Genomic DNA, 1,153,433 nt, shown 5'->3' with positions numbered 1-1,153,433 from the left:
GAATATTTCACCCATAATGTAGCAAAACTCCCCCTCAGAACAGCAGGAGATCTGTTACATTAGGATGGTGGGATTAAGCCCTTGATACTAGCTCCACTAGTAGTAGATAAAAGGCAATGGTAGATTACAATGACTTTAAAGCTCTATAGAGCTTTTTGCAAACAGATGTACTCTGGATTGATCCCTAAATAACAAAGCCTGTTTTGACAGACATCACCACACAGAAGCTCCCTAAGCTGGCCAGTGATGGCACAGGCTACTGACTACCTTACAGGCATGACAATAAATATATGAGTCTGACAAGAAAATATATTTTCTTTTCCCATCCATACTATTGATTTCAACTAACATCCCAGAGATTCCTTCAGTCCATTAAATTCTATTTAGGTCACTATGTAATTTGCCAATATATTCATTCATTCTCCCATTTTTAGTCCTAATCCTACCTAGAACCTATTTTACAACTTTTTTAAAAAACATCCGCTTCATTTAAATAAAAGATTAGTCATCCATCAGACAAGGTTTGTCACAAGAAAATGTATCGGAGAAATAAATTCACGACACACAATTTTAAAAATAGTGCAACTTAATATTCTTCTATTTCAATAAGAAACTCATTAACAGTTTAGCATTAAGTACTGGTAACGAGTTTCTTATTTAAACAGAAAAATGCTGAGCTGAGTTATTTTTAAAATTGTATGTCCTGAATCTATTTCTCTGATGAATTTTCTTATGACACAGAAGACGGGCTGTGTCCATACATTGTTAGTTGTTTGACCAGGTCTTCCTGTGTATTTCTATGGCACCAAATGCTATAGAGCCTCTCATGACTGGGGCCTCCGTATGCTTGCATAAGACAGCTAATAACATCCCCCCATGCCAAGAGGATCAGATGTTCCGGACCTACCAAGTCATCCTACCAGTGGGAGAGAAATCCGTGACATGGAATCTGTACAAACTGTATCTTTCCTGTTTACACATACATAGACTAAAGTTCAGGAAAGCAGCCACTAGAGAGCTGCTCATGTGGAGAATGTACGGGAGTGTGAACAAAGGATACGATGGCTACTCGGTCCCCTTCCAACTTTTACACCCAGGAAAAAGCCAGTCACAATCTGCCCCAGAGTGAATTCTAAAGGAACCAATCCTGACCCCACTGACTTCAATGGGAAACTCCAGAGACTTCAATTAGAGCGTGTTTAGACCCTATGGCTGTGTCTACACTGCCGTTTAGCACAGCGCTGCTGCGAGCAGCTCTATACTAATGACAGGTCATGAAATTGCAAAAGAAGGACCATTTGCAAATTCGCACAGCTAATTAGCATAACCGCACGAGATTTTACTGTTGGCAGGGGGGTGCCAGCACCAGGGACTGGCGACAGAGGGGAGCCTAGCGGGCAGAGGCACATCCACACAGCCTCTGTACTCCTGGCATGCCCCATTCCGACAGTAAAATCTTGCATGGCTATGCTAATTAGCTGTGCAAGTTTGCAAATGGTTCTCCATTTGCAAGTTCGTGACTTGCCATTAGCAAAGCACTGCCAGCAGCAGCACTGTGCTAAACGACAGTCTAGATACCGCCTATGTGTATTACACAGATGAAGCTGTCCATCAAACAAATATTCTTAAATCCACAATGAATACATTTAAGTCCTGAATCTGAATCTATTCCACACTGCTAGACATCACTTAGGGAGCAATCTCTGCTGTCCAAGTCTTTCATGCTGTTAGCTAGAATGGCTACCAAGTTGTTTTTCTGTAACAATATTTTTACCAGGGTAAGTCCCTTGCTCTTTGATCTGCCTGTAAGGTGGCCATAACACAAAGTAAGACTCCTGAGGGAATTGCTCTCAGCATCAGAGGAGCACAAAAGCCTTCCCACTGTGGCATTATGGAGTTCCAGTGAAGAATTAACAGGTGAAAGAACATTTGGGCATTTTTAAACCTGTTTCTCACTGACTTACACTGTATGAGTTAGATTACTTTCACCAGAAGACATATTTGGACAGTAGGCAGCTTTTACATAATGGCTGTGGCCACACAAGCCCCCTCTTTTTGGAAGGGGTATGGTAATGAGGGATTTCAGAAGATGCTAATGAGGCACATGAATATGCAGCACTTCATTAGCATAATGGCAGCCACACGCGATTTGAAAGTTCCACTTTTGGAACGCACATCGCCTGTATAGCTGGGGGGGTCTTTCAAAAGGACCCCTGATTTCAAAAGCTCCTTCTTCCCATTTGGTTTTGGGATTCACTTCAGCACAGAGCTGATTAGTGGTAATGTACTTTATTACATTACCTACTCCAAGCTACCACAAATTCAGATTCACAAGTACACATTAGCAAGCAAAAAGTATAATAGGAATGTATACGACAGGATAAGAGGCATTTTAGCACGCCTACATCCCTTTCTCCATGGGGAATTCCAGTCCAGAATTGCCTCACATCAGGGCTGTTGCAGACGTGGCTCCAGCTGGAGGCATCTCTGAGGCTGCAAGTCCCTAGTGAAACTCAGCTAATGGTGGGGTTTCCCAAGTTTTAATCTTTTAGCTGTTTAGTGGGTGTGCATGTACTGGCCCAATGCCACTTTTAATGTTCTCACCAGGCTGAAGCCAAGGTTGCCCTGGTTACTGGATTCTTAGGTTGCTACATTTAAACAGAAGTGTCAGGGCTGATATGGCTATCTGATGTTGATGATTGCCAGGTTTAAGGCTGTAACATAGGGATGGGAACTTGGTTGTGCCACAGAAATGGTAGTCCACACTCTTGCTCTCTGAGGCCTGCAGGCTGCTCTTTAAGGCCTTTAGGCCTGCAGACAGGCCTGCTGATGTGTGACATGACAAGTAGTTAAAGATGTGCGGCCTTTCACAGGATCAAGCCATGTGTTGGTATGCCAGTTGCAGTGTACATTTCTTCAACTAACAGTAGAGTTTATACAGCATCAGCTTCATTTCTGCAGTGTAGACCAGGGTCACATAGCTTGGAATGCATTCTGAATTTGTTTGTGTAACACTAGCAAAACCAAATATGCCGTGCTGCTACTCTAAGAGCAGAACACTAAGCAAAGCAGTTCTCAGAGAGTAATGAGCTTAGCTATACCCCTAGGGATAGTCAGAACAGCTGTGGCGAATCTGTGCAAAAGTCATTACATGGGAGGTTCTCATTTCTTGAAACTCACGGAAAAGTGATGAGAGTAGGAGAGGAATCATAGCAATACAGGACTGGAAGGGTCTCCTGGCTCATTGAATCTAGTCCCATGACATCATGGGTAACTACATTCTATTATTCCATTCATATACCTATCAAGGAAGTGCAGAAAGCTGTATGATCTCAACAAACCTATAACCTGATTCATTGCAAAGGTGTCTGCAAAGTGAATTTTGCCTACATTTTTAGCATTGTATGATGACTATATTGTAAAAGTGCAAAGTGGGGTTATTTAAAAAAACCAGCACACATATCACTAGTTTTGAAAAGAAATGAAGCCAAAGTAAATTACATGGATTTTGCAAACGGATAAAGAATGAGAGAGCAGATTAAATTCTGCGCTTTGCTTTGACAGTGTCTCTTTGAAATCACAACTAATTCATGTCACTCTAGATGAAACATCTTGACATTTAAAAAGATCTTTTTGTTCATGACAAATAATTGCTTTGCAATGTTGCTTCATTTTTTATTAATTTTTTCACTAGCTTAATGGGAAGATTCTATATTTCTTGTAGCTTTCATGAATTGTGATACTTTTAAAATCTATTATATTTAAACAAAAAAGTTCCTTTAAAGTGCAAGATGCTCTTTTTTGCTCTATATAATATAGTCTAAAACGTATGTTTCGTGGGAGGGTAGTTATACTGTCTCTTTATGGACCATATAGCTCTCATTTCCATTAATTGGAACTGCACATGCACTGGGAGTACAATCCTGCCTGGTGCTGAGCAGCAGTTCCCATGACAGTTAAAAGTGCTCAGCCCTAGCAGGAGCTGCTTAGCACTTTACAGAATTAATCTCATATAAAGGATAATGTAATCCTAAGGCTTCCCAGCTGGTTAATACCATTGAGTCACCATTATAAATTCTTTGCCATTAATGAGAATTCCCCCTATATCCTTTTGTTTAACCTTTCCATTTTCACTGTCCCAGCCATTAAGACGACGGTGATCAGCGTTCTTAAGGGGAAGACAGCCTGGTTAGGAGCACCCCTTTGATTTAATAATTCAGTTTTTGCCTTTTATTGATTTCTTGCCGATGCAACACAGATGCCATTTCATGTCAGCTGAAGTGTATCATAAAGTCGCTTTGATGGGGAGCAGCTATCATTAGGCACAAGTATAACTCTTTTTATGTAAAATGAGAAATAGGAACTGTAAGCAAATATTTTCAGAAATGGCTGCCTAAATGAGGTTAGGCATATTATAAGCCAGTAGGAAAACTCACCAGGCCATGCAAAAAAAAATTCAGCCACAGGATTTCAGTTTCATTTTTTCAACACTTTGGTTTGATTTCTTCAAAATATCACAAGTTTAATACATGATCTTGTCTTTTAATCCAGGCTGGGATCTTCTGGAGGGACCTATCTGTTGAGGGAATGATGTCTACATGAGGACTTAGGTCATTTTGAATATGCCTCTCAGAGGTATGAATTTTTCACACCTCTGACTGAGGTAGTTAAAACAACCTATTTTTCTAGTGTGAGCCAGGCCTACATACATATATGTTTTCACACTGGGAGGCCCTTTTCCTACAGTTTTCAAACAGTGCTACCTTAAATATATAAACATAGGTGTATTAAAATAATTTAAAATCAAACTTTAGTGTAAAACTTAACATACACAGCACTATCAGCATATATTAAATCTTGTGGGGCTGGCACCTGGCTTGAGGGGGCTTGTAAGTACTTTGTAGAGCAGAATTAGAATTCAAAGTGACCTTGATCAATTGGAGAACTGGTGTGACATCAGCAAGATGAAATTCAATAAGCACAAGTGAAAAGTGCTACAGTTTGGCCTTGTAACACTACACATTTTGTCAATGCAAATATGCTGTCAATCAAAAACTGGTATCGTTATGTTCCATGTGCATGTTCACACACTACTCCTTCTGTTGGCAGTGTGAGCCACAGTTCATACCCGCTGAAGCATCTGACATTGGTCACTGTCAGAAGACAGGATGCTGGTTTAGATAGACCTTTGGTCTCACCCCGTATGGCCATTGTGATGCTGTTACAAAGAAACTAGATGTATTTGCTCCTATTGTAACCCACAATACCTGGCTCCGCTCCCAGAGCTGAGACAGAACGCGGGGTCTCTCCCCCCCGCCCCCCCACGGAGTTAGTAACAAAGTAAAAATGTATATTAAAGTTCTAAATATAACAGTGCCCCTTAGGTGAACTGCCACAAGAAGTCAGAACATGCTATTATTAAAGCTGAGTGGACCTAATATTTATTTGTCTTTCTGTTAGTTAGGAATCAGACACAAGTTTCTTGTATGGTAACTGCTGCTAAGTTATCTGCAAGAAAACTACAGATTTTCAAGTGCCTAAGTGGACCCTGAAATCATGGTTAAAGTTGCCCCTGTACCAAAAAAAATCTGAAATGGTGCCCCTGTATTGTAGCTCCCCAACAGGGAGCTATTAGAATCACTGTGGCTTTGGGGCAACATCTTGACAATGAGTGGTACAACATTTTGCCAACCCATCACAGGAGGAAAATAGCTGGAATTTTGTAGTTGCGGGTTTCATGCCTTACCAGTCTGAATCCCCACCAACTGTGCTGTTGCATAGGCTCTAAAGCAGCTGAGCCCCACAGCATACTGGTGGTGTGGGCATATGTAGACAGACTTAACTTTGGCACTTCCCGCACTTCTGTTTCACTTTGCAATCACAACAATGCTCTAATGTATTTGTTGGAATAAAAATATGTTGGAAAATACCCAACTTCTGCTGAATATCATTCATAATAGATTACAGAGAAAGTACTGTAAACATCAGTTTTATAGCAATAAACTGAATTTGAGTAATGCAATAAATATAACAGGTCAAATTCATCCCCAATTTCACTGCCTTATCAGTGGGGCAAATCATCTAAATAATATATCTGAAAAATCATAATACCTGATTCACCACATTTTTATGAGTGATTCAGGCATTACAAATTCCATAATATTTGCAAGTCCACAGATTTCACATTTGTCATAGTCATTGAAGCACAAAGAAATCTCAAGCCCCAATAAACCAAAGACCGTTCTGTTGGCATGTCTTAGAAATAACAATTTTTAGAAGTCATTCAAGCAAACGACATCAATTAGGTGCAGAAGTCAGCAAAAAAGTAGGTGGTTTCAATTTCAGGATGAAATGTGCGCTGTTGGCTTATGCTGACACAAAAAGAATCAGAAGCTACATTTAGCTTCAAATTATATGCTTTGATACACATGGCCACCTCCTTGCACTCCCGCATATAGGGGGTGACTTGCAGCCTTTGTGTGCTCCTGTGCAAACAGACTGCTCCTCTCTAGCACTGCTAGCAGCACTTGCCACTGTGAAACTTCTTCCCCTGAAGTGGTATAACAGCAGCATGGGGAGCCCTAGGACATGCAGTACCCAAGGCATTGCCTGTGTCTACATTTGCATTCCTCTTTCGAAAGAGGTAGGCAAATGATACAAATTTGCATACCTGACACCTCATTTGCATATTCTATTTTCAAAATAGCTTCTTTTGAAAGAAGAAAACCAGTGTAGACACTGTTCTGTCAAAAGTAAACGCCATCTTTGAAAGAATCCTTCTTCCCATAAAAAAAAGGGAAGACGGATTCTTTCAAAGATGGGGTTTACTTTTGAAAGAGCAGTGTCTACACTGTTTTTCCTCTTTGAAAAGAAGCTATTTCAAAATGGCCGTGTCTACACTAGCCCAAAACTTCGAAATGGCCATGCAAGTGGCCATTTCAAAGTTTACTAATAAGCGCTGAAATACATATTCAGCGCTTCATTAGCATGCGGGCAGCTGCCGCACTTTGAAATTGACACGGCTCATCCCGAGGGGGCTCCTTTTCGAAAGGACCCCGCCTACTTCAAAGTCCTCTTATTCCTATGAGCAGATGGGAATAAGGGGACTTTGAAGTAGGTGCGGTCCTTTCGAAAAGGAGCCCCGTAGGGACAAGCCACGCAGTGCTGAGCCGCATCAATTTCGAAGTGCCGCAACCGCCCGCATGCTAATGAAGCACTGAATATGTATTTCAGCGCTTCACTAGTAAACTTCGAAATGGCCATTTGCATGGCCATTTTGAAGTTTTGGGCTAGTGTAGACATGGCCAATAAGAATAAGTGAATGAGGTGGCAGGTATGCAAATTTGTATCTCATTTACATTTTCAATTTACTTCATTTGCATACCTCTTTCGAACGAGGAATGCAAGTGTAGACACAACCATTATGTTTTCCAGATATCTCAGCCATTTCTACACAGGCCACTTCCTTCGGAAGTGGCATGCTAATACACAGAGTGAAAGATGCTAATGAGGGGTGGATGCAAATTCCCTGAACCTCATTAGCATAACATCACTTGATTTGGAGTCCAGAAGACCATTCTTCCAGACTCCAAAATGCCATGTAGAAGTGCGGCCCCAGGGGAGTGCTTCCAGAAGGAAGTCCTTCTTCCAGAGGCCCCTTCTTCCCAAAATTTTTGGGAAGAAGGGGCCTCCGGAAGAAGCACGTCCTTCCAGAAGCCCACCCCCGGGGGCCATGCTTCTACATGGTGTTTTGGAGTCCAGAAGAATGGTCTTCCGGACTCCAAATCATGTGATGTTATGCTAATGAGGCATGGGGAATTTGCATCCGTGCCTCACTATCATCTTTCACTCCATGTATTAGTATGCCACTTCTGAAGGAAGTGGCCTGTGTAGAAATGGCCAGTAAGATAGGTTTAATCGGGGTTTTGGTCTCATCCGAGTCTGTGCTCTTGGGTGCAGTTAAGTCCCTGTAATTGAGCTCTCCCAGACCTGAGCTGTTATCAGTGTCAGTGTTACTCTGCTGGGAGGCTGTTACCCCAACTCTTTGTCTTTGCTGGGAGAGAGCAGATCTTCTGACTCAGCCGCAGGACAGGGTGATGGGGAGCCTCAAAGTCAGGTAGGAGGACTCAGGGGTATGATCAGCCCATCACATGATAATCTCAAGAGGATCTCTGTGACTCAACCCATCATGGGGCACATAGGGCCACATGCACCCCCCACTCCAGATTTCTGCTGGGGTTCACCCCAGAATGATGGCAGCAGCTTTTGAGGACTGTGCAAAAGGGAATGGATTGGCACTGCTTTCAGCAGCAGGGAAAGTGGGAGGGATACACATCTCACAGAGCTGGAACAGACTCAGGAGGTCATTGAGTCCAGTCCCCTCCCCTGTTAGCAGCAGCACACACCATCCCTTTCCCCCCACCCACCTCCCTTCCTTTTGCCCAGATCCCTAAATGGCCATCTCAAGGCTTGAACTCACAACCCTGGGTTTAGAAGGCCAATGCTCAAACCACTGCAACCTGATGCACATGTTTACAAAGCTTATGTTTTCTCCTGACCCCACCCCCTCCTCTGCCCCTGGCTGGAAGCAGTTTGTCCCTTCTTATCCACAATGGTGAAAGGCAGCTAACACAGCCCATCTGCTGCTGGCCACTGACATAACGTAGTCATCTCCTTTCCCCTGGCTACTGCATGGGCTGGAAAGGTTTAAGCCATATATGCACCAGTGCCCAAGGAACTTTACTTCAGGGGCTTCAGCAAACCCAGCCAGAGTAGTGGCACAGTGTGAAGAGGCTGGAAATTACCTCTCCTGCCCCACTACTCCAGAGCTTATTTGGGAGATGAAGACAGTTCTCTGTGCCAGCACAGTGCAGGGATTTGGCACATGCAAGGCTAGGCTCCTCCTGGAGGGTCTGGGGCTTCCAGAGGCAAATGGGGGGAAGCAGGGGAAGGAGCATGCCAGCCAGGCTGTTGGAGAGCTGAGCACTCTAACTGGAGCTGGTTCTTTGCACAGAACCGTGAGCAGGATGCACCCCACAGTGAGGGGAGGGTTAGATATAGAGGAGCTGCAGGAAAGGGAGGTGAAGGGGTGAGGTAGGAGGAGAACAATGAGAGGGGAGCATATAAAGGGCCAGTGGCTAGGCAGCAGCTTGTTATGTGTTGCCTCTGCTGCCTATCTCCTGCCCACACTCACCTCTGCAGGGTACAGCCAATGCCAGCTGGAAATGAGATGGGGGTGAGGCCCTGCTGGCTGAGAGCCAGCATGCGGTAGGGGCTGTGCTGGATGGACCAGCTGGGGGAGGAGCTGGCTGCACACACTCCAGCTTTGCACACCCACCCCCACCATTGGCCACTGGACCCTTCCACTCACCACCAGCCTCTGGGCATAGAGTCATACGGTAAGGAGGGACCTCAGGAGGTAATCTAGTCCAGCCCCCTGCTTGGAGCAAAGGTCTAGTGAGCCAGCCAGACCCAGCAATGCAGAAATACAGATGGCTGGAGGCAGAAAATACTGACAATTTGCTCATTTTACAGAAAAAAATCAGGAATCCAGTAGGAGAGCTTAAAGAGGGGACTGTCCCTTTAAAAAATGGGTGGTCTGGTCACCTTAAGTTTCACAGTACTTCGAGGTCTGATCATAACTAGTGGTTGCCATCAAAGTCTTTACCATATCTAAGAAAGAACAGTGTCACCCTATACATAACATAGGAAGTGCTAGTGGTGGGGTATCTACAGGGTAAATAATGACTTTTTCATACTGACCACTGCACTATTATCATCACATGGAAAATGAGACACAGCAACTTTGTTTATATGAGCTACACCAGTGCAATAAGCAGTTCAGCTTCAACGGCAGCCAGGCCAAAATAACTGACTCCAGTCAAGAGATTCAGCAAGGGTCATCGATGAGTTTTTGAAAAAGTTGCTGATTTGAATCCAGTCCAGCCTAGTAGTTACTAAAAGATGTTACCAAGAGATGAGCCACCTGCATTGACTTTGTGTAAGCCTGACACATATTATATAGTCTTTATTTCATAGTTTTGTTTTATGTAGTTGTGTGATTTCATTTTTTAAGCTTTGCTTTATAGCAGCCGCTAGATATTAAAATATATTTTATTAGGTATTATAAGTTAGTAAGAAATTGTTTATAGAATAATTTTTTTAACTGTGTAAGTCTGTAAGAAATCTTGCTAGTTCCTTTGCAAAAGAAATTGCTTTCTCTGAAATGAACTGTCATTTGTGTAGGTGAGGAATGTGTAAATGTGGGAAGACAAGAGACAGGAGACTCCAGCAGCAGATGGTCAGAATGTTTAGCAAGGGAATGTCAATCCTGGTGTGGATCCAATTCAGAACAGCTGAAGAGGGGAAGAACTGACAACCCTAAAGCAAAAGGAATGAGACTGTGAACAAGATAAACCAGCTGCTTCAGTCACTCCCAGGCAATTCACCAAAGGACTGCTGGAGCACCAAATGGAAGCAACCTTGAGGTAAACACCAATTAACAATTAGATGTCTCCAGCATGACACTGCAAAAGCCCATAACCTAAAGGTGGGACTTACAACTGTAAAAGTGAGGTGGGTAGTAATGAAGCTTTGGGTTAATCCTGTGAAGACAACTTCAGAGCACTGAACTGTGGCCAGCAGAACCTGGCTCCTTCCTTGTGCCCAGCCTAATTGGCCACTGGACTGCCACAAGGATCAATAAGACAGGTAGCTCTAACAGCAGCTGTAGGACATGCGTGTATGTGTGTGAATGTATATGCTGATATCTGAGCTGTATTTGCAACAAACAGGTCATATTGTCTTTTCCCTCTGAAAAAAGAGCCAACGTGTTTCTGACAAGCACAACACTGTTTAGCTCAAATACCAAATGGATGAATAGCTGAATCGCAAAAATTCTTTCTATATATGCCCCTAGTTATCACCTGTGTTAGCAAATTCAATAGAAATGATTGAATAGGAGTGACTCAGCTCCCAGCCGATTCTCTCTGACTTCATTCAGGGCAATAATAATTTTCCCCTGGGTGAACAGAGAGTTTGGCTTGCCTACATCATCATCAGAATGAAAGGCTTTTTCCTCAAGAAATTACCTTTTTAAACATAAATGATCACAGAGAAACATATGTATTCTGCACTCAAGCCCTGCCCAAGATTTCTACCATCATGCACAGTGTGGCCTTATGTTCTGAACAGGGCTACACATACAGCCTTGGCTTAGAAGCCACACTGTCAGAGGCAGCTTATGTCAGCTCTGTGTGTGTAAGTAGCAACTGACTACCTAACTAATTCCCCAGAAGTCAGAATTGGGCCCGCTGAGAAGAAATGTTGTCCCTTTGTCCATCTTGATTATGGAAATAAGATCCCAGGAGCTGGACATCTGGTGACATGTGGATGGAGCCTCAGGGATCTGGGTGAGGCCTGAGGGGTCAAAGGTCAGGGCCAAGTTTGATTAATGGTAGGGACCTTACACTACTCACTGGCCAGAATACCTGAATATACTGGTGGAAGCAAGCAGTAAATTGCTATCTCAGGAGCAAAAGGGAGGGAATTGTGATCACAGGGTATCTCTGAGGAACATTAGCCAAGAAGGTTATTCCTGGGGTGGTGCAGCTCAGGACTGTACCCTAAGACAAAATCCAGCCCTCCGTGATAGCAATTGAGAGTCACAATTTAGATGCCAACATAAGAACCAGAGTTGTACTGATAAGCTGTATGATAGTTGATAAAATCATATTACAGCACCTATGTGGACAAGTATCAGAGAGGTAGGCAAGTTAGTCCGTATCTTCAAAAACAACTAGAAGTCCTGTGGCACCTTATAGACTAACAGATATTTTGGAGCACAAGCTTTCATGGGTCTGTTACAATACAATTACCTCCTAACCTGGTTACAAAACGTTCCCTTTTATAGTGTGAACATAAACTTAGTTCACCGACTGGACTAGAACCAGCATGGGGCCCAAATAGGACAATTTGACTGTGTCTACACGAGCTCCCAACTTCAAAGGGATCATGGTAAGTAGGGTGTCAGGAAATTATTAATCAAGTGCTGCGCTGTATATGCAGCACTTCATTGGGCTAATTCTCCCCAGTGGCAACTTCAGAGTGTTGGCTTGCGTGTAGCTGCAGCTAACCCATGGGTACTTCAAAGTGCCCAGGCTACTTCAAAGTCCCTTTACTCCTCAAAATTAATCGCAGCTACTTCACAACACTTCATTAATAATCTCTGGACACCCTACTTACTATGCTCCCTTCAAAGCTGGGAGCTAGTGTAGACACTGTCTTTATGTTGTAGTCTGAGCAGAAGGAAGGGCTGGGGAAAATGCAAGAGCAGAGAAACATTTAAGGTGGTGAAAACTAATTTATAGCAATGAATCTGAAACTCTCATTTATAACAATGGGACTGAAACCGTGACTTTGCCAGGTGTCTCATTAAGAGATCTGGCCTTTAGAGGCCAAGTGATCAAAGTGTTTGCTATGGGCACCAACTACCAGGGACATCAAATCAATACCCAGGCAAGGGAAGAGAGCACCAAATCTTTTTTTTTTGTTTGTGTTTGGCCATTTGGTGGGTGCCAGAAATATCTTACACCTTGAGCAACAAAATGCCTCAGGCCAGCCTTGTGCTTTACTTTCCCTTAGGTTGGCTGTCCTTTCTGTACAAAGCTCTTCCCTAACTCGACTTCCATTTTCAAATGGGCTCTGACAACTATCCACATGCCCTTAGGAAAGTATGAGTGTCAATTGTGACAGAAAAAGGGAGACCATGGGGGGGGACAAAAAAAAAAAAAAAAAAAAAAGAGAAGAGAAGAGAGAATGTGTTGCAAGTGAGAGATGACAGTAAGATTTCTCCCCCTTACTGTGTATGTCTATACTTACTGTAGGTTTGAAGCACTGCAACGGATCCTCTGGAGTTTGATTTTGGCATGTCAGTGAAGATGCGGCAAAAATCAATCTGTCTGGGCTCAGCTGTTGACCCTGGTACTCCCCACGGCCTGCATACAGAAAGAGATATCTGCACAAGCTTGAAGATCCTTGATCTATCCCACTCAAATGCAGTATCTGAATATTTTGCATCAGTTGGCCGAGTACTGTGAATCATTTGAAGAGCAAGTCAGACATCTTATACCCTGATCCTGCAAAGGTACATGCTTTGCTTTGGCTGGTATGATCAACTCAACTGAATTCAATAGAATTCTTCTCCCCTTACAGTTAAGCATGTGCCTAAGTCTTTGAAGGACCACCAGGAATCTGTCCCTAGTCAAATATGGTATAAATGTAGCAGAGTGGAGCCTCTCACACTCCTGGGTCCCAGGCCCCTGTTTTGCCCACAGAGTGAAGTCCACTCCAGTTCCAGTCACCCATGCTTTTATCATGTGTGAAAATCCCACCAGCTCCTATATAGAGATGGTCACAGTCACCCCTCTGGTTACCCAGCTACAGGGGAAGAAAACCTTCCTCACTCCAGCTCCTCTCTTAAGCATTCCTACACTCCCTTTCTACACTCTGCTAGCTGCCTTATAGAACCTGTCTGCTCCAGGGGCTCACAGCTGCCAGTCATCTGCCCTGGTTTTGCTCAGCTGTCTCCGGGTCCCTTCTTAGGGCAGGGCTGTAGCGAGAGAGTGCTGACTCAGGCTCTCTGTCCAGTAGTCTGTCACAGTGGCTATTGAAAAAGTAATGTTGGAGTACAGACTAACACAGCTGCCTCTCTGTTAATGTTTGAACCATATAACTTCACACCTACATTAATGGGTGATACCTCTTTAGTGAATTATTTTCCATTTTGTCACTGATGTAAAATTATTTTCTCTGTCAAAGCTTTGTTTGGAACTCCTTCCAGCCATTCAGAATAAACTGGAGATGTAATAATTTCCCATTTACTGATTATTACACATTTTCTACCCGATTCTTAATGTTCATTGGGATTATTTAATTTTTACACTAAACCAGAAGGGCATGTCTTTGTATTTAGAACTGTGCAACAGAAGTTGTACATATTGCTCCACTGTTTTCATAGTGCATGGCAAGAAAAACTTACATAGGATGGGTGAGCTGGCTCTTGGTGCCATCTTTGGCAATGATGATCTTCCAAATTATTTCATTTCAGACGCATGCTATAAAACTCTCCTCACTGTTAACATTTTTTCATGTCATTACATTAGCTGAACAGGGTTACAAAGGTGAACAATATAAAGCTGAGTCAGAGCGTTTGGCTATATCTCTTCAGTGTTATTTCCTCCAATGCTCTGATAGGTACCAGGAGCAGAGTGCATGACCTACAAGGGCACCTAACTGTGAATTTGAGTAGGAGTGAATGTCTAAGGCCCCCACCCTGTACCTAAAGGTTCTCCATACTGTGCATAGTTTTGTGATGTGAGCTGTTGAAGTGGCAAGCCTCAGTCTTCAACTAGGCACGTCCATAAGGCAGCTGCTAGCAGTAGAAGGAAGACAAATTTGCATTTATGGACTACAGTGGCTGAGTTTTAAAAAATGTGACTTGTTCTCAAAACAAATTCCTCTCCACCTAAATTCCTCTCAAACTTATCAGCCTGTCAGTAACTAGAGATGTGTCTGAGCTGCAAAGCACAGGTCTTCACAGGGAAAGGGAGATTTGGATTTGGGGTTCTGATTTTGACCCATCTCTAAATATTTTTTGAGTTAGGATAGCCAAACAGCAAGTGTGAAAAATCAGGACACCATAGTTACATATGGAAAAACAAAGGCCCTAATATCAGAATGTCTAATCATCTAAAGGGAAGTTACATGTGATCAAGAGACAAAACATGGGTCTTGTTAAGATATTCAGCCCTTATATTCCCCTGAGCATATTGTGGCAGATCACAGTCTGCAGCTGACAGGTGCATACGGGAAGGGGAACATTTTGGGCATTGGAGGAACCCCTTTCTGTTCCCCTTGTAAGTTCCCAGAGAGCACAGTCCTGCAGGCAGCATAAGCATCTGGGGCTCATCAGGGGCAGCCAGCATCAGGATGGAGTAGAAGCACCTGGGACTAATCAAGTCTCTCAGGCTCTTCTGTAAAAGACTCCCCTCTTCCCTACCAGAAGGGCTGACTGACTGGGGTAGGACCAGAACACCTCGAGGCAAGAGAAGAGGGGGCCCCCCTCCTCTACCCCAAATTCAGCCTGGCCTATGATGAACATGGCTTGGTAAAGGGAGACCCCTGTCTCTGGGAAGCCCTAGGGGAACAAAGGGGGCCTCTCTGAGGCCCACAAGGAGCCACCTGGAAGTGCAGGACCCTTTAGGGACAGTCAAGCAGTTTGTCACAATATGTAATTTGATTTTTGACACCCATTTGCACTGATGTCAGTGGTGTATTACCAGAGGAACATTAGGGCTTTCCCTAAGCATGCTTTGAATAAGAATGCTTAGGATTGTTGACAATGCACACACATCTTGTAGAGCTGAAAGGGACCTCAGGAGGTCATAAAGTCCAGCCCCAATCACCATCCTAGACAGATACTTTTCTTGTTAATCTATTTGCCCCAGCCCCTGAAATGGCCTCCTCAAGGACTGAGCTCACAGCCCTGGGTTTAGCAAGCCAATGCTCAAATCACACAGAGAGGGAGCTATGTTGGACTGTAGCTTCATGAAGCAAAGTCGTTCTGTAGCACTTTAAAGACTAACAATTATTAGGTGATGAGTGTTCCTTGAAGAAGTGGGTTTGGCCCATGAAAGCTCATCACCTAATAAATTTTTTTGTTAGTCTTTAAAGTGCTATAGGACTATGTTTAAGATTAACAGTTACTAACACTCATTTACTCCCACGCAGCATCTGCTGACAGGCAACAGAGCTCTGGGCAGGAGTGCTGCGCATAGATATGGAATTGTTTGCAGGTTTGGGCCCAAGTGTCAGCACTAAACGTGCTATTTGGTGGAGGAGTTTGTTATTCTGAAATTTGGATTTCTTACAATTTGGAACAAAAGTCAAAAATTTCCCAGCTCTGCAAAAAGTCACATTTCTAGGGCAGCCCCCCACTCCTAAATCCAGAAGCCCCTGGTTCTGATACTGTCCAGTTACTCTGCCTGGTGCCTTGCCCCAGATCCAAGGACCCTGGGAGCCTGGCTGCAAAGGAGTCCTAAGCCTCAGGCTCTGATGAAGTCTGCCAGGCTCTCAGCGTTCCACCCACTCACTTGGCAGGCTGCCAAGAAGCCAGCTGCACAAACTGGCAGGAAGCCAGGACAGGCTTCTCTCACCTGGATTCCAATCAAAGGATATGGAAAAATCAAGCTATTTCCAGCACATTTTGATATTGACAAATAGCAAATTCTGATGAGTAAATGTTTGGTCAGAAATATCCTAAGCAATGAAAATATATATTGAGATGGACACAAAATGCAACCTTTTTATTTTGTTTTGTTTTATTTTATTTTATTTTGCACTTCTCTAATGCTTGGGATACTCAGAACGACACCCTAAAGCAACACATTAGGCCCACTTCTGTACAGCATGAGTCTAAATTCTGAATCCAGCACTGTCATTACAAATCAGGAATCTTGTATCAGATTAAGCATATTGTTCCATTAGATTACTGTATTTCCTAAGCATTTATATGCTCTTGCACAATTAATTGAACTACAGGCCAGACTCCAATTAAGGATATACATTAATACTGGATTGATCTTAAATATGGGCAGGAAAGATGGTCTACATAGCAATCATGGAATATGTTGATGTAAGATGTTTCTATTCATTTAAATGATTTTCAAGTGATCTACCAGTGACAGTTAAATTCATGAGAAGCAGCTTTTAAAAAGTGTGAGGTCTGCTGGATTTTTAAGTTCAAAAATAATATGGAAGTAATATAATCATGCTGTGATTACAAATTTGTTTCGTAACAAGCTATATAGTTAATGCCCAATGAATTCATGCTTAGTGACATTGATGAAGAATCTGTTAATGCAGCAATAATACTTCATAATACCCTAAGGAACAAACATCTCTCTGCAGATAAGCACCAGAGGACATATAGCAGCCATGTGGTAAAGAGGAATAAAACTATATCTGTGAATTGGACAGGTAGGAACAAACAAATCCCTGTGTGCTGTAAATCCTCTGACCTCAACTGGTTAACACCCTGATAATTTTTGCCAGTTGAACTTTGGTACATTGCAATGATTAAGAGATACTAACAATCTACACCCCACCATCAACTTATGCCTCAATTACAACATTCAAGAGATACATTTCCTGGACACTACAGTACTAATCAAGGATGGCCTGATCAGTACCACACTGTACCGAAAACCTACTGATCGCTATACTTATCTACACCCTTCTAGTTTCCATCCTGCACAAGTGACTAGGTCCATTGTTTACAGTCAAGCTCTTAGGTACAATCGCATTTGCTCTGATCCAACTGACAGAGACCAAAAACTACAAGAACTTTACCAAATATTCATAAACCTGAACTACCCACCAGGAGAAGTAAAAAAACAAATCGACAGGGCCAGACGAATACCCAGAGACCAGCTACTCCAAGATTGGCCCAAAAAAGCCAAGAACAGAACACCACCGGTCATCACCTACAGCCCCCAACTTAGACCACTGCAACGAATTATTAAAGACCTACAACCTATCCTTAATCAGGATGCTACACTCCAGAAGGCCCTGCGTAACACGCCTGTTCTCTCCTACAGACAACCTCCCAACCTCATGAGGATCCTCACTAACAGCCACAGTCTATACCCCAGGAATACCAGTCCTGGAACCTTTCTCTGCAACAAAGCCTGCTGCCAGCTTTGTCCCCATATCTTCTCTGGAAATACCATCACTGGACTTAACCAGGTTACTCACAGAATCACGGGCACTATCTCATGCTCCTCTACTAACATCATACATGCCATCATGTGCCAACAATGCCCAGAAGCTTTGTATATTGGACAGACTTCTAACTCCCTTCGACAAAGGGTCAATGGGCACAAAACAGACATCAAAACACTCCAGATCCACAAACCAGTTAGTCAACATTTTAATGGAATGGGGCATTCTGTCAATGACCTAAAGGTATGTGTGTTACTGAAGAAGAATTATCGCACCGTTCTGGAAAGGGAAACAGCAGAGCTGGCTTTTATATTCAAATTCAGCACATTAACACATGGTTTAAATTGTGATGGGAACTTTCTGAGTCACTATAGGGGCTCGTCTGCATACTTGGCTCAGTCTAATTCTTGACCTTCCCCCCACCCCTCCGCTCTCTGATTTGCTCACCTTGATTATCTTTTTCTGATTTGTCCTCCTTGCTTACTGTTTTTGGTTCTCTGTGCCTTAAATATTGAGTCTGTTCTGGTCTGGCTATGGTCTGAAGAAGTGGGTCTGTCCCACGAAAGCTCACCTAATAAACTATTTTGCTAGTCTTTAAAGTGCTACTTGACTATATTTTGTTTTCATAGCGTATAGACTAGCACGGCTTCCTCTCTGTTACGTATCTATAAATGATCTGGAAAAAGGGATAAACAGTGAGGTGGCAAAATTTGCAGATGACACAAAACTACTCCATATAGTTGAGTTCCAAGCAGACTGTGAAGAGCTACAAAAGGATCTTAATAAATTGGGTGATTGGGCAACAAAATGGCAGATGAAATTCAATGTTGATAAATGCAAAGGAATGCACTTTGGAAAATATAATCCCAACTATACATATAAAATGACGGGGTCTGACTTAGTTGTTACCACAAAAGAAAGAGATTTTGGAGTCATTATGGGTAGTTCTCTGAAGACATCCACCCAGTGTGCAGCGGCAGCCAAAAAAGCTAACAAAATGTTGGGAATGATTAAGAAAGGAGTAGATAATAAGACAGAAAATGTCATATTACCATTATATAAATCCATAGTATGTCTACATCTGGAATACTGTGTACAGATGTGGTCGCCCCATCTCAAAAAAGATATATTGGACTTGCAAAAGGTTCAGAAAAGGGCAACAAAAATGATTGGGGTATGGTACGTCTGCCATATGAGGAGAGATTAATAAGACTGGGACTTTTTAGCCTGGAAAAAAGACGGTTAAGGGGGGATATGATAGAGATATATAAACTCATGACTGGTGTGTTGAAAATAAATAAGGAATTGTTATTTACTCCTTCTCACAACACAAGAACTAGAGGTCACCAAATGAAATTAATAGGCAGCAGGTTTAAAACTAAAAAATAGGAAATATTTTTTTCACACAACACACAGTTAACCTGTGGAACTCCTTGCCAGAGAATGTTGTGAAGGCCAAGACTACAGCAGACTTTAAAAAAGAACTAGATAAATTCATGGAGGGTAGGTCCATCAATGGCTATTCGCCAGGATGGTCATGGACAGTGTCCCTAGCCTCTGTTTGCAAGAGGCTGGAAATGAGCAACAGGGAACTGATCACTTGCTGATTATCTGTTCTGTTCATTCCCTCTGCGGCACATGGCGTAGACCACAGTTGGAAGACAGGATACTGGACTTGCTGGGCCTATGGTCTGACCCAGTATGGCTGTTCTTAGGTTCTTATGTTCTTAAGCTCTTCCTTCCCCCAGCAGTGCCGCTGTCAGGCGGACAGCTGGGGGAAGGCAGGGAGAAGCAGACAGGAAACTGACCAACTCTAGTGGGCTGGTCAGTTTCTTGGGGCTTGCAAGCAGTGGGGAGCTGGGAACCAAGTGGCACCCTGAGCTGGTCAGTTTTCCAGGTCCCGCAAGCACCAGGGAGCTGGGAACCAGGCTGCTTGGTTCCCATCTCCCCACTGCTTGCGGGACCCAGGAAACTGACCAGCACATGGCTGGTCAGTTTGCTGGTCCGGAAAGTGGCAGGGAGACAGGAACCAGTCTGCTCCCCAGTTCCCAGCTCCCTGCCACTCTGGAAGCCAGGAAATTGACCAGCCCATCAGGCTACTGCAGCCTGGTTCCTGTCTCCCCTCTGGCTTGCGTGAAAATTTGAGTTACACAGGGGTTGCAAGAACACAACCTACGTGTAACTCAAGGGTTTATTGTAGTATCCCAAATTCATTAAAGAGAACAATTTATTGTCGAGAAAAATTTTGGTAAATCATTTTCCCAAAAGAGTAGTTTCTGAAAAGTTTCCTTTTGCTCTAAGGTAAATAATTACAACAAATGCAAATACAAACAGTCCAAATAAGTTCATCTTGAGACTGCTGTTAAGTTTGGGGCTCTGTTATTGGAAAGGATAGTTAACATCTGTTGAAGGAGGGCTAGATGCCATAAACATGTAAACAGGCCATGACAGTTAGGGAATGTTTAGATTAGATAAATATACCAGTTTAACTAGTTACACTGTTGTAAGCTCCTGATATAGAAACACATGCGAAGCAGGTTCTCAGGAGAAGTTTCCCCAGAGCTGGTTTCCCTTTGTTTCTGCTTTCTAAACTGTCCTGAAAAAAAGCAAGGAATGCATTAAATGCTTTCCTAATAACCATTTCTCATGCCAGTTGGCACCATCACCTGGCCATTGTTTCATTCTCAGTGGGAGACAGGGCTGGCCATAGGGAAAATGGCTTGTATTTTGGTGCCTTTGGCCCCTTTGGACATGGTGCCCCCCATTGCCTCTGGTCCCCCATGGTCCCCACATGCTAGGGCCTTGTGTTCCTCCCAGTGCTTAATTTGTATTGAAAGAGGTACCAGAGTTCAGCACCAGCCAGTCCCAATATAAATTAAGCACTGGCTGGGCACCTAGCGGTGAAGGCCGTGCCACTGACTGCAGAAGCCAAGAGCATGTGGTAATACACCACATACCCTGCCACTGTTACTTTGTGCTGAAATGTGCCCCTAACCCATGTCCTGTGCTCCCTTGTGCATCCATGCTGGGAAACTGACCTGGATGTACAAGCGGCTGGCACTGCTGCTCACTCCTCTCCCCTGGACACAGGATTCCCTGCACCTGAGTCACTTTTCCCAGCAGGACTGCCTAAGGGGCAGGCAGAAGAGCAGCAGCGCCGGGTGCCTCACAGCACAACCCAAATGAGGGAAAAGATGTGTATGCACTGAGCGCTTGCTTGCTTGCTATTTTCACAGTACAGCACCCTGACATGGAGCAGACATCCTGCCCACGTCATGTACACTGAAATGTACAACACATGGGATTTTAATTGCACAGAAATGTGCACTTTACAATGCATCCGAAGAAATATTGGTCAGTGGCACATCCCCCAGCTGGCAATAAGAGAAACAATGAGTACGAAAAAATTTTTTGTTTCTCTAAGCTAATTAACTATAGCAATTTTCAACATAATTTTGCTTGGGATATTGGTGTAAAGGGCCTCTGCATCCATGGTGGCCAGGATGGTGTTTTCAGGAAGGTCACCAATGAACTGTAGTTTCCTGAGGAAGTCGGTGGTATCTCGAAGAAAGCTGGGGGGTGCTGGTAGCATAGGGTCTAAGTGGGGAGTCCACACATCCAGACAATCTTGTGGTGGGGGTGCCAATGCCTGAGATGATGGGGCATCTGGGATTTCCAGGTTTATGGATCTTGGGTAGCAGGTAGAATAACCCTGGTTTGGGTTCAAGGGGTTTGTCTGTATAAATCTGTTCCTGTGTTATTATAGTGAAGGTCTTGAGCAGATGCTGTAGTTTCTTTGTGTATTCCTCAGTGGGATCCTCGGACGGAGGCCTGTAGAATGTGGTATTGGAGAGTTGCCTGGCAGCCTCCTTTTGGTAGTCTGTCCTATTCATGATGACAACAGCACCAATACCACATTTTACAGGCCTCTGTCCGAGGATCCCACTGAGGAATACACAAGGAAACTACAGCATCTGCTCAAGGCCTTCCCTATAAAAACATTGATGATAGATCCAGGTATTTCATTGAAGACATCTGGTTTATTTACAAACAATGTGTACAATGTGCTGTTTCCCTAATTGCAGTGGGAATCAAACACAATTTCATTGCTCACAGTTCCAAGACTGTTTTTAGCCAACTACCGAAAAGCTTTCTGTCTGTCTGTCTCTCTCTCTCTTAGCTCTTTCCTCTCCATTATGCTACATATGCTCCATCTCTAGATCATGGCTTGCCTAGATCCAGTCCCTGAGGTTCAGGGCTCCCCTTCCCAGCATCTGGCCCTCTGCAGGTTGAGGGGTGTGGTGCCTCAAGCCTTGGGGGCCAGAGCCAGACAAGCAGGACCCGGAACCAGCACACAGGCTGTCCGTGGTGGGGGCAGGAAGTAACTCCAGGTTCCATGTGCTGCCACTGAGCGTACCTCTCCCGCAGCTGGGAGAATGTCAGTGCCAAGAAGTGCTGTCTGGAAAGGCCTTTCCTCTCACTCTTCTGATTGGCTGGAACTCTGGCCAATCAGAACAATGGGGGGTAGAGTCTAGGAGTGGTGGGTGGAGCTGTTCCAGGTAAGTGCCCTCCCCATTGCCCAGATACAACTGCATGACCCCAGCCTGCTCCTACACCTTCCCTCCAATCTAGGTCCCACAGTCCTAGTCCAGTTCCTGGCAGCCCCTCCCACACTGACGTTTTTGGCCCTGTCTCAAAGGCTAGAGAGGATCACAAAATCTTCTAGCTCTGACCCCCGCTAGGGTCTGGGGCTGGAGTGCAGGGGGAATACCCATATGTTTGTTTTTTCAGTCAGGGACCATTGCTTCTCACTTGTGTAGCCCTCAACTGATTTTCCTCTTGGTTAGTGCCCTCCCCCATCCCAAAGGGTTCCCCACCCTTTTTCTAAGGCTTCCTTCTTTATGGCGGTTTTACAGCTTATACATGTTCCTGCGCGCGCGCGCACACACACACACACACACACACACACACACACACACACACACACACACACACACACACTTTAAGCAATACTCACCCCTTTTGTTTGCGTTAATTCCCAAGTGAAATTGCTCCATCTGCATTGCTAAGCCTGCTAACCAGCTTTGCACTTGAGCTGCATTGTGGAGAATGGCTACAGCAGTATATTCCATAATGGAGCTTAATTGCCTTTTACCTTTATCCCAAATGAAGAGTAGACATTATGCCCAGCAGTTTCAACGAAACTTCACTAAACCCCAAGATTAACAATACCAATCTTTGTCTCTGAACAAAGAACGGATCCCTAGTCAGTCACAGGGACACTGTGGGACTCCTATGAGGAGTCACACCATCCACTCAGCAATAGTACAATGCACTGAGCCCCACAATGGTTGCAGGGAGAAAGCAGTGTCTTCTGAACTTCCTCTCCCTCTCCAGCCTCAGTGTTTTAGTCCCACAGGAGGGACTGCCTGCCCCTTCTGGAGTTTACTTTGCCTTGAGTGCAGTATGAGCTCAAGACTGGTGAACTGTGGAGTTTGTAAACCAGGTATCACCAAGAAGGTCAGGTCTGCTAGGTCTCAGCTGTTTGCCCAGCCTGACCGCTGCTGCACCCTAGCCAGCTCCCTAGGTCAGTCCCCTAGCCCTGGGTTCAGACTGCATGTGGGCCTCCTCCCTCCAGAAATGACAACATCTACATCTATTCACTGCCCAAGTCCATGACTTTCTCTGACCACTGCTCAGTGCCCAGCAACCAATGGGCAGGATTAAGCTCCCAGTTTAGCTTGGCATTTCTCTCCTCCAAGGGGAGCAGGCTGGAAGCAGGATGCCAGGACTGGGATGTACTCCCCATCCTCTAGCGAACTAGGGTTCTGGGGTGGAAATGGCCACACCTCTTTCTGCCTTTGCCCTAATTAATTCAGGCTCACATGGGGTAGAGTTGGCCCATCCATGCTGGTGGCACAAGCATGTGGAATGGAGAGCTCAACAATTGCAGAAACGCCAGCCACCCATGTGGCTACCCCCTATTTCTGGATATTTAGGGTTTATTTTATTTAGTGTATGTTAGCACCTAGGGGCCCAAAGCAGATTGTATGCACATTGTGTTAGGTATTGTACAAACAAATAGATTGACACATTGCCTGCCCTAAGAATTTACATGCTAGTTTGCCTTCCCTGTGAAGCCCCAGAATCTGCACTGATACTCTGCACCTCCCTAATTTTCTCCCACACAAAATAATAGTTTCCTGGAAGCTCAGCAATGTCAGCTTTGTTATGTTTCCCATCATCTCGCCCCACCTGCAGATTTGTCCATGAGATGGGATTCTCTAACTATAGGAATAACAATATGACAACTAGAGTAAATTGCTTATAAACTCATAAGATGGGAATGGCTGTTAACTTTTTAAAGTGCAGGGAAGGGGGCTGTCCATCAGTTACACTCGTTATGTGAATTTTATTGTGAAAGCTTTGTATATCTGATGCCCATATAATAGAAGATACCTTTCCTGGTACAAGAAGGAAGGGAGTGAAATGGGTAGATGAACAGAAAAATTATAATTTGAAAGGAGAGGTTATTGTTATTAACCTTCAAATATAGCTGTTAAAACCTTTTTGCCCTTTTGTAAAGGAAATTGTGTGCTTTTCACCTCTTATCCATTCCTGCCCTTGGTAGTTTTTAAAGATTATTTTTATTCACATTATGTATAAACTGCAAAACCTATTAAAGACTATATTGAATGCCACAAAAAGTACAGCCAGCTGATATTTAAATATGTTTTTTGTGGAAAACCTCTGAGAATATTATAAAAGCGAAAGAGAATTTTTTCTGATATGAAGCACTAATAAACTCAGTGACACACACTGTACGTACCCATTCTAGAAAAGTAACCGTGTGACTAGCCTCCATCATATGGAAAAGCAGAGTTCTAGCACCAACAGGTCTTCAGAGTGCAGCCTATGACCTTCTGTAAAATAGTTCATGAACAATACCATCCATAATAGCATATAGCCCATAGAGAACCATGTCTGTTATGCTCCTTGATGTGAATGAGACATGTCTCAGGTGTTGCTGATCTCCACAGCTGCTACTCTGCTAACGCCTACATCAGCACAAAACATCAGATGGGAGAGATCTGTACCTCTGGGTGGAGCTTTCATATTAAAAATAATTGTAGTTTCACTCTTTTCACTATACTCTATGCAGATTATATTGAGTCTACAGCTCATGCCAGCTTGCCAGTGCCATCTCAGTCAGATCAATTGCATCTCTGGGTGTTCAAAGACTTGTTAGGCAACAAACGTCCAAAGGAGCATCCTGTGACTCATTGGTGGCCAAGGTGAAAAAAGTATATCTGCTCGGTACAACTTCTAATAGACAGTTGTCCCAGTTACAAGGCTTATCATCCTCATTGGCACAGGAGAAGTCTGATGATGTCCAAGAGCTCTGTTTCAGGTGTATCTCTGATTTGTTATTCATTTCCTACCAATAATCATGCCACTTTATTATTTCAAAAAACTGATGTGTTTGTTGCTTGTAAACTGATCCATGGGGACACAAAAATAGAGGACTGCTTAGCAAAGCTTATTTAGTCTGTCTGTTGTCACCACTGTAAGGCATATACTGAGTATTATACATACCCTCAGGCTTTGTTTACACAAAGTCAAATTAATCCCACCCAAGAGGCTATTCACATGCAGCTTCAGAGTAGACCTTTCCAGGTACATTTTCTCTCTTTTTTTGGGGTAGAAGAAGAAATAGCACATTTAAGGACCTTTGTGTTGTAATTATACATTTTACTTATTTATAATTTGAGTGAATGAAAATTTGGGAAACCACATTTTCCAGTTTGACTTGGGCAGAAAAAGTCCTAGAGCATTTCTTGGCTGATTTTTCTAAAAAATTTCTGGGCAAATTTATTCCATTCTAACTTTTTTGTAAATTGCCCAGAGATTTGCCTCTTATTACTTAAAGAAAGCATCTTTACACATCCACCTAAGTCTGCAAGACAAACATTTCCTGACATTAAACTACTGCCTGGAAAGCAATACTTTTTATACCACCAAATAGCCAAACTCCAGAAAGCTGGCTCAGTGCTCTTAACCAGCTGCCTAATCATTTGTAAAACAATCTGACAGTCAAAAATGCAGGGGAAAATCAGCTAAGGCAGAGAATTAATTTATAATAAATGAATGTGAGGTCTATACTTAGTTATAGTAAGCCATATTTTAAAGAAGTCATAAGGAATTGCTTTGGTGCCAGATCAGTGAATTATGACTGAGGATTTATTATGAGAAGATCCACTGCCAAGGGTTATAGCCAAAAGGCTCAGTTGATCATCTTCAGCCCAGAGACATAGCACTGGAAAGTTTTGCCCATGCAGTTGTACTTATTATTTTGTTCCATTGGCACATAGACCTTGGTACAATTTTCATTTTACCCTATATATAATTACATGAATATCTCATGTTTTTTTTTCTTAAAGGGACAACATCTACTTAGTTTAGGTTTGTAAAAATTAGAGCTGAAACCTAAAATGAAGATTTGTTTAAACTCTTTGTTAACGTGAAAGTATCTCTTACATTCTTAAAATGATTATACACTGACACAATGCTTGGAGTGGACTAAGAAAAACAGTGGTGGGGAGCCACAACCCCTGTCAAAATAAAGATGTGTGCACTTGATACAGACAATTCACAATTTTTGTATATATAACAAAAGCATTTATTTTTTATCTCAGCAAACAATACATGCTTGTCATTGTTTTCCACTAAGACTACAGACCTCATACAAATCAATGAAAAAAAAGGCAGCCTGTGAGTTTGTGTTATTGGTGTCAAGCAACTCAATGAGATTCAGTGGGTCTGATGCTCTCTCAGAATGCAGGGATGTGATGAGATTTAGCAGGATTAGGTGGTTTCTCTGGGACGAGAGGGTGCAGTGGGATTTAGAGGGATTAGGAGTTTCTCTGGGGACAGAGGGCTGAGCGGTGTGGTGACATTCACTGAAACTGAGAAGTCTCTATGGAGTTTGGGGTGTGGGATGAAATTCATGGGGGTAGCGATCCCTCTGGGATCTGCGAGTGAGGTGACAGTGTTAGAGCAGAGTGAGAGGACTTGGGAGCCTTGCTAGGGATAAGGTTGTAGAGACAGGCCGTGGGGCTGAGGAGTTGCAGTGACAGAGGGTGAGGGTGCGTGGATCTCTGTAGCTACAACTCAATCCCAAGGCCTGTGCTAAGGTGATCTGTCCTTCCTGGGGTACAGCCTCCGTCCTTCCATTCTCACCCAATCTCTCTCTGCTGCCCAGCTCTGGGCCTGTTCCTGGGCTGCTAGCCAGACAAAGTGTGTGTCTCTTCTCTTCTCTTCTCTTCACCCCATTCTTGCTCTTAACTTCACTACGGCAAAGACCCCACCAGAACTGCTACATGTGCTGCCCTCAGGGCTCAGACAGTTCCACTCTGCTCCTCTCCCACAAAGACACAAGCACTACCTCTCCCTGTGTGCTGACCGCATGACAACTGTGCCAGTGAGTTGGCAGTGCATGCCCATGGGACAGTGGTTTGGAGGGGGGTCATGTGAAGCAGCAACTCTGGTAGAAGCTCTCATCATTCAGCAAACACCCAGAAACTTTACATTTTTCCCCCTGGTCAGTCACTCTTTGACACCCCTACTCTCCACCTCCACTTAAGCTCAGCTTTGCAGTTAACCCTCGATTTCAGAAATAATGGACACTATCCACCAGCACCCGCCTCCCCTCCCCCCAATAAATGCTGGCGACTCACTATAGTCACCAGAGCCACTACCACTGCTGGTGCCACCCGGGCTGGAGGAGCCACAGCTGAGGCTGGGGCCACCAGAGCAGCTGAGGAAACTTCCCAAGCATCTCCAGGGAAACTTAGTTTCTTCAAGAGTACCCAGCTTTGGGTGGGTGATGAGCAGCTCGTGGCAGGTGAGCCCAGAAGTGCTGCTCTGTAAACAGCCCAAAAAGCCCATCGCCGAGCTCTCTCTCCTGAGCCCGCTGCATTCCTCCCAGATCTGAGACGAGCGCTCCCTAGTGCACCTTGCAAGGTGCCTCCAGTCCTCAAGATTTGGATTTACCGGACTTTCAGCATGGATGGACACCCCTTCCCCCATTAGTTCTTTAAATCAAAGGTCTGCTGTAATTAAAATGCTTTCCTGAGCTGCTATTAGAATTTACACAGAATGGGAGAGAAACTTAAAAACAGAAAAGTATACGTACTCTGCTCTTCTTGAATATAAAAATGTGAACAGTGTGTTTATGAGGATTAGAGTGTGTGAAATGTTAGAGGAAGTATCAGTGGAAATGGATGGGTAGGCCAAGTTCAGGTCTATACCATCTTTGTGTTCAGAGCAATAGCAATTACAAATGGTCTAAAAAAATAACTTGGGTTTTATGAACTTTTACCTGAATAAATTATACTGTACAAGATGGAGATCCTGTTGACTTCAGCTCTAAAACTGTCCAGCAGGAGATCACGAAAACAAAGTACTCTCAGCCAGTGGTCCCTTTAATTTTTTCCATCCAGGGGCAAAATAAATGTTATGTGCACCAAGACGTCTGGATCTGCACCAGCAATAGAAACACAGGCTGCCCACTGTGGATGGCTGTGGCTTCTCTGCTAATCAGCTGACTGGCATCTGAAACAGTCTTGGATGGCCTCCCAAGCACTCAGTTGACGGGGAACACTGCTCCCAACCAATGAAGCAGCAAGTTAGAGCATTCCAGTGACCTCACTATCAAAGCAAACTCTCATTGGCTGATCCTAGCCAGAGGGCACGATTACAGTGAGAAAGCGATAACAAGCTAACTCTCCATATGGAGAATTCCCCCACTCTTCTAGTTGCCCGTGAGTCCTCTTGAAAACTCCAGTGGGATGTGGGGCATAGTCAGAGCACACTGCGTTCTAGCCATGGCCACCTGGACACCATCAGGACCCTGCAGGTTTGTACCGGCGGAGAGGGGTGTCTGTCCTACGTCACCACTGGGGCCTGGTGTCGGGGAGGCCAACTGTCTGCAGCCCCAGAAAATACAGTTGGTGGGGAAGGGTTTGGGGAGAGTCTGGGTTGAAGGTGGGGGTTGGCTCCATTGGGGGTCAGTGGAAGAGAGGGAGAACTGGGGTGAAACCGAGTGAGGGGCTGAGCAGTAGTTTAGAGGTTGAGACGAGCCCTTGTGTGAGGATGGCTAATTGAGAGTGTGCATGTGTGTAGGCAGAACAGGAGAGGGGTGAAGAGGGCACTAAGGTGTGAAGGTTGGGGTAGGGGTGTGGGGCTGGATTATGGTAGCCGTGGTGATAGTGTCTATGTATGTTTCACTGGCCCTTTCTCACTGCAAATGATGGGCACTAGCAATTTTCCTCCTCACATTATACCCCACTAACTTTACTGTTTCCCTTGAAGTAATGAGTAGTGCTCTACCCAATTCATGATCCATTTTGGTCAATTTCATAGCCCCCGGGTTTTAAAATTGGTCAAATTTATTATATCTGATATGTACATCTTCAAATGTCACGGTGGTGTAAGACCAAAGGTCTCAGCCCAAAGTGGGATTATATTGTCATGGGTAGGTCACAGGATTGCTGCCCTCATTTCTGAGTAGCTTTCAGAGCTGGGCTCAGGCGGCAGCAGCTGCTGAGCACACTGCAGCTAGAGGAGGCTCCTGAATGCGGAGTTGGGTACCGTGCTTTTGGGAGCACCTTGCTGGAGGCTCCTGGCTGCTGGTACTGGCCAATGATAGATTAACACAGTGGCCCCTGGCAAATTTGGGGGCCCCGGGAAAATGGGGCACTGGAGCCCCAGAAAAAGCCCTGGGGGTAGAAGCCCTTGGGTCACACCAAGCCCCAGTAGGACACCCGGGGCTGAAGCCCACATGCCCTGAGCTCCGATTTCACTTGTGGGGGCTGAAACCCCAAGCCTGGATGCATGGGCAGTCTGTGTCCTAGCCACCTGGACAGGCTATTCCCCAGCCCTCCCCCTGTGCCTGAGCCCCCACCACTCCCCTTCAGCACCTCTCCCTCTTCTACCACTCTCCCCCACAGGAGGTCAAAGCATCCCCCACAGCATCAGTGCCAGATGGCTGGGGACAAGGGGACATGGCCTAAGCCTCTGCGTGTTGCAGCCTCAGTGCTCATAACCCTGGTACCTGAGCAGCTAGATCACACAGTCATTGTGCCCCCAGCCCTGGGGCTCTGGGCAGCCAGGCAGTGGGGTAGCTCTGCCCCATCCCATTGCTTTGGTGGCCAGGAGGCATGGTTGCAGCACCCTCAGTCCTAGTGCTCAGGCGGCCAAGCCCAGCATGCCCAGCAAGCAATGCACCCCAGTTCCAGCTGTCCCAAGTTCCTTCATGAGACACACCAGCCAGCTCCCTGCGAACAGCAGGTGGGGGCCTTTCCTAGGGAACAATGTGGGTGGGGCCACAGTGGGCAGTTTAGGAAGGCAAATACCCCACCCCTGCACTGCCAAAAATACCCACCACCCCTGCCCCAGCACAGAAGCCCTGAGTCTGAGTGCCCACAGATAGAAGCCAGAGTTGAGTCTTGTAAGTAGTCACCAGAGGCAGAAGCCCTGAGACCATATGTAATCACCCACAGGCAGACTCAAACCTGACATCTCTGGAGCTTAGTGCAGGAGGGTCTACAGTTTGAGCTAAAAGCCAGCTGGCTCCCATATAAGGCTGAAAAGAAGACATTCTTTCTCTGTGTAAGTGGTATAGGTACCACTAAAAGGGACAATGAACCACATCTAGGTGTGTGGGTTACACATGCACCCTGAAACCCTGCCTGCTGACATGGGTGTAGGAGCCCCAAGCTCAGGAGCCCCAAGCCTTGGCTGGAGCCACAGGAGGTGGAAGCCCTGAGCCCAACTCCAGGGTTGCTTCAACACAAAAGTGAGGATGCTTCTGCATTGCCTCTAGAGGTGGGTCTGATCTCCCCACCAAGAGCCACAGAAGGACAACTCCCTTCTGTCTCATCCTGGCCTGAACTAGCAGCGAGGAGCTCCTGACTGGGTGCTTTTCCAGTAGCATGGGAGATCAGATATCAGAGGGAAGGGCTTATTTCATCATCTGTGACATGTTCTTCATGGCTGTGAAGATGGTAGGATGGTAGGAGGAGGGATGGTGAGGCAAAGAGAGAAATGGGCTAACGCACATAACTTGTAAAAAAGTTTTGTAAACATGATTGTACCAAAGTGGAAAATCCTGCTTGCAAAATATACATATGACACATATCTTAGGAGGGAAAAGACGATGATTGGGACATGCAGGTGACTGGTACACCCAGGCTTAATAGAGCTCATAAATACACTAATGATTAATTAAGTACTTATATTTAGGGCCCCAAGCAGGCCCCGAGTGCTTTAACAAAAAAGATAACCCTAAGAACCAACCTGCTCCCAGACAAATAAGCCACATTTAGGAATATTCTGGGTTGATGCTAGTCCAGTGTGCAGGGGAGGGGCTTCAGGGAGGGAGTGTGCAACAGAGGTGCGGCAGTGGGAAGGGGGTGTGCACTGGTGTGCGGGGAAAGAGCTGCAAGGAAGAAGCGTGCAGAGGAGGGGAATGCGGGAGTCCGCAGTGGAGTGGGTGTCGGTGTGTGGGGAAGAGGCTGTGGCTGTGTGGATGGGGCGCTGGGCAGGGTCTGGGGAACAGGCTGTGGGGGTGTGGCGGGGGCCGGGGACCGGCGCGAGCTGAGTCCGCCAGCACTAGGGGGCGGTCTCGCGCGCGCGCTCTCCTCGTCCGTGTGGCTGCGGCCGCGGGAGCCGGCAGCACCGCTCCGTTTCCTGCGCCTCTGTTGTCCTCAGTGTTCCGGTCGCGTCCGCAGGCGCCGCCGCCTCGCAAGAGGGGCCGGGTCCGCAGCCGCCGCGCAGCGCAGGTAAGAGGCTCTCGGCTTCCACCACCCCGCGCCCGCCGCGTCCCGCCCCCGGCTCCCTCCTACCGGCCCCCGCTCTGTTCTTCCCCCCCACGTCTCTGTTTCTCGCCTGGCCACCGCCCGCCGGCCTCCCCTGGCTCCTCCCGCCGGGATCGCCGAGCGTCCCGGCGCCGCTGCCTCCCCGCTCCTGCCGCCCGCAGAACCCATTGCCCCGCCAACGCCTCCTCGGTCGGACACCAACACCATCCGCCCTCCCAGTCTTCCTCCCAGCCGGCAGCCTGCGCCCTGCCCGCCCGGCCGCCCCCGGGAGTTTCAGCGCCTCCGCCCACTTTGCTCCGCTTTCTCGGTTCCCCCGGGCCGGGTACCAGAAAAATTCACGCACCTGAAAGGGAAAACATGGGGCTCGGATGCACCACGCCTCGGTCCCCTGCCGCCGGGGAGGGGTGTGGAAAAAGGCTTAAAATTGCCCAGGGCCAAAAGGTGGGATGGAAAGGAAATGAGTTTGGCTGCTGGCGCCAGGCGACTGAATAACGGATGAAGTTGTGTGCATGGCCGGCCACTTTCCCAACTAGTGCTGCGGGTGCCTGTGTCCCCGAGACGGGGGTGAGAACTGCAGTATGCAGATGGCTGGTAACTTTTGTCTGGGTATGTGCTTCGAGCGATTGAGGCCTTCGCTATTAATAAGGGTAAGTGAAATGGGCTTTTTCGATTTCCAGTAGTACCCGCAGGAAGCATTGGTATAACGCCCCCCCCCAAAAAAAAAAAAGAAAAGAAAAGTGGAATTAGCCCTTCAATTTCAGTTTTGGATTGTGATCCCTTGGTTAGCTTTTCCATCTTTATGCTGTCACATATAGAAATGTATTCCTAACATTTTATTCTTGGTGCATAGTAAGTAGGCATAGGGTTTTTTTTTTCTCAGCTCATTTTTCCTTATATATTACTTTGATGGCATCAGAATTGGTATCAGGCTACAATCTTACAACAGTGGAAAAACTCCAGTTTCCCTAAAAACCTAGTTTTACCAGTATAACTATGTCAATTAGGGAGCTAACTTTTTTTTTAAAGCAGTATGGCTTTACAGTTGTAAAAGCCCCGTTGAGGAGGCAGTTACACAAATAAATCATGCTAGTATAATTACTGATTTTCTTTTATGGGAATAGCAAAACCACTGCCATTATGTTAATATAACTGTTCACACTAAAATGATTGCACTGTGTTTAAATAAGTTTCCTAATTTAGACATATCTGTTACCTTCTTGGGGAAGGTGTAAATGCTGTGGTTAAGAAGAAGGAATTTTTTTAAAAGTGCCATTTTACTAAATGTTCTGTAATTGATAATAAAGTATCACTAGGGAAGTTTATATGATTAATCTGACAGTCAACAAAACACTGAAGATATTACTGTAGGGACCAATCTTGCATTGGTAGTAGGATGAGCTAAGGAACCAGATCTGCATTTGGGTACATTCTTATGGCTCTCATAGCAGGATCTGAGTCTAAATGATCTGAGCTCTTCAATCTCCAGATTTACTATTTCTTTCATTGTGAAGTAGAAAGGTAAATATAGATCATGAATCTTGGAGCATCTGCCACTGTAGTACTTAGATTCTGCTAGATAGTGTAAAGCCCTGTTTGCCGTGGATTCTGTTTTTGCCTTACTCATTAACTACGTATTGGACTTCACCCAGTTCTTCCATGTGTAAAATTGGTACAGTCAAAGCTGAGTTGTCTGGCACTTGACCAACATGTATACTGGCATTTCTGAACTTGATTGGAAATCCATTTTATAGTCTTGTTGGTGTGGGGCTAGCAGGATCACTGTGTGGTTCTGCATGGCTCCCCAGAAGCAGCAACATATCTCTACTGCTCTGAGGTGCTATAATGGTCATGGGGCAGGGTGGCGGGACTCCATGCTTATTCCTCCATGATCACTGCCTCCACAGCTCCCATGGCCCAGGAACTGCAGTTAATGGGAGTTGTGGAAGTGGTGTCTGTGGGTGGAGACAGTGCGAGAGCCACTTAGCCATGTCTCCACCTAGGAGCAGCAGGAACATGTCACTACTTCAAGGGAGCCACTGAAGATGAGTGCCTCAGAGATCCAGCAGCCACCCCAATCCCCTCTCCTGAGCCCCCTTCCACACCCAGATTCTCCATCTTAGTTATCTGGAGTTTTTACTCACTGTCACCCACCCTCCCCCCAACATCCTGGCTAACGCAGCTTTTTCTCTGTAATGATACCTACCTACTTTTGTAAAGGTCTTTGATAACTGATGAAAAATGTCATGTACAGGTAAAGAGTTATTTAATAATAATTAAATGAAAATACACCAACCTGTATAAATGGCTTGCACTGAAATTACTCTCTTGTCAAGGAGTAAAAACACTGGATAACCAGTATCAGAGAGGTAGCCTTGTTAGTCTGTAGCTTCGAGAACAATAAGAAGTCTTGTGGCACCTTATAGACTAACAGATATTTTGGAGCGTAAGCTTTCATGAGCAAAGACCAGCTTCATCAGATGCATGAGTGGGGGGGGGTGGTGGTTTCAGAAGGGTTTTTAAAGAATGAGTCCCAGTAAAAGGGAGGGCCAGAGCTGACAAGGTCTATTCAGCAAGGTGGAAATTGCCCAGTATCAATAGTACTTATCAAAAGAGGAAAAAACAACTCAGATCAGACGGGGGAATGTGAGCCTTTGTCAGAGTCTAATGGGGAGATATCACCCAGGGCAGGGAAGCTGCCTTTGTAAGCTGAGAGCCCCTCCCAGTCTCTGTTTAATCCTTGGTTAATGGAGTCAAATTTGCAAATAAATTGCGGCTCAGAGATTTCTTTCTCCATTTGATTTCTGAAATTTTTTTGTTTTAGAACTGTCACCCTTAAATCTGCCACTAAGTGTCCAGGGAGATTGAAGCACTCTCCCACAGGCTTCTGTACATTACCATTCCTGATGTCTGATTTAAGGCCATTTATTCTTTTATGGAGAGACTGTCCAGTTTGGCCAATGTAAATTGCAGTGAGGCATTGCTGGCACATGATGGCATATATTATGTTAGTAGATGTGCAGGTAAAGGAGTGCCTGATGGTATGGTTGATGTTAGGTCCTGTGATATGTCACTGGTGATATGTGAGCAGAGTTGGCAGTGAGGACTGTTGCAGGGGCTGGTTCCAGGCCTGGCGTCACTGATTCGTGATTTGTAGTGGCTGGTGAGGATGTGTTTAAGGTTGGCAGGCTCTCTGTAGGTGAGGACAGGCCTGCCTCCCAACATCTGTGAGAGTGAAAGATCATTGTTCAGGATGGGTTGCAGATCACGGATGATGTGCTGGAGAGGCCTTAGGTGGGGGCTGTATGTGATGGTCATTGGTGTTCTCTTGTTTTCCTCGCGAGGCCTGTCTTGTATCAGGTGGTTTCTGGCTGCTCATCTGGCTCTATTAATCTGTTTCCTCACTTCCTTACTGATAACCAGGTAATACTTCAAGTCCTTGAGTTCACTTATGCCTCACTGGTATGGAAATAATTCAGTAAGGCCCTGACCTCTTGAACACTTGTGGATGTGCTTAACTTTACTTGCTGGAATATTCTTATTGAAATCACTGGGTGTGCCCACATAAGTAAAGTAAAAGACGTGCATAAGCATATGCAGGATTTAGGCCCATTTAGCACCTTTCCTGCAAATGCTTACTCACTTGGTAGTGGTCTGTTTGATTATAATAGAATTACTGTTGCAAGGAACAATTTTTCAGGTTTGTAGTTTTTTTTCCTTTTTGTAATCATTCTCCTACTAAAACATTGTTCAATCTGTTGTACTGGGGTTAGATTAAAGATTACTTCCCCTGTGGATGTTCCTTGCCAGGGAGCATTGTGAAGACCAAGTCTGCAACAGGTTTCAAAAAAGCATTAGGTAAGTTTCTGGAGGATAGGTCCATTGATGATGATTAGCCAAAATACAGTAAACGCTTAAGTTACGCAGGGGTTGCAGAACTGCAGCCCTGGCATAACTTGAATTTTTGTGCAAGTTGAGGGGAGACAGGAACCAGGCTGCAGGCTACTTGCAGGAGCCAGGAAGCTGACCAGATCAGCAGGACTGGTCAGTTTCCTGGCTTCTGTCTCCCTGCCACTTGTGGAACCGGGAAGCTGAGCAGGGCAGCAGCCTTGTTCAGTTTCCTGGCTCCAGCCAGTGGAGGGGAACCAGGGGCAGCGTGGCTCCCCTCTCCCCTCTGCTCCTTGGAGACAGGAAAAGAACCAGGGCTGCTGTGGCAGTGCGTCTCTCTGCCCACCCGGCTTCCCCCAACTGGTGGAGGTGGGGGCTGGAGTGGGGAGCTGGCGGAGGAAAGTGTTGCTGCCAGTACCTGGGAACCCCTGGATTTTGACTCATGTTAACACAAGTTAAGTGCAAGTCAAAACTGTGTATATTCAGGATTTACTGTAGTCTAAACATTGGGCCCAGTTAAGAGACAAGTCATGGGTGGAACCAAATAGGGGTGGGAGGGAAATTTTGGTTTACAGTGTTAATTTAGATTCTGATTGTTTAATCCTTACACAGATAATTTTATTATATGCAAAGGGTTGATTTGTGTTAATAAGGCTGTAGGACTGAATTTTTCTATTCAGAGTTGATTTTTCAAGATTTAAATGTTCATATTGGGATTTAATATATGCATTACAAATAGTGTGGAAGGGTTTGGATTTTAGGGCTGAGTCCTATAATATTTTTGGCTCATCTATACGCTTGATTAGCTGCATGACTTTGTGAAAGTCACTTTGCATCTCTGTGCCCCAGTTTCACTATCGGTAAAATAGGGATCAGTATAATTGTATTATAAAGATCATTGAGGTATGACTAGGTAAAACACCGCCAGAGAACCTTAAGAGTTACAAACTCCAGCTAATTTGGAACTGAAAGTACTTAATCATACAGCAACAGATATCCCACCCCACAAAAATACATACAGAGTTAATCACAAACTAGTAAAAAATTGAAATTATAAAAGCAATGAACGAGGTAAAGAAAGTGGGTTTATGCTTGTTTCATTTAAGCTGATTAAAAGCAGTGGTTTTCTTCCTAATACAGTTTCAAAGCTGTATTAAGTTAATATTTAATTGTAAACTTTTGAAAGAATAACCACAAATATTTTATTCAGATTATTGATAATTTTGGAGTTATGAACACCTATCATACCAGAGTTGTTTTTAATTCTGAGGTTCTACTGTGTTTAAGAACCACAAAGAAAGCTAAGTCAGAGCACATGCACATATTAGGTAGAGAACATTCAGTATAGAAACTGGATTTCATGTTGACTAGTATTAGAGAGGTAGCTGTGTTAGTCTGTATCTTAGAGAACAACAAGATTCCTGTGGCACCTCATAAACTAACCAATATTTTGGAGCCTAAGCTTTCGTGGGCAAAGACCCGCTTCATCAGATACATGAAGCATCGTGAAACTTATGCTCCAAAATATTGGTTAGTCTATGAGGTGCCACAGGACTTCTTGAATTTCATGTGAAATTACTTCCTCTAACAGCTCATATGATTAGGGATGGCACAATTATCTGTGTTTGGGGGTAATTAAATTTGACAATCTGTAAGCAGAACATTAACTCTTAATCACAGCCCCTTTGCACTTGCTTTTTCAAGCCAATGATTAGAGTATGGGTTATTGTCATACTGCACTATTTTACATGAGAGTTTGAGGGCCAGTGGGATGGATTAGCAATTTGTTCCCGTGCTTCAGGAACTGCATGCACACCACCTCCTTTCAGAGAATGGACTGTTCAGTGGCTGTGAATACCCCTAGGACTTAAAAGAGATATAGATTTCTCCTGTATGACCGGTTTTTTTGCATTCCACATACATTTATGTGGATGATGTGTTAGCATCAGCTCTCCATGTAACATGCATTTTATTCTTGAAACATGTGGATATAATCGTTAAAATGTAGTGCTGTACCACTTTCTAGATCTGACCATTCTTTGTTAGCCTGGAGGAATATAGCTTGTTCTGTAGTAAACTTGACTCAGTAGAATGCATTTGTAAACACTCCTTGGGCTTGTCTTTAATTTTGAGGAGTAGAGGGACTTCGAAGTAGCACAAGCACTTTAAGTGCCTGCAGCTACACATGTGCTGGCACTTCAAAGTTTTACGCTTCGAAGTTGAAACGGGGGAGCATTAACCTAAGGAAGTAATCTCCCATTGCCCTGATTAACATGCCCCCTTCGAAGGTGGGGTCAAGTGTAGACAAGCTGCATTTATTTTTGTTGTTCTCTTTCATGGTATGTTCTTTCATGGCCATGGTAAACATGTCATTGCCCATGAAATCTGGTCTTTTGTATGCTTTTACGTTTATATTATACAGATTTCACAGGGGAGGCCAGCATTTCTCAAACAGGGAGTCCTGACCCAAAAGGGAGTTGCGAGGAGGCCACAATGTTTATTTTAGGGGCATTGTGGTATTGCCATCCTGAGTTCTGCGTTGCCTTCAGCACTGAGCAGCTGGAGAGCAGTGGCTATTGGTTGGGCACCCTGCCAGCTGCTGGTGGTGGTGCAGTGCAGAACTAAGGGTAGCACTGCCGTGACCCCTCACTCCATACAATAACCTTGTGACACATTCCTTTCCACACACAACTCCCTTTTGGATCACAAACCTTACAATTACACTACCATGAAATTTCAGATTTAAATAACTAATGAAATGTATCATTTTCAAAATCGTGACATTGGCCAACATGGACCCAGAATAGAGCTAGATATTTTCAGTGATCCAAAAAACAAATATGTGCCTGTTTCAGTCATGCCTTCTCACCCATGGGGATCAGGTTTGGCAAGCAACTTCTTTCTGATTTTAATTAACTAATTTTATTTGTTCCTAACTACTATGGAATGATTAAACAAACCTTGACTGCAATAAGTGCTATGTATACATCAGAATTTATGAGGAAATCAGGATGGTATTGTGCTTTTTGTGAGCTGTCAAGTAGGAGGTAATGGCAGCTACACTTGAACTTCTAAATATGTTCCTTATAGCATTTAATATGAATAAAGGCCTCTTTGTCTCAAGCTTCCTTTAATCAGGATTAGCCAAGTTTGTCTGCAGCCACCATTCTGCAGAGCAGCTCCTGACTCATACCCTTGTAGCCACATGTACACTGGCATTGCAGATAACTCAGGTTAAAAGCTAGAGTTTCTGGTGGTGAATTCCAAAGTTCTTGGCACCTGATTAACTATAATGGCTCTATGAAGTGTTTCTTGTCTGTTGTGGGAGAAACAGTCAGTGCTGCTGGTGGTGGTTACCTGTGGGTGATGGGCATTTCTATTGTGCCTGAAGTAATACTGGTTTTGAGAGAATGGGGTCCCTTAATTGTACTGGGGTCACCAATGGTGCATGAAATTGACATTGCTCACCACTAGGAGGAGCACATAAATGTCAACTGAAAAGGATCATACTTGACCTTTATACAAATATTGGCCAATCATAAAGGCAGGTTTATGAGCACCAGTGTGGAATGCACAGGCGAGGGTGCTGAAGTGATTTGACATTTACTTGTTTGTTGGGAGTAAGGTCCTTCTCTGTTCAAATAACATGGTTATGAATGGATTGTCTGTGCCCACTGTTGTTTTTCCTGTCTGCTGCCCAGCTCATGAAGCTATGCCATGATACAACAGCACCTGGAAAAGTGTGATTACACACAGAGTAGCTTCAGGATGGTGATAAAATATGTGCTTGGCCAACTGAAGGCAAGAGGGCACTCACCTCTTGCCCATTTGAATGCCAGTATGTCCAGTGTGTGCTGTACCCCAGGCAACATCCGGAAGGAAAAGGGTAAATGTTTTCATCAGGAGTGGACTCAACACAATACTGGCTGTCCTGGCTGGTACAAAGTACTCGTGTCATCACTGGTATTGGGTCATGATAAATAAGGGTAACAAAGGGTGCCTTTTGCACCCACATCCAATTTATTTACTGTTGCTTTCATACGATAAGTTTTTGACTTTATTAGACACTTTGAATACAACGTTCTTCCTCCTTCCCCAGGAGCTCTATGCCAATGTTGTGCATGAGCAAAATACTTATTAAAATAAGTGATTTGTGAATGAATGCTATCCTCAGGGCAGCCTGTTAGGCATCAGGGCTCAAACCCCAAATTGGCTCTGAATTATCTAGTATCCCCTCTACTCTTAGATTTTATCAATTATCACCTGTAAACCCAGCTACTATAATAGACTACACATGAAGTCACTTACCGCAGATCAACTAACTATGATTGTAGACATTCTGGAATGTTTGAGAGTTGCTGCTTGCATTAATCTCACTTTCAGCATCTGTATCGCATATCGTATGGTAATTTTTGACTAATAGTATTGTGAGCCTGTGTGACTCTGTAAATCACCAGGCAGGAGGGAGACATTCACTTAAGGCAGCATACCCTGAAGTTTATAGACTGAGACAGCTCACTGTCATACTCAACTTACATACTGCTTTACGGCTACGGCTACCGTACAGCAATATTTCAAAAGAAGTCCTTCCGGAAGATCTCTTCCAAAAGAACTTCTTTCAAAAGAGTGTGTCCACATTCAAAAAAGTGAATCAAAAGAATGATCTGCTCTTTCAAAAGAGAGTGTCCACACAGTCATGGCTCTTTTGAAAGAATGAGCCAGGTGTCAAAAAATCACGAGGACTGTTCTTTCAAAAAAAAAAAAAAAAAAGTGCCTGCAGAGTGCCTACACACATTTTCTTTCAAAAGAAGCTTTTGAAAGAAGTTACTCTTCCTGAAATGAAAGTAGAAGAATGCTTTCGAAAGGAGTACCACATTCTTTCGATTTAATTTTGAAAGAACACTTTCAGTGTGTAGACGTTCCACTGGATATTTCAAAAGAGCCCCTTCCTTTGAAAAGTATTTTGGAAGAACTTGCTAGTGTAGATGTTGCCTACATGTTTCTTGACATCTGTTTGCTATTTCCCTTAGTTCCTGATATCTTGGTCAAAACATCCATTTGTGGTTTTGTCAAGCCATATCTCTTGTACTTGATTAGGATGTATTTGTAGTAACTGAAATATGTTTATGGAAATATTTAGTGGCTAGTACAGTAGCAATAACTTTAAGAAGTTTATGTATTGGACCGTGAATTTATAAGTGTCTGCTTTAATTCACGTCCTGACTTTGGTTCAGGCCTCAGATTTTGTACCAGGCCTGTTGTTCCAGGCTCTCTCACGAGGGGTAAAAGAGGAGGCACCTACTATATTTCATCTGAGAATCAAGGAAAAAACAAACTAATAAAATATCACAAGCACTCGAGCCTGGTAACAGTAAAGACAAACAAAGGAACAAGCTTCCTCTCTCCTACTGCTGTCACTACAACCCTGACTCCACTGCTAGACATCTTCAGGTCTGGGAAACTAACTGAAAGTGAAGAAGAACTGTGCAAACTCAAAAGTTTGTCTCTCTCACCCATGGCTGTTGAGCCGATAAAAAGTAATACCTCACCCACCTTGTCACTCTTTCCCATTGTCCTGCATATGCTATGCTCTGTTCCCTTGAAAGGCACTGCTTAAACTCTGGCACTGAAAGTCACAGAAATTTGAAGTGGGTCCCTGCTCTGGAATAGAATGCAGTGTAAATAGGAGGCTGGAGTAAGACAAAGCAGCAACCCATAATCTTTGCTCCTCCAACTGTAACTTTGCCATAACAGCTGCAAGCACTCTGTCCTTCTGTTTTGTCAGATCAGGTAGCTCTCAGGCCTCTGCTGTATTTTCTGGAGAAGTTTGTCCATCTAACCTGGTCTGTACCAGAAAAAGCAATTCCCAAACTCACTGGTAAGGTAGAACTGAATTCTTTTTGTTTTTCACAAGCAGCTCATGCTCTTCTAGTTCATTCAAAATATTTTGAAACAAATCAGCTAACAAAGCGTTCCACTCTTCTTTGTTTTCTACTGACCACTAATTTGCAGCTTTGTGTTATGGAATATTATTGTCATCCTTATTGTCCTTATTGTCAAGCATGGTAGACTTATCTGACCTCTACTGGAGGTTTTCGTCAGGTAGAAAAAACTTTACCTAGTTATCTACTGGCAGGAGGGCTAAATCTGCAAACCTACATGTGAATATGGAAGACAATAAAAAATTCAAAAAGGTCAGTCTAATGTGATGAAACACCATCCCAATCATCCCCAGCAGGTGTCCTATAGGATATAGTAGATTATGCATTTTTGTGCCTGTTCTTCTTTATGTAGTGTCCCTGTGGGTGCTCCACTGTGGGTGTCAGCGTATCCTTGTGCTAATGCTGTGAGATTCTTTTACAGCTGTGGTTTGCTCTGTATGCACAGTAGCTTCTCTTTGTGTTATCTGGCGCATACATGGCACAGGCTTCTCGGTTCCTTCTCTGCCGTCCTTGCCTGTAGACTGAGCTTCCTCCTCTCTGTGAACAACAGAGTTAGAGAGCGTCAGTTGTTTTCTGTGGGTTCCCATTGAATTATCAAATTTTGTTGATGGGTCTCCAAAACACCTACCTATCAGTTTGTTCCCTGGTCTCATTAACCATGTACTTCATTGCTTTATGAAACCAACTTTTGAACCTCTGGCGACACGTTTCTGGCTTCAACTGTCCATAATAAAGTCTTGTTTCTAGTGGCCATCACGTCAGCTAGGACAGTAGGGGAACTTGCTGACCTTATGGCCGAGGCTCCCTACACTGTCTTTACAAGGATAAACACACCCTTCAACCTCACCCCAGGTTTCTTACTAAGGTTCCTTCTTCCATTTCACATCAACGAACCTATCCACTTACAGATGTTTTTCCAAAAGCTGCACTTCCCCTCTGTGCATGTGACGTGGCACACCTTGGACGTCTGCTGGGCTTTGGCTTTCTACATTGACCATACAAAGCCTTGGCACAAATCTCTGAGGCTCTTCCTGTCTTTTGCACAGCAGTCTAAGGGTTTGCCCATTTCCTCTCAATAGCTCTCCAAGTGGATTTCCACCTATATTCACACCTGTTTACGCGATTCACCATAGGGAGCTGCTGGGAGCTGTCACCACCCACTCGGCCTGGGCTATGTCCTCTACCACCACCTTTCTTAAGAACATGCCCCTTATGGTCATTGCAAGGTGACCATGTGGTCTTTGAGTAATACGTTTGCTAGATGCTGTGCTCTTTCATCTTCTATCGCTTCCTCCATCCAAGCGGTGTTCTCTGTTGTGGTGGTTACTGAGCTCCAAACCCACCTCTATGCTGCGACTACTGCTTTATAGTCACCCAGAGTGAAGCACCCACAGGAACGCTACTCAGAGAAGAAAAGGAAGTTATTCACCTTGTGCAGTAATGATTGTGGGTGCTCCACTTCTCTCCCTCCTTCTCCTGCTTTGGAGTGTCCTGCTCTAATTGCCAGGTAGACAAGGAATGGGGGAGTCGGCGCTGTATGCGTGCCAGATAACACCAGTAGGTGCTGCTGCATGTGCATGGTGCGTGGGAAACCACAGCTATAGAAGAATCTCTGAGCACCAGCATGAGGGTGCACCGACACCCAGAGTGGAGCACCCATGAGGATATACCTCTTGAAGAACCATCCTTACTGCACAAGTTGAATAACTTCCTCTTTCACAGCAAGACTCTTTGGCTTAGGGGTGGGTTAGGGTTGCTAGGTGACCAGATTTCAACAGAGAAGTCTGGTTTTATGTACTTTTCAGTCAGCGATATTGACTTGGTATTGCAGCTGACTGGAAAAGGGTAAATCTATGAAAAAGGGAAAAAAGGGCAACCCAGGAGTATACAGACCATTCATCTTAACTTCAGTGTGGGGAAAGATAATGGAGCAAATAAGTAAGGAATCTGTCTACAAACATGTGGAAGATAATAAGGTGATAGTCCGCGTGGATTTGTCCGGAACAAATCATGTCAAACCAAAGAGAGAGCTTTTTTGATAGGATAACAAGCCTTGTGGATAAAGGGGAAGTGGTGAACTTGGTATACCTAGACTTTAGTAAAGCATTTGATACAAAACAAAAAGCAGTCAAGTAGCACTTTAAAGACTCGCACGAAAGGTCACCTAATATTCTATTTTGCTAGTCTTTAAAGTGCTACTTGACTGCTTTTTGTTTTGATAGTGTATAAACTAGCACGGCTTACCCTCTGTTACTATTCAACATGCAAGGCATTTGATACAGTATCGCTTTACCTTCTTATTGGTAAACTAGGGAAATGCAACCAAAATGGGGCTGCTATCAGGTGGGTGTTTAACTGGTTGGATAACCATTCACAGAGAGTAGTTATTAATGGTTGAGAGTCGGGCTGGAAGGGAATAATAAGTGGGGTTTTGCAGGGGTCAGTTTTGGGGCCAGTTCTGTTCAATATCTTCATAAATGATTTAGATAATGGCAGAGAGAGTGCGCTTTCCAAGTTGGGAGGGTCTGCAAGTGATTTGGCGGATAGGGTCAGAATTCCTAAAGATCTGGACAAACTGGTGAAATGGTCTGAGGCAAACAGGATGAAGTTCACTAAGGGCAAATGCAAAGTACTCCACTGAGGGAGGAGCAATCAGTTTCACACATACAAAATGGGAAGGGACTCCCTAGGAAGGAATACTGCAGAAAGGGATTATGGTGAACCACAAGCTGAATATGAGTCAACCGTGTGACACTACATAAAAAGCAAACATGTTTCTGGGATGCATGAACAGGAGTGTTACGAGCAATACACGAGAAGTAATTCTTTTGCTCCACTTTGTGCTGATTAGGCCTCAACTGAAGTATTATGTATTCAGTTCTGGGCTCCACATTTTAGGAAGGATGTGGAGAAATTGGAAAGGGTCCAGAGAAGAACAACTAAAATGATTAAAGGTCTAGAAAATATGACCTATGAGAGAAGATTAAAAGAACTGGGTTTGTTTATTTTGGAAAAGAGAAGGCAGAGAGGGAGCATGTTAGTAGCTTTCAAGTATCTAAAAAGGTGTTACAAGGAGGAGGGAGAAACATTATTCTCCTAAGCCTCTGAAAATAGGATATGAAGCAATGGGCTTAAACTGCAGCAAGGAGGGTTTAGATTGGACATTAGGAAAAAAAATTCTAACTGTCATGGTGGTTAATTACAGGAATATATTGCCTAGGGTGGTCATAGAATCTCCCATCACTAAAGATATTTAAGAACAGGTTAGATAAATATCTAACAGGGGTGATATAGCTAGTGCTTTGTCCTGCCATGAGGGGATGGACTGGACTTGATAACCTCTTGAGATCCCTCCAGTTATAGTGCGACTTAGAACTGTATCACTACAGGATTGGTAGAATAGAGCACAATCGTGAGTTACGAACTCACCAATCAACCAGACACCTCATTTTGAACCAGAAGAACATAATCATTCATCAGCAGAAATGCCTGCCCCCCCGACCCAAAATCAAATGTAGTACAGTATTACATTAAACATAAACTACCAAAGAAGGAGGAGGGATTTAGATAAATTGGCTTATACGGTAAGGAAACTGTTTCTATGTTTGTTTCAGTTAAATTAAGCTGGATAAAAGGAGCATTTTCTTTCTGCATAGTAAAGTTTCAAAAATGTATTAAATCAGAGTTCAGTTGTAAACTTGAAACAACAAACGTGTTTTGTTAAGATTTATGAACATTTCAGAGTTACTAACCACCTCTCTTCCTGAGGTGTTTGTAATGGAAGTTTTTCTGTATCAAGAATGAGGAAGTCTGCATTTCTATAAATACTGAAGTAAATAGTATATGTGTACTTGAATGGTCATGGTTGTTCTGAGGCTTCTCTGTTGCCAGTACCCAAAGTGATGGCCAACAGTTTGTGTTTTTGCTTATGGCCGGTTGCTTGTTGTCCTCTAATGGACATTTTGTATAGCTTGTGATGCATATGCTAGGAAGTTTCAGTGTTAGAGTAAGCAATGAATGTTTAGTACCAGATTCCTCTCTGCTCTTGAAAGTGCCTGTTGATATTTTAAGACCATTTATCTTTTTGTGGCCCAGGAGGAGGATTTTTCAGGTCTTCACATTTTTCCTCTCATCTTCTATCCTTGTTACTCAACTCTGAACCTATAAACTTAAAGCAGTATGTGACAGGCACCCTATCTACATCAGAGAGAGGCTGGACATGGGTCTGTGAACTCAACAGTGCTACTTTGAACCCAAGACAGAAGAAGTTGCTTGAACTTGAATGAGGCTCTCTGATTCCTAGATGCCCATGTTCCCCAGCAAACACAGCACTCTGTGGTGTCTCTGTCTGTCAGGAACAGGGCAAGCTGCACCATCACCCCAGGCCCTGGGAGGAGAGCTGACTTGTTCTTGAGGGCACTGATTGTTTTTCAAACCAAAGTGAACTTGACTCTTGTTGTTCGGTCCTGTTAGGTTTGGGTCAGGTTGCAGGGGTCTAGTAACTTGAGTCTGAGTTTCTTATGCATTATTAAATGGTAAGAATCGAGTAAGTGAAACAATAAATAGCTCAATAGCCTGATGTTTTCCTGCTAAGCTTCCAGGAAGAGTATTAATTTCAGCTCAGTGACAAATGTGAAAACCCTTACACACCACAGATGCTGAAGTACCTATTATAGTGGTTCTTTAGAGCCGCTGAGGCATAATAGGTGGAACGTCTAATATCTGGCACTCTCAGGACCTGACCGGTACCAGACAGGAGAATTTGCTGGACCACGCAAAGTCATATTGTCTAGCAGCATTACCAACACTTCATTGCTTGCTGGGCTCTTAGAAGACATTTAGGGGTAAATTGCAGCTAAATAACAGGCCAGAACACTGAAAGCTAGGACTGTTTGGTGGAAACAAAGTTTTTGGGACTACGGGAGACTTGGCCACACCCATGATAAGTGGTCATCCATTTAACTTAAATCATTCTGGATTATGGATGTTGCTGGATAAAAGAGTTCTGGATTAGAGAGGTTCAAACTGTATCAATAAATATAAGAAAATGATATCTCCTTTGTTCCAGTGTCCAGCCAAACATTTCCTAAATTACTTACGTAGCATCACAAAAGCCAAAACTATCACACTTGGACTAAACTGAGAACTCTAGCCTGATTTTTTTTTTTTTTGTCTTCAGTGTCTCAGTCTTGAACCTCTCATTGAGTTCTGATCAGGTGTACTGAATCTCTAAAGAACCTTTGAAAATTTTGGACATAGTTGTGATAGTTTTGCCATTTTGAAAATTAGGGATAATATTTAACCGTTCTTGCAGGACTGTTTGAGGCTTAGTGCAAGTAATGTCTGTAAAATATTTGGAGATCGTCAGTTGGAAGGTGCTATGGAAGTGTATTCCATTTTTCCAGTACTCTGAAAGATGATCTCAGAGAGGTAGTCATATTAGTCTGTAGCTCCACAAAACCAAAAAGCAGTCCAGTAGCATCTTAAAAACTAGCAATATTATTTATTAGGTGATGAGCTTTCATGGGACAGACCCACTTCCCTCAGGTCTGGAGAATCCTGATAACTGAGAGAAAGAGAATTTAAAAGAAAGATAGAAAAAAGAAACAACTGACAAATCAGCTAGATAGAGCAGGAGGAAGGGGGGCAAAGAGGAAGAAAAAACATTTCTGCAAGTGTCTATGAAGTGGGACCCCAGGCGTCTCACTTAATAGATGCTTGCAGAAACTTTTTTCTTCCCCCTTCTCCCCCCACCCCTGGCCCACTTTCCTTCTGGCCTATCTAGCTGATCCGCCAGTTGGTTTTTTTTTTTCCCTCTGTCTTTTTAAATTCTCCTTGTCTCAGTTATTAGGATTCTCCAGACCTGAGGGAAGTGGGTCTGTCCCATGAAAGCTCATCAGCTAATAATTAATATTGTTAGTCTTTAAGGCGCTACAGGACTGCTCTTTTGTTTTGAAAGATTGTCTATGTAATAACAAATACGCCATTTTATGTGGATATTTTATAAACATTCCAGATTTTTTTTCTGATATACCTGTTTTGATTAGAATTAGCTTTTACTGAGAAATGCTGGGGTTCTGGCTGAAGTGGTACTTTCAGTCTGAGCCCGTTTTCAGATACTTGTAACTTAAATTTCTCATTCTTACGAACACACGTGTGTGTGTGTGTGTGTTGCATGCATGTTAACATAGTAAATTTCTTTGTTTGAACATATAAAATGTATGCCTTGTCACATGCAATGTTTGGTAACTTCAACTGGGATGGTTTAGTTTTAAAAAATTCAAACTTACATATTCAGTCCTCAGTTAAGCATGCTGATAGATGGAGGGAAGAAAAATCCCTGCTTTTCTTTTCCTTCTTCCATTAATTTGAATGTTAATGTGAATCCCCATGTATTATACACAGAGAAACCTTCTCTAAATAATCATTATGTTATTAGCCAAACAGTTTATTCTACTTGCAGGGGTTGGGTGGGAAAGCTGGTTTATTTGTTCCTTCCTCTTATTTCCCCTATGGAGCTCTTGAGCTCCACAGGCTAAATGAAGGTTCCCTCTTAGCTGCATCTCTTTATGAGCACTGTTCTTGGTGTGCACTTTTATGCACCAACTTTCCACAACACTTGCAGTCTGTGAATTAAACTCATAAAATGCATATAGGTGAATAGATTTATCAAAGTGCACATCCTCTTCCTACTTGCATTTCAGACGTTACTACTGTGCTGAAACAAAGTGGAGGTTTTTGTGCACAGACTTTGCAATGTGGTTACTGACTATTTTTAAAGTATAATCTAGAGAGAAAATACTCAAGTTTGACATGCCACACTTCCATGAAACACAATCACAGTACAAAAGGCCACTAAAAATTTGAAATCATGCAGATAATTATTTTTGTCTCTGTACCTTCCATGTTGTATGTTTACATTTGTACCATAAAGATTGAACGCTTGCCAGAAAACAAGGGGCATCAATTAATCTCCTTGTTAATTGACTGAGTGTACTGTGTCCTATCAAAACAGGCTAAAAATTAGGTGAGTTTATGAAGGATTTAGTGATGTTCAGAAACAAATTATTAGAATAACAGAACATTCATGTTTCTTCCTTTATATTTGAGTGACAAATCAGAGCAGTGCAGCAGAAATTAATATCTGTACTCTTTCACTTAGCTTTCACTGTGAGCACAAGGGCAAGGCTTGATGCTAAGTATAATGGGATCAGCAGGCTTTTCGTTAGCACTAGTAGCTTGGAAACACTGAATATTTCTATTGAACAATTAATAAACAAAGTAGCAGTAAAATTGCTTAGTTGCCTCTAATTCTAATTTTTGTGCCTTCCATTTTCTCCTTTTAGGTGGTTTGTTTAATGCAGTAGTGCTACTGACTGACTGACAAGGTTAAACATGAGGGTAGCAGGTAAGAAAAATAGCCACACCTGGGATCAGATGGGTTTAACTTATAAAACAAGCCATATAATGGCAGGCAGCTGTCCCTTCAGCCCTCCCACAACTACCCAGTTCCGTCAGCTGTGTGTCTGCTGTGGACCTGGGAGTATCAGTGGGCAGCTGTGCCTTCAGCCCTCCCCCAACCTCACACTGCCCTCAGCTGCGCATCTGCTGCAGAGCAGGGTGTATCAGTGGGCAGCTGTACCTCTAGCCCTCTCCCAGCCGCCTGGTTTGATGTGTGTTCCCCCCGTAACACACCCCACAAAATCACACCAAGCTCAAAGGAATGATTTTATTTTGCCGGCAGGAGAGGTTTAAGAGGCAGGGAGAAGAAGCCTTCTCAAGGGTGCTTGAATAGTCTTTTGCAGTGGCCCTCGGGGCTGGACCGGCAGGCTATCCTGGCTCTCCCTCCCCACATTTGTGATGATGGGGTTGGGTGGGTGACCTCTCCTCAGGGGAACCCGGGCACCAGGTATCGGCTCTTGCAGTGCTGGGTTGGGAGTCCCTCTGCAGCTGCAGCAGGAAGCGCAAGACCTCAGTTAGCTCCGTAACTGCCGTTGCGAGCTTTGCTGCAGCCTCGCTCAGCTTTGCCACTTGCTGCTGAAAGTCTTGTTCTCCTGTTAAACTCAGCTTGACTCTGACACCAATGAGCTGTACTGTGATGCCACTGAGCAGCGTCCTGTGTCAGCTTGGTGTGCTCTTCTTCAGTGTTTTCCATGTGCTGCAGGATAACATCCTGTTCTTCTTTCTTCTTCTGTTCCTCTGTGCTACGCTGGCTGTGGAAAATGAAGGTCAAAATTAAGATACAATTCACATAGTGTGCTTTAAAATAGAATGAATGGATCTCTGTGTCTATCAGGGAAATTGAACTTTTTTCAAGGCCACTGAAGGCTTATTAAGGGTGGGATAATAAGCGTGCATTTCACAATACATCAGTTGCCATCACTTACCCAGCACATTTCTTTGTCGACATGGTAAGCTCTAAGCAATTGTCTGCTTTTCAGGGGAAGGGTAAGACTGCAAAGCAGGAGTACCTGCCAGGTGTCCTGGGGGTTTCCTGTGGCAGGGAAATTTTTTTTCAGACATTCCTGGAGCAGTCCTCCCCAGTGACCAAGCTGCATGGAGGGGATAGTGGGGAAGGGTTCGATTACAGCTGCATGGACAGCTTCATGGGGGGTGTTTGACGTATGATAAAAGTAATGTAAAGAAAAATAAAATAAATAATCCAAAGAGAGGCTGGAGGTCAAGGGAAATAGGAGCGGAGACACCCAGCAGTGCACAGCAGCTGGGTAGCACCAGGGAAGTCCTGAAAAATCAAAAGAAATGGAGGTATAAAGGTACTTGGCAGGAAGACTCTGAGCAGAGCATGGCAGCCACATAGCAGTGGGAAGTCCTGAAAAATCAAACGAAATGATGGTGAAAAGGCACATGGGAGGGGAAATGCCCAGCAGAGCATGTCAGGTGCAGGGGGTTCCTGAAAAATGTAAACAAATGCTGGTTGGAAAGTGGCACAGTAGTCGGGGAGAAGCCCTGCTGAGCCTGTAAACCACGTTGGGGGTGGGGAACGGAGTACCCGCTGGCTACTGCAGGCAAATGTAAAGGGGCAGGAAGCATGTTAATAATTTAAAAAAAAAAAATGCAAATTCCCGTGCTTCTGCAGATTGCCAGAAAAGACCTCACCTTCTTAAAACTAACAGATATGAAGAAAGAACAGCTACTGCTGCTGTGTGACTAAAAGCATGGAAAATTTTCTAAAATGCTGTGTGGTACCATGACACCAGATTGCTATTGGGTTGCCTGGCATGGCAAAGTGTGCTACCGTAGAAGCCATAACACATCAGGCCAGCCCAAGAACTTTGTGGGGGGAAAAAAAAATACAAGAGTGCCTGGATGAGGCCTTTGAGGAGATCTCCAAAAAGGAGAATTACTCTCTCCCAAGAAAAGTTAACATGTTATTCTGAGGGGCACATAGCATAGCTAGCAAACCTGTACCCATCCCCAACCCACTTCTAGCATGCAAAATAAATACTCACCCAGGGGCTTGGGGAACACCATGGAGGGGACCAGTTTCAGGTCTGTGGTGAAGAGCTCCGGGCTGTCTGGCAAAAACTTCCTCAGTCCCCTGCACGTTGCCCTCTTCCTCTGGGCTCACCCCGAACTCCATACCAGGGTCTCCAGAAGTGTCATAATTCAGATCAGGCTCCATGGTGGGGTTGCACCCCATAAGCATGTGCAGCTGTTCATAATAGCAGCACGTACGTGGAGCTGCCCCTGACCACTGGTTGGCTTTCTGAACTTTTTGGTAGGCCTGCCGGAGTTCTTTCACCTTCACCCAAAATTGCCTTGAGTCCTGGAAGTAACCTTGGGCGGTCATCTCACACAACATCTGATCATAGATTGCTGCTTTTCTCTTGGCCACCTGAAGTCTCTTTGCCACCAATTGGTTTCCCCAAATCGCAAGAAGATCCAGAATCTTTTGTTGGATCCGTGCTGGGGCTGAGAAGTAATAGGCAGATCACTATTGCAGTCATGGCCAATGCCTACCCCTCACAGCCCTGGCTCATGAAGCCTTACACCGGACAGCTAGACAGCAGCAAGGAATGGTTCAACAACAGGCTCAGCACATGCTGCATGGTTGTTGAATGTGCGTTTGGATGCTTGGAAGCTAGGTGGAGGAGCTTATGTGGGAGGCTTGACCTCCTTCAGGACCATATACGTACATATATCCTGGCCATGTGTTGTTGCCTTCACAACCTGTGTGAGTAAGGGGGAAGCACTTGCTCATAGCTGGTGTGCAGAGGCAGAGCATCTGACCAACACGTTTGAGCAGCCAGACACTTGTGCTGTCAGAGCAGCCCATAAGATGGCCAGGGAGGCATTGAGGAGCCACTTTGACAATGACAAGTGGTGAAATTATTGTGGGATTTGTTGGTATGTGGGCTTGGGTGACACCCTTTCTGCCCCCTCTCCCCCTGGCTCCCTTCAACCTACGTTCCCCAGACTAACTGTAGGAGTAAAGGTACTGAACGCACCTTCACGTTTTCTGTAATCAAACTGTTATAATTCATATTACAGCAACAATAGAATAAGGATTGGAAAGAGGAGAGTGGAAAGAACAACACCTGAGTTTTCCTTAATCCAAGTGTGCAGATTTAAAACGTAGCAACAATGGGTAAAAGTTGGGGGTATTGGAAACAGAGGGGAGAGGGAAGGAATCACAGCTTTGTCAGGGACCAGCTATTACCCTGTTCATAACTGTGGTGTGGGGCGTAGGAGTAGGGAGGCAACCTCATGCCAGGGTGGGCTTTACACTGGGGTGCAGGGAGGCAGAATTATGCTGGCTGTGCAGGTGGACCAACCTTTGACAGTGCTGCTCAGTGTTCTGGGCAATGGGACACATTAGCTCAGTCTGTTCCTCTAGAGCCTGGACAGTCCTCAGTGGGTTGGTCTCTTCTCTGCATGTGTGCTACCCTCAAGGCTTGCCTCTCATCTCTTGCTGCCCTGTGGTCTTCCCTAGCTTCCACGGCACTGCCACTGCTTCCTGACAGGTTTTCATAATTTCCTTGAACACTTCTTCTCTGGACTTCTTCCTACATCAGCTTAGGTTACTGACATGGCAAGTTGGGTTGACCACAGACAGCTGTTAGAAGAAAAAAATTAACCAAAAAGGGTAAAGAGAATAAAAGTCCTCTTCTCCTGCATTATCAAGCTTGGTTGTGTAACCACTGGGAGATTTTTTTCTGGAAAGGTTTGTTTTTTGTTTTTGTTTTGTTTTGGGTTTTTGTGGGGTGGAGGGGGGTGTAGAGAAGGAAAAGCAGTGTAGGCAATCCCTCAGAGAGAAGAAATAACTTGAAATGCCCGGCATAGAAAGAATACAGCACATCAGTGACTGACTGGGTGGAGTTCAGAAAGAAACGGAGGGAGTTACATGTGGAAAGATTTAGCACTTAGTGAACAGTAGTAGAGGTCTCTGAGAAGTCTCTTTCCCACAATGAAGAAAGCAAGTTCAATAGTGTGGTGCATCTCTATGGCAACTAAACAATTTAAAGACATTCTGTTGCAATGTACATTTCTTTGTACAGTTTGTGTTGCAGGAGGAATGTGTGAGTGTATTAATTAATAGTCTGATGAACTCTCAAACTTTTCAGTAGTGCAGTTCAAACATTAACTTAATGATAGGGACATTTGGGGGGTGCTGGTGGGTATATTTAGGGAATATCTGTAGGGGGTACTTGCAATTTCACACTCAAACCATGTCTGAGGGGGTGCAGTGTTGCTCCTTGTCTCTGTGGCAGAATAGCTGGCACAGGTCGAGGACACAGCGCCAGCCTGTCAGTCATTACCTCCCTGTAGGCCTCTTCCTCTCCCCAGGGACTGGCTGTCGTTCCTCCTGGCTGGGTTCTGAGGCCCCATGGCAGGGCCAGCAGCCAGGTCGGGAGGCACTGGGCCGTGCTGCTATCTTGGTGGGACCAGGTGGCCCAGCTTGGGTTTTCCACCCATCTCTGCTGGAGAGGCTCCTGCTGCTCTACTCGCTTGAGCCTGGATGTCAGCACTTTGCTCGTTGGCCCACCTGACCCACTTTTCCCACCCCTGCACTGCTGCTGGTAAGCAGGGGACAGAAGTGTACCTGCATTAGCAGCAATCCCAAGGACACGCTGTGCCACTGCAGCCTGTCCCAGTCAGCCACCTCCTGCTAGGAAGGGTTCTGTGCAGGGTAATGGGTATATGGCTTGGCTTCAGCATGCTTGAACTTTGCAGTCAACTCAGAAGTGTCTGGTGATCCTGCTTTGGCCAGCATTCGCCCTTTGGTTATTCCTGATCTTATATATATTTTTATGCAAGATCAGGGATAACCAATGGGATAACCAACCAGCTCTTACCCTGTTCATAGCTGTGGTGTGGGGGGGTAGAAGTAGGGAGGCAACCTCATGCCAGGGTGGGCTTTACATTGGGGTGCAGGGAGGCAGAATTATGCCGGCTGTGCAGGTGGACCAACCTTTGACAGTGCTGCTCAGTGTTTTGGGCAATGGGACACATTAGCTCAGTCTATTCCTCTAGAGCCTGGACAGTCCTCAGTGGGTTGGTCTCTCCTCTACATGCGTGCTGCCCTCAAGGCTTGCCTGTCATCTCTTGCTGCCCTGACGTCTTCCCTAGCTTCCTTCCTCTGCACCACCATTGCCTCAGTACAGGTTTTTGTAATTTCCTTGAACACTTCTTCTCTGGACCTTTTCCTATGTCACCTTAGATGACTCACATGGCAAGTTGGGATGACCACAGAGACAGCTGTTAGAAGTAGAGAAAAAAATTTAACCAGAAGGGTAAAGAGGATAAAAGCCATCTTATCCTGCATTATCAAGCTTGGCTGTGTAACCGCTGGGAGTTACACATATATATTGTTTTGTTTTCTAAATGCCAGTGTGATTCTAAAACACTGTTGTTAAACTGAAATGCAAGTTGTTGCTCCAAGATCCCAGGGTGGAAGACAGCGTCAGAGGTGCAGCTGTGCCTCACAGTATTATTGTCCATGGCAGTGATTTAAGTCCACATGCTGACAATAGGAAGCTTCTCTTGTTAATTATTTTTCATGTACTTTCCTTTTGTTTACTTCATTCCACAGTTTGGTTGTAATGTATTTCTGGCAGCATTGTTAGCTTTATTTAACACAATTCACCATGTATTTCTCATGCAGTTTATTTTTAGAGCACATAAATTATAAAATATAACTAGATGCTAAGAAGTTTATTTTCTGTGGTTCTGAATAGGTGCTGCAAAGTTGGTGGTAGCTGTTGCAATATTTGTACTGACATTTTATGTCATATCTCAAGTATTTGAAATAAAAATGGATACAAACTTAGGAAGCCTGTTCGGTAAGTGTTGGTTTTTAACTCTTCTCCCTGCACAAATATTATTGGTCTGAACTGTAGTTTGAGCAAGTACACTTTTGGTTGTGAGCCTGGCGTAGTCATGCTCCAGAGGAATGCATGTTTTTAAGAGAATACTTTTATGTTCTCCATTAAAATGTAAATTACTAATATTTGCAAATGTGAATATGAATATTTTAGCTTTAAAAGTTCACATTCAACATATACACAAGATTTTATTCATGAACAGTCATTTTTAATAGCATTTGTGGTTTTAGTAAAATGTTCTTAAGACTGTAGGTATAACAAGAGTACGCAGCATGGCTGCAGCCATGTTGGTCACTATGACTGTGTCTAGATGGCCAAGAATTGTCAGCAAAAGATACTCAAATTGCACACTGCATTTGAGTGTCTCTTGCCACCAGCTGTGCCGGGAGAGGCTTTCCCAACATTTGGCCCGTCCACATGAGGGCATATATCAGGAAAACCCCTTCTCCCGAGACATCCCTTCTGCCTCGTGGAGTCAGAAAGACAGGGATGTTGGCAGAACGTTCCTGACGCGACAGACTTGTACCAAGAGACCTTTGCTCTCCTGACAGAAGCTTGCAGTTTTGACATAGCCTGTTAGAGAAGGTGGGTGAGGTAATATCTTTTATTGGACCAACTTTTGTGAGTGAAAGACGCGAAGTTTCATGCTACATAGAGCTCTTTTTCAGGTCTGCGGAAGGCACTCTGTATCATAGCTAAATGCAAGAATGAACTGATAGTTTAGCATAAGTAGTTAGCACATATTCTAAGGGACCCTTCAAGGTGAAATGGTCCCTTTAGAATATGTGAAATTATTTTTTTGTCAAAGTCCAAATTTCTTAAGCAACATATCGTCCAGGTCCAGACTCTGGAGAAAATAATAAAGAAATTAGTAAAGATAATTATGATGATAAATCAAAATTTCAAAATCTGTTCAAAAGCATCTCGTCATCTGGAGTGGGCCCATGATCTGCCTGTTGACTATCCCTGTGCTAATCAGTCTTTTAGATCTTGTGTTTTAGCTGTGACACTTCATGGGCGTGTCTTCTATGCAGCTGCACTGCTGAGCTACTGTATGTGAAAATGCTTCTACACTGGTAGAAGAATTTCTCTTGCCAATATAGTTAATCCACCTGCCTAAGAGATGGTGGTGGCCAACTGTCCCACCAACATAGCTCTGTCTGCATAGCGTGCTGGGTCAGCAAACTGCGTTGTTCAGTGGCATGGTTTACACTCCTGAGTTGACATTGCTTAAAACTCTCTTGTCCAGCAACATTGGTGCTCCTGGACCAAAAAGCCCAGGAGCCTGAGGGGAATAGCAGGATATGGAGACTGGAGCCCTGTGGTAGCCCCCGGAAGCACACAGCTTGTGCCTGGTGGCAATGCAGGGCCAGAGCCACAGCCTGGTGTGAGGGCTGGATTTGAAGCCTGGTGGCAGTACAGGCCCAGGGCCAGAGCCTCAGGTCTGGTGCTGGAGCCCCACAGCAGCCCTGAGGAGTACAGGGATGGGGCCAGGGTCCCCAGGCAGCCCCATGTGAGTGGGGACTGGGGCTGCAGCAGCCCCCCCAGAGAAAGGGGACAGGGCCAAGGGAGCCTGTTGCAGGGGATCTCCACTGGTCCAACAAATTCTCCTGTGGTCCTGACCATGCCAGACCAGAGATGCAAACTGTAGCGATATTGGTATGGAGTGTGGAGTTGGCCTTGATACCTTAAACAGAGCTCTTTCTCAGTCTTGGGAATTTCTAAAGCTTGTTTTTCTCACCAACAGGAGTTGGTCCAATAAAACATATTACCCTTCCCACCTCATCTCTCTGGTATAACAAGTGGGCATGTAGGATAAACTGCAGTGGTGCAGCATAGACAATTCAGAATTTATTTCCATTTCTTGTCTTTTAATGTTAACATAAAGTGCACATACTTCATGTGGAATGTCAACACACACGCGCACGCGAACATGTTTTTCTGATCTCCACCTAGATTTATAGAATTTAAATACAGAAGGTACTTTCTTAATCATCTAATCTAACCTGCACATGACAGGCTACAGAATTCACCCATACACTATTAGAGTAGATCTATGCCCTTTCACTGTTAAAGTGCTATGAAAGAGGATTGCCCTGGTAAAAATCATGATTTAAAGACTTCAGGTTACAGAAAATCTGCTGTTTACTATAAACCTGCAAGTGACCCATGTCCCATGCTGCAGAGGAAGGTGAAAAATCCTGCGTCTGTCAGTTTAGCCCAGGGGAGCATTTCTCCTTGGCCTCAAATATGGCACTCAGCTGGATCCTGAGCATGTTAGCAAGATCTACCAGCTGGACACTAGGGCTACGTCTACATGTGCACCCAACTTCGAAATAGCTTATTTCGATGTTGCGACATCGAAATAGGCTATTTCGATGAATAACGTCTACACGTCCTCCAGGGCTGGCAACGTCGATGTTCAACTTCGACGTTGCTCAGCCCAACATCGAAATAGGCACAGCGAGGGAACGTCTACACGCCAAAGTAGCACACATCAAAATAAGGGAGCCAGGCACAGCTGCAGACAGGGTCACGGGGCGGACTCAACAGCAAGTCGCTCCCTTAAAGGGCCCCTCCCAGACACACTTTCATTAAACAGTGCAAGATACACAGAGCCAACAACTAGTTGCAGACCCTGTATATGCAGCACGGACCCCCAGCTGCAGCAGCAGCAGCCAGAAGCCCTGGGCTAAGGGCTGCTGCCCACGGTGACCACAGAGCCCCGCAAGGGCTGGAGAGAGAGTATCTCTCAACCCCCCAGCTGATGGCCACCATGGAGGACCCCGCTATTTCGATGTTGCGGGACGCGGATCGTCTACACGTCCCTACTTCGATGTTGAACGTCGAAGTAGGGCGCTATTCCCATCCCCTCATGGGGTTAGCGACTTCGACGTCTCGCCGCCTAACGTCGATTTCAACTTCGAAATAGCGCCCAACACATGTAGACGTGACGGGCGCTATTTCGAAGTTACTGCCGCTACTTCGAAGTAGCGTGCACATGTAGACGCAGCTTAGATATAGGTTTTATGCAACGTTCCTAACAGAGGGGTAGCTTAAAAACCTGGGTCCACATTTTGAAGAGACTAATTGAGTAACAACCCCTCCAGTGAGATCTGTGTACTGAACATATCTATAGCCAGATCCGCAGTGTCTAAATTTGACAAGCAAAATCTGAAACACAAAATGTTAAAGGCTGCATCTCTAAATTTGGTTCCTTAATTTTTGTGTGACTCTTACTGTCAATGTTTGTGCTTTATATTTGAAGATGATGGTGGGAAGTATTAAATGGCATATTGTAAGCAGTTATTTTTATAGCTCTACAACGATGATGTTCATAGCATTATAACATTACAAATGAAATGTCATTGTAACTAAAACTTTATGAAAACCTTTTTTTTCTCTGTGTTTTAGCTAGATCAGCCTTAGAGACAGCTGCACGTGGTAAGTATTTTATATGCCACAGTTAGCGTAGCTTGTATTTACTTTTGGCATGTATACATGATATTGTGACTTTTAGATATTCTCACATGGATATAGAAATTGCCACCTGTACATAAAAATCCCGTGAGAATACTTTGATGTACAAAGTTGTTTCATGTCTAATCAGAGAATTGATTTGTCAGATCAGCATGTGTCAGAATAGATATTTAGTGGTTTGTGATACTGTATCTAATTTTATTCTTATATGTTCAGTATATTTAAGCTATAGTTCCATGTGTATTTTGATCAGTATTATCTTTATGCTTTGTTGGTCAAGTACAAGATAGGTTATGTGGTTACCTGGGAAATAAATTTTTATTTTTATTACAGAATAAAGACAGATTACACTAACTGGTATTATTGATTTTAGTAATATAAGTAAGTTTCTTATTAAGGGTATATGATGTGGCTTTTGAGTCTTAATACATTTGAAGCGAGTTCCTGTAAGTCCTTAAAGAGGCGATAAAATCATTCCCTGAAAATCTTCTCTCCCATCTTTTAAGCACTTAATTTGAGATGTCTTTGTTACGTTATTTAAGCAAGGGACAATGTTGGGTTTATTACCTTTCACAGGACTGGGATCTATCTGCAAGATGTAATTTCTGTTTGAGCCTCTGCCACAAAACTCTGATATGACTTCAGGCAGGTCATTTGGGGAATGATCGAGGCCCACAGATGTTAATGGAAGGATTTTAGTTGACTTTAGTGGGTTTTAGATGAGGCCCAGAATTTTTCTGTATCTGTTTCTCAATTTATAAAAAGGAGGCTGTACCTATTTCACAAGTGAGGTTAAAATGAATGTTTGTGAAGTGCTTTTTCCCATATTTGAGATCCTAGACTGAGTTGTGTGTTGTTGCTGTCATCATCATGTTGGCTCCAGAACATGAGAGAGTCAGGGTTGGTGAGGTAATATCCTTTTTTGGGCCAACTGCACTGGCAAGCATTACAAGCTTTCTAGCTTACATAGAGCCTTCTTGCAGTCTAAGCTCTGTGTAAGAATTTTGTATAAACTGAAAAATGTCTCTCTCTAACAGAAGTTGGTTCAGTTAAGGCTATTACCTCATCCATCTTGTGTTTATATATAAACTGAGGTAATTTATGACTTGCCTCTACTTTTTCCTTAGAGTTGACTAATATTTGTTTATTTACTATTGTCCTATTTAGCTAATATTTATTTACTATTGTCATATTTATTTCCTTTCTAAAGCTACAAAACCACCCAGGTATAAATGTGGGATTTCAAAAGCATGTCCTGAAAAGCACTTTGCCTTCAAAATGGCAAGTGGAGCAGCCAATGTAGTTGGGCCAAAAATTTGCATAGAAGATAATGTGTAAGTATTTGCTTACATGGCAGATTATCTGCAAGTACCTTTTTAAAATATATCTTTAATGATTGCTCAATCTCTTGAATTCAGACTAATGTGTTTATGGTTTTACTGAACTAAATAGAACATCTTGTGCTTTGCACGTAGTTTAGCATGCAAACAAAATCTGAACTGTCTCAAACACATTTTCAGATACTTTTGATATTCACTAATTGTACGTTAGATGTATTGTAGAATTGTTATGGTTTGCAAAATATTCTTGAAACTGCATCAGGCCAATAAAAGACAATATATATCTCAAAGGGATATCATGTTAGTCTGTAGCTTCACAGATAACACAGTCCTGTGTCACCTGAGAGATTAACAAATTTATTTGGTCCTGAGCTTTTTGTGGGTAAAACCCATTTCAGAAGTGGATTTTACCTGTGCAAGCTCAACACCTAATCAATATGTTAGTCTGTGAGGTGCTACAGTGCTGCTTGGTACAGAGAAAATATATGTTTAGCCTTTTCTATAAAAGAGCACTACCCTGGTAAAAGACTCATATTTTAGTAATAAGAAGTCAGTTACTTTTTGCCAATATCTTAAGTTACTAAATCTAAATATTTTAATAATCTGATTCACTTTTTACTATTTCGGTAAGTTTACTTAGTTTGCTTCAGTTTCTAGTAACTTTCACATTTTATATCTAGTAGAACCTTGCTGCAAAGATCCAGTTGCATGAACTGCAGGGAAATGTTTGAAAAATTATATTCTCTAAAGTTACTAAATTAAATGAAAACATAGTAGTTTTTAATGCAGCCTTTTACAAAATCTGTTTTATGCCTGAGCTATTTGTGTTCCTTAAATATTAAACTAATTGGAACAAATTAACACACTGATGAAGTAATTCAGACAGTCTCACTTCTTATATTATGATTACCCTTGTTTTTTCCCCCATAGAGTACATACCTCAACTTTATAGGCCACAGCTTACTAGATCTGTTTTTGAATAAGTTGCACTGCAAAAGTATTGCTACAACTACTAAACTTGTTTACTGCTGTTGTAATTCATCAGTACTCATGTGACAGATGCCTTAAAATAATGTAATATAATTGTAGGTTTCTCCCAGCATGCACTCTTGTGGTGCAGCTTAATTCAAGTACATCTTGTGTCAGACAATGTTCCTAAATAGCTGTCTATTTTTCACTAAACGTTATAATATGATGTGTTATGGTACCAATGACAATTTGACTACCGGGTAATTTCAAGCAGAGGATTAACTTTTTATCAGTGTGTACTGTGTTTAAAGAGATTTTGGAAGCTTAGAAACATTTGAGCCGAAGGATTGACTTGGGCTTCAAGACTGTACCCTGTCATGATCACTTAACTATAGTAATGCAGGTGCACTGAGGCTGGAATATACTAACTAATACTCTGGAAAATAGACAGATAGTTAACATGCTTAATTGTGGGCAGATGTTCCTTCCTACCTTCTGTGCACAGCCAGTACTAAACCCACCACTGACTCAGCAAGTTGGTTAGATTGCTTAAGATCCACTTTGGCTAGATTTCAAGCTGCTCAGCCCAACTGGACTTTAAACAAATTATCAAACTTGTTTAAGTGGCTCGTCAACCACATTCATTATAGTTCAGTAATATAATTTTCCTTAGAACTTTTGAAATAAGTACCTCTGCTGAGTAAGTCTGTTTCAGAGCATGAAATGAATTATGATTGGTGTAACTGGATTCTTCAGGAGGTGCCACTATTTCTTTTAGCGAGGCAGCAGCTGTAATACTTTGGCTCTTTCAAGGAGAAACAGTCCTCTGCAAATATTTTAGTGTAGTAGAAGTCTTAACTTCAGTTGCTTGACCTAACTTTAACTTATTCTGTCTGCCTAAAACTCCCCTTTAAAATTCCTTGTGTAATTGAGGAAATTATTCCCCTCCTAGAAGTCTCGTGTCTCATGCTGGTGAGTGAATGCTATATTCTGCCTCAGAAGTGCCCTAATTTCCCTGGGCGGGGTGGGGGAAGGTCCCAATGGCTGGGTCTACATTACAGAGTTTTGTCAACAAAATTCACGGAGTGTCCATATTACAAGTGTGTGCTGTCGAGAAACTGTTGCCAGAATGCAACAGTTCTCTTGGGAGAGTTAAATCGCTCGCATATGAGGCTTAACGCCTCTGTTGACAGATTCTGTTGGCACAAAAATAGTGTAGACGTTCACCAGGCAGCCCTGTTTGCAGAGCTTCCAGTTATCTGCTCTGTTGACAGAGGGCTGGGCAATCTGGGTGCTCTGCTGACAGAGGGCGCCGACAGGAGGAGCCTCTGTTAGGTGTGGACACGTTCTGTTGACAGAGATTCTGTTGGGAAATATGTCCCGACAGTAACTTCTGAGAACAAAACTCTGTGGTGTAGACTGAGTCAATGGTTTTTTTAAATAGAAAATGGTTTCTAAAGTGCTTGGGATCCATCAAGGTGAGAATTAATATGCTAATGTAGTGATTTATTATGTATTTTCAAGATTAAAACAATGTTGTTATATGAGTAAAAAGGGGGTGTAGTCTTCTACCACCAAACCGAGAAGGGCTACTGGTTGTGTTTCCAATAGTGTGAGTGACTCAATTTGTGACCTTGAGCAATTCATCTAGCTTCTCTGTACCTCAGTTTACAAGTCTGTGAAATAATAGATAATAAAACCAGCCAACTTCAAAGATGCTTATGAGGCAAAATATTTGCTAAGATTTTTGGAAGGCCTCAGATGAAATGCCAAGTATGTACATTGTATTAGTCAACTATGATTCAAAAAAAACCAAAATCTCATGGTTAAATAAGGAACCGGACAGGTTATAAAAGTAATAGGCACTTAGTAAAAATTAATGTAATAATTATGTTTGTGTGACGATATAGCCTACATCATCTGTATAGGTTTTTCTTGCATCAATTTACTGTACACTTTTGGCAAAAAGAAGTATTCTCTGTGCTAACTTTCTGTGAGAGTGCCTTTTAATATCTGTTGGTTTTGTATTTGAAATGAAGAATCTAATGTATAGCTTTATAGAGATCATTAGTGTGTGTGCTGAACTTACATTTTAGAAGTCCACACCATATAGTATGGTTGATTTCAGTTTGGATTAGAATTCTAAAACCAACAAGCTGCTGCCCTCTTGTGAGAAAATCACAGTATTACATTTGTACGTGCTTATGACTGCTGCTGTCACCTGGAGGATGAGGTGCAAGATCGAGCCATATTTCAATAATTCATTTAGACAAAGCACCTGTTTTATGGTTGCTTCAAATTGCCCTTTTTTATCTGTGTTCATTTGATTATTCAGATTGGTTTGTATAGAAAATCAAAAACACTTTCTGACTAAGTGATTGGGTTTATCACTGTTATGTCAAAAACAACTAAACCTGTGTGATGAGAATGGTTTAACTTATTAAACTCAGTTCTAGCAAAAACATAACACTAACTTAAAAGAAGGAGATATAAGATAATTTATTTCTCTTGGCTAGTTATCTGCAATATGAAAAAGGATATATTTGTGTGCTCTGAAGTATAAAGGCACAATTAAATTTCATTCAATGGAGCACACGTGGTTTTGTATGGTTTTCAAAGTGAGGGGTAGACTTGAATTGCCATGTCATGTATGTGTTATGGTTATTCAAAATTGTGCAGAAATTTGATAAAAATAAAAAATGTAATGTAATAGAACTACCTACATTTAAAATATCAACTTGATTTGTAGGTGTCTTTTTGGAAAAGTGTCAGGACATCTTCCTTCCGGATATTGATGGGTATTACTAAATTTAATAATTCATACTATTAGTGATTTTTCATTAGTAGATCTCAAAGCACTTTACAAAGGAGGTTGTCATCATTATACCCATTTTAAAGATGGGGAAACTGAGGGACAGAGAAGTGAAATGACTTGCCTAAGATCATTTTGAAGGCCAGGGACAGAGCTGGGAATAAATCCATATCACCTGAATCAATTCAGTCAGCGCTCTGTCCATTAGGCCATATATCCTCTCAATTGAGCTATATTTAGAGGTAGATTATGCAAATGAGGTGATTCTGGGAAATCTAGAGCAGACTGTGCTTCGCTCCCCACCCGTGCCAGGATAATTTTCACATTTCTTAATCTACCATCTTTTCTAACTGATCTAAAAGTTGAGCTGTTTTGCTATTAGGGACATAAAATCCCATTTAATGAGTTAACCAGTTAAATGCTAGGTTTAACTGGTTAACCAATTAAACACTGGGGTGAGGTGGGAGGCAGACCGAGGAGGCTGCTCCAGCCAGGCTGGAGAAAGAGGTCATGTTATCAATATTTCTGCTGTCTAATGAGTATTACAGTCCCTTCTCCACCCCCTTATGCATCTGGCGAAGTGGGTCTTTGCTCACGAAAGCTTGTGCTCCAAAATATCTGTTAGTCTATAAGGTGCCACAGGACTTCTTGTTATTCCGAAATAGATATTTTGGAATAGGGGCTGTATAGACAGTTAATAGGGGCTATTTCTACATAAATATAGTGCTTCCAGGGTCTGTAATCTGAAATAGGCTCTGTTGTTTGTGACGCTCTATTTCAAAATAGCTGAGCACTATTTTGATACTCATTTTGGCTGCATCTACACTCACTCCCACTTCCAGAAGGGACCTGGTAATGAGAGGAGCGGAAGATGCTAATGAGGCATGGATTAAAATATCTCATGCCTCATCATCATATCCGTGCATGATCTCGCATCTGGAAGATCCCCTTCTGGAAGCAAAGCTGCCATGTAGACGGGGCTTCTTCAGAAGGAAACGGGCATCCTTCAGAAGGAAATGACTGTTCCAGAAGATGTTGTCTCACGGGGATAGGCTAATGAGGCACAAGATATTTTAATCTGCACCTCATTAGCATCTTCTGGTCTGCTTATTACCATGCCTCTTCCAGAAGGCAGGGTGGTAAGTGTAGACACCGCTTTTGTGTGTAGACGTGCTATTTCAAGATAACTCTTCCGGAAAAATCTCTTCTGGAATAACTTACTCTGAAATAACGCTGCTGTGTAGATATAGTCTTAAAACAGCTGTTTGGCATCCATTGTTACATACTAAGTTTTTAAATCTTGGAGAAATCTAAGACTTGATTATAGTACTTTAAAAATAAAAGTTCAAAATAATCCCGGGCAAACTACCTAGTGGTTTGAATTGTGATGCGGTCATTAATTTGGCACTTTATGTAACTTATTCTAGTTTGTCACACACTGAAGTCTGTTGCTGTTAAAATGTTGTAAATTGATCTGAGGTTTTTTTGAGCCATTAAAAAAATATTTCATAGCAATGTCCTCACAGTTGTGAAGTATCAAGAGTTGTCAAGAAATCATTGGATTCCCATGTAAAGCAAATGGAACTCATTTGTGTTCAGTATTCATTAACCTCTATATAGTTGACATTTTATACTAAATTTAATTAGGAAACTTTCTTTTGGATGTTTGGTGACTGGGGGGAAGATACAAGAGCTGTTGCAATTCATGAGCTGTGTAAGTGTGAGATGATATGGGTCCCAAAACCTTGCCTCTCACAATAACAGAATTGCACTGGTTTGAGTGCCTACTGGCGAATACTCTCGTATCTATTTTATAAATGATCTCTGAAGGCAGTTTTGTTCTAGTAGAAATCAGTTGTTTGTCTCTGTTCCAATAATATTATACTGAAGTAGAATGTTTGTAAAATTCCCTAAATAGTTAATCCTTTGTTGAAATTAGTTACTTGTTTTTAATCTTCTCTGAGAACAGACTGGGTAATTACTGAAAGAAAGCAGTGAATATTTCTGAGTTATTGTAGTTTTAGCAGAGTTCTGGCAAGTGCAAGATGCTTCAGGAGACAAGCTGGTATTGAAAATGAAGGGCAGGCCTGTGTTATGAGAAGAAATCAGTGTAAGCTATGAATTTGAGTTACATTAATAGCATATTCAATGTAAAGTGTATCTGCTTATCATGGGGAGAAGTTGTTGGGGATTGCTCCCTCATGCAGCGAACAATGTTTGAACCCTGGTGAGAATATCACCTGGGAACAGAGAGAGGAACTGTGAGGTTAAAAATCACATGAGTTCTGATTCTACCCAAAGGCAGTATGAAGGAACTGAATGGAGTCATGGCAGTGCCAAGGGAGGCACTACTGGCCCAAGAACCACCCTTCTGTGGGCACTGCTAGGCAAGATTCTCCAGCTTTGGTGTGCAGGTACATTTGTGTGGAATACATGGCTCTGTTTGCTTGAAGAAGAATTGAACTTAATTGGGAAACCCGCTGTATTGCCTTTCCTTTTATGGACATCTCATCACTCAAACATTGCATTTTTCTTTCTTCTGAAGAAATCTATAACCGTATTAAGAAAAATTTCCTTTTACTTTTTATGTTGAATAAAAGGTAAATTAAACATTTGCAAAAAATTGACTACACGCAGAATTTGGTATTGCCTAATGCATGTACTTACAAGTTTACTGCCCTTTTGTTCCCATTTGTATTTTCATTTGCCATGTGTTTCAGTTGCAATAGGGACAAATAGGAAAGCCCTCCAGTGGCCAAAATACCTCTGGTATCCCCTGAGTGTCAACCAGAGCCCAACTTTGCAGCCTTGTGGAAAATTGTCTGCCTTATATTTTAAGTGTTATAGAGGTTTAAATCCTGTTGGTGGGGTGGTGATTTTACTCACATTTTTGGCAGACTGTGTAACTCAGGAAACTAATAAAGGAATAAGGTGCCTTTTTATCTCAAATTACTGGTTCAGATACAGCCATAGTGATGAAGTTACTATCAAATAATAGCTGTTCCATGCCCAATATGAAATGAGCTTGTCAATCTAATTCCTCCCAGGTTTTGGGGTACAGAAACTTGCACAAAGTATGATCTTTGTGCACAACCTCAGCAGAGGTGGATTACATAAGAGATTGAAGGACTTTTTTAATATGTGGTATTTCGACATCAGACTGGGGGAACAATAATGGACTGTTTGTATTGAAACTCATGTTGCTGCTCTTATGTTTGCATGGATTCTGTCCTTCAGAAGCAGATTTTCCAGTAGAGGGTTTGTAGAGTTGGACTGAAGATAACAATGATCTGAGACGTAAAGTGATTAATTTAAAACATATCACAAAAATGTGCTCCTTAAGAACTGAACACAAACTGAGGTCCCAGTTCAGATGTGTACTCTGTTCAGGCCAGCATTTAAGCACATCCTAAAGTCTCACTGTGAAGTCGATGGGATTTAAGCACACCTCGGCCATGTCTACACGAGCCCCAAACTTCGAAATGGCCACGCAAATGGCCATTTTGAAGTTTACTAATGAAGTGCTGAAATGCATATTCAGCGCTTCATTGGCATGTGGGCCGCCGCGGCACTTCGAAATTGACGCGCCTCGCCGCCGCGCATCTCATCCCGACGGGGCTCCTTTTCAAAAGGACCCCGCCTACTTCGAAGTCCCCTTATTTCTATGAGCTGATGGGAATAAGGGGACTTCGAAGTAGGCGGGGTCCTTTCGAAAAGGAGCCCCGTCGGGATGAGATGCGCGGCGGCGAGGCGCGTCAATTTCGAAGTGCCGCGGCCGCCCGCATGTTAATGAAGCGCTGAATATGCATTTCAGCACTTCATTAGTAAACTTCAAAATGGCCATTTGCGTGGCCATTTCGAAGTTTGGGGCTCGTGTAGACACGGCCGAGGTGTGCTTAAATCCCATCGACTTCACAGTGAGACTTTAGGATGTGCTTAAATTTGCGTGGCCATTTCGAAGTGTGGGGCTCGAGTAGTCATAGCCCTCTAGTCATAGCCCTCTAGATTTAGATACTTACTCAAGTGCTTTCTGGCATCAGAGCCTAAGAGTAACTGTGGTAGCTCACTGTGGAGCCTTCCCACGCTCTGTTCCTATACCCTTCTCATTTTTTCCACCCTTATTTGTGATTCTTTTCCACTTGTTAGCTGTTTATTGAAAGTATCTTATCTATCTGTTCTTTGAACTAACGTCTTTGTGTGTGTGAAAAAAACTTATCAGAGATGGCTGCCATGGTATAGGTGTGTAACTGCACTCTGCATACTGAAACTTATTATAAATCTTACTTTTTATTAATGTACTCATTTAATCTTTTTTGCACTTTTTACACAGCCAATGAGAAAATGACTATTTGCTTTCACATTCTTATACCATACCCTAGTTTTGCAGTGTCGTGGGAAGATATTTATTGATTTTTTTAGTGGAATTTATTTTAAGGTCATAGAAACATTTTGATTGCTTGTCAATTTATGTAAATAATAATGTTGGTCAAATTTTCCTGACTGTATCCTTTCAGAAAATAATTATTAATGTTCCAAGTGGATCCTTAAAGCTGCTGATTATTTAATCCTTTAAAATACTATGTATTTCACAAACTAACAGATATTTTGGAGCATAAGCTTTTTGTGGGCAAAAGATGCATCTGACAAAGCAGGTCTTTGCCCACAAAAGCTTATGATCCAAAATATCCATTAGTCTATAAGGTGCCACAGCACTTCTTGTTAAAGCAATGGGGGGTCCTGTGTCACCTTATAGACTAACAGAAATGGATGAGCATAAGCTTTCGTGGGCAAAGACTCACTTCATCGGATGCGGGTAGTGGAAGTTTGCAGAGGTAAAGAGATTTCTTCAGTCTTGCTCTGGCCTGCCTATTTATACCTTCCTCTGCAAATTTCTACTACCTGCATCTGACGAAGTGGGTCTTTGCCCACAAAAGCTTATGCTCATACATTTCTGTTAGTCTATAAGGTGCCGCAGGACCCCTCGTTGCTTTTGCAGATCCAGACTAACATGGCTACCCCTCTGATACAGGACTTCTTGTTGTTTTTGAAGATACAGACTAACACGGCTACCTCTCTGGTACTATGTATTTAATAACAGATTAATAAATATTTAATAATAGATTCAAAGTACTGAGTTTTCATGAAATTTTTGAATATACACTCTCTCTCCCCCCCACCCGTGTTACAAACCACTCACAGGGCTTGTCTGTACTAGCCCCCTCCTTCAAAGGGGACATGTAAATGAGCCCAAGCGGTGGATATCGATGAGGTGCTGCACTGCATATGTAGTGCCTCATTAGCAGAATTCTCGCTGCGCAAACTTCAGACATTTTGGGAGTAAGGGAACTTCGAAGTTGTGTGGGTACGTTCAAGTGCCCACAGCTGTACAGCGTGCCGCCACTTCAAAGTCAGCAACTTTGAAGTTCGTGCAGTGAGAATTATGCTAATGAGATACTGCATATGCCGTGCAGCACCTCATTGTTATTCACTTTTACATGCCCTTTTCGAAGGAGGGGACTCGTGTAGATAAGCCCACAGCTCATACATTTCTGTTAGTCTATAAGGTGCCGCAGGACCCCTCGTTGCTTTTGCAGATCCAGACTAACATGGCTACCCCTCTGATACAGGACTTCTTGTTGTTTTTGAAGATACAGACTAACATGGCTACCTCTCTGGTACTATGTATTTAATAACAGATTAATAAATATTTAATAATAGATTCAAAGTACTGAGTTTTCATGAAATTTTTGAATATACACTCTCTCTCCCCCCCACCCGTGTTACAAACCACTCACAGGGCTTGTCTGTACTAGCCCCCTCCTTCAAAGGGGACATGTAAATGAGCCCAAGCGGTGGATATCGATGAGGTGCTGCACTGCATATGTAGTGCCTCATTAGCAGAATTCTCGCTGCGCAAACTTCAGACATTTTGGGAGTAAGGGAACTTCGAAGTTGTGTGGGTACGTTCAAGTGCCCACAGCTGTACAGCGTGCCGCCACTTCAAAGTCAGCAACTTTGAAGTTCGTGCAGTGAGAATTATGCTAATGAGATACTGCATATGCCGTGCAGCACCTCATTGTTATTCACTTTTACATGCCCTTTTCGAAGGAGGGGACTAGTGTAGATAAGCCCACAGTGTATTTGGCTTGAATTTTATTGTAACTCTTAAGTTTTAATTTCTGCATATCTTTCTGTAGTGTTAAGGAAAGAGTGCAGGGTCCTTGTATGGGTCAGAATTAATTTTTTAAAATCTTTAGCTGAACAGACACTATATCCTAGTGCATAAGTGTCTGTCTTTTATTTCAGTTCCATTGAGATAAAATCTTGCTAAAGTTGTTTTATTAAAACTTGCGTGAATATTTTATATCCTTAGGGTTAATTCTCACTCTTTTTAAAATAAGTAAACTTGGTAAAAATGTACTTAATGTTTATAAATGATCAAGAAAGAAATTGAACAGTCTGGCCATATAAACATGGTTAGTGTGTTAAAGATGGCACAATTAAGAACGACTGGCTTCCTGGCTTCAGTTCAAAGCTTTCAGAAAGGCATAATCGTAGATTCGCATGCCAGAAAAGACCATTGTGATCATTTAGTCTGACCTCCTGTAAAGCTTAGGTCATAGGTAGGTTCCTACCAAACTCACAGTCCATTTTGGTCAGTTTTATGATCATAGGACTTTAAAAAATTATACATTGCAATGATTTCTATTATTTAATCTGAAATTTGACTGTGTTGTAATTGTAGGGTGCCTGACACAAAAGGAACTTTTGTGGGGTTGCAAGTTATTGTAGGGAGGCTTGTGGTATTGCTACTCTACTGGGCTGCTGCTGGTGGCTGCATTGCCCTCAGAGCCGGGCAGCTGGAGTGTGGCAGCTGTTGGCTGTGTGGCTGTAAGCCGAGATATGAAGGCAGAGCACCCATCACTAGCAATGCAGAAATGTATTGTATTGCCACCCTTTCTTCTGTGCTGCTGCCTGCAGAGCATCAATTTGTAGGTCTCACCTTTTAAAAAGTGAAAAGCTTGTATCAGAATTTTGTCATAATATGCAATTTTTTTTAATTTTGTTTCAGTTTAATGAGTGGTGTTAAGAATAATGTTGGCCGAGGAATAAATGTAGCTTTGGTAAATGGTAAGTTTTATATTTAAAATATGCAAAGTATTTTAATTCAAAGACAACTTCTCCAACAGTCCATAAGGTGTTCAGAGAGAGTGGGAGAAAGACAGCCAGGAAGCACAGAATGAGAACAAAAATGAGGACGTGGAATCAGAGAAAGGAAATCCCCAGTTTATATTGAAAACAGTGTTGCAAAAAATCTCTCTTTAGGATAATTTAGAAGTGCAGAATGGAAATCTTCAAATTTTAGTGCAAGTCATCTTTAAAATTTACCATAAAATGGATTCATGTTCATTTTATCTCAATGATTGTCAGCTAACGTTTGGTCTGTTTCCATGGAAAATGGAAAAATGGTCAAGTTTTCAAACTTAATCAGGGTTAAGAAAGTCAAACAGTGCTCTTTATTAATGTGATGCCACCATTAGTAAAGGTTCTGTGACCTAAATTCTCTTACATTTTTTTCTGGTGAAGCTTTATTAAAAGTTCCATTAATAATGCTGTAATAGAATCACACATCCTTTCATAGCTAAGGATCAATATAGGCTATGATTCCACAGCCACAGAGTGTGCCACCATATGTTACTGGATTATGTTTCAGAAGTTAAGCTTTCATTAAAAACAGAAAACATTCTACACATATGATTGTGAAGATAATAAATTTGAAAAATGTATATGTTGTGATTGACAGATTCATATTCTTTTAATAGTAAAGATGAATATTTGTGTTGTCTTTATCAGCTATTTCACTGATGGTGGTCTTGGTAGAAGTAGCTAGCTAATGTGCTTATGTCTCAATCTTAAACTGTTTCCAACTGACTGGAGACCAAAATCTGGTAGGGAGGGAACACTTGGAAATGCCCTGCGATCTTGTCCAATGCCAATGTCCAATCTATGATGTAGATTTTTGTATTTTCCATGAATATCAAAAAACTGCTTGTAAAACAGCATGAAATAAACACAGATCAGTATGAATATCAGGTGACTCTACTGATTGTATGGGCTGAACCTCCCTGAGTAGTTCCAAATGATGGGATTTGCCAAACAAGGAGCGGTTAGGCCTTCTGGCTGCTGGCCTGGCTCCCCTCCTGGCTTCCCCAGGCTCCCACTCCTGCAGGGCTCTCAGTTGCAGGGCTGCTGGGTTCCGCCATCCTGGCTGGGTTCCTTGCTTCTGTGGGGTTGCTGGTGGGGCTCCATGCCCCAGCCAGGCTCCCTGCTGGTTCCCCACTGCAGGGATGCTGGCCAGGCTCCTAGCCAGGGCTGGGCTTCTCACAATGGGGCTCTCCAACCCCAGCCAGGCTCCATGTACTTGGGCTCGCTGCCCCGGGGCTTCTCAGAGCAGGCTGCCAGCAGGGCTGCGCTCCACACAGCTGGAGTTCCCTGGTCCAGCAACATCCATTGCCCTGCTGGATGAGAGAATTTCAACCTGTAGTATTATGTTTTTAATTGAATTCATTACAACCCTCGGTATTTTTAAATTAGATGAAGCTGTCATGGAATTTCCTGTCAGCTTCAAAAAGTGCCCTACTTTCTGCAGCACAGAGACTCCTCATTATTCTAATAGAGAGAAAAAGTAGCAAAGCGAATTTATTTTTTAAATGGATACTAGAAGCATCTGTTGAATATGTGCCATTTTATACTGTTCTTTAAAATTGAAAAAAAACTCCTCTTTCTACTGCTACCTGAGTAGCTGTGTCACTGGATGTCAGTGCTTTTATCTATCTTGTCTGTAATTCTGCATAGCTAGGGCCCTACCAAATTCACAGCCATGCAAACTCCATGTACCATGAAATCTGGTGTCCTCTTCTGAAATCCAGTTTTCTGTGTGCTTTTACCTTATGCTATACAGATTTCACAAGGGAGACCAGCATTTCTCCAACTGGGGATACTGATCCACCAGGGAGTTGAAGGGAGATCATAAGGTTGTCTTAGGAGGGCTACAGTATTGCCACGCTTACTTCTGTGCTGCTTTCAGACCCAGGCAGCTGGAGGGCGGTGGTTGTAATGTTGATCACGTGCCCTGCTCTAAAGGCAACAGCCCCCAGCAGCAGCGCAGAAGTAAGGGTGGTAATACCATACCTATGTTACCCTTACTTTTGTAGAAGCTGGGTGGCCAGAGAGTGGCGGCTGCTGGCTAACAGCCCCGCTCTACAGACATCAATGCAGAAGTAAGGATAGCAACACCATGCCATGCCATCTTTACTTCCGTCCTCCTGCTGGTGCTAACGCTGCCTTCAAAGCTCAATTCAGAGCCAGCAGTTGCCACTCTCCAGCTGCCCAGCTATGAAGCAAATGCTGCTGCTGGCAGCTGTGCAGGAGTAATATAGCAATACCACAATCCCCATATAATAATCTTGAGACACCTATAAAACTAGCATTTGGGTCACGATCCAAACAATTACAACACCATGAAATTTCAGATTTAAACATCTGATATGAAATTTACCACTTCTAAAATTCTATGGCCATGAAATTGGCCAAAATCGACTGTGAATTTCGTAGGCCCTTTGCATGGTAGTACAGTAACAGGCAGATAAAGGTGCTGTTTTGATGGGAGAAAGCATGCCCATTGAGAATTGGTATTACATTTTATCCAGGTTTTCAAATCTGTAAGGTCACTTGTGATTGGTTGGTATGGAATGCTAATTACATTCTTAAAGAACTTTGGGTATATTCACAGTACACAATATAAACATGTTTCGTAGGCAAAACAGGAGAGGCAGTGGACAACAAATACTTCGACATGTGGGGAGGAGGTAATTGTGAACTGTTCCTTGTATTGAAATAAATAACTTCTGATTTTCATTTAATTGTTTGAATTTAGCAGTTATGCAGCTATCTCATGACTACCATATTATATATGTAGAGAGGACATATAAAGAGAAGCACAAATGTCTTCTGTTATCTATACGTATTCACAAAAAGACATTTGCCCTCCAGATCAGTTATCCCTCAATGACAATTCTGCAGCAGGCTTAGGGAAACAACCTGTGCCAAAATGGAATGTAAACTGTACAAGATAAAGGTTATCATAGTGTTAATAAATTCCCTAAACAAGTAACGTACAGCTCTTGTGTTGTATACTTTTGGCTTTTTGTTTCCCCACTAGACTAATTTGGCTTTGATTACTTTCCCAGTCTGGCCTACAATAGCTTCAGTTTATTGCCAACGTTTTGCATTTAATGAAAACAACTTCAGGTATTTTGTTATACAGAATATATAAAACTGCAGCTATAAAATTAAGGAATGGATTCTCTAATGCTTTAGTCATTTTTTTTATGTGTAAGGAATATCTCCATGTTGAATTAGCAGAGCAGAAGGAATACAGTAAACTCCCGCTTTACGCGATTTTGACATACATGTTAATTGTATTAATGCGAATGTCGAAATCCTGGGCTCCAGATGCCTGCTCCCTCAGCTGGGGGAAGTGGGCCACTGAAGCCTGGGGGAGGGGGCATGGCTTATCCCTGGCTTCCCCTAGTTAGGGGGACCCTGGTGGAAGCTGTGTGGCTTCCCCTTTCAGTGCTCTGCTGCTGGCTGCAGCTGGGAGAAGCCAAGGGGATGCGACTGCTGGGAGGAGTGGGAGCTGGGAAACTCCCACCAGGCACTGGCTCCTGGGGGTCTGAGGATGAGGGAGGATGGAGGCGGGGGGGAACCCCCTCAGCCCCTTGGGCGTTGGGAGCCAGGCACAGCAGCGCCTGGTTAGTTTCCCAGCTCCCGCAAGCAGCTGCTGCACCTGGCTCTCGGCTTCCTGCTGCTGAGCGGAGCCTGTAAAGTGACAGCGCCTGGCTCCAGGTTACCAGGGGCTTGGAGGAGGAGGGAGGGGGACGACTTATGCAAAATTTGATTTACGCGGGGTTGCAAGGAATGCAACCTCTGCATATCTTGGGGTTTTACTGTATTGTCTTGTCTAGATTTGGTATGATAATTGTATTACATGGTTAATCTATATATTTTTGTCTGTGTACAGATGTGGCACCATTTATTGACTTCCTAAAGTCCATTCCAGATGGAACGATAGTATTAATGGCAACCTATGATGATGGTGCAACCAAGTATGTATTGACCAAATATCATAAATTTTTGCTTTTCCTCCCTTTTATAAATATCTATGTATGTGTCCTGGAAAAAACTAAATCGGTTTTCTCAAAAGTAAAAGTTTTGCTTGTGAGAAAATGTAAGTAACATGGTTATGGGAAAGTTTCTTAATTTTAGTCTCTTGTAATCTGAAGCGTGAATATTTCAGTGTGTGCGGAAATAAAGCAAATAATAGTTTTGAACGCCTAGGGAGTGGAGGTTCGTAAGTCTGAAAGGTTCATAGTGCCGAACGAAACATTGTGGTTGTTCTTTGAAACTTGACTATCTAGGAGAAATATGCTGCTTTCCCTTCCATTATTTGTGTAGTTTACCTTTACCACAGTGCTGCAGAAGTGTGCGCTGCCTGATTGCCTACGTCTGGTTCCAAAAAGAGGGGTTTTGTTAACTGTCCAGTTTGTAACTCTGAGGGTTTGCCGCAGTGGTGGGCAGTAACTCTCACAGAAGTGCTGTTCCACTGATGTACTGATTGTAGGCCAGGTCGGAGCTTCCCAGATGGGGTGGGGTTGGGACTCTGTGAGTGTGAAAGAGAAACACTTCGTGTGTGAGAGACAGACTTTGTGGCAGAGTGTGTGCTTCAGTGTATATCTGATGGTGACTGTGTGTGCGGCACAAACTGGGTATGTGTGACTGACACAGCGCGTGTGTGGTGGCTGCTGCTGGGTATGCGTCTGAAAGGAGCCACCCTCTGTCTCTTTAAGGTAAATCTGTCTCACTCTGTTGTCTGCCCCCTCCCCTGCTCTGCACTCCTGAGTCACTTACCGTCCATGCTTCAGAGTGGACAAGCTCTGCTGTGTCTCTCCCTCTCCCTGCTCTGCAGAGATGGGGTACAAGGGCAGGGGAGCGCCCTGACTTCAGCACTACTCTCTCCCCCTCTGCACGCATAGGAGGGGATTCCTAGGAACAGCTCAGCTGAGGATGGAACAAGGTGGGGGAGGTTCAGCTGAACATATGTTGCTGGCTGTAAGTAGTGCGTGCTCTGCTAATCAGCAGGGTGGGGCCCAAGAGAAATACTTGACAGGCCTGATCTGGCCCTGACCATCATTTTGCCCACTCCTCTTCTGCTATATGTGGTATGCTACATATGTAGATGTGATTACTACAAATTCTCTTAGGCTAAAAGGAGCAATGAAGTGAGACTGAGGGCTTTTTGTGTGTGTGTGTGTGTGTGTGTGGGGTGAAAATGTCTGATGCATGGCTGTGATAGCTAAATAACTAATTATGTAACAGAATCATAGAATAATAAAACCAGAAGGAACCTCGAGAGGTCAAGTCCAGTCCCCTGCACTCAAGGCAGGACCAAGGACCATCTAGACTACTCATGACAGGTGTTTGTGTAACCTGCTCTTAGAAGTCTCCAGTGATGGAGATTTCACAACCTCCATAGGCAATATTCCAATGTTTAAGGACCCTGACAGAAAGTTTTTCTTAATGTCCAACCTAAACCTCCCCTGCTGTAATGTTAGCCCATTGCCCTATCAAGAGAGTAAGGAGAATATTTTTTCCTCCCAGCTCCATTTTGCTATTTGAAAACTGTCATCAGGTCGCTTCTCAGTCTTCTGTTTTCCAGACTAAACAAACTCAGTTCTTTCAGATTTCCCTCCAAGATCTTATTTTCGAGACCTTTAATAATTTTTGTTGCTCCTCTGTGGACCTTCTCCAGTTGTCCATTTTTTTCCTGAAATGTCATCCACAACTGGATATAATACTCCAGTTGAGGCCTAATCAGCACAGAGTAGAGTGGAAAAATTACTTCTTGTGTACTGCTTACAAGAAAGATGCTTTTTTTTTGCAGTGTGTCATACTGTTGTCTAATATTTGGTTTGTCATCCACTATGACCCCAAGATTTTTTTCTTCTCTGCCGGTTCCTAGACAGTCATTTTCCATTTTGTGGGGGTGTGACTGATTTGTTCCTTCCGAAGTGGAGTACTTTTCATTTACCCTTATTACATTTCTTCAGCTTTAGCTACTCTACAGTAGTCACCACCCTCCCATAGATCTGGACAGCCAGTCACCCAGCAGCCTTCCTGCAGGCCGCCTCTGTGGGACAGTGGCCACACCCACTACCCTGGGACAGACGGTGCCTGTGGAGCTGTTCCATCAGCGCTGAGTGGTGGGACGAGGTCATCATGGGGGACTGGGATGATGATCACCAGCTCCAAAACTTCTACACACATTTCTGGAACGGTGTCACTGGCTCGCTGCCAGCCCCTATCCCACCCCCTCCCAGCACCAGGACACTTGGATGTGGGCCGTGCTTCCCCTGGAGAAGAGGGTTGCTATTGACCTCTGGAAGCTGGCCACCCTGGACAGCAACCAGTTGGTCAGGCTCAAATTTGATGTGGGCAAGATGACCATCGGGGCAGTCCTCATGGAAGTAAGCCATGCCTGGGTCACACACCCGCAACAGGGAGAGGGATTGGGAAGGGGACTAGGAAGGGGGATTGGGAGGCCTGGTTGTTCGCTTTCCATCCCATGCTGGTCGTCAGGGTGATAAACAACATCCTCCTGCACTGAGTCATCTGCATTGGGGACCTTGACACTGCATTTGCAGAATTCGCCAAGTTGGGGTTCCTCAACTGCTTTGGCATGCTGGATGGGACCCACATGACCATCAGGGTCCTGCAATACAGCATGGGCAGTTGTATCAATCAGAAGGGGTACCACTCTGTGGTGCTCCAGGCTCTCTTAGATGCCAAAGGACAATGTATGGAGGTGAGCATGGGCTGGTCAGGCCGAGCCAATGATGCCCAGGTATTAAGAAACTTATGGCTCAGGTGCAGGATGCAGGAGGGGATCTACATGACCCCATGGGTGCTCCCGGTTGGGAACATGACCGTGTTCCCCTGCATCATGGCCAGCTCTGGCTACCCCCTGCACCCATAGCTCATGCAGCCCTGTACTTCATCAATATTTGCATCTGGATAATAGAAAATCCAGACAGTTTCAGATAGTTTCAACAAAATTTGTATGTTATCTGTAGAGCTGCCTTAGTGGGATGTAACTAGGTAACAATTCTGTACCAGCGTAGGGGGATGGTATCCCCAACATTAACTAAATTTGGTGTGACCAAAGTATCTGTGCTCTGGCTTAATGTGATATATTCTAAGTTCATACCATGTGACAGTACCACATGAGTTAGCAGTAATCAAATGTTTTGTGGAGTGCACAGCAATTGAAAATGGGTCAAATTAGTGACCAAAATATAGTAGTTATCTGAAAAAGATTTGCCTCATAACAAATTTTGGAAGTAAATTTGTCTTGTTGCATCATCACTGTATCTTCCCTGCTATACTTGGTTTACTTGGACCTAGAAGCATACTTGTGGCAAAGGGCAACATTATTAATTTTAAATTGGGACCTGAACAGCCGTACCTTTCGTCTTTCACTGAGTTGTGATCAGACCTGCTTATGACACCAAAAGATTAAAAATATATAAAGCCAAAACTGGGAGATAAACATACAAATAATTCATGTGATTCTTTACAATCAGGCCTACTTTGGAAATGCTGATTGATATCTTCTTATGGCCTGAGTCAGTGATACACTTTTCCAGAATTTTTTCTCTATAGATATGGGCTGAGCAGGTGGTGATCAGGTCCTGATCCAGAATCCTATGACATCTTTTACATATGCTTAATTCTGAGCACATAACCAATCTCACTGAACTAGGTGAAAGTACGAACATTCTTAAAAATAAGCATATACATAGATCCTTGCGAGAGTGGAGCCATTAGTTTTTTCAGGTTTGGATCCCAGTCTGGCCTTGTGGAATTTTGGCATCAAATGATAGAAAGCTCATTAGATCAAATAGTCTTGGAGACATTCCCAATTCTTATTGTAATACTAACCCAAATAGCAGCTAAGTGGAAATTGTATTGTATGAATTAGAAGCTGAATGGTGAGCTGAACAATAAAGGATCTAGCTTACATGCATTTTTCACATTTAACATACTCTGCATTCTGTTCAAGGCTTAATGACGAGGCCAGGAAACTGATTGCTGAACTGGGAAGCACATCTATTTCTAACCTTGGCTTTAGAGACAACTGGGTCTTTTGTGGTGGAAAAGGAATTAAGACTAAAAGCCCATTTGAACAGGTTTGTTGCTAATACAACTTTTCAGAGTTTGGTAAGTCAGTTTATACTAGCCAAGTCTTAACCTGTTACATGCACGCCAATCATTGTTTCAAACATGTGACAGTAGATACAGTAAACCCTTGAGTTATGTCGGGGGTTGTGTTCCTGCAACCCCAGCGTAACTAGAATTTTCGTGTTACTCAGGGGTTCCCAGCTCACCTGGGTTTGCAGGAGCTGGGAAACTGACCTGGCCCAGTCAGTTTCCTGGCTCCCAGAGTGACAGGGAGCTGGGAACCATTGGGTATCCTGGTTCCCAGCTCCCTGCTGCAAGCAGAACCCAGGAAACTGACCAGCTTATGGCTGGTCAGCTTCCCGGTTCCTGCAAGCAGGGAGCCGGGAACCAGGCTAAGAGCTTTCTCCCTCCGTTCCCCAGCTGTGTGGCTGTCAGACAGCCATGTTGGTGGGGGAAGGGGGAGAGAGAAGGCTCAAGCCATGGGGCTGTGGGTCTCCCATGCACTGGCTGGGGACCCCGCGGCTGGCTCTGTGGGGTCTCACCGCCCTCCCCACACACACACACCCTCGCATGAAAGCGAGATAAGTGCATGCAACATGCATGTATCTCAAGGCATGACTGTATTTAGTATTTAAGTTCTGCAAATAACTCTTTGAATATTTTACTGTTTTTAAATACACAGATGGATTCTGTGATTGTATGAACCTCAGACAAATGACACATAGATTTACAATAAAACTGATGAACTAACTAACATGATTGTCTGACCTTGGGAAAAAAACCAACTAGCTGTAATAAGGTCATACAGGTCTGTTCAAAAATGAATATTTGAAGTTCATATTTTACGCACCTGAGTAAGTAGCCTAAAATGCCGATCACCCAATAGCACTGGTTTCAAGTTACCTTTGAAAAGAGAGTGCTTATTTCAGTGCCTACGTATAGATTATGGAGCCTATATTTAATATCCAGTTTTCCAAATTCATAGCTATTAGCAGATACTCTATTATGGTCATTGATTTTATATTATTGTTGACATGGGTTAAGATCTGGCTTGTTTGCAATGGGTGTCATTGGTAAGGGAAATAATTTATTTTGTCTCTAGTTCTATCTCAGATCTATAGAGTAGCCTTTGCTAAGGGATGAATATAAATTTCTGGAGGGCAAGGTTGTTTTTTATATTAATCAGTGGTAACCTAGCAATGTTTACAATGGTAACAGGACAAATGATTTTGTTTTTAACAATTGTTTGATCTTTATTTGTAGCATATAAAGAACAACAAGGATACAAACAAATATGAAGGCTGGCCAGAAGTTGTTGAGCTGGAAGGATGTATCCCTCAGAAGCAAGACTAAAACAAAGATACAAAATAAACAATGTGAAAGAAAATGCACTTTCTGCTATTATAAGGGCGAGGGCTATGAAGTGTAATGTAAATATTTTTAAAGCATGCATCCATCTTGTGCACATGAGGATTGACATTTTGAATATCGGGATTATTTATTACTAACAAATCTAGAAATTGTTTTGTAAATAGGCCCAAAATAATCAAGACAGTGAATCATTTCTAAACAGCTTTTGTCAAAGTGTAACCTTTAGTTTGCCTGTGGTAAATAATTATTTAGATCTATTGACTAAGCAATTAAATACCCAGCAAATTTAGACTGTAGGCTATTGTACTGTTCTCTAACAATGTAAATGTTACTGTGAGTCCATTACCTTTGTGGAATATGTAGATTTTAGTGAGAAATTAAAGAGCTTTAATTTTTTTATCCTCTGCCTTTTTAATGGCAGCACCACTTTTTATTAAAGATCTATTTGGTTATTCTAGTTCAAAAGCTTTAGAATTTTGTTTTTCAGCCCCCAGCACCTAGTAATCATCAAAATAGCATATTTCATACAAAAGTGTAAATCAGCCACGAGAAGCACAATTAATCACACTTTTATTAAAACAAAAGTAAATATATAAATACATGTATATGATATTTAAAAGTAACTTGAAAGGATGTGTATTGTGGAAATTGTGTTTATTTTGTAGAAGATACTTAGCTTAATAACAGTTCTATGACTCAGTTGTTTTTGTTTTCGTTATAATTTTTGTACCTGCTGCGTGACCTGCAATTGTATCTACTTCTGTTCAGCAGTACTAACTAGCTGAATGATGAAATGCCCTCCTGTTTTAATTCTACCCCTAAGAATCAGCTCTCCCTGTACAAAAAGCATGTCAGAAAATGGGTTATTTCTTCATAGAAATTAACTTAGTACACATAATTATGCACAGTTTCACAATTACCTGTAGTAGTTATGTGAATCAAAATACTTAATCAGTACTTAAGACAGGATGTTACAGAGAGCAATCACATTTTAAGATATGCATTAATTGGTACTGAAATATTAGTTAACACTGTTACCTTCACCCCCTTCAGCAGTGGATTTTAAAAACTGGACCAAGTTGACCTTATAGAACAGCTCAGTCAAGAGCAAATAGAAAATCAAACTCTTCTACAGAAATTAATTTTAATCACTTATATTTTAGTCGGGCAGGGTTAGAACTTTTGTGACTAAATGGAGTGCAATGAAATGACACATCCACATGTTCACTATATAGGGAATAGAGCAGAATTTGCTATAAGCTCTTGGAGTTCCTTTAAATTCTGTGTTCTTGTACAAATGGTCAACAACTTTGAGCAATACCATTAAAAAATCAGGAACTGCAACTTAAATCACAAATAATACAACTCAGCATGCCATATAATCAGTATCTTCAGAGACCAACTTAAAATTGTTTGCACTAAAAACTTAAAAGCAATACAGGGAATGATTACTTTGTTCACAATAATATCCACCTCTAATACAGAAATGAGTAAGACTGGATTTGAATTGTTTTCAGTTTAACTACCCTGCTGTGTAATGTTTTTCCCTTGAGTTTAATATAGAACAGCAATAAATGCACCTTATACAGTGAAATCATTTCTTTGTAAAATGTGCAGGTTTTTAGTTCTGATTTGAGAGATTACATCATACATGTCGATACCATGTATATTTTTTCATCAAATAAAGTAAAAATCCCTGCAGCTCTGTAAATGGAAAACTACCTTTATTTCACAATGTGAAATTAATCAAGAAAATGAATGTATACACTCAGGCAATGACAAGAAACTTAATGTGAATGCTACATGATTGAATGTATTGCTTTTTAATATAACGTTGGAAAGAATTTGGAAGAGAGCGTACTTCAGGGTGTATAACAGCAATATAAAAAAATCCAGTTTGCATATGAACAGTCTCTAATGATTATTGTCATACTAACCTGTGGAACACTCCTCTGATCTGAGTACCCGCTAAGTAGGACATTCATAGGGGGCATGTCTACATTACAAACTTACATTTGCTTACATTAGATAGTGTGGTGGCTGATAACCCACATTACTCTCCTCTCAGTGGTGCACGTCCTCAGCCAGAGCACTTCTACCCATTGAAGAGCTGCAGTGTGACAAGCCTAGAGCCAAGGTTCACAGTTCCTTGCAGGGAGCCTGGCTGCCTCGTTTAGCTTCTCATCTCTGCAATGGGAGTGGGTGTGGGTGGCAGGGTGGAGGAAGACCACTGTCCAGGCTCCTCCTATTCCTGGGTGAGGTGTCATGGAAGCAGCCCCGCAGGGAGCCTGGGGCTACCAGGGAGCACAGCTAGCAATCTGGTTAGGAGTGGGGAGTCAGTAGGGAGGAGGGGCAACCAGACTCTAGCTGGAGCCTGTCATAAGCCATGGGCTTCCTTGTTAATATCATGGCTGCAGCCAACAGCCAGTGGAAGCAGCACAGTTTCTACACAGACCTTGCCTTTCCCAAGCTACACATAGAGCCCTGTGCCTCTTGTGGAGGTGCAGTTGTATCGGTGTAGTACGGTGCTTACATTGGCAGTACAAAGCTAGAGTGCACACACTGAGCAATCTAGGTCAACAAGCTGCCTAACATTAACAAAACTAGTATAAACCAAGTCTTAGTTTGCATACTAAGATGTCAACAACTACAATGGTATCTGCTGAATTTTGGTGGATATACAAGAAACAGGGTTTAGGTAATGGCAGAGGTTTGGGTTCTAATCTGTGTTTTGCACCAAGCAATGCAAGCTGCATATACATTTTTTAATACTAATATCACTTAGTCTTGAGGCAATGAGTGTTTCACAAGCTTGTGACAGTTCACACAGATGAAGGTAGGGAGCTGCTTGACTTTGTTGGAGTGATGAATAACCCCTCAGGTGACTCACAAAGCTGATATTTTAAACAATTTGGTGGTATTAAATGTACAGCTGCAGATTCTTCTTCGAGTGTCCCCGTGGGTGCTCCACATTAGGTGTCGGGCTCGCCCGGCGCCGCAGATCGGATCTTCCAAGCAGTTTCTGCCGGACCGCGCATGCGCCGGTGCGCGCCGCTCCCTTGCGTGCTCCTGGCCACGTGCGCGATCCGGTCCCCGCCAGTTCCTCTTAACCGCCGTCGGCTGCAGACGGAATCCGACTAGGCTACGGCCAAGTTAGCATATTCAATGGTTTTAACTGTTTTTCTTTAAAGTTTTCAAGTTCTTAGGCTACTGTTAAGTTAGCCAGTTGTTATTTTCAAAAAAAAAAAAAAAACAAGTGGGACGGCATTCAGTCCAGTCCTAGTAACAAGCGGAGCACCGGAGGCCAGGAGCCTAGGGCCATTAGCCCTCCTGCCGTGGCAGGCTATCGGAGAGGGGGAAAACAGCACAGAGAAGGTGCTAAGTACCCCATTAACAACTGAAAGACTCACCAACAATGTCCTATTCAGGATTCAAGGAATGTGAGTCTTGCCGAGAGGCAATGCCAGCGTCTGATGGGCACAGTCACTGCATAAGGTGCCTGGGGAAGTCCCATGTCACGCAGAAATGCTCCTTCTGTGCAAAATTAACAGCCAGAGCAAGGAAGGACAGGGAGATGCAGCTTGAAATGCTGCTCTTCGACAAGGCCCTCCAGCCAGACCTGCCGGAGCGGCCGCAGCAGGAGGGACCCTCCGGGGCCCATAAAAGGAAAGCCGCCTCCCTCACCCCATCAGTGCAAAAACGGAGGAAAGTATCCCCAGCCCGATCCCTGCCGGCAGCAACACCAAGCGGGACGGGAGGAGCGCACAGCCCCCAGCCGCAGCAACAGCTGATCGGCGGCGGCACGGAGAGCCACATGGAGGTGGTTCAGCGTCCAATAATCAAACAGCCACCCCGCACCGCAGGTAGGGCGGCGGCTAAACAAGCGCCAGTACCGGCAGCACCGCAAGCAGCGGCACCGACCCCGGGGAACCGGCGGTGCAGAGCACGCAGGCACGCAGCCTGCAGGCACCGGAGGACACCACCCGTGCAGCACCGCCCAAGAGCGTGCCGAGTACGGTGCGGATGGGGCCGAGATCCCCTACACGTCAGGGGGCGGAGCCACCCCCTCAAGGGAGGGGGAAGGCTGCACAGAAAACAAGGCACTGCAGCCCCTCTCCAGACAGGGCTGCAGAGTTGCTTTCTCTCAGCCCTCTGCTCATGCTGCAGACTCCAACTAGGAGGCAGGGGTCCCCCTAGCCTACCCGGAGCCCCCGTCTCCATTTTTACAACCAGCCTCGCCCTGGCTGGGACCACCTTCACCCTTCCTGGGGTTTGAGCTGCTGGAGTACTATCACAAATCGCTCTCTCCAGTGTCCCAGGTCTCTCGACGATCTCGCTTCCCCAGACGCGGGGGGTACGCACCAAGGGAGTGGTCTAGGTCACCTTCCCAAGAGCAGTGCCCATGCTGCCATGGTCGCCCCTATCATGCGGGGCATAGACACCACCGGCATTCTACCAGGGAAAGATCCCCACAGACGGTCCCGTATCCCCGAGGGCAATCGCGAACGGGGACAGAGACTCAAGTATCTCAGGGGGAACTGGTTATGGAACCCCGAGATTTTTCCCTTGCAAGGTTCCAGCGAGCAGATATACCATCACCAACAGGAACCGGAAGGGTCCAGAGAGGTGTACCCTAGTGGTTCCTCGCTCTCCTCCCTGGACGAGGCTCCAGCCCCGGGGGACATCCATCCTCCGGACGATCTCAAACAGTTCCAAGAGCTGTTTTAAGAGGGTGGCCTTCACGCAAGGCATCCAGACAGCAAAGGTGCAAGAGAAACACCATAAGCTCTTCAAAAATCTGAGACCTCTGGCCTCCTCCAAAATAGCAATACCGCTTGGTGATGCAGTCTTGGAGTCCGCCACTATGATACGGCAGACCCCTGCGACTATTCCACCTGTCCACAAGAGAGCGGATTAAAAAAAAAAAATACTTCGTGCCGGCGAAGGGCATGGAGTTCCTGTTCAGCCACACACAACCAAATTCCTTGGTGGTGGAGTCGTCGCAACACGGGGGAACAGACAAAGATGCCAAGAAGCTAGAGGTGTTCGGCAGAAAGGTCTACTCCTCCTGCACTCTACTGTTGCGAATGGCAAATTACGCAGTGCATCTAGCGAACCATAATTTCGACAACCACACTAGGTTAACCTCCCTCATGGACTCGCTTCCAGAGGGCAAGAAACTGGTGCTCAAGGCCATCGTGCAAGAAGGCTACGCGGCCTCGAGGACGGGAGTTCAGATCGCCCTGGAGGTTGCGGACACAGCAGCACGCTCCACAGCTACGGCAGTGGTGATGCAAAGGGAGTCCTGGCTCCAGACTTCGGGTATACCGAGGGACCTGCAGACAAAGACAGTCGATCTTCCCTTCGACTCGCAGAAGCTGTTTGCTGAATCAACTGACCCGGTCCTTCATTCCAGTAAAGATTCAAGAGCCACACTTAGGACCCTGGGGATTTACACCCCTCCATACAGAAAGAAAAAGTACTATCCTCAACAAAGACGGTACCAGTACCACCAACAGCGTCCCCAGTACCACAGGGGTTACGAGCAAGGGCGCCATCAACAGCACCAGCAGTACAGAACTCCCAGGCGACGTTCCCAACAGAGCCGTGCGTCCTCGGGGCAGGGCCAAAGGCCACAAGTTTGAGACACAGATCCAGGGCTGCGCCATCACTACCATCGCACAAGGTCATCCGAAGCGGTTATTCCACCATCGCCTCCGACCATTCTATAACCAGTGGCAAAGGATCACCACAGACAAATGGGTGCTGGAGATCATAGCCACGGGGTACGCCATCCCCTTCCAGTCGCTTCCACCGCCACGACCTCCACCCAGGCCCCACCTCCAGGAGGCCTCCCACGTAGCGAGGCTCAAGCAGGAGGTAGACCATCTCATGCTCATAGGGGCAGTGGAAAGAGTGCTGGAGCAACTGCAAGGGAGAGGGTTCTACTCGAGGTACTTGCTCACGGAGAACAAGACAGGAGGCTAGAGGCCCATCTTAGATCTTCGAGGCCTCAACCGGTACCTGCGCAAGCAACGCTTTCGGATGATCACAATCGCCTCCATCCTTACGGCACTAGACGATGGAGATTGGTTCGCAGCCCTCGACTTACAAGACGCGTATTTTCACATAACTATCCATCCGGCTCACCGACGATTCCTCCGGTTTCATGGTAGGCAAAGAACATTTTCAATAGAAGGTCCTACCGTTTGGCCTCTCCTCGGCCCCCAGAGTCTTCACCAAGACCTTGGCACTGGTGTCAGCCTACCTGCACAGACAGGGGGTATTTATATTCCGATATCTGGACGACTGCCTACTCAAAGGGGCCTCGAAGGAGGAGGTACTACGCATGATACGCATCACAGCAGGCACGTTCTCTTCGCTTGGCCTGGTTATCAATCTGACAAAATCAAAGATAGACCCCACACAGGACATAGAGTTCATAGGGGCACGCATAAATTCTATTACAGCGAAAGTGTATCTACCAGAGACTTGCTTTCGGGCCATCGGCTCCCTCATGCAAGTCATCACCTTCAGCCCTATGGTGCCGGTTCTGATGTGCTTACAGCTGCTGGGCCACATGGCAGCAGCGACGTTCGTAGTACAGAATGCCAGGTTACACATGCGCAGCATGCAGCACTGTCTGGTGAGTGTATACAAACCGGCAGCACACACCGTTCACAGGGTGGCGTCGCCCACAACAGAGGTGTGCAAATCCCTGCAATGGTGGGTAAACCCCAAGAACCTGCTAACAAGGGTACCCTTCCACCAACCACACATATTGGTTTTTCTTACTACAGGTGCCTCCCTCATAGGGTGGGGAGCACACATGGGCGAAGAGGTGACGCAAGGGCTGTGGTCCTCCCCGGAGCAGTCACTGCACATAAATATACTGGAGCTCAGAGCAGTGTTCAACGCCTGCAGACACTTTTGAGACCATATACAAGGCAAAGTAGTCGGGATCAGTACAGACAATATCTCCACCATGTTTTATATAAATCGGCAAGGAGGAGCTCGGTCCCATGCCTTATGTGCGGAAGCAGTCCGGTTGTGGAACTGCTGCATCGCCAACAATATAACCTTGAAAGCCTCGTACTTACCAGGCGCTCACAATGTGAAGGCAGACCAGCTGAGCAGGCGTTTCGCACTCATGCACGAGTGGCAGATCCGTCCTGATCTGCTGCGACCGATTTTTCACGCATGGGGTTTTTCCCCAGATAGACCTGTTTGCTACTCAACACAACAAGAAGTGCCCACGATTCTGCTCCAGGGCAGGACTGGGACAGGGGTCCCTGGGGGACGCATTCGCGATCTCCTGGAGGGGCCCCCTGCTTTACACTTTCCCTCCCACAGTGCTCATCCACAAAGTGTTGCAGAGAGCCAAGAGGGAAGGAGCCTGAATGATCCTGATAGTCCCAACATGGGATCGACAGCAATGGTTCCCTCTACTCCTGCGCATGTCGGACCGGCCACCGATGCCCCTTCCGGTGGCGCCGGATCTGCTCACGCAAGCCCAGGGGTCCATAGTGCATCCGCACCCCCAAGGCCTGCGACTACAAGCGTGGTTAATCCATGGCTCAGCTCCCTAGAGAGCACATGTACGGAGGAAGTGCAGCAAGTCCTAGAAAGTAGCAGGAGGACTTCCACCAGGAAGACCTACAAGCAGTAATGGACTAGCTTCACGGCATGGTGTTCTACCAAACAGCTAGCCCCCCTTTCGGTGCCTATACCTGTGATATTAGAGTATTTACTGGACCTCAAGAGAGGAGGACTCTCACTATCCTCGTTAAAGGTCCACCTTGCCGCCATTTCGGCGTTCAGACACGAAGAGGAAGGGCACACGGTGTTCGCCCATCCCATGGTTACAAGGTTCCTCAAAGGGTTGGTAAACCTACACCCACCTCGGAAACTGCTTCCACCTTCGTGGAACTTGGACCTGGTGCTTAATGCGAAAACGGGACCACCGTTCGAGCCTTTGGCCACGGTTTCCCTCCGCCTCCTTACGATAAAGACGACCTTTCTTCTCGCAATCACGTCAGCTCGCAGGGTGAGTGAGCTTGCGGCAGTTATGGCAACGCCACCCTGCACTGTTTTTTCCAAGGAGGCGGTAACCATACGGCTGCATCCAGCCTTTGTTCCTAAAGTTTCTTCTGAGTTTCATATTAACGAACCTATCGTTTTACCCTCGTTTTATCCAAAGCCTCATAACTCTAACAAAGAGGCGCGCCTACACCTCCTGGATGTGAGGAGGGCGCTAGCTTTCTATATAGACAGGACCAAGTCCTTCCGGAAAACGGATAGACTCCTAGTCTCTATCGCTCCCAAATCAAAAGAGAATGTCTCTCTTCACAGAGAATCTCGAAGCACATCGTATCTTGCATAAATATGTGCTACGAACTCAAAAAGACTCCTTTACTGGCCACACCCAGAGCTCATTCCACTAGGGCGGTGGCGGCATCAACAGCCTTTTTCAAGGGTGTTGCACTAAAAGACATTTGCAGAGCAGCGAGCTGGTCATCCTATGACACTTTCGCCAAACATTACGCCCTTCACAGGGTATTCCAAGAGGATACCCATCTCTCGACAGCGGTCCTCTCAGGGACAAGCTGCATATAATCCGATTACCCACCTCCTATCTTGGGTTACTGCTGGGTAGTCACCTAATGTGGAGCACCCACGGGGACACTCGAAGAAGAAAGAAAGGTTACTCACCGTAGTAATGGTGGTTCTTCGAGATGTGTCCCCGTGGGTGCTCCACTACCCGCCCATCCTCCCCGCTCCGGATCTCTGTTTAGTGTTTTGCAGGAGCATCTGAGGCAGTTGGCCAAGGAACTGGCGGGGACCGGATCGCGCACGTGGCCAGGAGTGCGCAAGGGACCGGCGCGCACCGGCTCATGCGCGGTCCGGCAGAAACTGTTTGGAAGATCTGATCTGCGGTGCCGGGTGAGCCCGACACCTAATGTGGAGCACCGACGGGGACACATCTCGAAGAACCACCGTTACTACGGTGAATAACCTTTCTTTTTCCCGTGCAAAGGAAAGATAGTAAGAATAGGAAGAGATCAATATGACTCCAACAGGAGCTCTTTAATTATTTGAAAACCAAAGAACAATCCTACAAAAAGTAGAAATTCAGAGTACAAAAACATAATGTAAGTATTGTAAAGACAAAAGGAGAAAAGCTGAGGCACAAAATGAGTTAACACCCAGAAAGGGACATGGAGGAATAAGAAAATGGTCCTCAAATTCTTTACAAGCAAGATGATGGAAATGGTGTGTCTTTTACTTAGTGTGGGAAAGAAACTAATAATTGATAACATCAAGCAGGCTGTAGTAAAATGTGTGTTTTTGCTTAATTTTTTATTAAAAAGCCAATGGTGACTAGATCCTCAATAACAATAAAGGTGAAGGAATACAAGCTAAACTATGGAAAGAGCAGATGAAATATTTAGATGTATTCAAATGTGCAGACCCTGTTGAAGTTCATCTTAGGTACCATTAGAACAATTGGCAAGGGTATTTGAGAACTCCTGGAGGACAGGTGAGGTCCCAGAAGATATGAATGGCTAACAGAGCACAGGAGGACAAACAGGAACTACAGAATTATAGACCAGCCTAATTTTGATGATTGGAAAAATACTGGACCAAATTATTAATCTGTTGGTAAGCACCTTGAGAATAAGAGGGTTATAAAGAATAGCCAGCATAGCTAAACCAACCTTATTTTTTATTTATTTTTTTTGGTGGGGGGAGGTACAGATGCTTTTTGGTTTTTATTAAGCCTTTTGTTAGTCTCACATGACATTCTAATAATCTGATTAGAGAAACATGGCCTATATGAAACATAAGATGGGTTGAAAAACCATACTCCAGAGTGATATTTGGTTTGCTGTAAACTGGAAATAGGTAAATACATTGTCAGAGAAGACTCTCAGAGGATGGCTGGTTTAGCCTAACCAAAAGAAGGCTGAGAGGAAGCTAAATTGCTTTCTGTACAGACATCAGAGGTTCGGTACCAGGTAGAGAGAGAAGTTAAGCACTAATGTACAAGAACAAATGTATATAACTGCCCGACAATTTTATCGTAAGAGCGTAACAGCCTGGTTTCTGTCTTCTGACAGTGGCCAAAACCAGGTGCCTCAGAGGGATTAAACAGACCAAGCATGAAATTAGGTTGTTTCAAGCCATCAGAGGAGTCTAGTTCTAGAACAGCCTTCCAGTGGAGGGCTAAAAACCCTACCTGGCTTCCAGACTGAACATAAGCGTATGCAGAGGGTCGTATGATGAGACTGGCTATATGCCATTGAAGGAAATCTGCCAAAGCTAGCTGCAGGTATCTCACAGGTCAGCAATGGGACACTAGATGAGGAGGGCTCTGCGTTTCACAGAGAATTATTTCTCAGGTGTTTGGCTGGTGACTCTTGGCCACATGCTCAGCATCTGACATATATTTGGGGGTCAGGAAGAAGTTTTCTGGTGACAGATTGGCAGACCATCTGAAGGTTTTTCCTGTTCCTCTGCAGCATGGAATACAGGTCACTTGGAGGTTTATGTTAGTGTAAATGATGGAGTCTGTAACAAAGTCTTCAAGAAATTCAGAGTGTCAGGCTGGGTTTATTACAGGAGTAGGTGGTGAGGTTCTGTGGCCTGAAATATTCTGGAAGTCAGACTAGATCAGTGGCCACCTACCTATTTTAATGTAGCTTGCACTCCTTCCAAGTGGAAGTGCAGCCGTGGTGTCTGTGAGGGGGCACCCCTAGGAAAGGGCTAGCTCAGTGGTTTGAGTGTTGGCCTATTAAACCCCAGGTGGTGAGTTGAATCCTTGAGGAGGACATTTAGGGATCTGGGACAAATAGACTAAAAAAGGGATGGTGCTGGTTCTGTAGAGAGGGCAGGGGATGACCTTCCAAGGTCCATTCCAGCTCTATAAGATGTGTATCTCCATATACTTGTGTTGGGTGCTGAGCCCCAGGTGTAGGGCTAGTAGCTAGATCCTAAAGCTCAGGTATGAGGCCAGGAGCAGAGCCCTAGGAGAGGGGCTAACTGGAAGTCAGAGCTAGGGTCAGGAATGGAGCTGAGTGATGCTTCCTCTCTGGGGAGGTTGGTTCAAGCCCCATCCAGCAGCTGTTCTTATAAGGTCACTGGAATAGCTCCAGTAGGTTGTTTAAGTAAGTCTTATTGAGTAGGGCCCTGTCATAAAATTACAGCTGGCCTGCCAATGTGGGCTGGTTTCTCACTTACTAGCACACCAAAGGGTAATGTACATAAGTGGTCCCTAGAGAATGGGGCACACTTCTGTGCTTGTGAGTGAAGGATTAGCTGAGGACCGTGTAAATCTCATCCTCCATGGCTCATTATGTCAGCTTCCTTTAACAATGAAAACATTAGCTGCTATGGTTGCAAAATGAACAAAACAGAACTAAAGGAAGCAAATGTGACTGATGTTAACAGCTGCAAGTATTTGCTAGGGTTACCATATTTGACCTTCCAGAAAAGGACACTCCTGAAAGGGAGTGTATCTGCTTCAGGATCTCCCACGTCACATTGTATTAATTTACTCTGTGTACTAGAACACATTTATACAACATGAGATGGTAGATGCTGGTGCAGCTACACTCCCTCTCATGGGCATCTTTTTGGTACAGTAACCTTGGCGAGCCTGAAACTATAATGCTGAGGTCTGAGCTGTCACTGAGTTCGGTGGTAGCTAACCCAGGTGCCAGTGATGATATTTTGTAAGTTGCAACTATTTTGCTGTTCTTCAAAGGGTGAAAGAAAGACTAAGTATCCGCTTAGGAAGAGCTGTGCGAGCATTTCCCGAAGTGAGGCATGAAGTGGGTGGGTAAGAGGACAGAGACAATGAAAAAGGCCTACCCATGTTAACGTCTCAAGCACATTAAAGGAGTGTTTGGCTAGTTTCAATTTCCCAAAGTGCTGCTCAGCCTCATCTAATCCAACCACAGATCCACCTTTGATCACAAAGCAGTCTTTTGGCATGCCTAGTTTCTTGTCCAGCTTATGATACTTGGGCTGATTCTGCACTCGTCCCCCACCCTACCCCCTAGAGGTGCAATGGTAATGAGGCTATTTGAAGCAGGCTAAGGGCAGCTGCACAAATTTCAAAGTGCAGACTTAGAGTTGCAGATTAGATGGGGGGCAGCTTTGAAATAAGCACTTCACTTTGACATTCCCTTACTCCAATCTAGTTTTGTGCTTTTCCCACCTGGCTGTTCAACAGCCTGGCATTCTACTGGGTTTGGAAAAAATATTTACATGAGTTCCTTGACTCCTTCTTCAGTTGCCAAAAAAATGAAAGGTAAGGACCTGTCTTCCCAGAGATGTTCAGGGACGACTTCTAGCCTCCTCCCTGGCTGCTAGCTCACAGCACCTTCTTCCTATCAGAGCTCACTCATTCCTCTAGGGCATCACACCAAAGTTTCTGAAACTAGCAGGGCAGCCAGTTGCAGCACAGTACACAGTGCATCTTTTGGTTCAGCAATCCTGCAGAGGTCTGACATGCGGCAGCAGCAGTTCAGCCTACCCTTGCTCCCCACAGTGGCAGGAACCATTATCAGCCCAATGAAATTGATCTCTTGGAGCCCTACACTATTATGATTAAACTGAGCAGGTGAAATTCCCTTTTGAGCAGAGGGTCACCACCACACATCTAAGACATGTCTGTCACGTGCTGACCCTCAGAACAGATGTAGGCCTTGTGCTGACTTTGCCTCAGTGCTGAATTTTACCCAAATGGAATCTTCAAGTGGAAATCAGTAAATGGAGTCTGCTTCTTTACAAAACTGCAGATGCCCCTCATAACAGAAAACAGAAGAACAAATCCAGCTATCATCTGCAAGCAAAACAACATGAAAATAAATGGAAGTGTTCATCTTCTTCAAACAAGTGAGAGTAAAGGCTAAGATTTCCAAGCTTGGCTAAGGGATTTTGATACCAAATTAATTGAGAAAATTAAAATTCATGAGAATTAGGGACCCCAGCCCTTCAAATAACTTTGGAGTTCTCAACAAAACATGTTCTGTGCTAGTTTGTTGTTAAGAAATTCATTTGATAGGATTCTCAAGGTGAAATCCTAGGCTCACTGATGTTAAGAGTTTTGTCATTGACTCCAACAGGGGCAGCATTTCACTCTGTGCGTAAGTTGTAAAACAAAGTTAAGAGGAAAATGAGGATGTGGAGAATAAAATTTAATTGATCACTAGAAAAATTAAATTCTCAATAGTGTGCCATAGTTGGTGTATTTTAGCTTTAACATCTAAAGGTGCCCTGCTGATAAGTAATTTATTCAATAACTTAAATACATATTTTTCCCTTTACATGAACAAGCAAAAGTCAATTAAAAGCTATTACAACAGTAACAGATCTAACCAGCAAATGTCAAACACTGTAATCTTATGTTAGTTCAGGGAACTTTACAGGCATGTCTTCAAAGCCTTTCCTATAATTTGCATAATTTAAACATTTACAAAATATAAAAACTTATCAAAAATATGTCTTTGTATATTTCAGCAACCAAAACCCTTTCACACAATGCTTTTAAAGCACTATTTAACACAAAAGTACATAAAAACAAGAAACACCAGACCTTTTATATACTACAAAAGACACCTCTGCCAGCAAACACTGCATTTTCAGCAGTGGAGCTCTGGAACCACATTGCTTTCAGTAGCATGCAGGAAGAAGTTATGCATGGGTAGAGTCTAATTTCTGAATGACTCTCATCCTTCCATAGGTGTAAACAAGTGAGCAAGGAAAAATAATAGTTTAATAGCATGAGCCAATCAAATACACTGTGCATTTGATCTTGTTTTAAAAGCAATGCTGGTTGGGAAGTGACCTACTGAAACGTTATAGTTACTGAATCTGCAAAGATTTTCATGGTGGATAGGTCAATCAAGGGTCAGTTGTCAGGCTGGTCAGTGATGCAAACCCATGTTCCATAATGTCTGACCAAAAGTGGCCAGGACTGGATGATCATCCAATAAATTGCCCTGTTCTTTTCATTCCCTCTGAAGCACCTGACAACATCCACTGTCACAAGACATGACACTGGGCTAAGGAGATCATTGGTCTGACCCAGTATGGCCATATGTATGTTCTTAAAGACAGGTGGGAAAAGTTTTGTTCCCAACATTTATTTCGTTTTCTGATAAGCTTCTTCTTAGAATCATAGAACACTAGAACTGGAAGGAACCTCTTGCAGGAGCCTGCAAATGATGTGGCTGAGGATTAAGAGAACCAGAACTAAGCTGCCCCCATCAGAGCAGCTGATCAGGGTGACTCATGATCCAACAGTACGGTAAAATGAGGGCACTTGGGCTAAAGGTAGTCAGCTGCCACGGACATATATGAGGCCTGTCAGAACTGGCTGCAGCAGTCTGTTTCCTCCAGCTACCAGGACCTACTTCTGCCCTCCACAACTCCCCTTCCCCCCCTCCCCCACCACTTTCAGTTGTTCAAGCATATTTGAGTGATGGTCTTGTGAAAATGCAAAAAATGGCTATGCACACTATGTGCATTCTCCAGAATGAACTCCAGCACCAATGGCCTCACCGTGCCCCATTTCCACCACAAACATCCTCTCCTTTCTGGTACTCCACTCACACGATTGAACACCGACCCATTCACACTGCGCCATACAGTGGCTAATCAAACATTGCGAAGTTCAACCATGGGGCTTTGCACCCTTCTTTTTTTCCAACAATATTCAGGAAGAAACCCTGCATGGGTAATGCTAGTCCCTGAATGGTTCCCATTATTACACAGATGGGAGTGAGAACTGCAACACCCCTCTCATAGGTTCAGTTTCCTTTCAGCCTCCACCCACTAAAAGCCAAAACTACTTCTTGACTTTTTTCCATTGTATTTATTGACAACTTTAAGGCAATTCTGGATCATCGTGTTATCGCTGTTACTGGTCAAAAATTAAATAGCCATAGTAACTCTGGTGTTATAGGTTTTTTTCAACCATATCGGCTATCCGCCTGGGCTCCTCAGAAGATAGAGGACCAGTAAAAAAGGCCCCGTCATTTTGTGCAAGTTACTATTTGTCTCGAATTGCTCCTTCAGTTAGAAACCAGACATTTTGCGTTCTGGGAGCTCTGTTACCGAGCCCAAGTCTCTGGTTATTCCAACACAGGAGGAGAGAGTCCTGTTCATCAGGAAGGAGGTGCTTTCTTTTCTGAAGCAGATTCTCTCACTTGCAGGTATGAACATCAGTCATACTCTCACACTTCCTGCAACGTACGTAACAGCACCAGACAAATTTACATTCGCATCTCTCCACATGCCTGACCACGTGAGTGTTGTAACCACGGCCACAGCAGAGGAGGTTGCAACCATCTGGGCCCTCTGAAGTGCGGTTGCATTCCCTTCCCTGTGTCCCAGGAATGCCCAGATTGCGATCCTCCACACAGTAGTTGGGTGACTTGTTTATGTAGACAAGATCCTCCTTGCTGATTGGTATTTTCCGTTGTGTTTTTTCTTTCCTGCGTAGCTTTTTCTTCAGTCTGTCTGATACCTGTATACTGTTTTCATATTTATCCTTTAAATACTGACCAATCTTTTCAAACGAAGACATAGTTTTCCAACACGTTTTCACAGCACAGGACCCAGAAACTCCATGACAACGACAATCCACTGACAGCAGCTTTGCTACAGCCTGCAAAACAAATCAAGACCAATATTCAGACTTCAATTTCAATATATTCCCTTATTCATTAAAAATACTGCTCATGTGCTGGTAGTTCAAGGATCTCCAAGCAATTTACTGATAAGGAAACAATGCACACAAGCAAGACATTTTTAGTGCTTGCTCCCTCTGGGTGGCTAGTTTTAGACATGCACAGGGCCTGAGTTTTTAAGAGGTGCTAAGTGCCTGTAACTCATCTTAGCACGACAAAATAGGTTGTCAGTTTTTCAGTAGTAATAATGGAAATTAATATTTATTCCTGCTTTTTTCATTCTGAAGGATTCAAAAATTTCCCCAAACCACACACACTTAAGCGCCCGCCTCATTGCTGACATGCAGTCACTGCTTCAGTGGAACATGGCAATGATATTGTTCACGGTTCAGGAATGAGAGTGGATTTATGGTAACCAAGGACATTCTCAGCCAGGATATTTGGTTCAGTTCCAAGTGGCTGTCACACAGGCAGAATCGAGCTCTATTGTAGATACGAAGAACAGGTATTAAATTAGTTTTGCTATTAACACTTTTGTTTTCACTGCTGAATGTAATGGTTTCCTCTTCAGTCTCACATGGCTGGTCGTTGACAGAAATCTATTGGTACGTAAGACTCTCAGTATTTTAAACTTTTTCCAGAGCTATCACATACACAAACGTAGCAGAAAGATGAAGTATCTTAAAGCCTTATTATTTTAAAACCTCTCCACTATTAACACTCCATGTGGATACACCAATAACTAGTGTGTAAGAGTCCATACTACAGCTGTCTGCAGTCTATCTAACTTGTCCCTGCCCTTTACCCCCACAAATATATACATCATACTGCAGTGTCCAATACATCATGTGGCAAACAGGACTCCACAGTGTGGCGAAATGGAGCACCCTTTGTCTGTGCGCCCCCCCCATCCCCCCCCTTGGTGGGACAAGCAGGTGGCAGCAGCAGCTCCAGCTCAGTGTGGCTGCCACATGTCCATCCATGGCCCACAGCAGCTAGCGCTGCTCTGGCCCCAGCACCAGCTGCAGGGCCCAGTGTCTTTCCCACCATGCGGCCTGAGCAACACGCGCATCTCCAGCCACGGGGCCCAGCATGGCTTGCATGTCCTGGTGGTTCCAGAGTGGTGGCAACAGCAGCTCTGGTGAGTCAGTGGGAGTTATGAGGGTACGGGGGAGGGGATGTGTACTTGGCTGGGGGGAGGGGTGCTGGTTCTCCAGGGTTGCAGGGGCTGTGGCAATCCTGAAATTCCTGTTGGACACAACTACATTATAAACTCTTTCATATCCAACCTTCTATTATCCAAGAATCTCAAATAACTGGCATTTTAACCATAAGTAAATTTTAGTTACATTTGCAGTCAGTGCAGTATAAAGTAAATACAGCAAATACAGTACACGTTTACAGTGTACAATACTACTTGTGTTGGTAAATGAAGTACTCTGTATACATTTTTGTTTCTTAATATCTGATCTTGTTTTTTTTTAGTCTTATGCATTGCTAGGTATAACTCTCTATTACCCAGAGCATTTGAATATCTGGCAACCTCCCAGGCCCAGGGCTGCCGGATATGAAAGAGTTTACTGTAATCCCTAACCAATGTATTGAAGTAATGATTTTGAAGCACCTATGACTGGAAAGTGTTAAAAGAACCATTTTTAAGATGTAAGAGTGGTGCTGCACACTGCTATTTAAACCTTCTGTACAGTAGACCCCAAACTTACACAGAGGTTATGTTCTTGCACAACCCCCATGTAAGTCAAATTTCCTGTTAGGAGGGGAGCCAGGAAACTGACCAGAGCAGCATTGCTAGTCAGTTTCCCCGCTCCTGTGAGAAACACTAGTCAGTTTTCTGGCTCTCCTGAGTGGCAGGCAGCCCAGAGCCAGGTGCCAGCTCCCCACCACCCTAAGACACGTTAAACTGAGATATGTACACTCAAGTTGTGCATATATCTGGGTTCTACTGTACAGCAAAGACGACACATTTTAAGCTATTGGTGCAGAATGACTAATGGGCATTTACTCTGATTCATATAAGCTCAGTGTCAAGGGGACCTTTGATAACGCCAGTGCAGTAAAGTCTGGTGAAGATCTTAGGAGAATTCTACACCACAACATACAGTTGCATGTAAACTACACAGTAAATTCTTCAGCAGTCAGAGGAAAACAAAACTCCTGCCCTCATTTTACTAAAATCCCTCCTAAACACCCACTTCTTCCATGAGGCCCCTGGGTACCCAGATTCATCACATACCTTCCCCACTCTTTGCATTTATAAGGGAAGGAAAGAAGGGTGTGCGAGAGTGAAATACCAATTTAATACCTTGGTCTTGGTTTTGCAACGAATCTTACTTCATACAGCTTCTAGGCCCTGCTCCTGCAGACTGATCAGTACCACTGGAGCCCTGGCCTTAGCAGAGTCCCAGTGACATCAGGGGCACTACTCCAGATTGAAAGGGTGTCAGGCTGCAAACTTCAGAGGGCTGAAGACTGTCCTTATTCATATTTTCTGGCACCAACCCTGCCCCCCCCACAGTTTAACAAAGGAGTAGTTACAATACGGGGCAGGGGAAGTGATAGGTCCCAGCCTTAAGGCTTAATGTTGTGGTAAATTTGGAAGAAAAAATGAGTGCATTTCTAACAGAGTGGTTGAAGCTTTGCAGCCTGCCCCAGGATGTACCAGGTTCCACTGAATTCAGTGAGAGTTCAGCTCTTTCAGGCCATTGCCAGATTGAGCCCAGAGTGATACTGAGGGCTGCACTGGCACCATGCCTGGATCTTCAAGGTCACACCTGTACAACTCTACAAACATTTAAAAATACATGTGACCACATCTGCTTGGACTTGTACCTTCCATGGTGCACGAACAGAAACCTCCTGTTGCTCAAGGTTGCTAGTAAGTCTAACAACTGAGGCATTCACAGAGCCATTGAAGAGGAATAGCAGCCACGTGCCTTGACTTGTTAGAACCTTTAGTCAAGGTAAACTGAGCAGAGTGAACGGGGAAGAGATGCAGACAACATTTCAAGGCCCCGTGGACCACAACTGGAGTTGGAGGCTCCTGCATATGTCTGGATAGGCAGCAGATAGTAGTGACACCCACACTGCTCCTCTGCAGGAGCAGGGCTAGGACCAGGCAACCCCAATTTACAATACTCTTCCAGTAGCACTCTGATCCACCACTGCAATTACAGCAGATACTCGTGTTCTCTTCCTCACTACTCATTTATACAGTCATGATCCTGTGTTTGTCTTCAGAACTGGTTGATAAGGAAGTGGCTGGGTAGGCACAGCTTTGATTACGACTTCACTGTGCTGAAGGCACAGAAGCCAGGCTCTGCAGGAAGAGGGCTTTTGTTACAATATAAATATTAGAGCTAACAAAAAGTGACAGAGAAAAAACAAACTATACAGAGACTAAGCAGCAAACCTGTTTCACAAAGAGACATCATTTCAAACCCGTCCTAGTTACCATTATTAGATGTGTGAATGCAGCATACCCAAGCAGCTTGAATTCACTGGCATGTTTGTGTGGTGCTACCACAATCACCACACACAAGCTTCACTTGCCACACTTGAACAGGCCATTGAAGTTAGTGGGGCTATTCTCAGGTGTAAAACTAAGCGTGTGTGTTGGGGATTGGGATTACATAGCTGAAACAAGGCAACAGAATTATACAAGCCTCATTCTCACCTCTAGTCTGCTCTAGGAGTATTTCTAATCACTTCTCAAGCTGCGGGACGCACTCTCCTTATTAAAGTGCGGCTCTGCTCTAAAAGGTGGTGGCAAGGTTAGCATTGGGAGGCTGTAGTTATAGTCTGACTTCTACAACAGATTGGCATGAAACAAACTTCTATAGGTGAAGCCAAACATGGGAGCGTAACGGTAGGCATCTAAATGAAAGCAGGCCAGATTGTGTGTATTGTGTAAACACTCCAGTATTTCTGTATGTTGTAAGCGTATTGCAAGAACAATTTTGTTCTGTACCACCACAGCTGAAAACTTATGGGCACTGACACATGCACTGCTGTGCTTTTATGGGTGTTTGGTGTGTGTGTGAGGTGAATTTAATGTTTGTGAAAGGTGCTATGCTGATGGCTGAATCCTCTGTTTAGGGCACGCTCTCCAGTCTATAAGTATTAACCCCATTTGAAGCAATGACCGAGTAAAGTACTTCAGTCCACACCCACACAATCCTTTTGGTCAGTGCCATTACCAAGAATGCCAGCAGAAACTGTGATAGTTTTGGCGATAGCTCCCTGGACTTTGATAAAACCATCACTTCATTTCACAGAGAACACCCTTTTCCCTCACCAGTCAGCAGGCATGCTGCCATCTTTATTCACACAAAGTGGTACCTTACTCTGCAAACAGTCCATTGACTTCAACAGAACTCTCTGGGCCTAACTACGCCACAGACACATAGGTACTGCTTACTACACTGATGGAAGTGGTCAAGACAGGGCTACCTTAACCTAACTATGATATGGAGAATGAAAATTTTTCACAGCCTTGAGCAATGTATCTGCATCTATCTAATTTATAGGCATACACAGAGCTTAGGAGGAGTGAGGCAAGTGCCCAACCACTGCAGATTGTGATCCCAAATCCTGATTCCCTCTCTGAAGTCAATGGGAATTTTGCAACTGATTTCAAAGCTTGTTCCAACTTCCCTGAGAGCAGTGGTTCACAAACAACGTTTCAGCAGAACACCGGTGTTCCACAAGCAATGGCAAAGTGTTCCAGCACTGAAATTGAGTAATGGTGGGCTCCTCCCCATTCTCAGGGAAAAAAAATAAAATGTCGGATGGAATTTTCTCTATTTTGCAGTTTTCTTGAAATGAGTGTACAGTAACCAATTTTTCTTTACAGTGCTACTTGTTAACAGGCAACAAGCACCTACTTTGTTAAGTCATTGCTTGTATCTGTTAATAGACTGTGACGGGGTTCACAATCCATTTAACAGCATAACAGCTGACTTCAGTAGGAAAGACATGGAGCAGTATATTGATCTCATGCATAATGGGGATTTAAAGTTGGAATTTCCCAGTGACAAATTTTGGGTAAAAGTACAACATAAGTTCCCAGGTATTGCTAAGCAAGCACTTCTGAAAATCCTACTACCTATCTTTATGAAACCAGATTTTCCAGGTATATTGCCATGAAAACAAAGTACAGAAATAAACTGGATGCGGAGAGTGAACTGCAGATTCAGTTGTCACATATTACACCTTATATCAAGCATCTCTGTTCATCCCATCAGGCTCATACATCACATTCAATTTATTACGCAAGTATGCTGATTATTTTTACGTTTTATCTGTTGTTCCTGCTATATTTGTTTTCTTGTTGAGTTGTGTTTACCATAGAATAATTTAATATTATTATGAAATATTTTCCATTAGTAATGTTCCTCATAGTTAGTATGATGTTGTATAAAAGATAAAATGTTCCACAGAGAGCACCATGATGTCCAATGTTCAACAACCGGAAAAAGTTTGGGAACTGCTGCCTTAGAGTCATGGGCGTTCAGCTTCTATCAAGAAAAAAGCGTACATATACTCTGTTTGAAAATGCTTATTCACAGGTCTATATAACAACATGTGAAGTACTGAGCGGGTTTTTTTAAAAAAAGGACTACAGGTTGAACCTTTCTAATCCAGCATGATTTTAGTTAGCCAGATGACCACTTTTTATGGGTGTGGCCACGTGTCCTGTGGTTCCATAAAGTTTGTTTACAGCCATCAGCCCTGGCTGTTATTTAACTGCAATTTACTTCAAATGTCTTCTAAAAGCCCAGTAAGCTGTGAAAGTGTTGGTAATATGCTCAATAACATTAGTCTCCCATGACTGGACAAATCTTTCCTCTGGCACCATTCAGGTCTCCATGGCGCTAGATGAGAGAAAGGTTCAACCTGTAACACCTAAGAAACCCAATGTTCAGTCTGTCAACTCACCCAATATCAGAAGGTTTTAAAAAACACACCAAAACCCACAACCCAGAAAGGAAATGAAGTTGCAATTATTCTCCTGAGAAGGGTATGTTTAAATTTTACTAAAGGACAGGTACACCCACTCTAGCTTCTGACTGAATGTTATTTTAATAGTTAAATAAAAATCCTTTCAGTGAGTTAAGGACAGATGACAGCCTAGATTTTTAGCATAAGTTCTGAATTCCTTTGCTTTGGAGATTTTAGACCAACTCTTGCCATGGGTTCAATTCTTACTTGCAACCAGGATCAAGCCTCATTACATTAATGACACTTTGGGCAGTTACACTTAATGAGCATTTGCTTACATTTTTAACTTCTAATTCATACCTGTCTTCCAGCCTCGTTATTGTGCAGGTTCACTGAGATCAATCCATTCCCATCTTTTCCAGATATGTTCTTAACAGGACTGTCTAAGAACTTTCTGCTAAACCACATTCCATAATGGATGTCATCAGAGCAGCCACCCCAGTGCCAGCCTTCAGTGGTCGAGCCACCATTTTGCAGGTTTGTATCACAGGAGCACTCAGTCACATTTCCTGCACTGCATGATCGAGTCACCGAATGGACCAGGCCTGCTGCCATCACTGCATATATAAAGGCTGTTTCCTTGGTGCCTAAAAAGAACGCAGGGAAGATTTTAGAAATTAACCACACCTGTCTGCTATTAATTCTCACAAAATGAACTTTGGAAGTTAATCCCCAATAATTAATATTCAAGAGGAATATTGGAAGAGCTTGACAGTCATTATTTACAAGTTCCCCTGATATTTGGGGTCAGCGTGCCTGATGCATGAGTTACACTAGGTAACAGAATTGAGACTCCAGCCTAGCCAGGCTTCACAAATGCATGAGGCCTGCTCATGTACATTTGATTTTTCAGGATGTTCTTTTCATTATGCTATATTCAGAGTGGGTCACCTTTGTTCACCACTTTCAGAAGTAGATTTGAGGAGTTTTGCCACAGAAAACATTGACCAAATTTCAAAACCACAATTTCAGTAGAAAAAACTTCCAGCCAGCCCTGCTGCTTTCCACCACTAATACCAATTCAAATAAGTAGAAAAGAGTTCAGATCACAGGGTGACTCAGAGCTCTCTGCAGCTCTGCAAACTCCCATGGTCCTAGTGCTGCCTTTGTATAGGGCCAGACACTACCCTACACCAGTTTAACCACCTCAGAGCTATTCAAATTTACAAAGGGTGCAACAATCACAAGAAGCTGAAATCAGCCAGGGACAAGAGTCACATAAGGGCATTTCAGCCAGATGCCGCTTTCTCTGGTACGCTGGAATTAATACAGTGAGAGGCAGAAAGCCCCTATGCTATCTTTATGTGACAAATGGATCATCCTTGACTGGTGTGACTCTTCCCATATTAAGTCAGATTTAGGACCAAATTCTTCTGGAGGTGAGGCATGAAGTGAGTGTCCCAGGGAATCTGGCCTGGTATCTTTCAAGGCTAAGGTTAGCACACAATTAAGCATATCTAAAATGTCCTGCCATCAGCTGAACAATGGATTATTTTTCTCCACTTTTATAAACAAGAATATTTATAACAAGTTAATCCATGATGCTACCTGAAAAAACCTCAAGAGTATTTTTATGGCATCAAATATTTTTTTCCTTTAAGACACACCAATAGGACTATTCATGCTAGTAAAGACACTTGTGTACCAGGGTCTGTCTCTAAGTTTGAGCCCCAACTGATCTCCACAGGACTACTCAAAGGAATAAAGTTATTTGCATGGGATAACTGCAGGGATGGTCTTCTCAGAATGTATATAATTTGTACTTATTGTTGTGGTTTTTCTCTTAACTTTTGTATCATAGCATCTAGCAAACATTACATGGAAACAAGACACAAATCTCAAACTACAGAATAAGGACCCAATTATGCACTTTTCTTACAGGTAAGTAGCAAGGAATTGGATACATACCCTGCAAACGCTGACATGGGTGAGTAACACTTCTGTACTTACTGGAGTGGGAACATTCATGTGAGTAAAATAAAGCCTGGAGCACAAACATGAGCAATGACATCACTCATGGGTACGTTTGTGGGATCGATGCCTTAGATTATAACTTATTTATGGTATACAAACCCATAAACATTTGGCATAAAGTAACTGTATTCAAAGAGAATGTGCACTATTGAAACATATTTAAAAATAATTGCATTTCTTAAGTTAGGTCCAGACTCTAGGACAGATTCCTAGTCAGCAAGGCTTCAGAAGGGCACAGAGTTTCTTGCAGGATCGATGCTCTTGGATTTACAAATTTATTCCTACTTTAAGACTTGATTCAGCCAATTCCCAGTGACTACTTACAAGCTTAAAGCTGACATGTGCTGAACTGAAATTTATATAATATTAATGAACTATGTTTAAAATCCTGAGACTATAGCACAAACAAGCAAAACACAAGAACCATTCAAAGAATTAGTATTTGATTTTTTTCTTATTTACAACGTACAGGTACATTTCTACATTGTTACTTTAGACATTGTGTGTATTTTAAGGAGAACAAACAATTTTGCACAATGAATTTCATCACTGCCAAACAAAGGATTACAACTTTACAACCATTTATCTCAGAATATTAGTATTTAAAACACCACTGTCATGCAGCTATAGCAGATCAAAATTAAACAGTTAAAATCAGCTCTGACAGTTTTGGAAACTTAGGCTTAGGTCTTGCCTACACTGCAGATTTTGGCCATCCATCCCCTAGTCACCTGCTGCCCCCAGCCCAGACATAGTACACTAATATAAATTGTGATTTGCACTGGTGCAGTTGATCCTTGCTTGAAATCAGGGTACACCACACTGGTGCGTGTTAGGGCTCATGGTGTCTTTGTCGGACTATGCTGGATTTCAGAGGTTTTTAAGTCCTGGCTTGAGATATTCCTGGCTGGGATGATTTAGTTGGGGTTGATCCTGCTTTGGGCAAGAGGCTGGACTCCATGACCTCCTGAGGTCCGTTCCAGCCCTAGGATTCTATTCTAGCTTTCACTTGGGGTCGACCCTGCACCAATCAATAAGGAGTTTCTCCACTGACTTGGGCAGCTGCAAGATCAGGCCTTGGGTGGCTAGCTAGCTACAGCTGGGTGAGAGGAAGGCAAATCTCCAGTGTCGGCTAGAAGAGCGGAGGGCAGTGCTAAAAGAAATGAATCATGTACCCAATTCTGCCTTCTCTTGCACTGTCCTCAGCCACGTGTAATTCCACGTACATGAAGGGAGTTGCACACATGTAAACGGGGCGTTGTGAAAAGTTTCATTCCCTGTTTTTCCCCGACATACAACCGCCCACGTGCCAGCCCCCTGCTGGAGGCGGCCGCCTGCCAAGCCGACCTGAAGAGCCGGATCAAAGCAGCCGCGCTCTGCGGACAGGGGACAAGCTGCTGCCACTGCCCGGCCTTTGCCAGGACGGAGGCGATGTTTAGCTCGTCCGCAGAGCGGCGAAAAGCGAAGTGTCTTGCGATCAGCCGGTGGGAAGGGCACCCAGGGCGGGGCGCTGGGCACGGGCGGCCCCCGGGGTCCCCCGGCCAGCCCCGTGCCCTGCTCCCGCGACTGCAGCCGAGCCTTTGCCGGGCCCTCTTCCCAGCCTCTGGCTCGTCCCGCCCGGCCCCCCTTGCGGGAGGGCAGGAGCAGCCGCGCGCCCGCTGCGCGGCAATCGGCAAGGCTGCGCCGCTCGGCGGCCGCTGAACCCGCACCAAGACGCCCGGGCTGGCAGGCACCAGCGCTCGCTGCAACCTCTGCCCCGCCCCGCCCCGCCCGGACTCACCGCTGCTCAGCTCGGCGCCGAAGACGGAGGCGGCGGCGCCGTGGGGCCGGAGGAGGCAGTTCCACCGCTCGTGCCTGAACTGGCGGCGGCACTCCTGGATGCCCAGCCGCGCGCCCTCGCGGACGCTGGGCAGCAGGTGGGGCTTCCTCTTGCACAGCTCCTTCTGGCGGCCGCTCAGCGGCAGCCCGGCGCAGCCCAGCTTCTCCGGGCCCCCGAAGGAGGCGATGCCCAGCCACCTGCGGAAGCAGCCCGGGAGTGAGAGCCAGGCAGCCCGAGCCTCTCGCCCGCAGCCACAACCCCCGGCCCCCACCGCCAGCCCCTTGCCGCTCTCCTCCGACTTACATCCAGTCCCCGTGGGCGCAGCAGGGCCACAGCGCCAGCAGCAGCGCTGCCCAGCGCATGTACCGGCGAGGCGAGCCCCAGGCAGCCGTCCCCATGGCCTGCGCATGGAGGCGGCCCGCGCAGCCCGGCTCGGGCAGTGACAAGTCGCGGCCACTTCCCCCGAGCCTGCCCCTTCCTCTGCCGCGGGCCCGGAGAGCGCAGAGTTGGGCGCCGAGCGCAGCTTAGGCGCGAGCAGGTTCCTCTCTAGCTGCTCCGGGCCCCGCCTTCTCGGCCGCGCCCGGCCGCTCATAGGCCCGCGGCCGCTCATGAATATTAGCGAGTGCGCCCATTGGTCCGCGGAGCTCGCGGGGCAGGGGGTTCTCGAGGGCTCACCCGCCAGGGGGCGCCCCAGCGCTGGGCACCCGCTCTGCAAAGGACTCGGCGGGAGCCCGTGGGAGGTGAGCGCCCCCAGCTCGGCTCCGGGGCAGCAACGTGGGCGGGAGCAAAGGGGCCGGGCTGCGCTACAGGTGTTCCCGGAGCGCCCGGCTCCTTAGGCTGAAGGCGTTTTCCTTCCTCTGCGCGACTGGTTCGCGAGGCTGATCACTAAATCATAGAATCCCTTAGGGGGGCGTCTAGTCCGGGCCCCACAAACCGGATGGGAGAGTGCAATGCCAGGAGATTGGGGTGAAGTTAGGTGGCTGACAAAGGAGACGCTTACCCACACCCTGTATTGTAAATCAGAAAGGTGGGGCAAGGTAGGGGAGACAAACGCTGCAGGTCCCTGTCTGCTTTGGCCCCATGACCCTATCAGAAGTGGCCTAAATGTCTCTGTGAATGTTGGGAGTCAGGGAAGGCAGGGGGTCCTTCTGCACTGCCCCCATCTTCAGCAGCAATTCCACTGTGGAGACGGTGCCTGCGGGCAGGGGCAATGCATGGATCCCACTGGCCTCCACCTGAGGAGCTGCAAGGAGGTGCTAGCTGCTTCTGGCCCTGTGGGGAGTCCTAATGAGCTCTAGGGCTGCGTATATCCAAAGGGCTCTATTAGTGATGCACTTGTAGAATTGGAAGAGGTCAGCTAGTTCATCATCATCGCATCATGTTGCTCCCTAGATAGGTGAACTTCTCTATGTTCTCTAATTCAGTCCCATCTACACTGATCTTCCTTCCTATCTGCTTATCTCCAAATACCATTGTTCTTTGTTTTATCGATGTTCATAATCAATCCATACTGCTTCCCTTCCTTGGTTAGCACCTGTATTGTTTTCGCTAGCTTCTTCTCATCTTCCTCAATTGGTTATTGTTAGTAAAGTATGGATCCTTGAATAAAATGCAAAGTAGTAGCTGTAAATTAATATTAATATATGTGAGGTGCACTTGAACAAAATGCAAAGATATATGGGAGCTCATACCACAAGCTAAACATGAATGTACTGTTGTTGAAAGAAAACAAAAGAAAAAAGAAAGCAAACATCATTCTGGAATGTATTAACAGGAGTGTTGTAAGCAAAACACAAGAAGTTATTTGTGTATTCTACTCTGTGATGATTAGGTCTCAACTGAATTACTGTGTCCTGTTCTGAAGGTCATGTTTCAGGAAAGATATGGGCAGATAGGGGAGAGTCCACAGAAGGGCAACAAAAATGATTAAAGGTCTAGAAAACATGACCAATGAGAAACGATTGAAAGAATTGGGTTTGTATAGTCTGGAAAACAGAAGACGGAGGGGACATAGCAACAACTTTCAAGTACATAAAAGGTTGTTACAAGAAGGAGGAAAACAAATTATTCCCCTTAACCTCTGATGATAACAAAAGCAATGGGCTTAAATTGCAGCAAAGGAGGTTTAGGGTCTGCCATGCCAGCCACTGATGAAGTCACAGCTCATGGAAAGTCGTGGAATCTGTGGCTTACTTGGAGTATTGTGTCAAGTTCTAGGCACCACAGTTCAAGAAAGATGTGGAAAAAATTGGAGAGGGTCCAGAAAAGAGCAACAAAAATGATTAAAAGTTTAGAAAGCATGACCTGTGAGGGAAGACTGAAAGAACTGGGTGTGTTTAGTTTGGAAAAGTGAAAAGTACCTAAAAGGGCATTACAAGGAGGAAGGAGAAAATTTGTTCTTCTCTGATATGATAAGAAGCAATGGGATGAAATTGCAACAAGGGAGATTTAGGTTGGACATTAGGAAAAACTCTGGAAGAAATTGCCTAGGGAGATTGCAGAATCTCCATCACTGGAGATATTTAACAGCAGGTTAGATAATCTTTCAGGAATGATCTCTAGAAGGTGCTTGGTCTTGCTGTGAGGACAGGAGACTTGACTTGATGACCCCTTGAGGTCCCTTCCCATTCTAATATTCTATGATTCTATGACATACTGACAGCCTTACTAATGGAATACCAGAGTGCAGCATGCAAGTGGATTGTAGTGTTGCTAAACATAACTTCCTTGGAAGACTTACTAGAAGAGATGCCATCATCTTCTGAAAAGTAGTTTGTGGTTAATTGGCCCTCTACGGTTAGAGATACTGCCCAAACTTAAAATATTTGCATACCCCTTTTGGGACTTTAGCCTTATCGGCTTACCCCCTCTCCCAGTGCCATCCAAGAGCTTATCTCCTGATTTTTAGAAATTTATTTTCTGACACGTACCCCTTGAAATCCTTATGCATACCACACTTTGGGAAACCTGTACTAGCCGAAGGGTCAAGCAGAGAGGTGAATGCCTTGCAAGATATTCCCAAATTTGAGGGCCTCATTCATATAACATGTTTCGTAAGATCCTTTTCTTGGAGCCACTACAACTCAGGAAAGACGTGGGTGTGCAAATTCAGTGCAGCTCAGTGGACTGGCTTCAACATCCTGGGTACCTTTCTATCCATGCCAGTTCCTATCGATACATACAAGAAATTAGTACACTCTTACCCAACAACAGGGGTCAGCAACCCCCAGCATGGGTGCCAAAAGAGGCACGTGAGCCAATTTTCATCGGCATGCACAGTGGGAGCTCAGCCCCACACTTCCTCCCCCATGCAGCCAGGAGCTTACTCAAAGCCAGGCCATTTGTGGATTAACAAAAGACTAGTTACTGCTACCAACCACCACCTAAACGGTAAAGCTCTGCATCTTAATTTCTTTATTAATGAAGCTGTTTCAAGTAGAACTGTTAGTGACTTTAAAAAGTATCACCAGCACTCGGTCAAAAGGTCAAATTTCGGCACTCTGCCTCAGAAGGTTGCTGACCTCTGCCCTAGAGCAAGGTGGAGGAGTTCTAGCCATTCTAAGGATATATCTACCCTGGAGCTGGAAGGAGTAAATTCCAGCTCCTCCTACCACCACAGCCACCCCCTTTCTTTTTAACACTCTAGCTCAATCACAGCTAGTATGGCTATGCCTCCTCGAACTGGAATTTTTACCTTCGAGCTCAAAGAAAAGTGCTAGCCAAGACAGTTCAACCAGTTCTCATGACCCACTTACCTGAATGGGCATAAAGTTTACAATGTTCAGTGACGACGTACAAAGCACATGATGGGTTGAACTATGGCAGTTATAAATAGAATGACAACATCAGCACAACAATGGCAAACTTGAAAGTGCTGAGTCTGAGTATCAGTGAAGTTAATCGGAACCAATTCACCATCAAGGCCTGTCATCTAAGCTAGTAGGTATTGATTGTCATGTGACCTCTCTCTGAAGTAGCATCCAAACTACCACAGCAGTGAGATGCTAAGCCATATGCCTGGTAGGATACTGAGATCATATGGTAAGAGAAAAGGTGGAAATTAGGTTACAATCACTGGCTGTTGCATAGAGTTCATTTAGGATGCTGGGGATTTGTGTTCACTTTAATTTTCAGAGACTTGATTATCTGGATGGTAATCAAGTTACATGCAATATTTACACACCTGAGTGAAGGAGACTGTCTTCTTCCTCTTTTCCCAGCTAGGTGGGGCTGGATTGCTGGCTCTGTCTTTTCCATGCTTGCTGGTCCCCTGCTCACTCCACATCCAGTCCATTCTCCTGTGTACAGCCTCTCCACCCTGTCCACAGCCCTCCACTTTGTCCGGTCCCGCTACACTCTTCCCCAGATGGGACACTGTGCTACGCATACAGGCCTTGGTTCCCTTCTCACCTAATGCTGCAGCAATTCTCTTTTTATTTTCCCATCCCAACTGTTTTCCACTCAGAAGACCTTTCTGCAGGCTCATCCTGCACCAGCAAGGTCTCTCATTGGGGCATGGGGATGGAGGACAGAGGGCACAATGGGGAAAAGAATGAGATTCAGAAATTGATCCTTTCTACCTTGAGAGGTGGCAGCAAAGTCTGGAAATCTAACAAGAGCATACTGGGAACTGGAGAGCACTGCTGAAAGTTTGGGTCTGTTCTCAAAGCTGGAGGTTAGTTAGATCTGGGGCAGTGATCGCATGCGTGTTGGAGAGTTGCCAAGGGAATGTGTAGTTAGGCAGTGTGCAGATGGGCATAGAGACGCACTGTGATCTCAGCTGGTTAGGCATAAGATGTGAGTCAAAGACATTTTTTCCAGTCCTGCTTCTGACACGGACTTGCTGTAAGGCCTCATGAAATCTGAACATCTCTTTGTTTTGCTCTCTTAAATGGAAATAGTAGTATTTGGGTTCATCACCCCCCTACTTTGTCTTATCCCCCACTTAGATTGTATAAGCTATTTGGGGCAGGAACTATTTTTGAGTTTATACTTGCACAGAGTGGATTGTCTGAGTGCTATTGTAATACAAACAAGTACTAATATGGTTACACTGCAGCCCCACCGCGAGCATGTGTTATTAACTGTGAGGGGGTGTATAGGTATATGGTAAGTCCTGCAGCTCAGAGGAGCAGAATACTGCAGTGCTGAGGGGAGAATATATATAACCAGCCCTTCCTGTGCCCCATCCATTACCTTCATTTGGATCAGGAATTCAGCTCAGGTGTTCAAACTGTAGCGACGGGAAGAATAATGGTCAGAAACATTTCTTTCTGAGACAGCAGAAAATGAGAGAGACGGCGACGGAGCTTTTAGACTAAGGAGGAGGGAAGACCTTACAGATGAGGTTTAAAAATCTCTAAAATGGGAACCGTATCATGACTGGTGGAATTTGAATCAGAGTCAGTGTTCCTTATAGGGACTCTTATGGAGGGCACATCAGAAGAATCAGGCAATGCAGGGAGCTGGGCTGAAAACAACTCAGACACATGGCCAGAGCTGTCCACAGGGGTCCATAAAGTTCCACTTGCTCACTTCAGATTCACTCTTTGCTAAAGAAGCTGGGGGTTCTCTGTAGTGCAGCTGCTGGCAGCGTGGTTCATGGAAATTGATCGAAAGCCCACTGACAGGCCTGGACTTTCCAGGTGTAAGCCTAGGCCAGGGATGAATACTGAAAGGAGGAGTTTGCACTCCCCAAGGACCTGGACTTGCGGAAGAAGGACAACAACAGTAAAAGAAAGCTGTTTTTCAGCTTTAGCTGGGGAACACAGAAAAGAGGTCTGCACTGGTCTGAAACTCACCACTGCCACAAGTCTCCCAGCAGTCCTTGGCAGCCTAGGGACTGAATGAAAGTGTGCAGCAGTACAGGCTTTTCACTAGAGACAAGTCTGAAGAGAGAAGTTGGAACTGTGCTACTGCCTTGTGCACTGGCTGCTGCATGCAATCTTGAGGACCTGACAGACTTCCTAGTTCAGTACCATGGGTGGTGCATATACACCCCCTGCCTTTTGGCAGGCCAGCAGTGTGGGCTGCCCCCTCAGTCCAAGCCCCTGCCCTGCCTGCTAGAGCCCTGAGCTCAAGAGCCTTCCTTCTGTGAAGGAGGAGCCCTGGCTGAACAGAGCTGGATCACCCCCCAGCACTGGGCTGCTGTCTGGCCTCAGTGCTGACCCTTGCACTCAGTGCTGATGTCCAGTGCCAGGTCTCAGGCTGATCTCTGCACTATCCTCCAGCACCCTGTCACCCACTGGCCCCAGCAGCAAACCCCAGCATGAGGCTGCTGGTTGGACTCTGGCTAGCCCCAGCGCCAGGTCACTAGCCTCAGTACCACATAGCTGGCCTCAGCTCCAGCCATCAGTGACAGCTTGCCAGCCTCAGCACTGGCTCCCCAGCACTGGGTCACTGGTGGGATTCAATGCCGGGCTCCACCCCCAAAGCTGCCTGCTAGCACCAGGCTGCCCCAGAACTAGCCCCCAGCATTGGGCTACTGGGTCACCCTGATCTCTGGCTGTCAGCAAACTGAGCTCCCAGTCCCACTGGTTTGGGGACTGGCTGGAGGGAGAGGGCAGAGTACGGGTGGGACAGGGCCTATTACATCTGTCACTTGCGTTCAGAACGTGATCATTTGTGGCATTTCAAATCACTGCTTAGAAGAGCACCTACTTCCAGCAAAGTGATTTCATGATAGACCAGTGGTCAGCAGTCCCCCAGCATAGGTCCCAAGAGTGGCATGAACTCTGATTTTCATTGCATGGGAGGTGGGAACTCAGCTCTGCCCCTCCAACCCCATGCAGCTGGAAGTTTGCCCAAAGCCCTGCTGCCTGTGGATTAACAAAAGACCAACAAACGCTATCATCCACCACCTAAACAGTAAAGCTCTGCATCTTAATGTATTTATTAGTGAAGCTGTTATAAGTAGGACTATTAATTACTTTAAAAAGTATAACCGGCACTCAGAGCGCACATAGTCAAGTCAAAAAGTCAAGTTTCAGCACTCCACCTCGGAAAGGTTGCTGACCTCTGCACTAGACAGATGTTTAGGTGTGGGGCATGCAACGGAAGAGTCAAGAAGAAGGGTGAAAGTCCAAGGAGGCACAGTGCCCACCGCCACCAGCAGGACATGTAGTGAGACAACAGCAGAGGACAGCATGCAAGTGAGGTTCCACACACAGAGAGACATATAGAATCATAGGGCTGGAAGAGACCTCAGGAGGTCATCTAGTCCAGCCCCCTGATTCAAGCAGGATCAACCCCCACTAAGGCATCCCAGCCAGGTTCACTTAGCTGTCTGAAGAAATCTTCATCTACCTCATCTCGCTGATCTGGTGGTCTATAGCAGACACCAGCTACATCACCTCTGTTACTTCCGCCTCTAAGCTTAAGCCAAACACACTCAACTGGATTTTCTCCCTTCTTATACTGGAGCTCTGAGCAATCGTACTGCTCCCTCACATAGAGCACAACTCCTCCTCCTTTTCTCCCCGTCTGTGCTTCCCAAACAGTTTATATCCTTCCCTGACTGTGCTCCAGTTACGTAAATCATCCCAGCAAGTATCCGTTATTCCAATCACCTCATACTTCTTTGACTGTGCCAGGGCATCCAATTCTTTCTTTTTGTTCCCCAGGCTTCTTGCATTTGCATACAAGCACCTTAGAGAAGCGGATGATTGGCCCACTTTCTCCTCTTCACCCAGGAAACTTACTTGATTGTTCCCTCCTCTTTCCCCACTTACCTCAGGGCTTGTGTCTCCACCCCCCGGCAAACCTAGTTTAAAGCCCTCCTCACTAGGTGTGATGCAGTCTGAGCCGGTAAAGGACAGCATTGTGGGGAATGAGGCAAACTGAACTATTTCAGCGGCGTGCACAAGAGCAGAGGAAGATCAGCAAAATTCATCACACTTGCACAAGAAAGGGAGGGCTCATCAGACAGAATCGATAACATCATGACTCTGTTCTTGAGTCCGAGAGTATATCAGATGCAAGATGTTGGGATAGGAAAACTACAAGGGTCAATGCTAACCTTCATTCATGAAAAGCAAATTACAGAGAAATAACTTGTGCACTTTCAGCTGGACAGCAGGGCCTTTTGCAATGAGATTCCTTGGACTGAACCACACCCATTACAAAAAGTAGGCTCAAGCAAATAATATACCGTGAGAAGATAATTCACTCACTAGAAAAAAGTGACCTCATAGAAACTACCATGAAAAATAACAGGCGGCATCCACTCAAGTTTGTGGTAGTGGATGGCAAGCCCCACAGTCTCCTTGTGGGGAGCACAAGCCCTAGATCTGATCAGGATGCAGTCAGGATTTTATAGCTGCAGCATAAGAAGCAGAAGTGGGAATCTCATGGAGAGAAGTAAGCATACAGAACTCTTTCAAAGTGATGAGTGCCTTGAAGTAGGCTGCGACTGGCGATAGACCCCATTGTGTAAACTGTGCGCTTACCATGAAGAATTCCAGTGGCACAATGTAATCCATGGTTTAAGACACTCAGCAAGTCTGCAGAGCTGAGATAGCATAGCCCCTACAGAGGCCAGTACAACCTCAATAAGCAGCATGGTGCTGGTGAAGACTCCAGCAAACAAATTACATGCCAATGACCCAGCGCCAATGAACCAGGCATTGAAAAGATGCCTTCATGAATTGTCCACAGTTGATGACATCTTGCCAGAACTTTCCACAGGCAGAATCTTTACACTCTGAGATATGAAGAACAGGTTTTGGCATATAAACCTGGATAAAGAGTCTAACATACTGACACTGTTTGCAACACCATTGATTTGCTGCAGGTGGCTGCAGATGCTGAGTAGTACTCTCAGGTCTGACTTTGACACAATGAAAAATGATGGAGTCTAAGTGGTACTAACCAGGGGCCATGCACAGTGTGACCTGTTGCTCACTAGCAAGGAGAAATTAGTAGGGGAAGTAGATGGTGGGTGGGGTGGGGGCAGGTGGCGCAACCTGGGAAGCAGTGATTATAAGATGGTCAATTTCAGGATCAAGACAAAGGGAAGAAAGGAGAGCAACAAAATACCCACTCTGGACTTCAGTGAAGCAGACTTTGACTCTGTCAGAGAACTGATGGGCAGGAACCCCTGGGACGCTAACATGAAGGAGAAAGGAGTCCAGGAGAGCTAGCATATTTCAAAGAAGCCTTACTGAAGGCACAGGAACAAACCATTCTGATGCTCAGTAAGAAAAGCAGATATGGTAGGTGACCAGCTTGGCTTAGAAGTGAAATCCTTGGTGCACTTACACATGAAAAGGAAGCTTACAAAAAGTGGAAACTTGCACAGATGACTAAGGAGGAGTGTGTGTTTGTATTTTGCAGGGGTGTAATCAGGAAGGCCAAAGTGCAATAGGAATTGTAGCTAGCAAGGCATGTGAAGGGTAACAAGAAAGGTTTCTACAGGCACGTTAGCAATAAGAGGGTGATCAGGGAAGTAACCTTGAGATACATATATTTTGTGGGAAAAGCTGAAATACTCAATTTTTTTTCATCTCTGTCTTGACAGACAAGGACAGCTCCCAGGCTACTGCACTAGGCAACACAAAATGGGAAGGAGGTGGGCAGCCCTCAGTGGAGGAAGAACAGGTTAAAAGCTGTTTAGAAAAGTTAGACCTGCACAAATTCATAAGTCTGGATTTAATGCATCTGATGGTGCTGAGGGAGTTAGCAGATGTCATTGCAGAGCCTTTAGCCATTATCTTTTAAAACTCATTGAGATTGGGGAAGATCCTAGATGAGTGGAAAAAGACAAATGTAGTGCCCATTTTTTAAAAAAAGGGAGAAGGACAATCCAGGGAACTGTCAGCCTCACCTCAGTCCACGGAAAAATCACAGAGGGGATCCTCAAAGAATCCATCCTGAAGCACTTGGAAGAGAAGAAAGTGATCAGGAATAGTCAACATGGATTCACCAAGTGCAAATCATGCCTGACCAACCTGATTGCCTGCTGTGATGAGATAAGTGGCTTTGTGGACATGGGGAAATCAGTATCTGTAATGTACCTTGACTTCAGCAAAGCTTTAGATATGGTCTTCCACATAATTCTTGCTGGCAAGTTAAGGAAGTATGGATTGGATAAATGGTGGATAGAAAGCTGACTAAATCGTTGGGATTAACGGGTAGTGATGTCTGCTAGGTGGTTGGTAGCTAGATGTCTGCTTCATGGTCAGTTTCAAGCAGAGTACCCGAAGGATCGGTTCTCGGGCTGGTTTTGTTCAACATTTTCATGAATGGCCTGGATGAAGAGATGGATTACAACTTCAGCAACTGTGCAAATGACACTAAGGTAGAGGGAGAGATAGGGGAGAGATAGGGTCCAGAGGGACCTAGATAAATTGGAGGTTTGGGCCAAAAGAAATCTGATGAGATTCCATAAGGACAAGTGCTGAGTCCTGCACTTGGGCTTGAAAAATCCCAACCATTGTTACAGGCTGGGGAGCAACTGGCTAAGTAGTAGTGCAGCAGAAAAGGACCTGGGGATTACCATGGGAGAGAAGCTGGATATAAGTCAACAGTGCGCCCTTGTAACCAAGATGGCTAATGGCCTATTAGGATATATTAGGAGGAGCATTTCCAGCAGATCTAGGGAAGTGATTATTCCCCTTTATTTGGCACTGGTGAGACCACATCTGGAGTAAAGTGTCCAGTTCTGAGGTCCCAAGTATTGAAAGGATGTGGATGCATTGGAGAGGGTTCAGCAGAGGGCAATGAAAATGCACATGACCTATAGGGAGAGGCTGAGGGATCTTGGGCTTATTTAGTTTGCAGAAGGGAAGAGTGAGCTGGGATTTGATAGCAGCCTTCAACTACCTGAAGGGGGGTTCTAAAGAGGATGGAGGGAGGCTGTTTTCAGTAGTGACAGATAGCAGAATGAGGCACCATGGTTTCAAGCTTCAGTGAGGAAGTCTAGGTTGGATATTAGGAAAAACTATTTCACTAGGAGGGTGGTGAAGCAATGGAATATGTTACCTAGAATCTCCATCCCTGGAGGTTTTTAAGTCCTGGCTTGACAAAGTCCTGTCTGGGATGATTCAGTTAGGGTTGGTCCTGCTTTGTGCAGGCAGCTGGACTTGTTGACTAGCATATAGTTCCTTGAAAACATTTGTTCAATGTGCAGCAGTAGCCAATAAATGTGAGAAAATGTTAGGAATCATTAGAAAAAAGCTATGTATTTAGAAAGAAAATATTAAAATGCCACTATAAAAATCCATGGTATGCCCACACCTTGAATATCACATGCAGTTGTCATTGCACCATCTCAAAAATGATATATTATAATTAGAAAACACACAGAGAAGGGAAGCAAAAATGATTAGCAAGAGAGAGCCTGCCATGAGAGGTGAGATTAAAAAGACTGGTTCTGTTCATCCTAGAAAATGGACAACTTAGGGAAGCTATGATACAGGTCTGTAAAATCATGACTGGTGTGGGGAAAGTGAACAGGAAAGTGTTATTTACCCATTCACCTAACACAAGAATAAGGGAGTCACTTAATGAAATTAAGAGGCAGCAGGTTTAAACCAAACGTAAGGAAGGATTTTTTCCCACATTGCATAGGCAGTCTGTGGAACTTGTTGCCAAAAGTGTAACTGGGTTCAAAAACAAATTAGAAAAGCTCCAGCAGTCAAGGCCAGTCAGCCAAGATGATCAAGGATATAATCCCCTACTCTGGGTGCCCAGAACTTCCAACTGCCAGAAGTTGGGACTGGACAACAGAGAGGGATCATTCAACATTGCCTTGTTCTGTTTGCTTCATTCCCTCTGAAACACCTGGCCCTGGCTCTGCCGAGATAGGATACTGGGCTAGATAGATGTTTGGTTTAATCCACTATGGCCTCAAATCTTATGCAGTCTTGGTGAAGAACTCCAGTTTCTTCCAACAAGGACGGTTAACCCTGACCCCAATAAAGAATCCAGATAATTTTCTGTCCTGCTATACTTTGTCCTACCGAAGGTTATGTTCTGGGCCTGGATGTTTAAGAATTCTTGGTAATCAACTTTACTGTCGTTTGGGACATTTTCTCCAATTTAAGTGCAAGAGAACCTCCAAACACTACTGTGAAATTAAATAGTGCGGTGTCATAAATATAAGTATAAATTTTTAATAGCACACACTATATTATATCCCCTCCCTGCCTTAAATAAATGAGATTTACCACCTTAACACCAGGTTAATACTTTATTTTGTCTAGAAATTAAAACAATCTGTATAGCTTCAGTATGTGCACAGCAACTGCTTTCACTCACCATTAATGCTCAGCAAATTCAATTAATTTGTGGTTCAGAGCTTTCCTGCTCTTTAGCTGGCAGAAGCCTGCAGCTGGAGAGCCAAATAATCCTTTCATTTGTAGTTAAGTGTTGAGCTGCTGTAGTTTCCCTGAGAAGTATCTCACCCAGGTTTTATGAGCAATTATTCTCTCTCTTATCAGTCGTCGTCTGTTGTGTTTGGTACCTTGGGTATCAGAAAGACTAACAGGGTTTGTTGTTAAGCCTCCGTCAACTGTGTACACACAAAGGTGATTAGATGCTGCTGACTCAAGTTAAAGCACAAGATGGATAACTTTCCAAGTCATGTCTCACCATCCCGGAGGCTATCCAGAAGTCAGCTAGTTATTCTGACTGTATCTTTTGCCATAGTGACTGAGGCTGGGAGTGCTGAGGTGGCCACAGGCATGATTGGCAGTATTGCCATCTTATGATTTCACCGTGCGTCTCGTGAAGCTTGTTTTTCTTAAAGCCGCTGCTCAGGAGTGTGATGAAGTGACGGTCTCAGCTCTCATTTAAACACGACTACATTTCATCTTTGCAGAGGGAAGCTGCATTATTCTTATTTGTATTCTCACAGCACTGGGAAGCCCTAGTCATAGATCAAGACCTAAGATGGTGCCCCTCCCTTCCATGTGCTGTGAAATCCTGGGATTTTGGGCATTTCCCATTTTCCAGGCACAACCAAACCCTGACCTTGGTTTAAGTCAAGGGGAAGAGGAAGCTGCACACTGGCCTGCGTTCCACCCTTTGCCCTGAACCCTGCCAACAAAACCCCTCCTGTGACCTGTGCACCCCACCCTCTGCCCTGTCCCTCCCCCACACAGTGAACCTTCACTAACAACCCTGCCCTCACCACATCAACCACCTCCCATCCTCTCAGCCTCCCAGCCCCTGCATTCCTCCACCCTATGGCCACTGCCCACACACACACCCTGACACAACTTCTAAGCCCCTGACAAAACCCTCAGTCCCCGACCTCTGCCCTCACTCTACCACACTTCCTTCCTGCCCTAAGCCACCCCCACACCAAAACCCCACTGTGACATCTTCCCCCCTTCCCTTATGCAGACCTCCCTCACTCACACCAAATGCTCTGCTGAGTCTCCAGCACCCTGCCCTCGCTCACCATCCAGAGCCCCCATGCCCAAACCCCTGCCTCGCTTCTCTACTCACACCCTGTACTCTCAGTCCCACCACACAAGCCCTCTGCCCTCACCCCTCCACCTGCTGCCCTGCTCCCCAACTCTCCCAGCCACCTGCTCCCACTCCTACACCATCCACCCCCTATATCAGCCCTCCCACACCCTGACATTTGCCTACCTCTCACTATTTATTTTCACAAAAGACAGAAAGACTGTAAGTTCTCTTTACCAACAACCTCAATGTAATCTTTGAATCACCCTCAGACTTTTATTAGCACAATATTTTTTTTCATTTTCTAAAAAGACAATCATTTGCATCAACCATTTACATTTGCCTTTTATTTTCCAAACATAAAAAAACATTTTCTTTGCCTAAATGCCCGAGCAAGGCCCAGTCAATTTCTTAGTTATATATAAATGAGGAACATGGGGATTACAGGGCCCTGTGTCAGGATGTAAAGTGGTACACCATGTTCAGACTTACATGAATCTGTACAGCACTCAAAGCAGTAATCACCTTGAAGAATCAAGTTCTTACTTCCAAGTATCCTGCCTGGAAATTAGCTTAACTTGAGCACACACCTGTTCAGGGACTCTTCTACTTTTTTGTTTCTAAATAAGGACATAACTTCTTCATGATGTCAGTTTAATCATGATAGTACTTTTTCTTTAGTTGCACTTATTTTGTCTCTTTTGAAGGTGCACAACTTCATGACAGGCCAGTTTGCAGCTGCACCCAGTAATGAATCATTTTTATGGCATGTACACTAAAGAAGCATTGCTTAGGATTTGATTCTGTAGCTTGTGCAAAAGTTGAATCTAATATAGTTGTACAAAGCTATTGGGAATGGCATTTATCTCTAAAATTTTTATGTTTATCAAAAAATTAGAAACTAACATTTTAATATATTTCCACACATAATTCTGTAATTAAGATGTAACTATGCTGTTTGATATAAATGAATATGAAAAAGTAATTTTACCTCTCTTTACACATCTTATACTCAGTAAATCTCAAACAATATTCACAGTGCAACTGATGGGATTTTCACTTATTATTTCCCCCACAAAACAACCTCTGTTTTCTAGTTAGGTGCACTTGCCAATTGCAGACAAAGAAACACTGTAGTAGTAGGCATCCTTCAGTCTGCATAGACTATGGATCGCGCCCTTTAAAGTTTCAATTGAGGACTTCGTTTACAGCGCCTATTGTGACTATGAAGACCCACACGAGAGTGACAGTCTTTGCTGCATCTCTTGCAGATGTAGTGGGTGTCTGGCAAGTCCTTATTGTGCTTTCTGTGCGCTCGCTTCTCCTCTGCTAGCTGTCTGATCTTCATCTCGCCCTTCTGAAGGCCCTTGTGTAACCCCTGCCTCCATCTGCTGCGGTCATCTGCTAGTTCTTCCCAGCTGTCCAGCTCGATGTCTACCTCTCTGAGGTCTCTCTTGCAGACATCTTTGTAGTGCAAGTGGGGGCATCCAGGAGGTCTTTTGCCAGAGGCTAGCTCACCATACAGGATGTCTTTTGGAATCCTTCCATCATTCATCCTGTGGACGTGGCCAAGCCAGCGGAGTCGACGCTGCCTGAGGAGGGTGTGCATGGTTGGGATTCCAGCTTGCTCGAGGACGGCGGTGTTGGTCACTCTGTCCTTCCATGATATTCCAAGGATGCGCCTGAGGCAGCGCAAGTGGAAGACGTTCAGCCTCTTTTCCTGGCGGGCATACAGGGTCCAAGTCTCGCTGCCTTAAAGGAGGGTGCTGAGGATGCAGGCTCTGTAGACTTGCATTTTGGTGTGAGTGTACAGCTTGTTGTTATTCCACACTCTCTTGCTGAGTCTGGACAGAGTTGTGTCTGCTTTTCCAATCCTCCTATTTAGCTCAGTGTCCAACGACAGGGTGTCAGTGATGGTGGACCCGAGGTAAACGAACTCGTGGACAATCTCTAATGTATAGTTGTCAATGCTGATTGATGGGGATTCAGCAACATCCTGACTGAGTACGTTTGTCTTCTTTAGGCTGATGGTAAGCCCAAAGTCCTTGCACGCTTTGGAGAACTGATCCAGTAGTTTTTGAAGCTGGTCTTCTGTGTGAGACACTACAGCAGTATCGTCTGCGAACAGCATGTCTCTGATGAGGACTTCTCGCACCTTAGACTTAGCTTTCAGCCTTGCAAGGTTAAACAGTTTCCCATCAGATCTTGTGTGCAGCAAGATGCCCTCTGTTGAAGATCCAAAGGCATGCTTCAGGAGGAGTGTGAAGAAGATCCCAAACAATGTCGGAGCAAGCACGCATCCTTGTTTGACGCCGCTCCCGATTCTGAAAGCATCCGATAATGCGCCGTCATATTGGATGGTTCCTCTCATGTCTTCGTGGAATGACTGGATCATCTTGAGTAACCGTGGAGGACAGCCTATCTTGTGGAGCAGTTTGAACAGACCATCCCTGCTGACCAAGTCAAAGGCCTTGGTCAGGTCGATGAAGGCTATGTAGAGTGGCTTTCTCTGCTCCCTGCACTTCTCCTGCAGCTGCCTTGGAGATAAGACCATGTCAACGGTAGACCTCTCTGCACGGAATCCGCACTGCGATTCGGGGTACACCCTCTCAGCAATCTTCTGGAGTCTGCCAAGGATGACGCGAGCGAACAGTTTACCAGTGATGCTTAGGAGGGAGATTCCACGGTAGTTGTTGCAGTCGCTTCTGTCTCCTTTGCTCTTATACAACGTTACAATGTTAGCGTCGCGCATATCCTGTGGAACCTCACCCTCTTTCCAGCACAGGCACAGTAGCTCATGCAGGGGTTCCAGGAGTGTGTCCGCGGCACATTTGATTACCTCTGGTGGTATACCATCCTGACCAGGGGCCTTTCCTGCTGCAATGCTGTCAATGGCTCTAAAGTAATAACTATTTTCAAGTAAGGTACAGGTTGGAACTCTCTCATCCAGCATTCTCTGCATCTGACTGGTGCTGGAGGAGACGATTTCCTGGATAATGGGAGGTCAATGTTTTCTAGCACATTACCAAGCCTTCCACTGCTTATTGGGTGCTTAGGAGACATTTAAGGGTAAATTAGAGCTAAACAACAGCACAGAATATGAACAGCCAGAACTTGGGGCTGTGAATAAACTTTATAGGACCACAGGAAACTTGGCTACACCCATGGTAAGTGGTCATCTGACTAACTAAAATCATGCTGGAATATGGATGTTACCAGATGAGAGAGTTCTGGACAAGAGAGGTTCAACTTGTAATGTACTTTTTCTGCATTCCTGCCTCTTTATATGGCCCTGTTATCATCAATGTATGAACTCCAATTCTAGTAATAAGAGCATGGAACTGGGAAACAGCAGCTCTTGGCTGTTCTGTGACTTGTCATATGATCTTTGGGCAAGTCATTTATCACATATATATTCTGCTTCAGTTCCTCATTTGCAAAATGGGATGATAATATCTACTTCATAGGGCCACTGCGCATGCTAACTCATTAGTGCTTGTAGCGGTCTTTGTGATGCTTGGGAAAAATCACCATAGAAGAGAAAAGGATTATCACCTTATTATATTATATTCAAGAATATGAGGCAGAAAATGAAAAAAAACACGTTCAACATATCACTTAAAAGCTATCCAAGGGTATACAGTAGGTTTGAACTTTTACAAACAGTTGGAATTTGGCTGTGCAATGTCTGCAAGATTGGGGACAACATTTGCCAGATAACATTCATGGGCCAATCATGAAATAAGAAAAATAATAAAAAGAGAGAGGATCATCTAAGAATTTATTTAATGTGTACCTTTCTATAAAAACCTGTTTACTATTAAAATAAGACTCCATAACAAGTCTATAACATTCAGAACACATTTTTTAATCATTTAAAGATAATGGTTACTTGCTTACCTTACAATCACTGTGGTTCTTCAAGATGTGTTGTCCACACAGATGTCAGGGTGGGTCACAGAGCTCCCTTTGAGATTGTCACTTGCTGGGCTGGTCATACACTGAATTGTGTCAGGGTCTTGTGACTCAGTCTTCCCAGGGCTGTGTTGCTCTGCTGTGGGCTGTGCCCCCAACTCTGAGCCTTTACTGGAGAGACCAGAGCTTCTGGCCCAGCAGGACAAAGTGTTGGAGCACCCCAAAGGGCAGGCAGGCAGGCGGGCTCAGTGGCATGATCAGTCATCAGGTGACAGGCTCAAGGGGATCTCTGTGACCCAACCCATCATGTCAGGCTTAGTACACATTCACCACATGCATTAAATTTTCCTTTTAGAAAATTATTTAAAAGAAGGACTAATACGGTTCTCCATATAAACCTGTAGCGTGAAAAACCTTAGTTGCAAAGGTTAAGTATCTATCACCCTTCAGAATCCTGTATTTTATGGTAATTTGGCGAGACTATGACTCAATCCTGTTGGATGCTGCATGGGTCCTGTGCTACAGGGATTCATCAGCTCGCAGGATAATGGCTCTTCATAATAGCGAGATTAAATAATCAAATTTATTAAAAATCAAATTTATCTCTTAGGGTAGATGTAGCTCTAGACTTTAAATGTTTATTGTTATGTAAATTAATTTGCTCCAGGGGTTAATTTAAAGATATTAAGACTTACAATAATTATGGTAGGTCATATACATACGTGATCCACTGTAAATATCTATAATCTTTAGATCTGACATAGCATAGGACAATAAAGCAAAAACACTTTGAAGAAAAACTAAAACCCCTCGACTTAGTGACTGTATGACCATGTAACTACCACCTGGGGCGGCTGCATAGCCATTATCAGCCAGAACAGATATAGTGCTATAAGTTCCGTAAACCCAATGAACCACAAGGGAAACACGGAAGTTAATAAGAACAAGCAGCAAAGACAAGCTCAAAGGCACTCTCACAACATGATAAGTGAAAAGCTGTGCCAAATATAGAACAGGTCTTCACACTCCAGCAATATCACTCGGTACTCACTGGCTTTCAAGGTTTTCCGACAATTTGCATTTCACCCATTTGCTCTGCAGTGAGCTCTTCACAACTGCTCCTACTTTGCTACCATGCTTTTAAAATATTGAATGCCTAGCCAGTCTTGCAATCTAGTAGTGTTACACAAAGATGCTGGGGGAACATAACATCCCACCATCGCAGGAGCATTAGGGTAGACAAAGCCTGCTGATACTGTCATTTTTCACTGTGGCCTTTAAACCTGCTTAAGAAGGGTCTAGTAGACATAAGGGTAAATAGCCCATGATTGCAGGAGCTTCAGCTACACTACCGGTAGCACTGGTGGAGCTGCTTGAGCACTAGAAATATGGAAAAGCTCTTTGAGACAATCTGCGGGAACAGGCAGGGAAGGATGTGTTATACAGGTAGTGCAGTAAATGATTAAAGCTTGGAAAATAACAGTTGGACATGCCAGCATGACAGAACATGCAACGAGTGTAACTCTGAAGTAAATCAATGGAATTCTGAGCTCAGGGGTTGCTGAGCCTCTCACAGGCTGTCTCCATGGCAAACCCCCCTCACCACATATTCCAGCCACAGCAAGTCTCAATGCCTGGCTCTATGGATTTGGGCTCATGCTATGGTGCTAAAAATAGCCATGTAGATGTTTGGGCTCAGACTCTGAAACTAACCCCCCACCCCCAGGCTGCAGAGCCCAAGCCTCAACATTTCTACAGCTAATTTTATTGCTACAGTGAGATTCCTGTGGGCCTGCGTCTGCAGACAGGGGCTTGGAGCCTCTCTGCTATGGGGTGTGCACATAGGTGCATGCTCAACTTTAAATACTTAAGCAAATGCCTACACTTAAGCGTTAACGCTTTCCAGGATGGGGCCAGGAGCGCGATCAGGATAGAGCAGTTAGGTTTTGATGGCTAGATAGATATAATAAATTCCTGCATTATGCGCTTCCTTCACTAGAGTTACTGCAGATTCCACTGGTAGAAGTGGCTGCAACACTTATTTCAATGTCTCTGAGCCTATCGAAAGCTCAGATATGTTGTTTTGGCTGTTTACTGCGAGATCACTGCTTTAAATTCACCAAAGCAGCTCAGTGTTCCAGACAAAGAGGCTGCTCCTCCTGCCATTGATGGAACTGTTGTGGTCGGTGTCACTGGCAGCAGGATAAGTCCTCAAGACTGAGGTTCAGAAGGCTAAACTCACCCAATATTTAACCACAAAAATCTCTCCAACCCCAAATAAGTTCTTAAGGCCAAGCAGAAGCATCCCAAGATGTAACCTGAGCGATGTCTAGCATGGGCTGGAGATTGCGTTGGGTCCAGAGCACATATAGTTGAATATGACAATGAGATGACATGAGCCAGATGCAAGCCTCATGGGCTAACAAAGTAAAGGCATGACTAGGTTTCTCATGTAAGCTTTCAGCAGTTTGATTCTCTGCCAAACCGCATGCCACACCTCTTAAAAAATTGCCTTTCTCTAAAACATTGTCTGAAAGATCTCTGGACTACAGTCAACTTTATGACACTTGTATTTGTTTCTTCAAAGCATTCTCTTTAGTTCAGTGTAGCAACAGAAGACTAAACAGTGGTTGTTTTATGCTAAAGGTAATTGCATACCCACCACGTCCCACCCAGTAAATGAGTAAATCTATTTTGCTGTAATTAGAACAAAAACCAGGAGAAATGCAGCAGACTGCTATGGAATGGAGTGAAAGAAATTATCCTGAAAATGAACATGTTTAAATGGCAGTAAAGGCATAGAAATGGTATTAATAATTGCCTATTTTCATTTCTGTATGTGGCTATTTGAAACATGATTATGACATATATAACTCTGCTCACATATCTACACCAGTGACATCATCACGGGGCCTAGCAGCAACCATACCATCAGGGGCTCCTTTACCTGCACATCTACTAATACAGTATATGCCATCATGTGCCAGCAATGCCCCACTGCATTTACATTGGCCAAACTGGACAGTCTCTACGTAAAAGAATAAATGGATATATATCAGACTTCAGGAACGGTAATGTACAGAAGCCCTTGGGGGAACACTTCCATCTCCCTGGACACTCAATAGCAGATTTAAGGGTGGCAGTCCTGAAACAAAGAAATTTCAGAAATCAAATGGAGACAGAAATCTCTGAGCTGCAATTTATTTGCAAATTTGACTCCATTAACCAAGGATTAAACAGAGACTGTGAGGGGCTCGCAGCTTACAAAGCAGCTTCTCTGCCCTGGGTGTTAAGATCTCCCCATTAGACTTTGACAATGGCTCATACCCCCCTGTTTGATCTAACTTGCTTTTTTCCTCTTTTGATACCTACTATCGATAATAGGCTGTTGCCACCTTGCTGAATAGACCTTGTCAGCTCTGGCCCTCCCTTTTTCTGGGACCCCATTCTTTAAATACACCTCTGAAACCCCCCGCCCACTCATGCATCTGATGAAGCGGGTCTTTGCCCACGAAAGCTTATGCTCCAAAATATCTGTTAGTCTATAAAGTGCCACAAGACTTCTTGTCATTCTCAAAGCTACAGACTAACATGGCTACCTCGCTGATATTTGAAATATAGTCTCTGATGGAGAAGGACTCTTACCAGACTATGCTGACTGATATACTAAGTAAAATAGTGCTATATTATATTATATCATTCTTAAGATACTCATTTAAATGGATCAAATCACAAAACCCCCATGTCCAAAGGCCAAATTCTAAGCCTCTGCACAAAGCCTAAATAACTTTGTATTGTGCAAGCAACCTTTCCCTTCTGTTTTGTGGAATTCCAGTGCATTATTCTACAGCTTCAGCTACATACCCAGTTATGCAATTAGGCACCATTAGCGCTGTTCCATGTTCTGTGTATTTATATTCCTAGGTAATCTACACGGTTGCAGACCTAGCGGCCTAAACCCCGTCCTTGCTCCATCCCAAATTTCTGCTGCATCATGTGTTGCTGTGAGAGACATGATAGGAAACAGTACTCCATAGCAGCCGGATCAATCTACCCCTGCAACACTTCCATTGAAACAGGACCTTCCACAGTTGTGTTGGAGGGCAGAATTTGACCCTCTTGAGCATTGGGCTCTGTGTTTGTGCTCTCTCCAGAATAATTTTCCAAGTTAAATACACAGGAAAAAATAACTGAACTATAAATCACTTATGGGGTACTGTGCACATCCTGGAGCTGAAGAATATGCATGGTCAATGATAATCTGAAATACAATAATGATAAAGATGCATCTTTATTGGTCTTGATGGTTTCAGTTTGCAAATGTTTAAGGAGTATGAAGAGTGATGGTTCCCCATGCCTCATTCTCAGTTCTTTTTTCACATCCCTATAGATATTTGAAATGAAGAAAAAAACTCTGTGCCTTTGTATTTTCGTGTGCTTTTCTGTGTGTATCTTGACCTCAGACAAATACAGAACACATATTTTTGAGGGAGACAGATGATCTGAAGGAACCATTTTAATAAAGATCATTTTGAAAACCACAACCACCAGTTTTTTACAAAAATATAAAAATATACTACAAAAAGGACATCTGAACTTTCTGCACATGACAAATATTGAGATACAAGGAAATACAGAATATGAAAATAATTTAGTGGTGTACCTAGATGAATTGTACATTTGCCAGTATCAGACGCTGCATAACTGGAATTAACTTTGGGTCTTTCATTGTTGTAGCTGATGCCTTAACAATGGTCTTTTGATTTAACACACACACACACACTAAATTAAGTTTCCAGCTGTGTACAGCAAACACCCCACCAGCATGTATGTGGATTCAAGTGATACACAAACATCAGAAGCCAAGTTATAATACATCAATATACAATTATCCTAATATAAGACATTGCGCTTGATCCTACATGTATCAAAACAAATGGCAAAAGCTTCCTTTGACTTCAGTAGTGGAAAATTAAACTATTGTATTTTAAGGCTGTGTTTCAGTACTGCCCTGGTAATATAGCATTGCAGAGCATAAGTCTCCTGGTGTGTAGGTAACAGGTCGGGCAAAACACTGGAGATAACCACATTTGGATAGTTTCAACCTTTTTGAACTGATCCTGGCTTAAAACACAACAGCTTCTGTCAATTTACTGAGAAATCTACCAGAGATGCAAAGGAGGCCTACATTCTTTCTTCGTGTGAAGGATCATGGCAGGAAAAAGCTTATGTATAAATTCAGATATTCCTTCACAGATGACATACCACTTACCTCCTTCTTGTGGGAAGGTGTGATCACAATAAGTAAGTACCTAGAAACTATGTGGAGCTCAAATATTCATAGAAAACCCCAGATCCAGCCTCATGAATCTCCGCAACTGCCTGTGAATACAGGTAATTCCTCTCTTTGCTTTTTGGGCTCTCCATGCATGGACAGTCTGTTCTGAGGAGCTTATACATATCTCATAGAGCTGAAAGGAACCTCCAGTGGTTATCAAGTCAAGTCCCCTACACTCACACAAGGACCTGTCACCAGCCCTCACGATTTATTTTTTTGAAAGCATCTAACCTGCCACACAACCTTGAAAGGTCCCTTCAAGGATTGTACTCACAACAGTGGATTTACAAGGCCCATGCTCTAACCACTGAGCTATCCTCTCCCCCTCCACAATGGGACAGTTAATGTTCAGTTAGCGTCTATTAGAGCACACAACCAACTGCTCCTTAGCTCTGGCTGCACTGGCCCACCCACGTTTTTATAACGTGCCAGTGGCGGAGTACAAGCAGCTCTAAAGAGTTGGGGCGTGAAGGGGAGCATGACTCAGATTGCCCCTCTCCTTTTGCTTCCTTCTACAACACACGTGGTGAGGGAGCAGAGTCTTGACTACAGACTTTGACAGCTGAATTTTTTAAAATTTTTCCTTTCATTTCCTGGGGTTTTCAGCCATACAAACCCACATCACATTCAGGATACTTTTTTGAATCTGGTTCATAAACTAGCCAGGATATGCTAAGGTACTCATTAGCTGTCTATGTTAGGCAGGATACTTATATTCAGCCTCTCCTCTATGTACCGCTGTCTCTTGGATTTAAAATGTGCAGAAACATAATGTAATGTTTCCTCTTCGTTATAAGTAAAACTATGGTCCTCTGCAGACATGGATGAAAATGTGTATGTTAGCTATAAACCATAGAATTAAAAGTTGGCACCATAGATAAAATGGTAATAGTTGCCTTTCCAATGCATGACAGACAAGCACTGAAATAGAAGTATTCCTATACTACTAAGGAAGGGAACCCCTCAGTATGTAATAAAGCTCTATACAATGGAATGGAACATCTCTATATATAATATTTTATAGTGCATACCTATAAATAGATAAATCTATCTACCGCTTAAGAAATAAAGCAGTCCTTTTAACTATATATCAAGTGTATATCTTTCTCTCTTTACTGTCACAATACACAGTTGTTTGGCCTGCAGCTGTTCTTCTATTTGGCAAAATTTCAAGTAACTTTCCCACCCCCTCTTTTGCATTTCTCTCTTTCCATTCCAAAACCTAAGATCCAAAGGGCAGATCTTGATGTCCTAAAGCTTTCGGAAAAGTGCCACGTGTCTTGAGTGCCGTTGGCATGCGTGCAAATAATCAGAGAGGCATGTAAATATATTGAATATGGTCCTTGGATTGTCATTTGATAGAAACTATGAGTCAGTAGCTTTGCTTTTACTTGCACAGATCCTGCTGAGGAGGATTTCAGAATAGACTTGATTTATTGGCCCTTTGACATGATACGGTGACTGAGAATTCATTGCACAGTCTTGCAGCTGTGAGAGTTTGCTTTGGCTGTTGAAATATTTCCCCTGAGCATAGGGCCTTGATCGCTTCATTGTTATGGGAGGACTTTCACTGGTTGTTTTGGATTTCACCACCTGCAAAGGAAGAGTGACATTTGTGAATGGTTGGATGTGCACCTAAAAGAAGATTGTCCTGATTATACTGTCAGCTGCATGTGCAAAATTCATGAGGTAATCAGATCTCAGCTCTTTGAAGACCAGACTCTGATACCCTTATTTACAGTAAGGGGGACCTTACTCCACAGCTGTTCTCATTCCTGTATAGTGAGCCTGGCTATGGTGCAAGGTTCCAGTCAGTATATCAGGTACTATCCAATCAGGCTCTTACTGATAAAGGAATGCAAAATGCTTAAGCCAACTGAACTCATCTAGTTGATGCTGTAGCTCTATCACCATGGTATTCCTTAGACTCTGTCCTCTCTTTATCAGAAACAGTCTGAACTAAATCCTTAGATTCAAACTTTTCAGCCTGCGTGGACGTCTACAGTGGCCAAATTAAACCTTTGGCAACCCTGAACTGTGGGCAAGTTCATAGGCAGCTCAGTATCTGAACTACATAGCTCAGGTTCATCTCTAATCCTGATACTTGAGGCACAGACCTTCTCTGTAGGCTGGACTAGTAGATCCCAGATCAGATCCACTGCTCTTTGGATTACAATAGTCTGTGATTGCTCTGGAAGTGGCATGTTTAACCTGTGAGGAGATGGGGGACTCTAACCAACTCAGAATGGAAGATCTTTGGGGCAGGGACCCTCTATTTGTTCTGGGTTTGTACAGCACCTACACAATGGGACCTTGGTTCATAGCTAGTGCTCCTAGGGGCAACAGAAATACAAATAAAAATAACAACACCACAACAGCAACCACCACCTCATCCACTCTGACATTGCAGACAAACTGGCTGTAGAGATAAATTAGGAGCTAGCTCCCTCATTATCAGAAAATTGACTTGAACCAAGAGGTTTGCTGCATCTTCAAAGTGAACCAGAGCTATGCTACAGAATCCCCAGGCTTACATAACATTTCTTAGGAAAAAAAGTAAACAAACATCATAAAAAGGTTCTCAGGTAAAACAGTTTTCATCTGGCACAATTACTAGCCCATTCTCTGAGTTTAGTTCTAGAAATGAAATAACTAATGGTTTGATTTGGCAGAAGGGAGCCCTGAGCTGTTAATCTATTTAAAAATAAAGAGGAGTGAATCGTGTGTAATATAGTTTTAATGGTCCTCTGTTTTGCCATTGTATGCAACAAGATACACGCTTGGCTAGGGAGAGTATTCATGCTTATACACGTGCTTCATATGGTTTTGGTAAAATGAAATATGTTGGAATCGTGTCTTAGACATTTAAAACCAATGTTTGTGTTTAGCCAGGGTCATAATACATGTACAGCAGCAACTTGCACAAAATAAAATGTGAGGGGAGAGAAAGTATGTGAGAATTGTAAAGGCTGAGCAAGGTCTCTGATTAGTTTGCAAAAGAGCGAGTAATATCCATGTAGGACATTAGTATATTCTAAGACTTATTTGATACAACTAAGCCAAGAAAAATAATTTGTTTTCATGCTATTCCTGTAGAGTCATTTTTCTAAATTAATGCCTTAGATCAAGCAACAATCCCAAAATGATGCTGCCTTGAACCAATCACCCAAGCTGCATTCCTTATGAAAGTAATCTCCAAAGAATGTAATTTAGTATTCATCTTGCAACTAGCCACTGATTAAAATACCAGAATCCAAATGCTGCCCGTTTCTATGTAGTATACATTATTCCCTTCCCATTAAGTTACAGAATAAAGCTATGTCAGTCCTAGCTGTACTGAAGGCCTATACATAAAGACAGTGCATGGGGTGTGACCTCACCCCGCCTCATGGGCTGTCCAGCCTCCTCCCTGCTCTGCACCCACCTGGCACTCTGCTTGACCAGCTTGGCCAGAGATTACTGGGCACAGGACAGGTGGCAGCAGCCACAGGGGATCACTCCCGTCAGCCTTTCTTGCCCCTGCCGCATTCACCATGCAGCACTCCACTACTGCCCCCCAGCCCTCTAAGCAGCTGGAGGCTTCCAAGCTGCCTGCGTAAAAATGGGGTTCAGTAGGCTGGGGGGCTGAAGCAGAGCTCCACAAGATGAATGCATGTGGGAGGGAAAGGAGGCTGTGGGGAAGCAAACCCCTGCAAATGGTGCTGCCGTGAGCACTGCCTGCCCCGTCCTAGGTAATCTTCCTGCTCCTGGGCCAAGGGGCGGTGGGGGGAACTTCAGGCTGAGGGTGGGGATTGGGCTGAGGGGGAGATTGTGGGATGCTGGGGCCTTGTGGCCGGGGGACGTTCAGTCTCAGTGGGGGCAAGGTGGGGATGTTTGAGCCCAGGCTGAGTGGGGATGAGATGGGGTGTTCAGGTGGGAAGGGATGTTGGGGCCTTGCAAGGGGGCGGTGTAGTCTGAGCAGTGGTGGGGTGGGCCAAGCTGGGGATGGGAGACTCTTTGGGCATAGCCGTGGTGGGGGAGGGAGGTTGTTCAGGCAGTGAGGGGCCAAAGGGGGGGTGGCTGGAGGGGGTGGGGAGCAGGGCCGGCTGGGGGAGGAGGACAGGGCTCACTGTGTGTGGGCGGGGTCCATATTGATAAATAAAGCACATGCACACACAAAATTCCTGCCTACAGGCCCAAGTAATGTCTTTTGTGTCCCTGGCTCATCTGGTCGGTTCCTAAGCATGTTGAAAGGAACAAGCTAGTTAAAGCTCTGTTTGCAGATGTTGCCTTGGGCCTCTGGAACTAGCAGTGGCTGTAGACTGGCAGCGGCAGGAGGTGCAAGATTCTGAGCCCTTACAGTTGGAGACAGATTAGTCACATGGAGAAATTCTTCTTCTACAGTAGTTCCCAGCTCCCTCCCCGGCCACAGTGGGGCTTGTCACCATAATGCTGTAAGTCTCCAGGCCACTGCTCTGCTCTGTGCTTTCTTGGAAGGATCAGTGAAGTTAAGAGGAATTCCAGGTGCTGCAACTCCCAGGATCAGGTCCTTGGTTTGTCCAGCAAGTGCAAACAGGGATGAAAGGTATAATAAATCCATTCCTCTTATTCAGAATTCAGAGAAAGGTCAATCTTCCACCCCCCAGCTTCCTATAGTGTATTATGTACACAGTGAACCCTCGTGTTAATAGCCTAATGGGGGAAAGGGTGTTCGTTAAACCCGAACGTCTGTTAAATTAGAGGGTTTACTGAGACCCACCCCCGCAGGATCCCCTGGCACCAGCCCCCCCCGAAAAGTGCCTGTGACTCATCTGCTGCAGGAGGAGCTGGAGCCTGCTGCTGCTCGCGTCTGGAGCTGCCCCTGAGCTGTGCAGCTGCAGGGGGCCCTGAGCAACACGGCTGGAGCTGTCCCCAAGCTGTGCTGCTACAGGAGCTGCCGCCATTGTTACCAGAGCCACCATACGCTCCTCCCACCGGGGTGGGGGCATACATGAGTGCTGTGTGCCCGCATACGCTCCCCACCCCCCGGTGGGAGGATTGCCTGGAGCCTCCGGCAGTGGTGACTGTCCAGGCAGCAGCAGCTCTGGCAGCTGGAAAATTCTTTACTATTTGTTTTTTGGGGGAGAAGTTAGTGGATTTAGGATTTTTCAGGCTCTGATGAAGTGGGCTTCGGGAACAAGGGGGGCGTCTAGGAATGTCTGTTTTCCCCAAAGTCCACTAAATTGGAGTTCGTAAAATCGAGGGTTTATTGTATGGGGATGGTGGACAGGTGGAAAGCAGAAAAAGCCCGTGTGGGGTTTCTGGGCATTTTCCCCAGTCATAGGGGTGGAAAGGGCTGGGATAATGGGTGGATTCTTGGCTCCAACCCACACAACATCATGCTTGTCAGCACTGCTGCAATGGCTGGATAGGGCATATGTGCTGCACTAGGTATAGGAGCAACGAAGGGTCCTGTGGCACCTTATAGACTAACAGAAAAGTTTAGAGCATGAGCTTTCGTGAGTTAACTCACGAAGAACTCTGAAGAAGTGAGTTAACTCACGAAAGCTCATGCTCTAAACTTTTCTGTTAGTCTATAAGGTGCCACAGGACCCTTCGTTGCTCTACAGATCCAGACTAACACGGCTACCCCTCTGATACTAGGTATAGGAGTGATGCTAAATAGATCACACCTGGAAAAAGAGGCAAAACCTGAAGATGGATTGTGATTTGGAGTCACTGATTCCTTAGCTGTCCCTGGGGCAATGCAGTTATGCACCTGTGCTGCCATGAGTGAGCCATAAGGGAGATAAGTGTGTTTTTAAGATAGGGCCTCCTCACCAAGGATGCCTTGGTAGCAGCCAGCTCTGATTTAAACCAAGGGACTGGCAGCCAGAGTGCCCTCTGCTGGATGCAGCACTCACAGAGTTCCATGAAATTAAGGTCTTGTATCAGGATTTTCTAGCATGGATTCCAGTGACCCCAGAAAAGAATTAGAGGCCCAAATGATCCCATGATCTCTCTCCTTCAGAATCAGGTTGAAGGTCCTACAGGCCATTGTGCTTTGGAGATAGCATCTGTCTCAGGGTAGTCAGTGCAGAAAAACAAGAGCTTCTGGTTTCAAAAGATGACAAAATCTTCATTATGATGTTGCAGCTGGGAGGCTTAAATAGACTCCACTGGCTACCAAGAAAGCGACAGAATCACTCAGTAAAAAGGAAGGGTGGTGGAATGACACCATACAAAGGCTCTTTAACCTTTGTTTTTCAACCATTGTGATGCTATATTTCTGCTTGTTTTTCAGCTCTTCTTCGGTTTCATTAACCAGGGTCTTTCTTTTCATCAGGACATGAAGCAAGTACAGTGAAAGAAAACTTATTTTTGGCTTTGCTTTCTGTGGGACTTTGAGGGATGGGCTAATCAGAGCTTTTGCAGGATTTTCACAGAGCAGACATCAGCACTTTCACACAGCACTGGAGGTCCTGTCTGGCCTTTTTAAGCGCACAGCTCTCATCCACTTCCGTGGGAGTCCCAGATACACACCTGTATCTGGAGAGGGGTTTGACCTCAGAGTGAGGATCCCATTAAAACAGGTGTCACTTTAGCCAAAAGCAAGTTGCATTTATACGTCTCTGGAGACATTCAGAAGGTGTTCAGCTGCCCAAAATTTGGAGCCGCTTCTATTGACTGCAGACAAATTCCAGAAGTCTTGTCTGGGTGTGGAGTGTGGGGCTGAGCTCTAAAACTTATCTCGGATTTTCTCCAAATGAAACAGCTGGTCAATTCCTTCACCTAAATGTTGTAATGAGGAGTGGTTATACCACCATTTAAGTTAGTAATGAAACTGCAGGGGTTTATTTCAGCTTCTGGTTTCTTTCCGACCTAACATCCCTGAATATCCTGAGCAATTTTAAATGGTTTTCCTTTAAACCCAAGAAGTCTTGTAAAGTAATTTGACTGTTGGCATAAAAAAACAAATCACATCTTTTGGTGCATCCTATTTTTCTATTTGATATTTTTATATCAACTTCTGCTCAGTCTTTGTTTACTTATATTATTGCAGACTTAATGCATCTTTGACCTCCTTTTTATCTGTGCGATATAAGTTACACACACAAAGTTGACTCTTGATTTGTGAAAGTTTACAATTTTAAAATGGAAACATTTTTCCCCCTCTTGTGACATTCTAGTGGGATAAAACTGAACTGAGGCCAGGGTTACTGACCATCTCTGAGTCCACAGTCCAGATTTTCACTGTGGAAATAATTTTGATTTGCAGGCAGAGTTGAACATTTGCAGAGAAATGAGTTGATGAACCGAAACTCTTTTTAGTCTTCATTATGTTTCCTAAATCCCTAAGAGTAGCAGGGTGAAATGCTTTGAAGTAACACATACACATTCACAGAAACTTCTTTAGCATTAAATGCCTTGATGGAATGTCTAGACTCCCAGCAGATTAATAATTCAGCTCTGGAATCCTGGCACAAATCTCTCATGCCAACAAATTGGCTTCACAGAAACTTTGGTGGGATCATAATAGAATTTTACATCACTTTTGATGACATGAGGACATGTCCTTAAATCAAGTCTCATACTCAGAATGATCACAATTAGCTGTGAAGTGGAGGATGCACCTTTTTATGCTCATTGGGGAAGAACATCTTCTGGTTTCACTCAGAGCAATGCTTGAAATCAAAGAAGCACTTCTCAACCTGATGTATTTACAGCACTAAAAATGCAAATGAAAAACAGATTTCTCCTCTAGTAGTGCAAAATGTGAAAAGATACAGCAAATACTCAAAAACAGAGCCCAAGAGGAAACCAGAACAACTCTAAATATCTTGTTTTTCAAATCCCTTACTTTCTCTGAATATTGGTTTGGCAGCCTCCAGGCTGATGTTCTGCCTAGTTTCAGTACTGTGCTTGCTTGTTCTTTTTTAGTTTAAGTCATGGGCTGTTGTCTCTATAGTTTTTTGAGAAGTTTACCTTCAAATTCCTAATCTTGACTGTGGAACAAATGAAGAGCCTTTTCTCAACTGTCCCCATCTCATTTTATAAGGTGTATCATTCATGTTAGCCAAAAGTTTGGCCGTTTGTTTGGGGGTCTGAAGGATAAGCATGTTCAATAATTACTTACTGCTGAGCCCCAGTGCATTAATTCACACAGTATAGCATCTTGGAGCTAATAGGCCTGTGGGTATACTAGACAGCAGATAACTTTATGCAATTCTCCCTCCCAATTTTGGGGTTTGCTGGTTTGATCCTTGGGGGAACTTGGCACATCCTCTGGCTGCTACACATTGCACCAGATTGCATTTGGCCCCTTGGGGCAATGGAACACGGTGCACTTTAAACATGTCCTGACACAAGCTCTACACCAAAAATACTCAAAGGACCTGACATACCGTCAGCTGAAGCAAGAGCCTGAAGTGCTGCCAGTTCACTTGCTTCTGGATTCAGTACAGATAATGCCAGGAGACATGAATTAATTACATTTCTCTGTGCCAGGACTGCCATTGGGATTCACTCGGTAGGGCAGGAGTGATATGCTATGGACCTCCCAGGGGAGCCAATTTAGTTTTCCACTAGGGGCAGCTGCTAAGAACATGAATTATGCTGCCCAGCTCCCCTTCGCATCCTGCACCACTCACTTTTGGGCTGCCTGCAAGCACTTGAGTCCTCTGGTGGAAGGGAGGCTACAGACCCTATGCTCCACTGCAGCAACCCTCCTTGTGGGCTTTCACTGCCAAGGCCTTGTAACTGTGCCATCATAAAGCTGAATTTAGCCCAGTAAGTGTAAAATGGATCAGAGAATCCCTTCAACTGTACAAGCAGAGGAGAAAACCAAGGCCAGAACTACAACAATACACAGACAGGAATGCAATTATGGTACCTCGTCATAAGCCTCTTCCAGTGCAACTCCTCTCCCTGTACACATTCTGCTGCAGGAAAGTGCTAATCAAACTGCATACTCATAGCCACCACTCCCTCAAATGAGAACATGTAGCAGCAGCCTCGGGATGAGTGAGGTTAGTACACCAGTTAAAGAAGACTCAAACAGCTGATAGGTCAATGAGTTTGGTGACGGTATCGAAATAGGTAGACGGAACAGGTCCAGAAGAAACAAGATAATACAATGTACAGTGGAGAAACTCAAGAGCCTGGGAAAATAGCCTCACATAGGGAAACCTCTTTGCTAGTTACAACATTTTTGTGCGTCCATCAGGTTTCCATAGACAGGAGTCTCCATTTCTTGGTATTTCTGTTACATATTTGGAACTAGATAATTTAAGGTATATGGGTGCCTAACTCACTTGGAGTTATGTACCTAAATACCTTTGAAGATCTGAATCTTGGCCATTCCACAGCTTCTGTTCCCCTCCATGGTGAGCTACATGCACCTTCACATGCTTTTCAAGCTTCATTTGGGTCTCTTTTTGATTCATGGCTGTATTCCCTGCTGTACATATTTTCACTGCAGCATCAGACAGTTCAAACTTCTTTTAAATACTTAAACAAGACCAGTACATACAATGAAAGATTACCTCGTGGAAATGACATCCACACTTCCCTTGCAGAAATTCTTTGTAACGTCCCATTGTAATAATGAAAGTGTCAACCACCTCATAACCATATCTTTTTGCAGTATCCAGAATAGCCACATTTTCATTCCATAAATTTTGTACTTCAGTCTGTATTGCAAAGCAAAAAAAAAAAATATATATATATATATATATGCCAACACTTATCAATAGTACACTGACAGATTTCAGTGGCAGCAGGATCTTATCCTAAAGAAATGGCAAAACTGCAGAATAGGCAGAAAACTGAATTAAATAATTATGCTATTTTCCACACTTAAATTGCAGCAATTGCCCTATTCAACAGAGCTACTGTTCCAAGGCTTTCTTAGATTCTGAAGCAATTTCTCAACACAAATACTGAAGCTTACAAAGACTAAAAGGAAGTTATTGAATTAACTCTTCTTTATACAAAAGGGTGTATCATGTACAATGAAATAGTCAGACTAGTTTTAAAAAGAATTAAACTTTAAAATAAATACATTAGTAATTGGCACTTAAATAATTATATGTGGAAATACTTTTATAAAAGAAATTAAGTCTTGTAACACTAAGGCAAAAATCATAAAAGGTTCCATTTTAAGAAGCTATTGCCCAGTAAAAGACAACTTTGGCTTAACAAGCACAGGTATTTGACAAACAACAAGCAGTTCTGTACCACCTTAAGCACTAAAAAAATTAATAAGTAATGAGCTTTCATGGGTAGAACCCACTTCTTCAGAGTCTTACCCATGAAAACTCATGACCTAACAAGTTTGTTAGTCTCTAAGGTGTTACACGGCTGCTTGTTATTTGTGAGGCTACACACTAACATAGTTACCCCTCTGAGACTACTGAGTCCATTTTCTTTGACAGAAGATACCACATTCTGCAGTTCTATGAGTCCCCTCAAAGCAGCAAAATGCAGGAGGAGCCTAACATTTGTCAAGACAGGGCATGGAGGCCATGAATAGAAAACGTTAGCTGTAAGTTGTAAAGTGACTGCCTTTACACTGTACAACAAATTCGGGTACAGAGGCTTTTGAGCCAAGGCGAGGTGATCCTCTTGTCCAACCCAGCCAAACCCCACATGAGTAAACTAGCTTGAGACTGAGATACTGAAAATAAGTGGAGGGTTTGGACAGAAGCAATAAAAATGGACTGTAGTTAAATCAGACTGTTTTCCAGAACTCTGTGGGTCTTATGACTAATAAACCAAACCAAGTCAAACCACAAAGCTGTCCCTGAGAAGACACTGCTGATTTTTGTGGTCTTACCTCACCAATCTAGCATATAACCTGGGAGTCTGAGGGGAATCACTTTTCCTGATATTTCAATGGGTGGTTTTATGCTGGTGGCGTCTGTCACCTCCATTTTACAGATACAGAACTGAGGCACGGAAATGCTAAGTGTCTTGCCAAGGTCACATATATGAAGTCTGTGTCAGAGCAGGGAACTGAAAATTATTCTCCCATATTCCAGACCAATGTTCCAACCACTGGATCATTTTTTTTCCCCCCTACCTGTTTTAGGCCTGTATTATGTTGGTTTTTCCACCCAGTCCTCATTTCCATTCAAAGCCATGAAAGGAGTGCCAAATATGCCAACTAACCATAGACTGGGATAATTTTATTGATCTTTTCCCTGTGCTCACTCATTTCTCCCCTAAAATGGAATAACTCCCTACTTGGGGCCAAATGGAAGTTATGATGATTACATGCATTGTACAGATGAGTAAACTGGAACAGAGAGGGGTGACCCATTGAGTCAGCAGGAGAACTGGAAAAAAATCCAGGTCTTCTTAGTGTTAAGGGTCATATTTAGGGATAATCTCTTGCTTTTCAGCTATTGCCCTTAATGCGCTTTACAAAGATGGGTGAACACTAATACCTCTATTTAGCAGATGGGGGGAAAGAGAGAGAGAGAGAGAGTTTACCTAGCAGACTCCATACAGTAAGTCATAGGCTGAACAGGGAAGAGCACTCAGCTCTCCCAACCTCCACACCTGTGTCCTGCCTCCAGGACTTTGCTAGTTAGTGAAGAGGGTCTGTCCCTCAAAACTGCAGCTGGAATGACCTGTGTGACTGACCCAACCCAGATCTTCAGAACCCCTCTTCCCCTTCCCTCCCATCCCTCAAATGTTAACAGAACAGGGAAGAAATGATCATTAAGATTAGGACAAAAGAATGGCCTAAAGTTACCACATCTTACTGGCTTTATTTGTTTCTATTAGACTGTGAGAGCCTTACAGGAAGGGCTGCCATTGTTTTGTGCCTTATACAGTAGTCAGAAATATCATTCACACACTATTATTTACAGGCCTGCCAACAAGGTGGGTGCAAAGGCTCAACTGGCCCTGGGACCCTTAGAAACATGGTGGCAGCACTGCCCGGCTCCCCATAGCTGTAAGGGAGCAGAGGGGAGCCCAGTGCCATGATCCAGGAGGCACAGGGGGTTGAGTGCCCTTGGCCCTCCCCTTTTGCTCTTGGCCATGCCTCTTCCAGGGTGTGGAGCTGGCCTCTCCCTCTCATCTTGCCCTGGGGCCCACAAAAGCCGTCGGCGCCGCTGGCGATTTATAACAGCATAGTACAAACTGTATCCATCTGGTACTCTGGATCCCTTTGAACTTATTTAGGAAAAAACCATTTGGCACTATTAACATACAATTAAAGGGCCAGGTTCACTACCACAATACAGCTGCCATGCAATATTCTGGTGATGCAAAGCAGCCTACACTGGATTGGCTGGTCAAGTGGGATTTGTGGAAAGCACTGCACAGTAGCCAATGGTGTATCAATGAAACTGCCACAGCAGTCACCATCTATCTGTAGAAAGGGAGACTGGGAGATTCAGCTATACAAGTGACTGGAGTAATCCGTCCCCTGTTCAGCTCTGCAAGTCGGCACCATGTGTAATAGGCCCTTCTAGTTCTTGGAACACCCCATTTAGTATGAAGCATGGGATGGAGCTCTGAGTGGGGTGGAATCCATGAAATAAGGTAATTGGCTCCAGTCCACAGCAGCAAAGCACATTGCAAATACAAATATTTCTCTCTCCCAGGTCCATTTAAATCTTCTTCAGCACATGTGACAATGCATTTTAAAGAGACAGCAAAATGACCAGTTCGACAGTAAGCATTTAATGACCCACCTGTGTTAAAGAATGTATTCCATCTACTGGCAGATGAAAGCCCATTCCTATGGATTTGATAACTACCAGGATATTCGATAGGTTTTCCCTGTTTAACAAGAGAAATGAAGCACATGAATTTTATTTACAGATCTATGAAAAGCATTACAAAATTATTTCATGCAAGACCAAAGTCAAATGCACAATGATGAAAAAACATGAAATGTTTGTATCTGCAGCTACTGGTTTGGTGGTTGTAATTTTTCATCATATCAATGTTTTATCTGGGATAATAGGACTAAACATTACCTCTTTAGAACCTTTTTAATAATTTTCAGGTGATTGGTATTAAGCCACTGAACACCACCCACAACTAATACAGTCTTGTCTGCGTTCTCAAGAGGATATGATCTGAAACCCAGAAAAAAAAATACACGTGTCTTTAAAACAGATGGTGAACATTTTAACAGCATCACAGTACGTTTCAATGAAATCTATGCGGCATCCTGACAGAACGTGTAAGGTTGTTTGACTATTTTTCAACCACACAGTATACACACTGTACATCTTGTGCTCAATTCTTTACTGATTTTAATCGTGCAAGTCTGTTAAAAGCATTTATGAAGGAAGAGGAATTCAAGCAACCCAGTGCTGTAAGTTATACTTACCTTTGTAACAGCTGTTCAAGTGCTTTTTCAAATGTTGGCCTCTCGTTTACATTGATCCAAAATTGTGGGTAGTAGGAGTAACTGATAAATGTTTTTCCATGATTTATGTTATGATAAAATTTAACATCATGAGTCTTTTGCCATTCCTGAAGGGTCTCATTCACTCTTTCTATCAGATAGTACATTATCCCTCTGTTAGTTGAGTCGCCAATGAAAAGAACCTTTAAATACATATAAAAAGAAATAATACACTTAATACACTGTACTTTATGCAGTCTAAGAATCATTAATCTAGATAGAGCATTATAAGCACAAAATACATTTGACCTCTTTCAAGCAGTGGAATATCACCCCTCAACCATCCTACTCCCAATGCAGCTAATTCTCTTAATCAAAATACATTTATTATGATCTAAAAAGTAATGTGAGAATAGTATTATGGCAACTGTAAGCTTGGCTTCCCGTGACAGCTATAGCTGCTTAGGGTGGCCCCCACATTTTTCATTCTGGCTGCTTGCTTCTTTCCCTGGACGTTACATGCATAAATCCCTTTGTCCTTTGCAGCTTCCCACAGCTGTTTTACAGATCTTCCCCCACTCCCCACCCCCCCATGCTCTCCGTGTTTCATACCAGCTTTGGCGTCACCTTCAACTTTGATCACAATTAAATTTACACCAAAGAAAAACCCAATGAAGAAATGAAGTAAGGACATTACATTTAAAGATATGCTTTTTGCTTGGTTTTTTGAGTGAGAAATGAAGGTCAAAAAAGCATCTGGAAATGCTGAAAGTATCCCAGAGTGCAACACAACAACCAGGAATCATCTTGGCTCAAAGATGGGCAGAGGGTCCACAACGACAGAAACCCAATTCAAGGCTCAAAAGAGTTCTCTGCTTGAGTCTGGGTTCACAGTGGTGTAAAGGAGCACAGGTCGGCCTTATGTGACCAATGGTCCCCTGAACTGATTTTGCAGCAACAACTTACAAAGTCCTTGTGCTCCTCTATATTTGGAGGCTACTGGGTTTGTGCGTGTGTCTGTTTAGATCTAATCTATTGCTAATACATCACCTCATTAGTGCAGTTGGGCACCAACCCCTCATAGTTATATGGTGCCCTCCCAAATAAGAGAAGGTCCAAGATGTAGTGTTACACCAAAGAACACAAAGCAAAAGGGAAATTAGTTTAACAGCAGCATGTCATCAAAACTGTGTCTGTGACTTGTTACTGTACCACACTGAGCATGGTTAGAAACACACACACACACAGCAGCAGAAGTGTAAAGCCTGGAATCAGATAGCCTCTATAGCAATGGCATAATGAGCATGTCTGCTCTGCAGTATGCCTCCTGCTGCATTCGTACTGCATCTGGTTCTTTTCTGTGAAGGCACATGGTACCCAACCATGGGTGCTGATGCTTTACCCCATCTCTCATAGGCAGTTGGAAGTGCAGACTGTGCAAAACACCAAAGGCAACTGTAGCTTGAGCATTTGTTTCTTCATAGGAGAACTCTGACAAACTGTCAAAATCAATGTTAATGTTGTACCTAGTCTTGGTGGAAATTAATATAAGTCTTTGCAGAAAATCTCCTCTCACCTTGCACATGACTACCCCCTATGTCCTAGGCTTCTGAAAGGGACAACAGCTCCCATCATGCTTGAACAGTGAAAGGGAACAGTGATAGCCCAATTAGAGATCCCCTGTTATTACTGCAGCTGAGTGTGATGACATGTGGCACTAAGATCACCCTCTCAGCCCCACACCCCCGGTGTAGGAGCATGCTACAGTCAGCGGCTGGGCCAGAAAGACACCCATGCTAATGACTGGAGCATTCTGGGCTCCAGTGATGCTGGACTAACAGAGCAGCCCACAAGCCGCTATGTCCGGGTTCCATAAATTCTTTGCCATTCACTCCCCTGTGCCCATCAGAAGTGCAGCACAGAACATGGCCCCTAGCATAGCTTCTGTGTGTGTGCGGAGTCTATCTACTCATGGCAGCACACAGACTTGGTTTCATTTGAAGAAGATTTCAAGCTCCGTCCATCATATCTCAAGACATACTTCTTTAGCCCACAGCACATCAACCACCCACTCAACGTATCCCTTTACTCTCTCGCTCTCCAGTCCCATGTTTCCATCACAATAGTACCCAGCTGTCATATGTTTCCTTTGAAAACTTTTTTCTGGGTGATGACAAGCAAAGAAAGACCATTAAAACAGCATGTGGACCGGCAAATTTTCTAATAAAATAAAATATTAGGTTCTCATTACAATGGGCTCTAATTGAGAAGGCACCAACAAGGGCACTTGGTAGCCCAGACGTCAAATGTCTTCTAACTTACTTATAAATAATACATAACCACTCTGAGGACCAATGAATTTTTCTTCTCATTGATAGGAGCCACCTCCTCCAAAACCCTAGACTAGCACAGACCTCAAGCCTTTGCCTTGATTTGCCAGGTGAGCAGTTTTTCTAGTTCAATACCATTAAGATCCTGAGAAGCTTATTATCCTCTGATAACTTGTGCTCTGCCATTTCACATGTACTATTGGCTTGGAATAACAGAACAAGTCATTCTGTGGGATCATCAGAATGAAAATATAGGCAAACCCAACAGTTTTACTGACACCGTACGGTTTGTGTCACTGACTAGGGTTTATCACTCTGAAGATTTTCAGAGTTCAGTATCTCAGCCACTGCCAACCACTACAGATCAAAATGGGACTGTTCCCTTTCCAAGTATCATTTGTTTTCACAAACAAAAAAGTAATTTAATCTGTAAAACATTTCTCAGTTCTAGATCTTTAAACAGTGCAACCCCTCCCCCCAAGTTTCTGAGCAGCAGAGCTGAATTAATTTGAGTCTTGAAATTTCCATGGGGCTCCGGAATTGAAAAAGGTTGAGACAAAGTGTTAGAGATGTTCAAAGTTTGGGGAAACAACCTTTCAATGGAAAGACACCAGGAACAGTCATTTTGAAAAAGCAGTATTGAGAGACCAGTCAAACAAGACCAATTTTCAAGTTGGCAATAGATCTGCTATGCTGTTTGAATCCATTGCCTCTTGTCCTGCCTTCCATGGAAAAAGAGAACAACTTTCCTCCATCTTTTTAATGACATCCTTTCAAGTGTCTGAAGACAGCTATCATATTGTCCTTAATCGCCTTTTTTCCCCAAACTGAATATGCCCAGTCCCATCAACCTTTGCTTATATGGTTTGCAGTCCCTCCCTTTGGTCATCTTTATTGCTCATCTCTGGATCTTTCCACTTTCCCTACATCCTTTCACACAGCACTCCAGCTGAGGTCTAACCTGTGCCAAGCGGAGTGGTACTATTACCTCCTATGATTTCCATGCTATGCCTTTGATATTATCATGAGGTTCTCTTGCTCCTCTGGTTCTTGTACTCTCTGCTCAAAACCACAAATCTGCCTCATAATTTTGTGCACTTTGGATGTTGATTTCCCTGGACTATAGCTCAATGGAGAGTTCCACCAACTCTCGTGGAGCAGCAGAACATGTGCCTGGGTTAGACACAAGCGATGGAGACGGCAGGTGTTACTGGAGGCTGCAGAACATGTCTTTTGCTTTTGCTTTTGCTGACGGCTGTAAGCGATGAAAGAGGGCACGGTAATTCTTCTGACCGCTTTCACTGCACAGCTTCTTGATGCAACTCATTACGTTCCCAGAATATGCCCAATTGTCAAGATTTCCACACATTCTTGAAGTTCCCTTGTGTTTTTTGGGAGGCATGGTACAAAGAACACAGTTTGTCCATAAACATTTTAAAGTGGTTTAATTCCATGAATGTCCTGCACAACCTTATGAACAGAGTTCCAATTACTGGGCTGAGCAGCGCCAGACACTTTTGGTAATCACAGCTGTGTCAGAGAAGCCAGTCTGCTTTGCTGACCAAGTTTGACTGTGGCTCCAGCACAAGAGCCAACAAGTATTCCTTTAAGTGAGTGAATCCTATCACATCTGACTTTTGCAGTAAGACTCTGCCAATGGTGGAGGCAGCAGTGTCTGGAAGCTCAGCTAGGTCAACAAACATGTTCTGAGGCTTCTCCACCTCCTTTGTTGCAAATTGTATGTAGGTGATAAGAGTGAGAGGCTGGCTCAAAATATTTCACTCATCTATCATCAGTGTGATTTTCTACTTAGGAGATACTGTAGTTTTAAATATTGTTGTCTTCATTTCTTCCACAGTGTACTGCTGTATGTTAGTGCAGATGGCATTTGAGTGCAGAATTTGCTCCTTCTTTAGTCTCAATGAAAGCTTCTGCCTTGAGGGTGTATGTGTGTGCGGCTAGGGGCTTCTGCCATGCGGTGTGGTGCGGTGCAGCTCTGGGCTTCAGATGTGGAGTAGAGCTCTCAGGACTTTAGCCATATGGGGGAAAGGGACAGTGGAGCAACAGAAATCAGGGCTTCAGCCCTGCAAGAAGGACTGTAACTGGGGGCTTCATCCCCGTGGGAAGCATGCTGAGGCTCACATCTTCAGCCCTGTGGAAGGTGTACTGGGCTTCCACTGCAGGGCCCTGCGGATCCCCTGAATCTGGCTTATGGTTCCCCAGGGTGGTGAATATATTTACTCAAGCTGGACTCCAGACAGCTCTGGCTGAGAGTAAGCCCCAAGCATTACCAAGTGTGCAGCAGCCACAACATCCTTTACTTCAATTCAGTTACAACAGTTAACCCCGGTTCTGCACCTGGCCTGAAGCATATAATGGAAATACCTCAGCAGAGGGTCTGTGTATAAGATTGTATGCTTAGCCATGTGACATTCACAAATGAATGATTCAATGTTTAGAGTGTGCTGTATCTCATTTTGTTTATAGTTGTGTCTTCCAGGAGTCAAGTAAAAGGGAATTTTATCGGTATGAGGACAACAGGACCATGTTTTTACTTAATACAGTGCATCAATTCTGCAGAGATGGACTTTTTAGTGTTTTCTGTGCAAAGGTTTAGCATGAAGAATTCCCATTATGACCAAACAGGTTTCAATAAATTGTGTAAGAATAGTGGAATTCCACTTCTTAGCCAGATCTAGCATTATAAATTAGCCACACTTATGAAACTTAAACAGCTTTAAGTCCAAAACACAACTTAACCCTAAGACATTCAGAAAATATAACCTAGAGTCCCTGTTTTAACAGCTGAATTTCAATTACTTCAACAAATATTGCCTTTTCATATTTCCTGTTCTGAATTACACATGGCTCGCAGGCATTTTATTGCAGGGCTAAACTCGTAATACTATTTTTGAATGACCAAATACAGCTTTTTTTCCCCTTGTTATTTAGATCAGATTTCTATGCTTTGCTAATTGAATGGCTAGTTACTTCTTAGAATCTCTTTCCCAAGACATCTTTTAAAAAGTTACCATGTACAATAATTAGTCTTTAATAAGTCTCATAAGTCTTACAGTGAAAGCTCATTAACCAAACAGTTATATGGGGTTGTGTCACACAGATGTAATACAAATTTATCCTCTGTTCTGACTGCACATTTCTTTGCTGTAATTAGGTTATACACACATAATTCCCCAAGCAACTAGAATCTAGAGTGTAATAATGTAGCCTGCATTCATTTCACCCTAACAAAGAGTTCAAAGGTGAAGAGACTACAGATACTAGAAGCCAGCTGAATGAGAGCCTGTCCCTGAAGAAATCTCCTTCAGTTTCAACATTTTAGATCAGTTTTCTGTTTTTTGTATTTTGAAATGCAAACATGTGACAAATTAGTACTGCTCACATACCATAAAGCAACATAAAGCCCCCAATAAACTGTGTTGGGGAATGTATGTCCTCTTTCATAACATAACCAATATATGCCTTAGTCTTTCGCAGCAGGTGATCTCAACTTCACATGAAACAGAATCAACTTACACACAACCAGTGCTTTTTTTGTGATGGTACTTGCTGGTACTGAGTGCCTGCACCTCCGCAGCCCCTGCCACAGGATTGGCTGGAGGGTGTGTACGTGTGGTGGGGAGCCAGCTAAGTACCAGTACCTGTTTTCTTCTAAACAAGAAAAAAAAAGCACTGTACACAAAACAAAAATTAAAAAGTAGTTAAATGACAAAGCAAAGACAGGGAGGTAGCCATGTTAGTATGTATTCTAACAAAACAAACCAGTAGTCATGTCGCACTTTAAAGAATAACAGAATAATTTATTAAGTGATTTGGGCCATGTCTACACGTGCCCCAAACTTCGAAATGGCCACGCAAATGGCCATTTCAAAGTTTACTAATGAAGCACTGAAATGCATATTCAGCGCTTCATTAGCATGCGGGCGGCCACGGCACTTCGAAATTGACGCGCCTCGCCGCCGCGCGTCTCGTCCAGACAGGGCTCCTTTTCGAAAGGACGCCGCCTACTTCGAAGTCCCCTTATTCCTATGAGCTGATGGGAATAAGGGGACTTTGAAGAAGGCGTGGTCCTTTCGAAAAGGAGCCCCGTCTGGACAAGATGCGCGGCGGCGAGGCGCGTCAATTTCGAAGTGCCGCGGCCACCCGCATGCTAATGAAGTACTGAATATGTATTTCAGTGCTTCATTAGTAAACTTTGAAATGGCCATTTGCGCGGCCATTTCGAAGTTTGGGGCACATGTAGACGTAGCCTTGCTTTCTTGACCTGAAGAAGTGGGTCTGTCCCACGAAAGCTCATCACCTAATAAACTATTCTGTTAATCTTTAAAGTACTACATGGCTTCTGGTTTGTTTTGTTAAAGCAAAGAGAGTTAGAAAACATAGCCATGGTAAATTAGATTTCAGTTATGAAGAGCGAAATATATTTTATAAATTACCTCTGAAATACACAGAATTTCTAATACAAGAAATAAAACTATGCTTAAGTCAGAAGAAACTAAACTGAAATCCATATTTTTTGCCAGGTTTTATTTATAGCGAAGTTATGGGATGGACAAAATACAATAGAGCATAGATGGGCACATTACAATAGAACTGTATTTTAGAAATTGAATAAAAACACGTTAAAACAGCATTTTTTGCATTTTTAAAATTGCATTCTACTCTTTCGCTATGAAACATGGGAAAGCCACTATAATGATTGTACAATGTAGATCTGATGTTCTTAGATATGTTGACTTTCATCTGAAAAGAGGTATTTGCAAACTCCATGCAACATATTTTATTTAATTTGTCTCCGAAATGCCTGTTATCAGTTTACAGGCACCTTACACAATAATTCAGGATAGAAGGTCAAGAATTTATTTTTAAAGTCTTAGACTTACACTTAGGTCTGCCTGTGTGTCTGGGCACATTGGGCAACAAGTGCTCTCCAGAGATTTTGGTCTGATGCCACTGTTTCTGCTTCTTCCCACATTATACCAATGTTCTTAAAGTCTTCTTTAACCGTGCTTCGCCACGTTTTCAGTGGTCTTCCCCTCTTTCTCTTTCCTTTAGCTGGTGTCCATCACATTGCTACCTTTGGATGAAGATTATTTGAAAGACGCAAGATGTGTCCAGCAAGATGCAGTCCATGCTCTGCCACAACATCCTGCAGTCTCCGCAGACCACATCTTCATAGAATCTCTTCGTTAGCAATGCAATCGATGTAGGTAACACCAAGGATCTTATGCAGACATCGTTGGTGGAACACATTCAGCTTATGTGATATTCTTGCAGTGTTTTTCCATGTTTCACTGGCGTAGATTGCAGTGGACATGACAATAGTGCTATAGAGTCGAAGCTTTGTAGCAAGGCCAATTGTTGATGCAGACCAAATTGGGCAGTCTTTGGAACACTGCCGAGGTTTTCCCGATTCTGCAGTTGACATCTGCCTTGACATCCCCATCATTGGACAGAGTGCTGCCAAGATAGGTGAACCACCGGACGTCTTCTAAGGACTGACTTTCTATCACTATTGGCATGTTTGCCTGAGCTTTTCTGATCCACATCACCTTTGTTTTATTGCTGTTTATCCTCAACCCAACTTTACCTGCTTCTTTTTCTAAACTTGTTGTCATGTCCTGCAAGCATTTGCCTGTTTCTGCAAGCAGCGCGATATCATCGGCGTAGTCCAGATCCATGACTGGCACTGGTTTTCCCAAGAGATACCAAAATTCACCCTGCACATTGCGTTCCTCATAATGAAGTCCACAGCCAAAAGGAACAAGAATGGTGGTAGAACACACCCTTGCCGCACACCAGAGTCAACATTGAAGAAATCGGTCATACCACTATTGGTCCTCACACAGCAACTGGAGTTTAGGTAGAGATTTTGGAAGGTGTTGATGTAGTGTTGCGGGACACCATAACTATGTACTATGTTCCACAATGACTCTCTATGTACGCTGTCAAACGCCTTTTTGAAATCGATAAAGTTTATTGACAGCGGCCGTTGAAATTCAATACTCTGTTCAATGATGTTGCGCAACGTGAAAATTTGCTCGCAGCATGAGTGTCCGCGCCGAAATCCAGCCTGCTGCTCCCACAGCGTATTATCCACTGCGGCCAGAAGCCTCCTGAGCAGGACAATAAAAAACACTTTGCCTGAGACTGATAGGAGCGTAATGCCTCTCCAAATGAATCATAAACAACAACCTGCCTAAACTGGCTTTTCCTATTTAAATACTAACCTTGTCCAAGCTTGGTTATTTTGTGCCATATGACAAGATTAACACTACTCAAAATTCTGGTTGGATCTACTTTGATGGGAGACTTCCAAGGACAGCTCCAGCTAAGTCAATCATGCTACTTATGAACTCATGTGTAGAAGATACAAACAGAGAGAACAATGAGAAGTCCTGTGGCACCTTATAGACTAACAGATTTTTTGGAGCATACGGTCTTGTGGGCAAAGACCCGCTTCACCAGATGCATGACGGACAGAAGTTGCAAAAGAAAATAAAGTTGTTGCCGTTTACATGGAAAGTTTTTATACATGAGATGAACTGGAGATCAGAGCTCACTGTGAATGTGACCAAGAGTGTGGAACCTTGGGCTAAATCTTGATAGCTCTGGGATTTGTTCTTAATGCTGTTGCTGCCCTGCTGGATGACCTGAGGCTAGTTAAGTCCTCTTCGTGACTCAGTTTGCTCATCTGTAAAATGTGGATAATGCAACAGGTCACACCTCTCTAGTCTGGCACTCTTTCATCTGGCAAAATACATAATAGATGACCACTTATCATGGGTATGGCCAAGTTTCTCATGATCCCATAAAGTTATTTAGCTGCAATGTACCCCTAAATGTCGTTTAAGAGCCCAGTAAGCAATGGAAGTAATGTGCTAGGCAATACTGAACTCCCATGATCCAGCAAATTCTCTTGTTCAGCACTAGTTTGGTCTCAAGGGTGCCAGAATAAAGAGGTTCAACCTGTACTTTACTTAGTAAGGCACTTTGCACCTTAGAGATGAAAATCACTACAGTAAAATCTTTATTATCCAGCACCCCCAGGGAACTAGGGGTACCAGATAGTCAAATGTTCCAGATGGTGGAGCAGGGCTGGTGTGCCCGCTCCATCAGGCCCAGTACCACTGGCCAGTCAGATGGCCCCAGAGCAGCCATCCCAGGCCAGCTATCGAGTGTACGGCCCAGCGGCAGCTGGCCCTGTAGCAGTCAGCTCCAGCCAGGTAACCAGCACCATGGCAGATGGCCCTGGCTGGGTATCCAGCCCTGCAGCTGCTGGCCCCAGGTGGGTAATTGGCCCTGTGGCTACAATATAGTGGTTAACCCAACATGCTGGTTATCCAGGTGCCAGATAACTGAGCTTTTACTATACAAAACAAGTTGGTATTATAATTTACTGTGGTGAGGGAGCTCATGGAAAATTCTAGAATAGATAGTTAGATAGATCAGACAAGCATATTACTTTTCAGTGGGGAGCCAGGATTGAATTATGCAGAGCCTTTGTTTATATTTAACAAATGGCAATAGAAACCACACGGCACTTTCCACCAACCTCTCCCATGCACTTATTTTGCATATAGTTTGCTGATTTGTACTTCTTCTAATTTCCCTGTGCATGTTCAGCATTGAAATATTTTGCTTATTGTAAAACTACCATATCATGAGTGTGGGTGGAATTCAGTGACCTCCACAAATGCTTAAAGCGAATGTACATAACAATTTGAAATTATTACCAGGAATTGTAAATATGTATATAGTTATCATAACGTCATGTGATATAAACATGTTCCTCCGCATAATATATACACAGTATTGACAGTCCACTTACACACCTTTCAAAAGGAACAGAACTGTTAAAGTATAAGCGCATTAAAATATGCAGAACATTTAACAAACTCCTTTTTGAAGAAAATCTAATTAACAACACAGTACAGTATTTAGGACCTGATTCTCACCTACCCCAATGTCTCTTTACATTGGTCTGGCAGTGTAACAGGACTTTAAGGTAGGCCTAAATTGTATGTAAATTACTTTAAGGCCCCTTTTACTCAGGGAAGTGTTGCAAAGGGACCTAAATGTACTCAGGTCCTGACAGTCCAATGACTTTAGGGCCATTCCTGGTCAGCCCACTCACATGGGAACTAATCCTTCCTACTTCAGAACATCTGCTCACACAAGCCAGAATCCGCTCTTATTTGACTTAGTCATTTATGTTCAAATTATCCGCAAATGCTTCACAGCGTTAATCCCATTGCAAAGTTATAATGAAAATAATACCAGAGGAAAAGAGAACCTAGAGTGTATGGGAGAAATGTACCAAAAGCCAAAATATAACAGAAATTAGATTATAACAAAGAACAGACCTGCTCAAAGAATTGCCTCAAATACATGTCTCAGCTGAGAACAAAGCACCCATTCAAAGATTTCTGCTCCCTAGTGAAGGTTATTTGACAAAACTTTAAGCCTCACAGAGATTTCCAATTGCTTATTGTCATAGGGTCAACTACCTACAGAGCACCCCTTGCAGCTAGGGATACTTCTGCACCCCACCTGCACGTTTCCTCCTTCCTCAGGGCTTCTTAAACAAGCTTCACATAGTCCAAAGTAAATTATACATTTCCCCAGGGGTCCAGTTTGTTCAGTGCTCAGGTCCATTGACCCTCCAGGTTCCAACCCCCCTGTTCAGTGTTTTTCTCTTGAGAATCCAAAATAACACAAGTCTTTGAAATAGAACTACACGCTCCCACAGCCTTCAGCTGGGCACAGACTGCCCTCTGTCAGGATCTGTCTTTCTGCCTCCTGCCTGGAGGCTGTCCTTCATTACACGCTCTCCCCTCTGCTGCCTTCAGGGCCTGCAGTAGCCTTTATTTTCTATACTCGCCTACTGACTCAGGACCCTGCATGAGCCTTCATTTTCCAAACTCGGAGATAGCCACCATTTCCTGTGGCCTTTCCCCACCCGCAGCTTCCTGCTACCTGACCCCTTTCAGAGGGGCTTATTCTGTAAGCAGTGTGGGGGCTCAGCTCCAGCCACTAAGGTGCGAGCCGCTCCTTCCACACTCCCTGGTTTGCATTGTCCATATCATTAATAGAGAGCCACTGTCACTTACAAGGGGCCCGATTCTGTTCTGACACCATGTAAATCACTGACTTCAATGGAGTAACTCAAAATTTACACTGAAAGAGCTGAGATTAGAACCGGGCTCATAAACCCTATGCACACATACATCTACTTTAATGCGTCCTTTAACAAATGTTGAGACTGATTTTGGTGCTGGTGAGAGGGAGGGAGTGTTGCACTGGCCAATCAGGCACTGGATGACTAGGCATTGGGTACGCTCCCCAGCTCAGCTCTGGCAATGCACCTCATTGGGGCATGCTGCTCTCTTCATATCCACAGCCTTTGGTTCTCCAGCCAATTGTGGTGGGTTATTGATGTGAACAAAGAGCTACGTACCTTAAGGACTAGGCTGAGGCCATCAAACCCTTCATTTGTGACCTTAACCACTCCAAAGGTGGATGCATTGTACATGAGGGGCAAATCCAATTCCCACTCTCTGGCACAGTTTGGCTAAGCTGAGGAAGAAGTATTTGGAGAAGCCGAGGGAGGGATCCATACCTAATATGGAGTCTAATTTCAGGAAGGATCCAAGTGTAACAAAAGGCAGTACATTGGGGGTGAGCTGGAGAATCTGATGCACTGTCTCTGGTCCATGCCCTCCATGAAAGGGAATCCTAGAGCTCTGAAGGCTCAATAGAGTGACCTCACTACTGATTCCCTGCCTGAAGCAGTGAATTCCTCTCTCATTTCCCATTGCAATTAAGTTAATCTGTATGTAACGCTGACAGACCTGGGTTGCTGGCACCATGGATAGAACCTGCAAGTATAAGATCTAAAGCCCTGCACTCTACCATATGAGCTAAAGGCCAGCTGGCTCTCAGCCGAGGCTATAGAGCAGATACTTTACTCACCCTAGAATGAGGTCTCATTACCTCTGGGTACTACATGTATTTACACTAACATGGCTATCTCTCTGTTAGTATTTACACCAGTGTAATCCAGATTGGAATTGGGCCCAGTGGCTAAGGACTCAGCAACAACATGGCAAATGTGAATTCACACTTGCATAAAACATACACTTTAACTTTAAAAGACCCCATATTCCCTTGCAAACTGTCCATGTGGTACCATGACATTGCTCCAGCTGCGAGGGCCCTGAGACGAGCCTAGATCATTTAGCAGTGACTAAGGGACAAAGAAGCCAGATGGCAATGAAGGACCTTGTGCTGGCTGAGACGTGGCCAGTTAAAAAGACAGGAAGGAAGAAAAATACAAAAGAGTGATTACAGGGGTTTTTTTTCCCTAATAGATTTGGTATCTGATTTAATACAAAAGACATTATTTCTTCACCTAGAAAACATACTTTCAAAAATCTTTATAACCATTACTTACTTTCTGGACACTTGTATTCCCAGTAATTGTACCTGAGTGTCAGCTCTGAGATCTCTCTCAAATGTCATACAGTCATACCATGCCTATTAAGAAGACACCGTATTTCCAAGCAATCACCTTAGAAGCTTCACTATAAGAAAAGAATGTGCAAGAGACTTTGTAAGATTAGTATGCACAAGCATGCCATGCATTAGGTATACAGCAGAAGAAACAAAGCTTGCATGCAACGTGTCAGTCTCTAGCGACAATGCACATTATTTTTCACTTGTAAGGCTTACATGCTTGCTACGGCCAAGTGCACTACAGGTATTTCATAGCCATCTTCCCAGTAAGTCTTGAAATTATTTTGCTATCAGCTGAAGGGCTATGTCAAATGGCAGTGTAAATATATACATGATAAGAGGTTCAAGTCTAGATAATCACTGTTTGTCACTATGATTTCAATTCCTTCTAACATTCCTCAAGCAATAACAAAGCTGCAATAAAAAGCATTTTTTCCTATTCACCGATCACAACGCACATTTCTTCACATTTGTATAGAACTTCAGGACAATGAAGCTCAGTTTGAATAGATTTGGATGATTCATCTTCTGTTACAGATAGAGCAGGTGAAAAAGATAAATTGGTTGCATACTGTAGTGAGTCAGTATGGCCTCCCGCAGACTCAGAGGCAGACGAGGCTGCGCAGAGGCCCTGGTGGGCGGGCCCGGAGCTAGGATACCAGAGGCCCGCCCCTCAGAGGGCGGAGCCCAGGGCTAGAAGAGCCCAGGGCGGGGCGCAGGGCTCATTAAAGGCTGGGCCTCCAGGCAGGGAGGACACGCCTGCCCGAGCTCCCTGGTGCCAAGGGCAGAGGGCCTGTTGCTGCCCGGCCAGGCCGGAGGAGCAAGCCCCCAGTGGCTCCGAACAACCCTGGATCCAGATGCCCCAGGGGGACTACCCAGACTTCCCAGACCTGCCAGGACCTTCACGCCAGTGGAGACGCCCTGCCTTGGAAGAAGCCCCAGGAGCGGTCTGCCCCAGAGTCCTGGGGGACGCCTACAGCCCTCAGGCCCAGGATTGCCTCGGGTCCCCTGTGCTACTGCTGCCTGACTATCCCAATGACATTGAGATGGGTGACTGGCCGGAGCCCCCGAAGGTGGATGATCTGGAGGAAACCGACCTAGAGGGACCCCCTGACCAGATGGACTGGGACCTTCCGCCAGCAGAGGTAGAGGTAGGAAGTGGCCCGGGGAATGATGCTCCTGAATCCATGGCAGTGTGTTGCGGCCTGGATCCCCACTGCCATGGTCGTGTGTGAGCGACCCCCCGGGCCGGGTCGCAGTGGAGTGGGAGGGCCTGCGACCCCCTCCTTGACAGGGCCAGCCTGCGCTGGGCCTGTGCTTAAACCCTTGTGCTGGTGCCCTGCCCCAAACTGAGGGCTGGGCCTGTGCTTAAACCCTTGTGCTGGTGCCCCGCCCCAAACTGAGGGCTGGGCTGGAATTGTACTGCTATTGTGAACTGCTGGCCCGCCCTGGACTGAGGGCTGGGCTGGAATCGTAATACTATTATGAACTGCTGCCCCGCCCTGGACTGAGGGCTGGGCCGGGCTTGTACCGCTATTGTGAACTGCTGCCCCACCCTGGACTGAGGGGCTGGGGCCTGTATTGTATTGTGGCAGTGAACTGCTGACCGCCCCAAAGTGAGTGCGGGGCTGGTGTTCTAACCCCCTTTGGTTGCCGCCCGCCCTAGGCAAAGGGCTCGGCGTCTCAGGACTCTTTACACATACCTTTCTGTCTTCTACACATTGCTGGAGCTCAGGCTTAGCGAGGACAGAATACTGACAGTTGTGTGGCTGCCATGTTATTTCTCGCCAGTCACAGGTTCTGTTGTCAGAACAGCTGAGGCAAGGAACAATCCATTGCCCTGGAAAAAAGCAAAATATCTTTTGACTCTGCTCTGTATTTTTGTCAGTTGGCTAAGGTACGCTCACAACTTAATTAACGAGACACTGTCTATTTCTCTCTCATGTACGTTTTAATCATGTTTAATTCTCTGTCTTCTTGGAAGCTGGAAAATAATATTTCTTGCTCCAGTACTAGTTCTCTTCCAGTCAGAAAACACGGATATTTTTGCTATGCTTGAAAAATTTGGCAACGTCCAGGCTCATTGTTTGAATTTGGGCTTGCTCCCAATCTTCCTTCCTTGTACCAGCCAGTGCTTGCTAGGAAAATAAGGCATCAAATGAGGCAGAGAAGATGGGGAGTAGAATTTTCAGAAGTGCTTCACTGTTAGATTTTAACAACGCACAGACCTGCTACAAGAACCGTCTTAAGTAAATGTGTCTGCTGAGACATGAGCGCCCATTCAACAGATTTCTGCTGCACTCAGGAAAGTTGATTTGAATAAACTCTTAGCTTTATAGAGATTTCTAATTGCTTTTTGTCATAGGGTCAACTGTCTCCAGAGCATCCCCTTGGGGAAAGGGATATTTCCCTGCACTGCCCCCTACCTTTGAGTAACATAGTTATACTGATCTACCCACCTCTGTAGACAGTGCTATGTTGGAGGGAGAGCTTATAGTTATAGGTACTGTTATAGTTACCACCTCTTGGGCAGATAGATTAACCTAGCCAGTGGGAGAACTCTCTCCCATCAGCTTACAGTATCTTCCTTAAAGCATCACAGTGGCATTCCTGCACAGATGCAGCGTTTTAAGTGGAAGTGCCCTAAGTTACTCATGTGCTTTTGAAAATGTTAGCCCTAAACCTTAGACACAATTAATGGAACTAAAAGCTTAGCTATCTGGCAAGTTAATGCCGGGAAACCTGGGGTGTGACTCTACAGCAATACAGTTCACTATAGTGACCCCACTACCATGCACTAAACATTTCCTAGTGCACTTTGACATACCCCATTTCAAATACACTGTGCCAAAATGCTCTAGAACGTTTGTATGGCCAGCCAGTGCCCTATGGAGTCACACCCTGGCATACTCCACCCTGACTGGCCATACAGAGAAGCCCTCAGATTCTGAAGGGTGTTGAAGAAACCTGAACGTTCTCAGTCTTCATAAGGTCAGTTCTACAGTAGGAAGGTTTTGTTTGTGCCAGCTGCACCCTACCCAGCCCCGCTCTGGAGAAACAAGCTTTGTCAGTAAAAGTGCACTGACATAGGAGCACACCTCTTCCCACAGCCCACAAAGCCACCCTGTGAAAATGTGCAGTTTAGTTCTGGGGTCTCAATATCTGATAGCCCGTCTCACACAACAGCAGTTGCTCATACTAGGTGCTGGCGGCTGCTTCTGAAGTGACAAGATTAGAATATTGAACAGAGCTTTGTAAGTGGTTACTTATTTGTTTTAACATCTCAGGAACAAGACAAACTATTATTTAGAATCAGTTGGACTTTCCCACCAGATTTCCTTAGGGCTGAGATCAGCCCTTCTACATGTACAGTTGGGATGCACTTGAGGCTCAAAATCATCTCCCTATAATATTAAATTGTAGGGCTAGAAGGGATCATTAGGTCATCTAGTCCAGGGCTGCACAAAGTGGGGGTGGGGGGCTCTCGGGGGCATGATATTTTGTAAGGGTGCACAGCATGCTGGGTCTCAGGCTCATACATCTCAGTAAAAATGCTGAAATATGTTACTGGTTTTATGTACATGTATTCACTTCTATATACTGATTGATAAGTTTTATACATTTTACACACTTTTTTCCTTACATGTGCCTAAAGGGATTTTTTTCCTATGAACACAACCAATATTTCCATCATTTTGGATTATATTAGACAGGTTGGGTGGGGCCCTGTTAATTGCAGGGACAAAAAGTGGGGCCCAACGTAAAAAGTTTGCTCACCCCGATCTAGTCTGCTGTCCACTGCAAACCATAGAATTTCATACAGTTACTCCTCTGAGCCCAATAACCTATGTTTAACTAAAGCATTTCTTCTAGAAAGGCATCCAGTCTTGATCTGAAGACATCAGAAATGGTGAATCTGCCACTTCCCTAAGCAGTTTGCTGCAATGATGAATCACCCTCACTGTTGTACCAACTGGTTGTGCCTTCTTTCTATTTTAAACTTATCTGGGTTTAACTTCCAGCCATTGGCTTTTGTTCTACTTTTCTGCACTAGATTAAAGAGCCCTTTGTACCCCAGTATTTTACTCCCATGAAGGTATCTTATACACCATAATAAAGTCACCTCTCAAGCTCTTTAATCTCTGTGAGGCTTTTTTTGTTCCATCCTCAATAATTTTTGTGAGTCTTTTCTGCACCGTATCAAATTTTTCAACACCCATTGTAAATGTGGACACTAGGACTGTAACAGTATTCCAACACCAGCCTCTCGAATGCTGTGGACAGATTTAAAATCAGCACGCTATTCCCACGCAGTGCTCCCCTTTACACAGCCAGCGATCCCATTAGCCTTCTTTGTCACAGCACTGCATTGGCAAATCACATTGAGTTGCTTGTCCACTATGAATCCTGGATCGTTTTCGCTGAGCCACTGCTTCCAGAATATGGCCTCTCATTCAGGAGATATGGGTTGCATTCAATCGTACAGGCTGACCCTCTCTAATCCAGAACCCCCTCATCCAGCAATGTCCATAATCCAGCATGATTTTAGTTAGCCGGATGACCACTTATCATGGGTGTGGCCAAGCTTCCCACGGTCCCATAAAGTTTGTTTACAACCAACTGTCCTGGCTCTCAGAGTTCTGTGCTGTTTATTTAGCTGTAATTTACCCCAAAATGTCTTTTAAGAACCCAGTAAGCAGTGGAAGCGTTGGTAATGCTGCTAGAAAATACTGACCCGCAATGGTCCAGCAAATTCTATCATTCAGCCCTGGTCAGGACCCAAGGGTGCTGGATGAAAGAGACTCAAATTGTATTAAAATACAGCTTGTTTGAATGGATCCAGCTTACCAAGCAACCCAACTTGCTCTGTGTGATCGCCCTGCCCTCATGTTACATACCACTCCACCAACCTTTGTCACATCTGAAAATTTTACCATCACTTCCAGGCTACTGATGAAAATTTTGCATAACAGTGAGCCTAGCAGAACCCCATTAGAAGGTCCCCATTATATGAGGATGTCTCACTGACAACTACTTTTTGAGATCTGTCTGAACCTGCTGGCTCATTACTGGGCAATGCTGCTTCCCTACTGCAACATTCAGCCAACTGAGGAATCCCAAACCCCTCCAGCACAAGAAAGGGAAGCAGTGTTAGATGCCAGAGGCTGAGCTGGATAGAACAACACACTGAGGGCAGCAGCCTGGAAGCTGGAGACAAAGAAGACAGGACAACTTGAGATCTGGGAGACAGCTTGTTGCTGGCAAAGGGTCCTGTGGTATTTGTACCACAAGGGTGAGCATACAGACAGGCCTTAAGAGTACAGTGCTGAAAAAGAGGACTGGACTCTGGATGGGGGATCTGAGGCTGGTGGCTGTCTGTAGAAGAAGAGTAACCTGGAGTGAATACCTTTGGCACTCATCTGTCAAGAGCTCCACCTCCTTACCCTTGTACTGGACTGTCCTCAGGAGCCTTGTTAGGGACCATTGGTTTATCTTTGGTGAGTAACTGCAACATCTATTGGTGGCAGCCCTAGTAAAACATCCTTCATTATTTGTCGGATGTTGTATTTATGGAAACGCACCAAAGGCTAGAGACTGACGGGCCTAGTCCTTGGAGCTCCTCCAGCAGCTGCTTCTGAGCGTATGGTACACCCCAGACACTCCCAACCAGCTCGGGAACCACGTTCCACAGCACCTAGAGGGTATGTCTACAACACAGCAAAGAAAAACCCATGGCAAGCCCAAGTCAGCTGGCACATGCGCAGACCGACTCCCTGCAGTGGGCAGGTTACAATAGCAGTATGGCCAAAGCTGATGAAATTGCCCCAGTATGCTCATTACCTTCCATAAGTGAACATCTTTGGGCCAAGTTATCTGGAAGACACATTGGCAATTTAACACTGATAAGTGCACAGGAGGGGTAAGTCAAACAGTTTGAAGGTAAAAGAGAGGTTAGATCAGACTTAATCCTATGACTCCAGTAAGGATAAATGAAAAGAAGTCTTGGTGGCTTCAAAGCTATCCTGATAAGGCGAACGCCAAAGTATTGGTTGTGCAGTATGGAGGAGGATTTTTTTGCAGATAAGTAAATATCGGTGGATTGTTCAATTCCTCATCTGGTACATTTTTTCCTTTTGTTAAGAGGACAGAATTCATTCAGTATTGATTCAGCTGAAGGGTTCATTTTTGAAGCCTAGCCTCAGCTCTCTGCTTCTCAGAGGGATCTCTGGAGAATAGCTACATATTTATGGGCAACAGATAGCTCCAAAAAACCCTGGAGAGCCCAAAGAAATCCACACCATACAAGATATTGAGTCACAGTAAATCAGACAAGCCAGGCGGCTTAGGGAGATTGGCAATGGGATCCAGACATAGAGCTTTAAATCTTGTTTTTGCGAGTCCTGCATAGTGACTCCAAATCACTGCCACCCAATGGCTGCTCAGTGGCCTATGTAATATGATTTGTTATCTCAGTCTGATTTCCAGGGGACAGGTGGACACCTCAGAAAAATTACTCTCACATTTGGCAAACCTGTCAGTCTTGGCAGAGGGGCCAAGGAGTCAGTGGGTGCAGAAGCCAGGCCTGCCTCCCACCTCCCAGAGATGGCTTATCCAGATAGGTGATGTGGTATATTAGGAAGACAGCTTGGGGGTGGTCCACTGCTTACCCCCATGCTTTACTACTTCTGAGGAGAAACATTAATTTTGTCTCCTTTGCTATTGACTTTCAACTTGACTTGAACAGAATGTAATACATGTGTGTCTCTGAATAGACTTTTCATTTGTTTGCTAAATGCTGCCTCTGAGAACCTATCTTGTCAGAGATTTGCCACCGTCACTGTGTGCTTTGCAACTTGTGGGAGCAGATCAGAGAAGTTGCGGTGAATAGCTGGCTGCTTAAGCTGTCTGGTCTCAATAGGCAAGGCTGTGAGGCTGTGGATGGGAGCAGGAAAGGGAGAATAACAGGAATAAGGCTCCTAAAGAGCTGACTGCCACTTTCCTGGCTCTGGTTACACTAGCCCAGCTTCTGGGAGCACAAGTTGATTCAGGCAGCCTAAACCTTATTAATCTCATGTGCCAGGCGCCTGTGCAGGATTTGGAACATTTTGGCCACTGCTATGGACGCACTCAATTTTAATCTGTAAAAACAGAGCAGAGGCTGGTGCATAAGACTGCAAAAAACAAGACTGCTGGGGCATAGATACCTTGAGAGTTTCCTTCCGGCACATGAGGAGGAAGAGGCTTTGCTCTGGGGTGCCTTCAACTGTGCAGAGGGGAAAGCTGAAGCCGATACGTTTCATGAGTGGCAGGGTGTTCTGGCTTATCAGACAGGTAAGCACAGAGTCCCCCCACATAAAACTGGTATAAATCTTTCCTGCCAGCCCATGGAAAGCCCTTGCCAGAGCATGTAAAGGGCAGATTTTATCCTGTAGGCCTGCCACTGTTCAAGATAAAGCACTACCTAGCTCATACTATTATGTAATGTACACATTGCATATATGCCTAGAGGTTGTATTGGTGAATGATGATCAAAGAGCCCTATTCAAAGTCCACTGAAGCAAAAAAGAGCGTTTGTTTTGACTTCAGTGGGCTATGGCTCAGGCCCTAACCTTCTAACTTTTGTGTTCAGACAGCTGGGGGTCTATTATGCAGATGACTTGCCATTATGCTTCAGAGCATATTGGAGCACTAGTTTAGGATTTGGAAGACTTGATTTCATGTCCTTGCTCTGCCGCATACTTCCTATGTCACCTTGGGCAAAGTTCTGTGTCTCAGTTCCCACCTGTAAAACTTTCCTACCTCACCGTAGTGTTGTGAGGGCAAATTCATTAAAGATTGTCCAGTGCTCAAATACTATGATAATTGCAGCTGCATTAGTATTTCACATGATCGAAGCTCATACCATCGCTGCTCTGCTCCCATTTGGAATAACGGGTTAATGACTGAATGTTTGTCTGACAACCCAGTTTAGGTCAGGAAATTCAGAGTAACTCTGGAATCCCTCAGTGATACAACACCAGACTTGGGTCATTAAAGCTACCATTCATCCCCATGAAGTGTACCAAATTTCAGAGTGATCTGATTCCCCATTTGGATTGTAGAGCACTTAACAAATGACGTGCTTGAAGTGTATTGTAGTAGTGGTGCACACACTGTGCAAAAATGGACATTTTATTAATTCTGTCCTCATTTTGGATCCCCAACAGATTTAGTGAGAAACCCACAACACCTTGGGTAAAATGAGTGATTGAGACCATTCTTAACCCACCTGATATCAACAGTTTGATTTATAGTTCTGCCCACAAATAGCCTCCTAAAACTTTTTTCTAAAAGTGGCATTTTCTTAGGCCTTTTATCTTTGCAACCCAGAGCAAAAATGACTCCAAATTTGGGTCAATAGCTCCATCTCATGCCCACCTCCAAAGGCACACCAAATTTCAAAGACACCCAGTTCAGGCATGTCAGTTTTAGAGGACCCTGAGAGGCTGACCTTTGAACAGATGTTGTCATGCAAACTTAAATACAGTGGCACTACCATGTCGCTGTAATATTAAGCCTTAAGCTATGATCTGTTAGGGCCCCATTCTACCTTTGTTCACACAAGTCCATGTGGACTTTCCATAGATTATCATGCCTGAATCATACGCAGAAGCTCTGCAGAATTGTTTCCCTGGTTTTTGAGCTCCTTGGACAGCCACTGTGTCTCTTCTGTTTTGCAAAGTGCCAAGAACAGGGACAGTACTTATTATTTAAAAGTAATATTATAATCTTACTAAAAATATAACTATATTGTATGTTACAGCCTGGTTCAAAGCCAAGTGAAGTCAATGGGAGTTTTACCAGCGACTTCAGCAGGCGTTGGATCAAACCCTCAATTACATATGTTGATTTTTCTGATGATCACTCTACCATTTGTTAATTCTGTGGTTCCAAACTGAGACAGACTGCAGGCAACTACCCTGCTTTGACATTAATACTCTGCATTTACTGATGAAAAACTGACAAAGATAATTAAGGCCCTTGTCTTGCATGCTGCCAAGTACCTCCTGGGTGGTGCTACGCCACCTCAAATTTCCGAAGGCAAACAGGAGTTAAGGAGGCTGTCTCCCACTGGATCAGATCCTACAGGACTTGCCCAAGGTCAGACCAAGCGAAAAGAAACTAGGGTTGAAATCCTGGACTTACCTCGGTCAGTGGAAAACTTGCAAGTTTTGCCATCAGTGTCCCTGGGGCCAGGATATAGCCCCAAGTCTCTTGACTCCCTGTCCTCCTGGATATAAAGGCCATCCAACTTCTGCAGGAGTCCGGAAGGGCCAGGATTTTGATACGTTTCTTTGAATGCCCATTATATTTAAAAATCAAAGGGGAGGCAAGAGAAGCTGTGCCTTAGTCAGGACTGCAGTTTTGCTCCTAAGGGCACCTGAACAGCTCTCATTGCCAAGATCAGATCCAAGGGTACATCTAGACCCATAGTATCCAACATGTTTTCAATTCACCAGAGCTGCGTCTACACGTGCACGCTACTTCGAAGTAGCGGCACCAACTTCGACGTTAGGCGGCGAGACGTCGAAGTCGCTAACCTCATGAGGAGATAGGAATAGCGCCCTACTTCGATGTTCAACGTCGAAGTAGGGACCGTGTAGACGATCCGCGTCCTGCAACGTCGAAATTGCTGGGTCCTCCATGGCGGCCATCAGCTGGGGGGTTGAGAGATGCTCTCTCTCCATCCCCTGCGGGGCTCTATGGTCACCGTGGGCAGCAGCCCTTAGCCCAGGGCTTCTGGCTGCTTCTGCGGCAGCTGGGGATCTATGCTGCAGGCACAGGGTCTGCAACCAGTTCTCAGCTCTGTGTATCTTGTGTTGTTTAGTGCAACTGTGTCTGGGAGGGGCCCTTTAAGGGAGCGGCTGGCTGTTGAGTCTGCCCTGTGACCCTGTCTGCAGCTGTGCCTGGCATCCCTATTTCGATGTGTGCTACTTTGACGTGTAGACGTTCCCTCGCTGCGCCTATTTCGATGTTGGGCTGAGCAACGTCGAAGTTGAACATCGACGTTGCCGGCCCTGGAGGACGTGTAGACGTTATTCATCGAAATAGACTATTTCGATGTTGGCTGCACGTGTCGACGTAGCCCAGATGTGATGAACAGGACACCACGGTGTGGCAAAATGCAGCTCCTTAGAGCCGCACACGCGGAGCGCCCTCCACCCATTCCACACAAACACCTCACCACCTGGTGGGACAAGCACATGGCAGCAGTGGTGGTGGCGGTGGTTACTCCTGTGGCTCTGGCCCAGAGCTGCAGGCTCCTGCAGCCCCGGTAGCGATGGTCCGTTGCAGCTCGTGGCACGTCTCCAGTCATGGCCCCAGGTGTGGCTTCAGGTGCAGCCACAGGTGCAGGCCGGCTCTTGCGGCTCCAGTGACAGCGTGGCCCCAGCAGTGGGCACAGTGGTTCTGGTTAGTTGCAGGCAGTTTGTGTGGGGCAGAGGGTGGACTGGCTTACGGCAGGGGAAAGGTGGACCGTGGAGATCCTTACATTTCTATTGGGCACCACTGGTCTAGACTATGTGGAAGATTGATCTGGTCATGGTCGATGTTCTGGTGTTCAATGGTGCATGTCTGGTAGAGACACACAAAATCAAACTAGCTGAGGTCAGCAGACTGTGTGCCTCAGTCTTGCGAGGTGTACAGGAGGTTGATGGGAGATTTTCTCATCTTACTGAGCCATCTTCAAAGGCAGAAGCTGAGGGGATATTTTCTCCCACTGACCTCCCTCTGTTCAGAGGGCCAGGTAAGATGGTAGCCGATAAGCTATACAACTGCCATAGCTAGAACTGCTTATCTACAGTTGATTGAGCTGCATAATGTAGACCAGGCCTGGATGAAAACTCAGTCAGTGGTTACAATTTAGACCAATTAACAAGCTATTTGGCTTACAGTGAACATGTGGAAAGCACAGAAAAGCTACACAGCAGTATATAAACACTCAGCATCCATACTCAGCATTTGTGCTGAATGTTGTCACTTAGGCTATGTCTACACTGAGGTAATATTGATTTTAAGGCAGTTAGCCTGATTTTACCAAGTGTTCTGTCTTCACTGTAAATTCCATTAGCTTGAATTATGGAGCATTAAAATTGACATACTATCAATATCATAAGATTGTTGTAACCTGACGGGTGTAGTGTTTAGGTTGAATCTAAAATTCCAGTTGAAGGGTAGTGAGGAAGCACCATGTCTTTAAATTAAATCCATTAGCCTCCAGAGATGTCCCATATGTGCCCCCACAATGCCGCACAGTTCTCCGCTCTATCCTCTTCCACCTCCATTGCTCTCAGGTGCGCAGGCATTAGGCAACAGGAAGACCGGTTCAATTTGGCACCTGGAAGACGGTGTCTGTAGTGTCATTCTTGTATGAGAGGCTGAAAAAAATCTTCTCTTTCTTTCTTAGCTGTTAGCACAGCTGTGGGGTCTGTGGTACTGTGTCCACCTCTGCTAGCTGGCTTTTTTTTCTGTGCGGCCTGGTGCCAGCTGCTGCCCTGGCTCCCCCCAGCTAAACTGTGAGTGGGGGTTGTGCTTGTAGGGTAGGATGAGAAACTTCTTTCCAGCCATTTCCATTTTGTGCTGACTCCCACAATCTCTCCCTTCCCTTCCCCCAGAGGCACCACACAGTCTGGAACTTTCCCGCATCCAGCCGCACCACATGGCTTGACCCCCGAACCAGTAAAAGGACATGCTGAGCATGCTGCTGGGTGAGGGTCCTGGAGCCTCCCAGGGGAAGTCTCCCTCAGCTTCTAAAAGTACTCATGGGCTGGCAGCTATTTGGGGGCCTTGCAGCCACCTAGGGGAAGTCTCCCCTTGCAGCTAAAGATACTCAGAGGCTGGCAGCTATTTGAGGGCCTTAGCAGCCACCTAGGGCAAGTCTCCCTCAGTGGCTAAAAATACTCGGGGGCTGGCAGCCACCCATGGAAAGTCTCCAGCAGCCAAGATATTCGAGGTCTTGCAGTTGCTTGGGGGAAGTCTCCTTCAGTGGCTAAAGACACTTGGTGGCTGGCAGCTGTTCAGGGGCCTGGCTTAAGAGCATCAAGTGCCCAGAGGCAGGGGCTGGGACCAGACGTTCCCTCCAGTGGATCATCATGAAAGGATTTAAACTGTACTCAGTCCAATGTGTCAGCCACCTCTCACACTCCCTCTCTGTAATTAGCCCCTAGTTCCCCCACAGGCACAGGAAGTGCCATCAAAAGTTGACAGGGCAGACATTCAGTGTGACGCCCGTGGGTATGCAGATATACAGTTCTAGATTCTGGATTGGGTGCAAGGGTGCAAATTATTGCTCTGAGGATCTTGTTTGCCTGGAGGTCTAAATACAGAACCAAGACTTTCCCCTGGGTCTGCTGGGCATAGGGGCAGGTGGTGGGTCCTGCCACAATATTTCATGGGCTCCCAGTGGCTTTAAGAGGGGACAGAGGCAAGCACCATAGAGAATTGATTGCTGTGGACAGGGTGTCCCCTGGGGCACCTGGAGGCCTTTTTGGTCAACCGTAGAAAAAACATTGTCACTAGAGTGACTGTCCTTTGAGACCAAATTTTTGTGTGGGCTTGATCCAAAGGCCATTGAAGGCAATGTAGTAGCTCTACAATTACCACAGGTCTCCAAGTAAGGCTTGCAGCGACCAACTGAGCCATAACTGATTTGATGATCCATTGCATTTTCAGTGTAATGCCCGTGTCTACTGCTTACACTTACATGTCTAAATTTTGGAATGGGTGCAAGGATGAAAATTCTTGTCCTGAGTATTTCCTTTGCCAGGAGGTCTAAACCCAGCTCCAAGCGTGGGCCCATTGGTAATAGGGGCAGGTGCCGGGTCCTGCCCTGGAGTGTTGCGAGCCATAACTGATTCAATGATCCATTGCATTGCCAGTGTAACACCTGTGTCTACTTACACATACATTTAAGATGCAAATTCTTCTTCTGAGGGTCTTCTTTGCCAGGCAGTCCAAATCCAGATGCAGGTGGTGGGTCCTGCCCTAGAGTATCGGCCAGTATCCTAGAGCCCTGCTGGACCTCCTTCATCTGTGCCTGGGCTTCCTCCAAGCTGTGGGGGGAAGGGGGTGGACTTGTTCTTCCAGGGTGGTGGCCATCTGATGTAGGCTTGGGCATTACAGCAGTTCACGTTGGGGTCTGCAGTACATTGTCCTCGCCCCACAGGTCCAAGAAGCTCTGCACCTTTGGGCCAGTCCAGAAGGGACCTCCCTCTTGGTGCCACAGGCTGGCTCCTGGGACCCCTCCAGATGATTCCTTGAGGGCCCAGGGAGTCTCAGGCTCCCTCCTGGTGTGCCATGTAGAATGCTGGCTGGAAAGGATGGATGCAAGGGTGTTTGCACAGCTGCTTGTACCCTCTGCTGTTCGGTCACACTCAGAAATTTGTCAGTAGAGTGGCTGGCCTTTGAAACAAAATTCTTGACCTGAGGATCTTCTTTGCCAGGAGGTCTAAATGCAGATCGAAACCTCCAAAGATCCAATGATTTTGCATCCTGTTTTGAAAACCTGCTGGTTGGGAAACCCAAAATCTTTTTTCTAACCTTTCTTGAGCACTTTACTACCTCTCCCCTCCCCTCAAGTATAAAAAGCACATCTCTTACACAGACAAGCCAGACCCCACCTGGAAAAGGGACATTTGGTTAACACGGCCAGGGAATGCAGGAAATGAAATGTAGGAAGTGAAATGTGTGAAGATGTCCTCAGATACCTACAGCCACTTGTGGGGCATTTTTTCCCATGCTGCACCTGTGAAAATACCCAGAATGCTATGGGGCTCAGGGAACTGTGGGATAGATTCCCACAATACACTGCTGCAACATTCGATTTGGGCAACTTGTGTGTGGCAACTTGTCGTCGATTTTGTGGGGAGCCTGTGGGAAAGTGAGGATGCTCAAAATCAAATTGATAAAACCCAGCATTCCTAAATCAATTTCAATAAAGTCAATTTTAGCCCATGATGTAGACGCAGCCTTAGATTCTATTAGCTAGCTCCACTTTGTTACCAAGAAATTATTCTTCCACTACTGGTTGCAGTATCCTTTGACATAGTTTTAATATATTGAATGTTGTTTCAGTTTAAAATACTTCACCCTAGAGCTATTCCATCTGCTTCCCAAGCCAGAATGTCTACATTGCAATTAAAAGCCCCTTCACCCAAGCTCTGAACGGCCAAGTGAGCTGATAAGGAACAACTGTTGACACCTAACTGCAGTGTAGACATACCCTATGTTTTCTTTAGTAGCACGATTTTATTTTCCATTTTTCTAATAAAGGAAGATAGGGACATAATAACAGACTTATACCACAAAAACTTCAACATGCACCTCATTTTATGCACATGAATATTTTCACTTGTACAAATATACAAGGACAAATTTTTATGGGGTTGGGTCCAATATATTTCCACATTCAGAACGGCATCCCTTTTACTGCCAATTGAAGAGATCCTGACCTCCTGCGTATATTTTAGTTCTTATAAAAACATGTAAACTATGCTATTTGGCTTGTCCATTATGATGTTCAAATCTCTGCGCGCTGGTTTATATAAAAGGGGATATTTTGGTTCATCTGTTTACTTAAAAATTGCTTACATTTCTGTGTATCTAAAACATGAACCAGAAAACATAAGACTGCAGCTGGTTAAAATGCCATTTTTTTGTTCTTGTTTTTTCTTCAAAACTTGAAAAACTAAGCAAACTGCTATTTAAAATGTATGTTTTTGATGAAAAAATTGTCAATGAGCTCTAAACATAATAATTATACAGGCAAACTATCATCCATGAGGAAACTTTCACTCAGAAAAAAAGTCTTAAACACAGGCTGCCTATACTAATCATATAAGTAAAATATGTAAATAAAACAGTCTGGCTATGTCTACACTAGCTCCCCCCTTTCGAAAGGAGGATGCTAATGAGATACTTTGGGACATGCTAATGAGGCACTGCAATGAATATTCAGTGCCTCATTAGCATAATGGCAGTCACAGCCCTTCAAAAATGTCACTTTCGATCGCACACAGCTTGTCTACACGGGGTCCTTTATGAAAGGACCCTTCACACTTTGAAATCCCCTTACTCCTATTTGGTTCAAAGTGTGCGGTGTCCTTTCAAAAAGCGCCCTGTGTAGATGAGCTGTGCGCAATCAAAAGCGACACTTTCAAAGTGCCACGGCTGCCATTATGCTAATGAGGCACTGCACATTCATTGCAGTGCCTTATTAGCAGATCCCAAAATGTCTCATTAGCATCCCCCTTTCGAAAGGGGGCAGGGCTAGTGTAGACATAGCCTCTGCGTAACAACAAATCTTAACTTTGCTTGTGTGTTTTGTTTGAAAGATAAACAAAGAAATAAAGAAAGGACAAGGAGAGTTTTATGATTTGATTTAATCCAGGGGTGTAGGTATTCACTTTTAAAAGGGAGAATAGATATTAGGAACCTACCTTTTGTGTCTCCAGCTTCACAAGTCTTAAACCGTGTCTGTGAAATAGCTGAAAGGTACTCAGGAGACAGTGGCTGTAATCCACAGGATTCCTCTGGCTGAATTAGTGAGCCACAATCCTGAATTACAAGGAAATTAATTAAAATCACAGTACCACAGTCAAAGCATTAGAGAGTACACATGGAATAAAAAACTTTATTTCAAGGAGATCAAATGGGAGAAAAAGTATTGGTATTAATTCTGAAATCCATTTGCCCTTCTCCATTCACATATGCACTATACACTTGCTACTGATTTGCAACAGACTTTGCCAACCATTGAGCAGTTGCCTGTGCATTGGTCTTCTATAAAAATACAGTAAAAGTGCGGTTATCCAGCACCCAGATAACCAGCACATTGGATTAACCAGCATGCTGCGGGGCTGGTTACCAGGCTGGGGACAGCTGCTGTGGGGCTGGTGGCCTCACTCCAATATCCAGCACACTTGATTATCCAACACCCCCAGTTCCTCGGGGGTGCCAGATAATAGAGATTTTCCTGTATATTTTAAATTCTAGTAGCTATGTAATTCTTACTTGCTCCCGCATTAATTTCATATGGAAGAACTACACTCACACAAAACATTTACTTGATTATATGGGCCAAATTAACTTCAAGAAATGCATGCATAACCACAATCTCATGTGCAAGGGGAAAAAAGACAGACAAGAAAGGAATCTCAAGGGGAAAAAATGATTGAGCTGCCCAGAAGGGCTGGCTTGGAAAGATTATTAGTGGAGGTGGGAGATGGACATAATGAGATACAATTTATCTCAAGTGACTGGGTCACACATTCTACAGATAAGGAAGACCCAGTAAGTATCCATGTACTCTACTGAGTGATATACATATATAATACTCTATGCCAATGAATCATATAATTAAAATATTTTTCTTATAAATACTATTTTTATTTTCACAATTATAGTAAATGTGTGTGTGTGCACTGAGAGCTACGACTAATACAAATATGATGTCTTTGTGTCTAGAAATAAAGATAAATTTTATTCAATACACAGAGAATACTGAAGTACTAAATTACACTTATGTGATGGAAGAGTATACACTGCATACGTAACCCACACAACTATTGGATGTGGGTCACTGGCCCATGTAGCGGAACTTAAAGTATTTATAGAGAAAGAATACTTGTCAGCTACAGTCTTAGCTGAGAGGCAAGTGGCTTTTAGCTTAAACTGTAGAGGTTCATGAACTAAGGTCCTAGGTTCAAGTCTACCTGCAGGTGGTTACACAAACACATCTTGTTGAAGGGCCTCCTTTCTTGCAATTTGATCCTGGCTACTAGATGTTATGGGTTTCAAAAAAACATAAAATGGAATTTAATTCATGTTTGGCACTTTAGAAATCTGGCATAGCAGTCATTTTAAAATTAAATGTCTGAAAGTTGGCAGGCGAATGAGTTTCATTGGCTTCAAGGAAATGTCTGTCTGAAAATTGCTTTAGGGATCTGATCATATGAGGCACCATGAAATTCCAGTGATTTCAATGGGACTCTTCAGGTGCACAACAATCACTGGAATTAGTAAGACTTAACAGGCTTGAGCCCTTATGTTTTAAATAACGTATAGTACTGACATTGTTCTTGCACATATAATATACACACATACATCTGTGCTATTGTGTAAATGGTAAAATTTGAATTGCCTCGCTGTGAGGATAAGGGACTGGACTTCACCTCTTGAGGTCCCTGATTCTATGACTCTATGGCTACGTCTACACGTGCAGCCAACATCGAAATAGTCTATTTCGATGAATAACGTCTACACGTCCTCCAGGGCCAGCAACGTCGATGTTCAACTTCGACGTTGCTCAGCCCAACATCGAAATAGGCGCAGCGAGGGAACGTCTACACGTCAAAGTAGCACACATCGAAATAGGGATGCCAGGCACAGCTGCAGACAGGGTCACAGGGCGGACTCAACAGCAAGCCGCTCCCTTAAAGGGCCCCTCCCAGACACAGTTGCACTAAACAACACAAGATACACAGAGCTGACAACTGGTTGCAGACCCTGTGCCTGCAGCATAGATCCCCAGCTGCCGCAGAAGCAGCCAGAAGCCCTGGGCTAAGGGCTGCTGCCCACGGTGACCATAGAGCCCCGCAGGGGCTGGAGAGAGAGCATCTCTCAACCCCCCAGCTGATGGCCGCCATGGAGGACCCGGCAATTTCGACGTTGCAGGACGCGGATCGTCTACACGGTCCCTACTTCGACGTTGAACATCGAAGTAGGGCGCTATTCCTATCTCCTCATGAGGTTAGCAACTTCGACGTCTCGCCCCCTAACGTCGAAGTTGGTGCCGCTACTTCGAAGTAGTGTGCACGTGTAGACGCAGCTTATCTGTGATATTAAATCACTATATTATAATTTACTTTCTATATGAAAAGGTGGTTGAATCCCTGCTTAAGTGCTTAGTTGAGCTGCAAGTATGGTACCATGACAAATGCCTGCACAATATAGTGCATACAAGTTTTTTTTGCAATAAATGTGAAGATGAAAATCTGACATGCTACAGAGATCAAAAATAGTAATTTTGTTTTTAATGACACATAAATATGAAAATCTGACTGCAACATATATTATGCCATATACTTAAATACGCTGGCTAAAGTAAATATTCTCTTGCAATTTCAGTTCTCTAATATTATTTTTAATTTCACATATCACTATTACCTTTAAACAATTATAAACATACCAGCAGATTTACTCAGCATCCTTAACACGATTAAGGTTTTTTAAATAAAAGGAAAATGTACATGCTTTTTTTAAATTATTATATTTTTAAAAATTACAGTGTTATTTTTATCAAGTTAATTCTTATTTCAGATGTTTTAAAATTGCTACAATTTTTCCATTTAATTTTTAAGCGAATTTTTTAAAAATGGGAATTCCATCAAATATATTTTTTCTTCATATCTATAATTTGCCATGTTTTAACAAAAAAGGGCTATAATCAGTTTGGTTTCCAGTAACATTGACTACTAGTTTGCAAACCTTAAGCATTAATTTAGCTGTTTCAAAACAAAGCACTATTCCAAATTTCTCCATTTTATCTCTTTTCTGTAAGGTTTATGGAGAAGCAATCCTATTGCAGGTTCATCCTATTATATTGGATTCAGACACTTTCAACATTCAGTCACTTGTATCAGCTTTGAAGACCGTACTTTATTTGGTAATTCTGTCTCTTTTCTGTTTGGTTTTATGAGTAGCAATCTCTTTCTAGGTACCTCCCATTTTCCAGGCACAACCAAACCCTTATGCTGCTTAAAGTCATGGTAAGAAGAAGCTGTATACTGAATTTGGTGGCCCTAGCTCTTAACATTTAGGAACAATTCTTTGTCAAACAGAAAGACAAACTCTGTAAAATATATAGTAGTCTATACAGTGGCAAACATAGTTTAAATAGCCAGAATAAACCATATAAAGAATGATTATTTTATAAAAAGATTTTTCAGGAGGATACGATTACATGTTTAGAAGTAATAGAATATCCAGATCTGAAGAAGTGGGTCTGTCCCACGAAATCTCCCCACCTAACAAATTTTCTTTGTCTTTAAAGTGTTACAAGACTCCTTTTTTGTTTTGTGAAGATGCAGACTAACATGGCTACCTCTCTGTGACTATTTAGAAGAAGATAGTCAATTAATAGTTCCCCTACTCTTGGAATTATACTGATTTTTGTTTATTTTTTTATTTTACTGAAATGATAGCAAAATAAATCCATCAGCTAACATGTATTTAAAGCATTTACTCTTGTTTCTCAAATGCACAACAATCAAACTACTTAGAACAATGTTTTTAATATAATAGACTTTGCCTCAACCTTCAAATTAGAACTATGAATGAATGACAAACAATATTTAGGTGCTTAAAGCATTGGGCTGAAATCCTGGCTGCATTTATGTTAATAGATTTTTGTCACTGTCTTGAATGGACCCAAGAAGTCACCCTTGAACTCCCTAGATACTAGTGTACCCTGATTTTTTCAGATATACCCCAAACACAACTATCAGGCCTCTCCTATAAGGTCTGATTCAAAGCCCATTCAAATCAGTGGAAAGACTGTCATTGATTTTGAAGAGAATCCTCTTAATGCACAGGGCTAACAGTAAGGAGAGACATTTATCTCTGTTTTTTTTGCGCTACCAACTTTCTCCCAGTTTAGCACTTCACAGTTAAAGAAGGTTGACATAACCAAATGAATGACACCGAATTCTTCTAGTGTCAAACCGTGATATCCTCATGGAGTCTTGGAGTCTGGACACACTGCACAGATATTTGACAGCATTACTTACATTAACATCAGAAAGCTTCTACCATGCAGCACAACAATTCACACGAGGCTTCACAAGGAAGGCCTAAATTCCTGAAAAGCCTGCTCTTTGCTCTCAACACAGTGCCATAAGATAACTTAACGGGTATTTTCTTGTTCAGACTTGTGCACAGTGTAGGTGTTTCAACAAAAAAAAAAAAAGAAAATAAAAAAAACATTCTTTGATTTCAACTGCATTCACTGGGAGAGATCATCAAGAGCAAATTTTGTCTGGCTGGCTTATATTCACTGGGTCAGTTTCATTTGTTAAAAAGCAAGCACGGACTTTCATGTATTACAGAAAATCTTTAAATTATGTGGAATACAAAACTTGGAGATCACTGTTTGTTTAATATCAAAATTTTCAATTCAGAACATCTTACTGCGAGAGGCTGTGGTACCTGTAATACTTGAAGGAAATTCATTTTTGCTTTTGCAGAGGACTAATCTTTTATGATCAAAGATGTATTTAGTGTTGTTGTATAAAACTGGAGCTGAGGCAGCCAGAGGTCAGGAACTAACATTTACTCTAGCGCCACGTACAGTACATTAAGGGATTTATTAACAACCCGTGGATTTGTCAAGTTCCCTACAGGTACTGCAGTGCCAAGAGACCCCTCTTGCCATGCCCAAAGATGAATTGTTGTGTGATCTTAAGTATGTTAACAACTATCTCCCACTGCAAAGCTGAGAGGCAGCCAAGCACATGTAAATGAAATTTTCCCCTTGCTGCCTACGCCTGTGAATACTCATTTTTAAAAGAAAGACAAAAAAGAGGCTTGAATGCCTGGACTGATATCAAAAGAAAACTCCACTAAAATACGTATGTCAATACATAGGTAGAATTAATTTTTCATATGCCTGGTTTGGCTTTTTATTTGTAAACTTCATTTCCATCCTTAACAGAAAGATTCTGAGGCAACAGCAAAAAAGACAGCAAAGCTTTCCTATGTATGTCTATGTAAGCTTCCTGTCATCGCCAATAGTTAGAAGAGGAAATTTCTGGAATCCAGCTGTAGTGTGAAGAGGAAACCATATCCCTCTACAACAGTCTATGTAGTAAGCTGGCTCTTACATAGGAAGCATCAATTCCAGCTTTTCAACAATTGCCCTAAGTTTTCAGCGCTACCATATAACTATGTCAGATTATTAATTTAGATCTAATCATTCTGGATGTTTTGTCTCACCTAGAACATGAGAAGTGACAGGTCGCTAAGTAGTTACCAGTGCCTATAACTTTTAAGGCTGTAGTAAAAGCATGCTCCTGAGAAGTGAGAGACCCCCATTTCAAACCCTCTCTCACACTCTGGCAGAGACAGGGGAATCTTGGTGTCCTCCATCCTAGAACAGAGCTCAAACCATTGGACCAAACCCAATAACACAGGCACTTCCTCCTCTCGCATTTTGAGTGGGCCTAATTTGAGCACACCAATCAGATTGAGCCCCACATGCAAGTTAGGTGGCCAAATCCCTGTCTTCCCCTGGCTTGTGAATTGCTTCTGGGCTGAACCAATGAGGTAGTCTCAGAACACTTAGGCTGTGTCTACACTAGCACTCTTATTTTGAAAGAGACATGCAAATGAGGGAAATTGAAAATGCAAATGTCTGGCACCTCATTTGTATATTCTTCTTTCAAAAGAGTTTTTTTCGAAAGAAGAAAAGCAGTGTAGACGTGGCTCTTTCTAACGTAAACCCCATCTTTGAAAGAACCCTTCCTATATTTTTTTAGGAAGAAGGGTTCTTTCAAAGACGGGATTTACTTTTGAAAGAGCTGCGTTTACACTGCTCTTCTTCTTTCAAAAGAGGAGTATGCAAACGAGGCACCAGATATGTAAACATGTACTTAATTTGCATTTTTGATTTACCTCATTTGCATGCCTCTTTTGAAAGAGGAATGCTAGTGTAGACGTAGCCTTAGGCTACGTCTACACAGCAGTGTTATGTTGGAATACAATAGTCCAGAAGAGATTTTTCTGGAATAGCTTATTTTGAAATAGCACATCTGCACACACATGCACATTGAACTAGTGCTCAGATATTCTGAAGTAGAGCCTCCACACTGATTTGCCAGCAGGGTTTCCTGGGTGGGGCTGGAGGCCCCGTATGTCAAAATGTGCCTATTCCTGGTCCATGCAGCCCATATTCTGAAATATCTATTTTGGAATAGGTGCTAGTACTCGTAGAATGAGATTTACAGAATTCAAAATTATTTTGAAATAGTGGTTTTGCTGTGTGGATGCTTGCAAAGTTATTTTGGAATAGCAGCCATTATTCCAAAATAATTTTGCTGTGTAGACATATCATTAGAGGAAAGCAGCAGTACACATGTGCAGATGCAGAAACACAGGGTTGTAGGGAAATCTTCCTCTGAAAAATTTAGGCGCTAAGTGAATTTACATGCCTACAGGGTTTGGTGGAAGTTTCATGGACTGCAATGGAGTCAAAACTGGGATTTACCCCTAAAACAGGAAATTAGGTGCTTATGTCTGGAATTTAAGCACCACGGTATATTTTTGGCTCTCACCGGAAGAAACAAGTAACATTGAGAGGTTCTCCCTACCAGCCCCTCTGAACAAATAAAGCCTTAGTGTACCAGAACTTATCCTGAACTTGTGGTAAATGTATAACTGAGTTCATGGACAACATATTTTTCATATGAAATACCATGGATAGGTACCGAGCAATGTAATCCCATCTCCTTCAACCACAACAAACCCAAGCTTGTCCAGAACAGTGGAAGAGATAAACCTTTGTTCATCAAAATTGAGCAGAAGAGGCCTTTCACAACTCTCACTTGATTTCTGAACTCTCCGCTACACTCTTCCTCCTTACAAACCATGCACTCATTGGCTGTCTGCAGCTGATCAGATCTCCTTTAGGTCCCTATGACACGCCTGGCCTCCCTTTACAAGCATTGGCTTTATTGCCCTACTTCATTTAATTAACTCTGTCTACATTTTAGAAATGGCAGAATCAAAAATCTTGTGAAGCAGGTAATTTGGAATGTTCTCTTAGTCTTTAAAGGCTCACTGGGGCTAGTTGATCTGGTTCTATTTAAACTAATGCATATTTCTCATTAAATCCTTTCATCTCTCTCTTTGTAGTCTATCTAGTTCTCCTTTTTTATACATAGTTGAAGCTGGATGAAAAGTGATTAAAATGGTACTATGGAAGGAATGCTCATAACATTAGTCGGAGAATGAGCTCATAAAAAGTGAAATTATAACTCATTGGGAGGAAATGATTTGTGAGCAGATGGATTAGTTCCATGCTATTAACTTTATTAATATTGTAGCAACAAATGATGGAGCAGTCAGCACGCTGGCTTCTATTTAACTTGCTTTCAATAGCTGGTTAAATTAATCAGTGATAGATGAACCACCAATGATTCAGATGCTCTGTTTGATTCAGCTCAACACCCCAAAATTTAGCTGGTTAAATGAAAACCTCTCAGGATTGCAAAAATGAAAAAAAATGCAAGTGTCTGTCTCTTGAGATATTTGAAGTACTTGAAATCAATTGGAGCTAGGCATCTAAAGATGGATTTGCACATTAGTTTCTCTGTGCTTCAGTTCTCTGTCTGTAATAATGGAATAAGAGGCCAGGACTGTTGTGAAATAACATTAAAATTATTCTCATGAAAACAGAGTCTACAGTTAGAGAGGGCCATAAAATACCATAGTTAGATAAAAAGGGAAGCTTGTAAGGTAAGATTTGGATGTTGTTCTTCACAGCATTTGGCTTCAAATTGCAGAGTTATGAGGGATATGAAATGTTGGGAGTCTGACAATATTGGCAGAGCAAGGCATGATTGACCATTAGCGCAATGAAGTGGGTGAGGTAATATCTTTTGGACTGGGCCAACTTCTGTTGATGGAGAGTCCCGCTCTCAAGCTACACTGAGATCTTCCTCAGGTCTGGGAAAGGTACTCAGCCCCATCACTGCTAAAAACTCAGTCAGACAGATAGCTTATGAGCTAATTACTTACACTAACCTATCTGTTTGACCCTGTATTTAGCTGTGACAGTCTGAATATTTTTTCCAGACCCAAGGAAGAGCTCTGTGTCGCTCAAAAGCTTGTCTTTATCACCAACAGAAATCAGTCCACAATACAAGAAATTAGCTCATTCACCTTGTTTTTCTACTATGTTGGGACTGTAACACCACATACAACTGACAAGATACTCTGGATTTTCAGTTTTGTGTAGGACTATAATATGAATCTTTTTCATGCCATTTTCTTTTCCAATCCTGTATATTCACCTAGAATATTTACAAAATAGTGACAAACCTACTGTTGCTCTAAACACTGAAGGAAGAACGTAATGTCTACACTGGTGTCTTTGGACATCTAGTCCCCCTAGATACCTTGCAACTCAAGGCACTGAAATACTTTTGAAAATCTGGGTCTAAACACCCATTGACCGAACTCTGGCTACAAATGTCTCATCCTGAGACCACAGCAGACGTAAAATAGCTTCCTCTGCCATGAGAATGGTACCTCAGGAAACAAATGTGAAATTATTTTGCTAAGTTTGAACTCTTATCAACAGAAACATTTCAAGTTCCATACTACAACTTAAGTAAATTTATGTCTTGTGTTAACAATATTAATGAACAATTCCAGTCAGAATGAGGGGACGTGGGCAACGGTTTGAAACGACCACCCTCGCCACAGCCCAGTGGTGAAGGCAGGGCTTCTGGGAACCATCCTTGCTCTTAAAAAAATGAGTGCTCCTGGTAGAGAGGAAGATAGCTGTATAAAGCTCTTCTACAGGTTCTCCTGCAGGGTGACATTAAGGGCCTGGTTCTCTAGTTTGAAAGGATGTACATGTAGCTGAATTGAATTTCAGCACCTGTCTAAAGGCTGACTGAGTGTATTTGTGGGGTGAGGACAAGGTATGCATTTCTGCTGGCAAATGCATCTGCAAGCTCACAGTACTTGTAAGGTATTTCTGTGATGGCAGAAAGGATGGTTGGGGGCATGCCCAGTTCCTGTCGGCCTGTTTCCTCACGGTAGATATTCCCCAAGTAATGACATGAACAGCAGAGGATACCAGTCCTCTTTGGTCTCTGGAAGGCAGAATCACTGGCATTAGTGAGTGAAAGTGTACTGTCCCTTGTCACCAATGGATACAGTGACTATGAGTAGACAGCATTCCCGGGATGACCAGAGACTGTGAGACCTGAATCAATGTGAACTGAAGAGTCTCTCTGTGCCTCTAAAGATCCTGTGGACCATAGCCACATCCTGGTATATAACATTACCCGAGGTCCCTGAGTAGGTTAGAGCCTTCAAGTAGGCCACCGAGCTTATCGGGAGTAGTAGCTGCAATGGCAGTTGCAGATGCATCAATAGTGGTGCTCAGTTGCTGTTGTCCTGCCAGGGGCATGGAGGTCAAGAGTCTCTGAAGAGGGAACGGGATTGGAACAGCTCACCCCTTATTGGGGCTTAGGCTTGGTGTTTCCTGAGACCCCAAATTTGTCTGATCTTTGCAGTCCGTCTCTAGGGCCGTGTCCACACTATCCAAAAACTTCAAAATGGCCATGCAAATGGCCATTTCGAAGTTTACTAATGAAGCGCTGAAATACATATTCAGTGCCTCATTAGCATGCGGGCAGCCGCGGCACTTCGAAATTGACGCGGCTCGTGGCTGAACGGCTCATCCCGACGGGGCTCCTTTTCGAAAGGACCCCACCTACTTCAAAGTCCCCTTATTCCTATGAGCAGATGGGAATAAGGGGACTTCAAAGTAGCCAGGGTCCTTTTGAAAAGGAGCTCCGTCTGGACGAGCCGCGTCAATTTCGAAGTGCCGTGGCTGCCCGCATGCTAATGAGGCACTGAATATGTATTTCAGCGCTTCATTTGTAAACTTCAAAATGGCCATTTGCATGGCCATTTTGAAGTTTTTGGATAGTGTGGACACGGCCCTAGAGACGGACTGCAAAGATCAGACAAATTTGGGGTCATTTGCATGGCCATTTCGAAGTTTTTGGCTAGTGTAGACACGGCCTTACTGTTTTAATCATAGAAACTGATTTCATGGATTTTTATTAATCATCATCTCTTTAAAAAAAAAAGACACTGAGTAAAGGTTTGCCTTACGGTCCATAGCAGACTGACAATATACAGTAGGGGTCTCAACATTCACGAGGGTTCCGTGTTGAGAACGCTCGCGAATGTTGAATTTTGCAAATACTGCATGACAGCTGCTCCTGCCTGGAGCCCAGCTGCTGGCACTCCCTATCCAGGGCCCCAGGAGAAGTGGTGGCTGGTGGTGCTCCTGCCCAGAGCCCCAGGGAAGCAGTCACTGGTGGCCACTCGTGAATAATTCAGTTTGTGAACCTTAGGTTTGTGAATGTTGAGACCTTACTGTAGTGTCCTTATATGCTGATGGCCTTCTGTAGACCAGACAGCATGCAGGTAGCTTTCACAAATGGACAGAAACAGATTGCATGCAGTCAGTGCCCAATGAACAGACTGAGGTTACAATTCACCCTGCACTCCATAGCAAGGAGCTCTCAGCAATCTAACTCCTTCCTCGTCATTTTATTCACCCTGAGTGATCAAGCAGCTGATAGCTGAACTAGCCTATCACCACAAGGGCATATAATTATTTTTGAAAAACTGAGTAATGTGCTCAGTGGCAGCACTTAGTCAGCTGCCCATGATCCTGATCAATAAGGTTGAATTGCAACTTCACTATGGACTGAGGTTAGAAGAGCAAACCCTTGAGCAAGCTTAGTATTGAGGAAAAAAAGGACATTTTAAAATCAGCACTCTTACATAAAATGCTACTGCTCCAATACCAGAACAACCACCAAAGGAGGCCTGACTCTGCAAGGTGATGAGCAATCAGGACTCTGAGCAGCTCACAGGACTAGTCCCTCACATAACTAAGCATTTGCCTTCCCCAGAAGTTACATAATTTTCCTACCAGCATACACTTACTCCTGAGTGTATGCAGAGGTCTTCCAGAGTGTATATCATCAAGTCAGCTAGATATGTGCCTGGTTTTGCAACAGGCCACATGAAAAGCACTAGCAAAGCCCATACAAACTAAAATTTGATACAGATAATAACTAGTTTATACTGCTCTATATAAAATGTAGTACAGTTATATTCCAAGAGATGGGTTCTGGGACACTTCTGTATTTTTATGTCTGATTTTATAAGCAAATAGTTTTTCACCTAAATGAAACTTGGGGATATGCAGAACAAATCTCACTCCTGAAAGGGTAAAGCAGCCTGGAAAGGTTGAGAGCCACCGTCCTCAAGTACTTTACAATGGGGCTGATTCACATATCTCAGTTATGAGCCACAACTGGCTTGTCACTGCTCTGGCAACAAAACCTGTTGTCACTCTGAGGCACCGTTACACTACTGGAAGTTGTAAAGTGCTTCAGCAACAGTTGGGGTCTTATTTTGTCCCAGCTGATGCTCTGGGTAGGGGACTGGAGTTGTTTCACTGGAAGGAAACTCAAGTGAAACAAAGCTAAATAAATGGTTATTAATGAGTTATCATCATTTGTTGCGTGCTGGGAAGTGGCTTTGCACTGTCATATTATCATACCCTGAAAGGTGCTGAATGCCTTCCAAACAGGTACTGAATGCCCAGTACTTTCATTGACCTCATGGGGAGCCTGTGGGTACACACAGTAGTCCAGAACTGAGCCTTGGTAAGCTTAGCACACACCTCAGCAAAACAAATACAGGTTGAAACTATCTCGTTCGGCATTCGCTTGTCTGGCAACATCCCTCATCCAGCAGCACCATGGATGTTGCTGGGTCAGGGAGCTCCAGCTATGTGGGCTGGAACAGCGCCCTGCTGGTGGCAGGGAGCCCCACTGGCAGTTCACTCTAGGCAGCCACAGGGGCTGCCCTGGGGCAGGGAGCCCCTCTACAGAGAGCCCCACTGTGGGAAGCCCAGTCCTAGCTGGGAGCCCCACCAGGACCCCTGTGGCGGGGAGCCAGTCTGGAGCCCAGATGGGCATGAAGCCCTGCCAGCAGCTCTGCAGTTGTGGGGACCCCAGCTGTGCTGGGGGAGCCCAGCAGCCCTGTGGTTGGGAGTTTGCTGGGTAACAGAGTCCCACCGGCAGCCTAACAGCCACAGGGACCCGGGCCATGTTGTCCTTACCCTCATGCACTTCAAACAAGTGAGTGTTCCCCTTAAATCTATCCTATTTGAAACCAATGTAACTACTCCTATGCGTATGGTTGGGAATTTGCATGTGTGCTTTGCTGGACTGGGGAGTGCTAAGCACATTGCAGGATCAAGCCATCCCCCTGCTGCGGGTGTGAGATAAGGAGGTTCTTTGTCCCCAGGAGCAGAGTCTTCTCTCGAGCTTTTCTCTCTAGCTGACAGCTCCATTTGCGAGCTGTCAGCTAGGTAATCTTGCCTCAGGCTGCACAAATCTGTTCTGGCTCGACAGATCCGTAAGCAGAGCTGTTGGAAATACAGTACACATGCACAGTGCCTCTCCCCACTAATTACCTAATTGCCATGTAAGACAGGTGGCTTTAAAGGTGGCTGTGGTCTCTCACCATTTGAAAGGGGAAGGCTATGAGCTGCTAAAGACTTCTCAGGCTGTTTTGGCTGTGGAGACTTCAAGAACTTGCCTTGAGTAGTAATGGAGTCAGAAAAATAATATCCTAACCCTAACGACCCCAAAGCTAAACCAAATCTTTCCTAAACAAAAAGCAGTCAAGTAGCACTTTAAAGACTAGCAAAATAGTTTATTGGGTGAGCTTTCGTGGGACAGACCCACAGTGGGTCTGTCCCACGAAAGCTCACCCAATAAACTATTTTGCTAGTCTTTAAAGTGCTACTTGACTGCTTTTTGTTTTGATAGCGTATAGACTAGCACGGCTTCCTCTCTGTTACAAATCTTTCCTGAAATGGTTGATTAACTTTTCTTTTGCAGTTATTTTTCATTGTCATGTCCTTCTGTGCTTATGGGTTTTCTTGGAGACCAGAAGCAGGAAAGCCAAAATACCTCCAGGAAGATGACTCTTGAAGTATTTCTGACTGGAATGTAAGCAAGCAGCCTCAGAAATTCTACAGCCAACACTGTCCCCATGAGATTTCCTGACCAATTTTAAAGGCACAAAAGGCTGAACTAAGTCTGGATGAGTATAAACCCTGGGGTGCTCACCCCAAGGGAACTCAATACATTTTGAAACTCCCCCAATACTTAGAACATCATCAAATAGCTATATGTATTAACCAACATGAGAGCCAATCTAACGCAAACTTGTATTCAAGTTAACAGATAGAACCAACAACACAAAGAATTCTTGGCTAGTAAAAGGAAGGCAGTAAACATTTATAACCTGAAAGAACACACACATAAAATTATATCCCCAATGATATACCTATGGAAAGAAGACTAGGTAAGAAATGTTGTTCATTTCCCTACCACTTCAAGGTTGCTCCCTTCAGGGGGTGTTCACAGTCTGGGGTCATGACCCTGCTGCTTGCTAAATTACTAAATTCAGTTTGGTTAGTAGTATCCGGGGGAAGAATAGGATCATCCTGGTACAGCCAAGAAAGTTGCAGTGTGGAAAAGGTCCCAGTATGAAAACTACTGCCCTATTAAATATTTTCTAGTACATTTCCCACTCTAATGTAGAATATCATAATGAACAAGACAGCTAAAATGTACATTAGCTCCCTCTATTGGATGGAACCAAAACTGCTTCCAACAATACAGCTGGGGTTTCCAACCTATGGGCTGGGACCCCAAACATGAGTTACAAGTAGCTTTGTTAAGGGTCACCAGCAGCTCAGAGCTGCATGTGGCTCTTAAAGAAGCCCCCTGCAGCTCCTTAATGCTGTCACATCCAGTAGCTCTCTCTATTGATAGAGAAGCAATTACGCATTACTTAGTAGACTCTTGCAGTAAGTAATTTTCACCCCCCCACCCTACCCCTTTTTTGCCCCCTTCTGTTCTATGTAGCTGATTTGTCAGTTTTCATTTTTTATTTATATCTTCCCCCTGCACCTGAGTGTGACCCACCCAGCCCCCACCCCAGCTTGAATGTGACTCCCCCAGGCTCTGAGTGTGGGGTTTAAGCTGGGGAAACATGGGGGAGCAGTCTGGGGTGAGGGCCTTTCCCCCACCAAAACTCAGATAATTTACTATAAGTGTCATGTTATTATTAATGTATTTTCCCTTTTTCTATGAAATAACTACTGGTCATATATAAACATGGGGGGGGCGCAATTTTATATTCTTGCCTCAGGCACAAAATTAGCTACTTACAGCTCTGCTCTCCCCCCCCCCCCGCATCTTTGAATTGCCAAAGGTCACCATGGTCAAAGTCACCAAGTCTTCCCGAATTGTCAAAATGGACCCCCATCTGGAAAAGGTTGGGAACTGCTGTAACACAGTAATCTCTTTCATAGGTGGCATTTCTATCATCCAAAAATCTCAATCACCAGCATAAGTAAATGTTAGTTATGTTTTCCATAAGTACAGTATAGTGGAAGTAAATACAAATAAATATAGCCCATATAGTATAAGCTTACTGTGTACAGTACTACTGTTGTTGGTAAATAAGGTACTCGGCATACATTTTTGCTTGTTTCTTAATATCTAATCTTGTTTTTCTTTACTGTTATGCATTGCTAGGTATACCTCTTTATTATCCAGAATATTTCAATAACCAGCAAACTCCTGGTCCCAGGGCTGCCCAATATGAAAGAATTTACTGTAGAGAATTTCCAGCTCAAAGTCTAGGAGTCTGTATTTCTTGCAGGAAGATCTAGATTCTGTCTAAGCTTTTATCGTGAAGCTGCAAATATGCAGTAGCAGTAGTCATGAAGTTTTAAGTGGCCACTTTTCTTACATTGTGATGAGAGAACCCTGCAATAACAAATTGATAATAAAGGGTTTTGCCTATTCCCCCTCCTCTGCAGCTTTATTGGTGAAAAACTGACACCTACTGCCATGTGCACTGAATCCCTTCATCACTTTAAAGCAAATCTCCAAGCTTCTCAGGACTTCACTGGGGGCAAGAAGTGCCAAGTTCTGAAGCCATTTCCACAACAAAGTTATACCAAGCGGATATCTTCTTCTTTTGTAACCCATCTATACCCTAAGATTCAGAAATGTGAAACAGCAAGGTTACACAGCCCAACCCCCTTTTCCTTCATACCTCATGGCCTCGTGCCTGCAGCAAAACTCGGTATTTATAGGTTAAGGGAACACATTTGTAACAGCCAAATTAGGCCACACTAGGGCTTTAAAACACCGAAAGAACCAGGGGATGGGGGTGGACAAGGAGGATGGCAGAATGATGCATACATATTTCATTTATATATTTGTACCCTACATTGTATGTGAAAGTTAATTTGCCGTGTTGTTCACATGACTGTACCACAATAACATAAAATCCCCCTATAATGGTCACAGGCCAGACTCTGTCTTTTAATGGGATTGGATCTAGTCGGAGTTTGTCCCATATATCTCCTTGAGACAAATTTGTGACGTTAGGGACATTTTTAAAAGTTAGAAAGTGAAGGACAATCACGTGAGAAGCCATCACCTCAGTGAACCCCCAGGAGTCTTATCTGAATTGATTTTCTTTCTTTACTCTATCTAAACTGAAAATAGCAGTCCTAAGAGACAGGGTCTTGGGATTTGTTATGCCCTATGCAGAATTATAAACTGGTGCCTCTACACCTGACTTGCTCTCAGTAACACAAATATAAGCACACAGTATTGGAACACTTGTCACGTGCCCTTCATTAAAACTAGTGTAAACAAATTAAACACATAGCAGCGCTGAGGGACTATGGCAACCCCCGCCCCCATATTGCTGACAATAACTGAACTTCCTATGCAGCAGCCGCTGCAGCAGCCCAGGTTCTCAGCTCAGCAGGAGGGAAAGGGATGAGGCAGCAAAGGATCAGAGCTGTCTGGTTCACCTCATGGAGGCAGAGACTGAGTTTCCTGATGAGACCTCTGTGCCCACTGCCTCATGCAGAATGTGCTGCTCTGGTGCATTCAGCTCGGTGACTGCAGCCATGCACAAGGAAACTACAGCGCGGGCTGGGTGCCTCCAATTAGCTCCTCACCCTCCTTTTGCCCCAAAGGCCTGCTCCGCCTCCTGCACTCCTAACCCCGTATCTTCCTCCTGCACCAACATGGGGAAACCAGCCTCGATGCAGCTGGCACTGCTGCTTGCTCTGCTCAGACACCACTAGGGTGCTGTGAGGAGCAACATCGGGGGCACTGTGTAAGGAGAGCACGAGAGTGGTAACTCCTGGTGCCTCACAGCGCAGCCCAGGTAGGGAAAGGAACCTGGATGCAGGGAGCCCTGGTGTGCGTGATTGTGGAAAGGGGGGCACTTTGTGTGTGTGCGAAAGCAACTATCAGAAGCCAAATCACCTGTCATATGTGGCTCCCACTAAAAGGGACCCATCACCCCATCTCATCCTTCACATTTCTCACAGGAACTGCCAGACTTTTATTAATTTTTTGTGTCAAATGAGGGGAATTTGTAAACTGTTTAAAACATTTTAAAAACAAAAATATGCAAACATACATTTTATTTACAGTGTCATTATTCACACTGGTCTTCCTACTCCTCCTCCACTCCACCCCCAGCAGAGAGGCACAGAGACTAGTACCAGGAACAACTATGCAGCTAAAATGACCAGGCAACCCTCCATTCAGACCAGGTGCACATCACCCGATCAAATCGAACCAGATCCACAACCCTGCCTAGACCAAATTGGACCAGACCCATGTCCCTCCCCTGACCTAACTGGATGTGACCCAGATCTCTCCCTAGACCAGGAGCTGATGGGTGGATAAGGCAGAGGGAACTGGAGGAGGTCCAATCTCCTCCAGGGGCACTGGAGGGGGTGAAGAGGGAGGGGGGAACTAGGTCTGGCAGAGGGAACTGGGTGTCCCACAGGGATGGAGAGTGAAGGGGAACTGGGTCTCCAGGTGCTCCATGGGGCTGAGCCAAGAGGGCTTGCCTGGAACTAGGAGCCCCCATGGCTCGGAATGTCCATCCACTGGTTGCTGGTGCCACTTCTTGCCCTGTATGGTACGGGAACCTGAGGCTCTACAGCCTTTGCATTCAAAGAGTGGTGGGGCTGGGGCAGGTGCACAAGGTTGCGGGGAAGTTGCATGCACAGTAACTTCCCAACAGTGCTGCTCCAGGTCCAGCATGAGCCAAGACTGCAGAGAGCGTGGGGGGTACACCATGGACGAGCCCAGCTATCCCCAACATGTGGCAGCCAGGAACCCCAGGACTGCCACTGAGACTCTTCCTTCCCTTCACACCACCAAATGGTATGAACCACTGGAGGGAAGAGGTGGGGCTGGAGCAGTGCCACAGAAGCTTAGGGCTCCTGACCACCCTGTCAAGCAGGTGCCCCCAGCTGTCAGCATGCAGGAAGCATTGGGCTGGGCCAGCACACTCCAATGCCAGTCCTTGCTCGTGGTGCCCCAAATGTTTTGGTGTTCTGCACAGCCACATATGCAGTGTGTGCCTAAGGACAGATTCACCAAAAGATAGAATCCAAAGGTTAAACTCCAGAGCTGTGTCTACACGTGCATGCTACTTCGAAGTAGCGGCACTAACTTCGAAATAGCGCCCGTCACGGCTACACGCGTCGGGCGCTATTTCGAAGTTAACTTCGACGTTAGGCGGCGAGACGTCGAAGTCGCTAACCCCATGAGGGGATCGGAATAGCGCCCTACTTCGATGTTCAACGTCGAAGTAGGGACCGTGTAGACGATCCGCGTCCCGCAACGTCGAAATTGTGGGGTCCTCCATGGCAGCCATCAGCTGGGGGGTTGAGAGATGCCATCTCTCCAGCCCGTGCGGGGCTCTATGGTCACCGTGTGCAGCAGCCCTTACCCCAGGGCTTCTGGCTGCTGCTGCTGCAGCGGGGGGATTCATGCTGCATGCACAGGGTCTGCAACTCGTTGCTGGCTCTGTGGATCTTGTGGTGTTTAGTGCAAGTGTGTCTGGGAGGGGCCCTTTAAGGGAGCAGCTGGCTGTTGAGTCCGCCCTGTGACCCTGTCTGCAGCTGTGCCTGGCACCCTTATTTCGATGTGTGCTACTGTGGCGTGTAGACGTTCCCTCGCTGCGCCTATTTCGATGTGGTGCTGCGCAACGTCGATGTTGAACATCGACGTTGCCAGCCCTGGAGGACATCGAAATAAGCTACTTCGATGTAGGCTTCACATGTAGACGTAGCCCAGAACACCAATAAAATATAAAACGCTAGAAAATTCAATTGTATAACAATTTTATTTATTGTAGTGTCTTTACTGTTGTCTTTACTCCTGAGTCTCTTCTTCCTTCTTCCACTTTATTTTCCACAACTATTTTCCACAACTAACCTTCAGGTGGAAAAAGCAGTAAGTCCTCTAGGGGCTTAATCCTACACCATTCAAGTCAGTGGGAATTTAGACCTTGACATCCTTGGAAAAAGGATCAGGTTTTAAGTGCGTTGAACCACTTAGGAGCTTAATCTTCTCATTCAGATACCTTTCATACCCTACAAATCATCTTACATGTCTCATGGGATTTGTGTCGTGCATGGGCATTTTGTCCTTCAGATGTTCAACAGCCCCAAGGACATACTGGTTTGAGGATGGGGTTTGGACAAAAGATATAACATACTAAATATATACATTTCAGTAGATAACCCCAAATTCCACTCAGAGCCTGTGCTGCCTCACAGACCTCCTGCCAGTTCTTAAGAACATGTGCAACTTTACGCACATAAACAGACTCATTGACTTCAAAGGGGTTACTGAGGTGTAAAAGTTATGGAGCTTCCAAATTGGGCAAACTATACACAGTATGGAGAACACCTTTCTATTCTAATCCATTTTCTCCATCTTTTCCCTTTCATAAGAGCAAGAAGATTCAAATCATGTAGCACTGACAACTATAATGACAATGAACATATGTGCACAATAAACATCAGGATCGTAAATAAATGTATTCATGCTAGTTTTTAGGATGCCATCTAGTTTTCTGGCACCTCATTATCACATTTATTCTTTTAAGTTTGCTGCACAGCATAAAAATGAATCCAAACTACTGTCAAAGTTACAAACAGTTAAAGATCCATTTCATATTTTTTCTGCAGAAAACTAAATATATAACAACAGTTTCTCTAAACATATTTCTAGCATAAGTAGTCAAAGTCTGTATGAACTTTGAAACTTCGAAACAGTTAATGATGGGAATAAACAGCCATAATGAAAAAGAGACTGTTGAGATAAAATTGGAAAATTGTAGCATTTTAGGTTTGTTGTTTTGGTATGGAACTGGAATAGCACTGTAACAAATCGCATTGTTAATAGATTATGCCCCTCTACATTTTTACATGTAGATTTGTATTTTCTCCTAAAACTTAATTTTATTATGAAAGAAATAATCAAATCCCTACAAAACCTGACATATCTTTAATCTGTGATTTAATCCTCTCTCTGTTTTTCAGTGAATGCAGCTACAAAGTACAAGAATTCTCCAAGGGGAACAAAAACAACTACCGTCTTTCATTCTCTTTCCCAAACCATGTTTTACCCAGCAGCAATCACAGTCTTCTTTAATTGATATCTGCACAGCACATAGCCCAGAACCCCAGATTTCATAGTTGACTGGCATGCACCAGACTCTGACAACCTCAAAAACAGAACTGAGAGCTTCTTCCTAAACATAAGCCTCACTGTAAACAGCCAAAGGTGGGTAGGTGATGCTAGCACCACTGTCTTTCCTTCATATTCATGACAGAGAAAGGGAAAGATTTAGCTGATAGCCAGGTCTCCATAAGTGTGCCACTGATAAATCATACTGTGTTGGCATGCTGTATCCATGGACTAACTGTCTTTTTGGCTAGTGCTGGGATTCTAGGTGCTACACACAGTGGAGATTACAGTTATGTTGCATTGCCACAGCCTCCCCCATGGGTGACTCTCTGTAAATCAGCATGGATTTCCCCCACTGTGTCCCAGACAATGTTTGGGTCTCATGGTTTACATAATCATCCTCCCCACAATATTTCACCTCATTACTTAGAAGGATAAATAGATTGTTTGGGATATCTATGAACATTTGTGAACGCTTATCCAGGCTCAAATGCCAATCCTTTTCAGGTGGATTTATTAATACTGCTTTTGCTCACTGAGGCCAGATCTACACTAGACCTTAAAGTCGATTGTAGATATGCAGTTCCAGCCAGTGCAGTTGCATAGCTGGAATCGATTTATCCACAATCAACTTGTCTGGCTATCCTCCCAGAGGGAAGGTGATGGAAGAAACTCTCCTGTTGACCTCACTTACTCCTCACAATATAGAAGTGTTCAGGGGTCAACTGTTGACCCCTGACAGCTTGATTTTGTGCATCCCTATTAGGTGTGCAAAATCGAATCCCAGAAAATCAACCCTGACCAGGTCGATCTCTCAGGTAGTGAATACATACCGCAAGTGCCAGAAAGTACACTAAGGCTAAATCTATACTAGGGAAATATGTCAATTACAAATACACAGTTCTAGCTACGGCATTTGCATAGCTAGAATCGACATATCAGAAGCGACTTACTTACCTAGGATAGACCTGGCCTCCATACTCTCACTTTTGACCTCCCATACTCTGTGATAGTATGGAGTACACTCATTCCTCCCTATGGCTACGTCTACACTAGCCCCAAACTTCAAAATGGCCACGCAAATGGCCATTTCAAAGTTTACTAATGAAGTGCTGAAATGCATATTCAGTGCTTCATTAGCATGCGGGCAGCCACGGCACTTTGAAATTGACGCGCCTCACCGCCACGCGGCTCGTCCCGACGGGGCTCCTTTTCGAAAGGAGACCCTGCCTACTTCGAAGTCCCCTTATTCCCATGAGCAGATGGGAATCCAGACATTTCTGGAGCTATGCCAGTGGCTCACCCCCACACTGAGGCACCAGGACACCTTCATGCGGCGTGCCCTCAGTGTGGAGAAACGGGTCTGGAAGCTGGCCACTCCAGACAGCTACCGATCCATGGGCCAGCAGTTTGGCGTCAGCAAAGCCACCACTGGGGCTGTCCTCATGGAGGTAAGAGGACCCGGGGGGGAGGGGGAGGCAGCTCTGGCAGGGGAGGGGAGCCCTGGCAGGGGAGGGGAGGGGGGCCGTGGCAGGGGAGGGCCACACACACCCCGCACACCCCTCATTGGTGCTCTCCCTTGTGCTTCCCCTGCAGGTCATCCGCGCCATCAACGCCCTGCTCCTCCACAGGCTCGTGAGGCTTGGGGACCTGGATGCTGCCATCGCAGGCTTTGCCACCCTGGGCTTCCCCAATTGCTTAGGGGCTCTGGATGGGACCCACATCCCCATCCGCGCCCCAGAGCACAGTGGAGGACCTACCTAAACAGGAAGGGCTACCATTCTGTGGTCCTCAAGGCCTTGGTGGACAGCCGGGGGCCATTTCCTGGACATTTATGTGGGCTGGCCTGGCAGCACCCACGATGCCCGGGTATTCCGGAACTCGGGCCTGTGCCGCCGGCTGGAGGCGGGGACCTACATCCCCCAGCAGGAGATCCCTGTGGGGGACACCACCATGCCCCTCTGTGTCATCGCAGATGCGGCGTACTCCCTCCGGCCCTGGCTCATGCACCCTTACACGGGCCACCTGTCAGCCAGCCAGAAGCGCTTCAACATGTGCCTGAACCACGCGCGCCAGGTGGTGGAGCGCACATTTGGGTGCCTCAAAGGGCGCTGGAGGTGTCTCCTCACCCGCCTGGATGCGGGCCCCACCAACATCCCCCAGATTGTGGGCACATGCAGCGCCCTCCACAACCTCATCGAGAGCAAGGGGGAGGCCTTCTTTCAGGGCTGGGCTGTGGAGGCTGGCAGGGCCGATGTGCAGCCACCCACTGCCCCCAGTCGCCAGGTGGACCCCGAAGGGACCCGGGTCCGGGAGGCCCTGCGGGCCCATTTCAATGAGGCTGTGGGGTGAACGCTGGCAGGCTCCCCACTGCACCCCCGCATCCTCCACAACACTCCCTGCCCCTACGCCCACACCACAGAGCACCCAAGAGCACACCCCCCTACCTTTCTTGTAAATAAAAGCAGACATTTGTTTGTCAAACCAGATATATGTTGAACTCTCATTATTATTATCTTAACTAACTATTTACAGGCCAAATAAATATTACTTATATATATATATAAAAGTAAGATAAGATGAAAGAAAAAAAGGGGAAGACAAGGAAGGGGAGAACTATGTACATGGGGGGGCAGGTATCAGCATAACAACATAACAACAGGGGTATAATAGAAACTATTTACAAAAGAAGATAAAACTGAAGGGGATATATACAAAGGGGTGGTGGGGGACCACGTCCTGGGCCCCACACCCCCTAATGTCCAGCGCTGGGGGTAAGCGGCCACGACCCACGCCTCGGCCTCAGGCCTGGCCGGGGCTGGCTGGGGGCCAGGCGGACCGGGAGATAAGGCTGGCAGGTGTCAGCTGGCCCCAGGTCCCCCTCGGCGGAAGGGCCCTCGGTGGCGGTGCGACGGCGGATGGAGCAGCGGGTGGAGCAGCGAGTGGAGCAGGCAGGGCGGGCAGAGCGGCGGCCGGCACGGCATGGGGGGCCAGGTAGTCCGCGATACACGCGAATGTCCGCATAAAGGCCCCCCATGCCTCCTGATGCCAGGCCAGCGCCCGCTCCTGAAGTTGAAGGTGCCGCTCCTCCACCCGCAGGCGCTGCTCGGAGACCTCCAGCTGCCGACAGTGGATCACCAGCAGCTGGGGGTCCGTCGCCGTCCAGGAGTGGGGCTGGCTCCACCGTCGTCCCCGCCATGGGGCTGGTCGGTGCTCCGCCAAGGGGCTGGCCTGGAGTGATGGCCCCGGTGGGCTCTCCAGGACCACTGACACCTCGCCGGCGCTCTCCAGTCCTTCCGATGGTGCAGCTGCAGAACACGGGGGGGAAGAAGAGTGGAGACAGCCGTTAGTGTGGGCCCCGAGCCGTGGCCCTTGTCCCCCACCCCTCTGCTGCAGGTTCCCCATCCCCATCCCCGGGAGATGCTGATGATGATGATGATGGGTGTCCCTCGGGGGACTCTAGGTTCCGCTCCCCCCATCCCCAGGGATGGGGCATGGCACTGTCCTGCTGCGGCGGCAGGGGCTGATGCACTCCTGTGAGGGACATGCCACTGCTGTCCTTGGGGCCATGGTCATCTGGGCATGTGGAGGGCCCTGGTCATGTCTGTTACCCCCACCCCTCAACCCGGGGGTGTGCACCAGGGGTGGTACATACCTGATGGTCCACTCCCACGGTCGGGGGACACCCGGTGGGCGGACGCCCTGCTGGAGCTCCCTGATGGCAGGATGATGTGCAGCCCCCCGTCGCTGGAGAAGGACTCCCCTTCCTCCTCCTCCTCCGGCGTCCCAGGGGTGGGCTCCTGGGGGGGCCCCCGGGGTGCAGGGCTTGCCTCCGGGGCGGACTCCACCTCCGGGGCCTGCTGGGGCTCGTCGGCCGAGGTATGAAGGGTGGCCGGAGGGGAGGAGGTGTGCCGGGGGCCCAGGATGTCCCTGAGCTGCCTGTAAAAGGGGCAAGTGACGGGGGCGGCCCCAGATCGGCCGGCCGCATCCCGGGCCCAGGCGTAACCCTGCCGCAGCTCCTTCACTTTACTGCGGCTATGATCCAGAGTGCGGGCAGGGAGACCCCGGGCGGCCAGGCCCTCGGCCAGCTGAGCGAACGCATCCGCATTCTGCCTCTTGCTCCCCATTACCTGGAGCACCTCCTCCTCACTCCAGAGCCCCAGCAGGTCCCGAAGCTCAGCCTCCGTCCAGGAGGGGCCCCGCTGCCGCTTCCCAGCCTGGCTGCCAGTCTGGGAACCCTGGCTCCCCTTGGTGGGGGGTGCCCTGGGGGCGCTTAGGGGGCTGGGGAGCGGCCATCGCAGCAGTGGGGGGTTGTTCTGGCTGCAGAGGAGCGTGCAGGCTGGCCACGTGGTTGGGCTGCCGCCTGCACACTCTCTCAGCTTCCTGCACAGGAAGGCAGGGGGCGGGGAGCTTTAAGGGGCTGCTGCATGCGGCGACCATCAAGCTCAGGGGCTGGAGAGAGCGTCTCTCAACCCCTCAGCTGATGGCCGCCATGGCGGATCCCACTATTTCGATGTTGCAGGACGCACAACGACTACACGTTCCCTACTTCGACATTGAACGTCAAAGTAGGGCACTATTCCCATCTCCTGATGGGGATAGCGACTTCGATGTCTTGCCGCCTTATGTCGATGTCAACTTCGAAATAGCGCCCGCCACGTGTAGCCGTGACGGGCGCTATTTCGAAGTTGGCGCTGCTACTTCGAAGTATCCAGCATGTGTAGACGCAGCCCAGATGGCAAAATCAAACTCTGGAAGATCAGCCCTGATTGGGTCAATCTTCCACTTAGCATAGACATGCCTTCAGAGAAAATTAACTTATTTATTGTGACAAAACACCTGTATCTAGCGACCTGAAAATATTTCAGCGTGTAGTATTATGGAAAGGAAATAAAGAGATCATTCACTTATTTTTTAAACCATTTTTTGTTGTCGTTGAACATTCTACATGTAGCTAGAGATTTGCCAGATGGTGATGTTTTATTCATTAATAAGTCAAAATGCCGTGATAGTTTTGAAAGTGTTTTCCTTTAGGAAACCTTGACTGCTGGACTGATTTATCACCAGCTGAGGCAGAATAGAATCTGCATAACGAGAGTCCTTAACAACAAAAACAACAACAAAAAGCACTCAAAAAGAATTAAAGACAGCTTGAAATATTACCCCTCAAAGACACACATTTGCTGTAAATGTAACTGGAGGCCAATTTTGTTTTCAAATTCAAACTTGCTCTGCTTTTAATATAATTAGGAAGCACCTTGATATGATCTATTTAGCTCTTCTGATACAGACATACTAATACATATTTTCAAGTAAGGGAAACCATAAAAATACCCATCATATATGCATTTACATGGGATCACCAAGTTCTCTTTTTTCCCCTCTAGTTTTTAATAGAAGATTTTTATCACTTCAGTTGAGTTAATGTGACCCAGCTGATGTTGATAGACATAAATGTGTCCTAAAGCAGATTTCCACATTTATTTTGGAACAGATGTTTCACCCCTTTGTATGTCCTTGGACACTGGCCATTTCCATAGAAATCCAGCTTAGGAACGTAATAACAGCTGTGTGTCTAAAACCTATTCTGTGCAATAAGTGTATCTTCCTCTAAGCCAGAACCACCATCACCCCATAATACTCAGCTAGAAAAGGGATTTTATTTTAACAATTACTCAAGAAAATCTGTTGATCAAGTTCTTTAATTTTACAAAGATCTGACCAGAGATGAAACAGATATTTGTTCAGTACTTCCTTTTAACAGCAGGCACTCCTACCAACTACTAGAAACAACACGTTATTGGCCAAGACCACACTAATACGCCGCAGAAATAATGAAGACTTGATGAGCTTGTATACAGTACTTTTTAAACTTGTAAAAAGGGGCACTTTTAGCAAAACTATATGGCAATCCTATGAATTCAATGTTACATTTCATATATGATTTAGAGAAATATTTTCTGGCAAACTGAAATTTCTCAGAGTTGTACCATTAATCGATTAAAGATGGCTATTTAATTTTCTGTGATTGATTTCCTTGGCAAGCAACACAGCAGCAATATTTGCATTGAGTCAATTGCCTAGGGAGGTTGTGGAATCTCCATCGCTGGAGATATTTAAGAACAGGTTAGATAGATGTCTATCAGATGGTCTAGACCATACTTGGTCCTGCTGCCATGAGGACAGGGGGCTGGAGTCGATGACCTCTCCAGGTCCCTTCCAGTCCTAGCATTCAACGATTTGCAAAATATAAAACCTCACCTGACAATTTCTTTTCCTTCAATTTCTGTTACAGCAGGGCCCTTTAATTTAAATGTCCAGAGATAACAGGCTCTTTTGGAAGGTTTAAGATAATTGGTCCAATATTTTTAATTCCCCTGATGTAAATCACAACATCGTTCATTTATTGCCTTGTCACCAATTTCCTAGTCCTCTAGAAGTCTTGGGTGAAGCCTTTATTCTGAAATCTTGGAGCTCAAGATTCTGCCATCAGATCCATAACAAGTATTTGGGGTAAATTCAGTGACTGATGGTACGACGGTAGTTTATTCATGTGTCCCTGAAATTCTGCCATCACTAAATTGCATTCACCTAAAAGTCTTTTCATGACCTTTTCCACATTTATGCCTATTGGACAAGACAAAGAGGAAACTGCCAAAATGTCAACATTCTTTTCCCTATCATCCTTCTAAAACCAGTCTCAGATCCAATTTATGTTGCATACATTGCCTCCTAAGATGCTTCACCAACCAAAAGTGATTGAGGACAATTGTGTTTTAAAACCCTCTTAACCTTTACCCTTACAAAGCAGTACATTTGCAGAGGAGATTTCTTTTTGCAATGAGGCTCACACTGAGAACCTGTCACTCTGGTTCACTGTTGTAAAACTAATCAGGAAGGATGTAAACTCCTAGACTCAAGACAAGTTTTTGTGTCCCCATGAAAAGTTAGTGACAACCAGGCCACATTCTTAGCTGGTGTAAATCAGCAAAGCTCCCATTGACTTCATGTCCAGTTTTTACTTAGCTGAGAATGGGCCTCAACTATTACAAAAGAAAGAGCAAAGGGAAACCACATAAGCAGTTGCTTATTGAAGAATCACATATGAAAGGTGATTAATATGGATGCTCTTTGTAAAACCTCTGCTTCTCATCCGTTCTCTTTCTTCCCATAGATCTTCCATTGCTTCACCAACCAATCTAATTGCCTTTCACAGAAAAGGCACTAAAATAAGCTAAAACCTTGGGTTCACTCCTAGATACCTCATTATAAGATTAGCTGAACAGCTATACACTTGGTATACATGAGTTTCCATACTGCTATGAGAATATGCGTTACCTCCAATAGCATGATTATGTTTCTACTTTAGACTTTTGTCTAAGATTATTTATCAAATATCCACTTGATAAAAATGTGCCTCAAGAGTTAATCCTAAACACGTTACTCAGCAGACAATCACAGAAGATTTATCTGATCCCTGCCATATTTTTGGAAGTGACACTCCATCCTACCATCCAAGATTCTGCATGGAGTAGCACATCTTGAAATTAACTCTGCATCTTTAGCTGTGAGGTTAACATGATTAAAAAAGGAATAAAATGTTCAGTGCATCCAGGGATGACCTGGAACACATTCTCTCTGCTTGCATCATAAACACCTGTGTATCTCTATTTGTTCTCATTCTGTTCTTATCTTTAATATTAACGAACTTTATAAAAAACAAGTAAAAAGCCTTAAGATGTTAATAGTAACCACAGTAATTACTAATAAATAAATAAATAAATAAAATACATTAATATAATAAATAATAATAAATAATAATAATAAAAGGGGTAAAGTCCACGCTTGGCCACATAGCCAATAAGACCCACGACTTTTACCTCTCACAGTAATAAGCAGATATTTCATTTCATTCTACTTCCTGTAGCTACAAAACAAAAGTCTTAGTCTGATGCAGCAGAAAAAAATGTTTAATGTATGGATTAAAATACAATCATTTTTAGCCTCTTTAATAAACAACGAGGCAGCAAAACTCCACTCAATCAGATTCTCTAGTACAGCTCTGGTGAAAGACATAGACTATACCACATAAGTTCCATGAGTCTTTGTGCTTAATTGGATTCCCACAAGTTTCAGAGTTATCCATGAGGATCTTTAACAGGGCAAATTAGAATTCAAGCTTTATTTTACTTTGGAAACACCATCTGGGGTCAAACATAGTATATTTTTGAATGAGAAGGTAGAATACATTTACAGGAATAAACAGGCACAGTAGAAAACAGAAGTTGATCCAATAAATGACATTACCTCACCTATCTTATCTCTCTATTACATATTATGATAGAAAAGTAATCTTAGAGAAGACATTCTTGATTCTCAGATAAACTAACATTTAATGTATTACAATGCTAGACGCAGCTCTGCTCTGTAAGACATACACAGAATAATTCCTACTAAGGCAAGTTTAGCACAGCCATATTCTGGTCCCAAGGAGTTCTACTACAGCTCAGCTGGTATCGCAGCTGCCTTAAAGACGTAAGTGTCCTAGTCCAAAACTCAGCTGCTGTAAGGTGCAGGATGTGCACACTGCAAGTCCAGCCACCAGATGGGGTCTCTACTAATTGGTTACAGCTGGTCACCAGTAGACACCATATGCATTGCTTTAACATTTAGCAAAGTGATAATGTTACGATCAGATTCAAACCTCTGAAGACAGGCAAAGTTTTGCCAGATATAGTGGAAGTCAGCAGTGCTATTTGCTCAATCACACACACATGTGGTGCAAAGATACAAAAGAAGCTAAGGGACTTGTAAAACTGCTTTCAGCAGGAGAACAGAAAGGCAAAGCAGTAATGTGTTTGACCACATCCATTATGGTCAGTTACATAATAGCGAACTCAAGGACAGGTGGGTTTTTGCCCACGAAAGCTTATGCTCAAATAAATCTGTTATTCTTTAATGTTCCATGGGACTCCTCATTGATTTTGAGATGGACAAGTACAAGGAAGGGACTGATCCTGGCCTAAGATGCGTACACTGTGCCAAGGAGCAGAATAACCCAGGCCTCAGAGGAAATCATACCAGCCTCTGCTGTGAACTCTAGCTTCATCAAAATATTTCTGACCTCTACACAGTAAGTAAAATTTGTTTACCCCTTCTGCCAGGTGGAGCCAGCAGCAGCCTGGTCTGGGTTCAATATCCAGGGACTCCTTTCCATCTATACAACACAGAACTTGCTTGAGCCTCACCCAGTAACCTGTGAAAATTACAGCGCACTGCTGAGTGCATCTGAGAGGCAATGCTCACAAGCACACAGTCTGCAGGTAGGAAAAACGTTACTAACAGGAGGGAAGTCACCCAACATTAATTAGGAAGAATGCTCAACATCCATTACAGTCACATTTAGCAGCGTGATAATGTTATGATCCGCTTCAAACCTCTGAAGACAGGCAAAGTTTTGCCAGATATGGGAGTCATAATCCAAACTGTGAGAAGGACACCTGCCCCAGAGTGCATTGAGCTCTGCTGCCTCGCATTCTTGAGTTCTACAACCAACATTTTCTGTTCTGCGCCCCTCTCTGCTCCTTCGCCATAACCTGTTAATAGTCAGACTCCTTGTCAGGATGGATCCAGGATTCAGAGGCATATCTTTGGCTACGTCTACACGTGCACCCAACTTCGAAATAGCTTATTTCGATGTTGCGACATCGAAATAGTCTATTTCGATGAATAATGTCTACACGTCCTCCAGGGCTGGCAACATCGATGTTCAACTTCGACATTGCTCAGCCCAACATCGAAATAGGCACAGCGAGGGAACGTCTACACGCCAAAGTAGCACACATCGAAATAAGGGAGACAGGCACAGCTGCAGACAGGGTCACGGGGCGGACTCAACAGCAAGTCGCTCCCTTAAAGGGCCCCTCCCAGACACACTTTCATTAAACAGTGCAAGATACACAGAGCCAACAACTAGTTGCAGACCCTGTATATGCAGCACGGACCCCCAGCTGCAGCAGCAGCAGCCAGAAGCCCTGGGCTAAGGGCTGCTGCCCACGGTGACCACAGAGCCCCGCAAGGGCTGGAGAGAGAGTATCTCTCAACCCCCCAGCTGATGGCCACCATGGAGGACCCCGCTATTTCGATGTTGCGGGACGCGGATCGTCTACACGTCCCTACTTCGATGTTGAACGTCGAAGTAGGGCGCTATTCCCATCCCCTCATGGGGTTAGCGACTTCGACGTCTCGCCGCCTAACGTCGATTTCAACTTCGAAATAGCGCCCAACACGTGTAGACGTGACGGGCGCTATTTCGAAGTTACTGCCGCTACTTCGAAGTAGCGTGCACGTGTAGACGCAGCCTTTGTGAGTTCCACGCTCAACCGGGAAAGAAGGCACCTTGCTTGCTCTGCCATCTGAGCACTTTGCTTTGGTTGGTGGCTACCCCTGCCATAGCTCCTCGCTGGCTAGCCATTTGTTCTCACTGGTTTCTCACTGCCTCCCCAGCCGTTTGTTCACCAGCCAACTGTCAGTGACCTGCTGCTGCCACCAGTCTCTCTGCTGTGACCTCTGTATATCACCTCTTACTAATTTTCAGCTATTTGCAGACTGGGCAGAAACAAAGTCTCACCATGGCTGATTTTCTCTGAATCAACGTTTAAAATAACAAAGAGGCTTCTAATGAAGCTCATTTGGCCCTTTCTTTGAACAGTGGAGGTAGGCAGGAGGTTGAACCAGATCAGATGAGAGGGGTTGTTTAGGAAGGGACCTGGCTTAACATGTGGTCGATACACCACTAGTGAAAGGTCCCCAAATAAAGTGTGCTTTAACTAGAAAACAGAAGGCTTTTTCTTATATTCCATATAAAAACTATATTTTCAACAATGTCATTCTTCGGGGTTAGTTATGCTAAACTGCTGCTGGAACAAACAATGCATGAGAACCAACTTGGGAGCCAAGTTTTCAAGCTTTTCCTCAGATAAAATTCCCAATGAATCTGAAGACCTTAAATTATGATTTGAGGACTTTAGTGACTCAGCCAAAAATTATGGGCCTATTTCAGGAGAGGGTAGGAGAAGTTCTGTGGCCTGCAATGAGCAAGAGTTCAGAGTAGGTTATGATGGTCCCTTCTGACTTTAAAGTCTATGAATAGTCTAAATTTTGCTTGATTAGGAAATTAGGAATTCAAAACATACAGACAATAAGTATCTATCCGCCTGTAACGGTCTCCATCCTCCATCCTCCAGCCAAACCAATATCCAAATGCAAATACACTGCTTTTGGATAACTGTGTGGATCTGTGACTCACTCACTATTTAGATGACCTGGCATCCATGAACTAATGACTGATTAGTAATTGTTAGATATCTTATGTGACCCATGCATCCACGGTCATCTGAAGATTATCAATCAACAGGAGCATTACAGACCTGTAGGGGGAATTTACTAGAATTCCTCCAGAAATGGCCCACTATCCAGGAAGTGTAGTAGCATGCTTACGTGAACCAGACTTGGATAAGTCACTGACATTTACCTGGTGGTCGGGCCACTTTCTGGATTGCAGAGTAAATCCATGGCTCTCCTTGCTACCCATGTTGCCAGTGAAGCCCTTGGCGCAAAGTAAGAAGCCACTGCTGCTTCCCTCATGAGAGAAAGGAGATGCTGAGGATGAATGAGATTCCTGAAGCAGAGAGAGGGAAGCTGGGGAGTCTAGGGGTTGAAAAATAAAAAACACCTTGGAGGGGTCAATCAGAGAAGAGAGGTGCTGGGAAGCTACTGCTCTGGAAAAAAGGAGCAGAGGGGCCGTCGAGTTACTGTGCCTTTTACTGCAGGGAGATTTTAATTTGGCACTTTAAGATTTTGGATTTATTCAAACTAAAAATACACCGGTGGCCAAATCTCTGAGCCCTGGTCAAATGACTTAGGCTTGTAGGGTACATATGCTCCATGGCTAAAAAAGCATTTAGATGTCCCTCCTCAGGTTGGAATTGGGGTTTTGAAATCTGCTGAGGGAGTTGGGTCTCAGAGCCAGGTCTCTCCCCTGAAGGGGAGAGTCCACACTATTATTTTCAGCTCCATAGTGCAAGTTCCACAGGCCACATCAGTTAACCTGGGCTCTGAGACTCCCTATTGTGGATTTTATTTTTGCAGTGTAGTGGTGTGCAAAGACCCCGCTCCTTAAAAGATACCTTGAGCCTCAGTGAACCCAAAAGCACTGAGGTCAAAATTTTCAAACCGGGGAGCCTAAAGTTAGGCACTGTTACCGGGCACTTAAATAAGTGGCCTACATTTGAAGAGGTACTGAGGTTCTGTGGGCTCTGAGCACCTAATCCTATAGTCCAGTGTCAAGGAAAAAGTCTACTGAGTCTATTTAGGTTTGATAGGTAACCCATGAGAGGAGCATAGCTCACTGGATATAACATTAGCCTTATTGATCCAGCCCCGTGAGCTCAATTCTTGCTGAGGCTTTCCCTAGGGGGGGTTATATTAAAAAAAAAATCTGTCAGGGATGATGATAAGTTCTGCTGTGAGTGCGGGGAACTGGAATCAATGACCTCTCGAGATCCCGTCCAGTTCTGTGCTATAAAGGATTCCATTTCTGTAAAAACCAAACTATTGCTGAGCCCCTATTTGGAGACTTTATGCAATAATCCAACAAATGGCATTTTGTGAACAGCTTTCTGAAAATCCTGATATTTTAAATGCATAAATTAAAAATAAGTATACCTCATGAAATAGCTAAATTAGGGTGAGCACCACAGAAATTAATAAAACCCCTGACAATGTACTAAATTTACTAGTACTCTGAACAGAAAATATGCAAAACAAAAAAGTGATTAATCTTGCATTTTGCAGCTGAGTTAGCTTCAAACAGCCATTCCAAAGTTGCTGGACAAATTCTATTCGTTAAGGGAGTAGCTTTGTGTCTTTCAGAAAATGAATGATTGATTCAGAACAGGTTCACGCCTTAGTGGATTTTTCTGACTGCCTTTTATCATTCAAGGTCAGGTGCCTTTCAATGCCCTTGGACCTTTTCTTGGAAGTTTCCCTGCATACCTGAACTTCTATGTAATATGTTAACAGTCAGTCATATTTAAGTACATAAGCACTAGACTCGAAGTTTAAAAATATAATTTTTTTACCTAAATCTTAAAAATAACACTTTTGTCCAGGTTGGGAACAGGCTAATGTTACAGACATCATTTTTCTGCTCACGTTTTACACAGAAAGCTACTGTTTGCAGCAACAAGTTTATTCTCCTTCAGCACTGTAACCCACCTCAAGTGTTTTGACCTCAAGGTTACTGAAATATAAATTCTTCAGTCAGGCATTCCTGTCATTTGTTTATGGCACACAGTACATTGACGAGACACTATGCTGCATGTTTACAGCCCCAGGAGAATCCTTCACTTAGATTTTATTCTGGTGTATGGCATTCTGGGTTATAAAATAAGAAAATCTGAAGCCTGTGACACAAGACAGACTTTTACAGCAGTGTCTTGCTAGTATCTCTTCTCATGCTCACGCTGTTTTTCCTATCAACCCAAGAGACATATCCAGCAGTACATGCCCATAACCAGAACCACCTGTGTAAGCCATTACATTAATTCCCCAGAGGTTTGCAGAGAGGATATTTGGTGCTGCCTCATAGTAAAAATTTTAAGGTTAAATGAAAATTTAGGTTTAATTTTATAAAACTGAACAGAACGTCCAGAAACTTTTCACCTTGGGGCACCAGGGTAATTGTTGTTTTTAAGAACAGGAATATGAATAATCATTCAAGCCATGCTGCACAGAGTTTGTTAAAATTCTTCACTGATGTTGTCATCAGGGATCCTAATTTTCCAAGAGGAGAGCACAAGATTTTTAGATAAAACACTCAATAACAATCTGTATTTTTCTATGATGAAAATGAAATCTGACAGCACAAGTCTTGTAAGATTCTTCGTAAAACCACAAATTCTACTTTCTCCCATTGCAAATGGATTTTTAGTATACTTTGCTATCATATTCCTTTACCTTAAGGTACCCAAAAGCTTCCCACTAAATTGTTCTTTCTAGTATGTATAAGTATTGCTTTATTGGAGATGCCTCAAGAAAGGAAGGAAATCCTCATTGCCTTGTAACACGTTCAGCATGAAGACTTTAGTTCTTTACTACAGTTCACGCAGACTTGACCTTTTAAAAGGATGTGTAGGGTAGGTGTATAGAATGTGCTCTTTGTGGAGACAGACAGCAGAAAAAGCATGTTTAAAAGCTGGATCACAGTGCAATTATACTGCTCTTAAAATGAGAATGTTACCTAAGCGAAACACTGATCCAAACCTGCTGCCAACTTTAGGAGATGGGAGTGCAGATTCCAACCCAGGATCCAGATCCAATGCACATGGTTGGGCCAGCATAGCATTCCTGTGCATGAAGAAGAACGTGGCCTTCAACACTAAGTCATGAGATAATCTGAATTTTGAATTCTCCAAAGTTTGGGGCTTCAACCAAAATGCTGTGTCTAACTACTCTCCAACTTTTAGATTTGAATTTTAATGTGAGAATTTAGCACCTAGTGCTGCATTGTGTCCAGGAAATCTGTGATGTTTTTCTAAATTCAGCAGCAATACCTGTTGGTAGTGGTAACTCTTTGCAGCAAACATGTGCTAGCATAGTAGAATGAATGAGCCCAAGGCTTAATATGAGACTTCAGTCTAGCCTTTGTCCTCATTCCCCTGCATAATGTCAGGTGCTTTGTTTACGTGTAGGCTAGGCTAATTTGCTAACTCGTAAAATCAGAACAATACAAGCCTTTGGCAGAAGAAAATGTCAAGAAATTAAGTACAAACAAAAAAGAACAATGATAAGAAAGGCTTGCTAACATTCAAACGAATAGTTAGGGCAAACAGGGAGAATTGATAGAAAAAGGAATGTACTGTAGAAAGCTCACATCTGACAGTTCTTGCATAGAATAAAACTGCCAAAATACGTACTGTGTTTTTTGCAATTTATCAAGGCATTTTACCATTCAAAAAGGAAACACTTTAATCAGCAACTCACCATGTAAAGACCTCACAGAGAACCAAAACAGACTTTATCTTGGTGTGTTCGGTAGAATCACTGTAACATGATTGAAAGCATTTGACCCAATCCTAGTAGCAGAAATGTTTTTAGGAATCGTTTGAAAGGCTATCTTATACAACATGTCTTATGACTGCAAGCTGGATGAAAAACTGGTATTTCATTCTGGTCATGAATTGTTTGGAAATAGCCTATGATTGTTATGAATCTGTTTGCTATTCAAAACAGATTGAGGAATGTGTCATGCCAATAATTTTTTTGCACTTACCATGTTTGTGGCAATTATTCATTTCAATTTTAGTCAAAATTTTTAGCTGTGGAAACAATCAACTAAATCTGTCACTTGTAAGTGCTTAATCCTATAAGCAAAGATCACGGATGCATACTTTTGTCTCTCAATGTAACTAGTTATTCCAGTGCCACATCTCTTCCAGGCAAGTCCTGAAGACATGCTGTCACGCCTGCCATATAAGTTACCCCATCCACTGACTGAAATCAGACTTCACCATTTCCTGTTATCATATCACCATTGCTATTTGCTGTGAGGTCATGAACACCAGTGAGGAGTAAGTCTTCCCAATCCTGTCTCTTCCTCATATTTATACTCATCTTTGGTCTCCCTTACCTCCTTTATCAGTTTTCCCCTGCCCATATTTCTACCTGGTTTATCCTTAGCTCAAAGCCCAATATTATATTCAGACAATGGAAGTTACACTACATTCTGCAACAGAAGCAAATTTTTTCATGATTAATTTCAGCCCAAATTACATTAGATTCAAACTTTTGCACAAAAATCTTCAGTCATACCAATGCACCAACTTTCATGAAAAGCAAGGAAAAACAGTCATGGATATTTCCCCCACCATTTAGCTAGTATTAACTGGGAATCCAGTATGTTATTATTGCACTTTGATTTGTAAAGACTACATCAAAAGTAAAATTGGTACAGTGGCATGGAGACTTACAACCCAAAGATTTTAGGCCCAGAAAAGCCAGATCTAGGGCTTCTATACATCACAATGAACCTATGTCTTACCCCGCAAATCTTCAAATTAACTTCTGATTTGTCCACCATAAAGGTTACACTTTTCTGAAGATAACTTTTAGGGCAAGACAGAGTCTCACAGTGAAGTGGGGAATTGCAATGAAAGTATAATATATATTAAAAAAAAAATCAGATGACCAAGTCCCAAGTACCGTTTTGCACTTCAAATATTTTCCTGTTGTAATGCAGTAACTAGAACTGTGCTTGTCTTAGTAGCTAGGAATGACATCTATAAAATGTGTATCTTGCAACTTGAATTGGACTTATGATATCACCCTGTACTTTAACTCTGAATCTGCAGCTAACCAGGTTGGACAAAAAGCATTACATGTTTACTAAAATAAACCAAGTAATGAGCCAGAATCAAGCTGAGGTTTTTTTGGATTCCAGCGAATCTGATTAAGTGTTCTACAAGAACTGGACAAAGCGTTCTGAACAAGGTCATGTGGAAATCCCAACAACTCCTTCTGCAGATTCACCTGCAGTTAGGCACAAAGGCCATGTGCCATATTATAGACTAATAGATATTTTGGAGCATAAGCTTTCCTCAGATGCATGACAATGCTGGTCTCTGCCCACAAAAGCTTATGCTCCAAAATATCTATTAGTCTATAAGGTGTCACAGGACTTGTTGTTTTTGAAGATACAAACTAACTCAGCTACCCCTCTGTTCTGATTCATAGAGGGTTATATGCCAAAGGGATTTCAGTGCCTCGCTAAAAGTCAACTGAGCAGCTGTATTTGCAATGTGTCACAGTTCCCATGGTGAAGATGTCTGCAAAGATGTGATACTTGAGAGGTAATTGGGTAGCAGCAGCAGTGATGGTTGGGGTGTGCCTAACTCCTGTGGCCCCATTTCCTTCCAGCAGGGGTTCTCCAGATGTTGGTATGAACTGCCATTTCTCTTCTTTGCTTCAGGAAGGCAGTATGGTTGACAGTCTGGGAGCAAAAGCATAATGTCCCTGTTTGCCAACAGGTACAGGGATCATCAGCTGTGACTCAGAGCATTCTCAGGACGAATGGTGAGTGAATGGCTGGAATTAACCCAATGTGAATGGTCTCCCAGTACCCCTGCATGGTAACGACTCCTAAGGGGATGCTCTAGCAAGTGATTGACCCTGAGGCCCAGAGGAACCCATCAGTGGTTTCCACTAGATCCAAGGGATTCTTACACGCTGTAGGGAATTACATGGACCTTAGCAACATGCTGGTCCATAAAAATATTTGAGGTCCCCAAGTCAATCAGGACCTCACGAGTTACCCGGCTAGGAACACATGGTTCCCCTTTATCCTTCATTACTCCGTTTTAGTTCTAATAAAGCCTTATTTCTAAGACCCTGCATCTCCTTCTTATGAATTCATATGACAACACAGCACAGCAGGCTCTGAAACAAGGCTGGAGCAGGATGGGACCAATGACTGCAAGCAAAATGGAGCAAGTGCTAGAGGAGCGAGGGCAAACACAACTACGTGTATAGTACAAGTTGAGCAACTGCTGATCTGCTGCAGGTGTCAGGCTGATAAGTAGGGCTGCTAAACCAACAGCCTATAGTGTCAGTGCTGGGATAGTGCAGCTGTACTCACTGGTTGCTTTGCAGCAAAGTTAGTCAAGAACCAGACTAGCAGCTGGTCCTAGCCGGTCTGGCCCCTGACATAGTACAAGAGTGTATTCTTGTTATTCTTGGCCTCTCTACCCACTCTCAAGTAGAGTGCTAATAACCGCTAACTGTGATGGTGGTGAGGTCACTCCCAAACAGACAGTAAACGGATTGCATAGATTAATGGCAATAGCTTCCCATTTAAACTACATGAGCCCAAGAGGATAAAAGCTTTTTAGCTAGACTTTCACTTTCTAATTTAGGGAGTTCCATTGCCACAATGTCTCCAACAAGACATTTTCCACTGATGATAAAGGACCAGATTGGTAAAGGAAGCAATTTTCTTCTGAAAATCTGAAGAAGTTGGTCTTACCCATGAAAGCTCATTACCTAATAAATAAATGTGTTAGTCTTTAAAGTGCTACAGAACTGCTTGTTTGCTTGTTTTCTTTTAAAAGGAAGTAATGTTCATTCATGGGTAAAGAAACCACAGAATTGCTGGGCAAAACTTTATTCCACCTTTACCACATACTATTAATATAGCTACCAAAGCCAGTGGGAATTCTTCGTTCATTCATCTCCATATTGCAGTTGTTTAATTTTTCACAACATGCCCATACGTTCAGATGCTCACAATTAGTCTTCCTCATATATACTCCCTCCATCCCCTTATCTGGTTTCTGGGCAGCTTTCACAAACAATATGTTTTGCAGAAAGCATTGCTGGACTGAGGTTTACGGCATGCTCTGCCACCGAAGGAAGATCAGCTGCAAGTAGGTGAACAAATTCAGTTGAGAGGAAGACTGCAAGTAGGAAATATGAGCTTGCTCATGGCTTCTCTTTGATAAATTTTAGGGAATTGAAATTACTCAGGCTGAGAACCACTGCTGGTTTGCTAGGGTGTAGAAATATGATGTTGCCTGACTACAGACACGCTAACACTGCAAACAGCTCAATGCATTGTCGAGACCAGTGGGAAATACTGATCCAATGGATCTCCAGCAAAGTAAGATGATAGCGGCTGAGTCCTGAAGTTCACTAAGTCCTACAAAAGCTTCAGCAGCATAGTGGGAACTTGTCTGGTTCTCAAACTCTCTCCCACTAATAACTTCTGACAAACTCAGCAAATGAATTACAAATATAAAATTTAAATTTGCCCAATCTCTGTGCTGTTGTTTCTTCTCTCATTATACAGTTACCTTTCTCATGTGTGGTGAACTTTGTGCAAAGGGGAAGAAAACTTACAACAATGAGGGGTATGTCTACACAGCAGCCTTCTTTTGAAATAAGCTATTCTGGAAGAGCTATTCCAGAAGAGCTTATTTAAAAATAACACTGCTACACACAAAAATGCATTTCAAAATAGCACTTAGCTATTTCAAAATATAGCATCCACACACAGAGAGCCTAATTTGAAATACAGTCATCAGATGCACGATGGCTTACTTCAAAATAGGCTCTATTCCCTGCCTTAACAGCCCCTATTTCAAAATAGCTATTTCAAAATAGTTGCTATTCCTCATAGGCCATGTCTGCACTGGGACAAAACTTCGAAACAGCCATGCAAATTGCCATTTTGAAGATTACTAATGAGGTGCTGAAATGCATATTCAGCGCCTCATTAGCATGCCGGTGGCCACGGCTCTGCAAAACTGCTGCTTTTCACTGCTGCACGACTTGTCCAGATAGGGCTCCTTTTCAAAAGGACCCCGGGAACTTTGAAATCCCCTTACTCCAATCAGCAGATAGGACAAGCCTGGACTGGAGTCTGGACAGCCACGCGGCAGCGAAAAGTGGCAATTTCGAAGAGCCGCAGCTGCCAGCATGCTAATATGGTGCTGAATATGCATTTCAGTGCCTCATTAGTAATCTTCAAAATGGCCATTTGCATGGCCATTTCGAAGTTTTGGGCTAGTGTAGACGTAGCCATAGGGTCTGTGGCCCCACTACCCCTCGCTTTCAGAAGGGACATGTTAATGAAGGATTTTGGAAGATGATAATGAGGCACTGACATGAATATGCAGCATCTCATTAGCATAATGGTGGCCATGCGTGATTTGAAAGTGCCGCTTTCAGAATGCATGCCATCCATGTAACTGGGGACCTTCTGAAAGGACCTCCTTATTTTGAAAGCCCCTTTTTTCCAAAACCAAATATGAAGAAGGGGCTTTCGAAATCAGGGGGTCCTTTTGAAAGGCCCCGAGCTACACAGGTGGTGTGTGTTCCAAAAGCGGCACTTTCAAATTGTGTGCAGCCGCCATTATGCTAATGAAACGTTGCATATTTATGTCAGCGCCTCATTAGCATCTTCTGAAATCCCTCACTAACATGACCCTTCCCAAAGGGATGGGTAGTGTGGCCAGAGCCAGAATGAGGTTTACCTATTTCAAAATAAGCCAACTGCTATTTTGAAATTATTTTGAGATAGCAGTTATATTGTGTAGATGCTAAGATAGTTATTTCAAAATTTCAGCTGTTATTGTGAAATAATTTTGCTGTGTAGACCTACTTAGGAGGGAAACTGATTCAAAATTGAAAATGCACTTCATCCAATAAAATAAAATGAGAAACAGACCCAAATTTATCATAAACGTAACTATAAATAACATTAAGATAGTGAAAAAAGAAAGATCTGCCAAAAATATTTAAAAGTACAATATAGTGCTTCTGAACTGGGGCTACATCAAGCGATAAAACCTAAAGAAATGGAGACAGCCCCAATAAAATATTTTATTCTTCTTTGAAGTACAAGGAAATATATATCCAAACCCCCAGATATTCAGCAACCAAGTTCACCAGTTCTTGTAGGGTTCAGACAACAAAAGGGTTAGAGTTCACTTCAAGGATCTTAGTGTATATTTGTAAGTTATGCAAAGGTATGCGAATGGCTTTCTAGCTCCATTAAGAGGTCACTGTAGCTTTCTTCCTATAGCTAGTCATACCCCCTGCTTGCATTACCTATGTACTCATGCATTCCAATCCATTCTTTATAATGATTCCCATCTTCTTTTTCTATACGTCTAGTTTTAACTGGTAACCAGTTTTATTGCAACATCTTGCAAGTGATTTTTGCAGCTGCTTATACAGATTTATATTTATTTCCATTTAGTTAATTGAAAATATCTCCTGTTTGTAGTTTTTTTCCACTTCTTTTCTTTAAAAGTCAATGTAATGCTTGTGCATGCTTATCCTAGAAGTAGGGCCGGCAAATAGCACAACATGGGGCCTGATTCTGTTCTTACTTTCATCACTGTAATTCCATGTGTGTAAATGCAGTGACTCCTGTTTTATACTGGTGCATTGCACCCTAGAGCAAAATCAGGCCCTATCTACTTTCAGACTTTCCATGGTTATTTACAGTGTTTTGCTTTGTCTTTCATAACCACCTAACATGACATAGTTTACCACAGAGATAGAATACACTCTTCCCCCGCCTTACGAGGGTAATTCGCTCCTGAAAAACCCCTCTTAGGGCAAATTCTCATAAGTTGAAAAAGTAATTACCATTAATTTCAATGGGAAAAAATTTTATGCGTTCTTGAGCCCCAAAATGTACACCCGTTTATGTTAAAACAACACCAAATCCCATTAAATCTGGTGCAAGGGGGCGGGCAGGGCAGAGCAGGGCATGGGGAGGCAGCCCGGCCTGAGCGCAGCTTAGGTTAAGCGGGGAGGGGGCGCTGCCAGGGGCTGGCTGTGTGGGGGAGCTAGGTAGGCACAGGGGGCCCCTGGCTGGCAAAGGGAAATGCCTCCCTTGTGCAGGGCTGCATGGTGGAGAGGCCCCGCCGGTGGCAGCCGAGGCGGCAGCGGTGGGCGAGCCAGGCGCTAAATGGGAGGGAGCGCCACAGATGGTGAGTGGTGCCCAAGGCACAGCTGCACAGGGCGGGTGGCGGTGGCCCCCTAGCCTCCCGGGGGGGTGAGCAGCAGCAGCAGGGTTAGGATGGGCTATGCACCAGGCATCCACGTCTCACAGAGTGGTGTGATCTACTGCCGGGACTTGGATGAGTCTACCTCCCCGCACCAGACTGCCGCCCTCTCGCAGGGCGCCACCGCGCCCCTGCACGGCCTCTTTATCAAGACCAACGCAGCCAACTCCATCCCCTCGGTGCTTGCCTACCAGAGCTGCCAGCCTCCAAATCGGTCCTCGTAAATGCAAAGAAATGCCTCGTAAGCTGAAGTAGGGGTATTAAATGAATCTCCTCATAAAGTCAAATTCTCGTAACTCGAATGGGGGTATCACAGGGTATGACTGTATATTTATACAGCCTGACAAAGTAGATTGAAACAACTATACAAACTAGAGTGCTGGTTGAACTGTGAATGGCTCATTTTCTTTATACAAGCACTATACCTATTTACCCGGTGTTCTTGTAGGCTTTTACCTATGCCAAACACATGCAATAGGAAGTTTGCCTGCTCTTTTGTCATCATCTTTGCTGCTCTCTTATTTCATGACCTCTGAGTTAATCCTTCTATTCTTCCTATTAGCAAGTTTAAGCAAGCTAACTTCAAACAGACCAACGATGGGTCACAAGGTTTAATGGGCACACAGATAATCATCTAAATTACATTTCTGGGGCTGATGGACCAGGCAGGCTTAGTGAATAACTTTACCAGCTTTCACTGTTAATCAGCAAGGATTGTGTATCTCAGTACGTCCGCTTTAGCTTGCCTCCCTAGGGGGCTGGGTCATACTGACTGATTAGAAAAGGCAGCTGCATTAGCTTTCTTCTCCCTGAAAACGTGTTATGGAGGCCCAAATGACATGAAAGGCAAATGTGACTGCAGCTCAAACACCGGACACTCTCTTCTCATCATTGTGGAATTATCCACCTTCTGCTTGCATATTATGATACTCAGAACAACAGTTGTTGCCAATTTTCATGATCTGTTAACACTTAGGAGGGCTCATAACACAGGATCTTCTTTCACATTTATTGTGTATACCATCAAGGGAAGAATGCAGCAGGCTATGGTATATTCTCCATTTCTCGAGAGCAATAACAGTCTCAAGAGCAATAACTTTAGGTGGAGTGAGAGAGTCGTAAGCATTGCCCAGTCAATAAGTTGTACTGGGTTCAATTTTTGGAAACAAAACTTCCAATCTGTTTAGATGGGTGGGTAAAGTGAATGGAAGATCCTTCTATTTTCCTAATGAGCCAGACAAAAACACAGGCACTGAAATAATGACTTTACACAGCATGGACCCAATTCACCTCTATCTTGCAAGTTGGGTAGTTGTTTATAATGGTGACTCTTACCTATTTCAGGCTACTGCATGCACCCTTTCAAGATTCTGGTTTGTCTCACCTACCTACAAGTATCACCTCAATTAAAAGCAACTGGCTTGCAAAATCAGACAAAAATAATACAGAAACACCACTACACATTATTATGGAAAATTGCTGACTTTCTCATTGCTACCATATAAAATAAACGAGTTGAAATATTAATATTATGGTTACATTTCACTGTATAGTGTACACAAAACATATAAATAATTCAATGCCCATATGAATTTTAGTTTGTACTGATTTTACTTGAGATTTTTATGTAGATTGCATTAAAAAAAGAGGAGCTGAAGTACCCACTGGAAGACCTCTGAGTACCTCCCAGGGATACACATATATCCCTTTTACAAAAGGGGAAACCTAGACATGTTGAGAACCACAGATACAGAATCTTAGAAATGCAGGGCTGGATGAGACCTCAAGAAGTAATAAAATCCAGCTCCTTGTGATGCAGCAGGACCAGATCCCTGACAGGTGTTTCCTTCATTTAGATATTACACACAATATGTAAATGAATGAAGAAACTTGCGATTCTGAGTCTGAATTACCACAATGATACCCACACCAGACAACTAAAGCAGAATGCTGACTCCATATGCAATTGTTTAGTTTTTACAAATCACGATTAAAAATACATAAAAATTCATTAACCTATTTAGTAAGAACTTAGTCAGTGGGACTGATTCTGACCTCACACTAGTTTTACGCAGGTGTAACTCCATTGTCTATAGTAGAGTTGCTCTGATTTACACCTGCATGACAGTAGACTCAGACTCAATACCACTATGATTGTTAGCTTCTATAAATCTCAATGAAGATTGACATTTCTGAGGCAACTAACCAGTGCTCCTGAACAATGTAGTGGAGCAGTGATATTTGACTTTGGAATTCATCTCTTTAACCTGAACCTTGAATAGTGGCTAATGCCTATGCCCAATGTATTAGAAACAAATTAATTACACTCACAATATTTTGTTGCCCTACCTGGCTGATTCACAGAATTATCTGGATCACAGCTTCTTCTTCCCTCCCTTCCACAGAACTATCAAATAATTACAAAGATATTATTAAAAGATAAAATTAATTAACATGGGAAGCGCTCTCTCCTTTGTTATGCATACTTCCTTCTGAATTATCAGAATAACAGCCCATAATCTTCTACAGCAAAATACGATGGAGAATTTTGTCTGGAAAAGGTAAGCTCTGAGAGTATCAGAAGGTAGATAACATTTTTGGAGGTGTGATGGTTGAGAACCATGGATATAGAATCATAGAAATGCAGGGCTGGACTGGATCTCAAGAGATAATAAAAATCCTCCTCCTCGTGATGCAGCAGGACCAGATCCCCGACAGGTGTTTCCTATTATACACAATATGTAAATGAACAAAGCAACTTGCTATTCTGAGCCTGAATTAACACAATGATACCCACACCAGACAACTAAAGCAGAATGTTGACTTCCATATACAATCGTTTAGTTTTTTACAAATCATAAATAAAAATATATAAAAATATAATTATAAATACATAAAAATAAATACAGAAAATGTAATAAATACAGAAAATATAATAAATAATTTAAAATACATAAAAATTCAGTAATATGTTTAGTAGGAACTTATTCAGTGGGACTACCCCTTCACTCCTGCAGACTAAAGTTTAAATTCTAACAGAGGCCACTTGTTACATAAATGGTTAAATAAAATGCATGTGCTGGTATCCTGATCAAAGTCCTTTGAAGTCAATATTTTCCCATGTCAGTGGGCTTGGATCAGACACCTGAGGTTAGCCTACAGTTTTCTGCATCACAAAAACACCACACACTTTAACACAAGATACTTCAGAGAGGCCCTGGACTGGAATAGCTGAGATAAGAGTGAGGAACATTTGTAAAGTTGGAACAATGTGTAACATCAGTACTAATCCATACCTAGTTCTGAACAGTGATATTACAGTCCTTCAATTCCATAAGTATTATCATTCATTCTCAAAAATGTAATCAATATCCCACAAAAATATGACTCATCCTGCAAATCAACCTCAAGTAGGAAGTGTACAAATCAGCTTTGCTTAATGAGTAGTTATAAGATTTCAGTGTAGTGTTGGTCCTGTTTTGAGCAGGGGGTTGGACTTGGTGACCTCCTGAGGTCTTCTCCACCCCTAATCTTCTATGATTCCACTTGTGGAGAAATTACAGTTTTGTGGTTAAGCACAAGCTAGGGAATTAGAAAATCAGCGGTCTATTCCCACTGTTGTCAAAGGGTCCCAGAACGTTCTCAGGTAATTTTTTTTCTTTGTCTCAGTTTCCCCTTTTGTAAAATGGAGTTTATTATACTAACCTCACAAGGGTGATGTGAAACTTACATGTCTCATCATACTCCTACAGAAACCAACTGGATTTTTGTCATAGACATCAGTGGTGCAGGGAGTTAGGCTGGGTCACCTATTTCTAAAGCACACAATCATCCAATCATAAGCTTCGGGGACTAAGTCCCTTTGAGCAATTTTTGGTCTTATATATTTGTAAAGCACCATGTACACCAGTGGAATGTCATAATTGAAGCTAACATTTAGTCGCATATATTTCTAGTAAAACTCTTGGGCATGTCAAGGGCAATAAATAGAAATTCATCACCTGTGGCCTGTCCATGACTTTACCAAAAATACCTCTGACTAAATCTTCACGTGTGGGGCCCTGCTACTGGAGGCTAGAGGGGCCTGATCTAATGCTGGAAGGAGACTGCCACCTAGCTGCTGCTCCTGGAGACCACTGTCCACATGGTTTCCAGGTACCCTTGGAGTTGACGCTAGGCTGGGGGAAGTTCAAGTCTTTTGCCCTGTGACAGAGAGGTGGAGCTAGGAGCTGCTGCCACAGGCAACTGGTGCCTGTTGAGCAGAGGGCACAATTCAAAGGTTTACCTCCCACCTTCTTGAGTCATGCCCCTCCAGCACACCCATGCTCTTACTGTCAGCAGCCCCTCCACGCAGTCCAGGTGTTTGCTCCTTGTGAAGAGGCAGCTCCAAAGAGCTGGGAGTAGCAAGGAAGGGATGCTGCTACAGCTCTGTGGGGAGGCGTGGGAGAGACAGCAGCAAACAGTGTCTGTCCCTACAGCTCCCAGCTCTCGGTCACTGTCTCTCTCCTCATGCCATAGCTCCCAGCTTGCAACTCCCACAGCTGCCAGGCAGGGATGGGACCAGCAAACCCTGGCAAAAATCTGGGGTTGAATATGATTCCACATGGCCACCTTCACTGTCTTGCCTTCATTACATAACTACTATCATTCTATTCAGCTGTGACTAAGAAGCCTACAGTTTTCTCTATCTTATACGGCATTAGCTGAAGCACAAGTGAGTTAAGTAGGACACAAACCTTGGCAGAGATCAACAGTTATGTTTAGATTTTGGGAACTACAAAGAGTTTGCTTAATCATAGGCATTAGAATGCTCCAGTAAGTGCTCTCACAAGGAACACGGAAGTAATAGCGGCAGATCCCCTTGTGCAAGGAAGGACTGATATGATCATGAGCTGAAATGAATATACTAACCTAGAGAAGAATACCTCAGCATTAGTCGGGTGAGGAAATGCAAATAAGGAAAAGGTGGAAAATCACACTGAACGTACATAAGATATAGGGCCCTCAATCTAACACATTATAAAACTGCATCACAACTTGTGGGAAGTAGGAGAGAGTAAGAGATGCGGCCCATGGGAATGATGGCCAATGGTGATGAGAAGACAATGGCCAACATTTCAGGTTGTCCTGCAAGGGGCAGCATATATGTACATTTGTCATATTCTGTAATATCTTTATCTACCTTAGAGTTACAATTCTTGTAACTTTGCTAAATGCATTAATAAACTATTTTTAAATATAGAAGAGATCCTCTAGAGTGAGTGTTGCAACTGTAGACACCGGGGTTCCCAAATATACATTTAATAATACTGGGCCTGATATTGGGACAAGGACCTGTAAACTCTCAAATGGATAATTGGGAATTCTTAAGTAATCAGTACTATACATACATAATCTACAGGTCAGGCTGTTGGTTTTCTGGCACTCATGAAGCTAACCACCTAGGAAGTTTAACTACAACAATGCGAATACCACATGTTCTGCATATGTAAGCCCAAAAGATCTAAAACTGCATTTGAGTACACAAAGGACAAAAGGTAGAATATACGTGAAATTTACAATGTCCTGGCATTGAATTAACTGTTCTTTGGTGGGTAAACCATATAATAAGGGCTTGATTAATCTCCCCAAAATTTATGCATGTGAAAGCTGGATAGTTTGGGCAAACTGGGCCTGAAGAAAAATATTTCTTTTAAAACTAACAACAGTTCTCAAATATGTGTCTGAAACCAGCCAACTATTTTATTTTTTTGTTTTCCTTTGACACTTTGAACAATGCCCAATACTAGAATAGCCATCAATGCAGGCACACAATAATCAATTCTCTTCTCTTGCGCTGGTTTCTCCTACCTTAGACCTCGGTCCTGCAAATGAATTCGGCCCACTAGATCCCTCTGCCTGTCCAGAGTGCACTGAAGTCTGCACAGGCACAAAGTTCAATCCACGATTCTAGAACAGGATGTTAGCTTATGCATCTGGCTAACTGTCCAAGTGTGAAAAACGGACATTTACTTCTTAGAAGACTGAGAACAGCCATTACACCAATTCACAAGTAGGGCAAATTATTCTGTAACCTAAGGGCTTTTGGGACCTTCCCCTGAAACAGCCAGAAGAGGCCATTGTTGAAGACAGAATACCAAACTAGAAGGATAATGGGTCTGACAGCCATTCCTATGTTCCAAGTGGAATTCAGTACTGTCACCAGGGCTGTTGCTTCTTCTCAGCTCCCTCTCCTCCAGTCTCAATCAAGGAGGTTTATTTTCTTCATAGTGGTTAACAGAACAAACAGGAAACAGTCATAACTCAGTTCTTGGTGCCAGGCTTTAGGCTACCCGCTAAGGCTCTCTGGTACCTTAGCTCCTAGCAGCTTCCCAGCCTCAGTCAGCTCTGCTTCCCTCCTGGAGCAACCACTGCAGGACTGCCTCTGCAAGCCCACTTGCTCCAGGGCCCACTAGAGGAGCTTGCTGCACTTCATAACACTGCTGTCGATGGATTCTATCAACAAAAACACTGTGTGGCACTGGAGACCTTCTCTCGACCCACAGGCATCCAGAACAACAGGCAGCCCTGTCTGATGTGCTTCTGAGCGCTTGTTTTGTCGAGAGAGTGGCTGGGCAGTCCGGCTGCTCTGTCGACAGAGCAGAGCCCTCTCCCAACTGGTTTTTGTGTTTGGCCACACTCTATTGACAGAAGTTTTCTCAGGAAATCTCTTCCAACAGTGACTTCTGTCGACTGATTGCTGTTGTGTAACCATAGCCTTCGTGTATTGCCTACACCGAGATTACAATGCCACAAGGAATTTAGTAATGGTGGCACCGCAACCAAATTCAAATATTTTGAACAATGTCAGCAATCACATGACATTACAAACAAAACAAAACCAACAAGCTTTACATTTAAAGGCAAAGTAGCATTGCAAGACAGCAGAATGCAAATGAAAGGGAAGCAAAGACCCAGGCTGTGTCTAGACAAGCCCACAACTTCAAAGGGGGTGGGTAATTAGGATGCTGGGAGATTACTAATGAAGTGCTGTGGTGCATATGCAGCACTTCATTAAGCTAAATCTCCCCTGCAGCAACTTCCCTAATTACCATGCCCCCTTCGAAGTCGAGGGCTAGTCTAGATACAGCCTTAATGTACGATAGTAATGCCACAGTTTATCCCCTACTAATTTGGTTTTAATGAGGATATTACGGCTGCTATCAATAAGGAGAAAGGACAATAATTTGGTACGCTGAGGGAACAAGAGGCCCAGAACCACATAGTTCTTAACTGAATAGCCTTGAACTAAATCCAGGATTACTCAAATGCACGAGAGTTATTAGAACACTGGAAACAACATCCCTTGCTCTGTCTTTGTATTGTAACTGCCTTGATATCAGTTTGCAGTGAAACTTGAACATCCTAATGGGATTAAACATAAAAGAAAGTTTTTTAAAAAGTCCCTGGATTAGAAGTTTAACAGACGCCTACTGTGAGAAAGACCACACCACTGTCATTGATCTTTCTCTTCCTAGGCATGATCCCAGTTGTGCATAGATGCATATCCAAAGGAGATCTCATCAATTCAAGCTGTATTTATCCTTTTGCTTCTGGAACAGGTGTCTGGTTACAAAGAGAACACGCATTGAAGTCATTGAGCAGTGACTATTAACAGCCTCTGCTAGTGTGTGTAATGTATTCTGATACAGAAAGTGTAACGTAACTACAATATTTGGAGTTCTTAAACTACATTTCTTATCAATAAATCACCATAACAAACAATAGTGTTTCTCTATCAAATATGAAAGAAGTAAAAAAAAAAAAGCAATACGTTGGCATTCTTAGGGTGCCATTTCTACCTCCACTTACCCTTAACTACTTTGTTTTCTTTTAATCTAGTAGGATTGTTTCTGAAATGTTTGCCTTCAACTTGTCTGAACAGAGATGCTGCTTTAAAAACCATACACTGCATTCTCACAAACCCTGTTAGACACCTTAGAAATGCTTTTTATCTCAATGTTAACATTTAGCTATTAAAGCCCTCCATTGTTCTGAATGTTTACACACTAAATTTAATCAGGAAAAAAAAAGCTTCTCACATATGACCATACACGTGGGCTGTGGCCACACTTGGCCAAAATTTTGAAATGGCCATGCTAATGGCCAAATCGAAGAGTACTAATGAGGCACTGAAATTAATATTCAGTGCCTCATTAGCACGCTGCCAGCCATGGCACTTCGAAAGTGCTGTGTTTTGCTCGCTCGCGTGAGGATTTGCTACCCAGGGATACTTTTCGAAAGGACCCCACAGATTTCGAAATCCCCTTATTCCTATCAGCACATACATAAGAAAATAAAATGTTAACATAAATTGTAATGTGGTAGAACATAACAATCATACAAATTCCTATTTCTGGAACTAGATATGTGCTCAAGATTGGGAGACAATAGTCGGTTTTCTCATCTTCACAGCCAATTCTAGTTTCCAAGTAGTAGAAAACATACCCTTCCTGCTGCTGTTCTCCTGATTTATTCTAATTCACTGCTAACATCAGGCCAGTCAATGGGCCACCTTCAAATGCCATCTGGGGTTATATCTAATAAAGCAACTCTTAATCCTCTCCTGACAGTCATTTGTAACCTGCTCTTATCACTTATAAAAGTACCTCAGTCCTTTAATTTTCAAGCAAATAGTATTTGTGAAAATCAGCACTACTATATGTCAAGAAAACTGTTGGGCCCCCACCATTTCATATTAGTTGTTCATTTAGACTAATTTTCAAGACTACATACCATGTTTTAATTACTGAAAGAGTAACTACTGCAAAAACTTTTCTGTAATCACATTTTTCAATATTCCAAAGCTTAATCAGGAAAAAAGACCCTGTCAAAATCAATTCTGGGTCAGTTTTAGTACAGATTAAGAAAATAACACATCTCCAAAAAAGTAAGAGCAATCCCTAACAGTAGAATAGATCACATAATAAAAGGCCTCATAAGGTTATTTATATTCCGCAGTCAATTGCTCATTCCTACATCTTCACTGGATTATGCTCCAACAACAAAATTATCACCTTCAATCAGCAATATTTCCACAGGATATTTTGCATTTAAGAATCAGAGAAGAGAATTTTGCTGCACATTTGCACAGATTATTTTGTTTTAATGACCCTCTGGACTGAGTTAGTTACTGCCAACTACATAATTTCCTAACACTGAAAATCTCTCAGTGTTGCTGTTTCAGGCTTTGCTGTTTCTTTCTTCACAGTATCTTTATTTTTTAATTACCACTTCTCAGTCCCAAAATCTAAAATATGTCAGCTCCCACTTTGCCTACTGTAGCTTCTTATGTTGAGAAAAACTGGAGAAAAAAAAGCTGGTTTTAAGAGGGGCGTATATTGGTAGAAGTCAAGAAGAAACAGAAATGGCAGTGACAACGCTGATTTTAATAGAGCACTATTGTTTACAATCCTACCTGCTTGTGATAACTTAATGCTAATGAAATACTCTTTCTGGGTTCTTGGTAAGACCTCTCCACCCTTCAATCTATTGAAAACTCTACAAAATTATCTTCCTTGACTATTGTCACACCCTTCTTGGAATCTCTTCACTATTTTCTCCTCCCTACTCCCATATCAAATTTTAACTTCTAGTGCTCAGCCTCCAAAGACAAGCACAAAGCTGCCCTGGCCTATATTTCAGTTATCATAACCTATCATGTTCTTCTTTACCACCTTTGTTCCACCAACAGTGAATGCCTCCATGTCCGTTTGTTTCATTTTCCTACTCCCATCTGTGTGTCTTCTTCTATGCTGACTTCTGTAGTTAGGCAGATTTCCTGCTTTGGTTTCCTCACAGGTCTTTGGCTCCATCAATGATGATAAGCAGAAGGCCGCTTGCAAGTGTGTGTGTTCAGTGATGTGGGCCCACTTACCACAGCAGAGTTCCCACAAAGACCACAGACAAGGATTGAAGGTGCCTGGCCAGGTTTATTTTACAGCAAAGAACAGTAACAGCTGTCAGTAGACTCTACTGAACCACTGTATGTATGAACCTGCCATAATGGAATGACTCAGTCAATGGGAAATTTCCACTGTCCCCTAGGTCATACAAAGACTGTCCCCGCAAGACACCACTTTATATACAGGTACAAACAAATCACACCTCACTGCTGACATATTAGGTTGCCACCCTCTGATGCTGTCAGGTTACCACCCTCTGACACTACTTTGATACTTTGAAAGAGTTGAAGAGAACTGGAAGTACTTTAAAGAAGTCTTACTGAAGGCACAGGAACAAACAATCCCACTGTGTAGTAAGAAATGCAAACATGGTAGGCAACCAGCTTAACTTAACAAGGAAACCCTTAGTCAGCTTAAATTTAAAAAGGATGCATACAAGAAATGGAAACATGGACAGTTGACTAAGGAGGAGTATAAACATACGGCTGGATAATGCTGGGCAGTAATCAGGAAAGCGAAAGCACAATTGGAGCTGCAGCTGGCAAGGGATGTGAAGAGTAACAAGAAGGGTTTCTACAGGCATGTGAACAATAAACAGGTTATCAGAGAAAGGGTGGGGCTGTTACTGGATGAGTGAGGTAACCTAGTGAGAGATGATGCAGGAAAAGCTGAAGTAGTCAATGCTTTTTTTGCCTCAGTCTTCACGGACAAAGTCAGCTTCTCCAGACAGTCCTAGATGATGCAGTATGGGAAGGTGGAGGGCAGCCATCTGTGTGGAAGGAACAAGTTCTGAGCTATCTAGAAAAGCCAGATGTGCACAAGTCCATGGGTCTGGATTTAATGCACCCCAGGGTACTGAGGGAATTGGCATAGGTCATTGCCGAACCTTTGGCCATTATCCTTGAAGACTCTTGGAGATCGGGGGAGATGCCAGATGACTGGAAGAAGGCAAACACAGTGCCCATCTTTAAAAAATGAAAGAAGGACAATCCAGGGAACTATAGACCCGTCAGCCTTACCTCAATCCCTGGGAAAATAACGGAGGGAATCCTCAAGGAATCCATTTTGGAGCACTTGGAAGAGGGGAAAGTGATCAAAAGTAGCCAACATGGATTCATCAGGGGCAAGTCCTGCCTGACCAATCTGATTAGCTTCTATGACGAGGTAACAAGCTCTGTGGACATGGGGAAGTCAGTGGATGTGATATACCTTGACTTCAGCAAGGCTTTTGATATGGTCTCCCACAACATTCTTGTCCATAATTTAAGGAAGTATGGATTGGATCCTTGGACTATAAGATGCATAGAAAGCTGGCTTCATGGTCGGGCCTAACAGGTAGTGGTCAATGGCTCAATAGCTGGATGGCGGTCTGTTTCAAGTGGAGTACCACAAGGCTCGGTTCTGGGGCTGGTGTTATTCAACATCTTTATTAATGACCTGGATGAGGGACTGGGTTGCACCCTCAACACGTTTGCAGACAACACAAAACTAGGGGGAGAGGTAGATACGTTGGAGGGTAGAGAGAGAATCCAGAGGGACCTGGATAAATCGGAGGACTGGGCCAAAAGAAAGCTGATGTGGGTCAATAAGGAGAAGTGTAGAGTCCTGCACTTGGGGCAGAAGAATCCCAAACATTGTTACAGGCTGGGGACCGACTGGCTCAGCAGCAGTACGATGGAAAGGGACCTAGGGCTTATGGTGGATGAAAGGCTGGATATGAGTAAACAGTGTGCCCTTGTAGCCAAGGTGGCTAACGGCATACTAGGGTGCATTATGAGGAGCATTTCGAGCAGATCTAGAGAAGTAGTTATTCCTCTTTATTCGGCACTGGTGAGGCCACATCTGGAATAGTAGAGCAACGAAGGGTCCTGTGGCACCTTATAGACTAACAGAAAAGTTTAGAGCATGAGCTTTCGTGAGTTAACTCACTTCTTCAGATGCTGGTCCTGGAAATCTGCAAGGCCAGGTATAAATAGGCCAGAGCAAGGCTGGGGATAACGAGGTTAGCTCAGTCAGGCAGGCTGAGTTGTATTGTCATCAGTAGATCTGGAGGTGTGAACTCCAAGAGAGGGGAAGCTGCTTTTGTATTTAGCCAGCCATTCACAGTCTTTGTTTAATCCTGAGCTGAGGGTATTGAATTTGCAGATGAATTGTAGCTCAGCAATTTCTCTTTGGAGTCTGTTCTTGAAATTTCTTTGCTGCAGGATAGCTACTTTTAAATCTGCTACTGTGTGTCCTGGGAGATTGAAGTGCTCTCCTATGGGTGTTTGTATATTGCCATTTCTGATGTCTGATTTGTGTGCATTTATTCTTTTACGTAGGGACTGTCCAGTTTGTCCGATGTATATGGCAGAGGGGCATTGCTGGCACATGATGGCATAAATTACATTGGTAGATGTGCAGCTGAATGAGCCCACAATGGTGTGGCTGATCCGGTTAGGTCCTGTAATGATGTTGCTGGTGTGTATATGTGGGCAGAGCTGGCAACGAGGTTTGTTGCATGGATGGGTGTCTGAGATAGAGTGACTGTGGTGCGGTGTATAGTTGCTTGTTAGGATTTGTTTTAGGTTGGCAGGTTGTCTGTGAGCAATGATAGGTCTGCCTCCCAAGGCCTGTGAAAGTGGGGGATCATTGTCCAGGATGGCTTGCAGATCCCTGATGATGCGCTGTAGAGGTTTTAGCTGAGGACTGTAGGTGATGGCTAGTGGTGTTCTGTTGGTTTCTCTCTTGGGCTTGTCCTGTAGTAGGAGGCTTCGTGGCACACGTCTGGCTCTGTTGATTTGTTTTCTCACTTCCTCAGGTGGGTATTGCAGTCTCAGGAATGCTTGGTGCAGATCCTGTAGGTGTTGTCTCTGTCGGAGGGGTTGGAACAAATGCGGTTATATCTAAGTGCTTGGCTGTAAACGATGGATCGTGTGGTGTGTCTGGGATGGAAGCTGGAGGCATGGAGGTAGGAGTAGCGGTCAGTGGGTTTACGGTACAGGGTGGTACTGATGTGTCCATTGTGTATAAGCACGGTAGTGTCAAGGAAGTGGATCTCCTGTGTAGATTGGTCCAGGCTGAGCTTGATGTTGGGGTGGAAGTTGTTGAAGTCCCGGTGGAATTCCTCCAGAGTCTCCTTCCCATGGGTCCAGATGATGAAGATGTCGTCAATGTAGCGTAAATAGAGCCGGGGTGTTAGCGGACGAGAGTTGAGGAAGCGTTGTTCTAGGTCAGCCATGAAAATATTGGCATATTGAGGGGCCATGCGGGTACCCATAGCTGTGCCGCTGATTTGAAGGTATATATTGTCACCGAATCTGAAATAGTTGTGTGTGAGTATAAAGTTGCAGAGCTCAGCCGCCAGATGTGCTGTAGCATCATCAGGGATACTGTTCCGGACAGCATTTATTCCATCTTTGTGTGGGATGTTGGTATACAGAGCCTCTACATCCATGGTTGCTAGGATAGTGTTTTCTGGTAGGTCACCAACGTATTGCAGTCTTCTCAGGAAGTCAGTGGTGTCGCGGAGGTAGCTGGGGGTGTTGGTGACATAGGGTCTGAGGAGAGAGTCCACATAACCAGACAGTCCTTCAGTGAGAGTGCCAATACCGGAGATGATGGGGCATCCAGGATTTCCAGGCTTGTGGATTTTGGGTAGTAAGTAGAATAACCCTGGACGGGGCTCTAGAGGTGTGTTGGTGTAGATCTGTTCTTGTGCTTGTGTAGGGAGTGTCCTGAGCAGACGGTGTAGTTTTTTAGTGTATTCCTCGGTGGGGTCTGAGGAAAGTAGCCTGTAAAATCTGGTATTGCAGAGTTGTCTGGAAGCCTCCTTCTGGTAGTCAGACCTGTCCATGATGACAGTAGCTCCTCCTTTATCTGCCTCTTTGATTATAATGTCAGGGTTGCTTCTGAGGCTGTGGATGGCATCGCGTTCCGCACGACTGAGGTTGTGAGGCAAACGATGTTGTTTCTCCACAATTTCTGTCTGTGCACGTCGGCGGAAGCATTCTATGTATAGGTCCAGACTGTTGTTTCTGCCCTCGGGAGGAGTCCACGTGGAGTTACTCTTCTTGTGCTGCTGGGAGGTTGTCTGTGTAATGGTGTGTTGGTCAGTGTTGTGTTGAAAGTATTCTTTGAGTCAGCTTCCCCTCTCTTGGAGTTCACACCTCCAGATCTACTGATGACAATACAACTCAGCCTGCCTGACTGAGCTAACCTCGTTATCCCCAGCCTTGCTCTGGCCTATTTATACCTGGCCTTGCAGATTTCCAGGACCAGCATCTGAAGAAGTGAGTTAACTCATGAAAGCTCATGCTCTAAACTTTTCTGTTAGTCTATAAGGTGCCACAGGACCCTTCGTTGCTCTACAGATCCAGACTAACACGGCTACCCCTCTGATATCTGGAATAGTGTGTCCAGTTTTGGGCCTCCCAGTATAAAAGGGATGTGGAGTTGCTGGAGCAGGTTCAGCGAAGGGCAACAAAAATGATTAATGGTCTGGAGCACAAGACCTATGAGGATAGGCTGAGGGATATGGGCTTGTTTAGTTTACAGAAGAGAAGACTTAGAGGTGATTTAATAGCAGCCTTCAACCTCCTGAAGGGGAGCTCTAAAAAGGAGGGTGAGAAACTGTTCTCAGTGGTGTCAGATGGCAGAACGAGGAGTAATGGTCAGAAGTTGAAGAAGGAAAGGTGTAGGTTAGATATTAGGAAAAACTACTTCACCAGGTGGGTGGTGAAGCATTGGAATGCGTTGCCTAGAGAGGTGGTGGATTCTCCATCCCTTGAGGTTTTTAAGTCCCAGCTGGACAAGGTCCTGGCTGGGATGACTTAGTGGGGGTTGATCCTGCTTGAAGCAGGGGGCTGGACTAGATGACCTCCTGAGGTCCCTTCCAGCCCTGTGATTCTGTGATACCACCCATCACCCTGTACCTCGTGGTTTGATTAGGTCATCTCTTATCCATCATGCTGTTATTTTAGACCCTTTCCTGAACCTGGGTCTGTATCTGTGAGGAGCTGGTACCAAAGTATTTTTTAATAAGCTGGTGAGACCTTGTGATTTCAGTTTATGACCTGTACCAATTATTGTTCTGTACCTGCATCTGCTCAACTACTATTTTGTACCTTCAGCTCTGTTTGTGCCAAGTTCTGTTATCAGGGGTTTGCCTCTTGCTCACAGCTTAGCTTTGCTTTATGTTAGCCGCGTGTTGTCCATTGGTAGCTAGGCCTCAAGCCTCAGACCAGCAAGTGATGCTTTACTATTGACGTTCTTGGGCCTATCTAGATGTAGCTGGTTTCTGGGCATTCATCTGGCCCTGTCAACCAGTGACTTCTAGATAGGCCCAAGAAGGTCAATAACAGAACACGATTTGTCACCTATAGCCCCCAGAACACTTACAGCCCCCAATTCAAACCCCTCCAGTGCATCATAAACAACCTACAACCTATACTGGAACACGATGCTACACTCTGAGAGGCTCTGGTGAGAGGCCTGTGCTGTCCTACAAAGGACAACCTAAGCTCAGGAAATTTCTCACTTGCAACCACACACCATACCACAGAAATACTAATCCTGGAACTTTTTCTTACAACAAACCCTGTTGCCAACTTCACCCACATATTTACTCCAGAGACTCCATCACTGGACTGAACCATCAGGGGCTCATAGCTCTGTGCCTTCATTCGTGTTATATATGTCCTCATCTACCAGCAATGCCCCTCTGCTGTGTATATTGGACAGACAGGACAATCACTTCACCGAAGAATGAATGGACACAAACCAGACATTAGGAATGTGAATACACATAAACCTGTCAGTGAGCATTTCAACAGAGCAGGCCATAGTATTAAAGAACTGAGAATCTGCATCCTACAACAAAGAGACTTTAACACCAAATTACAAAGGGAGACATCTGAACTGGAATTTATTCTCAAATTCAACACTTTGCACCTTGGTCTTAATAGAGATAGCAATTACCTTATGTACTACAAAGACAGCTTCCTTATCTTTGATATTTGTAGTGATCTTAGGCAAGTCACTTAACTTAATAAACATTCATTTCAAAGCTTCACTGCTTGCAGGAGGTTCACATTTTATACATATAACATTTTAAATATGCGTGTGTGTGTGTGTGCGCGCGCACGTGTATGTGTGTGGATAAATGCATTTATATACACCACATTTTTTAAAAATCTAATATACGGTCATTCCTTCCTTTAGCTTTCCCAGTGTGTCTTCACTTTATATGTTTGGCTTTTAGACTAGTTTTTCATTCATAAATTCTTTTGCCATTTGTATCTTGACGAGGACCAACCCCTTTGACAGCATAAAGCATAGAATAAATACATAATCACAATCATTACCATAATGGTCAAAATATTGCCATCAACTCTACAGATGATCATAGCTACAGAAACTCTACTACATCTGATTTACTGTTCCAATAGCAAAGAAAGATACACTACTGTGGTGAGTGGGATTTCAGTTTACCGAGGTCATGCCAATTTAGCTTGGAATTAGAAATAGAAGATTCTGATTTACAACTTCCATTTATAGCCAAAACCTTTGTAATGCTCCTACTTTATACAATATGGACTGATAATTCAGGGACCTCATTCTAATGTCACAGAAACAGGTTCTCTGTTGGCTTTAGTTCAATTACTTCTGATTTACACCAGTGCAAGTAAGGTCATAATCAGGTCACATATGTATGTAAAGGTCACATGCATATGCATTCATGTAATGAAAAAACAAACAGTACCTGCAAAAACCCACACACCATATAGTCTTCAAACAAAGGCAGACTTGGGCGTTCCTCTCGATAGACAATGATTTTATAGCTGCTTACAACCTCAGGGTTGGAGTGTGAGTTATCTGTTACTAGAATAGTGATTTTATTCATTCCCAGGCCAAGTGGGTAGTTAGCAACACTGCAAAGGAAAACAAAAACAGTAAGTGATAGGTCCAATGTTAAATCAGCCAAGATTTGAAAAAACACTTTCCCCAGTACCTTAGATGGACCTCAGCCTTTAAGGTTTTTATTAGTAATGCTTATGTACATGGTTTCCAATGAATAATGATGTAAACTATGGCTTGCACAAGCATTTTAAAAATCCTGCAATAAAGCAAATCTATGCCAGATACCATCTAAAAATGTGGTGTAACTTTAGCTTGAAACTTGAATAGATGAGAGAGCTTCAGAGTAGGAAAGCCCCTGGCAACAATGAGAAGAAAATTTCAAATGATACAACTGGGACAACAGTTGCTGGTAGTTTCAAATCAATGACGAAGCGAGGAGGGAAACAAATGAGACTGAATGTTTCAGTTACCCCTGGAAATTGTGCACTGTCCGAGCATGAGGGAGTCCCACATAAACCATTCAACATGATAGACAAGAACAGTGCTGGAGAGGCTTTTGCCCCGCAGTGGACTGAAAATGGCTGGAACTGATGGAACTTGGACTTTCAGTGCTTTCACTTCTTCATAAATAATCAGGTAATGTCTTTTGTATGAAAGGCTCTCAAAATATTGTGCAAACTCTCATTATATTGCATACATACCAATGAGTGTCTCAGTCACTCCATGCACACAACTCTGGGGTGTATTGTGCCAGCCAACCTACACCAAAAACGTTATGTGACAGGGGTTTGTGCTAGCTTTCTCATTTTCACGAGAAGTCAAGAATAACTTCTCTAAGGCTGCATCTACACTAGCAAGATTTTCAGAAAAGCCAGGTCTTTTTTAAAAAACCCTGTGGAGCAGCTACACAAAAAATGTGTTCTTTCCATCTGAAATTGAAAGAACACGCCCCTTTTTCCAGCAGCCTTCTTCCTCTCCCAGATGAGGAAGAGTGCCTTTGTCCAAAAGAGTCTTTCGAAAAAAAAACAACCCACCCTTGTGTAGACATTCCATGGGCCCCTCTTTTGAGAGAGCAGTCCTCATGGCACCAGATTTTTCAGTCCCTGGTCCATTCTTTCAAAAGAGCAGGGGCTATGTGGATGCTCTCTATCAAAAGAGAAGATCGATTTTTTGATCCACTTTTTTGTGTGTGGATGTGATCTTTTGAAAAAAGTTTTCTCAGAAGATCTCTTCCAGAGCTTCTTTCGAAGGATCGCTGGAGTGTAAACACAGACTAATAGAAAACACATGAGGATTACTAGGTTAATACAGAAGATATTGGCCAGGACACTAGGGCTACGTCTACACTCGAGACTTATGTCAACAAAACTGGCGGAGAGTCCACACACAAATTGGGTTTTGTCAACAGTATGCTGACAAAAGTTGGCTCTTTTGCCAAGAACCTTCTGCCTCTCCCAGATGAGGAAGAGCATTTTGGTCAACAGATTCTATCTATAAAAAAGCTGTGTGGACACTCTGGGGGGGTCTTCTGTCAGACAGGGCTTCCAGTTCACCAGGCAGACCTGTTTGCTGAGCTTCCAGTAGGCCATTCTGTCAAAGGAGTGCCAGGCAGTCGGGTTGCTCTGTATCAACAGAGCAGATCCCTCTGTCGATCCACTTTAGTGTACGACCACACTCTGTTGATAGATGTTTTGTTGGAAAATCTCTTACAACAGAAACGTCTGTTGACAGATGCTTCTAGTGTAATCACAGCCTAGGACAAATAACTGTAGTTCTGAAGAAAGGACCATAAGATCTTCAATGACCACAACTGGTCAGGTCTTCAGTTTCATACACCAAAGATGGTACCTCAAACCAGGATGGAATGCTGGCCCGAGAATGACTAAGACAGAAGGGCTGTACCAAGTGAAGCACCATTGCAGCTTTGCACAGTGCCTGGGTTCACCTTGAAAATGTTTCGTTCAGCTATAGGTGTGACTGAGCCCTGCTTTGCTTATACACAGCTTTGCATAATTCAGGCCCTGAATATTTTAACAGCTACTGTGCTTCCCTTCTGTACCTTTCCAAAGGTGAGAGCAGATGGGATAATCGTGCTAACATTGCCCCCAGGATATGCCCTGTGGGATGAAGATAGGAGAAGAATGGAATTCATTTCCTTCCTTGCTTCCCTAATACCCCACTGTGATCCACGCAGGCAGATTGCTTCACTGAATGGAGTGCCACTCATGTCAGTGGAGCTCTGCAGAGACTGGCCTGGCTCATAGGCGGGAATCTGAGCTTTGGTTAGTTTCCCTTTAGTGTATTGGTTACCTATTCACTCAAACCGTTGGTTGCATGAGTGGAGGACGATTCTCAGATTTTGGAATTTTGTTAACTGGAATGTAACCGTGATTGAGTAACTTATAGCAAGGAGCACATCTTTAACACATTGATAAATGAATACAAATTTAAATGAGTAAATGGCTAGGCATTCAAATCTCCTTTGGTAATCTTAATTTCTACGTACTACATTCTCTTGGAAAGGTAGAGGCGGCTGTTTCTACAATATTAAGAATCATCTCCATGCTTACAGAACCATCCCCACCCTCACCTTGGTCCTTTTCTCTCATCAAGGTGCACCTGGCTCTGACAGTTAGAAGGTCGTGCTTCAATCTTGACCATCACCACATCAAATGGGACTTCAGTGTAGTACTCTTTGATCTTTGGATTAAATTTAGGATTCAGGTCCAAAGGTGGGCTAGTGAAGATCTGCCTGACATGAGATAGGGTATCTTTATCTGTTCCAAGAAGGCATAAAAAATGTGAAACATATGGACATTTTAAAATAACAAGTAACTGCTGGTAGTCTCTTAAATGATCACTGCTGAGATTTATCAACTTATAACCATACTGAGTCCTTTGCTGCAAGACATAAATATTTTTTTTTGTTGGCACTTTGGATAAATTTTCACACCTGTTCAAGGTTTTAATCTTTTTCTGCCTGATGACTTTAGTAGGAGTCACACAACTAATAGCCCAAATAAAGCATTGAACATTTAAGGAATAAGGTCAGAAAACCCTGTCCCCAGTAGATTCCCGGAAACTGAGTTTAATGACAGAAATTCACTATCAACTGATCTATGGAACAGCAGCATGCAGGATTTATGTAGATGTGTAGTTGCCAGGAAAAAGAAATCAATCTGTTAGAAACACCTTTAGAATTGATTATGTGTATGACATCTGAACTCATGGGGTCATCTGAACAGCAGAGTGAATAATTTATAAAGAACCCTCATGCAACAAATTGCATCTCTTTTTCTGTCTGTGTCAAGCCATAAAGGTAACAATTTTCTAAGCACTCATTATTCTGCATTATCTGATGAATAACCTTATATCGTTTTTTGCCTGCAGCTCATCTGTGACAAGATTCTTACAACTATTTTAATCCATTCAGTTAGAAAAAGATTTCTGGCATGTTTACAAATGCAAAATTAGCATTTTTCTGAATATTCTGCAATATTCAATGATAACTGGCTGCTTTGGCAAACATCCCAGCCAGTAAACTCTTTGCCCCAAATAGCTGAGCAAATCTGGACTCTTAATACATGGCTCAAGTGGGTTTAAAATAGCTCATAGGGCCCTGTTTGGGGTCTGTCCAGGAGCATGAATTTAATTGGAGAGTAACACAAAAGGGACAAATACAGTTGTCAGGTACATTGTTGTAAAGAGGGTTAATGCCATTACACCAAAGATACACTAGCTTAACCGTGAGCAGAATTTGGGCCAAATTCCCCAGAGAACAGGTTGTATTCACAACATATGACAGAGAGGACTGAGAGAAAGCTATTGTTCAAAGGATATAAGAAGCACCCCTGAGATTCCCAAGATGCTATCAGATGCACAGATCCTTTCAGGACGTATGCTTATTCCCTAGGAAACCACTAATATCTTTAAGAATTAAAGCAGCTGGAGGATGGGGCACCATTCAAAGAAAAGTCTTATGAGAGGGGTGAAATCATGGACTCAGTCAGACTAGACAGGAATGTTCTTGGCCTGGAACTTTGACGTGAGCTCCAAGCTGAGAAAGCAGATGAGGCCCACTGGGTTGAAAATTCATCTCCCCTAAGCAGCAATTTATCTCCCTCTCCCAGAATAACTCCCATAGACAACACAACCTCTGCTAGGCAGAGGAGAAAAGAGCACCAGACACTGTAAAGGTAGTAATGATGTTCTGAAGTGTGGGTTGCCTAGAGCTCAAAATGAGCTCTTCATCCCCTGAGCCACTCTATGACAACAGCCTAAAGCTCTCTTTTGTTTTGGCCTGATACCCAGCTGACTGAAACCTTGAATGAGCCAAATGTCCTTGCGGCCACGTGTGCACTGTTCAGGGGTCTCACATAACTTCAGCTGCCTACAGCAGTAAAGAGGTCTGCCTGTCCAACAAGTGTAAATTAGACGATATCATTTTAGTTTGAATGGAATTCTGGACGGCTAATGGAGCCGATGGATGCGAAGTAAGTGCAAACACAGTGTTAAAGAAAGAAAACTACTGAGTGTGTCTAATTTTATATTTAAAAGTCTTATTCCAGATCACAAACATTGTATTCCTGAAGTTGATCAGGAAGGGCTAAGCACTGACCTAGCTTCCTGCATGATAGCTGAGCACCCAAACCTTCCCTAAGCATAAGCTTATCCTTCTATGCCATTTAGGTTATGTCTAGACTGCAGGCTTCTGATGACAAAACTTCTGCCAACAGTTTTGTCAACAGAGCGTGCATCCAGACTGCAGATCTCTCAGCAGATATCTGCCAGTCGGGAGCCTTCTGTCAATATCCTTGTATACTTCATTCCAAAAGGAAGAAGGAATGTCTAGACAGAGGGTTTTTTTTCCAACATTTGGCCCATCCACATGAGGCCAAATGTCAGAAAAACCTCTTCCAACCAAACTGCGGGCAAAAGATATGCAAATTGTGGTGTGCAATTTGCATATCTTTTGCCAACAGTTCTTGGCTATCTGGACACAGCCACAAGGAAGAAGGGATGTCTTGACAGAAGGAGCTGGTCCCATGTGGACAGGCCAAATGTCAGAAAATCCTCTCCCAACAGAACTATCGGCAAAAGGTATACAAACTGCAGTGTACAATTTATGTATTTTTTGCTGACAGTTCCCCGCGGACTTATGGAGTTGGGTTGCACCCCTTCAAGCATAAAAAGGGATAGTCACATGACTCCTGCCCCCTCCCCACCCCTCTGCTCTCTGATTTGCTCACCTTGATAATTTTTTTCTGATTTGTCAACTTTGATTACTGTTTTTGGTTCTCTATGCCTTAAATATTGAGTCTGTTCTGGTCTGGCTATGGTCTGAAGAAGTGGGTCTGTCCCACGAAAGCTCACCTAATAAATTATTTTGTTAGTCTTTAAAGTGCTACTTGACTGCTTTTTGTTTTGATACTATATAGACTAGCACGGCTCCCTCTCTGTGACTACTGGGCTGTATGCAGAAACATGTAATCTACTATGAAGTTTAAAAGGCCACTTCTGAAGAACAACTGTATGCAAAAGGATAAACTATAACTGCCTTGAAAAGCTATCTACATGACAGTCACTGGTATAATCAGAAAAAAACTCATATGAGTTTTGAGATCAGTGAGGCTGGGTCTACATTTGCCCCCAATTTCAAAGGGGCACGGTAATCAGGGTGAAGGGAGATCACTAATGAAGTGCTGCAGTGAATACGCAGCACTTCATTAGGCTAATTATCCCCCACAGCAACTTCGAAGCATCAAACTTCAAAGTGCCAGCCTGCGTGCAGCCTCAAAATTTTGAGGAGTAAAGGCACTTTGAAGTAGCGCAGGCACTTCAAAGTCACCTCGGGGGAGAATTAGCCTAATGAAGCGCTGCATATTCACCGCAGCACTTCATTAGTAATCTCCCATCACCCTGATCACCATGCCCCCTTTGAAGTTGGGGGCAAGTGTAGACAAGCCCTGAGTGTTACAATATTAACATTAAAAGATAAATATAGCAATGTCTAACTTTGTGCTTGAGGCTTATTTTGCATAGCTGTTACATTATCAATGGATTCATAAGCATTCTGTCTACTTAATAAACCTTGCTCCATTACTAATAGCCTGAAGGCACTCCATTCCCTGTGGAAAGTTCCACAGATACTATATAAACGTTATTAAAGCAGTGCTACCTTTTGTGTAAAGTTCACATGTTCTGATGAACAAAGATATAGATCTTTACTTACCACGACTGCAATCTCTTTCTTTAGTCTCATTGGAAAAATGTATCTCTAAAGGACAAACAGAAACAATTAACTATGTTCTACTGTACACATTGCATTGCTGTTCCTATCTGCAGACCACAAAGAAAACAACCCCATGCCCTCACACATAACTGAATAATTATACAGATAAAAGGTGACACTTGCATTCACATCAGTTTGGGCCATATGCTACCACTGGAGGCCATGAAACAACTTGTGTGAGTTACACAGATAGAATTTGGCTTTTTATGGTTAGTAAATGAACCACAATATTCTATATTTTTGAACAAGCAGGAAAAGCGTGTGTTATGTTACAAGAAAACCAGTCTGATGTCCTACCTTTCTGGTTTTTCACTATGTTGAAAGGAGATCTTAGCTTAACACGTTCTTTTTCTGGGAAGGAATTCCTGTCAATGCAATAGTAGAGATGTTTCCAGATCAATGAGAAGGATAAAATCTATGGAAAACACTTTTTAAAAATTCCTGTCTCCCTTGGCATGGGGCACCATACTGTCATTTTTGACCAGAAAGATGCATCTCTTGTTCTCACATTCCCACTACCAGCAATCTTATCAGAAACGAGCCTAGTGGAAAACTCATGGCCTATACTAAATAGTTGGCCCATAGCAATAAAAGCAGATATGAATATCAAGAAATCAGCTTAATAGGGAAAGAAAACTAGGAGGAGAAGCGGATTCCAAGAACACAAAGCTTCCAAATTGCTCAAACATTAGTTTTTAACCCATTTTTAATATATAGTTCAGGTTACAAGTTGTACAAAAACAATTTCTTAAAGACCAACGGAGTCTTGAGTAAGTGGCACATGGCTCGATTTCGATTAGTATGGCTTTATACACTGGAATGAAGCAGACACTCATAATATTAGGTTATGTACTTGCTAATCCAACACCAAAGTAAATGCCTAAAGCTAGAATTCACACAAATTCTTATGTTATCAAATGAAAACTAGGTATTGACAACTACTCGTCAACTCCAAAGTAGTCAGTTCAACAGATTTCTGCTTACAGTAAATCAAATCCAGTTTTGGACATGACTGGAGGCTGTCCCGGTAGAATGGGCTCTTCCCTATGCAAACACTGTATGAGACTGACAGCGAGAAACGGACAGATGCAGAGCTCTAAAAGAGCTCCTGGCTGGTGTCACATGGTTTCCCCCAAACATTGCCTTTGAACTCCTCCTGAAGAACTGCATTGCCAGAGAAATCTATAGCTCATCAGTTTATGCTTTGAAAAGACATATATCCACTGCTTGTGTGTTTACATGTATGCATGGGGGGAGGGGGGAAATGGTGAAATCTTTCTCTGTTGCCAACCCCCACAAATGTTTTAATGAGAGTTGCAAAAAGGTCCATTGAAATGAATCCTTGTCAGTCTCACACAGAACACAGAAGAATTCAGGGTTATCCCACTGAGAATGTAAAAGAGGCAGTTACTTTCTCTACTGCGGTCACTTAGCAGATTTTGTGTGTACATGTGCAGATTTGTGTATGTGTGCACACCGGGGCTTTCACTTCCCAGAAACTGCCCTATAGCTATTTACATTCATAGGCTCTGTGACAGACTACCGGCCAGAGAGCCTGAGCCAAAGCTCTGTCACAAGACCTCCACCCCTTGAAGGGAACAGGGGCCGGCTGAGCAAACCCAGGCCAGATGGCTGGCAGCTGTGAGCCCCTGAAGCAGAGGGGCTCTATAAGGCAGCTGGCAGAGTATAGAAAGGGGAGTGCAGGAAAGAAAAAGAGAGGAAGAGGAGGTGCGGGGTGTGGAAGGCTCTGCTCCTGGTTCACCAAAGGGGTTACTGTGATCAGCTCTATATAGGAGTTGGTGAAACTTTCACACACAACACAATTCACGAATGCCTGAAACCGGAATGGTCTCCGCTTCGTTTGTGGACAGAGCAGGGGACCAGAACCCAGGAGCATGAAAGGCCCCATTACAGCTCCTTCAGAGATGCTCCTTAAAGACATAATGATAGGCATTTATAAGTTCACTATTTGCTCATTGTCACCTGGGTTTTGACTGTTTCATAATGATCCTAGGTGAGTTTCTGGATTTCTTGATTTTCCTTTGGAAGGAGCACAGAGAACTCACTAACATCACTGGGGATGTTAAAATTGTAAATCACAATGTAGATGGAAATGGGCATGAGTAATGCTAACCAGTCTACTCCTATGAGTAGGGTCTCCATCCTCTGGATTCATGATCAATACATCCATAAGGAGTGGCGTGATCATGCAATTGCCAGTTTGTACATGAAATCACAGATCTTGCATATTCCAATAAGTAGGAACAGTTAAGGAACCCATTAAAATTAGTTCCAAATATGTAAAGGCCAGGAAAACAATCCTGATGAACAAAACTCATCAAATCTATGAACCTCACAAAAGCTTAAAATTTAATTCAAGTACTTAAAGAGGCTGTCTTGGGATGAAGCTAAACCTCTCTTCTTTTCAGCTTGCATTCATAACCACATACTTTGTGAATATGTCTACACTGCCAAAAAAAGTATGCTCCATAATCAGGTTAGCTAATGTGTATGGGAGTCGGGGGTTGAGCTTCAGCTGCTAACCCAAGCTAAAAGCCGAGTTGCCACATCCTCACGGCTATTTTAAATATATTTAAGAACCTGCCTTTTTTGCAGTGCAGGCATACCCACAGATCATACGGATATTGGACAATTGCATAAGTGCAACAGTGAGGGAAAAGTCCACCGTTGATTGTGACAACATTTTTTCAGTCAGAAAATGGCCATTTGTCATGATTGAAATTTTTATGGAAACATACTAGTTTCAACTTAATTTAATGGGGAAGGTTTCTCAGGTTGAAGATGGAATTTCTGTGAAGAGAAAGAGACGCTCATGTGTAGCCTCAGCATAAGGGCACCCCTTGAAAGATGGGATGCCCTAAATCAAATCTCCACATTGCAGTCAATCGCTAATTTGGGATTTTAGCTATGCCAGTTGCGTAACTCAAATCATCTTCTCAGTGGCTGATTTCAGTGGCTGTCTGTACAGAAGAAAACAAAGCAGCAGAAATGTGACTTTCCTTAATCTTTGCTGCTTGCAAGGAGTTCTGGGGTTGGTCATGACCTTTGAAAGCACTGTTTCATGCATGTGCAAAACAAAACCCTGGAAGACTGAGACACTCAGGACACTTTCTGGGGTCAAAGTTGGGTTGATTTTCCACAATGTGAGGTTCAGCTGGTTGATCTTCTGCAGCAGTATAGACACAGGCTGAATCAAATCTCCACTCTACCTGATTTGCAACAAAGATATGAATGTGGGTCTCCCACACTCCAGGTGAGTTTTCTATCCATCTGGCTTTGGTGGGTGACTATTGTTGTTTTGACCAGAAATTCCAACCTCTGAGAAGCCACCCTGACAAAAATCTGTCAAAGCCAAGGGGGTTCTGCTCCTGTTTCTAGTCCAGAGACCTGCACCTTTTCCCACACATGAGGGGGAACGTTCAAAGCACTGGGCTACAGCTTCTCTCTCTCTCTAGCTAGCTCTCTCTCTCTCTCTCTCATTTACTGTCCCAATGAATCTTTAATTATTTATACAAAGAAAACAAAAAAGCAGTCCAGTAGCATTTTGAAGACTAGCAAAATAATTTATTAGGTGATAAGCCTTTGTGGGACACACTCACTTCTTCAGACCATAGCCATACCAGAACAGACACAATATTTAAGGCACAGAGAACCAAAAATAGTAATCAAGGTTGACAAATCAGAAAAATTATTATCAAGGTGAGCAAATCAGAGAGCAGAGGGGCAGAAGGGGGAGGGGGAGTCAAGAATTAGATAGAGGCAAGTATGTAAAAGAGCCCTTATAATGAGCTAGAAAATTGTCATCCCGGTTCAAACCACGTGTTAACGTGTCGAATTTGAATATAAAAGAGAGTTCAGCAGCCTCTCTTTCCAAACGGCTGTGAAAATTCCTTTTCAGTGAAACACAGTCTTTCAGATCATTAACATAAGGGGCCACTCCATTAAAGTGCTGGCTGACAGGTTTGTGAATCAGGAGTGTTTTTATGTCGTTTTATGCCCATTAATTCTTTGTCTAAGAGAGTTTGAGGTCTGTCCAATATACAGAGCATGTGGGCTTTGTTAGCACATGATGTCATATATGATGTTAGTTGAGGAACGTGAAAAAGTGCCCGTGATTCTGTGAATAACCTGTTTAGGTCCTGTGATGGTATCTCCAGAACAGATATGTGGATAAAGTTGGCAACGGGCCTTGTTGCAAGGAAAAGTTCCAGGACTGGTGTTCCTGCGGTATAGACTGTGGCTGTTGGTGAGAATCCTCATGAGGGTGGGAGGCTGTCTGTAGGAGGGAACAGTCCTATCACCTACGGCCTTCTGAAGGATAGGTTGTAGGTCTTAAATAATGTGTTGCAGTGGTTTGAGTTGGCGGCTGTAGGTAGTGACCAGTGGTGTTCTGTTATTGGGTTTTCTGGGCCTATCTTGGAGCACCTGGTCTCTGGATATTCGTCTGGCCCTGTGGATTTGTTTTTTATTTTTCTCCTGGTGGGTAATTCAGGTCAATGAATATTTGGTAGAGGTCTTGTAGGTTTCAGTCTCTGTCAGTAGGATCAGAGCAAATGCAATTGTACCTAAGGGCCTGACTGTAAACAATGGATCTAGTTATGTGTGCAGGATGGAATCTCTAAGGGTGTAGGTAAGTATAGCGTTCAGTGGGTTTCCAGTACAGTGTGGTACTGATCAGGCCATCCTTGATTTGTACTGTAGTGTCCAGGAAATGTACCTCTCACGTGGAGTAGTCGAGGCATAAGTTGATGGTGGGGTGCAGATTGATAAAGTCTCTGTGGAATTCTTCTAGAGTCTGTATGCCATGGGTCCAAAACATAAAGATGTCATTGATGTATCGTAAGTAAAGGAAGGGTAATAGGGGACGAGAGCTGACAAATCATTGTTCCAGGTCAGCCATAAATATATTAGCATATTGTGGGGCCATGCGGGTGCCCATAGCAGTTCCATTAATCTGGAGGTATAAATTGCCCCCAAATCAGAAATAATTGCGGGTGAGAACAAAGTTACAGAAGTCAGACACCAGATTGGCTGTGGTGACATTGGGGATGGTAGTCCTGATTGCTTGTAATCCATGTAAATGTGGAATATTAGTGTACAAAGCCTCTACATCCATGATGGCAGGGATGGTGGTGTCAGAAACTTTTCCAATGTTTTGTAAGTTCCTCAGGAAGTCAGTGGTATCTCAGAGATAGCTGGGAGTGTTGGTGGCATAGGGTTTGAGGAGAGAGTCCACATAACTGGATAGTCCGGTGGTAAGGGTGCCAATACCCGAAATGATAGGGCATCCGGGGTTTCCAGGTTTGCAGATTTTGGGAAGTAAATAGAATAATCCAGGTTGGGGCTCAGATGGTGTGTCTGAGTGAATAAGGTCCCAAGTAGCAGCAGGGAGCTCCTTAAGTAGATGTTGTAATTTATTTTGGAATTCCAAAGTGGGATCAGAGGAGAGAGGACTGTAAAATGTGGTGTTGGAGAGTTGTCTGACTGTCTCCTGTTCACAGTCTGACTTATTCATGATGACAACAGCACCCCCTTTGTCAACTGGTTTGATTATAATGTCTGGGTTATTTTTGAGACTCTGGACAGCACAGTGTTCAGCATAGCTGAGATTGTGTCTCATTTGGTATTGTTTGCGTATAATGTCAGTCTTAGCACGGTTGCAGAAGCATTGTACGTAGAGATCCAGACTTTCAGTATGACCACTGGGGGAGTCCACATAGAGTTCTTCTTCTTTTGGTGTTCGGGGTGGAGGGGTCAAGAGAGTCAGACTGTTGTTCATAGGTGTGGTGGAAGAATTATTTTAGATGGAGGTGGCGAAAGAAGGCATTAAGGTCACCACAGAATTGTATTAAGTTTGCGGAGGAAGTGGGGCAGAAAGACAGACCCCGGGATAAGAGAGAATCTTCTGCTGGGCTGAGTTGGTAGCTGGAAAGGTTAACAATATTGTTAGTTGAGCTGTGGTTGTTGTAGTATCCTGAGGTATGAAGTAATTTATAAAATTTATTGTCTTTTCTTTTTTGTAGGAAGTGGAAGTGTGTTTTATAGATTTCTTGTCTAGTATAAGTAAAGTCTCATTCTGTGGGGTCTTGCGCGGATGCCTGATTGTTGATGAGAATTTCACTTCTGGCATGTGAGACTGAGAGAGTCAGAGAATAAATGTATAACTTATTAAATAGACAGGGGGCTCAGCTCACATATGAATGACTCAGAATCAAATCCCTGGCCCAAATCAGGCAAAGTTGGGACTTGAATTTGGGTATCCCACTTCCCAGCTGAGTAACCTAACAAATGGGTTATTGGCTATTCAGGGGATAATCCTCTACATATGTCTCTGATATTTTGATGAAAACTTTTGAAAGAATTGGGTTTACTCAATATCAGAATGAAGCCAAATGCTGAAACTTCAAATTTTTTTGTGAAACAGTTATCTTTTCTGGCCAGCCCTATTTACCACTTCCAAACCACAAATCTCCATTCAGTGATTGAAAGCTTTATAAAATGATCCATTAGAAAATACAAATATAGGAGCAGGCAGGCTGACCTGTGCCACATAAAAATAGGTAACTGCACACGCACACACCAAAAAAATGTCCAACTTGAAGATAAAAAAGAAGGTAGGAAATTTGCTCAGTGCAAGTGAATGGTACAGCCCAGATTAGAACTGAAAGAATTAAAGGTTGGTATGCTTTGATATGCAAGGTTAAATATTTTGGCAAACTGGCAAGAGATTATTTCTGAATGTGAGCAGCTGCATCTTTGATTTGCAGTTCATGAATTACCTAGTAATAATAATAGTAATCCTTTGCACTTACATAGTACTGTACTTTGTCAAAGCACCATGACAACATTAATTACCCCATGTGGTAGTGCAGTATTAATCCCCATTTTATAGAGGGGCAATCTGAGACCCAGAAGATAATAGACTTGCAGAAAGCAAGTCATGGATGACTTAAATGAATCAGTGGGAGTCATAATTCAAATTTAGGAATCTCTAGAGTAGCCCCTTTTTTCAGTGACTATCCTGTGACACTTCTGCAGACAAAATTCCTCACGTAGGCAGAAATATCATACTACTTTTTTTGCACCATTACATTGAGAATTTGTTGGATGAAATCAACAAAATGTAGACCTCTAACTCATTCACAATGGATACAATACATGTAAGTCACCTCCTTCAGTAGGTGAGTTGTACACTTGCTTTCAATGCCATTAGCAATGAGAAAATGAGTATGGAAAACAAATATGATTTCTTTCAACTTCAGAACAAACACACAGAGTTTTCAAAGCAGGTATGATGCCCAGAATGCCCAGCCCTGAAAGATAACCCACTCACCAAAAATTTAAATAAAGGACATTCTAACATTGTTTAACAGTGTGACTAAAACAGCCATTGTGATTATTTTTTAATCATTTGACAGGTCTAAAACCCCCAAACCTTTGAAGAATTTTCAAAATTACATTATCAATATTATTGCTCTTTCCAGCCAAAAATCTTTCTTAAAGTGAAGTTCAAATGGAAACTCCATATCATCAATTAAGGAAGGTGGTGGGAATTCAAAAAAAAAATATATATATACATTTATATAGTGTAGTTAGCAATGATTTAGTGAAAAAAACTTAGATTTGTCAGTTGATCATAGTTCGTGTTTGTGATTAACTGAAAGCTAATTTGATGCATTATTTTTAATGTGTTAATCACACGCCTGTCGGCAGGTGGTAGCCAGTAGCCATCGAGGGCAAGGGGGATGAAGAAGCCCCAGACCACAGCTACACAGGTGACGACCCTGAGCCAAAAAGGGAGCTACAGCCCACAGCATGTCCCTCATGCTTCAGTGAAGACCGAAGCCAGAGAGGAGCTGAAGTGCCATGCCCCTAGGTGGGCTGAAGCTGAGCACCCCCAGGCCTGAAATATAGAACCTCCCAGGAAAAATCAAATAAAGGATGTTCCAATGTCATTTCACAGTGCAATTAAAACTCCAGTTAAGTGTGATTAATTTTTCAATCATTTGACAGGCCTAAAAACCCCCAAATCTTTGATGAATTTTGAACTGGCATGAATACCTCTATTTTTAAACAAATCGTATTACACTAAATATGGTCTATAAGTAACTTATTTCAATTTTAATTGAATAAAATGTCCACCTTTCCACCAACAAACAATTGGCTTACATTTTAAAATCTCTTTCCACATGAGAGAGGCTGAAGGCTTTTATTTATTTACTTATTTCAAGTGAAAACTTAAGCCTACAGTGGTCACGATCAAAGCTCATTGTGTAAGCATACTGTACTCAACACGCTATTCTGATATTATTATCTAAAATCTTAATGAACTTGAAAGCAAGAGTTGCTTTGAGAATCAGATTTTCAGAAGCTGGCCTATTAAGGTGTCTGGTGGGGGAAGGGGCCATGCAAAATGTGTGACAACCGAAAGTCATTAGTTATCCCTGAAAATCTTGCCCCAACTTGTTACCTCCTCCTTCTGTCTTGATTTTGGCTTCAAAGTTGCGGCAAGGAGAGGGAGACTTTTTGAACTCTAGTAAACAACTTGACTTTCAGGGTATAGTAATTCAGAAAGGACTTGTCTAATTTATGTCAAATCTGATAGAAAATTTCTATCACCCCCCACATTAATTTTGCCTCCAATAAAGTGTTAGAAGGGGGAGAAAAGCAGTCAAAACTGGACTTCTCTGAAAATTCAATTCAACCTTTACTATGGAATAATAAGTATCACAGAGGTATCCGTGTTAGTCTGTATCTTCGAGAACAACAAGAAGTCCTGTGGCACCTTATAGACTAACAGATATTTTGGAGCACAAGCTTTCAAGGGCAAAGACATCGTTCATTAGATGCATCTGATGAAGCGGGTCTTTGCCCATGAAAGCTTACACTCCAAAATATCTGTTAGTCTAATGGAATAATAAGCCAGGCTAGGTCAGTATCTTGGCTGGTACTAATTGGCAAAGCCCCTTTCTTAAGACATAAGATCCCCTAAAGTCAGTGGAGCTACACCATTTTCCATGTAGCAGAGAATCTGGCCCTAGAAGTATTATCCAATAGCCATCTTACCATCCTGAGAGATGTGTGTATGCGTCTTTATTCATGAGCTGGAACTGCTCAAGTAAATTGGAAAGAAACCGATGTACCGTCAGGACTGACTCAAGCTTTCCCTTCGGGTCTAACAGGTGATACATGTCATACAGCAAACTTTGGATCTTGGGTGCAGAATTTGGAAAAAGCTGAGAAGAGAGAAAGTTAATACAGATCAGATTAGCAAAGACAAAAATATTTTCTCATTGATTTTTCTCTTTATATCTCTTTGATCAAATCACATATCAGATCCGGTCCTGCAAACTGTTACAATAGGCGAGATGCATGGTTTCATACATAAAATGTAACAGGGAAGCTAAGAAAAATTAGGAACAGATTATGTGTTTAATAGAATAGCCTAGCATTCATATGTGTTGAATATAATATTCTGTCATTCATAGTAAGACACAGTCCTAAAGTTATATTGATTACCATGGGCCCAGCCTTGCAAAACCATGCTTATTCCTCAGTCTTCTGTGCCCTTCTTCTTGCTAGTTTGACTTGCAAACCAAGATGAAGTCTTTCCCTCACCAAAGGGCCATGACACAGACTTTGCCACCACTAAGCACAGCTCCTTTTCTCCCACTGCATCACCGAATGTCCTCTCTCTGGTCCCCAACTCATTTCCTGTGCCATCACTCACCACCATTGTCCCAGGATCTTCCAGGACCTGCAATCCCTTAATGCCCATGACTCCTCTAGTGTTCTGTGTCCCAATACTTGCTGCTCTTCCCTCTCCTCCATTGATCACTTGTTAAATCTGTTTACACCCCCTCTCTGTCCTTGACTCTAGTGTCCCTCTTTCCCCACAAATACTTTACCCACCAATCTGCAGCCCTTTTGCTCATCCCACCTGTCTGACGAAGATTCAGATACTATGCAGACCTTCTGCTCACAGATTTCTACTTAAAGCCTTGTGTTTTGGCACCTTCTTTGCCCAGCAGTTCTGCCTCTGACTTATAGAATGATATGCCTATAAGGTGCGACCTTATTAATGATCACAGATTACTTCCTAAAAGCCTTCGTTTCTCATACATCCCACACCCTCTATGTACAGGATCTCACTGACTTCAAGAAGAGAACTTGACATCTGTCATGGCCTCCCTATTCCTTCCCCACTCTCCCTTTTCATCCTCAGCACCCGTTTTCTCCTGCCACTAACAAGTCTTCTTCATTCTCCACTCTCTCCACCTGTTCAACTTTTGCATCCCTGACATTCCTTCCTCCACCTCACTCTGGCTCCTTCCACTCTAAGAACCAGAACTGTCTGATTTACTCAATTATCAAACAGACCCTCGATACTGTTACTCTTATAGCTACCACTCCAGCTCCCTTCCTCTTTCCCTCTAAACTCACTGAATGACCCATTTACAACCTTTCCCTAGTTTTTCCCTCCTCTAACTCTACTGTAGACCCCCCTGCAAGCCTCATCCACTACATTCTGAACGAACATTTCTATTCATCTCTTCCTACCCAAATTTCACGAGCTGCACTCCAAACTCATTCTGTTGGATCTCTCCACTGCCTCCAAAACTTTTTATCATGCCCTATTCCTTGATATCTTATCCTTCCTTGGCCTTCTGGTACTATTCTCTCTTGGAACTCTTCTTACCCATCTGATTGGTTCTTGAGACTCTTTCCTTCTTCCTCACATCATTTTGGGGGATTCCTTAAGACTCTGTGGTACCTCTTTTTTCCCTTTACACATTAAGGCCGTGTCTACACTAGCCCCAAACTTCGAAATGGCCACACAAATGGCCACTTTGAAGTTTACTAATGAAGGGCTGAAATGCATATTCAGCGCCGCATTAGCATGCGGGCAGCCACGGTGCTTCGAAATTGACACGGCTCACCACCGCACGGCTCTTTCAGACAGGGCTCCTTTTCGAAAGGACCCCGCCTACTTCGAAGTCCCCTTATTCCCATCTGCTCATGGGTGGGGTCCTTTCGAAAAGGAGCCCCGTTGGGACGAGCCGCGCAGCGGCGAGCCGTGTCAATTTCAAAGTGCTGTGGCTGCCCGCATGCTAATGAGGCACTGAATATGCATTTCAGTGCTTCATTAGTAAACTTCGAAATGGCCATTTGAATGGCCATTTCGAAGTTTGGGGCTAGTGTAGACGTAGCCTAAGTGTATTATTCATACATACAGCTTAATCTATGATGACTCCTAATCTAGCTCCTGCTTCCAACCATTCATATTATGCCTCATTCTCATTATGCCTGTGACATTTCTTCCCAGATTTTCTTAATCTCATCCCTCAACCACTGACTCTCCAGCCTTTCCAGCATTCACACTGCCCTTGCCTCTCCAATGATTTTCTTACCATGTCATTCTGACAATATCACCCACTCTTTAAATCTCTCCACTGAACCCATCCCATCTTCTCCATTGCATTAAATTTAAATTTTGTATCCTCACCTTTGAGTGGTACATAACTCTACTGCCCATAGCTATCTGACCTCTTCTTTTAACACATCGCCTCTTGTCTATTTCACCACTGATGCCAGCCTCAGGGCGACATTTGTTCATTTCTCTCATAAGTGTCCTCAAGCCTTTGATAATGCCCTATACATTTCCTTCCTATTTTTCCTGTCACCCACTATATGCCCCCAGAACACTTGCCTTTTTGGGAGCTCCACAAGAAATGAGTCTGACATTATGCTGTTGTCCTCTTTATTTTTATTTTACAAAGAAGTGGCAGAAACCACAAGAAATACCCATGTCCAAAGTGAATATCCATGTGTTATTGCTGTAAACGTCTTCCTTTCCCATTCCATTCTCTCTCACATCATCATATCATGTCTACAGCACAGCCCCCAATATTGCAGTTATGCATCCACTAAAGATTAAGCACCCAACAGCATCCTTCCTAAAAATTAAAAACTAGGGATCTACTACAATTCCATTCTGTTGTCTCTTAATTAATTATGATTTATGACATTTTAAAGAAAAGAACCTGGGTTGTGACCGTTTTAACATATATTTCAAATAAGAAAATAAATCCACAATAATTTCAAAGATTTAAAAAGTAGAAACACTTTCTTCTCAAACAACTTCAGCAGCAATGGCTTACCATTTATATCCACCTTAATGCCATCACATCAAAGGAAATTGTACAATGCCAAATAATGCACTATAAGGATGTTTACTTTACCAGCTCAAATTGTCTCATACTCTTCAGCTCTTTTATAAAATTAATCATTGAATTTATCTCTTCTGAAGATAGGCATTGTTCATATTCCTTCTGGGAGTTTTCATCCTACAACAGAAAGAACATGAGTAGCTGGTGCATAGTAGCTGTATATCTGTACTGCAGTGTGATTGCAGCTCATATAGTTAAACCCTCAGCCAGCTTTGATCTAGCTGGTGCAGTGTAGTGAAGACACAGGGACATTCAGTGCAGGATCTACATGATCACCTGGAAAATCAAATGTGTGTCTCCACCAGGATCAGTGTCATATTGCTGCTATTTAGAGACTCCAGCTAGATTAATGTTAGTGTGGGTATGCCTACATGAGCTGCAATCATGTTTCTAGTTGCAGTACAGACCTCTCCTAGGGATGAGAATGCTATCAACTTGCTCAAAACATAGGTGAATAAGACTGCTGTCAATACCAGGGAAGGTGTATATGATCATACTACAGGTTGAACCTCTCTCGTCCAGCACCCTGGGACACAACCTGTGCTGGCTGAGAGAATTTGCTGGATCACAGGACGTCAGTATTGCCTAGAAGCATTAGCAACACTTCCAGGGCTTACTGGGCTCTTTGAAGGCATTTTGGGGTAAATGATCACTAAACAACAGCACTGAACATTGAGAACCAGGGTTGGTGGTAAACACCTTTATGGGACCATGGGAAACTTGGCCACATCCATGGTTAGTGGTCGCCTGCTAACTAAAATCATGTTGGATGACAGATGTTGCAGGACAAGAGAGTTCCAGATTAGAGAGGTTCAACCTGTACTGAACAGCCAGAACTACGGTTTGACAAAGCCCCTGTGGTTTCTGTACAGATCAATCTACTATCCATGCCATATATGCTCTGACTAGAACAAGAAAAGGAAGTTAGCAGCAGGTATACAAACTTTACTACCACATTTGACACAGTTCATCCATCAGCACTGTGACTACTACTACCTCAGCAGGGTGTGCATGAGGTCTTAGGCCAGGTCTACACTAGGCCTTAAAATCGATTGTAGATACACAATGTTACACATTTCCAGCCACAGCAACTGTATAGCTGAAATCGACTTATCTACAATTGAGTTCCCTGGCCATCCGCAACAACAGAAGCTCTCATGTTGACCTCCCTTACCCTTCACCAGATTGTGGAGTACAGGAGTCACCTGTTGACCCAATATTGCAATTTTGCATGTCCCGACTAGGCACATAAAATCGAACCCTAGAAGATCAACTCTGCCTGGGTCTATCTTCCAGGTACTGAAGACATACCTTCAGTGCACCTAGTGGCAGAACTGCACCACAATACTTTTAGCTGTGTGAAGGTTAATGGCTGTATTACAGCCTGGTTTCTAGTGGGGTCCAGAGTAGGTCTCTTGTTTATATTATTTAATATTCTGATAGATGATCCGATGGCAAACTAAGTGAGGCAAAAGTAGGCAGTATGAAATTCAGGGATTCATCTGTAGACAATCTCAATCAAGCAGATGATATTGCCTTCCTTGGAGCAACTACTGATCAACTACTCCTGATGATGGACGAGCTACGAAAAACTGCAGATGCTATGGGACATAAGATCAACAGTGATAAAACCAAAGCTGTGAATGCTTCCTAAAAATGGAAGCAAATAACCTGCTGACCCTGAATGTAAATCATATTGACACTGAATGAGTGAATAGTTTCACTTATTTGGGTACCTGGTTGACAGCAGAAGATTCTATCTCCAAAGTCACATGTCTGATTAATCGTGCATCAAGAGTATTTCAGCTTCCTTAAAAGCTTATTTTTAGGTGGTGGGATGTTCGTGTCTTCACCTGAAGAGGTGGGTCTTACAAAAACTCATAACCTGAGAAATTTGCTAGTCTCTAAGATACTACAGTACTGTTTGAGATTTGCATGACAACTAAAACAAAAATGTTCAATGTGCAAGTGATGACAACTTTTTTATATGGAACAGAAACACGGCCATTAAAACCCACTGAGGAGAGGGAAGAAGAGTTTTTGGCATCAAAATTTACAGCGTGTTCTTAATATCTCTTGGTTATTAGGAGATGTTTAGATGATCCCAGCAAGTTGCAGTCTTGCACCAGTTGAGAACAAGTCAACTGCATTGGTGGGATAGTGACCAGCACAATGAAGAAGGTATGCATTTATAGAAGATTCGAAAAGCTCAGGTCAAAGGAATCTGAGCATGAGGACAACATGGGTCAGGTTGAAAGATGCAATATTGAGGAATTTAGGAAGTCTAAGTACTCCCATTCTGACTTTTGCTGAAAGAAGCAGACTTGCAAGAGATCATTCAACATAGTAGCCCACATTACACACCACCACCACAACTATATCATAGTCATATGAATACGCTGCTGCACACCCTAGATGGAAACCAATGAGGTTTGGCTACAGTCAGCTGGTAGATGATCCCTTGGGCACCGTGTCGAGATGACGAAAGTTAGAGCAGCCCCCTAGCTGCTCTACCCAGGGCCAAAGCCGGCACAGAGACCAAAAAGGCTCCCTGATAGTTCTTTCTTCTTCCAAATTGGCTGTATTCTATGTCAGTTTGGCGTAAGACAGAATTTGGTGAGCAATAACTAGCACAAAGGGGTGTGTGAAGTATTTGCAGACAAATATGTGCTGAAATGTGATCACTTTTGCATACTATAGATAATCTGTAAACAGTTTTGTGTTCACAACCGTTCCACAAAAACTATATACTTTTTCAGTGAAACTGGTCCCATTATTAGGCTAAATTAGTTTCACTTGAAACACACAGAATTTCACAGTACTGCAGTTTTGAAAATATGAACATTTGATGGTGGAAAATGAAAAAAAAAAGAGAAGAAAAGAAAGAAAATTCCATTCAAGGTGTCATCATCACGTTTTTCATAGTTCCATACAACTCTGACTAGCACCATCAAGTTCTGACTGAACAAATATTTCATTTTGTGGCATAAAAAGGTCATCACAATGAGAAAGCCATAATTCAGGCTTCAATATTTTCAGCTCATTTGTAATAAGAAAAAATTCACTCTTACCTTAATCACAGATGATCTGTAAATGTTCTGTAAAGCCTCAAAGAAACGGGGAGTTGAAGACATATTAGACAAGAGAAACTTGAAAGCATCCTCAATAAGGAATTGTTTTACAGTTTGGTCCTCAAAATTCAAGTCATCATAAATTTGAAAGTCAAAATGTTCACGCACCTTGAAATAAAAAGAATTAACTTATAATTTTTATATCAAATCCAGTTCTCCCAAGTGCATCTGAGCTAGATTTATTTATTCAAAGGAATAGTAAAGGGTAGGATTAAACCCCCTACAAATGGCAAACAAATAAAGTAGTAGTATTTTACTTACATACACTATTTCTGGTACAATAAACAAAATTGTAACACAGCAGTTACAGCAGTTCATTTTCTGTAACAATTACACATCACAGTGTTTGCTGACCACTAGTGCACTGAAAGGAGCATAGCACCATCATATAAATGAATGTGTATTTTTGCAGCCTATTTCTTTAAAAAACAGCCTCCTTTTTTATATGTTAAAAAATTAAAGTGAAGATTGCTAAGTGACATCATTCACAAAATTCAAGTTAAGAGCATTAAGGATAGGCCATCACTAGTTTTACGCTAGATACATACTAAAAAAATCACATAATTTCAAGAAATCATAAAGAAATTCTTTTTACAACCCAACACACTTCAACTTACATCCATCAGGATTTATACCTAATATTACTCCAAGGAGAATTCTGCCCCACTGTACAAGTACAGAATTAATTTACCCAAGATTGCTTTGCTTCCCCACAGACAAAATTACTTCTGACAAAGTGAAGCTGCAAGATTGCTCATGAGCCCCCTTTCCAGCAACAGAGACAGGTCAGTTTGGACATTTGGAGCAGCCACGCCAGTAGACAGAGTTGGAAAACGTACCCAAAGTTACTTGAGTTAAAGTGCAGCTGCATGGGGGAGAGGGAAAATGTACTTAAGTACAAGTCACCAGTGTCTCTCTCGAAAACCACTTGAGTAAAAGTACACACGTGCACACAAAAACACACTTGTCACATCTTGATTGTACTCAAGTGTCCAGAAGTGAAAGCAGCTGCACTTTTACTCAGGTAACTTTTGGGGTACTTTTTCCATCTCTGCCAGTAGAGATGTAAATCACTGCTGGGGATGGAAGGTGGGGCACCCTTGCATGTGGAAAAGAGAGGAAGACACTTTGTTCCTCTTGCTTGCTACTGCAGCACACTCAAGCTACATATACACTTTCTGGGAATGTTGACGGCTGCTACACAATTTTAGGTATGCCAACTGCCTGCCTAAAATCAATTTTGTAGCCATCGACATTGGTCTCTGTCCTCACTGCAGAATGTCGACATTCCTCAATCGTTAAATCCTTGCAGGGAGTTAAGGGGTTGACGCTGACCTAAGCATTCGATCTTCTCCAGTAAGTGTAGATGCATCTACTTTCCCAGTAAGTGTAGATGTGGAGTGGCAGGTCTCTGAGCGGGTAAGTATGGGCAGGCTCTGCCCTCTCAGGCAAAGCAAAACATAGCAGCCTGCCTGCTTAGTGACTTGTTTCCATTGTCTTTATGAAAGGGCCAGTTCCTTCCTCTGGGTTTCAAGAGCTCCTACTGCCAGGGAAAACTATTTAAAAATACTGAAAATAACACCCACCTCCCCTGTCACTGACCTCTCACAGTAAAACACCCTTTTTAAAAATGTGAGTAGCATATGCTTACCGCAAGAACTACTGGATATGTGGAGGTGTTGAACCCAATGTCAAAGGTTAACATCTGAAAACACAGACTGCACCTGAAATTAAACATGACAAGAATAGCCACAATCAGATTATAATAATAAAATAAATACATGGACTTAAATACGGCATGTGAGATAAAAGAGAAAAAAGTCGATAAATTTACATGCAAAGATGTGATCCTCAGCTGGTGCAAATTAGCTCAGTTTCATTGTCTTAAATGGAATGATATTAATTTATACCAGCTGAGAAGCTGGCCTGTAAACCTCAAGCCATCATAGTGTTTTTGACTGTTGTTACTTTCAACAAGCCAAGTAAAATAAGTTGTGTGTTATAACTGTTGTCAGAAATCCCTGGCCACATAGGAAGAGACAGTAACAGAGAGGACAGAACCCGGCTCCTCTAGCACTGGAGTTATGGCACATGACTTTAAGCAGTTTGGTACTTCTGACACATAGATTAACAATATTGAGCTCATCCAGTACAGAGGGGCTGTACATACACTCACTGGCCCTTTTTTAACCATAAAGATATAGTTGAACACAGTCTTGTCCATCACTCATTCCCTAACCAATTCAGCAGTACCTACACCAAGAAATGCTATTTTAAGACACTGTTGCTACTTCAGAACCCATTATTTTAATCTGAGGCCTAATACATCAATCTATGCACCAAGCGCAAACAGAGGATGGAATAGCCATCTCTAATTGTAAGGTTTATTTTTAGTCTAGGCATTCCTCTGTTTGTGTTTAGTAAATTCTTGCTATTTTCAGGGTTTTAGGTTGTGTTGGGGATACTAACTTTATTACTTGATGTAAATTAGTAGGAACAAAACTCTCTCTCTCTCTCTGTATATGTGTGTGTGTGGAAGAGACTGTGAACAGAAATCTAGAGTTATTTTAAGGGTATAAATATATACACACACTTAAAATAACTCTAGATTTCTGTTCACAATCTCTTTCTCTCTCTCCCTCTCTCTCTCACACACACACACACGAAAGTTTTGTTCCTAATGCTTTAGACCAAATAAGGAGCTTCACATTATTGTTGCTAAACATCTGGATCCTCAAGTCACTACTGTGAAACTGTGCTAATATGCAGATCAATTATAATTCCCTTATTTTCTCAGCTCCAGCACTGGTTACAGTTGCAAGGGGCTGCTCTAATTCGTACCTGTAAGCTACAGTCCTCAAAAGACCGTATATCAAATGGAGACAGCTGGACCACAACAAATGGCAGCAACTAGCTCTTCCAACCTGCAGGGGCTCAAAGTAGGGAAGCATAGGAGACAGCTATGCCAGAGTCACAACCATTAGGGAACACACACACCCCTCTGATTTATGGGACATTTCAGCTCACTTTGTAGTACCTGAGCAATACAAAAGAAGCAGAACAGGACACATAATCTGACCCAAGTTATTGATTGTATTGATTGTAAACTCCTTGATTTTTTTAAATAATATATCTGGCCCTCAAGTTGAGAAGGTTGGATACCACTTTGACTGAAGACTTCTGTTCACCAGATTATCTCACTCTAATACCAAGCATGAAATATCAATTTATTTGTTACATCAGAAGTCATGTATTCTAATATTAACCATAACATTCTAAGGAATTGGACAATAACTCAGCATTCATGTACTGGAAGCTACTTACCTACTGATTGTCCTTGGTCCCACATCAGATGATTCACTGAATATCTCAGCTGCTATTAAGAGTTTGCTTATAGTTTCTTTCATATTATCGAAGGCTTGCTGAGGGGAATTGGATTTGAAGAAAGTCTCAAAAAATCTTTGTAGCTGTGAAAGATGTTACACAAATTTTTAAACACTTATCCTATTATACTTTTTAAGGAATGACCATTAAAATGTGCACAGATGTCAAAATTGCAAAAGAATGCCAGCTTTATTTGCTAACATTACCCACATTAAATAAAGACTGAAATGAAATGTTCTTTCAGTATTCTAGCAGAGAATTTATTTGCATTTATATAGAAAGCAAACCTGAAGTAAACTGTATTAACTGGCATGAAAAGGCATTGAATTTAAAACAGAAGTTCCACACCCTAAATTTGTAAAAGAGTTTGCTATTAACATTTTATATGAAGTGGAAACTTTTGATGCTTAATTTTGCTGCAGTAGAAAAGTTAGGCAGTGGCAGTATATTCCAAGCCTAATCCTTTCTCCTTGGTAACATATTGGGCCAAATGCTGATGTTACTCCTCTTAGGCTATGAACTCTTTGCTTCAGTAAACAAGCTTTATGCAGAGAATGGAAGAGCAGTCAGAGTGAAAGCAATCCTTTTCTTACCCCCACTCCATCATGTGACCAGCCACATCATTACTAATACAACAACTCATGAAATAGTGAGGGGGCAGCTGCACATGCCTTACATAAGGAATTTGGCTCCATGGATCCCCATATTGGCATATCCACTGGCCTGTCCACCACTCACCCAAATCCACCCCTCCCACCACAGCAGAAAGAGACACAGGAGCAGAACACAGAAGTGCATCGCTCCCCCACAGAAAGGCTATGTCTACACAGCATTCCTCTCACGAAAGAGTAATGCAAATGAGGGAACCCGACATTGCAAATGAAGCGCTGATTTACAAGTCTCATGCTTCATTTGCATAATCTTGTGCAACCACATTGCCAAAAAAGATTTTGGCAATAAATAAATAAACAACACAGCCATGTAGACAGAGTTCTGTCAGTGAATGCCCCACCCCGCCCCACCCACTTTTCAACAGAACCCTTATCCCTGAGAGAAATGATGTATTTTACCAATAAACTAGGGAAATACAACATAAATGGGACTACTATATGGAGGGTACATAAATGGCTGCGTAACTGCTCTCAGAGAGTAATTCTCAGTGGTTCACAGTCATGCCAGAAGGACATAACATTTGGGTGTCTGCAGGGATCTTTTGGGACCAATTCTGTTCACAATATCTTCATAAATGATAATGGCATAGAGAATACACTTATAAAGATTGTGGATGAAATCAGGCTGGGAGGGATTCCAGGTGCTTCGGAGGATGGGGTCATCATTCAAAACAATCTGGACAAACTGGAGAAATGGTCTGAGGAGAATAGGATGAAATTCAATAAGGGCAAATGCAAACAATTCCACTTAGAAACAGAGAGGGAGCTGTGCTAGTCTATATACTATCAAAACAAAAAAGCAGTCAAGTAGCACTTTAGTTAGTCTTTAAAGTGCTACTTTACTGCTTTTTTGTTTTACTCCACTTAGAAAAGAGCAATCCGTCTCACACATACAAAATGGGATGTCTCAGAGAGGTAGGCGTGTTAAACTGTATCTTCACAAAACAAAAAAGCAGCCCTGTAGCACCTTAGAGACTAACAATAACATTGATTAGGTGCTGAGCTTTCGTTTTCATGGGACAGGCTCACTTTCAGATCTGGAGAATCCTGATGACAGATAACTTAGAAGAAGAGAATTTAAAAAAAAGAAGAAGAAGAAGAGAGAGAAAAAAAAATGAAATAAAAAACTGACAAATCAGCAAAATAGGGCAGAAGGAAGAGGAAGAGTAAGGGGGGAGAAAAAAAACTCTGCAAGTGTCTATTAAGTGGGATGCCTGCAATCACTGTGAATATGAAAGGTGGGGAAATTGTCCTTGTAATGCAGAAGATAATTGAGATCTTTGTTGTGTCTGAGGTGATAGGTATCAAACTTGAAAATAAATTCAAATTCAGATGTCTCTCTTTGTAATCTGGCGTTAAAGTTTCTTTTTTTAAAAAATGCACACCATTAAGTGTTGGACACATTGTCCTGCTAAACTGAAATGGTTAATTACTGGTTTATGTGTATTCAGATTCCTAATGTGTGAATTGAGTCCATTCATTCTTTGGATTGTCCAGTTTGATAAAGTGACCCTTGAAAATTCCATAGGGATTTCAACAATTTGCACCCCACCTTCAACCTCACACTTGACCATTCCACATGAGAGACCCATTTCCTGGACACCACAGTACAAATCTTCTTCTTCCTAAACCTTTATACTCCAAGTGGAGCATAGGTCACCTACAAGTCTCCTCCCCTTCACTCTGTCTTGGGACAAAACTTCTAGCTGACTCCAGGAGTACCCCAGTTGTTGTCCTTCAGTCTCAGTAGACCTTCTCCATGTTGTCTAATGTCTTCCTCTTTGGTGTTTTCCTTGCAGGTTCCAATTGAGAGCTTCATGGACTATGCTGGATTATGGCTTTCTGAGATTGTGGCCTAGCCATCCCCACTTTCTTCTCCTGATTTGAACATCAAGTGGTTCTTGCCCTGCTCTGTTCCAAACCTCCTCATTTATGACAAAGTCTTGCCATTTGATGTGACGGATGTATCTCAGGCATCTGTTTATGAACGTCTCTAGTTTGTGGTTTGGAGATTTTTTAGTTTACCAGTTCTGTCATCTGTGAAGAACACACTCTTCATGTTTGTGTGAAAGATTCACAATTCCATCTGCACAGAGATTATTTGTAAACTCCATATCAGACAAAGAGTCTTAAGTGCAGTGGTTGCCTTCCCTATCCTGGCACTGATGTCCTTGTCTTTTCCTCCATCTCTGCCCATAATACTCCCCAAGTAGGTGAACTGCTCCACATCTTCCAGGTCATCCCATCCCAGTGTGATGGTGGTGTTGTTGTTGGACTGTTTGATCCTCATTGTCTTGGTCTTTCCCTTGTTAATGCTCAGCCAGTCATTGAGGCAGTTTTGTCGCGTGTTGTGACCTTTTCCTCCATGTTTCCATGCTGCTGTGAAAGGAGGGTGATGTCTGCAAAATCAATGTTCACTTGCTGTTTGAAAAGAGCCCACTGAATGCCCTGTTCATAATCCAGACTATTGTGATCAAGACCAGGAAAGGTGACATTAAGCACCCTTGCTGCAACTGAAGGATTACTGTCAAGACACCATTGTGAACAACTTGGCATGTCAAAGGTACATATGTTGAATGATCATGCCTATTTCACAGAGCTGGAAGAGACCTTCAGAGGTCAGCAAGTCCAGTCCCTGGCACTCATAGCTAGACCTATCACAATCCCTGAGGGGCTTTTTTTTTTTTTTAAATGTGTTTGCCCCAAATCCCTAAATGGCCTCCTCAAGGACTGAACTCACTACCCTGGGTTTAGTAGGCTAATGCACAAGCCACTGAGCTACCCCTCCCCACTCTCCACCAGGTTAATAATTTTGGATGGAATGCCATGGTATTGCAGCAGTTTCCACAAAGCACATCTGTTGGTGGCTTGTGTGTCTCAATGATCCAAACAGCTATGCCAGCAGGAGCTACAGCTCCTGGAAGGATCACCCAAACTGGACAGGTCAAAGGGTAGAGACCAGACAAACTTGAACCACAATACACATCACTGATAGTCATATCAATACCACTCTATACCAGAAACCCGCTGACTGCTACTCTTACCATATATGCCTCCCACATCCATCCAGGACACATCACACAATCCATCATTTACAGTAAAGCCCTAAGATGCAATCATATTTGCTCAAGTCCTACTGACAGAGACCAAAAAGTTCAAGATCTCTACCAGGCATTCATAAAACCACTTGCAGATATTTTCCCCCCATTCCCCCCTTACTCCACTTCCTTTGGCCTTATCTTGCTGAGTCATCAGGTTTTTTCTTTCCTTTTTTAAAATTCTCTTCCTCTCAGTTACCAGTATTCTCCAGATCTGGAGAAGTTGGTCTGCTCCACAAAAGCCCATCACCTAATAAACAATATTGTTAGTCTTTAAGGTGCTACAGGACTGCTTTTTTTTGTGGAAATGGGACTGTCTAGGAAATTTTACTGCAGAAAGGGATCCCTGGCTCATAATGAACCACAAGCTAAATATGAGTCAACAGTGTGACACTGCTGCAAAGAAAGCAAACAGCATTTTGCAGTATGTTAACAGGAGTATCAGAGGCAAGGCACAAGAGGCAATTCTGCTCTACTCTGGACTGATTTGCCCTCAGTTGGAGTAGTGTGTCGAGTTCTGGGTACCACATTTCAAGAAAGATGTGGAGAAATTGGAGGAGGACCAACGAGAATGATTAAATGTCTAGAGAACATAAGCTATGAGGGAAGACAAAGAATAAGGTTTCTTTCGCTTGGAAAAGAGAAGACTGAGAGGGCACATGATAATGGATTTCAAGTACCTAAAAAGTAGTTACAAGGAGGAGGGAGAAAAATTGTTCTCCTTAACCTCACTTCTGAGGGTAGGACAAGAAGCAATGAGCTCAAACTGCTTCAAGGGAGGTTTAGATTGGACATTAGGAAAAAACTTCCTGACTGTCAGGGTGGTTAACCACTGTAAGACATTGCCTAGGGAGGTTGCAGAATCTCCATCACTGGAGATTTTTAAGAGCAGATTAGACAAACATCTGTCAAGGATAACCTAGATGGTGCTTGGTCCCGTCATGAGGGCAGGGAACTGGACTCAATGACCTCCTGAAACCCCTTCCAGTTCTAGCATTCTGTAATTCTATGACATTAGCAAATATAAAGCTTGGCAAAGTCAGGGTACATTTGTTCAATGTCCTAGTACAGGAACCTTCATGGGCAACTAGTTTGGAATAGAAGTTAAGAACCTGTATGAACTGCAAGGCCGGCTCTTAGGTAAGGTAGAATGTCCTGTCTAACTTGTAAACAACCCTGCAATACATGTAAGTTGTTTGGGAAGCACACCTTTTGCGTAATGAGAATGTGCTGAGAGATAAGATTCACTTTCAGAAGCAAGGCCATGCATGTCTCCTTTTCATGGTGTTGGCTATAAATTAAGCATTAATGGCTGGGATATAAGGACAGCTTGGCCAGCCAGAGTGCCAGGATCAGAGCATTCCATTGTGCTGTGATCCTACTATTAAGGGGATATGCAAAGGTGCAGAAGCTTTATTATGTGACAGTTTTCTTTGAAAATATCTGAGTGTTTTATTTTAATGCAGAATAAATCCTTCCTAAAAGGGTAAATTTTCTTTCATATAAGCCTTGTATCTCTGTTGACCTTTCCTGCATTCATTCCTTTTATTTTGCATCACATGGAAAATAGCTACATTTGATATTTGTTCACCAAACCCATACCATTTGTGCATTTATTTCTACATGCACATTCACACACACCACAAGCCTCTCTGACTATACATTTGGAAACCAGCATAATGAATGCACCTCCCAACATACAGACTGGATCTGTGCAAATCACTGGAGTAAAGTATTCTACAGTACTATGCACTACACCACATAAATCCACACATAGTCTTCTACTTACAAGATTGATGGACCACTGTTGGTAAAAGATGCTGTAATGTGTAGTAGAAGAAAAATGTACCCATAATCAAAAACAATGGTTCCGGAACACATCATAGAGAAAAAAGTGCAGTAATTTATCGTTAGTTTATAGCACTAGCTGTTGAATATGTCTGTCTATTCTGCCCCAGATTTATTATTATGTGCTGCCATTTCCCTGTACCTTTGACACAGCACTAGATGAAGGTGGAAACCAAGAGATTATTCAGCTACTCTGCATGGTGAATTTCCTATTTGTGCATATTTTTTCTTATGCAATCTAGTTTGTAAAGGAAGACAATTAATAGAGTAAGCCACAAATTCATCTTATCTAAAGTTTAATTTATTTAAGTGGAAAATGTTCTCTGGGTATCATTTTATTTTAAACTATCCACTCACTTCACAGGTTATTGATAATCCCCAAGAATGTTGTTTTTAAATCTCTGCTGGGGAGGAAGTGGAAAAAATGGCCTTTAACAATATTTCCCTTAATTATAACTCCTAGGTGAAGGCAGAGATTTTGGCATGTGCAGGGCTCATGGCAGCAAAGATTCCATGAATGTACATATCAGAAATACAGAACCCCCCAAACCCAATTATTTGACCTGATCCATCTGGCCCAAAAATGCTTGTGGTCTGAGACCCACAGCCCAGAGAAGAACATTGAAATCATTATCCTTAACAGGTACACAAGGAAAACAAAAAGCAGTCAAGTAGCACTTTAAAGACTAGCAAAATAGTTTATTAGGTGAGCTTTTGTGAGACAGACCCACTTCTTCAGACCATAGCCAGACCAGAACAGACTCAATATTTAAGGCACAGAGAACCAAAAACAGCAAGCAAGGAGGACAAATCAGAAAAAGATAATCAAGGTGAGCAAATCAGAGAGTGGAGGGGTGGGGGGAAGGTCAAGAATTAGACTGAGCCAAGTATGCAGACAAGCCCCTATAGTGACTCAGAAAGTTCCCATCACGATTTAAACCATGTGTTAATGTGTCGAATTTGAATATAAAAGCCAGCTCAGATGTTTCTCTTTCCAAAACGTTGCGATAATTCCTTTTCAGTAACACACATACCTTTAGGTCATTGACAGAATGGCCCATTCCATTAAAATGTTGACTAACTGGTTTGTGGATCTGGAGTGTTTTGATGTCTGTTTTGTGCCCATTGATCCTTTGTCTAAGGGAGTTAGAAGTCTGTCCAACATACAAAGCATCTGGGCATTGTTGGCACATGATGGCATATATGATGTTAGTAGAGGAGCATGAGAAAGTGCCTGTGATTCTGTGAGTAACCTGGTTAGGTCCAGTGATAGTATTTCCAGAGAAGATATGTGGACAAAGCTGGCAGCGGGCTTTGTTGCAGGGAAAGGTTCCAGGACTGGTATTCCTGGGGTACACAAGGAGTTACACCAGACCTGCTGGAGTGGGTTGGGCAGAATGACCCCTCTACATTGATGGTTTAGTGTTCCTCATGGAGAGACAGTTCACTGCCAAGGAACTTTCCTGACTCCCTGGGGAGGTGGTGCATCAGAACAAGAAGCCCGTCCTCATTCCAAGGGTCCATGCTCCCAAAGCCCCAGATCAAGCATGGACAGAGAGAAAGGAGGTGGAGGAATGACTGGAGGTTGCGAAGAGACTTGGGAGTTGGGGTAGAGAGCGCCAGAGGCCAAGGCCCAACAGTCCAAAGAAAAAGAGGGGAGGCATGCAGGATATAGGTGTTACGCCTGTGGGGAAATAGGATACATAGTAGCACTGTGCCCTAATAGAGAAGAGCCAATGCAATGTGACCTGGGAAACCTGCAAGATCCCTATTCAACCTTGCAAGCATTGCAACGGCCCCCCTACCAATACACCTGGCCAGTGAAAATAAATGAGGTAGAAACCACCACATTAGTAGACTCAAAGAGCGCAGTTACATTGGTGTCAGGGAAGCTAGTGGGACAGGACCAGCTGACCCAAGCCATGCTCATTGAGATTTCTTGTGTGCATGGGGATGTTAACCCAAACCCTAACCCCACCATCGCTGTGAGAGTAGAGAGTTAAGGAAGTGTCACAAATGTAACTGTGGGCGTAATCCCAGGCTTCCCTATCCATTGGTCATAGGACAAGACCTCCCTGAGTTTAATGACTTGCTACTGCAGGACTGGGCAGAAGAAGGTAGCTCACTCCAGCTCTTCCATCAATTTTCCCAGGATCTGTTCTCTGTGCCAGAGAAATCCTGGAAGATGAGGCAGGAGAGAAGGGCAGCTAAGACATTGAGAACAAAAATCTTGGCTCAAAATCTGAAGCAGGCACTTGCAGGAGGGAAAACCCACCTGACCACTAGCAGAGAAAACCTGGAAGTAAATGAGACGAAATCAGGTCCCAGTTCATCAGGGGAAGGAACTGAGGTAGGCCCCCTTGAGCTTGGACATGTTGGACCCTCCCAGGAAATTTTCAGACAGGATAAATCCCATGACCCCATCTATCAAAATTTCCATAAAGATGTGGCTGAGGTTAATGGGGTCCTTCTGGAGGGAAGGACAAAGGGTACAGGGCCTTATTATATAATTACGGGGGATCTGCTATATACAGTAGCTCGTGTACAGGACCAAGAGGTGGAACGACTTTTAGTACTTCAAAAGCACCAGAGGGAGGTACTGGAGTTAGCTCACAATCTCTTGTTTGGTGAGCATCTGGCAGTAGACAAGATCCTGGACCTACAAAGGTTCTTTTGGCCAGGGATCTACATAGAAGTCTGGAGATACTGTGCTTCTGTCTCTGAATGGCAGTTACATAGGCCCTGACCGCACCTGGGGGAACTCCTACCAATCACTGAAGTCCCCTTGAGAGACCTGTCATAATTGGGCCACTAGAGAACATAATTGGGCCACTAGAGAAGTCCACATGAGGCCATCAGAGCATACTTAGTTGTTATGGATTATGCTACCTGGTACCCAGAGGTTGTGCCCCTACGTAATACCTTGTCCACAACAACAGCAAGGGAGCTAATCCAGATTTTCTCTAGGTGACGGATACTCAAGGAAATTCTAACGGATCAGGGGACTCTCTTCATATCCAAGCTCATGAAGGACTTAGGTACTCTGCTCCACATACATGCCTGGAGGACATCAGTCTATCATGCCCAAATTGATGGTCTCATTGAGTGGTTTAACAGGACTCTGAAAAATATGATCATGAAAGTGGTAAGCCAGGATAGCAAAGACTGGGATACTCTGCTGTCATACTTCTACTGGTTCTCCCTGTTTGAGCTTTTGTATGAGCATAACCTCTGGGGGTATTCTGGACCTCTCCAAAGAGGTGTGGCAGGAGCACCCCAACCCAGGGAGGAACATCAATGATCACGTGCCCCAGATGAGGGGCAGTGTCACACCCATAGGGTGGGAACATTTAGAGAAGGTGCAGGAGGTCCGACAGGCCTATTACAACTGTCAAGCAACACTCCAGAAGTTCCATGTGGGAGACTGGGTGATGTTACTAAGGGTGAACTCCTAGCCAGGTGACAGTGGCCTTATGAGGTGATAGAAGCCATTGGTGTGGTAGACTACAAAGTTCACCAGCCTGACCAGTGGAAGCTAGAGCAAATATATCATATTAACTTGTTGAAAGCTTGGCAAGACAGAGAAGTGCACCACCCTGTAGCCAGACAAAATCTCCCCACTACAGACCAGTTTTTGCTTCCCCTCTAAGGTGCCTCAGAGCACACAGGGCACTGAACAGCAGTTAAACAGCACAGTCTTTGATGCCTTCCTAAAGGGGCCCAGATGTGCTGGCTCATCATGACCCTGAGGAACTGAAAATACAGATAGAGGGCTAGCAGGCTAACCATTAACGAAGGGCCTCAAAGAACTGCCCTTGGCTGGTACTGATAAAGTGATGCACCCACACAGCCATCCCAGGAGAGAAATCCCCACCCAAGTAAAAGAATGCCCTGCACTTCTAAATTCTTTATCTATTTCTCTGACAAGTGCAAATTAAGTAAAAACCACCCTTGTGAGAACTGGTGTCACAAAGACAGACCAGTACGATCTGGCACCATAGATAAGAAAGAGAATACATGACCCAAGGGGGTATAAAGATGGGCCCAGCAGCACACTGACTCTGAGTGCATTTTCACCAACTACCTGCTGGTCGGGTCAGGTGATTGCCTCCTGAGGTCCGCAACTGGGGACGCCCAACCTCGTATTCGTCTTTCCGCGGAACTGAGTGACTGATCCTGGCTTGGCTACGCTGGTATCGAGAGACGCAAGGAGGGTAAGATATACCCATATTAAGTAGGGTAAGATGTACCCACATTAAGGTCTCCTTTTGGTGTACACAGTTAAAGAATTAGAGCTCTATAGGTAAATGTCGTTGTATTAAGACGTCGTTGTATTGGATTGTAACGTAACCTGTTAACACCTGTACTCTGCTAGGATATAAGAAGTAGACAATAGCCTTTTGTAACCGCATGCTTATAACTGTAGCTTAATAAACTTGTAACTAGTTAAGATCTAAGCCCGACTGCTGTTACTCTCTGTCACTGCAACCCAGCCGGCACAATCAAAAGAACTTTAACCGTTTGGTTACCACAGTCTGGCCATAGGTGAGAGTGCTGAGAGCTTAGCGTAGAGTCGTGCCGCTTCCATGTGGCAGACTCCTGGGGCGCCCGTCAGTCAATACTGGCTGCCCGCTGCGAAGGAGCTCACTGCTCTAGCAGTAAAAGACTCGAGTGTTTAGGACCCTGGGTCATCCGTCAGCCTGGCCCAAGCTGCCTGCTGCGAAGGAGCACTGCGCTCTGGCAGTTAAAGACTCGGATGGTAACAAGGGCATAGTTGGTACCTCACCGCACATTACCCGGCCACCGGCTAACACCCCCCAAGAAGGGAACCCACATAAACAGGAGTTTATACTCCTTGAGTTGACCCCAGACCAATGCGCAGAAGCAGCTGACATGATTCAGAAAATTCATGATGTATTTTCAACTGAGCTCAGGAGACCAACTGAGGTTTACCATGACATAATCACGGATCCAGTAGTGAAGGTGAACGTTAAGCCCTACTGATACCCAAGGATCCAAGACAAGGTTAAGAAAATGCTGGAACTTGGAGTCACTGAGGAGTCTTGCACTGCCAGTGGTCCAATCCCATCGTGTTAGTGCCCAAGCCTGATGGAAGCCTATAGTTTTGCAATGAGTTCCAAAGGTTGATAGAGATGTCCAAATTTGATGCCTATGCCACGCCATGGGTAAATGAGCTAATCAACCAACAAAGGAAAGGCCTGATTTCTGTCTACCTTTGACTTAACCAAAGGCTACTGGCAGATCCCTCCGGCCCCATGAGCCAAAGAAAAGACAGTCTTCTCAACTCCAGAGGGTCCCTTCCTGCATACGGTCCTCCCCTTTGGCCTGCATGGAGCCCCTGCAACATGCCAAAGGCGTGTGGACAAGCTATTACGTCTGCATACCAAGTATGCAGCTGCCTACTTAGACAATTTTATTGTCCACAGCTGAATTGGGGGGCACACCTTGAGAAGGTGGAGGCTGTGCTGGAGATCCTAAGCACAGCTGGCTTACGGAAAACCCCGCTAAGTGTGTAATTGGGCTGGCTGAAGCTAAATATCTCAGGTATATTGCAGTAAGGGGCAACTCAACTAAGTGGAAGCAATACAAAATTCACCCCACCCAACCAAGTAGAAGTGGTTGGGGTATTCCTAGGGCTGGTTGGGTATTACCATAGATTCATTCCCCACTTAGCTTCAAGGGCACACCTCTTGACCGACCTGACCAGAACCCATGGACCACGGCAGCAGAAGAAGCTTTTACGGATCTGAAAACTGCCCTCTGTAGTGACCCAGTCCTCGTAGCCCCTGATTTTAAGGAGTTTATCCTGCAGACCGATGCCGCAGAAGTGGGATTGGGGCAGTGTTGTCACCAATGGCTGGGTAAGAAGAATTCCTGGTCCTATACCTCAGCAGGAAGCTCTTGCCAAGAAAACAGGTATGCCATAGTAGAAAGAGGCTGCCTTGCTGTGAAATAGGCCATGGAAGCCTATGCTATTGCCTCCTTGAACAAAAGTCTACCCTTGTCACCGATCATGCACCCCTGCAATGGATGCACCGTAACAAGGACAAGAATGCAATGATAACCAGGTAGGTTCCTATCCCTGCAGCCTTTCCACTTCCAGGTGAAACATAGTTCAGGAGTCCAGCATGGAAACATGGATGGCTCATCAAAGTTGCACTGTCTCCTGACCCAATTAGCCCAACCCTGTGGTGATGAGTGTGTAGGGTGGGGGAGGGGAGATGTGTGGCAGGGTCAGGCCAGAGAGTCCGTCAGGGTGGAGAAAGGCACCCCAGAAAGGCGAGAAGACCTGCTAAATAGAAGCAGAGGGCAACAGAGCAATCAGAAGCAGCTGGGAGGGAAATGGCTCAGGCAGACTGGGGCCAGTGGACTGCACTGCTGACTTGATGAAGGTCTTTAAAAACCTCCATAGGTGGAAGGTGTGGGGAGAGAGAGTGGGAGGAGAGGCATAGGAGAAACAAAGCAAGAGCAAAAGTTTGAGCATGAGGCATACTAGCTTCAGGGCAGGAACAGCAGGGCAGGAAGTCCCAGGAGGAGTGACTGGGCTCCCTATCACAGAGATCAATTGCAAGCCCCTGCCCCTAAGGGAAAGGGGCAAGAGAATGACCCAAACAATGGCCTGGGTAAGAGGGTCCCTTGCCACAACACATAAGCCGCATCTACACGTGCCGGCTACTTCGAAGTAGCCGCGCCAACTTTGAAATAGCGCCCGCCACTTCGACGTCTCGCCGCCTTACGTTGACTTCAAGAAAAGTGGGGGCGGGTTGTGCTCTTGGGTGCTCTGTGGTGTGGGCGTAGGGGCAGGGAGTGTTGTGGAGGATGGGGGGGTGCAGTGGGGGGCCTGCCAGTGTTCACCCCACGGCCTGGTTGAAATGGGCCCGCAGGGCCTCCCGGACCCGGATCCCCTCGGGGTCCACCTGGTGACCGGGGGCAGCAGGTGGCTGCATGTCAGCCCTTGCAGCCTCCACAGCCCAGCCCTGAAAGAATGCCTCCCCCTTGCTCTCGACCAGGTTGTGGAGTGCGCTGCATGCGCCCACAATCTGGGGGATGTTGGTGGGGCCTGCATCAAGGCGGGTGAGGAGACACCTCCAGCGCCCTTTGAGGTGGCCAAAAGTGCGCTCAACCACCTGGCACGCATGGTTCAAGCGCATGTTGAAGCGCTCCTGGCTGGCTGACAGATGGCCCGTGTAAGCGTGCATGAGCCAGGGCCGGAGGGGGTATGCCGCATCTGCGACGACGCAGAGGGGCATTGTGGTGTCCCTCACAGAGATCTCCCGCTGGGGGATGTAGGTCCCCGCCTCCAGCCGGCGGCACAGGCCTGAATTCCTGAACACCCGGGCATCGTGGGTGCTGCCAGGCCACTCAACATAAAAGTCCAGGAAGCAGCCCCGGCTGTCCACCAAGGCCTGGAGAACCACAGAATGGTAGCCCTTCCTGTTCAGGAAGCATCCTCCGCTGTGCTCCAGAGCATGGATGGGGTTATGGGTCCCATCCAGAGCCCCAAAGCAATTTGGGAAGCCCAGGCTGGCAAACCCCACAATGACGGCATCCGGGTCCCCAAGCCGCACGAGCCTGTGGAGGAGCAGGGCATTGATGGCGCGGACAACCTGCAGGGGAAGGACATGGGAGACCACCAGTGAGGGGTGTACAGGGTGTGTCTGGCCCTCCCCCCACCAGGGCTGCCCTCCCCCCAAGGGCTGCCCTCCACCCTGGGCTCCCCCCCCCGCCGTGGGTCCTCATACCTCCATGAGGACAGCCCCAACGGTGGCCTTGCCGACGCCAAACTGCTGCCCCACGGATCAGTAGCTGTCTGGAGTGGCCAGCTTCCAGACAGCGATGCCAACCCGTTTCTCCATGCTGAGGGCACACCGCATGAAGGTGTCCTGGTGCCTCAGTGCAGGGGTGAGCCACTGGCAGAGCTCCAGGAATGTCTGCCGGCTCATGCCAAAGTTCTGGAGCCAGCACTCGTCGTCCCACTCGCCGATCACCAGCCACTCCCACCAGTCGGTGCTCGTGGGGTAGCTCCACAGCCGGCAGCGTGTGCGGCGGGTGGGGGGTGGGCAGCGGAGGACAGCAGGGTCTGGGTCTGCTTCCTCCTTCCCTGGGGGCGGCTCCTCTTCTGTGAATAAAAGGTGATCAGCTGCCTCCTGCATAGCATTGAGCAGGGCGAGCACTGCTCCTGCAGGGGCGGCTGTGTGGACCTCTGGCTGCTGCTGCTGCTGCTGCTGCTGGGGGTCCATACTGCTTCGACGGGTGTGCGTGCCTGTGGCTCTGCAGACCACGTGCTGTGCAGGCTGCGTGTGTCTGGGAGGGGCCCTTTAAGGGAGCGGCTTGCTGTTGCCCCAGAAGTGCTAGTCCGCCCTGTGACCCTGTCTGCAGCTGTTCCTGGCACCCTTATTTCGATGTGTGCCGCTTTGGCGTGTAGACGCTCCCCTGCAGCGCCTACTTCGATGTGGTGCTGCCCAACATCGATGCTGAATGTCGACGGCACCAGCCCTGGAGGACGTGTAGATGCTATTCATCGAAATAACTTATTTCGATGTAGCATACACGTGTAGACGTAGCTATAGAGTCCTTACATATCCTGCTTCCAAAGAAATAAGGCCAAAAATGAGTAATTTAAACCCAGATAAAATAAAATGAGGCGAAAATAGTATAAGGTTCTGTTGTATTAGAAATTTTTCTCATTACTCAGATGTAGATTTTAATTCTGTTTTACTTTAACATTTTGGAAGGTCCTAACACAATATTAAAAGAGACCACACGAGGGCAATATTGCCACTGGTTTTCATACTGTGCAGCTCTAAGTGAGATCCCCAAATCATATTAGAAGGCAGATTTCCTACAAGCACACTGTTCCAGTTTTGTTTGCGCATATGTTAACTTGGAAAAAACTTCTTGTTTATTAAATGTTTCATATGCACAATACACAAGAGACAGTTTCAACGTTTGGTAATTTTGGCTTACATCTTGGAAGTGTTATACAACAGCAACTAACTTTAATAAGTTTTTAGTGTGCTGTGCGCTTTGAAAGTTAGTTACGAATAATATTTTAAGAGGAATATCTAAAGTTGCATAACTTCACAAAATGGGTGATTAGATCTAGAAAACTGTTATGCACCCAACTACCCATTTTGCACATGCACATACTAAGTCTACACTTGCAGAGCTATTTCAGGGTACCAAGGTATTCCAAAATAGCTACTTCATGTCTATGAAATGCACTCCCTATTTCAGAATATTTTTTTAAATAATGGATGCTCTATTTTGGCCTCCCTCTGTACCTCGTTGCAGGAGGAGTAAAGAATGAGTTGAGATGCCGCAGTATTTTGACATTTGGTGCTGTATAGACAGCACCAAATCCTGAAATAGCCCATTTTGAAATTAACTCAGAATAGGATATGTAATTTGCGTAGCACAAATTACATATCTTATTTTGAGTTTAGGGCTCAGTGTAAACATAGCCACAGCAAGTCAGAGTCACTCCAGTGGCAGTGCAAAATACTACTGACTATGTAAGGGAAAACGCCTGCCCATGAGACATAGCTGCAGCCAGGTGAAAGCAAATGCATATCCTAAAAGATAATAGATGGGAGAGTGAATAGATCAAAATAATTAACTGAGTAATTAAACTCTCTTCTGAGGGTACATCTACACCTACTGGGAGATCAACCTGGTTAGGGTCGATCTTCTTGGGTTCAATTTCACACGCCAAGTGGGGATTCATGAAATCAAACTATCAGGGTTTGACGGTCGACCCCTGTACTACTGATTATCATGAGAAGTAAGCGATGTCGGTGGGAGAGTTTCTCCTGTTGACCTCTATCAGTGAAGACGGCCAGATAAGTTGACTGTAGATATCTCGATTCCAGCTACACAATTGCTGTCACTGGAATTGCACATCTAGGATTGAATTTCAGCTCTAGTGTAGACCTGACCTAAGATTAAAAAGCTCTAATATCCATTCATCTCTTTTACTGAAGCCTATCAATATAATTCAGAAAAGTCCCTGCTGACACAGAATCACCAAATTATAGGACAGGAGGGAACTGCAAAAGGTCATCCAGGCAGTCCCCTGCACTCATGGAAGGACCAAGCACCATCTAGACTATTCCTGACAGGTTTTTGTCCAACCTGCTCTTTAAAATTATGGAGATTCCACAACCTCTCTAAGCAATTTATTCCAGTGTTTAATCACCCTGACAGTTAGGAAGTTTTTCTTATTGCCCAAACCTAAACCTCCCTTGTGGCAGTTTAAACCCATTGCTTCTTGTCCTATAATCAGCAGTTAAAGAGAATCATTTTTCTCCCTCCTCCTTGTAACAAGCCTTTTATGTACTTGAAAAATGTTATCATGTTCCCTCGCAGTCTTCTGTTTTCCAGCCTACACAAACACAATTCTTTCAGTCATTCCTCATAGGTCATGGGTTCTTTAGATTTTTAACTATTTTTATTACACTTCTGTGGACTTTTCCCCAGTTTGTCCACATCGTTTCTGAAATATAGCACCCAGAAATGGACACAATATTCCAATTAAAGCTTTATCAGTTCAAAGTACAGAGAAAGAATTACTTCTCATGTCTGCCTTACAACACTCCTGTTAATGCATCCCAGAATGATGTTTGCTTGCTTTTGCAACTGTGTTACAATGTTGACTCATATTTCGCTCCTGGTCCACTCTGACTCCTACATCCCTTTCCACAGAACTCTGTCCTAGGTAGTCATTTCCCATTTTTCTTTTTTTTGACATGACAAGCTATACAAGTGTTGTCAAAATATAAAAAACAGGACCCTTGGTTAACAATCAGCCACAACCAGGATCTTGAAGAGTAGTTAAGGGAATATTGCTCCAGAGAATCACAGTGCTAATGTGCGCACATAAAAACAAGCCCAGTCCTCAAGTACTACAAAGGATAGTGCAAAGCACCTGACAGAAATAAGTGTCCCCTTTTGGTAACTACTGCATGGCCTGTCAATGTTGAAGCCAATAATGAACAAAGAAAATGTCCACACATGAGCACGGCCAATACTGTACAGTTTGAACCTCTTTAATACTGCAATCTCTCACCCAGCAAACTCTATAATCCGGCATGATTTTAGTTAGCTGGACAACCACTTATCACGGGTGTGGCCAAGTTTCCCTTGGTCCAGTAACATTTCTTTACAGCCACCAGTCCTGGCCCTCAGCATTCTGTGCTGTTATTTAGGTGCAATTTATCCTTAAACGTCTTCCAAATGCCCAGGAGCAGTGGAAGCGTTGGTAATATGGTAAAAAATATTGTCCTCCCATCGTTCAGCAAATTCTCTCATCTGGCACTGGTCAGGTCCTGAGAGTGCTGAACGAGAGAGGTTCAACCTATATATCGGAAAGCATTTAGGTGTTAATTCTTCGCATATGTTTCATACCAAATGATCTATGCTCAATCAGCACACATAATCATTCCTGTTCATGGCAGGGGAGTTATACTCTCTCACTGAGCAATTATTTTACAGTAGATTCTTTTATATCCAGCAGTCCTGGCACTGGATGTTTGCTGGAAGATCAAATATTCCAGATAATAAATAGCAACCCCCCCGCGATAGCTCCATCAGATGGGGAACCTCATGATCCCATTGGCTAATCACAGCTCTCCTGCCTGGTGTCCACTGCCCAGAGCGGCTCCCCACAAGGTACGGGCAATATGCAAGCCTGGCAAGCAGGACATTGTCACCTTCTTCAAGCACCATCTCCACGCCATTCCCACCAATTAGGTAACAGGACAGTGGCTGAGCAGGAGCCGGCACTGAAGATGACGGGGGCGCTGAACTTCTTGTGGGGCTTGCACATGGCCACACTGCACAGGGAACTACTCTGGGTGATGGACACCAGGCGGGAGAGCAGAGGAGTCAGATGGCCACACATGCATGAAGCATGAAGGGAGGCTGGGCAGGTGCTGAGCGGGCCAGCTCAGGAGGGGTGGGGTGATGCACAAGAAGCAGCCATTCACATGTCTGTTTGGTGGCAGGGTGTTGCTCAAGTGCTCAGAGCAGTAGTTACCAAAAAGGGGACACTTATTTCTGTCAGGTGCTTTGGGCTTTATTTTATGTGCTTTTTTTTATGTGCTTTTTGGGTTTTTTTTTATGTGCGCACATTAGCACTTTAATTCTCTGGAGCAATGGTGTTGCCAGGAGGGCTTTGGCTTCCTCGACCATGGGATGCTATTCCAGGAAGGATTCCTAGGCAGAGGTGGAGTTCACCTTCTGAGGAGAGGGAAGACCCTATTTGGACACACACTGGCTAACCTAGTAAGGCTAGGTTTGAAGGGGACAGGGAAGCAAAGCCCACGGGTAAGTAGAGAAGATGGAGATCTGGGAGATGGGTCGGAAATGGGAGGGAGCACGGGCTATAATGGCAGAGAAAAAGGAGGGTTAGGGCACAAATGGGAGGCAAGATCAAATTGATATTTTAGATGCCTATATACATATGCAAGAAGTATGGGTAATAAGCAGGAAGAACTGGAAGTGCTAATAAATAAATACAACTTTGACGTTGTTGGCATCACGGAAACTTGGTGGGATAATACACATGATTGGAATGTTGGTATGGAAGGGTACAACTTGTTCAGGAAGGACAGACAGGGAAAAAGGGAGGAGGTGTTGCCTTGTATATTAAAAATATGCACACTTGGACTGAGGTGGAGATGGACATAGGAAATGGATGTGTTGAGAGCCTCTGGATTAAGCTAAAAAGGGGATAAAACAACGGTGATGTCGTATTAGGAGTCTACTACAGGCCACCTACCCAGGTTGAAGAGGTGGATGAGGCTTTTTTTAAACAACCAACAAAATCATCCAGGGCCCAGGATTTGGTGGTGATGGGGGACTTCAACTATCCAGATATATGTTGGGAAACTAGCACAGCGATACACAGATTATCCAATAAGTTCTTGGACTGCATTGAAGACAACTTTTTATTTCAGAAGGTTGAAAAACCTACCAGGGGGAAGCTGTCCTAGATTTGATTTTACCAGATAGGGAAGAACTGATTGAGAATCTGAAAGTGGAAGGCAGCTTGGGTGAAAGTGATCATGAAATCATAGAGTTCACAATTTTAAGGAAGGGTAGAAGGAAGAACAGCAAAATAGAGACAATGGATTTCAGGAAGGCAGATTTTGGTAAACTCAGAGAGCTGGTAGGTAGGGTCCCGTGGGAAACAAGACTGAAGGGAAAAACAACGGAGGAGATTTGGCAGTTTTTCAAAGGAACATTACTAAGGGCCCAAAAGCAAGCTATCCCGCTGTGTAGGAAACATAGAAAATATGGCAAAAGACTGCCTTAGCTTAACAAGGAGATCATGTGTGATCTCAAAATAAAAATGGAATCATATAGAAAATGGAAACTAGGACAAATTATGAAGGATGAATATAGGCAAACAACACAGGAATGCAGGGGCAAGATTAGAAAGGCAAAGGCACAAAATGAGCTCAAATTAGCTAGAGGCATAAAGGGAAACAAGAAGGCTTTTTATAAGTACATTAAAAGCAAGAGGAAGACCAAGGATAGGGTAGGCCCATTGCTCAGTGAGGAAGGAGAAACAGTAATGGGAAGCTTGGAAATAGCAGAGATGCTTAATGACTTCTTTGTTTCAGTCTTCACTGAGAAGTCTGAGAAACAAATGCCTAACATAGTGAATGCTAGTGGGAAAGGGGTAGGTTTAGAAGATAAAATAAAAAGAGAACAAGTTAAAAATCACTTAGGAAAATTAGATGTCTGCAAGTCACCAGGGCCTGATGAAATGCATCCTAGAATACTCAAGGAGCTGATGGAGGAGGTAACTGAGCCATTAGCTATCATCTTTGGAAAATCATGGGAGACAGGAGAGATTCCAGAAGACTGGAAAAAGGCAAATATAGGGCCCATTTATAAAAAGGGGAATAAGAACAATGCAGGAAACTACAGACCAGTCAGTTTAACTTCTGTGCCAGGAAAGATAATGGAACGTGTAATTACGTAAATCATCTGCAAACACTTGGAAGGTGGTAAGCTGATAGGGAACAGCCAGCATGGATTTGCAAAGAACAAATCATGTCAAACCAATCTGATAGCTTTCTTTGATAGGATAATGAGCCTTGTAGATAAGGGAGAAGCAGTGGATGTGGTATACCTAGATTTTAGTAAGGCATTTGATATGGTCTCGCATGATATTCTTACCAATAAACTAGGCAAATACCACTTAGATGGGGCTACTATAAGGTGGGTGCAAAACTGGCTGGATAACCATACTCAGTGAGTAGTTATTAATGGTTCTCAATCCTGCTGGAAAGGTATAACAAGTGAGGTTCCACAGGGGTCTGTACTGGGACCGGTTCTGTTCAATATCTTCATCAACGATTTAGATATTGGCATAGGCAGTACACTTATTAAGTTTGCAGGTGATACGAAGCTAGCCAGCGTTGCAACTGCTTTGGAGAATAGGGTCAAAATTCAAAATGATCTGGACAAATTGGAGAAATGGTCTGAAGTAAACAGGATGAAGTTTAATAAAGAAGAATGCAAAGGGCTCCACTGAGGAAGGAGCAATCAGTTTCACACATACAGACTGGGAAGCGACTGTCTTGGAAGGAGTACGGTGGAAAGGGATCTGGGGGTTATAGTGGACCACAAGCTAAAAATGAGTCAACAGTGTGATGTTGCAAAAAAAGCAAACATGATTCTGGGATGCATTAACAGGTGTGCTGTGAACAAGACAAGAGAAGTCATTCTTCTGCTCTGCTCTGTGCTGATTAAGCCTCATCTGGAGTATTGTGTCCAGTTCTGGGCGCCGCATTTCAAGAATGATGTGGAGAAATTGGAAAGGGTCCAGAAAAGAGCAACAAGAATGATCAAAGATCTAGAAAACATGACGTATGAAGACCACCTGAAAGAATTGGGCTTGTTTAGTTTGGAGAAAAGAAGATTAAGGGGGGACATGATAGAGGCTTTCAGGTAACTAAAAGGGTGTCATAAGGAGGAGGGAGAAAACTTGTTCTTCTTGGCCTCGGAGGATAGAACAAAAAGCAACGGGCTTAAACTGCAGCAAAGGAGGTTTAGGTTGGACATTAGGAAAAAGTTCCTAACTGTCAGGGTGGGCAAACACTGGAATAAATTGCCTAGGGAGGTGGTGGAATCTTCATCTCTGGAGATATTTAAAAACAGGTTAGATAAGTGTCTATCAGGGATGGTCTAGACAGTACTCGGTCCTGCCATGAGGGCAGGGGACTGGACACAATGACCTCTCAAGGTCCCTTCCAGTCCTACCATGTTATGATTCTATGATTCAGTTCATGGTGTTCCAAGCTTTCCAGCACAATAAGGAGAGAGGCAGCGATGATGGCTCGAGGTGGGACAGAATGTGGGTTATCTGAGAATTCCGGTTGATTGAATATCAGGTAAAACAAAGTTTACTGTATAAGGTTTCTATTTTTTTAAAGATACAGATGGTACATAAAGCCACTGTAAACCTGTCACTATAACTGGGATGAGTAAAAGTGAGTTGTAAGAATTATTTACAGCAGCTTATTTTTTTTAAAAATTGATGTGATTTTCTAAACAGCTACATGACATTGTTTAATTACTTAAACTTCATTTTTATATGTTGTCTCCAATCCAAGCATTTTATATTTAATAAGTCTCAATTCTTTTCAAAATTCTCAACAGCGTATAATCAGCTATATGAGTGGCAAGCAACCTGCAGCCACAAACCACATGCAGCCTGCTGGTGCTTCACCTGCAGCCCATAAACACCCTGCCTGCACCCATCCTCCACACTTCTCTCATGCACCGGAGCCTGGCACTTCCTACGCCTCCCCGTCCTGCACAACACAGTCACAAATTGCCTGACTTGTGCTCCATCCCTGCTCCTCCCTCTCCCTCCCAGAGCGGGAATACCGCAAGTCAGCTGTTTGTGGCATTCCATTACAGGACGGAAGGGAGGTGGAGGAGCAAGGCTGGAGTACACGTCACACAATTTGCATGCTCCAAAGTACTGGGAGGCAGGGAGAGGAGCAGATAAGTATCGGCCTCTGTGTCCCAGTGTGTGAGAGGTGCGTGTGGGATGGGGGACTGATGGGGGGCTGCAAGGCCACAAGTGGAAACCCAGTGGGCTGCTGAGGCCCACTGAGGTGTAGGAGTGCCACTCATACAGCCCACCCACTATTCAGGGTTGCCGATCCTGAGCTCCACAGTTACCATATTTATTATATTACTTTTATGCCAGTTAGGCCAGACTGCTACAGTGAACATATTTTGTCTGAAGTAAGCCAATTTGTAGCAGGTCAACTCCGGTGCTAGGTCATTTTCTGACTCATAATGAACAGGAGGACTAACCAGCAGAGCAGAGACATTTTTATATATGCTTCTTCACCCATTAGTTAGTTTCATATCAGACAGATGAATGAATTATGCTGTACAGCATTATTTCAGGCAATTCATACGTGCTGACAATTCATCAGCATGACAGAATCCCAAATGGACCAGCACAAGACTCAAATAAATGGCAGAAATTGGTAAAAGCCCTATGCACCTGAGAGCATGGGAGAATAAGAAAGAAAAATACCAACTGACAGCGCACGGATATAACATCAGGCATGTCCATGCCAAGGTTTTGTTTTTTATTTTTTTAATTGAATAGACTGAGCTCCTTGGGAGGAGGGTACAGGAGAGACATATTATAAACACTCCTAGAACATTTTCTCTAGGTCTTTTTCCTCAGTTCCCAACGATATCAATGTCTCTTACTTTAATCAGTGAGCAACAGATCCCAGAACACCCTTACTGCTGGTATGTAGCTCCAAAAGTCATTTACAACAAGCAATGAGCCATGTTTCCTTCATGCATGTGAGAGATACTGCACTAAGAAATCCACAGTTTAGAACCTTAGACTGAACATTTCTAGTTATTATAAGTCAAATTCCTCAGTTCTCAGTAACTGGCATAGCCTCACTGGCTTCATTCAGAGATCCTGGTTTATTGTGTCTGATGTGCTATAAGCGGGTAACTGGCATTGTAGCTTTGGCTGAACACACTGTGAAGTGTATTGAAAACAAGCTGTACGAGCATGCCAAAATAGTATGTAGCTAGCTGACAGGGACCAAACCACTACCATATCCAAAACAAAAAGCCCCTTTTTGTGTCTCCTGCACAGTACATCTGACGCTGTATAGTACCAAACACAGCAATCCTTTATACATTTTTCACACGTGTTAGCTGCTCACACCTACGGAATTCCAATTGTTAGATTATAGAGAGCCTTGCTTTCACTAGTTATTTCCGGGAGACTCTCTGACTTCTCTCAAGCTCTATATTGAACATATTGTTTATAGTTAGAAGCAGCCTAATATAGCCTGTTCTCCCCATCATTGTATTAATTTGCATTTAAATGTACATCATTATAGAAGTGTTTTCTCTGGTACTACTTTTTGTATAACTCCTGCCATTCTGACAACTCTGTCCAAAGCTGTGAAAGATATAGAATCACAGAGGCTGTAACCAGACTATGGTCTATGTGCTGCTACTTCCATCTGTCACTTCTATTGCTTCTTCAGAAAATTTTGCAGATGGTGGCTGATGTGCCTCTTTGCTGTCTTATATTAGTGCTGATTGTTTTCCAGAGTGCAAGGCCACAATTACTATTGGTTATTGTCCTGCAAGCTAGTTCCTAGTTACAGGATTATAAGGATGATCCTGGACGCCTGTAACATTTTAGTTAACTTAAAATGCAGTTAAACTCAGAGGAAGTAGAGGTCTGTTCAGTGGGTGACTCAGATGAGGAAGACCAGTTCATTTCCACAAGTGGAGATGATAAAAAGGAGCAACAACATTGCCTCGCAGGCTTCAATATGCCCCTAACATGTTAATATTAAGTAGGATTCAGATGCCAGCACTCATTCTGGCTTAGACCCAAATTGTACTTCCTACCCAAGTGACTCATTTGGGATCTGGGGATCTCCTTGTGGGCAAAAGGCAAGGGATGCAGATTTGCCCACCCTTGGGCAAAGGTGCAGGGGCTGAAATATTGCAACATCCCAAAAAAGCCCCAGAGAAGGCTTTGCAGCTCTAGTGCTTCCTGCCTGCAGAAGGAAGGATGGAATGATCTACAAGGGATCCTCTAGCACTGTATGAAGAGCTGAAATGTCACAAGCACAGTTCCTGTTAAATGGAACGGACACCCATGAGAAGGCAGGAGCCACTGGGTGAGATAGATGGGGGAAGCAGATGGTGGCAGCCTCTTCCCAGCCACCTGGAGAAGACAATATCTTATCTATTTTAGACACTTATAAATAGGCTTAGCAAGAGCCGATTATATGTCTTTATGCACTTTGAAAGTTCTTATCAATTTAAGCTTTCAGAATTGTATGAAATTGTGAATGTGGGAGTGCCAGACAATTATTTAATGCCAACAGACGCTGCAATTCAAAAAGCTGAAGCTTTAAACACATTAAAACACATACTGTCAACACTATGTGTCAAAATATACAAAGTGAATATCTTTTAAAGTCAAACTTTAGTATGTTTTCAAGTTGCATTTTTCCTATTTTGCCCAGCTGTAAATTTCTGTTATTACCAATGGAAATGTTTTCTCAACAATTTCTTCATATGCAGTGAAAGTGGCATTTACTGGCATTTACCAATTAAAATCAAATCCTCTCAAGCTTATTTACAAAGCATCCCTTTTCATAAAACCTCAGATCCTAAGGCTGGTGCACAGGAGACCCACTCCCTCCACCTTAAACCAGCCGTTATTTTCTATACTGATTTTACTTTCTTCCATAGCAGATGAACGTCAAGAGAGGAAAAGCTTCAGCGCTGCAGTTTATGCACGGTGGTGTCTGACAGCTCAAACACAGCTTGGCATCTGCTCTTGCACAGTGCAGCCAAAACACAGATGCCCTGATAACCCTGTTGTGCATGACAATATGCCCTCAGCTCTACTCTTTTGTCTGGCCAATGAAAGCTCTGTATGAAAAGCCTGTTTATTGTTAGTGAAGGAATGGCTTCTTCTTGAGGAAGAAGTCTCAGAGGGGTAGCTGTGTCAGTCTGCAGCTTCAACAATAACAAGCAGTCCTGTAGCACCTTAACAATCTCATTTGGGACCTGGGGATAGTCCTGCAGGTGGGAGGGAGGGAGCTGCAGTTTTGCCCATCCTCAAGCAGACGTGCAAGGTATGGAATGGTCGGGCCAAGCGCGCGAGTTCATGCTTCCACAGTCATGACCTCACACATACAAGCTCACATTGCTGGAGGCATTCTAAAAATGACTCCCCCATGGCATGAGCCCACACACAAATTTGTGAGTCTTTAAGGTGCTACAAGACTGCTCGTTATTGCAGAAGGCAGAAGAACCAGATTGTCAGCCTTCCTACCACTGTACTTTGAGTGAATGAACCAGTTAGAAACAAAGAGATTTTACCTTTAAAGAAAAGTGCTTCTTCTTGGGAGGATGCCAGACAATGGCAGTTGAATGAATGAATGCCCGCAAAGGTGTTAAGGATGTCACTAGCACATACACTTTCATGATGATGGAGAAGTCTTGAGCTGGTATAGAACTCCTGGAAAATAAGAACAATTCAGTGTTAGGAAAGTGCTTGCTTCCTTTATGTCACAAGGAAAAAGAGGTGTAAGAATACTGAAAACAGAAGACTTTTTCCCAGTGAAGTGGCACAAGGGATGAAACCAAGTTGGGTGGAACAATGCTTTGAACCAAGTCTGTTTTTACTGCTTGAAAGGTTTATTTGATTGTAATTCACAGACAAAAAGCTACAAGATGGTGTCATGGTTGACAGAAGGTATCACAGACTTATAAGTAAAAAACACATTAGAGCAAAGTCATAATTAGTGAACACAGACAGACATTTTGTAAGAAATCCAAGAGGAAGAAATAAGAACAGGAAGAAATCCAACAACAGGAAGAAATAGTAAGAGAAACCCTATGCCGGCCATGATCAGCTGCTGGCTCTCTTGGTCATCCATCTTGTTAAAAATGTTAAAATATGTTACTGTTTTTATGTCTGTGTATTCACGTCTATAAACCAATTCATAAAGTTTTTACATCTTATTTTCCTACACATGCCAAAAGGTTTTGGGGTTTTTTTTCATATGAACACAACCACAATTTCTGTCGGTTTGTATGACATTAGGCAGGTTGGGAGGTCCCTGCTAATTGCAGGGATAAAAATTGGGGCCCAACATAAAAAGTTGTCTCCCCCTTCCTTAGGTGACACAAGACCAGGGATTCATTGGTAGGTTTGGTCCACTGGCTGGATCATTAGCTTCCCCGTTCCCAGCCTGGTCCTGAGAGTGAGTGTAACATGAATGCCAATCCATTATATTTAAGTGGACACCGCACCCTAAAACACCATTGTTGTGTGCCTGTCGTTATTGCATGACATCGCTGAAGAGAATTTTCGAAGAACGTATCCCTTGAGATATCATCACAGGATATCATCTTTTATTTAAGATTAATCTTTAATTTCTGGAGACTCCAAGACAATCCTGGAGACTCGGCAACAAGAGAGGAAGTTGAGATCAGTGCCTACATAAAATACTATAAAGGACTATGACATGTGGTAATGGCCCTTTATAACCTAGTGAACAATAGCCTGAGCAGGTTTTGATTTGGAAATGATAGGGTTGCAAGCAGGCCGTTTGTCCAGGATTTCACTAGACAGTCCTGTTTTTCTAGGGTTTGTCTCCAGTCCAGTACTCAGATAAAATCAGAGGTGGTTTAGTCAGTACTGGTCGTGGTACCCTTTGGTAGAATGCTCCCCGGGCATGACCTCACACATACAAGGTCACATTGCTGGAGGCAGAACAGCACGTTCTGCAAAATGATACTCCCCATGGTATGAGCTCTCACACACCCAGTGTCCAGGGTCAGGCTGGCAAAGGGTTGGGTCGTGCAACTCCTGCAAATATGAGAAAGTCCAGTTTTGTAGGAATGCATCAGAGGCCACCCTACAGTGATGTCCAGCTATTGTTCTAGTGCTACGCTGGTCTGCAAGGAATCAGCTGTAGGATTTTAGTGCCACATTCAAGAGATTAAAAATCAAGAGACTGGCTCAGAATCATGAGATTTAAAGTATATCTCATATTGAGTGTTTTTAGGTCAGTCTCTTGATTCTTGATCTCCTCCCACTTCCGTCTCCAAAGTGTGTGCAAGTGACGGTGTCTGCTGCCCACGCTCCCACACGTAGCAGGTGTTTGTGACCCTTTCCGCAGGAGCTCAGATTGCCACATCTGCTCCTCACCTGCCCAGCAATTAACCCTGTCCCCAGTATCCCATCAGTTCTGTACCCACCAACCCATCTCAATGCAGCTCCCCTCAGTTCAGTCCCCAGCCCCCAGCATCACCACCCCCTCAATACAACCCTTTACCCGATCAGCCCCCACTGCACCCTCCCACAACTCAGCCCCTCTGCACAAAACCCACCACCAACACAGCTCTCCCACACCATCAGCCCCCAGCTTCTTACTTCGGCCTCCCCTTCACCCCCAGTCCATAGTCCAGCCCTCCCAGCCTCACTGCTACTTCTTAGGGTTCTTTCCCCTCCCCAAGCCTGGTGGGGGTGGCCGCAGGGGGTCCCTCTCCCACTTCCTAGGCTGGTGGAGGAGCAGCTCCACAGAGCTGACGGCAGGAGCCTGGCCCCACCATCCCACACCCAGGGCGGGAGGCAGCAGGAAGGCCTGCGGCACCCAGGGAGGATGACAGGATTTTAAAGTAAAATTAAGCCTTGCTTTTAGAACTCTCAGATATCAGGATTTTGTTTTCAGTCGTGGCTGAGAAAAACAATGCCTGATGCTTGATATTTCTCTTGCGAGATCCTGAGTGGGGCACAATTTTACTCAGAAATTGCGACTCTCATGACCAGTTTACAAGTTGGCATGTCTGGGAGAAAGCACTCCAATGCAGGAAAATTATTATTTAAAAGCCCGATATTGTTACCTTTGGGGAAAATTCACTGATTTAGTCATTGTCTCATTTAATGGGTACTGTGAACATTAATGTTAATTCAGTGAACGACATAAAGAGAAGACTATAAAATGCTGGATAGTACCTGTGATCCAGTAGCAAACAACACAGGACTCTTGCATTCTGCTTCCAGCTCTTTGTTGCCTTCTGCAATGCATGAAACCTTTTCAGGCCTCAGTTTACTCAAATGTGGATTTGGATTCACTGCACTTGCCTACTTCAGAAAATTGTGAGGAGGTGCAATATTGTAGAAACAAATCTTCTTCTCTCCTCTGCAGCAAAGGAGGAAGTAACAATCTGGGAATATATGTGTTTATGAATTTTGTGTGTGTCAGGCTGCAGACTCCATCTTAAATGTGAAACCTTTTGTCTCCTTCATGGTCTGTTTGTCCCTATGTTGGATGGAGAGTCCAAAAGCTGGAGGCAAAGCATAATAGAGGACAGTTGACTCTAAATATCTTGTCTTTGGAAAGCTATTAATTCTAGACAAAAGACTGGTTCCTGCTCGGAACTCATCTTTTTGGCAATCAGGTCGCTGAGCAGGGGTTTGTGCTCATATGGGGAAGCTGGCAAGCGTGTCCCTGACACAGAGGGTCTAAGGGTTTGAAAAGGGCAGAAACTGTTCTGCTCAAATGGGCTATTTTCTCCAGTCCACGAGGAAGAAGTAGCGTGCAACTCCTCATGACACAAGGGACTCCTTATTTGTCTCCCGGACCCCATATGGTCCCCAACGACTCACAAGGGAAGGGAGAGCGAGTGAGGGGCATTGCAGTGGGAACATATATTGCTTTGTACCAGCTGTGCTGTCTCTTGCTTTATGCAATAAGCAAAAGCAGAAATGTGCTAGACTCTGCAGTAAGTGTGTTGTAACTGCTCTGGTAGCGCCGTGAGGGAAATGAACTGGAACAAATCTGGGATAGGGTGAGTTTAAACGCCGGGTTTTATTGAGGTGTTAGCACTGATCCTTTAGGCCTGGGGCAGGTGGGCAAAGGAGATCCTTTCCCAGGTACAGGTAGCAGACTGAGAGCCAGTGCTCAGGGAATGTGCCAGAGAGCCCAAGGTAGGAACCAGTGCTACAGACTGGTGAGAAGCTTAATCTTCCTGGGGAGATCTGGAGCACAGAAGCTTGGCTGTCCTGCACAGCAGTCCTAGCAGGGCAGTCAGGCTCTGTCTCAGAGGATCTCAGGCAGCAGGATCTGTAGGGTTCTGCTAAAACAGAAGGATTTAGAGACCCTGTGCTGGGAGGGCATACTCCAATACGCCAGAGCCAGCTACTGGGGGGCTCTGTGCAGAAGAGCTTATGGGTTGTGGGCAGGGTAGGCCAGGGCACAAACAGGGCATGGGTTGATAGATCTGCTACTGTTACATATTATTCAGAAGTGTGCATGTATCTGTGCCTGCATAAGTGATTAAATTATCACAATTATCAGTGAGTTTGAAGGTGCGTGTGTGTATACACTAAGGCTGTGTCCGCACTATAGGGTGCGTCGACATAACTTATGCCCTTCAGGGGTATGAATATACCACCCACCAACTGAACAAAATGAGTTACATCAACCTCTGCACCAGTGCAGACAGCTGCACTACTGCTGTATGTGTAGACAAGTCCTAAGGTACTACAGGTATAATGACCACGTTAAGTACTTGCATAGAGAGAGTGCTGCTGGGTTTCTGATCCTTGCTATATGCCGCTGCACTGCTTCTCACACAAACATACTATGAAATATTACAGATGGCCAGAAATTGATGCTACTAAATCATTATCTTACTGCTCTGTACTATTCGTCCGGTTCCACATGTTCCACAGATGGGCAAAATCTGTCCTTTCATCCCCAGCATGTGACTTGACTGGCTGAGAAGGGCTGCTTGCGATGTTTGACTTTGACAGCACAGCCTGATCCAGGCATCCAGAGACAACAATTGGAAGGTTCAATCCTGAAAAAAGTCCAAGTAAATAAGAAATATAATCAACATACTTTTAAAAGGAGCAGCTGCCTCCTGTTAAATGAAATATAAAACATGCAGTCATCAGATCACTCGGTAAAATGGTAAATTCTTAGTCTCCCGTGCTGTACTGGGATCTGCTTGCAAGACCCTTATGCCCACAAGGGGGCTCCAGGCAGCTGCATGATCCGAGCTTAGTCATGGCCACTGTTCTCACTGTACACCTGCATTGGTTATTCTGTTTGTTCTCAAATGTACTTTGCAACCTTGTTGTGCAGGTGTAAAGGGTTTGAGCTTCATAAGCCATTACCAGTATGTTGATGTTGCACAGGGAGGAACATTTCCACCTCTGTGTAGGCACAGCAGTACTGATAAAAGTAAAATCCAGGAAATTCGTATTTTAGTCACAGTATACGCATGTACTGGTTACTCTGTTCATTCTTAACAGTTGTGCTAACAAAGGGCTCTGTGAATCCCTCATTTCTTAGCATAAAATGTAAGATGTAAGAAGGCCCAATACCATGGGCTTTACACCATCACACAGCCCCAGGTGTTCCTTCTAAAGAACAGGCCAGGAAGTGCTGCTGACGGAGGTCGCATGGCTGGAAGGCCCTTCTGGGAGCACTGGCCACACACTCCCTTAAAGGGTCCTTCCCAAACACCCCCTCCCTGCACATGCTGCTTAGGCCTGCCATGCTGGCACAGCTCTCAGTCACGGACCCAGAGCGCCTCCAGACCCGCAGGCTCACCCTGACTCACCTGCTGGCCACCCTCCCAGCAACAACCATCCTCCACTTACTCTGGTGGCTGGGACTCGGCTGCAGTCTCCAACCCACCATGGCCCCTGCCGCTCCCCTTCTGCCCCCCCAGGTCATCCGGCACACATGGAACTACCCAGTGAGCTCCGGAACTGGGTGGTCCTGGACAAGTGGGACAACACACACTGGCAGCAGAATCTCTGCATGAAGAAGGGCGCCTTCCGGGAACTCTGCAGCCTGCTCACCCTCACAGTGGAGAAATGTGTGGTCATCACTGTTTGGGCGCTCACCACCCCAGAAAGTTACTGCTCTGCCAGGCAGCAGTTTGGAGTGGGCAAGTCCACCATCGGAGCCAGTCTTCCTTGAGGTAAGGCACACTCCAGTCACATGCTGTGCACAGGGAGAAGAGAGGGGGTGGGGGCACTGGGGTAAGGGGGACCATATGGGCTGGGCTCAGAGGTGTGAGAGGGCAGGGCAGAAGAGGAGGGGCAGCCCAGCTTAGGGGACTGTTATGTCCCCACCCATACACAGGCAGCCTCATGGGGGGGCAGTGTGCCCCAAGGTCCCACAGGCAGGAGACCTCGGGTTAAGGCAGGCGCTCCCCTGCTCACACCCACGAGCATGGCCATTACCCATCCCCCACAGGTCATGTGGGCCATCAACCGGGTGCTGCTCCAGAGGCTGGTGCATGTTGGAAACATGGATTCTGCCATCATGGGATTCACCACTTTTAGCTCCCACCAGTGCTTTGGGGCCATTGACAGCATGCACATTGCCATCCATGCCCCAGAACACAGCACTGGCCACTACATGAATTGGAAGGGGTACCATTCCATCATGCTCCAGGTGCTGAGGGACCATTGTCTTCTCCATGAAACTCCCAATAATACAGGCAGCTGGCTGGTGCCTGCCCCAACCGCCTGGCAATGTCCTGGGCCTGCGCACAGGCCTGCCTCAGCTCCTTGACCTTGCATTGGACCTGGTAAATGGTCCAGGCAGGGTTGCCTTGGGTGGCCAGGCTGGTGGCCAGCCAGGCATAGGTGGAGGCATTCCACTGGTGGCTGGTACTGTCCTGGAGGACCTCCTCGTGCCAAAGCCCCAGGAAGGCCCTCCTGTGGCCCACTTGGCCAGCTTGCTCCCTGTGGGTTCCCTGTGGCTCATGGGGTGGCTGACTTGTCAACATCATAGCTCTGATCACTGCAGGAGTGGCTGTGAGGGTGCGGAGCTGTGGGACTTCCCTGCTTGCTGCCTCCACACTCTCAGTTCCCTGCCACAGGGTTTCTGGGTCCCTGCAGCTTTAAAAGCAGCCAGATGCAGGGAACACAGAGCTCTGCTAGCGCTGGCCAGGGTGTTCCCACGTGCCAGCTGGCCAGAGCCACAGAGCACCGCTCTTTCAAAAGAGTGGCCCACAGAGCAACTGCACACACCTTTTTTGAAAGATCCTTTCAGAAGGAGACGCTTTTTCTGATCCGGGAGCAGAAGAGCGCTTCCAAAAGAAGAGCCTCATTCTTTCGAAAGAGCTCACTTTGTGGGTAGATGTTCCATGTGCTCTTTCAAAAGAGCCCCGTCTTTCAACAAATCTTTTGAAAAACTTGGTAGTATAGATACAGCCTGAATGTGTTATTCTGGAATAGTTTCTTTTTGGAATCGTAACTCCAGAATAAGCTATTCTGGAATTACACCTCTGGAGCAGCACCCACTTGATGGCCCACCGAGCTGTAGCATAGACATACCCTTTAGATCCTGAGCTGGATTCTGCTTCACACTCAAACTGCCCAGAGGTTCATAGCAAGAGTTTTGGTTCAGACCTCACCCCTGTATAGCAATATGATAATTGTTTTCTATCAGGTATTCATCCTTATGAAGAATCAGGCATTTTTATACGCAGTGCATCCTAAACAAAATGTCGTGGTGCCCAATGAATAGATTTTGATACTCGAGTTTCCAGTTCTTGAGGAAATTTCAATTTTCCAATTCACTTCAAGCGACATTAGACCACTTAGCAAGAGAGGGAATTTTGGACGACTGACGATGGAATAATCAAAGTTATGCTGCACTCAGAGCAGCAAACACACATCGATAAATCATGTTGCCTTTGGGGTTGATCAGATAGAAGTACAAAAAAAGTGGAATTCTAGAGAAAAGACTTTTTTCTCTTTCTTCTCTGACCTTTTCTGCTTATGAACTTGGTCACCCATTGCTTTAGATAGAGGAATCATGCTAGGTTTTTTAATCTCCAAACCTTCTTCTCAGTAAATCCACTACCATGGCCTGGCAATATAGACTAAAGAATTTTTTAAAATTTCCTTCTGATCATTTGTTTTTCATTTTATGTTGCTTCTTGCATGAATATCCAACCAAAAGGGCTCACAGCAGTGCTCACCTATTGCTATGGAATAAAAGAAAAGGAGCCTGGTAATAAGTAAGCAGACATACTCTAAAATGGAACATCCCTGCTTACAAATATCTATGATTATTATCAGGGCGTCGTTGAACAGAGTACAGACAATGAGATTACAATAGCTGTACTGTTTACGTAATTTTGCTAAATATGATTTGGGAATGAATGCTTCTGGTGATGTTGTCAGGCTGCCCAGAACTATAAGTCACCTTGTTACACACCTGACTTCCAGCAAGAGGGAAATTTGCTTCTGCTTAAGTGGGTATCAGTTCCCTGACACCAGCAGCCTGTTAGCCATCCAAACAATCCCCTCTGGTTGGTGCTAATCCTTACTTTGCCTTGCAAGTTAGAAATAGGTGCTCCCCAGTTTGTGAACCTCTCCGAAGTGTTCAACTGTAGTGTCCCGTGTTTAGTCACTGAAAACTCACAGAAATACCAGGGTCTGCTGTCCTCCAGGGAACAGTACACAACAGCTTGAGTGATTCAACTCAAAATCAGCATCTTGCTTAGCATCACAGCACTGAGATGTATTTATAGTGTCAACAAGTTTATTACTAAAGATTCGAAAAATCCTGAATAAAGATAATGGGGAAAAGGATTACATATAAAACAGAATTATAACATGCTTTCTACAGACTAAACTTACCCTGTCTAGAGCAGCCTTATCTCACCCACAGCCTTCTGTCGCATTTCCAGCCAAGGCTCATTGTGATCCCATTTTCATAAATGTAAAGGAACTCACTGTCCGCTTCCTTCCTATGGGTAGGACAACAGGGTGCTTTCCTTGTACCCCACTTACAGTCCAACACACTTGTGAAATGCATCACCAGCTAAGGCCCCTTTCCTCCTGCTGTACTTCTCTTTCTGTTAAGTCTCACAATTCTTCATCTGCATCTACCTCAGACTGGTAATTGAGATTGAGACAGTGCTCAGTTTATGTTTCAACAGATACATAGATAAACATCTCTGGTCTCGTAGGAAACCAATTTTTCACCTCTGCTGGAGATTAATACCTCAATACAAACTATAAGAACATAGTTCTATTATACATACTTAACTCCTTATACCTTGTACATATATTTTATGCTGACATTCATAAGCATTGTGACACTGGCCCTCCTTTGATGCCTTACATGACATTATTTGGTGTATACCCTGGATAGTCTTGTAACCCCTATGCACCCCCTGCTGGGCCTCTTTGCCAGCTGCCATTAAATGGTTCTTAGACCACACTTGCACCTTAGGGCTTTATCCTGTTTCCTTAAAGTCAATGGCACAATTCCCACTGACTTCTATAGACCTCAGTCTGCAGCTCTGCAAGATATGATTTTTGAAGTTCCATTTTAAATAAACCATTAAAAGCAGTAACTACTGCTAATGCAAATATTCAGTAGCATGCAATTACTTTCAGAACATTAGCTTGGATTCATAACAGTTATATTCATGACTCACATGGCGGGGACTTGAAAAACATTATAATAATAATAAAGTCAAAATTTCAAAGAGAACAAGGAAAGGACCGGAGGGAAAGGATGTTCTCCTTATTAATGTTCCCCAAGCGAAACTGGATAATACTTTTTCTCTTTTAAAATGTGTTTTTAATTGTGTTGCTAAGGCAACACCTAATCTAACCAAGGCACCATATTATCACACAGGGCTCAGTTTTAAAAGAAAAAGAGGATGTTGTTTGTGTCTAAACTTCCACCTTAAATATCAGGGGGCTAATTGTTTCGAGATAAAAGTCAATGAAATCTCTCATATTTTATTAGTATTACCTGATGTAATAATTTATTTACAGTTACTGGAGCAGCCTCATCTAACAAAAATACCACAGGAGTGTTTGAAAATTAGAACTGCTCCAAAATCCTTAGGACTGCTGGGTATATACATTCACTATATGGCCAGTTTACAGTGCTAAAGTGACCCTAGCATAAAAGAAAATCGGGACTTTGGTGTTTCTCGAGCAAAGGAAATTAAATAAACACAGTAAACATGTTGTCCTCACTTTTAAAGTACCCGGGTGTAAAAACAAACAAAAATCAATTTGGCATCATTTATAGAATAAGTTCCTCAAGGCATGGACTATCTCATTCAATATTTATATTGCTTAGAACAAGTCAATGTCCAGCTGTTACCACAGCTCAACTAACTAATAGTTAATGGTAGGAAGCAGTCTCTATTAGCAGATTCCAAAGCATCTTTGACAATCATTTCTAATGCTAACCGTCCTCCTGTTCTTCCAGGGGGATGACAAAAACCATGTTTGTTAGAGATGTATGTTTGATAACCAACTCTGTTTTCAATTAAAATGAATGTGCAGTTTCCTCACTCTTAATAATGCTTGGCATTTACACAGGGTTTTTTTCTCATCCTCAAAAGTACTTTACAAAGTGTAATTAATCAGTTCTTATGAACCGGGAAAATATTGTCAACAATTTGCAATAGGGAATATGAGGCAAGCAGGACAGTTGACTGGATCAAGGGCACAGAGTGAGTCAGTGTCAGAACTATGGTAGGAAGGCAGAAGTTCCCTGCTCTAAGTCTCATGTCTAGCTTAGAAGATAATTTCTCTCTCTTTTGTAGGGACAGATCTTGATGTCAATCATTTATGGCCTATAACTCTCATGAGTCTGAATCCTGCAGACCTAGAAACAAGTGCATAAATTAAAATAATACAAGTTTCCCTCATATACTAGCTAGACAGTGTTTCCATGGGTGATCAATCTCTCCCCTATCCCAAGGGAAAAATCAAAGACTTCAGCCAGCCCTGCTAATCAATGTGCCCATCCAGTTCCGGGAAATGACATAAAGAGAGACACTGGATGTCTGCAGCTCCTCCCTCAACTCCCAATGGGGAGCTGGTTTCTCTGGCTCGCAGCTCTGAAACTCTGTAGTTGAAGATCCAATACATAAGTAAATGCACACTGTCTGCATAGTAAATATATGAAGTAGTATTATATTGGGTAACGCATGTATTCCCAGCCCTCCTCTCTCTGTGCTGAAGTCATACACCTCCCCTCACAGACCTCAGAGGAGACAGACCTCAGACACACAAAAGAGAACTGCTTGCGGAGACAGGACCTACCATAGCCCTAACAGTCTGTCAGTGCCAAGTAGAAAAGGATTAGAGCTCATGTAACTCCTATCATGCCTGAAGTATCAGAAGGGTAGCCATGTTAGTCTGTATCTCCATAAACATTGAGAAGTCCTGTGGCACCTTATGGACTAACCGATCATTTGGAGCATAAGCTTTCGTGGGCAAAGAGCCACTTCGCCAGTTTTGCCCAGGAAAGCTTATGCTCCAAATGATCGCTTAACCTATAAGGCACCCCAGGACTTCTCATTGTTTTTATCAGGCCTGACAAACTCACTTCACCTAGGATATTGGTATTTACCTAGGAACAAAGCTGTATTTATCTATGAACAATCAAATGGAAGCTTGTATCACATTGGTTATCACAAGCCCTCTGAAATGTATGTACAGATATTATGCAAGAAGCTTGCAGGTTGACACTAAAAATATGTTTAAACAATGTAAACTGAGTTGATAACTAAGGTTTTCCCACCCAAAGGAATGTTATTTACCTGTCACTCAGGTAAATTAAGCAGGACAAGCCAAATACAATAGCTCATTTGCACCCAAGGTAAACAGGAAGAACACGTTAACAGGAGAATAAGAAAGCAGTCAGCACCCCTCAGCACAAAGTAGCAGACAAGAAGGATCTTATATGTAGATACTTGTTGACAGCGTGCCCAGGTAGACAGTTCTGTCAACAGTTGCGGGCAGTTCTCTGGCAGGCTGGCAGTTCTCTGTCTACAGAGCAAGTTGTGTGTAGCAGCAATCTGTCGACAGAGGCTGCCATGTAGATGTGGCCTGACTGTTCCCCCTCCTCTGATTGCATCCAGTCCCTGAAAATAACACAGGGACCCTGAAAAGCTTGGAGAAAGAATTGACAATACAGTGTTTGAAAAAAGAGAGTTGTTGAGAGTAGGGTTTTTGGCTTTCCAGCGTACTATAGGGCTTCTATCAGAGAGGTAGCCATGTTAGTCTGTATCTTTAAAAACAGAAAGAAGTCTTGTGGCACCTAAAAGACTAACAGATATTTTGAAACATAAGCTTTCGTGGGCAAAGACCCTCATGCATCTGACAAAGCAGGTCTTTGCCCACGAAAGCTTATGTTCCAAAATATCTGTTAATCTATAAGGTGCCACAGGACTTCTGGGCCGTGTCTACATGTGCCCCAAACTTCGAAATGGCCATGCAAAGTTTACTAATGAAGCACTGAAATGCATATTCAGCGCTTCATTAGCATGCAGGCGGCAGCGGCGCTTCGAAATTGATGCGCCTTGCCGCCACGTGGCGCGTCCAGACGGGGCTCCTTTTCGAAATGGCCCCACCTACTTCGAAGTCCCCTTATTCCCATGAGCTCACGGGAATAAGGGGACTTTGAAGTAGGTGGCGTCCTTTCGAAAAGGAGCCCCGTCTGGACGCGCCACATGGCGGCAAGGCGCATCAATTTCGAAGCGCCGCTGCCGCCTGCATGCTAATGAAGCGCTGAATATGCATTTCAGTGCTTCATTAGTAAACTTCGAAATGGCCATTTGCATGGCCATTTCGAAGTTTGGAGCACGTGTAGACACAGCCCCGGTTGTATATGGCTTCTGTGCACTGTCTGTGTTCTCAAAAGGCCATTCACTGTCTGTCCCCCATCCCGTGATTGCATCCGATATGTGAAAATAACACAGGGACAGTCTGTATTCTCAACTGGCCCTTCACCCACTCCTCCCTGCCTTAAGGGGTACAAAGTTAGAAGAAAGACGACAGAAAAGGCTAGGAAAAAAGATTTTTGTCTTCCCTCTTCACTACATATATATTACCAACACAGGGGATGACAGTGAAATCTCAAACACAGAAACAGGAATCTCAGCTGGCCCTGCACCCAGGGTTCCCTGTGCTTCTTGGGTGGGGTCAAAGCATGAAGAAAGGGGATAGGACAGGTTAGGAAAAAGATTTTATAACTTAAATAGCAAAGATTTCGCAAAAAGCAGCAGCTGTGTGCAATGGCAGCAAGGCCCTCCAGAGGCAGCAAGCCCCCCCGGGTCCTAGCTGGGGCATGGGGTGGGGGGGGTTCAGTGGGGGGCCAACTGAAGTAGTCCCCCCAAATATGTTAGCCACCAGGGGAGACTTCCCCCCTTGCAGCATCAAGCCCTTGAATATTTAGCTGCCAGGGGAGAAACCCCACCAGCAGAAAGGCCACAAATACATTTTTGGTGGGGGGCCAGATGAAGTACTCCCCCCTGTGGCCAAAAGGCCCCAACTGTATATTTAGGGCGGGGGCCAGTTGAAGTAGCCCCCTGCCATATCTTAGCTGCCAAGGGAGATTTTCCCTCAGCAGCTGCAAGCCCTTCACCATGTGCAAGCTGCCTGGCAGCGTGGTGAGCACTGAAAAACAGGTATGTCCTTTTATTGGCTTAGGAGCAAGCCACGTGATGTGATTGGACACGGGAAAGTTCCAGACTGCGTGGCACCTCTGGGAAAGGAAAGGGAAGGGAAGGGAAGGAAGTGGAGGGTGGGAGGTCTGGACCAAACGTAAATGGCTGAAAAGAGGTTTCTCGGCCTCTTGTACAGCATGACCCTCACCCACAATCTAGCTGCCAAGTGGTGTGGGAGTTGGGGGAGGGGGGGAACAGGGGCTGGCTCCAGACAGCACAGAAAAAAAAAACCCCAGATAGCAGAGGTAGACATCGCCCCATGAAATCCCTGTTGGGGATAATTTCATTGGGTAGATGCACTCACAGCGAGGATAGCAAAGAAAGAAGTTTCTCAGCCTCTCACACAAGCATGACCCTACAGCCACGGGCTTCCTGGTGCTGAACTCTAACTCACGAGCTCCCTGTAACCTCATTCCTGCAACCTCATTCCTGCACAGTGGAGAGCAGCAGAGATGGAAGCAGACAGAATAGTGCACTGTGGGCCACATGCAGGACACCTCTGGAGGCTAATGAATTCGACTTAAAGACATGGCACTTCCACGCTACCCTTCATTTGGACTTTTAGACTTGCACTGAACACTACACCCACTTGGTTCGGCAACATTTTGATATCAAGATTAAATCAATTTTAGTGCTCCCTAAATAGAGCTAATGGAATTTACAGTGAAGACAGTCACTTGGTACAATCAAGTTAATTGCCTTAAATTCTAATTTATCTTATAGTGTAGACACAGCCTTAGTCAAATGTTTAAGCCTGTTAAAAGTTACAAACGGTGTCTCAGAAGTGTGCTACGCGTTTCTTTTGTTGGAAACCATCACTGTTTCCATTATTCTTATTCAATATTCACTTGAATCTGCGAATCTCTGTCCTTTATTAAGGAATGCATTCTCCTTTTATCGTGTAGACATCTCACTGTTGTGATACTGAGCAGAGGGTGCCTCTTTGGTTGAATCAGATACGATCGTGAGTACAGTCTTGTTGAAGGCAGAGAAATTGGCAATTACTTGACTGACAAGTGACAGGAGATGGATGTGGCAGATGGATGCTTCTGGGAAGTTCAGGAACCAAGTGTTAACCTGCAAGGCAAAGTAAGGGCTGGCAGAGTTCTGAGAAGTTTGTCTGGTGGGCTAACCTACTGGAGGACAATGAGCTCTCACCCTATTCATCACCAGCAAATATCTCTCTGATTGTGGCAAGTATGTAACATGGTGCCCTAAATTTCTGGATGACCTGAGAATATGTCAGATTAGCTGCTCCAATTTCCACATAATCTGGCCCATCAAATCTGGAATTTGGCCCATCAAACATGGAATCCATTAATATAACCCCAGATACAACTGAGTCCATTAATACCAATGTAATTGACTTGGTGATGGTGACATTTCAAAAATGTACCTGTGACTATGCTTTTCCCCCATCGTTTGCTTGTCCTAATAGTTCAGAGTTCATAAATCCATGGAGAGACTCAAACACAAATAATGAAGAGAACTGCTGAGTTAAGGAATATGAACAACAGGAGAGCTAATAAGAATCTGCTCTAGTATGCAAAATTGGTTTTCAATTTATTAAGACTCTAAGCACACCTGGGGCACTGGGTGCACCTGCGGCATTATTTACATAGCTGTTGGCATGAACAGTACACAGTGTGATGCACATATCACAGAGCTGTGGATGTATATCTGATGATCTTGCCTAATACAGGTAAAAATAAATAAAGTTCACAATGACCTCTCTCAGGACATATGCAAGTTTAAATAACTGGCTGTAAGAGACCTACATATTCAACTATGAATTAGCACCAGACAACAAACTTAAAAATACTAACCACAGGAGGCATATATGAGGCACTGTACAAACTACCTAATTGAGTCCTTACCCTGATTTTTCAATTTTTATCCTTAGATTGTGGGACAAAGCTTATGTTTTGTATTGTATTTCTTTTTTTCTTTTCCTTTTTTTTTTTTACTGCGAACAATGCATAATAATCTACAGCTGACAGATTTGAAACAAAGAATAAAGAATACTTAAGGCTTTTACCACTGCAAGACTGAGTCTGTCTGGTTTATAAGCTGTCCGTCAACTGTCAGATTTCCTAGAAACATTTCAAGACCCATTGAATCACCTCAGGAGCTCCTGATTGTTTAATGAAACACACAGCAAGGGGAGCGAGAATGAAACTGAGGTGAAGATGCTGCACTTTTTTCTGGCCACTTCATCTTGTAAAGAGTTTGGTTTTTGCTTTTGTTTTCCAACAAAGGAAACTGTAAACTCAGCACATCAAACAAGGCAGAGCGTTCGTGTCTGATTGCGTTCTGTGGACATGAAGGAGACTCCTATAGAACAAGAAGGGACTTCAGCCCCATAAGTCCCCCATTATTAGCAGAGTCATTGGAGACCAAAGTCATCTGTATGGGAACCCTGTGTGCTGCTTCCTGGTCCCTCTTCACCTGCCTCCATGGTACTTTAGGTGTAGCAGCATCTATATGCAGAACACAAAGAGGGAGAACAAACTAATAGTCTCAAGTATCGGAGGGGTAGCCGTGTTAGTCTGGATCTGTAACAGCAATGAAGGGTCCTGTGGCACCTTATAGACTAACAGAAAAGTTTTGAGCATGAGCTTTCGTGAGCACAGACTCACTTCATCAGATGCTGGTCTTGGAAATCTGCAGGGCCAGGTATAAATAAGCCAGAGCAAGGCTGGGGATAACAAAGTTAGCTCAGTCAGCAAGGGTGAGGCTTACTACCAGCAGTTGATCTGGAGGTGTGAACACCAAGGGAGGGGACGCGCTTCTGTATTTAGCCAGCCATTCGCAGTCTTTGTTTAAGCCAGAGCTGAGGGCGTCGAATTTGCAGGTGAATTGTAGCTCAGAAATTTCTGTTTGGAGTCTGGTCCTGAAATTTCTTTGCTGTAGGATAGCTACTTTAAAGTCTGCTACTTAAAAGATATACATCGGACAAACTGGACAGTCTCTACGTAAAAGAATAAACGCACACAAATCAGACATCAGAAATGGCAATATACAAAAACCCGTAGGAGAGCACTTCAATCTCCCAGGCCACATAGTAGCAGACTTAAAAGTAGCTATCCTACAGCAAAGAAATTTCAGGACCAGACTCCAAACAGAAATTTCTGAGCTACAATTCATCTGCAAATTCGACGCCCTCAGCTCAGGCTTAAACAAAGACTGTGAATGGCTGGCTAAATACAGAAGCAGCTTCCCCTCCCTTGGTGTTCACACCTCCAGATCAACTGCTGGTAGTAAGCCTCACCCTTGCTGACTGAGCTAACCTTGTTATCCCCACCCTTGCTCTGGCTTATTTATACCTGGCCCTGCAGATTTCCAAGACCAGCATCTGATGAAGTGAGTCTGTGCTCACGAAAGCTCATGCTCAAAACTTTTCTGTTAGTCTATAAGGTGCCACAGGACCCTTTGTTGCTGTAATAGTCTCAAGTATCGGAGGGGTAGCCATGTTAGTCTGGATCTGTAACAGCAACAAAGGGTCCTGTGGCACCTTATAGACTAACAGAAAAGTTTTGAGCATGAGCTTTCGTGAGCACTCTCACTTCGAGACTTCCAAGACCAGCATCTGATGAAGTGAGTCTGTGCTCACAAAAGCTCATGCTCAAAACTTTTCTGTTAGTCTATAAGGTGCCACAGGACCCTTTGTTGCTGTTAATAGTCTCAAGTGAGCGGTTTGCATCCATACAGCAATTTCTGGAGCAAACTAATGATAGGCCTCCTCTGCTTGACTTTCAGCAGGTGCTCCTCATGGTGGTCCCATAAATGTTGGGAGAACTTTATGCTCTAACCTGTGCTTGCAGTCGTTTTGCATATGAGGTCCATTTAATTGTTGGTGGAGACTTCCCGTGCCTCCTTTAAGAAGGTCAGGGAGCCAACAGCTTTAAAGGAAGCTCATGATTGGCCTTTATTCAAACTCCCATCTTTTGACACCACCAAGCTGTATCTCAGCTTCGAGTTCTGGTTAAGCCTATCGAAAAGGTTGTGTATGACAGTTGTCAGAGTATTTGTATGCCAGCAACTTCCCTGACCCTGTCAGTCAGGGTTCCAGCCACAAGTAGCACTGGCTGATGATCTTCTCCTGGTGACTGATGAAGATCAGGTGCCCAGACTGATTAGCTCCCTTCAGCTATCTTTGATACCATGCACAATGAGATGTTAATGCAACTACAGTGCCCATCAAAAATGGATGCGACTCCTCTGTGGTTTCATTCCTGCCATGCAAAGTTCCCAGAGGTCAGTGTCAGATAATTGCTTTCCTATCTGAAAGAAATGTGGGATATTACAAGACTTTCTGCTGTCCTCCCTCTTACTCTGTGAGCACGTGAGCTTGTTAGGAGAGTAGGTGAGGACATATGGACTGAAAGGCTCTCAGTATGCAGAGGATACTCAGTTGACTGGAATATCTGTATTCCATTCAGCCGAGAGAGCATAGTCACATGCTTTAGGCAACATCTTAGAAAAATTACGGCATGAGTAAGTGTGAATTATCAGAACTTCAGTCTGGACATAGCACTGAAATGATGATGTGGTACGTACTGGAAAACAACCTTGAGGGGCAAGGTTATTCTCTGGGTTTGTACCAGGGCAGCACAGCTACATTTAGGTGCAAAAATTTAAGAAGCAGTGGTCATTACAAGCCCTGTTAAAGGGTCCATTCTGTTCAGATGGCTTCCACCAAGCAGTTCACCTATCTGATGGAGAGGACAACTCTTCTGAAGCAACGATGATTTTCTATGGTCCTACCAAGGGTGGTTGAAGAAGAACAGAAAATCTGCAATTAAGGATGAAATATAGCATGTGACTTGAATCATCCAATGAGAAACTAAGGAGACACTGAATATGCAAAACAGTGTTAAAAGTCATGTGGTAAATCTTGGCCCTAATGAAGTCAATAGAAGAACTCCAGTTGACTTCAGAAGGGTTAGTTAGTATTTCACCCCTGATGTTAGACAGGCTTTGTCTCTATTTTGACATGCTTTTAGCTTTTTCTGTGACTTAGGCCAAGAGAAAAAATATATGTTCACTAGCAAACTGACCAGCATTGCTTGGGTATTTAAATGAAGTAAGCTTTTTTTTTTTTTTTTTTTACACCAGTCCTCCCCCCACACTCCTGCTGGGCTGGGAAAAAAGCCAGAGCCTTGGTCCCAGCTTTTTTCCTGGGCCCCACCCAAGCAGGAGGGGGGGTGGGGATGCAGAGCTGGCACCACACCCTTTTTCGCAGACCCTGACTCAGTGGTAGCGGGTGGACCAGCCTGGAGCTGGGGCCAGGTCCATGATTTTTTTCCCAGCACTGGCACACCAGCAGTATGGGGTCTGGGGACTTGGACCACAGAAAACAGCTGCAGCCCCAGCACAGTGGCAGTGGGTGGCGGGGGGCATTTGCCTCTGGCCCAGAGAGAGCAGCCAGGGGTCCTGGCCTGGCCTGGCAATTTTTCCAGCCCTAGCATAAGCTGATAGGAGCCAGGGCTGGAATTTGTAATCGCAGCATCTTGGCAGGGGGAAGGGCAGTAATTTGGTGGTGGAGTTGCAGGAGACAGTGGGGGTCCCCTTGCATGGCACTGTGGCCAAGTGCTGTTGGGGTAGAGGGGCAGTTACCTCTCCTCGCAGGGTGGAGAGCCCTGTGTCCACATGGCCACTGTTTTTCTGCTGCAAGTGCTCCCCATTAGTCACTCTGCAGTATGGCTGTTCCCTGCACTTACTGCCCCCCCCCAGGGGTGAGTCTGAAGTATGTCATCCCTCCTGTTGGTGCCCCTCCCTTTCCATGTTCATAGAATCATAGAATCAAAGTGCTGGAAGGGACCTCAGGAAGTCATCTAGTCCAGCCCCTGCTTCAAGCAAGATCAACCCCCCACTAAGTCATCCCAGCCAGGACCTTGTCAAGCCGGGACTTAAAAATGTTGAGGGATGGAAAATCCACCACCGCTCTAGGCAACGCATTCCAGTGCTTCACCACCTTCCTGGTGAAGCAGTTTTTCCTAATATCTAACAAGCCCAAATGCTTCAGCCTATCCTCAAAGGTCTTGAGCTCCAGACCCTTAATCATTTTTGTTGCCCTCCACTGAACCTGCTCTAGCACATCCACATCCTTTTTATACTGGGGGACACAAAATTCCAGATGTGGCCTCACCAGTGCCAAATGGAGGGGAACAACTACTTCTCTAGATCTGCTCAAAATGCTCCTCCTAATGCACCCTAGTATGCCGTTAGCCTTCTTAGCTACAAGGGCACTCTGTTTACTCACGTCCAGCCGTTCATCCACCGTAACCCCTAGGTCCCTTTCCTTCATACTGCTGCTGAGCCAGTTGGTTCCCAGCCTATAACAATGCTTGGTATTCTTCTATCCCAAGTGCAGGACTCTACACTTCTCCTTGTTCAACAGTATCAGATTTCTTTAGGCCCAGTCCTCCAATTTATCGAGGTCACTCTGGATTCTCTCTCTACCCTCCAACGTATCTACCTCTCCCCCTAGTTTTGTGTCATCCACAAACTTGCTGAGAGTGTTCTGGGAAATCCTGGGATTTCAGGCATTTCCCACTTTCCAGGCACAATCAAACCCTGATCTTAGTTTAAACTAGGGTAAGGGGAAGCAGCATACTAAATTTTGTGCTTGTAGTTCCTACAGCTTAATTGGAATTCTTTAACAAAGTTTAATACTGACAGACAGACTCTATATAGTAGATTTTAATTAAAGGCTTGATTCTAATTTTCAAAACCGACTAGATGTGGACTCCAATGTGATCTTCAAAAAGTGTACAGCTCCAATCCCCTGTGAAAATTTGCCTTCCTTAAAGTATCTCAAGTTGAGCTCCCCAAAACCTGAGACACTACTTCTCACGATGAAAATGTAGGAAATCATTATCTAAAATGTAACTAAAATAAAATCCAATTTGCAGTCAACCAGATCTAGACAGAAAAGAATTTAATTCATGGGTTAAAATCAACTGAACCCCTTTCTAAGTCATATTTGTGAACTTTCAGAATGAGAAATACAGACATGGCTGTCCACTACCTTAGTTTTTTTCAAAACAAACTACTCTGTTTTATTTTCCTCCTAAAAGCTATCAGCAAATTAGTACATTTTAGAGACTGCCACATTTGTTGGTTTCAAATTCTCTTTTGAGTGACACGCAGAAAATTGAGTCTAAGTTCAAACTTATGCTTCTTTTTCTGGTAACACACTTATGGCTATAATGAAAAAGAGAGATTGGCTGGCTTGGCATTTTCCAACACAACTTGCTCTGCGGTTAGGATTTTGTGAGCCATGCTACGCATTCAAATCAATATTTACAGACCAGTTATTAAACTCTGGAAACGATGAGTTATAATGAAACATTTGGCACAATGTTAAGAGCCACTTGCATAATGAGGCCCTAATAACCCCGTAGAATATGGTATGGTACATAAGCAAAGACCAAGTAGTTAAGATCATTTATCTTTCTAATGTTGTCTTTCAAAACACATCACATTTATTTGTTATTACTAGGGAAGTGCCTCAATGTCCCAACTGAGATCAGTGCTAGGCACTGTACAGATACATAATAAGAGAAAATCCCTGCCCCGGAGAGTTTATAATCTAAATAGAATAAAAATAGAAACATAATAGATCAGGTTTAGCATTCCTGAGTCTCAGAGGAGCTTCACCACACACCCCCACACCACCGCAAAGCCCTCTTGCACAGAGACATTTGTAAAGGCCCTTTGGCAAACCAAAGCAAATCTATTTTTGAAAATGCACACTCCCATCACTAACATTTAGATTATTAGACTGGAAAGAATGTTTAATCTATAATTTAAAATGCCCAAGGATGGATTTGTGGCGGATCTTTGGATCCAGGCCCAGTAATTAGAGGGGACCTAACACACATACTGTCACAGCAGCTGGTGGTGAGTCAGAACAGAGCCGCGCTCTGCAGCCTGCCTCACAGATGTCTGCTGCTAACCAATCACCTACCGCTACAACTGTGGCCCAAAGGATAGCAGGAGGAGGAGAGGAACGCCACCTTGCTCTCCAACCTCAGTCACTCTTGCCAGTTGGCGCCACATCACAGGGCAAAGGGACAGGAGGGAAAAGCAACAGTTAGCTCCCCAGAAGTAATTTTTGCTGGCCACGTGCCTGCCACAACAATGGAATTGGGAGAGAAGGTAGCATTGGAGGATGACAAAGGGCTTCAGGACTGCCATGCAGCCTACTCCACCCTTTGATCATGTCATTATGTCACAGTTTGGCCACTGAGTCACCAAAGGGCCAGAGGAAGTTGGACGAGTGGTGGCAGCTAAATAGTGTTCAGAGAGCGTGCCATGTGGCTGAATGTGTACCCCACGTCTGCTGCCTGGGGCAGAGGAAGGAAGTGTACAGTATCTCACAGTCAGTTCAACAGGACCCAGCACAGAGCACCATACGCAAGCCTGCAAGTGGCAGAGATATCATTTAAACACTACTGCTGGCTCAGCTGAGAGAACAGATGGGAGCAGCACAGGCTGGACCCTGGGGAAGAATGTGGCATGTGTCTGCAGACAGCACAATGGCAGCCGAGCACGCTTCGGAAGTGCCAGTTTGGAAATGCATGCCGCCTGTGTAGCCAGGGGCCTTTCTAAACGAACCCCCCGATTACAAAAACTCCTTCCCAAGATGGGAATATTCATAGCGTCGCCTCATTAGCATCTGTCGAAGTGCCTCATTAACATACCCCCTCCGAAAGGAGGGGGTAGTGCGGCCACAGCTTGCTTAAACAGCTCCTATTTCGAAATACCTAATTCAAAATAGGTGCTATTCCTCATAGGATGAGGGTTACAGAATTCAAAATGATCCAACCACTATTTCAAAATTATTTTGAAATAGCTGATATTTCAAAATAACTTTGCTGTGTAGACCGACCCACAGGTTCCACACAATGGACAGTGCATCACTTAAGACAATAGTTATGCTCGAAGCATGGGGCATGCTAAGAAGGAAGAGATCGAAAAAAAGATGGGAAATGTAAAGGGAATGGGGAACAAGGACATGAGCAAAGCCTCTGTGGCATCCGAACTGGGGAGGGGAACACAAGTTAAAGGCTCTATGGCACCAGAGTTGGGGACAGATCCAAAGAAAACAGGCTATGCTGTCACTTAGAGCTCTGGAACTAGCCCCAATAAACATCACACTGCCTACACTTCCAACTTCTGGTCCTCTGTTTTCCTCATGCATGGTAAGAGCCAGGGGAAGGGATGAAGGGAAAGCCTTCAAACAGTACATATCAGGGATTAGCAACTTGCCACTCCAGAGTCCCTTGCTTGCTACTAAAAGTCCGGAGGCAGGACTCTCAGAAAGGCTGCCCATCTGCTGTGGCACCATGCCACTCCTGGAAGCTGCATATCTCTGTACGTACCTGGCGAGAAGGAGAAGACAATTCTGTGCACAGCCGCCACCCTCAGAACAATTTTCAATGGCTGGGTGGTAACTGCAGGCATGGGTAGAGCACAAAGACCTGCTGACTCCCTCCTCCAAAAGGCATGCAGAGTCATGCCAGCAGTTGGCCACTTCCACGAGCAGTGCTCGGCCATGGAGGCAGGCAGTCTGCCTGAGAGCCCTGCTGCACCAGCAGCCAGGAGCCACTGGTGGCAAGTGCCTCCTGGTCAGAGCCTGCACCTCACACCCATTCCTTTCATCCCATATCCCTGGCCTACTCTCCATCAGACTCTCCATCTGCACCCAAACTCCCTGCCAGACCCTGAACCCACATCTGCACCCCAATCTTCTGCACCAGCCTGGACTGCCTATCTTTGCACCAAACGAACATTAAACACATTTTAACACAAAGATAAGCAATTCATTACATGTGACAGGGAAATGGGTCACTGTATAATGTCTTAGTGATGACAAAACATAAAGTCACACTGTATTATTAAAGAATAACCAAAGGGGAAATAACTAATAGACACCATTTATTCAATCACACATTTTGTTTATTTAGTCAGAATTTGCCTGTCATCTACAGTATACCTGCTATTTCTGTGTATGTGTAAGTAGTAGCAACCCTCCCTCAAGACCTTTCTAATGAGCACAGTCCCTTAATGTTCTCTCCAGATGGCATTGGTGCCTGGCTGTTCATATTCCTGGACAGCCATTCAGCCTCAGCCTTGGCAGCAATGGGTCTAGGAAATATTGAGTTATATGGTAATGGTGTATATCTAGAATAGTGCCAGTGACTGGTGTAAATAAGATCAGAACGTGTATCCAGAGGATTTAACTAGGGATTAACATGGAGCATAGAGGTTTGTGCTGGTTCCCTATTCTCTCTACTCTAGGCTGAATTTCGCCCATAGAAAATTAGAATTCTCTCTAAGCTAGACTATAACTTTTAAACTTTTCTGGTTGATGTACAAAGACTTTTTTTTTTAATCAGTAAACTTTGCTGGGCTGGAAACCAAGCTCCAACTCCTACTCCTCTGGGCCACAGTACTTTTGTGAAGCTGAATAAATATAATTCATTGAACCAAGGGCTCTGAAGGATAAATACCAATACATGGAGTAACACAATATAGTCTGACGTATAGGATATTTATATCCTAAAATATATTGATTTTGTCAGTTTCCAATGGCTAAATGATGAAGTGGCTTTAGTTGAAAGGATCCTTTGTTACTACTTTCAAGACATATTTGAAAAGGACTGTCACCATTATCCTGTTTTGTTTTTAAATGCTGTTAAATAAAGAATATACAAGTATGAAGCCTCACATTCGGACACACGGTATCAGCCTAACTGCTAAGCAGGTCAAAGGTTCATCAACATTTAGGCAAGCACGAGAGGATTACCTGGGAATGCTCTAATCATCTTGCATAGCCCTTCTTTTCTGCACAGCAGGTGCTGGATCTCTGGCAATATATTTACCTAAAAATAACACAGAGAAACTCGAGTGACTTCGCCAGTAGATGCACTGTCTTTTATGAGCCCTGAGTGTTTTCAGTGTAATTTGTCAAGGGCACTTCATGTGTGGAACTCCTATTGATGTCAGCATTGATTTATGACCCTTTGCTGCCCCCTGTGACCTTTCAAATAGAATTCTGAGGTGGAAGCTCCTCCTACAGAGTCCCCGCAAGGAAACATTTAAGACAGTTTTTCCTCTTCATGGGTACTGTGATTCCATCACCAGGGCAGTTTCCTCCTCCAAAGCTGCTTGCTCCTTTACGTGTCCATCAATCACCCTCATTCACAGTGCAGAAAGAGCACATAGAGGAGAATGATGGTCCAATGGTTAGGATGTTAGCCTGGGATGTGGAAGATCAATGCTTAAGATCCTGCTCTGTCCCTCCAGTGCCAGATGAGAGAATTTTCTGGACAACGGAAGGTCAATATTTTCTAGCACATTACCAGCACTTCCTGGATTCTTAGAAGACATTTATGGGTAAATTACAGTTAAATTACATCACAGAACACAGAGAGCCAGGACTGGTGGCTGTAAACAAACTTTATGGGACCACAAGAAACTTGGCCACACCCATGATAAGTGGTCTCCCAGCTAACCAAAATCACGATGGATTATGGAGTTTGCTGGATTAGGGAGGTTCTGGATTAGGGAGGTTCTGGATTAGGCTGACAGAGTTCTGGATTAGGGAGGTTCAACCTGTGGTAATAAAGTATCATACAAGAGCATATTCCATGGCGTGATCATTCCATCACTAAGCAATACATGGCAGGTGGCACTCTGATGCTAAGCCTGTCTCTCTGAGGAACATTGCCATATTCATAGTATTGGATTCCATGTGATTTTACATGGCTAATGATTTATCATTGACAATGCAATGACTTTATTGCAGGTTGGCCCATAACGGTTCCCTGATGTCTCTAATATTCCAATCAGTATTGCTACCACTAGCAGGACAGCGACTTTGAATAAAGCCAGTTAAAGTTCAAATGAATGATAGTGGGTACCCTTCCCATTCAATTGTCAGGACAGTTTTTAAAGAGAAATGCTGCCCTGGGAAGAAGGCAGCTGACCGTTGCTGGCACTTGGCTTTTCTCCAGGGCTGTATTTACACTAGCAAGTTCTTTTGGAAAATTCAGCAGCACGTCCACATACGAAACGTGCTGTTTTGATCTAACAGCAAAAGATCATGGCTATTCTTCTGGAAGCCGTCTTCCGCTCCCAGATGAGGACGAGCACTTCCTTTCAAAAGCTTCTTTCAAAAGAAAGCACATGTAGACACTCGGCAGACCCTTTTTTAGAAAGAGCAGTCCTCACGGCGCAGGATTGTTCGATCCCTGGCCCATTCTTTTGAAAGGACGGTGGGGTGTGGATGCTCTCTATCAAGCAGATTGATCTTTCAATCCGCTTTTTTGTGTGTGAACGCACTCTTTCAAAAGTTTTTTCGGAAGAAATCTTCCAGAAGATCGTTTTTCAAAAGATCGCTGTAGTGTAGACACAGCCTAGGTGTGCCAGAGAGCACTATACTCTGAGAACATGTGCTGCAGCAGAACAGAAGCTCAGTGCTTTCGAACACCAGGTCAACACATTAATTGCCTAAATACCAATTTAGCAACCTATCTGTGGCACTCAGGTTTGAAAAGTTTGTTTATATAACCATGTGCATCATTCCCATTAATACAAGCCACTTAGCGCTGTTGTCCTGGGGCATGGGAGGGGGCTCTTATCCCACAAGCTGTTCAGAATACACCAAGAGGCTGTTTCCCCTCATCATCAGCTGGCACAGAGTCATTGGGTAGACTGAGCACAATATTCCTGCCTCACTGTCATAGGTTGGAGCTGGACGAGCAATAGGCCTCTCCTGGTCATTATTTTTATACTTTACTTTTGATTATATTTTGATTATATTTTTAATATCTGGCAAATTTAGGTGTTCTTTGTACATATCTATTGCAGAGCTAAATAAATACTGGATGCCAAACTGTTCCATCTGCTGTATAGACATAAAAGAAGATACAGGTCCCCCTTCAAGGAATTAAGTCAAAAGACTTGAGACCAGATTTTTAATGGTATTCAGGCACCTACAGAAACATACAGGCACCTAATGGGATTTTCATAAGCATCCAGGTGCATAACTCTCATGGCAAACTCCTACAAAGCAGAAGTTGCTGGGAGTTAGATACCTTGGTGCACTTACCAGCATCTATAGACATGTAAATACTTTTAAAAATCTGGCCTTGGTCCTCAGATTAGGTCCACTCCCAGGTGTAAAATAACACATGAGCATAAGCCTTTTCAGGATCAATATCCCAATTAGATAATCCATACACTACATATGTACTGGCATGACATGACAGATGATGAACTAGTCTTGACACTGTGAGGATACTTATATATTCCAAGGCAAGATGGGACCACTGTGATGATCTAGTCTGACCTCGTGTGTAACACAGGCCCTAGAAACATCCCAAAATAATTCATAAAACATCCACTTGAAAAACCCATCCAGCCCTGAGTTGATCATCACTAATAAGCTTTGTGGAAGAAATCCAACTCTCCAAAAGATCCTTTTGTTGTTGTGCACCCTTGGCTTTGAGAATGCAATTTTGTGTCTGCAATTGTCATTTGTTCAAAAGTTTTGAAATTATGAGTCAAAATAAGCCTGCATTTTTGTTCCCACAATTTTGCAGGTGCACTTAACTGTGTGCAATTTAAGTCACTTACAAGTTTTTTTGCACCTGAAATTAGATATTTAAACAGGGACCTTGACTAAGCAACCTAAGTTGTGTTTGAAATATGCAAAATTCATGTGGAAAAAGTGAGCGTCAAGTATGCACATCCTTAGAAAGCTAGCTAATATTGGCACGGATGCCACAACTGACAGGATACTTATAGACTGCTGTGCTCGTGCAAGTCCAAAAGGACTCCAGCACAGGCTCCAGACGCGCACAACAGTCCATCCATATGCTGTCAGTTTCAGAACTACGATCTTCTATTGGAGAGATGCTTGCACTATGTTTGTAAAATGACAGTGTATGTTATATGTGTATCACATGTATGTACACACATATCAAATTTCTAGATCCAATCCAGCTCTTGCATAATGGCACAATTTTCATGTGTATTTGGCTGAACCGGCTTCACTTGTTCTGACACACTGAATGTATTTTCTAGCTGTTTTTCCACATTCCTAAAATTTTTTCACTGAAAGGCTGTGTCGACACTACCTCCCTGCTTCGAAGGGGGAAAATTTTGAGGAGGAAAGGGACTTCAAAGTTGCCCGGGCACTTTGAAGTACCAGCCGGTGAGCTGCAGCTACACGCAAGCCGGCACTTCAAAGTTTTAAAGTTAAACACGTTACCTTAACTTAACTTTAACTTAAAGTTAAACAAAGTTTAACACTTTGAAGTTGCCACAGGGGGGAATTAGCTTAATGAAGTGCTGCATATGCAGCACAGCGCTTCATTAATAGTCTCCAGACCTCCTACTTACCATCCTCCCTTCAAAGTGAGAAGCTGGTATAGACGGAGCCAAAGAGCTATTTGTTACAATTTGTTTTTACTTTTATATGTCTTGTGATGCATGACAGTTCAATTCTGATTATGGCACAGAATCTAGAAGTTCAGATTAGGCAAAAGCAAAACATGACAACAAGCTGCAACAACCTTCAGTTTCTATAATGTCAAAATACGGCATGACATGCGAATTGAAAGCATTGAGACACAGCTCTTGATCTCTCAATAAGACGGCTACAAGAATACAAATACAATAAATGATAAATATCCCTGACTGGCAATGACTTTGGAAACGCACCTCCACTTTTCAGTTTAATGAACCACAAATTTAGACCATAAATGGATAATTGAATACTACTTTTGTTAGTTGGTGCTGAAAATGTGCAGAACTCCAAACAAAAGATGACTTTACCTTCTGGAATAGTTCTAATTGACGAAAGCCATCCATTGGAAAGCAGTCTGTATCATCAGTTTTACTAGCAGGTAAGCAAATCAGAAGATCCCAAGAGCTTAATTCACCTATCAAAAGGAACGGAAACATACTGAGAAAAAATATTATGCAATTCCACTCTCAATGGAAATATATACAGAACCAAACCATGAGGACTCAGACTTGTTAGAGTAGTACATATATTAGTGTGATGGTAGGGGTGGGGTGCTTTGCTTTTCTAACCAGCACTACTATTTTGTTTTGTTTATTTACTCAAGGGGTTTGGGCCAAATTCAGAGTTGATGCATTTGGAGATGTACATAAGACTTCTCACAGCCACTCCCATGAAGAATGGATCTAAGATAATGCAATTTATGTGGTAAGGATTAGAAGGTGTTAAATTGAATAGCCCCCTTCCTGCTTTAATCTCCTTTTCCAGGTCCAGCTTTCCTGCATGTATAATTTTATGGAAGATGACATTATATTACACATAATCTTCCCAAGTTTTTTTGTCTGAGCTTTAGCTAGTTTTAAGTGTTGCACATAATGCTTCCACTAGTTTTGATCCAGCTGTAAGGTTCTGTGCTATTGGAAGCAGCATGATGGTTTGTTCAGCTAGACTCAGTTTATGGTACACAGTTGCTTCCTGCAAACTGAGCAATGGATTACCAGAATGCCATTTGTCACCATCTCTGTTCCAGGACTGGTGTATAAAATCAAGCCAGTTACACTTAAGATGTACCTTGACTCTGAGGAATCTATTTCCTTTTCCTCTGGGAAGCTGAGCCACAAGAATTTTGTCAGTGCTTAGCAGGGGAGCAACACTTGTGTTAGAGATGGGACATCAGTTTTGGAAGAAGACAGAACAGTCAGTTATGCCAGCCCACATTCCCTTGCACAATGGAAGATTGAGCACAAGGAAGTCTAAGGGCAGCTCTACAATACCATTTATGTTGATCTAATTTACATCACTCGGTGGTGCGAAAAAGACACCACCCTGAGAGACACAAGTTATAGTGATTTATTCAGTATCCACCCTGGTGCTATGCTCTCCAGCCTACCTAGCTTCCACCTCCCACAGTGGTAGAGCAGTTATGATGATGAGAGCATCCTTTCATTGGCATAAGCATCAGTATAACTATAGTAAACGTTTTAATATCCAGCAGCCCGAGGACTGAGAGGTTGCCAGTTATTCAAATATTCTGGATAATAGAGAGGTATACCCAGCAACGCATAACACTAAAGAAAAACAAGATTAGATATTAAGGAAAAAAAACAAAAATGTATGCAGAGTACTTTATTTACCAACAACAGTAGTACTGTACACCGTAAATTTATACTTTATTTGCTATATATATTTGTATTTATTTCACTAGACTGTACTTATGGAAAACATTACTAAAATTTACTTATGGTTAAAATACCAATTATTTGAGAGGTTTGGATAATAGAATACCAGATACAAAAGAGTTTACCGTACACTGACATAGCACTTCTTGTGTAGGCCTGCCCTAAGTGAAAGTTGTCTAACTTATGCCACCATATGCATCAGCTCTGCATTTCATCCTTTGAATATAGTTAGACACATTGCCTGAGTTTTGCATGTTTTCTCTCACCGCGATTCTGGCCCAATCTCTTTCAACCAATCATGTTAGCTCACCTCTGCTGAATCCACAGGAGAAGAAAATTAGTAAATGGGTAAGCACCTGATGCACAGGAAGCCAGACAGAAATAAGACTCTTGAGGTGTGTCTATACTTATGGGGGGTGGGGATTGGCATTTTGCCACGTGTGTGAAGACATAGCAGAATCGATCTTTCTGGGCTTGGCCATTAACCCTGGTACTCCCTGCTGACACACAGAGTAAGATGTTGGCGCAAGCCCAAAGATTCCTGATCTACACCAGGGAAGAAAGTTGATCCTGATACGTCAATTCTAGCTACATAAATGGCATGGCAAGAATTTTGTATCTGGGATTGACTTTGACCCCTAGTGTAGACCAGGTCCTAGAAGAGGCAGATTAGCTGGGGAGGTCAGAAGGTAGAAACAAAAACCCATATTGGCTTAGTTCCATTTTGGGTTAAACTCCTGGTAACCGAACAAAGCAGAAGAAATGTAGCACTTTAAAGACCAACAAAATGATTTATTCGGTGATGAGCTTTTGTCAGATAGACACACTTCATCAGATCAGTTTCATTTGTTCCTACCTCCATAGCTGGAAAGAATAAATATATTTGATTTTATGCTTCCCAATCTGCAGGACCCTTTATTTGTAGAAACCAACCCAAAGGCTTGGTCTCTGTGACAGCTTAGCTAACAATTTTTTGCTGACTTCCCTCCCCAAAACATAATTATTTCCCACTCAGATCACACCACCAAACACAAGATTGGTTGGAGGAATTTGGGAAAGGGTTAATGAGATGACCCAAATTTAATATCAAGTTAACATGTAGAATGTGCATCCATGATTGTAAAGCAACAGGCACCTTTTATTTTTTGTGAATTGGTGAATGGGTGACAAAAGCAGAAGAGCTCTGGTTTTATTTACATTGTATCTATTATTGGAGAATGACGCTATTTCTACCCCAGGAAAACAAATAATGATATATATAAAAATGCGTTATAAATAAGTGAAATTTGGTTAGGACAGACTTGTGAGTGCCCCTTTATGGAAATAAAATGAGGTAAATGAGACAGTGAGACATATAACTAACAAAATTGCAGAACAAAAATCTTGCTAAGAAATGCTTTGCTTTAGAGCAAAACATCTACAGCATTAATAACCTATACTGTGGTCTTCATCACTGTTACCTGTAAGCTGAGCTCTTGAGCAGCCACCCAAGAGAGATTCAGGTGCCACCCAGCTGATTAGCACCACACCCACAGGAGGCAGCATGTATTTCTACTTCTGGCACACACCTTAGTGCACACTGCACACAATGAAACGTATTCCTCCCATGGATGGGAAAAAACAGAGAGGACATAATTATCAGAGAAGCATAGTGTTGAGTCTCTGACCGGTAAGCACATTTTGAAGAATCATTATAACGGAATAAAAAACATAATGCCTAGATGTGTGTGAACAGAGAGGGATGGAGTAGGAGTTACCATATCTCTGATGGAGTTTGTCTCCTCTTCTCTGGATGTTGCTACAGCTCCCAGCCATGGCTGAGTTTGCTTTTGGAATACATCAGACTGAGACTGATGTGTTCACAACCACACAAAACGACCCAGATGAGAATATCCCCGACCATGCTCATTTCCAACCCTGCTGCCTAGGAAGAGAGTTGTTGACATTTAGGGACAAATCTTCAGGCTGAGCTGGGCTTCTGCTTTGTATGCCTGTCAGTATTTATGTTTGCAAGTCCCATAATTAGACATCTAAGCACATATTACTTCAAAGCAGCACAAACAGCAATGAAATAGAACCCACCTATAAGACTACACTCCTCCCCCAAAAGGCTGGCTATTTAGGACTGCATCTTAGCTTCAAACCAAAAGATGTTGGTGACACTAGCCCTTCAGCTAGACCAATAAATCTAATGTGCTACAGTTTATCAGGGATTTTCTTAGTTTGTTTTGGGGTAAAAATTCAAGTACATATTTGTTATTAAAGTTACTTTCCCCAATCCAATATGAACATTTATAGGCTACAAATTGTCCTATGTCACCCCTAGTGCATGTGAACATTACAGTAGGAAATGAAGGGGTGAGGTGTAATACAAAACCATAGCTCCACCCTATATTGCTAGGAGTTCTTCTGACAATTTATATTATGGTATCACCCAAATATCCCATTCAGAATGGGGCCACTCACTGGTCGGAACTGTACAAAAACATAGGAAGACACAGACCTCAACCCTAGAGATTACAGTCTAATTTAAAGCAAGACAATATGCAAATATAACAAACAGCCCAGGAAAAGAAGGAAGGGACGAAGTGTGGCAGTAATAAGATCCCATGTTAATGCAGGACAACTTTGTACATAACCATGATGGTGCCTACCCATTTAAACAAACAAAGATTAATACCCTGCCCCACTTCAGTAGCCCTCCCTCAAACTGCTATCCCATGGCAATTACCTGTAGGTATCACAGTACCAGTGGTTCAGAGGACAGATTCCAAGGAGAGGATTCAAAAAGATCTTTAACTTTTTAATCATGTAAAACCTACATAAGACTGAACAATAACAAAGCTACTAATGATTTGTAAAGAGCTTTTCTTCTTCAAAAGGCTTTATGCATTTCTGGCCAAATCCTGCTTGCCTCATTAAACTGATTTCAGTCGGGTTCCTTGTGTAAGCAGGATATGAAGGAATGCTTCAGGAGAGAATCTCTGGGCACGTGTATGTAAATACAGTTTGTTCCTGTGTGCTTAGATCTGCTAGATGTTCAACTGACACAGTGGTGTTCGCCTATTGTAATCAATTTGGTTATTATGGGACCACAAACTATGTTAATGCTAAACACAGGAACTGTGAAATGTGATCACCTATGCTTGCAATTACTGTTGGAAGACGGAAAATAATGACTGCATTTAACCTCTTTCAAAAGGGGAGAGACACTGTCAGTTGAAACAACCTTGAAGGGACAAAGGACCCTTGCTAGAACTCTGTGAAATTGGGGGCAGGGGAGGGTCTGAGCCAGCAGGCTAGGTGTATGCCAGTTACAAACTGTAAGTCTGGTTCTGTTCTCTCCACTGCTCAATGAGAGAGACAAAACAGGCTCTATGAGTCTTTTATCGTGAATTTCCCAAGTTACTGGGTGGGGGCTTGAGCCAGTTCTGTGTTGGATGGATGGAGAGAAACCCCTAGAAATGGAACCTGGCCCTGGATATTGCTGGGTCTACCTGGCAGAAGTGTTACACTTGCATTGGATGAGCAGCATTTGACATGTTAACCTGTAATGGAAGCAAGGGTGACTGCTTTGACTGAGGGATGGGAGAGGGGAGCAAAGTTCACATTACACTTACATCCATGTAGGCTTTTAAAGGGCTTGTTTCATCACAGAAGTTGCACCATTTTAGCTAAAGGTGTGACATAGCACCCAGTTAAACTACAGCAACTCATGTGTGGACATTATCTACTTAAAGCTGGCTCATGGCAGTGTAACTTGACTTTTAATTTAACAAGGACAAGCTGAACTGCTTTGTCAGTTTTAGACAGATGTAAAAGTGCCCCCACACAGTTGCACCAGTTTATCTACATCAATGTAACATCCTACCTTTAGCTCCTCCAGCACAAGGTTGGGTACAGACCTGGCTCAAAAGGTCTTCCCTTATGAATTCAGCCCCAGATTCAACAAGGTGCTAAACTCCCTCAGTTCCTGTATCTTTCAATTAGTGGGAGTTAAAGGTGCTTAGTGTAGTATTTACACCTTACATTCAGGGCCCCCTTTAATTAACCTCATTCTCGCTGAGGCAGGGTGCCTGCCATACAAAGTATAAATCAATAGCATGCTTTCCCAAGAACCCCTTGTTGACTTAATATCCAGATCCCAGTTTTCATAGGGAGAGGAGGTGGAGAGGAGATAAAACTGATCTCAGGCTGCTGTACTCAGAATTGGCCACCCAGAACCTCTAAGACAGTAGTTAAGCAGATACATATAAATAACTAATCTGAGTAGAAAAATAAATATGCTTTGATCAGAAGGGCCTCTAGAATGGAAGAAATATTCAGAAGCAATATTAAGCAGCTAGTGGAAACAGCCAGGAAGAAACCAATAATGAAGTGCTATTTCAAAATGCATTTTTGTGTGCAGCAGTGTTATTTAAAAATAAGCTATTTTGGAATAGCTCTTCTGTAATAGCTTATTTTGAAAGAAGGCTGCTGTGTAGACATAGCCTGGAAGAATAACTGTTAAATCTCCAAAGGCAGACATAACTAAAGACTGATCTTCAGCCCCAATAATAGCTTAACTGCGCCTGTAAAACTGAAAACAGGATTGAGATCCTTTCAAAAATAAGATGCAAAATATCTAGCTATATGTCATTTTTGCTTGCTTATTTTATGTTGCAGTATTCATAATTAGAAGCATGTCGAATATTGACCTCCTGGGTTTTTTTTAAGAAACATGAGTTAAAGCAAACATTGTGATTTCCTCCCAATAAAAGAAAAAAGGATTCTGTCTTTCCTTCCCATCATACAAAAACATTCTGGCTACGTCTACACGAGCACTCCTCTTTCAAAAGAGGCATGCAAATGAGGGAATTTGAAAATACAAATGAGGCTCAGATTTACATAGCTGGTACCTCATTTGCATATTCTTTTGGGAGAAGAAAAGCAGTATAGACGTGGCTCTTTTGAAAGTAATCCCCATCTTCAAAACAACAATTCTTCCTGTTCTTTCAAAGATGTGGATTACTTTCGAAAGAGCCACATCTACACTGCTTTTCTTCTTTCAAAAGAATATGCAAACTAGGTGCCAGATATGTAAATCTGCACTTCATTTGCATTTTGTATTCCCCTCATTTGCATGCCTCTTTCGAAAGTGTAGACAAAGCCTCTGTTTTTCAAACAGGATCAACAAAACTGTACGTTAACTGTCAGTCCAAAAATGACTGCGTCTGCCAGAGTCATCATACAACTGTATGTAACACACACACACACACAAGCATGTTCAGTTTAAACAAAATTTTGCAAAATTTGTAGGTAAATATTAAATAACTTACAGTGAACACCTACTACTCCCCCACCAAGAATGAGTGTGTGTTCCCAGCCAGGATCCTACAGGCTCCTTTGTACTCCCGCACCACCCCCAAGTATGAATGTCCGCTTGTTCATCTGCTGCTCCCACCTCCCAGCAGTCTTTTCCCATTACACCCTGCTCTCCAAAGCTGGAGTGGGATGGGCTGTGGGGTCTCTTGGGCAATGCCAGTTCGGTGTACTGTTCTCCAACAGTCAGTAGCTGAGAAGGGTCCTGTGCAGACGTGGGGTCTAGAAAACAGCCCAGGGAGGAATCTACAGCTCAGAGGGATTGCAATGGCTCTGCCAGACTCCTGCTGATGCACATCGAGCTGCCAGCTTTGCTGGGGACAGTGGCAGACCTGTGCTCTTCCAGCACAGGATCTGGACTCTCCACCCCCAACAGCCTAATTTTCCCTCTCTTGCAGGTCACTAGCCTAGGGAGAAAATGAGGGATTTGCAACCATTTTTGACCTCTTCCCACCTCATTCCACCCATGAGAGGGCCCATTAAGAACTAAGGCATCTCTCTGGCCAAGTCCATGGAGCTGCCTGGACCAACAGGACTTTAGGACAGACTAGCAGAATGTAGCCTCTTATTATGTCTGTGCAAGAGAGCAAGAAACCCAGCAAAGCTGAAGAAAAGCATCACTCCCAGAGATTCCCTGTCTAGAGGAGGTCACACCTTCATTTTCTTAGTTCGTCCATGCTGGCATCTGCTAGACATGCAACATTATGGGCTCAGACAGTCCTCTATCTAATGATGCCACGGAAATAACATGCCTGGCCAGCTGCGAAGTGGCTGATTTGGAACCTAGAGAATCTACAGTACATTTATCCTTGGCTGTGTCTACACTACAAAATAACTTTGAAGTAAATCTCCTATATACATAAAGCAGCCCCCCTTTACTCCGAAGTGGAGTCCCTCTACTTCAAAGTGAAGCGGCTACACACCAATAGCCCTTACTTCGAAGGAGGGAGCCAGGAAATGATGCAGGCAGGAGCTGCATGGCCGACAAGCCCTTCTGGGCTCACAGCCAGCTGACGCCTCAAAGGGCCCTTTCCCACACCCCCACCCTGCACATGCTCAAGGCTGCCTGGCTGCACACAGCTGGGCAGACTGCATGTTGCAGAGAACAGCTGCACACCATGCCTGCCCAGATGCTCCCCGAGGAGGACCTCCTCAGCACTGTGGCCGACCCGTTGGCCAAGCTGCTAGCCGTGCTCTTCCAGCAGCACAACTGGGTCGCCCGCATGGGCCCCATCCTCCAGGCCCTGGCCAGGGCCCTGCTGCTCCTCCCCCAGGCCTCCCTGATCCGGCATTGATGGGCCTTTGACATCAGCACTGCGTGGTGGGACCAGCTGGACCCTTCTCAGCTACGGACTGTTGGAGAACAGTACACCGAACTGGCGTTGCCAGAGGGACCCCCACAGCCCATCCTACTCCAGCTGAGGAGAGCAGGGTGTAATGGGAAAAGACTGCTGGGAGATGGGAGCAGCAGATGAACAAGCGGACATTCATACTTGGGGGAAGAGCGGGTGTACAAAGGAGCTAGGGGACTGGGACGACGAGCAGTGGCTGAGGAACTTTCACATGACCCGGCTGGCTGCAGCCAGCACTCCCAATGCAGGAGAGAGTGGCCATTGCACCATGGAGGTTGGCCACCCCCGACAGCCACCAGTCTGTTGGCCTCCAATTCAGAGTCAGCAAGGCCACCATTGGAGCGGTGCTGACAGAGGTAAGCCTGGCCCACACCACAGACCCACCCTGGAAAGGGGGCTACTGGGCAAGGGAAAAGGGGGCCCTGGCGGTGAGGGGGTATAGGGAAGGGGGGGCCACACAGTCTGGGGTTCATGGACGTGTCTTCCTTCCCCCACTGTAGGTCATCTGAGCCATCAACACTGTGTTCCCTCTGACACGTCATCACCCTCAGGGACCTGGACACCACCCTAGATGGGTTCTTGGAGCTGGGGTTCCTTAATTGTTTTGGAGCCCTGGATGGGATGCAGGTGGTGATTTGGGCCCCAGACCACAGCAGGGGTGCCTACATTAACAGCAAGGGGTACCACTCAGTGGTACTCCAGGCCCTGGTGGACATAAGTGGCCATTTCCTGGATGTGTGCGTGGGGTGGCCAGCAAGGCCCATGACGACTGGGTGTTCCGGACTTCGTGGCTGGGACGCCGGTTGCAGGAGGACACATATGTCTGCCCGTGGGAGCTCCCACCTGGGGACATCACAATGCCGCCCTGCATCATGACTGACGCTGCATACCTACTGCACCCGTGACTCATGCAGCCCTATACCAGCCGCACCACCCCAGCCCAGGACACCTTCAATTGCTGCTTCAACCACACCAGGGGCACAGAAGAGCAGCAACAATCTTGTGGACGGCAGATGGGAGCTCTTTTACCAGGGCTGGGCCACAGACCTGGGGACCAGGTATGAACAGCCACCTGCTGCCCAGTGCCACCAGGCACAGAGGGATGTGGTCAGGGTCCAGGAGGCCTTGTGCCAGGCCTTTGCCCAGGGCCTGCCCTGACCCTCCTAGCCCCCCTCCTTGCTGCTGGACCCCTCCTCCGCCGTCCTGAGAGGTGGCTCCTTGGGTGGGCCCCGGGGCGCAGGGCTGGCCTCTGGTCCAGACTCCGGCTCCAAGGCCTGCAAGGACTCCTTGGCTGTGGTGTCCAATGTGGCCTGGGGGGAGGAGGTGTCTCGGGGGCCCAGGATGGTCCTGACCTACCTGTAATAGGGGCAAGCAGTGGGGGCGGCCCCAGACCGGCTGTCCAAGTCCCGGGCCCTGGGTGTAATCCTGCCGCAACTCCTTCACCTTGCTCTGGATGTGATCCAGAGTGTGGGCAGGGTGACCCTGGGCAGCCAGGCCCTTGGCCAGTCGGGCAAATGCTTTCACGTTCTGCTGCTTGCTCCGCATCACATGGAGCACCTCTTCCTCACCCCAGAGCCCCAGCAGGTCTCGGAGCTCAGCCTCTGACCAGGAGGGGCCCTCCCGCTTTTTGGCCCCCTGTTTGGCTGCCAGGGGTGCCCTGGGGGGCGCTCTGGGGGCTGGCTGGATGCCATGGCGCTGGTTGGAGGGGTTGGGGTCTGTGGAGGGCGTGCAGGGCTTCCATGTGCATGTGCTGCTGCCTGCACACTGTCAGCTTCCTGCCACAGGAAATCCAGGTCTGTGGTACTTTAAGGGCTGGTGCGCACAGTGACCATAGAGCCCCGCAGGGGCTGGACAGAGCGTCTCAACCTCTCAGCTGATTGCTGCCATGGAGGACCCCACTATTTTGAAGTAGCAGGACACAAATTGTCTACACACACCCTACCCGGACAAGTAGGGGGGGCCGCGATCCATACCCGCTGCAGGTCACCCACCTCTACACCCACCCCAGACTGATGGGGGGCCAGCGGATGGCTCGGCCGTTGGCCCATTTGTATATAGTTGTCCCCCTTTCTTTATTGGTTCCAGGTTTTGTTGTGCACGTGACACAGTTTACCAGTTTTCAATAATCCACAGTTTTATTTTCCAAAGAACCTGAGACGTGGTTGTTTGGGGGATGGTGTCAGGCGGTGGGGGCGGTGTGTGGGAGGCCCTCTGGGGAAGGCCAAGGAGGTGCTCAGGGGTCTCCCTGATCAAAATGGGCCTACAGGGCCTCGCAGACCCGTACCTCCTTGTGGTAGGCCTGGCAACTGGGTGCAGCGGCCGGCTGGGGGAAGCCCGTGCCAGCATCGACTGCTCACCCCTGGATGAAGGCCTTCCCCTTGCTCTCAACAATGTTGTGGAGTGTGCAGCACACGCCCACAACCTGGGAGATCTTCTGGAGGCCAACGTCCAGGCGGGCAAGGAGACACCACCAGCAGCCCTTCAGGTGGCCGAAGGTCCTCTCCACCACCTGGCAGGCATGGTTCAGTCGGGCATTGAACTGCTCCAGGCTGGCAGTGAGGTAGCTGATGTATGGGTGCATAAGCTATGGCTGGAGGGGGTAGGCCGTGTCCACCACGAGGCAGAGGGGCACAGTGGTGTCCCCCAGACAGATTTGCCTCTGGGGGATGTAGGTCCTCGCCTCCAGCCGGCGGCACAGGCCTGAGTTCCTAAAAATGCAGGCATCATGTTTACAGCTGGGCCAGCCCACAGAGACATCCTGGAAGCGGCCCCAGCTGCCCACCATGACCTGCAGGTCCACCGAGTGGTAGCCCGTCCGGTTGATGTATCTCCTCCCGCTGTGGTCTGGGGCGTGAATGTGGATGTGGGTCCCATCCAGGACCCTGAAGCAGTTTGCGAACCCCATGGCAGCAAATCTGGTGACGGCTGCATCTAGCTCCCCGACTCGGACAATCCTCTGGAGGAGCAAGGCACCGAGCGTACGGACCACCTGTGAGGAGGGCACACAAGCAGCTATGAGGTTGTGCAGGGTGCCCCAGGCCCCTCCCCAGGCTCCCCCCCCCCAGCCTCTCCCTCCCCGGCCCCTCACCCAGCCCCCTCCTTCCCCGGCACCTCTCCCTTCCCAGCCCCACACTGCCCCCCCAGCACCCAGTGGGTGCATGCCTGGGCCTCCTTACCTCCATGATGACGCCCCTAACCATGGCCTTTCCCACTCCGAACTGGTGTCCCACGGAGCGGTAGCTGTCTGGATTGGCCAGCTTCCAGACAGCTCTTGCGACCCTCTTCTCCACGGGGAGGGCGCGCCGCATCCGGGTATCCTGGTGCCTCAGTGCGAGGGTCAGCCCCTAGCAGGGCTCCAGGAAGGTCTGCCGGTGCATGCGGAAGTTCCACAGCCACATGTTGTTGTCCCACTCCCCCATGACCAGCTGCTCCCACCACTCGGAGCTGGTGGGGTAGCTCCAGAGTCGGCAGAGCACCCAGCAGGGGAGGAACAGGGGAGCCCAGTGTTCAGGGGCGTCCCCACCTGCCTCCTGGGAGGGCCCCCCTGCCAGGAGCTGCTGGGCAGCCTCCCGTGCAGCACCTAGCAGGGCACTTGCTCCCTGCGTGACTCCCTGGAAGGCTTCCCGGTGCTCCTGCTGCTGCTGCTAGGGGTCTATGGCTGCTGTGCGTTGGTCTGTGAGGGTGTGGCTAGCGCTCTGCAGACCTCGTGCTGTGCAGGCCGGGTGTGTCTGGGAGGGACCCTTTAAAGGAGCGGCTTGCTGTTGCCCCAGAAGGGCTAGTCCAGCCTGTGACCCCATCTGCGGGCGTTCCTGGCCCCTTATTTCAATGGGGAGCGCTTGTGTGTGTGTGAACGCTCTGCGTTTCCTTCCAGGGCAGCTCCTTTTGACGTTTTAAGCTATACAACTCAACATAAAAGTTAGTACAGTACCGGCTCTGAGATGCACTCATGCCTGTGATTAAATCTGGAATACATATCCCAAGAAATGTACATTGTTGCTGTAACTGTATTTTGTTTTTAACTTGGTATAATGCAATAGACTCATAGTTTTGAAAACAATCAGTTAACTTCTTCCTTTTTTAGGGCAAATAACTACAGTAATCTTATTTAAAAAAAACAACAACCTATCTTACAAAGAGGCTTTTTCACCCTATTTCAACAATTACCTACAGTGATGTTTACAATGTGGTTAAAGACAGGAAAACATGTTCTGTTCATAAAAAGCAAGGGGAATGACTATATTTATGAAAAGTACATAGTATGCCAGTATACCCTAGCATAATACTGCAGAATGCCATTACAGAACAATTTTTATAAGAATATTTTAGGGACTAATCAGGCTTTTACTGAACTCACTGACAATATGTACACTGGCATCAGTTATATGGGATGAGACTCCCACTTACTAGTTAGCAAAAAGAAGAACAGAGAATAGATGAGCTCTAAGCAAATGGGCAGAGATATTAAAAAGCAACATAAAAGTGAGCAACATTGTATTTTCTTGGTTTTATAAACTTATATTTTTTCTGAAATCACATTGAACTTTCATTATAATTAAGTGGAGCAAATATACCAACCCTTACATATGCTAGTAATTTGGTAAGATCTAATGGATGCTATTAGAGCTCCACGAGCCATTTTTGTGCAGTGATCTACAAAGTTCTTAAGCTGAAAGACATGAGAATAGTATGCATTAGAAATGTATGGTTTTTATGTGACTATGCTTTGCAAGGAACACACATGACCTGTATTTTGCTTTAAGAAACTAATGTATTTTGTACAGTGTCAGATATGCTTCTAAGCTTTTAAACTGAATCTACAATGCTCTTGAGGCAAGGTTCTTTATCAGCAAACCTTAGGAGATGTTTGTTTATTTAGACTGACACACACACAGTTGCTTTGTGGATAACTTCATTGTAATTATTTTCCATATTAAAATGACTCATTTATATATGACAGAAGAGAGTGTGTGCTTTTACTGGCATTTAGTATGTTTACTTAACCTTACCTCAACAAGGTTGTTTACACTGCTAGAACTTGGGTTCAATTTACTTGAATTTTCTCACAGACTTTCTTATTTATAAAAGCTGAGCTTCTAGTGACCCCTTTAGCTCTGACATTTCCTTTACGCTCCCCCCCCCAACTATATGAAAAGAACAAAAAGCCCAGTGTCTCATTCCTGTTCCAAAAAAACTAAACTGCTTCCTTAAGTGGGTTGGTCCTGGTAATTGAAAATGGTAACCAGATGTTTACAGAACACACCAGCAGTTTTCCTCTGAGCCTTTTCCCTCTTTATGATTATTTGCTAAAATTAACCTGATTTCATTGAAACTGGCTGGTGGCTGGAATGTCCAGAGTAAGACATTGTTCCCAACAGTACCATGGACAATTTAAAAGGAATACTGAAGATTTCAGTTAATCCTGCCTACTCTCATTGATGCATTCTGAGCCTGGGAATTAGCTTTAATTCTTTTAATCTGACTACTTTATGCCCATGTTTTCTTGTACTTTAGTACTATGTTAGGCATGATTTCATGCTGAAATTGTCCCTGTCTCAGAAAAGAATATGCACAGACCATTTGCTTTCTGGCTTCTCCAATCCAGTTACACCCGATTTGCAGCTGTACTCCCAATATACATTGTTAATGTCAGGAAAAGGTCGCCAACTCAGCAGAAGGGTGGGACCATGTGGAAGAGCTTTCCATATGGCCCCCAGGACCACGTTCATATGGATTTGTTCCTTAATGTATTTTGCTTTAGGAGAAAGATGTGTCTTGGCTCTTCTTTATCTAGACACCCAAGAACTGAGACACAGCCATCTTACTCACTGTCCTAAGCTACGTCTACACGTGAAGCCTACATCGAAGTAGCTTATTTCGATGTAGCGACATCGAAATAGGCTATTTCGATGAATAACGTCTGCACATCCTCCAGGGCTGGCAACGTCGACGTTCAACATCGACGTTGCGCAGCACCACATCGAAATAGGCACTGCAAGGGAACGTCTACACGCCAAAGTAGCACACATCGAAATAAGGGTGCCAGGCACAGCTGCAGACAGGGTCACAGGGCGGACTCAACAGCAAGCCGCTCCCTTAAAGGGCCCCTCCCAGACACAGTTGCACTAAACAACACAAGATCCACAGAGCCGACAACTGGTTGCAGACCCTGTGCATGCAGCATGGATCCCCAGCTGCAGCAGCAGCAGCCAGAAGCCCATAGGTCCCCGCAGGGGCTGGAGAGAGAGCGTCTTTCAACCCCTCAGCTGATGGCCGCCATGGCGGACCCTGCTATTTTGATGTTGCGGGACACGGATCGTCTACACGTGCCCTACTTCGACGTTCAACTTCGAAGTAGGGAGCTATTCCCATCCCCTCATGGGGTTAGCGGCTTCGACGTCTCGCCGCCTAACGGCGATGTTAACATCGAAATAGCGCCCAACACGTGTAGCCGTGACGGGCACTATTTCGAAGTTAGTGCCGCTACTTTGAAGTAGCGTGCACGTGTAGACACGGCTCTAGAGACCACTGGGTGTTCCTTTACCCTCCATTTCTGACATCAGATTTTCTTGAAGAAATTAAATTTCTAGCCCTCTTGCTGTTGACGTAGCCTTAAAATGTAAATTGAACACTATGGTGGGCCACGTCTACATTACTGTGATCTTTCAAAAGAGCACATCCACACACAAAAAAGCAGATCAAAAGATCTATCTGTTCTTTCGAAAGAGAGCATCCACACAGATCCTGCTCTTTCGAAAGAACAGGCCAGGGATTGAAAAATCCAGTGCCATGAGGACTGTTCTTTCCAAAAAAAGGGCCCGCGGAGCATCTACACACGCTTCTTTTTTTTAAAGAAGCTTTCGAAAGGAGGTGCTCTTCCTGATCCGGAAGCAGAAGACGGCTTCCAGAAGAAACGCTACATTCTTTCAATTTCAGATTGAAAGAGCACATTTCGTGTGTGGATGTTCTGTGTGTTCTTTCCAAAAAGGGCCTGATTTTCTGAAAGAACTTGCTAGTGTAGACACAGACATGGGGAATTAGTCATGCGTTATTCATGGTACCATTGATAGCCACCACAGGATGGTCTTGGGGGCTGCTGAAACACACCCCGATGTAGATCTCTTGCCAGACTAAACAGTAACTGCAAAGCAAGTACCACACTGGATGTGCCAATGAAGTTAGTGTTTTTGCAGGTTCTCTCCCTGCTGCTGGCCAGATGTCTACAACTAAGCTGATTCCTCTGCTGAGCAGCCCAGGTGGCCCTAGGTCGCAGAAAAGAAAAGCTCAGTAGCACAAGAGGTAATCTAGAGAACTAAGATCAAAATGTAGAGCAAGGAATGTGGACTTTAATGCCAGCTCTGACAGTGACTCCTGTGGCATTAGTCAAGTTTTAGCTTTTACATTAGTGTCTCCATCTGTAAAATGGAAACCATAACACTTGCCTACCACACAGGGGTAATTATGTTGATAATGGGGTAAATAACACCATAAAGCGAGATGAGGAATTACTACTACCTCATAGCCACAATGACTTCCACAGCCTCACCCATAAAAGGACACAGATCAAAATCCATTCAGGTTTGCTCAGTGCTAGATCTACAGTCTCACCATTCCCACCATCTGCACCAGGTGTGATCTTCTACAGCCTTGGCTGGTAGAAGCAGAGATTATGTATAAAGCTGCTGTGCACAGCCATACAGAGCTTTCTTGAAGTGGAAAAAAAAATATGAGGGAGAGCAACAAAATCAGAAACAGGGCAGACCCAACACAGTTTGCATCATGAACATTTTACAGATATATATGGTGCAGAATCTCCACAGAACTATCCCAAATGAATTAATAAAATGTGAAGCAGACAGTGGTTTTAGTTGCAATGAACATCAAGATTCAGTGACCCAAGAGGTAAACATCAATAAAAGCACCACTTAATATTTGCTGTATGGGACAATAAATAACCAAAAATAACCAATGTATAAACTTGATCAATCATTCCAAAAGCTGGGCTAGAATTTCATCTGCTATGGTAACCCCTCAAGAAGTAAACTTAAGCCACTGGGATAGTGTAAATCCCTTGCTGTAGTATTCCACAGTAAAGTATTAACCTTTTGCCATGGCTTAGGTTTACTTTTCTGAGAGGCATCCATAGTCAATCGTCGTGGTATGGCAAGGTGAGTACAATAGGTTTGGTTGTTTTTCAAAGGTAACTGCTGTAAGTGCAGAACTTTCTGCAGGTTAACGATGACCTTAAGATTATACTGTACACAGCTTTGAAATGCCTTTTTTTTTTTTTTTTTGCATGGGCAAACTGACTGGTTAACAAAACAGATCTGAAGAAATGGGTCTGTCCACTGTCTCATCTGCTAACAAATTGTTTTGTTAGCCTTTGAAGTGCTACATGACTGCTAGTTTTTTTATTAGAATACAGACTAACACGGTTACTTCATCATCATCACCATTAACCACTGGGGCTCAGCACCTGTTGGTTTCTGATGCTTCTCTCACTATTTCGTTCCTCTTTCCATGTCCAGGGCAAAGTGGCTTAGCTTCTGCAGACTAGCTCCGCACCAATCTACTACATCATCTATCTATTCTCTGTAGGGTCTGCCTCTACTATTTGAACTATCCATTTTGTCGAACACCAGGGTCTTGATTTCTCATTCGTTGTTCATTCTGCAGATATGCCCAAATAGCTGTAACTTGCATTGTATAACCTTCTGCAGTAAGTTCTCTTTCGACTGTCTCTTCCTATATAACTCCCCGTTGGTGACCTCCTGTATCCACCTTATTCTTCTATAACAACTCCTCTTGAATGCCAATATTCTTCTCTTCACATCTTTTGTAATCACCCATGTCTCACATCTGTACAACATGCTGCTGAATACACACATTTTCAAGACACTCAGCTTCATTCCTAAGCTAATCACTTTGCTTTTCCAGATCTTATCCCTCACCTTCAAACTTGCTCTTGCTTTCACTATTCTAGTTGCTATTTCCTTCTTACAGTCTAGATCATATGTTATGTTGCTCCCTAGATACGTGAACTTCTCTACATTCTCTAGTTCAATCCCATCTACACAGGTCTTCCTTATTTCCTTAGCTCCAAATACCATTGTTTTTGTTTTATCAATGTTCATAATCAGTCCATACTGCTTCCCTTCCTCATTTAGCACCTGCACCATATTCACTAGCTTCTCCTCATCCTCCTCAGTGATAACTATATCATCTGCGAACCTCAAGTTGTTAATTCTTTTCCCATGCACAGATGTCCCTTCTACCTTTTTCCTGATCTTGTCCATCGCTCTCTCTAGATGTGTGATGAAGATACAAGACAAGGAGATCCGATATTTTTGAGTATCTCTACTTGTTCTAAACCAGCTTCCCAACTCTCCGCACATTGTCACCACTGCCTCTGCACCATCATAGACATACTTCAACAACTGTATTAGTCTGATGTCCACTCCATACGAGTCCAACACTGCCCATGTCACCTTCTGATCTCTACTGTTAAATGCCTTCTGAAAATTGACAAAGCAAGTGTAGATGTTCTCATTCTTTCATTAAGCTTTCTCCGCTATCAATCTTAGTGTCAATATCTGCTGTACTGTACTTCTCTCTTTCCAGAAGCCCATTTGCTCATCTGCTAGATGTTCTTCTATCTGTGATCTTGGTCTCTCTGTCAGTATCATCATCAGTACCTTGCCTAGATGACTCATTAGGGCAATTTTTCTGTAACAACTACTATTCAACATGACTGGTTAACATGAGGGATACACAACTTCTCAACCAATCCGGAGACTAGGCATACTGTGGGGATTTTGCAATTTATTACAAAAGGTCTAGTAAAAATTATGGATCCTACAGCTTAAAGCCACTCTCCCTTTCTGAGCTTAAAACTACCTGAGACATGTGTAGATACAGATGTCTGATTTAAGGGTACAAAATTTATTAAGGAAAGGAGTGGAGAATAACAGGGGTTGCCAAGGTGTTTAGCAAAGCAAGGAAAATTAATATGTTTGGGAGAGGGGATTTATGTAATTTACTAATTTTCGGTGGTGAGATAGTAGGGGAAAGTAATGAACTCATGCATTATTTTCAGGCAGCAGAAGAAAAATGCATTTTAGTCACATGAATTGCTGAGTGAGGCAGAGCATTTTTGAAAGAGGTCCTGGTTACAATTTTGGCAGTACTGAGGCCCTGTTAATTCTCACTATAGCCCAATGGGCACAAGATTTCACCAGAAGGAAAGGAGAGAAAGAACAGCAGAGAATGCTGGAGGAACCCACCTCCACAGGTTCTTCTTCAGAGCCTGAGATTCCATCATGGCACTGAAGTGCCTTTCAGTCCCTTGGCCATCCTAATGAGAACCAGCTGCAGTTGAGCAGCTCTGCACTTGGGAGACGAAGGCCTGTGACATGTAGAAAGGGCTCAGTGTGGAAATGGAGAGAGTGAGGCCTGGATGCAGCACTTTCCCTCCAGCTTATTCTAAAACTTTCACTCTTTTCCTTACCACTCCAAGATGCTGGTTCCAAACACAGGATGACGCTGTGACAAAAACGACGCTTCAGCTAGGGGCTGCTCTTTCTGTGTGAGGCAAGAAGTAACTGAGGTACTTGACTGCAGGAGGCAGTCTGCTTGTAATTAAAAGCTCTGTCCAAAAAAAGACGACCATCTGCCTGACTGACAGGCAAAAAGAGGCAAAATGATTGTGGAAGACACAGTGGAACAAAACGCTAATATGCATTTGGAAGTAAGATGTCAAATTCTGCCCTCCTCAGAGGCACAAGGGTCCCTGCCATAGGGTAGCAATAAGGCAGGAGCTCACTCAGGAAATGTGTGTCCTTTATATTTGTGGGGGTTCATGCTGGGCTGGTGCAGAAAGAAGACTTACAGCAGTTTGTGGGCAGGAGCAGATTGGTGGATTCCAGACTCTATGGATTCCCTGGACATTCCCTTGTAGAGGAGTTAGAGACACAGGCGTGTCACTACTGCTTCATGGCCGGTTGAAAACTTCTGCTGTGAAACTTCTTTTCAATGGAATCTCATTTTTGGCTAAATGTACATTTTTGCAGACAACTGTATCTGATGGATTTTTCATTGGAACCCCTTTAAAACATGAAGAATTTTGTCCAAAACTCAGATATTTTACAGCTGCCAAAGAAATGTTTGATTTTTTTGACAAAAAGGCAAATTTTCCACAAAAAGAAGCAATTTTTTTCCTGGCTGCTGGAGCATGACTGCCACTCAACTATTGAAAAGGACTCAGGGGCTTACGGAGTTCCAGTTTATCAGCTGTACTTGGACGTCACATGAGAATATAATCCGTCCCCAGATTAACTATTAATCAGCACAAAAAAGTTAGGAATGTTTCATAGTCATTTTTTTCTCCACACACGACTTCAGCTAGGCCCTTTGGCTCACAGCCAGCATAAACCAATCCTTAAGAAAGCAATCTGAACTTTGAAAGTTACATGAACAAGACAGACTTTCAAAGCCTGAAACTGCACATACAAAAAAGCACTAGACCAAGGCACTAAATTGTAACAAGCAAGAAGGAGTGATTCTTTTTACAGATTTTCCACAATATTTGAGATATATATTTCTCAGACTACTATCTGTATCTTTTTAATAGTGCCTCCAAGGAACACATTTCTATAAATTATAGCAATCTTGTTAAGAAAATGTTATGACATAACATAATTCAAAATAGCCTCCTCCAGAATACAGCATACAGTACTACTCCACGCAGAACACTAGAAAACATAATTTGCCAACAAGAGAAACATAATTCCTGTTATAATTTCACCAGCTGAAGGGAAAGATCACCAGCTGGGAACGAAGACAGGTTATTTTCCTTTTTGTAAAAAAGATAACCTTAAAACTAGGAATGTATTCAATCCTGGAAACAGTTTAAAAAAATCTATGATGCTATGTAATGGAATTAGAAGGATTTTTACATTAAACTGCCCTTTGTTTCATTTATTATAGTATATAACTAACATATGCCGAAAGTTGAAGGTACAGCTGGATGGTAGTGAAAAGTGTATGAAAAGCTTCTGCTATTTTTGTTCCCATTTCTGGAAAAAAAAACAGTGCAGGGATTACTGGCACATGATGTAAAAATATAAATCTCTACAGAAAGTCTGAAATCTGTTTACTGGTTACAAACCTCTACTGCAAAATTTTAACCCTGAATCCACTAGTGGCCACCACAGCACAATTTGGCACAATGAGATACTTTGAGTTTGAAGAAAACCCTGCTCCCTCGAACAGTGAAGCCAAAAAAAGTATGTCATGGATGTGTCAAAGAATAGGGTGTTGGCTGCACTGCGCAACTGTTTGTAGCTAAATTCATCTGGCATTATTGTAGGCTGCAGAAGTGCTATGTGTTGTCACTGTAGTGATATGTACTAATGGCAGGTAGCAAGAGGGAGACAACAGAGCTGAGAAACCAGATATTTCTTTTGAAGAGAGACATGGACAGCACTTTATATTCTGATGCAAATCTACACACCTTACTTTCAAAAATAATTTTTAACACTTTCCTATCGTACTTTTAAAAATAGTCGTAATTTGCAGTGTTAAATAGAGGGAGTTCTGAGCAGCCCTACAACATACAGAATAATTTTTATGCTATCCAATTTTAAACAAACACAACTGAGAATATATAGGAAAACAACACTGAGACATCTGATCACCACAGGAAGTTTCAGGGAGTATGAATGACATGAATATAATTATAATTATAATTAATTCTCTATAATAAGAAACATCAACACCAGGTCTGTCATTTTCTTCCATAGGCAAAGTGCTGAGCTGTCTCTTTCTAACAATTTTCTCCAGTTTCTACAGTGGCTTCTGACAGAATACCGATTCAAAGTCAAAATTTTGATCCTTATCTTCAAGGCCATGAATGACCTAGGCCTTGCATACATAAAAGACCACATAAGGGTCCAACCTGTTGACTGGGGCTGCCCACCCCTCTGGCACAGCACACCTTTCTACCATAAGGGAACAGCTCATCTGTGTGTGGTGGCCGCTCTCAAACCACGGAACAAATTCCCACAGGAACTAAGACCCATCAGAAAATCCACCACTCACTTGCAAGGTGCTTTTCTCTGACCTTGCCATCTCTAAAAGAAACACATGAACATCTTGCACATTTGAAAACAAAGAATCCTACCAAAAGAGAAAAGTTATGTACTGCACGGACAGTTCTCCAGCGCAGCCGGTAAGAGGAAGAACCATACATGACAGATGACAGTCTTAATGCTTTAATGGAAGACACTCAGATACTATAGCAACCAGAGAGTTATAAGAATCTATCAAGAACGGAGCAAAACTAGCTGGGGGGAGGTTAACAAGCAAGCAGTTGATAGCAGCAGCATGACTGGACAAAGCCCAATTGTGACTTTAAAACCCTTGTCAAAGTGATTTTTCAAGTTTATAAATTAGATGCAATGTTGGATATTTCAAATGAATTGTAGATGGCTGACAAAACTTCAGTAACAATTTGTTTCTTGTCATTCTTACCTTGGTAGTGATGCTCATGTCCGAGGCCAACATTCATTTTCCTCTCTTCAAGGACTCTCACTGTATAACCATGTTGTGCTAGGATGCGCTGATAAAGCTGAAGTTCTTTTTTACCACGGGAAGGAGGAACGTACAAAACTGCTCTTCTTGTATGATTCCCAAAGTACTTAAGAATGGAGTCTTCAATCTAATAGAAAACACAAAGGCAACACTCATAAGAAAAGATAGGATTACAGATGTGTTATTTTTCACAAATCCATGTAATCTTCTTATATACTAAACTAAATGGAGATTATCAGGAATACAGAAGTGGGGACTGAGGTATTTAATTATCTAGTTCTTGAATGCTGGATTTTTAGAGCTACATATTCTGTGGGCCTAGAGCCTTCACTCAGAAGTAGGCCAACGGAATAGAACCAAATGCATGTAACACAATGCAAAATTTTGTACAACAGCCCCCTTCTTAACTACGAAAAACTGGACGTGTATAAACAGCCCAAGAGCCCTGCAGTAAAAGGGATTCTGTCCTCATCTGCTGGTATGCAGGTAAGAGGAGGGAGGAGAGTGGCACATCTCTGTGGATGCTGGTTCACTAAAATTGAGACACTCAATCTCTCAGAATTCAAGAGGCTCTCAAAAGCCCTATGTTGTACCGTGTAAGGCAAAATCTGTATACTTATTCATGCTTTGCACAAGCAGATGTCCAACACTTAATAAACCCTCTGTGTAACTTTTATGGGCAGGGATTGTTCGAATAGGAGAGGCAGACCCCACAGAGAATGGGTAGATGATATAGTAGATTGGTGCGGAGCTAATCTACAGAAACTAAGCCACTCCGTACTGGACAGGGAAAGATGGAAGAGAGGCGTCAGACACCAACAGGCATTGAGCCCGCGGTTATTGATGATGATGAAGTGACAGGCAACATGGTGGAGGACAGAGAGCAGCCTGGTGGGGTCTGAGAGCTAGTTTGGGGAATGTGGCTGCTCAAATGAAAGAAGAGGTTGGGGTGGAGTCTTCTCATGTGCTGCAGTGGTAAAGTGAAATAAGATTACTATTCAAGCAGTTGAGGGGAGGAGGATGCTATAGGTGGACACTAAGCTATAGGTGGACACTAAGCAGCAGCAGATGTGCCGGAATGTAAACCTGTCATCCTGTGGAACTCCTTGCCAGAGGATGTTGTGAAGGCCATGAATATAAGAGGGTTTAAAAAAGAACTAGATAAATTCACAGGGGAATGATTCATTAATGGCTATTAGCCAGTATGGGCAGGGTTGGTGTCTCTGGCTGTGAATGAGCAACAGGGAATGGATCACTTGGCGATTACCTGTTCTGTCCATTCCCTCTGGGGCTGCTGGCATTGGCCTCTGTCACGAGACAGGGTACTGGGTTAGACAGGCCTTTGGTCTGACCCAGCATGGCTGCTCTCATGTGACATTTTCTCCATGCCAGCTGTGCTAGGCCAGGAAAGCAACTTACCTGAAGGGAGAAGAACAGCTCAGAAACCATGCTGAAATGGCCAGGGTGTAACATAGGAATCATGTCTATCAGGGATTCACCACTGGACAATGAGCAACCTAACCTGAGGCAGGTATCATCAGACCCATCCCCTTTCTACACATGCTAGCCATGCTTTCTATATGCCTTCAGTCGTGTGCAAGGGCAGCAGAGAGACATGCATGCACCAGCAGAGGAGCAGAAGGACGGTATCACTAGTGATCATGTTTTACAGCAACATCATGTATAGGCTTCCTGATGTTTGGCATCCTTCCACACAGAGGCTGGTGCCAGCAGCATACAGAGCTATACACTCCCCCACCACGGAACTCAAATAAGTAAGCTGGGTGCCAGGGTACCTGGAGAATGGGGGGGACAGATCCCTCCCCCTCACCCCCACAAACTAGATTTATACTGTGAGTCTGGTATTTGGTGTTGGAAGCAGTTCACTCTTTGCTCACTCTCATTCCTTGCAGGTGGGGGGGCTGACAGAATTGCTGGGCCCCAGGGTGAGGTGCAGGGGGAGTCCAGTTCTGTGCTTCCAGAAGGGGTGGGGCCTCGGGGGGCGGGGGGGAAGGGCAGCCAGCACTCAGTGCTGCACCACGCCATCCTCAGTAAGCCCACAGAGCTGCCCACAGTGCACAGCCCAGGGCTATGGCAGCAATTTGAAGGCCACAGTAGCAGTAATGGCAGCTGGGAGCCCCAGGCCCTTTTGAATTGCCAGGTTCTGGGGCTTTTGTCTCCCCCCGGCCCTCCACTGGAGAACCTGCTTGCAGAAGTGAATTTAATTAATCTAGACTCTAGAGCAGTGGTCTCCAAAACAAAATTTAGCAACTGCCATAGCCCCCTCCCAAACAGGTGCTCCCTCCCCCCCACCAGGCACCTACTCCCCCACCCCCCCCAGCCAGGCACCCCACTCCCCCATCCCCTAGCCAGCCACCTACTCCTGCATCCCCCAGCCAGGCACCCCACTCTCCCACTCCCCAGCCAGGCATCCCCCAGCCAGGACCCCAACCCCCCATCCCTCCAGCCAGGCACCCCCCCCACATACACACAAACTGCTGGTGATGCGCTGAAGCCATGCCGCACAAGCCACCTCACCTCCCGAAGCCACTGCGAGCCCCACCACCCCAAGCCGCCTGAGCCACCCTGAGCTTCATGAGGTGCCCTAAGCTGTGCCAAGCCCCACCGTGCGAGATGCCCTGAACTGCACCGAGCCCCATGCTGCCCCAAGCCCCGCCCACTCTGCCACCCCAAGCTGTCCCACCCCATGCGATTTGCAGGAGGAGCCATCTCCACCGCTGCCACCATGTGCTTGTCCCGCCAAGTGGTGGGGCGCGTGCATGGAGAGGTGGAGGGCGCTCCACATGTGCAGCTCTAACAAGCCACTTCACCGCACTGCTCTGTTCCATTCGCCACATGGGACAAAGGGACAGCATATTAGACACTGCAGCTCGAGACCCTGCTCCTGTGAAAGTTCTATCTCCCATATTGAGGAATCTCCCCGAGTGGCCAACAGTGTCCTTGTTCCAAAGAGACCCAGATATGTCAGAATGTCACATTAACAGTGGGAGTCTATGGGGTTGAGTAACATGTTGTGTGTGTGCAGCAACTTGGTGGGGGAGGGAGGACTACACGCTCTGAGAGTCACACGGGTACATAAAAATAGCATGTTCTGCATGGAGAAAATGTGACTGTATCTGGAATTTCTTAGATGCTGTTTTGCAGAAGGATTATAGGAAAGTTACTTTATTAAACTGGATTTTCTCCCTGTGAGAAGTATTTCTATTTAGAGAGCTTTAATTCAGGGTTATTAAGTTATCTGTCGGCAAGTACATGAATTATAAGTTGACATTTGAAAAATTCTATCTTAGAAACTAAATGTTGTCTCATCTTAGTAAGTTTCCAGGAAGTGCTATACAAATGAAATCTCATCTGTCTTTATTAAACAGCTATGCTAGAAAAAAGGACAATTTTTTGGTATAAACAAATGTCATTCAAGATGCTTTCAGCTGTTTATATATCTGGCAAGTCAGTTTCACTGCAGTCTCATCCCCAATCACAGGATGTAGCTTTATGTTACACTTGGCTCAAGTGTAAAATTCTTTGCAGTAAGGAGAAGTATAAACTATTTTAGACCACTGAATCACTAGTACACTTTTGTTTTTATTACAGACCACAAATCCTTGCACCTAATTGATAGAGACATGCTGAAATAGGTCTATAATACTATGAACATCTTCCAGACATATTTAATATATTTTAGATGTTAGTATATTCAGATAACAAATGCTGATCACATACATAAAAGAACAAGAATGAACAGGAAATGATCAGGTCAGAGGAATTATGTTACATAAATTTGTAACAGATACTCCTCCTGTCCTTGTAGTATTTTATAGTATATTAGTCTAGCAGTGAGACTGGCATGATGTGTACTACATTGCCACCGCTCTCTCCTTTTCTTTTCCCCCATTCTGCTTTTTCCTTCCATCTCTTCCCCTTGATCTCTGTTGTACTTCCAAAAGAATTAGAGGAACTGCTACAAGAAGATCCCAAACAATGTCGAAGCAAGGACGCAGCCTCGTTGGACGGCTCCTCTCATGTCTTCGTGGAAAGACTGGATCATCTTGAGTAACCATGGTGGACAACCTATCTTGTGGAGCAGTTTGAACAGTCCATCCCTGCTGACCAAGTCGAAGGCCTTGGTTAGGTCGATGAAGGCAATATAGAGTGGCTTCCTCTACTCCCTGCATTTCTTCTGCAGCTGCCTCAGAGAGAAGACCATGTCCACGGTAGATCTGTCTGCGCGGAATCCACACTGTGATTCAGGATACACCCGCTCAGCAATCTTCTGGAGTCTGCCGAGGATGACGCAAGCGAACAGTTTACCAGTGATGCTTAGGAGGGAGATTCCACAGTAATTGTTGCAGTCGCTTCTTTCTCCTTTGTTCTCATACAAGGTTATGATGTTAGCATCGCGCATGTCCTGTGGAACCTCTCCCTCTCTCCTGCACAGGCACAGTAGCTCATGTAGGGGTTCCAGGAAAGTGTCGGTGGCACACTTGATAACCTCTGGTGGTATACCATCCTGGCCCGGGGCCTTTCCTACTGCAATGTTGTCAATGGCTTTCTTCAGTTCATCCACAGTTGGTTCCTGATCCAGTTTGTCCATTACTGGTAGGAGTTCAAAGGCATCGAGGGCTGAGCCGACCACAATGTTCTCGCATGAGTACAGCTCAGAGTACTGCTCGACCCAGCGCTCCATCTATTTGGCTTTGTCAGTGATGACATCACCAGATTTGGATTTCAGAGGTGCCATCTTGTTCTGGGTGGGTCCTAATGCCTTCCTGATGCTCTCGTACATTCCCCTGAGGTTACCAAAGTCAGCACTGGTCTGGATGCTGCCGCATAGCTTGACCCAGTAGTTGTTGGCACAGCGCCTGGCCATCTGCTGTACTGTTTTTCTGGCTGCTCTGAGCACTTGCAGGGTATTCTGGCTCGGTGAACGTTTGTACTCCAGGAGCGCAGCGCGCTTTTTTTTGATGGCTGGAATCATCTCATCGGAGTTAGCTTCGAACCAGTCATTTGTGTTTCTAGCTCTTCTTCCAAACACCGACAAGGCCGTGTTGTACATTGTATCCCTCAGATGCTGCCATCTGGATGTCACATCAGCACACCCAGGATTGCTGCGCAGATTCTCCTTGAGGGTCGCTCTGAACTTTTCAGCTCTCTCTGAGTTAGCTGTCTTTCTGGCATCGATGCGGGGCCTTCCAGTTGGTTTACAGCGGTGCAGCTTCTTGGGAATCACCTTGAGTTTGGAGCAAACTAACGAGTGATCTGTATCGCAGTCAGCACTATGATAGCTGCGTGTCAGAAGGACGTTTTTGAGGTTATCATGTCTAGCGATGACCACGTCTAGTTGATGCCAGTGTTTTGAGCATGGGTGTCTCCACGACACACTGTGCTGTGGCTTGGTTTGGAAAAATGTGTTTGTGATGCACAGATTGTGGTACGTGCAACGTTCGAGAAGATGCTGACCATTTTCATTCATTTATCCCACACTGAAGCTGGTACCAGACGTAGAGGTTATCCTCTCCTTTGGACTATATCAGTAAAGCCGAGAGGGGAACACTGGCATCTGGGCAGCCAGGGTACCAATAATCACCCAAGCTAGCACCTGGAGAGGTACTCCAGCATCGCTAACAGCGTTGAGCCAACACGGGAGGTAACAGATACCGGTTATAAGCTCTTGCTTGATTGGCGTAGAGAATGAGCACCAGGGGTTGCCTCCGATGGTGGGAGAGATCGTCGCATCTCACTGGACAGTCACCGCCTGCCTCAAGCTGGGCAGCCCCCAGCCAATAGGGTACTGTCCCGCCACAGTTCACCTGCCTCACTGGGTGCGTGAGGCTTAAGGTTCCCAAACCTGACAAGTGACCTGAAATCTGAGCACCAGGCAAACCAATAAGAAAATTAACAAGAAAAGGAAACCATCAAAGTTTTAAGCTTGGTTGCTGGAATGTGCGGACCATGCTGACAGGTCTGACTGAAGATCTTCAGGACATCAGCGACACCCAAAAGACCACTGTCATCAATGAGGAACTGAAGAGGCTCCAAGCTGACATTGCTGCTCTGCAAGAGACACGTCTTGCAGATTCGGGATCTCTAAAGGAAAAGGACTACACCTTTTTCTGGCAGGGTAAAGCCCGAGAAGAACCCAGGGAGCATGGTGTTGGCTTTGCCATCAGAAACACCCTTCTACAAATGGTGGAATTAGTCAAGGGTGGATCAGAAAGACTCCTTCAGGTCATACTTCAAATTTGCACCGGTCCTGTCCACCTGATCAGTGCTTACGTCCCAACCCTGTATGCCACACCGGAAGTAAAAGACAAGTTCTATGACATGCTTAGCGCTGCCATAGTGCAAATACCTGCTCGCGAACAACTGTACATTCTGGGTGACTTCAATGCAAGAGTTGGAGCCGATCGTGACTCGTGGCCTTCCTGCTTAGGCCACTTCGGTGTGGGAAAAATGAATGAAAATGTGGTCACCACATCTCTAAAAAAGATATACGGACACAAGAAAAGGTTCAGAAAAGTGTCACAAAAATGACTAGAGGTTTGGAATGGGTACCACGTGCAGAGAGATTAAAAAAGACAGGGAAATAATGAGTAAGGAAAAGGTATTTATTTACCCTCATTACATAAGAAAGACAGATCACCAAATGAAATTAATGGGTAGCAGGTTTAAAATTAACACAAGGAAGTTTTTCTTTATTCAGTGCATAAGTAGGCCTGTGGAACTCCTTGCCAGAGGATGGTGTGAGGATCAGGACTTTTACAGGGTTCAAAAATCAACTACGTAAATTCATGGAGGTTAGGTCCATCAATGTCTATTAGCCAGGATGGGTAGGAATGGTGTCCCTAGCCTCTGTTTTATAAAGGCTGGAAATGGATGACAGGAGTGGGGTCACTTCATGATCACCTGCTCTGCACACTGCCTCTGATGCATCTGGCATGGGACACTGTCAGCAGATAGGATACTGGGCTAGATGGGTCTTTGGTCTGACCCAATATGCCCATTATTATGTTCTTAGGTAATGCCCCTGCAGCAGCACTGGAGGACGCCTTTGGTATTTTGTTTATAGAAGACTTCAGTAGTTTTTCCCACATATCCAACTACAGATGTATTTTGTCCTGAAACTTGGGAGCACTCCAGGTACACTGCATGTGATGTATCTCATCTTGCATCTCTCCTCACATCCTGCCTCTTCCTCCACTGAAGTGCCAAGCAACCCTACACTTTGGGCAGCTTCTCTTGCCTTCAGGAGCACTACACATTCAGAACCTTTCCTTGCTCCTTATTAAAAACCCGGTGTCCTCTTCTCAATTCAGCACCTCCTCCTCCCAGAGAAGTTAAGTAGTCTTAAGTGGTTTGCGTCCTATATAACCCCCGACCCTTTCAAAGAGTGTCAGTGATTTAATACTGGGTTACACCAAAGTACCTTGGTCACGTGCATAGGATATTAGACTCTGAAAAACTGAGTTCTGTTCCTCCCTCTAACACTAAGCTGCTGGGTGACCTGGACTTCTGTATGCAGCAGTCTTAAACTCTGTAAAATGGGGATAATTTTAAATATATATTTCTTTAAGATCTCTAGAGGATAGCACTATAAGAAGCTAACATTATCATATTAAAAAGTCTTCCTTAAACAAGATTTCTGAAGTTTAAGTGCTCAGACTTCTGCCAACGAACCCCGGAACAATCATTTCTAGGAGCATCAGAAAGTAGGGTGCAGCAGAGAAATGCAATGTGAGCTCAGTGTCTACTTTCATCTGTGGATCTGGGTGAGCGAAGGGAATAAATGGGCAAAAATGAACGGGCAGGATCTGAGGTGGAATGCTGCCCACAGCAAGAAGGAAGGGAAAGCGAGGAAAAGTGCAGTTCACAAGCAGGTGGTTATAATGTTTGCAAAGGCCAACATGACCTGGTTCTCCAGAGTCTGACACTTTCTGCAGACATTGACACCTGTGCTAGGTCTGTATCCAACGCTGCTCAGACAGAAAGGGTTAGGAGACTAGACTCTATGAGTACCATTCCCTGCTCAGTCAAGAGAGGGGTTTGAAAATCTCTCCTAAATATTATACTTCTTCAGATTCTGCTCGCTGCCTGCTGTGAAGCAAACACAAGAGAAGATTGCCACATGGCTCCTGAAGGAACAGTGCTTCCAGACGCAAAAGGCCCCAGCGCAGTAGTCACAGATAGGTTGTCTATAGATCTAGGAGTTCTTTTCCAGTGAATTCCCTGTTCCCCAGGATTGGAGGTAGGGTTGCCAGGCATCCAATTTTCAACCAAAATGACCAGTCAAAAAGCGATGCTGTTGGCTCTGGTCAGCACTGCTCACCAGACCATTAAAAGTCCAGTCAGCAGTGAAGCAGGGCTAAAGTAGGCTCCCTACATGTCCTGGTTCATGCAGCTCCTCGAATCAGCCAGCATGTCCCTGGTCCCCCACCAAGTGCCAGCTTCACAGCTCCCACTGGAAAAGAGACCTGTGGGCCATGTTCAGGAGCACCGCAGGCCCAGGACAGGTAGAAAACCAGCCTTAGCCCTACTGCACTGCTGACTGGGAGCCACCTGAGGTAAGCACTACCCAGCTAGATCCCCAAGCCTATCCACCCAACCCTGCGCCTCAGCCTGGAAACCCTTCCACACCCAAACCTCCACCTGGACCCCAAACCCTGCGCTGCCTTCAGCAACCTAACTCCCTCCCAGAGTCTGTTCCTGTATCTCAGCTCTGAGTCCTCTCCCAGACCCTGCACCCCAGACCCTCTCCCACACCCTAACCCCCTGCACCAACCCAGAGCTCCCTCAGGCACCCAAACTCCTGCCCAGAGCCAGCACCCTGCACCCCCCACAAACTCCAACCCCTTGCCTTAGCCCAGTGAAAGTCAGCAAAGGTCGGCGAGTGAGAGACAGTGGCGGGACTGAAGGAGTGGAGGGTGGGGCAAGGCCAGAGCCTCAGTGCCTGGGGGTGTTCAGTTATGCATCATTAGAAAGTTAGCAATGCTGCTTGGAGGGCGCAGCACATGCTGTCATCCCAACCCTTCCTCATGATGATATGCTCCCCTGGGAAGGGGCAAGGTGGCTGCTGGTACTGCCAAAGTTCTCCTCCCTCCTTCTTGGGCTTCAGCTGTAATGCACATGGAATTTCTCCTAGTTATAACATACTAACCTCACAAATAGGCAAATACACCAATTAAACACAATGCCGAGAGAGAGATGGACTGCGGTTACAGCAGAACAATAGGGCAGGCTTCAGGCCCTCGGCAAATGCTTTTAAAAATGATGTAACTGGAAGATGGCCAGACACTGCTCCGATTGCTCATTAGGGACACTGATACTCATCAACAAACAGCTCAAACAGCCGCCACTACACAGAAAAGGCACTTCTGAGGAAAACATCCAGCACTGCCTTTCCACAGTACCTAGACAGAAGCCTTCCTTACTTGTTGCTGCCTCTGGGAATCAGTGACCATAGATCTTCCTCACAAACAGAATCTACCACAGATTTGTCTGGTCACCTGGGAGATCTTTTTATGGGCTACACATTTGAGAGAACATTTAAAAAAAAATAAGTTCTTCAAGTTGTTAGTCTCTAACATTTCCTACCACACACACACAGCCAAAGCTGGAGCAGTAAGAACCATGTCATTCTAGCTAGTGGTGGACTCTGAAGTGCAGCCTCCCCATCCCCTGCTCTTTAAGTATTAGATAAAATACATTTCTATCAACTGACTTGTACAAAAAATCAATTTAGGATGATGGAATCTGTGATAGGGACAGAGTTTTTGGAGCTTCTAAATGTAGCAGCATGACCTGATGTTTAATCTGAAGCTATGACTGTAAAATGACGTAAGAGAAAGGTCAATCCTATTTCTCACCCTTTTTTCATGACCCATGTGCAATGCTCTAATTGTATTGCCTCACCTCTGTATTTTTGGAGGACTCTGTATTCCTACATACATGTACAAGTTCCTCTTTGTTTTCTTACCAAGGGGTGGGTGGGTTAAAAAGTCCACTTTAGTTCCATTGTACTAAAATTTGGCCAATTTATATAATGGTTTTCTTGTGCAGCAAGGGATCCCGTATTTTTTCAGTACTCTACATAAAATACATTACATCACTATCCATGTTGATCTAATTACCAGCAGGAGTCTGTCAAAATTTGCAATACTATAGCAACAGCATTCATATTTCTATAGTTAGGGTTTGCCAGTTTTGCTCTCAGAAACTCTCTCTCTCAGCCACTGAAATTCACTCTGTGCTGAGATTTGGCATAAAAGGAGCAGAACTCAACAGATTAAAATAATCTGTTTAAATACTACAGCATTTTACTACTTTGACTCTCTTTGACATTCCAGTAGCTTGACTGTGTGGTGGGATTAGTCTAAAAGGTGATTTAATTGCTTTGAGACCAGTCACACATCACTTTGAAATGGACACAAGCTTCTGTTTAAAAGCTAGTTTAATAGAAGTTTCTCTTCCCAGATGAAAAATTTTAGGTTCTTTGTTACCAAGTGGATTTACTACCCACACACGGCATGCAGGTATAAGGAACAACATCTCTGGCCCCAGTTCCATAAAAAAAGAGAACAATGTGAATGGACTTATTGAAATTAAGGAGGCTCTGCTTAGGATCACACATCTGCCCAGGTGATGCAGGATGGGGTTGAAGTCATCTTTGAGACAATATGTTTGGTGTTCCAGCATACCAAGCCATTACTTCTGCTGCATGGCTGACACTTAATCTGGCTGTTTTAGAGGATCTGCAAAGTGAACTCTAAAGAAAGCATGATGTACTTTCAAGTAAATAAAATGCATGTAAAAGAAGAGTTTGTAATTAGGTTTTAAATGCACATAATGGACCGGGGGAAAATGCAAGAAAATATTTTATCATGTTCTGTCAACTCTAAAAAAAATTATGTTCAATTTAAAACCAAACATAAGAATGGCCATAGTGGATCAGACCAAAGGTCCAGTGCCCTGTCTGCCAGCAGTGGCCGGTGACAGGTGCTCAAGAGGTCATGAACAGAACAAATTATCATTAAGTGATCCATTACGTAATGCTCATTCCCAGCTTCTGGCAAACAGAAAGAGAAGTTACTCACCGTAGTAACGGTGGTTCTTCGAGATGTGTCCCCGTGGGTGCTCCACAATAGGTGACGGGCTTGCCCAGCGCTGCAGATCGGATCTTCCAAGCAGTTTCTGCCGGACCGCGCATGCGCCGGTGCGCGCCGCTCCCTTGCGCGCTCCTGGCCACGTGCGCGATCCGGTCCCCGCCAGTTCCTCGACCAACCGCCTCGGGTGCCCCTGCAAAACACTAACAGAGATCCGAAGCGGGGAGGATGGGCGGGTAGTAGAGCACCCACGGGGACACATCTCGAAGAACCACCGTTACTAAGGTGAGTAACTTCTCTTTCTTCTTCGAGTGTCCCCGTGGGTGCTCCACAATAGGTGACTACCCAGCAGTAACCCAAGATAGGAGGTGGGTAATCGGATTATGTGCAGCTTGTCCCCGAGAGGACCGCTGCAGAGAGACGGGTATCCTCTTGGAATACCCTGTGAAGGGCGTAATGTTTGGCGAAGGTGTCGTAGGACGACCAGGTCGCCGCTCTGCAAATGTCTTTTAACGCAACGCCCTTGAAAAAGGCTGTTGATGCCGCCACCGCCCTGGTGGAATGAGCCCTGGGAGTGGCCGATAAAGGAGTCTTTCTGAGCTCGTAGCACATTTTTATGCAGGATACAATGTGCTTTGAGATTCTCTGCGAGGAGAGACCCTCTCCTTTCGATTTGGGAGCGAGGGAGACTAGGAGTCTATCCGTTTTCCGGAAGGACTTGGTCCTGTCTACGTAGAAGGCTAGCGCCCTCCTCACGTCCAGGAGGTGTAGGCGCGCCTCTTCGTTGGAGTTATGAGGTTTTGGATAAAACGAGGGTAGAACAATAGGTTCGTTGATGTGAAACTCGGAAGAAACTTTGGGGACAAAGGCTGGATGCAGCCGTATGGTTACCGCCTCCTTGGAAAAAATAGTGCAGGGTGGCATTGCCATGACTGCCGCGAGCTCACTCACCCTACGAGCTGACGTAATTGCGAGAAGAAAGGTCGTCTTAATTGTAAGGAGGCAGAGGGGAACCGTGGCCAAGGGCTCGAACGGTGGTCCCATCAGTGTGGTAAGCACTAGGTCCAAGTTCCACGAAGGTGGAATCAGTTTCCGAGGGGGGTAGAGGTTTACCAACCCTTTGAGGAACCTGGTAACCATAGGGTGGGCGAACACTGTGTGCCCTTCCTCCTCATGTCTGAACGCCGAGATGGCGGCAAGGTGGACCTTTAACGAGGATAGCGAGTCTCCTCCTCTCTTGAGGTCCAGTAAATACTCTAGAATTGTAGGTATAGGCACCGAAAGGGGGGCCAGCTGTTTGGTAGAACACCAAGCCGTGAAGCGAGTCCATTTTTGTTTGTAGGTCTTCCTAGTGGAAGTCCTCCTGCTACTTTCTAGGACATGTTGTACTGCCACTGTGCATGTGCTCTCTAGGGAGCTGAGCCATGGATTAACCACGCTTGCAGTCGCAGGCTGTGGGGGTGCGGATGCACTACGGACCCCTGGGCTTGCGTAAGCAGATCCGGCGCCACCGGAAGAGGCATCGGTGGACGGTCTGACATGCGCAGGAGTAGGGGGAACCATTGTTGGCGATCCCACGTTGGGACTATCAGGATCATCCGGGCCCTTTCCCTCCTGGCTTTTTGCAAAACTTTGTGGATCAGCACTGTGGGAGGAAACGCATAAAGCAGGGGGCCCCCCCACGGGATCGCAAACGCGTCCCCCAGGGACCCCCATCCCAGTCCTGCCCTGGAGCAGAATCGTGGGCACTGCTTGTTGTGCTGAGTGGCAAACAGATCTATTTGGGGAAAACCCCATGCGTGGAAAATCGACCGTAGCAGATCGGGACGGATCTGCCACTCGTGTGTGAGCGCAAAACGCCTGCTCAGCTGGTCTGCCTTCACGTTGTGCGCACCCAGCAGGTATGAGGCTTTCAAGATTATATCGTGGGTGATGCACCAGTTCCATAAGCGGATTGCTTCCGCGCATAAGGCACGGGATCGAGCTCCTCCTTGCCTGTTTATATAAAACATGGTGGAGGTATTGTCTGTACTGATCCCGACGACTTTGCCTTGTATGTGGTCTCGAAAGTGTTTGCAGGCGTTGAACACTGCTCTGAGCTCCAGTACGTTGATGTGTAGTGACTGTTCCGTGGGTGACCACAGTCCTTGAGTCACCTCTTCGCCCATGTGCGCTCCCCACCCTATGAGGGAGGCATCTGTAGTGAGAAAAAACGATATTTGCGGCTGGTGGAAGGGTACCCCTGTTAGCAAGTTCCTGGGGTTTACCCACCATTGCAGGGATTTGTGCACCCCGGCTGTGGGCGACACCACCTTGTGAACGGTGTGTACTGCCGGTTTGTATACACTCGCCAGCCAGTGCTGCATGCTGCGCATGTGTAACCTGGCGTTCTGCACTACAAACGTCGCCGCTGCCATGTGGCCCAGCAGGTGCAGGCACGTCAAGACCGGCACCGTAGGGCTGAAGGTGATGACTTGCACGAGGGAACCGATGGCTCGAAAGCGAGCCTCTGGTAGGTATACTCTCGCTGCAACCGAGTTTATGCGAGCCCCTATGAACTCTATGTCCTGTGTGGGGTCTATTTGTGATTTTGCCAGATTGATAACCAGGCCAAGTGAGGAGAACGTGTTTGCTGTGACGCGTATCATGCGCAGAACCTCTCCTTTCGAGGCCCCTTTGAGCAGGCAATCGTCCAGATACGGGAAAATGAATACCCCCTGTCTGTGCAGGTAGGCTGACACCACTGCCAAGGTCTTGGTGAAGACTCTGGGGGCCGAGGAGAGGCCAAACGGTAGGACCTTGTATTGGAAGTGTTCATTGCCCACCATGAACCGGAGGAATCGCCGGTGAGCCGGATGGATGGTTATGTGGAAGTACGCATCTTGTAAATCGAGGGCTGCGAACCAGTCTCCATCGTCCAGAGCTGTAAGGATGGAGGCGATCGTGGTCATCCGAAAACGTTGCTTGCGCAGGTACCTGTTGAGGCCGCGAAGGTCTAAACTGGGCCTCCAGCCTCCTGTCTTTTTCTCCGTGAGGAAATACCTGGAGTAGAACCCTTTCCCGTGCAGTTGCTCCGGCACTCTTTCCACCGCCCCTATGAGCATGAGATGGTCCACCTCCTGCCTGAGCCTCGCTACGTGGGAGGCCTCCTGGAGGTGGGGCTTGGGTGGAGGTCATGATGGTGGGAGCGACTGGAAGGGGATGGCGTACCCCGTGGCTATGATCTCCAGCACCCATTTGTCTGTGGTGATCCTTTGCCACTGGTCGTAGAATGGTCGGAGGCGATGGTGAAATAGCTGCTTCGGATGACCGTGTGCGATGGTAGTGATGGCGCAGCCCTGGATCTGTATGTCAAACTTGTGGCCTTTGGCCCTGCCCCGAGGACGCCCGGCTCTGTTGTGAGCGTCGCCTGGGAGTTCTGTACTGCTGGTGCTGTTGATGTCGCCCTTGCTCGTAACCCCTGTGATACTGGGGGCGCTGTTGCTGGTACTGGTACCGCCTTTGCTGAGGGTAGTACCTTTTCTTTGTGTATGGGGGGGTGTAAATCCCCAGGGTCCTGAGTGTGGCTCTTGAATCTTTACTGGAATGAAGGACCGAGTCAGTTGATTCAGCAAACAGCTTCTGCGAGTCAAAGGGAAGGTCAACTATCTTCGCCTGCAGATCCCTCGGTATACCCGAGGTCTGGAGCCAGGACTCCCTTCGCATCACCACTGCAGTTGCTGTGGAATGTGCTGCCGTGTCCGCAACGTCCAAAGCAATCTGAACTCCCATCCTCGCAGCCGCGTAGCCTTCTTGCACTATGGCCTTGAGGACCGGCTTTTTGTCCTCTGGAAGCGAGTCCATGAGGGAAGTTAACCTGGAATAGTTGTCAAAATTATGGTTCGCTAAGTGCGCTGCGTAATTTGCCATTCGCAACGTTAAAGTGGAGGAGGAGTAGACGTTTCTGCCAAACAGCTCTAGCTTCTTGGCATCTTTGTCCGTTCCCCCGGTTTTAAATTGAGATGTTTTTGATCTTTGTTGCGAGGACTCCACCACCAGGGAGTTTGGCTGTGGGTGGCTAAACAGGAACTCCATGCCCTTCGCCGGCACGAAGTATTTCTTATCTGCTCTCTTTTGGACAGGCGGAATAGTTGCAGGGGTCTGCCATATCGTAGTGGCGGACTCTAAGATCACTTCATCAAGCGGTATTGCTACTCTGGAAGAGGCCGGAGGTCTCAAATTTTTGAGGAGCTTATGGTGTTTCTCTTGCACCTCTGCTGTCTGGATGCCTTGCGTGAAGGCCACCCTCTTAAACAGCTCCTGAAACTGTTTGAGATCGTCCGTAGGATGGACGTCCCCCAGGGCCGTAGCCTCGTCCGGGGAAGAGAGTGAGGAACCGCTGGGGTACATCTCTCTGGACCCTTCCGGTTCCTGCTGGTGATGGTACACCCTCTCGCTAGAGGTTTGCGAGGGAAAATCTCGGGGTTCCATGACCAGTCCCCCTTGAGATGCTTGAGTCTCTGTCCCCGGTCGCGATTGCCCTCGGGGGTACGAGATAGTTTGTGGGGATCTTTCCCTAGTAGATTGCCGATGGTGTGTATGCCCCGCGTGGTAGGGGCGACCATGGCAGTATAGGCACTGTTCTTGGGAGGGTGACCTAGACCACTCCCTTGGTGTGTACCCTCTGCGTCTGGGGGAGGGAGATCGTCGAGACACTGGAGAGAGCGACTTCGCATAATAGTCCAGTGGTTCAAACCCCAGGAAGGGTGAAGGTGGTGCCATCCAGGGTGAGGCTGGTTGCAAAAATGGAGAAGGGGGCTCCGTGTAGGCTAGGGGGAACCCCTGCCTTCTGGTTGGAGTCTGCAACGTAAGCGGAGGGCTGTGAGAAAACAGCTCCACAGCCCTGTCCGGAGAGGGGCTGCAATGCCTCCTCTTGTGTGCAGCCTTCCCCCTCCCTGGAGGAGGTGACTCCGCCCCCTGACGCACGGGGGATCCCGGCCCCGTCGGCACCGTGCTAGGCACGCTCGAAGGCGGTGCCGCACGTGCGGTGTCCTTCTGCGCCTGAAGGCTACGTGCCTGCGCGCTCTGCACCGCCGGTTCCGCCGGGGTCGGTGCCGCTGCCTGCGGTGCCGCCGGTGCCGGCGCTTGTTTAGCCGTCGCCCTGCCTGCGGTGCGGGGCGGCTGGCTGATCATCGGAGGCTGAGCCGTTTGCACGTGGCTCTCCGTGCTGCCGCCGATCAGCTGTTGCTGCGGCTGGGGGCTGCGTGCTCCTCCCATCCCGCTCACTGTTGCTGCCGGCAGGGATCGGGCTGGAGAGACTTTCCTCCGTTTCTGCGCTGATGGAGTGAAGGAGGCAGCTTTCCTTTTAAGGGCCCCGGAGGGTCCCTCCTGCTGCGGCCGCTCTGGCACGTCTGGCTGGAGGGCCTTATCAAGAAGCAGCATTTTAATGCGCATCTCCCTGTCTCTCCGTGCTCTGGTCGTTAATTTTGCACAGAAGGCACATTTTTGTGCCACATGGGACTGCCCCAGGCACCTTATGCATAGGCTGTGCCCATCGGACACTGGCATCGCCTCTCGGCAGGACTCACATTTTTTAAAGCCTGAAGAGGACATTGTTGGTGAGTCTTTGAGTTTTATTAAGTGGGTACTTAGCACCTTCTTTGTGCTGTTTTCCCCGTCCGATGGCCTGCCTCAGCAGGAGGGCTGATGGCCGTAGCTCCTGGCCTCCGGCGCTTGTTACTGGGACTGGCTGAAGCTGTCCCGCTCGTAGTTTGTTTGTTGTTGTTTGTTCTTTTTTTTTTTTTTTTTTTTTTTTGCAAAATAACAACCGGCTAACTCATAGTAGCCTAAGTATCTGAAAAAACTTTGAAAGAAAAACACATAAAGTCGTTGAATACGCTATTTGGCCTTAGCCTAGTCGGATTCCGTCTGCAGCCGACGGCAGTTAAGAGGAACTGGCGGGGACCGGATCGCGCACGTGGCCAGGAGCGCGCAAGGGAGCGGCGCGCGCCGGCGCATGCGCGGTCCGGCAGAAACTGCTTGGAAGATCCGATCTGCGGCGCCGGGCAAGCCCGTCACCTATTGTGGAGCACCCACGGGGACACTCGAAGAAGAAGTTAGGGATACCACTCCTGCCTGTTGCGGTTAATAGCCATCCACACACCTATTCTCTAAGAATTTATCTGATTCCTTTTTGAACCCTGTTACAGTCTAGGCCTTCATAACATCCTTTTACATGGAGCTGAATATGTGTTGCATGAAAAAATACTTCCCATTATTTGTTTTAAATCTGCTGCCTATTAATTTCATTTGGTGAGCTCTAGTTCTTATGTTAAGAAGATGAAGTAAGCAGCGCTTTCTCATCTACTTTCTCTACACTAATCATAATTTTATAAATCTCAGTAATTTCTTGGGGGGGGTTAATGAACTACAAAATCAACTAATTTTACATAATACTAATTGACACAATTATTTTTGTATTGTAAAATGAGCATCTGCTGTATGTGTATTATAGAATGACTGTGGAAATTGTCTCTTGGAGAAAATCCCTCATCTTTTATTTTCTTTGAATTGATTTGACTACTTTTAAATTAAGCTAGTATAAAATATGACAGATTGTACTGGTCTCTGATGCTCTCTTTTGCTTACATAACCCTAAAGCTGTTCCAGTTTAAAATGTGAAATCTAGTAAGCATTTGACTCACACACTGTATAAATACTGTTGTCATTTTTGCCAAAAAAAAAAATAGTAGGGATATTTAAAATTGAAAGGGGAAATCATTTCCCTGGAGGTTTTTTAGATTCTTGACCTATTTTGTAACAAATATTGAGGCACTGGACATGTCTGGAAGACAAGCAAAAACAGTTTGAATGGCTGCTACAGAATTTCACTGGTCATTGCTTCATCTTAACAAATTAAATGTCTCTTCTGAAGACAATGGCCCCAGTTCTCAGCCCTGGCACAGCTGCTTTCAGTGCAGGACCCAAAAGCAGCCCAATCTTTTTAACTATCTGATTTTGGCCATTTTACCCCACAATGTAAACCACAGGGAGCCTCAGGCTTGCTCTCGCTGGCATCTAGTTGCCCCAGGAGTGTTTCACCAACTGGGAATAGCTTGACTGCTGTAGCCTTTTTGCCTGATATGCTGCCTGAGGGATGACAAAGATCCCCTGTGCCAGTTTCATGTCCCCCAGTTAAATAGGTTTTATGGGCCCTTTATGCCCCTAAAACAGCTCAAAAGAAACAAACTGTGATAGTAATCAAGCCCTATGTGAACAATGACAGTTTTTTCAAGGACACAGTCTGGTACGCAGAGAACTAAATTGCACTGTTTTCATTTAGAAGAGAAACAGCGGTGTTAAGTATGGGTCTATCTAGGTTTTTAGACAGCACCAAGTAAACATAACTTTGGTCCAGGCACTACCAGAATACAAACCATAACAATAAATAACAGAAAACTTTAAATTAGTTTCTCATGCCCCAAATGCTCATTCTACAATGGTATGGTGAAAGTTTTCCTTGATTCCAAAGGTGTCTTCTGTGCATTTTGTTGACTTACCCCACAGTGTATATCATTACTAAAGTGTTCTTGTTAGCATTTCATTTTACCTTTCAGTTCAAACATTTCCCGCATTGCTAGGGAGAAGTTAATTTCCTGTTTCACTTTTTGGAAAGTATTTAAAATGTTTTGGCTTATACGCTCTGAGATTTCCCATTCAGGAAGGAGTGGGTTTTTGAGTGAAATGGTTGGAATGTGATTCTGCTTTCCATTGTTTGCTGAATAAATATAGAACAGGCACATAAATTATGGGGATTTATTTTGATAGTTGGCTTCTGATGATATCATAAGCCACAAAAGCAAAGCCTGAGTTGCTTGCAGTCGATCAGCAAGATGGAAGTATACCATTAAAAACTCCCTTGCTTCATGATTGTATACGGTTCTTGGAACCAAACTCCAGTGCCACACAGCAGACAGACTACAGGTCAAACCCCAATCTCATGAATCATTCCATGGATTTTAATAGAACTACAGTAAAACCTCAATTTTACGGACCCCGATTTAGCGGACTTCAGGAACAATGGACATCTGCCAGCCGCCCCATTGTTCTCCACGTCTGCTTAAATAGGGCCCGGAAAATCCTAAATCCCACCCTCCAGCCCCCCTAAAAGTAAGACGACTTACCCAAGCCACCACTGCTGAACCCTCCACTGTGGCCTGGACTGCCACCATCGGAGCCACCACGTGCTTCTCCCACCAGGGCTGAGTAGCGTACATGGGCAGATGGCATTTGTGCACATGCCCCACCACTGGCGGGAGGTGTGTGCGGCGGCGGGCTCTGGTAGCTCAAGCCCTGCACAGCAGAGCATGCTGGCAGCTCCTGCTGCAGCAGGCTCTGGCACCTCCAGCCCCACACAGTGGCGGAGCCACTCTAGTGATTCCAGCTGCAGGAGCTCCAGCTGCTCTAGCCCCATGTGGCAGCAGGCTCAGGCCACTCCAGCCACATGTGGCGGTGGGCCCCAGAGGCTCTTCTGCCAGTGGCAGCAGGCTTCAGTGGCTTCTCCAATGGCAACTGTTCTGGTGAGTCACCTACATTTTTGCGGGGAGGGGGCTGGGGGAGCGTGGCTGGAGTGGGTGGTCGTAAACCCTCGTATTTAATGGACTTTCAGGTTCAATGGACACCCCTCTCCCCCATTAGTCCATTAAATCGAGGGTTACTGTAGTCGTATGTATCAACTGCACAAAATTAGACCCACTTTCTGCCTCCTTTTCTAGCTGTGGGCGTCCTCTCCCAAAGTTTCTCCGCTTTCTATGTGACCAAACCAATGAAACTAAGAAGAGATCAAAAAAATTTGTCTCCTGCCTGCCTGCCACCACCGCAACTCCGCCCCTCATTTATGTAAGAATAGCTTTGTTTTACTGCCCCAATATTTCTGTATTCTACATTGCAGGAAGAGGTTTTATTGCTATATTACGGTGAATTGGTTTAATTCCCTTCCTCAAGGCTAGGGATTTAACTGGTTAAATCTACGTCATTGACAGAGGCTCCGAGGGCTTGCCTATACTAAGAGGAGGATCGACCCAGTGAGGGTCGACCTTCCACAGTTCCATTTTGTGTGTCTGGTAAAGATGTGCCAAAATCAATCTCTCTGGGGTCAACAGTTGACCCCTGTACTCCATGCTATCGCCAGGAGTGAGGGAGGTCAACGGGACAGTACAGAGACTAGGTCTATATGAGCGAAATAAGTCAATTCTGATATATCAATGTTAGCTACACAAATGCCATAACTAGAATTGCATATCTGAAATTGACTTTATTCCCTAGTACAGACTTAGCCTGAGGTTAACCCTGGGTTTCATGTAGGATAAATTCCATTCTCCCACATTGTTTTTCACTTTTTTTGTGAAAAGAGAAGATCCTCTGTCTAAGTATGTTATAGTTAAACACTGAACATTAGTCCTTAAGACATTCAACTTAAGACAAATTAACCCCCAAAAGGTCTTATTTGCCACGTGAATCCCTCTCAAGCCCTTGACACTGACTTTAAATGAAATATAGGCTCTTGTGCAGCCCTTCTGTACTAAGGCCAGTTTCACCTCAGTCTCCTGACACCTAATCCCTGGTGATTTACATAAACACTGCACGGCAATTTTCATACACACTCAGCTGTACAGTTACTTTTCACAGGAGGTGGGGTTGGTCTGAGCACAGGACTGGAAGCCAAGAACTTCACAGTTCTAATTCCAGCACTCATGGCAGACATCGGACAAACTGGACAGTCTCTACGTAAAAGAATAAATGCACACAAATCAGACATCAGAAATGGCAATATACAAAAACCCATAGGAGAGCACTTCAATCTCCCAGGACACACAGTAGCAGATTTAAAAGTAGCTATCCTGCAGCAAAGAAATTTCAAGAACAGACTCCAAAGAGAAATTGCTGAGCTACAATTCATCTGCAAATTCAATACCCTCAGCTCAGGATTAAACAAAGACTGTGAATGGCTGGCTAAATACAAAAGCAGCTTCCCCTCTCTTGGAGTTCACACCTCCAGATCTACTGATGACAATACAACTCAGCCTGCCTGACTGAGCTAACCTCGTTATCCCCAGCCTTGCTCTGGCCTATTTACACCTGGCCTTGCAGATTTCCAGGACCAGCATCTGAAGAAGTGAATTAACTCACGAAAGCTCATGTTCTAAACTTCTCTGTTAGTCTATAAGGTGCCACAGGACCCTTCGTTGCTGCTACAGATCCAGACTAACACGGCTACCCCTCTGAGACTTCCTAGTGACACTAGAAAAGTTTCTTAGTCTTGCTGTGCCTCACTTTCCTATCTCACAGTGGTCCATGACCAGGGAGATCAATGCCTTGCTGGCCTTCAGCTCCTCTCCCAGGCTCCCCTCCTGGCCACTGGCCACTTCCTGGCCCTGGGCCCTTCTCCCTGGCCCACGGTGCCCCAGCCCCACTGAAGCAACACAGCAGCAGACTACAGCCATGACCAGAGAGCATCAGGCTGTGACCAGGGCCAGAGAGCCATTGCCCACAGTCAGGGCTAGGGAAGGGGCATCCCACAGCAGGCCTGAGAGCTGCAGCCAGACACTGCTGTGCCACATCTCCCAACCCCCAACTCTCAGAGCTCCATGGCTCTTTGTTCCAGCAATGTCAGTGGTCGTGCTGGACCACAAATATTGCTGAACCACAGATGCAGAGAATTCAGAGGCTTAACTTGTATTCCAAAATAGTAGCCAAAAGTTAGGGACTATAGGGTACATAACAATCTGAAAATCAGGCAGCTGCCTAACCATGGTTTTAAAAATCTAATTTTAGGCATCCATTTTGAACATCTTGATCTTCGTGTCTAAGTGGTTTTGAAAATGAAAAGTGCTATGGTAACTTGCGACATATGACTGGGCAAGAGGTTTAGAAATAAGTTCTTGAAGTTAGTCTCCTAAAGCTACAGGTAAGCACGTAAATCCATGGCATCTCTTTGGGTGCTCATCACTGGCAAAAACCCAGCTACAAAGGTTGGTGTCTAAAACTAGGTACTACATTTTGCTCATTGTGCCTGTGAAAATGGGTTGGCAGAATTAACCTTTGAAATCTTGCATGCTTTCCAGACTGTGTTTGACAATTAAAAAAAAATATTTTGCATTAGGCAAGTGACAGGCAGTAGTGACTCCAAATCAGTGAATCTTGCATGGGCTTAATGACATATTTCTATATTAAATGGACATATCAACTTTGTAGAATCATGTTAATCCATATTTTTGGAAGCAAGAGCTTTGAACAATGAGAGAGATTCTAATCTCTGAGATGCAAGCAGCAAAACTGCACGTGTCCAGAAATCTGCCCTAATTTGCTCTTAAAATACCAAATACCAAATTTCATCTGAAAGCCATTTGTGTTCTATACACCTAAAAATTAAGGTAACATTTCACTGTAGGTGTCATAAGTAACCAAATGGAATGTTTACCACTGCTATTTTATAATGTCCAGGGAAGGGAATAACAAGCCCAGGCTCAACCTGACACCCCCAGGTCTACCACCACATTAACTGTTTTTTCTGGATGAAAAAAGTGAGACAATTAACGAGCTTTATTGAGTGAATGTTTACAACAAATGGAGAGCCAAACTGCACAGGGTAAGAAATAAAACACATAAAGTCATCCACGGTGCAGAGGTGGCTTACAGCAGTAACAAGCACTGAACTTAGTTAACAATCACACATCATAACCCGCCTTGCCCTGGATATATGTGGTGGGAAGATTACATTTAAACCAATAAGTATCCCCTGGGCAAACATCCATATAGTAGATTCTTAGTCTGTCAACCAAAGTACATATCTTCACTGCAGGAGTTTACCCCTCTTGGGGATAAGTCTCAAGATTTTTTTAAAAAAACTTAGCTTAGTCCATCAGATATGGAAGCCAATGCTTCCCCAGATACGGTCCCTCACCATCTCCTGTCACGTCCCTCAGCGCGTATGTGTCATCAGTCAGTCTGGTTCTAATCATTCCCCGATACAGTCCCTCGTTGTCCTCAGTCATGTCCCTTGTTGGTCATCTCACATCCTTCTGTTCATCTGTAATCCATTGCCGTCCTGGTGACAGTCTCCTCTGTCACCAGAGAGGGAAGCAAGGCCTCAGGGGAAAAGTGGTTGAAGTTCTGGCCTTGTCCCTCCTTGGTGGGAGTCCAAGTAAAAGTTTCATAAAAGCAGAGTCTAATCCATCAAGGAAAGCAATGGGAGCGATCCCTGACCATGTCCCTCATCAGTCGTCTGTCTTTGTCACGGATGCAGTCAGTCGCTGTCCTGGTGATGGTCTCCTCTGGCCTCGGGGGGGAAAGTGGTTGAGTCCCCAGCCATGACCTTCCTTGGTGCGAGTTCAAGTGACGCTGTAGAAAATCAGAGTCTGTCAGAGAGGGCACCAGTGGTGGTTACTGAACATGTCCCTTGGCAGTCATCTGTCTTCAGTCACAGTCGCAGTCAGTCGTTGTATAGCTGGTCATCTGCACCAGCATCTGTGGAAGATATCTACACGGCTCCTAAGCTAGCCAGGGGAGATTCCACAGCACAACACAAGATGCTTTCTGATCCCACATGCTTCAGAAACAGCTGCTGTTATTTAAAGGACAACACCACAGGCATGGATTTTATTTGCTTTCAGTTTTATATGCATGAAATCCATGAAGGATTCTCCTTGCAATATTTGCTGAAAATTGCCATTTTAGTGAACATGAGATTCTTGTCAATAAGTTCACTTGCTAGAGTATTCACAATAAGTGCACGCAACTGACGTTAATTAATCAATGCAATTGAGCATGTACACAATATTTTGCATTGTTAGCCCATCTCTATTCACGAGGGGAAAAAAAAAAGAGGCAAAGGAGAATTTAATTGAAACTGGTTAGCAACTTTAACTACCGGGGTACACACACACGTACAAAGTTTAATAAATCAGTGTAGCATTGCAAGAATAACAAATTTGCATTTGATACCACCAATGTAAAAGTACATCCATCACAATTTGCCCTAAGCTAAAAATGTGTCCACATTTGTGTATGCACTACAGAAGCACAATGACAGATTTTTGGGGAAGGCTGATTTCATTGTTCCTAGTCTCTTAATTGAATAGTCTAAAGATAAAATGATAAATGAGGATATCCACCACACATGCAAGATATTTCATTCCACAGGGCTCACGAGAGAACCTTTTAGATGTGCATCCAATAAGCGGTGGGCGTTCTTCTGAATAACAAGGAGAACACATGTTAAAACAGCACATGCTTTAAAAACATTTCTATGAGAGTTAATAGAGGCACAAATAAATTAGAGAGATGTGGATACTGCATGCACATACTGAACGTATGCATATGAAAAGATAACAAATGCAGCATATTGTAACAGTGTAAACTTCTCCCTCAACCCAAAAAGCCCAAACACAGAAGTCACTTCTAAGTTTACATGTTCAGTCAAACAAAACAGGAAAGGAAGTGTCAGTCAAACACATAACCAAGTTTCACAGTTGCTCAGCCAGCTCTTACAAATATTAACCTTCTTAGTATAAAAAGCTCTTCAGCATTTATACATACAGCGATCAAAAAAAATAAATACATCATCATGAAATGTGTCACAACAGAAGATGACACAAAGACATTACAAGATATACTGATTTCCTTTATACATTTAATTGTATTTGTTGTGCAACTGAAGAAAACCTAGGGTGAGAAGTTAAAATTCAACTAATATATAAAATTATGGCACTTAAAATCTGGACTAGATTTCCATAAACCATGAGCAATAGCTAAACTAACAACTGAAAAATAAATCTGAACATTCCGCCAAGAATGTGAGTTAAAGGTTCACACAAAAGTTATTGGGCCATCTCTATTTTTAATTGGCACAACAGATGCATTTTACTACTGCTGTCCTAAAGTCAATTCTTTTGACCGTTCAGACTAAAGCCCAAGTAAGCAAACCAATGAAAGCGCTTCTAAATAATAGCTTTTCTTTTTAAAGGTCTGAACTGCTTTATGCAGAAGCCACCCAACAGCTACATCACAGAATAATGTTTACAGTCATTAAAAGTTTCCATTTGTACTCTGCATGCTGCCTTAATGATAATTTCACAGCAAAATCCACCCTAAACTATTGCCAGCACCTTCCAGGATTCAACAAAACCTAATATAATTTTGCTACTGCTAATTTACAACAGCATAGTCTGGACCACCTGACAAGCCAGATACAAAAATAAAATAAAATAAAAATAAAATAAAATAAAATAAAAAGTACCAGGGCCTGCATTTGTCTAATGTTCACTTCTCAACCTTTCAGCTGAGATCACGTATGGCCAGCCTATACAACATAAACATGTGATCAAGTAACATAAGAACAAAGAGAAATTAGCCATTCACAAGATTTCCCAGTAAGGAACATCCAGATGATTTGAAAACAAGGAAAGTAGTTTCAGATACGCAGTTTATTTTAGCTTTTCAGGGAAATCCCAGAAACGTTCAAAAAGCACCAGCAGATAACTTCTGAACAGAACAGCTACATTCTCAGTGCTAATAAATGTCTAAGAAAAAGAGTTTATGGTAATTAACAACCTCAGCCATTTTTATAATGTCTTAGGGGCATTTAACTTACATGTGTTTACTGTAAAGTTCCTGACCATTTCTAAGGTCTAAAGAACATACATGCTGCACAGCTTCAAGAGGACTGGGACCAAAGTTTCCATGCAGTCAAAAAATAATGAAATCAATTTAATCCAAGCATTTAGGGATTCATTTGACAGTATCAGTGTGATGAGGAACTAGTTAATGGGCTGTGTTTACAAGTATTTCATTGTCAACATTGTCATGCTTATTTGTAAACACTTTAAACACAATGTCCAGTTTAGTTGGACATAACGGGTCCTGCTGGATATGTCCCACGCAATTATTGCAGCACACTCATATGGTTGACTTACCTTTTTGGCTGTTTGTGTATTACTGGAGAGGAGGACACAATGATTGCTCCTCGAAGAGACCTCCTTGGATCTCCATGGCTGCGTCTCAGGTAGTTTGTTTGCGGAAATCCCGTTAACAACTGCCAGAAAGAATCTTTTAGTCCTGATAGGTGTCAGGGTCTGGTAGAAAAGATAAACAGCCACCAGCAGCACAAGGAGGAAGGGCCGAGGGCGACAGAGCCTACGGCAAGAGAGAACCTGCCTACAAACCATGATGACTTTGCTTTCTCACTTTGCCCTCTTCCACATTACAGGAACATTCACAGCAGCCACTTTCCATTGGCATAAAAAAGACGAAGGAGCGTTTTACCCCAACTAATTCAAGTTCTTCCCATTTCTGCTGCTGAACTCCCCCATGGTACCCAGCAAGAAGTCATAGGTCCAAAAAGCAAAGAGCTCTTCATAAAGGAGAGTCCAACCTGTGCAAAACAAACAAACAGCAATTGTCACATTAACCTGCCAGACTTAGCCTTTCTCTAGTTTGCAGAAAAGACCAGCTGAGAAGCAGGAATCTTTACTGCATCTCTGCAGAAGAAACTGCAAGCAGACAATAACATCTAAGGAAGCAGTAAGTAAAACCTAACATGTGCCTTGCAAGGCTGAAGAGACTGTCCAGACTTTGCGAGCAATCATTTGATTATTTTTTTCTATTACATTTTCAATCCCCACTTTGTTTTTACTGTTTCCTTTGTTGCAGTCCTTTTTAAATTGCCATTTTCCTGTCAGCCTGCACTGCTCTCGGGGAGCATTTATCTGGAATCTGACAGCCTTTTATGAAGACTTTCCTTTAGGTTTGTTTTGGTCTGACTCGAGTTCAAAGTTATGTTTACTTACTCAGTTTTTATCCTGCCAGAAGTTTTCCATTCTCCCCTAATGGGCTGCTGATTAAAGCCACTTGGAACAACCCAGCATCATGTCTCCAGCTCATCTCATACAGACAGACATGCACACAGTCCTGCAAACACACCATCTGAACTCAGTTGGGCCACAGATATATAAAAAGAAAGGCTGGACTGCCCAGGGGGAGGGGTTAACGTCACTCAGCTCTGAAGAGGCACAGATTGGGAACTGGAGAAGCAACATTAAATCTGGGTCAGAAACAAGAGACGACCTTGTTCAGACAAAATACTTATTTCCAAACTATAATCGTGGCAATTATTTAAACATCTTCATGTTACAGTAGCAACTCAGATGTAAAAGAACTTTGCAGGTAGTGGGGAATCTGACCACTGCATGCAGCATTTAAAGCTCAATTTACAAAAATATTGCTAATGCTTCCAGACTTACTTGTGTCCATCGCTCCCAGCACTGCCATAGCGATATGTTGCGAAGCTCAGTGGTGTATCATGTATTTAATATTATTGCCTGAAATGTCTCCTATTTAATAGCAAAGAAGGAAAGAAAGGAAGACTTGCAGAAAGACTCCAGCCAAAGCATTCAGTATCTCAACTACAAAAGTGCCTAGTTAGTACTTCCTTCTCCTGACATAAGACAAGGACTGGACACACCCAAACAGTTTAGGAGCGCAGCATTACTATCACAAACGTAAGCTGCTTATATGATAAAGGTCCCACTGCAAAAAAAAAAAAAGGCTGTGTGCGTGTTTGTGTGTGTATCCCATGCACTTTGTTCTGTACTCCTAACTCTACAGGAATAAAAGAAACAATGAGAATTCCCATGGCTCAAACTCTCTCAACATATATGAAAAATGAAAGTCAGCCTGTTATACAGAACACCAATGCCACCGCTCTACTGTCTCACCAAGAACAGCATTGTGTCCATCTGTGGGACCTGATGTTCAGACTTGCATCTGACATTTATTTGGATTTGGAGTCTACTTTTATGTCTAAGTTAAAGCAATCACCACTGGCAAATGCTGGAGAGGGACACGGGGGGGGGATGGGAGCAGTGACTATGTGACCCCCCCATGAGAGTCCTCTCTGCACCACCCTAGCCCTTCCCATCCCTGCCCTGCCCCTCTCCCCCAAACACCCACCCCTTTGCCAACCCCTCCCTACCCCTGCTGTGCTCCCACCTTACCTCTTCCGCAAAGTCCCCTCTCCCAAGCAACATGGCCCAGGGAACTAGACGGGTGCCTGGCTCCGGCAGCAGGGTCACCCCTGCCCCCCACCCCCGCACTACCCAGTGGAAGTGGAGAGACCTGCCCTTAGTCAGCTCTGGTCCTCCAGCTCCCGTCCCTTCCCTCCACTGATGAGTGTGGAGGCAAGTTCCACCCGTTGCCCCAGAGTCCCTCCAATGACCAACCAGGGCAGTGGTGCTGGCTGCAGCTAAACCACTCCATTTTCCACAGCTGCTGGTGAGTGCAAGGGCAGGCCAGACCTCCTACTGCTGGCACCAGGTCCCATTAGTCTCCGAGGCTGCCCTAGGCCTCATAAGGCCCCCCAAAGCAGGGGGCCTGGGGCTGTGGGACAAACCATCCAATGAATGGAACAGCTCTGCACACCAGCTGGGGGCCCCTTACCCCTCCCCCAAACAGCATTTGGAGGGCATGTGATCCTTCCAGTATCCACCCTGGCAATCACTTTACATATTAAAAATACTATACAAGCAAATGTAACAATTGATATGTCTAGTTTATTTCTTAGTCACAGCAACTCATGTCGTATTTACTGCATAGGGTGTTGCCTGTGTATTAATTTGTCACCTAATTTCTGGCATTATAATTATATCTTCTGCTTGGTGGAGGCAGAAGCTGTGTTCAGTGTATGAGGGCTCTTTTTGATTAATCCAACAAAGAACCAGTTTGAATCCTCATCCAGTAGCCTGGGAAACTTACACAAAACCCTGGGTACCTCTGGGAGGCAATATTTCCCCACTCACAAGCACAGAGTCTGAACACAGAAAAGGAACGTCCAGTAAAAGGAGGGAAGTAACTTGGGAAAATACTGCTAACAGGCTTCATAAATATGAACCATGAGTAAAAGTCCTGCCCTGGGGACCTATCTCCCCACAAGTTTTTAAGTTCAGCAACTCAAAAGTCCCCTTCACGTGCCCAACCCTTCTCTGCAATCCACTCACAGTCGTGGCACTTGGTTAGTGCAGACCCAGGGTTCAGACATGCATCTGCAGATTTCACCTCCCACCCTGGGCAGAGGGAGGCAAAGAGGCATCTTACTTGTTCCGCTGGTCATTCACCATCTACCTACTTTGCTGTGTACTGCTAACATGCAAGCTGCTTGTCATGCCTCTCCATCACTACCCTGCTGGCTGTCAGTCACCATATGCTGCCACCCACTGCAAGGCTGTGACCTGTGCCCATCAGTTTCTTAGTAATTTTCAATTCTTTCACAGGCTGGACAGAAAGACTACACCATTTCAAATGACTTCAGCTCTCACTTATTTACTCTTAGGCTACATCTATACTCATGATAAATTTGAATTTGAGTACCCTCACCTCCTCACAAAGTGCCGACAAAGTCGAGTTAGTACTGCCACACTAAATCGCCAAACATCTACTGTTGCAGGAGGGCATTGTGGAAACCCATCCCACAATTCCCTCAACCCCATTCTATTCTGGGTTTTTTCACTGGTGCAGTATGGGGGAAAAAAATGCCCCACAAGTGGTTGTGGGTATGTGATGTCATCTTTCCATATTGCATTGCCTTCATTCCCCTCCTATGGAAAGCAAACTGCCATTTTTTCAGAAGGAGACTTCTCCACCAGCAACAGCCAGACCCTGCAAAGTTTGCTGGGGGAGGTTGCAATTTCCCCTGAGTGACAGCCAGCCCCTGAACATCTTTGCTGCAGGGAGACACTCTCCCCCACGGGCAGCCACCCCGAAATCTTAAATTCACAGGCTTCCCATTACTTTACTTCTTCTGCACCTGGAGAGCATTGGAGATGCAACCCGCCAGAATGGACAACTGTGGGGCATTGTGAGATACATGTGGGACTCTTCTGGAGACCAATGAAACTGGTTTAAATGGAAGCTGTTTCCACACTACCATTAATCCTAACGCTTATATTCCAACTTCCTGTCAATCCCACTTGGGTTGTCAGAGTAAGTGTCCCCTAAATTCAAAATAATGGTGTTTGATGTGTGAACAGTCACAATTTAAAATAGAGCTAAGTGCCTTAGATTCGAATTTATGCTGTAGTGTAGACATACCCTTAGCAGTGACAAGCACAGCTCTGCTGCAACTAAAATAAGAAAGAGGCTCCTAATGAAGCCTACTTAGCTCTATTCTTTTAGTGGGAGTGGGTGGGACGGGAGGATAGTCAAACCAGTCCAAGCAAGTCCCAGGGAGCGGCTCGTAAGCCTCTTGACCAGAATACCTGTTCCCACCCTTTTTACTCTCACAGGACTGTGATAGTCAAGACCATGCTTAGTAATGTCCCTTCTGCTACGTCAGCTTTTTCCTTGTGAGCAGATTAAGCACGGTCTTGCTTTTCTGTGTTCTCACAAGAATGTCAAACATTCAGCTTACCATATTTGAACTTTCAAAGACGAGGACATCCCTAAGAGGGAGTGTATCAGTGTCTGCCAATTCACGTTGTATTAGTGTGTTATATAAGTTAATTAATACAATATGAGTTGGTAGATATTGATACAGATACACTCCCTTTCAGGGGTGTCTGCTTTTCTGAAAGTTTAAATATGGTAAACCTATCAAACACTGATGACCACATTTCACTATCCCTGCATGTAATACAAAAATAGCTCTGGCTGGATCACAAATTAAGTTGATTACAATGAGGAAAACACAGCTCCATCTGCTTAATATTTAGCAAATGTAAGCAAAGCAGGATCAAGCTGTGTTTACATATACACACCCAGGGTCTCTCTCCCACTGCACCTAGCTGTCAGGGAAGCATTGGTTTGCATTTATTCAGACCCTGCTTACATCCAGATTGTCTTCAATTGACTCCCATGTTACTAGGAACAAGAAAATGGTTCTAAAGGCCATCCACTCTCTCAAAGTTCTCTTTCCATACAGAACACCCTTTTGTTCCCCAGAGAAATGCAGGGGTACTCAAAATTCCTCATGTCAGTTCCGGCATGTCACCACAGCCTCAGATTCTCAGCCACTCCTCCTTATGCTGCTCCTGCAGAACACTTGGAAGGCCAGTGAATCTGTCTAGCTGGGGATTGTCCTTCCACGGGAGAAACCCTGGGTGCCGTAGGTCTGGCCTCAGGATCTCAAAGGTCTTCTGTATCAGAAGGGTAGCCGAGTTAGTCTGTATCTTCAAAAACAAAAAGAAGTCCTGTGGTACCTTATAGACTCACAGATATTTTGGAGCATGAGCTTTCATGGGCAAATATCTGCTTCATCATAAGCATGAGTTGGGGAGTCCCAGTCAAGAGGAGGGCCAGATTACAAGGTCAGTTGAGTCTCTGTTCAACCCTTCGTTCATGGTGTCAAATTTGCAGATGAATTGCAGCGCTGCAGTTTCTCTTTGGAGTCTGTTTTTGAAGGTTTTTTGTTGCAGGATGGCTACTTTTAAATCTGTCCTTGGACAGAGACTGGGAGTGGCTGGCCAATTACAAAAGCAGTTTCTTCTCTCTTGATGTTCACAACTCCACATTAGCTGCTGCTGATAGGCCACATCCTCCATGACTGAACTAACCTAGTCAACTCTGGCCCTCCTCTTGACTGAGATTCCCTCCTTTTCATGAGCCTATAAATTTAGACCCTCCTCTGGAACCCCCACTCGTACATCTGACAAAGCAGGTCTTTACCCATGAAAGCTTACACTCCAAAATATCTACAGGAAAGGAAGCCGTGCTAGTCTATACACTATCAAAACAAAAATACATTTATATATAATTAAATACAATTACATTGTACTTGATTACAGTACTAATCAAGGATGGCCTGATCAGTACCACACTGTACCGAAAACCTACTGATCGCTACACTTATCTACACCCTTCTAGTTTCCATCCTGCACACGTGACGAGATCCATTGTTTACAGTCAAGCTCTTAGGTACAATCACATTTGCTCTGAGTCAACTGACAGAGACCAAAAACTACAAGAACTTTACCAAATATTCATAAACCTGAATTACCTACCAGGAGAAGTAAAAAAACAAATCAACAGGGCCAGGCAAATACCCAGAGACCAGCTACTCCAAGATTGGCCCAAAAAAAGCCAAGAACAGAACACCACTGGTCATCACCTACAGCCCCCAACTCAGACCACTGCAATGAATTATTAAAGACCTACAACCTATCCTTAATCAGGATGCCACACTCCAGAAGGCCCTGGGTGACATGCCTGTTCTCTCCTACAGACAACCTCCCAACCTCATGAGGATCCTCACTAACAGCCACAGTCTATACCCCAGGAATACCAGTCCTGGAACCTTTCCCTGCAACAAAGCCCGCTGCCAGCTTTGTCCACATATCTTCTCTGGAAATACCATCACTGGACCTAACTAGGTTACTCACAGAATCACGGGCACTTTCTCATGCTCCTCTACTAACATCATATATGCCATCATGTGCCAACAATGCCCAGGTGCTTTGTATATTGGACAGACTTCTAACTCCCTTAGACAAAGGGTCAATGGGCACAAAGACATCAAAACACTCCAGATCCACAAACCAGTTAGTCAACATTTTAATGGAATGGGGCATTCTGTCAAAGACCTAAAGGTATGTGTGTTACTGAAGAGGAATTATCGCACCGTTCAGGAAAGGGAAACAGCCGAGCTGGCTTTTATATTCAAATGTGGCACATTAACACATGGTTTAAATCGTGATGGGAACTTTCTGAGTCACTATAGGGGCTCGTCTGCATACTTGGCTCAATCTAATTCTTGACCTTCCCCCCCACCCCTCCACTCTCTGATTTGCTCACCTTGATTATCTTTTTCTGATTTGTCCTCTTTGCTTACTGTTTTTGGTTCTCTGTGCCTTAAATATTGAGTCTGTTCTGGTCTGGCTATGGTCTGAAGAAGTGGGTCTGTCCCACGAAAGCTCACCTAATAAACTATTTTGCTAGTCTTTAAAGTGCTACTTGACTGATTTTGGTTCCAAAATATCTGTTAGTTTGTAAGGTGCCACAGGATGACTTGTTTTTAAAGTTCTTCTGTGTCTCCCTCCAGCTGCACTCAGCACAAGGTAGGTTTTCCCTCCTGCAGCATTTCCAGAAAATGCTGCAAGACCACTTGATCACACATTAGTTATCAGACCCCAGCAGGACTGAGACGGCAATTCCACTCTTCATACTCTGTTCACTTTCTCTCCCATATCCATCTCTTTTTTCCCCTCATTGCTGCTGTGCACAGAACCCTGGTTAGCAATATTGCCACCTCCAAAAACTCAACCATTATGAGTCAGGCCCTACAAAGGGCAAGGTGTTTTACAATCTCATTTTTGCTCTGCTTTTCCCTTTGTTGAACATCCCCCCCGCATCTGCTTCCAACCTGTGTGTGGTAGTTTAACAGTGTTGCCAACTCTCCCAAATGTATGGAGCTAAGTGATTTCAGATCCTGCTGCAGGTTCTCTCAGGGAAAGACCCAACTGAAATTAAACACTGACAAACTGTATGACACACTGCTGCAGAGCCTTGAGCTCCATTCCAGCCCAAAGCTCAACATTCTAATGAATTATTTCTGTGTCCACCCACCTCCCAACATCTACCCGGCCCTGAGCATTTATGCACTCCCCCTGTAACATTTCTGCCCTCCCCATCTCAGAGAAGAGCTCCAGTCCCTGCCTCTTGTGCTGCTCAGGGCCTTCTCAGTCAGCAACAGAATGCAATTTAACGATTCATCTAGTTTATTCAGGTGTTCCATAACATCATGGGCCTGATTCTTATTTATTTGTTTCTTTGACATTTTACAGTTTGGAGGTCACAGTGACATAAGCAGTGTTTTTTGGTTTTAAAAAAAAAAAAAAGGAGGAGCCAGTACTCACCCGGATCCCCACCATCCGCCGCACGGCTCTGGGGCCCCAGAAGGGTTGAACTGTTCACAGCGGCATGGTTAGGGTCAGCCAGCTCTCAGCACCACTCAGATGGCACTGCACCTCCCCGACCCAGCCCTCAGAACTTCCCAGATAGCACCTCACAGGGTTCCAGCCTCTGCTGTTGCTGTGGTGGAAGTGTGGCAGTCCAAGCCCCAGTCCCTCTTAAATCGCTGGGTCCTCTTCCCTCCACACACGTCCCTATCAGCATTCCTGCCTACAGCAGAATTAAAGACTCTGTGAACATCATGTCTGGGAACTGAACCACAGTCCTGAAGTGAAGCCCTTACAAACTGTATATTGTAGTTGCTTCTGGCCTGAAATCCCATGAAAAGGGAATGTGCACTATCTGTTAGTAGGCATTAGCATCTTCTTGCTCTGGGCTATTAATGAGAACCTATTGCTACTCCAAGGAGAGAAAATGAAGGTCAATCACAATCACAGCACCACATGAGGCTGCAAGGGTTTGCCCACAGCTTTACAACATAGCGTAGAAATAAAAACAGATGACATATAAGATCAGAAAGTAGAAGACAAAGTATTTATATGTACACACATGCATATGTAACATCATCCAGTTTCCAAACTCTTTGCAGGGAGCAAACCCCTAGCATGTTGAGGTTGAAAATTTGGTCAAAGGTACACAAAAACAGGAGCTGCTGTTTCACTAATAAAAGGAAATTTTTCTTCACACAGCGCACAGTCAACCTGTGGAACTCCTTGCCCGAGGAGGCTGTGAAGGCCAGGACTCTATTAGGGTTTAAAAAAGAGCTTGATAAATTTTTGCAGGTTAGGTCCATAAATGGCTATTAGCCAGAGATAAAGTATGGTGCCCTAGCCTTCATAATCAAGGGCAGGAGATGGATGGCAGGAGATAAATCACTTGATCATTGTCTTCTGTTCTCCTTCTCTGGGGCACCTGGCATTGGCCACCGTCGGCAGATGGGATGCTGGGCTTGATGGACCTTTGGTCTGACCCAGTATGGCCATTCTTATGTTCTTATGTTCACTTAGTACCCATGGGCTGCTCCCTCCTGCTACAGCTCCAAAGGCACCCGCTTGATGCTTTCTGAGCTGGCTCCCCCTTATTCTCTCCTTCCACCTGAATGTCCTACTGCTTGCTCCCCGAAGCAGCTGTTTTCCTCCCCTGCACTGAGTGGGCAGCTGAGCACAGGTTCCTGAGGTCCTACCCAAAATCTGCCAGCAGCGGCCTCTGGTGGTCGCCCCAGGAATTCCACCCACATCTAGATGAGCCTGAAATTTCTGAACTGATGGTGGCCCAGAGTACCTGATAATAATTAAGGGGGGGAAAAAAATCACAGGACATACCAACAATTCACAAAAATTGGCAGCAGTGTTTGGGATTCAGAAAATACTTAGCTGGGGTTCCAGAGGGGCACAGGGATCTGCATATCTTGTAGGCTGGGGTGTTTAGGCATTTACCTGCTTAGTCTTACTCATGTAAGTAGCCTAACTTTACATGAACCAAGTTAAGCACACGCATAAATGCCTGCAGGGTTGGGCCTTAGTCACTAGTAACAGCGACTTTGCAGCAATGGGTAGAGCTACATGCCAAAACTGCCAGGGAGATAATAGATTTGAAGACATGTTCATAACCACTCTTTTCCCAACACGAGTAGGATAGCAATCATTTAAAAGAAAAATGGCCTAGAGTGCCTAAAAATATCAGCAAACAATATGTAAAAAGCATTGATTATTGAGAGTTATTTTACAAAAAAAAGTTTATACACTCATAATTCATTAGAATTACAAACTTACACAGCATTTTCATTTTAACATAATAGACAAATGGATTTTTTTTAACATCAGTTTTATATTATCAACTCAGGTTCAGTTCCTTACTTAAGAACACTACTCCCACTAACTTCAGCAAGAGCAGGACTGGGCCATAGATCACTACATAGAGTATAAAAGGTTTGTAAACAACAAAACATTAGCAATATTGTATACATTAAGGAAAATACATTCATTAATGATGCTGAAGACAGCTTTTGAGCCACATACTCAATGTTCACTTTGACCATAAGTCAATTCCTGCAAAAGTTACACTTGCATGGTGGTTTTATTCCCTCATATAGCCGCTTGGGTGCAGAGAGAACAGGACTATACAAGGTTTCTTGTGGTTGCAGAAATGTGGCACCCTCTAAAGGCTATTCATGTAAGACAAGAGGAGGAATACATTTCGTTATTGTTCTGCCTCCAGAAAGACTGGACACGTCACTAGAAAAATTAAAGTTATTTACCTGTAGCTGAAGTCTTGGAGATGGACTCTGAACACACACACTCATACGTTGTGCAGGCTGCTGGAGCCCAGACAGAGGGATCTTCTCCAAGCAAGGCTGGTCACAGCACTGGCATCCCCTCCCCGCTGCCTTTCCTTCAGTCTTCCTGAAAGTCACTACACCTATATATGAAGTGGGATTTTCTGGGTGCCGTGAGTCTGAGCAAGTGGAAATAATTCTTACATTGTAATAAAGAAATCATTTTTACAAAGCCAGGACTTTGTTTGAGAACCCTAACACTACCTCTATGCTGCATCAGCTGGCCTCAGAGCTTGGGTGAGCAGACTTGGGTTTGTGTTACAGGGCTGAAAACAGCAGGGTTGATATCCCTGCTTGGGCTGGAGCATGGGCTCTAAAATCCAGTGAGGAGACAGCATCTATGAAATAGGGCTCCTATCCAAAAGTGTATGTCTGCACTGCTATTTTTTGCCCTGTGGCGCAAGCCTGAGTCAGTGGGTATACGCTCTAACACTCACTGTGCAGCGGGTAGAGAAGGGAGTTGTAGACTGAAGACTTCATGGCATTAAGTGTTGTAAAGGACTTTCTGCTGAGGGATGACACAGAGGACTGGAGCTGAGTTAAGTAGCCTCGGGGGTCGGGGAAGATACCTGCTTATGTGGCACCTTAGTAGAGCTGAATCATGAAGCTGGGCTAGTGCTGGTGCCTCCAGCGAGGCCCAAACAAGCAGCTCCGATGGTGCTGGACACAGATCTGCAAAGGGATATCTGGATGACTGCCACTCGAGGCTCCAAACCATGAATGGGGTTTGATAAATGAATTAAATGGTGCAGCCACTTGATTGTCACCTGTGAAACAATCTCAGCTAGCTAAACACAGGAGGAGAGAAGGGAAGTAGGGTACACAGTCTCCTGCTGCCTCCAGCAGCATTGTCTGCCATAGTAGAGGGCCCTGAGCACCCTGGAGCAGAGTCCTGGCTGCTTGGAAATGAGCTCGTCTCTACGAGGTTAAAATTAGATGTGACTGCCAGGGTTACTGGAAGGTGACTGCACATTAGGCTTTATATCTCTATCTGTGTATATATATATCTCTCTCACACACAGATGCTGTATTTCCCCAGGATTATGACTGCTCCTTTTTCCCTAACAAAGATTTCCTTGTTTGTACAGTCTTGAAGTGCTTGTGAGCAGGGAAGTTCTAGCTGTCAAGAGAATCTCAGGAGGGTGTGTTTAGCGTTCTGGGTGGGGACCTGAGCTGATTTTAACAACACAGGAAGTTGCCAGATGCAAGATTGCAGAGAGCAGCCAGTCGTTGGTATCACAGAAATCCCAAAGCATGATGAAAGACAGATTGGAATTTTGGGAGGAGGGAATACAAGACTCAATTCTCCAGTTCCTTCTTTCGCCCCATCACTCAATTAATGTTTTTATACTCACTCTTTTCACACAGGGAGTCTTTATGTAAATTTCAGTTCTCGGTGTCCAGCAATTCATTGTTGGGAGCAGAAGTCCAGAATGTGGCTCTTGACAGTGTCCCAAGTCATACTCCAATTAGAAGCAAACGCTGAAGCATTTCATGCCCTTTTCTGACATTTATACTCCTTTAGCTCTCAAGGGGTCTTTCTTCTGAGTCCCTGTTTACATTTGTCCATGCTACAGGTCTCCTCTCTCCCTTCTTGCTTCCACTTCCCTCCATTCCTCTTACACCAGAGAAAACGTTATAACCTCTCTCCTCAGCCCTTCCTTTTAACGTTTTCTATATCATTTACCCAACACCAGCTCTGTCTTTCTCTCGTGGTCTTTCCTTCCGGTTATCTCGATGGATAGCCTCAGATCTTCTCTTAAGCTCATAAACAAAACGTTTTCTTAGTAGTGTCTCATCTCCCAATTCTAAATTGGAGCTCTCCCATTTCCCCACCCCCACTTGTCAGGCAGACCCATTTCCACCTCCTTTCTTCCTTCTCACAGGGTGTAGAATTGCCCTGCTACCTCTTCACTCTTGCAGAGCTCCAAATGTGTAGTTTCCCCCTGCAGCCCTTTAGCATCTCCTTGTCTTGCCTGTTACTCGGAGAAAGTACCACACTGAAACACGCATTCTGTAGCAGCTGCTGGGGAAAGCCATGAAATGGCTCCACAGATTGGTCTCTTTCCCCTTTTGCTCAATGGAGGAGGGTGCACACCATGCATTACACACCATGCATCTGTTCTCTCCTCCGGTGCTAAGCTCCCTTGTAGAAATGTTTTTCACTGGGTGGAACCCCATTTGCTCCCAGTCAGAGGGACAACAATGTGGCATAAAAGCTCTTGTGTTTCCCTTGTTCTGCTACGCAGCGTGAGAGGCAGATTAAAAGGCAGCCTCCTCTCCAAGAGCCCAGCAGTAAACAGAAAAATGAAGCAAAGCCAGGCTATCTTAGAAAATCCATGCCAACCAGTCCCTGATAGACCTCCAGCACTGGGCATAGCTTTGCTTGGAGTATTACAACTTAACATCTCACAATTTGAATTATCTTATGCCACATGTAGTATCCTGGTTCCCATTTTAAAACTTTTTGGCTGTGTTTATGCTACAAAAATAGCTTCGAAGTAGAGCATCTACACACACCTTACTTCAAAGTTAAACTTCGAAGTAGGGCACTACTCCATTGCCAGGAATGGAGTAATGACTTTGAAGTTGGGCTCCCTACTTCGAAGTATGGGAAAATGTGTGTAGCCTCTCCACTGGCTACTTCAATGTAGTACCTAACTTCGAAGTTAGTTCCTAGTGTAGATGCACCCTTTATGCTTCACTGGTTTCAAGCATTTTCAAGCACACATTCCATCCCGTGTTCAAGTCCTGACACAACAAACACCCACACCAGTGAGGGTCCTTAAACATGTCTATAGTCCCATTGCCTGTAACAAGACTACTCACGTGTGTTTGCAGGACCAGGGTCTATATTTTCCACACTGATTAGCTCCTTCACACCATTCTTTATGAATTTAGCCATTTTCTGATCACATCAGGTTTGAGGGTTTTTCTTCTGTCATGCTGAAAGGTTGTTTTCACACCACTCATTTTGCTTGTACTCAGTTTAAAGGTGGATGTATCTTTCTGCAGTCCATTCCCAACTCCCATTATATCAGCACATCTAACCTTAAAAAGATATTATTGTTCACATCATATTGTAAACCAGCAGTGTCCTATCTGTAGCATATCGATAGTATCTAATTATATTCGTGTCAGAATATAAGGTAAGCACAACATAATAGTAAGTCTTGACATGGTAAGCATTTAATCATCTGCCTGAAACAAACCACAATCACAGCCAATATCTCTGAGAAAAAAGTGCAGAGGTCTTCACAAACACAGGAAGCTGAGGACTGGGATAAAGTTATAAAACACAACATTAAGACAAACAAATCACTCTGCAGGATATGCCATTTTGTCATCTTAGTGCTCAAAGGAAGCCAATACCGTTTCCACAGTTAGTAAGCAGTTTTGTAATCTATTTAAAATGAGTTCTGATTCAAAGATCAGAACATTCTGTACAGCTATACTGTTTTTCTTTTCTTTTTTTTTTTAAAGTCTGGTTGCATCCAACTATTACTACACAACAGGAGGATTATGTATTTGGTAGTGGTTATTGGGGGAGAAATAATAATACCCCAGTCTAAGGTGTTTTAAAAAACACTAACTTTAAATAATCAATCCCTACAATTACCCATCTTACAGGAATATTAGATGTTATTGTCTTAATTTTACAGATAAGGAAACTGAAGCAGACGGAGTAGGTTATCAGGTAAGTTACTAGCACAGGTGGCATTAAAATTCAGCAGTTTATGGTTTCCAGTCCCGCAGGTAATCACTACATGGCTTCTCAATGATGGTATGTTGAATTATATCGAGTGCCACCCTCCACATGCCTGACTACCCAGCTACTGAAAGTAGTTGGGAGAAAACATTGAAATCTGAAATTAAGGGAAGGATGTCATGCTGAACTGCAAGAGATAATACTTGCAAGGAAGTTGAATATTGCAAGGGAGTTGTAAGGAAGTTGTCATTGGGTAATCTTGGCCAGTTTTATTGAATGAATCATGTATAAAGCTGTCATTCAAGGCAAGAGTCTTTTAATTAAATGTTTAAGAGATTTATATCTATGTTGATTGGCCTAAAACATAGCCTACCTTATTTTTTCTCTACTTAATACCTAGTTTTAATGTGCAACAAACTTGAAAATATAATAGAACCTTTTTATGGGTTGTATTACTATTATTTCTACTGTGGAGACATTTAAAGGGCTTCACAAACATTGTTAGGATACAAACTGGTGAGTGCAAGAATGATAGTAGTAAGATTTGAGCCAAAACCTTTCAACATCTCAGTCATTCAGGTGTATGCACCCACATCAGACAGTGCGTAGGAAAAGAGCAAGCTATTCTATTATGACTTGACAAAGACACTGGAGGAGATACTGAAGAGAGATGTGTTGATCATTGGAGGAGGCTAGAATGTGAAGGTTGGAACAAATTAAACAAAAGGTTAAGGGAGAATCACGGGAAAGTTTGGATACAGAGAAAGAAATGAACAAGGCAAGAAACTACTCGTTTGCTACAGAGCAAGATGGTGATCTGCAACACAAGATTCCAACAAAAGGACTGTCAGAAGTGGACATGGCGATCAAATGATGGGAAGTCCAAGAACTTTATAGATATGACCTTGATGAGAAGAAGATGGGTAACATCGCTACAGCACTGCTGAACTTTCCAAGGAGCAGATAGACTCGGACCTCAGTGTAGTGATCACAAACATCAAGATGAAACTCAAGAGAAAGTATAAGAGACAGTTTAAGAAAAGAAGAGATATGGCAAGGCTAGGTGAGGAAGAAATAGAGAATGCGTACACAGCTGCACTCGAAGAGAAGATCAGAAACGTGGGCACAGAGAAAGACCTAGATAAGAGAGTCAAATGGATAGCTACAGGAATAGAAGAAGCAATTGAACACATGGTCCAGAAGAAGAGAAAATAAGAAGTGAATTATGCAAGAGATACTGAAGTTGGGCCAAGGGAAGAGAGAGGTGAAGATCAGAAGGGATGTTTCCAAGAGGGTGCAACAGCAATATAGGTGAAATGCAACAAGGTAAGGAAAGCAGCCAGAATGGATAAAGCAAAATAGTTAGAGGAGCAGTGTGAAGATGTAGACAGGAATTACAGTAAGTGTAAGAGGAGGGAGGTGTGTAAGATGATCAGGAATATTAACAGGAAGTGGCAGCGGAAGCAGATGGTGTTCAAAGACAAGAATGACAAATGTAGGATGAAAATTTCTGAGGCAGGCCATGCCATTCTGCTAAAGACCCCCTATTCGAATCCTAAAGTCTGCAGTAGGCCTATAATTCTATAGTTCAGAAAACCAGTTAGTGTGAGTGAAAGGTTATCTCCACTTGGCCTTCCCTCATCTCACTCACAAGGGAAGGTCATCCCAACTCAGACAGGTCGTTGGAGTTTGGAGGCAGGGATAGTTGCCCCAGCAACCACATTCCAAGAAGAGACCATGCATGTGAGAACCAGGATATAGCACCATCCCATTTGCTATCCCAGGCTGATCCTCAAAACAAATGTGTTATTGCTCTATGCAGTTACTGACTCTTTCACTTTAGTCTTCTAGATAATGCACCCCTAAATATGCCCGTGTGAAGGTGTCATCATTACTCCTGTAGACACATCATTTAGAAACACAGATGTCATTAAATGTATGCTTTGTTTAAGTAACTTAAGAAAAAACACTTATACTAGAGATCAGGTGTTCTGTATACTCTGGGCAGGGAGATACTATGTAACCTTTTTAGATTATTGGCTTATTGTGCTCCTTTCTTTTGCCGCTAGAACCTATCTAGGATTGGCTAACACCCATGTTGTAATTCCCCCCACTACGCGCTGCCCATTAGCATCCTATATGATCAATTGTAACCTATTGTCTGGCAGTGATTCACTAAGCCTAGCCTGACAGGCAAGGTGGCACTCTGCCAGCGCTGTGCATAATAAGCCCTCCTGCTTGATTCTACACCGTGTCCAGACTTTGTTCCAACAGATGAGGTGCTTGTGAACAAGAAGGCTGTGCAGCAATGGACGAGATATTGTACCAATCTGTACAAAACACAGTTGGACCCAAGTAAAGTAAGCAAAGTAAAAAATCTGTTTCATGTTCTATGATCAGTTGTAGTTAAACAACTACAATATGTTTTCTTCTCATTAGCATAAAATGTACAGAATTAAATTTAAGACACAATACAGATTGAACCTCTCTAATCTGGAACACTCTTGCCTGGCAAACTCCATAATGTAGCATGCTTTCTAGTTAGCTGGATGAGCACTTATCATGGGTGTGGCGAAGTTTCCCGTGGTCCCATAAAATTTGTTTACAGCCACCAGTCCTAGCTCTCAGTGTTCTGTGCTGTTATTTATCTGTATTTTACCCCTAAATGTCTTCCAAGAGCCCAGTCAGCAATGGAAGTGTTAGTAATGTGCTTGAAAATACTGACCTGCCATCATTAGAAAATTCTCTCATCCAGCACCACTCAATTCCTGAGGGTGCTGGACAAGAGAGTTTCAACATGTAGCAAGAACTAATATTTAGAATCCTGTCTATTAACTGGTTCATTAGTTTGCTCTTCAAACTCCTTCACTCTCAACCAAAGCTTCTGTCACATTCCTTTCAGCCACTTAGCAGAAATTTTAAAGAATAGCAAAGAGACGAGTGTTTGGAAAGTAATTTTGAAAATGGAAAGCACGACAGATACGTTAAATGTTGCATATCTGTGGGAGAATCCATCATAACATTCTTCAGGTTTTTTTCCCCAAATTTGTGTGTACTGAGAGAGGAATGAGGGAGCCCCTTTCATGCTGAGATTCCTTACGTAAAGTACCACATACACTTTCATAGAACATATTTTTGACATGCTTATGTTAAGGAATTCAAAGAGCTAACAAAATCATACTTAGCAGGAGGAGTTAGCACTGCATGAAGAAATTAATCTCAAAGATAATCAGTACTTTTGGAGTAAGTACTTTCAAATATACAAAAAAACAGCACATCTGGGAGTATTCTCAGGAAACACCTATACTGGGTTAAAACAGTTCTCACACAAAACAAGTCAAGCTCAAAACTAATTTTAGATTTCCCCTTAAACATAAATCTCCTCTATATTAGCTTGTATTCTCTCCTAGTTCTTCATACCATAAAATATGTGGAATGCAATAAGGAAAATCCACTGGAATAAATAGGACACAGTACTACTTGTAGGCAACCTAAATGTCTCACGTTGTCAACTGAAAATCATAGAATCATAGAACACTAGAACGGGAAGGAACCTTGAGAGGTCATCAAGTCCAGGCCCTTGCCCTCACGGCAGGGCCAAGTACCATCTAGACCATCCCTGACAGATGTCTATCTAACCTGCTCTGAAGTATCTCCAGTGACGGAGACTCCACAACCTCCCTAGGCAATTTATTTCAATGTTTAACCACCCTGACAGTTTTTCCCTAATGTCCAACCTAAACTTCCCTTGCTGCAGTTTAAGACCATTACTTCTTGTCCTATCCTCAGAGGCTAAGAACAATAATTTTTCTCCCTCCTCCTTGTAACACTCTTTTAGGTACTTGTAATCTGCTATCTTGTCCCCTCTCAGTCTTCTCTTTTCCAAACTAAACAAGCCCAATTCTTTCTGTCTTTCCTCATAGCTCATGTTCTCTGGAACGTCAGTCATTGTTGTTGCTCTTCTCTGGACTGTCTCCAGTTTTGCCATATCCCTCTTGAAATGTGGTGCCCAAAACTGGACACAATGCTCCAACTGAAGCCTAATCAACGCAGAGCAGAGAGGAAGAATGACTTACTGTGTCTTGCTCACACCACTCCTGTTAATGCATCCAGAATCATGCTTGCTTTTTTTGCAACAGCATCACACTGTTGACTCATATTTAGCTTGTGGTCCAGTATGATCCCTAGATCCCTTCTGCGGTACTCTTTTTAGAGTCTCTTCCCATTCTGTATGTGTGAAACCGATTATGCCTTCCTAAGTGGAGTATTTGTCCTTATTAGCTTCATCCTATTTACCTCAGACCATTTCTGCAGTTTGTCCAGATCATTTTGAATTATGACCCTACCCTCCAAAGCAGCTGCAATCCCTCCCATCTTAGTATCATCTGAAAATTTACTATGTGTACTCTCTATGCCAATGTCTAAATTGTTGATGAAGATATTGAACAGAACTGGTCCCAAAAGCGACTCCAGCAGAACCCCTCTTGTTGTGCCCTTCCAGCATGACTGTGAACAGTTAACAACTATCCTCTGAGAATGGTTATCCATCCAGTTATGAATTCAGCTTATAGTAGCCCCATCTAAGTTGTATTTGCCCTATTTATTGATAAGATTATGTGAGACCGTATCAAATGCCTTACTAAAGTCTAGGTATACCACATCCACTGCTTCTCTCTTATGCACAAGCTTTGTTATCTAATCAGAGAAAGCTATCAGATTGGTTTGGCATGATTTGTTCTTTACAAATCCATGCTGGCTGTTACCTATCACCTTGTTTTCTTCCAGACATTTGCAGATTAATTCCTTAATTAATCGCTCTGTTATCTTTCCTGGCACAGAAGTTAAACTGACTGGTCTGTAATTTCCTGGGTTCTATTTTTTCTAGACTGGATCTATTGATAAAAAATAGGCAATAATATTTTAGTCAACAGATGACAAACAGATCAAATAATATAGACCACCTATAGATTGCATTCTCTTCTAAAGCCATAGGATATTATTCAGCCATCTAAGAAATTTAATAAAATATTTATAATTTAGTCAAGAATACCACATGCAGGTAAATTAATTACAGTCAATAGAATGGCACTGATTCTGCCTCATTTTTACCAGACCGAATAATTGTTGAGCACTTGAGTACAAAATTGGAAGAAGGGTTCTTTCAAAAACAGGGTTTGTTTTGGAAGGAATTTATCTACACAGCTGTTTTTGCTTCTGCAAAAACCTCTTCCAGATGCATGATTGCATGAGAATATGCGAATTAGGCACAATATGTAAATCCACACTTTATTTGCATTTTCAATCTCACTCATTTACATTACTCTTCTGAAAGCAGAATGCAGTGTAGATATAGCCTAGCTGAACAAGGGTAGAGGTATTGCAACCATAATTAGAGCCATAACTGTACCCAGAGTAAATTAATAAAGCATGCTTTACTTCTGCCAGTTAATTTGGCTATCTTTAATACTATATTGATAGGGATGTGTATTTTGTTAAATGTGTTTTACATTGTTGGAAATCTTTAAAAAATGAAGGTATTGTTCCCAGCACTCAGAACTCTTAGGAGCATAAGGCCCAAATGGCTAATTCTCTCAAAGATCATATGAGACAATGAAGTGTACTAAAGAGCTGCCATGTAGTTTGCACTCTTATGGAAATACATGAACCCTAACAATACAATTTTTTTATAAATTCAGTTTATATTTAATATGCTAGTGACAAAAACTAAACCTACGCTAATATAATTAGTAACTGTTATATCAGTTTACTGTAAACTCAAGTCTAACATTTGAAGGGAAAATATACATAGGTGATTTACTATCTACAGATTTTGCATCTGTTGTTCTAGGAGGCGCTAGTCCTGTTTTGAGTTGATTGTGTCCTGGTCGGGTGGGGGGGGAACTTATTGCAGATAAATTTGAAGAGGTTGAGGAGATTGTTTCAATGCCAGGAGGTGGTTTTCAGGGAAGACTACTTTCAGGATGGGGGGCTGCATCAAGGACACCTTGTAACTGACAATACCCCATACAGGTTGCAGGGTGGGATAAGTGACTAATAGCGATGTGTGCTCAGAGCGGAGGTCTATTTACGTATTGAAGCAGTTTTTTTTTCCTTGGGTATTGGGTGGTGTATTCCATGGGGTTATCTACATCTGTGGTGGCGTGTCCTTGTTTGGTGAAGGCAGTTTTGAGTGTTAAGTTGTATACCCCAGGCTCTCTCCTTGCAGTGTATTTTATAGTTCTGCATGAGTGCGGTAGATAACAGGTATCTTGGAGGTGGGAATAATGATCTGTAGGTTTCATGTATATAGTTGTTTGCTGTTTTCATCAGACTCAAGTGATGGTGAGTGACTTAAGTGCACATATGTGTGTGCTTTCAAAATTAGAGCTGAAAGCCTAAAATAGTAATTCCATGTAAAGAACAGGATGATTATGAAAGTTAGAGAGGATCAAAATCTCACCTGCTCCTGTCACACAGCAAACTGTATGGAGAACCAATGTGAACCTTCAAACATTCCAGGCATCTTCCTCAAATTAAGCAGAAAGTAAGGATTCCAGAAAGAGAAGCCAAATTACAATCAATGCAACAGAAAAAGAGCAATTACCTCCTTGAAAAAATGGAAAAAAGTGTGAAGAAAAAAAATAAAACTTCAAAATGGTAGCCTCTACATTCTGACAAGAGGCAGGCAAGTCAGATCCTGCAAGATACCTGCAGAGGCCAAGTGACATGGCAAATTATTTTACAGTTCTCTAAAGAGACCACCTGGGCACAATCCTCTCAGGCTATGTCTACACTAGAAGGGTTTTGTCGACAAAACCCAGGGAGCATCCAGATTCCCAAGGTGTTGTGTTAACTGTAAATCGACAGAACGCAGAGCTTTTGTCAACCTGCTCCCCATGAGTTGTAATGTTTCTCTTGACAGAGATCTGTCACCAGAAAGCCTGTGTGGATGTTCCAGGGGGCCCTCTGTTAACAGACAGGGCCTCCAGGACACCAGGCAACCCTGTCCGCTGTGCTTCCGGTTGGCTGTTTTGCCGAGAGAGTGGCCGGGCAGTCTGGCCACACACTGTCAACAGAGCAGAAGGCTCTTGCGATGCACATGGCCATTTGGCAGCTGTCTGTCAACAGAAGTTTTCCGAAAAAATCTTGTGCCAACCGATAACTGTAATATAGACATAGCCACAGAGAGCAAGCAAACCAATATATATGCACTTGACCCCCCACACCTGCATGAGCAAAACCTGCCATTAGCAATGTCAGCACCCAAGAAGAAATGTTTTATCTTTCATTTGGTAAAAAATATAAGAAAGAGAAGTAGGATACATATTGTAAGATTTTTGGAATAGGTGCCATCATTTTTACAATGCCCAGCACAATGGAGACTTGACCTATGTTGTTACTGCACTACAAATAATAAATCATCCTACAAAACTGGGCTTAAAATAACAGTATTCAAGCATCCACAGAAAGTCTCATGTAAGTACAGGCTATCCTAATATTAAACTTACACTTCTGGAGATGGGATTTTGAGGGGTTTATAGTCATGTTCTCTATTTTTGTGTTTTTCTCTTCTCTGCTACTGCTGCATGAAAGAACAAGAAAAAAAGTGCCCATAAAAGGAAACACATGAACACATTGTGGGTGGAGATGGGGAATCACAGTGGTTAGAGCATTGCCCTTATAAACCACACGTTATGAGATCAGTCCTTGAATAGTCCTTTCCATGGTCTGGGGCAGGTTAGATTTAAAAAAAAAAAAAAAAAAAACATTTGTCAGGGATGGGGATAGGTCCCACTGTGAATACACATGACTGGACTCAATGACATCTCAAGTTCCCTTCCAGCTCTATGAGATATGCATATTTCAGTGTTTCAGCCATGCTCAAAGTAAACAATCAGACAAATATAGAAATTGTCTCTCTGATTTACAGTATAATTATTAAAATGAACAGTGAGTTTCTATGCTGCTTCTCTGAGAGGTATGATACAGACCTCCAAGCCTAGAAGGAGGTGGGTCTAAGTCAGGGGTAAGCAACCTTTCCAAGGCAGAGTGCTGAATTTTGTCATTTTGACCTCTACATCTGGAGCAAGTGCCTGTGATAATTTTTTAAAATCACTGAGACTGGCTACACTGGCACAAATCTTCAAAATGGCCATTTCAAAGATTACTAATGAGGCACTGAAATACATATTCAGCACCTCATTAGTATGCCACCGACTGCAGCTATTCGAAATTGCTGCGTTTCGCTCCTGCACAGCTCGCCCAGATGGGGGTCCTTTTCAAAAGGACCCCGCCAACTTTGAAATCCCCTTATTCCTATCTGCTGATAGGAATAAGGGAATTCTGAAGTTCCCAGGGTCTTTTTGAAAAGGACCTCCATCTGGACGAGCTGCACAGGGGTAAAATGCGACAATTTTGAAGAGCCGTGGCCAGCAGCATGCTAATGAGGTGCTGAATATGTATTACTAATGAGGCACTGAAATCTTCTAAATGGCCATTTGCACGGCCATTTCGAAGACTTGCGCTAGTGTAGATGTAGCCTAATAGTCCTATTTACAACAGCCTGGTTAATAAATAAATTAAGAGGCAGAGCTTTACCGTTTAGGTGGTGGTTTCTAGCATTAGTTGGCCTTTTGTTAATTCACAGTTGGCATAGCTTTGAGCAAGCTCTGAGCTGTATGGACATGAAGGGGCAGGGCTGAGCTCCCGCCTCGCATGCCAACGAAAATTGTTGGAACGCATGCTGGGGGTGTTGCTGACCCCTGGTCTAAGTAGTTTTAAGTCATCTTTGTATTTTCCCAGTCCTGAACTGACAAAAACAATGGAGGTCTGTCTAGGTTAGGGCAGCCTCCCTGGCTTCTCTACCATGTTGAAGTGTTGTGTGGATCTGGAATCTCCACAGTGTTATGTGCTGTGTCCCTGCTCTTGATACTTCCCCCTCCAGCCCCATCCCCAACATTCACCTCAAAATATTTACATCATATGGCTAAATATTTTAATGTTTTCATTCAAATTCACAGACAGAAATCCTCCTACAGGCTCATCTTATATACGACAGAATTTAGAGCAAGGATAAGTCCTTCAGGTAGGTTTCATAGGTTGTATGTGAAGGAATGGGCTTATATAAATTAGATTCTTCAAAGACAAATTTTCAGTGATGGATTAATTCTGAGGATTTATTCTCTTACAACAAAGTATGCAAAGCATCAATTTCAACATCTGACTTTGTAGTTTTTGTAATTTTAACACCTAATACAATTCCAATTTAAAGGCTTACTTGCACAAAAAAATAAACACATTTGGTATAAAAATTTTATCACTTTAACACCCTTTTTCTTATGATCTGCACCTTGTTTGGTGCAGAGACATATAAAGACTAATGGCACAAATTTGCTTTTACTCTACAGGAGTTTGTTTTTATGTACCCAAGTATTCTAGAGGACACCAGCCTGTTTTATACAAGAACCATTTTCTTCAGCCTGCTGAATTTAGTTTCACAAAGAAACAAAGCTATAAAGGCATTTTAAAAAAACTACCTTATATTCTTTTAGATACACTGACTTTTTGCACCATTTATATACATACTGTTATATAACAGCTTGAGTACAGTACATGCAGAATATGCCTGTTGAATATAAAACATACATTTAAAATTTTCTCGTTAGAATTTTTGAAGACTGAATTATTGTAGAATGCCCACTGCTCTGAGAAAATGGTTTGAGAGTACAAATGTCTGCATATGTTGGCCACTGGAACAATCCAAGGCTAACTGGAATAATATTTATAGCACATCAGTAGTGCATAAATAATTTACTTACAATATTAAAACACAACTAGCAAAATTAATAGTTCAAGATCTTATGACTGCTATATTAATCCTTCTTTAAGTGGTTGCAAAATGTGATTTTTTGTAAAGTCCTCTATAAAATTTTTAGGATGTCATTCTCCAGATGAAGAAACTTATTTATGTCTACTGCCTCTTCTCTTCATTGCAGCAGTACACTGAGGACAGTACCATTTCCCTTTTGGTGCCTCTGTCAGTCCAACACAGCCATAATGGAACCACTCTATTGGGCACTATAAAAAGAAACAAAAATACAAAATTTTATCACATCTTTGGCAAGAAATATTATGAAGTACAAAAATGAGAGTCACCAGTCACCAAAATAACACTGTAGAGCAACGAAGGGTCCTGTGGCACCTTATAGACTAACAGAAAAGTTTAGAGCATGAGCTTTCGTGAGTTAACTCACGAAAGCTCATGCTCTAAACTTTTCTGTTAGTCTATAAGGTGCCACAGGACCCTTCGTTGCTCTACAGATCCAGACTAACACGGCTACCCCTCTGATACTTGACAAAATAACACTGTCCACCACAAATTTACTAGTGACAATAAGAAGGGTAAAAACAACAGAAGTGACTGAAAATACTTCATTTCCAAATGTGCACATCCAATAATAAGTAGAGATGATGATACATAATTGAACAATCACACCTGGACCCCCACACACAATAAAAATTTAAACCATGTTTAGAAAGAATTTTAAACAAGTTACATGTTAAAGCATGCTTAAAATATGATTAATAACCTTTTGTAAAGGTCTGGACAGTAAAGTGAGCTATCAGTTATAAAACAAAATGAATTCAGATGGTTCACATGGCATCAACAAGGAAGAGAGAATGATATAAGATGAGATGTTTAAATACGTAGAATACTGACGACTCTTAAGTGGAGCCAATACAAAAACACAGTAAAAAAAGAGTAAACCTCCTAAACAGCGTCTGAACTGGCATACATATGTGCTCTCATTATACACTGAAAAACATACGCACAGTTAACTTGTACTTATGTCTGAGGCTATGTTCAGTGCAGCCCTACAGCTTGTACTATGGGGGTGTAAACTACAGTGTAAAATTAGCATATTGTGCTGTAACTCTCCCATGTGGATGCTGCAGGTGAGAACTAGAAAACACCTACTTTGCAATAATGTCGTCCTCTTTAAATAGCACTACATTAACATGAAGTAGCTACCTCTTACTTCACGCCTGGAGCATCCACATGGGAGACTTACAGTACAGCTTGGTAGCACAGGCTGCAGTGGCCAACACTGAAGCCCAAATTGTGGGTCATCTAGATGAGCCTTTACATTGTGATCAAACACCTAGTTCACACTGCCTTTATACTTCCTGAGAATCTGATCTATTACTTGCACTGATTTCTACTGTGCTAACCTCTTGATTTTGCTTTATATATATCTGCCAACTTATGTGCTCTCTGGGATAGTTGCTCTGGTTGTTACTGGTGGAGTTAGAATGCTCAATGACATACAGTGGAGAGTATGAAATACACATAGTAGCAAAAATTAAGTAGCCAATGTACAATCACTCTATTAGCACGCTCAGACACAGGTGTTTACCAAAAGTCTGCAGGACTAGGAAACGTACCATGGAGTATAAACAAGGAAGAATGCAGACTAGAACTTGCATTCAGATTACTCGCTGCTGCAAGTTCTATCAGAACTGGCCCTCTCCCCCCACCCATAAGAACGGCCATACTGGGTCAGGCCAAAGGTCCATCCAGCCCAGTATCCCGTCTGCCGACAGTGGCCAATGCCACGTGCCCCAGAGAAGGAGAACAGAAGACAATGATCAAGTGATTTATCTCCTGCCATCCATCTCCTGCCCTTGTACTGAAGGCTAGGGCACCATATCTTACCCCTGGCTAATAGCCATTTATGGACCTAACCTGCAAAAATTTACTGAGATCTTTTTTAAACCCTAATAGAGTCCTGGCCTTCACAGCCTCCTCGGGCAAGGAGTTCCACAGGTTGACTGTGCGCTGTGTGAAGAAAAATTTCCTTTTATTAGTTTTGAACCTACTACCCATCAATTTCATTTCGTGTCCCCTAGTTCTTGTATTATGGGAAAAGGTAAATAATTTTTCTATATTCACTTTCTCCACACCATTCATAATTTTATATACCTCTATTATATCGCCCCTCAAATCGCCTCTTTTCCAGACTGAAAAGTCCCAGTCTCTCTAGCCTCTCCCCATATGGGACCCGTTCCAAACCCCTAATCATCTTAGTCGCCCTTTTCTGAACCTTTTCTAATGCCAATATATCTTTTTTGAGGTGAGGAGACCACATCTGCACACAGTACTCAAGATGTGGGCGTACCATAGTTTTATATAGGGGAAGTATGATATCTTTTGTCTTATTATCGATCCCTTTTTTAATAATTCCTAACATCCTATTTGCTTTACTAACTGCCGCTGCACACTGCACGGATGTCTTCAGAGAACTATCCACTATAACTCCAAGATCCCTTTCCTGATCTGTCGTAGCTAAATTTGACCCCATCATGTAGTACGTGTAATTTGGGTTATTTTTTCCAATGTGCATTACCTTACACTTACCCACATTAAATTTCATTTGCCATTTTGCTGCCCAATCACTCAGTTTGCTGAGATCTTTTTGTAGTTCTTCACAATCCCTTTTGGTTTTGACTGTCCTGAACAACTTGGTGTCATCTGCAAACTTTGCCACCTCACTGCTTATTTTCTAGATCATTGATGAACAAGTTGAACAGGATCGGTCCCAGGACTGACGCCTGGGGAACACCACTAGTTAACCCCCCTCCATTGTGAAAATTTACCATTTATTCCAACCCTTTGTTTTCTGTATTTTAACCAATTCCCGATCCATGAAAGGATCTTTCCTCCTATTCCATGACCGCCTAATTTACATAAAAGCCTTTGGTGTGGGACCGTCTCAAAGGCCTTCTGGAAATCTAGGTATATTATGTCCACTGGGTGCCCCTTGTCCACATGTTTATTAACCCCTTCAAAGAATTCTAATAGATTAGTTAGACACAACTTCCCTCTGCAGAAACCATGCTGACTTTTGCCCAACAATTTGAGCTCTTCTACGTGCCTTGCAATTTTATTCTTTACTATCGTTTCTACTAATTTGCCTGGTACTGACACCCAATCCTTTTTCTCTTCTCCAAAAGAGATGCTTGAGAAATTACTGAAAGACTTGTAAGTTTGTATGTTAAACTGAAAACAGGAATACACAAGTCATTTTAGCCAGAGGAAAAAACTAATAAAGACTATTTCTAGTGCAAGGACACAATAATAAACAAATGAAATTCTCATTTCCCAAGTCTTTAGCATTCTGCTACTTACATCTTGGTTATCACAGCCCACCATTTCACCATAGGACACCTAGTTCAAGGACAAAATTAAAGATATTAATATAGAAAAAAACCCATCAGCATCTTCAATTGCCACAATGTTAGTTTTCCTGTATTAAATTTAATAATCAACAGGATTCTACCAACCTATATGCTGCAATGACATTTACTTTCAACACTAGATTTAAAAGAGAAATTAATATTGAAGTCCAATTTGCTTGTATTTATGCAAAAAGACAGTGACAGTCATTCATATCTGTGGCTGGACATAGACAGCATCCAGCGCTGAGCACTTTAAACACCCACCTAATACCTCTAGGAAGTCCATTCTACATCTTCAAATTCAAGACTTGCAAAACATTACCAAAAAACACTTGCTTAAAACAGAGAAAAAAAACACACACACACTTCCACTGGAATTGCTAAGTAGACAGACAACTATTTTAGGTTGTATACAAACTTGCTTGTCTGAAATGCAGATAAGCTTGAACCACTTTCCCCTAGTTCTACCTCTGCAGCCTTCTCTCTTATTTTAAGTAATAATGGATTTTGCACTCTTATTGAAATTATCCAGAAAACATGAAACTAAAACTGATCGATTACAAGAGAAATTTACCTGCCAAAACTGCTTAACAAACTAAGTATGTTAAGCAAGTTCAGCGTGTAAAATTAAGTGTATCTCTACAAAAAAATTGGGATGTGTGTCTAGTAAAAAGGCAGCATGACCAAGTTTTTGATGTAGCTATTAGCAAAGCAAAGCACTTAGGGAACAGTCACAGAATAACATTAATGATTCAACCGTCAAATATACTTGTCATATCACTTATGAGTGTTCAGCAGTCCATCAAGTTATGGGACAGTTGTGTTCCCACATACCCTCACATCACTCGAATTTTGCAAAGGTTGGGGGGCAGTTTTTTTCCCCCACCAGCAGAACACACATACTGCAGCCGAGGAAGGAGCAGGAGCACCTGGAGCTCCCTTTGAAAGGTAAGTCCTGGAATTTTGGGAGACAGTTGAGGAAAGTTAAGCCTGGCAGTGGGTTGGGGCCATGGGAGGGGGGCAGGGTGGTTAAGTCTAGGGTGGGTTAGGGCTGCAGGGGAACCAGGGGGTAGAGGTGTGGAGTTGAGCTGAGGCCACACGGCCCTACAGTGGGTTGAGTTGGAGCCTCACACCATGTGGGGGAGGGGGTTGTTGAGCCGGAGCCATGGGAGGTTTGAACTGGCACGGGGAGTGTTGAACCAGGGCCTAAGCTGGGGGGTGTTGATCCAGGGCCGGGGAGAGCGGGATTTTAAGTTGCACTTAACTCGTGTTAATGCAAGTTAAGAGCAACTTGAAATTGCCCGTTTGAAGGGATTACTTTATCTTGACAGCTTTCTAGCCTTGGAATTCTTAAATGTTTTAGACAGGTTAAAGAAAAGTACCAGAAATATCCACAATATATTCAAAGCCCCATCAAAGTAGATGCCTACACATCCTATGGAGTTAACTAAAAGCAACTGAAAAAAAGGGGTGGGGGGGGGGACTGGTTTTAAAATCTGGTCATTGTATGCTTGACTATATCTGTCATTTCCAAATACTTCCATGGCCATCACTAACTACAAGCATTATGTTTTGGGTATTTTTGTTCTGTTTTGTTTTTCCATACACCCTGAAGGAGGGGTAAACTAAAAATGACTACAGGTTGAAGCTCTCTCATCCTGCATTCTCAGGACCTGACCGGTGCCAGACTAGAGTTTTCTGGATGACAGGAAGTCAATACTGTCTAGCAGTATTATCAACATTTGCACTGCTTTCTGGGGCCTTAAAAGACATTTAGGGGTAAATTACAGCTAAATAGCACTGAACACTGGACTGGTGGCTAGAAACAAGCTTTATGAGACCATGGAAAACTTGGCTACGCCCATAATAGTTGGTCCAGTAAAATCATGCTGGATTAGAGATGGTGCCAGACGAGAGTGTTCTGGATTTGAGAGGTTCAAGCTCTATTCCAAATAAGTAGTACCTATATGTAAATATACATATTGCACTTCGGTTTAGTTTTAATTGCAGTAAACAGTCTACTGCCCAAAATCATACAACAAATATTTATTATTTTGGAAGTGTAATGAATAAAAGAAAGTCATCCAAGAGTCTGAACTGCACAGAAATCCATCAATTAAACTATATGAGTTTCACACTTTACGGGCTGAATTTACAGTGAAACAGTACATCTGCTCAGGCAGAGACTCATGTATACAGAACACTTACCTGATTACAAATACAGTAACGCGGCTCATTTGGATCATAGGTCCAATCAACTTGATTGTTAGAATCAGACTCTGGTATTGCTGCTGTTTGCTGAGATAGCTCTTGCGCTAAAGCAGATGATGAAGAACATGACGACAGTGATGAAGATGACGACGACGAAGAGGACTGCTGGCTTGAAGACTTATTGTTGTTTCTTAAAAAAAGGAATACATATACTAAATTCTTTCTGAAGTAAGACTTGTTCACTCCACTGTCAACACAATGAAATACACAGAAACAAAGCTCAGTACACTGCTGGAAAGAATCTTTGACACGGTACCGCATGCTAAAATAATCAAGTGTCATTCTGAAAAGGACTTTATTCAGCAAGTGGTATGAATTCAGAGGGGTATATTACTTTTCCTTGCAAGAGAGTAAGAACGACTTTCTATCCTGTTAGCCCTACAAGACTGATGAAATTCCAATCGATGAAATTTAATGTGGAAAAGCTGCCAAATACAACTGACTAATACTTCACATCTATTGCACTGATGGCCTTTACAGGCCAATGCAAACAATACTCTTTGTTAATACACAAGTAACAAATTAAAGACATTTAAAGTCACATATTCATTATAGATTAGTTTGTATACGATCTGCTTTTTGAATAGTCATTTTTACATCCATTTTACTTAACCAAAAAAAAAACAAAAAAAAACTACAAGAAAAAAGTGATTTTTGTAAGCTCTGAAGAAAAAAATGCTGTTACTTATACTGAGAATTATAAAATGAGCAATACTTCAATGCTAACTCATTCCAAAGCACATCACAAAGAGATTTGCAATGTCAAAAGAAAATAAATTTAGCAGAGAGCGTATGTTTAGTTAAAAGATAGCAAAATAGCTTCAACTAACAAGATCTCCTTTTAAGTCATCCACAACAAAGCACACACCCTATTTCAATTCTTGCAGCTAAGGGGAAGGGATTTAAACATAGGTTTTCCATGTCTCAGGTGTGTGCCCTAAATCACACTCACTCTCTCCTGGGCCAATACTTATAAACAGCAGAACAGCTTCAAAAGGAGCTACTGAGAGAGGCCCATATCTTTTGCACCCAACATCTCCTGATCATTTCAGGTGGCATTAGATGTGCTTTGAGAATGGCCCCCAGATAGCACGTCATAAGAATGGAGGACTCAAGAATCTCAAAGCAACTCCTCTCTGGTGAACTCTCCCAGGGCAAAAGGAATCAAGGTAGGCCTTGCAACAGGTATAAAGACTGCGTGAAGGCCAACATTACTCATGCTAGTTTAAAACCAGATCAGCAAGAGCAGCATGTAAAAGACCGAACACGCGGGCATGCTCTCGTACGACACACATATGACAACTTTGAAGAGCAGTCACGTGTACACCTCACTGATGCTCATGAGAGCGAGAAAGAAGCGGCAGTAGCCACACCAACAGAGCCAGGGCAATTCCCTTGCCCTCGCTGTGAACACCCATGCCGTTCAAAGCTTGGACTCCTCAGCCACATGTGAGTCCACAACCGATAAGCTTGTGCAAGCTCAAGATGTCATTGTTGGACACAATGGGCTACCTATATCTACAGGTAAGACAGCTAAGAGATGCCTGTCTTCAGCTGATTTAAGGATAGCACAGAGAGAGACTAAGATATTATACTGTTATTTGCGTGCCTACACTGAGGCACTGTGAATATGCTCAGGTGGCAGAAACTACACAGTAGTGCATTTCTGCAGTTAAAAACGTAGGCATCTCAAGAACTAAGAAGCAGCGAGGGATTAGGGGGATTTTAGGCCATGTCTACACAGGCATTAAAGTCAACTGCAGATACACAACTCTAGCTACGGTAACTGCATAGCTAGATTTGACTTACCTGGCCACCTTTGCAGAGGGAGGTCGATGGGAGAAATTCTCCCACTGACCTCCCTTACACCTCATAATATTGTGGAGTACAGTGGTCAACTGTCAACCCCAGATATTGAGACTTTGTTCATCCCTACTAAGCATGTGAAATCCAACACCAGAAGATTGACTCTGACGGGGCCAATCTTCCACATAGTGAAGACATACCCTTAGAAGTGCTAAGAATACTAAATGTAGGCATCTAGGTCCTTTCTGGATCTGGGGCCCACTTTTTAGTATTCTGACTTTGGTGTGTTATCTGTCAATGTACATGATGAGGGAAAATGAACAAAATATAAGTACACTGAAGCAAAAGAACATACTTGCTTTTTCGACCGCTCCGTGAATCTGTGGTTGATGAACTTAATGTTTGTGTTAACGTAGATGCCAGAGCTGAAGATGAATATCCAGTTGAGTCTCTAGATAATGAAAATTCTCTCCCTAGTTGAAAGTCATTGTTCTTAAAAGCTTCATAGCTGGCTTTTAAGCTTGATGTTCTTCTTCCTTCCTTCATCTAAAGGAAACAAGGATAGTACAATAAACCACATCATGCAGTTCCTACAGCCTTTCAGAAATCTCCACGCTGTGAACTAATACCTATTCATATATTTTATTTAAATAGTAACTACTGCCCAGTTTACATCATGATAGAAAAAGCCTGATGAAAAGGGTCCACACCAAACCCCTTTTTCATTCAAGTCTTAGGTCACAAAACCACAACATAAAAGGAAGCATAATATGAGAAATCAACTGAAAAAAGTGATCATGAAATTAAAATAAAATAAAAGCGTAATTCTTTCTCCTTGGCCAACACTAAATGGCAGCTTTTTTAAGGTATTTATAAATGAGGGTGGAGTGGGGTTTACCTGTGCTGTGGCTTGTACTGCTTGAGCTGCTGTCATGGTAATAGCACCAGCTCCAGAGCCCGAAGATAATGAACCTAAGTTATATGATGTTAATGGCTGAGAGGAGTTTGCATTATATGCATTGTTGGAAGAAGAAGATGAATTACTGTTTCGACATCCTAGATGAATAAAAGACATTTGCAAAATTAGAAGAAGTGAAACAAAAAATAGTTTTACATTTACTTAGCAGAAAAAGTCACATATGATAATCAAAGATTAGAAAATTCTCCAAACTTATAACAATGCTATAGGAAGGGCTGATCAGGGCACGTAGCTTATTACTGCCAAGTTTGATTTACCGTTTTTATTTATTCACTCACTGCACATCATCACAAGGTACCTTGTGGAACGAATTGTGCCTTGCATCAAACCTCACTAATCCATACACTTAAATAAGCAGCAGCAGCTACTCTTTAGTCAGAGTCCAATCTTTTGGCTGGAATTTTCATGGCTACAGTGCACACCTTCAAAAAAGTTGTATTTAGTACTACTGTAACAACCATACCCTTCTTCACAGCAAAATAAATCATATATCCAAGAAGCTGAGGATTTGACTTTTGCTTTGGTAATGTGTTAAAGTAATTAATTCATAACTGCAAAAGGAATGCAGTTTCCTAATATTTAGCTAACACGTGCCTTAGGTAAAGCAGCAGGACATTTAATAAATAAATGAATATGAATGGAGGACTAATAAAAATAATGAAAAAAACCTCAAACACTACCAGCAATTAGAGACACCACAAACCTGACTTACAATTAAGTAGAAAGTAGTCCATATTTACAAGTTCATCACTTTTTCTTGCAACAATGTGTCACCAAGACCAGTTTTCCTACAGCCCAGTAGCAGGCTTGATAAGCACTATGCACAAAACCAGGACCAGTTTACAAGACAACAGCTCAAATTAAAGCATATATGAGGCAGTAGCAGCAATGAAACTCATGTTTTGCATACAACTCAAAACAGTTGTGTTAGAGCTCAATTTGATTACTATGCTGATTCCACTGAAATGTAGTTAATGATTAAGTATTCATTTATTTTATGATATGTGATGTTATGTATTTATTGTATGATATGTTATTATGTGATGTTATGATTCAGTGCTACATATCCATATGTTAATCAAAATTGTTTTACAGAATTTTAAGAGTACAAGTTTGAGCAAAGTATAAGAATGATCCATATTTAGAAGGGACTGTGACTGCACTCATCTTGAAAATTAATAGAATTTCAGAGAAATTTTTGAAGCTACGGGATGCAAGTTAGCTTCCCTCACCTCTATATTAAAATATATGACAATCCAACAAATCAACTGATTCTGCAATGCTACTAAATGGTAGGTCTGACCTGCTTCTTAACAGCTGTGGTCCAACCTCCTTCCCTTGGTTTGAAAGTAGAAACAGTCAAACATTTCTTTTTTTCCCTCAAAGTGAGAAAAATTTAGTTTTTGCGAATACAAAGTTGTAATTTGAAATATTTACTGTCCCTCCTCCAAGAGGTATCACATAGTAGAGTTTGATATTTAGATTACCAGGCGTGTTTTCTTTAGAGGCATCTGAAGTGAGAGTAGACAAAAGAGCTTCAGATTTAAACTTCTTTTCAGGAACATGATCTGTGGTACTATGATGAGAAGATGGATTATGCTTTCTTTCTGTATGAAAAAAACAAACAATGTTTACGAAATTTTAAAGTGAATGTAGTACTCAAAGTAAAGAACTGAAAAGCCTTGAACATAATCTGGAAAAGAATAAACAGGTTCTATAGCCATACAACTCGGTTAACTGTCTTCAGTCCCAAAAGAATAAAAATCCTCTGCCATTTCAGTTTTGGGCCTCTCACACAAATACTAACCGGCTAAGTTATGCCAAAGTTTGGTGGTGTTTTTGAAATGTAGGCAACCAAGAGCTATTAGGAGAACTTAGGAAATACCTAATTCTGAAGATGATGTTATACATTTGAAATATTTCATCAGCACTTCTATCAAAACTCAAGCTGAAATGTTAAATTCTACAAACTTACTCTCTACTGGAGTGTGTGAATGGGCATGATGATTATTCACTGGCTGTGATGGTGTATCCAACTCAAGAGAACCTAAAATATAATTTAAAAAAGCAGCACAATTTAAGCGCCATCTTTGAAATAATGCAGTTTAACAATTTTTAATCTTTTAAGTTAAGTTATCTTCACTTTAGATATGAAATACTACACAAAGAATAATTCCTCAAAAACAGTTTAGTCAGGAAGCATATGGAAGAAAGTGGACTTCAAAGCACTTTCTTCGTGCAGTTATTTTTAGAGCACCTGCACAAGCCCTACCAGCAAAAATCTGTTTATTCCAACTGGAAAGGTGGCTTCCACTTGCTCCAAAACACTGTGTAGACAAGCCCCAGTGTCATCTGAGGCACCAAGGGACTCATCCAAGTCCACTGAAGCCAAAGGAAACATTTTGACTAACTATGAGTTTCAGGTCAGGTATTAGACACTGAAACCACCCAAAAGCCAATGTTTCTATTGAACTAGATATGCAGGACGACACAACTGAGTTTTTAAAAGCATATCTTCAACTATTATCTGCTTTGAGCTTGGAAAAAAAGGTCAGAAAAAAAGAATTTCCCAGTTCATGAAATAGCTGAAGGATTCAGGATTTATACTGAAGAGTAATAGTTTCCCATGTCACTAAACTTCAAGGAAATCACGCAATCAATTGTGAAGGGAGGCTTTATGACAAAGCAATTGTTAAGACAAAATACAAAATAAACATTGTGTACAAATTTGTCCAACATCATTTTGGATGGGCTGAAACTTATTAATTTATCCTATCAAGATCAGTCACTACTTTAACTTATTTAACAAACAAGACAACAGATTAGCCCCTTTTCTTGGATTATTCCAGCTTCTCAGAATCTATAGCTTAATTACCACCTTGCCACCGCACTACTCTTTTTAATGTAAATATTTGGGACTGAACATAGCAATTGAGACAAACCCAATGAATTCATTATAAACAGGATGGGACTAAGCAGCAAGGTTACATTTTGAAGATATTCTTGGTATGCTAGCACTGTTCATCTTGTGGACTATAGTAGGCCCTCGAGTTACGCAAGGGTTAAATTCCATGCACTTTCGCATAACTCAACCTTTGCGTAAGTTGGGGTGCGGCTTTTTCGCCCCAGCAGAACATGTGTTCTACAGCACCTGGGAAAGCAGCAGGAGCACCTGGAACTCCTTTTGATAGGAAAGTCCTGGAGTTGGGGGAGGGGGCCCAGATGGGGAGGGTTAAGCCTGACAGTGGGTTGGGGCAATGGGAGGGGAGCAGAGCAATTAAGCCTGGGGTGGGTTGGGGCTGCAAGGGAGGCGGAGTTGAGCTGGAGCTACGCGGGGGAATGGGTCAGTCAGAGCAATGTGCAGGCAGGTGTGAACCAGGGCAGAGGGACTGAGGCAGAGTCATGTGCGGTAGGGTTAAGCCGGGCCATACTCAGGTGGTGAGCTGGGCCACGGGGGGTCTGAACCGGGGTCATGTGGGGCTGGGGAGGTTGAGCCAATGTGAGCAGGATTTTGAGTTGCACTTAACTCGGATTAATGTGAGTTAAGCGCAACTCAAAATTGCGCATTTTGAGGGTTTAACTGCCACCTTCTGAACACTGAAGTATACATTTTTATTCTTTGGTCATTAAATACTACAACCTTTGACGTTTTATTTTTGAATATTTGGTAGAATTATTGAGCTATAAAACCTACCATAGCACATGATTTAGAAATATTTAATATTCAGTTTTGTCATGAATAAAGGAAAGCTCATCGGTCTGATTCCTCTCTCATCTGACTAACGTGACTGTTTTATTCTAGTCCTAGGATCAAAGGAAGCAGTTCTACAATTAAAACTAATTTTTCTAAAAGGTTTAGCTTAGTTGTGTTTAGTCACTTAAGATGTTAAACACACTGTCCTACTGCAAGGTAGACAAAACAAAAATTGTATTTTACAGGAGTTGCCAAATGGTTTCCCAAAACACAGAAAATAAGTTTAGTGTAATGCTGTTCCTGGAAACATAACTGCTACTACTACACTGTTTGTTAATCCTTTGTTTTTTGCTAATCAAATGCTTAAGTCCTGCCAAGGGAAAATAAAATAAAAGTTACTGGCCCAAAGACAGATTAGATCTTAAGTTTGAAAATCAACAAAAAAATTATTCAAGTGTTTTGTAGCAACAGCTACCCAAGTGAACTCTGTAAAATTCTTTTGGGGGCATAAGTTTCTGAAGAAACCAAAGAAGAAATTTAGACAACCAGGCACTTCTTTTAACCACTGCTATTGCCATTTAGCTCTCTTTACTGAGTCAATGTATCCAGTCTTTTAAGCATAAGTGAGCATCTTATCTTATATGCACTAAGACACATTTCACTTGCCCAGAGCAGTTTTGATTCGTCTCAGCCACTGGACAGTAGGATTTCCTACCATGATCAGTTTTTTAAAAACAAATTTAGAACACATTTGATTTACACAATAAATGTTTAACTACTATCTTTAACAGATAATGCCTTAGTTTAATTTGATTTGGACTTTCTTCTATGAAAAACTAAGAAACTAAGCACTTTCTAGTTCTCACATAAAACAAACCAGTAATTTAGAACGCAATGTCGACCCATATAAAGATGTTTTCAAAAATCAAATATATTTTTAAAAAAGTGTCATGCCCTAAGAAACACAGTACAGTAAACTCTTTCATATACAGCAGTCCTGGGACTGGGAAGTTGGCAGATATTCAAATATTCTGGAAAACAGAGAGCAATGCATAACACTAAAGAAAAACAAGATTATATATAAAGAAAACAAACAAAAAAGTATGCAGAGTACTTTATTTACCAACAACAGTATTATTTGACACTGTAAACCTATATTGTATTTTCCATATCTGTATTTACTCTCTCTATACTGTACTTATGGAAAACAACTAAAATTTATTTATGGTTAAAATGACAGTTATTTGAGAGGTCTGGATAAAGGAATGCTAGATATGAAAGAGCTTACTGTATTTAAATTTAAATCATAACAGGTTTTGAAAACAAGTAGAAACAAACAAACTGTTAAACCATTTAGCGAGGTTTTCTTTTGACAAAAAATATTATTTCTTCAAAAGATAATGACATATACTTACGTCTTTCTAGTATTTCTGTAATCCCAGCATTATCTGCCTCAAGTTCCATTTTAAATTTATTTAATTCTTGGTCCAACTTTCTCAAGTGTCGGTCTACCTGTTTTAAAGCAGATGAGTGATGACTGCCAAAAATTGAAATTGTTTAATCATGATAAAACTGTACAACCCTTCAGAGAATTTAAGAATTCTGAATATTTAATGCGCTGTACTAGATGAATGAAGTTTGACAGACTTCAGTGATGTTGAGACTTACAGTAGGAATCTGCATAATGCAATGCCTTCTTAGCAAAAGGCACTACACTTAAATTGCCTTCCATCTGTAATCATACATGAGAACTAACAATGCATGTCACTATACTGGCAGATTACAGCTTTTTCAGCAATTACCAACTCAAAAGGTAGTTTTAAGATCATAAATCCATAAACAAAAAAAAAAAGAGAAAAACAGACAAGACATCATTAAGTGCCATTGTAACATACTGTATCCATTTTCAGTCTGGTTCTTTTGTACCCCAGGAGATATATAATAAGGATATTTAAGGCTCTGCTAGCCCACATAATGTACTAGACAGGCATTTATCCGATTTACTCTCATCTTCCCCATACTATTTTGGGAATGGAATTCGGATCTTAAATTATTTTGTATTTAAAATGTGTAAGTTTAAAATTACAGTATTAAATATTTGACTTGTACACCCATACAGTGAAAATTCACTGATACATTAACAAAAAAATAAAAAAGATGACAGTCACCCAAACCACCATACTTTTGCAAAAAACAGAATATTTTTAAATGAAATTAAAACATGGATGCTTAAGTCATAACTACGAGTTTCACTTTTTAAAAGAAATTGGCTATGTCTACACTAGCCCAAAACTTCAAAATGGCTATGCAAATGGCCTTTTCGAAGTTTACTAATGAAGCACTGAAATACATATTCAGCACCTCATTAGAATGCCAGCAGCCAGGGCACTTCGAAATTGACGCGGCTCGCAGCCAAGCAGCTCGTCCAGACAGGGCTTCTTTTCAAAAGGACCCCACAAAGGGGATTTCGAAGTTGGTGGGGTCCTTTTGAAAAGGAGCCCCATCTGGACGAGCCACATGGCTGCAAGCCACGTCAATTTCGAAGTGCCACGGCTGCTGGCATTCTAATGAGGTGCTGAATATGTATTTCAGCCCTTCGTGAGTAAACTTCGAAAAGGCCATTTGCATGGCCAGTTCGAAGTTTTGGGCTAGTGCAGACACAACCATTGTGTTTACCTCTCAAATTACCACAGTGACAACTTTTTTGTTAACACTTCTGTAACATGCAGGTTACTTACCAAGTCATAAATCTGATTTGCCAGTTGAACTTTCTCATCAGCATCTTCCAAAGCTTTATAGTAATCCTGTTGAGATTTTTAGTAAAAACACTGAAATAATTTGTTCTATTATGAACAATCACTGTATTCCTCATTTTGATTTATATTTCTGAGTGAATTACAAGTCCAATGTAACTTAATGCTTAGCCTTTAAAAATATTCTACAAAGATAAGTCAACAATTAACTGACCTACATTTTAAGTGATATGTGACATTTTATCTTTCCTAGAGGGAAAAAACCAGCAAAACAAAAACTAAGTAGGAAAAGAAAAGTATGACATTCTCCCTGATATATTTACGGTCTCACTACACAAGCTAGGTTACTTTGAGAAAGGAAACCTGGGCCTCTAACTTTTTCCACTCTATATTACACAGATAAACTGTTAGAATGAGCTAAAATCCAGTATGTCAAATCATATGCCATTTAAAAGGATCTTTTAAAAAACTGAGTAATCATCATTCATTATAGATTGCTAAATTGGCTCTCTATAATAATAGTCACTCCATGGCTATTTTACACGCAAATTACATAAAGCTTTGAACGGAGTCAAGTTCAGCACTAAAGTCTGACTTACACTACAGTTGACACATGAACCTAAATCTGTAAGCCTTTACACTCAAATGTTGCTCCTGCTGATGTAACTAAGCCACTGCACCAAGTTAGTAACTCCATCTCCAGGAGAAGCAGAGCACTTAAGCTGATGTACTTAAGTAGTTATGCCAACGCAGTGTCAGGGTAGACACTGTGTTACTTACTTTGACTTTACAGGCTTCCAGTAAGTGTCCAATACCACCTGCCCCCCGCCACTGCCTATCTGGTCACTCTTTAGAACTGTGCTGCCCAGCAGCAGTTATGGGTCCCTTCCCTATTAAAACTCAGCATATTTTTTAAATTCCATTTCCTGTTTTCTCTACGCGGCGAACTCATCTAGCATCTACGCAGCGGAACAAGCTGGCGACATGCAGCACACTCCTGTCTGTAGTATGCAAGATGTGGATCTCTGAGTCTTTGAAGAGCACAGTTCCAGTCCAGCCACAGAAATACCAATATTTACGAACAAATCACTTGAGGCAAGAGGAAGAGGGGATACAAGAGAGACCCACAGCAGTATCACATGAAATCCAAGGAGGTGCAGCAGGTGTACCAGAAGACCAAGGAAGCTAAGTTGGTCTGGTGTGCAGCCACAGACATGCCAGTTTCACAGAGCCGTGTGGAGACCCTACCACCTCCCCCAAGGCTCCAGTGGATACTTAGCTGGCATCACAGCCTCCTATCTTGAAGTGAAGAATCAGGACAAGGTGATGGACAAAGAAGAGGAGGGATGTATGGTGACCAGTCAAATAAAGGATCCATTAGTGAAGTGAGCCAGGACCTGTTTTTGCTATAACACTGAAGGACACATCTGTCCATTTACTCTTTTCTAATCAAGAAAGAAAGGGTAGTGAAGTAACAAATAGAAGCAGAAGTGCTGCTTCTCATTACCCTTCTTAGCACGGCACAGACAGCCCCACAGAAGTTCATTTGTGTGCACTGGAATGCCCCATGAATCCTCTAGAGATCCAAGGAAACCTTCCTGGAGGTAGCCTGTCATCCACTCGTGAAGATTTCTTGGGAGGGCTCCCTTATTTCTTCCACTGCAGTAGGATGCTCTCTCATATCACTTGGCAATTTTCAGCAGGCAGCACTGCAGCAGGCAGGCAAGCGGCATAAAGGCCCGGTGTTCAGTCAGATTCGCGCAAGAACCCCCAATACCCTCAGACAGATATGATCATGTATCAGAGAGATCGCTGAGTTAGTCTGTATCTTCAAAAACAAAAGGTCCTGTGGCACTTTATGGACTAATAGATAATTTGGAGCATAAGCTTTCGTGGGCAAAGACCTGCATCTAACAAAACGGGCCTTTGCCCACGAAAACTTATGATCCAAAATATCTGTACAATCAGGTATTTTCTACTGCCTGTGGAAAATAGTTCAATTGCCCTGTCTGAACAGACTCATAGCCAGAAACAAGAAGTGAGTTCAGCATACCATATTTCCATTCATCTTGTGAATGAGCTCACAACAGCATCTCTGTATAGTGACTTTATTGGCTAGAAATGTAGTCTTAGGATTCTCTCCATGCACACCAGCAGAGTGGCTTAGCCAAATAAGGAGAAGAAGAGAACGTGGGATGACATGTTCCAAGAGAACCTACAAGTCGCTGGTGCGTTGCATTTCTAGCACAGAGCTTGGAGGATCACCCTTGACAACAGCATGAACAGAGACAGAGAGGGGAAAAGCAAAGAGACATGCAGTAGGAGAGGCTGTTGCTTCTCAAGCAGCAAACAGACATGCTGGAGACTCGTGCTGACTTTCAGGTTCAACAGACCCATGCTTGCCTCCCTCTGCAACCCATTGAGAGCTGCATTTCAGAACCTCCTTATCTCCCACCCCCAACGTTCTACATAGCATCTGAGGACACAGCACAATCCTCACTCCCCACACTGCATCCCAGGCGAGAGCACAGATCACCACAGTGGCAGATAAGACATACACAGTTGGTATATCTCAGGTCAGTATTTGTGAAACAAAAGTGACTGTTCTTTCCCTCTCAAAGGTTCTCTTCCCTCTTTTTATGAAGTTTCAATCAGTTAAAGATGTCTGTCTGCATGGGATGAATTAAGTGTAGTACTCAAACTTTATTAATTCACAACAGAGTGTTTGGCCCTGACATAATTCACAATGAGCAACAAGTGCTCTGGACAATTGCTCCTTTACAGCACAATGGTCTCATGTTGCCATAAGAGAGTTCTAGGTTGGATAGTTTTTCCTGGTATTTCACTAGAAGGGTAGTGAAACACTGGAATGGTTTACCTAGGGAGGTGTCAGAATCTCCATCCTTAGGAAGTTTTTAAGGTCAGGATTAACAAAGGCCTGGCTGGAATGATTTAGTTGGGGTTGGTCGTGCTTTAAACAGGGAAGTGGACTAGGTGACCTCCTGAGGTCTCTTCCTATCCCAATGTTCTGTGAGTCTACAATTTGCAATGTTATAGAACTATACATAAAGCACATAAGTTTCATACCAAGGTGCAAAAAAAAAAAAAAGACCCACAAAGCCACAGCATGCTACAGCAGTGTTTCTTAAACTTTGAGACCACAAAACACCAAAATTATATTTTTAATGAGGAACTCCTGTTTTGGCACCAGATCACCTTGCCACAAAGTACATGAACAGAAAGGGTTATTTTTGTATTCCACTGCAGTCACTCGTGGATCATCAGGAATGTATTATCCAACTGCTGCAAAACTATCCACTATATCCTGCAAATTGCCCAGAGCCAGAATAATCACATCCTGCTACAGAGGAAAGTCCCTGAACTCGCATCAGAGCAACCCCATTTTCACACAGCTATCACCACACCCTCCTTCACCATCAGGGCAACTCATCTGGCATTGCTGTGCCAGAGGCTGAGGCAAGAGCCACACACTTCCAGGAGTGTGGCCTTGCACATCCAAAAGTTCTGTAGCTGCTACTCATTGTCCCATAGCTGTATGATAAGCACTGACTAGTGGAATTGCATTATCTCTTAGGCCCAAAACCTGTGCTCCACAGTCTGAAGCGGCTCCATGAATGCCAACAGCAGCCTTGAATTGTGTCTTTTTACGTCCAACATCAAAGCTGCCACCACAGAATCATCAGGTTCCCCTCTGGCAGGGCTGCAAATACTCAAATATCAGTATTGAGCACATTGTGCTCAAAATGCTTATCACATTAGTGCAGAGATGTGCAGGATTCATCCTTCTCACAGAGAAAGTGGGCATATAGATTTGTGGAGCTTTTGAAAGAGGTGTGTATTATTATGGGATGCAAATAATATTATGTGATGGAGAAAACTGCATCATGGAACATTGACGCCATGATCCCAGTCACCCCGAGTATTAATTTACCCCCCAGGAGGCACTGCTAACCTTTCCCAAACCATTTTGTGTTAGATAGGGGCAAGCTGCAGAGTGGAACAGCTGCCCATGTTCCACTAATCTCTGTATCAATGTAAGTGCCACTAGTGAAGACACGCTCTGCCAACACAAGGAACAAGGCATGAACATACAAAAGCAATTTAATTGCTGTCACAGATGTATGGCAAGATAAACTTAGGTTGACTTAATTTGGTAGTGTAGACATACCAAGAGATCATGTCTATACTAAACAACTGCACTGATTTAACTAAATACGTTTAAAACTGATCTAGTCAAACAGCTATAAACCCCTAATAACAAACACTAAGAATCTATTTAAGCCTTGCTTAAGCTAGCTGCAGATTTAAACTAATGTCTTTACACAGGAATTTGTATCAATTTAAGGAGACTGATTTAAATTCTGTTTGTTAAACCAGCATATATACAAACACGTAGCTGACCATCTCTGCAAGAAGATCCAAGAGACTGAAAACAGCGCTGTTTAGCTGAACATATTGGGTGAAGTCTTGAGCCTCGCTTAAGTTTGAGAAAATTTCCACTAATTTCAATGGAATCAGGTTTTCATGCCATTAAAAAAAGGAATCTATTCACATCAGTTAAAGAACAAAGAATCCAAAAGACCTTTATCTTCCTGGTATGAGATGTACGTGGTCTCAGTTTCCTTTTTTTTTTTTTAAAACCCCTGGTTGGTTGGTTTTGATACAATACCTATTATCTAAACCACTCAAGTTGACATTCTTACTCCATCACTGCAAAAAGCTCACAACCAAACCACCTCTAAGGGCCAGTATGCATGTAGATATTATATTGGCCTCACTCTATCACTCTGGGCTGTGAAAAAAAAAAATGTTATTTAGTGAGGCTCAGACCCAAGATCCATGGGTCAAAACTCTTATGGACCTTATGTCATCCAGGGCTGTGGCGGGTTATACTTCAATAACCCTGACCTCTGATTACCGATACATTAACATAATTATGTCTCACAACTCTCCCCAAGATAAAATGCAATCTGTCTAGTCACGCAATTAGGTCAACAGAAGAACTCAGGTGGATTATTTGTTTGTATGGAGAAAAAAAACCTGTCGATGTAGGAAGCACCATAGTGCTACAGTGGCAAAGCTGCAACACCATAGGTCTGCTGCTGCCATCAAACAGACAAATGTTCCAAGCAGAGCTGAAGAACTCCATAAGCTGCAATTTAATTCATCTGCAGTCAGCCTGTGAGTCCCAGCTATGTCTACACTAGCAAGTCTTTTCTCCAAAAAAGCTAGGACTCTTTCAAAAAATCCAGCAAGCAAAATGTTAGATCTACACACAAAATTCATTCTTTCAATATTAAAATTGAAAGAATACAACACTTTTTCAGGCGGCCCTCTTCCTCTCCCACATGAGGAAGAGCACCTTTTTCTGAAAGAGTCTTTTCAGGAAAAAAGGCATGAGATGCCATGGGGGCACTCCCCCCCCCCAAAGAGCAGTCCTCATGAAACCGGATTTTTCAATCCCCGGCCTGTTCTTTCAAAAGCGCTGGGGCTGTGTGGACACTCTGTCAAAAGAGTGAGATTTTTTCAATCCGCTTTTTTGTGTGTGTGGATGAGCTCTTCCAAAAGAAATCTCCTGAAAGAACTTCTTTCCAAGGATCGCTGTAGTATAGATGAAGCCAAAGTGATCTCGGTCCTATGATAGCATAGCCCACCAGAGCCTGAGATGACCTAAGATCGATAAAATCCCTCATCCCCGCCTCCTTCATGGGTCCTGGTCTGGTCCTCAGTAAATGTCTCTTTGCAGACTATTTTGTGGGTAATGCACTACCCTATAGCACTTCAGCTTCATACAGAAGCTGGCAAACACCAGACAGCTATGAAGATTCAGAAGATCAATACAAAGGATGTAATACCGACACTGACAACACTGATGTTATCTACAGGTGGGGTAAGAGGGATGAAAAGCATCCATCCTCCACCTTACGTAAGGGTTTCTGAAGAATCTAGGAGAGGATGCTTCTATTGAGGCTCAGCATAATTGCCTCCAAAGAAGCCCGGTCATGTATGGTGTGCCATCCCTTACACATATAGAAAAAGGAAGAAAAAAACAAATAGAAAAAGTGAGATGATACAGCTCCTGTGATTAATGTTCACTATATCACTGACCTGACTGGCTAATGTCACTTCATACTCCTAGCACTTAATGAGCACTATGCTGTACTGACAAAAAAAAAATTGAAGTTTTTCAATTAGTGCTACCTCTCCTTTTCTTAAAGTGCAATTTGTCCACTCCAAGCCTAAACCAGGCCATAGTTCTCAACACTTTATAGTCAAAATTAAGGAAAATTCATATTGAACTTCCAATGTCTAAGTTATATATTTTTAAACATGATCAACCCCTGTAGTGTCCTTACCTTTTTGATTGATGTCATTTGCTCGTCTCTCCACTCAGGTTTGTTTTTCTTTGCATTCATAAAGAATTCATTTACTCTCTGTTCTAGTTGATCCATTGCATCTGCAGCACACAGAAGACAAAATAGTGTCACCATGCCATGTATACAAATGCTTTTTTGTATTTTGTACAGGGTGATCGGGTTTTTTTCTTTAAACTAAGAACTGACGGATCTTATCAAAACCACTGGAGAATATATATAAGTGGCTGAGTGAGCAAGAAAGTTATTTACCTTGCAATTCTGTCTCTTGGAAGTAATTTGGATACAATTCTGATTCCAGGATATTGTACTCTCCAGCTTAAGAGAAGAATGGCTACAAGTTCTAAAGGGTTTTTTTGTCCCTAATACCAGTGGTAGCAAACCCCAAAGTCTTCACCAGGACTTTAAACAGCTGACCTTGGAACTTCCAAGCCAATTACAATTTGAGCAGGAAACAAAATGAAGCCAAATACAAACCCTAACAACTGAAAAACTGGTGCCTCAAAAAGCAGAGCAATAGACAGAGAACAGAAAAACCTACCACTTTTAGAATAAGTTCTCCTCCAAACTCTGTGAGGAAATGAGAGTATGCAAAAGTCCTGCCAGAAATGTATCTTCAGTGAAATAGAATTAAAAAGTAATTCACCATTCCCACCAGAGGAAGGATGCAGCCTTATATGCTTGTATTAAGCAGAAAATCCAGTGAAATAAAATATGAAATAGAACCAGCTTTATAAAATGTGTTAGTCACTCCACATAAACCAAGAGAAATCTTTTGCAATCCAGAATATAGAAGAGACCCTCAATAAGAAGTTCATCAATATAGAACTCTGACAAACACCTCAGAAAAGAATCTAACAGAAGTCTATACCAACTTCTAAAATACAGTGTGAGGTAGTCAGTCACCAGAGCCTGCAGTTAGTTCACGTTATGGACTGATGTCACTACCACCAAAAAACTTAGTTTTCATGTAATTAACCTTTACTCACGTGTACTGAATAGTTCAAGAGAAAACTTCATGAGCTTTTTCAGACCCGTCTTAAAGAGGTTCCTGTGAGTGTCAAACTCTGCGACAACCTGACAAGTGGCCACAGTTTATTACAAGCTGAAAAAGTTACTACATCATCAACTCAGACTAAATAAGCCTTTAACTGAACTCAAACAGGAAAAAAAACGTAGCCAAGTAGTATACATGCAGGGCAAATCAAGGTATCTAGGCACACCTATGTATAACTTTTTTAAATCCTTTGGGGACACAGTTTAAGAAGTCTGGGAGACAATGCTGCTTGGTGATAACATTCCTGAAAATGCTTTTGAAAACCAACTCTCAAAACCCACAGAATGATGGCTTATGACCAATATGCCCAAAGAGCTCTTATTCTCCCTTTTTCACCAATACAATAAGGGTACTTACAGGAATAAAATGTCCAGCTATATAAATACTCCAGAACAATTTAAAAAGCCAACTTTTTTCTGCTGGCTGAATTATCTCGCTCAGCCAAGTTCCTTTGAAACCACATATGGTTATAGAGGCTGCTTTTAAAACAGAGGCTTTCCCTCTCCTCCTTCGTAGGGGGCTGGGGGTGAGGTAAGACAATAAAGAGTGGCCTTTTCATCCTTTGCTTTCTTCAGTCCTTAAAGAGGTCTGGTACAGGGGACATCCTTCAATTGTTTCCTGATTTTCTTATAGCAGCCCTTATGGGCTGACTTTTTAAAGGTCCTTGCACTTCTCTTGGGCAAAGGATTCTACCAGGCTCAAGGCATTTTCCAGAACTTGGCTGTTGGCTATATCGGCCTGATAACCCATGACTTGAAAGGCTAAAGTTAAAAGCTTTAAAACACTTCACTTGAACAAATTCCCATCCTGAGGCTCCATAATCTGTTCTTTGATCCATCTGCAACTGCCTCACATGGGAGTACCCCAGATGGTCAAAGACACGATAGAAGAATAATTTTAACTCTAACACAGAAGAGTTCCTGGCCCAGGTATCCCAGCTGCAGTTCTTCTAAGTTCATAAGCCAACACCAATGCAAGTCAGTTGACCTACACAGCTGTTTTAAAAATTTTGGGAATGTGGGATCCTCACACTGAATCACTGTCTTACCACATCCCAACAATCCTCTGGTTTATGTCCAACCAGCAACAATGATCACAAGCAGCTGTACTAGAAGAGATAAGTGCCTGCAACTTCTCCAGTGCTTTTGGAAGACTTTAACACTGATTGCTCGAGAATCAATGGGGTTATCAAGGTCAAGGCCAGAGGTCCCCCTTATCTTGACTCTCATATCATCAGGCTAACCTTGGAATAAAATGCTCTAACTGGATGAAGACATTTACTAGCTTTCAAAGTAACACCTGATCATAAATTAAAGAAGTTTATGATGTGAATTTAAAGCTGCCAAAGGCAAAAGGTGCAGATTCTCTTTTGGTGCCACCTATTGACATTTTAAGGAGAAACAACACCTTACTTACAAGCCATAATTCCAAGCCAATAACTTCGGCTCCTAGAGCAGAGAACAGAGCATTAAGGCTGAAACGCCTGTCAGAGTTCTTGGTTTTAGAAAGCAATTTAGAATGATTGCATGAAAATGGTGAAACTGACAAGTTAGACACACCACACCAACAAAAAAACCCAGGGCTCGTGGATCAAGACTGGCTCAAGGCTTCACTTCAAAAGTTTATCAACTAATCTATTGCTAGACTTACAAAAGTCTTCAGGGTTGCGCCAGAAGGAGATGTTCTCTGCCATACTTCCCATACTGTGTTACATCTGCAAGCAGATCCAACACACTACACTGCATGCCCAAACCAGTTACTTGCTAACTCCAGGTTGTACTACAGTAAAATCTCCACATTTGTGAACTTGATGTTCACAAATCCAATTATTGGTGGGTGGCCTGCTGCTGCTTCCCCCTGGCACCAAGCCCCGCCACATTTGCAAGGGTTCTGAACACAGAAAGTTGAGACTCTCATAAATGTTGAGACTATATTTATGATAGTTGAGTTGCCTTTCCCCCTTTCTAAGGAATCAATACAACAGACAATACAGCGAAAATCAAATTAATTATTTGAAGCATGATGCTTCTCAGCTCAAATTCCGAAGTCACAAAGAAAACAGACTTTATGAAGAATTATGCCAAAGCAAACACCTAATCATGGGCAGAAATCCTCTGTGATACCTTGTCACAGAAGCCCCACAGGGAACAAGTGGCCAAGAGAGGCAAAAAGTCCAGAAAACAAAAGTAAACGTAGGAACTGAGGCATAAATGGATAGCAAAATGGAATACCAACGACCTACGCAAGGAAGTGGAGATGCCTCACAACACACCGGTAGGTGCCAGGCCAGACCCAGTGGAAAGGGATTTGCTGGGAGCTCCTTCACCAAAGCTGGGACGATTTCAGAGGCAGCACACAGCCTCCCGCTGGGTGACGGGGAAGCTGAGCCTCCCGCCCACTGCCCCGGACTAGAGATTCCGAACGACTCGGCTTGGGAAGCGCCCCCCGAACTTGGCCCTCGGTGCACCAAGAGACTCGGCGGTGAAACTTCTGCTCCGGCACTGCCGCGGGGCAAACCTAGACCCGCTGCCAACACACCCGGCGGCAGCGGCGCCAGCCCTCGCTCACGAGGCAGCCGGCAACAGAAGCGAAACAGCTCCGCGCGTTTCCGGCAGCGCGCTCCGCCCCTCACTGCGTGAGGCGCAACGCTCGCTGGGCAGGAGAGTCCCCGCGTGCCGGGCCCGCTCCACCCCTGCGAGCGGCGGCCACGAGGCGGGCGGGCCGGCTGGCTGAGTGCGCGGGGTCCCCGCCCGCCCCCGCCGGCGGGCTGGGCGCGTGGGCGGGCGGTGGGCGGAGCTCACGTACTCTGCACCTGCAGGTCCATCTCGCGCATCTCGGTGAACCTGTCGCGCAGATCCATGGGTAGCTGCTCGATCACTGCGGGGACACAGAGGGGAGGGGGAGAGAGGAGTCAATCACCGCCGGGGGAGGGGGCGCCCCCCCTCGCTGCCGCCCTTGCCCCGCGCGGCCACCCGAGGCCCCCGCGCCGCACATACTCACTCTCCAGGTAGTCCTCCAGGTAGAGCATGGCGGCGGCGAGGCCAACGCTAAGAGGCCTCTCGCTAACGGGGGATCGTCCCTTCCAATATGGCGCCGCCGCCAACAACACCAGCACCTCGACTCGGCGAAAACAACATTGGCGGCGGACAGGGCTCGCTCGGGCCCTGCTCCGATTGGCTGCCTGAGCCGCTGACGTACAACACGGCTCGCGCTGGCCCGCAGAATCCTGGGAAACGTAGTTGCCGTGTGAAGGAGGGAGCCGGGACTACATGTCCCACAATGCATCGCCAGCAGCGGTCGCCCGGCAGAGGCGGGTTCCCGCCTGGGTTGAAGAGTGGGGTCAGTGGTTCGGCGGGGCGGGATGGGGTGGGAGTGCTGGCTCGTCAGTTACTGGAAATTATTTGTATGGCCAATCTAGAAATCAAGTATGGGCCCCCGAACTCCTTTCCAGCAACAGGGGCCTGGTGCAGGAGCTTGTCCCGCGATACCAGCATGAAAGTGTATTGGCAGCCCCGAGCCACTCCTGTGGGTGGCAATCGGCCCTCCTGCGCCTGGCTGCAATGTCACTCATTCAGTTTGGGCACCTGATCCCTCCGTCTTTCTGGGGAGCAACAAGCCGTGGGAAACCAGTGCTACCGCTGCGCCTCACCACTTATAATTGCATACCTGGTGCATCATTCAGGGCAATCAGCATCACGAGTCCATGGCATTATTGGCTACAATAAAGCCAAGGCAGGTTGATGTAGAGTAGTGTTTCTTTTTAAACTTTATCACACCACTACTACAGAACACCAAACACTACTATTTTTTATGGGGAACCCCTATCAAATATTTCTTCAAAAACTGTCAGACGAGAAAAGCAACATAAAGCAAAAAGAAAATGAAGTAATCTAATCAGTACCATGGCAATGAAGAAATAACATTGTCTGGTTTTAATAACAGAAAATATACACCATCATTGTATGATACCAAAAAAGTGTCAGATGCTTGTACCACACCTGCAAGTTCACGGAACCTAGTGTAAGAAACACTGATCTAGAGTGTTGACCTTCCCTCTTAAAAAGTTAGGCAAGCCAGAGGCAGCTATATCATTTCCAGCTGTCATATTTGGTATTGTTTCTAAAGCCACAGGTCCTGGAATCACATTCATAGGTCAGAACTTCAGCTCTCATTTATTTTTAATTTAAAATTGTATCATTCTTGACATCCGGGTTGCAGGCAGGAGAAAAAAAGGTTGAAAATGTAACTTCAGTGAGTCACGAAAGACAAAAGCAAAACAAAACAAAAAATAAAAAAACAGATGGCGCGCAGATGGCAAATAAGACATATTTTTTTTTAAACCTGCATGGTGTTTAAACCAAACTAGTGATATATTGGAGCCTGACTTTTCATTTCTGAACATATATATGTAACAAATGAATACACTGGATGTATACTAAGTGTATGCACTTAACTCCTCATGTAATCACATGAATCAGTAACATGAAACTGCTACTTTACGCACTCCGATGTGATATAAAATGTGATGTAAGCCTGATCCTAAAGTAACTGAAGCCAGGGTATGTCTACTCTTACTGCAAGATCAACTTGTTCAGCGTCGATCTTCCTGGGTTTGCTTTAGTTTGCCTAGTAGGAAACAAGCTAAATCAAACAATCAGAGCCCTAGTACTCATTGTCATGAGGAGTAAGGGAGTTCAACAGCAGAGTTTCTCAGATTGACCTTCAACTGTCTGGATGTCCAGTAAAATCAACAAACCCCACTGCCAACTTTGTCCACATAGTTATTCTGGGGATACCATCGCTGGACCTAACCATGTTAGTTACAAGATCAAAGGCACATTCTTGTGCACTTCCAGCAACATTATATATGCTATTATGTGCCAACAATGCCCTGATACTATGTACATTGGACAGACTGGGCAAAACCTTTGCCAAAGAATAAAAGGACACAGAGCAGACATCAAGAAACTCAATACACATGAGCTGGTCAGTGAACACTTAATGGAGTGGGCCATTCTGTTAAAGATCTGCGAATCTGTGTCCTGCAACACAGAGAATTTAACAACAGATTAGAGCAAGAGATTTCTGAGCACATATTCAAATTTGACACATTAACACATGGTATGAACAGAGACATCAACTACTTCATGCATTACAAGGACTGCTTCCCTTTGATGCTCATAATTACCTCAGACAGGACAATTAACATCCCCCAAGCTCTCACCGCCTTCCTTCTATCCTATTTGATTTGTCTGTTGTTATTGCATTTTTTTTTTCCTTTTTGGTTCTCTGTACTTATGAACGTCAGTCTGTATTGGAAATGAAATTGATCTGAAGAAGTGGATCTGTCCCACAAAAGCTCATAACCAAATAAATCATTTTGTTAATCTTTAAAGTGCTACGTTTCTGCTGCTTTGTTTTGTTAGATAAATCAATCTATGATACGTCAACCCCAGCTATGCAGTTGTCATAGCTGAAATTGCTTATCGTAGATCGACTTTTTGTCCAAGTGTTTAATCTTTCCATTGAATTCAACGAGCTCTTGGTCGGGTCCAAAGTATAGGAAACCATGGCCCTATCGAAGAGGTTGTTACAGTTGTAGTTCAATTCCACAACAGTCTTTCATCATTTACTACAAAAAAGTCATTTTGGGATGACAAGTCTCAGGGTATAGCCATGTTAGTCTGTATCTTTGCAAAACAAAGCAAGCAGTACTCCAACACTTTAAAACTATCAATTTTATTTCTTAGCTTATTAATGAAGTTTTCATGTTTCATCTTAGTCCAAAGAGGACTGCTTTCATCTTAGTCCAAACGAGAGGTTTGCTTTTTTATTATTAGTAGTAGTAGTGCCAGTGAATTTAGGAACCCTAGTTATGTAACAGGACCCCGATTACATTAGGCACTACACTAACAGAATCAAAAGATGATCTTTGCCCCAAACAGCATTCATTGTAAATGGAGTCTGCCAGGGACCGAGGTGAGAGTTGTACATGGGGTAGGTTTGTTAGGAGCATAGGAATTGCCATACCAGTGCAAGATCAGTGGTCCAGTCAGTACATTAACCTGTTTCTGTTCAGTGACTTGTATGAAATGCATCAAAGGAAGGGGAGAGGATCTCTGTATTGAAAATTTGAGTCGAAACCTTCCAAAGAGCTTTTTAGTTACATGAAAACATACATATAATTTTCTCAATTTTAAATGTATTTTTGTATAATTAACTAATATATGGCTTAACATTAAGACCTCAGACATGTATTGTGGTTATGGAATACATTGGAGAATGCTATCTTAGTAAATTTTGAATAAAAATTGTACAGAGCTAGGGGTGGCAGATTTTGAGTTTTATTTTTATGACTTCACTGTTTAATATTGGTATTTATTTAAGTTTGTTTATTTTTATCTATACACAATTCATAGTTACAGGAAATTATGAAAGGGTCAGACAATAAGGGAGGTCACACAATAGTAATTTAGTTACAGGTTGAAACTTCCAAATCCAGCATTCCGTCATCCGGCAACATCCGTCCTCCGGCAGGAGCCCAGAGCAGGGCAGCCACAGCTGGTCTGCTGGAAAGCAGGGGTAGGGAAACTAGCAGCAGCTGCCAGGAAGCTGCAGCAAGTGACCCTTGCCCCAGTGCAGGAGCAGTGGCTGAGTCTGGCCGGGTGGGGAGCTGGCTGGGGAAGCCATGGTAAGAGTTGGACAGAAATCCCCTAGCCTGGGAGTAGTGGCAGCTTATCCCTGGGACTGGGTGGGAAGCCTTGACCCTGGGAATCCACAGGCAAGGCTGGGTGAAATACTGCCCCTGTGGAAGCTGTGGCTGAGGAGGGGAAGCTGGGATTCAGAGACAGCAGCCAGGGAGCATGTGAGGGTGGGCAGTTGGGGAGCTGTGTTTGACAGCAGGGAGGGGACCCCCAGAGCAGTGGCTGTAAAGCCAGCAGTGGGGCAGAACTGACCACCCCTGGTCTGGCAAAATCCCTGGTCTGAGACAACTCAGGTCCCGAGGGTGCCAGACCAGGGAGGTTGAAACTGTACAGAGCGAGATTCAAAAAGTTAAAAGCTTTTTAGCTTAAAATACAAACTGTTAACATCATAGGAAAGTATACTGAGTAAATATCCTTAAATCATAATGTAATCATTTACAGATTGCCCATCTCTAAATATCAGTTACAGTAGACCCCTGAGATATGCGCACGCAAGTTGCGCGTATCTCAGATTAATTCCAGCTTCTATCAGGGTTTGCATCACTGCAAAAAAAACCCTGGTGTAGGCATGGACCAAGTAATCATCTGAAACTGCCTACCAAAGCATAATAGGAAATCATTCCCATGTCTCTATCTGCAGCATTTAAGAGAAAGAATGAAGAAATTTTATTTCAAGTCCAGTGAAATAGTATTAGAAGCATCATCTTGAACATGACTGATCCATAGTTCAGGGCAGTCACAGACTCTATTCTTACCAAATGGATTGTTTAAATCTTTGGCTAAACTGTGTTTTGGTTTTAGTGCCTGTGGGAAGATTCACTTAGCGGACTTCCACTTTGCTTCATTGATGTTGGAGCCGCTTGGCATTTGAGCAGAATATGAAGTGGGAGTTGTGTTGTCACGCTAGGGAGTTGTCACACTGGAGTAAAGTTGTTTGGAATTCATCCCTATGAATAACAGATTTCTTATGTGGAACAAGGTAGCAACAGTTCAAGCCTGGCCTTTCATACAGCATGTGGGAGACATTATTCAAAATACTTCAAACTTCTGAAATGCTATCAAGCTCTACAGAAGACTCTTCCCCACCCATGCCTTGATTTTTTTTTGTTTGTTTGTTATGCATGGATTTGTCCTTTAAATTTGTCTGTGATATGGAAGTGCTGTGAAGATTGGTTGATTGATTAGATAAATTTTTTACCAGTACAATCACACTATGGCCGTATCTACACTAGCCCCAAACTTCGAAATGGCCATGTAAATGGCCATTTCGAAGTTTACCAATAAAGCGCTGAAATACATATTCAGCGCCTCATTAGCATGCGGGCGGCTGCAGCACTTCGAAATTGACGTGGCTCGCTGCCACGTGGCTCGTCCCGATGGGGCTCCTTTTTGAAAGGACCCTGCCTACTTCGAAGTCGCCTTATTCCCATCTGCTCATAGGAATAAGGGGACTTGGAAGTAGGTGGGGTCCTTTCGAAAAGGAGCCCTGTCGGGACAAGCCGTGCGGCGGCGAGCTGCGTCAATTTGGAAGTGCCGCGGCCGCCCACATGCTAATGAGGCGCTGAATATGTATTTCAGAGCTTCATTAGTAAACTTCGAAATGGCCATTTACATGGCCATTTTGAAGTTTGGGGCTAGTGTAGACATAGCCTATATGTTAAGGTACCACCTATGAAGATCCTGTAAAGTTGGCCATGAACTGCACATTTTTGTAAAAGGCTTATAGCTTATAATCATTGCTTACAGCCATCTTCTGCAGATGGGCTATTAGAAACAACACACTGTTCATGTCTGTAATATTGCTTATCATCTGTATTAGTAATTTATTAATCCTTTAGAAATGGAACCTGACAATAAAGTATCTACTCTTCTGTGATCCTGCTCTTTGATCATCTTGCTTCAGTTTGGGCCAGCACCAACTCAAATTAGTTACCATTGCTATACCATAAACCTTGCCTTGTGCATGTGCGTTGTTGGAGCAGAGTAACTTGTGTGCTCTTACGATCCCAGGAGCTATGCTTGTGCAAGCTTAGTGCTGCTGGTAGGTACAACCAAGCCGGAAAGGTCAAGTGGGGAGGAGCCAGACTAGGTATGTACATCGATCTTCCAGGACTGGGGGTTTGGCTCAAGGCTAACAATCCTGACATATGTAACCCTTCTGCTGGAAGGATTTGGAAGCAACCAGGGCTGGGTTCAACATCTAGGGGTTCCTTTTCATCCATCTCACACAGAACTGGCTCAAGCCCCAACCCAGTAGCCTGGGAAATTCACACACCCCTGGGTGCCTCAGACAGGCAATTCTTCCCCACTCGCAAGCACAGAGTCTGAGTGTAGAAAAGAACTTTTAAGAAAAGAGGCAGAAAGGTCAATTAACATAAGCTTGGGAAAATACTACACCCAGAGTTCATAACCAATCCTCAAGTAATTGTCCCAGCTCAAAGGCATTGAGCAACGTCCTTAGCCTCTCAGTCCAATACTGTAAACAGCCAATCCACACACCCAACTGTCTCTGCACTCCCAATTCAAAAGCCGCACCTACAACTTGGTCCAGTCCATGCAGTCACTGACACCTTGGGCTGATGATTCCCTCATGGAACCTGAGACAATGCCACCTTTGGGCTGGTTCGACATTCTGCTTGCTCCTACCAGCTGTCCACCGGTCGCGCCATCCATCTGCTGCTGCTCCTACCGGCCATCCATCAGCTGTGCCGTCCGTCCGTCTGCCACTCCTCCTACCAGCCATCCACCCATCCGTCTATTGCTCCTATCAGCCGGCCGCACTCTCCGGCTGTCCGCAGTGCCTCCTACCGGCTGTCCACCAGTAATGCTGTCTGTCCAGCAGGTGCACTGTCTGCTGTGGATTTGGCCTGAGGCAAAACCCTGTGATTTCAACACTGTGGGTGCGTCTACACTTGCATTCCCCTTTTGAAAGAGGTATGCAAATGAGGCATATATTTGCATATTCAGCATCGCATTTGCATATTCTAATTTCACAAGAGCTTCTTTCCAAAGAAGAAAGCCAGTGTAGATGCTTCTCTTTCAAAAGTAAGCCCCATCTTTGAAAGAATCCTTCTTCCCATTAAATAAAGGGAAGAAAGATTCTTTCAAAGATGGGGGTTCACTTTCAAAAGAGCAGCATCTGCACTAGCTTTCTTGTTTTGAAAGAAGCTCTTTTGAAATTAGAATATGCAAATTTATGCCTCAGTTGCATACCTCTTCCAAAAGAGGGATGCAAGTGTAGATACACCCTGTCTACCAAAATAGAATCACATACAAGATACAAACATTAATATGCAGCTCTATATTTTCTAACAGGTGCAGAAGGCTAGACAAACCAAGCTTATAGCTGTACAGTCAAAGTTTATACCTAGCCAAAACACTCAGCTATCTAGATCAACCCCTAACCCTGTCTTTCTGCCTTACAAAGCTTTAAACCAGGGGAGCCCTGTGTAATCCATGTCTTATGCAGTTATGATGACTGCACAATGCCCTGTCCCCCACAATGACTTGGAGTATTGGTGAGATTTCACAATTCTTTTACTGAATGTTAGCTTAAAGTGTGATTTTACAACAATGTGTTTACAATAGACAAAATCTCATTGCTTCCTTGCTACCCATCAGGCTTTGTTTGCATGGTATCAAATATGCACACCTTTGCATTCTCATGCAAATTGTCTCTGGGAGACACATTCCTCCCAGCCTTCAGCAGCATTGAGTTCCTGCTGGCACATTTCTTACACATAGAAAAAGCCCTCTGTTAGAAACAGCAACGAAGAATTCCTTCTCAACTATGTGTGACAGCCTTCCAGAGTCACTTATATGACTGCCCATGGTGAAAGCAGATATGAAGCTACTGACATGATGATGGAGGTCCTGAGTGCCAAAACCAAGACCCGAATTGGGTTCTGGAACGTATGTACCATGTATGAAATAGGAAAGTGAGTGCAGATCACAAATTAAATTTGCTGCTGCAAGTTACATATCATTGGTATCAGTGAGAGTAGATGGATTGGATCTGGAAGAATGAAGACTAGTACTGGTGAAACACTCTTTTTTCTGAAGAAAAGAATAGAGAAATGCTCTCTGGAATGGACATCAATCAACAGTAGATTGATGAGAGCCAGAAGGAAATGCAGATGTGTAAACATTACATTAATGCAGAGTTATGCCCCAACTAATGAAAGTGAAAAAGAAAAGGAAGTAGATGCTATCAACATCTGCAAGCTGAAATAAGAAGAGCATTATGTCATCATCTTATAATAGTCACAGGGAACTTGAATGCTGAAGTAGGGAATGATAGTACTCACAATGATAGAACCACGTGGGACGTCTTATCATCATTATTATATGGGTCAGAATGCTGATGGATGACAGAGTACGACCTCGGTAAATTGTCAGCCTTTCACACCAGAAGCCTTCAGAGGATCCTCTGTATTTTTTGGCCAAGAATAATTTCAAATCAGAACCTCCTTGTACAATGCAAGCAAGTTGACATGGCCACCATCATTATGAAGAAATGCTGGAGATGTACTGGTCACATGCTCAAGAAAGATGGAAGCTCTATCACAAAGACAGCTCCTGTGCACTAGACTTCTAAAGGGAAACGGAAACATGGATGACCCAAGACAGCATGGCACCAGACTGTTGAAGTAGAAATGAAGAGCGTGAATCACACTTGGAGCACTAGTGAGAGGCTGGCTAGTGACAGACAGAAGTGGAGGACCTTTGCTGCTGCCCTGCACGCCAGTAGGCAAAAAGGACAATTGTGATGATGATACCATAAACAACGTCATGGATTGAAAATATGTCAGACAAAGGCATAATTTTGTTGACATTTTTCTGTCAAGGATGAATGCTGGCTTCAGAGCATGGTTTTGCAGGTACTCCCTACCTCAGTTTACAAGGCATGGCAGCTAGTATGAGGAGGCTGGCCTGTGTCACAAGTGTTAGTATGCCATTGTTAGAGAGCTAAATAACCAACTCTGAAGAATGCCAGATTCTAACAACCAAACAAATGTAAAGCACTTTAAGCCACAACTCAGCCTAGCCCTGAGGTTTTGGGTTACTGCATGTTAACCTGGCCGTGAAGTTTTGCGTTGCTAGCATGAAGCTCCTCTTTGGACCCAGTGTTACCCAGCACTATGCCCAGACGCAGCAGGCAAGCCTTCTTCATGGGACTGCTGGCTTCCTATTGGGTCCTGTTATGTCCTGGCCTTCCAGGGCCTCTGCAAGACTAAATCTTGCTTGTAGCCTGTCTTGAGAGAGTTTTCCTTTATCAGGTTGTCAGGACACCAATGCCAATCAGCCAAGGTAGCATGGCATGCCCTGCCCGAGTGAAGCCTGGTTTTGTGGGTGACACAGCACACCCTCTTGAAAGAACACGTTTTCATGCTGCTCAAAATTTTTTCATTTCAATAAAGGAAATTTAAGCTTTTTTTTCAATGTATCTTGAAAGTCATTTTAAAGTCTTGAAGGAGCAATTCACTTACCTTTAACTTCTTTGTGTACTATAAAATCCTGAAACCTGTACTCTCAGCTAACACTATTTTGTTGGTATTTCATAACATTACAGGGGCAATTAAAGTAATAGCCAATCAGAATGAATATAATTAATTAACCAGTTCCTGAATATTTTCTAACCTGAATATCAACATTTTACTAAGCTGAGATTTTGAGCCATTCCTTCACTCTTGAACATGACCTAAAATGTAAGCATGGAAATCTAGGGTTTGTTTTAAAAACAGGTAGGCAATAGCACAAGACAATCTTTGAATAATATCATAGCAGGTCTGTTCCATAATACACAGGATTAACACAACTTGCTCTGCCAAAACAAATACGATGATTATAAATACCATAGATCTGCAAAATGTAATGGATCTAATCCTGTTGGAATGAACTCTGTAATTTGTAACTATTGGTTATTGCTAAAATTACAACAGGTAATTTACAAAAAATATTGTATCTTACAAAACAAAAAGCAGTCAAGTAGCATAGTCTTTAAAGTGCTACTTGACTGCTTTTTGTTTTGATAGTGTATAGACTAGCACGGCTTCCTCTTTGTTATTGTATTTTACACTTAGCTTCATGTTCTAAATGGACAGATTTGAGACGCCTACTAAGGAGACCAGAGCGCTGGTGGTAGTGCCATCTAGTGGCGACATGGTCAATTACATATTTTGCTTATGTGAGAGAATACCTGAATGCCAGATCCTGCCAACATTTCTCCTGGTGCTAGTAAACTAATTGAAGAAACACTTGGCTGTGAATAAGCATTGCCCTAAAGGGATGTGTTAGAAGAGTTTCCATTTCAATAACCTTTGCTTCTGAAGAGAGTGGTCTGACAGCTCCCCATTCTGCACTTAGCCTTTGGTCAATGAGGGAGGGTAATGCCATTTTCTGGACGTTCTAACCATTCAGTTAGCTAAAGTCTCTTCTTAGTAGTTGTCAGCTCTTTAGACCGAATCCTAACCGCCTTGCCTGTAAGGGTTAGAACCACAGCCTATGTCTAGATTACAGAGTTTTGTCAACAAAATGGCCATTTTGTTGACAAAACCCGTGGAGCATCCCGATTGTGAAGTATGTTCTGTTGACACCAAGTCAACAGAACGTGGTGTTTTTGTCGGCAGCCATACTTGTTCACCACAAGGAAGGATGCTGCTGTCAATGGAGATCTGTTGACAAAACATTGGTCTGGACATTCTGGGGGCATTCTGTCAACAGAAAAGGCTTCCAGGGCACCATGCGGGTTTCCCAGCGGAAACCCTGTCCACAGCAAGCAGCATGCCTCTGGCCATGCCTCTGTTCCTGCCTCTGGCCATTCCTAAACCCACATTGAGCCCAGGAAACCCTGTGGTAGGAAGCTGAAAGGTGCAAGCACCAGAGCAAGCACGTGTGGTCCCACATGCTCACGCAACTGCACCTTAGTGAGAGCAATGCCAGATGGCCAAATGCCAGGCGCCCCAGGACCTCCCGGGTGCACAAGGGAGCAGACTGAGGGACCTCAGGATCCACCCTGAGGTTCTAAGAGTCGGGACCCCTCCTGGAGTGGGGACAAGGTTTAGCCCCTTTTGGACCTGTAGGGGGAGGAGGAAACCCTCCAGAACCCCAAAGCCATGTAGCAGAATGCCAAAATTTACACCAGGATGGCCACTGCCCTGGCCGAATGGGGTCACCCCCAGCAGACCATGGAGCAGATCCAGGAAAAATTCAAAGAACTTCACCAGGGCTACATCTGGGTGTGGAAGCTGCCTGATGCTCTGGGGCAGGACCAGCCATCTGCCCATATTATTGGGAGATCCACAGCATCCTGGTGGGGGGAACACATCCCCCTCTTACCACAGCATCAACATGGGGCCCAAGGCCTCCCACCACATCAGGATCCCCTCAGGAGGAGGAGGAGTCTGCCCAGTCTCAACCCACACCAGAGCTGGAGCCAGATTCAGAGGCTAGCAGCCTCGTCCTGGTCTTGGATCCGGTCCCCAGCATCCAGGCCACTTCCTGGGCATATTCAGAGCTGGCTGAGGATCCCCCAGTGAGTACCGCCAAGCATCACACATCTCAGGACATGGGGGACATGTGCAGATGGGGCGTACTGTGAGCGTCACTTGGCTGACCTGGGCAGAACCTCGCACTGTGGTCCAAGCACTTGGAATCACATACAGTGGGAGTGTGCAACACCCGAACTCAGCAGACAGCCACGAGGTATGAGCTGCATCCTGCTGCCAGGCTCATGGGAGGTCGGACAAGCCCCAGACGTTGGGGGCAGGGGGCCTCCCAGCACCTGCCATGGCTGGAAACAGGCTAGCTACGAGGGCACCGGCCTGACCCCAGGCACACCATGGAGTGCAGCACCCAGCACATGGGCATGCCTGCTGGCACAAGCCAGCAGCCACTTCTGCAGGCAGCACTGCAAGCAGCAGGTGTGTGTGGGCCCCAGGGAGGGTGAGGCTGCTCTCAGCTCACCTGGCACCAATGAGGGGACCCCTCTGTGGTAGAACACTACCCTTGGCCAGTAGCCCATTGGCTGGGCGTGGGGGAGACTGCAGCAGTCAGCACAGTCCCGGAGGCATTGCAGAGCCCCTGTGCAGCAGGGCCCACTGTTCAGGCTACACATGGCTTTGCTACCAGGAGAGCCCCATACTGTGGCCCAGGAGGTGTTGGTTACTGCTCACAGTGGGGGGCACAGCCTTAGGGGCTGAATTGCATGAATGCCTCACCATCTCTCCTCCTTGTTTTCCTCACAGCTGGACTCACACTGACCGAGGGCTGGACCACTCCCACCATGCCACCGTGCTGAGCCATCCCCACCTTACCACCAGGCCGAGCCTGCAGCCAGAGGAGCCGTTGGCAGGTGTATGAAGAGCTCCAGTGGGACCACAACACCACCCTGTGGGCCATCCAGGGTGCAACGGAGCTCTGGCTCAGGGCTGACATGGAGTTGTGGTTACGGGCCTCAGACCAGCTCATGTCCCGCTTTGGTGCCATCACCGGCATCTGATGGGACATGATGGCCCAGATGCCCACGGCTGCCCCTGCTGCCCCTGCCCTCTCTCCTTGCACCATCTGGCCCTCCCACACAGTGTCCTGGATCCCACCTGATCCCCTGGGAGATGGCCATGGCTCCACCCCCAGGTCCTCAGGCCCTCCCTACCTCCACAGGCCTCCCCTGCTACTCCTGCCCACCCTGACCCTGCTGCAGCCCCTCCCCACCCATAGCTTCCCCCAGTCCCAGCCCCAGCTCAGCTCATGGTGGGAGGAGATCCTGAGGCCAACGCTGCTTGGGGTCCCTCTTCTCCCTGGGGTTCATGGCCCCCCATCCCATCCATGTTCTGAGGCTCCCTACCCCCTGTCCCAAGCCCACCCCCCACTGTAAATAGTTATGTGTGCACATCACTGCTCTTTGAATAGGTTTGAATAGCACTGTATTAGTTTTACACATGTTTTGGGGGCAGGCTGAGTAAAATCCACTTATTTTTTCACCCCACATGCATCTGTCATTATTCTGTGGGGGTCAGAGAGGAGTAAGGGGGCAAAGGGAGGGCTCCAATGATGGACTTCTCCACATAGAACTGGTTGCTCACTAACAGTAGCTGTCAGAAGTGGTGAGCTTCCGGGGTATGAGTGTGACTGGCTTCGCCACAAGGGTGGTGGGCTGCAGCTGGTTGTCCTGTCCCTGAGGGATGGGGCCAAGCCAGGCACAGATCTCCAGGATGGTGTCCTTCCACATTTGAAGGTTTGGAGCCACTGCTGGTTGTCCCACTGCTCTTTGACCAGCCAGTCCCACCAGTCTGAACTCGTGTGGTGCCTCCAGAGCCACCTGTGCACTGGGAGTTGGGAGGTTGGTGCAGCTGTGAATGTCCTGCAGCCAGGATGCTGTCCTCGAAGGTGGTCTTGGTCTCACCCTCCATGAGGAAGAGGAGGATAGCTGTCAGGAAGCTCAGCAGCTGCTGCAGCATCTCTGTGTAGGGCCACCACAAGCCTAGGGGCTGCGCTGGTGGCATGGCTCCCAGAGACCAGCTGTGTCACCCACCAAGACATGAAGCCCTGCGCTAGCTGTGCTGTTCCTTAGGGAAGTAGACACAACCACAGCAGAGGCAGGAAATGGATGTTTGGGGGGTTCCTTTAAGCACATGTCTTGCCAGGGCTCCTGGAAGGAAGTGATAACCTGTGATCTTTTCTGATGGGGTTCTGGGAGGATGTTTTTCTGATAGAGTGGCTGGGAAGTCTGGCCATTCTCTGTTGACTGAGTGGATCACTCTTTAAATCCACCTTGCAGTCTGGATGTGATCTGTCAACAGAAGTTTTCTTGGAAGATATTTTCTGACACACACTTCTGCTGACAAATCCCTGTAATGTTGACATAGCCATAGACAGTGCGTCCTAGAGAGTCTCTAGGAATGCTAGGGAAGCAGGAAGTGAGTTGGTAGGAGGCCAGAAGAAAGCAAAAGGAAACAAAGTACAGGCTTTTGAATTGGAGACAGCAGTCCTTCCTGTTCCTTTCGAGCAGTCTGAAGGAGGCAATTATGAAGGGAAAGGCAATGGTGGCACTGAAGAGGTGATCTCCTCCCATGAGGCTCAGCTATGAGAAGATCAAGAAACTGTGCACCAGCTTTGCAATGATGTTTTCAGCCACCCCAGGATGGCTTGAACTGGCATATCATTCCATTAACACAGGTGAAGCTCACCCAATCAGAGCCCAACCCTACCGTATGGCTCCGTCAGCCAAAATCATTATGGAGATGGAAATCAAGGATATATTAGAGATAGGTGTAATCTGCCCCTCTCCAGTAGTCCTAGTTCCCCAGATAAATAGAAAAATCTACTTTTGCATGGACTAGCATAGTCTAAAGGCTGTAACTTGCCCAGAAAACTATCCAGTCCTATGCACAGATGAGCTATTGGAGAATCTAGGATGCACTCATTTCATCTCCACCTTAGACTTAACCAAAGGTACTAGCAAGTATCATTGAATGAATCAGCCAAGGAAAGGTCAGTCTTCATCATACATGCAGGACTGTATGAATTTAATGTACTTCCTTTTGGGCTGGGCAATGCACCTGCCACCTTCCAAAGATTTGTAGATCATCTAGATGGATTTTGAGAATTTGCAGTGGATGATGTGGCCATATTCTTGGATTGATAGGCAGAACACCAGAGCCCCCTCCAATCCATTTTCCAACACATAAAGGAGGCAGGACTGACAGGTAAGGCTAAAAGGTGTCAAGTAGGCCTAAACAGGGTAATGTGCCTTAGACACCAGCTGGGTCAGGGAACTGCCAACGCCATCCAGGATAAAGTAGAGGCTATAGAGAATTGGTCTATCCCTAAATAAAGAAAACAGGTCTTACCTTCCCTAGGCTTGCAAAGATATTGCAGGTGACTTGTACCACACTACAGCCAGCACACCACTCCAGTGATAGATCTGATGAGGAACAAGCAACCCAATGCAGTTAAGTGGACTGGGAAATGTCAGGAAGCCTTTCAGCAGCTTGCGGCTGCTCTTACGTCTGATCTTGTACTAGAAGTCCCAGGCTTTGGAAAACCTTTCTTTGTCACCATGGACATGTCAGAACATGGTGTGGAAGCAGTTTTGGTGCAGAGAGGGCCAGATCAACAATTTCATGCTGGCATGTTTCTCAGCAAGAAGCTGTCTGAGAGAGAAAGCCACTGATACGTCTCAGAGAAGGAATGTCACACCATTATGTGTGCTGTCAAGACATTACTGAAGATCACCCATATACTTAGGGGTAGCAGTACCAACTGCAGACTGACTGTGCTGCACGGGAGTGGCTTCACCGTCAAAGAGACTAACAAGAAACTTCTTAAGTGATTTTTACTTCCTAATGCAAAGTACTGCACTGAGGACAGTACAATCAGTTGAACACATACAAAATGGAAATGAGTACCTAGGAGAGATTGCTGTGGAAAGGGATCTAGGGCTCATGGTAGAACACAAGCTAAATATGCGTCAACAGTGTGACACTGTTGCAAAAAAAGCAAGTGTAACCCCAGAGGCACTGACACCAGAGAGTGAACTTTCTGCTGTACAGCCTGGGCTGAGAGGGAGGGGGCTTTTAGCTGATGCAGTAGAGCGCAGGACTTTAGCCCCTAAGGTTGCAGGTTCAGTGCTTTCTGCTGATGACCTGGGTGCACTGGCCTTACACAAGCACAATTCTGATGCATATTCACAGGAGTGATGTAAGGAAGATGTGAGAAGTAATTCTTCCACTATACTCTGCAATGATTAGGCCTCAACTGGAGTACTGTGTCCAGTTCTGTGTTCCACACTTCAGGAAAGACGTGGACAAATTGGAGAAAGTCCAGAGAAGAGCAACAAAAAATATTAAAGTTCTGGAAAGCATGACCTGTGAAGGAAGAATGAAAAAACTGGGTTTGTTTAGTCTGGAAAAGACAAATCTGAGTGGGAACATGATGGCGGCATTCAAGTATCTAAAAGGTTTTTACAAGAAGGGAGAAAAATTATTCTTAATCTCAGATAGGACAAAAAGTAATGCGTTTAAATTGCAGCAAGGGAGATGTAGGTTGGACATTAGGGAAAGCTTTGTAATTGTCAGAGTGGCTAAATTGCATAAGAAAGTTGTGGAATCTCCATAACTGGAGATTTTAAAGAGTAGGTTAGAAAAATACTTGTCGGGGTGGTCAGGATTCATGGTCCTGCCATGAGAGCAGTGGAACTGGACTTGATGACCTCTGAAGGTTTCTTCCAGTGCTATAATTTCATAATTCTTTGCTGGAATTGAGCTCTCCAAAACTGTAATTTTGAAATGCAACACAATTCAGGGGCTTCTAATAAAGTGGCTGATGTGATCTCCCATGAGAGTTTCCCACACTCAGCAGATTAAAGCATTTCCTGTCATCTGAGTCACAGTCCATGAATCCGGGAAATATTGTTTAGTTCTTCATGTAATCAGTAGTAAATTTAGTATGTGAATGTATCTTACTAACTATATTTTCTCTTAGACCGCCAGGAAGAAATCACAGCCAGTGTGGACCCAACCTACATCAGGTTCCCAGCACTGTCTATGAGTTGTTGGGTTTTTTTTTGTTTGTTTGTTTGGTTTTTTCGGCAGGGTGGTGTATGGAATGCATGTTGTGAGTGGGGATGGGTGATACTGTTTTCCAGATGTTCCTGCTACTCAGTTAACTACAGCATTTTCTCAGTAGTTGTTTACTCTTTAGTCTTAAACCTAGTTGCCTTGCCTTAGACAGTGATTCCTAGAGAGCCCCAAGGAATGCTAAGGAACAAGGAAGTGAGTTGGCATGAGGCCAGAGGAGGGCCTGGAAGGACTTGAAAGAACCCAAGCGTGGAGAATCCAGCGACATCCCTTGGGGAAGGACTAAGTCTTGAAACTACAAATGTTTGAGTCAAACAGAGAATGTTTAATCTGATGTGATCAGGTTATTTTCTTTATTTTGGGGTTTGTTGGATTTCTGTCTGCTGAGCACATGTAAGCACCCCCTTACACTTAACTTTCCAACCTGAATCCCACGGAAGCCATTCTCTCTGTTTTTAATCCTTTATTTCAGTTGCTCTGTAACTCCTACCAACCAACCAACCAATGTTTCATCAAATGTGTTTTATTTGTTTTTAAATAAAAATCACCCTTTTAAGAACATGATCTGATTCCTGTGCTTTGAAGATGGAATGTTGTGTGCACATACCTATTTTCAGCTGATCTCAGGTGAAATTCTCAGATGTGCCTTCCTACTCCCTCAAAAGGGTGTTTGCGTTTGGGCGGTGGCAGCAATACTAATCCAAGGCTAGGAAAACTGTGACCTTAGGAAGTTTTAATGCCACCCTTGAGTAGCAAAGCATTTTGAAGAGTCTTGCAGGCTCCCACTTTCTGCACTCGATGAGTCATCTGAGAGATGGGGGGCCCAGAGGTTTGGATGGTTTGGGCAGGGCTGGAAAGAGGAGAAGGAGTGAGCATCTTCCTTATACACCTCTTTGGAAATCTGTAACATAACGTTTTTAGTGCAGGCCAACATTTACAGTTTGACGCAGCCTCAAACAGAGGTAGTCTTGGCTGCATGAGGACTCCATAAGAGGTTCATAAGCACAGGACTTTCATTTAGATAGCCTGGCCCATTTATTCTTCAGGACCCAAACAGCTGTTTCAGGGGTCTATGGGTTCCTGGGAGCAGAACCCTCCCTCCATTTGTGCCCTGGAGAAAATCCTTGCTTCTCTCAATGATTTAGGGAAAGTCCACAGACATTTCTTTCTCTCACAACACACCCTTTCCCAAGGGCTATTCTAGAAGGTGGGGGTCAGGACTATTAGCTGAGGATAATGACAAACATTGTTCCTAGTGGCAGAAATTCAAACTCTTTCTTCAGGGCTTTCTTTTTTTGATTTACAAACAGAGGAGTCCAGAGAAGAACAAGCCACTCAGAACTGTTGGGACTCGTTTTCTGAAACATTTCCAGTTTCCTAATCATGTGGGAGGGAAAAAGAAACACTTTTCCCCCAAAGTAGCCACTGCCACTCTACCTTTTCAGAGATGGGTCTGGGTTAACCCCTTATGCTCTGGGGCACATGCAGCACCTTCTACCTTTGCACAAAGGGTTACCACCCCTTGAAGAAGGGCTGTCTCTGTATTTCTGTAGGCCTCCTCCACCAAAACACTCTCCCCTCCAATCATAGCCATGACAAAGAATGATTCCTATAACTGCCCTCTTCTACTCTCTTTGGTGCCATTCTCTATGCATTCAAGCCACTTTGGGAATGAAGGTTGTTCATAACATCTTACTCAGAGTGATGGAATGTTCTTCAGGGTAGACTGCTTAGAGTGGGTGTTCACAGCTGTGCCTGTGAACCTCAGCATCCTCACACCCTACCTGTAACTAGCTGCCCAGAAAGTGGGGGGTGGGGACTTACAGCCAGACGTGTGTAACTTTGAGACAATACTGGCACATCTGTTTTTTTGTTTGTTTGTTTGTTTCTATTACTTCCTGACCACTTACTTCCAGTTCCACATGTTGTCCTATGGCCCAGTCATTCCATAACTGAAGATGCTCATAAGAAGGGACACAATATTTCACAGTTCAAAGAATTTATTTCTCCAAACCTCTTGACACAGTACGGAATGGTAGAAACCGTATGTGTAACAACAACAAGAAGTCCTATGGCATCCTATAGACTAACAGATTTTTTTTGAGCATAAGCTTTTGTGGGCAAAGATCCACTTTGTCAGATGCATTGGACTATGTATAATAGCATGTCACCCACTTCTCACAGATACATACTTCTGGTCAGCTGTGTCTGCAGTCGTTAAACAGGTGAGCCCTAGTACCAGGCCATACCTCCAGAGCTCCCTCCCTGCAGGCAATGGTTTAACTCTTTCTGGTCCCTTCTTGCTGGTGCGTTATCACTGTCTGATTTCAAGACCTTCCCCAGTTACCTGTGGCGGGGGGCAGGCCACCCCACTACTCCAGGTCCCAGGCAAGGGACCCTAAGAACAGCAGCTACGTACTACTGCGCAAAGCCGCTTTCTTTCCTTGAGCCACTTCCCTACTACCTCAGCCTTCACCAAAGCTGCACCTTTACCTTGGGACTCTTCTGTGTTCAGGCCCAAGAGTCTGCCAAGAGCTCTTCTTTGCTCCCCCAATACCTACCAGCACTGAGCTGTCCATGGTACTGCAGTTCCCTTTGACCAGCCAGGTGCACTATCTAAACTCCTCTGGCTCCAGCAAAGAACTGAATGTGGACTGCACTGCAGCATCTTTTAAATAACCTGCAAGGTGCTAGCCTCCCCTGATTGTAAGCTTCCTGGACAGTCTAGCTTACTCAGAGAACTTAGCTCCTATGCTCCTTTCTTGGATGAATGTGGCAGAACCCTGAGGCCTTCAGTAGAGGGGCATCTGGGCCTGGTCCAAGCCATAACAGTATGGAAGAAATATCAGATAGAAAACAACAACAACAGCAACAAACAAACAAACAAACAAACAAACAAAAAAACCAATCCACCAGCTTTTGTGACATTCTTTGTGGTACTGCACTAAAATCCAGCATCCTGGCCTGTGATACAGTCTAATCTTCCCCAGACATTTGAAAGGAAATTCTATTTGATCTGTGACTTATGGTGTTGAAATTGCTTGGTGACCTGATGTGTTGGAAGACAGATGTAGCCTGCCTTCTTTATTTACTGACGCTGGCTCATAAATGTAGTCTGATAGTTTGGATAACAGAGGCAGCTCTCTCTTGGGCCACTTTAGCTGAACTTGACAGTAGAATGTCTGCCCCTAGGAAAAAAAATATGTTGTTTCTAGCAAAGAATTGGAGATTTCTCTGCCAAGTGGAACAGTGTTTTGAACAACATGGAACAGAATGGGAAGAAAATTAATTTCTCATGATAGGGTTGAAAGGTTTTGAGTAACATAAAAAACTACATAAACAGATATTTATGGCTAGCAAATTTTATTTTCTCTCCTTTTAGCCTGATACTCAATGACTATTTTACGTTATTGTTACCTTAACAGAGAAATTAAGAAATAAGCTCTATTTGCATTACAAGGTATGTAAACAGGTTTTTTTAAGTGTGGAAGAGCCGGAAGGAGACTTGGGTATGAGGAAGATTTAGGGGAAAGGTAGGAATCTCCACAGATATCACTTCACAAGCCCCACCAAATCTAAAAACAGTCCTGAAATGAATGCTTCAATACCAATGCCAAAAATGAATGCCATAGCTCCATATACGACTAAAGCACAGTATGGAGACGTTCTGTTTGGGTAGTCTGTGTCTGTGTCATTAACATCCATGCCCCATAAAAATAAATATATTAAACAAGTGTAAAACCAACATATTATTTTATAAGATAATTTGGCTTGTGAAGGAATTTAATAAATTAATGAAGGTTACATTAATGAAGATTAACTAAGACTGTGCATACACAATCAGGTTATAATCTTCAAACTATCTATATTTAATCTCTATCACTGCATGAGTCAGAAATTCATTAGTAATATTGCCCTCCTTCATAGCTATAGTTTATTTCATTTTTGTAAATGAATACAATATATGCTTTAGGATTCAGGGTTTGAAAAGAAAAAAAATTACAATAGATACTAACAGGCACATGGATATAGTTGCTGTCAGATTTTTAGAAAGAAAGTTGAATTTAAAAGTGTCTGTGTGACTGTAGGAAAATCCTATAGAAATTAAATAGAGACATATAACCTTACTACAATTTTCCTTCATCCTATAGCTTTTAATAGTAATATCCCTACTGTAGAATCATACAGAATAGTTAAAAATTAGAAAGGAAAACATTCTCTGTTGAATTCAATAGGTTTCACAGTAATTTCTGTAGATCCCAGTTGCTTTAATTCCTGTTATGTCCTATAGGATTTTTCTATAAGGGACTCTTTATTCACACAAGGAGTAACAGCATGGACACAGCTGGACTGCACACGTGCCTTATTCAGTAAATTACTAGTAGCTATCATTTTCTGCTTTGCCACAGCAGCAACAAATAGTAACACAGAACAGAACTCTCATATCAGATGACAAATATACACGCAGCAGCTGTTCCTTTTATCCACTATTCCCTTCCTTCCCACAAATGCAATCTTTAGTCTTTTTCTCCCTTAAAATGCTTACATGTTCTTTTCTTTTGTAGATATCAGTTTAAGTATAATATCATCTGTGATCATTGAATTATGGCAAACTCTTTCTTTCTTTGTAACAGAAATTAACTGTTTCACCTCATACAATTCAGAGAAACACAAAAGTTCACGTTTGGTTGACAAGTGTGGACTTTAAGAAATTGGTCTGCCTGTTATAACAGGTGTCATATGATGCAAGAGTTACCATGGAAACAACGCCATTGAACAGCAAAATTCAAGCTCCAGAACAGCTTTCTCTTAATCAACTTCCATTTTTCCATATGTTTCAAGTATTTTTCCATATTGGACATGAAGTAAAGATGGAAAAAATGAATTTGTTTGTTGAAAGATGGCAAACTACACTTCCACAACTTAGCAGCCTATGCCTCCCTCTTTGGCAAGTAAATTCCTTGTGTTCATATACATGTGTGCACAAAATAAAAGGCAGTTGATAGATAAAGCATGTATTCATTTAAGAAAAAGTACGTGTAAATATCCACAAACGACATCTGTATAGAGTCATCCATGTCCAAACATTTGTATACTTTGGGCACTATATGAAAATGATCATAAAACAAGATGCTGCACTGTGTTTTTATAGATTAAAATATGGCAGAGACTCATTTGAACTGGTGAAGGTTCCAGAAGCCCTGTGAGAGTTTGTCAGTTGTGGATGGTCCCATTCCACCAGACTAAGTTCTTTGTGAATGATGCCTGCTTTCATACAACCTGGACTCAGATATTGTTGTCACATGCAAAGCTTTTCATTCAAAGACTTTACAGAGCATATGCAGTGGTATGATACTGAAAGTGCACATGAAAACATTAAGAGCACCTTAATATTAGACCTGAAATTAAGATTTCCCTATGCTAATGCATAGTGCAAATGTACCATACTGGCTTGTCTCATACAATTAGAATGAATATTTAATTTGTTCTTAACTACAGCCTTCAAGCCTATTAGGCACGTAACAGTCCTAATACAAGACACTCATCCCTAAAGAGTTTATATTTTTTAATTTAGACAAGGAGAACAAACAATAGCGAAAGGCCTGGACAAAAATAAGGTCACATGGGCTATGTCTACCCTACAGAGATCTTTCAAAAGAATCCCTTCCAGAAGATCTCTTCCAAAAGAACTTCTTTTGAAAGTGTGCATCCACCCACAAAAAAGCTGATCAAAAGAGTGATCTACTCTAGCAAAAGACAACGTCCACATGCTCCCCCACCTCCTTCCGTGCTCTTTTGAAAGAACAGGCCAGGGACTGAAAAATCAGGTGTCATGAGGACTGCTTTTTCAAAAGAAGGGCCCTGCAGATCACCTACATGTTTTCTTTCAAAAGAAGCTTTCAAAAGAAGGTGATCTTCCTGAAACGGGAGTGGAAGAGTGCTTTCAAAAGGAGCGCCACATATTTTAAAAGGAGCGCCGCATATTACTTTTGAAAGAATGCTTTTTGTGTGTAGACACTCCATGGGATCTGTTGAAAGAGCCCCCTCCTTCTGAAATATTTGAAAGAACTTGATAGTGTAGACACACCATGATTAGTTTGCTATAAATATCCAATGCATTTGTTGAAGATTTTGGTGGTGACATAAGAATACATGAGAGTATACAAACAAATGTGTACATATATCATTCAAAAACTCTTTGGTTAAAAAATAAGGATATTGGGGACCAGTGTATTCATCATATCATTTGCAAAACATATTGCATGTATGTTTCCTTTTACTATCCCTAATTTGTATGTCTTATAAAAGAGCTGTGTTTATATTTTGAGATTTCTTTCACTAGTATTCGTTTGGGGATAGAGTTCAGGTTGCTCCGTTGTGATAAAATATATACTTTCCACTGGATAAATATACTTACAGGGGCAGATAAGGTAAAACTTGTATATCCTTAAATTGTTCATTTTCTTGCTTGTAAATGCTCAGGTTTTGTGACTAATGATGTGCAGTGTAAATACAGTTATCATTCAGCAGCCTCAATTGATTTGTACTTTTTTAAAAATTTGCCAGTTTTTGAAAAAAAAAAGTATTTGCTACTGAAAGGTTAAAGTGTTAGGAGATTGAATCACTGGGGCACTTGGAGAACCTAGAGTCAGAGCCAGAAGATAAGTCTGCAGTGCAGAACTGGAGGAAGAAAGAAAAAATAACATGCACTGGAGCATGTGGTCGTGGGTTGTCCAGAGGAAAACTGAAAAAAAAACAAAGGATATTGCTGTTGGTGGTGAGCTAGATTTGGGAGTTAGCAGATGGAGAGAGGAAGGAGACAAGGGTGGAGGACAGAGGAGGATGGAGACAATTAATGATTAGAAATGAAATGTGAAAAGAATATGACACAAAAGACTGAAGATGCCAGAAAAGTTGTTTGACTGGAGGTGTTTGAATGGTGTGGTGGAGTGGTATAGGACAAGGGTCATGATGGAAGAGAGAAAATTGTGGCTGGAGAGAGGAAACTTGGACATTGATAGATCAATGAGAACAACACTTAAGTGAAGTTAAAAATGAGAGAATGGCCATTTTGATAAGTGGAGGAATGAATTCAGAACTGAAAATCAAATAAGAGACACAAAGGCTAGGACACAGGAGACTAAGTGGTGGGATCAGATATCCACTTGGAAGTTATCCTCATCCAGGATGAGGGCAGAAGTCTAAGAAGAGAGATAGCCAAATATCTGAATCAGAAGTGTGCTGCTTGCCTGCATTTAGAATTCAGGATGTGATGGAGCATTGATCTAGAGACCGATCAAGCCATCAGACCACTATCCCTTCATACTTCTCCATGTGGGTACCAATGATAGTGCCAAGAATGATCTTGAGTGGGTCACAGTAGACTACAGGGATCTGGGAAGAAGGATAAAGGAATTTGAGGCACAAATCATATTCTCATCCATCCTCCCTGTTGAAGGAAAAGGTCCATGTAGAGACCATCAAACTGTGAGGTAAAAGCATAGTTGTGCAGGTTTTGGAGAGAAAATGTTGGATTCTTTGAACCTGGGATGTTGTTCCAGGAAGAAAGATTCCTAGGAAGAGGTGGGATACATTTAACAAAGAGAGAAAAAGAGCATCTTGCAGGCCAGTTTACTAAGCTAATGAGGAGGGATTTAAATGAGGTTCACTGAAGGCTGGTAACCTAAACCTTGAGGTAAGTGAAGAGGTGGGATACTGGAAGAAAAAACAAGAAGGAAACTGCAACAGGAGAAGCCTCCTGATTCATAGTCGGAAAGTAGGGCAATCGGCTAGTTATCTTAGATGCCTGTATATGAATGCAAGAACCCTGGGCGACAAGCAGGGAGAATTGGAAGTCCTGGCACAGTCAAGGAACAATGATGTGTTTAGACTTAGTGGGGAAATTTACATGACTGAAGCACTGTCACAGAAGGGTATAAAATGACAAGGAAGGTCAGGAAGGAAGAAGAAAAAAGCTGGAGGTGTCCCACTGTTTGTAAGAGAGCTCTAGTTTGAAAATCAAGAAAAGCCTGCTGAGAGTCTTTGGGTTAAGATTAAAGGTGAGAGCAACAAGAGTGATGATATGTTAGATTTCTACTTTAGTCCACCAGACCAGGAGAATGACATGAGGCTTTCTTCAGACAATTAACGAAAGCTTCCAGGTCACAGGCCCAGGTTCTCATGGGGAACATAATCACCCTGAAATCTTTTGGGAGAGCAATACATCAGGCACAGACAATCCAGGAAGGTTTTGGAGAGTGCTGGGGACACCTTCCCAGTGCAAGTGCTGGAGGAAACAACTAGGGGTCATGCTCCTCTTTACCTGCTGTTCAAGAACAGGAAAGAATTTGTAGGGGACATAGAATTAGGTGGCAACCTGAGCAGCAGTGACCATGAGTTGGTTAAATTCAGGATGCTGAAAAAAGAAAGAAAGGAGAGTAGCAGAACATGGAGCCTGGACTTCAGAAAAGCAGACTTGGACTCCCTTGGAACAGATTGGCAGGATATCCTGGAGGCTAACACGAGGGGGAAAGTAATTCAGGAGAGTTGGCTGTATTTTAAAGAAGGTTTATTGAGGGTGCAGGAACAAACCATGCCCACATGCAGAAGGACTATCAAATATTTCAGGTGACTAGCTTGGCTTAATAAATAAATCTGTGGTGAGCGTCACATAAAAATTAAGTTTACTAGAAGTGTGAACTTGGACAGATGTTTAGGGAGGAGTATAAAATATTACTCAAGCATTCAGGAATATAATCAGGAAGGCCAGAGTGTAATTGGAGTTGCAGTTTGTAAGAGGTGTGAAAGGTAACAGGATGGGTTTCTACAGGTATATGAGCAACAAGAAGAAGGTGAAGGAAAGCGTGGGACCCTTACTGAATGGGGAAGCAACTGAATAACAAGTGATGTGGAAAAACTAAAGTACTCTATGCTTTTTTTGCCTCTGTCTTCAGAGACAAGGTCAGCTCCCAGGCTGCTGCACTGGGCAGCACAATACAGGGAGGACATGAGCAGTGGTGGCAGAAGATAAAACAGGGAGCAATGGTCTCAAGCTGCAGTGGGGAGAAAGGTCTAAATTAAATATAAGGAAAAGCTATTTTGCTAGGAGGGTGGTGATAGAGAGGAATGGGTTGCCTAGAGTATAGGGAGAAATTAATTCCAGTGCTTGTAAACATGGGTATGCCATCTTGGAAGTCCAAACAACAACATGGATTTCATCTTGACTGTCCTCTTTCTTCTTCCCCTGAGGATATTTTCTCACCCTTTTGAGCTTTTTGTGGGAAACTAGACAGGCACATGGCTGGAGTTCTGCCTGGTAACAACTGACTATTTAAGGGCTGCCTCACCATTTGGAAGGGGCTGCCATCCTGAGTGGCAGATTTTAGGCCTGCTCAGAGGAACACACCAGCACAACACAGAAAGTTCTGGCTGTGGAAGGGTGAGCATATCTGCAGACAAGGGTTGTGTAACCAGCTGCCCTCCCCACACCTGAGGACAAACATGCACGCAAAACATCACAGGGAGAGAGAGTAAGCCAATCCATCACTTGGGAGCTGACATCGCCTACCCATTCTTTTGCCATTGTTACTGACATTGCCATTCTGCCTTTCTGCCTTTGCCACCCGAAGACAGAATCCAGAGCTCTCTCATTACTGTCAGGGTCCTCCCTACTGCAATATATGGTAGTGGTTTCTTAAACATTTCATTCCCTTACCCATGCCCCATCCTGGTGAGGAGGGAACTCACCTAAATCATGGTCAAACTAAGTAATTTATTCAGTGATGAACTTTAGTAGGACAGATCCACTTCTTCAGATCAAAACAAAAAGCAGTCAAGTAGCACTTTAAAGACTAGCAAAATAGTTTATTAGGTGAGCTTTCATGGGACAGAACCACTTCTTCAGACCATAGCCAGACCAGAACAGACTCAATATTTAAGACACAGAGAACCAAAAACAGTAAGCAAAGAGGACAAATCAGAAAAAGATAATCAAGGTGAGCAAATCAGAGAGTGGAGGGGTGGGGGGGAAGATCAAGAATTAGATAGAGTCACTCTCTGATTTGCTCACCTTGATTATCTTTTTCTGATTTGTCCTCCTTGCTTACTGTTTTTGGTTCTCTGTGTCTTAAATATTGAGTCTGTTCTGGTCTGGATATGGTCTGAAGAAATGGGTCTGTCCCACGAAAGCTCACCTAATAAACTACTTTGCTACTCTTTAAAGTGCTACTTGACTGCTTTTTGTTTTGATAGTGTATAGACTAGCACGGCTTACTCTCTGTTACTATTCTTCAGATCAGTTTCATTTCCAATACAGACTGACATTTATAAGTCCAGAGGACCAAAAGGAAAAAAATTGCAATAAAAACTGACAAATCAAATAGGATAGAAGGAAGGGTGTGAGAGGTGGGAGGATGTTAATTATCCTGTCTGAGATAATTATGAGCATCAAAGGAAGGGAAGCAGTGCTTGTAATGCATGAGGTTGTTGATGTCTCTGTTAGCATCACATGATAATGTGTCAAATTTGAATATGTACTCTAACTCAGAAATCCCTGGCTCTAACCTGTTGTTAAATTCTCTGTGTTGCAGGACACAAATTCTCAGGTCTTTAACAGAATGGCCCACTCCATTGAAGTGTTCACTGACCAGTTTATGTGTATTAAGTGTCATGATGTCTGCTCTCTGTCCTTTTATTCTTTGGCGAAGGTTTTGCCCAGTCTGTCCAATGTACATAGTGTCAGGGCATTGTTGGCACATAATAGCATATATAATGTTGCTGGAAGTGCATGAGAATGTGCCTTTGATCTTGTAACTAACATGGTTAGGTCCAGTGATGGTATCCCCAGAATAAATATGTGGACAAAGTTGTCAGCCGGGATTGTTGCAAGGAAAAGTTCCAGGGTTCGCATTAGTGTAGTGTAGCCCGTGATTGCTGGTGAGAATCTTCCCCAGGTTAGGAGGTTGTCTATATGAAAGGACAGGCCTGTAACCTAGAGCCTTCTGGAGTGTAGCTTCCTGATCCAAATTAGGTTGTAGATTTTTAATGATTCATCACAGGGGTCTGAGTTGAGGGCTATAGGTGGTGACAAGGGGTGTGCTGTTGTTGATCTTCTTGAGAAATTTATTGAGAGTTAATTGATAGTTATTGAGAATTTTTGAATGTAATTTGATACAAATTTGAATCACACACCAGGGTTACAGGAAATTGGCAAAAGAACCAAGTATATAGTTGTTGGTCCTTTAATGTATACATCCCTGTGATTGGCCTCAGCACAACCAGATGTTCTGATTTTATATGGACAGTCCTGATACTTGGAGCTTTGTCTTATATAGACTCCTATTACCTCCAACTCCTGTGCTGAATTTTCACACTTCCTCTAAGTCACCCTAACTGGTCTAGAACATTACAATTTAGTATTAGTACTAAGAAGTTGCCTATCAGGTTGGAGAATAGACAATAGAACCTTTCACTAATTTCACAGATTGCACAGATTCTTTTAAGTTTAGCATGCAATAAGGAAGTTTTAGGAAGTTTATTAGTATTGTAGGTTCATTGATTTAGCTTATAAATTAATGTTGTGTAGACAATTTGTACTGGTTTCGCTTTCAAAGTGTTACTGGAATAAATTGGATGCTTTCAATAATTGTGAAGTGTCAGTATCAGGGCTCAGTATCTGCTGTTCAGTATCTGAAAATCTTTGTGTTTGTCCATTTTTGACAAGGGAGGGGGAGGAAGTTTTATTTATTCATTCCAAAATTGTCACCAACCTCAAAGAGTACTAGCGACCCCTATAATTACTACACCTCTTTTAAGTATAAAAAGTATTCGGGAAGAAGCAGCAATCTAAGCATGCATTACACAGAAACTATTCGATTATTACTACTCTGAATAAGAAAGCACATCTATGTTAATGAATAGAATGCATTTATACACAATGATAACAATGGGTAGTAAACTGACCTGTATGTATATTAATCTATTGACAATATTTTTCAGATCGTCTGAAATAAACCATTTGGTGGAAGTAGAATTAGATTAATGTGTCTGTCCTGGAAATATCACTGAATGCACTTTAGGTTTGGCTCTATCAACCATTTCAAGTTTTTCCAAGGACACTAAACAGGTCACATTCTCCTGATTCAGCTGAGCCTTCAGTACATTTAAGACACGTCCTGCTGAGCTGTTCATAGTAGTACTTCAAAGACACCTGCCGGTGCAGTGTACCAAGTTCTTTAGACACCCATTAAATCTGTCTTTGTAATTAAATGACAGTGTGATTCCCTTTGATCCCAAAAAAGGAGAGTCCAAGATTCTATACATAGTGCCGTGATGCAAGGAGAGGAGGCTGTTCAAACAGTGAGGCATGCCATAGAGTTATTTAAAGCATCCTAATAGCATACTGAAATCAAAGCCCTTTGATAAACAATATCCCAGGAAAGTAATTTCATTTTGATATATTTCAGGGAAAATCACAGATGAAATATAGCAAAAAACGTTCCCAAATCATGGCGATGATGGCCCAAAGCATGAAAGAACTCCTGTCCATGACCAAACAGTCCTATATCGACAGCTAATGTTTTATTTTGAGTTACAGATGAGATTCGTGGCATAGTGGTTCCTACCATCCTTTTCAAATAGGTTACCGTGTTTCTTTATAATCCCTGTATTCTGAAAAGTTTATAATGTTTTTGCTAAGATTGAATGGTGTACCAGACACCTGGCAATCTGCAGTTTTCTCCTGTTGGTTGCCTGGGCTATCGGTGGCAAGAGAGAGCAACACATGAAATTATAACCTCGGCTACCACTGTTACAATCTGGGGTGTGGATCCCTGCTACACTCTTACTACTCCTTGAGAGAGATTGTGAACGTTTCAATAACATACTGTTTACCTACTGGCCAGCCAATTCATCTACTCAAAAATTAGGCCACTATACAAACACTATAATGGAGACTTTTGATGGCAGAATTATTTTACATAGATGTCATTCAGAGTCATTTATCAGCTTTTAGAATTTTAGCACTCATGATAAGTGATACTTTGCATTCATAGGAAACTGCTAGAATAGATATTGCAATGTATAGTTGTGAAATATTACAATTTCTCTTTGAGCAGATCTAAAATAGCCCAAACAAAGATCAGAGGCTCAATGTATTAAGCACTATAGAACAGAGATAAAACTGAGACAGTCCCAGTTATAAAAAGCCCATGACCTCAATTTAGACAATCTACAAAAACAAACAGAAAAATGGGTGTGCACACAAATGTATGTGTGTGTTTGTGTGTGGCAGAGAGGTCAACCAGTTTTCTTTTTCCCCCAGTAAATAAATTATATTTATTTGTTTTAGTGCTGCTGTGAAAACCTCAGCCTAATCTTCCAGCCCATAGCCACCAAAATCAGAACTTGTGTTGATGATGGGCAAGTCAGTGGTGATTGAACTGTGGAAGCTTGTAATGTCAGACTGCTACTGGTCAGTGTGAAATCATTCTGGAGTTGGAAAATCCACAGTAGGGCTATTGTCATGGAAGTATGTTATTGATCATCTTTCGGTACAGCAGACTCTAACTCCAAACTACGTGCAGGACATAGTGGATGGATTTGCAGCAGTAGGGTTCCTGCACTGGGTGGAACAGCAGGTTGCATGTACATCCTTATATTGACATCAGCCCAACTTGTCATAGTTTATGTCAACAGAATGGGCTTCTTTCAAGCACTGGAGCATAACCAGGACACTTCACCAATATCAGTTTGGGCTAGGCAGGAAAAGTGCATTCTTTAGAACACAGGACTGTTCAGAAAGCTGCAAACAGGGAATTTCTTTTCCAACCAGCGGATTACCATTGGCACTGTGGAAATGTTACCACTGATTTGGGTGAACCAGTGCTTGATTTCTGGCAGGACTTTCTGGGACTGAGCCCTGACGCTTCTTGGGTTGGCAATACACAGCCCCAACATCACTAAGCTTGCTGCATCTGTTACGACAATAACAAGCTGCTTGTGCCCCAGTGCCTCTTTCATTACAAATGAAGCCCTGGAGGGGCAGGAGACCCCATCTACCCCATGGTCACGTACACAGACCCCTTCAACTGCCCCAGGGCAGGCCTGCTGGTGGGGAGTGCAAAGACAGCAGTTGCCTGGGCCCCAGCTACTGAAAAGGGCCTGGAGGCTGCCAGCAGCCATCAGCAGCTCAGGGGGCTAAGGCAGGCTTCCTGCCTGCCCTTGCCCTACACTGCTCTTGGAAGTGTCTGGCACATCCTTGTGGCCCCTGGGTGGGAAGGAAATCTCTGTGCGCTGCCTTGACTCCACACGCCAACTCCATAGCTCCCATTTCCATTGACTGCGCTGGGGGGGGCAGTGCCTGTGGGTAGTGATGTGCAGAGACATCCTCCCACCCCAGAAGCCACTGCCAGAGACAGCGTGGATCACCTGATAACTCCTGCACCCCACTTTCTGGCCCAGCTGAGAGCCTGCACCCTACATCCAAACTCCCTAACAAAGCCTGACCCCACATTTGCTCCCACACCCAAAATCTCTCTGAGAGCCCACACCCCACACTCCATCCTCCACCCAATCTCCTTCCCAGAGCCTGTAGCCAGCACCCCAGCCCCCTGCCACTGCCTGGTGAGAATGAGTGAGCATGGGAGAGAGTGAGCAATGGAGAGAAGGAGGATGGAGTGAGTGCAGACGGGGCCACAGAGAAGGATTGGGTTGAGGTGTGTCCTCAGGCAAGGGGTAGGGGAGAAGATGTGGAAGGGCCTTTAGCTGTGTTCGATTAGACAGTTGGCACCCCTATGGTGGACAGGCTCAATCCCTGGCCATGCCAGAAGAGCGCACCCAGTAGGCAGCTTGCTGGGCACGTGCAGTGCAGGCGCATCACCACCCAAATGTCAGGTGGATCATGTTTGCATGGGCACTGCTTGTGCCGGCATCGGGGCCCACTGACTGTCTGTCCTGGGGCCCAGAATTGTGTTGGCGGGCCTGTACCAGGGAAGGAATCAATGATCAGCTCCATAAGTTCGGAATGGCTGTTAAACATGTTTTTGGTTGGCTGAAGAGGGAGTGGCGGCACTTACTCACTAGGTTGGATATTTTTCTCACTAGGGTCCAACAGTTGTAACTCACAGTTGCACCTTGCATACCTCTAATGCAAAAGGGGAAAAGCTGACACGAAGTGGAGTCGGCACTACTGTGTGCCGCCTTTGAACAGCCAGACATACAGGCTGCTGCAAGGGCCCAGAGGGGAGCTACGCAGTTGAGGTTTTAAACAGCACTACCTGTCAACCACAGTGGTGCTCTGTGGGGAGCATTTTCAGGGGCTGGAACTCTCCGTACTGCAAAGAATGGCAGGGTGCTCGCTTTACTTACAATTATGCCAGTGTTTCAGTAGAGACACATGGCAGCGGGGTGTGTGTGTGTGTATTTACATGGGTTTTGCACACCCCTCAGATTTCTGTTTTCTCTTTTAGCACAGAAGTTTTCAAACTGAGGTGCACCTCTGAGGGGTGGAGTGGCACCTCTCCATTTGAAAAAAGTTTCCTACTTTCTGTCAGCAGTCCTGGATCTCTTTGTTGTTGGAGCTCGGGCTCTGTCTGGCTGCCCAGCTGGCACATCTCATGCAGGATGGGCAGTATAGCTTACAGCTGTGCTCCTGGTACATCCTTGTCTGTCCCTGTAAGGAGCCAGCTGCTGGGCGGCAATGCTCCGTGGAGCCAGCCCCTGCCTATGGAATCTGGCTGCCATGAAATGCTCTCCAAGGCACCCACCCTCTGCCCAGAAGCGATGCAAGGGACAGTCATGTGCCTCCCCACAGCCTTTAAATTGCTCCCCACTCACCGTCAAGAATCACCTGTGTTCTCTGCTTGAACCTATGAATTACATGGTTCTTGGTGAACATTTACAAGTACTGTTTGCTTTGGGGACTTCAATTCATACTACAATATGTAGTGTGAACTAATACAGAAATTTTGTTTCTCAAAAATGGAATGAGAGTGAAAATACAGTGCGGACAACAATGTGAACCCCCCCACCACCACAATACATATTTAACAGAGTAGAACTTCAAAATCAGAAAGGCAGTAAACATTTTATTTCATTTCAGCCGCGTCTAGACGAGCCGGCTACTTCGAAGTAGCCATGCCAACTTCGAAATAGTGCCTGCCATGTCTATATGTGGCGAGCACTATTTCGAAGTTGAAATCAACGTAAGGTGGCAAGACGTCGAAGTCGCTACCCCCAACAGGAGATGGGAATAGCGCCCTACTTCGACGTTGAACGTCGAAGTAGGGCACGTGTAGATGATCCGCGTCCCGCAACATCGAAATAGCAGGGTCTGCCATGGCGGCCATCAGCTGAGGGGTTGAGAGACGATCTCTCCAGCCCCTGCGGGGCTCTATGGTCACCGTGTGCAGCAGCCCTTAGCCCAGGGCTTCTGGCTGCTGCTGCTGCAGCTGGGGATCCATGCCGCACGCACAGGGTCTGCAACCAGTTGTCGGCTCTGTGGATCTTGTGCTGTTTCGTGCGGGTGTGTCTGGGAGGGGCCCTTTAAGGGAGCGGCTTGCTGTTGCCCGGGAAGTGCTAGTCTGCCCTGTGACCCTGTCTGCAGCTGTTCCTGTTCCTGGGCCGCTTTGGCGTGTAGACGCTCCCCTACAGCGCCTACTTCGATGTAGTGCTGCCCAACATCGACATTGAATGTCGACGGCACCAGCCCTGGAGGACGTGTAGATGCTATTCATCGAAATAGATTATTTTGATTTTGCTACATCGAAATAAGCTATTTCGATGTAGCATTCCCGTGTAGACGTAGCTTTCAAGACACAAATGGCCCATTGTGGCTACATAGACACCAATTGTAGTTCTCACAGATCAGCATATGGGATGCTGTGCTTCCATATGGTTTTCCTTGCTGTCCCCTAGTGTGGAGTGGTAGGGGTAAATATGCAGCTTGTGTTGCCATATGGTGTGTTATGGGATGTAGGAAGCAGCAACTACAGATTCTGAAAGGTCTGAAAAGTGTGGAGAGTCTAAGATTTGTGAATCTATAGGTCTAGCAAAGTCTGCTGCATTGCTGCTTGAGAAGACCCATTATGGCCTGGTGTGTTTCCTTTCCTTACCCTGCTAGATATCCTGGACCTGCCTCTTTCCTTTACCACGCTGCCTGTCATAATAGTCCTTCCAGCCCTTTCCTCATGGTTCAGTACAGCACTGGTTTTGTCGGTTCTTGCTGAACATGACATCTGTAGTACTCTTCTTTCTCCTTGCAGCAATAGGATTTTGGATATGGGTGGGCACCCCTCAAAGCCACCTCATCAGAAACTGCTTATAAAAACTGGCAGGTATGCTCCTGGATTTTAAGTCATAGCAGAAAGGAAAAGATAAGTTTCAAAATCACCTTCTCTCATTCCCGCTAACACTCAGCAAGTAGATCCCTGCGTGGATACAAATGTCTACCTGCAGATGGGGATATCCACGGATAGACATCAGTATCTGATGATCCACAGAGTTTTACTCTCAAGAGACATTGTGGCCAATGGAGAGGAGCATGATCCCATTGCTTCTGGGAACCAGCCCCCTATGCCAGCAGCTCCTCCTGGTACTGCGGCTGTACCAACCCCCCAAGTCTTGCCCTCTGCTGTCCGGGGTCATTCAGCCACACTGCTGGGAGTGACAGGACAACTCTCCCCACCATTGACTGCAGTGTCTCTTGAGATTAGAGCATTTTGGATCAGTGGACACTGATGCCTGTCCAAGGATATCTGCAATAACAGGTAGACATTTGCATCCACACAAGGTTCTATCAGTAAGAATTGCTTGTTGATCCCTTACATTTGGTGCACCTTGGCAAAGCACCACTCTTCAGCCCCATTCACGGTAAATATGGCCCAAGGTGGAAGGCTGAGTGACAGGACACTTTCCTACTTTTACCCTGGGGACAGCTCTTGCATTTTCCCTGTCTACTTAAGCACTTGCCCTGATAAACTCAAGTAAAAATTCCATTTCTAGAACACTTATTGAGATGGTTCTCTGGAATGGACAAGACCTCTACCTGACTCCAAACAGAGATAAGCTCTTTTTTAACTAGTCTAACCGAAATACCTGCACCCCTCACCAGCTTATTTTGATCTGGATTTTGATTCCCCAGATGGTTAGACAGAGGGGAACTTCAGAGCATAGTGTGAAGTCTTTTTTTCCTGTCTTTTGGCTGTGGCCTATTTGTTATTGACATCCTAATTTGGGAGTTGAACCCACTTATTTCTGCTTGGCTATAGTTTCCCTACTTGTGTTGTTAAGGAGCTTAGTTTATTATTCATCTCTGTTAAACAAGTGACAAACAAATACAGAGGTATGGAAAACGTGAGTTCATTTCTTCATTTAGGGAAATGGCTTTAAGGGCAAAGTTGTGCTCAGTTTTTTATGCTAATTTCTCTCTGTATTGTTCCTGCATTTTCCTTTTTCTGTTGTTCAGAGTTTTTCTTCATTCCCTAGGGCTTGATTATGTAAACACTTTGCACATTCTTAACTTTATCCATGTGACTGTCCCATTAATTAAAGTATGGCTTTATTCCAACACACACTTAATGCTATGTTCAACTTTAACCATATTAGTAATCCACTCTGATGTACCAGTGGGGTTATGCTGTGCTTAAAGTGAAGAATTTGAGTAAGCAATTGTGTAATTTACAGGATCTAATGTGGTAGCTGAATTGAGTTTTTGTGGTTAGTATACTGTGGCGGGGCTTGCAGCCCCACACCTTTCCCAAAGGCTTCTAACTATTAATCAGGCCGCTATGGCCCAGTCAGTATCTCCCAATCCAGCTTCCATGGCCCAGTCAACATTGCAGAGTCCAACCTCAGCGGCCTAGTCAAATCTCAGTCCAGCCTCAGCAGCCCAGTCAGGCCCAGCAGCCCAGCAGGTAAGTGCTCCTGTCAGAGGGGTGGAGGTAGGGGACCCAGGCCCTTCTTCTCCACTGGGCCCCAACCACCAGCTCAGGGGGAAATCCTCCCACAATACTTCAAGCTCACGGGCCATCTCCTGGCTCTCTGCCCTGGGCTACTTCCTATCCCTTCTAGGATTGATGCACCACTCAGGCTCTGGCTGCTGCTGCTTCACCCCAGGCAGCGGCGGCTACTGTTGCTGCTCCTCCTTCTCCTTAGGCTGCTGTCACTTCACCTCCAGCTGCTGCTGCTCCCACGTTATAGCAGGAACTCTTTCTCCACTGGTGGCCACAGCCCCAACCGACTGGCCTCCCTGGCCTTTATTCTCCAGCTGCAGTTGGAGCATGCCCAGCAGGGTTGTAGGGGAGTGGCCTCTCCATCCAGCAAGCCTGGCCCCCACCTCTTTGCCCAGTTCGGGGTTGGTACACCCCGTCACATGTATATAGGTTCATCCAGTCTATGATAACGTTCACTTATAAAGAAATATAAAAAAGGAATTAATAATTTAACTTTAATCTGCTTACAAAATGACACAAATATCACAAATTGCTGAGAGCCCATTCTGTTGTATGTGTATAATTTATAAAATACGTAAAAGCCAAGTATGTCTGAGATCTGAAGAACTGGACAGTATGAATCCCAGTGAGGACTGAACCTAGTAATAGTCTAAATAAGAAGAGCTCTCAGCTATGTTTGTAGTGGTTTCCAGTGCTTCACATGGACCCAGGCATTCTAGGCTTCAAAGTGACAACCCTGGAATCTTATATAGATAAAAGGAACCAGAGATTTTCCACTCTGCTTGGAACAGTTACAAACCTAAAAATGTGGATGGAGATAGTGTAACATATTACAGTTAACAGTTGAAGAGCTGCTTTGTAAGGCACAGACTTAGCTATAAAAACATGTCTGTGATATATTAGAAGGCTGCAAATATATATATATATATATATATATAAAACTTCTATATATATAAGTAATTATTCACCTGAGCAGCTTCAGGGTCCAATGGGACATTTTACCTGCTCAAGAATACGTGTACTATGTGCAAGTATGTGCAAGTATGTGCAAATGCACAAATAGCCATGTGAATAAGTGTACTTATATGTATAAATGCTAAGCAGCAAATAAAAGGAATATTATTTATTGTTTTTGTAAGCACCACAATATGTATTGTGCTTGACATTCAAGGGGCAATGTTCTTTGCCTTATAATACTAGGGGTTAGTCCATATATACAAAACTTTATACAGGTTGCACCTCCAAAAATCATCATTCTCTGGTCTGGCAACATCCCTTGTTCAGCAGGACAAGGGATGATTTTGCACCAGCAGCCCAGGGCAGGAGGGTACCCAGGCTGGCCTCCCACCAGACCTGCAGGGGGCTGGGTTCAGAGACAACATTCCCTGGCAGCCCCATGGGGGGTCAGGGCCAGGGTGCCAGCATCCCCTAGCAGCCCGGTGTGGAGCCAGGGCCAGGAGCTGGCATCCCCCAGCTGCCCAGTGCAGAGCTGAGGTTGGGGAGCTGGTATTCCCTGGCAGCCCTGAGCAGAGCCAGTGGGGGGATCGCACTGCAGCAGGCCAGTGGGGACAGCCAGTGACCCTTTGGGGGGATGGCATTTCCCTCCCCGGTCTGGCAAAATCCCTCGTCTGGGACCACCAAGATCCTGAGGGTGCCAGACTAGGGAGGTGCAATCTGTACACCTAACTCATATGAGGGAAGTTACACATATGTAACTATAACAGCAATGAAGGGTCCTGTGGCACCTTATAGACTAACAGAAAAGTTTTGAGCATCAGCTTTCGTTAGCACAGACTCACTTCATCAGATGCTGGTCTTGGAAAGTGAGTCTGTGCTCATGAAAGCTCATGCTCAAAACTTTTCTGTTAGTCTATAAGGTGCCACAGGACCCTTTGTTGCTGTTACAGATCCAGACTAACATGGCTATCCCTCCGATATGTAACTATAGTAACAGAGAGAAAGCTGTGCTAGTCTATATATTATCAAAACAAAAATGCAGTCAAGTAGCACTTTAAAGACTAACAAAATAATTTATTAGGTGAGCTTTTGTGGGACAGACCCACTTCTTCAGACCATAGCCAGACCAGAACAGACTCAATATTTAAGGTGCAGAGACCCAAAAATAGTAATCAAGGTTGACAAATCAGAAAAAAATTATCAAGGTGAGCAAATTAGAGAGTAGAGGGGCAGAAGTGGGAGAATCTAATTCTTGGTCTGAAGAAGTGGGTCTGTCCCACGAAAGCTCACCTAATAAATTATTTTGTTAGTCTTTAAAGTGCTACTTGACTGCTTTTTTGTTTTGATATGTAACTATAGTTTTTTTGTAAATTAAAGAACTGTCACTTGTGGTAGAAATGTTTTTTTTTAAAGAACTTAAAACCAGTTAGAGTAAATGGGTACCACTGCCATAAAGAGATTTTGGTATGAAATAAAGAAAAAAAGAAACAAAATAAAATCCCTCCCCACAACATACTAGAAGTTAAGACTACTGAATGAAGTTCAGTGCAACTGACCAGAAGCAAAACAGTATTAATTATTTTTTAAATAACACAGTTTGTCTGGAGGGTGTTTTTGGGGAGGGCAGGGTAGACAGAGGTCAGCTACCTCTATGATCAGCTAGCATTTCCAGTTTAGCTAAACTGCTTTATAAGCGTGGGAACTTTTTTCATATTTCTGGTCCCATTTTGGTATCATGGAAATTTTGCAAAGGCTGCGGTTCTAGGATAAAGAAATGGTCCTAGGGGACCTTCCTCTGAGACTGCAGAATCTGGCAGGCATTCATACATGAAACCTGTTTTCTTTATTCAAAGAGTTCCTTTATGATTTGTAACAAATCACTTCTAGGAAGTTTTGCTATTCAAATAGGAAGGAAATAATGGAAAAAATCTTAAAGCAGATGGTTTATCCTCTTTTGTAATACAACTTAGAATCAGATTAGAACAGAAAATTGAAATTATTTGTCCTTTATTAGCTAGAATTAAATGATCAGTTCATTTAACAGGATTTCTAAAATCAATCACTCAATCAATCTTGGTTTGCCTGATTGCTTCTTATCACCAAAAATATCAAAAGGCAATAGCACAGAATAAGGAGAATTTCAAATATATATATATATATATATATATATATAGTAAGAAAAAAGAAGAAAATGTTGAGTCTGATTTTATTTTCTTTTAGTCTGTGGCAAATCAGGAATAATTTCAAAATCAATGACTTCAGGCCAGTTTAAATCCAATATAAGTGAGATCAGACACTTCGTATTTTAAAAAAATGTTTAGAGGATTCTCAATAAGTGTAAGATACCTGAAGTAATTTTAATTTTTTTTAAATCCTAGGGCTAAAGAGGCTTGTCCTTTTTGCATGTATAATGAAAACATAACATTATTAATTTGTATTCTTCTAGGGTCTGTAAGCCCCAGCCAAGATCAGGGCTCCATTCTGAACTGTTATTGCTTTTAATTCTTATTTCCTTTGTGATTTCCCATGCGTAACATTTTCTTTGAATGTTCTTTTAACTTCATTCTGGTCTGAGTCACAGCAAGGATTGAAATATATCAGGAGGTTAGCCATCAACTAACCATTTGAAGTATTTGCTTATTTAAATGTGAACATACACATCTGAAAGAATCCAGAGGATTCACTGACACTTTATGTACAAGAAGTTTTTCCACCAGCAAGCAGCAGGAATTCCTGCATGCAAACCAGATCCTTTCATGTACTCTACTTTGTGCAGAGTCAGAACCAAAGAAGAAAAAGCAAATATATCCATTCAAGCTTCTGTAAGAAACTCAGCCAGGCACAGCCCTTAAGAACAAAAGCATGCTCTTTTCTTCTAAGGCTAAATTAGGAAACCCTTACTCACACAGGTGAGTATCTATATAGAAGTCCCTTTGGGCCAGATCCTAACCTAGTGTAAACTGATACAGCATCATTGAAAATAGTGGGCCTTTGATAATTTACACCAACTCAAGAGCTGAACATTGTCTATGATGGGACTACTGTTAAAAGCACTTACAAACAGTAGGGACACACCACCCCCTCTTTAAAGAACAACATTCTTATAGTTTTCCTTCTCTCTGTATGGCATATAGTCAGCAACATCTATGAGGATGCAAATTAAAAGCTTGCAGCAGCTTCCCAAAGGCACTCCTCACATTATAAGAGGAGGCTCTTGCTTCCCTGAAGTCTTTGCAGTAAAGCATCCCATCTATTCAAAAAGTGCAATGAGGAAAGCTAGCTTGAGTGGCCCTTCACATCTGTACAAAGTGAGCACAGTGCCATTCTGCACTCACTTTGCTCAGGCATAAGTGAGCATGAAGAATCAGACCTGGGAACTTTTACAATTGCTTCTCATCAGGTGAAATAGTGGAAGTTATCTGAGGGGGCTATAACAGCAGCTGGCATTTGAACATCTGGAATTTGTATATCTGTTCATGTTTCCAGTCCAGCCAGTGGTACACTTCTCTGTGGCCCTGCTACAGTGTTTACTTATTGTTGGGGCACCTCCTTAGGGATCATAGGGGGATTAGCTCTTCATCAGTCTGAAACCTCCCCCTTTGCTTTCTTATGCTGAGGTCTCTGTCTCTGGCATCAAATCACTCTCCTCTCTTGAATCAGGGTGCTCCCTCTTCATGCCCTCTTGCCTGCCCACTGTTGTTTTCCCCTGAGACTAGATGGGGAGGACAGGATAGTGGGGAGCACCAGAAGCCATGAAGGAGAACATCAATGGCTTGGTCAGCACACAGGGTGACAACTCCAAGGGGACCTCTGTGATCCAATCTGGCACAGCCCATTTCTAACTTAAATATGTAATAAATACAATCAATGATCATTGTAATTTCATATATCCTTTAGTGCCTTGCCTAAACATATCCTGCCTCAGGCATCTCAGGGTCTTCAAGCAACGTGTCCCTATTTGAACTCCTGGCAGCAGAGCATAAATGAAGTGGGTGTCTTTGCAGGACCAGGACCCTAGTGCTGTGGCACACTGGTGTGCCATGAGAACAGTCCAAGTACGCCATGAAATGTTGTCAAGTCCCCATTGCTGCACTCTTTACAGAGCCACCGTGAGGGGAAATGCCAACCTTGCAGGATTCCGTTTGTGCTAGGAGCCAGCTAAAATGCTGCTTCCTGGCCTGGACGAGCTGGTGGGGAGCCCACCCCAACTATCTGCTGGGGCAAGGAGGCTGAAAGCCTGTTAAAGCTGGGATGTGGTTTAAATGCAGCATCCTGGTTCCAATGGGCTGGCAGGGAGGTAAGCCCATTTTTACTGGTTACTGGTTTACTCAACATCCCAAGCATGGTGTAGAGCAGATTTTGAAAGTGTCTGAGATGGTGTATTGTGATGGATTTGAAACGTCAGTGCACGTGACCCTTCCTTAGCTTCTTACATGCACTAGTATATTGTAAACCTCTCTAGTAAGACTGTGACCCCAGTAACCATAGTGTGATGCTTCTGAGCAATCCATTCAGCTGACAAAGGTGGGCCTGCAGTGGAACTGTTTGTCTCATTGCAGCATGCTGTGTTACTGACAAAGGTGGGAACCGCTGCTAGTGCAATGGTGCACACTGTAGTCAAATTAACAGAGATTTTGGAGCATGAGCTTTCATGGGCAAAGACTCGCTTCATCAGATGCATCTGACAAAGGGGGTCTTTGCCCAAAAAGCTCATGCTCCAAAATATCTGTTCGTCTATAAGGTGCCACAGGACTTCTTGTTGTTTCTGAAGGTACAGAGAAACTGGGCTACCTCTCCGACACTTGTAGTTAAATTGTGAGCGATGACGGGGGTGCTGAGTACCCAGCACTTTAAGAAGTATCAGCGGGTTAGCTGTGCTCGTCTGTCTCTTCAAAAACAACAAAAAGTCCTGTGGCACCTTATAGACTAGCCGATATTTTGGCGCATGAGCTTTCGTGGGCAAAGGATCTTTGCCCACGAAAACTTATGCGCCAAAATATCGGTTAGCCTCTAAGGTGCCACAGGACTTCTTGCACTTTAAGAAGGGCATTCGCCATTGCAATGGGCCTCCCTGCACAGCCGCAGCGCCAGCGGCTGACAAGTGTGTTCACGCCGGGGTCCCAGCGACCCCGGGGCGGGGAGAGCGAAGCCCAGCTGAGTGGCCTCTAGGACCCAACAAGCGCCCGGGGCAGGCTCTGGAGCATGCGTGGCAGCGAGTGCAGCTGGCGCCGGCCGCTGCCCTGGGGGAGGCGGAGGGAGCGGAGGAGTTTCCAGTAAGTGTCCGGAGCTCCAGGGATGAAGGTCCGGACGCGGCGCCGCTCTCCCCTGCCCCGCTGAGTGCTCGCAGAGCTACCGGCCAGCGGGGAACACAGGGCTGCCCCCAGCCCACGCGGTAGGTGCCGCGCCTCCGCTGCGCCTTCCCCGGGAACGGGCCGGGGGCGCTCCCCAGCCGCGCGCTAACCGCGTGTCGTCCCCGCAGCGGGCCGGGGAGCTGGGGCGGCCGCGCCGGGAGCGGGCCGGGTGGCGAGTGGTCGCCCGCGCTCTGCCGGGCAGGGCCGGCGGCTGGCCTGACTACCGGCAGCGAGGGACGGACCCAGCCGCTCCCTCCACAGGCTGGCGGGGGGACGAGAGCCGCCAGCCGCGCACCTGGGCGTGCCCGCCGCGCCGCCCCCGAGCGCGCTGCTCCTCTCTCCCTTCTCCTGCAGGTGGCTGGCGGCCTTGCCCCGCCCAGCGCCGAGCCGCGCGGCCCGGGAGGATGTGGTGAGAGGATGGGGCGTCCTGCCGCGGGCGGCTCATCATGGCCAGGGAGGACTCGGTGAAGTGCCTGCGCTGCCTGCTCTACGCCCTCAACCTGCTCTTCTGGGTGAGTCGGGCTCCGCCCAGCAGGTGGCCTCGGGTCACCGCCCCAGCCGGGGGCACAGCCGAGCAGGCGGGAGCTGAAGGGCCACGCGCCCCGCTTCAGAACAGGGTGCAAGTTGCTCTTCTGAGTTTCTCTGGGTTGGGCCACCTGCCAGTTGCCTCTGATCCCAGTAGGAGGATTAAAGGAAAACAAACAAAAAAAAGGACCTTGAAACTAGTTGCAAATAAAATCAGACTTGATTATAACCAACAGGTAGCAATGCGGGCGTGTGCGTGTGTATAGGCTGAGAGGGAAAACGTCCAGTGCCCCTTTCTGTTGAATTTCACGAGCTCCGTAACATCCCCTGGATGAGGTGATTCCTGGTTTATGCCAAACACACAGGCATTATTTAAATCCTGGGAATCTTTTATTTATCTCCTGTGGGTTAAAGTCCAGACAATCTATGTTGCATTACCTTGTTTATTGTGATAACAATAGCGGGTGACTTTTTGTTTTTGTTTTATTTTTGTTTTCGGATTTTCAATTAATGCTTTATTTATGGTGGAGGAGGTTCTGAAATTCCCCACACAAGTGGGTGTGATCAGCTCCAGAAGCTTTTCCCCGCCATAGATAAAGTGCATAATCTAGATTCCTCACAGTCTTTAGTTCTTCTCTTGGATTTTAATGCATCTCACCTCTGTATTTTGTTTTACATGGGTTAAGTGTAGAAAAGTTAAAGGCAAAATGCACCCACTGGATCTACATTAACAGCAGGATTATGTTAGTGGCTCATCCCAACCTTTTTCATGCCCATTGTGCTGGCCTGTGAGAAGCTGGGGTGGAAACTCACCAGGCTCGTGGAAAGTGTGCACAAGCTAAATGACATTATATGGAGGAGTCCTGAGATGACTGACAATCTGGGAGCCATATGGGCTTTGGAGTGGCAGAGGAAATTGCTAGGCAGTTTGGTGTCAAGTACTTTGGAGTACAGTGGCGTACTCTCACGGGGCCTGGGTGTGATGCTCACCAAACTTTATCAACTGGTATCAATTTTGTTTGATGACAGGTTCTGCACCCTTTGGTAAGTGTTTGTTCCCACTTCTTATGGGCTGTCTGTGTAAAACACACAAGCAACATCAAAAACTAACTGTTGATGAGAAAACTTCATTTTTTTTAAGTGCACACAATTATTTCTGGCACCCTACTCCATTCCTCTCATGTATTATGAGCACACTGCACTGAATAATCAATGAGAGCAGTTATAGTGATAAAAATCCTCATGGTCAAGAGAGAGGATAGTCTTGTGATTAAGGCACAAGAATTGGAAGATCTGGATTCAGTCCCAACTCTGGCTCAGCCTTCTCATGTGACTCTAGGGAGTCACTTGAATCCTGGGGGTTCGTTTCTGTTCCATGTGTAAATTGATGGTTAGTAAGTCCTTATTTCTTAACGATAGTGTGAAAATAAGTTTAAGGATTGAAAAGTGCTTAGATGCTTTGGTGTTGAGGACCATATACCCTAGACACCTAAATAACTGCATGTGGACATGTCTCTCATGAGTAGGAGTTAAGAAATTTTTTGCTAATACAGTAAACCCTCAAAATTTACGATTTCAAGTTGCACTTAACTCACATTAATGCAAGTTAAGTGGGACTTGAAATGCTGCCTCCCCGGCCCTGGCTTAACCCGCCCCAGCCCCTTGTTGTTCCACTCCCCCCCAGCCTTGCTCACCATTTGCACACGGCTCCGGCTCGCTCCTCTCCCCACTGCATCTGGCTCTGGCTTACCGCCCCTCATGCGCGGTTCAACCCCTCCGGCATTGGTTCAACACCGCTCCCCCCCCCACCCCCTGTTCACAACCTGAGCGCAGTTCTGGCTGAACACCCTCCCCCAGCCCCAGTTCAAAGCATGCAGCTTTGGCTCCCCAACCTCACACGCAGCTCCTGCTCACTGCCTCCCCCCCACCCTGGTTCAAACCTCCCCCCCCCAACTGTGCGTGGCTCTGGCTCATCACACCCATGAGCGGCTCCAGTTCAATCCTCGTGGCCTGGCTTACCACCCCCACCCTGGTTCAGCCATTGCCACCGGCTCAACTCTACCCCCTGCAGCCCTAACCTACCCCAGGCTTAACCCCCCTGTCCCCCCCCCCAGCTCCAAACCACTGCCGGGCTTAATCCTCCCCAACTGCCCGCCAGCCCACCCCGCGACTTACTTTTTAAAAGCACTCCAGGTGCTTCCCCGGCTGCAGAACATACGTTTTGCTGAGGAAAAAAGCCCTCACCCCCGATTTATGCAAAATTCAAATTATGTGAGGGTGTGTGTGGACAGAACCCTCATGTAAATCGAGGCTCTACTGTACTGGGTTTCTTTTACTAATTTTGAATCATTTGGTGCTGGGCACTATTGGCAACACTATAGTGGACTGGATGAACCATGAGGCTAATTCCTATGTTATATTGTTTGAATTCTTAGGATGTGCATTTTAGATATTTTAGATGCATTTGAAAGATTCCAGCTTTGCAGAATGTTATTTATTTCTTAAAAGTAATGGGGTTTCTGGAGCACAGTTCTGTTGAGTTTGCTGCAATGTGATGTGTTTTTTTCCTTTAAGGCTCTAGAAAGTGTTAGTCTGAAAATGAAATACAAGAAATCTCCTTCTGCGTTCAGCACTACCCTTTAGTGTATGGACTGCTCTTAATTAACATATATGTCCTTGGACATGGTCCAGTTCTGCCATTCACGCACTGTTCATCTTACTATTCTATACCTTACTGGCTCCTTCCTTGACCTATCATCATCCCCTGACTCAGTGAGTCCCCAGTCACACCTCAGCTCATCACTTCTCCCTGCTCACCAACTTAATCCACTCTCTTCTCCTCTCCTCATCCACAGATGCATCCATTTTCTTACCTGTCCCACTAAATATATAACCTCAGCAACCATGTTTTAAAGCTGCACCAGCAGCCACCTCCCCTATCTCCCATTTGGTCATAAATCTTTTCCTGATGTGTGATCTCTTATCTCTTATGCTGACTTCTGCACTCCTAATGCATCTGCCTTAGCCCTAGAGTCCTAGGGACTTTTGGGGGAAATACCTGCCAGTATCCATGAATACAGCTAATGAGGTGGGTGCCATTTTTCTTGAAGGTTTTGACTTGAAGGGTTGACAACGGACATTTAATAAAGGCTGAGGCTGTCCAAAAGAGACATCTAGAGGGCAGCTGCTCTTGAAAGTTCTGAGCAATAGAGAGGAAGCAGGCCTGTTCCAGGAGAGAAGTGGTTGATCTTCATGTTCTGTTTTCACAGGCCAACGATCAGGGAATCAGTGTAGCCAACACTTTATGATTTTTGCATTGAGTCTTATGCTTATGCACTTTAAAGCCAGAAGTGAACACCAGATCATATGAGTTGATCTCCTGTGTATTGTAGTCCACCAACACTACCCAACATGTGCACACGCACCAAAATTAAACCAAAGTACTGTAGTTCTCAGATATCGTTTGCCATAGGCAGAGAAAGGGCGACCAAGGTATATTAGTAGTAGTGCTTAAGCTTAATTTGACTCCATTAACCATGGATTCAACAGAGACTGGGAGTGGCTCGCAGTTTACAAAGGCCGCTTCTCTGCTCTGGGTGTTAATATCTCCCCATTAGCCTCTGACAAAGGCTCACATCCCTGTGTCTGGTCTGACTTGTTTTTTCCTCTTTTGATAAGTGCTGTTGATACTGGGCCATTTCCACCTTGCTGAATAGACCTTGTTAGCTCTGGCTCTCCCTTTTACTGGGACCCCACTCTTTAAATACCTCTCTGAGACCACCCCGCCACACTCATGCATCTGATGAAGTGGGTCTTTGCCCACGAAAGCTTATGCTTCAAAATATCTGTTAGTCTGTAAGGTGCCACAAGACTTCTTGTTGTTCTTGAAGCTAGAGACTAACACGGCTACCTCTCTGTTACTTACATTTCATTACTGAGAAGTCATTCTCCTGAATTTTGGGGACCTCGCTCATGATTTTTGGATGCTTGAGTGTATCATGTTGGAAGCTAGAAGTTTCAGTGGGAGCCATTGTAGCTCTTTTCACTGCAGGTTTTTTTACTGGCTCTACTGCTAAACTGAGGTGGTACTTCACAGATTTGGCAGTGTAATAACAGCACCATTTTACACTCCAGGTGTCTTAAAATTTTCTTCACAAAATTAAGGGCTAGATTTTTTTTTTTTTTTTTTTTTTTAACAAGGTAAGTTTCTTTGGGAATTGGTGGCAGACCAGACTTGACCAGGGAATCTTTTTTTGCTCACCCTAGGGAAGTGGGATTTTCCAAGTGTATTGCTGTATAACAGTGAGCTCAAAAAACAAACTGCCCAGCCTGATCCTCAGAACAAGAATCCTTCCTTTCCAGTGTTAACAATGTGTGTTACCAAAGCATGCTGAATGAGGTCTGGGCACTGCACACAAGCAGTCAGTCACATGATGAAATAATGGCATGTGAATGTATAATCAAATAATAGACTTTGCCAGCATCAGCAAATGAGCATACCCAGATGTTTTAGAGGCTGAAGCAGTTTTCTTCAACAAGTCACATGTGCCATATATAACATTAAAAATATTTGGGACTAAACTGGGAAATTATCCAGCCCATTTGGTGACGTTGATTTTTCACATGTAAAGAAGCTGATAAGTACAACTGTTCAGCAACTCAAAGCAAAAAGATTGTGAGAGTCAGAGTTAAATGACTGGAAGCAGGGTGGGTGGCAAATAGGCTGTTAGAGGTGCATTAAAACTATACTCACTTTTTTTATGGACATCCGTGCTCTGCTTCCCTTTCTGTTTGGACCACCGGTACAGTTGGTAATTGAAGTGGTTTTAACACAATGTCTTTTGAAGGTGAATTTTTTTTGTTGATGTTTGGTATAGAACATGCAGTGGATTAAGGTAAGTTGCTGTTCAGTGTGCTTGAACACACACTCCAGGTAGTAGGTGTTCACTTGAATAAAAATAGGCTGAGGGATCTATTGTTTGTGGAAGGTCTTTGCTGGTTAGTCACAGTTGCCCGTTTTTATAGTAAACACCTGCTCAGACTAAGCATGGGATGGTAGGAAGCTTAGTTAAGATAAGCTTATTGTAAACATGCAGGGCACATGTTACTTTTAAGTTGTTACTACAGTAGCAGTTCTGTGTTGGCAGACACAGTAAAGCATCTTAAAGATAATTTTCTGCCATCTGTATAGCTTTTAGTTTTCTGCAGAAACCTCAAGCTCTGGGTTGTCAAGTGTCAGAGGGGTAGCCGTGTTAGTCTGGATCTGTAGCAGCAACGAAGGGTCCTGTGGCACCTTATAGACTAACAGAAAAGTTTAGAGCATGAGCTTTCGTGAGTTAACTCACTTCAGGTGCAGCTCTGGGTTGTACAGGTCTGAATTCCTCCAAAACCAGTCCTAAAGGGACTTTTTACTCTCTGGCTCCTGTGAAATTGCTGCCCCTTGCAAATGTTGATGCTACCACCAAACAGCTTCATGGTTAGTGGTCTAAGACAGTGGCTGTCAACCAGGAATGTGCCCTGACTCCAGCAGGTGTGTGTATGTGCAATTAGGTTTCAGGAGGTCCTCCAAAATTAACCAGAGAGCAGGTCTGGCACTGGACTTACTGGGGCCCAGGGCAGAGAGCTGAAGCTTGAACCCTAGCACCTGGGGCTATAGCTGAAGCCTGACCCATATAGCTTCATGGAGCTTCCTGTTGTATAGGGCTCCAGGTTGTTGCCCTACTTGCTGTGCCCTAATGTTGACCCTGGCTTTACTAGATGTACAGAAGAACAGTGGTGGGCCGTGGAGTTTTAATAGCATGTTTAGATAGGGCTCTAAAGGAAAAATACCGACGGTCCCTGGACTAGGAGAAGCCTGTTCTTAATGTGCTTGTTATAAGGTCTGTCAAGGTTAGTTTCCAGTAACTAAGAAATTCAGCAATTGTGTTGTTGTAAATCATGTTTTGAAGGACCTAGCCAAGATCGTGACATTCTCTCTGTTTCACTGAGTTTCTGAGTGGCTGCAGGCTAATGAGGGGTCTACCATGTATCGAGTGGAGCAGTCAGATTATACTCTCCCCCCCCCCGCAGGATAATGATTGTAACATTGTCATTCATTAACTCTGCTTTTGGGCGATCATTGAATGGATGTGAGATTGCCTGCAGGCTCCATTCTAGTTGCAGTCTGATGGCTTGGGTCTGGGAGAAGTGCACAAAAATATTAAGGTGCTATGGGCCATCCATGTAGTCATTCCAACACGCGCAGCGTGGGATTCCATCACTTTGCCATTAGCAGCTATCTAGATTCACAGGGGAAGACAGCTGTGCATGTGGAAGTCCTTAAGATGCCATGCCTAGTAGAACAGTCCAAAGTAACCACAGGTTGTACTGGGAAACTCTATAGGCTTGCGCTGACAACCCTTACTCCATGCAATAGTATGGAGTACCAGGGTTGATGGCTGAGCCCAGAAAGATCAATTTTGCTGTGTCTTCACACATACAGCAAAATTGATCTCTGGAAGATTAATTACGGTTCGTCAAACCCCCCATTCCCCCCCCCCCCGCCCCCGTAAGTATAAACATACCCTAAGTCTTTTGTCTGTCACAGTGTGAACTCCTAGAGTAGACCATGGAGTTAAAATTGTGACACACAAATCTTTGTTCTTGGCATTTTTTGCTTGCTGTCAGGTGCAGCTTCATTGATGCCTACACTAATCCTATATTAGCTGCAAATGACTTGCATAACACACAAGGTTTTCATCTGCGTTTCACAAGTACAAAGTCTATCATGTTCTTTGTTGGCTTGTCAGGTGATATCTAAGTGAGTCTGTGCTCACGAAAGCTCATGCTCAAAACTTTTGTTAGTTTATAAGATGCCACAGGACCCTTCATTGCTGTTCCATTTCTATTGGTATCCTTGGTGAAATAGCATGTTCATCAAATTGGAATTCTATTCTGATTCTACTTTTGCATTTAAATCTCCCATCACCAGAATTATGTTGAAATTTCTTGTACAATTTTTGTAGATTGTTTTAAAATTAGTCATTTTCTTCCTTGAGTGCTGCTGAGATTGTTGCATGTACTTGTACTATTATGATTGTAGATTGGTTCTAAACCTGAAGAAAAGCCAGGCTATCACAGCAATTAACCTTGCATATTTAAGGTGAGATTTAAAATGAAAATCCAGTGTAGCTAACATAATAGAAAATAAAGTTACAAGATACTGTACGTGTATTAATCTTTACTTAAACTTGATCATTATGACAGCAAAATCAATCTATCTTCATTACATTAGGGCTAAATCTCAAGAGAGGCTGTGCTTCAACTGCTCTTCAGCATCCACTGACTTCAGTGGGAGTTGGAGCCCCTGTGGATTCAGTTCTTAGGCTTTTCGGTAAGGAATGCTCTCTTGAAGGGAATATTCCCACAGTGCTGCAGGAAGGAAACATCTTCCTACAGAACTTGGAGTTATTCAGTGGATTTCTCCCTGCAGAATAGGAAATCATTATAAGGCAGGAGGAATTTGTACTAATGTTTTCCAATTAAGAAGGAATCTTTAGGTGACAGTAGTTATCTCATATTTTTAGTGTCATAGTGAATAAAGGCCCCAGTCAGGTTCTGGGCTCAGATTAGGTGTTGTACAAGCAGATTCTGTAGAAAGTCTTGGGTCTCTTTCTTTGGAATAGCGTGAGGGGGCACTTGGATCTATATGGAGAAGAGATAGGGGCTATCACAGTAAGAGGTGAGTGGATAAAGGGAGAAGGGAACTAAGGAGGGTGGGGAGACTCCTGGGCTTGATGCTCTGGGTTGGACTGTGGGCTCCATTTGGAAATTGGAGGGGACAGAGCAATCCTAATATATTGTGTCTTACTGAAGATAGAGTAGATGGCCATCATACTGTAAATCTCTTCATATATTATATACATCTAGCACCATGGAATTTCATCAACTGACTGCAAAATGGAGTCAGGATAGTGTGGGGGAGGGAATTGTGACACTGGGGAAAAGTTTCTTTTTGCAAACATGCCATGTACAGGCAAGGGAACTTTAGCACATAAGTCCTGATTTGGAAAACTCCCACAATTAAACTCCATGAAACTCAGTTTATGAATGAATGAAGAATGAAGGTGTGAACTAATGGCCCCAGGAGAGTAAATATTTCAAATCAGGTATTTAGAAAAGTAAGCCAGGACCTCCTTTGCTCTTGCGGTTAGTTTCTCTCATTTTCTTTTTAAATTGATATGTCTTTTTGCTGGTACTTCCCAATCCTTTCTCTATTTCTGTAGCCTGTGAATTCCCCATTGACTCAAGGCTCTGTGGATGGCAGCAGACATAGGCTATGAGGAAGAACACCTATATTTCTCCTATGTAGCTTTCTGGTCCTCCAAGCTGCAGGAGACTGATAATACACCTCTGTGTAAATATTTATTATTTAAAACAATTGTATAACATTTCTTATTAACTCTCACAAGTGGTATATAAAATTATTAACCCCATTTTACAGGTGAAAAATAGGGAGGTTAACTGATGTAATGATGGTGAAAAATAGATTTTTGTTTTTCTACAAAGCTCCATACCTTGAGCAAGTCACTTAACCTTTCTGGAGCTCACTTATACCTGTTCTATAAGGGAAATAATATTTTCTTGTTTCCTGGAGGAGCAGTATGAGGGCTTTATTTAAGAAGAAAGAAGGGTGTTCAGAGTAGTCATGAAGGAGGTGGGGGCAAAACTGAGGTCTCAGTGCTCTCTCCAAATTCTGTTACAGTAAAGGATAGTAGTTTTGGAATGTGAGGGGAAAATTGGTCCCTGAGAGCTTCAGGAAATGAAGGAACAAAAAGTAGTTAAGTTGGCTACAGTTGTGCTGTGCATGGGAGTTATAAGTTTAGGGATGAAAACCCATGCAGAATGTTTTGTGTGTTCACTAAGCCTTTTTTCACCAGGCTGTAGCTTAGTCAAATCCAAGCTGATTGTCACTGGACCACTCAAATGTAGCGAGGGTTATTTTTACACTAAAATTAAAGCTCAGATTCTAATACCTTTACTCAGCCTGAATGGTATCTTGCTCTACAAGAAAACTCATTGAAGTTGGAATGATTTCTTTTGTGTGTGTGCACGCACACATGGGCGTGCAGTAAAATGCTACTCAACTTGAGTAAGGGACTCAGCATCTCACATTTAAGACTTTTCCCCCATCCATCCATTTTGATGCAAGAGGTTTTTGTTGTGCTTTTTCAATACTTGATTTTTTTAAATAATGCAGAAAATGTTTCTTATCCTTTACATACAGTCTAACACCTACAAACAGTCTTCCCCCACCTTATGAGGGTAATTCGTTCCTGAAAAACTCCTCTTAGGGTGAATTCTTGTAAGTCGAAAATGTAATTACCATTAATTTCAATGGGAAAAAATTTTATGTGTTCCTGAGCCCCAAAATTTACACCTGTTTACGCTAAAACAACACCAAATCCCATGAAAATGAACACAATTACTTCAATAGTTAACATTAGTTATCATAATACAACCTAACAAGGCATTTTCCCTTCATTAATTACTCTATAATGTGGCTGTTTACATGGTTTCGTTAAGCTGTTTCCTAGCTATTACGCAGTGTACACTTAAGACTACGCTCACAAAGAAAACATACATATGATACTGAATGTTTATGTAATTCAACCTTTAATGCGAAAAAGAACAGAACAGTAAAGACAAAAGAAATCAATGAAAACAATGCAAATGATATCACTTTCAGCGAACAAGTTGACATTGTGTGGAAAGGCAATAAGATGAGGTGAGGGAGACTGTGAGGAGAGTCGCTGTTGTTCGTTGATTAGTGATGGTGGCCTTGGTGTGAATGGAGTAGAAAATGAAGGCAAAGGTGAGGAGGATGAAGAGTGGCTGAGTTCTTCACACTCCATAATTTCTGGATCGTCAACGTCGTTGTCTTGTTCCTCTTCCATTGCTGTGGGAGGATGAGAGATGCCAGGGGTTGAAGGTTGAAGCTCAGAAGCTGCAGAAGTACCAGCAGCAGCAGCAGTAGCAGCAGCAGCAGGGGTGGCTGGAAGAAAAAACAATGAAATACTTGTCTACTTGCCTTCTCGCACCTTTTTCTCATACCGTTGTTTGTAACATTCAGTTGATTCCGTCATGAGAATTTTGGTATTCCTAGCTCTTTCAAAATTGCTGTCGTTTTCGTCCAACAAAGCACAAGCACTATCGAGAATGGAGAACAAATTGTGTAACTGTTTGGTGCCCAATTCTTTTACTGGTTCTTCCTTTTTATTGAATTTCCCTTCTTTCAAACGTTCATCTTCCTCCTTCAAATGTTCTTCTTCTCGTTCATAGCGTTCGCTGTCACTTTTTCCCAAGCAGTTGCTATGTTTTCAATGGCCATTTTTATGTTGTAATTTTTCCATAATTCCCTGACTGTCACTCTTGTCCAAACCATTGAGATACTTCATCACAAGCTGCATATATTAAATGTAACAGTGACACCTTGGTCCATCGGCTGTATCAAAGATGTGTTTGGAGGCAAAAATACAACCCGAGCATTGCTACTGTAATCAAGAATTGTTGCTGGATGGGTTGGAGCATTGTCAATGATTAAGGGTGCTTTGTTGTCTAGGTTATTTTCTTTGCAATATTTTTCGATGAAAGGACAAAAGTAACTCTGCATGTAGTCTAGAAACACTTGTTGGGTCTCCCATGCACTTCTATATGAACGCCAAATCACTGGAAGGCTTATCTTATTGATACCTTTCAAAGCACATGGATTTTCCAAATGGTACACGAGTGAAGGTTTGACCTGTACGTCACCCTCAGCATTGCCACCAAGCAACAATGTTAACCTGTCTTTAGAGGCTTTATGTCCTTTGGCTTGTTTTTCGTCTTTGAAGATGTAGGTACGAGACATCATTTGCTTCCAAAACAAGCCAGTCTTGTCCATATTGAAAATCTGCTTGTTAGAGTAGCCGCCTTCTTGGATAATTTTCTTCAGCTTTTCAGGAAAAGCACTGCCTGCTGCAAAATTGGTGGATGCTGCCTCACCTGTAACCTTGAGGCTGTGCAAAAGTCCCCTCTTCCTGAAATGGCCGAACCATCCATTACTGCCTTTAAAGTTCAAATCCTTGGCCGTCTCATCACCCTCCTCAATTGCCTGTGCCTTCAATCGCTCAAACAATGATAGGGCCTTTTCTCTTATGAGAAGAACGCTAAGAGTCTTGTGGCATTTCACCAAATTCTCTATCCATTGCAACAAAAGTGTCTAAAGTTTCTGCATAATGGGGTGCCTATTCAAAGACAATGTTGTTAAACTTGCACCACCAACAGCAGTCTCAGCAATTTTCAGTATTTATTCCTTTTGCATGTAGATAGTACTCACAGTAGACAAAGATAAATGGAGTGCCTGCATCACATCTTTGTTACACTGTTCATCAATACACTTTATCACATCAAATTTTACACTTAGAGGTATGGCTTTTCTGTCTTTTTTTTGGCTTTTCTAGCTCATTACTTGTGTGGTTTTTTTTTTTTTTTTTTTTTAAGCACTTCCTTCATTTTAGGGGACATGATGCACGAGATTATCACTACTGTAAACTATCAAACCATTAGTACTCTGAGAGGAGAATTCTATGCAACACGCACCAGCTATACAACTGCCAAGCTTAGAAAAGTCCTCTTGGTAGTGTGGCCTGGGGAGCAGAGACAGGAGAATGGAAATAGAAGAGCACCTGGGAGGGGGAGCGCAAAGCCGGGTAGCTGCATGGGGACTCGTGTGGGGCTGTGTGGCAGAGAGGCCCCACCGGCGGCGGCTGAGGCACAGCTGTGTAGGGCAGGCGGTGGCAGCCCCCTAGCTGCCTGAGGGGCGAGTGGCAGGGGCGGGGCTGGGATGGCATGTGTGCCCAGCAGCCATGTCTCCCAGGAGCTCCTGGGAACCCGCAGCCACTGGCTGGGCTGGGGTGCGCTGCTGCTGCAGTGCCGAGGCGGAGACCCAGACCAGCCACAGGTAAAGGCTGGGCTGGGGGCTCCGGGAAACCACTGCCAGGTGGCAAGCGGCGACCAAGGCACAGCTGTGGAGGGCGGGCGGCGGCAGCCCCCTAGCCGCCCGGGGGCAAGCGGCAGGAGCGGGGCAAGGATGGGCTGTGCGCCCAGGAGCCATGTCTCCTAGGAGCCATGTCTTCCTGGGAGCCCGCGACTGCCATCTGGACTGGGGCGCACCGCTGCTGCAGTGCCGAGGAGGAGACGTAGACCAGCCACAGGTAAAGGCTGAGCTGGGGGCTCCGGGAAAACGTTGCCAGGCACTGTGGAGAGATGCGCCGGGTGAGATGCAGCTGCAGGCAGCTGTCACCTGAAGCTGTGACCTTTCTCCCTCTGCAGGGTGTACGTGTCCTTCTGAGGCACTCGTAAATTCGAGGAAATGCCTCGTAAGGTGAAGTAGTGGTTTTAAATCAAGCTGCTCGTAAATTTGAATTCTTGTAGCCCAAATGGGCGTATCTCAGGTTATGACTGTACTTCCAAATGGATTAAATATTTTGCTTAGTTTTTCAAAATAATGAAATAAGAGTTTCCTTCAAGCAGATCATAAGCATGGCAACTTTCATCCCAACGAGTAGTTTTTAGGTTGCGACCCAAAACGTGCCGTGAATGGAAACTTATGCAATCTTTGTTAAAACGATCTGTGCTCTTCCCTCCTCTTTTGTATAAACATAAGTATGTAGCTTAACTGAAAACGTGAAGTTTATTTTTCCAATTTAGCCATGACCTTTAAGACATCATAGGAAGCAGAGAATGAATCGAGTTCTACAAGACACACTTAATGAATAAAAATACGTTTGATATTTTCATTTATGGCATGTAATATCCAATTTATATAAAGACACTAATAAATAACTTAAGATGCACATGGCCATTTCTAGTTCTTCGACTGGCTGGGTCTGCACTAGAGAGTTTTGTCGACAGAAGGGCGATATAACTCAGGGAGCCTCTACGCACTTAAAGCATTCTGTCAACAGATTCCTGACAGAACTCTGCATTTTACTTGACAGAATTATTCCTCAAAAATTTGAGGCATAACAATTTGTTGAAGTGCAATGTAAACACTTCTGTCGATAGAGAGGGCTTCCCATTGCCGGGCAGCCCTCTTTGCAGAGCTGCCATTCTGGTTTCTGGCACCAGAGGTCAGTGCAGTCTGGAAGCTCTCTGTTGGCAGAGCAAATTGTGTGTAGATGCAATCTGTTGACAGAGATTCCATCGAGATTTCCCTGTGGATAGTAACTTCTGTTGACAGATGCTTTTAGTGTAGACATAGCTACTGTGTTCATGTACAGCCAATTTTAGTTTGTCTGATTGTGTCACACTGAAACTTCAAAATAAATAAAACTAGTTTGAAAGTTGATTGTTAATACCTGATTTTAAATTTTATTTTGATCATATTTGAAAACAGCATAGTTTATTTAATCAGAATGAAAATACATTTAATAGGCAATTTTATAAACTCAGTTTCATGTTGATGAATATATCATGTATTGTGATTGTGCAACCAGCTGTAACAAATAAATATTAAAATGCTTACTCTTATGCTTTCAATCCAGAGTGGGTGTGTACAGAGTATTGGTGGATAAAAGTTTACTGTTGTACTGATATTATTCATCATGCAGTGGAAATTTTATTTTTGATGTTTTATTTCCACAATACTGGACTTGTTGATAGTATTTGACTAACTGGAATAGCTTTGCTTGCTATGTCAGTGCTAAATTAGTAATGCAAACAATTGGCTGAAATGGGATCTACCAATTTTAATTCCTTTTGGCCTCCATCCAATAACAAAGAAGAACTTGTCACCTTGCCTCTTCTGACCTCTCCTTGGAAATTGGATTGCAGAGGGCTGTTGAGATATGACTGCCATGGACTGCCCTACAAGGCTAATTTGCACCAAGATCTGTTGGGTGGCTGCTGTGGCTCCTTCTCAAGGTGAATTATGAACATATGAGCCTAGATCCTCAGCAGGCATCAACGGGTGTAACTCCACTAATGCCAGTTTACATCAGCTCAGGATCAGGCTTCGGTGTTGGTACTGGGAAATGCAAGTACTCTCAGTTCCATGGACTTCATTTGGGAACTTTGCAGGATCCAGCCTGTGGTGAACAGCCTCCTTATTCCAGGCTAGAACGTTACGGAGTTTCTCTGTCTCTCACTCGCTGACTATGCCTGCCCTGAAAATCAGAGGTGTGATTTCCCCTGTTCATGTACATATGTGTGCACTAGCTCTCATCCAGCCAGTGTGAGTAAAAGTAACAGTGGAGCTATGGCAGCATGGGTTACTGAGCTGTGCCATAAATGTACCCTGTGATTTCAGCTGGGTTTGCACTTGGCAAAACTCAGTTGTCGTTGCTACTCGTGCCACGATGGCTACATGGCTACAGGGACTGGAGCCAGCTATGTTCACAGTGAGGGGAGTCCTCACTGCCCTAGAGTAGAATAGTCATAGCCTATGTGTATAAAATAGTGGAAACATTGGATTAATTTTTTCTTAATTGTCTACATTTCTTTTTTTGTGTTACTTTTGATGAGAGGGAGAAACCATGCATGGGAAGAAATTTTTAATATGCTAAACTAAAATGACTTTTGTGTAACAGTAGAGTGCACCATATTCAAATCAATAGATACAAAGATCTGGAAGTCTTCAAAATTGGGAGGAAGAAGAGGAGGTGCTGATGTGAACAAATTACATTATAAGCACAGATGCTGTGTGGGTTGATTTTTTTTTTTTTTTCCTAGAGTCAAAAAGCCAAAAGTTCACATTATATTTATACACATAATCTAGCTGCCAGATGGCTTCCACTTATAATCCCCTGCTTCCCCCTTCCCCTTTTTGTAGGGAAATAGACAAGGTTTTGTTTCCAGATGAGAGCCTCTGTGCAAAGTATTGCGTACTCATAGCTTTGGCCATACATAATTACTATCATTAAAGAGTTTTTTGTACTTTTTAAGAGCAATTGTCTTTTTCAGTGAATCTTTGAGACCTATCAAAGAACTATTCCTTATGGGTGGCTAGAGAAGGAAAAGAAATTAGTATAGTTCTAGATTTGACATTGTCTGTGCCCTCTTGCAATCCCTTTCCACAAAAAAAAGATGAAAATATATAAATAGAGCTTGTCTGGCTATTGTAAAAAAACAAGGAACATTTTATTCTGTGTAGGTGCACATGGTGAGTGAAAGCACCATCCTTGTCATATTTGCTTATTTTAACCACAGAATTACGATAAAAGTTTTTCCATCAGTACATTTGGTATTGGGCTTTGGAGTGTGAAAGTGAAGCTAGAAGAATTCCTTCCATTACATCTGTTCTTTAGAAGGGAATTGTGTCTGTGTCTATATTTCATCCTAACAGGAAGAGGAATGAGAGAATAGGATCTGCCCAACTCTTAATATAATGTCAGTCTTACACTGCAGTTTAGAGTGATGCCTTGCCCCCTTCCCAAAAACATTTCCTTTGTGTATAATATCCGCTCTCTGCAAATTTAAGGAGAGGAATTTCTCTAGTGTGTGTCATGCAAAAGGTATGTTAGCATTGCCATTAAACATATACATTAAAGGAGAGCAGCAAAGTGGAACTGAATGGCTCATGAGATTATGAATAGGATCCAAAAGCTTTCCTATGTAGGTTGTTTTTATAAGCTGGGTTAGTATTAGCAGTGACAAAGTTGTTGGTCTAGGTCATCAGTTGTACATGAAAGAAATTGGTAGTTTTCTTCCAGTCCATAGTAAATAAATATCCACATGGTACAAAACTGAACACATCTCTTAGTCTAGAGCTAAAGAAAGCACTGAATTGTTTAGTAAATGAGAATTTTTCTGTTGCTGATTTTTCTGCAGTAATTATTAACTTCTGGAAGTTGAGAAGTAAGGATTTGATGGATTTCTCTGATGCTATTGAGCAGTAGTGAGGCAAATTCATCCCAGTCTCAACATTTCTACTGTACTTTGAACCAGACAGTATTAGTTACAAACACTTCCTCTCTTTGGTACATATTTGTCAAGAAGGTTTTAAAATTATTTTCATTTGCCTGTTGATCATGTCATAGTAAAAATGCTTTATAGTGTCAGAAATGCTGGGGACTCTCGCTTATCCAGTCATCTTGTGGCTTTTGTAAATGCAGATTTAATTTCTCTGGCACCATTGGGACCTGACCAGTGCAAAATGAGAGAATTTGCCAGACCATGGGAGGTCAGTATTATCTAGCAGCATTACCAGCACTTCCACTGCTCTCTGGGGGTCTTAGAAGACTTCGAGGGGTAAATGAGAGCTAAATAACAGCATAGAACACTGAGCCAGGAGTGGTGGCTATAAAGAAACTTCTATGGAACCATGGGAAACTTGGCCTCACCCATGATAAGTGGTTAACTAAAACCATGCTGTATTACAGATGTTGCTGGATGAGAAAGTTCCAGATTAGATAGGTTCAGCCTGTAGGTTTAGTCAGATACTAGAAACAATAGATCCATTGCTTGTTCAACAACTTATGTCCCTTGTCTCTTCTTCCCAGGCAGGATTTCATGGCGTCGGTTCACGAATGAACCCAATTCTTCTCTTCTTTTCACTTTGTTAATAGCTTCCTGACCAACAGACCTAAATAGTGGAAGAAAATTTCACCTCAGAGCTCTAAGAAAATATGCAGTGACATGGTAGAATTTTAATGTGCACCAACTTTTAGGAATATGCACACAGTGTACTGAATACCTAAGTTTCTGTTGAGGTTGCTTAGAACCAGGACTGTATTCTCTGTCATGTGCAGTGATTTTTTGGAAAGAAGGGTTGAAGTTAACGGCTGGGGCTTCACATAAAACTGTAAAGGCAGAAATAACCTGCTGTAAGTGTGCTGCAGGCTAAGAATCTCAAGATTTGTATTAAGGACGCAGAGAACCTATTCAAATGCATTAGTTTTGTTTCAGTTGATTAGTTCCTTGCAAGTATTTTTGTTCACTGTCAAGGTGCTCATGAATCCATCCGCCTGGTGTATAAACTTTCTGATGTCACTTCCCTCGTGGAGATGAGGAGAGGGGAGCTTCTATCCCCTACAAGCCATTTTTCCCTGGCCCTTTTCCAAACGAGCAGAAAGGGATTGAGAGGACCACACCCAGTCTAAGATGCTGAGATGTTGCCCTTTAGAGCCAGCCTTTCCAGACTTTTTTGCTCTCTTCCTACCTGAAGGAGGCTTAGGTGACATGACTGACACTGGACTTTAAGGAAATTGTACTGTGCACTAGTTACTGTGAACTAAAGCCAGGAAAATAGACTTTTCTCAAAATGAGGCACTTACTAGGATGTCACAGATGCATCCTCTGTGGAAGCATTGCTGATTCTGGTGCTCTGTGAACCCCTGTGAAGGGAACAGCAGGGTGGAGAGCCATGGCAGTCCATTGGTTCACATACTGCAGCAACTTCCTAGTAAAACCTCACTGGCTAGGAGCAGAGCATGCTGTAGGGCAGTGTTTCTCAAACTGGGGTTGTGGTCCCATTTGAATGGGATTGCCAGGGCTGTCTTAGACTTGCTGGGGTTTGGGGCTGAAGCCTGAACCTGAATGTCCAGACCTGAAGCTGAGGCCCGAAGTCTTCAGCTCTGGCCAGCGGGGCTCAGGTTACAGGCTGCTTTCTTGGGTCTGAAGCCCATGAACTTGTTTTGGGTCTCACAACTGGAGCACTGGGGCTTGGGCATTGGACCCCCCCACTTGGGGCAGCTCCTGGGGTTGGGTGGTAATTTTTGTCAAAAGAGGTCATGGTGCAATGAAGTGTGAGAAAGTTTGCTACATGGTATTAACTGTTCTGTGGCTCTTGCCTTGACAGTCCCCCTCTCAGTGTGTGGCACCTCAGCTGCACAAAGTTGCTGTGGGGGCTTGCAAGGATTCAGTGGCGATTTGGTGAGCTATTCAGAATTAATTATTTGTATTTCAGTAATGGTTAATGGCTGCATCTGAGACTGAGCTCACAATCTAAACAGAGGATTGTTAGCCCCATTTGACAGATGAGAAGTCTGGCGTGGAACTTAAATGACTTGCCCACGGCCACATAATGAATTTGTGTCAGAGTGAGAAATTGGACCTGGGTCTTCTGAGTTTAACTGCAAGATGAGCACCATCCTTCTCTATTAATAATAAGCTGATTTGATTAGTGTTTGTGTCCCTTTCAGTTGAGTTTGGAATCATGCTTCACAGGTTGCTGGCTTTATATGTTTCACAGTAACCAGTGAATTTCTGTGTGGAAATCAGTGAAGGAGTTATTAATGCTAGAAGCAGTTGTAACTCCCCTCCATGGCTTCTTGCCCTCCCTAGGGTATACTTCTGGGAAAGGTTGGGGAGGGAGGAGGAAGGCAGCCATATTAGAATTGTTCCTTTGGGCAGACAAGCAAGGAGTTGGCCTTCCAAGGTATCAGCTGTACAAACTGGAAGGGAGATGAAAATTCTAACTGCCTCCCTAAATACTTAGGGAGCCAACTTCAAACATTTTTAAGCACAATGTGGGAAACTGTTGTTCAAAGAAATGATACAATAGATATTTTTGATAGTTGATCCTGCATTATTTTTAAATGTTTAATAAATACCACAATTTTTTCTTATAGCTGATGTCCATCAGCGTGTTGGGTGTTTCTGCTTGGATGAGGGACTACCTGAATAACGTCCTCACTTTAACTGCAGAAACCAGGTGAACTTTTTTCCTTTTGCCATAATAATCCATGTAGCATGTGTTCGTAATTAAATTTTCTGTGGGAAAGGAAACCTTCAGTTATAGTGTGTGCTAAAATGTGTATCATGTGACTTGTTTTTGAACCACTGGAATTAGACATGGTGTCAAAGGGAACATCTGCTTGTAGTACTTCCTTCTGGCTAAACCCTCTGGCACCCTGTATCCCTTTCCCCTTCCTGGTTGCCCTACTCCATCTCTTCTTCCTCAAGGGCCTTCACTCCCAGAGCAAGGCAACCTGGATCTTCAGTCAATAAATGGAGCTCAGGACTGAATCCTTCTCCAGCTGTCTCTTGCATTCTGTGATCAGAGGCAGTAGCTCAGCAGTATGATTGTGCAACTTTTTGGTGTTCCACTCACCATCCACAAGCAATCTCCACCTCTGGCATCTGCCTCGAGTTTCTTGGTTCACTCCCATTGTTCAGCCAGCTTGTCCATAGCCTGGGAACACCGCTTTCTTATGTTCTGGATCTGAGCTTCATGTATCTGGCAGAAACTGGATGACAGGATGAAGAATCTTTGTCTGGTTCTGCAGTTGGTAGAGGAGATTGGTGCTTGTATCAGAGATCTGATTATCAGCATTTTTAAGCTTTCAGATCCCGTGCAACAAATTCCACCCTTTTTTGACACCCCCAGTCAGGGATTCTGCTGTCACTCAGAGCATTTCATGGGACTCTTCTTCTGCAGAATCATTTTAGGCCCCTGTCCCTGGTTTGGTTCCTGTACAGTTGGCTGAACTCTTGGGCCATTCCTTCCATAGCTTCCTCAGCTTCTTCCTTCCTGAGCATTTTGAGCAGCATTCTGTTACAGCTTCATTATTCCTGTTTCCTCTTTCTGTTTCCGCTTTATAAAGCCAGTGTGCCTTGCCTTATGGGAACCACAGCCAATCAGCCACAGGTGCACTAGACTCTGCTCCCACTTAAAGGGGTTAGTAATTCTCCCTCCCCCACACCTGCATGTGCATGTACCTTGCTCCTCTTTGATCTGTCTCTTTTCATTGCTGATTTGGGCTACCTACCCTGAAAGTATGCTACACTACAGTATGTTTTCGATTGCTATTATTAATAATACTTTACAATACAGTAGCACATGGAAGCCTCTGTCAGGGATCAGGACCCTAGAGCTAGGTTCTGTAGAGAGACAGAACACAACGTCTTTGCCCCAAAGAGCAGAGTTTGCAATCTTTCGTCACTTGCAAGAAAAATAGGATTTTAAATGCACCATATAATGATTTCCATGGTCACAGACTGCTAACACATTTTAAATAATGTAGCATATAGTAAGCACCATTTTGCTATTTAGATTGTAATATTATGTTATGTTTAAATGCTTTGATATTAGGGTAGTACTTTATTTCAGTTCTAGTTTTTGTTTCCAGAGTGGAGGAGGCTGTCATTTTGACTTATTTTCCTGTGGTGCATCCAGTCATGATTGCAGTCTGCTGTTTCCTTATCATCGTGGGGATGTTGGGGTACTGTGGAACAGTGAAAAGAAACCTCTTGCTTCTTATATGGGTATGTTTTTCACCTTCAGAAACTGTTAACTTCTATTTTATTAAAGCAAAGAAGAAGAAGAATATTCACAATCCCTTCCCCTAGGTGAACATCCTGTCTGATGATTATTTTTCATCATGGTTAGTTATGATGTCAAATGTTGTGTTATAATTCCAAAGTGCACTGTGGGGAAAAAAATTCATCATGCAAGGGTGCACTGAGTTATGACTGGAAGGTAAGCAACGTGAATTGCAAAAACCTATTTGATGTTAGTAATGGAGAAATCACTCAGAAGAATTCAAGTACTAATAAGTGCATGAGAATGAGTTTGCATAATCTGAAACACTTCTGTTATGGGCCTGGCTTTTAGTAACTAACTTTTTAATTTGGCTTCTACTTCCATAGCCACAATCAACTGTAGGCAGAAGTAGTAGAATTTAACTAGCTGATTTGTGAGTGTGAGGTTTGAATTCTGTTACTTGCATCTGAAATTTTTGTAGTTGGTCCTTGGCAATTAAAAACTCAATCTGGTTGCCAGCTTTCTTCTTCCCTATGAAACTTTGAGTTTGCGGCAAAGGTGAAGTTTGAAATTCTCCCTTGTGTAAGGCTGTAGGCACAGTTTAAACCTGATTAGGGCTTGGGCCTGCAAAGTGCTGAGTATCTTCAACTTCAGCTGTAACTTTATGATGTTGACGATTTTGGGATTTAATCCTTTAATGTGCAGAGTAAGAGCAACTCAATCAGTCTACAACCTTCTGTGGGACTACTGTGCTAGAATGAGACAGATTTATGCAGCTTGTGATCACTCTAATTCCAGTGGAAGCAAGCAGAGAAGTAAAAATGTTTAGATGCGGGAACTACCTGGGAACATCCATACAGTAATGGAGCTGGTGTCATGACCCTAGGGCATGTCAGGTGTCCTTGAAACTCTTTTCCTCCATTTTTATGCAAAATGAGGAAGATGAAAGACTATGTGAGATTCAACCTACATAATTTAATAGAAAATACTACAGTGTGAACCTCTCTAGTCCAGCACTCTTGGGACCTGACTGGTGCTGAACAAGAGAATCTGCTGGACCACAGTAGGTCAATATTGTCTAGCAGCATTACGAACACTTCCATATTTTACTGGGCTCCTAGAAGACATTTAGGGGTAAATTAGAGCTAAATAACAGCACAGAACACTGAGGGCCAGGACTGGGAACTGTAAAGAAAATTTATGGGGGCACAGGAAACTTGGCCACACCCCTGTTAGTTTTTAAAGTGCTACTGGACTGCTTTTTTGTTTTGATAGTATTTAGACTAGCACAGCTATCTCTCTGTTACCATTATAAGAGATTGTCCAGCTACAATCATGCTGCATTATGGATGTTGCCAGAGAGGTTCTACTTGCATAATTTTATGTGATAGAGTCAAGAAAAGGTTATGAGGTTTTCGTATCATAGAGGCTTGTTTGAGGGCTGACTTTGAGTTTTACTGCACCTTGCCATTGGAATTCTGTAGCACTAATTATTCTTGTGTTCTGCTGGTTGCAACTATAGCAAGCACTGTTTGTCCTCTGGTGTATTATCTTAAAATCACTATATTGGGATTGTAGATTCTTAAAGTACAGAATTGTGAGAGATATTCATTTTAGCCTATAGCAATAGAAGAGGAATATATATTATATATTTTTTTTACAAAAGTACCTGTTTCCAGGCTTGATACTGTACCACTGAAGTCAGTGGGAGCAGGTTTCAAAACATACATTACAGATTTATTAGTACCAGCATGAAAATTATAAAGATTTCTGTAATTCCCGACTACATAATTACTTTCTGAATTATATTACTTACTCAGGGAGACCAGTTTTCTGTAGTTTTCTAGGCCAAGCTAACAGTAAAGCATTAGGTATTGCATTAAGTGAATTTTTAAAATACAAAGATAAAGCATTTTTATTTCATGTAAATAGAAAAGTTTTTGACATCATGAGACCCTTTATGTTTTTATTACATTGTCACACTATACTTTTGCTAGCATTTAAGATTTTTTTATAAAGCGCTTTCATTGTATGCCAAAAAATCCACTGGTTGTTATGACTTAAGACAAAAATGAAGGTGAATACACAACACCACCCTGTAAATTATGTCATAATGCATTTTATATTTTACTTCATAGTTGAAAAAAATCTTCCCAATTTTCTAAGAAACAAAAACTGGCAAAATAGTTGTCTCTCTCCCTCTCCCTCCCCCCGCCTCCTTTTTTAAATGCCATCAGAGAGGAAGAAATGGTTGTGTTTAAAAACTATAATCTGGAAATAAAGCAATGTGTGTTAAACAGTCAAATCACATTAAATCAAAACAAAACATTCCTAGAGCTTAACTTTGCAATATTTCACTCTCAGGAGCCTGAGAACTGTCTCTTGCTGACGAGACTGATAAGCAAAAAAAAAAAAGATGTATTCTTAAGTATGCCATACTCTTTGACTAATTGTTAAATAAGCAGAGTGCGGTTATATGGTTGAGATGTGCAAACAGAAGTCAATACTCCATTGATCAAACTAATCAGAAAAGTGATGTATCAACAGAAAAAACTTTTGTAAAGCCAGATGAACTGAAAGATAAGGATAGTAACCAGGTGTAAAACATTATCAGCCTTCTCTGTCATGCTTGTTGGTTGCTTTTTCATTTGACATACATAAATAGCTGAAATGGCTAAACCCAAAAGTGTTTGGAACCAAAGTCTTAAATTCTTAGTCAACAAGTTTAATAGAATTTTTTTTAAAGAAAAATCTAATAAAACTTAAGAATCTTAAATTTAAGAATCTTAACTTGTATTCCTCAGAACATGAATACAATACATATGAATAAGTGAAACTTTTTAATGAAAATCCAATCCAGCAATCATTAGAAATTTTGTACTACTGTGACCTTTTTGCCATAAACCATAATTGCAGTCATTTGTTTTGAACTTCTGCTTGTAGTTAAATATTTGAAAGCTTTTCAGCTTAATATGAGATATACACATAAATTGAACTGACATGTTTACCCTGCTTAATAACAACAGAATGTAACCACAAGATGATAATTTATCATCTTCTGTTGCTTATATGTGGTCACTCGACAGTGATCTAAACTGTGAAAACTTTTAAGTTGGTTAAAACAGAGGTTTGGTTTGTTTATGTAGAGTTGATCTGTTAAGAGTTTATATGTTTACATGTACATATGTCAGTCTCTGCTCTCTGTGTATGCTACACACAATTGCTGTATTTAATTCTCTGAAACAGTCTTGAGTATCTCTTGTAGATCTGTTTATGTAGACGTAATTTTTATTTTTTAATTTAAATTGCCTTAAGTGTTTATATTCATGAAGGTCAGTGGGCTAGGTGACTGGAGATGTCTAAAAAAGACGCAGTGTGCATTACGAGCAACTGTAATGTGACTTTCTTTGGTCTCTGTTAATAATGTCCAAAGACCTGAAGTGGAGGTGAATACTTTATTGATTCAGGCTTTCTGTCGCTGCTCTTGATGATTTTTCCAGAGAATGCCTGTTGTGATAGTATATCTGTTGTTTTGCATGTTCGTCATTATGTAGTGAGATGAAACTGCTAAACTAATGTCAGTTAGGTTTGATTGCTGCCCGTAAGATGAAACAACCAGTTATTTACCCATAGCACTCAACTGATGCAGTTTAACAATACTAATCCTATAATGTAAGTCTTGGCATAAGTAAAGAACAACTTTTTATAATATAAATTTAAATCAGTGCCATTATAAAATTTAAACTGCTATAACTAATCAAGTAAATCTAGTCAATACAGCTTTCTGGTATAGCCTGTTTCCTCAATTTCAGGAAAGGAGCTAATGTAAGAAGTACTGGCAAATGAGGAACAGTGCTATCAGGTAGGGTGTGGTCCTGAAGACTTACTTTCTGGATCATTGCCTTGCCATGGTGAGTGGACTTGTGCATTCCAATGAACCCAAGAGCAATGCCACAGGAAGTCTTGTGCTCCCAGTAGGGTCACCTACGGTGGCAAGATCATGGGGAATGGTCCAGATAAAGAACAATCTTAAGTCCTCAGTGGCACAACAGGCAGAGGACATCAAAGTTAATGCTACAATGGCTGTGAAGGTGGATGAAGGCTGCAGTTGACAGGAGACTCCCAGCTGTTGTGGATGCCATGCCCTTGGACCTGAGTTTTCTATCTGTTAAGAACCTTTTGGTGGCTGCAGTGCAACCATCCTCCCGTGTTAAAAGAAGTCACATACAGGCGTATTCCTCTGTGTACTACTCTCCTGAACTTAAGCCCGACAGGGACTGGCAAATTGCAACTGGAGCAGGATTGTGAAATCTGGAAACTTTTAGTCACGAGCCAGCATGTAGGTTGTGGATGTACATATCATTTGTTCAGTTTTGAAGACGGAGGTGGTAGAACAGTCCAGCTGCTGCATCCATGACTGAGAAGTCCTATTTAGGATCCATTCTGCTCACCCACATGGGGCTAACAAGGCTAGAAAAGGTACTCTAAACATAGTCCACCTCAACCCCCCTGACTGGATAACCGCATCCAGTGGGTTCACCTCCATGCAGCTGAAATTGAACAATAAACTTTGGAACATGGAATATTTGGACTCTAATGGACAACCCAGACAGTGAGCGATCTGAAAGACGCATGGCAGTTATTGCCTGCGAGCTGCGATGGTTCAACATCGATATCACTGCCCTGGCAGAAACACACAGACCAGAAGAAGGGCAGCTAGGAGGAGGTGGTGGCGGAGGGTACACATTTTTCTGGAAAGGAACCCCAGAGAAAGAAAAATGAATTCATGGGGTAGGATTTGCCCTCAAGAACAAATGGACAAAGATGCTGTCTGAAGTCCTGTTGGCATCCATGAGCATCTCATGACTCTCCACTTGAATCTTGCCAAAAACCAACAGGCAACTGTCAGTGCTTATGCACCAACTTGAGATGCTGAAGATGATGTGAAGGAAAAGTTCTACACCCAAAGGGGCACAATCCTGAAAGACATTCCCATTGAAGACAAGATTATTCTCTTGAGGGATTTCAATGCCAGGGTCAGAAGAGACGCAGCTCTCTGGAAGACTCCCATTGGGAAAGGAGGAGTCAGCAACAGCAACTCCAGTGGAGTGCTCCTCCTTACAAAAAGTGCAGAACATGAGCTAGTCACCACGAACATCCTGTTCCAGCAGAAAAACAAATTTAAGCCCTCATGGCAACATCCTTGATTGAAGCTCTGGCACCTGATAGACTATGTAAACCGTCCACACTCTGGATTGGCTGGATGTCCTTCTCACATGTGCAGTGACTCGTGCTGAAGACTGCTGGACCAATCATCACTGTATTCGATCCACAATGGCGATTATGATGGTCACCAAAGGGAGAAGTCAGGGGAAACAAATCCAATGAATAGATCCATGTACATGGCTTGAAGTACCCCATCACATGAAGTGACTTCCAGATAGCCTTCCAAAGAAAGCTGCCAACAGCACACCCTGAAGATGTGGAAGAACACTGGTGTGAACTGAAAAATGCCATCATTGGAGCTTGTAGAGAAACCGTTGGCTACCGGACCAGGAAGCTTCAGGACTGGTTTGATGAGAATGTTGTGGAAATTGAATGCTTGATTGAGGCAAAAAAGCCTTTAGGGCCTGGCAAAGCAACATCAGCTGCACGACAAAGAGGGATACGCATGCCAAGGCAGAAGTGCAATGTAAAACAAGGACTCTGGAAAAAACCGTGGTGGGCTGAGAAGGCACGAGAACTCCAGCATCTCGCAGACATCAACAATACAATAGGTTTCTTCAATGCTACCAAAGCCGTTTATGGACCAAGAAACCATGGACTCAGTCCCCTGAGATCAAAGGATGGTAGCCAACTCTTGAAAGACAATGAAGCCATTGCTTCTGGCTGGAGGCAGCAGTATAATGAGCTCTTGAAACAGCCCTCCATTGTGGTCCTAGAATCCTATGGCCAAATCCTTCCATAACTGCCCAGAGACAATCTTGCAACACTTCTCAACCTGAGTGAGGTCCAAGCTGCCATCAAAGTGAAGAAGTGCAACAAGGCAACCGGACTAGATGGAATTGCCTCCGCAGTCTTCAAAGAAGTGGGTCCATTGCTCCACAAATAGCTCCATCTCCTGATTCTTAAAATGTGGGATAGGGAGCAGATGCTAGAAGGTTTGAGACATGCTGATCATCAGCCCTTTTCAAGAAGGGTGATAAGTTGCACTGTGGGAAACTCTCTCATGGCATCTCCCTCCTGGCAACAGCAAGGAAAATCTTAGCTTGAATCCTCACAACCAGCTCCTGTCGCTCTCAGAAGAAATTCTCCCAGAGTCCCAGTGTAATCTTCACTGCCTAGCAACTGCAAGAAAAATATTGTCCATGCAACCAAACCTCGTATGTGAGTTTTATCGACTTGACCAAAGCATTCGACTCAATCAACTGTGGTGCCCTGTGGATCATCCTCTCAAACATCGGCTGTCCCTAAACATTTATTAGCATTTTAAGGCTGCTTCATGACAAATGACTGCCACAGTATTGAACAACAATGGATACAAAAGCAACCTCGTTGAGGTCAAAATGGGAGTCACGCATGTCTGCATCATTGCCCCATCACTGTTCTGTAGGTTCATTCCAATGACCCTTCACTTCATTGATGGCAAGCTTTCAGTTGGTGTGAAGATTGTCTATATAATGAATGGGAAGCTTTTCTCTCTCGGGAGGCTGAAGGCTAAAAGCAAGACCTCCACAACCTTGATCATGGAGCTTCAGTACAATATGACCAAGACCAAGGGGCTCCACAAACCTTCACTGACGGGACAATCTCACTCACCTTCCATTAAAGTCAGTGGAGAATCGCAGGAAAATGTGGAGGACTTCCCATACCTTGAAGTCATCTTTTCGCCAGAGTTGACATCTATGCGGAAATCCAGCATTGTCTGAGCTGTGCTAACGCTGCTTTCACCCTCCTGAGACAAACGATCTTTGAAAACTGCAACATCTATCCCAAACCAAAGCTCCTTGTATATGGTGCAATGGCTGTTCATCGCTACTATAGGCATGTGAAACCTGGACAACATACAAGCATCACTTGAAATCACTTGGACAATAACGTTAGCGCTGCCTCAGGAGAATCCTAAATATCTCTTGGGAGGATAGCTGCATGAACACTAGTATCCTAAAAGAGTCGAATATGACCAGTGTTGAAACCATTATCATTCATCAACAACTTCATTGGATTGGTCACCTGATTCAGATGTCTGATCAGTGCCTCCCAAAACAGATTTTGTTTTCTGAATTGGAGGAAGGATAGAGGAGCATTTTGGGCCCTCAGACGTGATATTAGGACATGCTGCAGGCACACATGAAAAAGTGCAGCATTGGTGTCAACACTTGGGAGAACCTTGCCCAAAACTGCCCAGTGGAGAACAGTAACCTATGAGGGGGTGGTGCATTGCAGAGGAGGACAAGTGGAGAAGAAGCAAAGAGTGTTTAAAAACTACCCTGCACCCCTCCTGCAGCTACTAACACCTGCTGTTTCTGTGATAAGATCTGCGGTTCCAGAATTGGGCTGATCATCCATCGGTGAACTCACAAATAGTAGGGTTACATGAATATGTACTACTTATTATCAAGTATCGGAGGGGTAGCCTTGTTAGTCTGGATCTGTAACAGCAATGAAGGGTCCTGTGGCACCTTATAGACTAACAGAAAAGTTTTGAGCATGAGCTTTCATGAGCACAGGCTCACTTAATCAGATGCTGGTCTTGGAAATCCTTGGAAAGACGTGGAATTCCAAGACCAGCATCTGATGAAGTGAGTCTGTGCTCACAAAAGCTCATGCTCAAAACTTTTCTGTTAGTCTATAAGGTGCCACAGGACCCTTCGTTGTTATCAAGTGACTGCCAAGAAGTCCTGAAGGGGGTACAGTGTGACTAACTTTTATAGATGCCTATGGGAATTGAAGCACTGATTGCTTACTATCGTGACCTTTTGAGAGCAGTCTATTTTTCAGAATAATGTAGAGTGAAAGATACTGCCATTGAAAGATTTAGGTCTGAATTACACTGTTACTGGATCTGATTATGAAAATACCCTCGAAAAGCATATGATTTAAAAAAAAACAAAAAACAACCTCCCGTTTGAAAAGTTCATGGGAGGAAAATATCAGGATCCTATTGTACCTGCAAGACGCAGATTTTGCTAATTTTTCAAACTTCAGTAGTGTCTTCTAAACTAACTTATACCTCATGTAAGAATTACTTTTAAGCTAAAAATTAAGGTCTTGTCTTTCACTTCTAAATGATGTACACCGAGGATATTTGAAAGGCATTACAATCATTTACTGGCTTTCACCTAACTCCCCTTTCTGTCTGGAAAGTTGCCCTCTGCAATAATGAGAGAGCCTGAATTCTGATATTAAAAAACTTGCAGAGAGGATAAAGGAAAGGAATTCTGCAAATAAGTTACTAGGTTTATAACTAATAGAACTTCTTAAAAGGCAGATTTTATTAATGCATCTGATATTTATGCCAGGTCATATAAATTTGGTACAGTCTTTCAATCAGTTGTGCATCCACCAGGTAGTAATTTCAGGTAGACCATTTTTCCCTAGTCAGTTTATGAGAATATGTGTCAAAAGCCTTGCTAAATTAGTAAAAGGCAAAGCTGCTGAAAACATTTCGGTAGGTGTTAGGATTAATCTGTTTGCTGATAGCATTTGTCACAAAACTATGGGAAAACAATTATTGTTTGGAGGCTAAGCAGCGTAAGACATTCTCTCTGGAGACAAAATATTGAACAGCATGAGTTTAACTTAGTTATGAGAGAATCAGGATGTAATCTGTTTTGCCCTTATCCATGCGAGCCAGACCAGCCTGGGTGAGAGCTGAGTTTAGCCAGAAATAAATTTAACTGTTGTTAAACTAAGTTGTTGTGTAGCTGCAGCTAAATGAGTCATACTGGCAGATAAAATCAAAGGATTTGTATTTTATAGTAGAATTTTATTCTATACAGTTTTATACTGTATTTATCACTGTGGTATCCGAGTACCTAGCAGTTTGAGGAACCCTAGACATGACCTGACAAACACAACTGGAATATGAACCGGTGTTTTATGTTGCTTACTTTGGAATGTATTCTTTTACGTCTGTACAGTCCCATTAAAATCAGTTGAGATGCCTGGGTGTTAGAGGCTTGAATCTGAGTATTTATTACAATACAAGAGGTCTAGTGTAATGACATATGTGGCTTTCTCTGGCAGGAAATCTTGTTCTCTGTGGATTACTAGTTACAGAAATCTATAGCAACACCTGCCTCTTTGCAGCACTCCTTGCTCCTGCCAGCATAGGTTAGCGAGAGAGTCGGCCTCTTGATAATTGAATTTGAGTATGTCTTGCTGCAGCAGGTATTGCTGTGGTTATAGATGAATCCATTGTGACCAAAGTACAGTATTAACAAAATCACAGCTGCTCCATTACCTTGTACAAATATTAGGCATAGGAATTTTGTTATTTACTAACCCTGAGTATTTCATTAATATTAACCAACCAGTGAAAGAGAAAAAAAAATAAATAACTGACAGAGGTACTTAGTGTTGGGTCTGCAGAGTTTAGTAGTAGACAGGACAAAGACTGGAGTTCATCATTTTCTGGTTCCATGGCTTTTGTCAGCTTTCTGTTTATTAAAACTCATGGTGCTTTAATGAGTAGCTGGGGAAAGAAGGTGCACGCAATTTTGTAAATGTCTTTTGAAATGTATTGTCTAGTGTTTTCAACTATAAAATTCCTTCTGTGGTGGTTAATGAATTGTACGTTTGTCTTGCAGGTTGGCCAGTCTTTTTGAAAAAAATGCATTTAAGTGTTTGTGAATGCTGTAGTATGTTTGAGAAGCCAGATCTTTCATCTAAATTTAAATTCAGATTAAAATAAGGATTATTTTGTTTGAGAAAATGTTGTGTGTAGATTTTATAGGCTTTTGGATTTTTAAGTCTGTTTTTGCTTTTACTAATTTGGAACATAGCAGGAGGTTAAAATAAAAAACTATGTTAGATACTTATTACTTTTGAAACAATTATTTTTGGGCTAACATTTTCCATAGGAGGCCTCATTCTTAAAATGAAGATTTTGTGGTGTTTGAACAGATTTCAGATATTTTTGTATTAGAAAACAGCAGAGGTTAATCTATTTCCTGTTCTGACCACTGTTTTTGATTTACATGAAGTGAAGTTTGAAAAGCATAGCAGCAACATTAAGGTGGCCTCATTGTACAACTTCACTCAGGGTGGATTGATGTAAATCGCACGTAAAAAAAAAAAAAAAAAAAGACAAACGAAAAAGCTAAGACTGACTGTGTGTAAGTCTTATTGATCTCACTGGTTATTTTGTTGCTTGAGAAAACAAGTATAGAATGGGGTTTGCTTGGAGAAGCTGAATTTGCTGAAATAAAATAGGCAATAGATTTATGGCATTACCATTGTGATCTGTGACCAAAATATTCCAAAATAAAGGGAATGTAATGTAAAATAAGAAAATAACAGTGGCAACTGGTAACTCTAGGTTACTCTCACTGCAGCTTTCTATATTGTGTACTTGAGTGGTAGTTTCTAAACTTAATTAAGTAGTTAAATAAATCATAAGGATTAGCTAAGCTAAACTTTTTTTTTTTTTCTGGCAACATCCAACACAGCAAACAGCTTGTGAATTTACTTGTTCAGTCACACTTAAACTAAAAGGCATAGAGAGAGTCTCAAAGAATGATGCATTGCAAGGTGAATTATTTGTTACTAACAGTGGAGCCACTCAGCCATATTCATATCTTCATCCTCATTATTTTCTCCCAATAAGCAGTTTTTCTTAATATTTTTCATTTTTGAAACTAAGCCCTGCGTCTTCATCTTGCACTGCTTATCCTTGACAATCTTCCATTTTTACCCTGGAAACAAATTTATTCAAAATATTCTCAGATAAGGGGTCTCTTATGCCCAGCAGCCATGATAATTTTTCTGTGGTAAGTGTGTGTGAATATTGGAAGCTGTGTATGTGCTGAATAATGTCTTCCCTTTTTCTTTCCAGTCCACTCCACTCCACTGTTTCTTTCAATGCTGCTTCAGCCTTTACCAGTATATTGTCTCGCTGTGTTTTAAAGCAAAATATTTGTCTACATTTGCATTCCAGCTGGGCTGACTGGAGCTGCTAATTCATTTTTATGAGGCAGTAAATTTGTGTAGCATGTTTGCGATGAGATTTAATTTTAGCTCTTATTTTTAATTGAGAAATTTAGTATTTTACTGATCATTTCAATAAAATCAAAATCCAGTGTGTGTGTGTGTGTGTGAGAGAGAGAGAGAGAGAGACCCTCGCTCCAGGAGGTGGAGCTTTCTCAGGGATGGAATGAATTCCCATGGGACTGTCACAAAAGTTACTACTTTCTTTCTCTGTCCTTGACTTCCTGAACATATAACAATATGTGCGTGTGTGTATGCAGGTGTGTGCATTTGTCACAAATAGTAGGTAGTGCTGAGCATCTTATGGAGCTACTGGGATGGAACCAACCACACAGACCTTCATCTGGATCATGAGGGAATCTACAAAGGCTTTATTGCCAAAACCACTTGAGGAGGCTATTGAAACCGGATGGAAGCAGTGAATAGTCCAGCAACAGAAATATCTGGGATAGGTTACTATAAAGATCTGAAGAAACAGTAGATACATTGGGACTGAATCCAGAAAAGGGTGCTCTGTACTTCCTATTCAGTATCCCTTAAAGCAGGGAACTGAGGATGCTAAGCACCCAGTATCACTGCACAGATAACTGTAGCTAAAGGTAGGGCTTGCTTTTCTCCAGAGAGCTCTGACTGTGCAGTGCAGTGGCATAATTTCTGCCCCTTTGTCAGTAAGTATAGGCAGTTAACATAGGCCATTAAGATATGTAGTTCCTTGTCTCCAGAGTGGCAGGCGTTCAGCTGGTGGGAGGGCGCAAATCCTGCTGCAAGTGATTGGAACTTAAGGAAGTGTCTATGCTCTGCTCATGCTGACAGTCTGCTACCATACTACTTGCAACTAACAGCTGTCTTAAGCCTTGTTACACCTCACATGGGCAGAGCTGGTGCTCTAGGCCAAGACTTTATTGCCCAGCAACCACTTGTAGGCAGATGACTATGCAGAAGAACTGCTCTTAACAATGGCAGCAGGGATGACTGTGTCGTGGCTGCCAGCATAGTGAGTTATTGTAGGTTACGCTGGACTTTGCAGCACCCCCGTACAGGAGCAAACAGCTGCATACCTGTTGGTGGGTATTGGAAATGGCTGCACTTTCAGTCTTGTTTCTGTCAACAATGTGTATTGAATTTCTAGAATGGTCACAGCTGTGGACATTTTGAGTCACTGTGACAACTATTTGTAAGCCGTGGCCATGGACCCATGAAAGCCCAAGCGAGTGGGGATTTCTTGTCCTCCCTGTGTGATATGCTTATTTCCTGTAACATTAGCTTTTTATGGGTCTAGATTGGGGATGGGCAACAATGAATAGTGGGTGAGCTGCGTGAGGGCCCTCCTTTGCTTCAGTGGGCTTAGCAGCCCATGGCCCATTGGGGGTTCCACGTGTGGGCCCCATGGTCCCCCCTCTCTACCTCCTTCCCCCATGCACTTCTCGTGTACTGGGGCACTGGAGCCCCACACTTACCTGCTCCTTCTCCTGTCTCCCAGCACTTCTGGAATACAAAAATTACTTGGTTTGCACTCCGTCCCTCCTCCCTGTCTGGTTCCTGACATTCCAGCTCCGGGAGAGTGGGAAAGGAACAAGAATGGAGCATGAATTGGTTGATGTGTAGCTTCTCTGAAAGGTCTGGGAGGCAGGGGGAAGCATAGGAAGTGTAGTGCTCTGGTGCCCCATTGCTCTAGTGGTGTGTAGAGGAGGGAGCAGCCGCAGGGTTCTGCAGGCTGCAGGTAGAGCCCCAGTGGGTCACGTGTGACCCACAGGCTGCCCAGCACTGGTCTAGATCTTTGTCTGGCTAGGTAATCCAGAGTAGAATGAATAACAGCTTTTGGGTTTCTTGGTTCACTGGCAATTCTAAAAATGTAAAAAAAAAAAAAAAAAAATAGGGTTGACCCAAAACCAAAAATGTTCAAAAATTTGGTGTAGCAAAATATTTGTTTAGATTTTGAGCATTGTTAAACTTTTAATTTTTTTTTAAATAAAACTGAAGGAATTTAGAATTAAATTTAAAAAATTGTACCACTTCCCCCCCGGTCTGGAGCCATTTTTGGCAAAACCCTGATGACCTCAGTTTAATGTTTCTGTATCACTGAATCAGTGGTTTGTGCCAAAATAATTTTTTGGTCAGAAAACTTCACCTAACACTAGTGTTAGTAAAACTCTGAAGCATGAGTGAGGTGCTCCAACAATGCATCCTTTTGGCAGACACAGAATGTGGGGTGGTGACCCCTCTGGCTGGCCACATCCTTTTTCATGCCTTGCCTTTTTCACCAGTTGTGCGCGCACAGAGAGGGAGAGAGAGAGAGAGAGACTATTGAGCACACGAGTATCGGCGGGGTAGCCGTGTTCGTCTGGATCTGTAACAGCAACGAAGGGTCCTGTGGCACCTCATAAACTAACAGAAGAGTTTTGAGCATGAGCTTTCGTGAGCACAGACTCACTTCATCAGATGCTGCAGAACTTGTTTTGCAACTCTGGCTGCTTCTACACTCACCCCCTCCCACCAGAGGTGACATGATAATGATAATAAGGCGCTAACTTGCATGTTCAGCTCTTCATTAGCATAATGGTGACTGTGCGAATTTCTAATAGCAGACTTCAAATTGCATGTTGAATAGTAACAGAGAGTAAGCCGTGCTAGTCTATACACTATCAAAACAAAAAGTCTGAATAAGTCAGACTATGAACAGGAGGCAGCCAGACAACTCTCCAACACCACATTTTACAGACCTCTCTCCACTGATCTCACTTTGGAATTCCAAAGAAAATTACAACAACTACTAAAGGAACTCCCTGCTGCTACTCGGGACCTCATTAACTCAGACACACCATCTGAGCCACAGCCTGGATTATTCTATTTACTTCCCAAAATCCACAAACCTGGAAACCCTGGATGCCCTATCATTTCAGGTATTGGCACCCTTACCACCGGACTATCCAGTTACGTGGACTCCCTCCTCAAACCCTATGCCACCAATGCTCTAAGCTATATTCGAGATACCACCGACTTCCTGAGGAAATTACAAAACATCGGAAATGTTCCTGATAACGCCATCCTTGCCACAATGGATGTAGAGGCTCTGTACACTAATAGTCCACATAAGGACGGATTACAAGCAATCAGAACCACCATCCCTGATGCCACCACAGCCGATCTGGTGTCTGACCTCTGTTACTTTGTTCTCACACACAATCATTTCCGTTTTGGGGACAATTTATACCTCCAGATTAGTGGAAGTGCTATGGGCACCCGCATGGCCCCACAATTTGCTAATATATTTAGGGCTGACCTGCAACAACGATTCCTCAGTTCTCGTCCCCTATTACCACTCCTCTACTTAAGATATATTGATGACATCTTTATGATTTGGACCCATGGTACAGAGGCTCTAGAAGAATTCCACAGAGACTTTAACAATCTACACCCCACCATCAACTTATGCCTCGATTACAACATGCAAGAGATACATTTCCTGGACACTACAGTACTAATCAAGGATGGCCTGATCAGTACCACACTGTACCGAAAACCTACTGATTGCTATACTTATCTACACCCTTCTAGTTTCCATCCTGCACACGTGACTAGATCCATTGTTTACAGTCAAGCTCTTAGATACAATCGCATTTGCTCTGATCCAACTGACAGAGACCAAAAACTACAAGAACTTTACCAAATATTCATAAACCTGAATTACCCACCAGGAGAAGTAAAAAAACAAATCAACAGGGCCAGACGCATACCCAGAAACCAGCTACTCCAAGATCAGCCCAAAAAAGCCAAGAACAGAACACCACTGGTCATCACTTACAGCCCCCAACTCAGACCACTGCAACGAATTATTAAAGACCTACAGCGTATTCTTAATCAGGATGCCACACTCCAGAAGGCCTGGGTGACATACCTGTTCTCTCCTACAGACAACCTCCCAACCTCATGAGGATCCTTACTAACAGCCACAGTCTATACCCCAGGAACACCAGTCCTGGAACCTTTCCCTGCAACAAAGCCCGCTGCCAGCTTTGTCCACATATCTTCTCTGGAAATACCATCACTGGACCTAACCAGGTTACTCACAGAATCACGGGCACTTTCTCATGCTCCTCTACTAACATCATATATGCCGTCATGTGTCAACAGTGCCCAGATGCTTTGTATATTGGACAGACTTCTAACTCCCTTAGACAAAGGGTCAACGGGCACAAAAGAGACATTAAAACACTCCAGATCCACAAACCAGTTAGTCAACATTTAAATGGAATGGGCCATTCTGTCAATGACCTCAAGGTATGTGTGTTACTGAAGACCAGCATCTGAAGAAGTGAGTTAACTCACGAAAGCTCATGCTCTAAACTTTTCTGTTAGTCTATAAGGTGCCACAGGACCCTTCGTTGCTGCTACAGATCCCGACTAACACGGCTACCCCTCTGATACTTGAAAAGAGATTATCGCTCCTTTGTAGAAAGGGAAACGGACGAATTGACATTGATATTCAAATTCGGAACATTAACACATGGTTTAAATCGGGATGTGAACTTTCTGAGTCACTATAGGGGCTCGTCTGCATACTTAACTCAATCTAATTCTTGATCTTCCGCCCCACCCCTCCACTCTCTGATTTGCTCACCTTGATTATCTTTTTCTGATTTGTCCTCCTTGCTTACTGTTTTTGGTTCTCTGTGTCTTAAATATTGAGTCTGTTCTGGTCTGGATATGGTCTGAAGAAGTGGGTCTGTCCCACGAAAGCTCACCTAATAAACTATTTTGCTAGTCTTTAAAGTGCTACTTGACTGCTTTTTGTTTTCAAATTGCAGATTGACAGTGTAGTGGGGGCAGCTTCGAAATAAATGTTCCACTTCGACATTCCCTTACTCTCTCCTAGTTTTATGGAAGTAAGGGAATGTCAAAGTGAGGCTCTTATTTTGAAGCAGCTCCATCTACACGGTCAATCTGCAGTTCAAAGTCTGCACTTTGAAATTGACGCAGCTGCTATTAATGCTAATGAGGTGCTGAATATGCATGTTAGTGCCTCATTAGTCTGCTTTGAATCGCGTCATTACCATGTCACCTCCGACGTGAGGGGATGAGCATAGAAGCAGCCTCTGTAGGGATTGTGGAAGAGCTTTTAATTCATTTCTTTTTGGGACTCTTGCCTGGAATCATAGAACATCTGAAGAGCCTCAGGGGTGCACAGGCTTAAGGCTGCTTCATATCAGCAGTGAATTGGGTTGTTAATCAGGGAAAAGAAACATTTACCCAAAGAAGCATTTTTGTAATAATTGCCTTTGTGTGAAAAACGAAAAAGAAATTGAAAAAAAAATAATTTGACTAATTTTGTTTGGTTGAGCACAAATATTAATTTTTAATACAAAGCCTATAATACTGCAAGAGAGAAAGATATTAGGCTGTAATTTCCTCAGGACAGGAAGACTGCCTAAAACGGTCTTGTTGAATGCTTAAACCTGATCTTGCAGTGACTATTGAGTCTGCAGAGCCCCATCTAGTTACAAGCTGTGTCTACATGAGCCCCCTCCTTTTGGAAGGGGCATGTTAATGAGGGAGTTTTAAAGATGCTAATGAGGTGGTGCCATGAATATGTAGCACCTCATTAACATAATGGCAGCCACAGCGATTCGAAAGTGCCACTTTTGAATCACGTGTCGCCTGTGTAGCCAGGGGCCTTTTGAAACAACCCCCCAGTCTTTTAAGGTCCCTGGAAGAAGGGGCTTTTGAAGACTGGGGGGTTGTTTCAAGAGGCCCCCAGCAACACAGGCGACGCACGATTCAAAAGCGGCACTTTCGAATCATCATGGTTACAATTAGGCTAGTGAGCCGCTGCATATTCACGGAAGCACCTCATTACCATCTTTCGAACTCCCTCATTAACATGCCCGTCCAAAAGGAGGGGGCTCATGTAGATACAGCCACAGTGTCTGAGCTTTTGCTTGTGAATAGTAATTGTTTGAAGGGTGCATTAATTTAACTTTTAATTTTTTATTAATTTCTTATTAGGGATTGCTGGTAAAGTAAATTTTAGTAACAGAACAAACTGATGTGTCACAGGAGAATATTAATGGGGGAGTGTTTTCTCTTCATAATGAATTTTGGGTTGGTCTAATTTAAAAAGATGATAATGGAAAGCGGACTGAAAGAAATGGGACAAATATCTTTGACAATTACAAACAGAAGGATAGTGATATACCTACAGAAAATAGTTCCAGATTTATAAGAAAACAAATGGGAACAATAGAATGGAATTGCAAACAATTGAAAAAAATGCACAAGTTGTATATAGAATCATGTTTTTGAAAAAAAAAGACACAATGTTGAAATACTGATGAAACTTGCTAAACTGGGACATCTAAACATTAAGAGGCATCAGATATTTTTCACAGCCAAATTGTGTTGAAGAGCAGGATGGTGTTCAGTGGCTTATATTATGAATTAGTGCTTTCAGTCCATTTTCTTGTTGGTGTCCATGTCAGCCATGCAGATATTGACATGGTTACTCAGCAAATAACCCAAGGTTTGAATCAAAAGGATGAATTAACCATGAATCCACCTGAAATGGTTGAGGAGATAGCTGGGGCAACTTGGGAGAAGCTTTCATTGTAGGCATGGATAAACTGAGTGATTCAGTTTCCTTAGCTGCTAGTTTGACTCCTTTTCAAATAATAAATCAAAGTCTGAAAATTGACCTGGGTATCTGGGTGAATCCTGACAATAGCCTCCCTGGTTTGTTAGTTCTAAACTATAACAAAGTTATGGTGACTGCAATGATTTTTTTACTCGACTTTTTGAGGAAGGGTTTTGGTTCCCAATGGTAATCAAACATTTTGTTGGTTGTCAAATGACATTTCCTAGGGTGCAGACAGATGTATGGATGGCTTGCAGAGTCTGAAGCTTTCAGGCTGTTAGCCATTGGGAAATACTACACATAACCTCTTTGAATGTTTTGGCGTCTCTTTCACATACCATGTACGCCAGTCTTTGAGAGTTCTCCTTAAGGTTTCATTCTGCAGCTGCTTACCCTTGGAATCTCCTTTTAGCCCTTGGCCTCCTTTCTCTGCTCTTTCCTGTCATTGCTCTGTGTAGAACATATTGCCCAAAAAGCTGCTGTAAACAAGCATGTCTGGGAAGGTTAGATATGCTGATTAGCCCCTTCAGTTGTCCTAATGTTAGAGTTGCAATTTTTCTGAAGCCTGAAAAACCTGATGTCTCTATTTTAGTGGGAAAGAAAACTGCTTGGTAGAATTAAAAGAAAAAATAGATTTTATTAAATGAAACACAAAACACAGTGTGAGTCACTAATAAACACATTTATTACTCAAATGGAAAGGCACCTATTATCCAAAAAAGGAAAGCTTTTTCAAGATGCCACCTGTTCACCACGCTCTTCAACACCCACTGACAGCTGACACCATCCATTAGCACACTCCCTCTTCAATCACTCTGTGACTTCATCCATTCCCTGTTACCTCTAGGAATCTAGATAGTTCTCTAGCTTTCTTATGGTTTGTCAATGGACCAGGTTCGTGTTCTCAATATTTGATGTGATGGAGTACACAACCATTTGCGTAGGACACCGTATTATAAACTTTGTGATTTTGACTTGCAAGGCGGTTGTTAAGATAGCAAATGGGGTGAGATTCTGACCTGCACCCAGAATCGACACAGAACAGAACTTGCAGCCCAGGCATAAGTGGGGAGGAGTGGGAGAATTTAATCTCCGTTTATATGCCCATTTAGTCGTGGGCTGTTCTCTACCTCCTTGTATGATTTAGACAGCTCTAGGGGCCTATGTAAGGGTGTATTTTTACCCTACAGCTAGCCCTAGCTCTTACTCAGGTGTTTCCCTGATGTCTCCTCTTTCCACAAACATAAAGCTGTCACCCAAGTTGTGGGGTGTATTCAATCTGTGTAGCTGGCATATCTGGGGTATATAGTGTAGAATTCAGGTTCTGTTTTCACTTAGGCTGGTAATATGCCCACTTTGCCTAGGATAGGTCACTAGAATACTGATAGTCCTCCTGGACCTTTTCACAAATCCAGTGCCTTTCGCTGGGAAAGGATCCTGGAGTGGCTCTGCTTACTGCAGCCAGAAGAACCATGGGGATGTAGCAACAACGAGGAGGACACCATGTGAGCAGTGTGATCGCTAGCAGCCAGGCACAGCTAATTCCACTGCTCAGACCCAGGCACTAAACCCTCATGCTAACTCCATGGTAAAGATGTACCTAAATCCTGGCACCCTCTTTGGATTGTTCTTCCCATTCTCACCTCAACCTGGCACCCCCCTCCTCTATGCTTTGTGGGGTGATGAGTCCTCAGAAGTCAGCCTGATGGCTGTCTTATTCAGTATAGCTGCATCTACACGTGCACGCTACTTCGAAGTAGCGGCACTAACTTCGAAATAGCGCCCGTCATGTCTACACGCATCGGGCGCTATTTCGAAGTTAACTTCGACGTTAGGCGGCGAGACGTCGAAGTCGCTAACCTCATGAGGAGATAGGAATAGCGCCCTACTTCGACGTTCAACGTCGAAGTAGGGACAGTGTAGACGATCCGCGTCCCGCAACGTCGAAATTGACGGGTCCTCCATGGCGGCCATCAGCTGGGGGGTTGAGAGACGCTCTCTCCAGCCCCGCAGCTCACTGGTGGCCACATGGAGCGGCCCCTTAAAGGTCTCCTCCCCCGCCCTGACTGCAGGAGGCTGAGGCAACGTGCAGGCTCCTGCCTGCACACGCGGCGGCGAGCCTGCACAGCCCTCAGCCCCTGACAGCAGCCATGGCTGCCCAGCAGCGCCCCCAGGGGACCCCCCCCCCCCAAGAGGAGCCACAGCAGCCAGGGCAGCCAGAGGGCCACGCAGTCTGGGAAGCGGCAGCGGGGCCCCTCTTGGACGGAGGCCGAGATGCGGGACCTGCTGGGGCTCTGGAGCGAGGAGGAGGTGCTCCAGGTAATGGGGAGCAAGAGGCGGAACGCGGATGCGTTCGCTCGGCTGGCCGATGGCCTGGCTGCCCGGGGTCACCCTGCCCGCACTCCGGACCATGTCCGCAGTAAGGTGAAGGAGCTGTGGCAGGGTTACGCCCGGGCCGGGGATGCGGCCAGCCGATCTGGGGCCGCCCCTGTCACTTGCCCCTTTTACAGGGAGCTCAGGGACATCCTGGGCTCCCGGCACACCTCCTCCCCTCCGGCCACCCTTGACACCTCGGCTGACGAGCCCCAGCAGGCCCTGCAGCCGGGCTCTGCCCCGGAGGTAAGCCCCGCACCCCGGGGGCCCCCCCCGGAGGCCATCCCCGGGACATCGCGGCAGGAGGAGGAGGGGGGCTCCTCCTCCACCGATTCCAGCCTGCAGATCCTCCTCCTGCCATCCCGGAGCAGCAGCAGGGCCTCGGACCCCCGGGGATCTCCGGACCGTGGGAGCGGACCCACAGGTAGGTACCCCTCTCTGGTGGACACCCCGGGGCTTATGGGGCGGGGGGAACAGAGATGTGTCCAGGGCCCCCCACACGCTCACATGGCCATGGCCCCAAGGACACCAGGGCCATGGCCCTCACAGCACTGCAGCCATCAGCCCCTGCCCCCCGCCACCCTGCATGACAGTGCCATGCCCCATCCCCGGGCCAGGGGGGAGCGGAACCTCGAGGGGCCCCCGGGCGGAGGGGGTGGGACACCCCGCAGCAGCAGCATGCGATGGAGTGGGGGGAGTGCCAAAGGGAGACTCAGGCTACATATGAGCCACCCGAGCCGAGGAGCTCCCAGGGCCAAAGGAGGATCCTGGCGCTACAGCTGGCAGGTGACACCTCTGCCCTGAACAAACAGGAGGGAGGAGCCGAGCTGGCTTGGAATTGGGGGGCGAGGGCGGGGGCCACAGGTAGAGGCTAGGGGAAGGGAGAGCTGGTAGGCAGCCAGCCAGAGGAGGGGGAAAGCTGCATCCCAGAGGGGCCCCCCTTGGGGTCTTCTCCCCACGACGGGTTGGAAGGACTGTCTCTTCCGACAGCTGGTGCTGTCACTCCTGCCAGAAACTGGCCATCTGTGGCCTAAGAAACCTCTCCTGCTCTCAGACCCTGGGGGGTGAAGTGAGAGTCGCTCCCACCAGGGGACGGGGTGCAGGGCAGGGGGACCCCTGAACCCCATCCATCACAGCAGCATCTCCCGGGGACGGGGATGGGGAACCTGCAGCACAGGGCGGGGGGGGACAAAGGCCACGGCTCGGGGCCCACACTAACGCCTGTCTCCATTCTTCTTTCCCCCCTCCTCTCCTGTGTCCTGCACCTGCACCATCCGAAGGACCGGAAGAGAGCGCCGGCGATGCATCGGTCGTCCCGGAGACCCCTCCGGGACCCTCGCTCCAGGGCAGCCCCTCGGCCGAGGAACGACCGGCCCCGCGGAGGGCCAGACGGCGGACCCCGCGCCTGCTACCGGCGGCGGCCACAGACCCCCAGCTGCTGGCCATCTTCCGCCGGCAGCTGGAGGTCTCGGAGCAGCACCTCCGGCTGCAGGAGCAGGCGCTGGCCTGGCGCAGAGAGGCATGGGGGGCCTTTCTGGATACCATCAATCGGCTGATTGATTCCCTGGCCCCCCATGCCGCGCCGGCCGTGCCACCGCCCGCCATGCCCGCTCCTGCAGCCCCACCACCTCCCCGCGAGGGCCACCGCGCCGAGGGACCCCTGGAGCCACCCGCGACTCGCCGGCGCCGCTACCTTCCGGTGGAGCCCGCTCCCACCCAGCCGCGCACCAGACTGCAGGCCCGCCGGAGCTCCCGGCCGGCCACGCCCACTGCTGGGCTGTAGGGGCGAGGGGCCCGGGACGTGTCCCCCTCCCTTGTTGGACAGACTTTGGGGACTGGGTGGGTGGTGTGGGTGTTTCCCCTGTTTGCCCCGTCCCCCCCGTACATAGTTCTCTCCGTTCTCCTCCCTGCTTTTTGTTTTTCTTTTGATGGCGCACAGTGCTTTCATTTTTATTGTTGTACATAGTTTTATTTGTGCCCATCTTGGTTTTGTTGAATGTTTGTCCCTCCTTTTTGGTTTCTGTTTCACATATATATATTTTTTTATATTAAAAAAAAAAAAAAAAAAAATTCGTGAGGACAAAAAAAACATTTACGTTCACCCACAAGTTCGTGCTGTCATTTCTCCTGGACAAGTGCGGGGGGGCAGTGGGGTGCTCCATGGTGTGGGCGTTGGGGCAGGAGTGTGGGGGAGGAAGGGGCGGGCAGTAGGGGGCCTGGGCACAGTTCACCCCGCAGCCTGGTCGTCGAAGTGGGCCCGCAGGGCCTCCCTGACCCGGGTCCCCTCTGGGTCCACCTGCCGACTGGGGGCAGCAGGTGGCTGGAGGTGTGCCCTGCCGGCCTCGGCGGCCCAGCCCTGAAGAAAGCTCTCCCCCTTGCTCTCCACGAGGTTGTGCAGGGCGCAGCAGGCACCCACAATCTGGGGGATGATGTTGGGGCTGGCATCCAGGCAGGTGAGGAGACATCACCATCGTCCCTTGAGGCGGCCAAATGAGCGCTCCACCACCTGGCGCGCACGGTTTAGGCGCTCGTTGAAGCGCTCCTGGCTGGTGGAGAGGTGGCCCGTGTAGGGGCGCATGAGCCACGGCCGGAGTGGGTAGGCCGCATCCGCGATGATGCAGAAGGGCATGGTGGTGTCCCCCAGAGGGATCTCCCGCTGGGGGATGTAGGTCCCCGCCTCCAGCCGGCGGCACAGGCCCGAGTTGCGGAACACCCGGGCGTCGTGGGTGCTGCCAGGCCAGCCCACGTAAATGTCCTGGAACCGTCCCCGGCTGTCCACCAAGGCCTGCAGGACGACTGAATGGTAGCCCTTCCGGTTGAGGTATCAGCCTCCACTGTGGTCCGGGGCGCGGATGGGGATGTGAGTCCCATCCAGAGCCCCGAAGCAGTTGGGGAAGCCCAGGGTGGCAAAGGCGGCGACAGTGGCACGTGGGTCCCCCAGCCTCACGAGCCTGTGCAGGAGCATGGAGTTGATGGCACGCACGACCTGCAGAGAAAGCACATGGGACAGCCCCAATGAGGGGTGGGTAGGGTGTGCATGGCCCTGGCCCCCCTGCCCTGCCCTGCCCTGGCTCCCCTGCCCTGCCCTGGCTCCCCTACCCTGCCCTGCCCTGCCCTGGCCCCCCTGCTCTGCCCTGGCCCCCCTGGCCTGCCCTGGCCTCCCCCTGTGGGTTCTCTTACCTCCATGAAGACAGCCCCGACGGTGGCCTTTCCGACGCCAAACTGCTGCCCCACGGATCGGTAGCTGTCCGGAGTGGCCAGCTTCCAGACAGCGATGCCGACCCGTTTCTCCACAGGGAGGGCACGCCGCATGGCAGTGTCCCGGTGCCTGAGTGCGGGGCTGAGCCACTGGCACAGCTCCAGGAATGTCTGTCGGGTCATCCTGAAGTGGCGGACCCAGTGGTCGTCGTCCCACTCCCCAAGCACCAGCCGCTCCCACCAGTCGGTGCTGGTGGGGTAGCTCCACAGCCGCCGGCGTGTGAGGCGGGGGGTGGAGCGGGGTGCTGCAGGGGGAGGGGCTGAGCCCTGCTGCCCTGGGGGCATGTCCTCCCCTGGGGCAAGAAGGTGCTCAGCTGCCCCCAACATGACAAGAGCCAGGGCAAGCCCTGCTCCTGCCGGGAGGGCTGGGTGGACCTCTAGCTGCTGCTGCTGCTGCTGCTGCTGCTGCTGCTGGGGGTCCATGACTGCGGCGCTCGGGGTCTGTGTGCCTATATGGCTCGTCAGACCGCGTGCTGTGCAGGCTGTGTATGTGGGAGGGGCCCTTTAAGGGAGCGGCTAGCTGTTGCCCCGGAAGCGCTAGTCCGCCCGTTGACCCTGTCTGCAGCTGTGCCTGGCATCCCTATTTCGATGTGTGCTACTTTGACGTGTAGACGTTCCCTCGCTGCGCCTATTTCGATGTCGGGCTGTGCAACGTCGAAGTTGAACATCGACGTTGCCGGCCCTGGAGGACGTGTAGACGTTATTCATCGAAATAGCCTATTTCGATGTCGCAACATCGAAATAAGCTACTTTGATGTAGGGTGCACGTGTAGACGTAGCCTATGTGTACTGGGGAATTCATCCTCTGGCAGAAAAGTTTTTTTTGTTGTTCTGGACCTTTTCACTGAGAGAGATTTCTCTTTAAACCCTCTAGTGGTGTGTGTGTGTGTGTGTGTGTGTGTGCATGTTTTAATTCAGGGATTGAAATTAGAACCTAATATGTCTATATAAAAAGCTGTTCAGGGTTTCTCTGTACTAGATCATACATCTCGATTTTAAAATATATTCCTATTTTCACTGCAAATACTATTAGGATGATTTTAAAGGGTGCTAAAGTCGGCTTTCTTACCCCACCTTTCTCAGGTGACGTAACAGGAAGTTTGAATGTAAAAGGTCAAATTAATGCTATTGTGGAAGCAGCGTTTTATTTTAAGTCAATTTTTATTGGCCTCCAGAGGTATCCTACAATGCTCCAAATGTGTCCATTTTGGCCACTTTCACATCTGCTGCTCTCCAGGTGTTCAGGAAGTAGGTAGCAGGAAACTTGGGAATTTGAATTGATTTTCTTTCTGGCCAGCATGAATAGCAGACCTCAGGAGCAATCGCATCTAGCCATGAGTTCTAGCCATGATTCTAGGCAGCAGGGAACCTTCCAGGATCTCAATTTTGTGTGGGTGGATCAATCTGTGCTGAGTAAACACCAGGGATGCTCAACAGTGCCAGGTGAAAATCAAGTCCCCACCCCGGCCTAGATGGCTTCTGGGCTGTGTGGACCATGCTTCCAGACAGTGGTATATTCTACCCTGCATGGGCTTTCAGTGCTTGAGAAGGCTTCTTCCCTTCGCAGGACTTAGCAGGAGAGGCTGAGAAACTTGTCTTCTGCACTTCACACTTTACAGAGCTGCCCCTCTCAAGCTGCCATGCGGCTGATGGGCTGGCCACCTCGCCCCACGACCATATGGGTAGCCCCTGCTCCTGATACGACAGGACTGCTGGGCTATGTGCACTACACCTCCAGACAGTGGCACGGCCCTATCCTGCCCAGGGTTTCAGTGCTTGAGAGGGCTTTTTCCCTGCACAGGATTTAGCAGGAGCGAGTGTGGAACTTGTCTTGTGCGCTGTACGTTTTACAGGGCTGCCCCCTTTCCTTTGCTCTTCCCACACAAGGTGCCATGTGGCTGTTACATGTTTAAGCAGTCCCTGCTGGAACCATGTTTCAGGACATCTGCCTCTGCCCTGTTCTTCACTGGATATTTTTTAAAGAGCACTGTCTTCTGTCCCTTTTTAAAAAGTAACCCCAACCCAGCAGGTTCTTCGGTTAAAGACCGTATCCTGTGCTTTCCCTGCAGGGCCACACCTCCTTCCAAAAGCAAGTGGCTCAAGAGATTATTTCCTATGAAGAAATGGAGCCGGTAGGCTCTCTCTCTTCCTCCCCTCTCCACACAGGCTTTTTTAATTCTTGGGTGGGGTCAGCAGACAACCGTCTCAAGGGTTCATCTTTCCTCAACTTTTCTGTCATCTAATACTTTCTTAACTTTTCCTTCCCTTCTTTTGCCTTTAGTTTGGATTCCATAATGAGTCTTGGTACGTGAGCCCTTACTAGTTCTCATGGGGTAATGGCTCCTTCCAGCACTCTAACCACTAGACACCAGTGCCCTCTGGGATTCCATAACGAGTCTTGAAGTAACTCTGCTTGAGCCACTACTACTTTTTTGGGCTCCTTGCCTCATTCCAGAGACATCCGTGTAATGGCTCCTTCCAGCACTCTAGTCACTAGACACTAGTGTCCTCCCAAAGCTGGGGAGAGGACACAGGAGTCCTGACTACCAGCCCTCCCACCCTTTCCCTTACTAGATCCCACTCCCAGAGCAGGAAGAGAACATGTCCTTGTATCTTCTTTCTTGTGAAGATGGTGGTCCATGTGGTCACTACGGATGATTCCATTGGTAGCTACACCAGCTACAAGTGGCACTTGGGTATCATGGACTTCACCAGGGGAAGAGATTCTTCGGGCCAGAAGTAGTCTACTCTGAATTTACGTGACGTAATGACAGTACTTGAGCCACTACTGTGCTCCAAGCATATTGGCACATCAGTAGCCAGCTCTGACAGTGGCAATCATCAAAGCCCCCTGAGGCATGGACAAGCTTCGGGGAAAAATGGCTATTTGTTTTCAGCGGTAGGGGGGAGCGAGAGCAATGCACTCTGGGATGATGACATCACACACCCACAAACACTTGTGGTGACTTTTTTTTCCCCACAAGACCCTGGAGCAGAAACCCAAAATGCAATGGGGCTGCAGGAACTGTAGTATGGGAGCCCACAATGCACTGCAGCCTCAGTCAAATTCAGGAAATTTAGTGGGGACATATTAAATCAACTTTGTGAGCAGGTGTGGACATTCAACTTCGACTTTATAAAATCTAGTATTACAAAGTTGACTTTAACAAATTTGGTTCATTCCCAAATGTAGACATTGCCTCAGATATGTTGTATTCATGTAGGTGGTTCAGAGACATGGTTCCAAATAAGAAAAGTCTGCAGCAATTCAACAGAAACTCTGTGTGTGTGTGTGTGTGTGTGTGTGTGTGTGTGTGTGTGTGTGTGTGTGTGTGTGTGTGTGTGTGTGTGTGTGTGTGTGTGTGTGTTTTAAATTAAATGAAATATTTCACCCCTACCTGCGTCCCACAATCCTGCTTGCCGTACGTCAGTAATGGAGAGAGGAGTTTAGTCACAAGTATATTTACCTATTGCATGGAAAGAATAAACAAAAATCCTGCTATTTAAGATGTTATCCATTATGAGCATAGGGAGAATGTCCAAGGCAAGTGGGAGTCTGTATAAGTACAAAGGATATACTTTGTGATGTTTCTTCTGAATAAAACATTTATATTGCTGCTTATTTTGTATCCATACTTTACATCTGGCTATGTTCAATTACGGAATGAAAAAGACCGCTCTCTTTAGGATCAAAAGCAGTGGGAGAGTGATTTTATGTCATGAGGTACTTTAAAGTATGGCATACTGGCTGTGTCTACACTAGCCAAAAACTTCGAAATGCCCATGCAAATGGCCATTTCGAAGTTTACTAATGAAGCGCTGAAATACATATTCAGCGCCTCATTAGCATGAGGGCAGCTGCGGCACTTCGAAATTGACATGGCTCGCCGCCATGCAGCTCGTCCAGATGGGGCTCCTTTTCGAAAAGACCCTGGCTACTTCAAAGTCCCCTTATTCCTATCTGCTCATAGGAATAAGGGGACTTTGAAGTAGCCGGGGTTCTTTTTGAAAAGGAGCCCCGTCTGGACGAGCCGCACTGTGCCGAGCCACGTCAATTTCGAAGTGCCGCAGCTGCCCTCATGCTAATGAGGCGCTGAATATGTATTTCAGCGCTTCATTAGTAAACTTCGAAATGGCCATTTGCATGGGCATTTCGAAGTTTTTGGCTAGTGTAGATGTAGCCATTCAGTGTTAATGGCTGAGCAGAATGGGAGGATCTGGCACGAGTACCTTTAAAGCTGACACAAAATGTCTCAACTTCAGTGCATGGGACAGTGATTTTTTTTTGCTTGCCAGTGCTATTTTTGCATTTGTGACTGAATGACTGGTTATTTTGACTAAGACCAGACTTTTTGCTACAATATGGTCTATGCTTGTGACTTACTCATTTAGACTAGTAAAAGGAAATATGAGCAAAAATCATGACACAGCATAATAAATGAAAATCTAGCTTGACCTTTTAACGTTACATGGAGGCAAAAGGGAAAAACTAGGAAGGCACAGGTTCTGGGGCATAGTGAGTTTGTGAGTGAGTTTGTGTTTTTACCAATCACATCAGAAGGGTTTCCTAGCAATAGTTTTCTGTTAATTTCAATGACCATCATGTGCACACAGTAAAAATTCCTGATATTTTGACTGATTTCCAATCTCCTCCCACCAAATGAAATTGATGGGTAGTAGGTTCAAAACTAATAAAAGGAAATTTTTCTTCACACAGCGCACAGTCAACCTGTGGAACTCCTTGCCGGAGGAGGCTGTGAAGGCCAGGACTCTATTAGGGTTTAAAAAAGAGCTCGATAAATTTTTGCAGGTTAGGTCCATAAATGGCTATTAGCCAGGGGTAAAGTATGGTGCCCTAGCCTTCAGTACAAGGGCAGGAGGTGGATGGCAGGAGATAAATCACTTGATCATTGTCTTCTGTTCTCCTTCTCTGGGGCACCTGGCATTGGCCACCGTCGGCAGACGGGATACTGGGCTGGATGGACCTTTGGTCTGACCCAGTATGGCCATTCTTATGTACTCCACCAGCCCTACAACAAAATGTAGGGCATCTAAATTAGCATAAGCAAAGTAAATTTATTACCACGTTTCATGTTGCATTTTTCTTTTTCTGTATTTCCTATTTCTCTTCTATGTGCAAATTTCATTGTCGTCTTCCATCCAGTCTGTATTTTCTCTGGCCTTTTTACATATTACATAGGACAGTTTCTCTGCTGTGCCCAGGTTTTACTTCTTGCCCATTGATTCTGTGCTCTGGCCTTGGTAAAGCTTAAGGGTTTAGCTTGAGGGCTGCTGTAACTTGCCCCAGCTAAGTATGATCTCCTGAAGACTGGGAGTAGATGTTGTGCATTGTTGGTCTGTCCTCCAACACATCTTTCGCATCAGAGACTACGGGAAGGGAGGTGCACAAGCTGGCTGTGCTGATTTTATTTCTACACACACACGCACACCTGCTAGAGACTCCCCACCTTGTGAGGTCTCTCCAGTGGGGTAGCAAAGGAAATTTCTCCTGCTTCTGCACCTCCAGGAGGTATATCTTAACCTCCCTAGTCTCTAACGTCTCTCCCCATCTCTGTTAGCTTGGAGCTCCCAGTCATCACTTTGTTTCTCTTCCTCTGTCCCCTCAGTTTCTCTGCCATCCCCTCCCAGCCGGGCTTGCTTTGTGCACTGAAAGTGAGCAGAAAGGAGGATCCTCAAAACTCCTGAGTTCAGTTCCTTCCTTCTACATCCTCCCTATTCCCAGGGCTGCAGTACTGAAAAGGGGGCAGCAGATTCTTTAAGCTCCACAGGCCACTTGCACAGCAGTTGCGTATCCTGAGGGCATGGGAGGAGTTGAGTGAACGCATCTGTCGCTGCACAGATGGTCCAGCTGCCTGTGTTGGGTCCAGGTATTTAGAGGGCTGACTTCTGCTGAGAAGCAGTTTCTCTGCTTAGCTGCTGCATCTGTCTATGGACAGTCTGCATTATCCACTCAGGAGAAGAGTAGCAGAAGAATGATGTACTGCTGCTTGTTAGCATTCACTTTGGACTGAATGGGGGCTGAAGGTTAGGCACTCACTCTCTCATCTGCATGGCGCAGCAGCATACACTGTGTCCCTTTCCTTAATGGCATATTACCTTAAATAGAGTGCTTTCTTCCAGTGTTTTAGTCATTCAGATTCTCTCAAGGATACATAACTTTTTTCCCCCAGAGCTGCTGCTGGAAATGTCATGTTACAGTAGTCCCTCGAGTTATGCGAGAGTTGCATTCCCACGCACCCTCACATAACTCAAATTTCACATAAGTCGGGGAGGGGCGGCTGTTTTCCCCAGCAGAACGTGCGTTCTGCATCCGAGGAAGCAGCAGCAGCAGCACCTGGAGCTCCTTCTGAAAGGTAAGCCCTGGAGTTGGGGAGGGTTTGTTGGTTGGGGCTGTGGGAAGGGAGCACGGGGGCTAAGCCTGGGGTGGGTTAGTGCTGGGGGGGGCGGTAGGGGTGAAGTTGAGCCAGAGCCATGTGGGAAGGGAGGGGGGCTGAACTGGGGTCGCGTGGGGGTGGGGGGTTGAACCGGGGCCATGGGGGGGCGGGGTTGAACCGGGGCCATGGGGAGCATGATTTTGAGTTGTGCTTAAGTGGCAATTGAACATTTTGAGGGAATACTGTATTATAGATACAGCTCTTGGGCCAGTTACAAGATTATGAATCATGTAAACTTTAGGGAGGCTTTACGCAGCTGTAATTGAGAGAAAACTGGTTATCAGCCACAAAGGAGAGAGTGAAATGACAGAGTTTTGAGGATACCTCCTAGTTGAGAGGTTTCTGCTTGTGTTCCTATTGGATGCTTTGTAATATTGATTATTGATATAGGAATTTGAATTGTGGGACTGTCAAGTGAGTATGGAATGGGTTTGAGAGTCAGAGAGAGAGCATCGTCCTTTTCATCAGGGGAATAAGAACTTTTTTCCAGAATCCAGCCACTCAACCCACAATAGCAAGAAATTATTTAATTAAACCTTTGCCAGGAAACCAAATTCTAGTAACTGCCAAATGCAAGAAATTTCTGATGTGAGAAGCTGCATTTGTTTTGAAATTCAGATTCTACTGGGAATTTGTTTGGGAATGCCAGAGTAGGAATTTCAGCCAGCAAGAATCTTTGTAGCTGGCAACATGAAAATTAAGGGAAATAAATGTACACTATAATTACAGGAGTGTTTCCACAGAGCTTCTGTAAGACTGATGTGTTCTGGAACTCACTAATTTCAGGGACAAAGAGGAAGCCGTGCTAGTCTATACACTAAAGTGCTACTTGACTGCTTTTTGTTTTAATTTCAGGGAGTTCTAATATTTTCCCAAAATAGGAGCAAGAAGTGAAGTACATGTGGTGGTAGACATACTTTAATATCATTGCAGTAGTTTAATTATTGCAGTGCATTTTTGTGAGTAGAGTCTGCACATATTGTGTCTTCTCGCAACTTTGTGAACAGAGGGTGGGCTTCTTAAAGAGTCAAAATAATCGATCCTGAAAAGATAGGGTGTGCACATAACTAATCCTAATTCTAATGTGTCAATTCTAGCACCTATTTGCTTTCCTTAGTGGCTTCTGGTAGCTGATTTACTGAACTCTTGGCATGTCATGGTATAAATCCTCTCCACCACCTCCTAAATCATGAGTGTGACGGACCCGCTGCATTCCTTATGGAAAATATGCATAACTCTGAGATGCCTATTGTAACCCATTGTTTTCAGGGGTATAATCTGCTGATTAAAATGCTGGTTATTTGAGAGTTCTGGGTAATACAATGCCACATAAGAAAGTGTATCTAATGAGCCCTTCCTAGGCATATATTTTGCACAGAGAAAGACAGATTTATTTGGGGTTTTGATCCCTTGGGAGAGTTGATTTCCTGGGTGCTCTGACCTAGCACTGCACCTCCTAGAGCTGTAGTTAATCAGTGTAGGCACTGTTCTGCAGGGGAATGGTAACACCAACTCTGCCTTGATACCAAAGAATCTGGCTCACCAGGACAGAGTGGTGGGGAGCCCCAGAGGGCAAGAAGGCGGGTGTCAGTGGCCTGATCAGCACATGGGGAACATCCCAAGAGATCTGTGATCGTACTTTGTCACAATGAGAATGAGCTTAAGATCTAACACTCCTGGTTCAGCACCCCTTTTTTCCCCCCCTACTTTGCTACTGGCTATGAGACAAAGGGAGAAGTTCATGTCATGCATATTTGGTTGTTATTTTTAATAGTATTTATTTTCTTGGCATCCTGTCTGGACAGCAGAGAACATGTTTCACAGCTGAAGTTTTTAGTGCTGTGCAGAGAAGGTAAGAAGACATGGTTCCCTGCAAACTGAGTTTATAATCCAAACAGATAGAAAAGCAAGCAGGGAATGGAATGTAAGAAAAGTGCGATGACTGAGTGGTGGCATTTGCCATGTTGTATTATTAATTCCAGTATTTTTATTCTTTTTCTTAAAGCTTATCGACGTACAGAGCTGTCGCTGATTAACTCCATGTGTAGACTCTCATTTATTCCAGAACAAGAGTACCTTTGTTTCTGTTTTGTTTAACATGCATTCAGAGTGACCTGTCAAAGCATTTTTATTCTGGAATAAGGTTGGCATGTTTATCCTAGGAAAATGAAGGCTGAGAAGGGTTAGGATTTCTGTCTATAAATACGTTGGGGGTTAAACAGCAGGGCGGGAGAAGAGCAATTTAAGCTAAAGGACAATGTTGAGGTAAAAAGTGGGTATTAAGTGGGTTTCCCTAGCAGTAAAGGAGAACAAATAAGTATTAATTTAGATTGGAAATTGTTAGAAACTGTGTTTCTAATCATGAGGGTGAGATTCTGGAACAGCTTTCCAATAGCTCCAGAGTAGTAGGGGCAAACAACCAAATTAGCTTTAAGATGGAGCTTGATAAAATTACACATGGATTATATGAGAGGGTTGCCGATACTAAAAGGGGACTGGACTTCCTTTCTCTTCCTTTCCCAGCATCCTATAAGAGTGTTCGGACATGGAGTTAATCAGGAGCCATTAATCAAGAACAACTCTGCTTATAGACAAACCCTCATCAGGTCTGTGCTTCTCTGAGAAGGAAATAGAGCTTATAGGCCAATTGTAGAGGAGGAGGAGGAATTGTTGTGTTGTGAACATGGCTTTCTAGGTCCTTGTCTCACTGAGCAGTAGATTTGTAACTCCAGCCTAGAAAACAGGCAGGTGGGAATGGCCCATGGGAAACAGGAGTCTAAGGGCCAGTGCAGAAGAATTGGGGAAGGAAGGTCCTAAGAACAGTCAATTTCAGGAGAAAATCTTGGTGGGAGATCTCTGTTGTATTAATTGTATTTGCGTTCAAATAAAGCCAACTCCTAGAAGAGGTGAGAGTTCGGAAATGGGGTCTTTGTGCTCTATTGAGGACTGAAGGGACTCACCTCACTACATGGAAGAAGAAGATATCACATGTACACTTCAAATAAAAGCAAACTAAACTATCTTTTAGAGTTACAGCATGAGTTTCGCCTTCTGTGCTGCTTCAGCTCACAAGTTCAAACTGGTTTATTTGATATTGCACAATGTTTGTCTTAGTATTTTATTAACTGTAGAATTTCCTTCTTGCTACAAACATTTTGAAGATTTTCACATCTGTCATATATTCATATTGTTAATTCTATGTGGTTTCAACTCCTGTAGTTATAAATAAGGAACCATAGAAAATGATTTTTTTTGGGGTGGGGGTGGGGGTGGGGAGGGGGTGAGGTGTGTTGGTTTGTAATAATAAAATAAAATAAAATTAGCCTCTTTGGAATTTTTTCTGTTTAAAATGTCATAGTCCTGTTTCATGAGGTAACTTGGAAATTAATTCATATCCCTATGGAAATCCTTGACATTTCATATTACATCAGTTAGAAATAAGCCACATTTATTTCACCATTGTCACATTATTTAAACTTGCTTAGAGTCAAAAGGTAAATTACAGGGTTTTATTTCATGAATCATCATACCTTAATGCTTTGTAGTTGTCTGAAAATGTAATGGTGTTTTGAAATATTTTTAAAATACTTAATAGCTTTTTTTCATAATTTTAACTTCAGTGTAAAAATATAACTAAGATTTTTTTTTTCTGTGTTTCACAGTATTTTGGAAGTTTGCTTGTGATATTCTGTGTTGAACTGGCCTGTGGTGTTTGGAGTTATGAGCAGGAAAATACGGTGAGTCAGAAAAGGAGGCTACATTATTAAACAAAAGAAAACAAAGATTTTTCATTAGCTATCTATTCTCCAACTGTTGTATTGCACTTCTTTGCTTGCTTATGGCTCTCAGTCACTCTTCTATTAACTGTGTGTGTGTGCGTGCGTGTGCGTCCCTCCCTCCCCCCCCCTCCCCCCCCCCCCCCATGGGTCTAGTCTGAAATTTTCACCCTTTCAAAATTAGACCTTTTTGGTCATTGTTTCATTTATTAGTTAAGCAAGTTCCCCCTGAAGTCAAATAGGAGTTTTGACTCAGTATGTGTTGCAGGCTTAGATTCTATGTTTTGAGGAGATCGGGGGTGGGGCAGAGAGTTTTATCCAAGACTTTCACTTTGGCTAAATCTTGCTGTGCTGTATGTCAGCAGACAGTGTGTTCATTCCATAAATGACTTACTGCTTGCTGAGGTCATTAACAGTGTCATCTTAAACTATAAATGCCTTTGTTTTATGTGAAACATGTCTTAGCTATAAAACAGATTTCTGTAAGCTTCTAAGGAGGTTTTTAATCTCCCAAGTAGTATTTATAACTGCAGCAGTCTTTAATCTCCAGGCTGGAGACTTGTATCCATTATAAAGGAAAAGTTCTAAGTAGTGAGCAGAAAACAAACTATCATGTTTTCCTACTTTCTCCTATATCATCTTGTGTTGTTTTGAATTTGGTACCTATTTATTAGCAGAGTGACAAATATTTCCTCCAGGCAGCCAAGATATGCCCATGACACTCATCTTTTCAACAGCAGCCAGTGTGTAGCAATTATACTGCAGTAAAAAGGGAGGGAGCTCATTTGGTATTTGTACAGTACTGGGACCAAAAGAATTTCTGGCAGATCTGCACTCTAAAATTATGTGGCAGCATTTTGTATCAGAACTCATTCCCTTGCTATACAGATTCCAGAGTGGTGTTATGCTTCTAGTATAGCAACATTTAAAAATATCACTGTGCGTAAATGTCAAGTTGCATTGATATGATACATTTTTAAATTGGGAAGGTAGATATGACTCATACCCTGGGCACAGCCGCCATCCTTGGGGTTCTGCCAGAGGTGACGGTTATAACTAATATGCATGGCTGTACAGAGCCTTGTCAGTAGAGGATGCCAGTATGATGCATTGAAGGGGAGCATCCTTCCAGTTCACTAGGTATATCCTCCCCTCCCCACAGCCAAAACCATCCATTTTTCGGAATACCTTAAAGGGGCTACCATCCATGCTGGATTGGATTTCTGAGTACTTTGGCCCATTGTGACTTCATCCCTTCAGATGGATAGTCTACCAGTGGGACCCATAAACCTTACATGCATTAGAAGAAGTCAGCATTGATAGGAAGACCCATCATCTTCTAGAGAACTTTGCCTATCTGCCTTGTCCCCTTTCCTGACAAGGCCAGAATGAGTCTGTAGATTCCCACTCCAAGTTCTTCCAAAGCTGCCAAGGAAAGTCAGTAATGTGGATGGTTTAACTAAATATTTAAGGCAATCTGTATGTTGAATGTTGGAATTGTTTTTAGGAGAGACTACAACAGGTCACAGTGAAAGGTGAACTGTCAGGCAGGAGGGAGATTACTAATGGAGCTCCTCACGGATCAGTCCTGGGACCAGTTTTATTTAACATTTTTATTACTGACCTAGACACGCACACACAGTGTGCACTACTAAAATTTGCTGAGGACAGAAATTTGGGAGGGATTTTCAATATGAAGGAATAAATATCCTACAAGAAGATCTAGATGATCTTGAATACTGGAGTAATAGAAGTGGGATGAAATTTAATAGTGGAAAGCTCATGGTCATACATTTTAACAGTAAGAATTTTTGTTGTAAGCTGGGGCTGTGTTAATTAGAAGTGACAGAAGAAGAGAAAGATCTGAGCGTAATGGTGAAGCACAACGTGACTGTGAGCCACCAATGCGGTGCAGGTGTGAGGAAAAACTAATGCAGTCTTAGGATGCAACAGGTAAGGTATTTCCCATAGAGGCAGATAAATACCATTGTACTGGTGAAATCTCATTGGGAATATTGTTGGCAGTTCTGGTTTCCCATCTTTAAAAGAGATGAATTCAAATGGAACAAACACAGGGAAGGGCTATTAGGATGATCGGAGGAAGGGAAAACCTGTATTATGAGAAGAGACTAAAAGAGCCAACAGAAGGTTGAGAGGACCTATGACTGCTCTCCATAAATATATCAGAAGGAGAAATAGGAGAAAAGGAGGGGAGTTATTTAAATTGACTCAGTGTTAACCCAAGAACAAATGGAGATAAACTGTTCATCAACAAGTTTAGGCCTGAAGTTAAGTACTGGTTTCTAACCATCAGAGGAATGAAGTCCTGGAACAACCTTCCAAGGGAAGCATGTGGTAGGGGGAACTAAATGTCTTCAAGATTGAGCCTGATAGCTTTATGGAGGGGATGGTGTGATGAGACTGCAGACAATGGCACATAGCCAGTCTGAGACTGCTAGGTGCAAATATCTCCAATGGCTAGTGATGGAACACAGTGGGGCAAGCTCTAAATTATTTTCCTAGGGGTTTTGCCCAAGTGCTCATGGTCTAACTCATGGCCATATTTTGGGCTGGGAAGGAATTTTTCCACTGGTCAGATTAGGAGATATCTTCTGTTTCTGTGCCTTCCTTTGCAGCCTGGGGTCTGCATCACTTGCATGTTTAGAGTAATGTAAATGGTAGATTTTCTGTAATGTTAAGTTTTTAAACTATGATTTGAGAACTTCTGTGACTCAGCCAAAAGTTAGGAGTCTATTACAGGAGTGGGTGGGTCAGGTTCCATGGCTGGAAAGGAGATCCAACTAGATAATCATTGTGGTCCATATTGACTTTAAAGTATATGAGTCTTGATCTCTCTCTCTCTCTCTATTCTGTACTCTTACCATTTTGTTTCTTTTCCTTCCTTGTTACTGTCTTGAACAATTGTTTTATTTCTCTTTCTTTTATTTTCTCACCATATACCCCATTGTTCATTCCTTTGTCTTTAGGCTTTGTGAACATCCTGCCTCCATTTGCCCTCATCCTGCTGCTGCTCGTACTGGGATGGGTCAGAAACACATGCCTTCTGGGCCCTCCATTCCCAAGTACTGCTGCTAGCTGTCAGGCTCTGAGGCAAAGCACTTCAAAACCCAGAATGCTCTTCAGAATGGTTTTGCAGTACCAACGGGCCACTTCCAGGGGTTGGACCCTGCAAACAATACAGCTATCTAATCACTTCCTCTTCCACACTAGGCAGTGCAGAGACTTCCTAGAGCTCCTTGAATGAGCTCTGCTGCCACATTGGCTTCAGTTTATAATGAAATGATAGAAGCCCTTGGTAACTTCAGAGAATCAGTTTGCATGAGTATAGGCATGTATGTAATACTGTTAAACGCTGGCACTGAGGTATTTCTCCTATACTGTTCCAGCTTGGGCCCTGTTTAACATATATATGTTTGCCAAAAGGGTCCCAGTATAAATAGTTTTGCTTCCAGTTCATGATAGTTCTCAAAATGAAAAGTGCCATCTGACTAATTTCTTCTGTCCACAAGATTGAAAAGCCAGCACAGATTCTTGGTTTACTTGAACTTCAGTCAAGGCTTGATGCTTATTAGAAACATAGTAACATATTAATGAAAGCAAAAATTAAATGGCATTCAAGACTGTAGAGTTCTTTCATGCTCAGAAATCAAGCCATAAACTCGAATTCTAGTTTCCCCACACCATCCCTGAAAGTCTCTCTTGAGGAGTAACAAGAAGTCCTGTGGCACCTTGTAGACTAGCAGATATTTAGGAGCATAAGCTTTCGTGGACAAAGACCCACTATAAGGTGCCACAGGACTTCTTGTTGTTCTCAAAGATACAGACTAACACAGCTACCTCTCTTATCTCTTGAGGAATGAAGCAGGCAAATGATTTTCATGAACAGATGGTAATATGTACTACTAAGTGATTTGCTTATTACGAGTTTAGTTAATAGATATATTCGAATGCTTAGTTTGCAACCTTGACATTCCAACAGTTAAACTTATAGATTTTAAAATCCCTTCTTAGTTCACTCAGAACTGCCTTGTAAGTTGATGATGTTCTACTTTTTAATTTCCTTCTCTCACTTTTTTGCATTAATTTGAGCCTACTTGTCATTGTCTTCAGAAAAGTTGAATGACTTGTATGTGTGTAACCTTGGACTAGATTCAAGTAAAAATTAAAAAAAAAATACTATCGAGTGATATGAACTGCAGAGGTATCAAATGTTATCCAAAGAAAGCAAACTCCTGATTTCTAATTTAATGTGCCAAAAAAAAAAAAGTGAATGTAGAAGTGAATTATTCTATTATTGTGGCCAGCATAATGAGCTGCATCTCTGGGATATTACTGCTTTTTAAAGTACAGTACTTGGTTTAGCACTCTGCTGCTAAGTTGCATTTTCAATATGGACATTTGAAAACCTGTTGAAATCACAGCCTCGGAGAACAAAAAAAAAAAAACAAACCGGATCATAGAATGCCCAGTGTATCAAAGGCATTGTTATATATCTAAGATTTCATATTATTTATGAAATAAAAAGTGAAGATAAGTTAATAAGTGGAAAGGTGAAGACATGCTAATTTCTTAGTAGGTAGAAATTGCAGTTATAACACACCCAGATATAACATAGTCTTAAAACACCCTTTTTTTGGACTGAGGTCATTCAGTCAGTGACTGTTTCTTATTTTGTTTGTACAGCACCAAGCATAGTGAGGCTGTCTGTAAAGGATGTTGTGGTACAAATAATAAATAATTAAACCATGTAACATTTTACAGAAAATTGCTACTGGAAACACCAATTGGAAAATGATAACTAAGTCCTAGCAGTTACTGTTAAGGGCTTTAGAGTAGCTGGCTTTTTTTCCCCCATAATAACTGTTTGAAAAGAAAACATTTTAAAAAAATTGGAATGAAAGGCTTTCTGAACAGATGGTAAGATCATGTTAATTGTTCTTGAAGCTGGATGCACTCAAACGTGCACATTCTGGACTTGAGTGAAAACTCTTTGAAGTCAATGAAATAAAATCATGGTAGTGGCTGTGCTGGGTCAGGCTAATAGTCTGTCTAGCCTAGTATCCTGTCTTCCTCATGAAATAACATGGGAGTGGACATACTGGGTCAGACTAATCGTCTATGTAGTCTAGTATCCTGTCTTCCACAGTGGTACTAGATGCTTCAAAGGAAACTAAAAGAACTGGGCAGATTATTGAGGGTTTCATTGCCTGTCATCCAGTTCATATTTTGGCACTGAGTTTTGCATCCTTTACCATCTTACCTTTACTATCGTCATTGATAGACCTATCCTGCATGAACTTACTTAATTCTCTTTTGAACCCCCAATTATATGTGTGGCCTTGGCAGCATTGAATTCCACAGGTTGTCTGCATTGTGTGAAGTACTTCTTTATGTTTGTTTTTAATCTATTTCCTGTTGATTTCATTGGGCATCAGTGGACTTTTGTGAGATGCAAGTTGATAATCAGTTGAGTGAAATGTACGCATAACTATTGTAAACACTTTGACATATTATTTTTATTTATTGGTATGTTGATCCCCTTGTGCCATACATATTTCTAAACAAGCAGATGACAAATCAATATTGTATTGCTGTTTTTCGTAAGACAAACAAAGCTGGATATATTTTAAATGGAAACATTTCTTTTCCTTTTTTTAATGAGATGGCAAATCCAAAGTAATTTACCTTTAGAGTCTCAGGATAGATGAAAACATTGATTCTATAGGCACAAGATTGTTTTATTAGAGAACTCTCAATCTCTCTCTAGTTATTTGAAAGACTTTGTCTTTTCTTTTCAGGTCCCAGTACAATGGTCAGATATGGTCACTTTAAAGGCCAGGATGACCAACTATGGCTTGCCTAGGTATCAGTGGCTTACTCATGCTTGGAATTTCTTTCAGAGGGAGGTAAGAAGGTGGTCTGTTTATGAAATGTAACGGTGCACAAAGAGCTACTTGTCTGTTTGGAAAAAGGTTTAATTAAAAATAAAAAGGTGAAGCTTTTTCTGGAAGATAACTGAGGGCTTATACTTTTGGTTCTCTCGTTGAGCACACAGCCTTTCAAATTCTTCTAAGTTCTAAACAAATGCACAGGGATTGTGTATTTTCATAATTCATGATTTCACACATGCAATTTATATATATTAATAAAAATTGCAAGGATGCTCTATAGCAGCATTAGTTCTATACAATATAATATACATATAACATAAACATATAATATTTCATTAAATTGATTGACCGAGACATAGAGCAGTGGCTTTTTACCATGCAGTCTGTAGGCGCCAGGTGTCTGCAGACTCTAAGGGGTCCATGAATGGTGGTTGCCATATAACAGTGGTTTACAACAGATCTCTGACTAAGGCTTCTACACTCCATGTGAAACTTCATGTGGATGTCTGCCTTCCATGTGAAATGTTTTAGGGGATCCATAGATGAAATAATGTGGAAAACCACTCACTTTTAGTATATCAAAAAATAGTTCTAGTACTTTGAGTGCAATTGCATTGATTTTGAAACCTAACTGCCCAATTGCTTCTGCAGCTTAGGCTGCTTCTACACATGCCACCTCCTGTCAGAGATTCCACAATTACAGGAGGCTGCTTTTTAGACACCTATCTGAGTCTGCTTCTGCAAATGCCACTCCCATTGGAAGTGGCATGGTAATGAGGCAATTCGGAGCAGGCTAATGAAGCACTAACATGCATATTCAGTGCTGCATTAGCTTAAGGGCAGCAGCGGCAATTTCGAAGTACAGACTTTGAACTGCAGATTGGGGCAGCTTTGAAGCAAGCGCCCCACTTTGATATTCCCTTACTCCAGTCTAGTTCAGTGGGAGTAAGGGTATGTCAAAGTGGAGCACTTGTTTTGAAGCTGCCCCCATCTACGCTGTCAATCTGCAGTTTGCATTCTGCACTTCGAAATTGCTGCCGCCGCCATTATGCTAATGCAGCATTGAATATGCATGTTAGTGCCTCATTAGCCTACTTCGAATTGCCTCATTACCATGCCACCTCCAACGGGAGTGGCATTTGCAGAAGCAGCCTCCTGTAATTGTGGAAGCAATATTTGAGGCTTAATTAAAAATCACTGAGAGTGTGTGTTAAAATTTTTACTGCTTGTACAAGCCACTAAGAATACAAAATATTCCTGAATTTAAAAAAATACCTTCAGGAGACTACATTTTCTTTAGGATGTAAAATCCTGTTTGTTTAGTTAACTTGTTAAATGCTAGATTTAACTGGTTAACTGATTAAATGGGTGAAGGGGGGCAGCTCCCCTGCCATGGACAGGGGCTGCTCTTCCCAGGCTGGAGCACCCCTGCTTGTGGTATTTTGAGGATTGGGGCTGCTATGACCCAGATGGAATATCCCTGCCTGCAGAGTCACCGTGGGTGGGGGCACTTTAGTGTGACCAGAGCAGCCCCCATCTGTGACAGCCCCAGGTGCCAATTGGGCTGAAGTAGCTCTGGTCCCCAGCACACTGGAGCAGTCTCCTCAGCTGCCCCTTTCCTCATTTTTAGCCCCTCCCCCCCCCGTGATTTAGAGGAGCCTATTCTGGCTCAGCTTGAGTGCCTCCATTCGCGGCAGGGCTGGAGCAACCCGGTGCCTGTGGTAGGTGGTGGGGGTCTGCTTTGGCACCTGCCAGTTAACTGTAACCAGTAAGTTTTAACCATCCCTACTTCTTCTCTGTCAAAGAAAGAGCTCCCAGGCCTTTATTTTTATTTCAATGAGGAATACAAGTATGAAGAATTAAAAATTAACCCACTTTATGTCAAGTAAAATAGTGAATATTCTGTGTGGTATTTGACATCTGCTGTTACTGCATGCTCTGATTTTTAGCATCCGTTTTATGGATTTGCCATATTTGACTCATTATATTGGCTGGAAAGGAGTATGGAAGGCTGTTTCCAAGCAATTGCCAATACTGCGTCTTGGATTGCAGTTCCATTAAATTGTTCAGCTTTACATCCTGTCACCAGGAATCAAAACACCGTTTGAACATTCTATAACCTTTTGAAATATATAACTTTTTTATGACAGAACTATTATGTCTCAGAAACTGGGATGTGCACAAAGTAAAAATTAATTAACTCAAGATACATGTTCATATTCAGAAAAAGAATTATTTAAATGCTTGTCATTGTGTCGCCTTTGTTAAAATGTTGAAATCTATAATTTTGTAGACTTCCTGTTTATTGAAACATTTCCTGACTACGCTTGATTAGTCTGTATTTGTGTTAGAATGTGAAAGTAAAAATAAATGATTAGAAGGTATAAGATTTTTTTCTGCCAAAGCTATTCACATACTACTAGAAACACAGTCTTCATGTTTAGGTAGATTGAGAGAATCTGTCCCTAGTCTCTACCTGCACCAATATAAACAGTTCCTGTTTTCCGTGTACAGTATTTGCTTTAATATCCAACATTCTATTACCCAGAACTCTCAAATAAGTGACGTTTTAACCATCAGTAAATGTTAGTTACGTTTTCAATAAGTACAGTATAATGAGGGTAAATACAAATTAATACAGCAAATATAGTTTGTTTACAATGTACAATACTACTGTTTTTGGTAAATAATGTACTCTGCATACATTTTTGTTTCTTAATATCTAATCTAGTTTTTCTTTAGTGTTACGCATTGCCAAGTGTATCTCTCTATCATCCAGAATATTTGAATATCCAGCAACCTCCCAGTCCTGGGGCTGCCAAATGTGAAAGAGTTTACTGTGTATTGCTTTATGATATCTTGGTTTAAACCTATTTGTCATTTAGATTTAAAACTGACCTAATGTATTGGTTATTATATGTTACTGCAATGCCCTGTAAGTCTTAACTGACTCTCCCTTTGAAAATGCTCATTTTTAAATATATAAAAAATTAACTTCCCTGCCAAAGAACAAATCTTGATTCTCTTGGGGATAAAAAGCCCTTTATCATAGTTATTTCTTGTGTGTAGTTCGTAGCCAGAGGAAATGATTTTTGGAAAGTTTGAAGTTAATTGGCCACACTGTTGCAGCACACTGACTTGCTAACTGATGGGTGTTTTCTCTCTCTCTCTCTCTCTCTACCACTTTTAAGCATGATGGGCCAGATTTTTAAAGGAAGGAAGTCAGTGGAAGTTAAGTACCTAAATACCTTTAAAAATCTGGGCCTATGCTAATTATTTTTTTCTGCTCTGAACTCAACTATAGAAGATGTGAGCATCATGCTTTTTTTCTTCATGGTGTATAAACATTTTTTTTATGAAGTTGCAGTGCGAACTTCTTAGTTCACGAGAGATCAGGTTTTTTTCAGTGTGAGGTCTGTCTTCTGGGTTTTGTAACTTTTGGGAGAGATGTAAATTCTGTTTTTTTTTTCTAACCTCGTTATGTTGTTTAGGAGCAAATTGCTGATCCAGCAACCACAAGGGGTGAACTTGGGCTGGGAAGAGGACAATGGGGAAGCAGAAGAATGAGAGTGGAAACAAAAAGGGGTGGGTGAGAAAAAACAGCAAATAGCATAAGGGGCCAAAGCTTAAAGTCTTCAGTCAGGCAAAACTCCTCAGGAATTCAGCTTTTGCCCTGAATGAAAAGGCAGATGAAAACCAAGTAAGAATTTAGTACTGGGACTCCGAGAAGCAGAAGATGGGGTAGGGGAGGGGGAGTTTTTAAAATGGATGGGGAAAAGAGAGGAGATGGTTGGCAGCTATGTCAAAGTACTGTAGAACGGGAGTTGTGAGCTGGCGTCCAGGCAATGGACACAGGCCAGGGGACTGTACAAGTAAATTTTGAGCCACTGCATCATCCCTCTTTTTGTTGTGAATGGAGCCTAGAAATCAAAATCCCTTTATTTGCTTATAAACTTATAACTGTGATTTTTACGATCTATTAGTGCCTATCTTATGGTCGGAGTTCCTACTATTATGGTTCTAATACAGGGTTTATTCTCCTGTAATACTCTTCCCTCCACCATCCAAATTTCTTCCTCCTTATTTTCCTTTTCCATTTTGGTTTTTTTCTTATCACTTTTTCAGTGTCTTCACTGTCTTTCCTTTTCCTTATTTTTGTCCCTTTCTCTGCTCTGACATCTCTTCTGATGCAGTTCCCCTCCGCCCCCAATTTGCCTTAACCTGCTCTAGCTTTGCAGGGAGTCTCCTTTCCACTATCATCCCCTCCTATTAATGCTTCTTCTGGCTACCCACATATACAGAAAATAGCGCCACAGTCCAAGGAAATTTCTGTGACGCACCAGCAGAGCAGTGGTTTTCAACAAGTAGTCCATGAAAGGTGGTTGTTCTTACCATAGAACAGTGGTTTTAAACCGATGATCCACGTGCCGTTGGGGGTTTACAAACCATGTCTAAGTCTGCACCTCCATTCAAAAATTTTTAGGAGTCTGCAAATGGAAACAGGTTCAAAACCAGTGCAACTAGTGGATTAGTAGGGAGGATAAGGACAGATCCTAAGTCAATGATTGGCTGATTTTTGTTTTGATTATGTTCAGACACAACTGAGACATCCAGAAAATTAGGCTCTGTAAAAATAATGGTCTGTGTATGTGTGTCTCCATTTACACATTTTCAAATATTAGTTCAATTTTTAGCTTTTATGATAGGGAGCAGCACGCTGCAATCACTGATCTTGGCTAATATTTTCTTTGCAGTTTAAGTGCTGTGGAGTGGTGTATTTCACAGACTGGCTGGAAATGACAGAGATGGACTGGCCTCCTGACTCCTGTTGTGTTAGAGAGTTCCCAGGATGCTCCAGGCAGGCACATCATGAAGACCTTAGTGATCTTTATCAAGAGGTAGGAAGAAAAAAGTAGTTTTACACCTAAATGTTTCAGACAGGATTTCCTAGATATGTTCCTGTGGCTTCCACGCTATAATGCGCAAGTCAGCAGAAGACTTCTGGGAGCAGCTCACCGTTACTGAAAAAGCATTCCTTGGAATTTCACCTTTTTTTGGCAAGGATTTCCCACCACAGGGGAAGAGGAATCTTCCCAAAGCTGTCTCTTTTCCCTCTCCCCTCCCCTCAAAGATTCACCGCATCCCTACTTCTGTAGATTTTGGAAACTCTTCCAGCTCTGAAGATGTACGTTACAAATATATGTACTACATATACAGGGCTTTTTTTTTTTTTTTGGTGGAATGCACTGGAACAATGTTTCTCCACCTTTTCCCCTGTTATTTTAGTGCCGCAAGGCGCTGCCAGCTGCAGGGCACCTCCAGCTGTGGCTTGTGTGCCGCAGGATACCTCCAGCTACAGCTTGCACGCAGTGGGATGCCTCCAGCTGTGGGGCACCTCCTAGGTTGCAGGGTCTCCTTGCACCTTGCCAGAGTTCTCGAAGCTGGGTCTGGCAGCGAGGCTCCACTTTTTAGAAAGGAAAATAAAAAAAAAAAGCTGCGTGCGTGCGTGCGCACATGCACTCTCTCTCTCTCCAAAGATGAATCTGTTGCCATGCTTCTCAAAAAGATTCTGTTGGTGGGTGGGAATGGAGGGGGATATTTTATGTATTGAGTCGTATCAATTCCTGGTTTAACTCAGTTGAAGCTACAGTGGAGGCATAATAATTTTAAAGATTAAGGATTTGTTTTTCCCTTCTTTGTTACTGAGTAATGGAGAAGTGTTGCATTGGTGTGGCATATGCCTAAAGCAGATATCCAGAGTCAGTAGACTTATGGCCTGCCTTCAGCTGAAGCTTTCAAACTTCATTCGCCTAGAAATGTGATAAATGATCATCAATACAGTTAACACCTCACATTTGTCTAAGCCCTGAAACAGCTTACAGTCATGTGAGTCTCCCAGTTTTGGTGAAGACTGAACCTCCCCATGGCTGTGGGCATAGAACACCCACACTCTAATTCTTAAATTCCATTGCTCAACTCACCAAGGTGGAGAGAGACTTCAGGATTGTGAAGGCTTTCAGGTACAGTGGTGGTGATGACCACAGAAGTACCTGCACGGTAAGATGCCTCTTGAAAATCCAAGAGCTCTGTTAAGCCTCAGCCATCAGGAGTCATGCACATACAGAAGTAACATAAATGTGAAGAAGTGGGTCTGTCCCATAAAAGCGCATCACCTAATAAATCATTTTGTTAGTCTTTAAAGTGCTACATGACTGCTGTTTCGTTCTGACAGAAGTTAACACTCACTCCATTGTGAACATACGTGGAGACCTTAATGCCAAAAGCAATCATTTCCCATGTCTATACTATTATTGCTGTGTTACGTATAATATTTAAAAATTACAGACGAATGATGAGAGGGAATGCATTTGAAGAGATTGATAGCATCACTGAACAAACGCACCATTGTATGCATGATCAAAATATATTAAAGCTAAGAAAACGTTTTCATTGGTGATGCTCTTATCTCTTCTAATGCAGAATGGGACTCCTGAGCCTGCTTCATCAAAGTGTACTGTTTTTGTAGGCATGCTGGCAGAAAGCTGAAAATCATTAGTTGTGCTTTCTGTAGCACTATGATAGATGTCTCCAACATGGAGGCATTGGGACCATAAAATGTGAAAAGCTTTGAGAGGAGAGTGTGTGCATTTGCCTCCGTGAATGTTAGATATGGGAATAAGTTTGATTTTTGTGGTGATCAGGAAAAGCAAGACTTAGATCACGTGAACTGTGTCTTGCAATGGCTGTAGTTTCTACTTGAACACAGCAATCGTATCCTTTGTGGAAAAACAACCAAATGTTAAAGAAGTATTTTTGTTTAAGCTTTCTGTTGCTCAAAAAATAGGGCTGTCTAGTGATTGAAAATTTATCATGATTAATTGCACAATTATAGAATACCATTTATTTAAATATTTTGGACGTTTTCTACATTTTCAGATATATTGATTTTAATTATAATTCAGAATACAAAGTGTAGAATTCACACACTGTGAAAAGCAAAAAAAAAAGATATTTCTCAAATTACCTAATACAAATACTCTAGTGCAATCCCTTGTCATTCAGGAAAGTTGAATTTACAAACACTGAATTATGTACAAAAAACATTGCGCACAAAAACAAAGCAATGTAAAACTTTTAGCACCTACAAGTTCAGTTAGTTCTGCTTCTTGTTCAGCCATTTGCTCAGGCAAATAAGTTTGGTTCCAATTTGTAGGAGATTACTTCTTCTTTCTCTCCCCCTGAAAGTGAGAACAGGCACGGCACTGTTGTAGCTGATGTCACAAGATATTGATGTTGTATGGATCCAACTCCTTCATGCTTCCACTGTGTTTCAGAGGACATGCATGCATGTTGATGTTGGGTTTTTCTCAATAACAAACCCAAGCAGAGAAGACAACACACTTTAATTTTCATCATCTGAATCAGATGCCACCAGAGAGAGTTGATTTTCTCTTTTGGTGGGTCAGGGCCTCTAGTTTCCACATCAGAGTGTTGCTCTTTTAAGACTTCTGAAAACACGTTGCACACCTTGGATGAAACTCCAGATTCGTATACAGTAATCCCTGAGATACGCGCATTCGACATGCACATATCTTGCATTTGCACAATTGGGGCAGGGGATCCCCCTGTGAAGGGGAGAAAGGGCTGGTGGAGCACTTGACTCCACCAGCGCAGCCCCAGCAACCACTGTGGGGTGGGGGCAGGGTTTGCCTATTAGGGGGATTCCCCTCTTAAAGAGCTGCTGTTGCCACTGCCACTGTGGCACGTGAGAGGAGATCTCCCTGTCATGGGGATCCCCTGTCCTCCCCATGGTGGTTGGTGGGGCTGAGCTGGCAGAGCCAAGTGCTCCACCAGCTCTCTTTTCCCCCCTTCACAGAGGGATCTGCCCCTCCCACGTTAAAGGGCTGCTGTAGGCGGAGCAAAAGGTCAGCCAGCAAAGCCCCATTTGCTGCCGCAGGAGTAGGGGGGATGTGGCTGAGAGCCAGCTGGGCACAGAGCCCGGCCAGCAGCTGCAGGATCCCCGGCTGGGGGATGGGAGGACCCTGCAGTCCTGCTCTGTGAACCGACTGGGGAGCAGAGCCCAGCCAAGAACCCTAGCTGTGGGAAGTGCAGCTAGTGAGATTGGGAGTCACCTGCTGCCCCAGGGCTAGGATGCGGCTGAGCTCCCAGCCCAGCCCCCAGCAGTAGCCCCAGATGAGGCTGCCACTTGGTTCCTGGCTCCCCGGTGCTGGCGGGACTCAGGAAACTGATCAGCCATGAGCTGGTCATTTTCCTGGGTCCTGCAGGGAGAGGGGAACCAAGAGGCAGCCTGGTTCCTGGCTCCCCTGCCCTGGCAGGACTCAGGAAACTGACCATCCATGTGCTGGTCAGTTTCCCAGCTCCTGCAAGCCCAGGGGATCTGGGAACAAGGCTGCCACTTGTTTTCCATCTCCCCCAGCTTGTGCAAATTTTGAGTAAAGCAGGGGTTACGATGGGCAGAATAAGAAGTAGGACAGATTGGATTTGCAGGATCTAAAGTTTTACATTTTGTTCTTTGTTTTTGTAACAAAAAACCATCTACAGTTGTCAGTTACACTTTTACAATAAAGATATTACACTGTAGTGCATGTGTGAGGTAAATTTTAAAAATACCACTGCTTTTGTTTAATTTTTACAGTGGAAATATTTATATTCAAAAATAAATGTAAAGTGAGCCCTGTGCACTTTTTATTGTGCTACAATAGAAGTCAATATATTTGAAAAATGTATAAAAATGCTCAAAATATTTAGTTACATTTCAATTGTATTCTGTTTACCTGTACAATTAATTGCTATTGATTTTTAATCTCAGGAGTTAATTGAGTTTTAATCTATAGCCCAATTTAAAAGCAAAACAAAAGCCTTAGAATCAGAGTAGCTTGCAATGTTAGACTTAAGACATGCCAATGACTCTGCTGTTTACTACTCAAGATTTCTTAATTTTGTGTTATTTTGGCACTTCCCTTCTGTTTGCTCACTTTGGAAATTTGGAGCTTTAGGGTAAGATTGTGCATATTAAAATATTGCATGAAACAGAACTAGCTTTGCATTTTATAATGTTTAGCAAAAGCTAATGTTCCTAATACTGTCTAACAACTAGGGCAGTTGATCAGTCACATTTAAGTCACATGATTTAATTCAAAAGTTTAATTATGGTTAAAATCAGTTTTAATCTCATTGCTAAACAATAGAACACAATTGAAATGTATTAAATATTTTGGATGTTATTTTACATTTTTAAATACATTGATTTATTTTACAACACAGAATTCAAAGTGTACAGTGCTCTCTTTATACTATTTTTATAATAAATATTTGAACTGTAAAATTATAAACAAAACAATATTTTTTCAATTTGCCTTATACAAATACTAGAGTGCAATCTCATCATTGTGAAAGTTCAATTTACAAATGCTGGTCATTACATAACTGCACTCAAAATTTGACAGCTTACAAGTCCATTCAGTCCTATTTCTTGTCTATGCATGCAAATAAGTTTGTATACGTTTGTAGGGTATAGTGCTTCCCGCTTCTGATTTACAATGTCACCTGATTTAAAGTGTCATCTAAAAGTGAGAACAGGTATTCCCGTGCCACTTTTATAGCAGGTATTTCAGGGTATTTACATGCCAAGTATTCTGAACATTCGTTTGCCTTTTGTGCTTCAACCACCATCCCATCCCAGAGGACATGCTTCCATGTGGATGGATGATGCTCATTTAAGAAAAGTGTTAATTCAATTTGTGACTCAACTCCTTATGGGAGAATTGTATGTCTCCTGCTGTTTGTTTTACCTGCATTCTACCATATATTTCAGGTGATGACCCATCACATAGGCTGCATCTACGCTAGCAAGTTTTTTTGGAGAAGCTGGGTCTTTTTAAAAAAAAAAAAAAAAAAAGTGCAAAGCATCTACACACAAAATGTGCTCTCAAATCGAAAGAATGGAGTCCTTTTTCCAGCGGCCCTCCTCCTCCTCTCAGAGGAAGACCGCCTTTTTCCGAAAGATTCATTTTTGGGGGGAGAGGGAGCAATCATGTGTAGATCCTCTTCTTTCGAAAGAGGAATCCTCATGGACACTCTTTATCAAATTTTTGTATGTGGACGCAATCTTTCCAAAGAAGAATTTTAGGAAGGTCTCTTTCACAAGAACGTCTTTTGAAGGATCACTGTGTTGTGTAGATGCAGCCATATTGTTCATTTTTAGAACACTCTGACTGCAAATTTGACAAAACACAGCGAAGGAAACAGGCTGTTTTTAAAGATTGAAATGCTACCCAGATGATTAGCACAATGCTCACAGCTGGCAGTATGAGTTTCTACTAGTGGTGTGCAGCTGCACATGTCTTGGTGCCCATAACAAGGGGTGGATGGGAAAAAAACAGAGAATATTGGGCACAAGGTGTAGACATGTTTTTAGAAGTCTCAAAAAATTTAACACTGTGGAAACTGAAGAAACTGAGCCGCCAAAAAAGAAAATCAGCCTCCTGCTAGTGGCATCTGATTCAGATGATGAAGAAGAACATGGGTTGGTCTGCGCTGCTTCAGATCATTACTAAGTAGGACCCATTAGCAGCATGGATGCATCTAGCATGTAAATATTTTTCAAAGCTGGCTATCACAATGTCATGCAAACCCTTTGTTTTCAATTTCAAGTGGCATTGTAAACGGAAAGTCGGCAGCATTATTTCTGGAAAAGGTAAGCAAATGTATTTGTCTGACAGAATGGCTGGACAAGTAATGGGATTAAATGGACTGATAGGTTTTAAAGTTTATATTGGTTGGTTTGGAGTGCAAGTGATGTTTTTTTTCTTTTACACAATTCTATATTTAAGTTCAACTTTCATGAATTATAAAGAGATTGTACTACAGTATTTGTATTAGGTGAATTGAAAAATAGTATCTTTTTTACAGTGCAAATATTTGTAATAAAAATAAAGTGAGCACTGTAGATTGTAGTCTGAGTTGTAATTTAAATCAATATGTAAGAAAATGTAGAAAACATTCAAAATATTTAAATAAATGGAATTCTATTACCATTGAACAATGTGATTAATTGTGATTTTTTTAAAAACACTTAGTCTCTTACAAGAGTCTTTTTCCTATTTCTGTTGAGTGAAAGGGGGGGAAATACTGTAAAAGGAATATATTTCTTGGCCGGGACATTGAAATGCAACCACTTTTTAAAATTTAACTAAATGAGTAGTTCTCCTCTGAAAGAAGTGTGAAAACACATTCTTTCCACTTTGAGGTGTGGAAGAAACATTTGCCAAGCACTTTTTAACTGCCCAGTTGTTAAGATCTCCATTATTTATTATAAGCTTTTTAGAAATTAAAAAGTGCAATTTTTTCCATTTAAGAGAGACTTTCTTTCCTGCTAGTGATCTTCCCCCAGTATACATGCTGAGTTTCAGTAGGACCAAAGCTATTTCCTTCTGTTTAGCATCATTATACTGTTAATGCTATTTTGAGACCAGGAATGTTTTAGTTAACTTTCCTTTCCTTTTTGACTAGAAAGGAGCAGGTTACAAACCATAGTCTGGGATACATCAAATGTTGCCTCTTTTTGTTTGTTGACATTGTTGAATCAAAAATATCTAGTGTTAGTCTCCCTCCCTGTCAAGTTTCTCAAGTTCAGAAATAGGAATTGTATAGGATGATCAGGTGTAACAAGCATAAGTTGGAGCAGCTTAAGGAAATTCATGTCACTGAGAAAAGATGGCATTAACAAAGAGGAGATTTCTGTAGTTCCTGCAGAAAGAGTCTCCTGTGTGCTTTTCTATGAGTCCTTCTGATATCAGGAACAAAGCTGAACAAAGCTCATGAGCCAAAGTTACACTGATTATAAGAGCACCACGCTAGCTCACAGAGGTATAGTACCTGACTTTCAGGCTGAGCTCATCAGGCTGAAAGACTCACTTCAGATCATTACTCAGAATCGGGGCACCCCAGTCTGTGACGGCTTGGCTCCTGTTTAATTTTGGTGTCTCTAAGGGTGAATATATACTTAGCTGACTATCGACTGTGCCACAGTTAATCTCCTGGAGTTTGATTATACCACATGTTAAGATTTAGCAAAATTGATCTCTCTGGGCTCAGCCATCGACCCTGGTACTCCATGCTATGCATAGAGTAAGGGACATCAGCAAGAGCCTGAAGAGCCCTGATCTACACTAGGTAAGAAAATCGTTTCTGAGAGATCAATTCTGGCTGTGCTAACGCCATAGCTAGAATTGCAAATCGGAAATTCACTTGGTGCTCTAGTGTATATCAAGTAAAGAGATGGCTGGCTCTTGTCCTTCAAGCATCTCAGAAGCCATCTCCCTGAAGAACCTTCTGTGAGTGGAAAAGTTTGTCATATGGGGAAATCAGATCTCAGTAGACAACTTCATTTGCATTATACATACAGGCTACGTCTACACTTGCCCCGAACTTCAAAGGGGGCATGGTAGTCAGGCTAATTAAGTGCTGTGATGAATATGCAGCATTTCATTAAGCTAATTCTTCCCTGCTGCAATTTCGAAGTGTCAAACTTTGAAGTGGTGGCATGAAGTGTAGCCGCAGGCACTTGGAAGTAGCTTGTTCATTTCAAAGTGCCTGTGGCTACACATTGCATTGCTGGCAATTTGAAGTTGCTACAGGGGAGAATTAGCCTAATGAACCACTGCATATTCATCGCAGCACTTCATGAGTAATCTCCCATCAGCCTGATTTAACATGCCCCCTTCAAAGAAGGGGGCAAGTATACATGTAGCCAAACTGTTTGTTACTTTTTTTTTCTTTTTTGACTAAGTTTTTTTTAATTGCAGTAGGTTTTGGCTTTTGGGGGTCATTTGGAGCTTGACACTTAATGTAGCCCTGGTGAAATCTCCTTTTGAACCACCCAGTTTCAGAGAACTTACTTACCAACACAAAGGAGGTAGCAAGTTCAGTTCATAAATTACTAGATGGAAGGACAGTAGTGAATATAATAATTATTTAGACCAACTTCCTGCCAAGAGTGTCATTCAACATCAAACACAGTAATTAATGGTTGAACTAGATGTATCTTTTAGGAAGACACTTAATCTGGATTTGAAGAATCAATACATAGTTACTACATAGACATTTTCAGCTGTGGATCTCCCATCATTTTACAAAAGCAAGCTGTGTATCGCTATCTCTGTTTTACTTATGGGAAGTGCAGCACAAAAAAGTGAAGTGTCTTGCCCAAGTCACATATCAGGTCACTGATAGAGACAAGGTAGAACCTAGGTCTCCTGGCTGTCAGTGCATTATTCTGTATGCCAGACTACGTTGCCTCTATAAAACAAGAGTGCTTGAGTCCCTAGTGCCTGATCTGCCTTTTTGTACCCAGTTCAGAAGAATATGATGGTGCTAAAGATTCATTCAAAATCCATCTCTGAGATGAGGTCAGAAGTTAACATCCATGGCCTATTGTTCTGCCAACATTCTTTCGACTTCCATGTCCCCATTCCAGTGTGTCCTTTCTCCCCATGCTTGCTGTCCAATCTTTTTGATTTCACTTGGAGCAGACCAGCATCCTTAGATAAAGCACTAAGGATGCCATGTCAATGATCTTTGTGGTCTGAGCCTTACAGAATGTGTCAAGGCAAGGCTGCCTGGCTTGTGGATGTTGCCATTACAGATTCCTGAAAAGCAGCTATGTGGTTCTCCCTCCACCCACCTATTCTGAAAGTATTATTGGACTCCATCTTCTAGGCAGAAATCTTATTTTGGATTCTATGCTGTGGAATTGGTTCCAACTTAAGGCAGGCCAGACTTCTTCTCTTCCCCCATAAAAATATGTTTTACTTCATGTTGAGTGGCACCATAGTTTCAGTCGGCAAAACATTTTCTCCTCTGATAGTGGGTTCATTCAACAAGCTTGTGCTTTACACCTGATGCTGTGTTTTGAGAGGTAACTTCGAATAGTCTTTTTTATGTTAAAGGTGGCCTTTGGGCATTAATGTAGCTGCTGCTTGTTGCAGTCATGTTGTAATTTTCTTTTGGGATATCTCTTGAGTTTCTAACTCTCAAAGAATCTGAATCCTGCACAGATGGTATAGTTAATGAAAGGAAGATGAGTTACCTGTAAGGCTGCTGCACCAAAGATGCTTTCTTTGTTGGAATCTTGCTGCCCCACTCACTGCTTTGCAAATTTTGAAAGTCATTTTTTTTTCCTGAATAGTTCATCTTACGCTTTTTTTCGTTTTTAAGCTATTATTTTTTGCATATGTTGATCTTTTGATTTTCTTATTTGGGAAGCTTTGCTTCCCATGCAAGTGAAAGAATAGATTGGAAGATTTGAAGAACAGCAGTCATCAGAGATGGAGGTGAGATGACAGTAGTGGGTCTGGTGGGCTCTCTACCTCTCTTCAGTAGATGATATACTTTCAATCTTGAAATGTAAGAGATTTCAGCTGTTTAAAGGTCAGAAGCAAAGGCCCAGGATTAAGAATTCTGAAAGATGTTATCTTCAGAGAAGCAAAATTATAGATAAATAGCTTTTCCTTTTATAATCTGTCATTATTTATAAGGAGCAGATCTGTCAACTTAGTTGATGTCCTTTATACATAGTCTCTTTCAGTTTAGAGCTGAAATTTTAGAATCTGATTGTCATTTACACTATGGTCACTTTTCAACAATGAGTATTAAAGTTGGTGTAAATTATTTTATGCTTCTGCAAGGCCCTTTTACACTGCCAGTTGTGCAAATGGCCATAGTGTAAATGAAAATAAGGCCCTAAGTTGGGGTAGGCAAGATACAGCCTGCGAGCCACATCTGGCCCCCAAAGTCTTTTAAACCAGCCCTCAGTTTGCCCCCAGTGGTGCAGAGGAGGAGAGAGCTTTGGGTGCTACCTCCATCCTCAGCAAAATCTCTCAGCTTCCATTGGAGAGATTCATGGGCTGCCCCTGCTAGAACTGAGAGATTTTGTTTGGGAGTGGGGGAGTGCAGCACAGTTTCCCAGCTCCCATTGCTGATTTCCAGCCAGGGAGAGCTGAGAGATTTTTCTGGGGCTGGGGATGGTGCAGTGGCCAGGAGGTGCTTAGGTAAGTTCCTCCCAACCACAGCCTACTTCTGGCACTGCTCCCCAATTCCCTCCCAGACGTTGCACCCACTCCTACATCCCTTCCCCAGGCCAGAATCCTCTGCTGCACCCATACCTACCTCCTGGACCCTGAACTCCAATACCCTGCACACGTCACAACTTCCTCCTTCCCCCAAACTCACTCTCAGACAACACAGCCTCTCCTGTGTCCCATTCCCTTACCCAGAGTTTCCTCTGCACCTAACCTTCATCCCAGACCACACACTCCTTCTCATAGAAAACTGTGCACTTGAACACTCACCAAAATCTTGGTGTGATTCCCTCATCAAAAATTATTTCTCAACACCTGTCCTAAATCTATAACTATGCAAGCTTGAGAAAGTGATACTATAGTATGTGATCATTACAAATGGTTCTAGTTGATGCTGAGTTGTCAGTAATGTAAGAACTGTTCTTGAGCCTAGGAGATTGTATTTATGTGTCCTTTAATTGCAATTTACCAGCTCTGACTATATCAAATAAGATAAATAAAAATGTATAAATTGGGGATAGTGAGAATGGCTGGATAGTTCTAGTTTTGGAAACTGATTCTGAATGTGAATCAGAGCAGAAGTGTGAGAGCATCATTAAGTGAAAGGAGTCAGTCCAGACACATCTGGGATAATTTGTCTTAGTTACATGTCTATACTGCAGCAGCTTTAGAGATTAATGCTGTTGCTTTCTGATGCTGCTGTTTCCTCTAGGCAGCAGATGAACTGAATTTGAGTACTGCAGTGGGTAAGCATTTTTTAACGGCAATCAACATGGACTTTAGTTCCCCATAAGTTATTAAAAATATTAAATGCAGCCAGTTTCTTCACAGTTAAACAAGTTTGGAGGAGCATAATTGCAACAAAGTATATTGCTTTGGAAAAAAAATGCCCAAATGTCTGTCTTGTTCTGTATCCGTTTGAATTAAGGTCTTTTGCATCAAAGATTCTGCTTTAAAATTTCATAGTAGCCCAAATTTGCTATTTTTGTTCCGCTCTGAGTCTCGCATGTATTAGAGCATTGACGGAATGAAACAGTTGAAAGCCTGTGTTTTGTTACTGCGGTTAATACTGGAAAGATGTCAGAGTCATTTAATGTACTCTGGCATAATGTTTTCAGCGCACATGGGAATAGTTTTATTTAATTCAAATCCTAAATAAGGAACCTGTAGACGTCAGTGGGAGTCTGCATCTGAAGCACTTGTACAAGCATGCTGTTAGTCATGTAAACAGGCATTTGTGACTGAGGCAGTTGAAATAAATATTGGTTTCTGGAAGCATTTAACATGACTAGAATACTAACACGGTCATGTTCGGTGTTAAAAGCCTGTTATTTTGGCCAGTTACTTATTTGTTAGATTATATGTTAGCGAAGCAGACAGGGAGCTGCAGACGGGAGTTTAAGAGGGAGACCAAGTAATCCTGCTGCTGCAGAAGCTACCAGGTGACAGCGCTGGCTTTTTGGGGTGAATGAGTGTGCTTAACTGTTTGAATTTGAACTGCCAAGGGTTTGGAACGAGTCCCATATGAGGAGAGGCTAGACAGACTGGGACTTTTCAGTCTAGAAAAGAGGAGACTGAGGGGCAATATGATAGAGGTATATAAAATCATGAATGGTGTGGAGAAAGTGAATACAGAAAAGTTATTTACTGGTTCCCATAATATAAGAACTAGAGGACACCAAATGAAATTAATGGGTAGCAGGTTCAAAACTAATAAAAGAAAGTTTTTCTTCACACAGCGCACAGTCAACCTGTGGAACTCCTTACCAGAGGACGCTGTGAAGGCCAGGACTCTGAGTTTAAAAAAGAGCTGGATAAATATTTGGAGGTTAGGTCCATAGATGGCTATTAGCAAGGGGTAAGGTGCCTAGCCTTTTGTTGAAGGCGGGAGATGGATGGCAGGAGACAAATCACTTGATCATTGTCTTCGGTTCATCTCCTCTAGGGCACCTGGCATTGGCGACTGTCGGCCGACAGGATACTGGACTAGATGGACCTTTGGTCTGACCCAGTATGGCCGTTCTTATGTTCTTGTGCCATTTTGATTTCAGGTGGGTGAGTTCCAGTTTCAGTTTCTGTGGCAGTTGGGACTGCCTGCCTGACCTTTATTCCCTTGATTAGCCTTCCCCGTGTGACTCACAGTGGGGAGGGCCTGACCCAGGCCAGTAGGCTTTAAAAGCCAGAGGCATGGGCAACCGGGGGAGCGAAGTGGACTGGGAGCTGCAGACAGGGAAGTTTGGGAGGGAGTTTGACAGAGGGAGGCCTACGATGGTTAGGAAGACCTGCAACACCTGTACCAGCACTACTACTGTCTCCTCCACCTGTGCCTGCAGCCAGACAGACTCTGACCATGGATGCTTCTACCCAGATCCTGGTGTGGCTTTGCAGGGATTGTGGCTTGCAATTCCCACTCACTGATATCCAGGCTGGGGGGGACCATTCAGTGTGAAAGGTGCCTGCTGGTGGAATCTCTCAGGAGGCAGGTGGGAGAGCTACAGGAGGAGGTAGCCAGGTTGAGGAGTATCCGACTCCACGAGTAGTTCCTGGATAGGATTCATGTGGAGACAGCTGAGGTAACTGTCCCAGTACATAGGACAGCTGATTGTTCTACCCCTGCTCAGAACCCTCCTACCATGGTACTAGGAAACCGTTACACTGTACTTAATACAGGAGACAAAAAATTGCCCCGTACAGCAGAGGAGAAGCCTCGTACCCGTAAGGCTCGGAAGTCTGCTGCCACCACTGTGAGGAGGAAACGTAGAGTAGTGGTGGTGAGGGACTCTCTTCTGAGGGGGACGGAGGTGCCCATCTGTCGCCCTGACATTTCATCTCGGGAGGTATGCTGCCTGCTGGGGGCCCGTATCTGAGATGTTACAGAGGCGTTGTTGAGGATTATCTGGCCCTCCGAGTACTACCCCATGCTTCTCATCCATGTGGGCACTAATGATACTGCGAGGTGTGACGCTGAGCTGGTCAAGAGTGACTTCAGGGCTCTGGAGGCATGGGTGAGGGAGTTTGGGGCGCAGGTGGTATTCTTCTCAATCCTGCCTGTCAGTGGTAGGGGCCCAGGCTGAGACAGGTGCATCCTAGAGGTGAATGCCTGGGTACGAAGATGGTGTCACCAGAAAGGCTTTGGCTTCCTCGACCATGGAGTGCTATTCCAGGAAGGACTGCTAGGCAGAGATGGCATTCACCTTTCGAGGAGGGGAAAGACTGTATTTAGACTCAGACTGGCTAACCTAAGGAGGAGGGGTTTAAACTAGGTTTGACGGGGGCAGCGGAGCAAAGCCCACAGATAAGTGGAGAACATGGAAACCTGGGAGATGGGTCAGAAATGGGAGGCAGCATGGGCAACAATGTCAGAGTAAAAAGAGGGTCAGGGCAAAACAGGGAGGCAAGATCAAATCAATATCTCAGATGCCTGTATACAAATGCAAGAAGTATGGGTAATAAGCAGGAAGAACTGGAAGTGCAAATAAATAAATACAACTATGACATTGTTGGTATCACAGAAACTTGGTGGGGTAATACACATGATTGGAATGTTGATATTGAAGGGTACAGCCTGCTTAGGAAGGATAGACAGGGAGGAAGCGGGGAAGGTGTTGCCTTATATATTAAAAATGTACACACTTGGACTGAGGCGGAGATGGGCGTAGGAGATGGACGTGTTGAGAGTCTCTGGGTTAGATGAAGAGGGGTTAAAAATAAGGGTGATGTCCTGCTAGGAGTCTACTACAGGCCGCCTACCAGGTGGAAGAGGTGGTTGAGGCTTTTTTTTAACAACTAACAAAGTCATGCAGGGCCCCGGATTTGGTGGTGATGGGGGACTTCAACTATCCAGATATATGTTGGGAAACTAATACAGCAGGGCACAGACTATCCAGTAAGTTCTTGGATTGCATTGGAGACAATTTTTTATTCCGAAAGGTTGAAAAAGCTACCGGGGGGAAACTGTTCTAGATTTGATTCTAACAAATAGGGAAGAATTGGTAGAGAACTTGAAAGTGGAAGGCAGCTTGGGTGAAAGTGATCACGAAATCATAGAGTTCACAATTCTAAGGAAGGGAAGAAGGGAAAACAGCAAAATAGAGATAATGGGTTTCAGGAGGGAAGATTTGGTAAACTCAGAGAGCTGGTAGGTAAGGTCCCATGGGAAGCAGAGCTGAGGGGAGTTGGCAGTTTCTCAAAGGGATGTTATTAAAGGCCCAAAAGCAAGCTATCCTGCTGCATAGGAAAGATAGAAAATATGGAAAAAGACTGCCTTGGCTTAACCAGGAGATCTTGCATGATCTCAAAATAAGAAATGGAAACAAGGGCAAAGAAATATAGTTTAGCATTATGTTACCTCCTACTGATTTCCATGGACTGCTATTAATGAACAGGTACAGAGGGGCCGTGTCTGTAGCGCTTGCTGAACAAATCCTACTAGAGCAGGGCTGGGTAAGATGTGGCTCATGGGTCAGATCTGGCCCACCAAGTCTTTTAATCTGGCCTGTGGCTGGTCCATCTGTCTGTGCAGGAGGAAGAGCTTCAGGGGCTGACCACCTCCCTCAGCAAAATCTCTCAACTCCTATTGGCCAGAAACCAGTCAATAATAGCTGAGAGATTTTGCTGGGGGGTGGGAAGGGCAGCATGCAAAACAAGTCAATAGGAGGTGAGAGATTTTCCTGGGGGCAGGGGCAGTGCAGCCATGATTTCTCAGCTTCCAGTGGCTGGTTTCCAGCAAATAGGAGCTGAGATTTTGCTGGGGATGTGGGCAGTGCAGAACAATTTCTCAGCTCCCGTTGTAGCCCTCCTCTCCCCGTTGCACACAACAGACAGCCACATAGAACAGCCCGTGGGCTGGCTCCTGCCCCAGGTCGCAGCTCCCTCTCGGACCCTGCACCCATTCCTTACATGGTTTTGTTGCAGAGAGAGCACAGACAGCTTTGGATGATTGGGTTTGGGTGTTCTCCTGAAATACCCTGTAACATATTGGTTCAAGGAGCACTTTGTGGTAGTTTGCAGAGAGCTGGGTCATCGCATGGTCCTGACTCCGCCTTGCTGTTACATTTTAAAAGCAGCTGAAATGCAGTATTTTCCTAATAGTAGTTTTCTCTGTCAGAAATAGCCATGTGCATGCTAGGATACTATGTGATCATGAATGGGAGGAGAGAAGCTGCATGTGATTAGTCTAACAAGATGCTAAGGCAGGGGTCAGCAACCTTTCCAGTGCCAAAATTTGACCTCTGTTCTGTGTGCCGGTGATACTTTTCAAAATCACTAAGGCTGCATCTACACTTGCCCCCTTTTTCAAAGGGAGTATGGTAATCAGGCTGATGGGACATTACTATGAACTGCTGCAATGAATATGCAGCACTTCATTAGGCTAATTCTTCCCTGCAGCGACTTCAAAGTGTCAGACTTTGAAGTGCCTGGATGCCGTGTAGCCATGGGCACTTCAAAGTGCCTTTACTCCCCGAAATTTTGGGGAGTGAAGGCACTTTGAAGTAGTGCAGCAATTCAAAGTGCCTGCAGCTACGCGGCATGCCGGCACTTCAAAGTTGCTGTGGGGGAGAATTAGCCTAATGAAATTCTGCATATTCATCGCAGCACTTCCTTGGTAATCTCCCATCAGCCTGATTACCATACCCCCTTTGAAATAACAGGGCACGTGTAGACAATAATCCTACTTTCAACAGCTTTGTTAATAAATAAAGATGCAGAGCTTTACCGTTTAGGCGGTGGTTGGTAGCATTAGCTGGTCTTTTGTTAATTCACAGGCAGCATGGCTTTGAGCAAGCTCCCAGTTGCCTGGGGGAGGAGGAGTGGGACTGAGCTCCCATCTTATGTGCTGATGAAAATGTCTTTTGTGCCACTCTTGGTACCTGTGCTGGGGCTTGCTGACCCATGTCCTTGTCTTCATTACAAGCTAAATTGCCACTGCTACAACCAATGCAGCAGAATCAATTCAGTGAGTCTGGCGAAGATGTGAGAAGTTGTTGGGAGAACGCTCTCCCATTGACTTCAGTACTCTACGTCTGCAAGAGGTGGATACTTTATTGGCGGAAGAGTGACTGCCATTGAGATAATGGGGTATAGCACCACTGTAAATTGATTTAAGCTATGTGGACTTCTGTTACGTAAGTTATGTAACTTAACTAGCATAACAGATTGACTTTCCTCGCTAGTATAGACAAGACCTTAGACTGTAGTTTTTTGTTTGTTATAGTACCTTCCACCATGGGCTCTTGGTCATGTCTGGGGCTATTAGAGGCTATAATAATGGATATGATAAATAGATGATGTGGCCTGCAATGAAAAATATGCTAAAATAACTCTGACAAAACAGCAGAGGTATTGAGACTAGTTGGCAGAAGAAGAAGAGTGGTTTGTGGGGAGGGACAATTGACAATGCTGTGTGTGTAGGGGAGCTACCTAGTTTTATGGATTGCAGTGAAATTTTTCATAATGTTGCTTTTGTTGCTGTTTCTTAGTTGCAGTAACTGATAGTATGTGTTAAACATTCTATGACCCAAGAATGAAATGTTTTCAAATACAGTAAACCTTTTCATATCTGGCATTGGACTATAAGATGGATAGAAAGCTGGCTTGATGGTCGGGCCCAACAGGTCAATGGCTCAATATCTGGATGGTGGTCTGTTTCAAGCGGAGTGCCGCAAGGCTTGGTTCTGGGGCCGGTGTTATTCAACATCTTTATTAATGACCTGGATGAGGGACTGGGTTGCACCCTCAGCAAGTTTGCGGATGACACAAAACTAGGGGGAGAGGTAGATATGTTGGAGGGTAGAGAGAGAATCCAGAGGGACCTGGATAAATTGGAGGACTGGGCCAAAAGAAATCTGATGTGGTTCAATAAGGAGAAGTGTAGAGTCCTGCACCTGGGGTGGAAGAATCCCAAACATTGTTACAGGCTGGGGACCGACTGGCTCAGCAGCAGTACGATGGAAAGGGACCTAGGGGTTATGGTGGATGAAAGGCTGGATATGAGTAAACAGTGTGCCCTTGTAGCCAAGAAAGCTAACGGCATACTCGGGTGCATTAGGAGGAGCATTTCGAGCAGATCTAGAGAAGTAGTTATTCCTCTTTATTCGGCACTGGTGAGGCCACATCTGGAATATTGTGTCCAGTTTTGGGCCCCCCAGTATAAAAAGGATGTGGATTTGCTGGAGCAGGTTCAGCGAAGGACAACAAAAATGATTAAGGGTGTGGAGCACAAGACCTATGAGGATAGGCTGAGGGATTTGGGCTTGTTTAGTTTACAGAAGAGAAGACTTAGAAGTGATTTAATAGCAGCCTTCAACTTCCTGAAGGGGAGCTCTAAAAAGGAGGGTGAGAAACTGTTCTCAGTGGTGTCAGATGGCAGAACAAGGAGTAATGGTCTGAAGTTGAAGAGGAAGAGGTGTAGGTTAGATATTAGGAAAAACTTCTTCACCAGGCGGGTGGTGAAACACTGGAATGCGTCGCCTAGAGAGGTGGTGGATTCTCCATCCCTTGAGGTTTTCAAGTCCTGGCTGGACAAGGTCCTGGCTGGGATGACTTAGTAGGGGTTGATCCTGCTTGAAGCAGGGGGATGGACTAGATGACCTCCTGAGGTCCCTTCCAGCCCTGTGATTCTGTGATTCTGTTATACAGAACTCTCAAGTAATTGGCATTTTAACCATAAGTAAATTGTAGTTGTTTTCCATAAGTTACAGTATAGTGAGTAAATACAAGTAAATACAGTATGTTTACAGTATATAATATTACTGTTATTGGTAACTAGAGTACTCTGCATACATTTTTGTTTGTTTCTGAATATCTACCTTTGTTTTTCTTTAGTGTTATGCATTGCTAGGTATACCTCTTGATTATCCAGAATATTTGAATATCCAGCAACCTTCCAGTCCCAGGGCTGAGGGATATGAAAGAGTTTGCTGTAGGTTGAATATGTTACTATACTGTAAGTGCAATTAAATGCTCATCTCAGTGTAAGATACAGGTATAAAAACCATCTCTGCTTTGTAACAGAGAGAAAGCTGTGCTAGTCTATATACTATCAAGACAAAAAAGCAGTAAAGTAGCTGAGTTGAAGGTTTCACAATTTAAAAATCACAGAGGCTGTGTATAGACTAGCCCCAAATTTGAGGGGACATGGTAATTAGGGTGTCGGGAGATTACTAATTAAGTACTGCGGTGCATATGCAGCAATTCATTAGGCAAAATCTCCCTTAAAGCAATTTCAAAGCATAAAACTTCGAAGTGCCGTCTTGCGTGTATTTTGAATAGTTTTGATTTTGAGGAGTAAAGGGACTTTGAAGGAGTGAGACACTTCAAAGTACCCAACTGACCCACGGCTACACACAAGCCAGCTCTTCGAAGCTTCACAATTTGAAGTTGCTGTGGGCAAGATTTTAGCCCAATGAAATCTGCATATGCACCACAGCACTTCATTAGTAATCTCCCGACACCCTAATTACCATGCCCCCTTCAAAGTTCGGGGTTAGTCTAGACACAGCCAGAGAAGCTTCTATGGGTAGATGAACACAAAGTCTGATTAATTTTAGAGTGTAGCCCTGGTGAATTGTCTTATGTGTATGGGTGGCCTTTTTGCAATGAAGAGAGGCTATTAGTTGAAGAACAAAGAGCTCAAATAGTAAAAATGGACTTCGTGTGTAAGGAAAACTACTTGTTCTAATACTTTGGAGAAACTGTTCAAAAATTCTTGTGTAAAGATTACATCTCTTCAGTGCTTCCAAAGTCAGAAAGACCATTTGGCTTTGTACTGATGCTGGAAAGCATTAATATAAGTAATTTTATCCACTGTCTAGAGTCTTTCTGTGGGAGTCACGAGCTCAGAACAAGATGCTGATACTTACGTATGTAACTAAAAAACTTTAAACGCTTTGGAAAATAAGGGCAAATCCTTGCTTGGTATATAGGTTTAATTTCTATTTATGGTATTTATAAACATGTTCTGTTTTGCAAAATCAAAAGGAATTAAAAGTGTTGCTCTCATGATTAAAGGTGTAACTGTAGTAACAGACATGTAGTTCTAAAGTCTGTAGGTTAGGGAAAAAAGGTGAGTATGGAAAGGTTTAATAGAGCTGTCTTAAGTATTGGGAAAAATAATTAAGATGTTTTTCTATTTTTTCCCCCAAATTAACAAGATTGATAGGATCGCAGATCAGCTGACCAGAGATCACAAATGAAGTGTGGAACAAACAGATCTCTGGAAGGTTATGTGAATTAAGTCCATTAAAGGTTTTTTGAAACAGGGTTGTGGAAAGGAAAAAGAAACAAGCCAAGTGATTTTTACAAAGTATGGTTGAAGAATGGAGACCAATAGTTAATATTATATCTGTCTAGAAGTAAGCATTTGGAACTATGAATCCGATCCAAATAACGCTGACTGACTGTTTTGTTATCTGTTTTGTTCTATAGGGTTGTGGCAAAAAAATGTACACTTTCTTGAGAGGAACGAAACAATTGCAAGTTTTGCGATTTCTAGGAATCTCTATTGGTGTTACGCAGATTCTGGCTATGATTCTCACCATTACTCTGCTGTGGGCTCTCTATTATGACAGAAGGGATCCTGGGACAGATCAAATGATGTCCTTGAAGAATGACACCTCACAACACCTGTCATGTCATTCAGTAGAGCTGCTGAAACCCAGCCTGACAAGAATCTTTGAACATACTTCCATGACAGACAGCTTTAACACACACTTTGAAATGGAGGAATTGTAGGGGATGCAAATGAATGTGGGAAGTTGCTAAATGATGTGGCTTTTATTTTGTTTTTCTCCTGTTCTGTCTCCTGCATTTCTGAGAACACCATTCTGTTTCAGACAGTGTTTACTGACTAGAAATGGAGATACCTTCATGGCAGGACAGTTGATCAAAGATCTGTCTTGTCAGCTTCTTTAGAACTATGAAACAATTGTTTTGCATATAAAATGACATTTACTGAGTGCAGTAATATTTAACTCATCCATGGGATATACAGCATAGAAGACATCATTATCTACACAGGTAGATAGATGTTACTAATGACACTTAAAAAAAAATAAGAAAGGAAACACCATAGAAAGTAGAATGAGAACTGTCTTCCATAGACATGCCTATATTTGAGAAGCAAACCAAATTGACTTTTGAATGCATTTCTACTAAGCCATTGGGAAAATTTTCAGGGATATATGTGGATATAAATATATGTTTTTGTGTGTGTGTGATTGTATACGTGTGTGTGTGTGTGTGTGTATAGATATGTATAGTAGAACTACAAGTAAATGCTTGAGTTTTAAAAATTGCAACATCTGTAAAAAGAGTAAAATGTTCTTGTCTTTTCTTAACGTTTATTTTACTTGTTTCATTTAAAGATCTTCTAAAAACCTATATTTTATCCAAAGATGATTCTTTAATTTTAAAATTAAAGCATGTTAAATGGGGGTTTTAAAAACCATGAATATGAACTGTATACTTCGTTAGTCTAAATGTGACCTAGCTTCTAAAAAATGTTTATTAAAACAGTATGTTCTTTGGACTGGATTTATTTAGTAAAAAATAAAGCATACTTTCTTTCCAAGCTAGGGATCAGTACAAGAGTAGCAAATTTTCATAGATTTACCCCTCTTTCTGCTACTCCTTTCTCCGCTCCAGATAAAAACAAAAGTCTATAAGGAAAGCCAATTATCTACTGGTTTATCTGGATGAAATTGCAATAAATGCAATGTAAGTACACAAGGAGAAATTTCACTCTAGCCCTTTTTTCTCTTTGGAAGTTCTCTTATGCATCAAGCTGTCAAATGGCAACGGAGTTAAAATGTATTTATTGAGGTCGGAAAAGTGCATTTTACTGTATTTTTATGTAAATGTTTATTTCAAAAGGTTATTTTTACAGTCAGACAAGTTCTTGATAAATGTGTTTAGTTCAATAACAGTGCTTTGTCACAAGTGGGGTTTTTACATGTTATTGCAATTTTAATTTTTTTTTCTTCCACCTGTTTTGGAACTGTGTAGCAAAAAATAAGGTGCCTTATGGCAGCCAATAAAATCACTACTGTCCAGAATTTTGTGATGTCTTCTGAGCACTTTTTCCTTGTAATTTAAACTTTAAAAGACTCCATGTTAAAGGTCTTTACTTCTGTCAGTTTGTCATTATTGTGTATTTTGTTAAATGTAGGAATTGTCTATTCATTGAATTGGTTTTTGACCTGTTCATAAAAGTTTCACGTGAATAGGAAGCTAGGGAGCCAGTTCAGCATTTAACCTTCCTTTAATGATCTGTGTGCATGCTTAATTCTTCTGCAGGCATCACTTTGTGCTGATGCTCCTGCCACACAAGCCAAATTACATTGTAGCTTTTGGACTGCACCTTGAGGGTGATCGTGTTTATATGAGGAGATAGTGCTGGTGGGTGGGGGGAATGAGTGGTTTTGGAATGCCACTGGGATGCAAGGAAGTTACTGAGCCCACTCTCCCCAAGTTCCATTGGATCAGTCAATGTTTCTTCTTGGTAACTCCGCCGTTACTAAGGGCCATGGAATACTGCTGTGCTGCTGCTGGCAAGGAGGTGTCCAAGATCAGAGTTTTCCAAGAACTGATGCTCTCCTAAGAGTAGCTTTCCGTTTTCCTCAGTTTTGTATTCCCTATGTCCTTTGCTACCACCCTTGCTGTCATTTCTGGTTATTGTAGATCCTGATCCTTGAAACACTTTCAACCTGGCTTAGCCCCACTGAAGTTAATAGCGCTCTCCAGGTGCGTTAAGGGATTGATTTATTAATGTTTGAGATGCTCATATTAATATGTGAAGGAAGCCTTCAAGTAGAATAAATACGTGCTTTTGAAGAGGAAGGAAACCCACAAAAAACACCCTTTAGTTCAGAATGTCTGTCTATCCCTCCTTCTGGTCTAATACACAAATTGACCAGGGGCTAGTATAAGAAAAACAGCCAGTGGTACCCCACACAAGTTGGTGTCCTGGACTGCATAGCTACTGCCAGAAAATGCCCTCAGGGTTTCTATCAGAAAAAGAATGAAGCCACCAAAGGGTGGTAATCTATGTTCCTGCAATGGCTCTTAGGTAATGGTTATTGTATCTAAGGTTGCCTCTACATTGCCACAGCTGTCACAGTCGTCTGACCTGAGTTCCTGGGACTCAGGCTGTGGTGCTAAAAGTTGTGCTGTCAACATAGGGGCTGAGATTGGAGTCTGGGGTCTGAAATGCCATAATGGATTTTTTTCTTGGTGTCGGGACTCCAGTTCAGGCCCAAACATCTATACTGTTTTTTCAACCCTGCAAGCTGATCCCTGTGACCTCAAGTCAGTGGGAGCAAGGCTCTGAGGCCTGGTGCTTGTGGATTTTTTAATCTATGGTTGATGTACCCCCAAAGCAGCTAGTAGAGCTAGTATCGGCCTGGATCCCTCATCTTCATTCATTGTGAGTGAGTCATTGCTGGTAGAACAAGAGAGGTCTCTGCCATAACCAGATTGGGCCCTGGTCAGTGAGTGGTGTTTGTCAGCGGGCTTTGGCACCTATGGAAAAAAAAACTAGTATGAAATCTGTCTCATAATGGAAACATACAAAGAGGCAATTCCTTACTTCCGATTTTTTTGACTCTGTAACATTGATAATGTTCTTTTAACACACATTTATGTGTGTAATAGATGAATATGGTGGAGGAGCAGCCTGTATTTCAGGGAAAGGGTTCACAGACACTTGCTCAGGTAATAGCCTCTCTCTCCCCTTTTTCAGTGAGTCACAGTCTTTGGGAGTCCTTTTCAGATCACTAGCTTCTACCTCTCAAAATGGCAGAAGTATCCAGGGGGACGAGGCATGTGATATTTCTTCTTATGTGGACTTAGCTATATTTATCCATGTACTTATGGTCTCCATGTTGTACTTTGGCAGGTGGGTTACCTGTAGCAGCTCCCCAGAAGCATCCATTAGTGCATATCATGGCCATCTGCTATGTGGTCTTTCCATGTGGGACATTACACTTGTGCTTTTATGGACTTCATTGATTCCTTATCATAATTACAGGAGTAGGGTGTTGATATAGAGCAAAACCCAACTTCAGTTAAATCCAGACTACTAGAACAGTATAGACATGTGGGCTGAGGCCGGAGCCTGGGGTCTGAAATGCTGGGATCGGTTCTCAGAGCTGAGGCTCCAGCTCAGGCCCAAACATCTATACTGGGTTTTTGTTTGTTTAACTCCACAGCCTGAGCCCCATGAAGCCTTGATCAACTGACTTGACCTTTTGGGCATGGTGCTGCATACCATCTGCCAGTGAGAGGGGCTGTCAGTCCCTGCATTAGGATTTGCTATATTTGAAAGTGGCTGTGACAGATGCTCCGCAGTGGTGGCAGTAGCAGTGCTCGAGTGCATCTGGCTATCTGTCCTACCCTGAGTGCTCTCTTGTCAGAGCATCAGGGAAGCCCCTGAGGTCCCAGGCCCTTCCTGTACCGTACAACCACACAGCCACTACTGGCGACAGTGTCAGGCTTCCAAGAGTGAAGCTTGAACTTCTCAGCTCTCCTATAAACCAAACAGCAGCAGGGAGGGGAGTGTGCAGGTACTTAGTGACTTCTGATGTCTCAGCCAGCATTTGGAACCTTTTAACTTTTCTACCTTCAGCTTTTGGCCTCTTGGAAAATATGGATTGGTAATGAATTCCTCCTCTTCCCACACTCAGCCAACCCTTCCGTCCAGCCTTTGCGCCAGCCCCTCATCTTCCCTGCATTCCATCACCCTCATCTGCCAAAATTCCATAGCCCCTGCCTATGCAAGCAACACTCACAAACACTTAAATGGCAAGTCAATGGGACAACTGACATGCGACAGTAAGCAGTGCATAAATGTCTGACATGCAGTAATGATCTTACATTGTAAAGATGCTTCAAGTGGCACACTTTGAAGAAACCATTCATGTGGATAAATTTACGCATGGGCAGGATAAGGCCCTGTATTTGTACGGCATGTAACATAATGTTAACCTAATCTCAGTCATACTAGCTGGGTTCTACTAGAATATAAATAGTGATAAAGGCAATCATGAGGGAGTACTTGACTCTGGAATTTACTTTCCTCAGGACTCTGATAAAGCTGTAGTTTATTGGCCAAGCTTTATATATTGCGCGCGCGCATGTGTGTGTCTGTGAGGGGGGCAGGGGCAGATAATTAGAAACTTTGCCTATAGTAACTATAGCTAAATCATTTACTAAAGTGCTACATACATTTTTGGCAACATATGATTTGTAATAACTAGTACCAAAGAGAGGCCCTTGGTCATAGGTCGCTATATAATTAAATGTTTTAGCTGGACTAGACTCCTGATGTCACTCTTGATGGTTTGACCACTGGAACACCCGAACGTCTGTGAAGCTCTGGTGATAAAATGAAATATTTAATATCCCACTGCAAATTATCCTTCTGATTGACTTTCTTTGGACAATTTGGAATGTCTTACATATTTCAGACATTTCATAGACATCTATTCAGTTTGGACACCATTCCTATATCTTCCTTGAACATCAGTGCTTAGATGCCACAAAGATGGGTGCCTTAGAACCAGATGAATCACCAAGGTAGACAGATGGTAACTACATACACGAGATAGATAACCAGTGTACCTTGCAATATATATAGCAATTCTAGATATGTAGTACTTGTATTGCCCATTTTCCCTCTCTGCCCCTTTCATATCCAGTGACATTTTTGGATCCCATGTCAGTTCCATTCAGTAGTTGCTGTGCCTGGAGAAGTGATGCAAAGTATTATGCTGTGGTATCAGTGATGCTATTGGTCATCTGACCAGTTGTATGTGTAGAAGTTTGGTCCAGTAACTTGTTACTCTATATAAAATGTATATTGTTGCAAGGAAATAGCTGTATGGGTTTTGAAAAATGGTCTATGTGCCATGGGGGAAAACACAAATGCAAGTTCCCAGGTATATATTTTGGCTATTTACTCTTCTCCCCACTGACTTGCATACCTAAAAGATTCCCTTGTGTGGGAAAGGTTGCAGGCGTTTAATAGGTTTCTGTGGAAATGACTCTGCAACCCAATGGACTCTGAGGCTGTCTACACTAGAGCGTTTTGTCAACAAAACTGGCTTTTTTTTTTTTTGGTCAGCGTCCACTTTTCCAAGGTGCTCTGTTAACATTAAATCAAGAGAATGCAGCACTTTTGTCAACAGCTGTACCCTGCTCCCCACGAGGCAGAATGCCTCCGCCAACAGAAAGTCAGGATGGACGGTCCAGACTGGCTTTCTGTCAACAGACAGGGCTTCTGGCTGGCCATTTTGTCGAGAGAGTGGCCAGGCCATCTGGCTACTGTCTATTGACAGAGCAGGTCACTCTTCTGAGCCACTTCGCAGTCTAGCCACAATCTGTCGACAGAAGTTTTGACAGAAGATAGCTTCTGACAGATTGCTGTAGTGTAGACATAGCCTAAGAGAGGGTGCTTTGCTTTCAACAGGGTTTATTTTAATTAAATAGCAGGCCATTAGTTTATTAAATTCTGCCGCATAGTTACAAAAAAGCTTACAGAAAAGATACAGCTTAACTCCGAAGGACTTCTCGTGACAACTCCCCTACAGAAGAGACTTGGGACCAGTAAAATGGTATTCATAGAAATATTACCATAGAAATAGTTAATAAAAGAACTATTTGTGTTGGGTTATTTTCTGTGAGACCTGTACAGTCTGTCATATGCAATTGCATGGAAAAAGGATTTGACCATCTTAGCTAGAAGATTAGAACTCAATGCCAGCACTGAAATAATGTGGCATGTGGGCAGGTTCAGCAGAATTGTTCTTGCCAAGATGTTTTCAAAAATTTGTCATTTTAAAGGCAAAATAGCTAGAGTAAGAGGATTTATGTAGTAAGCAGTAATTTCATGGTTCTAATTCCATAGTCTACCCAACTATCTGAACAGCTGTGTGTGTTCTATGCTTGCCATAAATTGGAGTACCAAACAGGCTCCGGTGGCCTGTGCCAGCTGCTAGTGACCTTCCACATGACCAGGGGTCCGTAACTTGCAGCTCTTTAAAGGGCGTCTTTGTGGCTCCCAACACTAAACTGCAAAGATTTAAAAAAAAAAAAAAACAAAAATAACAAAGCCTGATTGTTTGATAAACGGTGAGTGTCTAAAAAACCCCAAAATGAACAACTCAGATCTAAGTAGCAAACAGTATGTGATCTCAAAACATTTGATTAACTCCTCCTTTAATAGGTGCAGTGCATTGCTGGCTGCCACTGTAGCTGTGTTATGACTGTGTTGCTAATAAAGTCTTAATTTTGAAAAGGAAAAAGAAGCTTGCAGCATTCCTGCTGTGAAGGGCAACATGCATTTTAAGACACAAAAGTGAAATTAAATGTGAAATAAAATTTAAGTGGAGCTAGAATTGCTACAGAAAGGGGGAAAATTGAAGATGAAAACAGAGAATGTCAAACTGCATGGATCCAGTCCTTCACATTTACATCGGGTTTGTCTGGGCTCTCTTTATTTCTCATTTGCAGTGAGAAATTCGCCAACCACAAAAAAAATGCAACTGCAAGAGAATATGTAGAAAGTTTTTGAATGTCCTGCAGTAAACATCTATCTCATTACAAATCACTGTGTGTGCTGTTCTTAAAATAGGTGTTACAAAAAGCATGGGTTGACATTATTAAGGACTGTCTCATATTCAGATGCATTGCGGCTCTTAAATTACCGAGTTTTTTTTTACTGAATTCAAAATAATGGCTCTTCTTGCTATTTTGATTGCCGACCCCTGCACACGAGCATGTCAAGAATACATTTCCTATACACCACTTTACACTGGGCCACTAACTGGTGCGGCTGTCTGGCCAAGGAGGTGGCAAGGGAGTCTCTACATGTGGTTCTTTTCAGCAAAGAATCACTGAACTTCTTGTCTCTATAGTGGTGCAAATGTGTGTCCATCTTTCATGTTAGTAAGAGCACAGAGGTTTGGTGTTGCACTCATGTTTGCTTCTTGTTTGAATCTAGGCAGGAAAATGTGCTCCATGAAAAAAAAAATACAGGAAAACCAGGTTATCCCGTTCAAGCATGCAGATCTTTTATTTAAGTATTCTTCCGCTGTCTATTCATTCAGCAGAACACATGGGTTATGGTGTCTTCTGAAAATACGATCAATGAATTTCAAACAAAATTGTCAAAAACAACAGCCTTGGTTTCTTTGTATGATACACAGAAATAATTACACTTCATTTACAGCACAGATGCATTTTACACAGTCATCAACAGTCATTCACTACCAAAACAGCATTTAAATCACCTAAAACACCAAAAGAATGTGTATTTTACAAATTAAAAATAAATTAACCATTTTACAGAAGTGATAGATGGAAACAGGAGAGAAGAGGGGCATTCTGAGAAATCTTGCCAAATTAGTGCATATCCTGTACGTTAAAAATTAAGATAAAACTTGTAATGAAGATGTAACTGCTATGCAAGTATTGCTGTACTGCAGTTTCTTTAGTCCATATGATTAAATAAAATTAAAAGGGCAAATTCTTAAAACCTTTGTGATTTCAGTGAAGTCAGGGGGATTGTAAGAGAGGTACCTTGCTTTAGGGTTTGTTCCCAAATGGTTTTCAGCAACTGCCATTTTTATATTAGTTTCCAGGTGTAATTAATTAACAAGTATCATGTGACTAAGAAGAAGCTACACTAGACCAATAGCAGGGCAGTTTTCATATCAGTAATTGCTTCAGCAAACAATAGGAACAAAGGCAGTCTTTTTAATGAATAATTATGAGTATAGTCTTAGGAAGCAAGTAAAATCTACTGTAGTGAACCCAGCTTCAAACCGCTGTAAGAGAGAGAGAGGAGAGCAAAATAATTGATTTCAATGGAATTACTTGATACATACATGAACTTAAAAATCAGTGTTGATGTCTTAAAAGAAATTCACCTTTTGATTCCATGTACATGCCCAGTAGAAACTTTCTACACAAGAATGGGCACTGCATTGCAAATTAATCAAGTTTATGAATAAGTGAACAAACTTTCAGGTGACAAGGATGAACCATTTCAAAGTAATGGACTGAGTTAAACTGGACTGAACATATCTATATTTTTTTAAATGTTAGGATTTACCCACCCCTGTCCAAGAGGGGCAAATTCCTGCAGTTAAGATATTTACTTACATTGACAGACTAAGAATCTGCAATATGGATATCTGCCCAGGGGCTACTTATTGGCATCCTACTCTACCGTCTGGTGGTGACAGGGTTTGTGTGTTCCAATAGAGGAGCATTGTGAGCCAGCAGAAGCGATTTAATGACATGCCAAAGGCACACATGAAAAAGTGCAGCATTGGTGTTGACATGTGGGAGAACCTTGCCCAAAACTGCCCAGTGGAGAACAGTAACCTATGGGGGGGGGTGTGTGTGTGCAATTTAACAGGTCACGCTACACTGCAGAGGAGGACAGGTGGAGAAGAACTGAGTGTTTAAAAACTGCCCTGTGCCCCTCCTGCAGCTACTAACACCTGCCGTTTCTGTGATAAGTTCTGCAGCTCCAGAATTGGGCTGATCAGCCATCACTGGACTCTCAAATAGTAGGGAGAATCCTAAATATATCTTGGGAATACAGCTGCATGAACACTAGTGTTCTGGAAGAGTCAAATATGACCAGCATCGAAGCATTATCATTCATCAACCATTTTGTTGGACTGGTCATGTAGTTCAGATGTCTGATCAGCACCTCCCAAAACAGATTCTGTTTTGGAGGAAGGACAGAGCAGTGTTGTGTGCCAGCAGAAGTGATATACGCTTATGTTTAAGGTACACATGAAAAAAGCGTAGCATGGGTGTCAACACTTGGCAGAATCTTGCCCAAGACCGTCCCCAGTGGAAAACGGTAATCTGTGACTTGGTGGCCCAATCTGAAAGTTCCCCCCACCGTGCAGATGAGGCAAGGCAGAGAAGAAGAAAAGAGCACCAAAAACTGTCCCGCGTCCCTCCAAGAGATACGAACACCTGCCACTTCTGTGATACGTTCTGAAGCTTCAGACTTGGGCTGATCAGCCAATGGACTCACAAATTAGAGGGTGACAAGTAGACATCCTACTCGTTATCGAGTGACATCCAAGAAGAAAAAGCTGATGACTTATTGGCTTAAATGTCATCTTTCCACCACATGTATCTGGGGCAAAGCGGGTTATACTGTATCATTATTAACTAAGTTCAATGCTTTTTACTGCTGTAACCTACCTCTGCATTGTGGATGACTAATGTGCTTTATTTCTTACCCTATGCAATTTGGCTCTTCATTGGTTGTAAACATTCACTCAATTATACTCTTTTTCATTCTGTGCAATTTAGTTTTAATTTAGGAAAGTAGCATACCAGTGTATATCCTGAAGCAGAGGTTGCAAAAATAAAATTTTAGCCATCATTATAGCATCTGGTTTTAAATCCTTTGCTTATGGGCAAGGTGAGACCACCTACTGGTTGTGTGGAGTAAACAGGATGTAGCTTAGCAAGGTTCTACTTTTATGGTGCATTTCCGCTTATTATAAATGTTAAGCTCATTCAGGGGCATAAAATGTGAAGCATACAATATTCAAACAACATTAATTAATGATAACTATGTTTATCATTTGTGGTGATGTCTTCTAATGCATAGAGCCGTTTGACTGGCACATATATATTTATATGGAACCACGTGGTAATTTCTGCTGATACAGTATTTCTACTATAAACACGATTGCATGCGCACAGCATTTTCAAGATAACAAACCCCTTAACATTCTTGTCTTCTATAGTAAAGAAGACTGCAGTCAGCAGAAACTGTTTGGTAATAAAATTTAGATTTCTGTTAGACAGTGAAGCAAAAAGTCATTTTTTTTTTTTAACTCATGAAGCCTTTATATCCATTTATGGGCCTGGCCCTACAGATAAATTCCCATTGAAATCAATCATAATTTTGTGGCAAAGCTGTAGTTTATCAGTGTTTCTTGGGTATAAATACTCTTGCAAGATATGAAGCCCTCCCACCCCCGGCCCGGAAATTTTTGGATGCAGGTGTACAGATAACTACAAGAAGAGTTTTAGCAATCTGTTTTCACTACGTCTTCCATAGTGCAACATGACCAATATTTTAGATACTGTAGAAAAATGAAGAGGTTTAGATCTAAATGTTAGTTGGTCATAAACCCCCTTTTCTTTAAGTTCATTTCAAAGGGCATTGACACTGTTACCCCACACGAAAGATTGGTCCAGGAAATACAAAGGTGGGCCTTGTGTTTGTGAACAAAAGATTAAGCCAATTTATGAAAAAACTTGAAATTCCAAAGAAGAAAACAGTGATAGACCAGATACATGTGCCATATCATGGAAAGAGAGATTACAGTGGGCAAAAAGACATATGGCTAAAAAATACATTTATGGGGGACAGTCTTGATTATATGGGTGTTTAGTGAAAGTATATTCTGTTCATGGTGTAGATGACATTGTGCAAAATACTAAAACAATTTAATCTTAATTCCTGATACAACACATATACAATGAATTATTGCAGTTGTAGCAGTACCAAGGGAGCAAGATAAAACAATAAATACTGAACTAACTGAACAACTTGAGCTCACTAATGAGTGCTTGAGTAAGAAATACTGCATTTTCCAAAGGTAAGTCATTTGTATAACTACCATGGAACATTAACCATTAGCAGTAAGTGCGCAGAAATGCCCCTTTATATAGTAATATTGTATCATGCCTAATCTGAAAAACAACGTTAAGTAAACTGAGATCACAGCTCCAAAGAATTTCAGCATGCACTATGGTTGTATTTCTGCCAGTCAGTACAAACATTTTTTCATATGAGCATTTTGTTTTCTTTCTTTTTTTTTTTTTTAAAGTAGGGAGTTTTTCAAGAAGTTCATGGTGTATCAACAGGAAAAAAAATGACTATCAAAATGTTATCCATTGTTGTTTTGCATTCAGCTGGAACGTAATTGCCAAATGTGGGGTTTTTTTTTTTTGTTTAGTTTTTTTAAAAAGGTCCCATGGTAAGAAGAAGCATCAATGGGGGACATTTCATTGTGCTCATTTAGTAAGTCAAAAGGGTCACAGAAGAGTGCTCTGTATAACCGTTCAAACGCTGCTTAGAAACTCCATTTGGTTGACTGCTTCACACGCTACAACACTGAACCCCAGCTGGTTTATTTTTCCTGACCTCTTCAATCTGCAGCTGCTGTAGCACTGACCAAGGGGGGAATTGTCTTTTTCAGCTTTCTCCTCCAGAACTCTTCTCATTGCTCGAGGCAAGTGGCTTTGTTCTAATTGTTTTATAAAGCAGATACTCTGACAATGTTACCTCCTGAATATCTGGGCGATTCTGGCCTGTCATCCCCTTCGGGTGTGGTCACTGGGGGAGTTGGGATGCTGATTATTGCTGTTGTGACGTAAGGCTGGTCACAGTTTAGTTTAACACACTCTTCCATTTTGGCATTTAAACTGGATCGGCTAAAGGGGAAAAATATCAATAAGGTAAATGTTCACACATCGTTGCAAATTTCTCTGCTTATTCAATTCCATTATCCCAGCCAAGCAGTTTACAGTCTGTTCTGTTACCAGGTAGGAGAACCGCAAATACCCTGCCAACATGGCTTCTGCTCCTTTGGCCACTGGAAAAGCAGTATATGGAGCTGAGAAAGAAAGACCTGTGACTCTTATTGTAATAGCTCTCTTCAAGGGTTTTTCATAGAAGCACAGTACTGAAAGGGACTATCTGGGTCATTGCAACCACATCATAGAAACCTAACCTATTCCTAATTTTATCTTCTTACATTTTCTTTTTGATTAGTGTAGGTCCATCCTATTATTTTCTTATTTGCAGTTTTGCCAACACCAGGTGGTTCATAAGTCATCAGTCAGGCATGACACACCAGGAGCTTAGCTTAACGAGCATGAGGTTTTAGTTGGATTTCTTTGCTCTTTGGGGGAAGGATCCCTTTTGCATGTGCCTTTTAGGAAAATCTTGAAATGTACAAAAGGAGGCAAGCGCTGGACAAAGAGTATTATTCCTGGATGAATGACGATTGAATGGCTGTGGCACTTTTGCTTCCTATAACTTACCCAAACTCCTAGTCTTCTGCACCAAGCTATGACAGAGAGCAGGAGCCCTGCAGCTGAAAGTGTCGGTAGGGCATGGCTCTGGGACAGTGTGAAGGCCAAAACCTTAACTCTCATTCCTGGGTGGTTTTGTGGAACAGCTATTAAATGGAATTGTAATCATAGGACAGTGAGAGGAGGACTGACCTGAACCCTAGTTTTAGGGCAGTAGGAAACTTTGGACAAGCTGCCAAGAGAGCCAGCACACAGAGGCAAAATGAAGCCAACCTGAACTGCGGCTACAATGCAGGCACCTATTATCTCAAACAAATTCTACCCCTTGAAACAACAGGTGGAGGACTCACAGTGACTGAAAGTGAACAGGGAAGGAGAACTCCAGCTAGGTTCTCCATTAGCACAGCAATCCTCCATCCCTCACTGACACCCTTCCTGCCTTCCCTACTTATGCTGCCACAAGCACAGTAGCCTGATGCTCCCCAAACCTTTACAAGAGGTCCACCTTAGAGGTTACCAACAGCATTAACCTCACTAGGTGCACTAACTTGCAAGGCCCAGCCATATGTCGAAAACACCACATTGACATTTCATAAAGGAGAGAAGCAATCTCAAGAGTAGACAGACTTTCCTCACTCTCAACTCCATCTGCTTGCTCGCTGCCTCCCCAGGTAGGGCTACTCTGCAGGTAGACACCAATGGTTGTCTCAGGCCATGTGACTCAGGCTGAAGGGCTGTTTCACTGAAGGGTAGCTTTCTGGGTTGTGCTGGGGCCCAGTCTTGCGGGCCCTGTGAGGGTCTCAGAGCGTGGGCTGCATCTGAGCCCAGAAGTGTATATCACAATGAACGAGTCCAACAGACTGAGCCCATGAGCCTGAGTCAGGTGGCAGGGGCCAGTTGCGAGTTTTGTTTTCTTTGCAATGTAACTGGCTGTTCCAGTTTGTGGCACCAACTCACAAGTGCTGGACTGACAGCAAGAGAGAGAGTGTGGCAAGACCCCCTGCTCCACCAATTTGACTTCTCCAAGAGCCCTCCCTCTCCCAGCCCATTCTGCCTTGGCTCCCCCCTCCGGACCCTCCTCTCCCTCATGGTTCCTCCAATACCCCAGGTGCCAGCGCCAGCCCACTGCCTGGACCCAGGCAGTCCCAGCACCAGCGGCACTGCAGTTTTTGCAGGTAAGTGTCCAGCTGCCAGTAGAACACAAAGTGAGGCCTTGGTGTTGGCTCACCAGCTGGGCCAGGCTCCAGTATGTGTCCTCTCGGCCAGCTCTGGCAATGTCAGGGCAAGCAAGGGTTCTTTGCGCCACTCCCCCACATCTCTGGCATGCATTTCCTAAGCAGCACCTCCTATTATCACTACAACCAGCAGTGCTCGCGTGCTGATGGGCACAATTGTGACTCACCTGCTCTGTGTCTATGGAAGAGGGATAAGGGTGGTACTACACTCTCTGTATATTATTTATAGGATCCGCTGAGCAGTGACTCACAGTATGTTGCAGTCACAATTAGCAGTCAGATTAGCCATGCAGCTGATGGTGGGTCCATGCGCACACTGCGCTGCTGGGCTGACTGTACATTTGTTCTAGGGATGCCTCCCAAGCATTAAGAGAAAATGTTAAAAACTAAATGCATTGCTTTGTGAGATGTAGGCCAAGGTGTATGCGTGTACTGCTGCTTTTAATTCTTTTGTTTGTGCTGTGGCTGGAAAGCTGTGCTGGAAACTCATCCAGTACAGAATAGGTTAGACCCAAACAGAATGATGCATGAATACCTGGGCTGTGGATGGATGGTTCCACATATGGTTCCCAAGCATCCAGGATTGTCCTGGAGTCTCCAGGAATTGAAGATACACATCTCCTAGAACTGGAAGGGACCTTAGGAGGTCATCTAGTCCAGCCCCCTGCCCTCGTGGCAGGACTAAGCATCATCCCTGATATCTAGTTGCCCTAATCCCTAAATGGTCTCCTCCAGGATTGAGCTCACAACCCTGTGGTTTAGCAGGCTATTGCTCAAACCACTGAGCTATCCCTCCTCAAAGATTAGGTCATGTGCTGAAATCTCCAGGAATATGTCCCTGCCTCCCTTGAGGAATGGCAGAAAAAAATTACCTCAGCTCCAAGTCAAGAAGCTGCTGAGCTGCTCATGGCAGTGAATTTCTTAGCTGTCACCTATTCAAAATTTCGCTTAACAAGACTGACTCTTTGTAGCAACCTGTGCTGAAAACAGTGCTTTCTAAATGGCGGGGGGGTGGGGGGTGGTGTTTTGGTTCAACATACACATGCTTTTAAGTCCAGCATGGCCTTCTGACATTTTTAAAGGATCTACCCATAAACATAAACCATCAGCATCAAGTACTTTATATATGAGGGCACAGAAAATTAAAGAAAGTCTTCCTCCCTATCCTCTGGCACTACATTTTTTCTATTTTTTTTCAATAACTACACTAGCTATGGATTATGCTTTTCTCATTCAGGGTATATTTTCAGTAAGGAAGGACGGTCAGAAGACTAGGGAATTGGACTGGGATTCAGAAGATCTCATTGCAAGTATCAGCATTGTCACAGACTTTCTATGTGAACTTCATGACATCACACTCTTCTTGCACCTCATCTAAAAACAGGAATAATAATATTTTTGCCCTTTTCACACTCTTCCTGGGAGAGTTATCTCTTACCAGGTGTTTGTACAGAAGCTGGAACACCTAGGTCCCAATATCAGCTGAGGTCTTTAAGAGCTATTGCAATACAAATAACAAATATTACAATATATTTTTGGGGTTTGCATAGGCCTTTGATAAACAAGGAGCAAATCTCAATGGTAGCTGCAGGTGCAAAGCCTCTCAGGCGCTTGGCCTGTGGCAGGACAAACTATTTACCCTGATTTGCCACTCCTAAACTTGTGTGGCTTCAAAACCCCTCTCCAGTTGACTCAATAAGTGCTCCTTAGAATGGGCAGCCATTTACCCATTAATACTACAGAATGCAGCTTACTTACCTGTCACAAATGTAAAACAATACCTTCCCATGTAGGCCACATGTACCCCTTCCTTACTGAACAACAGTTTGCCTTAGCATGGCATCTCAGATAGCTGTTAAAACTAAAATACCTGTTAGATAGAGGTGTTCTCTCCACACATCTGATCTGAATGGTACTAAGTTCTTGTATGCTGCCTGGGTGGCTGCCAGTTAGATTGGTGTTTGGGATGCGAAAAGTCTTTTTATGTCGTCGTGAGCAACAAGTGCTGGTAACTCCTTGTTGGGAAGAGAGAGAGGGGCTGTGGCTTGAGGATCGATTGACTGTAGATACCTCCATGCAGCTGTCTTCGTAGAGTTGTTCATCCACAAACTCATGATTCTGGTCCAGAGCAATTCGATGCATGTAAAAGCACATACAAATATGATTATGGTTGAAAGAAAACATTCATGATGCTGATTTTCGATAGCCACTGTGTTAAGACCTGCTTAATGACTTAATTTTACAAAACCAGAGTCTGAGAAAGTGACAGGGATTGTAATTTTCAACCTGTATCTGGATGGGTACGCTATATTATGCATCCATACAGCATCAAAATTACCAGAACTTTAGTTTTCAAAAAGTTAATGCAAAATCTTTTGTAGGACGGCAAAATGCTACTCAGCTATTCTTACTAAGGGCTATTGTGTAAGCTATAAAATGTCACATGATACAGGACTATTTTTATTAATAAAAAAATTCAGAAATACTTTCCGGACTCTTTCTGTTTCTATAAATACTCTAAATAGGAGTAAGAACAATCATGATTGTGTCTATATATAGAAAAATAATACCAGCTTTAATTTTTGGATCAGTCTGTAAAATGTCATCCTAAAATAAAGGTGTGAAACAATGACTTGAAACAATAAATTTCACAATCCAGGAATAAGCCTGTATTTATAAAAAAGTAACGTGAAAACTTAACTGTACGTTTCGTTAAAGAAGCTAAAAATAAATACTTAACAGTCTCAGCAGAGGCTAATATTTGCTAGTTATAATGGACAAAGCATTTAATTTAGCAGCAAAATAATATTTATTCATGGCATTTTTGCTTATGCCCCATAAAGACAGAACACCTATAAACACACCCTAGTGGGAGTCCTATGGCAAGTCTAAGTGAAAGCCATTATATTTTGCCTCATTGTATGTGCTTTATGAAGCTCGACTGACAAAATTGTGATTGCCACAGTTTCTCTGTGCACCAAAAAGTATATACCGATGGTGTGGTGTTTCCATAAAAGGCCTATACACTGTAGCTAGTTCTAGATTGAAGAGCTCCGTCAGCAAAAGATATGCAAATTTTGCAATGCATTTTCATATCTCTTGGTGACAGTTCTTCCAGGAGAGGCTTTCCTGACACTTGTCCCATCTACAGGGGGGCCAAATGTCGGGAACCCTGCCCCTGCTGCCAACACATCCCTTCTTCCTCGTGGAACAAGAATAACTGGGATGTTGGCAGAAGGTTCCTGGAGTGGCAGACTTCTGTCATGAGACCTCAGGGATCCTGACAGAAGGCTGCAATAGACATAGTCTGAAAGAATATGTGCCACACTCTTAAGGTAGAATTCCCAGATGAAATGGACTGCAGGATACTGATGCTCGTAAACCCATTGCTTTGGATTGTTTGGATCTCCTGCCAACACACCACTGTCCATACCGGCATTTAGTTTGGGGTAAGGTATATTGCTTGGGGGGAAGAGGGTGGCTTTTCCACACAATGTGCGACTTGATTTATACCAAAGAAAGTGCAAATGTGTACAAGCCCTGGGATAAGGAAAACTCTGTCCTTCCCTAAAGAAGGATCCACTAGTATGGAATGGCATTCAGATGCCAATGAGTACTCTGTAAACACAGTCATGTTTTCCAAAACTAAGCAGGAGAAATTAAGTGTGCATTCATCGGCAAGGTGAGCATCGGTACAGCAATGTCCAATGGTAGCCGAACGTTTGGAACAAATGGAAATAACTTGGTCAGTGTACTATTGTTCTTGGTCTTCCTCAGACCCTCCTTGATCCATATAATACTCAAGTTTCAGCTTATGTGGAGGGAAATGGTGTAGAAGGATAATGAGTTCAAATGACACAAGGAGAAAAAACTTTACACAGGGCACACATCATTCATACCTAAGACTCCAAATGCAATGAGAACCTGCATATAGGAGGCAAAGAGAGAAATCACTTCATTGCCCTACTGAGGTTATGTATACAGGCTTTCAGTATGTTTGCCAAGATCTCTGGTAGTTTTCCAGAAGAAAACAGTTTTGTGTTCTTAAAGCTATCATGGAGTTATCAAACAGCATTCAGTTAGCATAGTTAGTTAAAGAGTGATGCTGAGGGGAGTGGAGATATTTTGAAATTATACAATAGCCCAAACAAATATATTAAATTATGCACATCAAGTTTCTAGTATATGGCATATATTAATTTATTGTCATACAATGAAGTCTGACATACTGGTTTTAAAATAGTCATTTAAGAATTCGAGCCTTAAATAATTAAAATTTAAGGAGTCCTGATTTCTTCTGTGAGCTGTAAATTCACTGTTGTGTATTAGCTGAAAAAATATCCTGTTAAAATACCTCTCTGAATACAAGTGTGGCTATTACAAAAGTATTTCAAAGAAGAAAGCTACTAGGCATACCATACCATCTACTGCGTTTTGCAGAGAAGATGAAAAAAGAGGAAAGGCCAATGGCTAAAAATGTTGGAAAGAAAGTAGAGGAGCCAAAGCAACCTCTTCTGGATGCTGAAGAAGTCCTTTTGCTCCTTGTGGTTAATGTCCACTGTCTTCAAATAAGGAAGAGAGGCTTATGCTGTCTACAGTAGCATTAAGTCAAGCTTGTAAATTTGAATTTGATGTTACGCCTCATGCAAAAGCTGGAGTACAAAAGTCAACCTTAGGACCCCTTAAAATCAACTTCATGATATTTGTAGTGAAGACAGGTACATTATAACATTGACCTAAATCCCTTAAAAATTCACCTTATGCTCTGTTGTAGACATAGCCTTAGACAGTGTGGCTACATCTACATGACAAGAATCTGTCTACAGAAGTCACTGTTGGAAAGGATTTCCCAGCAAAATTTCTGTCAACAGATTGTGTCTACACATAGAAGCAGACTGAAAGAGCAATCTGCTTTGTCGACAGAGAGCAACCAGACTGCCTGGCCCTCTCTCTCGACAGAACAGGTGAATGGAAGCTCTGCAGACAGGGCTTCCCGGTGAACTGGAAGCTCTGTCTGTCAACAAAATGGCCCCTGAGCACTTACATAACTGTTTTATCAACAGAACACTGTTGAGAGAGGAGTTATACCTGAATGGGGAGAGGTATAACGCTGCTGGTGAATGTGCAGGGTTTTGTCGACAAAGAGCATGTAGATGCTCTGTGGTATTTCTTAACAAAAAGCCTTGCATGTAAACATTGCCTGTATGTCTAGTTTTACCTCCACTGTGAAAAAGCAGCATTCCTCACCCTGTGAGATGAAGATACCCAAACTTGTATCTTCTTACTTAACGTTTGAGAAGTCAAGATCTGGTCATCTGACTTTCTCAACTGATCAATTACAAATTGAATATATCTCCCTTCTCTTAAGCAATTACATACATGTGTTGTTGGTGTGCACATATCTGGGAGGCACGGTTCAACAGACAGGAAAATCGTATGCACAGTTGTTGCAGCCATGTTGGTCCCAGGATGTTAGTGAGACAAGGTGAGTAATTGGATCCATTTCTGTTGGTAAGAGACAAACTTCTGAGCTTGCAGAGAGCTCTTCTTTAGGTCTGGGAAAAAACCCTCACTGCTAAATACAATTATTTAGCACAGCTTTTCAAACCTTGTACTTAGCAGAGATGCAGAGTTAGTTTCCTAGATCTGAAAAAAATCTCTACAGCTCAAAAGCTATCTGTCTCACCAACAGAAGTTGGTCCAACAAAAGATATTACCTCGCCCCTCATCTCAAGAAAAGTGTTGAAAAACAAATATCATTTATATTCCATAAGGTAAGACCAAACTTGTATTACACATTTTTGAAGAGTCACTGTTAAAAAAAAATCAAATTTTCCATTATTAGTAAGCTGGGATTGGAAACGCTTCCAGGTCTCGGAAACGCTTCCAGGTCTCATCCAAGTCCCATCTAAGTGAATCTTTCTATTCAGTTTTCTGAGAGATGGAGCAGGCCTTTAGATAAGTTTGCTAATTCATTTGTACAGTTCAAGCAAAAATCAATGTCCGCAGCAGATGTCTGTGATGAAGGCAAGTCTACACTACAGTGCTATTTTGGTGCATCAGATGAAGATGTGTTATGCCACCAGAAGAGTGGACTCTTGTCTCCATTAGTCCTCCATTTTGGTTAGAAGTGCCATTTTTTTTTTTTTGGCAAAAGAACATTTTCTGCTGACATACGGCCAGTGTGGACAGGATGTTTTCCTTGGGAAAGAAGGGGCTTTTTCACACCCTTGATCAATGCAAGTTCGACTGACTTATGGTGTAGTAGAGACACGCTCAAAGTTCTACTATGGCATGCCTCAGAAGCATTCTAGAAGTATAAAACTGTAGTGGGGACATAGGGTATCATGTGAGTCCTTTGTAACATACATTTAAAGCTAGGCAGTTTGTGCTATATTTTAAATTAGAAATGAATATTAAAAGGACAGCATGTAAAAAGCATGAGCATCTGAAACATGTAACACATGAAACATAAGTAACAAAATGACATACAGCAACTGGACCATGTTAATTACAAGGCAATTGAATAAAATAGGTTGTGAAAATAAAAATAAGCTATACACATATGTAAGTTATATTTTAATTTAATATTGTATATAATGGAGAAATTATTACTATGCTCTCACTCAAAGAAGAGCAATAAAAAGCTTCTGAATATACTTTCGTTTTGAACACTGCAGATGCAGCACTGTCTTTTAATGAAAGTCCAACACTGAACAATAGACTAAGACAAAATATCAAATCTTTTGCAATGTGTCCATACTTCACAGAGAAGTTACACAATGACTAGAAAATGCCATTTGGCAATTTTTCATTTTGAAAGTCAGCCACATATGTTGTAACAAATTAATTTTTTTTGAGTTGGGAGAGGAAATGGACCCTCAGTTTTTTTGGAAACCACTGATTAATGAAAATCACATGCATAATTCTCTAACCTTGTGATTCCATAAATATGATGAGCATTGAACAATGTATGAGGGAAATTTAACCTGGTTTGATAAATTTCCAAATGCTGAGATATGGTGCCTCTGCACAAATAGAAAAGCTCTGATTTTTAATGGCGTAATGCACCTTCATACATTTAGTTTGTCACATGTCAACTGCAGAGGTGTGCCCCAGCCATATAATTCAGATTCCAATTCTGATTTTCAGAAACTAAAATTGGAATAAATTAATCTGGAATTTTGGCCCATGTTTGGTCAATATGATCTAAACTCTTTGTCAGAAAATGGCAAAATATCATTTACAATACTGGTCATTAACCAGAGAATTTTATTAGGTGCTTCTACATTTTATAAAATCAGAGCTAAATTTGTAAATTTTGTACCTTAAATGGTGTTGAACAGCTTATTGATAAGATGGGATCATCCACAACATAAGATAAACCCTACATGGCAATATGGTGATAGGAGAGGAAATAAAAGGACAAATATAGATTATTTTAACATTTCCCAATGTGAAATTATTAAATGTACAAAGGTTAAACTTAATATAATTATTTTTTCATGTCATTAGGTTCCTTAGGCAATAAACAGGAAATAATGTAAAAAACTAATCAATGACGAACAGGATAACAGAAATGCCTTTGTGATATTATCTGACCAGAAATATTCTGTGAATAGCCTATTCAAGTTCAAAGTCAATATGGGTCATTAGATTTTAACACAGCTTTAAGACAAACAAGGGAGTGGCATGGCTAGCATCACATCCAACAGTACTGGTCTTCCCTAATTCTGTGGGTCAAGTACACATTTTGCAGCTAGGTGAATTCAGAGGTGGAGCTAGGTGAACTGAGAGGTGGTCTCAAAGGCTTCGCCTACACTACACCTGAGATCGATACTCAGGGTTAATTTAGCGGGTGTAGTGAAAAGATGCCAGATCAACTGCAGATTGTTCTGCAATCAATTCAGGTATTCTACCCTGAATGGGAAGAGTAAGGTAAGCCAGTGAGAGAGTGTCTCCCCTGTAGATCTGGGGTGGTGTAGACACATCAGGTAGTCCACCTAAGATACATCAACACCAGCGGTGTTATTCATATAGCTGGAATTGCATAACTGAGATCTGTGACAGCCTCCATGTGAGATCAAGTGAGACTCCAATCTATAACTTCAGGATTGTAGACAAGTGCCTTAACCACTTGATGCCCACACCACATTCTTCTTATGATTTCTGAATTGTAGAATTGTAATTGTGATTTCATGTGACATCCCTCATGGCTGTATAGTTATCCAGATATTAACCAGCAAACACGTGCTCAATCATCCATTTTTGACTGCCTGGAAGCTTTTAATCAATCAGGAAAAAGCAGGTGTGTTTTGGTGACTGTGAATTGAATCACTTAACCCTGTAAGGGGCTAACTGTGAGAACTGAAGCTAAGCAATTCTGTAGCATTGCAACTACACCCCAGTTCATAGGATGAAGTTGCAGAATAAGACAGTGAATACTTGCAACTTGCACTCACTGAAATTGGAGGTGAGTGGTTACATCACAGGAAGTGCTCAGTAATTTGTGAGATCAAGCTTGAGGACCCAGAACATCAGGAGCTTGCTTAGGAGAAAGGTTGCATTGCCTGAATTGGGAATTTCACATGAGTAAGGGCTGTGGGATGCAGTCCTAGAATCTTTACTGTAGCAAAGTGTGTCAATGTGCAAATAGTAAACTTGATCTCCCTTTATGAATATATATCAATCCAGATCCTCAGGTGGTACCTACTGGGATGCCCCATTAAGGGCATGTCCTGGTGTGAGTTGAGGATCTGAATTATGATCTTTAAAGGCTACCACATACGTTGCATAAAAATAAAATAGTTAATTTCTAAATCAGTCCAATTATAAAAGTCTTTGGTCCTGGGTAAGAACTAAAACACAAGGGATTAGGAGAAATAAACTACTACAAAACAAAAATTGGGTTTACAGAAAGACACTGATTCCATTTTCTTACCGTGGTTTTTTCCAGACAGTGAAGCAGGTGGTGGTGCTGTGTTTCAAAGGAAGAACCAGATTTGCTAAGGAAGGTCTGTTCTTCTTCATTGGTGGACTGGAAAACACAGAAGCCTGTATTATTTTCATTTCTGAACAAAAGTCTCTTTGTCAGATGTTGAATGGAAACAGACTCAGGCTGTATACTACAGCATATCTGCAATACTTTATTGGGCAAAACTACATGGTATAATCAGTGTGAGCATGACAACCTTTTTTGTTTATTAATCAAAATATTTTCTCTTCTTTCCTTGTAACCCCTCTTTAATGTCTCAAATCTCAACATTTCCACAGATTCATAAAAAACATCGGGCTGGAAGGGGCCTCTAGAGGTCAACAAGTCCAGCCTGCATTGTGGTAGAAGCAAGCAACCTAGACTATCTCTGTCAGATGTTTCTCCCATTTGTTCATTAAAAAGTTCAGGGACAGGGATTCCACACCAATCCTTGGAGGTCTGTTCCAGAGGTTACCGAGCCTTAGAAAGTTTCCTAATGCCTAAACTAAATTTCCCTTGATGCAGATTAAACCCATTACTTCTTTGTTCTACCATGAGTAGACAGGAGAACAACTGATCATTATCTTCTTTATAATAGCCCTTAATATCTGCTATCAGATTCCCTTTCACTTTTCTGTTCTCAAGACTAAACAGTACCAATTTTTGTAGCCTTTCTTTATAGGTCAAGCTTGCTAAGCTTTTTGTCATTTTTGTTGCTCTTCTCTACACTCTCTTCAATTTATTCACGTCACTGCTAAAGTGTGGTGCCCAGAACCAGGCTTGACACTCCAGGTGAGGACTGTTGTATATAGTTATAACAATGGTACTTATAAATGGAAGCATCACATTAAGGTGCTGAGTGTAAAATCATCAAACACTTCAGTGGTCATATATCTACCTCGTGGCAAAAGATTTTTCTCCATGTAGGGGCCTGCTTAAAAAACAACAGCAATATTTGTCTTGTTTTTTCTTCAGCTTGTTTAATAATACTGAAGAATTTGTTGTATTACCCTTTATGCAAAAAATCATGTCATGGACTAATCCTAATCTGCTGAGTTCAGAAAGTGTACATCAGATCTTACAGAGACAGAATGAAGAATTACATAAAAAACGTTTCCTTATTTATTAAATGGTTTCATCATCATTCATCAGAGGGCACTAAACTCAATTGGGATGAAAATGGGACTGTATCAGAGATTGGAACTGGAGCTGGGCATAAAATGTTCTCTAGTTCCCAATACTCCAAACTTTGGATTGTGTAAAATCCAGATACATATTTAGTTGTTTGAACTAATTTCAAATTCAAATGTTATTTCTCAGACCATAAAGATAAGCTCTAGATCCACATTTTTCCAAAATTTGAGGATGCGCAGATGCAGGTCTTGGTTTGGCTCAGAGACATAGGCTGTGTCTACACTATGTCTACACTCTGTCACTTCTAAGTAGAGCGTCTACACACAAAATGCACCCTCCCTTACTTTGAATTGGTCTTCCCCCTACTTCAAAATTGAGTGTCTACACATATTTAGTCCCTACTTCAAAGTAAGGGGCCAGGATATGATGCAGGCATGGGGTCATATGGCCAACAAGCCCTTCCAGGCTCGCAGTCAGCCAACCATTTAAAGGGCCTCTCCGAACAGCCCCCCTAGCACGTGCTCAAGGCTGCCAGGAGTTAACTTTGAAGTAAGGGAAAGTTCGTGTAGATGCTCTGCAAGCTATTTTGAAGTAGCAGCTTACTTCAAAGTTAACTTTGAAGTAAGTTCGTAGCATAGATGCAGCCATAGTGCTAACTCTGGATTTTTTATTTGATCCAATCTTTTGTTCAAGGTTGGAATGTATTTGAATTTGTGTATCATTCCATCCTCTCTTATTTTATACAATTTCACCCAATCTTATAATCTTTCTTTAACAACATTTACTCAATTTGGCCTTCTTTAACCTACTTCTATGCGTAGTTACTCACAGGCTATGTCTACACTAGACACAGAAGTCGACCACTGATATGTGATTTTAGCTATGCCAATTGTGCAGCTAAAATCAATTTATCTGTGGTCGAATTCCGCGTCTGTTTACACAGCGGAAGTCTGACAGGAGCATTTCTGCTTTTGCCATTCCTTATTCCTCACCTCTCGTGAGGAGTTCAGGGGTTAACTTTGACCTCCTGAAAGCATCATTTTGTGTGTGCGCAAAGTGAAACTCCAGGAGCTTGACCCGGAGCAGGTCAAACTTCCATGGAAGTGTGAATGTAGCCATAGAGACAGATTGACTAGTCCTGAGGCTAAATAGAATAAATGCCAGCTGTGCTATTATTAAGCAGCTATTCTGGAGCTGGATTACATAAGTATATTACCTGAAGCTGGTTATTCAGTAAGCCATTTCGTTTGCTCTGCATGTAAGCATTAGCAGTCCCACTCTTTGCTGCTCGAATTCTAGCAAGTCTGGCTTTCTGTGCAAAGAAGGAGACAAAAGAAATGGTGACACTTCTCCTTGTATTCATTAGTCTGTTTACAGACAACAGCTAATTGGAATGTGTTGTTTATGAATACCACTGTTAAAATCACTAAAGTGATGGTCATTCGGGTGCAACAAATCAACAAAGTGTTTTCCCAGTTAAAGTGAAAATTAGCTTGCTGAATGATGGAGAGAAATAAAAGTTGCTAATTGGAACAAAGATTTGGTTAAACATTTCTACACAATCACACAATATTAGGCAAGTCATATTTTTTTCTGTGGCCTTGCTCATGCCATCTTTATATTTATCCTACCCATCAGGAATATTGCTTCCATGTCAACCTATGTCATTTTTAACCCTTCAGATAAAAGTTTCTCAAAAGAACGGTCAATGGTCCAAGGGAACATTATATTTCTGATTCTCAGAGAAACATATGTCTAACAGAGTGAGATAGAAAGGCCTCAGTAAATGGGGAAGCTAAATTGCTGAACTCCTGCTAGCCCTTTTTAAAGCCTTCTGCTGGATGCAAAGCATTTGTTAAATCTTGTTTATGCTTACTTGTATAAAGCTATTTAATACCAGTCATACACTATTTTGCTTCAGGAAGAAGGGTTCTTTCAAAAACAGTTTTTTTTTCCCCAAAGGAACCCTGTCTATATAGCTCTTTTTGCTTTCGGAAAAGTCTCTTCCTGAAATGAGATCACTGAGATTATGCAAACGAGGTGCAAGATTTGTAAACCAGTGCTGCATTTGCATTTTCAATCTCTCTCCTTTGCATTTCTCCACTGAAAGGGGAATGCAATGTAGCTGCAGCCCTGACGTTTAAAGAAAATATTTTGAGAACAACAATAATAGAAAACTGAAGTCAATGAAAGACTTTTCTGTGACTTCTTGGAAAGTTTGGAGTCCTTAGTACAATTATTTCAGGAATTTTTATGGCTGATTCCCTGTATATAGCAAAGGGCGTTTGACCACGTGCTCATGCTCAACCCAAAGATTTCTGGTTCCCTAAGGGCAAGCACAGAACAATCATTTAGCAAACTGCAACTTCAGCAGCAGGAGACAAGCTCAAATCAAGAGCTCTGACCTACTGCAGTAGAAAGAAGAGCCATGTTCAGTGTTTTGTTTTGAGGCAAATAGACTTTCTCCATTTGTAATATTGACTCAGTTTAAGTTTGCAGAAAATAGGGGATAGGACTTCTCAGGCATTATAGAATAAACCAATGTGTTAACTGTTGCACCCTTAGTAGTACAATATGATTAAATATTCTGGAACAGTGTACATGGGCGGAGACAACAGGATCACTACATTCGCCAAAGATCATCTCCAATAATGATCTGGATCAGCTCTGAAGCATGAGAAGATTCTTCTTTTTCTGCATCACACTGTCAAAGGGGAACAGAGTCTTCTCAGCAGGCAACCAATGAATCCAAGAAATACAGTGGAAGGCAACTATGGAGACAATTCTGCTTGCAGCATGTGACACATGGTTACAGGTATGATGCTGGTCAACCAAACGCCAGCTCTGGCCAAAGCCATAGGCATTAGCTAAGAACAGACACTCCCATAGCTGGAAACCAAATAAGCTCACATGCAGGTTAGTTCTGTTCAAAAGAGTTATTCTTTTTATAAGCATGCAATTTTAGTGTTTAAATTAAATGAAACTGTTGTAAATTGTGTCATCCATTAATCTTGCTTGTAATGCCTGTATTCCATACAGGCTGAATCTCTCTAGTCAGACACCCTTAGTCCTGACTGGTGCCAAAAGAGAGAATTTGCCAGACCATGGGTGGTCAATATTGTCTAGCAGCATCACCCACACTTCCACTGCTTACTGGGCTCTTTGAAGAAATGCAGTGGTAAATTACTGTTACACAACAGCACAGAACACTGAGAGCCAGGACTGGTGGCTGTAAACAACTTCATGGGACCACTGGGAAACTTGGCCACACACCTGATAAGTGACTATCTGGCTAACTAAAATCATGATGGGGTATGGAAGTTGATGGATGATAGTGTATCAGACTAGTGAGGTGTACTACAATGTAAAACATATGTTTGTATTATAACTGTAAAAATGCCTGCTCTGAACTTGTGAGCTCAGATTGGAAGACTTGCTCTCCCTGCCCATCTGGGAGGACTATTAAAACTTAAGTGGACCATTGTAGGACAATTGATTGTCCCCATCCATCCATGAAGCAGTATGTGCAGAAGGCCTCGTCCCAGTCCGAATGTTGGAAGAGGGAAATAAAAACAGTTAACATGAAGATTTACCCTCTGTTGTTTGCTTTTTTCCAAGCTCTCGCTGTCACTGAGAAACAGGAAGTGGAGATCCTCAGGGCTGGCCTGGGTAAAACTCCAAAAAGACATTCACTGCTGATAGATTGCTACATATTGCTACATCTTTTGAACCACAAACTACATATATGAGCGCTTGCTTTAAGCTGTAAATAACTCATTTCTTTTTCCTAGTTAATAAATATGCAGTTAATTACATGATTGACCACATGCATTGTCTTTGGCATAAGATCTAGAAATAAATTCATCTGGGGTTAGTGACTGGGGACTGAAAGCAACCTGAATATTTCGTGATTTTTGATGCAAATGAATATTTATCCCTAAATCCAGCTTTAGGTAGCAAGATAGACTGGAGAGACCAACGGGACTCTCTGTGACACCACTATAAGACTGTTACAGTGATCTAGGAGTTCGCATTTGTTACGGGGTTGGTGAGATCAAATGACAGAATGTAACATCAGACTGAGATGTTTGCTCTGAAACTGGCCGCTTCATTCATGCACCATTGTAGACAGCAGATTCATAGGCTTTTTGTGTTGCCATTACTATTTTTATCACAATGTTAAAAAAATAACACTCCTCAGAACATGCGAAAGGGCCATGCCCCATCTTTTATTATGTTGTTGCAGCCTGTTTGGAATAATATTTTGTTTTACCATTTACAGTACCCAGAAATCAGTTTTCAAGAGAGCCTCACTTAGGAACCTGTGCTCCAATCAACGTGAGCAGAGGGGAGTAAAACCTAGTGGAACCTGGTCATGCAGAGTGGAAGAGAAGAAATGACTTGCAACATACTCCTCTCCACAATCTGGTCCCTTCCAGGGGCACCCCCCAGAGGCATTGCTCTGGAGGCTAGTGTCATTGCATTTGGGGGTGGAGAGAGGTCAGAGCAGGATGCATGATGTTAATTACTAACATTAATATTAAAAATTACTTCTTTCAGCCAGAAAGTTCATTCATCGAAGAAGGAACTACTCAGATGCCCCCTGCATGGGACAGTGATAGTATGGCTCTTTAGACTTAAAGAGGACCTGTACCAGTATTACAGAATGAAATGATGGATTAACATATGTACTTGGAGACTAAGGGTGTGTTTAAAAGTTTTGGGACTGCTGATTAGTATTAAAGGCTCAACATGGTTTTGTTAAAGTTAAATTCCATAATTTACTAATTCAAGTCATTAAACTTTTGTTTTATTTTTCATTTTAATCATTAGAGAGGAAAGATCACTAGATTTAACTAATAAGCATTTTAGATATGAGTCACAATATTTACATCTTTGTTTTTTCCCTGTAGCCAGTGGTATGTAGTGTCACTTTCTATTGTTATTATTTGCCTTATTGCATCTCTCAGCATGTCATGAATATGTATTAAAAGATGACAGCAAATGAGAATATCTTATCCAATAGATCTACATATTGGAATAATAGTAATAATAATGATGCATTTTCCAACTAAACATCTCCAAATGCTCCAACTAATGCTGCATTATTTAAGCCTTAGAGAACCGCTGTTAGATAGGTAAGTAGTATGATGTCCATTTTACTGGTGAACTTAATCAGTGACAGAACCAGGAACCAGACAGTCTGACTTTCATTCTAATGTTTAACCTCTAGAAAAAGTTCCTTGCAGGGAGCCTGATCACAAGCCCAGTGAAGTGAACAGAAACCTGTTCACTGCATTTAATGGGCTTCCAATCATTCCCAAAACAGGGGTGAGCAAACTTTTTACGCTGGGTCCCACTTTTCATCCCTGTAATTTGCAGGGCTTCCCTCCCTGCCAGACGGCCCAGGAAGCAAGCAGCACTGAAAGTGACACACTGCACACCTTTGGTGGTAGAGGACGGGGTGCATGTGTTTAGGAAATATAAGAGAGAACATTGGTCTGGGTGAGCTTTTAAAAATCCCCACAATACACACAAGTCCAATGTTGGGGAGCCAAGTTAAAGGGGCTTCTTTCCTCCACACTGTACGCTCAGCCCCTCCTCCCCAGCTCAGTGCCCTGCTGGGAGACACCCTACAGTAGGAGCAGCAGTATGGGTTGGAGCAGAGATAGGAGCAGTTTTGCTGGTGCACCACCACTTACCTGAGTGTGGCCACACCGTGTGAGGAGGGGACAGAGGAGCCAGCCCCTACTGCTCAACAAATGGCAGTGCAAAGGCAGCTGGAGGACTTGCAGGGGAAGGCTGCATGCTGGGCTCTGCCCATGCATGGGGCAGGAGTGGAATCGGGTGCCGGGCTGGGAAGAGGCAGCGGTGGTGCCTGTACTCCCCGGTGTGCAGGGGGGGGAGTGTCCCATCGTGAGTGAGAGCAGCTGGGGCACATGCCTCACCCGTACTCTCTCCCGCAGAGCTGGTTTTGTCCCATTAATGACATTGGAGCTGCAAGGAGCAGGACTTTGCTGTGCCCCCCTCTAAAAAATTTCATGCCCCCCCCCACTTTGCACACTCCTGCCCTAAAAGATAAGTAATTCACTGCTCCTGGTGTCTCCACACCCTCCCCACAACTGAATTATTAAAGGCTCAGGTCAGCCAAGAAATTGTAAGGCAATACATTTTCATGGAGAAGGTTGGAAAATTGCATTGTCTAAGACAAGGCTGCAAAATTATCAGCATGGAAGACATGCTTATTCAAGCTCAGATCTATACATTGATGGTAACTTGTATAGATAAAAGCCAAAATAAAAATCTAAGTCCCATGCTAACATCTGATACTGTAATTTCTTCCACACTTGTGGGTCTTTGTAAAAATAGGAAAAAATCTCCTTGTTATTAGCACCAAAAAAACCTACAACCAAGGACAGGAAAATTATATATATTTTTGATAATGGGCTTTTTCCCTTCTATAACAGAGAGGCATTGAAAAGTGCATATGGGTAAAGGAATTATGGCAGGGCAGAAATAGCTCTGAAAGCTGTTGTAACCCCCACACTTAGGTGTGGTTGACTGTCCCAGGCAGTAGCACTGAGACCATGTCACAGAGGAAAGAATAAGTGTCCTCTCAGCATAACCTGAGAGCCAGCTGACCTTTAGCTCAAGCTGTAGATGCACCTGCACGAAGCTCCTGAGGTCCTAGGTTCAAGCCTAGCTGAGGGCAATTACACTATCAAATACTGGATGTCATTGGACAGTAGGTGAGGAGCTTTATGACTGGAGTGCCTATGTGCTATGATAATACAAAAAATAACACATCTCATAGCTTTTGGTCCTCAAGTCTATTACAACAGAATTCTCTGAGGGAACTGCTTGTGTAAATCATTCAGCTCGATCCCAGTAAAGCCACCTTCTAGAATGCCATATCTTTTGGTTCAACATTTGAGGGAGGATAGCAGGCTAAAAATGTTAAAAACTAATTCTTCATCTGTGTTCCCATTCATTGTCAGGACAATGGTCTTCCTGCTGCCATACTCAACCTGCCTGGCAGATGTAAAGCAAAACAGAGATTTTTGCCAACGAGTATTTGAGAACATTTCTAAGTGGTGCATTGGGTTGGCAAGTGCGAGCCCGAGTGAGGAGCATTTGAACACAGCAGTTCACAGAGAGTATTCTACACGATGAAAGAACAGAGATGAGTAAAAAGGTGACCGCTGCATAAATGAGTGGGTCACAAAAAATGGGATCATAAGCGGCCATCTACTATAGTGTGTGGAGGGAAAGGAAAATATGACTGAACTATCACTCAGTACAGTGGCACCTCTGTATTTTTGCCCTGTCACTTCACGACTAAAGGCAGGTCTATACTACTACTACTACTACTACTGAAAGTCCATTTTAGAAATGCAATTCCAGTTACAACCATTGCGTAGCCAGAATCAATGTACCTAAGATGAATTTACCAGGCTGTCCTCAAAGAGGGAGGTTGATGGGAGAAACTCTCCCATTGACCTCCCTTACTCCTCATGAGACTGAAGACTGTCAAGCACTAATGGTTCAAGGCAGCATGTTCCCACTAGGTGCACTAAACCAAACCACAGAAGATCTTCCTGTCAGATCAGGGTTGCTCTTCCGGTAAGTATAGATGTACTCAAAGAGAGCATTAATACTGGTACTCTATGTAATGGAGAATCCCTGGTGCTGTTGTAACCCACACACCTAGGATTGTGGCTTACTGTCCCATGTAGTGGCACTTGGACCGTTTACACAGAGAACAAATGACTCTCCTCTATAGCCTTAGCTGAGCATCAACTGGCTTTTAGCTCAAACTCCAGCAGCTCAAACACCAACTTCAGAGATCCCACGTTCAAGTCTCCCATATGGTGGTTATGCTGTGTTTCAGCCTGAAGGAACAGTAGAAAAGCTTTTTCATACCACGCTCCCCTCATTTTCAGGTGGATTGCCAAGCAAATATATGTCTAGTAAGTACTGCTGGCTTTCCTGGTAATTATTCCTGCTGACTCTTTTTACAATTGACATAGCTGTAATGATTATATAACATTGTGTGAGAAATGGAACTTTTCCAAGCGGTTTCTATGTCCCTGCTTTGGACAGAATTTGCTAATGTGAATGAATAGAAGTACAATATATGTTTAGTCCCCGAGACATGCTAGGTGGATAATGGATGGCTTGCGTACGTCATAGAAGGAAGGGAGGAGAGCATTTTTCCATTAATGCCTGCCACCAAAATGTTTGGTCAGGTACTCCTTTTTTTTTCAGCCAGTGTGAACTCCTTCCAACTCTCCTTTTGAGCAGTAGTGCCCGGAAAAAGAATGAGGATTAAACTCTTCCACAGAAAACCATCCTCTGCAAATTGTGAATGCTGTATGAATTTTTGCAGTCTTTGAGAAAAGGACAAAATATTTTAACAAGGAAGGCTCTTGTAGCTGCTTTGGGAAAATTCCACCTTAGTTTTTTAGCTGACACTGTCCAACAAATGGGCCGTCAGCTGTCATTCTTATGGGTCTCCAGTTTCTTTCTCCATGATGACAAAGATTCCAAACATCTCTTTTGAGCTTTCTTCTTTTCTTCTATTTTTTGAATTAATGTTAGTCCCCTGAATTCCGTACGTGTACCATAAGAACACAATATAGTTATATTAATGCTATTCCATGGTAAGAACTCTGCAATATGGAAGTTTCTTATGATTCACTGGAAATTAGCTCTATCAGATTACCAAGTGATATATTTGATTAATTTTAATAAGTTTTTAATAGCACATAATGCTATATTAATAGTGTTGTGTCCAGTCTACTGGCCACCAAGATCATAAATTCTCTCCTATAGCTACGGAAACTACAAATTCTCCAGTTAGTGGTTAGTCTGTACCATCATGATTTTCTAATGTAAAGATGAGAACTTAATGCAGTGATACTCAGACTGTAGCTCATGCTGCAAGTGTCTCTTGTGACTCTTTGCAGCATATGACATTAAAATGCTCTGCTTCTATTATTGTCCAATCAGAATATTTTAGCATTTGCTGTGAGAATTATAAATATAAAACAGTAAAGGAAACAATGAATTCCCATGTTGCTCTTTTGGATAATGCTGATCACAAATTTGGCTCCTGAACCATTATGGGATGAGTATCACTTCCTGAATGTGTTTTGTGAATTCAAGAACAAATGGATAAAAGAGTCTGAATTCTCAGTTCCATTAAGGCCCTGTTATATCATTCTGGTAGTGTAAAGTGGCCTTAAAAATGGTTTATGAGTAATTTACATTTTCGTCTATCTGAGAATTCAAGCCAATATTCCTTGGTTTGCTTTACAGTTTTCCAATAATTGAACATAATTTACTTTAGATGGCTGACATTAATTTAAATGACACCAGCGCTCAGTGAAGACAGAAGTGTTGTTTGCACAGTTAGTGGATCTGAAATTACATAAGATTCAGAGATTTCTTCAGTCCTACCATTTTTCTTTTTGATAGCACATTCAAATAGATACCCTGAATTTAAAAGATGGCATTTTGATAAATGATTGCTCTCTGAGCACAAGCTTAACATGCTTCCATGCCACATTAAAAAAATTGGTGCAGAATGTTTGCATCAGTTATATTTTGGTAACACCAATGAAGGTGACATTTCACTTAGTTTAAAAATTATGTTAGCCCGCAATGTGCTCTAAGGGAAATGGTCTGTTCTGAAATGCTGGATGCTGTTAAGTAGTTGTTGCACTTTACAGAGCTAGCTGTACTTCCATAGTATCTAAAGTTATTCATAACTTGACAGCTAGATCCATAATGTACACAGTCAGTACGTAAAATAAGAGATCAGTTGATCTGCAGGATAAAAGTTGCTGTGTAGGAGTGTAAAAGCCTTAGCAGATCACAAACATATGAAAGACCTCAGGCTTAATTCATCAGACCAGTTAATTCTTTGGACACTTCATTAAGGAATTGTGAAATGCCCTTTTGGGGAGAAAGTGCTCACTGAGCTGGCAATTAAGGGCTCTTCTGGATATCTAGGGACCAGTGTAGATAAATTCTGAGATTTTCTTGGCTGATAGGACATTAAACATAGCAAAGGGGCTCATGCATAGCCATACAAAAGGTGAAGCAAAAGAAGAGATGGGAAATGTGGAGGATATTCCGGGAGAAATGCTGGGTCCACTGAAAAAAGAAGCGTATACTATTATTGTAAGACTGGTAACATTCGACCCATGAGTCTACAAAAGAACAGAACAGGAAAACCTGTGTCTAAATAAAAGTGTCCTATAAGTAATAAAGTTTGCAGATCCCGCACAATGGATACTGCAGCCTGCTTCCAGTTTAGGGGTGGAACCACACCTGTCTGTCACTGGTAGCTGCCCCACCTGCTGAAGTTCCTTCCAGTTAAGTTTCACAGCCAGGATAGTTCAAATCTACTTTCCTAAATTGCAGATTGTGATAATTATACTCTGAAGAAAAATCAAAACAATTTCTTCTTCTGCAGAACATGTAAATTCTGCCCAAGTACTTGGACATCACTTTTCATCTTTATTCTAGATTATATGTTAGTCTCTGGGATGGGTCATATCTGTGGTCGTTATTACTTGAAGAATATTTTCACATAGGCATGGATACATATTCATACTATTGCCCACTGATCTGGTACAATGGAATTTTACTAGCAGTGTGCATTCAGCGAGGAAAGCAGGATCATTCTCTTAAAGGGAACATCAAAAATTAAATAGATGACATAGAAATATCTCTTCCAACTTTCCTTTCCAAAATATGGAGAAGGTTACTGCCAAAGTAAGGAATTAATGTTGATTATGATTGGATGACCCATACACAGAATTTGAAAAATTCATGTACTGATGATCATGTGCAGGAAATATGACTACTCTGTCCTTGGCCAGGCAGTGATCCTTAGGACTGGGCTTTGATGCTAAACCCAAAGGAGGAAAATATATTGAATTAACTTAGGGAATGAATGTTATCACAGTAATGAGAGGACTATCTAAAAGTAGAGTACTGGACCTCGTTGGAGAAATCTCCCGTTAAAAATAACCTCACCTGACTGGAGAACAGAGCCATTGAGAAACCCACTGTAATGGTAGGATATATGACAACACCTCCATGGGTGGTGTGCGACATAGGCTAGAGAAGACACTGCCTTCCCAAACCTAGCAACACTCAGACTGACCAGGAAAGCTGGAGCAGCAGCATGGCAGTGGGCAGCCAAGACAACATGTGCTCCAGATGTCAGGAAAGGAAGGATCAGACCATGTCACCTGCTGAGGATGGGAGGTGAGGAGGTCTGGGGGTGTTATGGAGTTGCGGGCAATTGTTTGGGGTAGGGACCAGCTGCTGTGGCATTGGAGCAGGCTTGCTCATAAATGCAAAGTTGTTCATATTGGAAAACGTAATCCCACATATACAATGTTGGGGATCTAAATTAGTTGTTACTACCCAAAAAGGAGCTCTTGGAGTCATTGTGGATAGGTCTCTGAAAACATCTGCTCCATGCACAGCAGCAGTCAAAAAAGTTAAGAGAAGGATGGAAAATCATTAAAAAAGGGAGAACGTTGACAATTAGGAAAGGGATAGATAATAAGTCATAAATACAGTATCATAATGCCACCACATAAATCCATGGTATGCCCACAACTTTAATACCACACGCAATTCTGGTTGCCCCTGTTCAAAAAAAATAAATTAAAAAAGGAAAAGGTATAAAGAAGGGCAAGAAAATACTAAGTATATTGAATAACTTTTATATGAGGAGAGATTAAAACCATTGGGATTATTCAGTTTCAAAGAGAGATGACTAAGGGGCAGGAGGTATAAGAAAGATCTATAAAGTCATGTATAGTAGACAAAGCAGCAGGAAGTGTTATTTACCTGTTTAAATAACACAAAAGCCAAGAGTCGCCCATTCAAATTAATAAGCAACACGTTTGAAAGAAACATACATAATGGTCAGAAACACAAATGTATGTTTTGCGTATCCACAAACTCAGACTGCCATAAACTGTGATTAGATAATGTGGGATGCATCATATTCTGTTCATTCCTTCTGAAGCATCTGGAGTGGCCACTACTACAAAACAGCATATTGGACTAGAAGAAGCATTGGTGTGACCCAATAAGGCCATTATTATTCTTTAAGATCTTGCAACACTGGAGTATGGGTAGGGTTGATAACTGTACAAAACTTCCTTTCTTTAACCATGCAGACAACACAATACAGGGACTTGACATTTTAACCTGGACTCTAATACACACCCACAGTAGAATCCTTCTGGAAGACTGCAAGGCTAACTATCCTGTTAAACAAGTGAAGCATAAACTATTGTCTTTGTACCAGCCAGCAGAATACATTCAGTTTGTTGACTTCTCCTCTGAGGTCCATGAGAGCAATAATCATTTGATCCAAGTTTCCATTTTAAACCTGTCTGGTCCCAGACGCAGGTCTAGTCTTGCAATTGTACACCTCTTCTGAGAAACAGAAATATCTAGGCTCTCTCTACACTACAGAGAACTTTTGAAAGAAGCCCGTCTGGAAGATCTCTTCCGAAAGAACTTCTTTTGAAAGAGTGCATCCACACACAAAAAAGCGGATCAAAAGAGTGAGCTGCTCTTTTGAGAGAGAGCATCCACACAGCCCTTGCTCTTTTGAAAAGAACGGGCCAGGGATCAAAAACTCAGATGCCAGGAGGACTGCTCTTTCGAAAGAAGGGCCCACGGAGCGTCTACCCATGCTTGCTTTCTTTTGAGTGGAAGAGTGCTTTTGAAAGGAGTGCTGCATTCTTTCAATTTGCTTTTGAAAGAACACTTTTTGTGTAGACACTCCATGGGATGTTCCAAAACAGCCTCCTTCTTTCGAAAGATTTTTTGAAAGAACTTGCCATGATAGACCCAGCCCTAAAGTTGAAATGCTAGCTTAATTATGCCAGAAAGACAGTCTCTATAGGAAGAAAAGCATGAACATTGCCTTTGTTGCTGTCTCATTCTTGTCTTTTGTATTGTCCTGGGGAATGCTGTAAACTAGTAAGACATGTCACTGACGTTGCAAGGTTTGCAAGATACCATGCACCGATTCCTGCATCCTGTGTCCTAACAGAGACAAGACACGGAGTATTTTTACTATTTCAACATGCAAAGGTGCTGATCACCAGCCTACCAAAAGGACATAGTGTAAGTGAGCTATTTCTCCTAATGTTCTTCTGAGACCAATGACACCTGACAGTACCCATCTTTAGTTCAGACCTAGGACTGTTGTCCCTGAAAGTCCCATGTGTCTTGTTTGTCTTGATTACAAAATAATCCAGGAACCATATTGCACTGTGCATTTGCTGCAATTCTCTCTTGATGAGCAATTTCCTTCTACCGTAAAGCCAATATTATTGCTGCCATGATCCTGGAAAGAGGCCTGGTAAATACAGGTAGGATCAAATAGTAATGCCTGAGGTTGGAGAAAGAAAAATGTTGCCATTCCTCTGCAAAATGTAAGAATTGTTTCAGGAGGGTTAAAACGGGACTGCTTTGAAGACAAGCCTCTTTTAGTAACTTATTGAAATGTTCCAGACAGGGCCCTGCTCTGCTTGTCCCAGATTCTGAGGCTAGAAATAGAATGGCTTGAAAAGCTCTGGTTTGAAATAGATGATGGATAATTTCATTCACGTCATGTGTAATTCCCATTCTTTGAGAATGAGAACAGGATAAAAGCTATTCCTGAAGTACTTGAACTGCTCCTCAGGTACTTCTTCTGGACTATGTCTAGTGAATTCATTTAATTAAAGCGTCCGACCTGAAAGAAGGTGGCACCCAGCTGGAGCATAACTCCAGATATGGCTGGCTGGGCGGCCTGCAGATAGCTCTGACGCAACAGAAGGCAGCTCCTTACTGAACTCTTTTTATCTTCCACTTGCAACAAAATATTTGTCTGTAGACTTCTTTCACTTGCCATATGACCCCTATAGTGTCTGGTAGAAGCCAGAATTGTAAGGAGACTTCTATTGACTTGGAATCACCTCATCCTTCCATAATGTGTCCCATTATATTTCTTCTAGCTGTTCTACTTGGTGCAGTCTCTCTCGGGATCCCAACTTTCTCCAGTTCACCTACAGTTAGGCCTGCTCATAAACTCTCAACCTAAATAAGGCCTGCTGACAGGGAGCGAAGAAAGGAGCATTTGCATTGGGGCTCAGTGGACTTAAGGGGGCCTGAGGCTGCCACTGCCAGAGTCACAGTGGCAGTCCTGCCCAGGTCCTTTTAAATAGTGCTGCTGTAGCAGCAGGGTAGGAGCCACAGAGCTTGTATCTGTGGAGCTGCAGGGCAGGAGTGGAGCATGGAGGTTGTCACCACGTGAGTGAGTGGGAAAGGAAGAATGGGGCTGGAAATGGAGGGGAGAGTGGGGCTGGGAACCGAGGGTGGAGCTGAGCTGGAGGGATCCAGGCTGGGAACAGAGGGAGGGAACTGAGCTCTGCAGTGGAGCCTGACACAAGACTGCGGGGAGCGGGAGCTGAGCAGGGTAGATGAACCCAGCTGGGAAGGGGGCACAAGACTGCAGGGGAGCAAAGGTGGGATGCGGGGGGAAGAGAGGGGAAGGGGCCACGCTGGGTACAGGAACACTCAGGCAGAGCTGGGCAGGGCTCTTCTCGGGGGCAGAGAAGGGAAGGAGCTGAGCTGGGCACAGGACTGCAGGGCGTAGAGCTGTGCAGGGATGGCTGGGGTGGTAGATGGATGGGAGGGGCCTCCAGGCAGGTGGGCTTTGGAGTTGTGGCCAACCAGGGGTTTCTCTGATTGAGGGGTGACACTCAGCTTTCCCCTGGGCAAGTGGTGACTTGTGGCTGTGGGAGGGAAACAGGGGGACACATTGGTTGTGCTGCCCCGGGGGCCTGGGATTTCTGTCCTGATCTTGACCTAAGTGAGTCTATCGGCCCTCAAGCTCCAGGGCTCAGTTTCTTAGGGACAGCCTGATGTGGGGCTGTTACTCTTCCCCTCTTTCAGGCCCTTCTTCCTCCTTGCCTCCCTATTGTCCTTTGTAGCTGGACTTATTTACTTTATTGGTCACATCTGTGGGTGCATGTCCCCAGGACTGGCAGTTGTGGGAGCTGATTACCAGTGAAGAGGGAAGGTGTTCTTCTCCCTAAGCTCAGGATGAGGTTTGTAATGCTCATTACAATCACCAAGATAGCTGGGAACTGACTTGTCTCTGCCTCTAATTCCAAATATGCACATCCCATGTACCAATGTGAAACAGATCAGAATCAAAGTATCAGAGGGGTAGCTGTATTAGTCTGTACCTGCAAAAACAATGAAAGGTCTTGTGGCAATTTATAGACTAACAGATAACTGAGAAAGTGGGTCTCTGTTCACAGAAGCTTATGGTCCAAGATATAAGTTTGTCTATAAGGTGCCACAAGACCTCTTGTTGTTTAGATGAGAATCCCATTCCCCACCACAGTGCTAGTATTGCTTGTCACTTCGGGTGACAGATGACAGTCATATTTTCTAATTTATTTGGTTTCGGTGGCCTGATGTCACTTGAGGGTCTCTGCAGCCTTTCTACAGGCTGTGCCAGGAGCCAGCACTGTCAGGCAAGTGTTCTGATAACCTTGAATTGCCTTGTATTTCCATAAAGATACCATGGAATCACTAAGACAACTGGGAATGAATTCGTCTTGGGGTCTGATCCAAAGACCAGAGCCCCACATACCTGTGTGACGCAGATCTCAGAGTTTCTATGTTCAAGGGAGAGAGTGGAGACAGTATCAGACTGGGCTTGCATGCCTATCTAGTGAGAGGCCACTCTTTCAGGTAAAATTGGGCAAAGATTTCTCTGAAAATATTCAGGTTACTAGTGATACCCCTGTCCTCCACGAGGCTGGGCTTCTTTGTCTCCCATTCCACACAAGGGCTCCTTACGGAGCTCAAGGATGGGTTCCCCAGAAGCTTCACTCCTCTCCACTGAACAGGATCCACATGAGTTAGAGAGAGGCATCAGACACCAATGAGCGCTGGGCCTATGGTTACTGATGATGATGATGATGATCACCCTGGAGTTCGCAGCTAATGCTGTGTCTGGAACCCTCCCTCTGCAACTCAGTGGAATGCAGAAGGGGAGAAGGTGGCTGGACACTGCAGTGAGAAACATGGCAGGTGGAAGTACTTAAATTGTATCAGGGCTTGCACCCTGCTCCCCTGGGCTTGCCAAATCAGCTATGAAAGAAAAAAAAAAGCTTGACCCCCAGCACTACTTGCTTGAGCCCCAGTACATCTTTCATTACAAATTAATCTCCGGCTGGTGGTGCAGATGATGGGAAGTCAGACATAATCTTCCATCTGGTGCTTTGCCCTTCTGGCTTCACTTCCTTCTGGGGGTGTCTGTTTGCCTTGGACTCAGTTCTTGCCCAGTCCTGCCAGACATCTTTTCTGCCGAGGCAGAGGGCCAAGTTAAACCCCACTGGGCCTGGGTTGCATCTTGCTCAGCACAGCTGGCCTCTCCTTTCCTGCTTGGCTCCTATCCAACTCAGGGCAGGGTGGGACATGCTGACCTTGCCCAGATGGGTCTATGAGGGAAACTGCTCTCTTCCTGCAGAGCTGGCCGAATTCCTTAACAAGACACTGTATAGTACGGAAGAGCAGGAGAGACAGACCCTTTTTTGCCTCTCCCTTTTCTTGGCTTAGCTCTGTCCCTGAAGCCTGCAGGAGCAGAAAACACCCTGAAAGGGAAGGGGAGCTGACAGGACAATGTCTCCAAAAGCAAACACAGCCTGAGACATGGCAGGGAATCAGAGAGAAACAAACTCCGAGTCCAAATATTTGAAATACATTTAGAATTTTCCTGAGAAACCAGCAGGGAGGTGGGACACTGGTCATTGTGGAGGCAGAGAAATCTGAAGGGAACATCAGGAAGCAAGGCAGTTCACCAGTGGCTGACAGGCCTGTTTCTACCTCCAAGCTGCAAGCAGGCTAAAGTACCCATTGCAGTGAATCTGTGTGGACATTACTAAGCAAAAGAAAGGAGCAATTTCTGTGTAAAAAATCCCCGACATGTACTTTTAAATGAATAAATTTGCCTTAGAGCCCTGCTGTCATGGATGTATAACAGCCCTCCTATTAATAAATTATGTTCTGTTGGATGACATGCAGCATATAAAAAAGCCATCTGTTATCTACTCCTCACCAAATCACGAGTGTGGGATGGAAGTGAGAGCGCACCTTTTGTGCCCTGCGCTTGTCTGCTCGTTGATTCTGGTGGTAGATACGGCTGAAGTTGGAGACAATTACAGGAACAGGCAGAGCAATGACTAAGACCCCACTCAGGGAACATATTGAACCAAAAATCTTCCCAGCTATTGTCTTCGGCACCATGTCACCATACCTGGGTTAGAGAAAACAAAATCTATTTTAAAACATTAGCTATTCTTAAGTATTCTTAAGATTTAAAGTCAAACTAGCTAGAAATTATTTTTCAGCATAACTTGCAAAGTCCAGTTCTTACACATATACATTCGTCTGTATGTCTGTATGCTGCATGTGCGTATATTATTTCCATTTTATTTTAGTGCTTAAATCACAGTTCCAAGATCTCCATCTAAATATTTATTTTTCATTCTTTCAAACACCCTGGCAATCCACAGACTTGCTGGGACTTGCAGACACCTCTTTTTGATGCTAGATACTGAATTGTTAGTAAAAGGAGGAATACTGCAATATTAAGAATTATCTAGAGGAAGTTCTACTGACAGTTTATAAAGACGACTGTTCTCTACATTCAGTAGCTTGCTGTACTGTAGGGCAAAATCTGCAACTGAATCCTGCAGAGTTCAAGCATGAGATAAATACCCTTAAGGTACATTTGCTCTTTAATTTGCATGGGTTATTAATTACAAATAAATGCTTATTTCGGACTATACATTTACATAGTGTTACAGAACATAGGCAAAACACATACTCAATCCCAAAGATCTTACAGTCTCCACAGGACTAGACCAAAGAGAAAGCAAGATGTAGGATAATATTGCAGGAGAAGCAATATGTGAAAGCTGCTATATGGTAAGAATAAAACATGTTTTATGCAGGGATTTAAAAGCTAAGAGTTAGAAGTAGGTGAAAGCAGGGAGACTCTTCTATTCACATGGTGGGACTGAAAACAATAAGGGAAGGAGATGAAGGGATGAGGAACACAGAAACGCAGGCAGGGCTTTGGGAGACAGGAGACAATATCGGCAGAAATGAGACCAGAGGTCTATGTCAGGACAAGATTCAGTGGTGTTTAAGGTAAGGAGGAAGTGGCTTGAAATTTACAGGGTAAGAAACGAAGTGCTAATGGAGGGGAGCCAAGGAGGCTGGTGATATTATAGCCTGGAACAACCTCCATAATGATGGTAATGACCATACTTTTTTTTTAATCTAAAAGAACTCTTTAGTGGCTTTATATGACCAGGCCAGAACAACACATAAAATGGTGTTTTACACTGATGGACACTAAAACACCTACTGTAGTTCTAGGTTTGAGGAATCATTTTTGCTAAAGCCTAGAGATACCACCACTGATCCTGAAGATGTGGGTAGAAAGAATAGTATAAGATGGGCTCCACATTTTAGAGACTTAGGCTGTGGCCACACTAGCCCCTCCTTTCAGAGGGGCATGTGGAGTCTCAGGCTTTAAGGGAGCGGCTTGCTGTTGAGTCCGCCCTGTGACCCTGTCTGCAGCTGTGCCTAGCACCCTTATTTCGATGTGTGCTACTTTGGCGTGTAGACGTACCCTCGCAGCGCCTATTTCGATGTGGTGTCCCATTTGGATGCTGACTGGGAGACATCTAACTTAAGAGCCTATAGGACAGAGCCTGCACCTAGCACTCCATCCCCTCCCTACAACGTTCTGTCTCACTGCGCCTCTGTCCAGGTCACAATCCAAACCCTTTGCACCCCACCTCCTGCACCCTCTCAGAGCTTGCACCCCCTCAGAGCTGGCACCCCAATCTCGTGCCCCAGGTCACAACCCAAAACCCAGCTCTCCCTCCTGCATCCTTGCCCCAAGTCACAGCCCCTTTGTGGGCCTGGCACCCTCCTTTGCACCCCTTTGTGTACTTAGGAAGTAAACTTAACACCATTGGAGAGAGATCTGGAGAACTGAACAGTCCAGTGCCTGGTGGCTAGCAGTGAAAAAGCAGCAAGAGCTTTGTGAGACCAGCAATTAAGTAACAAACAAAGGAAAAGTATAGGCTCTGTGTGTTTGTTCCTGACCGCTCAATGGTTAGGAATATTGAGTTTTATGGAGACGGATAAAAAGAAGACACTGGTAGAGTAGAGAAAATATATGCGGATGAGAATGTTGGCAACCAGAAGACAGACAAAATTAGCATGGAAAAAATAAGTGAAAGATGGATTTAGGAGTCTCAGTCATTGATATGCTGGAGAGTACACATTTGAGGTGGGCTGGATAGATGGTAAAAATAGGAGAATGGAAGGACAGCCAGTAAAGAAACCTTTGGAGGAAGATAACTAAGTATATGATGGATAGCTCTGTCAAGTGAAGCCGGAAGAGAAAAGGACTGGAACTCCAAGATGTAAAAACCTGAGCTAGGGACTGGAAGAAGAGAGGAATAATTGTGGGCACTTTGCAGAGGTGATATATGAGGGGCATGTGGAGTCTCAGGCACCTCAGATTTTCTGCTCAGCATAGACTGAGCATATTTAGTAACACTGCTGAAGTGGCTGTCCTCATTTTGCTCTCCTTCCTCTTCTCCCATCTCCCCCAGTCTGCAGGCACTGGTTGTCCCTGCCTCCTAGTCCAACTGATGTGATGAGAGAATAAGATTTGTAAACTTTGCAGTGCAAAGCGCGAAACTTCCTTGTTACTTTAAAACTGCGCAAATTTGATCTTGAAGTTGCTGAAACAGAACAAAGATGGAATCCCATGAAGCCATTTACACAGTGACTTTTCAAAACAAATCCCACACTTTCAGATATTAGCTACTACTTCTCTTTTTGTTTTATAAATTATAACACTGAGTGCATTTGCCTTCTTCACATTTTCCAGTTGCAATTTTTTTGCAAGTCTCTGTATCAAAATTGCTTACACCACACATAAACCTATTTATTGTGGAACATACCTTAGCTGATGCTCTGGTCCTCATTATTTGTATTAACTTTCTACCTAATTTTGTTACATATCAAAAAGACATCACAAGACTGTATACTGTAGCTGACAACAAAAATAGTATCACTGATTCGTATATCAGTCACAAGTGTTCTGCTTTGTTATCCAAGAAACTAGAAGTGAAAAAGGTTATGATAAATTAGATATGCACTGGTGGTATGTCAGTTGAACTATATCACACAAAAGGTCAAAACTGCATTATCAAATGAATTCCTATCAGGAACTGGATGAAATTTGGCTTCAATCTTGAGTTCAACAACTAATAGACCATTGTTCTGTATTGACTCCTCATTGTAAGAGACAATATCAAGTTAATGGATTGTCTCCTTATGGTGATAGAATACTGGATCTTTCTGAAGAACATGAAAGATCTTTCTGAAAAACATGCGTGTGATTTCTTATGGTTTTACATGAGACACCTGGGAGCCTGGACTGTATCTTTCACAAACTAACAGCTCTATTTGTGGGATCCTAGATAACATGGGCATTAGGAATTCTGTCAACAGGTGTAACGTGCGATTATTAATCTGTCTTCTGTAAATATACATTCATAGATCAATCTTTGTCTATCCATGTATCTACCAGTCAGGACTGGACATCATATATTATTTACTCTGCTATTTTCTGCTGATGTGGCCCCATTTCAAGAAATTGCAGACATATTTGTGGCTTCATGAGCTAACATTGCCATTCTTCGGTCCATTCTGAACCTAATGCAGGCTCCTCGGACTGGCTTTCTGCTGGGTCTAAGGTGGAACCTCTGAGATCTCCTGAATCAAGTATGGAGAAGTCATAGTTCTGCATTGCAACCCAAACAAATAATTTTTGGCATTTTCTATAATGTGTGCTAAGAAGGTAATGCTTGAAATTTAAATGGCAAACAGAGACAGTGCTGCATATTCCACTTACAATTCTTTATTAGGCCAAAAAAGTCTTTTTAAAAAAGTGCAATATAAGTATAATGTTTATTTTGGTTCAATAACAGTACTCGCATGAAGCTCTCTCCTAGCAATCTTTTCATGGTTGCTTAATACTAAGTATGTGTTAGGATTTAAAATTTGCTACAGAAGGAAATGTGAAACAAAGGTTAGGCTGTGACAGAAAACTGCCAGAAAGAATTAAACAGGGCATAATGAGCATCCTTCTAAATTTGTAGGCTATAATACTTAGGACTACATCTAGTGGATGCATTTTACACAGACTAAATACTGTTATAGTAATCAGTTAAAACCGATCAGCACTCCAAGCATAACTGCAATAAACTTAAAACCCACTAGAGGGCATAAAACACCACTAGAAAACTAACAGAGAGCAAGCCCTGCTAGTCCATATACTATCAAAACAAAAAAAGCAGTCACATAGCACTTTAAAGACTAACAAAATAATTTATTAGGTGGTGAGCTTTCGTGGGACAGACTCACTTCTTCAGACCACAGCCATACTCCCAGCTATCTCTGAGATACCACTGACTTCCTGAGGAAATTACAAAACATCGGAAAACTTCCTGACAATGCCATCCTTGCCACCACGGATGTAGAGGCTCTGTACACTAATATTCCACATAAAGACGGATTACAAGCAATCAGGAATACCATCCCTGATTTAACCACAGCCACTTGGGTATCTGACCTCTGTAACTTTGTTCTCACCCACAATTATTTCCAATTTGGGGACAATTTATACCTCCAGATAAATGGAACTGCTATGGGCACCCACATGGCCCCACAATATGCTAATATATTTGTGGCTGACCTGGAAGAATGATTCCTCAGCTCTCGTCCCCTATTACCACTCCTCTACTTAGCGTACATTGATGACATCTTTATGATTTGGACCCATGGTTTAGAAACTCTAGAAGAATTCCACAGAGATTTTAACAACCTGCACCCCACCATCAACTTATGCCTCGATTACTCCATGCTAGAGATACATTTCCTGGACACTACAGTACAAATCAAGGATGGCCTGATCGGTACCACGCTCTACCGGAAACCCACTGATTGCTATACTTACCTACACCCTTCTAGCTTCCATCCTGCACACATAACTAGATCCATTGTTTACAGTCAAGCCCTTAGGCATTTGCTCTGATCCTACTGACAGAGATCGAAGCCTACAAGATCTCTCCTATATATTCATAAACCTGACCTACCCACCAGGAGAAATAAAAAAACATATCGACAGGGCCAGATGAATACCCAGAGACCAGCTACTCCAAGATAGGCCCAAAAAAGCTAAGAACAGAACACCACTGGTCATTACCTACAGCCCCCCACTCAAACCACTGTAACGCATTATTAAAGACCTACAACCTATCCTTAATCAGGATGCCACACTCCAGAAGGCCCTAGGTGACAGGCCTGGTCTCTCCTACAGACAACCTCCCAATCTTTTGAGGATTCTCACCACAACCACAGTCTATACCACAGGAACACCAGTCCTGGAACTTTTCCTTGCAACAAAGTCCGTTGCCAGGTTTGTCCACATAGCTATTCTGGACATACCATCACTGGACCTAACTAGGTTATTCACAGAATCACAGGCACATTCACATGTTCCTCAACTAACATCATATCATGTGCCAACAATGCCCAGATGCTTTGTATATTGGACAGACTTCAAACTCTCTCAGACAAAGAATTAATGGGCACAAAACAGACATAAGAACACTCCTGATTCACAAACCCGTCAGTCAACATTTTAATGGAGTGGGCCATTCTGTTAATGACTTAAAAGTTTGCATTTTAATGAAGAAGAATTTTCACAACAGTCTGCAAAGAGAGGCTTCTGAACTCTCTTTTATATTCAAATTCGACACATTAACACATGGTTTGAATCGAGATGTGAATTTTCTGGGTCATTATAGGGTCTCTTTTGCATACTTGGCTTAATCTAATTCTTGACTTCCCCCACTTCTGCCCCTCTACTCTTTGATTTGCTCACCTTGACAATTTTTTTCTGATTTGTCAACCTTGATTACTATTTTTGGTTCTCTGTGCCTTAAATATTGAGTCTGCTCTGGTATGCCTATGGTCTGAAGAAGTGGGTCTGTCGCACAAAAACTCATCACCTAATAAATTATTTTGTTAGTCTTTAAAGTGCTACTTGACTGCTTTTTTCATTTCACTAGAAAACTGTAATTTTTATGTTGCTACAAGTACCTTGCACACAAACTTGGGGTTCCAATTCACTAGTTTGGGGTTTTTTTTGTCTTATGTCCTCTTTGTTTACTGAAACAATGAATGCTTTTGCTTCTTTTTTCAAACTTCTAAAAAGGCATGACAAAGAATGCAGAAAAATAAATGGTGGGCCATTACCATTCACATGTGCCAGCAATGCCCCTCTGCTATATACATTGGACAAACTGGACAGTCTCTACGTAAAAGAATAAACGCACACAAATCAGATATCAGAAATGGCAATATACAAAAACCCGTAGGAGAGCACTTTAATCTCCCAGGCCACATAGTAGCAGACTTAAAAGTAGCTATCCTACAGCAAAGAAATTTCAGGACCAGACTCCAAACAGAAATTTCTGAGCTACAATTCATCTGCAAATTCGACGCCCTCAGCTCTGGCTTAAACAAAGACTGCGAATGGCTGGCTAAATACAGAAGCAGCTTCCCCTCCCTTGGTGTTCACACCTTCAGATCAGCTGCTGGTAGTAAGCCTCACCCTTGCTGACTGAGCTAACCTTGTTATCCCCAGCCTTGCTCTGGCTTATTTATACCTGGCCTTGCAGATTTCCAAGACCGGCATCTGATGAAGTGAGTCTGTACTCACGAAAGCTCATGCTCAAAACTTTTCTGTTAGTCTATAAGGTGCCACAGGACCCTTTGTTGCTGTTACATGAGCTTGATAGCGTTCCTTAAAAAGGCAAGGTGACTTTGGACTGAATTTTGGCAAAAATGAGCAAACAAACAAAAACACAGATGTTTTGCAGTATCTAAACGGCCTTTTTTAAAAAAAACAAACAAACAAACAAAAACCCACCAGTTTGATTTGGACGTGGAGGAACTTCATAGCCTCTTGGAATACTTATCACTGGCCCCTTCTCCCCACTTCCAGACCCCTCTCCTTTCACTGGGGATTGCTAAAAACATATCTGCTAAATTTCAATCTGAGTTTTTCAATCAGATCATCGCTAATTTTTGTAAATACTGTTGGTAAGGGATGTTCTTGCTCTTTATTTCGGTGGCCTAAGCTGCCAAACTGGTCTGATGATTCCCTTCCCCCGACCCCAGTCTCCATGGAATCGTCGGGTTGGAAGACCCCTCAGGAAAACACATGTTCAAAGCAGGACATACTCCAACTAACTGCTCCCTGGTGAGATCATCATGATGAATACCATTTTCTGTTCAATAGTAGCTTCATGTATGCACAGACCAAAGGCTGCTGTCTATGAGACTCTCAGTAAAGAGCATACAGCTTTCACCTGATCATTGAGTTAGCCAGCTGGCCAAACATGGATTTAGTTGTATTTGCAGATTTGAGAAGCAAGAAAAGCAGTTCTTGGACTCTATGATACTGACAATTGCCATGACAAATCTGCAGCCTTATTATATCTTAAAATCATCCAGCGATTTCAAAAAAACAATCTCTAATGATAAAAGAGATTGCTGTTGGAGTGAGATCCAGAGCATTACATGCATTATTCCAAATTTTATTCCAACCTTGAATGTTTTGTATGTCATTATGAACCATTTACTCTATGTTTTTACTGCATTCAGAAGTCCTTTGTTGCAGTAGCCAACTCTTCTGGACCACGTCTGCACGAGAAGCCTCTGTTGACAGAAATCACTGTGGGAAGGGATTTCCCAGAAAAACTTCTGTCTCCAGATTGCGTCTACTCATAAAAACAGATTGAAAGAGCAATCCACTATGTCAACAAAGAGCAGCCAGACTGCCTGGACCTCTTGTCAGAATGGCTGACCAGAAACTCTGCCAACAGGGCTGCCCGGTGAACCAGAAGGCCTGTCTGTCAACAACGGGGCCCCAGAGTGTCTACATGGCTGTTCCGTTGACAGAACACTGTCAAGAGAGGTATTATACCTGTACGGGGAGAGATATAGAGCCGCTGGCAGATGTGCAGTGTTTTGTTGACAAACTGTCGACAAGGAGCATTTGGTGTGTAGACGCTCTGCATTTTTTCTAGTAAAAGCCTGGTTTTGCTGGGAAAAGCCGTTCATGTAGAGGTGGCCCTGCTGAATAATGATAGACTTGGTTCTCTCCCTACAGTGAATGAAGGCAGCTCCAAACATTGACCAGTGATCATTCATAAATAATGACAGCGCTCCCTCCTCTCAAAGGTTGCTGGTTTTAGGCCTTTCTAACCTGAAATAAAAGACAGACACACTCATATATCAAGATGGTAGTGTGCTGTGTCACCTCTAGGATTGCTAGGTGTTCTGAGTTAAATGTTTCTCTAATACAAGGTTTCTAGTGAAATAATACTTCTTCATACTTATATAAGAACTTTCAGCCTCAAACCTTAACATAATTTGTAGAGGTGGGTATTAGGATTCTGATTTTGCAGATGCAAAATTATGCACAGAAAGCATAAACTTTTTGACCAAGATTATAGGATGAGTCTGTGGCATATTCAGGAAAAGAACCAAACTCATCTGATTTGTAGTCCTCTGTTTCACCTCATGGTTACAGCTGTTTGAAATTGTCTTCCCTGGTCCTGCCCCTGCAGAAAATTTTGACTTTTTTGGGAGTCCCAGGCTAAGCTGTGTCCTGGGGGCAGTACAGCTGGTGAACCAAGATGATAGAGAAGACTGAGCATATGACAAATCAAACAGCAACTACTCCATCACACTGTGTTGGCATTTCTTAACTGAAATTTTTCATTGTTCACCTGAAACCACCAGAAGGTCAGTTTTGTTTTTTTGATGAAAGGTCTATTTATTCCTGGGGAAAGCAGGTAGTTTTCACACACATTCGCACAAAAATAAATTACTTATAGTATGGGATGCCCACAGTGTGCTAAGCCTTGTATACACATATGAAGAATATGGGCCTTTCCTGGAGAGTTTACGCTCTATGTCCTCACTCCTGAAGGATGCTTCATGTGAATGGAATCACGGGCCTATGGGGATTCATAGAGACACTGGGTACATGGTCTGTCTGGGAAGAGTGGCTTGCACAATCAGCATAAGAGAATGCATAATTCTGGCTTGTTTATTATTAAATTTACTTCTGAAGTTCACTTACCAAGGTGCTATTCTGACTCTTCAAAATACTTATTTTGGCAACGCTAGCAGACCTTCAGAACAGCAACATTAGTAGTATCCTTACACACAGGGCTGGATTAGGCAGAGGCACTAACAGCCCCTGCTGCAGGTGCCAGCTCAAGGCAGATAATGGATGAGAATGTCACATTTTATTAAAAAACAAAACAAAACAAAGCCATGTTTCTAGTTCTTACGTATGTAAACAAACCTTGAATCATTACCTGTGAGTATTTACCGCCTGTCCAAATGAAGACAGCCTGAACTGTGAACTCCCCATTTGTTTTAACTCGGGTGCTGCTTAGAAACTGTTTATTTACAAATCAGTTGTAAGCAGTCCAATTAATGTTGAAGAGGAGGATATTTCACCAGTGTCTGCAAGACGCACTGTTGAATGCTTTCCTTTTGAGATCAGGTAAGAAAAATCCCTTAGTGAAGTATGGAAATGGTTTTGACAACAGAATGAAAATGCCAAACATGAAGTAATATTATAGAGATGTCAAATTATATTTGACAATTGCAAAATGGTTTCCTTGTCTGAGAAGGATGCAATACATTGTTATAAAGTTGTTCCCTAGACCTTCCAAGCTGCCTGATGACTATATAATGGCAAGTGGACACTAATTAGTCATCTATCTCTACGTTCAGATAATTTAAAATGCCGTTGGTGATAAATTTAAGTAGCATTTCTAAAACTGAATGTGCCTTTCAATTGTGTTGCCTTGAGGATTGGTAAACAGTTTGAGTTTACCATTAAAATTCACTAATTCTCCTGGGGGACTATTTGTATTTTTTTTTAAAAAAGATGTTCTATATTTTGGGCTATGGTACTTGGAAATTAAAGATAAAAATGAAAGATTAAAGATTTTCCCCCTCCATTTCAAAACAAAGGATAGTGAAAAGTGTTTTTTAAAAAATCTTCATTAGTGCCAAGCAAATGTCTGATTGTTCATGAAATATATTTTTAACTTCAAAAACTAGATCTATTGTCATGTTTACTTTCAAAATTTCTGATATCATGGAAATGCCTGGCTAGATAATTATTGATAGAACATACATAACGGCTGTATCTACACTACAGAGATCTTTCAGAAGAAGCCCTTCCAGAAGATCTCTTCCAAAAGAATTTATTTCAAAAGAGTGTGTCCAAACACAAAAAAGCAGATCAAAACAGTGATCTGCCCTTCTGAAAGAGAGCATCCACACAGCCCTGCTCTTTCAAAAGAAGAGGCCAGGGACCGAAAAATCAGGCCCCATGAGGACTGTTCTTTCCGAAAAAAAAAAGGGCCTGCAGACTGTCTACACACATTTTCTTTCTAAAGAAGCTTTCAAAAGGGGACACTGTTCCTGAAACGGGAAAGGAAGAGTGAACTTAAAAGGAGCACCATATCCTTTCAATTTACTTTTGAAAGAACACTTTTAGTGTGTACATGCTTCACGGGATCTTTTGAAAAAGCCCTCTTCTTTCAAAAAAATTTTTGAAGGAACTTGCTAGTGTAGGTACAGCCAACAAGTACAAGAGTTTACAGTCTTTCCAATAAACTTCAACACTGTAGCTCAGATGTTCTACACGATGTGGGGGAAATTAATTTTTCACTTTGTTATATTAAGCAAACAGTAAATAAATCAACAAAAATGACAAAATATCAGAAGACAAGTTGGATCTCTTCCATCGCAGCTCTGACTAACCATAGTTTTTACACATAGCAGTTATTGCCTACATCGGTGTTACTTAAACCATGTTGTGGACAACTCGTAGGTGTGCTGTGAACATCTGACACTCTTTTCATATCAGACACTGATGGTATACATCTTTTGTTATTAAAGCCAGATACAATGTTCCTTCTTTATTGGTATGATACCTAATTACTTCCTTTTTGTTTTTGCTGTATATGTTGCTGTGTGGATTTTTTTTTTGGTCTAGCAACAATTTTTTGAAAAAATGTTCATTGGTGTTCTGCATAAAAATATTATTGTTTGGTTTTCTGTGGTCTCAAAAAGTTTAAGAAACACTGGATGGTCACTATACAATGGTTCAACATGGAGGTTTTATACATTACACACCCCCCCCCCCACAGATATATATGCACAGAACGGTTACATAGCCTTGCTCTTTCAAGACCCAGAAATTAAAGGAAAAGGGAAATGAGGACAAAGTTTGAGATAGTGTATGTTTCTGACTCTTGTTCAGATTGCCATGGAGAGCTACTCCTTCTTTAAGAAATTACATGTCATCAGGTGTATTAACAACATTGGTGGAGAATGACGAATTAAAAATGGCATTGTCTTATTTCCCACCAACAACTTTACTACATTTTCAGCATTATACTTGTTGGAACTGGAAATACAGATCTTGTATCATTAGCAGTTTAGGGATCCTCGTCACTGGCAAGTAGCTGACAATGAGAATAAAGTCTGACTCCTGTACCATTTGATAATAAATCAGTGCTTACAATACTATACCTTTGTAAAATATGCTACAGGACTCTTGTGGCACAGCATAGCATCACCCAAAACAGGGCATTCCTACTGTGACAAATCCCTCATCCATTCCTTAAGGGTTCTGCATTTCCAGGCAGCTCCTTGTGTGCCTCAGAGACTCACAGAAGCCCCCTGGTTGCCTTGGGTCTTCCTGAACACAAGGTCCTCCCTTTACCAAGTCATTTACATCACAGGCAAGTCCCAGTTGGAGGTGAAGCATGCCACTCTCCACTGGTCTCAAGCTGCTCTGGTTTCGCTCCATTTGGGCAGCCCTCCAGGGGAAATGGTGGGGGAACTCCACTCCCACCCACTGCCCTGGACTCCAGACCAGGGACCCTAGGGAAGGAGGGAGCTGGTGGGGCCTCTGCCCCACAGCAGTGACCTTTTCCCTGGACCTCTTCACCCACCACTTCCTTCTGTTATCTTTACCCCAAACCTTGTTGCCGGTGTTACTCAGCTCTGTTCTGTTCCAGTCTGTTTTGCTCTCAAACCCTCCAGTCTCCTTCCCTCTGAGCATCGCTCCACCCCCCTCCTTCTGCCTGGGGAAAGAGTTTTATAGGGAGCGTGGAGGCCTTATGTGGTCACAGGTGCTTGATTATATCCTGTTGCTGCATGACTCCTGATGAGTCCCAGCTGCCTATCCAGCCTGCAGGACTGCACCCTCTGTGAACTTAGGAGCGGAACAAAAGGGAGTTCATACAGCACCCAAAATGTTCACCCTCCATCAAGCACTTGTCAGCTGCAGACTGTGATCTGACACACTACTTAATATCATTGTAAAATTTTTTTGAGGAGGTAGTGGGATAAAATGATTGCACAATTTGGGTTCTAGGAAAACCAATTACTTGGCTGGGTGTTTATTTTTAAAAATTTCCATCTCAAACAAATTGAACTAAGAGAAAAAAAGGCACCATTTAAGATGAAAGAAAGAGATGGACATTTTTGCCTCGCTTTCTAATATGCATGCTTTGCTCTTTTACATCCACTTTTTTAGTTAGGCCCTATGTCCTGCAAGATACCTATCTGCCTGGTATTTATGGCCATAGTTATAGTCATCCCCATAGAATTTCCATGCTTCACAGTCGTTAATGGGTTTTATTCTCATCACAATACCATTGTGAGGATGTTTATCTGCTATTTGACGTGCGTGATCCATGCAACCATGAAATTAATTGGCCTCCATGCAGGGATCTACCCAGACAGATGCAGTTGCAAGATCTACCCTTTTGATTGTAAGTGCCTTGGGACAGGGTCTGCTTCTTCCTTTGTGCAATGAAAACTGGTATATTTTGGAACATATCACAGTTTAAGTAATAATTATACAAATATACCTCTTATTGGCCCTTATCCTGAAAACACTTATGAATATTTTTAACTTTATGCTCCTGGTAAGCACCATTGATTCCAAGAGCAAAATAGGGACTTCAGTGGAGCTATTCGGGCAGTTAAAGTTAAATTTAAAGAAGCAGACTTCAGCATACTGAGAGAGTTACTAAGATCCCACAGGGGAAATTCTAAGGGATAAAGAAGTTCGGTAGAGCTGGTAGTTTCTCAAAGAGATAACATTAAAGGCACAACAGGATCTATCTCAAAGCAAAGGAAATAGAGGAAGAATAGTAAGAGGCCAATATGGCTGCATCAGCAGCTCTTCAGTGATCAGAAAACCAAACAGGAATTCTACAAAAGCAGAAACAGGGATGAATACCTAAGGATACAGAGCAAGAAAAAGGCAAAGGAAAATGTAGGTCCACTACTTAACAGGAAAGAAACCTGATAATAGATGACACAAAAAAGGCGAAGGTGTTTAGGTGTGAAGGCTAATGTCTATTTTGCTTCAGTTTCACTAAAAAAACAAAACAAAACATAACGGTCACTAGATGCTTAATATGATTAATAGTAATAATAAGAAGAAAGGGACACAAGCCAGAAAAGAGAAAGAACAAATGATCGAATACAGAAAGTATAGAGATAGTGGAGTCAGCAGGGCCTGACAAAATTCGCTCTGGGTAGGTAGTCCGTTGTGTCCAATGATGACGTCTTGAGCTTGCATAGGCTCATCAGTTGTGGACTTGCATGTGGCTGAGGAGTCCAAGCTTTGAACGGCATGGGCATTCACAGTGGGGGCAAGGGAATTGTCCTGGCTCTGTTGGTGCGGTTGCTGCTGTTGCTTTCTTCCTCTCATGAGCATCAATGAGGCATACGCGTCGCTGCTCTTCAAAGTTGTCATACGTGTATCGTATGACAGCACACCAGCCTGTTCGGTCTTTTGCATGCTGCCCTAGCTGATCTGGTTTTAAACCAGCATGAGTAATGTTGGCCTTCATGCAGTCTTAGACCTCTTGCGAGGCCTACTTTGATTCCTTTTGCCCTGGGAGAGTTCACCGTAGAGGAGTTGCTTAGCGATTCTTGACTCTTCCATTCGTATGACATACCTGTCCAGCAAAGCTGGGCTTTCAGAATCATGGCTTCGATGCTTGTGGTTCCTGCTCTGTCCAGGACTTCCAGGTTCGTAACTCTGTCCTACCATCGAATGTGCAGTGTGTGTGGAAGCACTCCAGCAATTTTTTATGTTTTCTGTACAAGGGCCAGGTTTCGCAGCCATACAGGAGACTGGTCAGGACTACAGCCTTGTACGCTTTCAGTTTAGTGGACTGTGGGATATTGTGCTGATTCAACACTCGCACTCACAGACGTCTTAGTTCTCAGCCGGCCTGGCAGATTCTGGCATTGATTTCTTTGTCAAGAGAGCCATCACTGGCTACCACACTGACAAGGTACTTTAACTCCTCTGCTGTTTCTAACTTTGTTCCTTCAATAAAGATTGAAGCAGGGAGAACAGCAGATCCTGGAGCAGGTTGAAACAGTACCTTGGTCTTTCAAACCAAAGAGGTGAGTGGCATCAGCAAACTTGTTGATGATGAGCTGGAGATCAGATTCCTTGTGTGCACAGTCATCAGCAAAAAGAGTTTCTAGGATGAGCCTCTCAAGCATCTTGGTTTTAGCATTCAGATGATGAAGGTCAAAAAGTGACACGTCAAGTCTGTATTTTATGTAGACTTCGTGGTCCAGGTCCCTAACTGCGTGGCTGAGGACGCATATGAAAAAGAGGTTGAGTAACACTGGGGCCAGCAAGCTTGCTTCACACCATTGGATATCTCAAACGGATCTGAGGACTCACCATTTGAAAGAAAAAAGCCAGTCATGTCACTGTGGAACAGGCGTATGAGGTTAACATATCTTCTCAGGCAGCCAAGTTTTGACAGGATAAGCCACAGGACTTCTCTGTTGATGGTGTCAAACGTCTTGGTCAGGTCTATAAAGACAGCATACAGATCCAAGTTCTGCTCTATGCACTTTTCCTGGACTTGACGATCAGCGAAGACCATGTCAATGGTGCTGCAGCCTGGGAGAAAACCACACTGTGCCTCTGGTAGGTTCTCCTCTGAGATGCTGGTGATCAGACGGTTGAGGATGACTTGAGCCAAGATCAGCAGTACAGAGAAGGGAGATGACCCGGTAATTTCCACAGTCAGCTTTGTTGCCCTCGTTCTTGAAGAGTGAGTTGATTGTGGCATCCTTAAAGTCTTTGGGTATGTCTTCTTCTTCCCAGATGTTGATCAAGATGTTGTGAAAGGCTTCAAGTGGCACTGGTCCTGCTGCTTTGAAAATTTCAGCAGGGATACCGTCCATCCCAGGGGCTTTGCCAGAGCTGGTCTGGCTGATTGTCTTTTTGACCTCATCTATTGTAGGGGGCAGGTCAAGACTGTCTATTGTGGGTTTCTGAGGGAACTGGTCTTGGGCCACAGGGTCAACAATGGACGGTCTGTTGAGAAGGTTGCTGAAGTGCTCTCTCCACGTATTGTTGATGCTGTTCTTCTCCCTCAGAAGGGTCATGCCATCTGCAGATAGGAAAGGTGTAGTACTTGGGCTGGAAGGTCCATATATAGCTTTGATAGCACTGAAGAACATCTTGGAGTTCTTGGTGTCAGCGTAATATTGGATATCATCAGCTTTACTCTCCCACCACTCATCTTGCATTTTGCGAAGTGCCGTTTGCGCCTGATCTGAAGGTGTTTGGAACAATCATGCTCGGAGATTGACGACTGATTATTTTGCCATAGCAGAAATGCTTTCTGTTTTCCCTCCAAGATCATCATGATGGCCTCGCCATTTTCATCAAACCAGTCTTGGTGAACTCTCTTTTTCAGTCCTACTGCTCTGAAGTACTTAAGAAACTAGCAGAAGCACCCTCTGAAACATTAGTTATTACCTATGAGAATTCCTGGAGGAGAAGTGAAGTCCAGGAGGACTAGAGAAGGACAGCCATAGCACTTAGCTACAAAAAGGAAACAAGGTAGGCTCAGGAGTTATAGACAAGTGACCCTAACTTTGATATCAGAATAAATTATTAAAACAATCAATTTGTAACCACCTGGAACACTAGACAGGGAGGGCTCTGAGTTACTGCAAAGAATTCTTTCCCAGGTTTATGACTGGTGGATCTTAGCCACATGCTTAGTATTTAACTAACTATCATATTTGGGGTCAGGAAGGAATTTTCCCTGGATGTTAGAAGTCCATCACAGGACTGGGCAGATCAGGTTCTGTGTCCTCCAGCATGCAGGAAGTCAGACTAGGTCATCAAGATAGTCCCACCTGACCATAAATTCTCTACGTAATAGCCAACATTGATTTATCAAGAACAAACCGTGACAAACCAACCTAATTTCCTTCTTTGACCAAGCTCCTGGCCCAGTGGGTAGGGGGTAACATGATTTATTTCAACTTTACCAAAGCTTTTCACTTTGTCTCCCTAGGTATTCTCCTAAAAAGTAGGGAAACATGATCTAGATGAAATTACTATGAAGTGGGTGCAAACCTGGCTGAAAAAAAGAATTCTTTCCAACCTATCAATGGTTTGCTGATAACCTGGGAGGATGGATCTAAGTGGGATCAGAGTCAGGTACTATTCAATGTTCATTGACTTACCCAAAGCTATTCAGCAAATGAAACCATTTCAGGCTTTGTTAATTCTCTTTATTATGGTATAAGACTTGCTACGTATTTTAGGTGACCCTCAATCCAAGCTACAACAACTAAAACCAGACCTTTCCCTAGACTGGTTTTGTGTTTATTTATATGCTGGTTGCTCACCTTAAAAACATTACATCCAGATATCTATTTTCAGCTGGGAATGTGTTATGTAGGCCAACTCCCAAGTACAGCAAACTATAAATGGGCCTGAGTGGTGAAGTTCAGATCCAGACGCAGATCCAAACTGAACTTCTCCAAAGTTTGTGGATGTTCTGATGTGCTTGCTGTAAAATTTATTTAGTGCTCTGATGTGCTCACTCAGTTCAGTAAAGGGACCATCCCCATAGTTTTAGAGGGTATGTATGTGTGTTTTAGACTCAGTTTTCTGGGCTAGGGACAATGTTATCCATTGGAATTTCTGGTATACCCTATTCAGATCTTCTTTAGTCTACAGTATGATATGCTAAACTACATTAAGTAAAAGCAAACCCACTCTATTCTGACCTGGTCAACACATTTTTTGCTCTTTTAACCTTCTTATAAGAAATATATATATATATATTATATATATATATATATATATATATATATACATATATATATATATATATATACACATAATTGGAGGTACACATCTGCTAGAGCTGGAATGGACCTCTGGAGGTCATCCAGTCCAGTCCCCTGCCCTCTTGGCTGGACCAAGCACCATCCCTAACACCTATTTGTCCCAATCCCTAAGTGGCTTCCTCAAGGATTGAACTCACAACCCTTGGTTTAGCGGGCCAATGTGCAAAACCATTAAGCTATCCCTCCCCACCTTCTTCTAAGCGCATAGCGTCAAATAGACCCAATTATGATTAAAAAAATTACATCATATACAAGACTACTGTACAGTAAAAGCCATTTTCTCTGGCTCTTGGATAACCAGCACATTCTATTAATCAGCACCTGGGGCATCTGCCAAGGGGCTGGCTGGCTTCCTGCCCAGGTCCAGTGGTGGTGGGGAAGTGTCTCCCAGCTGGGGCCGGCTGAGTGGGGATGGTGTCCAGGCTGGCAGGAGCTGATTTGTGCCACAGGGCAGCCTCCTGCCACTGGGGCTGGCAGCTATAGGGCCAGTCTCCCATCAGAATAAGACAAGCAGAGCTGCTCATCTAACCGTAAAATTTAATTATCTGGGAACCCCCATTCCCCAGGGATGCTGGATAATCAATCTTCTACTGTACATGTACACGGTTGCTTACAAATATAACTGTGCTGTTTTGTGGTGTATAAACCAATATCGATTGTCTCAGAGAAGTAACCATTTTAGTCTGTATGTATTCTTCACAAAACAAAAAAGCAGTCCTATAGCACTTTAAAGACTAACAATATAATTTATTAGGTGATGAGCTTCTGTGGAACAGACCCACTTCTTCAGATCTGGAAAATCCAGATTTTACAGATCTAAAGAGGTGGGTCTGTCCCACGAAAGCTCAATAGCTATTGGAAACTGGAGTGCAATCACCACAATTAACCCTCTTCTGACCCAAATCCAATTTATCCCTAGTCCGAATTAAGCTGAAAGAGACTTTCAAGGCCTTGAAATGGCTTTTTGCCTATACTTGTAATATGACATTTCAATGTTCTAATGGCTGGAACAGGAACTAATTATGATTTCATGCAGATTTGTTACTATTGACACTCAATGATTATAAACGGTTTTATAACTATCAGTTTTGCTGGCCACAAAAGGATAAATTACGAAAAAGCACACCTAGTTTCAGTACGGGGTTGTCCTCTATTGTCTTCTATTGCAATCACATTTCAGTGTCTCTTTTTAAAAACTATCATATACAAATTGTCACAAAAGCATCGCTGTTATGAATCAAAGAATTTGCCTATTGCACCTGAACTTCTAATTATAGTATTTCAATAATCATTACTAGTAATCAGAATATCCTCACATTTTAAGATACAATCAGAGAAAAACAGTGCTTTTTTTCTTGTTTGTTGTGTTTTTGCTTTAAAAATTTTCATATGATTTAAAATGGAATATTAGATCAAGCTGAGCAGCTGGCATATTAAAATACTGTAAAATGTCACTTACTGACACTACTCTCAATGGAAAACAGTATTTCTAGGATGTTTTCCCCCTCTTCCTCCAGGCAAAACCAGAAAAAACACAATATGGTTTGTGCCAACATAAGATTTATGCTGGCATAACTCTTTTCGGGAAACAAAATGTTCCCTAGCACTAATACTAAATTCTTTATATTCAAGGGAATTCAAACAATAATAATAAAAACTACTATACTCCCTGGAATCATACAATCCACGTGTTATAATCCAGATAACAATTAAGAATGTCACCTTTAAGCCAACAGATCCTTTTTCATAAACTGTTGTGCACAAGCTGTCCTCATTTGCTGTGTTCAGATGTAAAACTTCATTAGAAGTCCACTCTTTTTTTTCCATCCCTGATACAGTCATCACTATATTTCTTCAGAGAAGGATCATTGTTATTTTGACTCATGACCTCAGTGGTTTGCTTACTGTCTCCCTTATGTTTCTTTCCAGGGAAAGTATATTTGAAAAACTTTTCATTATGAGCTAAGATGCTTCTTGCAATTCAATGTTCATGTTTTAAACCCCATTCTAATTATCTATTTCATTTCTTCTCTTCTTCTCATAGGTCTCTGTGCCAGGTCAGATTAGATAAGGGTCAAAGAAAGGACAAACAACCCACATGCTTCACAAAATTGAAGCAAAAATCTTCTCCTCAGAGTTCTCCTGATGAAAAACAAACAATGCTCTGAACAACCAGACTTCCTACTCCTCCTAGAGCAGCTCTTAAACCCTGAAAGAACAAGAGTGAATGCTATACATCTCAATCCTTTTACAATCCCTCTAGACAGAGAATTTCACTCCAGCTGAGCCTAGCTACATTCCCTTCCTTGCAATGAAAGCAGACACTTGTGAGAGCTATTTGGCTTATGGAGAGTTAACCCTCTCCCTGCCAGTTGCTGGATAGGGTCTATGCAGCCTCTCACAACCTCCCAGTGCTCCTTATCTATTTTAAACTGGGAATTTTGAATAAAGGAATTTATAAACTCACAAAGAAGTACTGCACTGAGGGCTAGCAGACTAAGGCTCAGTTCCTCAAAAGTATTTAGGTACCAAAGTCCCAGTTTTAGGTGCCACTGGAATCCATACAACTCCTGCATGGCTGCTGCCACTTACCTGGTAAGCACTTTTAAAGTTATTTGGTGTCTGGTGTTTTGCTGAAAAAATCCCCTAAGTGCCTATGTTTCAGCCTCTGTCCAGACAACTGGATGCCTATCACCACTTATGTCCCAGGGCAATCCATGAACCATTAACAGGCAGAGTGGCAGAGAAGTGCCCATCTCCAGAGCAGAACTAGGGTCCCTAACTTTTCAGGAGGGTATGTTAACTACTGAGTTATCATAGAATCATAGAGCTGGAAGGGGCCTCAGGAGGTCATCTAATCCAGCCCCCTGCTTCAAGCAAGATCAACCTCCACTAAGTCATCCCAGCCAGGACCTTGTTATGGGATAGTGTGATGTGAGTCTTCCTCAGTATCTCACATTGAAGGTGATCCATTTTGAACAAATACTTAAAGAGTGAAGACATAAGGATAAATCTATAGCCTGGTCTTTAGGCCAGCCTCCTACAGAACAGGGGACCCATCTTTCAATCCCCCTCTTTGAATCCTTTCTCCCCAACAAGCAGAGGGGGACAGAACCTAGTTCTATATCCCAGGTGAGTATTCTAACTAGGGGTTGTTCAGAAGGTGCCTGAGGCCAACACTACTAGCTATTTGTGTGGAATGGGACAGGGGCCAAACTCTTTCTCAGAAGAAATAGATTAGCCATCCAAGCCACCTGATTGCAGGATAGGGGTTCCCAAATGTGTATTGCCAGAGGAGAAAGGTGCCTCCCTGAAACCTGGATTTAGACATTCAACTTTGTGAGAATGGGGGAAGTTTAGGACACATTCTTCTCATTAATATCTCCCATTGGCTAGTTTAAGCAGCTCCCTGACTAGCATGCTGGCTTTTTGTGCTTCTCATTTTTTGTGTCCATCTGTCCCTGTTCACTACGTAAAGAGCTTAGCTGCCTAATGCTGTCTCATGGACTCACAGACTTTGGTAAGAAGGGACCCTCATGAACATCCAGTCTAACTGCCTGCATAATGCAGGCCACAGAACCTGACCTGTTCACTCCTGTAATAGACCTCCTAAATGCTGGTGGGGTTATTGAAGTCCTCTAATCATGGTAGAAAAAATTCAAGTTACAGAGACTCTACCACTTACACTAATTTCAACTTTCAAGTGGCCCATGTCCCAGGCTGCAGAGGATGGACCCCCTTCCCAGGATCTCTGCTTATTTGACTCACAGGAAATTATTTTCCTGACCCCGAACATGGCAGTCAGTTAGATCTGGGGCATGCGGACAAGACCTATCTGCCAGATACCAGGGAAAGAATTCTCTTTAGTAACTCAGATCCCACCCCATCTAGAGTCTCATTACCAGCTGTTGGAGACATTTACTGCTAGCAGTCTCACATTGGCTACATTCCACTGTAGGCAGTTTCATCATAGTCTCTCCTCCATACATTTAGTAAGCTCAGGCACGAAGCCAGTTAGATTTTCTTGCCCTACTGTACTGTTCCCCTTGGAAGGCTAGTCCTGGACTCCACTCTTTTAATGGTTAGAAACCTTTGCCTACTTTCAAGCTCAACTTATTGATGGTCAGTTTATATCCATTTGTTTTTGTGTCAGCATTGGTACTAAACTTCAGTAATTCCTCTCCCTGCATGGTATTTATCCCTCTTGTGTATTTGTATACAGCGATCGTATCCTCCCTCAGCCTTTGCTTGGTTAGGCTACGCGAGCCAAGTTCTTTGAGTCTCTCTCTCATAAGATAGGTTTTCTATTCTCTGGATCACCCCAGTAGCCCTTCTCTGCACCTGTTCCAGTTTGATTTCATCTTTCTTAAGCATGAGAGACCAAAACTGCACACACAATATTTCAGATGTGATCTCACCAGTGTCTTGTAATAATGGTGATAAAACTTCCTTGACTATGTTAGAAACACCATGCCTGATGCCTTCTAGGTATCCATTGTCCTTTTTCACACTGGAAGCTCATAATCTTCCTGTGAACAACTAATACTCTGAAGTCATTCTCTTACTCTGAACCTTCCAACTGATAAGTCCCCATCTTAGAGCAAAAATTCTTATTAGACTTTAAGTGCACGACCTTGAACTTTGCACTAATAAATTTAATCCCAGTCTTTCTGGATTAGCTTTTGTTCTTGTGATTTTCTAGGCATTGCAACACTCAGGGCCATATTACCTAACTCAGGAGTGGGAAAACCCCAGGGCACTGGTCACATGCATTTCATCACAGTAAACTGCCTGCAGGCCATCAGATAGATTGTTTACCTGAGCATCGACAGGCACGGCCAAACAGAATTCCCCATGACCATGGTTCCCTCCTCCTGGACAATGGGAAGCATCACAGGAAGCATCACCGGCTAGGCCACTGCTTCCTACAGGTCTCATTGTCGGGAATAGTGAACTGTGCCTGGTGGGTATAGCAAGTAGCTGCTCAGGGTAGCAAACTGTCTGGCAGGCTGCCAGTGGCTAACCCTGATGAACCACGTGTGGCATGTGGCCGGAGCTTCCCCAGTGAAACCAATGCAACATTGACATCGCCAATGAAAGCCTTCCTCCAGGGCCCTCTCATTGTGTTTTTAATGGAATACCTTGAGAAACACAAGGTTACTTCTCTGTTGAGTTGAAGAACATAGATGCTTATCACAGCTTACCAGGACCCCAGTTTTGGTAGGACATGGGGAAAATCCCTAACTTATTTTTCACCTAAGGAGACAAAGAAACATGGTTTTGAACTCTGTGGTTGGTTCTCGCTGAGGTCTAACCAACCATGCTAGAAGATTGACTAGGGTAACAAACTTCCTTTCAACAAAAGACTCTAGTTGGGAGAGATTTTATACCTAAATGTATACTTTTATTTTTGTTCGTAGCTATTTCTATCTCAGTTCCCTCTTCTTGTGATAAATATCTGTTCTCTGTTAATAAACAACCTTCTTTTTTGTTACACAACAATCTCAGGACAGTGTTACAAACAAAAGTAGAACTGTCAGCCAAGCTAACAAGCTGTGGCTGTGTAGTGTCTTTTTAAATAAGCAAAGAACTTGATAAAGTGTTGTCAGTGCACTCTGAGGCTAAAACATGTGCTGTGAGAAGCCTTCACACACACTGAGTCACATGCTTTTGGGCTTCCTGGTACCTTAGTCCCAACATGCACTGTTTAAATGCTTAAGTCAGCTACTGTGTCTTGCTATTCAACTCCTGCTTTCACCACTGAAGGAAGAAAATGTCTCCTTTAAGTATGCCAAACTGTTCAGAGTTTTTTCCAGAGAGGTAAAAAACTCCGCAAAGCCCTATCCTGCTGTAGAGATGGTGAATCAGTCATTGGGCCACTCCAGAAAACATCTTTTTAAAAGGTTATTTGTCTGCTCTAGAATGGGGGATGGAGGGATAGTGTTCTCTGGGCCACATGGGGACAAACAGAATACAGAGCCTGGCAGCGAGTTTTGTACCCTAAGGGCTCAGTTGGACAAGTTATACATAAATGTGACAGCTGTCCTCGCGGCTGACACACAGTGTATTGAACCATGGACTTCTACAGCTAACCTAAGAAATCACTCCAGCTAGAGCTAAAGGTGAGTTTCTACTTTGCGGGGGCTGTAATATCTCATATGCTCTGTGGACCTGCACAGAGAAGCTTCTGTAACACACCTCACGAGTGGATTATATATTTCCACTGTTCAAAGGAAACCTCGCCAAGGGTCTGAGGCCTATTTCAGGATGACACACAAATAAGCCCTCAGTTATGTGGTGGCCTCTCTTTTGATTGGACCACGGGAGATTTTGGATTAGAGACCTCCAAACATAAAAATCCTGTATCTCACTTTCTTGGGATTACCCCAGAGAAGGACCTAAAACATACTCACCAGTGGGTAGCATAAATATCTGGCACCAGATCTCCTGCATAATCATGGTTCCAATACAGTCAACAGTATTATGATGATTTATGTCAGCTGAGCCTTTTGTTCCCAAACAAATGGATGTTCCATCCATTGCAAATTATTTGTCAAATCTCTATACAAAATCCCAATTTCTACTTTTCGTATCCTGCCAGATTTATTTCTTCATGATCATGAACACCTCTGACCAGGCATCCTCTTAAATAAACTGAGCAGAAAAGCTACAGTGTACACAGGGATAACCATTAAAACATCCTCACTTTTCACAGCATCAGAAGTTTGCCTGCACTGCAGTTAAACACACATGGCTCATCCGTGCCTGCTGAGTCACACTCATAGCACTCATGGGCCTGTTTAACTCTCATGAAGAGGGAGGGTCCCTGAGCCAAAACATCCACACCACGATTAAACAGCTCCTTAGCCAGAACCAGGGTCATTTGATACAGGCCAGCTGTGGATGCTTAATTGCAGAGTAGACATACCCTTGTGAGACCACAGTTGTTTCCTCAGTAAAATAAGAAATACTGCAGTATGCTAGAATAATCCCCTTAAATATTACAGCATCACTATTGTAAAATATTGTTTTCTGATTAATTAAAATAACTCCCTTTTAAAATAAGAATTATAGCAAATATGAGGTAATACTGTGCTATGTCAGATGTTACAGTGTACTAGTAGTAGTAGGCATCCATCAGTCTATGTAGACTATAGATCGTGCCTTTCGTAGTTCCATTTGGGATCATCATTTGCAGCGTCGACTGTGACTGTCAAGGGCCACATGAGAGTGACAGTCCTTGCTGCATCTGTTGCACATGTAATGGGTGTCTGGCAGGTCTTTACTGTGCTTTCGGTGGGCTCGCTTCTCCTCTGCTAGCTGTTTGATCCTCATCTCACCCTTCTGAGGGCCCTTGTGTAGTTCCTGCCTCCATCTGCTGCGATCGTCTGCCAGCTCCTCCCAGCTGTTCAGCTTGATGTGTACCTCCCTGAGGTCCCTCTTGCAAACATCTTTGTAGTGCAACTGGGGGAGTCCGGGAGGTCTTTTGCCAGAGGCTAGCTCACCATACAGGATGTCTTTTGAGATCCTTCCATCATTCATCCTGTGGACGTGGCCAAGCCAGCGGAGCCGCTGCTGCCTGAGGAGGGTGTGCATGGTTGGGATTCCAGCTTGCTCAAGGATGGCAGTGTTGGACACTCTGCCCTTCCACGATATTCCAAGGATGTGCTTGAGGCAGCACAAGTGGAAGACGTTCAGCCTCTTTTCCTGGCGGGCGTACACGGTCCAAGACTCGCTGCCGTAAAGGAGGGTGCTGAGTATGCAGGCTCTGTAGACTTGCATTTTGGTGTGGGTGTACAACTTGATGTTATTCCACACTCTCTTGCTGAGTCTGGACAGAGTTGTGGCTGCTTTTCCGATCCTCCTATTTAGCTCAGTCTCCAATGACAGGGTGTTAGTGATGGTGGACCTGAGGTAAACGAACTCGTGGACGATCTCTAACATATAGTTGTCAATGCTGATTGATGGAGAATCAACAACGTCCTGACCAAGCACGTTTGTCTTCTTTAGGCTGATGGAAAGCCCGAAGTCCTTGCATGCTTTGGAGAACTGATCCAGCAGTTTCTGAAGCTGGTCTTCTGTGTGTGACACGACAGCAGCGTCATCTGCAAACAGCGTATCCCTGATGAGGACTTCCCGCACCGTAGATTTAGCTTTCAGCTTTGCAAGATTAAACAGGTTCCCATCAGATCTTGTGTGCAGCAAGATGCCCTCTGTTGAAGATCCAAATGCGTGCTTCAGGAGGAGTGCAAAGAAGATCCCGAAAAATGTCGAAGCAATGTCCTTGTTTGATGCCGCTCCTGATGCTGAAAACATCCAATAATATGCCGTCATATTGGATGGTTCCTCTCATGTCTTCGTGGAAAGACTGGATCATCTTGAGTAACCATGGTGGACAGCCTATCTTGTGGAGAAGTTTGAACAGTCCATCCCTGCTGACCAAGTCAAAGGTCTTGGTCAGGTCGATGAAGGCAATATAGAGTGGCTTCCTCTGCTCCCTGCATTTCTCCTGCAGCTGCCTCAGAAAGAAGACCATGTCAATGGTAGATCTCTCTGCACGGAATCCTCACTGTGATTCGGGATACACCCTCTCAGCAATCTTCTGGAGTCTTCCGAGGATGACACGAGCGAACAGTTTACCAGTGATGCTTAGGAGGGAGATTCCATGGTAATTGTAGCAGTCGCTTCTGTCTCCTTTGTTCTTATACAAGGTTACAATGTTAGCGTCGTGCATATCCTGTGGAACCTCACCCTCTCTCCAGCACAGGCACAGGAGCTCATGTAGGGGTTCCAGGAGGGTGTCCGTGGCACACTTGATTACCTCTGGTAGTATACCATCCTGGCCTGGGGCCTTTCCTACTGCAATGCTGTCGATGGCTTTCTTCAGTTCATCCACAGTTGGTTCCTGATCCAGCTTGTCCATTACTGGTAGGAGCTCGACAGCATTGAGGGCTGTATCAACCACAATGTTCTCGCGTGAGTACAGCTCAGAATAGTGCTCGACCCAGCGCTACATCTGTTTGGCTTTGTCAGTGATGACTTCACCAGATTTGGATTTCAGAGGTGCCATCTTGTTCTGGGTGGGTCCTAATGCTTTCTTGATGCCCTTGTACATTCCCCTGAGATTACCAAAGTCAGCACTGGTCTGGATGCTGCTGCATAGCTCGAGCCAGTAGTTGTTTGCACAGTGCTTGGCTGTCTGCTGTACTGTTTTTTTGGCTGCTCTGAGTGCTTGCAGGGTATTCTGGCTCGGTGAGTGTTTGTACTCCAGGAGTGAAGCGCGCTTCTTTTCAATGGCTGGAATCATCTCACCAGAGTTAGCTTCAAACCAGTCATTTGTGTTTCTAGCTCTTCTTCCAAACATCAACAAGGCCATGTTGTAAATTGTATCCCTCAGATGCTGCCATCTGGATGTCACATCGGCACCCCTAGGGCTGCTGCGCAGATTCTCTTTGAGGGTCTCTCTGAACTTTTTGGTTCTCTCTGAGTTTGCTGTCTTTCTGGCATCAATGCGGGGCCTTCCAGTTGGTTTAGAGTGGTACAGCTTCTTGGGTCTCACCTTGAGTTTGGAGCAAACTAGCGAGTGATCTGTATCACAGTTGGCACTATGATAGCTGCGTGTCAGAAGGACGTTTTTGTGGTTATCACGTCTAGTGATGACCATGTCTAGTTGATGCCAGTGTTTTGAGTGTGGGTGTCTCCTTGACACTCTGTGCTGTGGCTTGGTTTGGAAAAATGTGTTTATGATGCACAGATTGTGGTACATGCAAAGTTCAAGAAGATGCTGTCTGTTTTCATTCATTCTTCCCACACCGAAGTGGCCTAAGCAGGAAGGCCATGAGTCACGATCAGCTCCAACTTTTGCATTGAAGTCACCCAAAATGTATGGTTGTTTGCGAGCAGGTATTTGCACTATGGCAGCACTAAGCACGTCATAGAACTTGTCTTTTACATCTGGTGTGGCGTACAGGGTTGGAGCGTAAGCGCTGATCAGGTGGACAGGACCGGCGCAAGTTTGAAGTATGACCTGAAGGAGTCTTTCTGATCCACCCATGACTAATTCCACCATTTGTAGAAGGGTGCTTCTGATGGCAAAGCCAACACCATGCTCCCTGGGTTCTTCTTGGGTTTTACCCTGCCAGAAAAAGGTGTAGGCCTTTTCCTTTAGAGATCCCGAATCTGCGAGTCACATCTCTTGCAGAGCAGCAATGTCAACTTGGAGCCTGTTCAGTTCCTCATTGATGACAGCGGTCTTTCAGGTGTCGCTGATGTCCTGAAGATCTTCAGTCAAACAAGTCAGCATGGTCCGCACATTCCAGCAAGCAAGCTTAGAACTTTGATGGTTTCCTTTTCTTGTTGATTTTCTTATTGGTTTGCCTCGTGCTCAAATTTCAGTCACTTGTCAGGTTTGGGAACCTTAAGCCTCACGCACCCAGTGAGGCAGGTGAACTGTGGCGGGACAGTTCCCTACTGGATGGGGGCTGCCCAGCTTGAGGCGGGTGGTGACTGTCCAGTGAGATGCGATGATCTCTCCCACCATCAAAGGCAACCCCTGGCACTCGTTTTATACGCCAATCCAGCAAGTGCTTATAACCGGTATCTGTTACCTCCTGTGTTGGTTCAATGCTGTTAAGCAATGCTGGAGTACCTCTCCAGGTGCGAGCCTGGGCAATTTTTTTTTTTTGGGACCCTGGGCTGCCCAGACGCCAGTGTCCCCCTCTTGGCTTTACTGATATAGTCCAAAGGAGAGGATAAACTGTACGTCTGGTACCAGCTCAGCTGCAGGAGTTGCCGGGTCAATGCCAGAAGTTGGCAGAGAACCGCCTTAGGACTCCCCTTTGGATTTTCTGTCAGGGTTTACTCCCTTAGCCTTGCTGCTTTCCAAGATAACCCACAAGGCAGTTACAGTGTGATAACTTGGTAAATGCTGATTTTTTCATGGGTGGGCACTGTCCTTCTGAAATGTGTTCTCCCCTCCTTAGTTGTTGAGGAATCACTACCCAAATAATAACTAAGCAAGTGAAACCTCTGAAGGAATTCTTCCTGCACTGTGTTCTCCAGCTGCTCTGGAATGTAGCCACATGGATGAATACCCTGACAAGCTCAACCTGCCTAAGCTTCCACTCTGTCAGCTAAAGTATTGATTTTTTCATTTGTCAGCCTCATTTAGGAACCCTTCTCAAATACTTGAAAGCCCTCCTCCTTTATTTAGTCTCTTCCATTCAGTATGCAATATATCTTGATATTTTACAGTTCTGCTCGGTGTTTTGATTCTAACCATGCTGCTTTTTTCTCAGTGACAACATGTTCTGGATGCAAGACACAATTAATTAAATAAAAGGTGTCAAGTCCCCTCCATTTTATATGTTCTAATTTTATTTCTTTTTCCATTCCATTAAAGCAATCCATTTAGAACCCACAAATAACAAGTTGCCCATCCTTTTCTGTTGCCAGGTTTGTCCTTTTCTGTTCATCAGACATTGATTTCCCTCACAGTGGCTCCTTTTTTAATTTTGGATTCTTCTTGTTTGCACCCACAATACAATGTTAGCTTTGCTCTGGGGACAGAGTTAGTTAATTATTTGCTAGTGTTGGCTCAGCAGAGCATTCATTCCTGATGCAATCCCAGCCCCCATGTGAAATGAAGAGGTTTCACATACCTGTCGGAAGGGTTGTTTTTTCAGATGTTTATTTACTCATCAACAAGTTATATTGCTTATAAAATATATATATGTATTTATGATGACATTGTGATGCTCTATTGACCCCAATAGCCTCAGTGACTCTAAAAGAGCTTCTTGTGTTAGTACTTCCCAGTTGTTAACATCTGGGGTTCACAGCCTGGCTCAGAGAATGGGGTCACATGCCAACTGTGGGATGAATTCACAAATGCCAAGTTTTGTGCTTCTCCATGGGGTTTAATGAGATTTTCAAGAATGTAAATTACTGCCCTTCCCCTGGCCTAACCAACCTAATTCATTCTCTGCCCTGTTCTCCCCGTCCCTCAGCTCCTGCCCTAGTATCTCCCCACAGTCTCATTCGCCTAGGCAGTGCTGCTTTCTCCCTGATCCTTCCCAGACTCCCATGCTGCCCTCTGGCTGCTCCCAATCAGCTGCCAACACTCTCTTCATTTCTTGTGCTTCTAGAAAGAGCCAGTCAGTGGTGCAGTCAGGGGGAGATAGAAGACAATCTGGTTGCTGGAGGAAGAACTGTGTTCACGGATTCACGAGGAGCAAACTGGATTGCAGAAATACATGAGTGAGATGCAAGGAGAGTGACACTTGTCAATCCTGGATTCACACAGAGGTCCCCAATGCTGTTATCATCACGTTCTCTACTTACTGAATGCTGTCCCTGTTCTGGTGGACTGTCCTCTCCTCTTCAGATCCTCTCTGAAAACTCCTACCAACAACAGTGATAACAAGCCCTCCAGCTTGGAACAGGTCCAAATTGAGTGGCTACATGCTCTTATTACTACAGCCTGTTTCTTACCTCCCCATTCCCACTCTACTGTTAAACCGCTTAGCCCACACCTAGACTTAGACTGGAAGACTTTTAAGGTAGGAACTTTGTCTCTTAAAATTCTGCAAAGTGTTGAGCTCACTTTTGGGTGTTACTGAGCTAGTAAATAATAACATACAATTCCAGTACATTTAAATTAGACTAAATTGTGGTCAGTGTTTTAAACGTTTCCCTGTCTTTTAAGCAAGGCTACACTAGTACGTGTTCATTTATAATGGGGTGGCCAACCAGTTAGAGATGAAGAGCCAAAAGAGCAGTGGACAGAGTTCAAAGAACCACACATTATATATGTATTTATATTTAATATATCTATCTATAGATATGTAAAATAAATATAGATCATATATAGATATATAAAAATAAATATAGAATACGAGGCTCAGTGCCCTCCCCCTCCCCCAGGGCCAGGCATTCTCAGCTCTCCCCATGCTAAATGAATGCCCTACCCATCCCCAAAGCCAGGCTCCCCAGGAGACAGGCACTCTGAGCTCTGTGTCCCTGCTCTAAATAAATGTCCTCCCCTGCCGACCTCCAGAGCAAGGATCTCCCAGAGTCAGACACCTCCACCCCTGCCCCCCTCTAAATAAATGCTGGCAACTCACTGGAGCCACTGGATCCACCATCACTGCTGCTGCCACGTATTCCTCCCACCAATCGGTGAGGCGTGTGTGCACAGCAGGCACGGCACTCACGGTGCGCAGCTCTAAGGAGCCACATTTAAAGGCTCAAAGAGCCACATGTGGTTTGAGAGCTGCAGGTTGGGCACCCCTAATCTATAAAGTAACTGTCCTTTCTCTCAGTAACTGTTAAATCCTGTCTCACTATTAAGCAGGTAGTATATTTGTGGTAGGAACAATGAAATCCCAGCTGTAATTCTCTCCAATAATCCAATAAACTGGGGCAGGTGGGATGTTGCAATTCCTGCTGTGGTAAATGGAGGGGTCGACTTGAAAAGAGAAAAATCCACTGGGACTCTCCTGGGAGGTGGATTTTCCCAAGAAATGGGGAAGCTTTAAAGGAATGAAATAGCAAACCCTATATGAGGCTATGTTTACACTAGGCAAGTAAGTCAACTTCAGATACACAATTCTAGCTATAGCAATTGTATAGCTGGAACCAATGTCTGCACTTGACTTACCTGACCGTCCCCACCGAAGAAAGTTGATGGGAGAGTTTCTCCCACTGACCTCCCTGCGACACATGAGGAGTCCAGGGGTCAACTGTCGATCCCTGATTGGTCGATTTTGTGTGTCCCTACCAGGAGTGCTGACTCAAACACTGGACGATTGACCCGGGTTGACTCCGAGTCGATCTTCCAGGGTAATGAAGACATGACCTGAGGCAATATAATTGTGAATCCAGAGCAGGAACACCACTTTTTTCAATCTTTTTTTACTTTATACTACTCTACTTTGCTGTACCCTCAACCTAAAATAGGCCTAAATAACTGATAATACAAGATCTTCTGACAAATGAAATCAACAACTGGCCAGCCAACCATTCATTCACTCTCAAGATTTGGCTTTTAAACTTATGACCTTCTAGCGCCTGGAGCTTGCTTGCACAGAATTCTACATGTTGATGATGCATGTGGTGGTGCTGACAGACCCACACACACCTCTACACAGTAGTGGTAAGAAGGTGAAGAAGAGGGGGAATAAATAAGAGAAAGGGGATGCATCCCAGGAAATTCCAGCGTGATTAAATACATTTGCTGCCAGTGTTATTGGTAAGGAGCCAACACTACTTAAACTGAGGAATTAAATCCTTTTCACAATGCTGAAGAATAGCAACAACTGGGGGCAAATAATATAAAGAGCAATTCTTTGATTTTTTTGAAGTACATGACACTACAATAAACGATTACAACCACATAAAATGGAATTAATACTCTGTGCCTCAGATGTTTTATAGGGAGATTGTTTCTCCTTCTGACATATATTTACTTTACAAATAAATGACTTATGCTGATGTGCTGAAAGATGGAGACCATTAAAATACATCATGGAATGAAACATCTGCTACACAGGTGTTTGCTTCAGTTCAGAAGTCCTGAACTGTATTGGAGAAACAGTGAGCACAATCAAAACTTAATGACAGTCAAAATAATTTATGTATTTTAGCTTGTAGCTTAAGGATTCAGAGGATTTATATAATCCCCTGGAAAAAAATGTTACGAAGTTTACAAAGCCATACAATGTATCCTCTGAAAATAAATCAGAATGTGACATAATACAGTGGGCATTATAAAATGCTTTTTTTTTTCTAAAATGTTTTGGACTTGTCAAAAGTATTTTATATTTACTGGAAGCTACTTCATGTAAGGATTGAAGCTGGAGAAGGTCAGAGTACAGTGCATATTATACTATGTCTAATTCTTTTGTCTAGATGAGCTTTTAAACAGGAAAGGCAGCAGGGCTGCACAATAACTGTTGCTAAGGCTCATGGGTGTACCATAAATTAGTGACTTTGGAGGCGGAGACTTCATTATAATATTTGTTTCTAACTCCTGCAGATTAATCACCTCATTTAGAAAAGAAATCCTGCTGTTACAATGGCTATCAAGGCTATTTTTAAACTTCCTGTTTTTTAAGCTCTCAGTTGGGGTAACAATGATATAAACAAGTCTAGAAGAAACTTTTCCACCACACTTCAGTGAGATGTGGCCTCAGACTTACTTCCACATTCTATCTGGAGTGACTGACAGACTACATGAGCAGTTTGGGAAGAGAACAAGCATGTTTCAATAACTCACACTCACATAAAGCTCACATGTAGAATCTCTAACTGTGCTCAGTGACATTAGTGAGAGCAGCATCTGACTTGTAACACCCTTTGAAATCAACAGGCAGTGGATTAAATCTAAAACAGTGACAATCCATTTTCTTCAAAAGCAATCAGCACGTAAGTTTTTCAGGACATTTAACTGTAGAGAATATTTGAAAATGTGCTGTTTTGTCAGAAGTCAGAATTTCATACCAGAGTAATTTTCTAAGGACCTATAACACAAAATCCATTTGATGAATTATGTTCACATTCTGGAAGAATATTCTCCTCTGACTCCAGAATAAAGATCTGGCACTTATTAGATCAAGCCAAGTTTCCAAGTCAAAGATACAGGGGTGCTAAATAGGGTTTTATATGGGAAGCCAGTTGCAATCTTAACTATCGAGAAATAAAACCTCTTTACTAAGCAGTCATACACACTAGGGCAGGACCAGGGAAAATGAGGCTGTGAGTCTGTGCTTGTAAAGAAACCTCCGTCATCTAAAATTCATCATCTCTCTTTGGAAAGAGCTAGGAGATAAACTGCCAAATGTTGGAGTGGGCCATTCGGTTAAAGACCTGTGTCCTAGAGCTCAGAGAATTTAAAAACAGATTACAGTGAGAAAGTTGTGAATTGGAATTCATATTCAAATTCAACACTGTAACACGTGGTATGAATGGACACATCAATTACCTCATGGATTACAAGGATTGCTTCCCTTCCTTTGATACTCCTAATTATCTCTGGCAGGACACTTAACATCCTCTCTCTCTTATACCCCTCCATCAGTCCTATTTTATTTGTCAGTTTTTATTGCAATTTTTTTTTGGTCCTCTGTACTTATAAATGTCAATCAGTATTGGAAATGAGATTGATCTGAAGAAGTGGGTCTGTCCCATGAAAGCTTGTCATCGAATAAATCATTTTGTTAGTCTTTAAAGTGCTACATTTGTGCTGTTTTCCTTTGTTGGAGTACACACTAACATGGCTACCTCCCTGTTACTATTCAACACTAGACGTGTTCATCTATGCACAGAAACGAAGACAATGCTATGATCTGAAGAGCGGAGGGACTAAGTTAGTAGTATATAGAAAAGAGGGCAGAGACAAAGGGGAGAAATGAAAAAATGTAATTGAATGCACGTTTTTTCATGATTTCTGAATATTTCACTGTAATGTGAACATAAGATTCAGTAAATTAATAAAAATGGTGGGGAGCATGCAATGGGATTCTATAGACCACATATGTGACATGCAAGCAACAAAATTTGAGAATCTCAAAGACCAGCCAGCAGTTGCTCTCTGGTGAGGAACTGCAGAAAATTCCAGAACCTCTGTTCCTATCATTCATAAAAATCCCATTTCTCCTCAACATAGCTCCAGATTACAAAGAAGAATAAATGATTATTTTCCTCTGCAGTATGGATGGTGTGATATTTGAGAGATCCCTTATTTTTAAGATTTATTTTTATCTATGAGTATTCATATATTTATGCATACCTCTATCTATCTATGAAAGGCTGAATTGGAAGGACAGCTTATAAATAATGTTATTATTAGGGTCCCTACCAATTCAATCAATAAATGATTACTTTATTTTTTATTAAAAAGACTAGTACCTGCATTTGGGAGAAACTGACATATGAACTTTGAAATATTTTTTTAGTTATAACTATTTTTTTTTTTTACGATTGAAGTTCAAACGACTCTTCTTCTTTAAATATATTCTGCTGTTCTATTAATTTCAAATTTTATGTTAGGTCATACGATTGCATATATAGTTTACAATTTCTTGTATTTGGTCTATTAAGAAATATGTGCTCTCTCCCTTTCCTTTTATTTTACATTCTTATACAGTTTTGACACCACTCTAAAAGATTATCTGTAAATCAATCATGCCCAAATTTGATGCTCATATGCACTAAAATTTATACTGCATGAAACTGTTCAGATCTGTTTAACATACCAAATTATAGGCTCTTTATCATGAGGCACCTTACTGAGGCAGAAAAAATGGCAACATTTCTTAAAGTAGGTGACAGTAAGTTCAACAGAAAATAGACAAGTCAAAAGTGTGCTTACCAGAGGGTGAAATAAAATAGTATTCTCCTGCTCTTCTACTTGCCAATAGCCACATTTAAAAGCAGAATAAAACCCAACTGCAATTACAACGGCAGCCCATAAGTTTGTCAGTGTTTTGTTAAATCTAACGTTCTCGAACAAACAATACTTTAGAGAAATGAATCACTGCTTTGGTGAGTCAGTCCCAGAAAAGACTATGCCATTTCTTAAGCACCTAGGAATAATTATTTCTCCGATGACCTGAGAAGCCAGTTTCTGTAACTACTGCTTGTTTTATACACAAAACCCAAATTCAGTTCCTGGGAAACAGATACCAGGAGTGTGTGCACAGCAGGTTCTCTGATTGTTCCAAAAGCAGCTTGTCAAGTTCTGCAACATGGTTTACAGCCATATTCAACTTGAATACAGAGCTGCTGCCTAGCTTGATCTAAGGAATGGAGCACCCACCTGCAAGGTACACCTCTGTTTTATACATTGAACATAGGGCTGCAATTTACTTTATGTTGGGCAAATTTAGAGTTTCCCTCAGGCTGCTGTCAAATTATCACTGTGGCCTCACTTTCATAAGAGTAAACAAGTCCCAGATCAAAACACTAGGTCAGATGGGTAGCATGGTCCAGTGTCTAAGCTATGTGGGAATCAGGAAACCTGGCTGTGTAAGTGTATGTCTACACAGCAGTGTTATTTCAAAATAAGCTCTTATGGAAGAGATTTTAGTCTAAAATAATGCTGCGACACACAAAATGCATTTTGAAATAACCCTCAGCTATTTTGAAAGAGTGCACCTACACACAATAAAGCCTATTTTGAAGTAGAGCAATTGAATGCACTATGGCTTATTTTGAAATAGGATCTATTTCCTGTCTACACAAATAGCTAATAACCAAATGGGGAGAAGGGGCTTTTGAATTCAGGGGGTCCTTTCCAAAGGCCCCAGTCTACACAGGCGTTGTGCATTCCAAAAGAGCACGGCTATCATTTTGCTAATGAGGTGCTGCATATTCATGTGAATGCCTCATTAGCATCTGCCAAACTGTCTCATTAACATGCCCTTTCCAAAAGGGAGGGTTAGTGTGGCCACAGCCAAAGGGTACCTCTACACTACAGCCCTATTTCAAAGGAAGATATTTCAAAATTTTGAAATAACATATCCACACACATAATGCATTTCGAAATAGCACCTAGCTGTTTCAAAATAGCATTTCTGGATCCACAGCACTATTTTGAAATATTGCCATTGGAGCCCATCATGGCTTACTTCGAAACAGCATTATTCTGTGTCTCAGTTGCACCTATTTTGAGATAGTATTTTTGAAAGAAGAGCTATTCCTCTTACTCTGGCTGTGGCTACACTGCCCCTCCCTTTTGGAAGTGGCATGCAAATGCGACCAATTGGGAATGCAATTGAGGCATGAATTTAAATATCTCACACCTCATTTGTATACTCATGTGGCATCTTGATTCTGGAAGAGCTGATTCTGAAAGCCAAAACAGCTGTGTAGACAGTGTTCATTTGAAAGGAAACCCCACTTTCAAAAACACTCTTCTTCCTGAAAAAGTTAGGAAGAAGGGTACTTTTGAAAGTGGGATTTCCTTTCAAATGGACCCCATCTACATGGCTGTTTTGGCTTTCGAAATCAGCTCTTTGGGAATCGAGATCCCGCATGAGTATGAAAATGAGGCACGAGATATTTAAATCTGTGCCTCATTTGCATTTCTGATTAGCCCAATTTGCATGCCCCTTACGAAAGGGAAGGGCAGCGCAGCCACAGTCTTTCATCATCATCAATAACCGTGGGCTCAGTGCCCGTTGGTGTCTGATGCCTCTCTCACTATTTCCTTCCAAGCCACAGCTTTTGAGGATTACCAATTTCAATGTCTGTTTCCCCACCTAACCCCTTGACTGCCATACGCTATGGATGCTGGTTAGGGCCTCTAGGAGTAGGGCTGGTGAGAGAAATGCTAGCCAATGTTGAGGATCAGGCTCTGGTCCCCCAGGAAGGGCGGGCCCTCAGCAAAAAAGGGGCAGGGCTGTGGGTTGGCCTCCCCCAGCCAGGCTTTCAGCTGTGCCCAGCCCATACCACCCTGGCCTCCGGTATTGATAAAAGGGCCTGGGGCAGCTACTCCTTCTGACCACTATCAGTAGCCTCAGGTGCCCAACACAGCTGCTGGCCCAGCATGACATCAGCACATGGAGGCATAGAGGGGCCTTGGGCAGCAGCTGGATGGTGCATGTGACATGCACAAGCTGCCACCATGAACATGATTTAAAAGTGGCAGGGAGCCTTGGGTGGCCCAGACCCCTCCCCCTCCCCCACTGCCACCTTGTCGCTCCACTGCCATGATTTAAATTGCTGTGATTTTAAGGCAGTCATGAGCCTCCAGCTGCTGTGATCACTAGCGTCAATTGCCCCTTCCTCTCCCCACTGGAGCAGCACAGTCTAGGAGTATTGAAATATAAATAATAAAATCAGATTCATGAGATACATCAAAAACACAAAAAACTGGAACTTTCCCACAGAAAATCTAACACAAACCAGCCTTAGTAGGTAATATGCTTAGATAGTATCAATATTACATGTTTTGAGACCTTCACTTCTGCTTCATGTGAGATCAGTTCTTTTCTACAGTAAGTCAGAGCAATCTGTGTTCAGTCACCAGAGGCTATGGAAATATTGACTGGGCTAATAGCATTTCTGAATTGCTGACTTGTTTTTTTCTGCTCCAGGCTCCTTCCCTAGCAAGATTACAAAATAAAGCAGCTGATATAGCATGGTACTCAAATCAACCATGCCTGATTTTGAAAGGATTTGTTGATTCTTGTGATTTCACTTTTCATTTAATAGTAAGACTTCTTCTGAAGTACTACCACTTCAATGCTGTTCAACCCATTTTTTCCCACTAAATGTACTCATCTGTACATAATGAGAGCTTAAGGTATGTTTGCTGATGCATAACCATGCTACTTGATACTGAAAGCTTTGAAAAGCTTTCTTCCAGGTAAATCAAGGTTAATATTGGGATCAGTTTCCCATATGACAGATGTTACTCCTGTTTCTTAATGTTATGTTTATGTGAGGGGAGGAAGGGCGTTACATATACTTATGCCGAGTATAACAGAACGTAACAATGGAAGATTCTATTCAGTCTTATGCATCATGAACAAAAATGTCAGGAAAGTCATGGCCCATATAATGTTTCTGAATCATTAACCACTTTGTTAACCCTGACTTCCTCCACTCTTTCCCAGAACAGAGAAGATCACCCACCTCTAGGGTAGACTTGAAGGCCACCATGAGAAGAAGCCAAGAGTTGGACCAGAAATACAATGCTTTCTTTCAGAGAATTCAGCTCATATCAAAATGAGTTCTGGAAGTAAAGCCAGCAGTCAATGCCATCTGCTGTGGTTCTGACACCTGTTTTTCCTGGGTGGCAGCAGAGCACAGAGAATACCTGCGCCCTCTCCAGAGTGTCAACATCTCATTTAGTCGGGGACTCTACAGTGCACCATAAAACATGAAGTAGGCTGACCACTACTGAATACCCCATTGCCAGACAGTGGAGATCTCTTAAACTATCAACCAGTCTTTAATCTCCATTTTCTAAGCTTCCTATTAAGAGATAAGCAAAACCAGTCTCCTGTATGAACTACTGGCTGCTGGCTGTATCTTCAATTCCCCTCCATCAGACTTCAGGTCAGAACACAGTAAAGAATCAGCAGCTCTTTTTTCTCTGGCCCTTGAACTTATCACTCTGCTGTCATGCTCTGTGTTCTGGGTTCCACTGATTACAAAGCTGTGGCTGTGTCTACATTATGAAATCAAATCAAATTTAAAGGAGTTTGCTCGATATTAAAACACCCCTGTCTTCACTGTAAATACCATTAGCTCAAATTAGTGAGCTCTGATACGGATAACAAAATGTTATCGCTATTATACTGTTACAGGATGGATATAGCGTCAAATTCAAATTTAAAATTTCGAATAAAGGCTAGTGTGAAAGTGCCTTGTCTTTAATGCAAATTTATTAGCCTCCAGAAGTGTCCCATATGTATCCCACAAAGCTACGTGATGACCCTCCATGTATGACCGCTTCCTTCTCTGCTGCCGTCCATCGAGGTCACAGGAAGCCCGCCAATTTTTGATTGAATTAGAATTTGAATTCTGAAATCCCAGGCCTGCAAATATAAAGGTCCAACATCCACAGCAGACGCGTGGCTGACAGAAATGGGAGGGCACAGCTGCCTGCTGCTACGCCAATGTCTGCAGAGGACATGCATCACAGGGAACCCAAGCAGGTTTGGGGAAGGTCTGAATTCTGTTACTGGGTGCTCTGAATTCAGGAACAGCGCTTTGCATTCTGGGATCCTGACATGAAGCACCCACAAGCAATCAGGGGTAAGACACTGTGGGCTAGGTACCCACAATGCACTGCTCATACTGTCAAACTTGCACAGGACAATGGGGATGTGGCAACTCGACACGGAAGAATGGTGGGTTGAATTTCAAGCTTAGCAGACACTTAAATTTGAATTCATAAGAACAAAGTTAAGAAAACAAATTTATTAAAAATCGAATTTCTCTCATAGGGTAGACGTAGCCTCACTTCACCTCACTTCAATATTTCCACCCTGATTTTCAAAAATCCTTCTTCAGATTTGGCACTTGGTAGCTGCCATATTGCTTCTCCATAGACAGTCGTCACCTCCTGTTACAGCTCTGTTCTACTGGAACAATGAAACTGTCGACCAAGAACAGGAGGTTCATGAATACAAATACCGGAGACAAATCTTCCATAGCAGCCTGGATTCGGACACAACTTTGTTCAGAAACTGAGAATAACCATAGTGCTAAAACTTCAGAACTAAATGTAAACTTAAAGCTAGTTTTCCCTCTAGCCTTCATTCAGTCATGGACAACACCTCCGTTTTCTTCTTCCTGCCATCTAAACAAACAAACAAAAACAAACCAGCAACGAGACACAAACCCTTTCTTCTGCAGTTTTGGGAGGAAAAGAAAAGATATTTTTATAGTTATTCCTATCTCATGTATCTTTGGAAACACTCAGACACTTGGGAAATATACATACTAACGTGTAATAGAAAGAGAGACAGAGAAAGGTAATGTAGATTTACATATGAAGCAGAAAGAAATCAGCTTCAGTTTTGGACACCAGGAGCATTTACAGGCCCACCAGCTAGCTGAGCAATTTTGATGAGGAAGACAGCAAAGGAGGAATAACTCTGGAGCCCCATGCTACCATGTGACAGAGAGTCTTTGCTAACTATATCCACATCTCATCGTGTGCAGGTTTGCAAGTATTGCTAAATATGTTCATTTAAAATATTTCATAAATTCATTGATGCTAAACACAGAAGGGTCCAGGGTGACCATATAATGTGACCTCCTCTGTAACACTGGCCATAGGACTTCCCTGAATTAATTCCTGTCTGAACGAGAGCATATCTTTTTCAGAAAAACTTACACTCTTGATTTAAAAATGGCAGTGATGGAGAATCCACCACAATGCTTGGAAAGTTGCTCCAATGGTTAATCACCCTCACTTCAAAATTTGTTCCTTATTTCTACTTTGTAGTTGTCTAGCTTCAACTTCCAGCCATTTTAGCCATGTTAGCCCATTTTCTTTTCTTTGGTGACCAGGTTTTACTGCTCACCAGCTGGCATTTCCCTTACAGACCTCTGCACCAGCCCTTGTGCATAGGAAAAACTCCTCAATAATTCCATACAGCTACTTCCATACCTTCTTTCAAGCACTGATTAAAGTTCAGCTCTGCCAGAATGCATACAAAATCCTTACTGCTACCTACCCAAGGCTAAGCAGATAATGCATTGTGCCCTCCTTCCTCCCCTGCTTCCTAAACTCTTATTAATTCCCACATTCCAGATATTCCCTCACTCTACCAGTTAAAAACTTAGTCCCATTATTCCTTTTTTGTGATAAGTCCTAGGAATGACTCAGAGGCACTCAAAAGCACTACTATCATGCTTTTGAAACCAAAATTCAAAAGAGATGTCCTTAAATATGCAACATTATTTCAAAACACACAAGCAATACACACAATTCTTCTGTGCACACCTGTGAGGAATGCTAGTTAGGTGTTATCAGATGTTACATGTCAATGAGATTACTTTTTCTGGGATAGTAACAGAAAGGTACCCGTGTTAGTCCGTACTCTAACAAAACAAACCAGCAGTCATGTAGCAATTTAACAAAATAGGTTATGAGCTTTCCTGGGATAGACTCACTTCTTTAAATCAATAGCATTTCTAGTAAAGACTGACCTTATCCTCATCCTTCTTGGATAATGAGGTTGCAGACCATTCTCAGATAGTTTAAATTACATTCCTTCTTTCGATGGCAACATTTCTGAAAGTGTAACAAATACGGAGAATTGAGGTACAGTGTGAAGATTCTCCTCCCAAACCCTTTATCTCTTTTGAAGAACTTCAGATGGTGTCTGCCTGCAGTTGTTTTGTCTGTGCTTGAAGGTTTTCAGTTTCATGCCTGAATGCCTGCCTACCAGAGCACCACAGACAGCGGCTCCTGCTCGTGCATGGAATGTATATGTTTGCATACCTGCTTGAACATTTCTACTTGTCCAAAAGGCTCCTGGAATCTCTAAGAGGAAAAAAATGACCACTGTAGTAGTACATACATGGAGCCTTTGTTCATTTGTCTTGAACAAAATTGGTAAGATTTATTCAAGCAGATGCAGGGAGGTGCAGCTTACCCTTCTTTGCACTAGTCTGCAATTCTGTGCTCCTGGGGAAGGATGAAAATCCCCTCTCCAGGAAGTTGGGAGATTGGTTAGCCACTCCCCTCATTTGGAATTTCCCATCAGAGCGAGAAGCACTAAATTATGATTAGGGCTCCTGTTATAAAGCAACGCTAACTATTATTGTATGATTGAGCCACAAGGTGGCAGTGTCTGTAAAATGCCTTATTCACATGATGCCTGCCAGAGCATTAAAGAATCTTAAAATGAATTTGTCTGGTGTGTAGTGCTCCCTGTCAGCTGAGAGCTTGGGAGGCCACCCAGAAGAGATTCATATACCATCCACCTGACTGGCAGAGTGCCCACAGCTGGCACCACGTGTTTCTGTTTGTGGTGCATATCCACACACGCCTTGGTGCACATAAAATTTATTTTGCCCACAGATGGAAAAAAATAGCAGGAACACTGCTGGGTGTATAAGCAACTCTGTGACCAGACCATATGTGCTACAGAAGAGCATAACATGGTGTCAGGAGTAAAATAAGAACAATAATAGAAGGAAAATAGCAATACATTTTGCAAACAGAAGGAACAAAACAACAAAGTTTTCAGGAGCTCATCAACACACTCATCCCTCACTATGGCTACGTCTACACGTGAAGCCTACATCGAAGTAGCCTATTTCAATGTGGCGACATCGAAATAGGCTATTTCGATGAATAATGTCTACACGTTCTCCAGGGCTGGCAACGTCGATGTTCAACATCGTCGTTGTGCAGCACCACATCGAAATAGGCGCTGCGAAGGAACGTCTACACGCCAAAGTAGCACACATCGAAATAAGGGTGCCAGGCACAGCTGCAGACAAGGTCACAGGGCGGACTCAACAGCAAGCTGCTCCCTTAAAGGGCCCCTCCCAGACACAGTTGCACTAAACAACACAAGATCCACAGAGCCGACAACTGGTTGCAGACCCTGTGCATGCAGCATGGATCCCCAGCTGCCGCAGCAGCAGCCAGAAGCCCTGGGCTAAGGGCTGCTGCACACGGTGACCATAGAGCCCCGCAGGGGCTGGAGAGAGAGCGTCTCTCAACCCCTCAGCTGATGGCCGCCATGGCGGACCCCGCTATTTCGATGTTGCGGGACGCGCAACGACTACACGGTCCCTACTTCGACGTTCAACTTCGAAGTAGGGAGCTATTCCCATCCCCTCATGGGGTTAGCGGCTTCGACGTCTCGCCGCCTAACATCGATGTTAACATCGAAATAGCGCCCAACACGTGTAGCCATGACGGGCGCTATTTCGGAGTTAGTGCCACTACTTCGAAGTAGCGTGCACGTGTAGACACGGCTTATATAAGCACAACTGGTTCCCAATTTTCTGCTCGTCGGTGAAAACTCATAAGAGGGACACTAAATTCCCATTCAAATACGTGTAAAAGTCTCTTATTGGTTCCAAGTGCTCGGAGTGGCAGCAGGTGGTGCTGCTTTTGAAAGGTAAGTGAACCTGGGGTTGGGCGGGGCTGTTAAATGCTGGGGGCAGTTTGGGGGCATGAGTGGGAGGAAGGGTTAAAACGTGGTAGTGGGTTGGGTCGGGGGGCCAGGTTCAGGCTGCTGCAGGTTGGGTCTGTGGGGCCAGGGGGTGGATTAAGGCTGTGATGGTTTTGGTCTGCGGGGCCAGCAGGGTTAGGCTGCGGCCGTTTAGATGCCTGGGGCTGGTGGGGAGGGTGTTAATGTTGCAGCGGTTTGGGGTCTGTGGGGCCTGCAGGGAGGCTAGGTTGTGGCAGTTTGGGGTCTGCTGGGCAGGTGGGGAGGTTTGGTTGTGGTGGTTTGGGGTCTGCGAGGTCGGTGGCGGGGGTTAGGTTTCAGAAGTTTGGGGTCTGCCGGGGGGGGGCGGGGTGAGCACTCGTAAATAAAGTACTCGTTTAATGAGGGATGAGTGTATGTCACTTTCGAATGCCTCAGAAAACTTCAGCTTTGAAAACTGTCAAAACAGACAGATTAGAAACACTATTTTGCAACATTTTTGCATTGTTACCAAGCTTCACAAAGAAACTAGAGATAATCAGATATGTTCTTTAATTTATGATATAGGAAAGCAAGCAGAGCATATCTTTAAATCCTTTGACTTTACTGAAGGCATTAATGGACATGACTATGGAATGGTTCAGGCTATGTTTGGTGCATACTTTAAACACTAGACAAATGTGGTTTATGAAAGAGTATGTTTTCACCAGAGAACTCAAGCAGGAGAAAACGTTTTATAAGCTATTTATGTGCACTAGTTAAAAACACTGATTTTGGGAATGCAAACCATGAAAATATCAGAGATGGACAGGTTATTGAGTTAACAGTTTTTTTTTTTTAACAGCAGCTGCAACTGAAGAGAGATTTAACTCTGGCCAAAACGATACAGTTAGCAAAGCAGTCAGAATTAATCAAGAGAACAAAAGGCAGGAGCAATATGAAAATGATGAAACTAATTTAGGAGATATAAATAGACATATGAGTATTAAAAATCAATATTATAAAGCTGCTGTCAAGGAAAGAGAATTCTCAGACTAAGAGGCACACAGTCCAGCCTACATACCCCAGCTGTGGAAAACGTCACAACCCAAGAGATGATGCACCCAAGAGATGATGCATGCTGAGCCAGAAGCAAACTGTGTAAAGCATTCACAAAATATGGACATTTTGCACATATGGTCTGCCACACCAAAGCAATTAGACAGGTGACTTGTATTATAGACAATTAAGAGATATTGTTTCTTGGATCTATCACTTTTGACGACACCAAGCCTGAAGCTTTGAAACTTATCTGTTTTCAAGTACTATGGTGTACACAAACCATTCCAGCAGATACACACTAGGTGGCATTTTGTTGCAACAACTTGGCTCTGATAGAAGCCTGCTGTATTTTGCTCTTGCACACTTAGAGAAACTGAAAAACAATATGCACAGATTCAAAAGGCATGTCTGGGAAGAATATGGGCAGATAGACTGGATTTATTTACTGGATTCAAGCATCACTATGCCAGCATCTATTGCTAAGGTAAATGTGATTTAACTCAATTGTTCTTGGAAAAAATCTGGTAGGAACAAGACATTCTGTCATGGAGCCCATCATTTCTCTCAATTACCCGTGAGCTGAAAGATGATATACCGGTGTTTGGGGATGCTGTGGACACATAAATACTAGTGTCAGGCAACAGAAAACTCCACCTACACAAAACAACCACAACCGACTTGCAGTTTCAGGAAGTTCTAAGTTACTTTAGGGTGGACCAGCCCAAATATCTAATGGACACGTGGAAGTGACAAGAAATTACTTTGGAGTGCATGAGCAATTAAGCAAGTCAAATGGACTCATGACTAAATGTATTTGTATTGTTACAGAAGAACACGGCATCTGAGGAGAATCCACTGATTTGGTGCTTCCCTGCACCACTACCCATGACCCCAGAATCATTTAATTTTTAAGCTGCACTGGTGAAGATGGGTCCATTGAAGAAGAAGAGATTATGGCAGCTTTCCACCACTAGAAGCTCCCTGGTAGATGTTCAGCCACTGGGACTTCCAACAGGATCTACTGTGACAGAAGCAAGCATGATTTTAAAAACCCTCTTTTCTTTTCATGCTGTATAAAATGGATACGTGAGGGACTTATCCTTCCTCCAAGGCTGTTACTAGCAGTTTTGTTCATTTCTTTTGGCTTTGTTTGCTTGTCCTGAAGTAGCATCTATTCAGTTTATATTGTCAGTGCACTTTCCCTTTCATGGGATATGTCTACATAGTGTCAAAGTTAGACTTGAGACTCACAATTTGTCAGACCACTCTGTTTATTAGCAAAGCTGCTCTGCTAATACAGTCAGAAAAATGTGAGCCCCCCACCTAGGGCTCAGGTCTCTCAATTTATACAGACAAAAGAAGGCAAGTTAATAAACAAAGAAAAACCAGACTCACACACCCCACATAGCCGGAGACCAGTCACGTATCTTCATTTCCATATCACCTTCAGCAGTCTCCTGTTTATGATTCTCTGGCTACCTTAATTAATTACCGTCTAGCGCCTACTGCTCTGGTTCCTGCTTCCCCAGGCACACCTGGCTCCATCCAAACCCACCCTACATTCCTACACACAGCCTCAACATAACTTCCCCTTCTTGAGCTCAGAAGCAACATTGTATCATAGTGTGATTTTTACAATGTAACTCTTATACTTCCACAATAGCAAAGTTATTTCCAAATAGCAGCCACTATTTGAAATAAATGTGTGTTTCTACACAATGCAACCACTATTTCAACATTGGGCATCTTATTTTGAAATTGGTAAGCCTCACTGTATAAGGAATAAAGTCTAAATAATAATAATCATGCTTTAAAGCTCAACTCTTCTAAATACTCTACAATCCAAATGGTTGGTTGGACTTCTTTGAAATTTGGTGTGTCTCAGGAGGCCTTAGGATATGATTTCTGGGTCATTTGACAAAGGGTTTCCTAAAAAAAACCCTTGTTTCCTTCTGCTGCCTTGTACTGTTGAGAGTTAGTAATGAGTGGATGAATCACTTAGCTGGCTGTGATTGATCACTATGAACTCACCCTTCAGTGAAAAGAACTTAGGATAAATTAATCACAAGCCCCCACCTAACAGCAAAGAAGTTTGGGACTGAGGGGTTGGAGGTTGCTGTGATTTGTGAGTTAGGAGTAGCAATTTAATCTGAGGGCAATGCAATCAAAGTCTTGAGGGTGTATTAGAACTATGAATGCTTCCTGGGAAAGGAAGAGTGCAGAATGGTGAAACTGAGCGAGAAGGGTCTGTGGCTGCAATAAGGGAAGAGTGTTTGAGGAAGGGGATAAATGGGGATGAATGGATGGGGGGACCTAGATGAGAGAGGCAGAGTATGCTGCAGTTCTACCTGTGCATCCCAATCCCTCTGCACTCTCAGCTATGCCAATTTCTCCCACCTCTGCCCATGCACCCCAACTACCTACACCTCTAGCACAGCCTGTGAATCACAACCCCTCCATCCCTTATGGCTCCTTCAGCCCTCCTGCACCTTAATCTTCTTGCACTTCATAGCTCTGCCAGCGCACCCCAACTGCAACACACACCTCTCTTCACTTAGGCTGGGAGTTCTTCTGAACATGGACTGTCTCTGTGATTATGGTGGTACAGCAGCATCAGTTTAGTTAAGGTTGCATCACAACTTTCACCTAAAACAAATATGTTTGCATAGATGCCTCTGAAATTTGGTCTGTGTCTTGAGGGTGCAGGGTAAGGTTAGTGACCCAAAGGTGAGGACCCCCATCCATAGCCACTTTTCAAAATGTTCCTAGCTTTGGGTTTTGATTTCTCAGACCATTGCTGTGATGTGCATCAAAATGATCTCAATCTGTCAAATTTTACCTCAGATTGTGCCTGAAACCCACTAAAAGCTAGGGGAGACCCACACCGATAATGGGATTTAAGAAGATGCTCATGTCTTCTCTTGGGTCATCTAGAAGAACTATAGTTCATAATGCCCATAGTGAAAAAACAAACAAACATGCAAGGGTTTGTATGCCACCACTTTACTCTTGCTTGCTGCAAGGGAATGTGCCAATGCCTCTGCCCCAGTGGATAACCCACTACTAACATTTCTATTCTGAACCTTTGTGCACCCGCCAATAAAGATTCAGTAACATATTATTTGTTACAAGTTCTCCCTACTATACTATTAAGTGTTTTTATTCCTGGGGGAGGTTTTCTGTGCACACAGCAATGTAGACCTTGCTGGGGTGTAGGCAAAACTAATTGCGAACCAAAGATTCTGAACCAGAGTAGGCCATGTCTAGAGGAACAGAGGGAAGGGTGTTTGAGCAACCCTCCACACCCGCGTCTCTGTCCTTTAATAGTGCTAGATGGAATCCTGTGGGTGAGAGTGATAGAGCTCTAAAAGAAGGTGGAGAAGGTGTAGTGGCAAAGTAAAGGTATGGCTGTTAATGGGATATATTCAGACATTGCTGAAAGGGGTCAGAGATAAAACTGCATGGGCAGCCTGACGTACGTATTTCCTGACTTTCGGAAGATTGAGTTTTGTCCATATACTGTATTCTGCAAGAGTAATCTTAACTCTGCATTAACATAGCTTTTTTTGCGATTGAATTGCAAGTACTGGATGTCAGGGATGATAAAAGGTCAGAACTGCTGATATGGAGCGATAGAAGGAATATGTGTAGTCAGTGAAAACAAGTTACAGTTTACGGGTTATTGAGCTCCCGAAATTGAGGCCATCTTTGTAAATTAAAAAAAAAAGAAATCCAGCAAAAGTACAAAAAACAACCACTGCTTGTTTGCCTGAAGATTACATCCACGGAGTTTGCCATGGAAATCACAAATCAAATCCAATCTCTCACTGCAATCTTAGGAAAAAATACTGAAAGAAGGAAGGAAAATATAAAAGCTATTATCTGGAGTCTGACATACATAATGATATACATCTGGACTAACTCCTACTGAAATCTGCTTGAACTTACATGTAAATAAGTAATTAAGTAAATAAGCAAGTAAGAGCCAGTGTCTGATGCACAACTGGCCCTGGACTGGGGGAGTGCAAAGGTGAACTTCCAAGTCAACTTTGCAAGACCCCTTTCCTTTGGAGTTGTGCTGTACACTTCACTACCTAAGACCAGGATCTGGGCCATACAGGTAGCTTATGGACTAATTCTGCTCTCACTTACAGCTTGGTGAAACAGGAGTAATTTCACTGAAGTCAGTAGAGTTGCACTGATGTAAAACCAGCATGAAATCAGATTCAGGCCTCACATTACCATTTAAACCCCTGTTGATTAGATCCAGAGAGTTCCATGGGATGCATTTAGAGAATCACCTAAGCAGGATGGACAGTCAGTACAAACGCTCCAAAGAACAGCTGGCAAATGCTGAGGACCAGAAAGAGAAAGCAGTCCTGAGAACATGGGAAAGGAGCAAGGAAATCTCAGGGAATATGTAGAAACTTGCTGTACTCCAGCAAAAGAAACCCACAACCAAACAACAGTTACCATAGCACTGAAGCACACATTACAAGGGTCTTCAAAACCAAACAGGCAGATTGAAAAGTCAGTAAGGTACCTGAATAAGGTTGAGGACACTGAAACTTTTCCAGAAAAAAAATGAACCTCACATCACCAAAGGAAAAAGTATGCAACACATACATCTATATACATAAAAACATATAAAACTGCATGCATGTTACTTACATATACGTGAATATTAATATATAAGAACACTGTTTACATACATATATAAAATATAATTATGGTAGAAGTCATAAGGCTGCACTTGGCAGATATTCTTACAAGTGTTTCCTTATCATGAAAGCAGCTGATAATCTTTGAAGAAATAGGGCATTCTTAGTTTTGTGATGCACTCTTCTTTATGGTGGAGCTGTGGCAAGCATCAACGCCATGTCAACACTAAAGTGTTTTGTCAACGAAACGGGTTTTGTTGACAAAACTCATGGAGCATCCACACTACAAATGTGTTCTGTCAAGAAACTGTCGACAGGACACAGCAGTTTTCTTGGGAGAGATAATTGCTCCCGTATGAGGCATAACGTCTCTGCTGATAGACTCCGTTGGCAAAAAAAAAAAACAGTGTACATACTCCAGGGGGCCCTCTGGTGACAGAGAAGGCTTCGGGTTCAATGGGAAGCCCTGTTTACAGATCTTCTGGTTCGCTGTTCTGTTGACAGAAGGCTGGGCAGTCTAGCTGCTCTCTGTCAACAGATGGTGTAGACAGGGGAAGCCTGTATTAGGTGTAGACATGTTCTGTCGACAGAGGTTCTGTTGGGAAATATGTCCCTAGTTCCCCCACTCCATCCGACGCCCACTCCCCCAGCTGCCTGCCCTGACTCCTGCACCCACCCACCCACCTGCCCTGAGCTCCTGCGAGGAGGGATGTGATACAAAAGTATCTATCCAAAATTTAAGTTACTTTCACCCCTGGTCATAACAGAGAGAGTGAAGGACTTGTTCCCTGAGAGAAACACCTTGGGCAAAGCAGTGCTGGAGAGTTTCAGGGGAGCAGAGAGAGAGAGAAAGCATCTCCAGCCTGATACCTGCCAGGCTGCAGCCTTGACACAGGGATTGAGAAGGTGTAAGAGTCACAGGGAAATGGCCCAGGAAAGCTCAGTGGGGAATTGAGGAGGCAGGACAAGGCTGCTACCAGAGGGTCCCTGGGCTGGGACCCAGAGTGGTGGGTGGGCCTGGGTCTCCCTCTTGCACCACACCTTGCTAGGATAAAGCATGGCCTTTACAGACTGCAGCTGGCCCTGAGGCAAGGGGATAGACTTTGGGGCTGTACTGTCACAGTAGCAGTTGTGAGACTGAGGAGTGTGGGCAGGGGAGGGAACTGAGCTGTGGGCACTGCAGAAGAGCAGCGTCCTGAAGAGGATGCCATGGTCCAAGATGATGCAGACCCACAGAGAAATCATGGAGATAGAGGAGCCTGGTGACAAAGTGGCCAGAAAGTGGTGCACATCAACGGAGGGAGCTAATTCCCAGTGTAACCAGTAGAAGGCACTGTGGCAGTGAGTCTACCCAATTGCAAGTATCAGAGGGGTAGCTGTGTTAGTCTGTATCTGCGAAAACTGCAAGAAGTCATGTGGCACCTTATAGACTAATAGATTTTTTGGAGCATAAGCTTTTGTGGGCAAAGACCCATGCATCTGATGAAAGCCACAGGACTCCTCATTGTTTTTACCCGATTATGGCTACGTCTACACATGCACGCTACATTGAAATAGCTTATTTCGATGTAGTGACATCGAAATAAGCTATTTCGATGAACAGCGTCTACACGTCCTCCAGGGCTGGCAACGTCGACGTTCAACGTCAATGTTGGGCAGCACCACATTGAAATAGGCGCTGCAAGGGAACGTCTACACACCAAAATAGCACACATCGAAATAAGGGTGCTAGGAACAGCTGCAGACAGGGTCACAGGGCGGACTCAACAGCAAGCCGCTCCCTTAAAGGGCCCCTCCCAGGCACACTTGCACTAAACAGCACAAGATACACAGAGCCGACAACTAGTTGCAGACCCTGTGCATGCAGCATGGATCCCCAGCTGCCGCAGCAGCAGGCAGAAGCCCTGGGCTAAGGGCTGCTGCACACGGTGACCATAGAGCCCCGCAGGGGCTGGAGAGAAAGCGTCTCTCAACCCCTCAGCTGATGGCTGCCATGGAAGACCCCGCTATTTTGATGTTGCGGGACGCGGATCGTCTACACGTTCCCTACTTCGACGTTGAACGTCGAAGTAGGGCGCTATTCCCATCCCCTCATGGGGCTAGCGACTTCAACGTCTCGCTGCCTAACGTCGAAGTTAACTTCGAAATAGCACCCAACATGTGTAGCCGTGACGGGCTCTATTTCGAAGTTGGCGCCGCTACTTCGAAGTAGCGTGCATGTGTAGACGCAGCTTACAAGACTCAATCTGCAACTGCTTGGCAGAGGGGTGACAATGGAACAGAACAAAATGCATTGGAAATGTTGTGTGTTATTCGTTGTACACCTAAGTACAATTAAATAAGCTAAAATTCTAGCTTGTGCAACATGCTCCCATCTTTATTAAATGATAAGGTATTTACATTTTTAATAATAAATAGTTGGCTGAAAAATTAAGAAAACTACCTTTAAAGAAAAGCAACATGTTATATGCAAACAAACTGCATTTATTTAAACATTAATGTAAATGTCAATGACATTTTGGCAATTGTGGTAACAGCCTCAGAGTTAATATGCAAGAATTACAATGAAATTTAAAGGTATGCATACTGACAGAGTGCATGTGTGCTGCATAGATAAGGTTTATTTTCAATAAATGGAGCTGAGGAAGAGACTCAGTCACAGTTCACTAAAAGCCATCTATTGCACTGACTGTTCAACAAAAATGGCTCACAAATGAATGCATATGTTCTCAGTAAAGGATACAGATGGAACCCTGATTAAAGTGTGTGGAATGCTGATTCATGTTTCACACTTCCAGAAATAGTATTCACTAAAAATATTTCTGAAGGACCCAGTAAATTGGAAAATATTCCTTTTTATCTTGGTAATATGCAGAAAACTACAGAGGTAACAGGGCTATATTTCATATTACACCTTCTGTCTGAAGTTGCACAATGAGACGAATTTGCCAACATTTCAGTAATGCCAATCTTAAACCTATTTTAGACAACATGCTTCTTACAGAATGGTAACCATTATATAGAATGTAGATGTACAGCCACAGAACATCTGCTTATCACCCAGCCATCAGCACTTACAGCTGCAGAAGACAGATGCCATTAGATGCAGAGGTGAACAAAATGAATCCTTGATTTTCTACTGGGTTTATACGTTTGTCATTTAACATTCTGGAGTGATTGATTATCTGAGACTAATTGTCGGTACACATTCTTCCTTTCTACAGAGTTTTCAGGTTGTGACAGTTCTAACATACGAGAGTCTTACAAGTCCTTCGTTATCAGGCACTGGCATCTGAGCTTCTGATTCATTATGTTTTCAGCTGGACAGAGACAAAGGGAGGGATGTGTAGTATGAGAAATACGAAACAGGTCTGGTTACCATGGCAAATATGTGCTCTAGCATTCCTGGGAGAAATGTAAGCCATTGATCAGGATGAAGGTTATTTTTTATTTCTTAACTCATTTGTGACATTTTGGTGCATGCCAGTCTTCCAATAAAGTAAATTCAGCTCATAAACATATTCAGAATTATAACATAAAACCAAATTTATGGGCTAAGTATTTTATAAAAAAACCGTAGTTAACTTTGAGATAAATATACAGTGTGCTCCAGCAGATCTTCATTTAAGAGGAAGAAAATAGCCCCCTTGAAATCTATAGAAGTCTGGTGGAGCTTGTTTAGTGTTGCAGTGAAACTACAAATTGTGCTGTAAACCACAGTGGTTTGAAGTGGCAGAGTGTAAGTGCAATTAAACACTACAGAGCATGCCCATATGGACACTCAGATAAATGAAGATGTTGTTAAGGGTATGTAAAAAACTGAGTGGTACGGAAAAGGCCAAGGGGCTCCTACTTACTGTTTCCCATAATATAACAACAAGAGGGCACTTGAGAAAATTAAAAGACAATGAGCCCGATTCACCCATTTTATGCTGGCATAATTCCACTGATTTCCATGCAAATGATGGTGATGAATTAACAGTTCTTTAAACGCTACTTATTGTACATACAGCTTCTAAAAATGTACAGTAAACTCCTTCATATCTGACAGCCTCAGGACTAGGAGGTTGCCAGGTATTCAAATATTCTGGATAATAGGGAGGTAAACCTAGCAATGCACAACACTAAAGAAAAACAAGATTAGATATTAAGAAACAAACAAAAACATATGCAGAGTACGTTACTTACCAACAACAGTAGTATTGTACATTGTAAACTTACACTGTATGTGCTATATTTATTTGTATTTACTTTCATTATACTGTACTTATGGAAAACATAATTAAAATTGACATAGTTAAAATGCTGGTTATTTGAGTGTTCCCGATGATAGAATGCTGGATTTGAAAGTTTACTCTATATAGACACAGTACAAGAAATTCCCAGTTCATTGCAGTGAAACAGCATTTCTGGAAGTACCACCATAATGTCCAGGCAACAAGGAAATACCAAACTTTTCATGGAAGAAAAATATCCTTAAGAGCCTGTGTTACATATATCCCAGCTGATTTTTGGTCTGTTTTGGTTCATGAATTATAGTAATACTGATTATAGCAATAACTTAAGGGTGAGAATAAAGGAATTTTTTAAGAGCAAGATGATAAAAGGAAGTGTTATTATTGTTATTATTATTAATTATTATTATTATTATTCATAGACTCATAGAATACTAGGACTGGAAGGGACCTTGAGAGGCCATCGAGTCCAGCCCCCTGCCCCAATGGCAGGACCAAGTACTGTCTAAACTGTCCCTGATAGACATCTGTCTAACCTGTTCTTAAATATCTCCAGTGATGTAGATTCCACAACCTCCCTTGGCAATTTATTCCAGTGTTTGACTGCCCTGACAGTTAGGAACTTTTTCCTAGTGTCCAACCTAAACCTCCCTTGCTGCAGTTTAAGTCCAATAATAATGCTGTTTTACACTTCCTTTGTCAACAATGGTCAATCTTTTCGGAGAAAAATCACTGCTTTCTCCTCATTAGCTATGTATGGGGAAACCACAGAGTTCTTGGGAATACACAGTTTATTTAACCAGTGGGCCAGATGTGCTCCTCTAATTTATACACATGCAACTCTTCTGCTTCACTGAGATTTCGTGGGCTGAATAAATAAAAAGGAGAGCACAGCATAGGCAAGTTTTCTTATTGCCATATTCTTGAATGTAGTATAGGTTTTAACAAATTCCACTGGGCAGCCCTTTCATACTATGAATATATCTGTGCTGAGGAAGACCTGAAAGCCAGCTGTACATGTAATTAGTTTATATATGCTCCTAGCTCTTGATCCACTGGTGAGTTTAATTTTCAGGCTCCTCCAAAGTACAGTTAAACTGAAGATCAGCTTCTGTTACCAAATGCTGAGAAGTATATATAAAACCTTTTACTGTGGAATTCCTTTAGACTCCTGGATATTTTTGCTATGGAGAGGGGCATGTCTTATTGTCCTCCAGTTACTTTGTTGGTGTATTTCCTTTTTAAAGTGACTCTACAAGTTGTGAAATGCTTCAAGATTGATAGGGCTTGGCCGCTATTTACAGTACAGGTACAGTACATGCTGGGTCATATGTTCTCAGCTTTTATTTTACTTATTTTTCCTATTGGTGACAAGTATCAGAGGGGTAGCTGAGTTAGTCTATATCTTCAAAAACAACAAAAAGTCTCAGTTATCTGTCAGGCTATAAGGTGCCACAAGATTTCTTGTTGTTTATTTTTTCTAGGCAATTATCAGTGTTAATTACCACAACAACAACAAAAAAAGTGAAAAATCACAATTTGTTTTTTCTGGGCAAATATAGGGACTTATTTTGCCAGACAGAAAGGAGAAAAATAATCAGTAGATTCATGCTATGAATGCCATTAATCAAAACACAGTATCACCTCAAGTTAAAGAAAACAACATATATTTAACCCCAAATAAGTATTTGGATAAATAATTTACTGGTGTAGAAATACAACTACTAACTTGTAAATATTTACATTTAATAACTGGGCCAAACCATTTGCAGCACATACACTCAGCTTCATCCTTTTCTCTGTTTCAGTTTTTTCAAGACTTTTGAATACTTCATTTTCTGAAATGTAGTCTGATGCACATTTTCATTTTCTTTGCATTGTAGCATATCAAATCCTTAAATTGTTACCTGTGAACAGCTTTAAATGTGTACATGGTGGGCATGAGATTCATCAGTATATTCAGACATACCCACACTTCCTGGCTTGCATGTATGCTGTTTGTTAATTACGTGTGTCTTCTAAGTTTCATACGTTTTAAGTTAGATATGCAACACCAGCTACATTAATTGCATAGCTGGAGTGAGGGTACCTTCAGTTGAACTTTGTTATCATCCACCACAGTGGGAGGTTGGGGGGGCAAATGCTCTCATTAACTTCCCTTACTCCTTATAACTGTGCGGAATACTGGGGTCAAAGGGAGCACCCTTAGCATTCGATTTATGCATTCCTACTAGACACACTAAATCAAACCCCAGAAGATTGACCTCTGGATGTCAATCTGTGGGTACATATAGGTGTGGACATAGCCTTACTTCAATAGGCAGCTTTGCAAACTCACACCGACTAATGTATTGTCATAAATACATGTCTCATGAAATGTATTTTACTTTCCTAACAAAACCAGTTATTTATCTGTGTTTGAATGCTAGAAGAGGAAGGTAAAATTTAGAAAACATCCTGAATGACATTTTTTTTTAAACTTAGGAATTTTTTTTAGTAAAAATAGGTTTAAACTGAAAATGAAGAGGGCTTAAACATATGTAATATAAACTTCCCCAGTGTTCTAAACCTCAGCAATATGTCTGGCTATGATAGTTCAGCCACCAGATCAAATCAATTATACTTGCTGTCTCTGGCTATGAGAGACAATTATGACATATAAACCTGTCCATCAGGAACTAAACTGAGCTCAACAGGCCACCAAATGGCAATCACATGGCAATGATATTTGATCTCTATTAAACTAAACCAAATTTAATTTCTGACTGTAGGTCAGGAGTTTCTCTCGTTACCCAGTTCCATGAAGCATCCAGTGCCCCTACAAAGGGATATTTTTCAATTTGGCCAATCAAAAGCCTATTTAACCTGGTGAACTCTTCTTCAAAATCTGATTGCAGTCTGCACAAATGTTTGTTTTTCCAGCAATAGATAATTAATTGTTCTCTCTTGTTGGTCAGATATTTCAGAGCCTGAAGACATCTTAAGATGAGCCTTTTCTAAATCTTTTGTTCTATTTCAAACTTTACCCCTGTATTTTTATTTGTTTATTTTTGTGAAATACTGCTGGTTGAACTAAATTTGCCTCTAGCAGCTTCTTTCTTAGTGTACCATGCCAAAATAAAGGCGGTGTCTTGGGAGTTATTAAGCTCCTTTATGTTGTTTTCAATTTGCTGTGACAAGAAAGATGTTTGAACGCAGCACAACCCTGTTCCTGGTAAATGGCAGGCGCTTCCATTACTGGGCAGTTTTATCTACTGCCTCTGCTTGTAGATCTTTCCCAGCCAAAGCCATTATTTCTTCTTTTGTTTCCAGAGCAAGCAACCTGAGTGGATGCTACCAACCTCCCTGCTCTGTTAGTCTTTTAATCTTCTACTTCTGTATTACATTTTCTTTTATTGGAAAAAATGTAACTGGCAAGCTAGAAGAGCATTGTACCATAACTGCAATAAGTTCAGAAGCATATTATGCTGAAGCTCTCTGCAAATCAAACCTCTGGCTGTTTGGTGGGTTGGGTGACATAAGGCCTACATTTTGCATTAGCCAATCTAAGAAAGAAAGAAAATATTAAATGATGGAAGAGTTAAGAAGATTCATTTTCTTTCACTTACACATGCTCCAGATCTGAACAAATAAAATATTATACTCTCTTTTGCTTCTTGCTTTATGTATGTTAGATAATATGGAAACTGGACATTTCACTTTAAGTCATATGAAGGTAGCTGATAAAATTTACCCATTCTTGGCCTGCTCCTGCTTCTCCTGAAATCAGTTATATACATTTGTTCATGATGAAATAGTTAAAGTAAAGCATTTTTGTAAGTCTTTGCTGGATTGGGATCATAGGGCCTGATCCTCTTTGTTATATAGTGTACAGGCATATCTACATAAGCTACAGCTTCATAACTGTGCCTTTATAGCTCCTTTGAAGGGAGCATGGCAAGTAGGGTGTCAGGAGGGTGTCAGGAGATTAGGGTGTCTCAAAATTTTGAGGAGTAAAGGGACTTTGAAGTTGCCTGGGCACTTTGAAGTACCGGTGGGTTAGCCGCGGTGACACGCAAGCTGGCACTTCGAAGTTTAACACTTCGAAGTTGCTGCGGGGGAGAATTAGCTTAGCTTAGAATTAGCTTAATGAAGTGAAGTGCTGCATTATGCACTGTAGCACTTCATTAATAATCTCCCAACACCCTACTTACCATGCTCCCTTCGAAGTAGGGAGCTAGTGTAGACACAGCCGTGGTGTAGGGCTTCAGTGTAGATAGCATCTATACCAACTGGAGGGGTTCTTGTGTCAGTGTGGGTAATCCTATGCCCTGAATGGCAGTAGCTATGTTAACAGAAGAATTTTTTCATCCCTTTACCACAGTCTATGGAGGGACTTAGGCTGACTTACCTATGCTGCTCAGAGGTGTGAATTTTTTTTACTCCCTGATAGATATGTTAAACAGACCCAATTTTCTAGTGTAGACCAGGCCTACAACTATAACAATACTCTTAAAGTCTATAGATAAAGTAGAATAAAACCATTGTACATGAGATCAGAATCCGGCCTATATTTTTCAGATGCAATCTGAATGCATCTGGAGAGATGAAGTTCTTTGAAACAGAAAGAAATAGAGAAAATAATGAATTGTAAGTTTTCAAAAATAATCCAATATCTAAATGGAAATTCTACCCCCCGTTCTCACTGCTTGCTATTATATTTTTCAATGACTCTATGTCCTCACAAGAATGGGTTTACCTGTATGCTTGTATCATCATCTGTAAAGAGTGAGCAGAAGAAATTAAAGAAATTAAAGATCTTCCATTTGAACATGGTTTGAACTTTGAGATGCCATAAAATATTTCTACAAGAAAGTAAGCATGTTTAACAACAGACACTGGATAAGAGAGATAAGACTATACATAGAAAATAAAATGAAATAATGTAGTACCCATATCATAATACAGTTCTAAAAGCACAATCATTTTAAAGTTGATGAAACTGGCACTGTAGTTTTATTGATTTGCTGTACCTATTCAGTTTCTAATGGCATGTTGAAAATATCTTTTACAAAAGATTATGTGCTTATCTCTTATGACTGAAGTTATATGATATAAAATACTGTATACTGCTAGCTACTCAAAACCAAACCAAGACATTGCAATCATTTCAATTAAAACCCTTGGATGCTTGAATCAGTTTTTGGAAATGTAAAGGCTTAATGTTACCCACTGAACCAGTGAATCCTCTTTGTCATGAAATTTCTTTAGAACAGTCCTGAAAACAGTCAAAAGAATCTTAAAACATAGTTTGCTTTTATATTTTTAATATAAATACTTTGTAAAGTATTGAAAGTTTTGCTTTCCTGCCTGCTTCTAATGAATTATTCGTTTAACTGAATACTGCTCTCCAGGTGTACATCTATGAAGTCCAGAAAAAATGTGCAAAATTTGTTTCAAAGCCTTTAATCCCTTGACTGTTTTATGTTGGAAAACTGCTGTATTATAATATGACAAAGCCAGAAGATACAAGATAATTACAGAATGTGTTACTACCATTCATGTGTGAAATCTTTTAGGGTTGAAATGAATTCTCCTAGATAGTAAAGAAGGCAGCAGTTAAATGGATGACCTTGATACACGAAGAACAGATGCTGAACACGTTCAGTTCCCTATGAGGGATTGATCTGAGAGTGCTTATTTTTATTATGCTTTTTTTTTTCCCCAGACCAAGGGTATTCTTTTAACCAGCAGATAGCAAAGAGATCAACATACTGTTATAAAGTAACCCTTTGGTCAATGTGATATTTAAATAGGTTGTAATTAGTACATAGTGGCTGAATTACATGCTAACCTATACATTTTACTTCATTGTCAAGCAAACAGATTTTGTTTCCTTGTTAGGTATATACTTAAGAGGACTTAATTGTATTGGAATATGTAGGTATGACGCATTTGCAGACTTGTGCAACACGACTTGAAATTCTAGGTTTTTCCACACCATTACAAACTCAAAAATGGGCCCATAGGTAAAAGAAATTTCATTTAGCTATGCACATTTTCAAGCAAAACATGCTCCCATTATTATCTAATGAACAATGGGGCAGATTTCAAGCAAAAGTAACTTGTCTCAGAGCCACAATAAGCCCATTTTCAAGTGAAGGTGGCTTTTGCATGCTAAGTAGTGAAAAATACATAGCTATTGCAATGAAGACACTTGGGTGAGAAATTGAGTAAAATTATGAAAAATTCTGGACAAAACAAAACTTGTGAACTGGACACAGCACTGATCTGCAAAAAAATAGTTCTTGGAGCCATCACTTCTCTTTCATAACCTAGAACTAAATGGGCTGCAGCCATGAATACTTCTTTTATTTCATTTGAACAAGTTCCAACTTCTAGTCCTCATCCCTGCTCGTCCCCAACTGGCCTCTCTTGTCACATCATCTCTTGCTGCCTCTTCACCATCAGTGACACATGCCTTCTCAGTTTCTCGTTCATCCTTCCTAGTGCCCCAGGATGCATGTCATGCTCTCCTGGAATTGATGTATAAGGCCATAACCCCATTTGCTTTCAAACCCCTCCTTAAGATTTAGTTCTGATGATTAGAGTGGAGTGGAAGACAGAGATAGTTCACACTTTAGAATTTATTTGATTCTCTGCCTCCATACTGCTCTGCATATCTAAAGTGTGTTCTTAAGCCCTGAACTCGCAAAGTCTTACATACACACTCAGTTGTGCATAGTGCAAATAGTTCTGTTGACATCAATAGTAATATTTATAATGAATGAGTCTTTTCAGGATCAAGGACTGAGCAAGGACCCTCTATTTCATGGCTATCATCACTATAGTACCTGAGCAACATACAGATTCAAGAATGAATTTATTCTCATATCCTCCTCCGAGGCAGGGAAGTATTATTTCCCCATCTTGCAGATGAGGGTATGAGGCAGAGATAAAATGAATGATTTGCCTATGATCACACAATAATTTCTGAGGCAGAGCTGGGAATTCAGGCCAGATGTCCTGGGCCTTAGCCAGTATCTTAAACAAAAGTCTACCCACCCTTCCTTCCCCCTATGCAGCTGGACAGGGCCTAACACCACTGGGCCCATTTGTATTTTGGGGCGGTGTCATTTCTTTGAATTTTCTTATCACAGAATTTATTAAAACCAAACAGCAGCACTTAGCTAGCATATAATTCTTCTGCCTTCTGCTTGACTTTACAAGAATTTGGAAGAAAAAGCTCATGAAAAGATTCACCATGACACAATCTGTCAGGCACTGAAGGGAGATAATAGAACTGTAGTATTTTTTGGCATTGTAAAGGTGTCCTATTAAAAACTCTGAATTCTATGAGACTTTGTTAACTCATTTTGCTTCAGCTTTATTGGCAACAAGGTGATATTCATATGCAACACCTTTTCCTCCTTCCCTAAAGGAACCACAGCTGCGAAAAACATTCTGAAACAAGTGTTGTGACTTAAATCTGTTCTGTTTCTCTTGGTGCTACACTGGCAAATAATGTTACACTAATAAAATTGGATAAATAGCAGTTACATCAATTAAAATGGAGAAAACTGCACAGATACATCAAGTAAAGCAGGATTCTGTATGGATGTAGAAAGCAAAGCAGGGTACCCAAGACCATGTTGGGCCACTATCTTTGCAAATCCCAAGATGTCTACGGGAATGGCAGAAGTGAAATAATTACAGTTTATATCTATCTGTAATGAGCGTAAGCAAGAAGCATCATAGTGTTTTGAGCAGCAATTATCTAAATTATAAACAAATCTAACTTTTTGACTACTTAGACTGTAAGCTCCTGAGGGCAGGAACTGTCTAGTAACTGTATGTACAGCATCTAGCAAAAAAGGACTTTGGTAGTGGAATTCACAGTCTCTAGTTAGATGCTCATGATCGCCTTACAATGTATGGGAAGAGTTATGTCCCTTAAAAAGGGATTAGTAGAAGCCAGCAAGATGAACAGAGAACTGTCTAAAGTAGCGTCAGGAAATACAGAGGAAAAGGGTGTAGCCCTGCCCCTCAAAGGGAGCCAGAGCTTAAGTGAGGACAGCCCGTTCTCAAGAGAAACTAAAGAGAAGCAAAAGGTACCTTATTAGCTTAGTGGTTAAAGCATTCACTCTTTAGTGGGGAGATGTGGGTTTAAATCCCCCCTCTGCCTGATTCAGAGCAGTGACATGAATGCTTTAACAACATGGCTATAAAGCCATTTGTATGCTCTCTCGACTAAAGCCATTTAAGTATTCCACATAAGCAAGAGGGGCTTCAGCAGGAGAAACTGACAGACCAGTCCCAGAACTACCCTCTTATAGACTGAGAATCATCATGAGAATCCTGCCATGAGTTAGACACCTAGAGGTGGGCTCACGTCAAGAGTGTTGTGGTTTTGTGTATGTCCACTCAGGAATGTGAGTGTCACGGGGACTTTAGTGGTGGAAACAGAGGCTCTGTGGGATTTAAAGCACCTCTATGGTTAGGTAGAAATTGGGTGGTGGTTTTGTGAATGCCAATGGCACCTACATGTTGCACTTGACACCCAAAGAGGCAATTAGGTGGCTAAGACCTTCTTGTGAATCTAGCTTCACATGTGGCTGTAATATAAATTGATCACAAATACAAACATACTGAAAAGTTATTCTCTCTGAAAGAGTTTTCTTCCTGTTTCTTCTTTTCAAATGCTGTTTGCTGGTATTGTTGATCATGTATCTTTACCTGATGCATTACAGTAGCATCTATACATTACACACAGTCAGGATGTAATTGGGGTTAATGCACATTTATCACTGAGAGTGGGCATTTCAAAGGAGCCTGATTAGGGAGTCAAGTACTGGACTCCCAGTGGAATTTGGGCACCTAACTCCTTTAGATTCCTTTGAAAATTCCAACTTGAGTGTTTAAACACACTCTATTATTTATATTTAAACAAAAAGCAGTCAAGTAGCACTTTAAAGACTAGCAAAATGGTTTATTAGGTGAGTTTTCGTGGGACAGACCCACTTCTTCAGACCATAGCCAGACCAGAACAGACTCAATATTCAAATTAATATTAATTAATACTTAAATATTGAGTCTGTTCTGGTCTGGCTATGGTCTGAAGAAGTGGGTCTGTCCCACGAAAGCTCACCTAATAAACCATTTTGCTAGTCTTTAAAGTGCTACTTGACTGCTTTTCATTTTGATAGTGTATAGACTAGCACGGCTTCCTCTTTGTTACTATTATCTATATTTATATGTGCACAAGTGCAAAGGGCTAAGTCTTCATTGCTAAGGAAGAAAAAGCATTCACTATGAACAAATGGGCAGTGGATCATACATCCAGAGTATTGAACGAAGCACCATGACTACAAACATTTAAGGTTGTTCTATAAGACATTAGTGGCAACAGGTGTGCACACATTATGTGGAGAAGAAAAAAGGCTACACATGAAGTGGGGTTGCATAAACCTCCAAGAGCTGGAAAGATGGAAGGAAAAAGATCATTAGAGAAGATATTTTCTCCACACAAATAATGTGGCTCATCCATAGTTCACAGAGGGAAAATGTAGCCAAGACCAGAGGAAGAGTTTGGGAACAGCTGTTCTAAGACTTTGTCTAGGGACAAATTAGGGATGTGGTTCTTCTAGAGTTGCCAACCCTTCAGGATTGTCTTGGAGTCTCCAGAAATTAAAAACAAGTTGTTAAGTAAGATTATGTCATGTGATTATATAAGGGTTCACACAAGAGCTGGACAAATTCATGGAAGATTGGTCCATCAATGACTTAGCAAGGATATGCAGGGATGGTACCCCTAGCCTCTGTTTGCCAGGGCTGGGAATGGATGACGGGGGTTGAATCAGTTGATGGCAAGGCTACACTGCTATTCACACTCAGGCTAGCTCAGTGTTTCTCAATTTGTGCACTTTGGACTCAGACTTGAAAAAGTAGGGGGCTGAAGCTGCCACACCTGGCTGCACAAGGGTGGACAACCTGAGCCCATGATCCCCATAAACCCACTGAGGTTTAGAAACATGGGACTAGCTCAGTGAAGGGACAAAATAGAATTTTGTCATATAGGGCTCCTAGTAGTAGCTGTAGAGCAGAAAGCTTACACCTCTGTTGACTAGTTCTCCCGAAAACTGGAACTATGTTTCTTTTGTATTCAATAAGCTTTAGATAAAGGGTTATGACTGATGTATTTTTTTCCTTACAGATACAGTTTGGCAGCTGTCATATCTCTGATGTCTTAAGACACCTTACTGAAAACCACAGTGGTTCAGTCCTTTTTCCTAGTTTGCATGTGTCTTTCCAAGGTCCCAAACTTGAGTAACCACAGTATTTTTACAACTAGATTTGCCAGTCCATGGAGTAACAGAAGAGCTCCTCTCCCATCCCCCTCACTAAGCCAGTGGCCCCCAATAATTTTTGCATTGATTTGTGGGAAATTAAGTTTCACTTTTTTATTAATTTTTGCCATTGCTCTTTTTCAGTTTAATTGTACATTTCTGTCTTCTAGTGTTGCTCAATCAGAAATAAATAATAATTAGCAGAATAGGAATTATATACATTAAATTTCACATAAAAATCTACGTAAATTCTAGGTCATTAGAGCTGTTGAACCTTCCACCTGTGTTTGTCATGTATTGATTTCATTGTGTGTTGGTGCTTGGGCATTTTTACATGAACAGTGGAAAACAGCAACTTCTCTAAATAATTTCTCAGGACCTTACAAATCATCTTGTGCAGCTGGTTGCTCATTGTAAGGTGTGCCTATGGTATACACTTCACCAAACATTTAAGAAAACATCTGATTTGGTCATGGGTAGCTGTGTGAAAAAATGTGTAATCCAAAGGGTTGGGGAAAGGGGCTGATAGGGTCCTGGGTCCCACTGACTTTCCTGCATTGTCTGATCAGGATAAAGATATCTAAGTTCTCTTGGCTTCAATAGAGCTTTTTGTACGGTGCTTGTAATACTTATTTACCTCGCTGGACTGTTGTGAAGCTAATGATATGTTTACTTAGTGCTTTGAGATCCTTAGATGAAAGTTAACAAAATTAATATTTATGTGTATACATTTCTCAAAAATAGAACACTTGCATCAGTGACAGTTGAAAAACACAACTAACTAATTCATGGAATATTTTTTTTAACTGAGAAAGATGCTCTGGTCTGCTATAAAGTTAGAAATGAAGAGGAACTTTGATTCACTAATGAATTATTTAACACTGTATGTTGTAGTCTACTATTTCTTTTCTGTAAGTTAGATTTGGAATGTAGCACAAACCATAACTTTTAAATTATTGTCATTCAGTCTTGTTTTTTGGTTAGTTAATTTGCTACAAAATGCACAACCGTACCATTATTATTAATTAGGATAGCCACCAACTTGGCTTCAAAAAGCTATTAAATGCAAATGTATGGTCACATAAAATATAAATACACAGTGAAGCTCTCCAGCACAGTAAAGCCACCATGAGTTTAATATAAAGTAATTAAATCTTCCCTGTAAGAAGTATAATTTATCAAATGATGAAACTAACTCAAAGGATAACAACAACATAACTTCAAAGCACTGTGTTAGTCAAATCACTTTAAAATAAGACTTAGTAGATGTTATAAAAACAACAGCATAGCCTTACTGGGTCAGAGCAATAGCCCATCTAGTCCAGTATCCTGTCTCAGATAGTGGCTGAAACCAGATGCATCTGCCATTTTGAACTTTAGGGGCACCCAGGCTATGCCTATATGGCATTCCTTTCGCAAGAGACGAATGCAAAAGAGGGAACCCGACATTGCAAATAAAGCACTGATTTACAAATCTCATGCTTCATTTGCATAATCTCATACAATTGCACTGTTGGGAGAGATTCTGGCAGAAGAAACCCAGCCATGTAGACAGAGTTCTGTCGGTGAAAATCCCCTTCATTGACAGAACCCTTACACCTCATTTTTTTCAGGGATAAGGGTCTGTCAATGACGTGGGTTTTTGCCAACAGAACCCTGTCTACATGGCTGGTTTTCTTCATCAAAATCTCTCCCAACAGTGCGATAGTGTGAGATTTTGCAAATGAAGCATGAGATTTGTAAATCAGCACTTCATTTGCAGTGTTGGGTTCCCTCCTTTGCATTCCCCTCTCACGAGAGAAATGCCATGTAGACATAGCACCAGAGCATGGCACTGTGTCCTTGAACACCTTGGAAAATAGATGGTGATGGAATCATCCTCCAAGAATTTATCTAATCTTATCTTTTTGGAAACCTGTTATGTTTTAAGCCTTCACGGTATTCCAGGGCCATTCCAATGCAGTTGTCCACATTATGTTAAGAAGTGTTTCTTTTTGTTCGTTTAGTCCTGGTGATGCTTAATTTTATGGGTGACTCATAGTTCTTGTGCTACATGAAGGGGTAAATAAAGCTTCTCTGTTCACTTTCTTCACACCATTTATGATTTTGTAGATTTCTATCATATCCTTCCACAGCTGAACAGTCCTATTCTTTTTAATCATTCCTTGTAAAGAAGCTGCTCCATACCACCAGCCATCTTTGTTGCCCTTCTCTGTAACTTTTACAATTCTACAGCATATTTTTTGAGATAGGTGCCTAGTACTGGAAGCAGTGTTCATGGTGTGGCCATGTAACGGACTTGTATATCAACACTCTGATGTTTCTGTTTTATTATGTAACTCTTTCCTAATGATTTCCATTTTTCTGTCAGCTGTTTCGACTGCTGCTGCTGCTGCTGCATACTGAGTGGATGTTTTCAAAGAACTATGCACAATGATTCCAAAATCTTTTTCTTGAGTGTTAAAAAGGAATTTAGATCCCATTATTTGGCATGTGTAGTTGGAATTACATTTTTAAATGTGTATTACTTTGCATTTATCAACATTAAATTGTATTTGCCACTTTGTTCCTTATTCATCTACTTTAATGAGACACCTTTGTAAGTCTTCCCAGTCAGCTATGACTTAACTACCTTCAGTAATTTTGTATCAACTGCACATTTTGCCTCCTCATTTACGAATATGTTGAACAGCACAGATCCATGTGCACTACAGCAGACCTCTGAATTACCCAGGCGTTGCATGCCTCGCAACCCCCACGTAACTCAAATCTCACACTAATTGGGGAAGACGGGAACCAGGCAGTAGCCTGGTTCCCAACTCCCCGCTGCTTGTGGGACCTGGGAAACTGACACCCATGGCTGGTCACTTTTCCGGGTCCCACCAGTGCAGGGGAGCCAGAAACCAGGCTGCTACCTGATTCCCAACTTCCCACCATTAGCAGGACCTGGGAAACTGACCAGCCATGTGGGTTATCCTGGGAAGGAGCAAGGCTAAGGGAGTAAACCCTGAGAGAAAATCCGGAGGGGAGTCCTAAGGTGGTTCTGTGCCAACTTCTGGCATTGACCCGACAACTCCTGCTGCTGAGCTGGTACCAGACGTAGAGGTTATCCTCTCCTTTGGACTGTATCAGTAAAGATGAGAGGGGGACGCTGGCATCTGGGCAGCCCAGGGTCCCAAAAAAAATTGCCCAGGCTTGCACCTGGAGAGGTACTCCAGCATTGCTTAACAGCATTGAACCAACACAGGAGGTAACAGATACCAGTTATAAGCTCTTGCTTGATTGGTGTATAGAACGAGTGCCAGGGGTTGCCTTTGATGGTGGGAGAGATCATTGCATCTCACTGGACAGTCACCACCCGCCTCAAGCTGGGCAGCCCCCATCCAGTAGGGAACTGTCCCGCCACAGTTCACCTGCCTCACTGGGTGTGTGAGGCTTAAGGTTCCCAAACCTGACAAGAGACTGAAATTTGAGCACGAGGCAAACCAATAAGAAAATCAACAAGAAAAGGAAACCATCAAAGTTCTAAGCTTGCTTGCTGGAATGTATGGACCATGCTGACCGGTTTGACTGAAGATCTTCAGGACATCAGCGACACCCGAAAGACCACTGTCATCAATGAGGAACTGAAGAGGCTCCAAGTTGACATTGCTGCTCTATAAGAGATGCGACTCGCAGATTTGGGATCTCTAAAGGAAAAGGACTACACCTTTTTCTGGCAGGGGAAAGCCCAAGAAGAACCCAGGGAGCATGGTATTGGCTTTGCCATCAGAAATACCCTTCTACAAATGGTGGAATTAGTCATGGGTGGATCAGAAAGACTCCTTGAGGTCATACTTCAAATTTGCACCAGTCCTGTCCACCTGATCAGTGCTTACGCTCCAATCCTGTACGCCACACCAGAAGTAAAAGACAAGTTCTATGATGTGCTTAGTGCTGCCATAGCGCAAATACCTGCTCGCAAACAACTGTACATTTTGGGTGACTTCAATGCAAGAGTTGGAGACGACTGTGACTCATAGCATTCCTGCTTAGGCCACTTAGGTGTAGAAAAAATGAATGAAAACAGACAGCATCTTCTTGAACTTTGAACGTACCACAATCTTCGCATCACAAACACATTTTTCCAAACCAAGCCACAGCACAGAGTGTCATGGAGACACCCACGCTCAAAACACTGACATCAACCAGATGTGGTCATCACTAGACGTGATAACCTCAAAAACGTCCTTCTGACACTCAGCTATCATAGTGCCGACTTTGATACAGATCACTCGCTAGTTTGCTCCAAACTCAAGGTGAGACCCAAGAAGCTGTACGACTCTAAACCAACTGGAAGGCCCTGCATTGATGCCAGAAAGACAGCAAACTCAGAGAGAGCTGACAAGTTCAGAGAGGCCCTCGAGGAGAATCTGTGCAGCAGCCCTGGGGGTGCCGATGTGACATCCAGATGGCAGCATCTGAGGGATACAATTTACAACATGGCCTTGTCGGTATTTGGAAGAAGAGCTAGAAACGCAAATGACTGGTTCGAAGCTAACTCCGATGAGCTGATTCCAGCCATTGAAACGAAGCGCACTTCACTCCTGGAATACAAATGCTCACTGAGCCAGAGTACCCTGCAAGCACTCAGAGCAGCCAGAAAAACAGTACAGCAGACAGCCAGGTGCTGTGCAAACAACTACCGGCTCGAGCTATGCAGCAGCATCCAGACCAGTGCTGACTCTGGTAATCTCAGGGGAATGTACGGGGGCATCAAGAAGGCATTAGGACCCACCCAAAACAAGATGGCACCTCTGAAATCCAAATCTGGTGAAGTCATCACTGACAAAGCCACACAGATGGAGCGCTGGGTCGAGCACTACTCTGAGCTGTACTCATGCGAGAACATTGTGGTTGATACAGCTGTCAATGCTGTCGAGCTCCTGCCAGGAATGGACGAACTGGATGAGGAACCAACTGTGGACGAACTGAAGAAAGCCATTGACAGCATTGCAGTAAGAAAGGCCCCAGGCCAGGATGGTATACTACCAGAGGTAATCAAGTGTGCCACGGACACCCTCCTGGAACCCCTATATAAGCTACTGTGCCTGTGATGGAGAGAGGGAGAGATTCCACAGGATATACGCAACGCTAACATTGTAACCTTGTATAAGAACAAAGGAGACAGAAGCGACTGCTACAATTACCATGGAATCTCCCTTCTAAGCATCACCGGTAAACTGTTCGCTCACGTCATCCTCGGCAGACTCCAGAAGATTTCTGAGAGGGTGTATCCTGAATCCCAGTGCGGATTCCGCGCAGAGAGATCTACCATTGACATGGTCTTCTCTCTGAGGCAGCTGCAGGAGAAATGCAGGGGGCAGAGGAAGCCCCTCTATATTGCCTTCATCGACCTGACCAAGGCCTTCGACTTGGTCGGCAGGAATGGACTGTTCAAACTGCTCCACAAGATAGGCTGTCCGCCACTGCTACTCAAGATGATCCAGTCTTTCCACAAAGACATGAGAGGAACCATCCAATATGATGGCACATTATCGGATGTTTTCAGCATCAGGAGAGGCATCAAACGAGGATGCATCCTTGCTTCGACATTGTTCGGGATCTTCTTTGCACTCCTCCTGAAACACGCCTTTGGATCTTCAACGGAGGGCATCTTTTTGCACACAAGATCTGATGGGAAACTGTTCAATCTTACAAGGCTGAAAGCTAAATATAAGGTGCGGGAAGTCCTTATCAGAGATATGCTGTTCGTAGATGACACTGCTGTAGTGTCACACACAGAAGACCAGCTTCAGAAACTGCTGGATCAGTTCTCCAAAGCATGCAAGGACTTCGGGCTTTCCATCAGCCTAAAGAAGACAAATGTACCTGGTCAGGATGTTGCTGAAGCTCCATCAATCACCATTGACAACTATACCTTAGAGGTCGTCCACGAGTTCATTTACCTCGGGTCCACCATCACTGACACCCTGTCATTGGAGACTGAGCTAAATAGGAGGATTGGAAAAGCAGCCACGACTCTGTCCAGACTCAGCAAGAGAGTGTGGAATAACATCAAGTTGTACACCCACACCAAAATGCATGTCTACAGAGCCTGCATACTCAGCACCCTCCTTTACGGCAGCGAGTCTTGGACCCTGTACGCCCACCAGGAAAAGAGGCTGAACGTCTTCCACTTGCGCTGCCTCAGGTGCATCTTTGGAATATTGTGGAAGGACAGAGTGTCCAACACCGCCATCCTTGAGCAAGCTGGAATCCCAACCTTGCACACCCTCCTCAGGTAGCGGCGGCTCTGCTGGCTTCGCCATGTCCACAGGATGAATGATGGAAGGATCCCAAAAGGCATCCTGTATGGCAAGCTAGCCTCTGGCAAAAGACCTCGCGGATGCTCCCAGTTGCGCTACAAATATGTTTGCAAGAGGGACCTCAGGGAGGTAGACATCGAGCTGGACAGCTGGGAGGAGCTGGCAGACGATCACAGCAGATGGAGGCAGGAACTACACAAGGGCATTCAGAAGGGTGAGATGAGGATCAGACAGCTAGCAGAGGAGAAGCGAGCCCACAGAAAGCACAGTAAAGACCTGCCAGACACCCATTACACATGCAACAGATGCAGCAAGGACTGTCACTCTTGTGTGGCCTTTCACAGTCACAGTCGACGCTGCAAATGATAATCCCAAATGGAACTACGAAGGGCGCGATCCATAGTCTACGTAGACTGAAGGATGCCTACTACTACTACTACCATTAGAAGGACCTGGGAAACTGACCAGCCAAGTGCTGGTCAGTTTCCCGGGTCCCACAAGCTGGGAGGGAGCTGCGACCAAATGAGAGCCTGGCTCCTGGCTCTCCACCACTGCTGGGAGCCAGGCATGGATTCTCCCCAGCTCCTCCAGGTCAGGGAATTTGGGGAGAAGCTGTCTCACTGCAGCTGTGTCGGGGAGCCCAGTGGGCAGGCAGCTGCTGTGGCGCAGTTTCTCCCAGCTGGGAGAAACTGCACCACAGCAGCTGCCTGCCTGCCAGACTTTCCCATCTGGGGGAGCCGGGCAGGCAGACGGAGGCAGTGGTGTGGTTTCTCCCACCTGGGAGAAACTGTGCTGCAGCAGGTCTCTGTCTGCCAGGATTTCCTAGCTGGGGGAACCCGGCAGCGGGTGTAGCTTCTCCCCAGCTTTGTGAAGCAGGGGAGAAACCCCACCACAGTGGTTGTCTGCTCTCTGGGTTCCCCCAGCTGGGGCAGCCCAGCAGGCAGACAGCCACCGCAGCAGGGCTTCTCCCCAGCTGAGGGGCTGGAGCGCTTTCGATTTGCACTTAACTCGTTTTAATGTGAGTTAAGCGTAAATTGAAATCACGCATACCAGGGGATCACTGTATGTCAATGGATTTGCTCGTCTACTTGCTTACTGACCCCCACAAAGAACTCAAATAGATTGGAAAGACATGATTTCCCATTACAAAGGTTGTGTTGACTCTTCCTCAATGTACCATTGTATCTATGTGTCTGATAAATCTACTGTTTACTATAGTTTCAACCAGTTTGCTTTGTACTGAAGTTATGATGCCTACCAGCATTCAATTGCTAGGATCATGGAGCATTTACAAAAAATAGCTGTTACAGTCGCTACCCTGCTGCCATCTAGTAAAGAGGGCAATTTAAGTGTTACGTTACAGACCATAATTAATAGTTCTGCAATTTCATAGCAGAGTTCATTCAGATCTCTTACACAAGTACTATCCAATCCCGTGCACAACTGTGCAATTTAGCAGTTGGTTCAAAAACTGCTCTATGAATACCTCCATCTGCCACAGTGCCTCAGATTTGGCAGTTACAATATAACAGCCTGACTGTGGGGATATCCCACGGGGAGAGGGTGAGAAGAGGGGCAAGAGGCCAACTGCCCCAGAGGCCAGTGAAACAAAAAAAGGCCCAGAGTCCTCAGCTGCCGCTCATGTGGCAGCAATGGCAGCTGGAGCCTCAAGTCCTTTAAACTGCTGCCAGTGCATAGCATGGCAAGTTCCAGGCAACTCTGAGGGCTGGCTGGGGAGAAGGGGTACAGTGAAGTCCCAGCAGTGCTGAGAGCTGACTGCCCCAGCCCTGCCCCTTCCACCTGAGGCCCTGCCACTCCCTTCTGTTCCCCCGCTCCTGATTACTCCCATATTCTCTGACTGAAGACCAATGGTACGTTTCCCCCTATAAGGATGTTAAATTTAATGAGATGCAGGTTGCTATTACCAAGCAGTTCAGTTACATTCAGGTTCTGGACCACATGCTGTGCTCCACTTAGGACTAAATCAAGGATTGCCTCTCCCTATGTGAGTTTCAATATTATCAACTCCAAAACACAGTCATTAAGGGCCTCTAGATATTTTGCCTCTGAATCCCCTCATGAGATGACATATACCGAGCCAATACGAGGACCAATGAAATCCTCTTCTTACTGTGTTTTCTGTCTTTGTGGTTTCTCTAGTCAGGTGGTCAGTGACATAGTCCTTCTGCTATCCCCTTATTATTCAAGTGTGGCATTCCCAGTCACAGAGATACTATGGCACAGTTTGTTACATGTAACGTTTTTAGTATGTTTGACTCTGCGCTTTCTTGCTACTCCCCCAAGAGCACAACCTGCTCTGTCATTCTTACATCTTTTGTACCCTCTCATTACTGTGTCCCATTGATTATCCTAATTCCACCAAGTTTCTGCAATGTCTGCTACATTCATATCCTCATTTAACGCCAGGCACTGTTGTTCACCCATCTTGGATAATATTTAGACTTTTAGCATTTGTATATAAGTACTTGTACATTTTGTCAATATTCAGTTGCTTGCCTTCATGTGTTATAATTAAATGGGACTCTTTTACTCCTACCTGTATTTTATCAATTTCTTTCCTATCCTCTTTACCGAGATAGAGAGCTACCTCAATGGATTCATCCATCAAGGAATCTCTGCCGAAACTGATTGCTCCTCTATAGCTGTTGGCTTTTTCCTAGTCTGTAGTATTAAAAAATCCCCTAAAATCTTTTTAATTTCACATGCCAGCAATCTGGATTGTTTTTCGTTTAGGTGGAGCCCATCCTTCCTGTACAGACTTCTCCGTTCCCAAAAGGTTCCCTACTTCCTAATGCACCCAAAACCCTCCTTCCTACATCATTGTCACATCAAAGCCTAGAATGAGAGCTCACTAACAAGGATGTAACCTAAAGATATCCTTTGATGCCTAAACCCTGCAGTTTCATCTCTCTAAAAATGGCCTTGAGCATGGAACTGGATGCATTTCAGATAATGCTACCATGGAAGTTCAGAACATTAAGATCCTACCTAGCAGCCTACATTTGTCCCCCAGGTCTTATCTCCTACCTTTCCTTATATCACTGGTACCTTTGTTTACCACAACCACCTGCTCCTAACCCTATACTCACGAGAGCCACAAGCTTTGCATCCAGTGGGCATTTTGCCACACAGCTCTCCAATCCATCACAAATTTAACTGTCTGTCTTTCCAACAATCAAATCCTCCATTATTATGATCTGGCACCTTCTACTCCCTAGAGGAGTATGCTCGGTGCAAGAGAATAGCATGACATAATCTGAAAGAAGGGTCCCAGTTACAGGATGGTTTCCCTCTGCACCAGACTGATTTCTTCCTCCCTGGGAATTTCATCTGTCCTAAAATCAAAGAGGATGATATGCTGGGGCTGTGGCCACTCTACGACATCTCTAGATGTGTCATCTGTGTACCTGTTTGTCCCCTTAGATCTTCCAGTTCAGCTACTCTCACCACCAAAGCCCAGATTGTTTCTCTGAGGCCAAAAGGGGCTTGCACTACAAACACACTGATGTCACCTGCCTATTACACTGGTAATTTTACATGCTGTGTTTGTACAGTACACTGGCTAATCCTACTTTGTTATTGGATATCTCCTGAATTATTTTTTACTCTTGCAGGGATTTATTTATTTACGTTGGAAAGAGGGTGTGATTGGCCTAATTTTAGTGAGCGTTTGTTAGGTATTATCGGCCTCTCATGTTCCCTCTCTAAACTGTCTCACAAATCTCCCCTTTTTGCAGCACCTCTTTTCTCTGGGCCGTTTCTACGCATGCCCCTTGTTCCGAGAGCAGCATGCTAATAAACGGCCTGGGAAATGCTAATGAGGCTCAGATGTAAATTTCGGGTGTCTCATTAGCATAGGGTCACATGGTTTGGAGTCTGGAAGAAGCTATTTCGGACTCCAAAGCAGTGTGTAGAAGCACAGCCCCCAGGGGATCTCCCGGAAGGAAATCCTCCTTCCGGAAGCGTTTCTACATGCTGTTTCGGAGTCCAGAAGACCGTCTTCTGGACTCTGAATCATAACCATGTGCTAGTGAGAGGCCAGAAATTTACATCTGTGCCTCACTGGCATTTTCCGGGACATTTATTAGCATGCCCCAAGTTAGCCCAAGGACTGTGCACAGGTTTAGGCAAAAATGATATCCTCAGGCTACATCCTTGTTAGTAAGCTCTCAGTGCAGCCTGGCAGGCCTCTGGGCTCAGCACACAGATCCCCAAAATATTGTCATTTTAAATCTTCACTCATCAAGATATGAATCAGTACAAATGATCAGATTTTAGTAACGTATGCAATTATAAATCGCAGCTTTTTATTTTCATAAAATCAAAAATAATGATAAATATGGTATGATGCTCCTTAAAAACTGTTCAAATGTGTATATCTTTTACATTGGCAGACCCAGATCCTGTGCATAAAGTTAAGACTGAGTGGCTTTGCAGGCTTCAGACCATAGTCTGGAAACTGAGTTTCCTCAGGAAGGGATTTAAGCATGTGTTTAAGTTTATGCATTTGTGTATCTTCTTGAATATGGACAGATTTTTTATGCAGTTAATGCTTTCCTGATGTAGGACATTTCTGAGGCAAGAACTGCCACTTTCGTGTTTTGTGCACAGCTGCTGGTGCGCTGGATAGGGTCTTCTAACTGCGACTTTCATACAAACCCATCAAAAATAACTGTTGGTATTTAAGCAATGAAATTAATAGATTGTGAGTTTCTGTTGTAGATACTGCCTGAAACAAAAATGCCAAACTCACTTTAGGCAATTTATCTAAAATAAAGTTTGTCAGGAATCTGATGGTGGATAAATAGGTTTGAAGTAGCCAGAGTTTCCCCCATCCCAGCTGAGTGCACCAACCAGTGGCTAAAAGATTATGAGGAGGAATCATGGCCTCCATCTCCACACCTGCTTTGCGTGGAGCCTAAGCTGTTCTTGAGGCAATGGCTTATATGCTGGCCTAGCTGCAGGAGAGGGTTTCTGGTCGAGGGGTACACCCAGTGATTACCACCAGCCTGGATTTAGGTTTCCAGCTGTGGCTGTGTCTACACTACGAGATAAATTCAAATTTAAGGCAGTTAGTGCGATATTACCACATGACTGTCTTCACTGTAAATACCACTAGCTTGATTTAGGGAACACTAATATCGAGATTACAATATTGCAGTTACCAGATAGGGATAGCGTCAAGCTCAAATTCAGAAGTTTGATTAAAGGCCAGTGTGGAAGCACCATATCTTAAAACTGAATTTATTAGCCTCCAGAGGTGCCCCACATGTAACCCACAATGCCTCTCAGTGATCTGCTCTGGCCGCTGCTCTTCTTCAAAGCTGGAGCAGCAAGCCTGTGGCTGTGGGCTCCTGTTTGTCTGAGAGCCTGAGAAATGTCTTTCTTTCTTTGCTATTAGCGCCCTGAGTGCATCTACCCATACAAACAGCACCTGCAGGGAGTTTGTAGTTCTGTCTCTATACTTTCCTTTTTCTGTGCTGCCTGGCGCTAGCCGCTGCCACACCGCACCACATGGTAACAAGGCTGTTGTGGGGATCGTGCTGCATATGACACTGAGAAACTTCTCAGCGGTTTACGTTTGTGTGTGAACCCCTCTCCCTCCCACTTCAGGTGCCATTCAGTCAGGGTCTTTCCTGTGTGCAGCCACATCATATGAGTAGCCCCCAACCCAATAAAAGGAAGTGCCTGCCATTCAGAGCTGACCGTGCTGCCAGGCAGCACCATGTCATAGACTAAATGTATTTAGGGCTCCAGGGGTGGGAAAGATACTCAGGGGCTTGCAGCCACCATGGGGAAGTCTCTCCTGGCGGCTAAGATCACCTCAACTTGTCCCCCCACCACTGAACTCCCGCATGCCCAGAGCATGGGACCACTGGGGCTTGCTTCCGCTGGGGGTAAGTCTCCCCCAGCAGCTAAGATACTAGGGGGTTTGCTGCTGCCTGGGAGACGTCTCCCCGGCAGCTAAAACAGTCGGTGGGACTACTTCAGCTACTTCAACATTCCAAGTGGCTCTGTAGCTGCAGACCACAGCACCCCCCACAACCCCTGCCAAAAATATGTTCAGGAGCTTGCTGTCCACTGCTGGTTTAATATATCGGTTATAAAATCTTTTCGCAAATATCTGCTATCTGTCTTCATGCTTTAACCCTCTCAGAATCATGCGGGGGGGGGGGGTAACAGTTGAGATTCCTGTTTGCGTTGTAAGTTCAGTTCATGATATTTCACTGCCATCATCTCACCTGTGTTGGCCGTGTCTGTGTAATGAAGGGGAAAGTCAAAAATTCTTTTTTCCTAGAATCTTCTGTCCCTTTTGTTCTAACTTTAGAATACAGTCCAGGCCCCCATTTTATTTTCAGGGATCACATGCAATGATGGGAGGTGGGACACTTATTGGATGCCAGTTGAGAACACAGTCCTTGCACAGAAGCCTTATAATGCACCAGAAAGCCAAAGGCTCTCCCCATCAGCAACTCTATTTTCTGAAAAACTTTAGTATCTTCTCTTTCTTCAAGCTTTTCAGGGTCCCTGTACTATTTTCAATAGAGTCAAAAATCTTTTTTCCTAGACTTTTCTATCCTCTTTCTCCTAACTTTGAGAATACAGTTAGGGTCCCTGTATTATTTTCAGGGACTGGATGCAATCACGGGAGCGGGGGACACTCAGTGGATGGCCAGTTGACAGTTCAGCTACAGAAGAAAGACATTTCTGTAAACTTTATTGCTGTCTGTGTGGATGCCCTATGTTTGGATGTTTGCTTAACACAGGAGAGGAATGAGGAAACTGCAATGTGGGAAGATGATGTCAAAAACCAGTGAGCATACCCAGAATGCTACGGGGATGAGGGAACTGTGGGACAGATTCCCACAATGCACTACTGCAACAGTTGATGTTTGCCAGTTTGAGTGTGGCAGCAATGAGTCGACTTTGTGAAGAGCACGTGGGAGGTAAGGATGGTCAAATTTGAACTTATTAATTCCAGAATTACAAAATCAATATTAATAAAGTCAAATTTCTCTCTTAGTGTAGACATAGCTTGTGCATGGGGCATGGGATTTAGGACACACTGCTCTTGCTGGTATCTCCCACAATCCAGATTAGGCAACTCTCTACCTAGCATGCTGGCATTGAGGCTCTGTCTCCCCATGCATTGTACAGGGAGCTGAGACACCTAACTTATGGTTTGTGGATTCCAGTGATTTTCAAGGCACCTAAAAGTTTGCCTTTATAACACTCAGCACTGCCAGAACTAAATCAGTGTGAGAAGCCAAATCATACCAGCTTCCTTCAGGCCGTTTCTTTTGGAAGGGAAGAAGTAGCAAGTTGATGTCACTGTGACATCCCCTGCAGTAGATTTTCTGGAATCTGAAACCTTCTCCTTGATTTCTGCCAACAGAAGGCATCAGATGCCTGGTCTGAATCTGGCCATCAGACGAGTCAGGGAAAGAACCAACTGAGAAGAGCAATGGCTATTAGCAAAATAGGCTTAGGGAGTTCTCCGTGATACTCTGAATGAAGGAAGGTGGCTCTCTATGGACTCTGAATGAAGGAAGAAGGTGGGTTTCTGGGATTCTGGGACTCTTTCAGTGCAGTCTTCTGTTAGCTGCCTTCTCTTTCTGACCAGAGTATTTTAACAGATACAGTCTCATTTTTTTAAATTCTCTAAAGCATACACTCAGTCTGGATAAATATAATGATTTCCTAGTGGCAGATATGCTCACCCCAGTGATAAGAGCTGAATAAATCTTCGAGCAGTTTAAGCTGCATTTGGATCAATGAGTTGGACATATATAAACATTTATATAAGAAGGTTATTCTTTCTCTAGGTAGCAATGTGTCATTTCAACAATAGCAAATTATGACGCAGGATTCCTTTGTTTTACAGAATTTTAAAGTTATTTCCAACTATATTTCAATTTGGAACACAAACCATGTAGCAGGGAACCACATGACTCCCTACTAATAATCAGAATCCTTTTCTTTCAGGCACTACATAATGTAAAATCATACCTCTAAAAGGCTTGTGTGTCCTGAAGAAAGATCTTTGTACTATCATGATTTTACCATGTGATGAAAAGAATAACCACTGCCATATAATAATTGACTTTTTCTAAGGCAATGCAAGCAAAGGTGTATAAATTACCATTGTCCCATGGATATGGTGGCTCATATACATTTTTTTTCATAAAGTTTTCACTTTGAATAGTAGGCCTCAAGTATGTTATCAAAAATAGGAATATTTTTTTTTTCTTTTTCCCTCTGCCTTTTTTTGGACTAGAACAATGGCAGTTCACTGACATGCTGGAAAGGAATGTAAAGAATTTTGGAAATATTCTTGCTGTGGGAAGAAATCCCACTTTTTCATCTAAAATTGTGTGACAATGGCACACTTACCCTTTTCACTAATGATACTCAGAAAGTGGAAAATATATCTGCAGTCAGTTGCTGAAGTTACATTTAAAAGGACATCACTGACATGCTTTCAGATTTCACCTCCAAAATCACAAGGTTTGTGGCCATACTAGGGGCAATTTCGAAATGAGCAGGAGAGCGACTACACAGCAACTGCTCATTTCAAAATTAATTTCAAAATTAAAAGGCATTCATTTCGCAATGGTTATTCCACTCCTGTGTTGGGAATAATGCCTCCTTTTGATGTTAATTTTGAAATGAAATGTGTGTAGCCGCTCCCTGGTTGCCATTTCAAAATGAAAAGTCCTCCACAGAGCTGGCCCCTCCCACCAGCAGCCTGAGCTGCAGGGACACACAAACCCCGTGCAAGAAGCTGAGAGTGCTGGCAGCCATAGGAGCATGAGGTGGCCAGACGACACTCCCAAGCACCCCCAGAAAGCAACACGTCACCGTGGCCGGACTGATGGCCAGCAGCCAAGACCCCCAGGATCTTCGTGGAGCCAAGGGGCCCAGGCTGCAGGGCTCCAATGGCTCTGGGCAGCCTTCAAAGAGGCGGGGGGCCCTTTGGCTGGAAGCTGAAGTCCAGGACCTGCTGGCTGTCTGGGGGGATGAGGACATCCTGATCAGGATGGAGGGACGGAACAGAAATGGAGATGCTTTTGCCCACCTTGCCAACAATCTCACTGCAAGGGGCCACCCCCTCCAGACCTCCGACCAGGTCTGTTCCAAAGTGAAGGAGCTGCAGCAGGTTCTATGCCCGAGCAAGGGACTCAGAAGGCAGTTGGGCAGTGCCGGCCACCTGCCCCTACTTGAGGGAGCTCCACCAGCTGGTGGGACCCAGGCAGTCTGCACCACCCAAGGAGACCCTGGACACGGAAGAGCTGGAGGGGCAGGGCGAGGAGCCCCAGCCAGGGCCCTCGATGGCACCCCCTCCTGAAGGCCCCGAAGTACCTGCTGGCACCTGGGACAGCGACAGTGACAGGGGGAGCGAGGGACTGCTGTGCATTGCTGAGCCCTCCGAGTGCCCTAGCCTGGCTACCTCCATGTGGGCCTCGCCTGAACCACCCGAGGAACCCTCACATAGGACTGGGCGTGGGGTGCCCTGGTTTTGTGGGGGAGGGGGAAGTCCCCAATTCAACTGGTACAGGCCTGGGCACATGGCCAGGGGCCAGGGACCCAGGGATGGCTGCCATCGCTGCCGGGTGGGGCCCGCACAGGGCCATGGGCTGCCATGAGGGTCAGAAGCCCAGGAGGGCTGGGGCAACCACTCTAATGGCCCCGCATTGATGGAGCCCACAGAAGACGGGCCACCTCAGAGCCCCTCACCACAAGCAATGTGGGATGCTGGTGGGACAAGGCCATAGGCCCATGGTACCCAGGATCATGACTGATGGGGCACCACCCTCTCGCCTTATGTCTTCACAGCCTCGGCATCTGCCAGCCACCCCAGGCACCTGGACGTGTCCGGGAGCCCCGCAGCAGCAGAGGAGGGTGAGGGGGCGATGCCTCCCTGGACTGGGCGCTGTGGTGGGAGGAGCCGCTGCCACAGCTGGGCAGATGATCTGGCGGCAGCCCACACGGCTGCATGGCAGGAGCAGAACCGCTTGCTGTGGGAATGGCTTTCCATGAAGTAGGTGGCCTGGGACTGAATGGCCGGGTATCTCAACACCCTGACCCAGGGCGTCACCAACCACCTGGCCCAGCCGCCCGCCCCATGGATGGCCTTTCCTGCAGCACCCCCCTCTGCCCCAGCCCCCACTTCCTCACCAGTCCTCTCCTCTGCTCCAGCCTCCCCCCTTCCCCGCCACCCCCCTCTTCCTTAGCTCCGCCCCCCCCTTCCCCAGCCCCCCTGTGCCCCTTCCGCCCCTCTGCCTTTGCAGCTCTGCTCCCAGCTGACATGACCCCAGCTGAGTAGAGGGAGCTGGCACGCTGGTTGTGGCCAGGCAAGCCCTGCCTGTCTGTGGCTCCCCTGTCTCCTTCCCTCAAGTCCGAGCCACCAGATACCCTGGTTCAGCCCTACCTTCCCATTTCACCTGCCCCATCCTGGCCCCGCCGGGGTCCCCGGACCTGGGGCAGTCGCGGCTCCAGGGGCGGTCGTGGCTCCCAACCAGCCACTCCGACAGAGGATTGAGGCTTCTCCCCTCTCCATGTACACAGTTCACCCCTGCCATCCCCCCGCCCCGTAAACAGTCACACATTCTTTGTGTTCCTAAAATAGCAGTTGAATTTATTTAACTGTGACATGTGTCCTGCCTCAGATGCGGATGGCAAGGGGGGTGCTGGTGAGGCAGGGTTGAGAACGGGTGGGGAGGCAAGTTGCATGGAGTGAGCTGGGGGGGAAGTTGCATGGCATGATCCGGGCCAGGTCATGGGGACCCCCAGACAAAGGTCTCCCGGAGGGCCTCCCACATGTGCACCCCATCCCGGTGCACCTGGCTGCTCATAGTGCAGCATGGCCTCGGCTGCCCAGTGTGGCACAAAGATCTCCTGCTTGCTGTCCACGAGGTTGTGCAGTGCACAGCAGGTGCCCATGACTGTGGGCACGCTGGGCAGGGCTACCTCCAGGCACGTCAGGAGGCACCTGAAACGTGCCTTCAGACAGCCAATTGCCCCCTCCATGGTATTCCTGGCCTGGTTGAGGCGGGCATTGAAGAGGTCCTGGCTCTTATTGGTGTGTCCCATGTAGGGGCGCATTAGCCAGGCCTGGATTGTGTAGGCAGCATTGGCGATGATGCAGGGGGCATGGTCATGTCCTCCACTGGCAGCTCCCGTGGGAGGATTTAGGTGTCCTCTGCCATCCTGTGGCCAAGCCCCGAGTTCCATAGGATGTGGGCATCGTGGGCCCTGCCTGGCCAGCCCACACAGATGTCTGTGAAACATCCACGGGCATCCCCGAGGGCCTGGAGGACGACGGAGTGGTTGCCCTTTTGGTTGATGTACCATCCCCAGCTCTATGGTGGGGCCCAGATGGTGATGTGGGTGCTGTCCAATGTACCAATGCAACTGGGGAATCCCAGCTGTTGGAAGCCTGCCACGGCAGTGTTCATGTTTCCATGGCAGATCAGGTGGCGCAGGAGGATCCTGCTGATGGTGGCGACAAACTCTATAGAGGGTAGAGAGCACAGGCGCCTCTGAGTGTGTGGTAGGATATGGGGGACCCCATCCCCAGGACCCCACTCCCCGGGGTCCCCCTCCCCCAGGACCCTGCCATGGGTGTGTGGCCCTGTGTGCCTTACCTCAAGGAGGCCAACCCCCAATGGTGACCTTCCCCACTCCAAATTGGTGGCCTACTGAGCGGTTGCTGTCTGGGGTAGCCAGCTTCCACAGGGCAATGGCTACTTGTTTCTCCAGGGGGAGCGCGGGCCACATGCGGGTGTCTTGGTGGTGAAGTGCTGGTGCCAGCCAATGGTAGAGCTCCATTAACATGGCCTGAGTCATCCGGAAGTTGCAGAGCCACTGGTCATCATCCCACTCTCCAAGGATGATGTTGTCCCACCATTCCCTGCTGGTGGGGTACTGCCAGAGGCAATGGCGGGGCTGGAACAGGGGGTGCGCCAGATGCACCATGGGGGGAGCCTGCAGGAGGTTGGCCATGTGTTGGGCAGCACGTAGCCTCATATGGCATGCTGTCAGGATGGCCATCAGGCTGGCCATGATGTCCAAGGTGTCACCATCAGTGAAGTGCTTTGGGTCCATAGAACGCACTGGTATGGTGGCTAACCAAGGCTCTGCCAAGTGCTGTGCTGAAGGTTGCATGCTGCAAGCAGCCAGGGTCCTCAGCATGTGTACGGGGGATGTGTTTGGGAGGGGCCCTTAAGGGGTCGGCTCGCCAGTGCTCCAGGAAGGGCTTGTTGGCCATTCGACCCTGCCCTCGCCACTTCCGGCCCCATTATTTCGAAATGAAGCTGTGGTTGTGTAGCTGCTCCATTTTGAAATGACTGGGAGTGTTTTTGATGTTGCAGATTGCAACGCTGATCTGCATTTCATGCGTAGTCGCTGCCATAGCACTTATTTCGGAATAGCTGATTTCAAAATAACGGATAGGGATAAGCCATTTCGATGTCGCTCCCTAGTGTGGCCACAGCCAAGATGGATAAGTCGTTAGTACATTCATACAAACTGTGACTTATGAAACTGAAATCACATTCTAGTAAAGCAAAGCCTTTTTTAGCCACAAAACTAAGCATGCTAATCTCCCTAAGAGTACAACTATAATCCAACTAAACTGTCATCTCCAAACTGAGAAATGTACGAACACACGACAGTGAAATGTGTAAAACCACCTACTCCAACAGTGTACTTTCTATAACGATAGCAAAATAAATTTCAAGGTTGACAAGCAGTTCAATTGAAAAAGTATTTTTAAAAAACAGATACAATCTAAAAACATAGCTATTCCGTTGTCTTTTAATGACTGGAAAATACCCTGTGGCACCAGAACAATGAGGTGTGTACAGGAACAGAAAACAGAGGTTATGTTTTACTGAGATGAACCATTCTCCAGCGTTTAATTATGGTCATAAATACACTCATTTTTTCAAAATCCATGTGACAGTCTGTTCAGTGAAGCCACTAGCAAAGTAACTAGGCTTAGACTCAGCATAAAGTCAAGGCTTCCCTCACCTATTATTCAAATATATTTCAAAACTTTCTACCCCCCAAAAGTTAACTTCATTCTGTAGCTTAGAGTCAAACCTAATAAAATGAGACACATTTATTTAAAAATCTCCAATTCCCCACACATTGTTTCAGCTCATACTACCCCTGTTAGTTTATATGTCTATACTGTCATATTGCATTAGGTGCCTGCTGCCAATTAACCCTGATAAAGTAGAAGGAATGGTTTGAGGAGACTGTTGACATCCTTAAATGTTAACAGGAGATGCTAGCTTGTGGCTACCCAGTCGGGTTGCCACATGTCTGATTTTCATCCAGAACTCCCAGTCAAAGAGAGATCTTGGTGGGGGCCATTAAAATTCTGGCCAGCAGTGCGGTGGGACTAAGGAAGGCTTCCTGTCTGTCTTGATGTCTCATAGCTCCTGGAAGCAGGCAACATGTGCAGCTCCTAGGTACAGGGGCAGACAGGGGGCTCTGTGCACTGTCCAAGCCCAGTGGATGGCTCTGCAGCACCCATTGGACAGGAACTGCAGCCAACAGGAGTTGTGGGGGCAGTGCCTGTGGGCACGGCAGTGGATAGAGCCCCCTAGCTTCTGTGCCTCGGAACTGGACATGCCAGCCTGTTTCCAGGACCTATGAGGAGCCAGGACAGGCAGGTGGCCTGCCTTAGCCCAGCTGTGCTGTGGCCTGGGAGTCACCTGAAGTAAGTGCTGACCAGCTGAACCCTGCACCTCAAACCCCTTCCCATATCTCAAGTCCCTGCCCCAGATCAGAACCCCCCTGCATGCTAACTCCCTCTCAGAGCCTGAACCCTGCTCCCCTCTTGTACCCCAATCCTCAGCCAGGAGCCCCCTCTTGCATCCCAAACCACTCATCTCTGGCCCTACCCTAAAGCACTCATCTGCAGCCAGAACCTCCACCACCTCCGCACCGCAATGCCCAGCCCCAGCCTGGTGAAAATGAATGGGGAGGGTGGTGTGTGTGAGTGACAGAGGAAGAGGGGATGGAGTCATTAGGTTTGGGGCCTCAGAATGGAATGGAAGGGCTAAGCCTTGGGGAAGGTGTGGGACAGGGGGCAGGCTGGGTCTCTGGGTTTGTGCAATTAGAAAGTTGGCAACCATACTACCCAGGAAAGGGTTGTAGCTTTAAAAATCTTCCAGATAAACAATAGTCAAAATGCCTCCATGGAAGTGAATGTTAAGAACAAACACAGCAATGCACATTTGACAGGTTGTATGTCTGTAATCCGACACCCTCAGGGCCAAACTGTGGGCAAATGTGAGAATTTACCGGCCGCAGGAGGTCTACATTGCCTAGCAGCATTACCAACACTTCCACTGCTGACTGGGCTCTTGGAAAATATTTAGGGGTAAATTATGGAACACTGAGCGCCAGGACCAGCAGCTGTAAACAAATGTTTTGGGACCATGGGAAGCTTGGCCACACCCATGATAAGTGGATATCCAGGTAACTAAAATCGTGCTAGTCCACAGATGTTGCCAGCTGAGAGAGCACTGGACCAGAGAAGTTCAACCTGTACACATGAAGCATTGTTTAACAGGGTCCTATCAAATAGAAAACCAGTAAGCCTTAATCCGATTCTCTTACCCAGACATCAGACACTTCAATTATACTCAGTAGGTCTCATAGTTTACCAGCAGATTCAAACTCCCTAAATATATAATTTTATCTTGGGATTCTAATTCAGATTTCACATGGGATTGAATGGCTACCTCCGTATTTTAGTGCAGAAGAAACCGACTTGCCTCCCTGTCTGTGTCTAGGGGATCTAATATCCAACTGCCCTGCTCAATAAAGTTCAGGTCTTTTGCTCTTGCAAAAAATCCTTTGTTATGCAAGTAAACAGAAACTCCTGATTCTCCTTCCTCGCAGATGGGGTGGTTAGATACATGGTACTGCTGCCAAACATACAGGATGAGATTCAGCATTCAATTCTAATGCTTCTCAGAGTCATTTCTCAGATCAGCTGTGGTCCTTCAAATACCTGTAGAACACCAAGTCCCAGTTTGACTTTCTGGCTATTCCACTCACATAACTGAAATCTCTTATTAATCAGTTACATGGTATTTCTCTGAGGCATGTTCCCCCTCAAGTGGCTCCTAAAATTGATAGCATTTAGAGACTGTGTGAGTTCGTTGAGACCTGCCCATAGTGTTCCCCCATTTTAAACCCCAAAGATCACAGTTCATTGTTGCTGTTACAATTGAAACAAAACATCAAGAGCCTCTAGAACAGGGGTTCCCAAACTTTTCAGCATCACATCCCCCTTTTGATTTTTGAGAAACCCTCATGTCCCCCCACCTCTTCTTTACCACCATCCAACCCCCTTTAACAAAAAAATTCAATTTGTAATTTAAAATAAACACAAAAGCTTGATATAAACATTTTATTTAAAATTAAAAATAAGCACAAATAATTTTTCTTGGCCCCTTGTGGTTCTCTGGTGCAGCCACAGCTGGCCAGCTGCTTGAGCCCTGTGCCTCCAGAACTGCCCATCCAAGGCCCTCCCCTTCCCTCCTATAAAGCCAGGCACCCCCAGCCTTCCATCTAACACCATCCTCCTCCTTCTCCCCCACAACCCACACTCACTTGCATTTGCAGAAGGCAGCTAGCTCCATGTCGGCTTTTGCTGGCTGCCTGCTTTTAATAGCAGCTGTGACAGGTCACCCATATAAAATGGCAGGGGCTGAGAGCTGGAAGCAAAGGCTGTCTTTTTCTTCAGGTGGGGGGAATGATGGGAGGGGCTGGGTCACCTCATGCCCCCCAGAACTTCTTCAGCCCCTCCCCCAGGGGGGCACAACCCCCAGTTTGGGAAACCATCATCTAGAAGAACATGAAATGTGTCAGCAGCAGCAAGACTTGCACGCAGGTTGTGCAGATTTTGTTTAAACCCCCGTGCTGCTGCCTGCAAGTTTCTTGAGAAAGTGTACAGAACATTCTGCTTTAACGCTGGTCAAATGCCTTTGCAGAATATGAATTTTCTGTACCCATGTTTAAAAACTGACCTCAAAACATGTAGCAGTCTGATGCTTGTTGAGACAACTGCTGTGGAGCTGCCCATTTCTTTATTTGATTTTGGACACATGCAAACAACCTGCATGAAGTGAGTATTGATGAGTCTGGTTCCATCATCCCCTCAGTGAAAGACAACCAGCTACATGGAAAAGTTACCAAATTCAACTCTGACAATAACTTGACTTCAGCATTAGAAATGACTATGACTCATCATATTTTCCTTGTTCTTTGTTGACCAAATTGAGCCTTCTCCCTTCAATAGGACTTAACAGGGTTAAGAATGAGCAGAATTTGGCCCTGTGATGGGACCTAGCAGACAGAAAGGAAGATTTTGGTCTTTAGCTTTAGAACACGATTCTAGTGCTTACCTTACCACTTTTATGTTCACAGAATCAGTTTGGATTTAGAGTGCATTCATACATCTGTTCTCTCCCATAATATACAAGAGTGCTTCAGCACAAATGTTCAGGTAATGATGCATTTATGGTATAATAAACTTAAAACAAGATCAAAATATATGCTGAGCTAAATATTTTGATCACACAAAGAGAGTAACATTTTAGTGTTCCTTATCACTGCATATTTTTTCATTAGCTTTGACTCAAAATGCCAAAAGGAATTTTGTTGATAAGATGATTATTCCCCCCGTGCTGCTAGTTCCAAAAGTCCATGAATAAAAATTTACTTCTAAAAGCTAAAAATGTAGATTTTAATGAGTGTCACAAAGCCCAATAGCTAATAAAAGTTGAGGCTTACCAGCAAGTCAATGGCAGGCTTCAGGGCTTTCCACTGAGTCAAAAAGTGGGCTAGTTTAAATTTATGATCATATCATGGGTAAACATTATAAATTAGAGACAGTGCTAGTTTACTTGAGAAAATAAGCTACATCACTTTCACTTCTAACATTTCTGATTCAGTCTAGCCTTGTGTCCGTGACTGTGGGTTTTTTTCCAGTCATTCTAATTACACAGTGATTCTCTTAGATCTGAAGTTCAAACTCAAACTGAAATTAGCAGTGGAGCTGACAGCCTCTGCGAGCCCTGGGGCAAGCTGTGGGGGCCCTAGATCCATGCTGCTAAAAGGGGTAGGGGCTTGGGCAGCAGGGAAGAGGCCAAGGGCAGTCAGCTCTTAGTGCTGCCTGGAGCATGGCGCTGGCACTTCCTAGCCCTCAGAACCCACATAGTGTGGCAGAGTGATGCTCCCATTGGCTTCAAAGGGGCCCGAAGCTACTGGCTGCCACTACTGTGGCTGTAGTGGTGGCTGGGAGCCCCAGGCCCCTTGGAAACATTGGGTACCTATGCAGTTGCACCCTGTACCCTCCCCACATCAGTGGGCTTGGAAATCAGAGTTTGGTTTATGATGCAGCAACGATGAGGCAGAGACTATTGGCTAAGCAGCTGCCATTTTCCACCTCTTCTTCAGAAGTTACATATCAAAATTTAAACATAAAACAAAGAAGTATGGGGTGAAATCCTGGTCCCACTAAAGTAAAGGGGAAGATTCCCTTCAGCAGGACCAGGATTTCAGAACAGTTCAGATTCTATCTCAAATGTTAAAAAATTTTAGGCAGTCCATCCTTGACACTCCACAAAGTGCTCTGATTTTCAGAAAGTGCTAAGAACCCAGTTTCAGGAAAACAGGCCCCCTTAACATATTTTGGGTTTGATACCCTGAAAGTGATGAGTTGATCACTACTCACTTTTGAAAATGTGGCTCAAGTCTGTATGTTGATGCTATGACATATCACCTCCATGGAAATTTGGTGGGGGATATTATCAAGTTGAGAGAGAGATCAGGAGGCAGAAATAAATGTTGCAAAATAACATCAACCAAGAAATAATTTAAAACACAATGTCATATTTCTAATCATTACAATTCAGAGGGATAAAAATCTAAAATTTGCATTGCTGTTCATTCAGAATTTACTCTGGAGATTTTTTTCTCTATTTTTTGTCATTAATAAGAAAAGTTAATCATAGCAACCCATCCATGCATAAAGCAAGAGCAGTTTGCAGAACTGTTTTGGGGCCCATTTAATTGTTCCTGGCTGTGCAAGACATCTATTTCTGTTCATCTTTGATTCAAATGGATCTGAATATTAATAACTAATGACCAATGTCTCATGGTTTCTCACATTTAAGTGTCTGGGAGAGTAAAGGTGAACTTTCTATATCACGCCATGGTAAATTTTAAAAAGATTTTTAGAGCCCTATTCTGTTACTCTCAAAGACATACACGAAACATCCACCTCTCTTCTTCAAAAAGATGAAACATGGATTTAAATAAAACATTTAAAAAAAAAGAAATAAAAAAGGCCTTAATTCTCAAATAAAACCAGGTAAATTTAAGACAACATTCCTACTTCAGGGGTATGCCTACACATCAGAGTTATTCTGGAATAGCTTATTCTGGGGTTATTTTTCCAAAATAAGATATTGTCGAATAACCTGTCTACACTTCAGGGAAGCACCAAAATCAGCAAAACGTATTCTGAAATAGTAACAGAGAGGAAGCCGCGCTAGTCTATACACTATCAAAACAAAAAGCAGTCAAGTAGCACTTTAAAGACTAGCAAAATAGTTTATTAGGTGAGCTTTCGTGGGACAGACCCACTTGGTCTGTCCCACGAAAGCTCACCTAATAAACTATTTTGCTAGTCTTTAAAGTGCTACTTGACTGCTTTTTTTTTATTCTGAAATAGTGTGTGCACACACAATAGAGCCTATATTGGATTAGAGCCCCTGGAATCACACTTTCCATAAGCTCTAATCTGAAATACTATGTCTACACACATAGGCCACACAGTAGCAGACTTAAAAGTAGCTATCCTATAGCAAAGAAATTTCAGGACCAGACTCCAAAGAGAAATTTCTGAGCTACAATTCATCTGCAAATTCGATGCCCTCAGCTCTGGCTTAAACAAAGACTGCGAATGGCTGGCTAAATACAGAAGCAGCTTCCCCTCCCTTGGTGTTCACACCTCCAGATCAACTGCTGGTAGTAAGCCTCACCCTTGCTGACTGAGCTAACCTTGTTATCCCCAGCCTTGCTCTGGCTTATTTATACCTGGCCCTGCAGATTTCCAAGACCAGCATCTGATGAAGTGAGTCTGTGCTCACGAAAGCTCATGCTCAAAACTTTTCTGTTAGTCTATAAGGTGCCACAGGACCCTTCGTTGCTATGTCTACACAGCAGTTTTATTTCAAAATAAGCTATTCCAGAATATTTTAATTTGAAATAGCCCCCATTCCCTGTCTACACAGCCTCTATTTCAAAATACCTATTTTAAAATGGGTGCTATTGCTTTTAGAATGTTTACCAATTTTGAAACAAGATGACTGCTATTCTGAAAATATTTTGAAACAGCAGTTGCATTGTGTAGAAGGTTGCAAAGTTATTACAAAATAGCAGACTATTTCAAAATAACTTTGCTGTGTACACATACTTGATGAGTGAAAAGAAAATGGAGTAAGTAAAATGCAATGGATGGAACCAAGAATATTTGATTTGGAGATTTTGGAGATGTGGGACTCTAACCTTCCTGCATCTGCGAAAAAAAAAGAAAAAAAAAAGCTAATACATCAAAGGTGATGATGAAGAAATCCCTCAGAAAATGGTGTCTCAGATTGCAGAAGAGGGACCTAAATAGCTAAAGCTTAATTACTATAGCAGGATAAAGTTGCCACTTGTGCTATTTCAAAGTTATTATCACAGCATTTATTATTGGTACGAGGGAACTGCATTACTGAATACTTCTAATTAAAGCTATTTGTGATTTAAAACACATTAGGTTTGATGCACCAAAGATGGTGCAGGCTACGGCGGACCAATACAGAAGTGCCTGGCACCAAGAAAGGTTCATTATTTTGAAGGTATATACTCTTGATGGCTTTCCTTTCTTTAGGTTGAGGGGAAAGCTTTGAATTCTGCTGAGGGTCTCACAGAAGCCTGTTGGAGACACTGTATTAATTATTATTATTCTTAACATTTTCCGAAATGTGAACCAATGTGTTCCCCTGCTTCCCTTGTCATGCCAACTTCTCAGCCAGTACCACCTAGTCTTTGGACTTCGTAGAACTCTAAGTGTGTAGAAAGGGAGATCATATGTTGCTACACCTCCCTTCCCTGGCAGACTTTCTGAGCCTGAAGACCTGTGTGGTAAGGATTTGTTGGCAGAAGTCAGGCAGAAGTGTGTATCACCTTTTCTTTGTATAGAATGTGTAGATAAAATATATTTTAAGTACAACATATTTATCATGCACATAAATTTAAAACAGGGAGGATGTGGCTCATCTATTATTACAAATATAATACATTGCAAATGACAGAAAAAGTGTTAATGCATATTCTTTTTAATAAGAAAATTTAAAGTATCTCTTTTCACAATATGAAGTTATCATGTTCAGACACAGCATTTTCTGTGTAAGATATACAAAAGCTGAAAGCCCTTTAATGATAAGAACAACATTAATATATTAATGCTTTTTTATTAAAGTATCAAAACAACTTACTACTATGGCAATCTCTGCAGTGTATGCTAAATCTTCTTAGAATACAGAATACTATGGAATGGTGGCATAAAGGATTTACAGCATCTCTTAACTTCAAGATGTTTCGTCACACAACACAAGCATTTAATGAAAGTGTTCAGTGAAGCTTATTGACATTTACTTTTCTGTTTACCACACATTTATTAATCTTGAATATCACAGTCACATTAACATCAAACACACATAAAATATGAAATAGCTGGAGAGAACAGAAGACATATTTTAGTGCTCTGATGTCAATGCCAAAGTTTTATTTAAGATATTTATATGTTGCCTAAAAAGGATAATAAATTTCACTGAAGGCTCAATATATTGCCAGAGTTCTATCAACAAACTCTACAGGGTAGGCTCAAAGTGCCAAAAGGGAAAAATAGAAATACTGTTGAATAATCCATCTTCAAAAGCTGTGAATGTTTTCACAAAACACATTTAAGAAATCCATAATTTAAAATTTGATTTGTGAAAAGAGGAATGGTGCATATGCTAGAATTTTAAGTTAGACATGAGAATGGCTTAGTTTTTCATTTTCTAACATGGAGATCATTTGCTTCAAGAGAATTACAGTGAAAGTACTTTGTAGCAAGAGCTTTGCATGAAGAATGGTTTGATTTAGCAATATAATGTTGGGTCGTGGTCTGACAAAAGCAAAGGTAACTCCCCGCCTACAGCTTAGCTAGCTAAAAATCTACACACTTCAGTAGAAAAACTTCAAAACTCTATTATAAATGGTAACAGCAGACTTGCAGCTCATTTGTAAATCCAATACTACAATTATGCCTCAAAAAGGATCTTAATTGGTTAACACTCTACAGAGGCAACTTCTCCTTGATGGACATTCACATCTCCCTATCACAGCTACACTGAATGGCCAGTCACCCTAACTGATCACCCTAATTTACAATGGATAGTAGCTTCTTTCTTTTTGAGTAACATTCTTACATATATACGTGCCTTTATATTTCCACTCCACCCATCTGATAAAGTGGGTTTTACCCATGAAAGCTAATGCCCTTTTACACCTGTTAGTCTCTAAAGTGCTACAGGAGTCCCTGTTGTTTTTACAGATACAGACTAACATGAGAAAACAGTGAGAAGTCCTGTGGCACCTTGTGGACATTTTTTTGGAGTGTAAACTTTTGTGGCCAAAAACCCACTTTGTCAGATGCATGTCATGCATGGCTTGACATGCATCTGATGAAAGGATCTTTGCCCATGAAAGCCTATGATCTAAAGAATCTGTTAGTCTATAAGGTGCCAGAGGGCTTCTCATTGCTTTTGCAGATAGACTAACACAGTAACCCCTGTGCTATTGTCACCAGACTAACAAGGCTATCCCTCTGAGACCTTTCAGCTTGCTATGACATACAGGCCATCTCTTTCTCAGCTCTGTGAAATCATGCAGAAGGAACAATATTTTCAATTCTGACTATCTGTTACGCTCTTTGTGTGGGTTTCTAATTTCAGACAATTCCTGAGTAGAAACAGAGCATTCTTAACTCAGAATCAGTAGAATATTGGATGCTCAGTACTTGTAAAAGTCTCCTATGACTCCAATCCTTTCAGGCCTCATTAGAGATGCGAGTCGTGGCAACAAAAATCAATTACAAAATGCATAGTGGACTCAGAGATATGTGATGAGAGAAACTGGAATATATAGAATTTGAGGGGGGGAATAAAAACGCCAATATGTAGGAAATCATAGGTTCAGTACTTCCCAGTCCAGCAAAATATGGCAGAATTAATCCATGCAGTCCTTGGCTCTGCCCTCCCCCTTCAGTATCAGTCATGCAAAAAGCAACATAGCTTTCTGTCCTAAAGGATGCTGTGTTCTGATAGAGAATAAAAAATAAAAAGCAAACAAAAATGAGGGAGTTGATCTGGTGTCTTCAAAGCTATCCATGTTGCAGTAACTTGCTTACCACCTGACAGCATGGTTCTGTTCTGTCTCTCGATCCATCTTTTAGAAATGCCATATCTGTGGTCTTCAAGGCCCCCTTTTTTAAAAAATTACAAATCAAACTGAGCATATATGTCACTTACTATTTATTTTGGGCAATTCACCTTTGCCCTTTTTCTGATCCTGGGGTCACTGGGCATCAGGCTGGTGACTAGATGCACCTCAGGAAGGTCTTAGAGCTGCTCTGAACTGCAATGACTACCACAGTGCGCAGGAGGCTAATCCAACAGCTGAAATGCAAATTGCCTACGCCCATCTTCAACTGGCTATGCACTTGCTCCATCTCATCAGGCAATTTTGTGCAAGGTCAGTCTTCAAGTAGATAGATCATTGGCATTTAAAAGTGCCTTGTGCCACCTGAGCAGTGCAACACAGGAGGGACTAGGATTTTGCCCCGTTTTGCTTTAATAATAATATCAATTATTTTTATCTTGCACTGAGATGTAGCCTCTCCCTGGAGCCTAACTGAAATCCAGGTGAGTTTTCTCATTCACTTTACTGACACAAGCATCAAGTATGTGCAGTTATTTAGATACAGTCAATGTAGCAATGTCTTTTTTATTTAAATAGCACTCACTTTGCACAACAGAGCAATCCAAACTGGATCTTGGTGGCAGCAGCAGCACCAGTACTTTCAGGTGTTTCGTTAGTATTTTGGGCACATATTTTTAAAATGCTGGTGCAAACATTAAAAAGTCCCCTGCTCATTGTATCTCATACAACATTGTATATTCCACAGTGTAGATAATTTTCTCAAGTACCATCTAATCTCTTTGTTTTAAATGTCAGTGGGTACCATACTCAAATATTACCACTGTTTACTTAAAGCTGGATCAGCTCTAGTATTTAGAAACAGATACTAGGCTTTAAAAAGCATTAGCATTGCCTTGTATTGGAATGAGTCAGTACACAAAGTTAATAAAATATTATTTAAACTCTCACAAACAATATTTTATGAGGCCCTACATTTGATTTAACATTATGTAAATGCAAATGGATCCAAATGTTACCTTGGTTTTGTTTTCATATGTCCCTGAAGATAATTAAGACATGCATTACCTTTCTTTTAACAGCTTTAGAAACAGTTGTTAGAAATACAAATTATCTCTTTTAAAGGCAATTCCTTTAGCATGATGTGCTAAACCAAAAGATTTTCTAATTTCTAGATTTATTTAGCAGATGTCAGTAGTAGCACTCTCATAAAATTAAGACATATATACCTATTTTCATATTCTTTCATAGGAGATTATATTAAAAATCTGATACTAGCTAGTATCATTTGCATATTAACATACTATAAATGAGAAAGCAATGTAAAATTTACTTTGAAATTGTCTGAACATACTGAATTTATTTCAGAAAGAAATAATTTGTAATAATTAGCAAAATTCAACATGCTTATTTTGACAGATGAAGTCTCGTGTGCTTTAGATCCTATTTATCTAAGACTACATCTACAACGCAGCATTATTCTGAAACAAGATATTTTGAAATATCATATTTCAAAATAATGCGCTCTCACACAAAGTGCATTTAGAAATATCACTCAGCTATTTTGAAATAGCATTTCTGGGTCCTTGGTGCTATTTTGAAATAATGCCATAGGAACCCATTTTTGCTTATTTTTAAATGGTGCTATTTTGTGTCTTAATAGCACCTATGTTGAAATACAGCGATTTCAGAATAGTTAGTCCTCATGGAAGGAGGTTACAGGAATCAGAATAACACACCTACTATTTCAATTTTATTTCAAAATGCTATACGCGTAGTTTGGAAGCTGCTGAAGTTATCTTGAAATAATTGCTCTTATTTCGAGATAACTTGACATGTAGACACAGCATGAGAGACTATCTCTCTCCTTGTGTTCTACCATGGCAATAACATTTAGATGACACATTTGAGATAAAACGCTGTTCATTTAAATGTCTGGGGGTTGGTGATTAGATGGCTAAAATGAGCTAACCTCTACTCTGGAATTTACTCCTCTTGTTGATGCAATAGAGATGAAGTTTAGTGACAGTGAAGGAATGTTATGATACCTTTCGAGAGGAAGTAGTATAGACTTTAAAAGGTGTGGGTATGTCCTACGTTTGGATTTTGGTTGGGTCGTTTATTGGTTTTTGTATCAGTACAGTAACAGCCCTCAATCTTGCAGTATGACCACTAGGTTAGTGTGGATCCCCATGCAGTGCTGCTCTGCAAGGACACAGGGCTTCACCTTACACATAAGACACCGATTTGGAATACAAGACACTGGAACAGAACATTATTTTGTCATGCAACTAATGTGCTTTCATTTGCATATGTTTCCACAAAAGTCTTTATAGGGTAAACCATATATAAATAAACAAAATGTATTGATAAATTCGACTGCAGTAAATTGCTTCAGTTTTGCCCAAAATATCACAATCCCATGAATGATAAATATCCTTCAAGAAAACAGATGATGTTAAATCTGGACATTTACTTGTTGCAAATGTGAACATCAGGGTTTGTGTATCAGTCTGAGACCTTTAATTTTTATCAAAAAAGGAGACAAATGGTAAAGCAAACATAAAGCTATATCTCTTGGTGGCCAAAATCTTCAATTCTCGTCCTTTATGCTGTAACAAACAAATAAAATTAAGCACCTTCTAATGAAGTTCAAATGAAGAGAGAAAAGATAATAGTCCCAAAACGAAATGTAGAATAATCATCTAAATATCCTCCAAGAGAGGGAAGTATGCCAAGAAAAGTGAGAAGACTCAAAAAAGGCACACAAAGAAAATACATTTCTTTGCTGCTATAAAATTTTATTTTCTATAATATTCCTTATTAACAACCTGAAGGTTCTAAATACAACAAATGTGTGTCTTAAAGGGGAAAATCCTCCTCTGCTCTACAACTTGGAGGACTTTTGCCAAAAGTCACCACAGTCAAAGATCAAACATCTGTTGTAAAGTAACAAGAGAGAACTTGGATGGAAGCATTACACAAGTCTTGTATTAAAGCTTCCCATGAAAGGCCCAGTAAGTAGCCAATTACCTCTTGGAGTAAACTCTGATATGTGAAGTCATTCGAAAAACTTTACCTTAATGTGCCGCTTTAATGTTTAAAACCATTTACTCAGCAATTGATGTTTTGGAAGCTGGTGAAAAACTCTTTTTAGAGAATCTAAAAAGAACAAAGAATCTATCCAACATGGAAGAGACTCTTTCCAAATAAAATGTTAGAACTCTCTTGACATTTAGCGTATGAAGAGACTTTGCTTTTCGATTCAGTAGTTTAGGGCTAGAGGATGGGAGTGCAATTCTGTCAGAGAAAGTTAATATTAAGAAACTGCTGTCTTTGTGGAAGTGAAGCAAGAAGTACCCACACTGACAGAGCTTGCAGCTCACAATTTCTACTCACAGAACACATCACCACCCAAACGATAGTTTTGATGGACACTCAGAAACGCGAGAAAAAGAGAGAGTACCGTAAAACTGGATGTGCAAATGATGCTTTTTTAAATGCTTAAAGACAAAGACATCTATCTATCAAGTGATTGCTAGGGTGCCTATGACAAATCTTTTTGCACTAAACTAATTATTTTTCTGTCACTACAGCTACAGTAAATTGTACAATTACTCCACTGTTCCTTCTGTTTATTTTATTTATACTTGCTTTATATTTATTTATTTATTGCTAAATAAGGAGGTATTTGCAAACCTATCAAGATGGCCAAAGAGAACACTAAAAGTGTTACACTGAATGCCAGTGCCACAGACAGAATCTAGTTACTGCACATTGACTCTGCCTAGAATCTCTGCAGAGGGACAACATGAAGTAACTGAGAATTGCTTTCCCCTATGTTGTGAGCACAAGAACATTCCTCAGAAAAAAAAGATGCACAGTCTGGTAAAGATCATTCTTGGTTTAGAGATAACATCCCCACACGTACAAAGGGGAATGAGTATGATGTTTCCAGAACTGGAATGAACTGTTAAAATCATAGAATCATAGAACACTAGAACTGGAAGGCACATTGAGAGGTCATCGAGTCCAGTCCCCTGCCCTCACAGCAGGACCAAACGCCGCCTAGACCATCCCCAATAGATGCCTATCTAACCTGCTCTTAAATATCTCCAGTAATAGAGATTTTACAACCACCTTAGGCAATTTATTCCAGTGTTTAACTACCTGGCAGTTAGGAAGTTTTTCCCTACTGTCCAACCTAAACCTCCCTTGTTACAGTTTAAGCCCCTTGCTTTTTGTCCCATCCTCAGAAACCGAGGAGAACAATTTTTCTCCGTCCTCCTTGTAACCCTCTTTTAGGTACTTGAAACCCACTTGAATGCCCACTCTAAGTCCTCTCTTTTCTAAATGAAATGAGCCCAGTTATTTCAGTCTCCCTCATATCTCATGTTCTCTAGACCTTTAATCATTCTTGTTGCTCTTCTCTGGACCTTCTCCAAGTTCTCCATATCTTTCTTGAAATGTGGTGCCCAGAACTGGATACAATACTCCAATTGAGACCTAATGAGTGCTGAGTAGAGCGGAAAAATTGTCTTCCCCCGCCTTGCTCTCAACACTCCTGTTAATGCCCCCCAGAATCATGTTTGCTTTTTTAGCAACAGCACCACACTGTTGACTCTTATTTAGCTTGTCCACTCTGATGCCTAAATCCCTGTGTGTGTGAAGCTGACTGTTCCTTCCTAAGTGGAGTACTTTGCACTTGTCCATGTTAAATTTCATCCTGTTTACCTCAGACCATTTCTCCAGTTTGTCCAGATCATTTTGAATTGCCAGTATCTAAATTGTTGAAGAAGATATTGAATAGAGCAGGTCCCAAAACAGACCCCTGTGAAACCCCATTTGTTATGTCCTTCCAGCATGATTGCAAACCATTAATAACTATTCACTGAGAAAGGTTATCCAGCAAGTTATGCACCCTCCTTATACTAGCCCCATCCAAGTTGTTTTTGCCCAGTTTATTGATAAGAAGATAATGTGAGTGCTTTACTAAAGTATAGGTATATCATGTCCATTGCTTCTCCCTTATCCTCAAGATTTGTTATCCTTTCAAAGAAAGCTATTAGACTGGTCTGGCATGATTTGTTCTTTGCAAATCCATGCCGGCTGTCACCTATCATCTTATTTTCTTCCAGATGTTTGCAGATGAATTTCTTAATTACTTGATCCATTATCTTTCCCGGTACAGAAGTTAAACTGACTGGTCTGTAGTTTAATGGGTATTTCTTTTTTCCCTTTTTATCAATAGGAATTATATTTACCCTTTTCCAGACTTCTAGAATTTCTCCTGACTACTAGGATGTTTCAAAGATGATAGCTAAAGGATCCAACACCTCCTCCATCAGCTCCTTGAGTATTCTAGGATGCATTTCATCAGGCCCTGTTGACTTTCAGACATCTAATTTTTTAAAGTGCTTTTTAACTCCTTTTTTATTTTATCCTCCAAACCTACTCCTTCTCACTAGCATTCATTCTGTTAGGCATTTCTGCATCTGACTTCTTGGTGAAGACTGAAACAAAGAAGTCATTAAGCATCTCTGCCATTTCCAAGTTTTATGATATTGTTTCTTCCTCCTCACTGAGTAGTGGGCCTACCCTGCCCTTCGTCTTCCTCTTGCTTCTAATACATTTATAGAATGTCTTCTTGTTGTCTTTTATGTCTCTAGCTAGGTTGAGCTCATTTTGTGCCTTTGCCTTTCTAATCTTGTCCCTGCATACATGTATTGTTTGCTTACATTCATCCTTTGTAATTTCTCCTAATTTTCTCTTTTTTATATGACTCCTTCTTGATCATGAGATCATGCAAGATCTCCAGGCTAAGCCAAAAAGGTCTTTTACCACACTTTCTATCTTTCCTACTCAATGATATAGCTTGTTTTTGGGGTCTTAATAATGTCCCTTTGAAAAAATGCCTACTTTCTTCAGTTGTTTTTCCTCTTAGTCTTGCTTCCCATCGGATCTTACCTACCAGCTCCCTGTGTTTATCAAAATCTGCCTTCCTGAAATCCACCATCTCTATTTTGCTGTTCTCCCCTTCACCTTTTCTTAGAATCATGAACCCTAAGATTTCACAATCACTTTCTCCCAAGCTGCTTCCCACTTTCAGATTCCCAATTAGTTTCTATCTATTTGTTAAAATCAAATCTAGAACTGTTTCCCCCCAGTAGCTTTTTCTACCTTCTGAAATAAAAAATTATTGTCAATGAAGTTCAAGAACTTTCTGCATAGTCTGTGCCTCACTGTGTTAGTTTCCCAACATATGTATGGAGTCCTTCATGACCACTAAATCCTGCACTGTAGTTTGGGCTTGTTTGAGCTGTAGGCATTTTGCAGTATGGAGTGGTTTCTGGAGATCACTTAAACACCAGTACTTTGAAAGTCACTCTGAAACCCCGACCCTAATTTTTAGAAGTCCTGTGTGCCTGGATCTTCCTGTGACTTCAGCTAGCACTGAGGTCATCAGTAACTGAAAATCAAGTCAGAGATGTTTCAACTTGAGGACTCTAAAATGGAAGCATTCAAAATTAGAGGTCACCTTTGAACTTTTTTTGGCTTAAATGTCCCAAGAAGGGCTAAGTCAAAAAACTTCTGTCCTGGCAGCAGTTAGGAAATCTGAACCCTCAGCTCAGCTGGATTTGAAAATAATGGGAGACATTTTTATGAGGCATAGTAGGTCTTGGGCATGAAAAGAAACTATGAAAGGGGGAGAGAAAGAAGGAATATGGCTATGGATGGACTAGCAAGAGACCTAATTCTGATTCTTTCATATGCCTGGGACAGAATGTTTTGTCATGCCTTTATTGAGGAGGGAGTGTTAGCCGGTGGCCAGGTAATGTGCGGTGAGGTACTCCCCTGGGTCCTAAGCAACCCAGTTTTTTACATTAGAGCAGGCAGCTCCTAGCACTCTCACCCACGGCCAGGCTGTAGTAACCAAACGGTTAAAGTTCTTTTGTTGTGCCGGTTGTGTTGCAGTAACAAAAGGGTTAACAAAATAGTTAGGCTTGGATCTTAACTAGTTACAAGTTTATTAAGCTACAGTTATAAGCGTACGGTTACAAAAGGCTATTGTTTACTTCTTATATGCTAGCAAAGTACAGGTGTTAACAAGTTACGTTACAATCCAGTACAAAGATATCTGTTACCATCTAACACAATGATATCTTGGCACAATGACATCTAGTTACAGAGCTCTAATTCTTTAGCTGTGCACAAAAAAAGTCAGAGACCTAGCATGGGTGTATCTTACCCTCTCTGCGTCTCTCAATACCAGCGTAGCCAAGCCGGATCGGTCACTCAATTCCGCGGAAAGACGAATACGAGGTTGGGCGTCCCCAGTAGTGGACCTCGGGAGGCAATCACCTGACCCGACCAGCAGGTAGTTGGTGGAATGCACTCAAAGTTAGAGTTCTGCTGGACCCACCTTTTATACCCCTTTTAGGTTATGTATTCTCTTTCTTATCTATGGTGCCAGATCATACTGGTCTGTCTTTGTGACGCCAGTTTGTTACAAGGGCATTTCTATTTAGTTTGCACTTGTAAGACAAGAGATAAGCAATTTAGGAGTACAGGACATTCTTTTTTGTGCGGGCGGGGCACGTCCCCTTCTGGGTGATTGTGTGTGTGCATCATATTGATCAATGCCAGCTGGGGTGATTTCTGAGGGTCCCCCCCCCTCTTGTTGACAGTCTGGCCTGTTAGCCTTCCATCTGTACTTTCTGCTTCTCAGGGTCACGATAAGCTAGCATATCTGGGCCTCAATGAGGGCATCAAAGACTGTGCTGTCAGCAGCCATTTCCGTGCCCTGTGTGCTCCTCAGTTGGGGGGGCAGCGAGCAAGCTGGCTTGTAAGGGGGAGACTTTGTCTGGCTACAGGGAGTCACTGCTCAGTTTCTTATTTCTGATTTAGACTGATCCATTTTAGTTTTGGCAACATGCATCTGTTATGAAGCTACTACTGAGATTCAGGAGAGACTGTGAATGAAGTCCGAACAGTTGGATAATGAATGAAAGTTAGACAGAGTAATTTTTGCTGGGATATGTTTAATGAGACTATTAAATTGTGCTAATAATAGGTATTGCTTTGCTTTGCCTTTTTTGCAAGTGTTTCTTCAATTACTTAATTTGCTTCATTGCTTCTAAGAGATTGGACATGGTAAATCACTTGATGCTGGCAGAGTATTAAGGATACAGCTGAAACACCTTCATTATTCTATATTTGTTATCTGCAACATTACACGTTAATGCTACATAGCACTATGTAATAGGATATAAACTGTTTTCCCACTTTACTCTTTTCTGCAGTTTCATTCTAAGTGCGCTCCCTTATAAAACCTAAAAGAAAAGCAGTGCTTTGATTTTTTACAACACTCAGATAAAAAGTCTATCCACAAAAGCCTAAACTGACTTTCCCCTACTTCTCAGCCCCTCTTACCACCATGAAACTCCACCTCAGGAAAAGCCTAAGGAAATAGACAGAGAGCAGATATAAGAAAAGACACAAGCCTTGTCGTGGGCTGAATAATTCTGAGCCTTGTCATCTGAAAATGTGAAGCAAGTTCCAGAATGATGGATGTATGGGACAGAACTTTGCAGACTTGAAGGGAATTGCCATTTGTTTTCAGTCAGAGCTGGGCAATGGACTACTCTTTGACAACATTCCCCCAAAACTACAAACACGCTGTTTGCATGCTCTCTCTATCATTTAAACCAGGAGGGCGTAATTTTGACTCTGTTACTTGATCTTGGCTGATGAAGCATGAAAAGAAGCAGTCTGTAACATAGCCAGGAACTGATTCATTTTAGGCTGTGCATAGCTGGTTGAAAAAAAACCCAAAACAACTCAGAAGTCAGTCTAGACAATTGAATGAAATTGTAATGTTCCCTCAGGGAAGTCTACTATATAAACAGACAGCTGCCTTCTATACCAACTGAAGTTCCTAGCCTCATGTACAGCATGCAATATTAATCCAATCTAGAGAAGGCAATGGCTTAAATAACTAGGAAGGATTATACCTGAAAGGAACGATTGCAGATGCTTTGTCAAATGCAGATTTTTAAAAAAGCAACTCTCAGTCATCTCTGTATCAGGAATCTAGCCTTCCGACAGCAACCAAATTCTGAACCAGCACGACACAAGGCAGGCAGCCGTCCTCTCTCAATAAAACCACTTTAACATTTGCTATTTCCTCCGCTTGCTTTCCAGAGCATACCAGCATTACCTCTGTTATACTTGGATAGAAGTCCAGCCACCCAGCTCTGATACAGATGTGCAATGTCTGGCCAAACTGGGAAAATCTAACAACTGCACATTCAGAGTCTAAGAAGAGAAGTAGAGCTAAAAACTCACCTTTTTTGTGGAAAGGATGGTGTAATGTTCACTATTCAACGTAACTGATAAAATTTGTTTTTTGCAAGGAGAGCAGCTAGAAAGAGAATGCTATTGCACTATTACAATAATTTAATAATAAATAGAGCGTTATTACTTTATTTTCAAAGGGTTAAATAGTTCAGTTATTGAATTAAAGGAGCTCAGCCACCTAAGAAACGGTGTCAGAATTCACTCCTTTTGATAATGATAATACTGTAATTTTTCATCTTTAAAACACTTTACAAACATTAATTAGTCACTAAAAGGAAATAGGTATGTACTTCGTAGTATGTTCCTTTTACAAAGGGTAAAACCTAATGAGAAGCCGTATATCAGGAAGTTCCAAAGTCTACTTAGGGCCCCACTGGGCCAGAATTAGTATTAATATTCAAGGGGTTCTTGCCTTCCTACCATGGGCTCAGATCACAAATTATGGCTTTCTCGTCCCTGAAATGTAGAGAGCTGCCTCCTCTATCTTAACAGTACTAACCTCCTCGTTTCCATCAGATGCAGTATGTTTTTGCTGACGATTCTTGCATAAATGCAGGCATGACTGACAACCATTCAAGTGTGCAATCCACTTTGCACTTGTTTCAAGAGTTTTTATCACTTCCATTTAAAATTTTAGTTTATTTACCATGCCTAGTCCTCCACTTAGATTCAGTCCAAAACACAGAAAAACGTCAAAACAACTGAATCCCAAATACTAAGGATTATTGTTTTAGACTCTGACCAGTAGCTAGAGGCTTCAGCAACAAATTTCTAAAAATCTACAAAAAAGAGATACAAATAGTAGCCTGATTAATTATGTCAGGAAATCACTGATTCATGAACATATTCTCTCAGTGCAGTCAAGACTAGTTGGGTTACTTCAGAATCACTGCTACTACTTTTTGTGACAGGTCTCAATGACAGCGAATGGGCAGGAACAGATGGATGACTTTATTATTACATTTTCTGTTCACTTCCTCTGAAGCATGTGGCATAGGCCACTACCTGAAGACAGGATACTGGTTTGACCCAGTATGGCTGCTCTTATGTTATGGTCTTATCTGGGTGTAAGACACATTAAGGGATCCAAATGAGATCAGCTTAAAGGATCATTAGCGTACAGAAGTGAGTCAAGGATGCAGTTATCAAGTTTCTCTACCTAATGTCTTCTTGCTGGTGTTCCCAAAATATAACTAAGGTGTGACACTGGCAGATCACTGGTAGTTCCATATAGGAACTCATGAAACAGTCAAGAGCAACCTTGATGAGATCACTGTGGGTTACATAATCCTAGGAAGAAAGATCAAGTAATATGGAGCATAAGTGGTGTTCTTGCCCATTCTTCCAGTCAAATGAAGGGGTCCAGGTAGGGATCGTCAAATTGCTAAGGTAAATGTGTGGTTGCATACATGGTGTAGCAGGGAAGGATTTGGTTTCTTTGACCATGGGGTTCTGTTTCAGGAACAAGGATTGCTACGAAGAGATGGGATCCACCCAACAAAGAGAGGAAAGAGCATCTTTATGGGCAGGCTTGCAAACCTAGTGAGGAGGGCTTCAAGCTAGGTTCATCAGGGGACACTGACACAAGCCCTGAGGTAAGTGGGGAAAGAGTAGGGTGCAACAAAGTAGGACTCCTGGGTGAAGAGGAGAAAGTGGGCCAATCAGTCACTTCTCTAAGGTGCTTGTACACAAATGCAAGAAGCCTGAGAAACAAACAGGAGGAACGAGAGGCCCTGGCACAGTCTAAGAAGTATGAAGTGGTTGGAATAATGGAGACTTGGTGGGATGATTTGCATAACTGGAGCACAGTCATGGAAGGATATAAACTGTTTAGGAAGGACAGGCGGGGGAGAAAAGAAGGAGGAGTTGTGCTCTATGTGAGGGAGCAGTATGATTGCTCAGAGCTCCAGTGTAAGAGGGAGAAAAGCCAGTTGAGTGTTTTTGGGTTACACTTAGAGGGGGAAGCAATAGAGGTGATGTTGTAGTTGGTGTCTGCTATAGACCGCCAGATCAGGGAGATGAGGTAGATGAGGATTTCTTCAGAGAGCTAAGAGAAGCTTCCAAATCAAAGGCCTTGGTTCTCATGGGAGACTTTAATTATCCAGACATTTGTTGGGAGACCAATACAGCAGCACACAAACAATCCAGGAAGTTTTTGGAGAATGTTGGGGATAACGTCCTGGTACAAGTGCTGATGGAACCAACCAGGGGCCATGCACAACTTGCCTTGTGGCTCACAAACAGGGAAGAACTAGTAGGAGAAATAGAAGTGGGTGGCAACCTGGGCTGCATTGATCGTGAGATGGTAGATTTCAGGATCCTTACAAAAGGAAGAATGGTGAGCAGTAATATAAAGATCTTTGATTTCAAAAGAGCATACTTCAACTCCCTGAGAGAAATGATGGGCAGGATCCACTGGGAAATGAAGATGAACGGCAAAATAGTTCAGGAGAACTGGCAGTGTTTTAAAGAAGTCTTGCTGAACGCACAAGAACAAACAATCCCACTGCATAGTAGGAAACACAAATATGGTAGGCAACCAGCTTGGCTTAACAGGGACATTCTTGCTCAGATTAAACTCAAAAATAATGCATACAAGAAGAGGAAACTTGGACAGATGACTAAGGAGGAGTATAAATATATGGCTGGAAAATGCCGAGCAGTAATCAGGACAGCAAAGGCACAATTGGAACTGCAGCTGTCAATGGATGCGAAGGGTAACAAGAAGGGCTTCTACAGGCATGTTAACAATAAGAGGGTTATGAGGGAAGGCGTGGGGCTGTTACTGGATGAGAGAGGTAACCTAGTGACAGATGACGTAAGAAAAGCTGAAGTACTCAATGCTTTTTTCGCCTCAATCTTCATGGACTAGAACAGCTCCCATACTATAGTGCTAGACAACGCAGTGGGATGAGTTAAGAGATACTTAGACAAAATAGATGTACACAAATCCATGGGTCTGGATTTAATGCATGCAAGGGTACAAAGCATGTCATTGCTGATCTTTGGCCATGATCTTTGAAGACTCTTGGAGATCGGGAGAGACTCTGGATGATTGGAAAAGGCAAATGTAGTGCATGTCTTTAAAAAAGGAAAGAAGGACAATCCAGGGAACAATAGACTGGTCAGCCTTATCCTCGGTACCTGGGAAAATAATGGAAGGAATCCTCAGGGAATCCATTTTGGAGAACTTGGAAGAGGGGAAAGTGATCAAAAGTAGTCAACATAGATTCACCAAGGGCAAGTCATGCCTAACCAATCTGATTAGCTTCTATGATGAAGTAACAGGCTCTGTGGACATGGGGAAGTCAATGGATGTGATATACCTTGACTTCAACAAAGCTTTTGATATAGTCTCCCACAACATTCTTGACCATAAGTTAAGGAAGTAGGGATTGGACACATGGACTGTAAAATGGATAGAAATCTGGCTTGATGTTCAGACCCAATGGGTAGTGGTCAATGGCTCAATATCTGCATGCTGGTCTGTTTCAAGTGGAGTGCCCCAAGACCCAGTTCTGGGGCTGGTGTTGTTCAACATCTCTATTAATGACATGGATGACATACATTAGACATACGTTAGGAACAAGAGGAAGACCAGGGACAGGGTAGGGCCATTGCTCAGTGAGGAGGGAGAAACAGTAACAAGGAACTTGGAAATGGCAGAGATGCTTAATGACTTCTTTGTTTCGGTCTTCACTGAGAAGTCTGAGGGAATGCCTACCATAGTAAATGCTAGTGGGAAAGGGGTAGGGTTAGAAGCTGAAATAAAAAAAAGAACAAGTTAAAAATCACTTAGAAAAATTAGATGCCTGCAAGTCACCAGGGCCTGATGAAATGCATCCTAGAATACTCAAGGAGCTGTTAGAGGAGGTATATGAGCCTTTAGCTATCATCTTTGGAAAATCATGGGAGACAGGAGAGATTCCAGAAGACTGTAAAAGGGCAAATATAGTGCCCATCTATAAAAGGGGGAATAAAAATAACCCAGGAAACTACAGGCCAGCTTAACTTCTGTGCCAGGAAAGATAATGGAGCAGGTAATTAAAGGAATCATCTGCAAGCACGTGGAAGGTGGTAAGGTGATAGGGAATAGCCAGCATGGATTTGTAAAGAACAAATCATGTCAAACCAATCTGATAGCTTTCTTTGATAGGATAACGAGCCTTGTGGATAGGGGAGAAGATAAGGCTACTATAAGGTGGGTGCATAACTGGCTGGATAACCATACCCAGAGAGTAGTTCTTAATGGTTCTCAATCCTGCTGGAAAGGTATAACAGTGGGGTTCCACAGGGGTCTGTGTTAGGACTGGTTCTGTTCAATATCTTCATCAACAATTTAGATATTGGCATAGAAAGTACACTTATTATGTTTGCAGATGATATCAAGCTAGGAGGGGCTGCAACTGCTTTGGAGGATAGGGTCCATAATTCAAAATGATCTGCATAAATTGGAGAAATGGTCTGAGGTAAACAGGATGAAGTTTAATAAGGACAATCAGTTTCACACATACAGAATGGGCAGAGACTGTCTAGGAATGACTACAGCAGAAAGGGATCTAGGGGTTATAGTGGACCACAAGCTAAATATAAGTCAACAGTGTGATGCTGATGCAAAAAAAGCAAACATGACTCTGGGATGCATTAACAGGTGTGTTGTGAAGAAGACACGAGAAGTCATTCTTCCACTCTATTCTGCGCTGGTTAGGCCTCAGCTGGAGTATTGTGTCCAGTTCTGGGCACCGCAGTTCAAAAAAGATGTGGAGAAACTAGAGAGGGTCCAGAAAAGAGCGACAAGAATGATTAAAGGTCTACAGAATGTGACCTATGAAAAAAGGTTGAAAGAATTGTGCTTGTTTAGTTTGGAAAGGAGAAGATTGAGGGGCGACATGATAGCAGTTTTCAGGTATCTAAAAGGGTGCCATAAGGAGGAAGGAGAAAACTTGTTCTTTTTGGCCTCTGAGGATAGAACAAGAAACAGTGGGCTCAAACTGCAGCAAGGGAGGTTTAGGTTGGACATTAGAAAAAAGTTCCTAATTGTCAGGGTGGTCAAACAGTGGAATAAATTGCCAAGGGAGGTTGTGGAATCTCCATCGCTGAAGATAGTTAAGAACAGGTTAGCTAGATGTCTATCAGGAATGGTTTAGACAGTACTTGGCCCTGCCATTAGGGCAGGGGGCTGGACTTGATGGACTCTCAAGGTCCCTTCCAGTCCTAGTATTCTATGATTCTATGATTCTGTGAGATACTGGACTGCACCTTCAGCAAGTTTGCGGATGACACCAGGCTAAGCGGAGAGGTAGACATGTTGGAGGGCAGAGATAGGATCTAGAGTGACCTGTATAAATTGAAGGATTGGGACAAAAGGAACCTGATGTTGTTCAACCAGGAGAAATGTAGAGTCCTGCACTTGGGATGGAAGAATCCCAAGCATTGTTATAGGCTGGGGGCCAACTGGCTAAGCAGCAGTACAGTGGAAAGGGACCTAGGGGTTATTGTGGATGAAAGGCTGGATGTGAGTAAACAGTGTGCCCTTGTAGCCAAAAAGGCCAATGGCATATTGGGCTGCATTTGGAGGAGCATTTCAAGCCGAACTAGAGAAGTAGTTGTTCCCCTCTAATTGGCACTGGTGAGGCCACATATGGAATATTGTGTCCAGTTTTGGGTCCCCAGTATAAAAAGGATGTGGATGTGCTGGAGCAGGTTCAGTGAAGGGCAATGAAAATAATTAAAGGGCTGGAGTACATGACCTATGAGGAGAGGCTGAGAAATTTGGGCTTATTTAGTTTACAGAAGCAGTGCAGATGCTCTAGGGGTCCTTTTGTTGACAGAGTGGATCAAAAGATCAATCTGCTTTTATGTGTAGATGTGATCTGTCGACAGAAGTTCTGTTGGACAGTAACTGTTCAGACAGTAACTTCTGTAGATAGATGCTTCTACTGTAGACATAGCCTTTGATTTCTAACAGGGCAAAACAACTGAACAAAGATACAGAGATCCCCAGATTTACTCTAAGTGATCCAAAAATATTTTTTGGAAACTGTCAGTTTACTACATATTTCCTACCTCTTGAAATTATTAACTGTGAATCAGCCAAATCTATATTTTATCTGTTGTAACCTCTCAATAATTTTTGTTCTTTTTCTTTGCTAAAATTCTTTAGTTCTTTTACTATAGAACTAGCCACTTGTTTTTGGTATGAGATCTGGGATGCAAATCAATATGGGCATGTGACTGGTCTTTTGAGACTGTGTGTAACTAAATATCTTGTGATTTTTGGTGAAACAGTCCATTTGGCACACAGTCCAGCTTGTCTGGATGACAAGGTACACTGGAGTGCCTAAGGGGATTGTCTGTGATTCCATCATAAGACACCTGTATTAGCTGGGGAGCTCACATTTGTCATTGGAAATGTGAAATGTAATTATAGAACATGCTGCCCATTTGGGGTATCTGCCCTGTTTATGACAGTCTTCCATGAAGTAGGCATTTATGGCTTGAGGCCGCCCTGGAGAGATTAATTTAGAGATTAACACAGGTTTAACATAATCCTGTGGTAATGGCAGTGGGCTAGACAAGACCTAGTAGGTCTGTTTCATCTCTAGTATCTATGGTTCCTCAATGATCAACTTCATGGAGCTCAACCCTAAGGTCTGTTGAGCCTTCATCTCCCAAAGAAGTCAGTGTGCTGAGGATTTAATGTAATGCTATTATTTTAATGTGTGTCATGTTCCTTTGAAATTGCTTTGTTTCTGATCTCTCTGAACAAAGCTAAGTTTCCAGAAACTAATGTTAAATTATGTTCCCTTTAGGATCATATTATTTTAATTGACGACTAATCCATAGATGCTGTGCAACTCCATAGACTCCATGGTCCACATGAATTTTCCTCAACGCTTGGATTGCTGCCCAGACAGTTATAAACAAAACTAGTACCATGGACAGCTCTGCTGGATATGAAGTTTCTGATTGTCAGTGTGTGACGTATAAAGAAATAGCTAATGTGTAAAACATTAAACTTTTCTTTACATTGAGAACTCAGGAATTATACTGGATATTAATATAAAACCTCATAAGTGTCCCTGCATAATAACATTATAAAGGAAGTAGGTTCAAGTTCTCTGGTTTAAGGAGTAGTATTAGCTAAATAAACATTAGAGGATGACATAAATATTTATTTGTCTTTCCAAGCATGGTCTCCAGAGTAGCCCTTGTCTCAGTTTCACATTCCTTTGTAAGTTATCCTGGTGAGCTGAATGGCTCCAAAGGCAGGAACACAGCTGGGAAAGATGCAATATTATCTTCACAGATAATTGTCTCATTCCCTGAACTTCATTTAAGGAAGGGTTATGGCAATATTTCCTCAATCATTTTTCATGCCTGCTAGCTTTTTACTCAGTGACTTGCAAGTAAGGGAGAGCATCAAATCCTATCTTGCTATATTTTTAGTTTTTTCATGTCAAATAACATGATGAAAATGATGTTCTAAATTTACTCTCACAATACAGTATATTCTTATAACCACTCTTTCTTGTATAGAGAATTAACCTTCACCTCCTGCTCTAGCAATTATTGCTATACAGTGTATTATGTGAAAGCAAGGAAATACCTCTACAATAGTGCTTAGCAAATGAATTTTAATAGATAATGGCAGCTACTTAGTGCCTAGATAACAATAAAATCAACTACCCTACAATATGTTTATAAGCAGCTGCAAATTTTGTTTACTTTGAAAGTAGCTAAACAAAGATGGCTTCTGACCTTAAATGGCAAAAGAAAAAAGAAGTTTGCACATTCCAGGAATTAACATTCCACAGTAGTTAATATAAGTAGACTAGCAAATTTATGCTCATATGAGGACATGACTGACATTCTTAAAGTGCGTATTAACTCACTGAAGCAAATTTTCAAAATTGCTTATTCAATATTCTCCACTTGCCAATAATTAAAAGGCTTATGTGGTGTTCTGTGAATGTTTTATTGGGGTGCGATGCTCAGGGTGTTATCTCTGACAGTACTGCATGCCTTCTGAATTTATAGGTTAATCTAGCACAAGTGGAAAAAAAACCCCACTCACACTTCCTAACTATTAACTCAGAAACATTCAATTATATGTGTGGTACCAGCACATCTGCATATCTTACTTCATACCACAAAGTATATTTATTTGTTTACATTACAATATATATCAGTTTTATTTGCTTTGCTGCCTTCCAGTGTCCCCACCCCCACCTGCTTGCCGTACCCTGTGCTCTTTGCTCATGCTTTCAGATGTACAGAAAGGTCAATTTTGAACACCTTTGCATTATAACAGGAAAATGACACCTCAAAGCAGCATAATTTGTGTGCACATAAGAAATATATTTTGTTAGGTCAACTTCATCATGCAGAATTTATGAGCACTAGGATTTCACTAAATTTGTTTTCACCCCATCTAGACGTACTCACTTATAAGTAATTGTAAAACTGTTGGTGTAAAACCACAATGCAGCTATAAGGAGTGCAATAGGTTATTTTATTTATGGAAATGTTCCTGAAGGACAACAGGAAGCTGCTGACAGAAGTCAGGAAATATTAAGCTGATTAACTATTTTTATAAAGAAAAGATCACACATAAGTCAGTTTATACAGCAAAGGGAAGATGCATGGGAAAGAGATAATCTTTCCAAAGAACTTATTTTATTAATTCTTGTTTGAGATACCATGCATAGAGCTAGGGTTATCATCTTTCTGATTGCCAAAAACCAAACACCTTTGCTCTGTCCCCTGCCATGCCCCTTCCCAAGGCCCTGCCCATCCTTCAAGACCCCACCTCCAATCACAACACCTTCGCTCCCTCCATTGCTTGCTCTCCCCTACCCTTCCTCATGTGCTCATTTTCACGGTCTGGGACAGTGGGTTGGGGTGGAGGAGGAAGATAAAGCTCCGGTTAGGGGTGTGAGCTTAGGGGTTGGGACAGAGATGAGAGGTCTGGGGCATAAGAGGGGGCTCAGGGATAGAAGTCAGGGTGTGGAGGTTTGAGGTTTCTGTCTGGGGGTGCAGGTTCTGGGATGAGGACAGGGATCAGGGGTTGGGGCGTGGCAGGAGGTTCTGAGCTGAGGTTGGGGTGCGGGAACGAGCGTGGCTTCCAGGAGGGAGTTGGATTCAGGAAGGGGCTCACAGTGCAGGACAGCCTCTGGGCAACACTCAGAAGTAGTGACATGTCCTCTGGCTCCTAGAAGAAGGGGCAATTAGGCAGGCTCCACATGCTGCTGATGTCCATAGGGACTGACCCCACAACTCCAATTGGCCATGGTTTCCAGCAACGTGAGCTGTAGAGGGTGTCCAGCATGAGGGAAGCACATGGAGTCTTCCTAGCCACCGTGGTGCTTGGGGACCGTAGGGTTGTATTTCCACTTTCCAGGAGCTGCATGGAGCCAGGGCAGGCAAGGAGCTTGCCTTAGTCCTGCTACTCTAATGATGAGACTTTTAATTGCATGGTCAGTGGTGCCAACCGGAGCCACTGGGGCACTTTATGACCAAGTGTTCCTTTCAAAAAGCGGATGCCTTGCAACCTACATAAAACCTACAAACTTCCGTCTGACCCCTCCACCACAAAACCCCCACCATCACTCTGTTGTATTCCTGTAGGTATTGACATACTAAAATAAGGAAATATGAAATGGGAAGAAAAATGCCTGCAAGGAAGGAGGCAAAGCTACTGTTAACAACAACTTGGGGAATTTGATTAATCAAAAGAGGTTATTTTTCAGGATGATTGTGTATTGATTTCAGTAGTTTTAAAATACATTTCAAGGTTTTGCAAACACACTGAATATGAAAAAACCCAATGCTTATCAGAAAATATGATAGCAAATGCAGCAGGTTAATATAGGTTTTTGAATCCACCTTGCACTCAGCCACTTTTGCAGATACCCAATGTCAGGGCCTGAGCAGGCTCAAGATGCAACCCAGGCTGTCCTATCTTATGTCAGCCTGTAAATAGCTCTGGAGTACTGGTTTGGCAGTCATGGGTCAGACAGCTTCAAAGCCCTGACTTTGTTGGCCAGATGGACCATACAGATGGACAAGGAAACACTGGCTTGAAGGCAGAGGACGAAGGCCAGAAATATGGCGTTCTTCAGACAGGGGGTTGCAGAGGTTGCTCTGTCTTTCCTGTATACTCTAGTATTAACGTGTCCCATTGATTATCACTATTTCATCAAGTGTCGGTGATGCCTATTAAATCAGTATTCTCATTTAGGACCATGAACTCTAGCTCACCCATCTTTTTATTGGACTTCTAACATTTGTATTCAAGCACTGATAGAATGCATCAATATTTCGTTGTCTGTCTTCATGTGATGTAACTGAATAGGACTCTTTTTCATGTGACTGTTTTTCTTTCAGTTCACCTGTGTACTTTATCAACTTTATCCTCTCTTGTTCACTAGGATAGAGTATCCCCTGCAGTTTATCCTTTCTTATGGTACATGGCTTCTCCTTAGCCTTTCATTTAAAATCTCCTCTTCTACTTTTTTAATTTTACAAGCCAGCAGTCTGGTCCTGTTTTGGTTTAGGTGGTACCCATCCTTCCTGTATAATCTCCTTTCCCAAAAAGTTCTCCAGTTCCTAACAAACCTAAATCCCCCCACCTAACACCATAGTCTGACCCATGCACTGGGACCCTTCACTCCTGCCTGTTTAACCAACCTGCACATCAAACTGGAAGGATTTCAGGGAATGAAACCCGGGGGACCTGGCCTTTAATACAGCAACTTAAATCTTGCCTCCAGGAGCCTTCTCCTTATGACCTACCACATGACATTGGTGTCTAAATATATTTCTGAATGCCTGATGGTGTATGAAAATGCAAAGGATCCTGGGAGAGAGAGATTTCTGCTCACCTTGACTCAGTGTGTGGGAAATGTATGTGGAAAATAATCCTCATCATCCCAAAGAAGCTGGAGTGAGGCTATTACAATCTCTGGGACTCAACCTCTGGATTAGATGGGGCAGAGAAAGAAGTTCAGATTTCCAGAAGGTTTGAAGCCTCTCCCTGGCCTGACAACTTTGCTCTTAAGAGCACTACATGGTTGAAAGCTTTTCGCAGGGAGGCAGCTCTGACCGAGCTCTTTTGATTCAAAGACTGGCTGCTTGTACTATTCCCCCATGGGTAGAGAACCTTAATCCACTGCTGAAGTGTTTGGCCCCTTGAGAGACAAAGGGACACAATATACAGTCCCTAGAAACTGGACAGGAGGTGAAAGTGGTGAAACCAGGTCATGTTTATACTCAGTTTTGGGGTGACAAGACGCATGTGAGGATTTTTGAAGGGCGTTTGCTGGATTGCTAGTGGAATGTGTGTTTTCTGAACAGACAAAATGGGTAACTTAAAAAGTAATGGCAAAACCACTACCCAGGGAATAAGTCCCTAAAGGCCAGTTGGTACCTGGAATAAGCCTGTGACATCCTGAACAAAGCTTATGGAATTAAGGTAAACCGTAGTTAGTCAGTTGTAATACCGTTGGGGTACATTGCAATTTAAAATGCAATTGTGCATGTGTTATTGTGGCCTTGTACATACTTCCTCTCATTGGGAGGGGGTTGCTAATAAATTTCCTCTATTATCAGCCTTTCAAGCTACCCGCTGGAGGGATATCCATGTACTACTTTAAATTGGATTCTCCAAAGACCAAAAGACAAAGACTTTCCAATACATTGTTAGAGGCCTTCTTCCTGATCTACAAAAGGAAAGGACTTCTGGTACATGGAGGGCCCCAACTTTTAGGGGAGGGTTGGAAGGATTTAAACTACATAAACACATAAGACTGAGTGTTTGTTCTTAGCTGAAACTGATGAGCTGGTAATCATGAGGAGTCCTTTAAGAGGGTGGGGATTTGTAGTACTTATCCTGCCAGAAACCATGTTACGGGTGGTGTTTGTAGTCAGCCTAATAGCATGGAGATTGATTCTTTAATTGCTTTTAATGTGTTTTCTTAGTAGTGCTTTTAATTTTAAGAATCAAGTCTGCGTGGTAACAAACCTGTAGGAACCACTCCATTATGAGTCTCTGAGGAGAAAGCAAGCAGGTGTGATTAAGCAGACTGTTGATGATGGGAAATAAATAGTGAAAGCAGGGAGCAGCCTGGGAATACTTCGGTCAGATGCCGGTTTCCAATCAAAAAGGCAACAGCTAGGACACTGGCATCTGAGAGCGGGAGCCTCTGCTGAATCACTCACAGAAGAGACAGGAGCAGTTGCTCTGAACTCTGACAACCTTTACATGTAAAACAGTAGCTTAAAGGAAATGGTAAATGTCATTTTATCTTTGGGTGATTGAAAACTATACTGGGTAAACCACTCAAAACAGAACAATCTTGTACTGCACAGGAAGCAGATGGACAAATCAAGCAGATCCTCATGAGTGTGTGACAGGTCCGTTCTGAAGTTGGCTGGTGAAAATAATCTTTCTTGACTTGGGGCTTTTTTTTTTTTTTTTTTACAACAGTTTATGTCGTTGACTCATATTTAGCTTCTGATCCATTCTGACCCTGGATCTTTTTTGTAATACTCCTTACAAGGCCCTCATTTCCCCTTTCCTATGTGTGCTACTCGTTGTTGCTTCCTGAGTAGAGCACTTTGAATTTGTCCATTTTGTATTTCATCCTACTTACTTTAAACCATTTCGCTAGTTTGTCCAGATAATTTGTATTTTTAATCCTTTCTTCCAAAGAACTTGCTGTTCCTTCCAGCTTGGTATCAGCCACAAATTTTTAAGTGTACTTTCTATGCCATTATATAAATCATTGATGAAGATATGGAACAGAACTTGAACCAGAACTGACCCCTTCAGCACCTCATTTGATATGCTATTCCAGCTTGACCGTGAACAACTGATAATTACTCTCTGGGAATTGTTTTCTAACCACTTATGTACCTGCCTTATGGTAGCTCCATCTAGCCTGTATCTCAAATTTGTTTCTGAGAGGGTCATGCAAGACAGTATCAAAAGCCTTACTGAAGTCAAAGTTGACCACATCTACCACTTCACTCCCATCCACTACTCTCTCTGTTAAAGAAAATTATGAGGTTGGTTTGACACAATTTGTTCATGACAAAGCCTTGCCTCCCACTGCACATAGCTTGATGTCGTCTGCAAACTCTACAGATGCACACTATGTTATTAGCTATATCATGGGCAAAGAAAGTGAACAGAGGTCAAATAACAAAACGTGAGCATAAACAAATAAGACAAGCACATAGGAACAATGATTCTTCCTGGTGTTAGTGTTGGCAGATGCACAGCTTTGCCTGCTAAGCTGGCCATACACATGAACAGCAGAGTGGTTCAGAAACTAAAAAATCAAAGATGGATTTGGAGGGTTTTAGCTCCCTCTAATCCTAATCACAGACTGCTTATGGTATACCCTTGAGGCCGCCAGCCCAGTATAAATAAGGGAAGCATCAATGGTGCTCTATATTACTCCTAGTAATGGATCCCATGGGATTACTCAGAAGATGGCGACCACTGAAATACCTCAGGACTTCAATTATACCTTATCCCTTAGCAGGCACCCATCATGCCTTATATGCCACGACCATCTGTGGGGTTAGGTATGGTTGCAATTCTGGTAACAACTACTCTCTGTTCTCACCTCACTAGGATCAATGCCTGAGTTCTCTCTCACATCCAGAATCAGGTCCTAAATGGCCACAGAAAAGGTGAGTGAGTGCATTATACTTCCTAGACCCTGTATGACAGTATAGAAAAGAATCACAATCCGACCTTTAAGCATTTTTAAGAGAAAGATCTTTTCAGATCCTGGCACCTTCATCTAAACACTTTAAAGAGAATGCAACTAAATGAGGCATATATAATCATGATGTAAACAAAGAGGGAGCTGTGCTAGTCTATACACTATCAAAACAAAAAGCAGTCAAGTAGCACTTCAAAGACTCGCAAAATAATCTATTAGGTGAGCTTTTGTGGGACAGACCCACTAAGAAGTGGGTCTGTCCCACGAAAGCTCACCTAATAGATTATTTTGCGAGTCTTTGAAGTGCTACTTGACTGCTTTTTGTTTTCATGATGTAAACAGTGTGCCACTAGATGGATTCAGTTCATGTCAACTGGAGGGAGGGGCATCTTCCTTCTGTGTTAGGAGCTGAAGAATTAATGATTAAAAATAGTAAGTTCTTAGCTCTTTAAGAAATCAGCTTTCAGGTATAAAATAATGATTAGTTGGGGAAGTGTGTTTGAGTTACAGGTAGATTTAATGTGTACAACTAATATTTGTGTACTTATTAATTTTAAGAAGTGCAACACACAATTATATTCCATGACTACCTATTGTGGTCTTCAGACAAGTGAATACTTAAATATGGGTTAGAATTATGCGCATATTATCTCCAGCTATGACTATGCTACAGAGTTCTGTCGACGGAAGTCAGTGTCGACAGATATTTCCTGACAGAACATCTGTCTAAAGAACACTTCCACACCTAATACAGTCTCCCCCTTTATGCCCTCTGCCAACAGAGAGTGGCCAGACTGCCCAGCCCTCTGTTGACAGAACAGCCAACCAGAAGCTCTGCAAACAGAGCAGCACGGTGAACCAGAAGAACTCTCTGTCAACAGAGGTGCCCCCGGGGCATCTACACTATTTTTTTGTTGACACAATCTGTCGACAGAAGTGCTATGCCTCGTACGGTCAAGACAGAACTCTGCTGGAATAACTGCTGTGTTCTGTTGCCAGGTTCTCAACAGAACGCATTTGTAGTGTGAACACTCACTAGTTTTGGTGACAGAATGCCTCTTCTGTTGACAGGACTCGGTAGTATAGACCCAGCTTGCCTGTGAGAAAATATTACATCCGGAGAATTAGTTTACTATCCTGTTTCCATGCTGTAAAAATCTGTGCTGCTAAGATATATTTCCTATGCAAAGTGCACAGGAAACACACACAATATTTTGCATTAATTTCAAAGAAATGCAATATAGATGTTCCTAAACTCAAGTGTCATAGAGCAGCATCCTTCAAACTAAGCAGAAGATTTATGGGGAAGAAGGAACTAGTTCAAAAAAGCAGTTATGGGACAGGGACCCCTTTAACTTCAGTCCCTTGTTCAACACTTGCTGAGGTCAGCAGTGAATGAAATTCATTAATGTGTAATGTCTGCTCAGTGGTACTGAGTATGTGACATGTGATACAGATAAAGGCTCAAAATTTACTCTGACCTGTTTCTGGAGAGAAGGAGTAGCAGTGCAGAGTACCCTCATTCCTTCATTACGCTAGAGCAAATGTCCATCTAGCCTGCTCTTGGAAGTTTGGAACAGCTTGGTATAGCGCTCTGAAGTGGGCTATTGCAGTCACAGAAATGATTAACAGATGCACCATCTCGACCCAAAGTGCTTGTAAAGAGCTCTCAGGTGGCACTCACCAAGAAGACCTCAATCCTATACATTTGAGGGATTTTGGATTGGATGATACATTGTGCATTCAACAACGTGTGAAAATTGATGGTCTTCAGCCAGTTTCCAATGGGCAATTGATCACAGCACAAACCTACTACTGATTCTAGGGTCTCAAAAAGGCCAAGGATAAAATGACCATGCAAACACTCAATCTTGTGGTGCTCCTGCCAGAGTATGTATAGACATATATTGCCAGAGCAATATATACTACTGCATTATGCACTATACCCCATTTCATGAATAAATAACTGACTCCAGTCACCCTGGTTATATGGCTTGTATGTTTAATGAACATTTCTAAATGTTCTAATTAAAAAATCTATAAAAAGGTTTATCATTCACATGAATAAAAGCAAATTCATCATTTTTGTCTTTTCTTAAAATCAGCACAACCTCACATTGTTTATTTTTGGGTTTCTGGGTTCTAAATTTTCACACACAGTGGAATCTAGATAGTAACAGAGAGGAAGCCGTGCTAGTCTATACACTATCAAAACAAAAAGCAGTCAAGTAGCACTTTAAAGACTAGCAAAATAGTTTATTAGGTGAGCTTTCGTGGGACAGACCCACTTCTTCAGACCAAGAAGTGGGTCTGTCCCTTGAAAGCTCACCTAATAAACTATTTTGCTAGTCTTTAAAGTGCTACTTGACTGCTTTTTGTTTTGATGGAATCTAGATAGATAGATAGTACACTTTCTGCATTTAGGTGTATGATGAAATATGTGCATTATGGATGCTGCAAAATATATCAGAAATGTCTGCTACATACATGGTTTCAAAATCTTTGGAGTTTTCTAATTTTTTAAAATATTAATTATTTAGAGTGCACTTATGCTCCAAAAAGTGACCATGTAATGGCATCATAGGATTCCGTATTTATAGGGTCTCTGCATGCATGTCAGATCTCCTCATTTTATGAAGAAAAGACTAGGGGGTTTTAAATGCCAAACTCAGTCTGGACTCTGAAACTCAAACTGTTTTTTCCCCTGCTTGCATGCAAGGAATAATAAACAATTTGCAGTTTGGGGGACTAATTAACAGCTCTGTTGATGATGTGCTAGCCAGAATGGAATCTACCTCCTCGTCCCATAGATGAGCTGTCTCTGCAGGGATAACAGGAAACAAGGAAATACAAAAAGTGTTTTGACACTAAAAGAAGCAAGTCTCACTGAATTCACATAGGCAGCAGGTTTTACAATTTATAGACATATATATACACACACACACACACACATATATATATACATATATATACATATTTCAGTTCATAATCAAGCTTACAGTACATTAAAGTGTTTAGATTGTTCAATGTAGTAAATTAATTAAATTAAGTTACACAGGCGCTTTCTAAAAATGGTACTCACACAGAATGAATTTTTTAGAAAGTGCCTATCTAACTTAAATACCTCCATCTCATTTTCAAAAGGGACTTTCACTTCCAGCAAAAGTTTCATAAGTGTCTAAGGCTACATCTACACTAGCCCCTTCCTTTCAGAAGGGGCATGGTTATGAACAAGTTGGGAAGATGCTAATGAGGTGCTTCCATGAATACGCAGTGCCTCATTAGCATAAAGGTGGCCGCACAGGATTTGAAAGCGCTGTTTTTGAATCATGCGCTGCCTGTGTAGATGGGGAGGGGCTTTCAAAAGCACCCCTGGACTTCAAAAGCACTTAGGTTCATTTGTAAATCCAACGCAGCGTCCAAAATACCTCTGAAAATCTGGTCCTAAGGCACAGAATCTCAAAGGCATTTAAGCTCCTGTCTTGGAAGTTAGCAGCCTAAAGGCCTTTGAGGATATGGGATTAAGTGCCTAAGGCACTTCTGAAAACAGGGCTTAGGCGCCAAAGTTGCTTTAGGGCTTCTGAAACTATTACCAAGGGGAACCATTTACTGATGGTAGTAACAGTTATCTTAATGGATATATATATATATATATATAATTCTACTCTATGGATGCTGATCAGTGATACACTATCTATTTATCTAGTCTATTGCTGCTCAGCATCCATAGAGGTGAATTATTACTTCTCCCTATACTATGTTGGTATACTGGATAATATTTATCTTTGGTTCTTTCTTACTACTTAATGAAGACTTTCCCAGTAAATCTGCTCAGCTACCTAAAATTCAAGAAGCAAGAGGAACTAGTGAACAGGGATGCGCAAATAGGGAAATCTGAGAGGAGAGGAGATTGCCCTGCTGAAAGAACAAGGTGTGAGTACTACTCTTGGGGCAAGTGAATACATCTGTTTGGTTTTTGGCTTTTCATGTTTTTCTTTCTGTTTCAGGATATTTTAAAATTTTAGGATCAACTGAAATCGTGTTTGTGGGGACTGTTTGAGGCTTCAGGCCCTGGAACAGCATTCAGCTTCTATGATCAGCCTCATTCAGCCTTGTGATCACCTTTCCCTGTAGGATTAATTAGGGGATAGGGCTATCCCAAAAGAGAAGGCCTTAAAAGCCAGAGTGCTAAGCAACCAAGGGACCACAAATGCAAAATGTTGTGTCAAATTAATTAATACAAATAATACTTTATGCTACAGTGCTAGAAATATTTGGAAAGGTAAGTCATTTTGATACTAATTACATTTGGCTTTTATAGGTTGGCTGCATTTTGGCATATTTATCTACTATAAGAATAGAAGGAATGAATTAAATTATTAAGGACCATATTCTACCATCACTTATTATTGTGAGCTGAAAATCTCACACTCCCTTGAAACAGAAACAAGAGGATGATATTGGACCAGACATTCAAAAGTCTCTACCTGTGCCTACTCCAATAAAAATGAAGAGTTTCTTGTGTAAGTATGTATGCAAGTTACCTCAGTCCATGTAGTTCAAACAGATACACACAGGGGAGCCTGGAAAATGGGCTTTGTGGGAGGAACAAGTGCAGGTTGGATGGGTAGAGGAAACCTGAAAGAGAGCTCAGAGCAACAGAACAGTCCCACAATCACTCTCTATAACTACCATTCACTCTGGGCTGAACAAACAAACAAACAAACAAACAAACTCAATTGCTGTCCTACATCCTCCTTTTGTGAGGACTCCTGGCTGCTTGAACAGTAAGGGTATAAATGACTCACTCTGAGATAGTTATTTTTTGTCAAGGTCCAAATTTGTTGGTGAAGGTATAGTCAAAGTCCAGACTCCAGATAACAATAATGATTATAATAAGTAAATAAAATCATTTCAGGGCCTATTCAAAAGTATCTGTTGGTCCGAATGTGGTACATAATTTGCTTATTGACTACCCCTAACTTAGATTATATGTTACTAAAGACTTGTACAATGAAATCTATTTCATCACTATACAGCTTCCTGAGGAAAGCTGTGGATATTTAAATCTCTAATATGTAAATACAAATGGACCAGAATCACAAGAAAATGTATAGTATAAAAAAATCAGTAACATCAGGGAGGGGGAAAGAATAGATAACCTCATTGCTCCTGTGATCATTTTCATATACTTGATTAGTAACAGATATCTTTTTTGTGATCTTTTTTCTCCACTTTTCTTTTAAGTAAATAATCTGTCTAAACTGGAGTGTGGTGAGATAGCAGGTGGTTGGCTACTGGGTAAACCAATTCCCTTTTTCTATGTTTTACCAGTTTACTTGATCTTTTTCTAATGTTTTGCTCTGTTTGTTTATTCATTCAGGTGACATTGGTTACCTTCAAAAACTTGGCTCCTGGCTCCTATTCTAACTCCCACACAAGTAAAGTAATAACACTTTATTATTAAAGCTCACCAGACTGGTTATTGAAAGTAACCACAACATTTTAAAATTAAGCTGTAGATTTATTAAATCTTAATAAATGCCTAAACATAAAAAAACCTACCTAAAAACATTTTACTGCCCTTAAGTATTCAATGTGTTCATGCCATGTGGCTGATTACACTGCCATCATGCATGATATAGCATTATAGTGGGCAGACACAGGAAATGCTAATGGGAATGAGACAGAAAGAGGCTATTTGCACTAAGGAAGTCATTACAAACGCCGCAGCAGGAAAAGAATAAGCAAAATGAACAAAATTTGTAAGACATTGATGCTCAATAATTGCCCAAGGTCCAGTCATAACATCTCAGATATTCTGAGGTCTCTTTAGCTCATCAGGTTATCTCAGCAAGCATCACATTGACATTTAGATCTGTGTAGGAGAAGATATTCTGAAAATGGGTGGATGAGGGGTCTCCTGACACAACTTGGGTAGAAGCAAGAATCTTAGGGACTGCCAATTTCTGCACACAGCTGCGTATGTTCCTGAAGTAAACATAATAACATAACTGAGGAAGGGATCTGTGGAGCTCAACAACTTGTTTCTTGCAACACAAGAAGTTGGTTCAATAAAAGATATCACCTGTCCTGTGTTGTTTCTCTCATTGCTCCTAATTAGCAGGCTTTCCTATTTTCCTTAGCATATGCTTGAATATAACAGAAATGGGATATTTTCCTGTGCGGAAGGAATCTCAAATAATGCGATTAATACCACATAAAAGAGAGATTATCTACCTGAAAAAGTTGTGATTGCCATTTTTAAACTTGTGGGTCATTTCCTTCTTCCAACTAAAGATTATTTTTAGCTCCTGGCCCCAATATTACTTACTAGAAGACAATAATTCAGAGTGTGGGTCTTCGATCAAAGGCTCTTCTCAGCTGCTTAAAATATGGTAGTGTAATTTTCTGGACAGCTAATGCCTTTCTAAGGGCAAAGAGTCTGACTAGGTAGCTGTGCTAAGCATACCTATAAGGTAAAAATGAAACAGTTTTCAATGTTCTTTTCCTTATTCCTTCCCCCACCCATTTAGTGTTGTTCATAGTTTTCATACTCTACCACAAGCTTACATTCTTAAGTGATAAAGAACATTGACTAAATCATCTGATAGTCTCCCTGCAAAGGTAAGAAAGAAGCCCTGGGAGCTTATAGTGTTTCTGCTTACACTTTAGCTAGATCTACACAAGAGATCTTTCGAAAGAAACTCTTCCGAAAGATCTCTTCTAAAAGAGCTTCTTTTTCGAAAGAGTGTGTCCACACACAAAAAATCAGATTGAAAGAGTGATCTGCTCTTTCAAAAGACAGCATCCACGCAGACTCCACTCTTTCGAAAGAACAGGCCAGGGATCGAAAATGAAGACTATTATTTTGAAAGAAGGACCCTGCAGCGTGTCTACACACTTTTTCTTTCAAAAGAAGGTTTCAAAAGGGGCACTCTTCCTGAAATGGAAAAGGAAGAGTGATTCATCTTTCAATTTACTTTCAAAAGAACACTTTTTGTGTGTAGACTCTCAATGGGATGTTTCAAAAGAGCCCCCTTCTTTCGAAAAATCTTTTGAAAGAACTTGCTAGTGTAGTTGCAGTCAAAGTGTTTGTCAAGATATTTGCTACAGCATCATTCCATAGTTTAAAGACTGATTAACAAGGGGTTTTTCATTTCTGGACAGAATTTTGAGGGATGGAACTTTTCACATTTCCTTGCTGATTTTTTGTCCTTACTCTCATGGGGATGGGCAGACACCAAAGTGACTGCAGTTTCAGCTTGACCAAGAGAAGTGTTAAAAACAGGTGCATCACTAACTCTTCATACAAGAAAATGGATACAATTCACAATAAGCACATCATAGTCTACAGGCCTACATTTAATGTGTTCACATAGGCTGTGTGTACACTACAGAGTTTCGTTGACAAAGGGGCCTTCCGTCAACATAACTCAGGGAGCATCTACGCACAGAAGCTATGTCTACACTAGAAGCATCTGTTGACAGAAGTTACTGTCAACTGGGAAATCTTGAGGGAATCTCTGTCAACAGGTTGCATCTACACACAACTTTCTCTGTTGACAGAGAGCTGCCAGACTGCACTGCCCTCTGGTACCAGAAGAGAGACCAGAAGCCCTTTCTGTCAACAGAAATGTCTACATTGCACTTCTGTCGACAGTACTCTGTTGAGAGATTGTTATGCCTCACATTTTTTGAGGAATAATGCCGTCAAGGCAAATGTAACATAGTAACTCTAAACCTGGAACCAATCCCCGCAACGAACCTCACTGGTCTACACCAGAGAGCTTTGTTAACAGAAGTGGTCTACTGTCAACATAACTCAGGGAGCGTCTGCACACTTAAAGCATTCTGTCGACACGGTCTCGACAGAACTCTGTATTTTCCTCAACAGTGTTATCCCTCAAAAATTTGAGGCATAACAAACTCTTGACAGAGTACAGTCGACAAAAGCTTATTGTGGATACTTCTGGTTGCCGAGCAGCCCTCTTTGCAGAGCTGCTATTCCGCTTTCTGGCACCAGAGGGCAGTGCAGCCTGGCAGTTCTCTGTCAATGCGGCAAGTTGTGTGTGGATGCAATCTGTTGACAGATGTTCTGTCAAGAATGCCCTGTCGACAGTGCCTTCTGTTGACAGATATTTGTAGTGTTGACATAGCCAAAGTGCTGTTTTGACAGAGTGTTGACAGAACTCTCTTTTTTCCTCAACACAGTTATCCATCAAGACTGTGTCTACACTAGAGAGTTTTGTCGACAGACACTTCTGTCGAGAGAGAGGACTTCTGGTTGCCGGGCAGCCCTCTTTGCAGTACTGCCATTTCTTTTTCTGGCACCAGAGAGCACTGCAGTCTGGCAGTTATCTGTCGACAGAGCAAGTTGTGTGAGGATGCAATCTGTTGGCAGAGATTCTGTTGAGATTTCCTTGTCGACAGTAACTTTTATCGACAGATGCTTGTAGTGTTGACATAGTACAAAATTTTGAGGCATGACACTCTGTCGCCAGAGTGCTGTTGCCAGAAGTGCAGCGTAGACGCTTCTGTTGCCAGAAAGGGCTTCCAGCTGCCATGCAGCCCTGTTTGCAGAGCTGCCATTCAGCTTTCTGTCACCAGATGGCAGTGCAATTTGGCATTCTCTGTTGACAGACCAAGTTGTATGTGTAGCTGCAATCTGTTGACAGAGGTATGTTGAGATTTCCCCATCAACAACTTCTGCTGACAGAGACGGCTCATGTAGACGTAGCCTATATATTCTTTGTAAAGAAGGTAGAAGTAAAAGTCATGCACAATGTGTCTGAGGAAGTCACACTGAGGACCCTAAAGGAACGAAGAAGAGAGCAAAAGGTCAAACAAATTAAGCATCCCAAATTTAGAATACTTGTCAGTAATTTCACACAAAGGTCTTACTGGAAGGTAAGGTTGATTGTCGGCTGATTAGCCACTTTTGCTACATAATTGTATCCTCACTCCTCTGTTTTTAAAAATCAATTTACAACTTACGTCCCTAGTCTTGTTTCCCTTTGAAAGTATGCACCCTTTGATAGCTTCAGTCTTTTGCATCCCCATATGTTCTGTGCTCCCTGTTGTCCTTTCAGTGACTACTGGACTCCACCAGAAAAACAGTTCAAGAGGCACTAGCTGCAACTACATTCCAGGTGTGTACAAGGAGCTTGGAAGGAAATCAGAAGAAGATTCCATAATGAAGAACACGACCAAAATACTTAGAAAAACAGAAATAACAACTGGATTACAAATGAAGATTTTAAAAAAAATACTCTATGTTGCAACAGAACTACATGTACACCACAAGCTACTGTCATCTAATCCCTGCTTCTGGCAGTTAGAGGGTTAGGGACACCTGGATCATGTCTGGGTCACTGATCATCTTGACCAACTGTAATTGTTGGACCTATCCTTCATGAACACGTCTTTTTTTTTTAAACCCACTTATACTTTGATCTTCACAACATTTCTGGCTATGAGTTCCACAGGTCGACTCTGTGTTGTGTGAAAAAGGTGTGAAAAAGTGTTTCTTTCATTTGTTTTAAATCTGCTGCATATTCATTTAATCAGGAGATCACCCAGATCTTAGGTTTTCTGAATGGATAGATAACATCCTTTCACCACACCATTCATGATCTTACAGACATCTATCATATCTCCCCTTAATCATTCCTTTTCAAACTATCCCATTGTTTTTAATTTCCCTATGTATGGAAATCGTTCCATACTCTTAATCACTTTGTTGTCTTCCCTGTATCTTTTCCAATTTTTGTTCATCTGTTTTTAGATGGGATGACAGAACTGCATGTAGTATTCAAGGTGTGGGCATGTGCACCACAAATGAAGTTGGGTTGGGATTAAATTTTGCATAAATCAGTTCAATCACTAACCTCCTGGAAGCCTGGAGTAAGTAGACACTTGCTAAAGTCTTGGTAGATCTTTGGGACAAGACTTAAATTTTCATTACATTAATGTACAGCATGGAAGGGCACTTGCAATGCAAATGATAAAAAATATATATGCATTTATCATGAATATTTCTCAGTATTTCAAATGGGAGTGAATATATGAGCAAAGGGAATAAGTGAGCTCTCAGGAATGTGGAAGAATTCTATGTTCTCTCTGAGTCAATGGGTATGTCTATACTGTATCTGGGAATGAGCCAATCAGCCTCGACAAATATACTTGTGATAGCAGGAATATGCACCAAGTTTCTAACGTCCCCAGCTCCACAGAAGGCTGCACCCCAGGCTACCCTTCCACCAAGGCCTCACCCCCACCTGGTTCTTCCTTCTGGTGAGGTTGGAGAAGAAAAGCACAATAGTCCAGCTACTTTTTCTGCTTCTATTTGTGGTGGAGGATGACCTGCTGCCACTCAGCCATGCAGAGTGCCTTCTCACACATCCAGCTCTAATTTTGGCTAGCTGATAACACCCAACATATAAATGTCTTCCCAAAAAAAGTTTACAAAGGAAGTTTCAAATGGTGTCCTACAACTGAATGATTCTTATGGTTGGATCAGTGACAAATGTCAGCATGAATTCTTCTCATTGTTATAGGCAGAATAGTAATGTGAGTCCCCTGTACACACAAGTACACAGAATTCATCTATCAGTAGAGACATCCTTATATATTAGTTGAACACTGATGTGAGGAGATTGTGCACAAACACAAGTTGCAATCATGAGGCACTTTGGTGGTAGGCAGTGAAATACAGACTATTGCAATGTTTATGCATAATGGCTGCTAATTTTTGCTGTGCTACAATCCTGCACTCATGTTTTAAACTGATGTTTCATTGACATCTGCAGAATACAACAACATATATCCTTTGTTTGGCAGAATGGTGTAGTTAATTTCATCTGGTAGTCTGGCCCAAATTGACAGGTTAAAGGGTGAAAGATGCCTGGGGCAATTAAAATAAAATGATTTGCTTTGAAACATAGGTATTCAGATGCTTATCTGAGATGATTTTTGAGAAATTCTGCTCAGCTATTACAACCAGACCGGTATTTCCAGTGTATTCAAGCATTTAATCTACATTTGAGATAGCTAGTTTTTATTGCAGCTTTACTAAAAAATGTATTTGCATATTTATTTGAATGATCACTCCTGTGAAAGCAAAAATTGCCAAACTTCCTTAGAAAAGACAAACTAACATTATTTTAAGGGTATCCCCAGACACATTTTCTGACCCCGTTGAAAGTTTTCTTTCCTTTTTTTTAATTAGTCAGAAAAGCTCTTAAGCCTCTGTAAACTGCTTTTTCTTGTAAATGGGGAACAGATTTAGAGTACAGCCATCAGTCTCAAATGAGCTTGCATTTGAATCTTCTACAGACAGAGTGGAACCTACAAGGTTAATACCTACTCTTCCTTAAAATTCATGTGAATACTTTCAATCAGCTGTAAGATGTAGTAAAGGGATTTATGAATTAAACAATGATTGATGCCATAAGCAGCTCCCACAGAGTTTAGAAGAAAATCTCCATTTTTCAGTTAATTTCACTTTTTATTATACCCCAGGTAAGTTAATGGAACATTACATTTCATTTACTTTTTATGTAAGTAAATGAACACTATTGTGTTAAACTGCAGGAGCCTCTCGTATTATGGTTAGGGTACCTGCTTGGAGTCATGCTATTTTGTTTATTTTGTTCCCTGTGGAGAACTGTACAGTTTGGCTATGTCTATACTCGCCAAAAACTTCAAAATGGCCATGCAAATGGCCATTTCGAAGTTTACTAATGAAGCGCTGAAATACATATTCAGCGCCTCATTAGCATGTGGGCAGCCATGGCACTTCGAAATTGATGCAGCTCGCCGCCGCGTGGCTCATCCAGATGGGGCTCCTTTTCGAAAGGACCCTGGCTACTTTGAAGTCCCCTTATTCCCATCTGCTCATAGGAATAAGGGGCATTCGAAGTAGGCGGGGTCCTTTCGAAAAGGAGCTCCATGTGGACGAGCCGCGTCAATTTCGAAGTGCCGCGGCCGCCTGCATGCTAATGAGGCACTGAATATGTATTTCAGTGCTTCATTAGTAAACTTCAAAATGGCCATTTGCATGGCCATTTCGAAGTTTTTGGCTAGTGTAGACATGGCCTTTGTCACGTTAACCTTTTAGAAGCCGCATCCACAAATGGCTACGTTTTGTGACTAAACCCTGAATATGCACTGCAGGGTTTCACTTTTTGTATGGGATTGATGCTAAAGTTTTGCAGGGGGCTTTTACACAGAGTACATTTGTTACAAAAGTATCTTTCTCTCAGACACAGTAGGTACCATACCAGGAATTTTGCTAAAGACTATGAAGTAACTCATTGGGAAACTAGCTGGCAAAAACTTATCCAGTGCAGGTCACCCTTATTTTATAAGTTTTACCACCTGAGTAGAGGGCTACAATCAGTTTCCCAACTCTGTTAACTTCACCCCAGTAATACTAACAAAGGGTCCTGTGGCACCTTAGAGACTAACAGAAAAGTTTTAGTCTATAAGGTGCCACAGGACCCTTCGTTGCTGTTACAGATCCAGACTAACACGGCTACCCCTCTGATACTTGACACCCAGTAATACTGTTAACTTCACCTCAGTAATACTTCTTACACCCCAATGTCCCCACATATGAGGGTTAAGAAGGTGGGGAAGTGGGGGTTTAGCCTCCTTGCTGTACCAGACATTAGGTGCCTCAATCCCATCCCCCAGCTCTGCTGTAGATGTCTTCCCATAATGTGCTTCCCATTCCAATTTAATGAAAGAACCAGAGCCTCTATTAAATGATTATCTGCACTTGGTACCTGGCACCAGGAGGCACCATCAGTTTTGCTTGGCTGCTTCCTTTAACAGGGAAAGGGGGAGTCCACTGTTTTTATTTTGCTGGCAGTACTTCTAATGCTCCAGCCAATCTGACAAGTAGCCAGAAAACTTGTATTCTCTCTTGAGTCCACCACTGCTGCAAATAAAAAAAATCCAAGTGGCCTACCACCCCTAAGTCACAAATCCAACCCACATCTCATAATCCTTCCCTACCGTGTACTGAAACTTTGGAGGTTGAGCATGATCATAAGCATCTGTAGGCTTGGCCTGATAAAATAGTTAAACCCTCCTAAAAAAAGCCTTAGGAGATTAAAGCCTGAAGGTAGGAGTAGCCAGAAAGCATATTACTATGAACTTTTCTTCTCATTCTTAGGCTTTCACCATGCTAACAGCCAGATGAAGGAAGAACAAGAGTTAGGTCCTTCTCACCTAATGGCTTTATATGATGGTAGTGGTTCAAGTGATATACTCATCAAGATAACCATTTTGGACACTAGCTTCAAAAGTCAGGTTGGCAGAGTTGTTAGTCTGAAAGGTCCTGCACCTTTTTAAAAAGAATAAAACTTACTATCCATTATGCAATCTATTCTACTGCACATCCTTTCCCACTATGCTCTCCCTTGTTACAGCAATTTAATAGGAGAACCTACAGCACCTGGGCCTCAACTGTTGAGTAGGCCATTCACATACTTCTGCTACTAGTACTGCGCCTATATGGGGAGCACTTGACTGATCCCATTCCCATCCTCGGGACCGGGGCAAATTTGTGCTTTGTGGATGCCATTTGCATTTATCTCTAGTAACAAAGAGGAAGCCGTGCTAGTCTATACACTATCAAAACAAAAAACAGTCAAGTAGCACTTTAAAGACTAGCAAAATGGTTTATTAGGTGAGTTTTTGTGGGACAGACCCACTTCTTCAGACCAAAGAAGAAGTGGGTCTGTCCCACGAAAGCTCACCTAATAAACCATTTTGCTAGTCTTTAAAGTGCTACTTGACTGCTTTTTGTTTTGCATTTATCTCTGTGTTTCTAAACTGTGTTTGCATAAGCTTCAACAGCATTTGCCCTCAGTGAAGGCCTCGCACAACTGCTTGGTAACATCAGCCCCTCCAGCTTGCCCAAAGAACTATAAATGACCAAAACTAAAAAGGATGAAATGATATGAGACAAAAATAATTAGATTTCCGTATGAGCCTCTTCTACTTCATGCCTGTGCACATGGCAGCCATCAGTCTGTTTCTCTGAATGGGCCCATGCCATAGCCCTAAATGGATTGTGGGCCCAATGGACTTAATTGCTCTATTTTGACAAGGCTGAATATCTGTGTGACAGCCTGCACATATCAGGTAGGCAGCATGACCATTCTCCCAGGTCCAGGTCACTCTATTAGTCTCCATTCCCTTCTCAGAGAAGAGTATGGGGGAAGAACTCAGCCAAGGTATCGACCACCATGCCATCCATTCACCTTTCACCCTCCCCACAGTCCAGGAGAAAGCTCCACATGGGAAAACACCTGCACTAGCTCCCATTCACCTCCACTTTTTTCTGGTTCTTATCACCTCGCAAGAGACAAGTTCTGGGTCTTGCTATATGACAGAATTTCAACACCTGGACAATGCTGTAATGCTTGCCTATCATATATACTCTCCACAGCTGCTCTGGTTCCCTCAGCTGTGGCTCTGGAGCTGATTTCCAGTCACTCCTCAATGGGCCTGCACTTGTCACCCCCAGGATGCAGGGTGCTTTCAAGCTTGTGGGGAAGTGCTGTGCCCATGTGTAACTGAAACCAGCTCCTCTCCTTTTTTCCCAGTACAGAATGGCATACCCCAGACAAGGGAAAAAGGCGTATAAGGCCTCTTAAGGAGTGTGAGGGAGCTGATTGGTTGGACAAGATAAGCCTATCAGCCTTCCTTCTCCCCCTGAAACCTCTTAAGAAGAGATGGGATTGCAATCCTTACAGGAGCCAAGAGGTTACTTTCCCCAATGGGCCAGGCCAAGATTCCCCTCCACAGAAGCTCAGTGTGTATGTGGGTGGACACTCATTATCCTGTTTCTTCTCCTCACTTTAGGACACAGTCAATTTCTACTCAAACCTAAAATCTCATTAATTACAAACCCCATGTTCTGTCAAAGGACATGTATTAAACTTAGGGATATGTTTTTAACTTGATGAAATTGGTTATAGCTGTCTCACCTCTATTAATATTAATGACAGCCTCATAGCTAACACTGTGAGTATCAACTTGAGAATAAACCAATAAAATGCAATTGTTTAACTTTTATTCCCCTGAATATCAGAACCTTCAAAGAGAGATGCTACTGGATTTCTCAATTTAATCTCGCTATTATTGTTGAAATGTTACCTTTAAAATGATTTGTTATCCCTTTTTCAGATCTTATTCCCAAATAGTTTATAGAAATACAAAGAGAAAGCTATTGTAGTGTCTGGATAATAAATGGAACTGGTCAAAGAAGTTTTAAAAAACATGAAAATTTTCACAATTTTGAAGTTGTTTCTGGTTGTACATTTCAAAATGGACTCGTGTAAAAATAATTAAAATTCTAAAGTGTTATGGATTTTTAAAATTATTTTAAAAAAAGACATTATTTTCCCTCCCAAAATTGTTCAAAAATTCCAGCTAGCTATATGCTTAAGCACACAAGAAACTTATTTAGATAAGTAGTCCAACCACACCCACACATGAGAAAATAGTTGCAATTGTTCAGAATTTAAAGTGCTATGTATATGCTAAGTATAATGCATTAGCCCTTGGGGTAAATGGCACTTCATTTTTCAATAAGCTGCACAAACATTAGGGGTCTAATCTTGGGAGGTGCTGTTTTCCCTCAGTTCCCTAAATTAGAAGGAATTAAATGTCTGGTCCTTTGATTTCTCCTGGTTGAAGTCAAAGGAAAGCCACCCAGACAACAGGAGGTGGACTGAACTTTACAGAATGAAATAAGATGGAGTTATTATGTGTTCTGGCTATCTATATAGAACACATTTAACACTTTGAAGAATCAGGCCTTGCGGACACTTACATTTCTATAGGAAAATAAGTTGTTTAGGTTTTGATTTTATTCCTAATTACTTATTCTCTGGGGTGAGGAGCAGCTGTTCAATTTTTCCTGTGATTGTGTAATTTATGGCAAGTACACCTAGAGCTTACAATAGGTTCTTTTAAATAGGCATTATAATCAAATTAAAATAAGTTAAAATAAGATAGTCGTGCTTTGCTTTCGTGTGTGCATACACTTTGTTTTGCGACAATATCTCAGAGAGGACTCCATTTTGTACACCTTGAACACGCACCACTTCCACTGATTTTCAGTTAATGTTTCATATGCACCCAAAACTCAGAATTCAAATACGATAATATTTCAATAATTAATATGTAACAAGAATTTACCTTACCCTTAATTTTGCTTTATTCTCTTTGTAGCCACATCTAACCAGTCTACATTTTATATCATAAATATGGTTAAGAGTATTCTGTGTTTGTAACTGAAGAGTACAAGTTCTAGTGTACTTTGGGTTCAGCACTGCTTTATGTTTAAAGATTACTTTTTCTTGAGTGCTCTAAAAGTCACAAACTTGCTTAGACTGTCCAGTTCTATGGTCATCTGAGCAAAGCATTACTAAGGCATATCTCGACTGAAAAATCCCAGCATTTTACAAAATCAGTTCATTTTTCTAACTTTTTTGGCCACAGCTGGCATTCAAACTATGGTTCAGATCCTTCTCAAGTGACTGTCTTTTAACAAAACAAAACAGCAGTCATGTAGCACTTCAAAGACTAACAAAATGATTTATTTGGTGATGAGCTTTCATGGGACAGACCCTATTTTGTTTCATGAAGAAAGGTTCTTTTGAATATGGAGAGATTTTTGATATTTATTTTGATATTTAAGATATTTTCCAAAGAGCCCTGTCTACACTGCTTTTTTCTTTCAAAAGAATCTCTTCCAAAAAGAGATTATGCAAATGAAGCACAATATATGTAAATCATTGCCTCATTTGCAGTCTAAATTTTTGTCATTTGTATTCCTTTTTCAAAAGAGGAATGCAAGTGTAGATGTAGCCATTGTGTATGCAGCTAAGTAAAATTGACTGCTGGGCATGATGATACATTACTGCTTCTGGAAGAAGGTTTTACGCTGTTCAAAAAGGTTTCACACTGTAGAGAAAGGAGTCTAGAGTAGCAGAGTTAATTTAGAAAGATCTATAGTTATTTCTAACCACATTACTCCTCTGTACATGATCCTTGGCAATTTCAGTGAATATGTTTTATGCCTCTTCCTGGCTGTCTGGTCCATTTGCATATTTTGCCTTCAGATAAACATTTTAGGTTTAAGAGTGATAGAGCATTCTAAAATCCACATGCAAAGCGATTTTTATTACAAATATTTGTCATGAGAATTAGCACTGATTAAATAAGGGAAGATAGTATACCATAATTATGTTTTCTGAATAGCAGAAGTGAATGGAATCAAAGGAATGTAAGTTGCATGGTCATTTCTTCAAGACTTTCAATACACAGCCCTCCTAGTATAAGTTGCTTGTAACAACATTCTGAGAATCACATAACAACCAAGTCCCTCTCTCTGTTCCTCAGTGTGAGCTGGGATCTGGGGGCTCTGTCCTGATGAAGTGGGAGTCTGATCTCTTCTCCCTGACTCCCGTCAGGGCCCATAACATGGGCTGACTTCTGTAAGTGCAGAATCATGGTCACATGAAGGATCGAGAGAGAGTCAGCAACAGGACTCAGGGCAAGGAAGCAGGAACCAGGGATAGTAACTGAAACAAGGACGAGATTTGGTAGCTGGAACCAGGCAAGGAAGTAGGGCCTTGGTCTCACCAAAAAGCCTAGCAACTAATTACCTTTAGAGGGAGGCTTCTTGGCGGTGTTTGTCAGTGTGCTATTTGCAGACTGTCCTGACAGCTTCCAGGTGCTCTTTAAGTTGGCTGGGATTTCATTGATGGCGTGAATTAGACTGCAGGCAGCAGAAACCATTGTGATGAGGGGACACAGGGATGGAAAATAAGAGTAAAAGCACAGTTGGAGAAGGAGAGATTGGATTGAATAATGGTGTGTTTTCCACAGTTATATGCTAATTCAGGAAGTGAAGTAACAAAAGCCAGCTGTTTCCACAGTGGTTCAGAAAGCTCCACAGGTATTGTCTGAGTACCTGTCTGACCAATTCACACTAGCCTTCTGCCTGAGGGTGATGCATGGTGATGGAGATGTGGGAGCTAAAACACTTCTTTCCAGAACCTGGATATGAAGCAATCAGAGTTTATGGTAAAATGATCAGAAAGACCATGAAGGGAGAAGATGCATAACTAGAAAGTTTGCAGAAATTTCCACAGTTGGGAGACACATACATGGTACAAACCACTACAGGACAGTTAGTAGGGTGTTGTGGCCTTCAGATTTGGTACTTCCATTATAAAAAAAATCCCCAAAGGTTGTGTGTGACCAAGGCCAGGAAGGTTGAAAGGCCTACTTTGCAGATGCTTTATTTGAACACAATTTTTGCTGTACCCGATGAAGGACCCAATGTCATACTTCATTTGTGGCCACCAGAATAAGTAAACTGCAATGCACAAAGTCTTGCGTAACCCAAAGTGATCTGCCTGGAGTAACACGATGTATGCATAGCACTTCCAGGTTTGGAGAACTGCTAGGAATGTACAAACAATCATTGACAAAGAGCAGACTCTTGACAAAGGAACAATGGCATAAGCAGCTACTGGGGATGCCCTCATTGGATGAGGTTATGAATTAAAAAAAACTGCTCAAAGCACAATAAAGTCTAAGGATTTGGACTTACTCATGTAAGTAGGACTGGAAGGGATCTTAACAGGTCATCTGGACCAATCCCCTGTACAGAGGCAGGAGTAAGTATTATTGAGACCATTTTTGACAGATGTTTGTTTAACCTGGTCTTAAAAATCTCCAATGATGGAGATTGCACAACCCCTTTAGGTAAATTGTCCCATTGCTTAACTATCCTTACAACTGAGGAGATTTTTGTAATATCTAAAATAATCTCGTTTTTGCAACATAAGTAATGACTGTTTGTTCTTTCCACAGTGAATAAGAACAATATATTACCCTCCTCCTTATTACCATCTTTTACATACTTGAAAACTCATGACCCCCATCAGTCTTTCCTCTCCAGATGAAACAAACTCATTTTTTCAACTTTTCCTTGGAATTTACATTTTCTAGGTCTTTAAAAATTATTGTTGCTCTCCTTTGGACGTTTTCCAGTTTGGCCACATCCTTCACAAAGTGTGGTGCCCAGAACTGTGACCTTTCCAGTGGTGAGGAGAGTGGAAGAATACTTATATATTGATTATAGTACTCCTGCTCTTGCATCCCAAATTATGTTCTCTTATTTTTGCACGAGTATTACACAGTTGACTCATATTTCATTTGTGATCCACTATAAGCCATGGAGTCTTTTCTGAAGTACTCCTTTCTATGCAGTTATTTCCCATTTCATAGCTCTACAATTGATTATTCCATACCAAGTGGAATACTTATTCCTTATTTTTACTGAATTTCATCCTATTCAACTCAAACCATTTCTCCAGTTTTCAAGATCACTTTGAATTCTAATCCTGTCCTCCAAACTCTTGCAACTCCTCCCAGCTTTGCATTTACTGATAACTTTATAAGCATATTCTCCAAGCCATTATCCAAATCTTTTCTCTGGATATCAAATAGGACAAGACCTAGGAGAGATCACATTTGATACGTTCTGACAGCTTGCTCTTGAACCATTGATAAGCACTCTCTGAGTACAGTTTTTTAAACAGTTGTGCAACCACTTTATAGTAGATTTGTGTAGGATATATTTCTCTGGCTTGTTTATGACAAAGCCATGTGAAACATATCAAAAGCTTTACTAAAATTTAGATGTATCACATCTACTACTCCCTCCCACAGTCACAAGGCTTGTTACCTATCAAAAGATAGTGGGTTGAGGTGACATGATTTGTTCTCGAAAAATTCATTTTGAGTTCTACTTATCACCTTATTTTCATCTACAAGCTTACTAATGATTCACTCATTATTTGCTCCATTACCTCTCTGGGTACTGAATTAAACTGACAGGTTTATAATTCTAGGGCTTTCTTTATTCCTGTTTTTATAGACAGGTGCTATATTTGCTCTTTTCCAGTCCTCAGGGATCTCTCCCATCCTACATGAGTTCTCACAGATAATCACTAATGAACAGCGGTGATGGCTGGGAGTGCACGAGGGATCACACGCACCATCCACTGCTCCCCCCGCACTTTAGGTGTGTGCAGCGGATGCTCCTGCCTCTCCCCTGGAGCTGCACCTCTGCATGGGAAAGGTAGGACCACCTGCATCCCACTTCTTCCTCTGGCAGTGCAGCACTGTACCACTTCTGGAGAGGCTGGGGGGCAGTCCTGCCCCTCTCCTGGAGTGGTGTGGTCCAAGAGTAGCATGAGCTTGTTCTAGCTTGCACTGCTGTAGAGGGAGGGACAGGACCATCCACACACTCATTGGAAATGGTACAGTGCTTCTGGAGGAAGAGGCAGAAGGGGGCAAGGCAGAAGTGCATGGGGCAAAGCAAGCATGGGGTGGATCAAGGGCAGAGGAAAGGTGGGTAAGAGGCAGGGCTTGGGGCAACGGGAGGTTATGCTTCCTCTGGATTCCCTCTTTACCAATTGCCTCTGCTAATGACAGACAGATGTTTTGAGCCAGTTCCTTGATATTCTCGGATGTATGTCATCAGGCCCTGACAAACGGACATCTCCTTTGTTTAAGGCTGTCTCTACACTATGAGATAAATTCAAATTTATTAATATTGATTTTGTAATTCTGGAATTTATAAGTTCGAATTTGACCATTCTAACGTCCCCACATACTCCTCACAAAATTGACTTATTGCTGCCACACTCAGTTGGCAAACATTGGCATCCAATCCCTGAAAATAATAGAGGGGCTCGGACTGTATTCTCAAAGTTAGAAGAAAGAGGATACTACAGCCTAGGAAAAAAGATTTTTGACTTTCCTTTTCACTACAGACATTGTGAACACAGGTGATGGCAGTGAAATATCCCTGAAAAGCTTGAAGAAAGAGAAGGTAGAAAAGGTTTTCAAAAAATAGAGTTGCTGAGGGTATAGCCTTTGGCTTTCTGGTGCACTATAAGGCTTCTGTACACAGGTTGTTCCATTCTCAACTGGCCATCCACTGAGTGTCCCCTTCCCATCACTATATCCGATCCCTGAGAATAACACAGGGACCCCTGCAAGGACCTGTATTCTCAAAGTTAGGAGAAAGTGGATTAAAAAATCTAGGAAAAAAGATTTTTGACTTTCTTCTTCACTCCACAGACATTGCAAACACAGGTGAGATGATGGCAGTGAAATATCATACACTGAACTTATAAAGGAAACAGGAAACTCAACTAGCCCCCCACCGCCATGTTTCTGAGGGAGTCAAAGCATGAAGACAGAGAGGAGATGTTAGCAAAAAGACTTTATAACAGAAATATCAAACCAGCAGGTGTCTGCAATGGACAGCAAGTGCCCAAAATGTTTTTGGTGGGGCGGGGAGGGGACAGTGCTGTGGTCTGCAGCTGCAGAACCACTTGGAAAGATGAAGTAGCTGAAGTAGTCCCCTCGACCACCTTAGCTGCTGGGGGCAGACTTCCCCCTGGTGGCTGCAAGCCCCAGTAGTCCCATGATAGAGGCATGGGTGGGTTCAGTGGGGAGGTGGTCAGTTGAAGTGGTCTCCCCAACTATCTTAGCCACTTGGGGAGACTTCCCCCAAGCAGCTGCAAGCCCCCAAAATTCTTAGTTGTGAAGGAAGACCTCCTTGCAGCAGCTGCAAGCCCCTGAATATTTTAGTCACTGGGGAGACTTCCCCCTGGCAGCTGCAAGTCCCCAAAATTCTTTCCTGCCTTTGGAACCCTAAATGCCTGTATGCTAGGACATGGTGCTGCCTGGCTGCATGGTCAGCCCTGAATGGCAGGCACATCCTATTATTGGGTCAGGGGCTATCCACATGATGTGGCTGCGAGTGGGAAAGACCCCAACTGCATGGCACCTGTGGGGGAGTAAAGGGGGTTCACGCACAAATGTAAACCACTGAGAAGAAGTTTCTTGGCGTCTTATGCAAGTTTGACCCCCACAGCAGCCTTGTTGCCATGTGATGCAGCAGGAGAGTGGCCGGCACCAGGCAGCACAGAAAAAAATTACAGGTGTGGAGACAGAACCACAAACTCCATGCAGGGGTAATTTGTAATGGGTAGATACGCTCACATAGTTAACTGCAAAGAAAGAAAGACATTTCTCAAGCTCTAATTCAAACATGGGAGCACAGAAACAGGGTTACTGCTCCTGCTTTGAAATTCACTGTCTTCCTGTTACCTAATTCCTGTGCACCTGGAGAGCAGTGGCCAGAGTGGAGCACTGAGGGGCACTGTGAGTTACATATGGGACACCTCTGGAGGTGAATAAATTCAGTTTTAAGATGGGGCACTTCCACATTGGCCTTTAATCAAACTTTTGAATTCGAGCTTGATGCTACAGCCGTCAGGTAACAGCAAGATTGTAATCTCGATATTAGTGCTTCCAAAATCAAGGTAATGGTATTTAAAGTCAAGACAATCATGCGGTAATATCAAGACAACTGCCTTAAATTTGAATTTATCTGAATTTGAGTGTAGACTCAACCAAAGTAATTCTTAACTCCTTCTTTCTCTATTTTAGTCTCAGTCTATCCCATTTAAATTGATGTTCATTATGATAACTTGTCCAATTGCTACTAAAGTTCTGGTGAAGACTGAAACAGAAAGAGCATTGAACAGCCATTGCTCTATTTTCTGTAAGCCTTTCCTTCCTCTTTGAGTAATGGACCTACTCTGCCCTTGGTCATCTTCTTGTTTCGCATGTACTTGTGAAACACCTTTTTTTACCTTTTATGTCCCTAACCTTTCTCATTTCGTCCTTACATGCTTGGGTTTTTTAATGCACATTCTTCATACTTTGACCTAGTTTCCATGCCAGAGTCTCCCTGGTAAGCAGATTGAATGATAGCCCCAACTTAACTGGTCTGTGACCATTTTAACTGGGGCTGGACCATAAACCTGAATCTGCATAGGCAATAAACCTGGAAACTTACTCTGGGTACCATCATACTTCTCTAACACAGGAACTCTGGGGCTCAGTTGGTGTCATAAAAGAAGTCATAAGAACATAAGAACATAAGAACATAAGAATGGCCATACTGGGTCAGACCAAAGGTCCATCAAGCCCAGCATCCCATCTGCCGACGGTGGCCAATGCCAGGTGCCCCAGAGAAGGAGAACAGAAGACAAGTGATTTATCTCCTGCCATCCATCTCCTGCCCTTGTTATGAAGGCTAGGGCACCATACTTTATCCCTGGCTAATAGCCATTTATGGACCTGACCTGCAAAAATTTATCAAGCTCTTTTTTAAACCCTAATAGAGTCCTGGCCTTCACAGCCTCCTCGGGCAAGGAGTTCCACAGGTTGACTGTGCGCTGTGTGAAGAAAAATTTCCTTTTATTAGTTTTGAACCTACTACCCATCAATTTCATTTGGTGTCCCCTAGTTCTTGTATTATGGGAAAAGGTAAATAATTTTTCTATATTCACTTTCTCCACACCATTCATGATTTTATATACCTCTATCATATCGCCCCTCAATCGCCTCTTTTCCAAACTGAAAAGTCCCAGTCTCTCTAGCCTCTCCCCATATGGGACCCTTTCCAAGCCCCTAATCATCTTAGTCGCCCTTTTCTGAACCTTTTCTAATGCCAATATATCTTTTTTGAGGTGAGGAGACCACATCTGCACGCAGTACTCGAGATGTGGGCGTACCATAGTTTTATATAGGGGAAGTATGATATCTTTTGTCTTATTATCGATCCCTTTTTTAATAATTCCTAACATCCTATTTGCCTTACTAACTGCCGCTGCACACTGCGTGGATGTCTTCAGAGAACTATCCACTATAACTCCAAGATCCCTTTCCTGATCTGTCGTAGCTAAATTTGACCCCATCATGTAGTACGTGTAATTTGGGTTATTTTTTCCAACATGCATTACCTTACACTTACCCACATTAAATTTCATTTGCCATTTTGCTGCCCAATCACTCAGTTTGCTGAGATCTCCTTGTAGTTCTTCACAATCCCTTTTGCTTTTGACTGTCCTGAACAACTTGGTGTCATCTGCAAACTTTGCCACCTCACTGCTTACCTCATTTTCTAGATCATTGATGAACAAGTTGAACAGGATCGGTCCCAGGACTGAGCCCTGGGGAACACCACTAGTTACCCCCCTCCATTGTGAAAATTTACCATTTATTCCAACCCTTTGTTTTCTGTCTTTTAACCAATTTCCGATCCATGAAAGGACCTTTCCTCCTATCCCATGACCACCTAATTTACATAAAAGCCTTTGGTGTGGGACCGTGTCAAAGGCTTTCTGGAAATCTAGGTATATTATGTCCACTGGGTGCCCCTTGTCCGCATGTTTATTAACCCCTTCAAAGAATTCTAATAGATTAGACAGACACGACTTCCCTCTGCAGAAACCATGCTGACTTTTGCCCAACAATTCGTGCTCTTCTATGTGCCTTGCAATTTTACTCTTTACTAGTGTTTCTACTAATTTACCTGGTACTGATGTTAAACTTATCGGTCTATAATTGCCAGGATCTCCTCTAGAGCCTTTTTTAAATATTGGTGTTGTATTGGCCGTCTTCCAGTCATTTGGTACCAAAGTGGATTTAAAGGATAGGTTACAAACCACTGTTAATAACTCCGCAATTTCACATTTGAGTTCTTTCAGAACCCTTGGGTGAATGCCATCTGGTCCTGGAGACTTGTTACTATTCAGCTTATCAATTAATTCCAAAACCTCCTCTAATGTCACTTCAATCTGAGTGAGTTCCTCAGATTTGTCGCCTAAAAAGGCTGGCTCAGATTTAGGAACCTCTGTAACATCTTCAGCCGTGAAGACTGAAGCAAAGAAATCATTTAATCGCTCCGCAATGGCACTGTCTTCCTTGATCGCTCCTTTTATATCTTTATCATCCAAGGGCCCCACTGCTTTTTTAGCAGGCTTCCTGCTTCTAATGTATTTAAAAAACATTTTACTATTGTTTTTTGAATTTTTGGCTAGCTGTTCCTCAAACTCTTTTTTGGCTTTTCTTACTACATTATGACAGTTAATTTGGGAGTGTTTATGTTCCTTTCTATTTTCCTCACTAGGATTTGACTTCCACTTTTTAAAAGCTGCCCTTTTCTCTCTCACTGCCTTTTTAACATGGCTGTTTAGCCATGGTGGTTCTTTGTTAGGTCTCTTACTGTGTTTTTTTATTTGGGGTATACATTTAAGTTGGGCCTCTAGTATGGTGTCTTTAAACAGTTTCCATGCAGCTTCCAGGGATTTTAGTTTAATTACTCTACCTTTTAGTTTCTGTTTAACTAGCTTCCTCATTTTAGTGTAATTCCCCTTTTTGAAATTAAATGCCAGAGTGTTTGACCGCTGCGGTGTTCTTCCCAACACAGGAATATTAAAAGTTATTATATTGTGGTCACTATTTCCAAGCGGTCCAGTAACAGTTACCTCTTGGACCAGATCCTGCGTTCCAGTTAAGACTAGATCGAGAACCGACTCTCCCCTTGTGGGTTCCTGTACTAGCTGCTCCAAGAAGCAGTCATTTAAGGCATCAAGAAATTTAATCTCTGAATCCCGTCCTGAGGTGACATGCACCCAATCAATATGGGGATAATTGAAATCTCCTATTACTACTGTGTTTTTTATTTTGATAGCCTCTCTAATCTCCCTTAACATTTCAGCATCACTATCACTGTCCTGGTTAGGTGGTCGGTAATATATTCCTAATGCCATATTCATATTAGAGAAATGAATTGTTATCCATAATGATTCTATGGAACATTTTGATTCCTTTAGGATTTTTACTTCATTTGATTCTATATTATCCTTCACATATAGTACCACTCCGCCACCCGCACGACCTGTTCTGTCTTTCCGATATAATTTATATCCCGGTATGATAGTGTCCCACTGATTGTCCTCATTCCACCATGTTTCTGAGATGCCTATTATGTCAACTTCCTCCTTTGATATGAGGTACTCCAGTTCACCCATCTTATTAGACAGACTCCTAGCATTAGTGTAAAAGCATGTTAGAAAACTACCACTATTTATATGTCCGCCTTTCACAGACACGGTGGATTTTTTTATGCATGATTGTTTTACATCTGATCTTGCCCATATATTATTTCCCACGTTCCCTATCTGACTAACTTCTAGGGAATCCCTGTCTATGGAGCCTCGTGTAAGAGAAGTCTCCGTCCGATCCAGGTGCTCCCCCGCACCAATCGGCTTTCCCCCACCTCTTAGTTTAAAAACTGCTCTATGTCCTTTTTAATGTTTAATGCCAGCAGTCTGGATCCACCTTGATTTAGGTGGAGCCCATCCTTCCTGTATAGGCTCCCCCTACCCCAAAAGTGTCCCCAGTTCCTAATAAATCTAAACCCCTCTTCCCTACACCATCGTCTCATCCACGCATTGAGACTCTGAAGTTCTGCCTGTCTATCTGGCCCTGCGCGTGGAACTGGAAGCATTTCAGAGAATGCCACCAAAGATGTTCTGGATTTCAGTCTCTTTCCTAGTAACCTAAATTTGGCCTCCAGAACATCTCTTCTACCCTTCCCTATGTCATTGGTACCAACATGTACCACGACGACCGGCTCCTCCCCAGCACTGCCCATAAGTCTGTCTAGATGCCTCGAGAGATCCGCAACCTTCGCACCAGGCAGGCAAGTCACCATACGGTTCTCCCGGTCATCACAAACCCAACTATCTATATTTCTAATGATCGAATCCCCCACTACTAAAACCTGCTTCTTCCTAACAGCTGGCGCTCCCTCCCCCGGAGAAGTATCCTCGGCACGAGAGGATACAACATCACCCTCTGGAAGGAGGGTCCCAACTACGGGATGGTTTCCCTCTGCTCCCCTTGACTGCTCTCCTTCCCTGAGCCTTTCATCCTCCGTAACAGCCTCAGGACTGTCAGATTGGAGGTGGGACAGCCCTACTATGTCCCGGAAAGTCTCATCCACAAACACCTCTGCCTTCCTTAGCTCCTCCAGTTCAGCCACCCTGGCCTCCAAAGCACGCACTCGGTCTCTGAGGGCCAGGAGCTCCTTGCATCGAGCGCACACATACGCCACCCGCCCACAGGGTAGGTAGTCATACATACTGCACTCGACACAATAAACAGGATAGCCCCCACTCTGCTGCTGGGCTTCTGCCTCCATTTCCTACTCTAGTTATATATGAGGGTTAATTAAATGTTTCAGATAGAGGTTGTTATAAAGGATTTAGTTTAAGGGCAACAGAAGTCACTGGCTCCCTCCAAGCTCCCCCTCTCAACTCCCCTCTCCAAACTCCCTCCTGTTAGCACACACCCTGTTTGCCAGCACCCGGTCGCAAAGCTCCCTGGTCACTTACTAGCAGGGTTTAAGTGCTCGGCCTCCCTGATAGCTCCTCCCTCTGCCTACAGCTCAGCCAATCAGCACACGGTGTTTCAATTCAAACCTAATCAGCTTCCAACTGCCTGCCTGCCTGCCTGCCTGAGCACACGGCCTTTCAAACAAACAAACACACACACTCAGCTCAGCACTCCAAACAAACAAACTCCAAACTCCAAACAAACACACAAGCCCAAAACCTCCAAATATAAGCAGCCACTTACCCCAAGGTGCTTTAGTTTGCTCCTTCCTTCTCCTCCTCCAGGAGAGCCTCTCCAAACTCCCTCCTGTTAGCACACACCCTGTTTGCCAGCACCCGGTCGCAAAGCCAAATTGTCAAATCATTACCTGCAGCCGATCTGAGTTCTATGTCTTGCTCCTTTAAGAAATGATTTCCATCTGCAGCTCTAACACTTGGTTTTCTGCCTGGTAGACATTGATTTGCTCTTGATGATTTATAACGATCTGAGACAAAAAAGAGGCAAGAACCCTAATGGTGTCCACACTTAGTCCAGGGGTTCAGTAGCAAATCCGAGAGGAGGCCCAAGATGGTCTGATCAAGCTGTTAGGGCCAATTACATGGGCCTAGTGGTGGGAACCAGGAGTAGCAGTAGAGTCAGAAGCAGAAGTCACACCAAAGATCAACTAGGGTCAGCAGGAACACCACACGGCAAGTAGCATAAGTTAGGGCTGGATTTGGAATAGAGACATAGTCCAGCTATTTATACTCCAGGCTCAATGTTAGCCCTTCAGGGTGTCAAATGTAATACACAAGTTACATATACATTTGGAGCTGTGTGTGCAGTTCCTACCTCAGATAGATATATCCACACTAGGTTGAAAAGTAGCAGAGATAACATGGATATGTCTACGAGAGCTGGGATTCACACCTTCATCTCCAAGTGTAGAGGTAGCAATGGAAATATTTTGCATAGATTCTAGTACATTATTGTTGTTTGCTTAATCACACAGAAATACAGATATACACTATATTAATAAACCCTAGTCACACCTTCCTTCCTCATTTCCTGCCACTCCAGGGCATTTGTTAGGATGGGGTCAAGGTCTGTCTGCTGTAGTGCGCGGCTTATGTTCTGATCTTTCTCCAAATCAGCATACTTCCTGATATCTTGGTCAATCCACGTCCTTCTTATCTCTTGTTTGAACTTCCTGTGTCTCTCTTGGTGCCTCCTCACCAACTTGTGAATCTTTTCATAGACTCCCATTTGGCACCTACCTTCTGTCTTTAGGACTTTTTTCACTCTCCTATTTCTCTCCTTTCTTTAGACAGGAGGAGGAAGTGCCTTCTCCCAGTTCAAGCAAACTATCTTACTATATCTATTGTACAGTTACAGCACGGTCATTAAAGTTAAGTAGTCCTCAAAAACCTTGGTATGACGAGAATATGTTACAGGGGCTATGGGAGAAGGAGGGTGCACATACATAGGAGCTTCTTGTGATACACCAACTTCATCAAAACTTCATAGCATCAACTAGAACTCTTTAAGTTTTACAGAAAGATTTCCATAATTGTCACACTGACAAGTAATTTTAAAAGTCCACCAGAGCTTTACCCCAAATTTCCAGATTGTGGAGAATGGCCAATCTTAAAATCTCTGAAAACCAGGAAATACAATTAAGGAAAGGCAAATTTAAATTTCTTGAAGTGAAGAAATTCAAATCTAACATATAATCCACTCTCATAACACAACCTTAATTCTGTGTCCTGCTTGGAAATAGCCACTAGGAGTGGATCATTAAGGGTAGTGCAAAAAAATAACCACTTAACAAAGATGCTCTGTCTCAAAGTCTTCATATCAAGAAGATGATGATGGTTTAGTGGAACACAATTATTAAGCTCAAAACAGCAGCTACAAAACTTAGTCATTTTTAAGTCAGCAGGTCTGGAAAAGTTGAAGAGCTTACCGAATATATCATTAGACCATTCACGGTGATTTTCCGTAAGTCTTGGACCACAAGGAAGGTTCCAGAAATTGGAAGAAAGTTAATAGTGTGCCAATATTTAAAAAGATAAATGGGCAAAAAGATAAATGATTCAGTTAATTATATAGGTGTATGACTCTGACATTGATCCTGGACAAGATAATAGCGCCACTGATATAAGACTCAATAAAAAGATTAACGGAAAATAATATAATTAATTACATCAACAATTGTTTCTGTAAGATTCCATCAAAATAATGTGCTATGTTTTCATGAAGTTACAAGATTATTTTACAAAAGTAGTAATGTTGATATATAATGTATGCAGACTTCTGAAAAGTATTTGATTTGGTACCACACAACATTCTGATTAAAATACTAGAATGATATAAAGCTAAAATGGCATAAATTAAAGTGATTAAAAGTTTATTCATATATCTCAAAATGTAACTGTAAATTGGGAATCATCATCAAGCAGCTGTATTTCTTTTGGGGTCCCCAGGGATCCGTAATTGGCTCTATGCTATTTAACATGTTTATCAATGACCTGAAGGAAAACAAAGTCATTACAAATAAAGTCGGTAGATGACAGAAAAATTGGGAGAGTGGTAAATAATGAAGAGGACAGAAGACTAATAGAGAGCAATCTAAATCACCTGGAAAACTGGATGCAAGCAAACAATATGCATTTCAATATGGCTAAATGTAAATGTATACCTCTAGGAAAGACTGATGGCAAAAATTCTACAATTGGGAATTATACATTACACAAATTATACATGGGAGGCAGTGATTCGAAAAAAGATTTGGTGGCCATGGTGGAAAATCAGCCGAACATGAGCTCCCTGTGCAATGCTGAGGCCAAAAGAACTAATGCTGTCCTGGGATACATAAACAGGTGACTCTCATATAGCAATAGAGACGTTACTTTACCACTATATTCAGCACTGCTGGAACACTGTGTCTAGGTCTCATACCCACAGTTCATTTAGAAAAGTTCAAGAAGGATGTTGATAAAATGGGAGGATTCAGAGAAGTGTCTTAGGGGTGATTAAAAGATTAGGAAACATACTTTACAGTGACAGACTCAAGGAGCACAATCAATTTAGCTTAACAGAGAGAAGGTCCAGGGGTGACTTGATAACAGTCTAGAAGTACGTGTACAGAGAACAAATAATTGACAATGGGCTCACCAATGTAGCAGGGAGAGGGATTAGTTGAAAGCTGAAGCTAGACAAATGCAGACTGGAAATAAGGTGTACAATTTTATTAACAGTGAATGTAATTAACCACAGGAACACCTCACCAAGAGTCATGGTGAATTATCCATCAATGACAAATTTTAAATCAGCATTCAATGATTTTCTAAAAGACACATCATAGGAATTATTGTGGGGAAATTCTATGGCATATGTTACATAGGAGTACAGATTACCCGATTACAATGGTCCCTTCCTGCCTTTGAATCTATGAAATTCTATGGCCTGAGTTATACTGGAGGTCAGATTAGATTTTCCCTTCTGGCCTTAAAAACAATTAAAAGCTAGAGTGAATAGATATAAAGAAGGATTAACTGAGCACACCACTGATTGTGATAGCACTTTATCATTCATTTCCAGCATTTACTTGCATACACTGCAGCTTTTTTCAATATGTAAGGTGTAGCTGGACTAAAAGGTGGAGGGATTGAATGGTGGAGCAGCTTAACAGAGCTGTGACTGGATATGAAGAGAGGGGCATGTGTACTTTGGTGAATAAAGTACACCTTATTTCAGAGCTTATTTTGGTTGCTCATGTCAGTGAAAGTTAACAAGGGCATCTCCTTACCCTGAGGACTGTGGTCTTACTGAGAAGTGTGTAAAGGTAATGTTAATGAAGCAATTCTCTAAGGAAGTGTTGAAGGAGTCACATTTGCTACATCTGATTTACATCTAAATTTTGCCTTAATAAGGAAACAGTATTAGATTTCATTCTGAAGTGCTCAAGAGCTGTGCTCAAAAATTGTTCTATAGGTGTAGAGTCCTAGTATCTGTGTTATTGGCATATTGGGGCAACATTCAAAGAGGCGAGTGTTAAGATTCAGTTTTGAGGGGATAGCATGTACCTAAATTCTATGTTTCCTTGTTTTCTGAGGTTTAAGTTTAACCACTCTCCACAGTATGGAATGGCACAATACACCAGTGGACAACCTTACCTCTCAGCATAATTCCTGTGCCGAGCATATACAGTCCCAAGCAATCATAAAGAACAAATGCAGTCACTCTGTGGGACAGTGTACATGCATAGTCCAGTCACAGTGTAGGAACTGCAGAGGGATGGAGCCTATGCAGTGCAGACAGAACCTTAAAATAACTGGACTGTCAATTCTAACAAAATTCCACTGAACATGTTCAAGTTGTGATTTTCAGAGGTTCACAAGTTGGCCAAGTTCAGGTGAATTTTCACAAGGACAGCAAAAGGCACATTCCTGATTCCAATCAAGCAAATTTCATCCAAAGCATGAAGGCACTATGGCTAAACCATTTTAACTGAATCTTCCAAAAGAATTCAGCCTGAAGCAGACTCCAAACATGGAAAATTTCAGCATGAATGGTTACATTTTAGCAAAGTTATAGGTAGCTGAAAACAGGGTCTTTTAATAGAAAATGTATGTGACTTTAATTATGGTTATGGCTACATGTTCTGTGCACGCACAAACACAGATACACAGAGCAAATTCAAATATTAAATTTCTTTTTTTAAACTTAAAATGTAGATGGTTAACTTTCTGGACATCAACAGTGGAGGCATTAATGTGTAATATGCAAAATATTATATTCATTTAGCTTTCTTCCTTGTTTGCATCTCACTGTACATTTAGAAAAGTCTCGGTTTTTAATGCTTACGGCTGCAGGAAAAAAATGTGAACTGCGGGGTGTGACACATGACATTGAGCAGCTGGGGTTGGCAATATAATACCATTTATTTGCAATCTGTCTATGTCTAGTTTAGACCTTTATGTCCATAGAGAAGACACTGCAGAATCAGGTTCTTGTTCTTCTCCAAGGCAACTACCAGTGCAGGTTCTGATCTTGTGACATATTTAACTTTATTTATAAGTAGGCTGAATCTCTTATGGTATTGAATTATTCAGTATTAGAAGATTCACCTGACATTGCTCCAGTCCTTCAGTGGAGGAATCACGACAGAAGTTGCAGGGGGCTCAGGGCAGAGGTGTAGGAGTCAGACCTGAGGTCTGAGCTGTAGGGGGAGGGGCAGACGGCAGGGAGGTGCACGAGTCAGGGCAAGGGAGGGGTGCAGGATTCAGGAAAGAGGGGGCTCAGGATGGAGGGCTGGGATGTGAGAAGGTCTTACCAGGGCCACTCGTGGTGGCAAGGGTGGTGCTGCTTTGATGGCAATTTATCTCCGGGGGTCAGAGCTTTGTTGCCTAGTCAGCTCCTCCAGGGAGTGCTGCCTAGCCTTTCCAGCTTGCAACTCCCCATGAGGGGGTGGAGCTGGGGTGCCCAGTGGTGCCTTGCAGAGCGGGATAGAGGGAGAACCTGGACTGGGAGTGGGCAGAGGCTGCTAGATGGTGGGACTCCCCTCCACAACCACTGCTATGCTCCCACTTTATACTCTTGGTTTAAATTCTTGTGTTCTAAAGAGATATGAATTTTACTTACACAATAAATTCTGCACTAAAATTATAATTTAACCACAAAAATGTACTGTCTATGGTTATCACAGAGAACTAATATTTGCTTCATTTTGACCCTTGGTCTGCAGGAAATTGTGCCGAGCTTTTAAGACTTTTCTAAACAGTGCTTTACATCCACATGTTATAAATACCATGAAACAGGAGAAAGGTGGACCTTTCACATGAAGTTCAGAAGTAGGTGAGGTGTGAAGAAAAGATGATATACTCCTGAAAACATTTCCAAATGCCCTTTCTCACTAAACACAGTAATGCCATTAAAAAAAAGGCAAAAATAGATACTCTGAGAAAATCTGCCAGAATCTTTTGTTCAGACTAGTTTAAATCAACAGTAAACATAAAACTGTGGTCTAAATATCATGACCGCATTCTAGGATCAGGATTTAGTTATTTTTTCCAATAAAGAATGTAAAATGCATGAGCTGAGACAATGTCTTTCCCTTTGTGGTACTGGATTGAATGGATTCAGGTCCATTTCCCACTGAAAACAACAGTCCTTCCATTAAGTAGGATGAGAACTAGATTAGTTGCATAGTGATGTTATGTAGGGGCAAGCATGATCATTAACCATGTCAGGAAAATAGTTCATTAAGCATTTTGTGACCTCTGACTTCATACCTTTCAGGAAAAGTCCCCAGAACTCTGGACAAGTGGTTTAAAGACTGTGAAAAAATAAACACATCTTCAGTCTATCCTGCTATGATAATTGATTAATAAGCTGTTATGAAGAAAGAAAGGTCTAGTTCTAACAACAAAACAACACGCTTGCCTGACTCATGGACTTGTTGGAGTAGGCACAATATCAAATCTAATGATCTAACACAAGATCTATTCTTACTAACATTCCAGTTATTTCTCCTAAATTAGTGAAATTAGTATGCTGAAAAACAGAAAATAAAGATTTAACTGAATTTTCACATTAGACTCATGCTAATTTAATTAAAAAGAGTACCCACTAAACTGACATCATTTTTGTAGCAAAGGAACATAAAACAACGGAGTGTTGCAACTGAAGAAATGCAGTGCAATCCACATCATCTGTATGCTGTAAAATCATACTTCTCAGTCTGAGATACAGCGCAGGAAAAAGACTGAGAAGTAGGATCGCTGGAGTCTCTGCAAGCAGTTATAACTAGGGATGTTATAATAAGCAGTTAGTTGTTCAGCAATTTGAAAATGGTGTGCAATTGTAACGATGCCCCTGGTGGGGCTGCCTGCAGGAAATGAACCCAGGACCTGAAATTCTAATAAAAAACCCAAGTTAAACAACCAGCTGCTGTAGCTGAGGTTCAGTAGCAAAGTCTATACATGATGTAGCCACTAGAACAGTACAAAGAATTAAATTGCATAAACCGAATACCGAAAACCTACTGACAGCTATGCTTACCTACATGCCTCCAGCTTTCATCCAGGGCACACCACTTGATCCACTGTCTACAGCCAAGCACTGAGGCACAACTGCATTTGCTCCAATCCTACAGACAGAGACAAACACCTACAAGACCTTTACCAAGCATTCTTAGAACTACAATATCCACCTGTGGAAGTGAGAAAACACACATATAGAGCCATATGTGCACTCAGAAGCCATCTGCTACAAGAGAGGCCCAACAAGGAAAACAACAGAACAACACTGGCCATTACCTATAGCTCCCAGCTAAAACCTCTCAAATGCATCATCAGTGATCCACAATCCATCCTGGACAATGATCCCTCACTCTCACAGACTTTGGGAGATAGGCCAGTCCTCACCTATAGCCTACCAACCTGAAGCAAATTCTCACCAGCAGCAATACACCATACCATGGTAACTCTAACTCAGGAACCAATCCCTGCACCAAACCTCGATGCCAGTTCTACCCATGTATCTATACCAGTGACACCATCACAGGACCTCACCACATCAGCCACACCATCACAGGCTCATCCACCTGCACATTTACTAATGTAATATATGTCATCATGTGCAAGCAATGCCCCTCTGCCATATACATTGGCCAGACTGGAAAGTCTACATAAAAAAAATAAATGGACACAAATCAGATATCAGGAATAGTAACATACAAAAACCTGTAGGAGAACACTTCAATCTCTCTGAACACTCAGTAGCAGATTTAAAAAATAGCCATCCTGCAAAAAAAATACTTTAAAAACAGACTTTTGCAAATTCATTTGCAAATTTGATATCATCAGTTTAGGACTGAACAAAGACTGGGAGTGGCTGGCCAACTACAAAAGCAGTTTCTCTTCTCTTGGAGTGCATCTACACTAGCCAGCTTCTTCGAAGTAGCTCGCACAATGTCGAAATAGTACACGTTGCGTCTACACACGCCGTGAGCTATTTCTATGTTGAAATCGACATTAGGTGGTGAGACGTCGAAATCACTCTTCTTATCCAAAGATGGGAATAGCTCCCTACTTCGACGTTCAACATCGAAGTAGGGCATGTGTAGATGATCTGTGTCCTGCTACATCGAAATAGCAGGGTCCTCCATGGCAGCCATCAGCTGAGGGGTTGACAGACGCTCTGTCCAGCCCCTGCAGGGCTCTGTGGTCGCCGCGTGCAGCAGCCCTTAGCCCAGAGCTTCTGGCTGCTGCTGCTGCTGCAGCTGGGGGTCCATGCTGCGTGCACAGGTTCTGCAACTGGTTGTCGGCTCTGTGGATTTTGTGCTGTGCAGGCTGAGTGTGTGTGGGAGGGGCCCTTTAGGGAGCAGCTTGGGGCTCTGCTGGCCCCTTATTTCAACGGGGAGCACTTATGTATGTGGACACTCTGCATTTCCTTCCAGGGCGGCTCCTTTCGACATTCTGTCGCTACTTTGACGTTGAACGTCGATGGCACCAGCCCTGGAGGACGTGTAGACGATACGCGTCGAAGTAGCCTATTTCGATGTAAACACAGCCTTGGTGTTCGCACATCCACATCAACTGCTGGAGTTGGGCCACATCCTCCCTGACAGAACTGACCTCATTAATACTTGGACTACCTCTTGATTGGTACTCCCTTCTTTTCATACGCCTTGTATATTTATACCTGCCTCTCGAATTTCCACTCTATGCATCTGATGAAGTGGGTCTTTGCCAAGAAAAGCTTATGCTCCGATAAATCTGTAAGCCTATAGGGTCGCACTGGAATTCTTGTTGTTTTTTTCAATACAGACTAACACAGCTGCTCCTCTGATAAGTTGTCTGAGTTTCAGTGATGACATCATCTATACATTAGGGAAACTGTCAAGAAAAATAACTCTTTGCTAAACGTAAAATTGTTTATTGCTTATTTTGTGTTTGAAAAATTAACACTCCTGTTACAGGAGAAATTTGAAAAGAAATAAAACAAAGGTCTTCTCATTGTGATTTTCTTTGGTCTTCTTTTTTCCCTGTAGGCTCTGCTTGCAAAAAATTCTATCTATCTATCTAACTTGAATAAATACATAAATAAACAAATAAATAAATCCAAACCAAAAACAACAACAAAAAATAAACCAGTCATTACGGCTCACAAGCAATCATTTGCAATACTCACAAGGATAAACTACTTTTACTGATCTTAACACATATACAGGAGAATTATATATATCTATATATATATCTATATATATCTATATCTATATATATCTGCCTTGAGGCTCAAATTCCAAGAATTATGATACAATACTGCACAAGAAATGAAAATCATTCCTTATAGCTTCTACCTGATCAGATATTTTAAACATGGATATTTTTGGAAACATACACCTATCATAATCTAACCTATCACTAGATAGAATCAATGCGTCTAACAATAGTTTACGTATACAAATTACAAGGCAATACAATGCTTAAGTCTTACTGTATACAGTTTAGATCTGGTATTTTACGTGGTTTATCTAATATTTCTAGATCAGACATTAAAATATGATTGCTTTTATAGATTTAAAAAATAGAACCTAAATGACTTGCCTCCTAAATAATATTCCCCTTAATTACGTGATGATCTATTTCCATTCTGTGATGATGTATTTCCAGGAACCTTCAATAGAAATATACTAGCTTTCAGTTCTGTGAGCAATTATTTTACCTTATGGGCACGGTTTAGATAAAAATGTGACCTTTCACAATTTAATAATATTAAAACATAGAATCTTCTAATTAAGAAGGATGTACACAGAAGAAATCTTAGGGATTTGGACAATTAACAGCTGTGCTAAGCTAACAGCCTCAAAAAGAACATTCAGCTGGGGTTATTAAATGTTTCACTAGAAAAGAATTTTAATACTAACTTACAATTTTGGTCAAATAGAAAATGGAGAAAAAAACCCAATGTCCTATAAAGACACAAAAGCAGTGAGAAAAGTTAATCTTAACATTAGTATAAAGCATCAAAAACATTACCAATGTTATGAATCATCCATATATTTTCTTTTGATATTTGACAGTTTGCATACCAAATACATAAGTACACAGAAGAGTATAATGCAAAAGAGATGTAATGAATTGCTTGTTTTGATATATGGCAGGATGTTCCCAATGCTGACCTGATGATTCCTAATTAAGGAGCAGTTTATGATCCTTTTGCTAATTCCTCATTAATACATAAACCTAACTGTGAATTAATGTTTTGGTGAATGAAGAGAGTGAGGTTTTTCTTTGCCCATTAAAAGAGTGAATGAATGAATGAATAAATAAATAAATATTGCAATATGGACTATATTGCATCATTTTAAAAAAATAAAAAGCTGAGACAAAATCATCGCTTCTAACAAGCTTAAAGCAGGCAGCTCTGGGCCCTAGAATCTGAGTGAAAATGTACTGAAGTGGAAATACAGCAAAAACCAAACTTCAGCATTTCCAAGGCAAATAATCACCTAGGCTGTGTCTACACTATGAGCTAAAATCAATTATCTTCACATCAGTATATTAATGCTGGGTTTTATCAATTTGATTTTGAGCATCCTCTCATTCCCACATTCTCCCCACAAAATCGACGTATTGCTGCCATACACAAGTAGCTTAAATCAACTGCTGCAGCAGTGTATTGTGGGAACCTATCCCACAGTTCCCTGAGCCCTGTAGCATTCTGGCTATTTTCACTGGTGTAACATAGGAAAAAGAGTTCACCACAAGCAGATGTGGGTACCTGATAACATCTTCCCACATTTCATTCCCCTCTTTCCTCTGCTGTGTTAAACAAACATCCCTTTTTCCAGACGTGGTCTGGCTTGCCTTTATGAGAGATGTATTTCTTATAATTGAGGGGAGGGAAGGGATAGTAAAGTGCTTAGGAATGGTTAGAAAAAAGAGTCTGGGTTACCCAGCCAGCAGGTTTTTGAAAACAGGAGGCAAAAGCACTGGATCTTTGCAGGCTTGGATGTGGATTTAGACCTCCTGGAAAAGAAGACCCTCAGAACAAGAATTTATTTAAGTGGACATGGGTACTACACTGAAACTGCAATGAATCACTGGAACAGTTACGGATCGGGGTGGCTAAAAAACCCCTGGCTACAGCCAGCACCTGAAAGTTGTGACCGCCCAGGGAGACCCAGCCAACTGCTCCTATTAACAGCTTGGATCTAGGTTTGGAACTGCATTTGGATGTAGACCTACTGGAAAAGAAGACCCTTACAAGAAGAATATGTTTAAGTAGACCCGGGTGTTATACTCAAACTGCAATGAATGACTGAATGAAAATAAAAGACCCCAGACCACAGCCAGGTTTGGACCTGCTAAAGAAGATCCTCAGAAGAATATTCCTCACTGCAAGCCTTACTTCGAGAACTGTGGTAATCGTACAGCTACTACATTGCCTTCATTGAAATAGTTACAGCTAGGGGAGGCTAAAAGACCCCCGGGTAAAGCCAGTACCCAAAAATCATGACTTCTCAGAGATACCCACCACCTACCCCTATTAACAGCATGCCTAGGCTTGGATCTAGGTTTGGACCTGCATCTGGATGTAGACCTCCTGGAAAAGAGGACCCTCAGAGGAAGAATATGTTCAAGTAGACGCAGGTACTGTACTGAAACTGTGATGAATCACTGAAACAGTTCTGGGTTGGAGCAGCTAAAAGACCCCAGACTGTAGCCAGCCCTGAAAATCATGTCTGTTGTGGGAGACTCCCCCTGGGTGGCTAAAAGACCCCAGACTACAGCCAGGTTTGGACCTGTCCAAAAAGACCCTCAGAACAAGAATATTCCTTGCTGCAAGCCTTACTTCGAGAGCTGTGGTAATTGTAGAGCTACTACATTGCCTTTATTGAAACAGTTATGGTTAGGGGTGGCTAAAAGACCCCTGGCTAAAGCCAGCACCCAAAATTGTGACTGACAAGGGAGATTTCCCCTGGGCGGTTAAAGGCCCCAGACTACAGCCAGCACTCGAAAATCGTGCCTGACAAGGGAGGGAGAGTTCCACTGGGCAGCTAAAAGACACCATCCTACAGCCAGCCATGAAAATTGTGACTGCCGAGGGAGACTTCCCTTGGGTGGCTGAAAGACCCCCTACTGCAGCTAGCCCTGAAAATTGTGACTGCCAACGGAGGGAGACTTCCTCACAGTAGCTGAACACCCCCCTGACCAGCTGCAGCTATCACCTGAAGACCATGAAGGATGAGGGAGACTTCTCCCAGGCGGCTAAAAGACCCCCAAATTATAGCCAGCCCCATGGCATTTAGCTAAAGCCCATCCAAAAATTTCCTCTGAGAGGACAGCCATGCTAGTGACAAAATATTTTCTTCTGTTGCCCAAAAATCTGGACTGACCAGGGAGACTTCCCCTGGCCAACTACAGGACCCTCACTGCATGCAAGCTGCCTGGCACCTTGCGCAGCACAAACTTTTGTTGGTTTGGGGTCAAACTACATGATGAGGCTGGGTGCAGGAAAATTCCAGACCACATGGCGCCTCCAGGGGGAGGGAAGGGAGAGGATGTGGAGGTCAGGACAAAATGTAAGCGGCTGAAAAATTAGTTTCTCGTCCAAGCACCCACAGCCTAACTGTCACATGGTGCAGGGGCTGGGGGCAGCAGCTGGCGCCAGGCACTGCAGGAAAAAAAAAAAGGAAGCTAGCAGGGGTATGTACAGAACCCCAGCAATGCCCCAATGCAGTTTACATTGGCCAAACTGGACAGTCTCTATGTAATAGAATAAATGGATATAAATCAGACATCAGGAACAGTAACATATAAAAACCTGTAGGAGAACACTTCAATCTCCCTAGACACTATAGAACAGATCTAAAAGTAGCAGTCCTACAAAAAAAAAAATAAAATGCAAAGAGAAATTTCAGAGCTGCAATTCATTTGCAAATTTGACTCCATCAACCAAGGATTGAACAGAGACTGGCAGTGGCTGGCCCATTGCAAAAGCAGTTTTTCCCCTCTTGATGTTCACACCTCCACATTAGATACTGACAATGGGCCACTTCCCTCTTGACCGAACTGACTTTATTTCTTCTCTCCTCTCTTGATGTTCACAACTCTGTGTTAACCGCCAATAATGGCCACATCCACCCTGAATGAATAAACCTGGTCAGCTCTGGCACTCCCCTTTACTGAGACTCCCTCTTTAAATCCTCCTCTGAAACTGTCCCATTCATGCATCTGATGAAGCGGGTCTTTGCCCACGAAAGCTTATGCTTCAAAATACCTGTCAGTGTATAAGGTGCCACAGGACTTCTTGTTGTTTTTATAACCTAATAGTTCATCAGTCCATCCACTCCCCTTTCTCCAGCATTCAGTGGCATTAACACGTGTCCCTCTGCCTTCACCAATGACCACTCCGTGTCCTGCTAGGTGTTTAGAAAGTTCTACATTTGTCTTAAAATTTTTCAGCTGGCATAATTTAGAAAACCTTTGTGATCTCATCACATGCCTTTTAACTTTATAGAACAGTATTTATTGAATGTATTGGTTTCACTGATAAAAGTAAGAGGCTTACATTTCTAGTATCAAAAACTTTCAAACTATGTTACGTCCATGTAAATACCATACCCACGAGTAACAGACATTAAAAAAATCCAATCTCCAACCTCCGAATTTTCATAATCCTTCACACAGCTTCTCTTAATTTTCCCTATTACAACCTCCAGTGTTGGAGAAGGATGGTGATAATAGGAAATCCTAAATTGTTCTAAATTTAATGAGTCAGGTGCATATCAGTCATGCTGGGCCTAATAAAAAAGGGAACTTTTCTTGTTCTCTCATTCTCATTCACTGAAGTACACCACACACAGTGCATCCTGACCCCTCCACTGCCAAGCAAAGATAGGAACAGGCTCAGAAGATGAGGTGAAACTTACTCAGCTTTTCTCCTGACCTTGTGAAGGTCATCTTCTCTGGAGCACAAATAGCTACCACTACTAAATTACACAATGAAAGTGTATATATAAGACTTCACTCACACTATAGCCAGTCCTACAAGCTATGACAAACTGTCCATTGAAAAGTAATTCATTTCAGAAACAGCAGTGGGTATATGTACACTACAGTATTACTATTAGATGTTACCTCAACCTGTAACTGGAACTGAATAATAATGGACATGACAGAAGACAATGAATAAATGATCCTGGCTCTACAATACATTTTTGCATATAGATCTGATCAGAGTGCCAACATACAACAGATCACAATGGCAGCATATGCTCTATAATCTAATTTATATTATGTTACATGAACCTCGAAGATGACACACACCTTTTCATATTATTAAAACATTCTGTAAATATGTATATGACAATTGTTCATTCTAGGTCTTTTCTCAGGTTTCACTACTGCTTTTCCAGGGAACAAAAAATAGCAATAATTAACAGTCCATAAATTTTTGAAGTTTTTTACATAAGATGTTCTTATGGAAACTTCTCAGCTGGCCCATACAATGTATATACCATTGATCCTGAGCAATTGGTCAGTGTACTCAAAATACATAAAAACATGACAGAGGGGTAGAACATCTATCTCCAAGCTAAGCTGTCAAAGGATAGTAGGTTATTTCCTTCTATTAGACTATAGAAAAGTATATGTTTTGGCCTTCCACAGAATGAGAACATAATTTTTCAGTCCTTTATGGAAATACGGTTCTCATTCCTTAAATTTTAGGGTGTATATGATGAGGCTTAACACTGCAAGAGATGGACTATATAAAGATAGCTAAATGTGTAACATGTACACAGAAAACATCTAGTCTGTCAGGAACATTATTTGGTTTAAATATCAACCCCCACTGAAAAGGATACTACACACACACACACACACACACCCTTCCCCAAGAAAATAGACTTCAGAACACATCCATTTAATCTAAACGAATGTACCATAGTACTGGAAGAGTCAGGCAAGAAAAATCATAATGACCTTTTTAAGTATTATTATTTCTACATTCTATCTTACCCTTTACCACAACCATTATTACAGTATGTTTGAGAAAGCCAAATGAGAACGTGTAAACTAAAAAATAACAAATAATATTAACTTTAATGTGTTACTGTTTTCGACTGATACAACTTATAAGAGTTTTGAAGCAGTATTTCTTGACCATTTTCAGAAAGTACCCCTTTTTCAAAAAAGCACCCACAATTTTCAGACATCTATATCAATAGATAGATAAATAGATACTATATTGATTTATTTTATGTATGTATATAATTGAGAGAGAGAGAGAAATAAATAATAAGTGGCTCCATGCCCTCCAGGAGCCAGTCACCCCCAGCCCCTTACTCTAACACAATCCCCCCCACTACACATATATATGAAGATACACATCTCATAGAGCTAGAAGGGACCTCGGGAGGCCATGGAGCCCTCTTTTTTGCCCTCTTAGTAGGATCAAGCACCATCCCTGACCATTTTTTTTTCATTTTAAAGCTACTTGCCATAGATCCCTAAACGGCCCCTTCAAGGGCTGAACTTACAACCCTGAGTTTAGCAGGTCAATGCTCAAACCACTGAGCTATCGCTGACAATATTATCTTAGGTTAGTGTAACTCCATCATCAATGAAGCTACTATGAATTGTACCAGTGTAAGGAAGAACAGGGCCATGCCCTTTATTGTTAAACTTGGCTCTTGTTTTGAATGGTTTCTTACAAGGCATGGACTGATCTTTTCAGCCTTCCTAGAACAGTCTTTACAAAGTGACAGAGAGGTAGCCGTGTTAGTCTGTGTTCTATCAAAAAAAAAAGCAGTCAAGTAGCACTTTAAAGACTAACAAAATAATTTATTAGGTGAAGTGGGTCTGTCCCACCAAAGCTCATCACCTAATAAATTATTTTGTTAGTCTTTAAAGTGCTACATGACTGCGTTTTTGTTTTGATAGTCTTTACAAAGTAATAGCTCCAGTCCTTAAGCATAACTCCAATTTTTGCCAATGAGGAAACTGTTACCGATCAAGGGTAATATCTGGTCCTGTACATTGGTGGACAGATACACCAGATAGGGAAGGTAAAATCAAATCCGAAGTATAATTCAACCCAAGGCTTTTCTCTCAAGGCTTTATTGTCATGAAAGGATGCAGAGCAAGAGTGAAGGCTCTCATAGCACTTGATCTCATATAGAAATGGTCTTTTGAGATTTCAGCAAGCTAGAAATGGGAGAAATGCCCTTTTCTCAAGGTAATCTTCCTTGGATATTTTCCATTCCTCCTGACAAATTCTCACTGAACAACTTCCTCAGGGCCTTACTTCAATCTTTATCTTCCCTCCTATTCCTTCTTACTGAGCTAAGGCTAGCCTTTATGTAGTTTTCAAATCAGCCACCTGATTCCTGTTAGTTCTTCCTAGAGGACCACATTTCCCAGCACATCTGTTCTCAAAGTACCCAAAGGTTATAAGATTCATTAGGGCTATGGCTACACTGTGGTTTCTATTTCAGGATACATTTGCATCCCGAAATAGCAACCCTGCAGCTAAACACCATGCTCAAAATAGCAGAGCTATTTCAAGCACGGTGTTTCATTCCTGCTAACCCTTGCCACAAGAGGGTAGTAGGAAGTTTGAAATAGGTGCTTATTTCGAACTTCGGTGCCGTTTGCATGGCACTGAGTTTGAAATAAGTTACCTTGAAATAACTTCCTCAATTTACTGTGTGCAAATTGCATAAGTTATTTTGGGTTACAGGTACAGTACAGCCCTAGCCTAGCAGATGCATATGTGCCCAACAGCTCAGTACCCCATTATAGTCCTTTACTTTTAAAGAGAATAATGTTGTAAATGTATAACCATTGCAGAAATAAAATTCTAGAAAGATGATTCTGGTATCAAAGATTCAAATATACATTCTTCTACTGCTCTGTACATTTTTGTTCAGAGGTGTCAGCAACATTACATTGTTCTGTATTAACCAGTTATTGAAAAGTGAAGAAAAATCAACCTTTCCATGTCCGTAAGGTATAATACATCTTCTTATCCTCAGAGTCATAATGGTTTGCACCTAGTTATACTCCTATTTTTCTAACAGTCTACTGTTAATAAAGCTCTATTGATTCTACCTTTCTTACTTGTTATAATATATTTCCCCTTTGTGCTTTAACATCCCATTGAAGCTTATCTTTCTGTGTTGCAGTGCATTCATTTCCTCCCATTAAACTATTAACTTCGCTTCAAATCATTATATTATTTTAGTGGAGTTCTGTGTGCTAAAATTAAAAATTTTGTCAAGACACTCTCTGCCTAGCACCAAAATTGTTTTATTTAGTAATCAGTAAAACCGAGTTCAACTGTTTACATTGTAGACATTAAAAGCAAGTTGTTTAACAGCCTGATATGCATGCTCTGCTAATATGCTGTACCTCATAAAAAACTTAGATTTAAAAAGCACAAAATAGTGCCTAATGGGCTTTTGTATTTAAAAGAAGAGAAGACAAAAATGGGCAAGAAGCTGAAGGTTGAAAACTGTCATTTCAGATACACATTAACTTTTATCTTTATACATTACACAACTTTTATCACCAGTTCTTGGAATTATCTTAGCAAAATAGGATAGATACTGAATACAGACTTATTAAAGGTTACTTGCAAGTATATTTTAGTTAATTATAGGCATATGTACTGAATGCCCCAAATAGCAAAGGATGGTGAAGCCTAGCATATAGTTCTAGGCACTATCATCTGGCTGCACTCAGTTATCGTTAATGCCACAGTACTCAGGAACCTAGGATTTTCAGGCACAATCAACAGGAACATAGTTGGCAGATAGCAGCAGTAGCACTTCCGTTTTCCTTCTGCTTTCTTTGTGGGGCAGAATCATCTCACTCTCTTGACAAACCTTTATTCTTTTTAGGGATATTGGACCTTCATTGGTGACATCCTCCAAAGACTCTGCAAAGGGTGTGGCCGATTGAAACCTCATGAAGACACTGGAATAGCAGCCATTACAGACATATATTACAATCAGTCTAGACCAGCTTGTGCCTGGCGATGGGTATGAGGAGACAGTACAGAATACCGCTTCTCCTTGAAGAGTCCAATGGGACTCCTGGTACTAGCAGAGCTAGCACTACAGTTGATGCTAATCCATACAAAAGGGTGATGAAGAAGAAAAGTCAGAGGTAGGGTTATGGCTTCGTGACTGTACCGGTCAGCCAAACAGACAGAAAGGAGTACACACTATAGCCACTTGATGGGCTTACATTTGGATTGGAACCTTGGTCAATGGGAGCTGCAGGAATGACGCCTACAGAGAGGGGCAGTGCAATGAGCTGCCTGGCTGTGACTCCACCTAGAAGCCACACAGATGGACATGCTGCCACTTCAGGAATCTGTCTGAAATAATGAACACCCCCCCAACCCAACCCCCTCCCCCAGCCCTTAGACTCCTGCCACACCCTACTCCCCAACACTTTGCTACTGCCCCTCTTATACCTACATCCTGCACTCCCTCCCACATCCCAGCCTCCTCCCTGTGCCTTCTCCCACACCCAAATTCCCTCCCAGAGCCTGCACCCTGCACCAATTCCTGCAACCCAACCTCCTGGCCCAGCCCTAACCCACCTCTCACACCCGAACTTTCTTCCAGAACCTGCACCTTGCACTGCCTCTCACACTCCAAACCCCTCATTCATAGCCAGTCATCCCCCTCCTGGGTCCCCAAATGCCACATGCTCAGCCCCACAGCAAAGCCTGCAACCACAGCCAGAGCCTTCATCCCCCTTGCCCCAGACAGCACCCTTCCACACGCCAAACCCTCCATTTCCAGCCCTGCCCCAAACCTGCACCCCAGCTGGAATCCTCATCACCTCCTGCACCCTAGCCCAGTGAAAATGAGCAAGCGAGTGAGGGTGGGGAAAGTGAGTGGTGGAGGGAGAGGAGATGTAGGGGGCAGGGGGACCCTCAAAGAAGAGGCAGGACAGGTGTGGAATCTCAGGGAATGGATGAAGTAGGGTGAGACAAGGGTATTTGGTTTTCTGTGATGGGAAATTTGGCAGTCCTACAAGAGTTCACCATTGCACTAATACTCAGTAACCACCACTGAGGTGCTATGGATTCATGCCCTACAGTTTACATAAGAACATAATAACAGCCACACTAAGTCAGACCAAAGGTCCATCTAGACCAATATCCTGTCTCCCCACAGAGACCAATACCTGATGCCTTAGAGGAAGTAAACAGAACAGTTATGAGCAATCATCAGAGCAATCCTTCTCCTGACATCCATTTCCAACCTCAGACAAACAGAGGCCATGTCTACACGTGCCCCATGAGCTGATGGGAATAAGGGGACTTCGAAATGGGCGGCGTCCTTTCGAAAAGGAGCCCCGTCTGGACACGCCGCATGGCGGCAAGGAGCGTCAATTTCGAAGCGCCGCTGCCACCCGCATGCTAATGAAGCGCTGAATATGCATTTCAGTGCTTCATTAGTAAACGTCAAAATGGCCATTTGCGTGGCCATTTCGAAGTTTGGGGCACGTGTAGACGTAGCCAGAGAGTAGGAACACCATTCTTACCTAACCTGGTTAATATCCATTGATGGACCTAACCTCCATGAATTTATCTAGTTCTTTTTGAACTCTGTTAACGTTTTAGTCTTCACAACCTCCTCTGGTAAGGAGTTCCGGAGATCTACCATTCGCTGCGTGAAGAAAAACTTCCTACTGTTAGTTTTAAGCCTGCTACCGATTAATTTCATTCGGTGACCCCTAGTTTTTTTGTTACAGGACCAAGTAAATAACTTTTTCTTATTCACTTTTTGCACACCAGTCATGATTTTACATACCTCTATAATATCACTCCCCAAGCCACCCATTCCAAAACCCCAACCATTTTTGTTGCCCTTTTCTGAAGCTTTTCCAATGCCAATATAGCTAAATAACTAAATATTTAATGCTTAACTTTGACTTAACTCCCCTACAGCTCCCAGTCACGCACCTGATTTCAAAATTACCTTGATATACTACCATGACCTCATTTCTCCCAGGTACTGATATCTAAGACATGCCTGGTAACCCATATAGGTGGAAGTGTTCAGAACCACCAGAACAAAAAAAATATATATATATATGTTTCAAGACCTGAAGCTACATTATCTTAATTCTGAATTGGTACTTTTCTTAACCCTAAGAAGATCTGTAACAGTCCAAGTGCAATTAAATTTAAAACTACCATTTAAGTTCTCCTAGGTCTCCGAGGAACCTCTGGACTGACAGGATCCATCAGGAATAAGATGTTCAATAATTAGTCCCTTTGAAACTACCAGGGTTTCTCTCCATGCAGTAAATCCTAGTTCAAAATATTTTAATTAATGTAGAAGGGAAGTATAGATACTGAAGTATCAAAAAGGGTTCTCACAGAACTGCTGTAGCAACCTGTTGTCTTTATGAGAACTATTTTAAAGCGTCTCTGTAAGCCCATTTTCCCTCATAACATAAACAAGGTGACCTGCATTTTGCCTTCGGAGTTTAAGTGTCAAGTTTCTAATGTGGCTCTGCATACATGAATTTCAGAGACTTTTCCCTCTATCTAGGCTCATCCTCTCAGAATCCAGGCTCAACGGGCTTTTGCAGACTCTACCGCTTCCCCCATAAGTGTCAGGTGTCTGCAGAATTCAGGTGATTACATCCATGGGATGATATGTGTGGAATCCTCTAGCAGTATGCACCTCTACTATTGCAGTTGATAGCAAAGGCAAAGAGAATAGACTGTGCACTTTATGGAGAAGTCCTTTGTCACTGAAAAGTGCAGGAGCCACAGAAGAACTCCACAGGAACCACAGAAGAAAACCACAGGAACAAAAAAGAAACAGAGGAAAGTACACTGAAAGAAAGGGATCAGGCCTTCTCAGGGGTCCAGAGAGGTCAAAGCTACTTCCAGCTTCCAGTCATAATAGAGTGAGAAATAATTTGAATATTTTTAAATTTAGCAAATACTTTCTAGCCTTTTTCTTTACAAATGCACAAATTATTGAGGGATGCCCATAAAAACAAGTTGCCAAACTTATCAAAGGCCAAAAAATTAACAAGCATCAAAATTTGAGACCCCTTTTGAATTTGAGGCCAAAGCCAAATGGTCCTCCTGGCCTCGACCGGTCCTGAAAGGGACTACAAGAAAACTTTTCCTCTAAAACATTTTCCCTCAGATTTTGAGATCCTCCCTTTCAAAGAAATATTACATTAAAGCCATGTTAAAAATTGCAGTGTGACAACGACTCAAGTTCAAGAAGGAAACAAGACCTGAGGGATTTAAAGGACCACTTCAATATCAGCTGAAGTGAAGGAAGTTTTTTCATTGGATCAGCCTGTCATCCAAAATCAGTGCTTCTACTACCAGGACTGTCAGTCTACCTGCCCATCATAAGAGTATTCTTCCACAGCTCTGGCCACCAAAGGACTAGTGCTTCATGGGTGGATGTTAATTAGGGCTTTACAAAATAGATAATATATATTTCACTGACTTCATATTCCTGCCTCACCTTTTCAGATTTTGGTTTACTTGCAGTTTCAACAAGCAGATTGTTCTTCATGTTGAAAATCCACTTCATACCAATATTTACTTAAACAAAAGTCAGTTTTTGCTCAAGAATTAATCTTTTTTATTCAAAATACCATTTTTGCTAAAAATGCACATATTTTAACAACATTTTTTGCTAAAGGGCCAATTTTCAAAATCATGAAATGTAAAAATACCGCTTGAGTTTTAAATAGATATTTGCATTTTTGTATTGTTATTTTGTACACTTCTATTTAAAGCAATTGTGTTTAGGTTCACTAAATCCAGAAAGACTTTTTAGAACCAGTTGGAATGAAAGCCATAGCAGCATCCTATCAGTCTCTGATTAGGGATGCAACATTTTATCAGATTTTTTCCAGCCTTACCATCTTTCAGATATATTTCTGTCCAGGGAGAATTCCCAGGACTACTTTGTCGTACGTGTGTAGTACAAATGAGAATGTCTTCACAGCTGTAGTAAATCTTACCATAGGGCTCCATTCCAGCTGCAGCTGTTATGCAGATTTACATACAAGACAGGCATCTAATATCCAAACACTGACAATATAAATTTGATAGAATGGATTCCACCAGTTTTCTGCTTAAATTATGCAACAATTCCAATTGTGGTTAGTCTAGATCTCCCATTATAGATTTTGCTTCACATTTCACAGTCTACCATAAATTGCTCAGAATTTCAATACAAAAGTTGTATTTACCATTCCCAAATTATTCATAACACATGCACTTCACATGAGCATGCAGTGTGTGCCTGTACTACTGTACACCTGCATATTAAAATTAAAGGTATTTTAAATGCTTTCTATATAAAGTACTGTATTTAACTGTAAAGGCACTGGGTAATTTAAAGTAAATTGTGAGAATGAGCACTGAGTAGAATCATTTTACATAAACAGAATTTTTAGACCAATTAAAAGCTTTTAACCTGACCAATGGGTGAGTCACATGGTAGGCTGCTGAAAGTGCAGCTGGCTGCAAAAATGTTCCCAGTACTGCTATTGTAATTTACTTTTACATATTCACAAAACTAAACTAGTCCCGGACAGATTAAAAATCATAACACAATATGCAAATTATTAAACTTCATCTTATAAACAGGTTATTATAACTTTGCTCTCAGGAAAGGCTGTTTTTGAGCAAGGACAGAACAAGAATAGGTCCAAGGAGATAATGGCAGCATGCATCTTGACTTCTGATGCACCTTCATGGGCAAAAAATTCAAATCCTGCAAGCAGCAGCAATACTGGTGTCAGAGCTTTTAGATCACTGTTTCACAAATCCTAGTATGTAAGAGGAGCGTGGGCGTAAGCAGCTCTTCGAGCAATGAAATGCAGCCGATATTCAGAGCTGGGCACCCGGAGTGCTTACTGCTGCTAGGCACATGTACCCCAGTGCTTGGAGGGAGAAGTGCATGGTGGTGTCGGTACCAGTGGCTCCAGTAAGTCCCAGGCATTGGGTTAGAGAGGGGGAGGTTAGAGGTGCCTGGTTCTGGAGGAAGGGTGGGGGACTGGGTTAGAATGGGAGGCTGGGGGTGCCTGATTCTGTATGGGGGCTGGGGGATTGAGCCATATATTATATATTTTTCCTCTCTTTCTCTAGATAGATAGTACTTCCATTTTTTTTGAAGTGGGGAAACTTTATAAAAAAAGGTTGAGAAACACTGTTTTAGATAATACTGAACCAGTACACTTAACTGACAGCATTGCAAACTGTATGTTGTAGAAGGCCAACAGTAATATCCCCGACTGCCATTGATACAAATGCAAGAAAATTAGGAGATAGAAGATGATACACAAGGAACAGCTAGGTGGTAATAATTCATCTGAAAACTAAGTCAAAATTATTTACCACAAGTTAGAAAGTGACACTCTGAGCGCCAGATTCCTTGCTATGTGACAAATTAAGTATTCCATGTATACCATACAAAAAGAGCACAGTTAGTATTTCTTTTATACTTAGGGTGATCATATCTCCCATGGCCACATATGAGATGGCGGGGGGGGGGGGTTCCCACCCTTCCTCAAGCCTCCACGAAACAGTAGGGAGCAGCCAGGGCACTCTCCCCACCTTCCCCAAACCACAGCTGCCTCATTCTGTTACAGAGAGCACATACTGACGTACAATGCATGCTCTCCTGCAGGCAGCTGCGCCTGCTCAGGAAGTATGGGACAATTAGTCTCTTTTATAAAATAAGTTGGGATGCCTTTTTGGCATTCTGAAAACGGGACAGATGGTCACCCTATTTATACTTTGGTATAAAATCGTTCTAAGAGGGAAGGACTGCAAAAAATAGGCTGTCACTGAAAATAATTGGGCCTGAAGACATGCTCTGATAATCATTCTAACATTGGTACACACAGCTAGATAGAAACAGTGAATGGAGTACTCATATCTAGTATATATATTTAAGAAACAATTTTCAACTATTTATATGCCTCACTAGCCAAGTATAATAATCATGAGTCTCTGAATACGCACACAGAGCTCAAAACAAAAAAGCAGTCAAGTAGCACTTTAAAGACTAACAAAATAATTTATTAGGAAAGCTCACCTAATAAATTATTTTGTTAGTCTTTAAAGTGCTACTTGACTCCTTTTTTGTTTTGATAGTATACAGACTAACACGGCCTTCTCTCTGTTACTACACAGAGCTCAGTGAGAGATCCCGTACAGACCAGCATTGCATTCTCCAACATCCAAACTACTAAACAAAGCCGAATTTAGTGTAGTTAATTTTCATGCAGCTGCATTAAGCTAGAAAGGAGGCAGCAAAATCAGATACGCAGTAATTTGCTAGCCCAGCAAATTAAAGAAGGAAATATTTATAAGTAGTTTTATTAACTTCCTGATGTATGCAATAAAACCAGTCGAGGAACTCATCACTATTTCAGGTCAAAATATGAGGGTATAGGACAATATTCAGGATAATACTTCTGCTTTTGCCATTAACACAGTTTTGTTGATGTTAGGTAAATATCTTTACTTTGCACCAGTTTCTCTATCCAGAAAAAGGGGATAATGGTAGCAGTAATCTATTTCATTTGTATCCTGGAGGCTAAATATGGTAACTCATTTCTAAAGTACTTAGGAAGAATTATATTCAGTAAAATTTAGTTCTATGCCCTTTCCCACCCCCAGCCTTGAATGGCTATTAAATGTGTCTTCTTTCATTCCCTCATCACCACACTCCCTGGCAGGCCTGTTGGATTTTTATATATACTTTGGGCCTGGAATTTGTAGCCATTTCTGTAGGATGCTTCTGTAATTCAGTGTCTCTGTCCCCTGGAGCTTAAACCACACAAGTACATTTCATGACATCACACCTGAAAATCATTTGGAAACAACCTGTTACAGGATGTAGTAACCTCTTAGTAAGCGCCATAGGTGAACTCCTGGTCCAACTGAAGAGAAGGCAAAACTCTCCCAGTATCATAGAATGGCAACTGCCCATGAGTGAGTCTCAGCTTTGGGAATTCATTTTCTGCCTTGGGTCAATAATGATCTTCAAGGCATGCCTCAATGCCCACCTTTTTACTACGACTTTTTGGTACGTACGGGTACAAAAAGGTTTGGTGTTTGGGTTTCCTGCCAGGGGCTCCCCATGGGTCTCACGTCTACACAGATATTTTGGAGTCCAGAAGAGCTTCTTCCAGACTCCAAATCATGTGACCATATACTAATGAGGCATGTGAAATGTACATCCATGCCTCATTAGCATTCTCTGGGCTGCTCTGGAAGGGGCATGTGTAGAAGAGGCCTAAATGTATTAGAAATGTTATTCTCTTCAGGAAATATGGCACTTGCAACCAATGTTAATAAAACGAAAATGTCAACTGTGAGGTTGTTTTTTTATAAAAGTGCTCAGTAAGCAAGTGATTGAGAACTTCAAAAATTGTATTAAAACCAATATTAGATGTTGCTATAAAACTCAGTGTTTTGGTCTGTAAAAGGGAGGATATTTACAGAGGAAAAGCAAACACTGCTAATAGATGGATAAAGTTATAAATAGAAGGAGACAATCATGAACAAATTAGATAAATAGTCTTTTGGGAAAACAATTAAATGTCATTTATGACACAACTGCATAACAATCATCCAGGGCTGGAGGTTCTTTGCCTTCTTTTTTTTTTTGTTAGTCAGAGAATATCCACTATTTATGATGTTAAATTATATACAAATATTCTTTATACTTTATGCAAGAAATATTTTCTTGGCATAACTCCATTCATTTAAAAGAACCCAAACAAAAACTTATAATAGGAATGCAAAGATTATCCACTTCTTCTAGTTTATTGCTTTTCCGATAGAAAATTTATGATTAATTGGAATGATATCCAAAAATCAGTGGTCTTGTCACCTTTGATACAAGACGGTAGGTAATTTCTTGAATGCTTTTTGTGGGGTGGGATTTAGGGTTGCTATCTAATCAGACAAAACTGAATACCCCTGCTGCACCTCTTCCCTGCTCCTTGAGGCTCACACATAACCCATTCTCTGAGGCCCCATTCCCACTCACTCCATCCTCCCTCTCTTCATTGCTCACTCTTCCCTTCTCACCTTCACCACGCTGGGGAAGAGAGTGAGGGATCCATCTGGGGGTGCAGGCTCTGGGTGGGGTTAGAGATGAGGAGATCGGAGTGCAGAAGAGAGCTCCAGGCCTGGGGCAGGGATTTCTGGTGCATAATTCTCATGGCATTTACCATAGCTAGCAGGAAGTGTCCGCCAGATCTCTGTAGCCTCGAGGTGGAGGTGGCCAGGGAGAGTCAGGGATTCTGTGCACTGCTCTTGTCCCAGCAGATGACTCCCCATGCCAGGTTCTCTTGGTTGTGGCTCCAAGCCAAAGACATTTCAGGAGCAGGTATGTGAACTGCACCTAGCACACCAAGCCTCTCCAGTTCCTGGCCAACCCAGTGCATAAGGGCTGCAGGGATTTGGCAGCTGCTTCTGGGAGCAAGGAATGAAGGGGCAAGATTAGAAAGGCAAAGGCACAAAATGAGCTCAAACTAGCTAGAGACATAAAGGGTAACAAGAACACATTCTATAAATATATTAGAAGCAAGAGGAAGATCAACGACAGAGTAGGCCCACTGCTTGGTGAGCATGGAGAAACAATATCAGGAAACCTGGAAATGGGAGAGGTGCTTGATGACTTCGTTTTGGCCTTCACAAAGAGGGCTGACACAGAAATGGTTAAAATAGTGAATACTAGTGGGAAAGGGGTAGGGTTAGAAGATAAAATAAAGAACAAGTTAAAAATTACTTAGAAAAGTTAGATGTCTGCTAGTCACTAGGTCCTGAAGAAATGCATCCTAGAATACTTCAGGATTTGAGAGAGGAGCTATCTGAGACTTTAGCTATCATCTTTGAAAAGTCCTGGAAGTTGGGAGAGATTCAAGACTGGAAAAGGGCAAATATAGTGCTCATCTGTAAAAAGGGAAATAACAACCCAGGAAACTACCAAACAATCAGTTTAACCTCTGTCCCAGGAAAGATAACGGAGCAAGTAATTAAGGAATTCATCTGCAAACATCTGGAAGAAAATAAGGTGATAGGTAACAGACAGCATGGATTTATAAAGAAAAAAATTATGTTAAACCAATCTGATAGCTTTCTTTGACAGGATAACAAGTCTTGTGGATAAAGGAAGTGGTGGATGTGGTATACTTAGACTTTAGTAAGGCATTTGATATGGTCTCACACGATCTTCTTATTGATAAACTGGGCTAATACACCTTAGCTGGAGCTACTATAAGGCGGGTGCATAACTGTCTGGATAACCATTCTCAGAGAGTAGTTGTTCATGGTTCGCAATCATGCTGGAAGGGCATAACAGTGGGGTTCTGCAGAGGTCTGTTTTGAGACATGTTCTATTCAATATCTTCATCAACTATTTAGATATTGGCATAGAGAGTATACTTTGAAGTTTGCACATGATACCAAGCTGTGTAGGGTTGCAACTGTTCAGGAGGATAGGATCATAATTCAAAATAATCTGGACAAACTGGAGAAATGGTCTGACGTAAATAGGATGAAGTTTAATAAGGACAAATCAAAAGTACTCCACTTAGGAAGGAACAATCACCTTCATATATAAAGGCCATGTCTACACTTGCCCAAAATTTCGAAAGGGCCATGCAAATGGCCAAATCAGAGAATACTACTGAGACATGGAAATGACTATTCAGCACCTCATTACCTTGCTGCTGGCCATGGCAATTCTAACGTGCTGCATTTTGATCTTGCACATGGCTCATCTACATGTGGCCCTTTTTGAAAGGATCCCGCAAACATTGAAATCCCCTTATTCCTTTCAAAGTGCTGCAGCCAGCAGCATGCTAATGAAGCACTGAATATTCATTTCAGCACCTCATAGTATTCTCTGATTTGGCCATTAGCATGGCCCTTTCGAAATTTTGGCCAAATGTAGACACAGCCATAGAATGGGAAATGATTGTCTAGGAAGAAATAATGCAGAAAGGGATCTATAGGACACAGTGGATCACATGCTAAATATGAGTCAACAGTGTGATGCTGTTGCAAAAAAAGCAAACGTGATTCTGGCATGCACTAACAGGAGTGTTATGAGCAAGACATAAGAAGTCATTATTCTGTTCTATTCACTAGATACTTATGGATAAAAAATCCCCCTCAAACTTACTGTCAAATTTATTTTCTGCATTTTCTGTGATAATTTAAAGTGGAGAAAATTTCATTTGCAATAGTAGCTCTCAAATACAGGTTCACTAGTGTTGCCAAGTATTGGGGAAGCAAAGTAAGTCTTTTTTGATGGGACATATTTCTACAGTATTCCTCTGTCTCTATTTGTCATTGTCTGTTTTTTTCTCTTGTTGTCTTTTGTTTCTCTTGCCCTGCTTTAGCTTCTGTCTAGTTTCCACATTCATTCCCAATATGCCTCTTTGCTATTCTTATTTCACACTGTCCTCCGTTCTTCTTTTTTGCTATTTCTCCCTTTCCCTCTTTGTGTCTCTATTCCCCACACCACTTCTCTCTGTAATGTTAGCAATTCTAGGCTATTCCAAACATCCCTCAAAACTCTTCTGACTTCAGTGACACTGTACTGGATGTACATGGTACTGGAATTTAGCCCCCAAGAACTCCTCCTGCTTCCAGGATGTACTCCCACCTGATCATATAAAACAGTTGTGGTGGTACCATGGAATTCAGTTTATTTACTCAGAGCTTACTTTGCTAAAAGCTTTGAAAAACCCTCTAATTTAAACTAATTTGTAACACTGCGGTGAGCAGCATGCTATCAATTTAAAACAGATCTGTACAACTTTGCAACCATTAGAAGAGAGGAGGAAGATGTGAAATAAAAACAAAGAGTGTGAAGAGACACCACTGGAGAACTCTATGGGAATGACATCAGTGCTGGGTAAAGAATGTTCTTCACCAAAATTATTTTTGGGAATAAACTATTAATATTGGCATGAAGGGAAGGAAGACATCCCTAGTAAAGTTCAGAGAGGCAGAGGCTACAAATACAGGTGTTCCAGTTGGTATATCACTCCTTCCCCACATTTCCCATAGCTGGGGAAAGCCCGAGTGAACAGTGTGAAGAGTGGGTGACCCTTGGCTCTTGCTCAGTATTCCTGGTAAGTTGAGTGCTTGATTGCTCGCCCACCCCTAGGAGCAGGTTAGGTGCCATCCAACTGATTAACAGAGCACCCAGAGCCACACACAGTGGGCAGCATGTGTTTCTATTGGTGGTGCACATCCACGTGTGCTGGTGCACATAGCAAAATTTCTTCTGCCCATGGATGGAAAAAAATTAGAAGGAATACTGCTCATGGTGTCCAGCACATCTAGCTTGCTCAGATTCTCTCTACACTCCCAGGAGCCAGGAGGGAAACCAGGGATCATACTGTGATTCCAAGGTGCAGTGAAATGGAGAAGCAGACCTTATAACATTTTTCCCATACAAGTTAAGCTTCCTGTCCCACAAAAGCGTCATTGTCTAGCAGTGAGACTGAAGATCCACCTTTGCCCAAGATTACATACTGGCGCCACAGAAGTCAATTTCAAAATTCCCATAGAGATCAGTGGGGGAAAAATTCACACTGATATCTAACTATAATTGCATTTGAGTAGTATAAAATGGATAGGAATAATGCATAGAGTTGGTTTAATGAACTAATTTATATTTGTCTCTTGGTCTTACGATATGTATTCCTGCGGTGCTAACACAATAAGCTATTTAACTCAATTTCCATTTTCTTTTAGTCAACAGAGGGTTTTTTTTAAATTGAAAAACTACTATTTTATCTCCTCTGCAGATTTTTGTCTGCTGGCTTTTGCACAGCTACTAGGATTTTCTGTTTTATTAGGACACCAGGACGCACTGTTTTTCTACACTGAACTTCCATTACAGAAATTGTAAGTAAAAAGCCAATATATAAAATAATAAAAATATTGACTTAAGGTATCATGTTCATAAAATGATTCTCACAGAAGAACACTCTCCTGCAGGCATTTACCACAGAAAAGGCTTATGCTTTTCTTTGATCTTAAAGAAAAGATGGGTAGCATATTTAGGAATATGCACTTTTTGAGATGCTGATGGCTACTTCCACCTGCAGCTGTCACACAGAAGAAGAGTATTAAACTTTGCAATGATTTCTGCATCTTATTAAGACTACCTTGAAAATAGAAACAAGCCTTAGGCAATGTAATGTGATTTTTAAAATTTCAGTGTACCAGATTAACCTCTGCCTCAGGGAAGGAGTAAAAGGGCACGAAAATTCGGCAATAGTTATGTTATCCTTGGAGGGTTTCCTGCGCAGCATCTTCTTAAGGGTGAAGGGATTGGGATGGGGAACTGAGTCAGTGTCACCAAACCTTGTGATTTTACTGTGCCTACGTCTACACTTGCCCCCTTTTTCAAAGAGGGCATGGTAATCAGGCTGATGGGAGATTACTAATGAAGTGATGCGATGCATATGCAGCACATCATTAGGCTAATTCTCTCCTGTGGCTACTTCAAAGTGTCAAACTTTGAAGTGCTGGCAAGCCGTGTAGCCACAGGCACTTTACATGGCATGCCAACACTTCGAAGTTTGGCACTTTGAAGTTGCCACAGGAAAGAATTAGCCTAATGAAGTGCTGCATATGCATGAAAGGACTTCATTAGTAATCTCCCATCAGACTGATTACCATATCCCCTTCAAAGAAGGGTGCAAGTGTAGACGTGGCCTGTGAGTCACACAGTAGTCTTCCTCTTAAGCCCAAACTCTGTGGCCCCTTGGAGAGAGGCTATGGTAATGTGGCACTTTGGAATACGCTAATAAGGCACTGCCATGCATATGCCATCAACATGCATGAATAATGAGGCACTGCTATGAATATGCATGAATAATGGCAGCCGTACGCACTTCAAAACTGTCCATTTTGAAACACAGCCACCCATGTAGCCAGGGGCCTTTTGAAACGGCCCTCTGACTTTGAAAGCCCCTTCTTCCCAAAACCAAATGGGAAGAAGTAGCTCTCGAAATCAGGGGCCATTTTGAAAGGCTACATGGGTGGTGTGCATTTTGAAACCAGCAGTTTTGAAGCACGTGCAACTACCTTTATGTTAATAAGGTGCTGCATATTCCTGGGAACGCCTCATTAGCATATTTCAAAGTGCCACATTACCATAGCCCCTCCAAAAGGAAGGGTTAGTGTGGCCACCGTCTTGGAGTCAAGCGATTATGTGACCAATCACCTTTCCTTCCGAAATTTCTTGTGGGGCTTCCAGAGTGTATGAAGGAGAAGGTGTGGCTCTGTGGGAGCCTTACTCCCCTCTTTTGCAGATAGAAAGAGGACAATCACTCTCCCTGAACCCATATAACATCCTTCTATCTTCATTATGCTCAGGAAGCAACTTCAACTTCTGTTTTCGTAATAGTGTGTTGTTCCTCTCTAGGATGTACTATAACAGTACATAATGTACTATGAGAGCATATATTAATATATATTTATTATAAATAAATAAATATTATTTATTTAATAAATATTAGATATTAATAAATAATAATTAATTATTATAAAATTAAATATTAATTATAATAAAAATTAAATATTAATATAAAATTAAATATAAGCCTTTAAAACAGTCCTTTTATACTGCTGCAATATAATGCTGGATGCTTTAAAGATAAAGACAAGGTTTGCAAATAGTGCCTGCCATCTGTTATTTTAAAACATCTTTTCACCCATTTATTATATTAGTGCTTTGCTTCATACACAAACATTTACTATATAAAATAATAGTTTTTTTTAATTATATTATTTATTGTTTTCATCTTTCAAATATATTTATACATCTCAGGGTTTGTGTACACTACTTAATAAAAAATCCAGTATGCATACAGCAAGTAAAACAGTCACATACCAACCTGCCATCTTTACTTTATTCACTGTTCATATTTTCAATTTAAGAAAACATTTTCTTACTATAAACTAAACTTCCATTACCAGTTTCATTATTCATTATTATTTAATTTCATTACTGAATATCAAATACAGTTTGTTTCAGCCATTCTGAGAGCTGGCTGGATTACTTCGTGAGAAAAAGAAAATAAAATGGCATTTGAAGAACAATTAGCTCTTTTATTAAAAAGTGCAATCTGAAACTTCATTGCTTAAAAAAACCAGGTGTGCTAACTTCTTTACCCAATCAGAATGTAACAAGTTAAGAAAGTCAAAATGAGCATCTCTTATGCTTCTGCACCCTAATTCATCTGATAAAATGATTAAAGCTCCATCAGTCATTTGATATAATAGAAATGAAGTAATTGTAATGGAACACTGTCACAAGATCGATGTCTCCTACTTTGAAAATAAATGTCTTGGCTTTGCCTCAGCATTTATATGGCAGCTGGAGACCATTAACATTAGACACCCTTCTGTTCTATTGACATTATCTCTTAATTAAGGCATAGTGACAAGCACTTTTTTTGCAAAAGTTCAATTTTTTCAAATTAATTTTCACAATACAAGGAACATGCATCCTATTGTAATTTAATTACGTATAAAAAGTGATTGCAAAGAAAGGGACTTTTAAATAAGAGTAACCAGAAACAAAATTAGATTAGATATACAAGAAATTGCAATACGTAAATATAAAATATTAATAGGAAAATATGGCACAACAATAGAAAAAAGGAATAGTGCCCACAAAGTAATATTTTAGGACAACAAAACTCCAGAGCTGTGTTCTCACAGGCTACGTCTACACTAGAATCATCTGTCTACAGAAGTTACTATCAGAAGAGATGTTCCACAAAACTTCTGTCGACGGATAATGTCTACATATAAAAGTTCATGGATCTTTTGACCTGTTCTGTCAGCAAAAGGCTGCCCCCCCGAGTATCTACACAGCTTTTTTGTCGACAATTTCTGTAGACAAAACACATTTTGTCTGTAGATGCTCTGTGAATTATGTCCACAATACCCCCATTTTGTCTACAATACTCTATATCAGGCTTTCCCAAACTTTATGTAGTTGGGACTTGGGTTTTTTTCAGTACCTTTTTTTTTTGTGGCCCCAAAATATAAAGGCATATAAAACAAACGAAAAAAAAAAAATATGTTTTCACTATTTATTATTTATTCACAAAAATAATACCACGTAGCAATAATTTGTATATTTCTAAGGATCAGTATTTTTTTCCAAGGACCAGTACTGGGCCGCAGACCACACTTTGGGAATGATGCTCTATTGCGTAGACGTAAGAATGTATGACATGGTTTACAAGGAGTTTCAATATACCCATTCATTTAAATGCTTTTACTAAACTATTTCTGGCACCTTTTATCACTCTTATATTTTTATCCATTTTTTAAAAATAAAGTAGAAAGTAGTGTTTTTATCAAGTTAGAACAGCATCACAGATTATTCTAGGAATGGTGCAGGAGAGGAGTAAATCTGGACCCACAAGATAGAACTGTACTAAATATTACAAATTGATGTTTTTCTTCATTTTTTTCAATTGCAGAATATTTAAAACTCAATACAAAATGAACCTAGATAACAACCCAATATTCCACTGATGCATAACGGGTCACATATGTAAATCCCATGCATATCATTTTTAAAAAGTCCTGTCTGTCATGAGCACTTTAGTTTCTGACATTTTCAATTATACTCCTAATAGATAAAATGACTATGCAAGGAAGAAGATGCTTATCTGAGCCTATTATCCAATAAAGCTGTTTCAAAGATAAGGTTAAAATAATCATGACTAGTTTGAGTGTGCCAAGTATGAGCCTTTGTTGTTTACAAAAGACAATCTCAAAAATCTAAAACCAACTCCATTACATGTTTATCTTTTTACAAAGATTCTGTTTACTAAGGACCTGATCCTGTTATGTCAATGGTGGGTACCTGAGGACCACTGGCATTCTGTGTGTGACCCACAAGACATTTTGTTTACTGTTGCCTACACACAGGGTAGTTAGTGGGATCAAGTTATTTTGTGCCTACCTGCTATGCAATCCTGAATCCAGGGGGAACATGCATTCTGACTATAGTAAGAAAAGAAACAATGTTAATTGAAACTGAAAGGATCTAGTGACAGCTGATATTTAACAGAATTTAGTGGGCTTTAAAGAGCATAAACAAGACTTTTAGGTAATAATATTTAAGTAAAGTCCCTTGCTGGTCATCTTTATGGCTGTTCATGGTGTGGGATTACTCAAGAAAATAGGTTCTTTTACAATCCAACATAAAAGATTGGTATTTCAGGCAAGAGCTTAATTTTTTTAAATGAGATACACTGAAATAAAGTCAAAACAAAAGAGCAGTCAAGTAGCACTTTAAAGACTAACAAAATACTTTACAGTGCTACTTGACTGATTTTTTGTTTTGATAGAATATAGACTAGCACGGCTTTCTCTCTGTTACTATGGAAATAAAGCATACGGAAATGTAATATTACAGCCCCAACTATTATGCATGGAACTATAAATATACGGTGCTGATTATCACTTCCCACTGGTAGTTAATGAAATAGTTTACTTATATCTGAATTTTTGAAGTTTCTCTTATTGTCTAATTAAAATAGCCCTTAGAGGTCTAATAATTCATATAAATTCAGTATACATGATTTTGGAGAAACTACTATGGGAAATGAAGTTAAATTAATTAATACAATTCTGATTAGTTATTGCAATTAGTTACAATTAGTTTTGCCTGTGCAATTAGGAAATTTCTGTACTACAAGATGAAGCATAAAATCTAGCATGCTTTATTAAACTATCCACAAAAGTACTCTTTGAATAATTCTTGGGGTAAAGACACCCCAAAAATCAGAAACAGGTGCTCCCGCTAAGCTGATATTTTTAAAATGTTACATTGCCTTCATGATATAATTGGAGTGTTCTGCAAAGGATGTTGTGACTTGTTGATGTAATTTAACAAACAGGGCTACACCAAAATCCAGTGTGGCAGCTTAGTGCAGTTTCTTGGGAGAACAATAATAGAGAGAAGTATCCCTACCTGTCCCCTCCTTAATATTTTTCTTTTTAATTGCTACCTACTTCTCTCAGTTTCTCTCCTTTAATCTCTCCCACATGAGGTCCCACAATAAAAATGGCATTGAATAGCTTTTCACTCCACTACATAAAAGTATTTCTGTACTATATGCTATTGTTTCACAGAACCCTTTATATAATCACAATAAGGTACTCATATTTGTATCTCATTACTGAAGATATGCAAACATACCCCAGGACAACACATACAATGCCATGTTTCATTCAACATAATGAGCCAATCTGATTCCCATTATGATCAGAGAAATTATTACATACTAATTCAATACTTCAAAACTCACACATGCACAATTTGACAAAAATAAAACACATTTTAATATACAATTAAACAATATATATTAATAAGTATATAGTTGACCTGAAGTGAAGCAAAATATTGCAACAATAGCCTAAAAAATACTGAGATGCCTGGTTATTTTCCCCTAAGATAATGAAAAATGGGTTTGAAAATTTTAACTGAAAAGCTCAGTGACAGCATACTAAAGCAATTAGATGTAAGCACGGACAGTTGATATATTTTAATAAGAGACTTTTTGAGTCAAACCTCTCAATGGCTTTTTTATTTATGTTGCTTACAATGCTGATTTAGTGAATTTCTTCTAATTCAAACCTCACTTCCGTGGAAAGTAACATTTGTACTGTTATCCAATTATCCCTGCACTTCCTAGAAGACTAGAAAACAGATTTTAAAATTTCTCAATATCATTGTCACCTCATCAGGGAAAATTCACCATACAATACATTGCTCCCAATTGGTACCAGAAAAAAAAATTACTCTGTCCTTGTGAGTATCAAGTCTAATTAGTATGCTTGACAAATACTTATATCTGTGATAATGACTGAAGCAGGATATTGAATATATTGTTAGGATTCAGGTTGAGATTACAGTACAAAGGATACACACAGCATGTATACATATCATTTTTACTCAGGTGACAGAGCTCCCTCAAGCAGCGTATGCACTCAAAGAATATGAAAACCATGCACCTCATGTGATAACTTCATGTTCAACTGCCCTACAGAAGACCTGGATTTCAGAGGAATTTACACCACCGTGGCCGTGTCTACACTAGCCCCAAACTTCAAAATGGCCACGCAAATGGCCATTTCGAAGTTTACTAATGAAGTGCTGAAATGCATATTCAGCGCTTCATTAGCATGCGGGCAGCCACGGTGCTTCGAAATTGACGCGGCTTGCCGCCACACGGCTCGTCCCGATGGGGCTCCTTTTCGAAAGGACCCCGCCTACTTCGAAGTCCCCTTATTCCCATGAGCACTTTGAACTTCGGGGACTTCGAAGTAGGCGGGGTCCTTTCGAAAAGGAGCCCCGTCGGGACGAGCTGTGCGGCAGCGAGCCGTGTCAATTTCGAAGCGCTGCGGCCACCAGCATGCTAATGAAGCTCTGAATATGCATTTTGGCCCAGCTAAACCTTGCTAAAGGATTACCTGAACCACGCCCTATTGCCTCTATCTGGGAGCTTAATTAACTCCTTCTGTCTTTTCCCTAGTTCAGGCTGGGTTCTGGGTTGCCTTCCACATGGAGTCTGCTGCCCTGACCCTATTACAGGCTCACACTATTATTACGGGTTCCATATTATGTCCACGACCACAAAGAGTTTTCCAGAGTGTCTTCACTTGGGCTACATCTACACCAGCCCCAAACTTCAAAATGGCCACGCAAATGGCCATTTCGAAGTTTACTAATGAAGCGCTGCTGCGGGGAGGCTTAAAAGCAGGGGAGGCAAACAGAGCAGGGAGATGAGGCAGAGGAGTGTGAGAGAGGCAAAAATTTGCAAGAGCAGATTGGGGGAAGAGAGTGACAAAAGCAGGGCTGGGGAGAGAGGAGCGGTGGGCTCCCCTCACCAAGCTAGGCCAACAGATCTGTGAGAGGAAGACGCAAGGAGCCCAAGCCAAGGCAGAGGGGGGCACCTTGCCACAGTCATACCACAATATCAATGTCCTCTGACTGCTAATGAACTGTGAGACAATAACACCTTCTTCAGAAGTCTTTCCATTCCTCCCTCCCAGCCAGATTTGGGGTTCTAAATGAAAGGGATTATTTTTGCTGTGTTTAAATAAAGCACATGGAAATTATGCATTACGTATGACTATTTCAAAATAGGGGGTATTTCTGAATAGGTGCTATTCCTCATAGTGGCCACGTCTACACTTGCATTCCTCTTTTAAAAGAGGAATGCAAATGAGGGAAATTGAAAATGCAAATGAGGAACTGATTTACTTATCTTTTGACATATTTATCCTGAAACAAAATAGGAAGAAGCGTTCTTTTGAAGAAGGGGCTCATTTTTGAAAGAACCCCATCTACCATGCTTTCTTTCTTCTGAAAGAATCAGTTTCGAAGAGATTATGCAAATGAAGCATGGTATATGTAAATCAGTACCTCATTTGCATTTTCAATTTCCCTCATTTGCATTCCTCTTTCGAAAGAGGAATGCAAGTGTAGATGTAGCCAGAATGAGGTTTACTTATTTCAAAATAAGCCAACTACTATTTTGAAATGATTTCTTAATGACCCATTCCCCGTGGTTATTGCCAACCAGGGCACAGAATTACGGTTGTAGGAATGGATTATACCTTAGATTAGACATAGCCTATGTGTTTCTTATGGAGGTACTTACATGGTGTGTCTACACATGCCACTTCTTCCAGAAGCGGCATGGTAATGAGCTATCCGGAAGATGCTAATGAGGCACGGATGCAAATTTCCCATGCCTCATTAGCATATCAATATGTAGTTTGGAGTCCGAAAGAAGATTTGTGCCCGTGTAGACACAGCCACTATGATTAATTTTGAAATGGTGGGGGGGTTAGTGAGGCTGGGAAGGGAGGCCAAGGCAGGGGCTCAGGGTGTGGGGTCGGGAAGGGAGGCCAGGACAGGGGTGTGAGGTGGGTGCACCCTGCATACTCTCACGGGTGCCTATGTCCCCTCCCTGCAGGTGACCCGCGTGCTCAATGCCCTGCTGCTCCAGAGGGTCATCCGAGTTGGGGATCTGGACGTGGCAGTTGTGGGCTTTGCCTCAATGGGGTTTCTGAATTGCTTCGGGGCCCTTGAGGGGACCCATATCCATATCTGCACCCCGGAGCACAGTGGTGGACGATTTATAAATAAGAAGAGCTACCACATGGTGGTCCTGCAGGCCATTGTGGACAGCTGGGGCCAGTTTCAGGGCATCTATGTGGGCTGGCCCAGCTGCACCCACGTGTTCCAGAACTCGTGCCTGTGCTGCCAGCTGGAGGTGGGGACTTACATCCCCCAGAGGGAGATCCCACTGTGGGAGACCACCATGTCCCTCTGCCTGGTGACAGATGCAGCATACCCGCTCTAGCCCTGGTTCATGCACCCCTATACGGGGCCACCTCACTGCCAGCCAGGAGCACTACAACGCCCAGCTGAACCATGCCTGGCAGGTGGTTGAGCAGACCTTTGGCCATCTCAAGGGCTAGTGGCACTGCCTCCTGGCCTGCCTGGATATCGGCCTTCCCAATGTCCCCCAGGTTGTGGGCATCTGCTCTGCTGCATGCTCCACAACCTTGTGGAGGGTAAGGGGGAGACCTTTGTGCAGAGGTGGGTAGTTGAGGCCAGTACGGGCTACCCCCAGCCAGCCACCGCCCCTAGCCACCAGGCCCACCAGTAGGGGATTCAGGTCCGGGAGTCCCTGCAGCGATATTTTGATGGAGGGCCCCAGCGAGTGCTGCCCCGGTCACTCCCATCCGGCCTCCTGCATACTGTCCCCACCATCCGCACAATGCCTCCCCAATGAGCACACGTTACACAGAGGTTTGGGAAAAATAGAACTGTAAAATATATTGGAAACCATTTGAAATGTGTTGCCTATGAATTTTGGGAAAAAACAACAATCAGAACTATTTATATGAGGGGGAGGAAAAATATATAAATGGGGGGGATAACTATATACATGGGGGGCTTAACTATTTACAGGAGGGGGGACACATGGATGGCCTGGCCATTGGCCCATCATTCCAGGGTGGGGGTGGATGGGTGCAACCCCTGATGAGTCCAGGTCATAGGCCCCACCCTTTGGCCGGGGTCCCCAGCGAGGCTGGCTGGGAGCCGGAAGGAGTGGATCCTCAGTCTGGCATTTGGCCCCAGCAGGCTCCTGTCCTGGGGGGCTGGCAGGTGGGGCAGCCGGGGGAGCAGCAGGAGGTGGCAGCTGGGCCACTAGCTCCTCATAGGAGGTGGACACTCTGTTGAAGGTGGCGATAAAGGCCTTGGCCCAGGTGAGCTGGGGTCTGCTGGGTGTGTGGGGAGCCCCCAGTCATGTATGGGGCCCCCATCCCACGCCCCAGTGGTATGTGCCCTGTGGAGTACATACCTGAGGGTCCACCGCTGTGGTTGGGTGAAGCCCACTGGGCAGATGCCTGGCTGGAGCTGCAGGAGGGGATGTCCAGCTCCAGCTCCCCATCCTCACTTGACCACTCTGATGGCTCTGTGCCCGGCTCCAGCACTGGCCCTGGATGTGTGGGGCTGGCCTCCGGTCCCAGCTCTGACACCGCATCCTGCTGGGGCTCCTCGGCTGGGATGTCAAGGATGACCAGGGGAGGAGATGTCCCGGGTGCCCAGGATGGCTCTGAGCTCCTGGTAATAGGGGCAAGCAGCAGCGGCCCCCAACCGCCTGGCCAAATCCCATGCCCAGGCATAACTCTGCCTCAACTACTTAACCTTTCTCCTGACGTAGTCAGGAGTCTAGGCAGCGGGACTCTGGGCAGTCAGTCCCTCTGTCAGTTTGGTGAACACAGCCATGTTCCAGTGCTTGCTCCCCATTACATGGAGCACCTCCTCCTCACCCCAGAGCATCAGCAGATCGTGGCGCTCAGCGTTAGTCCAGGAGAGCCCCAGCTCCCCGACTTCTTGGCTGGGGCCCTTGGTAACCTTGGGTCCCTGGGGGGGGACCCCGGGGGTGCTCGGGTGGTTGGCTAGCTGCCATCTCCTCAGCCTGGGCCATGCAGGGGCACCTTGTGTCACAGCTGCTGCCTGCATGGTCTCACCTTCTTGCTATGGGGTGTCCAGTTCCATGGAGCTTAAAGAGGCACTGTGCACAGAGATCATAGAGCCCCGCAGGGGCTGGACAGCACATCTCCGCGTCCCAGCTGATTGCTGCCATGGCAGACCCCACTATTTCAAAGTAGCGGGACGCGGATCATCTACACACATCCTATTTCGACGTTAGACATTGAAGTAAGGTGCTATTACCATTTTTCATTGGAACAGTGGTTTCGACATCTCCACACCTAACATCAATTTCAACTTTGAAGTGGTGCGCGGTGTGTGTAGACACGACACACGCTATTGCGAAGTTGTGCCTGCTACTTCCAAGTAGCACTCTAATGTAGACGCATCTAAAGATATGCAAATGAAAGGCACCTTTGATAAAGCTACTGGAATATTTTATACTTCCAAGACATTAAGGCCACGTCTACACTTAGGAAAAACTTCACAATGGCCATGCTAATGGCTAAGTTGAAGAATACTAATGAGGTGCTGAAATACATGTTCAGCACCTCATTAGCATGCTAGTGGCCACGGCACTTTGAAAGCGCCACAGTTTACTCCAGCGCAGCTCATCTACCCCGGGGTCATAGGAACAAGGGGATTTCGATGTTGGTGGGGTCATTTCGAAAAGTACTCCAGTGTAGATGAGCCACATGGGAGTAAACCGCAGCACTGCTGCAGGCATGCTAATGAGGCACTGAATATACATTTCAGCACCTCATTAGTATTCTTCGATTTGACCATTGGCATGGCCATTTCGAAGTTTTTATTAAGTGTAGACACAGCCAAACAGAAAAGGCCAATATGAAATGTGCCCCGAGGAATAATGCATGCATAGAAATACTTGTTTTAAGATCCTTCCTATAGTGAATTTAAAGTTAGAATAAAGAACAGGAGACTATGTTTATAAAGGGAATTGAGAACTTTGAATGAAGGGTGCTATAGAAGTGCAAAGTATTATTGTTACCAAATGCATTAAAATGTATGGTTAAAATAATTCATCAAGTAAAATTGCTGCTGTTAAAAACTCACTTTCCACATGAAGCAAATACTACTAGTTAAGGATTGGTCCTTATTAATGATTAAATATTGTACTTCACTTACTCCAGAGTAGACAAACAGAATATTTCCTATACCAGACAATATCGTTCTTATTCCATAGGTTTAAGTCCTCTTAGAAAGCACACACAGTGACACAACACAGCAGAGTAGTGAATGAATATGCACAGACCCAGTAGATCATTCTTCTTCTGTTAAAATTGTAATGAATGGTGCAATGATGCTTTGTCTACCTCTGTGTTATTTCTGGGTCAGCATCATATCCTTCTAGCAAAGGTGTTTTGCTCTTGGCCTGAGTGTCCCTCTGCGTGATTTAACTGACATATTTGAAACACTGCCAAGGTGAGAGAGCATTTCAAGTTCAGCAAGAAGGAGAGCAGCTTGGGTCACAGCCAGGAACAAACAACTTTCAGAGAAAGATGTGGAGAAGAGATTTAGTACAGGAAATTCTTGAAAAGAAGAAAACACACATGCCCTTGCATCTGTGAATACTGACTGTTTGCAGGAAAACTCATGAACTGTGTTTATGCTTGCATTCCTTTTTCAAGAGAGACATGGAAATGAATGAAATAAAAATGCAAATGAGGCACTGATTTATATATTTGGCACCTCATTTACATAATCTTTTCGAAAGAGCTTCTTTCAAAAGAAAAACAGCAGTGTAGATGGGGCTCTTTCAAAAGTAAACTCCATCTTCGGGAGAACCCTTTTTCCTATTTTTTCAGGAAGAAGGGTTCCTTCAAAGATTGGATGTGGTCTGAAGAAGCGAGTCTGTCCCACAAAAGCTCACCTAATGAACTATTTTGCTAGTCTTTAAAGTGCTACTTGACTGCTTTTTGTTTTGATAGTGTATAGACTAGCACAGCTTACTCTCTGTTACTATTCAAAGATTGAGTTTACTTTCAAAAGAGACCCATCTACACTGCTCTTTTTCATTTGAAAGAAGCTCTTCCAAAAAGAGATGATGTAAATGAGGTGCCAGATAGGTAAATCAGTACTCCATTTGCATTTTCAATTTCCTTCATTTGCATGCTCTTTCAAAAGAGGATTGCAAGTGGAGATACAGGTATGTACAGATTAAAGGAAACATTATATTGTATTGCCTGCAGGATAATTTTGTAGAAGCTGAAATTCTGAAGGTGAAAGTGTTTAAACAAAGCCATTTTTTAAATCAAATGTGAGAGAGTGAGGTCTGCACAAAAGCAAACAGTTTTGTTTTCTCTTAGAGGGAAAATGAAATTCTTTAGCATAGAAAAGAAATAAAAAAAAAATTAAAAAAAGAAAGAAAATAAAGCTCTTCAGTTTTAATAATATCCTAATCTGCAGGATAGTATAACAATGGAAGAGAGATTGGGTAAAATACCAACAATATGTCGAGATATTGTATTTGAAAAACAAGAACATTTCCTCAGCACAATCCACAATCTGATAAGGGTGGCAGATCTTAATGAAAGACATAGTCAATAAACAAGATTCTCAGCCTATTTTATTAGTAAATATGAAAAAAACAAAACAAAACCATAACTATCAGTTAGTATGAAGGTTCCAACAGAGAGGAATCCAATGATTCAAATGGCAACAGCATCCTACTCCAGGCCTTGCTGATTCAAACCTTAAAAAAAAAATATAATGCACACAAATCTTCCAGTCAACAAGCAAGATAATGAATGAACAAACACAGAGAGTGAGTTTAAAAGCTAGAACTGCGTTCTGCAAGCATGACATAAGCTCATGCCTGACAAAGCAGCAGGTTCAAGACAACAGGAGGAGGAAAGAGCTGCTATGTTAAAGGGCAGAGGAGAAAACAAAAGGACAAAAAAGAGTAGGGAGGAGAGACGGGAAAAACAGCAGGAGAGGAGGTTTGGAGGAAAAAACAGTAACAGAAGCTTGCTTTGTAGGGAAGTTAAAAAGCTTTTGGCTACCATACATCTTTTAACAAACTGGCTACATTAAAAATGTTCAGGTTTTTTTTTTTTCTTGTTGCATCATTTGCAAAGGATGACTTACTTTTGGTACAATGATTTCATTGTCCTGGCGTGAGTCCTGAAATAACCTCCCAATAAGAGTCAAATATAATTGTGATCTGCAGTTTATGTCAAAAGACAAGCCAAGCTAAATGAGACAGCTGGTATGTGATATGCAGGGTTTACAGTATTCCATAATTTAATTTTAATAACAAAGGGTGCACTATGACCAGCCATCATAAAAGTACTTTGAGAGAAGACAAAAATTCTCTTGAAATAACTGTGCTATCAATAAATTATACAATTATATTGTAGCACCTCATTATGTTTGATTCACTGGAGCATAATAAAGTTGGTATGGATACTATGCTATAAGGCACATACTGTCGTAATATAAATGTATGCACAGTGGGGCCTACTGGCATTATCATCAGCATTTATTTACAATACACATTAATGAACTTGGTATAATTGAAGAATCCTTGTTTCAACCTTGTCACTAGGCTGTAGATAATGGGTGTGTTTATATAAAAATTCTATATGTCTATGTTCATTAAATCCGAACTGCTATTGAATTATTTCCCTGCAAATAGAATCAGGAGCACATCTTAACTTCTTGAAGAAGAAAACATTCTTTTTGAAGGCTATTCCTCATTTTAGTACCAAATTTAGCTCTGTTCCACACAAATCTGATGTCCCCTTATTTTTACAGTTGAGAATTACTGCCATCAGAGATTCAGATTTATAAAACAGATGTCCTGTTTACCTTGAAAGAATGAACCCCACTTTTGTGGGCAATCTAAAACAATGCAGGAAGAAGTACTGGACAATTAGAAGAATGAGAAATAGTATCACATAGCCAGTAGAGATGAGTAACATGGAGGTGTCTTACAAAGCAAGACAGTTTCTCACTTTTTTGATATTTCCATCCTCATGTCTATGACTAACATCTGTAAAATGAAGATACTTAGGGAAGTTCAGGAGTTGATTCGCTCTCACCCATGTGTTCATTTGTTAAAAAACAAGAACGGGCAGATTGTCTGATCGTTGTGCGCATGTGCAGGAAGGGACATAAGAAGCGTCGCACACTTTAAGCCAATGCACAGCTGCACCACTCCTTGTACTTTTTTTTTTTTTTTTGACACTTTGGACAACCTTGCTCAATACTGTCCCCAGTGAAGAGTAGTAATCCATGAGCACGTGGCACAATTTGAGAGGTCCCACCACAGTGCAAACAAGGAGAGGCAGAAAAGAAGAAGAGAGTGGCAATAACTGCTTTGCGCTCCTCCAACAGCTACCAACACCTGCTCCTTCTGTGATAAGATCTGCAGCTCCAGAGTCAGGCTGACCAGCCATTAATGGACTCACAAAAAAGAGGGTGACATGAAGATATCCTACTTGTTATCAAGTGAATGCCAACATTTCTTTAAATCTGGGACTTTTTTTTCCATAAGACCCTCAGGACAGAAGTAATCACAAAGGCTACTATACTATACTAGTGAGTTTTTTTGAAAAAGCTGGAACACTTGAAAAATCCTGCGGCGTGTCTACACATAAAATGCATTCTTTCGATATTAAACTGGATGAACTCAGCACTTTTTTCCAGCATTCCTCCTCCTCTCCCAGATGAGGAAAAGCACCTTTTCCCTAAAGAGTCTTTTGGAAAAAAAACCATGTGTAGATGCCTCAGAGGGTGGTGAGGGAGTGGAGGGGAGTGCTTTTTTTTCAAAAAAGCAGTCCTCTGGGTGCCAGCTTTTTCCATCTCTCTCCCATTCATTTGAAAGAGAGGGGGCTGTGTGGACACTCTCGATTGAAAAAGTGGATCAATTTTTTCAATCTGCAAAACCCATCCTGCACACATAACTAGATCCATTGTTTACAGTCAAGCCCTTAGGTGCAATCGCATTTGCTCTGATCCTACCAACAAATGCAAGAAAATGGACATTGTACCCAAGGGACTGACAGTGAAAAAAACCCATTACAAGCAATGTACTACACCGACCACAGTGAGCATCTGTGCAACACGCTCTCAAAGAAACTGAGGAACCATTTGATCAAAATCCTTTACAATAGACAAAAGATGATTAAAAATGAACTCTCTGAACTTGAAATTATTATCAACAATCAGTCATCCACACAAGACCCCACAGAACGATGCTTTACTTGTACGGGACAAGACATTTGTAAAACACACTTCCACTTCCTACAAAAAAGAAAAGAATAAATTTTCTAAATTACTTCATACTTCAGGATACGTCAACTACAATACAGACAGCTCAACTAACAATATTGTTAACCTATCCAGCTACCAACTCAGCCCAGAAGAAGAGCCTCTCTTATCCTGGAGTCCTACACACTTCTAGCTTCCACCCTGCACAAATAACTAGATCCATATTTTATAGTCAAGCCCTTAGGTACAATCACATTTGCTCTGATCCTACTGACAGAGACCAAAAACTACAAGATCTTTACCAAATATTCATAAACCAGAATTACCCACCAGGAGAAATGAAAAAAACAAATCGACAGGGCCAGACGAATACCCAGAGACCAGCTACTCCAAGATAGGCCCAAAAAAGCCAAGAACAGAACACCACTGGTCATTACCTACAGCCCCCAACTCAAACCACTGCAACACATTATTAAAGACCTACAACCTATCTTTAATCAGGATGCCACACTCCAGAAAGCCCCAGGTCACAGGCCTGTTCTCTCCTACAGACAACCTCCCAACCTTATGAGGATTGTCTCCCACAACCACAATCTATACCGCAGGAACACCAGTCCTGGAACTTTTCCTTGCAACAAAGCCTGCTGCCAGCTTTGTCCACATATCTATTCTGGAGATACCATCACTGGAACTAACCAGGTTATTCACAGAATCATGGGCACATTCTCATGTTCCTCAGCTAACATCATATATGCCATCATGTGCCAACAATGCCCACATGCTTTGTATATTGGACAGACTTCAAACTCTCTCAGACAAAGAGTTAATGGGCACAAAACAGACATCAAAACACTCCTGATCCACAAACCTGTCAGCCAGCATTTTAATGGAGTGGGCCATTCTGTTAATGACTTAAAAGTCTGCATCTTACTGAAGAGGAATTTTCACAACAGTCTTGAAAGAGAGGCTGCTGGGCTCTCTTTTATATTCAAATTCGACACATTAACACATGGTTTGAACCGGGGTGGGAATTTTCTGGGTCATTGTAGGGGCTTGTTTGCATACTTGGCTTAATCTAATTCTTGACTCCCCCCTACACCCCTCTACTCTCTGATTTGCTCACCTTGATATTTTTTTTTCTGATTTGTCCACCTTGATTACTATTTTTGGTTCTCTGTACCTTAAATATTGAGTCTGTTCTGGTATGGCTATGGTCTGAAGAAGTGGGTCTGTCCCACGAAAGCTCACCTAATAAATTATTTTTCTGAAGTGCTACTTGACTGCTTTTTTGTTTTGATAGTATATAGACTAGCACGTCTTTCTCTCTGTTACTATTCCACAAAAATATTTCTTCTCCATGCAATAGTTATGCTAATTTATTATTTATATTGATGCCTCAACTCTAAAATCTTTATATGTCTTAACATTAACTTTGCTTGCATAAATATTACATTAATATTGATGACAAGTATTGCATGATTGCTATTTTAAATAGTTATGAAGGTGACAGAACAGGTTCTGATTTATTTTAACTGCATTAGGAAAGGTTTTTACTTTGATTTTTAGTTATATTTTTGATTACATTATTTTGTATTTAGTTTATTGGAAAGTTCTCACAAGATGTAAAACTACGTAAGAGAAGTCTGAGATGAGGCTAAACAACTTTTCTTTAGTAAGACAGAAACATTTATTGATGAAAAATTAAGATTTGAGCGAATATAGCACATTACTTACCAGAGCCCCATGCTCCCCTCTTCTGACTCCATATGAAGGACTGGAATCTCAGTCCAGATTACAGGAAGGGGCATAACTTAAACACACCTGTATTGCTATTCATTTTAAGTGGACTACTTAAGTGCTTAAGGTCCTGTATGTGCTTCAGTGTGTGCTTGAATTTTATCTTGAACAGAATCAGATATAAGCATGTGTTTAAGTACCTTGCTGCATCAGGGCCTCAGTAAGTTTACACATAAAATTTCCTACTAATTCTTCTTCATGATGAATTTGTTGACTAGAAATCATAGGATACCAGGACATACAGACACAGGCCATGGCCATTCTGGCCCATTCCCATCCCTTGACACTACATTCTGCAAAGCATCCATATTTTGATCTTAGTAGTGAGTGCTGGGGAAGAAGCAACTTACCACTGAGGGAGTTCTGTGTCTCTTGATCTGGTCCAGATTCAGCTACACTGTCACTTGTGGAAGCAGAGAACCCTTTCTTACCTGCTTAGTTTAGCCTTTTGGCCAAACTTGTAAAATCCACCTGTTCTGGGGTAAAAAAACCAAACCAAACCAAAACAGATGCCATGCCTGGGCATCTAGGACTCCTTCCCTGGGTAGGCCTGTGTAGGCTTCTCATCTTAGTTGCTGGGGTTCAGAAGGTCCTTCTCCCATTGGTTTCAGGGGTCTAAACCAGCTAGTTCTCCAGCTGTGCTCATCCCGGCTGTTTGCAGAAGCTATGGTGAGGACTGAGCATGGGGACTTCCTCTCTCCTTATTCTGAAAGTCCTACTCCTAGGCCTATTAAAAGAAAATTGATATGCAGCTAGGTTTTTTGCAGGCTCTTCTTCAATTACTAATGTTCTTATTTTACCAACCCCTTCTACACCAGCCTCTAGGCCTCCTTCCTGGTACCTTTCCAGATTCTTCCTACAGACTTTCCCAGGCTTCCCCTTTGCAAGTATAAGCTCAGACCTCAATCATACCCTTGCTATAGAGAGCCACCAGAAGTTGCTTTTTTGGGAGGTTTTGTACCAGATACAACCATGACAGTTCCTTCAGGTGCTCCCTTCTTACGTTATATAGCTCCTGTGTTCTCAACTTTACTGGAGAAAGGCGGGATGTGCTATACAGACTCCCTTTCCCAAACAGGCTTTGCTCTCAGCCTACAGTTTTTTTTAGTCCAGGGCTAGATGACAGCCTGGCCTTGAGCAGTGTTACAATGAGCCAAGTACATGTTGTTATGCATTTTGCTTGCACCTATTTTTTTTGCTTTTAACTAATCAGCAAAATTACATAATTCATAATCGTTTTCCTTCTTATTAGTATAGCTGAAAAATTTCTAGTGTCCTGCTTCATTGTTAAAACTTTATTAAATATGTGTTTATTATGTTTATTTTTGCACTAAATTTAATGTAACTCAACATTTTACAGACTGGCCAAATTCTGAATTCAGATATGCATCTGTAACTTCCATGTACACCAATGTGAGACTTTTGCCCCACCTAGAGGCTATCTCATGCAAAGAGGTTTCTGAGTCTGCTACTGCTTACAAGCTAATAGAGTTGGTCTTTAGTCCAGAAATGCTGAGTTTGATCCCCCCCAGATGATCTATGATCACAATTCTTACTGCAACATATGGATTTCTGAGCAAGTATCTTTTGAGATAGAATTTGACCCTGAGTTTTTAAAGAATCCACTACTTTTTGTTTTTTTTAATTATTTCACTGAAGTGTCTTTCAGAGGAAGTCATATTTTTGTTTGACTGGAAATTCTTTTCTTGATGCGAAAATAGAGATGCATTGATTAATACTATGGCAGAAGTTCTACATTAGCAATGCTGGCACATGTCTAATGATTTAATATGCCAGTCATTATCCTTTATCCTTTTTTTAAATTTCTTTTTAAATCCTTCATTTTTTAAATTCAGACGACGTGCTGAAACACTGCTTAATATACCCAGTAGCTATGACTTCATAAGGCAGCTTTTTGAGGGCTTTGGAAATTAGCATATAAAAAGGTACAATGCAACTTAACTGCCTCCATATATTTCAGTCCATTTGCGAGATGTATTTTATTTCAGTTCCTATATTCCTGAATTCTGCAGGCACAATGTGTAATATAGTAAAAAGACCAACAACTGGAAAACAAACTAAGGAGTGACAGAGAACTAATTTAAGAAATGCAATAGTCTAAAATCTTTCTTATGAAGGGTAGAGGCCCTCATTACTGAAAGAAATAAGACACTAACAGTCTTTTACAAAGCTATATTTAACTAAGCCTTAATTTTGCTGCTTTGCAACAGAAAAATTCCTCACAGATGTATGTCATAATTGATCATAACATTCACGTATTATCTATAAATAACCTAATCAACACTCAGCCAGGAGCTGTATAAATGAGCCCATCTACATACGGCACCTAATAATGAGCCACTACAAGTCTAATGACTTACTAGAGCCAAGGGCAGTGAATGATTAATTAGTCAATTCAAAAGTGACTTTTTAAGAGCATAATTGCTACCTTTTCTAATTTCTGAAGGTTAGACAGAATTGTTGTCACATGGAATTATTGGTACTTTTGTTTACCAACAATGCAATGAAAGCGCAGGGTAGTTTCAGAGGACTGACTGCATTATACAGAATATGTGTTTTGCTTATGGATTCTTCAAACTATATTCAAAATAGCTGGGTGAATTTCAGAGAAGATTTGCAAGTAAAAACAGCTAATTTTGGAATGGACAGAGAATAGAAATCACTAGAATTTTTACCACCATGCACCGGGTAACAGCTTTAATAGTACCAGAGGGGTAGCCATGTTAGTTGTATGGTCAAAATTATCAAGAAGTTCTGTGGCACTAATAGTTATTTTTGAGCATAAGCTTTTGTGGGCAAAAACCTGCTTCATCAGATGCATTGGAATGGAGATTCCAAAGACATCTTTAATTACTGAGGCTCATGAAAAGGAGAGAGTTCCAATCAAGAGGAAGGCCAGAGCTGAGGAGGTCAGTTCAGTCAGGGAGGGTTTGGCCCACTTCCAGCAGCTAATGCAGAGGTGTAAACACCAAGAGAGGAGAAACTGCTTTTGTATTTGGCCAGCCACTCCCAGTGTCTGTTCAATCCTTGATTGATGGTGTCAGTTCTAACATGAATTTCAAAGGACTAGAGACTTGGGCTGGGGAAATAATCTATAGCAAATGCTTAATTTTATAACATTAACCCTTGTCTCTTTCTGAATTATAATCAAACAAATATTGCCTATTATGTATTTGCTATTCATAACTGTTACTAAACACATCTCAACCTCTGGGTCTTTGGAAATTCAACAATGTTTCAGGACTAAGTGCCCCTGGGCGCCCTAACTCCTGACTAGCTACAAAGTGTGATGTGTTAGTTAAACCACATGATAGCCTTTCTGTGTTTCTGGTTTAGACGACTTCAGCTTTATGAATGAGGAGACCTGTGCTGACTGAAGATAGAATACTTTTTTACACTTGTGTACATCCTCAGGGTGACTACAGACATTCATGCAAAAAGATATGGTCCAAAACAGGCAGAGCAGGGATTTAAATCCAGATCTCCTGTGCCCCATGTGAATAAATGCCCAACTACTGGGCAGCTACTCCCAGCTGTCTTTTGTGCCAGCTCTTAAGCATGCTCTGGAAAGTCTACAGAATTGGTTCCTGCAGATGAGACAAGTAGGGGAACATCTTGTTTGAGAATCTCTCTTTAGGTCTATTAGGGCTTCAGCAAGGCTATAAGGAGCTCATTAGCTGGGGATGGGACCAGCATCACTGTGCATGTGGCTTTGTACATGTCTATCAATAGATATTAGGGAATATTCAAAATTAAGAAGCAGGTCAGTTGTGGTTTTGAGAATTACAGTATCACATAAGGAGTGGAATTAGGTCCCTAAGTACCTTTGCATCTCTAGCCCTAAGGGTCTGATGCAAGGCCCACTGAGAACAACAGAAAAAAACATCTTTCACTTCAAAGACATTGGATAAGACCCTAAAACAGGAGGTGTAGAAAGTCTTCGTACAACTACATGAGGAGACAGTGGATAAAAATGACAGAAGGATGTTCCTCTTCACCAGCCATGAAGTAGAGGAGTTTGTGAGGGGACCAGTGAAGAAAAGTGAAGGTAAGGTTGCCAACAGTACTGTTTTACAAGGGACACCCGTTGTTTAAATAGAAAATTGCCTGTCCTGTACTAAAGCTGTATGGAATTCTTTTCTCCTGTTTTTCTATAGAAGAGGGCCAGAATACCCAACTCCTCTCTCCACTCCCCTCCCAACCATGGATCTTCCATGCTGATCAGGAAAAACAGACAGGATGTAGCCTCCCTGCTCACAGAGTCTCTGACCCTATGAGAAGGACTGTGGGGTGTTGCTGTTTGGGGCCAAGGTGGGAGAATGTAGGTGGCAGTGATGGGTCACAGAGACCAACTTGTCCCATTCTGTGGGCTTGGGCCATTCAAAGGCATGGGTCAGGATGATCAATACTTATTTTCCAGGATTCCATCACCTCCCTCATTCCACCCTCCCCCAGTTCACCTGGACTCTACAAAGATGGCAGCAGCCCCCACTTCCATCCCCTAAAAAGTGTGCCCTGGTTCCTGCTCCTCCCCATGTGTCCTGGGGTAGCCGGGCAGGGAGCAGGCACTGAGTCAGCTGGGCAGCAGTGTGGTAGCAGCGGTGCTGGGAAGAGGCAGAGCAGCACAGCCCAGATCTGCCACTTCTTTGGCTGAGCTGCCACACATATCCCCTGTGTACCCAGGCCTGTGCACTGCTACCAGGTGGGGATGGAGCTGGCCTTGGGGTGACCAGGGAACTGTCTGTGGGGTACAGAGGCTGACCGCCCTCGTGTCGGAGCTGCATGCTGAAACACACTGCTGGCAGACAGAGAAGACAGCTGGCATCCAGCAGGAATACTGGGACGATGGAAGGAATTTGCCCCAGAAGTTCAAATCAAATCATTGGAGGCTGATATACTATTTTTAAACACCATGTTGGCAACCCTAAGTGAAGGTGATACAAGATCATGACTAGGTGCACCTGGGAGCCCTAACGCCATGCTCAGTGGGTGCAGTATGGCCAGAGTGTGGTCTACTTTGCCATTCAGTAACTCCTTATGGGCTGGGAGAGGGAACTCCCTCACTTCCAACACTAGTTAGCGGCCTGCCACAAAAGCTGATCACACAAGTGAAGTGAATTTAGGATTAGCAGGTTTCAGGATAATCAATTAATAACATTATTTGTTCAGTTATTTACACTGATGCTCCTACAAAACAGACAAATAAATTACATCCACATATTTGTTAAAACCAGACAAAACATTAATAGAGGCTTGTATTTTAGCAAACATACATCAAAGCACTTTTCTCAATAACGTCAGTGGAGGGACCAGAGTAACTGCATCTCAATTTAATACATCTAATTAACATCTGTGCCCTCTTTTAATGTAGATCATTTGCTGGAGATGTGCTGAAAATATCAATGGACAGAAAAATCAACAACAACAAATAATAGAGAAGGAGTTTGTAGATGATATTATTCATCTATATTCTTTTGAGTACTTGGAACATGAATTCTTTATGAGAATACTCTCATAGCTGGGGGAGGTGGCATTTTCTACCACACATTTATGAATATACTTGTTTTGTGGGGCTGCATGGGGTGGAGCTGCATTGTAGCATGATTTCCTCAGCAAGTTTAAAGGGAAATCTGGGCAGAAATTAATGTTATTCCAAATAGCATTAACCCTATACAGCTTTACTACTCCAAATCCAATAATATCCAGTTCTTATGTACAACTTCTCATCAGTAGACCTCAAAGCGCTTTGGAAAGGAGGGAAGTATCAAACAGCATTAATCAGCTTGTTCATTACAACTTTTAACTCCTCCACTGCCAAAATCAGAATCAGGGTAATAGCTTTCTAGCTTCTGAGTTGCAGAAAAGAGGACATTCCAGGGAATGAAGGGTCCCTGCCCGTGCCTCCCATGGAGACTGAGCCAGAGGACTGAGGCCTCATTTCCTTGTATTATTCATCTTTTTTTCTAAGCGTTTGTCATGAATCAATGCATGTAAAAGGTTAAACCCAGAGAGAGAGTGTTCTCTGTGGGCAAGCAGTCAGGTGAGCCAATGGGAAGAGAGAGGAGGATTTTTGAATTGAAGCAGTTGCCTGCTGAGGGGTCTTTATTTTGTGTGGCCAGAGGAGAGAGAGAGAGATATTTTTAACTCTGAGCATGCCTAATAAATCCAATAAATATCCAGGCTCTAAGGAGATCTGGGCATACAGATATGTAAATATAAAGGAAATATTGATCAGATGTGATTAGGCTTTTTTTTTTTTTTGGGTTTAGTGCAGGACTTCTCAGGTTGGCTCATGTACCCCCACTGTACACTGTAAATTTAAACTGAATCCATATGAAGTCATTCTCTGCATTCAACTCACCTTTTTCACTGCTCTGTAACATCTAGCAACCAAGTATGCTGTATCACATAACTCTTTTGTTTTGTTAATAAATCACTTTTTCTTTGAAAAAGTAAGAGAGAGGTAGCCAGGTTAGTCTGTATTTTAACAAATGAAACAAGCAGTCATGCAGCACTTTAAAAACTAACAAAATAATTTATTAAGTGATGAGGTTTCATGGGGCAGACCCACTTCTTCAGATCTGGAGATATGCCATTTCCAGTATAGCACTGATGGTTTTATAACACACAGATCCCCCAAATATTTAAATAAAACTGAGAAATCAGATACATAAGACTGAACGGGGGCAGGGGCAAGAGGTGGGGAGGAGGGGAGCGATATACTAAGTGTTCTGCCTGAGATCATTAGGAATATCGAAAGTAGGGAAGCTGTCTTTGTAATGCGTGAGGTAACTGCTACCTCTATGAAGACTAAGCCTCAACGTATCGCATTTTGCATAAACTGCAGTTCACACGTTTCCTTTACAATCTGTGGTTAACTGCAGTTTATGATGCTTGTTTCAGATGCCTTTAGATAGGTTGTTTGTATATGCAGGTTCTTATGTAAAGATGTACATACTATGACTAAATGCTAATGAATCAGCCATTAATATGTTTCATTGAAGCAGGCCATTGGTAGTGTAGGTTGGGAACCACAGGCCTATGGAAGAAAATTTTTGGTGACTGTGTGTTGACTGACAGAGTGGGAGATTCACAGAGAAACTGCAATTTCAAATGCTGCAAAGTGATTTCCAAACTTTAAGTGCTACATTTCTGCCACCCCACAATTTACTATTTGAAGCCTGGTAAATGTCCAAAGCTAATTTTTCTGCACCACCTAATGGATGTCCTGTTCTATTGTTGTTGTTTTTTCTGTTTACATTCCATGTCCTATGACGCTTCATAAGGTTGGTTAAAAGTTTCCAATGCACTTTAAGTGTATTTTCCCCTTAGAATAGGAGGCCATTTCATAGCATTTTTCTTTTACTTTCTATGGCCACATCCATGCCTTCTTCAGTTGAGGGGAAAAACTCCTCTCTCTCTAGATCTGTATCATTATCATGACTTACCACTATTGCACTGAATGACTCACAAATATTAAATGAGTTTATTTTCAGAGCACTTTTGCTAGGCAGGTCAGTATTATTTTCCCCATTTTAGACACAGGAACTGAGGTATGGAAAAGTTATTGTAATTAATATGGTGGTAAAAGGCCAGCATCCATTCTGAAATGGCACTTACACCATTGCGAGAAGTTACGGAGCTGCACTGGTACTAGAACAATGGTAGCAGTGTTTCAGAAATTCCATCGCACAAAAAAGGGCAAATGTACAAATATACTACTCATAACCTGCATTTTTGATGAACTGCCCTCAGCAAAAGTAGTAATGGAGTTTCTAAACAAAACCACCTACACCCTAGACAATTTACACTAACATTCATGTTATACTTTAATTAGGATGATGTATCTACACAAAACATTAGTTAATGTAAAATTGAAAGCAAAGACTAAATCTCCATAATAAAGGAAATGCCTTTTAGAAGTAATTAAAAAGGATTTGCTTTCTTCTTTGACAATCATTAGGAAATATATTTTTTACAAAATCTTAATCATGGTATTGGTTGCTTTTATCTTTTTGGAATAAAACTCTAATTAGTAGCTTATAGGTAGATGTGCCATGGTTTGCCGGTAAGTTAACAGACAATAAAAAAATTGATGTTCATTAAAGTGATCAAAGAGAACTACATACCCCCACTCCTCTTCATAACTGTACTACAGAGAGCTTGAGTGTTAAAAGCTTGTACAGTCCTTGTCATTAACATAATTACCCAAATCAAGAAAGGCAGCTTATTTGCAAAATACTTTCCTAATTAAAATATATGTTTGACTGTGAATACAACGAGCTTCATCTCATGAAATGCTAGTTATAATTAGGCAAAAAAACCTATTACTTAAACTATCATGAAATCTTAGAATAATGCCCAGCCTGGAGTTTGGGAGAGCTCTCTTCCTAGAAACTACAAAGACTAAGGAAATTTTCATTACTTCAAACTCAGGATCACAACAGGTGGATAAGTCACCCTCTGAGTGAATGATAAACATAACAGAGAGACAGAGATCACCTTTGTAAACCCTAAAAATATTTTAAAAGTGTAAATTGATCATTAAAATAACTTTAGTATAAAATCAAGTAAAAACTACAGGTACACTCAGCCTATATTGAACAGTACAAACACCACATGTAAAAACAGTAATGGCGAAGCAGAGAAGACAGTATACAGGCCATCATATAAGTGACACACAACACATTGGGCTTACAAAATCAAAACTGCAAAACTACTCACAGCCACATGGACGTTAATAAAAGTAGAGGGTGATAAATCTTTGATATACAGTGATTTACCAGCCTTGTTCTCTTTGTCCCATGGCTCTTTAAAACCCTGATTTAACAAAGAACTTCTGCGGAAGGACTTAAACACATGTGTAAGTGCATAGATGAAGGGGGATGGACTTAACCCAGGCTTGAACACTTAAACAGAGCCGGCCCAGCAAGGTCCGTCTGATGGGTTGGGCCCGAGGTCATACACTGACAGCAAGGCCAGGCCAGTGAGTGGTGTATGCTGTAGACAACTGTAGCATGGGTTCCTGAAGACACAGTGCCTATGGTAACAGCCTTGCATGTCTTGCCTTAAGGCTAGGCCTGTACTTAAACTTACGGGCTTATCTAGTTCCCACTGACCCATCAGACACCCATTGGCAGAATTTGCCCCAGAATGTTTCAGAGATGCAAACTGAAAGGCAACAGAGACAACTATGATGAAAACTCTGACAATATAATGGGACAGCTATTCCACTGAAAATAGGCAGTAGGTAAATTTGATTCACAATAAATACACAATATTTATTATGGGACTTGAGGCAAAAATTCTTACAAAGGAACTGTGAATTGAAAAAACATCAACTGAAAGGGAATACCATTGGCTTAAATTTGAATGCAAGTATATATGTTTTACAAATATTTTTATTAAGTTTACGTAATATTTTCATGATTTTAACTTCCAAAAGAAACAGTTTTTTTTTTTGTTTTGGTTTGTACACATGTTATTTATATATGAAAACAGTGGTAGATATTTAAGTACTATTTTACAAATTTAGTAGAACATGAAAAATAAAGGTTCTAAACATTTTAATACCCCACCCCCAATTCTGCGCATTGTACAAGAAGTACTTAACTCATGTGAATTGCTCTACAGTGATTGGAGGATTGGGAGCCTTAATCTTTACAGGATCAGGTTTGTGGCACAAAGTTTCAACTAGAAAAAAATCAGGATTTTTAATATATTGATGTATTTCCTCTTAATAAACCTGTCTACTTATTATGTGTTTGCCAAATGAGGGACTTTGTGAATGAAAGCAGTCACTTGGTGGTGGTACTAGAAAGGGAAAATCTATTGAGAAAGACTTAGAATCATAGAATCACAGGGCTGGAAGGGACCTCAGAAGGTCATCTTGTTCAGCCCTCTCCTTCAAGTAGGGTCAACCGCATCTAAGTTATCCCAGCCAGGACCTTGCCAAGCCAGGACTTAAAAACCTCCAGGCATGGAAAATCCACCACTTCTCTAAGTAATGCATTCCAGTGCTTCACCATCCTCCTGGTGAAGTAGTTTTTCCTCAAGTCCAACCTACTCCTCTCATTCTGTAAGTTCAGATCACTGCTCCTTGTTCTACTACCTGTCAGGGCTGAGAACAATTTCTCTCCATCCTCTTTAGAGTACCCCTTCAAGAAGTTAAAGGCTGCTATTAAATCACCCCTCAGTCTTCTCTTCTCTAAACTAAATAAGCCCAAATGCCTCAGCTTCTCCTCATAGATCATGTGCTCCAGCCCCTTAATCATTTTTGTTGCCCTCCGCTGAACCTGCTCCAGCACATCCACATCCTTTTTATATCGGGAGGCCCAAAACTGGACACAGTATTCCAGATGTGGCTTCACTAATGCCGAATAGAGGGGAATAACCACTTCTCTAGATCTGCTCACAATGCTCCTCCTATGAAGCTAAATATGCCATTAGCCTTCTTGGCTACAAGGGCACACCGTTTACTCATATCCAGCCTTTCATCCACCATAACCCTTAGGTCCCTTTCTGCTGTACTGCTGCTTAACCAGTCTGTCCCCAGCCTATAACAATGTTTGGGTTTCTTCTGTCCCAAGTGCAGGACTCTACACATCTCCTTGTTTAATCACATCACATTTCTTTTGGTGCAGTCCTCTAATTTATGCAGGTCACTCTCGATCCTACCTCTACCCTCCAATGTATCTGCCTCTCCCCTTAGCTTAGTGTCATCTGGAAACTTGCTGGGGGAGCAATCCAGTCCCTCATCCAGGTCATTAATAAAGATGTTGAACCACACTGGCTACTGAACCAAGCCTTGGGGCACTCAGCTTGAAACTGACTGCCATCCAGATACTGAGCCACTGACCATTACCCATTGGGCCCGACCATCAAGTCAGTGTTCTTTCCATCTTATAGTCCATGGATCCAATCCATACGTCCTCCACTTACGGGCAAGGATGTTGTGGGAGACTGTAACAAAAGCTTTGCTGAAGTCAAGGTATATCACATCCACTGACTTCCCCCATGTCCACAGAGCCTGTTACCTCATCATAGAAGTTAATCAGATTGGTCAGGCATGACTTGCCCTTGGTGAATGCATGTTGACTACTCTTGATCACTTTCCCCTTTTCCAAGTGCTCCAAAATGGATTCCTTGAGGATGCCCTGGATTATTTTACCAGTCATCGAGGTAAGGCTGACTGGTTTATAGTTCCCTGGATTGTCTTTCTTTCCTTTTTAAAAAGTGGGCACTTACATTTGCCTTTTTCCAGTCATGCAGAATCTCTCCCAATCTTCAAGAATCTTCAAAGCTAATGGCCAAAGGCTCAGCAATGACATCTGCCAGTTCCCTCAGTACCCTTGGTCGCAATAATTTCAGACCCATGGATTTGTGCACATCTAGATTTTCAAGGTAGCTCTTAAATTGCTCTTTCTCCACCAATGGCTGCCCTCCACCTTCCCATACTGCATTGTCTAGCACCTTAGTGTAGGAACTGTCCTTGTCCATGAAGATTGAGGCAAAAAAAGCATTAAGTACCTCAGCTTTTCTAACATCATCTATCACTAGGTTACCTCTCTGATCCAGTAATGGCCCCACACCTTCCCTGATAACCCTCTTATGGTTAACATGCCTGTAGAAACCCTTCTTGTTTCCCTTCACATCCTTTGCCAGCTGCAGTTCCAATTGTGCTTTCGCTTTCCTGATTGCTGCCTGGCATTCTCCAGCCATATATTTATACTCCTCCTCAGTCAACTATCCATGTTTCCACTTGTTATACACAACCTTTTTGAGTTTAAGCTGACCAAGGATTTCCCTGTTAAGCCAAGCTGGTTGCCTACCATATTTGCTTTTCTTACTATGCAGTGGGATGGTTTGTTCCTGTGCCTTCAGTATGACTTCTTTAAAATACTGCCAGTTCTCATGAACTCTTTTCCCCTTCATCTTTGTTTCTCAAGGGATCCCGCCTCACCAGTTCTCTCAGGGAGTCAAAGTCTGCTCTTTTGAAATCAAGAGTCCATATTTTACTGCTCACCTTTCTTCCTTTTGTCAGAATTGTGAAATCTACCATCCCATGGTCGCTGCAGCCCAGCTTGTCACCCTCCCCTATTTCTCCTGCTAGTACTTCCCTGTTCGTGAGCAGCAGGTCAAGTTGCACAAAGCCCCTGGTCAGCTCCTTCAGCACTTGTATCAAGAAGTTATCTCCAACATTCTCCAAAAACTTCCTGGATTGTCTGTGTGCTGCTATATTGGTCTCCCAACAAATGTTCAGGTGATTAAAGTCTCCCATGGGAACCAGGGCCTGTGATTTGGAAGCTTCTCTTAGTGTGTCAGAAGAAGTCCTCATCTACTTCACCTCCCTGATCTGGCAGTCTGTAGCAAACTACCAACTACAACATCACCTCTGTTATTTCCGCCTCTAAGCTTAACCCAAAGACACTCAACTGTTTTTTCTCCCTCCTTATACTGCAGCTCTGAGCTAACATGCTGCTCCCTCACATAGAGCTCAACTCCTCCTTTTCTCCTGTCTTTCCTTCGTAAACAGTTTATACCCTTCCATTACCGTGCTCCAGTTATTTGAATCATCCCACCATGTCTCCATTATTCCAAACATCTCCTACATCTTTGACTGTGCCAGAGCCTCTAATTCTTCCTGTTCATTCTTCAGGCTTCTTGCATTTGTATACAAGCACCTTACAGAAGTGACTGATTGGCCCACTGTCTCCTCTTCCCCCAGGAAACCTACTTTATTATTCCCTGCTCCTCCCCCCCTTACCTCAGCATTGCACAGTATTGATGAAGCAGGTGTTATATGCTGGTCTGCATCAAAAGCTTTAATTGATGTAATGTAATGTACCACTTTAACAATTTCTCTCTCACCCTATTCTTTCTTTATTAATAAACCTTTAGATTTTAGATTCTAATTGATTGGCACAGGGTGTTGTTTTGGATAAGACCTAAATATATATTGACCTGGGATGTAGTTGGACCCTTCGGAGCCTGAAAGAATCTGTGAGGATTTGGTGAAATAGGTTTTACTCACCTGAGTAAAGTGGGTTGCTGGGTTTGGGCATTAGGAGCAGCTGAAGCTTTTGGCTGGCCAGTGGGGCTGCCAGAGGTACTCTTGTGACTGGTTTGATTTGCCTCAATGAGAAAACAAGCACAGCCTGGGCTGTAACTGTCCTGGTTTTAAGCAATATACCCAGGATTGGCTCCCTCAGCTGTGCCCAGAACTCCTAATATTACAGAGGGGTTGTATCTTTGCTCATGTGGATATTATAGTTAGGAATCCTTTATAGGATGTGCATGGGAGCAGTGGCTACTATTCCAACCTGTAGGCTGGAGTGCCCACCATGAAGCGTCAACCTGTGATTTGGAAGGGTAGCCTCTGTCACCCAGACCTATACATAGCACACCCAGATAAAACAAAAACAGTTTTCCCTGAATTGTACCATAAAGATCTAAACATCTCTGTTGAAAAGAAGTGTGGCTTACAATGTAACAGGGCCATCTTTGTTTCCTGGCAACTCCCAAAACAGTTCCTTGAGGTACTTAAACATGTAGGCACCTGCTAAAGAGATTAAAATATATTGAGGAGATGCTGCACTTTCCATCATCCCAGTAGACAAACATCAAAGACTGATGACTCTTTTGAAACATTCAGTCCTGTTTTAAAGATGCTCAGAAATTAGGCCATTGATAAAATCTTTCATCAAATTAATGGCACTTTGCAGAACATTATGAAACATTTGGCCCCCTTTATTCTTAATTTAAATATGTATGCTAATATTTCTGTAATTTTAATTACAATTGTGTCACATGGCTTTGAGGATGGCATGAGACTGTGAAACTGTTTCAGAAAATTACACACCATGATGATCTATTCTTTCAAATGTTTCCAGGACAAAAGTCATGGGCCATTTCTACACAGGCCACTTCCTTTGGAAGTGGCATGCTAATACACAGAGCGAAAGATGCTAATGAGGCGTGAATGCAAATTCCCTGTGCCTCATTAGCATAATGTCACGTGATTTGGAGTCCAGAAGACCGTGGTTTTTTGGGAAGAAGGGGCCTCCAGCAGAAGGACCTTGTTCCGGAAGCCCCGCCCCCCCGCCCGGGGGCCACATGTCTACACGGCGTTTTGGAGTCCGAAAGAATGGTCTTCCAGACTCCAAATCATGTGACATTATGCTAATGAGTTATGGGGAATTTGCATCCATGCCTCATTAGCATCTTTCACTCTGTGTATTAGCATGCCACTTCCAGTGGCCTGAGAAGAAACGGCCATGATGTATAATTGAAAACAAATAACAAGTAACTCCCGTTAAATGAAATATGAAGGACAAGCATGATATATTTAGTTATATACCATAAGCAACTTTAAAAATTTTAATGAAAAATTAAAATGCCTAAATATTTCTGTAATTAGAGATGTGTGTAAAATTGCTAAGATAGAAAATAAGACCTGCAACCATGTCTTTATGTCAATAGAGTAAAATAATACAATTTTAATACCTACATTAATACCTAATACCATATTTTGTGCTGACAGCAATTTATTTATTCGCAATGCTGAAATGGTCCATTTGGTATTAAATGTTTCAAAAATTCATCTCTCAAGGACATGCAATCATTTTCTTGTGCTCCAGAACATAACAACATGGAAAAGGAAATATTGGATATACACAAAGCAGCCCAACTTAAAAGAATTACAGAAATGTAATGTGACATAATGACAAGACAATATAATTTTAATATGCTCTCTCTGCATATATGTATATAAACATGCACAGATCTGCAGATTTTGCTTTCCTTTATATCAGTATCTATCCAGAGTAATTCTATCAGCTCAATTATTTTAATGACATTAACTCTGGTTTTTCATAATGTAATGACAGGAGAACCTGGCCCGTTTGTGTTTAACATCACCATCTAAATAGACCATCTATTTTTAATCTTTATAAATAGCTAAAAATACATGAATATACTTACTAAAGGTCAGTAATTAATATGTCAACAAAACACTAATGTTTTAAATAATACAGTAGGTAATTAACCTCTAAAAATATACCAGAGGCACAAGCTGCAAAATGTGCATATATTCTAGTCTCTTAAGGTTCCCGTTAAGAATCTTGAAAAAACACATGGGCAGATTCTGTATATTTGTTTATGTTTCTATAGTCTACTTTTCATATTGTGCTCAGTACCAAAGAAGGTTTTTAACACATTTGTAACATTAATTACACCAATAAAATTTAATTGCTTTTGAAATATATGAAGCCATCTTCTGCACAATTAATTTTGTGAGGTCTGTGTGTCATTTTGGAGGTAATCACTTCATAAATTGGTGGCTCTCGAGCAAAGCAAGATGAAAAAAGTAATTAAAGTTATCACAAAAGAACTACATTTCCTTATTTGGTGCTCATAGAAACTATTTTCCTTTCAATATACTGTTAATCTGCCCTACAAGTCTACTACTGCGTTAAAGGACCTGCTGTATAAATATTTCTAATGATCAGTCAATACTGCCAGCATTCTCATCAATCACTGCAGAACAAGTACTTTTTTACACAGTAATCACATAAATCGTGCTCCAAGAAATTATAATTCTTCTAGACACACCTCTTGATCTTTTGCAAGGTCATCTTGGCTCTGTGACCCTCAACAGCAAGACAGCATACGTCAAAATAGAGAGATGAATGAATCAGATAAAAAGGAAACTGCAGCATTAAAAAATTCAGAGTAAGCAACCTTACATTTTTAACAAACAATAGATCAAGCCATATTTTTAAAAAATGAAGAAAAGTTTGACAATTGCTGATGATACCTCACAGAACTAACATTTTGTTTCTGATACACAGAATAAATCATAAGTGCTGGTTTAGAATGTCATGCAAGAATTACTTTTTGCTTTCTCACTATACCAATGGCATGAGGTTTAACATTTAAAACCAAGAATGCAATTAAAATAAACTATCTTGACAGAGGTGTAATGCGTATCATTTACTAGGCGTATATTGCAAAGAAATATCTTAAAATAACCTTAAAAAGCTACATGACACTATTGTGTCTGATATCAAGTATCGGAGGGGTAGCTGTGTTAGTCTGGATCTGTAACAGCAAGGAAGGGTCCTGTGGCACCTTATAGACTAACAGAAAAGTTTTGAGCATGAGCTTTCGTGAGCACAGACTCACTTCACCAGCATCTGATGAAGTGAGTCTGTGCTCACGAAAGCTCATGCTCAAAACTTTTCTGTTAGTCTATGAGGTGACACAGGACCCTTCCTTGCTATCGTGTCTGAAACATCATTAGACATGGACACAACACCAAAGATACTAACAGAAACAAATTAAGAACCTCTCCCTATGGCTGTACTCATGACTTGAAGCTAATGTTAATTTTGTCAGAATCAGGATTCTGTTATTGAACTTGCATGAGGTCCAAATTTACCCTTTGAACTAAACCTGAGGAAAAGGGCTTTGCTCATAGAAATTACAAAAGGAGCCTAGGGAAGAATCCTCACCTCCAACCCAAATGTAAGGTGTGGGGCACCTGCTGAGCTGGTTTTATCTGTCCTTGGTAATGGGGAGAAGGGGGCTGGGGGGAGGCAAGAATAGTGGATATAACTCAGTACACCATCCTCTACAAGTATTTGCATGGATCTGAGCTGTGAGCATAATTAATGCCCATATCTTTGGCACCTTTTCACTTCCCTCTCTGATGACAGCTTCAGAGCTCTAAGTGGTGACCATAGCACTAAAGATCCTCTGTAAGGCATTGCCATTGCACTATTATGTGCCCCACCCCAACCAAACTCCTCCCTCTAGCTTTTAAGCTGCTTTCTGTACATAAGCACCTGTAACTCAGAAGCACTGAGACCCAGCTTGACAGAAAGTGGGATTGACTTTGGTTATGTTAGGGGATAAAGCTGTGTACCTCTATCACATGAGCTAAAAGCCAAACAGCTTTTAGCTAAGGCTGTAGAGCAGACCTCAGTCTTCATTTCTCATTGATCTAGGTTACATACCCATACGAGGAATCTGCCTATTTCTCTTTCAGAGCAGTTTTCCCTAAATGCCTTTTTTCTCCAGGAGCAGGGAAAAGCTAAACGTTATGTTTTTTCTTTTAAAATATTAAACAAAATCAATAAACATGGATAAATGACCTGTATAGCAACATTATTATAAACCAACTGCTAGCAGGGACACTGAAAAAAATTGTAGAGTGGTGGGGCTGAAAGCTATTGAACCCAGATGTGAAGACTGTATATCGGGGTGGCAATAAATGGCCCAAGGGCCTGATGCAATTCACCTGCATTAGCGCCAGCATGCTGCTAGACACTTTATTTATCTGAGAGCCTGGAGATATGGTTGCTTGCAGCTCCTCTTGGCCACAGTTCACTATTCTTGGTCAATGGGAGCTGTGGAAAGCGATGCCTGAGCCCATGCCACTTCCCTCAAGTCTCATTGGCTGGGAATTGTGAAGCATGTCCAATGGGAGCTGCAAGTGGCTGTATGTGTTCACACTCAGGTAAATAAAGCATCTGACAGCACAGCAGGGACTAACCTTGGAGAACTGCATCTAGCCTGCGGGCCGCTTATTGTCCACCCAGGCTGTATATGATGGGAATTACTTAAAACCAGGGGATGCTGCAGCACCTTTAGTTCCAGCACTAGGAAGGAAAACAGTTTTGCCTAAAATAGAACTCTGTGAGAAACCATCACAGTATAATTTAGCAGAGAACAGTGATTTTTTTAAACTTCTGATGAAAGGGTTGTGATATAAAGCATTAGGATATTAAGCAATTTGGACATGATTTATGAAAAGATGCCTCAATCAGATAAACCACTTCTTCCATAATGTTGAATATAAGGGTGAAGTCATAGGTTAGCTGTACCTTTCTCAAAGAAACATTCTCCAGAAATCTCTATGGCACATGGTGCTAATATTGCGTTTCACCTTGGAAAAAACTGATTGAAATCACTCATTAATTAAATTAGTTTAATGTCACCTTGCCTCAGAAAGGGGTTGTTAACCTTCTGAACTAACAGAGCTGACATGCATAGTTGACAATGTCTGATTAGAAGATACTAGGAAGTAGAGCAACAAGAACGCCGTCATGAAGCCTCTGGGGGTATAAGATGATCGGGAATATTAATAGGAAGCGGCAGCCAAAGCAGATGGTGATCAAAGACGAGAACGACAAGGTGCTTGTGAGCAAGAAGGTTGTGCAGTGATGGACAAGATATTGCCCCCGTCTATACAAAGCACAGTTTGATCTAAGTGTCTCAGAGAGACTGATCGAAGAACTGAAAGATACATCCCCACCAACCACAGAGAGTGAGACTGATATTTTGAAGAAGGAAGTAGAAAGGGAAGTGAAATGACAAAAGAACAACAAGAGACCTGGAAATGATAAGATCACAGGAGAGATGTTCAAATACAGTGGAGAAAGTATGATTCAAGAAATACACTGACTATGTAATATAGTGTGGAAATGAGGGAAGGCTCCTAAGGAATGGACAAGATCCATGCTAGTGGCAATAGACAAGAAAGGAAGTGCATTGGAGTGCAAAAACTACAGAACGATTGCTCTGACAAGTCATCTAGGCAAGGTGCTGATGATGATACTGGCAGAGAGACTGAGATTGCAGACAGACGGACATCTAGCATATGAGCAAGCAGGATTCAGGAAAGATAGAAATACCATACAGAAGATAATTGTCACTAAGATTGATAGCAGAGAAATCTTGATGAAAGAACAAGAGCATCTACAATTGCTTCGTTGACTTTCAGAAGGCATGTGACGATATAGATCAGGAAGTGACTTGGGCGGTGCTGGAGTCATACAGAGTGGATGGCAGACTGATACGGTTGTTGAAGGATACCAGTGACAATGCAGTGGCAGTGGTGAGAATGTGCAGAGTTACGAGAATGAGTAGAGGTACAAGACAAAGAGATCCAATATCACCTAATATCTTCCTCACACACGTAGAGAGTGTGATGGACAAGATCAAGGACGAGGTAGAAGGGATATTGGCATACAGGATGAGAATTAACAACTTGAGGTTCATGGATGATATAGTTATCATTGAGGATGATGAAGAGAAGCTAGTGAGAACGATGCAGGTGCTAAATGAGGAAGGGAAATGGTACAGACTGATTATGAACATTGATAAAATGAAGACAATGGTATTTGGAAATAAGGAGATAGCAAGGAAGATCAGCATAGATGGCATCAAACTAGAGAATGTAGAGAAGTTCATATATCTGGGCAGTAACAACATATGATCTGGATTGTAAGATGGAAATAGCGACTAGAATAGTGAATGCAAGAATGAGTTGGAAGGCGATGGATAAAATCTAGAAAAGCAAACCAATTAGCTTAGAAACAAAGTTGAGCATTTTGAAAATGTCTGTATTCAGCAGCATGTGGTATGGATGTGAGACATGGGTGATAACGAAAGATTCAAAGAGAAATATATTGGCATTTGAGAGGTGTTGATATAGAAAGATCCTGAGAATAGGATGGATGCAGAAGACCACCAATGAGGAATTTTATAGGAAGATAAAGCTCAAAGAGAACCTACTGCAGAAGTTTATACAACACAGGCTACAGCTATTCGGGCATATCTGCAGAATGAATGACAAGTGAAAGGTCAAAACCTTGGTATTTGGTATAATGGATGGCTCGAATAGGACAGTTAAACTCCACAGAGAATGGGTAGATGATATAGTAGATTGGTGCAGAGCTAGTCTGCAAAAACTAAGCCACTCTACACTGAACAGAGAAAGATGGAAGGAAATAGTGAGAAAGGCATCAGACATCGATGGACACTGAACTCGTTGTTGTTGATGATGAAGATGAGAGCAACAAGGGAATCTGAAGATCAGAACAAAGGAAGATTTGCAAAGATTGTGAGAAAAGCTTTATGTCTATGCTTTTATATATATTTTCTTCTGATAGAATAGACTTATGACAATAAGTTTTACATTGTACTTGCAGCACTGAAATTCATGTACACCAAATATATAAGATGAACTGGAACACTTGACCTCCTGATGTGAGGGGTATTGCAAAGCATAAAAGTGTTTCAGATGTAATGTATCCTTAATAATAATAGTAATAATAATAATAATAATAATAATAAACATACTGTCGAACCTGCAATAATAGCAGAGAGCTCTTCATTCACAGCCAGCCTAGTTCAAATTAGACATGTGATTCAACAACTATTTTTGGCATTTATTTGAATACTAAATGATTGGCATAGGTATTTAGGAAGGGAGGCTGGTCCAGTGGAAAGGTCTAGGACTTGGAGACCTTGGATCTATTCCTTGATCCACCATCAACTTCTTTTGTGGGACCATGGGCAAGTCACTTATGCCAATATTTTAATGGGACCTAGACATCTAATCTCTTATGCCTTGTAATTTGGTCTCTTGGTGTCTTGTTTCCTCATCTGTAAAGTAAAATGGAGATAAAAATACTTTCCTACTTCAATAGGAGTTCTAACTTTCATTTAGAAGTTACATGATACTCAGAAGTGGTTCCATTAATAAATAGGAATCCCAAAGTGTGAAATCCAAGCTGCAGAGAAATCCTCTGAGGCATTAACTATAAATCTGAGTCCAATAAACTCTTACCCTGCGTTTATTTTGGCATTTAGCAGTGCCTGCATGAGCCATTCCATGACTGGTGATATCATTTCTTCTCCATGCAGTGCTTCCACACTGCTGGTCAACAGGAAGAAAATCCATTCTACATGCATGTTGCTTTTCAGCAATAATGGTTGCTTGTGGTGAAGGGGGAAGCAATGGCTAAGCATAGCACAAGCAATGGAGTTTAAGACATGACCCACAAAAGAGGTGATCCTGTTCGTTGATTTCCCAGGTTCAAGATCCGGGCCAATATCAGTATGACATGCAACAGGAAGAAAGTTGGGCAGGAGGATGAGGCTGAGAGTAATAGGGCTAGCTGTGTGCACAGTGTTGATGGGTCTGAGTAACCAGTTTTTAGAAATTTAAATAATTAAGTATCAGGTATTATGAACTGCCCTGACACCAAGTGACCAACATAATTAACATGCAGTGGCTGGCATGTTGTTGGTGTCACAACGAAAGTGGTACTGCAGGAAGAGGTATGAAAGTGGTATTAAAGACTTTTCCAAGTAAGTCATACATCAAGATACAGAGGGATGATGGCACCATTTGACTTGCATTACATGGAAAAATGGCCCCTCTTACTGAAGGGTTGTTAGCTGCATTGCCTGGGATGAAACACAGTATTCAGAAATAATGAGACAGATGTAACACAGACAAGGTTGTGGGCAGAAGGGATTGAACCTATGACCGAAGGAGCTAAAGCCCTGTGCTTTATCACATGAGCTAAAGGCCAGCTGGCTTTCCACCAAGACTATCGAGCAGAGATTTCACTTTCCCTAGTACATGGTTGCCATGCCTCTGGGGTTACACAGAGAACACCACATGCTTGGCCTGAAGTTTTTAGGATGATGGACTCCAACACTTGGATACAGGGACTTTTGTTTGGCTCCAGGACCTTAAGGTTATAGGTGGATGGTGTCACCAAACTAGCGGCTGGAGCCCCAGTGGCTGATGTCTTCTGCAGATAAAGGCTAAGAGAGCCAGCTCCTAGAAGTAAATGAAATGGAGGGTTTTGCCATTGGATCCTGTGCATACAAGAAGGGGAGATCAGAAATTTTTGTGAACCACGGCCCACCACAGTAGCTGTGCAGGAGAAGGGTGAGCGGATTCAGATATGAGCCTAGTCCTGGGGGTAAACTGACAAGGCTCAGCCTAAGGTTATTGGTTATACGGTGAGAGCTTTGTAATTTGAAGCTGGACCTAGTTAAATATGTTGGGGTGGGAAAGCAGGAGATAGGTGTATTGGACCTCTCCCCAGTATTAATAAAGTTGTGACCAGAACACTCAAAAGCCATCCCTTGTGTCTGTCATTATTCTGCCTGCATGTCCTGATTAAATTACAGATGTTTGCCCTTTACCATGCTGTTTACTAATATAACAAACTAAAGTAACTTTGCAAGCCACTCAAACATAAAAATCAGACCATTGATTAATAACAACATCAAGACTTTCTTCAATAGAACTACAAAAAGTCTGACTTTGGCTTTTTGTGGAAATGCATCAACATGGAATATTTGGGCTAACATTTTTTCATTAACATTCAAGTTTTTTAAATGTAATACATTTAAAAGAATGTAACTTAACTCCCCCTAAAAGCCTCCTGTAAGGATTTAGTATATTTGGGAACCTCAGATATGACAATATCCAAATAATTCATCCACAGTAAAATACAGTGTCATAACTTAACATTATACTGAAATGTTCACAAATGCTGAGATACAAGGTTAAAACAATACAGGCAAACAAGAATGGCTGTGATCAGATACAAAATTAATATTTTGGTCCTACACTAACTCCAAGGTAGTAATCATGGAATCTTAGATCTAACTGACTCTTTGATATTTTAGCCTTAGACATGCTGTTCTTGAAATTGCCAGATGTCCAACTCAACAGAATATTCAGTCAAGGTCATGTTTTAAAATCTCAGGAATAAAATAACTTCCAGTTGCTATAATATGAAATATAAAATGTAAAACAAGTTGTTCATTTACTTATATAAATGGTATTTTCTATAGTAAATCATACAAAATGCCATTGACTTCTCTCAGGTTTTTTTTTTTTTTTCTGAATCCAGAGGACTTTAGGTTTCTGCCCACTAAAAATTAGTAAATGAATAAATTTAATCTCCTACCTATTTTCTCGGGACTGAGTTTTGCAAGGGCTTACTTATGATGAGTAACACTTTCACAGATGAGAGGTAACACTAAACTTAATGAATATTTTGTACAACTAAGAACAACTCAGTGTAAGCAATGGGACTTTTCATATGAATAAATACTGTTCAATGTGATTAGAGTTGATGAATTTAGCCCTCAGTAAAGCAAAATGTAACATTTTAGGGCCCAGATTTTGAAAACAGCTCAGCTCCTATTTAGATGAATAAATGCAGTGGTCAGATTTTCAAAAATCCCTAGCAGCTCCCATGGCTCTCAACAGCCAGTCTGTATTTGAGCGAGCAGGTGGGTGGTGGAATATTTTTTATTGAACTAACTTCAGTTGATGAGAAAAATAAGCTTTTGAGTCACATCAGTCTTCACTTCAGATCGGAGGAAGGTACTCAGAGTGTCACAGCTTAATAGAGGACAAACATAAGTAATAAATGCATAAGTTTAGCATAAGCAATAAACGCATATTTTAAGGGACCACCCAAGGAGGATGAGGGGAGAGGTTAGTAGGTTCATGTTGTTGTAATGAGCTATACATCTCCAGTATCATTTTACGGCAATGATTTTCAGTGTCTAGCAAAGTTATGATTTGAAGTTTCTAGACTTATTTTTTAAACATACTATGTGGTTTTCCTTTGAAGCTGAGGGATGATGGGACATATAAAAAGAGTTTGAAAGATAGGGGTGCCATTTTGTATGAGTTGTAGCTGTGTAATGATCCCTCATAGGACGTCCAAAGCAGAGTGGTAGGTGGTCCCCTCCAGCAAGAAATCTTGCCTGAACTCCTTCTTCTGACCTTCAAACAATCCACTAATGCCTCCAGATTCACCACTGGAAGCAATTTCTCCATAGACCAGAACACAGCAACTCAAAGTGGCACCAGACTCTGCCAGAACAACAGAGGACAAATCTTCTGACATGAAATATTTTAACTAACAAATGAAGGACCTGCTCCTGAACTTATACCTCGGGGGAGGAGCCCCTTTGCTTTGGAGAATTGCCACTGATGTTAATAGAGCTCTGCATGGCCACAGTGGTCTGGCCATAATGAGCCTTTGCAGGACTGGACCCCTGCAGGAATTCTCAGAAGAGGCCAAAGATCAATATGACGTGGAGAGTAAATGCAGCTGAACAAAATTAATCATAAAACCTTTTTTGCCAAAAAAAAAAAACTTAGCAAAGGTTGACTGAAACAATTCAGAAATATCTGTTGAATTTGCTACATTGTTGTGGGTGGGAAAAAACAGCAACAAAAATTCTGAACAAATCAAAACAATTTATTTCAACATTTTCGATATAAAATCTTTCATCTTCTGTCTTGAGCCACCTTTTCATTTCAAATTTTCAAAAATCCCAAAAATCACAATGAAATGCTTCATTTTGGATTTTAAAAATGTTTTGCTTGACATAGAAACAACTTTTTTTCTGCATGATTTTTAATTTGGCCTGTGAAAGAAAAATCAGCGAACTAATTTTTCCGTCTGAGAGCATATTCTCAAAAGGTAGACTTGACTCATATTTCTGGGATATGGTGCATAGTATCAGCGTTCCATGCTGTTTGTAGATAGAAGCCTTAACTCTTACTTTATGACTGTTAGGAACAGTGCTGTTTACTATTTGTAAGATATTCTACCATGCAACAGAAAACACAGATAATGTTTGCAGTTTTATAGCAGTATTAGAGAGACAAGATGGGATATTGTTTTTTGGACTAGTTTCTGTAGATGAAGGAGACTAGTCTTCAAGCTATACAGAGCTCTTTTTTGGTCCAGTAAAAGATATCCCATCCACCTTGTCTCTCTAATGCGTATTTATGGTGATCATCATCTCTCAGCTCCCATGAATATTAAAATCATTTAAAATATATAAACCATTTTGAATTAGAAATTATTTATCTTGACCCAGCTTATTGCATGTCACATCTAGACAGGAGAAACATGATTTTAATGTGCCACAAGGGTAGCATTAAAATAAACCACAATTTAAAAAAAGTAAAACACCAAGGATGTTATATGGGTGAGTGGGAGATAGGAACATATCTTAATAAAGGGGTTCAAAGCATTTCAGAAGGCTATTACTAGGATTCAGAGTTTTCACCCATGGATGGCTGCCTGAAATTCAGGTCAGACAGAAAATGAAAGAAAGCCATTACCTCCTCATAGCTATTCAGTGGTATGTATGTAATGAGATTTGTGATCTTAGTCTAGTTCATAGTATACCAGAGTCCACATCACCAGAGCTCTTAGCACAAATGATATCTTTGTTTGGAAATAGCAGAAGAAAGAGTAGGACTAAATGGGATGGCTTCCCTTTCTCAGGATTAAGGTGTTTTATTAGAGCAGTCTGTGGAAACTTACCTGCAGTACCTTGGTGACACGAAACCTTCTCAACTGATTCATAGAGGACTTTGATCTCTGGGATTTTCAAGACAAACCCCTGAAACAGTTCACAAGTGATATTTTCTAAAGAAAAAAAAACCCGCTACATTTCAACAAGTGATTGCTTGATGTCTGAGTTCTTGCATATTTTGGGGGGCTTTTTAATTCATATGTGAGTTCTAATATCCACATTCCTGTAGAGGCAGAAAAAAAGTATTATTTTGTAACTGATGCCCTGGTAGAAGGTATGAGATACTGCTTGAATAACAAGTGCATATGAAATTTCTCAGTGTAATCCAAAATACAATACAGACATAGGTTGTCTGTAATGTGGATTAATTCACTATGGAATTCTGAAAAAAAAAATCAGTTTGAAGTAGCTGTATTTTAGCCACCTTGTTTATGAAATGGGTGAAGAGAATTTGATCATATTATATGTGATTGTTTCCCTTTATCTGCAATTCAGGTGACTCTCCTGCTGGCTTATAGGCCAGAACTCAGTCCTTTTACGATGCCAGCAGGAGATCTCTTCTCAGCTCTTCTCCATCTTCTCAGCTGCAACAGTTGTACTCTTCACAACTATCAGTTACCAACTCTGGCTTCCCATGGGAAAGGGAGTACACTGTCTGAGGCTATGTCTAGATTATAGCATTTTGTCGACAGAAGATTTTGTCAGAAGGTATCTTTCAACAAAAGTTCTGGCAACAGATTGTGGCCAAATAGCCAAGCGGATCACGAGAGCGATCTGCTGTCAACAGAGGTGCCTGACTGACTGGCCACTCTCTTGCCAAAATGGCCAACAGGAAGCACAGCAGACAGTGCTGCCTCATGTCCCAGAAGCCTCTTCTGTTGACAGAAGGCCCCGAAGAATGTCCAGACCAGCTTTCTGTCAACAATGGTGTTATGCCTCATGGGAACATAAGAACGGCCATACTGGGTCAGACCAAAGGTCCATCCAGCCCAGTATCCCATCTGCCGACAGTGGCCAATGCCAGGTGCCCCAGAGAAGAAGAACAGAAGACAATGATCAAGTGATTTATTTCCTGCCATCCATCTCCTGCCCTTGTACTGAAGGCTAGGGCACCATACTTCACCCTGGCTAATACCCATTTATGGACCTAACCTGCAAAAATTTATCGAGCTCTTTTTTAAACCCTAATAGAGTCCTGGCCTTCACAGCCTCCTCCGGCAAGGAGTTCCACAGGTTGACTGTGCGCTGTGTGAAGAAAAATTTCCTTTTATTAGTTTTGAACCTACTACCCATCAATTTCATTTCGTGTCCCCTAGTTCTTGTATTATGGGAAAAGGTAAATAATTTTTCTATGTTCACCTTCTCCACACCATTCATGATTTTATATACCTCTATCATATCACCCCTCAATCACCTCTTTTCCAGACTGAAAAGTCCCAGTTTCTCTATCCTCTCCCCATATGGGACCCGTTCCAAACCCCTAATCATCTTAGTCACCCTTTTCTGTACCTTTTCTAATGCCAATATATCTTTTTTGAGGTGAGGAGACCACATCTGCACACAGTACTCAAGATGTGGGCGTACCATAGTTTTATATAGGGGAAGTATGATATCTTTTGTCTTATTATCTATCCCTTTTTTAATAATTCCTAACATCCTATTTGCCTTACTAACTGCCGCTGCACACTGCATGGAGGTCTTCAGAGAACTATCCACTATAACTCCAAGATCCCTTTCCTGATCTGTCGTAGCTAAATTTGACCCCATCATGTTGTACGTGTAATTTGGGTTATTTTTTCCAATGTGCATTACCTTACACTTACCCACATTAAATTTCATTTGCCATTTTGCTGCCTAATCACTCAGTTTGCTGAGATCTTTTTGTAGTTCTTCACAATCCCTTTTGGTTTTGACTGTCCTGAACAACTTGGTGTCATCTGCAAACTTTGCCACCTCACTGCTTACCTCATTTTCTAGATCATTGATGAACAAGTTGAACAGGATCGGTCCCAGGACTGACCCCTAGGGAACACCACCAGTTACCACCCCCTCCATTGTGAAAATTTACCATTTATTCCAACCCTGTGTTTTCTGTCTTTTAACCAATTCCCGATCCATGAAAGGATCTTTCCTCCTATCCCATGACCGCCTAATTACATAAAAGCCTTTGGTGTGGGACTGTGTCAAAGGCTTTCTGGAAATCTAGGTATATTATGTCCACTGGGTGCCCCTTGTCCGCATGTTTCTTAACCCCTTCAAAGAATTCTAATAGATTAGTTACACACGACTTCCCTCTGCAGAAACCATGCTGACTTTTGCCCAACAATTCGTGCTCTTCTACGTGCCTTGCAATTTTATTCTTTACTATTGTTTCTACTAATTTGCCTGGTACTGATGTTAGATTATTGGTCTATAATTGCCAGGGTCTCCTCTGGAGCCTTTTTCAAATATTGGCGTTATATTGGCCGTCTTCCAGTCATTGGGTACCGAAGCGGATTTAAAGGATAGGTTACAAACCACTGTTAATAACTCCGCAATTTCACATTTGAGTTCTTTCAGAACCCTTGGGTGAATACCGTCTGGTCCTGGAGACTTGTTACTATTCAGCTTGTCAATTAACTCCAAAACCTCCTCTAATGTCACTTCAATCTGGGAAAGTTCCTCAGATTTGTCACCTAAAAAGGCTGGCTCAGATTTAGGAACCTCTGTAACATCCTCAGCCATGAAGACTGAAGCAAAGAAATCATTTAATCGCTCCGCAATGGCACTGTGGGATAAGTGGGATAAGACTGTTGACAAAAGTGCTGTGTTCCGTTGATTTACTGTTGACAGAGCCGTGGGAATGTGGATGCTCCATGGGTTTTGTTGACAAAAAGCTATGTCTATGCTAGAGGGTTTTGTCAACAAAACCCTCTAGTGCAGCCATATCTGTAGATACAGACCTCACAGGGTATGCCCCTTATCCCTACATGATTCAGCTGCTGAGTTCCTCCAGGCTGTCTCACTGAACTCTGATTGGTTCAGCCATAAGATCATAGAATCATAGTATCATAGAACACTAGGACTGGAAGGGACCTCGAGAGGCCATCAAGTCCAGCCCCCTGCCCCAATGGCAGGACCAAGTACTATCTAAACCATCCCTGATAGATGTCTATCTAACCTGTTCTTAAATATCTCCAGCGATGGAGATTCCACAACCTCCCTTGGCAATTTATTCCACTGTTTGACCGCCCTGACAGTTAGGAACTTTTTCCTAATGTCCAACCTAAACCTCCCTTGATGCAGTTTAAGCCCGTTGCCTCTTGTTCTATCCTCAGAGGCCAAGAAGAACAAGTTTACTCCTTCCTCCTTATGACTCCCTTTTAGATACCTGAAAACCGCTATCATGTCTCCCCTCAATCTTCTCTTTTCCAAACTAAACAAGCCCAATTCTTTCAACCTTTTTTCATAGGTCACATTCTCTAGACCTTTAATCATTCTTGTTGCTCTTTTCTGGACCCTCTCTGGTTTCTCCACGTTTTTTGAAGTGCGGTGCCCAGAACTGGACACAATACTCCAGCTGAGGCCTAACCAGCGCAGAGTGGAGCAGAAGAATGACTTCTCGTGTCTTGTTTACAACACATCTGTTAATGCATTCCAGAATCATGTTTGCTTTTTTTGAAACAGCATCACACTGTTGACTCATATTTAGCTTGTGGTCCACTATAATCCCTAGATCCCTTTCTGCTGTAGTCGTTCTTAGACAGTCTCTCCCCAATCTGTATGTGTGAAACTGATTGTTCCTTCCCAAGTGGAGCACTTTGCATTTGTCCTTATTAAACTTCATCCTGTTTACCTCAGAACATTTCTCCCATTTATCCAGATCATTTTGAATTATGACCCTATCCTCCAAGGTAGTTGCAACCCCTCCCAACTTGGTATCATCTGCAAACTTAACAAGCGTACTTTCTATGCCAATATCTAAATCATTGATGAAGACATTGAACAGAACTGGTCCTAACACAGACCCCTGCAGAACCCCACTTGTTATACTTTTCCAGCAGGATTTAGAACCACTAAGAACTACTCTCTGGATACGGTTATCCAGACAGTTATGCACCCACCTTACAGTAGCCTCATCTAAATTGTATTTGCCAATTTTTTTTTAAGAATATCATGAGAGACCGCATCAAATGCTTTACTAAAGTCTAGGTAGACCACATGTACCGCTTCTCCCCTATCCACAAGGCTCATTATCCTATCACAGAAACCTATCAGATTAGTTTGACAAGATTTATTCTTTACAATCCCATGCTGGCTGCTTCCTATTACCTTACCACGCTCCAAGTGCTTGCAGATGATTTCTTTAATTACCTGCTCCATTATTTTTCCTGGCACTGAAGTTAAGCTGACTGGCCTGTAGTTTCCTGGGTTATTCTTATTTCCCTTTTTTATAGATGAGCACTATATTTGCCCTTTTCCAGTCTTCTGGAATCTCTCCTGTCTCCCATGATTTTCCAAAGATGATAGATAAAGGCTCAGATACCTCCTCTATCAGCTCCTTGAGTATTCTAGGGTGCATTTCATCAGGCCCTGGTGACTTGCAGACATCTAATTTTCCTAAGTGATTTTTAACTTGTTGTTTTTTTATTTCAACTTCTAACCCAACCCCTTTCCCACTAGCATTCACTATGTTGGGCAGTCTTTCATCAGACTTCTCAGTGAAGACCGAAACAAAGAAGTCATTGAGCATCTCTGCCATTTCCAAGTTCCCTGTTACTGTTTCTCCCTCCTCACTGAGCAATAGCCCTACCCCATCCCTGGTCTTCCTCTTGTTTCTAATATATTTATAAAAAGCCTTCTTGTTTCCCTTTATGCCTGTAGCTAGTTTGAGCTCATTTTGTGCCTTTCTAATCTTTCTCCTGCATTCTTGTGTTGCTTGCCTATATTCATCCTTCGTAATTTTTCCTTGTTTCCATTTTTTATACAATTCCTTTTTTATTTTGAGATCATGCAAGATCTCCTGCTTACGCCAAGGTGGTCTTTTTCCATATTTTCTATCTTTCCTACACAGCGGGATAAGTTTGCTTTTGGGCCCTTAATAATGTCCCTTTCAAAAACTGCCAACTCTCCTCAGCTGTGTTTCCCCTCAGCTTTGCTTCCCATGGGACCTTACCTACCAGCTCTCTGAGTTTACCAAAATCTGCCCTCCTGAAATCCATTATCTCTATTTTGCTGTTTTCTGTTCTACCCTTCCTTAGGATTGTGAACTCTATCATTTCGTGATCACTTTCACCCAAGCTGCCTTCCACCTTCAAGTTCTCTACCAATTCCTCCCTATTTGTTAAAATCAAATCTAAAACAGCTTCCCCCCGGTAGCTTTTACAACCTTTTGGAATAAAAAATTGTCTCCAATACAATCCAAGAACTTACTGGATAGTCTGTGCCCTGCTGTATTAGTTTCCCAACATATATCTGGATAGTTGAAGTCCCCCATCACTACCAAATCTGGGGCCCTGCTTGACTTTGTTAGTTGTTTGAAAAAAGTCTCATCCACCTCTTCCACCTGGCTAGGCAGCCTGTAGTAGACGCCTATCAGGACATCACCCTTGCTTTTTATCCCTCTTAGTCTAACCCAGAGACTCTCAACACGTCCATCTCCTACGTCCATCTCCACCTCAGTCCAAGTGTGTACATTTTTAATATATAAGGCAACACCTTCCCCCTTTCTTCCCTGTCTATCCTTCCTAAGCAGGCTGTACCCTTCAATATCAACATTCCAATCATGTGTATTACTCCACCAAGTTTCTGTGATGCCAACTATGTCATAGTTATATTTATTTACTAACACTTCCAGTTCTTCCTGCTTATTACCCATATTTCTTGCATTTGTATACAGACATCTAAGATATTGATTTGATCTTGCCTCCCTGTTTTGCCCTGACCCTCTTTTTACTCTGACATTGTTGCCCATGCTGCCTCCCATTTCTGACCCATCACCCAGGTTTCCATGTTATCCGCTTACTTGTGGGCTTGGCTCCTATCCCCCGTCAAACCTAGTTTCAAGCTCTCCTCACTAGGTTAGCCAGTCTGTGTCCAAATACGGTCTTTCCCCTCCTCGAAAGGTGTACACCATCCCTGCCCAGCAGTCCTTCCTGGAATAGCATCCCGTGGTCAAGGAAGCCAAAGCCAAAGATGGTGACTATAGGTGTAGCCTGACAAGCAGTTTGCCCACAGTAGAAGCGTCTTTCATAATTTCAAAATGGCCACTGAACACCATTGGCAGGGAGACCATATTTCCCTATGCTGAAGATGGCACACCTAGTAAAATTATTTCTTCTCAAGGAAGTTCAATGACAGTCAATGCTTCTTATCTTCAAGGTTTCTGTGGTAGAGGTCACATGCACACATACTCCCATACACTTCTCTCACATGGGAATGGGGGGTGACTAAGAAACCCCCCCTAACCCTCCCTGCCCAGTACTCTCCATCCTCCATGCCTGATGGGCCTCTGGGATGGACTCACCTCTCTTGGTAACTGGTGCCGCATCTTTTCAGGGTCCACACTAAAATGTGGCAAGCAGCCGCCTTTTGGCACTGTGAAGGAGGGAAGGGATGGGAGCTGCTTCCAGCTAAAGGGGGACCGGAGATAGGGATGGCTTGGCCCATGTTTTTCCATATGTTATTTCTTCCCTCCCTTCCCCCTCCCCTGTGGCTGGAAGCAGCTTGTCATTCCCTGCCTGCACAGTGTAGAAAGGCAGCTAACATCTCCAAGCTGCTGCTGGCCACTGACACATCCCAGCCACCTCCTGTATCTGGGATACAACTTTGGTAGGAAGAGGTTAAGCCCTAAGGATGCACTGAACACCAGTGCCCAGTGAACCTAGCTGCAGGGGCTTCAGTTCACCCAGTCAAAGAGGTGGCTCAGCACGGGGAGAGAGAACAGAGCAGCCCTGCATTGTCCTAGGGGACAGAGCAGAGCCACATCCCCTGGGAGCAGGATTTAGGGAGGTGGGTACTATATGAAAAGGATGCTAAGCACCCCTGCCTGGGGAACTGGGGTGCAAGCAGGCTAGAAATAGCTTCCTTCCTGCCACTCTACAACTCAGCTGGGGGCAGAGAAGCTTCCCCATGCCAGCAATGCGTAGGGCTTTAGCGTAGGGCCAATGCCCTGGAGCCAGAGGATGTTGAGCTTTCCTGGGTGCCAGCCCTGCTAGAGGCAGTGGGGGAAGGAAGGAGCCTGTCAACCAGGCTGTTGGTGAGCTGAATGATCTGACCAGCAGCTGGTTCTCCACATAGTGCCATGAGCAGGACATGTCCCACTTGGAAGGATATGGAGGAGCAGCAGAGTTGGAATGGTAAATAGGTACAGCAGGGTGAGGACAGTGAAAAGGGTAGTATGAGACGCACCAAGGGGCAGCAGAGGTGGGCTGCGTCTACACGTGCACGCTACTTCGAAGTAGCGGCAGTAACTTCGAAATAGCGCCCGTCACGTCTACACGTGTTGGGCACTATTTCGAAGTTGAAATCGACGTTAGGCGGCGAGACGTCGAAGTCGCTAACCCCATGAGGGGATGGGAATAGCGCCCTACTTCGACGTTCAACATCGAAGTAGGGACGTGTACACGATCCGCGTCCCGCAACATCGAAATAGCGGGGTCCTCCATGGCGGCCATCAGCTGGGGGGTTGAGAGATACTCTCTCTCCAGCCCTTGCGGGGCTCTGTGGTCACCGTGGGCAGCAGCCCTTAGCCCAGGGCTTCTGGCTGCTGCTGCTGCAGCTGGGGGTCCGTGCTGCATATACAGGGTCTGCAACTAGTTGTTGGCTCTGTGTATCTTGCACTGTTTAATGAAAGTGTGTCTGGGAGGGGCCCTTTAAGGGAGCGACTTGCTGTTGAGTCCACCCCGTGACCCTGTCTGCAGCTGTGCCTGGCTCCCTTATTTCGATGTGTGCTACTTTGCCGTGTAGACGTTCCCTCGCTGTGCCTATTTCGATGTTGGGCTGAGCAACGTCGAAGTTGAACATCGACGTTGCCAGCCCTGGAGGACGTGTAGACGTTATTCATCGAAATAGCCTATTTCGATGTCGCAACATCGAAATAAGCTATTTCGAAGTTGGGTGCACGTGTAGACGTAGCCGTGATGTGCAACTAGCCACCTCCTGCCTATGCTCACTAGCTACAGCAGCAAGACTGGAAACAGAGTGTCGGGGAAAGAGAGAAGGGGAACTTGCCGGCCAAGTGCTAGCATGCAGCAGCAACTACACTGATGGATCAGCAGGGGGAGTGGCTGGCCACACATGCTGCAGCTTTGCCTGGCCACACTTATGCCCATCATCAGTGACTGACTTAAACATGAGACTGTCCCTATAAAAATGGAACATCTGATTCCCCTAACCTTTGAGTGTTCCACCACAGAGGCCGTTTCTACACTAGCCCCAAACTTCGAAATGGCCACGCAAATGGCCATTTCTAAGTTTACTAATGAAGCGCTGAAATGCATATTCAGCGCTTCATTAGCATGTGGGCGGCTGATGGGAATAAGGGGACTTCAAAGTAGGCGGGGTCCTTTTGAAAAGGAGCCCCATCGGGACGAGCCGCGCGGCGGCGAACCGCGTCAATTTCGAAGTGCCGCGGCCACCCACATGCTAATGAAGCGCTGAATATGCATTTCAGTGCTTCATTAGTAAACTTTGAAATGGCCATTTGCATGGCCATTTCGAAGTTTGGGGCTAGTGTAGACACGGCCAGATTCTGGATGTTTCTGGCTCCTCCAGCGGAGTCACCCCTCTGGGGCCTGGAAAAACTATAGCTACAGAGTGCCCACAACAAAAAAAGAAGAAATTCTGTTTCTTCCCTACTGTTTTGTCTCTTATTTATTCCAGTAGCTGCTACAACGCAGGCATCTAAGATGCACTGGCACTACATGATTTCCATAATGTTTCACAAAGATTTCCATAAAATCCAAAACATTCTAGATGATGATTACATCTATTAAGACTAATTACATAATTATACCAATTACACAGATAGATGGTAATACACAAAGCTCACTGAAACCAACAACTAATTAACTCAACAAAAACTACAAGAAATTAGTATTAAATTTGTGAGTCAAACTCAGGTAGGTATCTACTCATCTCTCCTTGTACATGGAATTGACGTGCAGATCTCTCTCTCTCTCTCTCCCCCCGCTCCTTAAACTCCTGAATACAGATCTAGGTATCAAAGCAATGATTCTGGTAAGCATGCCTATTCTGGAGAGCACTTACACTTGTTTTGACTTTAAATACATTTCCTAAGTTCCACTGAGGCCACCTGGACTTAAAACACACAAGTGGTTTCCTGAATCAGGGGCTAAATCTACATATACTAATACATCACACTTAATGCTATTGTGCAGCACCATAATATATCAAACTACTGAAGAATTGAGCCTGCTTTACCTCACAAATGCCTAATTTGGTAAGGACATAAACACCAAACACTTCAAAATTAATTTTACCTTCACCCATCGGCCAAAACACCATTCAGCAGCATACTGTCCATGATACACTCAACATCACAAAGCTACAATCCATTTCTAGATTAATTTAATTAATTTATTCCCCTTTCCGTGGCTCTATTTCCCTGCCCAAACCTCTTACCTCCCCTTTGCCAAAAATAAGATGTATTTTGAGTATTTGGCTATGTCTACACTAGCCAAAAACTTCAAAATGGCCATGCAAATGGCCTTTTCGAAGTTTACTAATGAAGTGCTGAAATACATATTCAGCGCCTCATTAGCATGCCAGCAGCTGGGGCACTTTGAAATTGTCACGGCTCGTCCAGATGGGGCTCCTTTTCGACAGGACCCGGCAACTTCAAAATCCCCTTATTCCTAAGAGCAGATAGGAATAACGGGATTTCGAAGTTGGTGGGGTCCTTTCAAAAAGGAGCCCCGTTTGGACGAGCCACACAGTGGTGAGCCGCGACAATTTCGAAGTGCTGCAGCTGCCGGCATGCTAATGAGGCACTGAATACGTATTTCAGCGCTTATTAGTAAACTTCATTTGCATGGCCATTGAGAAGTTTTGGGTTAGTGTAGACACGGCCTTTATGTGATATTACTATCTCAACAGGATAATCAAATAATACAGAAAAAACAGAAAAAAAATGCTCAGAAAACCCTCTGGCTACTACTGAAAGTTTAGTGGCCCTAGATTCCCAAATTATTTGGATACTTTCATCACTGTCAGGGGGAAAAAATTCTTGTCATTGATTGATAGCATCCAATACACTAGTAGACAGGCTCAACTCTCCTGCTGCAGGGAAGGGTAGTGGTAGCTCAAAGATTCATATTCTTTCTCTTTTGTAATAAATGATGGCACTGACTTGAGGGACCATAGAAGGCAGAAAATTATCTCACTAACTGCCATCAGTGTTTTTTCCCAAAATCACCTTCATGACATTTCTAAAATCCTAAGGACTAAGTGTACATGGCATACTGCTTCCAGCAGGGTCATGCAAATGAGGGCACTCAACAATGAAAATGAGGCTGTCATTTACAAACAGTGCACCTCATTTGAATACTCTTACATGATCACTGTCCCAGCAGAAGCTTTTGTCACCAAAAAACAAGCCATGGAGATGGGTTCTCTATCGACCAACCCCCGCCTTCTCCACAGCCCTTATCTCTGACAAAAGTGAGGAATAAGGGGCTGTCGACAAGGTAGGGTTTGATCAACAGAATCCCGTCTATATGGCTTGTTTTGTGGTGACAACAAGTCTGCCAGGCAGTGATCATGCAAGAGTATGCAAATGAGATGCACAATCTGTAAATGAGTGCCCTCATTTGCATGACCCTGCTGGCAGCAGCATGCTGTGTAGACATAGCCAAGGACAGTTCTAAGGGGATTCAGATATTTACATTTTAAAGAGTAAAATTCACACAATAATGTACTCTGTCTTATTATTTGCTTTTTCCTTTAAGTGACCTCAATATTCTGTGTTTGTTACAATGAGGATGTTTTTGAGGTTGGGGCCTGAGCTTTTAATCTTGCTCTATTTCCTACGTATGGTATGCCACACACTCAGGCACGTGTTAGAGTATTTGATACACACTGCTATAGTTTTTTTTATTTCTTTTTTCTGTAGTAAGCTATATTAACATGCTTCTCAAGACAGATGTCATTAACTTTTAAAAGTGCTGTGGTACTGTAGTTTTAATTAGGACACTCAGTGGCATTTGCTAGCAACATTTAACTGTAATTGACAACTTGTCAACATGATCTAACATTTCCCACTTTCAAATGACTATAGAAGAAAAGTGCAGACATCATGAAAGGACTTGCTATTCACTGATGCACTTGAAGAAAAGAGTCTAATGAACAGCTAGAATTTCTGGTTCCCTTTGAGTTTTTTATAGAGTATAGAATCCAATTTAGATATTTAACTGGGGAGAATGTTTTTCCAAATTTAATGGTTATGTAAGTTTCTTTTCTTTCAGTGTGTAACATTACTGAAAATAAAATGGTAAAAAAGTCTTATTAATATTGTGTAGAATTGTTTTCAAATAACACAATAAAATAGTAATACAACTGAAGCCTATTTAATAACAACAGAGGTAGCCGTATTAGTCTGTACTACATTTCTGCTGTTTTGTCTATTTAATACATTCACACCCTTACTATTGTCATTAGCTTTATTATTTGACTGTGGTGTCAAGAAGTCCTAATCAGAATCAATGCCCTATTACACAAGGCACTGCAGCAGAGTCTAAATCTGTCTTATACCACCCCGCAGTTCTAAATACGGAGGGTGCACCAAAGTGCTGTGCTGTAACTGCCCTATATCAGTAGTGCAGACACAAACGTTCCTAGCACACAGTCCACATTACCATGACCACTTGGGAGCCTCAGAGCACAGCTTTAGGTGTACATCCCTATTCACACTCCCACCCATAGACTGAACTGTGGGGCAAAGTAGACCAGCTCTAAGATTCTATTTATTGAATACAAATGTAGTTACAGTCAAAACTAGAAACGTATAATAGTATTTTTCTAAGCTCCTACTTGGAAGGAGGGGACAATTTTTATTTCTGAATTTTCTTTGGAGTTAAAAACAGATTGTCACAGGGTGGGTAATCGCTTTTTTTTTTTTAAGGGAAAAAGCAAACAGAAGCTGGAACACTACGCACCCACCACCCCTCCCACCAGGGGTCCCATGGCTGGGGCACCGGCTCTGGCCCCGCAGGACACAGGGGTTCTGGCTCCTAGCCCTGCACTGCTGTGGGGCCAGCAGAGGTCCATCATTCCCATGGCTTAAAGCCAGCTGGAGCGGAAAGCCTGGCTGGCAGCCATAGTCAGGGGAACCCCAGCCAGAGACAAGGTACCCCACAGCTGGGGAGCCAAGCCCAGCTGGCTGCTGCAGTGGGAACCCCAGATATGGGGACCCTGCAGCCCTGTAGCTGGGCGCCAGCTGGGGCACAGAGCCTCTCTGGCAGCCCCAGCTGCAGGATCCCCAGCTAGGTGGAAGATTGGTACAGAGGTGCCAATACTGTATACTGGCATCTACCGTCACAAAAAAGCCCAGAGTATTCAAAATGGGGAAGCGGGACAATAAATTTATCAATCAAAAACAAAGATGATGATCAATTGTTTACTATAACATCAAATTTGGCACCCCTCAAGGATTGTCCTAGAGACTCCAATATTTAAAGATTTATCTTTAACACAAGATCATGTCATGTGATGAAACCTCCAGGAAAACATCCAACCAAAATTGGCAACCCTAATGACAACTGAATATAAACTAACACGTCAAACAACTCTAAAGAGATGTAAAGAACTGATGACAACTCATTATTGTAACATGTCATAAAACATCTTTATAGACCAGTATATTAAGGTGGACAACACAAACACTAGCAAAATTCAGCAATAGCATAGTTAATCAAATCATCATGATAAGCAGACAAAGGCAAATCATGTTTTCAGTAACTTCTTTTGGGGAATAAGAACTTAAATTTGATGGAGATTATCAAATCTGGAAAATGGCCTATTTATAAATAAAACTACTTTATCTGTTCCTGTAGAGGTGAACATCATTTTGAGAGTCACAAACCCCTTTCTGGAAACTTAAACAGTCTGTAAATGGGGAAAATTGGGTTCTTTTTGAAATCAGAAATGCTACGCTGACCTCCATGCTAGACCTTTATCATGTGATGACTAAAGATTTTCCACTGAAGCCAGATTGCGCTTTCAGTTTCACTGAATGTAAATGACATAGAAATGTATTTTCTTTGTGAAATTCACTCTTATGCATAGTATCAGTCAGTAACCGTAAACTTAGTCCCTGCCCAAACTTTATTTTTAGGATTTAAGTGGGACTTCTCTAGACCACTGTTAAGAGATAAATTTCATTCTGTGAACAGTCTACAATAATCACTTAAAATTAGCTCTTTTAAGCTCCCACTCAGCAAAATTTAAATATGTGCTTAACTCAATGCCTGTTCTACAAAGCAATTAATCATGATTCACTTTTAACACACTGAAGCAAAAAGGGTGCACATGTGATTAAAGTTAAGAACATGCTTACATATCAAAACAAAAAAGCAGTCAAGTAGCAGAACAAAACAATTTATCAGGTGAGCTTTCATGGGACAGACCTACTTCTTCAGACCACAGCCATACCAGAACAGACTCAATACTTAAGGCACAGAGAACCAAAACCAGTAATCAAGGTGGACAAATCTACTTTACAAATCTACAAGGTGCCCCTCTACTCTCTGATTTGCTCATCTTGATCATTTTTTTTCTGATTTGTCCACCTTGATTACTGTTTTTGGTTCTCTGTGCCTTAAATATTGAGTCTGTTCTGGTTATGGCTATGGTCTGAAGAAGTGGGTCTGTCCCACGAAAGCTCACCTAATAAATTATTTTGTTAGTCTTTAAAATGTTACTTGACTGCTTTTTTGTTTTGATAGCATATAGACTAGCAAGGCTTTCTCTCTGTTACTATGCTTACATATGGATGAATTATGCAATTTGGGTATTACTGTCTATGTATACTGTTAAACAAGTTTGTCAAAATATTTATGGAAATTGAATTCATAAGGGACATAGAAACAGTCAGACTAAGTTTACGAGAGACAAAAAAACAAATCAAGTTTGTTTAAAATTTTTGAAAAATGTTCCATGGATAGTTTTTGGAGCATTTACCCAGCTCTGCTACAGAGACTAATTCCTGCCAGCTGGCCTCACCATCAATAAGGGGGAAGCTATATGTAAAAGGTTGATAAATATAGCTCTTTCAGGGTGACTTCAGGAGCAGATGTGTCAATGAAGTTATAAAGTTTCCAATAAATGTCTGGCTGTGGGCTCTACTAAAATAAAATATACAAAAGAAGGCAATCTTTAGCTGATGTTAGCCAGCTGCGAAAAAAGATCTGTTTTTTGCCAGGGCATCTGGTGGACCCCCTCTTCTCCCACTCTCAACAGGTCTGACTGCCTTATTGGGCTGGAGACGTAGAGAGGGTTGTTGCTTTGATTTAAAAAAAAAAGTGGTTCTAGGATTGCAAAAAGTAGGACACAGAAATGAAGCTGCCATAGGCCAGCAGCTGCAGACAGTGATTTCAAGTGATCTGAGTCCTAACAGTACAAAAACAAGCACAAATACCTGCAACAAAGGTACAGTCATATCCATTTATGTAGTATCCAAACAAACACATTATTTGCTAATGTCTTAATTTGTTTTCCCATCTTAAATTGGTGTTAAGAATTACATAAAACCTAAAAAAGATAAGATAGGTGCTGATTACTTGCGGGATTGGAGAAAGGGCATATCTTCACATTTAAGTCACTGGCCGGAATTCAGACCATGTTGATAGTTATGAAAGCCATTATTGTGGACACCACAGTCATCCTGTCTGTCACTCAGGCCTGTCCTTTTTGACTTGTCTTTTTCTAGGCTCTCTCATTCACATTGTATCTAAACTTTGCCCAATTTTGTTACTCTCTTGCCACTTACTAAATTTCCAAAAAAACTCCAGTGTTTTCTCCTATGCCACCCCACAACCGCCCTGTAAAACTCTGCAAAGCTCTCTCATTATCCACCTTCAGATCAAACCTCAAAACTCTATTTTGGCCACGATGCCAACATCAAATTTGACAGTGGGTAGGCTTCTAATGTGGAGACACCACTGTGTATTAAAACAAAAAGCAGTCAAGTAGCACTTTAAAGACTAGGAAAATGGTTTATTAGGTGAGCTTTCGTGGGACAGACCCACTTCTTCAGACCATAGCCAGACCAGAACAGACTCAATATTTAAGGCACAGAGAACCAAAAACAGTAAGCAAGGAGGACAAATCAGAAAAAGATAATCAAGGTGAGCAAATCAGAGAGTGGAGGGGTGGGGAGGGGAAGCTCAAGAATTAGATTAAACCTTCCCCCCCGACCCCTCCACTCTCTGATTTGCTCACCTTGATTATCTTTTTCTGATTTGTCCTCTTTGTTTACTGTTTTTGGTTCTCTGTGTCTTAAATATTGAGTCTGTTCTGGTCTGGCTATGGTCTGAAGAAGTGGGTCTGTCCCACGAAAGCTCACCTAATAAATCATCTTGCTAGTCTTTAAAGTGCTACTTGACTGCTTTTTGTTTTGATAGTGTATAGACTAGCACGGCTTCCTCTTTGTTACTATTCACTGTGTATTAAGTTGACCATGATCACCCACTTGTTTACTGACATATCCCTTTTAAGCTATATCCATCTGTTGTCACTGTTTTATACTCAGGTTGCAAGTCCTTCTGGGCAGGGACTGTCTTTTTGTTTTGTGTTTGTGCACCTCCTATCACAGTGAGGTCCTGCTGCAGGACTAGGACTCCTAAGCAGTACAGTAATACAAATAATAAATAGTAGTAGTAGTAACTGATTGGTAGCTCTGTAATGCTATTGTGTTCTCTGGGACAGATGTGGCTGGGCCTCATGTAATTAAAACTCACAAATGTCACAGCTGGAGCAAATGCAGCTGCAATGGCAGCCTGAGCCAAAAGGGTAAGGATTTCCAGGCACACAAACTGAATAACAATTTCATTTTTGGTGTTGTACCTGCCAAGACAGTGATGAAGCACTTTAATACTACAGTGTAATTAAACATGAATTGCAGTAGCTTGGCCCTTATATATTTGGTGGCTACTAAGAGGACTTTACTTTCCATTATTGTGAGTCAGGGAGTTTTCACCAGCACTATATTCACTTAGGATGATATTCTGCCTATCTCTGATATTTTGGCCACATGACAGGAAGGCCATCCCCACAAGTGAGACTCACATAGATACCAGGCAGAACTTGAGACTATAAGGCTGTGGCCACACTGGCCCCACTAGCCCCACCCCCCTTTTGGAGGGGTATGCTAATGTGGCACTTTGGCAGATGCTAAGGAGGCACTGCTATGAATATGCAGTGCCTCATTAGCATAATAGCATCTGCATGTGCTTTGAAAGTGCTGAAAATTGTTGATGTCCATGACCCAATGGAGCAGTTGATAAGGGGCATGGGATGTGGGAGGGGACTGGGGTGTGGGAGGAATCCAGCTGGGGGTGGGGGATCTGGTATGGGGCTGGGGATGAGGGTATGGGGTGTGGGAAGGGACTCCAGGTAGAGGGGGCACAATGCTGGGACAGAGGATTGGGATGTGAGCTTACCTCCAGCAGCTCCTGGTCAGTGGTGCAGCAAGGGTGGTAGAGCAGTCTTTCTGCCCTACCTTGGCACAGTGAACTGAATTACACTCTGAAGTAGTCATTAGCAGGTCAAGCTCCTACGTGGAGGCAACTCTGTGTGCTGCTGTCACTTGCAGGCACCATCCACACAGTTCCAAATGGCTGGGAATCAGAGAATGGGAGTGCAGAGGTGTTGCCCAGGAAAGGCACAGCACGTAGAGCCCCATGGCTCTCCTACTTTGGAGCCATATCTGCTGCTAGCTGCTTTCAAGGTGCAGTGTGGTATCATAATAGTTAGGGACTAGCAGTGGTTTTCAAAGTGTGTGTCACAACTCAAGTTTAGCCAGCTACCAGGGTCCCTGTGTGCTGAGCAAGGTGACCCAGTGCCTTACACTCTGCTCTAGAAGACATCCTCTCCAGGGTTCCTTCTGACAGTGGTGTGACTCTCCCAACACAGGCCCTATGTCACTTGCCCAGGGTTAGGCAGGTTACACAGGGTTATGCAAGAAATCTGTAGGAGACCCAGAAGTAGATCCCAGATTTACTGACCTCCCATCATAACCACAGAAACATCTTTCCTCTCAAGGAGGAGAAGTTGGGTTGCTCTACACATTTTAAAGGCTTGGCTTCTCCACTGATGAAAACTAATTTCTTGGGTATCCACAATCCAGATTATCACAGTGGATCTGGCCCTTATCATTGAGAAAGCTATTCCTGGAGAAAATGAAAAGTGTTTGTACTGAATTTATGTACAGTCAAGTGTACGCTAACTACTATTTACTATGATATCTACAGAGACTAGTTACTCTCTGCTTTTTCTGTCTATAATGTATTGATTATTTAAGAAACGCATTAATCAGCATTGTAATTGTGGTCTTTATAATGATATATGAAGGATGTGTTTAGCACTCTTTTTATGGTACAGTCTGAATAATGGTGCAAAAGACTTAGTAGGGGTCATTAATTAAAACCTGAACAGGCCAAACACTGAATTAAAGCACCATTATTGGATATATCATTGTGTCCAGTGCTTTAATGATATAAGGCAGTAGTCTCTGAGAAGGGACTGCAGTATGAGGAGAGTGATTTGTTCTTCAGCAATCTTTAACAATTTAGACATAGTTTGTAAAGGTAAAAATCTTATACCATCTAATGATATCTGCCTGCTAGTTATATGATTTATCCTATACATGGCTACTATGGTTTATGAGTAAACAAACCCACTAATTAGAGCTAATTATGTCAGATGCTTGGCTGACTAGCATAATTAATCTAGCCCTCTGATCACCTCAAGGAGAAAGGTATTCTTGGATGCACAAGGTGAAAAATAGGAATAGTTTCTGAGTGAAAAGCAAATAAGCAGCAGAGCATGAAGCAGTAAAGTATGAAGCTCTAAACTGAAGAATGGTTGAGAGCACAGCCAGTTTGACATTTTATAGAAAATGAGGTGATAGGGAAATACATGTTAGTTCTAGACTGACTACAAGTAGCTTTATGCACAGGGTAAAAGAGTCTAAGGCTAGGACCACACCATGTTGAAAAGACTATTTAAGACGCTATTCCAGCTACAATTGTGTAACTGGAATCAAATTATCATAGATCAATTTTTCTGGACATTCCCACAGTGGGAGGTCAACGGGGAAACTCTCACATCGACCTCCGTTACTCCTTGTGACAGTAAGGAGTACCAGGATCGAGAGTAGAGCCCTAATGGTTCAATTTTATGCGTCTCCACTAGGCGCACAAAATTGAACCCCAGAAGACTGACTGCAATCGAGTCAATCTTTTGTAAGTATAGATGTAGCCACAGTTGCAATCACAGCAGCAGTGCTTGTGTCATGGCAAGTATGGTTCATGAGTGGTTATAGCTCTTGCACGAGAATGATTTGCAATAGTGTTACTGATTGACAGACAGAACAATCTGATAGCATGGAGGGTAAGACCAGACAGAACTAAAGAAGTGGTGACTACCTAAAATGTCCTCAAGCCCAGGATATATACACATTATTGTATTGATTGCATTCTGTATATTAGTGAAAACAACTTCTATGTTTTTAATTAAATTCAAGCCAATTTCTATACTCTCACTCTCCTTGTATAATTGCAGTCAATAAAAGGTCTCTATCACACATCAGTGTGGAGGTTGGTTGCCATAGCTCCTATCCAATTACTGTCCTTCAGTCATTCCCACACAATGGTGGCAGGTCAGAGGGTGATGGACACTATCTGCCTCCTTCCTACTGTGTTTACTGATGTCCAAGCTCTTAACTCTAAAGAAGGGACATAGATGCCTGTAAAAGGCACTGGATGCCATCAGGAGAAGTTTCCTAAGTCCTAAAATAACACACATAAATAAATAAATAAATAAATAAATAAACAAACAAACAAACAAACAAACAAACAAACAAACAGGAAATTGAATCCATAAAAGGACCAGAACCACTAACAGGACATTTACAGTTTATTACATACTTGTCTGGCACTACTTATTAATTGTTGCAATTGCTGCCACAGGGGAACCACATAATTGTGACCAAAAGACAAGGTAATTCCTGCAAATATGAGTAGGAAAGGAAGTGGCTCACAAGACACCTTCTCATAGGATGAGGTCCATCATATTAAACTCCTACTCCTCATGGTTGCCACTAAGACCCTAGGTAAAATCCTGTCTCTATTGAAATCAATGGCAACATTCCTATTGTCTTCAATACAGCAGGATTTCAATCCTCAATTGCTTCCTAAAATTTTTATGCCAAGTTACATTTTTAAAATCAGAGGCAGGAATCACTCTCTCTTTCCTCTGAATGAGAATCAGACTGGTTATCCACATAGAAAAATGTCTGTAGGCGCAAACTGATTTTGTTTCCGTTTCAAAAGAAGTAGGTCTTACTTATGAAAGTTTTGTTTCAAAAGAAGTTGATCTTACCCACGAAAACTCATTACCGTATGTTAGTCTTTAAGGTACTACAGGACTGCTTGTTTTTTGTAAATCTACTGACTAACACAGCTACCCGTCTGAGATGTTTTAGTTGAAGTGTTTCATCAAACTTGCATGACTGCTCTCTACAAATGCATTTTGTATCATTTGTCCAAAGAGGTGGAATAAGTTGCTCAGGAAGTATCATCAGCCTAGTATATATGGGGTCTACAGGTATCAATACATTGGGTTTCAAATGTCCCTCCCTGAATGATCACATACTGACACGCACTGCAAGTGTACAGCCTTATTCTATTATTGGAAGACTAGTGTTGACAGATTGTTCAGTATCCAATGGATTTCTTATACTGGCTAGCATGCTATACTACCTCTCTTACCAATCTTCTTTCTCCTAAATATCTTTACATCAAACTGCATTCAGAATTTACCTAGATTCTGGAAGACCCAGCTTTTGTACACTATAGATTTCCACCCTATATTTCCAGAAGTCCTAATGAAAAAGGTAGGTAAATATCAAATGGTCAAACCAATACTCAACATTTCAAGTCCTACAAAAAATATTACTTTATCATAGGTTGATATTATAATACAGAACTAGTTAATAATGTTTTTATTTACATATATTCAATTTATGTGCGCCTAGATGAAATGAACGATAAATAGCATAAAAGGACCTACAAGCAACTGATATTAATTTCATATAATTATGACAACATAGCACATTTGATGTGAAAAAAACCCACACAAAACAAATTATTTCCAAGTCATTAGTCTCACAAAACAATGCATCTGCAACATAACAACCATGAATTTTAAATTTAAACAGATTAAGTGTAAATCATGAACATTAATAGATTGGTTTGGGTTTCTAATTGTAAAAGGGATCCAAAATGAGCTATTTTGCTGTCTTCTATGGTCCATCTTTAGAAGAGGAGTTTTGGCAACAGACGGTTCTGTGGAGAGTGTTCGAACTCTTACAGCTTACAGTTGCAACTCCCACAAAAGAAAAGATGGAGAGTCTTTTGCAATCAGATCACACAGAGGGCTGACATGCTCCATCTTCCAAATGAAAATAGGGCAATTGTGCCTCTTTTCTGGGTCTTCAGGAGACAGTCTGGGTCAATATATATTTTATAAACTTCTAGAAAATGGAAAAAATATCACGCAATTTAAACCAGAGAAGGCATACTAAAGGCCTGATCCAAAGCCTATCAAAGTCAAAGGAAAGACAGCTCTTGTTTTCAAAGATGTTAAGATCAGGCCCTTAGGTGCTAGGCTAACACTAAACAAACACAAGAAAAAACAAATTATATTTCTTTCAATGCCCTTTTAAAAATACTGAGATTGTGACAATGTCTGTGTATACACACACACACACACACACTTTTCACATTAAAGCTAACAGGCAATATAAATGAATGTGCAATATTTTATTAAAATATGTCCCCTATATTGCAGATTTATTTAATAAACTTACACCTTTTCTTTTCCATTTCCTGTCATTCATATTCCAGTCCAAGTAAAGTAATAGGCAGTAACTGTCCATCTGCCAGAATCAAATACCTGTATCTTGTTTTGTATCACAATGTAAGGGAAAACTAATGACGTCCTTCTTCATCAGTAAGACAGGGGGCTGACAAATGATAGTGAACTGAAGTGGTGTATTGATCCTAGAACAGTGCTAATTAGGGAGGAAAAATAGCATATTCTGAGATGAAATACCAGAGGATAGCAGTTAAAAGAAATCAACTTTTGTTTTTCAAGTGCAAATACAAGCAAATTGCACAATACTGAATATTAACATACTATTTGCCTTTCTATTCTGCAGAGAAGTAATATTTTCTATATGAACATTAGACCTGTGGGAAAAATTCACATAGAACCCAGATATCATCTGAAGTCGATTTAGGCTCTGAATTCATGGAGCAGGTTGTCCATGGAATTGTAAAGGCCTGAGCAGATCAATAAAATACTGAAAGTGATGTACTTAAAAATTTATCTGTGGTACATGATTTTATTGAGATTCTTAATGGAATTCAATTAAAATGTTTCTTACCAGTGCAATAATGAAAGCACAATATGATTATAAAGTGATAGTAGATATTCTAGTGTGAAATACACATCTTTAAATGATTTGAAAATTATTGACTATATCCATCTCATAACAAGAGCAAGACAGAGATGAAGTGCTAAGCTTCACAAATGAGAGAACGTAGTTCATCTCAGTTTTGTGCTCAACTCATGCTCAACACCTAAGAAATTGATATAGCAAGAAGTGTGGAACAGGCAAAATCTGTTGGCGATCTGCAGATAGATCATTTTAGAATTTCAGAACACCTCCTACCACCAAACATAAAGAAGCAATTTTGAATAGTCTTCTATCTGTGGCATGTCTAGCTGTCATGACTGTCCATGGGACGGTTTTCCAAGAACTGCCTTCCTCTGAACATTCCAAGGGTTTAAACAGCAGCTATCGCTATAACTTACACATAGTTACACACAGAAATTCAGTGTTCTGGTCACAAAGCACTGAGCTGATTCACTAGTCCATCCTCATCCTCATTTGTTACAGATCTTTAAATTAATTTAATTATTTAATTTGATTTCTAACATACCAAAATAGCTACAAACCCAGAAGCTCTGGCCACCCGGCCAACACATAAAATCCTCACACAAAAGCATGTGATAAGACATCCTAATGTGTTTTACTCCCTACAAAATACTGAAATAAGTATGCAATAAATGAGTCAGCAAGACTACACTAACACCTTCTCCTGCACAGGTACCAGAAAAAACAGACAGAGCTTGTGAGCTGAACAAGAGAGCAAAAGAATCAGGCTATATCCTGGGTTTTATACCAAATATAGTTTATTTTCACTGTTAGGTTTTGTATGTGGTCTGTCAGTATGTGCAAAACTGTAAGCTCTTTGGGAGAAGGACTATATAGTTGAACAGCCCTTAGCAGAGAGAAACATAAATTGGTCCTGTAGCCACTATGATAATAATATATAATAATAAACCCACTATTTTGTAGCTTTTTCATTGTATCATGTATGAAATTAGATTATAAATTCTGAGTAACTGGTGAACTGTGGCAGTTATCATGAACAATTTATCCATACCATAAATGTGCCTAGGGCACTTCTGATTGTTGTAAAATAACACATTTCAGACACTGAGAAAGCAGAATAAATTAGAAAAATCACAACTGGGCAAAGGTTAAATGACAAACTTTTTGACCAAAAATTCAATGCTGGTAAGGAATTATGGAATGGGACATAGTTTTCCACCTTTTGCCTGCCCTTCTTCAGAGCATATAGGTCTGCAGGTGCTATGTAAAATGTTACCAAGTCAGTGGAATCCCGCTGGATTTACCCCGCTGTAGAAGAGTATAGTCCTGGCCATTTGTCAATTGCTCTGGGACCTGTGCAAGAGACAGGCATTCAGAACTAAGGCAGCAGTGTGCATGCTAAGACACTGAAAGATAGGCGGCTAGAAATTAGGTGCTGAAACAGGTTAGGTGCCTACAAGGTTAGGTGACAGCTAAAAAACGAATTCTGTGGATGACAGTGATGCATAAAGCTAGGGATTAACTCCATAAGTCCCATTGTGGACCTGGTTCTAAATAACTATCGAAGTCACTAATGAAAATGATACTGAGGCTTCTAAATCACTTTGGCACTTCGGAAAGAGGCACCCATAATATTAATGATTTCTGTGACTATTCTTAGTAAAAATGTCACTGCTACCATATACTTCACATCCAGAAATGACAAACCAGCAAAGGCCTCTGTAAGTAGTGGATTTGTCAGGTATACTTTTTCCCATGTCTTTTAGTGGTTTCACTGTTTGAGATCTAATAGTCTCAAGTTTGGTTTGAGGTATTCAAGGACAGTCATACAAAATGTGAAATCAACGTTTCTTTGTCATTTTGTACTTCAGATTTCAAGTCCAAATACAGACTGAGAGCCTAATAGTTGAATCATTTGGGCAATAAAATTAAGCATTTTCTTTGTGATACCTACAAAAGCTGCAAAAATACATCAGCAGCAAAGAAAAGACAAACAATAGCACTGGCTAGAGTGAAAGCAAAGATGCAGGATGGGTGTCAGCAGTGCTACAATAGTGCAATCTTCTTTGGCATTTTTTGTTATGATGACAATTCACTTACAACATGAATCTTAAAGGAGTATCAAAATTCTATGCCCGAAACCAGAAGCTATTGAAAAGAGTTTTAAAAAACTAAAGGACATGTATTTTGAATTAGATTCTGTATTGACTTCCATAGCTTGCATTCTTATTATAATAAATTTTGCATGAGCTGGAATTCTCAAAGTACATGAACCCGCATTTGTAGTTTATTTTGACTACTACAGTTTGAGTCATAAAAATGAAATGTTAATTTAAAAAAATCCACATGTTCAGAGATTTCAGGATGAAGGAACTACTGTGAACATCTAGTTTAATCTGTGTAACTCCAGCCATAGAACATTCCTGAATTAATTTCAACTTCAAGTCCAGGAGCTGTGAGGGAGACTCCACCACAATTCTTACTAGATTGCTGCAATCATTAATGATCATCATTGGAAAAAAAACCCACTTATTTCTAGTCTGAATGTGTCTAGCTTCCAACCACTAGATTCTGTAATAACTTTGCTATAATGAAAATACCTATCAAATTTCTGTTCCTCACACCGTGCTTATAAACTGTGATCAAATCACCTCAATCTCAAACCCTCTTCATAGACTGTGTTTCATTATTACACTGTTTTTCAGGCTTTTAATAATTCACACGGTCCTTTGCTGAACCCTCTCCAATTTGCCAACATCATTTTTGAAGTATGGACTCCATAACTGGACACAGTATTCCAGAAGCAGCCACATCAGTGCCAAATACAGAGGTAACATAGATGATGAATTTCACATAAAAATAAACTGACATTATACATCACTGTAACTTCAATGCTCATTTTCAGAAGATATGTAAAACACTGTGTAAAATTTACATGTTGAAAATAACAAGTGATAAACACAATAATGGTCTATTTATGCAATATTTCTATCTAAGTCAGTTTGAATATTTGTAAGAATAAAGCATACAGGATTTTTTCTTTGGTTTGTGTTTATAAACATTTGCCCTCACAATTTCCATGTATAAACCTAGCTCTTTAAAAATTTTTCATCCCAGTTCCACAAAACAGAGATAGAGAATGGATGTTAACATAAAAATATCACCCAGTTCATATGCTCAAAAACATTGCATACATCTACCATTATACCAATGTTATATATACCACCTCTCGCATATATAAGCCTCTAGGATGAAATCTTCATTCTTTTGAAGTTAATGATATAACTTCCACTGAGTTCAATAGGGGCAGGATTTTATCCTAAGTATTATACTACAGGAGAATTAAAAAACCACACAAATGGAAAGAAACATAAATTCAAAGCCAGAGGTGAAAACAGTGAATTGTTCAGGGATTCAACAATAATGCACATGACAGCGCTTCTGTGAGTTGTATTGCACGTAATTACACTGACAAGTTTCATGGACTGAAAGGAAACATGTTTCAGGCATTCTAGAGAAAGGTATTGAAACAATTATAAGATTAGCACATATTAGATTTAAATAAGTAACACTACAATATAAGACTCTAAAACAAGATGCATAAAAATGACATGCAACCTAAGCTGCTTATCAGTGAAAACCATTTAGTTAAAAGCACAAATGGATCTTCACTACTTTTTATCTATCTGTGCACACCATCTCATAATTTCTTATTAATAGGTATGTTTATAAAGAGAGGTCATTCACCAATAACTGTTGATGTTCAATCAAAACAAAAAGCAGTCACGTAGCACTTTAAAGACTAGCAAAATAGTTTATAAACTATTATAAACTATTTTGCTAGTCTTTAAAGAGCTACGTGACTGCTTTTTGTTTTGATAGTGTATAGACTAGCACGGCTTACTCTCTGTTACTGTTGATGTTCAAGAGTCTCAGAGGGGTAGCTGCATTTGTCTGTAATTTTACAGATAACAAGCTTTTTATCTGCGGATGTTCAATACTAGCCTGTATGCATTCCCAGTTGTGGGTTTAGCACCCTAGGGCCGCGTCTACACGTGCCCCTCTGTTTCGGAAGGGGCATGTTAATGAGGCACTTTGGAACAGGTTAATGAGGTGCCAACGTGCATATTCAGTTCCTCATTAGCACGATGGAGGCCAGTCGTGCTTTGAAGGTCCTGCTTTCACAATGCAGACTGGCAGTATAGATGCGGGTGCTTCAAAACAAGCACCACATTTCGAAATTCGAAAACAAATTGAGAATAAGGGAATTTTGAAATCTGAGGATTATTTTGAAGCACCTGCGTCAATACAGCCAGTCTGCCTTTTGAAAGTAGCACTTTTGAAGCATGCCTGGCTACTATTATGCTAATAAGGTACTGAATATGCATATCAGCACCTCATTAACCTGCTCTGAAGTGCCTCATTAACATGTCCCTTCCAAAAGGGAGGGCCATGTGTAGACACAGCCTAGGTGTGAAGCTGTGGAACTGCCTTTGAAAGCACTGTCTGTTGCAGAGTTCACACACCCTCTTCTGTATAAAACAAACCAGCAGTCATGTAACAATTTAACAACTACAAAATGATTTATCAGGTGATGAGCTTTTGTGGGACAGACCCACTTCTTTAGATCTGGATATATAGTATTTCCAGCTGAGACCAACAATTATATAACAGAGGTCTAAAAAACATAACTGTCGGTCTGCACTGGAAATGCTGTATCTCGAGATCTGAAGAAGTATGTCTCCCCATGAAAGCTCATCACTTAATAAATTATTTTGTTAGTCTTTAAAATGTTATATGATTGATTTTTTGTTTTGCTAGAATACAGACTAACAAGGCTAACTCTTTGTTACTCTTCTGTATAAAAGAGGCCAACTAGGGACTGGGGCAAAGAGATAACTGGGATGGTGCTTGATCCTGCTTGAAGCAGGGGACTGGACCAGATGATCTCTTGAGGTCCCTTCCAGCCTTGTGATTCTGTGAACTCTGAGGCAGAATGGAAGGTGGACAGGGAACATGAATACACAAGGGAACTCTCAGAGAATAACATTTATTGGCAGGCAACACCTCTTTCTTTTTCGAGGGTCTCTGCATATTCCCATATGTGAGAGATTAGCAAGGAGTACTACACTAGTTGGATGGTCAGTGAGGAGCTCAAAGCTAAATATGGAAAGTTGCATGGATCTGACAAACTGGGCATTAGAGCAAAAGGCTAAATTAAGGAGTAGTGTCTGATGCAAATATGCACCAAAATCTAAGTTGCCTCATTGCAGATCTTGATCAGAAGACCCTGCCTAAATCATACTACTGATACTGGAGTGACTCTCATGGAGTGGAAATTTAAACCCAGGAGTATTGAGTTCCTAGCTAAGAAACAACAATGTTCTAGCCAACTCCCAATCTAGTGTGGAAGTCTCTGCTTTTTAATTTTTGGAAAGGCTTTATTTCTTCTCAGTAAAACAAGATTGCCCACTTTACCCTGAGTGTATGGTGATAAAGTTTCCTTGTAGTGTGAGTTAGGTCAGAGGGAGAACACAGGGATAGAATATACTGTGACAAGTGAAAACAAGAGGGCAGCTCAAGAACCCATCAGCCTCCAGCGAAAGGAAGCTGTGGAAGCTGGAAAGTCACCCTGGGAGGTGGGCAACCCAGCTGGCAGGCTGCTGGGGAGCTAGCTAGGCTGGCAGGAAACCAGTCAGTCTCCTTAACTTGTTTCTCCTGAAAGTTGTCACAAACACAGCACAGCACAGATTTTGTCATCTGAAAATGCTAAAACAAAGGAATTTAAACATTCTGCATTGATGTGTTGATTTTTTCAAAACTTTTGATGGAAGCCAGGCATTTTCCAATGAAAATCTGTCAAAAATTTTACATCAGCATTAGAGTATTGTGAGATATACTTTGTTAACATAAGAACGGCCATACTGGGTCAGACCAAAGGTCCATCTAGCCCAGTATCCTGTCTGCCAATAGTGGCCAATACCAACAGTGATCAACGATCTCTCTCATGCAGTCCATCTACAGCTTCTGCCAAGCAGAGCCTAGGGATACAATTTCTTACTCATCCTGGCCAATAGCCATTAATGGATCTAACTTCCATGAATCTATCTAGCTCTTTTTAAAACCCTGTTATAGTCCTAGCCTTCACAGCCTCCTCTGGCAAGGAGTTCCATTTTTGACTGTGCTGTGTGAAGAACTACTTCCTTTTATTTGTTTTAAACCTGCTGCTCATTAATTTCATTCCACGTCCCCTAGTTTCTTGTTCACTTTCTCCACAGCCCTCATAATTTACACACCTCTACCATATCCCCCCTTAGTCTCCTGTTTTCTAAGATGAAAAGTCCTGGTCTCTAATCTCTCTTCAAATGGGACCTGTTCCAAACCCATAATCATTTTAGTTGCCCTTTTCTGAACCTTTTCTAATACCATTATATCATTTTTTTGAGACGAGGTTACCACAACTGTTGTTGACCATAACTCTCTTCTATACTACAGGTATAAACATGCAGTTTGCCCATGGGGGCTACAGCAACATTTAATGCCCTTCAGGAAACACACACAAGAGTCCTTGGATAGAAGAGAGCATAAGAACAGAGGGCACCAGATATTCTGACTGGCTCGGGAAGGTCTGAGTTGATAGAACGGGCAAGCTTCTTCATGGTCTTTACCTGCATTTACTTATGGTGCTGACCTTGAGGCATGGGTGCCTAGAAAGGGTCTGGAGTGCATACTAACAGCAACAGATGAGGGACAGAACTGGAGGGGCAGCATATTCTATATTTATCACTCAGGCTAATGAGCAGTGCCAGTTCATCTTCAGTGCTGTGTTAGATGCATCCTGCACCACAGTGTTGGGTATGGAATTCATTCCCACTCTATTGCTGAGAAGATTCTGGCTGCAGACCCATGACAGTCGACAGCACTAGATCCAGCAGCAGTGATCTTCAAAGAAGAGTTCTCATTTTGCAAGCAGAAACACTAAGGCAGATGTAGATGGATAAAAAAGAGATACAATAAAACACTCAACTGTACACACTTCTGGCCCTAGGGAGCTGGGAGATTAAAAACATGACATGTGAAATCATGTTTTAATGGACTTTCAGAAAGTACTTGTGCATATACTAAAGTGCGGAATGCTTACGAGACTCTATCAAGGATAAAACAGAATAGATTCTGATACTGCTACTCAAACCAAATAGCAGTTTATCCTAGTCCTTGTCCACTTTTGCAACATTAAACAGCAAGTCAGTGGCAGAATCAAGAAGAGGACCCAGCACTCATACATCATAGTTCTTATAATAGTTCTCTGATAATAAAGTGCACTGAAAAGGAACCAAGCAACCTAGAAGTTTTCAAGATACAAAGTTATCCAAAAAAACAAACAACACTTTAAAAAAAAAACAAAACCTGCCCAACAGTGATTCGACACCAAGAACGCTCTGCTTCCCCTCATTACTGAATTACTCACATATTCTGTGTCCTCTTTTTTCTCTAAAGAATTCCACTTACACTAACCACAATTAATCAAATTCAAATGATTTACCATTAATATTGAATTACAGTTTTCAGCCATCTCAGTGTACTAATCTTTCATTACCAGTATGTTCATACTTTCACCTCTCCCAAATTAGTCTCTTAGTATACCTAATGGCAAGTCATCTATCTTGAGAAGTTTTTACTTGTATTTTTAGTTGCCTAGAAAATATTAGGCAATACAAACATGCTTAGGGATGTAATTTGTAATCTCAAATTGTATTGATAATCTTAATCCCTTTAGTCTGGAATATTTTAATTCTTGGAAGTAACTATATTTATTATGGTTAAGTTAAATTTTTTCCCATTGCATTTATTAATAATGAAATATGTGTCTCTAAATGAAATCCTTCTTTATGAGATTAAATTCCTGATACTCACTTGGCAGTGTTTTGCAAGAGACTGAATTTTTATTTCTATTCTCAGTATCTTGCTCTTGGGGCCACCTGCTAATGTAACTCAGCAAAGGAAGCATCCTTCATCCTTGTGGCTATGGAAGAGAGTTCTTGCACTGCTCAGCAGTGACTTCTCTGGCTAATTAAAGAGCATCACAGGTGGGCTGTGAATTCAGTCCTGAGTTAGAACCAAGGTGATTGCAGACTGGGGTGAAAGACAAGGAGAAAAAAACCCCTGGTCTTTAAAAAAAAAAATCAACATTTTGCACTGAATCAAAACAGATCCTAGAATCAAATCGGACCAAAGAGTTTCAAAATGTGCGAACAGGAAAGCTATACGTATTTTTACTGCACACATCCAGCATTAGAACTCATTTTTATATGATGATTCCAAATAGTTACAAGTCAATCAGAATAGTGACCCATGAGTACCTGGGCAATGTCAATAAAGGTTTTACCACTCTAAGCAAGTTAGAAAAATACATCTTTCACCACTCTGCTGTAGCCCACTCATTTCAATTATACAAAAAAAATTGTTCCCACTATTATTTTGTGGCTGCAGGCAAAGTCTGTTCTTCATATATGGGAGAACTGGTAACAATTTTGGAAATAAAAACCAGTGTATGTAAGAGAGTGGCGCTATTTTCTGAAGTATTCTTAAGACACCATTCTATGGAAATCTGATCTAAATTTACCAAGATATGTTCATATATACCCCAATCCTACATGAGGTGAATTTAGTCAACTGTGGATCATGACTACTATTATTCATATTTGATCATTCATAGCACAGGCACAAATCGAAAAAACAGGATTACAAGAACAGGAAATAAAGAATTCTGTTTTACTGATATTCTGTAATTTATGTTCAAACTATTTTGACAAACAAATGTGTGTTGAAATGTGTGTATCAATATCACAAATCAACATTCTCAAATAATGCAATTACTGCAACTGTGCATGAATATATTGGTAGAAAGATGATTCATGTTGCTTAATATTAACACCCTGAAGTTATATTTAACAGCCAGTTATACTTCCCAAAAATCAAATGATTTCTTGAGTTGCATGAAGAAAGTACAGCTGAATATAACTCTACATTCTTTGTTACAATATTTCAGTGTTGCATGACTATGCCGGAGAATATCAGTTATGCTACTTTAGCAACTCATACTGGAGCCAAGTTATAGTTCTGGAGATTTTGTTCACTGTTTCTCTGATTTTAAGGCCAGAAGGGACCATTATGATCAGTTAGTTTGACCTCTTTCATAAGGCAGGCTATAGAATTTCTTTAAGTAATCCTTGCATTAAACCCATAATTTCTTGTTGGTTAAAGCATATCTTTCAGAAAGACAGTCTTTATTTAAAGATTTCAAGTGATGGAGAATCTTCAACATCCCAGTGTTTTTATTGGGTAATTACTCTGCCTATTAAAAATCTGCATCTCATTTCTAGTTAACAGTTGTCTGTCTTTGGCTTTTGTTCCCATTCATGCCCTTCTGTTCAGAAATCTTTGCCAGTCAGCTTGAGTGCTAATTCTCGGAGTACTTCAGCCCAGATCTTTAAAGGTATTTAAGCACCTAACTGAGGAACAAATAAGCTGTGCTCCAAGTCCTAAATAAGGGTGGAGGTGAGTGCAGTGTTGAACTGGGAAAAAAGGAGGGCTGCTTCTCGGTGATGACCCACACCACCGAGATTGATTCTGCTATTACGAAACTGGTGTAGTTATAGCTGTGGCTTATACCACTACTAACAGGAGGAATAGGATTATGCCCAAAAGAAAGAGAAGCATCCCCTGGGTTTTTTCTAACTCCCAGTAGTTATCTAAAACAGCCCATGGGTTGGTGGAATTCATTGGCTGTTATCCATCACCATTTCTAAGAGCTGTTATCTATCCCCAAGAAGTGTGAGTTTCAAGTTTCAGGGGATGGGACTACTTAAGGGTTAACAGGAGGGTATGACATACAGACACAAACGACACTCTGTCCTGTAGAACACGGAGGTTCAGCGGATCACGCTTCCAAGCTGAGGCAGCTTGCTTTCAGAACTTCCCGGTCACTGGGTCAAAGCCCTGTCGGGGATTCTGGGGCATCTTTGCCTCAGACTTACATGTGACCTTTACAGGCTCATAAAGCTAAAACATAAACACATCACCATATAGACAGACTTGCCACAGGACAGGATACAGACAGATAGAATACAAATGGAGTTAATGAGGGCATTTACTGAGAGCATATACTTACATAGTTAAGCAGATACAGGAAAAAGACTCACTATTGCATCATGTTACTTCAGCTAGTTATACTACTAATATAGATTTTCGTGGTACCACTAGGTTTTCACACCCTACTCTATCTAACTCGTGAGCAGGCGGGAGGAGCAGCAAAGGGCGATCAGACCTTGCCACAGACAGTGTCCGATCTCTCCAGGATTCGGGAGTCTCTCCCCCTCCTTATGTTGCAGGCACCCTTTATAATCCTGCTGTTTGCTGGCTCCACCCAGGCCTGACACATCACAGCCTGGTTGCTTCTGCTTCTCTTTGCTTGCAGCCCCCCTCAGCCCCCCTCCCCATTTTACACAACTATATATCTCCTACTTATTTTCTCCTTGTTAAAGTATGCAGCTGGCTTCTCTGGGCTGATGGGTCAGAGGCCATGGTCTTTCCTGTTTTTCAATTTAGGCCGAGAACATTTTTTTATATCCATTACATTAGATGAGTTGCAGAGGAAGAGAAATGAATACTTGTTTAGTTTGGAAAAAAGAAGATTGAGGAGGGACATGATAGCAGTTTTCAGGTATCCCCAAGGAGGAGGGAGAAAACTTGTTCTTCTTGGCCTGTGAGGATGGCACAAGAAGCAATGGGCTTAAACTGCAGCAAGGGAGGTTTAGGTTGGACATTAGGAAAAAGTTCCTAACTGTCAGGGTGGTCAAATACTGGAATAAATTGCCTTGGGAGGCTGTGGAATCTCCAGTTCTGGAGATATTTAAGAACAGGTTAGATAAATGTCTATCAGAGATGTTCTGGACACTTGGTCCTGCCATGAGGGCAGGGGGCTGGACTCAATGACCTCTCAAGGTCCTTTCCAGTCCTAGTATTCTGTGATTCTATGAATGTCTGGCTTCTTGGCCTGATCCATTTGCTTTGTGCTACAGTGTGAATATCTGACCAAACCTTCTGATCTGCTATTAAGATGATTTAATTCTATTATTATTATTATATTGTATTAAAAGAATTTTGAGGGAAAGGAGCTCAGGGCAATGCTGTTCATACCATTCACAGACTGTGTGAATATCTAACAAATCATGAGCCAGCTTATTTAAGGCAGATGATGAATCTTATAATACGGAAATCAACATAGACTTTTATCCAATGCCAAGCAGAGACAATCTACCAATGAAGAAAGTGCATCAGTCATATACCCAAGATGGAAGGAAGACCGTGATCCCAAGATACTGAAAGAATTGCTCTGCACAGTCTTTTCCAGTAACTTAACCAGAAGTGAAGATAAGATGCTGGTCAGAAGCGTGATAATGTATCAAAAGACAGCCAGATACTGAAATAATGAGTCTTTTAAAATAATGAGCACTTTGCCCTTCTTAAAAAAAATTTGTCAGTTTCTACCAGCAAAGAAGCTAACACAGCTAGAACCTCCTTGAACAATTCAAGGAGAAAAGGCTCCAGATTTATTTCCACCAGATACTGTTCTTTCTCTTCAAACAAAGGCAATGATTTGATTGATTTTATCCCCACCCAATTGAATTTCCATCAGAGAATTAAAAAAGCTGTTTATTATTAATCACCATCTTGCTGTGTAGGCAGTTTTCTACAGTAGGTCAGGCAACTTCCCTTGAGCTTTCTTCTACATAATACATGTTTTTTCCTACTACTATGATATTGAACAGTCTATGATGGAATAATGATCCATCTTTTTTCCCACTGCATAGTGTTTTAATACTTCATATTACAGAAAATTATAAAATTACCTGAGCACTGTTGCCCATTTTCCCATTTCTCTGCAGTTTCTGAGTTGTAATGAGGTGTGCTGGAAGGTCTTGCCTAAAATCTGGAAGTTACAATAATACAAGTGCATTAGTTGAATAGCTTCCAAACCAGCCAGTCAGGAACCCAGAACATTATGAGTGCTGAAAGTTTTGTAGAAAACCATCAACAATTGATTGATTGAGGGTATGATCAAAAGACTCCAAACACAACTACAGGAGTGTCCAGAGGGAACTGAAATTGAATGCATATGTAGGTCATGGTGTCATGGCATACTCTTTGACTATGTAACTCATCTTCTACAGGAAAGTTTCCCATGTGGTGGGACCTTGAAGTCTAGACTGACTCTTGGCAATGCACTCAAGAACTAGGACAAGGACCATGGACCCAATCCAATGCCAACTGGAGTCTATTCAGTGTATTTTTTTCTATTATAGCTGTTAGTTACTGAAATTATGGCTTTCCATGATTATTTTGTTAACTAATTTTCTGACAGCATAACAAACTTTATCTGTTTAATCTATATAAATCTCTGTCAGTATTCTCCCTAAACTGTGCTCTTGTGGGACTACTAAGGAGAGATTCCTGATACAATGGCTCTAAGATTTTCACTAAGAATAGTAATTACAAAACAGGTTGTGAAGGGTTTAATTTAAAATTGTATCTCTGAAATAAGAAAGATCTTGATAGAAAAAGTAAAATTTAAAATAAAATATGAAGTCACATATTACTTTTCCTGAATTGTCAGAATAAATCTGAATTTATACTTTACTGAAGACTACAAAGGTGCATTAAGGCCTCAGAGCTATTTACTTCTTAACTAAGTTCCTTATCAGTCATCCTGGTAATTTGATTTACTGATCTATTTTTTTTAAATTAACTTTCATACATAGTGGTTTTCTGAAGTAGCTTTGTAGCCTGCCAGCTTATTAGACCTATTAGTTTAATTAAAGCTTCTCTATATGTATTAATCCAGTACATTTAATTCAATGTATATTTGGCTTGCCCTAGAAAATGGCACACTTATTTTCTTTTCTTTCTTTTTCCACTTTCCAGTAACCACAAGAGACCTGCAGCGTATTCAGCTCTGCAAGAATTAGCTTGGTTCAAGGTTTCTTTTTTCTTTTTTTTTCTGTTTTCCCCTATATATTACCCCTAGATGTGAGGCATAAAGATGATTCATATCAGGGTCTGTCTGACCTAGGCCCTAGAGCTAACTGTCAAGTTGTACTCTTTTAACCATGTTAACTCAAAAAGAGACGGTTGTCATGGAGGACGCATGTCAGAGATCAACAATGTGGAGCCCATGGGTTGTATCCATCCTGTTATGGGGGAGAAATAAGGCAAGGGTCACCAAAGTGGTATTTCTGGGTTCTCTTACCTTTTCTCAGAACTTAGACATGAGGCCATAACATCACACCTCATGCATATTAAGGAGGACACCTCAAATGAATGTTGCCAATCACACAGGGACCATGCACAGCATGACCTGCTACTCACAAACAGGCAAGAACTAGTAGAAGAAATAGATGTGGGTGACAACCTGGATTGTTGCAATCATGAGATGGTGAATTTCAGGACCCTGACAAAAGGAAGAAAGGTGAGCAGTAAAATACAGACCCTTGCTTTCAGAAGAGCAGACTTCAACTCCCTGAGACAACTGATGGGCCGGACCCCCTGGGAATGTAATAGGAAGGGGAAAGGAGTCCAGGAGAACTGGCAGTATTTTAAAGAAGCCTTATTGAAGGCACAGGAGCAAATCATCCCATTGTACAGTATGAAAAGCAAATATGGTAGGCAACCAGTTTGGCTTACATGGGAAATCCTTGGTGAGCTTAAACTCAGAAAGAATGTGTATAAGAAGTGGAAACTTGTACAGATGTATAAGGAGGAGTATAAATGTATTGATCAAAAATGTAAGGGAGTAATCAGGAATGTGAAAGAACAACTGGAACTGCAGCTAGCAAAGTATGTGAAGGATAACAAGAAGGGTTTCTACAGGCATGTTAATAATAAGAGGGTGATCTGGGAGAGTATGCAGCTGTTACTGGATGAGGGAGGTAACTTTGTGACAGATGATGTGGAAAGAGCTAAAGTACTCAATGATTTTTTTGGATCTGTCTTCACAGACAAGGTCAGCTTCCAGACTACTGCACTAGGCAATGCAGTATGAGAAGAAGGTGGGCAGCCCTCCGTGGTGAAGGAACAAGTGAAAGACTATTTAGAAAAGCTAGGCATATACAAATCCATGGGTCTGGATTTAATGCTGCCAAGGGTACTGAAGGAACTGGCAAATGTCATTGCAAAGCCTTTGAACTTCCTGGGGGAGTCTCCCTCAGCAGACATGATTTTCAGGTACTGGCTGTAGCTGCTCGGGGGAAGTCTCCCTTGGCAGTCACTATTTTCAGGTGCTGGCTGTGGCTGGGGGTCTTTTAGCCACCTGGGGAAAGTCCTTCTTGGTGGTCATGATTTTTGGGTGCTGGCTGTAGCCAGGGGTCTTTTAGCCACCCTGAGCCGTAACTGTTTCAATGAAGGCAACGTAGTAGCTATACAATTACCACAGTTCTTGAAGTACGGTTTGCGTCAAGGAATACTCTTGTTCTTAGGGTCTTCTTTGGCAGGTCCAAACCTGATTGTAGTCTGGGGTCTTTGGGCCACCCAGGGGAAGTCTGCCTCAGCAGACACGATTTTTGGAGCTGGCTATAGGTGGTGGTCTTTTAACCGCACTAAGCCATAACTGTTTAATTGATTAATTTTAGTTTCATTGTAGCGCCTGTGTCTACTTAAACAAATTCTTGTTCTAAGGACCTTTCCCAGGAGTTCTACATGTTTGTCAGGTCCAAACCTAAATCCAAGCCTGGGCCCACTGGCACTTGGAGGAAGGTGGTGGTTTCTGCCCCAGAGTGTTGGCGAGCAACCAAAGCAGCCATAACTGATTCACTGATCCATTGCATTTTCAATATATTACCCATGTCTATGTAAACGCACATTTCAGGTGCAAATTCTTGTTCTGAGGGTTTTCCTTGACAGGAGGTCTAAATCCAGATGCAGTGGTGGTCCTGCACCGTAGTTCAGCCAGCATCCTGGGCACAGATATAGCACTGCTGGACCTCCTTTACCTTCACCTGACTTCCTCCATACTTTAGAAGGGGGTGGCTTTGTTCCACCAGGATGGTGACCATCCAGTGTACGTTTCCTCCTTGACCCACAGGTCCAGGAGGGTGTGCACCTTTCTCCAAGTCCAGGAAGGACCTGCCTGTTGGTGCCTCAGGCTGGCTCTTGGGCCTTTGAGACAAAATTATTGCTCTGAGGATCTTCTTTGCCAGGAGGTCTAAATCCAGATCCACGCCTGCATGAATCCAGTGCTTTTGCATCCCGTTTTGAAAACCTGTCTGTTGGGAAACCCAAAATATTTTTTCTAACCATTCCTAAGCGTTTTTGTACCCTTCCCCTCTCCTCCCCTCCCCTCTATTATAAAAAGCACATCTTTTATACAGCCAAGCCAGATCCCCACCTGGAAAAAGGATGTTTGCTTAACACAGCAGGGGAATGAGGGAAATGAAATGTGAGAAGATGTCATCAGCTCCCCACAGCCACGTGTGGGACATTTTTTCCCCAGGCTTCACAAGTGAAAATAGCCAGAATGCGACATGGCTTAGGGAACTGTGGAATAGGTTCCCATAATACACTGCAGCAGCAGTTGATTTAAGCCACTTGTGCATGGCAGCAGTAAGTCAGTTTTGTGTAGAGCATATGGGAATGTGAGGATGCTCAAAATCGAGTTGATAAAACCCAGCATTAATAAATTGATTTTAATAAAATTGATTTTAGGTCATAATGTAGGCGTAGCCTCAGTAAGCAAACCAGATATTCAGATGGTTAGTTTCTTAAAGATTTTACAAACATACAAACTCCTTATGGCAATAGAATACACATCTTTTTAATCTGTGCATCCAGAGTACACGAAGCTAAGAACAATTAGCAAATTTGTTGTAGGGAATAATGGATTTTTTTTAAAAAAATAGTGTAAATCTATCCACTGTACTGTGTTCCCCATACCGTTTTTTCAGTGATTCTACATAAAGGCTGAGGGGGTTTCCTGTAACAACCACTTCTAACTTTTTGTTTCTCTTGGAAGTGGAGAATTACAACTCCATCATCAGATTTAGCGTAGAGAAAGGATTTGGCCCGAACAGATTAACTTATTACATGTTCAGAAAAAGAAAATTGCCCTCAGAAAGATTTGGAACACAATAAATCAGTTTCAAGAGTAAAACAGAATAATTTATTGTTATCCCACAGACCTTCTTGAGACACTGATACATTGCTACTGTCTACATTAAAAATATCTAAACCCGAGTGATGACTATGACAGCAAAGATTCATTCTTGTGAATATTTCCACAGATATTTTTTAACTGGGAGTCTACCAACATTTATTTCAGTCATCTTGAGGAAACCTGGCTGTGACAGATGGTGTCCAGCCTGCCTGACATGAATTATACGTGCTATATAACATTAATTTAGATTTTCCTTTAAAGAAAACAAAACACCATTTTAGGCTTGTGTTCCTGATCACTACCTTTTGGATGCCTCCTTGTGATGGACTGGGGGATGGGCACTTCCACTTTCATGAATGTCCCTCTCATGACGGACCTTAACACAACCATGACCCTTGCCACTGTCTATTTTCTCTTGCCCCTCTTCTGTTCATATTATTCTCCATTCCTCTCTCTTCTTTCCCTGTGTAACTTTTTCTACTACTTTATTTATTGATTTGTTTTGATTTTGTTTATTGGTTCAGATGGTAAATATTTCCCGTCTTTTTCCTCTCCACAATCTCTTATTCATTAAGATCCTGTCTACAAGAGAATTCTGATCCCTACCCCCACCCCTTCCAAGTTGCTACATCTTGTTCAGGTCTACTTGGGGTAGCTACAGTAGAAGCGCTGACGTAGAGCAGCTTCCAGTGTTTTAACTGGTATTGTGTGTAAACCTGAGTTGCTGGTCCATGCACTTACCAAGGCAGAGAAGCCTTGAAGGATACAATAGATACATTCTTACGCTCTTGGGATACTGAGAAAAGATTATGGAAGCCTCCAAATAGCTAGGAGGGAAGTCTGTCTTCTATAGTCACCACTTTTGAGGGCTACTAATTTAAAGCAATTTTTTGTCTGTGTGGTTTCTTTTCCTCTTTTGTTAAAGGCTCCATTTTAAAGCTCAGCCAAGGAGAACGTGCGTAAAGCTTTGGCTCCGCTAATGACCTTATGAGCATGGCTCATATTCAGTCAGGAAGAGAAGAACATTCCATACTCCTGACCAAATATATTACTGCCCTTGTCACTGACATTTAAGATGTTATAAATGGGACTAGGCAAATAGCTATTGTTTGGTAACTAACAAGGGAAATTTTTGTACCCGCTAATTCCAGACTGGAAATCAAGATCAATCTCTGCAATTACTGAGCACCAGTGGAAATTTGGTCTGGAAAAATTCTGACTATATGCAGTGAAAATCTGAAAATTTTGAAGCTTGATCTTCTACAAATTACAGAGTTGACACCACTAACATAGAAAACCAAAATCTTGTACTTAGGAAGTAATGAGAGAAAATTAATTAACTGATTCTATCAGTTCTATTAATTAACCTGTACATACCCTGCCCCAATCTAACAAAAAATAAACATGCAATAAGTAAATAAAATAAAGAAGCAAAATGTACTCTAGCTCAACATCAAGACATGAGCTTGATGAAGGAAATACTGGGTGAAATGTTTTGGCACGTTACAGGGGAAGGCAGACTTGAGGACCATAGCGGTACCTTCTTACCTCAAAATCCCCAGGTGAATCCTGCCTTCTTTGCAATCTGTGCAGAATTCACATTGATTTCAGCAGGCTCACAATTATACCATATGAACTACCAGTCAAAGGGCTAAATCTTCAAGTATTTACTTACTCAGTCCTCACTCAGAAAACACATGTAAAGACAGTTTCATAGCATATATCTGGTGTTAGGATTTTATCCTAGCATCCACCTCTGTGAAATCTGAAAATATCCAAAGTTAATGAGACTTGTATCATTCAAAGAATATTTCATAGAGTATTTGATTCTCTTTTTTTCTGATTAAGGGAAGTTCTGCATGGGGTAGGGATAAGACTTGTTCCAATATATTTATACTTGGTAAGAAAAGGTACACAAGAATAACTGAAAAATGAAAACAAACAAATTAATGAGAGTCCTGTGGATTGCTAGCCAATGCCTAAAAAGCCATGACAAAAATCCAATAAAGGTTCAGTGCAGTTTATATATTTTTTCTATTATACGGTGTTTCCTTTGGAGGTTGTTTTCTGAGATCTAAAACATTTCAGTGAAAATGTATGTAATACCCTAGTTCCACATTTCACAGTTCATATCTGTCATGATACTTTCTTTAGAAAGACAAATTAGTCATATGATGAGTACTTTTGATAGCTGCCTGATGAAGTCAGATGCGTGTAAGCTGTGGTGTACAGCTGCACTGCAATTTCACTGCTTTGGTCTACATTTTTTTTTAAATTGCTTATGCTATAATTGAGGATTAAAACAGGAACCTTCTTGACCTATAAAATAGGTACTTATTTGAGATGCAATGAGAAATTATTATAGCTTTCCTTAGTATCTGACTGATTTAAATTTCTTCATATTTCAGAATGCCTGGACTATCTTTGAAATAACAATCCCAAGCTTTTGAGCATGTGTGTTTTTTCATAATGTCCTTCAAATACTATAATACAGTAAAGTAATCCTACAGTATTTTTCTTCACTCTTTGCTACTACTAATACTTACAAAATATTCACGCCTCCTCCCATCTAGTGCAGTTTGACCTATAAAACTAACAACTCACCACTGCTGAAGGGCTGGAGAAGCCATTAAAAGCCAACTGGGATCCATTTAGAGAAACAAGTTTCTAAATTAAGATTCTTAGTAATTCAGAGTACATAAGGTTATAGATAGAAAATCAAAACATACAGCAATTATGCTAATTCAGGCTAAAAACATTTATCAAATACCAATGCAATTAACATGTATATTAATCAAATTTATGTATCATATTGCTTTACATAACCTTACAAAAAAGTATTAATAGTGCCAACTATAGTTAACTTTCCCTGTCATTTTTCAGTATAAGACCCTCTTTTCAGTTGCTTATGACATTGTCACAGTTCAGCTATCTGGACTGCCTTTTTTCATGCTGGTGTGTCTTCCTCAACCTGAATTTCTCTGAGGAAAATTTTCACAAAATCGGTTCATCTGGAGTCTGTTTCTGGGTTTGGGTGGATCGCAAGAATGACACAAGGGGACAAGAAACTGGAAAGGAAGTTGGGGGAGGAAAATTAGGACTGAGACAAGGGGTGAGGAACTTGGAAGAGCAGATGTGGGAGAGCAAATGAGACAAGAAAAAGTTGGAATGACCAGGAAGGCAGAAGGTGATACATTTGGTACATGTGGGGAAAAGGAGCAGAAAGATCTGTATCCCTACAGTACAGGCCCCTCTGTATGGGGAACAGAACCCAGGATTCCTCAATCTCAGATCCCTACATTGTCAGCAGATAGCCATGAAACCCACTGGCAAAATATTTGCGTCATATCCTTTTAGAGAGGTGGGCCTACATATGGAAAGACCAACTTCTGCTACTATCAGTTACTCGCTTAGCACAAATTCCAGAGGTCTGTGCTATAGACCTAAAAGTTCTAAACCCTAAGATGAGCCATGTAGGTGTCAGTAAATTCAGGATGATGGCATTTCTAGGACCGAGGAAAACCTAGGAAATGACAGAAAAAAATATGCTAAAAGACATTGATGTTGCAAAACCACACACTCAAACTTAGAAAGTGCCAGAATTAAGGCTGCACGTGTTACTTTAATTTAGCTCCTTTGTATATACGAATTATGAAGGCAACTGCATTTACATGATTTGTCTATATGGCATCCATCACCCCAACATCTGAGCACCGTACATTCTTACCATATTTACCCTGACAACATCCTTGTCAGGGAGGGAAATGTTTTTACCCCAGTTTTACAAATATGAAAAAGAAAGGACAAAAATATTTCAACAGATATCCCCACTGGTTTGTGGACAAGTGTTACTGCCCTGCCTATTTATCTATGTTTCTTCTGCAGCTCTGAAGTCAAGTTAGCAAGAACTCACCTTCTCTCTTTATAAGCTGGTGCAAAGCCATATTTTATTTCTGGAATCCACTTTATCACAGAAGCTGCAATAATTCCAGAAGCCCTACAGGATGCCTTGAGCAGCCATGGGATGTCATGCTGAGACCTGGAGCTCATTGCCCCCAGCAGGAAGATGGAAAGCATTGGCACAGGAAGCTTGTGTGATCAAGTACCACAATAAAGCCATTATTGTGGACATTGGCAGGCAGATGCTAATGATGGGCCACAGCTGGCACGCTGAACAGTGTTAAAGAAAAAATAGCACATGAGTATGTACATTAAAATGAAGGAAAGCAGGAATATTATCCACTCATTTTTTCAGGACTGGGACAGGAATATATATATATAACTATATAGGCAACCAAACCGGGCAGCTTGTAGCAACCTTCCCTGCAGAGGATGACCCACTGAGGGATGAGTCCAAGGCCAGCGAAAACATCTCCCAGGTTCTGTCCAGAAGCCAGGGACACGATGCCAGCCAGGCAGAAGTGAGCCTGATTCATGCCTTGTAGCGATCAATCCTGATACCTGAGCACCAATCTGTGCAGGAAACCTCAGTGTGTAAATTTTTAAAACACATTTAAAAACACAATTTAAAACACATTTAAAATAATTTACTATTTAACTTTTATTGTATTATTACGACACTGTTTTGCTGGCTTTTGTTCTATGGTTAAAGAATGTGAGCTAGAGGCACTTCTGAGTCTGAAGTCCCCACCTCTTAAAGTTTCCCTTTGGCCCATATTGTCTGTTCACACCCTGCTCGATACAGATTTCCAAAATGGCAATTGCCCTCTACCTGAAGCTAACGTTCCAATTACTGACCTTTTCCAGAACCGCACTGAGGAAAACACATGCCCATTTACCTCTTTGATCGCACCCTCAGCTGCCCTGCCTGGAGAACGCTGCCTCCCAACTACTACGCCTTGATCACTACCTCGAAATATCTGCTAGCCAAAGGGCAAAGCCACTGTCTCTTCGCCATCCCATCAATCCCACAGCAGATTGGAATAGAGAAAACATATTTTTATGTGAAATGCAAAAGTCTGAGAGTGATGACAGGAAAAGAAGTGTCATCAGTGTTCCCAGTTTACATGAGATAGAAATCAACACTGCATTCCTGTAACACTAAAGAGTACAAATTCCCTGACGACACACATTCTGAGAGACTGGTAACAGGAAATGCTTCAGGCAATCATGGCAGAAACCTATTTATTTTTCAAAACACTTTCAAAATGACTTCGGGGAGATAAAGCAAAATCGAAAGCTAAGAATGCACTGAGACTTTTAACTTGGAGACTGAGGAATAGCTGCATAGCCTTTCTCCACTGATCCTGTTCACTGTTCCTTGCCATTCCTGCAATGCTTTGAGAAGACCAACAATTTCCCCAATACAGTTTGGGAACACACTGCACACAGATTCTTCAACCTCTTCTGACATTGCTATGCTTTGCAACAAAGACTGCGAGTCTGTCACAGAGGTCATGGAAGTCACAGATTCCAAGACTTTGGGGACCTCCATGACTTCTGCAGGCAGTGCAGATGGCCCCATGGCTGCTTGAGCAGCTGGGAAAGCCCTGGGACTAGCTGCACTGGCAACTGCTTTGGCATCCCAAGGCAGGTTGCCCCAGGGGATGCCACAGCAAAGGCCATTATGGGCACTGTACCAGAGCAGAAGTCCTAGAGTAGTAGGGGGCCCCAAAGCCATCTCTCCACTGGCTGCAGCAGCAATGGTGCCCTAGACCTCCCCTTCCAAGCACCACAGTAGCTCCAGGGCACTCACCGTAAGCAGCAGCAGTGCCCCAGAGAGTCCCAGTGCACCCAAGATTCAGTAAGGGTATTCATAGCACAAGTTATGGATAGGTCACAGCAATGAATTTATTTTGTTTATTACCCAAGAACTGTCCATGACTTTTATTACAAATAACTGTGACTAAGCCATAGCCTTATCTGTGAATCACAGTGGATTTTCTAGGCAGCTAAAAGTGAGGAATAGCAATGCCCTATATCATTACACGTAACTTACTTTGTGCACTCAGGACCAGGGTGACACAGGTCTGAAGGTCAGCAAGGAATTGAACCTGGATCTCTTATGTTTGCAGCCAATGTCCTAACCACTAGAAAACACTTCCTCCTGCATTGCATGTTTTGAACATTAAAAGTGCTACATAAGGCTAAGTACAATGCAAAATCATAACACGTTTCTCAAATTTGATATCCAAAATTAGTGGACATTTGCGTCTCTGTTTGGCTCAGTCCTTGGTCAGTGAAATCACTACCTCAGCTCAAAAACTGTTGTGAAGATAATGTTTGTGAAACACCCAGCTACCATAGTGATGAGTACCATGGAAAGCCAATGAGAAAAAGAATGATTTTGTCTTCAGAGCAGGCTTTGAATAGTAAATAAGGCTTTGGGCCACATAATCAATGATGAGGATAAAACAAAATATTGAGTTATTATCCATTTACTGAATGAGGTAAGAGTCCTGGAAAAATGGAATGTGATAACATAAATATAATTACCAGTGATTTTTTTCTTCTGCTTGCCAGTTGGTAGCCACAACTAAGCCTATATTAAACAAAAATTGCCTGATTTTCCAGAGATGCCATATGTTTTCATCTCCCATGACTTCAACAATAGCTTATAAACATGACATTTTAAATGCCAAATGCACTAGTAAAACATTACAAAGGGGGAGGCATCCCACTGAAGGTTATGCATGACTCAACAAAATGACTAAAAGGAATTAAAATATTACTCAATTGATTAATGACTTAATAAACTGAGAGAGGTATACAGGGGGTCCTTGTTATAAATGGCCTCACTGTAAGTTGTCTCACATATATGTCCTTTATTAATTCATTAAACTAAATTCATTGTACGTTGTACCAATCTGTACTTACATGTTTCGGGGGCCAAGGGACTAAAAGCCAGGAATGTAGGCAAATTGTGTGGTGGCCAGGCAGCAAGCACTGTATTGCAGGGGCCCTGGAAGCCATTCCTGCAGTGAAGCACAGGGCTCCCTTGCCAGCAGAAGCCATGGGGTGGGCAGGAGAGAGAGTGGAGGCCGCAGCAGGAGGGAGAGGAAAATGGAAAAGATTAGGTCATGAGTGCCGTACCAGAGTGCGGCCAGGTGCAGTTGCACTGCCCAGCAAAGGCAGCTCAAGGCAGGGGCTGGCTGGGTGCCAGGTTGAAGGGAGGCAGCAATGAGCAGTGTCCTCCCATGCACAGGGGGACGACTCGCCGGGGCAGGCTATGTGATGGGTTGAAGGGAGGCAGTGGTGCTCATGTGCCCTCCCAGTGCGCAGGGGGAGTGTCCCATTGTCAGGGAGAATGGCCAAGGCACATGTCTCGCCTGCACTCCCTCCTGCAGATCCAACTTCTTACCCAGTTAGTGACACTGCGGCTGCAGGGAGCATGACTTTGCTCTGCCCCCCTCTCCCATAAAAAATTTCACACACTCCTAGGGGCTGTACCTCCCATTTTGCACATCCCTGCTGTAGTGTGCCATGACATCACACCACAATCTTTTGCGTTGTCCTTACTGTCTGTAAGTTTTGAAGTGAATGCATTGCAAGTACACATACTTTATCTCAACATACTGTATGTTACTGTATTTGTGTCATCCTTTAACCATAATTAGTAAATCAAGTGTTGGTACAAAGTTAAATGCTATTCATAAGAGGCGATGTGTTAGAGCGAGCCTCACCCTGAAAACAGATGTGATAAAGTGCATCAGAAATGGAGATCAGGTGTCCAACATCACTCACCATTTGGCCTACCTCTGACAATGGTTTGTACCATTGCCAAGAATGCTGATGATATACTGGAAAGGCTAAGCATACGATGCAGCATTCTGCTATAAAGATCACTCGGCAAAGAAGCAAAGAGATAGAACGGATGGACAATGTTGGTTATGTGATTAGATTACTTGCATACGCAGAATAGGCCAATAAGTCTTGCTGCCATTCAGGGGAAGGCAGTGAGGTCATTTGAAAACCTCACTTTATTTGATAAATATTTGAATACCTTCTCTTTATTTGAAAAAGAGAAGCAGGAAATGGGAAGCACTTCTGAAGAAGAAACATTTAATGCTAGCCATGGCTGGTTTCACTGTTTCCAGTCATGCTATGGGCTCAAGAACATTAGCTTACAAGGTGAAGCAGCGAGTGTCGACATGGAACAAGCTGAAGCATATGAGCTAAAGTTAAAAGAGATCATTCAGGAAAGTGGATGAGATGGGACTTTATTGGAACTGAATGCTAAAATGGACCTACATTTCTGTTGACAAAAAAAGTGAACTAGGCTTCAAAAGACCTCCTGACACTCTTGCTCAGTGGCAATGCCAAGGGAGACAAGAAAATTAAACCACTGCTTGTTTATCATAGCGAGAACTCTTGTGCCAGGAAAACTCATGCAAAGCCTTGTCTCCCTGACATATGGAAGTCTCAGTGAAAGGCTTGGATAGCATAGCAAATATTCCATGACTGCTTCAAGGATTATCTTGTTCCCGACATAAAAAAAATATTGTGAAGAGCAAAATCTAACATTCAAAATTCTTCTTGTAGACAATGCTGTTCTACATGACTTAGAGTATGACTCATTAACCCCCAACATTAAAGTTGAGCTCTTACCACCATGCACTATGCTGCTGATCCAACCAATGGATCAAGGCACGATCGCTAACTGTAAAGCCTGTCATCTACGTAGGACATTCAGGAAACTCATCAAGGATACAGAAAATGAAGGAAAACCAAGCATGCAGGAATTTTGGAAAAGTTTTAACGTAATGGATGCAGTGACGCACATTGGAGCGGCATGGGATGAAATAGGTGTTTGATGTATGAACAGTGTGTGGAAAAAAAATCTACTCTGAAGCAGCAAATGACTGTTAGTTTCAACAAGACCACAGTTAGAAAGGAGCTGGTGATGCTAGCAAAGACAGCGTTGGACAATGTCAATGAAGAGGACTTGACTGAATTGCTTGCTGCTCATTCAGAAACTCTAAGTAATGAAGACCTGGAACAGCTATATAAGCAAACATTTGAAGAGAAAAGCCAATGTGAAGATGAAGAAGAAACAATGAAGAAGGAAGGTAAAGGACTTACAGCAGTCTCTTTGCCATATTTTAACCTTGCTGATTAAATCTTTGACACAATCAAGACTTGTGATCATCTGACTGATCACTCTTCCAATGTTGCATGTCTTCTAAATGACAGCTTGTCATTCTGTCAAGAGATTCTGGATGCCAAAATTCATGGTGGCAAACAGACAACACGAGAGTCTTTCTTCAGGAAAGTAAAGAAAACTGAACCAGTCACAGAAGAAGCTGGACCTTCAGGCCTTCGAGACATGGAAGAAGTGGGACCAAGAGTTGTTGCACAGCCTTTAAGCATCAAGGATAATGACAAAACTGACATTTTTGACAATGAAGAGATGGGGGAAGGATGAATCCCCATCCCATCTCCCTTCCCTTCTACCTAACTCTGTTTCAGTATCCCTACTTCCACCAGCAAGCACATCAAACCCATTTACAAAGTAAAAATAATACTTACTTGTTTTATCTATTTCTATTTATTGTTTTTTTATTGATTACAAGAACATTGTATGTACCACACATGAACTGTATGTGTTGGGAATGTATTTCAAGCGAATTTTGTTATTCCTTATGGATATTAATTCCCCATTATGAGTTATTTTCACTGTAAAGTGCATTATTTAGGAAGATAACCTGAACTTATAGCAAGGACCCTCTGTATTTAAATTTAGCAGTAAAGGCACCCTAGAGGAAAAGTCTTAACACTTCACATTCACTTAACAGACTGAGCAATTTTAAATATTAGCCATTTACCAATATTATATATTTTGATTTTCTTCCTTTTGTAATGGAGCCATTTTTAACACTGAATTAGATTAAATTGCTTATATTATAAACAGTTTAAAATACTTCCTGTTCTTTTTATCATAGCTTTCAGCTGGTATGAAGGGATTATAAATATTATTCTCTTATATCCACTAAATAATATACAGTACTTAGGAGTGAGTGAACCCATAGCAAACTATCCAAATAAAGTAACAGTATTACTTACAGAATGCAGTGCAGCTAATAGAAACATGCAATGCAATGCAATATAATATAATATCATATAATATAAATCTCATGAACAAAAGTATACTATAAAACTCTGAAGGTTTACTCCTGAGAGAGATACTTAGTGCTCTCAACTTGGTGCTGAGCATATCTGAGGTGCTCAGAACTTCACAAGATGACCCAGATGACTTAAATGACCCATCAGTTCTAGACACTACTATGCTCTACCTTAGTCCATTTGAAACAGGGTTATTATGAGAAGGGGATTACACCTTATTTCCCAGTACAGTACTTTAAGTTAATGTGCTTTACTCTGCAAGCCATTCTAGCTAGACTTGGAAAGGCTTAAATCAAAAGATTGCCTTGTTACAACTAGCAGTCCTTAGAGGAACAAAAAATCTTGCTATATTCTACTTGAAATGTTGCAAGGGTTAGAAAAAATGATATATACCAGTAAGTGCTACAGCACTAACGATGGTTTCTGGTCTGATATATTATATCAATATTCTCTGAGGTTTCATTACAGTGTCATGTTGATCATGCCTCTATTAGTAAATTTTTGAATGTCTCACTTCCCTCTAAGAGGTAAACTTTGTGAAGATACTACTACAGCTGTCACCATAGCTCTGTTAGTTAAATTGTCTTGGTGCAACACACAAAACAATGTTGGTAGCCAGGCAGAAAAGTTACCGAATTGCTTTGAATGCTACTGTTGTCTCTTACTAGCAGTACTAATGCTATCTCAGCTATTCAGTGGCTACCTGAAAAATCTACATGAAGCAAATATTTTATAACAAAAAGAAGCCTCTAATCTATTTTATTTATATTTTCACAATACTTGTTATGATAATGAATTTTCTTGTATGAGACTTTTAGTGGTATCTATAGAATTGAAATTTTAGCATAATTTTCATGTATTAGTTTTAGAAAAGCCTCTTTCATAAGCACTGATTATTATTTAAATAGTCACATCAGACCACTTAGAACATTTTACATTTAAATTGGCACATCATTTTAGTAGGTTAAGTAATTGTTTTCCATTGGATAACTACAAACAGCACTTACACCCTGTTTAAGAAGGTAAACCCTCTTTACCTCAGGCTCTCTCCAGATAAATCTTTGACATGTTGAATCTCTAATACTTGAAGATGAGGTATTCAGACCCATTAACACCTAGAGAATTTAATTACAAGTAGTAGTATTTCATTTTGTTTGCTGCGGTTAGCGCATGGTTACGCTGCAAGTTTGTCTCCTGGTTTCTAATCTAGGGTCCACCCTTAGAAGAAAATTCTTATTCTGGCAACACTTGACTCATCAGACACTAACAATATGATCTTCAGAGGGTGCAAATCAACACAGCTCTTTTAAAATCAATGGAATTAGAGTAAACCCTCGATATAATGACTAATGGGAGGAGGGGTGCCCATTAAAACCCAAAGTCCATTATATCGGAGGGTTTGCTCCTCCATCTCCCAGCCACCCGCAGTCTGCCCTGAGTGTGGTGGTTCCTCTGGCTCTGAGCCACTGCTGCTGCTCCACTGTGTCCCCCACTTCTCCCACATGTCTGGGATCACTGCAGCTCTGGGGTCCCTGGCCATGGCTGGGATCACTGCCACAGATCTCAGCCATGGGAGGGGGGACATGGTAGCGGCAGGTGTCCAAGCTGCGGCAAGGCACCCTGTGTCTGCGGTGGTCTCAGCCGTGACCATGGACCCTGTGGCTACGGTAGTTCCAGATGTGGCTCGGGACACCACAGCTATGGTGGTCCCAGCCACAGGAGGACTGGCAGCATCTCTGGTGAGTTGCCATTTACAGTACTTTTAGGAGGGCCATGGGGGGGAGGGGCTAGCAGATGTCCGTTATTACCAACGTCTGGTTAAATGGGGTCCACTACATTAAGGGTTTACTGTATAGTGATTTGCATCAGCTAAGGATGAAGAGGGTTACAAATAATTTACTTTTGAGGGTGTTACTAAGTGTTTGGTTTTAACAAGCTTTGTACCAGGTTCTCAAATCTTAGTCTTCAGCGGATTATGTCATATCGAGGAGGAGTACAAGATCAAATCTAAATCGTTCATTCTGCTTCCTTCTCAATTAACTATTCTCTTAGCCATGTGAAGTTGATTTACTAATGTCTTGCCCTTCAGTGTAAAAGGAGATTACTCCTGGAACCCTTTTGAGTATAAAGGGAACAGACTTCTATAGATCTGAGTGTTGCTTATTAAGAAGCCTACTGAATATGTCTTAGCAGTACTGATACATATAAAATTATTAGAAAAAGGAAAACATGGCTGTGGACATTTTTAACCTATGACTGAATGATCTTCACCTAATACCTAAAAATTAATACCTTGGCCTCTCCATGGACATCAATAAGATCAGACTGGATTCTAGGCAAAAAAAAAAAAAAAAGAGGCGTTAGAGACCTCGTTCTAGAGGATGTGACATATTAGGGTCTGATTCACCACTGCCAGACACCCGGTGTAGACTGATTAATCCATGTACATTCTGATTTGGTAGAATTTTGAAACCATTGTACACGTGTAAAGAATTACATAAACTTCAAGGCTCTGGAAAATAAACGCTAAAATACCTAAGTCTTACCAGGATATCGATGATGAGCTAACACTTCTATAACCACCCCCTCCTCTAAGAAAACTTCTTAAATTCACCTAGGAACTGACAAGAAACAGATGACTCCCATTTACTCAGGGAAACATAGTGCCATATAATATTAGATGAAACTGGCTCTGATAACAATTGCTCGAAATCACAGTGTTCTTAGATGCACCTGTGCAAATAGCTTTTTCAGGATGCTAAATATAGATGATGCATTCAAACCTGGTATAATGAAAGATGAGACCTTTTACTCTAAGGACTGTCAGAGGTATAAGTAGGAAGAGAAAAATAGAAGGTGACTGGGGGAGGGAAGGCAGGGCTGAAGAAGATTACAGAGTGTGTGAGCATGTGTAAGTCTTGACACTCGCAGATAAATTACTGGCAGCCTGCAAACTGTTATACAGCAGCAACTTTGACAGCATGAAGAAGACTCTGTATACTTTTATTTTGTGCATTGATACTATTGTACTGATGCATATTTTACCTTCTCTGTGTAAGCTCATTGCCCAGGCTTATGTCAGATACAACTTTAAGCTTTTCCTTTTAGATTTGATACAATTTTCTCACAAATTTGTACATTTGATGGCATAAAGGTCTCAGACTATTTTTGGGCAATTCCCGCAAAACCTTTTTTCTTGAGAGGGAAATCAAAACTTTCACCTCTGAAGAGATGTAGCAAAAACAATCTTTTCCCTGTGTTCCATTTGGAGTCTGTCAAAAGCACAACTAGAGGGTTCAATCTCATACATTTGGGTGACACCAGCACTCTAATCAGAACAGCACACAAGAAAAGCAGTTTTGCTGCTCCTGTGCATTTTTGATTGATGAAGTGTTTGGTCTGTGATATGACCCTGTCAAACACAGAGTACAGTGATTATGAAAATTCCCTTTCTAAACTATTGGCAAAAGAGTCAATATTTAAGTTGTTTTTTTCCCAAGTAATTTAAAAGTGTGTATGCATTATTACCAGCGAGCATGATATTTACAACACACATGGGGAAATTTTTTCAGCTGAAGCTTTTTGTGGATTTGGGTCAACTAAAATATTTTGCAAATTTTGACAGTTTGACTGTTTCATTAAAAATGTCTGAATAGTTCATTTTGATATTTTCAAAATAAAATGTTTTGATTTTCCAGGCTAGAGCCAGAAGGGGGCTTAGTACCATTCAAAAATAGAGGACATGGCCCTGCTCCCATTCCAATAGCCAGCACTGTTACTTATGATGTGGGAGACCCAAGTTTCTCTCCTTGCTCTAGGGCATGGACAAACTCAAATCCTTCCGATGAATGTCCTAAAATACTAGGTATTGGCTACTCTAGGGAGAGACCCTCTTCTTTTGAAGCTTGTACTCTTTGTATAAAAATTAATTATTTATTGGGCTAGAAAATGAGAGAATGACACTGTGGTCTAGTGATTAGGGCACACACCTGAAAGGTGGACACCCAGGTTCCAGTCCCTGCTCCAAAAAGTATTTAATTATTTATGCAAAGTGAAACAACTTCATCAGGAGAGACAGAAAACAACTCCCACTCGTCCATTCCTCCCCCACATAGTCTGGTGGCATCTGCTCCTTTGCAGAGATTTAAATTTAACTCTCCCTCATCCCAGGTGAGTTCTCTAATAACTGTATTCAAATTGGGTCAGAGATGCTCCCTTGTGGCTTTGCAAAAGATCCCTAGAAGTTGGAGTTGGGCATCTAAGGGAAAGTTTACCCTTAAAACACTGCATTAGTGCAGCTGCACAGCTAGAACTCTTTAATGAAGACAACTGAAGCTGAGGAGAGAGAAAAATCACCAACTTGACTTTAGTTAATCCACCCCTGCAAGAAGTGGTAGCTATGTCAGTAGGAGAAGCTTTCCCACCACTAGCTCTTAGGTAAGTAATGTGTTGCATAGGGTGTTGGGATTACTCACACCCCTGAAAAACGTAATTATACCAAGCTAATTCTGTAATTTAGATCAGGGCATCATCTCCTTGTGAAACTGTCTGTTTCCAAAATTCCTTTGCGTTTATGGGAAAAAAAGGGTTTAAAAACCCCAAAACAAAATGTTTAATTCAACATGACACGGTTCTTTTTTTTTTTTTTTTATTTTTTTGGAACTGCCAGTAAACAAGAAATCAGTTATGCCCACAGCTCCAATTTACAAGTAAATTCCTTCTAGAAAGATGTAGGGCTGAATTCTGAGGCCCACTATGGTCTCTTAGTGTGACTAATGAGGTGCAAAGGGTCCAATTAGTTGTCTTGAAACAGCCAGATGGCAATTCCCTCCATGTAGCATAACAAGATGAATTAGAAATGGGGCCACGGTAGGTGAGGGTGTGGCTAAAGTAAGATGCACTCTGGCAATCTCTAGAGAGCAGAGAGTTCCTGCCTAACCCAGGATCTGGGAGCTACAGCCAGTTCCTTTGTTTCACTTGTGCAGAGTGCAGCAAAGGACTGAATCCATACTCTATCTGGTAGGTCCACATGGTAGATGTGCTGCTAAGTCAATGAACTTTATAAATTAGCTGTATAATCCTTTCTTCTTCTCTGTGATTTTTAGCCCTTTCACAAAACTAAGTGTTCATTATTTTATTTACAGTTCATATTCAAAGAAGTGTGGTGAGAGTGACCACCTTGAATCTGTGGTTGCAGATGTACTCATTGAGTTTCCTGAGACTGAGTATTAGTCACCATCCTCCAGATTTCTTCTAGGTAAGGAAGTAATTGGAATAGAAGTCCCTCCTGTGGTAAGGCTCTGGAACTGATTTTACAACATTTATTTGCATGTTGAACTTCCATAAGGCATAAATGTTCATGAGAGGGGTCCCTGAAGGAGGACATGGAGGGGGGATGGATGGGAGGGTAGATAGATTATGTTGTGGAGATACATCATGCATCTTGGGTTGTTCAGGGTCCTCTTCTTCTACGGGTTTCTCATCCCATATCAGATGCAGTGGCCAGGCTCTGAGACGGTGGAGTCCTGATGGCTCTCCTCATGGGATGGATAGTACAGATGTCTGGTGTCTGTAGGAGCCCCATAGTGGCCATTGCACAGGGTATAGAGGAGAGGGCCATGGATGCCTGCGTCATTGCTCATGGGAGCATGATGTTGAAGTTTGTAATGTGAAGAATACCAGTGTGGATGATGCTGTGCAGGTGATGAGTGCTGTGATGAGAATCTACTTTCTTGCCCTCACATGTATGTGTCGCTCTGGGAGACAGAGGCAGCTGGTCGAGTCTAGTCAGCAATAATTGCTCAGTGCCAAGAAAAAGGGACTACAGCACAGATTGGATTTTAACGTCCCTCTGTTGTAGGAACTGGGTCAGTTCTGAGGCTTGCTTCGACCTGGTTTATTTCCAGGCTGACTTGTTAGCACTCAGTAACAAGTGCAATATGTGCGTTGGTTCCATGGTCTGTGCCGGTGCCAAGAGAGGTGGCATGGCAGTGCCGGCTGGTCATGGTGCTGAATCCTTCGTCAGCATCATCAGTGCTATAGTGGTGTGTTGGTAACACGGCTCAGATCCTACCACCCCTTATAGGTTGTTTGTGCCCGTGTTGTGGCAGTGCCGAAGGCACCTGGCTTATCACCAGAGCTGACTCTGGAGGACAGCACTGCGGACAGCAATTTTGCCAGGCAGACTCTCTTGTGAGAGTCGTGGTCTGGCATGGAAGAAGCTCATTTCCTCATAGAGGAAGAATTTTCAGCCTTGTCTTTAAAGGCACAGTTTTCCAATAGTGCTGGGGATTTTTCCAGCAAAATCATCTTGAGGCTCAGTTCTCTGTCATCCCTGGCTCTGATCTTGTGATTGTTACAATGAGAGTATTTTGGCTCTGAACTAGACATCTGACACAGGAGGAATGTCTGCCTGAGATGGGCATGGTATCTTTGCAGGTGTCACATTTCTTGAAACTGGGGCGACCCACGCATGTTGAGGTAGGACTGGCTGGGGAAGGAGAGTAGTTTGGCCCTAAGGCCGGGGAAGGGGCACAAAACTTTTTTTCGGGGGTGAGGGAGAAGGGCAGGGAGAGAAGGTATCAAGAGGTCTGGTAAAGGAAAAGAAGGAATGAACATTTCAACTTTATTGTTTGCTTTCGCAAGTGAAAGCTGACTGCTGGAGCCCTGTCTGCTGCCAAGGATGGTAGAGAAAGAACTGAGGGACCATGCCACATGTGCAGTCAATGGGCACCAACAGCAGCACGGACTGTGCCACCATGGTGTGGCAGGGCACTGATAATGAAAAACCTCCAATCACCAGTTCAAGGATACATTGACACCCATAGAGACATCACTCAAAGAAGAAGCCTTAGAATTCAGTCCACCTTGCTGAGCCACATGAGCTTCTCTTCATGGTTCAGTTGTATAAATGATGGCCCTCAATGGACTAGGCAGTGCTGATGCCAAAATCTCCAGAAAGGCCACCCTGGCTACATCTACACAGCAGCATTATTTCAATATAATCCATTCTGGAATAGCTATTCTGAAATAACTTGTTTCAGAATGACACAGCTACACACGAGAATGCATTTCAAAACAGCATCTACCTATTTAAAAATAGCATGTCTGGGGACACAGGAGCTGCGTCTACACGTGCACGCTACTTCGAAGTAGCGGCACTAACTTCGAAATAGCGCCCGTCACGTCTACACGCGTCGGGCGCTATTTCGAAGTTGAAATCGACGTTAGGCGGCGAGACGTCGAAGTCGCTAACCCCATGAGGGGATGGGAATAGCGCCCTACTTCGACGTTCAACATCGAAGTAGGGACGTGTAGACGATCCGCGTCCCGCAACATCGAAATAGCGGGGTCCTCCATGGCGGCCATCAGCTGGGGGGTTGAGAGATACTCTCTCTCCAGCCCTTGCGGGGCTCTGTGGTCACCGTGGGCAGCAGCCCTTAGCCCAGGGCTTCTGGCTGCTGCTGCTGCAGCTGGGGGTCCGTGCTGCATATACAGGGTCTGCAACTAGTTGTTGGCTCTGTGTATCTTGCACTGTTTAATGAAAGTGTGTCTGGGAGGGGCCCTTTAAGGGAGCGACTTGCTGTTGAGTCCGCCCCGTGACCCTGTCTGCAGCTGTGCCTGGCTCCCTTATTTCGATGTGTGCTACTTTGGCGTGTAGACGTTCCCTCGCTGTGCCTATTTCGATGTTGGGCTGAGCAACGTCGAAGTTGAACATCGACGTTGCCAGCCCTGGAGGACGTGTAGACGTTATTCATCGAAATAGCCTATTTCGATGTCGCAACATCGAAATAAGCTATTTCAAAGTTGGGTGCACGTGTAGACGTAGCCAGGGTGTTTATACACATGCCACCATCTCCGAGGACTTCCTTCCAGAAGACCCCCCAGGGGCCACACTTCTACATGGCGTTTTGCAGTCTGGAAGAGCATCTTCCTGACTCCAAATCACGTGACATTATGCTAATGAGGCATGAGGAATTTGCATCTGTGCCTTATTAGCATATTTCAGGCTGTTTATTAGCATGCCACTTTTGGTGAAAGTGGCATGTGTAGAAACAGCCACAGAGTCTATTTTGAAATAGTGCCATTGGATGCCATGATGGCTTATTTCAAAATAGTACATGTGTAGTGTAGACACCAGCAAAGTTATTTTGAAAGAGCAGCTGCTATCTTGAAATAACTTTGCTTTGTGGCCATAGCTCCAGAAGCATAGCACCAGTTTTGTAATACAGATATAATACAAATCTATAACCTGAAATGCAAAAGTTATATAAATGAAATTGTCATATTTGGCAGATGATAACACTTCTGTAGCTACTTCACCTAGCACACCTGGCTTAACTCCTGACCACTCTATACTATTAATATGTATCCATAAGTGTCTCCAAATTCCATGCAGAGTGGAATTTAAACAGACTCCTCCTTGGTCAGGGCTTCTCTGTTTGCTGAATGGCACAGCTGTGACTCCTCTGAGACCTGGCTTAACATAGCACTGAGACATACCCACGGGGATCTGCCACTCACAGGCCAAGTGTTGTCCTGGGGCCTTTTCACTACAAAGGCCTGACTATTGTCTCTTGGCTGGTGTTAACCTTTGAGTCTGACATAACTGTGTATTAGTAATCCCTGGAAATCGCAAGGAGGAAAGGCCTCCAAGAGCCCCACATGGGAGTGAGCACCCCCTCCCACTTACATGTACGAAGTGGGGCAGTCTCAGGCTAGAATTCTAAAGCATCTGAAGACTCAAGTTTTTCTACAGCTGCTCATAAAATTATGGCCACTGTCACTCAAACATGAACTTCAAATTACAATGACCAGCTTTTATTTGACCCTGTTCTAGTCTGTAATAGCCTTTTCACTACATTTAATAACCCATTGGTCACTGGAATGAAAAAGAAGTAATTCCAGGAGATACTACTCTGTTGTGACAGTTCCAGGGCCATTTGGAACTGTCTGCACACAACAGCTTTGGAGAGCTTCACAGCTGGGACTGGGGCAGAACCCTGTTACCTGTACAAAAGCACAGAGCTCTGATACCTGAGGTAATAGAGAATCTCTGTGAGCAGTAAAGGGCCCATGGCACTCAGGTGAACCACAAGAGGTAAATGGTCCACATACACACTCGCCCATTCATTACACACTTGCCTAGACAGACAAACATGGGCCTCAGAACTAGCTGTTCAGACCCTACTTCTGGCATGAGTGTAAGAAATCTCTGTGTACCAAGTTCTTCCACCTGCAACTTTCACACCCCACTGCCTTGTGGGTTATCCTGGGAAGGGGCAAGGCTAAGGGAGTAAACCCTGACAGAAAATCCGGAGTGGAGCCCGAAGGAGGTTTGGTATCAACTTCTGGCGCTGTCCCGGCAACTCCTGCAGCTGAGCTGGTACCAGACGTGGAGGTTATCCTCTCCTTTGGACTATATCAGTAAAGCCGAGAGGAGGACACTGGTGTCTGGGCAGCCCAGAGTCTCCATAATAAGTGCCCAGGCTCACGCCCAGAGAGGTACTCCAGCATCGCTGAACAGCGTTGCATCAACACGGGAGGCAACAGATACCGGTTATAAGCTCTTGCTTGATTGGCGTAGAGAACGAGCGTCAGGGGTTGCCTTTGATGGTGGGAGAGATCCTCGCATCTCACTGGACAGTCACTGCCCACCTCAAGCTGGGCAGCCCCCATCCAGTAGGGAACTGTCCCGCCACAGTTCACCTGCCTCGCTGGGTGCGTGAGGCTTAAGGTTCCTGAACCTGACAAGTGACTGAAATTTGGGCACCAGGCAAACAAATAAGAAAATCAACAAGAAATGAGGAACATCAACAATTTAAGATTGCTTGCTGGAATGTGCGGACCATGCTGACCAGCTTGACTGAAGATCTTCAGGCCATCAGTTACACCCGAAAGACCGCTGTCATCAACAAGGAACTGAAAAGGCTCTGAGTTGATATCGCTGCACTGCAAGAGACACGACTCGCAGATTCAGGATCTCTAAAGGAAAAGGACTACACCTTTTTCTGGCAGGGTAAAGCCCAAAAAGAACCCAGAGAGCATGGTGTTGGCTTTGCTGTCAGAAACACCCTTCTACAAGTGGTGGCATTAGTCATGGGCGGATCAGAAAGACTTCTTCGGATCATGCTTCAAACTTGCGCCGGTCCAGTCCACCTGATCAGCGCTCATGCTCCAACCCTGTACGCCACACCAGAAGTAAAAGACAAGTTCAATGACGTGCTTAGTGCTGCTGTAGTGCAAATACCTGCTTGTGAACAACTGTACACCTTGGGTGACTTCAATGCAAGAGTTGGAGCTGATTGGGCCTCATGGCCTTCCTGCTTAGGACACTTCGGTGTGGGAAAAATGAATGACAATGGACAGCGTCTCCTTGAACTGTGCACGTACCACAATCTGTGCATCACAAACACATTCTTCCAAACAAAGCCACAGCACAGAGTGTCGCGGAGACACCCACACTCAAAGCACTGGCATCAACTAGATGTGGCCATCACTAGGCATAATAACCTCAAAAATGTCCTTCTGACACGCAGCTATCATAGTGCTGACTGTGATACAGATCACTCACTAGTTTGTTCCAAGCTCAAGCTGAGACCCAAGAAGCTGTACCGCTCTAAACCTCCTGGAAGGCCCTGCATTGACGCCAGAAAGATGGCAAACTCAGAGAAAGCTGAAAAGTTCAGAGAGACCCCCCCAGGAAAATCTGCGCAGCGGCCTTGGGGGCTCCGATGTGACATCCAAATGGCAACATCTGAGGGATACAGTTTACAGCATGGCCTTGTCGGTGTTTGGAAGAAGGGCTAGAAACACAAACAACTGGTTCAAAGCTAACTCCGATGAGATGATTCCAGTCATTGAAAAGAAACGCGCTGCACTCCTGGAGTACAAACGCTCACTGAGCCAGAGTACCCAGCAAGCACTTAGAGAGGCCAGAAGAACAGTACAGCAGACAGCCAGGCGCTGTGCCAACAACCACTGGCTCCAGCTATGCAGCAGCATCCAGACCTGTGCTGACTTTGGTAATCTCAGAGGAATGTACGAGGGTATGAGGAAGGCATTAGGACCCACCCAGAACAAGATGGCACCTCTGAAATCCAAATCTGGTGAAGTCATCACTGACAAAGCCAAACAGATGGAGCGCTGGGTTGAGCACTGCTCCGAGCTGTACTCACATGAGAACGCTGTGGCTGACACAGCCCTCGATGCCGTCGAGCTCCTACCAGTAATGGACGAACTGGATCAGGAACCAACTGTGGATGAACTGAAGAGAGCCATCGACAGCACTGCAGTAGGAAAGGCCCCTGGTCAGGATGGTATACCACCAGAGGTAATCAAGTGTGCCGCAGACACACGCCTGGAACCCCTGCATGAGCTACTGTGCCTGTGCTGGAAAAAGTGTGAGGTTCCACAGGATATGCACGACGCTGACATTGTAACGTTTTATAACAACAAAGGAGACAGAAGCGACTGCAACAACTACCGTGGAATCTCCCGCCTAAGCGTCACTGGTAAACTGTTCGCTCGCGTCATCCTTGGCAGACTCCAGAAGATTGCTGAGAGGGTGTACCCCGAATCGCAGTGAGGATTCCGCGCAGAGAGGTCTACCATTGACATGGTCTTCTCTCTAAGGCAGCTGCAGGAGAAATGCAGGGAGCAGAGAAAGACACTCTACATAGCCTTCATTGATCTGACCAAGGCCTTTAACTTGGTCAGCAGGGATGGACTGTTCAAACTGCTCCACAAGATAGGCTGTCCTCCATGGTTACTCAAGATGATCCAGTCGTTCCATGAAGACATGAGAGGAACCATCCAATATGACAGCACATTATCGCATGCTTTCAGAATCAGAAGCAGCGTCAAACAAGGATGTGTGCTTGCTCCGACATTGTTCGGGATCTTCTTTGCACTCCTCCTGAAGCATGCCTTTGGATCTTCAACAAAGGGCATCTTTCTGCACACAAGATCTGATGGGAAACTGTTGAATCTTGCAAGGCTGAAAGCTAAGTCTAAGGTGTGGGAAGTCCTCATCAGAGACATGCTGTTCGCAGACGATGCTGCTGTGGTGTCTCACACAGAAGACCAGCTTCAAAAACTGCTGGATCAGTTCTCCAAAGCGTGCAAGGACTTTGGGCTTACTATCAGCGTAAAGAAGACAAACGTACTTGGTCTGGATGTTGCTGAATCCCCATCAATCAGCACTGACAACTATACGTTAGAGGTCGTCCATGAGTTCGTTTACCTCGGGTCCACCATCACTGACACCCTGTCGTTGGACACTGAGCTAAATAGGAGGATCGGAAAAGTGGCCACAACTCTGTCCAGACTCAGCAAGAGAGTGTGGAATAACAACAAGCTGTACACTCACACCAAAATGCAAGTCTACAGAGCCTGCAACCTCAGCACCCTCCTTTATGGCAGTGAGACTTGGACCCTGTATGCCCGCCAGGAAAAGAGGCTGAACGTCTTCCACTTGCGCTGCCTCAGGCGCATCCTTGGAATATCATGGAAGGACAGAGTGACCAACACCGCCGTCCTCGAGCAAGCTGGAATCCCAACCATGCACACCTCCTCAGGCAGCGTCGGCTCCGCTGGCTTGGCCACGTCCACAGGATGAATGATGGAAGGATTCCAAAAGACATCCTGTGTGGTGAGCTAGCCTCTGGCAAAAGACCTCCCGGACGCCCCCACTTGCGCTACAAAGATGTCTACAAGAGAGACCTCAGGGAGGTAGACATCAAGCTGGACAACTGGGAAGAACTAGCAGATGACCGCAGCAGATGGAGGCAGGAGTTACACAAGGGCCTTCAGAAGGGCGAGATGAGGATCAGACAGCTAGCAGAGGAGAAGTGAGAGCACAGAAAGCACACTAAGGACTTGCCAGACACCTACCACATCTGCAAGAGATGCAGCAAGGACAGTCACTCTTGTGTGGGTCTTCATAGTCATAGTAGACGCTGTAAATGAAGTACTCAATTGAAACTATAAAGGGCGCGATCCATAGTCTATGCAGACTGAAGGATGCCTACTATTACTACTACTGCTACTACTACTACTAACTTCTGCAGTCATTGCTTGGGCCTGTGTGAGATGGGCTCTAGGGACATATCATTCTTACAACTAGAAATCTCCTGCAAGAGCAAAAGTGACCATGGCATCCTCTCCTCATGTGAGATGTTATCCCACATGGGGATTTAAATGGACTCCTCTCATTCCCAAAACACAGCTCTCTTTCCACTACTGAGCAGAACAAGGACATAAATGGTTTAATGGTGGGACACAAGTGAACAGTTCTGGGCCCACTTCAAAGTTCAGCATTGGGATTATCTTGCTATATTTTCTCATGATTCTCCTGGTTCTAAACATACATATATAAATTTTAAAACATCTTTAACTGGTGCTTATGTGTATATATTCCTTTATATAGGAATTAAGTACAGTGTTCCTGTCAGGTAATTTCTAAATTTCTAAATTCTCATCTGCAGAAAAACTAGAGTTTTTGGGTGCCTTAGTAGTTCGTGGAGTCAAGGTTAAAGCTGCACCCCTAAAATCTGAAATAGTATCCCTGAGAGGAGACCATCCTGCCCTTCTCCTGCACAGCTGATCTGCACACAGGAACGAGGCTCCTAGTACCCCAACTTCGCAAAGTACCCAAACAAGACAAATGAGGAATTTGCCCATATGTGCACATCTGGTTGCTTTTAGTGCTACTAACAAGACAAAGAAAAAATTAAGAAAACAGATACAGTCATCATCATCTTGGCAAGTCCTACAGGAAGGTAGTTTCCCTTCAGATCAAGTCTGGCCAGGTCCTTAAGATGGTCTGGCTGGATATTCAGTTCATGTTCACACACAGATGCCCTTTTGAAAATTAATTCTCTCCAGCTAAAAATACAGTAGGAAGGAAGGAATCATAAAACACAAGTATGAAATAGGGTCTTAACTGTGTCTGGAGAGCACAACCCTTTGTCTGGGGAAGAGGACAGCTGTATCCCCTGTAAGGGGAAGCCCTAGGGCATGCTGTGCCTTAGAGAAATAGAATGCTTCCCTGAGCTCCCGGCCACTCTGGTGCCACACCTTCATAGGGTGCCACATTTCCTAAATAGTACCAAGCTAGCACTGCTACCTGGTGAATTGGGAGGCGGAGATACAGCCTCTCCTCCCTCCCTGTCTGCTTCTGTGGGAGAAGGCTAACGAAGAGCACACAAGGGCTGTAGCCTCAATGTATGGGGCATGGAGGGAGAAGGATTTCTTGCACACACCTTCCCCACTCCTGGCTCTGCACACCTGAATGAGGGCTAATTACAAACTGTCCGTGTCTGACAGAACTGAATTGCAGACAACTAAAATAGTTTGTGACTTGATATTTATATAAAACACCAAATTAAAACTGTTTGAAATGGACACAATGCTGAAATGACCTACAAAAGCTCAAACACTAGGAGATCTTTGCTGGCTGAATCAAAGCACATAAGAAGTCAAGGTCATGCTTCAGCTGCAGCATACAAATTGCACTCAGCATACTATGAGGAAAAGAGCAAGTCAAATCAGGGAACATGTGCCTAACAAACAGAAAAAAATCCACCAACAAAATATTACAGAATGCTTTCAAAATTACGGAACAATTTTCCATTATACTGAACATAACTATATCCATGCTCATAAATTTGATATGCATTTTGCTACTCAATACATTTTTTCTCTCTGCCTTATAAAGACTATTGAACGGGACATGCACTCAACATGAATGTGGTTGTGAAATTCACTTTGATCACAGTAATATATTGTAGACAATCACACTGTCACATTAAGCTCAAACTCTAAAGTTATTTTACCCCAAATTCTGTCTTTATTGTCAGTCAACATACTAAAACACGAACTAATTTAATTCAACAGATTTACTTGAAATACACACTTGTGTAAGTGAGCACAAAATTTAGCCCTTTGCATGGCACCACAAAAAAAGTAGGAAGTCTACGCTGATTATTTGCAGTGCTACTCTGACCAACCAGATTTTCCCAATGACGATAATTCGTTAAGCAGGAAAGACCACTGAAATCTTTATTTATCGCACCTTAAGGGTATTCCAGAAAGCAGACAATAACACACAATAGTGAGCTGCCACTGATTCATAAGGACAACTATCATCTCTCTACCTGCCACTGACAGGCTACCAGCAGCTAAGGAGACTTCTGTGCTGAGTATCAATGGGGCTTTTGGGCACAGTAAGGAACTACTGTAGTTTTCACTAGCACCTACCATTTTTTGAGCATTAGAAGATGAAAAACAAGACTGAGAAATAACGATTCTTGTATTTGAATCCTGGCCTTGATCTTGCTCTCATATATCACTTCAATCAAGTCACTTGTCTTCCCCAATATCCCCACTTAATAATAGGATGATAATTTTCACGTAAATTGGAAAATTAATGTTTGGAAAATGCTAGTCGTTAAAGAACACCTAAGAACACAGACTGCCTTGGGGCAACAACAGTTGGAGAAACACTGAGTTATGTGAACTGTTAGGGTCAGAACCACCACAAAGATGGCCTGAGAGTCCTGCAGAGATGAGGGGATCCAGGAAGTCGGGGCACAGGAATGGACTAATACTTATTCTATTATGAGAGTAAAGCCTGATGCCCCTTAGGAAAACAACTTTGAAGGAGCCTTAAAAAAGAAACTTTGATGACATTTCTTCCTTTTGAGCCTCCTTTTGCGGGTATTGTCAGGAAGACGGGGAAATCACTGGCTGCAGTGTTGATGTACCCTGAGAGGTTGCCCTGGAGTGGTAGTATGTGCCACAGGCATGGTCAACCAGGATACCTTTTTCAGCTGGCCACTCCAGTATCACAGATTGTATTTGTCCCTATTCTGTACAGGAATAATCTGCAGAGTGTCTCTTATGGATGTGTGGAGTCACAATGCAGTAAGTACAGTATTTGCACTTAGAAGTAGTTCTCTCAGTTTTGGAAGTTTCTCCCAGTTTCAGAGATATCCCCTAGCCTTAAAAAGGATGAAATCACCACAGCCAGTACTCTCTCCAAAACAGAGGGCACTCTTTTAAGAATGACCATGGGGATAAATATTGTAAGGGTGGGGCAAGAGAGGATATCAGCACTACAGTTTTCAGGTAGGGGGTGATGACAGTATCCGTGTCACCCACTTTTAGCTTTGTAGATGGGGAAGAGGACAAATGATCCAGAGGACAGAAGCAATGATCTCAGGTTTCCCTCTCTTCACTGCCATATTACAGAACAACTCAAAAACTCTTCAGCAGCACAGAGATGTCTTTCTCTACACGCGGCTAGTCACTAGGGTGAGTAGCACAAAAAAAAGGAAACTTCTCAAATCCAGCAGGTGGGAGGGTGGGGAGGGAAGTGGGAACTACTCTGGCTTCTTGCACATTGGGAGGATTGAAAAAAAAAAGGTAACTGGGCACTTCTCAAAATGCAAGGAGAAAGACTACTATATTGAAGTAGAGGATGGGAACCAGAGATGATGAGTGTGCAGGGGAGGAAGTGAAGAAATATATTACAGGGAGACTGGAGGAAGTGATGGAGAGTAGTAGGAGCTGGGGGCTTGAAAGAAGAAACCAGCAAGATGGAGTGATAATTTAAAGAAGTGGCAGCAAAGACCAGGAGATGGGTGCTTGAAAGGAGAAGCAAGTGACATGGAGCAGAGTGGGAATTTAAAGAAGCTGCAGCAGAGACTATGAGCAACTCTAGAGCAAAACTCTAGTCCTTCCACCCATCGTTTGGTTCAGAATTACTTCACTGCATGCGTTCACCATCTAGAGACCCACATTAATGTTCCTTTTGTAACATTAATATATTTTTGTTGACATCAAAACAAACTGAAAATCACCAAGGTGTTCCCATGTTCTATAATGCTCTGTGAATAACATTCCAGCTACTTTAATGAACTGGGTTTTCACATTAAAATATCTTTATCCAATGTGATTTTGTTAATAATTGTTAAGAAGTTTTATGACATGAACTATTATATTTCTGTTTTGGGAAGTTACACTTTAACTAAAAATCATTATCATTGTTCAGAAAGCTGAAGAATTAATTAATTTTCTATTGCCTCTTAGTAACTGTCTTGAAAAATATAAAACCAATCAATTTATTTTATGTTCTACATCATGTCTTCTATGAAAAAGTGAATCAATCTATTTCTGAAATTACCAAACTATAACTTACAGTAAATTTTAAGCAGAAATCTCCACTGATATCATGGAAGAATTGGGATAAAACAAAATATGGTTTTACAAAAGACAAACTGTGCTAGACCAACTCAATCTCTTTTTTTGAGAAGAAGCTGGCTTTTTTTAGACATAGCAAATGCAGTAAATATAATCTACCTTGATTTCAGTAAGGCATTCGATACAGTTCCAGATGTGAAATTATCAGTTAAATTGAGATGGTGTTAGTATGAGAATTGAAATGTGCATAAGGAACTAGTTAAAGGGGAGACTACAACAGGTCATACTGAAAGGTGAACTGTCAGGATTGAGGGAGAATACTAGTGGAATTCTACAGGGATGCATCTTGGGAGCAATCTTATTTAACCTTGTTATTCATAGTCTTGGCACAAAAAGTGAAAATTGCTAATAAAGTTTGTAGATGACACATAGTTGGAATGGATTGCGAATATGGAAGAGGACCAGAACATCATATACAAAGATTGAAAGCTGGAGTAATAGAAATGGCATGAAGTTAAATAGTGCAAAGTGCTAGTGATGTATTCACAACACTTATGGATTCACAACAAAAATTTTGGCTTTACACTGGGGATGTACCTGTTGGAACCGATAGAGAAGACCTGGAAATACTGGTTGATTACAGGAAGATTACGAGCTACCAGTGTGATACAGCTGTGAAAAGGGCTCATGCAATTTTTGGATGTATTAGGTGACATATTCCAGTACATATAGAGAAGCATAATTGTCATCATGCAGGGCACTACTGAGACCCCATCTGGAATACTGTATACAATTCTGGACTCCCATATTTGAGAAAGATGCATTCAGACTGGAATAGGTGCAGAGAAGGGCTACTAGGATGATCAGAAGAATGGAAAATCTACTTTACAAGAAGAAACTCAAGAAGCTTGGCTTCTTTGGCTTAACAAAAAGAAGACTGAAGGGAGATATGATTGCTCTCTATAAATACATCAGAGGGATAAACACCAGGAGGGTAGAGGAGTTAAGTGATAATGACGACAAGAGCAAATGAATATAAACTGACCATCAGCAGATTTCATCTTAAAACGAGCCAAACATTTCTTACCATGAGAGGAGTGAAGTTCTGAAACTGTCAGGAAAAAAAAAAACCTTAACTTGTTCCAAGTCTGTTTTTGATAAGTTCGTGGTGGAGATGGCATAATGAGATTGCCTATGGGGGCCCGTGGCCCATCTGCTGCTGTTAATAGCAAAAATCTCCAGCAGTCAGCACTGGGACAGTAAACAGGGTGGGCTCTGAGTTTTGACAGAGAATTCTTTCCCAGATATCTGGCTGGTGGTTCTTGCCAGCATGCTCAGAGTTCATATTTGGGGTTGGAAAGGAATATTCTCCCCAGGTCAGCTTGGCAGGCTATTCATCTTCCTCTGTAGCATGGGGCCTGGGTCACTGGCTGGTTTAATTAAAGTAAATGGTGGAATCTTTGGAACTTGAAGTCTTTAATTGTGATTATGAGCTACTATAGGTCTATTGGAAGAGTAGGTGGATGAGGTTCTGTGTGCTGCAACGTGCAGGAGGTCAGACTAGATAATCACATTGGGCTTTTCTGATCTTAAAATCTATGGTTACTTCTACATGAAAGAGTTTTGTTGACAAAACTTGGCATGCGTCCACACGAAAAATGCATTCTATCAACATTCTGTCAAGCACTTTTGTTGACAGTCCTCTGCCTCTCCCCCACAAGGCAGAACACATTTCTCGGCAGAATCTGTCAACAAAAAAGCTGTGTGAATGCTTGAGGGGGCCCTCTGTTGACAGACAGGACTTCCACGCCACTGGGCTGCCCTGTCTGCTGTGCTTCCAGTTGGCCATTCATGTGTGGTTGCAGTTGATAAAAGTTTTGTCGGAAGATATCTTCTGACAGTACCTTCTGTCTACATAACACTGTAGTGTAGACATAGCCTATGAGTCTATGAAAATTATGCCTCAAAGTTGATGGTCTGATCTGGCTTATTCCTTTTTAAAAATCAAAACAGAAGGCTATATACTTAGCATTTTTCTGGAGGTACTCCAACAAGGGATGGAGGAATTCAGAATTAAGAACTGTGTATAAGTAACCTGAAAAAAAATTAAGCAACCATCCTGCAACCTGAAATTAAATTACGCAATCATCCTCAAGCATTAAATCTTTAAACCTTCATATAATCTGAAGTTAAATGAATTATTCAAATAAATTTCATCTTAGAAAAAAAATGTATAAAAAGGAAATAAATAAAATAAATAAAAAGGAAAAGAAAGAAAAGTTGTCTGCAAGTCCAGACAACGCTCCATTTAGGAGCAGATTTTTCTACCTATAAAGTTTGTCTGCAAAGTAAGAGGCAGTATGAGCAGCAGAGGTGACAGAAAGGGAAATTCTGGTGCAAGAAAGGAGAGTGGATAAGGGGAGAGGGCCTCAGAGAGATGAATGTAAATAGGAGAATTAGGGAGACAAGAGGCAAAGGAGGAAGGCGCCATGCATAATGGACCAGAAGAGTAAGGCTAAAAAGATACACAGTGGAAGAAGACATCAAGACGGGAAAGAAAAATGAAAAAAGAGACATAGAATAGAAGAAACAGACACACAAAAAGAAAACAAATTAATCCATACAGAAACAAGAGCTCCTATGACTCACTGGCAACAGAAATGCCTTCTAGAAAATTAGATTAATGCATTTAGAAATATCAAACAGTGTTTGAAACGCAGCCTGACCATGTCCGACCTCCCCCACTGCAAAACAAACAAACAAAAAATAGAGTCACCAAGATGGATTTATGCAATGGTGATTTAAACTGTCATCTGCTTACTGTAACCTTTGACTTCCTGTCTGTTTTACTATATTTCTGACCCTCACTTGTTGAATCATGTCAGTTACAGACGCCAGGTTTTTGAGGCAGGAACTGAAAGCCAGAGCCTCAGCTGAGGTAAACTGTCATAGATACACATTGTCTTTTACAATGCTGCACTAATATCATAGGGTTTCCAAGTGTCCAGTATTTGACTGGAAAGTTCAATCAGATGTACTGACCAGACACCAAAAATCCAGTTACTGTGGCGTGGTTAGGAAGGTGCCAGGTCAACAATCCATGCAAGATACTGCTCACCTAGGCTGCCTCCCACCCACATCACACGGGCAGGCAGGTTCCACATCAGGCTGCAACTCTGGAGCAGAGGTTGCTCAATGGGGGAGCGAGAGAAGTGAGTGACAAGTGGAAAGGAAAGAGAGGAGCAGGTGGGGTAGTGTCTGAAGGAAGAGGTGGAACTTGGGAGGGGTACTGGGAAAGGAGGCAGAAGAAGGGCATGGCCTTGAGGGAAGAGGCAGAGCTGGGATGTGCTATGAGGGACAGAGTTGAGGTAGAGGGTTTGGTTGTCAGCAGTTAGAATGCTGACAACCCTGTGATCTACACCAACTGAGAATGAGACCACAAGTTTTTACTTGCTATCTAGCACATTTGGGTGCTCAAAATAACAAACATAAACAACAGTCCTTACTTAACTGTGACTAACAAGCTATTGTCTCATTCAGAAACATTTCTGAAATGAACCTGGCATACATAGACTAATTGTAGTTATCAAGTTGTCAAGAATTTTACAATCCTTTTTTTATGAAAGACACAATACAAAAACATACTATGCTGTACTCTCATATCAAAGTAGTCAAATGCTTAGCAGTGTTTTACATAATTTCCCTAGAAGATCAGGAAAAAAAAACCCAACCCTATTGTCAAAATATTTCATGATGTTCTTAAGACTTTCATGATCCTAAGACAAATCATGTCAAACCAATCTGATAACTTTCTTTGATAGGATAACGAGCCTTGTGGATAAGGGAGGAGCGGTGGATGTGATATACCTAGATTTTAGTAAGGCATTTGATATAGGCTTGCATGATATTCTTATCAATAAACTATGCAAACACAACTTAGATGAGGCTACTATAAGGTGGATGCAAAACTGGCTGGACAACCGTACTCAGAGAGTAGTTGTTAATGGTTCTCAATCTTGCTGGCAAGGTGTAACAAGTGGGGTTCCATAGCAGTCTGTATTGGGACCGGTTCTGTTCAATATCTTCATCAACAATTTAGATATTGGCATAGTAAGTATGCTGACTAAGTTTGCAGATGATACCAAGCTAGGAGGGGTTGCAACTGCTTTGGAGGATAGGGTCAAAATTCAAAATGATCTGGACAAATAGGAGAAATGGTCTGAAGTAAACAGGATGAAGTTTAATAAAGACAGATGCAAAGTGCTGCACTTAGGAAGGAACAATCAGTTTCATACATACAGATTGGGAAGCGACTGTCTAGGAAGGAGTATGGCTGAAAGGGACCTAGGGGTTATAGTGGACCACAAATTAAATATAAGTCAACAGCGTGATGCTGTTGCAAAAAAAGCTAACATGATTCTGGGATGCATTAACAGGTGTGATGTGAACAAGACATGAGAAATCATTCTTCTGCTCTACTCTGCGCTGGTTAGGCCTCAGCTGGAGTAGTGTGTCCAGTTCTGGGCGAAGCATTTCAAGAAAGATGTGGAGAAATTGGAAAGAGTCCAGAAAAGAGCAACAAGAATGATTAAAGTTCTAGAGAACATGACCTATGAAGAAAGGCTGAAAGAATTGGGCTTGTTTACTTTGAAAAAAAGAAATTAAGGGGGGACATGATAGTGGTTTTCAGGTATCTAAAAGAGTGTCATAAGGAGGACGGAGAAAACTTGTTCTTCTTGGCCTCTGAGGATAGAACAATGCTCTGAGGAAGCAATGGGCTTAAACTGCAGCAAGGGAGGTTTAGGTTGGACATTAGGAAAAAGTTCCTAACTGTCAGGGTGGTCAAACACCAGAATAAATTGCCTAGGGAGGTTGTGGAATCTCCATCTCTGGAGATATTTAAGAAGAGGTTAGATAAATGTCTATCACGGATGGTCTAGACAGCACTTGGTCCTGCCATGAGTGCAGGGGGCTGGACTCAATGACCTCTCAAGGTCCCTTCCAGTCCTAGAATTCTATGATTCACTATTAAAATATCTCTGGAATAAATACCCTAAGAATACTTACGTAATTTTCACCAAGATATTCTGAGTCAAAATCTGCTCTGGTTTTTCCCTTTCTTTTACAGTACAACTGAAAACATCTACAGTTGGCTAGCTATGTCACAGTAGTAATCTTGGGAAAATATATTCCATAATCATTCCATAAAAAACAATTATGATTTCCTGCTGGTCTCATAATAGTTTCTATCATAAAAATCCACAGGAATGTCACCCCAAGAATTTAAGATCTTCTCGGAACAGTTTGTGGGAATATTTATATTACACTCAGGTGGCATAATATGTAGTACAATTCAAACAGTTCCTCTCTTTAAACATGCTAATGGAGAAAATGACTAAATTAATCGTGAGACAAAGTTTATCTTTTAAGTAAAAGACTTTTATGGAGCCATCATCCTGGTTATCTTCCTTGAAGGGTAATTTAGATGCGAAAATGTGAATAAATGGAATGTTAATTTACTTCAAAACTAAATCTAGGAAGTCTACTTATGAGACACATCAGACTGCATAACACAGGATGAGTATTCTATCAGGTTTATTTTACAATGATTTTAGGATATGCAATACGTGATGAAAATAAATCGTCCAATCCAATATCCCAAAGACTAAAATATGACCTTTTTATGAACACATATTTTAATTGATTTTTAGTTTTAATACTAATACAAATAAAGGTCATATAAGAATGACTATTCCTAAAATGCTAAAATCCATAAAGTGCCTTACTTACTGTAACAGTCATATTCGAAGGATTTATGTGATCATCATTACATAAAAGTGACCTTCTCTTTAATGTACAGGTATTACCATTCCCAGTAAAGATGACCTCACTTTGAAATTTCTTATGTAATTTAAGAGCCAGCCTTAATTTGATTCTTACTGTAATTTTTGAGAAACTGTAAATCAGTAGCTGTTAGATTACTACAGAATAATGTCCATATTTATAGTTTGCTTTATGTATCTTAGTTGACCTCATCATACCATTTACTACAAAAGCTGCTTCAGTGTAGTTGCCTTTGCTGTAGAATCATATAGGGTAATATAGTTTTCAGGCTTCTCTGCCACACCAGTTCAGCACAACTATTTCAGACAGTCTTAATAGTAAGTTAATCTTTGTTATCATACATGTTGAACCGCTATAGTCCAGTCTGGCAACATTTGTGGTCCAGCATCTGTGTGGGTGCTCCCAAGCTAGGTGAGTGCTCAGTGGGGAAAAAGAGGGTCCATGCTCAGCAACTGCACCCTCACCTGCCCAGAGTGCTGCAATTAGCTCATGTGCAGCACTCAGGCTTAGGGAGGAAGGACAAGGAGCATGGATGCCGGGGGAGGACACTCAGGGAAGAGGCAGGGTGGCTGTGGAGCCCCAGATATGGTGGCAGGGACAAGGAGTACAGCCCAGCAGCTGGGGGGGCACCAGGTCATCCTGCAGGGCTGCACTCCTAGCCCCTGCCTACAGCCACAGGGTTCCAGAGCCATCCTGTCTCTTTCCCTGTGAGTACTCCCTGTCCCTGGTCCCCACTCAGTCAATACCCGACCCTTTGTTGCTGCCGGAACAGAGTCACACAGTTAGCAGCAGCAGAGAGGCTGGCACTCACCTCTCCTGGTCTAGAAGGTCCCCTGCTTGAGGATTGGTCAGATCCCAAGGGTGCCAAATCAGGGAGGACCAGCCTGTACATCTGACCTCAGTAAGTACCCACTGTCCAAGTCTCCTTCACTGGACATAACAGAATAAATATACACATGTACATTGGAATTCATTTCAGAAGTAAAAGACCAGCAGAAGAATGGCCCTAATATACTAAGTCCAAGTATCTAGCCAAGTGTTTATATTCTGCCTAGCCCACCAACAGCTACACAGGAATTTGGTGTGAGCAGATGTCCAGATAATCTGAACTAGTATTAAGCAGTAGCACAGAAGAATTTGATTAACAGAGGCAACATTAAATACATTCATCACTGCTTTTGGCTTTACTTATGTCTGATTGTTATTTTTAATTCTAGGAATATATCTTCCCTAATTTAAATCACTGTAGTGTAAGGATGCAAACATTCTATAGTTGAGTTTACGTTGGACAGTACCCTGGAGGGGACTAAGAACTATGTGGCTGTTTGGAAAAAAACATCAATTGCCTTTAGGAAAGGAACATAAGGAACTAATTATTGTGTAGGTGCAAACTAATCAGTTTAGCATGGGAGCTGGTTCACTTATTCACATGAACACTCCACCTGAGATTATCAAAATCAAAGTATGAGAAGATGCTGATAAACAGGATGTGGATCATAACTCATTAAAGAATGGTATTGTTAGCACATGTAATTTGAATAAAAGACAGATTTGTCATGTCTCTATCTCTTTAAGAAATCACCTACACATTGTGAGAAAATTCTGGAGAATGTCCATTGATGCAACAAAATACATACAGATATGGATCTGATTTTTGTCTATTGGTATGTATCCACTGACATCAGTAGAATGGCTCTGAATTTAAACCAGTGTAACTGAGACTTAAATCAGAAGATTGAGATATGAATAAAGGAGGTTTTAATGAGGTTGTGTGCATTTGTCAAGATTTCATTTTGATGGTCCCAAGAAGGGGAATATACACAGGGAGAGGGTTAAGGGGGAGAAAATGGGTAGTTGCTCCTGGGCCCAGCATTTCAAAGAAGTTCTACCGCTTGGACAACTGAAGATACCACATGGAAAACTGAAGATATCTCAATCAGCCAACAGTGATAACAATGGAGAAAATAGTTACCAATTGCTCAGATGTCTATATTTTTCCCCCTTATGCCAGCACATCTCCTCCAGTTTTGGCCAACAAACAATAAGCCATTAGGTTTTGTATTTCTTTCTATAAATATTAACATCCTACAAAAGAAGTTCTGCAAGATAGGGCACTATGCTAGGACAAAAAACTTTTGGATTTAATTGACATGTCACCTACAACTTGTTGCATGAGCTTGACCGAGACACAATCTAGTGTATGCTTCAGTCCCCACATGTAAAAAGGAAGTAACACTGATATTGTTTTGAATAGAAAATCAATGAACAATTGTGAAGTGCTCAGATACAGACTATTCGGAAGTAATTTTCTTTTAATCACATAATTTCTTCAAACCTATATTTGCCATTAGGAGAACCACTAACAGTGAATTCTGACCTCCACTAGCAAACAGGAAATATATAAAAACATCGTGAAGCAAATAATCTACTTTTTAATTTTTATTCTTTTTACATTTGATACATTTTAAATAATGTGGAAAATAATTCATGAAAGACAAATAATTTACACCATTTAAACTAAAGTTAAAGACAGAATTATATTTCTTTACATTTGGCAAACATTAAATTGAGAGAGATGGACAGAGGATATGAAGCTGATTGGATTTTAAATAAAAACCATACAGGACAATTCACCACATTATTTTTTTTTCCTGTAAAAAGGATAGATGCAGATTTTTGCCTCAAAGGATAATCAAATTTTGGATTCCATTTCACATATTTTTAGTTTCAAGTTTCAGTGAGTCGTAAAGTATATTTAAATATAAACTATTTTCTCACCTGGATGAAAGTAATATCTGACACATGACGCTCTGTTGAAATTATTTAGAAAGTCATCAGCTCCATTTTGGGAAACCTTGGAATATGTCACAAGTGAAAATAATTAGCTCTGGGACAGAACAGATCACATTCTGGCCCATGGCTAATCATTTCCATCTTTGTCTCCAAATGGTCCTGTTGATTTCAACAGGACTACTTGAAGGGTAGGAACAACTCTGTGTGAGTAAGGGTATCAGAAGCTGACACAACTAATTATTTCTAGTATAACCAGGCATGAAACACTGTGTTATTCTTTCTGAGGCTCCCAGGATGTTCTCTATTTTACATTTTTATTTTACATAACTGTTGAAGGTAGATCCCAGGCCAGAAAATAAATTTTAGCAATGCCACTTTATACACAGAATTCATTTTGATCTCCCAAAATAATAAAAAAAATAGTCTTTTGTAACACTTTGGTAAAAAATAGAGAAAAAATTAACGCTTTTTTTTTTACATAAAAATCTAGCATTTTTTGTTATTGTTAGATAAAAGACCAGATTTTCCATTGAGATGAACGTGTCAGTTCATCTCTTTCTTGTTGTAATTTCAGGTTATCAATCACTTTCATAAAACTACTTCTGCAGTCATAAGGGATAGAAATTGTCTTTGAACATGAATGTTTGGATTCATAAGAACTGGGATGCGGAAAATAGGCCAGAGGAAAACATTACCAGACTAGTTTCACATCATTGGTTTTTACTGTTTAATATCTTAACTTTTACAAATAATTGAATCTATTTTATTGTAGTATTGTATGTTCATTTTTTAATTGGTTTAACGTTTACATATGGGCACGAACAAATGCAAATTATTTTATTTACTATAATAATCTCAGGCCTGGCTCTAAGAACATAAGTATACCCCAGAGGGAATGAAGAAAACAGGGAATCATTAAGGCTATGTCTAGATTAGAGCGATTTGTCAACTGTAGTTTTGGAGGAAGATATCCATCAACAGATTGCAGCCAAACTGCAAAGCAAATCGCTTTTTTGATCCTCTCTGTTGATAGGCAGCAGCCAGATTGGCCAGCCACTCTCTTGACAAAATGGTCACACAGAACCACAGCAGACACGGTCGCAGGTCAGTATTTTCTTCTGGGACCCCTGTGAGATGCATCCTTAAAGGGACCTCCCTCCCAGACACCTGTTGCCTGACCATGCTGAGGCATGCCTACCTCTGTGAGGGACAGCACAGCTGCTAGAGCAGGGCTTTGACTCTTCCTGGGAGACACAGCTCTTTCCAGTGAGCCATGGTGCCAGAGCAGCCCCCAGGCTTGTGCTGGCCCCACACAGAGGTGCTTCAACACCTCTTGATGGCCGCCCTCCTCTTCCTCAGAAAGGACAAGCCCAACACCACCTTCAAGAACTTCACTGTTCCTGCCAGATGGTCACACCTGCACCTGACCTCCATCTCCGTGGGAAAGTGGGTTGCAGTCGCTCTGTGGAAGTTCACCACCCCAACAGCTACCACTTGGTGGGATACCATTTGGTGTAGGGAAGTCCATAGTCGGGGCCCTCCTCAGGGAGATAAGGCACTCTCAGGCTGCAGTCCCTGCATAGGGCGAGTGGGGACGTGTCTTGCCAAAGGAGGACCCTCAGGAAGTGAGTTTGGGGGTGTGAGAGGTGGTGTTGGAGCTGGGGGAAAGCTCCCTCCCTTAGTCCCTGACATGTGTTTGGTCCTCTCCTACTGCAGGCCATGATGGCCATCAACACCATAGGGTTAGGGGATACATTGACACAATCGGGGCTGAATTTGCCACTCTGGGGTTCCCAAACTGCTTTGGGGCTACTGATGTGACCCACACCCCGATCAATACCCCATAGCATAATGCGGATAAGTACACACACTGCAAGGGATACTTGTTGATGGTGCTGCAGACCTCAGTCAACCACCATGAACAGTTCACAGGCATTTTCAGATGGTCGGGCTGAGCACACGGCACCCGTGTATTCCACAACTCCAGCCTGTGCTGGAGGATGAAGGTGGGCACATTTGTCACCTGTTGTGAGCTGGCTATCAGGGACTTGCAAATGCTACTGTGCATCATGGGGGACATGACCTAGCCCCTCATGGCCTGGCTCATAAAGCCTTACACCAGTCAGCTGGACTCAAGCCAGGAACTCTTCAATGCCCGCTTCAACTGGGCCAGGATGCAGGTTGAGTGTGCCTTCAGCCACCTCAAGGCTTGCTTTCGGAGCCTTCTCACCCACCTAGATATGGGGAATCACAACAACCCCCAAACACAGTGGAGGAAAGGGGGTAGATCCTAGCCGCAGGTATGAGTAGCTAGGCACAGTGCCAATCTCCCAGGTCCATCAGGATGGGCCTGAGAGACAGCTTCTCCCATGGCCCTCAATAACCCCTCCCCAGGGCACACCCCCAAAGGAGCCTCAGGCCCACAGCCCTATGCCATCCCCACCATGACCCCTCCCTTCACCCCTCATCCCTCCCCAACCCCTGCACAATGAAGATGGATGTGGGTGTGATACTCAAATAACTATTTTACTGAACCCAAGAAAAATGAGTGCAAAAGAAGTGAAGTAATATAAAAACTATTTACAAACAGTGCAGTGCAGAGAACTATTTAGTGAGTGGGGTGTTCTTGGGACAGGTGTCAGGAAGCATCAGAAGTCAGATGGGGGGGATCTTAGGACAGGGGGTTGGGGGACCTCAAACCATGGAGAGTGCAAACCAAAGAAGAAGCAGGACCTGAATGCGGTATCCACCTTGGGATCCCCTCCTACATGGGTTTGCAGACCTTCCTGGGGCTGGGATGGGGCAAGGAGCAGGGGGAGATACAGAGGTGGTGGGGCTGTGGTGGGGTCTGGGTGCGCAGGGGGATCAAGAGAGGCCTGGGGAGCAGAGGGGGTGGGCATGGCCCTCAACCCCTGCAGGAGATCGAGGATGCCCTGTGGGATGGCTGGCAGGGGTGGGGCAATGGGGATGATGGGGACAGCAGCTGCAGGTGGGTGGGCCATCATGCCTCACCAAACACTGGTGGCATTGTCAAAGTGGGACATGAGTTGATTCCAGGCCCTCGACTGCCAATCTCTGTCATCCCACACCCACCACTTTATGATCTCGGTCTTTCTCCAGAGGACAGCACTGTGGTGATGTGTCCCCGCCAGGATGCAGTGGAGCTCCATGTAAGAGGGGCAGGTAACAGGTCCTGCCCCAGAGAGTTGGGCTATGTCCCAGGCCTGGACATAGCCATGTCTTGAGTACCTTCACCTTCGCCGGTACCTGCTCCATGGATCGGGGTAGGAGGTTGGCCCCATTCCACCAGGGTGGTGGCCATCCAGGCATAGATGGAGGCATGGTGGTGGTTCACTTTCAGGTCTTGGAATATCTCTTCCTCCCCGCTCACAGGTCCAAAAGGGCCTGGACCTTGGGCCTGGTACAGGAGGGGACAGGCATCCTCAAACCCCAGGGTAGCTCAGGCCCAGGGAAGTCTTGGAGTCTTGTGTCTGGGGGCATATTGGAGGGAGTTGTGTGGTATACTGCTTCTCCCACACTCAGCTTCCTGCCACAGGGTTTTCCAGGCTCCCTGCAGCTTTAAGGAGGGCCAGAGACAGGGACCATAAAGCACTGATTACTGTGGATAGGGTGTCCCCCACTGTACCTGTGCAGCACCCTGGAGGCCTCTTCTGTTGACAGAAGGCCTCCAAAATGTTCAGACCCACCTTTTGTTGACAGAGATCTGTCAACTGAGGCATTCTTCAGCAGGGTACTGCTGTCAACAAAAGTGATGCCTTCTGTCAATTTACTGGTGACAGAGGCACTTGGAAATCTGGGCACTCCAACTGCGTCTAGACGTAGGCCAAGTGATCCACCCTCAGTTACCCATTCCTAGCCCCAACAAATGGAGGCTAGCGACATAATCCCTAGCCAATGATGGACCTATCCTTGATGAATTTACCTAATTATTTTAAAAATGCTGTTAAAGTCTTGGCTTTCACAACATCCTCCGGCAGGGAAGACCACTGGTTGACTGTACATTGTGTGAAGAAATAATTCCTTTTTTTATTTTAAACTTGCTGCCTATTAATTGCATTTGGTGACCCCTAGTTCTTCTTTTACGGGTAGGAATAAATAGAGATTTATAAAATCGTGAAAGTAAATAAGCAGAATCTATCATATCCCCCACTTAGTCATCTCTTTTCCAAGCTGAAATGTCCCATTCTCATTAATCTCTCCTCATACGGAAGCTGTTCCACATTGCTAATCATTTTTGTTGCCTTTTTCTGAGCTTTTTCCAAATCTTTTTTTTATATATATATTAGAGATGAGGTGACCTCATGTGCACAGTATCCAAGTAATAGCATGATTTTTCAGCTTCAGAAAAATATTTTTGTAAATATCAAAGAGAATAGAAGGGGTTCCAGTACTGTAGAGGAGGAACTTGTGCAGAAGAATGTGGCATAGGTATAATGTCACCATAGCCCCAGAGTTAGTAACACAAAATACTACTACCAAGACATATTTGATCAAAAATAGTTTTTAGATTTCACTTCCAATTTCTGTATTTTTGTACAGACAAATATTTTTACTTTTGTTCTTTCTGCGTTCTGGCTCATAGTATTCTGTGGATATTGTACAAGCCTGCCAATGACTTCAACAGGGTTTCAGTGTACAGAATTACTGAATTCTCTGATACAGGAGGGTGGTTTTTTTGTTTTTGTTTTTTTTTTAAACACAAAAATATGAGGTGATATGTTCACAATCTCCATTTACATCACACATTGGGATCATTACATACAACATGAAAATGAAACAGGCCTGAGTAGCTTTTAGCTCAGGTAGAGCAGTTCTCCTTATTGTACTAAACCCACTAAATATTACTGAAACAAAACATTTTGTATTACAGAGAAGTCTACCTTACTTTCTTTAAGTGACTTTTACAATTTACTGGCCTTTTATTTCAGCTTTATTTTATGCATAACTACAAATGAGTTGTTCATTTAGAGTGACATATACATTTTCTGCAGATTAAAGTGGAAGACATGAGCCATTTACTACAGAGAAATATAATATTGCAGCTCAGATTATATCACCCTCTCGGTCTCTAAAAACCCTTTTAATGTCCCTGATTTACTAAAAAGTTCACGTTTATCAAAATATCTGTCAACTAACATCAGTCAACTACAGCAACAGAATGAGCTCTCAGATGATGTGTATTCGTTTTCGATTTCTCTGTTCTCTGGAGAGGGAAGACACTCAGGATAATGCTTGGCAGAAAGGGAATTTAGTCATCGTTGCAGGTACCCAAAAAGTAAGAAAAGATACACAGTTTATGGGGGGTTTTTTATCACAACTTTGCTCTTTAATTCATTTGGGAACTAACTGACAATTTGTACAGTGCAAGTCAGGATTCCTTCCTTAATCACTTTCTCCTGCTGCAGAGTTGCTGGCTGGGGAAAGGGATTGCCTTTTCTCACTGTATCAGACATATGAACTATGTCTAACTTGCCCCAACTTCGAAGGGAGCATGGTAATCAAGGTGATGGGAGATTACTAATGAAGTGCTGCAATGAATATGCAACACTTAATTAGGCAAATTCTCCCCTGTGGCAACTCTGAAGCATCAAACTTTGAAGTTCTGGCATGCCGTATAGCTACTTCTAAGTGCCTTTATTCCCCAAAATTTTGAGTAAAGGCACTTCAAACCAGCGCAAGCAATTCAAAGTGTTCGCAGCTATGTGGCACTTCGAAGTTTGGACACTTCAAAGTTGCCACAGGGGAGAATTTGCCTAACGAAATGCTGTGTATTCACCACAGCACTTCATTAGTAATCTCCCTCACCCCGATTACCATGCCCCCTTCGAAATTGGGGGCAAGTTTAGACATAGCCATGGAGTCCCAGCCCAGTTCCTCAGCTTCTAACAGGATGCCTTCCCCTAAGTCCATCTCCAACTCCAGTTCATTAATGAATGGGATGCGCCCTATAGGGCAAGTTCCTGGACACCTGTCAACCAAGCATGAGAGGGGACTCAGACTGCAAAAGCAGGTTCAGTGAGTTACCTGAGCTCCCGTGGGTCAACCACCAGCTCAGCTGATGACATGTCCCTCACTTCCAGCTGCCACTCCTCCCAATGCCAAAAGAAGTGGGGGGCTTTAAAGGAGTCACTCCCCTTTTTAACTAGTCCAGATAAAGTCCCCCAGTCTTGAAGTTATGAAGGTTGCATTCTGCCCCTTTGTTTAAGGAAAGCTTTGTTTGCTCCTGAGAAAAAACAGAAGCCCGAGTGCTGTAGATCAGTCAAGATGGGGCACCTCTGTACCGCTCCAATCCTGGGGCCAGCAGATTCTAGCTCCAGTGCTCCATGCAAACCAGAACAGTCTTAGAGACCACTCCAGAATTTGGCAGAATGCAGCAGTTTGTCATCCCCAACAACATTCTTATAGTGGGGATAATCTTACACAGCTATTTATGAAGCAATGGATAGACTTCCTGAGGCCAAGGATCTGACTCAGAATGAGAGAAGTTACTGAAAAAATTGTTGATTCGTGAAGAGCTGCTACAGCATTGCATTATCTCCTTTCTAAACAGGATAGGCAGCCATACGAAAAGGCAGTAGAGGGGATCACTGTGCCATCTAGAAGCCAAGGATCCATAGATAAGATCAATCAGAAACCTACAAATATAATGTTCTGAGTGACCATCTTTCAAGCCTCAAAACAGTCATTGTGTTAGTCTGTAGCTTCACTAAAAACAAGCAGTCCTGTAGCACCTTAAATAAATAAGTAAATAAATAAACAAACAAATAAATTCATTAAATAGATTTGTTAGGTTTTACCCACAAAAGCCCATTACTTTACCAAAAAACTTGTTAATCTTTAAGGTGCTAAGGAATTGCTTGTTTTTTGTCATCCTTCAAGTCTTCTGGTTTCTCCTTGCACAGATGGCACATCTGACTCTTCAGTTAGGCCACAGGTGGCTTCCTTGTCCGCATCTCCACATTCATCAGTGCCCTCTGCTAGGATTCATCAGCTCTGTAGAGCAAATTATTTTTTATTGGTTCAGCAATATTTCTGTGGTGTTTTTCACTGTCACAGCACCATTTTGTCTGGGAATCATGCTGAATAATTACTATGTTTCAAATTCAACCCCAGTCATCTTTGGTAGGTGTATATGCATGTATATGCATGTGTGTGTGAGGCATGGAGAGGACAGAAGCATAAAGAAAGTTCTAGGGCCTAAAAGAACTTCTAGATTTTTGAGAGGAAGAAGGTTGAGAGATTATCAATAATACTACCACTTCATGGATTTCAGAGTGAAATCTTAAAAAGCAAAATGTACTATCAAATTAATTAAGAGTTCTGTTTTGTCAAGTCTAGAACCTTTGAGATGAAAGTGCTGCAGCTAGTGTATAGTTTCACACTTGGCTTAAGGTTCTTACTTTCCATTTTGTAGTATCCAGTAAGGACACTGCATTTCACCCTCTTCTCTTCTTCTACAGGGCTTGTGGATGTACTCCCATGTAAACAGAAAAAGGAATATACACAGCTTTAGAGTTCTTTGCTGTTGCTGGCTTTTGAAGAAATAAATGCAATACTCAATTCCCCATCAAATTTGAGAAATTGAAAACATGGATGCTATGACAGGAGGAAAAGGGAGGTGCCTTGGTCTCCCCTGTTTGACACCAACTGGGAGTGCTAGCAATTTGTATCCACTTTCCAGAAGCGCAAATAACTACTCAAAGTGCAGAGAAATAGGACCTACAAATCCAAGATAAGTGTACAAGTTGAATGGATCTTGGAAATATATATTACTAGGAAGATTTATAGAAGACAAATCAAAAGAACATTGATAATTTACTTCATGAAAAAAGAAATTACACTCATCCCTCGTTTAATGAGTACTTGACTTACGAGTACTCACTAAAACGAGGGACATAAATATATACCTTTGTTCACTAAAACAGTGAACTTCCTCCGCTTGTATGAGCCAGCTGCGGGGTCCCTGGCCAGGGTACAGGGAGACCCACAGCCCCACGGCTGAACTGGAGCAAGCCGCGGGGTCCCAGGCTGGGGCTGCAGGTCTGGGGTCCCTGGCCTGGGTGCAGGGAGACCCTCAGCCCCGCAGCTGACTCTGCTCCAGCCGCAGGGTCCTTGGCTGTGGAGCGGGGAGACCCACAGCCCCGCCCACCTTCCCCCAACAAACCCTGGCCCACAACTCCCCACACCTGCCCGAGCCCACTGCACCCCCCACAGGTACTGTACTTCTTCCAGCACCCCCCACCCCAAGGTTCACTTACCCTTCAAACTGCATGCTGCCACTCCTTCCCCCAATTAGGAGCACTAGGAACCAATCAGACACTTTTGCATGTATTTTAATGGTAATTTAGTGTCCCTCTCACGAGTTTTTGCCTACAAGCAGAAAGATGGGAACCAGTTGTGCTCATATAGCGAGGATGAGTGTAATTTCCATTTTGCGAAATATGGAATTTACTACTGTAAGGTTAATAGGGAAGGAAGGTTGAAACTTGATCTTGAGAGTGACAAGGAAACATTGCCTAATTAATCTGTTTAGGAGTCTGCTGTGGTCTTGGTTTTACTATGAACTGAACTGTTATAAACAGGAAAGGGAATCTGATTTTAGATCTACTAAACATGCTAAAAATAAACATTTGCTTGGTTTGGTTTACTCAGTTGGAAATTATGGTCATTGCATTACATGTGTTTTTGTTCTATTTATCACTGTATTTTGATATTAGATCACACCATGGTTTGAGCATAGTATTCTGCTGACGAGTGAAAGGATATTGTAAGCCTGTAATCTAATTTGTATGTTCCTGCTGAAAGAAACATGATTCTCCTTCCTATGGTAAGTAGCTACACAGGCCCTGATTTCCAGACACGCAGAAACTCAGAGCCATGTACAGTTGCAATCAAGTTTTGCACACACAGCAATCATATGCACATAGACAAACAGGGTATTTCATAAATTACATATAATCAAACCCGTTATTTTTTGTATTACATACTCATTTTGTAATGCGATAATGGTAGTTAGTACAAATTATACGTACAATTACACTGCAATCATTTTTGTGCTGGTGTTGGGTTTCATATTTTTCAGAATGTGGACCATCATTTTAGTAATATAGGTATACTATTATATTAGTGAAGCTATTCAGTATATGAATTTCTGAATTCTTTATATTTCATGAGATGTAAAACAATGTTTTATAATTTCTCATTGAAAATGAAGGTAGTAAGGAGGGCCTCTCACTACATTCAAGCCAAGTCCTACACTGGATGTTCATTTCATTATTCTTTTCACCCATCTTTGGTATAACAGACAAGTTCGAGCAGGTATCATTTTATTTACTAGCGACCTATGATCATTAAGAATATGCAGGTAAAGGGTGGGGTAAGTTATCGCCAGAATTTGTAAAGTTTTCATCTTCCTTTAGTTGCTCTTTTCTCTATTGTGTGTTTCTTGTTATTTTTTAAAAATCAAAGAGCAGAACATGTAGGCCACAGGCCTCATTCCAGGTTAATTTACAACAGTTTCTCAGACAAAAAGAAGCTTTCTGCTCAAGGAGAAGGCTTGTCATGTAGAAGTTAGTTTTCTTGAAAGCTGGTCTGAGTATGTGGAACAGAATCCCTAAGAAACTAAAAAACAAACATCATACACTTCTCTCCTTTCAGTCCAAATGCAAGGCATGCTTCTTTAATTTGTCTTATCTGACATAAATGTTCACCAGTGTGTACATACTATCACAAAGAAAACACTTCACAGCACACACACACACAATTCTATTCCCAGGAAACAATGAGGGACAGAACAATTCACACATCAGATGTTAGTCACATCACTTAATGTACTGTTTAGGAGTGCAAGATAAATTGATAGCAAGGGCAGCATAAGAATCTATCCAGAAGAGCACACCGGAATTGTACATTTCAAAAAAATATGCAAAGATTAACTCAAAATCATTGTTAAATCCCCAAGTGCCACAGTTCAATTTACTGGCAAATAATTTTCACAAAATACTGGTATTTAACTCGAATTCAGACTCTGAATATGAAGTGTGTGTCATGTGAAACTCTCTCACATAAACCAAGTATTTCTTAAAAAGATATGCCTTAAGCTGATTAAAAGAAAATGATGCATTTCTGTAGTATTTATGAATAGTTCACTGTCTCTGATGTGTAGAAATAATTTCAAGATACTTTCAACACAAAATGCTCCATAGCTTTAATTTACTCTGCACAAACTGCTGCTGGAAAATGGCTTGTTGATTGGCTTTTCAAACTCTCACCAATGGTCCATTAGCATTTGTAAGGAACCAAAGAGGAAGAATATTGTACACGCAGATCTAGGGGTGGAGGTGGAGTCCCCTTACAATGTTGTGACCCAGGGAGAGCAGCCTAGCTGCCCTGTGCATGTGAGCAATGCCTGATAGGTACAGGAACAGATAAGGGGAAATCCAGTGTACTAACAGAATGAACAGTTATATAATCATGACTCAGCAAGTTAGGGAACCTATAAAAATCTCACTGCAGGGCAGCAGATTAGACTTCTCCATTGGACCAAGCACTGGTGCCACACATCTTCCTTGGGACTGTCTGCAGTCCTTCCAGGGTCCCCAACTGCTGAAGGGACATAAGATCAAGGCTTCTTGCAGTATAGGGTTGGGAAAATTACTTCAGGGTGCTAAGTGATTGCCCCAAATAAATGTTTTCCAACTAGCCTTGGTATTGGGTGCTTTCTTTTCACTTGTGAACTTCAATCCTGTTTCCTATCCTAGTTGGATGTTACAGCATTAATTTTAACAATCTGCTGACTACATGTCATAGAAAGGGAATATTTGCTCATGAAAAACTGTATTATATCATTATGTATTTCTGAAGCCAACAGATATCTATGGTGAATTTAGTTAGAATTTCCTAAAGGAAGCATTAACATGTCATATTTTATGATGGTTTTATTATGGATTGATTAATGATTGATTAAAGATTTATCAGTGGCTCAGAATGTGCTCATGTCAACTGAATTGGTTTGGTCATAAATTTAGGAAGTTAAAAGACCAACAACGCTAGATAAATACCAGCTCTTTGGTGAGGTATTTTATACAGAAAGGCTATGTCTGCACAAGAAGCCTCTATCGACAGAAGTCACTGTGGGTAGGGAGTTCCTGGCAAAACTTCTGTTGACAGATAGCATCTACACATAAAAACAGATTGAAAGAGCAATTCGTTCTGTCGACAGAGAGCAGTCAGACTGCCCGGCCCTCTCTCAACAGAATGGCTGTTCAGAAGCTCCGCAAACAGGGCTGCCTGGTGAACTGGAAGCCCGTCTGTCGACAAAAGGTCCCCAGAGCATCGACAAGGCTGTTTTGTTGACAGAACACAGTTGAGAAAGGCATTGTACCTGAATGGGCAGAGGTATATCACTGCTGATGAATTTGCTGCTTTTTGTAGACAAACGGTTGACAAAGTGCATTTTGGGTGTAGACACTGTGGTTTTACCTAGCAAAAGCCCAGTTTTGCTGCGAAAAGCTTCTCATATAGATGTAGACATAGAAGCAGATGAGACATACTAATTCTTCTGAGAAATTGTATCAAAGTATATTAATTTATTTAATATTTAGGAGGAAGCAGTTGGCCTGTAGACCTGGCATCATGTTTTTAAACCATGACAGTGAAAAGCTTTTACAGGTTTATTTTTAGCTTGAAGCTAAAATTTATCTTAGCTATATCTGAGAAACTACATCTGTTAATTATGTTGTGACACCGTTGAAAATAAAAGCAAAGCAGTCCAATAAGACTATAGCCAAATTGCATCTTTGGCTCTAGTTGACTATTACATGGCTCCCATCAGAGCAGCACCTGAGGCCTAGTCTACAGCAGGAGATTAAGTCTAACTGAGGGGTCTCAGTTCAATTTTATAAACTATGTGTCTACACCCCAGCACTCAACAGGTCAATTTTAAGGGTCTCTGACATCAACTTTTGTAATGCTGACTTCCCCCCACATTAACTGGAGTGGTTGAATTTTCAAAGTTGAACTATACAGGTGAAGACTGCAGCATTATTAAGATGGATTTTGTTAGTCTTTAAACTAACCCACAATGCTCCTTGAGGTGTCCTTTCTGGTCATTGTTCTACCTTCATGTCACATCCCACTGAATTTTCAAAAGTATGGGAGGTAGGCATGGAGGTGCTATCTGCTTATATAGGTGCATAAATAGAGATCAGGCTCTGAGTGCTAAAGATCAGTTTGAAAATGGCTCATAAATCACATGGGCACTTTTGAAAATGTTATTCCTGAAAGATTTGCCTGAGATAATGCAAAAAAGTCTACAGCAAAGTCTGGAGCTCCACCAATTTTATTAATATTGCCACATTTTCCTGAAGGATGCAGACATATACAGTGGGTTAATCAGAAATGCAGAATAGTAATAGTGAGCAAATATGAAGTCAAGCAAGCAAAGTGAATCCTGAAGTTCAACCTCAAGGATAAGCACTCATTTCAAGCCATGGCTGAAGACTGAGGTAAGAAATCAGATACAGTACATTTGAGGAAAAGTAAATCAGATGCTAAAGTTGATCACCTGTTAGCCTTTATTAATAACCTGCAGCTTTATTTAAACTTCACTGAAAACAAGATTCTTCAAGTAGAGGAGAACACCACAAGTCACAAGAACATTTTACTTACTCTTGATTCATGATAGATAAAGCCAGGCCTGGGGATTTTTTTTATCAGTTGGAAGTTATTGGCAATAAATCCCAGACTTGTAATTTATACTCAATCTACCTTTAATAATAATAAAAAAAAAACTCACCTGAAGTTTCTGAAGCATGTAGATCCTAAGAATTTATACTTCCTTTCAGAATATATTATGACTTGTTGTGAAAAGTCTACAGGCAGAACCTCTCTAATCCAGTACTATCTTGTCTCACAACATACATAAGCTGGTATGATTGTAGTTAGCTGGATGCCCATTCATCATGGCTGGGTCTATACGTGCCCCTTCCTTTCGAAAGGGGCATGTTAATGAGCAGGTTCGAAATATGCTAATGAGGCACTGAAATGAATATACAGCACCTCATTAGCATAATGGTGGCCGCGGCGATTCGAAAGTGCGGCTTTTCGAATCGCGCGTCGCCCATGGAGATGGGACTTTCCGAAAGGACCCCCCCAGTTTTCAAAAGCCATTCTTCTGATCACAGATAGGAAGAAGGGCTTTCGAAAACTGGGGGGGTCCTTTCGGAAGGTCCCGTCTCCACAGGCAACGTGCGATTCGAAAAGCCGCACTTTCGAATCACTGCGGCCACCATTATGCTAATGAGATGCTGCATATTCATTGCAGTGCCTCATTAGCATATTTCGAACCTGCTCATTAACATGCCCCTTTCAAAAGGAAGGGGCACGTATAGACCCAGCCCATGAGTGTGGCCACATTTCCCACAAAGTGTTCTGGGCTGTTATTTAGTCCTAATTTACCCTAAATGTCCTCTAAAAGCCCAAAAGCAGTGGAAGTGTTGATAATGAAGATAGACAACTTCGACTTACCATGGTCCAGCAAATTCTCTTACCCAGAATCAGTGAGGTCCAGAGGATACTGTATTGGAGAGGTTCAACCTGTACAAAGCTTAAGCAGGCCCATTAAGCAGTACCATTACGGATTTTGTATTAAAGAGAAAGTTAGCTAAAAGAATGACATTTTTTGTGCTCTCTCTCTGTTATGGCCAGTTTGTTTGGCATTTCTGTTGGCTTCTTTTCAACATTTTTGTCCTGACTTTATATTTTGTACAGAACTCCAAGGTGTCCAACATGAGCATTCTTACAGATACAAATTATGATAACTAATACTAAGTGAAACACGAAGTTGTTTTTTTTTTTTAAACCAAGGGAACATACTGTTTCCTGACTCAAAGACAATGAACAAAACCATATTGTGCAACTTTTTTTTTCTAATATATGATGTCCATTGCTAATAAACAGTCACAAGGCAAATGTCTGTTATAATGCTAAGATCAGAATTTTCCACAGATGACTCTTCTCACTGGGAGCCTAAGGAGACAATATTGATGGAGAAGGACCTCTTTGTTTCAAGCAGCAGCATCTTGCACTTGTAAACAAGGGCCTATGACTCAGTGGCCAGCTGGAAATAAATTTTGTGGCAAGGTCCCTGTATTCTGTGATACTCTAGTAACAAGTCTGGAAATTACACAGCCAATACATTATAAAATTGACTGCTTCACTGAATTAGACATAAAAATTAAATATACAAACATTGCAGTAACCTGGTGTTATTTATTTCGAGATTTTGCACTTAGTGATGTATCTATGCTGTAATTATGGTGTGTAAAAACTTAACCATCTGAAGCAGAGCTGGTAGAAATGAGTGACTTTTGAAATTTGATGGAATCAAATTCAGCTGAAAAACTGAACAAAGTTCAGTGTTTTTAGTGCAGGGAAAAAAAAAACAAAACAAAAAACTTTTTATGATTTTAACCCTGCTAGGAGAGAAACGGTTGGGGACAGAAAGTTGAATTTAACAGTGAATGTCTCTCTATAACTGAAAAATAATTTTGACTTTTCCATTTAAAACTGGTTTTGATTTAACTGTCTTATAATCAACTGAAAATTGCACTTTTTTATATGCATAGTAAATGTTTAACAATGATAACACAGTGGTCCAGTCCTGCTCCTACTGATTTTATTGCAAGTGCTGGCAGAGAAACGTATCACACAATTTGAGCAAGATATTTGGCCCTTTATTATTTGTTTTATTAACATTTCCCATAACTATATAAGACATTTTATGGGAACTTTACTAATTTTTTTTTTTTTGGTAAAAAGTCTGAGTTAGTTCCCACTACAACTAGCTTGATGACAAAAGGACAGAAAGGAGAGAGTGGGGGAAAGATGAGAATGTGCTAGGGAAAGAGAGAGAAAAAAAAGTAAACAGAAAAAAAAAGTATGAGGTGGTCTGAGAAGGCAGATGCTATAAGGACAGAACTTACAATGGAAGTTCTGACTTTCATATTCCATAAAGGCTGCACCAACAATTCCTTGTGGTTCAGAGGTGAGCTACTGAAATGTGTGTTCTGGTAGCTCAGTAAAATATACGGACCTGACAGCCAGAATGTTTAACACGCTCCTGTAAAACAGGTACCCTATTTTAAGAATGTATATGAATCTCGTCAAAAACAACAAGATCCCTTTGCTGCCCATGAAAGCGTATGCTCCAAAATATCTGTTAGTCTATAAAGTGCCACAGGACTTCTTGTTTTTGAAGATATAGACTAACACGGCTACCTCTCTGATATATGAATCTCTTATTTTTTAAAAAAATCTAGGAAGCTTAAAACTGAGAGGAAAAATATCACATATGGTACAATAGAACTATGTTTTCATCCACACTAATATAAAAAAAGTATTGAGGAACATGAGAGAACTATTATAGACTAAACAGTAGGTCAGAGAATTCTAATCTTCCCCCTCAAATATGCTCAGGTTTTTAGCGCAATGGTTTATATTTACCATTATTTTTTCTCAACTAGTGGGAGGGTGCATTCTCTTAGTATGAGGGCCAATTTGAAAATCTGCGTACTATAATAAAAGAGAGTGAGGAATATAATGAAACAACAAATTTTATGGTTAGTGTAACCAATATGCAATGGTGTTTAATCAAGTGAAATAATGATAAGGTAACCAAACATATCAAAGTGCCTCTTTAAAAGCCAACATGCCAAAAAACTTCCAGAAGGCTAATATCTACTCAGTTTTCACTTACTCTCTAGTAAAACAAAAGGAAGCTCATGAATTGGCTTAATTTCCACAAATTCTTGATGCATATACTCCAAACTATGGCATCAAAGGAACGGCCATTTTTATTTCAGAATACAGACAGTCCCTCAGAGTTTTGACACAACTGATTCCAGAATATTATGTCTTAAGTGTAAACAAGGTAACTTGCAACTGCACCACACAATTGCAGGATTAAGCATCATAAAGTCAAAACCAATTGCTGTAAGTCAAATCAGGGGGTTAATTCAAAAAAAGTTATAGGTGCCATTCATCTTAAGCTGAACATCAAAGTGTAGAACTGCCTGTTTTGCTTACTGTGATTTTCTGCTTCCTAGAAATATTTAGTATTAAAGCTATGCAAAAAATGCATTTAGATGCTAGTGCTTACTGACAGTGAAGTCAGAAGAGAAACACATACAGAAATTTGACCAACTACTTATTACAGCTTCTTTGTAGTGCTGTTGTAGCCACCATCTGAGGATACTGGAGAGACAAGAAGGGTGAAGCAACAAATATTGGGGAACAAGATAAGCGTTCAAGCTAAACAAAGAAATGTAGGTTGGTCCAATGAAAGACACCACCTTACTCACCTTGTGTACTAAAGCAGCATTTTAGACCTCACTCCACATAAAATGCCATTTTCTAAGGGCATTCTATTCTGGATAGCCAAGACGCGAAACTGGAACAATAAGTTGAACTATGACTGCTATAATCCTACTGACAAAAACCAAAAACTTCAAGATGTCTACCAAGCATTTATAAAACTTGACTACCCACTGGTAAAAGTAAAAAAAAAAAAAATTTGACAGGGCCAGATGAGTACCCAGAAGCCAACTACTCCAAGATAGATCAAGAAGAGCAGTAACAGAACAACACTTGTCATCACAAATAGCCCCCCAGCTCAAACCCCTGCAATGCATAATTAAAAACCTACAACCTATTCTAGATTGTGAAGCTATACTCTGGAGGGCCCTAGGTGACAGGTCTGTCCTCTCTTATGGGCAAACTCCTAACCTAAGAAAGATTTTCACCAGCAATCACAGGCTACACCACAGTAATACAAATCCTGGAACCTTTCCTTGCAACAAACCCCGCTGCCATATATTTATTCTGGGGATACCATCACTGGACCTAACCATGTTAGTTACAAGATTAAGGGCACATTCTTGTGTACTTCGACCAAAATTACATATGTCATTACATGCCAACAATGCCCTGCCACTATGTACATTGACAGGCTGGGCAAAACCTTTGCCAACGAATTAATGGAAACAGAGAAGACATCACGAATCTCAATACACACAAGCCAGTCAGTGAACACTTCAGTGGAGTGGGCCATTCTGTTAAAGACCTGAGAATTTGTATCTTAGAACAAAGAGACTTTTAAAACAGATTACACAGACAAAGTTGTGAATTGGAGTTAGTATTCAAATTCAACACATTAACACTTGATATGAACAAATACAACAATTACCTCATGCATTACAAGGACTGCTTCCCTTCCGTTGAAGCTCATAATTATCTCAAGCAAGACATGTAACATCTCCCATCCCCCTACTTCAGTCCTATGTATTTGATTTGTCAGTTTTTATTGCAATTTTTTTTTGGCCCTCTGTACATATAGATGTCAGTCTGTATTGGAAATGCTATTGATCGGATGTAGCGGGTCTGTCCCACAAAAGCTCATCACCAAATAAATCATTTTGTTAGTATTTAAACGGCTACATTTCTACTGTTTTGTTTTATGAGGCCCTGAGATCAAGATTATTCTTTTAGATGAATTAGTAGAGACTACATCCCATAGCTATCTCAGCTGAAGAGTAACAAGAGGAAGCCGTGCTAGTCTATACACTATCAAAACAAAAAGCAGTCAAGTAGCACTTTAAAGACTAGCAAAATGGTTTATTAGGTGAGCTTTCGTGGGACAGACCCACTTCTTCAGACCATAGCCAGACCAGAAGTTGTTTTCTAATTGTCAAAGCAATTCACAATCACAAAGATGGAGGCTGTATCTTGGAGGTGTCGAGCCAAATCTTCAGCTGCAACTGAAAGGAGGTAAGGGGAAAAGTGACTCAGTCTCTGCTCTCTTCTGATCCAGGGGATGACATGTCATTAATAAGGTAAGTATTGTGGACTATATTTCAGGGGAAAAAAGAAATGGCCTTTTAGGGTATGCCTATACTGCTGTCAGGAGATATGACTGAAGCTCATGTAGACATAATCAAGGGTACTTTTAATCTTACTAGCTGGCAACCAGAGCAGAAAATCTATGCCAATGCAGGGGCTTAAGCATAGGTTCTACTAGTCCATGAGGAACCCTGAGTAATTGTGGAGCTAGCTCACGCTGGAGCCCATCTTGCTATGGTTTCACTGCTCCCGTACCCAGACTAGGTAGATTAAAGCTAGCTCAGAATGACTAAACTTTTGTTGAAAACTAGGGTGTGGTCTGGGAAAAAATTACATGAGGCACTGAGAGCAACTGAACCAAACTGTAAAACCTGTACAGTATCCAGATGGTATAGACATTAACACAGTGGGAATTAGAAAACTTCTATTGTATGTTTATTCTCATGGGTGTTTGCAACACCACAAACACAGTATCATCTACAAATATCATTAGCCTGGTGTTCCAGATTGTTAATAAAGATGCGAGATAAACTTAAACCAACATCTGTAGCACTCCACTCTGTACAACTCAACACATCACCTCCTATAATTTCCGTCTTGGTGAAAATGCACATATGCAAACCTTTCCACTAATTTTGAACTAACGTTCTGAACAAGCTATCCTAAGCAAATGTACCCAATTGTGTGCTATAATCTAGGCAGAATCTTAGGAGTATTGAAAAATCTTATTAAAAGCCACCAAAAACCTGAAGATACTATGTGGTCCCCAGTAAAAGAAGAAAATGTCAAACATTAAATTGTGTAGTTATTCACAGCAATTCAGGATCTTACTTTATGGATGGATTTTCTTTAACTCAGTAGGAAAGTTAAATAACCTGAATTTTGAAACATCACATCTAAGCTAAATAGCAACAGAGAGGTAGCCATGTTAGTCTGTACTCCAACAAAACAAAAGAGCAGAAATGTAGCACTTTAAAAACTGACAAAACGATTTATTCAGTGATGAGCTTTCATGGGACAGACCCACTTCATCAGATCAATCTCATTTCCAGTACGGACTGGTGATCTTGAGGCCTTCTTTCGTCATCTCTGTCTAAGAGAACACTTCCAACACACTAATGAGCATCAGTCTGACTCACTAGATTCCCCCCTACCAACACCAAAAGGAGGAGAATTTTATGTGGACTCCCCTGACAGGAGTAGTGACAGCCTAGATTTCTATATACAATGCTTCCGTAACTCTGTACAGACTGAAATTACATGCAAGCAACACCAAATGAAATACAATCTCAACAGTGCTGAAAGCTGTGCTGTCCAGTCTCAAAAATAACTTGGACTTTATAATCAAGCTGGCTGACAAAGGGGGTGCTATCGGCATCATGAATAAGTCAGACTATGAACAGGAGGCAGCTAGACAACTCTCCAACACCACATTTTACAGACCTCTTTCCTCAGGTCCCACTTTAGAATTCCCGGAGAAACTACACCATCTACTTAAAGAACTCCCTGCCTCTACTCAAGACCAAATTCACTCAGACACACCATCTGAGCCCCAACTTGGATTATTCTACTTGCTGCCTAAAATCCACAAACCTGGAAACCCAGAACACCCTATCATTTCAGGTGTTGGCACCCTGACTACTAGACTGTCCAGCTGTGTAGACTCCCTCCTCAAACCTTACACCACCAGCACTCTGAGCTATCTCCGAGATACCACTGACTTCTGGGGAAATTACAGAACATTGGAAAGCTTTCTGACAATTCCATCCTTGCCACCATGGATGTAGAGGCTCTCTACACCAACATTCCACACGAAAATGGACTACAAGCTATCAGGCATACCATCCCTGATGTTACCACACCAAACCTGGTGACTGACCTATGCACCTTTGTTCTCACCCACAATTACTATAAATGTGGGGACAACTTATACCTCCAGATTAGCAGCACTGCTATGGGCCTCACATGGCCTCACAGTATGCTAACATTTTTATGGCTGACTTCGAAGAACAATTACTTAGCTTTTGTCTCATTACTCCTCCTTTACTCATACTACCTCAATGACATCTTTATCGTTTGGACCCATGGTAAGGAGACTCTGGAAGAATTCCACAGAGATTTTAACATGTATCCTACCATCAATTTCAGACTTGCCTATTCCACACAAGAAATACATTTCCCAGATACCACACTAAACATCACTCATGGCCACAGAACACCACAATCTACTGGAAACCCACTGACTGCTACACTTACCTACATGCCTCCAGCTTCCATCCAGCACATACCACATCGTCCTTCATCTATAGTCAAGCCCTTACGTCCAATCACATGTGCTCTGATCCTACTGACAGAGACCAAAAACTATAAGACCTCTACCCCAAGCATTTATAAAACTTAATTACCCAACAGAAGAAGTAAAAAAAAAAAAAAAAACAAAAAACAAAAAACAAAAACAAATTGACAGGGCCAGATGAATACCCAGAAACCACCTACTGCAAGATAGGCCCCAGAAGATCAATAACAGAACGCCACTTGTCATCACCTGTAGCCTCCAACTCAAACCTCTGCAAAGCATCATTAAAAACTGACAACCTATTCTAGATCACGATGCTACACTCCAGAAGGCCCTAGGTGACAGGCCTGTCCTTTCCTACAGACAACCTCCTAACCTAAGAAAGATTCTTACCAGTAATCACAGGCTACACCACAGTAATATGAATCCTGGAACTTTTCCTTCCAACAAACCCCGCTGCCAACTTTGTCCATGTATTTATTCTGGAGATACCGTCACTGAACCTGATCGTGTTAGTTACAAGATCAAAGGCACATTCTCATGTACTTTCAGAAACATTATATATGCCATTACATGCCAATAATGCCCTGCCACTATATACATAGTGCAGATTGGGCAAAACCTTTGCCAAAAAATAATGGACACAGAGCAGACATCAAGAAACTCAATACACATAAGCCGGTCACCAGTGACCACTTCAATGGAATGGGCCATTCTGTTAAAGACCTGAGAATTTGTGTCCTAGAGCAAAAAATTTAAAAACAGATTAGAGTGAGAAATTTGTGAATTGGAATTCATATTCAAATGCAACACATATTAACATGTGGTAAGTCCAAAGACATCCATTACCTCACACATTACAAGGACTGTTTCCCTTCCTTTCATGCTCGTAATTATCTCAGGCAGGACAATTATCATCCCCCCCACCCCCCTTCAGCCCTATGTATTCAATTTGTTGGTGTTTATTGCAGTTGTTTTTTTTTTTCGGTCCTCTGTACTTATAAATGTCAGTCTGCATTGGAAATGATAATGATCTGATGAAGTGTGTCTGTCCCACAAAAGTTCATCACCAAATAAATCATTTTGTTAGTCTTTGAAGTGCTATCTTTCTGCTGTTTTATACCTAAGCTGGTCCATTTACAAGTTTGATTTCATGCAGAATTCCTGGCTTTTGGCGTGGAGGGTGATATTTCCAAAACCTTCAGTTGATAAGAATACCCTATTTGAATTAATTTCTAATGGTAACCAGGCATCCAAATCCCCTACACAATCTTGGAAATGTCAGCCTTGATGCTCACTGGAGAAAAGTTTTTCTTACATTCGCTTGCATTTGTTAGCTGAATTCAAACAGTAGCAAAATTGTTGCACACAAAATGTGAACATAAAAAGTTACTTAAACCTTTAAAACACTTCATTTAAGGGTTTATGTGGGTACAGGTGGGTAAAGGATGTTCAGGTAGAGAAAAGGAATAAATAAAAATCCTATCTACACAGTACTTTCCAGAGGAAAAAATATGATTTTCTTTTACATTTGTGTACAACCCAATCCCTAGATTACAAAAGCTGGAGTTATTAAACTGTATCTGGGCCTGATTCTCAACTCACAAAGCAGATGTACAGTGGTGTATATCTACTGACATCTGTACAGTTGTAGTTAAACTTCAAATAATCTTCACACAAGTGCTAACTAACTCTAGTAAAAACTTTCTTAGACTATTTTTTCAGTGCTGAAAAGTTTTTTTTCTGTTAAAACAAATGGAGAAAGATTATTCTTTGCCAGTTGACCTCAGCAAGACCCACACTGAGTCATTCTAAAGATTTTTCTGTTGGAAATTAGATTATACCAAATCTTGCCTATACTGCAGGGAATTGATGAGAACCCTAGCATTTATAATTGCCCTTGGAGCCAAGCCTGATGGTGATATCACTCATATTAAAATTCTTGTGTGTACATTGTGGACAGGAGCGTTGAGATGCTCCAACACAGGTTAGTGTAAGAGTAAGAAATGATTTTATTATTTTCTTTGCTTTTCCCTTTCATTAGTGGGAAAATATAACTATTGATTTGTTTTCCAGTGCTCTCTCCATCATAGATGTTGCTTCCCTTGTGACCATACAGTAGAACTAGAGCATGGTTCCCCAAACTGGGGGGCCTGCCCCCTTGGTGGAGCATGAAGAAATTCCAGGGGGGGCAAGGTGACCCAGCCCCCCCATCATTCCCTCCCACCTGAAGAAAGAGCCGGCCTTTGCTTCCTGCCCTCAGCCCCTGCCATTTTACATGGTGACCTGCTGAAGCTGCTATAAAAAGCAGGTAGCTGGTGAAGACCCGCATGGAGCAGTTGCCTCTTGCAAAGATAAGTGAGTGTGGGTTGTGGGGAAGAATGCCTGTAACTACTCTGAGACCCACAGTTTCTATGGAGAAGCTAGGTGCCCATGCCGGAACAGCCAGGAAGGACAGCAGCTGCACATAGATTGAAAAGATTGCCTGAGACACAAAATTTTTTTTCAGGAATAGTAAGTGGACCTCATCCTCTCCAATGCATATGGATTAGCTGGTATAAACATTCACTCCAGTAATCTCCACCCCATCAAGCCTCTTACCCCACATCACTGTTTTTTGGCAGATCTCTCTCTTTCTGGGTCTAACCTCTGTGGGGTCTCAGAGTAGTTATAGGCATATAAGTAATTTTCCATGATATTCACAAAGTCCTTCATGGTCTCAGGCCAATGTCTTTACACCCAGCCACACCCTCCCAGTAATAAAATCCAGATGAATTGTTCTACCACCCTATTTGCACCTTTGCTTGGAAATGTCAGTACTCCTAATATGTAGATTATAACACAAAACTAATTAACAGTAGTTATTCACTTTATGCAGGGTATTAACATAAGAAGAATATACATTTTGTATTTCTGTATTTTTCACATTTAGATTTTGTACTACTTCTGTAGTTAGGAATATATATGTATTAAAATACACAATATTAAGTACAGGGTAATATTTCACTTAAAATATATTTGCATGTAGAGGTGTTAGAGTATTATTAGAAAGTTGGGGTAAGGGTTGAGCAGATGGAATATATGCCATCAGGAATAGAACGTGTTCACTTTGGCTAGTTTTAAATTTGTTATTTTTGTTTGTTTTCTCTCACAAATGTATTTTGGAAGACATATGACAATCAACTACAAAATTTTTGTATACCTAACAGCCTCAGAGGCTCAAATGAAGAGATTAATTCATCCAAAATTAAACAGTATTTAAAATTTAAGAATACAGACCAAATACTCGAAGTATGGTTTTACAATAATACTGAAGAAATACATAGATTCAAAATAAGGTTATATGTCTTAATATATCATTTAAAATTTGTCAGTAATTTCCTTAGAGTGTATTCCTGGAATATGGAGATACTTAATCAACCTTCAGAAAGCATTAAAATCCTCAGGCACCTCAGATCAAAAAATGCCAAGTTGCTCAGTGCAGGAAACTCACCTAGCAGAAACAGATGCAACTAAAATAAAGAAATGTGTGTAGGTTCTGAATATCATTCATCATTGAATTCTAAGAGAAGAGACACCTCTGTCTTGATTCACAAAAGTGTAACTTCATGATATATGTAGTCTTGGTCTTATCCTGAAGACAGGTACTGACGCCTATTTCAACTCAAAAAAGTTAATTCCAGGGAGCATTTACAATCCATGCAGAGGCAATTCTGATTTTTCCAAAACACAGCAGACATTTTTTCTAATAAAAAGACATTCCAGTAATAATGGGAGACAAGACACCTGGAATTCTTGGTTAGACAGACATCTGGAAAAATCAAAGTACTTACGACTTAGCTCTTCAAAGAAAATAGGCCAATTGTCATTATTAATGAATGAACTTGATTTCAAAGACATATGGAGACTGAAGCACTCCAAGGAGCATGACTACACTATTACCCTATAGCATATTTTGCATGTGCGTGTGTCTGTCTGTCTGTCTGTCTTTGGAACTGATTCCAGCTTGCCTAGCTGCCTAGAAGCAGCTATTGAAAAATTATTTATTTCACACCTATACTATTCACAAAGGCTGGTTACACATCATTAAAATCTTGTAGGTGGAAGCCAAAAACCAGGCTACTAAAAGATGTGGTTTTGTTTCACAGTTGATTCAGTCATGGCTAACATCGTACAAAAAATAAGCTTAAATACCATCTTTTGGTAAGCTCTGAAGGTTACTATAAGGGGACGAATGCACAAGCTATGCCTCGCAAAAGAAGAAAACAACAATCAAGTTACTAGACTTTTGGAAAAAGGAAATAAATGAGTTGCAGAGAACACAACATTGGCCCAAATAATGAAAACATCCTACACTCACGAATCAACAGCAAACATAAATATAATGAATACTTTTCTAGCCAAGTTGAATTTGCATTCAGAATAGTCAGATGAAGATATTGTGAATGGGAAGATAAAACAGGAGACTCAAAATGGAACTAGCCAACAGCAACATTTTTTTTCCTTTTTAGAAGAAGATTGAAGTTCCATTATTAAATCAGTAGATATAAATAATCAATTAGAACAATTCTATCTAACTATATATAAATCAATCAATTTGATAAGAACATAAGAACATAAGTTTGATGAAATTTGATAATTTCATCAAAGACCTGTCTTTTAGTTCTTGTTTATGTCTTTTAATTAGTTTTATCATAACACAAGAGATCAAACAAACTAAAATATATGAATTCTAGCACAATTCATGGTATGGATAGCTTCCCATTAGATTTTTACAAAACATTTTGTAGCTGGCTCTCTCCTATTCTTTCAAAGGTTTTCACCAAAACGTTCCAAAAGGAACTATGTCTTCTCATGAGAACAGCCTTACTTACCTTTATACAGTAAACTTCCTTTAATCCGGCAAATCTGGGACTGGAGAGGTACTGGATTACCGGATGTCACCATAACTCCCATGGCCTAGTTCAAACTGTCCCCTCCATTGCGGCTCACCACCCGCATGCCCAGCTGCAGCTCACCACTACTGCGGGCTCTACAGTGCCGCTCAGGTACCCAATGGCAGAGCAAAAGAGGCACACGCACACCCACTACCGCTGCCCAGTGATCATGGCCCCAGAGGCCAGCTGAGCTCAGCATGCCCTGGGCTGGCGCCATGGTGCTGGAGACAGTAGATCTGCAGGCTGCTTTGCCACTCAGCTAACATATGCCGGAGAGCCAGGCCCTGCCCTGCATGCGCAGGGCTGAACCAGTAAGAGGGGCCCAGGCGGTGCGGTTAGTGTCTGCTGGGCAGGGATGGAGGGGGCTGATCTGTGCTGCGCTGAGGGGGCAGAGCCTGGGTAGGGCTCAGGCACCGCAGACTGGATCTGGCTGAGGCTGCACTTGTAACCCAGTGGCAGGTGCCTGCTCCCTCAGTTCCCACAAGCCCAAGGCTGTTCCAGCCTTCACATCTCAACGCCTGTGCATGGTGAGAGCAAGCGAAATGGGCAGCACTGTGGAGCTAGCTTCTTCACCACCCTACAACCCTCCAGCTTCTTCACCCCTCCTGCAACCCTTGCGTATCTCAGGGGACTACAGATGCTGGAACATCAGGATTTCCAGTCCATCAGAGGCTGGATTAAAGGAATTTTACTGTATTAATGAAGAACAAAGGTGGTTGCAAGTATGACAGCTACAGCCCCATATTTCTCTTGAACACAGGCTGCAAAATAACTACACAACTGAACACCATCTCATTACTTACACACACAGATCAGGTTGATTTCAATATAGGAATATTGTCTGCTGATAATATCAGAAAAAAAACCTCATGTGAGATATTCCTTCCTTATCCCTAGATGTAAAGAAAGCCTCTGATAGAGTTAACTCGCCTTATCCAATGGCTGCCCTGAAAAAAAAAATAACTTAGACCAATAATTCTAAATTAGGTCAGTGTATTATATAATTGTCACCGTGTGCACCGTCAACTAATAGAATTATTTCAACTACAATTCAGCTAAAAAGAGGGATATGATGGAGTTTTCCCCTCTCATGCCTCCATTTTAATATTTCTTATGAATGATGATGAATGTACATACACCAGCTCTCAGCCATTAAAGGTGTGACTATAAACAGGAAAACTGCAAAATTTAGTTTATATGATGACTTTTTGTGCTATTGAAGAATACATCCTCATTAATCCTGGTATAGCTGACATTTTGCGAAAGATCTCTGGTTTCTACATTAATTGGAATAAACCATACTATGAATAAACCCAAAAGACCAGCTCCTTCTTAGTTTTAGCATTTTCCATTTCAAATATGCAAAGAAATCATGTACTCAGGTATTAAAGGGTGTCCTAATCTTCTCAAATTTCTTTCTATAAATATGGACTACATATTCAATGAAAGAAAGGTGGAGAGATGGTATCTCCTCCCTTTACCCTCTGGCTGCGTCTACACTAGGAGATAAAATCAAACTTAAAGGCATTAGCTCAACATTAAAATGTTATGTCTTCACTGCAAATGCCATTAGCTCAATTTAGTCTGCCCGAATATTGATCAAAAAAAGTCAATATTAACCCACGAGTATAAAGTCAATCTCAAATTTAAAATCTTAAATAAAGGCTACTGTGGAAGTGTTATGTCCTTAATTTGAATTTATTAGCCTTCACAAGTGTCACGGATGTATCCCACAAAGCTATGAGCGGCACCGGGCTCCCTGCTACTAGTGGGAGCTGGGAAACTGACCAGGGCTGCTCCTCTGTCAGTTTCCCGGGTCCCACAGATTTGCTGGAGCCGGAAAATTGACCATGGCTATTACAGTCACTTTCCTGGTTCCCACAGCTTGGGGGAGCTTGAAAACTGACAGTGCTGCTTCACCTGGCTCCCAGCTCAGAATGCTGGGCTGGGGGAACTGTGGGATAGGTTCCCACAATGCACTGCTGCAACAGTCAAGGTTTGGTGATTTCAGTGTGGAAGCAATCTGTCAAATTTGTTGGGAGCCTGTGGGAAGTGAGGATACTCAAAATCAAATTTAAAAAACGGCATTATAAAATCTACTTTAATAAATTCAAATTTATCTTGTAGTATAAATGTAGCCTTAGAGGGCAGAAGAGAAATATCTATCACGAATTTCTGCCTGAGACTTACTTATAACACTAGCCTGTAGCTTTGCTCTTTGCTGATTTACCAGACAATTTATATAGTATGAAAAAGAGCCTCACTTGTCACACAAGACACACAAAAAATTTCCTGGGAAAGTAAGTTGACAAACTTGTGAATAGATTATATAGCATTCCAAATGCATCAATTGTGCATTGGTTCCACTTCAGTAGTTCTGTATACACCCTGAGCTGGTATGAGGCTAAACCTACCTACCCACATGGGGGATTTTGCAACATATTAAAATGATCCTATATTACAAATTCTATTCTTGCACAACTTTGGGATAACCTGTGTCTCATGATCAAAGACAACATTACATTTATGGCAATTTGGATAGAAAAAGGATTAACAAGAATTAAAGATCTAATACAGGATGATAGTCTGGCCTTTTTGGATTAAGTGCATAAGAAATATAAACTACTGGTGTCTCAATGTTCAGTTTTTGAAAAGCAACAGGAGGAGTCATGTCAGGACAGACAACAGATCTGTTTCAACTCTTTCTCCTTTAGAAGACCATGAAAACAAAAGTCACTTCCAAGAAATTTCTTATTTGTGGCTTTGAATTTGAAAGAAAAATTAAGAACAAATGTAGCCTAGTTCCTAGAGTATATCCACAACAGAAACCTGAGATGATATCTGGCTTAATTTGAAAGCTATTTCAGGTTAATTATCCTTGAAATTGTTCCAGAACTAGATATTTAACTGGTACTATTGGACTCCAGAACACTAGTTTAAAGCTAGAATGGCGACACAGTGAATGTTACAGATGCAAAAGCCCCATTACCAACATTTCACACATCCTCTATACATAATAAAAGTGCATGGTTTGAAGGGGAGAAGATTGAACATGGAGGAATGAATTAACGAAAGCCACCCAGTCATGTTCTCTGTATGTTGCCATGACAAGCAGACATAGTTATACTGCTTTGTGCCATTAACACACACTATTGTACTTTGCAACCATATTTATCTATGATACTCACATGACTCTTGTTACTCTAGGTCTGTGAGCAGCTCACTATTTCTAATGTTTATATACCCTCACCACGCTTCTGTGCAGTGGAGCAGTTCTTTCACAAACTGCAAGGCCAGAAGGGGACACTGTGATCATCTAATTGGACCACTGCATAAAATAAAGCTGTAGATATTTCCAAAATAGTTCCTAAAGTATATCTTTTAGAAGGCTATCCAATCTTGATTTGAATTTATCTGTGATGCAGAAGCCACAATTTTAATGGTTATTCCCACCTTAAAATATCACTTCTTTCCAGTCAGAAATTGTCTAGCTTCAGTTTCCAGCCATTGGATCACGTAATACCCTTTTCTTCCAGATTAAAGAGCCTGTTATTGATTACCCCAGTAGGTACTTATAGGCTGTACAGAAGTCATATAAGGTACATTTTTAAAAACTTTTAATCATTCTTTTGGCTCTTCTCTGAGCCCTCTTCAACTTATCAATGTCTTTCTTTAACTGGGGGTACCAGAACTGTTTTGACATTTATGAAATGTTTCAAGTTTTCATTTGAACTTTTTTCCCAGAAATGTATGTCATTGTATAAAAAAGAAATCGTTAAATAATTTAAAAGGGTCAGACTAAAACCATTTTGAATGCATTGAAACAAAACATTTCAATTGACCCTATAAATATTTTTTTTTCCAAATTTTAGTGTTGTGAAAAAACTGCAGTTCTGGCTTTTCATCTTCATTTGGTACTAATCCTTTTGAGAGCCTGACATTTTTTGGACAATGGAAATTCCATTTTTCAACCAGCTTCTCTGTCACCCTTTTTCACTAGTAGGGGACTGGAGGTGCAGGGAGACTATGGCACTTTTCAAAGGGCAGAAGGAACCATATAGCAAAGCAGTAGATAGAAATTAGGTTTCTGGCTAATATCCTAAACAACGTCCTTCCTCTCCTGAGCACATCTTCCCAGTGTCTAATCTGCACATCTCCCTTCCCAGTGTACAGCTTCTCTGGCTCTGGGGAAGGTGTGCTAATACAGATTCAGGATATTATTTTGTGAAAACTTCCACCAACAGGGGAACTGAACAACTCTCTTTCTACAGCTGCTTGGAGATGTTATACATACATTTGTATACACACACACACACACACACACACACACACACACACACCCCCTTACAGCGCCTTGGCTAAATTCCATCTAAGCTCTGCGGCCTATTAAGCCCAGGCTCAGGCCTACACTGAGGAAAGATGCCTGTCTCCAAGCCCCAGACTGCTACAGCAGGGAAAGGCACCTCAGCAGACTGGCTCCATCTACAACTGCTATAGCCAGGAGAGTGGTGCCTCAGTTTGCCAGCCCCAGCAAGGAGTTGCTCTGGACTTGGCATGGCTGGGGAAGTGGTGCCCCTCCCAGCCTCAGTCCAGCCTATCCCAGCCATGCCAGGGCCATGGAGTGCTGACCCTGCTCAGAAAGGCCCCGCTGGAGCTGCTGAAGCCATGGAAATGGCACTTCTCACCTGGCTCCAAGCCGCTGGGGTGAGAGGTCTGTGCAGGTAGTCCTCTCTCCTAGGGGAGCCTGCACCCCTTCCAATTCCCCTCATCACCAGCTCCACCCTGGTGCTTGCACCCCCATCTAGAGCACTCATTCCCACCCACATCCCAGCCTTCAGCCCACTCCTCAATCCCAAACCCTGCAGCCCTCGCCCCATATTAAATCGCACATCCCTAACAAGAGCCCAACCCTCTGCCCCGGCCCTGAGCCGCTCCTCATACTCTTAACCTCCTCAAGCCCAACCCCTCCACACACAATTTGTTGTGTGACACATGACATTCATATTGCTGCACATCACAAAACTCATTCTGCACCTGGACATAGAATAGTTTGAAGGAACACTGCTCTTCAAGCCAGGGAACTTAGTAGCATTGCTCCCAGACTGCCCACCCTTGCCACTCCTTCTCTGTTGCCTCAGAGCAGCAAACTTGCAATGTCCATCTTACCAAATGTCATCAGCAGGACATCTTCTGATAACTGAAAACATGCAGGGCTATGGAAATGCTACAATATTAAACTGCACGGAATTAAAATAATTAAAATAAGCTATTACAAGATACTAATTGTGTTGTGAAAGTCACATTTGATGTGTGATTGAGAATATTACATTGGAGGTCTTTTCTATTCAGCATTTGTTTGCATATGTGATGCACTTTTAGAGCTATGCCTGTGTAGTGTTACTAACAAGCCTCATACTACTCATGTCTTGCAAGCACAATTTTCCAGCTCAATAAACTTAACTGTCTTTGCACACTGTTAAAATCTTTTATAAACAAATAATTCACATTATTTTACTCAAATTTTGTATTGGTTAACTAGTAAATGGTCATATAAGAGAAAGTAATCTCATAAGACATTGTGGCTGTGTCTACACTAGCCCAAAACTTTGAAATGGCCATGCAAATGGCCATTTCGAAGTTTACTAATGAAGCACTGAAATACATTTTCAGCGCCTCATTAGAATGTTGGCAGCCGCAACACTTCGAAATTGACATGGCTCGCCACCGTGCGGCTCATCCAGTCAGGGCTCCTTTTTGAAAGCACCCCGGCAACTTCAAAATGCCCTTAAGGGGATTTCGAAGTTGCCAGGGTCCTTTCGAAAAGGAGCGCCATCTGGACGAGACATGCCAATTTTGAAGGGCCATGGCTGCCAGCATTCTAATGAGGGCGCTGAATATGTATTTCAGCGCTTCATGAGTAAACTTCGTTGTTTACTCATTTGCATGGCCATTTCGAAGTTTTGGGCTAGTGTAGACATAGCCCATATGTTTATTAAAAATAAAGAGAGCGAGCTAAAAAGACCCAAATCTGAGCCCTTCAGAGATGTCAATGAGAGTTAAGGAAGCTCAACTACATGTAGGATGAGCTCAAAGAGAAAAATAAAGAAGATTAAATAGAGACAGGATGAATCATTTTATATAAGTGCCAACTCTACATTTGCATTGGAGGTCAATTATTTCATACTGAAAAGTAACAAACTATGAACTCAGTAGCTCTGGGCTCTTAACACTATTTAGAGCTATACCGTAATACTTAATTTAATATTTTTCCTAAAGGGACTTAATTATAATTGCATTCAGTGAAGCATAGACTTTAAAAGATTGACCCCCAGAAGCTGGTTTCTTTTTTTTTTCTTTAAATTAGGGAAAAGTAGCTATGTTTCCAGGAAAGCTAGTCACTTATGTGACATATTTTGTACTTTGCAAAGCTGTAAAATGTACCACAGGCAAAATTTTAAAGATAACTAAGCAGACTAGAGTACACTGCAGTTTTGAGTTAAACCACTCAGCAGCAAATAATATTGAACTGTTATTTGATATGGAATGGGCATTAAGGACCAGATCTTGTTCCCCTTATCTTTGACTTAATTGGGTACAAAAACAGGCAGAAAATTATCACTTTAAAATATTCCTCAAGCCAAATATTTCTAAATTCGCTATGGGGGAGGGGGCAATTTTTATTCGCCTGTAGAACAGCTGCATTTGACATGAACAATTCTTTGCAAAACCAGAGATGTAGCTTGTGGACATTTGTGGAAGGCAAGTAAAATATATGTGAAATTTAGAAAAACAAAATATTATAAGCCAAATAAATAAAACCAAGGATGAACGATTCTGCATAGTGGAAACGAGCAAAATTGTAAGCCTCTGCAAGAGCTAGTGCATGAATCAAGAACAGTGAAGTCTATTTACATCCCAAGAATTATTGCTGAAAGAATACAACAGTAAATTCGCAGTGGCTAGGACCACTTTAAACACCAATACCTCAATTGTAATTAACAGTTCACACTTTTAAAGCACTATGCAAACAATATCTAATCTGCACAACTCTCTGCAAAGCTTGTAAGTATTATTGCTAACAGTATTATTATGTTACAGTGGGAAAGCGGGAACAACGGAGAACTAAGTTACTTGCTGAAGGCCATACAGCAAAAAAAGGGCAGCACTGGAACTGGAAATTCAGGCTTCCTCTCTATAACTGCAAGTAATGAAAAGTGAAGAGATATAACTTTAAAGAATATTACTTCATAATTTCATGTGTTTGAAACTGCCCAACTCCCATCCTGGAGCAGCTAGACCTGCTGGCCCTACTTAAGACAGCAGCAGGTACAGGAAGCTATGTGAAAAACTGAGCTGCATGCTGTTCTGACTTATGTGCCTTGTATTTTCTGCTCCTGCACCTTGTCTTGATTTCCTGGAAAGACTCCTGGCATCTGATTTGTTTCTGATATCCACTTTGTCACCTGCATTCTGACCTCCTGGTATCATGACCACCTGACTCTTTGTCTTGCGACTCTGGCCTCTGGCTCTGACTGCTCGATCAGATTGCCCATGACTGAGCTATGTCCTCAAGCATCATCAATGCCAATTTTTGGTTATTTAAATTCTAACCCAGATTTCTAAGATTCCCTACTCCATTTCCAATGTTCTGAGCTATTCACCATGCCCTCAACCCCCCCCCCCAACATATGCAAATTTTAAGGTAATATTTCAAATGCACTACCTTTCCTAAAAATACTCTCCTTCTGAAATTCATAAAAAGTACGATATAATTTAACTATTAAAAACAATCTCATTTGTAATCTAGGTACACAACCTGGATAAGGAATGCAACTGTGAACGTTGATATAATGGCAACCATAAACTGAATTCTGAATAAATCTGCCTTACTTGGGCAATCAATAGTAATACATCTGGAAACAGATTTTTTTTTTAAAAGTCAGTCCCTGTAATTTAAAAAAATGCCATTTATCATCTTCCTGTTGAACAGAATGTGATTTGTGCATACAGATGTTGCACAACATACTGTATATCTCCTTATACTAATTCTCATTTTGAATTATTTACAATAGAAATGAGAAATCACTCGTGGCAGGGTCAGTCTCATTCCTGGGCCCCAGGTCCTCCGTTCAGTCCACTGACCCCACCATACAAACCCCGTTACCCTTGCTAGGGCGGGGGGGGATGATCTTGGGGGAACCCAGTCTCTACCCACTCATTCTGGGTTCCAGACCAGGGACCCTGGATGGCCACTACTGGTGAGGGCTGACTCTGTTCACCCTTGCCCCGGCAGTACTTCTCCCTGGGCCACTTCCCCAGACAAGTCCCCCTGGTACCTCCTACCGGTGGTGGTAGTTGTGGCAACAAGTCCCCTCCTTTGTTTGGCTTCTCTGGCTGACTGGTTTCCCACAGTCTCTGGTTGAGCTTCAGGTCCCCTGGACTGGGGCAGACCAGCCCCCCAGGTTGCTGAGGCACTTCTCCTCTTTTCTGGCCTTCCTTCCAGCCTCCTCCCCTCTCCTCACTCGCCCTCCAAGGTCCCCTTAACCACCCCTCTCCGCCCCCCTGCTGGCCTGCCTGGAGAAGGACTTATAAAGGTAGCTCTGAGTGGGATCAGCTGACCCTAATTGATTTAGGGCAGCCTACTCCTCAGCTGCTCCCACTCTGATTGTCAGCTCCATTTCTGCCCTGTTTTTACTCCTGTCTTTATGCTCCTGGCCCCACCTTGCCACACACTCTAGAAATATAATTCAGATTTTCAATTTATAATTACTGTTAGGTTAAATGATACTCCCCTCTCATACAGTATTCCTTAAACTGTTTAAAAATAGAAGGGCTGATTCAACAATGCTCATACCTATAGAAGTGAGAACTAAATCAGCAAGGTAGCGTTTTATGATATTGCACTTCCTGAATCAGAACCTTGCTCCCTACCTATCTCATACTATGACAGGCTGTGCAATAATATGGCCTTGACTACCCCTACTGTGCCTGTACACCAAAAGGAGGGAACCAAAGTACAGAATAAGTTAATATCTTCACCAACATTAATTCCCATGAAGACTTGCTCAAATGCTGTTTGTTGGCTCCATTCATCACCAGACCCAGCATTCCTTCTCTAGATTTGGGTACACACAAGTCTAGGTACACACACTTAATGCAGATGAGTTTTGATTTGTTCCAAGAAATTTTGGACCATGAGGCAGATCCACCACTTCCCTTTTCCAGTTTCTACCTTCTGCTTGTACAAGAAAAGCAGAGAATCCGGATATTAAGTTTCTTCCGCAACCAAATCTCTTGTTGACATCACCGTAAGGACTGCAGATACAGAATGATGTAGTCAGTGAGTTGTAGTTCCTCAATAGATTCTAAATTTTAATAGCTTACAAAAATATTATACTACAGAAAGACCTCATAATATATGTCACAGAGCTATGATTATGACTGTATGGAGTAAACTAAGATAATTAATGCAATCCTTACAATAAATAGTGGCAGAATGATATATCATTTGCTTTCTATATTGTGTAGTAATTAATTAGCTCATGGAAAATAAGAAACCAGCATGCTATTTTAATTAAAAATAAAATTCACTGGATTATTAATTTTATAAGATAATTTTAGATAAAATCAGAATCCATATCAAAAGTTCAGTCCTGCAAGAGTCCTCATGCAGAACCCCTTCCCTTCATTTTAGCGTCTATAGCCTACTTGCCACCTCCTACAGACAAGTTTGTCAAATGCCATTTTGCCCTATTATTTGTAGAGACATACATTTGATCATTTCTCGTTGAACATTAATGATCTTCATAATTTTATAATGAAAGTTTAATCATTTATACCTGAATCAATAATCAGTTTTAAGATGGCAATTGTTTTTCAGTTCAGCTCAAGTAGTGGTAAGTAGTTTCAAATTCATGCACATGCACTCTATTTAGATTTACAAAATATTCTCACTTATATCAGCAATTGAAATAGAAGCTTTAATTATAAATTGAGAATTCCAGTATCTTGCAAATAAGTATCAGGAAAAGTTGCAAATTTAAAATCCAAGAATATCAAGATGTTTTCAAAGAAAAAGAACCCCCTACCTTTCTTCAGTCAGCCCCAGAAGTCTCATATGTGCTGAGGTTTGCTGGAATGTCTCTCTCATACTGCAAATGTGTTATTTTTAGAGCATCATTAAAAGCAGTAGAATTATCTACCTTTGTCTGTAAAATAATCTTAAGTTTTCAACAGTTTTTAAATCACATTTCAGTCTCTTCAATTTTTCATGTAATGTAAAATGGACTTTGTCAACTTTGACAGTGCTTAGAAATCCCTATCATGCAAAGGGATATGTGCAGACCCCATGCATCTGAATCTGAATCCAAATGCATCCCACACCCTAAATTGTCACTTTAGACACAACAAGTCTTCACCATTTCTCTCTACAATGGGATGTTCTTTGCATGTCCTCTTATTTAAGTTTTCCCTATCCAAGTACTGTTCGGTCAAGGAAGTCCTTTGATCAGGCCATTTTGTCTGAATGTCTATCTGCTAACGGCACACCTGCTGTGACAGATGCTCCAGCTTCATTCCCGGATATTTCCATCTTCTTTTCTGAATAATTTTGGAGGTGAAGGATTGCTGAACTCTAATGAATCTTGGCATATGCTATACATTCATTCTATTTTATGCCTGGTGCTTTTGTAAGCGTTTGCTTTGACAGGTATTTAGATGTCTGTCTACTTTGTTGAGTATCCACCTTTCACGTCCATATGTTAATGTAAAAATAACTTCAGGGTTTAAGCTTAATAGTTTGGTCTTTATACTGCAGATTTTAAATGACTGAAGCTGGTGAATGTAGCTACTGCCTGATCAATTTGTGATGTTATTGTCTTGTGGATATCCTCATTGACTTGAACATTATTGCCAAAGCATCAGAACTGACTCACTTGTATTTCTTTGCCTTCTAATGTAATGTTTGAATTGGGAGTTGCTGGAGGACTCATTAGATTTGGGGCTTTTTTTAGTAAGTAATTACCGATCTTGTCTTTTATTTTTTCAGTGCTGAAAAGTCTTTTGTGTACATGATAATTGAGCTGTCACTTAAAAGAGCTATGCTGTCAGCAAAATCTTGATCTCCTAGTCATGTGATGCCTGGGTTGTGTCCCTTCCCATTTTTTTTTTCTCATTGCAAAGTAAATGCCAAACAGGACAGGTGAAAAATGTGTATTTCTTTGACACCAGTGGCAAATGTTATGCCAGCATGCAATAACTTCAAGTGGGAGTGAACATGCACTGAAGAATCCACTTGCAGATGGTCTCTGAATGCCCAGAGCCACGATCAATTCTACAATCTATTTTTCCTCTTATTTGTATGTACCTTTGAGAGAGAAACAAAGTGAAGAAAAGCATTTTCAAAACTTATAATTGAAAAGCAACAAGGGAGAATTCAGGGACAGCTGTTACATCTGAAGCTGATTTTAGTGTATTTCACGACATCTCTTGAACAGGAACATAAGTATTTGTTTCATGCTGAAGTGCCTGCTCAGCTGGTACAGCAGTATCTGAATTGTACTTTTATGTATCTTTGATCTAGTTTCCTCAAATAGAAGATCTTGAAAAGCGTATTTATGATGGCATAGTCTTCAAAACTGATTAAACAATTAAACAAAAACAACTCATTCAGCTAAAAGTTTTCAAGGATGTACCCCCCAAATGCAGTACAAATATTGTGAATGCTGGAAAAAATGATTCAGTAATCATAGATGTTTTTCAGGTTACTGATGTCTGATATTACACCTTAAGTTTGCCTCTAATGAGATTTTATTGCAAACCTAGTGAGGAGGGCTTTAAACTAGGTTTGTCGGGGGAAGGTGACACAAGCCCCAAGGTAAGTGGAGAAGGAGGAGGGAACAATCAAGTGGGATTCCTGGGTGAAGAGGAGAAAGTGGGCCAATCGGCCCTTTCTCTAAGATGCTTGTACACTAATGCCAGAAGCCTGGGGAACAAACAGGAAGAATTAGAGGCCCTAGCATGGTCACACTAGTATGAGGTGGTTGGAATAACGGAGACTCGGTGGGACGATTCGCATAACTGGAGCATGGTCATGGAAGGTTATAAATTGTTTAGGAAGGACAAACAGGGGAGAAAAGGAGGAGGAGTTGCACTCTACGTGAGGGAGCAGTACGATTGCTCAGAACTCCAGTATGAGGAAGGAGAAAATCCAGTTGAGTGTCTCTGGGTTAAGCTTAGAGGTGGAAGTAACAGAGGTGACGTTGTAGCTGGTGTCTGATATAGACCGCCAGATCAGGGAGAGGAGATAGATGAGGCTTTCTTCAGGCAGCTTAGTGAAGCTTCCAAATCACATGCCCTGGTTCTCATGGGAGACTTTAATCATCCGGACATTTGTTGGGAGACCAATACATCAGCACACAGACAATCCAGGAAGTTTTTGGAGAATGTTGGGGATAACTTCTTGGTACAAGTGCTGAATGAACCAACCGGGGCCATGCACAACTTGACATGCTGCTCACAAACAGGGAAGAACTAGTAGAAGAAATAAAAGTGGGAGGGAACCTGGACTGCAGCAACCATGAGATTGTAGATTTCAGGATTCGGATGAAAGGAAAAAGGGTGAGCAGTAGCATACAGATCCTTGATTTCAGAAGAGCAGACTTTGACTCCCTAAGAGACCAGATGAGCAGGATCCCTTGGGAAATGAAGATGAAGGGGAAAAGAGTTGAAGAGAACTGGAAGTATTTTAAAGAAGTCTTACTGAAGGCACAGGAACAAACAATCCCACTGCATAGTAAGAAATGCAAACATTGTAGGCAACCAGCTTGGCTTAACAGGGAAATCCTTAGTCAGCTTAAATTCAAAAAGGATGCATACAAGAAATAGAAATGTGGACAGTTGACTAAGGAGGAGTATAAACATATGGCTGAAGAATGCCGGGCAGTAATCAGGAAAGTGAAAGCACAATTGGAACTGCAGCTGGCAAGGGATGTGAAGAGAAGACGACGGGTTTCTACAGGCACGTGAAAAATAAACAGGTTATCAGAAAAGGTGTGGAGCCATTACTGGATGAGGGAGGTAACCTAGTGACAGATGATGCAGGAAAAGCTGAAGTACTCAATGCTTTTTTTGCCTCAGTCTTCACGGACAAAGTCATCTTCCCCATGATGGTCCTAGACAATGCAGTATGGGAAGGTGGAGGTCAGCCATCTGTGGGGAAGGAAGAAGTTCTGAGCTATCTAGAAAAACTAGATGTGCACAAGTCCATGGGTCTGGATTTAATGCACCCCAGGGTACTGAGGGAATTGGCAGAGGTCATTGCGAACCTTTGGCCATTGTTCTTGAAGACTTGTGGAGATCGGGGGGAGATACCAGATGACTGAAAGAAGGCAAACACAGTGCCCATCTTTAAAAAAGAAAAGAAGGACAATCCAGGGAGCTATAGACCTGTCAGCCTTGCCTCAATCCCTGGGAAAATAATGGAGGGAATACTCAAGCAATCCATTTTGGAGCACTTGGAAGAGGGGAAAAGTGATCAAAAGTAGCCAACGAGGTAACAAGCTCTGTGGACATGGGGAAGTCAGTGGATGTGATATACCTTGACTTCAGCAAGGCTTTTGATATGGTCTCCCGCAACATTCTTGTCCACAAGTTAAGGAAATATGGATTGGATCCTTGGACTATAAGATGGATAGAAAGCTGGCTTGATGGTCGGGCCCAATGGGTAGTGGTCAATGGCTCAATATCTGGATGGCAGTCTGTTTCAAGCAGAGTGCCGCAAGGCTCAGTTCTGGGGCCGGTGTTATTCAACATCTTTATTAATGACATGGATGAGGGACTGGATTGCACCCTCAACAAGTTTGCGGATGACACAAAACTAAGGGGAGAGGTAGATACGTTGGAGGGTAGAGAGAGAGTCCAGAGGAACCTGGATAAATTGGAGGACTGGGCCAAAAGAAAGGTGATGCAGTTCAATAAGGAGAAGTGTAGAGTCCTGCACCTGGGGCAGAAGAATCCCAAACATTGTTACAGGCTGGGGACCAACTGGCTCAGCAGCAGTACGATGGAAAGGGACCTAGGGGTTATGGTGGATGAAAGGCTGGATATGAGTAAACAGTGTGCCCTTGTAGCCAAGAAGGCTAACAGCATACTAGGGTGCATTGGGAGGAACATTTCAAGCAGATCTAGAGAAGCAGTTATTCCTCTTTATTTGGCACTAGTGAGGCCACATCTGGAATACTGTGTCCAGTTTTGGGCCCCCCAGTATAAAAAGGATGTGGGTTTGCTGGAGCAGGTTCAGCGGTGGGCAACAAAAATGATTAAGGGTCTGGAGCACAAGACCTATGGGGATAGGCTGAGGGATTTGGGCTTGTTTAGTTTACAGAAGAGAAGACTTAGAGGTGATTTAATAGCAGCCTTCAACTTCCTGAAGGGGAGCTCTAAAAAGGAGGGCGAGAAACTGTTCTCAGTGGTGTCAGATGCCAGAACAAGGAGTAATGGTCAGAAGTTGAAGAGGGAAAGGTGTAAGTTAGATATTAGGAAAAACTACTTCACCAGATGGGTGGTGAAGCATTGGAATGCGTTGCCTGGAGAGGTGGTGGATTCTCCATCCCTTGAGGTTTTTAAGTTCCGGCCGGGATGACTTAGTGGGGGTTGATCCTGCTTGAAGCAGGGGGCTGGACTAGATGACCTCCTGAGGTCCCTTCCAGCCCTGTGATTCTGTGAGATTTAAAAAGATAAATATGTATATATAGTACATTATGTTGTATGGACTCTGTTAGCTTACATGCTCTTACTATTGTTAGTTTTACTTTATGAAATTGAACATAGAACACCAGGATGGGAGTTCTTTAAGAATTCACCCAAAGGCTGTTTCCTGTTAATATTTATATTTTTTTTTTTTTTTTGAGAGACAAGGTGAGTGACATCTTTTACTGGACCAAGGTCTGTTGGGAAAGAGGCATGTGTTTGAGGCGGAGTTCATTTTCAGGTCTGGTACTTTGAGCATCACAGCTCATATTCTAAGGGACCATTCATGATAGAGAGGACCATTAACACCTCTCCAGTCACAGGACAAAGAGAAGAGGTTAGGGATTAGAAACTGTAATAAACCAGAAAGCCAGTGGTTTAGAATATGTGTTAACTACATCGGTGAAACAATCAGCTGCACCTTGCATTTAGCTGTGAAAATCCAAGTACCTTCCACAGAAAAAAAGAGCTCTGTGTGGTTTGGAATTGTGCTCTGTCCCGCTCTTGTGGTGGCTAGGCCCTCAAGGACCGTAGTTATCAACTTTTTTATGTTGCCTGTTATCAAACACAGCAAATATCTCAATAAGGTGTTGTGCCCCAGAAGACATGTGTACCCCCAGGGGCACACAGAATAAGCCTGTTGCAGCTTTGTCTCATTGAGATTAGGTTGTTAGCTCATGCAGTAGAAAGAAGCTCATGCATTTAGGTCCAGAGGTCTCAGATTTGATTCCCACTGTTGACAACTGTGTGTGGATTTGTGTTACAGATGTTACCTCAATCACCTTACCTTGCTAATATCATGTAACCAGCACAGCTACAACTATTCTGCACTGACTTTTTTTTTTTATTTAAACACTTGAGCCCTATCAACTTGGTGATTGAACATACATCAGTCATCAAGTTTCATGCTTTAGTAGGCTAACAGAGAGATATGGCTGTTACTTTATCTTGGGCTTAAAAATTATTTTTATTCTTTAGCGACTAGAGTAAACTGCAAAACTGCTGGATATATACAATCTACACTTTAAGGCAGGGCCATTTTGTAGCAGCTGCATTCACACCAGATGTGCAGGGTACTGGGTCTACTATGTATATAAACTTACAAAGTTCTTCCCTTCTGCTGCTCAAACCTCTTTCTTCCCCTCCCACAAATGGGTTCTAAAACATCCTTCTAGAGAGTGCTTTTTTTTAAAAAAGACTCAGTACTCAGCCAGCTTTCCCCTGCCTCAGCCAATCCCATGGCTGGGGCTGCTGAGGTGCCGGTACTCAGTACCGCAAGTACAAGCACAAATAAAGCACTGCTCCTTGACAATGTTTTGCCATTCCATTCTTTAGCCAATTCCAGATACTAACTACACTTGAAAAGGGGTGGTGCTGTAAGTAGATCTTTTTTTTTTCCTTCATGGCAGTCCTAAAGATCATGGTATCTATGACTTCCCAGGACTTGTGTGACATTTCCTTCCCTGGGGCTGGAGCTGTAAGCATGCAGCCCTATAGGTCTGAACCACTATTGGCAGACCCCAGCAGCAGGGGATCTTTAAAGCTTCCAGAGCTGGCAAGCAGTAGAAGCATTCCCTCACCACCAGCAGCTTCTTCCAGATACCCAGCTTCAACAGAAGCTAAGGGGACCCTGCAGGAGTCCAGACACATGGCATGACAAGTGAACCCTGCTACAGCCCTGCTGCTCTGGGGATGAGAGGGCAAACAGACCCTAGTGAAGTTTAGCTGCTGTGAGTAATGGACCCTCCTCAGTGCCCATTTTTTCATGAATATTTTTAGTAAAAAATCATGGATGAGTCATGGGCTTCCATGAATTTCTGTTTATTGCCCATGACCTGTCCATAATTTTGTTAAAAATATCCATGACAAAATCTGAACCTCAGTTATGAGCAATACACCAGTACTATAGTGGTGCTCTGTTACAAGTCGTTTTTCATATAAGTCATCAATTATTTAAGGAAACTAAATTCCATTATATTGCATGGATCTGCAGTCAAGTCATTCTTCAAGGGACCACAATCCTTTGCATCATCCTCCTTACTGTATGCAAGTTTGTAAATGAATGCATTGCAAATGCATTTGCTTTCTTAATATATTTGTGTAATCTCTTAATCATGACCGGGAAATCAAGTGTTGGTGAAAAGTTACGTCCTATTTGCAAGAGGCAACTTGTTAGTGTGAGTCTTGCTGTGAAAATAGATGTGATAAAATGTATCAGACATGGTGAATGGGTTGCCGATGTTGCTCACCATCTTGGCCTACCTTCAACCACTGCCAAGAATGTCGATGATATAATGGAAAAGGCTAAGCATACAACAGAGCATTCTTCTGTAAAGATTGTTCAGCCAAGAAGCAAGGTGATGGAAATTATGGAGACAATATTGGCTACATGATTAGATGACTTGCATACTGTAGCCAGACAAAGTCTCCCCCTTACAAGCCAGCTTGCTCGCTGCCCCTCCCCCCACTGAGGAACCTCGCAAGCACACAGGGCACGGAAACGGCTGCTGACAGCACAGTCTTTGATGTCTCTCATTGAGGCCCAGATGCGCTAGCTCATCGTGACCCTGAGAAACAGAAAGTACAGATAAAAGGCTAACAGGCCAAACTGTCAACAAGGGGGGGGGGTGAACCTCAGGAAATCACCCCAACTGGCATTGATGAATTTGATGCACATACACATATCATCCCAGAAGAGGAAGTCTCCACCCCCACAAAAGAATGTCCTGTACTTCCAAATTGCTTATCTCCTGTCTTACAAGTGCAAATTAAGTAAGAACTGCCCTTGTAAAAACTGGTGTCACAAAAGACAGACCAGTACGATCTGGCACCATAGATAAGAAAGATAATACGTAACCCAAAAGGGGGTATAAAGGTGGGTCCAGCAGAAGTCTAACTTTGAGTGCATCTCCACCAACTACCTGCTGGTCGGGTCAGGTGATTGCCTCCCGAGGTCCGCAGCTGGGGACGCCCAACCTCATATTCGTCTTTCCGCGGAATTGAGTGACTGATCCGGCTTGGCTACGCTGGTATCGAGACACGCAAGGAGGGTAAGATATACCCATGCGAGGTCTCCTTTTTTTGGTGCGCACAGTTAAAGAATTAGAGCTCTGTAACTAGATGTCATTGTATCAAGATATCATTGTGTTAGATGGTAACAGATATCTTTGCATTGGATTGTAACGTAACTTGTTAACACCTGTACTTTGCTAGCATATAAGAAGTAGACAATAGCCTTTTGTAACCACACGCTTACAACTGCAGCTTAATAAACTTGTAGCCAGTTAAGATCTAAGCCTGACTGCTGTTACTCTTTGTCACTCCAACACAGCCGGCACAATAAGAAGAACTGTAACCGTCTGGTTACCACAGCCTGGCCATAGGCGAGAGTGCTAGGAGCTCCCTGCTCTAACAGTAAAAAACTGGGTTGTTTAGGACCCAGGGGAATACCTCACCGCACATTACCCAGCCATCGGCTAACACATACATAGAATATGCCAGTATGTGTCGGTGCCATTCAAGAGAAGGCAGTGAGGATATTCAAATTCCCAAAGGATAAAGAGAAGCAGGAAATGGGAGGCACTTCTAAAGAAGCAGCATTTAATGCTACCCATGGCTGGTTTCACAGTTTCCAGTCACGCTATGGGTTCAAGAATGTTAGAGTGCAAGGTGAAGCAGCAAGTGCCAACATGGAGCCAGCTGAAGCATGAGAGGCAAAGTTGAGAAATATCATTCAGGAAGGAGAATACGATCCATGACAAGTCTTTAATATGTACGAGACAGGACTTTATTGAAAAGGAATGCTGAAATGAACCTACACTTCTATTAATGAAGAAAGTGTGCCAGGCTTCTAAAACCACTTGAGGCTCTTGCTCAGTGGCAATGCCAAGGGAAACAGGAAAATTAAACCACTGCTCATTTATCATAGCAAGAACCGTTGTGCCATGAAAAATTATGCCAATTCTCATCTCCCCATCATAAAGAAATCTCAGCAAAAGGCTTGGATAACAAAGCAAATATTCCAGGACTGGTTCATGGATTATTTTGTTCCAGAAATGAAAAAAATATTGTGAAGAACAAAATATAACATTCAAAATTCTTCTTTTTGTAGACAATGCTGCTGCACGACTTAGATTATGAATCGTTATGTCCCACCATTAAAGCTGAGTTTTTACCACCACTCACTACGTCACTGATCCAACCATAGGATAAAGGTGCAATTGCTAACTTTAAAGCCTATTATCTACGTAGGACATTCAGAAGACTCATCAAGGATACACATGGTGAAGGAAAACCAATTTTAACATAATGGATGCAGTGATGCACATTGGCTCAGCATGGGATGAAATAAGCATGAACACTGCATGGAAAAATATCTGTCCTGAAGCAGTGAATGACTTGGTTGGTTTTGATGAGACCACAATTCAAAGGGAGTTGGTGATGCTAGCAAAGACAGCGTTTGACAATGTTGATGAAGAGGGCTTGACTGAATTGCTTGCTGCTCATTCAGGACCTCTAAGTATGAAGACCTGGAACAGCTAAATAAGCAAGCATTTGAAGAGGAAAGGCAGGACAAAGATGAAGAAGAAAAACAAAAGGAGGAAGATAAAGGACTTACAGGAAGTGTCTTCACCATATTTTTAAACTTGCTGATGAATTTATCAACACGATCAAGACTCATGATCATCTGACTGATTGCTCTTCTAAGGTTGCACATCTCCTAAATGACAGCTTGTCATTCTATGCAAAAATTTTGGACGCAGAAAATCATGGTGGCAAGCAGACAACACTAGAGTCTTTCTTTAGGAAAGCAAAGAAACCCAAACCAGTCAGGGAAGACTTTGGGCCTTCAAGACATGGAAGAAGCACGACCACCAGTTGTTGCACAGCTTTTAGGCATCGAGGAGGATGAAAAAATTGACATCTTAGACAATGAAAAGATGGTGGTGGATAACTCCCATGTCCCATCTCCCTTCTCCTCCGCTTAACTGTTATCAAGCAGGGGGTACCGTTTCAGTATAAACAACAACATATTTGTCTTATCTATTTCTATTTGTTGTTTTTATGGGTTATAGGTACACTACATGTACATACACATGTGAACTGTACATGTTGGGAACGTATCTCAAGCTAATTACAATATTCCTTAAGGGTATTTATTCCCCTTTATAAATAATTCCACTATAAGTTGCATTATTTAGGAACATAACCTGAACTTATAACAGGGACCCCCGGTATTTCTATTCTGGCTTGCAGCCCAGTAGGAACATTGGGCAGACTCCCTGCCTATGGCATCCTTGCTCACCACTGAAAGCAGCCAGCTGTGGGATCTATATGCGTTTCTGTGCACACGCCTCAGAGGGCACTTTGTGTGCTGCCACTGCCCCTACCGCTGCCTCCTGCCCCACCAGGACAGTCTCACAGGTCCAATTGATGGCTTGGCCCTCTAAGGCTGTAGTTCTCAACCTTTCCAGCAAACTGTACCCTTTCAAGGAGTCTGCTTTATCTTGTGTACCCCAACATTACAGCTCACATCTACTAGCTTACAAAGTCAGACATAGTAACACAAAAGTGTCACAGCACACAGTTACTGAAAAATTGCTTACTTTCTCATTTTGTCATATAATTATAAAATCAGAATATAAATATTATATTTGCATTTCAGTATACATCACACAGAACAGTTTAAATATGTCATTATCTGTATGAAACTTTAGTTTGTACTCATTGCCAGGGGATGCTGAAGCTCTGGCCCCACTCCCTCTGGGCTGCTGAGGGTCACTGGCTGTGGCCCCATCCCTGCTGCCCCCCATAGGGCTGTGAAGAGGTAAGCACCACTTGCTCTCCCGCCTTGGCTCTCTAGTACAGAAACATCCCTGGTCCTGCTGGATGAGGGATGTTGCTGGGCCAGAGACCGGTAGTTTTTGGGGGTGCAACCTGTACTTTGTTTTACTTTCAAACCTTTACCGCTGATTTGTACCCTCCTTTCACAGAAATCCAGAACTGCTGGTTTGTTACATGTGACTTCACTTTGAAACGGAAGTTAATGTAGTCAGAGCCCATCTCTGCACACAGCCCACAGAAACAAGGTATGTTCACTGTCCAGAATTTTTTAAAAAATGATCAGTTTTCACAACAATGCTGAAGGCCTTGTATATGTCAGGTGCTGATTTCTTCAATGATAAAGCTCGGTGATGAATCATGTAGCACAGTGGTGTCCAAAAGAAATTTAACCAATTACCATAGGATCTCTCCCCACATCCAGCAACACCCCGCCCCCCGCATCCCCTCTGCCAGGCACTGCCCCATGAGATTATGCACCGGAGCTATACAAACCACCCCAGGCGGGAGCAACCCCAGGCTAAAGCCGTATTGTGCTAGCCACCCCTTGGCTGGTGCTTGCCAAGGCCAGAGGAGAAGCCTGCAAAGCTACTGCCATGCATTTGTCCTACCACATGTGCAGCTCTTCTGAGCCACATTTTGCCACACTCTCCTGCCCCATTCACCACATGTGGTGAATGGGGAGCATACTGGACACTGTGGATATAGCATGTTCAGACTGTTGGTTATGCCACTTTTTTGTACTTATGCCATACTGTTTTTTCCAGTCATGACCGCTACTCCATCAATGCCCATCCCTACTGATATAGCCCAGTAAGACGTTCATCTGCTATGAATTTATTCAGGACCTTGGATATTTTTTCACTAGCTGCTAAGGTTAATATTTCTTTTCAACATAAATGTTCTTCAGCTATTGTACCTGCTTTAACAAATTCCACAGAAGCTGGCTATGTCTGGATTTATCAAGCTGCAGTGTAAACTAGTGACTCAACTTTTTCTGTCAACTATGCCAGGACATTTTCTGCAAGGTTATCAGTGCATTGATAGATGGTATTGTTTGACATAGGAATGGTTTTCAGCACTATGACTACTTGTTCCCCAATCATTATCTGCACTTCTAACATTGCTGGAACAGAAGGGTCTTGACAGTAGTGTGTCTGTATGCATTTTGTCATTTGCATGGCTACGACTTAAGAGGAACAGTTGTTTCTTTAGTCATGTTTTTTTGCTCTGCTTTTAAATTCTTTCTGTTTCTGAAGCAAACAATTGTGCCTCTTGTTTCTGAGCATCAGGACTCAGCCATTTCCCCAGCCTCATACTTTTATTTATTAACCCTTGAAAACAAATGACACATTGTAGCTCCAGACTTTCCACAGTCATATTGAGACAAAAAAACCCAAACATGACTGTTATGGTATTGTCTATTTTTGTCACTTCTGTGTAACTTAATTTAAAACATCTTTTTCAACCAAATATTTAATATATGTAGTCTTAGCACTTTGAAAAAATACAGGTTGAACCTCTCTAGTCTGGCACTCTCTTGTCTGGCAACATCTGTTGTCCAGCATGATCTTAGTTAGCTGGACATCCACTTATTGTGGGTGCAGCCAAGTTTCCTGTGGTCCCATAAACCTTGTTTACTGCCACCAGACCTGGCTCTCAGGGTTCCGTGCTGTCATTTAGCTCTAATTGACTGCTAAATGTCTCCTAAGAGCCCAGTAAGCAGCAGAAGTGGTGATTATGCTGCTTCAGCAAAGTGCCATAAAGACGACGGAGGTGATTTTTAAGCATATTTCTATAGTTTAATTGTGTAGTTTTACTAAAAGAAACAAAAATGTATGTATTGATTTAAAAAGTTCTCCCAATCACTCATGACCCCCTTGGGGAGCTATGGCCCACAGTTTGGAATGTACTAGTCTAGGGCAGGCTGGGGTAGGTCTTGATGCATGGGCATCAAAAATATTATTAAATGTAACACATACAGTTCCTTGCAATCCATAAAGTCTATTTGTACTTATTTCCTACACAAAATATCAATTTTGATTATACCACATTTTCTGACAGATGCTTTTGGTAGGAAAATGTTTCTCCAGCTGTAATTGTAGGTTGGGAAGGTATAGCATTCAGAAACTGGTAAATGCAATTATGTACATGATACTAGTCATGAAAAGATGTTGTGTATCTAAAGAGCAGGTCTTAGATGGCTTAGGGAGAGAACTGTTCCCAAAGCACTTTACAAACATACTGCAGCTCTACCCAATCAGGTAGATAAAGTTCATAACTTCAGGCCAGGGAAGAAAACAAAGATCCTTTGAAACATTGAATAGTATCATATGAAACATTTAAACTAAAAATAATTGCAAAAATTGAAAATTTACAGTAGTCTCTCTCTGAAACAAACAGTTATTCAGAAGATTTTTAAAGCATAACGTATTTTACACCTTGATTTAAAATGCCAGGTAGTGATTTCAGTCAACCAATACATCAGCATTGATTAATATGGATTAGTTAGGGGCTTTCTGCATTGCCAATGCCTCTCTTTGCGGCTGAGGTATGTATTAATCAGCAATATTACACATTTTGTCATTTTATTTCATAATCACAGCCCTCTCTCCTTTGGGTTACAGCTCTTTAAATAATCAATATACTCACAGCATATTCTATTTAATGCCAAGCAATTAGTAAAAGGCTTCTTGTGTAGTTTAAATTCCATTCCCCAGCACTTCTTCTAGAAATATAACATTTATCTTCTTTCCAACCTGCACTCTTAATGTAAAGCTCCACTGGAATCTATGGCCATAAAATTAGATGGTTGCTATAATAACCTGTCTTAATTCTCTTGTCATTCGTTCCTTAATCTCTTTCAACAACTCAGCCAGTAAGATAAAGATTTTAAAACTCTATGGCTGTGGCCACACTTGGCCAAAACTTCGAAATGCCATGCAAATGGCATTGAATATTCAGAGTCTCATTAACATTAGGACGCTTCTGGCCACGGCTCTTTAAAAGCTCCACTTTCGAAAGCGCGTGGCTCGGCATGGCTACATGGGGGTCCTTTTCGAAAGGACCCACACCTTTCGAAATCCCCTTATTCCTCTCAGCTGAGGGGAATAAGGGGATTTTGAAAGGAGCGGGGTCCTTTCAAAAAGGACCCCTGTTAAGCCACGCCGAGCCATGCGCTTTCAAAGTGCCGTGGCCAGAAGCATCCTAATGTTAATGAGGCGCTGAATATTCAATTTAGCACCTCATTAGTAATCTTCGAAATGGTCATTTGCATGGCATTTCGAAGTTTTGGCCAAGTGTGGCCACAGTGTATGTAATAAATATACTACTACTACTAAATGCCCACATCCCCTGGTGTGAAAAGTAATCAAAATCCTTGTTGAGAATGAGACTAATAGGACTGAAAAAGATTCCTCATCAGATTTGGGGGGGGTAGGGGGAGAGGGGAAATTACATTTTTGCAATGGTTAGCAATTTATATTTTCTAGAAACAGAATAAAATAATTTCAAATCTGTTCGAAACATTAAATTGAATTTATAACTTTAAAAAAGAAACTTAAGACATGCTATCATTGCTGAAGAATCTTTAGAATACTATTTGAGAGCCCTTCATTTTCATGTTAAATGATTTTCACTAATTAAATATTTCTACCTTAAGATACCAATATTGCAGTATGTTCCAAATAAGCAGGCCTATATGGCAGCATTCACCAGTATGACACTGTTTGTATGACAAGGGCCTAAATTGTATCAACCAACAAATAGCAAATATCCCTGCTCCAAATTCCTTCAAGTAACTGGCAGTCTTAAACTCAGATCTCCTGGTGAACAGTCCTGAAACAGAGCTGTTTGCACAGAAGAAGTTCCCAGAGAAAAGATATCCCAGGTTAAAGACACCCTTTTTTTTCCCCCCCACAAGTGGAAGGAGAGAAGGAAGAAAACAAGTATCCTTGGTGACCCTGAGCCTTCCCCAAATGCTATTCATTCTCTATATAAGAAGTTAGAGTTTTAAATAATAATAATAATAATAATAATAATAATAAAATAGCGAGCCCAGTACTACCTCTCCTCCAGCCAAATTGAGATGAGTTATTTCAACTCTAGGGTTAGAATAAGCACAGCAAGAAGAAAGAGGTATTACTGAAACATCTGACTACCTAATTTACAGATGCAAATTTTTCATCTGGGTCTGCAGTGAGTTGTACATTTAGGCTTGGAGGTTTTGTTTTTAAAGTATCCTGAAATGTACATCTGAAACTGTCATCATTTTCATAGAAAACAGTAAAGGCAAGTCCATTTACACTGAAGATGAAATGTGTCAAACAGAGGAAAGAGGAGACTTACCCTCCCCACTTCTAACGCGCTTTATCGTGTTTAGATGCAAAACAGAATGTGGTCAACTCAAAGCACTAGTTTTCATAGTATACAGCACTGAATCCTACAGGGTTTTGTAGGGTTATTTGTTAGATTATTCATGGCTTCATAGATACAAGGAACTGTTCTGTGACATGAATTTCAATTATTTTTGTGGATTAGGCTCCTTTGCACGTAGCAGCACATTTTTATTCTCAACGCCAAATATGTTTGCTTTTATTTTATTCTGTCACAGTCAATATGATTTGGTAGGATGCTTTCTTGGGGCTGATGGGGAAAGGTGTTAAATGTCTGTTTGACTTTGGGGACCTAATTCTCACCTTGTGTAAATGGGTTCAGTTCCTACAAACTTTAGTGAAAACTACACTTTATATGCAGGGCTAGAAGCAACACCTAACATTAATTTTGATGTCTCTTTCCCATAAAAAGAGTTGTTTCTGACTTTGGCAAGCTTTACCCTCTAGGTCTGAAATTCAGAGGTGGGGTGGCTGCCTCAGGATGTGAGGAGGTGTGTGTGTGTGTGTGTGTGGTGTTTTCTTTCTTTCTTTTTTTTTTGTTTTTGTTTTTTTTTTTCAGTAATTTCAGTCACAACAATTCAGTATTTCCAGGAAGGGAAGGTATGCTGAATGAGAGTTGGCACATGAGACTGGTGATTGGGAGGGGAGGCTAGGAAAGGGATATGGAGTTGCAGGAAGACTAGAATCCAGTAAGGAAAAGAGGTGAGATGGGAGAGGGTAGTTGTTGGATGGACCACTGAGACTGAACAAAGAGCTGAAGGGCAGACTAGCTGGACAAGCAGGCTGGAACTAGGAACCTGGGAGAGTGGCAGAGGCAGTAGTAGTAGCAGGGGGAGGAGAGAGAGATTGAAACTGGGAGCCAGTGGGGAGCAGGTAAGAGACAAATTGAAAGAGAAGCCAGCAGAAGGAACTGGGATTGGCTGGATAAGGGGTCCTCTGGGACAGAAGCAGGGAACCAGAATTGAGCAGCTGAGGAGACTAGGACTGAATGTAGGAAGGTAGGAGAGCTTGGGAGACAGAGGGAAATTGGGATCCATGGAGTTGGACAGCAGTCTAGAGTGGGAGACATAACTGATTAAGGGGACTAGCATGAGTAGCCTGAACAGTGGGCTTTAGGGTTGCGCAGGCAAGGAGAATGGGACTGGGATAAGGAACCACAGGTTGAGAAAAAATGGATTGGTCAGAAATCAAGTTTTGAGAAAGGGACAAAAGAACATATTCCCTTTGATAGCCTGGAATGGGACCAATGATTCCTGAGTCTGTACTAATAGTTATGCCATTTGCTCAACTGACAGACGTCTGTGCTGTCGATCTAAAGATTACTATCCTGGTGATGAATCATGAAGGATCTCAATATGATGCTTATGATGGAATTAATATTTTTACTTTTTTTTCTTTTTTTTAAGAAAACACAAGAAATTAAACCCAAAACGTAAACTCAGGCACTCTAAAAAGTTAGGAAATACTAGAACTAAGGTTGCCTAAGCAAACTTAAATTGATCCTCTTATCCATTAAGTTAGTTTTTAGTTACTTGAGTACACGTTAATTTTTCTCTAGCACCCCTACCTTATTCAGTGAACAGGTCAGCTTTATTCTAGGAATGAATCAGGTCTGCATGGTAAAGGAGGCTCTTGTCTGTAGAACTCCTGCATTCTTTTTTGTGGAAGTTGGAAGGTGTGTACTATTTGCAGGTCTTATACAGGGAAGTCTACCTGAAAATAAAGGCCAACCGCCTCAGATAAAGGCAGAGAAACTACCAGTAAGAGAGTGTGTGGGATAATAAAGGAAAAAAAAACAGGAACAAAGGTTTAAAATCAAGGAACGAGAAGGGGACACCAAGCAGAGAATCCCAGACTGTGCCCTCCACTCTTCAAAGATGTCTAAAGAGTCAGTGAACACTGCTCAGGAGAACACTGCCTGGAGGCATGATCTAACAGGGGAACAGAAACAGGCCCCACAGTTGCACAGAAGCCTCCAGTCCAGCCTTCTCCACTGACGGATGGCTCTCTTTACTTCCTCCAGGAGAAGGCTGACAAGGAGGTCCTGTGACTTCGTAGAGCCAAGGATAGGATGGATTAGAATTAGGAGGTGTGGGGGAAAGTGCACTCAGAACCTCAGTACAAGTCAGAAGAAGGGCTACAGCCTGACATACAGTACATAGATATGAGTGGTTTGCTGGCACACCAGGTATTAACTCATACCAATACCTCTAAGCCTCACTGAACACTGACAAATGCATAGCTGGAAACCAATCTGTCATGCCCGTGTGTTAGTAATGCTAAAGTAGGTACTAGATTTATAAAAAGAAGTGTTTAGTGTTTAGACAATGAAAGGCTTGTAGCATGCTGCATCTATTAATCTCACTTAATATAACCTTATTATATGGGCACATATGTTAAGTGTTTGCATTATAAAACTCTGTAACTGTGCAACTCACCAAACAGTAAAAATATTAATATAGAGGCTGGCTTCCCACAGAAAGTGCTAGGTCTTGCACACAAGGAGGTCAAACGAACCAAATCAGCCACTGTGAATTATCAAAGGATAAAAAACTTTGCTGATTTCTCCTCTCACACTCATGAAGAGGAGACTTGCACGAGGACTCATCCCATCAGCTTGAACTCTAGGGCAATGCAATAAAAATCACTGACAAGAAGAAACTGGGTCTTTATGCTGCTTGGACTGCTGGCAGGGGCAGAGGTACAAGGTACATAAGCAAGTGTATGGTCTGGGTTAATCCTTAGGACTTACAGAACTTGAACATTACAACAGTGTCTATCACCTTTTTGAACTTAACTATCGCTTATTATAGGATTGGCTGAAAATGTTTTCCTTTGGTATAGGACCCAAGGCCAAGTCTACGCTACACACTTACGTATGTATAAATACTTTGCTCAGAGATGTGAAAAATCCACACCCCTGAGTGACTTTGTTACACTGACCTAACCACACTGTATATATCAGCAGGAAAACTCCTCATGCCATCCATAGGTACAGCCTCTTGTGGAGGTGGAGTTAAGTCAATGAGAGAGTTCTCCCTTCACCTTAGTGTATCTTTATCAGAAGTACTAGTTTTACAGCTGCATTGATGCATGTGGACAATGTAAGTTTGTAGTTTACACCTTCCCTAAGATGCACTTGACATGGGTTGGGTGACTGGCCCTTTAGGACCGGGAATAACCTGAATATTTTTGGTGTAAGGGACCATCTATTATAAAGGCAAGCTTGTCTGGCTGGCAAGACAGGTTAGTGTTCTCAAAGGGACTGTCTGATTCTATACAAAGACTGCTGTAGTGTTTGAGGAGTTCAAACTTGATACATGGGTTGGTGAAATTTAAGTATAGAACTCATATCCAAAGTATGCCCTGCTTTTCAACAAGCTGGTAAGCATGTGCCTGAGCCAAGCAGTAGTGCACCAAGGTTTCCCTCTTTCCAGAGAAGGGACAAGTGTTGGGGAGTCTGTGAATCATTCAAGATACATGCCCATGCTCACAGCTCTATGTAGGAGCCACTACCTAATATCCATGGCAAGCCATGGAAGCAGAATAGATTGCAAATTGGCCCACCAGGGCTTGTTGTCCTCTGCAGGTGACAACATGTCCTGCCACTTGGTGTCAGGGCATGATATGAGGACAAGAAAATTGATGGTACGAAGCACAAACATATGGACATTTTCTGAAGGTTGTTCAGAAGTGATCTCTTTGGATATCATGCAGCTGGCTCAGGTGTTCTACCTGGGGCAGCTGGGGAGGTTTGTGAGGCAGAGGCCTTGTGATGAGTTCCAGGATCTGCTTGAAGAAAGCAAGATAAGCAAGAGACGTTTGCCCTCACCTCCTGGATGCAAAAAGTACACAGCCCCATGAGCTGGCAGTCCCTCTGATCATAGTCTAGTAGGTCTTGGAGTCTGATGCTACCTGTCAAGACCATTCTTGGTACACCAAGGGAGATTTCCTGACCTGCAGATAAGACGGAGCTTGTACAGCAAGGGTTTCATGAAAATGTCCTTCCTCATGGTGGTTGCTATGATCGTGGTTGACGAAATTAGCTTCCAGGTCCTGGTAAAAGACTGCCAGCTTAGAGAAGTCATAGGGGAAATGTCAAAGGTGGAGATAAAAGGGCTGCTGGATTTACCAGAGCCCTTAGAGGTGGTGGAGGAAGGAAGGAATGCACCAGCATGCGCCATGCTGTACTATTCACACTGTACAGGTGTCTCTGCAGAGCCTAAAAGACAGAGGTATGGACCTAACTGAAAGTGCAGATTGAGCTTTGTCTGCACGCCCCAAGGAGGCAGCTCAGAACACTCACAGAGTCACAGTGCAATCACAGCCAGAAAAACTCCTGGATCATCTTCTGGACACAGTCCCTGGGAGTGAACCAGGACTAGCTGGTTAGCTGTTAGCACCCTCCTCCAGTACTCTCTACAACTTTTCCAGTATCCTGGCCTAAAGATCAATTTAGTTCTTCAGCAGAGAATTTATCAGTGACAGAAAGGTACGTCCCCAGATAAAGCAGTGGACTCAAACCCTTGGAGGATGGTCTGGAGCACAGGGAGAAGAGAACCCATCTGCCACCTGTCCATGACCATCGGGCCAAAGCTCTTCACCCAGATGATCCAGACAGGGGAGGTCATGGAATAGATATCTTGGCAAGCTTCCACCCAAACCAAGTTTCTTGGGTGTGAATACATGAAAATAACGTAATTTGCTTATGCTGTCAGAAACACTGCAGGTCCAGCACCAAACACTCTCTTGCAGAAGAGACACAGGAAGGACATGGTAGCAATGATACAGAACTGGCCAGACAGTCCTGCCATACCCCTTGACTGAAGGTGACTGATTCTGACAAGGCCCAGTTGACCTTGATCGAATACTCCACAGAGATGTACAGCACCTGGAGAATCTTTAACAAGCATGGTCTGAAGCAAAATGGCCTGACAGTTTCCATGAAACAGTAATGATACACCATGGTAAGCAACTTCCAATCCAGGGACAAGAAGATGAGTATTAGACCATCCCTACACACCAGCTGGAGTAGGTTGTGGACCACACAAGTATCAAAAATGGACCAGAACAAGAGGGTATAGGTCTGATCAAGGTAGTTCATGTTTGCCAGGCTTCACTCAAGGCAAGATGGCTTTTACCATAACTTTGTAGTCCACAACAAACAGCAAAACTAAGCTCAAGTTTCTGAGGTTGTGAAGGTCCCCTTTTTAAAGAGCAGGGCAAGCACAGTCTGCCTGCACAAAAGATGGAGCACCTCACTCCCCAAGCACTCAGTACAGATGGTGGTGAGGTCTGGGCTCATGATATCCTGAAATTCAGGGTTGATTATCTCCATTTCAAGAAGGGATACAATGGACTAGAGCAAATCACTGCTTATGGAAATTTCTCTGTCTATCCTGTCAGTTTTTACTGGGACAGCTACAATAGTATCCAGACATACCAATAGCTGAAATCTTCAGAACAGGGTTATGCACAGAGTAAGCAAACAGCCCAAAGATGGAATTATCTGGATGGTAGTCATGAATTATTATTAATATTACCATTCACTCAGTTTTTATGGGTATTGCAGTAAGTAAGCCTCTATAAACAGTTTGAGTGAAATATATCCTTATTACTTCATAGTGGTCATTAGATACCAGAGGCAACGTATTTCTAGTGTATGATTTCACTTTGCTGGGTTATTAGTTTATTGGCCTTTTGTCTTGCCTTACAATATCCTGCAAAGCATGCAATTATCACCCAGAAATACACTGCATCTCAGGTCTTATTGCTTAAAAGAACAGTTTTCTTTTATCTAGAGATAAGTAGGCATGGGAATTTCAAAGATGACACAAAAACAAAATATGCATTTCAAAACAAACTGTGAAAAATAGACTACACCTCCTACTCAGAGCCGCATCAAATGTGATAAAATGGATAAAAACAGATATTCTTGCAAGAGAACACAGCTGTTCCAGACTCAGAGAAGTGAACAGATTCATACTGAACATAATATACACAGTGGGAAGAGGCAAAAAAGGGGCAAGAGTACTTTTGTAAGAAAAAGACTTTCACTGCTGTTCCAAAATTGTCTTTCAATAGGATATGTTATAACAGAACTATACATATATATACACACACACATATACTTACTATAGTAAGAAAATATAGACTCAAATGTCGTCAGAATGTCTACAGCAGCTGTCCTTTATTAACAGGATAACATAACACGTATGATTAGATTATCAGTCTTTCAGATATTTTACTCCTGTGTCTTTTTTCAGGTAAAGAGTATTTAATCAATAGCCAAATTTAACTGTTGCATCACAAATTTATCTCATGTTTTTAAAATGTTGGTATTTGAAACACTATCATTTAAGAAATTCACACAACTTATATGTAACTATCAAGAGTATATTTTCTTTATTATTTTTGGTGAGTTGAAACTTCCACAGAGTGTTTTATGTTTCAGTTCCAGAGACAGAAATATGCCTTATTTGCAGTTCTTGCTCATTTTGAGTAGCACATACTCACATGAGTTCCTCGATTGATTTCAGCGGTATTTCTTGTGAAAGTAAAAGCTGCTGTGAGTAACGTTTGCATAAGCATAAGGCACAATATTGGCAAATATTAGCAAAGATAAAATATATCAATGTGTGAAATTGCTGCATAAATTATGGAAATCTTGGCGAAAGATTCAGCGTTAGTTCACATAGCCATTCTTAGGAATCAATAATGAAGGGGACTGAGGACTCTCAGACTATGTCTATACTAGGGAAATAAGTTAATTTCATATATGCAATTCTAGCCATGGCATTTGCATAAGCAGAATTGATGTATTAGAATTGACTTATTTCCCTAATGAAGACCTAGCCTCTACAGTCTTGCGTCAACTTCCCTTGCTCCTCGTGAGCCCAGAGAGATCGATTTTGCCACATCTTCACCTGACTGGGTCGATCTTCTGCTTAGTGTAGATAAGCCCTTAATGTCTACTAAAGTCAAGGAGTTGAGGCCAATTAGCAACTTGTTGGAGGTGCTGAACACTTTGTAAAATCTGGCCCTGCTGAGGGGTTAGTTCTTTTAAGCAGCTCGACAATATACTGTAGTTGCATTTCATAGACTGCAGCGGTGAGAAGGAGCACCACTCTTTTTATTGACCTAAAACACTGTTTCACAACAAAATCACCTCAGGTATTTCATTTGCTCTAGTGAAATTTAAGTACAGTAAACCCTTGTTTTAATGGATTTATAGAGGGAAAGGGGTGTCTGGTAATGCCAAAAGTGCATGAAATCTGAATCTGCTGCATGTCAGCACATGCCGCCTCCCTGTGCACTGACCCCACCCCTGGTGGGAGGAGCATGTGGTGGCTCCAGTGACTCCTCTAGCTCCACTAGCCCCAGCTGCTCCTGTGGCCCCATCAGTGGTGGCAGCTCCTCCAGCCCCAGCAGCTCCGGTGGTGGTGGCAGCAATGGCTCCAGTGGGTCACCAGCATTTATTTGGGTGGCAGTGGGGAGGCAGCAGGCACTGTTATTTCCAACATCTGTTAAATTGAAGTGTGTTAAAGTAAGGGTTTACTGTAATTAACTTCATATATAGTATATAAAACTTACTAATTGCTGCTTAATTGACAGTGAATTTTTTCCATAACCATAGGCAACTATATAGATAAAATATTAATGAGATTGAATACTTAAACACAGGGAGTGAAATGCCAACTTCAAATGATGCAAAACTCCCATTGATTTCAACGTGGCCAGGGTTTCACCCAGTTTGAGCATTTTTTCTATGAAATTTACAATGGACTCCAGCTTGCCACCAACACTGTTAAAAACTATATGCAAATAACTTCACAAACAAGATCTAATACAAACTAGAAACTCATTCATAACACTCTCTCACCATATAACAAAAATGTTGCATAATTACATACATTGTTCTGAAGTTGAGCAGCAAGAATAAAATGCACATTACTTGTTAGGCAAAGGAAAGTAATGATCTATCATTACCACTGGTCCAGAGATCCCATTAAAAACAAGCAGTAAATAATGCCAGGAAATGCCTGTTTCAGAGGAGATATCATCATGGAAAATAAGCTTATGAAGCACTGTATCAAGTGGTTTTGCTTCTAATTTTGGATTCTGAAGAATTAATTCAAGCCAATTTAGGTATACATTATGGAGCAGATGGAAAGAATACAGACATAACGTAAGAATAATTCAAATAAATGATCTAAGAAAATGATTGGGAGAAAAATGGTGTTAAAGCAAATATAAGTTGAGATTTCAACACACACACATCAGAATTACAGCTGTATGTAAAATGTTTTGTAATAGTTTCTTCACTGAAAAATGCAGCTCCCGGTCGACCAAAACCATTCACAAATTTGTGCTGAGCTTGCCAAATAGCTTCAACTGAACACAAAAAGTTGCAATGTTTTCAAAATAACAAACAATCTTTTTTCAATGCAAAAAATTAATTTAGATTTTCAGTCATTTTGAGAAAATTAATGGAAAGCATGATTTGATTCACAAAATGGACAGAGGAGGAGGATGACTAATCACCGTCATTTGTGACAACAATCAATAGTTAACAGTACTTTGCTGATCCACGATACTAATCAAGAACTATAGAATCAATTTCCCTATTGTTGAAAATATTTTATCCTAGTAGAACTACTCACTGAAGAAGGTGTTTATTAAGAATATGAAAAGTATTGTGAAACTGAGGTTACAGGTAAAATATATGTTACTTAAAGTTCATGGAAAATGTCCTGTTGAGTGAAATAGGGCATGATCATCATCTTCCAATAATCCTCAAAGAAGTTCAAAGCCAACTCTGTTTTCATAGTTTAACAATTCCTAAATGATATTACAAGGTTACACAGGCATCTTTTATAAATCAAATGAAAGTTGGCATTGTTAAAAAAAAAACAAAAAACCCAAACCAAAAAAAAGCATGCTACCCAAAATTACTGTTAGACAAAAAATACTGTACAAGCAGTTTAATAGAATCAACTTTTTGAAAATAATGTTTGTTTCCAGGGAAAAAGAAAAAAAAAACACCAAAAACATTCCAGGTGCATATTCTGAAATATATTCAAGTATTAAAACTTATTAATTAAGAAATTAAAATGAAGCTGCTTCCTTAACCACTCTGGAAATATGATTCTTGCATTATAATTTTATGCCCTGGAATGTGCTACTATACCAATTGTTCTCAAGGTATTTGCCTTTGTGGCCTGCCTGTGCAGCTCTCTATGGCTACGTCTACACGTGCACGCTACATCGAAATAGCTAATTTCGAAGTAGCGACATCGAAATAGCCTATTTCGATGAATAACGTCTACACGTCCTCCAGGGCCGGCAACGTCGATGTTCAACTTCGACGTTGCTCAGCCCAACATCGAAATAGGCGCAGCGAGGGAACGTCTACACGCCAAAGTAGCACACATCGAAATAAGGGAGCCAGGCACAGCTGCAGACAGGGTCACGGGGCGGACTCAACAGCAAGTCGCTCCCTTAAAGGGCCCCTCCCAGACACACTTTCATTAAACAGTGCAAGATACACAGAGCCAACAACTAGTTGCAGACCCTGTATATGCAGCACGGACCCCCAGCTGCAGCAGCAGCAGCCAGAAGCCCTGGGCTAAGGGCTGCTGCACACGGTGACCACAGAGCCCCGCAAGGGCTGGAGAGAGAGTATCTCTCAACCCCCCAGCTGATGGCCGCCATGGAGGACCCCGCTATTTCGATGTTGCGGGACGCGGATCGTCTACACGTCCCTACTTCGATGTTGAACATCGAAGTAGGGCGCTATTCCCATCCCCTCATGGGGTTAGCGACTTCGACGTCTCGCCGCCTAACGTCGATTTCAACTTCGAAATAGCGCCCAACACGTGTAGCCGCGACGGGCGCTATTTCAAAGTTACTGCCGCTACTTCGAAGTAGCGTGCACGTGTAGACGCAGCTTATATGTTATGTGAGCTGCATCCACACAATATATACATTATTATATGGCCTTGAGGATGTCACATGGGATGCAGCAGCATGCTGACTGAGCCCCAAAAGCAGCTCATGGGTGGTGGGTTGAGAACCACTGTACTACTTTTTAAATACAACTTAAAATGGAAATTGTATGACAAAAATTGTTAAATTCATAAATATTGCACCTGAGTAACATTCATTATGGAAAGGTGCCATTGTTGCCTAGCACCTAATAGAAGTTAACAAACTTTTCATATAGACAAAATATACCCACTTTCTTTCTTGCCTTTCACTTAATTTGGAGCGCAACATAACCTAGATTGTCCCTAGACTTTTCTCTCCAGAACCTCTGTCATAGATCCTAGTTTTCTACTATGGGTCCTGAGCCAGGCTCCATTCCACTTCATATCCTGTCTCTACCTAATTAAATCCATCTATCTGTATGGTTTTTCAATGATACTACTCTACCTTCATACAGGGTTCCAAGCACCCGACAACAAGATGAGCCAGAAGAATTCTACATTTGCCACACCTTCTCACAAAGTTCTTTATCGAAACCATGAAAATATAACCTATAAAAAGTATTTGGTAAAAGCGATGTGCAATACAAACGCTGTTGCTTCTCAAGCATATAGCTGTAAAGGTCATGCAAAGACCAGACCCTTTAAGTACAGACAACACAAAGTGTTTTTTGATATCCACAGCAAGAATCAGTATACAAGTAATCTTCTTACCTGTAGAATTTTCTTGACATTGTTTTTGTAAGGCTGCATCTACACCAGCAAGTTTTTTTTTTTAAAAAAGCTGGGCCCTGTTTGGAAAAAAACTGTGGAGCATCTACACATAAAATTCACACTTTCGATCTGAAATCGAAAGAATGTGGCCCTTTTTCCAGCGGCCCTCTTCCTCTCTCAGATGAGGAAGAGCACCTTTTTATGAAAGATTCTTTTGAAAAGAAGCATATGTAGATGCTCCGTGGGCCCTTCTTTCGAAAGATCAGTGCTGCTGGCACCAGACTTTTTGATCCCTGCCCATACATTCAAAAGAGCAGGGGCTGTGTGGATGCTCTCTATCAAAAGAGCGGCTCGATCTTTCGATCCGCTTGTGTGTGTGTGGACACAATCTTTTGAAAGAAGTTTTTTTTTTTTTTTTTCGGAAGACCTCTTCCAGAAGAACTTCTTTTGAAGGATCACTGTAGTGTAGATGCAGCCTAAGATGACAGAAAACATCAGAAAAAAGGATTAAGGTTTTTTCCCCTTTTATATGAAAGATACTTGTGCAAATGCTAAGATTATATGCCTGGTTTCACCCTAAGCATTCTCTTAATGTCAATTTTCTAGCACCCAATTTTACAAAGTTGGGGGTGCACATGTGGCACATAAACTCAATGGAATGTGTTGTGTCCCCATTAGTGTTGCCAGCTTTGATCAGCAGTGCACTGTGGGTACCTATTCCACAGTTCCTTCTGCCCAGTTGCATTGTGGGTTCCTGTCATAGCATTTGACAAGACAAAAATGTGCTGTAAGTGGTTTTGGGTGGAGGAGTGTCATCACCATGCCATCGTGCACTTCTCTCCTCCCCTTCCCTTAGGGGAGCAATTGCAAACATGTTTTTGCACCCTTTTTTCATATCCGTGCAGATGCCTTTGCAAAGCTAGCATGGAACCCATACAGCTTAAAACTTTTGTGGCTAGTATTGTGAGCACCTCATGCATTGTACTGTGGCGCATGCAGAATCTAAGCAACCGACAGACCAGTGAAGACTCCGAGGAGGACATGGGCACATATGAACATGAGACACTGGAGAGGAGGAATGGGCCAGATACTGGCTACATTCAGTGCTTTGTACACAGTGGAGTGTCAGTTCTGGTGCTGTGAAACAAGCTCAGACTGGAGGGACTGTATTGTTCTGCAGGTATGGAATAATTAGCAGTGGCTACAAAACTTCCGCATGTGTAAGGCCAATTTCATGGACCTTTGCAAATTGCTTTCCCCTGCCCTGAATTGCTGTGATATCAAAATCAGACCCACTCTGACAGTTCAGAAGCATGTGACAACACCTCTGTGGAAGCTTGCAATGACAGACACCTACCAGTCACTGGGAAATCAATTTACAGAGGGCACTCTACAACTGCTATGAAGGACAGTGACTGGAAAATGTGCAGGACACTGCAGAAAGTTTTGCTGCAGTAGGGTTCCCTAACTGACAGGGTGATAGATGGAACACATATCCCTATCTTGGCACAGGACTACCTTAAAACAGAGTACATAAAGCACAAGGGGTACTTCTCTATGGTGTGGCAGGTGTTGGTGGATCACAAGGGTCATTTCACCAACATCAATGTGGGATGGTCAGGAAAGGTGCATGATGCACACATCTTTAGGAACGTTGGCCTGTTTAGAAAGCTGCAGAATGGGATTTTCTTCCCGGACCAGAAAATCACCATTGGAAATATGGAGATGCGTATAGTGATTTTGGGTGACCCAGTTTACCCTTGCTCCTTTGGCTCATAAAGCCATACATGGGCAACCTGGACTGCAGTAAGGTGCAACTATAGGCTGAGCAAGTGCAGAATGGCAGTAGAATGGGCCATTGGCCATTTAAAAGCCAGGTTCATGAGCCTCCTGACTCAGACCCCATCAAAGGCAGCATTCCTCTCGTGGTTGCAGTGTGCTGTGTCTTTCATAATTTATGTAGGAGTATGGAGAAAAATTTCATGATGAATCAGAGGGATGAGGCAGATCACCTCATCATCAGTAATTAGGAGCAGAGAGACACCAGGGCACTAAGGAGAGCAGAACAAGCAGCACTGCTAATCAGGGAGACTTTGAAAAATAGTTTTATGAATGACCAGACAGCAACATGACAGTCATGTCTATTGCTCTTAAGGGGGTCCCACCAAATGATGTGTGCTGGCCTGTAAAGCCTGTAGACCACCTCCTGTGTGCAACATAAGCAATAAAGACATGGTTTCTTTGAGCGTAATCACTCTTATTCACGGGACAATAAAGTAGTTCATGGCAGGGGTTTTGGGGGTGGGTAAGCAAGAGTATTTTGTCATCATAGATGGGGGAATGTCAGACTTCTGCTCACAGACACATTCCTGGAAGTTGTATGCAAGGCTGTCCTTGACTTTCCCACCATATTCTGAGGTGCCAAGCAGTCGGAGGTAAGGTTACATAGTGAGGATGGCACATGGTTAATCATGGGCTACAGGGAAGCTTTGTGCTCCTGTATGAGGCACTGAAGGAGCTCTGTTTGCTACCTGATCAGCTGCAACATCTCCTTCTGGGTCTCAAAATTCTCAGTCTCTGTGTTCTGTCCTTGCTTCATGATCCGCTCTCCTATCTTCCTGAGCAGCCTGCCTCTCCTCCAGGCATTTAACTGTGCCCTCTCGATGCAGATGGCTTCCATGTGCTCTATGAACATATGTTCCCACTTTTGTTTTCTTCTGCAGATCTGTGCCAGTCTAAGAGCTGGAAGAGTGAGGGGATGAGCCTGCTATTGAGCATAGTGCAAGAAAACATAAGGCCAGATATTAAGAAGATGCATTTACTGTAGATAAGCTTAACAACACACAAAGGAATCTCATGAATGAAACTGTGAACAACAATGGGGATGTATTCCATGGGACAAATTTTGGCTTTTACATAACCTCTGTGAGGCAGGTAATACAAAGAGATATTAAGGGACCTGCTAGCCATGGTTTCCTTCCAGCCATGGTAAGGCACAGGATTGGGGGCATGCTTTCAAGCCTGTGACTGCAAAAGCAGTTTCTGCACATGTGCATGTTGCAAATGGATGGTGGTGGGTAGGGGCTTTAGCAGTGATGGTCACTGTGTGTGCTGAGCTCCTCACCGCATGGTCTCCACCCCACTGGCTAGGACACTGATAATTTCCTCAGCAGCTCAGGGAAGAGAGGGAGGGTGGCTGAGGCATGGCCAAGCATCTTGCACTTTCCTCCCTGTAAACTTGTCATTGTGTGGTTACCCCACCACATGGGCTAGAACAGTGAAAGTTTTCCTTCCCAAGCACCCAGGGAGAGTAATGAAAATGGTTCAGGCATGGTGGAGCAGCTTGTGCTATCATGTAGTAGCTTAATGTTCCTTCTCCTGCTTCCTCTAGTTTGCAAAAAGAGACATTAATCTCCTTAGACTAACAAACATTGATAAGGAATGGATGCTGAAAGATTGTGGGCACATGGTAAATTGTTATGCTGCACTGCTCATTGGCACCATTAAACTAGATTATTTGGCTTGATATGCAAAGATGTCCTATCAAGGAGGTCGGAATAAGGAAGGCCTCCCCAAAAACCTTGTGTGAAGAATTAAAGAGTACCTGTCTGACAGCTTTATCGAGATGTGTAAGGAGGACTGGTGCTCCATCTCCAAATATATTGACAAGCTGTTCTAGGGGCCCTGGACTGTATAGGTATAGCAGCCACCATATATCACATCCAACTGCCTTAGCATAATTAGAGATGAGAACTCACCAGAGGTGCCCTCCCCACTGGGTTTGGCTGTGAAACATCCTGAGAGGAGAGGATGAGATCCAGCATTACAAAAAGTTCCTGACTATCAGAAAGATCAGCTGCTCCATTCGCCCGCTGACCATTGTTGTCCTCCTCTTCCCCATCCACCATGTCCTCCTGGATGTTGCCAGAGGCTTCCTGAGGAAGTATCCACAGACTCTTTGGGGACAGTGGTTGGGTCACTCTCTCGAATTCCATGCAGCTGCTCATAGAAGCAGTGTGTTTGTGGCAATGACCCAGAATGTCAGTTTGCTTCCTTTGTTTTATGGTTTGCCTGCCTGAGCTCTTTGTCTACACACAGCGCTGCTGGGCATCCCTGGTGCATCCTTTTTCCTCCATGCCCTGTGAGATCATGGCATAGATATCTGTATTTCTTTTGCTGTTTCATAGTTTGCCCAGCACGGATTCATCTGCCTCCCTCCATAGAGCAGAGAGATCCAGGCACCTCTGCACAGTCCATGCTGGTGCTCATCTGTGACCCTGCGAATTCATGGCCAGATGTGCTGTTGAGATGTCCTGCCTCCTCCACTCATCATACTGGCCAAACAGGAAATAAAATTCATATTTTCCTGGTCTGCTTCCTGCACACCTGGAGAGCAGCAGAGCTGAAAGTGGTGATCAGAGTGGTCACACGGAGGCCTGTGGGACAACTCCAAAGGCCAAGAACATCAAATTTCACAACGCTCTGTCTGCACTACCCTAAAGTGAGCATGCAAAGTTGAATTTGGCATTACTCCTCTTGAGAAGCAGGGTATAAGTTGACTGCAAGTGTCTTTAAACTTGATTAAATGGATCCATTAGTGTGGACCGATTCCTTAGAAATTCATCCCAAGTCCTTAAATTCAACCTATTCTCCTAGTGTAGACCAAGTCTTAAGGAACAAGCAAAGCTACCAGATGTTTCTGCTTCCTCATTAAGAATCACTCCTCTAATGAAATGGCACCAGAACTAGTAAATGTTAATATTTCAACTCAGGAGGAATGAACAATGAAATTATTTGTGGTAGGGTGATTTAAGGACTGGAAAGTCCCAGAGACAGACATCTGGTGGCAGAAGGTAAACATAATTGTACTCTATGGGACGATAAAGCTGGGCAACCCTCAGACGCACTCACACGAAAGAACGAGATTTTCACACACCTTATTGCATCACTAGGAACCCAGGGGTGAAGGCTCTGAGAATGCCACCTCCTCCCTCTATTGGAGTGCAGAATGGGTGGTGAGGAAGTGTCAGCCCTGAGTTTCACACAACACAAAAGTGCAAAAAGGCCCTGTGATAAAGCGGAACAACTGCCAGCCAGCACATTAGCGGTTCAAAAGAGCCTCTGAGAGCAGCTAGCCTCATCCCATTATACCTGTAACCAATGAAAGGTGTGTACAACAAGATCAGAAGAAAGCCTGGCTCAGTTCAGGACTGACTGGCAAAGAGACAGTAGCCAGATGCTCCTCTAGATAACCAAGTTTCTGCTTTCCTGACAGCAACCTGTGGAGATGCATGTCTTCCCCACCACACACTCTATGGACTAAGACAGCAAGCTTTTTAGGCCACCTCTTACAGACCCCAAGATTTGCCTTATTCTCCACCCCCATATTGAAGCCAGGGCTTGAGAGAATATATGACCTCTATTCAAGAAGCACTGAAACTATCTAAGATTTTACTCACTCACATACAAATTCTCTTGAAGACCAAGTGTATCATACAAAATCAACAGATAAACACACAGGTATGCAACTGTTTACAGGGGAGCTTGAGAGCCCAAGCACCAGCCCAAGCTGCAATATCAAAGCAACGTTAATCCTGCTATTTTTAGCATGCTCCTCACTAGCACAAATCTATGGATTCAGGCTTCAGTATTATCACCCAGATGTAGAGTAAACATACCTAAAGAGTCCCTCCCAGTAATGACTGTGTTTTCTCCATTCTTCTTCAGACAGATAGCCCAGACCAGATCCCCCCATGCCTAAATGACCAGGCCTGCTGCCAGGGAGCCAGTGGGTAGTGAGGAGGGGAAGGAGGGAAGATTATGGAGTAATTGCCCAAGGGCCTGGAAAATGTAAAAGGGCCTGGGGTCCCCACCACAGATGGGGTAGCACAGCAGTGCTAACGCAGGCCTCCTGTCTACATTCGCTTCAAGATGCACTTACGAGCCATTGGCAGAGGGATGTGCCAGTCACTTTTGGAAGCTGCGCAAGGTAAGCAATACTCCCATCACTGCCTCCTGGACCCCAGCTGTACGTCTCAGCCTAAAGCCTGAACCCAGCACCCCAACTCCCTCCCAGAGCCTGTAGGGAGTTTGGACCCTACCCCACATCCAAACCCCCCTCCCAGAGGCCACAAAACCCTCACCATGTTCTGCATGCAAACTCCCTCACTAAAGCCTATACCTGCTCCCTCTTTTGCATCCAAATTCCTTCCAAGAGTCTGCACCCCATACTGACTCCTGCACCCCAAACTCCTGCCCCAACCCTGATGAAACTGAGGGTATGGAGAGCATGTGAAGTTGTGGCAGGGGAAGATGGAGTAAGCACAGGTGGGACAGGGCCATGGTCTCAGAGAAAGGGCTGAGCGCAGGTCTTTGGGCTTCTGTGATTAGAGAGTTGGCAACTCTATTGGGTGGTCATGAGTAAGCCCTAGCCATGCTCTCAGCTTGCAGGGCACCAGCCAGTACAGATGTAGTACCATTCAAATGTCACGCAGACCGCATCTGTGCGGGCACTGCTTATGCATCTATGGAGGCCCAGTGACAGTTCTGCCCTGAGGACAGAATTTCCATCTGCTGCTCTGTGAATGATTTTTCACTGACATCTGCTTAGCGTTGGTTGTTGATTTTCGTGGTACAGTAAACCCTCAACTGAACAGACTAATGGGGTGGAGTGGTGTCTGTCAAAGCCGAAAGTCCATTAAATCAAGGGTTTACTACCTCCCCCACCGCCAGGCTCCCCAGCCACAGACCCAGCCCCCTCAAATGCCTGGGACTCACCAAATGAACCACTGCCACCAGAGGAGCTGCCCGAGCTGGAGATGCCAACCCTGCACATGCCACATCAGGGACCCCACTGGCATGCAGCTGGGGAAACCCCACCACAGCTGGAGCTTTCTCGCTTGTGCGCAGCTAGAGCTTTCCTGCTGCATGCGGCTGGAAGAGCCACTGCTACTGCTGGAGCCACCATGCACTCCTACCATCCGGGCAGGGTGCATATGTGAGTGCCATCTGCCTGCGTATGCACCCCACCCCTGGTAGGAGGAACACGTGGCAGCTCCAGTGGCAGTCCAGGCCTCCATGGAGGGTTCAGTCACGGTGAATCAGTCAGTCCCTTAATTTTTTTTTGTGAGGGTATGGTGGAGGGGATCTTTAGGCTTTCACAGGGCCCAATAAAGCAGGCTTCAGGAACAATGGGGGCTGGCAGATGTCCGTTACTCCCAAAGCCTGCTAAATCAGGATCTGTAAAGTTGAGGGATTACTGTATATATTTGGCTGTTCACTAAGACTCCTGGTCTAATACCACAGGAAGAGAAAAGAAAGTTATACCAACAGAATCTAACATATATGTCTGTTGTTCAACATTACGAGAAAAAAAAATCACAAAATAGGCTGCAACAATTCATTGTAGTGGTCCCTTTTGGCCATAAAATTTGTGAAGACAAAGTGGCTGTTAAGTTCTACAACCACTGTGAGTGAAGAAGACTGGTAATACTGTGCACCCAATTTGCAATTATTTCACATAGCTGCAAATGATTATGTAATTCACATCCCTAGAGGTGTGGTTTACTGTCCCATGTGGTGGCACTTAGATCACTTACACAGCAAAAGAACAAATGCCTGGTCAGGCAGCATGCACTAAGCTCCAGAGGTCCCAGGTTTGGGTCCACATGTTGGCCATTACAACTGGGGACTTGTCCAGGATTTCAGTTGGGTCTCTGAAACGCAGCACATGCTTCCTCAGCTCAGGGAAGTATGTAAATCACACACCTGGGGTGTAAGTCACTGTTCCATGCAATGACCCTTAGATCACTTACACAGAGAAAGAATGAGTCTTCTTTACAGTGTTAACTGAGAGCCAGCTGACATTTAGCTCAAGTGGTAGAGGCTCATGCACTAAGCTCCAGAAGTTCCAGGTTCAGTTCTGCATATCAGCAGTTATAATTACACCAGATGCAGGCTAATGGAGACTCAAACCCAAACAGAAATGGACTCTGGACTGGCAAACTCTTCGTACAGGGGAACTACATCATTAAATAAATAAATAAATAAATAAATCAATCAATCAATCATACTTCCACAGTCTCCTTTTGTTGTCTTCAATGAAAATATAGTCAAATGTCTAGAATAGTACAGAAGACTATCCAGGAAATGTAATTATGTAAGAAGCAATTTACAAAAAGACCTAACAGCTGTAATGTCCTCATTCTATTTGCTCAGTTTTGATGGTGTTATTTTTATTTACACACAAATAGATTCATGTTTATCCAATACCGATATTTGCAAATAAACTGAATTCTTAGTAGAAATACGGCTGCTAAAATATTTAAACTTAATGTAGAATTTATACAAAATGAACTCACTGACTGAATCCTGCAAGTAACATTTAACAAAATGAATAAAGTAATGTCAGAAACCAAAACTACTTATGAACATTAGTTTAAAAAAAAGCAGAAACAAATATCAGAATACATGAAACCATTCATAAATAATCCACATTATCTGTACACAGCTAGCCATAGTTGTCACTACAGGGCCAGCACCACTAGAGCCCATATGCTTCTTCAGTTTACAAGTGTCCAAAGTGGCAATTCTGCACTCCATGCTTAGTTTTATGCATACTGCTACATTGGACTTCGAGGGTACTTGACATTGCATTCAAAGGAAGCGCTTGTGCATAAAGTTAAGTACGTTCAAAATTGTTTTCAAGATCAGAGCCTGAGTTCCCTGGCTTTCAGGTCATAGTTTAAGATTTACATTTGACCACCTCTTTGATTATCCTTTGACGGGAAGGGTTTTGTTATTTAGCAGAAAATTTTGCTTTGTTACATTTGGGTAATTATAACTGATTATTTTACTGTTATATACTATTCAGGTGCTTTAGCAACTGACATCCACATAATTTCTAAACATATATTTTCTTTACAATTAGATTTTCTTAAAATAGCTATTAATATTTCATCATTTAATTTACTCTGATCAGTAGCACTATGTCTAAACTCAGATGAGTTGTTTACTTAAAATATAGCCATGTTGTTAAATGAGAAAGACCTGAGATTACAAAGCAATTGTTGGCAAAACAACAAGTATATGATTTCTGTAGTCTATAATGCAATATATTTTTCAACTTTCACAAAATTTAGCATATCTACATAAAAGTATAGTTGGGCACAGCACTTTTACCACACGGTAGGATCTAGCCCCGACCTTCGCTGAACTTCTTATCATGTTTGCCACTTCTAACATCACACATGGAACAGGCTAGATGACAAAAATACGTATTCTGACATCAACTAGATGACAACATAGACTTCACTTCTCACAGACAGAAGTCCTTACAAACTGATGTGAAATACTTATCTCTGTGAGCTGCCAGTAACCTTGAAGTATACTTTTCAGATTTGGTATTTGGGAGATCATAGAACACTTTATAAACAATAACAATAGTACAGAAAACACATAAGAACACCTTTTTCACCTTTTAGGCAGAGAATAGTTACAATAGGCACTTCTGCATAGGAAACGATGACTCATGGTGATGAAGTTCATGAAATGACACGTTCCTGGATTGGTCCACTTGGCCAGCAAGCTAGCCTACAGGCCAAGGGAGAGAAGTTTGGTTTAGAATGTAACAGAGAGAGTGAGAACATGCAAACACACGTACATATAGGTGAATTATAGTCAACAGTATAACAACAACATTGAAAATGACTCATACTATAATTAGAGTTTATTTTAAGGAGATAATTAATCAGTACAGGCTATTTATTTTGAGACAAGCCAGAATAGTGAGTTGCAGAAAGACATGATGGAGCCTTTTGTGCAAAACAGCCTTCCCTTTCAGATCCTAGGAAAAGTAATGTCAGAAGGTTCCACTCTGCTTTGTTTGACCAGATGTCAATGAACAACCAAAACCCTACTCTTCCTGATCTGTTCTCTAACAAAAAGAGCAATGAAACATTAATTAATAATAGTACATTTAAAAGTTTATTCAGTACATTTGTTAAAGGCTGCAAAAGAGAAGAGAAACTGACATCCATAGGCAGCTGTTCTTTTTGCCATAAAACAACACTTATTTATTTAGTGTTTATATATTTTGGAAACAGCACATGTGTTTGGAAAAGACACTTACCCAGATAAATCTTTAATTAACCAGGTACCAGCCACAAAATAGTATATTTTAAGAACTATAGCTTTAGGCCTTTGGAAAGAAGGAGCAGGTAAACTTCAAAAGAGAATTACAGTATCACTTCTCCATTCCTTTGTTGTATGGCTGCTATGTATGGACAGCTACACTCCTATATGAAATGAAGTGCAGGGATGCCACATGACTGGAAGCAAGTACACTCTGCCAGTGTCACTTCTGTTGAAGATCTTTGACATCCAAAATGAAGTCACATGTTAATTTCCAATGACCCACACTGCAGACAATATTTTCTCTCTTGCCCTGAACTAATTATCACTAACACATCACAAAATGGTTATTACATAAGTGTCTGACTTCAGAAGTTTGCCTGAAAAGATATAGCAATATCAGATCACTAGGAAGGAGAATATAATAATTTTACAATTTCCTAGTTTGGGTCTTGAATATAATTCTATACCAAGAACAGATACTGTTTCATCTGTAGCTGCTCTTACAAACTAAGTTAAGCCTCATCTAGGACGACTCATATTCCAATTATCTGCGAGCAACAAGCTAGGACTTTGGTGAGTTTATCATAATTTCTAATGACTCCAACACCCAATTCAGACGAAGATGATCTGATGACATTCACAACAGTGGTGTCTGGATCAGCCAGCCTTCTTGCAAGGAAGCACATGGCCTTCAAGCTTGAGCATTCAAAATACCATTGAAGACTCAAGATGATGCTCAAAACTGGTTATCATTCTGAAAGGTGATACACTGCTATTTGCCTGGAGTGAATCTATGATGCTTGCAATGCTTGGGAAGTACCCCCTAGTGCACATAAAGATTAGTTTAGTATTTAGTCTAAACATAAATAAATATGTGTTTGATGGCAGAGATTGGTTTTCCTGTGGCATCTTTTCCTGAAAGTGATTTTCCTGAAAGTGATTTTCATGACAGAGGTGGTGTCACTACGAGATAAATTCAAATTTAATTCAATTGGCTCAATTTTACCACTTGACTGTCTTCACTGTAAAGACCATTAACTTGATTTTAGGTGCACTAATCTCAAGATTACAAAATCGCAGTTACTGGATGGGTATAGCGTCAAGCTTGAATTCAGAAGTTTGATTAAATGAAAGTGCCACGTATTAAAATCTAATTTATTAGCCTCCAGAGGTATCCTGTATGTAACCCCCAATGTCCCTTTCACTGATACACTCTGGTTGCTGCTCTCCAGTAACAGGAAAAGCATGAATTTCCAAGTGGGAGCAGCAAGCCTTTGGTAGTGGGCTCATGTTAGTTTAGGACAGCATGAAAAATGGCTAAGGGGCTTGCTGCTGATGGGGGTGTATTCTGCAACTGGTTACCCAGCAACACCCCCCGCCCCTTGGCCCATACCTGGGTTTCCTGTCGGCGGGGGAAAACCAACAATTCTATTTTTCTGCGATGATGGGAGGTAGGATGGACAACATACCCAGAATGCTATGGGGATTAGGGAACTGTGGGATAGCTTCCTACAATGCACAGCTACAACAGTTGATGTTAGCCAATGTATGTGTGGCAGCAACAACTCAACTTTGTGGGGAGCACGGTGCAAAGTGAGGATGGTCAAAATCGAGCTTATAAATTCCAAAATTAGAAAACTGATATAAATACATTTGAATTTATCTTGTAGTGTGGATGCAGCCTGAGTTCTGTGGAGCTTTCAGAAGAGTGTCTGCAGGAGCTGCATACGCGAAGCACTAAGAAAATCACTACAGTAAACTCTTTCACATCTTGCAGCCCCAGGATCAAGAGGTTGCTGGATATTCAAATATTCTGGATAATAAAGAGGTATACTTAGCAATGCAGAACACTAAAGACAAACAAGATTTGATATGAAAAAGCAAACAAATGTATGCAGAATACTTTATTTACCAACAACAGTAGTACTGAACTGTAAACTTATACTGTATTTGCTTTCACTCTACTGTACTTATGGAAAAATGTAACTAAAATTTACTTATGGTTATAATGCCAGTTATTTGAGAACTCAGGATGATAATATGGTAAACTGTTTCATATCTGGCATTCTAACCTGCAGAATCTTCCCAAGCATCAACGGCATCTCAGATTCTGAACGTCCAAAGACAAAGTATGGAAGGGTCAAACTACATGTTTAACTGAAGAAAACCAAACATGGTGTAACCCCTTTACCAGTAACACTGGCAAGTCCTCCTTGTGTTTTTATTTTTTTTTCTAACACTTAAATAACTCTGGATTGAGTCCACACCCACTAACTTATACATATAAATCACTGTGGGTGCCATTGATGGGCAATTTATTCCCCACTTGGAAGCACAATAACCAGAAGGTTTTAAACAGGAAATCATTATTAGGAAGAGGATGGACAATGACAGAATAAGCTTGTTTCTAATCTTACAGCTTTACAATTTCTACTGTTTCTACACCAAGATGCAGGAATAACAGTCCAACCTATGGCAATTCTCATAATACCTCTGTATGGTTGATGAATAATTGTCATTTCCCCAGCTTTCTACTCAAAGTTAGCTGGTCAGTATGGAGCAATGAGAACCTGGGTCTAGGCTGCTGAACTACATCTGGGCTCTGGTACTTGACCTGCTATAGGGATATACATCGATAATGCTTGGTTAGGGAGTTCTCACTACAGTTCTGAGGTGGATTGGGACTGGGCTCAAAACCCCTTAGATATATTCCCTGTACTGCCAATCTGCTACTCTCCATACATCCAGCCTTCAGTAATGCTGCTCCATACTAAGCACTAACAAGATGACAGGTCAAACAACCACTTTGCTTCATTCTTGGCCTGTAACTGGTAGCTCTCACTTAGCCTGGAAATTCTTTGCCTGCATACAGTAGCTCTCAGCTGGGGATCAGATCTAGTTCAGTGGTCCCTCCAAAGGCAGTCACTCTCAATTTTGAACTGGATTAGGTGCTGTATTTTCCTCATAGGATAAAGCTGCTACACTCTGCTCAGCTGTTTTATAAAGAGATCGCTGATATAATGGTTCCTGTATGAGTATCTATCACTCAGAGAGATGCTCCAGCAACAAATCAATAGCAGACAGCTTCTCTCCCATTCTTTGGCTTTGTCCAGGGCCACTTACACACCCTCAGCAATCATCAGTTTTAAACAGGGCAACTCCCAATTCCACAGTCCATGACTTGGTGATTCCTAATAGGATGACTTCCAAAATATCTATCCCAGGCATAAAACTTGAGCAAAATTATACTTGAATGTCCACAAACTATGCATAGTTAATATTTAGATGAGGAACACCTAAGACAACCTCAGACAACTCCCTTTGCTTGCCAACAGATGCCAACAGAGTGTTTATTCAGTTGTTTTTCTCACTGGCATCTGGTTTGCATCAGACCACATGTTTAACAAAAGAAAATCTGAAAAGTGTTAGTAGGGAATCACCGTAGATTGAACCTCTCAAATCTGGCACCCTTGAGATCTGACCAATGCTGGATGAGAGAATTTGCTGGAGTATGGGAGATCAATTTCATCTAGCAGCATTACCAACACTTCTAAGAGCCCCGTAAGCAGTGGAAAACACATAGGGGTAAATTACAGGTAAACAACAGCACAGAACACTGAGAGCCAGCACTGGTGCCAGTAAACAAACATGATGGAACTGTGCAAAACTTGGCCACACCCATGATAAACAGTTATTCAGCTAACTAAAATAATGCCAGATTACGGATGTTACCAGATGAGCGTTCTGGATTAGAAAGGTTCAACCTGTACTAAATTATGAGACCCAAAGATGTACAATGAGATACACATTGATTAACCAGAGGTACTGAATAAGGCAACACTAATGTAAATTGTAGTCCCAGTAAGACCTGAAGCAACCACGGGAGGAAGAAAAAAAAAAAAAAAAAAAAAAAAGAAAAAGCTATTGCACAGCTCCTGCCAGAAGTGCCTTTGTTGACTGAAAAGAAGTGACCGAGAAGATCTTATGGCATTACATTAGGAATGGGGCTACAGCTTGAGTAGTGTACCAAAAATGTATGAGCAAGGGAAATTCAGAACTGAGACAGAAGAAAAGCATTATAACCAATTAAAATAAGATTTGCCCTAGAGAAAGCAGGTTCAATTGCAGTCTGCTGTATATAAAACACATCAGAAGAGTCTACCATTCCTTTAAGAACTTCCACATTGGATTATTCCTTTGGATTACTTAGGTGGCGGACCCATTACCAATCTCTCACAAGTGGATCAAGTATTGGCTCCAGGCATGCTCCCACTGAAATCAGTGGAGTTTTGACATTGACTTCAAAGGGTTCAGAGAAAGCCAATTGTTTATTGATTGGCACAAATGCAACCAAAAACCTGGAACCATTAATACAGAAGAGTGCAACATTTTGCACTGTTTTTCATACATTAGGAGCCTTGTCTTATACCTCTCTTCTGGTAATTCATCAGTCATTAGTAGTGATCAGAAAGGAACAGAGTGAGAAAAATAGAACTAATATTCTACTTATCCTCACTCTGTTCCTTTAAGATTGTGTATAAACTGGTATACTTTGGCTGGAAAGGATGAACAATATCAAAACATAATTGTAATTTCAGGCTGCAGGATCAAGTTTTGCTGTGGATGTCTAACCTGGGAAAACGAAAAGTTACTTTGTTCTGAATTTGGTACAGATCACCTTTTCCATGCTCAAGTAAACATGCACTAAAGTGAAAGGACCAAATCCTGCAGTTTGGCAGAGTAAATAAGGATTGTCAGGTTTGCTCAGTTCTATATACAGTATCTTCCCCTTTTGCAACATTTTTCCCTATTAATATTGGTAAGGGAAGGAGTTTCTTTTCATTGGTACTGGTAGTTTCAGGTGAGCAGTTTGGCACCCTTTGCTTTTTCCCCTCCAAACTCCCATAAGACTCAAATTATTCCAAACTCCTATAAAGACATCTTTAGGCCAGTGGGTGAGATTTCCAAAGGCACCAAGAACAAATGAAGAATCCAACTGCCATTGCCCAAGTGCTTAAATTGCCATCTGCACTTTAAACATCTATTACACACCAATTTACACCAGTTTAGTTAAACCAGTTTATTTTAAGTGATACAAGCCACTATGTGGGCAACCATTTCATTTCATTTTAAACCTTTTGGGCTGCATCTACACTATGAGATAAATTCAAATTAAATTCAGTTGGCTCGATTTTACCATGTGACTGTCTTCACTGCAAATACCATTAGCTCAATTTAGGGAGCACTAATACTGAGATTACAAAAATCGCAGTTACTGTACGGGTATAGCATCAAGCTCGAATTCAGAAGTTTAATTAAAGGCAAGTGTGTAAGCACCACATCTTAAAAATGAATTTATTAGCCTCCAGAGATGTCCCGTCTATAACCCGTCCAATTCTCCTCCCAGTGCTCAACTCTGGCCGGTACTCTCCAGTAACAGGAAGACTGTGAATTTCCAAGTGGAAGCAGCAAGCCCTTAGCCGTGAGTTCATGTTAGTATGAGAGCTTGAGAAATGTCTTTCTTTCTTTCTTTGCTATTAGTGCTGTGAGCGCATCTGCCCATTCAAATAGCCCCTGCAGGAGTTCACGGCTCTGTCTGTACAATTTTTTTTTCTGTGCTGCCTGGAGCCAGCCCATGCCTTGCTGTACCATGTGTCATCAAGGTTGTGCTGGAGGTCATACTTGCATAACACTGCGAAACTTCTCAGCAGTTTACACTTGTGCAAGAATCCCCTTCCCTCCCCCATAGGAGCCACACAGTCTGGGTCTTTGCCATACTCAGCCACATCTCATGGGTAGCCCCCAGCCCAACCAAATACAACAGCGGTTCCCAATCTTTTCCGGACAGGGACCCATTTTGAGAATTCAGGAAGACTTGGTGACCCAACGCAATTCAAAAACTGGGGGGGGGGGGAGAGGGACAAGCAGTGCCATAACTAGCTAATTTTGTGCCTGAGGCAAGAATATAGAATTGCGCCCCCTGATGTTTATATATTCATGTAGTTATGTCATAGAAAAAGGCAAAATACTTTAATAATAGCAATAAAATAATAGCACTATGTTTATAGTTTATTATTATTTTATTATGATAGTTGATCTGAGTTTGGGTGGGGGAAAGACCCTCACCTGCACACTGATTCCCCCCACACACCAAGCTTAACTCCAATCAGAGGCTGAAGGGAGTCACATTCAGGGGCTGGCAGGTTGGTGGTCACACTCAGAGGCTGTGGGGAGTCACACTCAGAGGCTGGAAGGGCTGCATGAGTCATACTCAGGCCATGGGAGCTGGCAGGGTCACACTCAGAGGCTGGGAAAGTCACACTTGGGCTCAGAGGGTCACACTCAGAGACTGAAGGGGCTGTGTGAGTGACACTCAGGGGCTAGGGGGAGATACACATACAACATGAAAACTGACAAATCAGCTACGTCATAGAATCATAGGGCTGGGAGGGACCTCAAGAGGTAATGTAGTCCACCCCGATTCAAGCAGGATCAACCCCCACTAAGTCATCCCAGCCAGGACCTTGTCAAGACAGGACTTAAACACTTCAAGGGATGGAGAATCCACCACCTCTCTAGGCAACACATTCCAGTGCCTAGCCATCCTCCTGGTGAAGTAGTTTTTCCTAATATCTAGCCTACACCTTTCCCTCTTCAACTTCAGACCATTACTCCTTGTTCTGCCATCTGACACCACTGAGAACAGTTTCTCACCCTCCTCTTCAGAGCTCTCCTTCAGGAAGTTGAAGGCTGCTATTAAATCACCTCTAAGTCTTCTCTTCTGTAAACTAAACAAGCCCAAATCCCTCAGCGTATCCCCATAGGTCTTGTGCTCCAGACCCTTAATCATTTTTGTTGCCCTCCGCTGAACCTGCTCCAACATATCCACATCCTTTTTATACTGGGGGCCCCAAAACTGGACACAATTTTCCAGATGTGGCCTCACCAGGGCCAAATAGAGGGGAACAACTCCTTCTCCAGATCTGCTTGAAATGCTCCTCCTAATGCACCCTAGTATGCCATTAGCCTTCTTGGCTACAAGGGCACACTGTTTACTCATACCCAGCCTTTCATCCACCATAACTCCTAGGTCCCTTTCTGTCATACTGCGATTCTTCCACACCAGGTGCAGGACTCTACACTTCTCCTTGTTGAACTGCATCAGATTTCTTTTGGCACAGTCCTACGTAGAACAGAAAGGGGGGCAAAGTGAGGAAGGAAGGAAGAGAGCGAAAATTATTTACTGCAAGAGTCTATTAAGTGGCTTTCCTGGGATGGCTACAAATATCAAAGTGGAGAAGCTGTCTTTGTAATATGTAATTACTTCTTTATTGATAGAAATAGATGCTGGATGTGGCATCATTAAGGAACCGCAAATGCTACTTTCAAGAGCCATATCCAGCTCCGAGCTGCTGGTGACCCTTAACAAATCTAACTGTGATCAATGTTTGGGTCCCAACCCGTAGGCTGGGAACCCCTGCAATAAAAGGATGGGCCTGCCATTCGGTTCTCACCATGCCGCCAGTTTTACATTTTGGGCTCCAAGGGCTGGAAAGATATTCTGGGCTTTGCTGCCGCTGTGGGGAAGTCTCCCGCAGTGGCTAAGATACTGGGGACTTTGCTGCCGCTGTGGGGAAGGACCACCTCAACTAACCCCCCAACTCCCCCACACCCATACTGAGCCTTGCTGCCACGGGGGAAAAAAGTTTCCCCCAGCAGCTAAGAAATTCAGGGTTTTGCTGCTGCCATCGGGAAGGACGACTTCAACTGCCCCGCCCACTGAACTCTCTCCTTTGCCCATAGTGGGTCTTGCTGCCTCCAGGGAAAAGTCTCCCCTGGTGGCTAAGGGCTTGCTGCTGCTGGGGGGATGGGGAAGTCTCATGTGCTGATTCCCCATGAAGGGACCATGTCAACTGGGCCCTCAGTGCTTGCTATTTTTTTCCTGCACTTTTCTATCCTCTTCTGTCCCACTTTCAAAAAACAGTCCTGGGCCCTGTACTACTTTCAGAAATCATACACATGCAATGATGGGAGGTGGGTTACTCAGTGGATGGCCAGTTGAGAATACAGTCACTGCACCGATGTTTGCAATGTAATGTAGGGGAAACCAAAAGTTCTTTTTTCCTCTACGTTTCTATCCTCTTATAACTTTGAGAGTTCCTGCATTATTTTCAGGGATTGGCATATTTTCAGGGATTGGGAGGGGAACAAGGAAAATGCAATGTGGGAAGATGACATCAAGACCAGTGAGCATACCCAGAATGCTATGGGGATGAGGGAATTGTGGGATAGCTTCCCACAAAGCACAATGCAGTCGATGTTAGCCAATTTGTGTGTGGCAGCAGTGACTCGACTTTGTGTGGAGCACGTGGGAAGTAAGGATAATCAAATTCCAAGTTATAAATATCAGAATTAGAAAACTGATATAACTAAATTCAAATTTATCTCATAATGTAAATGCAGCTTCTCTCATCTACTTAAGATAAACCTACCTAAATCTAGTTTAAACAAATATATAAGAGAGCCTACAAAGCTTTAGGCACCAGTTTTTCCTAAATAATATTAAAATCATACCTTTAGTTAAACCAGTGCAATCTTGCATGCAGACTGCTGCTAGGTTCATCTCTTAGGACAGTGGTTCCCAACCGCGTCAGTAACTTGGCATACTTCAGTGAAACAAACAGTTCCACGGAACACTCACCTTTTTCAGCTGAATCAATTGCTTATAAATGTCACATTTATTTACATTTTCTATGGGTATGGTCTAAGAGAAGTTTGCAACATAGCAGTGCACTTAACAAGCTAAACAAGGGTCAAAGGGATATTCAGTAATCAAGTAACTGCTGAAATGTTCAATTACTCATGGGGCGGGGAGACGGGTCGAGAGAGAAGGCTCCAATTCCTGCCAGGCCACCGGAACTGGGACATGGCATTTAAATTGCATCCCAGCAGCAACAGACTCCCTCCCTCCCTCCCTCGCAACAGCAGGGAGGGGCAACAGGCTACCTAAGAGCCCATTCAGCTTGGAAGAAGCATTTCAGGTGCTCCTGGTGCAAATGGATTCCTGGCAATCCTCTTGCAGTGGCTCTGCAAAGAGCTACTGCGGAGTTGGTCAATTCCTCCACTCCACCAGTGGCTCTGCAAAGAGCCAAGACAAGAAGAAATTGATGAAATTTCATGGCACACTTGGACAGACCTCACAGCACACCAATATGCCACAGCACACTGGATGAAAACCACCGTCTTAGGATATATATGGAGTCCTTGCTAGGAAAAAATTGAATGTCATCAATTAAGTGCTTATTCAGAAATTATATGGCAGACAGGTAGCTGTGTTAGTCTGTATCTTCACACAACAAAAAAGCAGTCCTGTACTTATTTAAAGACCAATAAAATAATGTATTAGGTGATGAGCCTTTGTGGGGTAGACCCACGTCTTTAATCTGTTGGCCTTTTGCAAACACCAAATCTGATATAAATAACAATGTGCCATTAGTTCCTCATTTCTGCAACTTTGTTTCACATGCACCTTAGCAGTTTTTCTACCAAGTGAAAGCATTTTTTATCTGAAGGCTTGTGGCTTTGGCAGCATTATCCATTCATCATCCAAAACACAAGTTCCTCACTTCTTTCTTAGGCTACATCTATAATATGAGATAAATTCAAATTTAAGGCGGTTAGCTCAATGGTACCAAGTGACTGTCTTCACTGTAAATATCATTAGCTAGACTTAGGAAGCACTAACATTGATGATATAATATCGTTGGAACTGGGTGGATGTAGCACCAAATTCCAATTTAACAGTTCAGATGAAGGCTAGTGTGGAAGTGCCATATCTTTGAACAGAATTCATTAGCCTCCAGAGGCTGACTGGTGCTGCTGCACCTGGCTGCTGGCTCCCTGCCACTCTCAGGACCCAGGAAACTGACCAGCGCAGCACCTGGCTCCCAGCTCCCACCATCCAAGTGCAGCAGCACTGGTCAATTTTCTGGATCCCCTAAGCTGCAAGGACCTAGCAACCAGGCAGCAGGGTAAGCGCTGCCAGCAGTGGGGGTGCAGCAGAGCCCAGGGGGAGAGCGGAGAATGCGGGCCTGAGGGAACTATTGGATAGGTTCCCATAATGCACTGCTGCAACAGCTGATGTTTGGCCACTCTAGTGTAACAGCACTAACACAACTTTGTGTGGACTTTGTGGGAAGTAAGGATACTCAAAATCAAATTTCTAAAACCTAGAGTTATAAAATCGAATTTATCTGGTAGTATAGATGTAACCTACGAAAGCAAATTATAAAGGATAATATAACAAGCAGATGTAATCATAACTAAGAGCTGCAACGTCCTCTTCACACACTACTCAATTCAAAATAAAACTTACCAGGCTTTCACTCACAATTTCTTAGTCTGTTTAGTAACATTGATTATATGCTTATGAACTAGCCAGTCCATGCTGAAGTTATTCATTATATATAACACTGCAGTACAAGCTGTGCCTCTACCAAAGCAGCTTTAACAGAACATAAAAATCCTCTCTCCTTAAGCAGTTTTTACCCTTATAACAATTATAGATTCAAGAGACTCCCTCATTGAAGGTGCTAATTCAATTATTGGTTGCAAATATTTGGAGCCTTACTTTTAAGATTCAGGCCTCCCTAAACATACTTTTCAATTTTGAATTAACCTTGTTTTCCAGATAGTTTATTTATTTTAGACTTTTGGAGGTGCAAAGAGTTACATCTCAGTCCTTACATATTGAATTATATACAGTAAATGGAAAAGCTAATCTGCTCTTTTATAGTTGCTTAGGAGTATCTCTGACTTAAGCTCATAAGTGTTAAGCAGGTCCAGAGGTGCTTTAGATACTCCCTAGTCTCAACTTCAAAGTAGTACGAAAAACTACTACTTACAGCTATATGAGATGTGTTTAGCTCTGGGCATATTTCAGTATGTAACCTATATATGGCCAATGAGAAGTTCCTATTTCTCTCCATAACCTATTTTCTCTATATAGTAACAGATTGAATCCCCCTAAGTAATGACATCCATATAAAACAGTTTCTAAGACCATTTAAAACTGAGTAATTTTAATTAAAGAAAACTACAAAATTACTTTCTTAACTGCATTTGTCTCCTCTGCATGGGAAGAGGTTACTACCCTGAGGTTCTACATGATGGTTGTCACTAAGATTGCTTCACTGTAGGTTCATCAGCACTCCCTGAAATTAGGAGCCAAGATGTTCATCTTAAATGCCCATAGGACCACACATGTTCACCCCAACTCCCTTGCACCATAAGCAGGATGTATATATAGTACTGTGTAGTCCAACAGCTCCACAGTAGCTTCTCTGCTACACAGTTTATATGTCAGGTCTAAAGCAGAGGGGAAGAGGGCTGATGTCCATGTTGTGTATTGCTGCTGTCTTGTCATGAGGCTTTGGGAAGAAGCAAGGAAGGTGAATAGGTTGACTGAGTTGGAAAGATCATGCAACCTCCGCAAAAATTTGGGATGTGGATACAACATAACTTTGCCTTTACAAAAAAATGCGTACAAGGGATATGACATAAGGGCTCCACTTTTTCTGACCCAACTGGCAGAGGTGATAGCTACAAGAAAGGTAATTTTCACTGACAACTCTAAGTAGGAACACCTCATTATAGGTTCAAATGGAGGAGAGCGTAGGATGAAGTCGGGGTCCCAGCCTGCGGTCAGATCCTATATGTGAGAATAAAGATTGTGGGGGCCTGTAAGAAAATCTTTTGTGAGGTGGGTATGCGTACACAGAATGACCACTTATGTGGCAATGAAAAGTGGTGATGGCTACCAAATGCATACAAAACAGAGCTGGTGGATAATCCTGATCACTTAAGGTGTTAAATATAGTCCAAGGTAAGTCGTATTAAGTACTTATTGTATCAACTTCATGAAAGGTACTCCTGCCTTGAAATCTAGTCCATGTGTGAGGGTGTGTCTAGTGAGTGTCTGCTGTTAATGAGTATTTGTTCAACTACACCCAAAAAGCTTACTTCCAATTCCTGGAACCAAGGAGGAGCCAGGCTTTGAGGCAGAGTATCTGGGGATTGGGATGAAGGATACAACCCACATCCTGTGAAAGAAATTGTGGATTTTACAAATGAGGTAAGTATACTAGGTCTCTCATTGCATATTGGAGCAATAAGGGTGACATGGCTCCATCCTCTGAATCTTGTGGTGTGCATGGAACAGAAGGGATAAGTAGAGATGGCACACGGCAGTGATATATTCCATGTGATGATGAATGCGTCTCCCAGAGTTCCAAGCCCAGTCTTGCTCTCAGGTGGAACTGGGCATTTAGCAGAGCAGCAAAAAGATCTATGATGGAGAATACCCAGAAGTTGAAAATAACATGATGGATTCACATTTCCAACTTCTACTTAACATAACATAAGAAAATAAGAATGGCCATACTGGGTCAGACCAAAGGTCCATCCAGCCCAGTATCCCGTCTGCCGACAGCGGCCAATGCCAGGTGCCCCAGAGAAGGAGAACAGAAGACAATGATCAAGTGATTTATCTCCTGCCCTTGTACTGAAGGCTAGGGCACCATATTTTACCCCTGGCTAATCGCCATTTGTGGACCAAACCTGCAAAAATTTATCGAGCTCTTTTTTAAACTCTAATAGAGTCCTGGCCTTCACAGCCTCCTCTGGCAAGGAGTTCCACAGGCTGACTGTGCGCTGTGTGAAGAAAAATTTCCTTTTATTAGTTTTGAACCTACTACCCATCAATTTCATTTGGTGTCATTTGTGAACATGGGAGAATCTTCTGCTCAGTGAGTCTACAGTGATGTTCTGGTGTCCATGGAGGTATGCAGCTGACATGGTAATGTCACACTGGACATACCAGTTCCAAAATTTCAGTGTCTCCAGACAAAGAATGGGACCTTACTTTGCCTTGCTTGGTGACAGAAAACATGCAGGTGATGTATGTCCTGATTCTGGTAATGTGATGTTTGATCAACAGGAGGAAATTTAGATAATCTGCTCTGCACTTTATGAATGTGAAGGTGCACTCCCAACTGATCAAGGTGGCATCAGTTATTTGTTTCATGGTCAGTAACCGAAAGAAAGGAACACCAACATAGACATACTTGGGTTGCATCCACCCGAGTAGTAAATCCCTGACTATTCTCAGCATGAGTAACAGTTTGTGGAGGCTGTTTGAGGAACATATATTGTATCTGAAGACATTACATATATAACCATGCATGCATTTGCCACAGATGTCATGGTTGCAGCATGTCCTAGTAGTTGGAGACATGTTCTACCAGAGATCTGGGGGCAACCTTGCATCCAAGATCCACTATAATAGAGAATATGAGGTGGAACACAGGCTCTGACTTGCATGGCATCTAGTTGTATGACAGTGAACAGCAGATGATGTATCAATGTCAGACTTCTCCAAGTTCATGAAGAGGCCTACATTCATTAAAAGGTCCATTGTGACCTGGACAGCACAAAGAGCCTTTGCTTGAGACAGGGCCCTGAAGAGATAGTAACCAAAGTATGGAAAGATGATAATGCCTTGTTTCATTAGGAAGATGGCAAGTACCATAAGATCTTTGGAGAATAACTGAGAATCCATCAATGGTTTGAAAGCCAGTGCCTTGTACTGATAATAGTTAGCTCCAATGGTGAACTGCAGAAGCTGTCTGTGGGCATGGTGTATTAAGATATGGAAATATGTGCCGCTAAGAACTCATCCTCCTGCTTCAGAGCTGGGATAATGATATAGAGGGTAAACATCTTGAAGCAATGTACACTGATTAATTTGTTTATGTTTTGAAAGTGTAGGATTGGTGCCAGCCACCAGAGTTCCTCTGGATCAGAAAATAATGGGAACGGAAACCCTTTCCTCTATGTTGAGAAGGGACTGAGTCTATGGATACCAAGTGTAGAAAATGATTTGTGACTTCTCATAGAATGGATTCATGAGAGGGGTCACTGAAAATGGGATACAGTGGGAGAGTAGAGGAATAGATAATAAAAGGAAGAAATATCTCTCCCTGACAATCTCTAGAACCACTTGTCTGAAGTGATTAGTCTCCACCATGGAAAGAATCAATCATCAAACTGGTGGGATGTCAAACATGGTTGATATAAATAGAACAGGGGGAGCCTTCTTGTGGCCTCAACCACACCTTCAAAATTTTTGCTTGGCTAGAAGTCTAGAAGTAAGTAGTAGTCCCTTAAGGAGTGGTCTATCTGTGCATGTGCAGGATATCAAGCAATTTATACTGCTGATCGTTCACTTCCTCTAAAGGAGCCTGGAAGGAGTCCTCAATCCTATGGAATAATTATTGAAAGTGCCAGAAGTTGTCAGCAGCCACAGGAGATGGAGGAATAGTAGCCTCATTGGGGAAGAACAAGAGAAATGCAGATTTCATGGAACTCCTATATCCTGAGCTTCCTCCTCAGTCAGTAAGATGGGAGGTTAAGTCTCCAGTGGGCAAAAACCTGATGGAGAAGGGACAGGTGTATATATTCAGTTTTGTTCCACACAAGGTCTCCTGAACTCTGCCCTCTACATGGCCCAAGGGTCCCCATACTGCCAATATGCAGGGAGTGAAATTTGTATTTGCATTCACAGTGGTCCATACAAGGACTGGTCCAGATAGGGATTGCAGATGCGTAGATGAAGTCTTGAAGCTTGTCACAAATGAGAATGGAGCACTCCTAGGCTATATTTATACTTCAAAGTTATTTTGAGATAACAGCTGTTATTTCAAAATAACTTTGCTAACATTACATTATGTATGTGCTCTTTCAAAATAAATTAGAAATAGTGGGTGTGTTATTGTGAACTGGTAACCCTTAATACAGGGGGCATAACACGTATTTTTAAATAAAATATTTCAAAATAGGCGCTATTAAGACATGGAATAGCTCTATTTCAAAATAAGCCCTAATGGTGCCAAATGGCACTGTGTCCAGAAATGCTATTTTGAAATAGCTGGGTGCTATTTTGAAATGCATTTTATGTGTAGCTGAGTTATTTTGAAATAAGATATTTCAAACTAGCTGTTTAGAAAGATCTTATTTCAAAATACATCTGTAGTGTAGCCATACCCCTACACGTCTTTGTTGTTTGAGAAATGGGGTGCCATCTTCCAGGGGGCTGGAGGGAACAAAGGAATTTAATATTCAAAATGTTGTCCAAGCTTAACAATTTTTAATTACAAACATTTCATTACTAAACAAACTAACATCATCAGTGCCTAGTGAGAAATGCTCTAAAACCGGTCTTTATATAGTCCTTTTACATAGTCCTAATCAATGATTAGTTCTTAATTGGTTACTCATGCCTTCCAATTTGAACCAACTGCTAATGATCACCACATTCTCATTAGTTGTTCTTCTGTTAGCTCTTGATCTCATAGGTTCATACAGCAGGTCCAAGTCAATATGCCGGTTAATTGAATTGTTTCCAGAAAGCCACGCTTCCAAAAATTCTCTTCCCTGCCCAGATCCAATTTGTCCTACCACCTTCACATTATTAAAGTCAAATTTATGGCCGCTGAGATCTTCGTGCAATGAAATCAATGATAAGGGGTCATGCCATTTTACGGTCATTTGATGTTCATATATACACATATTTAAAACTTTCTTCCCATTTGTCCAACATAATGTTTGGAACAATTTGAGCACTGGAGCATATAAATCACAATAGTTTTACAAGTATGTTCAACTGAGTCTTTTGGTTTAGATAAGATGTTCCTCAACGTATTTGTCAGTCTCTGTACAACTTTAATCCCAAACGGCTCTAATAGCCTCAATATCATCTCAGAAACATTTCTAATGTATGTTGAATAATGACAGAGAGAAAGCCGTGCTCCTATTCTTTTAACTGGAGATTCCGTGATTATAGGTTTTTGATTTTTATATAGACACCTTCTAATAAAATTCATTGGATAACCATTCAACTTAAATGCATACTTAAAGTGCTTCTCTTCTGCTTCGCGTAGCAAGTTTGTACTACAATGTGTACTAATTCTACCAAAGAGGGTTCTTACGCAGCTTTTTTTATGGCTAACATAAAAAACATTTTCCATGTTTTTTGGCATGAGTAACCAATGAAGAACTAATCATTGATTAGGACTATATGAAAGGACTACATAAAGACTGGTTTTAGAAGCTCTCTCACTAGGCTCTGATGATGTTACTTCATTTACTAATGAAACGTTTGTAACTAAAAATTGTTGAGCTCAGTAAACACTTTGAATATTAAATAGAACAAGGGATTGCCATGAGTATGGAGAAGAAGTGACTTAGGCATGTCAGATACAATCAGGTCTTTAGGGTGTCTGAATTCCCGGGGAGAAGGAAGGAGCACTATCAATACTGGTGCATGACACAATGCCAGAGGAGAGTTGCATTCTCCTGAAGAACCAGCATATGGAACTGAGGACTTGGTGCTGATGGCTTCATCGGTGCAGAAGCCTTGGTTGGTGCTGACAGCTTCAAGAGTGCTGAAAATGTATCCGTTGTTGGCCCTTTTGTCTGTGCCATATTGCCCAAATCAATCTGTCTCAGTCTCTGGAGATGACGAGCAATACTGAACGCTTCTGATATGTTTGGTTCGGGGCCACAGACCACTATTTTGTGCCATTACTGGAGGTACTCTGACAGGTCCTGGACCTATGTCCACTGTCAGATGATGTTGCGGTGACTGGTCTCAAAGGGGAAAGTGTTCTGGTGAGCTGTGGCTCCGAGTGAGAGCAAGGAACCCATTTGTTCTCATCAAAGCAAGAGACAGAAAAAGAACTGGTGTCAGGTGGCTGCAGAAAGCTATATATATGTCCTGTTCATGGCATGAATAGGGGAAGTACACATTTGCAGTCCAATGGGCACAGCTCATGAGTAGTTCAGAGAGTGCTGTCACACCTACAAGTGGAGCACCAATAGGCTGGGTCTACATGTGCCCCTTCCTTTTGAAAGGGGCATGTTAATGAGCAGGTTCAAAATATGCTAATGAGGTGCTGCAATAAATATGCAGTGTCTCATTAGCATAATTGCGGCCACAGCAATTCGAAAGTGTGGCTTTTTGAATCGCTTGCCGCCCATGGAGACGGGACCTTCCACAAGGACCCCCCAGTTTTCGAAAGCCCTTCTTCCGTCTCCATGGGCGGTGCGCGATTCAAAAAGCTGCACTTTCGAATTGCTGTGGCTGCCATTATGCTAATTAGGCACTGCATATTTATTGCAGCACTTCATTAGCATATTTCAAACCTGCTCATTAACATGCCCTTTTCGAAAGGAATCAATCACATTTTCACACAGATTTATTTGGAATGAAATTTAAGTATCTAAAATAATTTGTTTCTCTCTCACTTCCTCCTAACAATCTTTAAATTCTGTGTACCTCTTAACTTTAAGCTATAATATAACACAATAAATTGTTACTTTGAATTACAGAAAAATGTGCCTTAAAATCTGTATACAATGTACTATGTATACAACTGACAGATAATTAAAAAGACAGTATAAAAATATTCACCTATATGAGAAGGATATATTTACATTTTAGCACATTATACTGTAAGGTGTTACATAGCTGTAAAGACTGACAATCCCTACAATGAATGATAAATATAAGGTTTAATAAACAGCACTGAAACATACATAGTCACAGAACCTAAAACTAAAAGGAAAATTCATGAAGTAGCTCTGCTCCCTTCCATAGAATTTATACTAACATTTATTAATGTTTAAATCTCCATATAGATTTATGGGTAAAATTTAGATTCAAAACTCTGACAGTTACCATAAACTAAATAAACAAATTCATAAAGATTTAACCTAAATGGACTTATCAACTTCACCTTTACAATAAAAGTATAATATTTGTCATAGTCTTTCTGATCTGTATCTAAAAATCAGTTTGGTTTTTAATAAGACAATACTGTTCCTAATTACAATAAAAGATTTCCCACAATGAGCTTGACTAAGAGTGCCTATGAAAGTCGTATTATCGAAAAATAAGACAGCATCTGAAAAAGTGTTTACAGGACAACACCTTTTTATTTTTAAAACAAAAAGCAGTCAAGTAGCACTTTAAAGACTAGCAAAATAGTTTATTAGGTGAGCTTTCGTGGGACAGACCCACTTCTTCAGACCATAGCCAGACCAGAACAGACTCAATATTTAAGGCACAGAGAACCAAAAACAGTAAGCAAGGAGGACAAATCAGAATAAGATAATCAAGGTGAGCAAATCAGAGAGTGGAGGGGTGGGGGGGAGGTCAAGAACTAGATTAAGCCAAGTGTGCTCAGAAAGTTCCCGCCCGTCCTGGTTTAAACCATGTGTTAATGTGCCGAATTTGAATATAAAAGCCAGCTCGGCTGCTTGCCTTTGAAGAACGGTATGGAAGTTCTTTATCAGTAACACACATACCTTTAGGTCATTAATAGAATGCCCCATTCCATTAAAATGTTGACTAACTGGTTTGTGGATCTGGAGTGTTTTGCTAGTCTTTAAAGTGCTACTTGACTGCTTTTTGTTTTGATAGTGTATAGACTAGCACGGCTTCCTCTCTGTTACTATTTTTATTTCTAGTATCTCTTAGTGATCAGGTCTTTAAAACTGACACTATTCTGTGGCAGCTTTCAGGATGCTTTTGTAAACAAAACATATATTACTACTGACTCCTCTTCAGACACCCCAGGTCCTGTTATGATATCTGACAGTCAGCTGTTGTCTGAAGTGGGACTACCTCTTGTAACAGGGAATAAAACAGAAGAGCCATTTTTTCAAATTCAGTTACAAAAGCTGCAATGCATGTGAATGACACAGTCCTTAATAAATAACAGCAAATCATATTTTTTGTAACCCCATTTTGAGAACAGTGCACACATACTGATTTGTAATATGATCCATGTAAATATTTAACCCTATTCTGAGTCCTAGTGAGCTCCAAGATCAGTACTATCTAGTGGCAAAGAGTACCAAAAATTAATTGGGAATCCAAAGGGGGTCAGTTGGGGGGGATATCATATAGTAATCTTATTTACAATTCATTTGTATAGAAATAACAGCTCGTGATCTTACATTTCTATTTTATTACAAAATGTCTCTCTTTGCAACATGGTACCAATTTTCCTCTAGTCACTAACTTCTTTACTGCATCCCATTACATTCACCCATCTCTCCTTTATTTCCAGTAACTAAATCACATTCAAAGAAGTTAAAATACATTTGTAGGGTGCGAGAAGAGTTTGTAACAGTTTTATGAGAGTAGTTCGACCCCTCTGTGAGGAATCCTATACAGAAGCATGCTGCCAATACTTTAAGGCTACATGCTGCAAAACAACTCATCCTGCCCCACAACACCTGTGAAACAAGGCTTGCTTGCCAAGACGTTAAGGCTACACTGGCAGTAGGCCACAAAAGGTAGTGATAAGAAATGCATAGGCAATTTTAGGCAATCCTATGTTAATTAGTTCAGCTTTATTAGCTAATGTTAGGAGGCCTGTTACAGAGCCTTTCCCCAAGCGAAGCTCTGGTGTGTCCGGTCATTCCCCACTGGTGACTGCGGCGTCTTCGGGGCTCCCATCGCGGGTGTTACGCGCTTTCAATAAACGAAATATAGCACTCGCCTCCTGGGTGCAGCCTCGTTTCTGGGGAACCCGAGCCTGGTTGGTTACAACATTAAACATTTATTTTTCCATGTAAACAACTGATGACTTGGGCAAAGAGATGTTATCTTTTCACAAATGCCAGAGTAGGTGGAGGCCCATGAAAAAATTCTCTTTTCAGATATTAATCAAAAACATTTAAGAATGATCATTTTAAAACCGGGAGCAGGGAGACACACCCAAACCACTCCATGCCTGTCTGGAGCAGGATCCCACTCACCACAGCCCGCTGCACCACGCTCCGCTTGAGCCTACACGGGATGCAGATGCTGAGGGAGAGTAGCGCCAAAACACACAGGCACAGCAATAAGACTGCACACACACAATCCCACACACCCCTGCTTTCCATACCCAGATGTGAGATGAGCGGGCGGAAGAGTTGAGTTCTGGCAAACCCCACCCTTGCTACTCTGCTGACCCTTGACCTGGCCAGATGTGAGAGGAGGAGGGTGGATCAAGAGCTGGACAGGCTGGATGCAAGCTATTGCTCCAGCAGCAACAGAGCAGGATCATTCTAGCTTCCAGAGGCACAGAGCAGTCAGGGTCTGGAGGCACAAATGGCTCCTTAAAGAGCTGCATTCAGATCCACAGCCGTAGGTTGCAAGCTCTACCTACACAAAAATAAACATAACCCAAAACTAAAAATGACACAGCATTCCCAACACTGAACATTCGCTTTTCAATGAAGAAAAAGAACTTGGAAGATGACAGGCAACAGCACCATCTGGTGACATTTACTATACCATCATGACTGCAAAGTCCTCCTTTCCTCAGTGGCATTTCTCCTTCATGGTCTTCAGCAGCCAAATATAAATTAACCTTCCACAAGCATCCCCTCTTCCTGGTCTACTCCTCAGCCATGTCTACAACACAGCAATCTTTCAAAAGAAGTTCTTCCAGAAGATCTCTTCTGAAAAAAAAAATTCTTTCAAAAGAGAGCATTCAGACACAAAAAAGCAGATCAAAAAATCAGTCCGCTCTTTCAATAGAGAGCATTCATACAGCCCCTGCTGTTTTGGAAGAACATGTCAGGCATTGAAAAATCCAGCAACATGAGGACTGCTCTTTTGGAAAAAAGGGCCCGTGGAGCATCTCCACTGCTTTTTTTCTAGGGAAGCTCTCAAAAGGAGGCAGTCTTCCTGATCAGGGAACAGAAGATGGCTTCCGGAAGAAGAGAGCAATCTTTTGATTTCGGAACAAAAGAGTGCATTCTGTGTGTGGATACACTGCATATTTTTTCAGAAAAGGGACTGATTTAACAAAAGAATTTGCTAGTGTAGATGCGGCCCTGGGTCTTTAATCCACTTCCTGAAGTTTCTCAGTCTCTACTTCTCTCTTCTGAACTTTTCTGCAACTAAATTCTATTAGTTTCTTATTTTTATAATACTGTCATGAAATCAATAGACTGGCTGCATAACAGAGAAATGGCAAAATTATGTTCATGTTTCAGAAATTAATTGCTGGAAAACAGAAATTTTAGCATGAAATTTTCGTTTGAAAAAGGAATAAATTCTGAATTCACACGAAAATGTAAAAATGCCCCAAATATCCCACATGTTTAGCAAGTACTTTAGCCAACTTTAATTATAATGAATGGTTGGAGAGACTGCTATAATGCAGCTAATACTGCAAATATATCACTAAGGATAAAGGCATGATACAATACACACTAAATTCATAGTATTTCCATACACAAATGGACTCTGGATCAGAACATAATTTACTTACTAATTGCATGAACAATGCAAACTTTAGAAATAATTTGTTTCATTTATGATTAACTTTATTTGTAGACACAATGTTGAAAATGATTCTGTAACAGTGTAATATTTTGAATTAAACAATGGGAGAGTTTTTGCTTTAACTTTGGGATCAGCTAGCACAAAAGTTGGCGAAAACTGTAAACAAGCTTCATATTTAGAAAAAAATATTGCTCTCAGTGCCAACGCTGCGTAGAAAAAACAATAGACTGTATGTGAACAAGTTACTATTCAAATAATCTCTTTGGGCCTTATTCTGGAAACCCAAACCTTTATCATCCACATGAGTGGTCCTTAGTTCTGGAAAAAGTCTCACTGAAATTAAGCTGAAGCAACCAAAAGATAAATAGAGGACCTGATCCAGCAAAGTCTTATGTAAACAACTAACTTACATACAACTGAAATACAAGTAATCATTAGCTAGATTCTGATATCTTTACATAAAGTAGGATCTTTCTCCTTAAGTAATTCTATTGATTTCAATGAACATTACTCAGCATGACTTAGGCTATCAGTATCTGGCCCTATGAATAAAGCTTTGCAGAATAGAGCTGTATGTTTGTTTCCTTAGCATACAGAATCAAATTAATCCAGATATCCTTGTTCTCATGGCAGGCATTGCTTCCTCCCTCTTTTTGTGAAAGATATAACTCTGAGAAAATGTTAACAAGGATATGTAAGTACTCTTATTGCTGTCTCAGAAAGGCAGAGAAAGGAGGAAAAAGGAGGTAATTCAAAAAGTACATCTACTATGTTATATAAAGTATATTTACTATGTTGTATAAATAAAACAGTTGCATCACATTTTAACTGATACTTAGTGGTATGTACAGGAAAAATATAGTTTAACCTTTACAAAAAATGTTATGATATTTTTCCTGAACATTATATTCTTGAATATTTCTTAAAATACCTTGCAAAAGTTTTAATAATAAAAATATTAGAGAGCTTTATTCCAACACAGACTACTTGCTGCAAAAAGAGTTTTAACCTTTATCTTGGCCTGTGGCCACACTTGGCCAAAACTTCAAAATGGCCATGCTAATGGCCAAATGGGAGGATACTAATGTGGTACTGAAATGACTATTCAGTGCCTCATTAGCATGCTGCCAGCTGCAGCACTTTAAAGTGCTGCCTTTCGATCACTTGCAGCTTGGCTACCCATGGGTCCTCTTCTAAAGGAGCCCACACATTTCAAAAACCCCTTATTCCTATCAGCTGAAAAAATTTAACCCTCACATTGGTTGTGGCTGATAGGAATAAGGGAACTTCGAAATGTGTGGGGTCCTTTCGAAAACGACTCCCACGTAGCCAAGCCGTGTGCAATCTAAACATAGTACTTTCGAAGTTCTGCCTCTGGCAGCATCCTAATGAGGTGCTAAATATTCATTTCAGTGCCTCATTAGTATCCTCCCATTTGGCCATTAGCATGGCCATTTCGAAGTTTTGTCCAAGTGTGGCCACAGCCCTTATCTTGTTGAAACACTGAAGAAGGACCCCAGCGCATATGTTAACTCTCTGAACAAACTGTTGATACAAATACTGGCCCTGGCTATACTACCTATCCCTTTCAGAAGGGGCATGTAAATTACGGACATTTGAAAATGCAAATGATACACTGATATGAATATTCAGTGCCTCATTTGCATATTGACAGCCACCCAGCCTGTTGAAAGTGCTGATTTCAAAATAAAAATATCTGTCTAGCTGGAGTTCCTTTGAAAGGGTGCCCCAATTTTGAAAGCATCCTTCTTCCAAAAAAAAAAAAAATCAAAAATGTCTCAGAGATCTCCTGTATAGTTTCAAAAGCAGAATCCTGGGTATATCAAACATCAGAATTAAGTCCACACATAGCATCCTTCATAATTTAATTTATAATAGAGTGAAATGGACTCTCAGATGTAACATACTGACAACTCTAAAAATATGCCTATTTCAGAAAAGCACTCAACAGCTAACCCTACCAACTCTTGAGTTTCTACTTTGTATAAGAGACAACACTGAGCCATTTATTTAGGCAATAGTACAAGCAACAGAGACCATCTGAAATGTCAATCTCAGTAGCTCTAGAAAATTCCCCAGATTCTGTGGTTGCTGAAAGACTTCACATACATGTGGGAATTGAGGTGAGTTGCAATTATTTTGAACAAAATACTCTACTTGGCCCTTATGTAGGTGCTCAATTCTGAAGAGAGCAAGGGCACAATAAACCTAAAAGAGCTCGATCGATTCCAGCCTCAGTGCAGGCAGGCATAAGTTAGAAACAACTGGCTATGGTTACACTTCTCTACACACAGGACAGCAAAGCTGGGTAGACATTTGAGAGCTGAGGCGGATTTAGTGATAACGTGACCCAGGCAACTGCCTGGATTGCTGGGCTTGGGAGTCATCAAGCTAGAGGTACTGGGTTTTTTTTTTGTTCGTTCGTTTGTTTGAATCAGTGACAAAAGGAAAAAATAGAAAAATAGAATGTATGAAATAAAATGTTTCAGGAATTCCATATGAGGACTTTTTTTTTTTTTTTTTACACTAACTTCCTAGAACATCCTGGACCTTTGTAGACTTTCATGGAACTGTCCAGATTTCTGAGAGCTGCATTTGCCCTAACCTTCTAGCATTATCAACCATTCCATCACAAGTTTATAAGTGGCGGGGGGGATATTACCAGTTAGTCAGTGAGGTATAAGAATGAAGTGAGAGCACAAATTTATTATGAACTTTGTTTTACAGCATAATTGTGAAAGTGTACTTATGTTTTAAGACTTGAAGAGTGTAAGTAGCAACCCCTCTCTATGTAACAATATAAATAAAATAGTGTTATTTCTTCTGTAATTTTTAACATGTAACGTTTGGTGACTTTTTAAGGCTGCGGAACACAGACTTATGCTCCACTTAGTACTGGCTGTTTTCTGACAGACAGCTCAGAATAGGAAACAAACCTCAACTGAGATCTAGTTTGGACCAAGGGGAAAATTTCAAAAGAAAATATCTGAAACAGAACAACATAGGCCAAATCTGAGGCAGCAGCAATTGTCCCAATGCAGAACAAATTGGAAAGTGGAGCATAAATGATGGAGACATATTATGAAGGACTTAGATGATTTACCTGAATATAAGAAATGGAAATGTGAGGAAAATGGAGACTAGTCCAGTTTTCCTAGTCACATAAAGGAGAGTGATCATAAAGAATATAGCTCACATGAAAAGGAGTGCAATGACAAAGAAAAAAATCTGGTTTACATGAATAGGAGAGAAATGATAAAGAACTATCAGCTCTGTAGGATGACAGAAACAGCAACGAGTTATAAAGCTTATTAAAACATATCTTTATTCAAACGATGGTAGATGAGAGAATGATATTGCTTGCTATTTTCTAGCTTGAAAATGCCATTGGCTAGTCTTTGAATCTCTCCAATTCTTTCAGTTTTTGAACTAAAGTACCTACAGTGACACTTAATACTGGTCCACACAATATTGGTACACAGTTAAATTTCTTGATATTAGTATATCCCATTTATTCTTAAAATTAACAAGTTTCTATAAACTTTGAGACATTTTTATTTGTTTATATATGTCTTGAAGAAATATGCCTTGAGAGAGGCTAAAATGCAAATTTATTGTCTTATATGATGGGAATAAATTACGCATACAAATCATGCACCATGCATACAAATTATGCATTAATGTTGTAAAATAGGCCACAAATGCAATAAAAAATAAGGTATTCAAAAGTTTAACAACTGTAAGGGGTGCCATTTGGTCTAGGGACAGCCCCGTTTGAAAGGTACCTTACATAAATATGTAGCCATCACTCTTTTGCTTCTGCACTTCCAGAGCCCCCAGAAGTATTGTATTCAGACAGCACAGCTCTATAGCTCTCAAAGCTCAGGACTGAGCCTAAAAGGCACATCTGAGCTCCATTCCGAAATACCAAATCTTCCTGTGCATACCATCTAAACAGTCAGTGCCTCAGACATAACTAGGAAAAAATTAGAGGAAAGACATCAGAGACATTCAAGAAGCTATGATGCTACTGGCTTCCTTAACCATTTCAAAACAATCAAGCTCACAAAAAAAAAAAAAAAAAACACCCTCTGAAATGGATTTAAACAAGTATCCACAATTTGTTTTTCTAGGAGGCAATGAGTTATAATCTAGTGGCCCGTCACATATAGGAATGACTGAAGGTGAAACTCCAGCTTTCACAGTTAACATCTATTCCCCTGATTTAATTCAGTATTGCATAGTGCGAACCCCACTTCATCATGCCTTCTTTAAAGAAAGAAAAAAAAAAAGACCCTCGGGGGAAATGGTGCAGTTTTCTTACCACAGCCTAGTACAATAAGTTGTCACATCTAACTTGGACAGCTTTTTCAAAAGCATGCATCAATGGGAGTTGCTCAGCACTTTCGAAAATCAGGTCACTTCGGCTGTTTCTACACATGCCACCAAAAGTGGCATGCTAATAAATGGCCCCAAATATGCTAATGATGACAGGATGCAAATTCCCCGTGCCTCATTAGCATAAGGTCATGTGATTTGGAGTCCAAAAGACGTTCATCCAGACCCCAAAATGTCTTTTAGAAGCGCAGCCCCCAGGGGATCTTCGGGAAGGAAGTCCTTCTTCTGGAGGCCCCTTCTTCCTGAAAATTTTTGGAAAGAAGGGGCCTCTGGAAGAAGGAATTCCTTCAAGAAGACCCTCCAGGGGCGCACTTCTAAACAGTGTTTTGGAGTCTGGAAGAACGTCTTCTGGACTCCAAATCATGTGACCTTATGCTAAAGAGATATGGGGAATTTGCATCCATGCCTCATTAGCATATTTTGGGCCATTTATTAGCATGACACTTTCAAAGGAAGTGGCATGTGTAGAAACAGGCTTAGATGGTTAAATAATGGACTGGGAAGCCTAATGGCAAGCTTTGTTTTCACCTTGAGAAGTTTAATAATTATAAAAGGACAATTAGAGAAGAGAAGATTCAGAAGAGAGGACTGTAAAAGAGAAGACTGAGGGGGGACTTCCTAACAGCTTTCAACTTACTGAAGGGGGTTGCTAAGAGGCTAGAAAGAGGCTGTTCACAGTGGTCACGGGTAGCAGAACATGGAACAATGGTCTCAACTTGTGGTTGGGAAGGTCCACGTTGAACATTAGGAAAAACTTTTTCACTAGGAGGGTGGTGAAGCATTGGAATGGTCTACTCAGGGAAGTAGTGGAGTCTCTATCCCTGGAGGTGTTTAAGTCTGCCTCGACAAAGCCCTGGCTGATCTGATCTGATGGGTTTGGTCCTGCTTAGAGCAGGGGTCTGGACTCGATGGCTTTTGTAGGTCTCTTCCAGCTCTATAGTTCTATGATTCTATCATTATTTCTGCTCCTGTTTTATACCTAAAGTTTTAAGGTTGCATTTTTAACTGAGATAAAAAAAACTTACAGAAGAAAGAAGGTTTTTTCCCCTTAAACCAAAAAAAAAAAAAAAAAAGCTAATGCTTGTGAATAGTCTTCTAGCACACTGAGAAAATAAAATATTTTTGCTAGATTAGATAGTCCTGTGAGATACATATGTCCAGGATCCACCCTGGAAGATATTCACTTCATCTTTTTCCAACAACTGTACACCTGGAATCTGAACTGTGACCCAAAATAATGTAGCTATTTACTGTTTTTCCTATAAAAAGCCCAATTCTTTATTTCTGACTCAGGCAAAATTCTCATCAACTTCAGTAGAAAAACTGTCTGAGTCAAGGTGGCAGAATTTGACCCAAAGAAATTTTAAGCTACATACAATGTGATGTTTGCCACATACTGTAACTATAGCAAAAACAGAATATTTGATTCAAAATAATATAATTAGAACCCTGTCCCCATCTCCAACTACTTCAGAAGGAATCATGAAAGACTCCTTACTGCTAGCACTTAAAATGATAGCACGAGAGCTTTTTCTTCTGTTCTACTACTGGTGTAAAGCAAATGGCTATTGAGATAATTGGTTTTATTTTGCTGTAAATCTGATATAACTGGGATTATCAATAGACTGAGCATCATCCCTGTGGGTGTTGCACCTACGCGCATCAGCTTCGCTGCACCCACAGGTCAAAGATCTTTGTGTAGCAGTGTCTCTCAGCCACCCAGCCCACATGCGCAGAGCTCAGGCATGAGAGCCTGACACAACTACTGTGCATGAATGGGCAGGCTGTCACCTCTTTTCTTCTCTTATCCGGATGTCAAGGTAGAAATCTGAAGCAGAAGGGAGAAGGGTGGGTGGTGGATCATGCACGGAGATGACCCATGACCACTTTTTTGTTTTCATCTCAAAGAACTCCCGTTACTACAGGGGGTGAGTAACCTCTCCTTCTTCCTCGAGGGTCCCTGCGGATGCTCCACCTTGGTGACTACAGAGCAATGTCATTAGAAGTTGGGTCCTTCAGATGATGTATAATCGGCTGATAGCAGTACAGATTGGCTGAATGTAGTCCGACAATCAGAGTCTGATTGTATGGGATAATGTGTGAGCTGAGGCCAACGTGGCTGCTCTGCAGATGTCCTCAGTGGATATGCCTCGCAGGTAGGCTGTAGAAGCAGCCATCGCATACATAGAATATGCCCAAATACCTACTAGGGGTTCCTTACATGCATTACTATAGGCAAGTCTTATGCAGCTGGAAATCCATTTGGAGACCCTCTGTTTAGAGATGGGCATGCCCATGGGACCTCTCAGTGGTGGAAACAAATAGCTGTGTCGTTTTCGGAAAGGATTGGGTTCTCTGTAAGTAAAAGGCCAAACCCCTGCGAATGTCAAGGGTGTGCATGAGTCTATCCGAATCAGTCATGTGCAGTTTAGGAAAGAAGATGGGTAAGTACACTACTTCATTGCAATGGAATGAGGGAAGTACTTTAGAAAGGAATTTGGGGTTGGTTCTTAGCACCGCCTTGTCTTTAAAAAAGGATGTGTATGATGGTTCAGACATGAGCACAGTGATCTCTCCTACTCTCCATGCTGAGGTTATTGCCACAAGGAAGGCTATTTTCATAGAGAGATGCAGTAAAGAGCAAGTGGCCAAGGGCTCGAATGATTTCCCCATTAGGGCTCCGAAAATTAGGTTGAGGTTCCACGCTGGTGAGTGTTCCTTGATTGGTGGATACATGTTATAAAGGCCCTTCAGGAACCATTTGACAGAAGGATAGGCGAAGACTGCGTAGTCTTGCACCAATGGATGGAAAGCAGATATAGCAGCAAGGTGGACTCTAATAGTACTTATTGCTATGTTTGTCTGTTGGAGGTGGAATAGGTAGGTAAGTATATATGAAATGCCTGTTTGTATAGGGTCGCATGATTGGGAGTGACACCAGGCTGTGAAACACTGTCATTTTTGTGAATTTGTCTCTCTCATTGAAGGTCTCCTGCTATTTTTGAGAACTGAGTGGATCTTGGGTGGACAACGGAGCTCTAATTCTGTTAGTTAACTAGGAACCATGCATGGAGATGAAGGCAAGTGATCACTGCGTGACAGATGGACCAGTTCTGCTGGGTTAGGAGCAGCGGTACAGGAGGTAGAGGATGCGGGTGATGCCTGGACAGTTGTAAAAGTTCAGATAACCGGTCTGTCTGGGCCATCTGGGTACTAGGAGTATGACCCAAGCTACATCCTGCATTATTTTGGCTGCGACTCTCTAGATGAGAGGGATCAGTGGGAATGGGTACTCTAAAGGTGCATTCCATGTGATGTTGAATGCATCCCACAGTGAGTTGCGGTCTAATCCATGCCTAAAACAAAACTGGGGGGTAAAGTGTGTTGGCAGCTGTGGCAAACAGATCTATTGTTGGGAATCCCCATTAGCAAAAGATGGGGCAGATATGGAACCTGTTGATTTCCCACTCATGGTCGAGAGGGAAATTGCAACTGAGGTTGTCTGCAAGGACATTGTTCTAGCCCTGTACATAGGCTGCCAGAATGTGTAGTTGTCGGGGGATACACCAGTTCCAAAGCTGCACTGCTTACTGGCAGAGTTGTTTCAAAGGTACTCTGCCTGTTTGTTTACATAGTATACCGTTATTGTGTCGTCCATCACTGTGCAGACTTTGTTGTTGGAGATCTGCATTGGAAAAATGCATGCATAGCAGACTGCCCTCAGTTCTAGTAGATTGAGGTGTTTGAATTGCTCATCCTATGATCAAGTGCCCTGGATTACTTGGTCTTCAAGATGAGCGCCCCAGCCCAGTACATAGTCATCCGTTATTATTGTGATAATTGGAGGGGTCCTCTTGACTGGCACCCCATGCATACATTGTGGGGTTGCATCCACCAGACGAGGGTGTTCCTAATCTTGGTTGGGACGCACAACGTTTTGTTCAGCAGACGTACATGGAGCCTGAACACTGCTCTGAACCAGGCCTGCACAGGTCTCATCTGGAGGCATGTATGTGGCATGACCGATATTACTGTTGCCATGTGGCCCAGCCTGCATAGGTACTGCCTGGCAGTGATGGTAGGATAAAGTTGAAGCTTGTTTATAAGTGCTCTGTTGATAGATATTGCCAATCTGTTCTGTGGGGACATACGGAGAATGTTTGTCAATTTCTGTTTAGTATCTTTCAAAGTTGAGAGCGATTTCTCACATCTATCTGGCACCCCTCTAAAAGGGCCTTGGAAGGCTCTAGAGTTGTCAACTGAAGTAGAGACTGAACTACTGAGGATATCAATGATGGTGAAGGAGAGAGATGTGATCAATCTTCCTCCTTTAAATTAAGAGCCATAGTCTTCTATGCTGGAGAAGTCCAACTTGATGGAACATTGTATGCTAGTAGATTATGGTCTGTCCCTAGGCACAGGGAATGGGTGTGGAAGAGACTGATGTTGGAATGCCACCCACAGGTTCCAATAAGGCCAAACGGGTGGCAGGAACCCATTGACACTGCCACTGTAGTGTTTTTAGTCTTAGAGTGCTTCTTTGGTAATTTCTGAGATGGCACATGTCTGAGGACCCCGTTATATTTGTGGTTGAAGTGTGTGGAGATGACCGCCTCAGGCTATGCAGAGAGCTCTTGCTCAGCAGGGGTGTGCCTGGAGCAAAAGCAACACATAACTCCTCAGCTGTTGTGTATGGCATGAATGTGGAGGGCCTCAGTACTCGAACCCCCTGCGCCATCGGTACCAGGGGGAGAGGTGTTGGTGCAAGCAGTATGATATTTTTAGCATGCTTCCCCGTGCTGGTTTGTCAGCTCTTCCCCCTGCTGGTGCTGAAGCAGTAAAAGCAGAAGCCAATATTCTCTTGTCAATTACCTGTCTTTTCTGGTGAGCCACGATAGTGGAATTATCAAAAAGTCTCACCACTGTGGCTGAGGAGGGGTGATTCCTCTCCTTCCTTCATGCATTGCCTTTTTGGTGAGGACCCCGAGACTGCTCCCTGAGATGTGGGTAGGGCAGCAGCGTGGTGCCCAGATGAGGCATGAGACCTCTTCTTGCCTCCAGGGGATTTTTCCCTTTTGTATAGCACCCTTCCAAGGAGAAATCCTCTGCAAGTCAACAGTCCCCTGAGGGCTACTTCTGGGGTCGGCAGGGGGAGTTTGTCTGGTCCCTGGGTGTCAGAGCCCATACCATTAGCCAGACCTGAAGCTGTTGCTTCCTTGCTTTGCGGGACTGTTTAGACAGCTTTTTACACTGCGAGCAGCTCTTGATTTTATGGTGCTGACCCAGGCACCGTATGAACGATGTATGGTCATTTGATATTGGGATGGAGAGGCCACAAGTAGAACACTTCTTGAAGCCTGGAAAACCGGGCATGAGTGAGTAATGAGGCTGGCTGCCAGTTGTAATGAAGCCAGCATAGCATCTGAAGCCGCTTTGGGAAAACTGCATCAGTGGCTTTCCCCATAGTCTGCTCTTTTCTTCTTAACTAATGTATAGCTGATTGTTCAATATTATCTTCTTCTTTTCCTTTTTTTTCCCCCCCTCTTCCAGGTCTGAGGTGGCTGAAGGAGGGGGGAGGGAGGGAGAGATCCACTTCAAGAGCCAGTGGCAATCAGAGAAGAACTGAGGTGACAGCCTGCCTGCGCTGGCACAGTAGCTGTGCCAGGTTCTCGCCACATGCAGGCGGGTAGCTGAGGGACACTGCTAAACAGAGATCTTCGACCCATGGTGCAGCAGCACTGACACACCTAGGTGGAGCTCCCACAGGGACCCTCAAAGAAAAACAGGACCTTAGTCCTTCGCTACTTTGGTAGTAGATGCTATAAAAACTGTAAAAAAGAGAAGACTTAATTCACAACTCCATCACGTTTGTGACCATAATACCAGTCTTTTTAGGTAAGACTGGAGTCACTAACCCTTATAGAACGCCACTTGATCCTCCCCCAACAAATTTCCCATCTCCCATTGGTTGGTTTCACACATTACACAACCCAACAAAATCTCTCAACTCTTATTGGCCAGCAACTGGCCAATAGGAGCTGAGAGCTTTTACTGGAGGTGTTGGCAACGGAGCACAATTTCTGAGCTCTCATTGGCTGATATCCTCCCAATAAGAGCTAAGAGATTTTGCTAGGCGCAGGGAAAGCAAAAAAAAAAAAACAGCCAATGGGAGCTGTGAGGTTTTTCTGGGGAAGGGGAAGTGCAGCACAATTTCTCAGCTTCCATTGGCCAGTTGTCAGCCAATAGGAGATGAGAGATTTTCCTTGGGGCAGAGGCAGTGCACCACAATTTCTCAGAATTCTTTGGCTGGTTTCTTCTGCAACTGCACCTCTGCCCCACCCCTAGTCACAACTTCCTCTCAGATCCTGTGCTTGCCCCTATATCCCTCCACCAGGTCAGAATCATCTCCTGCATCCATATCCCCTCCCAGATCTGGTACCCCAATCCTCTACCCCAGGACATAACCCCCTCTCTCGCCCAAATTCTCTCTCAGATCTACACCCTATTCTGCACCCGAGTCCCTTACCCTGAGCTCCCTTCTGCACCGAGACTCCATCCCACACTCTGCATCTCCTTCACAAAAAAGCGCAGCACTCAAACACTTACCAAAATCTTGGAGTGCTCCCCCACCATCAAAAATTATGACCTACCGCTGCCCTAAATGCAAAGTCAAATCTAGTTTTCAGTCATGATATTCAAAGCCTTTCAGAGGGCTAACTCAAACAATCTGACAGACCAGTACTTCCTCTGCATTCATGATCTCCCAGAATATCTACATTATCAGGAGCAATAGATCTGTCATCCACTCAGAAAGATAAGCCTTGGGAGCATGAAAGATAGTGCTCCCTTAGAAAATGATCCAATATTGTGAAACTCACAAGAGATTTCAGTAACAACATTCCCTCAGAACAACCTTCTTTGCCTTTGCTATATAAAAAGGAAAAAAAAAAACAAGATTTATTTAACTAAATTTGTAAGACACTGAAATAACATGGTGAGCTGGTTGCGTGTTTCCATGTGCATGAGTGGAGACAGAGGAAAAAAAAACCATGGAAAATGAAATAATCACAGAGTGAGCATGTAACAAAAATATGAACCAAGATTTTCTGTATTTGCCAAATATGGCAAAACAGTAAAAAGATTTCCCCACAGGTTAATTTTTTTAAATTACTAAAAAAATGCCAAACTGAGTTGAATTCATAGTTTCAGTCATCCTTATTTCACTAGGCAGTACACTAAATTGATAATTGCTCACAAAACAGCTAGAACTTATCTGTTTGTTTTTCATACACTGGTAAAAAAAGAATTGGCACCACATAATGCTAAATCTCACAAGTTTTTAGCTTTTCTGTCACATTTCAGTGCACTTAATATCCTTCTGTCATATTATTTATGACTTCACAAAGAAACAAGTTATTTCCTATTATCTCTTCAAGGAATAAGTAAAGCGGTGTATGCTGCAGAGCTACAATTTTGTTAATGAGATAGCCTACAGAATCATCATGGTATCTAGTCTCAGAAGCTTGCACAACATCTAACTATCAGAGCTTGCCTCAGTCCTGAAGAGTAATTGCAATTTTTGCACATTGATATGTTCCAATCCAATGGACAAGACATATGTTTTGAAGCGGATTGCATAAACTAGATACAGTTTTCCCTGATGCACTTAATATCGATAAAAACAAAGATTCTTATCTCTTTTTATTTTCTCTGATTAATTTTTATACCGATCAATCACTAGCATGTTGCCTTCTTCTACAATAAGGAAGGCAGTTTGAAATTTTTACTTGTGAGTTTCACATAGAAGAAACACAATACTCCAAAATTCCACTAGAATGACTTCTTTCAAAGCTGTGAATTAATGACACAAAATGTTAGTTTCTATTATAAAATAAAACTGGAAGCCTGACCCAAATCCCACTGATGCAAATAGGTCTTTCCATTGATTCCAATGGGGTTTGCATCAGACTGTAACTGCTCGTTGAAATAATTAACTTCTCCACTCTTTTTACATCCTTCTTGTGCTATACCTATACGACGGTCACAAGTAATTAGTAGAGAATTATTCATAAAATTTGAAATGGAGAAATCTTAACAATACATATGCCTCTTTCTGAGGCCTGCCTGGCCTACATCAATACCCCTCTTCTCCCACTCTTTCCACTCCTCCCCCCAGCAATCGATCTACCCCATGCAACTACAGCAATGCAAATAGCATAGCTGAATTTGACACACTGGCTGCAGCATTCTCCATGCAGTAAGGCCAGTAGGGGCTGCTCCCCAGTAGGCTTTGAATACTCTTCTCATCCTGGTGAAGCACCACAGTCAACAGGAGAGCACTCAGAAATTGATTTATCACATCTAAGCAGACATGATAAACGATTGCTAGTGGATCAAACACTGCAGCATCCATCCACCGCATAGTGCAGACAAACCCTCACTTGCAATAAGTATCACTCTCTCTGAAGTCTCACAGTCTTTCCCCATAATATGTTGTCTTCTTCGCCACATGACATCTTCTCTTTAAGTGTCATAGGTGCTCTTCATTCATTTTATTAGGTCTATAGGATCCTATGAAGTCTTTTTCCCTCTGGTACTATTTCACCTCTTAGTATAATCAATTACACTTAAACAATGGAGAGAACAAGTGAATTTGATTTCTGTGTACTTTTTCTCTCTTACTCTCTTATTCTTTTAGTAGAAATATATTCTTACACTAAATATCAAAAAAATAGTGATCACTGCAGGAAATGCCCTTCTTAAGGATGTTTATACAGATTATTTTAGATCCAATGCATAATGTCTTATGAGTATCAACCAATACATGTATGACTACTTTAAAGTTCTTAGGCAACCTCAGCAGGTATCATCCTGAGCAGAAAGGACATAGCATTTGTCTTGTTGATCAGGCATTATGAATAGAAGAAATAATCTTATGCAAGACATTTTGAAATGGGAAGTAAGAAATAGTTATAAAAATTAATCTGTATTATGTTATTATGAAGACTGGACTCAGATATTTAAGCCTAAAATATTGGATGAAATACAAATAAATCTGGATTTGCAAAATCTCCTGTGTTTGAGGGTAAATCCCTAATATTTTCCTAGAGTATATCCGATACCACGTTTTTTTCTAAAGTGTGTGATTCAGGAAGAATGATGAAATAAAATTTGTTCGTATATTGGTGGCGTATATATGTTCATGTGTGTTTTTCTATTTTTTGGCATAAAAAAGGAAAGTAAGATGCATAGTAATTATTTCAGGGATACAACAATATGTATCTTCTCTTGGCATATTTCTCACCTGTGAAAACATTAAGAAAACAACTGCCACAAATACAAAAATTAGTCAATGGAGAATGAGAGTCTGAAAATGACCACAGTTCATGTAGGTGGTTTGTGCTGGTTTGTTACACTCATTTAGACATATATTATATGGCTCGTTTCAGAGGCTGCGGTTATACTAGTGAGTTTTGCCAGCAAAATGCCAGCTTTGTTGACAAAACTCATGGAGCATGCACACACAAAATGGGATTTGTCTACAGTGTCTGGACAAAACTCCACACTTTTGCTGGCAGCGTTCTGCCCTAAAGCTGTGAGAAATAACACTGCTGTCCACAGATTCCATCAACAAAAAAGCTGTGTGGCTGGGTTTTTTTTGGGGGGTGGGGTGGGGAGGTGTGTCTTTTCTTGGCAGACAGAGGATCCACAACAATGGGCAGCCCTATCTGCTGTTCTTCCAGGTGCCTGTTTTGTCAAGAGAGCAGCCAGGCAGTCTGGCCACTCTGTCGACAGAGAACACTCTCACGATTGGCTTGTGTGTGTGGTTGCACCCTGTCAGCAGAAGTTTTGTCAGGAAATCTCTTCCAACAGTTACTTCTGTTTCACAAGATGCTGTAGTGTAACCATAGCCTAACAGTCAAGGCTTTTCTGTTCACAAATCAATTGTTAATATTCAGACAGCCTGATCACTATTGTAATTTATTCATGTTTATAATGCTATAACATGACATAATTTTAAATAAACACTGTGGTCTGTTGGCTCTTCATCCACCATTTCTAGTGCACTGGAGATTCCCCCTTTCTCAGATCACCAATTCTGAAGACATAACAATATAAGAAATAGTCACAACACAGATTCTTAAAATAGTGGACATTCTTGATAAAGAATAGCATAAAAAATTGGAGCCTTTTCACAACTATCAGGATTTTAATGCAGAAATGAATGAAAGCTTATCAGGTCATAGAATTCCAAATGGCTTTGATATGTATAGATCTTAAGAAATCTATATTTTCCGTTCATCTGATTACTTGATTGACCCTGATAGTGAACCAAATGTTCAGTCCTATTTGTCTGTTTATATAACCTATAGCCCCATCTACGCATAAAAGTACAGTGGGGGCGGCGGTGGTGCAATAGACCTGCTAGGCCCTGGGAAAAGTGAGGTGACTGTTCCATACTTCCAGAAGGGGCAGGTCTTCAGGCAGAAGAGACAGAGCTAGGGCAGCCAACCCTGAGTGCCACCTAGAGTGCACCATGCTGTGCACACTAACAGCTGCCTGGAGCACACTCCCCAGTACTTCATCTGTGTTTAAAAAGTCCAGGGCTCCTGTCTGCATTGCTGTTGCAGTAGCGCTGGCAGACAGAAATCATAGGGCCCGGGGACAGTTGCCACCTTTGCATCACCCCTGCCCCACTCCAATCAGGAGACCTGAAGTACAGTTTACTGGAATAAGTAAATTGTTGCAACTCCTTAGTATGGGTGCAATTATATCAGTATAAAAGTACATTATATCTTATACCATATGGGAAGGAAAATAAATTATATCAGCACAAGGCATCTTTACATTGATGTAACTGCTGTCACATTAGGTGTTGTACTTGTGTAACTATTTTGATTTTAAAAACAAAATCACACCCCTAACCAACACTGTCACGCCTGTTAAAAAAAAAAAAAAGTGTGCATAGACCAGGCTTACTCCTGTAATGTCATCAGATAATATAACATGTGATGTCTGTTCAAAAGATCCCTGAAAGTTCACGTTAGCTAAGTAGACTACTAAAACGTAGGAAAAAATTGGGTTTTGATATTTTTCTCTTCTCTAACCCCCCCGACTTCTTTGCATTCATGAAGTCTGAGTGAGCTTCTCATCTGGAGTCTAATTGTTTGTCCCATATATGACTAAATTATCTAAGTTACCAGAAGAGAGACTGTACTTGCATGCCAGAATGAACCACTTCCTCTTTGCAATTTGCAGAGACAATGTGTTATTAGAATCAACTATCAGTGTTTTCTACTGATGAAAAAACTATCCTTCAGCAGAGATAACAGAGCTTTGCTGGGTGCCTGCAATGCTAAATCTGTGAACAATGCTGTCCCCTTACCTGACAAAGTCTATGTTATCATCAGAGATCACTATACTACCAATACTTTGAAGAGTTTGGTTTAAAATTCTCAGGCTTCTGACAATACTGTACTAGTTACCACCCCACAGAGTGTTTCTTGGGACTCCACTGGGCTTGATTCAAGGCCCAAAGGAGTCCCAGGAAAGACTGAGACTGACTTCCAGAGGCTTTGGATCAGGACTGTAGGACTCAATTCTGCAAGGTATTGAGCACTCCCAGGATGTACTGCATGCCTTCAGTTCCATTGAAAACCTAAAGAGTTGTGGAGAGAACCGCACAAGTTTTCCCAGCACTTTGTGGATTAAGGCCCAGAAGCACGTGAGTACGGTCACAGATATTTCCGAATCATATGTACATTAAAGCTGTAATTAGAGGCCAGTTTTTCATCATAATCATCAACAACCACCATGGGCTCAGTGCCCTTTGGTATCTGATGCTACCCTCACTATTTCCTTACCAAGCTCTGAACGCTTCATAACACATTTTTGTTCACAAACTTATAAAACACTTATTTTAGATTACCCATTTTTGCTGGATTTAAGCCAAATCCCACTGATGTCAGTGAAAACCCTCTTTATTGACTAGAGCTGAGCAGGAAGTGGTCCTCCCATTTTATGAGAATTTTCAAGATTTCAAACTTGTTTTTGTCCCAAACTGTGGAAAAAAAAGTCAACATTCCAAGTTTTCAGAAACCAAAACTCAAGAAGAGTTTGAAACGGCTCACCTGAACCAGATGTTCAATCCCATGTGCCTGTTAATATAGCCTATAGACCTGTCTAAACATAAAAGTACTGTAGGGGGCTGACAGACTTGCCTGGCCCCTGGGAAAGGTTGATGGAAACAATTATTGGCTTGCATGTCAACAGACAGAGTTTTTAAGGAGAAACATACAGAAGAGATTTTAGCTATGTCTACACTAGAAGCATTTGTCTACAGAAGTTACTGTCGAAAGAGATGTTCCAACAAAACTTCTGTTGGCAGATTGTGTCTACACATAAAAGCGGATTGATCTTTTGATCCACTCTGTTGACAAAAGGACGCCCGGAGCCTCCGCACAGCTTTTTGTCGACTGTTTGTTGACAAAATGCATTGTGTGTGTACATGCTCTGAGTTTTGTCTACAAAACTCTCTAGTGTAGTCGTACCCGTTAAGTGTTGCTTGAGCAAAATCTTAGTTGATGAATTGAAAAATGTAGCTCCTAGGCTAGCACGAAATCTAGAAAGCAGAATTTTTTTCAGTTGTAGTACCTATCGGCTTTTTTATTTTTCATAGCTTTGATCAAATTATCTAAACAGAATAAATAAACCATCAATTTTAAACAACATAATAAAAAAATGAGAAAAATATATTTATCTTGCACATCTGTCACAAGCAGGCTGCTTTTTTGTAAAAGAACCAGTTCAGATTTACAGCACTGTTCTTTATTTGTTTTTTTATTTCTAACAAAGTGGTTATCTAAAATAATTTTCCTCTGGCAAAATTACACACTTCCATTCCACTTTCACCACACACATTTTAACGTATAGATTACAAAAGTCCTAAAAATATCACTCCAAATTCAAGAAGTATCTGAACAATTTTGCTGTTCATGTAAAGGTTTGTCAACCTTCAAGCATCTAAGAAATGAAAAAGAAGCAGGAGTGATACATACTGATATTCCTCTTTTGCCAGAGCAGCAGAACCTCAGAGGTACAAACACCTCCAAAGTGGTGGTTGTTCATAACTCAGAAATGTTTGTAATTCTGAAGAAAATGTTATGCTTCTTTCAAAAATTTACAGCTGAACACTGATTTAACAAAGCTTTTGAAACTTTATTATGAAAAATGAAAATGCAGCTCTCTCTATGTTTAGTAGCTCATGCCAAACACAGTACTACATCATATTGGGAGGAAGGGATCTTTGCTGCAGCCTAATCATGTACTTTCAGCTCCAAATGAGGTGTGTGGTAATTTGTCAGTTTGTAACTCTCGTGTTCATAACTCTCTTATATTTTCCCAGAAGTTGTGCAGTATCCATTGTCCACAGTCACCAGACAAACAGGTATTTCAAATTTCATTCCTAGCCTTTAACCAGAGGTAATGCTGGAGATTTTGACATCAGGGTGAGATTCATAACTGATGACACTAGTGGTGGGGAAGGTAAATTTACATAGATGGATAAGCACATTAATTTGGTGATTCTTCTAAAATGGTCAGTAGTTAAATAGCTACAATGTTGACATTTAAATCTTCATCAGCAGGCTTCTCATTGCTCTTACAGCTGGTTTTTAGGCCTGTGGTATCTAATATGCTCACCACTCGCTGCACACGGCGAATAGGACACTGTGTTGTGGTAAACGCTACTCTTTAGAACCTTTAAATGCAGCTCCTCCTGAGAACTGCACACAGTGTGTCTGCCCACTCTGCACAAGTGCCCCACTGCTTGGTGGAAGTAGTACATGGTGGCCTCAGCGGTGGCTCTGGTGATTCGCCAGCATTGAATTAGAATGCTGAGGGTCTGGGGATGCCTGGCTCAGCGGGAGGACATTTATTTAGAAGGTAAGGGGCTGGAAATGCCTGGCTCTTGGGGAAGGCAAATAATGTGGCAAATATGGAACTATAACAACCAAAAGTATGGCAATTGTTTCATTCCTATTGGACACCACTGTTTTAGGTTATTCATTCACCAACTCGACAGACCTGCTAAGGATTTTTCCTCCCCAAAATTTTGACAAATTTTCTTTATAATTTGCTTCAAAAGGTTTTTGGTTTTCTTAAAAAAACCATAAATATAAAAACTGATTTTAGCAGATTATTTTGTTTGCATTCTCTGGGAAAGCATAAAGAGCAGGGAAACATAAGAGGTGATCCTGGTGCAAAAATTAAGCAGGAGTGATTGAACTTATACTTGATAACTATCTCACTTTTTATGGTCGCAAGGCAGAAATCCTAGGAAGAGGGCAGGTCTGGGCTCCCCAATGGCACAAAGATACTACCTACACATTCTGGGGGTGTATCTTTGCAATGAAAGGGAAAGCTATGACACAGGGAGTGTAAAGGACTTAAGATGATTTTAAATCATGTTTGGACTCATTTTACACTGAAAACAGAGGATCTTTTCAGTGTGAGAAGTAAACTACTTGTCCAGCAGGAAAATGAAGTTGTGGATGCTTCTAATCACATGGAGGTAATCCACATGCTTCTTCTCCTCACACAAAAACATCTCCAATGCAGTTATTTTAGGTGCCCTATCCAGTACTCTATATTATGCCATATTTTTCTGTGAATTTACTATAATTTTCTTCAAATGTACTGTAATCCAAAAATTAGTGTATGCAACCTTTAATTTATCTATCACTAGAGTTATGACTCTTTTGAAATAAACCATCACCTTATTGGCCTTTTTACTGCTTCCGTGAGCAACTCATAAAGGGCATTTTTTATATATATACTCCATTTTCATGTGTAATGAAAATCTAATCCTTCTAACAAATAAGGCAGTTTGTAAACATCTTTACTCTTAACTTTGTTTCTATATTGTTTGTATTTTTGTGAGGTTTTCTACCCAGAAAAAGAGAACAAGTGATTGTTATTGATTATAGTTTAACTAAATTCTTCATTATAGTTTTCTAAAAAACACAGAAAATTGACTCAATTCATTACAATGTATCTAATAAATATTATAACATAACTTGGTTGTTTTCATTGTCTGAATTATTTAAACACCCCTAACTTGTATATCTGCCATCCACTATATGGAATTTCTACTTGGCTAGTCTACTCCATTCTTATTATCTTTATCTTAACTAGATTTGATTTATTTATGTAATTAAATACCTATATAGTTAAATCCACTTGAAAAAGCATATAAAACTACAACCTAACAAATCAATGCAATGGGTAAATTAGCAAGGAAACTTTAAAAAAAAAACACAGGGATTTTCAATACAAGATTTCTTTTAAAATTGTTATTTTTTCCTCAAAGAAAAATGAAGTTTTATAAAAACAGAAAGTACTGCCACTTCTCAATTTGATGAGGGGAACATACCTTCAACCTGTTGCCCACTGTGGAGAACAGGAGGACATAGCATTACAACCAGCATTAGTGATGCTGTAATCTACCATGTAATCCATCAATTCACTTTACTCCTAAATAGCTCAGCACACTGCAGTAGTTGCTACCCACAGCTGATAAGGAAGATCAAGAAATTATTAATATGCTACAAATGGTAGACACACAGGTTACAAAAATGGACAATAATTTCAAACATGGTAGTATGTTTCCTTCTTTTAGCAAGAACAGATTTCTTAAAAATAAAATTGGACATAAATTAGGTATCTTTCTGACTTCTTACCTTGTCTTGTGTAGAAAATCCTTTTGTTTTGGTTTACTGAATGAAGCTAACTGAATAGAGATGTAGAAGAAATTAGTAGGGGGTAAATTATTAGTTAATGTTACATGGTGCCATGATTAGGATGGTTTGAGACAAGGATTGCCAACGTGCCAGGATGGGTCTACAGTCTCCAGGAATTAAAGATTACTTTTTAATTAAAGATTATTTCATGTGCTCAAACCTCCAAGAATACATCCATCCAAAATTGGCAATCATGAAGACTCATCCCCTCACAAAGAGGTCCTGGAAGATCATGGTCACAAATAACTAAAAAGATTGTTCCAGAAAGTTTAGTCCACAATATTTTCTAAAATTCAAAAGTAAGAAAAAGGTAACAACTATCTTACTCTTCAGCTATATCTACACTGTCCTGTCCCCCCCCGAAAGGGGATGTTCACGAAACACTTCAGGATATGCTAATGAGGTGCTGCGATGAATATGTAGTGCCTCATTAGCATAATGGCAGCCAGAGTGCCGCTTTCGATCTCTCACAGCTCAGCTACACCAGGTTCTTTTCAAAAGGACCCTGCACACTTCAAAATCCCCTTATTCCTATAACCAAATAGGAAGTGTCTTATTAGCATCTTTCGAAGGGGGTGGCTAGCGTAGACATGGCCTTAAAGTGCTTGTGCTGTAATAAAATTACTGTTTCCCAACCAAATTCTGATCCCACTGAAGTTACACAGCACTCCAGACTATGACAGTTTTACAACTAGATACTTGCATTTGTGCTGTTTCAAAATTTTGTAGTTGATTGCCGGAGAACATTTTCATTGGTTTCAAGAATAACAAACAAGAAATTTTTAAAATGTGCATAACAAAAGTAATACTTCTTATAATTTCACCCAGATACGTTCTGAATTTCAGAAAATGACAGCAAAAGTTGAAAACCAAAGAGAAGACTTTGCCTTAAACATTTTAGAAAATCTCTCTCCAAGTTACTTCTCTGCTTTTAACTGTTATTTACCTCCCTTTCCCTTAAAACACCACCACACACAACTTATACAAATATCTGTTTTCCTAATTTGACAGTAACAAAATATTTTTTTTAACAATTCTGATCACTTGTAAATTCCATATTTTATATCAGCAGCTGGAGCGCTAGAGGTGCCAACTGTCCAATTGCACAAACCACAATACCGAGCCCTGCCCCTTCAAAGATGCCACATCCCTTCCCCAATCACTCACTCTCTCTTTCACCCTCACTCACTGTCACCTGGTTGGAGTAGGGGGTTGAGGTGGGGGACTGAAGGTTCTGGGCTAGGGGTGAAACTGAGGAGTTTATAGTATGGGATGGAGCTCTGGGCTGATCCTGGGGCAGAGAGTTGGGGTGCAGAAGGATCTGTGAGATGTGGGCTCTGGGAGGGAGTCTGAGTACAGGGGAAGCATCAGAGAGGTAGCCGTGTTAGTCTGTAGCTTCGAGAACAACAAAAAGTATTGTGGCACTGTAGTGAGTCAGTATGGCCTCCTGCAGACTCAGAGGCAGAGGACGCTGCGCAGAGGCCCTGGTGGGCGGGTCTGGGGCCAGAATACCAGAGGCCCACCCCTCAGAGGGCGGGGCCCACGGCTAGAAGAGCCAAGGGCAGGGCTCAGGACCCATTAAAGACTGGGCCTCTGGGCAGGGAGGACGCGCCTGCACAAGCTCCCCAGCGCCAAGGGCAGAGGGCCTGTCGCCGCCTGGCCAGGCCGGAGGAGCAAGCCCCCAGTGGCTCTGATCAACCCCAGATCCAGATGCCCCAGGGGGACTACCCGGACTTCCCAGACCTGCCAGGACCTTCACGCCAGCGGAGACTCTCCGCCTTGGAAGAAGCCCCAGGAGCGGTCTGCCCCAGAGTCCCGGCGGACCCCTACAGCCCTCAGGCCCAGGATCGCCTCGGGTCCCCTGTGCTACCGCCGCCTGACTATCCCAATGACATTGATATGAGCGACTGGCCAGAGCCCCCGAAGGTGGATGACCTGGAGGAGACCGACCTAGAGGGACCCCCTGACCAGATGGACTGGGACCTTCTGCCAGCGGAGGGAGAGGTAGGAAGTGGCCCGGGGAATGACGCACCTGAACCCATGGCAGTGTGTTGCGGCCTGGATCCCCACTGCCGTGGTCGTGTGTGAGCGACCCCCAGGGCCCCGGGCTGGGTCGCAGTGGAGTGGGAGGGCCTGCGACCCCCTACCCCCTCCTTGACAGGGCCAGCCTGCGCTGGGCCTGGGCTAACCCCCTTGTGCTGGTGCCCTGCCCCAAACTGAGGGCTGGGCCTGGGCTAACCCCTTGTGCTGTTGCCCCCACCCCAAACTGAGGGCTGGGCCTGTGCTCAAACCCTGGGCCGTTGCCCGCCCCAAACCGAGGGCTGGGCTGGAATTGTAATACTATTGTGAGCTGCTGTCCCGCCCTAGACTGAGGGCCGGGCCAGAATTGTACTACTATTGAGAACTGCTGCCCCGCCCTAGATTGAGGGCTGGGGCCTGTATTGTATTGTACTAGGAACTGCTGACCGCCCCCAACTGAGTGTGGGCCGGTGTCATATCCCTTGTGGTGGCCGCCTCGCCCTAGGCCAAGGGCTGGGCATCCCAAGACTTCTTACAGGCACCTTATAGACTAACATACTTTGGAGCATAAGCTTTCGTGGGCAAAGATCTGCTTCATCTGCTTCATCAGGCTCTCAGCTGCCCTCCATTCACAGGAGACAGGAAACTGATCAGCGCTGCTATGCTGGTCAGTTTCCTGGCTCCCCCCAAGTTATACAAAATTTGAGTTATGTAAAGATTGTGCAAGAACGCAACCTCCATGTAAGTCAGAGGTCTACTGTACATAAATATTGGAGGGGTAGCCGTGTTAGTCTGGATCTGTAACAGCAACAAAGGGTCCTGTGGCACCTTATAGACCAACAGAAAAGTTTTGAGCATGAGCTTTCGTGAGCACAGACTCACTTCATCAGATGCTGGTCTTGGAAATCTGCAGGGCCAGGTATAAATAAGCCAGAGCAAGGGTGGGGATAACAAGGTTAGCTCAGTCAGCAAGGGTGAGGCTTACTACCAGCAGTTGATCTGGAGGTGTGAACACCAAGGGAGGGGAAGCTGCTTCTGTATTTAGCCAGCCATTCGCAGTCTTTGTTTAAGCCAGAGCTGAGGGCGTCGAATCTGCAGGTGAATTGTAGCTCAGAAATTTCTCTTTGGAGTCTGATCCTGAAAATTTCTTTGCTGTAGGATAGCTACTTTTAAGTCTGCTACTGTGTGGCCTGGGAGATTGAAGTGGTCTCCTACGGGTTTTTGTATCTTGCCATTTCTGATATCTGATTTGTGCGCGTTTATTCTTGTACATAGAGACTGTCCAGTTTGTCCGATGTATGTAGCAGAGGGGCATTGCTGGCACATGATGGCATAAATTATATTGGTGGATGTGCAGCTGAATGAACCCACGATGGTGTGGCTGATCTGGTTAGGTCCTGTAACCTCGTTTGTTGCCAGCTCTGCCCACACATCTACACCAGCAACACCATTACAGGACCTAACCAGATCAGCCACACCGTCGTGGGTTCATTCAGCTGCACATCCACCAATATAATTTATGCCATCATGTGCCAGCAATGCCCCTCTGCTACATACATCGGACAAACTGGACAGTCTCTATGTACAAGAATAAACGCGCACAAATCAGATATCAGAAATGGCAAGATACAAAAACCCGTAGGAGACCACTTCAATCTCCCAGGCCACACAGTAGCAGACTTAAAAGTAGCTATCCTACAGCAAAGAAATTTTCAGGATCAGACTCCAAAGAGAAATTTCTGAGCTACAATTCACCTGCAAATTCGACGCCCTCAGCTCTGGCTTAAACAAAGACTGCGAATGGCTGGCTAAATACAGAAGCAGCTTCCCCTCCCTTGGTGTTCACACCTCCAGATCAACTGCTGGTAGTAAGCCTCACACTTGCTGACTGAGCTAATCTTGTTATCCCCACCCTTGCTCTGGCTTATTTATACCTGGCCCTGCAGATTTCCAAGACCAGCATCTGATGAAGTGAGTCTGTGCTCACGAAAGCTCATGCTCAAAACTTTTCTGTTAGTCTATAAGGTGCCACAGGACCCTTCATTGCTGTACATAAATAGGATATCATTCATACAGGTTGAACCTCTCTAATCTGACACTCTATAGTCGAGTAACATCTGTTGTCTGGCATGATTTAAGTTATCTGAAAGCCCACTTCTACCACGTCGGGCCAACTTTCCAGATGTTCCATAAAATTTGTTTACAGACAGCAGTCCTGACTTTCAGTGTTCTGTGCTGTTATTTAGGTTGAATTTAGTCCTAAATATTTTCAGAGAGCCCAGTAAGCAGAGGAAGTGTGGTTAATGTTGCTAGACAATGCTAACCACCCATGGTTTAGCAAATTCTCTCATTTGGCTCCTTTCAGATCAAGGGTGCCAGACTAGAGAGGTTCAACCTGTACTAATAATTTTACAGCATCTTTTATCTTCAAAATGGCCTGGATCCTACTTGTACTGAAAGCAATGAAAAATCTCCATAATTTACTTCAGTTGTGCAGGATCAAGCTCAAATTAAGTACATGCAGACAGCACCCTTGAAATTCTTACACCTCAGTGAAGTAGTATTGTAGCCAACCAATGCACAGTATACTGTACAGCAAAGTGAGCAAGGAAACCTTTGTTTTCCCCCCACCTCAAATCAAGGACCTCAGAGTAATTCACTACACTTATGAAAATGTCATGGTTTATTTAATGGTCACACAGACAGAACTTGACTGTTATGAACTCATATAAACTCAATAAAATATATTATAATTATTTTATCAGCTTTTGGAAATCCGAATGTTTTGGAGTGTTAAAACACTTGAGATTTGCGTGGGAAGATGTATAGTACAAATGAACTTCAGACATGGATATATAGACCATTATGGCATCCCTTGCACAGACGAGGGGAGGTCTGCTATAAGATCCTTCAAATGCTAGAGTGTTTGTGGAACAAATACATCAACTCTGCAATTGAAGGATCTGGATTATCTCTGGCTCAGTAAACTTATTTATTTATTTATTTTTATTATTTAAATTGAGGTATGGTCTTTCAGGGAATGTTCCAAAAGCCATATAATTGTACATGTTCTAGTGTTTTGAATTAGACCTTAGGTGAGTGGGTATATATGTGAATGCTTATAACCAGAAATCTCTCTCATGATTCTTACATCTGTTTTCTACCCGAAAGGTACAATACATTTGCCACTTTACTTGACACTTATTTAAGCCAATTTTTTTGGGAGAGGGCGGGGGCGAAACTTCTTGGTGTATTGTAGTAATTTTTTTTTGCAAAACCCCACCCTTTTTTAGGTACAATAATTTAATACCAAACAAAAGTATTATAAAATATTATTTACCATATGGTAGAGTTTTGTTCATATATCGCAGCCAAAAACTATCTAGTTAGCCCATGTAATCTGGATTCAATGATAGAATTTGACAATTGTGAAACAGGTGACATTTCAAGCATGGTAATTACTACTGTTTCATATAAATGTAACAGAACACAGAACAGTGTATGCACTGAAAAGATTTCCCTCACTTCATCAGAAATGAAAAAAAAGTTTTACATACTATGTCTTAAATAAAAATCAGTGCTTTCATTCACTGTCTCATGAATGATAAGTACCAGAAATATACAGGATCTTTTCCAGCACTGTGTCAACTTCGCTGTCAGATAGCTGATGAAACTTGAATCTGTACCTGATCTAAACTGTGTCTTTGGGCTTATGTTTTATATGCCTTCTTTTAAGCTGTGTCAATTTATAAGTTATAAAATTCAACTTTCCTTTCACTTAGGAATGTGAAAGTTGGGTCTAAACTCGGAGTAACACCACAGTAGGACATTATGGTGGATTAAAATATCAGTAAAATGATAAACAGTCCCACAGACTTTTACGGTCTCAAATGTTTATTCTGGAAAAGAAAAAGTAAATTGAGGGTTTGTTTCTGTTTTTGTTTTGTGCTTATGAAATGTGTAGCAAAACAACACAATTTCAGATATATATTCAGTTCTTTTACAAGTTTTCACGTTCAGTACAATTTCCTTTCCCAAGCAGCTTCATACATAGTAGCACTATATCTGCTGCTATATCTATATTTCTTCAGCATTTCCACTGTAAACATGTCTTGTTGGGCAGGGTGCAGAGGTTCACAATGATTAGTATCAACTGTCATGTCACAATGCAATTTGAACTTCCTGAATTTTTATCACGTAAGTAAAACCCTTCATACAGTAAACTGTTTCATATCCAGCATTCTGTCATCCAGAACTCTCAAATAACCAGCATGTTAATGTTAGTTATGTTTTGTGTAAGTACAGTATAGTGAAAATAAAAACAAAAATACAGCAAGTACAGTATATGTTTATATTGCACAACACTACTCTTGTTGGTAAATAAAGTGTTATGCATACATTTTTGTTTATTTCTTAATATCAAATCTTGTTTTCCTTCAGTGTTCTGGATAATAGGGAGGTATACCAAGAAATGCAGAACATCTGAATATCCAGCCAAGTCCTGGTTCCAGGGGCGCCTGATATGAAAGAGTTTACTGTATATTTCATGTTTACATTACTAAACAAGGACTATTCATATGATGGGCTCTAATTAATAAATCAGATGACAGTGGTGATTATTCTGCATTTACAGAGTGCTGGCATATTTTTTGTTTTTGCCACCTCCTCAGCTTCAAACTAAGTCTTGATTCACAGGAACTATGAGGAAACCAAATTCCGTATGTTTCCCCCAGAAGAAGTAAATAAATGAGATTCTCAACAGAAAACTCATCTTCCTAACATCACATGCATACTTACATTTGTGATAAGAAAATTCATCCTCAAGGGAAACTGCATGAAGTAAATACATCAAACAAATCTGCAAGTTGACCTATCTGAAGAGAACTAAAGCATGTAGAATGACTCCTGTTTCTGAACTAGCCAGCCAATACCATAATGCAATGTTAAGCATCTTTTTATTAGAGAATCAACAAAAATCTTTCGTACTACCACTAAACTGACCCCTATTTTCAAGTACTTCAGATTTCTCTAGAGACCTTCTTGAATATCAAGTAACAAGCTTTGAATGTGGTTATAGTGTATTATACTTTGCCCTTCCCATTTCATAGTTTTCTAGCTATTCAGATCCCATTGTGAAGAAAAAATAGATCAAAACATCTAACGCACTTGCAGTCTAACAATATCATAAGACTGTATACAAAAACACAAAAATGCAGTTTGGAACATGCTTGAAAACAATATTAAGCACACAAATATTTAAAGACTCAAAACAGTCAAGTGCAAATACAGAAATTCTGTATTCTTTCTCAAGTGACCAGCCATTATATCTATAAGTTGACCCATGGGCGTTTACGAAAATACATCAGCATAAGGATAAAGTTCTCTTCTTTTATTTATGTATTGGTTCTTTATTCTTGATATTTGGATATTTCCGAGCAAAGATCACCAGAGGCATAGGAGATGATTACTTGCAGTTCACAAAAAGAACACAAGTTAGTGTGTAAATCAGGTACAAATTGTGCATTGCTAAAGGAGATTATGTGGGGATTGTAAAGAGGCAATTCATCAAAAAAGGGTCAGAGAGTGAACCATTATGGGTAAAGATTAGGTCAAGAAAAGGACAATGATGATAAATGAAGGATTTGATCCAGTTCTGGCAGTTGAATGAGAAAGCTACGGAGAGAAGGAAAGTCAGAGGCATCTTTCATGGGGAAGTTAAATTTGCCAAGGCTGTGAGTAAGTGTGGTGGAAGGGGTAAGAGAACTAGAGGAAGACAGAGACAATAGTCAAAATCAGACTTTGAAGAATGACATTGTAAGGAGGATAAAAAAGAAGACCTAAAGGAAGTGTACTTCAAGAGTCTGAAAGGAATGGAAAGTCAATGGTAGAGATAGGGGATGGAAGGAGCAGGATAGCAACAGATCCATTATCTTATTCCTGATCTGTTATTCATAGCTCTTTCATGTTACATCATCGTGTCACCTATTACACTGTAACCTCATCAAGACAGGGAATCTGTCACAAGATGCTGACCACATGAATACATGCAACTGTTAGTTTCTTTTGTAAATACATCTAGTTTACATTATGAAAGCAAAAAATCCATTTTCTTATATCCACCATAAAAATCTATAATTTACCTCTTGATGTGTTATATGATCTCACAAAAGCCCTACAGTGTCATGCCCACAAATATGAAGATATTATTTCACAAACCTCTGTCATTGTTTCTGAACTACTCATATATATTGTGCTTTAAATAAAGAATATTGCTTATTTAACAGCATATATGTTTGTATAAATACTGCTGTATTATCTACAAATACACACTCCCACTCCACCAAAACTTGGCCTAGACTACTCCAGCTCATTTGTTAAGTTATAACAGTGTCAGAAAGAAAACCAGTAAATTAGGAGATGACAGCAGAAGGTGGAAGAATGAAGTCATTGTAGTTGTGGGTGTCTCATAAGCACCTGTGCAAGTCTGTCAGCCAGAGCTTCAATAGTCCAAGCTCTTACCAAGCTCCTCCACCTCTATTCCTGCCCTGTTGTTTCTTGTCCTCTGTGCCTCATTATGGTTAAAACAGATGCAGAAGAAGCATCAGAGGGGTAGCTGTGTTAGTCTGTATCCACAAAAACAACGAGAAGTCCAGTGGCACCTTATAAACTAACAGGTATATTGGAGCATAAACCTTCATGGGCAAAGACTCACTTCTAACAAAAAGTGGGTCTTTGCCCATGAAAGCTTATGCTCCAATATATCAGTTAGTCTAGAAGAAACAAGCAACACCACCCTCGCAGACTGAGGTGGGAGCAAACTGTGGGAATGGCCAATGACCTCCAGGATTTAAAGAGTCAAGAATAGAATAAAGCTAAAAATCACTAAACTCCTGACTTGAAATTTCTCGTCTTCTCTGCTGTGCTAGAAACACAATTCTCCTTTCCTTTTTCTGGGAAGAGGGGTTGGGTTGGGTGGGGTGGGGGAGGTAATAATTACACTTTCCTGTGATATTCAGAGTTGAGGACCGTTATTAATTTTGATGTACCTGAAGTCTAAAAACCTGTGACAATAATGGACGTCACTAGCATTCTATGGAGAAAACTGTAATCTGTGTTTTTAAAAGGCAGTTTAATTGCTCAGCAATCATGCAGAACTGAGAAATACAGCTCTCCTTCCAAGATAATGCCCCATATTGATAAAGTTGCCATTCAATACCCTTGCTATCTCACAAATTCTATCCAGTCTTCCAAACTCAAATAAAGTTAGTCTATGTAGTATAAGCTTTCATACACTATCATAATATTTCCTCTGTGGGGCAGAGTGATCATTTAAAATATAGTATTTGAGCTTAAGTGAAGAACTTGGCACAGGGCCAGTCTCTGCAGTCCTTATCCAAACAAAACTTCAATTTAAATTAATGGGGATATAGCCTAAAGAAGGATGGTAGGACCTGATTCCAAATTCAAGCTACTAGTAATAACAACATTCAACTTTCCTTGACCTTCACTTTTTTCCCCCCTGTAATTTTGCCCTCTTTTCCCTTTCCCACTTTCTCCACCAATCTAAAAAGAGTTCTGAGCCTTTAATGCTACTGAAGTTATTCATCACTATTTAACATTTAATCACAACTTTATATGTCTAGGAAGGTATTATTAAAAGGACAACATTATTCAATTAACATACATCTTAAAATTCCTCTAAAATTATGTGCTATTGTAAATGTTAATGACCAAATTCAGGATGACTACGCACATGTCCTCACATGGCATAAAAGAGCTAGATTCAAAAGGAGCAAAGGTAGGGGAGTGCTGGATTATCAGAGGGAGAAAAAAAGTACACAAAAAGTTACTGGAGTAAAAGCACAACTGCTTTGGGGATGTACTTAAGTACAGGTCAACTGTGTCCCACTGCAAACTAATTGAGTAAAAGCGCACATGCACATACATCATATCTTGATTGTTTTCAAGTATTCAGACATGAAAGCAGGGGATATGGGGTGTCTGGGGTAGAGGAAGTACCTTTGACTCTACGGCAGCTGCACCTTTTCAGGCGGACGGAAGCACTGGTCCTCACCCACCACTCAACTCTCACTGTTGGCTCCTAGCAACTGTTATGCACTACAGCGACGCCATCCCCTGGGCAACTGCATCAGCTCGCAGGCGAAACACAGAGAGGGGGTCTGGTCTGTCTCCCATACCGACCTTATGAAGGGACTTGTTCCCTCTCCCTTCTAATGCACAGTCTCAACGGTGGACAAGGAGGTGTGGTGCTGCAAATTGACAACTCCTGTGAAGGCGGAGGAAGACGCCTCACTGCCTTGTGGGTAATCCTGGGAAGGAGTAAGGCTAAGGGAGTAAACCCTGACAGAAAATACGGAGGGGAGTCCTAAAGTGGTTCTGTGTCAACTTCTGGCACTGTCCTGGCAATTTCTGCAGCTGAGCTGGTAGCAAACGTAGAGGTTATCCTTTCCTTTGGACTGTATTAGTAAAGAAAAGAGGAGGGGGCTGGTGTCTGGGCAGCCCAGAGTCTCCATAAAATTGTCCAGGCTCGCGCCTGGAGAGGTACTCCAGCATCGCTTAACAGCGTTGAACCAACACGGGAGGCAACAGATACCGGTTATAAGCTCTTGCTCAACTGGCGTAGAGAACGAGCACCAGGGGTTGCTTCCGACAGTGGGAGAGATCATCACATCTCATTGGACAGTCACCGCCCGCCTTAAGCTGGACAGCCCCCCAGCCAGTAGGGTACTGTCTCATAACAGTTCACCTGCCTCAATGGGTGCATGAGACTTAAGGTTTCCAAACCTGACAAGTGACTGAAATAAGCATCAGACAAACCAACAAGAAAATTACTAAGAAAAGGAAATCAAAGCTTCAAGCTTGCTTGTTGGAATGTACAGGCCACATTGACTGGTTTGACTGAAGATCTTCAGGACATCAGTGACACCCGAAAGACCACTGTCATCAATGAGGAACTGAAGAGGCTCCAAGCTGACATCACCACTTTGCAGGAGACGCGACTCGCAGCTTCAGGATCCGTAAAGGAGAAGGACTACACCTTTTTCTGGCAGGGCAAAGCCCAAGAGGAACTCAGGGAGCACGGTGTTGGCTTTGCCATCAAAAACACCCTTCTGCAAATGGTGGAACTAGTCATGGGCGGATCAGAAAGACTCCTTCAGGTCCAACTTCAAACCTGCACTGGTCCCATCCACCTGATCAGCGCTTACACTCCAACCCTGAACGCCACACCAGAAGCAAAGGACAAGTTCTACGACAAGCTCAGTGCCGCCATAATGCAAATACCTGCTCGTGACCAATTGTACCTTTTGGGTCACTTCAATGCAAGAGTTGGAGCCGATCGTGACTCTTGGCCCTCTTGCCTAGCTCACTTTGATGGGGGAAAAATGAATGACAATGGACAGCATCTCCTCAAACTTTGTGCATACCACCATCTGTGCATCACAAACACATTCTTCCAAACCAAGCCACAGCACAGAGTGTCATGGAGGCACCCACGCTCGAAACAATGGAACCTATTAGACTTGGTCATCACCAGATGCAACAACCTCAAAAACATCCTCCTGACACGCAGCTACCATAGTGCCGACTGCGATACAGATCATTCGCTAGCCTGCTGCAAGCTCAAGCTGAGACCCAAGAAGCTGCACCATTCTAAACCAACTGGAAGGCCCTGCATTGATGCCAGAAAGATGGCAAACTCAGAAAAAGCCAAAAAGTTCAGAGAGACCCTTGAGGAGAATCTGCACTTCAGCCCTGGGGGTGCTGATGCGACATCCAGATGGCAGCATCTGAGGGACACAATATACAATATGGCCTAGTCAGTGTTCGGAAGACGAGCTGGAAACACAAATGACTGGTTTGAAGCTAACTCTGATGAGATGATTTCAGTCATCAAAAACAAGCACGCTGCACTTCTGGAGTATAAACACTCACCGAGTCAGAGTACCCAGAAAAACAGTTGTGGGGGAAAAAAGGAAAAAGAAAAACTGCTGTAGGGGTTAAAATTTTTACTTTTCCACAGTAACCAGACCCCACTCTGTGAGAGGAAATTAGGGGGTCATCTGCACCTCTTTGAAGTTGTTACCTTGTCACCTAGAGACAATTTACCCTGTAGACTCCTCTGGTTTTGTTATCATGTACCTTTGTAGGGTAAACTGAAGTCAGCAGAGCTGGTGTTTGCAGACAGATCTCAGGATAACTTGGCTGAGACTCTGGTATGTTAAAGACGACAATTAATTACCAAACTATCTAAACAAACTGTATAAAAAGGCCTGAAAACTGATTCTCAGGGCTCCCACTTCTCTGGAAGTTGGCAGCCTGCATATATGCAAATAAACTTTCCTTTTAGATCTCACTCTTGCCTCACTGCTTTGACCTCCAGCCTCAGACCTTTGGGGAACACTGTACCCCAGGAGAAAGTGGCTTCACCGACAATTTGGCGTCACGGACAGGATGGCTTGGAACTCCAGCTGGAGAGGCTGACGACGGGGAACAGGATCGGGCCACAGTGCGCACCTAAAGGGTAAGGGATCCATTTAAAATCCCCGGTCCGCCTCCCTGTTCTCCTCGCTGGCTGAACCGGTTGGCGGTAAGAGTCATCTTTCATTCCTAAATTTTCTCCAGGAGGCTTGAGAGAGATTTAAAACATTGGGTATAGCCAAAATAGGGGTTGGGTTGTTGCTGACTGACTGGTGGCAAGTCCAAGCGCACGGTTTTGAGTGGGTGAAGTCCGGAATAGAACCACAGCCACACCGGCGCTGTCAGTGCTACTGAACAGCTGCCGAAAGCAAGGGCGGTTTCTCTCCAGCGCATGAGAAGTGTGAGTAAAGCTGACAGTTTGTCTGGACTCCCACACTATCCTTGGAGAGGGTAGTGTTGCTGGATGCCTGTGCTGCCCTTGGAGAGGGTAGTACTGCTGGGCTCCAGTGCTGTCCTTGGACAGGACAGTGCTAACATGGGTGGAAATGCTCCCTCGAGTTTGTCTCCACCTCAGGGGAAAGGCACCTCACAACCTGGGACTCCCTTGTCTCAGATGATAAGAATTTACAGTCAGCTCGGGAAATTGCCGGCAGGTTTGAAACTTAGGAGACTTAAGAAATTGATGGACATTTGGAATGGCTATACTTATGGGAATCCCCGAAAACAGTGGCCACGAGGGGGCAGTTTTGATTTGGAAAAGATTGCCCACCTTAGAGGTTTCCTCGAGGAAACACATCCTAACCAGATGGAATATTGGTACCTCTGGCAGGATGTGGCAGAAAAGAAAAAGAACCAAAGCATAACGGCTAGCCAAAAAGACTCTATTGAGAAGCTGCAGCAACAATTGGCTACTCTAAAGAAACAGCCCAATTCCCCAGAATCGCCGTCTGCACCCCCACTCTACTCAGCAACGGCACAATTATATCCTCAGTTGCCTGAGAATAAGGCTACCCTAGCCCCAATCCCTGACCCGCCAGAGGACCTTTTGGACATGTGGACAGGCTGGCTACCGCCACCCCTGCCTCCCACACATCCATCCCCTCCACCAGATCAGACTGCTTCTTCCTCACGAATAACCACACACTGCCTAATCAGCCAGAACAGCCCCCATCTCTGCGCCAGGCTGAAGTATCCTTCACCTCACTTGAACCAGACCATCCTGATATGATTTTTGTACCCATTAAGCCTCTTAAGGAACATACTCTTCAGGAGTTGATTAATAGCCTTAACCCTATATTGCTTAAAGCTGGTTGAAAGCCAACTGGAATCCACACTGACACAAACACTGTTACAATTGCGAAGGGTGCTCGCCCATCTAAAGTTTCCTTTGAGCGACGCTACTTCCCGACCTTATTTAAGAACTCACAAGAGTTGTCACCAGCCACCAATATTTCTGATCAGGGAAACTCATCACAAGTCATAGAGGCTCCCCACAGAATGTTTCCAGGGGCTTCAGGAGAGGCTCCACAGCGAATCCATGCACCATGGACTGCTGCTGATATTTTAAATTTTAAGAGCATTTTGCCTCCTTTCCGAGAGGACCCCCAAGGATTCCGTGAGGAAGTACACAGGCGTATTAACATTTAAAACCCCACGCATCGGGACATGGACTGGCTCTTAAGAGGTAATCTGCCTCCATGTGATTACGCACCTTTAATTCGGCAGGCTCGATTAGCAGCCCCACATCATGAGGGTGCTCAATGGCCAAATGATCCTCTCCCTGGCCCCCCCCACTAACGATACTGAGCAAAAATGTTTTAAATAATGACTTGAAGGGACTCCTTAATGCAATCACTGAGGTTGTCCCAGTGCGGCAGGACTGGTCAAAAATACAAGCTGTAAAGCAAAAGCCAGATGAACCTCCTGTCTCATACATTGAGCGCCTCCTGTCTGCCTTTCGAAAATTCTCCCAAATTGACCCAGAAGTGGAAGGTAATCGTCCCATTATTATTGCAGTTGTAGTGGACAATCTCCTCCCTGAAATCAGAGACAGGATTAAAAACAACGTTGTAGGCTGGAGAGAGAACACAATCCTTCAAATTCAGGGGGCAGCTACACAGTTTTGGGAAAACTTGCAAGCTGACAAAGCAAAGAAGAAGGAATTAAAAACAACTCTCACGGCCATGCAAATTGCAGATCTGCAGAAAAAGAAAAATCTTAAACGGCGCCCAACTAGTGCACCACCACCACCTAGAAGTCGAAACTTTATTCCTTTTTCTGGCCAACCTAACTTTCCCCAACAACAACAGCAACGCTCACTATCTCAGCACCGGGGACCCCTAAGAACTGGGGAGTGTCATTACTGTGGGAAAAATGGCCACTGGAAAAATGAATGCCGCAAGCGCCAGCAGGACATGGCACAAGAAAATCGGGGTCTCTTACAACACCAGAGCCAACTCAGTCCTGCTGCTGCTCCCTGGCCTGATCCCCCAAGCAGCCAAGATCTGCTTCCACAGCCTAACCCACGTGTTAGCCACTTGGGAACTGATCAAAATTATGCCTGTAATTATTGACAATGCCGTGAGGTCCTCACATTACCCCTTCAGACTTACAAGTTCCTGAAACTTTCATTTCAATAACTGTGAATGGACAACCCCACAAATTTTTGGTTGACACTGGAGCTACCCTTCCTACTTTAAGACAGTCTGAAACCTCCCTCCAAAAAACTCCTTCTGTGATTAATGCTGTGGGAATAGGAGGTCAATATATTCCTCATCCAGTCTCAGAAACCACATCAGTGACTGTTGGACCCTTATCAGCTGAGCATTCTTTCCTGTTATCTCCCAGTTTTCCTGTAAACCTTATGTAAACCTGACTTATTGTGTAAATTGGGAGCAAACCTCTATTGTAGAGAGGAAGGGATATTTGTTGACCTTCCTCCCTATCAGACTCCAAATTTGATGGCATTACTACTCTCAGTGGAATCTGATGAGGCCTCAGGACAGGCACCGCTCCTGGACCTCTCAGATATCCCAGAGACATTGTGGGCAGCCCATGCAAATGAAGTTGGGTTGCTAGCCTCTACAACACGAGTGCAAATAACACACACACACAATAAGCCTTTCCCAAGGGTACCCCAGTATCCATTGTCTAGGGAGGCAGAAGAGGGCATTAAGCCTGTAATCTCTTCCCTCCTTGAACAAGGGATGCTTGTTTACACAGCCTCACCATGTAACACACCTATACTACCTGTGAAGAAGAAAGGAAAATTTGATAACCAGGGTAAACAAATCTATAGGTTTGTGCAAGACCTGAGAGCCATCAACAAATTTGTAATCCCCAGGTTTCCAGTAGTACCTAACCCTGCTGCTATTCTTTCCTTTGTTCCACCCACATCTAAATGGTTCTCTGTAATAGATTTATGTTCTGCTTTCTTCTCTATTCCAGTGCATGAGGATTCCCAGTTCCTCTTTGCCTTTTCTTTTCAGGGTCGTCAGTTAACCTGGACATGTCTTCCCCAAGGTTATTGTGAAAGCCCTACCCTGTTTTCTCAGTTTCTGAAAACTGATCTTGATTCCATAGCTCTCCCCTGTGGGTCTGCACTAGTTCAATCTGTGGATGATGTGTTAATTGCCAATGAGACTGAGGAAGAATGTAGAACTGATACTCTGCATGTGTTAAAATGCCTGGCTGAAAGGGGTCATAAGGCCTCCAAAGCCAAATTGCAATTTGCTAAACAACAGGTTCAGTACTTGGGACATTTACTTTCAGGAGATGGCAGCCAGTTAACACCTGAGCCGATCTCACAAGTACTCTCCATTCCTCGCCCATTAACCAAATGTCAGGTACGCAAATTTCTGGGTGCTGCTGGATATCGCAGACAATGGATTCCTAATTTCTCTGTGCTCACCAGACCCCTTACTGAGCTACTCTTCAATGCAGCCTCTGATCCTGTGGAATGGTCTACAGATTGCGAATTTGCCTTCCTTTCTCTTAAAACTCTTCTCTCACAGCCCCCAGCACTTGGGTTACCCGACTATCTGAAACCTTTTACCCTATTATGTCATGAGCAGGATGGAATTGCATCAGGGCTTCTCTGTCAACCCTTTGGGTCCACACCCCACCCAGTAGCTTATTTTTCAGCAACCCTGGACTCAGTAGCCCGTGGGTTTCCACCCTGCCTACGAGCAGTTGCAGCTGCTGCTGAATTACTTGAAAAAGCTCAACCTATCACATTAGGACACAGTGTTATCCTACAGGTCCCCCATACTGTCTCTGCTCTCTTGCAGCGACACCGCACCCAGCATCTGTCTGTTCAGAAACAGACCCGCTATGAAAATGTTATCCTTTCTTCTCCAAATGTTGTCATTCAAAGGTGTAATGTGCTTAACCCAGCTACTCTTTTTCCTTTACCCTCTGATGGTGAACCTCATATCCACGACTGTGAAGAACTGCTTGAACACTGTAAGCCTCGCCAAGATCTGTCTGATCAACCCCTGGAAAATGCAGATCAGGTATTGTACACTGATGGGTCATGTAAAAGAAATCCATTTGGTGAACTAGAGACTGGGTATGCCATGGTTTCAGATAATGATGTTCTAGAAGCATTTTCTCTCCCAGGTATCAGATCAGCTCAAGCAGCTGAACTTATCGCTTTAACCCGTGCATGTCTCCTAGCTCCTGGACAGTCTGCTGCTATTTACACTGACTCAAAATATGCTCTCTCTGTTTGTCATGCTACAGGACAAATTTGGAAACAGCGAGGTTTCCTTACCTCCTCTGGCTCTGCTGTCTCCCATGGTCCCCTTATCTCCCAACTTCTCGATGCCATTCAGCTCCCTATGTCCCTCTCCATTACCCATTGCCCGGCTCACACAGGTGCAACTGATCCTGTTTCTATGGGCAATGCAAGTGTTGATGCTGTGGCCAGACATGCAGCAGCACATGGACCTCTGGCTCCTTTTCAGATTCTGGTCTCTCTCTCTCTCCCTGTTTCTTTGCAGGACCTGATAGAGCTACAGAAGGCTGCTCCACCTGCAGAGAAAAATCTCTGGGAAAAAGCAGGCTCCTCCTTATCCCCAGCAGGGATCATGGTTGCACCTGACGGTCACCCGGTCGCCCCGAGATCTCTTACACAACAGCTTGCTCAGGTGTCTCACCAGATGACACACATGAGCAAAAGGGGGGTGGCCTCACAGATCCTAAAACAATGGTACGCCCCAAGCGTGCACATAGAAGCTGCAAGGATATCTAATTCATGTATGACTTGTAAGCAGTTTAATGTTGCAGGAGGAGAAACTACAGCTCCAAGCGCCACTCCATGGCCAGAAGGACCATTTCAGTATTTGCAAGTAGACTTTATTGAACTTCCAAAATGTATGATGTATCAGTATTGCCTTGTTATAGTGTGTTTGTTTAGTGGCTGGATTGAGCATTTCCCTTGCAGAAAAGCAGATGCTGTGACTGTAGCTAAGAAGTTGTTGACTGAGATCATTCCCAGATTTGGTGTGCCCTTACGAATTGATTCTGACTGAGGGAGCCACTTCACTGCGTCCCTTATGACTGCCATCTGCAAGGCTTTAAATGTCTCTCAGCAGTTCCATACCCCATACCACCCACAGGCCAGCGGCCACACAGAAAGAAGGAACCTTGACATAAAACGGCGGTTAGGGAAGATCTGTGCTGACACCGGACTGAAGTGGCCAGAAGCCCTACCCTTAGTGCTAATGCATCTTAGAAATACACCTAATAGAGAAAACAACCTCACACCCCATGAAATAGTCTTTGGCCGACCCATGGCAGTGGGACTATCACCCCCTAGAGTTGTAAAAAGTTTAAGTGAGGAGGAGTTTGACTCTTTAACCGAATTTGTTATCCAACTAACTAAGCTTGCTTCCAGCTTACATTTGCAGGTGAAAGAAGCCCTCCCAGTACCTACTGATGTACTGTGCCACAACATCCGATCAGGTGACTATGTGCTTGTGAAGGAACATCGCAGAAAGAACTGCCTCGCAGCCCAGTGGGAAGGACCGTTCCAAGTGCTGCTTGTCACCCACACAGCAGTGAAGGTAAAGGAGCGCCCCTCGTGGATCCACGCAAGTCATGTACGCCGAACTGTAGACCCAGCAGAGCTGATTGACCCCGTCACCCAGGACCCCTCCCTGGAGGAATCACCTGAGGACAAGGTTCAGCAGACCGAGGAGGCAGACTCCCAAGCCAGACTGCTACCAGACAGGCCTCCACCGGGAGCTTTAAGATATAAACTGAGAGATATAAACTGAGAAATAGAACTGTGCCACCAAAGAACTGCAGGTAATCCTAACACCCTGTAACGTTCATAAAAAGGAAACTTCCTGCAGTATTGAGTGAATTAAAAGACTACGAAATCTCGAAGAGTGCCTGCAGAGGCAAGCCAAACAATACTAAACGACTGAGCTTTACTAAGGAGACTGTTGTGCTATTTGCTTACTGACTACTGTGTTATTACTATCCTTGGTATTTTAGAGCTTTAAGATACTATAATAAGATGGGTTAAGTATCTTAGCAGAAGAAGAATACCTAAGATTGTCCAAAATAAAATTAGAGTGATACTCCTGAGGAGTATCAAAAGGGGGGATTTGTGGGGGGAAAAAGGAAAAAGAAAAACTGCTGTAGGGGTTAAAATTTTTACTTTTCCACAATAACCAGACCCCACTCTGAGAGAGGAAATTAGGGGGTCATCTGCACCTCTTTGAAGTTGTTACCTTGTCACCTAGAGACAATTTACCCTGTAGACTCCTCTGGTTTTGTTATCATGTACCTTTGTAGGGTAAACTGAAGTCAGCAGAGCTGGTGTTTGCAGACAGATCTCAGGATAACTTGGCTGAGACTCTGGTATGTTAAAGAAGACAATTAATTACCAAACTATCTAAACAAACTGTATAAAAAGGCCTGAAAACTGATTCTCAGGGCTCCCACTTCTCTGGAAGTTGGCAGCCTGCATATATGCAAATAAACTTTCCTTTTAGATCTCACTCTTGCCTCACTGCTTTGACCTCCAGCCTCGGACCTTTGGGGAACAATGTACCCCAGGGGAAAGTGGCTTCACCGACACAGTACAGCAGACAGCCAGGTGCTGTGCCAACAACTGCTGGCTTAAGCTATGCAGCAGTATCCAGACCTGTGCCGAGTCTGGTAATCTCAGGGGAATATACAAGGGCATAAAGAAGGCAATGGGACCCATCCAGAACAAGATGGCACCTCTGAAATCCAAATCTGGTGAAGTCATCACTGATAAAGCCAAACAGATGGAGCGATGGGTCGAGCACTACTCCGAGCTGTACTCATGTGAGAGCACTGTGGTTGATACAGCCCTCAATGCCATCGAGCTCCTGTCAGTCATGGACGAGCTGGACCACGAACCAACTGTGGTCGAATTGAAGAAAGCCATTGACAGCACTGCAGTAGGAAAGGCCCCAGGCCAGAATGATATACCACCAGAGGTAATCAAGTGTGCCTTGGACACACTCCTGGAAACCCTACATGAGCTGCTGTGCCTGTGGTGGAGAGAGGGTGAGGTTCCACAGAATATGGGGGACGCCAACATTGTAACCTTGTATAAGAACAAAGGAGACAGAAGTGACTGTAACAATTACCGTGGAATCTCCCTCCTAAGTATCACTGATAAATTGTTTGCTCATGTCATCCTCGGCAGACTCCAGAAGCTCGCTGGGAGGGTGTATCCTGAATCTCAGTGTGGATTCCGCGCCAAGAGATCTACCAGTGATATGATCTTCTCCCTGAGGCAGCTGCAGGAGAAATGCAGGGAGCAGAAGAAGCCACTCTATGTCGCCTTCATCGACCTGACCAAGGCTTTCGACTCGGTCAGTAGGGATGGACTGTTTAAATTGCTCCACAAGACAGGCTGTCCAACATGGCTACTCAGGATGACCCAAGCTTTCCACGAAGACAGAGAGGAACCATCCAATATGATGGCACATCATCGGATGCCTTCAGCATCAGGAGTGGCGTCAAACAAGGATGCGTCCTTGCTCCGACATTGTTCGGGATCTTCTTCGCAGTCCTCCTGAAGCATGCCTTTGGATCCTCAACAGAGGGCATCTTTTTGCACACAAGATCTGACGGGAAACTGCTTAATCTGGCAAGGCTGAAGGCTAAGTCTAAGGTGCGGGAAGTGCTCATCAGAGACATGCTGTTTGCAGACGATGCTGCTGTAGTGACACACACAGGAGGCCAACTTCAAAAACTGCTGCATCAGTTCTCCAAAGCATGCAAGGACTTCGGGCTTACCATCAGCATGGAGAAGACAAACCTACTTGGTCAGGACGTTGATGAACCTCCAGCAATGAGCATTGACAATTACACGCTAGAGGTCATCCACGAGTTTACTTACCTCGGGTCCACCATCGCCAACATCCTGTTGCTGGAATCTGAGCTAAACAGGAGGATTGGAAAAGCAGCCATAACTCTGTTCAGACAAAGCAAGGGAGTGTGGAACAACAACAAGCTGTACACTCGCACCAAAATGCAAGTCTAGAGAGCCTGCATCCTCAGCACACTCCTCTATGGCAGCGAGTCTTGGACCTTGTATGCCCACCAGGAAAAGAGGCTGAATGTCTTCCACTTGTGCTGCCTCAGGCGCATTCTTGGGATATCATGGAAGGACAGAGTGCCCAACAACGCTGTCCTCAAGCAAGCTGGAATTCCAACCATGCATCCCTCCTCAGGCAGCGGTGGCTCTGCTGGCTTGGCCACATCCATAGGATGAATGATGGAAGGATCCCAAAAGACATCCTGTATGGTGAGCTAGCCTCTGGCAAAAGACCTCCCAGATGCTCCCAATTGCGCTACAAAGACGTCTGTAAGAGAGACCTCAAGGAGGCAGACATCAACCCAGATAGTTGGGAAGAGCTGGCAGACGACCGCAGCAGCTGGAAGCAGGAACTACACAAGGGCCTTCAGAAGGGTGAGATGAAGATCAGACAGCTAGCTGAGGAGAAGCGAGCCCATAGAAAGAACAGAAAAGACCTGCCAGACACCCACTACATATGCAGCAGATGTAGCAAGGACTGTCACTCTCGTGTGGGCCTCCACAGTCACAGTCAATGCTGCAAATGACGATCTTAAATGGAGTTACAAAGGGCATGGTCCATAGTCTATGCAGACTGAAGGATGCCTTCTACTAGAAGTGAAAGCAGCTGCACTTGTACTCAAGTAATTATTTTGGTACTTTTTCCACCTCTGATAATTGTCACCGTGCCAATTTGGTCACCCACAAAAACCACTAGAATTTGCAACACTTGAATTCACCATCTCTACTCCCTATACAATGAATGGGGAGAGTCGGGTACTTCAAAAGGGGATTCACACGAGCCACCATGGTAGGAGACTCCCTATCTGAACTAGCTAGCAGGAGGCACCAAGGTTTGGGGCGGGGGGGCAAGCTAAGCTTTGTACTTCCCTCAGAGATAGGCACCTAAGTCCAGCCTGCAGGAAGGCACCACCTTCTGCTCTGGATTCTCATCTGCCAACACCCTGTCACCTATACCACTCTTTATAAGAAGCTGGCAGGTGGAAGGATACAGAGTGGACGAAATAAACAATGAAAGAATCATTAGGACAGAGAAAAAGAGAGAGAAAAGCAAGCATGAGAATGACTTTGCGACCCAGTGGTCCATATGAGATCATTCATATAGAAGGCCCAGGATAGTCCCTTGGTCCAATAACTTTTTAAGTGATTGATCCCAGTGGAAGAGTTTCATTAGGAGAGATTATGTGTATGTCTACATTGTAATTAAAAACTTGCAACTGGCCTGTGCCAGCTGCTGAGGGCAGTAAGACTAGACTACAGTAAAACCCCAAGTTACGCAGGGCAATTTTTTGTGCAAGTCAGGCTAGGGAGCCAGGAACAAGCTACCACTTGGTTCCCAGCTCCCCAATTCTTGCAGGGCCCAGGAAACTGATCTGTCCACCAGGGCTGGTCAGTTTCATGGCTACTTTTCCCTTCCTTCCTCCAGCTGCGAGGCTGCCAGTGGCACCGCTGGAGGAAGGCAGGCTGACAGCTGCAGAGCAGCTTCAAGTTGTGCTGAACTTGCATTAAAGTGAATTATGCACAACTTGAAGCTGCATATTTGGAGGGTTTTCTGTATTTAATTGCAGTGCAGACTTCAAGCCAGTGCTTGTAGGGTCCTAAAGCCCAGGATTCAGCCCAAGCACAGAATCATACACTGCAATCAATAAGCTCCATAAACCAGAGCCAGCTGGCATAGGCCAACAGTGGGTGTCTAACTGCAGTGTAGATATAATTGGAGAGTCCACATCAGCTTATCCCATATTAGAGATAGCAGATCCCTGTTCAAATCTTCGCACTCATACAGCTGGAGGGGAGATGAACCATAGGTCTCCCAGATGAGTACCCTGCCACTGGGCTAAAAGTTGAGGGAGGTAGCTGTCGTCCTTCCCTTTGTGTTTTGGTGCCTATGAGATTCTCCAGTGACTGACAGGGAGTTATGTGAACCCAGTGGGGACTGATTCAGCAATTTAAATGCCCAGAGTTACTCTAGCCCTTATATGTACATTTACATGGAATATGAATTCTGTCCAGCAGTGATCTATGCAACTTCTGCATGTCAGTAGCGCAAGAAGTATGCACAGGCCTTGTTGCTGGGACATGGAGTTCACCCACATGAAAACCCATATGGAGTTTACCATATATGCCCTGACTAACTTATAAACCTCTCACCAGCATGCCTCTTTACAGATTCTGCCACAGAGTACATATTAAGTGACCACCTGAGACGAAAAGGACTTAAGCACCTTTTGAAAAATCCTACTCCAGTTCTACCTGCATTGTTGGGCATTTAAATCCATGTAAAAATCTAGCCTTAAGTAATTTAGGAGCTTAAATGCTATTTTAAAAAAAAAAAAAAATTACTGACTGATATCCCACTAATTTCCAGTGAGACTTAGGTTTCCAAATCACTTGGCTGCTTTTGACAATTTTACCAACAGTTGCAAATAATTTCAAAATTTGCAGCTGTAACATAATACAATTATTTGTTTTTCCTACCAATGCTAATCAGGCTCCTATCTCAGAACCATAATAGACAATTACAAGGTGGACTGAAAGTATTAACAACAATGAACTGTTCAGTACCCTGGACAAGTACTGCCAACCAAGACAGACTACCTGTACTCCGGAAGAGATATCCATTGTTATAAACAAATACAGACAGAACAGTTCCTGCTTTTGTTATTTCCTCTCTAGTGGTATGCGCACTCAGTGTTGTTAATTTCAGCAAAATCAGCCATGATCAATTATTACAGCTTAGACAATCATTGATGCTGTATGACAACAGAATTAAAAAACTATAGTAATAACCATCTTACCATATATAGCAACAAATCCTTAATTTGTCACCAATGACAGCTTGTAACACATTTCTGGCGTTACAAACCATTACCAGAAGACATGTGAAGTTATTTCCAGCATACAAAATTTATCTTCATTTGTTATATGATGCAAAAAATAAAAGCCCTGTATAAAAACTGATGGCAGAATACAGCCCTTTTATCTTATTTAATGTTCTGTACATAATTTTCCAATCTGGATTATAATCATATGCAATAAATCAACTAATTAATTATACAGGTTCACCTTCACTTTAGTAAAGTTAAAAAAAAAACACGCACGTTCCATAAACCCAGATAATTTAAACAAAATGTGATGAAATTCTTGATTAATGAAACAATGGTCTTAGTGACAGTGAAAAGTTTTGTCTTTTAATATGCAGTCATAAAAGAACAAGAAATTTACAATGAACAAATTCCTATTCAGATTCAATATAACAGCTATTATAAGATGCTATATATCACAGAACTAAGAATAGAATGACAAATTGCCTCCTCAAAGAATTAACCTTTCTAAATCTCGTTCAGCATCACAGTGAAATACATTTCTACAACTGTCTTTATGGAATAAACAGCTACAGTAACATCGATATAATTCATAAACAGCTAAATTTCTTAACTACTAAAAGTCACTGGATGTTAAATATTGCTTATGATACATTTTAATTCCAAATTATTGTGAACTTTATAATTAGAGAACAACTCTTAACATATATGCTGGAATTAATCTAGCATGTATGATAGTCATACTTTCTCTGTCATCTTCATGGGCATTTTCATAAGTGAATAAAGGCTGACATGTCATTCACTTTTAGCCAGTTCCCTAACACCACTGAAATCAAATGGAATTTTGCCAATGACATAATGGGATCAGAATTTGGTTTTTGTGAAGTTTTACTTATGCTTTTGTGAATGCAACTGAGTTTATGGTATCCAAATCAATTTCTATTTATTACTTTCATTCAAACAAAATAGCGGAACTACACATTTTTCTTAATGGTAATATTATAACTTTATATCTGGACTCTATTCTTAATTGCCACTACATCAGAAATATTTAAAAGGTTTCTTCTAGACATTAGATTTCATTATTAAAGACTTGCTGACACCTCAGAGACACAAAAAAAAAAAAAACCCCACAAACCTCAGTCCCACGTGCAAAAGCTAACAGTACAGAAATTGCATATAATTTTGAAACCAGAATTGAACTTTGTAATAAAGTATTTCACATATTTATCCTCTGGCAACACTTTTATACCAGAATTTATATAGGTTTAAAATAGAATGTATAAAGAACCCATGTGTCCATAAAGTTTCTGTAACAAACACTGGTACTCACACTTTTTCTAATGATGTTTTTGAAATCAAACACTGCTCTTTTGCATAGCAAAGTTATTAAAATGTTGGTCATGCTAAAAGCAAATCTGCACTTACCCCAGCGTTGTCATCGTGACAATGGTGTACCAGAAAGCAGCAGGTATGCTGGTGAACTTGCTGGCTGATGAACCTTTCTCTGCATAGAACATGACTGTGGCAAAAATGATGATGGCCATGGTTAGTGAGAAGAGGAGAAAGCCCAACTCCGAGGCACAGCTCTTCAGCGTGTAACCCAGGATGCGCAGCCCCTGTGAGTGGCGTGAAAACTTAAAGATCCGGAAGACACGAAAGACACGCAGAGTCACAAATGCCCCACTGACATCCTCATTATCTGTCATCACCAGGCCAATATAATAGGGCATGATGGCCACTACATCAATAATGCTCATGACGCTGCGCACAAACTTGTAGCGGTTGGGAGCTGCCACCAGACGCAGCAGATACTCAACAGTGAAGATCATGACACAGGCGGTATCCAGGCAGAAAAAAGCCACAGCATAGCGCTCCCCACAGGGCAGTTCCTTGATGCGCCCAGGATTTACCCCACATGGCACTGTCTCCACCACGTTCGCAATGACAGAGACTGCAATGAAGAAGCCAGTAACATAGTAGAAGACCAGGGCCAGTGTACTTGTGTGTGGATTTTCAAAGGCCCGCCACATTCTCTCCCGAGTTGTCATGGAGGGCAGGCAATTCTCAGCCGCGTGATCCTGATCTGCATCATCCTGCAAGCGCTCAGCATTCTCACGCCTGCGATCCTTGTATTCCTCATAGCAGCAGTCACCAATGATCTCAGGGATTATGCCAAAGAAGGCCAGCTCCTCATCGTAAGCCGATATACATTCTTGTCGAGGGTAGTGCAGCTTCCCTGTACGATAGAAGTTGAGGATGTGACGGAAGATGTCAGGATCCCGGTCAAAAAAGTACTGCTGTGTCTCTGGGTGGTAGAAGAAGTCTCGTTCTGAGCTGCCCAGCAGCGTATCAGGGTACCGCTCCAAGGTGTCCTGCCATGTCTGGAACTGGGTTCCACTGACGTTCAGTACAATCAGAGAGTCCTGGCTTCGCTTTCTCTCCTGCCGAGGAGCAGCTGGCATGGGATTTGTGGCCACTGGCATCCATCCTATGGCTGCTGCCCGTGCAAACGGCAACCACGCTGCTACTCCTGCTGCCATGGTCCAACCCGCTACTGCTGCCGCAGCTGCTGACAAATCACTTTTGAGCAAATTTCGGCTTGGACACTAAAATATAAGTTTTAAAACAGAATAAACACAAATGCTCACACAATATCAATTCGCTGAACAGCAATTCATCAACTTGTATTAATATTATTTAAAAACTTCTCCTGTTTCCTCCCTTTCCTCTCCCAATAGCTTAGGATAAGAAACCAGTGTACTGGCAAAGCCGTCCTGCTCTGGTGTTCACAACCCCCTCATCCTCCCTACCAGCTGGTTCCTGTGGAGAAAAGGTCCCTCTGTTGCATACGAACAGCAGCGGCTGCCTGCGAAGGCTGAGCAACCAGCTAGGGCCAGCCACTCGGAGCGAGATCTCTGTGCGCCCACCCCGACTCTCCTCCCACCTGTTCCTTTCCGAGGCTGGCGGGATGGGAGCTGGAGAGAGGCAGGGGCAGCGGCGGAGCAGTCCCCAGGCGGGGCTATGGCAGACTCGGTCCCGCCCTGCACAAAGCCGAGCGGCCGGGCTGGAGGGGGGCTGGGTGAGCAGGCGCGGGCGGCCGCCCATGCTTAGCCGGAGCCCCAGCGCAATCTCCCGCGCTGCCCCCGCGCGCCGCAGCCGGCTGCCCCGAGAAGCGGCCGGGGAGGAGCTCAGGGCGGCGACGTGAAACTTCCCGGCAAGTTTCTTCGAAGAAAACCCGCCGGCGCAGAGTGACGCGCAGGGGAAGCCCCGGCGGAGGCGGCGAGGGGAACGACGGCCGGGGGCGGTGTTCAGAGCGGGGGGGCGGTGTTCAGAGCGGGGGGGGGGGGGGCCGGGGAAGGGAAGTTCGGTGAAAGCTGCGGGGAGGCAGCTGCAGTGGGGAGCGTCACGCGCCTGTGGGGCCGGGAAGCGGGGCGGGGCCGGCGGGGCTAGAGGGTTGGGGTGCCCAGAGTGCCGGGGTATCAGAGATTTATAGGCCACATGAGCCTGACAGCCGGGGCATGGGGGGTCGCCACAGAGCAGGGGGTGCCGGGGAGGTGCGGGGCTAAGGGGGCAGGGGCCTTAGGGAGAGCTCGGTGGGGCTGGGGGCCCTTGCAGAGGCTAGGCCGGCAGGGGTATTGGGGTGTCCATAGTGCTGGGGCTGCCGGGGATTGGAGGGGGCGGGGCTGCGGGACCCCTTGCTGTGGCCGGGGGGGGGGGGGCCTCCGTAGGGCAGAGCGTGCCGGGGCGGGGTTAGGTGGCCCCTTGCAGGGGCGCTGGGAAGGTCCCCGGAGTGCAGGGCGTGCTGGGGAGCGGGGACAATGGCGTTGCGGGGGGAGGTCTCCGTAGGGCAGCAGGTGCCAGGGCGGGGGTCCGGGCGCCTCGTGCGGGCTTAGGGGACGCGTGGCCCCGCGGGAGCCGGCAGGGCTCAGGGCGGGAAGCCGAGGCTGAGGGCGCCTCCCTGCTTACCTGGGCGGGCACCCTCAGCGGCGAGAGGCAGAGGCAGAGCCGCCGCCCCCCCCGCGGCAGGGGCACAGCCCGCGGCACGTACCTGGCTGGCGGGGTCCGGTCGCCGCACTCATTCGCGTGGAGACTTTTTCCCTCCGCGGGGCAGGCGGCCGCGCCCGGGCAGGGAGCCGAGGGACCAGCACCGCCGGGGCGTCCCCCTCCGCAACCGCCGAGCACCGCCAGCAACAAGTTCCAGGCTGGGGGGCGGGCGCAACGTGATCACGCCGGGCAAGTGAATGCGGCGCGGAGCGGGCGGCGGGCTGGCCCCGGTCAGGAGCGAGGCGCGCCGCTGCCCACGCCGGCGGGCTGCCCAGGGGCTGCAGATGGCCGCGGCCTGGGGCGGGGGGAGAGGCGCTGGGGAGGCGGAGGACAGCGCGGGGCTTTTCTCTCCGACCCCTCCGCTGGGTGGGCCATGCCTCGCCTCGCCTCGCCTCGCCTCGCCTCGCTGCCGGAGGAGCTGCGGCGGCAGGTGATTATTTTCCAGGCGGCTTCTTCTCCTTCCCGCTGCGGGAGGCGGTCCGGAGGGAAGCGGGCGGCAGAGGCGGCGCGGAGCAGGAGGACATCGATCCGCCGGAGGAACAAAGAGAATTACAAATCGCGACACGCCGGGCTGCGGTGCCGGCGTGGTTGGGGTGGCGGGGGTGACTGGTGTCCGGTGGCTCCGTCCACCCCCTGCTTGGGGCGTAGTGAGCTGCCCGGTGCCGGGGGCGGAGGTCAGGCTCTGGCTGCGGCGATCGGGTTGGTCTCTTTGAAGTGGCCTTTCCTTGCAACAAGGGGGAAATTAGTTACTTAAAGTGGGGGGGAAAAATCCAAGGACCGGCTGGAAGTGAAGAGTTTAATAGACGCTTCATGCATCTTTGTAGTTCCCATCATCGCATCCCTTATCCAGGTTGCTTTTCCAGCCTCCCAGAGAGGCGAGCGGTGGGACGGGTATTGGGAGCATTTTCGTCCTTCTGCCCTTTTCTGGTCCCTTTTAAAACAGTCCCTCCTCCCACCCTCTTTCTCATCACTAGGTGGCGCGTGGATGACAAGAAGTTAATTCCTCGCCTCCTAAAACTGCCCTACTGCAGGGATCCACGGAGAGAAGCACTCTGCCTGCACCCACCTAATCCTTCTTATTAGAGATGTAATTAGAGCCAAATTTAGCAATGGTGGCAAAATTATCCAGTAACTATAAAAGTCCATGGTATTTGTATTCCGTAATATCCACAGTAATGTTTCCAGGCTGTGGTTTTTGAAGAAACAGATTGTAAATTTAGGCAAATTTTGCATCTTCCATTTAAAAAAAAACACTGCAGAGCTCTGAGATATAATTGACTAATTTTAAAATGCTGTTTTACTAGTACCTAGTAAGCAAAACCAAAGCTTTGTATTTCAGAATTAAAAGACTTAAAACAACCAAGTCTTTTCCACTGAGCTTGCAAAAAGCTCTCTCTTCACTGGTGTTTGATTTGGCATAGTAATAAGATGAAGAGCTACAAATCTATCATATAGTAATCTTCTTCCTTCACATTTCACTATCTGAAACTGCAGTTTTAGCAAATTTTTTCATCCTTGTTATATCCCTGATAAGAAGCCTGACTTACACGAAGAAGACACAAATCACCTCATCTGGCAAATTATTAATAAAAACTAGGAGGGTCTAGCAAGGTATATATACTGTACTTTTAAGTGGGCTTGGCTGTTTTTAAAATAGTATGGTTTGACTTTTGCCATAGAAAGCTATATTTTGTAGATGCCTATTGAATGACAGTGCTCTATCAAGAAAGAGAAATATTTGAAGAAGTGAGGTAGCTACAAAATATATAAGTATTGCAAAGCATATAATCCATCTGATTTCTGAATTGGGAAAACTTGGGATCATGAGCATCGAGTCAAGCAGACTAAACTAATGTTAAAGGAAAAGAAGCTCTTTATTAGAAATGCTAAGATTCAAATCTAAATTATCAGTATATTATTCTTACACTTTTCTACTATCAGCAACATGTATGCAGGAGTAACAATGCTTTTTTAAAATGACAGTGGCTAAAGCTTTAAAAATCTTTAATATTTTGCCATTTAGAAAGACTGTCATTATAAGCTTTTTATAAAACAATGCTATAACACCATATTGTTTGGCAGAACCTGGGAATGAGGGACAGGGAATGGATTACTTAATGATTACGTGTTCTCTTAATTCCCTCTGGAGCACCTGTCATTGTCCAGTGTTGCAAGGCAGGATACAGGACTAACTAAACCTTTGGTCAGACCCAGTAGGGCCATTTTTATGTTCTTTTGTAATAAGTTATTGATTATTCTTATAAAGAGACCTGCCCTCCAGTTTACAACAGGTTGGTCAAGATATACGTAAGGGGCTTTAAATGTCAGTGATACCACTTGCCAATGCTAAATGAAAAGGCTGCTCTCTGATCTAGCAATGTCAAAAGGTAATGTGACAACTAACAAAACATCTGATTGATGTGTTCATTAGTTTAGCAGTGAGCCTTTCCTTATAAAATGGTTAGCCCTTTTTTTGTAATCTTTGAGTAATTTTTTGTTTGCTTGTGTTTTTTTTTTTTTACAAAATTGAACAGTGGAATCAGAACTGATGCTCCCACTTCTATATATGCACACACACACACAAACGAATGAAGATCCATTCCCTTTTAGATCTCACTGAAATTTTCATGTTGCTTTGCAGAGGAAACAACAAGAAATCTATGAAAACCAGCTTAGTTGGAAGACAGGGTAAGGGACAATATTTGGATAATACATCTTGAACTTCCACATGTTAAGTCATAAGTTTGAGGTCAAAAGTGACTGAAAGTAGCATCTTTCATAGAACTGTGAAATGTTAATGTCCAGTTCCTTTTAAACAGGTCTTCATATTACAGAAATGGTGGTATGTTCAGAAATAGTACCCTCAGAAGAGAAGCTAAGGATCATACAGGTATAATATGGGGTTATATATTCTACTGCCTTCTCATTTCAGCATAAAATATATGCATCTCAGTAACATTTTTAATTTCTAGACAAGCTTCAAGTCTTACTTGTGTTCAGCCTGTTCTGTGCACAGTGAATTTTCAGTCGCCAGTATTCTCAATCCTGCGCATTTCAGGAGGACTAATTTCATGTAAGTATATAAACAGTTTGTCTCCTGAAGTCAAAATCTGTCTGTGACATCAGTGTCAGTTACTGGGAAATTGGCATGGTGTGATATAGAGGATTATCACTTCAAATAAAAATTAAGCGGGAGGAACACGAAAGAGAGAGACATGGTTGACGAGAATGCTGTTGGAACTATAGCAATAAAATATAAAATAAATTGCTTCTATACAGTTTTTCAAAATTCTGTTCTGAGATGGCAAGAGGTCTGTATGAATTAAGCAAATTAAAGCCTAAGATGCCAAAGAACCAATCCATTTATTTATTCATTTTCTGTAATGCATTCTTGAGATATTTAGGTTTTTTTTTTTAAATGAAAAGCTTTGTTTGGTACACAAAATCGTATGGTCTCTGTCATAAGAATTCATTCAGCATTAAGTTAATACTCCATCGTTAACTCACAAAATTATTATAAAAGGAACAGAATTATTTAAAGCCATATTGTCATCTTTCCTGTGATAAAGTCTGGAAAATGGGGAAGGGGAATGATGTTCAGTGACCACCACCCAGTCATCCATCAGGTGTTTAGCAGTGGGATGGAGACACTTGGAACGGGGAGAGGTGAAGCAAGGGTTGTGCCTTAAGGGAGGAGGTGGAGCGTGGGCAGGAAGAGGTGGAGCAAGGGTTTGGAGGTTAGAGCAGGGCAGGGCTTTGGTGTGGAGCAGTCACCCAGAACACTGGAAGCTACAGGTATTTTTAAATAAAAGTACTCTCTCTTTCCATGATGTAGAAACATTCCTTTTGCTTTGTAGGGTAGTGAGAGTGAACCAGAAGGTGCAGAGGTGTAGATGAACTTAAATAATCTGCAGGTTCTGGGGATCTGAATGCCTTGTCATTTCTGCACCAAAATGGGGGGAAATCCCCTTCTCCAAATTTCTCCATCCTTGGGAGGAAACTTTACTAAAGACAACCTCAAAGATTTTCCCTGTGTTCTTCCATTAGAAGGGGTCATGTAGCCTCAAATATTTATACCTATGCTTTCTCATAAAAAATTATTTCCTCTGTTTTCTGTAATGTTTGATATGTCACATAGACTCTAGAATTTATTCATGAAAACCAAAATAAATATTACACTGAAGTGCGTAGGAAATACCGGATGGAACTATTAATATATTGCTTAATAGCAAAAAGGTAAAAGAAAACTTTTAAACGTTTCCCAGTGTATGTAATGATAAGTACATTAATTACTGGATGTCTTCAAAATGGAACATTAGGCTCATTTTTATATAGACTGGGAGTCTGATCCCCTGGAGGGCAAGCATACCATTACATTTCATAGATTCTAAAGCCTGAAGAGACTCTTATGAAAAGAACAGCATACTGGATCAGACCATAGGTCCATCAAGCCCAGTATCCTGTCTTCCGATGGTGGCCAGTGCCAGGTTCCCCAGAGGGAATCAACAGAACAGGTAATCACCAAGTGATCAATTCCCTGTCACCCATTTCCAGCCTCTGGCAAACAGAGGCTAGGAACATCCTCCATGCCCATCCTGGCGAATAGCCATCCTCCATTAATTCATTTAGTTCTTTTTTAAACTCTGCTATAGTTTTGGCCTTCATAACATCCTCCAGCAAGGCGGTTCCACAGGTTAACTGTGCATTGTGTGCAAAAATATTTCTTGTTGTTTGTATTAAACCTGCTACCTATTAATTTCATTTGGTGACCCCTTGTTCTTGTGTTGTGAGAAGGAGTAAATGACATTTCCTTGTTTGCTTTCCCTACACCAGTCATGATTTTATATACCGTACCTCTATCATATCCCCCCTTAATTGTCTTTTTTCCAAGCTAAAAAGTCAGTCTTATTAATCTGTCCTCATATGGCAGACATTCCATACCCTTAATCATTTTTGTTGCCCTTTTCTGAACCTTTTCCAATTCAAGTATATCTTTTTTGCGATGGAGTGACCATATTTGCACACAGTATTCCAGATGTGGATGTACCATGGATTTATACGGGGTAATATGGTATTTTCTGTCTTAGCTATTCCTTTCTTAATGATTCCCTACATTCTGTTAGCTTTTTTGACTGCTGCTGCACACTGAGTGGATGCTTTTAAAGAACTATCCACAGTGACGAAGATCTGTTTCTTTAGTGGTAACAATTAAGCCAGACCCGATCATTTTATATGTATAGTTGGGATTATATTTTCCGATGAGTATTACTTTGCATTTATCAACATTGAATTTAATCTGACATTTTGTTGCCCAATTGCCCAATTTATTAAGATCCTTTTGTAGCTCTTCACAGTCTGCTTGAGACTTAACTGTTTTGAGTAGTTTTGTGTCATCTGCAAATTTTGTGACCTCACTGTTCATCTCTTTTTCCAGATCATTTGTAAATATGTTGAATAGGACTGGTCCCAGTACAAACCCCGCGGGACACCATTATTACCTCTCTCCATTTTGGAAACTGATTGTTTATTCCGACCCTTTGTTTCCAATCTTCTAACCCATTATCAATCCAAGAGCGTATCTTCCCTCTTATCCCATGACAGTTACCTTTGCTTAGTAGCCTTTGGTGAGAAACCTTGTCAAAGGCTTTCTGAAAATCTAAGTACACTATATCCACAGGATCCCCCTTGTCCACATACTGGTTGACCCTTTCAAAAAATTCTAATAGATTGGTGAGGCATGATTTCCCTTTACAAAAGCCTTGTTGACTCTTCCCCAACAAATAATGTTCATGAATGTGTACGACAATTCTGTTCTTTACTACAGTTTCAACCAGTTTGTGCAGTACTGAAGTACTGGTCCTGGTGACTTATTACTATTTAGTTTATCAATTCGTTCCAAAACCTCTTCTAATGACAGTCAATTTGAGACAGTTCTTCATCAGATTTGTTACCTGAAAAGAATTGCTCAGATTTGGGAATCTCCCTCACATCCTAAGCTGTGAAAACTGATGCAAAGAAATCATTTTTAGTTTCTCTGCAATGGCCTTATCATCGAGCGCTCCTTCAGCATCTCGATCATCCAGTGGCCCCACTGGTGGTTTAGCAGTCTTCCTACTTCTGATGTACTTTTAAAAAAAAAAAATGCTATTACTTTTTGACTCATTGGCTAGCTGTTTTTCAGATTCTTTTTTGGCCTTCCTAAATTATGTTTTTACACTTCATTTGGCAGAGTTTGTTCCTTTCTATTTTCCTTACTAGGATTTAATTTCCATTTTTTAAAGGATGCCTTTTTATCTCTCGCTGCCTCTTTTACTTTATTGTTTAACCACGGTGGCACTTTTTTGGTTTTCTTACTGCTTTTCCTAAATTGGGGTATACATTTAAGTTGAGCCTCAATTATGGTATCTTTAAAAAGTTTCCATGCAGCTGGCAGGGATTGCACTTTAGGTACTGTACCTTTTATTTTCTGTTTAACTAACTTCCTCATTTTTATGTAGTCCCCCTTTCTGAAATTAAATACTACACTCTTGGGCTGCTGCAGTATTTTCCCAGCCACAGGAATGTTAAATTTAATTATATTATGGTCACTATTACCCAGAGGTCCAGACACATTCACCTCTTGGACCAGATTCTGTGCTTCACTTAGGACTAAATCGAGAATCACCTCTCCCCTTGTGGGTTCCAGGAATAGCTGCTCCAAGAAGCAGTCATTTAAGGTGTCAAGAAACTTCATTTCAGCTTCGTGTCCTGAAGTGACATGTACCCAGTCTATGTGGGGATAGTTGAAATCCCCCATTATTAGTGGGTTTTTTATTTTAATAGCCTCTCTAATCTCCCTCAGCATTTCACAGTCACTATCACCATCCTGGTCAGGTAATGGTAATATATATATATAATGGTAATATATCCCAACCATTATATTCTTATTATTCAAGCACGGGTTTATTATCCAGAAAGATTCTATGGTGCAGTTTGGTTCATTTATGATTTTTACTTCATTTGATTCTACGCATTCTTTAACGGATAGTGCCACTCCACCTCCAGCACTCCCTGTTCTGTCTTTCCGATAAATTTTGTACCCTGGTATTACCGTGTCCCATTGATTATCCTCATTCCGCCAAGTTTCTGCGATACCTATTATATCGATATCTTCATTTAATATGTGGCACTCTAGCTCACCCACCTTATTATTTAGACTTCTAGCATTTGTATATAAGCACTTTAAAAACTTGTCACTCTTCAGCTGCCTGCTGTTACACGATATAATTGAAAGGGACTCTGTTTCATTTGACTGTTCCTCATCAGATACTACCTGTGTTTTATCATGTTGCATCCTCTCCTTCTTACTAGGATGTAGAGAATCTCCAGTAAGAGATCCTGCCCTAAGGAATGCCACCATCTGAACCATGTGTGCCTCAGCACCTGTTGGTTTTCCCCAGCCCTTAGTTTAAAAACTGCTATATAACCTTTTACATTTTAAATGCCAGTAATCTGGTTCCATTTTGGTTTAGGTGGAGCCCATCTTTCCTATATAGGCTCCCCTAGCCCTACCCCTTTCCTAAAAGTTTCCCCATTCCTTATAAATCTAAACCCCTCCCTTTACACCATCATCTCATCCACTCATTGAGACCCTGCAGTTCTGTCTGGCCCTGTGCATGGAACTGGAAGTATTTGAGAGAATGCCACCATGGAGGTCCTGGACTTCATCTCCTACCTTGCAGCCTAAATTTGGCCTCTTGGACCTCCCTCCTATCCTTCCCTTTGTTGTTGGTACTAATATGTACCACAACCACCCGTGCTTCCCCAGTAATACACACGTCTATCTAGTTATCTCCAGAGATCCACAGACCTCGCACCAGGCAGGCAAGTCTCCATGTGGTTCTCCTGGTCATCACAAACACAACTGTCTATGTTCCTAATGACTGAATCGCTCATAACTAAAACCTGTCTCTTCCTAATAACTGGAGTTCCCTCCCCTGGAGAGGTATCCTCAGTGCGAGAGGATAATCTGACATCATCTGGAAGGACAAGCAACAAGCGGTCCGGTGTCACCTTACAGACGAACATAAATGTATGAGCATAAGCTTTCGTGGGCAAAGACCCACTTCGTCAGATGCAGGTCACAAAGTGGGTCTTTGCCCATGAAAGCTAATGCTCATGCATTTGTGTTAGTCTAAAAAATGCCAAAGGACCCCTCGTTGCTTTTGCAGATCCAGACTAACACAGATACCCCTCTGATACTTGACATCTGGAAGGAGGATCCTAGCTATGAGATCATTTCCCTCTGCTCCAGGTAGATGTTCTCCTTCCCTGAGGCTTTCATCCTCCTCAACAGCACCCAGGCTGTCAGACTGGAGGTGGGAACGTTCTATGTCCCAAGAAGTCTCATTTATGTATCTGTCTGTCTCTCTCAGCTCCTCCAGTTCTGCCACCCTGGCCTACAAAGTATGTACATGGTGTCTGAGGGCCAGGAGCTCCTTGCAGTGGATGCACATATAGTCCACCTGCCCAGAGGGCAGGTAATCATACATGCTGCATTGAGTGCAGTAAACTGGATAACTCCCACCCTGTTGCTGGGCTTCTGCCTGTATTGTCTTATTAAACCTGAAGTGGGTCATGTGGATTAAGTTAGGATGTTATTGGCTTTAAATTCAAGTTGGAGGATTTAAGTGTTGCTAGTCGCTAGTCTCCCCTCAAACTCCCCTCTAAACTGCCTCGCAAAACTCCCCTGTTAGCTGCTCCTGTTCGCTCATCTAATCTGATCTGATCATCTAATCTGACCTCCAGTTTAATATAGACCAGTGTTTCCCAATTTTATTTTGCCACAGAACCCTTTTAAACTCAAGGGAAGTTTGTGGAAACCCTAGTAATAGTCTTGCATATGGAGCTGAAAAAGTAGACCACAAATAAGTAAGGTTAATAAACAAATGCTAAACAAGGTCATGATATCAACATTTAGTTTAATTGCACACATTTAAAAACAAAAATCACATTTAATAGACTTAATAGAGTGAATACAGGGATTTATGATGGTATATAACAGGCAATTGCACCATTGACTGCACGTGCAGTCAGAGTAGTGACATCATTGCCCCCCTCTGGCTAAGCTGGCATACACAGGGACACATTGTGGCAGACACAAATGAAATTTGTTTTTGATAAAATTAATAAATTCTTAAATATTATTTTTAAATAATACTTTATTGTAATGGAATTTTCTCCCATTACCCTTATTTTCACTTTGTGGAACCCCAGGGTTTCGCAGAACACCATTTGGGAAACACTGATATAGACCATAGAACTTCTCCAAAAATATTTCCTACGTCATATCTTTTTAGAAAAACATCTGATTTAAAAATTGTCAGTGATGGAGACTCCACCATGATCCTTGGCTAATTGTTCCAGTGGTTAAATACCCTGACTGATTTAAAAAAATGCATTATTTCTTAGTTCTTAGTTATTTCTTAGTAGTTCTTACCTGTTCTCTATCCTGCTGGAAAATTATAACAAGTGGGGTTCTGCAGGGGTCTGTGTTGGGACTGGTTCTGTTCAATATCTTCATCAATGATTTAGATATTGGCATAGAAAGTACGCTTATTAAGTTTGCAGATGGTACCAAGTTGGGAGGGGTTGCAACTGCTTTGGAGGATAGGGTTGTAATTCAAAATGATCTGGATAAATTGGAGAAATGGTCTGAGGTAAACAGGATGAAGTTTAATAAGGACAAAAGCAAAGTGCTCCACTTGGGAAGGAACAATCAGTTTCACACATACAGAATGGGAAGGGACTGTCTAGGAATGACTACAGCAGAAAGGGATCTAGGAGTTATAGTGGACCACAAGATAAATATGAGTCAACAGTGTGATGCTGTTGCAAAAAAAGCAAACTTGATTCTGGGATGCATTAACAGGTATATTGTGAACAAGACACGAGAAGTCATTCTTCTGCTCTACTCTACGCTGGTTAGGCCTCAGCTGGAGTATTGTGTCCAGTTCTGGGCACCACAGTTCAAGAAAGATGTGGAGAAATTAGAAAGGGTCCAGAAAAGCACAACAAGAATGATCAAAGGTCTAGAGAATGTGACCTATGAAGAAAGGCTGAAACAACTGGGCTTGTTTAGTTTGGAAAAGAGAAGATTGAGGGGAGACATAATAGCGGTTTTCAGGTATCTAAAAGGGTGTTATAAGGAGGAGGGAGAAAACTTGTTCTTCTTGGCTTCTGAGGATAGAACAAGAGGGAATGGACTTAAACTGCAGCAAGGGAGGTTTAGGTTGGACATTAGGAAAAAGTTCCTAACTGTCAGGGTGGTCAAACAGTGAATAAATTGCCAAGGGAAGTTGTGGAATCTCCATTGCTGGAGATATTTAAGAACAGGTTAGATAGATGTCTCTCAGGGATGGTTTAGACAATACTTCGTCCTGTCATTGGGGCAGGGTGCTGGACTTGGTGGCATCTCGAGGTCCCTTCCAGTCCTAGTATTCTATGATTCTATGATTATTTCAGTCTGAATTTGTCTAGCTTTTCATATATATATATGGTGATATACATCTCATAGAACTGGAAGGGACCTTGGGAGGTCATTGAGTCCAGTCCCTTGCCCTCTTGGCAGGACAAAGCACTATCCCCACCTTTTTTTTCCCCTCTCCTCTATTTGCTCCAGATCCCTAAGTGGCCCTCTTAAGCACTGGGGTCGCAACCTGAGTTTAGCAGGCCAATGCTCAAACTACTGAGCTATCCCTCCCACCATTGTGGTTTAACTTCTAACTGTTGGATTGTGTTTTTATCTTTCTCTGTTAGGTTGGAGAGACCATTATAAAGTATTTGTTACCCATGTAGATGCTTATGTACTGTAAATAAATCACAATTTAACCTTCTCTTTTTTAAACTACATAGCTTGAGCTCCTGGAATCTCTCACACTAAGAGAGACTTTCTAATCTTTTAATCTTTCTCACTTCTATTATGCAAACACTATTCATCAGCTGCAAGGGTCCATGGATTAAAACCTGAGTCTACAGAGCCTGATGAATTCATAATGCCATTAGGAACCCAGGCAGATCCAGAGTGACAGTGCCCTGTGACCCTCTGATTTGCCAGGTGCCCTATTTAACCCCAGTAGTTGACCCAGAAAGTTGTCTGGGAAGTGTCAGGCAACTGGCTGCTGTGACCTCAGACATCACTTTGTTTTTTGGTAACATTCTGACTTTTACATCCTGACTCTGGCCTGTGTTATCTATCTTCTCTGACTCTGACCCTGATTCCTACCTCCAGTTCCAATCTGGTACTACCTCTGACCTCTGGTCTCTGACTTCAGTCTCATGTCAACCATGATTGTTGCTTACTGAACCTGGCTTGTGTGAATAATATAACTCTTGTTCAGTGATTAGTTCCTGATGTGCAGATCTCAGTAGAGCAGTGACTGCCAGTAGAAATTGCCTGTTCCCTAGTCCCTTATATCAGCATAGCTACGTCCACACGTGAAGCCTATATCGAAGTAGCCTATTTCGATGTGGCAACAGCGAAATAGGCTATTTCAATGAATAACGTCTACACGTCCTCCAGGGCTGGCAACGTCGATGCTCAACATCGAAGTTGCACAGCACCACATCGAAATAGGCGCAGCGAGGGAACATCTACGTGCCAAAGTAGCACACATCGAAATAGGGGTGCCAGGCACAGCTGCAGACAGGGTCACAGGACAGGCTAGCACTTCCGGGGCAACAGCTAGCTGCTCCCTTAAAGGGCCTCCCCCCAGACACACTCAGCCTGCACAGCACGCGGTCTGCAGAGCCATAGGCACGCAGACCTTGGGCGACGCAGTCATGGACCCCCAGAAGCCGCAGCAGCCAGAGGTCCACCCAGCCGCCCCTGCAGGAGCAGGGCTTGCCCTGCTCCATGCCATGCGGGAGGCAGCTGAGCACCTCCTTGCCACACAGGAGGAGGAGTGGCCTGCAGGGGAGGAGGACTCAACCCCCAACCCTGCAGCACCCCGACCCTCCTCCCCCGCCTCACACGCCAGTGGCTGTGGAGCTACCCCACCAGCACCGACTGGTGGGAGCGGCTGGTGCTTGGGGAGTGGGACGACGACCGCTGGCTCAGGAACTTTAGAATGAGCCGGCAGACATTTATGGAGCTATGCCAGTGGCTCACCCCCGCACTCAGGCACCAGGACACCACCATGCGGCGTGCCCTCCCTGTGGAGAAACGGGTCGGCATCGCTGTCTGGAAGCTGGCCACTCCAGACAGCTACCGATCCGTGGGACAGCAGTTTGGTGTCGGCAAGTCCACCATCGGGGCTGTCCTCATGGAGGTAAGAGGACCCACGGGGGGAGGGGGGGAGGCAGCCCTGGCAGGGCAGGGCAGGGGGGCCCTGGCAGGGGAGGGCCACACACACCCTGCTCACCCCTCATTGGTGCTCTCCCATGTGCTTCCCCTGCAGGTCGTGCGCGCCATCAACGCCATGCTCCTCCACAGGCTTGTGAGGCTGGGAGACCCGGATGCCACCATCGCGGGCTTTGCCACGCTGGGCTTCGCCAATTGCTTTGGGGCTCTGGATGGGACTCACATCCCCATCCGCGCCCTGGTGCACAGTGGAGGGCGCTACATAAACCAGAAGGGCTACCACTCAGTGGTCCTCCAGGCCTTGGTGGACAGCTGGGGCCGTTTCCAGGACATTTATGTGGGCTGGCCTGGCAGCACCCACGACGCCCAGGTTTTCCGGAACTCGGGCCTGTGCCACTGGCTGGAGGTGGGGACCTACATCCCCCAGTGGGAGAGCCCTGTGGGGGACACCACCATGCCCCTCTGCGTCATCGCAGATGCGGCATACCCCCTCCGGCCCTGGCTCATGCACCCTTACGCGGGCCACCTATCAGTCAGCTAGGAGCGCTTCAACATGCGCCTGAACCACGCGCGCCAGGTGGTGGAGCGCTCATTTGGCCACCTCAAAGGGCGCTGGAGATGTTTCCTCACCCGCCTGGATGCGGGCCCCACCAACATCCCCCAGATTGTGGGTGTGTGCAGTGCCCTACACAATCTGGTGGAGAGCAAAGGGGAGGCCTTTTTTCATGGCTGGGCTGTGGAGGTCAGCAGGGCCGACGTGTAGCCACCCGCTGACCCCAGTCACCAGGTGGACCTCGAAGGGACCCGGGTCCGGGAGGCCCTGTGGGCCCACTTCGATGAGGCCGCGGGGTGAATGCTGCCAGGCCCCCCACTGCGACCCCCCCCCATCCTCCACAACACTCCCTGCCCCTACGCCCACACCATGGAGCACCCAGCAGCACACCCCCCGCCACTTCTCCTGCACAAATAAAATCAGACCCTTGTTCGTGAAATCAAACTGGTTTACTTTCAACTCTGTTCTATAACTAACTAATACAAACTATATACAGGAACTTCTAACTAACTTAAATATGAGAAGTGTACGTATATATCAACAAAAAAAAACAAGGATAACAAGGAAGGGGAGAACTATTTACATGGGGGGGACTGGGCAAACGGGGGGGCATAAATAAATAAATGCCAACTATATACAAGGGGGGGGCACGTCCTGGGCCCCACGCCCCTATAGTCCAGCACTGGGGGTGGGCGGCCAGGAGGCCCGCCTCGGCTACAGCCCTGTCCAGGGCTGGCTGGGGGCCGGGCGGACTGGCAGATACGTCTGGCGAGTGTCAGCTGGCCCCAGGTCTCCCTTGGCGGAACGGCCCTGGGTGGTGGGGCGACGGCGGATGGCGCGGCGACAAGAGGAGCAGCAGGTGGCGCGGCGGGTGGAGCAGTCAGGGCGGGTGCAGCAGCGGCCGGTGAGGCATGGGGGGCCAGGTAGTCTGCTATGTGGTTGAGTGGCTCCATGTAGGCCCCCCATGCCTCTTGGCGCCAAGCCAGCACCCGCTCCTGGAGGTGGAGGCGGCGTTGCTCCACCTTCAGGCGCTGCTCCGCGACCTCCACCTGCCGGCAGTGGAGGGCCAGCAGCTGGGGGTCCATCGCCGATGGCTGGTGCTGGGTCCGCCGTCTTGCCCGCCGTGGGGCCGGTCAGTCCTCTGCCGAGGGGCTGGCCTGGAGCGATGGCCCCAGAGGGCATTCCGGGACCACTGAAGCCTCGCCGGTGCTCTCTGGTCCTTCCGATGGTGCAGCTGCGGAACACAGGAGGGGGGGAAGAAGAGTGGAGACAGGCGTTGGTGTGAGCCCCGAGCTGTGGCCCTTGTCCCCCCACCCCTGTGCTGCAGGTTCTCCATCCCCGTCCGCAGGAGATGCTGCTGTGATGGGGTTCAGGGATTCCCCTGAACTGCACCCCGTCCCCCGGCGGGAGTGACTCTCACTTCACTCAGCAGTATCTCTGACAGGAGAGGTTTCTTAGGCAACAGATGCCCAGTTTCTCCCAGAAGTGACAGTACAGCAGTCAGAGACAGTCCTTCCAACCCGTCCTGGGGAGAAGACCCTGAGGGGTGCCCCTCTGGGGTGTAGCTTTCCCCCTCCTCAGGCTGGCTGCCTTCCAGCTCTCCCTTCCCCTAGCCTCTACCTGCGGCCCCCAATTCAAAGCCAGCTCGGCTCCTCCCTCCTCTTTTACCAGGGCAGAGGTGTAACCTGCCAGTTGTAGCCCCAGGATCATCCTTAGCCACTGGGAGCTATTCAGCTGGTTGCTCATATCTAGCCTGAGACTCGCATTTGCACTCCCCCCACTCCATCACATGCTGCTGCTGCTGCTGCTGCTGAGGGGTGTCCCACCCCCTCCTCCCAGGGGACCCTAGAGGTTCCACTCCCCCCAGCCCCGGGGATGGGGCATGGCACTGTCGTGCTGGGGGGCGGGGGCAGGGGCTGATGCACTCCTGTGAGGGACATGGCACTGCTGTCCTTGGGGCCATGGCCATCTGGGCATGTGGAGGGCCCTGGCCACATATCTATTACCGCCGCCCCTCAACCCCGGGGGTGTACACTGGCAGCGTACATACCTGTAGGTCCACTCCCACGGTCGGGGGACACCCGGGGGGTGGACGCCCGACTGCTGCTCCGGGATGGCAGGAGGATGTGCAGGCCAGTGTCAGTAGAGGAGGAGTCCCCCCCCCCCTCCTCCTCCTGCTCCGGTGCCCCGGGGGTGGGCTCCAGGGGGGGCCCCCGGGGTGCAGGGCTTACCTCCGGGGCGGACTCCGGCTCTGGGGCCTGCTGGGGCTCCTCAGCCGAGGTATCAAGCGTGGCCGGAGGGGAGGAGGTGTGCCGGGGGCCCAGGATGTCCCTGAGCTCCCTGTAAAAGGGGCAAGTGACGGGGGCAGCCCCAGATCGGCCGGCCGCATCCTGGGCCTGGGCGTAACCCTGCCGCAGCTCCTTGACTTTACTCCGGACATGGTCTGGAGTGTGGGCAGGGTGACCCCGGGCGGCCAGGCCCTCGGCCAGCCGAGCGAACGCATCCGCATTCTGCCTCTTGCTCCCCATTACCTGGAGCACCTCCTCCTCGCTCCAGAGCCCCAGCAGGTCACGAAGCTCGGCCTCCATCCAGGAGGGGCCCCGCTGCCGCATCCCGGCCTGGCTGCCAGCCTGGAAGCGCTGGCTGCCCTGGCTCCCCTTGGGGGGGGTCCCCTGGGGGGGCTGCCGTGCGGCCATCACATCTGGGGTGCATGTCTGTGGCGCTCAGAGACGTGCAGGCTGGCCGTGTGTCTGGGCTGCTGCTTGCACGTTCTCTCAGCTTCCTGCACAGGAAGGGAGGGGGTGGAGACCTTTAAGGGGCCACTCCACGCAGCCACCATTGAGCTGAGGGGCTGGAGAGAGCGTCTCTCAACCCCTCAGCTGATGGCCGCCATGGAGGACCCCGCAATTTCGATGTTGCGGGACGCGCAATGACTACATGGTCCCTACTTCGATGTTGAACGTCGAAGTAGGGCGCTATTCCCATCCCCTCATGGGGTTAGTGGCTTCGACGTCTCACCGCCTAACATCGATGTTAACATCAAAATAGCGCCCAACACGGGTAGCCGTGACGGGCGCTATTTCGAAGTTAGTGCCGCTACTTCGAAGTAGCGTGCACGTGTAGACACGGCTCATAAGTCCTGAATTGTGGGCATCAGCCTTTGCCTGAGTTTCTATGAACAGACTTTGGACCTTGTAGACAGAATCTATCCTGAAACACATTGGCCACGTCTACACAGAATGCTGCTGCTGGCAGTCTGATGCAAATGACTGCTCTCAACAATGCAAATGAGGTGCTAATTTACAAATTGTGTACCTCATTTGCATACTCTCAGGTGAATGCTGTCCTGGCAGAGGCTTCTGTTGCCACAAAACAAGCCTTGTGGATGGGTTCTGTCAACCAAAACCCCCCTTGCTGACAGCCCTTATATAAAAAAAAGTGTCAGATGCTTGCAGCATACCTGCAAGGTATTTGCAGAATATAGTTTAATAAACATTGCTTTATACAGCCTTCATTTATCTCACAAAGGCTTCTGATTAGAGCTTTCAAACAATTAAAAAATTTAATTCTGCAATTAAAAAATTAATCACAATGAATCTCATGATTCACTGTGCTGTTAAACAATAAAAGAATACCATTATTTAAATAATAATATTTAAATATTTCAATGTTTTGTACATTTTCAAATATTGATTTCACTTACAACACAGATTATGAAATGTACAATGCTTACTTGATATTTATTTTTATTACGAATACTTGCACTCAAAAATGAAAGAGCATCTTTCAGTTTTCCCAATACAAGTACTGTAGTGCAATTTCTTTAATACGAAAGTTAAACTTACAAGAAGATTCTACTGCCCATTTTTGTTTACAATAGCCACATGTCCTAAAGACTCATATTGTGCCTTCATGCTTTGACCACTAGTTCAGAGGACATGCATCCATGATGCTAACAGGTTATGCTCCATAATGATCCAGAGCTGTACAGACTGACACGTTTGTTTCCATCATCAGAGACATATGCCACCCACAGAAGATGAATTTTTTTTTGGTGGTTCAGATTATGTAGTTTCTACATCAGTGTTCCTCTTTTAAGACTTCTGAAAGCATGCTCCATGTCATGTCCTTCACAGTGTGAAAAACACTTCAGATTCCAAAACCATCAGTGGAGTGGCTTAACTGTCTTTAGAAATTTCATATTGGTGACTTATTTGCATTTTGTCAATTCTGTAGTGAAAGTGTTCTTTAAGGGTGTGTCTACATGGGCACAAATCTTCAAAATAGCTATGCTAATGGCCATTTTGAAGATTACTAATGAGGCTTGGAATTGAATATTCAGCACCTCATTAGCATTAGGACGCTTCCGGCCGCAGTGCTTCGAAAGCACCTGGCGCTTCGAAAGCACATGGCTCAGCGTGGCTACACGGGGGTCCTTTTCAAAAGGACCCCACACCTTTCGAAATCCCCTTATCCCACTCACTGAGCGGAATAAGGGGATTTTGAAAGGTGTGAGGTCCTTTCAAAAAGGACTGCCGTGTAGCCACGCCAAGCCGTGGGCTTTCGAAAGCGTCGCTTTCGAAACATCACGGCCGGAAGCATCCTAATGCTAATGAGGCACTGAATATTCAGTGCCTCATTAGTAATCTTCGAAATATGGCTATTTCTAAGATTGTGCCTGTGTAGACACAGCCCAAATGATCAACGTTAAAAGTGTAACTGAAATATATAATAAAATTAACAAAAAAGAAAAAAAAACCCTAAGAAGTGCCACCATGGCTAAACAGCAAATTAAAAGAAAGAGAGGCCAAAAGGCATGTTTGAAAAAGCGGAAGTTAAATCCTAATGAGGAAAATAGAAAAGAGCATCAACGCTAGCAAATGAAATGTCAAAATATAATTAGGAAGGCCAAAAGAGAATTTGAAGACCAACTAGTCAAAGACTCAAAAAGTTATAGCGAAAAAGTTAAGGATATCAGAAGCAGGAAGCCTACTAAACCAATAGTGGGCCATTGGGCAATCAAGATGTTAAAGGAGCACTCAGGGACAATAAGACAATTTCAGAGAAACTAAAGCTACGTCTACATTAGAGAATTTGGAGACAAAATTGGGGCTTTGTCAACAAAACTCATGGAGCAGCTACACATAAAATGTGTTTTGTTGACAGAAGCTGTAAAAAAAATCTGTGTAGATGCTTCAGGGCCCCTTTTTTCAACAGAGCGGATCAAAAGATCAATCCACTTTTATTTGTAGACATGATCTGCTGACAGAAGTTTTGTTGGAACATCTCTTCTGACAGTAATTTCTGTCAACAGAGGCTTCCAGTGTAGACATACCCTAAATGAATTATTTGCTGAGGAGCTGGGTGAGATTCCCAAATGTGAGTCATTGACTGTGTCTACACTACAGCCATCTTTCAAAAGATGATCTTCCGGAAGATCTATTCCAGAAGACCTTTTTTTGAAGCGCATCCACACACACACACAAAAAAAAAAAACGGATCAAAGGCTTCATCTGCTCTTTCAATAGAGAGTGTCCACACAGCCCCGGCTCTTTCAAAAGAATGGGCCATGGATCAAAAAATCCATCATCATGAGGACTTTTTTCAAAAAAAGGGCCTGCGGAGTATCTTCACATGCTTTTTTTTTTTTTTTAATGAAGCTTTTGAAAGGAGGCTCTCTTCCTAATCCAGGAGCAAAAGAGGGCTTCCAGAAAGCCATATTCTCTTGATTTTGACTGAAAGGAGCTCATTTTGTGTTTGGATACTCCATGTGTTCTTCCAAAAAAGGGCCTGATTTTCTGAAAGAACTTGACCACATCTACACTAGCATTCTGTTTAGGTAAGGTGAGAACCGTCCCAGTTTCCAGTGTCATTAAAGCAGATTTTGAAACAAATAAATTGAACCATTACACATCAGCAGAATCCGATGGCATTCACCCAAGGGCTCTGAAGGGATTCAAATGTGAAATTACTAAATGTGATTTGTAACTTACCGTTTAAATCAGCTTCTGTATCAAATGAATGGAGGATAGCTAATGTGATGCCAATTTTTTAAAATAGCTCCAGAAGCGATCCCAGTAATTACAGGCTGGTAACACTGACTTCAGTACAAACGTTTAACTTCAGGCAAATGGTTGAAATGAAAGAACAAAATTGTCAGACACATAAATAAATGCAATTCATTGGGGAAGAGCCAACATGGTTGTGTGAAGGGAAAGCATGCCTCACGAATTTACTAGAAGTCTTTGAGGAGCTCAACAAGCATGTTGACAAGGGGGATCCAGTGCATATAGCATACTTAGACTTTCAGAAGGCCTTTGACAAGGTCCCTGACCAAAGATTCTTAAGCAAAGTTAGCTGTCATGGGATAAGAGGGAAGGTCGTCTCATGGGTGGGTAACTGATTACAAGATGTAAAACAAAGGGTAAGAATAAATAGTTAGTTTTCAGAACTGAAAAAGAGAAATAGCAGTATTACCTCAAGGGTATCTACTAGGATCACTGCTATTCAATGTATTCATAACTGATCTGGAAAAAGGATAAATGGTGAGGTGGCAAGATTTGCGGATAATACAAAACCAGTCAAGATAGTTAAGTCTCAGGCAGACTGCAAAGAGCTACACAAAGGAACTCTCAAAAGTAAGTGACTGGACAACAAAATGGTGGATGAAACCCAGTGTTTATAAATGCAAACTAATGAACACTGGGAAACATAATTCCAAGTATACGTATAAAATGATGGAGTCTAAATTAGCTGTTACCACTCAAGAAAAAAATAACTCAGAGTTTTTAGCTACATCTACACTAGAGAAATTTGTCAACAAAGCCTGCAGAGCATCCATACTAAAAATGCATTCTGTCAACAGTAAATTGAAAATGCAGCACTTTTATCAATAGATTTCTGCCTCTCCCCCATGAGACAGAATGCCTTTCTTGACAGAGTCTGTCGAAGAAAAAGCTCTGTGGCTGCTCCTGGGCAACCTTCTGTTGACAGACAGGGCTTCTGGGTCACTGGGCAGACCTGTCTGCTGTGCTTTTGGTTGGACATTCTGTCCAGAGAGCAGCTGGGCAGTCGAGCCATTCTCTGTTGACAGAGCAGATTGGTTTTTCGATATGCTCTCATGTGTAGCTGGAATCTGTCAACAGAAGTTTTGTCGGAAGATATCTTCTGACAGTAACTTCCACTGACAGATCACTCTATTGTAAATGTAGCCCTAGTGAATAGTTCTTTGGAAATACCCACTTAATGTGCAATGGCAGACAACAGGGAAACAGAATGCTGGGAATTATTAAGAAAGGAATAGATAATAAGACATTGCCTCTGTAAAAATCCCTGGTACACCCACAAGTTGAATACTGCATGCAAAGTTGGTTGCCCCCTCTCAAAGAAGATAAAGTGGAACTGAAAAAGGTTCAGAAAAGAACAATAAAATTATTAGAAACAGAAGGGATATATGAAATAAAAATAGAGATATAAAATGAGCACACTACACTTTGTATTATATGTTGTAATGAATCTGAAAATGTTGATAAATATCAAATATGTAATTTCAATTGGTATTTTATTACTGTTTAAAAGTGTAATTAAAGCTGTGATTAATCACATTATTTTCAAGTTAATTGCATAGGTTACCTGCAATTAATCAGTAGCCCTACTTTAAATCTTGTCAGTAGAAGTAGACTGTTTGTGCTCCTAGAACAGGCTGAATGTCCACTCATGCTCTTAAGTATGAATTGGTCCTTCCATGACTGCATGTATGACACAGTCCAATATTACAGCTGAGATTCCAACGTTTTCCACATTCATAGTGGGGTCAAGCAAGGCTGTGTGCTTGCCCTAACTTTGTTTGGGAACTTCTCCTTACTACTGAAAAAAGCTTTTGGTTTCTTATCTGAGGGAATCTACTTGCATGCAGGATGTGACTGAAACCTACTCAGTCTACGAGACTCAGATTTAAAATTAAAGCTCATGAGACCCTCATGCAACACCTCTTCACAGACAATACAGCACTGACAATCCACACGCAAGCTCATCTCCAAAACCTCCTGGACAGTTTTTCCAAAGCCTACATAGAATTTGAACTCCCAATGAGCCTGAAAAAAGATGGACATCATAATGTGCCAGAGAGTTGAGTTCTTGAGTGGTAAGAGCTAACTTAGAACACATCATTTTGTGCACTTAGTTGGGATTTATGTGCACTACTTACATTTGTCATCACTGAATTTCATTGGCCATTTTGTTGCCCAGTCACATAGTTTTGTGAGATCCATTAATTAAATCCATAGCTGACTGCAGAGAGTTACAATCTTGTATAAATTTGTGTTGTCTGCAAACTTTGCCACCTCCCTTCTTATCCCCTTTTCCAGATAATTTATGAATATGCTAAACAGCACTGGTCCAAGAGCAGAGCCTTCAGGCGCTTGCTATTTATCCCCTCCCCATTGTCATCACTGACCATTTAGTCGTATCTTTTAACCATCAGAGGAACTTCCCAGTCTTTAGTCCCCCACATCTCTTAAGTATGGCCTACACTATTTGTTACTAGATGTGTACATTTACATTTAACCCATATTAAAACACATATTGTTTGCTTGCAGCCATTTTACAAAGCTACATAGATAGCCCTTAATCATAGACTTGCCCTCTTCATTATTTACTGGCTTCCCGGGTGTTTGTCATCTACAAACTTCAGTGATGATTTTATGTTTTCTTCCTGGTCAGTTGATAAAAATGTTAAATAGCATATGGCCAAAAACTGATTCCAGTGGGACCTCACTTGATAATTTCTGGTTTATAGTTATATTTCGAGACCTATCACTTAGCCAGTTTTTAGTCTATTTAACGTGTGCTGTGTTAATTTTATATTGTTCTTAATTTTAATCAAACTGTAGTGTGGTACTAAGTCAAATGCCTTACAAAAGTCTAAATATATTATGTTAACACTACTACCTTTATAAACCAAACATGCAAGCTTATAAAAAAAGAGATATGAAGCTGGTTTTATGATATCCATTTTCCATAACCTTGTGCAGCATGCTGCTGGGGATACCCACAAATGTGAACCACCATATTACCCTTCTGCTTCAGCAAGAAGTAGTTTTATTAGTAATTAGCTTGTGTCACCTCTCTGCCACAGCAGTTTCTTTTCCTCACCAGCAACCTCCTCAAGGCTCTTCTGGCCCCAACCTTGCCTAGTATTTAACGGTTGGAGAACTCCAGCCCCTAAGCTCCTCAGAGATATTTCTCTGCAATGCAGAGACCCTGCCACTGTGCATTCACAGAAGGTACTAAGATCACTTTTCTTTTGTAGAATCAGCACATCAAGGCTTGTTAATTTAACTGGGAAAGTTATTTCCCTCTGAACACCATGCTGAAATGATATATAGAACAAGGAAAATAAGTTATTGGCAAAAGAGTATGGATTGAGTTATATCAAGTAAAACAAGTAGAGACAGTTACAAGTAAACCAAAGTGAAAACATATATTTGAAAGTATAAAACTTAATCTAGCAAGATACAGTTTTTATTCAACATGGTTTCTCTTACCCACAGTCCCTTTTCCAGCTTTTGACTGGCTGGCCTCACCAGGACCCATCACTGAGATCAAATTGCTTGGTTTCTTTGTCTCCTTTAGGCAAAGGATAAAAATGGAGTGTGACAGGGTGAATGCACCCTGCGCAGGATGGGGAAGGACTAACTCCTTTCTGTGGGCTGAATGAGCTGCACCCCAGCATCCCTACTGGCATGCTTTAAGTGCAGTACTAGAATAAAATGAAGCAGCCCAACTCAGTCTGTGCAGATGGCTGAGGCAGAAAAATGCTTCTTGCTGGCTCCAGCTTGGGAGCAGCTGAAGCCCCCTCCCCAATGATCACAGAAACTGGAAATACTGAAACCCAGAAACATGCATAAGTGCATACTGATGCCTGAGAAGGATCAGAGTAGCTGGGAACCCCATGTGCCAAGAAATCCAGAGATCCTCACAATGCCTTGACAGCAGCTCCAAGAGATATGGTAGCAAATGGCTTCAGGAGACTACCTATAGTCTTGCTGAAAACTGGTGTGTTTCTGTTGGATATCAATCCATTTGGGGCTCTAAAATAGAGACTATGGGGGGGGGCATCCCATCCAGTTAAGAGTAAGTGCCCCCCCCCACATAGTCTCTATTTTAGAGCCCCAAATGGACGTCTTTGGTCTGGCCTAGACTACGGCAATATCAGTATAATTATGTTTCTAAGGGGTGTGCAAAATCCACATTCCTGAAAGGCATATTTTGTACAAACAGTATTGTAGCATTGTGTAGAGAGTGAATACAGAGGTCCTAGGGTCAAATCCTCCAGTAGTTCTTTATTAATTGTGTCCCAGACCAGGTGCTTAATTATTTTGCAGCGATCAATGTCAGAATGACATGCCTTTATTACTGGACTTATCCCATTCACCCTTTTGAAAAATTGGAAAAATAGCTTTTTCTCTGTCTTCTGAAATTTCTCCAGTACTCCAAGATTTATTGAAAATCAACATTAATGGTCCAGTAAGATCCTCAGTCAGTCCCTTTAAAACTCTTGGGTGCACATTCAACAGGTTTTGGACAAGATCCTTAGTGAAAAGAAGGGAACGATGAATGAATACAGAAACTGAACCCTCTAAGTTTATATAGGAAATCTATTTCATGTGCAACACCTGATCTGTGCTAACGGGCTGCAGTTTCTAATTCTACAAGCCACATCTCAAGTGTAGTAAATGCAGTTTCTGGTAATGTCAGCTTAGCACATTTTCATTTTGAAATTATTTTTAAAAACAAAAGATCTATATTTGGAATGTGCATCAATGATCAGAGCCAACCTCTTCTCTCACAGCAATTTAACAAGATAATAAAACGCTTTATGGTGGAAAATCTGTGGTCCTGACTGAAGAAGCAGTAATATCAAAATAAAGTAGTGGAATCATGTAGCATACATAGGGAATTTACTGTTATCTGAAGAAGTTAGTTGCATAATCCTATGGGGCTGTAGTTTGAACCATACTTTGGTTCCCATGTATGGCTGGTATCTTTTTTTTTTTTCTTTTTTTAAATGAAATGAGGTTTACTGGCTTTTTATTGGAAAGAAGTAAAGAGGAGTGGTATGTTTTTTATTCTTCCTGCTGTTTGTACTGGTATAAGACACACTGACTAGAAAATGTGAAATACAGTTGAACCGCTCTAATCTGGATATCTCTTGCCCAGTAACATCCATAATCTGGCAAGATTTTAGTTAGCTGGGATGACCACTTATCTTGGGTGTGGCCAGGTTTCCTGTGGTCCCATAACCTTTGTTTACAGCCACCAGTCCTGGTTCTCAGTGTTGTGTGCTCTTATTTAGTTATAATTTACCCCTTGCATGTCTTCTAAGATCCCAGGAAGCAGTGGACTTGTTGGTAATGCTGCTAGACAATATTGATGTCCTGTGGTTCAGCAAATTCTCTCGTTCAGCAAAAGTCAGGTCCCAAGTGTGCCAGAGTAGAAAGGTTGAACCTGTATTGATAAAGTTATGGAAAACTTGAGTCCTATAATCTTCATTCACATAGCAAGCATTCTAATTTCTAAAATGAGCAAGCCAATTAGGATTTTTCCTAATCCATTACCTCTGCATGGAATTTGGTATATTTCCTGGTTTTCATCTATTTTATAGGTAGAAATCATTTTTTAAGTGTTAATTTCATTTTTTTGGCAGTTTTTGATTTCTAAGTTGATGTCCTGAAACAGTGTAAATGTTAAGTTTTTTTTTTCAGGTTCTAGCCAAAAATCATGTTTAAATACAAACAAAAAGGCAGTCCAATAGCACTTTAAAGACTAACAAAATAATTTATCAGGTGGTGAGCTTTCATGGCACAGACCCACTTCTTCCATCCCACGAAAGCTCACCACCTAATAAATTATTTTGTTAGTTTTTAAAGTGCTGTTGGACTGCCTTTATGTTTTGCTAGAATATAGAGTAACACGGCTATCTCTCTGTTACTATTCAACAAATCTAAATAGAATCTATTCATATATACATGCACACACACACACAAGCAAATTGACATGGAGGTGCTCAGGAGTTTGAGTAAAGTACTTTTTTGTTTTGTTTTTGGGTTTTTTCTTCTGTTTGGAATATAAAAGGAAAATGTGTATTGTTTATGCAAATGATTGTATTTTTGGAAAATGAAGGACAAATGTGTTTGTATTAATAAAAGTCTGAGGGTGATCCTAAGATTACATAGAACTTTTTTGGTAGACAACATTTATGTTAGAACATTGGTGTGGGAGGCTGGATGGTAGGGAGTGGGTAGCAGAGGTGCGAGAGCAGGGGGCCTGGGAGAGTTAGGTGGTCTGGGCGGAGGGTTGAGGGTGCTGCACTGAGACCATGGGGTGGGGGGTAAGGGCAGAGGGCTTGTTGTGTGGTGTGGCTGAAAGTAGAGGATGGGGATGGAGTAGCAAGGGCAGAGGTTTGGGTATGGGGGCTCAGGACAGGGAGATGGGGCTGCTGGAATGAGGGCAGGGAGGTGGGGACTCAGAGCACAGCATTTGGTGTGAGTAAGGAGGGTCCGTTAGGGGATGGAGATGGAGATGTTACAGCAGGGATTCTGGTGTGGGAGTGGTTTAGGGCAGGGGTGAAAAGTGGTGGAGTGAGGGCAGGGGCCGGGAGCTGCGGGTTTGGTTTGGGGAGGGGGGCTTCAAAGTGGTGTTGGGATGTGGGAGCAGGCTGTGGCCAGGGGGTGGGGGTGGAGGAGTGTAGGGGCTGAAAGGGTGGAGGCTTAGTGGAGGAGGTGGGGTTAATATAATGAGAATGGGGTGGGGATAAGGGCAGTGGGTCTGCAGTGTGTGGGAGGGTCAGGGCAAAGGGTTGGGGTACAGACATTAAAGTGAGAGTTTTGGGGGGTACAGGGAGAGGTGGAGGACAGTGGATTGAGGGCAGTGGGCTGAGGGGAGAGAGTTCAGTGTCTGTGAGGGGGGGTTAAGGTGGGGTGGGGGCGTCACAGAGCAGGGGACTTAGGGATCTCAGGAGGCTTACCAGCGTGGCCTCAGCGGTGAAGATGGAGCTGGTCCGTGTGGGGACAGGGCTGCACTGCCCAGTCCTGGCATCTCCTGGCAGAGGTCCAGGTCATGGTTCCTGGCCCCAGCATCTCTTGGGGAGAAGGGAGGGAAGGGCTGGGCCGAGGCAGACCAACCTCTGCAGCCTGAGCTGTAGCTTCTGGAGTGGGCAGCACCTTTAACACTTCCGGGGAGGCTGGGGCTTGGCCGCTTGCTAGGTGGCCCTTCCCTCACTCCAGAATGAATGGTGGGGCAGACCAGAACTGGGGCATTTTCCCATAATACAGTAGCAGCGAGGGTGGAGGGGGGCATCAGGGCTGGAGTTGGAGCATGGCCATGGCTTTTTTCCTCAGTACCGACAAAGTGGCAGTTGGGGTTGAGGCCATGGATCTCTCCTGCCCCTGGAACAGCAGCAGCAAGGGGGTCATGGTCAGGGAAAAAGCCTGTGGCAGTGGGTGCAGTGCAGCACAGAGCTGGAGCTGGGGTCATGGCTCTTTTCCCTGGCTCTGGCACAGCAGCCAGCAGGAAGGCCAGGGTCAGGGTGGGACTTTTTGCCCCACCCCAGCCAGAGTGGGTTGGGGCGGGGTATGGACAGGGCTGAGGCCACAGTGTTTTTCCCAAGGACAAGCCCCATGGCAGCGGGGGGGCAGGGGCAAAGCTAGTGCTGGGGCTGTTTCCAGCGCCCTAGCCTAGTAGCATGAGGGAAGAAAGGGGAGGGATGTTTTCTTCAGCCCCAGGGAGAGTCACTGGGGGCCTGGGGTTGGGCCTGGTCTGGGACCAGGGTGGTTTTGCTGCCCCCAGCATGTGCATGGTGGGGACCATGGGCAGAGTTCATGGCCTTAGTGTCCTGGGGACTAATTCTGTGGGGAAATTGCAGTAGTATAGCAGGACTCCCTGTGTGTGGTGCTGTGGCTGAGCACCAGGGCGGTGGGGGGAAGGTTGGTATAGAGGTCATTTACTTCTCCTGGCAGGATGGAAAGCCCTGTTCTCCTGCAGGTGCAGTGGCAGTTCTGCAGAACCACTGTTCCCTGCACTCGCTGTCCCCACTGGTGAGTCTGAACTATGTCATCCCTCCTGGTGGTGGCCCTCCCTTTCCATGTGCTGAGATATCCTGGGATTTCATGTATTTCCCACTTCTTCTTTGAGTGTCCCCGTGGGTGCTCCACATTAGGTGTTGGGCTCGCCCGGCGCCGCAGATTGGATCTTCCAAGCAGTTTCTGCCGGACCGCGCATGCGCCGGTGTGCGCCGCTCCCTTGCGCGCTCCTGGCCACGTGCGCGATCCGGTCCCCGCCAGTTCCTCTTAACCGCTGTCGGCTGCAGACGGAATCTGACTAGGCTACGGCCAAGTTAGCGTATTCAATGGTTTTTAGCTGTTTTCTTTAAAGTTTTCAAGTTCTTAGTCTATTGTTAAGTTAGCCAGTTGTTATTTTCAAAAAAAATAAAAAAAAAACAAGAAACAACAAGCGGGATGGAATTCAGTCCGGTCCTAGTAACAAGCGGAGCACCGGAGGCCAGGAGCCTAGGGCCATTAGCCCTCCTGCCGTGGCAGGCTATTCGAGAGGAGGAAAACAGCACAGAGAAGGTGCTAAGTACCCCATTAACAACTAAAAGGCTCACCAACAATGTCCTCTTCAGGATTCAAGAAATGTGAGTCTTGCCGAGAGGCAATGCCAGCGTCTGATGGGCACAGTCACTGTATAAGGTGCCTTGGGGAGTCCCATGTCACGCAGAAATGCTCCTTCTGTGCAAAATTAACAGCCAGAGCAAGGAAGGACAGGGAGATGCGGCTTAAAATGCTGCTATTCGACAAGGCCCTCCAGCCAGACATGCTGGAGCGGCCGCAGCAGGAGGGACCCTCCGGGGCCCATAAAAGGAAAGCTGCCTCCCTCACCCCATCAGCGCAAAAATGGAGGAAAGTCTCCCCAACCTGATCCCTGCCGGCAGCAACAGCGAGCGGGACGGGAGGAGCGCACAGCCCCCAGCCGCAGCAACAGCTGATCAGCGGCGGCACGGAGAGCCACGTGGAGGCGGCTCAGCCTCTGATGATCAAACAGCCGCCCCGCACCGCAGGCAGGGTGGCGGCTAAACAGGCGCCGGTACCGGCGGCACCGCAGGCAGCGGCACTGACCCTCGGGGAACCAGCAGTGCAGAGCGCACAGGCACGCAGCCTGCAGGCACCGGAGGACACCGCCTGCGCAGCACCACCCAAGAGCATGCTGAGCGCGGTGCGGACGGGGCCGAGATCCCCTGCACGTCAGGGGGCGGAGCCACCCCCCCAAAGGGAGAGGGAAGGCTGCACAGAAAACAAGGCACCGCAGCCCCTCTCCAGACAGGGCTGCAGAGTTGCTTTCTCTCAGCCCTCCGCTCATGCTGCAGACTCCAACTAGAAGACAGAGGTCCCCCCTAGCCTACCCGGAGCCGCCGTCTCCATTTTTACAACCAGCCTTGCCCTGGCTGGGACCACCCTCACCCTTCTTGGGGTTTGAGCCGCTGGAGTACTATCACAAATCGCTCTGTCCAGTGTCCCATGTCTCCCGACGATCTTGCTCCCCCAGACGCAGGGGGTACGCACCAAGGGAGTGGTCCAGGTCACCTTCCCAAGAATAGTGCCCATGCTGCCATGGTTGTCCCTATCACGCGGGGCATAGACACCACCGGCATTCTACCAGGGAAAGATCCCCACAGACGGTCCTGTATCCCCGAGGGCAATCGCGAACGGGGACAGAGACTCAAGTATCTCAGGGGGAACTGGTTATGGAACCCCGAGATTTTCCCTCGCAAGCTTCCAGCGAGCGGATGTACCATCACCAACAGGAACCGGAAGGGTCCAGAGAGGCATATCCTAGCGGTTCCTCGCTCTCCTCCCTGGACGAGGCTACAGCCCCGGGGGACGTCCATCCTCCGGATGATCTCAAACAGTTTCAAGAGCTGTTTAAAAGGGTGGCCTTCACGCAAGGCATCCAGACAGCAGAGGTGCAAGAGAAACACCATAAGCTCCTCAAAAATCTGAGACCTCTGGCCTCCTCCAAAATAGCAATACCGCTTGACGAAGCAATCTTGGAGTCCGCCATTATGATATGGCAGACCCCTGCGACTATTCCGCCTGTCCACAAGAGAGTGGACAAGAAATACTTCGTGCCAGCGAAGGGCATGGAGTTTCTGTTCAGCCACCCACAACCAAATTCCTTGGTGGTAGAGTTGTCGCAACAAAGATCAAAGACATCTCAATTCAAGATAGCGGGAACAGACAAAGATGCCAAGAAGCTAGAGCTGTTCGGCAGAAAGGTCTACTCCTCCTCCACACTACTGTTGTGAATGGCAAATTATGCAGCGCATCTAGTGAACCACAATTTCGACAACTACACTAGGTTAACCTCCCTCATGGACTCGCTTCCAGAGGACAAGAAACCGGTGCTCAAGGCCATCGTGCAAGAAGGCTATGTGGCCTCGAGGACAGGAGTTCAGATCGCCCTGGATGTTGCGGACACAGCAGCACGCTCCACAGCTACGGCAGTGGGGATGTGAAGGGAGTCCTGGCTCCAGACTTCGGGTATACTGAGGGATCTGTAGGCAAAGATCGTCGATCTTCCCTTCGACACGCAGAAGCTGTTTGCTGAATCAACTGACCCGGTCCTTCATTCCAGTAAAGATTCAAGAGCCACACTTAGGACCCTGGGGATTTACACCCCTCCATACAGAAAGAAAAAGTACTATCCTCAACAAAGACGGTACCAGTACCAGCCATAGCGTCCCCAGTACCACAGGGGTTACGAGCAAGGGCGACATCAACAGCGCCAGCAGTACAGAACTCCCAGGTGACGTTCCCAACAGAGCCGTGCGTCCTCGGGGCAGGGCCAAAGGCCACAAGTTTGACACACAGATCCAGGGCTGCGCCGTCACTACCATCGCACAAGGTCATCCGAAGCTGTTATTCCACCATCGCCTCTGACCATTCTACAACCAGTGGCAAAGGATCACCACAGACAAATGGGTGCTGGAGATCATAGCCACGGGGTACGCCATCCCCTTCCAGTCACTCCCACCGCCACAACCTCCACCCAGGCCCCACCTCCAGGAGGCCTCCCACGTAGCGAGGCTCAAGCAGGAGGTAGACCATCTCATGCTCATAGGGGCAGTGGAAAGAGTGCCGGAGCAACTGCAAGGGAAAGGGTTCTACTCGAGGTACTTCCTCACGGAGAAAAAGACAGGAGGCAGGAGGCCCATCTTAGATCTTCGAGGCCTCAACTGGTACCTGCGCAAGCAACGCTTTCAGATGATCACAATCGCCTCCATCCTTACGGCACTGGACGATGGAGATTGGTTCGCAGCCGTCGACTTACAAGAGGCGTATTTTCACATAACTATCCATCTGGCTCACCGACGATTCCTCCAGTTCATGGTAGGCAAAGAACATTTTCAATACAAGGATCTACCGTTTGGCCTCTCCTCGGCCCCCAGAGTCTTCACCAAGACCTTGGCAGTGGTGTCAGCCTACCTGCACAGACAGGGGGTATTTATATTCCCGTATCTGGACGACTGCCTACTCAAAGGGGCCTCAAAGGAAGAGGTACTACGCATGATACGCGTCACAGCAGGCATATTCTCTTCGCTTGGCCTGGTTATCAATCTGACAAAATCAAAGATAGACCCCACACAGGACATAGAGTTCATAGGGGCATGCATAAATTCTATTGCAGCGAGAGTGTATCTACCAGAGACACGCTTTCGGGCCATCGGCTCCCTGGTGCAAGTCATCACCTTCAGCTCTACGGTGCCGGTTCTGACGTGCTTACAGCTGCTGGGCCACATGGCAGCAGTGACGTTCGTAGTACAGAACGCCAGGTTACACATGCGCAGCATGCAGCACTGGCTGGCGAGCGTATACAAACCAGCAGCACACACCCATTCACAGGGTGGTGTCACCCACAACAGAGGTGCGCAAGTCCCTGCAATGGTGGGTAAACCCCAAGAACATGCTAACAGGGATACCCTTCCACCAACCACAAATATCAGTTTTTCTTACTACAGATGCCTCCCACATAGGGTGGGGAGCACACATGGGTGAAGAGGTGACACAAGGACTGTGGTCCTCCACGGAACAGTCACTGCACATAAATATACTGGAGCTCAGAGCAGTGTTCAACGCCTGCAGACACTTTCGAGCCAATATACAAGGCAAAGTAGTCGGAATCAGTACAGACAATACCTCCACCATGTTTTATATAAATCGGCAAGGAGGAGCTCGGTCCCGTGCCTTATGTGTGGAAGCAGTCTGGTTGTGGAACTGGTGCATCGCCATCAATATAACCTTGAAAGCCTCGTACTTACCAGGCGCTCACAATGTGAAAGCAGACCAGCTGAGCAGGCGTTTCGCACTCACGCACGAGTGGCAGATCTGTCCCGATCTGCTACGACCGATTTTCCACGCATGGGGCTTTCCCCAGATAGACCTGTTTGCCACTCAACACAACAAGAAGTGCCCACGATTCTGCTCCAGGGCAGGACTGGGACGGGGGTCCCTGGGGGACGCATTCGCGATCTCCTGGAGGGGCCCCCTGCTTTACGCTTTTCCTCCCACAGTGCTGATCCACAAAGTCTTGCAGAAAGCCAGGAGGGAAGGAGCCCGAATGATCCTGATAGTCCCAACGTGGGATCGACAGCAATGGTTCCCCCTACTCCTGCGCATGTCGGACCATCCACCGATGCCCCTTCTGGTGGTGCCGGATCTGCTCACGCAACCCCAGGGGTCCATAGTGCATCCGCACCCCCAAGGCCTGCGACTACAAGCGTGGTTAATCCATGGCTCAGCTCCCTAGAGAGCACATGTACGGAGGAAGTGCAACAAGTCCTAGAAAGTAGCAGGAGGACTTCCACCAGGAAGACCTACAAGCAGAAATGGACTCGCTTCACGGCATGGTGTTCTACCAAACAGCTAGCCCCCCCTTTTGGTGCCTATACCTGTAATATTAGAGTATTTACTGGACCTCAAGAGAGGAGGACTCTCACTATCCTCGTTAAAGGTCCATTTTGGCGTTCAGACACGAAGAGGAAGGGCACACGGTGTTCGCCCATCCCATGGTTACCAGGTTCCTCAAAGGGTTGGTAAACCTATACCCCCCTTGGAAACTGCTTCCACCTTCGTGGAACTTGGACCTGGTGCTTAATGTGTTAATGGGACCACCGTTCGAGCCTTTAGCCACGGTTTCCCTCTGCCTCCTTACGATAAAGACGACCTTCCTTCTCAGAATCACGTCAGCTCGCAGGGTGAGCGAGCTTGCGGCAGTTATGGCAACGCCACCCTGCACAGTATTTTCCAAGGAGGCGGTAACCATACGGCTGCATCCAGCCTTTGTTCCTAAAGTTTCTTCTGAGTTTCATATTAACGAACCTATTGTTTTACCTTCGTTTTATCCAAAGCCTCGTAACTCTAACAAAGAGGCGCGCCTGCACCTCCTGGACGTGAGGAGGGCGCTAGCCTTCTATATAGACAGGACCAAGTCCTTCCGGAAAACGGATAGACTCCTAGTCTCTCTCGCTCCCAAATCGAAAGAAGAAGGTCTCTCTTCGCAGAGAATCTCGAAGCACATCGTATCCTGCATAAAAATGTGCTACGAACTCAAAAAGACTCCTTTACTGGCCACGCCCAGGGCTCATTCCACTAGGGTGGTGGCGGCATCAACAGCCTTTTTCAAGGGCGTTGCGCTAAAAGACATTTGCAGAGCGGCGACCTGGTCATCTTATAACACCTTCGCCAAGCACTACGCCCTTCACAGGGTATTCCAAGAGGACACCCAGCTCTCGACAGCGGTCCTCTCGGGGACAAGCTGTACATGATCCGATTACCCACCTCCTATCTTGGGTTACTGCTGGGTAGTCACCTAATGTGGAGCACCCACGGGGACACTCGAAGAAGAAAGAAAGGTTACTCACCGTAGTAATGGTGGTTCTTCGAGATGTGTCCCCGTGGGTGCTCCACTACCCGCCCATCCTCCCCGCTTCAGATCTCTGTTTAGTGTTTTGCAGGAGCATCCGAGGCGGTTGGTCAAGAAACTGGCAGGGACCGGATCGCGCACGTGGCCAGGAGCGCGCAAGGGAGCGGTGCGCACCGGCGCATGCGCGGTCCGGCAGAAACTGCTTGGAAGATACGATCTGCGGCGCCGGGCGAGCCCGACACCTAATGTGGAGCACCCACAGGGACACATCTCGAAGAACCACCGTTACTACGGTGAGTAACCTTTCTTTTCCAGGCACAACCAAATCCCAACCCTAGTTTAAGTTAAGGTAAGAGGAAGCTACATAGCAATTGTTTTGGTCATAGCACTTATGGCTTAGGAGTTCTTCAACAAAGATAGTACCAACAAACAGACCTATTCTAAAATATATAGTAGAATATATAAGTTCATTAGTTTAAGCTATGTATCCTTTTTTGTTGAACACCTGGTTTAACATGTAGTTATTTCATTTCAGTGCACCTCTCCATGTGGCACTCACTAAACATTTTTGATGACACACATTTATCCTAAAAGCTGCTAATATTAAATATGAAATAAAGTAACAGGAATGCACTTATTGTTATCTAAAGAGATTAGAGGTCTTCATAAATGTGCTTTTTAGTAGACTGAGATGTTAAATGTGATGGAGAAGGATGTAACTGCCATTATAAAAGAAAATGACTGTTGATGGGAAAAAATGTACATGGAAAGAGAAAATTGTTGAATCTTCAGTTCCATATTGAAGTATCAGTCCCATACATATCAAACATAAAAATAAAGTACAAAATATTTATCTTTTGCTATAATAAAGCATTGACTACATCTTCGCTTAAAGTAACATGCTCCTTTCTTTCATACACAATGGTATTTAAAGTGCTTGCTCAGCATTTCCACTGGACATAGGGAAAGCAATACAGGGAGAGTCAGTTCAGCCCATTGTGGTTCTGTTGTCTTTCAGAAATCATGAATGGTTAAATGGGTGCTGTTCAAAATTACTTCTGAATGGTATTCAGCAAATTGTGCTGGTATTTTTCATGTCTCCAGAAGTGCCCAAACTGTAGTTTGAAAAGTTCAGAGGAAACTTCATATTTCAAAATGGATCAATGATTTGTACTGTATACCACAGTTTAGAAGAACTTATTCTCAAGTCTTATATCAGGGGATGAAATATTTCTGTCCATGAAGAAATGCTATTATACCACCAAATCTTGTAAAACAAATGGAAGTTTTATTCTGAAACTTATTACTCTTCTAAAGACAAGTGATTCAACAAAGTACATATTGCTTCGCCAAATTGAGAAACTCTATTGTGGTTTTGCTTTCAAAGAGAATCTGTGCTTTGAATCCCCAGTTATTGAATGTTTGATGTAGATAGAGTGATAGAGTCAGAACTGATGGATTGGGAAGGGTGGCTGAAGACAGATATATCAGGATTGAAGCCCTTTTTCCTAAGGCCTGAAAGAGGTCACCTCAGTTGAATTATGTGCACCTGATTCTAATTAATGGCAGCTTGTGCCCTTTAAAAATCTCTTTCCCAGTGAGAGAGAGTGAAAGGATGAAGGAAAGAGAAGCAATCTGCAGAGGTTTCTGGGTAGTGAGGGGAAAAGGCTTCTTCGAGATAAAGAGCGGTTCTTTCTCTCTCTAAAGGGAACTCTTACATGATTTTGTTTTTGGAAGGTCCAGGTTTCCCAATACAGCTAGTTGGCCCCCGCGTGTGTTAGAAAGGGTATCTGGTAGCTGGAACAAGAAAAAGCAGTAAATTTAAATGTTTTCTTTTAAAGAAGTCTTTAGGTCATCCCTGAGGCCTACTCTGCAACTACTGCAAATAAACCAATGTGATGTACTTAACCTCTGGACTGGGACTGATTGACACCAGCCCTCCTCAAAACCAGAGAGAAAAACTGAACCCTGGCAAGACAAGAGAGATGTGTGATCCCAGAAGGCACTTTCCATAAATATGAGGCAGGGGAGCAGGGGGGCTGGGAGAAAAGCAATTTGTTTTTCTTTACAGCTCTGGCCACATTCTTTCAAAAAGATTCCCATGTCTTATTGTTGTCTAATGCACTTTTGAGAAAAGTAGTAAGTGGACATCAGATTTGTATCAAAACATTTACTACCTTAGTAAATGAATACCAGCAGCTCTGTGTGGTACTGGAAATAACAAAGGGTACAAGCCTGACACTGTGACAGACAGCAATTTACTGTCTTTTGAGATACAATGCATATTTATGTAACTGTTCTGCCAGATGGCATGAGCAGCAACCAAGGATATCAATATGTAAGGGTTTCTTTCCATCAATAAAACCCAGAACCAGCTCAAGCCCCAACCCAATAACTGGGAAAAATTACATACCATGTCTGAGCACCTCTGAGAGGTAATAATTCCCCACTTGCAAACACAGAATCTTGAGCATTGAAAAGAAACTTTTATAAAAGGATGGAAGTAACTCAGCATTAATTTGGGAAAATCCTGAAATGGTTCAAAAACATAAATCATGAGTAAAAGGCCATCCTCTAGTAGGTTGGAGGGTGTCCTACTCCCCACAGCTTTTTAAATCCAGCAACCTAAAAATTCCTTTTATGTGGCTGACCCTTCTTTTCACCCCACTCGCAATTACTTTCCTTGCCCATGTAGATCTAGAGTTAAGACATGAATCTGCAGAATTGAGTGGGAGAGGGGATAAAGAGGTACCTTACTTGCTCTGCTGATTGGGCACTTTCTCACTACCCCTCTTTGCCAGCCACCCTGCCAACTGCTCTCACCAGCTGTTTCTGCTGGCCACCTGCTCCCTGTTCTTACTGCACCTCACTGCCTCACCAGCCACTCATTTGCCAGCCAACTATCAGTCACCTTCTGTTCCCACCTGCCTCTCTGCTGTGACCTACACTTTTAAGCTGCGTCTACACGTGCACGCTACTTCGAAGTAGCGGCACCAACTTCGAAATAGCGCCCGTCGTGGCTACACGCGTCGGGCGCTATTTCGAAGTTAACTTCGACGTTAGGCGGTGAGATGTCGAAGTCGCTAACCTCATGAGGAAATAGGAATAGCGCCCTACTTCGACGTTCAACGTCGAAGTAGGGACCGTGTAGACGATCCGCGTCCCGCAACGTCGAAATTGCTGGGTCCTCCATGGCGGCCATCAGCTGGGGGGCTGAGAGATGCTCTCTCTCCAGCCCCTGCGGGGCTCTATGGTCACCGTGGGCAGCAGCCCTTAGCCCAGGGCTTCTGGCTGCTTCTGCGGCAGCTGGGGATCTATGCTGCAGGCACAGGGTCTGCAACCAGTTGTCAGCTCTGTGTATCTTGTGTTGTTTAGTGCAACTGTGTCTGGGAGGGGCCCTTTAAGGGAGCGGCTTGCTGTTGAGTCCGCCCTGTGACCCTGTCTGCAGCTGTGCCTGGCATCCCTATTTCGATGTGTGCTACTTTGACGTGTAGACATTCCCTCGCTGCGCCTATTTCGATGTTGGGCTGAGCAACGTCGAAGTTGAACATCGACGTTGCTGGCCCTGGAGGACGTGTAGACGTTATTCATCGAAATAGATTATTTCGATGTTGGCTGCACGTGTAGACATAGCCTTAGTAACTTTTCTCTTTGCAATCTGGCCAGAAACACTCCCCATCTCCATTGATTTCAGCTCTCACTGATTTTTAGCTCTTAGCAGGCCTACCACACCTCATTTCAGCTCTGACTGAGTATTTAACAGAACAAAAAGGCTCCTAAGTAAATCTGTTTAGTTCTTTCTTTGAATGGAGGTTAGGTAACTCTTGGGGAAGGTTCACAGCTTCCTGGTTGGCACTCCTGTCCCCACCACTCTTGATTTTCCAGGGCTCTGGCATTCAAGCTCCTAGTCTAATGAGGTCCTTTCCATTGAAGATGACCCCTCAATGGAGACAAGTTAAGCACAGTCATGCTTCTGTGCATTTCTACAATACTTACAACATTTCTAACAGCATTTTACCACCCCTGTATTCAGTACTAACGTGATTTGTGACCCAACACCAGCCAAAGACAATTACTTTGAGCAAAACATTACTGCACTTTTTGGATATCTAATCAGAGTAGGACCAAACCGTATTTACATAAACATATCCAGTCTCTCCTGCTCCCAGCTATCTGTCAGGGAAGAATTCATTCAGACCCTGATTATGTTTAAAAGAGTTTCAGAACATATTACAAAATTAACCGTGTGTTGGAAAAGTTTTTAATATTTGAATCCTCCTTTATGACCAAAGACACACACAAGAAGTAGTAAAATACTGGCTTTGCAATTTTCAAAACTTGACATAGGTTTTTTTCATGTAGCTTCCTGAATTGCTGTGAAAACATACAATATCCTACCATTGCTTTTTATATTTGTTCAACACTTCCTTGTATTAAAGGTGATACTTCAATGGTAACAAGATTCAAGTATGCCCATAGCTGCCACCAAGATATAATGGACATCTTCTCTATCTCTGTTGTAAAAAGTAAATAAAACAAAAATATGACTTCCAGAAGTCGTATTAATAGTAACAGAAAGCTGTGCATGCCTCACAAATTCCTTTAATAGGGGTCAAGTCTTAAATAATTCTGGCAGGTGATGATGGTAAAGCTGAGCTGCTTTTGGCACTGTTCTTGCTACTGGCACTCTTACTAAAAAGTGAATCTATTGGCCTATCTGCTTGGGGGAAAGCTTACAGTAGATTGAGCCAAAGCCCCTGTAAATTCACATCCCACCTGCAGCTCATCTCTCTTTTTCTCCTTTAAACCTTTTCAGAGTTTCATTAATCAACAACTATATTGTAGTACTAGAAATCCTGCTTTTGACCTGTTGTTTTTTCAGGTTTATGTAGATTGAACACAGATGTTCAGTAACTTTAGTAGAAGTTTGTTTGTTTGTTTGTTTGTTTTCCTGACACAATGCATATTGTGACTCTACAGTCCAGTAAAGATGTAAGGATTTACTGCAACTCAATAACTGTAGCACATATAAGTACCAAACATAAATTAATATTAAATACAAGCCAGGGAGTATATTATACATTGCCTGTATAAAACAACACAGGAAAGGGGTGAAGTCAACACAAAGGGCTTGTCTACACTATCACCATCCTTCGAAGGAAGGATGGTAATTAGGGTGTTGGGAGTTTACTAATGAAGTGCTGCAGTGCATACGCAGCACTTCATTAAGCAAATTCCCCTGCAGCAACTTCGAAGTTTTGAACTTCAAAGTACTGGCACTCATCTAGCTGCGGCTCACCCACCGGTACTTTGAAACGCTGGGGCAACTTCCAAGTCGCTTTATTCCTCAAAATTTTAAAACTTCGAAGTTGCAGCAGGGGGAGGGGGTGGAATTTGCTTCATGAAGTGCTGCGTATGCACCGCAGCACTTCATTAGTAAACTCCCAACACCCTAATTACCATCCTTCCTTTGAAGGATGGTGATAGTGTAGACAAGCCCAAACTGAGTAACAGCTGATGGATTTCAGATAAACACCAACTTCTATTATTAATTTGTTTATTTTTGTATTAGGAGTGTTATATTGCTGTTTATTGATTAAAACCAAAAAATACAAAGCTCTGATTATGAAAAGTCTGATGCTGTTTTTTATATACATTTGGGATTTAGGAAGATTTCCATTTTATTTATTTTTTTAAACTGGGCCTCTCACGCTACACTTCAAGATTTGGTTGACTGATTTTAGGCCAATAAAATTCATCAGTCTAAAAAACTCCAAAACATGATTTCAAACAATTTTCATTAGCTACACATAGTTCTTTCCATCTTCACTTTGTCGCATACTCATATCCATTCTTTAGTGCAGCTGGGTAATTTGTAAGCTCAATTCAAACCTGTCACTTTAGCCATATCTCTATAGGATTCAGGAGCTATAGGTTTCAGATACTGGCCCACCTTGTCTCTGTATTGCAAATTCCAAGAATGCTATCCGGCTCCTTGCCCAATTAATGCTTTCTTTCAGTGTCTCCTTTTTGAGCCACTCTGCTCCTTGGTTTCACTTTGGATGCGAAGAGCCATTTGTGGAAGGGATCCAAAGAAAATTAATGTAGCACTAATTGAACATTGCACCAGAATTATTGCACCTTCCCTGATCCACCTCATCTTGCTGTTCTTAATCCTTGCAATGCTCCCTCCATTTGCAGTCTTGGCAGTGTTACTGGAGTTCTGTATGGAAGAGCTGAAGCTGTACAAAAATACTGTTAACAGAAACAATACTATGTAGCTGATCACAAGCCAGTAAATTAAATAATATTATCATGGCCTGCAAATGGCATCCTTAGTCCACCTATTAACAAGCAGAGAATCATTCAAGGTATAGGCCATGAATGGGAGATGGTGACATGAAGTTGGTATGTCCCAGATCCCTGTGGAAAACTGGAGAACTGTGTGTGGAGAGAAATTTCCCTGCCAATAACTCCATGAATAGTGGATGCTCCACATTTGAGAAGAGGCCATGAAAATCCGCCATATTATAATGAACTACACTTTACCTTGAAGGCAATTTTCAGCACAGGATGTTCAAATTATCAATTATCCTGTAAAGACAGTCTATAGCCATACACAAAATTATTGCTGTAAAGAGGTGGATAGTTCTGGTATGCCCCTTTGCAGTGCAGCACAGCACTGCAGAGATGTCCCATCTTAATTTCCCCAAGGTTATTCTACACTGTACACTTTTTGTGGCTGTGTGTAGGGTATGTGTAGCTACATGCCCCAATGAAAAACAGGATGTGTCCACACTGTGGTGGGTAGTTATACGTGTCAGGGAAGGGCTTAGCAGCAGAGAGCCACCAGAATCTTTCACCATGTCTCCAGCAGGGGAGAGCTGACAATGTCTTAGTCCATCCCAGAGAAGGAGACCCTTCTCCACTGCTAGTACCTTTCCCTACAGTGAGGAAAGATGCCAGCAGTGGAGAGGGAGTCACTGTTTGGGTGAGTAGACAGCCCTAGAGATTATGTAGTTGGCTGCATACCCACTGGGTTCACAACTGACACAACTCTGCTTTTCTAAGCAGAGCCTCACCATCTCCGCTATTATACCCTTGCTAGGGGGCTGTGCAGTATATATATAGTCTATGTGCAGCTAAAAGGAGTGCGTAATATAGATGCAGCACAATTGGGAAAGCAATAGATAAGTTAATAGCCTAGCAGCAAAGAGGAGCCAACACACATTTACAAAATACCGTCTCTTTTTAATCAGCATACTGGCCTTCTATTTACAGTAAATGGATCATCAGGCCACAGGCTTCTCCCAAACTTAGAATCCACAACCAAGACAGTAGGTCTTATTAGGCTTGTTGCCTGGTCTCTGCCACATTCTGCAGCTTGTTTAATTCCTCTCTTTCCTCCTGTTCATTTTGCTCAACTCTGAGGCAGGACAGTATCTCCTTCATTATCCTGAGGTTACAGTCTTTAGGCTCCTGCCCCCTATCTCCCATACACTCATTCACATTTACCTTCAAGAGTTAGATTCACCTTTAAAGAGATAAAAGCTTTGTTTACTAATTAAATAGATTTTTTCCCTTTATCAATGCTGCCAATAAACCACAAATGCAAAGAAAATATCTCACTGAATCATTACTTCCTTAAAGGTGCTAAGGAACAAAGGTATCACAGTGTCAGGTGTATCATTGTCCTTCTCAATTTGCATGCAGCATTACTTTGTCACTTGAAAGAGCAGTTCCACAATATAACACAAAACAACCTTGAATTACAGCAATTACGATTTGGAAATTTGACATCTATTGAATTTGAGAACCGTCTGCTCAATTTAATCCAAATTTAAGCAATAGAAACCGGAAAAATGAAGGATTAGCCAAGAGGCACACGTGTAAACGTAGCTCAATTTAAAAAAAATCATATCTAATTCAAGGATTTAGGATCAATATGAGTTGTTTCTCAGATTCAAGGTCAGTATAAGGTCCCTACTCTCTTCTTTTTCACTACATCTAACCTGAATCATGTGTATTAAAAACAGTCTGTTGCAAAGAGCTTGATCCTGCAGTTCTACATAGTTAAACATCTGTTGATTTCAGTGTAATTTTCTCTACATGGGACTGCAGAAGTTTAAGTTCCAAAACCAAAAATAATGGTAGAAGACAACATAGTAGGGAAAGCTCTCTGATTTTTTCATGTCTGCTCTGCTGCCCATACTATGATGCATATAGAACCAGTTCATTCTGTGTGAAGTCTGAACATGGGTGACAAAACTCTTCCTCAGGTTTCATGTGGTTGTCCCTCTGCACTTCTGTTCAATATGGATAGAGCCTGGCAGCCATCAGGCAGTTGTGAGGCATGAAAAAAGCCAAAGTTCACTGTGACACTGTCCCCTGCCCTTCCAGACTTCAACACACAAACCCAGTGCAGGCATTAATGGATTGGTCCAGGGCTTTATTACCTCATCTGGCTGTCCTCCTCAGCCGCTAAGACACAGCGTTAGAGGAACCAGTCAAGGGCTTTCAGCTCCTGCAGATAATGTTAGACAGAGGGGCCTGTGGCAAAACAGTTCTCATAAATTCATAGAATTTAACACCAGAAGGGATCACCAGGTCATCTAGTTTGACCTCCCATAAACGATAGGGCTCCAGTGCCATGCAGCACCCTCGCATTGAACCCAAGAACTGAAATTAAGTCATAGTATTACAAGCTAGCAGACTGATTGTATGTTATGTGCCACATGCAGAGAATACAAAGGACCTAGGTGCACCCATGCCTGAGGCCTCTGTAATGGGAGAGAAATAATTAACTTTCAACATGTGGTCTATACCCACACTCTGTAGAAGAAGACAAACCTGCCTACAGGTCATTGCCAATCTCACTTGAGGGAAAATTCCTTCTCAATCCAACACACAGTGATCAGTTAGACCCTGAGTATGTGAGCAAGAACTAGCCCACATAGCTCAATGTACCATCTTCAGTCATGGCCATCCCTGATGCTTCAAAGGAAGTAATCTAAAAAGAAAATCCCAGAATATATTGGGGGGAGGGGGGTGAGTCTCTTCCTGATCCCTGCGAGCGACTGACTGAAACCTTGAAACATCTGTTTTAGAAACAGAAGACATATATATACAGTGAGCTCCAGGGGTGTTGAGCCCTGCCCCCTGCAATTGCAAGCAACTGTGTCATATGATTGCACTCACACATTTTGTCATCTTGCTCTTTAAACTAAATAAGTTGCTTACCCTCAGAAGTTCTATTAGGAAGTGTGTCAGTCAGGACCCAATAGGAGAATAGGGAGTTTAAACCCCAGAAAAAAACTGTTAATCAGTGGTATACAATTTTATTGTGCAGTAAAAACACATTGAGTAAAGTCTTTTGTGAAAGCTTGTAATGTTCTGAACTTAATGGCCATTATGAGCATATCTGCACTGTAGTTTGTCCCCTGCAACTGGTCCTAGAATCATAGAATTCTAGGGCTGGAAGGGACCTCAGGAGGTTATCTAGTTCAGCCCCTGCCCAAAGCAGGATCAGCCCTATTTAAATCATCCCAGCCAGGACTGTGTCAAACTGGGACTTAAAAACCTTTAGGAGAATCCACCAGTTCTCTAGGCAACACATGCCAGTGCTTCACCACCCTCCTGGTGAAGTAGTTTTTACTAATATCCAACCTACATCTTTCCCTCTGCAATTTCAGACCATTGCTCCTTGTTCTTCCATCTGTCACCACTGTGAACAATTTCTCTCCATCATCTTTAGAGCACCCATTCAGGAAGTTGGAGGCTGCTTTTAAATCACCTCTCAGTCTTCTCTTCTGTAAACCAGATAAGTCCAAATCCTTGGCCCATATCAGCTGACTAAGGCCTGCAGGGCTCAAGCCTGTTTAATTACAGTGTAGATGTTTGGGCTGGGGCTACAGGCCAAGATCTGGAACTCTCCCATCTTGCAGGGTCCTAGAGCCCTTGCTTCAGCCAGATCCTGAACATCTGCACTGTAATTAAACAGTGTCTCAGCACAAGTCCCGCAAGCCTGAGTCAGCTGGCATGAGACAGTCATGGGTTTTAATTGCAGTGTAGATATAACTTGTAGAGCATAGATATGCACAGATTGGGGTAATGAATTCATGTGTTCATACATATAGAAAACTGTGCTCATAACCTGTATGTAATTTCAACTACACTTTACAATGGGCAGGTACACTTCCCAAGTCAGGTGTTTACTCAAAACCAGATACAAGTAATGTTCCTTGTATAAGCCAGGAAATGGCAATGTTGGCTATTAAAGTCAATGGAATTGCAGTGAGATAGCGGGGGATTTTTTCACTTTGAATATCTGTAGTGATTCAAGAAGAATCTCTGAAACATCACTGTAAAAAGGAGCGGGTAATGTAAAGTGAAAGGCAACTAGACACCGTGGGGGGAGGTCAGCCACTGGCAAATGATGTCTATAAAACTCCAGCTCCCTTCAGTGACAGGGGGTACACTGAGAAACTGTTCAGAGGCAAAAGGAAACACGTATTAGAAAAGAGAGTTTATCTAACTTGAAAAGGTAAAACCTGCAGTTGTGTTTTTATGTTTATTTTCTCTGTCAGTTGCATATGTTTGCTATTCCTCAATGATTTTATATTTGAAGCTGTGATTTTTTTCCATTAAACAAACCTTTGGTTGATTTTAACTCCAGGCAAGTAGTTGGTGTGCAAACGGTCTGGAATATGGTTGCCAAGTAAGCTGTGTGTGGGAGGATGGTTTCACATCTTTGTAAGAGACAAACCACTGGGGAATAGTTACAGAGAGGTACCCATGTATATCTTCACAAAGCACAAAAGCAGTCATGTAGCACTTTAAAGACTAACAAAATAATGTATTAGGTGATGAGATTTTGTGGGACAGACCCATTTCTTCAGATCTGGAAATTCTGATGAAAGTAAACTGGCACAATGAAAACATAACAGAGAGAAAGAAAGAAATGAAATGAAAACTAACAAATCAGCTACATAGGATTGAAGGAGGGAGTCGCAAAGAGTGGGGAAGAAGGGAAAGAAAATTACTTGCTGCAAGTATCTACTAAGTTAAGTGACTTGCCTGAGATCACTAGGAATATCAAAGATGGGGAAGCTGTCGTTGTAATGCAAAAGGTAATTGCTATGTCTATTAAAACCAAACCACAAAGGCTATGTCAACATTGGCACAAAACTTCAAAATGGCCATGCAAATGGCCAAATCAAAGATTACTAATGAGGTGCTGACATGCATATTCAGTACCTCATTAGCATGCCACCATCCTTTTCAAAAGGACCCCACCCCACCTACTTCAAAATCCCCTTATTCCTATGAGCTGATAGGAATAAGGGGATTTCGAAGTTGGTGGGCTCCTTTTGAAAAGGACCCCCATTTGGACAAGCCATGCGGGAGCGAAGAGCAGAAATTTCAAAGAGCCACGGCCAGCGGCATGCAAATGGGGCACTGAATATTCATTTCAGTACCTCATTAGTAATCTTTGATATGGCCATTTGCATGGCTATTTCAAAGTTTTGTGCCAGTGAAGGGACAGCCAAAGTGTAGAATTCAGGAATAAACTCCAGTTCAGATGTGTCCCTTTGTAATCTGTTGTTAAAGTCTCTTTGTTTTAGAACACAGATTTTCAGGTCTTTAATACTATGGCCTTGTCTATTGAAATGCTCACTGACAGGTTTATGTCTATTCAGATTAATAATGTCTGATTTGTGTCCATTAAGTCATTGGCAAAGTGATTGTCTACTCTGTCCAATATACATAGCAGAGGGGCATTGCCGGCACATGATAGTATATATAATGGAGGTACAGGAACATGAGCCCTTGATCGTGTAAGTGACATCGTTAGGTCCAGTGATGGTGGACCTAATGTTATATATGCCATCATGTGCCAGCAATATATTGGACAGACTGGACACTTTGTGGCTTGGGCTTAATAGAGATAGCAATTTCCTTTTGCATTACAAAGACCCTTTGTGTCACCATGCACGGAGAGACTAGGCTGTTGAAGACCAGGGTGAGACTTTGTTCCTGTGTACAGGCTTCTGAACCAGAACTGTACAGTATAAAGGCTCTCAAGGTTAGAGGCAGGAAGTGCTAGAATGCCTGTCTGTTCAGGATGATTCCCAAAACATCACAAGAGGCGATTCTAGAATCTGCTCCCTCTGATGGTTAGAAACGAAATTTCCAGCTTAAATTTGCTCATGGCCAGTTTATATCCATTTGTGTTTGTGACAACATTGTCTTTTAACAAAAATAGTTCTTCACCCTTCCTGGTATTTAACCACTAATGTATATGCAGAGAACAATCTATCCCCTCAACTTTTTTGCGTGACTGAACAAGCCAAGATCCTTTAGTCTCCTTTCATAAGATAGGCCCTGATCAGGCCCCTGATCATCCTAGTAGCTCCTATTCCATCTTTTCCAGTTTGAGGTAATCTTTCTTGAACATGGATGACTAGAACTGTACACAATATGCCAAAAGAGGTCTTATCAGTGTTTTGTACAATGGCATTAATACTTCTCTGTCTCAACTGGAAAAGCCTCTCCTAAGAAGTCCTATGATTTCATATGTCTTTTCACAGCCACATCACATTGGGGCTCATAGTTATCCCATGATTAATCCATACAGCCAGATCTCTCTCCTCTTCTGTAGCTTACAACTGATCAGGTCCCAGCTTGTAGTAGAAATTCTTATTATTTGATCCTGGGTTCCTGACAGCGCTTGGTACTAGTGAATATTATCCCATTTCTATCACTCCCATTTTCAAGGTCGTCTAGATCTTCCTATATAATATTCCAGTCCTCCTTTGTAGTGATGATGTTTCCCAATTTTGAATCATCAGCAAATTTCATTTGTATACACCTACTTTTTCTGTCCAGGTTGTTAATAAAAATATTCAATAAGATTAGTCCCAAAACCATTTCTTGAGGCACTCCACTAGAATAACCTTTCTTTCGTCCACTAAATTCACCATTCAGCATAATCCATTGCATTTTCTCCTTATAGCCAACTCCATATCCACCTTACAGTGTTTTTATTGATCCCTATCCTCCCTAATTTAACTAGTAATTTCCCATGTGGCACCATGTCAAATGTTTTACTGAAGTCCTGGTGCATTCAATCTACTGCACTTCCCTTACCTAAAAAGCCTCAGCAGTTTTCTCAGAGGGGAAAATCAGACCCTAGAATGATTTACCTTTGCTAAACTCATGTTGTATTGCTTCTTCTTTACCATTTACTTGTGTATATATAAAATTGTTGCTACTGAACATGTCCTAGCTCTTGCAATATTCTGTAATGGAAATTATCTGATCCTCCAAGTTTGAGCACATTAAACTCTTTAAGGCTGGGTCTACACTTGCCCCCAACTTCAAAGGAGGCATGTTAACCAGGGCAACAGGAGATTACTAATGAAGTGCTGTGGTGAATATGCAGCTCTTCATTAGGCTAATTCTCCCACACAGCAACTTCGAAGCATCAAACTTCTAAGCGCTGACATGCGTGTAGCTGTGGGCACTTTGAAGTGCCTGAGCTACTTCGGAGTGCCTATATTCCTCAAAACTGGGGGAGCAGGGAAACTGGAGTGGCAGGGAGCCAGGAACTAGGCACAGCCAGGACTGGGGACCCTTCCCCAGCTCGGTCCCAGCTTGCATGAAATTCGACTTATGCTTCGTTGCCTAGGAATGCAACCTACACGTAAGTAGCGGAGGGGGTTTACTGTATACCTCTCTATTATCCAGAATATTTGAATATTCGGTAACCTCCCAGTCTGTGGGCTGCTGGATATGAAAGAGTTTACTGTAAATCCAGTGAAGTGAACAGTTATTAGGATTTAACCTACTGTAAGGGAAAAGTTTGGTCTAGTTGGTGAACTAATGATGAAGAATCACTTTTTCCTGAATCACTCTTTCTACCTGAAATCTATATAATGGTTTTCATTGCTAATCAGAAAATAATAGAAGTGTAGCCCAGTAATAAAGAATTCATGTAACTTTTTACTTTCAACAATACGATTTCAAATCAAAAATATTTTTATATTGTTTGTACTCTTATAATCCCATACTATTTGTTTTCTTGGATATGAAAGATGAAATTATGCAGTATTTGTTTAGCTCCAAAATTATTCAGAAAACTACACAATCCAATATTTATCTTTGAATTACAACAGATTATGCCACCTGTTTTTCCAGCATTTAACCATCACAAGAGGAAGAAAAATAATTTATAATTTTTTACACCCATAGACACAAAAGAAAAAATGTAAATGTTTTCCATTCATGTCATTTTAAGCTTGATTACAAATACATCTTTACATACCATGATACACATTTCTTAGCAAAAGAGTTGTCATTGTTGCAGTGCTGCAGTTCTGGGTTTATTTGCTAGGTTTTTTACATTGTTTTTACTGTTTTAGCTTATATCTATGTAGCTGTCAAGCAAATAGTTTCACAAATAAAATAATTCAAAATATATTAACACTATTGTCATGGTATCTCATAACTACCAATCCATCACACAGCCCTGCTAGAGCTCCCACAACTCTACACTCACCAGGCAGCTCTGTTTGGGTCCTATCATGCTAGATCTGTGTGCTTCTAAGTTTTCCTAGTTGTGAACCGGCTCCAGGTTTTTGTTTTCTTTACTGCCTTTTTTTTTTTGTTCATTTTTTATGGAACTCTCTGGCACCTTTCCTCGATACCAGCTCTTTCTTATTAGCAGTGGCAGGGCACTGCTGCAAACATAGCAAATCATCCCCTGCCATGCCAGCTCCAAACAAGATGGGATACACTGGGGCTCACTGAAAAGCCTCATGTCTGCCTGGCAACTGGCAGCACCTGCCAGCCTGATGAGTCAGGTGTTACAAAGGCTGGGAAGGAACTACAAGAAAGAGGACAGCTACAGAGAGAGGTCAGACAGAGAGGGAGGTGAAGCCCTCTAACTGGTTAATAACTCCACATAAAGTAGACCAGAAACCTGTAAAGACACTTGGACACTGGTGATGGGAAAATGCATAAAGAATAAAGGATATGGATAGTGCACAGAGCTGAAGTTTCTTTGGACTTATTTGGAAAGGAAACTGAGCCCAGCGAATTGGTGCCACCATATACCCCATTACACCTGTTTATTGAAATGGAGCCCCATTGGCCAGTTGCTTCTGGCCTCCCGGACCAGTGCTGATCCCCAGTAACACACCTTACAGTTGTCTAATCACACACTTATTGAAGATTTTGCTTTCATTATTACATGTCCCTGAGGAAGCAAAATGTAGGCGTACAGTTCCCACATGGATGGAACTCATGGAAGAATGTCCTTATGTTACTGTTGACTCTGGGGAATAGCTGAGCCATGAGGCCCCATTTCTGTGAAGGGTTCACAGACAGAGGTCCCTCACCCAAGAGGTGTGCCAGAGAAGCAAAGGAAAGAGACAGTGCTTTAGCCTGTTGTCCAAGAAGGGTGCCAGAAAGGCAAAGGAAAGAGATGACACTTTGGCCTATCTTGACCAAGGCAAGCTAAGTGCACACAGTGCTAGCATGCTGAAACCCAAACTTAGCAGCCTGCCGAATGACCACCTGGGGAAGCTCTCCTAAGGCTGTACAAACACACATATGTGACTGCTTAGAGCACCACAAGCTTCAGTCAAGCTCTCTCTACTTACATTATTTCCATTATGGGATACACACATCTCATAGAACTGTAAGGGATATTGGGAGGTCATTGAGTCCAGTCCCTGCCCTTTTGGCAGGACCAAGCACCATCCCGGACAGATGTTTTTTTTAAAAATTTATTTGCCCCAGACCCCTAAATGGTCTCCTGAAGGATTAAACTCATAACCTTAGGTTTAGCAGGCCAATGCTCAAACCATTGAGCTATCCCTCCTCCCCTCATAGCCTTTTTTTCAAAGTGATAATCCTAAATCTAATGTCATATAAAGAGAATGTGTTACTGCAATATGTTATGTCTTGGAAACTTGAACTAATAAAGCTACAAAAGAAAGTTTGAAAAATCATCATTGTATGGACCATCCTTGTAACATCTGTGCTCGTCAGCTCTTTTCATAACAGGAAAACCCAGCTGTGATCCAGTGCTAACCTGAATCATACCTTCAAGCAATCACATCCTTGCTCATTTTAAACATTTGAGTCATTCACAGAATCATAGAATCCTAGGGCTGGAAGGGACCTTAGGAGGTTACCTAGTCCAGCCCCCTGCTTGAAGCAGGATCAGCTCTAACTAAATCATCTCAGACAGGGCTTTGTCAAACTGGGACTTAAAAACCTCTAGGGACTGGGATTCTACCACCTCTCTAGGCAATGCATTCCAGTGCTTCACCACCCTCCTGGTGAAATAGTTTTTCCTAATATCCAACCTAAACCTCCCCCTCTAACTTGAGACCGTTGCTCTTTGTTTTGCCATCTGTCACCACTGAGAACAGCCTCTCTCCATCCTCTTTAGAACCCACCCCCTTCAGGAAGTTGAAGGCTGCTTGCAAATTGCCCCTCACTCTTCTCTTCTGCAAATCAAATAAGCCCAACTTGCTCAGCCTCTCCTCATAGGTCATGTGCCTCCTAATCATTTTCCTTGCTCTCTGCTGGACCCACTATAATGAATCCACATCCTTTCTAAACTGGGGGGCCCAGAACTGGACAATAGTCCAGATGAGGCTTCACCAGTGCCAAACAGAAGGGAAGAATAATTTCTCTAGATCTGCTGGAAATGCTTTTCCTAATGCACCCTGTATTCCATTAGGTTTCTTGGCTACCAGGGCACGCTGTTGACTCATATCCAGCCTCTCATCCACCATACTTTCCAGGTCCTTTTCTGCTGCATTGCTACTTAGCCAGTTGGCACTCAGCCTGTAACAATGCGTGGGATTCTTCCATCCCAAGTGCAGGACTCTGTTGAACCTCATCAGATTTCTTTTGGCCAAATCCTCCAATTTATCTAGGTCACCCTAGACCCTATCCCTACTCTCCAATGTATCCACCTATCCCCCAGCTCAATGCCATCTGTAAATTTGCTGAGGGTTCAATCCATCCCCTCATCCAGGTCACTAGAACTGATCCTTGGGGCACCCCCCTTGAAACTGACTGCCAGCCAGACACTGAACCATTGATCACTACCTGATGGGCCTGACCATCTAGCCAGCTTTCTATCTATTGTGACAAGGTAAGGCTGGGAGGGGGTAAGAACGAGAGGGAAAAGCAGGGCAGGAAAACAAGCAGGGTGTGAGCAGCTAGAGAGGAAGACACCCTGGGTCAGTTGGGGCCAGCTGGTCCCACTTAAGCCTGCTTTTAAAAGAACCCTTGCCCAGTAGGCAAGGGAGAGAGAGGGGAGGAGCAGAGCAAAACAAAGCAAGTTTTCTAGAGGGACCAAAAGAAGGAGAGGAGTGCTCAGTCACAAGGGGCTAAAGCCCCTGCCCAGGAGGCCTGGGATTTGGAGTAAGGCCAAGGACACTGAACCCCCAGGAGGAGCCAAACCAGGAGGGGGAACAGGCTGAAGTTGCTGCTGCTGCTACTATCACGTCCACTACCTGGAGGAGTTATGGGGGGAGGAGTTGTCTGGGAAAGTGGCCCAAGGAAGAGCTGTGGTGTTCATAATGAGGGGAGCCCTCCACCACCACCAGCAGCTACACAGCATCCCTGGTCTGGAACCCAGAATGAGTGGGTGGGACCCAGGTTCCCCCCAGGCCACCATCTTCCCCTTCCCCCTCCTCATGAAAGGCAGCGGTGTCCGGGCCGTGGGAGAGTGGACTAAATAGAGGCCTGGAACCCAGGAGCCTGGCCAGCCTTGCCACACTGTATTCCTTTGACTTTAATGATGTGCATGAATTTGTATTCATCTGCATCATTGCTTGCAGTAGCAGGGAGATTAGACTGGAAGCTCTTTGGGGCAGGAACAGGGTCTTTCTCTATACTTGTAGAGTAACTTCCACAGTATGGCCTGATCCTGACTGGTCTCTCAGGCCTACTATGGTATAAGTGCAGGTAATAAATATAATAATCTAAAGTGCTTAATATTGATTATACTTTTGTGTTTACTACTCCTTTTATTCTAGCAAGGGCCCAGTTTCTAATCATGGGTGCTTGCTCCAGTCTCCCCCAGAAGTCAGTGGAAACTGGGTGTGAATAGTTAATTATAAAATTTGCCCCAGATTGCATTTTAAGTTAAATGTCTTTGACCACCTGCTATATTTGCTGTATTGTACTTCAGGGATTGGATTGTTTTATTGTGCAGCAGGCCCACTGGTAGGGCAAAGCAAAGGAGGCTATTGCCTTGGTATCCAGCAATTGAAAAGAGCTTAGGGGTTCCCAGTTGCCACTGCTGCTGCAGCTGGAGGGTTGGGAGACGCAACGCCAGGACCTTTATATCACCACTGGAGTGCCACGCAGTTCACTCCAGGAGCTGCTGAAGGCTGGCTGCCTCCCTTCCACAAGCATGGTGTTTTCTCTCCGACACACATTGCCTATGGGCCCAACAATTCTGTCAGCGCCCCCCCCACCCCAGTTCATCAGTAAAAATCAAGGTAGTTGAGACAGTATCATGGAACTTACTGTACATTTGAATGACATTATTAGTAAAACTAGAGATAGTAATTATGCTGTTGCATATTTTCTACTATACAACTGCATGATAGTAACATAGTACAATGCAAAATGCTTAACAAATATTTAAAATTTCATCCTTACAGTGTTTCTTTCCATATTCTATTTGGAGGCATATACATGCTGGGCGAGATTCTTTTATCCTTACGTGGAGGCTACTTCCAAAGTGTTTCTCAATATCAGAGAAGAAGAACCAGGTCCAGAGAGACTGAAAGGCTTACCAAAGAGCTCACATGAAGTCAGCAGTAGATCAAGGATAAGAATTAAGCACCTACTCCTATGCTGAATCAACCTCTGAATCAACTCCTATTTTTTTGTTAAATTGGTAATATTTATATAAAAGAATCATTTGTGATAAATACACATTCATTAGATTCTTAAAAATTGTGAAAATTATGAATGGCATTTATCTATTAAATTAATTTTACTCATGATTTGTGCCTATCTGCATTTGGATGAAAATAGGAATCTGATTAAAAGTACAAAAGAGCATTTTAAAATTGTTTTTATTAAATAAAAATACCTTAAATGCACTGGTTACAGAAGAAAAAAATAGGTTTATCAAAACATATTTTAATTTAAAACTAATTATTCAGCAAAAGTAATAAAAATATGGAGGCTAAATATGTTTGAGGGTTAAGGCCCACATCTTTGTATATTTTAGAACAATCAACCCTAATCTTTTCACGCCTACTGTTTATTCATACGTTGAAAGAGGAAACCAAGCTTTTATTTTTTTGTCAATGAGAGGAACAAGTCATTGAGATGAATTAGCTGAAGAAACTGAAATGAAGATATTCTCCGTGCATCAGCAGAAGAGTCTACTGCTGTCAAAAGCTGGTTTAACAATTAAACACACACTCGGTTCAAGCGCTTAGCTAGCGACCTCCACTATTTCAGTAATCTGACTTTTTTTAAAGCTTTCATCACTAAATATGTTCTGCTCAAATTTTTACTGTAAATTATTTGAATAAATTATCATAATTTTAAGTTAGCACAAGTTGTCATTAATAGTTTAATTAAAAAGAAATTTGTTTTTCAAAATAAAAATATAATATTTAATAAAATCATTCATTTTTATGTGCCTGACTGGAACGAACTTAGGAAAGGGAAATTTAAGTTGTCTCAAACACTTTTAAACTGCCCAATCATTCTCAGCAGGCCCACCAAGGTGGAAGGGAGGGGCAGGGCAAAGGGAACAGCTGCCCCACCAATTGGCAGCTAGAGCTCTGGGCCCTTTACATTGCTGCCAGAGTCCTGAGTGGTACCCTCTGGGCAGCACTGGAGGGCTGGTTGTGAGAGGCTGTCCTTTGCCTGCCCCTTCTGCTTGAGGACTTGTACCTTCCAGAGGCACAGACCCATCCCTCAATTTTGCCCATAGGGCAGCAAATCTGTCAGCTGGCCTCCATCTCATGCATATAGCCATTACAGAGCAGTTAGCCTACATGAGATTTTACATTATCAGTCAGTCAAAGAGATGCTAATGTAGAATCTCGTACACAGACGGTAATTTTGATTTGTGACCAGATTATAGTTTGTACAGATTCTCCAAAATAGTTTGTTTCCATTTATGAGAAATATTATTCCCTTAATATTCCTCATTTTACTGAGTTGTTTTGGAATATTATGTATAAGAACTAAATAAATGGCAGGGTTTTTTTTCCCCAGAGTAACAAGGCATTTGTAGTATTTTATGGCATTTCAAAAGCATGTCACATGCACTGACTTTAAGAAGGTGGCAGCATACTTAGATTGTGCCAAACTGAAAAGTAGGCAGCATGCAACAGCTGTAAAGACCACGTGTGCATGCATATAATTTCACTATGAGGATTGTCAGTCTATGTCTACAAAGCATCACTATTCTGAAGAAGATGAGTAGGGGTATGGCTACACTACAGAGGTATTTCAAAATAAGATATTTCGAAACAGCTATTTTGAAATATTATATTTCAAAGTACTGCATCCACAAGCAATATACAGTTCAAAATAGCACCCAGCTATTTCAAAGGAGCATTTCCAGGTCCATAGTGCTATTTAGAAATAATGCCATTGTAGCTTATTTTAAAATAGCACTACTTCATGGCCATGTCTACACTTGCCCCCTCCTTTCAGAAGGGGCATGTTAATGAGACAGGTTGGAAGATGCTAATGAGGGACTGACATGAATATGCAGCACCTCATCAGCATAATGGTGGCTGCTCATGATTCCAAAGTGCCACTTTTGGAATGCATGGTGCCTGTGTAGATGGGGGCCTTTCGAAAGGACCTACCTGCTTAGAATGCCACTTCTTCATGAAAACAAATAGGAAGAAGCAGCTTTTGAGGTCTGGGGGTCCTTTCAAAAGGCCCACATCTAGAGGGGTGGCATGTGTTCTGAAAGCGGCACTTTCAAATCATGCATGGCCACCATTTTGCTAATGAGGCACTACATATTCATGTCAGTGCCTCATTAGCATCTTCCAAACTGCCTCATTAACATGCCCCTTCTGAAAGGAGGGGGCATGTGTAGACACACCCCATGTCTCACCAATTTTGAAATAGCACTTTTGAAATAAGGATTATTCTCTACAGAATGAGTTTTACCAGAACTGGAATAATTCACCTGCTATATCAGTTTTATCTCAAATTATTGTGTGTGTCAGTTGGATGCTGCCAAAATTATTTCAAAATAACTGTTGTTATTTGGAGATAACTTTGCTTCACAGACACAGCCTCATAGTCTATGAAAGACTTTAACTCCTACAACAAAATAACAAAATATACATTGCTTATTTGGGTATATTGTATTGCTGGATTATATGAATAGTATATTGTGATTTTAAAAATGTAAATTTTGGGGACAGAGTTTTATATATATGAAATTATCTGATGGCAGTGGTAAATAAATATATGGTCTCCTGCATCTGCTGTGCACAAAATTTCACTGATCTGTTGCATGGGGATTATAAATGAAGTATATAGAACTCTAGGTATTGGTTTGCTTTGAAAGTTACTATTCTCTCAACAATAAAGTAAAAATAAACCAAATCAGATAATGTTTGTTAAAAGCCTACAATTCTTTCTGCTTTGCTACTGCGAAATTAGACAGCAAAGGGAGCTCAAGTAATCTAAAACTCATTTGTGAATTGTGCTGACTTGAAATGAAATCAACAGTAAAGCTAGTGCACAAATATAGAACCCAAGCACAAGCAAAAAAAAAAAAAGAAATGTTAAATTTCCGCTACATGGAGAGTAACAGGCAAAACAATACCCTGGCTAAGTAGCAAAAGACCAAACTGGTGATTAGGTAATGTGAATGTGTCAGCAGGGCTCAAAAACCCGTCAAAGACATTCTATGTTTTAAATCATAGAAAAGCATGCATAAAGCAATTTAGGAGATGAAACATTCCTAAGTGGGTAGGCTGTATGTTCCCCAAAGTGACTGTGTGGTTTTCTCGATTGAATTTGGTGTAATGGAATTTAGCCATTCGAATTTTAGACCCATTGGTTCTCTGATCTTTTGGGGGTTCCCATGAGCCAGCTGACAATGGCAAAGGAAGGCAGTCTCATTGACTGCAAGTAGGAGTAGGTGAATTTTTTCAGATGAATCTATTTTTTTCTGAAAATGTGTATTTGCATTTCATGAATCTCTGTCAAATTTGTGAAATTGGGTTTCTTTAAATCGAACCAATAAAAAATTCAAAAAGCCAAGAAATGTTTAATTTCAACCTTTTTGAAACTATATATTTTGATTTTTTTTCAAAATGGCAGTTTTCAAATTTAAAGGGCTTTCAGATTTCATAAAAAGAGATTAAAAACCCTAAAAATGAAACAAGCCTTTTTGTTTCAGTTTGACGTAATATCTCATATAACTCAAAATAAAGATTTGTGAGGTTTTTTAATTAACATTTTTGGTTTGATAAAATATTCAATTTTTTCAGGTCAACCCAAAACAATCTTCTTGCTCTGATTTTTTTTCTGCCATTGAACTAAAAACAAAATGGCTATTTGCACAGCTCTTGTTGAGCGTTTGAAGGTGCCTCCTACAAACTTGCTTTTGGCCACCTGATGGCTGCCTATAAATGAGACACCTCCTCTGTGAGCACCCAACGTAGTCTTTGCTTAAAACAAAAGGGGACCAATTTTTCAAGGAACTGACCAGCTAGAGGCATCCAGTCCTGTTGGTGTTCAGCAGCTGGCATGATGATAACTCTGGAAGTTAGTGGAACTGTAGGAGTAAAGAAAGCCGTTGGCAACCAGTATTTCCAACCAATAGTTTTCATTCTACACACTGTGGACAATATCTATAACGGAAACTGTTATGATCATGAGGGTTAGCCAGCAGCCTGGCAGTAAAAGGGTTAACCTCCTTAGCCAGGTGGGGTTGGCCTATAGGAATGTAGGTAAGAATTAAATGTTAGCTCCTCCCTTCTTCTGTTCTCTGTCTGCTGCTTCTTTCCAGCCAGGAGGGAGAGAAACACAGAATATCTCCCTCCAAGAACAGGCCCTCCAATCTTCTGTAAGTAAGGTAAAGTTTGAATAGATCCGTTAGGCTTTATTGTTTTATGGTTTGGGAAGTGAGATCTGATGTCTGTGCACTTTTTAGAAGTGTTCTTTTACTCTCCTTGAAATTAAGTTCTAGGCCCATGGTGGAGACTCCCGATGTGTTTTACTTTGTAACTCTTCCATCCAGTCGAGAGTAACATGCAACACAAATATTGTTATAATAATAAAAGTTCTTTCTTTTTCTTTTTATTAACTTGGTATTGGTTAATGTTTGTGTCCTGGTTTTTACTTTTGGGGCTGAGATTTCCCAAGTAGTTTCTCCCTGGTTTCCTTATTATTACTTGGGTGGTGGCAGCGAATTTGATCCCCAAAATCTAAGGTTTTTAGGATTTTGGCGGGGAAGTTTATACCAAAACCTGGTAGATAAGGTTTTGGAGGTACTTTTGCTGGGCCCCACTTCTGCATTTATCTTGCTAGAGTGGGGAAGGAGCCATGACAGAAACCTGCTGAAAGATTTAGCCATATGCCACTTATTCATGGTAATTAGGAAGATAGCAGTCTGTGTAGAGGAAAAAGAGAAGGGGTTCTGAGCAATTGACGTGGGTACTGTGGAGCTGACATTTTTAATCTTCTTTCGTATGGTTGGTGTAGAACAGTAAGTACAGTTTCAGCTGGAGTTGATTAAGCCAGATGGCTGCATCAGGAGTAGCAAACTTTGTTGCAGTGATGCCTCTGTCATGTTTAAAAATGGGGCAGTAGGTAATGATGGTCTGTTTAGGGGAGCCACATTCTCATGCTGGGGAGTCCTTGCTTTTCCTTTGGTGCATTACAACTCTGCACCTACCATAGGTGGCTTGGATTTGGTTATGAGTTAACCAAGATGTCAAAGAAAGGTTGAATCCAGGAACCTTTGGTAGGTGGTCCAGCACAAAGTGCTTATTTTTTAAGGCTTGTTTAAACAAATCTGCTTTCCAAGACGCCCTCTGATAATAGCCTGATTTTTTGAGGCTAACTGAATGTTCCCAGGAAGACCTGCAAGGGACTTAAAGACGTTAGTGCGCTGGGCATAGAGGAGGTCTTGCTGTATAGGAAATACGTCTCTTTTCCTGGACTCACTGAGCTTTATGAAACTGGATCTTTCAGTCTGTTAAATATGAGGGTGGTGGTGGTGGCGTAAGGATCTTTTTGTTGTTGCCCCAGAATCTCAGAAGCCAACCCTTTCCTTGACTTGCAACTGTGTCATATTTTTGACAGTCATTTTCTCCAAAACCCAGTCCTAATTCCTCAGATTAAAACTGTATCCCTTCCAACCTTAGCATATATGCTAATACAATTAAGTGGGGATTATCATACCCCTCCATTTCTGGAAACCTGAAGAAAACACAAAATGTGGCTGGAACCTTTTGTGTCTGTTTTGCAGTGCAAGAAGGCAACATTATCATAAACCATAGACTTATCTATCTGTAGACCTACCCTATCCTGAACAAAACTGTCACATACTGTCATATGAAAAGATGTAACTGCAGTGCACATCAGAAGGAAGCCATTTAATAAAGAACTATAACTGGAAAATCAAAATCCACACCTAGCGTACCTAATCAGGCATGCAAACTCCATTTTAGCAGTAACATGAAATGTCACCATAATGGTGTTCATACTGGTTACCCGAAGGATGAACTAGCAATCAAACATATTGCTTATTCTATCTGGTCTTGTGAGTAGCTATGCAAATCAGTATGCGGATGTAGTCTGAGGTTTGTAACAAACAGCCATGCCTCAGTGATGAGATGAAATGTGAAGCTCTTAGTTGGAACCTTTTGGTGTTGCTATTATTCAGCCTCATTGCCTAAACAACAGTATGCATACTATTATAAATGTTTGACAGTGTGTCTGTTTTATAATGTGCTGGTACTGATCTCATTGTGACCTTATTATGGCTTTACTTTTAAGGACCGAATAATAGCTTTGTCCTGACTGTAATTGTAATGACAAGTCTCAAGAAAAGAAATCCAACTATATTGTCTAAACATATATCAATCCATATGGAGCTTTAATTATTATTGCTTTATTGTTTAGAAATTACAAAGCCATATAAATGCTATTTAGTTTTCCAGCTACATGAATTTCTGAATATCTACCACTAAGAAAGTTCAGCTTTGTTCCCTGTACCCTCCCACTTGAAACACTTGCAGGACTAACAAGATGTTAATTCAAATTTCAGTCTCTGATGCTCAGGAAAATAATTACTTTTACCTCTTCTTTTGTGGTTCAGTAGAGCTGGACAGATACTTGAAAGAAAACAAAAGATCTGCAAACATTCAGTCAGATAAAACAACGAATTCATTATGGTGATGGTCACATTCTTTTTGTGTTCAATTTCTAGGTATATTCTGGTGAACAAGTTTTCTGACAAATTGTTGAAAAATGAATTCTAGTTGTATATTATATTTGTAAAAAGCATATTTTGGATTTGTAAATTTGAGCAATGACACTTTGACACCTAATTCTAAGAACAACAAGAAATCTTGTGGCACCTTATAGACTAACAGATATTTTGGAGCATAAGCTTTTGTGGGCAAAGACCCGCTTCGTCAGATGCATGAGTGCGGGGCGGGGTGGTTTCAGAGGGGTATTTAAAGAATGGGGTCCCAGAAAAAGGGAAGGCCAGAGCTGACAAGGTCTATTCAGCAAGGTGGAAATGGCCCATTATCAATAGTAGGTATCAAAAGAGGAAAAACAAGTCAGATCAGACGGGGAATATAAGCCTTGTCAGAGTCTAATGGGGAGATCATAACACCCAGGGCAGAGAAGCTGCCTTTGTAAACTTTGAGCCACTCCCAGTCTCTATTTAATCCTTGGTTAATGGAGTTAAATTTGCAAATAAATTGCAGCTCAGAGATTTCTCTCACCATTTGATTTCTGAAATTTCTTTGTTTCAGGACTGCCGCCCTTAAATCTGCTATTGAGTGTCGAGAGAGATTGAAATGTTCCCCTACAGGCTTCTGTACATTACTGTTCCTGATGTATGATTTATGTCCATTTATTCTTTTATGTAGAAACTGTCCAGTTTTGCCAACGTAAATTGCAGTGGGGCATTGCTGGCACATGCAGGGTTAACCAAGGATTAAACAGAGACTGTGAGGGGCTCGCAGCTTACAAAGGGGGCTTCTCTGCCCTGCATGTTAAGATCTCCCCATTAGACTTTGGCAATGGCTCATATCCCCCTATCTGATCTGACTTGTTTTTCCCTCTTTTGATAACCACTATTGATAATGGGCCATTTCCACCTTGCTGAATAGACCTTGTCAGCTCTGGCCCTCCCTTTTTCTGGGACCCCATTCTTTAAATACCCCTCTGAAACCACACCCCACCACTCATGCATCTGATGAAGCAGGTCTTTGCCCACGAAAGCTTATGCTCCAAAATATGTTAGTCTATAAGGTGCCACAAGACTTCTTGTTGTTCTTGAAGCTACAGACTAACACGGCTACCTCTCTGATACTGATTCTAAGATTTATGATCATTCAGGCAGAGAAGAGGAAAAATTACTGAAGTGTGATTGATGCTTGTTATGCTCATTAAAATATCTCACTGTAACCTTGTACTTCGCCTAATGTTGTATCCATCTGTTTTCTCATCATACACTTGCTCTCTGATCCTGTAAACACTTACAAACATGCTTAAACCTTATGCACAGAAATAATCTAATTGAAACCAATGAAACTACATGCGTAGAAGTGTTTGTAGATTGGGTTCTTGGAATGTAAGCTTTTTAGGTCAGGGATAATCATTTAATTATCACTGTGTCTACACTTACACTCCTCTTTCGAAAGAGGCATGCAAATGAAGGAAATCGAAAATGCAAATGAGGCACTGATTTACATATATGGTGCCTCATTGCATAATCTCTTTTGAAAGAGCTTCTTTTGAAAGAAGAAAAGGTGTATACAAGGCTCTTTCAAAAGTAAACTCCATCCTATTTTGTTTCAGTAAAAAGGGTTCTTTCATGCCTTCAGTGCCTCATTTGCATTTTCAATTTCCTTCATTTGCATGCCTCTTTTGAAATAGGAATGCAAGTGTAGAAATTGGAAAGGGTCCAGATAAGAGCAACAAGAATGATTAAAGGTCTAGAGAACATCACCTATGAAGAAAGGCTGAAAGAATTGGGCTTGTTGGAAAAAAAGAAGATTAAGGTGGGGAGGGGCATGATAGTGGTCTTCAGGTATCTAAAAGGGTGTCATAAGGAGGAGGGAGAAAACTTATTCTTCTTGGCCTCTGAGGATAGAACAAAAAGCAATGGGCTTAAACTGCAGCAAGGGAGGTTTAGGTTGGATGTTAGGAAAAAGTTCCTAACTGTCAGTGTGGTCAAACACTGGAGTAAATTGCCTAGAAAGGTTGTGGAATTTCCATCTCTGGGGATATTTAAGAACAGGTTAGATAAATGTCTATCAGAGATGGTCTAGACAGTACTTGGTCCTGCCATGAGGGCAGGGGACTGGACTTGATGACCTCTCAGGGTCTGTAGTGAGCTGCTGTGATCTCCCGCCGACTCAGAGGCAGAGGAGGCTGTGCAGAGGCCCTGGTGGGTGGGCCCTGAGCCAGAACACCAGTGGCCCACCCCTCAGAGGGTGGGGCCTAGAGCCAGAAGGGCCAAGGGCAGGGCTCGGGACCCATTAAAGTCTGGGCCTCCAGGCTGGGAGGGAGCGCCTTCGCGGGCTCCCGGATGCCAGGGGCAGAGAGCCCGCCACCGCCCAGCTGGTTGGGAGGAGCAAGCCCCCAGTGGCCCAGACCAGCCAGGACAGCTACGGATCCAGATGCCCCAGGGGACCTATCTGGACTTCCCAGATCTGCCAGGGCCCTCACGGTGGTGGGGGACCCCCTGCTTGGAGCAAACCCCAGGCCCAGCCAGACAGGCGGGGGCTAGCAACCACGAGGCCCCAGGAGCGGCCTGCCCTGGAGTTCCAGTGGACCCCTGCAGCCCCCAGGCCCAGGATCACCTTGGACCCACCATGCTACCACCACTGAACTACCCCAACGATATGGAGATGACCGACTGGCCAGAGCCCCCAAAGGTTTGGAGGGGGCCGACCCCTTGGGACCTCCTGACCAGGTGGACTGGGACCCTGCCCCAGTGGAGGTGGGGGTAGGAAGTGGCCCGGGGAATGCTGCACCAGAACCCATGGCGCTGTGGAGAGACCTGGATCCCCACTGCTGTGGTCACATGTAAAGCGACCTGTAGGGCCCCGGGCCGGGTTGCAGTGATATGGGAGGGCCTGCGATCCCCTAGCCCCCTCCCCTCCTCGACGGGCTGTTGCCCCACCCTGAACTGAGGGCTGGGCTTGTGCTACAAACCTTGGGCTGCTGCCCTGCCCTGAACTGAGGGCTGGGCTTGTGCTACGAAATTTGAGCTGCTGCCCTGCCCTGAACTGAAGGCTGGGCTTATTCTGTAGAACCTTGTGCTGTGGCCTGCCCTGAATGGGGGCTAGGCCTGTGCTGTAACCCTTGTGCTGCCGCCCCGCCCTGAACTGAGGGCTGGGCTTCCCAGGACAGCCGGTGTGGCTGCAGTCCCGTCTGAAGCTACGGGCACTGCCATAGCTCCAGGCACCTACAGGGTCCCTTCAAGTCCTAGTGTTTTATGATGCTATGATTATGCAAATGAGGTGCCAGATATGAAAATCAGTGCCTCACTTGCCTTTTCGATTTCCTTTATTTGCATACCTCTTTTGAAAGAGGAATGCAAGTGTAGACACAGCTTATATGTACAGCAGTTAGCATAATCGTAGAATCATAGAGTTCATCCAGTCCCCTGCCCTCATGGCAGGAACAGAAACCATCTAGATCAACCCTGACCAGCTCTTAAATATGTCCAGTGATGGAGATTCCACAGCCTACCCAGGCAATTTATTCCAGAATTTAACCACCCTCACAGGAAGTGTTTCCTAATGTCCAACCTAAATGTACTCTACTGCAATTTAAGCTCATTACTTCTTGTTCTGCAGCAGAGGTCAAGGAGAACAATTTTGCTTCCTCCTCTTCGCAACACCATCTTAGGTACTTGAAAACTGCCATCATGTCCCCATTCAGCCTTTTCTTTTCCAAACTAAGTAAATCCAATTCTTTCAGTCTTTCCTCGTGTCATGTTTTCTAGACGTTTAATCATTTTTGTTGCTCTTCTATGGACCCTCTCTAATTTCTCCCTGTCTTTCTTGAAATGTGGGACCCAGAACTAGACAAATACTCCAATTAAGGCCTAATCAGTGCAGAGCTTAGAGGAAGAATGACTTTTCTTGTCTTGCTCACAGCACTCCTGTTAATACCTGCCAGAATCATGTTTGCTTTTTTGCAACCGTGTCATATTGTTGACTTATATTTAGCTTGTGGTCCACTATGACCCCTACATCCCTTTCTGCAGGGCTTCTTTCTAGAGAAGCACTTCCAATTCTTTATGTGTGAAACTGATTGTTCCTTCCTAAGTAGAGTACTTTGTATTTGTCCTTATTAAAGTTCATGCAATTTACCTCCAGGCCATTTCTCCAGTTTGTCCAGATTATTTTGAATTATGACTCTGTCCTCCAAAGCACTTGCAACCTCTCTCAGCTTGATATCATCTGCAAACTTTATCAGCATACTCTCTCTGCCATTATTGAAATTGTTGATGAAGATATTGAACAGAACTGGTCCCAAAGTGATCCTATGTGACACTTTACTTGTTACGCCCTTCTAGCCTGACTGTGAACCTTCAATAACCACTCTATGAGAATGAATACCCAGCCAATTATGCACACACCTTAAAGTAGCCTAATTTAGTGTGCATTCCCTATTTTATTGATAAGAAGATCATGTGAGACCATATCAAATGCTTCACTAAAATCTAGGTATACCATGTCTACCACTTCCTCCTTATCCACAAGACTGTTATCAACGAAAGCTATCAAATTGGTTTGACATGATTTGTTCGTTACCTATACATGCTGGATGTTACCTATAATTTTATTATCTTTCAGATGTTTGCAGATGAACTTCTCAGCCCTCAAATGGTCCTCAGTCCCTGAATTTCTTGCCATAGTACATATCCTGAAATTAATAAAATGAATCAACACTTTTTGATTTTTCAGTATGGGTAGCAAACTGCTCATTAGGTTAATTCAAACAAAGACTAATTCACAGAAAATATTTGGGAAATAATTATGAATGAGTAAATTGATAGCAACCTTACTTTGTTCATAGACAATTCATAAAGGAAAAAAGAGAGGGCTACATTCACTGAATAAATTATTTACTCTGAATGATTTTCAGCTTTATGGCTTGGTCATTGCTGCCCTAGTTTTCTGTCTGCATCTTGCGTGTGAAGAATAAACCTATTGTCTCTGTCCTTGAATCTCTTCCTGATAGGAAATGGCCAGGTGAATTAAGTCAGGATTGGATCTGTTAGACAGTGTTCTTTTGCACTTGAATCTATAGCTCCTCCATCCTTCTTCTCTTATAGTCTGCTTTGATTCCTGTTGAATTGAATGAGTGATTTGCACTGATTTCAAGAAGAGTACATGTGGGCCTTTGGCCTTGACATCTCAGGCTCTGCTTACACACAAATATCAGAAATAAACATTCAGATTGGGATCATTCAGGGCATAGTGATCTTGGCCTGACCATTAAAGTTTAATATTGCTATTAGCTCTCTGCTTAAAACAGTTTGACATTTTTAATGATTCAGTAGTATGATTTTTTTCATTGCAGGTCTAACAGATTAACAGCAGGAAAAATCCATATACTCTGTGGAGCTAAGTCGCTAGACTTAAAATTCTAATGAATGACATGCTGTGATCCTGAGCATGAAAACACTTAAGCAACAGAGTACCTATTGAATGTAATGAGATTACTTATGGGCATTAAGTTACCTGGCTTTGTAAGACTGTGTATGTTCAGGACTTAGTTCTCTTTTTGTTAAACTTCATGCTGAGATTGACTCTTAAATGCCTTTTGTCCTCAACCACTCATATTATCAATTTGGCAGGATGAGACAACTTATTATATGATTAGTTTATTACCTCACAAAGTAAAATAGAAGATTTTGTTAACTAATTTAATCAAACGCAGGTATGATTGGGACTGATGAAGTCTTTTCACTGGAAAGGAAACAACCAGAAAACCTTGGTTATAAATAAATTAGGAGCATTCGCCATTGAGGGTGAACAAAATAGAGCGACTATTTTGGAAAAAAGATTTTCACTCTTAAATGTGTATATTTTATTGGATATATGTATTTTATATTGAACTTAAAGTGTGACAGGGAAAAACCTATTTTATTTTCAATAATTATTGGCTGAATTTGTGGTCAAAATGTCAGTCAATTAGACTAGTTAGAATTCTGTACACTGTTGAGACTTAATGAAGTTTATTAATCTGTCTGTGAGACATCCAGAACCTGACTAGGGCTATATCATACAGGACGTATGTTTAAGTCATATGTTTCTTCTGTGGTGATAATGACACTTAATATTTAGAATTTAGTGCATGAAGTTTTTGTATGTACTTGTAATGGTTCTGTGGTCACTCCTTCCCATCAGGCCTCTCTGCCTCATCACATCATATGGTAAGCAGTCAGTTAACTGGCTTGGGCTGTAACACTCTGCTCAGGGTGCAGCAGCAGGCCCCCAGGCTCCTGGCTGAGCCAGACAAGAAGTTTTCATCCATACCCCTGGCCTTTTGGATGGGGGAAAGCAATGAGCAGTCTTTAGCTTCAGACTTTGGGCTGGAAAAGAGAGCAAATACATTCTGAGGCTCTGACCATCTGGGTGGGACAGAAGCGTAAGCCAGTGGAAAGGCACAGGCCTTTCACCCTAGGGAGAGTAGGCCTCTACCTGAGGGGTGAGATCGGTGGCAAGGGGCAGGGGGAGTCAGGCCCACCCTCCTCCACCGGGTCCCAGTCCAGGACCCTAACAACGGTGGTAAATAGTATCACTGAGTCATTGGGGAAGGCACTGAAATACACTGATTCATTTCCTGGACACATAACCACACTGTCTGGTTCCCCTTGGCTAATTCTCATTGCTCTTCCTTAGTATGGCTTTGTAATCCATAGGTCCTCAGTCTCCTCAAGGTATACAAGAGATAGCAGTTCCAGCAAATCATCTCCTCCAGCGGTTGGAGAGTGTACAGCTTCCTCTCTGGTCCAGAGTTCTGTGGAGAGGTAGAGACTTCTGTCTCCTTCCCTACCTCCTGCCCAACTGAGCTGGAGGGCCTGCCTCTGACACTTCCTATCCTGCCCCTCTGCTTCTGGCAGAGGGGAGAGGGCTGGTTTGGTTAGCCCCGACGGGGTGGGTCTGGAGTAGATCTTCCCTATCGTGTTGGAGGGAGGCCACTCTGCCTCACTACAGAACTGAAGAAAAAAAACAGACCCTTTATTTTATTATTTTGTGAAGGTCAAATATAAAAGGAGTCTATTTTATTGCACTGTATTGAAATCTTCTCTCTCTCTTTCACACACACTAACACAGACAAAAACTTAAAGTGAGTGGCTGCTAAAGTACACAACCACCTTCAAAGCAGAAGTTAAGAAGCTAAAGGAAGTGTTTCCAGCATTCCTTGCCGCCTTCAATTCACCTGCACTGCTGTCAATGATATACTCCTGCCCTTCGTAAAACATTTATCTTCCATCTTCAGCGCATATCTGCCAATGTTGTCCAAAAAGATTGGTGGTTTTAAATTTGCATAAATTTCCATTATGTCACACATTTAAGTAAAACTTATTAAAGTGTTTGCTGATTGTGCACAAACTTCCAGTTTTTCTTCACTTTGGGCTTAGTGTAGGAGTGGCTCAGACAGATGCTGATGGCTCAGTGAGCTGATTGCTGGGCAAGGTACTTATTGCAAGAAGTCCTGGCTTATGTCCTCTAGAGTTTGGGTGGAAGGTGTTGTCACCTGCATTTTTGTCTTCTTTCATTCTTATCCTTTTTATATTATTAAATGCAACAGGCAGTGTTAGATGTGAGGGACAAAGTGAATGGGACAGAATGAAAGAAAAGTGTGTCTGTATTTGGGATGTGTAGTGAAAAGGTTTTGGGTGGTAAAAGGCTGAACAGGGAGGGGAAAGGTGAGAAGCGTTCCCCTGTTCAGAATTTCCCCACCCAAGCAATTCTGCTTTTTCCTTCAGAACAGACTGCAGGTTGAACCTCTCCTGCATGGCACTCTTGCCGGATGAAGGAATTTGCTGGACCATGGGAGGTCAATATTTTCTAGCACATTACCAACATCTGGGGGGGGGGCGTGGGGGAGCTGGGGGGTGCCTTGTTGTAGGGAAGGGGGCTGGGGTTAGAACAGGCACCTGAGGGTGCCTGGCTCTGGGCAAGGGGGGAGGGAGCTAGTGTGGGAACCTGGGGGTGCACAGCACCACTCACACTCCCTGTCCCTGCCCCTGCTCACAGTGCCACCTCCACACACCCTGCCCCCAAACACAGCACCACCCACCCTCACTCCCCCTGTGCAGAGCACCACACACACCATCCCCTGCACACAGCACCACTTACACACCCCGATCACGTACACACCCCTCCAAACACCCTGTCCCTGTGCACAGCACCACACTCACCTCTGCCCCTGCACACAGATCCACTGCCCCCAGCACACCCTGTACACAGCATTAGAAGTGCTTAAACACACACATACGCCGCCCCTACACACAGCACCACTACACACACCTGTCCTGACACACAGTGCCACCAGCACACCCTGCCCCTGCCCATCACCCCACTTCCACACACCCTGCCCACTGCCCTACATTCACATACCCTGTACCTGCACAAGCAGGGCCACTAGCACTTACTTACACCTGCCTCTTGGTACAGCACCACCACCATTTACACCCTGCCTGTACACACTTCATTATCTCCACACACCCTTTCCCCATACGCAATACCACCAGCATCTACACACACACATACTACCCATAGGCACAGCACCATCTCTCTCTCTCTCTCTCTCACACACACACACACACACACACACACACAGAGCTTTTACACAGCAATACCAGCACCTCCACACACCCCGCTGGCCCTACACACTGCACCACCTCCCACATTACTATGTTGGCTCTGCAGCCAGTGCGGTTAGCACATCCACCCACCCCTCCCTCTTCCTGCATGTCCCCACCACAGCCCACTGAAAACAGCCACTCAGGGTGCGGGCCCCACTGAGGCAGGAGAGACGACGGCATGGGGGTCCATCTCACACAGTCCTCCACCCCCCCCCAGCAAGTCCAGGGGAAACCAGACACAGCGCCCCCAGCCAATGTAAGTATGTGTTTTATTATTTGTTTGTTTGTTTATATATTTTCCCTTTTCCTACAAAATAACTACTATGAATATATGAGGGGGGCACATTTCATATTCTTGCCTCAGGCGCAAAATTAGCTAGTTATGGCACTGGTCAGGAACAAGGTTGTGCAGCTGCTCTGGACACCCCAACAAGCCAGCCCCGCTGCCTGACAGATGCCCTACCGGAGTGGCTGAGGAAGCCAGCAAGCTGATTCTTTAGCTCTGAAGCAGCAGGTCACAAGGGTGCTTACTGCACACACTGACAGCCCCTGTGCCTCTCTGTGCTCACTTTTCCAAACCCTGCTCTGCTTTACTCTGCCACAGCTTTAGCCCAGATCTAGTTCTGCACCCAGCTTTGCTCTGACCCTGTTCCCATCTTGTTCCTGCCTCGTAACCAGCTCTGCTCTTGCCCTCCCTTGCTGCTGGTAACCTAGTTCCAATCCTTGGCTCTGACTCCTGACCACGAGGCGTGACAGTTTATGAACTGGTCTGCTGACACTACTGGGAGGAGAAGAGCACTATAGTTGCTTGAGAGATAGCTGCATTCGTCTGTATCTTTGAGAACAACAAGAGGTCCTGGAAAAAACAAGTCAGATTGGACAGGAGGATGTGGGCCCATTGTCAGAGTCTAATGGGGAGATATTAACACCCAGGGCAAAGAAGCTGCTTTTGTAAGGGGCCAGCCACTCCCAGTCACTGTTTAATCTTGGTTGATGGAGTCAATTTTGCAAATAAATTGCAGCTCAGAGATTTCTCTCTCCATTTGATTTTTGAAATTTCTTTGTTTCAGGACTGCTTCTTTTAAATCTGTTGCTGAGTGTCCAGGGAGATTGAAGTGCTCTCCCACATTACTGTTCCTGATGTCTGATTTATGTCCATTTATTCTTTTACTTACAGACTGTCCATTTTGGCCAATGCCCCACTCTAATTTACAGTTTTACTCCATCAGCCAGATGTTGAGAGGGTGAACAAGGAGAAGTTATTTACTTTTACTCCTCGTGACTTGTTCAGGTCTGTCCATGTGCATGCTGCTTCACAGGAAGCTTGTGTGTAGTACAAAGTTCCTCATCACAGATGCTTTGTGCTTTTTGTGTTTCAGACGCATGACTGCCCCTCCCTGTCACTGTGGAAGTTTGCTTTGGTTTTCCCCTCTTCTTTTGGAAGCTTTTTTCTAAGTGAGCTGCCAATCTGCATTTACAATGACATATGACTGCCAATGAAAGAGACAGAGCAAACCACAAATTTGCAATCTAAGTATTCCTATTTATGATGAAAAAGTACAAAAAAGTAAAATGAAAGAGGACCAGTGTTAGCTGCAGAGCAGCAAGAGGTGGCAAACAGAGACCTCAGATCTACTAGTTATTTAATACACTTATAATCTCAGAAAATGTAAATATGCTAAAAAAGCAATAGATGGACTTCAGGGTCAGGCATTTCCTGGCAGTTAATAACTGGCCATTGCATTTGAGGGCAAAGCTGAGGGCCCTTAACTTTATCCATCATTAATTGCCAAGAAATCTCTGACACAGAGGTCAATAGTGCTATTATTAACCAAGAAAATATAAGAAAAGAGAATAAAATAATTACTTTTTCTGCATTACCCTGTTTATAAAGTAGGGGTGGTTTTTTTGTTTTGTTTTTTGTTATGCTACTCAAAGCTCTGTGTAGTCTGGCATACAGCTCTACCTTTGTCTCCTATCACTTTGTTTCTGATGTGGAAATGGATATCCTACGGCCATGTCTACACATGCCTCTGCTTTTCAGAAGGGGCATGTTAATGAGGCACTTTGGAACAGGTTGATGAGGCACTGACATGCATATTCAGTGCTTCATTAGCATAATGACAGCCAGACTGGCTGTATAGATGCGGGTGCTTTGAAATAAACCCCATATTTGCAAATTCCCTTATTCCCAATTTGTTTTGGCAATAAAGGAATTTTGAAATGTGGTGCTTATTTTGAAGTGCCCACATCTATATAGGCAGTCTGCATTTCAAAAGCAGCACTTTCAAAGCACAACTGGTTTTCATTATGTCAATGAGCTGCTGAATATGCATGTCAGCACCTCTTTGACCTGTAAGGGCCTCATTAATATGGACCTTCCGAAAGGGAGGGGCAAGTGTAGACATAGCCTCCTTGTAGTAATAAAGCTCCCTGAACCAAAAGTTTCAACCAAATTTTAGTAAAGTCTGCTTTACAGAATTTTCGATCGTCTTTAAGAACTAAAGTATTGACACCTTTATCATTTTCACTTAGTGCCACACCACCTTTCTTCAGACCTAATCCCTTTTTATATAGGGACACAAATCAGTAAAGCCAAATTTCAAGAAGAAAGTTCAGTTTTTCAACACGAAATCTAACCATTAAAACTATTTAAAAGATGGTCTTAAATAGAGATAATCCTATTCCTGTAAAATGAAGGACCAGACATATAGTCAAAAAATTATGCCCCCATGCATCACTGGAAAATGTGGTCCAAAAATTTTTAGGAAACTTTGTCAGTCTGCCACGCTGTGTTTGTACTTCTAACATTTTTCTCTGTGCAAAGGACTAACTTGGGAGACAAAGTAGATATCTAGTGTAATATTTAAAATAAAAAGCCTGTGTAAAAGATATAAACATTAATGCTATCACTTGAATTTCATCACCAGAAGTCGAGACTTGAGGAACACTGTGTCTTGCAACTATTGCTTTTTCATTGCTGTGTGACTTGTACGGATGAGCTTTCTGTAAGCATTATCAGCTAAACGCATCTGGAAAAATGATCAGCCATAATGTATGTACATGTGCGCATCCCAGAAGAAAACAATTACTGTTATTCACAGGTGATGTAAGTTAGATAACATTACTGAGTAATGATTCTTCATATGCCATACTTCACAGCTCTGTACCAGTTTAAGTTTGCTTGCTCAGGCCAGACAATTATCCTAATTGTTGTAGAACTGTAGCATTGTAGCACTGGAAGGGTCCTTGACACATCTTCCAGTGTTTATCTAGTCCCCTGTATTCATGGTAGGACTAAGTATTATCTAGAGTAAACCTTCCAGTATTTGTCTAATCTATCATTAAAAATTTCCAAATGAACCGTGGATTTACATACATCCACATCATTTGCCTATATTTGCACAATTGTGCTTCTGGAAGAGGCTTTTCCAGAAGCAAAACCAGCTGTGTAGACGGGGTTCCTTCAAAAACAAATCCTATTTTCAAAAGAACCCTTTTTCCTATTTTGTTTCATGAAGAAGGGTTCTTTTGAAAAGGGGTTTGTTTTCAAAGGAACTCTATCTACACGGCTATTTTTGCTTCCAGAAAAATCTCTTCCAGAAGCACGATCATGCAACAATATGCAAATAAGGCACAAGATATGTAAATCCATGTTTCATTTGCATTTTTGATCTCACTCATTTGCATTACACTTCGAAAAGCGGAGTGCACGGTAGCTGCAGCCTAGATGTTCACAAATTGATTGCTTAATATTTTTCCCATTATCTTTCTGGATACTGAAATTACTCTGACTGGCCTATCTCTTTTTGAAGTATTGCATGATAAAATTGTGTTGTCATTTCACAAACAGGCAGTTGACTGTATACAACTAATTGCAGTCCTGCCAATATAATAAGAGTTCTATGAGAAGTTTATTTCTTTGACTTACTCTGTTTGGCAAAAATAGGTAAGTTTCCAACCAGTCTTATGTTTTTGGCTATGACACATGCATATCTTAAGTTGACATAGTTATGTCATTCAGAGGTGTGAATTAGCCATCTCTTATGGTTGTGCCTAGACAGTGCGGAACTGTTGGGAGAGGCTTTTCTGACATTTGTCAGAAAAAAGCCTTCTGTCAAAACATCCCTTATTCCTTGTGGAATGAGGTGGACAGGGATGTTGACAGAAAGCTCCCAACCAGTAGATCTCTTCCAAGAGATCTGCAGCCTGGATGTGTGCTCCGTTCAGAAAACTTCTGTTGACGGAAATTTTGTTGACAGAAGCCTGCAGTCTAGACATAGCCTCTGTGGCATAATTTATGACAATTTAATCATTGCTTTTCTCAGGAGCTGACGGCAAAGCTCTCTCCAAGTGGCTTACAGTGGCTGCATAAGGAGTTTACAATGGCTCAGCAGCAAAAGTGCAGCGGCATCACTATAAGTTCTCTAGTCAGAGCCAGTCAGACGGGGCGGGGGGCAGGAGGGTCATTTGGCGTTGTTCTCAGGGTGAAAGGGGCCCTCTGATTATGCACTTGTTAATTTTTTGTCATTTGATGAGTTTCACAACTTGTTTGTATGTGCTTCTCTTACTAAGTAATGAATTTGCACAGAGAAGAGCTAGAAAAGCATCTGTTAAATTAAAAACAATCAAATTCTGTTTCATTCTATTTTTGGTGCTTTATGTTGTTTTCATGTGTTGTCATTTTTTTAATTTCCACGATGGGGCCCTATAAGCCAGAAATGACCTTGACCTCTCTGGACTTCTGAGAGGGCCTGTCTCTAGTGTAGCCATTCCCCTCATTGTGTGTCTCTAATTTGCTGGCATCAGCTGACTGCTGCTGGAATTGGTTGCAAAGGGTGTATGTAGATCTTGGTTCCAACATCCATTCATCTTCTCTCAGCAACTATCTAACTGGAGATCTTCATAACAGGCTCTGTTGCTCTTCGTGCCTTCCCTGGGATGTGTTCAATTTTGAAAGAAAGATACTGCAGTCAGAAAATGAGTATCTTGAGTAGAAGGTCATCTAGTGCTTATGCATCCTATAGTGTCACTTACAGGCTTGTGGTCTGTATTTCTTGTAAAGGACAATCCCAGCAGATATACACAAAGTCATTCTCAGTTTGGTACAGCTAAAACTTCCTATTTCACGAGTGTAAAGATTGGTCTGCTTGTGTAAAGTTTCATGAAACAAAAGTAAATTACCTCCAGCCAGCCTCTGCAGCTACTGCTTGTAAATCATCTGAAGACGTGCTGCTGCTACTGTTGCCGGAGAGGAAATTTAATATTGTGCCAATGCAGATGGAGATGCCAGTTGTTCTGTGTGGTTTGTTTTGAATTCCTCAATGTACAAATGTGACTACCACAAAGAACATGTCCTATTTTTTTTAAAGCTTTGGTATATCGGTGTATATTGGGTATATTTTAAAGATTTTGGTTTATTAGCTTTTAAAGCTTTGGCAAAAATGTCTTATAATTACAATATGAATAATACCAGCTGTTTGTCTGGATCCAGCCGCATCCATGCTTGTTAATTATAGCTGCGTCTACACGTGCACGCTACTTCGAAGTAGCGGCACTAACTTCGAAATAGCGCCCGTCACGTCTACACGCGTCGGGCGCTATTTCGAAGTTGAAATCGACGTTAGGCGGCGAGACGTCGAAGTCGCTAACCCCATGAGGGGATGGGAATAGCGCCCTACTTAGACGTTCAACATCGAAGTAGGGACGTGTAGACGATCCGCGTCCCGCAACATCGAAATAGCGAGGTCCTCCATGGCGGCCATCAGCTGGGGGGTTGAGAGATACTCTCTCTCCAGCCCTTGCGGGGCTCTGTGGTCACCGTGGGCAGCAGCCCTTAGCCCAGGGCTTCTGGCTGCTGCTGCTGCAGCTGGGGGTCCGTGCTGCATATACAGGGTCTGCAACTAGTTGTTGGCTCTGTGTATCTTGCACTGTTTAATGAAAGTGTGTCTGGGAGGGGCCCTTTAAGGGAGCGACTTGCTGTTGAGTCCGCCCCGTGACCCTGTCTGCAGCTGTGCCTGGCTCCCTTATTTCGATGTGTGCTACTTTGGCGTGTAGACGTTCCCTCGCTGTGCCTATTTCGATGTTGGGCTGAGCAACGTCGAAGTTGAACATCGACGTTGCCAGCCCTGGAGGACGTGTAGACGTTATTCATCGAAATAGCCTATTTCGATGTCGCAACATCGAAATAAGCTATTTCGAAGTTGGGTGCACGTGTAGACGTAGCCTATATGTACCACATGTTTGACCTGCTGCTTCCCATATTCACATTTCCCATTGAACATGAGCATGGCCTCTTGGTAGCAGCCTAGTGTTGCACATAACCGTCCATTATGTGCACTTTTGGCTCCTCCTTGTGCCCACAGAGCTAGAGCCCTGAAAATGGATATCCATGGCTCATTTTTGCTGATACGGATTTTATGTCCAGAACTCTGCACATTTGTGGGTGTCTGCTATATATCTGTGGGTAGCCACATCTGCAGATGCTGATCTCCTCAGATCATTTTTGTAGATGCCAATGCCAATTTTGTGTCTGCTCAGGGCTCTGTATGGCAACGTAGCAGAGAGCTTCGATTTTTGAAAATGTGGCAGTGCTAAACACCTGGGCAAATGAGAACCAATTCATACAGTACCTACTAAACACGGCAAAGAATATCGCAGGAGAAATTTGCTAGACGCCTGCTAAGGTTTCTAGCTTTAAAAATATCTTGGTTTCTGATAACAGAATCAGTTTCTGTTTTTTTCTCTGCATACACTGCTATTAAGTACAGTGAAGCACTTGCTACTGAGGCTTTTACCCTGCCTGCCCTATTGCTGGGTTCCTTTGTATAAAAAATAACCTCAACATATTCATTCTCTTTAGTTCCTTAGATTTCCCCAACATAGTGCTGTATGAATAAAAGGAATTGCTAATGGCCCATGTCTTATTTTGTATTCCCAAACATCAGCTTTCTACTTGTGTAAACCTTTGTGGCTGTATCTCCACTATAGCTTGTTTTTTTTTTTATCATCAGTGCAAACAAGCTTTTCTGTGATGCCTCATTGCCAAGCTTAGTGGGAAGCTGTCAGTCCTTGTGTTACATTCTGCATTCTGTTTGTTTTCCTCTCCACGTTTCGTAGGAACTGGACACCCAAGTCCAACAGAGTGAAACTGAGCTCTCATAGAATCTTATCAAGTCTTTGCAGCTCTCCATCCCTGAGCCTCTTTTTGTTTTGTTTTGGAACTGCATCGACAGTTGATTCAGTGTCCTCTTCAAATTTAAGATTTTGCTTTTGCAGATTAGTCTCCATGCACCATTGTGTTTTCTTAATTGTTAAGGATATTTCCCCTAGGAATATGACATCATCATCATCTGAAGACAACAGTTCCCCAGGGGGTGTTTCCCATTTTTCTGAGCAACCTTCGTGTCGTTGCAAAATAAACTGTTTTGAGTAATCTCCTGCACTCTGCATCTTGTGCATCTTCCAGCTGCAGTATGGTGCCTTGTTACCTCTTACACAGTTTTTTGTTGTTCTGCCTTATAAGGATATTTTGATCTCCTCTTCTATAGACGTACACTGTTTTTAGTGTGCTTGTTCCCTTTATTTCTTTCATATTTCTTTTTTTCCTTGTCTTTGTATCAATGCCATCTGATATCTCTGTTTCTGGCAAATACATAACATTACTACTTCTTTATGATTCCAGGCAGTCTGATTCGAGTTACACTGGTTGCTGTGATAAACTGATGCTCTTTATGTCTACAAAAATCTCTCTCTTACTAATTCTGTTAAGGCCAAATATTTGCAACATTCAGCAAGACCCAGTCCTGCTGTTGTAAAAGATACATTCTTTTTCTTTATTTTTGGTATCTTGGCTTCTCAGATGTTTCTAGATGATATCTTTCACTGAAGTAATTTGAAGGAATAATAGAATATGCCACCTTTTCAGATTCATTGTTTTGTCATGGTAATTTAAACAGAATAATTAAAGAGGGGAAGTCCATACTTACACCTTTTAAAAAAATCTTGCTTCATTCACAGTCTGTCTCTTAATTAAATTACAAGATCTTACTCAACATCTTGCCACTATGTCAGTTCTACTTGAATCATTTGACTAGCCTGCTAATGAGAATCTGTGCCTCTACAAAACTTGCCTACCTTATTACCTTTTTGTAATTAGTCCAATATAATATAAATTAATAAATGCAATTGTGTGTGATCTTTATTGTATAAAACTGTTATCTAGGAATAATATATATGAGAATCCTGAAGAGAAGCTAATTTGTTCTAACACCTACCCATGCAGCAAATGGGGTAGAACATCATATATCTCTGATGGCATAATCATATTAGCTCATTCAGATCTCTGTAATTAATTCTCTGCATTTACATCAGTTTTGGAAGACAATCAACTCTTGCTGATGTAGAGTGCTGTACCATGAGCAAGATTGACCTCTCTTCCAGGTAGCAACAGTGGTTAATAGACAGCCTCTGTAAATTCCTCAAATTCATATTGACAGGTGGTCTGACCAGAAACGATCAAGAAAGTGATTGAAAAGTAATTTCAAAGAAAAACACTTTTGTTAAAAATGTAATTTGCTGAGGAAAAAAATCATTTTAATTAGTTTTTGAAGGAAAACCAGAAACTGAAAGATGACTATTTTGGGAGTAAAAATTCATTTTTTTGTTTAAAAATTCATTTTTTGTTTTGGCTTACTTTTTCAAACCAAAAAACAAACAAAAAAACCCAAACAGAATGTGAATTTATTTATTTACCAAAAACCCAAGGGAAGTTTTTTTCTTTTCTAACAACAAAATAAGTTTTGAAAATCCTCTTCCCCTCACCTAGATTTTCATTTCTATTTCTCTATGAACCCTCTCCTGCACACTAAAATTATGGGAAATTTAGACAAAAAGGGAATAGAGGCTATTTAGAAAGTTTTCAGAAAATATAGTTAGTACTTTTCACCATCTCAGTAGGGTCCCAATCCAGTGCCTGCTGAACTTAGTGCATTCATTGCAAGGACTTGAGAGAGGGCCTCTCCTAAAAAGAACTAGGATGGGATGCACTGGAAGGGAGGATTGCAGTGCACGTTTGTTCGTGAATGATTTTATACTGTTTATTGTGAGACATAATATTTCTACTTTCACATAGGAAAGAAAAGACTTCTGATATTTTATTGGATAGTGTCCCATGCCATTTCTACCTTTGAAAGAGCACTTGATTTGAATTTCTAGTGGGTAAACAAAAAAAAAACAAAAAAAAAACAAGAAAGAGGTTTTCATATTTGATTTCGGTGCACAAGAAAAAGTAAACACTCATTTAAACTCAGATCACATTCCAAGCAACATAGATTTTTATTATTTCGTCATCTCATTGAAACTTACTGCATAAATTTCATAAAAGTCCTGAGTCCACTTTGCTTCCCTGTGCAGCCAATCCATTGTGACAGATTAGTGAGGGCATAAGAGCTGATGGTGGACTTCTCTCCGCTTCCTACTGTCCAGTAAGCTCACCTCATACACAAGATTTTCAGTCAGTTCTGATAATGTATGGCTGACAACTTTTGTTTGAGGAAATGGAGGAAGTAACCAAGGTTCCTGCCGTTTTAAACTTGATTTTGAGCACCGGGGAGGAATGGTTTGTGCATCTGAAAGTGAAATGATAGACTTCATGATGCTAAGGAAAGGAAAGAGTAAGGGCAGGAGAATAAAGTGAAAAGATTTCAGTTATAAGATTTTAGCAAACTTAGAGAGTTAGTATATTCTCTCATAGAAAATCTAAGGGATAAAGAAGTTCAGGAGAGTGTTCAGTTCCCCAAGGAGGCAACATTAAATGAAATACAGCACATTGTTTTGATAGGAAGGAAAAATAGGAAGAATAGTAAAAGACCAATATGGCTCTCTCAGTTGCTCTTTAATGAAGTAAAAAAGAATCTTACCAAAGGTGGAAACATAGACAAATTGCGAAGGAGGACCACAACAGAACAGAACAAGCGCGTAAGGACATAATCAGAAAGGCTAAGGAACAAACTGACGTATTTAGCAAAGTCACAAAAGGTAATCAAGGTTCTATTATGAATGCATTAGGAATAAGAGAAAGATGATGCAAGTGTAGGTTCTCTGCTTAGTGGGGAAGGAAAGCTAATAACTGATGACAACAAGATGCCTAAGGTATATAGTGTTCATTTTGTGTCACTGTTCACTGAAAATGTTAATATTGATGAGATACTCAACACCATTAATATTATAAACAAGGAGAAAGGAACAGAAGTGAAAATAGAGAAATAACATAATAAGGAGTATTTAGATATGTTAGATGCAATCAAATTGGCATGACTTGATAAAATTCATTTTAGCATAGATAAGGAGCTAGTTGAATTAATCATGGGACTGATAGAAATTATCTTTGAGAACTCACAGAGGATGATTAAGGTGCCAGAAGACTGGAGAAGGGAAATGTACTCACAGAGAACCAGGAGATACAAAAGGTGCTGGAACAAATTATTAATCAGTTTATAAGTAGCTACAGGTTGATAGTGTTATAAGGAAGCATCATCATGGACTTGTTAAGCATAACTAATGCCAAACCATCCTAATTTCATTTTTTGACATGGTTACTTGCTCAATGGATAAGGGGTAAAACTATTGGTGTGATATATTTTAATTTTAGTAAGACTTTTGGAATAGTTCAGCATGATATTTTCGTAAACAAACCAGTGAAATATGATCTTGATGAAATTAGTATAAGATGGGAACTTGGGGAATGACTTGGAATGGAGAGTTTGCAGATGATACAAAGCTGGGAAGGCTTGCAGGCACTTTGGAGACAGTATTAGAATTCCAATCAGTCTTGACAAATTTGAGAATTGTTTTGAAATCTGTAAGATGAAATTCAATAAAGTCAATTCAGAAGTATTCAACTTAGGGAGTAAAAATCAAATGCACAACTACAAAAAAACTGTCTAGCACTGCTGAAAGGGATCTAGGCATTATAGTGGATCACAGATTAAATGTGAATCAACAACATGATGCAGTTGTGGAACAGGCAAATATAATTCTTGAGTGTATTAACAGGAGCGTTACATGTAAGACAGAGGAGATAGCTACTCAGCACTGGTGAACCCTTTGCTGGAATACTCTATTTAGTTTTGGGTGCCACACTTTAGGAAAGATGTGGACAAATTTGAGAGCATCTAGAGGTTTTCAGAAGACAGCAACAAAACTAGGTAAAGGGATTAGAAAATCTGACCTTTGGGGAAAAATTAAAAAAACTGGGCAAATGTTTAGTTTTAATGAAAACTCCATTTTGCAGTTCAACAAGGGAGAAGAGAAAGCAAACAAGGCAGAACCATGTTGCAGTTCCTATGTGGGATTTAAGTGGCACTCCAGTGGTAAATTTCATCTAGTTTAAATATGATCTAAATATCAACAAAAACAACTTGTTTGCAACATCAAAGTCCTAATCATATGCTCCTTGCTCTCCACAAACTACTGGTTACCAAGGCATAATTTATCCAAAGTGACTCTTCTGATTGACACAAAGCCGATTGGGAAGTTTAGTTTCAGAATGCTATGGATGCTTGCTAGTGAACACACTCCTTTTCTGCGAATTAGGGATTTATTCACATTTTAGTATCTTTTTTCAGTGGCAAATATACATACACTGTAATGGGGATAGTGTGAAATGACATGGAAAATTGGTTGTGACAGAAAGGATAAAAATCCACATACTTATGGTACGTTATTAAATTTGTCAAAAACACTTGAACTGCTGAGTGGATCTAATGAAAGTCAGTGAATTTATGAGCACATCTCAGTCTGTTGAAAAGCAGTGACAATTCACAGTTCCTCCATGAAATTGAATTGTGAACAAATAATATTTGGAGAAGCTTTTATTTGGTGGAGGTGGGCTGTCTGAGTTAGGGACTGAACTGGGTTGCTAGTTGATAGACTAAGCTGGAATCTATTTATATTTACTTGTCCTTAGATTTCACATGGATGCCTGGCAATCCTTTATTATATTTTGATTGCAAGTTGTATTCATTATAAAAGTGGATTTGGAGGAGAATCAACCATTGGGTTTGGAATGTCTTGAATTTCTATCTCTGATATACCTGAGGCTGTTACATTTGCTTTTTGAAGTACCTTTCTGAGCACAACCACACTTGTAATGAGACTATGTAGTGTAAAAATATATGCCTGGGAAGTAAATTATGCTTATTCTAATGAAATGAGCATTTCTATAGCATTTGAGATTAATAAAAGGCTAGTGGAGAACTGTGGCAGTTTTAAGCTTCAGTACCAAGTTATAAGTAGATTTATAAGAACCTAAGTAAGGGAAGAGATACACAGACTCATTGTTTTGAATTAGAAATTGACTCCTATTTATTCCTTTTCTGCTAGCATTCTTGTTTCGTTTACAGTTCAAATGATTAATCATATAAATGTACCAACTCAGAACCTGTTGAAAGAAGATATTACTCTCACTGGTTTCTTTCTTTTCCACTCACACCTGGCAGCTGTTTTCAGCTCACTCACAATTGTGGAACCTTTTCCTGGCACATATATTTATTTCAATCTATTTTAAGCTTCTCTAAATATAAGATGATTATGCTTTTTACACGTTTCTTGGTGGCAGGTGATAGCAGGCTCTCAGTTCTAAGTGAAATAAACTCTCTCACACACTTTGGTTCCTACTATATTCTTCTCTTGAGCATATGAACATTTTCATCATGATGATTTTGGGAAAGGAAGCATATCACTCTGACATATAGGTGCCAGGTCGCTGTTTACTCTTCTTAGTGAGATTAGATATTGATTGGTGGGAAGGAAATGGATTTGTCCTTTACTTTAACTACCTTTTTGTTGAAATAACAAGGAAATGCAAGAAACATATTTATTGATTGGTTGGTAATAGGCTTGTGTATAGCTTTTTCATTTTAAAATATTAGCTTTTCTAGAAATTGTTTTATTTTACTGTTGTCCATGTATCCAGCAGTTGTAAAATTGAAACATAAAATGAGACATGGTTTATAGAACAAAGGATTATAAGTGCATAAGAAGTCAAATGTAACAACTCCAATTTTGATCCCAGACCATGTTCAATTCACTGTTAATTTTACTGTGGATCTAAATGCTTTGAAATCACTTACTTTAAAATAAATATTCTGTCTAGCATAAGCAGTAGAGACAGTGCATTATTCTTCCTAAATGATAGCTGTACAAAAGAGTGATGCATTTGTGAAAGGCTTGAGCAATGGTGTGTTTGAGTGAGCATTTAAAATACTAGAATAAAAATTGCCTTTCTGGGCCCACGAAAGAACGGTGGCTTTTTAAAAAATAAATTTAGTACTTATAAAAAAGTGCTGCCTTTACTGCCAGAGAACGGGAAATCGTTTATAATCCACAGATGATATGCAGAATGGCAGTGGCAGTACAAGTTTCCTCCAACTGTCCAAGCAATGTGCCTACTTCGTGACCTGGAGAAGTATAGTTCTGTTTCCAGGCCAACTCAGTCCTTCCTGTCTTTGTTAAATCAGTGAATACGTGTGTCACCTAGTCGTAGGAACTCTTGGTACAGACATTTGTTCTTCAGATACTTTACTGAGACCAGTTCTAGGAAGCAATTTCAAATAATCTAGTGAAAACCTGTCAAGTGGTATTGACTAAATTATGAGCAATCTATTTGAATTCAAAGCAATAATCTTAAGGTGAAAAGTTCTGTCTTCCCTTACCTACCCCCAGTCATACACTTGTCTCAAACATCAAAATTCTCAGTGAACCATAAACATATTACATTCCACCACAGAGGAATCATGCTGTACTAAGTACTTGGACTCGGGGTCTATGTCTACACCAGAGTGTTTCTCTGGCAAAAGCAGGCTTTTGTTGGATAAATCTGAAGAGTGTCTACATGGAAAATTTGCTTTGTCAACAGGCTGTTGACAAAACCCAGTACATCCTCCAGCAGCATTATAGCTCTCACTGTTCAGGTATAATGCCTTGCTCAACAGCTTTCTGTTGAGAAAACAGCTGTGTAGAGGCTCCTGGGGCCCTTTTGTCGACAGATGGGGCTTCCAGTTTGCAGGGCAGCCCTATCTGAAGAGCTTCCGGTCGGCCTTTCTGTCAAGAAAAGGGTGGGCAGTCTGGCTGATCTCTGTCAACAGAGCAGCTTGATCTTGCAGTCCACTTTTGTGTGTAGACACAATCCGTCAACAGAGGTTTTGCCAGAAATCTGTTTCGACACTGACTTCTGTGGGCAGAGGCTTCTCGTGTAGACATAACCGTACTGAGTAGGTGGTAAGTACGGCTTCAATGTTCTATTTAAGTTATTGCGTCTGATTCTGCCACTTTTGATACTGCTGGACTTGGTACATCTGCACATTCTTCTGCTGGCATTGACACATAGCAGATAGGGAAGAGCTTAAACACAGATAGTTAAGATGTATTCTGACTAAATATCTTATACAAGCCAAGATGGAACTAGTCAGCCCCAATCACGTTCCTATGAAAAATATAAATGGACAAACATAAGCTGCTTTGGCTCCTTGTCATTTTCAGGGCAAAAGGATGTGGGAAAGGAGCCCCGCCCCTACATCCAGGAAAATGCAAAATGTCTGTGTAACATTATCAGATTAAATAGGACCATATAGATCATTGTTAACAATCACTTTTATATACTTGTACAGATTGTGCACAAAATGGAGCTGTCTATGAAAGATTTGTGATTTTCTGGTTATGATTATGCTATTGTATGCATGTATCATTTTTGAATTGGAGATCATGAGTATAGGCTATGTACTTGTATTTCAATATACTTGATTCTGAGTATCACCAATGAAGTGTTTGGCCAGCATATTGTGAAGGACTGTTTAAGTTAGATGGTCCATTGAAGAGTAATTGGCTCACAATGGACCTTGGAAGATGTCAATACATATATGATAAGCTGTCCTGGGAAAAAAATTCAAATGAGAAGGAGGGCAGTGGTGACCGATTGCAAAGAACTGCGTTGTGCATGTACAGGTGATGGTTTGGTCTTGTGATGGTTCATATGACAGGACATCTTCTTGTTGCTGTACTTTTCCACAGCAAGAACAATGTCAGTCCCTCCACTAGGGAGAAGGTATGATTTTTGGGTAAGGTCTAAGTTATAAATAGACCCAGGCATGGTGGTTGGTCCTTTGAGATTGGAGGAACCTTTAATCAGGATGAACCCCTCTAGTCCAGCACCCTCAGGACCTGACCGGTACCACATGAGACAATTTGCCAGGAGGTCGATATTGTCTTTAAGCTGCATTACCAAGACTTCCACAGTTTACTGGGCTCTTAGAGGACATTAAGGAGTACATTAGATCTAAATAACAGCACAGAACACTGAGAACCAGAACTGGTGTCTCTAAACAAATGTTACGGGACCATGAGAAACTTGGCCACACCCAGGCTACGTCTACACGTGCCCCAAACTTCGAAATGGCCATGCAAATGGCCATTTCGAAGTTTACTAATGAAGCACTGAAATGCATATTCAGCGCTTCATTAGCATGCGGGCGGCAGCAGCGCTTCGAAATTGACGCGCCTTGCCGCCGCACGGTGCGTCCAGACGGGGCTCCTTTTCGAAAGGGCCCCGCCTATTTCGAAGTCCCCTTATTCCCATGAGCTCATGGGAATAAGGGGACTTCGAAGTAGGTGGCTTCCTTTCGAAAAGGAGCCCCGTCTGGACGCGACGTGCGGCGGCAAGGCGCGGCAATTTTGAAGCGCTGCTGCCGCCCGCATGCTAATGAAGCGCTGAATATGCATTTCAGCGCTTCATTAGTAAACTTCGAAATGGCCATGCAAATGGCCATTTCGAAGTTTGGGGGACGTGTAGACACGGCCCCATAGATATCCGGATGTTGTCAGATGAGAGAGTGCCAGACTAGAGAGGTTCAACGTGTATCTGGTTTTATTCTGAGACTTCAAAATATTTTAGCCATACCATCTCCAGAAGTTTAACTTCTGGACTAAATTTTCCACTTTCTGCTTTTTCCACCATGTTTGGGAAAAGCAGTTTCTCTTTCCTGTCCTCTGCTCCCACTTTATGTAATTGGCTGGTCAAGAAACATAGAAAATACATAGAGAAGGAGACAGACACAGAGTGATGAATGTATATAACTTATGGCTATGGTCTGAAGAAGTGGGTCTATTCCACAAAAGCTTACCACCTAATAAATTATTTTTTTTAAGTGCTACTGTCCTGCTTTTTGTTTTGATAGTATATGACTAACACGGCTATCTCTGTTACTTTTAAACAAGAGAAATACCTTCACAATGTTTTTGGTAGAGGGATTTTTTGGTACTTAGATACTAGCGTGACAGTCCTTGAAATAAAGTGATTTCCTTTATCCCCAGAAGACATACCACATGTACAGATGTACAGTAGAACATCTATCTTTCCAAACCTACTCCATTAATATGTAGCAATTCTGTGTGGGATGGATCATCTATAAATGAGAAAATTTTTGAGATTACATGATTCCTGTACATCTTAAGTCTGTCTCTTGGGAGCAGCAAGATTTTTGTGGAGTGGTGACCTCTACGCTAGGGGGCTTGTGGGTCCTCTGATAACTGGCTGTGCTTGAACTGGCATCTTAGAAGAGAGAAGTTCTGCACCAGATTATCATATCTTGCACTCCAGGATTCCAGATTTTTCCATTTAAAAAACTAGTTTGTTAGTGTACAAATTAAAACTGCATATCTCTTATGCACTTAACTAAGAAATTGGTCAAAAAGGACAAGAAAAAATTTCTGTACAGCAATTATAATTGAATAGTTTTTTAAGTAGCTGTCTAAGCTCCTAAACTGAACTGCTTTCATTAACAGGGTTTTAAATGTCTCATGCTTTCAGGAGCACAGAATAGATGTGATCTGCATCACCACTGATAACCCATAATCTTTCCTGAGATAATCAATAAGTACCAATGGTTCTTAGATCAACCAGAACATTTTCAGGATAATGGGACCATAGTAGACAGAAAAGCAACGCCTCTTCAAATATAAAAGTAAGGTCTTGAATTACTGGAAGTGACATGTATCTGCAGTCAAGAGGACTTCTTTATGCTAAACAGATATGTCACAATGCAATCATGGGGTTGCTTTTTTCTGAATCTTAAATTTGATCAAACTCTTTGAAGTATAGTAGCTTATAATTTTAATTTGTGACTCAATTCATATCACAATTTTAGGAAATCTTATCTTACATTGTGGACAATGCCTGCTATCTCATTTGCCTTTAAATAAGCTTTTACCTGTTCCTGATGAAGTAGCACAAACTCTTCTTGTTTCATTTAGGCAACAACTGTAAAGTACTACTAATTTTTTTATGTAATTGCTTGTAAAAAACACTCAGAAGATCACATCTACTACATTCTGAAGTCTGAATGTGATCAAGAGCAAGTCTGAAAGATATTATAAAATAACATTTTATTGTTTGAATTGTAGTTCAGACAGTTATTTCCGTATTGTAATATTTTTGTATTTATTATTTTAATAATATTTGGTATTTATTATTTTAATAAAATAACACCTGAGCAGGAAAAGAGTTTTGCTGCAGTGATATACAATTTATTAGATCAAGATTATTATATAGATATTAGTGATGTTCTTATTCATTGCAAGTTAGCTGCAATATTGTAGTAGCACAGTGGTTTTGATTAGTATATGTATTTGGATATATCAGGAAAGTGTACTATAGGATGTTATATTTTCATGTTTATTATATCATCTTAGCATATTAGAATGGCAGAATGTATCATGTGCATATTTATTGATACAGCAAAATTCACTAGGCTGCTTATTACAGTGCTGTCAATTGTGCCACAGTAGTTAAGGGTCTTGCCAGCATTTCCATTATAAGTCTGTGTTTTCCACGGTTTATAACTCACTACTAAAACTTTGCTCCAGGCTGAAACCTGGCATGAAAACTCGGTGCTCAGGAGCACATTTTTGCTACACAATTTTAAAGGAACACTGTAAAGTTAAAAATCATATTATTGTATGATTATAATTATATCTAGTGACATTGAGAGTACTAGAATATATTAAGGAGAAAAGATACGGGGCCTGATTCTTCATCCAATTACACCAGTTTTGCCCCATTGTGACTTGGAGTCACCCTGGTATGACAGAGTGAAAAATACAGCTCATAACTTCCTCCTTTGTTCCATAGTTTCAGTATATTCACTTTCACATCTTGATTTTCACACATGAGAAAGTTGCTGGCAAGGCAAGTAAATTTTCAAGATTAGGAATAGGGTGGAATCAAAACTGTTGGCTCTCTCTGGATATCAAAGAGCAGTAGTCAGTACACTTGAATATCAAGTCAGGACACTCACTGTCAGGGAAGGTAAAAGTGGGAAATGTGAGTTCAGAGACGGAATGTCTGATGCTAGAGTAGAGTTGGGGCATTTTGCAGTTGTGCAGCCAAGGGAAACTATGTAACTGGAGTGAGAAGGTCTGGGGAATGGTTCTCTGGAGACATGGTATTTGCTACAGTGGGTAAGCAGTCATGGAGGTTAGGTATATGTAATTCCTGGGTCAAAGTAAGTATCTTTCAGACACTGTACTTGCATGGGACTGAAAGAATCATAGCCAGGTCACTAGTCTGATACAATGTTACTGTTTCTCGTTTAGTAGGATTTGTGTTTTTCTCTTCCAAATGGATCCAGTCTCTCATGTGGTTTATATTTTGTAGTGACAAAAAGATATCAATTTATCACCAATTTTATGAAAAGGAGTATACGTTATAACAAAATGTGAATTTAGGGGATAAGGGACATAATACGGTACCCCGGACTTACTTGTTTGCTAAAAACATAGTGTGCTCAGAGCTAAACCATTTACTCCCCTTCAGAACAAAAATGGGGACCATGAACTGCTGCAGAATTTGGTCCTAAATGCAGGGGACCACATGTTGTATCTTTCTGGTAATGACACTATTATATTTTTTTCTGGGGTTCAAGACTTTATTGCCTATTGCTACTAATTTTGTGCATACATGTTTTGCATGCATGTATTGATATTCTTTACAACCTCATATTTCTTATATGTGGTTACTTCAGGAGGCTGGTGATACCATTTCATTAATTATAACAGGAAACTACTAAACCCAATACACCAGTTTCTTAGAAAAGTTTGGACCTTCCTTGTGCTGCAACCTCAAGTCCCAAAGGAGAGAGTTTGCTGGACCAGAGGAGGTTTGGCCACTCTTTGCCTTCCCACTACAGCCGACAGGGCTCTGTGACCCAGGCAAGTGGAGCTTTTCTCCCAGCCACTGGGGCTTCTTGCCACAAGTGGTCAGCAGCTTTGTGACCCCACCCACAGGGGCTACATGTTCCAGACCATTGGGGCTCTGTGCTGCCAGACAGGCCGAATGCCTAGCTGCTGGCAACCTCTGCAACTGGGATTCTCTGGTCCCACTGGACCATGGATGTTGGTGGACCAGAGAGCCCCTGACCTGAGAAGGTCAACCTGTAAAACCATTTGCATAGTCTAACCAGTAAAAAAGGACAGCCTCTTGTTAACTTGGTGATTAGAATGCTACAAGAGGGCTCTGTTGTCTGGAACTGATTGTGCTGTTTAGGGTCAATGTGTACTTTTGGGCTCTTCAAAAGCCATAGAAGAAGGAGTTTACAGTAGGCTTTTTAGTGTAGCCATTTACCTATACAAAGATCCTCAGCTCTTAAAACAATGCATTCATGTCTCCTCTGTTCATTTCCTTTGAAGAATCTGACATTGGTCTGTGTCAGAAAACAGGATACTGGGCTACACTGGACCATTGTTATGACCCAGTTCTTATATTTTGATGATAGGTTAGGATGTATTCCTCTCTCCTATTTAACAGTAATTCTGGAAGTACGTTCTTTTATATAGTTGCCCGCTTTTGGATATGACTGGTTTGAGTAGTTCTATACCTGAGTGGTTTTCTTTGTTTTCACTGCATTTTCCCCCACACTAAAGGATTGCAGCTATATGTGTGCTTGTCAGCATGTTTTATGAGTACGCTTAGGTGTAGTGTTTTCTGTGCTGAGACGAACTCATATAAATTCATTTCCTGACATTGTATTCATTTGAGATTTCAAAGGCTAGTTGATATTATTTAAAACAGATGTCCTGTGTATTTCCAACATAAAGAATTATATTAAATTTGGGAACCACAAAAAAAGAGAAAACAAGTGCACAGTCTCCAGGTGATATTGGTTGCCTTTACTTGAGGGGAATAAATGTTTAGTTGCACTATTTCAGATAAAGTGAATAACTGGTGCTGATGTAAAATAAAACAATGATATTTAGTCACATTGCTCAGGTTTCCTTCCTTCCTTCTGTCCTTCCAATACTGGTGTAAAATTCTGAACACAATCATCTCTTTGCTGTTGAGGTTTCATTTGTTTGCATGCTAATAGCTCACATAATTTCACATTTAGGTTTTATTTTCTCTTAAAATAAATGCATAGAAATGAATTTATATGGCCATTCCAGTGGAGAAAGCCAAGATAGATGTTTTGATTTGCATACTGTATACAGCAAGCTTTCTAAGTATCCATTTAGTTCTTTATTGTTCCTGTACTGAACATAAAAGCATGCCACAAACTTCAGTAATGAACACCATCCTCAGAAGCTGTTTGCATGAAGATTATGGTAGTGAACTTTGGATCACTTTTCACATCCGTTGTAAGTGTACAAGTGGTCTATGCAACCAACTACATGCTACTAGCATAGGAGCTTGCTTTCAGTACTTCTGTTTTATGAGATATGTGTCAATTCAGTGTTGCTATGTGTGTCTGCAGATGATGACAGAAGGCAATAATGATTATCTAGAAGACTGTGAGTGGGCTATATTATAGATGAGAGAATGCACTCCTATCTGTACCATCCCTAGCAAGTTGCTCCATATGGTAGCCATCCAGATTATTCACCTCTCCTGATTCAACTTCAGTGCTGCCCAGATGAGGGGTCTTCACATTCTCACTTCATAGTTTTGTCAGATCTACAGTATGGTCCTGCTTCACATGCCGGTCTCTGATACTCCATGGTCATTTCTCTGTGGTCATCACTTTAACTTCCTGGCTTTTGCCTAATTACAGTTGTCAGATGCTGTGGGACTTGGGCTCATATGAAGCAATTAATTCAAAGGGAACCCCACCATCAAAAAACTAAAGTTATTGGCTACGTCTACACTATCCCCAAACTTCGAAATGGCCATTCAAATGGCCATTTTGAAATTTACTAATTGAAGCGCTGAAATGCATATTCAGTGCTTCATTAGCATGCGAGTGGCCGCGGCGCTTCGAAATTGACATGGCTCACCGCCACGTGGCTCGTCCAGATGGGGCTCCTTTTTGAAAGGACCCTGCCTACTTCGAAGTCCCCTTATTCCCATGAGCAGATGGGAATAAGGGGACTTCGAAGTAGACGGGATCCTTTCGAAAAGGAGCCCAGTCGGGACGAGCCACACGGGGGCGAGCCGCGTCAATTTCGAAGCACCGCGGCCGCCCTCATGCTAATGAAGTGCTGAATATGCATTTCAGCGCTTCATTAGTAAACTTCGAAATGGCCATTTGCGTGGCCATTTCAAAGTTTGGGGCTAGTATATACACGGCCATTATGTCAGGGCTGAGGTAGAACTGAAACCATAACAAAGTGCTAAGCTTCATATGATTTCTTCCTGAAACAATAGGGTCTCTTCCTTCCACATCCCCATTTCTGCTGGAGATTATCCACTGGGCTGGAATCCTTCCTCTGCTCTTGAGCTGAAGTAACTCTTGTGGGAGAGGAGTTAAGGTAGAAGGAAGGGACAGCCTGATAAGGCATTGTAGAAAAAGGTGTGCATTCATCTTCTCTTTTGCAGGAAATTCTTCTCTTTCTTTCTTTCTTTCTATACAAAGTGTGAAGCAAACCTTCAGCATGTGGATTTTCTGTGTGTGTGGTTGAAGAAGAGTGTAGAGAAAAGGGCAGAGAAACAGTTAATTGAATAAATCACTAGGAAGGGTTTCCTGCATGATTACGTCAAAACTGTCATATCAAACAGAACTACAGTCTGCTTAGACTGGTAACTTCTCCCTGACTGTGGTTGCTTCTAAGGAATACAATTAAAGACTCCATAATACTCCTAATTGTGTTATAGTAAAGCAGTAGGCAGTCTGCATTTGTTTCTATAGCAACAAGCAAAATTACAGAAATAAAGTTATTCAGAGTACATAGTATGTCATAGTATAATGGTGAATTCTTATCAGCAGACTATTAAAACAAACATAACTTTCCACTTTTTCAGATACATTATTTGTAATTGTAGTTCTGAAACCATGATACAACTCTAGGGAGAAACAATTCAAATATAGAAGACGTCTAGATGCAAGCTATATAGATCTACTCCGGAGGCACTTTGCAATCTTTCTGTCAATACCTTCCATTAGATAAACTGTATAAGTTTTGCAGGCAGACTTTTGAGATTTAGAATATCTTCAAATTTTGATTACATATTATCTGGCAATGTCTAATGAATGAGAAATAAGACTCTGTTACTAATGAGAGCCAACTGAATTTCTTTAAATCAACAATTTTATTTGTGCTATTGTTAGCAACCGTTGTATCAGCTGGTATTCAGCTGAGAATGCTTTGGCTTGAATCATCATTGATTATTTACTTTTAAAGTTCTGAGGATCTTGTAATACATGTCCTTAAGGCAATAATCACTCCATCTTTAGAGTGTGTACATAAATAAAGTTTCTACTGAAAATCACACTTCTTCCAGCATAAATATTTGGACACATGAACTGTGTTTACACTACAAAGTTTTGTCTACAGATGAGGCCTTCTGTCGATAAAACTAGGGAGCATCCACACTACAAATGCGTTCTGTCCAGAATCTGTTGGCAGAACGTAACCTTTTTCCCAGCAGTTATGTCTTGATGTTTGAGGCATAACGCCTCTGTAGACAGATTCCGTAGACCGAAAAGTAGCGTAGATGCTCTGGGGGGGTGGGGGGGGCTCTGTCAACAAAGAAGGCTTCTGGTTCACCTGGCAGCCCTGTTTGTGGAGCTTCTGGTTGGCTGTTCTGTCAACAGAAGGCTGGGCAGTCTGGCTGCTCTCTGTTGACAGAGGGCGTTGACATGGGGATCTCCTATTAGGTGTGGACATGTTCTGTAGACAGAGGTTCTGTTGACAGAACTCTGTTGACAGTGACTTTTGTAGACAGAACTTTGTAATGGAGACCCAGCTATAGTTTGTAATGACTATGTTCAACTGCACTACAATAGAAATGACTGGGAATAGCATTGAACTCGTAGAAATGGATTAGAATTAAAAGGAAGGGGAAAATATAAGGGCCTATATTCTTTTAAGTGATTTATTCACATTAAAAAGGACAGTAATTAGTTGAAATACCATTTATGATTTCATAAATGAGTGCCAAATAAGAAAAAAATCTACAATGATTAAGGATGCAAAATGATTTGGGAATAAAACCCTGCAATTTCCACACCCTCATAATAGCCTTTAAAATCCTCTCTTTTGGTGGTGAAATTTTCTATATTAGTCTATGTCCAAATATTTTGTTTTAGTCAGTTGTTTCTTAATTGAGAGAACAGAAAAACACTCTTGTCATTTCAGGAACTGCTAACTGTACTTTAAAGAAAACAAAAGCCCTCTTCAAAAACTGCTGAAGTTTAAATGTGGGAACTTAGTTTGAATTTCTAAATAATTCCCAATAGGTTGATTGTAATGATAATAGGCTAATAGTGATTACACCTTTCCTGATCTTGAACACAAACACGAAAAGGGGTTTTGCTATAAACTACGTTAGTTATGACTATTCAAATACTGAATATTGATACATGTTAAATGCCAAGACCAGGAGAATAATAGTGAGAAAAGATAGAAGTAGCTTTAACTGTTCAAACTCACCCCTTACTGTCACATAAAAGAATGGGCTTTTTCAATATATTATCACTCCCTAAATTCAAATTTCCTGTGCTAATGAGCTAGAATCCATAGACTCTCTGGATCACCAGTTGGTGACACTGATGTGGGAGGATGAACACGTAGAGGAGGAAAATAGTTGAATTGGTAGAAAGGATGGAGGAGGATTTTACTTTTTATTCTGGAGGAAGAAGACAGAAGTTGTATTCTCTGATTAGAGATGAACTCTTACAGGTGAGCTGAGAGGCTTGCTGGGCCTCTGTGGAAGATGTGTGTGTGGGGCAGCTCCATGCTCCAGGAAGAGGTGGGACCAGGACAGCTGGCTTTCAGCATCACCTGGACTCATTGCCTTCTCTCCCCTATTCCCCCCTACTTTCTATCCAGAGCACATTGCCTGGGGCTCTGCAGCACACCACGCAGGATTCGGGAGGCAATTTAAAGGGCTTAGGACTCCAACCTTTGACTCCCTGGGTCCTGAGGCATTGCCCCCTCCCCACCACCAGCAGTCCTGGAGCTCTGTCTGGCTTATAACCCTCAGTAAGGATCTGTCTGCCTGAAGAAGCAAAGCCAAGTTATAATCATCTTTCCTTTCTTTTCAAAACTGCCCACAAAAATAAGGGATGTTTCCTAGATAAGATCTCACATGCTAGGTGTGGGCAGTGAATTTTTTGTGTTTATGATTAAAATACTGATGTGACCCTTTGATAAAAGGTCACAGTCCAGAGTAAGCAGACAGGTGACTGCTGAAAAACTGCAGTTTTAAAGCCCAGTCATACTGCCACTGAAGTCAGTATCAAAATGGCCACATTATTTAACAATGAGCAGAATTTGGCCTGTGTGGATATGGGTTGTGTTTGCTGTCTGGATTATTATTGTAAAACCATAGGGTGACCTGGATAAATTGGAGGACTGTGCCAAAAGAAATCTGGTGCGGTTCAACAAGAAGTGTAGAGTCCTGCACCTGGGGTGGAAGAATCCCAAGCATTGTTATAGGCTGGGGACTGACTGACTCAGCAGCAGTACGGTGGAAAGGGACCTAGGGGTTATGGGGGATGAAAGGCTGGATATGAATAAACAGTGTGCCCTTGTAGCCAAGAAAGCAAACGGTATACTAGGGTGCATTAGAAGGAGCATTTCGAGCAGATCTAGAAAAGTAGTTGCTCCCCTCTATTTGGCACTGGTGAGGCCACATCTGGAATTTTGTGTCCCCCAGTATAAAAAGGATGTGGATGTGCTGGAGGAGGTTCAGTGAAGGGCAACAAAAATGATTAAGGGTGTGGAGCACAAGACCTATGAGGATAGGCTGAGGGATTTGGGCTTGTTTAGTTTACCGAAGAGAAGCCTTAGGGGTGATTTAATAGCAGCCTTCAACTTCCTGAAGGGGAGCTCTACAGAGGAGGGTGAGAAACTGTTCTCAGTGGTGACAGATGGCAGAACAAGGAGTAATAGTCTGAAGTTGAAGAAGGAGAGGTGAAGGTTAGATATTAGGAAAAACTACTTCACCAGGAGGGTGGTGAAGCATTGAAATGCGTTGCACAGAGATGTGGGGGATTCTCCATCCCTTGAGGTCTTTAAGTCCCAGCTTGACAAGATTCTGGCTGGGATGACTTAAGTGGGAATTCATCCTGCTTGAAGCAGGGGGCTGGACTAGATGACTTCCTGAGGTCCCTTCCAGCTCTATGATTATATGATTCTATGAACCATTATTATAATTTCTTAGGGTGTGGGTGGGAGGTGGAATTGTGTATGCACAGTTTTGTCATCAGTAGGACCTGTGAAAGGCCCAAGCCCAGTCAGTGAGGATGGCCTCTTTGGAAATTTTAGCTGCTAATATCAAAATCTCAAATGAGATGAAGAACAATTTTCAAAGATTTACAACCTGGCTAAATTTTGGTGGATTTTCATTGGGGTGGCAAAAGCCACATGTCTGGTACATGTCTGATCACAGGCATAATTTCAAATTTCTACTCCAAAGCCTGTGTCCCTTGAACTATTCAAATAAAAGGTCCCAGTCATTTTTAATGTGGCCAAAACAATGTCTTTTCTCATTCTTGGAAATGATGGAAGTATGTTGACTGAAATTAAAAAGGAAGAAGCAGCCTGCAGCAGACAGTATGTAAAAAATTCAACGTAAATGGGTAAAGCTTGGCAGAGATGTGAGCAACTGAAAATAGGAGTTTCTAATAGCAAGGGTCAGGCAACTGTAATTATAGCCGGGACTATCAGCCTAGGCTATAATTAGACAAATAAAAAAACTAATGAAGATAACGGCTAAGGAAGTAGAGAAAGAAGACAGACAACAGCAAAGAATGGGAAGCAGACTCTGCTCTTCTGTAAGGAAAGCAAGCTGTGTGTGCTGGTTTCCTTCATTTATTTATTTATTTTTAAATGCTCAGGTGCAAGAGTGATTGTAGATAGAGTCAGGGGAAATTAATGATGGAAGAAGGCTGAAAGAAGCACATTCTTTACCATCCAAAGTTAGCATTTGTACAATACAGGTGGGTCTGATAAAACCAGCTGTTGTTACAAAGGTGCGCTTTTATTTTGGATTTGAAACAGGCCAGCTATCTCAGCTCTTCATTGCTAGCTGTTCGGCAAAGTTTAGATGAGATTTAGGACAAATATATAGCCTAGTTGCTACAGCAATAACAGCCAATAAGAAAAGAAAAGAAAAGAAAAGGACAAGAGAAGAGTCTAACACTTTCATTCTCTACACAGGGTATTATATACCATTTGCATTTCATATGGGCTGTTTCTACATGGGCACATATCTCCGAAATAGCCATATTTCGAAGATTACTAATGAGGCACTGAACTGAATATTCAGTGCCTCATTAGCATTATGACGCTTCCAGCCACGGCGCTTCAAAGCGCTGCTTTTGAAAGCGCGCGGCTTGGCACGGCTACACGGGGGTCCTTTTTGAAAGGGCCGCACCTTTTGAAATCCCCTTATTCCAATCGGTGATCAGGATTAGGAGATTTTGAAAGGTGCGAGGTCCTTTCGAAAAGGACCCCCGTGTAGCCACGCCAAGCCATGCACTTTCGAAATTGGTGCTTTCAAAGTGCCACGGCCAGAAGCGTCCTAATGCTCATGAAGTGTTGAATAGTCAATTCAGCGCCTCATTAGTAATCGTCAAAATGGCCATTAGCACGGCTATTTCGAAGATTTGTGCCCGTGTAGACACACCCATGTTGTATGAAGTTTTTAGAGTTTAACTTCTGACATTTACACTGAATGAGATGGCTGAACATTGGTTTACCTTTTGTTATTATTTAGACTGAAGAAAGCTCTTTGTAGACATGCAAGAAGATGTGATACTTGCCATGGTGAGAAATTAGAGCAAATTTGGGCTTATTTTTTCAACTCCACCACTCACTTGTTGCTCTGTAACATCGGACAAATCACTTCACCGTGGCTCTGTCTACACTAGCAAGTTCTTTTGAAGGATTTTTTGAAAGAAAGGGGCTCTTTTGAAAGAGCCCATGGAACATCTATGCACAAAAAAGCATTCTTTCCAAAGTAAGTCATAAGAATGTGGCTCTCCTTTCAAAATCATTCTTCCTTTCCCATTTCAGGAAGAGTGCCCCCTTTCAAAAGCTTCTTTTGAAAGAAAACACGGGTAAATGCTACACAGGCCCTTCTTTTGAAAGAACAGTCTTTATTTTTAATCCCTGGCCCATTGTTTTAAAAGAGCAGGGGCTATGTGGACACTCTGTCAAAAGAGCAGTTCATTCTTTTAATCCGCTTTTTTTGTGAGTGGACGCACTCTTTCAAAACAGCAACGAAGGGTCCTGTGGCACCTTATAGACTAACAGAAAAGTTTTGAGCATGAGCGTTCGTGAGCACAGATTCACTTCATCAGATGCTGGTCATGGAAATCCGCAGAGCCAGGTATAAATAAGCCAGAGCAAGGCTGGGGATAACAAGGTTAGCTCAGTCAGGAGGGGTGAGGCTTATACCAGCAGTTGATCTGGAGGTGTGAACACCAAGGGAGGGGAAGCTGCTTTTGTATTTAGCCAGCTGTTCACAGTCTAAATACAAAAGCAGCTTCCCCTCCCTTGTTGTTCACACCTCCAGATCTACTGCTGGTAGTAAGCCTCACCCTTCCTGACTGAGCTAACTTTGTCATCCCCAGCCTTCCTCTGGCTTATTTATACCTGGCCCTGCAGATTTCCATGACCAGCATCTGATGAAGTGAGTCTGTGCTCACAAACGCTCATGCTCAAAACTGTTCTGTTAGTCTATAAGGTGCCACAGGACCCTTCATTGCTGTTACAGATCCAGACTAACACGGCTACCCCTCTGATACTTTTTCAGAACAGATCTTCTGGAAGAGCTTCTTTCGAAAGATCTCTGCAGTGTAGATATAGCCCATGAGATTTTAGTAAGTAATATATTCGGGATTCTTTTATTTGCTGGTTTCTTTGTACATACAGAAGGGAAGGGCAATAAGCAGCCCGTGGGCTGGATGTGATTCACCAGGGTTAGCCCCTGGTGGGTGGCTGATGCTTTAGTAACCTCTTCAGTGGCAGGCACAGCCGCTCATAGCTCCCGTTGGCTGCAGATCTGAGTTCCCAGCGAATGGGAGCTATTGGAAGTGGCAAGGACTGAGGCACTGCTTATTTAGCCATCATGTGTGTTCATTATGATATATACTTTAATTACATGATCAGATACTTTTTTTCAGTACAAGCTTTGCAAGATACCTCATTCAGAACCAGAATGGATTATGCTCATTGAATGAGTGAATACTGATTTCTGACCTAATCATTTAATGTGTGGGCTATGATTTATTTAGTGCACATCATCCAAGTCCTGTACCATCTACAGAATTATTAATTTCATCAGGGTTTTTTTTATACTTACTGATGTAGTATCTGAGGGCATTGCACAGAAATGGAACTGAAGGAAAGGGAGATTAAGATGAAAAGTGTTGAGTGTCCACTACATTTTTTGTCTCCAGTTAGAAACGTGTAACCTGGTTTTCACAGCACTTAGCATTTTCATAAATCTTTGATATTTTGATTGTACTGTTCTCACTGACTTCGGTTGATTTGGACCCAGTGAATCCAGAAAACAAGGAACACACAATAGTGATCACATGCAAAGTTTGTTTTAAACGGCTTGCCCAGCATTAAATAAGACTTCCGTAGCAAAAGGAAGGATTGAATTCTGTTCTGCGGGACAGTATTCTTAACTATCCCTTTTCTTCCCACAATTCATGGTTTCTTTCACTACGTGTCTTCCAAATTCTGCAAACAGAGGTCCTACAAACAACCTCATCTTGCACATTCCTTGAGCACCACTTATGTTGAAAACTGAATAAGGTAGAATTCCTGTGTGCAAAAAGCATCATCATGTAATTAAGATGTTGCAGAGCTATCCCTGATTTTTGGTATTTCCTATCTTTTGATTATTTCACTTGGCAATCTTGGCCTTTTTTTTAAACACAACTTTTTATTGTGGCAAAGTTACAAAAACTATTAACGTACTACATTGTGCATTACTTATTCATGTTGGTCATGTCTACACTAGCAAGTCGTTCTGGAAAATCAGGCCCTCTTCCAAAACAAGAAGCAGAGCATCCACACTAGGGTGTCCATCTGTTCCACTTTGGGCAGGACAGCCCCATATTTTGGGTGCCATCCCAGCGTCCCAATTTATTTTGCCAAAGGGACTAATTGCCCTGAGTCCACTATTTTACAAGTGCGGGTTGCTGTCCCCAGTTCTGGCTCCCCACAGCTGGGGGAGCTGGGAGCCCGAGCAGCATGGTAGCGCAATTGCTGCCTGGCTTCCCCTGACTGGGCGAACCAGACTAGCATGGCAGCTGAAAGCCTGCAGCTGAGCGCCTGACCTGCACAGTGGTGCAGCTGCCACCCAGCTTCCCACAGCTGGGGAATCTTGGAGCTGGACTTGCACAGTGGTACAGCTGCCACCTGCCTGCAGGCAGCCAGGAGCCAGACCAGCACAGCTGCTGCCTGGCTTCCCCCGGCTGGCAGGACCTGGGAAGTGGATCAGTGCAGCTCCCACCCAGCTTCCCACAGCTGGTGGAAGCCAGGAACTTCACTGATGAGGCAGCAGCCCCATTCCTGCTGCCCCAAGTCATGGCAGCTGAGAGTCACAGATAGCCCACACATCCCACCCCCAGCAGGGTGGCAGCACCTTCAGGGTAGCCACCACCTGACTCCCAGGTAGGGTGACCATCTATCCTATTTTGGCTGGGATGGCATCATTCCCCCATGTCCCATATTTGGCCGGGAGAGATATGGTCAACCTAGTTCACACACAGAATGTGCTTTTTCAAATTCCTCTCAAAAGAATGCAGTGCTTCTTCCGGCGGTGCTCTTCCTCTCCCAAAGGAGGAAGCATGCCTTTTTCTGAAAGAGTCTTTTGGAAAAAAATGCATATGTAGATGCTCCGCTGGCCCTTCTTTTGAAAGAGCAGTCATCATGGTGCCAGATATTTTGATCTGTGGCCCATTCTTTTGAAAGAGCAGGGGCTGTGTGGATGCTTTCTTTAGAAAGAGCAGATCTCTCTTTTGATCTGCTATTTTATGTGTGGATGCGCTCCTTGGAAAGAAGATCTTATGGAAGAGATCTTCCACCCAGAAGATCATACTTTGAAAAATCACTGTGGTATAGATGTGGCTGTTAAGGTTAATAGTCAGGGAACCTGGATAAAGATTTTGGTATGTTGTCTGAAGAGCCCTCCTCCTTTGAATATGTTAAAGAGGTGATTAAATTTCTAAATCTCTCTCCTCTTTTTGCCACTTCTCTTGTGTACATACTTGGTGTGAAAGATTTCCCATTACAAGGAAAGTTCATGTTTTAGCTACACCACAATTCTCTAGAATAAGAAGTCATAGTTTTCCAATAAAATTCAATAAAACGTCTTACTGCTCACCATAACAAAGAAATTCACTGGTTGCTTTGTTTAAAATGTAAACCCTTTACTGCAACACTAAACAAGCAAGTCAGGAGGTATCTAGGAAACTGGCTTTTTGTGATAAGAGGAATCTCTTTAATAAATTCCTTCCAAAACCATCTAATTCCTTTACACCATTATAGGCAGTATCTAAGATAATGAAAGAATTTACACATAAGTTCTAAAGGTGCTAAATAAGTTTGTGAATGTGCTTTAATCCTCACCTCCCTAGTATGTGGCTGAACCTCATGGTAAAAATCTGTAAGTGGCAGGCCTTCATGACATGCTGCCGAAACCTGAGACTGCTGTTTTTCTACATTTTGCAGACTGAGCAGATCCAAGATAGTCATTGTTAGATTACAAATTACAGTATTGAGCCATGGCAATATATGGAATAAGGGTTGATCCAGGAAAAGAAATCTGACATCGCTGAATGCTCAGAGTATGGCATATAACAATGACCATAATCCCCCCTGCCTGTCTGGAAGCTCTGCAAGGTGCTCTATTTCTCTGAGGTAGAATGTCCTACTGACTTTTCTACTGGGGAGAAGTGCTACCACAGCACCCCAATGCAAGGCTTTGCCTTGGGGCTTGACCACATATGGCGTTAGTCTGCACTACAGTGGTGTAAATTCTAGTGCACATTAATGTGTTGCAAAAAAAACTGGTTTATATGAACCCTGCTGTCACACCTGGAACGGTTCCTAGTATTAATGGAGTACTGTTTGAAAGACTCCAGTGCAGACTAATGCAGCTTGAAGAGAAGCCGTAAATGTATAAGCCATTTATGGAAGGGGTGGTCATCAACATTATCATCATCGAAAGAGGAGACATATCCTACAACTGAATGGATTAATAAAAGAGCATCAAAAGAGGTGACATCATACAACTGGATGAATTAATAAAATATATGTTTATATCATACGAATGATTTATTTTTATTGTGTAACTTCAATTTAATCAATGAACAGTTTTAGGATGATCTCATTGCTGTAGTAGCAAAGCCACTCAACAGCCTATGATCGCCAGCAATGCAAAAGTTGATCTGTCTCTGTAACAGTAGACGTACTTTGCTGAGGAACTATCATTACTTATTACAAATATTCTAATAGAGATAATGTTGACATACATCTAGTAATCAGAGTAGCACTTTGATCTCTATTCTTTTAATGTGATGGATTATTTTTGCCATGGAACTGTACATCAGTAAAATGACTTTTCTCATCTCTATCTGTGATGCCTTTACATTAAACGCATATGCAAAGCAAATGGGAGAAAAGATGACGACCAGTGGAGAAGAATGAATCTGGACAACTTAATTTACCTTTATGATAATAGCAACAAGTGAATTGAGAAAAAAAACAAACCCACAACTAAATTTCATTTCAAATAATTGTATTGCAAGTGTAACCTCATCAAATATAATATCAAGTAATGAATGTTCATTTCACTTATCATCAAATCTCAATAGTCCTTTCCTGAAATCCTTATAGGCATAACTCCAATTAATTTCACTGATGCAAGCTTAAGTAAGGACTGCAAGATCAGTGTCAATTCACATGCAGATTTGAATTTGTATGTTTAAAATAGGGACACAAAGAGAACTTTCCAGTAACTGAGAGATGAATTCTGGGTAATTTCTAATGATTAGTCAAAGGTGATACACTTTTAATTTACATTTAACCTTTAATTGTTTTAAAACTGTAAGTTCAAGATTTAAATTCCAAAACCAGTCCCTCTGCTTGTCTTTTTTGTCTTTAAATATCTGCTAAATTCCCAAACTGCTCCTTCTGAGAGCTTAACTTCTCCTGTGTGTCTTTGAGCTTCTTCATAACTGCATTTTTCAGTTAATCTGACATCTTTTGGCTGCCTATGTCACATCTCAATGTCAGCTCTCCTGGTTTTGCTCACTTTCCACAGTCATGTTTTTAACTTTGTATACTTTCAGTTATATCTCTGTCCAGTGTCTCTGTTATTGAAATGCCACTGCTAACTGTGCATCCTTTCCGAGTTTCTTCAGTGCCAAACTCTTCCATGTCAGTGATGGATCCCAGCTCTGAAATAATAAGGCTAAGCCTTATGGCTGCATCATAAACAGAAATATCCTCAGTCATCTGGACAAATGTTTCTACACACACAACGTAAAAGAACATAAAGAGATAGATTGTGCCTGTAGCAAGGAGTAGCCTAAACAATGCATCATCTCAGGAGCAGATTGGAAAGAACTGTTTCTTTAAGAAAATTTCCTTCTGGCTTACTCCAATATGGTAAGCACTTTGTATAAAACACACATATATGCACAGCTATGAGTGCACACAGAGATGAAATAAAGAGCCTCAGCCCTAAACCTGACCCATGACACTCCCTTTCTTCACAGCTCCTATTGCTCACAATGTATTCCTTTCCTCACCTTTCCCAATTCCTTTACTTTTTATAGGTGGTTTTCTTCCTCTCCTCCAGGGTACCAGAGCATCAGTAGGGGGAGCACAAAAGAAGCATGTGTTCTACTCTCCTTTCCAGTGATGGCTTCACAACATCCCAGAATAGCTGACAGAAACAGAATCATAATGTTGGACGAGACCTCAGGTCCAACCTTCCCATTCAGAGCAGGACCAATCCCAACTAAATCATCCCAGTCAGGGCTTTGTCAAGCTGGGACTTAAATACCTCTAGGGACATATTTCACCACCTCTCTAGGTAACACATTCCAGTGTTTCACCACCCACCTGGTGAAATAGTTTTTCCTACTATCCAAACTACACTGCTCCCTCTGTAACTTGGTACCATTGCTCCTCATTCTGTAGAATAAATGAGCCTATCTCTCTCAGCCTCTCCTCGGAAGTCACATGCTCCAGCTCCCTAATCATTTTGTTGCCCTCCTCTGGACTTTCTCCAATGTGTCCATATCCTTTCTGGGGAGCCCAGAGTTGGACACAATAATCCAGCTGTGGCCTCACCAGTTAGAAGGAAGGTTGACAGTCACCCTGCTGCTTTGGGCTGAAGCATACTCAGTCAGCCTGCTTCTACACATGCACGATCTTCCGAAAGACTGATGCCTTCTTCCAGAAGATGCATGGAGCATCTACACATGTAAGGTGCTCTTCCAGAAGAAATCAAGAAGAAGATGCCTCATCTTCTGGATTCTATATCTGCTGTGGAACCAGGAAGAGACCCTTTTTCCAGAAGATTCTTCTGGAAGAAAGCATGTGTAGGTACTTGTGTACTGCTTCTTCTGGAAGAAGTGGTCCACCATGGTGGCAGTCCACTCGAGAGTGGAGATGCTCTAGGTAACCCCAGCAGGGCTCTGTGGTCCCTGGGTCCTTGCAGCTTTTAACGCTGCAAGGACCTGGAGACCCTGGGGCAGGAAGCTGAGAGTGTGGAGACAGGAAGCATGTGCCATCTACACTCAATTGAGGCCCTGCGGCACTGACAGGCTCTGAGCTCTAGACATGGCCAGCAGGCCAACACCCTGCACAATCTAGGGGAGCCCTGAGAACCTGGATGAGGGCAGCCAGGACCCAACCAGGATCCCAAACAGAGGGTCCCCCCTCACCGGACTAAGCCAGAGCTCTAGGACCTCCTAGGGCTCTGGCATGATGAAGAAGTGCTCCAGGACACTAGTGGGCACCAGAGGAATGCCCCCACCTTTGCCCACCTTGCACAGGGCCTGGCTGCCCACAGTCACCCCTCCTGGACCCCCAAGCAGGTCTGGTGTAAAATGAAGGAGCTGCAGCAGGCGTAAATGCTGGGCTGGGACAGTGCCTGCAGGGCTGGCCATGCCCCAGCCAGCAGCCCCTGCTACAGGGAATTGTGGCACCTTCTGGCTGTAGATGATGCCTCACCACCCTGGGTCTCCATGGAGACAGCTGCACCCAAGCCCCCTGCTACACCAGAGGGGGAGGAGGGCTCTGCCACCATGGACGTCCCGGTCTGTGGGGAGTCCTCAGATGGCTCCCTAGTCAGCGCTGCCCTCTGCCACCAGCAGCCAGGACCCCTCCAGTCAGGCATCACCTGACCTGTTTGAGGCTACTTTGTGAAAGTGAGCACCACAGCAAAGCCGGTGGCGGGGGGGCACTCCCGAGCCCCAGTGCCAGGCACTGATCCCTGATGGCCTGTCCCTGGTTGAGTCCTAGCCTGCACCCATGCCTACGGGTGACATCTGGCTCCCTCCCCCATGGAGAGCCCCCTAGCAGGCTGAGGGCCCCTCAGGTGCTGTGGGTGCACCCAGTGAAACTGCTCCCTGGGGAGGGACCACCCCCCCATCGCTGAGCTCCTCCAGCCTGCAAGACCATTGCTGGGGGGAGCCACCGTGGACAGAGCCTACACTGTGGCACCATGCCCCGAGGGCTAGCATGGCAAGTGCATGGGGGCTCACACAGTGGCATCCCTTGTGACACATCCATCCTGTGGGTCTGGGGTGAGGATAACCACCTGGGGGGCCACAGTCATGCCAGATGCAGCACTGACCCCCCCCCCCATCTTCCCCATGCCCTCTCTCTTACAGCACCACCATCCGAGAGCTGAGGCAGCTGGCCAAGGAGCCTGGGGCCTGCCAACCCTGTCCAGGCTAGAGGATCCTGCAGCCCACCAGCTGGGCCTGGACTTGCCACAGTCCCAACAGCACAGCAGCCACTAGTGCATTGGACTAGGTGCCAGGGCTGCGAGGATGAGGCCACGGCCTACACTGCCACCCTCCAGCACCTGAATGCCCTGGTGGAGGGGCAGCTGGCCCTCTATGAGGCCGAACCCAACTGGAGGTGGGACACTTCAGGGGAGGTGGTGGAGATGCTCTGCATGGTGTGGACGAGGGCAGCCAGGACCCTGACAGGGCTCACAAACAGATGGCCCCCTCATGGGCTGAGCCAGAGCTCCAGGATCTCCTTCGGCTCTGGCATGGTGAAGAGGTGCTCCGGGACACGAGAAGGCACTGGAGGGATGCCCTTGCCTTCATCCACCTCACACAGGACCTGGCTGACCAGCTCCCAGCTGCCCCCTGCTGCCCTCCAGTCACACCCCACTGCCACCCTGCTGCCCCACCAGTCATTCACCCACTGCCCCCCAGTCACCCTCCTTGCTGCCCCCCACTATCCTCCCCAGTCTCACCCCACTGCTCCTGCCCCACCAGCCCATGGTCCCAAGGCCCTGGCTGCCTTACTTCCCCCAGTCCTGCCTGTGGCCACCCTGAGGGACCTTGTGGCTTGGCTCATGGCCACGTTGGGCCCCATGGAGGGTCTCCCAAGCTGTAACCCATCCTCTCTGTCCCACCATGGAGGCTGGGCCTGCTGCAGACTGGCTGTACCTGCTGATGCTCCCAGTCCCATCAGCGCTCTGCAGGGGACCTCACATCCAGGGCAGGAGGGGAGCCTGTGGGCACTGGGGCTTACGCTCCTCCACCCCATCCCTCAACTAGGGTCCCCACCATCCCAGGCCCCATCCGAGTTTGAATGCCCCGATCCCCATGTATATACTTAGTTAGTTTTGGGTTAATAAATGTTAGTGTTGTTATTTCCTAGTTATTATTTACACTCCATTTTCTGCTGTTCTATATCGTTGGTTAAATACATATTCACAGTGTGCACCCCCCATGTCCCTGATTATTGTGGGGAAGAGTGGGGGGGTGAGGGTGTGTATAGGAGGGTGGGGGATGTTAGTAGTCCCCCCCCAGGTGAACACATCTTGGAGCACCTCCTGGATGTGGATCCTGTTGCAGTTTAGCTGCCTGTCAGGGGCCATGGCAGGCTGCTGGTATCAGGGGGCCGACTCTGCCATCCAGCCCAGTGGCAGGATACCCTCACATGTCTCAGCAAGGCTGTCGAGGCACAGCAGGTGGCCACAACCTGCAGGACTTTCTCCACTCCCACATCGAGGTGTATGAGGAGACATCCAAACTGTGCCTTCACATGGCCAAAGGCACACTTGACCAGGTACTGGGCCCATGTGAGCCGGGCACTGAACACCTCCTGGGAGGGTGTGAGATGGCCTGTGTACGGGTGCATCAGTCAGGGCTGGAGTGGGTAGGCCGGGTCACCTATGAGGCAGAGGGTCATGGCTACCTCCCCAATGATGCGATCCCACCGGTACACAAATGTTCTGGCCTCCATCCTGCAAAACAGGATGGAGTTCTGCAGGATGCTCATGTTATGCACCCTGCCCACCCAGCTAATGTAAAGGTCCATGAACCTCCTGTGGGCGTCCACCACTGCTTGGAGCACAAAGAAGCGGTACTCCTTGTGGCTGATGTATTGGCCACTGCTGTGGTCTGGGGCCCTGATAGGGATAGGTGTCCCTTTGATTGCCCTGAAACACTGGGGGAACCTGAGCTCTGCAAAGCCCTCAATGAGCATGTCCAGGTCCCCAATGCACACCAGCCGCTGCACTAGCACCTGGACGATGACCTTCATGACTTACAGGGGAATGAGAGTGGGCACACTCAAAGGTGTGTGCAGGTGTCCCTGCCTCCTTTCCTGTCCTCCCGCTCCTTCCCTAGTGGGCCATCCCCCCTGCACTGGGGAACCCCTCCAGCAGCAGGCATGTGCTATCCCCCCTGGGCTAAGCCGGTCCTCTCCCTGGTCCATTCCCCATCCCCCCAGCTCCCAGGCATCCCCTGAGCCCGCTGGCCCGCTCCCACCTCCCACTTCTCTGAGGCAGGGCCCAGGGCAGGGCTTACCTCTAGTATGATGACCTTGACAATGGATGTGCCCACCCCGAACTGCTGCCCAATGAACTGGTATCTGTTCAGGGTGGACAGTTTTCATATAATGATGGCCGTGTGCTTCTCCATGGAGAGGGCCAGCCTCATCCAGGTACCCTGGCATCAGAGCATGAGGATGAGTCAGCTGCAGATCTCCAGGAAGGTGGTCTTCTTCATCCAGAGGTTCTGCACCCAGTGGTCATTGTCCTGGTCCCCTGTGATAGCCTTGTTCCACCAGTCCATGCTGGTGGTGTGGGTCCAGACATGCTGGACAGCGTGGGGGGGAGCCCAGCAGGGGCGGTGTGGGCTCCGGATTCACTGGCCTGGTTCTCCATCACCACAGGAGGCTGAAGAGGGTGGCCAAGAGGACAGCCAGCCTGCAGGGCAGAGCAAACCTGCTGGCCTGGGGCTATTGGGGATCCATGCCTGCTGGTTGGGATGCACAGGACAGGGAGCCTGGGTCGGTCTTGCTGCAAGCAGCTCTGCAGGCCTTGGGAGCTTGTGCAGGGAGGTGCTGTTTGGGTAGGGGCCTTTAAAGGGCTGCATGGCTGGCGGGCCCAGAAGTGCTCTCTGGCCAGGCGACCCCGTGCATATTTAGATGCACTCTTCCAAAACAAGAGGCATCTCTTTGGGGGGAGCATTTAGACACTCTTCTGGATGATGATCCTCTGGGCGACTTCTTCCAGATGATCATCTTCTGGAAAATTGTGCATGTGTAGGAGCAGCCTCAGCATGTGAATGACATGCACACAATGCAGTCACATGGAAATACTGTGTAATGCATGCTCAGTCACTCTGTGGAAATGGCTCATGCACACTCAGGCCAGCACTGGAAATGGAGAGAGCCTAAGACAGAAGCAGAGTGCCCAAAATCTTTGGAAATGTTAGTTGCTAAACCTTAAGAAATCTCTGCAAAGAGTGTGCCATGTTAGACTTTTCAAAATCTTACAGGTTGACCAAATCTAAGCAGATTTGTCTGAGGATAGGGAAAGGGATGTCCATGCCAAAAGGCTACGCTACTGCAAATTTCAAGTCCTGTTTGGAATATGAGAGCACTAGAACTTAAAAAACATTTTTTTTTAAAAATGTTAAATAACTTACTTTTCCCTAACCTCATTCTTGGAAACTGAACCTTTTCAAGATAATTCAGCCTGTGACAGACACCACTCATGGAAAAATTTAACTCCAAAGATTAAGTTTTGGAAATATTATAAGCAACTGAACAGCATTTTATAATGGAATTTAGAAGGGGCAGAGCCAAGAGCGGAAGGGCTATGGTCTAGGGCTTTCAGAGATCTTTGTGCTGCTTAGAGTGCGGCACTATGTCTTCCCCTCTTCCGAGCTGCTCAGCTTTGCTGCCACAGCATTTCAAAAGGGCTCCTTTGGAAGGCTGGGCCTCAGGGCAGTTACCCCCTTTACTCCCCACCATCAATGTACCTGATTTTTCTCAATATAAATTTGGCTTATGTTGTGAGGTCTTCCATTCTTAATGTGGAGATACACCTATCTCACAGAGCTGGAAAGGACCTTCAGCGGTCATTGAGTCCAGTCCCCTACTCTGTTGGCGTGATCAGATACCATATCTGACATTTTTTAAGTCTATTTATCCCAGACCCTTAAGCGGCCTCCTTGAGGACTGAGCTCACAACTCTGGGTTTAGCTGGCCAATGCTCAAACCATTGAGCCATCCTTCCCCCACATGGGTGCCTTCTCATTTATGTTATTTGGAATTCTGAACAAAATGCAATGAGAGATCTTCAGGGAACAAAATAGAAATTCATAGAATAAGCATGCAAAGAAGTTTCAAATAGAAAAGGTTAAAGAATTCTGAATGACTGTTGACTTGCCACTATGAATGGCGGTAACTAATTATTTATATGAACTGGTTCAGCTTAAAGAGACTCATTACCTTGAAGTGTTTTTACCCTTTGCTCTTTCTAAAGGCAGTGCCTTTGCTTTCTTGTCTTCTTTATACCTATAAGTTGCTAATTGACTTCACTATTCTAAAATAAAAGAAGTGGAACATTTCCCTGATCTAGATCTAGATCTAGATCTCTCAAAATGTATCTTGAAAAGCAACAACAACCACTTACCATAACAGGGCACTCCACTGCCCACAATTCTGGTGTGAAGAGTTTGTTTGTTCCTTTATCAAGTGACAGATGTGTAGTCATGTCACTTTAGGCTATGTCTACACTACAAGATAAATTCAAATTTATTAATATTGATTATGTAATGGTGGATTTTATAAATTCAAATTTGACTATCCTCACCTCCCCACATGCTCCTCACAAAGTCAATGTATTGCTGCCACACTCAATCAGCAAATATTGACTATTAAAGCAGTGAGTTGCGGGAACCTATCTCGCACTTCCCTCATCCCTGTAGAATTCTGGGTATTTTCACTGGCATTTGACATCTTCAGACATTGCATTGCCCTCATTCCCTCCCATGGTAAGCAACTGCCAATTTCTCTAAGTGGAAGGAAGGATCAACAAAGATCACCAAATGCACAGCAACCTCTATTCTATAACTAAGTTGATTTTTAAAATTATCTGTAATGGAATTATGAAAGATTTATAAAAATCATCAGGTGTGTGTCTTCTCAAATGGCCCTCCACCGACTGTCCCTGCTCCCTTGATTGTATCTGATCCCTTAAAACAATACAAGGTCAATGAAACACATGAAGAAAGAATAGATAGTAACGTTTCAGAAAAAAAGAAAGATGTGGAGGGGAGGGATTTTGGGTTCTCAGTTCACTACACAGCTTCAGTGCACAGTCTGTGTTTTCATCTGGCCCTCCACCGACTGTCTTCATTCCCTTGATTGCGTCTGATCCCTGAAAATAACATGGGACAATGAAAAGCATGAAGAAGGAAGTCCTTCCAGGAAGGACTGCTAGGCAGAGATGGCGTTCACCTTTCAAGGAGAGGGAAGACCCAATTTGGACACAGTATGGCTAACCTAGTGAGGAGAGCTTTAAACTAGGTTCGGTGGCAACAGGGGAGCAAAGCCCACAGGTAAGTAGAGAAGCTGGAGACCTGGGAGATGGGTCAGAAATGGGAGGGACCACAGGCTATAATGGCAGAGAAAAAGGAGGGTCAGGGCAAAACTGGGAGGCAAGATCAAATCAATACCTAAGATGCCTATATACAAATGCAAGAAGTATGGGTAATAAGCAGGAAGAACTGGAAGTGCTAATAAATAAATACAGCTATGACATTGTTGGAATCACAGAAACTTGGTGGGATAATACATGATTGGAATGTTGGTATGGAAGGGTACAGCTTGCTCAGGAAGGACAGACAGGGGAAAAAAGGAGGAGGTGTTGCCTTGTATATATTAAAAATGTACACTCTTGGACTGAGGTGGAGATGGACATAGGAAACGGATGTGTTGAGAGCCTCTGGATTAAGCTGAAAGGGGTAAAAAACAAGGGTGATGTCCTGCTAGGAGTCTATTACAGGCCACCTACCCAGATGGAAGAGGTGGATGAGGATTTTTCTAAACAACTAACAAAATCATCCAGGGCCCAGGATTTGGTTGTGATGGGGGACTTCAACTATCCAGATATATGTTGGAAAACTAACACAATGACACACAGACTATCCAATAAGTTCTTGGACTGCATTGGAAACAACTTTTTATTTCAGAAGATTGAAAAACCTACTTGGGGGAAGCTGTCCTAGATTTGATTTTAACAAATAGGGAGGAACTGATTGAGAATCTGAGTCAACGGCAGCTTGGGTGAAAGTGATCATGAAATCATAGAGTTCACAATTTTAAGGAAGGGTAGAAGGGAGAACAGTAAAATAGAGACAATGGATTTCAGGAAGGCGGATTTTGGTAAGCTCAGAGTTGGTAGGTAGGGTCCCATGGGAAGCAAGACTGAGGGTAAAAACAACAGAGGAGAGTTGGAAGTTTTTCAAGGGGACATTATTAAGGGTTCAAAAGCAAGCTTTTCCTTTGCATAGGAAAGATAGAAAATATGGCAAGAGACCACCTTGGCTTAACCAGGAGATCTTGCATGATCTCAAAATAAAAAAGGAATCATATAAAAAATGGAAACTAGGACAAATTACAAAGGATGAATATAGGCAAACAATGCAGGAATTCAGGGGCAAGATTAGAAAGGCAAAGGCACAAAATGAGCTCAAATTAGCTATGGGCATAAAGGGAAACAAGAAGACTTTATAAATACATTAAAAACAAGAGGAAGACCAAGGATAGGGTAGGCCCATTGCTCAGTGAAGAGGGAGAAACAGTAACGGGAAACATGGATATGGCAGAGATGCTTAATGACTTCGTTTCGGTCTTCACTGAGAAGTCTGAAGAAGGAATGCCTCACAAAGTGAATGCTAGTGGGAAAGGGGTAGGTTTAGAAGATAAAATAAAAAAGAACAAGTTAAAAATCACTTAGGAATGTTAGATGTCTACAAGTCACCAGGGCCTGATGAAATACATCCTAGAATACTCAAGGAGCTGACAAAGGCTCAGATATCTCCTCTATAATCTTTGGAAAATCGTGAGAGACAGGAGAGATTCCAAAAGACTGGAGAAAGGCAAATATAGTGCCCATCTATAAAAAGGGGAATAAGAACAATGCAAGAAACTACAGACCAGTCAGTTTAACTTTTGTGCCAGGAAAGATAATGGAACAAGTAATTAAGGAAATCATCTGCAAGCACTTGGAAGGTGGTAAGCTGATAGAGAACAGCCAGCATGGATTTGCAAAGAACAAATCATGTCAGACCAATCTGGTAGCTTTCTTTGATAACATAATGAGCCTTGTGGATGAGGGAGAAGCAGTGGATGTGGTATACCTAGATTTTAGTAAGGCATTAGATACAGTCTCACATGATATTTTTATCAATAAGCTTAGATGGGGCTACTATAAGGTGTGATCAAAACTGGCTGGATAATCATTCTCGGAGAGTAGTTATTAATGGTTCTTAATCCTGCTGGAAAGGTATAACCAGTGGGGTTCTGCAAGGGTCTGTACTGGGACCGGTTCTGTTTGATATCTTCATCAACGATTTAGATATTGGCATAGACAGTACACTTATTACGTTTCAGATGATACCAAGCTAGGAGGGTTGCAACTGCTTTGGAGGATAGGGTCAAAATTCAAAATGATCTGGACAAATTGGAGAAATGGTCTGAAGTAAACAGAATGAAGTTTAATAAATACAAATGCAAAGTGCTCCACTTAGGAAGGAACAATCAGTTTCACACATACAGATGGGGAAGCAACTGTCTAGGAAGGAGTATGGCAGAAAAGGATCTTGGGGTTATAGTGGACCACAAGTTAAATATGAGTCAACAGTGTGATGCTGTTGCAAAAGAAGCAAACATGATTCTGGGATGCATTAACAGGTGTGTTGTGAACAAGACATGAGAAGTCATTCTTCCACTCTACTCTGCGCTGATTAGGCCTCAGTTGGAGTATTGTGTCCAGTTCTGGGCACCGCATTTCAAGAAAGATGTGGAGAAATTGGAAAGGGTCCAGAAAAGAGCAACAAGAATGATCAAAGGTCTAAAGAACATGACCTATGAAGAAAGGCTGAAAGAACTGGGCTTGTTTGGAAAAACGAAGATTAAGGGTGGGGGCATGATAGCGGTTTTCAAGTATCTAAAAGGGTGTCAAAAGGAGGAGGGAGAAATCTTGTTCTTCTTGGCCTCTGAGGTAGAACAGGAAGCAATGGGCTTAAACTGCAGCAAGGGAGGTTTAGGCTGGACATTAGAAAAAAGTTCCTAACTGTCAGGGAGGTCAAATACTGGAACAAATTGCTAAGGGAGGTTGTGGAATTTCCATCTCTGGAGATATTTAAGAACAGGTTAGATAAATGTCTGTCAGGGATGGTCTAGACAGTACTTGGTCCTGCCACGAGGGCAGGGGGCTGGACTCGATGACCACTCAAGGTCCCTTCCAGTCCTAGCATTCTATGATTCTATAAGAAAGAGGATAGTAAAGGTTTTGAAAAAGGAGATTTGGTGAGGGAGGGCATTTAGCTTCTCAGACCATTATTCAGCTTCTGTGCACAGTCTGTATTCTCAGCTGGCCCTCCACCCACTCTTCCCTGCATGAAGGGTTCCAAAGTTAGAAGAAAGAGGATAGAAAAGGCTACAAAAATGATTTTTGGCTTCCCTCTTCACTACACAGACATTGCCGACATGGGGAATATGGGCTGTGGCTCACCACGTTTCATTACCATTGTGGGGCAGTTTCGTATTTGGGAGGCAGACTAGCCATTTGACATGGTCCTCAAAAACCTTTTTTGGCTGTGAGGTGTGGGGTCCATGGCTTGAGGGCCACTTGAAACATTCCCCCCAGTGGCAGCCAGACCCTGCAATTTGTAGCCAGTGGGGGAGACTCCCCCCCCAAGCGACAGCTAGCCCCTCGGGTCCTTGTTGGGGCAGGGAGCATGGGGAGGCTTCACTGGGGGCCAGTTGAGGTAGTCCCACAGGGCAGCTGCAAGTCTCCAAAAACCTTTGCCACTGGGGGAGACTTGCCCCTGGCTGCAGCAACGCCCTGAAAATCTGCGCCTTAGACTTCTCCCCAGCAACAGAAAGCCCCTGAATATATTTTTGGTGGGGGTCCAGTTGAAGCAGTCCCCCTGGACAGCTGCAAGCCCCCCAAAATCTTCCCACCCTTGGAGCCCAGAAATGGTGCTGCCTGGCAGCATGGTCAGCACCGAAAGGCAGGCGTGTCCTTTTATTGGGTCAGGGGCTACCCATGAGATGTGGGTGAACTCAGAAAACACCCCAACTGTGTGACGCCTGGGGGGGAGGGGTGGGTGACATGCACAAATATAAACCTCTGAGAAATAGTTTCTCGGTCTCTCATAGAATGACCCCCAGAACAGCCTTGCTGCTACATGATGTGGTGGGGCAGTGGCTGGTGTCAAACTCAGAAAAAACTACCATGTGCTCAGCTAGCAGTGGTTGAAAGAGACCCACAAACCCCTTGTTGGGGCTATTTGTAATGGGTAGATGCATTCACTGCACTAATAGCAAAGAAAGAAAGATGTTTTTCAGCCTCTCATACAAACACAACCCCACAGCCAAGGCCTTCCTGGTCCCACATTGAAATTCACATTGTCCCTGTTACCTATTCCTGTGCACCTGGAGAGCAGTGGCCACTATGGGGCACTACGGGTTACATACGACACAACTCTGGAGGCTAATAAATTTGATTTTAAGACATGGAGCTTTCACACTGATCTTCATTTGAACTTTTAAATTTGAACTTGATGCTACACACAGCTGGTTCCAACAATATTATGATATTAATATTTGTGCTCCCTAAAATGAGCTAATGGTATTTCCCGTGAAGACATTCTCATTGTAATATTGAGCTAACTGCCTTATATTTGAATTTATCTCATCGTGTAGACGTAGCCTCAGGGAGCCTTATTTCGAAATAAGCTATTGTGGAATAGCTACTTCAAAATAGGGCTGCTATGCACAAACAATTATTTTGAAGTAGCACTTAGGTATTTCAAAATTCATAGTCTGCACATATAGTGCTTATTTAGAAATACTATTCCGAAAATAATGTATTAAATAACTTCTAAAATAAATACAAATGTGAAAATAAAATTAAATAGCTATGTCAAAATAAGTGGCATCCCACATCTTACCAGCATGTATTTTGAAATAGTTATTTGAAAATAGGTACTAGTCCTCCTGTAATAAGATTTACCAATTTCAAAATAATACACCCACTATTTTGAATTTCTTCCAAAACAGCATGTTTGTAGTGTTTACAACAGCAAAGCTTTTATTTCAAAATAAATTTTATTTCAAAATAAATAGTGTTATTTCAAAACAACAGCTGATATCTCAAAATAACTTGGTTGTGTGGCCGTAGCCTTAGGCTACGTCTACACTACAATGAGCTGTCAACAGAAGTGATGGTTGGAAGAGATCTTCCCACAAAACTTCTGTCGACAGATCACATCCACACACAAAAGTGGATCAGAAAAGCGATCCACTCTGCTGACAGGCAGCGTCTTGACTGTCAGCTCCTCTCTCAACAGAACAGCCACCCAGAAACTCAGCAAACAGGTCTGTCCTGTGAACCAAAAGCTGTCTGATGAGACAAGGGCCTCTGGAGCATCTACATGATTTTTCTGTCAACAGAAAACTGCTGACAGAGGCATTATATCTGAACGCAGAGAAGCAAAATGCTGCCAGCAGATGTGCTGGGTTTTGTCGACAAGTCTGTTGACAAAGAGCATTTTATGTGTAGATGCTCTGCAAGTTTTTCTGCCTAAAGCCTCATTTTGTTGGGAAAACCTTCTCGTGTAGACACAGCTCTCATGCGCTACTATCAGTTGTTGAACTGCTACAGTGAGAAGCATGATATAAAACCCTTTATAGACTAGAAAAGGGCAGAATTTAGGTATCTGCAAGTCTAAATCCCACTAACTTTAAATTAGATTTAGGGTAAAAGTTCCTGTGTGACTTAGGCAGCTAACACAAAAAGCAAGTAATTGAAAGTCAGTAGTACCTTTGCAAACTTCACTCATAGACCTTGGTATTTATTCATTAATGTGCTGTTTTTGCCTGTCAAATAGCTTATTGATGAGGATGACAAGTAAGACAGGGACTGAACACAGAAGCATAACAGAAAGATCTCTTGAATATGTAATGATTATGATCTCCAATGGCAGATAAAGATTCAGGGAATAAAATAATGCTCAAGATGCTTTTATTCTCTCTTTGTGCATTATTATTAATATTTTAAGGAGGTCTAGCTAAAAAAAGACTTGTTCACAAAAATCAAAGGCCTTTGAATCAGTGCACGTTTGTGAAATACTTTCCTTTATCGACTGTGAGATATTACAATTTGCAAGATAATAGAAGCCACTATTGCTACTTGAAAAGTGTTGAGAACCAGGGCTGCTGCTGAAGAGGTGTGATAATAGAGTCTCTCTTATTTAACACTGGAATATTGTGACTAAAATTCATAGGATGAAATCTTGAATCACTAGCAAACATGCAAGATAAGGAGTCTGCAGAAATCCTGAGGTAATGAGAGCAAATGGGGAACAAGGATAAAGATTTTAAAGAAATCTTTAAAGGAACAGGAATCTCTAATTTATATTCTATACAAATATTTTGTTTGCAGAAAGTGAATGCCAAATGCAGTTAATCTGCCACTGACATTTTACTAGGAACCAATACCACTTAGATTTGAGAATTTGATTGACTGATGATCTTGCCCTTTTGCTCATAGACCATGAAGACAGTAAACTCTCAGAAGGACAAAAAGCCTAGCTAATCAATATATCATAGTGGAAAGGTCAATGCAGTATGGCACATTAGTGCTATCACAGAATACATAAGATGTCATTGGTGGTATAAAATTTCAGAAGCACCAGGGATAACATTGTTAAAAAAAGCCTAAGTGATTTTGGAGCCTACGCCTCATTGATCTTAATTTTCACTTTTTAGAGTGGTGCCATATTCTCATCATTCACACTGGATGAAAATATAAGCAGGCACAAAGATAGTCCATTCACGCGAAAGACCTACTTACATAGGGCAGCAAATGCCGCAAAAGAAATCCATTCTTTGGATGCTGGCTGATAAAAGAGAAGGTAAACTAATTATTTTCTTGTATCCTAACATTAGGGATCTTCCCAAGTGCATTGTGACTTCTACTGTACAAAATTTCCACATGCAAATTGACCTTTACTGTTGTTATGCTACACAGCCATAATCTTGCTTTTCTAAACTGCCTGATAGATAAAAACAAAACAACAACAACCACATAGTAAATCATACTAATAATAGCATAAGGGCTTTTGTAATGCTGGTCTTAGGAAAACAGAAAGGCTTTGAATATTTAGAAAAGCTTTCTGAGAAGTAAAATCTGCAGTACATATTCTACATACATTAAAGTAGGTCTTAAAATCCATCCTTAATCCTGTTAATTAGCTTAAATTACTGTCCATCATTACAAAGTACAGAAAATAAAATACTTGCTATTATGAACAATCACCATGTATTGATCATAAGAACAGCCATACGGGGTGAGACCAATTGTTCATCTGGCTCAGCAGCCTATTTTCTGACAGTGACTGATGCCAGATGCTTCAGAAGGAATGAACCGACCAGGTAATCAGCAAGAGAGCCATCCTCTCTTGCCTGTTAGCAGCTTCAAAGCAGGGTTTTGCATCCCTGCCTATCTTGGTTAATAGCCATTGATAATCCTAACTTCTATGAACTTGCTACTACTGCTTTTTGAATCCTGTTACAGTATAGTACTGGGTGTCACAATATCTGCCAGCAAATTGTTCTGCTGGTTGACAGAATTGTGCAGAGAAATACCTACCTTTGTTTGTTTTAAATCTCCTGCCTTCCAATTTCATCCCCTAGTTCTTGAATCATGAGCAGTAAATAATACTTCCTTAGTTACTTTCTCAATACCTGTCTTAATTATATAAATCTTCATTTTATCCCCTCTTTCTCATTGCTGTTCCAAACTGAACAGTCACAGTCTTATTAAATTCTCCTCATATGGAAGCAGTTCCATAATCCTATTTTTTTTGCCTTTTTCTGTGTTTTTTCCCCCCTAATTCCAATATACCTTTTTGAGATGGAGAAACCAGATGAGTATACAGTATTCAAGATGTGTGTGTATTAAGGGTTTCCATAGCAGTAGAATGATAGTAGGAAAGGGATAGACAACAAGACATAAAATGAGACCCATCAGAGTTGGCTTTTTTTGACTGCCCGCTGCACACTGAGTGGATGTTTTCAGAAAACTGACCATAATGAGTCCAAGATCACATTCTTGTCCACCTACTGTTTATAGTTGCAATCTTTAGAATTAGTTTTATGCCAGCTATTGCCAAATAATGTGAACTCTTTATTCAGAAATTGATTACATTTGTTTATTTTTTTCCTTGTAAAACGTTCAAAGCTGCCCTGAGGATTTGGATAATTAATTCATATTAAAATTAATTAATTAAAATTAATTGTAATACCTTATGAGGCTTTGAAAATGTCACCACTGATCTTTCTTGCTTTGTAGCTACAAGCTCTGTTTTGATCATGCGTCTTGCAATTGTGCTATTGTTTAACTACCATTTGAAGGATAAAAAAAACCATACATTTGTTGCTAAACCTCCAGGTGCACCAACACTGGAAAAGCACAGTTATACAAAATTTAATATGCTGCCAGGAACTGACTGCAACAAGAAAACTCCGGTTGCACAATTGCTTAATAGAGTCATAAAAACATAGAAGTAGACCAGGCCAGATTTTCAAAGGTTTTTAGATTGGTGCATAGCCATTAAGTAGTCTGGAAAAATCCCAACAGCATACCTATCTACATCTTTAGGCTCCTAAATATCTTTGAAAATCTGGCTGGTTTTGATTATGGCTATATGTTTTTATCATTCCATTAAGCAATTGAACAAGATCCCCAATGTATTCCCAGAGCCATGCCAAAACATTCCACCTAGCACAGTGAGACAAAGGCCCATCTGAACAAACTGACTGTGCAGTGTGACTAACAAATTACATTATGTTGTATAAATTAGATTAAAAAACACAAACACAAAATCTTCCATCTTAATTCTTATCCTAAGTTTTACAGATCAGTTTTACAATGCCTATACAGGTTGAACCTTTCCAATTCGGAGCTCTCTCATCTGGCAAATTTTGTAATCTGGCATGATTTTAGTTAGCTGGATGACCACTTATGATAGGTTTGGCCAAGTTTCCTGGGGTCTCAAAGTAGGTTTATAGCCATTAGTCCTGGCTGTCAATGATCTGTTCTGTTATTTGTCTGTAATTTACTCCTAAATGTCTTCTACAAACCCAGTAAGCAGTGGAAGAGTTAGTAATGTGCTAGAAAGCATCTGGGAAATTCTCTCATCCAGGACCAGTCAGATCTTAAGGGTGCTGGAAGAGAGAGGTTCAACCTGTAGTAGCTCTATATTGGATAAGCGTTATGGGTTACCTATGGACAAGGGATTCATTGGGACATAATGGAAACAGTTGTGACCATAGGCTCAGAAGACCTGGGTTCTATTTCTGGCTCTGACACTGTCTTCTATGAGACCTTGGGCAAGTGGCAGCAGTGCTTTGTGCCTCAGTTTCCCCATCTGCAAAACGGGGATAATTCACTGCCCTCCTTTGTAAAGTGCTTTGCGATCCACAGATGAAAAGTGCTATCTGAAGTTAAGGCATCATTATCTTACTAAAAAGTGTTTGGATGACCTAATAAAAACAGCAAACCAGTTCCACAGTACAAGAAGCGCTCACTTATGCCACAGGATTGGTATGAAACCTGAGGTGGAACTATCAGACTCCTAGTCACTCACCTCCATGGGCTGATATTCCAGAGATGACCAGGGAGAGTCTCTAATCTCAGAGGAAGATTATCAAAGTGAGAAGAATCCAGCTCATTGCCCGAAATGGAAGGAGGTGTGACCTGTTTGAGCACACGTCACAAAGACAATGAGGCTGACGGCCACAGCGGGCCGGGGGGAGGGCAAGGGTTGGGGGCTCCCGATCCACACCCTCAGAAGGGGCACAGTCTCATGTGGAAGGGGTGAGACCACAGGCAGTCATACCTTAGCTCCACTCAGAGTACAGGGTTGGCTTTCCCCTCAGAAGCTGCGCAGAACAGTGGAGTGCTGCTCCCATGGCATTCCAAAGGGCTGGCTGCCCCTCGTACTGTCACAGTGGTGGTGGCTGGGAGTGCTGGTGGAAATACCAGGTCCCTTGGAAATGCCAGGCCCCTATACAGTTGCCATCGTTGACTCCTCCTCCCTTGGAGGGCCTGCGCAAAGGAGAACTTTCAAATGGCCAACTTGCATGGATTCATTTCTCTTAAGTATAAACAACTTTAATTAAACAAAGCTTATTACATCTTATCATAGAGTATTTCTTTTTGTTGTGGGTATTAACCGGCTATTACTCGCCAAAGGTGCTACTGTCAACTATTTCATTTGTAAAAGAAATCCTTCCAACACTGGCACTGCAGTTAACAGCTCCAACATACATGGAGGCGAGCCACACCTCTAAAATATTCAGATTACCAACTGGTGTCCAAATCCTCCCCTGTTCCAGGCAAATTAGTTGAAACAATAGTAAAGAATAAAATTGTCAGTCACTTAGAAGAACATAATTTGATGGGCAAAAGTCAACATGGTTTCTGTAGAGAGAAATCACGTCTTTCTAGTCTGTTAGAGTTCTTTGAAAGGGTTAACAAACATGCAGAGAGGGTAGATCCGGTAGATATAGTATACTTAGATTTCCAGAAAACCTTTGACAAGGTATCTCATCAAAGACTGTTATGTAAATTAAGTTGCAATGGGATAAGAGGGAAGGTCCTTTCATGGACTGAGAACTGGTTAAAAGACAGGAAACAAGGGGAGGCATAAATGGTAAATTTTCCAAATGGAGAGGGGTAACTAGTAGTGTCCCCCAAGGGTCAGTCCTAGGACCAATTCTGTTCAATTTATTCATAAATGATCTGGAGAAGGGAGTGAGCAGTGAGGTGGTAAAGTTTGCAGATGACACTAAACCGTTCAAGATAGTCAAGACAAAGGCAGACTGAAGAACTTCAAAAAGATCTCATCAAACTGAGTGACTGGGCAACAAAATGGCAAATGAAATTTAATGTGGAGAAGTGTAAGGTAATGCACATTGTAAAAAATAACCCCAACTATACTTACAATATGATGGGGGGTTAATTTAGCTATAACTAATCAGAAAAGAGATCTTGGAGTTATCGTGGATAGTTCCTTGAAAACATCCATGCAGTGTGCAGAGGCAGTCAAAAGGGCAAATAGGATGGTAGGTATTATTAAAAAAGGGATAGAAAATAAGACCATAGTATCTTACTGCCCCTGTATAAATCTATGGTAAGCCCACATCTTGAATACTGTGTACAGATGTGGTCTCCTCACCTAAAAGAAAAAGATATCCTGGCACTGGAAAAGGTTCAGAAAAGGGCAAATAAAATGATTAGGGGCTTGGAACAGGTCCCGTATGAGAGAGGCTAAAAAGATTGGGACTTTTCAGTTTAGAAAAGAGGAGACTGAGGGAGGACATGATAGAGCTGTATAAAATCATAACTGGTGTGGAGAGGGTGCATAAGGAGAAGTTATTTACACAATACAAGAACTAGAGGACACCAAATGAAATTAATGGATAGCAGGTTTAAAACTAATAAAGGAAGTTCTTCTTCACTCAGCGCATAGTTAACCTGTGGAACTCCTTGCCAGAGGAGGCTATGAAGGCTCGGAAAGATATAGATAAATTCATGGAGGTTAGGTCCATAAAAGGCTATTAGCCAAGGGTTGTAATGGTGTCCTCCAGCCTCTGACAATCAGAGACCAGGATGGATGGCAGGAGACAAATCACATGATCATTGTCTTCGGTCCACCCCCTCTGGGACACCTGGCACTGGCCACTGTGGGCAGGCAGGCTACTGTGCTGAATGGACCTTTGGTCTGATCCAGTATGGCTGTTCTTATGTTCTGTTCAGTGACGTGCACTTCAAGACTACTAAGTAGAGCCCAAAGGAGGGACTTTTAGCAGTAGAGAGAATACAGTGAAAGCTTTATTATATGACATGTTAAGGGAATGGGGATGCTGCTAAGTCAAAAATTCCAGTTGACTAACAGGGAGGGAGTTTGGGTCCAGGAAGGGGCTCAGAGCTATGGGTATGGGCACGAGATGGAGTTTGGGAACAAAGGAGGACTTGTGACAGGGAGCTGGGGCATGCAAAGGGTATGGGAGTCAGAGCAGCTGACAGGACTGCCAGGCCCCTGAGCAATGTATGTGTGTCAGGGGAATGGGTGGCCCACTAGGGCATTGGTGGCAGTTCTGAAGAGCCCAGGGCTCAGAGCTCTGTCTGCCACTGCTCCTGCAATGGTGGCTGGAGTCCCAGACCCTTTATAATCACTGGACCCCAGGGCAACTGCCTCTTGTTCCCACCCTCTTGGTGGGTCTGATAGTGGTCCTGTATATTGGATCTAGGAGGTGCTCACCTTGGGCAGCTCCCTGCAAATGGAGACATATCTGTGCTGCTTCCAACTGGAGGCATGGCCAGGTGGCTCTGCGAGGTGCCTCCACCTGAAGGTGCTGTCCCAACGGTTCCCATTGGCCACAGTTGCCAGCCAATGGGAGTTGAGCGGTGGCACTGGAGGTGGAGCTGGGGCAGGGCAAAGACACATCGCCGGCTTCTCAGGAGCCGCAGGAGCCAGGTAGACAGCCTGCTGGCCCCATGGCACCTGGACCCTACTGGAGATCCAAAATGCCAGCTTATGGAGCTTTCTGGTTGATAAAATGCTGGATAATATAACTTTTACTGTATATTTCTCCAGCTTGAAATGAGGATGTTTTAAGCAGAATCTTTGGAACTTAACTGTATGCTGTAAGTGAACCAAACTTGTAGACTATTTCAGTACTGGCTCAGGGCAAACAGGGGCCTTTTGATGTTTCTTCAGACTTACTGTGGAGATGAAAGGAAATGCCTAAAGTGTTATTTTAGGTCAATATATTTTCAAGAGCACAATAACATGTCATAAATTAAATACCAGCACATTGTCATACCATAATACATTATAGCAACATGTCTTCAGATGAAATGTTTAAAACAGATTTCATTTCTGTAAGTCAACAGAGGAATGATGCATTTTACAGGTTTTTGAAATACAACACGTACTATAGAACTATATTAGTCTATGTAATAGAGGACCGTATTAAAGCCTGATCTTAAAAGCCTTACCCATAATAATAGTCCCATCAAAAGTAAGGGTGTGAAGGACTGGGCTAATATGCCTTATAAGCCTTGTCTTTACACCCTTGCCTGATGAAGAATTCTCAGATTTTCTTTTTTGTCTACAATCTCTTTTTCACTTTCACTTAATTTAACTTGTTTCAATTAATAAAAGTCTTTAAAGGGTCCTATGCTCTGGGTACTGTCTCATCCTTTGAAAGGCTGTGTAAGAGGTTACAGATGTGTAATGATCCACTGACCTCTTCAACCCTCAAACTAGCCCTTTTCTCAGAGTTTTGGGAAAAAATCATTTTGAAAGGCCATTACAGTTCATCGTCTAATCTCCTGGTCACCACAGATTTTCAAATGTACAGCATATGCTTTCACAAGCTTGGTGTACTATACAAAAGTTGCATACTAACATATTTATCCACAAGAATTAAATAGATGACTTAAGTGCCAGAAAGACCACTAGAAGTCTTACAATTCTAGTTCCAGTTTGCAGTAATAAGCTTTGCTTAAAGTTGCACGAGGCCCTTTTTTTAAGCAATGAGTTTGTTAAATTTAACATAGTCAGCATAGCAGGACCAGAAAAATAAAGTTTGTTATATAATTTAGCTTTAAGACTCTAAGTTACTGTGTGTATGCATTGTTGTTATGAGTGTGCTAGTCCTTGGATAGATGCTGGTGCACTAAAAGGTATTATCTCACCAACCTTGCCTCTCTGGTTTCTGTGTGGAACAGTTTGCTTTGGAATAGTTTACTTAGAAACGAAAAATATAATGTTTTAAGTTAATATTTTGGGCCAAATTTTCAACTGCGGACTCTGAATTTGCACCTACAAAATGTGCATTTGTGGGTATGAAAACTGGAGAGCCATGGGTTAAATTAATGGGTTGCTTTTCACATGACAAGTCTTACTCTGCGTATGCTAATAGATGTATGCACAATTTTCTGGAGTAATACTACAGATCTTATTTGAAAATATGTTTGTATCCTGCAATGGGGAGTCCCATCTACTTCACAGCAAACATTACAAACGTAACTCATTGCAAGTATACAGCCCTTGGCTTTTGTTCAAATTCTGGAAAATGAAAGAAGAGAGCTTGAATTAAGCTAGCTGCTGGCTCAAGAATAGATTGTGACATTTCACTATTATATCACTGACTAAGAAAAGCATACCTACCGCTTATGACTGATAAACTTCACATATTAAATAACAGGCATCTAAGAAGGTTAATGCTGATTATACTTCTGCATGTGTTACTTCTTTTCATCTCTGTTCAAGCTCAGGGGCAGCTGTTAACCTTGAATGTACACTTATGTTTCTCAGAGAAGTCAGTGAAAACTGACCACTAAAGAGAAACAAACTTCAGGGCAAGATCGTGGATTGGCCAGTGCATCTGCCTTGGTCACCTATGTGGATTACCTGCAGGACAGGTCATTGCATGGCAGAGAGAGCTGCCTCAGTAGGTCATCTGTGCTCATTTCTTGTTTGAGCATAGTATCAAAGAAATAAAGAAAAAGCAAAGCCAAGCAGTAGCCCAGAACTTGTTCTGCTCTGTGAAAGAAGTTGGAAACTTTTTGGTTATGCTTCACAGCTGGCCTTGAAACTCATCAGATTACAGATTACGCTCTGCGCAAATGGGGTAATTAGAACATCTGAATAAACATTTTTAGACTAAGAGCCTTTAATTCCTTTAGATATTATTTTCGGGAGGTCTGTCACTCTGAATGCTCCTGGGGAAATCCATGCTTGAACAGTTAGATGATTAACAATCTGGCTAAATATCTTAGCTTTTGGTTAGTTTTACTGCATAGCTGTGCTTTATGCCCTTACTCATCCATCAAGCCTCTCCTAAAATACATGTTGGCAAAGCTGCACATGCCAAACCTTGGCAAAAAAAGATGTTGGCAAATATTTCTTTGAATTCACAATGGCTGTTCGCTTCAGCCATGTTCAGACCTCCTCTTTTTGCCAGTGATGAATATTCACACGTGATTTTTAATGCACCTGGGAAATAATTATCCTTCATGAAAATGAAAGCTATTTATGTTTGCTAGTCCCTATTTACCATTTACAGTTTATCTTTCTGCTTGAAAAGTTTTTTTCCCCTCTGTTTAAGGAGCAGAAACAATACACCACAATTTATGTGACCATTAGATGGATCAAATAATAAATGGTCAAGGTGATGAACTCATAAGTAACCTGTGAACTGAAATGTATTTGTCCAAATGCTAGGCAGGCTGCATAGTGGTTTCTTATGGAAAAAGGAAAAACAGAATGCAGGACTGGTTTGTGCAGAAATAAGAATGACATTCAGACAATTCATTTGCAATTAAAATTCCAGCAGCTTTACTGAAAGCTTAGCATGCTCTTCTTTTTAAAAAACAAAACCAAGAAATATGTTTCAATGACCAAAGAAACTGTATAATGAAGTTGTTGTTACCTTTGTCTTCTCTTGTCCCAACTTCAGTTTGTTTACGTCTCCTCAATGTGTTAAGCCTAGATTTAGCTTATGTCTACACTGTAATCAGAAGATGTGATTGCAGCACATATAGACACATTTGAGCTAACTCTGGAGCAAGGGTCTGTAACTACATGTTAGACCAGGGATGGGCAATAAGATGCAGACAGTTTGCCAAGACTAGCCCCTGGTGGATCACTGGTGCTTTATTTATCTCTGAGCTGCAGGTGCGGCTACTTGCAGCTCCCATTCATTTTGGATCAGCGTTCCTGGCCATTAGGAGCTACAAGAAATGGTGCAGACTGGGACACTGCTTCCCACATCTCCCATTGGCTAGCAGCAGCGATCCATGGCCAATGGAAGCTGCAAGCGGCTACCCCTGGGGATGTGCAGGTAAATAAAGCAACAACAGCTGGCCAGGGGCTAATCCTGTTAAACAGCAGCCAGCTCCTGGGCTGCTTATTGCCTATCCCTGTGATAGTCTCTTGATGAGGGAAGGCAGAGGAGAGAGGCTTCAAAAGCTTCTTATGGCCAGAGACTTTCATTGTGGTGAGAAAAGGCTCTGAGAGGATAGAGGAGGTGGGGTAGCCCAGTTGCCTGGCCCCTGCCAGAACTTTTCCAGATGGAAAGGAAATATTTGGGTAATGGGGAGCTGGCAGAACCTTTCCTTGCTGCCTTCCCTGTCTCAGAGCCCTTCCTCCCTGTGGGGAATCTTTTCCAGTTGAGAAATTCTCCAGCAGAGGAGATGCAGAAGGATAGAACTGTTAAAAATAGCAGAGGTGATTAGTATAACAGTTTGTGTGAATAGAGCTGACATCTTTAAAGGTGCCAGCTCTAAAGGTGTGTCTGTACTTTACTTGCCTAACCTGTGCCTCACAATCTACAATGCTATTCTAGGTGTTTGTGTACATTACACCAGTCTGAAAGAAGTGTACAGTGTAGAAATATGCTTTCTGAGAAAGGGATACTCGGCCAGATTGGATCTTCCATTTCTGTAAGTGTCAGGTACAGAGTTCTAGCAGCTCTTGCAGCTAGAAGTCTTAAAAAAAAAGTCCACAGCATCATAATCTCATGTCTCTTGACTCCTCAAAAGACTTGTCACTTTTAACTCATTGCATGGAGGAGACAAATGGTAATGGGGAGGTTGGTGCTAATATGGTGCATACAGTCAGCTGTAACTTTCTCTCCTCCCACGCAAAGGCTGTTGAGATGTTCCCTGTTAACATAACTAATATGGACAAAGTGGGAGCCAAGGAACGATGGTGAGTAAAGGGACTCCACAGAGATGACTTTACGCCTCTGAAGGTGGGCCAAATTCTCCACTTAAAGATATAAATGGAGATGTGCATCTCCTAGAACTGGAAGGGACCTTGGGAGTCCAGTCCACTGCCCTATTGGCAGGACCAAGTACCATCCCTGACATCTACTTGCTCCAATCCCTGAATGGCCTCCTCAAGGACGGAGCTCACAAACCCTGGGTTTAGCAGGCCAATGTGCAAACCACTGAGCTATCCCTCCCACACTTAACATAATATATAGAGATACACATCTCACAGAGCTGGAAGGGACCTTGGTAGGTCATTGAGTCCAGTCTCTGCCCTCTTAGCAGGGCTAAGCACCATCCCCAACAGATATTTTTGTTAATCTATTTGCCCTACTCCCCTAAATGATCTCTTCAAGTCTTCAGCTCATAACCCCAGGTTTAGTAGGCCAATGCTCAAACCACTGAGCTATCCTTTCCTGCTGTCTATGTAAAGTCAGAACCCCCTGGCAGGCATGTGTAAGAAATTCCATATGGAGACCTTCTCAGGGCTGCCTGACCCCCTACATTGCAGTAGCTTCTCTGTAGGGATGTTAGCACTCATTGCCTTTTACTGGTAAAGTCCTGCTCCAAGGTGGTCATAGAAAGTGAATCTAGTCTCCTTGTAGCTACTGCAGAGGTTTATACAGAACCAGCTGGTGTTAAATAAATGGGTACCTGTGATTGTCCTTCTTACCCTGTCAATTAACACAACAAAGGCTGTACAACCTGCTGACCTAGGCTAGAAGAGGCTCTTGGGAGTTTAGAAACAGATCAGTGAGCTGGAATGAGGGAATCTGGCCCAACTGTCTAAGAAGGTAATTTCTCTGATTTAGATGATTTTTTGGAAAGAAAGATGATGTTTAAGGACTAGAAGCATTATAGCTCACCTGGGAACCTAGCTAGGCAGGTTTGTGATGTGTTTTTGTTTTGTTAATTGTCTAAAAAAACTGCATCATCCTTAGAAGTGGAGGAGACATTTTTTACCAGTGTCTAGGGAAATTTTTGCCTGTTGCTGTTTTTAATCAACAATCAGTACAGATCCAGAATCATGAGTGAAAACACAAAGGTATACGATAAAGTTCATGGCTGAGCTCTGTTATTAGGACATTAAATCATTGCTTGTTTACCCTTTTTAGAAGATGATTTTTAATTTCCACAGGGCTTTTCACTTACCGGGTTACATGTATTCCTGAGCTACCATTTAATTCTAAGATGCTGCCTGCATAACACTTTGCGAGCAGGGACCTGACTCCAGAACAGGCAAATTGTGCATGTTATACTCCAATTACACTGAGATCCTGTTTGCTTTTCCACCTTGTCGAAAGTAATTTAACATTTCACCTACACTTGGACCTGATTTCCTTGTGCAGTGTTTGTTGTTTTACGTATTTCAGTTTATTCACTGGCAGGGGTAGCTACCCCTTTGCTTAATGCTCCTTTGATGTGGTTGATCTCTCATGCCCTGAATTTCAGACTTCAAGGTTAAAAAAAAAATTACCAAACACTGATTTCTTCCTATCGTGGTGAGGAAATGTTACTTCTCCAAGGCTCATTTACATTCCCTCTAGCTGCTCATTCTTTGTGTACTTTGGAGAAGATGTTTTGTGAAATGCAATATTATCTATTTTATTTTCTACAACATCTGATATGGAAGATTATAGCAGCCGCCCCCCCAGAGAACAGATTGTATTGTACAGAACTTTCACACAATATGCTGTGTGCTGTGCAACACATTTCTTTATTCTGTACATAAACTAAAAGAGTAAGACAGAAAAAAACCTAACCTGTTTAAAAATCTCCTTTAGAGGAACAAGTGTGAATTGAACAACCCAAAAATATTATACTAAATTAAATTTAGGCTGCGACACTTGCACTAGTCATCATAATATGAGCCAGATTAATACGTGTCTGGCCCCATGGTTACTACTTACACAAATTTGCTGTACGAAGTCACTCTAGAGAACCTGTGAAATTCTGGCTATGTCTACATTAGTCCCAGAACTTCAAAAGGGGCGTGATAATGAACCCAATCAAAATATGCTAATGAGGCCCTTCCATGAATATGCAGAGCCTCATTAGCATAACGGTGGCCGTGGCACTTCAAAAGTGCCGCTTTTGATTGCGCACGGCTCATCTACATGGGGTCCTTTTCGAAAGGACCCTCCAGTCTTTGAAATTCCCTTATTCCTATTTGGTTATAGGAATAAAGGGATTTCGAAGTGTGTGGAGTCCTTTTGAAAATGACTCTTTGTAGATGAGCCACACACGATCGAAAGTGACACTTTCAAAGTGCCTTGGCTGCTATTATGCTAATGAGGCTCTGCATACTCATGGAAGTGCCTCATTAGCAGCTTTCCATGAGCTTCATTATCATGCCCCTTTCAAAGTTCTGGGGCTACTGGAGACATAGCCTCTGAGATGTATACTGAAGGTCTGAATTTATGGCCTGAGTGTGCAAACATCTACTACAGGGAATAGTTCATATTGCAGCAGATAGTCCTATTGAGGCTGATGGGACAACTCCTGGAGGTAATCTATATGCTCAGCACTAAGCACTTCACAATTCAGACTCTTCTAAGAGAAATTGAAGAGACTTCATCCCCAATAATAGAACCTGATACTGCAAGATACTAAGCTTCTCAGACTCTTCTAAGAGAACTTGTAGAGACTTCATCCCCAATAGCAGAATCTGATACTACAAGATACTAAGCTTCTCAGCTGATGTCAGCTGGATCTAGGGGAGCTTGGCACATGCTGAGTAATAGGAAGAGTTTGGTATTACTTGTCTGTGGTCTTTGCTCCCATGTCCTTTTCTCCAGCTGTCCCCTAGGTCAGCAACTTTATATTTTCTCATTTACTGTTAAGAAGAAGAAAGTAAATGTTACCTCAGTTTGATTTTCCTCCACTCTGGGGAAGGCACAGTAATTTATCTTCTGCCTTTTCCACATAGACAAGAATGGAGAGAAGTCTTGGTGTGTATCAGGGCTCAGATTTTCAGACCCGTGAATATGTGATTATTTGCACATAATTAGCATAGCCAGAATTGCGTGCATGGGTGCCCAGGCAGGGTCACGTTGTAATTCTGAGATATGAAGTCATGGGGACTGAATGCAGAAATCTGAATACAGAATACATAAACCACTGCCAGTGAATGGGGTGGTTCCACATTGATGCTTTTGTCAATGAAGGAGGAAGGGTGCTCTTTTCACATCCCTGACTGACAAAAATTTGACTGACAAAAGTGATAATGTAGACATTGCCTGAGAATCGGTATACATCATGCATTGCATCTGCTCTAAAGCACTCAGGGCAGGGATGAGAAACCCACTGAGATGAATGGGCTCGTTCACATGACTCAAACTATTGTTTCAGGTTGTATTCATATTGATGGCATGTTTTAATTCAGCCGAGAAGATCATACTGAGATGAATGGGTCTTTCAAACTTTTCCAATAATCTTGTGCTGCAAATGGAAGTGGAGAGAAGCATCCACCATCCCTGTATCCTTCCTCTTAAAAAAAAATCATGCATCTAAGGCCATCTCTGTGCTACTGGAGAAAGTTGAGCTGAGCTGTGCAACTTCAGCTATGAGATTAGCATCACTGGAGTTGACATACCTTAAGTCAAACTTCTATGGTGTCTCCATTGTGGAAGGTCAAAGGGAGAAACTCTTCCACTGACTTGCCTTACTCCTTCTGACCTGGTGGAGTACTGGGGTCAATGGGGATGCTATCAGTGGTCAATTTTGTGTGTCCTGACTAGACCCATTAAATTGAATCCAAGGAAGTCCACCTCCAGAGCATCAATCTCCCACTAAGTAAAGACAAACCCAGAGCAGTGCCCTTAAATCTACATGCTCGAACAAATGTTTTTAAAATTATCATTGCCTTGTGGGAGTGCAGCATAAGGTTAGTGGCTCATATTTGGAAGCATTTGTGCCAGTAGCTCCAGAGACAGCAGTCCTGAAATAAAGAGCAGCTTTTTTTAAAAATTTTCTTGGAAAATTTTTTGCACAGAGCCACAGATCAAATTATTGACGTGAAACAGTTCAGAATGGTCTTAACTGGTCAATTTTATCCAAAGATAGCACCCACGAGGTTATGTGAGTATTTTAAAATGTGTCCATGTCCTCACTTGCATTGACACGTAGTCTGGAAAAATGTGAGAGGATTTCTGTGCTTTATGTTTGGTAGTATGCAGTAGTTTATGTAAACTTTATATTTAGTAGGAGTTTGACGGAATGTGCCAATGGACCTCTATGAACATACCACCACTAATGTTTCTAGTCAAAATCTTTGCACAACTGTGCAAACAAGATTTAATAATGGATGTTACTTGCTACAAGTTGTCTGTTATAAAGTGTTCTTACTCTGTGGAGATGCTTACTGTTAACACAGCAGAATAATCAACAACTGATCTAAGAAAAATGTTGTTTAGGTTGGGGAAGAGCTGGAGCCAGAAGACTCGGGACGGGTTGCAGATGCAGAAAGAGGCAGGCAAGGAGGACGAGTGATAGGGAAACCTTGTATTGATTGAGAAAATCTGTATTTTTCTAACCTCTGAAGAGGTGGGAGCAAGGGGCTACTTCCTGATCTTGGAACAGATTAAAGAATTGTTTCCAAAGAAACAGAGTGCAGAGGCACAAATTTGACAGCACAGGGGCCTTGATTGATGAAGGACAAGACATATGTGCTCAGCTGGGGTTGCCACCATATGGATCCTGGGCACTGCCAGGATCAGAAGACTGCAGATATTTGGGGCAGAGCAAGGTTGCACCATGAAATGGAGATTGCTGACAGAGGCTAATTTGGATCAGCATGCAAATTGCAGGACATGATACACACAATTTCCTAAATGACTATTGTCACTAAAGCTGTGTCTACACAACAGCGCTCTTTCGAAAGGATAAACTGCAAATGATAACATTTGAATTTTAGCCTTTCGAAAGGGTGCAGCTACTCTCAAAAGACATATCGAACCCTCAATCCAATCTTTTGAAAGACTGATCCATTTTTCTGAAAGGGAGTGTCCACACAGCTCCAGGTGCCCTCTAGAAAGAACAGAGCAGGACATGTCATGGATGGGGTCGCATGGTGGACAAGCCCTTCTGGGGGCTGCAATCATTTGCTTTCTTAAAAGGCCCCTCCCCAAAACCTCACCCTGCACGTACTGAGGCCTGCTGAGCTGCCCCAAGCCAGGCAGAGCCCATGCAGGAACTAGAGAGCTAGCACACAACCAAATGACTTTGCAGGGGGCTAGGGCTCCTGTGGCATGTGGCTGCTGGCCATTGCTGAGTAGCAATGTTCTGGGGATGGCTTCGAGGGCATGCTCCAAGCAGCTCATGCCTTTGCTGCCAGCACACTCTGACCTTCCGGCCACAGGGTTTCTGCATTTGTACAGCTTTAAAGGTGGCTGGACACAGAGATCATAGAGCCCTGCTGCTGTGGGCCAGGGCATCTCTGCACTCCAGCTGGTTGGCACCATGGAGGACTCCTCTTTCGAAAGAGTCCACATTTGTCTTCTTTTTAAAGAGTCTTTTGAAAGGGATGCTGTTCCTAATATGGGATCAGGGTAGGGATTTTGAAATCTGCATCACGTTCCTTCGATTTCCATTCAAAAGAAGGCATTTTGTGTGTAGACACTTGCGTTCTTTCAAAAGAGAGCCAGATATTTCGAATGTACTTGCATGTGTAGACCCAGCTTCAGCGACAACACATTTTTCCCTGTCCAAAAAAACAAAACCAAAAAATCCTAGGAAATTTCATGGCAAAAACTGCATTAAAACAGAGTCAAGATTAGAGGGTTCCATGTTGTTCCCTTGCAGATGTTGAACTGAGCAAACCTCAAACATCCAAAAATGAGGAAATGCAGAGTAATGGTTGCCCATGCAATCTTAACTCTGCTGTCTTTCCTTCTGCCCATTTTTTTCTCCCTTTTAATGGTATTAGAGGGATCCTGTGTCTGAGTGTCAATGGATATTAAAAGGAGGTCAGCAGCTTGCACGTTGCAGCAACTATGGGGTGGGAGAGTAAAGGTATGTTTGTTAACGGGATGTACTGGAGCATTGTTTAAGGAGGACAGATGGATTGCCTGGGCTTCTTTAACTGCGCATCATCATTTTTTGAAGTTGAAATTTTGTTCAACCTCATTCTTCCAGGGGATGACACACTGCCACAACTATAATGCTAGTCCACCGATCCGATGATGACAAATCTGTGCAGATCATCTATTATTGGTCTCATGGTGTGTCCTCTGGTGACTGTATAAGCCAATTCTAGAAGTGCACATTTTGCCGCAGATGGTGCATGGGAAGTTTGCAATCAGTGGGTTGTGCATTGCTGGTGCTCTGTGACGTTGTTCGCATGCCTCTTGTAGACGCTGGCAGTGGTCTTCCTCAAAGGCAATGCAGATATTTCTGACTGTTGCATGCCACTGTGTTCTGTCACTGGTGACATCCTCAATGTCCCTAGGTTTGATATTGCTGTACTGCAGATTGGCTTTGATGGTATCCTTGTAGCGTTTCCATGGACGACCTATACGCCGGATGCCCTGGGAGAGTTCACCACACAGAAGCTGGCAAGGGATTCTGTTGGCATCCATGTGGCTGACATGCCCAGTCCAATGTAGTTGTGACTTCATAATCATCATTTCAATGCTTGTCATCTGGACTCTCTTGAGGACCTCAAGATTGGGCACTTTGTCTTGCCAGAGGATCTTCATGATGTTACGGAGGCAGTGCGTGTGGAATGCTTCGAGCTGCTTGATGTGACGCCTATATAGTGTCCATGTTTTGCACCCATACAAAAGAGATGAGAGAACAACAGCTCTGTACACAAGCAGTTTTGTTGACATCCAGATGTTGTGGCGGTTTAGGACTTTGACACGCAGACAGCCAAGTGCCTGGCTTGCTTTGGATATTCGCATGTTGATCTCATTATCCAGTGATCCATCACTGGATATGACACTACCCAGGTATTTAAAGTTCTCCACTACTTTAAGCTGAGTGCTGTCAATGGAGATACTTGGGACAGGAGCATTTGACCCAGGTGCAGGTTGATGGAGAACTTCTGTCTTTCCAAGGCTGCTAGTTAGTCCAAAAAGTTGCGAGGCCTCAGCAAACTTGTTGATAATGTGCTGAAGATTGTTTTCAGTGTGAGACATAAGGGCACAGTCGTCAGCAAAGAGTGCCTCAAAAAGGAGTTTCTGCACTGTCTTAGTCTTTGCATTCAGGTGACGGAGGTCAAAAAGGGAACCATCATGCTGGTATTTCAAGTATATACCTCGGTCCAGATCTTTCATTGCATGGTTAAGAATGCATGCAAAGAACAGGTTAAATAGGACAGGAGCGAGAACACATCCTTGTTTCACGCCGTTGGTGATGTTGAAGGGGGCTGATGTGGCTCCATCAGACAGTACTTCGCCTGTCATGCCGTCATGGAAAAGGCGTATAATCTGGACAAATTTTCTTGGGCAGCCAAGTAGTATTAGAATGGTCCAAAGGGCTTCCCTGTTGACTGTATCAAACACCTTTATCAGATCTATGAAGACAGCATACAGGTGCATGTTCTGTTCAATGCACTTCTCTTGTATTTGTCTGACAGCAAACACCATGTTGACTGTGTTCTGGCCAGGTCGAAAGCCACATTGACTTTCAGGTAGATTTGCCTCAGAAATACTGGCTATTAGGCGGTTCAAGATGATGCAGGCAATGATCTTCTCTCCAAAGGAGAGGAGGGATATGCCTCTGTAGTTTCCACATTCTGCTTTGCTATCTTTATTCTTGAAAAGGGAGACGATAGCACTGTGGAGGTCCTGTGGTATGTTTTCATCCTCCCAGATGCTGATGATCATGCTATGGAAAGCTGCTAGTGCTGCTGGACCTGCTGCTTTATATATCTCTGCTGGAATCCCATCTTTTCCAGGAGCTCTCCCTGAACTCATCTGTCTAACAGATTTCTTAATCTCATCTGTAGTGGGCAGAAAGTCAAGATCTGTCAGGACAGGTTGTTGTGGAATTTCATTTAGGATGTTATTATTCACGGTCGATGGTCTGTTAAGGAGATTGCTAAAGTGTTCTCGCCGCCTTTCGTTGATGCCCTCTTTGTCTTTGATCAGCGTTGTGCTGTCTGATGAGAGCAAAGGGGTAGTCCTTGCTTTAGAAGGTCCATAGACAGTCTTAATAGCACTGAAGTACATCTTTGAGTTGTGGGTCTCAGCATAGTGCTCAATTTCTTTAGCTTTGCTCTCCCACCAGCTGTCTTGTATCTGATGGAGGTTTTTCTGTGTTTTGCTCTGAAGGTGCTTGCAATGGTCCCGTTTGGAGACTGAGGAGGGGTCATTCTGCCATTTGATAAAGGCTTTTCTCTTTACTTCCAGTGCTGAACATATTTCTTCTTGGTTCTCATCGAACCAGTCCTGATGTATTCTTTTCTTTGGTCTAAGCGATGTTATTGCTGTGTCAGTCACTATCTGCTTGAAGTGATCCCACTTTGTGGTTACACGACTGATCAGTTGACCGTGGGATGTTAGTTTGTCATTGAGACTCTTCTGAAAATTATTGAAACATTGAGCATCCTTCAGTCTGGCTATGTTAAAAGCAGGTCTCACATGCTTAAGGCATTTGTGCTGAGAGGGTTCTGGACTAATCTGTGATCTGTCCGGCACTCTGCGCCTTGCATTACTATAGTGATCAATACTCCTCAGATGTCTCGCCTTCTGACAATGGCATAATCTATCAGATGCCACTGTTTAGACCTAGGGTGCGTCCACATCGTTTTGTATTTATCAGCTTGTCGGAACAGAGTGTTGGTAATAGTCAGGTCGTTTTCAGAACAAAGGCTCAAAAGGAGTAGTCCATTGCTGTTCATTTTGCCTACACCATGTGGCCTGGTTACTCCTTTCCAGTTCTCATTGTCAGCCCCAACTCGGGCATTGAAATCTCCAAGTAGGAGTAACAGCAACAAAGGGTCCTGTGGCACCTTATAGACTAACAGAAAAGTTTTGAGCATGAGCTTTTGTGAGCAAAGACTCACTTCATCAGATGCATCACGAAAGCTCATGCTCAAAACTTTTCTGTTAGTCTATAAGGTGCCACAGGACCCTTCATTGCTGTTACAGATTCAGACAAACATGCCTACCCCTCTGATACTTGACACCACGCAAGTAGGAGTAGTTTGTCCGTTGCAGGGGTGGCCTTGATCACTCTGTTGAGATCTTCATAGAATTATTCCTTTGAGTTGTCAGGGCATGTTCAAGTGGGTGCATATGCACTGATGATGGTGGTATGACGTTTGGCATTTAGTGGGAAGCGTAGTTTCAGCAATCTTTCGTTGATACTCACCAGAAGGTCTGGGAGTTCACACATCAATGAGGTTTTTATTGCCAGACCGACTCCATGTATTCTATCCTCTGTCTCAGTCTTACTCTTCCAAAAGACGGTATAACCACTTCCTGGTTCACTCAAGAAACCTTCCCCAGCCAATTTTGTTTCACTTAATGCTGCTATATCGATGTTGTAGCGGGCTAGTTCAGGAGCAATGAGAGCTATCCTTTTCTCAGGTCTTGAAACAGCTTCTCGATCCATGAGAGTACGAACATTCCATACACCAATGGTAAGTTTTCTCAAATTTTTCTTTTGGTTTCAACCGCAGGTAGGGTTGAACTGCCAGCCACGGCTTGCTGGCCAGTTTTTGTTGTAGGACAGGCAATTTTTAGGCCACCTTTTCTAGGCCCCTCCCTTACTGGGGTGAGCAGTGCTGTCCTGAAGAAGACTGCTCATACGCCTGGATGCTGCCGGGCAACTCTGCTGCCCCAGGTACAGAGCTGGACGACCACTTGTCCACAGGCCGCCTATGTGCAGGACTGGGACTACGACTCCCAGTGGTAACTTCCACCTGTCGCTTTGCCCCTCCCCCATCGCAGCAGGACTTGGGTGATATGATGATTTGCACAGGACCTGTATGTGAAAGCTTTTTAAGTGGTAGAGCTATTGCGTGGGAGCAATCCCACTCTCTCAACCTTGGAAGCCAGACACCAGTGGTACGTAGAATCGTCACAACTGGTAACTTCTTTGGTTGCAGTGGATGGCCTTGACGTCTTTCATGCCTTGTCAAGCCCTTCACTTTCCACAAAGCGTTGCAGAACCACCTTCTTGGTCATTGGATCTAAATGATCTCTTCCACCCAGTCCACCGGAAATGACTTTGCATGCTGGGTAGGCACATCCCTAAATTCAACGAGAATTCACTGAGGGTTTGAGCCCCATCGGTTACACTCACCTGGTTTGGCTGGCCTGTCGAAGCCGTTGCCCCGGGGTGTGGCCGCTGCACATGCTGCAGCTACTTGGAGCCACAAGTGAGAGCTGAGTGACAGGTGGGGACCAAAGTGGACAGACTATCCCCCAGGGGTACAACAAGTCCCCCCAACAGAGGTACTACTCCTCCCTATACATCCCATACACCCCACAACTATAACACTCTATTAATGTAGTTTTCTCACCACTGAAATTTTGTATATAACTTTGTGTAACTTCTAAATAAAATCTGAAAAGTTGATATTTACAGCAAAGCTCATAGAAAGCATATGTTAAAAAGAAAGAGGCTATGAGGGATTAGGAGGCCACCAAAGAGTCTTACATATAAAGATCCTGAGCTGTAAAGTTAGTATCCAAATTTTCCTATAATTCAACCTTACATCTTCTTTCTTTGCTAGTGAAACTGAGCTGCCTAATAACTTTTCTTGAATACAGGAGAAGAATGAGTATGCAATAGAAAGGGAATATTCATTTCAGCTGTACAAAGAAAATTGCAGATTTTACTCAGATGTATAATTTCATCACGGTATGCAAGCAATTTGATACACAGTTGGCATAATCAACAGAGGGAGTTCATTTAGATTTATAAACCACAGATAATAAAAGCATACATCCAGGAGTCCTTTACAAAATTTAACATTCACAGTAATCACAAAAATCAAATTAAACCACTTAAATCCACTGTCAGTATTCATAGAGACTGCTTTGCACACTGCTTCCAAACCTAATTACCCTATGCTTCAGGGGGAAAAATTGACTGCGAAACCCTTAAAAATACATCCACCACAATCTCTCCAGTACAGAAAAGTCCCTGAAATCCAACCACCAACCTATGATCAAACCAGCAGACTTTGAACAGGAATTTAAGGATATCATTCAAATTGTTTCCAAAACAAATCCAGGAGAAATTCAGTAACCTCATCAGACAGACATGACCTGCAGGATCTTCCACATGCTTCCCAAGATGCACAGACAAGGACCAGCCTGGGTTCCCATCATATTGGCTTACTGAGGAAATATCAGGACTTAGAGAATCCATCCTTAAACTACTCACCACACATTGTTTTCTCTAGGACGCAATAAACTTCCTTCTACAATATTGACAACCTCCAGCTTTGTCTACACTACAGCAATCTTTTGAAAGTAGTCCTTCTGGAAGATCTCTTCTGAAAGAACTTATTTTGAAAGAGTGTGTCCACACACAAAAAAAGCAGATCAAAGAGTGATCTGCTCTTTCTAAAGGGACTGTCCACACAGCCACTGCTCTTTTGAAAGAAGAATGCCAGGGACTGAAAAATCAGGTGCTGTGAGGACCGCTCGTTTGAAAAAAAAAAAAAAGGCCCATGCAGTGTCTACACACATTTTCTTTTGAAAGCAGCTTTTGAAAGAAGGTGCTCCACTTTGGAAAGGCTCACCAACTTCTTTCTATTTAATTTTGAAAGTGCTTTTTGTATGTAGCCGCTCTGCTGGATATTTTGAAAGAGCCCCCTTCTTTCGAGAACTATTTTGAAAGAACTTGCTAGTGTAGATGCTGCCTCCCTCAGATCACCAACTTTGCCATCATGTATGTCACTTCCACATACTATGACATCCCTCAAATATCTACAAGACAATAAACAATTCTCAGATATCCACACTGTACCCATTGTTGAACTAATCCACTTCATCCCCATCTGTAACAGCTTTACATTTAACAACAAAATCTTTGTCCAAACCATGGAATGGGAGTGTGTACTAGGAGAGACCCTGAGTATGCCAACCTCTTCATGGGGAGCCCTGAGAAACAATTTCTGGAAAAATGCATGAAAAAACCTATGATATATCTGAGATACATTGATAATACTTTCATCCTCTGACAGACAACTCACAGATTTCCATACAACTTGAAACTCCACCATCCATACTTCAAACTTCCTAGAACACTCCTCTACTACCAGTTACCTGGACACCATGGTCAGCTTCACAAACAGAACCCTAAAGATAGAGATGTACCGGAAGTCCATGGGTCACTATACTTACTTCCATAGATCCAATAACCACCTAAAACACACCAAGAAATCTGTTATCTGCAGATTTACACAGAGTATGTGCCATAAAGAAAGTCCAGGATGTCCATCTTTGCACACTTTAACACTAACTTCACCAAACAAAAACACACTATCAGAGAAGTAGTGGCACCATGGAATGGGCTATCTAAATAGCTTAAGGAAACCTTCTTCCACACAGAAATTAATGACTGCATATCCCTAACTGACATCTACCACAACACACAGGAAAACAAACATGGTATTATGAAACAATTACAATCCATACTTGATGGAGACCACATCCTGAAAGAAATTTTACCCAACTGCCCTCATCTGCTCTGAAAATAACTCCTCATCTTCACCAAGATCATCAGCAGAAGCCAGGTTCCTCCCCCAGGACAGAACACACCAACTCAAAGGGGCACCAGGCCCTGCCAGAACAACATATATCCACTGCTGCAATGATCAATATGTTCCACAACACATCTTTTAAGAGCCATGGGTCTTGTGCATGTTTATCATAACATATTATTCACCTCAGCCAGTCCAATCAGTGGCCCAACAACAGCTACATGGGTGAACCAGACAATCCCTACACTTTTGAATGAACTCAGGAAAAAAATGGTGAAAGACAAAAACACCCTATCACTCATGGGTAAAAACTTTTCATAAAGAAATCACACCATATCTGACTTAGCAGTGCTCATCTTCAAAGAAAACCTGCCCAACATTTTTAAAAGATGAGCCTGGGAACTTAAATTCACAAGTCTTTTGGACACCTAAAATCATGGACTTACCAGACAATGGTGTAGTGGCTAATTACAACAATTGGTAATACACTGCTGCTTATTAACCCTCCTTTTACCTGTGAGTATGGAGGTATTAATTCCCCACTTCTTCACCTCCCCAGTCATAAGACAAAGGACTTTAAGTCCTAAAACATGTGCAAACACTTTTATGAGTAGCAGTCTAGCTCACCTTGTATTTATCTGTGACATCTGAGATATCTTTTTCCAGACCTAAGGAGGGGCTCTGTGGAGTTCAAAAGCATGTCCCTCCACCCACAGAAACTGATCCAATAAAGATATTACCCAGTCTATTTTAGTCTCATATCTTGGGCCCAAAATGGGTTTGACAAAATTTCAAACAATAAATAGCTCCATCTAGTCCCAGAGAGGGTCTGTGCTTGTTGACAGTATGTGTTTGTTGGGGGGACCCCAAAACAGCTCACTTTGTGCCTGGTCCGAGGAGCTCCCCTTCCCAGAAAACACTGGAGCCTCCCTACAGCTCTCATCTCTTTCTCCTGTCATTCCCAGAAGAGTTAAAGTGGCAGATTCCTGCCTCTCTTTCTCCCTGCCTGGTGCACTGACAGCTCACCAGTTCAGACAGCTGCCCAACAGGGAAAGGTACAAGTCACACAATGGGCAATCGGGGTGTGTGGGGAAGAGAACGGTGTGAATGTGATCTCATGTGCCCTCCCTTGTGTCACCTCTGTCTAGCCCTCGTTGTATGGCCTAAATACCCATGCAAACAATGGAGAAATTAATGTACCCAATCCTCCTCCTCAGCTACAAAAACACTTTTCTCACTCATATTCATTAAGACCCAAGACTATTTAAAGATCTTATTTGTATGATGTGTTTGGATGGGGGAGATAAAAAGCCACAGTTCTGTATTAGAACAGAAAAAAAAGTGGAGAGGGTAAACATACCTTTCAACAGGAAGATGACAAATGCCTGTGAAAGCCACAAGCTGTTGATCCTGGTGTCTCATCTGAGTTTTGGTTTTGATTTCTAAAATTATCCCCTGAAATGTTTGAAATCAACAAACAGGTGATAGGAGCCGCTTGTGCTCTAGATTATTTCAGGTTTCATGATTCACTGCAGCTACTTTGAAAAAGATCAAGTATCGTCATTTTCCTGTTTATGCAAGGAACGAGAAGCCCAACGTGTTCACCACTTTGACTTTACAAAGACAAGCTGGTTGTATCTTTCTGTGGGCTGACTGAGCAACAGCTTCAAGACACTGAATAGGAAACAAAAACCATGTAGTGATATTTACACGTTTACATTTAAATTTACATATATGGTGACATGGTTCTATGGAGGTGAAACATGTATATATTGAAAATAGTTTTATCGTATACTTCTGTGTTACAATTTCTCTAGCACAGGGATTGGCAACCTGCAGCTGCGGAGCCGCATACGGCTCTTTAAGGAGTCATTTGCAGCTTTGGACATTGCTGACTCCTCTTGAGGCTCCCTTCCCTACCATGCTGAAATAATGGAACTAAATTTAATTGCCTTTAGGGCCAGCAGTGTGGCTGGTGGGGTTTGCTTGTTAAACCGATTAAATTTAGTTCTATTATTTCAGTGTGCCAGGTCAGGGAACCACTTGTGATAAAGGTGAAGGAAGTGAGCAAGAGAGCTGTGGGGAGGGACAGCTAAATCTGCCCTGCTGGAGCCACGCAGCTCTGCTGAGAAGGAGGCAGGGGAGAGGTCGTGCCCACAGATGAGCAGCGGTAGCATGCATAGCTAGAGGAGCTCTTTGGCTGAGAAAGTTTAATCCTGGGGATTGGGGGACAGATTTGGGGCCTGAGGGCTAAAGCGGGTAAAGCTTAGAGATGACGGGTGGGCTTCGGGCTGAGAGGGGTTAAGCCTAGGGGTGGGGGGGGTGGTTTGGGGCTTGGAAAAGTCAAACCTGTGGATGGTGGGGGCAGTTTGGGGGTGAGAAAAGTGAAACCTGTACATGGGGAGTGGTTAGGGGCTGAGAGGGGTTAAGCCTGGCGGTGAGGGGGCTATTTGGAGGCTCAGGTGGGTAAAGCCTGGGGATAGGGGGGCAGATTTGCAGCCTAAGACAGGTAATTTACCCCATAGATGGGGTAAATTAACGTACTAAGTGGCATAAATTGGTGTGTGTGCACTGTTCTTAAAACAGGGGTGACAAAAAGTACAGTTTGACTATTTATTAAGGACTGTCTCCTATTCACAAGCATTGCAGCTCTTGAAGTATTGACTTCAGAAATGAATATGAAAAAATGGCTCTTCTTGCTATTTTGGTTGCAGACCCCGGCTCTAGCCCGACCAGAATAGTCATAGGTTAGGACAGGCTCCAATATGCTTTTTAATGGAATCTTTGCTCCACTGAAATCAATGGGAATTTTGTCACTAACTTTAGTGGGGCCTGAATTTCACCTTCCCTTAAACTGTCCCTTAGAGTGCAAATAGACTCCCTGAAACCAATAACAGCACTTAAGAAATACAGTACCATTCCACTTGAGTAAGAGATGTGGTTGAATATGCTGTCTTACTGTGACTTTAAGTGCTTGGCTTTCCAAAGGGTGTGTCCACTTCTGTACATTGAACTCAGCGTCTCTTCACGTATCAGTGTGCATATTTGTTTGTATATCTTCAGCTGAAAAGGAGTAGATTTTGCACATGAAAATTCTGTTTGCCCAAATACATGTTGGCTACGTCTATATGCGCACGCTACATCGAAGTAGCTAATTTCGAAGTAGCGACATCGAAATAGCCTATTTCGATGAATAGCGTCTACACATCCTCCAGGGCCGGCAACATCGATGTTCAACTTCGACGTTGCGCAGCCCAACATCGAAATAGGCGCAGCAAGGGAACGTCTACACGCCAAAGTAGCACACATCGAAATAGGGATGCCAGGCACAGCTGCAGACAGGGTTACAGGGCGGACTAGCACTTCCGGGGCAACAGCTAGCCGCTCCCTTAAAGGGCCCCTCCCAGACACACTCAGCCTGCACAGCACGCGGTCTGAGGAGCCATAGGCACACAGACCCCGGGCGCCGCAGTCATAGACCCCCAGCAGCAGCAGCCAGAGGTCCACCCAGCCCTCCCGGCAGGAGCAGGGCTTGCCCTGCTCCGTGCCATGCGGGAGGCATCTGAGCACCTCCTTGCCCCAGAGGAGGAGATGCCCCCAGGGCAGCAGGGCTCAACCCCTACCCCTGCAGCACCCCGCCCCCCCCGCCTCACACGCCGGTGGCTGTGGAGCTACCCCACCAGCACCGACTGGTGGGAGCGGCTGGTGCTTGGGGAGTGGGACGATGACCGCTGGCTCAGGAACTTCAGGATGAGCCGGCAGACATTTATGGAGCTGTGCCAGTGGCTCACCCCTGCACTCAGGCACCAGGACACCGCCATGCGGCGTGCCCTCCCTGTGGAGAAACGGGTTGGCATCGCTGTCTGGAAGCTGGCCACTCCAGACAGCTACCGATCCGTGGGCCAGCAGTTTGGTGTCAGAAAGGCCACCGTCGGGGCTGTCTTCATGGAGGTAAGAGAACCCACAGGGGGAGGCCAGGGCAGGGGGAGGGGGGCCCGGGCACAGGAGGGCAGGGCAGGGGAGGGCAGGGCAGGGCAGGGCAGGGCCACGCACACCCTGCTCACCCCTCATTGGTGCTGTCCCATGTGCTTTCTCTGCAGGTTGTGCGTGCCATCAACGCCATGCTCCTGCACAGGCTCATGAGTCTGGGGGACCCAGAGGCCACCATCGCGGCCTTTGCCACCCTGGGCTTCCCCAACTGCTTCGGGGCTCTGGATGGGACTCACATCCCCATCCGCGCCCCGCATCACAGTGGAGGATGATACCTGAATCGAAAGGGCTACCATTCTGTCGTCCTCCAGGCCTTGGTGGACAGCCGGGGACGTTTCCAGGACATTTATGTGGGCTGGCTTGGCAGCACCCACGACGCCCGGGTTTTCCGGAACTCGGGCCTGTGCCGCCGGCTGGAGGAGGGGACCTACATCCCCCAGCGGGAGATCTCTCTGGGGGACACCACCATGCCCTTCTGCGTCATCGCAGATGCGGCGTACCCGCTCCGGCCATGGCTCATGCACCCCTACACAGGCCATCTCTCCGCTAGCCAGGAGCGCTTCAACCAGCACCTGAACCATGCGCTCCAGGTGGTGGAGCGCTCATTTGGCCACCTGAAGGGACGCTGGAGATGTCTCCTGACCTGCCTGGATGCAGGCCCCAACAACATCCCCCAGACTGTGGGTGCCTGCTGCGCCCTGCACAATTTGGTAGAGAGCAAGGGGGACACCTTTTTCCAGGGCTGGGCTGCGGAGGCCGGCAGGGCAGACGTCCAGCCACCTGCTGCCCCCAGTCGGCAGGTGGACCCCAAGGGGACCCGGGTCCGGGAGGCCCTGCGGGCCCACTTTGATGAAGAGGCCGTGGGGTGAACTCTCCCCAGGCCCCCTACTGCCCACCCCTTCCTCCACCACACTCCTGTCCCAACACCTGCACCATGGAGCACCCCACCGCACCCCCCCTCCCACTTGTCCTGGACAAATGACAGCACGCACTTGTGGCTGAACTTAAACTTTTTTTTTCTTTCCGAACCTTTTTTTTTAACTATAAATATTAGAACCAAAAGCAAAGTACGTAAAAACATGTTGAACAAAACCAATATGTACAAAAATAAAACAATACAAAGAAACAACTGTCCTCAATAATAAAAAGAAAACCAGGGGGGATAAAGGGGAGAACTATTTACATGGGGGGGACGGGGCAAACCGGGGGCAGAAAATAACAGGGTCCAACTATATACAAGGGGGGGGGCCACGTCCTGGGCCCCTCGCCCCTATAGCCCGGCACCAGGCGTTGGCGGCCGGGAGCCCCACCGCGGTCGCAGCCCTGTCCGTGGCTGGGTGGGGGCGGGCTAGACCGGAAGGTACGGTGGCTGGCGAGTGTCAGGTGGCTCCAGGGGTCCCTCGGCGCTCTGGCCCTCGCCGGTGGGTGGCGGGGCGACGGCGGACGGGACGGCGACGGGCGGAGCAGCTGGTGGTGGGGCTGCAGGAGCAGGCAGGGTGGGCGATGTGGCAGCTGGCGCGGCATGGGGGGCCAGGTAGTCCACCAAGCGGTTAAATGTCTCCATGTAGGCCCCCCATGCCTCCTGGCACCAGGCCAGCACCCGCTCCTGCAGCTGGAGATGCTGCTCCGCGACCTCCAGCTGCCGATGGTGGATGGCCAGCAGCTGGGGGGTCCGTCACCGTCGGCTGTTGGTGGCGCGGGGTCCGCCGTCTAGCCCGCCGTGGGGCCGGTCGGTCCTCGGCCGAGGGGCTGCCCTGGAGCGATGGTCCCGGAGGGCTCTCCAGGACGACTGACGCCTTGCCGGCGCTCTCTTCCGGTCCTTCTGATGGTGCAGGTGCAGGACACAGGAGAGGAGGGGGGGAAGAAGAATGGAGACAGGCGTTAGTGTGGGCCCCGAGCCGTGGCCTTTGTCCCCCCAGCCCTGTGCTGCAGGTTCCCCATCCCCGTCCCCGGGAGATGCTGCTGTGATGGATGGGGTTCAGGGGTCCCCCTGCCCTGCACCCCGTCCCCTGGTGGGAGCGACTCTCACTTCACCCCCCAGGGTCTGACAGCAGGAGAGGTTTCTTAGGCCACAGATGCCCAGTTTCTGCCAGGAGTGACAGCACCAGCTGTCGGAAGAGACAGTCCTTCCAACCCATCCTGGGGAGAAGACCCCAAGGGGTGCTCCTCTGGGATGCAGCTTTCCCCCTCCTCAGGCTGGCTGCCTTCCAGCTCTCCCTTCCCCTAGCCTCTACCTGTGGGTCCCACCCTCGCCCCCCAAGTCCAAGCCAGCTTGGCTCCTCCCTCCTGTTTGTTCAGGGCAGAGGTGTCACCTGCCAGCTGTAGCCCCAGGATCCTCCTTTGGCCCTGGGAGCTATTCGGCTCTTGTTGCTCATATGTAGCCTGAGTCTCCCTTTGGCACTCCCCCCACTCCATCACATGCTGCTGCTGTGGGGTGTCCCACCCCCTCCTCCCGGGGGCCCCTCGAGGTTCCGCTCCCCCCTGGCCCGGGGATGGGGCATGGCACTGTCATGCGGGGTGGGGGGGGGCAGGGGCTGATGCAGTGCTGTGAGGGCCATGGCCCTGGTGTCCTTGGGGCCATGGCCATGTGAGCATGTGGGGGGCCCTGGACACATATCTCTTACCCCCACCCCTCAAGCCCAGGGGTGTCCACCAGAGGGGGGTACCTACCTGTCGGTCCGCTCCCACGGTCCGGAGATCCATGGGAGGCGGAGGACCTGCTGCTGCTCCGGGATGGCAGGAGGAGGATCTGCAGCCCAGATTCTGCGGAGGAGGAGCCCCCCTCCTCCTCCTCCTCCTCCTCCTGCCGCGATGTCCCGGGGGTGGCCTCCGGGGGGGGCCCCCAGGGTGCGGGGCTTGCCTCCGGGGCAGACTCCGTCTGCAGGGCCTGCTGGGGCTCGTCGGCCGAGGTGTCAAGGGTGGCCAGAGGGGAAGAGGTGTGCCGGGGGCCCAGGATGTCCCTGAGCTCCCTGTAAAAGGGGCAAGTGACGGGGGCGGCCCCAGATCGGCTGGCCACATCCCGGGCCCGGGAGTAACCCTGCCGCAGCTCCTTGACCTTACTCCTGACGTGGTCAGGAGTGCGGGCAGGGTGACCCCGGGCAGCCAGGCCGTCGGCCAGCCGAGCAAACGCATCCGCGTTCCGCCTCTTGCTCCCCATTACCTGGAGCACCTCCTCCTCGCTCCAGAGCCCCAGCAGGTCCCGCAGCTCGGCCTCCGTCCAAGAGGGGCCCCGCTGCCGCTTGCCAGCCTGGCTGCCCTGGCTCCCCTTGGGGGGGGTCCCCTGGGGGCACTGGGGGGGCTGCCGGCCAGCCATCGCAGCTGTGTGGGGGGCTGAGGGAGGTGCAGGCTGCAGCCTGCACGTTCCCTCAGCTTCCTGCACAGGAAGGGAGGGGGAGGGGACCTTTAAGGGGCCGCTCCATGCGGCCACCAGTGAGCTGAGGGGCTGGAGAGAGCGTCTCTCAACCCCCCAGCTGATGGCCGCCATGGAGGACCCGGCAATTTCGACGTTGCGGGACGCGCAACGACTACACGGTCCCTACTTCGACGTTGAACGTCGAAGTAGGGCGCTATTCTGATCCCCTCATGAGGTTAGCGACTTCGACGTCTCGCCGCCTAACGTCGAAGTTAACTTCGAAATAGCGCCCGACGCGTGTAGCCGCGACGGGCGCTATTTCAAAGTTAGTGCCGCTACTTCGAAGTAGCGTGCATGTGTAGACGCGGCTTTTGTCTCTCAAGCCTATCATCTGCAAGCGCAAGCGCCAGAATGTATTTATTTATTATGCATGCATTTGTTTATAGGCATTTCTATAGTACTTACCATGTGTAAGTCTATGCACTTCCAGCCATTAACGTTTTTGGTTAACATATTCCTGAGATGTAGGGATGCATTGCAATTTTAAAAATGGGAAACAAGTATGGAGAGAGAGTCAATCACACATCTCATCTGGAACCAGAAATTAGCAATCAGGCATCAGAAAACGATAAAATAAAAATAATAAAAAAGCAAATACAGTCCCACACTGTTAAATATAAACCACTAAAAATTAAACTTAAAGATGTAACAGAAAGATTTTTGTGCTTGTTTCATTTAAAGTGAATGATTAAAAGCAGCATTTCCTTCTGCATATTAAAGTGTCAAAGTTGTATTATGTCTATGTTCAGTTATAAGCTGTTGAAAGAACCCTAATAGTTTGTGCAGAATTATGATCATTTCAGAGTTATGAACATCTCAGCATTATGAACAACTTTCATTTTACAGGTGGTCTTAACACCAAGGTCCAAATGTATATGCAACTCACACACTAATTTTCAGACTAATTAAATAGCAGAGAGGAAAAGAGAAGTCCAAGAATAGAAGAAGAAAATTTTGCTACTATCAAGTTATTTTCTGTAGCTGGTTTCCTTTTGGTTTTAAACTTCACAAGCTCAACATTTCCCTTCCTTGGCTACATTTATTTATAGATACATTCAATCAATCTCACTGTAGCTTTCATTCCCAATTAAAATCCTTGCTCCTTCTTCTACACTGTCAGAACTTGCCTTGCCTTTACAGCTTTTTTATCTTTCCTCTCTCTTCTTTCTCCTTTGAAAGATATCTTATATGCAATAATTGTCATCCCTTATTTTTACAGTGTCTTTTCTCCTAGTCCTGAAGAATTTGTTTGTGGTGAACTTGTTTTGTGACCAAAGCAACGTCCCTCTCAGGCTTTTCCACAAATCACATGTACAGAATTTCAGGGTGCCTCATAAAAGGTCAGTAATTTCCAGTAATTTATCACCTTTTTAAAAAACTGGGTCCTTTCTACCAGGAAATCTAATATCTTATTTTCATACACTATTTTCCTCGGTAGATGTTAAGGGGCATGAGTCAATATAAAATCATTAATTCATTAAACTCAATTAGTGGTAAAGGAGTAGCTGAATAGGTCTGCACATATCTACAATTTTTGAATTTTCTCTGCTTGGCATTGGTGACTGCAGACAGAGCAGGGTGCTGTTGTAGCACAGTAAAGCCAAATGTTCAGCTTGACTCTCCTTTGCATTTCCTCTGTGATCCTGCAAATTAAAGTGCTTCCATTAAATCTGCAATATTTAGCATATCGTATACATTTTGGCAACTTTATTCTTAGCAAAACACATTTACCCCCACCTTCTAAATTCAGCCATTTCTACATATGCTTCTGCTCTCGCATTTGCAGAAGCTTTCAGTTAATGTAAAAGGAACATATGTTCCTGACAGGAGGAATGCTTCCTAGTCTTTTTTTTTTTTTAATTTCAGTTTGTGGTACTGAATCAAAATATTAGATTATGGAAAAATGGCAAGTGCTACATTTTAGCTGCTGCTTCTGACAGTCAGACTATGTCTAAACTAGAAGGTTTTGTCAAAGAAACCCACAGAGTCTCCAAATTCCCCAGGGCATTCTGTCAACAGTAAGTCAACAGAACACAGCACTTTTGTCGACAGCTGTACCCTGCTCACCATGAAGAATAATGCCTCTGTCCACAGACGTATGTCAACAAAAAAGCCAGTGTGGACATTCTGGGGGGCCCTTCTGTCGACAGAAAGGGCTTGTGGGACACCGGGAGATATCTTCTGACAAAAATTTCTGCTGAAAAATCCCTGTAGTCTAGATATAACATCATTGACCACTGAGACTGTTCTTCCTAATAGATAGCAGCGACATTCACTTGCGCAGCATCCTTCACAATAAAATCAGAGGGTACTGCACATACGAGTACATTGGGGCATAGGCTCATCCATCTGTACGTAGACCAAAGAAACTGGATCTGAGACTGCATCATTTATTCCCCAGACTGAGTAATTCATTTAGGCTTGTTCCCACACTGTTAAGCTAATGTGAAATTATTCACTGACTTGACTGGAAACAGGCTCAAACCCATTAGCTGTCATAGGTCCTGAATTATAAACAGGCGAATAAAATAAATGCATTGAACCAATATAAGAAAAAACGATACATTGGCTGTCTGTTTGTATGTCATGCCCCTTTAGATCACAGCAAGATATCTGCAGCTAGTTTGACACTTAAGAGAGTTTTTCTCAACCAGGCTTTGTGTACGCCTACGTGTACACAGAGGTCATTCAAGGCGGTACATTAACTCATCTATGTATTTGCCTAGTTTTATACCAGGTTACATAAAAAAACTGGTAAAGTCAGTACAAACTAAACTTTCATATAGACAATGCATCCAGGAGGAGCTAAGGTAAGTAAGCATTAGGGGGTCTGGGTTGTATGCTGGTGGAGTGAGCATGCATGTGCCTATCTGTGACCATTTTGTTGAATTGGTGCTCGTTGAGGGGACAATTGGACCGTGTGTTTGTCAGTTTGAAAAGTGTGACTGTATGAAAAAAGTGTGACTTGGGGGTGCTTTATTCCAGGTGGACCTTGAGTGGCTGAGCCAAAGTGAAAGGAGTGAACCGCGAACAAAGCCGGTAACACAAGGAGTTGGCTTTGGAGTTCACCTTGGGGGAACCCCAGACAATTGTCTTTTTTTTTTTCCTCTTCACTGTTCTCTGCTTCAGGACACAGTAAGTACAATGGAGGAGTCCCTCTGAACAAAGACAGTATGGGTAGTGAGAGATCAGCTGTTGTGAACCACACAGCATGTGCCACATTTGCGTTCCTCACAGGGGACAGAAGTGACTTCATTGGCACTATGTGCAAGCTGGTTTTTATGTCAGAAGAGAAGATTACAGGTCTTGAGGCACAGGTGTCAACCCTGCATTCCATCAGAGAAGACAAACACTTTGTGGATAGAAGTCAGCAGATGGTACTGCAGGCACAGCATGCAGAAGAACCAGAGAGGTCAGTGCAAAACAAGTAAGAAAATTGGCAGCACGTAACCTCCAGGAAAAGAGAAACAACTCAGGTATCACCAAACCAGATAAAAGTAAGTAGCCATTTTCAGGCTCTCTCCAGAGATCCTATGAAGGAGAATCCTTTGGAAGTAATCTCTGAGGGAAGGGATCAGCAGGAGACCCCATTAAACAGAAGGCATGGGATGCATTCTCCCAGGGATAGGGTTTCATGACGACCACTCCCAAGAGGAGGAGGTTGGTGGTGGTGGTCAGTAACTTCCTCCTAAGGGGGATGAAATCATCCATTTGCTGTCCTGACTGGGAAGCTACAGGTACCGCTTGGCTGGAGCCAGAACAAAATATGTGACTGAGAGTCTTCTGAGACTGATCAAATCCTCATACCCATTCCTACTTCTGAATGGGGGGACAATGCTACTGCCAATAATGACCTTGAGCAGGTTACTGCAGGTTATATGGCTCTGTGAAGAAGGGTCAAGGAGTTTGGGATTCAAGTTGTGTTCTTGTCCATCCTCCATGTTGAAGGAAAAGGCTCAGATAGAGGCCGGCAAATTTTGGAAGTAAACGCACGTTTGCGCAGGTCATGTTAAATAAAGGCTTTAGATTTGTAGGGATTAATTGCAGAAGTACTTTGTACACAACAGTGTAGGGGTGTTTTGGCAACACACTCCCCCATTTCTGATGTGCCAGGGCATACCTTAGGAAAACCCAGCACTCCAGGTAAGTGGTGGTGCTGCTATCACAGAACATATGTAGATAAGGATAAAGAGAAGGGAACAAATATGTTGTGATCTAGTGCAACCAGATGCAACAAACACAGGTAAGCAAACTAAGGAAGAGAACAAGTACTGATAGATCGATAACTAACAAATAAGGAAATATCTTAACTGGTAATGAGTGGCCTAATGGAACTGCATAACAAGGCTGGAAAAAACTGTATATAAGGCAGCACGTAACATATGGCAATTTGGACGTCACTGATGGGCCATGGGGCTGGTGCCTGGGAAAACCAGAGAACGCCCACTCATCTGCAGCTGACTGGGGTCCCCAGCTGCTGAAGGGACCTAAGAGCCACTTTCTTCTCATGCTTTTTAGTTAACAGGTTTTGCTCAAACTTGTCAGGGAATAAATTGCTTGTATTTGACAGACACCTGTGCAGCATGTTTTGTATTAAGAGAACCAATTACTGTTGCCTGCAACAGGATTCTTCAACCCTGGGATGTTGTTCAAGGCAGCAGGAATTGATGGGAAGGGATGCGATACACCCAGTGAGGAAAGGGAGGGGCATCTTTGCTGACAGGCTTACAAACCTAGTGAGGTGTGATTTAAACTAGGTTAATTGAATGATGGTAACCTAAGCCCTGAAGTAAGTGGAAAAGTGGGATACTGGGAAGAAACAGAAGGATGAAAATGAAACAGAGGAAGATCCCTGAACTGTACTGAGAAAGCAAGGCAATTGAGTAATTATCTTAGGTATGTGTACTGTACACAAATGCAAGAACTCTGGGAAAGAAGCAGGAAGAAGAATTGGAAGTCCTGGCACAGTCAAGGAACTATGATGTGATTGGAATAACAGAGTTGGTGGGACAGCTCACTTGAATGGAACATTGTTATGGAGGGTTATAAACTGTTCAGGAAGGACAAGCAGGGGAGGAAAGGTGGAGGAGTTGCACTATATGTTAGAGAGCAGTATGGTTGGTCAAAACTCCAATATAAAACAGGAAAAAAGCCTGCTGAGAGTCTTTGGGTTAAGTTTAGAGGTGGAAGTAACATGGGTGATGTTGTGGTGGATGTTTGCAATAGACTACTGGAACATGTAGATGAGGTTTTCTTTGGACAACTAATGGAAGCTGCCAGATCACAGGCCCTGTTTCTCATAGAGGACTTCAATCACCTAAACATCTGCAGGGAGATCAATACAGCAGTACACAGAAAATCCTGGAAGTCTTTGGAGAATATTTGAGACAACTTCCTGGTGCAAGTGACAAAAGAACCAACTAGGGGATGTGCTCAGCTTGATATGCTGTGCAAAACCAGGGGGGAATTGGTAGAGGAGTAAATGTGGGTGGCACTCTATGCAGCAGTGATCATGAGATGATTGAGTTCAGGATCCTGACCAAAGGAGAAAGGAGAGCATCAGAATATGGACTCTGGAGTTCAGGAAAGCAGATATTGACTCCCTCAGGGAACTGATGGGCAGGATCCCCTGGGAAGTGAACGTGAGGTGGAAAGGTGTCCAGGAGAGCTGGCTGTATTTTAAAGAAGGCCTACAGAAGGTGCGGGAACACACCATCCCAAAGTGCAGTAAGAGAGAAATCTTTGGTGAGCTTAAACACAAAAAAAGAAGCTTGCAAGAAATGGAAACTTGGGCAGATGACTAGGTAAGAGGATAAATGAACATGCAGGCATACAATCAGAAAGGCCAGTGAAATTGGAGTTGCAGCTAGCAAGGGATGTGAAAGGCAGCAAGAAATGTTTCTATGTGTATGTTAGCAATAAGAAGATAATCAGGGAAGACATGGGGCCATTACTGAATAGGTAAGGTAACCTAGTGACAGATGATGTTGAAAAAGTTGAAGTACTCAATGTTATTTTTCCCTCCTCTTCGCAGACAAGGTCAGCTCCCAGACAGCTGCATTAAGCAGCACAGTATGTGGAGCAGGTGGGCAGCCATCAATGGGGAAACAACAGGTTAAGAAGTATTGGCTATGGTTAAACTGATCCAAACCACTGGCAGCAGTATGCAAATGAGCAGTCTCGAAAATGCAAGTGACTTCTCATTTGCATATTCACTCGCCAGCAGATACTGACACCGGCACAAAAAAAAGCTGTGTAAATGTGGTTCTGCCATCAACTGCCCCCCCGCCTTTGTTGTCAGTCTCTTATGCCTGGAAAAAATCAGGCATAAAAGGCTGTGACAAAGGTGAAGTTTTGCCAGCAGACCCACATTTACACAGCTATTTTTGTGCCAGCTGCAATGTCTCCTGGTGAGCGAATATGCAAATGAGCACTATTTGCATTTTTGAGATCACTCATTTGCATACTGCTACTGATGGTTTGTGTCAGTGTAACCATGGCCATTTAGAAAAGCTGGACATACACAAATCCTAGGGTCCAGATCTAGTTCATTCAAGAGTGCTCAGGGAGCAGGCTAAAGTGATTTCTGAGCCTTTGGCTATTATCTTTGAAGACTCCTGGCAATCAGGGGAGGTTCTGGATGACTGGAAAAAGGCAAATGTAGTGACCATCTATGAAAAAAGTAAAGAAGGAGAAGCGGGGGAACTACAGACCTGTCAGCCTTAGAAGAGAGAAAAGTGTTCAGGAATAGTCAACATGGATTCACCAAAGGCAAACCATGCCTAAGCAACCTGATTGCCTTCTATGATGAAGTAACCGGCTCTGTGGATATGAGGAAGGTGGATGATATGATATACCTGGACTTCAGCAAAGCTCTGTTATAATCTCTTGCAGTATTCTTGCCAGCATGTTAAAGAAGTATGGAATGTGAGGTAGATAGACAGTGAATTACATCATTGGACTCAATGGATTGTGATCAATGGCTTGATGGCTGCTTTGCAATCCATATCAATTGGAGTTCTACGAGGGTCAGTCCTGGGGCTGGTTTTGTTCAACATCTTTATTAATGCCTTGGTTGATGGGATGGATATGTTAGAGGGTAGGGATAAGGTCCAGAGTGACCTGTACAAATTGGAAGATTGGGCCAAGAGGGATCTGATGAGGTTTAACAAGGACAAGTGGATTAACAAGGAATTGGTTAAAAGACAGAAAACAAAGGGTGGGAATAAATGGTAAATTTTCACAATGGAGGAGGGTAACTAGTGGTGTTCCCCAGGGGTCAGTCCTGGGACCGATCCTGTTCAACTTGTTCATCAATGATCTAGAAAATGAGGTAAGCAGTGAGGTGGCAAAGTTTGCAGATGACACCAAGTTGTTCAGGACAGTCAAAACCAAAACAGATTGTGAAGAACTACAAAAAGATCTCAGCAAACTGAGTGATTGGGCAGCAAAATGGCAAATGAAATTTAATGTGGGTAAGTGTAAGGTAATGCATGTTGGAAAAAATAACCCAAATTACACGTACTACATGATGGGGTCAAATTTAGCTACGACAGATCAGGAAAGGGATCTTGGAGTTATAGTGGATAGTTCTCTGAAGACATCCACGCAGTGTGCAGCGGCAGTTAGTAAGGCAAATAGGATGTTAGGAATTATTAAAAAAGGGATCGATAATAAGACAAAAGATATCATACTTCCCCTATATAAAACTATGGTACGCCCACATCTTGAGTACTGCGTGCAGATGTGGTCTCCTCACCTCAAAAAAGATATATTGGCATTAGAAAAGGTTCAGAAAAGGGTGACTAAGATGATTAGGGGCTTGGAACGGGTCCCATATGGGGAGAGGCTAGAGAGACTGGGACTTTTCAGTTTGGAAAAGAGGCGATTGAGGGGCGATATGATAGAGGTATATAAAATCATGAATGGTGTGGAGAAAGTGAATATAGAAAAATTATTTACCTTTTCCCATAATACAAGAACTAGGGGACACCAAATGAAATTGATGGGTAGTAGGTTCAAAACTAATAAAAGGAAATTTTTCTTCACACAGCGCACAGTCAACCTGTGGAACTCCTTGCCCGAGGAGGCTGTGAAGGCCAGGAATCTATTAGGGTTTAAAAAAGAGCTTGATAAATTTTTGCAGGTTAGGTCCATAAATGGCTATTAGCCAGGGATAAAGTATGGTGCCCTAGCCTTCAGAACAAGGGCAGGAGATGGATGGCAGGAGATAAATCACTTGATCATTGTCTTCTGTTCTCCTTCTCTGGGGCACCTGGCATTGGCCACCATCGGCAGATGGGATGCTGGGCTGGATGGACCTTTGGTCTGACCCAGTATGGCCATTCTTATGTTCTTATATTCTTAAGTGCAGAGTCCTGCAGTTAGGTCATAAGAATCCTAGACACTGCCACAGGTTGAGGACTGACTGGCTGAGCAGTAGTGCTGCAGAAAAGGACCTGGGCAGTACAGTGGATGAGAAGCTGGACATAAGTCAACAATGTGACCTTGCAGCCAAGAAGAGTAAGGGCATATTGGGCTGCATTAGTAGGAGCATTGCCAGCAGATCTGGGGAAGTGATTATTCCTCTTCATTCAGCACTGACGAGGCCACACGTGGAATATTGTGCCCAATTCTGGGCCCTCTGTTGCAAAAAGGATGTGGACACATTGGAGAAAGTCCAGGGGAGGGCAAACATGATTAGGGGGCTGCAATACGTAACTGATGAGATGAGGCTGAGGGATTTAGGCTTATTTATTCTACAGACAAAAAAAAAAGGGGCGGGGAGGGGTTGATAGCAGACTTCAACTACCTGAAGAGGGATTGGCTGTTTGCAACAGTGACAGATGACAGAACAAGGAGCAATGGTGTCAGGTTGCAATGGAAGAGGTAGAGGTTAGACATTAGGAAAAAAATTATTTTAC

General features: G+C 42.9%; 6 protein-coding genes across 12 annotated transcripts; 2 read left to right on the top strand and 4 right to left on the bottom strand.

The window, feature by feature from the left end:
• The first annotated feature begins 28,576 nt into the window (after window positions 1-28,576).
• FAM3C (FAM3 metabolism regulating signaling molecule C) lies at window positions 28,577-82,010 on the top strand. 3 transcript variants are annotated; one of them, XM_075015073.1, is made up of 10 exons: window positions 28,577-28,699; window positions 48,835-48,896; window positions 54,688-54,792; window positions 58,249-58,278; window positions 59,525-59,648; window positions 70,508-70,566; window positions 73,254-73,304; window positions 74,519-74,603; window positions 78,617-78,743; window positions 79,999-82,010. In XM_075015073.1, exons 2-10 carry the CDS (start codon window positions 48,884-48,886, stop codon window positions 80,086-80,088), a joined length of 684 nt encoding a protein of 227 aa, XP_074871174.1. In that variant the 5' UTR covers window positions 28,577-28,699; window positions 48,835-48,883; the 3' UTR covers window positions 80,089-82,010. The 3 variants fall into 3 exon arrangements, with proteins under 3 accessions (XP_074871174.1, XP_074871182.1, XP_074871167.1); XM_075015066.1 differs by lacking the exon at window positions 28,577-28,699 and adding an exon at window positions 31,451-31,625; XM_075015081.1 differs by lacking the exons at window positions 28,577-28,699; window positions 73,254-73,304 and adding an exon at window positions 31,400-31,625.
• A 12,919-nt stretch (window positions 82,011-94,929) lies between these two features.
• WNT16 (Wnt family member 16) lies at window positions 94,930-106,250 on the bottom strand. Its single transcript, XM_074984107.1, is given in 4 exon segments — window positions 94,930-95,785; window positions 102,126-102,412; window positions 105,580-105,815; window positions 105,922-106,250. Coding segments are annotated over 4 exon segments (1,317 nt in total). The 3' UTR covers window positions 94,930-95,320.
• Window positions 106,251-127,389: 21,139 nt separating this feature from the next.
• CPED1 (cadherin like and PC-esterase domain containing 1) lies at window positions 127,390-355,238 on the bottom strand. Its single transcript, XM_075015052.1, has 23 exons — window positions 355,121-355,238; window positions 354,248-354,705; window positions 328,120-328,306; window positions 306,512-306,618; window positions 302,475-302,550; window positions 282,829-282,994; window positions 278,501-278,639; window positions 253,378-253,520; window positions 251,705-251,777; window positions 249,994-250,161; window positions 246,935-247,039; window positions 243,759-243,928; window positions 234,969-235,036; window positions 234,612-234,656; window positions 230,970-231,156; window positions 228,282-228,450; window positions 169,963-170,080; window positions 156,190-156,326; window positions 141,600-141,820; window positions 141,241-141,342; window positions 140,953-141,040; window positions 137,788-137,934; window positions 127,390-129,877 (listed from the first exon to the last, which is right to left on the bottom strand). The coding sequence occupies exons 2-23, from the start codon at window positions 354,497-354,499 to the stop codon at window positions 129,650-129,652; spliced, it is 3,096 nt and encodes a 1,031-aa protein (XP_074871153.1). The 5' UTR covers window positions 354,500-354,705; window positions 355,121-355,238; the 3' UTR covers window positions 127,390-129,649.
• Window positions 355,239-377,291: 22,053 nt separating this feature from the next.
• Window positions 377,292-403,608, bottom strand: ING3 (inhibitor of growth family member 3). Of its 3 annotated transcripts, none has more exons than XM_074984104.1 (12): window positions 403,467-403,608; window positions 403,272-403,343; window positions 399,392-399,492; window positions 393,000-393,065; window positions 391,677-391,773; window positions 388,543-388,614; window positions 388,055-388,174; window positions 386,487-386,644; window positions 385,944-386,134; window positions 383,720-383,912; window positions 381,462-381,500; window positions 377,294-378,349 (listed from the first exon to the last, which is right to left on the bottom strand). In XM_074984104.1, the coding sequence occupies exons 1-12, from the start codon at window positions 403,492-403,494 to the stop codon at window positions 378,233-378,235; spliced, it is 1,254 nt and encodes a 417-aa protein (XP_074840205.1). In that variant the 5' UTR covers window positions 403,495-403,608; the 3' UTR covers window positions 377,294-378,232. The 3 variants fall into 3 exon arrangements, with proteins under 3 accessions (XP_074840206.1, XP_074840205.1, XP_074840207.1); XM_074984106.1 differs by having other exon boundaries at window positions 403,279-403,343; window positions 403,467-403,517; XM_074984105.1 differs by lacking the exon at window positions 388,543-388,614 and having other exon boundaries at window positions 377,292-378,349.
• A 41,280-nt stretch (window positions 403,609-444,888) lies between these two features.
• Window positions 444,889-531,557, top strand: TSPAN12 (tetraspanin 12). 2 transcript variants are annotated; one of them, XM_075015029.1, is made up of 8 exons: window positions 444,890-445,047; window positions 445,361-445,518; window positions 464,122-464,204; window positions 465,622-465,757; window positions 499,343-499,417; window positions 505,276-505,383; window positions 510,123-510,266; window positions 529,896-531,557. In XM_075015029.1, exons 2-8 carry the CDS (start codon window positions 445,453-445,455, stop codon window positions 530,199-530,201), a joined length of 918 nt encoding a protein of 305 aa, XP_074871130.1. In that variant the 5' UTR covers window positions 444,890-445,047; window positions 445,361-445,452; the 3' UTR covers window positions 530,202-531,557. The 2 variants fall into 2 exon arrangements, with proteins under 2 accessions (XP_074871140.1, XP_074871130.1); XM_075015039.1 differs by lacking the exon at window positions 445,361-445,518 and having other exon boundaries at window positions 444,889-445,047.
• Window positions 531,558-540,525: 8,968 nt separating this feature from the next.
• KCND2 (potassium voltage-gated channel subfamily D member 2) lies at window positions 540,526-998,840 on the bottom strand. Of its 2 annotated transcripts, XM_074984101.1 has the most exons (7): window positions 997,726-998,840; window positions 571,101-571,263; window positions 555,115-555,210; window positions 552,732-552,827; window positions 551,118-551,177; window positions 545,661-545,908; window positions 540,526-541,952 (listed from the first exon to the last, which is right to left on the bottom strand). In XM_074984101.1, exons 1-7 carry the CDS (start codon window positions 998,838-998,840, stop codon window positions 541,775-541,777), a joined length of 1,956 nt encoding a protein of 651 aa, XP_074840202.1. In that variant the 3' UTR covers window positions 540,526-541,774. The 2 variants fall into 2 exon arrangements, with proteins under 2 accessions (XP_074840202.1, XP_074840203.1); XM_074984102.1 differs by lacking the exon at window positions 551,118-551,177.
• Window positions 998,841-1,153,433: the final 154,593 nt, after the last annotated feature.

The sequence above is a fragment of the Carettochelys insculpta genome, chromosome 1 (assembly GCF_033958435.1).
Source record: "Carettochelys insculpta isolate YL-2023 chromosome 1, ASM3395843v1, whole genome shotgun sequence".
Taxonomy (NCBI): Eukaryota; Metazoa; Chordata; order Testudines; family Carettochelyidae; genus Carettochelys; species Carettochelys insculpta.
Note: the sequence above shows the minus strand (reverse complement) of the source record. Positions and strands in the feature narration are given on the sequence as shown.

Bases quoted from the DNA above. Each gene is read 5' to 3' on its own strand.
- KCND2 (XM_074984101.1), bottom strand. From the start codon at position 998,840: ATGGCAGCAGGAGTAGCAGCGTGGTTGCCGTTTGCACGGGCAGCAGCC. The intron at 552,828-555,114 runs GTAATATACTTA...TGTGTTTTCCAG, and splicing joins TACTGAATAACCAGCTTCAG to TCCACCAATGAAGAAGAACA. The intron at 551,178-552,731 runs GTAAGAAAATGG...ATTGCCATGTAG, and splicing joins ACTGTCTGGAAAAAACCACG to GGTTTATCTTATGTTGTGGA.
- TSPAN12 (XM_075015029.1), top strand. From the start codon at position 445,453: ATGGCCAGGGAGGACTCGGTGAAGTGCCTGCGCTGCCTGCTCTACGCC. The intron at 445,519-464,121 runs GTGAGTCGGGCT...TTTTTCTTATAG, and splicing joins CCCTCAACCTGCTCTTCTGG to CTGATGTCCATCAGCGTGTT. The intron at 499,418-505,275 runs GTGAGTCAGAAA...TTTTCTTTTCAG, and splicing joins GTTATGAGCAGGAAAATACG to GTCCCAGTACAATGGTCAGA.
- ING3 (XM_074984104.1), bottom strand. From the start codon at position 403,494: ATGCTCTACCTGGAGGACTACCTGGAGA. The intron at 383,913-385,943 runs GTATGTTCTTTT...CCTTTTTTTAAG, and splicing joins CGGAGCGGTCGAAAAAGCAA to AAACAACAATAAGTCTTCAA. The intron at 378,350-381,461 runs GTAAGTAGCAGA...TTCTTTTTATAG, and splicing joins TGGGCTGTGATAACCAAGAT to TGCCCAATAGAGTGGTTCCA.
- FAM3C (XM_075015073.1), top strand. The intron at 58,279-59,524 runs GTAAGTATTTTA...TCCTTTCTAAAG, and splicing joins CTTAGAGACAGCTGCACGTG to CTACAAAACCACCCAGGTAT. The intron at 70,567-73,253 runs GTAAGTTTTATA...CATGTTTCGTAG, and splicing joins AAATGTAGCTTTGGTAAATG to GCAAAACAGGAGAGGCAGTG.
- CPED1 (XM_075015052.1), bottom strand. From the start codon at position 354,499: ATGGTTTGTAGGCAGGTTCTCTCTTGCCGTAGGCTCTGTCGCCCTCGG. The intron at 253,521-278,500 runs GTAAAATCTCTT...CATCTTTCACAG, and splicing joins AGAAGCACTTTTCTTTAAAG to CTACAAAGATTTTTTGAGAC. The intron at 156,327-169,962 runs GTAGGTTCCTAA...GCTTTTTTCCAG, and splicing joins TGAAGCTGGAGACACAAAAG to GGCAATGGATTGTTCCTTGC.